At 41.4% G+C, this 1,153,433-nt stretch overlaps 2 protein-coding genes, 3 long non-coding RNA genes and 2 other non-coding genes across 11 annotated transcripts; 4 read left to right on the forward strand and 3 right to left on the reverse strand.

Annotated features, from left to right (window-relative positions):
* Positions 1 to 66,232: 66,232 nt before the first annotated feature.
* LOC144375153 (uncharacterized) lies at positions 66,233 to 67,472 on the forward strand. Its single transcript, XR_013434597.1, has 3 exons — positions 66,233 to 66,419; positions 66,560 to 66,632; positions 66,946 to 67,472. It is a non-coding gene; the product is annotated as an uncharacterized LOC144375153 (long non-coding RNA).
* A 6,154-nt stretch (positions 67,473 to 73,626) lies between these two features.
* Wapl (WAPL cohesin release factor) lies at positions 73,627 to 151,485 on the forward strand. Of its 2 annotated transcripts, none has more exons than XM_013365310.3 (19): positions 73,627 to 74,105; positions 76,966 to 77,485; positions 98,675 to 99,718; positions 102,079 to 102,197; positions 122,188 to 122,283; positions 123,547 to 123,699; positions 123,974 to 124,110; positions 125,056 to 125,167; positions 127,998 to 128,225; positions 131,218 to 131,329; positions 131,676 to 131,773; positions 133,567 to 133,643; positions 136,028 to 136,203; positions 136,676 to 136,791; positions 137,164 to 137,328; positions 141,023 to 141,230; positions 144,378 to 144,466; positions 148,735 to 148,830; positions 149,136 to 151,485. In XM_013365310.3, the coding sequence occupies exons 2-19, from the start codon at positions 76,987 to 76,989 to the stop codon at positions 149,199 to 149,201; spliced, it is 3,591 nt and encodes a 1,196-aa protein (XP_013220764.1). In that variant the 5' UTR covers positions 73,627 to 74,105; positions 76,966 to 76,986; the 3' UTR covers positions 149,202 to 151,485. The 2 variants fall into 2 exon arrangements, with proteins under 2 accessions (XP_013220764.1, XP_021576074.1); XM_021720399.3 differs by having other exon boundaries at positions 102,097 to 102,197.
* Positions 88,869 to 88,941, reverse strand: Trnaa-agc (transfer RNA alanine (anticodon AGC)). Its single transcript has one exon. It is a non-coding gene; the product is annotated as a tRNA-Ala (tRNA).
* Positions 151,486 to 164,147: 12,662 nt separating the features above from the next.
* On the reverse strand, positions 164,148 to 164,254 carry LOC120886045 (U6 spliceosomal RNA). Its single transcript, XR_005728818.1, has one exon. It is a non-coding gene; the product is annotated as a U6 spliceosomal RNA (small nuclear RNA).
* Positions 164,255 to 171,952: 7,698 nt separating this feature from the next.
* LOC120885545 (uncharacterized) lies at positions 171,953 to 174,336 on the reverse strand. Of its 2 annotated transcripts, none has more exons than XR_013434625.1 (2): positions 172,967 to 174,336; positions 171,953 to 172,535 (listed from the first exon to the last, which is right to left on the reverse strand). It is a non-coding gene; the product is annotated as an uncharacterized LOC120885545 (long non-coding RNA). The 2 variants fall into 2 exon arrangements; XR_005728216.2 differs by having other exon boundaries at positions 171,953 to 172,553.
* A 31,507-nt stretch (positions 174,337 to 205,843) lies between these two features.
* Positions 205,844 to 908,014, forward strand: Grid1 (glutamate ionotropic receptor delta type subunit 1). 3 transcript variants are annotated; one of them, XM_078038864.1, is made up of 17 exons: positions 205,844 to 206,057; positions 208,221 to 208,376; positions 370,996 to 371,280; positions 438,550 to 438,755; positions 636,377 to 636,430; positions 677,640 to 677,810; positions 690,127 to 690,288; positions 691,734 to 691,853; positions 794,517 to 794,618; positions 796,138 to 796,335; positions 799,315 to 799,639; positions 800,825 to 800,963; positions 863,413 to 863,608; positions 890,793 to 890,959; positions 897,290 to 897,530; positions 897,783 to 897,873; positions 907,297 to 907,425. In XM_078038864.1, the coding sequence occupies exons 1-16, from the start codon at positions 205,979 to 205,981 to the stop codon at positions 897,870 to 897,872; spliced, it is 2,691 nt and encodes an 896-aa protein (XP_077894990.1). In that variant the 5' UTR covers positions 205,844 to 205,978; the 3' UTR covers position 897,873; positions 907,297 to 907,425. The 3 variants fall into 3 exon arrangements, with proteins under 3 accessions (XP_077894990.1, XP_077894987.1, XP_077894978.1); XM_078038852.1 differs by lacking the exon at positions 897,783 to 897,873 and having other exon boundaries at positions 205,845 to 206,057; positions 907,297 to 908,014; XM_078038861.1 differs by lacking the exons at positions 796,138 to 796,335; positions 897,783 to 897,873 and having other exon boundaries at positions 907,297 to 908,014.
* Positions 485,674 to 488,628, forward strand: LOC144366243 (uncharacterized). The gene is made up of 3 exons (XR_013425230.1): positions 485,674 to 486,026; positions 487,392 to 487,547; positions 488,130 to 488,628. It is a non-coding gene; the product is annotated as an uncharacterized LOC144366243 (long non-coding RNA).
* Positions 908,015 to 1,153,433: the final 245,419 nt, after the last annotated feature.

Here is a 1,153,433-nt window from a genome sequence, read left to right on the forward strand (position 1 = left end):
ATGTACACATGTCAGTTTGCAGGAAAAATCCCAAAACTGTAAACAGTATAAACTCGATCTTCCATCAGGCCTGGCATGGTCAGGTTGACCTCAGCCAGCATTCCACTTTCCCTATCTGCTACAAGGATCTGGGTAGTGATAAAGAAACTCACATCTTTGAAAGTAAGGCAAAGAATGAAAATACTGCCGTGCACTGTGCAACATATTTTGGTCAACAAGGGAGTGCATATGAGATGTGGTCCCATAAAATTATATCATCTGGTGACATCATAGCCATCTTAATTGGTGTAAATACACTCTGTGATGTTAGCACCATAATGCTATCACTCAATAACACACTTCTCAGAACATACACCTGTCACTAAGCCTCCCAGGACTTCTAAGAGCCTTTGTGGGAAAGTTTGTGAATACTCTCCTGATGCCTGACTCAGTCCTGGTTCCCAGCTTACAGGGGCTGCTGAGGCACAAGGCAACATCCTGGTCTCCTCTAGAATTGGTCAGCTTTTCAGAGCTGTGACCAAAATAACTAACAAGAACAACCGAGGACAGGAAAAAATTATTTTGGCTCTTGGTTTCAGAGGATTAAATTCATGGTTGGCTGGCTCCAAAGTGGAAACATCAGGAAGGAAAAGCATGGCAGAGGAAGGCTGCTCAACAGAGAGAGGAGGAGAAGAAGAAGAAGAGGAGGGGGAGGAGGAGGAGGAGGGGGAAGAGAAGGGAAGGGAAGGGAAGAGGAGGGGAGGGGAGGGGAGGGGAGGGGAGGGGAGGGGAGGGGAGGGGAGGGGAGGGGAGGGAAGGGGTCCAGAGACAAGATAAACCCCTTCCAGGGCATGTCCCAGTGACCTATTTCCTCCTACTAGTTCCTACCTCCCAGTAGTCATCAATGAATTAGTCCATCAAATATATTAATCCACTGATGAGGTCAGAGCCCTCATGAAACAATCATTGCCTAAAAGTCCCACTAATGACCCTTTCTCACTGGAGGGTTTCAACCCCTGGGCTTTGTGGGGAACACTGCAGATCCAAGCACAACAGCTGGGGCTGCAGTGTTTGAACAGTACCGTACCCCTCCAGGTGATTACCTTGCAGTTTAAGAAATGATGGAACCCGGAGTCTACTCTTTGAGTCTGAGTTAGTTGGCCCAGGGGTGACCTGGGCAGCAGAACTTTTTAAAATGCTGATTAACACAAAGTAATCTGCACCTGAAATGCTCTCTGTGCCCCTGCTGCCATCCACACAGCTGCACTCACAGGTGATGCTCATTCGCCCTCTCACACACTGCAGGTCTCAGCTCCCACCCCCAGCTCTGCTCTAGATATTGCTGCTGCCTGGCAGCTGGGCCTGGGAGCAGATTTTCCCACCTTCTCTGATCTGTAGCTTCTCAGGACTCAGGTCTGGATTCAGGCCCCTGACAGGGAGATAGAGGGGGTCTCCTCTAGATCACCCCATAGGCTGACTGCAGATCTTCAAAACTGCCCCTTCTGCTGGAAGAACTTGCCTGCGCCAGGCTCCCATCGCTACAGGCTGGGTCCTTGATGCCCGCCTCAGTCTGACAAGACCTGCCTACTCCACAAGGGTCTTCACCCTTATTCCTGAGCCCTCTTGCCCAGCTGCAATGTGTGCTTTCTCATTTCTTGACATCAACTTTGATCCCTTGAAGTCCACAGAGCTGACCAACACCCCTGTGTGGGTGGGGAATCTTTGGTAGGTGTGAGCCTCCCAGAGACCAGAGGTCCCTAGTGTGCTGCAGCTGCCCCTGTCTGAGGGTGAGCTATGTTTGCGGTTGTGTCCCACTAGAGGGACAGGGAGCCACTGAGCCTTCCTGGGAGAGCCAGGCAGAGCATGGCAGTGGAGACAGAGACCAAGAGGTGGTTACCAAGGTGTAGGGTGACTTCTAATGCCTGGGGCTGCCTCTCACATCTGCCACAAAGGGAACAGAGGGGCTGGGGATGTGGCTCAAGCGGTAACGTACTTGCCTGGTATGCGCGGGGCACTGGGTTCAATCCTCAGCACCACATAAAAGTAAAATAAAGATGTTGTGTCCGCCGAGAACTAAAAAATAAACTTAAAAAATTCTCTCTCTGTCTCTCTCTGTCTCTCTCTGTCTCTCTCTGTCTCTCTCTCTCTCTCTCTCTCTCTCTCTCTCTCTCTCTCTTTCTCTCTCAAAAAAGGGGGGTGGGGAGGGACAGAAGCCCAGAGCTGGGCCCTGAAATCAAGCACCAGAGGACAGAATGCCCAGTTCAGCCTGTGTATCTACTCTACCCACTTCAAGAGACTATGCTTTCCACCAGAAGCCCCAGCTTTTACCTGCCACTGAAAAGATTCTTGGAATCCTACTTTTGTTGGCAAAAACTTTGTGGCTTCTTCAGCTTCTCCCGAAGGGCCAGAAGCCAAGAATTCATGCCAGCATGGAGAAGGGCAGACACTTGTCCACCCCTGCTCTTGTGTTCCACAGGGGACTCTGCTTCTCCAGCAGGGGGCAGGGACGAGTCACCTGAATGGAACTGAAGAGGGGGTGGGAGTGGAGGAAAGAGAGGAAGGGAGAGAGAGAGAGGTGTGTCTGGTCTGGGGAAGTGAATTCCTGGATTTGTTTTGGAGCTTTTGTGTGATCTAATTGATATAAGCACATCCTTTAGAAATAAAATAGCACTGAAAGGCTTATATGGAAGCCAGTTCCCTGACTCGTTCTTCCTGCTTTACAAATCTACCTCCTGGAAGCAGCCACTTTCAACCCTTCATTATCTCTTCTGCTACTTATCTCTATGTTTATAAATAAAAAGCTTATGCTGCCAAACCTTGTTTGGAATATGAAGAAAAAGACTTTTCCTGTTGTCAGCTAAATCCCCAAATCAGAAGCCATGAGGCTTAGAGGTCCTGATATTCTGGAAGGAATGTCATCGAGCTGAAACCCCACCCTCCACAAACACACACACACACACACACACACACACACACACACACACACAAGTGGAGTACAGACTTGCCCTTGGGTCCCACCCTATCTGAACCCAGCATTCCAGGGGACTTGCAGGTAATTTTCCTCCCATGGGGCTGGCATCTAATGACTCTCCCATCCCTATGTCTTCATAGGATTATCTGGCTGGGTTATTTGTTGGGCGACTCCTGATGCCAGTTTTCCTGGAGAGAAGGTAAATGAAGGATTGGGCTGCTGAGAGAGAAGTGTCTCGGCATATTCATTTACCCTATCATCTCAGTTCAGTACCTCCATACCCCCTTTGCCCTCCTGCTTTGCCCTCCTCAGAGAAGACCTCCCATCTTCGGCTTTGATGGAAAGACAGCAATACCGAGTGGGGAAGACACTGAGGGACCTGCCTCCTTCTTAAACAGCACCCAGAAACCCTCCTTGTGGATCTCCCCTTACCCTTCACCATTTCCACCTTGGAAGGATCCTGCCTCACATCTTACTATTGCAGTCCATGTGTGGCTGTTCCCACTGCAAGTTTAGGACTTGGCTTTTGGGGGGCTACTGAGTCAGTTTCTATTCATCCACCCACTTCTATATTCTAGATGTTTGTTGGTATTATTTCCTCTGTGTTCTTCTCACCATTGGAGATATGTGCTGTTAAGTTGCTCATTTACTGTGATCTCAGTGGAAGTTTTGGAGCGAGAACAAAATTAGATATGTGTATTCCATTTGCCATCTTTACCCAGAAATCCCCAGTGTGGATTTTGCTCTTAGATAACATGAGTCTGTGTATTTTTTAAGAGAATTTTTGATATTTATTTTTTAGTATTTGGTGGACACAACATCTTTGTTTATATATGGTGCTGAGGATCGAACCCGGGCCGCACTCATGCCAGGCGAGCGCGCTACCGCTTGAGCCACATCCCCAGCCCCGAGTCTGTGTATTTTATGTTCCTTCTCCTTGACTTTAGGCTGAGAGGACAGGGGTGGGGGCAGGAGTTGGTAATAATGCACAAAATTGCCAGCCTGATGCGGTTCCAGTCTTTGTTATGGTATCTGTATTCTGCTCTTTCTTCTGACAGTGGTTAATTAATCAATAGTCTAGGTTTTTATTACTGTATTTATTTTGGAGCACTGGGTTGGCTCCTGGGAGAGACAATGTCTATGAAGAGGTTTTCATTGCCTATGGCAATCCCCCACCTGGAAGACTTTCCATAAACATCTTTGTGCATTAAAGTTGGTCCTCCTTGAAGTTTATTTACCTAAAGTGTCTGAAGTGGGATTCTGGGATGTGGACCCTGCTGTAAGGGTGGTACCCTTCTCAGGTTCCCTCATGCCTTGGCCCCTCCATTCAACACAGCCACGTGGGGTTCAGCAGCACACTGGATTGTACTGAACAGAAAAGCCCAAACTAGATCAAACTGCCTCCATCCAGGGACTGGAAACAAAACACTTTTTTAAATTTTTATTTTCCAGGACATGAGCCTGAAAACTTTAAAGATTTTTAAGCACACCAGGCTCCTTCCTATTTCCAAGACTAACCAATAAGCAACATTGGAGCTTCAGCCCCTTCTCCCCAGCAACCCAGGCCTGAACTGGAGTTTTCCTGGGCTTAGATTTCTGATGTTCAGACTTGCAGCACAGAGGTTAAGGTTCCTCATGAGAAAGAACCCAGACCTGGAACCCCTGAGTATTCAGTTTTCAATTCCATGGAAGAGAGCTGAGCTGCATTTTTCCATCTTATGTTTTTCTGGCCCTGCCTCTGGTTAGTGTCCAAGAGAAGCTGGAATCCAGGTGGCCTATTTGTAAGCCTCACTCACAACAGGGGCAGACTTTGTCCTCAGTCTAGTGCCTGCGGATGACACACAGTCAGCATCTGCAGGAGCTGGGGGCTTTGAGGAGGATACTGGCAAAAGGATGATGCTTCCTATAGAGCCAGGCCTCAGACACCCCTGAGAAGGGCAGGGGCACTCATCTGAGCATGTGTGTCCCTCATGGAAAGCTATGTCAGCTCTTGCTGGCATCTCTCCCATCAAAGGTCACCTTCCTTTCTCCCTCCCCTCTCAGCCCTGGTCTTGGTTTTGGCTGTAATCGTCCTGTGCTCAGAGCTGGCTCATGACAAGACCTGGACCCAGTGAAGCATTTGGGTGGAGCTGACCTGGGAGAGGCTCAGGAATGACTCCCCTTTGCCCTCTTGCCTGTGTCTTGCAAGTTTACAAGAAAGGAACCATAGCTGGTGCTGCTATGGACCCTCGCTAGGCCTTGCTGGGTGCTGGGTCTGGCCCTCAGCCTGCCTGCCTGAAGCCCCAGGAGCCGGGCATTTTTTCCCCAGCTTGTAGAGAGCCCACCACTCTTGCCACTTTTCAATCAGAATTTCTGGGACTTCAAATTCAAGGACACCAAAATGTCAGGGTGGGAGATTTCAATCAGACCTGGGATTCAGGAGAAGCAGAGTATGGAAAGGGAAAATGCAGTCAAGGGTATAATATCAGGCAAAGTCCCAGCCTCAGTCTGATAATTGCTAGAAATTCTGAAGTGTTAATTACCCTTGGAGGTTGACCTAGCCTCAATATAAGGGAGCCACACTTTCCTTCCTAGGAGTTCTTGGTGATGGGCTGTCCTGGCAGGCCCTCCTAGCTCATTCCACAGCCCCAGGAGCAAGGGAACCCCAACCTGCCAAACTCCAGAAGCAAAGCCTCCAAAAAGGATAGATGCATGGGACTGGTAAAGGGGGCCACTGGACCCTGACAGACCACCAAAATGTTCAATACATTTAGCAAGAAACTGAATTAAATTCCCCCAAAAGGCAACTGGGACTCAGTGAGTTGCAGATTCCCAGAGTAGAAAAGAAGGTCAGAAATCAACGTAGGTGGACTCCCCAGCTCAGCTCTCTGGAAACAGGCAGATCCCCTTCTCTGCCAATGGTTTAGGTTCCAATTTTGTTTTCACCTTGAGGGTCCATCAGAGTGTCCTGTCCTCAGCTTATGTGGTTAAGCTGACCTACAAGCTCCAGACAAGCCTTTGGCTTATGTATTCAGATATTGTTGTATCCTGGGTACTCACCTTGCACACTGCCCCTGCCTGTCCACTCTAATAGGCTTCCAGGAAGGAAGGAGGTTATCTGGTGTTGTGGTTTGGATATGCCCCAGAAGATTCATGTGTTAGAAGCTGGATCCCCAGTGTAGCAGTGTTGAGGTGGTAGAATCTGTAAGAAGTGTGCATAGTATAAGGAACATTCACCCTTCTGAAGGGATTAATGCTGGTCTTGTGGAGGGAGTTAACTCCTGCAAGAGTGAGTTGTTATAAAAAGAATAAACTGGCCCCTCAATCCCTCTTGCTTCCTGTCACACCAAGTGAATAAACTCTCACTTCTACTCCTAACATGATGTGATGCAGCCAGAAGGCCCTTACCAGAGGCTGAATTGATGAGGATGCCCAATCTTGGACTTTCAGATTCCAAAACTGTGAGCTAAACAAACGTCTTTTCATTACACACTAACCAGTCTCAAATATTCTGTGATGGAAACAGAAATTGGATCAATATATCTGACATGATGTATCTAATGAATCTACTTTCTGTTTCCTTGCTCGGGGCTCACAATGTTTTAGAATTTTCTAGCAAGAGACAGAAAAAGCCTAAGTCTTCTAGAACTTGCCTTTCCCTGCTTTTTATACAATGGGATTTTTGTCCACCTTGACTCCCTTAGTGCCTTCCCCATTCCTGAGGGCTCTGGGGATAAGGACTCCGCCTACTGTGCTAACCACTGCACCCAGCAAACAGGAAAAGGTGCTGGGAAATTATGTGTTGAGTCAAACTCATGTCACAGGAGGGTTTTTTTGTTTTGTTTTAAGCGTGAAGTCTGGGTTTTATCTCAGCCTGGATTCCCTAGAAAATAGAGTCTGAGGTCAAAGCTTAGATGCTATTACTTTTGGGGGGAAGTGAATCCTAGAGAAGCAGGTATGAGGCAGACAAAGAGAGAAGGAAGGCATAAAGGAGGGTGTGACTGAGCTGACCACAGTTCTGCAATAACAGTGTGTGGCTCAGACTCCTAAGAACTCTTCAGAGGGGCTGTATGAACCACTACTACTCCAAGAAGTCTGCCTTGGAGGAGGAAAGAAGAAGAATTGATTCACCAACTCCTATCTTCTAGTCCCTATGTTTTCAGGTGACCTCCCTAGTTGTCTCTCCACTTGTACACGTGTGTGTATTACCTTCAGTACAGCCCCCTGCCAGTGAGCCCCAGCGGAGCTGTATTCTAAAGCCACCGTAGTGCATCTTGGGTATAGGCTACAGCATGCAGGCCAGCTAGCCAGGGGCACTCCTTGCCTACTGTCCCATAACTCACAGCTCCATAAGCCAACTCAGTAAACCAACAAGGGACAAGCTCCAGGACTGGAGGCAAGGGACTTGCAATGGGCTGCAGGGACTGGTGGCTGGATGGGCAGAGCACTAGGTGGGCGTGGTCTCCACCACAGGCTGTGGTCTTTATATTGTATCAATCACAAAATATTCAGAAAACAATGAAAAAATTCTAGCCATCAACCTGAAGCAGATCAACAAAGGATATAGATGTTGGAATTAGCAGAGAAGGGCTTTAGCATAACTATTATCACCTAATGACCTAGCCACCTCCCAAAGTCCCCATCTCCTAATATTTTCACCATGGGGTTTGAATTTCAAGACATAAATTTTGAGGAAACATAAACATTTAGTCCACTGCTGTGTTGTTAAGATTCCTGTTTCCTTATTGATCTCCTCTCTGATTGTGGTATACATTATTGAAAGTGGGGTATAATATTTCTACAACAATTATTGTAGAACTGTCTATGTTTTCCCTCAATTTTTCCCCTTGGTATTTGCTTTATATATTTTCAATATCTGAAGTTTGGTGCACACATTCATAATTCTTATATCTTTTTTAGAGTATTGACAATTTTATCAATAAATAATGTTCTCTCTCTCTGTCTCTTTTTCTCTTGTAGCAGTTTTTGACTTATTCGATTTTGTCTGATTAGAGTATAACCTTTCCAGTAACTTTTAGTTACTAGTTTCATAGAATATCTTTTTCCATCATTTTTTTGGGGGGGGTACTGGGGATTGAACTTAGGAGCACTCAACCACTGAGCCACATCCCCAGCCCTATTTTGTATATTTATTTAGAGACAGGGTCTCACTGCATTGCTTAGTGCCTCACCATTGCTAAGGCTGAGTTTGAACTCATAGTCCTACTGCCTCAGCCTCCTGAGCCACTGGGATTACAGGCATGAGCAACCAAGTCTGACTCTTTCTCCATCCTTTCACTTTCAACCTATTTGTGTCTTTGGATCTAAAGTGAGTCTCTTGTTAACAGGATGTAATTGAGTCATGTTTTTTGTTTTTAAATCCATTTGGTGCATCAATGACTTTGGGGTATTTTATTTAATTTACATTTAAAGTAATTATGGATAAGAGAAGATTTGGTTTTGCTATTGGTTTTCTGTATGTCTTGGAGCTGTGGGTCCTGAGGAGACCCAGGTGACTATCCTTCCATTAGTGCCTTAAGAAATTCTTTGCTCTACTATCTACACTGTCTTTGCTGGGAATGGTAAAGGGAGATGATACAATTGAAGTGGGTTCCTGGCCCGAAGATGGTAGAAGCTAGATAGTAGGCACTTAATCACCAGACACAAAACACAAAAGAGAGCAGTGTCAGTAAGATAATCAGACATTTTCTGAACACCAGATATGTGTGTGGTTAATTCATCATAGTGACCTGGGACAACATAGATAAGTTACTCATATATTAGGACAGATTAGCTTATGCTCTTATCACAAAATCTCCAAATCTTAGTGGCTTACCACAGCAAAAAAGTTTGTTCCCCATTCAAGGTCATGTTTGTTGAGAGCTGGCTATGCTTTCTACATGCCTAGAAGTGGAGAGGGTTGGAATATTTGGAGAACAAGGACTGGGTATAGATTTCTCTTGGTCTAAAGAGCTGTGAACTAAAAAGACAAATGAGCTGCCCCTTACATATCTAAATGATAATGGTGGAACAATGACAGGTTAGTCACAAAGACACTCCATTCAAAAGGAAATCAGTGAAGATACAGAGCTGACACTGGCCTATGGCAAGATATTGTGAAGTCATGTCACTTTGCAAGTAGGGAATATTCCTTGAATTAGACAATTGTTCTGATCTCTAGAAGTCCCCAACTCACTGTTTGTGTTGTCCCTGACTCCATCTTCTAGGGGTGGATCTATGCTTTTCTGTTATCCTTCTTGGAGCTATCTGAGGGAGTCATTGCAGAGTCTGCACTCTTTGGAGGCTAAGCAGTGTTTGGAACTTGTTTCCTGTTTATAGAAAGCCAGAGGCCTAAGGAGAATTTTAAATTGTATCCAGGCTCTTGATTTCTTTGTTAGTACAATCATCTCAGAAACATAACTGACCTCTGAACTATGTAAATTCCAATCAGCTTCATTTGCTAGAGTATATACACAGTTCTTTTAAAAACACATTTCTATCTGTCGATCTATTTAATTCCAGGTACCTGGATCCCATCAAACTTAGGAGGAGAGTGTTGTAGGCAGAATTATGCCCCCTTATAGCCACATGTTGAAGTTCTGACTCTCAGTACCTCAGAATGCGACTGTATTTGTAGACAGGGTCTTTAAAGAGATATGTAAGGTTAAATTGGTTCATTGAGATGGGCTCAAATGCAATGACTGGTGTCCTCATTAGGAGATTAGGATGCAGACAACAAAGGAAAGAACATGAAGATGAGTGAGAAGGTGATTGTCTACAAGCCAGGAAGGAGGCCTCAGAAGAAACCAACCCTGCCAACACTTCAACTTCCAGTTTCAGACAATAGATTTCTATTGCTTAAGCCATTCATTCTGTGGTACTTTGTTAGGACAGCCCTAGAAAGCAAATACAGAGAGCAACATCTCTATGATCTCCTTGCTGAGCCATTTCACCCACTTGAGAAGACATACTAGGTGACACCTCAGTCCACTCACAGATTTTAATGTTGGATGTGACAGGAATACTCCTGACTGGACCCTTGCTTAAAGCCTTAGTTAAAATAGGGTTTTTCTGTTGTTGTTGTTTAAAATTCCTCTCAATTTTATTTTATCAAGTGGTGATTAGACCTCTTTGCCACTCCTAATCTGATAAATTCCTGAATTTCTATGCTTTCTCTATCCCCTTCCATATTGGCTTGCATATGAATCCATTATTTTCTGAGTACTTCTCTTTCTTGAAGTATCTTTTTATATGCAGCCTATATTAACCAATGCTACTAATATTTTGTTTTCTAGTCCCTTCTCCTGGAGCTACAAAAGTATTGGGTTCATTATCTACCTTCCAAGTTATTTCGGAGATGGTTTGTCAGATGTACAGTGTAAAACATGTTCCAAAACCAGCTTTCCTACCCCTACTGCTTGATCCCTAATCCAGTAGTACAAAAGTCAGGTTTTAGGTAAGACTCATTCATCTCTGGCCATCAATTTCTGTCAATAAAGATATGCTGGAAAAGTAAGGCATGGTGGCACATGCATGTAATCTCAGATACTGGGGCTGGAGAACTGAAGTTGAGGATCAAGAGTTCAAGGCCAGTCTGGGCAATATAGTGAGAGTCGAAAGAAAGAAAGAAAGGAAGGAAGGAAGGAAGGAAGGAAGGAAGGAAGGGGGAGGGAGGGAGGGAGGAAGGAAAAACTATGCTAGGTTATTTCCAAATCTAACAAAAATTTACTTCTTATTCACACTACATGTCTATGGCAAGTTTTTCTGGGGCTCTTTTAGATCCTCTTATTCTAGGATCTAGGTTGATGTAGCCAATGAAATGTCAAATGCTGCAGACTCAAATGCAAAGACAAGCAGGGTGTAGTGGTGCATTTCTATAATCCCAGTAACTCAGGAGGCAGGATTGTAAATTCAAGGCCAGCTTCAGCAATTGAGACTCTTAACAACTTTGCAAGACTCTATTTCAAAATAAAAAATAAAAAGAACTGTGGACATAGCTAAGTGGTAAAGTGCCACTGGCTTCAATTTCTAGAACAAACAAACAAACAAAAACAAAGAGTTCCAGAGAGTGACAAGTTAACAATTTAATGCCCTGGCTTGATGTGACATCATTTACTTATAACTGATGGACCAGAAGTAGTTATGTGTTTCCACCCAACCACAGAAGATCCAAAAAGTGCAACCAGAGATTAAGAGCGAGTAATACTTGGTCAACAGCATACTCCAACTGCATATGAACTGTATAATCAAATGCACTCCAGGTCGAGTTACTAGAAGTCCTAATTCACTAGAGGTGCAGTTCCTCACCTGCTCCAGGCTTAAGAGGCCCCTAAAAAGCTTTAATAGCACAAAAAAAATAGCGTGTTCCTTTCTTCTAGTCTTCCACAAAGCAAACTATGGTGATTTTTCCAGTAATAATCCCCCAATTCTCATTTACATTGATTGTGCCTCTGAAATAAAACCAATTCCTTGATACCAATCAGGTCATAATAATATAATGATATAATCAGGTCATAATATGACCACCAATCAGGTCATAATAATCATCTTTACATTACTACAATGAAATACTGGAGGCAGCTAACTTTATAAAGAGAAAGGGGTTATTTAATTCATAGTCTTAGAAGTTCAAGGACTTGGTGCTTTCATCTACTCAGTTTTAGCAAAGGTCCTTCTAGCTGAAGCCTCACCATGGTGGAAGTGCATGTGTATGAAGAACATATATCACCAAACAGGAAGTCAGAAAAAGAGACTGAACTGGGGTCCCACAATTCCTCCAGAAAGCATGCTTTCAACAACCTAAGGACCCCCTACCAAACCCCTGACTTCACAAAGATTCCATGACCCCAACAGTGCCACCTGTGGACCAAGTCATCAATCACAATGGACTCTTGGGGACCCATTATTAAGTCATATCCAAACATCAACACAATCCTTAACAGACTCAGGTTATTACTAAAGCTTTAAGAAGAATCAGCAATAAGCCCCATGGGTCAGGAATCATCCAGCATCATTTCCCTAGTTTCTGAATGTACAGATGGAGCCAGATAATTCCATCATAGTAGGAAAATCCAAGCAAAAGCCACGAGAATGGCCCTCCTGATTAAGGTAGGAAATGAAAAGGGAGTTAACTTCTTTTTTTTTTTTTTTTTTGGTACTGGGAATTGAACCCAGGGGCACTTACCCACTGAGCCACATTCCCCAGCCCTTTTTTACATTTTACTAGAGACAGGGACTCACTAAGTTTGCTTAGGGCCTTGCTAAGTTGCTGAGGCTGGCTTTGAACTCGTGATCCTCCTGCCTCAGACTCCCAAGCTGCTGGGATTACAGGTGAGCACCACTGCACCTGTCAAAAGTTGACTTCTTGACTAAGGTTTGAGGTGACTGGGTTGTATTTGCCTTGTCTCCACCACTTAAATTTCTGCAATTGCTCTCACATAGCACGAAGGGTATGTGCAGTGAGAGCAGAAGCAAGTCAGAGAGCAGAAGTGAGTCAGTGAGAAGCCAACAGAGACGCAGATAAAAAGGGATAGAACCACTTACCACCAGCGACCAGAGACCAGATCCAGAGCATATTCAGAGAGTCCTATGGATGGGACATGTGAGAACTCATTGAGGGCAGTGGAAGGAGGAGTAACTTCACCAAGTCCAAGATAAAACATGGAAGGACAAGGAGAGGCAGGGTCTCCTCAGGAAAGGAGGGTGTTCTGTAGCTGGAAGAACGCCTTATACAACCATGGCAAGACAAATACACAAATGTCTGAATATTTGTGTAATCTTATACAAATGTCTGAATTTTTTCAACTTTTGTTTATTGTGAATATGCAAAAACTTCAGAGATGTGGAAGAATTCGTGATAAATAGTGAAGTCTACCTATACCTAATTTATTAATTTGCATACTCACGTTTTAAACCATACATTATATAATGTAGTACTTTTTTTTCCCATTGCACATTTTCTGAACCAATGTCACTTCTAAAATTTTGTATGTATCGCAAACACCAGTGTCTTTATCAAGGCTAGAGCCTTTCCATTGCTGTGACCAATATACCCAGTAAGAACAATGGAAAAGGGCTGGGGATGTGGCTCAAGTGGTAGCACACTCGCCTGGCATGCGTGCGGCCCAGGTTCGATCCTCAGCACCACATACCAACAAAGATGTTGTGTCTGCCGAGAACTAAAAAATAAATATTAAAAATTCTCTCTCTCTCTCTCTCTCCTCTCTCACTCTCTCTTAAAAAAAAAAAAAACAATGGAAAAGAGAAAAAGTTTATTTTGGCTCATGGCTTCAGAGATTCAGTCCTGTCATCAGGACAGGTAGCTGGTAAGTTGGCAGACTTCCATAGCTCTGGGCCCAAGATGAGGTAGAATGTCATGGAGGAAGGGCATGGTGGAGGAAAGCAACTCAGGATGTGACAGGCAGGAAGAAGAGAAAGTTCCACTCACCAGGGACAGAATATATACAAAACATATAAAGGCAGTCCCCAGTGTCCTATCTCCTCCAGCCACACCCTGCCTGCTTACAGTTACTACTCAGTTAATGAATATCAGTGGGTTGATCCATTGATTAGGTTACAGCTCTCATTGTCTAAGCACTTCACCTCTGAATATTGTTGCATCTTCTCATTCACGAGCTTTTTTAGAGGATACCTCACATCAAAACCATAACAGGCCTCCTACTGAGTCATCTAAGGGTGTTTCTTGTGGGGGGTTGTTTTTGTTTTTGTTTTCTGCTGCTGATGTTGTTTGTTTGTTTTGGGTACTAGGGACTGAGTCCAGGGATGCTCTACCACTGAGCTATATCCCCAGCCCTTTTATAAAAATTTTCATTTTGTTAATTTGCCAGGCTGGTAATCTCAGCTTTCTGAGTAGCTGGGATTACAGGCATGCACCATGCCAAGCCAACAAGTTTCTTTAAAACCTCATTCCTTGAGGCTGAGGGTGTAACTCAGTGGTAGAGCACTTGCCTACTATACATGAAGCCCAAGTTTTGATTCTCAGAACCTCAAAAACAAAAAACTCATTTATCGAGAACCATAAGACTAAAAAGCCTTGAGACATCCAATTCCCTACTTGTCATCCAAAAGGTCTCAAGGGAATATATTTTCAGATGGTGCACTTATTGTAGGTGGAAATGGAGATCCGCTTGACCACTCAATGGACGTGTGAAGGGAAGTGTGAGGCTGGTGTGGCGCTGAGGGGACACTCAAAGCACTTTTTACTAAAGGGTGGGAAAAGCAAATGACCCTGGCATTTGCAACGTGGTCCCAACAGATGAGCTTTTGGACAAAGGATCTAAAAAGATTGCTTGCCTAAAATAAATGGCAGAAACCTATGATAGATTAAAAGGAATTTAAGAATCATGTCAACAAAATTAAATGTGTGACTCAAACCAAGATTTGGGACTAATCAGAGAAATTTGGTTGCTGACTAGATATTAGATGTTTTTAAGAAACCAGTTTTGTTTTGTTTTATTTTAATTTATACTGGGAAATAAACCCAGGGGGCACTCTAACACTGAGCTCTATTCTCCAACCCTTTTTATATTTTATTTTGAGACAGGATTTTTTGCTCACTTACTACGGCGGCCTCAAATTCATGATCCTCCTGCTTCAGCCTCCCGAGTATCTGGGATTACTGGTGTGTGTGTCACTATACCTGACACCATTTATTTTTAAAATTAGATAATGTTTTGGTGTTTATGTCAGAAGAGTTCTTTTCTAACAGATTTCTCAGAATTTTCTTTAAAACAATTCAGTTCAAGGGTTGGGAAGGAGACACAGAGGGAATGTGTATGCGTTGGGGAAACAAGTAAAGAAGAAACAAGATTGGCCATCACTGTTATTCAGCAAGGTGGTGACTACTTGGGGGATGACTATACCATTCTCTCTAATTATGACAGCCTCCATAATAAAAATAAAATACATAGAATGAAATGTTTACCAAAGTTTGCTGTTTAAACTGAGGTAATTTAGAGAACATTATCTGAAGAGGCATTGTAAGAAATAGATAAGAATTCCCTCTTCTCTGACAGATACTTTAAAAAGTAATAACTTTCAGTATCAATGTCTTTCAATATCAATATCAATGTTAGTAACTTAGCTATAGTCACATAGCTACTAACCAGCAGAGTTGGAATTTGGTCTTTGGCAGGTTCCCTCCTAAGCTCTTCTCTCTCTTGACAGTGAGTCCACAGCCTATCACTTCAGAACATCAAACTACCTGTACCACAGCCCTTTGATCTGTCTTGCACTGGATCAGGACAGGTAGCTGGTAAGTTAATCAGGCACTCTTGAACGAGCACTTATGTTGGAGAGTCGCTAACAAGCCTTGAATACACACTGTGCCATGGGCATTGTCAATATATTGTAAGAAAAGATAGGAGAACATGTGCCAATCTAGGCAGTCAGTTAAAATGGAATTCAGTTAGGGCAACCATTATTGTACTTTTGAGGGAACAGTGTATTAGTCAGCTTGGCTGTGGTAACAGATAGTACCCCAATCTCACTGATTTGCAACAATATACATTTATGTTGGCGTCTGCAAGTCAGTGGTGGTATCATCTAATTTCAGAACTAGTTTGAAAGAGCATCCCCTTTTTTGGCCCAGGCAAAGAAAAACAAGCAAGAGATAGAACTGAACCATGTAATAGCTTTTGATGTTTCTGCTTGGCTGTGATGTGAGGTAGTCCTGTTCACATTCCACTCACCAAAGCAGGTCAAGGACTGTACTACCACCTTTGGGAAGATGCTGTAGGTCACATGTATAATCTCCTACATAGAATAAAGCAGATAGTTGGGATCAATATTCCAATTGCCTGCATATCCCAAGATGTTAACTATTGCTGCAGTAGAGTATAGGACTATTGCTAAAATTATTTTTTTCCATTCTCATATGTTTTATTTTTCTAGTATTTATGTAGTCACATATTTTCAATACTAGAGCTTGAATCCAGGGCCTCACTCTTGTTAAGTAGGTGCTCTATAGCCGAACTACATCCCCAGCCCCATATACCATATTAAATCACACCCAGATACTTCACTGTGAAAGTACAGAAAATCAAAGATAAAGAGAAAAATCTTAAAAATGGGGGAAGGGGGGGCATCAATCACCTTCAAAGGGCAGCAAATAGAATAGTACTTGATTTGTTATTAGCAATGATAGCACCCAGAAGACAGTGGAACTATGTCTTCAATAGTTTGAAAGAAAGTAACTAGCCAATAATTCTATTTAGCAAAATGACCCTTTAATAATGAATATTAAATGAAGAATTTTTTTTTTTAGGAAAACAAAAGCAAAAGAACTTGCTATCAGAACATCAAATGGTTGTAAAAACTAAGCTTAGTTCTTTAGAGAAAATGATCTTAGAAGAAAGACTGGAGATACACCAAAAGATGAAAAATAATGAAACATTAGTCATTAGTTATTTGAATAATTCTAATGCACACTGTATGAGACAACTATAATAATGTTTTATGCGACTTTAAGAATATAGAATTAAAATGTATTGCCATAACAGCCCAAAAAGTATGGGTGTGGGTAAATGGGTTTAAAGGAGTCAGAGATCTTTGTACTCTCAGTTTGGGGATAAAATTCCAATTAATACTAGGCTTGATAAGTCAAAGATTACACTGTAATGTCTAAGATAAACAGTAGTATCTTTGTGAAAAAACAAATAAGTCAATCAAACTATAAGATGGCAAGAAAAGTTGTTTTTCCTTTTTTTAGAAAAAACTATTGGGCTGGGTGAAATGGTGTATGCCTATAATCCCAGTGGCTCAGGAGGCTGAGGCACGAGGATCCCAAATTCAAAGCTAGCCTCATCAGCAAGGTCCTAAGCAAGTCATCAAGACCCTGTCTCTAAATAAAATATTAAAAAGGGCTAGGAATGCAGCTGGGTGTCTAAGTGCTCCTGGGTTCAATCTCTGGTACCAAACAAAAAACGAATATTGGGCCAAAAGTAGATTTCAGTTATAGAGGGCTTGTAGAACACACACAAGGCCCTGGGTTTGGTACCAAACACTACGGAGGAGGAGGAGGAGGAGGAGGAGGAGGAGGAGGAGGAGGAGGAGGAGGAGGAGGAGGAGGAGGAGGAGGAGAAGGAGGAGGAGGAGGAGGAGGAGGAGGAGGAGAAGGAGAAGGAGGAGAAGGAGAAGGAGAAGAGGAAGGAGAGGAAGGAGAGGAAGGAGAAGAAGGAGAAGAAGGAGAAAAAGAAGAAGATTGAGAAAGTAGAAATCATATAGTTAAAATCATATGAGTTAGACCCAAATATATCAACAATTACATTAAATGTAAATGGACTACATGCTCCAGTTAAAAGACAAAGATATCCAAGGATATGTATGGTGGTGCATGCCTGTATTTCAAGGTACTCAGGATGCTGAGGCAGGAGTTTAAGGTCTCCTAGCAACTTAGTGAGACTCTATCTCAAAATACAATAAAAAGGGTTGGGGATGTACTTCAGTAGTAGAGTGTTTGGTTAAGGTTCACTTGCCAGCACCACCACCCGGCCCAAAGTCAGAGTTTATCAGACTGAATTTAAAAAACAAAACCCAAATATGTCCTGTTTACAAGAAATATATCTAAAGCATAAGGATTACAGAGAGTGAAAGAATGGAAAAGTGAAAGTGAAAGAATGGAAAACAGCATACCATACAAATATCAGTCTAAAGAATACTGGTGGGCTGGGGTTGTAGCTTAGTGGTACAGTGCTCACCTAGCATGTATGAGGCACTGGGTTTGGTCCTCAGCGCCACATAAAAATAAATAAATAAAATTAAGTCATTGTGGCCATCTACCACTAAAGAAAAATTAAAAAAAAAAAAAAAGAATACTGGTAACCAGGAGTGGTGGCACAATATCTGTATTACTATTTACTCAGGAGGCAAAATGATCACAAGTTTGAGACCAGCCTGGAAAACTTAGTGAGACCCTGTATCAAAATAAAAAATAAAAAGTTCTGGGGATAGAATTAAGTGGTAGACCACCCCTAGGTTCAATCATTGGTACTGCATGCACACACACTTACACACAAATACTGGCATAGTATGTGGGAAATGTTATTTTTCAAAAAATGGCCAAAGAAATATGTCTGGGGCTGGGGATGTGGCTCAAGTGGTAGCGCGCTCACCTGGCATGCGTGTGTCCCGGGTTCAATCCTCAGGACCACATACCAACAAAGATGTTGTGTCCGCCGAGAACTAAAAAATAAATATTAAAAAAATTCTCTCTCTCTCTCTCCCTCTCTCCTCTCTCACTCTCTCTTTAAAAAAAAAATTCTCTCTTCTCTCTCTCTCTCTCTCACTCTCTCTTTAAAAAAAAAAAAAGAAGAAAGAAATATATCTGATCCCAGATGCTCTTACATAACTTTTACAATCTTCATTAGGGGATTCTATTTCTTCTCTCCTTGTACATAGTCAGAATTTTGTGCTTGTCTTGATGAATAGAACCTTGTGGAAGCGATGTCACGTGACTTTAGAGGGAAGGTCAGAAAAGATAGTACAACTTCTGTTCTGTTCCCTCTCTTGGAATACACATATCTGGGACCAAGGAGGGGCTCCCTTAAAGAAATCAGTAGACACAGATTTGAGTAACACAATCAACTTGATAAAATATGTCTAAACCATTGTCCTCAACAATTGTGGATTTTACCTTCTTTTTAAGGACACAAGTGACTTTGATCAAAATTTGTCATATGTTAGGCTATAAAATACGTCTCAACAGATTAAAAAGACTTGGAATAACACAGAGTATGTTCTCTGATATCACCAAAGTTCAATAACAAAAGCATAAGTAGAAAATTCATGTAATGGTTTAAACTAAAGAGAATAACATGCTTCTCTTATTTTGAGTCCCCATAAATGTAAGACCTGAGAAAAGTGCTTGGTTTCCTATAGTTTACTTGGGAGTTGACACAGGAAGCAGAAGTGAGGGAGAGGGAAAGAGAGACAAGGAATGCAGGAAAGTTGATAAAGGGTGAGGTGATGAGCTGGTCACTGCTGTGGCAGCTGGGGCTCAGTAATTCCCCTGGGGATCCTCTGATGTACTAAGAAAGAGTCCAACAGGGGATGGGAAAGTTAGAGAATTACCCACTGACTGTAAGCTCTGAGGTAGAAAAGCAGAGAGACCTCAGTGCCTAAAAATGGCATTCTGGTAACTTGCATGGAACTATATAAAAGTCATATGCAACTTGCATGGGCTGCTCTAGAAGCAAGAATGTCACAAGTGCCTGTATAGTTCTTTGGCCTTTGTGACCACGGTCCTCAGTTAGATATTTTCTTTTTTTAATATTTATTCTTTACTTATAGGTAGACACAATATCTTTATTTTATATTTATGCGGTGCTGAGGATCGAACCCAATGCCTCACACATGCTAGGCGAGCGCTCTACCTCTGAGCCACAACCCCAGTCCCCCAGCTAGATATTTCTATTTACCCTTCCAGATCCACTCCAAGCCCTGGAAAGTGAATGAATTAGAGCACTTTTTTTTTTCTAAGAGGCCATCTAATAAATATTTTAGGCTTTGTAAGCCATATGGTTTCCACTGCAAGTGCTCAACAATGCTGTTATAGCTTGAAAGCTACAATAGATGATACTAACAAATAACCATTTATTGGCTGCATCTCAATAAAACTCTATTTAAAGACACTGAAATTTAATTTCTTGTAATTTACATATATCATAAAAATACTTTAAAATTAAATTTCAATATGCTATTTTTTTAGAGCACTTTCAGGTTCACAGCAAAACTGAGAGGAAGGTGTGGACATTTCTCATACACCTCTCCCTCAAACCTGCAGGACCTCTCCTGTTATCAACACCTCTCTCCACAGTGGTACGATTGTTGCAACTGATGAACCCTCACTGAAACATCATTATCATTCAGAGTCCATAATTTACATTAAGGTTCACTTGTGTGTGTTCTTTGGATTTGGACAGATATATACAAAAATATATGTCTATCTGCTATTATAGTATCACACAATATATATGCCCTTAAAATCCATCTATTCTCTCTTTCACTTTTCAACCCATGGCAATCATTGATCTTTTTACTGTCTTCATAATTCTACTGTTTTAGAGTATCATATAGTTGGAATCATGCAGCATATAGTCTTTTAAAACTGGCTTGTTTCCCTTAATAATTTGCATGTAAGTTCCCTCCATGTCTTTTTTATGGCTTAATAGCTCATTTCTTCTTAGCACTGAGTAATATTCCATTGTCTAGATGTGCCACAGCTTATTTATCTAATCACCTATTGAAGAACATTTTGGTTGCATCCATGTTTTTACTGTTATGCATAAAGCTGCTATAAACATCTGTGTACAGACTTTTGTGAAAACAAAAGTTTTCAATTTCTTTTGATTAATATCAAGGATCACTATTTCTGAGTAAGAGTGTATTTTTGCAAACTTGTTTAAAATGTAAAAACCATTCTCAGGGCCAGGCATGGTGGCACATATTTGTAATCCTGGTGACTTGGGAAGCTGAGGCTGGAGGATCTCAATTTTAAGGCCAATCTCATCAACTTAGCAAGGCCCTAAGCAACTTAGCAAAACTTTGTCTCAAATTTTTTTAAAAATTTGTTTTTAAAGGACTGTAGGTAAAGTCCTTATTGGATTCAATTTACTTATTAGTAAAGTCCTCTGGGTTCAATCCCCACTACCAAAAAGGAAAACAACAACAACAAAAATTCAAAGCTCAAAGACCAGGGGCTGGGGATGTGGCTCAAGCAGTAGCGCGCTCGCCTGCCATGCGTGCGGCGCGGATTCGATCCTCAGCACCACATACCAACAAAGATGTTGTGTCCGCCGAGAACTAAAAAATAAATATTAAAAATTCTCTCTCTCCTCTCTCACTCTCTCTTAAAAAAAAAAAAAAAAAACGCTCATAGGCCATGCAAAAATAGGTATCCAGCTAGATTTAGGGCCCAGGCCATAAATTTGTGGGTTTTTTTTTTTTAGTTTCTAGATTATATTACAAAATCATAAGGTTTACATAATATAGTTTCCTCACTTGTGGCTCCCATTCCCTCCAAGATCTTGTTCTCTTCTATCACAGATGATTTTCTTCCTTTTCTCTCTTTCCCTCTCCTTCACTTCTGCTTCCAGTGTCATCTCCCAAGTAAATTATATGAAACCAGGCACTTTTCTCAGGTCCTGAGTTTATGGGAACTCAAAGTAAGAGAAGCATGTTATTCTCTTTGGTTTAAACCATTTAGTTGTTTAATTATTTATAATTCCAAACATATATGAATTTTCTACTTATGTTTTTGTTATTGAAATTTGGTGATCAAAGGACACACTCTGTGTTGTTCCAAATCTTTGTAATCTGTTGAGACTTATTTTATAGCCCAAATATTACTAATTTTGATAAAAGTCACTTGTATCCTTAAAAAGATGAATTTTACCAATGTAATTCTGACACCTGTACACTCAGAAAAATGAGAAATTATATCCCATCTTATTCAAATGTACAATATGTCAAGATCATTGTACTGTCATGTATAACTAATTAAATAAAAAAATTTAAAGCAAAAAAAGGTGAATTTCACAATTATTGGGGGTAATGTTTTATACATATTTGGTTGTTTAAAACAATGTGACTAGAGCTATTCTGTTAGTTCTTGATGCCCAAGATGCAGGAAAGAGAGTTGGAGAAGCCTCCTGTGTCTAGGTAAGGGTTTGCTGGATGAATCAGGGTACTCAAGAATTTGCAGGAGTTCACACTCTCAGAGCAGTGAGACTTCAAGATCTGATATCTGATCTGGCCCTGTCACCTGACAAAAGCCTACCCAAAGAAAAGTGGGAGAAAAGCCACTGCTTGCATTTCCCTGGGGAGCTGGACCAGCAAGTACCCAAGGTCTGATTCTCTGTGAAGGAGTCATGGAGGGCCCAAGGTGGCCTGGCATGGAGAGCAACATTGCAAAGGGAACAAGTGTCCTCGTCTCTATCTTCAGGTTGGCCACAAACTTATGTGAGACCTTGTCCAAGGTGCTTTATTTGGTGTTTGCACCTGTAAAATGGGCTGTCCGTGGGGATATCTAAGTTCCTTTCAAAATTCAATATTCTTAGAATCCAATCCCAATGATCTGTGACCGAGTGAATTCCATTTGAGGGAAAGCAATATATCTAACGCTTGTGATTATAATTCCTCTTTAAAAAATGCATTAAATAGTATATAATTAATTTGCTTATTTCAACCATTTGTCTGTGAGAGGTCACTTTTATTTGCCTCTAGACCCACTCTATGAATTGCATCGTTGGGCTTGCAATTGGGTTTGGCCACAGGAGATAGATACCAGGGAGAAAGAGAAGACAGAGGAATATTTCCAACTCTCACCCTGCCTGCCATGGTCTTCCTCTGGGTATGCCACGGCTTCCTCTACAATACAGTGACACTCTCCACTTCCACACTCTTTCATCTTTGCCCCTCCTCCTCAAGCTGTGAGCATCTTTGAAGCCCTGCACCAGCCTTTGCTGGTTTTCTTAACCTGCCTACACTTTTGTAAACATTCTCTTAATCTCTCCTCAAATTGCCCAATTTGAGCACACCATGTTTTTCCTGCCAGGACACTGAATAATACAATACTTTAAAGTTTATGTATTTATGTCAGCCAAAAATCTTATATTTGGGAATATCTTGAATATGCAGGCATTCATGAATTCCTATAAGTGAGACAGCAACATGGAAAGTGCTGGAGATGGGTCACACTAAGATGAGAACTTTGGGGAGGGGTTGGTAATTCGCCCAAAGGTATCATTCTTTCAAGAAAAAAAGACTCTCCCCCAACTCAAGTGCTTGCTGTTGCCTGCAGCATGAAAATGTTAATTCAAAGAGACGAATTTTTATTTAAAAAGAATTTCTACTGGAATTTCTGCTTTGTTCAGCTATCATTGTGCTGTTAGCCTGAATTTTCCCTATAAACTAAACAAACCATAGAGGAACAGGTGGTACTGTGCCTGGGAGGGAGTCCAGTTAGGAACACAACCCAAAGGATGGGGAGCAGCTATGGGTAAGCCAGGGGAGAGCGCATCTGTTCTCAGACTCTTTGCAATCCAAGTACACAGAAGCCTGGTGGGTCCAAGAGTCCCCCATGATCTCTTCTTGCGAAAACCAAATTGGGGACGATGTCTGAGGAGGTGGCAGGGGTTAGGGTTAGGGCTCTCACCCTCACTTTCTATCTTCAGGGCCCTCCAAGCTTGGCTCAGGCCCACTGGGAGCTCCGCCCCATCGCAGTGCACGGTGCTGGGGGATGTTCTTCCAGGTTCACTCTCCCAGTCTCTTGCGGGCAGAAGCCTTGGATCACACAGCTGCGTTATTCGGCTGGAAGACTTGCAGGCAATGTCCTTCATATATCCCGCGTACACCTCCGAGTACAAACCCTTGCCCTGTTGCTGGGTGTACAGCAGCTGAACCGATCTCCCCGGGAATGGTCTCCACGTGCATGCTCACAGGAGAAACAGGGCCCAAGAACCAAGGTGAGGGAGGCTGGATCCAAGATGACTGCAACTTGATGGTGCACCTTCGGGTAACCCAGTCTGACATCTATTTACCTTCCAGTGTGCTCGGGCACTCAGGATCCCGATGACCCCTGGGAAGAGAGATTTACAAAGGCCTAAGGCCCATGGGTGGGGTGAATGAGAATACATGTCCCCTTGAAGAGGAGCTCAAAGAGGGGCAAAGGAATGCCCCACTCTGTCCTCCCAACTTGTTTCCCAACTGAGCAGCACTTTCAGAGTGTTGGCAAACTAGCACCTGGCACACTCAGGAGCCTCACTCAGTACCGATTTCTCTGTATTTGGGACCCTCTAGGATCCTCCACTAGACAGAGGGGCAGAGAGTGTCCATTGCGCAGATAGTCACTGGCTTATAGAACTGGCGCATGAAATTCCCCAAGGTTAACCAGCCTCCACACCCTGACTAGACAGGGACCTCAGGCGACAGAGAAAGGAGCCATAGGAAGGTCAGGCAGATACTAGAATATATGGAGCCAGCTTCCTGTGTCCCCAAATCCCCAGAGACACAGGGCCTACTTCTCTGCTTCTCTTAATAAAGGAATACAGAAGGCTCTTCCAGGAAGGTGACCCATTCGCACCATCTTTAGCCATCACAAGTTGGACTTGGGGTAGTCAGCACGGCCAGCCAGCCACTGGGTAGCACTGAACTGAACCCCCTCCAGGTCTCTTATCCTCCCATCAGCATCAGGGCTATCTGAAACCTCTGATCTGGTTCCTGATTGTTGATCAGCCCCAGTGACATACAGCTCTGTCCTTGTCATTCTCAGTCTCAGATTGCTTCTTCCTCTTTCCTTTGTCCCAGTCTCAGCACCCTTCACATTGTGTAGAAGCCAGAGCTGACAGCAAAGATCCCTGGAGGAGACCAGACGGACCCCCTCCACCTCCACCCACAGCCATCTGTGCTCCCATTGGATCCCTTTCCACAATGCCTTCCCACTCTCCTGGCTTTTTCACTCCATGGCTGCCCCTACATGGGTTTGAGAAGTGGCTGTATTTGGTGGGTTTGAAATATCCCCTAGAACTGACTTTATTTTCCCTCCAACAAATCACCGAAAAGGGAAGTAAGGTCCTGTGGTTGCCATGGTCCAGCCCCAATCACTTCCTCTCTACCTGTCTTTATGGCTGTCTGCTTGGCAGGATTCTGTGGCTGGGCTGTGTTTCTATCATCCTTCAGCCTTGAGTTTGGAGTTGACTTGAACTTTTAGGGGGCTGCGTCATGCAAAATGTTTGTGAGAAGGTTAAGAGTGGATGTTCACTAGTGGGTATGTTACATAACGAAGAGAAATCTGAAGCAGTTTCAAGTCACAGGCAGGAGGGGGCCATGTGTTCAGGGGAGGTTTAGTACAGAGTTGGGGCTGCATTAATGACTATCTCCCTGCGTCTATTTCACATATCTCAGGGTCTTCAGAAACAAGCTACACTGACCCAGGGCCTGTCAGCCCTAAGTTTGGAGCACTGAGACAGCTTTCCTTCCCATAACCTCAGCAAGTCTAGGGCCATATCCATAGAATTCCTTCCTGGGTAGGTTACAGGACCAAGGGATAAGGCCACATCCCAGAGGACAACAAGTACGACTGAAGGGCCACCAGCATCTTCTCTTCTGTATCATCCAGCCTCCAGCAGGGAGGAGACTGCAGGCAACAAGTGAGCAAACATTAGCTCTGTGTCTCCATTCTGCTGGCTCCCATTGGGCCTCTCCCTGGTGCTTCCAACACTCTAGCTGGAGGTTGGACCCAGGTCTAGGTTCATGTTCAAGTTTGGGCAGATATCCACTGGGAGACTCTGAGATGTATTTATCTTAATCCACCATAGGAGTGAAAGCTCCTGCACATTCTTCAAAGTCAGGTTCCAGCCAGGCTTGGTGGAACATGCTTACAATCCCAGCTCTATTTGGGAGGCTGAGGCAGGAGGATCACAAGTTGGAGGACAGCCTCAGCAACTTACCAAGGCCATAAGCAATGTACCTCAGTAACAAAGTGCCCCTGGGTTCTATCCCCAGTACCAAAACCAAACCAACAAAAACACCATTCCATCCCTTCTTTGGGAAGCCTTCACAACACCACATCCATTTCATTCTCATAAAATTTTGTCATTTCTTCCTGTTTAATCAGGTACACCCCAAAACTGCCCTTTTCCATAAACCTTACTTCATAAACACAAAATGCATTATCTTCTTGTGTCTACACCTCTGTCTTTCCCAGCATGGCTCTAAGACCCACCAAGGTAGGGTCCTGCTTCAGTTATTACCACAACCTCCTGCTCAGCATGAACCTTGGCTGAAAGCAGACCATTAGGCAAGACCATCTGGATGGCAGCAGCCCCCTGACCCACCACAATCCCTGGAAAGTAGAAATTATTTCCAGGAAGAAGAGTTCCTAGACTAAATAAATCTGTGTCCGTGCTGCAAGCTAAATAGTTCTCTACATTTGCAGGACTTCTGAGAGCCTTTAGTCTATACACATGCCTAGTGGTTGTTTCTCTGGCAGTGAACTCACTGGGGTAGGGTTGGTACTATTGTTATCCCCCCCACTTATTTTATAGATAAAGAAACTAAGGTACAGTGAAGTTGAGTACCTCCATCCACAGTTTCACAACAGATCATGGGTAAAGATGGGATTTGAACCTGAACTGCATAATCTAGATATTTGGGAATCTAGATATTTGGGGATGTAATTATGAAGGACAAGGGAAGGAAGTGGTATCTGAGATGAGCCCTGGGAAGTGATTTTGGTAGACTATGAAGGGGCAAAGAACAGGCCACAGGGACAGGAACCTCGTGGGCATCAGGCAGATGTTGAAATACATGGAGCCAGCTCCTTGTGTCCCCAAATCCATCAAAATCGTTTCTCCGTCACTCCCCTCTCATGTTGACCCTAGCCATGGAGTGCAGGAGGGCCCCTCCAGGAAAGGTGACCCATTATCATCCTCAACCCCTCATTAAGACGCCCCACCAGCAGAATTTGGGGCCCAAAGGCTGTCCGCCAGGAGCCTCTTTTCTGCCAATCTGCCACTGGGTGGCACTGCATCACCTCAGGAAGGGGACCACGCCTCAGGGAAACTGCCTCAGAAACCCGAGCGAAGAGGGAGAGGGTCCCTACTAGGGCCCTCGGGCGCTGTGCAAGCTGCTTCCAAGCTGGGGTTACGAGGACTGTGAGAAATAGTTCCTGCCTTCGAGGAACCCACGATGGAACCGACACTTGAATAACAAACTAATTGCTCCAATAATAGACATAATTAGTTGCTTCAATAGAAGCGCAGGGAACAACGGGTTCCAACTGAGGGGCCCAGGGGAGGAGGCCAGCTTTTGAGCCTTGATAGAGTTGTCCTCCACGCCCATTCTAGGACAGGATGTCTCTGACTGAGCAGCCGCCCAGGGCAGGGCGCGTTGGAGTGAGGTGGGAGGTGGGGTTGGGGGGCGTGTTCCAGGGAGGTTTTGCAGAACTCCAGGGAGGCCATGTGAGGGGAGCTGAAGGCTGGTGGTCGCTGTCAGCTGCCTCTTCCCGGTGGCAGATGGGTGGGTTTCTGTGCTTATTATCATGGCCATATTGGTCTCCATTAAAATACATTGCTAAAAGAGGCTTGGGTTGAAGCTCCTGGTATTAGAACATCTAGAAAATTCTGGGACACCGGCCCTCCCCCACCCCGCGCTGATAAAGAACATAACTAGCCTCCCGTTGCTTGCCTTCCTGGGGCTCAACTTCTAGTCTCAAGTTTCCAGTTCTCACATGTCCTGACCACAACAGCCTAAGGGCTCAGAGACTGCATTTGTAAAAGGTTTTTGTGTGTGTGTGTGCACAAATGCATTGAAAAATGAAAAAAGTCAAAAGCCACAAGGTGGGAAAAAGTAGAACCTAAAGGCTGGCACACTCTGGTGGACTTGCAGGAGGCGGGGACAGCGTGGGAAGGAGGACCTGCCTTTGCTCACTTCAAGTCTGGGCAGGATGCAATGGGAAGCCAGAATATATCTTTGTCCTTGGAGGACAATTCATCCTTCATATCTTCAGTAAAATGCGATTGGCCTCGTTTTTGTAGAAGAACAATTCAATACCTAGTCGATACATTTTTTTTCATGAAATATTTGAAGATAGAACAAAGTCTCTATTTTTTCAAATTTTTCTCTTCAGAAGTTAACTCATCATGGTGTTGAAATCCACATCCCCACGGTTTATCTGAAGTCGTCTTCCAAAACCAAACCACGTGGATGCACCCGCTGAGAATTGAGACTAAAGCGTTGAGGCCCCTGCAGGTGGTTGGCGAGGGGCCACCGGACTCTCCCCCACCTGGTCGGGCCCACTACCGGAAGGGGGCTCCTGTTTTCTGCCGGTGTTCACACGTCAAGCAGCAGACCAGGGCCGGGTGTGGCATTTCAAGCAGATACTCAGCCCCGCTGTTGTCACGTACACATGATGCTGGGTGAGATGTAATAGGAGAGTTGGCAGCTCCCAGAGTCTCACGGATCCAAGGGTTTGCCATAGAGGAGACTCCTAGTACTTCTCTCCACCAGTGTCCTGCCCTAGATGTTGGCTTGCCACCTCAGATGGGGAGCTCAGGTCACCTGTCAGAGGGATTGTCCCCTCTGCCCAATGCAACTCCAGAAGCAACAAGGACTCTGCTCCAAGTTAGATTTACATAGCAAGCACAACTTTTTCATTATAATATTATAGATCAGTACAAATTGCAGTTTTCCAGATAGGCTTCTACTTACTCATTTCACTGCAAAACAACAGAAAATTTATGTAATTATCTATTTGAATAATAATGAGGGGAGAGGAGGATGGAGAGTAAGAGAAAATTTTTCTGTCCCTGACCAACCTCAGCCTTTGCATCTGCTCCTAAAAAGTCACTTAAAAAAAAAAATATATATATATATGTGTGTGTGTGTGTGTGTGTGTGTGTGTGTGTTATTGATGGACCTTCATTTTATCTATTCATATGTTGTGCTGAGAATATAACCCAGAGCCTCACACATGCTAGCCAAGTGCTCTACCACTAAGCTATAACCCCTGCCCCTAAGCAATCACTTTTTAAAAGTGTGGATTACAGTCATGCAGCAGTAGGATTAAGAAATGCATTTGGCTCATGCTTTTGGGTACCACACTCTGTAGTTGGATTGTATATAATTTACTCAGTCTCTAAATTAATCAAGAGCTGTTGACTCAAACCAGGCTATGAACTTCAACATTATGTACCCAAAGTTTAACTTGGAGGCGGACAATTAAGATCAAGGATCCCGGGCTGGGGATGTGGCTCAAGAGTAGCGCACTCGCCTGGCATGCGTGCAGCCCGGGTTCGATCCTCAGCACCACACACAAACAAAGATGTTGTGTCCGCTGATAACTAAAAAAATAAATGAATAAAATATTAAAAAAAAAAAGAAGATCAAGGATCCCTGGCTGTGCAGTTAAGTCTGGAAATACTCTTGCTTCTCTGTTGACAGTGGCACACTCAATGAATATTTCAGCTTCCAAGCTCCAGAAAAGCTTTTCACATCACTTTTTTTTTTTTTTTTTTTGTACCAGGGGTTCCTAGGGGTGCTTAATCACTGAGCCACATCCCAGCCCTTTTTAAATCTTATTTTGAGACAGGGTCTTCTTACTAAGTTGCTTAGTGCCTAGCTAAGTTGCAGAGGTTGGCCTGGAACTTGTGATCCTCCTGCCTCAGCCCCCTGAGCCGCTGGGATTACAGGCATTTGCCAGAACGCCAGGCTCCCCTTCATGTTTATACTAACAAGTCACTTTTTTTTTTTTTTTAGAGAGTGAGAGAGAAGAGAGAGAGAGTGAGAGAGAATTTTAATATTTATTTTTTAGTTCTCGGCGGACACAACATCTTTGTTGGTATGTGGTGCTGAGGATCGAACCCGGGCCGCACACATGCCAGGCGAGCGCGCTACCGCTTAAGCCACATCCCCAGCCCCCACTTTTTTTTTTTTATAATGGGAAGAGTATAGCCCAAAATGAGAGAGAGAGAGAGAGACAGACAGACAGACTGATTAACCCAAGAAAGAAACCAAGTTAAAATTTTAAGACAAATAAAATGGCAAATTCAACTGTTATTTCAAATAAAACTGAACTACAAATAATATATGGAGCAATAAATGGAGTCTTCTTTTGGAAATGGTAGGCACGAAATAGATGGCTGATAGAAAATCTTTCAACATGATCCTGAGCCGTACAGAGCCAAGTTCACAGAGCCAAAGGAGCTAATCCAAAGAAGGGTGAAATCATCAGTAAGGTGACTTTTGTAAATGATACAGGTCGTCCAGTGAATTATATTCTGGAAAACTTGCACAAATGCCAACAGAACTGCAGTCAGTCATCCTTTTCAATTTCCTAAAAGAATTACACAGAGTGAGCTTCACATAGCCTTTAGACCATGTTCCAAGTTCAATTTTTTGAGAGATTGGTTTGTGAGCTCACCTAAGAAGGCAATGAGCCCTAGAATGAGGAACAGGCAGTACCAAACTAATGTCATTTTCTTCTGTGATGGTGCCACTTGGCTGATAGGTCAGAAAGTACAGAAGACAGTGCCAGAAGCATATTTTGAAATACTAATCAATGTGGCTTTCCCTTTTCAATTCTTAGTGTCTTGTGGTTCTCCCTAACAGTCAGCCAGGACCTTTCCCTAATCTTGCCTAAGGATGAAGCAGTTACTTCAGATGAATATAAATAACTAAGGTCTACATTAGTATTAAAATATGCTTTTGAAATTCATGATAAAGACAAAATTTGATAGAAAGGAGTTTGGATTCCCCAATCAAAAAACTATGGAAAACAAAACACAAAAAAATTCAGGGCATACAATTTATGTCATAAATAACTGATGAGAAGGATAGCATAAGATGCCAAATTATCCCTACTAATAAAAATAAAATTTCCATGGTATGGAGATGGTAGGACAAATAGGACTGAGGAGAGAGATCAGAAGTCAAAGACACATGAACAAACTGGGCACCAGGGTGTACACCTGTAATCTCAGCTACTGGGAAGGCTCAGGCAGGAGGATTGCAAGTTCAAGGCCAGCCTCAGCAATTTAGCAAGGCCCTAAACCACTTAGTGAGTCCCTGTCTCAAAATAAAAAATAAAAAGGACTGGGGACATAGTTCCATGGTAAACCACCCCTACATTCAACCCCCAGGACAAAAAGAAAAAAAAAATACATGAATGTGAATGGTGAGGCAAACAGAAGAGGAATCAGCATGAAGCAACAGGCCCAAATGCTTTCCTTAGCATAGAGTGGGGAAGTCCAGAAATCATAGACAAAAAAGTCAATCCATTTGATTACACAAAATCCAGCCATTTCTGTTGCAGGCGGGGAATCCTAGAAACACTGTCAAATAACAGACTTGCATTACAGGCCACAATGAAATAGTAAGGCACGTATTTACCACACACACACACACACACACACACACACACACACACAAATTGCTTTTAGACATGGAATAACAGGCAACACATGACTATGATCTTGGGAAAAATGAAACAAATAAGTTGCTCACCAGAGATTTCTGCCTAGAGGGATTTTTCCAATTAGGAAATAAGGAAGGAGAACCCAAGCAGAGCTAACCTATTTTACTTGACGAAAAGTCAAGACAGTTTAGAATATCTTAGGTGTCTGGAAATTGCCGGGCAGAGTTCAAAGAGGGGAGAATTAAGTGCACAGGAAATCTCTATAAGTATCACCAAGAATCTTTGCTAAATATTAAGACATGAGTAATAGGGTAAAATTCCACAAGGCTGGATAAGAACAACCAGGATACTAAGCTGGAGCACGTTTGAGTTCTCACCAGCCAGAGTACAGAGCGCTAATTAACCACTTGAGGCTTTCATTAGAAGCCCTAGGTGGGCCACGATTGAGTAAAAGAACTGATTATCCCTAGAATACAGGCTTTTCTTTACCCACTTTTATGTCACTTTAAGAGAGCCTCAAAAGTACCAAATTGAACTGTGGGTAAGTGGGTAACGCTGGATGTGAGAACAAAACCCAACACCTTATAAAGAAAGACAACAAAATTTTCACACTCAACAACTTAAAACAGACTTTGTCCAGCATCCATACAAACTTACTAAACATGCAAAAGGCCAAAAATTATTTTTCCTACAACTAGGATAAAAATCAGTAAACACAGATTCATTGAGTTTTGACAGAATGAGCAGACAAGAATATTAAAACAGTTAATATAACTACATTCAAGTGTTTTAAAGAAAAATATGAGCATAATGGGACAAATAAAAGAAAAAAGAATAGAGATGAAAACTACAATACCTATAACAAAAAAAGTAACTGGATCATCTTAACAGATTAAACACTGAAGAAAAAGGTCAATAAACTTTGAAGATATAAGAACAGATTCTATTCAAAGTGAATTTTATAAAAGATTGAAAACAGTGAACACAGTTCAGTGGCCTGTGGGACAATATCAAATCTTCTAATGTGATATTGGAAACCTAGAAAGAAATAAGAGACACCAGAAGAAATATTTTAAAAAATGATGGTTAAAAATCTCCCATATAAAATGAAGACTATTTGGCCATAGAGCCAAGAACATCAAAAAAAGATGAAGCAGGATGATTACACACCACCATCATTAAGACACATTATCATTGAATTGCTGACAGTCAGAATATGAGAAATAGAAAACATTATAATTAGGCAAAGGGAAAAAAGAAACAACAACAAAAATGATATTATGCAAGCCATAGGCCATGGTAGAGGATCTTTAAAAAGCTAAATAATTTTTTTTTCAACCTGAAACTACATATCTATCAAATATTAACAAATAACAGTAACAATAAAAACTTTTCAGACACACACACACACACACACACACACACACACACATGCACCAAGAAAATTTGTTTCCAATTGATTTGTGTCATAAAAAATATTTACAAAAAGTTCTTCAGGTGGAAGAAAAATAAAACTAGAGAGAAACTCTGATCTGTAGAAAGGAAAAATTGGCACCATAAATAACTGGAGATACCGAAAAATGTAGAAGTAAAATATATGAAAGCTTTAGCAAGATGACTAGAAAAAGAAAATGGAAGTATGTTATTGTAAGGCTTTTCCATTTTCCATTAGTTGATATAATATTGTTTGAAGGTAGGCTGTAGAAAATTGAAGACATATATCGTACACCACAGAGCAAACATTGAGATTAACAAAACTAAGATATAGCACTCACAAACCAATAGAAGAAGTAGTATAGAAATATGAAAAATTAAAAAAAGAAATAAAAAGAAAGAAAGGATGGGGAAAATGAAGAAGACAGTAGGTTTAAACCAAAGCATAGTGATTAGTACAATAAATAAATATACATGACCTAAATATTACAAAGGCAGAGGTATCAGATTGATTAGAAAAGCAATACTCAGCCATATATGCTGTATTCAAGAAACTTAATTTAAACATAAAGACACAGATAAAAGGCACAAGTTAAAAGTAAAAGAATGTGATCCCACCTGCTCAGGAAACTGAGGCAAGAGCAACACATGTTTGAGGACAACAGGGGCAACTTAGTAAGACCGTATCTGAAAATAAAATTTAAAAAGGGCTGAATATGTAGCTCAGTGGGTTCAATCCCCAATTCTTGGGGGGGAAAAGAAAGAAGATTCGAATTACTAAGATTGGAAATGAATGATGGACTATCACTACCTAACTTAAAAGCTAAAAAGCATTTTAATGGAATACTATGAACAACTCCATGCTAACAAATTAACCTAATGGAAACTGACAAATTCCTAGATAGGTACCAACTACTGAAACTAATTTAAGAAGAAACAGAAGATCTGCATTGATCTCTAAAAAGTAATGAAAATGATTATTTGTCAAAAGTGCCAAAAATATATCTTGGAGAAACGAGTTATATAACAAATGGTGCTGAGAAAACTGGACAGCTATATAGAGAAAAAATATAGACCCCTGTCCCTGACCCTGCCCCAAACCCAAATCAAAATGGACCAAAGACTTAGGCATTAGACCCGAAACTTTACAACTGCTAAAGAAAACGTAGTGTCAACACTCCCTAGGTGCTGGCACCAACTTCTTAACAAGACCCCCAAAGTGCAAGAAATAAAACCAAGAATCAAATGGGATGCCCATACCAAACTAAAAGGCTTCTGCACAACAAAGGAAACGATTTATAGAGTGTGAAGAGAGAGCCTGGAGAATGGGAGGAAATCTTGGCTAGCTACTCCTCCGATCAAGGATTACTATCGAGAATATACAAAAAAAAAAAAACTCAAAAAACTTAACACCAAATAAATAAATAACCCAATCAATAATTGGGCAAAACAACTAAACAGAAACTTCTCAAAAGAAGAAACACAAATGACTAACAAGTATATGAAAATATCTAATCAGGGAAATGAGAACCAAAACTATACTAAGATTTCATCTCCCGCTAGTCAGAACAGCAATCATCTAGAATATGAACAACAATAAATGTTGGAGAGGTTGTGGGGGGAAAAGATACCCTTGTACATTGTATTTTTTAATATCTTTTTTTTAGTTGTAGGTGGACACAATATCTTTGTTTTGTTATTTATTTATGTATTTATTTATTTATGTGGTGCTTGGGATTGAACTCAGGACCTTGTACATGCAAGGCAAGCACTCTACTAACTGAGCTATATCCCCACCCACCTTTATTTTATTTATTTATTTTTGTGTGGTGCTGAGGATCAAACCCAGTATCTCACATGTGCTAGGAGAGTGCTCTACCACTAAGCTACAACCCCAGCCCCATCTTGTACTTTGTTGGTGGGCCTGCAGACTAGAACAACCACTCTGGAAAGCAGCATGGAGATTCCTCAAAAATCTAGGAATAGAACCACCATATGACCCAGCTATCCCGCTCCTTGGTACTTTCCTAAAAGATCTAAAATTGGCATACTGCAGCAGAACAAGCACATCAATGTTTACAGCAGCACAATTCACAATAGGTAAATTATGGAATCAACCCAAATGCCAGTCTACAGATAAATGGATTAAGAAATTGATATATATATAAATATATGATGGAGTTCTACTCAAAAATGGATAGAAATGCAGAATATCATGCTAAGTGAAATTACTCAAACTCAGAAACTCAAAGGTCAAATGTTTTCTCTCATATGGGGAAGTTAGAGTAAAGTAGACAAAGGGGGAAGAAAGAATACGATAACATAAAGAAGGAATCAGGAGGGCTGGGGATGTGGCTCAAGTGGTGGTGCGCTCGCCTGGCGTGTGGCGGAGTTCGATCCTCAGCACCACATACAAACAAGGATGTTGTGTCTGCCGAGAACTAAAAAATAAATATTAAAGAATTCTCTCTCTCTCTCTCTCTCTCTCTCTCTCTCTCTCTCTCTCTCTCTCTCTCTCTCTCTCTCTCTCTTTCTCTCTTTAAAAAAAAAAAAGAAGGAATCAGGAGGGGGAGGGATGGGAAGAAAAAGGGTAAAGGAAAGGGAGGATCATGAAATGAAATAGATTTTCATGCATATAGGAGTTTGTCAGGATGAACCCAACTACTATGTATAACTGTAAAGCTCTAATTAAAAAATTAATGAGAATGAATTAGGAATAGTTAAACATTTCACAAAGAAAAGCCCAGGACTAGATGTCTTTGATGGTGAACACTACCAAACACTTTAAGAAGGATTAATACCAATCTTTCACAAACTCTTCCAAAAAAAAAAAAAACAGAAAAAGAATATAACACTTCTAAACTTACTCTATGAAGCCAGTATTATGTTGATATCAAAATCAAAGATATCACCTGAAACTACAGACCAATATCCTTATAAATACAGATGGAATCTGCCAATAAAACAGTAGCAAACCATACCCAATGACATAAAACAGTGCTTATACACATCCTCAAGAGAGGTTTATCTTCTGAATGCAATGTTGGTTGAATGTCTGAAAAATTAATAAGTGTAATATACAATATTAAAAGAATAAAGGACAAAAATGCATGCTCACTTGAATAGAGGCAGATAAAAGCATTTCACAAAATCCAACACCCTTTCATGATTAAAAACATTTACTAAATTAGGAATAGAAGGAAATTTTTTCAACCTGAAAAAAATGACACCTACTGAAACCCCACAAGTATAGGTGTGGTGTAAGTCAGAGGTAGAATATGTGCTTAGCCTGCCTGAGGCCTTTCAACCCCCAGCACCAAAATCAACAGAAAGAGTTCACAGGCAAAATACTGAATGCTTGTTTGCCTAAGAGAGAAACAAGGATGTCCTTTCTCCTCACTTATATTATTGGACATTATATTAGAAGTTCTAGCTGGAGTTATTAGATAACAAAAACATAAAAGGTAATCAAAGCTGGGTGTGGTAGCTATGCCTGAAATCCCAGAGATTTGGGAGGCTGAGGCAGGAGGACTTCAAGGCCAGTTTCAGTTCCTCAGAGAGACCCTCAACAACTTAGTGAAACTCTGCCTCAAAACAAACAAACAAAAAGGGCTGGTATTGTGGCTCAGTGGTAAAGCTAAAATCATAAATGTAAAAGCTAAAGTCATAAAACATAACAGACAATATCTGCAGTCTTGGGATAGTCAAATATAGTTTAGACAGGACACAAAGAGGACAAATTATTAAAAAATGGATTTAAGAAAACTTTTTAAACAGCCATTTAATAAATACCATTAAGAAAATGAGAGAACAAATTAGGCTCCATAGTTCATGCCTATAATTCCAGCAACTGCGGAGGCTGAGGCAGGAGGATAGCAAATTCTGGGCCATCCTCAGCAATTTAGCAAGACACTGTCTCAAAATAAAAAATAAAAAGGGATGGAGATGTATCTTGGTAGTACAGCATCCCCCTGGGTTCAATCCCCACTACCAAAAAAAGAAAGAATGAAAAAGCAAACCATAGAATCAGAAAAAAATTATATGCAATACACAAATCTGACAAAGAACTTGTAGACAGCACATATAAAGAACTTTTACAAAAATAAAAGTCCAATAAAATATGAACAAAAACCTCAATAAGAAAAACATGAATATCAATAAATTCTCACCATCTTTAATTATCAAGAAATGGAAATTAACAATTAGATACCACTGCATACTTACCAGATCAACTAAAATTAAAGACTGGAAAGTATTTGTAATTACAGAGACAAATCAGAACTCTCATATATATCCATGTAAGAATGTGAAATGTTAAAACCAATTTGGCACTTTATATACTTTTATATTAAAATATCCTGGCTATTTTATGTGGATATTTCTAATAGCTTTATTTGTAATAACCAAAATATGGATATAGCATAAATATCTATCAACAGGTTATTGGACAAACAAATGATTGTACGTGCATACAATGGCATGCTATAAAGCATTAATAAAAAGAAGCCTGGCATGGTGGCATACACGGGTAATTCCAGTGACTCTGGAGACTGAGGCAGGAGAATTGAAAGTTTGAGGCCAGTCTCAGCATCTTAGCAAGACCCTCAGCAACTTAACAAGACCCTGTCTCAAAATTTAAAAAGACTGGAGATGTAGCTCCGTGATATAGCTCCACTGGATTCAATCCCCAGTACAAAAAAAGAAAGGGAAAAAACCAGCATATCTAAGCCACGCTGAGATCACATTCCTCACCTATCAGATTGGCAAACATCCAAAAGACTGACAACACACCCTCTATGACTGTGGGAAAACAAGCATGCTCATACATAGCTGGCCCATATGTAAAACAATCTGCAAGAGAATTTGGCAATATTCAAGAAAATTAAAAACTCACACACTCTTTGACCCAGTGATCCTGCTTCTGAGAACGTGCATGGCAGATATTCCTGTGTAAGAGCAAATTGAACTATACTTAGTATAAAATTGGGCTTTTAAGTTTATTTACTTACTATAAGATTATTTACCATATTATATAGGCTATAGTAATATACCATAATATAAAATATGTTTAGTGTAAGATTGTTCTTAATAGCAAAATACTGGAAATGCCCCAAGTGTTTATCTGTTGGTGTTTGCTTAAATAAGCCATGGTTCATCCATATAGTAAATACAGGTATTACAAGGAGAAGAAAGCTTTTTATATGTTGACACGGAAGTTTCTCTACTAAATAAAAAGGCAGAGCACAGAACAGTCAAAAGAACATGCTACCTGTTTTTATAAGACAGAGAAAGAAATAAGAATATATATTTCCTTTTATTTGCACAAATAAACACTGGAAGGATTCACTATAAATGAAGAAAGTGGTTCTCTACAGAGCATATATTGGTCTTTATGGGGCTGTGAATGCAAGTGAGAGATCTAAGCATGAACATTTTAAAGTATTATTTTGGTATTCAAATTAGATGACTCTATTATCTGTAGGAAAAAATAAATTAAGAAAAACCAACAACAAGCCAGGCATGGCGATAATCTATAATCTCAGCTACTCGGGAGACTGGGACAGGAGGATTATAATATGAAGGCCAGCCTGGGCAATTTAGTGAGATCCTATGTCAAAATAAAAAATGAAAAAGTACCGGGGATGTATCTCTGTGGTAAAGCACCCCAGGATTCAATCCCCAGTATTAAAAAAAAAAAGAAATAAAAGAAAGAGAAAAAATCCAACAATGATATCATCAAACCTAGTGAGGATATGATAAAATTATTTTAGACGCACACACGTCTTTCTTTCATTCATGCAGCTGTCTTTCAACAGAGATCATTCTTCAGTTGTTGTTGTTTTTTAAAATCTTCAGGATTTAAAAATATGTGTTACAGGGTAATGTGGTTTTGGGGCACAGTGACTACCACAGTTAATCAGAAGGCTGAGGAAAATCTAGGCAAAGATGAGTGAAGTGAAGCTTTTACTTTTCTTTAAGGTTACCAAGCTGCTGGTGCACGAAATCTATCAAACTTGGTGGAAGACAGAGACTGTCATCTTCCACTATAGAAGTCATAACCACCAAATGCTTGCTTTTCCAGCTTTCTTTGCAAAAAGAACATGGGTATATATGACACAGTCTTGGCCAGTCAGCAGTATGCACCCCAGAATCTGAATTGGGTGCAAGTGTTATGAAGAATCCTTTCTACAGTCATTAACAGCAGCAAGGGTACCATTCATATCTGAAGCAATAGAGATGTCTTGGAACCAATGTTACTAGGGAGTCTAGAGCTAACAAGTGACTTCAGTGGCGTTGTTCCAGATCCTGGGTTTACAGACCAAGTATATCAGCAGTAGACTTATGTATATCACTTATCTCATTTATAGCACATTTGCTGTGGCTCTGGCTGAGAGTTTCCCTTGGCTGTGCCTATTTCCCAGACCTTGGTTGCAATTCTCCATATATTCATTCTACACATTCCATTTCCTTAAGCCTGTCAAAGTTTGTTTTTGTTGCTTGCAATAACCCTGGTTCCTGCATCTGGACTGTGTCAGAGGTTATCTACCCGGAAATCCTAGCAAATAAATAAATCCACAACCTAGCTGGGTTCTCCAGTCCTATACCTCTGGTAGAAGAAAAGAGTATAGAAGTCCCACGAGTCTTATAATATGATGGTGTTGGTGGTAGTGGTGTATGTATGAGAGAGGGCAGCTGTGGGGATGGAAGTCAGACATGACAACACGAGAGACTTTCCTGAGAAGAGGCTGCTAAACCTGAGTCCTGGCTTAGAAAGCTTTGACAGGTATAAGCAGGTGATGGTCTCAGGCAATTTTAATTGGAGGTCAAAACCTAAGGGTGATTGGAAGTTTGAGAATGTGTGAAAGTGAACTTTCTTTCACAGAGTTACAATTTGAAATTGCTTTTTGTAGTTCCAGGTGTAGCTCTGTGGTAGAACACATGCTTAGCAAATTCTCTACTATCACCAGCATTAAATTTTTTTTTTGTATTTTCATAACTATGAATTCATATTTTGCTTTTGAAATTTAAAAGAATCAAGTTTGGCAGTGCATACCTGTACTCCTAGCTACCAGGTAGACCAAAGCAGGAGGATCATTTGAGCCCAAGAGTATCATTTGAGCCAACTGGACAACACAGTGAGACCTGTCTCAAAAAAAAAAAAAAAAAAATTAACGGACATGAAAAGGATCTTCAAGGATAAGTATATATTATATACTTATAATATATATATTATTGCTCCTCCATATATCTCTAGAAATATAGCTATTAGGTGTCATTCATTCATTTGCTTAACACATAGTCACTGAGATTTTTAAAAAATGAATTAAATACATGCCTCTCATTTCATTTCTCCAGAATCCCCATAGAACTACAATAAAGGGATTTATGATTGCTTTTTTTTGGTATGGATCTATACATCTTTTTTATTGTGGTAATATATACATATATAAATATTATTATCTTAACATTCATTAAGTGTACAGCTCAGTGGCAATAAAGTACATTCACTGTGTTGTTCAGCCATCATCACTATTCATTTCCAGAACCTTTTCATCATTTCAGACAAAACCCCCCATACCCATTAAACAATAATCACATTCCTCCCTCCCTCTAATCCCTAGTAATGTCTATGCTACTTTCTGTCTCTGGGGATTTGCTTATTCTAAACATACAAGTAGAATCTTCTGTGGCTGGTTTATTTCACTTAGCATAACATTTTTGTGGTTCATCATGTATCAAAGTCTTAGTCCTTTTTAATGCTGAAAATTTAGTGGACATTTTTTGGACCCATTTATTTATTGTTGGACACTTGGATTGTCCCCACCTTCCAGCTATTGTGAATAATGCTGCTGTGAACATGGGTGTATAGAAATCTGTTTGAGTTTCCATTTTGAATTCTTTTGTGGATATACACAGATGTGAGATTTCTGGATCATATGGTGATTCTACATTTAACTTTTTGAGGAACTGCCATACTACTTACCACAGCAGTTCATCTTTATATTCCCATCAGCAATGTCTGAGGGTTCCAATTTTGCCACATCTTCACCAACACTAGTTTTTATTTTTTACTTTTTAATTTTGGGTATTGGGGATTTAACCCAGGGACACTTTATCACTGAGCTACATCCCCAGCCCTTAAATTTTTTTTTTTTTAATTTGAGACAGGGTCTTTTTAAGTTACTAAATCACTAGGATTATAGGCATGAACAACCATGCCTGTCTTGTTTTTATTTTTCATAATAGCTTTCCTAATGGGCATGAAGTGGTGTCTCATTGTGGTATAATTACCCTGTAATGTGTAATCTCACAAGGAAAGGGATCACACCCAAGCCCATCTTACTCTAAAATTTTCCAATCTGCATCTTGGCCCTCCTGAGGGCCGAGCACATTTGTTTTAACAAAGCAGAATGTTTCTCCAACATTGCAGGATGGGGCCTAGATATGCAGTCTTGTGTTTCATTTCAGGATTTGCCTAATTGCATCCTTTCATTCCAGAAATGCAAAGCATCCTTGAATCCCTAGAGAGTGATGTGGAGAAACCTCTGACTATAAGGAGGCCATGTACTCTGGTCCAGCAGCATTTTGCCCAAACTTGGCATTAGAGTTCCCTGGGTTGTGGAACTGGTACGGTAAACAGTACTTCCCCCCAAATCTGCCCCCCATCTGAAGTGACTCAAAGGTCCTTAAGAGGGACAAGTACAGATGAAAAGACAAATTCCAGAGCAGCAGACTGGTGAGTGTCAGGATCACATGAAGGGAAAGACATGCTAGTTGTCTTTGTTTCAGTTCTGGCCCAGCATCCTTATCCTTCCTCCCTTTCTTTCTTTGTCTGTTTTGGTACTGAGGATCAAACCCAGGGACATTGTACCATGGAACTACAACCCTAGCCCCTTTTTACTTCTTCTTTTTTAAAAAAATTTATTTTATTTATTATTATTTTTTGAATTTTTGATAGTCATTGTAGGTTTCTTAGGGCCTCACTAAGTTGCTGAGGCTGGACTTGAATTTGTTATCCTCCCATCTCAGCCTCTCAGGTGGCTGGGATTACTGTAGCTGGGATTACTAACATCCATATTTTTTTCTTTCAACATCCATATTCTTTTTTTTTAATATTTATTTTTTAGTTTTAGGTGGACACAATATCTTTATTTTTTTAAATTTTTATATGGTGCTGACGATTGAACCCAGTGCCGCATGCATGCTAGGTGAGCCACAACCCCAGCCCAACATCCATATTCTTAAAGGCTTCTGGAGGATTCATATGTACACCCACGTGAAGAACCTCAGGACCAAGGGCCTTTCCTGGGTCAACTCCACTTGAACACTACACTAGGTGCAGAATCTGGCCAGGAGATAACTGAGCACAGAATGGCTGAGATTGAAGACAAATAGGAGTTTAGAAACAAGATGCAGCTCCCAGAGAATTCCAGTTCTCTTTGGCACCAAGTAAACACATGCATGATCAGACAAGCAGCTCAGCCCTTTTAGGAGCTCAGCTTCAAGGACATGCAGCGCCTACTTCTGTTAAAGTAAAAACTTTAGACCAATTAAATTTAGCAGAATTTATTTGGACAAAGAAATGATTTATGGATCAAGTAGCTTCCTGAACACAGTAAAGGTTGAGAGAGTCATCCAGCAACATGGGCATGCTGTACTTATAGACAAAAAAAGGGAGTGGTATATAAAAATAATCTGATTGGGTACCACACTGCATTTGCCTTACTTGGGCATGCCTGAGCAGTTTGCAGCCTGTGGTTGGTAGAAAGCTCAACTGCTATAATTACCTGGGACTCAGTTACTTGTTTTGGTGGGACTCAGAAAATGATATACTAAATTACGGCCCTGGGGCATGCAGAGTACTTTGAACTAAAGGACTTTGGAAAAATAAATAAATAGCATTGGAAGATCTTAGAAATGAACTCAGAACAAAAGTCCCTGAGACGGGATTCCACCTCTTGGGTCCCCTTCTTCCTCTGGGAGAAGTCTTTTCTGCTGTCCTTTAATAAACTTCTAATTTCTACTCTGAAAAAAAAAAAAAAAAAGTCCCTGAGACCTTCTACTGTTCTGTCTCTCCCCTCTTATTCTGCCCCAAAGTGAGTATTAGAAATTCCTGTTCTCCAAGTTAGAAACTAACCCCTTTTCCTCAAAGCAAGCCAGAAAGCCTAAAAATATCACTCTAACTTTCCTCCTTCTTTCTGGGTAGGAACTGGATATAAAGAAATTTTCTGAGCCAGGTGCGGTGACGCACAACTGTAATCCCAGCTACTCAGGAAGCTGAGGCAGGCTGATGACAAGTTCAAGGTTAGCCTAGGCAATTTAACAAGACCCTATCTCAAAATAAAGAAAAAAAAAGGGCTAGGGATGTAGAACAATGGAAGAGAATTTGTCTAACATGCTCAGGGCCCTGAGTGTCCCAGCTCTGCAAAAGGGAGGAAGGAAGGAAGGAAATCTGACCTGTCTTTGTCTGAAAGTAATTCATAAGAACCTCATTCCAGAGGATTCCTGTCCAGTACCTGAGAGGAAGGAATGCTAAATAGAGAAGAATCTGAATAGATAGAACTTGTTAGGTTTACCCATTTAATCTATTACTATTTGATCATATCTCTTTTGTCTAACCACATTTCTATTTGGGTATCCCTACTTCGTCAAACATAAGCGCAAAATAGGCATTCCCCCGCCCCCCAGGGTCTTTGGGTTTACATTACTTGAAATTTCCCATGTCATGTAAAATTTTGATTAAATAAATTTATTATGTTTCTCTGGCTAACCTGTATTTTATCATAGGGATATTGGCTGTAACCCTTATGATGTGAAGGAAAGATATTACCTTCTTTCTGCCCTTACAGTTATAAAAATAAACTTGCAAGTTAGGTTTATAGTTTGTTGACATATGAGGTTAGGAGCTGAGGATGTAGCTCAGTAGCACAGTACTTGCATAGCATGCCCAAGATCCTCGGTTTGATTGCCAGGACTCCAGAATAAACATATTAAGTTTGGTTACAGTCTAGGGACTTAGTAGGGTGGAAGAGTGCATGCTCAACATGCACAAGGCCCTGGATTTGGTTCCTGGCACCATACACACACAAAGTTAGATTACAATTCACTAATTTCATTGGGACACAGCTTTAAGCTAAATTTAATCTAATACGTCTGATGCTATTTTCCTCTTCAAAGATCTCCCCTGAAGGTTCTGCAGATTTGCATGCTAGTCTAGACCCAGGAAAATCCTGCCACCAACCTCTCCCTGCATTATGTTATAAAGCCCCTGGATTCCAGCTTCACCTAGACAGAGTCAGGGCCAGGAAAATCCATGATGGAGAAAACGTGGTTCAACTCTCTTCCATGGAGTTGACAACACAATACTCAAGGATCTATACCTGGATTCTTTCTCATGGGACACCATCACCTTTATGCAGCAAGTCTGAAAATCAGAAACATGAACCTAGGGAAACTCCAGTTCAGGCCTGGGATGCTGGCGAGAGGGGCCTGAAGTTCCAATTCTGCTTTTCAGTTCTTCCTGGAAATTGGAGGGTGTAGGCTTAAAAAAAAACATTTCAAGTTTTCAAGCTCAGGTCCTCTAAAATCTAATGATGTTTTTGTTTCCAGTCCCTGGATGGAGGCAGTTAGATCTATTTGGACTTTTCTGTCTGGTGCAAACTGGGCTGCTGCTGAACACAGGGCAGTTATGCTGAGACAGGGACCAAGATGTGAGGGGAGCTGAGGAGGGTGCAGGGACCACCCTCAGAATAGGGTCCACACACTAGAATGCCATTTCAGGTATTTTGGGAAAATAAGTTTCTAAGATGATCAACTTTGATGTATCAAAATGTTCATGAAAACATTTTTTTCATTAAAAACAGCAAAAGTAAAACACCCCAAAACCCATCTAGAATAAATGTACAATAGGGAAGTGCGCGATGAATGACAGCATAGCCACTCAGTTGGTATTATACCATAATTAAAGACTGATGGGCTGAGGTTGTAGCTCAGTGGTAAAGTGCTTGCCTAGCATGTGTGAGGCCTGGGTTCGATTCTCAGCACCACATGTAAATAAATAAATATCCACTAAAGACTGATAATTACCAAGTTTTTGTTGAACTGTCAGGACTTAGGAAATGGTACCCTACACCGAAGTCCTCAGAAGCACCCTTTCTCTCTGGTCTTCTGCTGTCCTTTGTCCCTTATCCCTCATCCTCCCCAAAGCAAGCCATAGAAACTAGAATTCTTCTTCCCCAAGTAAGGTCATAGAAACCAGATCCATATTTCCCAAAGCCAGTCATAAAAGTTAAAAATATCGCTCTACCTTTCTATCCAGAAGGAAGAAATGGCTGCACAAAGAGACCAAGAAAGTCTGAACAGACAGACCTTGCTGGGTCCTCATGCCTCGCCCTTAGTCTGTTACTGTTAGATCATACCCTTTTTTGTCCAATTATGTTTCTAGTGGGATGTCCATGCATTATCAGAACTAAGTATATAAACATTGTTCAAGGGCTGGGGTTATGGCTCAGTGGGAGAGCGTTTGCCTAGCATGTGTGAGACAGTGGGTTTGATCCTTAGCACCACATAAAGATAAATAAATAAAGGTATTGTGTCCATCTATAACTAAAAAATATTTTTTTAAAATAACGGACAATTCACCCTGTGTATTTGAGTTTTCAAATGAAAGCATGTGAGGCACTGGGTTCCATCCACAGCACCACATAAAAATAAATTAATTAACAAAGATATTGTGTCTATCTACAACTAAAAATAAAATAAAACCATAATCCAATAGACTTCTTATGGTTTTGTCTTGCTAACCTGTCGTTTGTTATAGAGGTGTCATCTGTGACCCTTTATAATGAGGAGGAAAAGGGCCACCCCATTATTCTGCCCCTATAGAACCACTGAAAAACACAAGTGGAGATTTGAAGTAAATTTCAAAATCACATAAAACTATAAAATAATATGAAATCCAGAAAACATCCTCCCTGGAAAAGTAGCTGTGTTAGGGTATGGGATTATAGGTGACTTTCTTTTTTAAAAATACATTCATGGCTGGGCACTGTGAAATACGTGTGTAATCCCAGTGACTTGGGAGGCTGAAGCAGGAGGATTGCAAGTTTGAGGCCAGCTTCAACAACTTAGTGAGACCCTGTCTCAAAATTTAAAAAATAAAAAGGCTGGGGGATTCAATCCCCAGTGCCTAAATAAATAAATAAACATTCATGTCATTGTATTGAATTTCCAATAAAGAAAGGGAAGGACAAAAGTGAAGTCAACAGTTCACTGAGTTCAGCCAATAGGAGACAACCAAATACCAGTTCTCATTTTTATCAAGCAACAGGTCTCTATGATTTCTATAATTTTCAAATTTACCGTCTTAAAATAAAAAATAAAAATTTACTGTCTTAAAATAAAAAATAAAAAGGACTGCAATGTAGCTTAGTAGTAAACTGCCCCTGGGCTCAATCCCCTACCATGTTCAACATATGGTGTCCTGGGCCAGGGCTCTGTCTACAGCTGGGTGACAGAGCACTTGCCTTAGCATGTGCTAAGTCCTAAGTTTGATCTTCAATACTGCAAAAAAAGATTAAAAAGGAAGGAAGGAAATGAAAGAAAAAAAAAAGGAGAGAGAGGATTCCAAATTCTAGAAATCTTAAACAAACTTATCAAATTTGGATAGAAACATTACTTATCTTAACAGTTGCTTTCATGGGAAATCCCCCATTTTCCCATGAATTCAACAACCACTGGACACTGCTATAGGCTGTGGTGTGCCTCCTAATCTAGCTATGTTTACCTTCCTTTTTCCTGTGGGCAAATGACAGACATTCATTGATTAATTGAAAGGTTTTGTGTAAAGATACACTTGGATTTTTTTTCTTTTTTTGGTCACAGCTGGAGATCATATCCAGGGCCTCTGGTATGCTAGGCAAGCATCTATATGCAGGCACTTTTTAAAAAAATTTTATATATGACAGTAGAGTGCATTACAATTCATATTACACATATAGAGCACCATTTTTCATATCTCTGGTTGTATACAAAGTATATTCACACCAATTCATGTCTTCATACACGTACTTTGATAATGATGCCATCACATTCCACCATCATTTCTAACCCCATGGCCCCACTCTTTTCCTCCCACCCCTCTGCCCTATATAGAGTTTGTCTATAGACACTTCTCAGAAGATGATATACAATCAACAAATATATGAAAAAATATTTATCATCTCTAGCAATTAGAGAAATGCAAATCAAAACTACGATTTCATCTAAGATTTCATCTCGCTCCAGTCAGACTGGCAGCTATTATGAACACAAACAACAATAAGCGTTGGCAAGGATGTGGAGAAAAAGATACACTCATACACTGCTGGTAGGACTACAAATTGGCGCAGCCAGTATGGGAAGCAGTATGGAGATTCCTTGGAAAATTGGAGGCACTTTTATGCAAAGTAAAGCCCAGTGTCTTTTCCTCAGTTTCCTAGAGAATTGAAACTAAGATCTATTGAGTATCTTCTCTGGGCCAGGCAGTTTCCACATGTTGTTTTTTTTTTTGTTGTTGTTGTTTGTTTGTTTGTTTACTCTCTGTGCTGGGTGTCTTCTGTTGGCCTACTTGGGTTGGAATGGTTTGGCTCCCCACCTACTGTGTGCCCCTACAGGGTAAGCTAACAGTCTCAATGAGCTCCCTCCTCTCCCTTCCTCCTCTGTCTTCTACTTGGGTTTGGCTAAAGGGAAGCCCAGCACGAGGTAACAGGTGGAAGGACAATGCATGATCCTTAGCTCCCTTGGCAGAGCCTTCACTGACCAACTATGGGTGCCACCAAATATCCCACTTCCACACGGGTGGGTACTCACACAGCCTCCCTATCTCCAGGTTCTGGAAGGGGCTCCCCTCTCTGGCCCCTTCAGGCCTAAGAGAGGTGACAGCTCTATTGTCCTTAGTTCTGGAGTACAGCACAATCCCTTGTGGTTACTCTAACCTTACTCTCACCTTTGTAAAGGGTCCCTTTGTTGACTCCTAAAATTACCCAATCTAGTATGTCATCTTTTCTGCCAGGACCCTGACTGATATGATCCCTGAAAAGATAGGTAGTAACTCATCCAAGATTAAGTGTTAGTAAGAGGCAGAAGAACCAGGTCAGAAAACAGGTCTGTCTACATTCAAAGCCCTGAATTTTCTGCTAGGTTCTAAGCTCTGCCTAAGAAGGAGTATGCTGGAGGAGACCCAGAACTGGGCTTAAGAAATAAACCCTTCTGCTTCATGCATGCCCAGGGGCTGTTCTCAAGTCTGTCTTTCCCAAAATTGGTATGTGTATCCTCCTCATTACAGTCACATCTCAGAGATATTGTGGGATCAGTTCCAGAACACTTCAATAAAGTGAATATTGCAATAAAGCAAGTCACACACTTGTTTGGTTTCCCAGTACACATAAAACTTATATTTAGCTAGGTGCATTGGTGCAAGCCTGTTATCCCAGGTTCTTGGGAGACTGAGGCAGGAAGAATGTAAATTTGAGGCCTGCTTTCACAATGTAGTTAGATCCTGTCTCAAAATAAAAAAACAAAGGGCTGGGGATGTTGCTCAATAGTAGAGCACCCTTGGGTTCAATCCCCAGTATCACATGAAAATGTTATGTTGTTGCACACAGCTATGCACACCTGTAATCCCAATGGTTCAGGAGGCTGAGGCAGGAGGATCCTAGGTTCAAAGCCAGCCTCAGCAACTTAGTGAGGCCCTAAGCAACCCAACAAGACCCTGTCTCTAAATAAAATATTTAAAAAGGGCTGGGGATGTGGCTCACTGGTTAAGCACTTCTGGGTTTGATGTCTCCCCACCACTGGGGAAAAAAAAAGTTAAGTTTCCATTATACTTAAGTATGCAATACCATTATATATTTTATTGTTGTGTGTTTTGTTGTTATTTATTAGTGCATTATAATTATACATAATAGTGGAATAATTATACCATATTTGTATATGCACAAAATTTGATCAATTTCATTCCCCAGTGCATTCTATCTTTTTTAAAATGTACATACCTGAATTTAAAAATACCTAATTGCAAATGTTTTACAGTAGAGGGGGTTGAGAGAGAAGAGGGGAGGGGAGGGGAGGGGAGGGGGGATAGTAGAGGATAGGATAGTGAGCAGAATTCATCAGACACTAGAATGGCAATATGTAAATCAATGGAAATGTAATTGATGTAACTGATGTGATTCAGCAATCTGTATACGGGGTAAAAATGGGAGTTCATAACCCTTTTGACTCAAACCGTGAAATATGATATATCAAGAAAGATGTAATGTTTTGAACGACCAACAATAAAAAAAAATACCTAATTGCAAAAAACAAACAAACAACCCTTAATGATTGTCTGAGCTGTTGGAAAAAAATAACATTAATAGACTTGCTCAATGCAGGGTTGCCACAAACCTTCAATTTGTAAACAACACATTATTTGCAAATGCAACAAAGCAAAGTGCAAATGAAATGAGGTATGCCTGTATTCAACTGTCATTGCCTTTGCCCAGGAACACTGCTTACAGAGAGCAGCCGACTTAATGGCACCATGATGGTTTTTGAAGACATGTGACACACATTCTTGAAGATTCTTTTCATCAAGAGTAGAGTCTGCTTCCCCTTCCCTTGAATATGGGCTGCTCTAGTAATTTTCTTCTAACAAACAGAATACAGAGGAAGTAATGTGGCATGACTTCCAAGGTTGGTCATGAAAACAGATCAGTTTCTGCCTAGCTCTCTCTTCTTGGAACATTCATTCATGGTATCCAGCTGCCATGCCACAGCCACATAGAGAGACATATAGAAGTGATCCAGCTGAAACCATGGCTCAAGTTTTGGGTGTGGGGAAGCCTTCAGACCCCAGCCATGGGCTTGACTACAGCTGTATGGGAGATCCCAACAAGAAGTGCCAAGCTGATCCTAGTTGACTTCAGAAACAGAAAGAATAAAATGACTGTTGTTTTAAGTTGCCAAGTTTTAGGGAAATGTATTCTCATCAATTATATATATATATATATATATATATATATATATATATATATATATATATATAATCCCTTCTGGATAAGACTGGTGGAGCCAATGAATCAATTCTCTTTGGAGTGTCCAATGTCTTCTGGGAAATAACTCTAGTTCTCTTTAGAAAATCTCCAAATCTCCAGTCAGTTGATAATCCCATCATGATCTTGCCCGGCACTTATGCTCTTGGATTCTTGAAAAGTTAGTAATTTTTTGGAATTAAATGTACTTGAATTAAAAAAAAAGTTCTAGAACATTTCACTTATCAATATATTATAGATGACTTTCCAAGTGAGTATATACAGACATCTTGATTTTTTTATTCACAATATTGATCTCCAGTTTGAGTTTCCCAAGCTGAATATGCCACCAGATAACATTTAACAACTACTGAAGAATTTGTTAATTCATTAATGTAGGCATTTATTCTCTCATTCATTCACTCAAAAACACACACTTAGCCAGGTGCAGTGGTACAGTGGCTGGTGCCTATAATCCCGGGAATTTGGGAGGCTAAAGCTGGATGATCACAAATTCAAAGCCAACCTGAATATCTTGAAAGACCCTGTCTCAAAAAAAAATATTTAAAGGACTGGGGATGTAGCTTAGTGGTAAAACACTTGCCTAGGAGGTTTGAGGCTCTGAATCCAATCTGGCAACAAACAAACAAACAAACATTGGTGGGTTGTTTTATAATCCCAAATTGTTGGGATTATAACATGAACCACCATGCCTCCCATGGTGGCTCAACACTGGTTATTTTTGAGAATATCAAGAAGTTTTTAGAACTCCAAACCTAACTTGTTTTAAATATTTATTTTTTAGTTTTAGGTAGACACAATGTCTTTATTTTATTTTTATGTGGTACTGAGCATCAAGCCCAGTGCTAGGCAAGCATGCTACCACTTGAGCCACATCCCCAGCCCTAATTTTTTTAATATGTATAATTTTTATGATTTTTAAAACTCTAATTTGCTATATATGACAGTGGAATGCGTTATAATTCATATTAGACATATAGAGCACATTTTCTTCATATCTCTGGTTGTATACAAAGTATATTCACACCATTGTGTCTTCATACATGTACTTAGGGAAATGATGTCCATTTCATTCCACTATCTTTTTTACAACCCTTGCCTGCTCCCTTCCCCTCCCTCCCTTTTGCCCTATCTAGAGTTCGTCTAATCTTCACGGTTCCCCTCCCAACCCCACCATGAGTCAGCCTCCTTATATCAGAGAAAACATTCGGCATTTGGTTTCTCCAAACCTAATTTTATAGAGATGACTTTGCATGAGTTAACCAAAGTTAGCTTTAAATTTTGCAACGAAGAAACTTGAATGGAGCAGCAGTTCATATGAGGTATTAAGTGTAAGCGATGGACTCTCAGGGAAATGAAGAAAATCTGAGAATAGTCATCTTCCTTACATAGGGTTGAAGGTAATTGTGGTAGACACTTTAAGATGGCTCCTAAGGACCTCTGCCTCCTGGTATTCATGCCCTTGGTAATCAGGACCTACTGACTTTCTTCTAACAAATAGAAAAATTGATGGGATATCACTTGCAAATCAGATTACAAAAGACCGTGTCTTCTGTCTTTCTCTATTAGCTTTTATGTTTGCACACTTCGATGACACACGCTACATGTTAGAGAGTTCCAGATGGTAAGAAAATAATCATGATTTCTGGCCAATAGTTTATAAGTTGAATTCTGTTAATGATCATGTGATGAAACTTGAATGTAGATTCTTCCCCATCCAGCCCTCAGAGAAAATCACAGCTTCAACTGCTTCTTTGATTACTACCTTATGAAAAACCCTGGCAGTCGGGGCTGGGGATGTGGCTCAAGCAGTAGTGCGCTCGACTGGCATGCGTGCAGCCCGGGTTCGATCCTCAGCACCACATACAAACAAAGATGTTGTGTCTGCTGAAAACTAAAAAATAAATAAATAATTAAAAAAAAAAAAAGAAAAACCCTGGCAGAGAGGACACAGATAAATTGTGCCCAGATTCCTGACCCATCAATGCTGTGAGATAAGAAGTATGTGTTTCTTTAAGTCTCAGCTTGTATTAGTTATTTCTTGACACATAAGAAATTACCTAAAGCTGGGTGGATGGTACACGTCTGTAATTCCACTGGCTCAAGAGGCTGAGGCAGGAGGGTTGCAAGTTCAAAGCCAGCATCAGCAACTTAGCAAGGTCCTAAGCAACTTAGGGAGATCTTGTCTCAAAATGAAAAATAAAATAAAATGGGTTAGGGATGTGGCTCAATGGTTAGCATCCCTGGGGAAATGATGTCCATCTCATTCCACCAAGTACCAAAAAAAATAAATAAATAAAATTAAAAAATTAAAAGGGCTGGGGATGTGACTCAGTGGTAAAGTGCCCCTGGGTTCAATTCCCTGTGTGGGTGTAGGGAGAAATTACCTAAAGATGGGCACTCAGGAAGTTGAGGCAGAGGATGGCGAGTTCAAGGCCAGCCTCAGCAACTTAGTGAGACCCTGTCTCAAAATTTAAAAATTAAAAAGGCTGGGGATTTGGTCAATGGTAAAATGCCCTTGAACATTTTGATTTCCCACTCTCTGAAAAAAAAAAACCCTCAAAACTTAGTAGGTCAAAATAATAATCACTATCTCACAGTCGTTGTGGGCAAGAATTCAGACAGAGCCCAGCAGGAATGAGCCATCTATGGGGCCTTAACTGGCAGGCTTACTGAGTAAGGGCTGAAATCATCTGAAATCTTGATAGAAGCTATGGATCTGCTTCCAAAATACATCTCACTCATTCCAGAAAAACTGGTGCTTGGAAGTTGGTTTCTTTTCACATGGGCCTCTCCAACATGGGCCTCTCTACACATAGTCCCTTTCATGGGACTGTTGAGTATTCTCACAGTATGGCAAGTATGTGTCCAGCCCTGGGTTTCTTCTAGACTGAGTGATCCCAGAGAGTGAGCCAGGAAGAGAGGCTATCCTTTTGCAATCTAGCCTGGAAGGTCATATAACATTACTTCCTTCTTATTTTATTCATTAGAAGTGAGTCATTAAATCCAAAACAGTGAAGAGGAGAGGAAGTATGTTGCACCTTTTGAAGGGAGAAGTATCAATGAATTTGTAGACTATTTTAGGAACATTACAGAAGGCATCCTCCCCCAGCAGGGTAGCCTGGTGTGGGTTTTCAGAGGCCAAGCAAGATGAAGAAGGCATCTATGTGAGAGAGACAGACTGACGTGGAGATATGGAACACAGTGTCTGAAGAGAGCATCTGTGCTCACATGGGGGTGGCAGCAATGTTGGAAGATGGATTACATGCAGGCAACCAAGCACATTAGTAACATATTAAGAATAATTGGGCCAAATGGGGCATGATGGGCAAAACTATAATCCTGGCTACTAAGCAGGCTGAGGCAGGAGAATCACAAGTTCAAGGCCAGCCTTGGAGATTTATGGAGACATTGTCTCAAAATGAAATTTTTAAAAATGCTGGGAATGTAGCTCAGTGGTAAAGCACTTTTCCTTTGTCCAGCCCTGGGTTAGAGACCCAGAACAAAAGAAAGAGAAAAAAAAAGGAAGAAAGAAAGAAGAGAGGGAGGGAGACAAGCAAATAGTTGAAATCAGGTTTTTCACAATGGGAAATGAAAGTATGAAACAGTATAAAACAAACATAAATACTGTGGGGTAGCATTGGGAACTGGAGATACTGGTGTGAACTCATGATTTGCAACATAGATGGGGAAATGAAGAGATATAGATAAAAGTATGTTTGTGCTTCCTATTGCTCTTTACTAGGAGGGCTGAGAGGAGCAGGATCCTGATAGCAATGAGTACACCCAGCACTTTGGTCTTGGCTTGAGTATGCCTAGCTCCCAGAAATACTGTTTCTTCAAAGAGACGGTTGGGTTGCAGGCTTGGAACAAGGAATGTACAAGATGAACCCCCAACATCATTTTTCAACAGAAAGGCAAGGACTTGTTTAGAGAATGTTAAAGACAAATCAAAAAGATGCTCACCTGCCGTCCCAGCTACCAGGAAGGCTGAGGCTGGAGGATTCCTTGAACCCAGGCATTCAGAGTCAATCTGAATAATAATGAGACTCCGTCTATTTTTTCCTTCCTTTTTTAACCCCCTTCAGTACTGGCGATTGAACTATGGGGCTCGAATATCCTAATAAGGGTTCTACCACATAGTAAACATAGGAACTATATTCCTTCCCTTTTTACTTTTTATTTTGAAACAGGGTCTCACTAAATTGCCAAGAATGATATAGAACTTGCAATCGTCCTGCCTGGCCTCTGGAGGAGCTGGGATTATGGGTGTATATCACCACACCCATCTTCATTTGTTCAAGGACAAAAAAACTCCTATAAGCTGGCCCTATGAGGGGTTTCCGATAGCAAAAAAAGAAAAAGAAAGAAAGAGAGGAAAAGAACTGGAACAATTTCAGCTAATTAAAATAAATAATGATGCTGAACATGGTGGTATATTCCTATAATCCAGCAACTCAGGAGGCTGAGGCAGGAGTTCAAGGTCAGCCTTGGCAATTTAGCGAGATTCCATTTGAAAAAAAAAAAAAAAGAATTGGGGATATAGCTCAATGGTAAACTGTTTCTGGGTTCTAACCCCAGAATGAATGAATGAATGAATGAATGAATGAATGAATGAATAAATTAATAAAGTATAAGCTAGGATGGTGATATAGTTAGAAGAATTTCTCTATATGGAAAAGGTCCTAGGATCGATCCCTGACACTGCAAAAGAAAGAAAGAAAAAACAAAAGGAAAGAAGAGAGAAAGTATTATCCATTGAATAAAACAGGGAAAGCATAGGCTTGTTAGAGGTGTAGCTCAGTGGTAGAGTGCTTGCCTAACCTGGGCAAGGCCCTGAGATGGATCTTTAGCAGATATGCACACAAAAAGTAAAGCATGAGTATAAATAAATGAGAAAATCGATGAGGAACAGGATATTTACAGAGTTATAAAATATGACTCAATTACAAAGGGAAAAAGTGACTTTACAGTGGAGAAGTCTTATAGACACAACCTTAATTAAGTGATCAAAAGGAATACCATCAGTAATGTGACAAATCAAAATCATGTACCATCTTATCAGATGTGAATCACAAAGAATTGAGCATCACCTTTGTGACAACACAACTCTAATCATGAGGAAATAATAGATATACTGAAACTGAGGCTACAAAACAGAAAAATTGGATTGTAATCACCAACAATACCAAGGATATTGAAAGCAAAGGAAAGACTTGAAGAATTGTTTCAGAGTAAAGAAAGACAAGAAAACTAAAAGCAATGTGTTGTTCAGAACTGGATCCTATTTCAATGAAGGGCTTTTTGGACATTTCACAAAACATGAGTGAGGTATGAGGATTAAGTAATAAGAATTTCCTGACCTGATATAGATTTATTATTTGTAGGAAATATACACAAGCTTAGTGTGTCATGGTAGAAGTAAGCCCTAATGCCCATTGTCTATTAGGCACCCAGAGTGACTAATATGAATTAACTGAAACTGGAACTGGAATAAATTGGGGGAACTGGAATAAATAGTTGCACAGGTTATTTTTTCTTCTAATTTCATTCAGATGAAAAACATAAATAAATATCTGGACTCAGTTAATACATAAAATTTACCATGGCAGACCTATAGGCCTTTTCTCAGATTAACTGTGAAATAGAAAAAGAAAATACTTTCAACTGAGATTACTGGACACAGGTTCTGAGCACTAAAATCTATTCTCTGGGGACCCAGAACACTTCTTTGATCCACCAGTAGAAATTGAGTTATGGAATTCCAGACATGACGGCTCCATTAGGTAGTATGTTATTCCAGCGTCCACCACCCCCACCAGGACTCCTGGGCCAGGTCTTACTTCTTCAGGCAGTGCCAGACATTTGAAGAATTTCGAGAACTTGGTGAACTCCAAGAACTTGGTGGACAAATTGGAGTGATTATTCAAGGCTTGTTTGGCTTCTCTTATGAGTCAGGATTATGTCAATGGCACCAATCAGGAAGAAATTTGAACTGTGGTTGATCAGTGTATACAGAAGTTTCTGGATAGTGTAAGACAGACAAGAATGTTATTGTTTTTTTTTTTTTCCTGTAAAAAAGATTGTAGCTGTCCAGAAATCAGAGCAAGTTATCAAAGAGGAAATCTCAGAACTAAAGAAAGAATTGCAGTGGGAAGACTTGCTGACGCAGAAGCACTTGACAAAACTGAGGTATGGGAGGCAGGTTCTGGAGGACATTAGCATGCCACACAGAAGCAGATTGAAGTCCCTCAGGGCTCCTTGGCCTACCTGAACCAGGTATCTTCCAATGTCCTTGTGTCTCTGAAGCATACCTGAGAGGTGTCTGGCCTATGAGGTAGCCCTATGCAGACAGTTTGGCCAAATGTCCCTCTGTGTGGACATGGCATTTTAGAAAAATTGTTTACCAGAGAATGAGTCAGTTTTCTTTCCACTAAAATTTTTATGAACTGTTAATTACTTGAGTATTTGTTTCCAGTTGTTACTTTGTTTTGATCTGAAGGGGGGAAATTGCAATAACCTGAAAATAAAGGGAGAAGGAATTTGGTTTTAGGCCAATTCATATGCTACTGTAGAAAAATTTGTAAATTTGCTTTTTCAAGACTTTGAATTACCTCAAGAAGTGGGATCTCATACAACATTTGTCATGCTTTCAAAGCATTACAGCATGTGAATATTTTGTAAACAGATCAGAAAAGGGCTGAAGTATGCTAGGTTAGTGTAGTGATATTACAGTAGACCTTAAGTTGATGCTTACTTTTATGTGGATAGAGTTTATATTTTGTGTGGTGGTCACTGTTTTTTGAGAGAAGATGTATTAGGAGTGTGATATGCTAAATGCCTTGTAGTAATGAATTAGTGAGGGTAATAAAGCAAACCCTGTCTCACTAGTGTGACACCTGGGCACAGTGAAGTATATGAGGGTTCACAGCTTTCTGTGATGTCTTTTACTTTTGAGTTTTGTTTTGCTTGATTGTGTTTTTGTTTTAGTTTTTGGAGAAGAGATAGTTTACATTAAAGAAAATTCTTGCTCATGGATTTGATTCCAAGGGACAGGGCCTCGGGGTTGAGGGTGACCTTCAGAGTGATCCTCAACTACTTAACCTCCACAGCATGTGGAGTCTGTAGAGCATGTGGAACCTCTGCACTGGGGAAGATATTTGCTCTCTTGTTGAATAAGGCTTTCCTTTCTCTGTTTTATGCAGTCTCTTAGTGTATTAATTTCTTTACCCAATACAAATACTCCACTGTCTTCTGAATAGACAGTAGATCTGTGGCTCAGTGTCCTGGTTCGTTTTGTTCTCTCCAGCCTTGAAGATTCCTCCCTATACACATTGATATCCACTTGTATTTTTGGACTGGCCTGGATGCCATCTGGTCCATGAGGCTGCTAAATACCCTTCCCCCCCCCCCATGAGGCTGCTAAATATCTCAGGGCTCAGGACTTTATGTTTCTTCTACTTCCTTGCTTGGTTTTTTCTTGTGGGTTAGTAAGTTGTATCTGTTTCTATGTCCCTTCCTAAATTGGATGCTCATGGGAATTTGGCATTATTCCCCTTGAATATACAAGACCATATATTTTATACTATACTTTGTATTCACTTTGTATATCATCTTTAGTACTCATTTTTTTTTTGGTGTGTGTTAGGGATGATATTTGGCATGTGAACCTGTGACCTGTGACTACTGGTCTGAAGCCAGCCAGTCCTCACCTGAGTTACGATGTTTGGGTTAAAGCTTTTACCTTTTTTTTTTGGTACTGGGGATTTAACTCAGGGGCCCTTAACCACTGAGCTACATTCCTAGTCCTTTTTGTTTTTTATTTTGAGTCAGGGTCCCGCTAAGTTGCTTAGGGCCTTGCTAAGTTGCTGAGACCGGCTTTGAACTTTTGATCCTTCTGCCTCAGCCTTCTGAGTCACTGGGAAAGGCATGTGCCACTGTGATGGTCAGTTCTTTTTATTAATTCAGAAGTTGTTAGTCAAATAAATATCAATTTTTTTAAAAAGAGAAAGACTGGGTTATCATATCAGATGATAAAGGACGTTTAGCCTGATTCTAATCCACCAGGTTTTTCCACCCTAATGGTATCAAGCTGGGAGATAGAGCAAATATCAGATATCAGAAAGGACACATGTGATATATTGTGTTAACCACCTTGTGAAAGCAGCACATATCTCTCCTCTGTAGAGAGCACACTTGTATTGGCTAATGCAATGTTTGAGTGACCCATGTCACTTCTGAGCATATGTTTAAAGACTATTGTGCAGTTTGATGTATCTCTTTCTTTTGGCAGCATCTAGATGGGACTTGCTAAGTCAGTCTGGGTGACAAAGATGACCTGGAACAATTCAAGATGAATGTAGGAGAAAGAAAACTTTTATTGTTGTAAACCTTTGACATTCTGGGGTCATTTATTACTTCAGTATAAGTTATCTTAAGCTGATTGATACATACACCAAACCTATCCTGTGGTTATCTCTCCTGCTATATATTTAGCCACTGGGAGAATCCCCATGATATCTCCTTGATCCATGGAATGAAGACATCCAACTGGAGACCCCTGGAGCGAATCCCCCATTCCAAAATTATAAATCAAAATCAATAATTACATTCCTTGGAGAATCACAAAGACCCAGGGTAGTGACTTCTATTATAATAATTTCTATTAATCTGTTCTGCCATCAATTGTTGTTTTATGTATATATACATAATTATACATATATGCATAATTATGTGTATATATATATATATATATAATCTCCCTAATTGTATTATTTTGTTAATTTATCCACTATATATTTTGTCACATAATATGTGACATGCTAGGTCTTGTTGGGGCTCAAAAAGAATAAATACAGATTATTCTGCCCTTGAGTAACTTAGACCAGGGCTGACCTTGACTGGATGTGGCCTCTGTGTGTTTAGTATGGAGAGCTGGATGGATAGTATTTATATTGTGAACAGTATTCAAACCAAATTAGAATGAGTTGGCAACATTTAAAAATCAGGAGTCTTGCCAGGTGTGGAGATGCATGACATTAATCCTAGAAACTTAAGAGGCTGAGGCAGAAGGACTGCAAGTTCAAGGCCAACCTCAGAAACTTAGTAAAATCCTGTCTCAAAATAAAAAGGGCTGGGGATGTAGCTCAGTGCTAAAGAGCTGCTGGGCTCAATCCCTAATACCCCACAAAACAAAACAGCCAGGAGACTACATATGAAGATCTAAATGAATTGTTTCTTTGAAATATCGAAAGATCTGGCAGTCCTGGTTTTTCTCCTCCCCACTGCTACAGTCAGCTGGAGCAGAGCATCTGCCATCTCTTTCAGCAGGGCCTGAGCTCACCCAGCTCCCTGCAGGATCCTCTACCCCTTCACCACTAAGGGACAAGGCACAGTTCAGCATGACCAATCCCTCCCCTCCAAATCACATGGGTGACTTTACCCATATGTTGTTGCTAAAAACAGGGAAAAAAATCCTAATTGCTAATCATTTAAAAAGGATGGCATTTCTCTTTTCCAAAAGGAACTTTCTAGGACAGAAATATTAGATGTAGCAGCGATTATGGATGCTCTCTGAGGCTTCATCCTGCCAGCCCCTCCCCTCAGCCCACTTTCTTCTTGCCATTTGCTAAGTAATTCATATTAAATAACAGGTTTTATTTTTAGAACAGTTTTAGTTTTACAGAAAAATTGACAAGATAGTATAGAAAGTTCTCATAAACCCTGTATCCAGTTTGCTCTATTATTAATGTATCATATTAGTGTGGCACTTTAGTCTGGTTTCTGTACTGTAACAAATAACAAATATCTGAGATCAACTTATAAAGAGACAAGGTTTATTTTGGCTCATGGTTTTGGAGGCTTCAGTCTATGATTGATTGGCCTTATTGCATTTGGGCCTGTGGTAAGCCCCATCATGGTAAGGAATCTGTGGAGAAAAGTTGTTTACTGCATAGAAGAGAAGCAGAAAGATGAAGAAGGGGCATACCTTCAAGTCCTGCCTCCAGTGACTGGAAGGCCTGCCCTAGCTCCCAAGTCTTAAAGTTTCCATTCTTTCCTGATAGTGCCAAGGCTTGGGACTAAGTCTTTAACAAATGGTTTTCACTGAGTGTGCCAGTGCATGACTGTAATCTTGAAATTGTGGGAGGCTGAGGTAAGAGGATCACAAGTTCAAGGCCAGCCTCAGCAATTTAGCAAGACCCTATATCAAAATAAAAAATAAAAAGAACTGGGGATGCAGCTCAGTGGTAGAGTGCTAGCTTAGCACTCTGGGTCCAACCCCCAACACCGCAAAAAAAGGAAAAAAGTGTTCTGGATACCTAGCCAGCAATATAGTGCAACAAATTCTAAGAATTTGTTGGGATAAAAAAGTGGGGAAGAGGTTGGAGAATAGTGAAATATAAAAGTCTTGTCCCAGGAGTGTGCTAGACACACTGACACAGTGTGAAGCAAAACCAGTGAATACAAAGGCAGCAGGAACAGCACACTGAATTTGTGGGGAAGCTGGGAAAATATTACTTGAGGCTTCTTCAATGGATAGAGTGTGAAAGGAGAGAATTTGGTGATAGGATACGGGAGGAAAGGAGCATTCCTGTAGGCAAGCTCACTGCTAGCAAAAACTGGGAAACTGGACAGTCTAAGTACCCTACCAGCAAGTAGGTCAGCTTGACAGCAGGGAGGAGAACACTTAGGTAAGTGGGTTCAAGGAAGATTCTGAAGAGGATTCTTAAGCCAGGTGGAGCTCAGACAGGATGCATAGTCAAAAGTATCTGTGAAATATTGAGGACATAGAGTTAACAGTGCATGTACTTTTCTCTAAGGCTGAATACTATATAAGGTCAGGAGACCCACTGCGGTTTCTGGGTAGCACAAGATAAAATTTAGGCTGCTTAGGATCCAACCTTACTGCTTTGCTTATCAACTCTGCCTGAAGTCGGGTGGCCCTTAACTCACGCATGCCCTGCGTTGGGAGGCAAGGTGTGTATGTAGTAGGGGAGGGGTATAATTGTCCTTCTTACTTAACCTCACGCCTCATTCCCTTTCCACGATCCCTGGTCCTTCCGGAGGAATCTCCTTGCTTCCAGAGAAAGGGGTAGGTGGCCTGAGTTTGGTGCAGGAGACTCTGTATGCAAACGGTCATTCATTCAACTAACACTTCTTGGGAACTGAGGAGATACCTAGACACTGTCCAGGTCCTGGGGAAGCCAAAGTCTCACACTGATAATTACTGCATAACTGCGGTTACAATTTTGCACTTGAGCGCTTTCGGGGTTCGTTGCGGGGCGGGGGAGAGGGAGAAAAGGCCATCTGTCGGTAGGCGATGGGTTGCTGTGTGGATCTCAGCGGGTCAGAGGAAGCCATGCAGACCTGAGCACGGGACAAGACATGCAGCTAGGACTTGCAAAAACCTTGCTGCTGGCCTCAGAGGGAAGCAAGTGCCCAGGGCTCGCTCCGGAAAGGGCCATACTTTCTTCCTCGACCTGCACAGGCCGCGCCTCAAAGGGACTCAGTGGGCCCCAGTCGCGAAGCTGCGGGGTGTCCATGTCTTTGAGGTGACGCAGCGCCAGTAACTGCTAAACCGCCCTGGATTCAAAATCCTCAAATCAGCAATTTGGAGACTAGGTGGGTGTGGGCGGGCTAATCGCGCCTCCACTTGCAGGTCTCCCGCAGCTTGGGAACACCAGGCGGGACTCGTGGTGCCCGGCTGAGCTGAGACAAGCACCCCTAGCCGGGCTTGCTTATCCCAGTGCATCCGCACCCCGGGCCAAGGCCAGGACAGCCTAGTAAAGCAGCCAGGCCACTGATCTGGCCAAAAGCGCCCTGGAGGTCACTGCGTTACAAAGGAGGCCCCTGGCGGCGCCTTGCGTCTTGTAAATACCCGGTCGCGCCCTACTGCAAAGTGGAGTCCCCAGGGAGAAGCAGCCCAGGCACCCCGCCCCCACTCCTACGGACCTTCCCACCCCAGAGCGCATTCATTTGAAATGTTAATGTTCTGAAGTTTCTCTTTGGTTAGATCCGACACCTAGGAAGCTGGCTGAGGCTTCGGTACGATTCGAAAACAAACCGACTTTGAATGGGGTGGGAAACCGAGGAAACATTTGTTGGTCTAAAGGAGAGGTAGGCGAGCGTAGGCAAACGCGGGTAAATTATTACAGAGCCCAGATCGCTTGCTTTAATTCTCCTTTTGTGCATTGATTCCAGAATTTAGGTTTTCCCAGTCCACAGACCTTTGCTTGCGTCCCCCACACTCTTTCAAGCTGAGCGTGGCTGTCTCTGACCTCTACCCGGCCTAACACCAAAGGAATTCAGGTCGCAGGTGGCGAGCCGGGCGGGGCGGGTAGGTGGCGGGTAGGTGGCGGCGGTGTGCTCCGCGGATCTAAACTCAAGCTCCGCCCAGACTTCAGGCCTAAATCGGTGTTCTGGTAGGCAGAACCCAACCTGCACTCCGCCCCCAGTCAGCAAGGAGACTCAGAAGGTCCTAGATTAGACCTCACCCGGGCGGGGTTGGGTGGAGGCCACCGCGCCTTGCAAAGGAGAGGTGTCACAGCAAAAGTGGTTTAAAAGCTTTGACAAGCGTTTCTCTGTCCACATTTGAAAGTTTGTCGAGTTACTGCCAAATTATCAAGTCGGATTCCTTACCTAGCCCAGCTGCTAGCGATGGTAATGTTACCTGCGAACACCTTGGGAGTGCTGACACTCTGCCAGGCGCTTTTCCAAGCTCTTCGCGGAGATTAACGTGAAATGAGGTGAGGGAAGTCACCTTACACTCGCCTTGTGGGTGAAGTAAATTGGGGCACACTCCCAGGTTGGATATAAGGCGTGTCAATTACACAGATCTGCCTGCCAAAGGCCCCGAGTTCCTGAATGTTGAAGAGGGGCTGAGCAGGTCAACAGGTTTCATCTTGGTTCTGGAGTATTTCCAGGCCCCCTATAATTCTCCAACTTCAGTGTACCCTCATCACTAAATCCTCTAAGTAGGTGCTGCCTGATCTTCCAAACGCTTTTGCCTTAAACTGGGAAAAACCCAATAAAGGAACGATCATTTTTTAGTCCAGGGAGCCAATTCTCATACATAAAGAAGCAAGTCACACCAAGAACAGAATTCTAACTCTGGGAGACGTCCCTCAACTCAAAGAATCTGCAAGGCAGCCCAAACTACCCAAATTATGGGCCAAGCTGTGGGTCTATAGATGGGAGGGGTCACACTGAGAAGCCCTTTGTTAGGAAAGCTTGGTCCTTGTCCCTGATGCCAATCCAATAATGAGTATACAGTTTTGAGAAAAAGAAAAAAAAATAAAGTTTATTGCTAGCAAAGGAGAAACACTGGGGACTTCTGTCCCAGAGGCTGTGATTCTTTTAAAGAGGTGATTCAAAGGCTACATTCCACTTGTTCTCTATTGAGTTAATTGGGAGATAGTCGTTTCTGAGATCTTTTGGTACCTTCCCCAAAGTCTGGATTACTTCCTTCCTATGATGTGTGTGTATTCTGAGGACAGATAAATCTGCTAAGGTGGGGAAGAAAGGTAATCCTGTTTCTCCTGAGATCAGGGAGGGGAAGAGATTAAGAAGGGGCAGGGAGAGAGGAAGAGAAAGAAAATGTCTGGTTTAAAAGTAAGTTGCAGGGGCTGGGGATGTGGCTCAAGCGGTAGCAAGCTCGCCTGGCATGCGTGCGGCCCGGGTTCGATCCTCAGCACCACATACAAAGATGTTGTGTCCGCCGAGAAATTAAAAAAAATAAATATTAAAAAAAATTATCTCTCTCTCTGTCTCTCTCCTCTCTCACTTTAAAAAAAAATTAAAAAAAAAAGTAAGTTGCATTGGTCGAGCAGCAAGAGCTATATATTCAGAGCATAAAGTGTACCACTGTTAGTCCTTCCATCAGACCCAAAGGTATGTTGGTCACATAGAAATCCCAGCGGGCTGGGGTTGTGGCTCAGTGGCGGAGTGCTTGCCTGGCAATGTATGAGGCACTGGGTTTGATTCTCAGTACCGCATATAAATAAATAAAAAATAAAGGTCCATCAACAACTAAAAAGTATTTTAAAAAAGAAATCCCAGCCCAAATTCATAAGCTTTTCTTAGAAGTCCCAGCTCTTCCCTTTCCTCTGCTCTAAGGGCTAGCTATGAATCCCTTGGCCCAGCTGAGGGACACTGGGGAGGGAGGAAAGCTAGCTTTTGGGAGAGAAACTCCTTCTCTGTCCAGTAATAGTGGGAGAAAACCATATATTGCCCCTTAAAACAAAGCGGCCTCAAATTTGATAGCCTGGCCAAGTAGATGTTTGTCCCCCTATCCTTGCTGCTCACAGATATAAAATATCCTAGGCCAGGAGCTCCACCTGCATTCCTCTTCCACCTTCACCTCTTCCTTTAAATTCCTCCAGCTGTCTAGGACTCCTCACTTGAAAGAACAGTAGAAGGATTGGGGTCCTCTTCCTCACCCTAACCTAACCCTAGGGTTAGGGTCAGATTAGGGTGAGGATTCAGGGTCCAGGGTAACAAATGTTTTTTTGCCTGTGACCTCTGGAGAAAGACTGACCTAGGGTAAAACCTGTTATGGGTTTGTTAACCTGCTGGGTGTCCTTGGGGAAGTCATTTATCTTTGTATAGTATTCTTTAAGTTTCTTTTTTTTTTTTAAAGAGAGAGAGAGAGTTTTTAATATTTATTTTTAGTTCTCGGTGGACACAACATCTTTGTTTGTATGTGGTGCTGACGATCGAACCCGGGCCGCACGCATGCCAGGCAAGCGCGCTACCGCTTGAGCCACAACCCCAGCCCCTCTTTAAGTTTCTTATTAGCAAACTGGTAGGATAATGCATTCCTAAAAGGGAAGAGATATCAATGACAATATCAATGACAATACAGGGAATTTGCACTATAGGTGGTAAAGAGTAAGACTCAATAAATGCAAACCATTTTTTCTCTTTTTTTAATTGGTGCATTATAATACATAATGGTGGGATTTGTTGTGACCTTCATACAAGCACCTAGCAAATTTGGTCAATTTCACTTCCCAATCTCACCCTCCCCCAAAACCCTCATCCTTTTCTCTTGGTGAAAACAGTGTACCTGGGAGGCTGCAGGGCTCTGTTCTCATACATTCTCCTGAAGTTCCACTGTATAATGATAAAAAGAGTAATGTTTCTGCCACCCCATGCCCCAGCAATACCAAGTCAGACCGTGGAAATAAAATATCTGAATCCATATGGTCCCAGAATTTTGGTTTGGGTGAGCAACAGTCAGAGGCAGATTGGCTTTCAGAACAGGAGACACCCCAGTGGACTCTCTGCTGTCTGTCACTGTGGACAGGCAGTCAGCAAACACAGCTTCACTGTGGGGATCTTGTAAGGTATTCAGCTACATCTAACCTAGAAGGTCTGCCCAGGTCTACTTCTGTGAACATTCAATAGTCTTGCTTTACTTCCACTGTGTCTATCTCAAGTTTATTAATCCCTAGCCCACCTGCAGCTCTCAGAATTCTTTTTCAACACTTCTAAGATTAATATATATATATATATATATATATATATATATATATATGCCTCATTATATCTACTTTCCAAAATCTTACTAGAAGAGGCACAATGATAACAATGCCTTATGTCTTATTTTCTCCTTTTTTTTTTGGTGGTGGGGGGCGGCTTATTGGGGATCACACCCAAGCGTGCTTAACCACTGAGCCACATCCCCAGTTCTTTATTTTTATTTTGGGACAGGGTCTCACTAAATTGCTGAGGCTGACCTCAAACTTGCAGTCTTCCTGCCTCAGCCTCCCAAGTCACTGGGATTACAGGTGTGCACCACTGTGCCTAACTCATCTTTTAATAGAGACCACATGGGAACAAGAATTAGAAGATGACTGATTTACATACTGGAGGGTGTAGGACTCAAGATAAGGCTCTGCAAGAGCAGAGGGAGAGGAATATTCCAGGCAGAGAGGACTGCATGAGTCTGAACTGGATTCCTGAGACCTTTGAAATATAGCTAGCCAGAAAGGAGGAGGAGGGAAACAGGTATTTAAAATGGCAACCAGGGGCTGGGGTTGTAGTTCAGGTAGAGCACTTGCCTCACACATGTGAGGCACTGGGTTGGATCCTCAGCACCACATAAAAATGAAGTACTGATATTGTGTCCATCTTAAAAAATTATCTTTTTTAAAAAAGATGGCAAACAACTATAAATGTCAACGCTAGTAACAGTGGGTATGAACTTATTTTCCATAGATAGTTGGCGAACCACCAAAGTTTTTGTAGGAGATAAGTAATTTATCAAATGTATGTTTTAGAAATATTCCAGGGGCCGGGCTGGGGTTGTGACTCAGTGGTAGAGTGTTTGCAAGTGTGAGGCACTGGGTTCAATTCTCAGCACCAAATATAAATAAATAAAGGTCCATCAACAACTAATAAAATATTTGTAAAAAAAGAAATATTCCAGCTGGATGCCATGATGCACGCCTGTAATCCCAGTAGCTCGGGAGGCTGAGGCAGGAGGATTTCGAGTTCAAAGCCAGCCTCAGCAAAAGCAAGGTACTAAGCAACTCAGTGAGACCCTGTCCCAAAATAAAATACAAGATAGGGCTGGGGATGTGGCTCAGTGGTTGAGTGTCCCTGAGTTCAATCCCCAGTACCACACACACACACAAAAAAAAAATAATAATAATTCCAGGAGCGATCCAAAGGTAAAATAATTTTTTAAAAAATGGACTATTTTTTAGAACAGTTCTAAAAATTTCACTTTGTGTTAGAAAATGTTTTGTTTGTTTGGTTTTGGTGCCAGGGATAGAACCCAAGGGTGTTCAACCTCTGAACCACATCCCAAGTCTCCTCCCCTCCTTTTTTTGAGACAGAGTCTTGCTAAGCTGCTTAGGGCTTTGCTAAATTGTTGGCTTAAAACTTGTGATCCTTCTGCTTCAGCCTCCAAGCCACTGGGACCTGGCTGTGTTGGAAATTTTGAACTTTTCTAGTTGTTGCTGTTCTTCTTCTCTGTACCGAGCTACATCTCTAGCCCTTTTTTATTTTGAAACAGGATCTCACTAAATTGCTGGAATTATTGGTGTGTAATTGTGCTAGTTCTTTCTAAAATATTTAACAAATTGTTGTAAACTATAGTCCCCCTATTTTGGTACTTGTTTTCCAGGCTCTCTCTCTTTTTTTTTTTTTAAGAGAGAGAATTTTAATATTTATTTTTTTTAGTTTTCAGCGTGGACACAACCTCTTTGTTTGTATGTGGTGCTGAGGATCGAACCCCGGGCCGCACGCATGCCAGGTGAGCGCGATACCCCTTGAATCACATCCCCAGCCCGTAAATTAATTTTTTTATATCTTCCTTCAACAAATATTTACTAAGTTTCTGTATCTGTGCTGCCAATACAAATATGAAACAAGCCATAAATGTAGCTTAGACTTTTTCTGGTAGCCAAATGAAAAAAAAGATAAAAAGAAATAGGTGAGATTTATATTCTACTTAATATATCAAAATATTATCATTTCAACATTTAATCAGTATAAAATTATCAGGAATCATTATATTCTTTCTTGTACTAAACCTTTGACATCCAGTGTGTATTTTGTATTTTCAGCATATTTCAACTCAGACCAGTATGTTTCAACTGCTTAGTAGACAGAGCTGTGGATTGTCTCTGGATTATGTCTGCTGGATTATGCAGTTCTGTGCTGGGAGCTAAGGATACAGCAGGGATTAGGATAAGATCTCTGACCTCACATAGTTGACATTCTAGTGTGACAGACAGATAATAAAGAAATAAATAATTCTGGAGAGTGTTGAGAGCCACAGCCAGTTGGAATGGCCCCTGGCATTTTGCCGGATGTAATGGTTGAGAGGCAAGATGATGTTAATTAAGCTGTGTATAATTGCTGTGACTGGATGATGCTGGATTGAAACAAGCCTGTGTATTCAATTGTATATAGACCCCTGCTGTCCGCCTCGGTGCCCGGTACTTTGGAGTTCTCCAGGGGATTCCTGGGGAGTTTCCGTTGGTTGGTGAAGTTCCCGTGGAGGGAGTTCGGGTTGGTGTGTGGTGTTCCTAGAAGGGCCGCTGTGGGTAGCGTTCGCGGGAGTTTGGAAATAAAGTTTGTTCCTGCTTGAGTGGCTCGTGATTTGTGCCCAGCCAGACCTCGGCAGGAGAGGGTAAAGAAAATTGCCAGGCGCAGTGGTGCACACCTGTACTCATACCTACTTGGGAGGTGGAGGCACTGAGATTGAAAGTTCAAGTCCACCCTGGGAAATTTAGCGAGATCCTGTCTCAAAATAAAAATTAAAAAAGTCTAGGGGTGTAGATCTCTCCTGGATTCAATCCCTAGTACCACCAAAACAAAACAAAAACCACCGTTGTATGATGGAAATTAGGGAGGCTTTAGATTGCTTGGATAGTTAGGAAAGCATTTTGAAGGCTGACTCCTCAAAAAGGAGGCATTAACCACGGGGAAATGGCTTGTATCAATTATCTATTGCCACAACAATGCTGAATTACAAACCACTCCAAAATTCAGAGGCTGAACATAGTAACTAGTTGTTATTGGGTATGAGACTACAAGTCAGCAGGGCAGTTCTTTTGGTCCTAGGTGGGCTCATGGATGCATCTTTGGTAGTGTCAGGTCAGGAAGTGGCCTCACATGTTTAGGGTCCAATGGCTGTTGACTGATCTGGGATGACCTCAGCTCTTTTCCAAGTGGCTTTTCATCCTTCAACAGGCTAGCCCAGGCCTGTTCTTTTGGCAGAGGCAGGAATCCAAAAGATAGTGTGGAAGCATTCAAGGTTTCTTAAAGTTCAGGCTAACAACTACCTTCCTTCTGCCACTTTCTTTTGAAAAATGCAACTTACAAGCTCACCCTATATTCTGGGAAAAACAGCAAAGTCATATTGCTTGGCTATAGATAGGAGTGGAAATCCAGGCATTTTTTGCAATTAATTCTTATTTAAAACACATTTCAATTCTTCCAGGAAGTTATAACAATTCTATACCTATATGAGCCCAATAAGAATTTGAAAAAAATTACTCTTATGAGGAGGTTTCAATGTATTTTTTTGCAATTATTGGTAGGTCAAACACAAAAAAATTAACAGATACAAGAGCAGATCACCAATTAAAGCTCAATTTAATGCTAGTAGTCAGTCAACAAATAAAAAATGGCATACTTTTTGTGCGCAAGGCACCATTCCAGGTGTGCTGGGCCTATAGTAAACAGAAGACAATCATCCCTGCCCTCATGGAGTTTATATTCTAGTGGAAGAAAACAGAAAATAAACAAGTTAAATAAACATTATGACTATTATGGAGAAAAACAACAGGGAAGGGAGATATGGAATGCTGGATGACAGGGTGAGGGTTTTAACTTAAATAGGATGGTCAGGGAAGACACTACTGAGAAATAAATACTTGAGCGAAGACCTGGAAGAGATGAGGGAGTGAGTCTTGTATATATCTCAAAGACTAGTTGAAGGAACAGAAAGTACAAAGACCCTGAGGCAGGAGTTGGTCTGGAAAATTCTAGCAGTAAACAGAAGGAAGGATTGGCCAAGTGGGAAGGAATGGAAGTACTCAGGGGCCAGATCATGCAAGGCCTTTTTGCTATGATAAGGATTCGGGGTTTTAGTCTTAGTGAGACAAAGGTCAGAAAATGAGATCTCTTAGAGGTTGCTGGATACCAATCTTTATCAAACAACATACATCAGGCAATTTGTGTGTGTGTGTGTACTCTCTTTGTGCTCTGTGGATTGAACTGAGGGCCTTACACATGCTAGGCAAGTGCTCTACCACCTTCCATGCTTTGTCTTTTTTAACTACCTAGATAGCAGCTTATTCCCCAAGGGATAACATCTCCAGAGAACATATTCCAATTATCTTGGAAAACAAGGTAATTGGGATTATGATAGTACTCATCTTCTCAATTCTCAGAATGAAAACTGTCCACTGCAATAACAAAAGATAATTCCAGAAAGTATTGCCCTCCCCACAGAAAAAACTTAACAATTTATGAACACGCCAGGTTATTCATAACTATAGTTAGTTTCAACTTATGTTCCTCCAGAAGTAAAAAAAAATCTTCATGAGAAAGGAAACAATGGATGCCTTTATTCAACAAACATGGGGTATCTACTATGTGCCAGGCACTCTTTCAGGTGCTAAAGATGCAGCAGAAAACAAGGCAGGCAAAAATCTGTAACCTCATAGGGAAGATGAACATGTAAGATAAACATGCAAAATATGTGATATGTTAGATGGGGAGATATATTCCCTGGAAAAAAATAATCAGGGACAGCGAGCATTTAGGAATGGACTTGTTGCTACAGTTTACAATAGGCTGGGTTAGTTCTGGGGATGTAGCTTGGTGGTTGAGCACTTGCCCAGCATATATTAGGTCCTGGTTTGATTTCCAGCACTGGGGCGGGAGGTGGGGGCAGGGGGAAAGAGGTAAGATTTTTAAAAAATCCCTAAGTGAAAATTTAAAGGAAGCAAAGAATGAAAACAGGTTGGTATCTGAGGAGTGAAGTCTAGGCAGAGGGAGTAGGCAGCGCAAAGGCCCTAACTAAGGAATAGCAGTGAGTTAGGTGTGGTAGAGGGAAAGAAAGGGGAGGGGCACTGCATTAAGCCAGTAAGGGCAGGGTCTTGCTCTCATTATGTAGGATTTTGTAACACAACCACTTTAGTGTACAAATGTACAATTTAAAATTCTCTTCCACATGCTATAACAAGGAAAAACTGACTGTTGCTAATAGGATAATTTTTAACTTCTAGTGACCTGAACTCTATAAGTTGTAATACATTTTATGACATCTTTTCAGAAAAAGACTTAAAGGGGGGCTGGGGATGTGGCTCAAGTGGTAGCGCGCTCGCCTGGCATGCGTGTGGCCCGGGTTCCATCCTCAGCACCACATACAAACAAAGATGTTGTGTCCGCCAAATACTAAAAAATAAATATTAAAAAATTCTCTCTCTCTCCCTCTCTCTTTAAAAATAAATAAATAAATAATTTAAAAAAAAAAGAAAAGTAAAAGACTAAGGGTCTATTGGGCAACTCCAATTTTGCTACTTCCTGTAACTGGACTAGAACAAAGGCACAGCAATGGCAGAGCAGGTGCCTTATTTATTTATTTATTTATTTGCTGAAAGGAAACTATGAATCTGCTCAGGTGAAGCACACCAGGAGGGCTACCTGCAGTGTCAAATGGTACAAACTAGCTCAGATCCATGATTTGTTTCTAGCATATATGACATTTGGCAGAGCTGAGGGGAACTCAGGCTTCTGAGAAGAGATGGAGCATTAGCTGAGGGAATTAAGAAAACAAGAAAAGCAGCTTGCCCATTTGTCATCCGTCTTGGGGTCCAGTTCACTGATTCTGATTGGAACTCAAGGACCCAGTAAGGGAATGGGATGCCTGGAGAATATCTGCCTGCTTCTGGAACCAGGGAGGTAAAGGTTAAGGTGGCAGTACAGCCTGCAGGTCAGGAGAATCTGAACTCCCTCTGAGACAAACCCCATAGGCAGCAATCTCTATCTATTAGTTTGTAGTGTGAGACACAAGGTGGTTAGCTCTGTTGAATATTCATATATCGAACTTCCATGGACTAAACACACACACACACACACACACACACACTTTTCATTTCTCAAATCATGTACCACATTCTACCAGATTCATGAATATCCTTGATATCTTAATAGTTACCCAATATTTAAGTTGGATTCCCTCTTTAGTTGCAATACCTTGAGCAAATGCCAGCCTGTCCATTTTCTTATGCATAAGTCAGAGGGAACTGGGTGGAACACAAACAAGGCCTCTCGAAAGCTCACCCTCATACCTGATGTATAATGATATTTTTTATTCTTGGTGTGCTGGAGATGGAAGCCAGGACTTGTGCAAGCTAGACAAGTGCTCTACAACTGAGCTAGTTCTCATATTAGGTCTTACTGTTCTTGGTTTCCTTCTTTCATCCAAATAAAAATTATTAAATTGTCCTGAAATGTTGCGGGTATACTTTGAATCAATGCATGTAAAATTTTAACATGTAAACCAATTATCTGGGGGAATCAGAGTTTTGATTCCTAGAGTTGGGGTGGGGACAGGAATTGTCCTTTCTCAACAAGCTCCCAGGTTATGCCTCATTGCTGACAGGAGATCATTCTTTGAGTAGCAGGAATCTGACACAACTAAATTCCATTACTTAACATAACCATAACACCAAAAGTTCTCAAAAGGGCTTCAAAGGGCTAGGGATTTAGTTCAGTGGCAGACCACTTTTTTAGTATGTGTGAGGTCCTGGGTTCAGTCCCTTGCATCATAAAAAACAAACAAACACAAAACCCAAAAGGGATCAAGAGACTTTCTTTCAACAATTAAACCCTTCCACTTTTGGTTCATTCGGTATCACTGAGCCTATCAAGTGTCTAGCACTAGCAAGGCCAGGCATCATGAATATATCCTTTGGTCTGGAAGATTCACTGCACCCTTCTACTGCAAGATCTTGCAATTCTGTCTTCTCCACCTCTTTTGGCTTTTTGATCTTACCTTTTGCCTCTGATGATAATTACCCTTTAATTAGTACCCACCACAGAGTCAGCTAAATAATTACAGTAAGTGCAGCCTGCACCTCTGTCAGTGATCTTCAAAAGAAATGATAAAACAAGATCCTAAGCGGCCGATTTTTTAAAAAGAGAAATATGACCCAAATAAAACAGTTGGGAACCAACCACTGTTGGAGACACTTGTTAAAACTTCCCATGAGCTAAGAAAGAATTGATTTATTTTGAAATAATTAAGAGAAAATACTGAAATAGTATTAGGGAAATTGTAAATGTAGAATATAAATTTTACATCCAGTCATGCTGAAGTAAAACAATTCAAGCACACTAAAAACCCACCTTAATTCCTACGGGAAGGGCTCAGAGTTTCTGATTTATTTATCTATTTTCCCAGGCCAGGGATCTAATCCAGGGACTTGCAAGTCAAGCAAGTACTCTATTACTCAGCTGTACCCCAAGTCTGAACTAATTTTTTTTTTTTAAATTCAGAGTTTCCTAACTATATTGGAGGGCACTCTCAAAACTTCTGGATGCATTCAAAACAAATTATTCATTTGTGGAGAGGGGGAAAGCTTTCACTGAAAGCAATTAATAATTTTCTAATTTCCCTGGTGGGTCTCCAGTAACTGCCTACCAAAACATCAAGATTGTTGGGAGTCTGATGAATCATGCGCCTCTCCTAGGGAAAAGTGTGGTACTCTTTAGAACTCTTGTTTCTCCACTGAAGGCTTAAAAACAAACAAAAACAACTTTCCAATTTTCTCAGGTAATACACTGACACGGAAAACAATTTCTATACAAAGAAAAATGAATATTTTCCATCATCCACCACCTTCCTCTTTTCCCTAGAGGCAATCACTTTTCTTTAAACTTTTTATTATGTTAAATTTCAGATACACACAGCCAGACTGACTTAACAATTGCATGTGTATGCATCCTGTAGCTTCAATAATTAAAAACACCGACAGCTTTTTTATTCCCTCTCCTTCCGTTTTCACAGGCACGTTATAAAGTAAAACTCTTACCCTACATCTCGTTTTAGCTATCAATCCTTTTGTATTATTAAAAAACTCACACTACCGGTTAATAACCCAACAAGGTTAGTGACCATTCTTAAACAACATTCAATGTTCTGGGGGCCACTACTAACGGGTGGGAGGAGACAGGGAGAACTCCAGAGCTGGGACTGATGGTTTGAGAGAGGGTAGTAAAGCGCCGGGGCGGACTCGGCTCGCGATCCGATCGGTGAGGGGGCCCGCGTCCGAAGCCATACCGCTCACGCCACCGTGGCTAGGTCCGGCAGGCCCCGTCGAAGGCAGCTGAGTGGCAAGCTCCCTGCCTCCCCAGCGGTGGCCCCATCACACTCGGCGCAGCTGCATAACCCACCGTCCCCAGACACCGACGAGTCCCTAGAGGGGAAACGATTGACACAGCTGCCTGCACTGCGCCCCCGGCCCTCCCCCATGACACCTGCATCTCCAGGCGGGGCCAGGAGCTGGAACTGGCTCCCGAGCCGGGGCGGGTCAGGCCCGCAACCACCTCTCTATCCACCGCCAGCTCCCGCGCAGAGCTTTCTCAGCACCGCGACCTCCCGAACCGGGACTACAACTCCCGTCGGGCCGCGCTGCTGGGCCAATGGCGGGCGTCGGAGCGTGCGGGGCGCGGCGCCTGCGCGGCGGTTTGAGTAAGCCGCCGCGCGATTGGCTAGGGTGTCGGGAGGCCGCGCGGGGCCTGTGGGAAGCAAAGTGACGGAGCGAGCGGCTGTTGGAGGAAGGAGGTGGGGGCCGGGAGCGCAAATGGCGTTGAGATGGTTCAGGGCCCTGTTCAAACTCCAGCGCTGACCATTCACCGGCGGAAGCGGCGGCGCAGGAGGCGGCGGCGGTCCAGCGGGGGCACGTAGCGGGCTCGGCACTGGCTCTAGCGGCAGCAGCCAGGGAGGCCTAGACCCGAGCCCGGCCGGCGGCGCTCGAGGCGGGGAGGGAAGTTGCGGGGCCGCCGCTCCTCCCCCCCACCTCTGCCGGGCTTCCTATTTACCGAAGCGGAGTCGCGGGTTGTGACGGTGGCGGAGCCCCTTGCGTATCTAGAGGCACCAGCCGACCCTGTTCTTCCGCGCGGGGCTCCCGCGCCCGCCCGAGGGCCGTTGGGAGCGGGAGAGGCGGAGGCGGCCCGAGGCCAAAGCACCCGCCAGGCGCCGAGGGTAAGTGAGGTCTCGGGCGGCAGCTTAGGCCTGGAGCGAGCCGGGGAGGGTGGGGGAAGGCAGGGGTGATGGAAGTCTCGCCGACTTGCCCACCCGGCCTCTAGGAAGTTGGGCAGGGGACCGGCCTGAAAAACTCTTTTTTCCTCATTTATTTGCCCCCTTCTGAGTTCTCTTCCTGTTGTCTGCTGATTGACTTTTCTCCCCAAGCCGAGTGCAGCGTATTGATTTCAGTCCCCGATCTTTCCCCGTCCTTTCCTCCGCTCTGGACGCCACCATGGCCTTGCGCTACCCTGGGGATTCGGTGGCTGAGGCTTCCGGGGCGTCGGGAGCGACATCCCCCTTCCCGGGCGGTGGGGGTGGGGAGCAGAAAAGTTGCGTGACGGTCCAGCTGGCGGGGGCCGCCTCTCCTACAGTCTCCTGGTGTACCCGCCGCCTCAGGTGAGGGTTTCAGCGTGGATCAGTTTGCCCCTTCTACTTTTCTTCCTTCATGGGAGCCCCTGAAGCCATTGAGGACCGGGAAGGTGCTAGGTTTGCATGGGGGTTAAGTATGAGGACTTTGTTTTTAAATCCCAGCACACTTTCCCTCAACATTCAACCTGGTTTGGGGCTGGGCAAAGGCCTGAAGATCGAAAACGCTTAGTCGTGAATCTTTGCTTTTTAGTTAGGATAGCCTTTGGGGGTTTGAAGCCTGAGCGGGATAGCTGGTGTGTTTGAAGTAACATCTTAAATATTATGTCAAACACGTCTGCGCACTTATTTATTAATTTGTGTGTGCTTTAGGCCTAGGTAATGCCATCGCGGTCGTCTCCTAACTTTTTTTTTTAAGGCATTTATGATGCAATATGATAAAGGCAATGAAAAGTGGAGAATATTATATAATTAACTCCCGTGTGCTCATATTTTGCATGGAGCATTTAACTTATCAAAATTTGTATAAAATACATATAGTTCCCATTCTTTAATGTTGGAATATCACTTGTTATTTTATCAGTATTTCAGTATGTATTTGTGAAAGACATGGACTCAAAAAAATGCAGTTTTCTTATACTTAATTAACTTCTTGTATCATATCTTTATCTGCAGACTTTAGACTTTCAACAGTGAGTGCTTTGTGGTTTTAGGACCATTTTTACAATGAGTTTTTCTGATGTTGGCCTAAAGGTACTCAAGTCTGGATTTTTGGTTTGGCCTTTAGTCAGCATTTTTAGATGATTACCACATAAGTGTATCCAAAACATTCCAGCTTTGTTGGTGTATATGTAAATGTAGGTCTGCAGATCACAGCTTTACATCCTTGAAAAATGAAGAGAAATGACTTTATTTTGTTGTCTTTGGTAGCTACTCAATAGTTTTAATAGGCTATATTTAAGAAAGACAGTAAAACTTGTTAAGAGTTAAATTTACAGTAGAAGGGAAAATAGATTTCCCTTGGGAAAACTATTTTCTTTTAGCACAGATGTGTATAATGAGTAAATTGTTATTTTGTCAAATTAGAATTGGCTTCTTACCAAGCGTGGGGGATCCTCTACGGAATATATATTGAACTAAGTTGTACGGTAATTTTATAAGTTAAGAATTTTAGTTAATAAAGGAAAACATTAAAAGTAAAGATCAAAGCACATTCAAAAGTACAGGTAAAATATAATTTCCATTTTTCTAGGCTTCCAAGTAATGAAGATTTTTCAAGCCCCTAAGCAGTTCACTTTTTTTTTCCTAGTTAATAGTTGATATATTGATATTTAAACTGTAGAAAGTCAAAGTGTAAGGAATGGACAAGAATTGAGTGTGTTTAAAAATAAATACTTGTCTTTTAAAATGATTTAATTTTTTTAAACTTTTGGGAATTTTTAAATTTTTTTTTTGGTCATAGTACCCTATTATTATGTAGGTAAATCAGGTGAATTTATCTGTCATTATAAATAAGAGGAAAATAAAGGTTATGTGTTGCTATTTCTGTAATAATATACTGGAGTCTTCAGCTCCAAAAAATGTCACTTAGCAAATGAGCACAGCACTGTAGGGACAAGGATGATAGAATAAGGATGGTTTCTTGCTCTTAAGGGACATGGCCATCTAAGTAGTATTTTTCAAGTCACAGCCCAGATTGCTTTAGATCAAGAATCTGAATTTTCAAAGTTTTGTTTCAAAGCTGCAGGTTGTAATACATGGGAAAATAGCACCATTTTTCTGACTTTTTCCCTCATATGATAAGTGCTGTGAAATTTCAAAGAACCATATTTAGTCCCCTTAAAACTTTTGAGGGGCTGGGGATGTGGCTCAAGCAGTAGTGCACTTGCCTGGCATGCATGCGGCTCGGCTTCGATCCTCAAACAGATGTTGTGTCCGCCGAAAACTAAACAAAATAAATATTAAAATTCTTTCTCCTCCCTCTCCCCCTCCCTCCCCCCCCCTTAAAAAAAAACTTGAGATGCTGAAAAAAAATTAACATTTTGTGCTTTAGATTTTTATGTTAGGGAAAATTATCCTATTCAGATAGTTTTTTAAGGTAAAAATGGTGTTTTCTGAGAATAGTAAGTTAATTCACTTGGAACTTAAAAAATATTTCAGTATAAGTTGGTTTATATGGATGCTGTATTGTAAAGTTGGTTAGTCACAATGCTTTCTACTTTGTAAATCATGTGAATACTCATTGTAAGAAAAAAAAATTGACATGGAAGCATATAGAAGTGAAAAATGTGCTCTGTATCCCCTTATTTATTTAACCATTTTTTAAGGACTTGTATGCTTAATGTTTAAAAGTTATGCAGGAGAATTTATAAGTTCTTATTTTTTATATGCAGTGTTTGATACTTGTTAAGTATTTAGTGATTACATATTTTCTTAAATTTTTTTTCCACAGGAATATGAAACAGGTGTCAAAATGACGTCCAGATTTGGGAAAACATACAGCAGGAAAGGAGGCAATGGCAGTTCAAAATTTGATGAAGTCTTTTCCAACAAACGGACCACCCTTAGCACAAAATGGGGAGAGACCACATTTATGGCTAAATTAGGGCAAAAGAGGCCCAATTTCAAACCAGATATCCAAGAAATTCCGAAGAAACTGAAAATAGAAGAAGAAAATACTGGAGATCCTTTTGGATTTGATAGTGATGATGAATCTCTACCAGTTTCTTCAAAGAATTTAGCCCAGAGTAAGGGTTCCTCTTACTCAGAATCTAGTGAAGCTGCTCAGCTGGAAGAAGTCACTTCAGTACTTGAAACTAATAGCAAAATCAGTCATGTGGTAGGTGAAGACAGTGTTGTATCTGATAAATGCTTACCTTTGGAGGATACTTTACTTGGGAAAGAAAAGAGCACAAACAGAATCCCAGAGGATGATGCAAGCAAAAGTAGCTGTGCTAAATTAATGACTTCTGGTAAGTTTTAGTTAGTTTACGAGGAACCAAGAGAGCCTTTTGCAAGCCATTTATTTAAATGATTTGAATTCTAAAATATTGTGTATCACTTGGGTTTTCTTTCTGTATTCATGCTTAATGGGGACTCAACAATTTTCTGAAAGATTTAAGAACTTTAATCAGGTTGACATTTTATTTTTTTATTTTTATTTTTTTTAGAGAAAGTGAGAGAGGGGGACAGAGAGAGAGAGAGAGAATTTTAACATTTATTTATTTTTTTCTTGGTTCTCGGCGGACACAACATCTTTGTTGGTATGTGGTGCTGCTGAGGATCGAACCCGGGCCGCACGCATGCTAGGCGAGCGCGCTACCGCTTGAGCCACATCCCAGCCCCTGGGTTGACATTTTAATTACACAACTTGAATATTAATACTTTTTAATTTTATTTTTTATAGATACTGGGGATTTGACCCTAGGGACACTTTATCACTAAACTATACCCACAGCCCTTTTTACTTTTTTGAGACCGCTTTTGCTAAGTTACCTAAAGTCTCACTAAATTTCTGAGACAGGCTTCAAATTTGTGATCCTCCTGCCTCAGTCTCCCAAGTAGCTGTGATTATAGGCGTGCACCACCACGCCTGGTATATTGATATTTTTAAACTTACTATTCAGAGTATATTTTGGGAACAATCTTTCATAAATCTCTAAACCCAATTCCATTTCCAGTAAAAACAACTCTCTTGGTTGTGTTAGGATTACATAATAACTCATTTTTATTATTATAGAGGGTTTGAATGATTAATGGTAATGACAAGGAGATGAGGATTAGTTAGGAATGTTAGACTTTTCCCTTAGAACCAGTTCTGAAAGATTAACTCCTTAATCTTTGAATAGAAACATTGAAGAATTAAACTCTCTTGCAAATTGAGCAAGAATCTGGGGCCAGTAGCAACCTACATTAATAAATTTTAGAGCTGGGATTGTGGCTCAGTAGTAGAGCACTTGCCTAGCATGTGTGAGGCACTGAATTTGTTTCTCAGCACTGCATAAAAATAAATAAATAAAATTAAGGTTCATCAACATCTAAAAAAATATTTAAATAAAAAAATTTTAATTTACAAGATTGTATTTAAAAAACGTCAATATGTACATATAGCATTATTGTTTCATATTGTTTATTATACTCATTTCTGTAAAGAATTTGGGGATTAAAGTAAATGATAAATTGTTAGTTAGCTGAAAGAAGATCTGAGATTGGAGGTGGCAGGAGTAAATTGGGGTGGAGGGAGAGAGTGAGCATCTATTTAGCAATAGAGTAATAGCCAGTATAATTCAGGCACAGTTTCACATGCCAGTAATCCCAGTGATTTGGGAAGGTGAGGCAGGATTGCAAGTTCAAAACACGACTCAACAACTTAGTGAGGTCCTAAGCAATTTAGCAAGACCCTATTTCAAAATGAAAATAAAAAGGGCTCAGAATGTGGCTCAGTGCTAAAGTGACCTGGGTTTATTCCCTGGTTACCCCCCTCCATGCCAAAAAAAAAGAAACAGCCACTATAGTTGGAAATGGAAGTTAGTTCTAGAACTTTTGGCAAAGTTTAGTGATAATGGAGTGTTATATGGATCTCATAATTTGGAAGGATATAAAGATGAAACTTTAGAGTTCTGAGTTCCTAAAATGAATTTGTCCTTTGGAGGCTGAATATAAGGCCCATCAAACAGTATAATGGTTTGTACCTTGCATAGTTTCACTAAAAATGCTGAGCATTTTTTCACTCATTTTCTTCTCATTGGATGATAGGGTGAGTCAGTTGTTATTGTTGTACCCTTGATTCTCAGAATCCTAGGTTAATTCTGATTTTTCTGTCCTTACTGCTTTGCCCACATTTCTCCTGAAACATTGTTCATAAGTTAAGCCTAGGTTAAATTTTCATTAAAAAACTGCATAAAAACAGTTTCTAGGTTAGCTCCTAAAAATGTGTTATAGTCGTAGAACTTTGAGCTAAGTGTGTGTGTGTGTGTGTGTGTGTGTGAGAGAGAGAGAGAGAGAGAGAGAGAGAGAGAGAGAGATACTAGGGATTGAACCCAAGTGTGGTATCACTGACCTACATACCCAACTCTTTTTAAATTTTATTCTGAGACGGGTCTTGCTCAGTTTTCTAGGATGACCTGAAACTCAAGATCCTCCTGCCTCAGGTTCCCTAGTATCTGGGATTACATGTGTGTACCACCAACACCTGGCTTAAAATGAACTTTAACTCCCCTTTTCTCATTTTACAGATGAGACTCTAAGAGGTTAAGTGACTGTCCAAGATTGGCTAGTGGCAGAATTGGAATAATATTTATTGATTTTTTTAACATGTTATTGAGCACCTACTATTTGTCAAACCAGCGTACTGGATTCTCAGCGTGCTATTCTGTTTGAGTTATGTAGTGTTCTTATTGTCATTTCTTGCTGTTGCCAGATAGTTAATTCACAGAGTGTGGAGCAGGTAGGTTGAAGGAAGAATGAAGGCAAGCGGTGGAAGTGGTCATGGAAGGCTGAGTATGCTGACTTCTGAAGAATAGGGCACCAGTGGTAGGCTGAGGCTCTGGTGGTAGAGGGTTCTACTAATAAGAATGAATGTAAGGTAAGGGGGGACAAGAATGTGGCAGTTAAGTATTATAGCCAGCAATTGATTATGTGTCTTTGCTGATAATGTCTTTATATTTCTCCAAACTGCTGTTGTGAGTTAGTTGGTTGGAATTGAAAGCAGTTTTCTGTAGAATGAGATAACAGTTAAATTGTAGTTCTGACGCTAATACTGGGGACTGATGATGAATCCAAACTTTATTATATGTTTTTGTGAGGAGAAAATGTATACTAAAACACAAATAAATAGATGTTTAAGAACATCTTTCTTTTTTTCGCAGAGCCACCCTTACTGGGAAGGGAATAGTTGTAGCACTATGGGGAAAAAAATTTATATATATAAATATATATATATACATACACATACTTTTTTTCCTCTTTTTTTACATTTTTCCGGAGCTCCAACAACCTTGGCAGCCCTCTGTAGAAAAAGAAGCAAACTCTGATGGAGAGTGCTTTTAATTTTTATAGTAGCCTCATCCTATTCCTAATATGTGCAAATCAGTTGTTCTTACAAAAAGTTTGTAAGTTGGGCTGGGGATGTGGCTCAAGTGGTAGCGTGCTCGCCTGGCATGCGTGGGGCCCGGGTTTGATCCTCAGCACCACATACCAACAAAGATGTTGTGTCCGCCGAGAACTAAGAAAAAATAAATAAATATTAAAATTCTCTCTCTCTGTCCCCCTCTCTCTCTCACTCTCTCTTAAAAAAAAAAAAGTTTGTAAGTTCATATATTTGTAAATTGGCTCTATACTTCTGAGAATGCTTTTGTACTTTGTATTTTTGGTGCCAAGACCTTGGGATGCTTTTGCACTTGTATTATCTTCCTTTTCTTTATCTTTGTCTACCAGTTTTTTTGGGACTAGATGCTTGCATTTTGTCTGTCAGGTTATCATAGCTTCTATTCTTAACTCAGAATGTCTTATAATTTTAGTTAAGTTTAAGAGCCTGAACCTAAATTTTTGATGAGGCCTATAAATCTCATGTAGTTGTATCTGTGTGTCATACCGGAGATTGAGGGACACTCTGCCACTGAGCTATATCCTCAACCCTTTTTAAAATTTGAAACAGGTTTACTCTAAGTAGCTGAGGCTGACCTTGAACTTGGGATCCTCCTGGAGTTGCTGGTATTTTCTGTGTGCCACCAGCATGCCCATCTTCCTAACCTTTTTTGAATTGGGGACCATTGTGATAATGATAAAGTTTGGACACTTTTTCTAGCTATTTAGGTCTCAGAAATCTTAGTACTGTCTTTTGCATGTTTAGGCATTTTATTTAAGAACTTATTGGACATTTTATCAACTTGTTCAAAGTGCACAGGTTAGTTCCAAAGTATCTTATTTGGTGAAATGTTCCTGCTTGTGATACCTTTGTGTGTGTACACCATAAAATTATATAACATCAGTGAAAAGGGCTTATTCAACCTAGATTTATTTTTATTTTTTTTCCTGGTATTACATTTTTAAGTGTATCTTTTTCTTTTTAGAGGAATATGTGATTAATTTATTGATACTCTAAAATTTCTTTGTTCTAAGTGTTTTTGAAACTTGTAGCTAATTTGAATAGGAACTTTAGGAAGACATTGTAATAAAGCATAGTGGTAGCCATTTTCCAAACAGGTGCTTGATGGGTAAAGGAACCAGCACCAAGATTACAAACTGTATGAGAATGCCAGGAAAGGCATTTAAACCTAACCTTTTAAAAATAGCAATAAGAAAACCTTTACTATGAAATGTTCAGGTACAGGAAAATAAAGGAATCTCATGTACTCAGTTATCTAACTCCAGCAGTTTTCAGGATAGGGCAAATCTTGTTCATCTATACTATATACCAGTCTCTACCTTTTGTCCTTTATCTCTGATGTTGATGACCACCCTGCCCAGTACTAGCAATTGAACCCAAGCCCTTGCTCAGGCTAGGCAAGTGTTCTTGAGCTACATTCCCTGCTTCCTCTGGATTATTTTAAAGCAAATACTTCTGTATCTAATCTCTAATTTTAAAAGCAAAACATTCTAATTACAGTTACTTTTGAAGCCAGTGAGTTGTTAGTCAGATGTACTACTTAAAAATGACTGTTAGAGCCAGGCATGGCGGTGTAACTTTGTGGTCCAGGTGACCAAAGTCTCCAAAAGGAGGATCCAAACTTTGAGGTCTGAGTCAGCAACTTAGTGAAACTGAATATCAAAGATAAAAATGGCTGAGTATTTACTCAGTGGTAAAGTGCTACTGGTTTCAATGCCTAGTATCAATAAATAAATAAATAAACAAACAAACAAACAAATAAATAAATAAATAGAAATTTTAAAAAAAATTAGAAATAGCTGTTAACAGGAGCTAAAGTTAACTCTTCTAAGAGATTTGCAGGTATTTTTTAAAGTTTGAAATATGGGGCTGTGTACATTAGAGGTAAAAGAAGGCTTCTCTTACCTTTTATGTGAGGCTACTTTCATTTTCCATCTTTGTTAGTCTGGATCTAGAATAAAGTGTGCAGAGACTTATATTTCTGCCTGGCACACTTTCTTTGCCAGCCAGCTGGGATTCAGTCTACATATCCTGCCAAATACTGAGATAACTATGGCATAGGCTTTTAATTTGCATGACTGGTTTTGTAGCCAATAATTTTTTTCCATTTGCTTAAAACTCAACTGAGTATTTGAGTGTTTGAGGAATAATGATGTTGGGAAATTATGAATTTTGATTTTTAGAACTAAAGGTGATTTTTAGAAAGGAGCATGAATTATTCCATTCCTGAAAGTTTAAAGTAGGACAGGAACTTCTGACCTGAGATGAGATTGTTGTCTACTCATTGGATAAAGTACAGATGATTAATGAGGATTATTAAAAATATATTACAAATGTAGTTTGAGCAAGAGTTACTTGTCTATAGATATGTGTTTTGTGTAAAGAACATATTTTTAAGTTTTACCCAAATCAACTTCCTTTTAAGAAAAGTGAATAAGAGACCTGTTATTTCTTCTGTTTCTACTTTTTTTTTTTTAAAGAGAGAGTGAGAGAGAGAGAGAATTTTTTAATATTATTTTTTAGTTGTTGGCGGACACAACATTCTTGTTTGTGTGTGGTGCTGAGGATCGAACCTGGGCCACACATATGCCAGGCGAGCGTGCTATCACTTGAGCCACATCCCCAGCCCCCTGTTTCTACTTTGTACCACTTCTTTTATATATCAATTGATCCTTAATTACAACCATGTAAGACAGTCTTTATTCCTATTATATAGAGGGTAAAGCATAGTTTGGAAGTTGGATAACTTGAACTAAATGGAAGATCTGTGAAATATCCAAAGTGTCACTTTTCAAAGTGTTGCTGTATAAGAATAAACTTAGTTTGTTATATTGAAAGCCATATAATTTTTTTAAAAAAAGACTGTCACTATATTTAAAAAAAATTTTTTCTTTTCATTTTTTATTTTTTTTTAGTTGTAGATGGACACAATACCTTTATTTTATTTATTTTTATGTGGTGCTGAGGATTGAACCCAGTGCCTGTCACATGCTAGGCAAGTGCTCTACCAGTGAGCTACAATCCCAGCCCCCCATCTTATTATTGAAAATTCCTTTCTCTTCCCATTTCTGTAGTACTGGGTCTCTAACCCAGGGCCTCACACATGGTAGGCAAGCATTCTACCATGGTGCTTCATCCCCAACACTTTAAAAATTTTTATTTTGAGACAAGTTCTTGCTAAACTGCCCAGGCTGGCCTCAAACTTGCAATCCTCCTGCCTTAGCCTTCCTAGTAGCTGGGATTATAGGTGTGCACTATGCACCTGACTGGAAAACTTCTCTTGAGGGGGGATGTTGCGGATTGAACCCAGAGATGTTTTGCCACTGAGCTGCCTCACTACTCCTATTTATTTTTTGTGACAAATCTCCTGAGATAGATAAAAAGTCTATTTTAAATGTGAAATTTAATATATAAATGTTATTTGAAAATATAGGATTAGATGAGATCATTAGGGAAGAGTATAAGAGGAAAAAATATTAGGACCGATAGTGAAGATTTTGCAATACTTGATAGAAGAAAAGAGGAAGAAACTAGAAAAGGAAATTAAGTATCACTATGGCTATAGAAGGGAAATCTAGCAGGAGGTATGTTATAGAAGTCAGCAGAAAAGTATTTCGTGAAAGGATCAACTGAATCCAATTGAATTGCTGCAAACTCAACTAAAATGAGGATTGCAAAACAGGCACTGGATTTATAGCTTGGTTGGAGTGGTTTGAGACGTAAGAAAAAAATTGCAGCAAGTGTACACAATTTGATAAAAATTTTTGAAGGGGAGGAAAAAAAGTGCAGATAGAGGATATAAGGGGTTCTAGAAGAATTGGAAGCATGGACCTTGAAGCATGGGAACCAAAGAACAGGGAAGAAGGGTCTTCAGATGGTGTATTTTCTGAACAGGAGGAACGATGGTTGAAAAGATAAATGTGGTTGGTGGATGGAAAATAAGGTGGTTTATGGTTGAAAGCTTGTTTTGTTTTGTTCATATAAAAGAGATTTTTCTGAAAGGGAGAAAGAAAGTCAGGTTAACTTGGGGGCTAAGGAAAAAGGTTCAGAAAGATGTTACCTAAAGTAGGAGAGTGAGAAAGTAGAATTTCTAGGTATTATTGAGACTGTAGTTGAAGTTGGTAACACTAAAACCTCACGGTCACTAGTTTACCCATTCTATGAATTTGTCTCCTCCCAGCCTGCCTTTTAGGGGTGGTGATAGTACTCAAGCTTGAACCCAGGGGTGCTGTACCACTGAAATATATCCCCAGCCCTTTTTATATACTTATTTATTCATTTTTTTGAGATAGGATCTTGTTAAATTGCTCAGGCTGACCTTAAATTTGCAAGCTTCCTGCCTCAGCCTTCCAGGTCACTGGGGAATATATGTGTGCCACCATGCCTGGCTTGGATGACTAATATTAAGAAGATTAGACGGTATCTGGTTAGGTGACACAAGCCTCAGAAGAAGGGACTTTCGCTGCATGAGATGGGCATGCCTGTAATCCCAGCTACTCGGGAGACTGAGGCAAGAGGATTACAAATTTCAAGGCATAAAAAATGAAAAGGGTTGGGAGTGTAGTTCACCCCTGTGTTTAATCCTCAGTTCCAGAAAAAGGAGGGCTTTTATAACGGGGTAAAGAAGTGGTAATTCTATAAAGAAGCTCTAAGAGAGTCAATATTTCAGTGACCTCAAACCTTCCTACTTTGAGGTAGTAGAGAGGGCTGTAGGATAAAAGATACCTAAGTCACCATCAGGGCAAGAAAGTAGTAGGAAAATGAACCCCAGGTGAGTTATAAACCCCAAATGAACCCCAGTTGAGTTATGTTGATCACTGAGTTCTGGGAACTTGTGTGGGTTGTTGGTGGTAGTGGATTGGATTAAAGTAGGAAAGAAGACACATTATACATATGTACAGGAGGAGAGGTGGGTGACAAACTTTATAGTTTGGATCATGATCCAGAAAAACTCATGAAGGTTGCAGTAGCTTTAACACCAAATTTTCCTGGAGCAGTAGTTACCAACTTTCTTTGTTTACACGTTAGTTACAACATTTTAAAAAACTCTTTGTCGGGCTTGATGGTACACTCTGTAATCCCAGCTATTGAGAAGGTTGAGGTAGGAGGATCACAAATTTGAGGCTAGGTTATGGATGTAGCTCAAAGGTAGAGCATCTGGCTAGCATGTGTGAGGCCCTGGGGTCAATCCCCAGTATAGCCCAAAAAATAAGTAAAGTCTGGGGATGTAACTCAGTGATAGAACACCTGTGAATTTAATCTCATTCCATTCAAAACAAAAAAAGCCCTCTTGCCTCTCCACTTTATACTTTCACTCATAATTTTAATATTTGCATCTTTTGTCAGTCCAGGTCCTAACTGGAAGCAGATGGCCTGCCCAAATTGGATAATATGAGGAGGGTTTATTTATAAAGGTGTTATTTTTCAAAGGTGTGGGAGAAATGTAGGGAAATCACAAGGGATGGGGCTCTAACCTTGACTAGTTGCAGTGAATCTATTATTAAGACCCAAAAAGACAAAGGATTACCTGAGCTTCTCAGAGGAGACCACCTTAGGAGGAGCAATATTTTGTTGAGGGCCTAGAGAAATAAAATATGGGGACTTCCCCCCATCTTTGGTCCGTTTGGGGCTCCTCATACTAGAACCCAGTGGAAGCCTGAGAATAAGACTTTTTTTTTTTTTTTTTTTTTAAATGGGGGTACGCTGTGTATATTGTCCAAGATGGCCTTGAACTCTTGAGCTCAGGAATCTTACCTCAGCCTCTCTTAGCTGGAACATGTCAGCCTTCTGGGGCAGAGACCAGAGTGGGGAATGAATCTGGTAGGACAAATGGAAGATACCTAATATAGTATCTAAAGTTGTATGAAACTTAAGCACTGTGCCACCATCAAGATGTAGAAAACTTCTATAACCTTCAAAAGTTCCTTAGGGGTGAGGATGCAGCTTTGTGGTAGAGCATTTGCCTAGCATTGTGAGAAGTCCTGGGTTTGAGCTCCAACACTCCAAATAATAATGATAATGTTGTGCTCTTTATGATTAGTTCTTTTTCCTGTCTCCAACCTCTGGCATCTCCTGGTCTGTTTTCTGTCCCTATAGCTTTATCCTTGCTAATGTTGTATTTTTCTTGATATCATACAGTATGTATAGCCTTTTCAGTCTATCTTCTTTCATTTAATGTATTGCTTTAAGAAATTCATGTTGTTGTATGTATCAGTAGTTCATTCTTTTTTTTTTTTTTTTTAGTTGTAGATGGACACAATATTTTTATGTGGTACTGAGTATCGATCGAACCCAGTGCTTCACATGAGCAAGGCAAATGCTCTACCACTGAGCTATAATCCCAGCCCTTCATTCTTTTTTCTTGTTGAGTAGTATTTCATTGTATATATCAAGTGCATTCACTAGTTAAATAGTTTATAGTTGGTTTATAGTTTTTGACAATTATGCATGAAGCTACCATAAACATTCACATTTAGTTTTTTTTCAGTTTAATAGCTACATGTTTATTAACATTCGATCAAGTAAACAACTTACTAAAGCAAAACAATTAAAAGTATCAAGATCAAGTGTATGAATCTGGATGAAATTCAAATCAATCCATAGGCATGCTGAAGACACTGTCGACAGTTGACATTTTCATCATATATATTACATTTTTGGAATCATATCCTTTCAGTAGCTTTTTGGCCCTAGATACAATACAGGAAATTATCTGAGCTGGTCAAATAGGACATCCCCAAATGAATGGTCACATCATCACTGATATTGCATCTCACATTTAGTTTTTATGGTGACATGTGTCTTCGTTTGTCTTGTGTATATTCTTAGTTGGATAATTACCCTGAAAATATTCCTCTTAAATTTAAATGCAAATGATATGATTTCTTGTTTAAAAAATATACATGTATTTTCTCCCCCCACAACCTTTTTTTTTTTGGTGTGTGTGTGTGCGAGTGTGTTATTAAAGATTGAACCTAGGGCCTTGCATGTGCTAGGCAAGTGCTCCACCACCAAACTACATCCCCAGTCCTAATTTTCTGTAGAAGTATAATAGTTCCCTCTTATCTTCATGAGATATGTTCCAAGACTCCCAGTGGATATCTAAAACCTTCTATAACATCAAACCCAATATGTTTTTTTTTCCTATACTTACACATCTAATTTATCACAGTAAGAAATTAACAGTAACAATAAAACAGAACACTTATACTGTAATAAAAATTATGTAAATGTGGCCTCTTTTATGGAGCTGTGCTCAAAATTCTTGTGATGATGTGAGATGATACAATGCATATTTGATAAGATGAATTGAGGCATTCTGATTAAGAGTTAAGCACTGCTATATATATGCCCACAGTAGATCTGATAACCAAGACAGTTAATCTGGTAATGAGGGGAGGCGTGGAGGTGAGTGAAAGGTGACAGAGTACCTACATTGTGGATATACTGAATAAAGGGATGATACATGTCCTGGCAGAATGGCATGGGATTTGTCAGTCTTCTCTAGGCTAGAGTGGTGTGCAATTTGGTGGTGGAAAACTGTAATCCCAGCGGCTTGGGAGGCTAAGGTAGGAGAATCACAAGTTCAAGGCCAGCCTCAGCAATTTATTGAGGCCCTAAGCATCTTGGTAGACCTATCTCTAAATAAAAAATATGTAAAAGGGCTGAGGATACAGCTCAGTGGTTTAGTGCTTCTGGATTCAATCCCCAATACCAAATAAATAAATAAATAAAAATTGCTCTAACTAGAAATTTTCACTTAATATTTTTGGAACATGAGTAACTGAAACTATCAGTGATTTCTTTTGCTTTTGTGTGTGTTGGTACTGAGAATTGAACACAGTGCATGCTGGTCAAGTACTATACCAAGCTACATTCCCAGTAGTTGCTTCATTTAAAAAAATTTTTTTTATAGTTAGTTTTTAGTTTTAGTGGACACAATATTTTTATGTGGAGCTGAGGATTGAACCCAATGCCTCATGCATGCAAGTAAAAATATATAAAATCACACAAAACCTGCTTAGCTTAATGAATAAGAACATCACCTATAAGCACCACTCAGGTTAAGAAAATAATAGTTGGCTACTCCAAAAGCTCTTTCACGTTCCCTTTCCCCCTTCTTTACTCTCAGACTAACTGCTGTCCTATCTTTATCATAATTGCTTTTCAAAAAAATTTTTATTTTTTTTAAAATATATTTATTTTTTAGGTGTAGTTGGATATAATACCTTTATTTTATTTATTTTTTTATGTGGTGCTGAGGATTGAACCCAGGGCCTCGCACATGCTAGGCGAGCGCTCTACCACTGAGCCACAACCCCAGCCCCATATTTATTTATTTTTTAAAACATTGAGACAGGGTCTCACTGCGTTGCTTAGGGTCTTGCTTAATTGCTGAGGCTGACTTTGAACTTTGGATCCTCCTGCCTCAGCCTCCGAAGCTGCGGGATTATAGGCATGCACCATCATGCCTGACTCATAAATCTCTCTGGTTTGCAAATGCCATAATTAATTGCTTGCTGTTCACTTTCTTTAAAAATGTATTACAAGAACAAGCTCATCTTTTATAGCCAGAAGATTTACAGTGCTACACTTTTCATTCTTTTATTTTTGGGAGAGAAGGATACTGAGGTTTGATCCCAAAGATGCTCTACCACTGAGCTAAATCCCTGGCCCTTTTTACTTTTTGAGACAGGGTCTTAATAAGTTTCCCAGGCTGGCCTTGACCTTGTGACCCTCCTGCTTCAGCCTCAAGTGGATGGGATTATAGGCATTCATCACCATGCTCAGCTCTATCATGTCACATGTGTCACCACGGTGGTAGGAGATGGTTGTAGAAGTGGCACAGAAAGGGCATATGTATTTAAAATTTCAATTGATATTGCCAGCTTTCTCACTAACAGTTTGGTCTCCTCATCCCCATCATACTCATACTATCAAGCTTTGAGCATACCTGAAAGACAGAAAAATGTCTCTTATTTGTGTTTAAAATAATTTTCACTTTAGAATATATATATATATATATATTTTTTCTTGGTGGGGGCAGTGCTGGGTATTGACCCTAGGGTCTTGTGCATGTGAGGCAGGCACTCTACCAACTGAACTGTGTACCTAGCCCCCTGTACTATTGTTAGTTTTATGAGTTTTTATTTGCACTTGGTTCCTAATGGTATTGGCTAAAAACTTCTCATTCAGCTCTTTCCAAGCTACCACTCTTCTTTCTGGAATCAGTATTATTATTGGTTTTTGTCTTTGTCTTTTTCTTTCTTTCCTTTCTTTTTTTTTTTTTTTAAACTGGCTATTGAAACCAGGGCCTTATGCATTGGCTAGGTACACTTCTATCATTGAGCTAGAGCCCTAGTCCTCCATCCCCATTAAAATTTTTTAAATATTGAGACAGTTTTGCCAAATGGCCCTGGGCTAGATTTGAACTTATAGTACTCCTGACTTAGCCTCTTGAGTCACTGAATTTATAGGCATGTGCCCCTGTACCTATCTTTATTTTATTGTTTCTGATATATGCTATGCATATATATGATACACTGAAATATATTTGGTCCAATTTCTTGGCATGTAGTTCAAGTTTTTAGAATCTTCAAAATAGAGTCTTTGTGTATATTAATGAACTCACTGTTGCTGAGCCTTTTAGTCACCTGAATACTAACCTCTGGGGAGGACAGAGGGGACTGAAGGTTAATTTGATAACCTGTGGCCTGATCAATGATTTATCAATCATGTCTCTGTAATAAAGTCTCCATTAAAACCCACAAGGACAGGTGAAGAGCTTTGGATAACTAATCACAAGGAGGTTCTTGGAGGGTAATGCATTCCTCTCTCATACTTTGTTTCTCCAGGTGTTATCACTATCCTTTGTATAATATCTTTTATATTAAACCAGTTAATTTAAGTTTTCTCATGAGTTCTGAGAGCTATTCTAACAAATGAGTTGAACCTAAGGAGGGGGTTATGAGAACCTCAGTTTATAAGCAGTTGGTCAGAAGCACCAGTAAACAATCTGGGGCTTGTGGTTGACATTTGAAGCAGGAGGGCAGTTTTTAGGATTGAGCCCTTAACCTGTGGGATGGTGTGAGAATTGAATTAGAGGACACCCAGCTGGTGTTCCCTGAAGAATTAATTTCTTGCTTAATGTGTAAGGAAAATCCCACACACATTTGGTCATAGAAATCTTCTGTGTTGACTGTGGAGTTAGAAAGAGGAAAATATCTTTTTTCTCTGTATTCTCAGAACAATAGAAGCAGTCAGATGTGTGCATGCATATATGTGTATTTCAATCTGCAAAGTGATAACATGCTTTTTTTGTACCTTTTTTTTAAACCACGGAGCTGTATCCCCCAGCCCTTTTTATTTTTTATTTTGATGACAAGGTCTTCTAAGTTTCTCAGGCTGGCCTCGGCACTTGAACATTCCTGCCTCAGCCTTTTGAATTGCTGTATAAGTGTGCACCATGACACCCAGTTTTTGCCTTACTCTCCCACTTAATAATGTTTTAGTGTTACTTCCATGTCACATCCAATGATTTTTTTGTTCCTTGCACTCCTATAAAAAAATACTGCTATATGTCAGTTTCTTTATGTACAAATTCCTGGTTGAAATCACACTTTTGGGTTGCTTCCAATACTTTTCTTTATAAAGTTGCTTTATTTTTTGGAGAATAAATACCACTTACTTTCACCCAGCAATATTATTCTACTGTGCTTCATTTGCAGAAAGAGATACAGGGTTATATTTCCTTATTTGAAACTTTTGGGGCCAAATGTGTTTGAAATTTAAAATTATTTTGGAATTTTGAAAGTTTAACACCCTTTTTTTTTTAAAGAGAGAGAGAATTTATTAATATTTATTTTTTAGTTCTCGGCAGACACAACATCTTTGTATGTGGTGCTGAGGATCAACCCAGGCCGCACGCATGCCAGGCGAGCGTGCTACTGCTTGAGCCACATCCCCAGCCCCAGTTTAACACCCTTGTCAGGATTTAAGGTGTTACTTTAATCAAAGTCATTGTGTTTCAAGAGAAAGAAAATATAATTCCTAAGTAGGATAATACTATAAATAGCTTTACTTCAGGTTAGATCAGGTTTCACTTCAAAATGTGTTAGGTTTTAGAAGTTTTGGGGATATTGGAATTGTGGATAAGGCATTATGAACTTGTAATAGTACCTACCTCATATAGGTAGTATGAGATCAAATATGGGAAATATTTTGTATACTGAAGGCTTGCTAAATATAGTTCAGCTTTGTTTTTTCGTGTATTTGTGTGTTGTTGTTTTTTTTGATTGGGAATTGAACCCAGGGATGCTTAACCTCTGAGCCACATCCCCACCCCTTTTGTTATTTTTGACACAGGGTTTCACCAAGTTGGTTAGGGCCTTGCTAAATTGCTAAGGCTGACTTTCAACTCTAGATCTTTCTGCTTGTCTACCAGCCTGTTGATTATAGGTGTGCACCACTGTGCCTGCTTCAACTTTCTTCTTCTATGTTTATTTTTTATTTGTGAATGAAATTGAGTTTCTTTTCACATATTATTATGCCATTTATATTTTTTATGAATTGTTTTTTTTATGTTCCTAGCTTCTTTTTCTTTTTCTTTTTTTTAAAAAATATTTATTTATTTATTTTAGTTGTAGTTGTACACATATCTCCATTTCACTTGTTTATTTATATGTGGTCCTGAGAATCGAACCTAGTGCCTCACACATGCCAGGCAGGCGCGCTATCACTGAGCCACAACCCCAGCCCCCTAACTTCTTTTTCTAGAGGACATTAGACTTATTGGTGTATAAAGGAGTCTTAATATATTTACTTAAAAAAAATTTTTTTTTAGTTGTAGATGGATAGCATGCCTTTATTTTATTTGTTTATTTTTATGTGGTGCTGAGGATTGAATGAACCCAGTGCCTCATATGTGTGAGGCAAGAGCTTTGCTACTAAGCTCCAGCTCCAGCCCAGTATATTTACTTTTTGCATTTCTTTCATGACTAATGATAAACTTTTTGTTTGTTTATTTGATATCAGTTCTTTATTTGGTGATGTACGTTCAGGGTTTTTTTTTTTTTTTTTTTTTTTTTCCCCCCCTGGATACCTGGAATTGAATCCAGGGGCAGTTAGCCACTGAGCTATAACCCTAGTCCTTTTTAGTTTTTTCAAGACAGTGTCTCACTAACTTGCTAAGGTTTTCTTGGAACTTGTGATCCTCCTGTTTCATCCTAACCAAGTCTGTGAGATGATGATGATGATTATTTATTATTATTTGTGTGTGTGTGTGTTTGGGGGTGCTGAGGATTTAACCCAGGTGCTGGGGATTTAACTTGTGCATTTGAGGCAAGCACTCAACCAACTGAGCTATATCTCCAGCCCTTTTTTAATAGGTTATTTTCTCATTTAATTTAAAGAGTTCACTGTATGTATTTGATGGAAATCCTTTGTCAGTTATATTTATTGCAGATATTTTCTCTGTGTCTATGGTATGTCTTTGCATTCTCTTAACAGATTTTTGTCAGAGCCAAAGTTAATAATTTTCATTATTTTATCAAATATTTGTTTCACATCCTCTTCCTAGGTATCCCATCCCTTATTTGTCTAGATCTAATTGATTTTTAATGCTTTGGTTTAGTTTATCAATCCTTATGTAGTTTCTTTGAGTTAAATGATTCCCTCACTTTATTTATTCTGTCTTCTTGTGATCGCTACTCATGTATTTAAAGTCCTCATGTAATGGCAGTGCCTACCCCCTGCCTTTTAAATTTTTCATTACCTCAGCTATATTTTATGGCTTGTGGTCTCCAGAGCCACTTTGATTATCTATATAAACTTCTTAGAAGTCAAAGGCTTTGCTGGCCTCAGCAGGGCATGCCTGTAATCCCAGCAGCTCAGGAGGCTGAGGCAGGAGGATTGTGAGTTCAAAGCTAGCCTCAGCAATTTAGGGAAGCCCTGTTTCAAAATAAAATCCGAAAGAGGGCTGGGGATGTGGCTTAGTGATTGAGCACCCTTGGATTTAATCCTGAGTAGGGGAGAGGGGGAGAAGTCAAAGGCTTTGTTAAGTATAGTTCTCAACACTTCATTTGCCATTTTACCAATGCATTTCATCTTGAATCTCTTCATCTCTTCTATTAATGCTGGTTGAGATTGGTTTGTCATCTTTATCATTTTCAGTGTAACTATATGTGGCTCTTTTTTAAATGAAATCTCTCATGGCCATTGGTTTAATTGGCATCCTTTAGGTTATTATCCTCGATGGGCCTCTTTTTCCTCATCCATGTAATGGGTTTGGTGAGAAGTAAAAGAAAAATATCTTTACTTTTTTAAAAGAGTGAATGTTGCACAAATATATAAGTTTGTATGGACCAGTGTAGGTTTATGGTTTACTATAGCATAGTTGTTTCAATTTTATACCCACCAGAAGCAAATTCAGACATTGTATTTTATCCTTAAATGTAATTCTTTAGTAGGGACTCTAAAAGAGATAACCACTTACCATTTTTTTACACTTTCAAGTACTTAATGTATAATTTTGGCTTCTTTATATTAGCTTTTTGGTGGGGGTGGGTACTGGAGATTGAACCTCAGGGGTGCTTTACTATAGAGCTAAGTCCCCAGCCATTTTTATTTTTTATTTTAAGACAGGGTCTTACTAAGTTGCTTAGGGCCTTACTAAGTCACTGAGACTGACCTTGAATTTGTCACTCTTCTACCTCAGCTTTAGTCCCTGGTATTACAGGCATGCACCACTGTGCCCAGCAATATTTTAGTGTTTGAATAGACAACTTTACATACAGTATAAAATACAAGAAGTATGAGAGTACTTTTTTTCCTCTTATCCATGTTCTTCCCATATTGTGTATCTCTACATAATATAGAACTGCCTCCTTTTTAAAAATTTTTTTTTCTAATGTGTTATATATGACAGCAGAATGTATTACAATTCATATTACACATATAGAGCACAATTTTTCATATCTCTGGTTGTATATATATAAAGTATATTCACACCATTCGTGTCTTCATACATGTAATGAGATGGATATCATTACCCTAAGTACACCATCTTTATTATCCGTATGCCTCCTCTCTTTCCCTACCACCACTTTATCTAGAGTTCATCTAATCCTCCCATGCTCCCCCTCCCAAACCCACTATGAATCAGCCTCCATAATTATATCAGAGAAAACATTCGGCATTTGTTTTTTTGGGATTGGCTAACTTCACTTAACATTATACTCTCCAACTCCATCCATTTATCTGCAAATGCCATGATTTTATTCTCTTTTGTTGCTGAGTAATATTCCACTGTGTGTATATATACGACACTTAGAACTGCCTCCTTTTTAACAACTTCTTTGTTTGCAGGTATGTGGTGGCATGATAATTAGTTCTTTATTAATTGGTGTTTGTGTTTATGAAAGAAAAACAGGAAACAGTGTTATAATAATGTTTCTTGATACTTACGTTATTTCATGGTCACAGAAAATATTAATAATGAAAATAAAACATTTGGCTTCAAGGTTAAGTCCATTTCTTCAACATCTTTTCTTCTTTCTTTCTTTTCTTTTAACCCAGAGGCAATTACTAAATTGCTGAGGGTGACCCTAAATTTGATTTTTCTTGCCTTAATTCCCAAGTATCACGGATTATAGGCATATGTACCACCATGTCTGGCCTTAGATCTTTTTATATTAAGGAATTAACCTTTTCTCCACCTGCAGTTTGAGTTGCTATTATAATTTTTACTATTTACTGTATCTTTTGACTTTAGCATTTTCTGGTTCATGTTATAAATTTTATATTTTACGTAGATGAGTATGGATGTAGATTTTGTGTTTGAGAAGGGACTTCCCATCCTGGAGTAATAGAGTTTTAAAAATTCCCCTTTGTTTTATAACATGTATTCTGTTAGTGTTTTCCATGTTTCTTTGGTTCCTCTAGAATATGTTTTCACATTCAAGGTACAGAACCAACTGTATTTTTTCACAGATATTCCAGTTTCCTTTGTTGAAAAATCCATCTTTTCTATAAAGATTTGAAATTCCCTAGTCAACACATACTGATTTCTTATGGATATTTTTCTTTTTAATTTTTAAACCAATAAAAACATTATTCTTAAGTGTTTGAAAGCTTACTAAAACTACCATGCTCTCCCTAGAAATGTGTACATTTTTTCATATAGTTTTATTATAAGAATTCATGAGACTCATTCATAGGTAGGTCCCAGATTAAATCTCCCTTCCCATTTTTTAAATGTCAAAGATTTCTCTTCATTCAGATTGTACATCATCCTTTTTTTTTGCAGTCTATCCTTTTATAAAATTGTACTTAGGTTATTTTAAGTACTGATATTGCATGTATTTTTACGGGATCACCTGTTTCCTACAAATTAAGAATCCTTCATGGAATGATGGGTGTTTAGTCTTTTATTCAGGTTTGCTTAATTTTTATTTTTATTTATTTATTTTTTTCTGTGTGTGTGTGTATGTGTGGCTACTGAACCTAGGTGCCTGGCACATGATAAATAAAGCACGTGCTCTTAACACTCAACTACTCACCCAGACCTGCTTTTTTAAAATTTTTAAGCAGATTGAAGCTTGGAGAGTTATGTTATATGACTTGCCAAGTTTTCTTACATCTATTTATTTTCTTAATGCTGTGATTCATCCCCATGCTTCTCAAACTCAAGTTTGTAGTAATCTTCATTATGCTAAATTGTCTTCCTTAAATGTTACCCAATAAACCAAAGATTGAGTATAATCCAGTGATGCTAAAAAACTAAAATTAAAAGGGAGTATGATTTTAGATTATGCCAAGCTCTCTTCACTGAGAGCTTTTAACACATCTAGTCTTTATTCTCTAGCTTGAGTAAGATCAGTAGGCCCTGGAATGTAGTTTTAGGCTCTTTGCATGTAAAAGGATATAAAAGGAAGATCAGTGAATTTATAGGTTAAGATTCTAATAATAAGAACCTTTTTTTTTTTTTTTTTAAGTTATTGCTTGTGGCAGCACACACCTGTGATCCCAACAGTTTGGGAGCTGAAGCCAGAGGACCACAATAAAAAAAAGACTTGAGATGTAGCTCAGTGGTAAAATGCCCTGGGTCCCCCCCCTCCCCCCCAAAAATTCTGTGTTATGGCAAAGTTGTAATAGCTGTGACAATTTGCATGTGGTACCTTATAATCTTCAAAATACCTTTAGAAGAAATTGTCCAAATGTTTTGAGACGACTTGCTGAATGTCATTATAGTCAATAAGTGGCAGAGCTGAAACTTAATCCATTTAAACCCTAATCTGTTAACTTTTGCTAGAATACACTTTTGTTATATAGGCAGTTTATTAAAAACAAATGCTTAGCCTCTTTTTCAAGAATACATCTTTTAAAGTGGGTGTGGTGGCTTGTACCTGTAATCCCAGTGGCTCTGAAGGCTGAGGCAGGAGGATCGACAGTTCAAAGCTAGTCTCAGCAGGCACTGAGCAAGTCAGTGGAACCCTGTCTCTAAGTGTAATACAAAGTAGGGCTGGGGATGTGGCTGAGTGGTTGAGTGCCCCTAAATTCAATCCACATACCCCCACCCTTGCCCAAATAAAAAATGGAACATAATGGCACATGTCTAATCCCAGCTATTTGAGAGACTGAGACAGGCTGATGCAGGAAGATTGCAAATTCAAGGCCAGCTTCATCAATTTACTGAGACTTGGCCTCAAAATAAATATATAGAATAAATAAGTAGGGATGGGGATATAGCTGATGGTTCAGTTTCTAGTACTGTGAAAACAAAAACACCCAATCTACTTCATCTTTATTTCTCTCTCTTTCCTCCTTTTATTCACTTTATGTACCTGATATTTTAAGATGTTATGTGGGTTTATCTAATAGGAAAACACTCAGCTACTAGCGCTGTTTTCTTTATTTTATTTTTCTTGGTAACTCGGGATTGAATCTAGAGGTGCTTTATAATTCAGCTATATCTTTAGCCTGTTTTATTTTATTTTGAGATAGGGTCTCACTAAGTTGCCCAGGCTAGCCTGGAAGTTGTGATCCTTCTGCTTCTTTCTGCCTTCCAAATAAATAGCTGGGGATTACAGGTGTCCACACCACTGTGCCCAGCACTGGTGTGCTTTTCATTTGTTATAAAAGCAATAGTATTATTTCTTCAGGTTTCGTTTTAGTCTTGACTTTCCTTATAACCTTTCTAAGGTGTCAAATCTCATGTTTAGTTTTAAATTTTGACTTTTCAGCATCCTAGAATTAGTGATTGGTGGTGGTGTTTGTTTTGTCTTTTGTTTTTAGTGACTGGTGCCCTGACACTGAAGAAAGCTATATAATTCCTTGCTTTTAGCTGGAAAATACCTAAAATAGCTAAACCTTGTTTATGAGTTACATATAAGTAAGTAAAAAAATCTTAGCCAGTTGTACAGTGAACCTGTCTGTGTAAAGTATCCTGTACCTGATGGTTTGTTGAGATTTGTATATGTTTTTTTTAAAATATTGGTGCCTTTTTTTGTTTGGCATAGGATAAACGTTGGCCAGTATTTTTCTACTAATAAGTTTTGAGGTGTTTTAATCATAACACCAGTTTGAGTCATAGTTCCATCTTTTATTTGAAAGTTAAAAAACAGCTCGCTCACCAAGTGTTGTGGTGCACACCTGTAATCCCAATGGCTTGTGAGGCTGAGACAGGAGAATTGCAGGTTCAAAGCCAGCCTCAGCAACTGCAAGGCACTAAGCAACTCAGACCCTGTCTCTAAATATTTTCAAAATCATTATCCCAAAATAGGGTGGGGATGTAGCTTAGTGGTCAAGAACCCTTTAATTCAATCCCCGGTACAGGTGTGTGCCACCGCACCTCAGCAAGGGTGACAATTTTAAGGGACTTGAAGGCCTGGGGATAGGTCACTAGAAAACATGAAAGCAATATATACTAATGATAGGAGGGGAATGTCAGATATGTAAACATTAACTTCACAATTTAAAATTATTGCAGTTATTTCGAAGTTGATTTCTGTACTATTAAATTCATGGTTTTATTCTTTTGACTTTTTTCCCTTTTTAGATAAAGTGGAGAATTTTAGTGAAGAACATGAAAAAAATAGTCATCATTTTCACAAAAATGTTGAAGACAGTACTAAGAAACCCAATGCAGAAACCACAATGACTTCTGGATGTAAAGCTGATGAAATTAAGGAAACGAACGATATTTGGAACTCCCAGTTTGGGAAAAGGTCAGATTCTCCATCTGAAATGTCTCCAATCAAGGGATCTGTAAGAACTGGTTTGTATGAATGGGATAATGATTTTGAAGATATCAGATCAGAAGATTGCATTTTAAGTTTGGATAGCGATCCTCTTTTGGAGATGAAGGATGAGGATTTAAAAAATCGATTGGAAAATCTGAATGAAGCCATGGAGGAAGACATTGTGCAAAGTGTTCTTAGGCCAAGCAACTGTAGGACGTACTGTAGGGCCAATAAGGCTAAATCATCACAAGGAGCATCAAATTTTGATAAGCTAATGGATGGCACCAGTCAGGCCTTAGCCAAAGCAAACAGTGAATCAAGTAAAGACGGCCTGAATCAGGCAAAGAAAGGCGGTGTAAGTTGTGGGACCAGTTTCAGAGGGACTGTTGGACGGACTAGAGATTACACTGTTTTACATCCATCTTGCTTGTCAGTTTGTAATGTTACCATACAGGATACTATGGAGCGTAGCATGGATGAGTTCACCGCATCCACTCCTACAGATTTGGGAGAAGCTGGCCGTCTCAGAAAGAAGGCAGATATTGCAACTTCTAAGACCACTACTAGATTTCGACCTAGTAATACTAAATCCAAAAGGGATGTTAAACTTGAATTTTTTGGTTTTGAAGATCATGATGACACAGGAGGTGATGAAGGAGGTTCTGGAAGTTCTAATTACAAAATTAAATATTTTGGCTTTGATGATCTTAGTGAAAGTGAAGATGATGAAGATGATGACTGTCAAGTGGAAAGAAAGACCAGCAAAAAAAGAACTAAAACAGCTCCATCACCTTCCTTGCAGCCTCCTCCAGAAAGCAATGATAATTCTCAGGACAGCCAGTCTAGTACTAATAATGCAGGTAAGAATAAGTAAATGTGTTTTTCAGACTTAAATCAACAGTTACTTAGTTTCTTTCCTCAATACTCAGTTTTAGTTTGTTATATTCTATTTTAATAGAGGTAAAATTAGAATCACAAATTACTTTGTCCAAAGGTACAGTATTTTAAATGTTAATGATCACATCACAAATTGGAACCAGTTTGTAGATCGGTGAGTCTTTTCATGTTTATTTTTTAAAATAGATGATTAGCATTTGAGAATTTTAAGTGGTTTATGTATGGGACAAGAATACTAAATATCCTAGTGTTTTAACTTTAAAAACCCAAATGCATTGGAGACATAAGGATAGGTTTTGAACATGTATATTTTCTAACATTGAAACTGTATTTTTCTCTTTGTCTCTCTCTCTTTTTTTTTTTTTTTTTTGGTGGTTTTGGGGATTGAACCCAGGGCCTTGTGTATGCAAGGCAAGCACTCTACCAGCTGAGCTATATCCCCAGCCCCAAACTTTCACTTAAGATCAGGGGTTCAGTGATAAAATCCTTTAATTCAGTTCTCCACTGGGAGAGGCACACCAAAAAGCATTATAGCTCTGTTATATTAAATCATTACCTGACAAAGGGCTTTGTGAAGTAAACTGACAGTTAAGTAAGAAAAAGGTGTGAAAACTTCTGAGATATGAGGTTTCCTAAACAAATAGTTTTTCTGGATTATTTTACTTGTTACCTAAAGCTTTTGTTGGTTCAGGGTTATAGAAGAGATGTCCTTATGGTGAATCAGAATTATAACAGTTTTCTTTTCTTTTTTTTTTTTTTTTTTTTAAGAGAGAGAGAGAGAGAGAATTTTTTAGTATTTATTTTTTAGTTTTCGGCGGACACAACATCTTTGTTTGTATGTGGTGCTGAGGATCCAACCCAGGCCGCACGCATGCCAGGCGAGTGTGCTACGCTTGAGCCACATCCCCAGCCCGTAACAGTTTTCTTAAATATTGATTCTCTTGTTGGAGAATACATCATACTTGAGACTTTATACCATTCTGCCTTAAAAATAGTTTTGCTAGATTAGGTTTTTTTTTTTTTTTTTTGTATTAGGGATTGAATCCAGGGCCTCGCACATGCTCTACCATTGAGTTACATCCTGAGCCTCAGATTAGATTCATTCTTAGTTTTAAAACTGGAATTTATAGGCTCTCCCTCAACTCCCTGCTACAAAAAAACTCAAGCAAAAATTAATATTGTCAAAATTTATTCAGTATTATTGTGAAAATTTATCAGGTATTGTCTTGAGTCTTGGAGAATTAAAATTATGGCAGTATTATTAGACACTTGAGCTCAGGTAATATATAATAGCTGAGGTCTTTTCCTGCTGTAGTTTACTTAATTCTTGTGGTAACCTGTCAGGTTATCATAACTGCAATTGAAAATTTGTTGCTGAAATTTTCATCTTGTGGATGATAAAACTTCTTAAGCTTTAAAATGTGAAGTTAGGGCCGGGGATGTAGCTCAGTGGTAGAGCTTTTTTGCTTTGCATGCATGAGGCCCAAGGGATTGATCCCCAGGACTGCAAAAAGAAAAGGAAAAAAAAAGTGACATTTGATTGACTTTCAGAAACTTGAAGTTGTTACTGAATATTTTTTTGAAAGTTAGAGACCATTTGGATGATAATACACCAAGCTGGAATTTGAGTCTTTGTGAAACAACATTTCTCAACATTTTAGAGAAAAGTCATTTTTTGAGTGTGTGTGGGGGAAACCTTATGGGAAGTAATCTAAATTTTTGGTAGTTTGGTGTGTGAAGACCTACAAATCATCAAACTACATGGTGTACTAGGTTACTTTTATTTTGGCAAGGATAGTTTTTTTTTTCCCCCTTAATGTGACCTCTGTATATTAGGTGGGCCTTTGAAGGCCAACTTGATTCAGTGGATGTTAAATCTAGAAAAATGTTAAAAATAGATATTACTTGATATTTTGTGTGTGTGTGAACTGTACTATGATAGTGTTAGTATCTATAAATATCCATTAGTTTTATATGCAACTTTGAAGGTCAGAGTTTATTTACAAGGGCTGGGGATGTAGCTCAGTGGTAGAGCACTTTCCTGCCTAGGCAAAGCCCTGGGGTCCATCCTCAATACCAAAAAAAACAAAAACAAAAAAACAACCCAACCGCTTTGCTACTAACACAAAGTGAAATTAGTGTACATATACAGCAACAAGCTTTGTGAAGCTGTGGATAAAAATGGGAGTATTTTTGTCAACTGTGGTGCTTTATTCCTATATTCTTTTTTTCCCACAGTATGTCAGGGGAAAAAAAATTCCTAGGTTGTCTGATCGACAATTTGAAATATTAGAAAGCTAGCTAGTTTTGATTACCATTTCAGAAAACTTGGATTTTACAGAGGACTTGCCTGGTGTGCCTGAGAGTGTGAAGAAGCCTATAAATAAACAAGGAGATAAATCAAAGGAAAATACCAGAAAGATTTTTAGTGGCCCCAAACGGGTAAGTAAACTACTACCAGTGATTTTTATTATTTATTTATTATTGGAGTGCTTGACTCTTTTTTTTAACAAACATCATGGCAATTATCTTTCAAAGGATATGTTTAATCCATTTTTTAAAAGCATTTTAACTGTTTAAAAAAATGAGTAAACATACAAAATACTAGTTAATTAACCATTCTTAGTTACACAAATTAATGGTGTTAAATACTTTCACAGTATTATACAATAATTATCAGTACCCAATTTTTTCATCTTTCCCAACAAAAATAATAATTACCCTTTCCTCTTTATCCTATGCTAAGTAAACATTGTTCTGTTTTTTACTGTATATTAAAGGAATCATACATTTGTCCTTTTCTGTCTGGCTTATTTCACTGTCCCTGGATTGAACCCCCAGTACCAAATAAGAATAATTAAAAAAAAAAAAAAAGTGGGAGTGTATGTAGCTCAGTGGTAGAGCACCTTGCATTCAATCCCCACTATCATGGGAGTGGAAGAAGTCACTTGGTACCAATGCAGATGCTCCTCAATTTACATGTAGTTACATCCTGATAATCCCGTAAGTTCAAAATGCTTTTAATACACCCAGTCTGTTGAACATTATAGCTCACTGACACAGCACACTATAGAATATTGGTTTATTATCTTCATCATGGAGTGGCTGACTGGGAGCTAAGGCTTATGGTGGCTGCCCAGCATCACAAGAAAGTATTGTACCATATATTGCAGGGTGGAAAGAAATAAATTCAAAGTATAGCATTCTACAGTTAAAAACTTCTAAGTCGGGGATTGTCCATGTATCCGGTGAGTCTTGTCTTTCAGTTCTTATGGATATATACCCAGGAGTAGAATTGCTGGATAATATGATCTGTAGCTTTTTGAGTATCTGCCAAAGTATTCTGCACAGTGGCTATACCATTTTAGGTCTCCCTCACCCCACCCCACCCCAGCAGTACCCTGAGGTATCCCGTTTCTCCATATCCTGACACTTTGATAATAGCTACCCTAATAGACATGAGCTGGTATTTCATTATGGTATGATTTGTGTTTTCCTAAAGACTAGAGATGTAGAGCATCTTTCTATTCGCTTATTGGACATTTATGTATCTTCTTTTGAGAAATGTCAATGTCCTTTGCCCATTTCTGAATTGGATTTTGTTTTTAAGTTGAAAAAGTTTTTTTATCAGATATATGATTTGCAGATAAATTCTTCCATTTTATAGGTGTGTCTCTTCTGAAAATATCTGCATAGATACGTAGTCTTTCAAGTGAAAAAATAATGTTTGAGAAAAAGGTGGCTATAGTTTGGCAGACAACTCAAAAAGTAGTCTGTTCTCTCTTGATACAACCCCTATGTTGTGTGCAGCAGAATTGTTTTATGCATATTTGTTTTGTCCCACAAAATGTGGTTTTTTTTTTGTGTGTGTGTGTGTGTGTGTGTTTTGGAAGGGGGTACTGGTGATTGCACTCGGGCACTCAACCACAGAGCCGCATAATCCCTGGCTCTATTTTGTATTTTAGAAGCAGGGTCTCACTGAGTTGCTTAGTGCCTCCCCATTGCCAAGGTTGGCTTTGAACTCGCAATCCTCCTGTGCCACTAGGATTATGGTGTACACCAACATGCCCAGCACAAAATGTGTTCTTTAAGAGTCAAAATTTAATAAAATTAATAGTTCTTGATGCATCAAGAGCTTTCAGTCAGACTGCACTTTTTTTTTTTTTTTTTAAAGATAAATAGTGTATGTAGCAGTGAAGAGTAAGACTACTAGGACAGTTTAGAGGCCTACTTTGATTCATGCTAAGATAACAGTTTCACTCACTGTGGCTTTAACACCATTCATAGTAAAAAAGCAAACAACTTGAATTTTACTGTAGTTGTAAAAATGATGTGTAGACATCCTGGAAAAGTTTGATGTGTATCTATGTGTATCTATATGTACATGTATATGCATGTGTACATGTACTGTACTTTGAGAACTGCTGACTTACAGTTTTCTCCTTTATTCTCCCTGCTTCAACTTTTGTTATAAAAAAGTTCAAATAGAAATTGTGAAAGAGCAGTGTAATGAATACCCATACCTCTTTGTCTAGATATATTTTTAATTTATACTTTTGTCATAATTGCACACACATTGTTTCTTACCTCTTTCCCACTTTTTATGTAGCATATATTTACATATAAATTCTGTCCTATTTGAAAGTAAGTTATAGATGGCATACATTTGTTAAGAAAAAAGAATCTCAGCTGGGCATGATGGTACATGCCTGTAACCCAAGTGACTTGGGAGGCTAAGGCAGGAGGATCACAAGTTCATTAGCCAGCCTCAGCAACTTAGCAAGACCCTGTCTCAAAATAAAAACTTTAAAAAAAATTGGAGAAGTGGTTCAGTGGTGAAGAACCCCTGGTTTCAATCTGAAGTACCAAAAAGAAAAAGGAAAAAAGCCTCATATCTAACTATACTTAGTGTGGTTGCAAAACTTAAGACAACTAATAGTAATTTTTAAAATAATGTTATATTAGTATGTATTTGTGTGTGTGTGTGTGTGTGTGTGTGTGTGTGTGTGTGTGTGTGATGGTGGCTAGGCTACTGCAGATTGAACCCAGGGCCCCTTTATCGCTGAGCCACATCCCCAGCCCTTATTTTTTTATTTATTGACACAGGGTCTTGCTGAATTTCTGAAACTGGACTTGAACTTGATGGTCATCCTGCCTCAGCCTTCCAAGCTGAGGATTACAAGCATGTGCCACTAGGCCCAGCTCATTGCCCATTTTCTAAAAATTCCTTTTAGCATCTATTTTTCTTAAAGATCCCAGATTATTTCATGTTATATAGAATGTTCCACGTTTAGAATTTATCTTGATTGTTTCTTCATGTTGTCTGTTAACTTGTTAGTACACTGTATTAAAGTGGAGACTTTAATAATATATTTTCTAATTCAATAATTATAACATTTAAAAATATATATAATGGGTGTATTTTAAAATATATTAAAAGTATAGTACAATACACCTTTTTTTTTTTTTTCCTTGCTACTGGAGATTGAACCTGGGTCAGTCAACCACTGAGCCACATCCCCAACACTGTTTTTTATTTTATTTAGAAACAGGGTCTCACTGAGTTGCTTAGTCCCTCACTAAGTTGCTGAGAGACTGGCTTTGAACTTGTGATCCTCCTGCTTCAGCCTCCGGAGTGACTGGAATTATAGGCATGTGCCCAGCTTAATATAATATACTTACATATTAATAAAGTCATAGGACCCTGAAAGTTAAATCTAGAAGCTTGATTAGATTCAGGTTTAATTATTTTTGTCACATATACTTCAGTGGTGATACTATATATGTGTGGCAGTTTTACTTATTTAAAATATGCTAAGTAAAATAAGCCAGGCCTAGAAAGAGCATTACCACATGATCTTACTTTGTCAGAAATTTTTTAAAAAGTTGAATATATAAAAATAAATAAATAGGAAGGGCAGCAGAATAGAATAGACATTATGATTGCTGTATGTATATACGTGACTCTATGACCAGTGTGATTCTGCAATCTGTACAATCAGAAAAATGAGAAATTACATCCCAATGATTCAGATGTATGAATTGCCAAGATCATTGTAATGTCAATGTGTAGCTAATAAAAAGAATAAAATTTAAAAAAAATGAATGAATAGATAAATAAATAAATAAATAAATTTAAAAAGGTAATTATAGAGAAACAGAATAGTCATTACCAGGAATGGGGAGGTTGAGGAAATTGGAAGATATTGAGGAAAGTGGGAGATACTATTGAAAGAATATAGCTCTATAGGATTAATAAGTTTAAAGATTTAATGTACAATGGGAGAAATACAGTTATTTTTATTATTGATTTTATTTATTTATTTTTATTGTTGGTTGTTCAAAACATTACATAGTTCTTGATATATCATATTTCACACTTTGATTCAAGTGGGTTATGAACTCCCATTTTTACCCCGTATACAGATTGCAGAATCACATCAGTTACACTTCCATTGATTTACATGTTGCCATACTAGTGTCTGTTGTATTCTGCTGCCTTTCCTATCCTCTACTATCCCCCCTCCCTTCCCCTCCCCTCCCCTCTTCTCTCTCTACCCCCTCTACTGTAATTCATTTCTCCCCCTTGTATTATTTTCCCCTTTCCCCTCACTTCCTCTTGTATGTAATTTTGTATAACCCTGAGGGTCTTCTTCCATTTCCATGCAGTTTCCCTTCTCTCTCCCTTTCCCTCCCACCTCTCATCCCTGTTTAATGTTAATCTTCTTCTCATGCTCTTCGTCCCTACTCTGTTCTTAGTTACTCTCCTTATATCAAAGAAGACATTTGGCATTTGTTTTTTAGGGATTGGCTGGCTTCACTTAGCATAATCTGCTCTAATGCCATCCATTTCCCTCCAAATTCTATGATTTTGTCATTTTTTAATGCAGAGTAATACTCCATTGTGTATAAATGCCACATTTTTTTTTTATCCATTCGTCTATTGAAGGGCATCTATGTTGGTTCCACAGTCTTGCTATTGTGAATTGTGCTGCTATGAACATCGATGTAGCAGTGTCCCTGTAGCATGCTCTTTTTAGGTCTTTAGGGAATAGACCGAGAAGGGGAATAGCTGGGTCAAATGGTGGTTCCATTCCCAGCTTTCCAAGAAATCTCCATACTGCTTTCCAAATTGGCTGCACCAATTTGCAGTCCCACCAACAATGAACAAGTGTACCCTTTTCCCCACATCCTCGCCAGCACTTCTTGTTGTTTGGCTTCATAATGGCTGCCCATCTTACTGGAGTGAGATGGTATCTTAGGGTGGTTTTGATTTGCATTTCTCTGACTGCTAGCGATGATGAGCATTTTTTCATGTACTTGTTGATTGATTGAAAATACAGTTATTAATAGTGTAATTAAGCTGAAAAATTTTCAGGAATAGATTTTAGGTGCTCTTACCAAAGAACTTGACTGGAAGGGAAGGATATATTAATTTGCTTTCCTAGTAAAAATCATTTCACTATGTATGTGTATAAAACTTCATCTTGCATTTCTTCAATATACACAGTAAAAATTAAGTTAAATGTAGTATAATAGATTTAGGCTTTTCTAACACTGAAAGTTTAGTTTTGGTCAGTGTGAACTAATTCAGGTATCTTCTTGTGTCCTTTTGATATAACCCTATAATATTTGAGCACTTCCCATTCTGTATAGTAAGACTGTCTATGCTTCATGTGTTTCAGTCATGGACTCATTTATTCTTGTAGGACCCTTGGTTCTTTGGAGATTAGTGCTTAGAATCTAAGGTTTCAGTACCAAATGTATTCACTGCCTCTAGGCTCTCTTAAGCCATAAATTCACATTGATAGCTTCATTTTAAATTTAACATGAGAATTTTGTAACTTACCTTATTTGGTCTATCTTATACCATATATCAATATCTAAATTGCAGTACCAACAGTACTATGAACAGTAAATAGTTTAAGATTTCTTTGCATTGCTTTTTATCTTATATTTCACTGAGGGTAGTCATAGTAATGTGTTCAAAGTTTTCTTGAAATAACTTTTATTCTAATTTAGTATTTAGTTGAGTTCTAGGGCTTTATGCAAGTGCTCTACCACTGGACTACATCTGCAGCCCCATGTTAAAAAAATTTTAACTCAATATTAGAGTAAATTCTCTGGTGCTATCATAGCTTAGAAACAGCAATGTACATGTACTTGACCTGATTTTCAATGAGTCTGTCTGGCCTAAAATAAATCAGGTCATGGCAGCTGAGTTTACTGTTAATGGATGCAATATGAGTGTTAGAAACTAAGAAAATTATTGCTATTTTTTAAAACTAAAAGAACAATGGAATTGAACTCATTTGAAATATGTAACATGGGTAAAGCCCTGTTTTAAGACAAGTTCCAACTTTTGTTTTGTAGAGGCTTAAGAAAATGTGACAGATTTGTATTATATGTGAGAAATTAGGTTTCACAGAAAGCTTGATTCTCCAAGGAATTTTTTGTAGATTATACCCCAGATACTGGGGATTGGGGGGAGTGAGGGGGGAGAAAGGCTAGATAGGATAAGGAAAGTTCTCAGCAGTTGTCCTACCCTTCATTATAGTAGAAATGTCTTCATGTAGTATGAATATCTGGGATTGGGTCTCTAACTGATTAAAGACATCGATGACCCCATTTCTAAGTAGTCAAGAGGTAGTAGTGCATACCTTGTAATAGCAAGAATTTTCTTCCCTTCCTTTTAGAGTTTCTCAACCTGAAGCACTATTAATATATTATATTGAATAATTCTTGGTTGTGGAGGGTGATCCTCTATGTTAGGAGATACCCTATCCACTAAATGCCAGTCACAGTTTCTTCCTCTGCAGTTATTATATGCAAAGTTGTCTTCCAGACATTGCCAAGTATCCTCTGGGGAGGAAATGTGCCCCCTCCCATTAGTGAAAGAGAAAGAGATGATCTTGAGTAAATTCAGACATGATGAATTTACTCATAAATGCCTTAGTATGTACTTTGTAAAAGCAAGAGCATTGTCCTACATAGTGGCAGAATACCTATCAAAACCAGGGATTAACACTGATGAAATAATCTAATCTAATCTGGATATCTCATTCAAATTTTATCTATTCTGGTAATGCCCTTTATAGCAAAACAAACTGCTTCTCATAAACAAAGAGCTGATGATTGCATCCAGAATCATACATTGCATTTAGTTGTCACAATTCTCTACTCTCCTTCAGTCTGATACTGTATCTGTTTCTTTTCTTTTCTTTCTTTTTTCTTTTTTTTTTTTGGTGGTTTTGGCATTCATAAGGTCGGTTATTTTGTAGAATGCTCCTCTAGTTGTGTTTTTCTGTGCACCTATCTCCTCTGATATTGGTGGAAGTATCAGAGGAGGTGGCATGTTTTTGGTGGAAGTATCAGAGGAGATGGGTGCACTGTATCAATTTATGTCATTTTCTAATCAAACTTTTTACCTATTAGGCTTTAAATTTTATTTATTTATTTATTATTGGTACTTTATAAATATACATAAAAGATCTCTGTATGTTCATTTATGTACATAGAACAATTTGGTCAATTTCATTCCACCTTTCCACTCTTCGTCCCTCAGTCCCCTTCCTCTATTCCTCTCCACTCTTTTGTTTTCATTCACCTACTAGTTATAGCATTGATTTCTTTCTTTTATTTTCTTTTTTGAGGTGCTGGGGATTAAACCCAGGGCCTTTTGCATGTGAGGCAAGCACTCCCAACTGAGCCTTAATCAGTTTTTAGTTTGATGGATTCAAGGTGTGTTTCTCTTTTTTTTTCTTTTTGGTACCTGGAATTGAACCCAGGGGCACTCCACCACTAAGCCACATCCCCAGCCGTATTCTGTATTTTATTTAGAAAAATAGACAGGGTCTCACTGAGTTGCTTAGTGCCTTACTTTTGCTGAGGCTGGCTTTGAACTCACCATCCTCCTGCCTTATTGTCCCAAGCCTCTGAGATTACACCTGTGGTTTTGTAATTGCCTATTTCCTTTTACAGTATTATCCCACCCCCACTCCCCCATGAATTTGGGAATTGAACCTGGGGCCTTGTGCATGCTGGCTAAGCTCTGCTACTGAGTTACATTCCAGCCTTGGCTACAGTTATTCCTAGTTGGCCCTCTATTGTAAGGTAGATCTTTTCTTCCCCTCTATGTATGTGAATATTCATTCATTCACATACATCAGTATAAATTTGGATCTCTGCTTTATTCGGTTGTTTGTTACTGTTGTTTATTTAAACAGTATCTTATTTTTCTAGATTTGGTCAGAACTTGTTTCTTCCTGCTGGTGTTTGACATGTGCAATTATTTTACATTTCTTTACTGATACCCTAAGATGTTTCAGTTTCATCCTGTACTTCCCCAGTTCTGGAATCAGGAGAATGGTATTTCTAGTCACTAGGTACCATTATGACTTCTGCTTCTAGGTCCTTTTTGAGTATACAAAGCTAGAAAACATGTAAAAACAAGCATATACTGTCTATCACTTGCGCAAACACACACTTATTTTTTAGACATTCTCTGTATATTTAGAACCATGAATTCACATGGATACTTCCAGTTCTGGTCCAACACTGTTTTATTCTAGCTTTCTCAATATCTGTATTTTACTTCCCTTTTCTAACAGTGAGACATCTGCCTTTCATTGTCTTCAGCATGATTACTTACTTACTTGTTCAATCCTCATGTGTAATCAGTTTCTTGACCATACAGGTCATCTCACATTAGTGCCATTGACAAAGCCTATCGAAGAGTTCAACTTTCATTCTTCCCACCTCCACATGTTAGAAAATACTAACTTAAGCATGCCATCTGTCAGAATTTTCTCTTAACACCTTACCTAGAATGTAGAGAAGCTCTTTGATAGGCTTGAGAGCTAGTTGGGAGAATAGGTGTGGCAGAAAGAAGATGAGGAGGGCAAGGAAAACTTTTAAGAACAGTGTAGAAATAATGACTCAGAAATGTTGTCATTTGTTAGGGAAAATAGAGACTTTAAAGGATTGGGTTGGAGCATATCTGAATTGAAGTACCTATGGTTTCTAATTAAGGTTTTAGTGATCATTTGTCAGTTTTACCGTTTTTGCTTCTGATTTTTGTTTTTCTCTATCATTATTTGCATCTGTTATATAGGCTGATAAACTTAAGATCATTTCTTATGTCCTCCTTGCTCATGATTTTATTTCTACCTTTCCATTCAGCTGCTGCCTTTTCTTGCCTACTTTTAAGGCATTGTTTGTACAGTCAGTTTAACCTTCAGTGCTTGGAGGCTTATGTTTTACCTGGGATGTTGGCCATCTTGTTTTGCAGTTAAGGCTGCTGCTATGCTAGATCATTGAGGAAATATTAACATAAATTCAACTTTAGTTTCAGGTCTCAAGTATTATGCTTTTACTTCATCATTTCTCTGTTGTTTAATGCTGAGCCCATCTGGTCCTGTCTTTAGTCTGACTCTCGAAGGAACATTCTGAACTTAAATTTTTTCTTTCCTTCTGTCATTCAGTATGACACTGGATAGTAAGCTTTTGAGCAATTGAATTAAAATTTGTTTGTTGATACAAATCATGATTGCATATTCAGTTCTATTAGAACATTTTAATTGCATAAAGCTGCAATTTTAAAGTTTAATATAGCTTTGTAGTTCTGTGAATTCATTTTCATTTTATAAAGTGAATTTATGTAGGTTGCCAACTTAAAAACAATGTTACAACATGAAGAAGTTTAAAGGACAAATCCTCCCACGTCTTACCCAAGAACAAATATTCTTTCCATACAGTATCTTCATTAGCAGGTAGAATTCACTCTCTGTGAAACACCTTATTTTTCTTTCTGATTTCTCCAGTGTTAGTTTTGCTCTGTTTGGGTATTCCCCTAACATCTTGGGACCCAGTCATCAAGATAGTAGTATGAGATTCATTATATTCCCAAGGACTAGAAACCTGAGACATTAATGAATATGCACCCTGAAAAAAGACTGCATCATTGGTTTAGTGATATTAACCAAAGTATAAAGGTTAAAAGCCACTGTTATCCATTTATACCTCCTAGGTTGATGATGCAAAGATTATTGAAGGTAAGTGGGTTCTGGCTGAGCTTAGGTATGGAAAAGAGTCAGTTTTAATTATTTATTTGTTTATATGTGGTGCTAAGAATCAAACTCAGTGCCTTACATGTGCTAGGCAAGAGCTCTACCAATGAGCCACAACCACAGCCCTTAATTAGGTTTTGTCACTTTATGCAGTATATTCTGCATTACTTTCAGTGTGCTAGCTGATTGGGGATATACAAAAAGGAATAAGAAGAGAATATTTTCTCTATACTTATAGAATATTTTCTCTATACTGTCTAATTCTTGTGTGTTTAATTTGAAAAGATTTCAATAAGGAATAAAAGTGCTATTTGTCTTTGAATTTTCTTTAGGTACCCCTAAAGTTTGAAAGTTCAAAACACTTCACTGTAAATTCATTATCAGAAAATGAGCCTTGAAATGAAAACTGGAGACATAAGTCAGTTAGGTCATACATTAACAGACTGAGAGGACTACACGTACTCTTGCATATTCCATGCGTTAGGGTGTTCATAGTTTGTATCTTCATTTATTTTTCCATCTTGTAATATATTTTAGAGGTCATTTAGAATTCAGACATCTGAAAAACAGTTTACTGAATTTGGTTTCTTGATACTGACTTCCTGCTAATGTGACCATTCATTGACATATAGCTGGAATCCCTGCTTCAAAATCTGAAACTTGTTTGTGCTGACATACCACAGTGGAAATTTTTAACTATGAAGCTTTTTTTTCCTATGAAATTATTGTTTAAAATCACCTTCAAGCTATGTGTATAAGATGTATATGAAACATAAATGAATTTCATGTTTAAGGCTTGAATTTTTCCCCCAAGATTTTTCATTATTTATGCAGATATTTAAAAGTCTGATGCACTTCTGATCTTAAGCATTTTGAATAAAGGATACTCAACCTATATAATGATAGTAGTAAATACTAATCATAATACTGGGAATTTTTATATATATTTTATATATATATATATATTTACTTTTTAGTTGTAGTTGCACACAATACCTTTATTTTTATTTATTTATTTTTGTGTGGTGCTGAGGATCGAACCCAGGGCCCCCGCATATGCTAGGCAAGTGCTCTACCACTGAGACACAACCCCAGCCCAATACTGGAAACTTTTTGAAGATGGTGACCATAAATTTTTACCATTAAATTCCAAGAGTCTGAGGCAGAATTTTATAAATGTTGATTTCTGGGGATCTTGAAATATCTTTCACAAGAAAGTCTTTGTTTAGTATTTAATATTTGCTTTTCTTACTATTTGAAAATTGGTCACCCCATTAAATTTGGAAAAATTTCACTCAGCTTTTCTTCTAATATTTTTCTTGCCTCTCTGATCCCCTTTGGAGATTCTAATTACACCTATCCCGATTTGAGTGTCTTAAAGTCAGCAGGTAAAACATGTAATCTGACAGTGTGGTTTATTAACTTATTACAATAAAAGATAATGCACAACAGAGGAAATGTGAGGAATCTTACTGTGGTAGTTTTTACAAGATTTTGAAAGAACTTGGAGTTTATGTGAAATTTGAATTAACAGTATTTAATACTCATAGCAAAGAAGTGCTGTGTTTAAATTTGATGTATGTAGATGTAAGATCTGAGCTACAGACTGCACTGTGGGTCCTATTTTCTTGGAAACTATGAAGTTAATGTAATTGTGGAATATTCTGTCAGTAAATCTTATTTGAAGCTCCAGGTCTGGGTCTTAAATCAAGATTCTATCCATATCAAGTGACTTAAATCCTCCAGGCTAGTGTGTGAGGTATTTTATTCTCACTGATATGATTTCAAACAGCAGCGTTTCTTTTATCTTTTTATAAAAAAACAAATGTGTTCGTTTAATTTGTATCACAAGAGATAGTTTTAAAAAAACACAAAACAAAACAAAAATCCCCACAGTTCAAAATACAGAGTCCTGCATAGAAATCAAGGAAAGAGGTACTTGGCCAGAGATCTGCTTTGAGTAGGTTTCTTGCAGATGTTTAAAAGCTACGAGGTGTGTTTTTTTGTTTTGTTTTGTTTTGTTTCGTTTTGGTTTTGGTTTTTAATGTTGGTAGCATGTGTGAATACACATTCAAAGAGCTGCCGATGTTGGGTTCTCTTAAGAAGCTCTAGATAAAGAACAAGAGGATTCTGATATCATGCAGATGGAACACTTGTCATTTAAAATGTTCAGGCAGATGGTACCTTGGGTGTCCATGTTGGGGTTGTAACAGGGTGTGAGAAACTTGACTATGGGTCCAATGAGGAATTGTAGAGAGAGCTTAATCTTGGGTCTCTGTATACTTCTGTTAACTGTTCCATGGTTGGTCCCTGCCCATTTGAGAAATTTCTCTGATTAGGGAAGGCAGATAGTCCTTTGTCAGTGGATATAATGAGAGTCATTAGCTCCTGCAGTAGCCCCTTGCTCACACAACCCTGGGTGACATTCCCACTGGGATCAGCTTTTTTTAGGGGGTACTTGGGATTGAACTCAGAGGCACTTAATCACTGAGCCACATCCCAGCCCTTTTTGTGTGTGTGTTTTATTTAGAGACAGGGTTTCACTGAGTTGCTGAGGCTGGCTTTGAACTCATGATCCTCCTGCCCCAGCCACCTGAACTGGTGGAATTACAGGTATATGCCACCACGGCTGACGGGGGTTAGCTTTTTCATGGACAATGGCTAGGTCATGGTTTTAGGATGCCATATTTTATGGTCAGTGCTGGCAGAAAGATAGAATCTTGAGGAGCATGAATGAATCCAGGGCCTTGTGTATTTGAGGCAAGCACTCTACCAACTGAGCTATATGCCCAGCCCTACTGCAGGCTTTACAGCTGGCTTTTATCTGTCATTTTAACCAGATTTTTACAGTCACAGTGAATTTTTACTTACTCATATTTATTGGGCCAGATGAATGTCCCAATGCATTCTGATATTCTACCTTTTTTTCCCCTTTAAATTTTATTTTGGGTAATTCCTTTTTTATCTCTTTTCTTCCTTCCTCTTCTCTCTCTGGAGAACTTACAAAATTAAATAATGTAAAATACAAACACCTTTTCTCCTGATTATCCTGTTGACATTTTTTTTTTCACTTTGATGAAGCATGAGGATATACTTCATCCCTCCCCAGCACCCAAATGCATATACCTACATATTTTTTCTTGAATATACAGGTAAAGGCTATATATCGTAGTCCTTTATTCTTCAATATTTTCTATTTCCTAATCAGTTACATATTCACATCACACTGTTATCAACTTTAGTGAATATAATATTGTTTTACATTATTTACCTAATCTGTTTTGTTATTTTTTATTACATGATCTAGTTAGGGGGAGATATTGAATTTCCTGATTATATGTCACTAGTCTCCTTTTATCTAGAGCGTTTCCACAGCCGGTTTTTTTGGTCTTTATTCATCAGTCTTCTTCATCCTCTTGAGCTCCTTAGTTTTGGTTTGTTCTGATATTTTCTTCTTCTCTTACTATTATTATTATTATTGGGTACCAGCAGTGGAACCCAGGGATGCTTAATCAATGAGCCATGTACCCTGCCCTTTTTGTTTTTTATTTTGAGACAGGGTCTCGCTAAATTATTGAGGCTGGCTTTAAACTTGTAATCCTGTCAGCCTTCAGAGTCACTGGGATTATGGTGTGCACCACCTCGACCAGCCAGTTGAATATATTTTCCTGATTAATTCAGATTGTGTATTCCAAACTGTGGTGTATGAGGTAGATGTCTTTTTTGTGTCCTTATCAAGACGCCACTCTCAGGGATGTTGGGCATTGTTCATTTCTCCACTGTATAATCACTATTTTTTTTTCACTTGTAACTAAAAAGCAATCTGTATAAAGAATACTTACAAATGCCCTGTTCTTTATTAGAATATGTGCTTATTTGGTATGTGTACAGTTGTTGATCCTTTCCTGTTCCAATGCTTACTACATTGGTTGTAAAATGATAATTGTCCAAATCATGTACTCCCTTCACATTCCAAAGTCCTTTGAAGTTCTGTAAGCATGAGGATACATTATTTATCTATTTCTTTTGTCAATATGAGCTCATTTTTTTCCTCCTGATTTGATTGAGATTATAGACAAAAAGTGTATATGTGTGTATATCTGTATTTGTATGTAGTATACAATGTGGTGTTTTGATGTAAATATACATTACCAGCATCAAGGTGATTTAACATATCCATCATTTCACATAGTTGCCATTTTCTGTGGACGTGTATTCTTGGTTAAGATGCTTAAGATCTCATAGCAAATTTTTTTTGTCCTGGGGATTGAACTCAGGGGCACTCGACCACTGAGCCACATCCCCAGCCCTATTTTGTAGTCTGTTTAAAGACAGGGTCTCACTGAGTTGCTTAGCACCTTACTTTTGCTGAGGCTGGCTTTGAACTTGTGATCCTCCTGCCTCAGCCTCCCAAGAGGCTGGGATTACAAGCGTAAGCCACAACGTCTGGCCTTTTAGCAAATTTCTATGCTTATTAACTGTAGTCATCATACTTAGACATCTAGAACTGGATCAGTTGAAAGTTTCTACCCTTGTACCAAAGTCCCATTCCCTAGCCACTGGCAAACACCTTTCTACTTTGTTTCTGTGAGTTTTACTTCTTTAATGAATTCCTCTTTTTCCTGAATAGCTCATTATTTATACAGTATTTATTTTGGAGCTAAATTTACCCTGATTGGCCTGGGGGAGCCTTTTTAAGTCCCTGTCATTCCTTGCTTTCTGGCATAACATGATATTCCATATTTATTCTGTACCTGCTCTACTCCTGGAATCAGGCCTATTTTCTGATGGGTACTTATTCATTCTAGTTGGAGATGAATGGTATTACAGATGAAGATTATGGTGGTATGTCAGTGGGAGTGCTTGTTGCTTCTTGGCCTTTTTAGCAGACTGAGATAAAGAACATGCATGCATATGCATATACATTTACATACATATAAATATACACATATGCATGTAGTAGATTGATGCATATGTACATGTCTATTCTAGAAGTAATGAGTTCACACAGATACCTACAATATCATCCCATCTTCAAAAGATTCTTTGTTTCCTTCCCTCTTCTTTGTGGTGGGCAACAGGAGCACATTGAGGTTTTTTTCCTTCTATTCTTATTGATCTAATTTATTTTTGGTTGAATATATAGACATTAGCATGGTTCCAAAAGTCAGAACTATACAAAAAGCTGAGTTCAGTGAAGAGTGACTTCATCCAAGATCTGTTCCAGCCTATTATCCACCCCTTGGAGGGAATGGACTTTATTGTTTTCCACTCTTCCCTTTCATTTTTTTTTTTTAATAGTAATAGCCAGATGTCTCTTATTTCCCTTCTTTCCCTTTAGCTGTAAATTTTTCACACAGTCTTCTGTATTACATTTTACAGAGTGTAGTTACTAAAATAGACATGGTAGGTTTTATTTAGGGATTTTTGTAGTTTTCTCTTAAGTAATTTAATGCTTTGAATATCTAATGTGAGGTTTTTCCCTTAGTTTAGGATAATTTGAGATTATAGAGCTAAAAGATAATCTTTGTAACACTTTCTTCTTCATTATTCTACTGCTTTTGCCACCTATTTTGAAAATTTTCTAAAGGGGAAAAAAAAGCTCCAGATTGATTTTTTTTTCCCCCTTTCCTTCCCCATTTTTGAATTGGCACTAAAATACCATATACACACACACAGTTATGCATTTCAGCACTGTATAGAGTTTTTTAGTTGTACTTCATGCTGGTTGAATTACTAATGAGAGTGCATTTCTGTTTTCATGAAATCTATTGTGGATAAGGCTGGATGGATTTTAATCGGCTTATTGTTTTTGTACTCACTTAGTATATAGTCTTGTTTAAAATTTATAAATAAACTTGGTTCTGTTTTTTTTTTTTAATTAATATGACTTAAAAACAGCCAAATTTTTCCCCCTTTAGGATCCAGTTCAATTGAGAATAGCATAATATTGTCATTTCTCCTTAGGTTTTCAGGAAGGAACTCTTCTTTCTTCTGGTTTATGATTGTAATTCAACAAGCCAATCTGTTTATCACTATTTTGACTGTCTTGGTACTGTAATTGTAAGAACCAATTTTTATCCATTGTTTTCATAGAAACTAGATTATCTCCTATAGATAAGTGCCACCTTAGCTAGATTTTAATGGAGGATTACATTTGAAATTCATCTTTTTTTTGTTGTGCCCCTGGACAACTGAACAATAGAGGATAGAGGATGTTTAAGATAACTAGTACTTGAAATGTGCTAAAATGTTTTGAAATCTTTAGAATGTTAAAGAGTATTTAAAAGGGTTTTGTTGTTGTTGTTATTCCAGATATTGTCATTAGCTTGCAAAGCAAACAAGTCACAAATTCTTTTAACAAAAGAAAAGGTCAAGGAATCTGGATTATGCTGTTTATCTGCTTTTTAAACCAAAATAAAATCAAAATAAGATTAAAGACAAATATACCTGGTGATGTACTCAGAATGACCCAGTTAAAGATTTTTGAGGAATGGAACCCAGGGGTTGTTAAGCACTGAGCCACATCTCTAGCTCTCTTTTTAAAAAATTATTTTTAGACAAGGTCTTGAGAAGTTCTTGAGGTTGGTTTTAAACTTGTGATCCTCTTGCCACAGCCTCCAGAGTTTATGGGACTATAGGAGTATGCTACCTTAGCTAGATTTAAAATGGTAGTCACCAGAGGTGATCCAAGGAGGTTCTGGAGAATGAGACCTTGGGTTTTATTTCAAGGTCTTATGAAGTTATATATCTTAATATGGGGGAGGGGAACTGCTATGGATACATCTATCTAAAAATTAAATAACATCTAGATATTATATCAAGTAGAAATGAAATCAACTTAGGACAAAAGTAAAGAAAGAATTTCTAGATGTGTCAGGTAAAAGACACAAGTAGAAATTAATTTAGAAAAGCAAGAAGTACACATTCACAGGAGAAAGCAGATTGAGAATGAGGCATACCTTTTGGAGTCTCGGGCTTGTTTTAAGGAAAACTGAGAGGGGGTGTGAAAAGATGTGGGAATGTCATCAGTCTGGTGGTAGTGAGAGGGCTTATGGTGGTCTGGCTGTTCTCAGGACCCTTAAGTTGATTTTTTTCTCCATTATCTGATAATAGATGGCATTGAGAAAGTATCCTATATTGTAGGTTTTGCTCATCTATTCTAAAAGTACATATTATTGGGGGGCTAATTAACAGTGCACAGGCCATTTTTCTTACATGGCTGAATTTCCAGTTACTTAAGATTATGAATAAAGATTTGTAGATTTCGGGAAATTTTGGAAATGACAGGCCTGAGGAAAAAGTGGCTTGGGGAACAGTAGGCCTAGGAGGCATACATCTTTGTGTAAAGATTCAAGGAACTTTTTAGCACAGGTTTTCAGATTAAAATTACATTCTCCTTGTTCTTCTTTGTGTTTCCTATTTACCTTTTATTCTCCTATTTCAATATAGATGATTTTGATTTTCCATGAAATTTAATTGCTGTTTGGTATTTTCAAATACTTTTGAAATGAATGAAAACTTCACTTTGAATGAAGTTAGAATGTGACATCTGTGTTGTATAGCTTACATAGTTCACTTAGGAGAATGTAGAATTCTTGTGTCATTTTATTTACTTATGTATTTTTGTTGTGGGGATTGAACCCAGCAGCACTTTACCACTGAGCTGTATCTCCAACCCGCCCCCCCCCTTTATTTTCTATTTTGAGAGGAGTCTCTTTAAATTCCAAGGCTAGTCATGAACTTTTCATCCTCCTGACTCAACCTGAGACACTAGGATTGAAGGTGGTGCCACCATGTCCAGCTCTTGTATCATTTTAGAATCAAGTGAGGAGCTTAGAGTGAGTGATTGTGCCTTCTTTTTCTCCTTTCCTGTTTTTAACTCTTCTCCCCCTTGTGTGTGTACCTGCTCTACGTATCAGATGTTATTTAATTTTTAGGTAGATCTTCATTAGCTCTCCTCCTCCATATTAAGCCCTATAACTTTGTAGACTTTAAAGTAGAACTGAAGGAAAAGTTCTAAGTGAATCTTTTTCTTAGAATTACTCATTAACATTAAAATGGCAAAATATCACCAAAAACTTTTAAAATATAATAGTTTTTATCAAATTGATTGTTGAACAGAGTAAACAAAAAGTTAATTTAATATGACCTTTTAATATATATGATATTCAGTTTTTCTGCATGCTATTGTGCCTCAGGGGCTTTTGAGATGACTAGAATAGTGTTCTGCCAGTCTGCTGTTCTTTGTAATAACATTTGTTAACAGTGTTTTTAAGTCATGTTTCCCATTTGTTAATCCCAGTCCCTGTGAGGTGGATAGACCACTTCTTAGTTTTCTTATGTGTCACACTGCATGGTGCAACATAACAATTAACAGTGATATTTAATACTTAACATGGCATCTATTGTTTAGTGTACTCTTCTTGTTTTTTAATTTAGCACCATGAGCTAGCTGCTGTGCTAATTTTGTTATGTGTGGAACTAGACAACCTTTTTATTAACTAAAAGATCATTATCTAGAGTCAATACTTTCTAGAAGGAAAGAAAATGATTTAGTTTTGAGACACCTGTTCTTTTTTCTTTTTGTGGTGGTGAGAGTGTGTGCTAGAGATAGAAGCCAGGGCCTTGCACATGCTAAGCAAGCATTCTGTCACTGAGTTACAACCCCAGCGTGTGATACCTATTCTTAACAAAAGCCTGAGCTCTGACTGGACTGGGGGTATTAGAATTTGCTCAAATCAAGGATCTAATATAGGTGATGTTCAAGAGGAGTATAAAAAGTAATAAAGAGCTAGGTTTTTAAATCTTTTGTCTATATCTGTGCCTTGTGCATTGGAAGACCTGATCAAGTCATTGTATGAGTGCTTAAATTTTTTAGACTACTAATGAATCACCAGTTTATGTAAACTTGGTATATATGAATAATGAGAATGTAGATTTTTCATCAGTCTTGAAGTATGCTTTCCCTTTTTTTCTCTTATTTTTTATGTATAGTACTTAAAATATAAACAGAAAATCTGTTAAAAAATCAAATTTATTTCAAATTTAAAAGAGATAATTTCACTTTCGTAAAGGACAGAAAAGATGAGTTGTTACTTTTTTTGCTGGTTCTTTTTATTTATAATGACAATAGAATCCATTATTATATAATTACACAAACATGTAATATCTTAATTCTAATTGGGACCCCATTCTTGTGGGTGTACATGATGGTAGGATTCACTGAAGTATTTTCATATATGTACATAGGAAAAATTATATTATGTTCATTCTACTGTCTTTCCTATTTCTGTCCCCTCTCCCTTTTCATTCCCCTTTGTCTAATCTACTGAACTACTCCCCTTGGGGGCGGGTGGATTTATTTTCAACCTTTGGTTTGGGGGATTGGCCTATTTCACTTAGCACAATAGTCTCCAGATCCATCCATTTACTTGCAAATGCCATAAAGTCATTCTTTATGGCTGAGTAATATTCCATTTTACATATATATCACAATTGCTTTATCTTTTCATCTGTTGAAGGGCAACTAGGTTGGCTCCATTGCTTAGTTGTTGTGATTTGTGCTGCTGTAAACATTGATGTGGCTGCATTGCTGTAGTATGCTGATTTTAAATCCTTTGGATGTATGCTGAGGACTTTTTTTGTTGTCAGTCTTTGTTTAATCAGTTTTCTTTTGAAAGGTTTTTTTTTTCTTTTATGCAGATTTAATCCTATGGATTGATTTTTATAGATTTAGTTATTCTTAATTCTTGAAATTTATAGTTTCAAAACAGTTTGTTTTCATAAGGTTTAATAAATTGATTTGACAACAGAGTAACCTGAATTAATGCAAGGCAGTTTACATCATTATCGATTTTAGTGTGAACACTTAAAACATTTTGCTGCAGAATTCATGAATATTATTACATGGTACTCCTTTAAACCTCCACTGTTTCTTGTAAGGTATATGTCCCATATTTTATGAAATTTGAAAACTTCAAATGATGTACACAACTGGGCTCAATCATTTCATGGAAATGAGTATGGACCTTTATTGCCTGTAATAAGCTGCTTGGTTCTTATTTTTGGAAGATTGAACATATAGTGTGAGGAATAAAATTTGCCAGATATTGAACTAAATATTATTGAATTAAGTTACTACAAGCATGGCAAGAGGTTCACACTCAAGTGCCATCTTTTGGGTATATTTGCACAGCGTACCAGCTGCCCAGTTTTATGACCAAATACCACAGTGAGTATGTCTGCCATACAAATGGGAACCTGATGGTAATAGCACTCATCTTTCTTCCTCTGGGATATATGTTTATTCATAAGTATGCAAAGTAAAATGGAGGCAGTTAATCTTTTTCTTATTTCTCTAGTCACCTACAAAAGCTGTATACAATGCTAGACATTGGAACCATCCAGACTCAGAAGAACTACCTGGGCCACCAGCAGTAAAACCTCAGAGTGTCACAGTAAGTGTACCAAAGTTTTTTATTTTGTGTTCTTTAATATTAAAGTTGTAAATTCCTATCTTAAGCAGTTACTGTCTTATATTCATAATGTGTAAGTCTTTGAGTTTTCTATTTATCAGTGTATTTTGGTCTCCCTCACTGAAATTTAGTAGCTTCAATTTAAATAATTGAGAAAAGTGAGGATTGTGGGTAGAGTAGTAGAATACTTATACCTTATAGGTCATAAATGAAAGCCTTAAAAGATAAGGATCTTTTAACTTATGACCCACATTTTTAAAAAATTATAGGAATTAGTATTTAGGAACATATTTTCCTTATTTGAAATTTGTATTGACCACTAACAGCTATTCTGTCAATTGTATTCTACATGGATATCAAAGTGGCTTTCTCTTCTTAATTTACTTTTCAGAGGGGAAGCCCTTCTGTACTCCATCTAGCATTTCTTTTCAATTCAAAAACTGAATTGAAGAAAGATTATTATTGAAACGTTTGCTTCAGAATATCAGACATTAAAACTACCAGGTTAACAACTAAGGCTTTGGTCATCTAAAGCTATTGTCAAGGAATGACTTTTTTGTAAAAAACAACAACAATATTGAGGATAAAGAATTTTTTGGGGGGGGGTTGTTTGTTTTTTGATGCTGGGGAGTGAACCTAGGGCCTTGTGTATGGTAGGGAAACACTCGACCACTGAGCCTTATCCTCAGTTTTAGGAATAGCGATATTTCTAAAACTCATTGTATACTTTTCCTTTCTTAAGTTGACTATATTAAAATTCCTTTTGATAGTATAAACTCATCATTATGTGTACTAATAATTATCTACCATGTTGATGTATGCTATGTTATTGATAGCTGTTTATTTCTACTCTAAACTACTTCGGCTTCCTATATTTCCAGGATTCTTTGGTCTGTTTTGTTTTTTCCATCCCGTCCCTAGCTGCTTATCAATGCTATTTATGCATGCAATTGTGGTTCTTAATTCTTTGAATGGTCCTGGAGACAAATAACAAGTTATATTTAAAGGTTAAAAGATTTAAAAGACCAGAAGCAATTTCTGAGTGGTTCTTTTGTGTGTAAATCAAGTCTTACCTAGTAGTGCATGGAATTTAAAGTATCTCTTAGGACCTTTTAGAAGCCTCCCTTCCTCCCCCTTTTTAAAAAACTCTTATTTTAAAAAAACTAAATTTGTCAGATAGGCAAGATGTTACTTTTTAAAATATATTTACTTAGACCAACTAATTGAATACAACTTTATTAATAGGTGAGGCTGTCTTCAAAGGAACCAAATCAAAAAGATGATGGAGTTTTTAAGGCTCCTGCACCACCACTCAAAGTGATAAAAACTGTGACAATACCTACTCAGCCCTACCAAGATATAGTTACTGCACTGAAATGCAGAAAAGAAGACAAAGAAGTAAGCAGCCAAATACAGTTTTACTGCACGTGGATAGATTTTTGTATGTAACATTTAGCATTTTAATGTCTTGAACAAATATCAGTACCCTGATAGCAGCAGTTTGAACCACAAAATTATCTTGTCCTACAACATACCAGTGTTTTAAAAAAATATTTTTGTTGCCATCTAACAAACTGATGTATATACTTTGATGTGAAATATAGTGGACCTGTAGATGCAAGTATGCTAGTTCATAGTTACAAAAGAGGTGGACTTATTTTTTTCTTGGCAGTTATATACTGTTGTTCAGCACGTGAAGCACTTCAATGATGTGGTGGAATTTGGTGAAAATCAAGAATTCACTGATGACATTGAGTACTTGTTAAGTGGCTTAAAGAGCACTCAGCCTCTAAACACACGTTGCCTTAGGTAAGATCTTATAACTATGTGCATGTTATATTTTACTAATTTTTTTCACCTGGGTATTGCCAGAGAAAGCCAGACATTTTTTCATCGTGTATAGCCAACAATGTATTAAAATGTGATCAGTTTCTTATAAAGAATCTGGTCATATATAATATAGAGAAAACTGGGTGATCAGTCCTTTTTTTTAAAATTTATTTTTTAGTTTTGGGTGGACACAATATCTTATTTTTATGTGGTGAGGATCTAACCCAGTGCCTCATGCATGCCAGGTGAGCGCACTACCTCTTGAGCTGCATCCCCAGCCCCAGTGATCAGTCTTTTTAGCATAGTATAAGTGTAATTTCTAGATGCTTAAAAAAATAGTGTACTAAAGTTTTTTTTTTTTCTCCTGCCATCTCAATTTCAAGCATCAAGTAATGAATTAGGTGAGAACTTAAGTATCCTGTGATATGAATCATCTTTTGCATAGTATAATTGATCAAATGTCATGGTTTGGTTGAATTATCTGGTCAATTGGAGTATATCCAATCAAGTGTAATTATTTATAGTTTTCATATCAGAAGCTTTATGAAATGTAGCTGGGTCTTCATGCTTTTTATGATAGTAGTAATGTAAGGAATAGACAGTCATTGTTTTAAAAATAACTATACCCAATCACATACTAAGCATCGGTATATTAATAATTTGATTTTGCCCATATGTTTTAGTTTTTTTTTGTTTTGTTGGGGTTTTTTGGTGCTAGTCATTGAACCCAGGACCTGTAGCATGCTAGGCAAATGTTCTCACCACCTCCAACCTTGCTTATGGTTTTTCTATTAGAATTGATATGGGCAAAACTTTGACTCTGATTCCTCCTTTTTTTTTTTCCTCTCCCTTGTTTTGACATTATGCAAACAAAAACTAATATAGCTCTTTTCACGTTTCTGAACATTGTCTACTTTCTTCTAGTGTTATTAGCTTGGCTACTAAATGTGCCATGCCCAGTTTTCGAATGCACCTGAGAGCACATGGAATGGTCGCCATGGTCTTTAAAACTTTGGATGATTCCCAGCACCATCAGGTATTTTAAGTTTCTGAGATTGGGAAACATTATTGAGAAATTTTGGTCTGATGGACTATAAAAAAATACCCTCACTGAATATTCTTATAAATATATCCTAATTATACTTAGGTTCATTTTATTTGCTGAACATGTAGAATTTAATGTTGTAACTTTTTGTTTAACATTTCACTTGATTATGTTCTCGGCAGTATTCTTTTTCTTTTTCTTTTCTTTCTTTTTTTTTTTTTTTAATTTTATTTATTTTTATGTGGTGCTGAAGATCGAACCTATAGCCTCGCGCATGCTAGATGCACGCTCTACTGCTGAGCCACAACTTCAGCCCAGTTTTTTTTTTCTTTCTTCCTTTTTTTTTTTTAAAAGAGAGAGAGAGAATTTTAATATTTATTTTTTAGTTTTCGGCGGACACAACATCTTTGTTTGTATGTAGTGCTGAAGATTGAGCCCGGGCCACACGCATGACAGGCGAGCGTGTTACTTACTGCTTGAGCCACATCCCCAGCCCCCTATTTTTTTCTTAATTCATCAATTTATGCTAAAATTTTACTTACTTATAATGGCTAATATTCCATACTGGTTATTTAATTCTGTAAGCATGATTTCCTCTACTAAGGACTACTGTCAAAAATCTTCTAATGTAGTTTGATATTAATAGTATGAATAGTATGAATAAAAAAGTTCTGAAATAGAACCTAATTTTTAAACATTTTGTCCAGTGTTGAATCTGAAAGATAGCTGAATTGTTGAAGGGATTAAATTCTTCACTTTATTGTCTTTGATGCTTTTTCTCAATAGTAAAGCATAAGTACTAATATCAATTTTAATGTTCAGAAATGGAAGAGAATAATCTTCATTGCTAATCATTATCAATAGTGGTATTTTAAGATTGATTGCCTTATTATATTTCTTTTCAAGGACATTATGTCCCTACTACAGATTGGGTGACACAGTCTGAGTCTTCTGAGACCAAAAGTAATGTGCTTAACCTTGAGTAGGTCCTAAATAACTCTGTTACGTTTGTAGCACAGAAAATAAGAAGGGAGAAGAGATGAAAATTAAGAAGTAGTTTGCTTTGTTGTGTTTAAGAATGGACTCTGAGGGGCTGGAGTTGTAGCTCAGCGGTAGAGCACTTGCCTTGTACACTTGCACCACATATAAATAAGCAAATAAAATAAAGTACCATCAACAACTAAAAAAAAAAGATTAAAAAGGAGAAGAAGAATGGACTCTGAAATGTTAACTGTGTTTAGTCAGGATCAGTGGATTCCTCGAGGCCTTTACTTGGAATCTTAATTTTTGCAAATAATTTAATTGATTTAAACATTTCATCACTTGCATAATTAAATGTCTTAAGTTTCTCTACTTTGGGAGTTTCAAATTTTAATCTTTTTATTTTTATTTTTTGATTATTTTTTAGCCTGGAATATTAACTAGTTCAAAAAGTTTAAATCTTCAGATAGTAAATTTTGTTTCTATACGTTGAAATAATAGAGAATATCTCAAATATCAGAATATCTCAAGTATAAGGCATTTTGTTACATAGTCATCCCTTGATATCTGTGGGAAATTGGTTCCAGGACCTCCACAGATGATAAAATCCTTAGGTCCGATATATAAAATTGTGTGGTATTTGTGTGTAACTTATGCATATCCTCCTTTATGCTTTAAATCATCTCTAGATTATTTAAAATACGTGATACAGTGTAAATTCTACTATTTAGGGAACAATAACAAGGAAAAGGGGTTGTAGATAGATATTCAGTACCCTTGGATTTTTTTTTTTCCCCCTTCTGATATTTTTGGCTCCATGGTTGGTTGAATTTGGATATAAATACCAAATGCTGACTGTATTGTATTTCCATACATTATTCTAAAATATGTCATCTTGAATATTTGTAGCTTGTGGCACCTACTGTAAATGTTTATTTCAGCATTGTAAGTTAATGTACATTGATGCAAACTGATCTGTGTATGTTTTGCAGGGAAAAGGTATGCTAAGTTTTGGAAACATGATTATATACCAATTTTGAACTAAAATTTTGTCTATCATAGAGAATAAAAAGATATTGTAATAGGTTTTACATATATGTGTATATGTCTAAAAAACTGTTGTAAACTTTTTATTTAGCAGAAAATGGCCAAAGAAATCTATAATTCAACATATATTCTTTCAGTTTGGGAACATTTATATAGGGAACATCCATCAAGAGGAATACTTGAAGAAACAGTGTTTTCTAAATTTATTTACTTTATTTAATGCTTCCCTAGAATTTTAGGGATACCACTGAATCAGACATTTTCAAAGTTTCTAAAACAATGAACAATGAGTTTTAGGCTTACTAAACTTTTTTTTGGTCATACGGGGAATTAAACCCAGGGGTACTCTACCACTGAGCTTCATCCCCAACCCCCCCTCCTTTTTTTAATATTTATTTTTTAGTTTTCGGCAGACACAACATCTTTGTATGTGGTGCTGAGGATCAAACCTGGGCCGCACGCATGCCAGGCGAGCGCACTACCGCTTGAGCCACATCCTCAGCCCCCCAGCCCCTTTTTAATTGCTTGTTGAGGTTCAAAGTTGCAAGTTTTCCTGCTTCAGCTTCCCAAATAGCTGGCTTTGCAGGCTGGTGGCACCTGGTACATTTTAATCTTATCTATCTATCTGATTGAACCCAGGGCCAATGCAAGGCAAGTACTCTACCAGTCGTGCTATATCCCCAGTCCACTTTTTAACTTTTAAATAAATGGCAATAACGGTCTTATTTCTTAAATGAGATTGTTGGTAATTGCTTTTTTTTTCTTATTCTTTTTTTTTTTCCATCTGTTGAAGAATCTATCTCTCTGCACAGCTGCCCTCATGTACATATTAAGTAGAGATCGTTTAAACATGGATCTTGATAGAGCAAGCCTAGATCTAATGATTCGACTTTTGGAACTGGAACAAGATGCTTCATCAGCTAAGCTACTGAATGAAAAAGACATGAACAAAATTAAAGAAAAAATCCGAAGACTGTGTGAAACTGTACACAATAAGCATCTTGATCTAGAAAATATAACGGTGGGTTTTTTCCTTTCTTTCATTATAAAGTAAGGATGACTTTTTGGCTTTGAACTAATAATTTAACCGTTCTAACCTTGATTTACAGCTTGCCAAATTTAAGCACTTCCTCTCTGAAATTTTGAAACTAGCTCATCTATGTGTAGGGTTTTTGTTTTTGTTTTTGTTTCTTTGCCAATAAATATATTTTGTCTAATCCTTTTCTCATGTTTTCCCTTCCTCTTTCATCTTTCCTCCTACTTTAGGTTATTAGCAGTTTGAATTTTTATTCTCTGAATTTCAGGAATTAAATTTCAGAGGATTTACAAGAGCTATTTTTCAGTAGGAAGCAACTGTTTATTTCAGAGTGTCTCTGAAGTCTTATAAGGAAGATTGCTAGGTTCTTGCCTTTTTTTTTTTGATACTGGGAATTGAACCTAGGGATATGTTATGGCTGAACTACATTCCCAGCCCTTTTTATTTTTTGTTTTGAGGCAGGGTCTTAATAAGGTTGCTGATGCTGACCTTGAACTTGGAATCCTCTTTGACTCAGCCTCCTGAGTCTCTGGGATTGCAGGCAGGCATTACCACAAGATTTGTTCATTATATAACCTGTCTTTTAAGTGTAAAACATTTTCACTTATTGCCTACTCAACTGAATACTGCACCATTTGACACTTAACTCTATTTAGTTAAGGTAGAGTTGGTAATGGATTCTGGCAAAGGGGTTGGGGTAGGAGGAGAGCAAACTAAGTGGTAATGTACAAAATAACATATATTCAGTACTCTTCACATACTAGAATTGGAAAAATAGGTCTTGTGCTCAGATGGCACATCAATGTTTCTTCCACATTATCATACTCTCTGTATACTATACTACCTTTAAAACTTATTTGTAATTTTTATTTATGCTACTAATTTTTTGAAGTTATCAGAGAGTAAATTTGTGCCTGTAATTTTTATTTGCTGCATGATTGAATGTGCTTTTATTTATTTGTTTGTTTATTCATGTTTTCTGTATTGCTCAACCTTAAGGCTCAGTTTAGGTATCCACTATTAACATGATGATAAACTTGTTCAATGAATTTGTGCCATGTTTCATTGAGTTTATTAGGATGAAATATGAGTATAAAAATTGTCCTACCATGTATTAATTACTTGACTTGCATATTTAAACCAAAGCATCGTGGCTAATTTTAGGATACTTCTTTTATCCCCCCAGTGCCAGCTATTCTTTCTAATATGTTTGTCTTAAAATTGTATAGTAGATAAGTGGTTTTGTTCAAAAACTGTCCCCTACACATTAGTTTTGTTTGTTACATAAATTGCTTCAGTTCTGCCTTGAAATATATTGTTAATGACAGGCACGGTGGCACTCGCCTATGATCCCAGTGACTTAGAAGCTGAGGGAGGAGGATTGCAAGTTTCAGGCCAGGCTCAGCAGCTTAGTAAGACCCTGTCTCAAAATAAAAATTAGAGGGTGGGGTAGGGGTGGGGTTGCTGGAGATGTAGCTCAGTGGTAAAGTACCTGAGTTTAATTCCCTGGAACAAAAATAAGGATTTTTTTTTTTTTTACTTCTGATGTGCCACTGAAAAATAATTTACAGCAATAACATATTGTTTTCAGATATATTAAATAGCCGAGAGCTAACAGTTTCAGAGTAGTGATTTGGCTTTGGAAGTCTATTTCAATTTTCAAATAAAATGCTTAAATAATAGGCTATTTATAATATACTAATTTAACCTAAAATATCAAAGATTCTTTTTTATGCTATTAGAAACAAATAGTAAAGATCCTTTCTAATAAAATAAGAAAGTTTTCTTTAATATTAAATTATATTCTTTTTTGCTAAAGAAAGAATGTCTCATTGGACTTTAGTTTCACTCCTATGAACTGACCAATTAAATTTGGTCATTAAATTATTCTTTGAGGTTATTAGGATGAGAACTGGGAACAAGTGAATCTGTTTTTGTGGTATTGGATTCTCGTTCTGCATTTGTCACCTTGAACAACAATTTTGTTTTTTTATAAAAACTAGATAATGAAGTATTCTAGATCCCTCTTCTAATTTTATAATACTAAGATTTTCTCTGCTAAGATCTTTTGTTTGTATTTGTAAATATCTAATTTATATTCAGTTCCAAATATAATTTAGGCCAGGTTATAAATTTGCATCTTTGAAGGGCAGAAGCTGTGGAAAGAAAACCAGGTCTTTTTAGTCTTTGCTAATTAAAGCATTTCTTCTGTTACGCTAAAGTTCCTTTATTACATCAAGAACCAGATTGCTCTTTGTTTGGAAGTTACTACATGCTTTAAAAAAGAAAAACAATAGTTAAATACAGAGAGAAAAAAAAACACACTATCAAGGCTGTATGGCTCTTACCTTTTAGCTTCTTCTGCCTGTGGTCCTGAAGCATCAGTTATTTCCAGAGTATATTTTCTCGTAGTGGGCACATGCGGCCTTGCAATATAAAAATTTAAGTCTGATCAGTCTGCAGCCCTTAGGTGAACATAGGGTTCAAATTACCATTTTCTACCCTTAGGTTGTTTAAAGTGTTTAAGTGGCATTCCTATAATTTGCTTTGGAAAGTGGTTATTTGTTATATCCTTTGTGGTAAATTAATATATTGATTTATGATTAAATGTATATGTATAGGTACATGTACCTACTTTGAGTCCACAGTCCTACACTTGATCCTCGGTACTATAGAAATATAATAGAAATATATATTACATTGAACTGACAAAAAATAAACTACTTTTCCCCCCTATAAAAATAAGTTATGTAGTTAAAAATATTTCTTCAGTGTAGACAATTCTAATAAAAGTTGGTCCAACTTTACATATAAAAAGCCCTTAGATATAAAAGCACTTAGTATTCTATTAAAAAGTAAGCAAACTTTGTGTGTTGGTAGCATGCAGTAAATTTTGTAAAGGAAAACAGGCTCTAAAATTCTGCCTCAGAATTATTGTTAAGAGTCTGTATTCATTAATGGTGCTTCTGATTTTTAGACTGGGCATTTAGCTATGGAGACATTGCTGTCCCTTACTTCTAAACGAGCAGGAGACTGGTTTAAAGAAGAACTCCGGCTTTTGGGTGGTCTGGATCATATTGTAGATAAAGGTATGGATATGTACATGCATAATGTTTTATGTATTATTTAAAGTCTGAAGAAACTATTCTACTTATATACTTAAAAATTACTTTGTTAAATGTAAAAGGTCTGTTCTTTTAGTACTATCTTGAAAAATCTAACTTTTGAAGCAGAGACCAGCAATACTTTGATATTAAGGGTTTGTGGAAATAATAAGAGTTATCATACATTTAAAAATCTCATAAATCAAACAGAATAAACAATGTTCTCATAGGTTCCAGCATATTCATAGCATGTAACAGATGACTTAGCTAAGGGTAAGTATTGAGGTGATAAGATGTATTGACATATTCTTTTTTTTTTTTTTTAATCTAGTAAAAGAATGTGTGGATCATTTAAGTAAAGATGAGGATGAAGAGAAACTAGTAGCTTCATTATGGGGAGCAGAGAGATGTTTACGAGTTTTAGAAAGTGTAAGTATGGTTAACTATTTGGGAAAATTATTCACTATCTCCCATCTCCCTGCGTTACTATATTGGGGTTTGAATCCAGGCCTCACATATTGTAGGTGGTAAGTGCTCTACCACTGGGGTACATTCCAGCCCTTTTTATTTTATTTTTAGATCGACTTCCTAAGTTGGCCAAGCTGGCCTTACACTTGAAATCATCCTGCCATAGCCTCCTGGGTAGCTGGGATTACAGGGTTGCATCACTGCTCTCTGGCTATTTTTTTTTTCTTTTTTAGAGAGAGAATTTTTAATATTTATTTTTCAGTTTTCGGCAGACACAGCATCTTTGTTTGTATGTGGTGCTGAGGATTGAACCCGGGCTGCACTGCATGCCAGGCTTGAGCCACATCCCCAGCCCCACTGCTCTCTGGCTATTACTCAGTCTTTTTTTATTTTTATAGTTGTAGATCCACAGCACGCCTTTGTTTAGTTTTTTATGTGGTGCTAAGGATCAAAGCCAGTGCCTCACAATGCTAGTCAAGTGCTCTGCCACTGAGCTCCAGTTCCAACATTACTCAATTGTGTTTGGATGCATGTATGTGTTTGTGTGTAACTGCCAAATATTTTATATATCTCCTAGAGTTTTACATTTGTTAATCCAAATTAACATTAGTACATTCTTCTACCAACCAATTCTTAATGAACATTTAAATGAGCAGTTTATTATTAAAAAGAATACATGTATCATTGCTCCAAATAAAGCCTTGCATACAGGGTTTTTAGTTTATTTGTTTCTGTACCAGGGGTTGAATCCAGGGGTTCTTAACCACTGGGCCACATACCCGGTACTTTTTATATTTTATTATTTGGGGGTGAGGGGTACCAGGGATTGAACTCTGAGCACTCAACTACTGAGCCACATTCCCAGCCCTATTGTATTTAGAGACAACTACTGAGTTGCTTAGCGCCTTGCTTTTACTGAGGCTGGCTTTGAGTTCTTGATCCTCCTGCCTCAGCCTGTGGCTGCTGGGATTACAGGTGTGCACCACCATCCATGCCTGGCTATATTTTATTTTGAGACAACATGTTACTAAGTTGCTGAGGCTGGCTTTGAACTTGTGATCCTCCTGCCTCAGCCTCCCAAGCCACTAGCATTATAGGCATGTACCACTGTGCCTAGCCCTGCAGGGTTTTTAACAGTCAGATTGTAGGCACAACTTAATTATAGTATTTGGCTTTGGTGGATGACAGTATTTAACTGCAGTTAAGTATATTTTGTTCTTTGGCTCTTAGGAATGACTAAACCTCATCCAGTACAGAATAGAATTTTACTGCCAATAAATTTCTGAATGCATAATTTGTTTATAAGGTTGAATTAGCTAAGTACTTTTAAAAATAACTACAGGAGCTCCTGGCACAGAGGAAATTAAAATTGTCCCTTTTATCTTCTAGAGGGCTTCAGGTACATTAGATATACAGATGTCATTTCTTCATTATATGCTATGCTAAATTAATCCACTTAGGAACTTTATAAAGCATTAGTTGATTTATAAGCTGAAGATTTCTGATTCAAAGTGGTTGGCATTTTATTACAATAAATGTAAAGAATACATTAATTATGAATGAGCAATTAAGATAGTGATGTCTAAATTTCATAATAAATTGGTTGCTGTTATTTTAAATCTGGAACCTACTTAGATGACAATGACTTTTCTTCCTCATCTTTGTATCTTTTATGGTACAATGTAGAGTGGTATTGTTTGCATCAATGAGAAAGTTGGGGATTGCCAAAATAATTTTATATTTTTCCCTTTTAGGTAACAGTGCATAATCCAGAGAATCAGAGCTACTTGATAGCATATAAAGATTCACAACTCATTATTTCATCAGCTAAGTAAGTTTTTCTAAAATCTCATGTTATTTGTTTAAAATAACTTGGATTGACCAAAAGGAATTAAGGTCATCTTACTTTCCTTCATAAAATATTCTTTTAACTTCTGTAAATCAGAATACATTATAGAGCAAAAGTTTGGAATACAGATTCTGGAGCCAAAATTGCTGGGTATGAAGTCCAGCTTTATAACATTTGCTCTATAGCTTTAGACAGGTTACTTAATTGGTGCAGGTTCTTTAAAAGGTGTGGGTGATAGTTGTATCTATTATCTATCTAGGGTGGTTGGTACAATAAAATTAGTTGATATATTTAGTAATATATTTTATATATATATATACACACACATATTTCAAATGTATATATATAAATATTTGTGTAAATAATTTTAAGTTCATTTAAAGTCTTTTGAAATTATGTATGATATATACTAATGAATTGGTTAAACTATCTTAGGCAAAGAACTATTTTCATCATATAGTAAACACTAAGTATTATTAGTCCTCAGGGTTTTGCTTTGCTTTGTTTTTGTTGTTGCTATAGATGGACATAATACCTTTATTTCTTTGTTTTTATGTGATGCTTAGAATCTATCCCAGCGCCTCACACATGCTAGGCAAATGCTCTACCACTGAGCTATAAGCCTACATATTCCATAGTTTTGTTGTAAGCAGACTCTCCTCGCTCTCTTTTGCTGCTCTTCAATTATACTTTTCCCCCATTTCTCTTATGTCCCTTTCTTCATTCCACACTCTCCCTGCCCAACCTTTATCACAATTAGGCTAATGCTCTAACCTGAGTGTATGTATGTCTCCAGTACTGGTTCTATCTTATTACAACAGCCTCTTTTTGATATCTCTGTCCTAGTTTATCTCTGTGCCCTAGTTCTCTGGCCTTTAGCCTAGCCAGCACAATACTATAGGGAGTTAACTTTCTCTAGGTCTCTGCTTTGAAAAAAATGATCTTAAACTCCAAGTCTCTAATTCCTTATTGTGTGGATATATGTCCAATTTCCGAATCAAAGGAAAACCTACTACAGTCTGACTCCAGTATGTCTGTGTTTTAACCTCTTTTTATTTAGGATAATTTCAAACTTAAATTAAGTAGACAAAATGTGGTAAACTCTTGTATACATTACTTTAATAATTACTAGTTGTGTTTATCTGTACCTTCATTTTTCCCTATTCTATAATATTTTGAAGCAAATTTAAATGTCTAATCACCTCTATTTCCTTTTTTGTCTTATATATTTTATATTACATTTAATACCCTTAACACATACATTACAGTTGTTAACCATGTGTTATTCTCCCTTACGGGAGGGCGGGGAGTGGTATACTTCTTAACCCTTCACAAGTTCCTTGGAAAGGAGGTATTTACTTTGACAGATTTCAGCTCTTTCATTTTGATTAGGAAATTTGGGTCAAATGTCTTATAAGTGACAGTAGAGGTCAGAATTCGGTGTTAGTGAAAAAGCATTCATGTGGCATTTGAGCTTTTCAATAGAACCAGGATAGTTACAGGGATATCGTGGAAAGATTCAACAATGTATATATATAGTGTCTTCCCTCCTTTCATAACCACAGTTTAGCTCAGTTCTACTTAAGAAAATTGAGTTACCAACAACAACAGAGTAATTCTGCCAGCATCTGCAAGCATCAGAAGAACAAATTGGGGTTAGACATCATGAGGAACACCTTTTTTGGGGCGGTGGGAGGAATACCAGGGATTGAACTCGGGGGCACTAGACCACTGAGCCACATCCCCAGCTGTATAAAGAGCCTTATCAAATTTCCTCCATATATTTCATACAGCAGCTAAGGATGAATTAAATATGGTAGAATTTTCTCTTAAGGGTTTTATATGGTATATAATACATAAAGAATCACCTGACCGCTAATTTGATTCTTTATTGGACTTTTTTAAAGTAAAGCCTTTAGAAGTACTAGACTTATTTAAGGATTTTATTTCCTGGTTATTTTGGGTAGAAGCTTGAGAATTCTTGGGTATTGCTCAGATCTTTTTATTACTGCCAGGAGATATGTCAACTTAAATGATATCAAGTTTTTTAAAAAATGATTTACTCTCTAAGTAATTAATACTTATCTTCACTAGAAAAGTTAGGTTTTTTTAATTATTAATTTTTCCAAAATAAACGGAAACATCCCATTCTTGGTATATGATTGAATAGTTAAAACAACTTCCAGAATAGGAAGGAAAAATATAATCTGCCAGTTTTTAGGCCCAAGTAGATAGAAAATTGGTGTATAATGGTTTTTGCCATAATGGTGTACATTTTATTTTCTTTCTTTTTTAATTTTTATTTTTATTTATTCGTTGCTCATGACAATACAATGATCTTGAGATACATTTTATTTTCTCTTAAGAGCATTACAGCATTGTGAAGAACTGATTCAGCAATATAACCGTGCTGAGAACAGCATATGTGTAGCTGATAGTAAGCCTCTGCCTCACCAAAATGTAACTAACCACGTTGGCAAAGCAGTGGAGGACTGCATGAGGGCCATCATTGGGGTGTTGCTCAACTTAACTAATGATAATGGTAAGTAATATTTTCTCATTGAAATTTTGTTATTACACAGAAAATATAAATTGTTATCTTTTGTTATTTCTTGTTTATTTGTTTGTTTTGTATGTTTGTTAAATAAAACGCCTTTATTTTATTTATTTATTTATTTTTTATGTGGTGCTGGGGATCGAACCCAGAGCCTCGAATGTGCTAGGCGAGCACTCTACCACTGAGCCACAACCCCAGCCCCCAAGTTACTTCTTTTCTTAATGTAGTGAATTTAAAAGTTTTCATAATGTAATTGACTTACTCCAGCAGGTGAAAACTACTTTTAGGTTTAATACTTTTATTATAATCAACCTAGTAGGTTGGCCTGGAAATATCAACAGTGTATTTCAATAAAGAAATAGCCATGCAATTCTAATATTTATTTTAATAAATGTAGTTATTAGTGTCATCAGGAGGAATCAGTAACACTTTTCCCTATTTCTGTTTCCTTCTTCAGAGTGGGGCAGCACAAAAACAGGAGAACAGGATGGCCTTATAGGCACAGCAATGAACTGTGTGCTTCAGGTTCCAAAGTACCTACCTCAGGAGCAGAGATTTGATATTCGAGTACTGGTGAGTTGAAATGACTGTTTCATTTCATGAGTATTTTATCTAGTTGATGATGAAAACTTTATCTTAGTTTGGGTTTAATAATCATTTTTTTTAATACATTGTGAATTGTTTCAATGAATTTCCAATGAATGCCTTCATATATTTTCCTTTTCTTAGAAAAGATCATGGCAATTAAAAAAAATGTGTACAAGCTGAAAATGATGATTAAAAACTAAAGGAATCATTCTTTGGGAAGACTGATATCTTACCTTTTTTTTTTTTTGCCTTTTTGTAGATAGAAAACAATGATTAAGTTTTTATTTATGATAAAAGTGTGTGGTATATGTTTAATTTCTCAACTGTGATAATATGCACTTTTAAAATTTTTTGTAGGGCTTGGGTCTACTGATTAATCTAGTGGAGTATAGTGCTCGGAATCGGCACTGTCTTGTCAACATGGAAACATCCTGTTCTTTTGATTCTTCCTTCTGTAGTGGAGAAGGAGATGATAGTTTAAGGATAGCTGGACAAGTTCATGCTGTTCAGGCTTTAGTACAGGTAAGCAATGACTTAAACTGACATCTGCAGTTTTGTTATATCTATCCAGTTCCTTTATCAATTAAACTTTTTAACCCTCCACCTCTTTTTTTCTCCTTTTTTGGTTTACAACTCCTGAAGCATCTCTTTGCTGTTGTGTATAGGGAATATCTTTCAGAGCTGACAAATGCTTAAATATTCATAATTTATAAGATGAAACTTTATTTTAAACCAGATTTTTAACTAGTTAAAAATGTGGTATGATTTCTCTATAGGTCAGTAAGAGGCACACTGGTTTAGCATGTACTCCCACTTCATTCTGCTGACTTTTCTTAACTTTTAATCACTCTATAAGGATTATTAGCAAAAAAGAGACACTGATAGCAAAAAACCAGTGACAAGGCACATTTGTTTTAGGAATTATGAGTATTGATAACATTGAATGTATCCTCAGTTATCCATGTCTAGGACTCTCTTAGGCCCGTTGGACATAGAAAAAACTGGAAACCCATAGTAGGTCTGGAAAGTGGCAAATGGCTGAGCATGGAAAATAATCAAATGAGATAGTTTCATTGAGTCACTTAAATCCATATTTTCTATTATCTTATTGTTCTCAATCATGTATAATTGAGTGTTGACCACAGATAAAACATCATCCACAGGCTTTTTTCCTGTAGGACACAGAATACTCAGTCTTCAGTGACATTGAAGTTTATCTTTGTTATTTAGAACAAAAGTATATAAAACCAGTGAGAAATTTTCATGTTACTTATCAATAACTGTAATAGTAAATAAATAGTAGTACTAATTACTAATAATCAGTATCATTTAGGGATTTATTTAATGCTTAATTTATGTTACATTTGGTATCTTAAGTTATAGAACCTATTGACACATTTTTCTGCTAAAAGAAGCGTTTCTTCCCTTTGTAATTTGTCATGGCTAGGGATGTTGCAGGGTAATTTGTTGTTGTGATTTAAAACTTTACATTTTGAAATAATTTTAGACTCCTGGGAAATTATATAGTACCAAGACTCCTATATACCCTTTACTCAGATTCTTCTAATGATGACATCTCATATAACTATAGCACAGTATCAAAAACAAGATATTAACATTGGTACATTACTGATAACTAGTCTTCATACTTTATTCAGTGTCACCATTTTTAACCTGCATTCATTTGTGTGTTTAATATCTATTTCTGTGTAATTTATTCCATGTATAAATTTATATTCTCCACCATTACATTAAGGAACCACAGAAGAATTCCCTTGTGCTGCCCACTACCCATCTTACCTGCCCTTCCTGTCTTCTACCTACCTGTACTCTTCTACTCCAGTTCCAAGTTTTTCCTTTTTCAGAGTGTTACATGAATGGAATCCTCTAGAATGTAACCTTTTGAGATTGACTTTTTTCACTAAGCACATGCTTTTGAGATCTATCCATGTTGTTACACATATCAATAGTTTATTCCTCTTTATAACTAAGTAGTATTCCCCCATATGATTATGATTATACCACAGTTTTCTCAGTCATTCTGGTTCCTGCCTTTAAAAGTTAACTTGTATTCAAATGGAACCAATAGTGAATAATGAATGTCCCCAGCAGTTATTTTTCAAGAAATAGATGATTGATCTGTTTGTTTCACTTCCATAGGAGGAGTTAATTTTCAGAAGCCATCCCACACCCCAAGTTATTCTAGAGATAGCTTCAAAATTTTCTTTGGTGTCTGATTCATCTGGGAATGTTTAATACATCCAACCCAGTATTTCTCTTTTGTACTTATCCTTATCATCAGGATATTATTCTGTGTTTTGTCTGGTTTTATTTTGTCTGCTTGGGTTTGTCATTTTTTAAATGAGGCCACAAAGTTTTTGTTTTTAGATTTATAATATCTTTGGGATAATGACTAAGATGTAGTAGAAAAATTCATGTTCAGATTCATACCTTTTATACTAACACTGACCTTAATTCAGTTATTTTCAAATTAGGTAGTTCTAGTTACTAACCTGAACTTCCTTCTTTCTAGTTGCTCTCAGCTACTTTTAAAAAAAACTGATCCATCAACTAATTTTAAAAATACATATTTTTAAAATTCCAATCAGAAAGGTTAAATGCATTTATCCATTTTCTAAAAAGTTACCATTTGTAAATTTTGTCTCTGTTTGGAGAAATTAGTTTTTATGTCAAATGTGCAATAATTTCTAAGTAAATAGAATCTTCCTATACACACTTTTTTTTATCTATACTTGTTCTTAAATTTTTTTTATATCAGCACACATATGTATCTCAATCTTTGTAATGAGTGCAGTGCTCTTCAGTAGTTAACCAATCCTCTACCAATACACTTTTGAATATTTTGGTTTTTTGGTTTTCTTTTGTTACAGAAATAAGTAACACTAAATCTGAAGCCATATTTTCCCTAAGTGTGTGTAGTAATTTTCTGACATAGAAATTGTTGTGGCAGAGAATGAACATTTAAAATTGATACTCAGCCATCACAAACCATATGCTTCCTTTCACCTTGATTTATACTTGTCACAGTAGTTTAAGTCCTATAAGTCCAGAAACAGTAATGGGCCATCCTTTTAATTTTTCTAAAGGTCTTGCTAACTATCCACCTTTCTTGGACTAATAATGGTTCACTTCTTCATGAAGTAATCTATAACTTGATCCTTACCTGAGATATAACTAGAAGTTCTTCATTCCTTTTTCAGATATTTTTTATCTCAGGATTTTTCTTATGCTCTCAAGTGCTATATCCATCTTAATTTACTGAATTTATAAAGAAAATCTGGGGGAAATTATATTAACCACTAGAACAAGGGTGTATAATCATATGGCATATAGATTCTACAGAGTTTCTTTGTGTACTCAGAGAGAATGAAGGAAGTTTGCTGACCTGTAACTATTATATGAAGAATTCAGTCTTGACCTTTCAGGCTTCCTGATAGTCTCAGGGACACCCAGGGATTCTTAGACCAGTTTTGAAAATTGTTTTTCTTTTATTTTTCCAAGGATATTGTCTTATGCATGCTCTCTTTGAAGTTTATGTTCTCCTCTTCTGAATACTCAGCAGTTTTTGGAGGCCTGCTTGGCATTTGATATTCAGGTAGTTTCTCATTAGTAACTTGGACCATTTCCCAAATCATGTCAGCAAGTATATTAGATGCTTTCTGTGTGTTCAGTACTGAAGCATCATAGGGAAAATAAAGTAAGTGAAGGCAAGGAATTTAGTATGTTTCCTTTTGACTATAGGGAACACACAATATACAAGTAAATTTTTCCCTGTGTAAGAGGTTATGTTGTTTCTGCCTTAATATTATGAAGTTTTATTCAAGGTTCTTCCTCTTTTTTATTTGAATTCAAGTTATCCAATTATAAAACATTATGGAGACTTTTATTCTTGCAAACAGTGCCTGTGTCATTAGTAGATTACTTAAATGAATCTCAGCAGCATTTTGTTATTTTGGCTTTCCATGGGTTGTAGAACAAAATCAGTTACTTAAGCTCAATCAAACCCTCTTCTTATTTTTTTTTTTTCTGTTTGTGATTGTGATGCTGATGACTGAACCAAAGACATTGGGCATGCTAGGCAAACAGTGTCCTACTGAGCTACATTCCCAGTCCAGACCTCTTTATTTAAAGCGAAATATTGAGTATATAAATATCAGTGATATCTTTTTAATGGTTTTCAAAATAATTTTATCAGCTTTTCCTTGAGCGAGAACGAGCAGCCCAATTGGCAGAAAGTAAAACAGATGAGTTGATCAAAGATGCTCCCACCACTCAGCATGATAAGAGTGGAGAATGGCAAGAAACAAGTGGAGAAATACAGTGGGTATCAACTGAAAAAACTGATGGTGCAGATGAGAAACATAAGAAGGAGGAGGATGATGAAGAACTTGACCTCAATAAAGGTATGTTTATTTTGAGTGGTGTATTCAAACTGACAGTAATGGTTTGAGTTTGCTTGTTTTTTTTCTTCAAAATATATTTTAATTCTAGCTATTACTTTAGAGCCTCTCAAGTTCAATCTAAATAAGGTTTGATAATTCAGTGCTTGATAGTTCTTCCTAGCAATGAGGAAGGTGCATGTCAGTGGCAGACTGACTAATGGGAAAAATATGGTTCCTTCTTGGGCCCTCTCTCCTTTATTCTTTGGTAAAATGTGAACATTATGGTTTTTCCAGTTTTGAATTTTTAGATTCTTTTATCAGCCTCACTTTAAACTTGAGATCTTTTGTCATAAATTACAGTATTCGTTTTGAAAGAGTAAGTACTACTAGTTCCCAAATGCAGTAAGAAATAACACTAGAGGTAATATCTTCACTAATCAAATGTTTATTAGATGTCTACTGTTGTCAGGAATTGTGATCTTGGATTTACCATTCATACAAATTCTGTAGAATAGCAGTTTGTAATTTCATGTCCGTAAGATTTGAAATTTAATATGTTCAGCTTCACCTGGCTAGGAAGTAGTCTATAGCAATGTCTGATTCTGAGTCTTTCTTTTTGTTTCTTTCTGTTTCCTCATGCCATTAGTTCTAATATTGAACAAAGTCTGTTCCTAAGAAACTCAGCTACTAAGTTTTGATGTTTCAATTGGTATAATAATATTTTTGGTTGTTTAGTAGTCTTTTTTTTTAATGGTAGCTCTATCAAGATATAATTTGTAGCTGGGTGTGGTGGTGCATACCTGTAATCTCAGCGGCTTGGGAGGCTGAGACCCAAGATTCGAAAGTTCAAAGCCAATCTCAGCAACTTAGTGAGTCACTAATCAACTCAAAATAAAATACAAAATAGGGTTGGGGATGTAGCTCAGTGGTTCAGTGCCCCTGAGTTTATTTTTCCCAGTTACCCCCCCCCCCAAAAAAAAGAGATAATTTATATACTATATAAAGTTACCTCTTTAAAGTAAATAAATGTTGTAGTTTTTAGTATATTTACAAAATTGTACCACTATCTAATGCTAGAGTTTTCATCAGCTTGAAAGAAACAGCATACCCACTAGTAGCCATCACCACCATTTTCTCCCCCAGTCACTGGCAACTGCTAATCTACTTTCTCTGGATTTTCCTGTGTCCCACATTTCATAGACAAAGAATCATACATGGGAGGCTGGGGATATAGCTTAGTTGGTAGAGTGCTTGCATCCCATGGACAAGACCTTGGGCTTGATCCCCAGCACCACCATCACCACCAAAAAAAAAAAAAAAAATCTTATAATATATGGCCTTTTGTGACATGCTTCTATGTCTGCTGTATGTTATATCATGTGTTAATAAGATATTCCTTATTTGTATAGTCAAAAATGTTTTATTTTTATCGTTGTACCACATATTGTTTATCCATTTTTCTGTTGATAGGTTGTTTTTACCTCTTTTACCCCCCTCTCCCTTTTGTGGTGCTGGAAATTGAACTTAGACGTAGTCTACTACTGAGCTACAGCCCCAGTCCTATTTAAAAAAAAAAAAAAAAAACCAATGTCTTCAAACTTGGGATCCTCTTGCCTCATTCCCCATTTGTAGGCATGTGGTGGTGCACACCCGAGATCCCACAATTCTGGAGGCTGAGGCAGGAGGATTACAAATTTGAGAGTAGCCTCAACAACTTAGCGAGATCTTGTCTCAAAAAACAAAACCGTTGGGCATGTAGTTCAGTGGTAAAGTGCCCCTGGGTTCAACCCCTAGTACCTAAGAGTGGAATCTTTAGATTATACATTAACTCTATTTAACATTTTAATGTAATGCTAATCTGTTTCCCAATGTAACTGTACCATTTTACATTCCCATGTGCAGTATATGAGGGTTCCATTTTCTCTGCACCTTCAAAAATTGTCTTTGACAATATTTAGAGTATATACTTAGTGATTCCTTGTTGGGGTTTCATTTACAATTTCCTGATATCTAATGATGTGGAACATCTTTTATGTGTTGGCCTTTTTTTTAATTATTTTTTTTATTGTTGGTTGTTCAAAACATTACATAGTTCTTGATATATCATATTTCACACTTTGATTCAAGTGGGTTATGAACTCCCATTTTTACCCCGTATACAGATTGCAGAATCACATCAGTTACACTTCCATTGATTTACATATTGCCATACTAGTGTCTGTTGTATTCTGCTGCCTTTCCTATCCTCTACTATCCCCCCTCCCCTCCCCTTTTCTCTCTCTACCCCCTCTACTGTAATTCATTTCTCCCCCTTGTATTATTTTTCTCTTTCCCCTCACTTCCTCTTGTATGTAATTTTGTATAACCCTGAGGGTCTCCTTCCATTTCCATGCAGTTTCCCTTCTCTCTCCCTTTTCCTCCCACCTCTCATCCCTGTTTAATGTTAATCTTCTTCTCATGTTCTTCGTCCCTACTCTGTTCTTAGTTACTCTCCTTATATCAAAGAAGACATTTGACATTTGTTTTTTAGGGATTGGCTAGATTCACTTAGCATAATCTCTAATGCCATCCATTTCCCTCCAAATTCTATGATTTTGTCATTTTTTTAATGCAGAGTAATACTCCATTGTGTATAAATGCCACATTTTTTTTATCCATTTGTTTATTGAAGGGCATCTAGGTTGGTTCCACAGTCTTGCTATTGTGAATTGTGCTGCTATGAACATCGATGTAGCAGTGTCCCTGTAGCATGCTCTTTTTAGGTCTTTAGGGAATAGACCGAGAAGGGGAGTAGCTGGGTCAAATGGTGGTTCCATTCCCAGCTTTCCAAGAAATCTCCATACTGCTTTCCAAATTGGCTGCACCAATTGTGTTGGCCTTTTATATGCTCTAGAAATGTCTATTCAGGTTCTCTACCCACTTTTCAATTGTGCTGTTTTTTTGTTACTAAGCTGTAAGAATTCTTTATATAATCTGATAAGAGTTTATGGTTTTAATTCTTATATTTGGGTATCTGCCATTTTGAGTTAATTTTTATTAATTTGGAATATATTATTCAACCATTTGTTGATTTTTTTTTTTTTTTTTAAAGAAAAGTAAAAGAATGGTTGGTTTTTGTGGTGTTGTATTATTTGGTACACTGTTAAATCTCTTTTTAAATACCCTCAGCCCTTCAGCATGCTGGCAAACACATGGAGGATTGCATTGTGGCCTCCTACACCGCTCTACTTCTTGGATGTCTCTGCCAGGAAAGTCCAGTAAGTAAATAGTTAAGAGATTTTTATCTATCTTTACAAAGATTCAGTATAACAACTTTATTACCATTGCCTAATTCACTTATTTATTTCTTTAATTTTTTCTCCAGTTACATCTACTTTATTCCAGAAAGGCTTTTAGTTGATTAGAGAATTATTTAAACAATTGCATTTCCTCCCTATTGAAGAAAAAAAAGCAAGCAAATGTCTACCCTTGCAGTAGTTTTCCTTTATAAATTTCTCAAATAGTTTTCTTTTTTTATGTACTCTTGACATCTTTATTTCCTTTCCAAATAAGGTTCAGAGTGAAGTGAATTGTTGATTTTTATGGCTTTATTAGAATGATATGCCTGTCAGAATCAGGCTATTTGAGATCTCAAGAGGAGTGCAGATGGGAATAACAAACTAGTCAGAGTGTTTTTAATCTTTAGAAAAAAGAAACTTTGCATACATGAAAATTAAGATAGCATCTAAGGTTAGAGATTTTTTACATGTTTGTTGCAGTTTTCAAGGTACATTACAAAGTAAGAGTACATTGGATTATTTAAGTATTTTAGGTTATTGGGGGACTTAGATCATTTCTACCTTAACTACTGTCCTTGGTATGTTATGTTGTCCATTGCTGAAAGTGCTCCTCATAGCCATCAGCTGACTGTAGCTAGGGTTATCTAGTTTAACAGTACAATATTCAGCACTAGTAAGTCCCTTTTCCTCTGTTTCTTAAGACATTTTTCTCACCCTTCCTATCTACTCTTTACCAAGTAGTCTTTCCCCAGTCTTGGCCAGCATTGAGTCCTGCTTTGTCTGAAACAGTCACTGTTCAAGCAGATGGTATTACTGTGAATGATTTAGATCATCAGAATTTACCTATGAGAAATACGAGTGTCTAGGTACTTCTGTGACTACTTTTGAGCACAAAGTAGATGGTTATGGCTATTAAATAGTCTGCTATGGTGGGAAAAACAAAGATGTGTAGTAAAGAAAAATAGTACATGAAGAAGATGTCAGAGTCATTGTGAATCTCTTTATAAACTGTGGGGCACAGGTGGATATTCTTAAGTGAAAGTTAAGTTGTAAAGCCAGATTTTAAAGTAAGTAAAGGAGGATTTTCTCCTAGGAACAAGGGCTTTCAGGAAATAGTAGAGATCTATAGTGAGAGGGTTAGATTCAAGAGAAAGCAAGGACCATCTATATTCTGAAACTTGTTTTAAAATGGAGGTCATCTCTCTTTTGAAAGAGGGTTGGAAGAAAGAATGATGATTTCATTTAAGGGGACACTTTGCTGGCTTTTGTGTAATGGTCCATCTATCCACTCTTTTTCTTAATTTTAGCCACTGAATTGTTGCCTTTTTGCACTTTCTGTATATCCACTCATCTGAGTCCTACGTGACTTTCTAATCAGTCTTGCATGTCTATCTTTTCCATTGTCGATCTAAATGCACACTAGCCAACTCCATGTGGCACCCTCCAGGCACCACTGCTTTCAGTATCCAGACCAGAGTTCTCATCATGGCTTTGGAATTCCTGCAAGATCTTTATCCCCCTTACCTCTAATCTTCTTGGTTCAGCCTTTTAACTTATTTTGAATGACAAGATTTTGAAAGTATATGAGGAATACCATACAAAGGAAAGAAGGAAGAGGCGGGTTTCAAATAAAAACAATGAACATAATACTTAAATTAGAGGGATGCAGCACGGTGATAGAAAGCCTGCCTAGCATGTGTGAGGTTCTAGATTTAGACTCTAGGACTGTGGGGGAGGGGGGAGAGTTTTAGGTATTTGTTTCTCATATGCCCTAGTTTCATTTGTATTTAATCATGATTATTAAGGGTTCATTAAATTGTGTTAGTACCATGTGATTTATCTTGGGTTATTTTTTCCCCATATTAATTTATATTCTTGTTTGTAGCTCTCTCATCTCTAAAGAGATTATAAGATTCTTAAGTCGTGAGCAGTATTGTGAATTCATAGAGTCCTATATATGTGTGTTGCTTTGGAGGATCACTGAAATTAACCCTAAAATCTAGATGATAATACAAAATGTAAAGGAAATCAGATTGCCCGATGTAGAAGTAGAAGAGTTAGAAAATCCTGCCTTTACTCCCTCCAAGAACCCTCCCCGGGTTGGATCTTGGATGAACCCATGGCTCTCTCTGCCCCTCCTTCCCAAACTTGAACACACTGAGTGATATGGTGAGCAGAGCACAAAGATAACCAGGCATACAAGGAGACAAGACCCCATGAGCAAGATTATCAGCACAAACAAAAGACAACAGAGAATTATCAGACATTATGGCCTTTGAAAGGTGTTTAAGAATCACAGGCTTACAGATCCTTGTGGTCCAGCTGATCCTAAAATTCACATGGAGATGGAAGGAACCCCTAATAGCCAAAAGAATAAGGAAAAGTACAAATTTGGAGGCTCATAGCTCCTGATTCCAAGATATATAGACAGATAGATAATTTTATTTTATTTATTTGTTTTCCTGTGGTGCTGAGGATTGAACCCAGTGACTCACACATGAGAGGCAAGTGCTCTGCCACTGAGCTACAGCCCCAGCCCCATGATTCCAAGACTTAATGCAAAGCTACAATAATCAAGACTGTGCGGGACCAACTTTTAGACAGACAAATAGACCAAAAGAATGTAACTTAGAGTTCAGAAATAAACCCATGTGTTTGTGCTCATTTGAAAAAAAAAAAAAAAGAAAATCCTGCCTGTAGACAAAGACAGTATACTTATTAGGAAGCTCAGAAGAGTGCACTCAATTTCTGATACCCATCCTTACTACCAGTTTGAATATTATGCATGGCAGTGTGTCATCTCACTGCCTTTCCAGTTCTCTTGCCTTTCTCCATTCCTGAAATTTGCACGCTGCCACCAGAGCTAGCTTCTTGTAGAGAGCACTTGCTGATCATGTAGCCTCCTCTCTTTGAATCCTCCTTGGCTTGCTGTCATTAAGAGAATAATGGCTTTTTTACTGTTAGCAGGCCCCAAGACTGTCTCACCGCTCCCCAACCTAATGTACCATAGTTTGGATACTTTTTACATTTCCCAAATTGTCTATGCTGTATCTTGCCTCTTGTTTTTGTGCCTGCTGCCCTTTGTTTAAAACAAGTGCTGTAACTGTCCTTCCCATTGCCTTAGCCACTATAAATGTTGCATTCTCTGGATTGTTGATAGAGATGGATTAAATTTGGATTAATGAGGGACTTCCATTCAAAGCATAATAGCTGATAATTTATTCTGTGTTACAGAGGTGTCCTTTTCTACTGAACAGTCCTCCAGAGACACCAGTCACTACAGTGCCCACCACTGTCATGGCTTTTGGTGGGGATGCTTAGTTTGATTGTGGATGATTGGTACTGCCTACTAACTATTCATCTGACTGTTGCTTTATAATTTCCTAAGTACCCTGGTGTAGAAATAGAAGAAAATAAAGGGGAATTTCCTTAGAGAGTAAGATGTTGTCTCTCCTTCCTTACCCCCATCAACTAATGTCAAATTAGAAGCATTCTTTTGCAGCCTCCATCCCCCTCCCACACACACATCTTTATCTTGTATATCCAGACTTTGGAAGACATGCTTTTGTGGTCTTTATTATAATTGAGTCTTTACTAAGAAAACTTTTCCTTACTCTTTCTGAAGCTTTAAATTAAGCATTTCTAAATATAATTAAATGAAACAGTGTTAAAGTAGATCATGCAGCATTTTCCTTGTAAAGGTTTGTTTATATATAGCTTGGATGCTGCTTGATAATAATAAAGAACACCTTAATCTACTCTCCTGGCATGGCACAGAATCTCTATGTCATATTGTATTTTGGAAAGATCTAATTAATTCCTATTCTGAATAATTCATTTATGCAGCATGAGAAATTTTCTTTGATCTTTATTTCATAAACAACTCTATGAGTATATCCTGAAGTATAAACCTCTCCCACCTCATACACACATACTCAGTGGTGCAGTTTGTTATTCCAGGCCTTTTCTCTGTGCATTTACAAAAATAGCTTTGCCCAGAAATGTTTATCAACTTTGCCTTTTTCCCTTTCTTTCCCAGGTGGTGGGGATGGGAGTGGGGGGGTAGGAGGTAGACAAACTCACTAGAACAGAGTGAAGTCACATGTAAGTGAAATAACCAAGGTGTTCCAAGCACCCTGTAGAAATTTGCAGTATGATGTATGCCATGACCATCAACACAGGATAAGGTGTAATTTCATGTTTTCTGCTAGTTGACCGATTTTATTTTCTTAAATCTGTTTCCTCAGATCAATGTAACCACTGTGCGGGAATACCTGCCAGAAGGAGACTTCTCAATAATGACAGAGATGCTCAAAAAATTCCTGAGCTTCATGAATCTTACTGTAAGTTGTTTTATTTAGTCTATGAATTTAAACCTAAGTATAATACATTGACAGACATAAAACTAGTATGGCCATAGTGACTGAAAGAAAAAGCAGATTCTCTTTTAAGTTTAAATAACTGTTTTATTTTTCAAGTTAACAGTTATTATGGCAAAACACTATTTATTATAAAAGCCACAGTTTAATCTCAGTGTACTTTGATTTGTAGTGTTTAGGTTAATAATGTCTTTAGAAGTTAAACTTTGATTTAATATTTTCACAGTTTTGTTAAATATTAACCATTACTTCTTTCCCTCCTCTTTCAGTGTGCTGTTGGAACAACAGGCCAGAAGTCTATCTCTAGAGTGATTGAATATTTGGAACATTGCTAGCTGCTTTACCTTTGCTTCAGGTGCTCGGTAATGCTGGAGCTATCCTTAGACAAAGAAAAGTCATGAAAGAAGTCCTTGAAGATATATCAAGAACATTCATCAGTATCATTCATGTTTGGATTTTAAGACCATCTGATTTCTTCGTCATGCATTCTGCATTTGCTAAATGACAGTTACTACATCAATCTGCAACTATCAAAAATGAGGGAAAAGGTTCAGGCTGTTAACAATTCCATGCAGTATTTAAAAACACTTATTTGGCAGAGTTTATATCCTCCCCTTTTTTTCTTGCTCTATTCTGGGCAAGTTTTAAGGGGAAAATTTTTGCTGCTGTTAGTGCAACTGCTGTGTATGTTGAGCCACTGTTGTCATGCCAGCCAGGTGCAAAGGCAGCTTAGCTACTGAGGTATCGAATGTTCTGAGGACATTCTAGACAACAGCTTAGTTCCTTTTTCAGGCTCATTTGCTTTTGCTTTTTTGTTGAATGATTCCAATCGTAAATAAAGCTTTTAATAATTTTGTGAATTTTTTTGTTGTTGTTCCCTGAACTACTGTCTATATTTAAAATTAGATGGAATCCAAAGATACAAGGGATAATAGTATATTTTTTTATTCTTGATTAGGTTTGGGTGTTGGACTATTTTTCACTTTTGAGACCATAACCATATTCAATATCATACCATAATGTGTCATAGCTATAGACGCAAGAAAACAACAGTTTGAGGGAATATTATATTGATGTGCCCTGTTAAATGATTAAGCAAAGTAGACAAACCCAGGGTAGTTTACACTTAATGCTAGGGAGGCTCTTGAAACATCATTTTGAGGGAAGCTCTCTGGATATATTTTCTAATATTCAGTACAGTAAATATAAGGAAGCTAAAACACCAATGTTGAATTCATGTTTCCAGATAACGTGTATATTCTTCTATAGAGTGACAGGATCAATTACATAAGCGCAAAGCCTTAAAATTGCTGGTTTAGAGAAGACCCTTTTTCCATCCAGATTCTTTGTTCATAGAACAGTTGTCATTTGGAAAACAGTTGTGGAACACAGAGAACATGTTTTATAGATTTGATTTTACAACATTGCAAATTTTTCTTGTATTGTTCAAACCACTGATTATACTTTTTTTTTTAAATTGGGCCTGAAGACAGGCTTTTTCAGAGATTAATTTCATTAATACTTTTAATTACCTTTCAGGTACTGGTAGTTAAATCATGTTTCTTTATTGGATTTGTAAAACTTGAAGCCATAAAAATATTGGTTTGGTGTGTATTGGGGAAAATAACTAGAAGTCTAACTTTTACCCATTTAGACTTTGTTATTTCCTTGTATAAAGTGACAAACCGGGGCTCTTGTATCAGTGCCAGCTGTAATGTTTTTTAATGCAGTGGCTGCCTTCTATTGTCTTCCTATTTTTGATAATGCAGATTGTTGGGAAATCTATAAGGAAGTAACTCATTCCAGGCAAATTTTCTTCCTGCTACCCCTAACCCCCCCCCCCTTACCCCATCACCTTTTAAGAACATAGTAAGTATGCCAGTGTAACATGGGAAAGATTAAGATTGTATTTGCCCTGAGTATAAAAGCTAGCTTAGCAAACTGTTGAAAACATTGGTAAATTATACCCATAAAATTAAATTAGTTATAGATATATTTGTTTAATTATTTTAAAATAAATTGATATTTATTAATCATTGGATTTAGAGAAAACAGATTTTTTGGTAAAACTGACTTGTGGCAGATGGTAAGGGATATTATAAAATATTTGGGTGAGATCAATCAGGGTGAACTATATTTTTCTGTTACACTGGTAATCATTTGGGAATTGGTTTACCTCAGTGTTTAACAGGTTTTTGTTTTGTTTTGTTTTTTAAATAATAACTAATTGTCAAGCACTGATAGAGATGCAGATTTTGGTTGGGGGTGGGGGTGAGGGAAGATACCACCTCACCAGCTGCAGTGCATTTGTGTGTTTTTAACCCTCAGAGAACTCTGCATTTTAGGGTACTTGAGGCTGACTTGCAAATTAACTAAAATTTTAAAGTAACCTTTTTTTCCATTGTAAATATTTCTGTAAATACTACCAATTGGAAATTAGAACAGTAGAGTACTTTTCTGAATCCAATCCTATTTTTATTTTATACAGTATTTCTCAGCTGTGATCTTTGGAGCAAAAAGCCAACGGCAGGAAAAAATAGTTTGTACCAGTTTCATGAAGTATGTCTTTGGGTTTTTGTAAATAATTTTAACTCAAATAAAATTGCTACTTTCAATACACATGTTGTCTTTAACATAAGTCTATTGGCCTGTTTTGGAGAAAGAAGTCTCAAACTTGATATGGCCAGCTCTAATGGCCAACAAAGTGTGCCACTTGAGTGAATTTCCACTTTAAATGTACAGTTTAACCCATTTTTTTGTTGAGTATATATTTTATTATGTACTTGTAAATACTCATCTGAATAGAATGTAAACTTTTAACAACCTAGGCTGGTTATGGATGGTGCTTTTCTGGTTGTCTGGTTAGGCCTTTAGCACACTTATTATGTTATTTTTTAAATCTTTTGCCTCACCAAATATGAGCCAGTTTGCTTTTGAGGTTTATAGCTGCTTCTAATTTTTTTCAGCTTTCCTACTTGTCAGCCAGCAGTCCTCCTGCATTTACAGATAGGTTCCTTGACACCTTTCCTTACTAGTTTTAACCACATAAGTAGATGGAAGCTCCTAGGAAAGACCTTTCAATCTATTCTCCCCACTTACATAAAATCACAACATGTAAGTGTGGTTTAATTATACAGGCAGTGGATACAGAAAGACCTAAATCATGTGCAGATTTTTACTCTATTCCCTGATACCTGTTACATTTTTTAATATATTTTTTAGTTATAGATGGATGCAATATCTTTATTTTGTTTATTCCATTTTTATGTGGTGCTAAGGATCGAACCCAGTTCCTCACATATGCGAGGCAAGTGCTCTGCCACTGAGCCACAACCCCAGCCCTATTTGTTAGATTTTTTAGCAAACTTTTTGAAACTAGCTCTTGCACTGTTTTTCTATGAAGAAATGGTACAGTACCTCATGATTGTAAAAATTAAACAAGTATATGTGAAGAATTAGCAGTGTTCCAAATTTAGAAGGTCTTGGTAAATGGTAGCCTTTACCATGTTACTGCTTTGGCATTTTCACTCTTGGGAAATTAAAATGTTTTCAACAATGGAGTAGAATTGTGTGACTGGTAAGGATACCAGATCAGTGGCTTTTGGTTTTGTTAGCACCATGTCTACAAAATTGCCGTTTTCCAGATTGGTCTTGTTAATATCTTGGTAATGGCTAATAAAGCCAGGAGGAAATTAAGTACACTTCAGTGATTATTAGAATGTTTCAATGATGTCTTTCAAATCTTTTTTTAATTGTAGATGGACACAATACTTTTTTTTTTTTAATGTGGTGCTGAGGATTGAACTCGGTGCTTCATACGTGCTAGGCAAGCGCTCTACCACTGAGCTACATACAACTCCAGCCTTCAAATTTTTCATACATTAGAAGAATGTATCAAAAGAGTTTTGTATGACTGTTAATTGCCCCTGATATTGCATATATAGATCTGTAACATATCTCTGGACAAAGAATTTAATAACTACAATGTTTGGTCAAACCTCTATCCCTATCTAATGTGTGTGTGGTTTTAATATTCAAAATTTGATGTGCTGGCTTAAGCAAAAAATAAGAAAACGTGTATACTACCTAGTTTTTGTTCATGAACCTATCTATTCAGAATTATATTACAGACTATGGACAAATAGAATTACTCTGTAACCAGACTCATTGATTTTAGTGTATAGTACACAAAGTAGGTTGTGATAAAGGTACATATAATAATCCCTAGAGCAACCAGTAAAAAGTAAAGCAGAAATAATCTAGAACTACTACAGGAATCAAAATGAAACACTGAAAGTATTTGACTAGCCAAAGGTGAGCAAAGAAGGAGTAACAATAATAAAAGTAGGAAGCAAATAGCAAATATAAATAAGCAAAAAATGTTTTCTCTTGAAAAAGAAACCAAAGATGTCCATTAAATAGAATTATACCAATAATTATATTAAATGTGAGCACACATTGTCAAACTGAACAACCAGGATGACACACTAAGTTAAAATATAAGAATATCACATAAGTAAAAGGGAAAGACCATGCAAAAAATTAATGCCATGGGTGGGGCTGGTTATTAACAGACAACGTAGAAATTAAGACAAGGGAATGTTACCAGGTCTGAAAGAGCCTATCATGATGATGGCAGGTGGTATCTCAGAACTGACATCTATGCATCTAATTCCTAACTGGGATTTTTGTGGGAATCTAAAAATATAAAGAGGAGGGCTGGGGTTTTGCTCAGCAGTGGAGCACTAACCTAGCATGTGAGGCCCTGGGTTTGATCCTGAGCACCACATAAAAAAATAAATATAGGTATTCAAATGTTTTAAAAAGTTAACAAATAGTAACAATCATAGTTTGGTATTTTAATGCCACCTCAGGCATTAGGATATGGTTCTATTAGTACATTTTAATATACATAAGAGTGGGTCTCTTTCATATTTTGTATACATAAATAACACTTTGTTCGTATTCATCCTCCATTACACTCTCCCACATCCCCTTTCTTCCTCTTCTGTAGTCTCCCTCCTACTTTTATGTTGCATTTTTTCCCATCCCCTAAATACCACATATGAGGGGAAATGTGATACCTGTTTTTCTGAGTCTGGTTTATTTCTTCTAACAATCTTCAGTTCCATCCATTTTCCTGTAAATGAGATGATTTGGTCCTTTAAGGCTGAATAATATTCCACTGTGTATATCACATTTTGTTAATCCATTCATCCATTACTAGTACTAGTGGCTGATTCCATAACTTGGCTATTGGGAATTGTGCCTTCATAAACATGGGTATGCAAGTATCTCTATGGTATAGTATCTTAATGGGATCTATTTTTATTATTTTTCTATTTATTTTTACAGTGCTGGGGATTAAATCCAGGGAAAACTTTACCACTGGGCTGCATTTCCAGCCCTTGTTATTTTTTATTTTGCCACAGGATCCTCAGCCTCCCAAGTCATTGAGATTACAGACATATGCTTATGTGTCCAGCTGTGTTTTTTATACAGGGCCTCACTAAATTGCCCATGCTGGCCCCAAACTTAGAATCTTTTGGCCTCATATTCCCTTGTCTCTAGGATTGCAGGTGTATGCTACCATGTCCAGTTTATTGGGATATATATTTTTTTAAGAGTAAAGATCTGAATAACGATGTCAGCTACCTTAACCTAATTGACATTTATAGAACATTACACTGAACATGTCTTCTGAATGTACATGAAATTTTCACCAAGATAGACTCCATGTCAATGTATTTCAGATTGTTGAAATTTTATTAAGGAGATATACCTGTAATCAGAAATCAATAACAATATCTAGAAAGCAACTTTCAGATATTAAAAGTAACTTATGATTCAATAAGAAAATAGGGATTAGAATGTACTTTTATCTGAAAGACAAAATAAAACATCAAAGTTTGTGGGATACATCTAAGGCAGTGTTTAGAATTAAGGCTTAAAATTAATTTTTCTTAATTTGTAACTAAAGAAGCTAGAAAGAATGATTAAGTCCAAAATAAGCTTAAGGGGGAAAAAATAAGAGCAGAAAGTAAATAAAACCCAAGAAATTCTACCAAAAAAAGTTAATTCTTCAAAAAGTCAATAAAGTTGATAAATCCTTAGTAAGACTAATCAAGAAAAAAATTACAATGTCAGGAATTAAAGATGAAATAAATTACAGATCTTAGATTGAAAAGGTAATATAAAAACAAGTCAATCTATTTTATAATTGTATAAATTTCTTGAAAGTCAAAAGTGATAAGTAGGAACCCTGATTATTCTAATATCTATAAAAGTTAATTGAATTTAGTGTGGAGTGGCGGGGCATACCTATAATTCCAGCATTTTGGGAGGCTGAGACAGGAGGATCATAAATTCAAAACCAGCCTCAGCAATTTAGCAAGGCCCTATGCAACTTAGAGAGACCCTGTCTCAAAATGTTAGAAAAAGAAGGGGATGATGGGGGTATGTCTCAGTGGTTAAAGCGCCCCTGGGTATCCCCCCCAAAATTTTTTTTAATGAATTGGATTTATACTTAAATTTATCTTTCTACAAATAAAAGTCCTGACCAAGGAGACTTTACTGCTTCATTATATAAAACATTTAAGAAAGAATATCAATTCTACAGAGACTTAGCAAAGAAGGTAATACTTTTGAGTCAACATTATGAGGCTTACTTTTATGTATCTAACACAAAAGGCAAAAAGATCACAAACGGGGAAAAAAGCCCTACAGATCAATATTTTATGTAGGTGCAAATAACCTAATCAAATAAGGAACATATAAAAATCATATTTGGGTTGGGGTTGTAGCTCAGTGGTAGGCAAGAGTGCTTGCCTAGCATGTGTGAGGCACTGGGTTCAATCCTCAGCATCACACAAAAATAGAGTTATTGTGTCCATCTACAACTTAAAAAAAAAAACCTTAAAAAAAAGATACAATGTTGTTAAAAAAAAAAGGCATATACTCAGGGTGAGTCATGAATTGACTAAGATTAAGAACATAGGCAAGGCTATACTTGGGTTGTGGCTCAATGGTAGAGTGCTCGTCTCGCATGCATGGAGCACTAGGTTCCATATCCTCAGCACCACATAAGTAAATAAATAAAATAAAGGTATTGTGTCCATCTACAACTAAAAATTTTTTTTTAATTACGGTTTAAAAAAGAAAAAAGGAACAGGCAGAGAAATGTGCTTAGTGGCACACGTCTATAATCCCAGTGACTTGGGAAGCTGAGGCAGGATGATGTCACTTTCAAAGCCAGCCTCAGCAATTTAGCAAGGTCCTAAGCAACTCAGCGAAACCATCTTTAATAAAACAAAAAAAGCCTGGGGATGTAGCTTGGTGGTTGATTGCTCCTGAGTTCAATACCTGGTACCAAAAAACACAGCGATGTCCAATGTCAATAATTCTGTTTGTTTTATAGTAAAATTGAAGATCTGATTCTAAAATTCACAAGGAAATGCAAAGAACCTAAAGTAGTCAAAATAATCTTGAAGGATAACAGCTGGAGGACAGCTATTGAACTTTAGGCTTCATTATAAAACCAGAGTAGCCAACACCATATGATACTGGCATAAGATGAATACAAGGAAGGCAGCCTAGAAATATTTTTTTCCACATTTTATTGGTGCATTATAGTTTTACATAATGATGGAACTTGTTCCATGTTTGTACATGCACATAATGTAGCAATATAATTTGGTTAATATCACTCCCCAGCATTTCCCTCTCCCTCCCCTAAAATCCAGTTTTTAAATGGACAAAAATCTTGAACAGGTACTTCATAATGATATATAAACTAATGTACACAAAAACTTTCAACAATATTAATTGCCATGGAAATAGAAACAATGAGATATTATTTATATATATATATCCCCTTTTTTTTTTTTTTTTTGTACCAGAGATTGAACCTAGGGACAGTTACTGAACCACATTCCCAGCCCCTTTTGTTTTCTTGAGACAGGGTTTCACTAAGTTGCTTAGAGCCTTGCTAGATTGCTGAGGCTGGCCTTGAACTTGCTATCCTCTTGCCTCAGTCTCCCAAATCACAGGCTTTACAGGTGAGTGCCACCATGCACAGCTACAATCAGAAGCCCTGTTTATTGAGGGGAAGACACTGTGTTCCACCCAAATGAGGCAAGGAATTGGGTATCAGGGGTGTGTATCCCAGTCTCATTGGATGATGTCCACTCCCAGAGCGGAGATGAGATCCACTTGTCTCTGGACTCACATCTCCATCTATGTCGCTCAAGGTTAAGGGTCCATGCTCGAGACATCCCTTACCACTACCACCACATTCGTGGCCTCCTCCACTATCAACAGTCCCTACCATATTTGTATGTTTGTTACAATTCACAAACCTACATTTAAGACAGTCAGGGACACCTCTACCCCATAAAGGACAGGACCTTTTAATATTAGGTGAATAAAATTAGAAGGGATGGAGATAAGAAAACTAGCTCACAGTCTTATAGGCTTAACAGATGTACTGGAAAATTAGAAGTTAAATGAAGTGAACCAGTCTTCAAGGGTATGAAATTGAGATAATGCACCTGGAGATGGGAATTTGAGAAGTCAGCTCAGCCTTCTGAGACTCAGTGATCAACAGAAAAAAAAAAAAAAAAAAAGGCCAGATACAGACAAAACAGTCACTAAGACAGTCCCACTGAGGGGCTGCCCTGTCCTGAAAATAATATTAGGGACTCTCAGATGATAAGAAACAGAAGGTGAGGAATAGGGAAACACATGTATAGAATGGTCATTAAAGAAATTCAGTTACCTTATTAGCATACTAACCCTCCCCAGATGGAGACTTAAGATGGTTATGAGACCATGAAGAAGCATGAAGGTGCATGAAGAAGCATGATGAAGAAGATGTAGGTGCAGTTAAAACCCTACCTCTGGTCTGGGATTGTGGCTTAGCGGTAGAGCACTCACCTAGCACATGCGAGGCCCTGGGTTTGATCCTCAGCAAGCACCACATAAAATTTTAAAAAAACAAATAAAAAAATAAAGGTATTGTGGAGGAAAAAATATCTACTTCTGGCTAGGCGTGATGGCACACCTGTAATCCCAGAGGCTCAGGAGGCCAAGACAGGAGGATTGCAAGTTCAAAGCCAGCTTCAGCAATTCAGCTAGGCCTTAAGCAATTCAGTGACACCCTGTTTCTAAATAAGATAATTTTAAAAAGGGCTGGAGATGTTGCTCAGAGGTTAAGCATGCCTGGGTCCAATCCCTGGTCAAAAAAAAAAAAAAAAACCCACCTCTAAATGCTCTACATGTGATGACAGGAAAAGACTGGGTCCCTGTCTACCCTACAGATGCCACAAAAGCTGTGCACCTTTGTCCTTTGAGCAGTCTGACCTCCTTCTTGTTCTTGTGCTGTCTCCCTTCAGCTGAAAGCCCCAATTAAAGCCTTTCCTGTGTGTCTGGACTCTTTGCCCTGATTTCATTTCTACTGTTACCAGGTCAGATGTTTCCTGTCTCCAGTATCACTGGACACACCATTATCACCAAGTTTATAATAGGATTGACTCTTAATGTTGTACATTCTCTCTAGCATAGTGACAAAGGCCTAATAACATGTACTCCATTGTAGTATCATAGAGATTATTGTTGCTGCCCTAAAAATCCTCTGTGCTCTAACTATTCCTCCCTCTCTCACTGCCCCAGTCTTTTTAGAGGTCAATTTCATGGTGTCTATTGAGACTTTAAGGATGCACATGTTCTGACCCAGAAATCTTATTTCGAGCAACCCGCTGGAGAAAACACTTGTATCATACACAGAGATGAACGTGAATGTGTTTTCTGCAACATCATAATAGTGAAAAACTAAAACTACCTGAAAGTTCCTGACGGAGGATATTGTACTGAATGAAGTTTGGTCCTTCCCTACATTCATGCAGCAGTATTGTGTTGACAAGGAAAGTCATATTATATATGAGAAAGTCATACACACACACACACACACACACACACACACACACACACACACACACACTTGTTATGGTTTGGATATGAGGTGTCCTCAAAAAGCTCCTATTAATACTTAAAGGTAAAAAGAGTATATTATGACAATGTCCATCCTAGTTTAAATGGACTAACTAGGTGACTACTATAGGCAAGTGGGGCATGGCTGGAGGAGGTAGATCCCTGGCTGTGCTCTGCAGCCCCTTCCCTCTCCCTCTCCTTCCTTGCTGCCATGAGGGGAGCAGTTCCCTCCATCATGCCCTTCCCCCACGATATTCCGCCTCTCCTTGAGCCCCAAGCATTGGAATCAGCTACCTATGGACTGAGACTACTGACACTATGAGCCAAAATAAACTTTTCCTCCTTTAATTAGTTTTTGTTTGTTTTTTCAGTTGAGTTTTCCATTGAGTATTTTGGTCACAGCACACAAAAGCTGACTAAAGCCACCTTGTGAGAATAATTCTAGAAGGCAATGAGATGAGGGCAGGTGTCAAATTTTATTTATTCTGTATTTATTAATTGCTAGACAGTACTTTTAAGCATAGTCCCTAAGCTTGCTGACAAATAGATGCAATCCTTTCAAGTGACCCTTAAGCTTGCCTCTTAAGTTGTTTTTGTCCCAGGCAAGGCCCCCAGAGAAACTTACAAGACTAGCTACCAGTGAAGTCTGCAGTTACATTTGCAAAGTCATCCTGACCTTTCAAGTGACCCAAAAGTATAACTCTATTTATTGCATTATCAAATTCTCCATAGAGGGGTCTTTCCATTTTCCATTTTTGAACATGTGATATGTGCAGAGACATGACATGGAACTGAGCAAGCTCAAGAATGCAATGACCAATCTGTAATGCATGAATATGTATGAGTGTCTCCAATAAAAGTCCCTTGCTCAGCTTGGAGAGACACTGCCTTGGGAATGACCTCCAGTGCTCTCCTTACTTGCTGGAATAAACCTCTCTTGGCTCTGTTGTCTCCTGATTATTCACATTAGCTTTGCACTCACCCAATGGTGAACCTACTGTGTTCAGTTATAAATTTATTTGGATTTCTTTTAAGTGACAATATATTTATTATAAGCATTAGAAATAAATTTTAAGAGAGCTGGGTGTGGTGGCACAAACCTGTAATCCCAGTGGCTCAGGAGAAGGAGGTGGAGGATCCAGAGTTCAAAGCCAGCTTCAGCAAATTAGTGAACCCCCAAGCAACTCAGTGAGACCCTTTCTCTAAATAAAGTACAAAAAAAGGCTGGGGATGTGGCTCAGTGGTTAAGTGGCCCTGAGTTCAATCCCTGGTACCAAAAAGATAGGTAGGTAGATAGATAAATAAATAAATAAAATTTAAAAGGGGCTTGGGGTATGGCTCAGTGATAGAATTCGTGCTTAGCAGGCATGAGGTCCTGGGTTCCATACCCAGCACAAAAATATAAAAGTTTAGAAAAATAATTTTTAAGAAAAGAATTAAAGAAACAGACCAAAAATTGTTACTGTGACACTGCTGCTTAGAAGCCTTCTGCAGAGGATGTTAAATATGGGGCAGCACCTAATTGATGATCTGGGTACATTGGAGAGTATCCTTTCAAACCACACTTAGTTTAGTTAAAATAGTCCTAATAGGTCAATGGAAACCCAACCATCATGGGAGCAGATTATTATTCTTCATTGCCAGAAAGCAGGCAATGCATGTAATTATCTTGTGTTCAGCAAATAAGAGTTCCTGAGGGATTGATTAATAGGTAATATTTATTTCAACAAGCATCCGATAAATAGACTGATGCTTAAATGAGACCACTTATTCAGGATACCAGCAGACTTAGGAATGACGGATCTTTTGACTAAATGTCTTAAATCTCTCAAAGAATGCTAGAAAAGAGTGAATACTATTGAAAACAGCTGATTTCCAAAAGAATCTGTTTAAGGTATTCCAAATGTTTAAAAACATCAAGAGCTGGCGTGCAATTAACTCTGTGCAATGACATTGTGAGAACCTGGTCTCTCACTGTCTGCTGGTTCACAACCAAGACTTTGGGAGAAGCAGGTCTGAGCAGGCAAGTCCAAGCTCTGCTATAGAATCCAGCCCCAAGGAAACCTGCACTTTAAAAACTGTCCATAGCAGAATGGAAGGTATCTGTGTTTCACAGATTAAATAAACCCAGGCTCTATGAGGGTAGGTTAATCACCTGAGTTTATTGATGGCTAGGCAGGAACTCAGAGAGTTACAGGGTGTGGTGTCACACATGTCTGTAATCCCAGCAACTCAGGAGACAAAGGCAGAAGAAGCAAGTTTGAGGCCAGCCTCAGGATATTAATGAAAGTGTCCTAAAAAAAATTTTTTTAAAGAGCTGGGGATGTAACCGAGTGGTAAAGCATCCCAGGTTTAATCCCCAGTATCACAAAAAAAAAAAAAAAAAAACAAGCAACAATAACTGTCTCTTTTATGTGTATCTATAAAGCACTAAGTAAAATAATAATAATAATAACAATAATAATAATAAATACATAGAAAGAAGACCATAGAGGAAAGGAAAAAGAGATTGGGAGAAGAGGGCAAGGAGAAGGACTGGGGATTGAATTAGAGCAAATTATATTCCATGCTTACATAATTATGTCAAAATAAAGTGCAGTATTATGTGTAACTATAATGCCCTAATAAAAACAAACAAACAAACAAACCCGTCCTAACTTTAGGGCTGGGTGTAGCTTAGTGGTCTAGTACGTACTTAGTATTAGTGAGATCCTGGGTTCCATCCCTAGCATCAAAAAACAAATAAGTAAAACCGAAGAACTGTCTTTTAAAAAAAAATTTTTTTTTAGTTGTAGATGAACATAATACCTTTATTTTATTTTTTTATGTGGTGCTGAGGATCACATTTTTTATGAGTGCTAGGCAAGTGTCCCACCCCTAAGATACAGCCCCACCCTCAAAATGTTCTTTTAACTTTCATGTAATATTAATCAATGCTTTGTAATTTATACTTCTCCTAGAATATGCCATATGCAAAATTTTTAAATATATATATATTTTTAGTCATACAGGAACACAATACCTTTATTTTATTTTTATGTGGTTCTGAGGATTGAACCCAGAACCTCACTCATGCTAGGCAAGCACTGTACCATTGAGCCACAATCCCAGCCTCACAATATCAAAATTTTTACCAGGAAGGTTTTTCTTACAACCACTACAAGGAATTTCTGACATGTGAAACTTACAAGTCCAGCTCTGAAATGGACATGGCCTGAAATAAAGTTATTATCTTCCAGTAAATTGAGCTTTTCCTTTTCGTGGTCACAAAACTGTGAAAATGCTCAAATATGATATGGTGATTTGGGGAGAGAACAACTGCAATGTAGAATTAAAATTGGCATAAATCCTGAGGTGTGTAACTCAGATTTTATGTGAAGAGTTGTCTCCCCACCTGCTTCAAAGTCAACTGTTTAAGAGACAAGGATGGACCATTTCAAGGGTCTGCTTCTGAGTGCCTTGACAGCTCCCTTCTCTGATATAATCTACATCATCTGAGAAGAATAGAAGGTGTCTGTGTTTCACAGATAAATAAACCCAAGCTCTATGAGGGTAGGGTAATAACCTGAGTTTATTGATGGCTAGGCAGGAACTCAGAGAGCTACAAGCACCTGTGTTTGCAGGGCAAGAAGCTGCCAACCCTTTAAATGAAGTTGTTTCAGATAAGGCCTTGGGAGAAATCCACAAGGAACCAGTTTCAACCAGCCAAAGCCACCCAGCCCCTCTTTAGGTGACCTAGAGTAAACTTTGCTCATTATAAACTCATTAGTTTACTAAGTTCTCCACCCTAGAGGTGTTCCTGCCCACGACCATTGAACCTGTGATATATAAAGAAGCATAATCTTAAACTGAGAATGCTCAGGAATGTGCTTCTATGTGTGACAAGCCTTTCCAACAGGCATATGAAAGGGTAATCCCAATGAAATCCCCTTGCTTTGGAGACTGCCAGGAAACCCCTTTAAGACTAAGAGAGGAAAAACTCAGTGGGGAATGAGACCGTCAGCCCCTGCTCCCTTCAGAAGCCAAATCACTCTAGGGACCTTAACATGTGATTTGTTATTAAAGCATGATATTTGCCTTTTCCTACCCGCTCACTCATTCATTCTGTATTTTCATCCTCAGAAACCAGGTGCATCATTAAAGGCCTGGCCAAGAGTCTCCAGGGACAAACAACAGAAAGGAAAAGACTGTTCAGGCATCACCGAGACAGCAAATTCCCAGAACTCTGAACTTGTTGCTCACCCTGCACCTCTGTGTTCTCTTGACTGCTACAGCAACTCATCCTGATTACAGAGCATGGAGGTTTATGTAGGAAGAGGCTTCAGAGGAGAGAGGTGACATTTGGCGCTAGGATGACCACTGACTACTCCTCCCTCAGGTTTGAAGTGCTCATGCAGGCAAAGAAAAGCACCTTTAAAAGTACATCTAAAGGGCTGATATTGTGGCTCAGTGGCAGAGTGCTTGTCTCACATGTGTGAGGCACTGGGTTCGATCCTCAGCACCACATAAAAATAAATAAATAAATAAAAGTATTGTGTTCATCTAAAACTAAAAAAAAAAAAAAAAAAAAAAGTGCACCTAAAGCCTGCACACCTGTAATCCCAGCGGCTCAGAAGGCTGAGACAGGATGATCGCAAGTTCAAAGCCAGCCTCAGCAATTTGGAGAGATGCTAAGCAACTCAGTGAGACCCTATCTCTAAATAAAACACTAAATAGGGCTGAGGATATAGCTCACTGGTTGAGTGTCCCTAAATTCAATCCCCGATAGCCCTCCCCCCAAAAAAAAGTGCACCAAAAGCCAATTAATAGTTCTGAACTCTAGCCCACTTTTTTTTTTTTTACCACCAATATGGTTTTATTTTTGTCATTGTCAACATGTACAGCATTGGAGTTGTGTCATTTTATTTTATTTCTTAAATATTTATTGGAGTATGCATTAAAAAGATACTAGTACATTTAAAGCCAGCAGCAGTGACACACACCTAATCCCAACTATCTGGGAGGCTGAGGCAAGAAGATCACAAGTTCAAGGTTAGCCTGAACAATATCACCAGACCCAGTCTCAAATGAATATATATAAATAAAAAGGGTTGGGGATGTGATTTAGTGGAATGCACCAGGGTTCAATCCCAGTATCACCAAAAAAACATTTAAGAAATATGACACATTAAGAAGGCCTCTATAAACATAATCCTTTCTCAATATTTTTTCCTATTTTGCTTCATACGTAAATAACTTAACCTATAAAATCATACATAAAATTATCAACTCTTATGGCCTAGAACTGCATACACAGAAATATGGAATGCTTCACGAATTTGCATGTCATTCTTGCGCAGGGGCCATGCTAATCTTCTCTGTATTGTTCCAATTTTAGTACATGTGCTGCAGAAGCAAGCACTCTAGCCCACTTTTAAACATGAAGAAAACCAGTTCCTTCTTTTTTGTGGGCTCATCTTAACTGTCTCTTGGTCAGTGCTGTGTCTCCCTTCTGCTGCAGTAAGAAATCCCTATCAAGAGTCTTGTTCCTGCTCCAGTTGTGCTTCTGATTCTTCCGCTGGAGAGCACAAGAATCCACTGAGTTGGCGGGTAATTCTTCCTTTGGGGAAACAATGATTTGGAAATTATCCCTAGAGCGCTCCTTACTTGACCAAATAATAAACTTTTAACTTTTATTTCCTAGTTGCTCTTCTGAGCTTTCCACTCACCAAGGAGCAGACCCATTGCTTTGGATTACAGTGACACAGGAATTGAACCCAGATACCCAAGGTGGGGGTCCCACATCTCCATGCCTTCCTCCCACCACTCCATGCCTTCCTCCCCACTCCATAGCCCTGCTTCTTAAAGTGTCCCTGTGTCTTTCTGTCCCATAGATTGCCCATCTAGAGTCTGTTGAGGGCAGGAAGCTGGTTTTATTTATGATCAAACACTCAGCATCCTAATGAAACTATCTTAAAATAACTTTCTATTTTTATTCTAACCAATTGCTAAAATAAATTCTGATTCCTCACAGCAAGGAAGAAACTGTTTAAAGCTCCAAGGAGGCAGTAATTAGAGGCAGGAGGACTCTAGGAGGAACATAGTAAAGCCAAGAAATTAATCTAACAGGAGACCTCATGGATTTGAGATTTTGAGGAGCAATTTAGGTGTTTTTTGGCACGTAGTGGTGAATTAGATTTAAGTATTTAGAAAACCAAGCAAATTATTAACTTGTAGGTAACAAAGTTGCACCAGAAAATAAATATGACTCCTGTGAGGTAATATTTACACAGTTCAAATAGTGAATATTGAATACTGACCTCACCAAAACTTGTGTAAAAGCTGTACTGTGGGGTAAATATGTGGAGGGCATAGGAGAAGAAAAATCTAATCTTCTTGGGTTGATGGTCAGTGGAAAAATCATGAAATTTCGGAATAAACTTTGCTTAGAAATATACAGCTAACTGGCAGAAGAATTAACTAGAAGTAGATGCTTTTGGGGACCTTTATTTTTCATTATAAAATTTTTGACTTTTTAAGGTACGTACACATATTGCTTTGACAGAAATTAAACTGAAGTTTGTAACTTCAGTAGAGTGATTGGCAGCTGGGATTGGCTTCAGGGTGAAAAAACCACATCCTGTGTTGAACCTTCAGACCATGGAACAGTTTCTGAAGTACTTAAGCGTGAATTCTTGCATGATTGGCCATGTGATGCATCAAGTAATTTTTGGTGACTAAACTGGAATAAAAAATAAATTTGCAGGATTATAGTATTGTAGTTGTTAGTATCGTAGTAACTTAGCATACCATAGAAAATGAAACAGTATAAACGAAATATTACCGAATCATAGATAGCTTCTCTAGCCTCTTCTATTTGATGGTGAAATCATTCAAGGTGAAAATTTAAGCATGGTTTCTTAAAAATAGCTTGTCAGTACTAAAAATTTACTATATATATATATATATATATATATGCCAGACCCTGTCGAAACCACATCCTGCATTTAACCTTTGGATCACTTAACAGTTTCTGAAATAGTGAGCATGAATTACTGTATGATCTACCATGTCTGGACAAAAATAGCTTAAGTGGACTAATATTAAATACAACATTTATTTTTAGGGTTTTAGGAGTGGCATAGTGAAATTATGTAAAAGAGAAATTAAAATGGAGTAAAATAAACCATCTTACTTGAGCACCTGTTATTGTTCCAATTGCTATCTGCTCTTGCCTTTCTATCCTAGGATATTTTGACATTTTGCAGGATGATTTAATTAATCTCTAACATTTATTGGGCATGTAGGATGAGACTGATATAGTCTTCAATTTTGGGAGATTCCAGAAAAGTTTCTGTTAGGAGGCTCCAGGTCTATACTTGAAGAGTTTATAAACTGTGAACAAATTAACTCTTGCCTTACTTTTCAAGGCAGTATGAAATTAAAACAAAAACAAACAAATAAACAAAAAAACAAACAAACAGAGGCTTACTTCAGGCCTTGCCTGAAAGTTGGAGTGGTTTATGATATAACACACAGAATTCTCATGCATACCTAATTAATAGAACAGCATTTTAATAAAATATTTGGTACCTGGTAAAAAAGACTTGACAATGATGTAACATATCTGTGAACCATAGGTGTATACATCCTTATGAGAGGAAAATGGACAAATCCTTTACATGGGCAGTGCCAGGTGGCAACAGCCCATACGGGCCTGGTTTCAGTTAATCAAGTGAAGGAAGAGGACCAGTGTTCTGTGGACTGTGCCACTGCAGTTGTCCCGGTGGAAGCCAATGTCTATTCTATTGAAGACCTACTGCTGGTACACACCATGCTAGGGGCTTCATATGCACTGTGTCACTTATTGTCACCATAACTCTGTGAAGGAGGTTCTGTCCCTTTTTATAGAGGGACTGAGACCTAGAGAAGTCAAATATCATTGCTAACAGATCAGGGCTAAATCAGTTCTCCCCCTGCCCAGTTCTCCAAGTCTGGGCTGTAGCAGGGATGCTCTCTGTATCTGTGACTGACAGCTCAGAAGTACACAGAACTTCCTGTCTAAGCGCTGTGGGTGTTTCCTAAAATAATCTGCCAGGTCAGAAACTGAGGTAGGTTAGCTGTGCTGTCTTTGACATTTATTTCTGTTTTGCTCCACCTATATTTGTACAGAAGCTTTGGATTTGTGATGATCTAGCCTGAATGGGGAATCCGGGAAGAAGCTGGTGTTGACAGAAGGGACTGGTTTATTTAGGCAGCTTGGAGTTTATTCAAGATAAAGTTTCCTTTCCTTCCCTCCTTTTCGGTGTTAGGGATTGAACCAAGGAACTCTGGAATACTAGGCCTGAGCTGTATCACTGAAATGTATCTCCAGTCCGTCATCCAACCATCCTCCCTCCCCCAATCCTCCTTTCTTCCTCCCTTCTCTCCTCCACCCCCAGTACTGGGGATTGAACCTAGGGGTGCTTACCCATGGAGCTACATTCCCAGCTCTTTTTATTCTTAACTTTGAGACAAAATTGCTCAAAGTTGCTCAAGGCCTCACTAAATTGCTGAAGTTGACCTTGAAGTTAAGATCTTCCTGTCTCAGCTTCCTGAGTTGCTGGGATTCTCTTTTCTTTCTTAACAGAAAGAAAAGAAACTATTTTTACACCACAGTAGTCTTCTAATCATAGATTGGACAATATTGCTTAGCATTTCTTTAAGCATGTATTCTTAGAAACAGGTCCTCTGATATTTGTGAAAAGCCTAACTGTTCTGGTTTGCATTTGTTTACGTTTTTCTTAGGAATTGTGGCAGCCATTATGTGAGGTTTTATAAGAGCTCAGTGGAAAAGGAGAGGTTGTGACAAAGCCATCTTAATGAGTTGGCTTTTTTTTTTTATTAGTTGCTCAAGACAATACAATGATCTTGACATATCATACATTTGATTCAAATAGGGTATGAATTCTCATTTTTCCACATATACAGATTGTAGGATCACATTGGTTACACATCCATGTGTTTACATACAGCAATCCTAGTGTCAGTTGTATTCTGCTGCCCTTCCTATCCCCCCCTCCCCTCCCCTCCTTAAGGGATGTTTATTTATCACTATTCTCTACCTATTCTACTGTGACACTTCTCTCTCTCTCTCTCTCTCTCTCTCTCTCTCTCTTCTTCTCTTCCCCCTCACACCATTGTATATGTATTTTGTGAACCCATGAGGGTCTCCTTCCGTCTTCCATGCAATTCCCCTTCTCCTTCCCTTTCCCTCCCTCCTCTTTTCCTTGTTTCGTGGTAATCTTCTTCTCATGCTCTTCCTTCCTACTCTGTTTTGAGTCACCTCCCTTATATCAGAGAAGACATTTGGCATTTTGTTTTTAGGGATTAAACGAGGGCTAAGGCTCATTCAGGCTTCATATGCCCAAGGCCCTAGGTTTGATTAAAACAAAACAAACAAACAAAAAACAAACAACAACAATAAAAACCCCAAACCCAGAAGGCTGAGTCATCATTCTCTTTCATCTGAGAACTGAGGTGTGGTTTAATGACAGCCATCACAGGGCCCACACAGAGAGTGAGCACTGTTGGATCTACCAGTCCTACTGTGTGAGACACCAACCCAGATGATATCATGTGAGCCCATTGGGCCCTGCCCAGATTCTTAACACACAGAATTATGAGGGATCAAAAGGATTGATGTTTTGAGTTTTGGTGTACTCTGTTACACAGCTGTGGCTGACCAAGACACACTTACTAGGAATAGCCCAAGTTGGAAAGATTCATAGACTCATAGTCCATGGTTGAACTCATAGTCCATGGTTGAATCCAAGAATGCTAAACTCATGGATATGAGAGCGATCTGGCTGCGACCTCTGTCACCCCTTTGATTGCCAGATCAGATTCGGCTGATCTAGCTGGCTAGGCAGGTGTCCCCTTCCTCCCTCACAGTTCCATGTGTGTCCCTCTGGAAGCTGAGTGCTCGGTTGGTTGAAGAGGACGACCTTCCCCAATAGAGGAGGGCCATTCTTCCGTCAAGGGTATATGAGTAGCTGCTCCCCACCCCCCCAAAAAAAAAAGCCCACAGAGGAGAAGAGAAGGTAAGAGGCAGGTGCAGAAGGAAACCAATTCAATGTGGAGAGAAAGATGGAGCTAGTTCTGTGCCCGAGGGATCAGTAAGATAGCTTGGTCTTTAGAGAAGAAATTTGCATGACGTGTGCACATGTGCAAAAAAGTATTTGTTGAATAAACAAATGAATTCATGAGACAGTTGGCTTTCCTGTTCTACTTATCTCCATTCCATGGGCAAAATACATTCCTCTCAACTGTGTCAGCTGTTTTCTTGTTTATCTTGTGAGCCACCTTGTGCTTCTAATAATACTTCTTTGCTGTGTTTGTTCACTGTGATTGAAGTGGTTTTCCCTGAGGAAAATGTCAAGGATTCTAGAATTCTTATACAGGGCATACTGGGAGAGGGATACTGATTGAAAGGGAGTCTTAAGGGATGTTTATTTATTTATTTATTTATTACTGTGGTGCTAGGGAGTGAACCCAGGCCTCACATATTCTAGGTAAGCCCTCTACCACTTGAGCTACATCCTCGGTTCTAGTTTTTTTTTTTAAAAAAATACATAACTTATATATAGTAGAATACAAAACCTTAATTGTACAACTCAATAAAAATTTCCATCTGTAGCTAGGCATGGTGGCCCACGACTATAATCTCAGTGGCTTCGGAAGCTGAGACAGGAGGATCACAAGTTCAAAGCCAGTCTCAGCAATTTAGTGAGACCCTGTCACAAAATAAACAATAAATAAATAAATAAATAAACAAACAAACAAACAAACAAATAAATAAATAAATAAAAAGAGGCTGGGGATGTTTTTTGTTAACAGTTTCTGGGTTCAATCCCTGGTATCAAAAAAAAAAATGTATACACAATAAAAGCACCCTTCAGATAAAATTCTGGAATGTTTTCATCATTCCTGAAGATTCATTCCCTTCTGCTCATTCTCAGGTGAGACTTCTGCCTACTGAGACAACCACTCCACTGACTTCTATTATTATGATTTTATTAACTTGCTCTTAAATGTTATATATATGAAATCATGCAGCACAATTGCATCTGATCTTATATCATAACCTTATGTTACAACATAATTTGGGAGTCATCCATGTTGTTGGGTATATCCTTAATTTTTTTTTTTTTTTTTTTTTGGTGTGTGTGGTGCTGGGGATTAGAACCCAGGGACTTGTGCATGCAAGGCAAGCACTCTACCAATTGAGCAACATCCCCAAACCCCATAATTTGTTATTTTTAATTGAAGGACTATATTACAATTTATTTATCTTGTTGATGACTATTTGTTCCAGTTTGGGGCTGTTATAAATAAAACTGTCATGGACATTTTTGTACATGTCATTTATGGATATATGCATATATTTCACTTTGGTAAGTATCTAGAAGTGAAATTACTGGGTCATAAGGGTTGGACATACATTTAATGGATATTGTCTGAAAGTTTTACAAAGTCAGTAAACTAATATACTCTCTCTCTGGCAATTAATGATTTCCAGATGCTCTATAGCATTGTCAACACTTAATATTCTCAGTCTTCCTTATTTTAGTCATCCTATCTGGTACATAGTGGTATCTCATGGTGGTTTCAATGTACATTTTCACCATGAATTATGAGGTTGAATACCTTTTCATGGACTTATTGGACATTTGGATATCCTCTTTCCAAGGTGTCTGTTGAAGTCATTTGCCCATTTTCTAATTGACTTGTCTTTTTATTGATATATAGGTGTTTTATTTTATTTTTATTTTTGTATAGAGGATTGAATCCAGAGGCACTTTACTACTGAGCTATATCCCTAGCCCTGCTGCCCCCCCTTTCCCATTTTTTTTTTTATTTTTAGACAGAGTTACTCTAAGCTGCTGAGGCTGTCCTACAACTTGTGAACCTCATGCCTCAGCCTCCTGAGTCACTGAGATTACAGGTATGCATCACCACACCTGGATTATAGCAGTTCTTTATATATTCTAGATATGAACCTTTTGTCACATATATTGAGAGCATATACTCTGTCTCTGAATTGCCTATTAATGATGTCTTTTGCTTAACATAAATAATTTTAATGAACCAGGATTTACCTTAAAAATGTGTATATATGTAAAGTTATAATGATAATATAATGAATGCTGCAAATCTACCCCACACTTTAGATCTAACATGTGACCCCTACTGTGGAGTAGCATGCTCCTCCTTAAGTCAGTCTCCTCTTCCCTCCCTACTTCCTCAGAGGTAACTTTTACCTTACATCGTGTGTTTAACATTCTTATGCTTTTAAAAGTTATATTAGCTAACATGAATATATCTTTTCATTGGTTTGAATGTGTACCCCCAATTTATGCAAAAGTTAATTCACAATATAACAATGTTGAAAGCATGAACTTAAGAGGAGGTGTGTTTAGTACAGGAGCATTTTGCCTTCATGAATGGGTTAGTGCTATAAAAAGGGCTTGAAGGAGTGGGTTTGCCCCACCTTCTGTGAGATGAGAGTTCATACTCCCCATAGGAGGCAGCAAAAATGCACCATCTTGAGGCTGGGGATGTGGCTCAAGCAGTAGTGTGCTGGCCTGGCATGTGCCAGGCGCTGGGTTCAATCCTCAGCACCACGTAAAAATAAAATAAAGATGTTGTGTCCACCGAAAACTAAAAAATAAATATTAAAAAATATTCTTTCTCTCTTTTTTTTTAAAGAGAGAGTGAGTGAGGAGAGAGAGAGAGAGAGAGAGAGAGAATTTTTTTAATATTTATTTTTTAGTCTCGGCAGACACAACATCTTTGTTGGTATGTGGTGCTGAGGATCGAACCCGGGCCACACGCATGCCAGGCGAGCGTGCTACCGCTTGAGTCACATCCCCAGCCCTCTCTCTCTCTCTCTCTCTTAAAAAAAATGCACCATCTTGGAACCAGAGACCAAACCTGCTGTTTCCTCCATCCTTCCTTAGAAGGACCTGTGCACCCCTTCCAGTGGTATCCCTCCAAGACAAAATGTGTTTTCTGCTTCCTTCAGGTTCCCCATTGGATATCTATATATCAGTATTTATTCAGTTTCACAAACAATGTATAAAATATATCCCCTCTTTTATTGTAAAAATAAAAACCACAGTGACAGAATCCCATTGATGATGGCCTGCCCCCAGTGTGGCATCCCTCTAGCAGATAACTTCATAACCATTTGGGTGTCTTTTGGTTTAAGATCACAGAAATAAACTTTTGCTACATCTTTAACCATACATTGTATCATGTTTTATGTATTGTTGACTTCCATCACCTGATTTGTTATCTTGGAATATTTTTTTTCTTTGAAAAATTAGTTTCAATAGAAATATATGCTCCCATGGCACAATACGAAAAAGATGGAAACGACGAACAGGAAAAGCCTAGTTTCCCTCATTTGACAGAGGATGTCTCCAAAGGAGCCTCCGTATCCCTTAACTTAGGTTCTCTGGATACTTGTCGACGGCTGGCATAAATAGAAGTGCCACATTCTTCCTCACTGTTTGGAAGCCCTCAGAGAGAAAGGACCAGTGTGTTCCCTTCGCCACCAGCATTTCCAAAACTGCGCCCGCATCTTGTCGCGACGGGTCTCTGAGTCTTTACTGGGAGCAGCGTTCTGCGGCGGACACTGGGAACTGGTAGCGACAGTCCTGGGAGTGGAGGGGTATCTTTTGAGAAAGATGACATTAGTTGAGGGCAGAAGTCCAAGGGGGAAGGAGAAAGGAAAGGATCCCGCGTCAGGAGGACGTTGTGAGTTGGGTGGAGAGAGCCCCTGCGCGGAGTCAGACTGCGGGTCCCACTTGGCTTTTCGCTCCCTCGGGGCCTCCCGGATAGTGTGACCTCTCAGAGGCCTGTCAAGCTGGCCTAACTGGCCCTTCTGCCCCAAGAACACCTCGAACTTGGCTGGGAGCAGGGTGGAGGGAGATTGCCTTCAGTGGACTCTACGTCCGGCTCCTGTCCCTGGACACGTCTTACAACGGCTGGATCGCGGGGGAAACCTCATCTCGGACCCCAGCCCGCGCAGGCAACTGCCTCGACTTTGCGCCCTTTCTCCGAGGCCTGGGAAGGGCCCGCCGCTCACCTGCTACCTGGAGAGGAGGTTGGGGCTGGTGGGCGTTAGGGACATGGCCTTGGGCCTGTCCTTTTTTGCCCTCTCCTGAAGTCCCGCCAGCATCCTGGGGCGGGTGGCGCGGGGACGTGGTTAAAGGGTGTCACCTGCGTGGATAAGTAAGTGGGCGGAGTGACGCATCCGGGCGTAGGAGCAGCTTCCCCAGCGCCCTCGGCCCGGGAGCTTCCGGTGGCAAAGGCAGGCGCCGCCTCGGGAGACGCACGCCCTCGGACGCCCTCGCTTTCGCCGGGAGCCTCAGTCTCCCTATCTGCCAAGTGGGTGGGCAGCGACCCCCGTGTCTTAGACTTACTGTGGTCCTTTAGGGAAGCCCACCAGCCCTAGCCCTGCTCTATTGTACCCACGCGCCCCCAGCCCCGGCTCTCCTGGTCGTGATGTAAGGTGGTGGGAGCGTGGGGCGCCCTGACCTCGATCCTCCCGAAACCCGGCAGGTGGGCGTTCAGCTGCCAGAGGCCTCCGCGTTCCCTCCCAGTTTGGAAAGTGCAGGTGTGGGGGGAAGCGGGGGAGGACCCGAGGCAAGGCCGACCCAAATCCAGCGCCGCCAGCTCCGGAACCAGAGCCAGGCTGGGCCCTCTCCAGAGCCGGACTCAGGTTAGGCCGCAAAGGTTTTTCGGAGGCGAGCGTGAGCTGGGCCGTAGAAAGTCGGAGTGGACCCGACCCCTCCGGGCGCTGGGCCACGCGGACACCGGCTAAAGGCCTGCTGCTCCGATGCCAGCTGCCTGCGGGGCTCGGCGGATTACCGCCTGAGTCTTCTCGCGGGATCCAGGGCCGCGCCAACCCCCGCGGGTCCTGGAGCCCTGGCTTGGCTTCCCGAGAACGCCTGTGTCCCCCTGGCTCCGCCGAGTTCTGACTCGCGCGGGTCCCGCGGGGCCAAGCCCAAGTTCAACACTGATCTCCAGCTCTGCGCCCACTGCGCAGGTGCTAAAAGTACCGCCGCCTGCCCCCCCCGCCCCTTTCATTAGGAGGGATGTGTCCTCTCCGCTCTTCTTTCCCCGTCAGACGCGAGACAGAGAGTCCTTTGCGTGTCTCTGGGACCTGGCCGGGAATTGCCTTCCTCTCCTAGGTCTTAGTGTGTCTGCAGCGCCCCCTGCAGTGCGTCTCCTGCACGGCAGCGCAGGACGCATTCCCAAATGGAGCTGTATCTAGAGGCCCCTTGCCTTACCTTTCTTCCACCAGGCCCACTTGGCCTCGCCTCTGGCTCTGTTTGCCTGGGGCCTCAGAGTTAGGCTTCTTAGAGAAAACAAGGAAAATGTAAAGCTTACTGAATTATAATATAAACACCCACATAACCATCATCCAGGCCAAGAAATAGTACTTTCCCAGGTACCCCATACTGCCCTTCTGCGTCCCATTCCAGTCCCAACTGCCCCCTGCTCCCCAAAATGCTCATGGTCTTCGGTTTTGCAATAATTATTTCCTTGGGTTCTTTATGGTTTTTATCACCCAGGTGTGACTCTCTAGATATTAAAGATTAGTCTTGCTCTTTTAATCCATAGGTTCCTTCTCTCTTTTTCTTATAACGCATCCATGGAAGAAGTTGAGTCATTTCTCTGTAAAGATTTTCAAGTCTGGATTTCTCTGATTGCATTTTCATGGTGCAGTACAATACACCCCTCTGTTCTCTGTATTTCCTGCAAGTTGAAAACTGGATCTGGAAGTTCTATCAGACTTTAGGTTCAAAGTTTTCAGTTAGACTCTAGGTTGTGGGATGCTCTTTTATAAGGAGATATGTAATGCAAAGTTCAATTTTTTTTGAGATTGTGTTAATGAACTTTCATTGCTGTGACAATATACTTCAAATAGACAACTTAAAAACAGATTTATTTTGGCTCATGGTTTCAGTCTTCTGTCAGTTGGCCCATTGTTTTTGGGTCTGTGGCTAGGTAGTATATGATGGTAGGAGTACATATTGGAGGAAACTACTTACCTTATGGCTGTCAGGAAGCAAAAAGAGGAAGGGACAGGATTTCATTATCCCTTTTAAGGGCATACCCCCAGTGACCTAACTTCCTTGCACTAGCTTCACCTCTTAAAGGTTCCACCACCTTCCAGTAGTGTCACAGGCTGGTGACCAAGCTTCCAACACATGGGCCTTTGGGAGTCACTTATCTAAACCACAGCAGAGATGTTTAATGCTAACATTTGCTAATTCTTTGGGGGATGGAAATGGTAATGTTCTAATTATACCATTTCTTTTTTATTTATCAGATGGATAAATTTTGTAGAGATACTTCTCATCTATGTGGTCACTTAGTGGAACAGTTCATAGAGGAAATGCAGGATAAATGCTTGTTTCTTTGCATTTATTTATCCATTTTCAAGATAATGAATTGCTATCTGTTATCTTTCTAAGTTGATGAGCTAGTTGGGTATAGTGGTGCACACCTATAGTCCCAGTGACTTGGGAGGCTAAGGCAGGAGGATTGCAAGTTGAAAGACAGCCTAAGCAACTTAGAAAGGCCCTAAGCAACTCAACAAGACACTGTCTCTAATAAAATACAAAAAAGGTCTGGGGATGTAGCTCAATGTTTAAGTATCCCTGGGTTCAATCCCCAGTACCAGAAAAAAAAAGTTGATAAAGATTTAAATATATATGTTATATATTTAATATATAATAACATTTTAGTTATTATCATGATTGATTCTCCAACTCTCTCATTTTTGTCTAGTTGGAGTATCTTCAGGATAACTCTTGTCCTTTTGATGTGACCCCAGTTGTCTTTGAATGCTGCCTTGCTACCTGTTATGACAAGATGTTTCAAGTTCATCTTGTATATTTATTGCTCCACATTTAGATCAACTAATTCTCCAGGAAGACTTGGTTGTGACATGTGGAGGCAGGAATTAGGGATGGACACACACACACACAGGTTGGTCCCTGGTGGGTTGTAGCCCTAGGAAACTTTATTGTCTAGGCTCTGGATGAGGAAGAAAATCCTTCTTTGAGGAAAAATAAACCCTAGGCCTGTGATGCTAGGTTGAGGACAAGAATTTTTTTTTTTTTTTTTTTTTTTTGTAAAATATCCAGGAGCTTCATACAAGTTTTGTCTGATGTTGGTTCTGCAGTCACCTCACAGAAGCTAACATAAAACCACTGCAGAGATCCACTGCCATTTCCCACATGTTTCAGAGTCCCACAGAGAATGCCCCATGGCAGGAAGCTGGCAGGGTTATACAGAGTGCTTGAAGTCTTCCAGGCTTGAAAGGAATAAGATCACCTTTCCCTCCCCTCCTCAAGATTTTCTAAGACCAACTAGGGAACAAGAAACAGAAATACAGACTCAGTCTTCAATTAGATTAGGCATCAGCTAACATTCTGATCTACAAAAATTAGGTGGGAAGACTGCTAAAGGAAGCAAGGATTCAATTCAAAAGAGAAAGTGGAGACAAACTTGCAAGGAACTACAAAGCTGGCAAAGCACACAGCATCAATGCAAAGGGCACACTATTGAGTGTAAAATCAAATTCTCTTGAAAAAGTAGGAATCCAGACTGTGGACAGGACCTTCCCTGGAGTTGGTGTGGTTCCAAAAGGAGAGAAATTGAAGTCCAGTAAAGAAGTACACAGAGAGATGTCATATTTACAGGGAGCAGAACTGCTCTGTAGAGAAAAGAAGAAAGACTTTTGCTTCCAGGAGCCCTACAGCACTTCCCAGCTCCTCTTCATTGGCTCAGGGAAGGCAAAGACTAAAATAACTCTAGGTCTTAAAGTAATTTTGCCAGCTTGAAACATTCCCTACATAGGGTCCTGCAAAAAAATTGGTTCAACAAACATAACCCCTCCCCAAAGAAAACTGTAAATCAATCTCCCTATCCAAACAACACAAACATTCTAAATAAAATGTTAGGGATTTTAGCCACTGAAAATACAGCAATGAAAAAAAAAACCTTAATAGTTCTTAATTATGTCAGATGGTGATAACTTTTATGGAGAAAAATAAAACAGAGAAAGGATGGTAGAGAGTGGAGCCATTATAATTAAGGCAATAATTGAAGTCTATGTGCCAGGGGGAAAATGAAGGAAATGATATTGCAGAAGAATTTGGTCATGATCAGCTCCATAGAGCCTGAAAATGCATTTAAGAAAATTCAATATACTTTTAAAAAAATATTTAGTTTTTAGTTTTAGGTGGACATCTTTATTTTATTTTTATGTGGTGCTGAGGATCGAATCCAGTGCTTCATGCATGCTAGGTGAGTACTCTACCACTGAGCTACAACCCCAGCCCCTCAATATACTTTTATGATTAAAAAATAACACTTAGAAACTGGGAATATATAGAAATTTTTCCCTTTCTTTCTTTTTAAGAGATGGAGTCTTACTATGTTCCCCAGCATAGCTCTGAATTCCTGGGCTTCAGTGATCAGAGTCCAGTCCCTCCAAGTAAAAAAGAAATTTCTTTAGCAAAAACAAACAAACAAAAAATACCTCAACTCCAAACCAATAAGGATCCATAACCAAAACTTACCCTGAAGTAATTCATCATAAACAAACATCAGCAGTAACATAAATAGGAATTAGAATCCAAAAACTTTAGAAAATAGAACAATCTGATGACACTATAATATAAGTTTCTCTTTATTGGCTCAAGACCAAGGAGATTGCATTGAAACCATTAAATAATATTATAAAAAGGAACAGGAAAATTAGAAAAAAAGAAATTAGGTAAAAAGAACTGGAATTGGAAAGACAATGCCATTTATATAGGAGAACTCCACTCAATGGGTTAAATAGTGGATTAACTACATAGGAAGAAAGAATTTGTGAAATAGTACGTGGCAGAGAACATAACAGAAAACAAGAAAGGGAATAAATACAGAACGAAGTTTGGGTAAAAAAAGAGAATATAATATGCATCATGATTATAGGATGAAAAATCAGAAGGAATGGTGAAGAGGTGATTTTATTTTATTTTTTTTCTCTTTCTGGAACTGGGGGTTGGATCCAGGGCTTCATGAATGTTAGACAGGCATTCTACCACTAAGCTACCTCCCCAGCTTTGTGAAGAGGGAGGTCTTTAAAAATTTTTAGAATTATTGAAAGACATGCATCTCCAGATTCAGATTTTGAGCAGGAAAAATTAACTCAAACCTTTACTGTCCTAGTCAATTTGTGTTACTATAATAAAATACTTGATTCTGAATAATATGTGAAGAAAGAAATTTATGTAACTCAGTTCTGGAGGTTCAAGAGCATGGAGCTAGATTCTGCTTTGCTCTGGTGAGGGATTATGGCATCACAATGGTGGTAGCATATGAGGAAGAGGTAACAGGAAGCAAGAGGGAGAGCAGAAACAGGGGAATTTGCTTTATAAGAACTCATTCTCTAGAGAATTCACTCCTTGAGACCAGCATTAATCCCTTCCAAGGGCAATTCCCCCAAGATGTAATACCTCCCTCTAGGCCCAGCCTCTTAAAGGTTCCACCATCTCAACACCACACTGGGTACCAAGCTTCAATCATGTGAACTTTGGTGGGCAACACATGCAAATCCTATCCAAACCACACCATTGACATATGGTACTGAAGCCTTAGAATATGAAAGACAAATAATAACTTAATTCACAACAGGGGAGTAAAGGTAGACTATACAAAAGAACAATTAAACAAGAGACTACAGCAACAATTAAGGGCAGAAAACCAGGAATAATATCTTCAGAGTGCAAGGGCTAAGCACAGAAATGTTCCAAATTTGTTTTAGTTTAATTCATCCTTTGGAAGTAAGGACAAAATATTTTTAGGTAAGTAATTTCTAAGAGAATTTGCCACTTACAGGTCTCCCTGAGAGCATGAAAGGACATATTTAAGGAAGGAGTAAATTAAATATTTAAGGGGGAGGGGCTGGGGATGTGGCTCAAGTGGTAGCACGCTCTCACCTGGCATGCTTGCGGCCCGGGTTTGATCCTCAGCACCACATACAAAGATGTTGTGTTTAAAAAATAAACATTAAAAAAAATATTGAAGGGGGAATATAGTATGAGGAACATGGGGAAACGGGCCTGTACATGGCCAAGTCCAATAGGAGGGGTAGTAAAAATGACACTGACTAATTTAGAAGGCATAAAAATGAAGTGGAACTAGGGGCTGGGATTGTGGGTAAGACCCGGGTTTGATCCTCAGCACCACATAAAAATAAAGGCATTGTGTTGTGTCTATCTACACCTAAATATATATATATTAAAAAATGAAGTGGAATTAAAAATGCTAGACAAAGAAAACAGGTAAAGTGGGGAAGGGCTGATGGAAGTTAAAGCTTTATCAAGTCTTTTTTTTGTTGTTTGTGGGAGGAAGAAATACTGATTAATTTAACTTTTGCTATTAAAAATCTAAGCATATTAAAAATCTAAGGATAATCAGTACAAAATAGAAATATAATACATAACCCATATGAAACACAAAAAGTTCATCATATACTGGGCAACAAAGTAAGTATCAACAAATCCCAAATAGCTGAAATCACAAACATGTAAGTGCTAATAAAAGCTAAAAATAAAAAATAGTGAAAATTCCCATCCACCAGGAAATTAAAAACAGTTTTCTAAATAATATAAGGGTTGAAAAAGAAATCATAATGGATATTAGAAAACATTTAAAATTAGCTGGGCATGGTGGTGCATGCCTGTAATTCCAGACACTCAGGAGGCTGAAGCAGGAGCATCACACATTTAAAGGTAGCCTAAGCAATTTGGTGAGGCCCTAAACAACTGAGATCCTGTCTCAAAATAAAATGGTCTGGGAATGTGACTCCTACAAAGGAAACCTGTGGCATGCAGATAAAGTGGTGGCTTTAGGGACGATTTATTGTGGATAAAATATTAATTTCCAGGTAGAAAGAAAACTCATAAAATATTTAATAAGAAAACAAAGGAAACTGCATTATGATACTGGAGGTAGGGAAGAACAAGATGTAAAAAGCAAAACTGGTAAAAGAAGGATAAAATTTTTTTCTATTTGATTTAAAAACCCAAAATAAAAAAAAAGCAGGAGAAGGTAGAAGTTATTTCCAACGTATATGACTGATTATTAGTATACAGATTTATAACAAAGTCCTACAAAATTGATAAAAGGACAAACTACTCCATTAAAAATATGTTGAAGGACAAGAGTAAGAAATATGCAAAAGAACATGACTGGCTATGAAGAATCTCAAACTCCTACTGATAAGGAAATGTTCATTTAAAATATGATATACTTTTACACACCCATAAGATTTGCAGGATTCAAAAGGTCTGATAATACATCAAGCAGGTGAGACTGATGGAAACAGGAAATGGTAACTAGTCCCACATAGTCTACCTTATGGGAAGCAATTTGGTAATCCTGCTTAGACCTTTGCATACCTTGTTAAGGAGATGTTTTTTAAGTGTCCACTCTAGAGAAGCGCTTTCTTGGAGTCAAAGGGATACAAGTACCCAGATCTTCAGTGTGTTGCTATGGATCATTCTAAAAAAGTGGGAACCATGCAACAAAACCTGGGCAGGCCAGTGGGTGAGTGAACTTTGAAATTGATGTATCATCAAATACTCTAAAATACAAAGCCAGGGAATAAGAACTCCTTCTGCCAAGGCATCTAAATATCAAAAAGCATGATGCAAGAAAAAGCAAGTTGCAGCATGATATGCACTGCATGATAACAATTTATGTAAAGTGAAAAGCACAGGGAAACTGTAATATACAAATATCAAAGTGTAGGAAAGTCAATTAGACCTTAAGGCAGACTGCATATCAACAGCAGGGCCGCAGGAGGCTGGGGAGGGGGAAGGGTGGGATTGGGCTTTAGCTGTCTAATGACTTATGTCTGTTTTATAGAGAAGAGCTCTGCAGCATAAGGATGTCCTGATATATTTTTGCGCAATGGGAAAAGGGTGTTTCACAATTTTGCTTCTCTGCATGTTTAATAATTTTGTAAGTAAAATATATTAACTACCTGGATCCTTTTTGCCTCTTGAAATAATTGGAAGAATTGAAAAAGAAATAAGTAGGAGATAACCTTATCTTTTTGCAGTTCAGTGTTATTTAATATTTCATCCCTATTTGGAAATCTTCTACCCTACCAGCCTTGGGAAAAGCCTCAGAGGTGACATTGAGAGCCTCTAACTCTTGCCCAGCAGGTGTTTTCCTTGCTTTTCTTTCTTCTTATCCACCATGATTTGGTGACCCCCTCCCTATCTTGGCTACAGCAACCCCCACCAGGGCCTTCCCTTTGTTCTCCCCTTGCACATCCTTGTCATATCCCAAACAGTGCTATAAATACATGTACAATATCATTGAGAATCCTACTGTTAGAATGCAATAACAAGTGTTTTTAAAAGCTGTTTTTAAAATAAAAGCAGGTGAGACTGGTGGAAACAGGAAATGGTAACTAGTCCCACATAGTCCATTATGTGGGAAGCAATTTGGTAATCCTACTTAGACCTTTGCATACCTTGTTAAGGAGATGTTTTTTAAGTGTCCACTCTAGAGAAGTGCTTTCTTGGAGTCAAAGGGATACAAGTATCCAGATCTTCAGTGTGTTGCTATGGATCATTCTAGAAAAGTGGGAATCCCCTCTACCCCAACCTCAACAGCACACATTCCTGGCCCTGCATCCTGTTCTTCAATGAAGGTGTGTTCATTGACCATATATCCCTTGCACACTTTCCTGCACTCAGGCAGAGTGGTTATGGGTTCCTTCTCAAAGGCTGACAGGTATCAGGACTTTCTTTCCATTTCATTTGACTCTAAGATTCTTGTTGCTTTTACCCATTCTGCTTAATGGACTCTCGGGGACACCCACATATTATTTTTAAGCAAATAATACTTATTCATTTTGTTCATCTGTCCATTCCTGCCCAAATTGTGCCAAGTCAGACCTGGGTTCCAGGCAGATACCTGGAGTGATTCAGTAGGAAGATTTCAGAGGGCTCTATCAAGGTGTGCTCAGGTTATGGAGGACAGACTGGAAGGAGAATCTACTCTCTTGGGGGAGTGCATGGGAGATTTCCGAGAGAAAGAGGTGCCTGGCTGGGTTCGTAGGGAGAAGCATTGGGGCAGCTGGCCAGGTATGAAGGAAGGTTGGTTCCATTGTCCAGTCCAGTCTCAGGGGTGGGGCTTCATCCTGAGCAGGCTTCCCTTCTGGTCCTCAGCCTGCCTCTTGCAGCTCCTCCCGTTGCTCCATCTCCGCTCTCCCTTTCAGGGCATCCTCAGGGGCTCTGGGTCCCCAATCCGCTCTGTCCCATTATTTTCTGTGCATTTCACCCCACTGCCTTAATAGACCGGTGACTAGCTTGGGTTCAGCCCTCTTTGCAACCTTCTCAAAGTGCGGCTACTCCCTCTCCCCCTGCCCCGCCCCACCATCAACCTGGAGTGCCATTTTGGAGCATTTCTTTCCTCCAGGCGTTCCCTCTTTTCATCCCCCGGGACTGTCAATTTCCACTGACTTCAGGAGGACATGAGGCCACCGCGGCACCTCCCTCTTTGCCCACTCTCTCGAGTCCCCACAAGGTCCCATCTTCGCGTTCTCAGGGACCTGCTCCTCTGCTCTCTCCTCCCTTTCTCCCGAGGCTTCCCCTAACTTCCCAACTCTCCCAGGAGGCCCCGCCCCCCTATATAAAACATACCAAACTCCCCTCACTCTGCAACTCCCTTCAGCTGCAGTCGCCTCTCTTCCCAGATTTTCCCTGCAGGCTCCTAAGAGGATTTGCTTGCACTTCCCTCTCCGGCTCCAGTCTTGCTCGGTGCCTCTACAACGCAGGTTTGGCGATTTACTCCACCTAGTGTCGGGTCTGCTGAGGTTACCAGGGACCCCTGGTAAAATCAGCGCACTCCCGCGCGACCGTCCACCATATCTCTGATCAGCTCCTAGATCTGTTCCTACCTCACCGCTGCTTGGCCTCAGTCTCCGCTCCCCCTCCTCTTCTTCAGCCTGGCCTTTAAAATTGCGCCCTCGATCTTCTCCCCACCTCGGCTTGGCCCTTTCTTCTCTGCTTGACCTCCCTAGCAGCATACTGGACTCGTCGGGAAAGCTCTGTAAAGTGTGGATGCCCAGGTCCTCGTCGGCCTCCCGGGAGTGGTAGAGCCACTGATACTGTGGCCACATTTCAGGTAGTTTTAGTGCACCTGGCCCCCAGATGACTGCAAAGTTCCCCTCCCAGTCTGTCCCCTCGGCTGGGCCCCAGCTGCCGGTGTGATAGCTCCACCTGGCGTGAGAAGAGAGGGGAAAAAGTTACTTAAAAATCCAAAGAAGGGGCCGGGCTGCTTGGCGCACGCCTATAGTCCCAGCGGCTGAGGCAGGAGGATTGAGTTCAAAGCCAGCCTCAGCAAAAGTGAGGCGCTAAACAACTAAATAAAAGACAGAAATAAGACTGAGGATGTGGCTCAATGGTCGAGTCCCTGAATTCAATCCCCAGCTCCTGTCCCCGCCCCCTCCCTCCCAAGCCAGTAAGTCTATGAAAGAATCTGTGGTTGCAGTTGGAGCTGGCCCAAGGGACCCGCAGCTCCACAGGCTTGTGGTTCTTCCTAATCAATAATAAATCCTTTTTAATGTGGTAAGTACCTCACCACAATCAAATGCCATAGACATTTTATTCTCATTTTACAGATAAGGAAACGGAGGCACAGAAATTTGTTCATAATCATGTAAGTGGCAGGAGGCGGCGCTGGGATTACAAACTCAAGCAGGTAGAGCTGGACGGTGGAGACTTAGGGGACAGTTACTGGGCAGGGTCAGTTCCTCTGGGTGAGTACACAGTGGCCCAGGGATAGGTACGCAGACATGGACTGCCAGTACTAGATACATTTTGACAGTCTCATTTGCTGAGGTTTTTATATTCCTGTCCTTAAATACCTCTCCCCAGGACTGAGGCTGGCTGGAACATTTTGTTCCAGCCCCGTCCCAGCACACAGAGTTCATCTTCACCAGGCACATAGCATTTTTATTTTTAAAAATTTGAGACAGTGTCTTGTTAAGTTGCTGGAGGTCTCCTAAAGTTGCTGAGGTTGGCCTCATCCAGAATTCACGATCCTCCTGCCTCAGCCTCCTGTGACCCTGGAATGACAAGATCTCTACTTCACTGGAAATTCCTTGATAAACAGTTTTTCCCAGTGACTCGAGTATGAAATTGGTTGTACATAATCTCACATGTTTCTAGTTTTAATGGACCCAAATTATCTTCAGGAACTACCCTCTCCCCTTTCCTGTGGTAGCAGCTTCTCTCTCCAGCGGACAAGCCGGAATTCAGGGACTCTGTTTTGTTCCCCACTCCCACGTGCAATGAACCCATCCCCATGTCCTAGTGATTCTAACTCCAAAATGTTTTGATGCCTCTATGGCCTGCCTCCGCTCCCAAATCCAAGGCACCTTTGCTCTTTGCTTTCATTTCTCACCCTATTCCATCCAAGAAGCAGATGTTTAAAAGACAAATATGATTCTGTTCTCTGCGGACAAACAAAATATCAAGGGCACTTTGGGGAAAAGCCCACATCCTCAGCCAGGCCTCGAGCACCTGCTCTTTCTCTCCTGGTCGTGCTCTTCTAAGTGCAGCCAACCTGACTTTCCAAAGAACCGCCCCCGCCACCCGCGCCACGCTCCAGCCTTCAAAGGCTCCAGGCCGGGACATCTCTTCCCTCTTTGCTTGGATGATGACTCATCCTTCAGTTTTTAGCTCAAATGTCTGAGGTCCTTCCGACCTCAGATCCTCCTGGACGCCGTGGTCCCCGGTGGCTGCGGCAGTCGGTCTTTTTCCGCGCTGCTACAGTGGCATTCGGACCTGGCAGGGAACTAGCCCAGGGGTGGGGGCAACCTCTGGCGTAGAGCACCCAGCTCAGCTCTGCCCGCATCCAGCACTCAGGTGCACGCAGTGGGCTCTGTCTCCCCCTGGCGGCAGGAGTTCTGGCCCTCTCGTCCCCCCAGGAAGCCTAGCGCGCGCGGCGCAGTCCAACTGCCCCAAAGCGCAGTCTCTCCGGCCCCCCACGCCCTGCGCTTCTCGCCACACCGTTGGCATTCCTCGGGAAATCAGAGAATCCCAACGCCCAAAACCCGCAGAAAGAAAGCCTGCAGCTGGGGTCCGGCTTCCCGACACAGGCCGCGCCCACCTCGCCCCGCCCCTTTTGGTTTCCTTGTGGTAACCGGATGAGTCTCTGCTGGACCTGTGGTCAGAGACACAGGGTGCAAATCTCATGTCCCCCTGCATGCAAAGTACTATTCCAGGCACTGGGCGTTGGGAAAAAAGAAGCCTAGAATGTTAGATAGTTAGAGGAAAATAGAAAGAGGGGTTATAAGTCATTTTAAGTTTTGCTGAGATAGGTTTGTGAATAAAAATGTGAAGCCAGGAGAGTTGGTGCAATGAAAATGCACCAAATCCCAGTGACTCAGGAGGCTGAGGCAGGAGGATTGCAAGTTCAAGGCCAACCTCACAAATTTAATGAGACCCTGTCTCAAAATAAAAAATAAAAAGGGCTGGGAATGTAGCCCAGTGGTAGAATACCCCTGAATTCAACTTCCAGAGCCACAATAAATAAAAATAAAAATAAAAATGTGAAAACAGATATCTGGGGGTGAGTGTGTGTGTGTGTGTGTGTGTGTGTGTGTGTGTGTGTGTGTGTGTGAGCCTTCCCAGAAGTGCAAAAGGAACGCTCAAAGTTGTCCAGAGGGTACAAATAAACAGACCAGGGAGCTGGAGGCAGAAGAGGGAGGAGGTTGGGGGTTCAAGAGGGAGGAGGTTGGGAGTTGAGGCCAGAGTAGAAAACCTTGGGAGGACATGGGCTTTTTCTCTGCATGAGGTGGGAAGCTGGAGGTTCTCAGAAGAGGAGCAACAGGATGTGACACACCTTTTGAGTTTCACAGGGTGTCATTGTTGAAAAGAGATTGCAAGGGACAAGGTGGAACTCTAAGTCCAGTTAGGGACTATTGCAACCAGTGGGGAGAGTTGGTGGTCAAGGGGTGAGAAGGAGCTGGATTCCTGATCTGTGTAGTAGCTAGAGGGGGTAGGATTTTCTGTTGGATTGGATGTAGGGTTCGAGGGACAAGGTTTTTGACCTAAGTCCCTGAGATGGGCGAGGCTGCAGAAGAAGCAGGTTTGGGGTGGGGAGAGAGGAAGCTCCCTTTTGGACCTGCGGGGTTAGAAATGAGTATTGCACCTCCAAGTGGGAATGCTGGTTAGAGGCTGACTGGAGAACAAGGAATTCGTGGAAGGCATAACTGGAAATCAAGACTGGAGGGTCATGAAGAATGTTTCTTAAAGTGCGGGAACTCAAACACATCCTCCAGAGTGGCTTAGAAAGGGTATGTATGTGGAAGGGGCGGGAAGAGCGGAGGGGACTAGACAGAGGCAACTAGGCAGAGGCTGGGAGAGGGGGAGGGGCTCCCTAAAGTCAAGCTAAGAGGAGAGAATGGCCAGCTGCACACAATGCACTGGAAAGACAAGAGAAGGATTGGGAAGTGACTACTGGATTTAGCAAAGTGAGGTTATTGGTGACTTTGACGGAGCACTTTGGGTAAAATGTGAGGGGTGAAGCTTGATTGGAGTGGGATCAAGATGGAATGGGAAACCGGGAGTCATGGTGCACACCTGTAATAATTCTAGTGACTCCTGAGGCTGAGGCAGGAGGATTGTACATTTAGAGGGGCCCTCAGCAACTTAGCGAGAGCATGTCTCAAAATTGAAAAAAATAAATAAGTAAAAAGGAATCCCTGGGGAGGGAGGGCGAGAGATGGTTGTGTGTGTGTGTTTGGGGGTGGTGGTAGAGGATATGAATTAATGAGAATCTGAAGGGAAATGGGATTCCAGATCCAGCAGAGAGATGAACCTGTTAATCCCGGAGAGCTGATGCAATTAGGTCTTGGGTGGAGGAGAGCTTGACTTTCTGAGCCAATGCACTGTTACCCCTGTGGCAGGAGAGAGATGGCAGATCACATGCCCACAGATGCAGCCAGGAGCCAGATTTTCTTTTTCTCTTAAACTTATGAGCTGTAAAATATTTACTAAAAAGTGTGTTAATACTAAATATGCATACTTGGTATATATACTAATATACCATTTTATGAATGAATAAGTAGGTACTATATAACCCATCACCCTAAAAAGAAAAAGAAAAAGAAAAAGAAAGGCCATTGTTAACATCCCCCAATCTTCTCAGTGTTCCTTCTCAATCCTAATCTTTTCTTTCTGTTTTAGATGGAACCAAATTGGCTTCACTGATAATATTTTTTAAAAATAATTTTACCATCCAAATGCATTTCTAAACTGTTTTGGCTATTTAACTTCCTTTGAATGGATGCCTACTGCATAGAATTTTTTTGCTTTGCTTTATTTTGCTTTTGTCTTTTGTTCAACACTGTGTTTGTGAATATCATCCATGCTTTCTGTAGTTTTATCACTTTTCTTTTCATGGCTGCAAGGTGTTCCATAGAAAGAATAGATCAGAAATTGGGATTGATGGGAGAATGACTTTCTCACAGCATGGTAGTCTCATAGCAGCTGCTTTCCCTAGAGCAAACCTCACAAGAAACTTGAACAGAAGCTGTAGGGCTTCTGCTGATCTGGTCTTGATTGTCCCAGGTGTGTTCTTGTGTCAGTAGGCCAGCCCAGACCCAAGGGAAAAGGAATTAGGTTCCATCTTTCAATGAGAAGAGAGCAAATAATTTTTTTTTTTGGTCATTCTTTGACTCCTATGGTTTTATAGCTTTTGTATTGATCTGTAGGAGTTCTTTATACTCTATTATAATCTACAGTCAGCTGCATATTTTGGAAATATCCCATCATGGATTTGATTTTACTCGTTATGGCTTGTTCCCTTTTGTGATTAATGCTTTCTGAATCTTGTTTAAGAAGTTTTCCTCTCCATCAAGGTCATGACAATATTTTCTTGAAAGCTTCCAAACTTTCTAATCTTCCAAAGCTTTCTAAATTTGTCTTTTCTATTTAGGTGTTTAATCCACCTGGAATTTAGTGTGTGGTGTGAAGTAGGGATCCAATTTAATTTTTTCCCCATATGAATATCTAAGTGCCATTTGTTGAGGAAAATGTAATCCACCCCCCTCTTCTGCAGTGCCAGTGCCATTTATGCTAGATGGTAAATGTCTGTGTCCTTTCTGGGCACTCCATTCTATTTCCAGCATTGGGTCAATGTTACACTGTCTGAATTTCTTTTGCATTATTATTTTGCAATATAATTATTGATATCTGGTAGAATGAGTCTTTCTATATTGTTCTTCCTTAAAAGTGTCTTGGCTATCTTTGTCCTTTATGCTTCTCTACAATTCTTTTTCTTTTTTTCAGTACTGGGAATTGAACCTAGGGGTGGTCTATCACAGAGCTACATCCAGCTCTTTTTATTTTATTTGCATGAGTGTCTCACTAAGTTGCGGAGGCTGGGCTTGAACTTTGAATCCTCCTACCTTGAGTAGCTGGGATTACAGGCCTGTGCTACCCCATACTGCTCTCTACAAATTTTAGAAATCACCTGACAGATTGCACAGAAATATATGTTGAGATTCTGATTGTGATTGACATCTGTATCATATTTACTCTTCTCATATTTATTCATAGTCCTCTCTATCTACATAGGTATTCTTTAATACTTTTCAGTAAAATTTTATAGTTTTCTCCCTACAGATTTATTTTCCATACATTCCACAAGTTTTATACTTTTTGATGGTACTATAAAGGCTATATCTTTTCTTCCTTCAATCCATTACAATATGGAAATATTATGGACTGATTAATGTTAAACCAACTTACTTTACTAGATTAAATAAAATTTGGTCACAATTAATTGCATATTATACCATATGTATTTAAAAAGCTTCATATTTTATTTATATTTGTTTTACTTGGCTGGCTAATGTCTGGTTTAGAAGTTTTAAACTTACTTTCCCAGAGGTGATTGGCTTGTAATTTTTATTTCTTTAGTGTCTCTGTCAAATTTCAGTATTAAGGTTAGGCTGGCTTCACACAGAGGTGGGGAAAGCTCTCCTTTTATCTGTTTTCTAGAAGCTTTGTGTAATTATTTCTTCCTTAAGTGTTAGGTGGAATTCACCAATAAAGCCATCTGGGTCTGGAGGATTTACATTTCTTTGATAATTACAAGACTTGCCAGATTTTCCACTTCTTCTAGTATGTTTTGATAAATTATACTTTGGAAAGAAATTTACTTAATTTTAAAATTCAATTTCATCTGAACTTTCAAGTGTATGTTCCTGTTTTCTCATAAAGCATTTACTAATTTACTCTCTAAAGCATTTACTTCTCTTATATTTCATATACTTACAAATGTATTTGTGTCTTAAAAATACAATTTTATTATGTGCTATTCGCCACCTGTTCTATCTATAATGTCTGTAGGATCCTTATTTAACTTCTGTTTTTCTCGGTTATTTTTGTTCTCTCTTTCCCTCTGTCTTATTGCTCCCTCTTTCTCCCACGTTGACCAATATTGTCAGAGTTGACCAATATTTCAACTTTGACGGTCATTTCAAAGAAACAACTTTTGCCCTTTTGTTATAATCCTTCCATTGCATAAGTTATTTATATTTTATTATATGTATTATAAGCTATATATTCATGATTTGTTTGTAAGAATTTTAAGGGTATTTTGTATTTTCATATTAATTTATACTATGCTATTTTCTTTAGTCTCCTAATTTTTAGAGTTTTTTTCCCCCCTAATGTCTGAAATGAACAGTTTCTCATTAATTTTCTGCGCTTTTTCCTTCAAAACTACAAGGGTGATGGTCTCTGAGCAGCTGAACTGCTTAGCGAGAAGCACAAGTTTTGACATGTAATATATTTTAATTACTACTCTATTCTAAATATTTTCTAATTTCCAATTGTCATTTCCTTTTTGCCCACAGGATTGTTTAGAAAAGTATTTCTTCATTTTCAAATATATGGAAATTTTCTAATTATTCTTTTACTATCAATTACCAAGTTAATTATTATTTAATACTGTTTCATCTAGGCATGGTGTTTTTGTAAATGTTTATCTATACTTGAAAAGAATGTATAATCTGCTCTTGTGGAATGTGGAATTCTATATGTGTCCAACAGATAGTGTTATGGGCCAGGCTATATGGGCAATGACCAAGCATTCTCCATTTTACCCTGAGACTCATATCATGTAAGAAATGCTTCTCCCATGGGAAAGCCCCACTTCTGTGCCCATTAATAGTTATCTAGCTTAACATATCTAGCAACACAAAATAGCAATTCTTATACAATGTAAAATTGTTCTCTTTGGTTTCCATTGTTGTTGGGCAATGTATCAGAGTTGATTGTCTACACCTTAGTAACCATTCTCTAACTTGTACTGAACTAGGGTTGTTTTGACCCTCTTCCTTTCCGCTTGCTTGCTGCTATGCCAACCTGGAAAGTCTCATGGGAAACACCAATGTACCCACTGCATTGTCTCGCTAACTGCTCAATTCAGCTTCTGTACTTGCTTGCTTGTAGCTGCACCAGATGTGGTTTTTGCCTTTAAATATCCTAAAATGCTTAGGCTCCGGGCTGTTTCCTGCAGAGACAACTTGGTCCTGTAGGGAGCAGTCCCTGCCAGTAGGAATTAAGACTCTTCAATTTGGACATAACTGAGACTTGGTGTGTTTTCTGAGCAACCTGCCCCACAACAATTGAATATGATATAATACTTTATTAATTGTTCATTTCTTCACTGAACTGCGATTGCTTTTGACTATTTGTCCTATCTATACTGAGAAACTTTTGTGAAAATCAATCACTATGATTTTGGATTTCTTAGTCTCTTTTTGTAAATATACATTTTAGGTTTTGTGTTTTTTTTTTTTGGGGGGGGGGCATCAGGGATTGAATCCAGAGGTACTTAACCACTGAGCCACATTCCATCCTTAAATTTTTTTCTTTTTTTTATTTTGAGACAGATTCTCAGTAAATTCCTTATCACCTTGCTAAGTTTTTGAGGCTGGCTTCGAAAAATTTGATCCTCCTGCCTCAGCCTCCTGAGCCTCTGGGATTACAGGCATGTCCCACTGTGCCCAGCTAGGCTTTATGTATTTTGAGACTATGTTATTAAGTGCATACAAATTTAAAATTGTTATGTCTCCTTGGTAAATCAAACCCTTTATTTTCACATAATAATCATATATATGCATACGTATATTTACTTTAAAATTATTTTTCTGAGTTTTTTATTTTTGCCAGCTGAAGATTGAACCCAGGGCCTTGTGCATGGTAGGCCTATTTTCTTGATATTTTGATGTAGCCACACTAGTTCTTTTTTTGATTAATGTTCACATAGTGAACAGCTCTTATTCCTCTTGCTCTCATTTTTTCCTTGTATTTGTATTTTAAAATTTACTTTTTAAACAACATGTAGTTGGATTGCAAAAAACTCCTGTTCACTGTCATTTTGCCACTCAACTAAAACACTTCTCTTATATTTCATATACTTACAAATGTATTTGTGTTTTAAAAATACAGTTTTATTATGTGCTATTTGCCACCTGTTTTATCTTTCTTTTTTCCTCACTTTTTTGGGTGTAACTATATTTTATCATACCACTTATCTTATAAGTTATCCTGTCTCTCTTCAACTTCTCTCAAAATTAAAATCTGTACACCGAATTTACCAAAGTCTACAGTCAATCTGCACTTTACCATTGTCATATATTTCAATTCTGATTTTTTTTAACTCCATAGACATTACTCTTGTTGTGTATAGGTCCCTCCATCTGGAATTACATTCCTTTCGCCTGAAATATCTCCTTTAGCATTTTCTTTAGTGAATATTTGTTTCTAAATGAACTCTCTTTTTGTTTGCCTTAAAAAAATCTTTATTTCATCTTCATTCTTAGAAGATATTTTTTCCTCTCCATCTGGAATTCTAGAGTAGAAATATTCTTTTGGCTCTTTGAAGGCATCGTTCCATTATCTCTTGTTTTTCTGTGTGTATGTCAGTCGAAGACATCTATCTTTTTTTCTCCAGCTGCTTCTGTGATTTTCCTCTGTGTCTTTGGTTTTCTGATGATTCACCATGATGTGTCCAGGAATGAACTTCCTACTGACCAAGAGTTCCAAGGACATAGTGGATGGGTTTCAGGAGTTGGGGAAGGCTGGAGATGAGATCTGTTATTTGGATATAAGGTGTCCCCACAAAGCTCCTCTGTTACTGTAGAAATAGTCAGAGGTGAAATGATTGGATTATGAGAGTTGCAACATAATCAGTCTGTCCTAGTTTGAATGGACTAACTGGGTGGTAGCTGCAGGTACGTGGGCCAGGTATGTGGGGGCGTGGCTGGGGAAGCTGAGTCACTGGGAGTGTGCCTTGGAAGTTGCATCTTTCCTGAACCCCTTCCTCTTGCTCTCTCTGCTCCCTGGCTGCCATGAGTGGAGCAGGTCCTCTGACATGCCCTTCCACTGTGACCTTCTGCCTCACCTTTGGGCCCAAAGCAATGGAGTAATCTGACTATGGACTGAGCTTCTGAAACCATGAGCCCAAATAAACGTTTCCTCCTCCACATGTTCATGTCAGGTATTTTGGTCACAGGAATGAAAAGCTGACTGATACAGAATCAGATGAGGGTATGCATAGAGTTTGTAGGGGGATGACCTGGAATTCCGTCTCTGAGCCTATTTGCTTTGAATCTATGTATTCCTCCAGGAAACATTTATGAACACCTAGTAGGTGCCAGACCCTGTGCTGGGTGGTGAGGATACAAAGATGAACCTCAGCTTTCGGGGTCCTTCCAGTTCAGTGGGGAGACAGATGTGGAAACAGGTGCAATGGTGGGTGTTACAGCCATAGGGACACAAGGATGAGCCACTTCTACTAGTGGTTGGGCTGTGGGTCACAAAGTCTTCCTGGTTGGTGAGCTTGAACTTTATCTTACCAGCTGAGAGCATTTTCACTAGCTCACACAGGAGAGAAGGCATTCCTAGGAGAGGGAACAGCTAAATAAGGGCTGGGTTGGGGGGAACTGCACCATTAGTGTTGCTAAATTGTTTATACTGGGAGATTGGGAGCCCTTTGAAGGGTCAGTTCTGGGCAGTAATCTTTGGTGCTAGTGACCAGAACACAAGGAAGAAATTCACACTGCCATAGTGGGGAGGGTGGGGGAGCAGCCACCACCTCTTGTTTCTGCCTGTCAGGTTTCCTCCCTGAGCAGCCATCATGTCTGCCCACTTTGTCTGAATTCACATCTTACATTCCCATCACCCAAGAGGGCCTGGTTCTCTTTACTGTAGTTAAAAGCCTTCTGGAAGAGGGTGCTGATTGGGCTAGTTTGAGTAGGTGGCCGGACCAACCAGGCAAGGCAGAGGGATGGTTCCTCCTCCTAGGGCCCTGTGCTTTTGGATTGATGCAGTTCTCAGGGGATGGGGCATTCCTGAGGGCCAGTCCTGCAAGTGTTCACTACAGCTTAGAAGTCGAGGAGTCTGACCCTGGTTCTCTAGGCAGAGGAGCCAGTTGAGGGTTCATTTTATTTTATTTTACCTAATTTTATTTTATTTACTTAATTACCATAAAACACATATGACAAACTTTACTATCAGCCATTTTCAACTGAACAATTTAGTGGCATTGTTGAATAGTGCCGCCATGATAACCATCCATCTCTGGAATCTTTTTATTTTCTCAAACTGAAAGTCTCTTCCCATTAAATAACAACCACCATTCTACCTTCTGTCTCTAGAAATTGAGCAAATAATTTGCGTGAATCATACACTGTCGTTTTGTGAGTAGCTTGATTGACTCAGCATAATGTCCTCAGGCTCATCTGTGTTGTAGTATGTGTCAGAATGTCCTTCCTTTTCAAGACTGAATAATGTTCCATTGCATATATGGACTACATTTTTCTTTATCCATTCAAGTGTCTATGGGGGACTTGGGTTGTTTATACTTTTTGTTTGTTGTGAATACTATGAACAGGAGGTAGAAAGATCTCTTCGAAGTCCTACTTTCAGTTCTTTTGGATAGATACCCACTTTTGAGATTGCTGGGTCATGTGGTAGTTCTATTTTTAATTTTTTTAGGGATTACATGCTGTTTTCAAATTTTCACATTTTTACATTCCCTGTGATAGTCGACAAGAGTTCCAATTTCTCCTCATGCTTCTCAGCACTTATTTATTCATTGACTTGTTCATTTTTGAGAGAGTACCCATCTTAATGGGTGAGAGGTGGTATCTCATCGTGGTTTTGATTTGAATTTCTCTAATGATGGGTGATGTTGAACATCTTTTCAAGTGCTCATTGGCCACTCGTATGTTTTCTTTGGAGAAATATATATTCAAATCCTCTGCCTTTTTTTAAAACTGGGGTTTACTTTTGGGGGCTGTTGTTGAGTTGTAGAAAAGATTTTAGGCAGTACTGTCTTAATTTGACCTAAGATTGGGAGGGAGCTGATCTTGAATCTTTAGCAGTAATTAGGATAAGAAGGGAGGAGGCTGAAACTGTGGGCTGCCCAGATGGACACTGTGAAGAGTGGGCTTTTCACAAAGACTGAGGCCATCCAGGTCCTCTTCCTGTTTAGGATCTTGGGTGGCCTTGGAAGAGGGCATCCAGCTCACTACTTTGGATTCTGGGATCTGCTGAAATCCTGGCCTTTAAAATCTCCCAGGGTAGTCCTCAGTAGATCTATGGGAAATCCAGGACCTCCCCATTCACCCATGTGACCCAAGTAGAGAATGAGTAGTGATGTACGCTATAGAATACCTGCTTGCTGTTTTGTAGCAGTGACATTGCTCTGGGAGTTGGGCTCTAGAAATCCATAGAAAGTGACACCATGTTGGAATATGTAAAGTCTGACTTTCCTCCCGACCCTTCTGGTTGGCCGATTGTTCAGATTCATGACTGTGGGCCTAGTATGCCTGATGTACAACCTTCCTGTACCTCAGTGTTATCCTCCATATAATGGGAAAAACTGTGCTGGGATTTGAATGTGTCCTCCTAAAAGCCATGTGTTGGTAACTTAATTCCAAAATTCACATGCCAATAGTATTTGGAGTTTGGCTTTTTGGGGGTAATTAGTATTAGATAAGGTCATGAGGGCCCCATTGAGGCATTAGTGGCTTCATAGGAAGAGATCCAAGCTAGCATACTTGCTTCCTAGCCATGTTAGAAGCATCAAGAAGTCCCTCAACAGATGCTGAGCAGATGCCTGGAGCCATGCTTTTGAACTTCGCAGGCTTCAGAATCATGAGTTAAATAAATCTCTGTTCTTTATAAATGATCTGGTTTCAGATATTTTGTTATAACAACAGTAAATGGACTAAGTGCCTCCTTTAGGAAGAATGAATGAAGATTGAATGAGTTAATGCACATAAAATATTAAACAGTGCTCCGCCCATGGAAAATGCCGTGTAAACGCTGTTGATTATAGGTGGTGGTATTTTCACTGAGACCAAGTCCTTGTCAACCTGGGGTATCTAGGATCCATCCTCTATCTTTGCGGTGGCTGCAGCCTGGTTTCCCCAGGATGCCGGCAGGGGGCAGCATCGCACCACGGCTGCCCCAAGGCTGCAGTTGGTTCAGCTTGGGAAACCCGCGCTGCTCTTGCTGCCAGACCTGGTGCGGTCCAGTACAGCTGCAGAGGGGCCGCCCTTGTAGCCTGTGAATCCGCAGCAGGGGATGGGAGCCCTGCTTGGGCTCTCTCAGAGTCTGGCTCCCCTCCACTGCCTCCTCCCCGAGACTCCCAAGTTCCTGAGTAACTCTTTCTTGGTCTCTCGAGAATCCTAACCTAACCCTAACCCTAACCCACCCGCAATCCCTCCATCTGTGAAATGAGGGTGACTGCGCAGTGTCTCGCGGCTTGGCGCAGGCGGGGCTGAGTGAGGGGCTGGAGATCTTTTAACAGACGCCACAATGGCTTTCCTAGGGGATGGGCTTAGCCAGGTGGGCAGGCTGGCTGACCCCTCCACAGCTGACTGTAGAAATATCTGGGCGCGTGGAACCACTGACCCCGGGTGCCAGCTTGAGGATGTGCCGGTTTCCGCCTGAGGCCGTGTAGTTCTGAAAGAGGGCTCATCTGGGCTTGAGCACAACCTGCTCAGTGCTTTCACCTGTGCGGGGCTGCCTCCTGAAATCCTCCATGCCCACCACCCCTCCCAGTTCCTCCCTCTTTATTTGAACACTTCTTGATTGTCTCAGAAGGCAGTAACAGCTTTCTAGGTCTCTCAGGGCCTGGCAGTGAGGGCTCCGTTCTTGCCTATGTCTATCAAAATGTTGCCTCCCTCACATTAGAACATGTGTCTTTTCCATTCATGATGGTCCTAGGCGGGCGGGGAGCGTGGTCCAAGCTTCATAGGAAAGACATCTCAGCTCAATGATTCTGCTTCTAGAATCTCTCAGACTCCAAGCTTTCTAGCCCTTGGCAGCACTCTCCCACATTTCCTGAAGGCGCTTGAACACTGGCCAAGGAGACCCTACTATCACCATCTGTGGTCATACACCTGCAACAGATGATGGCAGATGCAGGTCACTTTCCAGAGGTGACCTGCCAAAGATCCACAAATGCTGAAGAATGCTCAGTATTCCCAGTGAGAAGTAAATGCACATTAAAAGAATTGAGCTACAATTTTCCACTTATCAGAATGAAAAAAAAAAAAAGAAATTTATAACGTCTAGTCTTGGTGAAGGTGCAGAAAATGCTTTCATGAATTGCTCATGGGAGTGTAAATTGGTTTAAAAAATAGTTTTGGAGGGCAATTTTGGAAATATATGCTAAAAGACTTAAATTTTCTGTAACCTTTGACCCAGTAATTACAATTCTGGGCATTTATCCTAAGAAAATAATTGCATAAGAGCTGAAAATGCATGTATAAGTACTTTCACAGTAGCGTTGCTTCTAATGCTGCCCCCTGAGAAAAAAGTGTCCAACAGTAAGTGACTGATTAAATCAAGTTATGATAGATCCATGGGATAGAACTCTAATCAGCCATTAAATGTGGTGTTTTCAGGAAACAATTTCATTAAAAATTCTCATTACTTCATTCATTAATTAAACATTTATTGAATATCTACTAGACATGCCAGGTATGGTTCTAGGTACTTGGAATAAAATCATAAATGAGATAAATTCTCTCCTTATCAGGCTTACCTTCTCTAAGAAGAGGCAGGCAATAAAAAAGTGAGAGATAAATAAATTCTAGGTAGTGATACTTTCATCTGTTTCTATACCCAAATAGAAAAAAGGACAAGAATTATGTCAGTGTGGGTTATTTCTGGTTGGTGAATCAGTTAGGATTTGTGGTCAGGTATGAATAACTAAGAACATCACTGCAGTAGTTGGCACAGACAGAGCTTGTAACCCATTGCTTTCCTGTTGTGTAAAGTAAGTTGTTGGTGCCATCTACCATGACTTCTCAAGGTCCCAAGATGGCAGCCTCTTTCTGGATCTCTTGTCTACATTCCAGGTAGGAAGAAGGGACAAGGCAGGAAGGCAGTTTTCTCCCTCTGAGGCTCTGGGAGCAGAGCTTCAACAACATCTCATCAGTTGGCAGGGGCCACATGGCCACCCCTTGGCTGCAGGACGGTTGAGAAGTACATGGATATGGTACCATGCATTTTCTAAGCCAAACCAAACATTAAAAGAAGCTTTCATATATGGGCAACAAAGGGTTTTTTTTTTATGTTTTAAGAAACAGAGTTGGGGTGGCTTGCCACATGGGAATGGGGAGCAGAGCACAGGCAGTTGCAGCTAGTCTCAGACACACCTGTTGCTCGGTGTTCTGGCTCCAGAGACCTCTCTCAAGGATCTCTGTCCTCTTTGGGTCTGTGGGCTCCAGCAGGCTGGCTTGGTCTGGAGTGGACATGGTGAAGTGCAGGCCCATGGCTGCTCCAGTGAGAACTGCTCTCTTGTTGGCTTACCCTTGCTCTCTCTGTTAGCTGCTCTTGAGGAGGGGTGCTTGTGTGGCTGCTATGGGGGTGTTTGCAGCCTGGTCTTCTAGAGGGCAGTGCCTTCGTTTTCAAAGGCACTGGAGTTTGTTCCCAAGGATGGGGCCTCTGGCCCTAGGCCAGGCTGATCTGGGTTTGTGTCCTGGCTTCTTCTTTGTACTCACTTCCTGTGTCTGCTCAGTTAAATTACTACAAATCGGTCCTTTGAAACAATAGACATTTATTCTGTCACAGTTTAAAGGCCATGGGGCCTAAAGTCTGGCAGAGCCATATTCCTTCCAGAGGTCACAGGGGAGAATCTGTTCTTGCCTCTTTCAGCTTCTTCTAGAACTCCTTGACTTGGGGCCACATCACTCAATCTCTGCCTCTGTGGTCACATGGTGTAGTCTCTCTTAGCCTCTCTTTCATAAAACTCATCACAGTCATAATGGAATTTGGGGTATCTGGACAAGGGTCTACCTGGACAATCTAGGACAATCTCCTCATCTCGAGATCCTTAAATCTGTACTTCTTTTTTTCAAATAAAGTCACAAGTTCTAGGAATCAGAATGTGGACATCTTTTGGGGAGCCACGTTTTATCCTGCTGCACCCACAAACACTCCAGTGACCTTATTGCTCTGAGCCTCAGTGATCTCATCTGTAGAGTGGGGAGTGAGGATAAGAACCCTGTTCTGACAAGGTCTTGTGGGGTCACTAACATGCACTGAGCAGGTAGCCAGCGAGTGACAGAATGACGAGTATGCCTCCCATGGTTGAGCCCTGCTCCTCCTCTTTGATCTGGAGGGCTGCTTCTCCCTCCCTCCTTCTTTATCATTGATTTGTCATGACCCTGGAGACAGTTTCAGAGGACCTCAGTGGCATGCAGCCTGAGGCCTGCAATCTGCACATCCTTGTCTCCTTCTCCACCTTGCACTGCCTGTCCCCACAGTGTTCTTTGGCAAGGGTTAGGTACATGCAGGTTTCTTACCTCCCCTGACTTCTCATACTCCTTCTCTGTGTCCCTACACCAAAATCCTCGTTCCTTTTCTATATTCCAGATGAATTTCTGAGAAATTAGAACTTTGCCTAAGGTTCCCAGTAGTATGTCACTGGTCTGGTGCTGTCTCCCTGCCTCATCTGAAGGAGCAACGGGCAGCTCTTGCTCCAAGCCAAAACTCCAGGAACCTCCCTAGGAGGCAGCACCCAATCTCTTCAGGTTTATGGGGTGCTAAATGCACTGTGACACCCAGACACAGAAAATCAATCACAATTTCATTTCATTTCTGGATAAGAGAAGAGATTAACAGGCCAGAAAACCTGCTCTTGGAAATGAGCATGTTCATGGGCAGGGTGCTCAGATCTTTTAGGGACTATATCTAGCTGGAGGGCCAGGTCTAGAGTGGGGCTATCTGTAGGATGGGCCAGGGCTCCAGGCAAGTGCAGTTCCCTTTATCCCTGCTCCCCTGGATAAGTTGGGTGTTTGGTTCTCAGCAGCTGCAGGCCTGTGCTGGTGGGAGCTGGTGGGCTGCACCTTGCTTAGCATGGAATGAGGAGGGTCATGATGGGAACTGCACTGTGCAGCTCCTAGCCTGCTGTGCAGGATGACATTCAGTTGCTGCATCTCAGACAGGAGTAGGCTGGGTCTGTTGTCTGATGCCCCCAAGGCCCCACTCTACTTGTGGATACCTGCAGCCTCAGGAAAAGGGCAGGGGACATATGACTGGCACAGACTATCTTCTGTAGAGCTAGGGTGGGGCAGTCTCCTATGATCTCCCGGGTGGCCAGGGGACAAAGGCCTTTTAATTTTCTGTTTGGATTCCCTTTTGTGAATAGTAGCCCTCTGTCTTCCCCAGAATGCCCACTGAAGCTGTGATGGTTAATGAGTCCCTGTCTGCCATGTGGTGACCCTAGGCCTGCTCTGTAGAGTTGTGTCTGGCCACAGCATTTCCCATCAGGACCATTTTGGTAACCACCCTGGCCCCCCTGCCAAATCCTACTTAACTTCTTTCTGTTTTCCCCTCTGGTCCCATTTGCCTGCGTCTGCCTCCATTCCTTTCCTCTTGCGGTTCTCTTTGCTTAGAATGCAAACCCCTTTCCCAGATTCAGCTCAGGATCTTGCTCTACCCAAGTTCCACTGTAACAGATGACAACAGAGGAGTCCTGGGGAATGGTAGGAGGGGCAGGGGCTCTCTGGTGTTCTGTGTCCTGGGTCAGTAAGGCTGGGGAGGATATGGGAGCCTGAGTTCAGCTCTGAGGGCAGTTACACAAGTTAGGACTCAGATCCCTGCCATTTGGTTCTTGCAGTCACTGGGGAATTGGGTGCTCCCCAAAGTGCGAAATGGGCAGAGTCACAGGGCCTGTGGGTAGGGAAAAGTGGGGAAGCAGGGAATCCAGCAAGCAACCAAGAGGGCACTGGGCTAGTCTCTGAATCCAGGGAGAGCCTTTTAGTGTTGTGGTTCCAAACATTTGAATGGCAGCAGCAGTGTTCTTTCTTCATACTGTTGGACTCAGAGGACCCTTGTATAAGGTTGATGGTGGAAGCAGGGTGGGATCCAGGGCCTCAGAATCCCTGAGCCTCTTTTGAAGGAGTACTAGATCCAGGTTTCTAGATTGGAGAATCTCTGGTTTAGGAGGCTGTTGAGACACATACTGCTGTAAGAGACCTGAGACTGATGACAGTTCATAAGGGTCCTTTCTGGGACTGGAGTCCTACTTGCCTTTTGCTCTCCTTTGGTCTTTGTGAGAGCTTTGTGCAACTTCTAGTTTGCTCCATTTGACCTTCATAAAGCCCTAGAGAATGATGGACCTTGCTAATGTCCAGTGGGCCAAGGGGATATTTGGATGTTAGTGTTAGAGCCCCAGAGTGCTTTAGCTGCTGTTTGGCCCTGCCACTCTCCTCACCTGGAGATCCTGGGTCCCTTGGTCAGACCTCTGGGATTCTGGCTTGATTTTGCAAAGGAAGACATTTTTTCCCCCAGATAACTTTTTGAATTAGTCCGTTCTAAGCAGAATGAGCACGCTGTTCTGTCTGCCTCCTGACTGAATAACAGGGGTAAAGAGAGGCCCTTGTCCTGTGAAGATGAGTGTTTCTATTTAGAGAGGATACACTGTATGTGATCACCTTCCTTTTCATTGACATGTAGGGTGTGGTTCCAATAAGCTAAAGGTGTTTCCCATCTGGGCTCCCGGCCACTACCTCTGCCCTTAATAGTGCCAGGGAAAGAGTGCAAAAAGGTGAGGGCAGGGACCAAGCCAGGGGGTCCTGCCCTTGAGGCTCAGGCAAGCTGGTACAGGGAGACCACCATCAGGCTCACTTTCTCCCCTCCCCCAACCCTCAAGAAAACCAAGGACTGAATCAATAGATGCTGCAATAATAGAAGTAGCAATGCCAAAGATTGCCGGCTTGGGAAATTTAAAAGTAAAAACCCAAGAGGGCTACCAAGAGTAAAAAAATAAACTAAAAAATACGGCAATATAAAAGAAGATCAAATAAATATTAGTTGATAAAACACTAAAAGCGAGATGAAAGAGGTTGGCAAGAGGGGGTAAGGAAGACAAAGTAGAGATGGGCAATTAACATTCAACAGATGAGCTAAAGGCAACTACTGAGGGAACAGAGGAAACAAGCAATGAATAAGTGTTTTTTTTTTTTTTAATGAAAAACTCAATAGTTTAGGAGAGGAAGTTGGTAGTAAGGTCTTTGGAGCTTGGGTCCTGGCACAGGGCAGGTTCCTTGGGGTCCATGGGTAGGGCTGAACTTGGCATTCAGGCTCCTTCCTAGATGCCAGCTGACCCCTCTCTAGGGTTTGACCCCAGCACTGGGGTTGGCTCTCTCCCTGTGTACACAGGAGAGCAGGTCTTCCATGCCAAAACCTGCTAAGAATCTGCCAGGCTGGGCCTTGGTCTCTGCCAGCAGCACCCTTCAGGCAAGCTTAGAACTGAATTGTCTTAGAAATCCCTGGAGGACTCTGTGCTGGGGAGGGAAGGAGGAGAAAGACATAGTGATCAGGTCTCATCTAGGGGGGCTCTCTAGGAGAGTACTGATGGTTCTGCACCGTGCCAGTGGCTCCAGGGGCCTGTGCCAGGGTGACAGGTCTTAGCCTTTCCTTAGTCCAGTTATTGGCTGGGGTGAAAAAGAAGGTGATGGAGAAATGAGAGGTTTGCATTGGGATGACACAACCTTAAATCACAAGGATTATGGCTTCCAAGTGGACCCTCAGGCCTCTTTCTTTGACATGACATTTTACCCAAAGCTTTGGCAGCAAATTGCTCACTTTCCATGGTGCTTGAGTGGAGATTCTTGATGGTTGCACCCTTGTTCAGTTTCTTTGTGCCTTGTGTGTGAAATGGGAATCCCATTTCCTAGGTAAAATATAAGGTGCTGAGTACAGTGCCTGCATATTGTAAGTGCTAAACAAATGTAGATAGAACCAGTAAAACTGAAGAGCTCTTTAGAAAAAGCAATCACCCATGCTGACTGAACTCTGCAAAAGAAGGATTGATCGACTTAGTTTTGTTTTCTGTGAATACACCTTTGTGTAGTGAGGAGCAAACCAAGATGACTGAATCCTGGGTCTGTCAACAACTCAGCTGGTGCTTTGGGCAACTCATGCCTTTTTCTGAGTCTGTCTTACCCTCTGTGAAAAAGGGTGTGCATCATATGACCTAGAGATTGCTAATTTATCTTCTTCAGCCAGGTATTGCAGTATGGGTGAACTTGTTCATTGGATAGAGTTGCTTCTTCTGGTTTTGGGGGGCCTGGCCTTTAGTAGGAAGCTTTTGTAGCCACAAAAGGGGCTGGGCTGGGCCAGGAACAAAAAAAAAATTAAGAGATTAGAGAACAAGCCCCCAATAATAGCCAATGCTCCTAGAACCTGATAATTCCAAATTTAGGTGGCAGAGAGGATTGAAATTGTCCTACCTAGAGGTAAGTCTGCATTGATCACTAGAGGTCTCTGTGCTTGCTTTATAGAAATGAAAGCCATGCAGAGGGGCCACAAGATACCATGGATACCATGCAAAGGGGTAGCCAGGGCATTGTATTCTGGCTGGGAAAACAGGTCTGGCTGGGTGGAGTTTTCTGAGAATCAGTGTCAGGGGCTGGGTATCCAAACTCACAGGCTGGAAGCTGAAAGGTAAGGGGGTTCTTGGGATAGGAAATGAGGTTACTCTAGGCCAACAGATTCCAGGGAGGCTTCAATTTTAGTTGTGACCCTCAGGCCCCAAACCATAGTGACCTCATTATTCCAAACTAGAATTTGATAGACATCTTCCCCAAACTAAGTGTGTTGGTGGGTTGTCTTCTCCATATTTAGAAATGGGTCTCAAGTCTTGTCCCACTGTAATCATTTTACCTCTGCTCAACAAAGTACACACACATCAAAGATGGCTTCCAACTGGGCACATCATGCCCACTGTGCCAATACTTTGCAGGGATCCAACAGGAAGACTCTTAGGGGGATTCTTGCTTCTGTGCCTCTTGATCTCAGGTTTGAGCCCCTAAGATGTGACCACAACTACTGTCTTCCAAGGTGGATACAGTCCCCATAGGAACTAAATTGCTACATAATGAAACCCATCCCTTATTTCCCTTCTCCCTACATTTTTTCAGCCAGTGAATGGTGGAATTTTGTAGCAATAAGCATTGAGACATGGGGTGGGGGTTAAGGCAGTTGAGTGATGCATGTTTTTACCATGTGTTATGGTTTAGATATGAGGTGTCCCCTATGTCCTCTCCATGTGTGAGACAAAGAAAATCTAGAAATGAAATATTTGGGTTTTGAAAACCTTAACATAATCAGTGTAAGAATCCAGTTGAATGGATCAACTGGGTGGTAACTGTAGGCAGGTAGAACTTGGCTTGAGGAGTTGAATAGCTGGGGTATATATTTTGGTCCTGGTGAGTGAGAGCTCTCTCTGCTTCCTGGTGGGTATGTCCTGAGTGGCTTTCCTCCACTGCACTCTTCCGCCATGATGTTCTGCATCACTTAGGTCACAAAGCAATGGAGCCAGCTGTTTATGGACTGAGACCTCTGAAACCTTGAGTGCTGAATAAACTTTTCCTCCTCTAAAATTGTTTTTGTCAGGTCTTTTGGTCACATCAGCAAAAAGCTGACTAAAACACCATGCAAGTCTCCTAAGACAGTTTTCTAGAGGAAGTATATGGGACCATAATCAGCTCCAGCTGTGGGTATTTCCTCTCTTCTGTCTGTTGGTCCCCTCATTCTAGAAGTCACCTTGCCTGCCAATGGGGGTTCCTTGATATATCTGCAGCCCAGTTGCTCTTTACCCCCAGGTTGCCTCTGCTCAGCTGAGACACTTCCTCACAGCTCTCCATGCCTCTACTGGTCCTTTCTGCAGTCTTCTCCCAACTTTTCCAAAGTAAAATTCACCAATGACTACTCTATGGCTGGCAACTTGAGACACAGGGACACACATACACACACCCCATACAATCCTTTCTTCTCTTTCTGCCTTGGCTCACTCACCAGTACCAAATGCCTGGAAGCCTCTCCTTCTCCCTTGGTAACCTCCACTCAGCCTTTAGAACTGTCACCTCCTCCAAGAAGCCATCCTCCCAGGCTGAGTTACAGACCGGGACTATGTGGACATAGCTCATTCATAGTCTTCTCCACATCTTTTTATGACTGTTTAGGTGTCTGTTTCCCACTACACTGGCAGCTCTAGGCAAGGCCAAGCCTGAGCCTCTCCAGGTCCTTCACATCCAGTGCACAGCCTGACACACAGCTTCTGGCAACTCCCTAACAAGGCTCTGCCAGGCGCTCTCAGACCCAGTTTCCGTGGAATCCGGGTCCAGGATGGCTCAGCTGTCTCTCCGAAATCTTGGGTGTGTCACGTGGAGCAGAGTTCAACTGGGACCTGGGTGTTGGGAGTGTGAGCCCGACTCGCCTCCACCTTGAAGGCTTGATCCCTCAACAGCTTAATGTTATATTTGGTGGTGGCGGGAGAGGCACGCACCCGGCGGCAGAGGAAGCCCTGCTTTGCTCTGGCCTCTTGGGAGCGGGCTCTCCGCCCAGGCTCGCGAGTGAAGGCTCCGTGCAGGGTCGGTGTCTGAGCCCGCCTGCCGCTTGGAAGGCTCCTCACGTCCAGGCGCCGCGGTCACGGCTGCGCCGGTTTCCGGCCATGAATTGGGCTTCAGAGTCCCAGCCTCCTGCTCGACTCCGGTCTAAGCGCACCACCCGCGAAGCGGGGGATGGGCGCTCGCCGAGGTCCGCACAGCCTGCCAGGGTTCGAGCCCGACGCCGGCCCCCTAGACTCACTGTGTCTGGCTCGGCCCCGCCCCCGGCTCTCTCCAGGCTACTGCGTCCGAGGTCCCGCTCCACGAGGGGTTGTGTGTTCGGGCCAGGGGCCTGACTCGAGATGCTCGGAGGCTGAGGTCTTTCAGCGCCAGGGCGCTCGGAGTCCCCCCCGAGGGCAGTTGGCAGCCGTGCTCCTCCATTCTCCAGCCCCGGCGAATCTGGGAAGCGAGGCTAGGACCGCTACGTCTCTGCGCTCCGCAGCCCAGATCGGTCCCCGCCGCCGTGAGGGCTTCCGATCGTCCCTCTGGCTGGGAGAGCTGAGCACCCGGCGCCCCCTCCGAGCCGCGAGCGGGCGAGAGCCGAGCGGAGAGGCTGAGGCTCCGCAGTCACGTGTTGGAGAGGAGGGCGGAGGGGAGGGAGGCGGGGAGGGAGGGGAGGGGGAGCAGAGCCGAGGGGGAGGGGGAGGGGAGGGGGCGTCCTCCGCAGTTCGCTCCTCGCCCGGGCTCAGACACACAGCTAGCCCGGAGCCGCCGCGCCGGCCGGGCAGCCGCTGCTACCGCCTCTGCCGCCCCCAGAGCCGATCTAGCCGCGGGAAGCACCGCCGCCACCGCCGCGGGCCGCCCCCGCCGCGCGGGCCTGGGCTCCGGCTGCCAGCGCCGCCGCAACCGCCACCGGAGCCGGCGCGGGAGCCCAATCGCGCTGGGCTGGGCTGGGCTGGGCTGGGGCGGGCGCAGGGCGCAGGGGCGGGCGCGCGGGGGAAGACGCACGGGCGGGCTCGGCTCTCCCGGGGAGCGGCCCGGGACTGCACCCGGACCGGCGCCTCCCCGCTCCGCGCTGCCCTCGGCCTCGCCCCGGGCCCGGGCGGATGAGCCGCGCGCCCGGGGGACATGGAAGCGCTGACGCTGTGGCTTCTCCCCTGGATATGCCAGTGCGTTACCGTGCGGGCCGACTCCATCATCCACATCGGTGAGCGCGGCGGGCGGCCGGGCCGAGGCTGGGCGGGGGCCCCAACAGAGCTAGGGGTGCGCGGCGTCCAAACTTGGCGGTTCCCCGGGCAGAGGGGCTCGGCAGGCGGTGCTCCCCCGAAGGGCCGCGCCGCGCCGCCCCGCGGAGGAGCTGTGCAGGGGTCGCGCCGAGCTCCCGTGGGCTTCTTGGTGCTCCCCGGGGCTCCTGTCTCCGCGCGGGGCCCCGCGGCCTCTGATGACACTTAGGGCCGCAGCTGCAGAAAACACGGGGTTGGACGCACATCAAGACCCGCGCCCCTGATCCGGCCGTCGGCGGGTTGGGCCCTTCAGCGCAGCTCAGAGCAGCCGGGGCCAAGGGGCGGGCTGGCGCGGCGGGGGGGGGGGTGCTCGCCAAGTTGGCAGGGCAAGATCAAAGAGGCCGGACCGGAACCATGTGTGACTATGGATGGGTGTTGTCAGCGTGTTTCACTGTGTGTGCACCTGGTAACGTTTTGGTGTCACTGAGAGAGGGCGTTGGGTGTGTGGGGCCATTTGAGCGTGTGTTGGTGCGAGCACGATGGTCTGTCAGCCTGTTAGAGTGGACACAGTGTCTGCCTGTTTCCCCGGTGTGTGTCTGTATAGCTCTGGGTGTATATGTGGGGGTGTGTGTAATCTGGTTGTGGCGACTGCAGCCCAATCCTGGACAGTCCCAGAGTTTCTTCTGGTCCAAGTCTTGGGGGGCAGTATCCTGGGTGGTTAGATTGAGAGAAGAAGCGTGGGCAGCGGTGTGGGGGGAGCTGAATGGGAAGAGATGGATGGAGGAAGAGAACCCAGAGAAAAGATGAGGGAGCAGAAGAGGAAGGGGCGCTCGTAGGGGGAGTGGGCGGGAGTTGGGAGCAGCACTGCTGAAATCCTGGGAAGTTAGGCCAGGTTGAAGGGCTGACAGCGGTTGCTTTGGGGAAGCCCCTCCGCAGTCGCCTTTCCGGAAGTTGGGAAAGACCAGAGAGCACAGAAAACCTGGGGGTTGGGAGGTGAGAAGGGGAGAATGATGAGACAGAAGGGCGGAAGGTGGAGAGGGGTAGTGAGGGTCCTAGCTTGGAGAACTGCAATATCCTTCTCAGGGCTGGGGGGCAAACCTGCTTAAGCGGGCGCGGGTCTCGCAGTCAGCATTGCGGTTTCGGATGTAGAGAAGAACCTAGGAGCAGGGCCTCCCTCCGCCCACTCAACTCTCAGCTCCGGGGGATTACCCGTCAAAACGCTGGGACCTCTGAGACCCTCCCGGCCTGGCTTGTTGGGGTGGGGGTGGGGACTCCGGAGCTGCCCAGGCTGCAGGGCCAGGCTCTGGTGAGTCGCACCGATCTGGACTGCTAGCGCAGGGTGGGCCAAAGCGGCGAAACGCGCGCAAAGCGCCAGTCGGAGGGCGCCCAAGAGGAACTGTCCGCGGTTCTAGAAGGCCTTTTCAAGAGCGGCTTCTTCTGGGACTCTCCGTTCTGCTAGATTAGAACGTGGAGGGGTCTAGGAGGCATTCCCCTCCCCCCACTCCTTCCGACATACACACAGGAAGAGGAAACGGGAGGGAAGGAGAGCAGGGACGCGAGTACAAGTCGCCAGACCGTGTAGCGTCGCGGCCATCCAAGTTGCTGGCCATGGAATGCCCTATGCCTAAAGAAGATCCTTTGGTGCAGGAAAGCCAATTGTGGACCTTCTTCGCCCAGCTTCACTAAGCAGGGCACGCACACAGCAGAAAGGAGCCAATTCCATTCAGGGATTGGGGTTGGGGAACTGATCTCCCGGGAACTTTCTGGGATGGGATTTATGTGACCATGTTAGGAGCATTTGGGTACTGCCTTAGGCCATCCCAGATTGGCTGAGTCCATTGAATGGAGCATGGCTGGGACATGTGGGGCTTTGGTTGTGAGACACGTGTGTAACCTGGTGGCAGCATGTGGGATGTTCATGTGTAACTCATGTCAACTATGTGCACGTGTGCGCTGGGGGAGGGTAGGAGAGCACATCTTGTGTGGATTATGTGGGAGAGCATTAAACTACCCCGTCAAAATGAAACCCCAGACCAAACCTTCCACCACTTGGTAACCTGCGGTCCTGCCAGCACCCTGTTCCAGGGCCAAGGGAGGGTGGGTAGGATTTCTTTCTAAATCTGGTCTTGACCCCTCCTTTCCTCCAGGTGCCATCTTCGAGGAGAACGCAGCCAAGGACGACAGGGTGTTCCAGTTGGCTGTATCCGACCTGAGCCTCAACGATGACATCCTGCAGAGTGAGAAGATCACCTACTCCATCAAGGTCATCGAGGCCAACAATCCGTTCCAGGCTGTACAGGAAGGTGAGTGACCGCTGCGCCCAAGGCTCACTGAGCAGTGGCCTGTGAAGTGGCGCAGCAATGGGGACCGGCAAGGTTGTGACAGACTGGATTGAGCGGAGCCTCCTGTTCGCCCGGGTGCCACTTGCAGTGTTGAGCCTTCCGGGGCCCTGCAAGGCTATGGTGCTAGGACTGCTCTTTGCTGCGGAAACAGAGTGAAGACTCCGTGCGCACCACTAGCTGGGCTCCTGGCGGGGTTGAGTGGCTCCTTTCCTGCTGGGTGGGCGCTTGTGTGCGCCTCTCTTCCGCTGCGCAGGCCTGTGGCTCTGGGCGGTCTTTGTTTCTCGAGTGTTGGGTGGGCGTGTCTGAGTGCGGGGTACCTGTGTTGCAAACCCATCCGCCGATCTTGGTGGACCTGCGTTTTTCTCGCCTTGAATCAATGAGCCTCCAGCGACTGCAACCTGCCCTGGTTGCCTTTTCTCGAGCACAACCTGTCTGGCGCCAAGTTTCGCGCCCCACGGCCCCACAGTGCTTTGGCGGGGCTTCTCAGCCTTGCTCCTCCAGGTTTAGAGCAGCTGTTTTCTCTCTTGCTGCTCGCGCGGCGGCGGGCGGAGGCACTGTCGCCTGGGCCGGAGGTGGGCGCTGTTTGCCCAGAAAAGGAGCCTAGCTGGGCCAGGTCCTGCTGCGGGGAAATCCTAGCCCGCGCCTGGGCCACGGTTGTTTGCAGCCGCTGTCACTCCCGGCGGCTTCGTGGCAGGGGCTACAGGTGTGTGGCGAGGGCGTTAGCTACAGCATCTTCCTCAGCTTTTTCTTTCTCTTCTTTTCCCTCCCCTCTCTCCTGGCTTGCTGCTTCCAAAACTTGGCTCCTCCCCCCATGCCTGCGGCTTCCTGGGCTTCTGTTTCTACCCGTCACACCTGCCCAGTCTTGGTCCTTATTCTTCCCCTTTGTCTTGCTCCCCACAACCACGTTAGACTCTGAGGTCAGTGCTTTGGAGCGCTGAGGATAGAGGGGCACAGCTGGAGGCACCGGATGCAGGGATTGTTTGCAGGAGGAATTGTCAGGGTAGTGGGTGTAGGGAAAAAGTGGGCAGACTGAGGGGTTCGCACTTGTTAGCATTGTGTTTCCCAGCACTCTGGGTCCAGTATTCTCTCTCCTGTTGCCCTGGGGTTATACGTTGGCTGCCAGTTTCCTGGTGCTTGCAAGTATAGAGGTAGGGTGACTCAGTAATACATGGATGTGGTCCAGAAGGTCAGAGCTATTGCTATGAAGATCCTTGTGCAGGAGGGTGGTCTTTTGAGGGTCTCCTGTTTTGGGGGTATAGCAGTGGAAGGAGAGGTAGTAGCTCTTGGGGAAGGGATACCTGGCTTTGAAACCTGAAGGTCCAAGGATGTCTTGAGGTGGCTGTATAAACTTGGAGTCCCAAATACTGCTTTTGGGATGGTGTTGAATGGGGTGGGGCTGGCAGTGCTTATAGTGGAGCTGTCTTTACAGAGCCCCAATCTGGACATCCATAGTCTGATGTCAGCTGAAGTATGAGAAGGAGTGTGTGGTTATGTCCTAATAGTAGTTTTTGTCTCTAGATGTCCCTTGCTCCTGGATTTCGTCTTTATGCCTCTATGACAGTTCCTTACAGGTCCCAGTCTTGGAAACCCTACCTGCTGTACACATTAGATTTCTTTTTCAAAAAATATTTTTAGTTGTAGATAGACACAACACCTTTATTTTATTTATTTTCATGAGGTGCTGAGGATAGAACCCAGTGCCTCATATGTACAAGGCAAGTGCTTCACCACTGAGCTACAACACAGCCCCTACATTAGATTTCTATACTTCTGTTGATATTCCTTGCTTCTGTTCTGCCAGCTATCCTTCTTCAGTGTTGAATGTCTCATGCTTATTCATTTTGCTCCTGAATGATGCCCATCAATCCCTGTCAACAGCTCACTAGAGATGGAAGGTGATGCTCTTACACGGGCAGATTAACACACATGGATGAAGCATGCAGCTGGTCCCCTGGAGAGGTCATCTCTGTTAAAAGGAACATCTATCACACAGTTTCAGTTGATTTTGCCATTTGGGATTGAAAAATCTAGGTGTTGTAGATGTATCTGCTTTTTGCTTTTAAAAAGGAGTCCCAATCTGGACTTCAGTGTAAGATCTGATTTTTTTTTTTTAACTATTGCCAATTAATGAAACAATTTAAACACCCAGCACAAACAAAACACAACATAGCTATGGGTTATTTGACCTTCAGGCCCAAATGCAACTTTGTCCTGGAGGTAAAGTCTCCAACAAGGGGCCTTTTCAGGTTGATAAACTAGACCCCTTGCTTTTCTGGGTCTCAGTTTCTCTATTTGTATAATTGGAAAAAATGTCTCAGTCTTCCAGGATGGCAGGTTGACACAGTCTCAGAAGGGTATGAGAAAGGAGTGTTTCTGCACATCTGGAGTTAGGGAGTTAGAGTCTGAGGGCTGGCAATAGTTATTCAGGTAGAGTGATTCTGGCCAGGTGTTGTTGCTAGGCTGCCTGCTGCCCAGAAGGTGGTTAAAGCTGGCATGTGCTTCTATCTTATAAGTTGCAGGAGCAGAAATCGACATAGTTATCCCATGACCTTGCATAGCCCTTGGATGCCTACAAGGGATGGAAGGAGCTAGGCCCTGGAGGGCTTCTGGGAAGGGCAGAGCTAGGCTCAGCAAGCTCCTTTCCCTTTGTCTGGGGCTCAGTGAACAGGTATTCAATTTATTGAGTATCCTTTTTCTGTATTCTGTGGGATGTTTGTTCATCCCTGGCTTGACCCTTGCTTGATGGTTACCTTCTCTCTTTTCTCTGAGCCTGGACATTCATTGCAGTAGGACATGGATGGTAGGCACAGTTTGCGGGGGTGGTGCTGACCAGAGATAAAGAGCAATGGCACCCTGGGGCTCCATATTCTTTGTAGAATGAACAAGCCCCCAGGGACCTTTGGTTGCACCTGGGATTGTAGTGATGCTGTCCAGTTTAGGTCTGAGAGGCAGCCCATGCTGGGATAAGAGCTTGATCATTGGAGTCCAAGGAGATCTAGCTAAGGTTCTGCTTGCTTCACTGGCTATATGACCCTGGGAGAGTCTTGGTTCTACTCTGAGCTTCTGTTTCCAGATCTGTTAAAAGGGAATAATCAAAGTACCTGCCTCATGGGATCATTGTGAGGATTAAATGAGATGAGACATGTATAAACTGTCTGCATAAGGCTTTCGGTAGGTGTTCAGTAAACACTAATTCCTTCCCTGTTCCCTGACCCAGCTGTGAATCCATTTCAGTTTCTTTTAAGGCTATTGATATTTCTAGCTACATCATCTCTTAAGCTGGTGAATTCCTTGAGAGGAGACCCTAAGTGACCTTTTCATTTTTAGCTTTTACTTTTTCCCCCCAATTATAAAAGAAATGCATTGGTACAATGAGCATGTGTTACTTTAAAAATGTAAAAGAGAAAGAGGCCAATGCATGCTCATTATATAAAACGTGGACGGTGCAGGAAGGCACCAAGAAACAGAGCAAGGGGCTGGGGATGTGGCTCAAGCGGTAGAGCGCTCACCTGGCATGCGTGCGGCCCGGGTTCGATCCTCAGCACCACATACCAACAAAGATGTTGTGTCCACCTAGAACTAAAAAATAAATATTAAAAATTCTCTCTCTCTCTCTCCTCTCTCACTCTTTCTTAAAAAAAAAAAGAAGCAGAGCAAAATTGTTCTGAGTTCTACTACTGTTATTTCCTTCTAATCCTTCCCACCATTGAATTTTATAAATGCAGAGGGCTCCCATTCTGTTCATTTGCATGGCTTGCTACTTTCATTTACCTTATCATTAGCTTTTTCTGCAACCACTGGGAATTATTTGTAAACATCCCTTTTTCTTCCGTATGGTACTAGGGATTAAACTTAGGGCCTCACACAGCTCTTTCACTGAGCTACATCCCCAAGCCCCTTTTAAGTTTTGAGACAGGGTCTTGCTAAATTGCCAAGGCAGGCCTCACACTTGTGATCCTCAGAGCTTCAGCAACTGAGTCGCTGGGATTACAGGTAGGCACCCACTTTGCCCAGCTATAAACATTGCTTTCAGTGGATGCATATGTTTTCCACATGCAAAAAATGTTTTTAAGAAATGGAATAACTTCTGGAGAAAATAAGAAATTCCAGTTGGGTGTGTTGGTCCGAAGATTTATATGTAGGATTTCTTCAGATTGGTTTTGTACAAGTGCCTTCCAAACACTACCTTTGAAGAAATTCTTTTATGTAAAAGAATGGATCATATTCCATAAAATATGCATTTGATGCAAGGATTTAAAATTAGTAAATGATAACAGAAAGGACATTTAAATCTCTAAAATATTGCATCCTAGACTTAGCTGGCCAAGTCCATATTAATAAGAAGTATGAAAATTTGTCTTCTAGATAAGAGATATTAATTTGTTAAATAGAAAATTTTCATATTGTTTTAAAGTGCTTGCTCAAGTAGAAGATTATATAAGTGCATAAAAGAACTGACTGAACACAAGTCTTCTCTTTTCACAGTATTATCTTTTACTGTGAGTAAAAGATGTGAGTTATTGGATATGCTGTAGATATATCTGTCATAGTGTAGAAGGATAACAATTTAAAGAAGAGGCAGGAAAAAAGGAATGTATGTGAGGCAATAATATTCCTTTTAGCTATGATGAGCACAAATGTGTTTTAAGAAGACAAGGTGAGGGATGTAGCTCAGTGGTAGAGAGCTTGCCCAGCGTCTGCAAGGCCCTGGGTTTGGACCCCAGCACTATCACCAAAAAGAGAAGAAAACAAGGTAAAAAGGATTCAGGGATAGCTTGTTCTTCACAGAGTGAAATAATGAGTTTAAAAAAAACCCAAACCAAACCAAAGCAAAAAAAAACAAAAAGAAACACAACAAACTTGTTGATGCCCATTTCTGAAGGTCTTGGTCAGTTCATATGGGTCACCTCCTAGGTGGTTCCCCTGTCCCTCACTCACTATGTTGGTATCTAGGTCTCAAGCTAGAGTCTCCCTCTCTGACCTCTGGTGTCTTCCTTCGCTTCCATTCAGAATTATCGGTTCCGTTGAGGCCGTGCCCTCACAGCCCTGCTGGCAGCCTCACCCAGACACTGTCAAGGGCTCCGAGTGTGATGCTTCTGTCATTGTAAAGAGGCCTCTAGGCCTACTGCCATCGTTCGGTCCACTCAGCTATATTACTTTTCTTTTGGCATTAGAACAAGGTTTACCCCAAATTTAGTTGGGTCAAACAACACCAACTTATTAGCTTAGAGTTCTGCAGTTCAGAAGCCTGACAGAGTCAGGCTCTTTCTTTGCTTCCTGGCTACCATGGAGTAAGCAGCCATTTCTATCATGTGCTCCCACGGTGATGTCCTGTGCTGCCACTGGCCTAAAGTAACAGGCCAACTGATTGAGGTCTGAAACCTCTGAAACCCTGAGCCAAGGTGTCGTTAGGGCTGGTTTCTTAGGGAGAGCCTAGGAAAAAATTGCTTCCTTGCCTTTTCCAACTTTCAGAGGCTGCAGGACTCCTCAGCCTGGGTCCCCTTCCTCTGCCTCCAATGCCTACAGTAGTGGTTGGGTCCATCTGACCTTGCTTAGTCATCAATCACTCTCCTTCTCTCACTCTTCTGCCTCCTTCTTTCAAGAACCCTTGTGATTGTATTGGGTCCACCAAGATAGTCCAGGGTGACTTCCCTGTTTAAGGTTAGTTGCAACCTTTATTTTCCTTTGCCACATAGCCTAAGTTAGTCATAGTTTGGGGGAATAGGACATGGATGTCTTTGTAGGCCATTATTCTGTCACCACATTGGCATACCCTTCTTTGCCCATTGTAGCCAGAGCATAGTGTTACCTTGAACTTTCTTTCTACTTTGATAGTCTTCTGCAGGCTGGCTGCACTCTTGTTTGCTGGGTAGCATCCCCTGGTTCCAGTCAGACCAGCTGTGCCACCATTCCACAAAGATCATTTTGGAGGTGTCACACTGCGGGCCTGAAAGGCCTCTATATACCTCCTGTGAGTTTCTCTGTGAGAGATTTCCTTCCTGGATCCAGATGCTTCTCGTATATAAAGATCTTCCTGGAGGAATCTGTCGATGCAATAGCCGAACTATAACTTGAGGCCATCCTACCCACCCACAGCCTCATTTTCTGCCTGGGAAGATTCTGCAGAGCCTCACTCTCCTGGCTCCCCCATGTGCCCACCTGGGGTCCTTGTTGAGGTCTGTCTTGCTTTGTGGTTCTATGTCTCACAGAAAGGTGCTCTTCTTGGCCCCTCAGGGTCAAGAGATGTTCCAAGCCTGAAGGTGGCTGTGGATGAGGCTCAGGCATGGGTGATCCCTTGCTAGAATTTGGCCGGGCACTGTCTGTTGTAGTCCTGTCTCTGGATTTCCCATAAGCCCATGGCTGAGTAAAGGAATGCCTACAACCTTCCCACAGCTTCAGGGTTCATCTTAGGGTTACCTCTAAGATGTACACACACACATGCACATACATGCGCGTTAATGCATGAACACCTGTGTACATACATATGTGAGTATACATACTTTCTCAGTTTATAGACTGTGCTCTTGCCCTACCCACCTCCTCTTATTTTGGGTTCAGGAAACTCCCTTCAGTTTTCCCTATTGTCCTCACCCCGCTCCCCAGATTAAGAGGTGGGGCTTATCTGGCAGTGAGTAGTTGCACCTCATGCCAGGTTTGTGGGTAGGAGGCCATGGGTCTGGCCACATCCATCTTTTCTTGTTGCCTCAAGAAACTGCTCTCATTCCGTGGGAACCAAGGCCCTTTAACACCCAACCCACCTGAAGCAGCATACTGGGGTCATTTCTCCAGGTTTCTCTTGGAGGTCAGCTCAGACTATCTCTTAGCACTCACAGACACATCTTTGAGGAGCAGGCAGACTAACTTTCCAAATGCTTATAGCAGCCAGGTTGAGAACCCCCAGCTTTGTACCCTCCAACATCTGTCCTTCCCCTTCCCTTAAACTTTCACTCCTGTTATAGGATCCAAACTGTTTCTCCCGACAGTTTGGATCTTGAATGTCCCTGAAAGGCCCTGATGTCATCAGCCTGTGGCGATGTTGGGAGATGGTGGAACCTTTAGGAGATGAGCCTAGTGGAAGCGAGTTGGGTCATTGGGGGTGTACCATTGAAGGGAATATTGGGATCCCAACCTCTCCTCTTTCTTTGCTTCCTGGCTACCATGGAGTAAGCAGCCATTTCTATCATGTGCTCCCACGGTGATGTCCTGTGCTGCCACAGGCCTAAAGTAACAGGCCAACTGATTGAGGTCTGAAACCTCTGAAACCCTGAGCCAAAAGAAATCTTCTTTTTTCTTTTTTTTATGTTAGGTATTTTGTCACAGTAAATGAAAGCTAACACAACTCCCTAGAAAATGCTGTCACCCAAAATCACAAAGTGTTGGATCTGCACTACTTTTTCTCAAACATATCTAACCCAGTCTGATCCCTGGATATGATTCTTTTTGGACTTCCTAGCTAGGCTGTGCCCATTTGTCTTTAGTCTTTGGTGTTTTTCCTGCATTTTTCATTGTATCACTCAGGGACTACTGAGTTATACTTCAGTAACAAACAACCCCCACATTTTAGTGGCTTCATGTGACAGTAGTTTATTTCCTGCCCGTGTTGTATGTCCATCATTGGTCAGCTGGAAGCCTGGCTCCTTATCATCATTCTGCCTGATCATTGCCAGTTGCTGTTCCAGAGGGAAAGTAGTTTTGCAGGGAGTAGGAGAGTTCATTTTAGATGTGATCCACATCTCTTCCGCTTACGTGTCTTCAGCCAAAAGGTGTCATGTTGCCCGAGCCATTCACAAGGTGTCCAGGAAGCACAGTCCTACTATGTGACTAGAGGAGAAGGGAGAACTGAAAATGTCTGATGAACAACACCCATGCCTACTTCCTGTTCATGCCAAAACAGGCTTCTTATTTCGTTGGTGATTCCCTAAAACAACAGCAACCAAGAAATGAAATATATAAAACCACTTTATGTTGGGCCAAACCTGTTTCTCCCATCAGTTCTCTAGGTACTCTTATTTACGTGTCTTCTCTGTGTCTTGGGGGTGGCTCCCTCATATGGTGTCAGTCAGGAAGCCTGGGTCCCCAGGCCTGACTGGTTCTCACTTATACTTTTTTTGTGTCTACCAATCTCATACTTTCTAAACTTGGCCCTGGACAGGCTCAGCTCTCAGGACCCTTGAGCTGGATGTTTCCTAAGCAATGAAGTGAAGAGGCTGGGGTACTTGGGTGTGAGGGTAAAGGATTTGGGGAATGGATATATAATGGAGACTGGGTCTGAGGCTATATAATTATAGTTAGGAGAAATAAGTTCAAGAGGTCTGTTGCACAGGGTGGCCAGTATAGTTAATGATGATATATTGGATCTCTGAAAAATGCTTCAGTAGTGGATATTAAGTGCTCCCACTATAAAATGTAAACTGTGTTAGGTAATGTATTAGTTAATTAGCTAGATTTAACAACCCCACATTGCACATATATAACCATTATGTTGTGCATGGTAAATACATACAATTTTGTATGTCAATAACGTGAGTTTGAAAAAAAAAAAAAAGATTGTTTCCAAGCCTGACCACCAATGGAGCCAGCATCAGCGTCTGTAGCTGGATTTTAGTGAGTCTGTATTTCCTACAATCTCAGCCCTATGGCCTTGTTCTTCTACTGATTTTCCTGACCCTTTGCACCCACTTTCTCACATAGCAGCACTGGGTTGGGGCAGAGACCCTTCATATTTCTGCCATGGGCTGGTTTGTGACAAATCCTTTCTCTGGGGTGCTGAGCTCTCTGTTGGGCACTGGAAGGGGCTAGATCTGTGTTTAGTAGTTCATCTTCTGGGTTCTTTAAGTCCTTTTTCTTAGCCTATAAACAGTGAGTTTCCTGGCTGATGGTCATAGGCTGGGAAGAGGAAAGGCCCAGAGGTCTCCGTTTTGAAGTTGAAGCACTCGGAGAGGACTAGATGGAGTACTAGCGCTGGGGGTGACTAGGTGGGCTCCTTCTACTTGTTTCTGGGCCCACGCTGTGGGCAGGCTTCTAGGGGTGAAACCTGGGAGCTGCTAGCTGGGTCCAGGGTAGTCCTCAGTCCAGGCTGTACTTTGTCCATGTGGCCCTGGCCAGTCTCTCTTTCCAGTTTGCCTCCTTCACTCTGGCTTTTGCCAGACCCAAACTGAGGCACCAGACACTGCAGCTGTACCTCCACCTGTCCCCACATCTCTCCCTGCCTCTGTATCTGTTTTCTCCACTTCTGGCCCTTCTCCACTCTGCCTGAGAACAGACAGTGGTGTCCAGGAGCTGAGCAGGGGAGGGTCACTTTCCCTCATGCAGACTGGAGGTCTTGTCTCTGCTCTGCCGTGACTCTGGATGGGTATTTCAGTTTCCCTGGATGGCAACACAGGACCGTGGAGGGTGGGTTGAGGAAATGCACTAAGATATCTAGCTAAGGGCCAGGCGCTGAGTAGCGGCTGGGTAAAGAGGAAGGGATGGCTGTTATATGATTGGCCTCAGTGGTTCCCGAAGGGGCTCTTGGCTTTCTTCTCTTCCTGTCCCTGCTTGGCTGTGTGGGCACACTCCTGCAGCTTCCGCCCCTCTTTGGACAGATGAAGCCTGTGGCTTGGAGTTTAGCCCTGGCCTTTCTGGGTGTCTCAGGAGAGCAGGGAAGGAGGTTGGTATTGACGATGTGGCTCATATGGAGGCTGCTCTGAGCCATCTATGCGGTCTGGGGCTCTGGGCACCTGTGCCCTGTCACTGCATGGCATTTTAATCCTGCATGCTCCAACTTCACAGAATGGCCAAAATCTAACTGTCCTGGCCTAGTCCCCTAAGACCTGACCACCTATTTGATGGAAAGGGGTCAGGCAGGTCTGGGTTTGATTCCCAATTTTGTGACTGATTAGCTGTGTGGTCCTGAAAAGGTCACTTCTCTCGGAGCCTGAGTCTTAATGTCTGTGAAGTGGTACTAACTCAGCCTGGCCTGGACAGCTGGCTCCTGCTCCGGATGGTGCTTGTCTTGCTTGGTGCAAAAGCAGACACTTGGGGTCTTGCCTGGTTCAGCTCCTGTACTGGAGAAGTGGGCTTTCTTTTATCTATTCATAGGCGAGCTTGGAGGCATGGTGAGCAAGAGAGGTCTCTGGTTTGGGCTCTGGGCCCCTAACCTCTGAAACCTCTGTGCTGCGCTTGTCTCAGTGGTGCACCATCTCTGGTACCAGATGCTGAAATTGCTCTGACTTGACTTGGCTTATGCCTCCTTCCCTGTCATGGCTTCAAACATCAAATGCTGCTCTCCTCAGTCGTGGGTGGCTCCAGACTCTCTTCCCCGGGAATCTCCCAGGGCACCTGCTCTCACTTGTCTCTCCCACAGGACTCTGGTAGCCTAAACAATCCACTCCTGCATGTTCTCAGTCTGGGGCTAGCACTCTAAGGGTGGTTCTTTCCTGATCACAGAGTCCTGGACTGGAGTTGGCCCAGGAATGGCTGATGGGGGCCTTGCTCTGCATGACAGCCCAAACCTCAGCTCACAGTTTCTCCTGGGTACCTTGTAAAGATGTTCAAGGGCCAGTGTTCAGCACTGCATGGTTGGTAGCACTGAGCTGGTGCTCACAGGCCACCTGTTGCCCTTGTTCCCAGAGATAGGCAGGCTGGACGGTGACATGTCCAGGGGGTTGGTGATGTGATGGGCAGTGCAGAAGACTGTTTAGGAGGGATGAATCAGGTCCTTGGGATCTGGGCAGAGCTTCCTTGTGTTGTGGGGTGTGTGTGTGTGTGTGTGTGTGTGTGTGTGTGTGTGTGTACATGCACACATGAGGGGCACTGCTGCAGATTCTCATGCTGCCTGGGCACATTCAGCAGCCCCTCTTCTAGGGGCTTCTTGGAGCTCCACTAGCCCTCTCACTTGTCACCCTCTTTCTGGAGCTTTCTGAAGTCTCAGTTCAGATGTGTCATCCCCAGGGATCCTTTTCAGTGTGCAGGTCAGCAAGGGCATGGAGTTCTGACGTCCAGAGCCGAGAGGGCTTTGCAAAGCCAAGGCTGGGTTGAGGGAAGGTCTAAAGGACCTATGTACAGAATAGTTATATCCCCAAATCCATTCACTGAGTCCCTGACTCCCAATATGATGGCATTTGGTGATGGGGCCTGGGTAAAAATTACGTTTAAAAGAGGTTTATGAGGGTGGGGCCCTCGTCATGGGATTAGTGTCCTTACAAGAAGAGACACCAAAGAGCTTGCTCTCTCTCTTTCTGCCGTGTGAAGACATAGTGAGAAGGTGGCCATGAACAAGCCAGGAAGAGAGCCCTCCCCAGGAACTGACTGTGCTGACACCTTGATCACGGACTTCTAGCCTTCAGAACAGTGAGAATACATTTATGCTGTTTAAGGCACTCGGCCTATGGCCTTTTGTTATAGCAGACCCAGCTGGCTAAGACAGAAGGGGGAAGGCCTGCAGAGAACCTGGCCTGGGCCTAGACCTAACCCAAGAAGTACAGGCCAGTCCTGCCCTTCCAGGGCCTTAGTGCCTCAAATCAGGCACTTCGACTAGAAGATCTTTGAAGCTGAAGATCTGTGTGCCTCTGAGGATGAATGATTCTCATCTCTGACAGATCTTGATGCTGAGCCCAGATTGTCTCTGTCCTGTACCTTTAAGTGCAGTTGTGTGCCCATCAAAGAATTTTCAGGCTATACATTATGGAGCTTGTTTTTCTTTTTTTTCCCTGTTCTCTTTTGTATACATGCATTTTTGTCACTGCCCCTCTTAACACACAGTGCCTCTGATGTCTCTTCATGAGGACTTATCTTGCTGAGTCTCAGCGTTCTTGCCTATAAAATGGGGATGATGGTGCTTCTCTTAATATGTTGTCTTAAGGACCAAATGAAGTAATGAACATGAAGATCTGAGCCCGTGCCTGGCACCAAGGAGGTGCTCTGTAAGGAGGTTATTTTCCTCATAATGTCGTCTGACCAGTGCAGAGGAACGGAGATGATCACTGCTCATTCTGGATGCTCTGCTGACACTCAGGAAGCCCAAGTGGACACTGGCTGTCATTGTCGTCTTCTGCTATGACTCTGGAACCTTTTCTCAAGAAAGGGGGATGCATCCGACACCCCCACTTGATGCTTTTGCAGTTGGTGATTTGGCTGCAAGTGTGGACTGTAAACAACCAACTCCTTTAATGTTCTGTCAGTTTAGAGCTTGAGCAACCTCACTCCTGCCTTTCAGAGGGTTCATTCTCCTTCCCAACCTCAAACCAGCCCCTACAGGGGTCTATGCTGCCTTCATTGACCTCAGGAATGCTCGGCAGGCTATGCCTGGGCCTGATCCCTCAGCCTGGCTCCCCTGACTGCTCTGTGGCTCAACTCTGGGCAATGGGCCAGCACACATGGGGCACAGGGTTGCATCTATGAGAATCATGAACACACCACGGGCTGGTACATTTCTGCACCTGTCAGTCTTGTGCACTGTTTCTGTCCATATACACTCTCCTCTGTGTTTCATGGCATCATAGGTGCCAGAGTCTGCTGGCGCCTGGAGCCCTCCCTCCACTGGAGCCTCATGGACATTCCTCAGGTGGTGCTTGGAGTCAGCCCATGAATCTCATCAGGGACAGGGATGGGGTGTGTCAGGCAGCATTTATTCTACTGTAAGTTCCTGGGATTGCCTGTTAAGCAGTAGAGGTATCTATTGATACCTGAAGTCACACACTGTGTCTGGGGCTGCATGTGCACCATCTCAGAACAGCCCTGGGCCGCACAGAGAATTACCCAGAGAGCAGAGCAAAGCATGGATTGCTTAGGAAAAGTGAAGGGTGGGCAGCCATGCCAGCACTCTGCTATTTCCTGCCTAGCCTCCTGCTGTGCATGTGACTCTACCTGGATCCCTGGCTGTCACCAGCACTCCCATATCCACTCCTGTCCCCCTAGTCCTAGTCTGCACTCCTGAGGTCACTTCTTCCTTATTCCCTGCCTTTGTCTTCCCCTCCAGGCTGCTGTCCATGCAGCAGCCAGATTATCTGAAAAATCAATCTGATCACCTCTGTTTTTCCTGCTGAACCATTCAATGGCTCCCTACTGAACTAAAGAATAAAATCCAGACCCTTTACCAGGGCCTGTAAATTTTCAAGTACACGGACAAAAGCTTACCTTAACTGTTTCTTTGTTGACACTTCGTTGGTCTCTCTTCTCTGACTGCATTGGCCTTTTTCCTTTCTTCCTTCCAATAGGCTAAGCATGCATCTACCCCAGAACCTTTCCACATGCTCTTCCTACCATGTGAAAGGCCTTTTGTAAAATGGACTCCTTCTGAGCCTTCAGAGGCTCCCAAATGTGGCCCCTGTTATCCCCTGTCAAAGCATTCTCCCTCCTCTTTTCTTTTGCTCCCCCACCTGCAGTCATATTATTAATTTATTTGTTCATCAGGACCACAAGGGCAGAGGAGGTCTGTTTTCTTCACTGCTAAGTCCTCAGAGCTGAGCCTGGTGTGTGGCTCATTGTAGGTACTCAGAAAATGTCCCTGGATGAGTGATGGGACAGGCAGACAGATGAGATTGTTCTCTGTGACCTCTGCAAGCTGCTGTTTGTGGTTCTGCCTTCATGCTCAGGGCTACCCAGGGGCCGGTGGCTTGTGGGGCCTGGGGGCTTGCTGCATGGCCAGCAGCCCTACCTGCCATCTAAAGGCAACTTGAGCTGCACTTCCTCCTGGTCAGCTTCTGGTTTTGAAGATGGGAGCCAGTGGCATTGCCTCTCCTTGGCAGTGGTCACCTGCTTCCTTCCAAGGCCCTGTGTAAAGGATTAGTAAGAGATGTTTCCCGTGATCACAGGGCGGAGTGAGAAAGTTTTGTCTGCCCCACCCTTCTGCATGCCTGCTGGGTGCCTGTGTGGCCAGGGGCGGCTGGTATGGCAGGGAGGCTGTGCAGGGGAAATAGCAATGTCCCTGTGCTCTAGACGTCACCTTTTGGAGCTGCCTGGGCTCTAGAATCTAAGTTTCCATTTCCTCTTCAGCCTGGGAATCCCCCAGTGGCTTGGGAGCTGCCCCCCATCCCCCGAGCACCACAGTCTTAGCATCCACATGTGTGAAATGGGCTGGCATTGTGCTGTCCTCTGCTCTTCCAGGTTAGGACAGGAGAAAGGCCCCTGGAGGAGCACCTGGGGCCAGCCAGCACGGCAGCTCTGAGCATGGTGAGCGGGCGCTGTCCATACGCTCCTGCCAGGGCTGCCCTTGGCAGGTGCTCCAGGAGCTGGTGAGGGGTGCTCATGTACCTTGGGAGCTGTCACACTCTGCTTCACTCTGAGGAAGCAGGATTTTCACCCCTCCTGGGGAGCAGGGGTGGAGAGGCTTTGAAGCTGTGTTGTTCATGATCAAAATCTCATCAAGAGAAACCCGCTGGAGCACAGCTTGGGTGGGGGGTCTGACTGTGCCAGGCTACTTAGCTCCTGCCAAGAAAATTAATGTCATTAAAAGGAGGATGGTGAGGTCAGTAATGAGGCTCAGCACCCACTGATGGATTGGTAATGGCAAGAGCTGAGGGTGGGGGCACTCCTGAAGGCCAGGTAGCTTCATCTCTGGGACACTGTGTGTCTCACGGATGTGCTATTGCATGTATATGCTTGGGTCCCAGGGCATCTTCCTGACATTTGTGTCTGCCCAGGGTCCTGTGGGTTCCTGGGGCCGCAGGATGACATCTGTGCTCAGCCTTAAAGGCCTCAGGATCTTGTCCCTAGTGGGGTACCCAGCTCTGTCCCCAGTCTCCCCTGACTGCCTCCACCTACACACCCCTGGACCTCACCACCCTGTGTCCTCCTTAGCCTTTTCCTACAGCTCCTGCAGGACTGGGGCCACCTCATCACCGTCCAGCCCATCCTGTCTTGGTGGGCAACCAGCTCCCACATATGCCTTTAAAGGTCTGTGAGCACCAGTGACACAGATTCAGCGTCTCAGGGTTAGTAGGTGTCTACAGCCTTGACACCTGCAGGGTGGAGTGAGTGTTGAGCATGCACACATGTGGGCCTACACAGACACAGGTGTGCATATTCCTGTGACCTGATGAGCTCGAGGCACATACCTGTAGATGGGCGGTGAGTCGGTCTGGGGTTTCTCTCCCTCCCTGAGGAGCCTGTTTGGTGATGTGCTGGGGAGAGGCTAGGAAGAGCCCCCTGGGACTGTGGAGCAGGTGACTGAGCCACGGTGCTGTGATCAGCGGGGAGGGTGTCTGCCTTTTATGGTCCATCAGAAAGTTGTTGCTCACATGTGTGTTTGTTGGAATGCAAAGTCAGACCATCTGAGAATTCCAGCCCCTAGCTTCATACTAGGGAAAACCTGCCATGGATCTGCAATCATTCTTCATAATAGTCCAGTTGGCTATGTAGGTGTCAGAGACCTTTAAACTGGCCTAAGTAAAATAGGGACATTTATTAAGCCATGGAGTGGAAAAGACAGAGGCTGTGAACCTCAGGTGTGGGCGGATCCAGGGGTATCATCCATGGAACCCCACCTTAATCTTCACATCGTTTATTCCTCTTGAGCCCTGCATGGGTTCCTTCCCAGGCCGCATCCTGGCTACTGCAGGCTGAAGTCTACTCAGCTCAGCCTCCTGGTCCCACACCATGGGAAGAGGGGGATTATTTTACAAGGGTTTTCATGGGCCAGGTGCATGGTGCATGCGTGTAATTCCAACTACTTGGGAGGCTGAAGCAGGAGGATTACAAGTTTGAGGCCAGCCTGGGCAACTCAGTGAAACCTTGTCTCCAAATTAAAAAAAAAAAATAGGGCTATGGATATAGCTCAGTGGTAGAGCACCTGCCTATCATGTGCAAGGTTCCGGGTTCAATCCCCAGTAACACACACACACACACACACACACACACACACACACACACACAGAAGAGTTCTTAGAGTCTCAGGATTACTGCTCATTGACCTGGCAGGGGGACTAATCAGTTTCCTCCCCAAATCAATCCTGGTTCCAGAGGAGTGGACTGCTTGGCCAGGTTTGAGGGGCTGCCTTGGCACTGGACAGATTGAGAGGGGCATAGCAGACATGGGTGGGCTAACTAAGGAAGAGAAAGGGTGTCAGGCCCACAGAACAACAGTGTGGCCTCATCTGAGGCAGCTGCTCAGCATGGTGCTTCTCTGCCCACAGGCAGTTGGGAAGAGCTGAGGCGAAGTGGCCCGGAGCCCTAGGGCTGCACCCCCTGAGAGGACGTGCCTTCCCAGTGGGTTCTAGGAGCCCCAGACACTGCTGATGTGAAACCTCTTTTTGAGGCCTTCAAGGTTGGGAGGAAAAGGCCCTGTGGCGGGTACTGTGGTGTGCACACAGATGTGCGTGTGAGGACAGGAGGTTGGGGCAGTAGGAAGGCTATCTGGAGGAGGGACACTTGTGCCAGGCTTCTGGCCAAGAGGCTTTGGATGGGAGAGCTTGTGTTTCAGGGCACAGTCAGCCGAATTGGGGGGAAGAGGGGTGTGAGGACAGGGAGGGAAGGGTTGGGGCCAGGCTGGTGGGGCAGAGGTTTGGGGAGTGGGAAGGAGGAATGGGAACCTAGTACCTTGCCTCACCCCCATGTTGAGGGTCTCTATGGGTGTGGTATGTGCCCTAATTTCACTTTAAATCCCAGGTCCCAACAGGAGATAGGGCCCGATACCCAGAAGGTAGAGCTTGCTGCTCCTTGGGCTCCTTCAGCTCCTGAAGTGGCTGCAAGAGCCCTGTCCTGCTGGGCTTGACAAGCAGCAGCCCTCTGCCCGGGCACCATGGGCGAAGTACAGGCCTTTTTGCGGGAGGGGGGCAGGGCATGGGGTCTGGCCCCACACACTGGTGCTCGCTTTGTATGTAGTTGCAGCCCAGGCCCTTGGCTCCTGTCTCAGCCTTCCCCACCCGAGTGGGTCTTTCCTGCCCCATCGTATCGTGTGCAGAGATCTCTGCTCCCTTGCCTTGGATGGGCCCATTGGTGGGGGCCCCAGGTTCCAAGGGATGGAAAGGAGCCCTGGTCTGCAGCATGAGGCCTGGCCTTGCTCCATCTGCCTCTGATTATCCTTCTACCAGTGAGGACACTGCCCAGGACTGCTGAGGACCCTGAGACTCTGGCTGCAGCAGTAGTACCTGGAGGGTCTGCCTTATCAGCAAGGGGCTGGCTCCTGCCACCCACAAATAATTGAACAAAAATCCTCTGCACCGTGAGGCAGAGCTGAGCCCTCCTAATATCATTAACAAATCCCCTGACGTCTCATTAGGTGGCTGGCTGCTAGGAGAGGTTGTTTCTGCCATGGGATGGTTAGGCCTACCCACTGCCTTCTAAACCCTGGCCTGGGAGGGGGCGAGACTGTGACAGCTCTGCCAGCCACCACCAGCCCTTATTTCATCAGTTACGGTTTGCTGAACTTAATTACTTTAAAATTATTAACTTCAGCTGGAGAAAGCGGCTGGTGGTGGCCCAGGAAGGGATGTGAGCCTCCTCATGGGGCTGAGAGTATGGTTCATATCCCTGCAGAAACCAATCTCTGGGTCAGGCTGTCCAGTGTTGGTTGGCATCTGGTGCTCATGGCTGCCTACTCCGTGTGCTATGGACACAGAGCTGGGTGTAGCAGGGCAGCCAGATGGGTCAAGAATGTGATCTGTACCACAAGAGAATGAAGGCAGTCCAGAGGCCATGGGAGGACAAGCCTAATTTAGCCTGGGTTGGAGGCAACCAGGGGAGGCTTCCTGGAAGAAGAGCACCTGAGCTCTTCTAAGTGTGGGAGGGGGATTGGCCAGGTAAAGAAAAGGAAGCAGGGCTCCAGGGGATGGGATGCTGAAGCGAAGGCTCCAAAGTGGGCAACAGAGTATCTGTGGTGAAGGGGAGCTGCCCAGGGCTGCTGGGCATAAGAAAACTGGCCTGGCATGGTCTGTAGGAGCTTCCTCTCCACTGGCCTGATAGAAGTAGCCCAGGTTCTGGAGACTGAGCCCACTGAGGGGTGCAGGCTGTGGACTGTAGAGAAGACGTCAGAACCCAGACTCATACACACCTGGAGCTAGGCCTAAGCTGAGATGGGGAAGCTATGGAATGGTCAGCTTCCCAGCCCTGCCTCTGAAGGCCTCTGTGCTGTGGACTCAGGAACAGCTGGGGTTCATGGAGGTTCCAGGATTTCTATGCAGCTATGGCCTACCCCTATTGGCTGACTCTGGCCTCACATGCCCACGACTCTCTGGGTGTCATGGGGAGGGGGACAGAAGGAACAGACTGCCAGGCCATTCTGGGAATGCTGCCTGGCCCTCACCCTGGTTGGGGAGTAGGGCCAGAACTCCCAGTTCACCCAAAGCCTGGTGGTAGGTCTGGTAGCCTCGGTCCCCCTCTTCTCCCCTCCTGGGGACCCTGCTCCTTCTCATCCAAGTTGGGCCACTCGGAGTCACTTTAGTAATACACTGTTGAGATGGCGATGGCTTCTGACTGGGGTGTCGGCATATTGGCATATTATAGACTTCACAGGCTGCTCTCTACCCAGACCAGAGCCAGAGACAAAGGACCACATGCTTCAGTAGTGTTCTTTGGAACATGTTCTGAAGGAATAGGAAGTGTGGTTCAGGGCAGGAGGGAAAGCCAGTCTGAGCTGGTCATGGCCATGGGCAACTAGGGCTTATTTGTTCTGGGGGATTCCCTGGGAGCCGTGAACAATGCCTCTTGGATTGTCCATCTGGCTAAAGGGGGTTAAGCCAGGCACAGTGGCGCTTGCCTGTAATCCCAGTGGCTGGGGAGGCTGAGGCAGGAGGATCACGAGTGCAAAGCCAGCCTCAGCAAAAATGAGGCACTAAGCAACTCAGTGAGACCCTGACTCTAAATTAAATACAAAATAGGGCTGGGGATGTGGCTCAGTGGTTGAGTGCTCCCACGTACAATCCCTGGTTACCCCCGCCACCAAAAAGAAAAAAAAGAAAGGGCATTAGTTACCTTCCAGCCCACCCAGCCCACTCTGCACTGGTCAGTGGCCTGGGGGGGGGGTCCTCTCTTGCAGCTGTTTCAGATTTGCACAGCAGGTTGGCTATGCCTGCTCCTTTTTAAATATTATTATTGTTATTATTATGAGTCCATATTAATTTTATAAAATGATGGATTTCACTGTGATCATTTCATACATGTGTATAATATAATTTGATCATATCCAAGCGGGGTGGGTTCTTATCCGGTGCCAGCAGAGGAGCCCCTGGTGAGCAGAGGTGAGGTGCTTCCCCTTTACACGTGCACATAGCTGGTTGCACAGCAGCATGTTAAAAGGTAGACTGAGAGGATGTGATATGGGCTACTAAAGTTCTCAAGGGACCCAAATGCCAGATTTATAAGAATGACCTAATGGTGGAATTCAGATGTATGAGTTTCAGGGTGTGTGGAAATCATATCCCTGCAAGTATATTTCTGCCCTGAAAGAGGCTGGTGTAGGAGAGGCCACTGCCATAGTCCCCCCTGACACTTGATGGCATTGCTAGATTTGGAGGAACTCAGGGGCAGCAACTAGCTCTTGCTCTTTTCTGATCTTCCCCCTGCTTCTGGCCTGGTGTGGGGCACATGTAAGGCTGGGTGGGGGGATGTGGGGGAGGTGGGAAGTGGGGCCTGTAGAATAGTGGGAAATTCCTGAGTGGCCTTTAACACTGGACTATACTCTGGCTGGGCTGAATCCCTCCTCTACCTTTTTTCTTTTTGCAGTATTGGAGATTAGACCCAGGGGTGCTGTCTATCCCCAGCTCTTTTGCATTTTTCCTTTTAAGACAGTCTTGCTAAGTTGCCGAGGATAGCCTTGAACTTGTGATCCTCTTGCCTCAGCCTCTCAAGTCACTGGGATTATAGGTCTGTCTCTTATTGGCTGTGTGATTCAGGACATGCTCAGTTATGCTTCTGAACCCCAGTTTTCCTATTTGTAAGGTGAAAACACCCACATCTACTTTGAAGAATTATTTAGATACTCTGAAAGAATAATATATATACAGGACATGCATAAAGTAGGTGCCCATTTATTATCTGCCCACACGTCCTTGGAGGGTGGGCCCTGTTCCAGTCATTGTGCTAGGCATGTGTGGGCACAGCAGACCCTGGTCTCAGCCTGGGGAACTCAGACAAGTATCAGTGTCCAGGCTGTAACCAGAGAGCCAGACTGCACAAGCCCAGCTGGGGACCAGACACTGGTATTAACAGCTTCCTGGATGGTGCAGCCAGGACCAGGCAATCATGGGCAGCCCTTCATGATGGAGACATAGGGTGCAGAGGTCTAGGTGTGGCCATGTGGCCCCCATCCCTTGCTAGGCCATGAACTGTCTTTGATCCATTTCTCTGCCCTGGACAGTTCTTACTCACCAGACACAGGACTTCATGATTCAGTGGAGAGAGGATGTGGGGAGCCGGGCATTACTAACTCCAAAAGGGGGTCTCCAAAGAGGACACCCCTCACATTGCTGTCAGGGGCCTTAGCTACCAGACACTGCTGCGTGCCCCCAGCAGAGCCCTGTGCTGCTGATGGTTTAAAGCAACATTTCCCTGTGAGGAATATTTCATCTCATCAGTAACACAGAGCGGTGAAGCGGTGGTGTGTGTGTGTTCTAATTCATAATTTTACAGTAATTTAACAAAAAACTCAAGATATTGGTTTTCTTTCCATTAGTGAGATGGTGGCAGGCGGTGAAGCCCACTGTCTTTTTATAATCGGATTTAATTGTTTTAATTATACAGCCCATATTCTCCCAGTAACATACCATCTCTGGAAGTTAATGGGCTTTGAAATTTTCTTTTGTTCTATATACTGTAGATACAGATTTTTTTTATTAAAATGATTTATTTTACATATAGAAATCCAGAAAATTAGCATTAAGGTAGTTTAAGATGAGTATTGGGAGACTGTGTTATGTTAGAAGGAGGTGAACACGTGTCTGCTGAAACCCCAACCTGAGCTCCTCCATAGAATTCTGAGCATTTTGTCTCTGAAACACGGCTTTAAAGTCCATGTGAGAGCTGGGCTGGTGGTGTACGCCTATAGTCCCAGCAGCTGGGGAGGCTGAGGCAGGAGGATCATGAGTTCAAAGCCAGCCCCAGCAACAGTGAGGCACTAAGCAACTCAGTGAGACCCTGTCTCTAAAAAGTCCAAGTGAAGTTCAGTGTGGAGAGAATGGCATGCGGCTGAAGCGCTGCTGTATGAAGTCCTCTATTGCTGCTTCAGAGAAAAGGGAAAGTCTGTCCGTTCGTTCATTTTCTGAGTCCCTGCACTTCAGCATGCACAGCCTGGAAAACCATGGTCTTTCTTCTTCCTTTTCTTCGTTTCTGGTGGTCTTTATTTTTCAAGGACTTTTGCTTTCCGGAGGAGCAAACATTTACACACATGACTCTCAAATAAGACTTTTTTTTTTTTTTTTTTTTTTTGTGGTGCTGGGGATTGAACCAGGGCCTTGTGCATGCAAGGCAAGCACTCTACCAACTGAGCTATATCCCCAACCCCACCAATAAGACCCTTTAAAAAATGTTATTGTATTTTTTTACCTTTATTTTATTTATTTTTATGTGGTGCTGAGGATTGAACCCAGGGCCTCACACATGCTAGGCAAGTGCTCTGCCTCTGAGCTATAATCACAGCCCAAATAAGACCTTTTTAATGGTTCAGTGCTTCTTAGAATCGGGCTGCACCTGGGGCTGGGCCCTGGTGATGCTCGGTAATGGCAGAGTGGCTGTACCACCAGTGATTCAGGCTGCCCCGACATGGGGAAGCAGTGTGGCTCCCCAGAAATTCCTGGAGGGTGGGCTGGGCCCAGGAAAATCTCCTTTCTCTGCTTTCCCCACTCTGTCCTGAGGCCCTGGCCCAACCCAACTGAGGAACAGGCCCCCATCTCTGGTCAGCCCATCCTGATGCCCCACAGGCCAGCTTGTGGTACCCACTAGCGTCCAACTGACCTCTCTTAATGGTACTGTCCAGTCAGGCCAATAGATTTGATACTCACTGGCCATTGGGTGAGAATCCAGTATATGGTGTGTGTGTGTGTGTGTGTGTGTGTGTGTGTGTATGTGTGTGTGTGTGTATTGGGAGGGAGGGTGGAATTCAGTCTTGATTTCCACCTTGACTTCCCCTTGGTTCCTTTGACCTGGGGCTAAGGTATCACTAGGACCAGGACTCAGACCTGGAGGTAGACTGTTAGTGCTGTGTGATCCTTGCCAGTTGCTACCCTCTCTGTTTTTTAATGTTGGCGGTAGCATTGTGTGTAGTTGGGCCTCCACATCACTTCTCAGAGGGATGTGCCCTCCAACCTGAGGGATGTTCAACCCTTCAGGACTCTATTCCTGTTCCTGCTCGTGGAATACACAGGACATTGGGCTTGGAGCCCCCCACTGGGCAAAAGTCTCTTAAAAATGGTGTTGTGGGATGACTAGAGTCTCCTTAGAGGCTCAGGAGAAGGCTGGGTGGGCAAGGCTCAGACTCTTGCTTGGAAGATCCCAGAGTTGCTTTTTTTTGCAAACCTTCTTAGACAAGAACTTGAGACTCAGCATCCCTGTCCTACCCCATGATAGGACTTCAGTGTTATAAAAGTTGGACTCCTGGCTAGGTTTAGAAGCCCTGGCACAAAAATCCCAGGTTAAGATTCTTCATGCACAATTCAGGTCTCTAAATCTAGGATCCTCACAGGATGAACTGCAGGCCCAAAGCTCTCAAGCCTGGAAACTCCGTTTGGAGGCCCCCAGCCCAGACCTCCCAAGCTGAGGTGGGAAGAGGGGCAGGCAGGGGTGGGAAGAGGGGCAGCGCTCACCATGGCCTACCACCCCACTGCAGGGGCACCATCTCCACCCATGTAAATGCCAGGCTCACAGTGAGGGACCACCTGTTGTGAAATGTGACCAAGGTCTCTCACCGTGTATCTGGTATTTACAGCTGGTGAGGCATTGAGTGGCTGTAGAAGCTGTGCGAGGGCTGGTGCTCAGGCTGAGGGAGGAGCTGCGCTGGGAGCCCTGCAGGGAGCCTGCAGAGAGGCCACCCAGGAGGCTTTTGGGGCTAAGCAGTGCTCTGAGCAGGCTCTTGTGAGCCCCAGGGGCTGACACAGGACATTGTCCCTGTCCAGCGTGTTCTCTGCCACCCTTCTGGCTTGCCTAGTGGGCAGTAGAGGCCCTCAGGCATCCTCCAGCATGTTGTGTCTGGATCTCGGGATCGCAGAAGGGTTTTCCATCCATCCTTGAAGTATGCTTCTCCTTTACTTGAATTTTATTGGCTTATGTTTAAAGATGGACCTGGGAGATCAGGAACAGTCCCTAGAGTAGGGACTGAGGGATAAGGAGAAGGACTTTTTGAGGGACACGATGGAACAGCAATGGGGTGGGGACAACATGTACAAAGGCCAGAGGCAAAAGAATGTATGTCCTGGAGGAAGTAAAGGCAGGAGTGTGTGAGTGTGTGTGTGTGTGTGTGTGCGCGCACGCACGTGCAGGCTTGGCCTTGGGAGCAGGCTTGGCTCACACCTCGACATTCCAGGTGTGCACGCCTGCCCTGGCCTCTCACTCTGGAGGAAGGCAAGCCATCAGGGCTCTTCTCTTCTGTCCCTGCACACGGCTCATCTCTCCTCCTCCTGGCATGGAATGACAGTGCTTCAGAGTTTGGCCAGAGTCAGAGGGATCTTGCGTGTTTCCTGCGAATGTGTTCCTCCTCCGGCGCATCCTGCAGTTTCTCTTCCACCTTGTGACCTGACTCCCCTGGAGCCTTCCTGCTGCTGCTGGTCACCTCCCTCATGCATCTGTGAGGCTCCCTGTCCCCTCCCATGGGCGCACCTCTGGTGAGCTCTTCATGTAGCATTCCATCCTCTTTCCTGTCGCGCTGCCTTGCCCCACTTTTCTGCACAGCAGTCCTCTCCTTACAACGTGTCCCATCTAGACGACTCCCTGCCCTGCTGTCCCTCTCCATCCCAGGTGGAAGCTTTGGGAGGGCGGGCATCACTGTCTTTAGCTTCCCTCTTCTCCAGCACTGTGCCTGACACACAGCAGGTGCTCAATCAGTGCAGGTTGCACGGATGACTGAAAACCTCCGAGCTGGCTGCCTAGCCTGGTGGGTGGCACTGTCATGTGCCTGCATGGCCCCTGGAGGACCCTTGGTACGTTCTCCTGAGGTCACCTCTGGTCTGCTGACTCCTAGCCTTCCCCCCATGCTTCTCTCCTCTTTTGTTCTTCAGCAGGGCCCTCAGGGTGCACGGTGTGGCCACCCCTGAGGGCTGCCTTTAGGTCCTCCTCCCTAGAGTGAGGCACCGGCCAGAGATTTCTCCCTGGTGTGCATCCTGCAGAGCGGCTCTGCCTGTCTGGCCCAGCCACCCCGTGCAGCAGGAACTATTACACCCCTGGGAGCCTCGAGTTAATGAGTGTGGCGGGAGCCAGCACTGGGTAATCACTGAATCCGCTCCCCAAGGTCAGGCATGTGCCTACCCCAGTCCCCCTGAGAGGGGCTCTGAGGTGCCCTGGCCTGTCCTCTGCCAGCCTCAGAAGCTTCTCTCGCTCCATGCCTCCTCCTCCCCTTTCCCAGCAGCTCAGGAGAACTTTGAGGAGTTCAAGACTCCTGGAGGCACCTTGGAAATACCCAGGTACTGCAGGGGCATTTGCTCACTTTTACAGCCACTCGGGGTGTGTCACGGACCAGGTGCATGTTGGGATACTCGGTAGAGGTGACAAGGGAATGGAGCTTGCCTTTGCACACAGAGAGGATCAGAGAGACAGCTTTGAGGCAGACCAGCCAGATCTGAGTCCTAGCTGTGCCACCTACCAACTTTCGACCTTGAGTAACATTCTAAAGATTCCTGAGCTTCACTTTCCTTATCTGTGAAATGGAGATATGCACAGAACCGGCCACCCAGGCTATTGTGTGAATTAGAGCAGGTGCAGGACGTGCCATGCTAGGAGCTGCTCACTGTGCATGGCCTGGGCTCCTTCCTTAGGCGTGTCAGGGCAGTCAGCCTGTGCAGGCACCTGCCATGTGCCTGGCACTATGAGGGAGGTGGGGTGTCTCTAACCTGGCCTCAGAATCCCAGGACTCACAGTGGGAATGAAGAGGAGGGGGGAGGGCAAGGGGAGGGCTGTGCTGGCCAAGAGTGAAGGAGCAGGACACAGTTGAGTGGTCCTGGGCCAGCCAGAGCCTCGAGGGTCCCTCCTGACAGTGACGCCCACAGTGTAGGACTTTGAAGGTTGAGCTGGGCTTGAAGAAGGACAGCAGGGGAAGCGGCCTGTGGGTGCATGACCATGTGCTCTCATGGAGAGCTGGCCTCCTGAGGCCTGTGCTGTGGGCTCCTGGCCCCTTAGGACCAGCAAACTTTGGACATGGACACCAGCCAGGGCTCCTTTAGTTGTATGGGACCAGGATCCAACTTATCTTGGCCTTTACCCAAAGGGGATTCAGGAAAGGCTGGATGTTGGGCAGTCGGGTTATCTTTTTGTGCTTCTGCCTGACTTCATTTTTTGCCATGTTCCTTCCATATGTCAGTCAGCCAGTCTTCCTGCTTAGCAAAGATGGGAAAGAGAACATGTTCCCTATCTAGTCCATGGAAGAGGTCTTTAGAGGACTCTGATTTGGCCCAGTTTGGGTCATGAAGCAACTAGTGCTGAAAGGTACAAGGATATCCCAGTTGGCCCAGTCTGGATTGTATGCCCACCTGTGAACCAATCTGTGCTACCCAGGCCAGGGGCAACCTGATTGGTTGAACCTAAGAACTAATCAACATTATCAAGAAAGCCATTTTTACTGACCAGCTTGAGCCATGTGCCTTACTCCTTTTAAGGCCCCCGTGGAATTGGGAAAATATTCCCACAGAGGAAAGGGGAGGCTGTTAGAAGACTGAGGCCAATGAGCAATGTGGTGCTCATTCAGACTGTAAGTGCCCGTCCACTATGAGGAGCACTTCCTCTTGGGCTATTCTGGTCACCAGCCTCGTTCTCCCCGTGCTGTGTTCAGGACTACCAGGGTCATTCCTAGTAGTGGGTTCTGCCCTCATTTCAGTCCAGGTTTCTGTGGCGTCACAGCTGGCCTAGTGTGGTGGGAGCTGCCTGCTTCTGGGGAGCCCCTGGCCACAGACACCTGGGTCTACAAAGTGGAGGGTCAGAGCCTGGCAGCTCCTGCCCGGGCAGTGCAGCTACACCCTGAGGTAGCCCCTGGGCTTGTCCTGTCTACACTCAGGTTGGAGGGACTGGTGGGCTCTTGGGGGTGTGTGTGGCTATCTCTCTGGCAGAGGACAGGCTGTGTTCCTGGTGACTGGCTTGTGGTTTGCCGGTTTGTGGGGCAGGTAGTCAGCAGGGCTGTGTGTCAGGATCTTTCTAGAAATGTAAATGGAGGAGTGGGTGACGCTCCCATGAAATAATACAACTGTCAGAAACAATTTATAGTCATGTTCCCATGGAGCCAGGCCTGGTTACAACTCTGCGTGTTGCCTCCTGGAAAATGAGGTTTGTCACCTAATCATTGTGCTTTAGTACCTGTTATGAAAGCCAGCCCCGGAGCTGGCTGGGTGGGGGCACCACGGGGCTCCAGGCACTCGGGATGATGAGAGTATGAGGAGGTGGGGAGGGGCCTGTTTGGATGGGAAGCAGCCCTTGTTGTCACAGTGGAGAAGGCCAGATGTGGACACCTGCTTGGATTTCTGCTTCAGCAGCCTGATTGGGCTCTAGAAGAGCCCCTGGGCCAGTAGATTGCACATGGCCGGCTGTGCCCCCACTGTAGAAGCACTCATGATCCTGGGCCCCACTCGTGCCCTTCCTCTGTACTGAATGTTGTATTTTTTCTCCTCTCAATCCCCAAATTCTTTCCAGAGCCTAAATGTGTGCTTGATCTGAGGCCAGGGGCGAGGGGTGACAATGGAGACTAACTTGCACCTGCTATTATGTGTCCCTTTAGCATTTCTATGTATGTGCACATTTCACTGTAAACATGGGGAAAAAAATCTCCTCTTCTACACAACATTGGACTAAGTCCAGTGATCAAACTCCAAGATGGGCCGCCTCGGGTCGTCTAGGACTGATACAGATTCAGAAAGGTGGAACAGCTTGCTGCCCTCCTGCCCCCAGCATTTGCCATCAGCATGTGTGATGGTCATGTGACCCCTGGCTGCCCAGGCCCCAGAGAAACCATGCTCAGCTGAAGGCAGGGGAGGCCGCTGAAGGGTTTGCCCTGGGCCAGCAGCAGGTCAGGTGACTGTCTTCTCAGGGTTTGGGTGGGATGGGGGAGGGACCCTCTCCTCATATTTGGAGAAGTGACTATGGACAGTGTAATGAGTTTGAAGCCAGATAGTTCTGTTGCAGGAGAAGACACTTCTCTGAACAAGGGTCTGAGGAGCTCCCAGAGAGAAGGGGTTGCCTGACTCAGGGCCAATGGGGTTCTTGGCTTATGGGATGGAAAAAAATTTCAGCACGTTCCAGTCAAAGGCACACAAACAGGTTACTTTAGGAAAGTAGATACATATTCAAGGGAGAATAAGGGCAATCTTGAGACCCCCTTTAGGGTAAAGCTAGGAATATGAATTTAAGGGAGCATGTGGATCATCTCCAGAGGGAGCACAGCCATGGGTCTGTGCTGAGGGGTTGGGCTATAGCTGGAGACATGGGTCAAGGGTGCGGGCCAAGTGCATATTGCTCAGAAGTTGCATTGTTTACAGGTGCTTTCTGCATCTCGGTGGTTTATGGGCACTTCCTTTGAGTTTCGGTATCCTTCCCAGATTCCTATCTCAGTTCCAGAGTGCTCCAGCTATCCACTGCATGGCTCTCTTCATGTGGCTCTCCACTGCTAGCCAAGAGCTGTCATGTGCTGGGTGCTGGGAGGCACAGCAGGGGGGTCACAGCAGTGAATGGCAGGGACCCCATGGGCCTGCTCATCATCTCTTAAGTGGGGGACAGCAGTAGCCACCTCCAGGGCTGGTGAGGAATGAATGAAATAATAGCTTGTCCCGAACTGCAGTTGGCACAACTAGTTCCACACAATGTTGGAGAGACAAACGCTGTGGCTGAAAACCCGTGATGCAGCCAGATGTGTCTCTCGGCGACATCAGCATGCACATCAGCATGTGTAAGGCTCTGAGAAGTCCTGTAGTAAAGAAGCCCATTAACTTTTGTGAAGTCAGCATTTGCAGGCTCAGTTGAACAAAGAACTTTCTTTGGCAGAGCACCTATTAGCATCCTGGGTAATTACTGCTTAGCAAAACCCATTTTGGAAACGCCAAGGCAGCATATGTAAAATACCCTGCAGAGTGGCCGGCACCTGGGAGGCACTCAATAACTGTGCGTCGCTCCCCCACTCGGCATCCTGAAGGAGGCTCAGGGACAAGGCAGCCCTGGCTGGCTACAAATCAGCCTGGTGGACCTGACAATAGCTAACACGCTCAGGTTTTAATGGTTACAGCAACAAAAGTCAAAGTGAGTTTAATTTTAAAAGGCAAGAAGTAATTTCTCCCATGCTCCGCCAAAATGGGACTTCATAAATATTGCAGCCGGTTATGCTGGGTGCTGGGCAGATCTCCTGGATGGGCAAATTCTCTGCAAAACAGCACCATCTAGTAGCAAATGGCTCCTCCCAAGCCACACGTCTGTTCTTGTTAGCAGGACATGCCACTTGACAGAATGACCTGCTGGCACAGAAAATGGCAGCAGATTTAACATGCTTGTGTTCTAGGAGACCTGTCTCTGTGGCCACCAAAATGGGGAGGGACTGAGACCATGGGAGGGCTCTGCAGATCCATCCACATCCTCAACTTCATGCGAATGATCCATTCTGTCTCAGAGTGATCAGGGAGCCTCAGTTTCCTCCTGTGGAACATGGGGATCATTTTGCCTGGTGTTGTAGGGGCCTTGAAACAGGAACTGCATCTTTCTCTCCTGTGTCCCCAGAGCCCAGTGTCAGTGAAAATCAGGACTGGGTTTCGAAGGATGAATTGGAGTCGCACATGCATACAGGAGGAGAAGGGTATTCTAGGCAGATAGTATTTCACATCCAAAGGTATGGAGACCTGAAAAAGTCTGACATCGTGATATGAACCCTAACCAGACAGAGAGATGTGTTAGTTCCAACCCAGCAAGTGACAGAAAATCCTTTCCAGTCCTGTTGGTCAGGGCAACCTTGGAGATCTGCTTTCTGTGTCAGAAGAGACGCCTGGTGCGTACAGAGATGAGAGCGATCCCTACCCCCAGCCCATTCTTGAGAACGGGTTTGCTTCATCCTGACATCCAGCAGCAGCAGTAAATGAGGGAGATGGAACGTGTTATTTTAATTATATACTCTCACCACCTAATTATAATTTTAATTGATATGTGAGCAGGTGCTGTGCTCTTCAAAGCAGTTTAAGGCAGGCGTATTCCCTGGAAAAGGAGCACAGGTTGTTCTGTTCATTAGTCAAGCAGATGGATGGGCTAGAGGGGCTGCCAGGGGGCCGGGGTGTAGGGGCAAGGGACAAAGGGGAGGGGAAGCAGTCTTTGCCTTGAGCCGGGCAGGAGCTGAGGGGCTTCTGCTGGACAGAGCACAACAGGAGAGAAGAGGATTTGGAGAAGGTGTTGGCTGGCATCCAATGTCAGGGTGGATTGATTCCTTTATTCAGTCAGCTCTGCTTTCAACAAACATTTGTGCAGAGCTTACTCTGTGCTAACTGCAGGGGATTCCAGAGTGACTCGAACACAACGCCTTCCCTCAAAACTCCTCTAGTCTAGAGGAAGGTGGGTAGATATGGAAACTAAAAACCATAGTTCATGTGCTAAGTGGGAAGTTATCACAGAACCAGCAGAGACCCAGGGAAGGCTTTGCTCTCTAGTGAAGTCAAGGAAGGCTTCCTGTAGGAAGCTTGAGTTGGGGTTTTGAAGTGTGAATAGGAGTTGACCAGGTTGCCTAAGTTGTAGAACAAGGAGTAGGAGCTGGTTGTGGGGGATGATACTTCAAGCACAGGTAGAAAACCTCTGTGCACAAAGTGCCTGGAGGTTAGTCCAAAGGAGGATCAGGCAGGGGATGAGGCTGGAGATTTGAGTGGTGGAGAGTCTCTCAAAGAGAGGAGCCAGACCTCATCCTGATGGCAGAGGAGCATGGGAGGATTTGAAGCCGCAGGTCATGTGATGAGGTCTGTGTTTTCAGGAAGATGGGCTATAGAGGCTGACCATGCAGCTGCGGGGGAGGAGGAGGCCCAGCAGGAGTGCAGGAGCTAGCTCCTAGACACTGGAGAGAGGGAAGGGCAGGTTCAGGGTGAAGGTCAAGTCTGGGCTTGGGCCTCAGGGAAAGCCATCCTTGATTTGGGGAGTCAGGGAGGAGAAAGGAGGATGTGGGGTTCCTGTAGACTGTGGAGTTTGGGGTACCTGTGGGGAGGGGAGGCAGCACTTGGGAGGTTCTGGGTGGAAGGCAGAGGCAGGTGGTGGGGCGTGGAGCCAGGATAAGGGTCCATGGGGACGAGGCAGAGGCCTGGGAAACTGTCAGACCCTGGAGCCTTGTTAGGGTCTGTAAATAAGTCAGGATGGCACCTGGCATTTTGCCAGAGGGAGTGGCTTGTGAAGTAACGCCATCGAGCCATTAAGTGTGGAGATTCCTGATTGGTTGACTGCTGTATCTAGTTTATGTTAATTAGATAAGCTGTGTGGAATGTATAAATACCCCTCCTGTCTTACAATAAGCGGCTCCCACTCCTGCTGTATCAGTCTACACAAGTTGCTCATCACCCCCTGGTTATTTTGCTGCAGCCAGACTGCGGCAGAGCCTGACTGGAGGGGGAGTTCGGCTCCATGGTGCTTATTGGGTCCTCACCTGGGGACACCAGGAGCAGGAGTCAGGCTGGGCTGCGGACAGGTCGAGGGGTGAGGCCAGCCCAGGTCAGCCCTGGTGCAGGTCCAGGAGCTCTGAAGAGGTGCTGGGCTAGGTGGAGGGTCAGGCCATGGCCCTGGAAGGTGCTCAGTCCTGGAGGCTGCTGCCCCAGGGACAGGATATGGCTTGGGAGCAGCATTTCTCACCAGGTGGACAGCAAAGGGCCATCTGTAGGCAGTGCCACCACACGGGGCATTGACAAGGGTGCCCAGTCCAGCTTCCAGTCCCTTGTCACCCCCTGCTTCTCAGGCCCCCGGCCATCTCGTATTGTCCTATTGGACTGCTTCTCTCCCTGTCCAGGGTCCCCTCCTACCATCCTTCCCTGTCCTGGGACGGCCTCCCCTCCTGCAGGGGGAGGTCTGAAGGCAGGGGCCATGGAGGAGCCAGTCCAGCCACATGGCTGAAGTCCAGGGCCCACCGATTCTGTGTTCCACCTTGCCACGTGCCAGCTGTGTGGCCTTGGGGAAGTCACCTTCCCCTGGGCTCCAGCCTTTCCCTCTCTGAAGCCAGTGGATCCAGGTGTTCTCACTTTTGCAGGCGACTATGGTGTTTCAGGTCTGCCTTGTGCTCCCTGGTCTCCAACTGGCCTGCCATTTCTGCTTTCTGTGTATTCCATGTCCAATAGGAGGGCTGATATTGTGGGCAGTGGCCCATGTTTGGGTCATCACAGTCCACCACACACACTCAATCAGATCCTATGGTGACTGGCCCCGATGCCTGTTTCTGGAGAAGAGGCAGCAGCTTGTTTTCTTGAGCACCTATTTTGTGCCAGGCCCTTTACAACAAGCACTCAGCATTGTTTTTTTCTCAGGGTGACTTGATTGCAGATGAGGAAACTAAGACAGGAGCCAAGGAAAAGTTAATTGGGGCGGGTCACATGTGACCTCATGGGCTGGGTCAAGGAACTCAGGGCACCGGGCTGAACCCCAGAGCAGTGAGGAGCTGATGGCGTGGCCTCCAGGTTGGACCAGCTCTCTTTTGGCTTTGGAGGAGGCTCCCTGCAATTTCTCCGTGAACATCGAGGCTCCAGGTCCTTGGCATTGAATCCTGTGTTGTCCAAAGTGTGCGCAGGGAGGAGCTGGAAGGCTGAGCTGAGCAGAGAGACTCTCCTGTAGAGCCCTCCAGGTTTAGGTGACTTGTCAGGAAGTTGGTGGTTGGTCAGTGGCACAGGGAAGGGGATAGGCACAGAAGGTGGTGGCATATAGGTGCTGAAGGGTCTTTTGAGCTGTTGTTCTCTTTTTGCTAGATGAAGGGATTTCCTACTGGGGTTTGGCCCATTCTCTGTTCAATAGACAGTTGGTCCTTGCCTGAGATCTTTCCCAGGGCAGATGGCCCCACAGACTCTGTTCTTAGAAACCAGATCAGTCTCCCTTCCTCCTGGCTTTCATGGTGACAATGTTGGGGTACTTGGGTACATATAAGCTTTACAGCCCTGGCTTCTTAGGAGTTGGTGGCTATGTTAACTACGGTACATCTGCTTGCTAGGGGGTCCTTGGATGAGGCTGGAGGCTTCTTACAGTCCTGATGTGGTTGGAGATATTCAAGGATGTGGGGGGACCATAGCTGAGGCTGAGGCAGCCTATCCTTGGCAGCTGGAGGGTCCCCCAGGGGGCAGTGTGCATGTCTGTGTTTGGGGTGGGAACTAGGCAGCTCATTTCTGAGGGGTTGGGAGGGGTGGCTTCAAGCTCTCCCCACTTGTATGAGGAGAGGATGGCAGGTGATTGGCTAGGATCCTACACCCCTACTTCTTGGGTTTTTTGGGTTTGTCCACTCATCCCACAGTGACAGGACTTAGGGGGTTGGGAGATATACCTGTATAGCCTCAGGGTCTCTACTTTAGCTCCCATACCTCAGGCCTTGCACTCATTCTCTTGTCACGTGCTGGGCAGTACAGGGAGATAGAGGCAGGGGAGAGGGCCCTCTGGGAGTGGGGAGGGACATAAACAGAGGTATTAGGCCTCATGCCTCCAGTGAGTCCAAGTCCAGTTAAGTCTTGTGGCCAACAGGAATGGTGAGTCTAAGTGGGTCAGAGTGTGAGGTGGGGGTCTTGCCAGGTGTGTGCAGAATTCTGGGGTTCTCTCTTATCCCTGAGTCAATGCTCAGAATGTGGAGAGAATCTATAGGGAGTCCCTCCCCGTGGGAGAGTGAGGCATTGATCATTTGCACATAAAATGCTTCCTGATTTTTTTCTGATGTAAAAGCAATACACGGGCATCATGGAAAAAAAAAAATCAGGACGTCCTGAAAAGCGGAAGAAATTGCTTTCAGTACCTGGCAAGATAAATGTTGCCAGGAATCCAGCCTTGCAGGAAACCTCTGTTCACAGCGTCCAGCTGCTCCTCTCTGCAGCTTCTTCACGTCGTTGGGCACATACCATTCACCCAGTTTTTTTCTTGAGCCTTCAACCTTAACACTTTTATTTCTTTAAATATCATAGATTAATACACAAGTACATGTTGTTATGAAATATTTAAATAATTAAAATAAATAGCCCCATTTCCCTCCTTAGAAAGAAAACTGAGATCAGGTATACCCTTCTAGAAAATTCCTGTATTTACATTTATCTACCCACATGATGGAATATGGAGTTTTGCTTTGTTTTTGTGCTTTGTGTTTCAAATAGACAAAGAATGCCGACTACACATACTACAGTGCACCTTGCTTATTTTCACTCACCAATCTGTTTTGGTGAGCTTGCCTGGCTATTTCATACAAAACTATTGCATTCTACATAGAATCTTAAAGTGTGTTTTCTTGTTAATAGATATTTAACAGACTCCCCTCCTAATAGATATTTAGGTTCGTTCTATGTTTTCATGATTACAAACCATATTGAGATGAAAATTCACATACAGGCCTATGAGTATTTATCTAGTAGATTCTAAGATGCAGAATTGCTTGGCTGAACAGCATGAACATTTAAATTTTTAAATAGCTTCTGTCAAATTGCCCTCCAGAGAGCTGAATAAATTTGCACTCCCACCCACCTGTGTAAGAAGAGCACCCACCGTATTTCATTCTTGCCAACACTTGATATTATCAGCCTTTTAATTTTTGTCAATCCGGTGGCTCCCAGGCAGTACTTCATTGTTATTTTAATGTGCATTTCCCTAATTACTGTGAGTCTTTCTTTTACCTATGTAATGTATGTCATCCTAGCAAATCTTAATTGTTAATAAGAAGTATTGTCCCATTAACTTATTTATGCAAGTAATTCATTGCAAACACAATTAACAATGGCATTTTCCTCTATTACTTAATGAGAGCCCAGTGGTAAAACTTGTAAATGAGAAGTATGTAGTTGTCTGTGGTTCATCGATTGATTGTGATTGCTGTTCTCATTTTTTTGGAAAGGGTCTCACCAATTTGCCCAGGTTAACCTTGAGCTCTTGATCCTCATGCCTCAGGATCCCACGTACCTGGGATTACAGACTTGTACCACCATGCCCAGCTTAGTAAACTCTCACTTCTTCTTCTTTTTCTTCTTCAGTGGGATTTGAATCCAGGACCTTAAACATGCTAGATCAACCCTCTATCACTGAGCCCTGTAAATTCTTCAAGATGCTATGGTCCAAGGGAGTCTCATGCCATGGATGTCATAAACTCTGCCATCCTGTTGGTAGCACTCTGAGCATAGATAACTAGTATATTATTAGGGTGATAGTGAGACCATTGGGCCATCTAAGCATTAGGATTTTAGGCTGCCCTACCTCCATGTCTTTCAAAATAACAACAGCACCAAACCATAGCATAAATATAAAGATGTCCAACAAAGGTGTTAGTGTGCTTGGGATGACTTATTTTGAAACCAAATTCTTTTTCAAATGTGCTCTTGTTTTGAGTCCCACTTTGTGTGTGGCCTCCTGGGTAACCTGGCTCATGCTCTTGTCTCTAGTTTAACCCATGTTGTGCCCCACTCCCTATGGTAGGAGCATCCGTGGGACTTTGAGCTCCCTGGTTGCTGGAACCTGGCACCGTTTGCTTGGCTCAACAGTGCTCCATCTCTTGGCATCATTCTTTTCTTTCTTTTATGTCCTTTGGTGTCTCTGTGGTCCTGGATTTTAATTCTGCTTCATGGTGTATTTAAATTGCCTTCTACTCTTTCATTAATTTTTTCCCCCTCTGATTTCTCATGTGGTTCAGACCTTGTTACCCTTCTTAAAACTTTCAAATATTTGGTTAAGTAAATAAATGCTTGGAGGGTATGTAATTTTTATGAATAACCATTAGCTATGTGTCATGTGCCAGTTATAAATGCAAACATGTCTTTGTCATGGGAGGCTTTGAATATACAGATTAATAAGGTAAGAACTATCATTTCATAATAATGACAGTACCATCCAGGGACATAGTGTGTCTCCTTTATTTGGGGTTTCCTTAATGCTTTTAGCAAAGTTTCAAAGTTTTCTTTGTATAGGTCTTGCATATCTCTCATTAAGCTCATCCCCAGGGATTTTATAGATTTTTGCTTCCAATGTGAATGAACTTTCTTTTGGATTACATTTTCTAATTGGGAGTGCTGGCATACACAAAAGCTATTGATTTTTGCATATTGATTTTATATTGAGGTGTTTTGCTGAACTCTCACATGAGTTTGAAAAGTTTATTAGTGGTTTCTCTTTGAGCTCATTAGATACTCAGATTTTCTACAAATTTTGACAATTTTGTCTCATCTGTTTCAACATTCATCCTTATTTCTTTTTCAGGTTCATCACATTGTCTAGGATAATGTTAGATATTGACAGTGGTATAAAATTCTAGAGTTTCATAAGTAAGTATGATGTTTGCAGTAAGTTTCTAGATGTTCTTTTCAGCTAAGTTGATTTCTTGTGATCCCCAGTTTATCAAAAGTTACTAAGGGTTTTACTAAGGGTACTGTTTTGGTTAAGCTCAATAAGGATCTTAATTCAAATTTATTTCTAAGTAGTTTACAATTTCTGTTGTCATATGATCTTAAGTCAGCAGTTATAAAAAGAAGGATGTTTTACATATTCTAAGTTGATATTTGGAGGGGGATTCCTTTAGTCATTAATTTTGAATCTTATGGCATTGAACCCAGGTAATGTATAAAAATTTTTGAATACTTTTTCCTTTCAGGATCTTACTGAGATTTCCACTGTGGAAAGTTAGATGTGAATGAAAAAGACTGTGACATCTTTGTTGGGTCTCATGAGAGAGAGAAGAAGTGGAGGTTGAGGGTAACCAGGATGGGGGTGATGAGGGGGGTGGCTCTCAGTGGTTGGGAGCAGTGCCTGACTTGAACATTCCTATTGGCTGCATGATGCAGGGCATGTTTTTTTTAAAATTTATTTTATTTTATTTATTTATTTTAATCATTTATATGATTTTTAATCAAAAGCATACAACAATAACAGAATCAATGACCTACAGGAGCCCTGGTGTGGGAATACTTGATGTCTTCTGAATCTTCCCAGCTGTGCTGTCTCCACTGGTGCCCAGGGTGTCCTCTATGCCTCTGTGATAGGTCACAGGGCAGGCTAACCACCATCTTACTGATGCAGGGCATGTTGCAGGGGATCAGTTTCACTATGTGTAAAATGAACTTGATAATAGTGCCTACTTTATAGTATTATATAAGGATTAAATTTGTTAATATGTGCAAAACTGTAAATATATTAGTTAATGTTTGCAGAACTTGGAATTTAATACTTATTTAATAAAATGAATATTATTTGATAAACTTACAGATGAGTTGTGTAAATCTTATTATTTTTCTCCTACTGAATCTGGAAGAAAAATATTGAAATCATCTTTACAATCAAAGAATTTTCATTTTCCTCTTTAATTATTATCAGTTTGTTTTATTTTGAAGTTGTGCTGTAAAGTTCAGAAAGTGTCGTGACTATTGTGCCTTTGGTGTGGAACTGTGTCTTTTATCAATATGAAATCTCCCTATTCTTCTGAATGTTTTCCCCTTTGACTTTGTGTTTTATCTGATAAATACCTTTTTTCCCCCCTGTGGGTTATCTTTTGCAGGGTGTTGCTTTTCTCACTATATTATTTTTAACCTCTGTAGATGCTTCTATTTTTATCTTTTGTAGTAAGTAGTGTCATAATGAAAAATGTCTTATCAGTTTATGGAAGATTTTAGTTAGGGAAATTTAACCTATTTATATTTATTGAGATTGCTGATATGCTTAGACTTTTTTCTTGCCATTTTATTTTGTATTTCTTATTTACTGATCTTTCTTGGGCTGTTGTTGCCTGTTCCTGCCTCTTGTTGGATGTCTTTGTCTCAGTTTTTGTTCCTTAAAGAAATTTTCTCAGAAGTAGCACTGCTGTCTTTGGGCAGGACTGTTCCTTGTGGCATGGACACTTGAGTCCTTGACCCTGGACACTAAGTGACAGCAGATCCCACCTGTCATTGTGACAGCCAGAAGTGTCTCTCTTCTCTTCTCCTAGTTGGTAGGTTCAAAAGAATATATTTTTTTGTTTGCTAGCAATCACGTTTGTTTTAATCAATGTTCAAATGGCTCCCTGAGCAAAGCAAGACATCATTCTGTGTGCCTTCATTGCTTTCTACACCTGAACCTTATCACTGGCTAAGATGAGACCAACTGTGATTTTACCTCCAAATTTTAATACTTAATAAGGGTCAATAATAGTTTTAACAATTAATTTTAATTTTTTCTTACTACTGTATTTGGATTCCTGTTCTGTTCTTGGATTTTTTTTAATTGAGAGAAGATTCATATTTAAAATTTTAAAGTGTTTCTTTCAGTGACTTCTAGTACATTTGCAAAGTTGTGCAACTATCACTGTTATCTAATTCAGAACATTTGTCATTATTTCCCGCCCCCCCCCAAAACAAACAAACAAACAAACAAACCCATGACTAAACAGTTCCTTACCAACCTTTTCCTCCCTCCAGCTCTTGGCAATACTTACTTATTCTGAATTATTTTTTTTCTGATTGCTGGAGCACACTATTTGGTAGTTCTTTCCAAGAAGGTTTGTGGGTGGTGAACTGTGTCCTCACCTTTCAGATAATGCCTGTTTCTTTCCCAAAGACTAAGTATAAGAATTCGAGGTTCACGCCATTTTCCTCCTGGGCTCTTTTAAGATAACTGTTTTGTTGATTTGCACTCACCTGATATTCTGGTAATAGCTAAGTGACTAGTAAGTGCTCTGTGCCAGGGCTTTACTTTGTCAGTTTCCAGGTCAACCCTACGAGGTAGGTACAGCTCCTCACACAGGTGGGGAAAGTGAGGCACAGTGAACCCCATGGTAGAAAAGAGGGGCTGTGGCTTACACCTAGGTTGCTTGGCCCTTAAAAAAAATCGCTGTTTATCACTCTGACTTTGTTCTCCTCTAGGCAGTCTGTGTTGTTTTCTTGCTGAAAGATTTTGGTACTTTTCCTCTTCACCTAGGGTTCTAAAATTTCACTACTCTATGCTTAAATATTATATATTTGTATGACCCTACTTTGCACATGGTTAGTTCTCTCAATGTGAGGACTTGTGTCTTTTTGTAATGGGCATTAAAAAAAAAACAATTTCTCTAGGGTTTCTTTTTGAAATTCTTTTCAGGTGGTGTTTAGAGCTTCTATCCCCCAATTTTTTTTTATTCTTCACATTTCTGGGCTTTTGTGCCACCATCTGGAAGAATTTTGCTCTCAGTCCTTCAGGCCACTAATTTGATCTTCATCTGCTCCATGCTGTTATTCAGCCCCTTTTCAAACTTTAATGATGAAATGTTCCAAGATCAAGTTTTTTTTTTTTTTTTTTTGGTGCTAGGGACTGAACCCACATGCTAGGCAAGCACTCTATCACTGAGCTACATCCCTAGCCTCAGTTAATTTATTTTTTGGTACTGGGAATTGAACCCAGGGGTGATTAACCACTGAGCCACATCCTCAGCCCTTTTTATTTTTTATATTGAGACAGGGTTTCACTAAGTTGCTGAGGCTGGCTTTGAACTTTCGATCCTCCTTAGCCTCCTGAGTTGCTAGGATTACAAGCATGTGCCACTATGCCTGGCAGTTAATTCTTCTTCCTCTCTCTCTCTCTCTCTCTTTTTTTTTTTAAAATCTGAATTTATTTTATTTTATTTTAATTCATTATTTATGACAGCAGAATGTGTAATTCATATTAATTCAATTAATTCAATTCATATTACACATATAAGGCACAATTTCTCATGTCTCTGGATGTATACAAAGTAGAATCACACCATTTTTGTCTTCATACATGTACTTAGGGTAATGATGTCTATCTCAGTCCACCATCTTCCCTACCCCCATACCCCCTTCCCCTCCCTCCCCTTTGCCCTATCTAGAGTTCATCTAATCGTCCCATGCCCCCACCCCCACCACGTTATGAATCACCATCCTTAAATCTGAGAAAACATTTGGCATTTGATTTTTTGGGATTGGCTAACTTCATTTAGCATTGTATTCTCCAACTCCATCAATTTACCTGTAAATGCCATGAATAAAATGAATAAAAAATGAATAAAATCATTTAATATTATTTTAATGCTGAATAATATTCCATAGTGCATATATAGATTTAATGCAATTTCATTCAAAATCCCAATGACATTCCTCATAGAGATAGAAAAAGCAGTCATGAAATTCATCTGGAAAAATAAGAGACCCAGAATAGCTAAAGCAATCCTTAACAAGAAGAGAAAAGCAGATGGCATCCCTACACCAGACCTTAAACTCTACTACAGAGCAATAGTAACAAAAACAGCATGGTATTGACACCAAAATAGACTTGTAGACGAATGGTACAGATTAGAGGACACAGAAACTAACCCACATAATTACAGTTATCTTATATTAGATGAAGGCACCAAAAACGTAAAATGGAGAAAAGATAGCCTCTTCAACAAATGGTGCTTGGAAAACGGGAAATCTGTATGCAACATAATGAAATTAAACCCCTATCTCTCACCACACACGAACCTCAACTCAAAGTGGATCAAGGACCTAGAAATTAAACCAGAGACACTGCATCTATTAGAAGAAAAAGTAGGCCCTAATCTTCATTATGTGGGATTAGGCCCCAACTTCCTTAATAAGATTCCTGTGGTGCAAGAATTAAAATCAAGAATCAATAAATGGGATGAACTCAAACTAAAAAGTTTCTTCTCGGCAAAAGAAACAATCAGTGAGGTGAATAGAGAGCCTGCAATTTGGGAACACATTTTTAGCACATGCACAACAGAGCACTAATCTCTGGGATATATAAAGAACTCAAAAATCTTAACGCACACACACAAAAACAAAAACAAAAAAACAACCAAACAACCCAATCAATAAATGGGCAAAGAAACTGAACAGACACTTCTCAGAAGAAGATATACTATCAATCAACAAATATATGAAAAAATGTTCATCTCTAGCAATTAGAGAAATGCAAATCAAAACTGTTCTAAGATTTCATCTCACTCCCGTCAGAATGGCAGCTATTAAGAATAATAAGTGTTGGAGAGGATGTGGGGAAAAAGGCACTCATACATTGCTGGTGGGACTGCAAACTGGTACAGCCAATATGGAAAAGAGTTTGGAGATTCCTTAGAAAACTGGGAATAGAACCACCAATTGACCCAGCTATCCCACTCCTCAGTCTATACGGAAAGGACTTAAAAACAGCATACTGCAGTGACGAAGCCACATCAGTGTTCATTCACAATAGCTAAACTGTGGAACCAACCTACATGTCCTTCAGTAGATGAGTGGATAAAGAAAATGGGGTATACATACACAATGGAATATTCTTCAGTAAATTCTTTTTAATGGAAGTAATTCCTTCTTCCATTTCTCTGAGTGTTCAGGTTTGAAAGTGTGGTCTTGTCCTAGTACCTCTAAGTCCTCAGCGGTGCCTGTTTTTATATGCAGATCTTGATAAGGTGAGTGATTTTGGGTTGCAATGGCTGGGAAGGGTCCCTGGTCTGCTGCAGATTCTAGTGGTTGGGGTGTGGGGATTCCACTTTTCTCCTGGGTGTTGGTGCCACGGGAGTAGGGGTGAACTTCCTCCTCCTGGAAACCGAGTGCCCCTACTCCTGCCTGTGCACAACCACCCTTGCAGTCCATTGCTGGGGATTGTGGCCCCACCATCAGCTACACTGATATTTGATCCAGGTCTCCTGTGTGGCCACATTTCCTCAGCTTCTACGTATGGAGCTGATACCTGCAGAGTAGCCCTTTCTGCTCTGTTTTGGGTTAGGGTGCCATTTCCAATCTGTATCCGTCAGCATCCTTTCAAGCATCCTTATGATTTCTGTGCTCCTAAGAACCCCATTCTTGTTTTCTAATTCTGTTATGGATTAAAACATTTTTTTCCTTTGCTTTTGTTAGTTTTTTGAGTTTTGTGTTGGGAAGAAGAGGCTGAACATGTTGTTAAGCCACTGTTTTGTTTCAATCTCTACTTATTGTTTATGGATGACCTTGTTCCATTAGGAACTTAAAATATGGCATGCCATTCCATGTAATTACCATGATATGATAATTATTTTCTGGGTCATTAAAACTTCTTTGTAATCACTGGTTGCCTGTAGCTTAATTGATCTAACTATTCCTCTTTCCTTCCCAATATTTTACTGTGATAAAAAATGTTGCAGTGCACATTGTGTGCTTGAAACTTTGTCTACCTTTGAGACTGTTTTCTTAAGGTAGAGTCCTAAGAAGGTCAATGTGTGTGTCTGTATTTATTAGGGTAATTCAGTCATTTTTGAGGGTACAGTGGAGTGGTGTGCAGTATGTTCACATTGCTGTGAATTACTTCCATCCATCTTCAGAACTTTTTTCCTAAACAGAGACATTATTCCCATTGGACAGGAACTCTCCATTCCTTTTCCTTCAGCTCCAGTAGACCCCACTCTCCTTTCTGTCCCTATGAATTTGACCATTCCAGGCACCTCACATAAGAGGAACCCTATAGCATTTGTTCTTTTATGACTGGCTTCTTTAACTTAGCATAATGTCCTCAATGTTCATCCATGTTGTAAAGGTGTGTTTTAAATGTCCATCTGTCCCGCTTCCTCCTTGAGGCTCCCCCAGGTCTTCCCCTCCACATTTGGTCTTTCCCCTGGAGGTGGCCTGTGTCATTCTCTTTATTTGCATGCAGAAGGGCTCTTCCAGGAGACTGCCCTCCTCATTTGCTCAGTGATTCATCTCAGAGCCAGAGCCAAATGAAATGGAATTGCATTCCCAGCAGGGCTGGTCTGAAAGTTTGTGCTCATAAACTTGCTTAACAGAAATCTATAAATTGAGTTTTTGGACTTGCCTGCTCTGTTTCTCTCACCTCTGCTGGATGTGTTTCAGCCTTTGGACCCAGGTGTGGAGGGAGGCCCCAGGACTCCAGTGCCCAAGGGGTGGGGACTGGGGAGTGGACACAGTGACGGGAGGGGGGTGAGGTAGGGTAATGGTATGGTAGCCGTGGTGGTGGTGATGGTGTGAGGTTAAACATGTAATTGCATTTTTGTTCCTTGATTCTTGCTGCTGCTGTCACCAAGGGATCTGGAGAGCTCCAGTACTCTGCTTCTCCTCACTTTAGTTCATGCTGTTATGTCTGATCCTAGGAGGGACTTTGATAGAGTAGAAGAGAAAGGGGAGCGGGAGGAGGAGGAGGAGGAGGAGGAGGAGGAGGAAGAGGAGGAGGAGGAGGAGGAGGAGGCAGACCCTGTAACATCTTGGGCACCAGATCTCAGTAATGTCTTGCCACTTGTCAGTGTCTGTGTCCTTGTCAGTGACTTCTGCAGGCACCAAGATGGCCCACCTCCCAGATTATTTCATGTAACTCTCTGAGGGAGCCATTTAATATGACCATTCTTCAATTTATTTTTAGTTTTGGTACTGGAGATTGGACCCAGGGGCACTTAACTACTGAGCCACATCCACAGCCCTTTTTATTTTATTTTATTTTTTTAAAAATTTGAGACAAGATCTCTCTAAGTAGCTTAGTACCTGGCTAAATTGCAGATGCTGGCTTTGAATTTGGGGTCCTTCCACCTCGGCCTCTTGAGCCACTGAGATTATAGGCATGTGCCACTGCACCTGGTTAATTAATTAATTAATTTATTTTTTACGATTTTTTTTTAAAGAGAGAGAGAGAGAGAGAGAGAGAGAGAGAGAGAGAGAGAGAGAGAGAGAGAGAGAGAGAGAATTTTTTAATATTTATTTTTTTAGTTTTCGGTGGACACATCTTTGTTTGATTTTTATGTGGTGCTGAGGATCAAACCCAGCGCCCTGCTCATGCCAGGTGAGTGTGTTACTGCTTGAGCCACATCCCCAGCCTGCTAATTTATTTTTAATTGACAAAAAATAATTGTATACTTTTGGATTATATATGATGCTTTGATCTGTGTATACATTGTAAAAAGATTGAATCAGGACACTTAATATATCTATCACTTCATCAGCTTATTATATTTCTGGTGAAGAAACATTTAATAACTCTTCTTGGAGCAATTTTGAAACATACAGTATGCTCATGTTGACTGTGGTCACCATATCGGTGCAATAGCTCACTAAAACTTACTCCTCCAGGCTAACAGAAATTTTGTATCCTTTGATCAATATCTTCCCTTTCCCCATCTTTCCCTCTTCTCCCCAGTCCCAGGAAACCATCTTTCTACTATGTTTTATTTATTTTTTTAATGACATCGATTTTTTTTTAGATTCACATGCAATTGAGATCATACAATATTTGTCTTTCCATGCTTGGCTTATTTCACTTAATGTCATCCAGTTCCAACCTCCTTGTTGCAAGTGACAGGATTTCCTTCCCTAGATGTTCAATGAGACCTCATTCCCCAAGGTCACAGCTCAGGTTTGCTCCTTGTGGCAGGCGGGTGCTGTGTTCACAGGAGTGAGTTTCCAGGCAGGCAGGCAGGGAGGAGGCAGCCCATCCCCTCTTCCCACACACTCCTGCTGCTCACTCCCTGGGGCTCCCGGAAAAGGCCTGAAGGGATGGCAGAGCTCAGCTAGTTCAGATGTCCCAACCTCCCTCCTGCTCAGTGCAGCGGCTGCCTGGGGAAAGCCAGGTCTTCCAGGGGAGGGTGGACAGCGTCTTTGCAGGTCCCTGGGGACAACAAACTGGAAAACCTTGATTGGCTTCAAGGCTCTGTAACCCTGGCTGAGTTACCTGGGATCAGCTCTTAACCTCTCTGAACTTTAGCCACACTGTCACTATAAAACCTCCGGATTGTGACAGGTTGGGTGAGGCTTCTGATTCCAAAACAGCTGTCATGATGAGCCTTTAGTCAGACCGTTACTCTGTGCTTATAACCTACCATGGCTCCCCATTTTTCTTGGAGTTGAACCCCATGAGGCCCTTATGAGCTTGCCCCTCTTGGCCCTCCTCTCCTCCCTCTCTCCCTGTGCTCCTTCTGCTTCAGTGCCCTGGCCTTCTGCTGTTCCTCCAGCTCCCCAGGCATGACCCAGCCTCAGGGCCTTGGCACTCTTGTTCCTTGTGCCTACAGCACCCTTTCCAGGATACCTGAATGGCTCCCTACCTTCTCCACGTGTGGGCCCCTGTGTCACCCATCAGTGAGACCTACCTTAATCCCTCATGTTACATTAACCCCCCTTCCCAGCCCCAGTTCCTTTTTTCCTGCTCTATATTTCCCATGGAGCATCTCACCTCTGACAATCTGTATACATATTTACTTGTTTGCTTTTTTATGCCTTCTCTCCTGCTAGAATGTAAGTTTCATGAGAATGGGGTCCAAGTCTGTTTGGTTCTCAGATGAATGTGAACTATTTGGTTCCCGTTGGGTATTCATTGAGTGAGTGCATGAATGAATGGAGAGGGAATGTGTCTGTCTACCAAGTTGTCCTGACTATGGTAGACTCTCAGCAAGAGTGAATTCTTTTCTCTCACACCCCCCCTTCTTCTGCCTTGTCCTCAGGCCCACCCCTGGCTCAGATGTGTCCCAGCAGGGAATGGACAGTCAGGACCTTAGGTTTAGTTCACTTGTGTTTACCTGTCTTTCAGCTTCCAGAATGTCCCTAAGATATCAAAGCAGGGTTTGCATAGCAGGAGGGCGTAGCAGTCTGTGCTTTATACCCAGCCCACCAGCCTGCATGGACTCCCTGTGTGGACTGGCTCTAGCAGGCTGAGGCTTGGTGGCAGAGCTGTTGGGGCAGAGCTCAGAGGCAGCCCTGTCATGGCTTCTATGTGGCAGCAGTGGTCATGACCATGTCCTCGTTAAGTGCAATATGAAGAGTTAGACCAGAGTGAGGGCATGGATTTCTGGGATCAGCTGTGTTCCATTATTCAATAGACACTAGGGAACTGGGTACTTAGTTCTTGTGTGTCTCTTGATCCTAAAGCCCCTCCCCTGTAGCTCTCTGCTTTACTCAGCTTTTGCATCACTGTGACCAATATAACTGACAAGAGCAATGTAGAGGAGGACAAGTTTATTTTGGCTCATAGTTTTAGAGTTTTAATTCATGGTTGGCCAACTTCATAGCTCTGGGCCCAAGGTGAACATCTTGGCGGAAGGGCATGGTGGAGGAAAGTAGCTCAGGACATGACAGCCAGGAAGCAGAGAGAGCTTCACTCACCAGGGACAAATTATGAGCCCCAAAGCATGCCCCCAGTGACCTACTTCCTTCAGCCACATGCTACCTGCCTACTGTTACCATCCAGTTAATCCATATCAGTGGATGCATCAGCTAATTGGGTCAGAGCTCTTATAATCTAATCATTTCATCTCTGAAACTTCTTGCATTGTCTTACACATGAGATTTTTATGTTATTTTTTTAAAAAAATTTCTTTTTAGTTTTACATGACAACACATGAACTTTTGGGGGACACCTCATATCTAAACCATAACTCTCCCACCTGAGGGGTCCCTTCGGTGCCTGGCTGTGCTGAGTTTTGACGGGTGATGTGACACAGTGGTGAGAACCAGACCCCTATGCTGGATCAGGCACAATGTGACAGTCAGAAAGAGGGGTCAAATCTGTTAGAATTATGGTGAAAGGCTGGTTCCATGTTGATCTAAGGAGTTTGGGTGAGTTACTTCAGAGGAGGGTGCTGGAAGAGACTGAGACCACCAGAAGGGCCGGGGCAGGGGGTGTCTCCTGGGGCACTTCGTATTCCAGTGCTTGCCCTCAGCAGAGTGGGTGCTGTGCCCCACAGTAGCAGGCAGGGCTGGGAGGCTCCGCTGGCTCCAGCACTCAGCTATTGGACATTGTACCTGCCTGCTTTGAGGGGCTGTGGCCTTTTTCATGCCTGTGAAGAGCAGGTTGGCCTTGGGGACAAGTACTCCAAGCACCTGGGCCTTTTCTTCTCCCTTGAGGAGCCCAGCCCAACCTTTCAGAATACTTAAGTCAAAGGGTACCCTGGGAGAGGGCTCCTTAGTCTGCTGCTGGCCTGGTTAGAACCAGGGACAGGGCCCTCATGTCCTCATGGCCTAGCCAGGGGTGTTGGCTGAGGTGATGGTGTGCAGGACCCCTGATGCATGTGGTCTTGATGCTTCTCCTTGACCTCCTAGAAGAGGCAGGATATGAGAAGGCTGGATGCGTACTCCCATGTAGGGAATCCACTTTCTGAAGGGGAGATGTAATTGTGGGTCATTGAAAAACATCCTCATGGGTCTGGGTTGTGGCTCATTGGTAGAGCGCTTGCCTAGCATGTGTGAGGCACTGGGTTCGATTCTCAGCACTGCATATAAATAAATAAAGGTCCATTGACAACTAAAATAAATATTAAAAAAAAGAAAAACATCCTCATAAAGCCTTTTGTCATGATATTGACAAGTGCTTTCCTCCTGGGCCATTCATGACATTTTCAGAATCCCACAGGTGCACAGAGTACCCGGTCATGTGCTTTTCTCTACTACAGGATCCTGTCTGGTTCAGAGTAGGGCCAGGGGCCTTGTGGGTGGATAGCCCAGCAAGCAAGAGTAGCCAGAACTGAAGTGACAGCCTGGGGTTCCAGGAGTGAGCTGTAGGTCCAGCTTCTAGAATTCAGGTCTGAGGAGGGCAGGGAAAAAGATCAACTGTGCAAACTTGAGCTGAGCCCTGATCTCTGAGCAAGTGCACAGGTGTGCTGCCTGGGGGTGGGGTCAGCCTCCTGTAGGGGGTAAGGGGTGGGGAGGCCTGCAGGAGTCTTCTGAGGGAATTTAATGTGTATTGCTTGTTAATAGTGTCCTGGGGCCACTTTATGAGAATTACCAAAGCCATAATTTTATATAGATTCCTGTCCCTAAGCCACTAACAACCCCACCTAGGAAAGGCCTGGGGATATGCATTTTAGGCAGGATGATTTTGATTCCTCAAGGGTAAGAAGTACTGGCTTGAGATAAGATACTTCTGAACTCCAGCCTGCCCCTGCAGCATAGGGAACAAGGTAAAACCAAGACAGGCATCGTATCTGGCTGCTGGGTTTATGAGTGATGCACATAAAGACCCACCTTGGCAGGCTGGTACTCCAGAGCACCAAGCTCCATTCCGGCTCCCAGGACTGCGTTGTTCTAGACTCATCCCCCCTGTTGTTTTGAGCATCCCCTCCATCTCCACCATCTTTGGCCATCTCTCATTAGGTCTTGCCCACTCAAGTCTGTAGGCTTTGCTTGCGCTGTTCCTGCGTGGCTGGAGAAAGGCTCTTCTACTTGGATTCAAGAGTGTGCAGAGCTGCAGGGGCCAGGTCATGCCTGCTGCACGGGCTGTTGCAGATGGGAGACCCCTTCAGGATCTGCCTTAGACTGGATTCACCCACAAGTCAGGGCTACAAAATCCCTGGCATGAAGGAGCTGGCAGTCTTTACCGTGGAAGAGTGTGGAGAGGGTGGAGAGTGAGTGCAGTGTGCCTGACCCCTGGCTTGGTGGCCAAATGTGCAGAACTTTCTGGCAGCTCAGAATCTTCCTGGGAGTTGAGGGAGGACTTTCAAGGGTGTGTCACCTAAAGGTTGTGTAAAGTGTTGACCCAGTGGAGGTTTCCTTTACAGGCCAGAGTGGACAGGGGTGCCATGGCTGAGTCTGTGGCCAGTGCTAGGACCCTGGTGTCTCATGTTTCATTGTTCTGTTGCTTTTGATCAGTCTCATTAAAAGAGCAGGGAAATGGAGGTTGGCTGGAGATGTAGGTGAATGGACAGAAGAGGTTCCTGTGTAGATGGATAGGTGGATGGCTCAATGGGGTTGATAGACGGGAGTTAAAAGATGGATAGATGGGTGGGTGGATGAATACTTGGCTGAATTTATGACTGGGTGAGTGAGTGGACAGTAAGTGGGAGGACCAACAGGTGGTTGAATTGTTAGGGATTGGAGTCGATAGGATTGGGGGAGTGGATGGATGAAAGGGTGGGGGAATGGATGGCTGGATCTACAGGGGCATGTGTTAATGATGGAGGAAGAATGCATTGTGGGGAAGGAAGAAGATCAGATGGGTGACCAGGCTAAGTAATTCAAAATTAAATTGTGGCCTGATATGCAAAATCCAGTTCCTTGTGTGACTTAGTGGCTGTAGTAGCTCTGAGGGGAAATGGCCAGTCTCATACTCATTAGTGAAGCAGCTCCAACCCCCTGCCTGGGCCACACAGAACATGTTCCTGCCCCAAGGGCTGCTGTGTTCCTTGCCTGGTGTGTATAGCCATCTGGGCTCAGGGAGCGCTGGCCGGGATGTGGCTGTGGATCAGATGAGAGAGCCGTAACAGGGTGGGTGGAGGTGAAGGCTGAAGGAGAGCACTTGCTTTATGGTGTTCTCACCAATCTATATTCTAAGTGCTTTTGTGTACACTGCTGTTCCATCCTCATGACAGCTGAGGAGGTGTGGGCCCATGGACAAGGAAGCTGAAGGTGACTTGTCCAAGGTCATGCCATTTGACAGAGGCAGGAGGCTCTGAAATAGGGAGGTCACAGTGGGTCAGACACAAGTGGCAGGTCTAGGGAGGTCAGTCTTGGGAAGGACAGGTTGAATAGAAGGTCCTGCCTACAGGGCCAAGTAGAGGGAGCATCCTGTGGGATGAATTGGCTTGAATTGGCATGAGGGGCTCAGCATGGGGTCCTGAATCCTTTGGCTCTGCACCCGCATGGCCTTTCTGATGTTCCCATAGCAGTCTTAGTGCAATGGGTAGGGCTTAGTGTGGAGAAGCTCTGGGTGAGGGAACTGTCAGCTTAAGAGCTAAGACAACTTCATAAGAGTTGTGGCTTTCAGAGAACTTCCTCCTCAGGGTCTTCCCCTGCTGAGTAGTGGGCCCATGTGGCAGCCCACTTATTTTTTTTTAAGAGCACCCACTCGGATCCCCAAGCCAGAACACCCTAAGCTTCTCTGCCCGTCTCTGGGCCAGGTTAGGAATTCCTCTCATGTTCCTTTGGCTGCACCCTATAGTCATAGCTGTTCCCATCTTGAGAACTTGGGTATGTGAGTGGCTACTGGAGCCCCAGGTGTGGGATGAGCTTTGGACTCAGGGATGTGAGCCACTTCCAGGCCACTCAGCCTCATTATGGATGGTACCACCCTTAGGATGTGCCATACCCAAGCTCCTGGGAGGCTCAGTCACTCCCTCATGAGTTCAGACCCCGAGCCTGCTGAAGGCAGCCAGCAGCACATTTGCTGCAGAACCTGGGGGACACGGAAGCAGAATCTCAGGAGGGAAGAGCCGGAAGCCCTCCATCTTTGGAGGAAGGAGAGAGGAAGCTGGACCCAAGCTGTCTTTAGCAAAGAAAGATAAAGCAGGAAAAACCAAAAAGTAATTTTAGTGCATTATGCTTAGATGGGAGAGTGTTTAGGGATCATTTGGTTTACGGATGGTGATAGGTTAGTGGTTAGATTAGCAGGAAGCTGATCAACTCGAAAGGAGGGAGTTAATTTATGAGATTGCAAAGGGGAAAATTGTTTGCAAGAAATACAGGGATTTTGTTGTAATAGCATCGAGTTTAGCAGAAACAACAAGCATTGGCAGGCCCAGCTGTCCATCAGGGAGCCAGCCACCAAGAGCACCAGCGTGTGGGCTGGGGACACACAGGAAGAGTGGGATATCCCAGCTGGGACAGTGGCTGGGCTCTTACCTGCTCCTCAGTCAGGGGAAAGGCTCTGCCTGTCCCATGGATTTCCTGGGCATTGGCATTGAGGTTCTGTAACTTGGAACCTGGCCTGAGTGCTGGGATTAGGCAGTGTGTATGGGAGGTTTGATGGTACATTATTGCATCTTATGACAAGGTTACACTGTGCTGAGCATCTGGAAGGAAATCCTCCTTGCTATGGACACTTTGAAAAGGAGGCTTCCTGGTGATTCTCTCTGTCCCTGTGTCACACTGTGAGATCTGAGGATGGGATCTGAGTAGGGAAACCTGGAGGAGACTGGGGAGTGCCCTGGTCATTATATAAATGTGCTCAGATTAGGTGCTCAAGAGATGGTACTGCAGGGCCAGAGAGACTGCCTTTTTATTCTGGCCTCAGTTAGTACCTGAGTGCCTTGGGTACATTATTGAGCCTCTTGGAACCTCTGTATCCTCATCTATCAACATCTTAGGGTTGTTGTGAGGGTGACCTGAGAAGATGCATGTAAAAGAACTTGGCCCAGTGCTTGGCATGTGGTTAGTGCTCGGTGATGGTAGCTATTACTATTATTATACTTATTATGAATAGCAGGGCAGTTAGACAGGGCCCACCAACTCCTGGCTACTACTGCTTGCCCACTGCTGGATGGCCTCACCCCTGGTCCCTCCATCCGATGTGCCTGCTTTCTGGGCTCCTCCTCTTCCTCCTCCCCTGGAGCCCTGATCAGCTGCTCTATCTAACCTTCCCGCTGTCTCTCAGCCCCAGAGCCCATGGTGTAGCCAAGCCCAGGGCTGAGGTCCAGGGCCTCTGTACACTTGCCTGAGCTCTGCCTGTTTTTTCATTGCTGCAGCCCCATCTGGTACTGGGGAAAGAGCCTTGGACTTGGCGTTTTCTGTCCTACAGAGCTGCTTTGCTGTCCTGATGCTTCTTCCATCAGGTGGTGGGCCACTGCTATTGCTGCTCTTGGGATTTGTCTGCTGACACCCCCCATACTGCAGGGGACACATTCAGGGCACACTGTTTATGGCTGTCTACCTGGATGTCACCTCCTGGGGTGGTGTAAGTTGCAGTTTATGAAGAAATCAACCTTCCTGGTCACACTGTGAGATGTGACTGATGGGACTTTCCAGAAAGGTGGGGCATCTCATCCAAGTTGCAAGGCTGGTAAGTGACAGAGCCAAGATCCGCTCCCTGCCTGGGCCACTAGCCCCCCACTGTGCCACTGGCCCTTGACATCTGAGGTTTAAGGCAGAGTCCCCTCTGTGGTTGGTGGGAAGCGGGACAGGTGCCTCTTTACCCCCTGCAGAGACAGATGGGGAGAGCCCCTTCTGTGGAGGAGCAGTCCAGAAAGACAGGAAAGCAATTGGTTTCCCTTTGCTGACTAATGAAGGGTGCATTTGCTCTTCAAGAGGTGATGAGTGAGTGCACTTGTCATTAGCTCCAGCTCCAGCAGAGAAAGGGACAGTGTGTTTAGGGTGGGGTGGGTGACAAAATGTACACTTTCTCTGGGTAGTTCTCAAGCCTCACTATGGAGAGTCATTTTTCCAGGTTGGGGAAATTTCTGCTTTAAGAGTGAAATGACTCTGATATCATCTGGGCTTGAAGGAGCTAAGCCATCTGGAAACATCTGGAGGTAGGTTTGCTTTGTTTTCAGCCACATTTAATTTCACCGTAGCCAAGGAGGTCTGAACTTTGCAAAAGTGCTCCATCAGCAGAAAGCACCTGCTTGGTGGCACTCAGCCATGATGCACTTTGCACAAATTACAAATGCTGGGAAATGGAGGCCGGCCCCGAGGGAGAAGTGGGCTCCTGAGTTCTGCCTGTGTGGGTGGGAGCCCTGGCTTGAATCATCCAGGTGACCTTTGGAACTATATACCCAAGGCTTTAAAAACCAGCTAATTAAGACAGATTTTGATGCTGCCATTTGATTTTTGACTTAATTTGTGAACCCCCAAGCTCAGGTTGGATGGATGGAAGTGGGTGGGAAGCAGAGAAATATCATGGTAACTTCCTTCACCCAGGTAGCCCAGTGTTCTCAGGAATCAGGAAGCTCTTAGTACCTTTCTGGATGTCACACCAGACTGGTATGGTCTAGGTTTTTTTTTTTTTTTTTTGCCTGGTTGGGGGGCCTACATGGGAACCAGTCATATCCTTGGGCTTTGATGGAGGCAAGTTTGTGGGACACTTGATGGAGCATTACGGGGAGCTTGCATTTGGGTGACAGCCATCTTCTGTCCCAAGTAGGTCTCCTGGCTGTCCCAGATTTCCCTCCCACTGTCTGCTGGAACCTGTAGGATATAGAGGAAAGAACATGGTCTTTCATGTCTGGTAGTCTGAGTTTGCACACTGGCTGTGTGATTTAAAGCATGTTTCTTAACCTCTCTGAGCCTTGATTTTCCCCATTGATAAAGAGGGAATATTACATGCCTTACGAGGCTCTTCAGGGATTGAACTCAGTATAATAGATGGTGTCTTGGTTCCCTGGTTGGCACATAGGAGACTCTCAGACATTAGACGGCCCCACCTCCTCATCTTCCTCTTCCTTCCCTTCCTCTACTGCCCCTCCTCTTCTTTTTGTCCATATATGTCTTCATCCTGATCCACATGGCTCTTTTAGGATGGGGTGGCTGGAAATCGATCACTCTCACCTTCCTGTATCCTCTGCTGTCTGGGACAGAGAGATCTGAGCTCAGAGATAGCAGGCTATTACTGAGCAGACTGGTGTTAGCAAAACTGGCCAAGTTGTAAATTCCTCTGACTTTGGCTTTTTGGAAGCTCTGAAAATAAAATGTGGGGATATGTCATTCTCCAGCAGATGGGGGTGCTCGTGGAGTCTCTGGATGGGATGATGCAAGGGCTGTCAGTAAGTTTGGCTCGGTCTGAATGGAATCAGCCACTTCTTCTGGAGTTTCCATCCTTTTGCAGAAACCTTGCATGAGGCAGTAGGAAGCTGGGAGTCTGGGTTTGTTTATGCCATGCCCTCGAACACTTAGACACCCGGGCACTCTGCAAAGGCACTGGTGGACTGAGGCACCCATCTGGGACTAGGGCCTTGGGCCCAGGGCACATTGGTGATGTCAGGCACAGATTGAAATCTGATGGAGCCCAGACCCTCACCCTTTGCCTCACACAGGACTGGCGAGCACTATGGCAGACAGTGGCTTTGGTGAGACTGTTGGGGATGAAGAGGTACCAGGGCCAGGTGTACAAAGACTCTCAGCTTGGTTCTCTTCTAAGCAGCCCCTTGGAGTGCAGTCCATTGAGAAGGGGATAGTGGGACAGATTTGGGAGCATTGGACTGTCTCTATGGGCCTGGTTAGAGGATCTGGGCTTGGGGATGGAGACAGGCAGGTGTGACGGCTTCTCTGAAGTTGTTCTGGGTCAGGACAGAGCCAGCAGGAGAGAAGGGGAATGTGGGCCACAGCATGTGTGCTGGGTTCTGACTTGGGACACACTAGACACAATTTCAAGGTGTGCAGCTGGTGGAGCTGAGGCTGCAGACCCTGGCAGGTGGTCTCAGGCCAGCCAGCTTTGACTGCAGAGGGTGGTAGTAGGCTTGGACACATCTGGTCGTGAGTTCTGGAAAGGTGGTTGTGGAGTGCTCTCCTGGGTGCCTGCGAATGGGAAGCAGGATCAGGGCTCCAGAGGCTGAGCTCACCCTGGCTCTGGCTGCAAGGCCTGTCTAAGGACGGGTTCTCCCATCAAGGAGCTTTGGAGGAGCAGGACTTCAGTGCAACTTTGTACCTTTGTGTCTAATTTCACAAATGCAGTTCAGAAGGAAGGCTATCGACTCCATTTCACCTATTGGACTTCTCTTGGATAGTTCTTTGATGGCAGTAGCCACAGAGGCCAGGGGCCATATGGTTAACAATTCAACTTCCTCCTCAGGGTCCCTGGGAGAACACATGTGCCATCTCCAGCCCAGGGTTCCTTCTAGATGGGAATGCTGCTAGGTAGAACAGATGAGGCAGTGTGGACACCTCTTTACCTTGTTTGAGACTGAGCTTGTGGGACACCTTACAGGCAAGGGTCACACCTAGCACATGCAGCTCAGTCGATTTCTTTTATGCATACCCAAGCACTTTGTTCACTACTTGACTCCCTCCAAACTCTGCTCTGGTACCTCCCCAGGGGAGTTCTTACAAGATCCGTGTTGCTGGGTCACTTCGTTTATTGTGCTTTTGTTAATGATCATGTCATTAGCGTGAGGAGGGGTCATTTATGGGTGACTGAGAATGGTGCCTGTAGGCTTTTCGTGTGTGTGTGCCTGTAGACCTGATTTTTCACTTTGTCAAACTCCAACTGTGTTCAGGACTCACCTCAACTCTTGTGGGCTCAGGAAAATTAATGCTTGGCAGCTTCCCGTCCCCTTATCTCCATTGTGACTTTATAAATCTCAAGAGCTCAGACAAATTCTCCTAAATCTACTAATTTACTGTATCAACTTCCTACTGACAGAGTATTTTCAGACATAAATAACTGAATAACTGTAACTTTAGAAACACTCGGAGTGTGTTTTATTCACTTGCTTTTGGACCTCATATCTTTTCCTCTTGTAGCATGAAGGGTTTCTCTTTAGATCCATTCTACCCTCAGGGGAGTAGAGTGACCCAGGGTTGTTCTTGGGTTGGGAGCTTAGAGTTCTTTACCAGTTTATTTGGGCATGAGCTTCCTGCCCCTCCAGCATTAGTCTGCCCCACCTTCTCTTTCTCCTCTTCCTTTTGCCCACATGGCCTGTTTGAACAAAATATTCACAAATTCTGAAGTGGCTTTGGAGCTGGGGCCAAGAGTCAGAGCCTTGTCATAAGGTCTGATGGGCCCTCATTCAGGTCTGGGGGTGGAGAAACACAGAGGGTGTTCATGAAGGGAGAGAGGAACTTCTCTGGCAGAGTCAGGCTAGAAAGTGGGTCTATGTGGAGCAGCCAAGAGGAATGCAGGACAGTAGAGTTCCCAGTGAGGTGGTGCCCAGAAGTGGGGTCCTTGGAGGAAGGGAGTATCGGCATTGTTCAATGTGTTAAAGGTATAGTGAGAAAGATGAGTAAATACTAGAGATCTGCTATACAATGTGGTACCTACAGCTAATAATAGATGCTGTGTATTTGAAAATTTGTTAAGAGGGCAAATCTCATTTGAGTGTTCTTGCTACATATATATGTACATACCCCGCCCTCCAAAAACAAACAATCAAAAACCCAGGTGTGGTGGTGCATTCCTATAATTCCAGTGTCTTGGGAGGCTGAGGAATCACAAATTTGAGGATCACAAATTCCAGAACAACCTCAGCAATTTAGCAAGCCCTAAGGACTTAGTGAGACTCTGTGTCAAAATAAAGCATAAAACAAAGGCCTAGAGCTGTGGCTCAGTGGTTAAGCAACCCTGGGTTCAGTCTCCAGTATCAAGCAAGCAAATAAACAAATAACAAAAACCCCAAAGAGACCCAAGAAAAGTTTTATTTTTTTTCTTTCAATTTTATTATATATAATTGGTAAATAGAAATTATATATATTTAAGGTATAAAATATGATGCTTTGATATACATATACATTTTGAAGTGGTGACTGCAATCAGGTTAATTAACATAATCAGCACTGCACATAGTTCTTATTTTTGTGTGTGTGGTGAGAACACTTAAGATCTTCTCTCAGCGAATTTCAAGTATGTGAGACAATCTTATTAAGTGTAGTTCCCACCACCATACACAGTAGATCTTCAGAATGCATTCATTCATTCATTCATTTTTAAACTGGAAGTTTGTACCCTTTGACCAAAATCTCCCTACTGCCTCCATTGAAGCCCCTGTACTCACTTTTGTACTCTCTTCTATTATTTCTTCAGATCCACATATAAGTGAGATTATACCGTATATCTTGTCTTTATATATATGACTTCATCAAATATAATATTTCCTAGCTTCATTCATGTGGCTGCAGATGGCAAGATTTTCTTCTTTTTAAAGGCCAGATAATATTCCATTGTGTATATGTATACTATATTTTCTTTATCCATTCACCTGTTGATGGACACTTAAATAATTTGTATATCTTGGCCATTGTGAGTAATGATGCAGTGAACTTGGGAATGCAAATATCTCTTCATCATACTGATTTCAATTTCTTTGGATACATACCCAGAAGTGGGATTGCTGAATTGTATGATAGTTCTATTTTTAGTGTTTTAAAGAAACCTCCATGCTGTTTTCCATAACAGCTGTACCAATTTACAATCTAATCAACAGTGTGCAATAGTCTCTTTTCCTCATAGTCTTGCCACTACTTGTTAGCTCTTAGGGATACAAGAACATTTTTAGAAGTGATAGTTCTATTTATTACCTGGACAGTAGTGATACTAACACAAATGTATACATATGTCCAAAGTCACAAAGTTATATACATTGGTTAAATGATGCTTTTGGTATACCAATAGTACCTAAACAAAGGTGGATAAAAAATAAAGATAAGGAAAAAAGAAAAGAAAAGAAAAAAGGATGGTGTTCTCTTGCCCTCCAGCTCAGGTTCATGCAAACTGTTGGTAGGGCAGGTCAGCACCTCGGACAGCGTCAGGGCAGTGCCAGAATTATCTGGCTCAGCTGTGCAGACCACCAGGGGTGCCCTGCCCTCTCTCTGGAACTTTTAGTTGTTAAGCATCCTTAGATCTCTTTATTCAATGTGCTTCTCAGTGACTTTGGACCTGAGTTTCAGGGTGAGGGGCTTGTTTTCTAGCCTGAATTTCGGACCTCCTTTCCTTTTTCTTTTCTTTTTTTTTTCACTCTTTCCCCACCTCTACCCACTTTATTGCTCTGGCTGTTGGCTTCTGGAAGCTGGATTAATGACAAAGGCAGGAGGGAAAGAATGGAGGGATTGGAGCCCAATGCAGGAGGCTTTACCATCTTGAATTCATGTTGGTTTCTGAGCCCAGGTTGCCACAGATCTATACTCTGGAGTTGCTAGATTGTTTCCTCTATCTCTAGGGAGTACTCAATGTGATTAGGGGCTATTTTCAATCAGCGAGAGGTGACTCCATTTGGCCTTGACTTGAAATAGTCCCAGAGAAGCCACCAGCGTTCATTAACATTCAGTTCTGTGGGAGTCAGGGCTAGAGCAGGGGGTCACCTGGAGCCTGGGGTTCTGGCATGAGAGACCCCTATGCTAGGATCCCCAGGCAGGAGGAGGACTTCTCCCTTCAAGTTTTGGAGAAAAGGCCATGACCTCCCCCTTTTTTTTGCCCAAAGAATTGTCTAAGTTGTCTAGATGGAGATCATACCTCAAGGCATTTCCTTTTCTCTGCATCTCCATGACCTGAAGTGATCATTTTCCACAACTGGGAGACACTTGAGGCAGAAAGCTTCCAGATATAATCAGAGTAGATGTTGGGGCACTGATCACTCCCACCCCTAAGATATGGTGAGAGGAATTGGGCTGGAACAGGGGAACATGCACTCTGGCATCCACAAACTCGTTTGGAAATGTGTTGTTGCAAGGCCTTCAGAAAGGGGGGCTTGTAACTTCACCCCTTGAGTCTCCGCTGTAAAATGGGGACAGCTTGGCCTGCCTTGTAGAATTGCTGTGAAGATGAGAGACTAGATAAAGTCCTCAACGGGAGCCTCAGTCCCTCCTTTCTCCTCAGATCCAAGGCATTGTGTGACCTTCCTTTCAGAAACCCTCAGGGACTTTTCTGTAACTCCGGTTCCTATTGTTTATGAGAGATGATGCTCCCTCCCCACCCCCATCCAGCACAGGGAGGCTAAACTGAGGAGTCACTTCCCCACTTCTGCCCTACAGCTCTGGGGCTCTGGTGTGGATATTAGACACTCTAGTGCCTTCTAGGGAATGGGGAATAAGAGGTAGGCAGCCGGGGTCTAGAATCACAAGTTTATACACTAACAACTCTTTCCTTTGAGTTTCACACAACCACAGATCAGTGGTTGGCCATGTCACTTGGAAACACTTTAAGAGAACTAAAGAAAGGTTTATGGGACAAACCTCAGAGCAGGCTGCCTCTCAGCATGCCTGCACTCCTAACCAGTGTGGTGGGAGTGTGTGTAGTGTGTGTGTGTGTGTGAGAGAGAGAGAGAGAGAGAGAGAGAGAGAGAGAGAGAGAGAGAGAGAGAGAGAGAGAGATTTTGCTTGGTTAATTGATTGATTTTAAGGAATTAGCTTACATAATCATGGGTGCTGTCAAGTCTGAAATCTGCAGAGCAGGCTGGCAGACTGGCCAGCAGTTTGGAGACCTCGGAGAGCTGATGGTGTGGACTTAAATCCACAGGCAGTCTGGGGGCAGAAATCCCTCTTCCTCTTAAGCCCTTTTGCCGATTGGATAAGACCCACCCACATCATGGAGAGTAATCTGCTTTACTCAGCGTCTACTGGTTTAAGTGTTAATCACATCTGAAAAAATACCATCATGGTCCTTCCAGACTACAGGTGCTTCTCTACGTTCAGTGGGTTACATCCCAACAAACCTGCTATAAGTTGTGAAGAACAGAACTTCACCCCTCACCTATGACCCATCCTACCTTAGGAACCCAGAGCACTGTGGAGTCTTAGTTGTTCACCCTCCTTGATGGAGTGGCTGACTGGGAGCTGTGGCTCCCTCCTGCGGCACAGCATCCCCAGAGAGGATCTGACCTCGTATCACTAGAAAAGATTCAAGTTCAAAATCCAAAATATCCCAGAGGTTCCAGAGGCTGAGGCAGGGGAATTGTGAGTTCAAAGCCAGCCTCAGCAAAAGTGAGGCATTAAGGAACTCAGTGAGACCCTGTCTCTAAATAAAATACAAAATAGAGCTGGGGATGTGGCTCAGTGGTCGAGTGTCTCTGCAATCCCTGGTACACCCCCCAAAACATTAATTCAAAATATGGTTTCCACTGAATGTATTTCACTTTCTGTTCACTGTAGATCTGAAAAATTGTAAGTTGAGTCATTGTAAGTAGGGGATATCTGCGGTGTTTGACCAAACAACTAATCACCATAGTTTTGCCAAATTGACACATAAAAATAACCATCCCAGATGGGGACAGTGCCATCAAGTGGCATCACAATTCTCTTGTAGCCCATTTTTAGATCCGAGAGGCACAGATCCACTCCCTGACCACAGAAAAAGTGAGCCTTTGGACTCTGCCAGCCTGAGTTCCAACCTCTGCTCCCCGCCTCCCCTGGCAAAGACTTGTTACTTCCTCCCTCCTGGAGCTTTCATATTTCCATCTGCAAAATGAAGGTAACAGCTTGTGTCTTCCAGGAGTGCTGGAGGTTAACAGATCATGGCAGAAGCAGGCAGAGTACTAAACCACGGGTTGTCCCCTCAATGTGTTAATTTATTCTCAATTTCTCCTTCAGGCTTTGGGAGCCTCTGCCTAGGACCTGCCTCACCTTCTGGGCTGGAGGTAGTAGACAGAAGCGGAATTCTGCTTAACAGGTGCTTATTGGATCTTGGTCAGGGGTCCAGGAGCAGGTGGGAATCTGACACTCCAGCAGCAGAGCCAGGGATGGACAATGGAGGGGGCTCATGGGAGCCAAGTGAGGCAATGTGGGATGTGAACATGGAATTCAGTGGGTGGGATCCTTCCTGTCCATGTCTTCCTCATCGTAATTAGGTCCCTGGCTCCTGTCTGCCCTTTCCTTTTGCCTTTTCTTAAACACACAGCTTTTGGGTTCTCCAGGAAAGAGCATGGGTGTGCCAAGGACCACTGAGGAGGAGAGGTCGGAGGTACAGAGCGGGATGGTGGAGTAGGTTCCCAGGGCCAGGGGCTTGACAGCCTGCACAGAGAGGTTGAGAACACGGAACACTGCATCTTCCCATGGCACAGCCCATGGATGCCCTGCCAGAGGGGGAGGAAATATTGGAGATGGGAAAGGGCAGTGTAATGAGAAGTAATGAACTGAGACTAAAAAGAGAAAATTGGTTAGGTCTTTCAAAGGTCAGTGGCAGTGAGGTCAATTAAGCCAGGAGATAACTTGCAGAGGTGGATCTTAGAGGGAGTGTCCAGAAAGGCTCAGGGAATGATAGGAACAGTCAGGGTGAACCTCATCACCCTGTCCTACCAGCTCCTGGATGCTCCCAGGAGAGTTCAGATGAAGTTTTTCTCCTGGTATGTTGGAGATACCTCAGTCCTTAATGAGTGTGATGTGAGGCAATGTTTGATGTCCCCATTAGGCAGCTCAGTTCCCTTCTCTGTAAATTGGGACTAGTAAGACCATCTCGTGGGATGATCTGAAGTGAAGAAACCATGAATAATAACTGTTCTCCTGGCTAGTAGAAGAGATGCTCAAGGATGGTGTGTCCTCTTGCCCACTCCTTCCCTATCATTGCTTACCTACTGAACCCCAAATGGGGAAATAATACAACCTGAATCCTACTTGAGTAATACTCTGATTTTTGTTTAGAAAAACTTCTTAATGAAGTAAAACATTCATTCCATTTATTTGTAATTTTTATTAGAAAACTTTTTTTGGTACATATACAGAAGTAGTAGACTAATAAAAGTTGAGCATCCCTAATCTAAAAATCTGAAATCTAAGACTCTCCAAAATCTGAAACTGTTTTTGAGTGCTGACATAACCCATATGTGGAAAATTCTATACCATGAAAATCTGTTTCATACACAAATTAATTAAATATATTGTATAAAATTTCCTTCAAACTATTGTATAAGGTATCTTTGAAACATAAATGAATTTTGTGTTTAGACCTAAGTTTCATCCCCAAGATATCTCACTTTGTATATGTGAGATATCTAAAATCTGATAAACTCCAGAATTGGGAATACTTCTGGTCTTGAGCATTTCAGATAGGGAATATTTCAACCTATATACTACTGACTCATATACTCAGGGTCTGGATTTAACTCTTGTTAACATTTTGCCATGTGTCTGCTTCATCTATTTATTTTTTTTTGTTGAAGTATTTAAAGTAAATTATAGACATTAAGACATTTCACTCCAAAATACAATAGTCAAACCTTATCTCTGTTTTACCTTTCTGTGGTTTAAGTTGCCTTTCAAAAGAAGGGTTAGTGTAGTACAATAAGATATTTTGAGAGGGAGGGAGGGAGGGAGAGAGGGGGAGAGAGAGAGAGAAAGAGAGAGAGAGAGAGAGAGAGAGAGAGAGAGAGACATTACATTCATACAACTTTCATTATAGTTAATGGTTATAATTCTTCCATTTTATTATTATTTACTGTTTTTGTTTCTTTATTTTGTTGTACTGGGGGTTGAATCCAGGGCTTTGCAAATTCTAGGCAAGAGCTCTCCCACTGAGCCACGTTCTCAGCCCTTTTAATTTTACTTTGAGACTGGGGCTCACTAAGTAGTCTAGGGTGACCTCCAACTTCCTGTTCTTTTGCCTCAGCTTCCTGAGTAGCTGGGATTACAGGCATGCACCACTGTGACAAATTATTGTTTTTAATCTCTTACTGTGCCTAATTTATAAGTTAAACTTTGACATAGATATGAATGTATAGGAAAAATATAGTATATTTAGTGTTCAGTACTATATACAATTTCAGGCATCTACTGAGGTTCTTGGGACTACTGTCCTTAACTATGCATTCCTAAAAATTGAAGAATATTTTCCCACATATCCTGGCTAGCAGTGTAATTGTAACTTCTTAGTGTAATCTAACACAATCCATATCCATATTTTCCTAGTTCCCTCCAAATATCTCTTATAGCTAATTGTTCAAGTTGGAATTCAATCCAGGGCAATTCATTGTGGCTGACTTATTTTTTTCAAAACTCTCTTTTTATTTAGACTTCTGTGTGTGCACATAACTCGTCTAAAGGTCTTAATACAACACTGATTGGAGCCTGAGAATTCTGCATTTCTAACAAACTCATAAAGTGATGCTGCAGCTGGTGATCCATGGAAAATACTTTGAGTAACAGAAATCTAGACCAATCTCCCTCATTCCCTTTCTTTCCCATGATATTGGCTTGTATAGCATGGGCAAGTGGCTCTGTAGCATGTTCCACCTACTGAATGTAGCCATTTGCTTCCTCATGGTATCATGTAATTTGTTCCTCTACCCCCTGTATTGACAATAATCTGGAAGTTGGGCAGGAGGCAAGTGTGATCCAGGTTAAGACATTTGTGGTGTGAATACACAATTGGGGGTGACATTTGTTTTGTATTGTATCTTATCAAAAGTACCCATTTCAATTTTTTCAATTGAGTGCTGGGAATATAGCTCAGTTGGTAGAGTGCTTGCCTCCCATGTTCAAAGCCCCAGAACCACAAAAAAATTTTTTTCAATTGATTAGTATTGGGCATTAAACCTTCATTTGTAGCTGTATATCCTTGACTACTTGAGACTGTTGGCAAATACTGTGTTGGATATGGGAAGATATATTTTAGGGAGAAGGAGGAAGGATTCACTGGTGCATTAGATTCTCAAAGGAATGTTAGAAGTTCTCAGTCACTTCCAGAGTGCATCTCATACCTTCAAGGGACAGCAATGATGTCCCTGTTTCCTTGCTGTTCCTAGCTCCTTATTCACCGAAGCACTCTTGCTGGGTGAGGACCATTGCCTCTTTCTGCAGGGCTAACTCATAAGGAGTTTCCCAGGAGGAACTGCTGTCACTGTCCAGGATTGCCCTGCCATGTTGGGCCAGCCCACAGGGATTTCATCTGGGTATGATATAAAGAAGGGAGCTGTTCCAGAGAAAGGAGGTGTTTTAGCTTTTTTCTCTGCTGTAACCAAAAGACCTGACAAGAACAATACAGAGGAGGAAACGTCTATTTGGGGCCTTGTGGTTTCAGAGGTCTTAGCTCATAGATAGTTGGCTCCATTCCTTAGGGCTCCAGGTGAGACTGAATATCATGGTGGAAAGGTGTGGTGGAGGAGGGCAGCTCAAGACATCACAGCAGGAAGCAGAGAGAGAGAGAGGGACAGGCTCCCCTCACTGGGGAATACCCCAAAGACACACCTCCAGGGACTCACATCTCCCAGCCACACTTTACCTTCCTGTAGTCATCACTCAGTTCATTCCTATGAGAGGATTAACACACTGATTAGGTTAAGGCTCTCACAATCCAATCATTTTTACCTCTAAACCTTCTTGCATTGTCTCACCCATGAACTTTTGGGGGACACCTAACCCATAACAGGAGGCTTTCAGTGGGACACAAGTGTGGGCTGGGAGTCAGGGGGCACAGGAAGTAGGGTGGAGACCTGACAGGATGACCTGTGAGACAGGCAATAAACCATCACCTGTGTCTGAGTCCATTTTGGGGAGTATAAATAGCCTCCATGACTTTAGAGGCTTCCTCAGGTCCAGAATCACCAGAGACCTCAGAAATGTCTTTGCTGTCAAATCAGAATAGATGCTATCCAAAGGCTGTGCAAATCTGCTTTTCTGAACAATACTAAGGCCTTAAGAAGGTAAAGAGGCCAATTAGAAAAGAGGATCCTGGGGTCTGTTACTATTGATGACTGTCAACTTGTGGGACCAATGGTGACAGTGGTTCAGGCAAACAACTTCTTACAGTCAAGGGTTGAGTGTGGTGGCTCTTTTCTTCCAAGGCCTCTGGGGTCTCTGCTGCTCCTTTCCTTGGGAAGGTTGGGATACAAGGTTGGAATGCTGCTTTGTGCCTAGGGGTCTGTCTACTGGATGATAAGCCCCTGACAAGTGAGTCTAGATCTGGATGAGCTGTGAGCCTGCTGCCCTTTTAGAGAGACAGCAGGGATGAAGAGAAAAGCACATGTGTGCAGGCTCAGGGGAAAGATAATGCTGTATAATTTTATATCTTCTTTTATGCTGTGGCTTAGCTACACACCATTAGCACAACAGGAAGGAAAATGAACGGAAATGAAGGGTGTCAGTGGCAAAGAGAGATAGATGGAGCTGATTGATTTTGGACTTTTCATCAGTGAAACCTCAAGCAGAAAGTCAATGAGCCACTCTGGGCCAGGGTGTGCCAGAGCCCAGAGGCAGGTCTAAGGTGGGACACTGAAACATCTGGGTTACAAGGCAGCATACTTCTGAGTTGCCTGTGACCTGTGGCTTGGTCTCCATGGTGACTGGGCCATCTGTCTCTTTTCTGCTCCTTTGTGTGGGGGAGGTTATTTTACTTCTCAATAAGTGTTTATTCCCTTAGCCCTCCTTGGAGGGCAGGAGGACTGTTCAGGGCCTGCCTGTGGATTAGCAATAGAGGGGAACTGGCCTTGCACACTCTGCCCTCTCTGCACACCATCACTCAGTTTCAGAGCCTTCTTCAAGACTGCCCAGCTGGGAGATGGTGGAGGTAGAATTTGAGCCCTGTCTTTCTGCCTTGAAAGCACCTGCTTACCTGCTCGCCACACTGCCCTTGATGCCATGGGTCTGTCTTCTATCATTTTTTCTTTCTGGTCCCAGCTCCCTGCGCCACCCTCTAGACTCAGCCCATTCTTCAGGTGGAGTGGCGTCAGCTGGCTCCATTTAGATAGGGCCCAAGAGAATGCTGTGCTTGGAGTGCCAGGGCTCAGAGGGTTCTGCCCCATTCATGAATGTTTGATGGCTTTGGTGGGACCTTGGAGAGGCTGTCTGTGTGGTCCCAAGGGGAGGACCAGGCCATGAGGGTGGAGGTGCCAGGAAATTCCATACAGTGGTCCCCCTTTGCCCCGGACTATATGTTCCAAAACCACCAGTTGATGCTTGAAATCACAGATACTTCTGAAGCCCATAAATACTATGTTGTTTTTCTTGTACATATATGCCTATGATAAAGTTTAATTTATAAGAGATTAACTACTGTTTTAGTCAGCTTTTTCACCACTGTGACTAAGGGATCTGACCAGAACAACTGTAGAGGAGGAGAAGCTTATCTGAGGGCTCATGATTTCAGAGGTTTAGTCCATAGAAGGCTGGTTCCGTTCCTTGGTGCAGAAGGTTAGGCAGAAGATCATCACAGGAGTCTGTGGCAGAGGGAAGCAGCTCACATGATGACCAGAAAGCAGAGAGAGAGAGAGAGCTCCACTTGCCAAATATAAATATATACTCCAAAGCCACGCCCCCAATGCCCACTCCTCCAGCTACAGGCTACCTGCCCTCAATTATCACTCAATTAATCCCATCAGGTGATGAATTAATTCACTGATTGGGTTAAGGCTCTTCCAACCCAATCATTTCCCCTCTGAACTGTCTTACATGGTCTCACAGGTGAGCTTTTAGGGGGCATCTCACATTTAAATCATAATAACAACCATTTTAGTAAAGTGGAACAATTAAAACAATATATTGTAATAAAAGTTATATGAATGTGGTTTCTCTTTCTCACACTTAAAATTTCTTATCATCCTAACTGTCCTTATGTTATCATTGTGATAATTTATGGCTTTTCTTTGGCATGTTCAAATTGCCAGAATCACTACTTTTGCATTTAGGGGCCATTATTAAGTAAAATAAGGGTTATTCAGACTCAAGCACCGCAATACAGTGACAGTTGATCTAATAATTGAAGTAACAAAGAAGTAACTAGTTTGGTGGGTAGCATATACAGTGTGGATACATTGAGAATAAGGGATTATTCACATCTGGTTTGGAGAGTGTGAGATTTTATCATGCTACTCAGAGCAGTATGCAATTAAACTGTATGAATTATTTATTTCTGGGATTTTCCATTTAATATCTTTATAATATTTAATATGTTTGCCACAGGTAACTAAAACCTCAGAAAGAGAAACCATGGAGCTGCCACATCCCATTATTGCATACTGGGTAGCTCACCACAGCAGAGACTTATTCTTTCCCCAATTTGGGAGCAATCTTTGCTTGCTTCTTCCTAGCTTTTGGTGACTTCTGGTGTTCCTTGGCATTCCTTGACTTTTAGATACATCCCTCAGTCTCTGCCTTCCTCTTCATATGGGCTTCTTCCTTCTGTGTGTTTCTATGCATTCTCTTCTCATAAACATGTCAGGCACTGGATTTAGAGCCCATCTTAGTCCAGTATGACCTCATGTTGCAGATGTAACAACATCTGCAAATATCCTCTTTTCATATAAGGTCACATTCTGAGGTTTAGGAGTGGATATGATTTTTTTTTTTTGGGGGGGGGAAATTGTTCAGTTCAGGTCATATTTTATCTGACCAGGTCCAGGCAGGGTTCTAAGAGCTCTGCCAGATCATGGTCAGCAGTGCTGGCATTTCAGTGTCCTCAATATCTCCTCCAGTTCATGTGTCTATTTGGGGTCCAGTTGGGTGGCCACTGATGTAGTGAGAATATCAGTGGGAAGCAGAGGCTTGTTTTGGGGGCAGGAAGTGTGGTTGGTAACCTCTGACTTTGCATGGGCATTGGCGGGGCAGGCACAAGCCCTGGATTTTCTGCTGGCTTTCTGCTAAGCCTTCACAATCCGCTTTAGCAAAGTGTTATTGCATTCTTAATGCTCACATGGAAAGCCAGTCCCTGTCCTGCAGGGACCATGTGAACCAGACAGACACAATGAGGATGTAGGGGAAAAAGCAGAGCCTTGGATCTGACAGACTTGTGTTCACTCTGCTGACTGTGTGTAACTTTACCTCTCTGAGCTCGTTAGTGGAGGTGATGATAGTTTGCCCCGTACATCAGGTGAGGATGGAATGCGAGAAAGTGTAGATGATACCCCCAGGGCTTCATTCATGTGTGCTCCTTTTCCATTCCAATTAGTCCTAGTTCTAGAAGGCAGGGATGTGGTCCTATCATCCTTTTCCATGTCCATCCAGGATTTGGCAGAATGTTGAAGTCCAATGACGTGTGAACAAACCTTTATTGATATGCTCTCTGTACTGGGCAGGAGCTTAGTGCTGGGCCTCTAAGGGCAAACTGGACATCATTGCCCTCAAGGAGTCCCCCAGACTGGAGCAAGACACATATTAGCTGGTACCTCTGTCAGGGAGAGCTGTAGGTGCTGTGATGGTGGAGTTTGTACAAGGTATAGCAAGGGAGGTGAGAAAGCCTCCTGGAGCATGTTCAGCTCTGGCATGAGTCCTGAAAGATGAGGAGTTTATTTTAAGGGAGGACAAGAGGGCATTAAGGCTCCCTGCAAGAAGCATAGTGCCTGGCAGGCTGGCCTGGAGAGGGCCCTGGGTCCTGGCTGAGAATGGCCAGGGGCTGGCTGCTCATGACCCTGCAGCCCCAACACGGGGTTTCTGCAGCTAAGGAGCAGTATCAGGTAAGGCTGGCTGCATAGCCAAAGGGAGTTTTTTTTTTTTTTTTTTTTTTGTAATACACAAAAGTGCTCTTCCACTGGAATGGAGATAATTGACTAGACCTCACAATTCTATTTTCATTTTCTGTATTCCTTTCCAGTCCTTGGTCCATAGGCGTATTTTTAATCACAGCACAACTACAGTTTTGGTTACTGCTTTCTTTATTATACTGTAAACATTTTTAGCTGTTGCTACAGAGTTTTCATAATTATCATTTCAATGGTTGCATAAATTGGCCATTAAGTTGATGTTCTCTAATTTATTTAAACATCCCCTTTCATAAGAGGTTGAGATTGTTTTCCATTTCTGCATATTATAAATCATGTAATGATGAACATCTCCTTGAAGTAGCCCTTTCCTTCCAGTGAACTGTTTTTCTCAGAAAAAGTGAGATGATTGTGTCAAAGAGTATGGGCATTTTTATGTGTATTGGCAATGGTAATTCTGAATTATTTTCAAAAAAGATCATTTGGATCTGACAGTATGTGAAAAGATCAGTTTTACTGCAACTCAACCAGCATTAGATATTGTAATCACAAACTTTTTTTTGTTTGTTTTGCTATTTTAATAGATGTGAAATGACTTTCCCTTTTATTTCCAGAGAGATGGAGCCTTTTTCATATGTGTATTTACTAGACACCACCTCATGGGTAGATTTTCTGTTCAGTCCATTCATTTGTTGGCTTATTGAGATTTTTCATAATGATTTGTGCAAACTTTTTATACTACAGAGTTATCAACACTCTGCCTACACATTGCTGCAAATATTTTTCATGGACTATTTTTAATTATGTTTTTTTTCCCAGAAAGCTTTTGTACTTTTTATATTGTTGAATCTGTTATTTATTTTTGGACTTTATTTTTCCAGTATGAGATTTGAAAAGGTAACTTCAACTCCTCGCAAAGAACAGACATTTATTTTCTGTTTTCTGATAGGTTTTTCTTTCATTTGACTTCCCTGTTTGACCCTTTAATCTTTTCCGAGTTTATTATCTATTGTGTGATATAAGTGTGTGTGTCTGAATTAATCAGGTTTCCTCAAAACTGCCAGCATAATTAATTAATCAAGAATCCCTCTTCCCATTGTTTGTTGATGCCTACTTTGTAATACATTAAATTCTTGTGTGTAATTAGGTCTATTTCTGGATATTTTATTCTGATCCTAGTTTCTATTTTTTTGTGCCTGTTCTACAGTCCTTTAATTATCATTGCTTTATAATATTTTTATATCTGTTTTCTTCACATTTGTTTTCCTTCTCAGAATTTTAGTTAATATTCTCATCTGTTTATTTTCAAGATGATTTTATTTAATTCCTTAAAGAAATCCTTTTGAGATTTTGAGTGGGATTGAATTAAATTTATAAATTAACTTTTGGGAAAATTGTCATCTTTATAACATAAAGTCTTCCCATCTGGGAACAGTTATTTTCTCTATTTATTCAAAGCATCTTTTATAACTGCCTTTAAAGCTTAGTGGTTTTTTTTTTTATGTAGGTCATGCACATCTTTAGTGAAGTTTCTTCCTGAGCAATGGTACTCTTTGTTGCCTCTGTGAGATCACCTAGCTCATTTCATGTTATATTTTTTGCCTGTCTAGAATACAGAACAGGTTGAGCCTCCCTTATTAAAAAATTGAAAATCTGAAATGCTACAAAATCTGGAACTTTTTTTTAAAAAGCATAGATGTGATGCCACAAGTGGAAAATTTCACACCAGGAAAGCTTATTTCATGCATGGAATTATTAAAACTAATCTATAAATTACCTTCGGGTTATATGAGCAAGGTGTATATGAAGCCTAAATGAATATCATATTTAGACTTATGCCTTATACCAGGATATCTTCCTATATTTATGCAACTATTCCCAAATCGGATAAAATCTAAATCTGAATCATGTTCTGATCCCAAGCGTTTCAGATAAGGGATATTCTACCTGTGGTAGAACAATTAATTTTTGAAAGTTATACTTTTTATTTACTGTGTAACCCAAATGGCAACAGAGATTGCAGAATTCAAAAGAAAACAGAGAAGTAACCCACAATCTCAGCATCTTAACAAGCAAAAGGTTTTAATTTTTCTGTGGTTCCTTCTAGAACTTGTTTGTAGACAGACATCAGGCACAGCTGTAACCACAGTGGTAATCCGTTTTGCATCCTGTGGCTTCTCTTATGTCATATCATAATCATTTTCCTTCTTGCTGCAGGGTTTTGCTGATGGTCTCATTAAATGGAGAGCCATGGGGAATGAACGCTGGTTCTCAGGCATCCTGAGGAGTGTGTGAGGATGTTGGAGATGAGCTTTGGCCGCTGGCCATGGTGTGGAAGCCGCTGTGATTAACTCAGGGCTGGTAGAGCGGGCTTTGGGGGGGAGACTGGCTGCTTCCCAGTAGGGCTTGCCAAGGGCTTCGACGATCCTGTTGCAAATCTCCCTGGCAACAGGAGGAGCAAGGAGGTTGAATCACTGTCTGCAAGAGAAATGGGTGAAGTGACTTTTGACTTGACTGGGGGAAATTGCCCCTCCATAGTGCAAATGAACAGCATACTTTCCACATGTCTTTGGCTCTGGTACCAGGTGTCCACAGTGTACATGAAATTGGCATGTCTCCCTCCCTGATCATTCTTTTTCTCAAATGCTTGTTGAGTGTCTGTAGAATGTTGTTAGGTACTAGGGATAGAGATGAACAAGAACAAGGACAGGTGTGATTCACAACAGCATCCAGCAAAGCTCAATATGTACTGTCAGTGGAGAGAAACAAACATCCATGCTGCCCAGCCTTGGCTGCCATATTGCCATATTTTTTTTCCTTTTTTTAAAAAATTTATTTGCTATATTGTATTTCTTCAGTCCATTCACTGTTCACTCCCTTTGACCATCTCTCTTCAAATCACCAGCACCTCTTCTCTCCTCTGTTGCTCCCCAGCCCCTCAACTAGCTGCAGATGTTTTTCCTCATACATCTCATTGGGAAGAGAGACAGAGACAACAGGGAAGTTTCTTGTGCTCCACCACCACACCTGCCTGCTCACCTGTCTGTGCCCTCAACAACACTCTGGATCCTGCTGACTTGTCCAATGTCCTGTAGGGGCAACCCCTGTTCTTTGATACTACATTCCACCTGTCCCTTCTTGCTTGCTTAAGGCCATTGCCCTAACAATTCTCTCCTTCTTTTTTTTTTATGTTAAAACTTATTTACATATTTTTATTTATTTATTTATTTATTTTTATTGGTTGTTCACAACATTACAAAGCTCTTGACATATCATATTTCATACATTAGATTGAAGTGGGTTATGAACTCCCAGTTTTACCCCAAATGCAGATTGCAGAATCACGTCGGTTATACATCCACAATTTTACATAATGCCCAATTAGTAATTGTTGTATTCTGCTACCTTTCCTATCCCCTACTATCCCCCCTCCCCTCCCCTCCCCTCCCTTCTTCTCTCTCTACCCCATCTACTGTAATTCATTACTCTCCTTGTTTATTTTCCCATTCCCCTCACAACCTCTTATATGTAATTTTGTATAGCAATGAGGGTCTCCCTTCATTTCCATGCAATTTCCCTTTTCTCTCCCTTTACCTCCCATCTCATGACTCTGTTAAATGTTAGTCTTTTCTTCCTGCTCTTCCTCCTTGCTCTGTTCATAGTTGCTCTCATTATATCAAAGAAGACATTTGGTATTTGTTTTTTAGGGATTGACTAGCTTCACTAAGCATAATCTGCTCTAGTGCCATCCATTTCCCTGCAAATTCTATGATTTTGTCATTTTTTATTGCTGCATAGTACTCCATTGTGTATAGATGCTACATTTTTTTTTTATCCATTCATCTATTGAAGGGCATCTGGGTTGGTTCCACAGTCTACCTATTGTGAATTGTGCTGCTATGAACATCGAAATGGCAGCATCTCTGTAGCATGCTCTTTTAAGGTCTTCAGGGAATAGTCCGAGAAGGGCAATAGCAGGGTCAAGTGGTGGTTCCATTCCCAGCTTTCCCAGGAATCTCCAAACTGCTTTCCAAATTGGCCGCACCAATGTGCAGTCCCACCAGCAATGTAGAAGAGTACCCTTTTCTCCACATCCTCGCCAGCACTTGTTGTTGTTTGACTTCATAGTGGCTGCCAATCTTACTGGAGTGAGATGGTATCTTAGGGTGGTTTTGATTTGCATTTCTCTGACTGCTAGAGATGGTGAGCATTTTTTCATGTACTTGTTGATTGATTGTATATCCTCCTCTGAGAAGTGTCTGTTCAGATCCTTGGCCCATTTGTTGATTGGGTTATTTGTTATCTTATTGTCTAATTTTTTGAGTTCTTTGTATACTCTGGATATTAGGGCTCTATCTGAAGTGTGAGGAGTAAAAATTTGTTCCCAGGATGTAGGCTCCCTATTTACCTCTCTTATTGTTTCTCTTGCTGAGAAAAAACTTTTTAGTTTAAGTAAGTCCCATTTGTTGATTCTTGTTATTAACTCTTGTGCTATGGGTGTCCTATTGAGGAATTTGGAGCCCGACCCCACAATATGTAGATCGGAGCCAACTTTTTCTTCTATCAGACGCAGAGTCTCTGATTTGATATCAAGCTCCTTGATCCATTTAGAGTTAACTTTTGTGCATGGCGAGAGGAAGGGATTCAGTTTCATTTTTTTGCATATGGATTTCCAGTTTTCCCAACACCATTTGTTGAAGATGCTATCCTTCCTCCATTGCATGCTTTTAGCCCCTTTATCAAATATAAGATAGTTGTAACTTTGTGGATTAGTCTCTGTGTCCTCTATTCTATACCATTGGTCCACTCGCCTGTTTTGGTACCAGTACCATGCTGTTTTTGTCACTATTGCTCTGTAATATAGTTTGAAATCTGGTATCGCTATACCGCCTGATTCACACTTCCTGCTTAAAATTGCTTTTGCTATTCTGGGTCTTTCAATTCTCTCCTTCTTGCTTTCATCATTGAGTTTTCTTCTTTACTGGATTATTTCCTTGTGCTATAAGTATACTGTAAAAACTTTGTCTTAAACAATCCTGCCCTTGACTCCAATTCCTCTGTGGCCACTGTCTTATTTCCCCTTCCTTTTATAGCACAGCTTTCTAAAGAATGATAGGGCTCTGTATCCAATGCCTTCTCTCCTTTTGCTCCTGAGCCCACTGCAGTCCTGTCAATGTCCAGATGACTTCCATGTGGGTTGGTCTAATGATCCATTCTCAGCCCTCCTCTTTATCTGCCCCATCTCTTTTTTTTTTTCCTCTGGGTTGGGAGATAGCAAATGTCTTGCTGCCAGTCCTCTGGTGAGTACTTTTGTGCAATTTTTTTTGCTGGGTCCTTTTTATCTCCAACCTTTGAACATTGGAGTGTCCCATTGCTCAGACCTGGAAGATCTTCTCTTCTCCATGGAACTCCTCTCCTTGGTGACTTTGACCAGTTGCATACCCTAATATATCACCCACACACTCATGACTTGCATGAAGCATGCTCCAGCTGGTCTCTGCCACCCACTTAAAATAGTCCAGCTGCCTTCTCCACCTGGGCAACTGACAGGCTTCTCAAACAAGTATGTTTCCAACAAGCTTAGTTTGACAGTTCAAGTGGGGCCTCCTGAGTCTTTTCCATCTGTGCCTGCTTCTCGGTGGTAAGGCCCAACACCTAGAGTCTCTATACTCCTATCTTTTTCCCAGGCCACTAGTAGCCCATTCCTCCAACTCACCTCATATACTATGGTTGCTGCTCTGGATTGACCCATCATTATCTTTCACCCTGGTTATTGGATCAGCCTCCTAAGAGGTGTGCCTGCTTCTGCCCTTTTGCCCCTTTGATCTGTTCTCATCATGGCACCAAAGTAAGAAGGATGTACTTTAACTCCTATCATGACACTTCTCTGGTTAAGATCCTGACAGCTCCCCTTCTCACCAGGGCCAAAACCGAGTCCTGTCTGTGGCCACCATGGCCTGTGAAGCTAGCCTCAGCCCTGCTCACTTTCTGGGCTCACTGTTTTCAGCCATGCCTCCAGGCTGTCCTCAGACCAGCTGTGCCTCTCCTGTGAATGCTGTCCCATGTCTCTCCCCTGCCCCAGTTCTGTGTGATGCTTCCCTTTCCTCCTTTGATCTTGCTCCATACCTCTTCACCGAGGCCTTGGTCTCCTTTACTAATCCCCTTTGTCCCTACCCTGGTTCTTGTGACCCGCTTCCCCCAATTTAGTTTTATCTGCGATGATTGTCTACTAATATATTCTATCATCTACTGAGTCATTTTTTTAACTGAGTTTAAATATTTGACTTTATTGGCTTTTTAAAAATTGACTTAAAAATTGTATTTGCTTTTTATTTTTGCTATTCATTTATCAGCCATTAAAAAAGTAATTAGCTGTAAGACTACAGAGGTCTTTGTCCAGTGAGAATGAAACCCAGCACACTGCTTGGACCAGAGTGAGTGCCGATGGTGGTTATGGGATGGATGAGTGATGATTGAATGAATGCCGTCCACTCCATAACATGGTCTCCTTCCTTCTGAGTGGCCCAGGATAATACTCCTCCTCTGAGAGCAGTACCTTCCTGCTGTCAGCCTGGTGCCCATGCAGGTCAGCACCTGGGGTCCTCACTCTTCTACCAAGGCCTGGGTATGGGAACCAGATTGCTTTGTGGAGAATATAAAAAGGTTTCGCTCTGAGCATTGGTTTGAGGTTTTGTTGGAAATGTAATATGCAGAATAATAATAAAAGAAAAACGCCTTTAACATGTAAATAGCTCTGTTGAGCAGAGCCAAGTAATCAAATCAAATGGCTCTTCTTTTATGGCTACCCTGATCCCTGGGGCCTGGCTGGCCTGGAAGTTCTTCTGGGGCTTTGTCAGTGAGCTGTGGGGTTGCCCCCCACCACTCTCAGGCTGGGCACGATAAAGGGAGGGGCAGTTGCACCTTCTCCCCACCTGGTATTAGTGTGTGTGGCCCCTGGGAGCCTGAGTGGCCCTGCAGGGCTCTGGAGGGAAGGAGATGGCATGTCTGGGAGAGCCAGGGCTCTAGGAGCCCTTGGGTTTCATGGGATTATCTCACAGTTGTGAGCTGGACAGAACAAAGAGGAGGCCTGGGTTAGCAGCAGGGGTATCTGATGCTTTAAGGTGGTTTTTCTGAGTCCTGGATCTGTCTACTTCTTGCTATGAGTGCCCATCCATCCCTCCTCCATCTGGCTCTCCACATATGCACCGCTCACACCCAGACTCCACACTCCACATATCTGACCCCGCTTACCCACCCACACACCTCCCCACAGTACACTCCCACCCACCCACCAGCATTCACACCATCACCTATATTGCACACTTGGAAGGGCCTTGTCCCTGAGGACAGGAAGGAAGGTGATGTAAAGGGAGGCCTGATACAGTGGGTTCCTCCCGTCCCCAGGGGCAGCAGATCTCTGGTTGTTTGTGAGACCCAGAGGAGGCGCCCGGGGCCAATGCATCTCCTTGAGCTGTCAACTCCAGTTTACCAACAAATGGAAAGGAGCTGCGGTTCCTGAGATCTGAGTCTTTCTTCCCAGGATGGTGATGCTTCCCTGGGGCATGTGGCTTCAGGGCGACACAGGAATCCATTTTCCCTGTCACTCTGTCAACTTGTGCATCTCGGCTGGTGTCAGTCCTAATGAACTCCTAAAATGGAGCTTGCAGGTGAGCAGAGGAGCCTTCCTGCACTTGGAGCCTGATGGGGGGGCACCTTCACCACATTGGGGTGGGGTCAGTGGAGAACATGGTGCTTTCATGACTCCTTCCTTGGGCAGTTTCCGAGTCTATGTGGGAAGTCAACTGTCCTCTCTGTACAAGCCTGCAGTCCCTACCTCTCCTTGGCCTGCCCACCCAGGGGTATCTGAGCAGGTGGCCCTGCAGCCTTCCTCTCTGCTCAGGTTTCCAGGGTTGGCAGCCCCAGACACTAGGGGCAATGACAGTGAAGGAGGGGAGCAGGCTATGGCTTGAGGGCCAGACCCACCTTGGTTTGAGTCCTATTTGTGGGACCCTGGCTGGGCGCTTGCTGTTGGATGGGGCTGAACAGCCTTCCATCAGGATTGGTGCTGAAGTGCTGCCAACTTCCCTCGGCCCCAGGACTTGGCCTCTAGCTGTGACTATGTGTTGCAGGCTCAGGGTGCAGTGTTCTTTTTCGGTTACTTTGCTTTGGCTTTGGGGATGAGCAGGATGGACTCCTCATTCCCTTACCCCCACCCTCTGGTGGGGTAAGGCACAACGTGATCCATGTGCCAATTGGAATTAGCCTAGGGTGAAGGGGGGCAGTCGCCAAGAGCAGCTCTTCACCCAAGAGGGCTTCGTGGAGGAGGACAGTTCCTGCAAGGCCAGTGCTGGGAAGGCTGCTGCCTGAGGACATGGGGTCCCCCTTCCCTGCACCTCCATAGCCTCTGATGAGAGCCTTCTGACTGTTTCCCTTTTCTGGAATGACTCCTTCCTGCTTTGTTTGGACTCCCCAGCTTTGCCTCCTCTGTCCAGTTTCTGAAGGCCAGGAGTGTGGAGACTGTGGGATCTGAGACTGGGGACCTGAGTTCTCCAGCCCTTCCATCCTCTGTGGACCTGGGGGGCCCTTGGCCTCTGCATCCAGCCCTCCCGCCGCTGCCTCCCCTCTGCTTTATCACTGGACCTGTGCTCATGGCCCAGGATGAGCAAACTCTACGTGGGCTCTAAGCCCTGAAAGCACAGCTGCAGTGACTACAGTGATTTTTATAATCCACCCTGGGCCCCTAAAACTCTTGGGACTCAAAACCTTTTTTGCTCTTCTCTTTGGGCTTTGCAGGGCCTGGGAACTGGGCTTACTGCTCATCTTGGGATGCTTCCTTTCCAAAGCTGGTCTCCCTGGCTTGGACAGTAGGATGCAGTGTGGCCTGTGGGCATGTTCTATCTTCATTGCCTATAAAATAAAGTGTAAGTTCACTAGCAGATTAAAAAAAAAGTCCCCTTACTTTATCTTCCACCCCAGGCTCCTAATTGGCCTCCTACAACTGCCTCTGCCACACACATTCTATTTCCCTGAATATATCAAGATCTTTCATGCATTGTCTTTGCTGTTCCCTTATCTGGAATGCCCTTGAAAGGACAGCTGGGATGTCCCCTCCCTGGGGAACATCAGTGGGAGTAGGGCATTGCCTCTCAATTTTCGGCTCCATTTCATTTTATCAGGCATCACGTTCTCAGACAATTATTTGATTATCTATCATTAAGTCCACTTCTCTTTTGGCATAGAAAGCTGTACCATGTACTACAGTCCTCTTGGTTGGAAGTGAAAGGAATCCAAGTTAAACTGGTTTAAGTAAAGATTTTTTTTTTTTTTTTTAGCTTACATGATAAGGTGGCCCATGGACGTGTCTACCTTCAGACTTGACTGGATCTAGCAATTATTACTTATGATCACAAAACCTCTTCTCTTGCTTCCTCTTTCTTGATCCTTCTTCCCCCTCTCTTCTTGATTGGTTTCACTCTTAGGAATGCTCTCCCTACCTGAATGCAAAGATGACTGCCAGAACTCCAGCTTATCTGGTCAATGGTTTCTATAGTCTCAGCGTGTGTGAGAGTCTCTGGAAAATTCCAGCAGAAGCTCCAGTGATATTGTGTCAGCCCAGCATGGGTCACCAGTTCATCCCTGAACTAGTCAGGGTGGGTGGGACTCACCGTTTGGTAGGGCTGGGCTACATCTGAGCAGGGGAGTGAACTAGCCCACCATAAGTCACAGGAGCAGTCACAGGAGCAAAGTTGGGAAGTTCCACAAAAGAAAATTGAGAGTGGGAGGCAGGACAGGTCAGATCAGTGGATGGTCCCCCAAGAGCCCTTCCAGCTTGGTAAGCAGGGAACTGGGGATATCAGAGCCATTTAAAAAAGATTAAGCCAGAAGTAATTAGAAAAGTGGGTGGACTTGAGAAGCAGCATCCTGGGTCCCATAGAATAGGGGTGGAAGAGGCTAAGGTAGGAGGGTTTGATTTGGCCTGTGTTGAATCACTAAGAGCAGCAAAGGGACCTGCAGGGGATTTTAAGTTAGGAATGTTTCAACTCACTAATGTTCTGTTTTTTATTAGGAATTCATAATTAGGAAGATGATGCGAGTGATTATTTGCCAGCAGGGACCTCATGAACCTTCCTTTCTCTGCTTTCCATGGCCAGGCCAATTTTCTTGGGTATTGGTTAGTCTTCACCAGACACCAAGATTGAGGATGCTTTGGGCCTCACTGTACTGCTCCTAGTTAGCATGGTGGATGCATTTGTCAGCCCGTTCCCCTTGAGGGACATATTCTGAGCCCACTTCTCAAGCTTGCGGTTCTTGAGGCCCAGTGAGAGAAGAGCTGTGGGGGGCAGAGCAGTGGTATCCATGCATATCTTCATCTGTACAGAAGCCTGAGCTGATGCAGTAGAGTGAGGTATTCGTAGGGCCATGTGTACGTGCTGAACAGGAAGGTGGCTGAGCACAGGGAAATTGGGCAAGGCCTGCTGCCTGCTGCATCCTTCTCCCTGCACCCGTCTGGGTATCTGGATGCTCACCATGTCTGCTGTATTCATGAGACTGGCAGAGCCAGTGCCCCAGCGAAGGGCACCTGATGTCAGATGGATGTTACATGGCAACTTGTATACTGGCACTTTGGGACTCAGGTGTTAATGGTTGCAGTAAAGTTTGAGAGGGAACCTGAGGACTAAGCTGCCATATTGAGGAGGCATCAACCCAACTAAAAGGCTCCTTTTCTATAGGGCATTGGAGAGGCCACGAGGCTAGTTTAACAGAACTTCTTGGCCCTCATAAAGTTCTACCTTGTTTCTGAGTCCATTGAAAACTGATGTTGATCACATTCTAGAATAACAGTGTGATTGCTCTGTAGCAGCCTCACCTGTGCATAGAGAGCATGTCTTAGGTGCAATGTTGCCAGAGAAAACCACCTCTCTGGCTGAGACTCTCCAATAACTGGTGCCATCTTTGTCCTTGTAAAGTTCTACCTGGGGACAATGGGCTCTCTTGGTCACCTGGAGCATGTTCTTGTTAGCCATGCCAGGTTATTCCAGCTGAGGTGTTACTGTTCAGGAGATATGGAGTCTCTTGGCATTTGCCGACTGAACTTGGTTCTTGTATGGTGAGGAGGTGCATCAGCAGTGAGATTATTTGGCAGAACATCTCTGGGCTGCTTTGAGCATTGCCACAGGTGCCTTCCTCCCTGCTCAGGAGCTGATGGTATGATTTAGCAACAAGTGCTTTTGATAGAGGCAGAACAGTGCAGGGCTGGGCTACTGTAGGGGGTGGCCAAGGGATTTCCTGGAGCATGTGAATCTGGAGAGAAGACTCTTATTGATGAAGGAGGACTACCTTAGGCCTTGTGGGCATGTCTTCTTTGCGTCCTGATTGTAGCCACCTACCAACTTGGGTGGTAGAGAACCTCAAGAAATCCCAGGACAACAGGAGAAATAGCTCAGAATTTAGACTGACCACTGAGATCCTATCTAAACTATGAAAGTTTTTATAGTGAAAGGTGCTGCTAACAATAATTTTGCTAAACAATAGGAACAACTGGGCTGTGCTTGGAAAATCAGGACATGTGGTCCACCCTACTCTGGGTGAGCTCTGTGGAGGGGGATGGCCAGCTCTCTAATGGCATAGTCGGGTATAGTCAGGAACTGGGAAGCAGGGGCCCAATGCACTTGACCTCTGGATGAGCCTCATACACTGCTTTTCTTTTGTTCTGGTGTGTTGAGTCCTTTTGAATCAGAGCACTGACATAAGCACTGTGCATTGGTTCACTTTCATTTTTTCTCTCTGTTTCAAAAGGCATTTGGTTAAAAGAATAATAACAGCAGCGTCCTTAAATTGATTGATCATTTACCGGGCAAGGCACCAGGGCCCTTGCTTGATTGTTTCCTGCTTTGGGTGGGCATTCAGTTTTCAATAAGGTGTGAATTAGTCAATGACCTGACCCAGAGGAGCCCCCACTCCTTCAGGGATGTGGTGGGCGACTCGCTAACCTTTGCAATTCAAGCTTCTCATATGGCAAATCCCCTTCCTCTTTAGTCCTGCTGCTTCCTCATCCTTATGTGCAACCCCTTCCCCCAGGATCTCCCATGCTCAGGCATTCCAGCCACTTCTGCACCTCCAGGTTTGTTTGGTGCACCCTTCTGGATCTTATCTTCTCAGCCTTTAGGGCCTGCTCTGCATAGCCTTTCAGTTCCTGCAGAATTGTCATTTTCCTATGTCCCACTGCACTGCTACTGGTCATGTGTCTCAATCTCCCACCTGCCTGGGCTTCTGAGAACCTACAAAAGTATGACTTACAGGAGTGAACACCACAAGGCTGTGTCTGGGGCCTGGGGTTTGGGACCTTGCAGGTACCCAGGCATTGGAGGTTGAACCCAGGAGCTTCCTGCAAGAATGGGTCTTGAGGGCCCCAGTTTTTCTCCCTTTTCTTCTCTGTGTGGCAAGATTCCTTCCCAGTCCTGGTGGAGAGTATCAATGCTGATGGAGCATTTGCTGGGCCCTGAGTAGAGAGAGAGCTGTTAAGGTCCAGCTTGGGGCAGGTACTGTTTTCATCCTTATGTTACAGAGGAGAAAGTGAGGTTTGGAGCAGGCAACCCTCATGGTCACAGAGCCAGCACCCAGCAGGGCTGCGGTTTCATCCTGCCTGACTGACCTCATTCAGGCATCATAACCATATGCCAAGCTACTGAAAGGCATTTCATTCCTAGAGAATCCCTTTATGGAGGACAGGCTGCAAATTCCTGCCTAGTTTCCTGTGGCCTTGCTTGTGGGAGGAAGCAGGGAATACCGTGAAGCCCATGGTGGTTCCCCCAAATCTGGAGAAAATGTAGGGGAGGGAAAGATACTGAGCCCCATGATGAAGCCACGGGACTGCCTCATTTTTATCCTTGGCCATCCAGAGCAGGGGTCCAGGATACTCCCCAGGGGATCCTTCTCAGGTCCTTGATGAGGGCCTGCTCCCGGGCCACTATTATCGACTGATCCAGGTTCACTTGGATCCTGTTTCCTCCATTATTAGAAGGTTCACTTGGATCCAGGTTCACTTGGATCCTGTTTCCTCCATTATTCTCCAATAAATATCAGTCTCCTCATAGGGTTATGATGAAGATCAAGATAAGCCTGTGTCTATGCATCTGTACTTCTACACATCTACATATATGTCTTATCTCTATCTACATACCCACCTACCCCATCCTTAATCTATAGCTATCTTATGTCTATATTTATACCTGTACCTATCCATACCTATACCTATTCTTTTTTTAACCTATTCTTTACGTATATGAGACCTTAATCTCACCTGCACCTACTCCTATACATACATATCACCTGTACCTATATCTGCACCCACATCTATATCTAACCTACTCCTATATCAATCTTATTCCTACACCTATATCTACCTATCTCAGTACAGTGCCTGGCACACAGGAATCACTTTGCAGAGATAGCTGAAACACGAATATTATTACTAAACTGAAGGTCAAGAGGTGTGGGGCAGTGATGGTCTCCCTGGGGGCTGGGAGCATGCCCACACTGTGCTGCCCCCACCATGCTGCCCTGTGTCTTGTCCTCAGCCTGACCTGCAGATGGCACGGCACAGGTTTCCTGTTTTATTGACATGTCTATAGGGGCCCTGGGCCTGGGCATTTAGACAACATGTTGATTAGAAGCTGCTCCCTTTGTTTCTGTGACACACAGTATCTGAAGTCTCCCCCGCTGCATCCTCTTTGTGGGTCATTAAGAATGTCACATTTGGTTTAGGCGAGCATGTCACTGTAGGGCTTCACTGTGAGCGTCACATGCAGGGTGATCCTGAGTGTGCCACCCAGGAACTCCCCCACTGGCAGCCTGAGGCAGACACTGGGAGATGGTGTCTGGCCCACACATCGTGAGCTTCAAAGCCATCACTGTCAGCTGATGTCAGCGATGCCCTGGCTCCGGGGAAGCAAGGTCATGAAGGGCTGAGCCGTGGAGGCTGACAGGTGCTGGTGCTGGGGAGGGGCATTTTTTAAGTATTTAAAGCTTTCTCTTGTGCAGGGCCACTCTGGATTGGAGATTGGCAGAGGCATAGCTCTCTAACCCTTGGAAGGGCCCCATTCCTCTCCTTCCCCTGACTTTTTGTCCCCAGGTGGGTGGACTGCTACATGGGCTGTAAAGCAGATGAGCGACCTGTGGGGCTGGGAGCAGGTGCTAGATGGCCTTGCTGTATCCCCTAGTGGCCCCACTGTTATTGTTCTCATTCTATGGGTAATGACAGGTGATAAGACTGTTCCTGACCACCTTGTGGGTTGGGGCAGAACTAGGCCATAGTGACTGCCAGTCTGTTTCTCTACCCTGTCTCCTGGGCGCCTGCCTGGCCCTACTCTGTCGTAAGCTTATCTCCCTCTGATGGAGGCCTGTGCCTGGGGTGTTGGCACTGGGCAGCAGATTTCATCCTGGCCTCCGCCACAGTTCCTGCCTTTGCTGAGAGTATTTGCTTGGACTTTCTCCTGTCTTGACGGTCATGGTTGGAGCCTATCAGCTGGGAGGCTCCACATTTGTCACTTCAGGTTCTGCTCCAAATGGCCTAGGTGTGTGATGGTACTTGGAGGCCTTGTGGTGCTTTTTTGGAGCTGCCAGAAGGGCTGGTTGGTGCTAGCAGTGGTGGTATGGGCCCCAGTGCAACAGTGGTGACAGTGGGCACTATGATGTGAGCTGGTGCTCTGGTTTTGTACAGAGAGGAACACTTGTAATGCCCTCTGCTTGGAGATAGAGCCTCTAAATCTTGGGCCTCAGTGAAGCTGAGCCAGGTCAGGAGGTGGCCAGGCTGCTGGAGTAGTCTTCATCAGTAGGTGAAAAAACAGCAGTGATTAGATGAGTGCAGGCTGTGTGCATGCAAGAGTACCTATGCATGCAATATTTATGTGTGTGCAGGTGTGTGTGTGTGTGTGTGTGTGTGTGTGTACAGGTTTGTATGTGCTCAGGTGAGTGTGTGAGGGCAGGATATGTTGTGTAGGTGTGTATGAGGGCAAATATGTATATGCAAGTGTGTATGAGGACAGGTGTGTGTGAGAACAGGTGCATGTGAGGACAGGTGTGTGTGAGGGTGAGTGTGTATAAGGACAGGTGTGTGCGAAGACAGGTGTGTGAGGGCAGGTGTGTGTGTGTGTGTGTGTGTGTGTGAGGGCAGGTGTGTATGTATGTGTGTGTCACGTGGGCAAACTGTATAGGCACAGCTTGTTCTGAGCTTGTGCCTGAGCCCACATCCCTACTCTAAGCAGGCTGGTCTCACTAGAATCTGCTCAGCTCTATTGAACCCTATCTTCCAGCTCGCCAGTGGGCTGGCCCCAGGTACCCTACCATAGTCAGTGAGCTGAATGGGGTGAAAGCCCTAGGTGGAGGGAGTCTGAGTTCTCCCCTTCTCCTCCAAGACCTTTGTAAATTGCACAAAGGTAGGGAAGTCAGTGAGGGCTGAAACTGCCCAGAGGTGTCCACCATGTGGAGGGGTCTACAGAGGAGGTATCCTGGAGGAGTGGTGCCAAAAAGAACCTAGGAGAAATTGGTGAACACACAGCAGGGTGGGGAGGGCATTCCAAGAGGGCAGCATGAACAGGCATGGAGATGCCCAGGCTGGGGTACTGGTTTACTAGAGGAAAATCAAGTCCTTCAGTGTATGTGGGAAATGGAAGGAGGTGAGGGGGCACTGGTGGGCAGGGACCTAATCCTGGCTGTAAAGGGCCCTTGGGCCATATGGAGGGGCTTGGCTTGATTTTGTGATCTGAATGGTTAGCTGCTGAATGGGTTTAGGCAGAAGAGTGAAAGAGTCCCACTGCTGAGGTAGAGAATATGTTATATTCAGGACTGCTGTGGATGTCCAGGAGAGAGACGATGGCTGATCTGGGGCCGTGATGGGGGGGGGAGAGAGGGGGAGAGAGAGAGAGAGAGAGAGAGAGAGAGAGAGAGAGAGAGAGAGAGAGAGAGAGGGAGGAAGAGAGAGAGAGCATGTGCACGTGTGCGTGTGTTGTGTCTGGAGTGTCTCTCAAAGGCTCATGTTAGAAGGTTTAGCTTACATTGCACCAATGTTCAGAGGTGGGATTTTGAGAAGAGAGTGGATCATGAGGGTTCTGATCTCATCAATGGCTTAATCCATGGATGGGACCATAATTGAGTGGACTCTTGGAAGGCTATGAAAACTGGAGGATGTGAGGCTTACTGAAAAGGAGTAGGTCACCATAGGTATGCCCTTAAGAGTATCCCTTATTCCCTTCCTCTTTCCTTCCTTCCTTCCTTCCTTCCTTCCTTCCTTCCTTCCTTCCTTCCTTCCTTCCTTCCTTCCTTCCTTCCTTCTTTCCTTCCTTCCTTCCTTCCTTCCTTCCTTCTTCCCTCCCTCCTTCCATCCTCCCCTCCCTCTTTCTTTCTTTCTTTCTTTCTTTCTTTCTTTTTTTCTTTTAATGGGGATTGAACTCAGAGATACTTTATATTTCCTCCTTTAAGTTGATTTTCTCAGGTATTTTTTCACAGCAGTGGAAAGCTGACTAATACAGGGGCTTGAGATCTGGGAGAGGAGGCTTTGGGGAGGGCCTTGGGACTACTATGATGAGGCAGATGATGGAGGGAGCCAAGTTGCCTGGACTTGGGTGTACATATTTGCCCTCATACACACCTACACAGCATAGGAGATCAGCACCCTCTGTGCCCACCCTGGATTAGATGATCCTATTCCTGCTTATGGTGACCCTTAATGATACACAAGCCTCTCCTCCCTGGACTGATAGGGATTCAGGAGCTTACTGAAGGGAGTTTGCTTTTTGCCTTGCTCTAGAGGTGAACCTGTGAGGACTGGCCTAGCCAGCACCTCGATTCTTTAGAAGGGCTGGAAAGGCTCCCAGTCTCTAAATTCCCTAATGGGCTGAAGGAAAGGAAGGTTGTCTCCATCTACAGATGAGATGGCTGAGGCCCAGGAGGTACAATGAGTTGCCTAAGTCAGCCAGGGAGAGACAAGGACACACAGGCCTCCTGATTCTGCCTTTAGGGGTTGGAATGGGATCATGAAGATGGTGCTTGGACATATGCAATATGCTAGGATCTATGGGTCTTCCAAGTCTACCTTTTCATCTCATTCTTCTAGTAACAGTACAAGGTGAGGAATGTCTTTCTGATTTGCAAAGACTAAGACTTAAGTGGTGAAGTCATCTGTCCAAGGTTTCATTCTGTGGGGTTGGGATACAAATCTGGTGACTGGGTGCTAGAGTCTGCCCACACCTGACTGTGCCACCTTGCCTTCCACTGGGCAGTCTGGGGATGACTGGCATTTAGATAGGTCTTGAAGGCAGCAGCAGGCCTCCTCCTTGAGCAGTTCTTCACCTCCCACCCAAGAGCACCTGTGGCTTGGCAGGGAGGAGTCCTTTCCAGGTTCAGGGTCTCAAACCTGCTTCCCTGTAGAATCAATTGCCTGGGGAGGTTGCAAATGTGTTCATGGCTGGGCCCAAGCTCTGATCAGTTGTGACTGCATTTCTGGATCTACTTCTATCCAGAACACTTCCCTGATGCCTCAGGACCAATGTCAAAGGCCTTGAGTCATGAATGTGTGGGTATTAGGGAGTCCAAAGACTGCCTGCGCTTCCTCCCTTCCAGTGACCAGATACAGCTTGCCTGTCCAGAAGATCTCATGAAGAACAAAGTTCCTTTCGGCCATAGATCCTCATCCTGTGTTTTCACATGAACTCTGAACAGGTCTGTGTTGGGCCCAATCACTTGACCAGTGGACAGAAGAGGAGAATGGATGAAATAACCTCATTGCCAGTTTCCTTCCAGCCCAGGTCTGCCATGATGAGGAATTGTCCTGGAAAAGCTGGCCCATCTTGGTGCACCTCATAGCACTTTAGCAACTCCTGGCTCCAATGGCTGTAGCTTCACTGTGTGCCTCACCTTTCTCCAAAATCCTAGGAGTGCAGTATCAGGCACAGGGTGAGAATCACACCCTTCTCCCTTACTGTCTCCTGCCTCTCTCTATTACAAGTGTTTCACTGTTTCCTCCTTCCAGAAGAAGCCGCTGCCTCCCCTCCTTCCTTCTAACACTCACTGATGGTTTCTTCTGCCTGCGCAGGGTCCTGTCAGAGGTGCTTTGGGGATTGCAGAGATGAACCAGATAGAGGCTCACCACAGTCTGTATCAGAGAGGAGACATGTTCCTGGTCCTAGTCTAGTCTCATAGGAAGGGTGGTCCTCCTGGCTGGTAGAGTCAGGCAGGTTTCTTGGGGGAAGAGGCATTTTCAGCTGTTCTCTGAGGACTGGGAAGGATTTAGATGTGAGCAGAAGGAAGAGTAATTAATTGAGGCTTGGGGATGAGATATAAAGGGAGGGTGGGAAGAAGGGAGGTAGGGGGTGGATATTTTATGCACTGATAAGGGAAATTGTAGGTGTTTGGGGAACAGTGAATTAGTTTAGCTGATAGAAAGAACCAATGGAAGGAGATCATGGAAAAGAAAACTGAAAGGTAGACAGGGGTCCAGGTCAAGGTCTTGGAGGCTGTGCCAAAGACTCTGGATTTAATTCAGCAGGGAGAGGAATGATGCCAGCTTTTGAAAAATAAATGAAGAGGAGAGATTGAAGTCAGGCAGAGCCACTCAGCCCCCGTGATAGTGCATGTGGCCTTGTTTCTCCATACTTCATGAGAGTTCTCATTATAATCATGGGTTCTCATTATAATCATGACTTTAACTATAAAATCAAAAAGAAACTGACACCATTGCTGTTTTTCGTTTCCTGGCAGTCGTGAGGAGCTCACTGAGTTTGGTCTTGACACTGGTCTGGAAATGCTCCTGAATGGAAGAGTGGGAGATCACTGAAGGACTAATGAGTAGAGGAAGAAGGAGAAGGTTGCCATGATGGAAGTTTTTTCAGACTTGTTTTCCAATGCTTCCTATTTTTGTTGTTTTTGTGCAATATACATACATACTGGGCATTGAACCCAGGATCTCATGCGTGCGAGGCAAGTGCTGTACTACTGGGATACACCCTAGCTCAAGCATATTTTATTTCTAACATTCTTAATTTGTGGTATACACTTGATTTCGTATATGGATCTTGTATCTAGCAATGTTGCTAAACTCACGTATTGTTTTAGTGCTTTTTTTTTTGGGTAAATTCCATCTAAGTTTTAACATAAATTATCATTCCACCTGTGAATAAAGACAGTTTTACTTTTTTCCCAATCTAGATTATTTTTACTTCATAAAATAATCCTACTATTCCAATAAGACAAATTTCTTGTCTTATTGGAATAGCAGGAATTTCCCTTAACATATTAGATAGAAATGGTAAGAGTAATCATCCTCTCTCTCTCTTTTTTTTTTTTGACCATAGGGGGAAATCAACCGATTCAGTCTTTCACCACTGTTTGATATTACCTATAGTTTTCTTTTGTAAATGTCCTTTGTTAAATCAAAGTTTCCTTCAATGCCTGTTATGTTGGGAATTTTTATGAGGATGGATTTTAAAATTAGTTAAATGCTTTTTCTGTTTATTAAGATCATATATACATTTTCCCCTCAGTTTATTAATGTTAATTTATTAATGTTATAGTAACGGATTTTCAAATAGTAAATTAAATTTGCATAGCTTGGAGTAACTCTTAATTGGTTTTGATATATTACATTTTTATATATTGTTGATTTGATTTGATAAGGTTTTTTAAAAATCTATATTCATAAGGAATATTAGCTTGTTTTCTTAGTTCAGGTCACTACAACAAAAGTACCATTTACTGGGTGTCTTATAATAAACAGGAATTCATTTCTCACAGTTCTGGAAGCTGAAAATCTGAGATTAAGGAACCAGCATTAAGTACACTGACATTAAATACATTCACATTGTATGCAACCATAACCACCCTTTTTATCCAGAACAGTTCTCAAACTGAAACTTTGTACTCAATAGATAATAATTCTTTATGCCCTCATTTCCCCAGCCCCTGGAAACCACCATTCTATTTATGTTTTTATGACTTTGATTACTATTGGTACTTCATAAAAATGGAAACATAGGATATTTGTATTTTGCAACTGACTTATTTAGCGTATAACAATGTTTCAGTTTTGAAGGATAGTTTTGCTGGATATAGAATTCTTGGTTAAATATTTTATTGTTCTTAAATCTGTCATCCCACTACATTTTGGCCTACTTGGTTTCTGATGAGAAATTTATTGCTAAATCTTATTAGGTGCTTTAGATTGAATTCTGTTTTTAAAAAAAATTGTTATGTTGAATTACCAAACCATAGTGCCTCAAATATGACCTTATTTTGACATAGGTTTATTGCTGATATAGTTATTTAAGATGAGCCATTAAGGTAGGATCTAATTCAAACTGACTGGTGTCTTTATAAAGAGGGGAAATTTGGTCATAGATATAGAATGGAAAAAAGATGGTGGGAGGACATGGAGAGAAGAGGGTCATCTGTCAGCCAAATATGAGTCCTGTAATAGATCCTTCCCTCACAGTCCTTAGAAGGAACCAACACTCCCAATGCCCAAATTTGAAACTTTTATCCTCCAGATCTTTGAGAAAATAAATTTTGTTGTTCAAGAAACTTCAGTTTGTGGTACTTTGTTGGAGCATCTCCAAGAAACCAATACATTGGAGATTTCTAGAACATGACAAATGTTGCCTATAAGATTTTTTTCTTGTCTTTTAAATGATATGGTTATTGTAGGCCTCTGTATGGGTCTTTGAATTTATCCTGTTTGGGGTTCAGAGACTCTCTTGGATTTAAAATTCACATCTTCAGAAAATTTTCAGTCATTATCTTTTCAAATATTCTTTCTGCGTTTTTCTTTCTGTTCTTCTTTTGCAACACACATAATGAATAGGTTGGTCTGTTGGATGGGGTATCACAGGTGACTGAAGCTGAATTCACTTCTTTCTTTTCTCTCTCTCTGCCTCTCAGACTTGATCATTTCATTTGTCCTGTCTTAAGCTCACTGAGTCTTCTGCCTACTCAAATGTGCTGTTTAGCTCCTCTAGTCAAATTATTCTTTTCAGTTCCAGAATTTGATTCTTTTAAAATAGTGTATACCTTCTTATTGGTATTCTCATTTTGTTCATATACAAATTTCGGGTTTCCTTTAGACTTTTGTCCTTGTCTTCCTTTACCTTTTTTTGTGTATACTTAAGATAGTTGTTTTAAAGTTGTTATATGGTAGTTATGATGTCTGGACTTCCTTGGAGATAGTTTCTAGAAATATATTTTGTTTTTTGAAAAGGCTGTGTTTTCCTGTTTCTTTCTATGCCTTTCCCTTCCCCGAACTGAGACATTTGAATATCATAATATGGTAACTTTTAAAATCAAAATTTCCCCATCTGTAAGGTTTGCTATTATAAATTTTTTTTGAAGATTGTATACTCTGGTGTTTAGTGTCTCTCTTAATTTTTTTTTACAAAGACTTTATTCCTTGTTTTGTGTGGTCACTGAAGTCTATGTTCCTTTCACCTACTGTTCAATTAATATTTTAACAGATAGTTCGTTGAATGCCATGAGCTAAAAACAAAACAAGAGCAAAAAGCAAACACACAAAAGAGAAAAAACAAAATAACCCCAAACATTTCTCTCAATCTTTGCAGATTTGCTCAGTGATAGGGAGCTGCAACACTTAACCAGGTTTGAAATGAAAGCTTAGGGTTGTCTCAAGTATTTTCTGAGCATGTGTCTTGCCTCATGCATAGTGTGATGTTCTAAAATCTTTACTATAAGTGGTTACTTGTGAATGACCTAATTTTACCACAGAAACTTCCACAGATTTCCCTTCTAGGCCTCAGACAGTTTATTATGTTTCAAATATATCCTTTGCCTAGGTTTCTGTGAATTGTTAGTTTGTTTTTCAGTGTTATGAGCAATGCCTGCCATTTTTTGGTTCCACCTTCTAAGTTCCAAGTTAGGTGAAACAGATGATTGCATCAATCAGGCAGTCTCTAGATAGTCTGTATAATAGGCACAGTAATCTGTGCTTAAGATCTGCTCTGCTCACTCTAGAACCAGGAATGAGGGTCTCACATTGGGAATATGGACTTCGTTCACTTTAAAATTTCACCATGCTGGTGTGGGGAGGTAGCAAGAGTAAATAAAAATAACATAGTGCTTTTCTACTGTTTTTAACTGTCCTTTTCTTGATTGTTACGTTAGCCAGCTTTCTGTTGCTATGATAAAATACCTTAGAAAATAAATTTATAAAGAGAGAAGATTGGCTCACGTTTCAGTCTCTGGTTTATTGACCCTGTTGCTTTTGGACCTGTGGTGAGGCAGTTCATCATGGTGGAAATGCATGCCAGAGAAGCTTCTCACCTCATGGTGTCTGGGAAGCAAAGGGCAGGGGGAGGAGCTGGGGCCCCAGTCTTCCCTTCAAGGACACACCCTCAATGACCTAACTTTCTCCCACTAGGCTCTACCTCCTAAAGTTTGCACTTTCACTCAATAGCACCAGAAGATGAGGACCAAGTCTTCAACCTATGGTCTTTGGACATTTAAGACCCAAACCATACCAAGTGTTGGTTATTTTAAAATCTTTGACTGTTATCCAGAATTTTGACAGAGTTGTCTCTGTCATTTTGTGCTTTTTAAAATAAATCCTTGTAGGAAGCTGTAAACTTGGAGTTGCCTATTCTGGCTTTTTGCTCCACATTCATTTTTTGGAAGATATTTTTGTTGGGTATAAAAATCTAGGTTAATAGATTTTCTTCTTCAGTAACTTAAAGATGTTGCTCCATTTGCTTCATTTTTGTACTGTTTCTTATAAGAAATTTGCTGTCATTTTTATCCTAGTTCGGAATATAACCTCTCTTATTTCTATGGCTTCTTTTAAGATTTTTCTCTTTATTCTAATTTTGAATATTTTGACTGTGATGTGCCTTGATGTAGTTTTTTTCTTTATGTTTGTTGTTCTTGTTGTTTCTGGAGAGCCCGTGATATGTGTGTTTGTAGTTTTTGTCATATTTGAAATTTTTTTATGAGTTATTTTAATAAATATTTTCTCCTTTTCCTTTCTCCATCCTCTACTCTGGGACTCTAGTTATGTGTATGTTATAGTCTATTAGAAATTGTTCTGCAGAGTGCCACTGTTCTTTCCTCCTTCCCTTTCTATTTCTCTTGGTGTTTTAGTTGTAATTATTAACAAATATTAATTGTACAAAATGATGAGTTCATTGTGAGAATTTTATATGCATATATATTTTGATCACTCCCATCTTCCCTATTACCCTCTCTAATCTTCCCACCCCCTGATCTTTTTCTCCTTCCCTTCTGTAATATATCCTCTTCTACGTTCATGTCCTTTTTTCTTTTTAATTCCACAGATGATAGAAAACATGTAATACTTGTCTGAGTCTGGATTATTTTTCCTATCCTAATGATTTCTAGTTATCTATTTTCTTGAAAGAGACATGATTTTCTTTTTTTTTAGTTGTAGATGGGCATGATGCCTTTATTTTATTTATTTATGTGGTGCTGAGGATTGAACCCAGTGCCCCATACATGCAAGACAAGTGCTCTACCACTGAGCCACAACCCCAGCCCAAAACATGATTTTTTAAATAGATGACTAATATTCAATACAACAGATTTTCTTTTTGATTCATCTGTTGATGGGCATCCAGACTGATTTCATAGCTTGGCTAATGTAAATAGTGTTGTGGTAAATATGGGTATGCAGGTATTTCCATTGTATACTGATTTTGATTCCTTTGGGTATATGTTCAGTAATCTAGATTTAGTAAGCTAGAGCACATAGCAGGTCTAATCTTAGATTTTTGAGGAACTTCAATACTATCTTACATAGTGGCTAATTTATTACTAATTTACAATCCCACCAAGTATATATAAGTGTTTCTTTATGCCCACATCCTTTCTTGCATTCATTATGTTTTGGTTTCTTGATATTAGGCATTTTGACTGGTGTGTGTGAGGTAGAATCTCAATGAGGTTTCAATTTGCATTTCCCTGATGGGTAACAGTATCAAGAATTTTTCATATATGTATTGACCATTTGTACTTCTTGATTTGAGAAGTATCTGTTTAGCTCATTTTCCCATTTAAAAAAATCAGATTACTGTTCATTTGGTGTTAAATTTTTTGAATTCGTTATGTATTCTGAATACTAGATGAGTAGCTGGTAAAGATTTTCTCCCATGTTTTTAGGCTATCTCTTCACTCTGTTGATTGCTTCCTTTGCTATTCAGAAGCTTTTTAATTTGAAGTAATCCTGTGGGTCAAATTTTGCTGTTATTTCCTGAGCTATTTGAATCTTTTTTTTTTAGGAAATCATCGCCTATGCCAAAATCTTAAAGTGTCTTCCTTATGTTTTCCTCTAATCGTTTCATAATTTCAGGTCTTACATTAAGGTCTTTTATTCATTTTGAGTTGATTTTTGTATAAGGTGAGAGATAGGATTCTAATTTCAGTCTTCTACAAGTAGATAGCTAGTTTTCTCAGAACAATTTGTTGAAGAGGCTATCTTTTTTTTCAACATGTTTTTGGCTCCTTTATTGAGAATTAGATGGCTGAAGATGTGTATATTTATAGCCCTGTTCTATATTCTATCCCGTTGGTCTACATTTCTATTTTTATCTAAAATCATGCTGTTTTTGTTAATTTGTTATATAGTATATTTTGAAATCAGGTATTGTGTTGCCTCCAAATTGTTTTTGCAATTCAGGGTCTTTTGTACTTTCATATGATTTTTACGAATGTTTTTCTAGTTCTGTGTAGAATGTCATTGGTATTCTGATGAAGATCGTGATGAATTTCTAGAAGGCTTTTAGTAATAGGACCATTTTAACAATATTAATTCTCCCAATCCATGCACATAGAATGTCCTTCCATCTTCTGGTGGTTTCTCTAATTTCTTTCTACATTGTTTTATAATTTTCACTGTAGAGGACTTTCACTTTCTTGGTTAGGTTAATCCTAGTGTTTTTTTTTTTTTTTTTGAGACTATTGTAAGTGGGATGATTTTCCTAAATGAGTTCCTTATTGGTGTAGAGGAAAAATACTGATTTTTGTATCAGATGGTTTTGTATCCTGCTACTAAGAGACTTTGGTGGATTCTTTAGGGTTTCCTAGGTATAGAATCATGTCCTCTGCAAACAGGGGTAAGTTGACATCCTCCTTTTCTTATCTGTATCCCTTTTTTCTTTTTTTGCCTGATGGCTCTGACAAAAGTTTCTAGTACTATATTGAATAAGAATTATGAAAGTGGACACCCTTGTCTTGTTCCTGATTTTACGGGAAATACTTTCAGTTTTTCCACATTCAGTATGATGTGAAAAATAGCTAATGTAAATAGTGTTGGGGTAGTAGTGTTTCTATGGTTTCTTGCATATTGCCTTTATTATGTCAAGTATGATCCTTATGTACTTATACTGAATACAATTAGTACAGTCAGGGTTTTTATCATAAAGGATGTTGAATTTTATTGAAGGTTTTTGTTTTGTATCTGTTGAAATGATCATGTTATTTAAAAAACATTTATTTTTTAGTTGTAGTTGGACACAGTATCTTTATTTTGATTATTTATTTTTATGTATGCTGAGATTTGAACCCAGGGCCTCGCACATGTTAGGCAAGTGCTCTACCGCTGAGCCACAACCTCAGCCCGAGAAGATCATCTTATTTTTATACATATAAATTGCATTTTATTTATATGGTATACTACATTTATTGATTTGCATATGTCCAACCAACCTAACATCACTGGAATGAAAACAACATGATCATGATCAATTTGCAAGTATATTATGGGCATTTTTGCATCAAGGATATTGTTCTACAGTTTTTTTTCTCTTGTGTTCTCATCAGGTTTTGGAATCAGGGCAGCAGTGGCTTCATAGAATGAATCTGAAGTGTTCTTTTTCTACTTATGGAATAGTTTGAGGAGCATTGGTATTAGTTTTTAAAATTGTGGTAAAAGTCAACAGTGAATCCATTTGGTTCTGAGTTTTTCTTTATTGGGAGACTTTTTTTTTTACTTCTTGAATTTCATTATTTAATTATATATTAATTAAAAAATATCCTCTTAGTTCAGTTTTGGTAGGTGATATGTGTCTAGAATTTTGCCCATTTTTCCCCAGATTTTCTAATGTATTGCCATATGATTTTTAAAAACACTCCCTAAGGATATTCTGGGTTTCAGGGATATCTGTTGGAATATCCCCCTTTTCATCTCTAATTTTATCTGAGTCTTCTCTCTCTTTTGACTAGTTTGCCTGAGGGTTTGTTATCTCTTCAATGAACCACTTCTTTTTTATATTGCTCTTTGTTTAATAGTTCTTTTTAGCCTCTATTTCATTTATTTCTGCTCTGATAATTATTCTTTCTTTCTACTGATTTTTGGTTTGGTTGTTCTTGTTTTTCTAAAGTTTTGAGATGCATTGTTACTTATTTGAGACCTCTCTTTTTTCTAATGTAGGTACTTATAGCTATGAACTTCACTTTTTTACCTGTGTTTGTTGTGTTATATAGGTTTTGGCAGGTTGTGTTTGCATTTTCATTTGATTTTAGGAATTTAAAAATTCCTCCCTGATTTATTTAACATTCAACTGCTTGTTCAGAAGCATATTGTTCAGTCTCTAAGTGTTTGCATAATTTTTGCTGCTGTTGATTTGTTTTATTATGGTCTGATAAGATGTAGACTGACCATCCATCCTTCCTTCCTTCTTTCTTATTTGTTAAGATGAATTTTACAGCATAAAATGTAATCTCTCTCTCTCTCTCTCTCTCTCTCTCTCTCTCTGTGGGTACTGGGGATTGAACTCAAGGGCACTCGACCACATCCCCAGCCCTGTTTTGTATTTTATTTAGAGACTGGGTCTCACTGAGTTGCTTAGCACCTTTTTTTTGGTGAGGCTGTCTTTGAACTTGCAATCCTCCTGCTTCAGCCTCCTGAGCCACCGGGATTACAGGCATGGGTCACCATGCCCAGCAAAATGTAATCTCTTAAAGAAAGTTTTATGGGCTGATGTCAAGAATGTGCATTCTGCCGATGTTAGATAAAATATTCTGTAGATGTCTGCTAAATCCATTTGATCTATAGTTTAATTTAACTCTAATTTTTTTTTTGTTGATTGAATTTTTTTATTCTGGAAGATCTACTTATTGGTGAGAGTGGGGCATTGAAGTCACCAACTAATATCATTTTGGTACTTCTGTCTCCCTTTTTTGTCCTGCAGTGTTTACTTTACAAAATTGGGTGCTTTGTTATATTTTTATAATTATTATATCTTGATGGATTGTTCCCTTTATCAATAGGTGATTGATATCTTCTTTATCTCTTCTGACCGATTTTGGCTTGAAGTCTATTCTATTGGATACGAGTATAGCTATTCCTGCTTGCTTTTCTATTTCATTGGTGCATCATTCTCCATCCTTTCCCTTTAAGTCTGAGTGTGTTTTTGTCAGTGAGGTGAGTTTCTTGCAGACAGAAAATAGTTGGGTCTTGCTTTTTATTCCAGTAAGCTTATCTGGTTTTTAAATGGAGAATTCAGATCATTTATATTCAGGATGAAATAATGTGCTAATTATTGTTATTCTGTTGCTTTTCTTTTGGTTGTTTTGAATATTCTATGTTCATTCCTTTTACCCTTAGAGATTACATGGAGGTTTGACAGTTTACTGGAATAACAATGTTTGATTCTTTCCTACTTCTCATTGTTTAACTACTTTTCTAGTAAGATTTATTCTTTCCTGTACTCTCATGGTTGTATTTATCTTATTTTCTCATCTGGATGTAGAATTCCTTTGAGGATTTTTTTTAATAATTTTGGTTTTAGTGGTCATTAATTCTTTTAGTTTATGTGTATCTTGGAAAATTTTTATTTCTTCTTAAATTGTGAAGGATAACTTTGCTGGATAATCTAGGTTGGCAGTTATTTTATTTCAGGCCTTGAAATACAGCATTCTGAAATATAGCACTCCATGCCCTCATAGCCATTAGGGTATAAGTGGAGAAATCTGTTATTTTGATGGATTTACCTTTATGAGTGATGTGACACTTCTCTCTGGCAATTTATAATATGTCATGGAGAAGTTTTTTTCTGGTCATATCAAGTTGAGGTTCTAAATGTCTCCTGGACCTGCATGTCCAGATCATTTCTAAGATTTGAGAAATTTTCTGTTATTATTACACCAAATAAGTTTTCTTTATCTGCCATTAGCCTGTTATAGTTCAACTTCCTTGTCCAAAGCTATCTTTCAAACATTTGTTCTTTTAATGTTGCCCCAGAGATATTGTATGTTCTGTTCATAATTTATGTTTTTCCTTTATTACTGTCTGAATGTCTTCAACCCTGATATTCTTTCTTTCCCTTTATCTAGTGTATTGGTGAGGTTTTTAACTGAGTTTTTTTTTTTTTTTTTTTTTTTTGTACTGGGGATTGGATTCAGGAGTACTCGAATACTAAGCCACATCCCCATCCCTATTTTTGTATTTTATTTTAGACAGGGCCTCACTGAGTTGCTTAGCACCTTGTTTTTGCTGAAGCTGGCTTTGAACTTTCGATCCTCCTGCCTCAACCTCCCGAGCTGCTGGGATTACAGGCATGTGCCACCATGCCCGGCTTAACTGAGTTTTTAATTTGACTTACGTAGCTTTTTATTTCCAAGGTATCTGGTTTTTTTTTATTGGTTGTTCAATACATTACAAAGCTCTTGACATATCATATTTCATACATTAGATTCAAGTGGGTTATGAACTCCCATTTTTACCCTGTATACAGATTGCAGAATCACATCGATTACACATCCACATTTTTACATAATGCCATATTAGTAACTGTTGTATTCTGCTACCTTTCCTATCCTCTACTATCCCTCCTCCCCTCCCCTCCCATCTTCTCTCTCTACCCCATATGCTGTAATTTAATTCTCTCCCTTGTTTTTTTTTTCAGAATACCTCTTTATTGGATTGCTCTTTTACATACTGCATTGTCTTCCTGAATTTATTGAGCCATTTCTTTGTATATTCTTTGAATACATTGATTATTTTTAAAAATCAACCTTTTGAATTCTTTATCCAGTATTTCATTCACTTCAATATCTTTGGATTCATTTACTTGGGAGTTGTGAACTTTTCTAGGTGTCACATTGCCTTGTTTTTCATGTTTCTTGTGTTTCTATGTTCAGATTTACATATCTGTTGGGATAGATACATCTTCCACTTTTACATGAGGATTCTTAGGGAGACACTCGTCTTGATGATATGCCCTTAGATATTGGTTTGTTGTATATTGTTGAGTTTAATTCAAAATGGACTTCCCTGTCTTTTTAGGCTATGATTATTTAGTTTTGATTCTGTGCAGACTGTGTCCGAGCCTCAGGGACCTGCTTTCTCTGTAGGACTCATGTGAGTGGTGTCCCTTTAGCAGTTCAAGCAGGTATGATTTAGATAGCAGCGTATATGAGATATGCTCTCTGTGCTTACACCTCCAGCACTGTGCAGTATGAAAAGGTATGGGAGTGGCCTCTGCTCGGGCCCCTCATGGATGGGGTCACCACAACAGCTGTTTAATTTTCTTTGTTGATACTAAGGGACGAATGTCTATGGTGGGTTTTTAGGCGCCCCGCACAATCTGTGCTGACTTAACACCAGTCATCACCTCGAGTCTTTTTCTCCCCTATTCTTTTAAGTTGCAATATCTCCCAAAATTTGAACAGGGCTAGGTCATGAATGCAGTTTCTCTGTATTGGGCTGGAAATGTAGCTCAGCAGCAAAACACCTGTCTAATATGTTCAAAATGCTAGGTTAGATCTCCAGCTCTGCTTGCTTTCTTTCTTTTTTTTTTGTATTTTTTTATTGGTTGTTCAAAACATTACAAAGCTCATTACATATCATCTTTCATACATTTGATTCAAGTGGGTTATGAACTCCCATTTTTGCCCCAAATACAAGTTGCAGAATCACATCGGTTACACATCCACATTTTTACATAATGCCCTATTAGTAACTGTTGTATTCTGCTACCTTTCCTATCCTCTACTATCCCCCCTCCCCTTCCCTCCCATCTTCCCTCTCTACCCCATCTGCTGTTATTCAATTCTCTCTCTTGTTTTTTTTCCCTTTTCCCCTCACAAACTCTTATATGTAATTTTGTGTAACAATGAGGGTCACCTTCCATTTCCATACAGTTTCCCTTCTCTCTCCCTTTTCCTCCTACCACTCGTCTCTGTTTAATGCTAGTCTTTTCCTCATGCTCTTCCTCCCTGCTCTGTTCTTAGTTGCTCTCCTTATATCAAAGAAGACATTTGGCATTTGTTTTTTAAGGATTGGCTAGCTTCACTTAGCATAATATGCTCTAATGCCATCCATTTCCCTGCAAATTCCATGATTTTGTCATTTTTTAGTGCTGAGTAATACTCCATTGTGTATAACTGCCACGTTTTTTTTAATCCATTCATCTATTGAAGGGCATCTAGGTTGATTCCAGAGTCTAACTATTGTGAATTGTGCTGCTATGATCATTGATGTGGCAGTATCCCTATAGTATGCTCTTTTAAGGTCCTCAGGGAATAGACCGAGAAGGGCAATAGCTGGGTCAAATGGTGATTCCATTCCCAGTTTTCCAAGGAATCTCCATACTGCTTTCCATATTGCCCACACCAATTTGCAGTCCCACCAGCAATGTACAAGAGTACCCTTTTCCCCACATCCTCACCAGCACTTATTGTTGGTTGACTTCATAATGGCTGCCAATCTTACTGGAGTGAGATGGTATCTTAGGGTGGTTTTGATTTGCATTTCTCTGACTGCTAGAGATGGTGAGCATTTTTTCATGTACTTATTGATTGACTGTATGTCCTCCTCTGAGAAGTGTCTGTTCAGGTCCTTGGCCCATTTGTTGATAGGGTTATTTGTTATCTTATTGTTTAATTTTTTGAGTTCTTTGTATACTCTGGATATTAGGGCTCTATCTGAAGTGTGAGGAATAAAAATTTGTTCCCAGGATGTAGGTTCCCTATTTACCTCTCTTATTGTTTCTCTTGCTGAGAAAAACTTTTTGGTTTAAGTAAGTCCCATTTGTTTATTCTTATATTTAACTCTTGGGCTATGGGTGTCCTATTAAGGAATTTGGAGCCCGACCCCACAATATGTGGAGTGGAGCCAACTTTTTCTTCTATCAGGCGCAGAGTCTCTTATTTGATATCAAGCTCTTTGATCCATTTTGAGTTAACTTTTGTGCATGGTGAGAGAAAAGGGTTCAGCTTCATTTTATTGCATATGGATTTCCAGTTTTCCCAGCACCATTTGTTGAAGATGCTATCCCTTCTCCATTGCATGCTTTTAGCCCCTTTGTCAAATATAAGAAAGTTGTAATTTTGTGGATTGGTCTCTGTGTCCTCTATTCTGTACCATTGGTCCACCTGCCTGTTTTGGTACCAGTACCACGCTGTTTTTGTTACTATTGCTCTGTAGTACAGTTTGAGATCTGGTATCACTATACCTCCAGATTCACACTTCCTGCTTAGAATTGCTTTTGCTATTCTGGGTCTTTTATTTTTCCATATGAATTTCATGATAGTTTTATCTATTTCTACAAGAAATGCCATTGGGATTTTGATTGGCATTGCATTAAACCTATAGAGAACTTTGGGTAATATCGCCATTTTGATGATGTTGGTTCTGCCTATCCATGAACAGGGTACATTTTTCCATCTTCTAAGATCTTCTTCTATCTCTCTCTTTAGGGTTCTGTAGTTTTCGTTGTACAAATCTTTCACCTCTTTTGTTAGGTTGATTCCCAAGTATTTTATTTTTTTTGAGGATATTGTGAATGGGGTGGTTTTCCTCATTTCCATTTCAGAAGTTTTGTTGCTGATATACAGGAATGCCTTTGATTTATGTGTGTTGATTTTATATCCTGCCACTTTGCTGAATTCATTCATTAGTTCTAGTAGTTTCTTTGTTGGGTCTTCTAGGTATAGGATCATGTCATCTGCAAATAGTTCTTCTTTTCCTATTTTTATGCCTTTAATTTCTTTTGTCTGTCTAATTGTTCTGGCTAGTATTTCAAGGACTAAATTGAATAGAAGTGGTGAGAGAGGGCATCCCTGTTTTGTTCCAGATTTTAGAGGGAATGCCTTCAGTTTTTCTCCATTTAGAATGATGCTAGCCTGAGGCTTAGCATATATAGCTTTTACAATGTTGAGGTAAGTTTCTGTTATCCCTAGTTTTTCTAATGTTTTGAACATAAAGGGATGCTGTACTTTGTCGAATGTTTTTTGTGCATCTATCGAGATGATCATATGGTTCTTATCTTTAAGTCTATTGATGTGGTGAATAACATTTATTGATTTCCGTATATTGAACCAGTCTTGCATCCCAGGGATGAATCCTACTTGATCATGGTGCACAATTTTTTTGATGTGCTTTTGTATTCGATTCGCCAGGATTTTATCGAGAATTTTTGCATCCAAGTTTAGTAGAGATATTGGTCTGTAGTTTTCTTTCTTTGAAGTGTCTTTGTCTGGTTTCGGGATCAGGGTGATGTTGGCCTCATAGAATGAATTTGGAAGAACTCCTTCTTTTTCTATTTCTTGAAATAGCTTGAAAAGTATTGGTATTAATTCTTCTTTGAAGGTTTTGTAGAACTCTGCTGTATACCCATCTGGTCCAGGGCTTTTTTGGTTGGTAGTCTTTTGATGGCTTCTTCTATTTCTTCTTTTGTCATTGGTCTGTTTAAATTGTGTGTGTCTTCCTGACTCAATCTGGGCAGATCGTATGACTTAAAAAATTTATCGATATCTTCATTATCTTCTATTTTATTGGAATATAGGGTTTCAAAATACTTTCTAATTATCTTCTGTATTTCTGTAGTGTCTGTTGTGATGTTGCCTTTCTCATCCCATATGTTAGTAATTTGAGTTCTCTCTCTTCTTCTCTTCGTTAGCATGGCTAAGGGCCTGTCGATCTTATTTATTTTTTTCAAAGAACCAGCTTTTAGTTTTTTCAATTTTTTCAATGTTTTTTTCATTTCAATTTCGTTGATTTCTGCTCTAATTTTAATTATTTCTTGCCTTCTACTACATTTGCTGTTGTTTTGCTCTTCCTTTTCTAGGTTTTTGAGGTGTAGTGTGAGTTCATTTATTTGTTAGTTTTTTCTTTTTTTTGAGGAAAGAACTCCAAGTAATGAATTTCCCTCTTAAAACTGCTTTCATTTTGTCCCATAGATTCCGATATGTTGTGTCTGTATTGTCATTTTATCTCCTCCTTTATGTCTTCTGTAACCCATTGATCATTCAGTAACATATTGTTCACTTTCCATGTGATGTAGGATTTTTGCTTCCTTCTTTTATCATTGATTTCCAGTTTCATTCCATTATGATCAGATATGGTGCATGGTATTATTTCCACACCTTTATATTTACTGAGAGTCGCCCTATGGCATAATATATGGTATATCTTTGAGTAGGATCCATGTGCTGCTGAGAAGAACGTGTATCCACTTGATGGTGATTGATATATTCTAAATATATCGGTTAAGTGTAGGTTATTGATTGCATTATTGAGTTTTATAGTTTCTTTGTTCAGCTTTTGTCTAGAGGATCTGTCCAATGGGGAGAGCGGTGTGTTGAAGTCCCCCATAATTATTGTGTTGTGGTCTACTTGACTCTTGAACTTGAGGAGAGTTTGTTTTATGAACGTTGCAGCACCATTGTTTGGTATCATACAAATTGATAATTGTTATGTCTTGATGGTGGATGGTTCCTTTTAACAGTATACAGTGTCCTTCTTTATCCCTTTTGATTAACTTAGGTTTGAAGTTGATTTTATTTGATATGAGTATGGCCACTCCTGCTTGCTTCCCAGGGCCATGTGAGTGTTATGATTTTTCCCAACCTTTCACCTTCAGCCTGTGTATGTCTTTTCCTATCATATGAGTCTCCTGAATGCAGCATATTGTTGGATTTGTTTTTTTTTAATCCAGGTTACTAGCCTATGTCTCTTGATTGGTGGATTTAAGCCATTAACATTTAAGGTTACGATTGAAATATGGTTTATCCTTCCAGTCATGTTTATTTATTTATTTATTTTAGTTTGGCTACTTTTTCCTCTTTGGTTATTTTTCTCCCCCTTTACTGAGATACCTCCTGCTATTAGTTTTGGGCACTATTTTTCAATTCCTCTTCTTGTAGTATTTTGCTCAAAATGCTTTGCAGTGCTTGTTTTCTGGCTGCAGATTCTTTTAGCTTTTGTTTATTGTGAAATATTTTAATTTCATTGTCAAATCTGAAGCTTAATTTTGCTGGATACAGTATTCTTGGTTGGAATCCATTATTTTTCAGTGTTTGAAATACGTTGTTCCAGGATCTTCTCGCTTTCAAAGTCTGTGATGAAAAATCAGTCGTTAACCTAATTGGTTTACCCCTGAATGTAATCTGCCTCCTTTCTCTTGTAGCTTTTAATATTCTCTCCTTGTTCTGTATGTTAGCTATCTTCATAATTATATGTCTTGGAGTTGGTCTATTACGGTTTTGGATGTTTGGGGTCCTGTAGGCTTCCAGGATTTGGCAATCCATTCCATCTTTTATCTCTGGGAAGTTTTCTAGGATTATTTCCTTTAATAAGTTGTCCATTCCTTTGGTTTGAAACTCTGTGTCTTCTCCTATCCCAATGACTCTCAAATTTGGTTTTTTTATGAGATCCCATATCTCTTGGATAGATTGCTCGTGAGATTTAAGCATCTTTTCTGTGTTGACTGTATTCTTTTCAAGTTGATAAACTTTGTCTTCATTATCTGATGTTCTGACTTCTACTTGATCTGGTCTATTTGTAATATTCTCATTAGAGTTTTTAATCTGGTTTATGGTTTCTTGCATTTCTAGATTATTGTTTGTTTTTTTTAAAAATTCTCTATCTCCTGGTAAAGCTCGTTCTTTGCAGTTTGAATTTGTTTGATTGGTTCGTTTTCACAATATACTTTCAATGCTTGGACTTGCTGTCTCATGTCTTCTCTAATATTCTGTTCCATCTGAGTTAGGTATGCCTTGATTTCTTTCCCTGTCCATGTTTCTGATGCTTCTAGGTCCTCCTGTAGATTTATGTTGTTCTGCATTGTTTGTACTCCTTTTTTCCCTTGTTTTTTCATGATGTTCACGTTACTTTCCAGATCTGTTTGACTGCTGTGTTTTTGCTTTCTCCTATAAATATGTTTTGGCTTTGTATATCTCTGTTGTCTCTCCTTTGTGGTGGGAGATTATGCCTAGAGATGTTGGGCTTTATTGTACTTTAAAGCTGATTCATTGAATATATAAAGGGCTTCCGGATTCTGTATGCATATAGTGATTTGTTGTTTGTTCTTAGGACTTTATGTTTAGGTTATGTGCTATGAAGGTATAAGGGTTAGTATTTCTTGGCTACTTTAGAAGTTTGCTCTACTGAAGGGGGATACCAACCATTGATTGGATCAGGGTGTTGGTAGTAGCTAAGTATTTAGGAGTCCTATAGACAGCCTTGAAACATTCACCTATTTGCATTTAGACAATTACACATAATGGAGGACGTAATGATTGGGATGAAAGTTGGGGGAAGGGGAAAGCGCTCTTAAAAAGAAAGAAGGAGAAGGAGATAGATATAATAGAGGAGAATGGAAAGAACAATAAAACTTGAAAGGGGAAAGAAAGAAGGAAAAGGGGAGAGAAAAAATAAAATAAAATAAAATAAGAAGTAAAATTAGGTCTTAGAGATCCATTTTCTTCTCTTCCCGTAGGCAGAGCTGTGCCCCCCGAGCTGAGTTTTGCCCTCTATGTGTCGACAGCAATCCCTGTAAGGCGGCTCCTCGGAGTGTCTCAATCCTGTTAGTCCAGAGCCGTTTCACTTCTCCGCCCCCTCCTCCCCTTCCTCCTGCCAGCCAGCCAGGTCCTGCTCACCGGAGGTGGTTCCCCAAGGATCTGGTTACACTTTCAGCCCCACCGAGTGTCCTATTTCCCGAACGACTGAGCACTCTCTCTGTCATTCATCTAAGCCCCAGTGCTGTGGAGCTGTGGTCTGGGAGTCAATAGTTTAATTTTTCTGGACCCCTTTGGTGTGCACGCCCTCGGAAGCTGGCAGCTAAGACCTTGGGTGTCACCACTGGTGGTAATGGGAGTTGGGGGTTGAGAATCCCCTCTGCTTCCCTCAGTCCCTTCAATCATAACCACTCCGCTGGCGGTAGGAGGAGTTGGGGGTCAGGCGTGTCCTCTGTTTCCCTCCGCCCCTACCGTCAAGCCCTCTCTGTTGGCGGTTGGGGGAGTTGGGGGTGGGGAGTCTTCTCTGGTTCCCTCCACCCCTACAGTCACGCCCACGTCACTGGCGGTAGGGGGAGTTGGGGGTCGGGGGTCCCTTGGTCCTTACAGTCACGCCCACGGAGAGATTTTTGAAGTTTTCCGGTTGTTTGTATCTGGTGTGGGTGGGAGTCACACACCTGCTAAAGTAGATTCCGCTGGGAAGGAATCTCTTTGGCCGAACTCTGGTGACTTCCCCTCTCTGCTATGGCGGGCCCCTGGACCCTCCCCGGAGTGTCCGAAGGGAGGGGTGGGACTGGCTTGTCTCTGGTCTGACTCAATCTCTGGTTTTAGTTCCCAGTTCGCTATTTCATAAAGGCTTGGTTAGAGTCCCTTCATGTCGCCTCCTGAGCCTGGCGGGCGGGGGCGTGCTTTCTTTCTTTCTCTCTTTTTTTCTGTGTTTCATGTCTTCAAGTTTGGTAATCTTCTTTGCTGTATCTAATCAGACATTAGTCCAGTTCACTTATTTTTTTTTTAAACCTTACACATTGTAGTTTTCATCTTCAGAAATTTGACTTGTGTCTTCTTTTAAAACTTCACTTAATTTTTGAACCTAGAGCATAATATGACTTTTAATATCCTCCCGGCTAACTCTGACAATCTGCATTGGTTCTGGCTCAATTTTCATTAATTGATTTGTTTTCTTCATATAGGTAGTATTTCCCCTGTTCTTTACAAATACCCTGTGGGATTTGGTTGGATTCTGGACATAGTGATAGATACTTTTGCATTCTTGTAAGTATTCTTGAGTTTTATTCTAGGATGCAGTTATGTGGAAATAGTTCCATCCTGTGGGTCTTGCTTTTACTATTTGTTAGGTAGGACGGAGCTACTACTGCCGTGGTGGAAATTTTCTATGCATTCTATCAATGCCCTGTGGACCATACGGTTTTATAGTATGGCTGGAAATAAGCACTGTTCTGGGTCTTTCTGGAGTGCCAGGCACTATTCCCTCAAATCTTTTAGGTGATTCTTTCTTGGCTTTGGGTAGTTTCCTTAAACTGCTGAATACTTAAGTGGGATCTTCTAAGAAGCAAGCAGTTTCTCTCTCTGGGTACACTGCTTTTCTTCCTGGTTCTCTGTTCTATGAACTCTGTCTGCCTTGGTGTCTTTAAGCTCTCATTTTTAAGTCATCAACTCAAGGCATCTGCTGAAGTCTCACTGCTTCCCCTCTCTCAGTGTCACCCTGGAAACTCTCTTGGGACAGCAAGCTGAGGCAATTGTAGGATTCATGTTGTTTGATTTCAGTCTCCCAGGAGTCACTGTTCTTCATTGCCTCAGATCCAATGTCTTGAAGACTTTTTCATATAGTTTTTCCCATAACATTTCTTTCAGGAGTGAGGGTAAAATCTGGTCCCTGTTACTTCATCTTGGTCAAGAGCAGAAGTACAAATTATTATTATTGTTGACACCAGTAATTTGATATAAGATGATATAAGAACTGGGGAGAATGAAAATGTAGAGAATGAAAATGTAGGTGACGAGAAGGCAGTTGGTGGCATGAGGTGGGTAGGAACAATTTAATTATTTAATTGGTATTGGTCAGTATTCTGTGCCAGGCTCCAGTGGATATTGAGGAACAATTCATATCCCCTGCCCTCCAGGAGCCCACAGTCTGAAGGGGTGAAGGAAATGGTTCATAGTTGTTTTAATCAGGAATAAGGCTGCTCAGACAAAACAGATGTTTCATGTTTCCAAACTATGAAGAATTAGGTTCATTTAAAACATTTTTCATTGAATGTGATTATAAATGCTGTTCCAGGAAGCTGTCCGGATCAGGATAGATTTATTCATCCATTAAGGGAAGAGGATGGTTAATTTTGTGTGGAAGTCATAGGAAGGAGCTTGAAATACAGAGTTAGTAAACCCACATGTAAACTCTGTTGGCCCCTGGCCTACAGGGAGCCTGTGTGCCCACATATACAGTAAAATGGGATCATAGGAGGCATTTTGTAGGGTTTTCACAGGGAACACATGTAAATCACCCAGTAGGATACCTGGTACTTAGGAAGTTGATTTCCGTTTCTTTGTACAGAATGATTTCTTGGATTGTCTTTGCACAGTAGGATTCTCTGATGGGCATTTCCACATGGGTACCGAATCCTCACCCTTGTGAGAGTCAGAGCCTCTCCGGGCAGGGATAGTGAGGGCTTTGGTGTATACACTGAATTCTAAAAGTCCCATTGAGGGACAGCCAGAAGCAAGTAGCATGTGCCCCTACTTCTAAGAAGTGGTCTCCATCCTGCCTCAAAAGTCTCTCCTGCCTGCGATTGAGACTAAAGGCAGTGAATACAATCATAGTTGGGGCCTGAGGGAGTGGTTAATTGTGTCCAGGAAGAAAGAGAGGAAGGACTGAGGACCACAAGAGCCATGTGGATAAGAGGATTCCTAATGATCAAGGGGTCAAAGCAGACTAGGGTGCAGGTAACCCAGAGGAGCCAGAAACGGCATCTCAGAATGTGTACATGTGAGGAGGTTAAGAAGTGTGTGTGTGTGTGTGTGTGTGTGTGTGTGTGTGTGTGTGTGTGTGTATCGGGATAACCTGGAGCATTGGCTTGAATACCCAGTGAGCCCAGCACATCAGGAGCCTAGAGCATCTCCTGTGTGGGTGAGGGGTGGTGTCCTCTCAGATACAGTCTGTTGGATGGAGCTTGAGTCTGCTTATGCCAGAGCTACAGTTCAGTCTGGCTCCCTCTGCCCATTCCCTTCCAGGCATCTTGGAGAAAATCAAAGGTCCTAGCAACCCTGGGCAACAGAGGATTACTAATGTCCTAGACATTTTATACAAGGTTTTTGTGCTCCTATTATTTTATGCACACCCTGGGTGGAACCTGTTTTAGGATAAAGAAACTGAGATTTGCAGAGGTGAAGGGACTTGTCCAAGGTCATGGATATGACTTAGCTTGGATTTGAATCCCTCTGTCTTGAAAACCCAAATCTTTCCAACATGCTCCATTCTCCTCCTCCTCCTCTTCCTCCTCTCATCCTCTCTCCTTCCCCTTCCTTTCCTTCTCTTTTCTACTTCTCACATTTTATCATGTGATTATCACAGGGGCACATCTGCTCTAGGTGTATGTAGAGAGTCAGCTGGGCTATTGGTGACCTCCTATTGGAGTCCCTGGCCTCTGTGCTAACCTGGCAGCTGCAGAAAGCATTGCTCTCCTAGTCCTTGCTAGGGTCAGGATTGGCCAACCTATGTGGCAGAAGCAAATGATCTCCAAATCTCAGTGACTGGTTTCTTGCTCAGGCTGGATGTCCATCATTGGCTGGTCTGAGGCTCTGCTCTCTTGTGATCATTTTTTTCACTCCAGGAACCAGATTGACAAGCAGCTACTATCCAAACTCTACTGGTGGTACTGGTTGAAGGGATAGAGCTGGGAAGCAAGAACCAGCTCTGAAACTCTTGCTTGGAACCAATTGCTTCTCATTGGCCAGAGCAGGCCACCCACCAAATATGACTCAGTGGTATTAGGGAGCTATGGGGCTTTGGTGCCTGTAGTAGTTGATAGCAAACATTCTTCACTCTCCCATCAGTAATGACTTTCTAGGCTCCCGTGTACCCCTCTGTGCAGGAGCTAGGGCTGCTCAGTGGAGAGGGACCCTACCTCCTCCCTTCTCCTCCTGTCTAGAAGAGGGACTGCCTTCATTTCAGAAAGGGACACCTCCCCGTGAGAGCACTGTGCATGACACAGCACACACAGGGCTATGGGTTGCATAGGAGTAGTGACTCATTTGCTCAGGGAAAGTTGTCTACGGCCCTAGTTCAAAGATAAGAAATCCCCAGTGAAGAACAAGACAGGAAGGGTCTCTGCTGTCTGAGAGACTGATGTACTAAGGCACAGAGAACCAGAGCAGGTACCAGTGGCCTGTGTTTCTGGAGTCCTGGGGACCCATGAGAGTATGCATGGAAGGGAAGAAGTTGGGAAATGGTAGGACCAGGGGTTAAGACTTCCTTCACCATGGGCATGGTGTCATGTCCCTTGAGCTGTCCTTTAGCTGAGCCATGGCAGTGGAATTCTGGATAGTGGATGTGGTGGGTACCTGTCTAGCAAAGATCCTCATCTCTGTATGTGTCAGCCCAGCTTGGGTTGTCCAAGTGGCAGGCACTGTCTAGATTCTGCTCCCCCGCTGGCAGTCCCTGCTGTTCACCCTGGGGGGATGAATCAGATCCATTCTCTGTGAACAAAAGCTCCTGGGTTGCCAGGGAGATGCAGAGGCTGCTGCCTGTACTTCCTGGAGCTGCAGTTCGGTGTCAGGAAGAGATGGGCATTTAGCAGCTGGGAGCTGCCATGGAGTCCTGGCCTGAGGAGGGCAGGCCTGGGCTGAGCTACCATTACCGATGTAATGAATCCTTGTTGAACCCGTCTCTGTGTGGATCAGAGGCAGCAGAGGCTACAGGTTTGGGCAGACTTGGTTTGACTGTGGCTGTGCCCGTTGATGGCCTTGTGACTTCAGGTCCCTGATCTGCCCTCTTGGAGTCTCTTTCTTCAAATTGAAGTTGGGATAATGATACCTAGCTTGCAGGGGCAGAGCTATTTTATGAAGTAATAGGTGGAAATTCTCCATCCATTCATTTATTCAGTACATATTTGAGGCTTGCTGCTGGGTGCTGAGCACTGACTGGGGGTGGGAATCCATGCCCTGATGTGAACCTGATGTGGATGTAGTCCTGTGCAGAGTGCAGGCCTGGCTGACACACACAGAGATTCACTAAATGGCATTATTGTTCTTGAAGAGAGGCGCTCTACTGGGACTAGGGAAGAGACTCCTCACCCAGGTGTTGAACATTTCTGGAATGTAGGGGAGTGTGGAGAGGAATGTGTGTGTGGGGGTCCTACTCCCAGTCTCCCACCCTGTTGGAAGGAGGTGGGCTTCATGGGATGATCCTGTGGATTTAAGCTGTTTCCTGGCTGTGAGTCTCAAGGCACAGGAGTGACAAAAAGTTTTCCTAATCCAGCAAACCTGCAGCAGTTGGCTTTGGGCTCACCATGAAACCACAGTTCAAAAAAAAAGTGGGCAGAGCTCCTGAGCTGGATTGGTACCCCATCACAGCCCAGGGATTGGGAATGCAGGAGGACCTTTATCCACCCCATATGGTGTGAATGCTGCCCGTCCTTTCTTCACACATGAATGGGAAAGCTGAGGGTCAGATCTGGGTGGGGCTTGGTACAGGTAGATCCCTGGGGCTCCTCAGCTGTGCAGAAGTTCTAGGAATTGGTGAAATGTATTTGAAGGTCAGATAGGGTGGTTTGGGGTTGTTGACAGTGTTTGGGGTGGTTAGGGATGCCGTGTGGGAATATTCCATGTGGGGGTTTGGGGGAGGCAGAGGCTGTTCTTGGGAAGCTTTTTGATGGGGTCACTAGGGGTGGGTGGAAGGTCCTGGGATCATAGCTGGAGTCACATGTGTGTTTGGGAGTTAGTGATGGTGGGATGTTTGGAGAGGATCATTGATGAGGGGAAAGGTGAGACTCTCAAAGATAGAATTGGTCATCAGTGATGATTCCAATAGGGCGCCTTCAGGCCTGAGCTCTGGTGTGTCTATTTCTTTTCTTAGTGTCTCAGGGGGCAGCTTGAGCCTGAACCTTTTGGAGGAAGTCCTTGGCAGAGAGGAGTCTCTGAGGGCTGGGTCTGGGGGCATGGGGAGGTGAGGGGTTGAGCCATGGCAGCACAGGAGGCTGGGGCGTGGGAGACTGGGCTGCCGAGCAGCGACTTTGCAGATTCTTAGGGTCATTACTTGCAGTCATCACTGGGGAAAGTAGCAAAATGAAATTAACTGTCAGAGAAGATTGATTCATTTGATGTCTAACCAAGAGCAGCCTTTTATTGCTGTAAGATGTTGATTTCCTCTCGTTGCCAAAGACAGGTGAGACTTAGTGGCACTGAAGGAAGACAAAGCCCCATCAGAACCCATAGCAAACCTCACCAGCAGGGCCCAGCTCTCTTCCTTCTTCCTCCATGGCTCTCAGAGTGGGAATGCAGGAGGACCTTTATCCACCCCATATGGTGTGAATCCACACTTAGTGACTGGATTCATACATGGGGGGAAAAACACCAAAGAAACAAACAAAAAAGCAGTCCAAAAAACAAAAACCAAGACAGATTCATGCGTGTGCCAGCCACATGGCAGGGCTGGTGGTAAGATTCAGGGCTCTGTATTCAGATACATCTGGGTTCAAATCCAAGCTGGGCCACTTGGAAGCTTTGTGCCTATGGGAAAACCTCAGTGTCCTCATCTGTAAAATGAGAGGGCTGTCCCTGACTCAGTCTTAAAATTTAAAACACTTGGCACAGTGCCTGGCACAAGTTATCAGGGCTGGGAGCAGCTGGCATGATCAGAAGTTGATGTGATCCAGAACTCAAGTCACTTTCCCAGTATCAGCATCGATCAGGGGTGAGGGTCAGATTGAGAGCAGAACAACAGTCAAAAGCTAGGGAAGTGGAGGGGGAGATGAGTGGAAATAATTTTTTTAGAGATGGGGCTGCGCCCAAGTCTGGGGTGTCAGGAACTCACTCCTGGAGAGTGGGCTAGGTTGACTGCTTAGGTGCAATGAGCAGCGCATGTCTGCCCCTGGTTTGTGGCCAGGACCACATCTTCCTGTCCATAGTAGGTGGCTAGGAAGAGAGGGGCTGGGGAAGTGCAGGTCCTACCTGGCTGGTCCTAGGCTTTAGTGACAGATGGTTTTGTTTATGGGATTTCCTGGGAGGCTAGGAAACAGCCCTTCTTCCCTGGGAGCCTCTGGTCAGCAAAGAGTGCAGTTGGCTGCAGGCTGGAGGGGCTTCCTCATCTGTGGGGCCAAGGAGGAAGGGGCAGTGGTGATGCAGCCGAGCATTGGGAGGTCTCTGTGTTGGGCGTCTGTCTGCCCGCATGCCTGCCTCTCTGTTGCTCTGAAGGAGGCAGGGGCTGGGCCTGCAGCTGCCTGGGCAGAGCGGCTCCTGCGTGGGACACGGCTCTTCTCTCTGGTTACAGACTCACCGCTTCGCTCCCAACTCACCTTCTCAGTCAGCGTGGGGCATCCGGCCAAGCTCTCCTGAGTTGAGAGAAGATTGTGGAAATCTCGTTCTCCAGGTGGAGCAACCAGCCTCCAGGAGATGTTGAAGGAATGGGCATGGTTGGGGACAGTCCCTGGAGAGCTATGGTGAACTTAGGCTGGCTCCAAGAGAGACAAAGATGCTTCCAAGAGAGGACCTGCATCCAGGGCTGCATGGTGGCGTGGCAGCAAGACTGGGTATCTCCCAGTGGTGGGCAGGGCGAAGACATCAGCCTTGGGGACAGGGGGACAGGATGCCAAGGGCACAAAAGATATAGGGTTACAGGTAGGAAGTTCCACCAAGTTTCCAGGTCAAGGGGATATTGTAGAGAACCAGAGGATTAAAGGAAATGATACGTCAAAGACAGAAGAGGAAAGGATTGTCAGACCCAGGAGTGGTGGGTGTGGAAGTTGGAAGGTTAGGGTTTTTACCTGCTGGTGGACCTGTGCTCCAGGGTAGGGTATTGCTGCAGCTGCTGGGATGGGAGAGGAGGGTGGCCAGCTGGTATTTTCCATAGGTCAGCCTGAGCTGCCATTAAGTTCTAGTAAGAACCTCACTGAAAACGAAGCACCTGAAAGTTATGATAAAAACAAGACCAAAAACCTGGCCCTGCAGAGGATAGGCCAGGGTTCTGCTCCTAGCTCTGGGCTGAACTTCCTGGAATCCTGGATAAGTTCCTTCCCCTCTCTGGCTTTTAATTTACTCCTCTAGAACATGAGAGCCAGGCATTTTCTAATGGGACACTTTAATTAAATGAAATATTCCGTAATGCCCACCTTTCTTCTCTGATTGCAATGGGGGTGGGATGGGGCGAGGGAGACCCAGTGGTCTAGTCCATCTCTAAAGCCTGCTTACAAACACTTGTCCTAGATTTTAGAAATTAATATTCAAAATCAACTGTTATTGAGCGCTTAAGTTTGCCAGGCACTGTTCTAAGCACTTTACACATACTGACTCATTTAATGCTCACAACAACCCTAGGAGGGAGGTGGGGAAACTGAGGCACAAGGAGGTGAGATGACATCTCCAAGTCACACAGCTAGCAAGTGGCACAACCAGGATTCCAACCCAGGCAGTGGGGGTCTAGGACTGGCTTTGCTCATTGTTGGGCACTGCCTGTAGGCAATGGCAGAAGAAAGTGACTTGTTCTGCCGAGAGAAAGGGTGCTGTGACTCAGACACTGTTGCTGCATGCTGGGCCCCCAGACAGTCAGTCTCTACAGAACTGTCCGATGGAGCCTGGATCTGGACACGTTGGGAGATGCAGACCTCTGGGCTGCTCTCTGGGTTTCCCAGCTGGGACCACCGAGGCCCTCCGATGTCAAAAGCGAGTTTATAATGGCCCCCTTGCAAGGGTTGGCGCGCAGGAAATTGAATGCGGGAGTTTCTCCGCCAGGCACACACTCTAACCACCAAATTTATTTAAGCAGATAAAATGCAGGGGGTGTAATGTCAGATTAATGGATAAATAACCGTTCTGGTTTTTGGCACGATGGCGGAGAGCAGCAGTGAGAAGCCTCATTATGTGCCGCTCTGCCTCGAAGAACAAGCCTCGCGCTGCAACCCCAGCACCCGGGCCCGTGAACAGAGCATTAAATTGTTGGAAATGGCTCCCCTTCACTCGCAGAACAAAGATGTTTTCTCCAGAATAAATTGACTCCCTCTCAGCGCGCTGAGCCCCGGTTTCCCACAAATGCAGCCTATGCTCGCGCTCGGCTCGTTGGGGGAGGGCGGTGGTGCGGGCCTGGGAACGCCGCCGCCCCGTGCTTCCTGCCTGCGCGGGCGGGCGCGGGGCTCTGGCTTCAGGGACTCCTGGCTCCCGGGCTCTCTGTCGCCAGGCCTCTGTGGCTCTGGGGTAAATGGGTACAGCTGCAGTTGTGTGGACAATGTGGGAGTTTCTGGAGGAACTGGACTTGGAATTAGGGAGGCAATGTAGCATGGTGGTTAGCACTTTGCATTTAACGTCCCTGGGTGTACACATCGCTGCCCAGCTGTGCGATCTTCAGGCAAGTTATTTTACCTCTCTGAGCTCAGTTTATTAACTGCGAAGTGGGGTTGTGGTGTGCAGTAATGAGATAAAGCAGCCAATGAATGTCTGAACTCAGCGCCAGGGGCCAACCTTTGGGGCGGAACCGTGGGCGTGGCTGCGCCTATCGTTCCCCTGGCTGACTTCGGGTGTGGGGGCCCCTGGAAGCTGCTGTGTTGCTAGACTTTGACCCGGTGGCGTGGGCCACGGGGCTGGGCTGAAGGACCCAAGGCGACTGGAGCCAACAAATTTCCCCGTCCTGGGTTCCTAGGGTCTGGCCAGAGTGCCCTGTCAGCCCCTGGCTGGGTGAAATCATAATCCCAGGGGAGTTTGGCTTTGCCTGAGACAAAGTTAGACAGTGATTGCCTCCCTCAGCTGTGGCTTTGGGGGATTTGGGCTGGATAGGAGCAGGACTCATAAAGACAGCACCAGGGCAGAGGAACTTCTTTCTGCCCCTCCCTACCTTTCACCCCTCCTTCTTCCTCCTTGGAGGCTGTAAGCAGTGGAAAGAGAACAGACTTTGGGGGAGGACTGGCCCCTGTTGCCTCCTAGCTGTGTTACTCTGGGCAAATTGCTTTATTTCTCTGACCCTCACTTTTGCCATCTGCAGATGCCAGAACAACACTTCCAGTTTTCCAGACTGGTTATGAAAAGTGAATCTCCTGGACTGTGCTTGGCTTCTTGGGCAGTACTATTCTGTAACAAATGTTTAAGGAGAGACAGTCATGGGTGATATTTAGGGCTTGGACTGGGGAACAGAACAGACCCGTGTGCAGTGTCTGCCTGGATGCACCTGCCCAGGATTGGGGTGGGTGACCTGGAGTCTCTATATTTGGCAAGATTTGGCTTTGGGATTGTGGGCTGCCTCTATCTTACCTTGTCTTTTCTTCCTCCTTCTATCTTTTCCCACTGTGCCCATCTTCTCCATTGAAGTTTCTTGCTGATCTAGTGCAGAGGTTGGAAAAGAAAAGTTTAGGAAATGCCTTGGATGTGGGCTTGGTCAGATGAAGCCTGGAGCAGGAATAAGGGGTACAGACCCCAAGTTGCTGATGGAGCCATTTCATATCTTGTGTATCAGGTACTCTCCAGGTGCTGGAGTCCCAAGTGAGCAGCATAGATGAGGTACATATTGCCACGGAGCTTGCAGTCCTCTGGGGAGTGGGAATGACAATTCCTGAGCACTTGCCCAGTGCCAGGCATGGTGCTATGTGCTCTTCACATCTAATCCTCACCAGGAAATGGACAGTCTGCTGCCAGCTTTGAACCCCACCCACTTCCCATGCTGGAGGTTCTGTGTGCCCTGTTTCTCTGCCAGGAACCCTGCAAGACTCACCAGGATAGACTTGTGGGTTCAGACGGGTTGGATTTGAGCCTCAGTTTTCCCATCCACAAAATTGAGATGAGAGTTGTACTATCTGCTCAGGTCCTGGAGAGAAGGCCACTAAGTACAGAGCCTGGAATGTTTTGGGGGTGTTTGGGTTCTCTGTGGAATGAGCTTGGAAGCCTCCCGGGTCTTTGCGGCCCCTACTCTGGCCATTCCTCTAGTTTGGGGAACATATGTTTGGGAGGCATGGAGAAGTCTCCCCAGGTAGCACTCCATCTCCCAGTAGCCAGGTCTTTGTTTAGCTTCCAATTAAAGCTGAAGCAGAAAACACAAAGCATTTCCTCCACTGCAAGTGCAAGAACTATCTGTCTTGTCACCTTGGGAGAGATTCAGCAAATAATTGTGGAGTCTGGCTGTGGGGACTCCCTGGGGAGTGCTTTCCATCACTGTCCATGTCTGTTCTATGGTTATCACCTTTCCAGCCAGATGCTGGGGAAGTGAGGCTGCCGGGGTTTTTCCCCATTTTCAGAGGAGGCTCAGTTCCTACCTATTCACTTATTCCATTGGCCATGCTTCTAACAACCCTTTGTAGTCTTAACCCTTCTATGATATGTAGTATAAACATCTGTTTATTCCAGTGTTTACGTCTGTGTCCCGCCCTGAGACCAAGAGCTCCTGAAGATTCCATGGACCACTAAAGAAACTCAATCAAGAAAGCAGGTCTTAGAGGTGGACCTGGCTTCTAAATCTAGCTCTGTCACTTTCTGCGTGACCATGAGAAAGTTCTGAGTCTGGTTTTCTACATTTCTAAGATGAGGATGATTTGGTACCTGCTGTTTGTAAGGATGGGATATAGATTATCATCAGTAATATTCAGTGTGTAAATTAGGGTCTGGCTTGGCATCAAGCTTGGCTCAAAAGTGGTAAGAAGTCATGTGGGCACTGCCAGAGATTCTCTGCTGAAGATAGAACATATAATAAGGTGTGGGATAGGAAGGGTGGTTGCCCTGATCACTCTGCGTGGGTGTCCCATAGGAAGGGGAGGACTCCATGGGTCAGCAGGTGGACCAATACTCATGGTAGGGACTGACTCACATTTACCAAGCTCACAAAAGGCTGCTTTTTGGTTGAAGACATGCTTCTTAATTCACAGGGAGAAACCACTGTCTGGGTCCTCGTTCCCCCAATGAGAACTCCCATGAGCTAGAGGAGTAGGTGTTACCTACATTTGTCTCCACTAGGAAGAGAGTCCTGTTGAGGGAGCCTCCTAGGTGTGTCTTTTTAAAAAAATCATAATTATTATTGACACTTATTAGTTGTACAGATTAATTGGATTCAGTATGATACCTCCATCCATGCATCTGTCCTGTGTTCTGTCTATTTACCCTTGTTGTGTCTGATCACCATTTGGGGCCTACTATGAAAGGAGGAGGTCCGAGCCTCTAACGTGCTCCCTCCACTTGCCTAACTTTCCTTATTGCACTCTTTCTATTCTTCTCCTCCCTACACCTTTGCTTCCTTCTCTCCTCTGTGCACCTCCACCCCAGCCCTGTCTGCTGTTTGTGGCTGCCCCCCTCCCCCGACATGTGGTATTAGGGGTGCAACCAGAGACTGAACTCCACATTGGATTGAATTCGAAGTAATTAACTTATTTCTGACTTGAAACTTACAGATTCCCCTCCCCCAATATTTTCCTGTTATTCCTTGACAATTTATATTTTTAATTTATATAATTTAATATATAATTATATATTTGCTTAGTAAAATGCTCTAATAACTCAGAGACATTTAGTTTTCTGCACAGAAATAGTTTATATATGGTCATCAGACTTGTGAGTGAAGGAGGGAAGATGCAGAATTATTAGAGAGAGAGGGAAAAGAGAGAAGAGAAAAAGACAGTAGAGGTCTAGAGATACAGTCTTGGTCTTTACCCTTTTTGGTTAAATTATTAGAACTGACAACTTGCAAAGAGGTCCTGTCTGGCCATTTGCCCTAGGGTACTATGTCAGGGTCATCGAAGGGGACGAATTCATGTTCTGGCAGATTCTCTATAGCTTTGACAGCCTTGCCCTGCCTTCAGCTCCCACCTGTGTGAGGCCATAGCTCCTCTTTCTCCTCCTCAGAATATCTTTCTCACCTTTACTTTGAAAAGTAAGCAATCCTCAGTCATGAAACTTAGTATTAATTTCTGGGCATAAACTTTTCCTTAGACTGTGTGCTTTGATGTCCAATCTCCTGCAGTTATGGCATCTTTTCTGCTGAGTTTATGATGATCAGCTGTAATCTGGTTCTTAAGTCTTCCTTGGGATCAGCCCCTGATGTTGGGTTCTTCTTGCATTTTTCCTTTCTTGGATCATCTTTCCCATTACAAACAAACAAACACACAAACAAACAAACACACAAACAAACACACAAACAAACACAAAACCCTCTCCTCCTTTGTTCCATGGTCTGGATATGGGTAGTAGATTGCCTTATTGTTCTACTGCTTCTCTCTGTGGGAGAATTTACAGGCTTCCTTGATGATGTCCCTTGTGGCCATTGATTTGCCAAGAACAATGAAATAGGAGTGAAAGTGATAGATACCTTTTCTGAGCTGAAGCTTTAGGAGCCTGGATGTGGTTCTGCCATATTTGTTTTTCCCTCCGCTATCAGATAGCCAAAGTTTATTCCTTGGCCTGTGGCCTGAATAAAGATACTGTGGTTAACCTGCAATAAATATGTGAAGTGCTGATTTAAGCCATGGAAATTTGGGGGGTTTCTTGTTACTTCAGTATATTTTAGTTTAAACTAACTCAATACATTTCTCAGTGTATTTTTTTTTGTTTGTTTGTTTTATTGGTACAAGTTTTTGGCAAGACTAAGTCTGCTTTTTTTGTTTTGTTGTTGTTACTGGCAATTGAACCCAGGGGTACTTTACCACTGAGCTTCATCCCCAGCTCTTTTTATGTTTTATTTTGAGATAGGGTTTCACTAAATTTCTGAGGCTGGTCTAGAACTTGGGATCCTCTTGCCTCAGTCTCCTGAGATGCTGAGATTACAGGTGTGCCCCACTGTGCTAGCCCAATTTTATTTTTTGTGTATTACAACAGTGGTTCTATTAGGATCCTACAGATATTAATTTGTTTTGAATCCTGTTATTCAATTGATGTATTATTTTTCTCCTTAAAGATAACTGGTAGCATTTCCCCCTAAATCTTCTTGTGATCTATTTTAGGGCTGGTTATTCCTCTGAAATTATACTACTTTCTTTCTTTTTTTTTTTTTTAATTAGACTGTAGGATTTTAAAATTTCTTCTATCTATTTACTCATTTTTGAGTTTTCCCTTTATTCCTTTCTGTATTGCTGGGAAGCGGGGTTTGTAGCTTAATTGGGGTGGAAAGCCAAGTTGCAGGGCATGGGAGAGGACACCCACCAAGATCCTGGCTGGTGGCAGGACCCTGTGGTTGGAGATGGGACATGGTTTTGCCTCACCGACGTGGTTCTGTTGAGGGTGCTGTTTGTTTCAGTGGGTTGAAGAATGTTTTAATTGGATTAGAGGAAGCGAGTCCTTGGCATTTCTCCCTTGTTCTTTATCTTCCTAGAGATAATCCTTTTAGGTGTCTGGAACTGGCTCTCATCTCACCTTGACCTCAGCTTGCGTCCTGGCTCTCTCTAGGTCTGTCAGCCATGTCCTGTGGTGACTTTGTGTCCTGTACACCTGGTTGGTTGTCCCTTTCCATTTCTGCCCTGTAGTACCATTGTTCCTACATTGAGCTCAGAATGTAACTTAGCTCTCAGTTGACATCTGGCCTGTTCCTGGGGGTCTCTTACTCTTGATCCTTGGTATCCTACCAGTGGTGGCCACTTCAGGCTGTTAGTTTATAGTAAGCTTAAAGGTGACTAAACCCTAAATCTGTCTATCACAGTCTTCTCCATCTATTCTTATGTCTTGACTTTCTACCTACCTCTGTTGAGCTCTGTTTTGCTAAATATGGCTCATTGCTGCTCTAGATAACCAAAATCTTCTTGGATCCCAATACTTTATTAATTATCTCTGGAGTGGGATCAGTAACAATCAATATCCTCTGCCAAGTCATTCCTAAAACTGTTGAACAGTCAGTTCTGAGGATAGAGCCCCAAGGCATATCACTAGAGACTCTGCCAGTTATTAGGAGCCAGCCTCCTTTGGATCTAGTTAATAGAGTCTCTGAATCCACCTAATTATACTAGCAGCCAGCCCACCTCAGTCAGGACTGTGGGGATACCTGTATGAAATCCAACACTACAGCAACTATTAAGGGTGCTGACTCTCTAGGTGAGCTAATCATGTTTGGCAAAAAACCAAATCACCCCTTTTCAAGGTCATTGAACAGAATTTAAGGGAGAGGAATGAACCAGGGATGGGGAAACACTTGGGGACTAGCAGTGGCCAAGGGCTGCACCATCCCTGGGCCTGACGGGCAGGGGCTGGGGCAATACTGCTGAGGATCCTAGAAGAGAATGAAGCAGGCAGAGAGGGGATGCCCAGTGAAAGCTGTGACCTTAGATAGTTGAACACAGCCATGATCAAACTGGGCTGCGCTCGGCCTTCTGATCTCCTGATGTCTTCCAGTAGAAGTCTGGGGCAAAGAAGTCCCTAAACACCAGCTTTGCCGAGCAGACAGCAGGATGGACCAGGAGGTACAATAGGCGCATTAGATCAGGCTGTGACTGCATGTGTGTCTATAAAAATGCCCTCTAATCTCCATGTTGTGTGATACTCAGATACTTATTAATGTTCTGACAGCCTTGTAAATAACATATTTGTTTGGGGTGATGATCTTCTAGGATGAAGAGAGGGCTTCTCTCTCTGTTGTCACTTGTGGATCCTTTTGCCAATGGGGTGAGTTTAATTGCAGTCATGGGGATGTGATGACATTTACATTATCTTTGCAAATTGAATGCCTATGGGAGCTAGCTAGGCCATTGCTGGTGGGAGCAGAGCCCCTACCCTGGCCTGAGATGTAGCCTCAGATTGACAAGAAGGGGGAGAAGAGTAGGCAGAGTCACAGGAGTAGAGCAGTTGAGTGGGTGCTCCATGGGGTCACTTCTCTGCCCAGGGCAGTCCTAAGCAAGACACATAGACAAAATTCACACGGGTACAGCTGTGGGGCCAGAAAGGGCTGTGTCAACTACTGAACAGCTGATAGTGACTGATTCTCTTCTGCACTTGAAGGAAAGAAGGGAGCTGTGACCCAAATGAATCTGGCATCCCCTCTAGAAGCCCTGGTTATAGGATGTCCTGTGACCACTGGGAGGCTGTCTGATGGGGGATTCAGTAATTTTAGAGGACAGAGTGGACTGTGTGGACAGAAAGAGGTGAGATGGGGTATGTGCAGGTGGGGCCTCCTGAATCTGGATTGAATTTTCAGTCCACTTGTGACCCACCCCAGCACAGGTGAATGGACATGGCCAGTCCCTATAGATGTGCTATTCAGGACTTCTATCCAACAGGGTAAAATATATTCTTATAGGGACAATGCTGGGAATACCCCAGGATCCTAAGACAGATGAGGACCAAGACAGGGCCCTTGTAATGGCAGGAGAAGGAAGGTGTCCTGAGGCAAGCTGGGGGAGCTAAGGGCCTCACCAGTTATTTTTAGGGGATCTCAGCCAACCCATCCTGGGGCAGAGAGGGAGAAAGCATAGGGAAGGTATCCCTGCGGGGTTGGCACTTATGTGTGTGTGTATGTAGGACACGTTGACCTAGGTCTTGAGGTATGGGGACAGTTTGTTTCTTTTTTTCTTCTTTTAAATATATATATATATATATATATATATATATATATATATTGTTTTAGGTGGACACAATATTTTTATTTTATTTTTTTACATTTATGTGGTGCTGAGGATCGAACCCAGTGCTTCATGCATGCGAGTCGGGCGCTCTACCACTGAGCTACAACACCAGACCCAGACAGTTTGTTTCAGTTATTAATTTTAAAGTGTAAATGCAATGTAATTGGATGACAGACTCTTCAGAAAAGAGAAAAGGGGCAGGGGGAAGAAAGATGAATTTCACCTTATTTCCTTGCAGGCCTGCAACAGTAGTGATTCTAGGAATGGGGTCAAGATTGGCAGGGTGACATTCAGGTAGGCGACATTCACTAGGGCAGGAGGGAAGGTGGGAGAGTGTTAGGGAGGGGGGCCTGGCTATTAAGAGCCTGCCCTTGGGGCTTTGGGAGCCAGGCTCAACAGGTGGGCGCCCTCATGTGGCCTGCCCCAGGGCTGGTCATGGTTTGGGTTTCCAGCTTCCTTAATGCTTTGCCTCCTTTCAGTAGAGAAATACCTGGCAAGGTCAGCCAGCTGGGGATCCCTGGCTGGAGCGGTGCAATAAGCAAGGATCTGGTCAGGTCTGCTCCCAGGGGCCCTGGTGCCCTGGGCATGTCTGTGGTCCAGTGGAGAGCTGCTGAGAATCAACCAGTGGAGGGCCAGCCTCAGGCTTTAGGTGGTTCTGTGGCAGCACTGCTGGGACTTGCTGGGCCCTATCTGCATCATGGAGATGCATGCAGGGCCAGGGTGTCTCAGCCCTCCTGCACATGAGAATGATCCAGAAGTTTGTGAAAACACTGATGCCAGGCCCCTAGAGTCTAGGGCTGTGTCTGAGAGTCAGGATTTGGAAAGCTACCCCTGTGAATCTAAAGAACAGCCTGGTAGCTCTTGAAACTTAGGTGCCTCAGAATCTCCCAGAAGTCTTGTCAGCAAACAGATTACAGGGTCCCACTGTAGAAGTTTCTGCTTCTGTGTGTTTGGGGTAGAAACTAAGCATTTGTAAGTAATTGAAATCTAACAAGTTTCTAGGAGCCGTTGTCATTGATCTGGGTGTCTTGCTTTGAAACCCTGGTACAGCTGTGCAGGGAGGGCAAGTGCTGGCTCTCTCATAGATGGTGAGGAAAGTGGTGGTGGGTACAGGAGGAGAAAGAAGGGGCTGGCCCTCCTGCTTGGCTCACAGGGGCATCAGCCCCAGTTCCCTCTGATGCTGAAGTTGCTTCCAGCTCCCAGGTTCCCTTGTTGCTCCCTCTGTTCCTCTTTCCTGATGTCTCTGGGTCATGCCTACTAGCCACCAATGATGCAGTGTGAACAGGGTCCAAGAGGTTTAATGGAGCTTCATGACCTGGTTCTGGTGGGCATATTTCTTGGCCTGGGAGGGAGGAGTGTTAGGGACGTGCTGGGAAGTAGTGGTGTGGAGCTCTGTGGTGGGGAAGTGCTTTGCACAATAGCAGGCTGGCCATTAATAATGCATCTGCCACAGAACTATGGCCCCAGGAAGCCTAACTTCCCGGCACACATTCAGGAGCACATTTTAATGCAGAAGCCACAGGAAGAGCGTCTCGTCTCTGTCTTTTATCATCAGTTTCCAATCAAGAATCACGGCAGCCCATGTCCTGGGGCTCCAGCCTGGTGCCTATGGGGAAAACAATTCTCCCAAGATCAGGTTGCTGATGCCCAGATGCAGCAATCTGGAGCCCCGTCTTTGGAGACAGCAACATGTAGATGAGCCGATCTTGGGGGAAAAGACAGAGCTGTCAGCTGGGCTGAGTCTGATGTCCCTTGTTTCTATAGCTACAGTAAATGTAATTACCAAAGAGTAACCCTTTGCGGATTTCATTGTAACCTCAGATAGCTAATGACATTTACTGGGTTTCTAGCAATCCGGGACAAAATGCTCATTTTGAATTTAACATGAATAATGCCATTTTCCATCTTAGTTAAGTACTTTGTGTCATAAAAGAGTTATCTGCCCAGAGCCCCTGGTTCTGTCAGTAAACATATTACAAATATTATCACCACTTATTTTCTGGATGAAAGATGTGGTGAAGGCCCAAAGAAATACTCCTTCTTTACATTTATGACTTTGCTTGGAGACTCAGCAAATTCAGCATGAAATCATTGTGGAGGAAATTCAGACCATACACCAATATCTCACACTCCGTCGGGGGCCCCTGGAGATGGTAATGTTATCTCGGGAAAACAAACTATGTAAATACATCCTTCCACCACCCCACCACAGTAGGCACCAGGCAGTGTCATTTGGCTACTGACAGAGGTGATGGATGTTGAGTGTCTTTGGTGTAGAAAAATGGAAGTCATTCACTGCAGCTTGTTAGGGGGGAAGACGCGTTTCCTCTCTGTTCCTAGAGACGTATGGAATTTGCACACCAAAGTAGAGTTGGTGTCAAACCACATATTCATTCGATCATCCATTTATTCATGCACCTTGCAGATCCATCCACACAGACCTACGTAAATAATCATTACAGTGCAACGTGATAGGTGTACTAATGGAGGGATGTACCAGGTATGCTGGAGTGGGGATAGCACAGAGGTAGGGCTCATGAACTGCCTGGGGGAATTTCAGAAGGTTCATGGGGAAGGTGAGGTTTGACCAGGATCTGTGACCACACTGGGCAGCCTTGGACTGAAGGAAGATCCTCTAGGCTGGGCATCGTATTGAAGCTTTTCTGGGGAACAATTCCAGGTTTCTGGTTGGAGAAGGGATGAGCACCATCCTGCTTCCTTGGGAACCCATCACTGCTTCAGAGGTAGGTCCCTGGGTGGAGTGGGAGGAATATTCCCAGCAGGCTCTGGGGTCAGCTGGACCTGGGTTTTGGACCTGACTCTGTTACTTAGTAAATTCGGCAAGGTCAGAACCTTAGTTTCTTTGTGTATGAAATGGAGACAGCCATTCTGAACCCCCCAAGTAGTAGTGAGGATGACACAAATTAACACCCTAAGATGCAGGAACTGCTGCAAGTGAGTTGCTCAGCACTTCAGTTGGACCATGTGAGTGCCCATCAGGATGTTCCTAAAGAGCTTTGTGCTTAAGAGTTTTTCAGGGCAGCCCTTGGCTCAGATGGACCTGCAGGAGCCTCAGCAGGTTCAGATGACCTACAGGAGTGTTTTTAGTTGCCAATGTTCTACTGCACAGTTGTTTGGAAGGTGCCTGTGTTCTCTGACACCTGGTGATACCCTTGAGCCACGAGAAAAGCAGCCAGATGATGGAGGGCCTCTTTCTCTCCAGTAGATGTCTGGTTCTGGCTCTGACACTTGTCAGCAATTGCTGGACAAAGACCATGGGGCAAGAACTTTGGAGGAGGAGCTTCTGTGCTTCTCTTCCTGGCAGTGGATCCAGTTGATTCACTGGTAGGGCCCAGCCTGATTCCAGATCTGTGCACCACTCTGATCTATGGCCTAACATGCTGGTGGGTCCAGCAAGAAGGTGATAACTCAGACTTTTCAGGAAAAAGCCTTGTAAAGCTTGGGGGGGTCAGCTCCTGACAGAGGTGAGAGTCTGTGACTCATGGTTGCAGGGATTGGCCATAGCCCCAAAGCTATGGGTAACTGGATATAGTTTTATCATATTGCAAATGCATGCCGGTTTTCATTGTTTCCTGGACCAGCCTGTCAAGTGTCCTTACTGGGAAACTTAAACACAGCCCGTTTATACCAAGTCTCTGACCATTTCTTTTTGCCCAATTAATATATTGCTATGCTAAGCCTACCTAGATTGCTCTTCTTCCAGGAAGGCCTATGTCCTGGGAAGGTAACCATGGAAACAAAGAGGTTGCTCAGAGGCAGCAGGAGGTGGACGCTCAATATTGAGGGGATGCTGGAGAAGTCACCATGGTCATTCCTTTGTTTCTGCTTAAGAATGCCCCACATTCCCTAAATAGTGGGAAATCTTACTTGTTCAGACTGGAGGATCATGCAGAGAGAGAATCTTGCCAATAGAGGCAATGTCTACATGGCCTTTGCATCTTCTTTTTGTGGAATTTATGTTTGGTCCATTTATGTATTAATTTACTCATTCATCTGTCTGTCCATATGTCCATTCATCTGTCCATCTATCCACACATCCATCTCTCCATCATTGATGAGGCTCTTCAATTGAGTCAGACCCCTATACTAGTATTAGGGATTGGAGAGAGTCTATTGTTGGAAGAGAGTCACACAAGCAATATGTGTGAGAGGACCTGGAGGCCCAGTAAAAGGGGTTGTGATTGGAACCTTTCTCGAGGAGACATGTCTGGGCTGAGTCTGAATGAAGAAGGCATCTTCTTACAAAGCAGTGGTTGAGTGAGAGGAGTTCCAGGCAGAGGGAACAGCATGGAGAAAAGAATGGAAGCCCAGAAGAGCTCTGTACTCTCCAGGGGAAGTAAAAAGGGAGAAAGGGAGGTGAGTTGGGGTTGGTGGTGGACAAGGAAGGTGGAGGGTGGTGGGAGGGGAGCCTCAAGGAGGTAGCAGCTGTTGGTTTGTTTGTCTCTGTGTTTGAGGAGATTCATCTGATGTCAGAGACTAGAGATGATGAGGCAGGGGGTTGAGGGCCCAGGGTGGATTCAGGGTGAGCTCTGACTCATCTCTAGAGAGATTCTTGAAGGTAGGACCAGAGGTGACCTTGGGGTCAGCTGGCCTATAGTTGGCCAAATGTTGGATCCTCTGTAGCCTCCCAGCTCTAATCCCAGGGCACTGTTCCTGCACCAAGGAAGAGACACCCTAGGTACCTTCTAAGAGTAGGGAGGGCTTGATATGGCTCCCTCTTTCTATCTGATCATGGCTTTCCAAACATCATGGCTGACAGGAAGTACAGGTATTTGGGGGCAGGATTTTCTGGGAGCTCTTCTGGACTGCCCAGCACCAAGATAAAGTGCAGGTTTCAGCCTCCTGGTGGTCTTGGCTCCTGCTGCAGAGAAGGGCACCTCCCAGGGAAGCCAACCCTTCTCTCTGGGAAAATGCAGGCTCAGGTTTCCTTGTTCTTGTGATGGTGAGGTGCTGTAAGCTGGTTTTCATTTCTACCTCCTTTGATCCTGACAACAGCTGGTAGGGAGGTAAAGATTGTCACACCCATTTCATAGGCAGGAAGTAGAGGCCTAGAGAGAGTAGGATTTATCCAGTTATATGATCAGCATGGAGGTCTTCCAAGTCGGCTAATTCTGAAGCTCAGGGTTATTTTTGGTTGAGTCATATTAATACGGTTGCTGTTTTTACCACTCCAGGCTGCAATCCTCCACCTTTCCCCTCCAATTTGGTTCTGCAGATCAATCTGAATATGGCCATTTGCTGGGGTGGAGCCCTGCAAGATGGTGGGTGATCTTGTAGGTCAGTCTCTGTGCTGTGGCAGCCTCCAGCCTGCTGCAGGGATGGGGCGGGGGTGAAGGTGGGCGAAGGTGACTGGTTGCTGGCAGGAGCTGCCTTATCAGATGGTGCCTTTGTCATCTGAAGCCACTCTGTCTGCATTGTTTGTCTGCTTTGCAGAAGGGGCTTCTGGGTTATTAGGAAGGAATTTAATAAACAAAGACAGGAATTTATACATTCTGGGGTGGGCATCCCTCTCTACTGAGTCCCCATGGACTTTCTTCATGGAATAATTTCTAGGGCTTCAGAAATAGGGTCCAGATTGAAGCCAAATATTTGGGCCTGATGGCTTCCTGTTTGGCTTAACGGAGGGGCTCCAGCTGTATCCAAGAGGACTTACCCTTTTGCTCTTCCATCTGTCAGACTTGTGCTGATCTGACCTGTGCAAGAGCTGAACATTCAGGCTGTTATTCTCTGTGACAACAATGTCCCTCAATTGCCCAGCTCTGCAGGGACTCTAGGGTGGCACTTGTTGATTACCCATCACTGGAGGTTGTGATGGAATTTGGTTGCCAAAACCACATTCTAGGTCTGCCCCGAAGGCCTGGAGACAGGTGGACACTAATTCTAAATCATCCTTGTTCACAGAACCCAAGTTGATTCTTTCAAACTCTGCCTGGGCTTTATGTGCTATGTCAGGTCCCTTAAAGGGTGGAATTCTGGCCCATCTCCTTATTGTTCTCTGGGGCCTCTGGGGGCCCAGCCATGCTGGTTTCTACTTTGCCTGGCGCCACTTGTTCCTGATCTCCTTGTTACTTCCCCTTCTCAATCTTAGACTCTAGTTCTTGCCTCTCTTAACTTGATTTCCCCACTGCTCAGAGACTCTTGAGGGGCAGACCCCTTATTAAAAGCCCCAGGATTTTTCCGTGACCTGCTGCCCTTGGAGAGAATGAATAGCCAAACTTCTGATTTTATGGGTATTATGGTTTAAATGTAGTTTAGCCAAAAGCTCACATGTGAGAAATGCAAGATGGTTCAGAGGAGAAATGATTGGGTTGTGAAAGCCTTAACCCATTCAGTGAATTAATCCCATGATAGGGATTAACTGAGTGGTAACTGAAGTGGTAGGGTGTGGCTGGAAGAGATGGGATTGGTACGTGGCTTTGGGGTATATATTTGTATCTGGCAAGTGGAGATGCTTCTAATCATTATGTGAGCCGCTTTCCTCTTCCACACTCTTCCACCATGATGTTCTGCTTCACCTTGAGCCCTGAGGAATGGAGCTGGCCTTCTATGGACTAAGACCTCTCAAATCTTGAGCTCACAAATAATCTTTTCTTCCTCTACAATTGTGCTTGTCAGATCTTTTAGTCATAGCAGTGAAAAAGCTGATTAAAACCATGGGACTGGTTTGGTCTCTTTGATGATTAGTTTGAGAGTTTTTTCATCTGTCTATTCAACAACCAACCAACCAACCAACCACCCCCTTGTCTATCTGTCCAGCCATCTGATCATTAGTCCATCTAGTCATCCAGCCAACACATATTTATTAAAACCTATAGTGTTTTAGGCATACTGCCAGGAACCACATGAAAGCAGATGAGATGAGGCCCCATCTCTAGTTGAAGAAGTGACTGTGCAGAGGGGACATTAGTCACTTTCCTAAGGCCATTATCTGGCTGTATTTAGTGATTCACCATTGCCATGAGCTCAGTGAGCCTCCCATGGATCCTGAACAGGGGGCTCTCCACAGTGATTGTTACTGAAGGTGGTGTGAGCTGGACATGGAAGGGCAGGTAGGAGGCAGCACTAGGGGAGGCCTGTGTGGATGTGGCTTTGGAGAGGTGATTACAATGAAGACACCAGGCTTGGAGTGGACATTCAGGCTGTTATGCCCTGTGACTAGCAGGGTGTCAGGAAGCCAAGGGTGTGTTCTTGTGTGGGGTGCATGGGAGTGGGACTGGGTCCTGTACAGCAGTTGGGGGAGGAATCCCAGGGAGGCAGGGGCTATGAGAGGTATTTGTGGAGGTTCCAGACAGCAGAGGTGGATACTGGTGGAGCGAGATGGCTCGGTGGCCCCATGTGGCCGGGAGGAGGTCTGGTATTGGTCCCTAGTTGGACCTTTCACAGTGTACTTTAGGCCCCACCCAGGGTTACAAGTCCTCGATTTGAGCTGGCTCAGGTGTGATTGGCCAAGAACCAGCTTGAATCATTGCTGGGAGCTCCCCTTGCTTGGTTTTCCTGGTGTGGCCAGCAACCACCTTGGGCAGGCACCAGACCCACCATCCCCATCACTAGAGAAAGGCCTTGGGGGAGCACAGGGAGGTATCCACCCAGGCCTCAGGAATCCCAGGTAGACATAGACTCTTAGGTGGTGGGGGAGTAGCAGGGCCATGAGGACAGGGGAGGTTGACCCTAAGCCCAGGCCAGTGAGGCCCTGGGGGTGGCATGGGTCCTGGTCCCCAGGTTCTGAAGTCACTATCCTTTCAGCTTTGTGGTCTCTTGGGAAGGGTGGCACTGAGGAGGATCACAGTATCCCTCTGTTTCTCCCTGATCCTCCCTTGCCTTGGCCCCTAGCACATTGGTACCTCTCCTGGTCAAGCCTGGGTTTCTGGTCCATCCCTTTCCTCTTCTGGTATCCCAGTCCTTGGTGGGTCCATGAGGAGGATTCCTGGATGCACTTAACACGGGCCTCAGTGAGGCTGTGTCCATGGGTGGGGACCATTTGTCCATTTGTCCTTCTCCCCTCTCCCTGGATGCCCTTTCCAGGCAGGCTTCTCCTTTTGCCGACTTCTGACCTGTGGCTTTTGGGGGCAGGGACCTTTCCCAGCCTCTCGTGGGGAAAGGAGAAGGACGACTTTCAGACAAGTGGGTGGTGGCTGTCCACCCACATGCCTTCAAGGACCAGGCGAGAGGCTGCTCACCACGTGGGACAGCACTAACAGACACGGATCCTTTGGGTTGAGGCCTTCTTTAATTTGCAGAGGCCACCTAAAAGGGGGTGCCTTAGGCATCGAATGCTTGTTATCAGGAGTGACAGAGTAAAGGGTGACAGGTAGTGGGAGTTGTGGTGATAGTAATAACCAGTTTGGGGAGGAGTTTGCCCTCTGAGGGAGGGGTGCCCCTCACCCACTTCCAGGGGGAGGGGCAGATGCTGGGACATGAGGCCCTACAAGGGGAGTACCCTGACTTGCCCAGGGCCCTGGGTGGCTAAACTGTGTCTTGGGCCCTGCTGCCCAAAGGGTTTTTTGTGCCAACAGGTGGATAATGTCTCCAGTTTCCTCCCTCTAGATTGAGCCCAGGAGAGGAGCTTCCAGGTACTGGGAGCTGGACACAGGCCCACTGGTCTGCAAAGAAGCCCCAGGCTCTGTGCCAGACTAGGTTCCTATTACCTAAGGTCCTCTGCCATCTCCTCGGGAAGAGAAAGGAAGAAATGAAAACACTGAATCAATGAGACAGGGGTCTAATTACACTGGGTAGCATCAAGGCTCCAATTTTGGGCCTTGGTGCTCCCTTTAATTTGGGGTCTTTAAATATTTACCTGCAATGGAGGGGAAAAAATCTTTTGGGCTGCAAGGCTATTCTGGCAGCAATGCGCTGAGAAATTCATTAAACCACAGTTAATTAGGGGATGAAAGATACATATATAGCTCATTAGTTCAACCCACATAATTTACATCTTGGAGGATATTTGAGTACTAGCTTAGCTCAGGCTCTTGGAAATGATGTCTTGAAACAGCCTCTTACTACGGCTGCTTGTCTGAGCCTGGGGATTGGGAGGGGGCTCTTGTTGCCCTCTGTCTGTCCATCTGTTTGTCCTGGAGAGGGCAAAGGGAAGTAGGGCCTCACTACCCCTCCAGTTCCCCTCTGGGTCTGGTGGTGGCCCAGCATGCTGATGCCAGGGATGATTAAGGGTGGCAGCCCTCTGGCAGGCATTCTGCTTAGCATAATGGCGCGGTGTCTGAGCAGGTTTTAAGCTGCATTGAATCTGGTTCCTAGACCAGGGACATTATCCCCGATTTAATCTGTAGCAGTCACAGAAATCAGGACTAGAGCATCAGAGCCACGTGTCTTCTCCTGCTTTGGCTCCTGCCTAGGCCTCTGATGGGCCTGGAGGGCCATGGCTCTGCTGAGACCCTGACCCTACCTTGGGCCCTGGTGGGTCTCCCAATTCTATTCCTTTGAAGGACCTGCTTTTCTCACCAACTTGGGGCTGGGATGGGGTTATTGACATTGCTGAAGGTTGCCACACTGTTGTTCCTTATTTGTTGGATGTTGGTGGGAAGTGGGATTGGTTTAAAATAAATTTCCTGTCCAGGTTCCATCGCCAGCCCTCACATGGTTGAGGATGAGAGATAGATGTGTGTGCACCTGTATGTGTATCTACACAGGCATGCACACACATATGTGCACATGTTTGGATGTGTAGGGGTATGCACATGTGCATGTTTGTGTGTGCATGTGTGTAAACTTAAGAGTAGAAGGCACATATATGTGGGGGATAGCAGTGAGCCCTGGGATGGTTGTATTAAATGTCCTGAAGGGTCAGCATAGCCCCTTCTCAGTCCTGGCATCTGTCCATGTTGTGCCAGGGGCTGCTTTGAACTGAGAGTGACCAAAACCAGACTTGCAGGTGTGAACCTCACATTTGCTTGTAAGTGGCTGTGGCACTTAGGGCAAGTGACTCATCTCTAAGTCTTGGTTTCCTCATATGCTAACTGGCAGCAGTAATCCCTAACTCAGTGGCTAATTTTGAAAATTAACAGAAAAAAACCACCGATGCTTATTGCTATCCCCCAGGGCCTGAGAGCGAGCAACTTGCTGGATGTTAGCTCTTTTCCTTGTTGCTTTTTTGTTACTTTGCCTGTCAAGGCTCAGTTTCCCCATCTGTTACCTGGGGTTTATGTTGCCTGGCTCACAGGGTGGTGTGAAGAGATGAGTGCCCATTGGCATTGGGCACAGGAGCCCCAGCTTTGAGCTGAGTGGATAAATGGGGCAGTGTGGGCACAGCCTGGCAGTATTGGGCTCCCCAGGCCTCAGAAATAGCTGAGCTCCCAGAAGCTTTATCTGAGGATTCCTGACCCCTATCACAACAGCCTCCAATGGAGACCTGTTGTGACATCTGTCTGTAAAGCCAGGCCTTGGGCACTGTGGTGGCACTGCCGCTCTGCAGGTCCTCCCTTCCTCTTCTTTTGGGTTGGTGCCTATTGCTGATTGTGCCTGTGCCTGTGCCAGCTTCCTTCATATAACCCACCACCACCACTACTGTGGTGGGAGCAGCAACACCACCAAGACTTGATATGAATGGTGCTTATTCTATGTACTGGGCACTGTTCCTGGACTTTACATTTGCACGGCCACTCTGGAAGGTGCTATTAGGACCCTCATCTTCCAGATGAGGGAGCTGAGGCACAGGAACTTGGAGCTTGGCTGAGTCATGCCTGCTTGTGGCGGGAAATGTGGCAGGACTGGAAGGGCTGTGGGAGGGGGTTGGGGGAGGGGCTGATGGAGAAGTTGTGTCCACCAGTGGTCATTGTCAGATTCCTGCCCTGCCACTTAGTACAGGCATGTTGCCCCTCTGTGCCTGAGTTTCTTCACTTGTGGCCTGGGACACCATTGCTTAGAAAGCATGCAAGGAGCTCACTGTGTGAAGCCCACAGATTGGTACTCAGCAAGGGGAGAACTCTAATTACCAGGAAGATAGAAGGTCTCTAATTACCAGGAAGAGGTGGCCTGGAGCTGGTGCTGGGCTCTTGGGGGCTAGCATGGGTGGAGGCTCCAGCTTGGCCACCTCTGTTGCCGTGTGGCCTCCTGGCTTATGTCTTTGCACTCTAAATCTGCTGGTTACCAGTGTCAATTTAGAAAAGCTCTCCAAGAGGGGCTGAGGCAGGGCCTGTCAGGGTGAAGCTTTCCTCAGGCATCCTTCCACCAGCAGTAGCTCTGGAGGCTGCCACAGGGCCCTGTTCCCTCCTGGATCTTCTGTCAGTGGAAAGGTGGAAGCATCTAAATCCTCCCCAGGGCTCTCAGTGGGCAGGTTTGTGCGTGTATGGGGGGCAGCTTCCGCATGCTCTTCTTGGCATCTTATAAGGCCTCTCCTTTTATTAAGTAGACAGAAAGGTATTTAATTTATTTTCATTTTTAATTGACACATAGTAATTAGACATATTTATGGGGTACTGTGTGACATTTCAATACATATGTACACAATGTGTAATGATCAGATCAGTGTATCTCTGTCACCTCAGACTCTTAGCATTTCTTTTGTGTTGGGAACATTCAAAATCTTTTCTACTAGCTACTTTGAAATATTCAATTAATTGTTATCAAAATACCCAGGTATCATATGGGGCTTTTTGTGCCAAACACTCCACGATCTAAAGATGAACTGCAATTCTCTTGGACTGTCATCATCCTCCTGTCTCTTGATTTTTGTATGTGCTGTTCCTTCTGCCTGAAACACCTGACCCTATTCTGAACTTGGCCTTCAAAAGGTTCAGTTCATGATTGAGCAGTGCCCAACTCTGGCCAGGCAGGGTCATTGTTTCTATCAGAACCTATTGCAGGGCATGGCACTATTAAAGTAGATGCTCAATGGAAGTGTATGTCTCCTCCTGAGGGTGGTGGCCGCTAGATCCTTGAGTCCAGGATGTTCTTCCTGGATATTGGCTGAACACCAGGAAAACACCCAGGGTTCTGACCAGGGTGGGTCAGGTTGGGTGTCTCCTGCCCCACTTTGGGCAGGCCAGCCATTTGCTCTCAAGCTCTTGTTGGCAAAGACCTCCAGAGGCAGTGTTCAGGAATTTCTCCCAGTGGGACTTTGTATAGGAACTTGCACTTGAACATTAATAACTAATGAATTGTATTGTGGCATTGAGACTCATTCCCATTACTCACTGATGAGAAAATTAAAGATCTATTGATATTGCAATAATTAATTGGCCAAGTACATAGAAATAACTATGCAAACTGACTGGAACTAAGTCTGTGAGATTAACTCCTTGATGTTCAGATAGTGGTGAGGAAGAGTCCTGCTTGAGGGTACTCCTGGCCAAGGCCTGGAGATCCTGGCTATCCACTGGGAAGGTGGTGTGGACTGATGGGTGGCACCATATGGCAGGGGTGTTGGTGAACTGCGTTGGGTCTGTGTCCGGGCTATGGGGGCCATGTAATGACCTCGGTCTCATAACATGCCAAAGACAGAGGGGTTCCAATGGCTAGGGCCAGCGAGAGGGTAGAGCCTTTTCCCAGAAGGACTGGGATGGAGGCCAGAGTTGATAAAAGAGAATCCAAGGCCACTGGAGGTCACACAGAGCCTGGGGCTAGGTAAGGAGAGATGCTGGGAGAGCCCAGGATAGGGTGGACTGAGAGGTCAGAGGATATAGCAAGAGTTTGGAGGTAAGACTGGGAAAGGTGCAAGAGTAGGTAGTGGTTTGTCTGGTGGGCAACTGAGCCTTGGACCCCTCAGAGAGCATGGGCAACAGCCATCTCCTTCAGCAGGATGTGGGCTTTCCCAGGACCTTGTTGCCTGGGCTCATACCAGTTTTGTGACTCCTTGTGTGACTGGGTGAAGAGACAGTGTCTATTCTAGCTGCAGGTTTTCGGGGGTCCTGCAGCCCCTTCTCAGGGGCTTTCACTTGACCTGGTAAGTTGTGCTTGGAGGCACTCATGGAAGGAAGGGCTGTTCATGCCTTGCTGTGTGTAGCTCTGTACAGCCCACCTGCTGCTCTGTGCTTCAGGCTCCCCAAGGGTGGTTTGGGGGTCCTGTTCCTAATTCTGCCTTTGAAAGATTGGGATGTGGGGAGGCCACAGGTGAGCCACCATTGGTAGTAGCCTCGATGCTCCAGCTTCCTTGTGCATCTCCTTTTTTCATCTTGGTGCATCTGTGGCTGCTCCAGGTGTGCTGACAGGTATAGAATCTGGACCCCGCAGGAGACGGCCTTGAGAGCACCTTCAGCACCTTCCCAGCTTCCACGCTGTATGGAGACACTGCAGTTGCTGGTTGGACTTCCCACCTGGGCAGCACTGTAGGTCTTACTTCCTCTGGAGCTAAAGGCTGCTTTTCATGGGTCCTGGCTCTACCCCTGGAACCCACGATAGGGCTGCCTCCCTCACCCCCAAGAGGTAGGCCCTGTGGCCCATCTTCCTTTCTCACACACCCAGGTTGCAGGGTCTTTCTCAGAACCTGCTTTCTATCTGCTCACTGACCTGATACCTTCTCTTCTCTTCCCCAAGTGTGCCAAGCTTCTCCCAGTACAGATACTTCACTCTGATTCCTCAGATGGTTTCTCTGGGCACACAGAGGCTCAGAGAGGTTCCAGTTATCAGGAAGCCCCTGTTCTAGTGGTGCAGTATGCTAGGATGAGGACAGGGTGGAGACAGAGGGCCTGAGACCCAGCCAAACTGTGCCTGCTGCTCCCCAGTTTTAGACCTCAGCCATGGTACCCACTAAATTTTTATTTATTTTTTATTTTTTTGTGGTGCTGGGGATTGAGCCCAGGGCCTTGTGTATGCAAGGCAAGCACTCAATCGACTGAGCTATAACCCCAGACCCCTGGTACCCATGTCTTAACCTCAGTTTCCTTAAGTGGAAGTTGGACATATTTGTTTCTTAGGCTTCCATAACCAAGTACCACATTTCATGTCTCATTAACAAATAGACATTTATTTCCTCACAGTCCTGGAGGCTTGAAGTTCAAGATCGAGGTTTTGGCAGTGCTGGCTCTTCTGAGGCTGCTCTCCTGGGTTGTAGATGGTTTCCTCTCTTCCTTGCATGGTTTTCCCACTGTGTGTCTGTGTTCTAATCTCCTCTTCTTGTAAGAATACCAGTCATTTTGGATTATGACCTACCTTTGTGACCTCACTTTCACTTAATCACCTCTATTAAAAGTGCTATCTTTAACTACAGTCACATTCTGAGGTCCTGGGGGTTAGGACTTCCATAGGAATGTTTTGGGAGGACACGGTTCAGCCCTCAACATGAGTAGCATCACCTTCTCCCAGGATTGTAGTGAGGGGATGGCACAGTGGCCATGACATAGGCCCTGGCACAGAGGTCGCCCCAGTTCTCCTAGGCTGAGGGGCTCTAAGGGAAAGAGTGTAGAAGCAGGAGCAGAGAACAGTGCTTTCCTGCCAGTGTGTGGAACAAAAAATTTGTTTTGAATGCATGTTTCCACATTACCATCTCAGAGTGCCCCAGGGGCTCTGGCATGCCCCAGCCTCCAAAATGCCACTCCCATCCACTTGCCCATGACCCTGAAAGCTGGGCCTGGCCCCACTTCCTGGGTCCAATAAGCAACCCTTTCCTGGGCTCCCAGAATATGCCCTGAACCTTGTTCTTTTCTTTACTTCTGCTCCTACTCTTTCTTTAGCCAGGACCTCTTATTGTCCTCCTGCTAATATTTGTCACCTTTGAGACTGTGTTCCTTTTTTGATGTTTCCACCATGGGTCCTGCCCTCTGCCCTTGCACTTTGCAGCATAAGGACCTGGTCTGGTGGCACTGACAGTGGTTGGAGCCCTGAAAGAACATGCAGGGGTGCCTGGAGGGCTGAGGGCCCAAGCTTGGTGTATGACCCCTTCTGTTCCTGCATTGGGCTTCAAACTGACATGAAGGCAAACTGACATGCAGACTGACTGGCAGGAATGGGGTGGAGATGGTGGTGGCTATATTTGTGGAAGGCTTATATTCCAAGTCTCATGCTGTGCACTTGTTAGTCATCATCTCTGCTCTTCACTACCATATAGCAAGGTGTTATGATGAGCTCATTTTTGGGGGGATTGAACCCAGGATTGCTTTACCACTGAGTCACATGCCTAGCCTTTTTTGAATTTTGTTTATTTATTTTGAATTTTATTTTAATCCTCACTAAGTTGCTTAGAGCCTGGCTAAGTAGCTGAGGGAGGCTGGCCCTGAACTTGTGATTCTCCTGTCTAGCCTTTGGAGTCTCTGGGATTACAGAAGTGTGCCATCATGCCAGGCTGATGAGCTCCATTTGTAGGTGAAGAAATTGAGAGCTTGAAATACTGTCTAAGAGAAAATATTTGCAAATCACATATCTGATAATGGATTTGTATCCAGAGCATGTGAATGAATCTAACAACTTTATAATGAAGCACACTACCCAGTAGAAAATGGGCAAAAGATTTGAATAGATACTTCACCCCCCTCCCCAAATAGATTGCCAACAAACACACGAAAAGATACTCAACATTGTTAATTGTAAAGGGTAAACAAATCAAAATATAATCAAACACCACTGTATACCCACTGGTATGGCTATAATAAAAACGTAACAAGGGTTGGAGCATGCAGAGCAACTGGAACCCTCATGCACTGTCGGTATAAATGCAAATACTGCAGCTGCTCTGGAAAAGAGTGTGATAGTTTCTTAAAAAAGATAAACAGACACTTCACCATATTATTTAGCAACGCCACTCCTAGGAATATATGCAGGAGAAGTGGAAACATGTGCCTGTAAAATGACTTGAACATGAATGTTCACAACAGCATTATCTATGATAGCCCCAAACTGGCTACAATCCAAATGTCCACCAGGGGGTGAATAGATAAACACAATTAGGTGTATCCAGTGGACTACTACTCAGAAATATAATGGAACGAAACCCTGATGTATGTTTAACATGAGTGAACCTCAAAACATTATTCTAAGTGAGAGAAGCCCGACACAAAAGACTACATATTGTATTATTCCATTTATGTGAAAATTTCCAGAAAAGGCAAAACCATAGAGACAGAAAGCAGATTAGTGGTTGCCTGGAGCTGGAGGTGGAAGCTGGGATTGACTGCAAATAGGCATGAGGGAACTTTCTGGGGGAAATAAAAGTATTCTAAAACTGGATTGTGGTGATGGTTGCACAAATGTATAAATTTGTTAAATGGGCAAATTTCATAGTATGTAATTTATACCTCAATAAAGTTGTTTTTAAAATCCTTGCTGAAGACCATTACCGGTAAGTGGCCATGTCAGGACTCAAACCAAGGTGAGCTTTTGTGAGAGCCCCAGACCCCTGGTCCACATGGACAGGTAGAAACATTTGTGTGTTTCTTGGGCAGGAATTAAGAGACCTCTGTCCTATGTAAGGTGAGAGCCCCAGGTGAGCAGGCAGTTATTTTTGGTTTTAGGTAGAGAGCAGGGAATTTGGGACTTGGCTTTCTGGAGGGCCTGGATTTGGGAGGAAGGTTTGTGTGTGCATGTATGGTGGAGCCCAAGTAGAGAGCTGTTGAAAGTCTGGACTTGGGAGCAGGAGGCCCAGAGATCCTTTGGGACATGCATGTCCAAGTCCAGAATTCTATTTTCTCCACCATGCTTCCCTCCTTTTGAGGTTTCGCCATCACTACTGAATTAGTTGGTGATTCTGCCATCAAGGTGCCTGCAAGTAGAGAGCACTGCAGATCCCTCCACCTCTAGTGAACTACATCTCAGCTCATTAAGGAAGCACACAGCTCCCTGGGTCTCCAGAATGCTGGCAGGATGTATTTTGCTGATTGGCCAAGAGCCACTGGAGGCTGTTTCCTCACCCACCCGTCCCCATCATTAGCATTCCAAAGTGGAAAACAAGACTGGTGTTGGCTGCCTAAATATTTATGGAATGCTGCTGGGGTCAGAGGACGAGGGCAGTAAATGAAATTAAAGATTTACACCGCAATACCAAGTGGAGGAAGTCTTGGACCAGGGCTTGTTTTCTGTGTTGCTTGGAGAAAAGGGTTTTCTTTTTTCTTCCAGGAAAGTTAGATTTTATAGGTTTTTGAAGAAAAAAATACATGAAATTTTAATCTATTGCTTCACATTGCATCTTCCTCAGTTGTTAGTTACTAAGGAGCTGGCCAATGAGAGGCGCGAGACACTATTTGTGTGCCTGGATCCACGCTTGGGGATTTTGGAAAAACCAATGCCTTTGTTTGGCTTTCATTGTGAAGGCTCCACTGGTGAGCGGACTCCGGGTGATATGTGGGGAGCTGTGGCCTGTGGAGGATATCAGCAGGGAGAGGAGTGCCTGATGCATGTCTCAAAAGCCCCAAGTTGAGTGCTTGTACTTTTCTCTTTCTGGCCTAGCTCTGGTGAAACCACCATTTTTTTTTTTTTCCACTGAGGAATGAAAATGGGGGCTGGAGCATTGTTTTTTGGGCCAGCCAAGGGCTGGCAGGGAACAGACTGAATAGAGTACTTCACAAAAGCCTAAAAGGCATGGTTAAGGAAATCAAGATAGGTTGAAGCCTCCTGGGGCAACCAGATTCTGGGAGCTGTTCACTCCCCTGGTGCTGAAGGGCCTAAGGGAGTGGAGAGCAGCTAGGCAGGGGCTGTGGCAGAGCCAACCCAGACAAGAGGGAGCCAGGGGAAGCATGTCCTCCATTTTCTCCTCCCACTCTCTCCTGTTTGAGGCTCCTGTTGGCCAAATCCTAAAGGCATCAGAGGACAACGGGGGTGTTGGTGTTGCCATCTACAGTATCAGCCTTCCAGAAATGTCTGGTAGTAGGCCCAACTCCCCCCAGTCAGCCTCCCTGGAAGCAGAGCCCAGGTAGGGGTTGGAGTGTGTGTGATTTATGGGGGAAGCAGGTCAGAGAAGGAGAAATAACCAAGCAGGGATGTGGTGTCTTGTAAGTCTAGCCCACCTTGGCCTGGGGACTCTGGAACACCGAGTTGCCCCCTCTGGAGTTTAGAGGGATCATCCTTCTCTATCACCACCACGGTCCTTGGCTGGGAGTGGATTCCAACCTCCAGGGAAAGGTAATTCCTCTGGTTGAGGGTAACTGGCTGCAGAGGGGACAGTTGTGAGCCTGGACAGTTGTGAGCCTTCGCCACCTAGCATTCAGAGTAGGTGGGAATGGGAATACCCATGTGTCAAGGGGGCGGTCTGGGTGGTATAATAACAGTGCCTGCTGCCCCAGCAGGGAACACCCTCCACATTACAGCATGGCTTGGGGTGGGGGCTGAAGTCAATGAGCAGGTGCCTTCAGATATAGAAACCCAGCCCCTTACTTCCCAACCACATCACAGGGGAGTTAATCTGGGCACCAATCTTCTGAGAAGCTATGCTGAACCTGGATGAAGTTGTCATGCAGAGGCAGAGCCCCCTCTGTAGCTGGTAGTTTTCCTTTTTATCCCTCTGGAGATGACCAGGTCTGCTGGGCTGTCACCCAAACGCTCCTGCCTGCCACTTCAGTTGGTCTTGCTTCCTGTCCTCCTGCCACTGCGACCTCCTGCGAAAGTCTGGCTGAAGTACTCCCTTTGGTTATCCTAAGAAATTATCCTGAAGAGTTCCTGCGAGTGAAGAATTTTAGATGAGGGTATTTATCTCAGCCGAGCATCAATAATAAATGCTGCATGATTTTTTTATTAGCGGAGCCACATCAGTGTGGCCGCTTCAACTTTTTAACTCTCTGGAAAGCTTGAAGTTGCAGGCCATTCTGCTCCAGGAAAGTGCCGGCTAATCAGGTCCCATTCATATGCAAAGCACTCGCTTAGCTGAGTTCATCAAAATTCAGTGTTTCTTTAAAAAAAAATATTTATAGACTTTTTCTCTGCGCAAAGGACTGCGAGGAAGATGGATAGTGAAAAATACAAATTGTTAATATCCTGAAAAAGAAGCCTTGTTCTGAGCACTGCTAAAGCGTTCCCTATTCTTTGAAAAAAAAAAAAAAACCCTTAAAAATGGGCATTTGTACTCCAGCTTTCTCTACTCCCCTCTACGAAATTCTCCCCTTCCTCTTATTCCAACTGCTTCTCAGTGTCTCTTTCCTTTGGAGGCTGATCTGTCTGGGTGTTGGTGGCGTGGGTATGTGCGTGGAGATTTTTGCATTAATTCTGTCCCCTTACAGAGATTGGAAAACTGAGACTCAGAGAGATGCCCAGTGAATGTCAGTGGGGAACTCTTTGCAGTTCCTGTTGGCAGGCCTCTTGCCCTGGGGTGCTTCCTGGCCTCTCAGTTGGTGCATTTTTTTCAGGGAAGAGGAGTCCGGACTCAGAACTCCATCCATTCCCTTCTGTACCCAATTTTTTCCCTCTCTCATCCCCAAATGCAGTGAGAACAGAGTGCCCAATCCTCAGGAAGGAGAAAAAATATCAGTGCAGATACAGGGGAGGTTTCTTTTCTTTTTTTGTGGTCCTGGGGATTGAACCAAGGAGTGCTCTACCACTGAGCTACATCCCTAGCCTTTAAAAAAAATCACTTTGAGACAGGGTCTTGCTAACTTGCCCAGGCTGACCTTGGACTTGTGATCCTCCTGCCTCAGTCTCCTGAGTTGCTGGGATTTCAGGTGTGGACACTGGCACTTGGCTGCTACAGGCAGTGTAAGACCAAGCTTCCGTCTTTCCTCTCTCCACAAGCGTCTGTTGAGTGTGTTCTGTGTGCTGGGGAATCACACTGGCATCCAGGTCCTGGACTGTGTACTTTCTTGGGGAGATGGATTGGTATGTGTCGATTACTGTTCAGGGGTTTGCTGGTGAGTGCTTGAGGACCCTGTGAGGGGCCACAGAACAGGTGCTGGATGACACCAGGTATCTCACAATCCCTCAGGTAGTTAATGATAGCTGCTTATTCTTGCTCCTTCCTATGGTAGCAAATGACATTTTGAGACACAATTGGGTAGGCTATTCTTCCCATTTGTCAAGTGGGAAAACAGTGGCCTCCAGAGATACCAAGACCCTGTGTCCTTCATGTAAAGCTCTGGATTTGGCATTGCTTGAACACCCACCTGGGACAGTCTGTTCGTGGGCTCTTGTGCAGTGAGAGAATAATTGACAAGAGGAACCCTGTGCCTGCCTAGACCCAGCCACCCTAGCTTAGGATAGAAGGTTCTTCTTAGTGGGGCAGGAATAGGGTGGCCTGTGTCCCATGCTGGTTCGGGGACAATCAGAGCCAGAGCCTCTGTCCTGGGTGCAACATGACTGGTCCCTGCTTCCCAGGCACAGGGGCTATGCCCTGAACCTTCTGGGAGGAGGGGGTGGTCAGGAAGGGATCTCTGACCTCCCAGGTACCAGCCCCAGGCCCTCTGCTGCCCTCCCAGGGGAGACCCTCTTTAGATTTCCAGGCAAATTAGCAGGAACTTGAGCAAACCAACCATTTTCATTTGGATTTTGAAATTGATTGTAGGCAATTTTCTGACATGCATGTCTCCTGCAATTTGCAAAGTGTGTATCACAGGCCCCTTCTGGAAGCCTGGCTGAGCAGGCAATGCTTCCTCTATCCCTGGCCATCACCATGGATGTCTGGGTTTATTGGAGCCCTGGTTGTACTTAAAGACCTTGGAAAGAACCTGGTGCTGAAAGGCTAGTTCCTCAGAAGTCTCAGGAATCCTGGGATGATGGCTTGGGCAGCCCTGAGTGGGGCAAGAGTACATGGCTCAGATCTGGTTCTGCCTGGAGAAGCTCATTGACCAGAGTGGGAGGCAGCTCTGGGAACACAGAGGAGAGACCTGGGAGAAATCAGGGGATTTCTTCCTAGAGGAGGTGACAGCTGAGCAAATTCTTGAAGGAGTTTATTAGTGGCCAGGGGAGAGTTTGCAGATGGAGGAAACAAGATGTGCAAAAGTAGAGTCTTGAAAGTTGCGGAGGCTCAGGGACAGTGAGAAGCTCAGGTGTGGAGATGGAAGGGAATGTGTGTTTCCTTGCATTGGTGCTGCTGATGGGTCCCCTGGATTGCCTGGGAGAAGCCGAGTGAGCTCAGTCTGCTGCCTTTCATTGTGCCTTGGGGTGATGGAGTCGCTTCTGGGAGAGTGAGCCCCCCACCCTGAGGGAGATGAAGTAGGCATGGAAGTTCCCGGTGTTCTCATCCCCATTCAGAGACTCATAGTGTCATCTGTGAAATAGATATCATGATGAAAACACTCCCCCAGGTGGCTGTGAGTGTGGCCAGAGAGGAATGGGGACCATGGTGGCCTTTCTCCTCTGTCCTTCTTATTGCCCAGGGCTGGGAAGGCAATGGTTCTATAGGATGAGTCTAGGCAAGGCTTGGAGCCAGACATAGGGTATACAGGGACAGGTCATGCTTGTTAGGAGTCAGGGAGGCAGAGGAAGAGCATATATTGTGAGCTGGGCCCAGGAGCTTGGGATGTTGAGAGGGAGCTACTCCTTCAATTACTGGTGGTCATTTGTTCAGTCAACAAACACTGGCAGGGCCTGCTCAGTGCACAGCTTTATGACAGGCTCTGGGATTCCCAAGGTGAGCAAGGCAGTTGTGGCCATATACTTGAGAGGAAGCTCTGAGGCCATATATTGTGGTATGTGATGAAGTCCAGTCTGGGGGCCAGGGCAGGTCACCTGAAGAAGGGGTGTTTATGGGGGACTTGATGAACGGGTATGTGTGGAGAGTGCTGCAGCAGGTGCCGGGGCCTGGGTGGGAGCCCTGGCCTTGCCCCCTCCATCTGTTCTGGCCATGCTGAGGGCATCCTGCCCACCTGTGCTACTCTGCTCTGGGTAGTCCTCCTGCAGGGCACAGGGTTTGAGGAGGGGGCAGAAGTGCCCGAGAAAGAACTGGGTTCACTCAGAAAAGCACCCATCAGCAGAGAACAGCTCGGGCCTCCCTGGAGCCCCTACAGTAAAGCAGAACACGGGAAAATTCTGCAACTCTGAGCAGCCAAAGGCCAGGTGTCGGGGAGAATTCTGAATAATCCTGTGCTGCAGTTCCAGGCAATGACAAACCTGCTTAAAAATTAAGCTTCCGTGGCCTGGAAATGACCAGAGCCTGCTCACTCCCGGAAGTGCCCCCCTTCTCCCACCACTCTGGGATCACAATAATAACTGAGACACATGGGGGTTGCCCTGTGAGTCAGGCTCCGTTCTAAGTGCTTTACGCTATTTACTCATGTGACCCTGTGTGGTGGGGCTATTATTAGTCCATTTTGCTGGTGAGGAAATTAGGCATGGAGAAGTTACAGGTCACACAGGCTGAGGTCGCATAGTTAAGTAGCAGAGTCTGGCTTTGACTTTGGCAGCCTGGCTCTTGGGTCCTTACTCTGAACCCCATATGCTGCTTGAATGGTGCTTGATGTTTTGGGGTAACTCAGACCCCAGTAGGTGGCTCTGTGACCCAGTGACCTCAGTGACTTCCCTTCCTGCTCCAGGAAAAGAGGGTCTGCAATGCTTGCCCCAGATCATTCTAGAAGATGGGGAGGCCTGGCTCAGGCAGAACAATGGGGGTTCCAGTGGGAGGCACCTCAGGTATATGGCTGGAGAGACCAAGGGAGCCTGGAGTGGGGAGGGGTCCACAAAGTTGAGGCTCAAAGGAGGCCATGTGGGGACCCTTTCCTGAACTTCAAGAAGTCCCTGTGTGGAAGGTACAGACCCCCTCGGCACCAAGGCTGCTCTTCCTGCCTGGGTGTGTCACCCTTTTTCAGGTGCCTCAGTCCTTGAGGTGGCAGCTCTTTAGGGCAATGAATGTGTTGTCAGGTGAATAAGCGAGGGGCGCGGCAGGACTAGAGGGGCACCCATGTGTCCACTTTTTGGGGGTTGATCCAGCTCCTGGCAGGGGGTGGTTTCTTGTTGTCTTTAGGTTCCGCTCTGGTGGCAGCTCCTGGGGCACTGTTGTCTCCAGTGGGCACAGGGGACTCAGGAGAGTGACTTCGCTGCTGGCTTTGGCTGAGTAGGCTGTCCCTTATGATTCCTCATGTGGGGCTGACACCTGGGATGCCTAGCTGGGGTGTCAGGTGGAATGAAGCGGCAGCAGGGCCAGGTGGGTGTTGATTGAGGCAGATTGCTGGGAGGCAGCGGCTGCAGGCTGCACAGAGCTATTTCCAGCTGGTTCAATTGTATCCAGGAGGCTTAATCCTTCTAAGTGCCTTTGTGTTCTGGCAGCATGGAGGGACTGGAGACCAAGGCCAGAGCAAGGTCAGACTTTCTCTGATTATCTACATTTCCTCTCCCGCCCACACATGCACCCACCCTCCACCCACCCAGCCACCCATCTACTACCTAACCCTTCCTCTATTCATCCACCTACCGACTCACCTATCCATCCCCCATCCCACTCACCCCCACCCAGCCACCTCCTCATCTACACATCCATTCATCTTCCTTCCATCTACTCATCCATCTGTCCATCTATCCATTCACCCATTCAGACACCCGCCTGATCATTGCACCCCCCCACATATACCACACACTTTGCAAGCCACATATAACAAACACACATAAATAAACACATTACATTCATCCACCTACCCATCCACTTCCCTATCCACCCATCCTTCTACCACCCATTTGCCCACCCATGCACCCAGTCATCCCTCTACCCACCCACCTGGTCACCATCCTGGTCATCATTCACTCCCTCTCTCAGTGTTTACCATCTATCTATCAGGTATCAGGAATTATGCTGGCACCTAGGGTTACAGATGAGGCATAGCCTAGGTCCTCCAGTGGTTCAGTCTAGCAGTAGGGACAGTGCACAGAGGTTCCATAATGGAGGGAAAGAGGGCTACTGCTGAAGCACCCAATCCCTTTGGGAGGTGAGCCACACTCCAGCTGGGTCTTAGGGACCAAGTAGTGACTTTGTGGGTTGGGTAGGCTGAGCACCTCAGGCAGAGGGCCAGCAGGGAACAGAGCTCAGAGGAAGGAGAGCAGGCAGGTGTTGGGAAGGGATTGGACAGCCAGGTCGTTGGGCTGAGTTCATGACAGTCTTGGGCTAGCTTCTGAGTGCTGGTCCCATGGACATGGAATCCTCAAGGGTCTTAATCATTAAGATTGTTTCTGTGAGGAATGTGCCAAAGGGGCAAAGATGGGGGCAGGAAGGTGCAGGGAGCAGAAGCCCCTGCTTCAGAGCCCGGTTGCTGCCTCCGTGTTGGGGCTACAGACCCTGCTGCAGCCTAGCCAGCTCTACCAGAGCCCTTTGAGTTGCTACCTCCCCATCCCTTAAGGCTGGGCATTCCACCTGACACCCCAGCTAGGCGTCCCAGGTGTCAGCCCCACCTTAAGGTGGGCCTAAGGCCCACCCTCTACTCCAGAAGGACGGTCCCTGTGGGTAGGCAAGCCTGCCCGGCTGCCATTGTTTTCTGACCTCTTTTTCTTGACCTCAGCTTCCCCCAGGCAATTCCTTTCTCTGGGCTCAGTCCTTCCTCTTCCTCTCAGCCCTTCATCCCATGGGGAAGCTCCCCTAACAAGAGGCTGCACCCGACTCTGGGGCAGCCAGGGAAAGAGCGTCACAGGGACACTCATTCTCCTGGGCGATTCTGTATGTTATCTGGCTCTGCATCTGCAATGTTCTGTGTGTGTTGGGTGTCCTTCTCCAGATGTTGGATGATGCAATGAAGGGTCAAGTTCAGGGCACGAAGGCTGCACTTCCAAAGCACACAGCGCCAAGTCAGAGGGAGCGGCAAGGCTGGGGCCTAGTATTTCTCAGCAGTTGTCTCTAGGTGACCTTTGGCTGTTGTTTCCTCATTAGTGCTGGCTGGCTGAGCTTAGGAGGGACTGCATCTGCTTTTGGGGGGCTGGAGAAGTGGTGTCCAGCCCCATCTCTGCAGGCCAGCTCCTGAGCTGCTTCTGGAGTTAGGGAGGGAGAGAGGAGGTGGGTTGGGGCTCCCGCCCAGATTACCTCTCTTTGCTGCAAACACCTGACTCCTTTGGGAGCCACAGAGGGTGGGAGGATGTACTGGGTTCGCTCTGCTTGGTGCTCCAAGGGTGTAAGCTTGTGTGGGCTATTTTAAAAGCTTTTTGTAGGAGCGAGTCCCGTGTGTGTGTGTGTGTGTGTGTGTGTGTGTGTGTGTGTGTGTGTGTGTGTGAGAGAGAGAGAGAGAGAGAGAGAGAGAGAGATGTGGTATATGTGTGGTGTGTGTGTATGTATGTGTTGTGGGTATGCAAAGTGTGTGTTTGTGTGTGTGTGAGTGGCGGTCAGGGGTGGGCAGGTAGGAGGTCCTCGGCCCATCTGGGGCAAAATGGTCCCCTTTCCCAATGCCTGGCCCTGAAGGTCTTCTGGGATGCCTCCTCTTTTCATCCTTACCCTCTTCTTGCTTCTCATGCCTCTGCCTGGTGCTCCATCAGCCTAACTGCCTACCCTTGGGGTCCTGACACCTTTATCAGGTGACTATTAATTGACTCAGGTGTGTGCAATTCTAAAGCCCTAATGGTGGGTCCCTGGGGACCTTGACTCTGTAGAAAAAGATCATGACTCCACAAGTGCCCTCAGCCTTGACAGCGGCCTGCTCCCCCGTCACTATATTGTGGTTGGTATAACAACATGCAATTTCATTTCCTGAGGGCACATCAGCTCTAGGTCATGATGAATGTTCTCTATCAGTGGATACTAAAGTGCAACTACCGCATGTAAGAGCGATTTCAGAACTTTATAAAAGGGCCTATCACTCAAACAGGCAAAGGAACTCTAAGCCCTGGGCACCACTCTGCACTGTCTTTCTCCTCTCCCCCGACCCCCAACAACGTAGTCTCTTTGACTCTCATGTTCCCCTCCAGGGCAGGTGCCTGGCAGGGCTGGAGCCAGGATGCCAGCACCTCTCAGTGTGTCTCCCAGAGCCTGAGTCTCCAGGCCCACTTCCAGCCGTCAGTCCTCTTCCCGGTAGAAATATGTGCTTTGAGAAGAGTGCAAATTGCAGGGAGCGATATATAGTCCTCATCTGAATACGATTATGCTTAAACACTATAAATATTCGTAATTCTCAGCCTTGAGTACTGCTTTCCTTGGTGTTATATCCTTTTAAAAAACACTCGAGAAGTCAACCATTTAAGGCAAAAAAGTGCTGAGCTCGCTTTGGGCAGCTGCCTTCGCTGGTGTCACAGCTGGAGAGACGCAGGTAGTGAATGGACACGCTTGGATCTTGGTCTGTGATTTATCTCAGCCCTCTGACAAATCACCCAGTGCATCCAGCTCTGGCTTGTCATGGGGACTGGGAATTGGCATGCCCCCTTCCTCCCTCCCCACTGTCTTTGCAGCAGCAGCTTCGGTTGGAAAGCTGGAGGCACAGTCTGGAGGGCAAAATCGATAGTTCCTACGTGACACTGGTCCTGTCACCTGGGCTTCATCTAACACAGTTTCCTTCATTCCCTTTATCATTTCCAGGACACCAAGTGCACTGGGGACCCCGAAGTGACCTTGCATGGTTCCTGATCTCCCAAGAGCTCACAGCCTGGTGGCACAGACAATGATAGGTCACAGGCTAAGCTGAGGCCTGGGTTTGTGGGGGGTGGGAAGGTCCCAGGGGCTTCCTGGAGAAGGGGACACTTAAACTGAGCTTTGAAGGGGGATGAGGAGGGGACAGGGAGCCAGAGGCTTGAGTGTTGCTGTGACAATGGCCAGGTCTGGATGACTCTGCAGAGAGAGGTGTACCCTGGGTGCATTAAGGATTCCTGATAGTAGTCCCCAGCTGGGCTCAGGGTCCCCGAGTGTCAATGAGGTGTGGATAGGATCTGCTTTGGTGCATCTTTCTTCCCAGGAAGTGTCTGGGAGTGAGGGCAGCTTTCTATGAAGGCAGTGAGGAGGCTGGTGGGGAAGATGGCAGTTGATTATCTCCTTTCTGCTTCTGCTCAGATAGGTGCCAACACTTGGGCCCACTCAGCTGGCCAGCAATTCCTTCCCTCAACTCTGAATGTTATGGTATCTTAAAAAGATGTAGAACATGGCAAATGAGTCTGCATGTTGGGAGTTTGGAGAGAGTGGGGATTCTGGGAGTGAGGAGTTGGTGGGGAGGGGTTAAAATTAGTCTGGTCAGTGGGAACAGGTGTATGGGGGGAGAGTAGGAAGATTTTCCTTCTTTCATGTGATTTGGAACGCCAGTCTTGTTATCTGCTGGTCTTTGGTCTTCACCTCCTAGTCCCTGGTCTTTATGGGCTTGTCCCTCATATTGTCTTATTGGTTACTGTTCTTTACTTATTGATCCTTGATCTTCCTCTGCCGGTCCTTGGCATTCACCTTTAGGTCTCTAGTCTTACCAGTACCACTCGGGAGAGTGGGCAGACAAGGATCTGTGGAGTTGGACTGTCTCATGTTTGAACTCTGTTTCCATTGCCTTGAGCAAGTGACTTTGCTTCTCTTAGCCTCAGCATCCTCATCTAGAAAAACGGGGTCAATAAATCTTACTTCAGAATTGTCACATGGATCAAGGGGAGCTGCCAAGCATAGAGCAAGTTAGGTCCCTCCCCGGGTCTGTTTTGCACACTCTATCGCAGCATGCCACCTGCCACATCTTATTGAGCAAACCCAAGCCTCGCTGGGGGCTGTCCAGTCACACAGTCCTAGAGGAGAGAGTGCATCTGCCTCGGAGGCTATGCTGAGCTGCCCTTCCTTGCTGGAGTTGCCAATGGAGAGGGGAGACAGGGCTGAAGCAGGTTACAGAGTCTTATGTTTTATCTCCTGAACTGCCCCGAATGATCTGCCAAATCTCAACAAGTCTTGGTGACCTGGGACGACCATAGGAACCTCCATGGGGATTCCTCTGCACAAAGCAGGCCATGTGTGCATTTGCAGGGCCATGTGTGTTGGCATTTGGAGAGACCAAGCCCCCAGCTCAGCTCTGCATATCGGGTTTCTTTTCAAATATGGGCCTTGGTGGCTGTGTCTTACTGCTTCCATCACTTTGTCTCTCTCCAGGAAAAGTCTGGGCAAGTGGTGACGGAGCAGGCATGGCCTTTCTCCACCAGGGCAGGGCTGGGGGAGGCACCAGTTTAACCACTGCACCTTCATCCCTAGCTACCTGGTGTGGAGCCTCTTTCCCAGAAAGGAAATGCTTTGTGGGAGTACAAATGGCAATGAGCAGATTTTGGTGGTGTTTGGAGATTCTCATGCCCTGGGGTGATGCACCATACGTCTAGGCCCATCTCCTGTGACTCACAACTTAAAGAAGGGTGAGGACCCTGGGACCTCAGCTGAGCTTGGTCTTGGGAGCTGGGAGTGGCTTTGCACGTGTCCTCACCTGAAGAAGTGCTACTTTGGGTGTACATCTGCCATTCTCTCTTCTGCTTGGCTTCACCCTGGTGCTCTCGTGGTGAGCAAGGGGTGCCCCCCCCACCTCCCCAAGATGGAGTACAGAGAAGGGTGGACTGGGCTCATTCTAACCTGGAGAGTTTTGTGAACAAGCTCTGCATAGACTTATACCCGCTGCTGCCTTTAGAGTCTTAGATGTGATCAGTACTAGTGACAATCCCTGCACTTTGGATGTTTCCGAGCATCAATGCCCCTTACTGCCAGGCGCTCTCTCCTAGGATGCATAATCTTTCAGAGGCCTCTCTGCCTAAAAATCCCTGCCTGCCAGTTGCCAGGTTAGCCAGCATGTCTGCCAGCATATGACATGCATGGCCTCCATGAAACTTCTGTAGGGGAAGAGCAGGACAAAGTTCTTTGCTTCTTTGCCCTGACATACTCTTGCTCACTGGCCCAACCCTGGGCACTCAGATCTCATTGCATCTCTTAATCACCTGAGGGAAACTCAGGTGCTAACTGAGGACTGAAGGGCTGGGAAACCTGGCTTCTATCTTGTCTTGTCCCTTGGCTTGGCCTGAAGGCAGGAAGCTTGGGCTGGGAGGTGGGCAGCATGTACGTCTCATAAGGTCTGACTTCTCCTCCCTCCAGCCATACTGTGGATGGTACTTGGCGAGACACTTCTTATCACCGAACTTCAGCCAGTCCCTTCTGCAAATGGGGGAGGGGGAGAGAGCAGTGACACTGTCCTAGGCCTAGGAGAGTGACAGAGAAGGTTATAAACTATCCCAGTTCTCCTGGCCCTGGAGTGGTGCCTGGGGTCTTGGAGTTTTGTGTCTGCTCCTGGGCCTGCCCCCTGCTTGGCCCCCACACTGTGTTCTACCTGACTGACTCCAGCTTCTGTGATACCCCTGGCTCTGTCCTTGCTGCCTCCTGCCCCTTGTATTCCTTGTCCTCATTTCTGCCAGGGTGAGGAACAAGAATTAGCTGAAGTCTCCAGCCCTCCACATGCCCCCTCAATGGGGTCACCTTCCCAAAGGCAGCTCTGAGCAGACCCTGCCTCAACTGAGGAACCCTCCAAGGCCCACTGCTGCTCCTAGGATTAAAAAAAGACCCTCAACTGAGTGTTGCCCTTACCTGCAGCACTCCACTGTGCACCCCACCCTTTTCTTTATCCAAGGGCCATGGTCCCACCACTCACCCCAGTGTGCATGTCAATTCCTGCAGATTCTCAAAGGCTGCTGTGCGGTACCTCTGTTCACACTGGCTGCTAGCCTGCCTGTCCTTTGTGTCTGTACCAGCATTAGCTGCTATCTTCTGAAAGGCTCCCATGCTACCTCCAGCCACGTGACCCCACCTGCTTTCTTCCTGTGGGATCTGGAGCCATCTCAGCCCACCCTCCAGCATCCTCCAGACAGCGTTTGCAGGGGCCTGTGTTTGCGGAGCCTGAGCCGGGATCTGTGTCATTTCTGTTTCCAGCATGGGGGTCCTGCTGAGTGCATAGTAGGTGCTTGGAAAGATTTATGGTGGGCTCCAGGGGACAGTTTGATTACCTGCTGGGAAGGAAATGGCTCCCAATCTGTCTTCTTATGGCCAGAGAGGTGTTGATGAGAAAGTGGAGCCTTGCCCGCCAGGTTTCTCTTAAGTTCCTCTCTGGTTTGTGAATTTTGTTGTATTGTTTTTCAATTTTCCCAGAGCATCTGCTACTGTGAAAATTTTCATTATCACTGGCAAAGATCCCCTCTCATCCCTGCTGGCTGTAGGAGAGTTCTGATTTCTCTCCCCATCTGCTCCGAAGCACCTGAGGGCTGAGATGGGTAATGTCCCTGGGCCAGCTGGGCTCTTTCTCAGAAGAGGTCAGGAGTGAGCCATCTCCTGAGGTAGGGCTCAGCAGGGCTGACCTGCATGGCCAGGGAGTCGTTGGCCATGGCCTATGTCCTGAGGGTTTGCCAGTACTTCCCCAAGATGTGGGGTTGGTTATACTGGGAAAGCTGGCTTTGGGGCTTGGCCAGCATTGACACCATTCCTTTTCCCCATACAGAGACCCTTGTTCCCAGGGTGTTTCTTCCCCTTAGAAGGTGGAGTTGTAGTAGGTGAAGCTCCCTATGCTCCCCGACTCAATTCTTTACAAGAGGCATGATTTTCACAATTTTGAAGACTATGTTGCCACAATGGCTCTGAGGACAATGAGAAGATGTTAGGAAGCAAGGCCTGTGTAACTGCAGCAGGTGAAACCAGGCTGGGTATCAGCCCCCTTGCTCTTTACCTGCAGCACTACACCTGGGCACCCTGCTTGGGCAGTACAGATGAGCAAAGGATACCTAAGTCATGCCCATCCCACTGACCATCCGCTCAGGCCTTGCTGCCCTGACTGGCTTTGCATCTGGCTGAGCTGCTTTCTTCTCCTTTTACACTAGGTGGTAAGGTAGCTGCACAGACTGGTGCTAGTCAAAGTGCTTCCTTGTTTCTCTGACACTTGATTCTCTGTTCTGTGAGGCAGGCACCATCGTTAGCCCATTTTGGGGAGGGTCACAGAGAAGTTCTGATTTAGCTAAAGTCACACGTAGCTGTAAGATGCAGACCACGGATCTGAGTACAGGTGGTTTTGTGCTAGATCATGTCTTATTACATGGGGGATGGGGAGGCCTCATCTCTTTCTGTTTCAGCCCTCAGTAGGCTAGACAGCAGCCTGCCACCTTTTCCTTTGTGCTATTAGATGTCTCTGCACTAACATGGCTTTCAGTTTCAAAAGCGCTGGGAAGGAGGGTACTCAGTACCAGCTCAGTGAAAGAATAAATGACAGATACTTCCCAAGGAGAAATGGTTGAGAATTTATCCAAGACATTATTTTGTGCCAGAGGCTGTGACTTCATGCTTTCTGTATGATACAGGTGCTGGAACCCTACCCTTCTTCCTCTCCCTCCATTGTATAACATAAACAACGCTAAAGTTTGGACACGTGGACTGGCCAGCCCAGGCTACAGGCAGCTCAGTGGCAGAACTGGGATGTAGCTCCAGCTTCAGGATTGTCAAGTCTGTTCTCTTTGCCCCACTCACACTACCTCCCAGGAAGAGCTTCTGGGCTGATGGACAGCCTCTGAACCTTGAATGGAGATAGGAGTCACTGCACAGAATAGAGCTCTCTGTCCCTTTGGAGCAGAAGGTCCTATGAAGGAAAGAGGACTCAGGCAGGAACAGGGAGTGAGATTGCAAGATTCCCACCCACATCCATGCACATACCTGCATGCACACCCATGCACACACACACTGAGGGCGAGTGCTAGGGTGAGAGAACTGAGGCCCCAGAAGTAAGAAGCATCAATGGGAGGATTCTAGAGATAGCCAGAGAGAGCTGAAAGAAGTCAGATATAGGTTGAGATGGAAGGGGAGAACCAGCAACCTCACTGAGCCTCAGTTTCCCATCTGGGAGGGTCACTGGGGCATGGGAAGGAGTGCTTAGTCAGGGCTGGGGCCTGGTATCTGGATGGTCTTGCCTTTCAGGAGACAAAAGAGGAGAAGCAGTCATTGGATTTGGCTCCAGGGACCCGGGGGTGTGGGAAGGGCTGAAGGCAGGCTGTGTACATCTGAGCTCAGCTCTGGCTCCTCAGTCCTGGTGTCCAGGGCCTCCGAGTGGTCTGTTGCTAGGAGACTGGCCTGGCAGGAGAGCGGCCAGGAGGATAGGCTGCTGGGCAGGTTTTCCCTGAGCCCATTGTTGAGTTCAGTGGATGTTCTTCACCCCTGGTCCAGTGACTGCAGGAGAGGTGTTACTTCCAGGAGATCTAACTCCACAGGCAGGTGGGATTTTAGGGATTCTGCCCTCCCTTGTCCCCCAGACTGGATCCTGCTTGGTGTCCGGTCAAGAGAGACTTGGGCTTTTCTGTTCAGCAGAGCTGAGATGACAGCTCTCTCTGGCAGAGTCAGTGGCCTCCACCTATCTCCATACCCAGGTTCCAGACACACTGCTACGGCTTGGATATGGGTAGTTCCTCAAAGCTTCATGTGTGGGGGACCCAGATACAGCTGAACCCCTCAGAGAGCTCTTTGACTCTCCCTCAAAGGCCCATTGTTATCTAGGTGTGGTGGTGGATGCTTGTGATCCCAGAGGCTTGGGAGGCTGAGGCAGGAGGATTGCGAGTTCAAAGCCAGCTCAGCAACCTAGTGAGGCCCTAAGCAACTCAGTGAGACCCTGTCTCTATATAAAATTAAAAAAAAAAAAAAGAGTGGGGGGTGTGGGGTGTGCTGGGGATGTGGCTCAGTGGTGGAGCTCCTCTGGATTCAATCCCCAGTACAAACAAAACAAAAGACCCCTGTGTTAAAGGCCTAGTCCCCAGTTGTTCTGTTGGGAGGTGCTATAGGCCTTTAAGAGGTGGGGTTTATTGGAAAGTCCTTGGGGTTTTTGGCGGGGGGGGGGGTGCCTCTCTGCAGGAGCTCCTAGGACCCCGGTCTCCCATGCTTTCTCTGCTTCCTGGCTTGTTCTGTGAGCAGTTTGCTCCACCATACACTCTTGCCACGACATGATCAGAGCCCCAAAACAATGGGGCCTCTTATCTAGAATTGAAACCTCGATAACTGTGACCTTCATAACCCCTTTCTTTTAGTTTTTTGGGTACTGGGGCTTGAACTCAGGGACACTCAACCACATCCCCAGCCCTATTTTGTGTTTTATTTAGAGACAGGGTCTCACTGAGTTGCTTAGTGCCTCGCTTTTTGTTGAGGCTGGTTTTGCACTCGGGATCCTCCTGCCTCATCCTCCAGGGCCACTGGGATTGCAGGCCTGTGCCACCATGCCCGGCTCATAACCCTTTCTTTCTATAAAGTTTTCACTCTGTGGTAATGTGAAGACTGGCTTATACACACACTGAATGGAGTCAGTCCCAAGTATCCTCCCCACTGCCCACTCAGCAGCCTCCCCTATGAGAAGGCCAAGTACTAACAGAAGTTAATCCTTTTTGGAACACTTACTACTTACTGAACCATTGTTTTAAAGTCTTTTATATCAATTACCTTGTTTAATCCTCACAACAATCCTAGTAGGTGAGGACTGTTATTATCCTTTGAAAGGTGAGGGACGGAGGCTCAGCGAGGTTACGTGGCCTGCCTGAGGGCACACGGCTGTCTGTCTCCTGGGCTATGTATTTAACTTTGAGGTCAGAGGCAACTTGAGGTTTGAGCCTGGGCTCCCCTGGGGCTCTAGTTGGTGCTCTAACCTTGGATCTCTGCTCCTGTTCCCCTTGTATACAATGGGGTAGCTGCACCCACCTCCCAGGGGTGTCATGGGGCTCAGCTATTAGGTGGGTGGCCCCAGTGTGGCACCTGGCGGTCATTTGTGATGATGCTCCCTTCCTCCTCTCCAACTGTGTGGAGGAGCAGGGCCCGCATCCTTATGTCCTATCCAAAGAACGGCCACTACCTTTTCCCCTGTCTTTCTCTAAATAGAGCTTAAAGCATTTTCTTGGTAACCCTTTCTGGTCCCAGACTGCCCTGGATGTGGCAGATGAAATGTCCCATGTCACTTTTGTAATCTTTCCACCCAGGTCTCATGGAGCTCCCCAGAGAGCTCCCTGTACTGACCGAGTTTCCATCTCTGTCCTCCCTGAGCCAATTCTGCTTCATGGCCTTGACCCCTGAATTTTCCTGTCTCTGGGCTCCATGGAACCAACCATCCTCAAATCTGGCTGCTTGTCTCTCCCTTCCTTTGTCAGCCCCAGGACAACACTGTTGCTTTCCCCTGGGGTTCTCAACCCTAAGCAATTCTTCCTTCTTGGATGAACAACTGATGAAGAATTAGATGAAGTGAGTTGCCTGAGCCCCTTGGCTCATCTGCACAGGGCCTGGGTTCTGGGCCAAGTCTAGGAGGCCCCATAGTCCAAGATCTTTCTTTTCATTGTGCTGCCCAAGGGTAGCCCTGTTCATGGACAAGTCACTATTTTCCATAAGCCATCCCATTGATTCTCTGGCTTATTTGTTTACCTTATAACATTGATATTTCCGACAACTTCTTTAGTATTCATACATCTGTGCTTTTATTTATTTCACCCAATGTCCTCTGAACATCTCTGTACCAGGGCCTGAACCTGAAGATTCAAAAAGCCATGGGCCTCGGTCTCTCTTCTTTGGATCTTAAGAATTAGGCATGAAGTGATATAATAATACATATTCAATAGAAATGTGCTAGGATAAAGTATTCCTAGTGAGAGCACAGAATCCTAACCACTAGACCATCAGAGGCACCATGGGGCCTCTGTGTTCCTGGACTTGCAGGAAAAAGAATGGCTAACTTTGAATAGCAAGGGGAAGTCAAAGACCGTTGCACAAAGGAAGAGGCATTTGGGAAGGGTTTTGAGCAATGAGTAGGATTTTGAAGGCAAAGTAGAGAAGAAAGAGCCTTTCAGGAAAAGGGAACCAGTATGTGCTAAGTTAGCGATTAGGTATGAACACACGAGAGCACGGGGCATGTGAAGGTTGGAAAACAGAATGGTCCCCTCCTGTTGTGTGAAGTGGAGGGTTGGTGGCTGGTGTCACCGGCTAGACTTCGATTCCCTGACAGCAGGGAGCATACCAGGTATTTAAGGGCATGTTTGGTGTTGAACTCTGGTCTGTACAGGGGCCTGGAGAAAGGAGAGCTGGGAGGCAGGGAGACCAGTTGGCCAATGAGGGATGTGGGTGGACCTAGAGCGGTGGCAGGAGGGATGCAGACATTCAGAGGCAGGGTGAGGAGGAAAACTCATACAAGGACTGAGGGGCCCTGGGGCCCTGAGAGTGCTGCAGGAAGCCCTAGTGCTCAGCTCCTTTTGAGGTTCTTCATGGCGCTCCACTGTGCAGACATGACCAGGACTCCTCACTGTCCTGATTTAACTTTCATTGTAGGCTTCTGTGTGAATCCTCGGCCAGGAGCCTGGTGTTCCATTGGTGGAGCAGTAAAAGTCATTAACGAGGAGCTGGAGAGCTATAAATAAGTGAGCATGATCCCACCCAGTGTTCCCTGTATTTCCAACCCGTGGGAGCAGGGAATCGGCTTTGATTCATTAATTGGCAGACGGATGAGGCCCCAGAGACCCCGTGGCGCCTCTAGCTCTTCCCTATCCTCTTGGTTGGCTTTGTGTATCCTGCCTGAGCCAGTTGCCCACATGCTGTAGGTGACAGTCCCTATTCCCTTTGGCCTCACTGTCCTAGACTTTCCTGGGCTGGGCTGAGCTTGAGGCCAGAAGATCACGCAGGCTCCTGTCCTGTCCAGGAGAGAAGCTGCCCAGGTGCTCTGCCCAGACCAGACCTCAGGCTTGACACTTTGCTCCCCACTCCCCCTTTTCTCCTTCTGAGTTCTCCTGGCTCCCCTCCTTAGAGTGTCAACTTTTAGAAACTAACTCTCCTTCAAATTATGGGATGTGGCTTTTTTTTCTGGGGGGCATGGAGAGCAATTGGCAAGTTTGAAAATTCTTCTCTCCCAGAGTTGTTTTGAGCATTAAAGAGGTTGCACCTCTGTTCTCCAGGGCAGGCACCTGACCAGGGCCTGGGAGCATAAGCTGTGTGGGTGCCTGCACATGCACCCATGGGCCAGGGCAGGAGACTGCTGCTCAGCGGTGGCACAGAATAGCCTACCAAGGCCAGTGTTGGCAATGGCTACAAAGTAAACCACAGTGAGGGAAGATTAGGGGTTGTGAAAGTTCTCTGGAGGGGTGATGGCTACCCACAAAGCACATAGAGGAGGAAGATTAGGCAACAGGTGTGGGCATAGCAATGTGGGCAGTCTGGGGAGTAGGAGAGGAGACCCTCAGGGCTAAGGGCTTGAGATGTGGATTTTCTGTGCAAAGTCTGGCTCCCTGGAAGGCAGGGCGTGGGTGTGGATACCCAGAGCCCTGAGGGCCCTGTGTTTTGTTTTAAGGACAATGGGAAGTTGGGTTTTAAGCAGGGACAACACAGTCTGGAGCTTCATTATGGCCAGATCACTGTGACATGTAGAAAAGACAGGTGTATGGGCCCACACTGGGGGAGACCATGGTTTGGACCAAGGTGATGGCAGTGGAATGGAGGAAAGTGGACAGATTCAAGTTATATTTGGGAGATAAAACATCTAGGACTTGCTGATGACTTAGGTGCCGAGGTTGAGAAAGTAAGAAGCGGCAAGAACGAGTGGGTAGATGGGGGTGCCACTTTCCTGAGATTGAGGAATCAGCTCAGGGAACTCTGTGTTGTCAAGTCTGAGTGGCCAGTGGAAACATCAGGTAGGCTGTTGGCTGGGGCTTAGGAGCCCAGGGGAGGGCTATGAGCTGGAAAAATGTGGAAACTTCAGTGGGTCCAGGATTTAATATTCAGAGGCAAATGGAAGATGCATCATTCCACAGAGAGAGGACATAAATGATGGAGTTGAGTGTGGGAGAAGGCAAGAGGCAGGGGCATCCTGAGCCCAGGAGCAGGGAGCAGCCTTAGACCTGGGAGACGTCCTTCTTCAACTTTCAGTACAAATGCAGATAGATGGGAAGATCTGGAGGTAGGAAGTGGAGCTTCCTTGGGATGCTTGCTTCTAGTTTATTGATGAAGAGTGAAGCAAGGTCATCAGCTGAACATGGACAGAACTCTGGGATGCTCAAGGACAATAGGAAGGGAGGTAATAGTAAAGAAGGGGAGTATGGTGAATAGCAGGGTGGGGAGGTGGTGACCACAGTGGGGGTTGTTAACCCACGGGGGTTGGTGACAATAATGTTGCAAGGTCACCAAGTTGCCAGCTATGTGGCTCTCTCTGCCACCCTCTGTTACTTGCTTATAGGGATAGAGTAGTGGATGGGCCGGTTGATCCATGGTGGGTTGACCCTGGGTTGAGGTTTCCATGGCCATGCTATGTGAAGACAGAGGGGACTGAGGGACCCTGCAATAGAGTGCCCAGAGAGAATACTGGGCCAGGAGGGCAATGAAGGCAGGAAGAGAAGGGCTTGCAGGTCTCCAGAAATTTGGAGAGCTAGAGTTGAGAGTGGCCAAAGCGAGTGGTGGACAGGGTTGCTGGTCAAGTGTGTGTTCTGTGCTCAGGAGGAGGCACCTTCCCATGGGGAGCCTGGGGGAGCATCCATGCCCTCCAGGGCCAGAGACTTAGAGCTGGCCTTTTACAGCCCTGCCCCCCCATGTGGCCTCATTCCATGAATTTGTTTACCCTTTGTATGTCTTAATAAAAGATGAAAAATGTTTATTCTCCATAGATCAATAATTTACTGTGAGTTATGACAATACTAAATTTGGTCAATTATTCATTGGCCATAAAGTATTTATAAATGCTACCTTAATTTAAAGCATTAGCCATTACAATTCAAATATTCATAAAGCCAGTGCCAATTTAAAGGAGGAAAGGAAGGATTCAGATAACAAGGGTGGCAGGGGTGGGGGAGATTGGGTGCCTGCAGCTGTTAAGATGATTGGAGGCATGAGGTGCCCCTAGGAGCCCTGCTTGAGGGAGCAGCCTCAGGGCTGGCAGAGGTTCTGGTCTCCCTTGGGGAGAGGTCATTCCTTCTGGGCAGGCAGGGCTCAAATTGGTTCTGCTCAGAGTTCTGCCCTGTTGCCTGCAGAGACCAGTCAAGCCTTGCTAAGCCTAGGTGAAGTGAAGCACCTACCAGGCTTCTACCCCAGGTGGATGTTCTCTCTTTCCTTGTCCGTCGGGAAACCTCAGGTTGTTCTTATAAGGGGGTAGCCAGAGACCAGCTAACTCAGGGGCTGCTGTTTGAGGGAGTTTGTGATCCCAGAGGAGCAGGGTCTGCAATGGATGGATTTCCTCTCAGGTCTGGTTCTCAGGGGGAGTAGTTGTGGCTGAGCCTAGGGATTGAGGCATCCAAGGTACCTGGCAGATGGCAGGGCAGAGCTGGTAGTGGCCAGCATCATTATCAGGCATAGGCACTGGAAGGGTGGGTCTCTTCTAGCATAAACTTTGTGGGGCATTGCTTCCCATAGCCTTGTCCTGGGAATTTTATAGATATCCCTATGGGGATGGAGAAGAGTGCCCAGAATGACCTCAATATCTGCAGGAGGCACTTCTCTTATCTCTAGTACCCACCCTGCAGTCAGGTACCAAATGACTTGATGGGCTGAAGCATTGCTTTCATTCAGGGCAGGACATATTCTTGCTTGCTTGCTTTTCCCTGGGGAGTGCTAAGCTTGGAGTTGCCCTGGGATTTCTACCCAGAGAAGGGGATGTAGGATCAGTTGCAGAGTCCCGGGCTCTGTCTCCTGCTGGCCTCTGTCTCTTCCCATCATTGGTAGTGGAGGTTCCTGGTGACCTGGTTCTAAAGTTCTCTGGCTGTGTAGCACTTGTCAAATGACCAGCCAGCCTTCTCTGTGCTTCAATTTTCTCACCAAGGGATAAGAAAACTAGGGTGAGAGTGAGTGAGAGTTTGTCCTGTTAGGTGGTCAGTATTGCACCTGGCATATATTAACCAGATCCTTGAATGCTGACATCTTCCCTAGGGAAACTGATGGAAGTGTGATAGTGGATTGGGGGGCCATGTCTAGGAGTCCTAGATGAGCTCCATGGCTCTTCTCCTCTAGTGCCAACCCTGAATTCAGAGCAGCCTCTCTCCTCCCAATTCCTGGGAAGCTGCTGATGGCTTACCTGCCTTCATGTTGACCCTCTGCTTTCCTGGGCCAGAGCTCTGGGAAGGGATCTTGAGCTGCTCATTATGATTCCTTTCTACTTCCTTCCTTTCCCCACCAATGCATCCTGCTCAGGGAGCCCTTACCAATCCATCAAGTCTGCACTGTAATCAAGAGAGAAATCAGTTTTATGACTATGTGATATTGGAGGCAAAGAATGATAACAAAAGCTGTTATCCTCCAGAGAAGTTAGGAAATACCTCTAAGCTCCAAGCCAGAGGACCTTGACTTCTGAGGTCCCATTAGGTGCCAGGCAGCACATTGCTCTCCACAGATAAAAACCTTTCATGGAGTGCACCCAACAGCCCTGGGGAATGAATACCATCATCTTGATTTGATGTTGATGTGTGTGCATAGAGGGGCAGGGAGAGAAACCCCAAGAGGATTGCCCTCTCACCTAAGGTCCCACAGCATGTCCACAACAAGGTCCAAACTCAGACCCAGGAGTTCAGCATCTGTTGTCACAACCAGGGCACAAGTTGTGTAATGTCTCCTCTCACATAACCTTGATTAAGCTAATAGCTAATTTGGCTTTGATCTGATGTATTTTGATCTTATTATTTTTATGTTAGAAGCCTCCAAATAACCATCATTTCAACAGTGCCCCAATTAGCAGGCCATTCACAGTGGATTGAAAATTGACTCGCATTGGGTCTCTCCATTAGCGCCTGGGAGAGACTTCCAGCCTTAATTACCCACCCCATTTGCTGAGACTGGGTGGCTTGTGATGCTGCAGATGGCTGCACAAGGGTGGGTCAGCCATGCCCACCTCCATGAGGGAGGGCTGTCAGCATGAGGGGCAACGTGGATCTCAGGTGTGACGACCAGTGCTTAAGATCCTGGGCATGACTTGGATGGAGAAGTTGAGAGGGGGGAGAGGGGGAGGGTCCAAGGAAAGGGCTGAGAAACTGATGTCTGGCATCTTTATGTGCACAGTGCATTGTGACAGTTATAATCTGTGTTCTGAGTCAGTGGTCCCCTCGTTCTGCTGGGAGGAGATTCTTATCTCCATTAAAAAGAAAACTGAGATTCTGCAAAGAGACCTGCCCAGGACCACATGGCTACTCACTAGAAGGTAAAAATCAGAACTGGGTCTGTGAGATCTTTTCCTGCACCCTCCTGGTGAGGTGTGCCTCCTGGCTCCTGGGTCTTTGTCTTGCTACATCCCCTCTCAACAACCTTCCCCCGCATTTCTGCTGGTCTAAATCCTTTTCTCCCTTTGAGGCTCTGATGCCAGCCACACTTCACACTTCTTTATGAACCTGAGAGTGTCTTCTTTTTTTCCTCTCTCAGGCCAACTTGTGGTATCTGTCTCCTGGGTGGATTCCAAGTGCTTAGGGCAGGGGCCTGAGCGAGGTGGGTGGGTGGGTGGGTGTGCTGAGTGTATGCATGAAACAGTAGTTGCCTGGAATCTAGTGGGCAGAAGTGTGGTAGGGAGTGTGAGGCTGCAGGGGGGCAGGAGCCAGTTCCCTGTCCCCAGTGCAAAATGGCATGTGTGAAACTGGGGCTTAGAGAGGTTCTGTGACTTTAGAGCCTGGTGGGTATGGAATTGGGGACTTCATAGGGTTTACTATTGGGAGTCAGGTGGTGACTTGGGAGGGAGCTAGGCAGAGGGAGTGATAGAGCCTGGAGTGACTGGTGGCTGCCAGGAGGTTTCTCTCTCCAATGTCCCAGGCTGGGATCATCCCTCCACAACTAATTGCTGGAGTTCCTGGGACAATTTATGGCCCCACTATGTTCAGTTTATTTGATAAAATTGCTTTTTAAGATTATAAATGCAATATCTTAGCATTAAAGAGAGTCTGTACAAAGGAAGAAAGAACAACCTATTCATCAGCTGTGTCTTAGCTTTTAGTGTTTGTTTTTCTTGCCTTATTCATACAGATGCTTTCTATCTAGTTGTAATCAGGGTGAGCGTATAATTTTGTATCCTGTTTTTTTTTTTTTTTCACTTGACCGCTTCTCAGAAATATTCCCCGTGTCTCTGGCACTGTTGGAAAGAGATTGGGTGGCATCTCCGTCCATCCCTGTCCCTTGACGGTTGTGTGGTCTCACATCTCATTATCTGGGAAATGGATGCAGTGATCCCTTCCCTCCATGGATGTCCTGAGAATGACGTGAATTCACATATATCAACGGCTTGACAGAGTTTGGCCCAGAGGAAATTCTGGCACAATCATCCCTCCTCTTACAGAGCTTTCGTGCTTATCCATTATTGGAGGATTCTTTTTCCTTTTCTAAAGGAATTACCTATTCATGTCACGAAATTTTTGGCAAAATATAGAAAGGAAGGAGAACCACTTCTAGGCTTCTTATAAATTGCAGTCGCTTCTAGCATTTTGCATGATTTCCTTCTGATTTTTCTTTCATGCGTGTTGAGTTTTATTTAATTGATATCATAAAACACATACAATTTCGCATTATTTTTCACATACCTTTTTATGATGAGCACTTTCCCATGTTATTGTGATGTTTTCATGAATGGTTTTAAAGGCTGCATATGCTTTCGGCAAATGGAGCGCTTTCATAACCACTTACCTATTTGCGTCTTTTAGATTGTCAGCAATATTCCAGGAGTATTGCTAAGTGTCCTCTGCATTGCTTTTGGACCTAGTGCTGTTCCTACAGTTTGGATGGGTGCCCAGAGAGGAATTATTCACCAGGGAGCATGAAAATCTCAGGGCTCACGGTATCCTTGCACGAGTCTTTACTGACTATTGTGTGCTGTGCACTTCTATGCCTGTGGGAGGATAGTGAACACAGTAGGCACTGATTGTGTCCTTTTGAAGCTTGAGATCAAGTTGAAGAGCCAGACAGTGAGTCAGGCAACCATGCAGTGCTATAACAGGGAAAACAGGGGATCCTGCAACAAGGGGCCTTTAGTCTGGGGAAGTAGAGTTTGAGTCCTGAAATAAGAATAGGCATGCAGATTGAAGAGTTGAGTCTGGGGGCCAAGAGTGGGTAGTTGGCTGGAGTCTAGTGGGCAGAAGTGTGGCAGGGAGTATGAGGCTGCAGGCATGGAGTTTGACTCTATTCCCAAAGGCTCTTGGGAGCTGCCCCTGGGCTCTAAATGTGCAGGATGTGATTGGATTTCTGTGAAGACTGGGAGGGTGAGGGCAGAGCATTTGGGTGGCTTTGAGATTCTCAAGAGAGACTTCATTGTCCCTTGTGTAACCACTTCCAGTCCCTGGCTCTGGAGGCAGCAGATTCAGCAGGGAGAATGTGCAATATGAGTTATCATTAGGATGCTCATGAGGGGCAAGTCCAGCGCCTGGCAGGGGAGCAGCCACCTTGGATGCTGGTGAGTGTGGAGGGACCTGGCCTTCTGTTGCCTTCTCCTTGGGAGGTGGGTTCCCTTGTTCTTTGCCTCCTTCCCCCAGCCCTATCAGAGGCATTACCTAAACCCAAGGGCTCCCGACCGAAAGAATCACATTGTCAAAGTTGTTCAAAGTCTGCTGCGTGCAGCAGATGGCCTGCTGCCATTCACAGGCTGTGTTTTGAAACCGCATCTGCTTTCCCACATTCCTGCCATCACACAAAGCATTCGGAAGAAATGTTTGCCTCAAAACTGGCATGGGGGATTGTGGCATGGGAGGTGCGTCTTTCTATTAGCTGGTCTGATGTCCTAAAAAGGCCCAAGTGTGTGGCTCAAAGGGGCGCCCCTAGTGGTCACTGAGTGATTTCAAAAGCTGAGTTCCTGAGTGCATTAATCCTGGAAAAGATTGCTGGCGGCCCTGTCTGTTCTTCCTGGATGTCCGCGGTAAGCTTTTGAGCTGCTGGCATGTCATCTTCTGTGATTTTTCAAGTGGTTTTGGAACAGCCTGGGCTCTGGAGAAAACTGCTTCATCTGGGGGTTGACCCAATATTTTCATGATAGGACTCAAGGGACTTGGCCAGAGGAGCTGGTTTTCAGCCTTTTCTTTTGCCTGAGTTCTATGGGGGTAAGGACATGTCTACCTGCTTTTCTGATATAATTCAGTCCTTTCAGGCCTAATCAGTTCAGTTCTTCCAATAGTTGTAGAGCACACAGCATATTCTCAGCCTATGACAAGCTTGCTGGGATACCCACATTCACAAAATAAGTTTCTGGCTATTAAAAGGGCTCATGGTCCTGGGTAGGATCACTAGATTAGAGCTCTCTTGGGTGAGCCAGGCAGATTTGAGAAGGATCCCTACTCTAGCATCCTTCTTTGTGTAGCCTGGGGTAAATAATTTTTCCCCTTCTAAACTCCATGTTCTCATCTGTTAAATGGGCACAAGAATGTCTAGCTAAGATTGTCAGTGAGACTGTTCATGAGAATTGCTGGCCTACCCTGTGACTGGGTTCTTGGTCCCTGGAGGGAGCATCTTGGGGCCTCGTGCATGCATGAGCTGCCAGGCACGGGCTGTGTGAATCAAAGCCTGGGAAGCATTTTGCTGATGGTGACCCTACCTTTTTTTCCCATCTCTTTCTAGCCTGTGACCTCATGACCCAGGGAATTTTGGCTTTGGTCACATCCACCGGCTGTGCATCTGCCAACGCCCTGCAGTCCCTCACAGATGCCATGCACATCCCACACCTCTTTGTCCAGCGCAACCCCGGGGGGTCGCCACGCACCGCCTGCCACCTTAACCCCAGCCCAGACGGCGAGGCCTACACACTGGCTTCGAGACCTCCTGTCCGTCTCAACGACGTCATGCTCAGGCTGGTGACAGAGCTGCGCTGGCAGAAGTTCGTCATGTTCTACGACAGCGAGTATGGTGAGTGGGGGGTGGGTAGGTGGCTGCTCTGGGGCTAGGGTGCAGGGATGGCTGGGTTCTGGGAGACCTCAGAGGTGTGGCTTCACCCAAGGTGGCCCAGCTCTTGGGAACTGGCTGGGCTGTGCATGGGTGGTTGGTGGTCTCTGCTGAGTGGGCCTTGGGGTCCTTGGGCCCAACCTTGAGCTTCATGAGTAGGGTAAGACCTTCTAAGTTCTGAAGATAGGCACTGAAGTTGCTTAGCAACAGCACCTTATCATGACAGCTGAAGTTTGAATCATCTTAAGAGTTTTCAATAAAATATTAATAAACTGCTGGCAGGGATCTGAAGAGCTGCATGCAGGCAGTGGTGGAGGCTGCCATCTTGGTCCTCCTGGAGGCCTCCCCTCTAAAGATTGACCCTCATGTTGGATATTTGCATGAGCTTCTTGGTTCCTTGCCTTCATCTACCATGATCTGACTTGAGTTTCAGGATCTCAATCTAGGGCAAAGTTCAGAGGGAGGGATGCCCAGCGTGTCCCTTGGCCAGCCTGGGTTGTTGTGGCTGGGGATACTGCATAGATAAACATGGCTTCTTTGAAGACCTCTCGTATGAGAAAAAGTATAATGTGCTTGTTAGGAAACCATAGAGATGGGCTTTGGAGAAATGGTTCATGTTTACTTATGATTTCTCTGTATAAAAAGATCAGTCTAAGTTCTGAGATAAATGGTTTTCATTTACAAATATTTTATTTGGGGATTATTGAGTTTCACAAGCATTTATGAGAAATAATGCAGAGAGATCCCATGTGCTCTTCAACCAAGTTCCCAAGGGTAACTGTAGTACAGTATCACAACCAGGATCAGGTAAGTCCATGGTCTCTGTTCACAGTTTACATGTTGTTCTGGGTATGAATTTATGTCTGGGTGGTTTTATCACATGTGCAGATTTGTGTGACCACCAGTCAGGATACAGGGCTCTTTTCTCACAGGGATCCTTATCTTACCCCACCTTATAGCCCCAGCCATCCCATTATGTGTTAAGGGACAAAGGGTACTAGTGAGGGTCAGTAGCCCCATGGGCTGGAGCAGGATGGAATGGGTGAACTCTGGAAGTCCCATTTTGTCTCCTGGTGAAATAATTCCTTTGCCAAGAATGTAACTAAGAAAAGAAGTCAGCATATGTTTGCATTTGCTAAATACTCTGCTTCCCTAAGACTGGGATGCTGTCCTCAGCTCTTGAATAAATATGCTGTTTGGAGCCTTCCAGGAAGAATTGAAAGAGCAAACAGTTTCTGTGCTGAAATAATGATGAGGTGCTGATGGGGACGAGGGTGGCCTGAGGCTCTGGGGACTTGATTGGACTCTGTCCAGGACCTGGCCTCCCCTTCCCACCCCTGCTTAGTCCTTGGTCCTTGAGGAGGTATGTAACAGTCCCTAGGTGACATAGAACATCTTGCAGGGTTCAGGCCTTCCCCTGAAAATTCTTTAGGCTTGTGCTTCAACCCAGAAGTCCAGTCTGCATAGAGGATGGGCCCTGTGGGAGGTGTGGACACCACCAGGGCAGGGGCATGCCCTGGCATCACTTGTGTTCAGGTCCTTCCCAGCCTGTTTCTCCCAGTTGCTGTTGTTTCCCTTCTACTCTGGCCTACTCCCTAGGGCCTGGGGAACCTTAGCCATAGTAGCACTCCAGTCTGCTCACTGTGCAAACTCCTGTGATCCTTGCAGATTGAATGACACTGGTGGCACTTGCCCAACCTGGGTATTTTCTCCCTGCTTCATCCCTTATCCCCACTTAGCTTAAGAAGCAGGTCCTCAAAGAAAGACATCCTGATCCCACCTGTCCTGCAGAGCTGGTATCTTGCCCATACGCTCTTCTGAGCTCAGCCTGCCTTCAGCTAATCCTTATACTCACTGGGGCTGGTCCTCAGTGGACACTGGACTCCCTCACCAGGTGTTCAGCTCCAGGAGAGGGGGACATGTGCTTTTCACTGCTGTGTTGTTGCTGCTGCTCAGCATGGTCCCTGGCATAGAGAATCCTCTCAAGAAGTAGTCACAAGTGAACAAACTCATGGGCAAAGACATGGAATTGCTAAATAATTTCCTCACAGGACAGAGGAGAGATGGGGAGACAGTAAAGGGCACTGGGTAGGCTGACATTTGAATCAGGGTGAGGGTAGGCAACTGGAAAGCAACTATTTCATCCTTTGGACACACTGCCCTGCCTATCTCTTCTCCTACCCCACCCAGAACCTTCTAGCAACCCCAAAGACGTGCCCCTGTTTTCTGATGTGAATGATTTTGCCACCTTTGGTGAAGTTTAAGTTAGTTTTTGACTAGACCACCCTTAACCTTTGATTCTGTAAAGATGCAGGGTGACTAGTAGCTTTCGCTCAGTGGATCACTTGTGGACCGCTGGCTGAGGTGTCCCTGGGTAGGATTCTGAGGCTGTATGTGGGTTCAGCAATTTTAGGTACTGTGGTGGCTCTGTGAGGCTTCCACAGTGGAAAGGAGGGACTGGCAGTGAGCTGCCGTGTTTGCTGAGTCTAATCTGGCCAGGGATGTGAATGGGGGACCTCAGACCTACCATATATACTGGGAAGCCTGTCAGAGCAGTGGGCCCCTTTAGCGCTATCCAAGGTGCTGACCTATTTGGCTTTAGGCTCTTTGGAGGCCAGAGCTTTTGGATCTGGACGGGACCCCCTGCCTTTGCCTGCCAAGGTCATTGGCCTCCTCACTTGAAAATCTATTGGGATTAAGTTACTGTAAAGGTGTAACTTCTTGACACTCTCTGCTTGACCTGGCTATTCCCTTCATGGGCAGAGAGCTTCCATCTTACTTTCCAGTGTGCCCATGTTAGGTGAGCCAGGGTGGTAGACGCTCATGTGCTGTTCCATGCAGCAACCCAGCCCTGAAAGAAGTGATGTGGGTTTCTCCTTCAGCATTGCTGGCAGTGAACTGTGAGTGCTATGGTGGATTCTCATTGCTGATATGGCCAAGACAAATGGTGCCTCCAGCTCCCAGGGCTCCTCCTCCACCCCACTCACTGCAGCACTAGCTGCAGATGAGCCCAATTAAAAAGCAAATTGAGTGTAAAGACTGTTTTATTTCTTCCAAAGTCAAACAGAGTGGTTGGGGGATGTAGTGACTTTTCTTGGTGCTGATCTGTAAGTGTCTTTACATACATTATTTTATTTAAGCCACCCAATACCCTCTGAGGTAGGCTTAGTGGAACATTGTACAAACGAGGAAAAGGGGGCTCAGAGAGAGATTTTTGACTCTAAGACCCATGCTCTTAGCCAAGGCACCATCTGATTTCTGGAATTTGGGGCTTGCTAGGCTCCAGCTTCTCTCTCCTATCCCCAGCCAAGCAGAATTGATGCCAGTAAGGAGGCAGGGCTGGTTTAGAATGGTCTCAGTATGCCATAGCCTGCTGTGGTCAGTCACTTTAGTGACCATTATACGTAGGACCCCTACTCTGTGGGGTGAGACCTGATTCTTCCTCATTTGCCCATCAGGCTCCCTTTAAACCCAAATGTTTTTCTATGGCTGGAACCCGAGGACTGGGCATTTCAATTAAGAGTCAGAGATCAGGGGCTGGGGATGTGGCTCAAGCGGTAGCGTGCTCGCCTGGCGTGCGTACGGCCCGGGTTTGATTCTCAGCACCACATACAAACAAAGATGTTGTGCCTGCCGATAATTAAAAAATAAATATCAAAAAATTTTCTCTCTCTCTCTCTCTCTCTCTCTCTCTCTCTCTCTCTCTCTTAAAAAAAAAAAGAGCCAGAGATCAGAGCAGGAAAAGCCATGGTCCCTGAGGTAGAATTTGGTTTGGATGATTAATGTCCCTCATAAGTCCATGTGTTAAAGGTTTGGTCCCCAGGGTAGCATTTTTGGGAGGTGTTATGGACCTATAGGAAGCAGAGCCTGGTGGGGCCCCCTTAGATTACTGGGGGTGTGCCCTCCAAGGGGATGGTGGGACCCCAGTCTCTCGGTTTCTTTGCTTCCTGGCTTGTGATATTAGTGGCTTGCTCCACGATGCACTCCCACTACCATGAGGCTCCTTTGCCAGAGGCCCAATGCAATGAGTCTGCCAGATCTTCAACCTGAACCTCCAGAACTGTGAGCCAGAATAAGACTCTGTTTTTATAAATTAACTGCCTCAGGTGTTTCATCATAGTGACAGAAAGCTGACTAATGCAGGGTGAGAGAGAAGTTTGTGTGTATATGGTTTACAAAATATGAGATGTGCCATTTGGTAAAATTCCATGGAATATACTTGTGTGCTTGTTGTGACAGCAAAAGGAAAAATAAAAGAGAAACTGACATTTGGGATAGAAAATCTGTAACATTAAAATATCAAAAGTTTGGATGAAAGAGAACAGAGAACTTTCTGTCTTGCCACTTAAAATGTTGGGATATTTGTGTGTGTGTGTGTGTGTGTGTGTGTGTGTGTGTGTGTATTGGGGGTGGGTGCTAGTAGCTGTAGCCACAATTTCCCTCTACATTTGGATGAGGGTTATAGTTGTGATGGGATCTTAGATATCACTGACTCATTCATTCAGCAAATATTCACTGAGTTCTACCATGTACTGTGTATTTTGCCAAGGACTCATTTTAGATGAAGAAACAGAGGGGTATAGCAACTTGGCTAGTGCTGTACAGAGCTGGTATTTGAAGTCACAGTCCAAGGATTCTTTTTAGCATCTTTAAGGTCTGGTAGACCCTTTTGGGTCTCTTGTCCAGCTTGCAGGCCTGGGATGGCTTGAGAGCTAGGATTCTGCAAAAATAAAATCTCAGGGCTCTGCATGATGGTCATTGTCTAGTCTTAAAATTATTTTGAATAGAATGAAAGTTATACATAGTTTTAATGCATATGTCAAATTAAAAAATAATAAAGTGAATGCCCAGAACCCATAGTCAGTTTAAAAAAAATGTAAAGAAGCCCTTATATACTTTACTCTCATCATTTCCTCCCCTACAAGGACTTAAACACTGTTTTCACTAGGTCCTAATCAGTCTCTGGCTTTACTTGATAATTATGGATCCTCAAATACATATTGTTTAATTGGTCTGTTTGTGAATCTTACATATGTGAATAACACTTCTGTATATTTCTGTGATTGCTTTTGTCACTCCACATTAGGTTTCTGAGATTCATCCACTTGATGTGGGTATATTAATCATTTTTTTCACAGTATATTGAATTTATTTATCCATCTTATTGTTACTGGACATTTGGATTGTTTCCAGATTTTTGTTATTACAAATAACGCTGATAAGAACTTTCTCTTTTGGTGTTTGTGTGCAAGAGTTTTTGAGAGTCTATTTGGAGGAGGAGAGCTGCTGTCCTAAAAGGGCCAATGCATGTTTTGCTTTATTCACTTATATCAAATTGTTTCTTAAAGCATTCCTACCTATTTATGCCACCCTCTGCTGTGTAGGGTGATTCGCTAAGTGCTGGATCTCACCGATACTTTGTATTGTCTGTACATTTTAAATTTCTAGTGCAAAATGTTCTTTTACTCTGATTTTGATTTACGTTTTTCTGGTGATAAATGAGGTTGAACATCTTTATGTGTCTTCATGGGCTATTTTTATTTTCCTCTCTATGAAGTGCCTGTTTGTAGTTGTTAATTTTTACATCGAGCCCTTTCTTTTGTAAGCTATGTGTGACAAGTATCTCCTTTCAGTTAGTTGCTTGTCTCAATGAACAGAAGTTCTTTATTGTATTGTTGTCAAATGTGTTTGTCTTTTTATAGTTAGTTCTCTTGCTTGTCTTATTGAAGAAGTCTTTCCCTACCCAGATGTCATACTGATAGTTTCCTTTTGAAACCTTGCTCTCTGCATGGAGAGCAGATTTTGTTCACCTGGCAGGACATCTACAGCTAGGGCCCAGTCCAAGCTTTGCCTGGCCCCTGAGGTGAGCCCACCTCTCTCTGCATCTGTGACCCAGCATCCTTCCCACCTAAGCCCTGTCCTGCCCTGACATGACCGCGGGACTGGTCATGTTCTTGGTGGTGACTGAAGAAGGCTCAGGCTCATCCAGCATAGCCTGTGACAGGGGGGTCAGGGAGAACTTCCTGGAGGAGCTGACATTTAAGCAAGTACATAAAGCACAAGTAGAAGTTACGCCAGCAAAGGGCAAAGGGGAGAGGCGTGACTGGGAAGTATGTTCCAGGCAGAGGGAAGAATAAGCTGGAAGGCCTGGGAGCGATGAGAAGAGGAAAGATCACGTGGCTGCATTATGGGTGGTGGCCAGAAACAAGGCTGGAGGGACAGATTGGGGCAGGTCACAGAGGCCTCAATGAGGAGCTCAGAATCCCTGGGAGCCATAACTTGCTTCTTTGGCTAGTACCCTGGGGTCCTGTTTTTAATCCTCAGTCCAGGGATCTAGGGGCAGACAAAGGAGATGGTGTGGCCTTCATCGCTGGAAGGTTCTAGACCTTCTACTGCCTCCAGCTCAGACTGATTGACTATAAATAAAAGGAAAGAAACCAATACATGAACAGGAATTATGATCTGATTGAGGACAAACTGTGGGCCCAGAGTCTTACCAGAGGCAGGACTGAACTTCCCAGATGACCCAGGCCTCCAGCCAGTGGCCACCAGCTCCTGTGCTGGGTGCCATGAAGAAGCTTTAGCTGCACCAGCTCCGTGAGGTGGGTTTGAGCTGTCCCTGCTTTACAGATGAGGAAACTGAGGCTCAGAGATGTGAATGGAGTTGCTCTAGAATGTGACTGGTGAGTGGTAACTGGCCAGGTCTGATTCCCCAAGCCTGGGCATCTCTGCTCACATTTGTCCTATAATTCTCTTTCTTTCAGGGAGTTTTACCTCAGGAAGGTTCTAGAAGTGAGGCCCAACAGCTGTCAGGTGTTTGCTATGGGAACCAGCTGGGGTGGCCAGCTGAGAAGATGGAGTGGCTCACAGGTGCCACATGGGCATGGGCAGTGAGACCTCAGGGATGCTGGACAGACTATCCAGGGATCCACTGTGGGTAGCGAGCACCACAGGTGGACTTTTTTTTTTTTTTTTTTAATGTGCAAGAATCTATTGCAGCATTGTTGGTAACAGCAGAAATGAGTAACAACCTAAATATCCATCTTCAGCAAATTGTAATGTGTACATTTAATAGAAAAGTGAATGTTTGCTGACAATAGCAAAGTGAGAGAATGTGCTGGGGAGTGTGGCTGTGCAAATGTGAGCTTGTTGGTGTGCATCTCTGAATAGACACACAGTCATTATAAGGAATTCTTGGGACAGGGATGGGCGATGTACTTTCCCTGTGCAATTTCGTCTACGTTATGAGTTTTATATCAAGTGCAAAAATAAATAAGGAACTGGAGAAAGCATGGTTTACCACTCTGTCCCTCCTACTTACCGCCCATGGTGACTTCTCTGAGCTTCAGCTTCCTCCTCTATGGAACCAGGATTGTAATTTCTGAGCCATAAGGGAAAGCATGTGGCGGAGTGCCTGGCACAGGCTAATGGTCTGTGTGATCACAATAAACCATGTGTGGGGACCAGTAGTGGCAGTGGTCAGAATTCTTTCCTCACAACGGTGGGTGTAGGCATGGAGAACCTCAGGAGAATCTTGGTGCAAGAGATGTGGCTGTTTGTTCCCCTGGCTGAGGATCGCCCTTGAGTTTAGCAGTTAAAGGCATGGGCTCTAGAGAAGTCTTGTTGGAATGAATCCGACATCTGCTTCTGTAGCTGTATGACATTGGGCAAGTCACTTAACCATTCTATGCAACAATCTCCTCATTTGTAAAACGGGGACAAGATAATTTTCTCTGTCCAATGGGGTCAGTGTGGGAAGTAAATGACTCATTTACATAAAGGGCTTAGCCTAGTGCCTGGTGCTTGCTAAGTGCTCAGTAAGATCCACCGTTCAGGAACTTTGCCCAGCTGTGGTCCAAAGGAGGCCTGCTGAATCCCAAGGGTGCTGGTGAATCCCAGTCCTGACTTGTTCTGCAGAAATTCAACTGTATCTTGCTTGTGTTCTTGGTACCTGGGGAGACAGAGCTTGGAGGTAGCTCTTTGACCTGCAGGGTGCCATCCAAGCCCCATGGTGGGGCTGAGCTGCCCAGCCTCCCTGAGGTTCACTGCCTGAGCACACGTGGCCCTTGTGAGCCACAACGCCTCAGCAGGATGACCCTCTTTGTTCCCATAGCAAACACCTGACAGCTGTTGGGCCTCACCTCTAGAATCTTCCTGAAGTAAAACTTCCTGGAAGAAAGAGAATTTTTAGGACAAATGCTATTTTAATCAGTCCTCCTTGCTGACAGCATGTCCTTTCCAGCCCCCTGGCAGAGCAGACCAGAGGACTCAACTGCGTTGGCAAGAGATCTGGTTAATAACACACATCGTATCATTATGGCATTAGTTTAAATTGAAGTAATAAATACTTTTTCCAGATGAAATGAGCAAGTGAGTTTAATTGCTAGGAAACCTACGGAAGAAGTTCGACAATAACTTTACCCGGACGAGTGTTTTGGGTTTTGTTCTTCAATCTAATTACAAAGCAACTGTACTTTGGGGCGCGTTAATTGTAGTGTTCGCCAGAAGATTAAAGTTCATTAGCTCTGAAGTTCCCTCACCCCTCCATTGGGTTCCGCAGTGCGTCTGGGGACTTGAGGAGGTGCCTGGTGCGGCGTGGATGAAGACAGGGAAGTGAGGCTGGGCCGGTTCCTACGCATGCCCCACGGTGCTTCTTGGAGGACAAATGTGGGCTCCCATTGAAATCTCCCTTCTCCCCAAATCTCCTCGAGTCCACGCATGACAAGGAACAGGGAGAGGTGCTTTGCTAAATATCAGAATTCCATGAAGGGCACATGTGAGACAAGGTTTGGAGGAGCAATGATTGGGTTATTGCCTTCACATAATCAGTGAATTGATTCCTGGTGGGATTAACTGGGTGGTAACTGGAGGCAGGTGGGGTGTGGCTGGAGGAAGTGGTTCATTTGGGGGCGTGGCTATGGGTCTATATTTTGTAACTGGAGAGTGGACTCTCGCTCTCTTCTTTCTGATCATCATGTGAGCTGCTTCCCGCTGAGATTCTCTTCCTTCATGGTGTTCAGCCTCATCTCGAGCCCTGAGGAATGGAGTCTGCAGTCTATGGATTGTGACCTCTGAAACCGTGAGCCCCTAAATGAACTTTTCCTCCTCTACAGTTGTCTGGTCGGGTCCTGTAGTCAAAGCAGTGAAAAAGCTGACTAAAATGAGCAGGGTAGGAGCTTCTGCTTTAAAGTTTTTCCTTGGCCTGTTGCAAAAGGATCCTAGCTGATGTCGCACAGGAGGCCCTGGAAGCGGACATTTCTTGCCTGTTTCTGGGCACTGATTTGGCTGGGTGGGAGGCCCACAGGATCTTGCTTGGCTTGTTTCTTGAATATCTTAAGGAATGTCCATCCCCATGGAACTTTTGGGGGACAGAAAGGCTAGGAGCAACTTCCTGGTGCACCTAGAAGTCCACTCTGACCATGGGAGCTTTTTTCTCTTATACAGGAGTAATAGCCTCTGGGCCTGTGCTGGGCCTCCACTCGCTGCCTCCTCTCACTTCCTTTTCTCCATTGTACTCGTTCATGCCTCTCCAGCTCCTCCTGCTGCTGAACATGCCAGGCACAGACCTGCCTCAGACCTTTGTGCTGGCTGTTCCCTGCCTGGGACACTCTTTCTGCAGATATCTGAATGCCACTTCTTTAGGTTTGAGATTCTGTTTCTCCTCGGCACCCCTATCCCTCTTATTTGTTCCCATTCAATTTATTCCTATTTACTCAGATTTTGATATCTGTCTATCCCCAGCCAGAATATGAATTCTGTGTAGACAGGCAGTTTATTTAAAAACACATTTTTTTTTTGTTTTCATCGACACATAGTAATTGTACACGTTTATAGGGTTCCATGTGACATTTCAACACATGTATATGATGTGTGATGATCAGACCAGAGAAATTGGCATATCTGTCACTTCAGACATTTTTCATTTCTTTGTGTTGGGAACATCAAAATCCTTTCTACTAGCTATGTTGAAATCTACATTTAATTGTTGGCAATGGTAGTTATTGTGTTGTGCTATAGGGTATTGGGAGTGATTCCTCCTACCCAACTACATCAGGCACTTTTGCTTGTTTTGTTGAATGCTGCTGGATTTGCAGCATTTAGAACAGCACCTGAAACTTAGTAGATGCTCATTAAATATATATGGTGCATGAGTGAATGAGTTGATTTTTTTTCAGCTGGTTCATCATTTATTCTCGGGAAGCATTTTTTTCCTTCCAGTACCAGGAACCAAACCTGGAACCTTGCACACGTTAGGCAAGTGCTCTACCACAACCCAAGCATTTGTTTGTTTAATGGAGATTTCCAATTATAACTGTAATGTCTATATCCCATGGAGTCTGAGGGTAGATGAGGGAAGTTCCCTCCTTCCAACAGGGTACCCTTGAGTTTGTCAGGGTCAGGGTAGGATGGTGGTGTAGACATATCCAGTCCTTGAGAAGCTTCTCCCCAGCTTCCTGGGAGGGATGAACACGGAGCGCCTATTTATGTCACGGTGTGATGGCAGCAGTGCTGCTGAGGTCTATAGGGCGAGTCCGGCTTCTCGTGGCTCCATTTTGACTCAGCCTTTTTCTAATGCGCTTCTGTGCATGTCGACAGCTCTTTCCTGACCCTTGTTTCCTCGTTTTGGCAGCGGGGATAATAAAACGCCCACCTTAGTGGGTTCCCGTGAGGCTGGAATGAAATGATGGATTTGAGAGCTACGGCACTCCCTGTGGTCCTGGGTCATTTTCCTTGCTCTTCCTCAGTTCCCAGGACACTGCTGGGGACCTGGCCTGCGGCTCAGGCCAGCCTTGAACCAGTTGTCCTAGGAGGCCTGGAGCCCCACCTCTGCACTTGGAGGTAGTGGGTTGTGACTTTCAGCAGGAGCGGGGAGGGCTGTCAGGTGGAGGAGACTCTTGTGTGCAATGTGTGGCAGTGACTGTGACTGGAGGGTCAGCAGCTTAGGGCAAAGCTGGGAGGGGACCGCAGGGGTCAATGTGAAGGGGGCTGCATAGGCTTCATGGGACCCAGGCAGGTGGTGATGGGGTGGTCGCAGTGGTCCACGCATGTGTCCAGGGTAGAGCTCATTCTTCCGGCTGAGGTCTGTGCTGTGACCTCAAGCCTTGTTCTCCTGTGCCGGCTCCCTCTGTCTCGTTGGGATGCTCAAGAACAGAAGCCGTCCTTTGTGTCTTCCCCACTACCTGTGTGGCTGTTCCCCACTGTGTTTGGGTTCTGCCAGCTGCTGCCCACACTTGTTTCCCTCTGAAGGTTCAGGTCACTGAGAATCAGAGGATGGGGGTTACTGCTGGACATGGCCATTTTCTGTGTGGCTGGCCTTGTCTCCTCTGGATTGGTATTTCCCCCCTGGAATTTGCCCTCCAGCCCCCCTGTTGTGGTGGCTACGGTGCTCACCTGCTGCCAGCCTCACTGTCCAGGACAGGACACTCACGGAGCCTGGGAAACCTGTGTTTTTATTAAAAAATTGTTTATTTGTTCTGTATTTATATGTGACAGTAGAGAGTATTTTGACATATTATACACACATTCTTATGGTTGTACATGATGTGGAGTTTTACTGGTTGTGCATTCATACATGAACATAGGATAGTTCTGTGTGATTGATTTTACTGTCTTTACCATTCCCATCCTCCCTCCCTTCTCTTCATTCCCCTTTGTCCCACTCAAAGTACTTCTATTCTTCCTTCCATGCCCCCTTATTGTGTGTTAGCATCGCCATATTGGAGAGAACATATGACCTTTGGTTTTCTGGGATTGGCTTATTTTACTTAGCATGATAGTTTCCAGTTCCATCCATTTACTGGAATTGCCACAATTTCATTTTTTCTTGATGGCTGAACAATGTACCATTGTGTATATATACCACATTTTCTTTATCCATTCATCTGTTGAAGGGCACCTAGGTTGGTTCCATAGCTTTGCTGTTGTGAATTGAGTTGCTATAAACATTGATGTGGCCGTATCACTATGGTATGCTGATTTCAAATCTCCCAGAGGGAACTGAGGTTTTCGGAAGAGACTGAGGACCAGAATGGATGGTAGCTCCAGCTCAGCTTTGAAGCAGTAAAGGGGTTTATTTGGAGTCCTTTGGGTATAGGACCTAGGAGTGGGATAACTGGATCAAATGGTGGTTCCATTCCAAGTGTTCTGAGAACTCTTCATACTTCATTTCAGGGTGGTTGCACCGATTTGCAATCCCACCAGCAATGTATGAGTGGGCCTTTTCCCCACATCCTTGCCAACACTTATTCTTCCTTGTATTCTTCATAATTGCCATTCTGACTGGAATGAGATGAAATCTCAGTGTATTTTAATTTGAATTCTCTTATTTTCATATATTTCTCTATTAATCATATTTCACTTTTCTGGGAAGTGTCTGTTCCGTTCCTTTGCTGGGCACCCTGTCTTGAGTTTGGTGGATTGCATTGTCTGTCTATTTGCTCGTTGATGTGTTTCCTGCACACATCCAGAGAGGATTTTCAGAAGCTTCTAATGCTCAAGAAGTGATGGGGGGAAGAAATCAGCAGACTTGGGAAGCCAAAACCAAGGCTGCCGTGGCTGTGCTCTCCTGACTGACAGAGTGAAAAAGCATGAAGATGTGACTTATAGGGACTGCACACCCTTGGGAAGGAAGAAGCAGAGGGACCAGGCTTTCCCCAGACCTGCAAAGAATTCCCCAGAGGGCACTGATGTTTTCTGGAGAGACTGAGGAACAGAATGCATGGTAGCTCCAGCTCGGCTTTGAAGCCAATGAAGCCAAGGGGTTCCTTTGACTTTCTCGGTGAGCATAGTTTGCTGACCATGGAGTGTGGCCCTATCCCATCCCATCCTGGATGGAGAGTGGTGGAGCGGTTGGATTTACCTTCATGTGAACTTCCTTTGGCTTGGCCTTGAAAGAGGTCATGAATCTGTGCTTGGCAAGGATTGTATGTTGTGGCATTCCTTATTGCCCACTGAGTGAGGCTTGATGGGTCCATTTCTTCAGTCCAGTTCCACTGGACATGTACCCATTGAGGGCTGGGTGGGGTTCTAGGGAATTGGAGGGGAGCCAGCAGGAGTGACCTGTACCTCCTTAGCCTGGCAATGACTGCTGTTAGCCAGATGAAGGCTGTGATGGAGGGGGGGCAGGGCCTGCCATGGAGCTGCTGCAGTGGCTGGGGGGGCCTCTGTGAGCACTGGGGCTGGAGTCCTGATGGGATGAGGAGGGCTGAGCAGAGGGGAGGGCAATGTGGGGGGAACAGAAAACTTGGAGGCATTATGGGAAAATATAGAATGATAGATTTTTTTCCTAATGGGTTATAAAAAAATGATAGCAGAATGCATTTTGATTCATTGTACACAATTGCAGCAAACTTTTCTCTGTACACGATGTAGAGTCGTACCACATATGCAGTCACACATGTACCTAGGGTAATGAGGTCCACCTCATTCCACCATCTTTCCTACCCCTATGCCTCCTTTCCTTCCCTCCCTCTCCTTTGCCCAGTCAAAGGTCCGCCATCCCCTCCCCCGCAATTCTGGGTCAGCATCTACTTAGAGAACATTTGGCCTTTGGTTTTTTTGGGATTGGCTTACTTTGCTTAGCCTGATATTCTCCAACTCCACCCATTGACTTGCAAATGCCATAATTTTATTCTTTTAATGCTGAGTAATATTTCATTATGTATATGTACCATGATTTCTTTATCCATTTACCTATTGAAGGGCTTTTAGGTTGCTTCCACATTTTAGCAATTGTGAATCGTGCTGCCATAAACATTAAAACAGTGGCTACATTACTGTAGTATGCTGTTTTTAAGTCCTTTGGGTATAGTCCAAGAAGAGGGATAGCTGGGTCAAATGGTTGTTCCATTCCCAGTTTTCCAAGGAATCTCCATACTGCTTTCCAGATTGGCTGCACTAATTTGCAGTCCCATCATCAGTGTATAAGTGTGCCTTTTTTCCCCACAGAACAGATTTTTAAAAATTTTTTTGCTTTGGAATTATTGTTATTACACTGTGATTAATACACACCCACTTGGTTCTACTTCATTCTCTTTACCTGCTGTACAACACAACATTCCTCAGGGCAGACAACTCTGGGCTTGCTTTATCCATTTCCCCATTTAGTGATGTCTGGTGTCTCCCCATCACACCGTGCTGCAGCACACACCCTGGAATAGACATCTCCACAAGCATATCTAAGTACATGTATGGGATGCATTGCTAGAAAGCAGAGTTTCTGGGTCACAGGGGACTCTGTTTTCAAATTAGGAAACTGAAAGATGGTGGTGAGGCTGCAGTTGCCAAAATTAGACAGGACGAGGAAAACAGGCCCTGTTCTGGTCCCTGTTTTTTCTCGATGACTTGAAGGAAGATAACTTCTTGGGTGCCATATTGCTGAGAAGAAGTGTGATTAGGCAGAAAGTCAGGGACACAATCCAAAATAAGACAGCCAGATGAGATGCAGCAAGGGCTCCCTTGGGTGGGCAGCAGCTCTTGTGAGAGGGGATTTGAGAATCCAGCCGCCTGTAGTTTGGTGGTCCTGAGAAGTGGGAGGCAGATGGTGAGGACGGAGGGGGTCCCTGTGTGTGTCCTTCCCTGACGGACCAAGCTTCTCTGATGATGGAGTCAAGTTGACATGAAGTCAGAGAAGAGGGTCTTTGAGGTCTCAGGAGGAGTGGCTGATGGGCCTGGGACTGGGGAAGGGCTGATGTGAGCACACAGTCTGCTCTGAGGAGCCCGGGCCCTAGGCTAGTGGGGGTGGGGGTGCAGGGAACAGGATTCAGACTCAAAGGTTATTGCCAACTGTCAGAGCTGGTCTGAGCTGAAAGGGGCTGCCTCCATCTCCCAAGGAGCCCCTGGACACTGACAGGAAGGTCCTTAGCTCTGGTCCCAAGCGTCTTTGGGTGACTCGTCATTCATATGACCTTGAAGTCTTCAGTGAAGATGTGGGCATTGCCCTGCCACGCCTGTGGGCCTACCAGAGGCAGCTGATGGAGTCTCACTAATGACATGTCCTGCAGAAGGAGGGAGTAAAACACTCACCGTCTAGTTACTCTGTGCCGCGCGCAGCCCCAGGCATCTCCATCTCACAGGAGCTGGGCAAGGTGGGCATGGGCCACCGGCCCCTCCAGGGAGCAGGCCCTGGCTGTTGGGGGGATTTCAGTCTCGAGTCCTCCTTCTCCTCATGCCAGGTGCTCCAGGGTGTGTTCAAGCCCAGCCTCCCCAGCGTGAGGAGGAGATGGGGTGGGTAGGACGGTGTCCTGAGCCTCGGGGTCAGGGGCTGCTGTGGTTTGATGGGGAGGCATTTTCTGGCTCCTGCCCTCTCCTGCATCTCTGCCTCCTCGCCCCACACACTCTGGCCCCTCATAGACAGAGTTCACGTGGTTTATGCTGGCAGCAGGGCCCAGGACCTCTGGGGAGGCTGCCTCCTCATTATGGGATATTGAAGGATTTTGTTGCTAGACAGCCAGGTGGCTCTGAGGTATGGACACAAGTGTAGGTGTGAGTGTCACCTGTGGCCTTTGGCATCTTGCCCTTCTTGCTGTCCATGAATTTGTCCTTCGTCCCTTATTTAAGTGAAGTCATACAGGACTTGCCTGTTTGTGCCTGGCTTGCTTCACTTAGCGTGGTGTTCTCAGGGTTCATCCAAGTCCTAGTAGGTCAGCGACTCCTTCCTTTTTAAGGCTGAATACTATTCCATTGTGTGGATGAGCCACATTTTACTGATCCGTGGACACTTGGCTTGCTTCCACCTTTTTTCCATTTTGCTTTCTCGGGCTGTCAGAAGAGACCGTAGTCCCCCAGGAACCCGTGTGTATGTGTGCATGTGTGTAGGTGCTGTAGGTTTGTGTGTGTGTGGTGAATTTATGAATTTTGCTTGTTACGTTTTAGAAGACATCCCTTTATTCCTCTGCCACCAGTCACCTCCTTAAGTTCACTGCCCTGCTTAGACCCCTTTGCCTAGGAGCTCTTCTTCCTTAAGAATTGAGTTCAGGGGCCGGCGTTGTGGCTCAGTAGTAGAGTACTTGCCTAGCATGCAAGAGGCATTGGGCTCAATCCTCAGCACCTCACAAAAATAAAATAATTATTGTGTCCACCTACAATTAAAACAAATATTTAAAAAAAGAGTTGAGTTCAGAATCCTTTATGTGGCCCGTGGAGCTTGGAAGTCTGTACCTTGTATCGCTCCTTGGCCTCTTCTCCCATCACTCCCTCAAGACTCCTAAGTGCCAGCAACACAGGGTGTATATCAGAACCCCAGCAGGAAAACAGTGCCCCCTAGGGTTATTCAGAGGAGGGCATTTAACAGGGCACAGGTGAGCACCTGAGAGGTAGAAGCGTCTCAGACTATCAACCACAGGAGGTGCCAAACTCTGGGGTTTTAGAGACAAATGGAAGAGATGGTCCCTGAGAGAACTGGGAGCATGGTGGAGACCCAGCCACAGCCAGAGGCAACCCACAGAGACAGGAAAATACCCAGACCCTCCCATTCTGTCCCCAGCCTGCTGACATGCCTCTCATTGGTGGGTTATAACTGGAGGTCATTGAGTCTGGGAAGGGGAGTTTTTTAAAGGGTGCTTAGTGACTAATGGGTTGGGATGGATGTGAGTGCCAGCTTCCGGGTACAGTGTCTTGGGGACACTGTACTTTGCATCTTGCCCCTCCCCTTGCTCTCCCCAGGCGCCGCCCTGCCTGACAGCTCTTCCCTCTGTCATCAAGACTCCTTCCAGAGTCTCCTTGTCTTGGAAGCCTTCCCCACTCCCTGTCCCTCTGCAGATGGTCTGCCTCTCCTCTGGGCTCCACAGCCCTCTGCCTCTCTCACCCGGTCACTGGGCCATACGCACTGACCGCTTTTTCTCTCTCCCTCTGGGCAGTGAGCTCCTCAGGGTGTAAATCCTGCTTTCTTGACTTTGAATCCCTGGCACCGAATGCTGGTTCTTACACGGACGAGGCCCAAGCAGGAGCATGCTGTGAATCAGCAAAGGGGCTGCAGGACAAGGAGACCACATGCCCAGAGCTCTGGAGCCTTCCTCACTGCACACACAAGTGTGTTCACACAGACAGGAACACATGCACATGCATATGTGCACGCACAGCACACACACTCACACAGGCGCACACATGTATGTGTGAACAACTGTGAGTCTCAGGTGTCTGTGGTAATTAAAGTCTGAGGTGCAGATGAATGTCGTCTGTGGCCAGCTATGAATCTCGCTCACAGTCACAAAGAAACATCAATAAATTTGCCTTCTTCCCTCTAATAGGCACAAGGCTTCGCTGGAGGGCCTAGGGCAGCTCAAGGTGAAGTGTCTGTTGCACACTTCTTGTTAGTCCAGCCTGGGCAGGGCGGGGATGTCGAGGGCATATCAGGTCCCTGTAGACCTCCAAGATGGGGGTGAATGAGTCGGGGTGCCTGCTGTCCAGCTGGGACTTCCTGCTGCTGCCGGTCCTGCCACTGCTGTCATGGGCCCTGGCTGCAGAGCCAGGCTGTGCCAAGGGTGCTGTCCCTGTCCCTCCCTGACACTGCACAGGTCCTGGCTCTAGCATCATGAGGCTTCTGGGGCCCCTGAACCTGCGGTGGGTCCTTGGGGCATCAAGAGGAGAAGGTCTATATGGGGCTGTGGAGCCTGTGTACAGGTGCTCGGGAGAGTGAATGGGCCTCCTTGTCCCAATTCATGTTTGATGAAATCGGCCATGGTGGGAATATCTCTGCCACAGAATCAGCTTTTCACTTGAGCCAGCTTAGCCCTCCACCACGGGACTGCTCTCGGGGTGTTTATGACCTCCTTGGTGTTGGGGACGGGTTGGCAACACAGGATAATCAAGTTTATGCTGCAGGGAAGATGGGAGTCTGGGACTGAGTCAAGGAAGGAGGATTTGGGCGGAGGGAGTCAGGGTGCAGAGGAGGGATGGGGAGCCTGAGCATAGAGAAGCACAAGGATCTGAGACAGGAGTGGTGGGCAGGAGAGTTGGGGGAGTTTGCAGGTAAACGGGAAGGGCCTGGAAAGCTGGGCTAGACGCTGGGCTCTCTGCTATAGGGGAGGGTTCTCAACAAGCCAGGAGCCTCCCCCTCATACCCTCCCCCTCTGTTCTGCAACACTTGGCAATGTCTAGAGACAGTTCTGGTTGTCTGAAGTAAGAGGGGTGGGGTAGAGAGTGGGTGGCTCTAGTGGGTAGAGGCTGGAGATGCTGCTAAACATCCCACAGTCCCCATCCCATCATAGTCCCTGACCACAGAGAGATTTCTGGTCCAAAAGGTCAATATAGGGAGTTGTTGCAGGTTCAAGGATAGGGGTGTATAAAGTTGTATTTTGAGTGCAGTGTGTGTGTGGGTGTGCGCGCGCGCCCGCGTGCATGCACATGTGTGTCCTGGGCCTAGGGATGCTGAGGACAGGAAACTGCAGGTAGGGCAGTATAGAGGAGGCCATGTGAGGACTTTGGGGGTGATGATGAGCCTGATGGAGCTTCCATTTCTGCCTCCCTCAGGGAGAAGGCCTTGGCAGTTTCCAGTGGGGCTTAGACAGTGGGTTTGGAGACCTTGGTAGGGTAGGAGGTGTGACAGGTCAGGCCTCGAAAGAGTTGCTATCTTAGTGGACTGCACTTCCAGTTTTCCCTGTGGGCTGCTTTGTAGGAGAGTGAACTGGTTTTCCTGAAGTGGGCAGGGGCCCCGAGCTCTTGTTAGCCTGGACATGGCCATGGGCACAGTAAGCAGGTGTTACAGCCATGTTCAGCCCCTCTGCTCTTGACCTCTGCAGGGAGGCCTCAGCCTGGTGCAGGGGAGGAGTGGGGTTAAGCCCATGCACTCTCCTGCTCTCTCTCCAGGTCCCCTTGGATTCATTATTCTCCCATCTGTGCAATGAAGAACTGATGCCAAATATGCTGCGGCACAAGTAGGAGCCGTGCACTGTCCTCCATTGGCTGTGTCACGTGCGTTGCTCTGAGTGTGAGCGTGTCGTTCACTAGTGCTCATTGAGGGTCTGCTCTGTCAGGGGCTGGGCAGGATGCGCAGAGCAGGGCAGGGAAGACCTGGAGTCTTCTGGGGGTCTCCCCTCAGCCCCACTGGTGGGATTTATTTCCCTTCCACCAATCAGGTTGAGGGGGTGGTCCCTGTGACTCTGACATCTCTAGGTAGCAGCTGTGACTAGAAACTCCTTAGGAGATGGGTGGTGGGGACTTCTTGAATTATTCCTCCCCTGTCGGTGCTGTATGGAAATGAGCTGATAATGGCCAATTCCATGTGCAAATCAGCTCCAGGTTTAGCTCAGTCTGAGTAGGCCTGATGCCTCCTGCACTATAAATACCTCCTCTGGAACTAGGGCAGCCCCAAGCATGGCCCCAGCTCTGTGCTGCCACCAGGAATGGCCCTCCTTACTCTTTGGGTCTCTCACATTTCATGGTCTAGTTTAGTATTGGGCTCCTTGCATACATTTGTTAATTCCCACCACAGCCTGGGAGGATGTGATTAGCACTTATAGATGGAGGTTTAGTGCTTAGGCTGTGGTGCAGACTGTCTGAGTTCAAATCCTGCCTCCAGCTTTGCTAGCTCATATGAATTTGGTTAATGTATTTAATCTCTGTGTCTTGGATTGCCCGTAGGCAGGTACCTCATAGCCTTCGCAAGGTTGGAAGAGCTGATGTTGGAATAACACTTAGCACAGGTAGCACATAGACTGACACACAGCAAGTGCTTACCAGGCGTTTGGGATTTTTACCTACCTTTTGCCAATGATGTAGTATAGCCTCAGGGAGGCTCAGTAAAATTTTTGGAGGTCATGGAGCCAGCAAATGGTAAGACCTTGCATTTCCCACAATAACCCACATGGATCTCAATCCATCTGGGTTAATGGAAGGGTCAATGGCTGAGGTGAAACCTAAAAGGGAACTGAGGATGCCTTTTTCTTGATTATTCTCTGGGAGGTCTACCAAGTCCTTGGGTGTCAGGGAGAAGTGGATCCCTGGGTCTCTGGGTTCCTGGATTCTCCAGCTTGGACCTTAAAGCTGGTCCAGAATCACAGCTTTAAGGTAGTTTTGCTTGGGAGCTAGACTGTGTACCTCGGCGCTTCTCTCCAAATAAATCAGATCTGTGGCAACTTTACGCTCCATCAACCTCTCTGTTTTGGGTTAGTGGGGTACTTATGTCACACCATGAGATGGAGTGGTTGCTTGTCATGGGAATAGAAAGGGAAGAAGCTCTTATTGAGCAATTGCTATGTTGGGTTTAGTGTTTAAAAATTGATTTCATTGGACTGGAAATGTATTTCAATGGTAGATCATGTACCTAGCATGTATGAGGCTCTGGGTTTGATACCTAGTGACTGACACACACACACACACACACACACACACACACACACACACACACAATACAAATCCATCTCATTGAATTGTCTTAAAAAGCTTTATAAAGTGGATAATTGGCACCATTTTCCAGATGGGAAAAGAGAGGTTTATTTAACCAGACTAAGGTCACTCAGCAAAGAAGACAAAAAGTAATGGCTGTGTGACTTCATTACCCCCTTAGAAAAGCAGAAAGTTCTCAAATCAGATACCTCAGTTGCCATCTAAGAAGCTAGAAAAAGCAGATGAAATCCAAAATAATTAAAAGAAATAATAAAATCAGAATGACAAATGTTGAAATAGAAAACAGAAAAACAATAGAGAATATAAATGAAGCCAAAAGCCAGTTGTTCATGAAGATAAAATTGATAAGCCTCTAAATAGACAGCCCAAGAGAACAAAACCAAGACCAAACAAAAAACGTGAGCAAACATAAATTACCAATATTGGGAGTGAGAATGTTGACATCATTATGGAGGTTACAGACATTAAAAAAACTAAGGAAATATTGTGAAAACCACATGCCAACAGATTTGACAACTTCTGAAATGGACAGATTCCTTGAAAGACACAAATTACAAAAGCATACTTACGAAGAAATAGAAAGCCTGCATATTCACCTGCCTATTCAAGAAATTGAATTTGTAGTTAAACATCTCTGGGAAAGAAGATTACAGACCCAGATATCTTCATTGTTGCATTCTACCAGATAAATAAAGGGGGAAAAATGACCAATTTTCCACACAGTCTTCCAGAAAATTGAAGAGATGGGAACACTTCCCAAGCAGTTCTATGAGACTAGTGTTATCTTGTTTCCTAAACTGATAGCCCTCCTAAAAATAGGAAAGTAAAAACCTCAACAAAAGATTAGCAACAGTTTATAAACAGGATACTTATTATGACCATGCAGGGATTAGTCCAGTGATTCAAGGATGGTTTTGCATTCAAATACAACATCTAGTAGTTTAGAAGAAAACACATGGTTATGCAGTAGCCCAAAGCGATCAAACAGATTCAACATCCTGTTATGCTAAAACTCTCAGTAAACTAGAGAGAGGAGAACTTCTTCAACTTCACAAAGGGCATAGATGAACAACCCAGAACTAACATTGGACTTAAAGGGAAATCATTTCATCTTTAACCTTTAAGATTGGGAGCAAGAGTGCTTGTCCACTCTTACCACATTTATTCAACATTGTACCTGAGGTATTAGCAGTGCAGTTAGGCAAGAAAAAGAAGAAAAAAAGACAGCTGGATTTGAAAGGAAAAACTAAAACCTTTGATTTGCATGCAAATGCTCACCTGCTCAGTAAAAGTCAATGATCTAAAAGCTGTTAGAATTAACAAGTAAGTTTAGTGACCTGGCAATATAAATAATGAATATACAAAAACATATTGTGTGTATATACTACCACTGGCCAATTGAAATAAAGATAGAGAATACTATTTGCACTAGCATAAAAATGTGAACTATTTAGGAATCAGTTTGACAAAAATCAGCAAAACCTGCACTTACATTGAAAACTATAAAATGTTCCTGAGAGATTGAAGATGACCTCAATAATTGGAGCAATATCCTGGGTTCATGGATTGGAAGGCTCATTACTATTAAAATATCATTTCTCATTAAATTAATTTAAAGATCCAATGCGGTCCCAGTAAAAATCTCAACATGCAGTGTTTTTGTTATTTTTGTAGAAATTTCTTGCCGATTTAAAAAATCTTATGGAAGTTTAAAGTACCTAGAATAGTCAAAACAACTTTGAAAAGAAGGAATAAATTTGGACTAACACTATGACTTAAAAACATTAAAAACCCACAATAATCAAGGCAGTGTGTTTTGGATGTGAATATAGACAAACAGATCACTGGAATAGAACCGAGAATACAAAAATAGACTTCAACTTATATGGATGATTGATTTTCAACAGAGTTGCCAAGGCGATTCAATGAAGAAAGAATAGTCTTTCAACAAATGGGGTTGGAACAATTAAATATCTATCTGCGGAGAAGTACCCCTCAGTCTCCTTGCACTATCTATCTATATATATGAAGAAGAAGTTAAATTGCACACAGACATAAGTGAATAATAAAAATCCGCTAGGAGAAAACACAGTAGAAAATGGTTGTGACCTTAGGTTAAGCAAAGATTTATTAGACATAACACCAAAAGCATAATTGTAATGGAAAAAAATCGATAAACTAGATTTTATTGTAATTAAGAACTTCTGCTCTTTGAAAGATACTGTTACAAGAATAAAAAGCCATGGACTGAGGAAATATTTAAGATCACATATCTAATAAAGAAACATAAATAATAATAATCTAATGAAAAATGAGCAAAATATTTGATTGGACCCTATACCAAAGAGGGTACACGGGTAGCAAATGAGCACATAAAAAGATGCTTGTTATTGATCGGGGAAACTCAAGGCCACAGGAAAATGCTAGTGTACACTTATTAGGATGGCTAAAAATAAAAAAGACCAGGCATCCCACACATTCATGAAGCAACGAGAATGCTTACATACTGCTGGTGGGATCATAAAATGATACCACCGCCGTTTGGCAATTTCTTAAAGGTGTGTAGTAGGTATATGTTCACTTTTTGAGTCCTAAGTATTTATCATAGAGCAATGAGAACATGCACAGAAAGACTTAGCAACTTAATTCATAATAGCTCCAAGCCAGAAACAACTGAAATGTCCATGAGCCAATGACTGGATAAATAACTAATGATATGCCTAGGTGATGAGTGCTACTCAACAATGAAATGGAATCAGTTACCAGTACAAGGAACGGCGCAGATGAATTTTAAAACAATTAGGCAGAGTGAATGAATCAAAGCACATTACTGCATGATTGCATTTGTATAAAACTCTAGAACAAACTAATTTATAGTGACAGGCTGCAGATCAACAATTGTATCAACAATTGCCTGGGTACTTGGGTGGGAGACGGGGAGGTTTGGGAGGGAAAGCTTGAGGGACACAAGAAAACTTTGTGATGAATATGTTCATTATCCTGATAATAGTGATTGCCACAATTCATATGTCAAAAATGCATTAAGCTTTTTACATTGTAATGTGTGCAATTTATTGCACATCAGTTCTACCTCAGTAAGGCTGTTAAATAACTTCCATTTCCTTTTCCTGGTCTCATGCTCCCTGTCGCAGCGATTCTGTTGCTGCACTGGGGAAACACCATCATTCCTGATTCATTGAAACAGTTGCATGTTCCTCAGGATTTCCAGAGTCTTATTGGTCTGAGAATTTATCCTTGTGACCTCCACCACATAAGTGAGCCGAGCTGGCTGGCTGCAGTTCTTGTCGTACTTGGGAGAGAAAGGGTGGAGCCGTGAGGATTATGTGATAGCAGGGGCCCTGAAGGCAATAAGCAATTTCAGCTAATAGTCCTTGAAATGTACTACAAAAGAAGCTAAGTGAATTGCGATCTTCTCGAAGCTGACATCACGGTTTTTAATCACTGTGTTACAATTTTCTTCCTTTATCATGGGTCTGCATTAGAGTTTATTAGTAAGTCTCTGGCCGCTCGGAAGCCATTAGGTGGGTACAGATTAGCGTGTCAGTTATGGAACAGTGGTAGGGAGCAGCCGATCAGATGAACTCAGACAGTGCGGTAATTAGCATGCCCAAGACACCAGGCTGCCGCACTGGGGTGGCCTTGGCCGATCTCACTGTGGAGCAGTTTGTTCCTTTCCACAAAGAAATTCATTAGTGGTGATCAATGGGGAGCAGTGTGGAAGCTCCCCCACTGCGGCCTCAAGGCTGCATGGCCCAGAGTCGCCCCCTGCGTTGGGTCAGGAGACACAAGTTCCTATGCCAGCTCACTGGTTCCTGGGAGGTGCCCACAGACCCTGGAATTCCACACTCGCTGTAGTCTCACTTTGTACTACCCGTGGGGAGGGCTGAGCACCTGCCTGGGTATCTGAGGGAGGCTCGGCCTGGACCTGGCTGTCCTCATCACCAGCATCCAACAAGGACCCTGGCCTGCCTGCTCTGGTCCTTTGTTCCACCTAACCCCACTTCCCTACCGTACCTTCACTGCTATCCCCAGGTGGGGTGGCCTCATCTCTGAGCCCACCCTGAGCTCAGAGGTCCCTGTTGGAGCTTGTGTTCTCTCTGGTCTAGGCCTGGGTTCCCATGTCTCCATCTGGGAAGAATGTTGTATAACAGTCTCAAAGGTTCATTTGAGACCCTATTGGTGTTTGTGTAACAGTCTCAAAGGTTCATTTCCCAGATCCAGGGTCTGTCCTTAGGAGGTGGCGCAGGCTCTGTCAACATCTTGTATGTCTGCCTGGAGTCCCCACAGACACAGGGCCTTTCATGGATGTGCCTCTGGGGTATGTGGGGGAGGCTTGGGAGGGAGCATACTTGGGTTTTCTCCCACGAAGCTCCCAGGTGCCCAGGCTGCTGCCCTAGTCCAGCCCATATGGGGCTGGTGACCTTGGTCTCTGAAATGGCTCTTGCCCTTGGCCCCATACCTTGACTTCTGTGCTTAGAAGAAAACATTCTAATTATGGTTGACACATGGTCATATGGGATCCTCCGAGGACCACCATTGGGGTCCCAGAATCACTTGAAGAAAGTAAGACTGTCACACCTGCCCGAGCATGACCCTGAGCAGCCACTGGATCACCTTTCTCTGCTATTTGTCAGTAAGGTGGCTGGAGAGGTCTCCTTCTTTTGGACCAGCTCAGACTTTCCCCTCACAGGCTCACTGGTTGGTCCCCTTGCCTGTGGCCACATCTGGGCTGTCCTTCCCTTTGTCCAGCCCTGCCCTGTGTTCCCATGCCCTACACTGGTTGATGCCTCTATTTAGGTTGATGGAGCTGCAGTTTCTTAGTGGTGTCTGAGGCCTGTGAGTGTGATTTGGGCGGCCTCTGTGGATCTTTCTGGGCCCCTCCCAGGCTCCCTCTCTGCCTGCGTGCAGCATGTGATTTGGACTAAAAGTGAATGTGTAATAAATTTGTGTCTGTTCTTCTCTCCTCTGTGGGAAGTTGGCTTTGGGGGGAAAGATGGGCTTCCTCATGATCCTCGTGAAGATCCCAGGGGGAGGATCACTTTGTGACTTTTCACTATTAGACCTCTCTTGACTAAAGTGACTGAAATCCTTTAAAACGCTCATTTAGACATGATTCACAGGTTTGGTCCAGGGGTTCCTCTCCAATCGACAGGCTGGGGCAGCTCAGAGTTGTGTGAGCTGTGGCCCTGTGGTTCCTATAGGCTGAAAGATGCTGTCTCATGGCCAATTGGAGCAGTGATTGAAGGACCCAGGGAGAAGCAGACTTGGGGCCCCAAGAAATCTGTCATTATAAGTAAAATGCAGAGTTATATGTGGCTCTCCACTGGCAACCGCATGACCTTGCACCAGAAAGTGACATTCTCTGGGCCACAGTGTCTTCGCTTGATAGCTGGGATGGAAACGGAGCTCTGCCGAGGTCATGGTGAAGGCCAGAGGTGAGCGGGTGGAGCTTCCTGGCATCTCTCAGGGAGAGCCCATGAGTGTGAGAATTAAGAAATCCCCCAACCATCCCAGGAAGGGTGGGGAGAAGGGGAGGGGAGGGAGGATCAAGCTGGCCCAAGGCTAGGGGCAGCAGGGGCCTCTTAGTTTAAGAGCCTGTGGTTCATTGTGCAGAGCAACCTGTGAAGCATGCACAAGCCTCGTGTTGAGCTGGTCTCCTGGAGGAGGTGTGCGGGCTCTCTCGATTCTGTCCTGTGAGACTAAAGCTTTTCTGGGGCTCACAAGCCTCAGTGAAATGGCCTGTGGGCCTGATCCTGAGGCTCAGAGCAGCCTGATTGTCCTCGACAATGGCCCTGTGCCAATTACTGAAAAACGGACTTGTTTTCCCTTAAAGCAACTCATTGGAGAGACCGTTTGCTGAATGACTTGTTTTACCCCAGCCTTGTCGCCTTGTCCTCCCTGTCCTTCCTCATGCCACTCCCTTTTACATGCCTTTTTTTTAATTTAATTTTTTTTTGTACAGTTGAATAGATGAAGAAAAATCCAGGGGCTGTGTTGGGGGAAAAGGGGCAGGAGTATAAAACACAGGGGGAAAAGTTCCTTGATGATTTGGAGATCTGGAAAATCAGCCAATGGTCAATTGGAAGACATATGATTTTGTGAGTTGGCTCCTAGTGAATTGGCCACTAGGAGAACTTGCTCCTTGATGATTCTGTCACTTGGGGAGTGACTTTGGAGACTCATGATGTTTTGTAGTTGAGATTGAAGTGAAATTTCAACACAGGTTTCCGAGAAGCCAGTGGCCTCCCGACTTGAACACCAACTCTTTCTGATCATTGTTGAATCTGCCTCTTTTCCACCCCATTATCATAGACCTTCATCATTTATTATCTTGATTGGTACAATTGAACTCCTATCAGGGTTTTCTGCCACCAGGAATTTCTTTCTCTAATTGGATTTCATGGTCATCAGAGGAGACTTAAAAACATAAGTCTAAATAGTTGAATCTCAGCCCCAAATCCCTTTGGGGTGGGGGTTTGCACTGCCTTAGGGTCCATTTCAAGGTTTTCATTGGGGCAGCCAAGGCTCTTCCTAACCTGGCCCTTTTGCAGTATCATCTTTCCATCTTCTCCTGCCTTTGCCTTTATTCCCCAGCAATGCTGGATTCCTTTAGTCCTCAGAATGTGTAGAGGCTACTCCCTGAAAGCCTCCAGTGCTCCAACCCTCAGTGCCTTTGCATATGCTGATCTTCATGCTGAACTCTGGGCCACCACCAAGACCCAGCCCTGAGAGCACCTTCTCTGCTCTTTAAGGTCACATTAGATCCTCCCCGCCCCCCATACTATTTGTTCCTTTCACTTCTCCTTCTATTCCTTCTCCTCTTCCTCTTCTTTGACTTTCTTCTTTCTCCTCATCCTCCTTTTGAGGACTACTATCATGCTTCTCACACTGTGCTATGACACATTTGCTCCCATATCTTACTCTCCTCCTCCTGCCCCAGGCTGTAACAGTTGAAGACAGGAGCTATGCCTTGTTTACCCTTATGTCCCCATCTCTGGCCCAAAGCTTGGCACAGTAACTCGTCTCAAGCATGGTGATTCATTCCTGCCAGATGAATTCATTCCACAGATATTTACCAGACACGCACTGCATGCCAGGCACCACTGGACGTGAGGGGTGTGCAGCAGACAGGTCCATGGTATCTTCGGCAAGAGCTCTTGCACAGTGATGGTGACACAAAGCTGACAAAGAGACTGAAGAGACCATCGAGCCAGCAGGTACGGACGACCTGGTATAGAAGTCACTTTGTCACTCTGTTGGGGGATCAAAGACTGGGTAGCAGTTGGAGGGTTGTGGTGTCAAGGGAGGGGTGTTTGTTATGACAGTATGTGTGTCTTGATGGAAGGACCCTATAGACAGCATGCTGCAGAAAAGAGAGAGGGCACAACTGGAGGAGCAATGTCCTTGGGTGGGTGAAAGGGGACAGGACTGGTGCTCAAGATGTGTGTATGGTTTATTGAAGGAAGTGAGATGAGCCTCATCTAACTTCTCCATCACCATTAACCAGCTGGCCGCTGAGGAACTCAGCTCTGAAGATGGAGCAAGGCTGTCCTTTCCCACCATGTCTGTGTGCTGTGGTTGTGACTGCCAGGGTAGAGCCCTGTGGGCTTCTCCAGAGGTGATAGCAAATCAGCCGTGGCCAGGCAGGAGTGGGGAGCAGGTTTGACTGTGGTTTTCTTGGTTAGAAGTGTTGCACCAGGCCCCTGAATGGTGATAACAGATGGGCTGGGGTCCATTGGTGTCCAGGAGGAAGCAGACCATGGACTGAGGCCAGGGTCCCATATAAGCCACTACTTGGAACAATTAGAATGAGCCAGAGCCTGGGTTGTCCTGGAGCTGGGTATCGCACAGGTGGGGGTGGGAGTTAGGTGGAGGAGACCAGGGTGAAAGCCTTGTTGGGAGAAGTGGGGTGCAATGTGGGGAGTGCTCCTGATCACTGGCAGTGCTGTCACACAGCATCTGTGCCAGAGCAGTGTGGGGAAGGGAGCTTGCATCTGCTAGTTTTATGTGCCAGGCTCTCTGATAGATTATTCATACATCCATTCATTCAACAAGTGGTATTTGCATGGAGTCTGGTATTTATTGGGTCAGCCATTATTGCGCTCATAATGCAGTATGTACTGGGAGGAATTAGAGCATATTCCTGAGATCCTGTGGTGGCAGAACATCTCAGGTGCTTGCCATAGTCTGATGGTTAACACTGGGGGGATGTGAAGCTGAGACTCGGGAAGGACCCAAATTCCTTGAATTCCTGGCAGCTGGGGCAGAGTGGATCCTGGATCCTGCAGAGGTAGGTAGGGGTATGTGTGTGTTTGTGTGTGTGTGTGTGTGTGTGTGTGTGTGCATTGCAGGTGTTAGGTGTCTTCAGCTGGCAAGGAGGAGGGATGCAAAAGCCAGGAGCTAGGGAGAGCCTGCATCAGCTCTCTGGGACACGCCTCAGCTGCTGGATGAAGACATGCATCTGTGGTGAGTCAGGGAGGCTGTGGCAGCCCTGCCCTCTCCTGCCCACCTGGAAGACCTCTAGTGGGTGGGGGGATCAACCTTGTCATGTGTTCCTCTCCAAACAAAAGCAAGAAGGCAGATCCTGGGTCAAACCAGCAACCGTGGAGTGCACCAGGCATCTTCATGCTGCTTGAGGCATCTGGATGTGACTGGGCACTGAGCTGTCCTCCACTGGCTCCTGCTGCTGGGCATCACTGCACACTGGGGCCTTGCTCAGCAGTCTCACTTTCTGGGCTGCTGAAGGTCAGCGCTCACAGGGTCATTCTGAGCAGTAGTGTTTGTGCTTTTTGTCCGTAATTGCCTCTCTTGGCATGACAGCTGCATTTGTGTGAATGTGTGTGTGTGTCCCCACTGGATGGGATACAGGATCGACCTTTGGGAAACATACATTGAGCACCTATTTTATGGAAAATGCTGTGCCAGAAACCTCATTCTTTATCTTATTTCATCCTCATGGCATCCCGTGGGGTAGAAATTGTCCCTTCATTTTAGAAGGTAGGAAACCAAGGCACAGGAAGGCTGAATGATTCGTCTAAGATCATGCAGCTCACGACAGGCAGCAGTGTATAGGAGCCAGGTCTGCCTGACACCAGAGCCCACAGAAATTCCAAAACCTTCACCTCTCACTGTTAAGCCATTGGCTCTTATTAGAGTGCTCTTGTTACAGTGTCCTGGATTGGTATGTTTAAAACTACTAGATATTTGTCATTTATGGACAAAGTAAAGACCATCCCTGACAGTCCCAGGCAAGGCCAGGGGATGACAGCTGGTTGAAGGGGGAGGGCAGGGTTTGGGAACATGTCCTGGAGTCTGAGGTGAAGATGATTGGAGGTGGGGGGGGCCCGTCCTTGACAGGCTATGCTTACACTACCTCCCTGGCCCAAAGTACTCAGCATCTACTCCAGTTCAGCTTCCATCTGTCTACCTGCTATTTGTGTGTGTGTGTGTGTGTGTGTGTGTGTGTGTGTGTGTGTGTGTGTGTGTGCGCGCGCACGCATGTTCACATGTAAACATGTAGGTGCACACATGGGTTGTTGAGGGGCAGGAGCAGCAGCTGCAGCCAGGAAAATGTCCATGCATCTGTATTATTGATTTGTCCATCTATATCCATCAGTAATTTATCTCTGTATCTCCAGTGCTTAGCCAATGTTATGGTTTAGACATGAGGTGTCCCCCAAAAGCTCGTGTGTATGAGAATGCAAAAAAAAATTTAGAGGTGAAAATATTGAGCTATGAGAGCCTTAACCTAATTAGTGCATTAATCACTTGAATGGATGAACTGGGGGGTTACTGAAGGCAGGTAGGGTGTGGCTGGAGGAGGTGGGTCTTTGGGGGCACTTTTTGGGAGCATATATTTTTGTTCCTGGTGAGAGAACTCTCTCTACTTCCTGGTGGCCATATCCTGAGCTGCTTTCCTCCTCCACACCCTTCTTCCATGATGTCCTGCCTCCCCTGGTGTCAAAGCAACAGAGTCAGCTATCTATGAACTGGACCTCTGAAAACTTGGGCCACAGATGTACTTTTCTTTCTCTGCATTTTTTTTTGTCAGATCTTTTTGTCACAGCAGCAAAAAATCTGACTAAAACAGCAGGGAAGGGACTCAATTAAATGCCTGTGAAGATGTTGCTAGCTGCATCTCTATACCAATTCATACTCATATATTATATGTAACAGGGACGGTGCGGCCACCACTGTCCCTGCTAATGGGGGGAATCCCTCTGGGTGCAGTTCATTTCTACTTGGGCTTTTCTTGTCTCCCATCTTCACACAGGATATCACACTTACCCTCTGCTTGGGGGAGCTTTGGAGCATGCAGCATGGCTGAAGGTCCATGAGGCTGAGTTGGGAAAGGCCTTCCTCCTTCGTGGGCACCTCTGGGTCTTCCCTTTCTGCTCTTGGTCCTCTCTCCTGGAAGGTTTTGCCTGATCCTCTTTCTTTCTCACCATTTGCATGTTTAGTTTCACTTTACCTTCACAGTCTCCTTCCCCCAGGTTCACCCTGATTCTTCTCTGGCTTAGATTGGAACTTTCTTTCTTTTTTTTTTTTTTTTCTTGTGCAGAGAAGTAGAGGTCATGGCTTGAGGGGCTTGTGAGTGAGGAAAGGAGAGAGAAATGCATAGAGAACAACTAGATCAGCACTTGGAGACGTTATGTGTGTACCTATTCCTGTGTCCATACCTAACCCACGTCTGTGTCCATTCCTACATCTGTATCTATAGCCATACCTGTACTATTCCTAGAGCTATACCTAGGTTCATAACTGTACTTACATCTAAGCTTCACCTACACCTATTCCTACAACTATACCTATATCTGCATCTATTCTTATACCTGTATCTGTAATAGTATCTACACCTGTGTTATGCATTTACACACTCTTACTACCACATTCACACATACAACTTTATATAAACTTTTCATGATTCTCTAATGTCTATGTCCTGAGGAATCCTGGTGTGCTGCTATCTTGGGAAATAAAAGGAGACAGAGTGGGAAATTTTAGACCGAAAGTGACTTAAGAGATGGAACAATTGTATGGATGGACTTTATCAGGATCCTTGAAAAATCTGTTGGAAAATTCCCATTTACAAGACCATAAGTCTCATAATCTTGGGAATTTGAATACTGATTGGACAGTAGAAGATGTTGGGATTCTCTTTTTTTAAGGTGTGCTCATGGTATTATACTCATGGTAAGACAAACAAAAAAATCTGTCCTCTAGAGATACAATTGAAATGCTTACATGTGTGAGGCAGGCTTCTGGAGATTTTCTTCAAAATAAATTGAGGTGGGTGAGGTACAGGTGGAAAGAAGTATTGCTAGGTGAGAGATGTGTGGGGATCCACTGTCCTCTTTCCATTACTTCAAATTTTCTGTAATGAAAAGTAAAATGAATTATATAATAGAATTTTTTCTAGTTATGCAGGGCATATTGTTTGCTTTTTATTTTAGGTTTTCTGCCTTAATTTTTCTGGAGTCTTAGGAAATGTTATCACTTGCTGGCTAGAGAGGAGCAGATGGCAGAATGGATGGATAAGTAATGAGCAAATATTAATGAGAACAGGAATCTATCAATTGGGCTTCCTGGACAGCTTGCTTTTATCCCTAGATATTTCTGCAAAATTACATGCATATAATATAGTCATAAAAGAAGAAGTATACCATGGGATTAAATAGCCAGTACTTAGTGGTGGTAGGTTTATAGAGGCTTGCATTGGACTCTGGAGGCAGTTCCTGGCTCTGCACTTAGCAATCTTCTGACCTTGAACATAATGAGGATAAAAATAGCATCTACTATATACTCATGCAAGATGAGAATGCAGACAGCACCTATGGTGTACTCAGGCAATAGAATATTATTCAGCCACAAAAAGGAGTAATGTACTGATACAGGCTACAATTTGAACCTTGAAAACTATCTAAGACCCTATGTTGTAGGATTCCATTTATGTGAAATATGCAGGAGAGCCAATCCATAGAGACAGAAAGTTGCTGAGGTGGGGTGGGGTGGGAGTTTTGGGGTATAGGGAGTGCTTACTAATGGACATGAGATTTCTTTTCGGAATGATGGGAAAATTCTGCAATTACATCTGGTAATGTTTGCACCATCCTATGTATAATAAAATTCATTGAATTGTACACTTAAAACTTGGAGTGAATTTTGTGGCATGTAAATTATATCTCAAAACTGTTTTTTTAAAAAAGCCCACCCACACCATAGAATTTTGGATTAAATGAGAATACTTAGTGGAAAGTGTGGAGAAAAGAGCCTGGCATATCACGTAGGGTTTGTAATTCTAGGTGCTTTACTGAGGTCATTGGAAAGAACACGTTCCTTCGGCGTTTATGTTCAGAAATGCTTAATATGCATCGTGTAAGGAAAACTCTGGAGTGGTTTAGGTGACATTACCATCTTAAGTGTTTAATGACCACACACTGATCTGGAATTAAAAGCCTTCTAAATGCCCTAAAGTAGATTATTCTTCGTATCGCTCCACATTTTTGGTCCTTAAAAATAAGTCTTTCTCGAAGCTTGGAAATACCTTGAACAGCCGACCAAGGCATTTTATGCACAGACCCCCCCTGAACCTCCACCCCCGCCAATTCTCTCCCTTCAGACCTCTGTGTTTCCCATGGGAGTTGGTAACAACTTCACTTGTTAGAGTCTCACCTTCATTAATAGATACCAGGCTAATTAGTAGCTAATCTAATTGATTCCCCATTTCCTAATTTATCTCTTTTCCTTCAATAATTCCTTAATTGCCTAAAATGTTGTGAGAGAGAGTGAGCTGACCCACAGTGGTGGCTGAGAGTTGGCCTTGATCTTGGAGATTTCAGCTTCCAGCCTTGCAGACCAAATCCCTGGACAGAAACACCTTGTACTCTCTAGGTCCCTTCTCCAGTAATCCCTTTGTGCATGAGAAGAATGAGTATTCTCCCTTTAATTTAAATTGTTGCTGCGCTGGCCGGGCCAAACCACGCTTCCCATAGTGGAATCTCTTAGGGAATTAAAAAAAAAAAATACTGATGCCCGAGTCTGCCTCTGGCTGCTCTGATGTCACTGGTACAGGAAACGGAGATTATTAAAAGCTTCTGAGCGATTCTAATATGCAGTGAAATTTGAGAATCACTGCCCCAGAGGGAAGACACAGTGAACAGGAGGTGGCGATCTGAAGGGAGGGAAAAATCTGCAGATTTAATTAGTAGGGGAGGAAGTACAGAGGGTAAACATTTTTCTTGACTTGCGTGTGGGGGGAAAACCTATGAGTAAACATGCTATTTTAAAGAGTTTGGCATTCGACCGAAAATAGATGGGAAACAACAGTCCAATAATCCATTCAGTTTTAGAACATGAACCAAAAGAGATTTGCTTCTGCTCTGACACATCTCTGAGAAGGACACTTCCTCTTTTGTCAACCAAATGTGTCAGCAGTTGTCCTCTGGCACCTGGAACACGTGTGTGTATGACGGTGGACAGGTTGTGCACAGCTGTGGCGGGCCCTTTGAGCATCTCTTTTTGTGGGCTGCCTGTCCCTGGAGAAGCCAGGGGTGTGCCACCTGGAGATAGGCTGGTCCACCAGGGAGAGGAACAGCCTGTTCATTAAAGAACAGTGTGTTGGCTTTTCCTGGGGTGGAGGGCATTTTTGGAGGGGCCTCTGGAGGCCAGCAGAATGTGCAGACTTCAAACCACACTTGAACAAGGAGGCAGTTGTAGCTCTACCTTAGAGGGAAGTAAATTGAGGCTAAAGGGGGCACACAGACTGTGAGTGGTAGAGGCTGGGTTAGAAATGTTGTCTGCTAAACTCTGCCACGCACCTGCTGGGCTTGGGCAGGTAGGCTTAGTGCATAACAAAAGTGGCTGCTGTAGGGCTGACGCCTGCTGCTCTGGGAGAACTGATATAGAGGCCTGGTCCTGTGGGCTAGGCCAGAGCCACAAGGTGTCACCGTGGGCACTGTCCCCCTTTGGCTCCTTGATTTCTTCGTATCTGAGGTTTTCTGGAGACCGACTTGGAAGACGTGGCTTGGGAAATTGCTTTTCATTAAAGATGACAGGAAAGCCTGTCCTTTGAGAGCCCCCAGGAGTGCTGGTTTGGTACAGGAGGGCCAGGTGCCAGAAACTTGCGTGGGCCCCTTTTCTGCCTCCCTTCATCTCATGCCAGCTCCCACTGGAGAGGGTCCTAGAGCCAAAGATGAAGCATTTCAGGCTCTGAGGGATTTCCAGGTATCAGATATGTCCTAGGTGAGTGCTGTTCACTGCTGGTGCAGGAACATCTCAATGCAGTAGACGAGGGCAAGGACAACTTGCTGTACCAGACCCACTGCCTGCATTGTCTCATTGCCACTGAATACTAGCTTGGTGAGACAGTTTGCCCATTTTTGAGGCTCAGGATGGTTAAGTTTCTACCAAGCTCACACATCCCATAAATGTTAGGGGAAAAACTTGTCTTGGACTTGAAGGATGTTTTAGTTAGCCTTTTCACTGCTGTGACAAAGACTTGATGAGAACAATTTAAGGAGGAAAAGTTTGAGGCTCATGGATTCAGAGGTCTTGGTCCATAGATAGCCTCTGTTCCTCAGGGTTCGAGGTGAGGCAGAACCACATGAAAGAACAGTGTCATGAGTGAAGCATGTCAGGACATGGACCCATCAAGGAACCACCATACACCCAGCTACACCACTCAACTGTATTTGTCCTGAAGAATCAAAGTACTACAGGGATACATCCGTACCCATTTATAGCAGCACAATTCACAATCACCAAGCTATGGAACCAACCTAGGTGTCCATCAGTGGAAGAATGGACAAAATGTGATAGATATACCCAATGGGGCTTTATTCAGCCATAAAGAAAAATGAAATTATGGCATTTGCAGGACTCAGAAGGTCAAGGGTTGTATGTTTTCTCATATGTGGAAGATGGAGGGAAAAGGAAAAGAAAGGTGGGGGTGGATCTCCTAAAAATCGAAGAAATCGGTAGAAGGAGACCAAAGAGTAGGAGGCATGCAGGGGCAATGCTGGGGAATGATATTAGACAAATTATAGTGATATATTGTGTGCATGTATGAATATGTAGCAACCAGTCCCATCAAAACATACAACTGTAATGCAGCAATAAAAAATGTGGGGGAAAAAGATTGACTACTCAAAAGTTTATATGAAATAAGACTAGGGGCTTTAGTATACTGAGCTGGGAGATATACTTGTTTAAAAATATAATTAAATCAATGTTCAAATGAATAATGGTTGGATAAATCAAAGAAGTTGTGATTACTATCCTTCCAAAAAAAGAATGAGAGAGAGAGACTCCACTCAAGGACAAAATATAAACCCCAAAGACATACCCTCCAGGACCCACCTCCTTCAGCCACACCCTTCCTGCCTACAGTTACCATCCAGTTAATCCCTATCAGTGGATTAACCCATGATTAGGTTAAGGCTCTCATAACCCAGTCATCTCGACTCTAAGCTTTCTTGCTTTGTCTCACTCATGAGCTTTTGGGGGGATACTTCACATATAAACCATAAGAAAGGCCCACACTCTTTATAGTCACCAAGTGTCTGAGGCAGGGGAGTGAAAGTCCACCCATATGCGGCCTCTTGCTGATTCTTGGTGCTTCTTGGCATGTAACTCTACAGGTGGGATTCATGCCTACGAGGGATTTCAAACCAGTGATGCCTATGTTTGCCTCTTCCAGGAAGCCTGCTATGACTGTTCCGCTTCTACTCTGCCCTTGCCACACTATCAGCCCGTGAGCCTAATTGTGTGCTCAGAGCTATGGGGGTCTGTGTGGCTTCTGTTTGCTTTTCCCAAGAGCTCACTGTGGGCCTGGCCTTGTGTTTCTTTCTAATCCCAAATGCTGGCCTCTGGGTCTCCATGCTTAAAGGCAGGGCCTTCTGCCTTGCAGGTGTCCCTTGAGATGCTCAGGCAGGCAGGCAGACTACAGCTGGTGTAATCTGAGTCTAGTCTCTGCAAGAAAAGCAGAATTCACCCTGCTTTTTTGTGTCCAAAAGCCAGTGACTCAAGAGTAGGCTGGCAAGGGCTGATCCCATGGTATTATGAACTGGAGAAGACAGCAGAACCTGTTTCCTCATTAGTAGAACATGCACCCAACAGGGCCGTGGTGAGGACTGGGATCCTGCATAACTGGCATCTTGAGCCTGAGGAGGCTCCTGGGAAGCCCTCTAGGATCTCGGGCTCATTTGCCTGGTTCTGATGTTCTTGGGAACATCTACAGTAGGGATGTCTGTGACCTGTGCTCTCCACCTTGGGGAGATGCTTGGCTCTTTCAGAGAGACAAACATACTCTTGGAGGCTGGTCCACGTGCTTTTGGAAGGCACAAATTTTCTGGGTACGATGCAGGCAGGCCTTCCAGGCTGCCAATCCCAAGGAATATAAGAACCAGGAGGGTCTGGTCTGACTGGCAAGCAGGTCACCTCTTGCCAGTGGCACCCTCCCTACAACAGGACCCCCAGTTCTGCCTCTCTTGACATTCCAGGTTGACCACCCAACAGAAAACACTCATGACTATGGAATGACCACCACTTTCCCTGATAAGGTGGCTCCTGGACTTTTGGTGAAGATCCAGTGTTACAGGGAGGGCAACGCCGCCTCTGATTGCCTCTCTTGGCTGGTGTTTTCTGGGCTGGGGAAGGGTTACTTCTCACTCAGCTTTGCCTCCACTGGACCCAGATACCTGCTGCAGCAGAAGGATGGAGACCCTCAGAGGTTCCCAAACACAATGACAGGAAGTTTCCGAGTCTGAGTTTTGGGACTTTGGATGGGGACCCTGGCTCATGTTGAAATGTTTGGAAGGTGGGGAGGTATTTGACGAGGCCTTGGGATGTTCTCGCTGTAAGTTTTACCTTGTCACTTCCCAGCTCTGGCACTGAGCAAATTTACTCATCCTTCCTAAGCCTCCGTGTGCTTATCTGCAAAATGGGACAGAAATATAGACCTTACAGAGTTTTCCTGAGGCCCACGTGGGGAAACTTCTGCAATGCATTGATAAAGAAGAACCCTAGGTTTAATAAGTAGTACTGAGAGGGTGACATTGACAAAGAGGACTGCTGAGCATGACAGAGCTCACATTATGGAGTCTGATCCATGGGTTGCATTTACTCCATGGTTTGCTTAGGCATAATGAACCGTGAAACGTCTTCCTGTTTCTTTAGCGTTCTGGCATCTCCCTTTGCCCTAAAGTCCAATCAGCATGACTCAAGCCTTGTCTGATGTGGTGGGAGCTGCTTCTCTGCACAGAATTTCTGGGGAAGTGAATGAGGAGGTGAGTCTCACCTCTGGACTCTCAGGCCCTGCTGAGTGTCAGTTTCTGCTGTGTGCCACTTCTTGTGCTACTTGCAATTCACAGCCCCAATTTGCTCTACAATGGAAATTACCCTGTGTTTCCCACTCTGAGTGCCCTTCATATGAGTCATCCAAGGGACAGAACAGATTGTCATTTAACATTTGGGAATAAAGGAAAGGATAGCCACTCACCTTTAATCTCAACTCCATCTCTACTACTCATCTAACTCTAATTCCAGAGTCGACCTCAACCTGAACCCCTTGCCCCAATCTGTTTTAATTCTAAACTTAATGCAGAACTAGAAATGACATGCCATTCAGTATTGGATCTCCTTTTTTTTTTTTGTGGGGCACTGTTCTGGGCTTCTTGGACCCTGAGCCCCAGCAGGCAGTGGCCCTTCCCCAGGGCTCCCACTCTCCATCCTGGTGCTCTGTTATCTCCATGGAACTACACTGCAGTTCCATGTGTTGGCCCTGCTGAGCCCACACACTCCCCGACTTCTTGGTCCAAAGTGGACAGGGTCCTTCCCCAGGAAAAGAGTTATTCAGGCATTCCCCCCGCCTCCCCGCCAAAGTGGGAGACTGAGCAGCCTAGCAACCTACAGTTGCTTTGATGTGACCACTCCTTTTGACCTGGTCATGGGTCTAGTTCCTCACCAGTTCCCTGCTCATCCCCACCTCAGCTCCCAGCATAAAGGATAGTGGGAAATTGCACTGAGAGTAAACTTCTAGGATCTCAGAATGTTTTCCTCTTTCATTGTACACAGCTGGTGCTGATGGAAACCTCAGTGGCTCGCTGTAGTTGGTTTCCCTGGCAGGTGTGCAGTCTGCCCCCAGAAATAAACTCTGGAGGAAATCTGGGGAGTCTAGATTTCCACTGGGCTTCTCAGCTTTCCTTCCTGTACTGTATACTTCTGTCCATTGTTCTTTGCTCCCTCTTCCTAGTCCGTAGATGCCTGGTCTGTATCCACAAGACTAGCTCTACCATTGCCTGTGTCACTGATGTACAGGAAGAAGACCAGGTCCCCATGTTCATCTTCAACCCTGGGAGGCCCCATGGGAGGGTTCAGTAAGTGTGGGTGGAGTATATTGGAGGGAAGGGCTTATCTCGTGTCTCTGGGGAACCAAGCTCCAAAACCTCTCTTCATGTTCTTCTGCCTGCCTGAAGCTGTTCCCCCAGTATCCTGGAAATTCCTCCTCCAAATCACAGCTTAAAGTCATTCCTTGATTCTCTAATTAGCTACTCTATGCTGCCTTTTAATTATAATTTTCCTATTTGGTTTTATAATTATAGTTAATCATGCTTCTGACTCCCCCACCGTGCTGAGAGTAAGGGCAGGGGCTGTCCCTCTTTGTCTGTGTTGAGCCTGGAGCAGTGTCCATTAGTAGATTTGTCCTGCACATGAATGAACGGCCCAAACTGGGGTGTTCAGGGCAGATTCTCAGCACTGAACTCTATTGATCTCTGCTCTGGGGTTCTACTGAGGGTGAGCCTACCTAGGTGCTGGGATCCTGGGAGCCCTGCCCACCCTTCAGTTCTGAATCTCTTTCCTCCTGGTTCCTGGGCTGCTGTTTTGGGTCACTGGGCTGGAGCCTCCCCCAGATTTTGTCCTTTAAAATTCATTGATTTTTGTGCTGACTTTTACAGTACAAATGTCATCGTTAGATAAAATAATTGAAGCGGGTAATCTATTCGCTGAGCTCTCCAGGCCCCTCCCATGTTGCCCAGCCTGGTGTGCCCAGGAAAGCACTGCTACGGTTTGTGTTGCTGACCGTGCCCACCTGGGCCCCAGGACTGCACCACTGGGGTGAGCAGGAGTGGGTCATGGGGGGCCCCTGGCTGAAGACCACCCCCTGCCACACCACAGAGGTGGGTGGAAGCAACCAACACCCAGCACAGCCATAGGGCTCAGAGGCTATTGCCGGCCCTCGCTCCTACTGTCCAGAGTTGCACCCATGTGCTCTTTATCAGCTGGGGAGGGAGAAAGGCCATTGGCCATGAAACTCGGGCCTTGTGTCTTCCCTTTGCTCCTGTGCTCTGATGTGCATCGCAGAGCAGGCAACTTGATAAAACCCCGAGGCTGGCTTCTGGAACCACACTGTAGACTCACACCCACCCTTCCAGAACCCTGTCACAGAATGTTGCTTTTGGTGGCCCATCTTAGCTGTGGGCTTTGTGAGGCATAGCCCAGAAGGTGCTTACTCAGCATTAGGACAGATGCCCAAAGACCATTTCCCAGGAAAAGCGAAACCAAAGGAACAATGTTTTCTCCTTGCAGTGGGTCCATGAACCTTCACTGATACTCCACTAGCAAGGTGGTTTTATCGGGACTAGCTACTTCCCTCTCTGCCTCACTCCATCTGGCCACATCCCTCTTTCCTCCTCCCCACCCTGGAGCCAGGGCCTCAGAAGTTCTTTTTGCCTTATGAGATGCAGGGGAAGCCAGGAGACCCAAGGCCAGCCAGTGCTCTTAGAGAGCAGATCTCTCAGAGTGGGCCCAGGTTGCTCCCTGGGGGGTCAAGGGCAGTGGGCCATAGGATTCCATCTCTGCTACCATATGTTTGAGGTCTGTCTTCTTTGGGCTTCCCAGGATCCCCAGGATGAATTTGGAATGTGGGCTGGGCATTTATCTCTGTACTAGGAGGGAGGGCTTCTTGTTCTCTTAAGACGCTCACGGTTTAGGTATAGGGTGTCAGTTAGCCCACAAGCCCAAGACCTTCTGTTGGGACTCTGTTCTGGAACAGTTCCAACCTGGCTTTGACTTTCCCTGGGGTCCACAGACACCTGCTCAGTCTGCTATTGGGGCTGGGGCTGCCTTTCCTTCCTGGAAACTGACCTGATCTCCCCATTGCTGGCCCTGCCATCACCAGGAAAGTCGGGATTGAGTGAGCCCATACACTCCACTGGATGGGTGGGGCCTGTTTCCCAAGACAGCCTCTGTCTGCTTCACATGGGCCCTGTGCTTTCCCGACGACCCCATGAGCCGAGCATCCCTTCATAATCCAGGGAAGAGAGGCCGAGCACAAGGAAGTGAGAGGCCCTGCAGGCCTCCGTGTGGAATGATGGGACTCAAACTTGCCCCATCAGGCAGCTGTTGGCGCAACGATTCCTCTGGACCCACCTGGTAGAACTGCTACATATTACTGGCCCCAGATGCTGGGGAGAACTGGCCAGGCAGATGGAGCTCCACCCCAGCTTGCTTCTGCCAACAGGGCTGTTTGGTAAAATGTCCCAATAAAATTCCACCCCACGACAGCATCTAACTGAAGGCCCTTCTCTTCTCATCATCCAGGCCCATCCTCACCCTTTCCAGAGCTCAGGGGAGCTCCCTTCTCCACAGCCTCCTGTCTGTGTCCACCTTGAGCCTGTTGGCAGAATAGACAGCCATACCATCCCTCTTCTGCACATCAGTGCTCACCTAGGTGCTTCAGGTCCAAACAGACTTCATGCTTTCATGCTTTTGAAAATATGGCTCAAGACCTTTCTCTTGAACAGGAAACCCTTTGTTTCTGAAGATTGGATTTTCAGAATTGGGAATGGAAATTGAATTTGAGCACTATTTGCCTTCCCATAGAGAGTTCCTGAAAACAAACAAGATTGGCAGCTGTTTTTTTTTTTTTTTTTTTTTTTTTTTTGATGGAGCTCTTTTCTCTGAGCTTGGGGTGGGGGAAATTGTCCTTTGTTTTCTGGGAATATGGAATACACAGTATGCTGGTTACCTGGTCCCAGCAGATATGGGGAAGGAGGAGGTGGCTGGCTGAACTTCTGGTAGTCAGAGTTACTGGGAAGGTTGCAGGTTTACCCTGTCAATCTGGGTTTCTCCTCCTGGTTTGGAGAGGCAAGGGTCCCTGTGCCTGAGCAGGTGCACAGTGGTGATGGCCCATAATTTTGCCCTGTTCCTAGACCTGTACCTGAGGTGGAACCTACCTTTGTGATGGACGCATATTCTTGCCTTTACCTCCCTGGATCTTGCTGCCTAGGATACCACCAACTCCATGCCCCAAAGGGTGTGGCAGTCCATCTGGTAAACTTTGAACATCATGACACATTCATTTGTTTAACATTTAATTTTAATAAAATTCCATCCCACAAACACATCTGGCCAGTCCCACCACTGGCTGTGTGTCTTGCCACTCCCCAGAATAGGCCCCTTTGCAGCCAGCTACTGTGAGCCCTTCCTGAGTGACCCCTGGCATTTTCCTACTGTGAACAGAGTGTGACAGTTGGAAATTTGTGCAAAACTTGTTTTTCTGCCTTTTCCATTGATTTGATTTTAGCAGGAAGAAGCTGGATGTAATTTTCGTTTGATTTTCCTCTTGGTTTCTGAGTAGATAGAGATGTTGTTATCAGTTCCTCCCGCCCTCAGCCCTCACAGTGATCCAGTTCCTTCATGACCACCATTGTCTGCTGGCTAGCCTTGCCGTGCAGGTGCATCACCCAGCAGAGCTTGCTGCTCCCCCTGCTGAACACCCTGCAGAGAATGAGGGTCACGAGGCTATGAGTTCTGCAGCAATTTGGGGAAGGCAGATTCTGACTAATGAGAGACAAGCCCATGTGGAGACCCCTTAGGTACTCATGCTCTAGAGAAGCCCTCTGTTGGAGCTGCAGCCTCAGCTCCTGGTTTCTCTCTCACTTGAGGCACTCTGAGCCTCAGTGTTCCCATCTGTGCAATGGCTGTAGGAAATTTACCATGGCAGAATTGGATGTCCCAGGGCCAGGCATAGAGTGAAAGTCTGATAAATGCTGGTTCATCTTGCACCTGCCTATTCTGGCTCAGCCTCTTGGATTGAGTTACTTGTTCAAGTATCCTGACTCCATCCTTGGGCCACTCACCCCTGTGGCTTTGGGAATCCCAAGCCATCTGAATGTGCAGGGTTGTCATGCCCTGGCTTTCTCTCATGATGCTTTCTGCTTTCAGTTTATTTTCTCAATGCCATCTCTTACAGCTGTGAGGCTCACACCCCATTCATTTCTCCAGGTCACTGGGGTTGGGCAGTCAGTGCCTTGGCTTTTGAGTTGCTCTGCTCTGGGGGGGTTTCACAGCCTGCCTGTCGTTGCCAATGGTGAAACTGAGAGGTGGAAGGCCTGGGATCATGGCTTTCCTGAGAGCCTTCTGGGCAAATCCTTCTTTACAGGAACACCCTCGTTCTAGAGAATGGAGGGTAGTCTCCAGAGAGATGTCGAGAGATCAATGCAGGCTTTCATTCTTTAAGAATAAGGAGCCTTTTCCCCTAGTGTGCTGAGAGTGTACCCTGAAAGTGGACTACCCCATTCTAAGAGAACAGCTTTTGAGCTGAGCTCCCCTGGACTAAGCCCCACTTTACTGCTTACACCCTGTACAATCCTGGGCAAGTCACTTTGCTCCTCTGAGCCTCATGCTACTGGTCTCTGAAAAAGGGGATAATTATTCCCATTTGGAAGGATTGTTGAGAGCTAAGTAAGGGCTCCTGGTGCATAGTAGGGCCCCAGTACTTGCCGAAGGCCATCTTCCTGTAATGCAGGGGATTGCTGATGGTGAGTTTCTATCTGCTGCTGAGCAGACACATGGGCCTAAAAATGGTGACCACCATTGGTTTTCTTCTTTCTGGCCACTCAGCCTTCTAAACCTTTGTTGAGTAGTCTTCCTCCCCCTCTCCTCTGAGCACCAGAAATATACGTTATTTTTTTCCTTTTGGCATGATTGTGTAAACTCTTGATGTCATTGGACCCAAAGAATTATTCAAGGGTGGTGTTGCTAGTGTTGGTCTGCGGAAGGCATGGTAACTGGAAGGAGAGGGGCAAAGCAGGAGGTCTGAGGGCCACTGGGAATTCCATATGGTTAAGATGGAGTGTGTGCTGTGGAGAAGTATCTTAGCAGGAAGGGAGGATAAGTGCAGGGCGCCTGCCTCTCTCCCATGCGCGATGAGCTGCTATGTTGAGTGAAACTGTCCTATGGTGCAGATAAAGCTAACAGAAATAGAGCACTAATCAAATATGTAACTTGAAACTTAAAAAGTGAAAAAAGTAAAATCTGATTAGGACTCAACAATGGTTTTGGAAAAACTGAACCTAACATTCTTAGTGGATGGTCCTGGCCTAGTCCCCCAGGGCAGGGATTGAAGTCTTGGAGGTATGGATGGACAGAGGTGCTCTGGCTCACACAGTGATGAAAAAGATGTTGCTGCTGAGATTTATCATGATGGTGGTGGTGATGGTGATGATGGTGTTGATGATTATGATGATGGTGGTGATAGAACACCTTCAGGGTGTACCATATGCTAGGTACTAATCTACCTGCTTTGCATAGGTTGTTATTTTTTTATAATAATCCTCTGACTCTGATACTGTCATCATCTCTGTTTTATAGATGAGGAACAGAGATGGAGAGAGGCCCAGCAAATTGCCCAATGTCAAATTGCTGGTAAGGGGTGGAACCCAGTGTCGAACACTGCCTGACTTAACCACGTGGCACTTGCCTCTCTGCCGCGCAGGATGAGTCTGACTATGTCATGTGGGGCAGATAAGACTCTGGCTCAGCTTTGCCTAACAGAAATATAATGCCAGCCACATGTGTAGTAATTTAAAACTTAAAAAGTAAAAAGAAACAGGTGAAATTCATTTAGTGTATTTCGTTCAGCCCATTATTGTCATTTCAACGTGTAATTAAAATAAAAAACTACGAAACGTTTTTCACTTTGTTTCATAGTAAATCTTTGAAATCACATCTATTTTAAACTTGAAGCCTATTACATTGGGATTAGCCATGTTTTAAATACTCAGGGGCCACCATGGGCTCATGATGCTGCCATATTGGGTAGTGTGGGATAGCCTGTCCTTTGTTCTCTCAGGGTGACAGCTTGAGTGGGGAGACCTAGTTTGCTTTCCATTTGTCACACAAACTCCTAGCTACATCTCCAGAGTCTCCTGACCTCCCCCTGGCCTTCCAGTTTGCCCCTCTGAATAGTTTCCTGTCTCTTTTATACCTCTGTGACCTTGCACACGTGCTTCTTTGTGTCTGGGATTTAAGATGGGGCTGGAGCTGAGCTTGACAGGATAGAGGGGATTTGGAAAGATGGGGAGTCAGGATGCTGGTGAAAGCCAGTGGGGGCACATTAGCCACTTCCTGAGGAGGGGGTGCTCCGTCAGGTGAGTCTGGGCTGGGCAGTAGTTTATGATGGTCCGTATAACTGCTGTTCCCTTGGCCCCAACACAATATTCCAGACAATGTTCACTAAATTCTCACAATAACCCCATAATACACATATAATTCCCCTTTAAATGTTAATCGTTGTTTTTGTCGGTAGGGAAGATGAGGCACACAGGTTTTGGCACCTCAGCTGGTGGGTGGGGAAGCCAGGACGGGGGTCCGGGGCTCTCTGACTTCCAAGGTCAGACCTTTCTCCATGTCAGGGCACTTGGTCTCAGATGGAGGGCTTGGTGTCTTGGGGCTTGAGTCTGGCATGAGATGACATAATAGAAAAACCTGGGCATGCTGGTTGTTTCTGAGGGACTTCGGAGGGGATAACTGTTACTCTTTGGGCTGTGCTGGTCCAATGCTCCAGGGCCTCCATCCTCCTCCTAGGGCAGACCCCAGTTGGCCTCTGGGAGAAGCTGCAGTGGGACCCCAGGCAGCTGCCTTTAGTGTTCGGATTCAGCAGCCCCTGGCAGTGAGTGGTGGGAAGTTCTAGGGATGCGACTACTAGTGTCTGACACTGTGGCGCGTGCATTTCTAGCGGGCAGATTCTAGGCTATCCCCTGGCTGATATTGCTGCCACTTCCTGGATTTTTCATCATTTTCTTCCATGAGGCTACAAAGGTGGCTTAAGAAGTTAGGTTACTAAAAAGTGCTTCCAACTCCCACCTGCCTGTGGGAGGAATCCCTGAAGGGCTTTCATGAGAAAGAAGCTTGCATGTGGCAGGCCCTGGCCATCCCCGCTGGCTGCTGGGTGCTAGGTTCCTTGAAGGACCTACTGTGTGTGTGTGTGTGTGTGTGTGTGTGTGTGTGTGTGAGAGAGAGAGAGAGAGAGAGAGAGAGAGAGACAAAATGAATGTTCAGGCATGAGGCTCTGCCCAGAGCTGTGCTGAGTGCTTTGTCCTCGCCAGAGATTCCAGAGGCCCCTGTGACCTTGGTCTCTGGACAAATTGCACTTTATTACAGCTCAGCAGGAGCCAGGGGCATCTGGGGGAGAAGACAGAGGGTGTGATGGTCTCTGTGTGGGCTTCCAGGTTTCCCAGCAAGTACTGGGATTCAGTACCTAGAATGTGCCCCCCTCTTTTCTCTTTCCTTCTTGTATCAAAGTGCACAGCCTGCTTCCTAGTAGGGCACTTAATGTCTCTGAGCTCCATTTCCTTATCCACAAAATTGGGATGACTTATCTCTTTACAAGGTCATGGTGAAGATTTGGAGCAGGTTTTCTCTGGACCTGCTCAGCTGCCAGCATCCATTTGGATCAGCTGGGCCACTGATGTTCGTGCAGGGACACTCATTATCCCTGCAATGGATGGTGAGCAAACCCTATCCTCATTGCTCCTAGTTCTTGTCTGCTCTGCTCTGTTCAGCAGCCCCTTGGATCGGTTTCTGTTTCTTGTGATTCTAGGTTTTTCCCTGCTTCTGTGCCTTTCTCTTCTTTCCCCTCCTTCATATGAGGGCAAGGAAAGAACCAAACTCCTTCCCCTGCTCTCCCACTTCTCCAAATCCCCACCTTCTCCTGGAGCCAGATACCTTGAAAATGTCATCTGTATTTGTTGCCCTCCAAGATTTTCTTTTTTTCTATTTTTGGTACTAAGGTTTAAACCTATGGGAGCTTGACCACTGAGCCACCAGCTCCAGCCCTTTTATTTTGAGACAGGGTCTCACTGGCTTGTTTAGTGCCTCTGCTAAGTTGCTGAGGCTGGCTTTGAACTTGTGATCCTCCTGCCTCAGCCTCCCAAACCACTGGAATTACAGACGTGTGCCACTGTGCCCGTCTAAGATTTTCTTAACTCCTCTTACAGTTTTATGGGTCAAAGTGGGTAAGCTAGTACCCAATTATTCAATCAAATGGTAATCTAGGTGTTTCTGTGAAGGTGACATGTAGATGCAGTTGACATCTACAATCAGATGACCCTAAATAAAGGAAATTATCCTCCCTAGCCTGGTGAGCCTCATCCAATCAATTAAAAGGACTTGGAGGCAAAGTAAGATTTCTCTGAGGAAGAAGAAATTCTGACTCAAAACTATACCATCAGCTCCTGCCCAGGAGTGTCTAACTGCTGGCCTGCCTAATAGATTTCATACTTGCCAGCCTCCACAATCCCATGAACCAGTTCCTTGAAATAAATCTGCTGGTTCTGTTTCTCTGGTGAAGGCTGATTCATACAGTCCTTTCTTTGCATTTCTCCATTTGTCACCCCTACATGGGACAGGCTACACTCTTGGGGGCTCATTGCCCTCCAGCCCTCTGCAACACCCCTGGCCTGTGTTGTTGAAGTGCTGTCTGTTCTGTTTGGGGGCAGCTGCCTTCTGTGTCACCCCATCCTTCAGTCCTCATCTGTTTCATTCTGTGTCTCTTCCTAGGCCAAGGTCCATATGCAGTTTCAGTCATTTCTTCTGTGCTGAGGATTCTGCAAACTAAGGCTTTAATCCTGAACTTTTTAGACCCAAGTTTCCAAAAATATGATTAGAATGTGCTATAACACCTTGCAGTTAACAGGCCCCAAACAGAATCCAGAGCTTTCTTCCTAAACTTGCACCTCATTCTCTATTTTGTAGATTCACTACTAGGTTGCAAGTCACCATAGACTCCTTTTTCTTCCACACCCCACATTCAATCATCAGCTTATGTACTCTGCATCCCAAATGCTTCTCAGCTTCCCTCCCCCCCACTCCCAATATCCCTGCCCCCAGAGTCTCCCTGTCTTGCCTGCTCTAATGCAGTATACCCTACTCCTAGTCAGAGCCCTACTCAGTCTACTTCTGCTGACCCAGCCCTGTTTGTGTGCTTCCCCAACTTTAGGGGCTCCCTCTCATCTGGGGAATCTGGCACAATCTGGCACAAACCTATCATTCTAAGAGTTGAGATCATTTGTATTTGACTTGTTCTAGAAGTCTCTTCTGACATGCTTCTCCCCATCAGCCACCACATAACACTCTCATCATAAGTTAGCCATTTTCTTGCTCCTGTGCTTTGGCTCTTGCTGTTCTCTTTTGGCAGTCAGTGCCAGAAACCCAATTTGAACTTTTAGCAAAGGGCCTGTGGGATCTGGACCTTTGGGTCTCTTGAGCTGAGGACTCAATGTGGCCAAAGCTTTCTTCTCCTTTGTTTCTACTTTGTCAGATTGACTAATTCCTTCCATAGGGCAAGAAACACGGAAGTTCTGGTCTCTTGGGCTTCATGTTGTAAATTTGTCATTAGAGGACTACCTTTGTTGTTCCCTTTTGGAAAAAAAAAATCGGAGAAAGGCTCTAATTGGTCTGACTGGATCATGTGACTTCTCTTGGCCCATGGGAAACTGGCTACTATGGAAGGCAGCTCCCATCAGAACAGCAAGATTGAATGACCACAGAATGAGGAGACATTCCCTAACAAGAACAGTGAGTTATTCCTGGGAGAAGAGGAATGTTCTGGGTAGGTAGCAGGCTAGACATCTATTTCCTGTCTCTTCCCCTGCTTACGTCTTCCACAAAGGCGGGGCATTCTCTCATAGTGTTTTCATGTGCTGCTAATAAAGTTCTTATTTTTGCCACTTGACACAGCTTTCTCCACATCTGACCCCTTCCTTACCTCAGGTAGGCAGTGCTCTTATATCTTCATCTCTGTGAGCCTTGATCACATGGCTTACTGTGTGGTGGAGGCTCACTGTAGGTAACATTTATTTCCTTTTCCCCTGCTCACATATTCTTTTTCTAATTCCCACTGTTATATAGCTATTGTCACATTGTTATTCGTCTTAGTTTGTTTTGTGATGCTGTAACAAAATACCTCATGCTGGGTAATGTATAAGAAAAGAGGTTGATTTGATGATGTTGCCTTATGATTCTGGCTTCTTGAACTTCATGTGATAAACTCTATCACTAGAGGGCTATCCTTGTAGTTTTGGTGACGAAAGTCCAAAGAGCATGCCACCCGTGTTTGGCAAGGGCCCTTTAGCTGTGTCACAATATGGCAGATGGTGTCATGTTGTGGGAGTTCATGTGAGAGAGTTCCTCTGGTGAGAGAGGAAGCGAGAGAGGGAGCTGAGAGATGGCTCTGACTCACTCACTCCCATTCACTAATGCTGATCCAGTTCCAGGAGGCCTGAATGACTCCTGCATGAAGGCATTAATCTGTCTGAGGGTGGTGGCCTCCTGACCTAATCACGGTCCACTAGGCCCTACCTCCTAGAGGTTCCACCATCTCAACACCGCCATACTGCAGCCCAAGCTTCCGGCATATAAACCTTGGCAGGGAAACCATATCCAGACCCATTTGTTATTAATAACAACAGTGAGCATTTATCAAGCTCATTCAAAGCACTTTATATTTACTATTTGTTTAATCCAGGGGTTGCTACACCTCAAAGTATTATTATTCTCATCTTACAGATGAGAAAATGAATGTTTAGGAAGGTTGGAACTGGTTTGCACAAGGTCACATGGTTAGGAAGAGCTGAGCTAACTGGCTTTCAAGCCCAGGACAGTCTAGCTCTGAGTGTGGATTCCCCTCACTACGGAATGCTGCCCCGACGTTTCACTGGGGCCACCCCTCATATTTGGTGAGCACCTACTCTCTGTCAGGCACTGTTCTGGGTTAGGGAAAAGAATGGGAAATCAGATGTGGGAACAGACCCATAAAGATGATCATTTCAGGAGAGGAGAAGTGTTGGGAAAGGAACGGGGCATGGGGTGGAGTCACCAGTTGGGTGGAGAGGGGCCTCCTGGCAGCTCAGGAAGGTCCTGCTGGGGTAGTGATATTTGAATGATAACTCATCAAAGGAAGCAGTGAGGTAACAATCTAGGGAATAGTTTCCTAGTAGAGGGACACTAGGAAATGTGAGTTCTCTGATGTGGCATTGAACTTGGCACATTCAAAACGGAGAAAGAAGAGCTTTGAGGCTGGAGGGTGGGGAAGGAGATAGAAAAAGCATTTGGGTTGGAGAGCAAGTCAGAGGCTAGTCATGCCAAGTCCCCTAGGTCCTCGGTGAGGAAATGGGATTTTATTTTAAGCATGCTACAAAGGTACTAGTGGGTATTTAAGAGACTACGTCTGCTTCATGCTTAGAAAAGGATCTCTGCTATTTGGACAGACTGAAGGCGGGTAAGGGTGGAGGTAAGAAGGCTATGTAAGAGTTTGTCAAAATAGTCCCTGCGGGGGCTGGGGAGGTGGTGTGGACCAGCAGTGGTGATAGGCAAGAAAGATTGGATTTAGGGTATCTTACGGATTTTAAATGAGGAGAGAGGAAATGGGAGATTTCCAGGAATACTCTTAGGCTTTTGGCCTGAGTAATGGATGGTTTGTGATGTTTATTTGAATGATGCTGTCAGTTTGGATCTTAAGTATCTCTCAAAGGTTAATCTCCAATGTTGCACTCTTGGGAGGTGGTGGAGTCTTTAAGAGGTTGGGCATAGGGGAGGACTTTAGGTCATTGGGGGCATGCTGTCAGTGGGGGATTGTGGGACCCTGGTCTCTTCCTTGTTCTCTCTTGCTTTCTGGCCATGAAGTGAGTGGCTTTGCTCCCCCATGCTCTCTTGACATGATGTGCTTCCTCAGCCAAAGCACCAGGGCCAACTGATCATGCATGGTAACCTCCAAAAGTGTGAACCAAAATAAATCTTTTTAAATAAGTTAAAACCTTTGTTAATAAGTTAATTTCTCAGGTCTTTTGTTATTAGTAATAGAAAGCTGACTCACACAGATATGGAGCAGAGTTGATTGGGGAATGATAACCAAGAGTCCTGCTTTGGCTAGATTAAGTTTAAAATGTCTATTTCCAAGTGAATAGGTAGGGCTGGAACTCCTGACAGAGTCCAAGATAATGATGCAGGTCAAGTGTGGATGGTATTTGAAGCCATAGGACTGGAGGATATGGAAAAGAGGCTGATAGGCCATAGAAGGGGCTGGTGTGCTGATTCCTAAATCCTCCATGACTACAAGTATTTTGGCAATCACCTCCTGTCTTAGCTTTAGTTGCTGTGATTAAAAGACCAGAGCAATTTTAGATGAGGAAATGTTTATTTGGGGGCTCATGGTTTCAGAGGTCTCAGTTCATAGACAGCTGGCTCCATTCCTCAGGGCTCAAGGTAAGGCAGAACAAGATGGCAGAAGAATATGGTAAACAGAAGCAACTCACATGATGATAAGAGAGAGACTCCACTTGCCATATACAAAATATGTACCCCAAAGGCATGCCCCCAGTGGCCATCTCCTCCAGGTTCACCTTGCCCGCCTTCAGTTACCACTCAGTTAATCCCATGAGGGAGTGAATTCACTCATTGGGTTAAGGCTCTCATAACCCAATCCTTTCTCCTCTAAACCTTCTTGCATTGTCTCACACTTGAACTTTTGGGGAACACTTCATGTCCAACCTATAACATCTCCCATCTCTTTCTTGAGATTCTATGCTGGTCTCTATCACTAAAATCCTGATTCAAGTTGGTAGGCCACCACGTGCTCAGTGTTCTCTGGTTCTGATCTCCTGCCTCAGGAGGAGCCTGAGGTCAGAGCAGGGGCTGGACCATGCCCTGGGTGTCTTGGGGACTTCTTCCTGCCTATCAGCATGATTGATTGCATCCATCCTCATTTCTCTGATGTTTCTTGCCTCTCCATCCTTCCCCAGCATGCACCTTGCTGTGGATCCTTAGCTGGAGAGTCGTGAACCCCCTCTCTCCCTCCCTTTCCATCCTCCCTCTCCCCTACCTGCACGGGAGAGTCCTGAGGACTATTAACCTGTCTTCTGGTTTTAGTGCTGATGTATATAGTCAGTGGAAAGGGCAGAGGAGTGGAGATGAGCAGGGAGGACTTCCACCAGAGCTTTGGACAACTCCGACCTCCCTGGGAACCTGTGCCAACCGACAGACAATTGGATCTCTCTTTTCTCCCAGTGACAGGGCTTGTGATAAACTGCTCATATTTCATTCCTAACAGGGTTTTATTGCTACTCCAAAATAGTAGGATTAATTCTAACCGCTTTCTGGGGTGCTCATTTCCTTCTAAACTGGAAATCACTATAATCTCCATGAAAACTCTGACTCAGAATCTGAATCTACATCTCCAATTGCTCTTGTGAAGTCGGTGGAAAAAGGCAGCTGTGGGTTATGAAAGAGCCCATTGGGTGCCCTGAGCAGAGGCTATGTCCCACTGCCTGGAAAAGTGGCGGGCTGACCTCCGACTCGCCAGGCTGAGCCCCACATGTGGGCAACAGCCTTGGGCTGCAGCCTGGGGTGGTGCCTTCTTTAGGGCGTTTCCCAGCCTTTAGCAAACTGTGCAGCCTGTGGTGCTGGCTTGGGAAGTGGGCATCTGGCTGACTGTGGATTTATTTTTGATTATTGGTTTTCCTGGAAAGTGAACAGGGTTAACAATAATGAGGGGCTTCTTTACTCCAGGCATGTTCCCATACATCAGAGAGGTGGAGGGCAGGGGTTTGGAGTCAGAAGAACTTGGCGTTGGCACTTTCCCCTCTCAATCTCAACTTCACCATTTGTAAAATGGGGATAATAATATAATTATTATTAAATGGGGCCAGTCAAGGAGACGGGGAGTACACAGGGCTTTGCGTGATGCCTGTCCACTACTGGGGTGTGCGTCACAGTTGTGGCTCCTGCAGAGGTTGCAGTGGGCAGAGGCTTGTGCTCTCGGCTAGCCCAGATGGCAAACCTGCCAGCTCTACCTCTTCAGTGTGCACAATCGGCTCTGGAGTGGGCTTTTGCATCAACCCAGTGGGCTCTCATTGGACTTGAGCTGCTTCTTCTAGATGAAGGATTGTCTTTTATTAGTTAATTCAACATTTTCTGCATGTGACTTTATTGAGCTGCTACCATGTGCCAGAATATACCATGGTGAACAAGATGCTTAGGATCCTGTGCCACAGTCTTGAGATGCCTATGGCTACTGGGATGGATCTTCTTGGATATTGAGTCCAGCACAGAAGTCAGGGACCCTCCTGGAGACTGGGGCATGGGTTGTGGTTTGTGGGGCTCAATGTTCTGTTGGTTTCACTCTCCAGCCAGACTATCACTTGAACTCCTAAGCTCTCTGGGCCCCAGTTTTCTTACCCATAGAACAGGAAAACATACCCTGCTTTCACAGGCTTGCTGTGAGGAGGAAATAAATAAAAGCATGTGGGCGCTGCAAACCCAAAGTGCCTAATAATGGGGACTCACTCCTGCATTCTACTAACCCTGAGTCCTGGTGGGAAGGATACCTGCTCTTGGGAGGAGGGTATCAGGGGTGGTGATGACCCCACCAACCATGTCCTGCACTGTGGCCCATCTCCTGGCATTGATCATACTATTAGTCCAGTTGTTTGCATCCTCCTCAGAGCACAAGAGCAGCTCTGGCATTTCCAGGGCCTTCTGGCGGCCAGTGATGGATGGCCCTGCGGTCTAGCCCTCGATTGTGGCGGGCCCGGGCGGGTACAGCTTGTGATGGATCAGCCTGGGGATGGTATTTTGGAAGGAAAGTTCAAATTATATTTCAGGATAATATCCTGCCTCCCCGGCCCCCTCCCCACATCCCATTTGTAATCTGGCCCAAGAGGTTCTGGCAGGAGGTAACTAGCTTGTGATGGATGGGCCGGCAGCACCATTAGGCCTGCAGATCCTGGCTCCTTAATTAATATAGATGGGGGTTTAATTTGGGGATTTAGAAGGATTATTTGGAAAGGGGGGCTATGTGGGGTCCTTGGACACCTGTGTTTGCTTCCAGAATGGCCTTGCTGCCTGGACTGGGGCATGTAGTTATGTCATACTGTCTTTATAGATCTCCCAGCCTCTGCTGACCACCAACCTGATTAAAACTGTCCCTTGCTGGCCACGGTCTTGCTTTCCAATGGCCAAAGTGAGGTGTGGAAGTTCTGCTTCCAGGGCAGTGTTGGGAGGCAGCCCCAGGGAATTGCTCCCCAGGGCCAACAGAGGGTGGGGGGAAGTGGGGAAAAGCGAGGTGTACCACCCTGCAGCCTCAGAGCAGCCTCCCTTCTCCTTCAGAGTGTGGATGTGGTTCTGATGATCTGGGTGATGTTAAGGGAGATAAAGTGCTGGTTCATGTGTAGGAGAGTGTGAGGTTGTGTATACATGTGTGAATGCAAGTGTGTGTGTTTGTGTGTGTGTGTGTGTATGTTAGTCAGATGGGCATGAGTGTATGAGTGTGTGCACATATGTCCAGTCAGCTCTCTGTATCTGCCAGTTCTGCATCTGTAGATTCAACTAACTGTGATTAAAAAATAATTGAAAAAAATTGTGTTCTGTGCTGAGTATGTACACTTTTTTCTTGTTGGTTTTCCCTAAACACTACAGTGCAACAATTTTCACAGCATTGACGTTGTATTAGGTATTACAAGCCATCTAGAGATGTTTTAAAATATACTGGAGGCTGGGCATGGGTTATGTGCAAATACAACACCATTTTATAAAAGGGACCAGAACATTCAAGGATTCTGGTCTGAGGAGATCGTGGAACCAGTCCTTGCAGATGCTGAGAGATGGTGATCTATGTGTGTGGGGAGGGCAGGGGATGTGATGCCTGTGTGTTTTGTGAGCAGTGGTATGCTAGTAAATGTTTAGAAAACTGGTCTCCAAGAAAAACAAAGTCCCCATTTGCTGATTTCCACGGTGTAAAGGTTCCTGCCATAGCTGTTTTTGAGTGAGGTAATGTCACTGGACATGGCTTTGGGAAGAGAAATGACAAACATTATGTTGTGCTTCAGAATATCCTCAGGGCATAGATATTATTAATTGCAGGAAAATAATTAGGAAGTGATGAGCTTTGTGTATTTATCAAGTTTGTAAAATAATTTCTTTAATCATAGGTTTGTATAATTTAATTTATAGTGGCAGTCTTCAATAATTAACTCCCACAGTTCCTGAAAATTTACCAGTGGGTTCTCATGAGGTGATGCACATTGACTGTAGCACACCGTGTGTGTGTGTCTGTGTGTGTCTGTGTGTGGCAGTGAATGTGAACATGTGAGAATGTGAATGAGTGTGTGTATACGTGTGTGAGTAAATGTGGACATGACCATGAATGTGAGTGAATGTGAGCATGCACATGAGCGTGTATGAACACATGCATGTGAGTGTGTGTGCACAAACAGTGCTAGGTGGGGTGGGGGGATTGGCACCATGCGTTGTCCCTGGGACTGAGCCTCTGTGTTCCCAGGTGGAGTCCTCTGCCATCAGCCCTCTGCCCTTGTTCTTTACCCTCTGGCTCAGGCAGGCATGACCCAACACATGTCATTCTTTGCTCCTTCCTTCTCTGCAGCCCAAACTGCCTTGTGTTCCCTTGAGGGTTCCTACCCACCAGGACCTGGGTCCTGCCTGGGACACAGCCCTGGTTTGCTATGGCCTCCAGGCCTTTGCCCTCTCACAGAATTGCCGAATGAATTTTTCAAAGTCAAACCCATTCTTTCTGTCCTCCCTGGTGTAGTCTACCTTGAACTCTCATTTCATCTTGACAACATTTCTGCCCTTCCCTCTGCTGCAATAAGGGGTGGCAATGCCACCGTCATGCCTGCTGACCTCTGTGGATACTGGCACAATCTGCTTGACCCCAGGGCAGCCTGATGTCTCCTTCTCTGGCTCATAGCGATCAGAGGTCTCCTGCCTTGCTTGTGCTGGCACAGCCCCGCCGTCTGGTGCAGGGAGCGTTGTCCCTGGGGAGGGTATTCACCTGCCTTTCCCTCTCTACCATAAGGTCTTTGAGGGCATCGATGCGCCTCATTCGGCCCAGGCAGGTCTGAGGCTCTGTGGTGCTCTTGAGCCCAGGCAGAGTGGGGTCATGTTGTGGCAGTGGCACTTGGGAGGCCCCCAGCGAGGGGCGGTGGGTGGTACCTGTGAATCCCTTGCTGAGTCTTTGCTCCTGCCTCTGGTTGGCACCGCTTCCTCAAAGGCAGGTTCCAGAGGAAACAAATTAAACCCGAGTAAATATCAGAGTAATTATGTAAATGATATACATAAGTTAAAGAACACTTGTCATGAGGTCAACAGAAAGCTGTGAAGACAGAGCCTCCTGTGCCAGGAGAGTCACTGGAGAGGGTGGGGCCTCTTGTTTTGAGCCTTCCCCACGCCTGAGTTTCCTCCCAGGTATTTTGCATCTGTCAGCATCCAGCTTGCTCCTCACAATGGTTCTCTCGTTAGAAGGCCTCACTGCCCATCTTACAGAGGTAGTGGCTGAGGCTTGGAGCTTAAGAGCCGGGAGGTGCCCATCACTTGTGTGTCAGTCTCCAAGCCCGTGCTCTTTCTTCAGGCAGGAGACACAGACCTTCCTTGAAATGGCCTCTGTTAAGAGCAGGCAGCAGCAGCTTGGGCTGCACAGTTCTGGCCTTGGAAGGGGGGTCCTTTGGTACAGAACAGGGCTTCAGGACTGATTCCATTGATTGCTGCTGCTAAACTTTCCTTTGCCTCCGAGACCTGGGCAGGAGTGGTGGGTTTGGGGCAACTAGAGATGCAGGCTCTGGTCTCAGTTGCTTAGCAGACCACTCTGACACCTCTCCTGTCCAGAGATGCCACCATGGCCATCCTTCTAGAGTGCACACCAGGCCCTGCACCCCCATGCCCACACAGAACCATCTGCGGGTCCCCTAGATGGATCACTCGGTCCCATGAGGCCTCTGATCCTGATGTCCTCTTGGTCTGGAGTACTCCTCCCTGTCTTGTCTGTATGCAGGGTCCCTTTTCATCCTGCAAAGTCCAACTCCAAGCTCTCTGAAGGTACCCCACATTTTCTGGATAAATAGACCCCTTTGCACAAATTTTCTGCTATCTGTACAATGTCTTCAAATACTGCTTGCTTGACTGTTTTCTATTGAGCCCCAAGAAATTGGGGCTGGTGTCTGATCTGTCCGTCCTGGGAGCACCACAAAGCATGGACTGATTGGGTACCAGACAGGGGGTTGGAGAAAACCTGAGAGAGGGAGTGAATGTGGCCAGTCCCAAAATATTGTTATTTGGGAGATGGGAGTTCTGGTCAGTGAGTAGGGCACCTTCACTACTACCACCTGGGATACTGGTGGTTCCATGGATTGGGAGGACCTGCTGAATGGGTAGACTACAGCCTGTTGGGCAGGTCTGCAGAGGTACAATCCAGCCCAGGGTTGCTTCCAAGTCATCCCGGCCAGGGCTGCTGTTTCTAATAGCATGAGTTTTTCCTTGTTTATAATTTAAAGAACCAATGAAGATGCTACATTTCATTATGTGATGTCAGTTATTAATACTGATTGCAAATTAGCAGCTGGTAATTGCATATGCCACATTTTCATCTTCTTGCTATTCTTAAAAGCTAGACTCCAGCATTTGACCAGCATGTGTTGTGTGGTCTTTCTGTAGCTCCATGTGCCTGGTAAGGCCACTCTGGAGGCCTGGCGTGGAGTTCCCACTCCTTAGTGCAGCACAGAAGGCAGTGCCTCTTGCAGAGGACAGATTTGGGGTCATATCCCAGCTCTGTTCGGAGCCAGTGACTAATCTGTAAAATGGGCAAAATCTGGTAATTCCCTAGTAGTGCTTGGGCTCAGATGAAGTGGGCATGTAGGGTTTCTAGCTCAGCATCTGTACAACATCAGATCTGTGGGCCTGTTTCCTTCCCAGGTCCCTCTGGCTTAGTGGAGAATGACTTGGCTCTGGAGTCAAGGCTCTGGATTCAAGGCCCTGGGCTTGAACTCTGGTTCTGTCTCTTTCTGGTTGGATAACCTCAGGCAAGACACAAGACTATCATGGGGATTAATAAGACAGCATATGCAAATGACTTAGCATAGTGCCTGGCACAAAGTTAGATCTTAATAAGCCTGTGCTGGGCACTAATCAGCTTAGATTGCTGTAAAAAATATATATATATATATATATATATATATATATCTTATTCAGGTGACTTAACACATATGTATTTCTGAGAGTTCTGGAGACTAGGAAGTCCAAGATCAAGATGCCAGATCCAGTGTCTGGTGAGAACCCTCTTCCTGGTTTGCAGATGGCTTTCTCACTGTGTCTCAAGTGGTGGAAAGAGAAAGATCTTGAGTCAAGTCTCTTCCTCTCTTGTAAGGACAGTAATGCCATTAAAGGGGCAGCAAATCATGACCTGATTACATCCTAGTGTCGTGAGGATTAGAATTTTAACATATGAATTCTGGGGAACACAAGCATTCAGATAGTATGCTGTTATGATTTTTCCGTCATCCCTTCTGCCATACCATGGCCACGGAAGGTCATCTGCTGCAGTATTAACGAGAGGCGAAGGCATCAGTTTGGAGGATGCTTGAAAATTCAAATGTTGCTGTTTGGGTAAACACTTGGAAATTCTCTGTTTGCTTTAGGATTTTATTTAAATTAGACAGAGATCCAGGAAAACATCCAGAGCCGTCTCAAAGCAGATGTGGGTCATTCCTGTCTGGTTTGGTGGAGGGATCCAACCTCTCTGGCTATAAAATGGGATGGCTGATCCTCCTCCTAGGACATGAGAGGGAGATAAGAAATGATGATCTGAGCATCCAGCAGCTCTGGGAGAGGGAGTTCTGGCTCCTGGCCTGTGAGCTACAAGGACCTGAAGGCACAGAATAACCTCCTGATTCACGAGGCCAGTCTCCTAAGGACCTGGAGCCCAGTCGAGTCTTGCTACAGCCCCCAGGGGACCACTCTTGAAGTCCTGTAGGGAAATGCCATGCTGATTCCTCACCCAGAAATGCCAGCATCCAGAGCAGCAGGACTTTGAAAATCATGCCTCCAAATCTTGGAGGAAGAGCTGCTAAAATCAATATCATATACCTCATAAGTGAAAGGTGACAGGGACATCAAACTTTATTTGTGAAAATTCTAAAAATCATTAGCATAGTACAGATTCCTTAAAAAAATAATCTCACTCAGTTGTCGGAAGGGAATTGCAAATCAAAGGCACTATTTATTGCAGTGGGAATAAGGGACCTGGCAGATTAAAAAAAAATATTGAGGAGCCAGAGATTTGAAACATGAAAGACAGTAGCAGATCAACACCACAAAAATTTCTCCAAATACTGGAACCCAACCCAGAACAGAAGTTGGTGAAGAATTATTTTATAAACCCATTTTCATTATAACATGTGTAAAATGCAAATCTTGATCATTATGTAAATTAGTTACTTGGTGTAATTTACTTAATTCAAAGCACTTAATGCAGCGTGGTATGTTTTTTCCAAAGTGCCAGAGTAGACGTTTATTTTAAATTGTTTTTAATCTCGATCTTCCAGCCTGATTATTTAAAAATGTTTTTCCCTTGTGTTTGTTTTTTAAATGGAAAGGAATAGAGCTCCGTGAAGAGACTGTGTGTTCTGATCAACCGATGGCCTCCATTGCCAGGCGGCGGAGTGGGTACTGTGCACACAGGGACCGCAGTGTCTGATCTGGCTCCTGTGTGGATGTGCCTCATAATTTTGTTCACAAGGAATTATCCAGATGACCCCTTGCTCTCTCCTGAAGCTATCCTTGCTTGGCTTTGGTTCTGAAACCTGTGCGAGTAGAATGTTCCTGGGTGTTATTGGCCCTCATTAGGGGCAGGAATGTGTCCCCTTTCTCAGAGAGTTTTCAATGACAGGCCTTCCCCTTCAGCTACTTTTATAACTTTGAAATTTCCATTATCACAGGAGGGAGAGCCGACCTTTTTAGTCTCCTATTGTGTCATCCAATTGTCAGGATGGCACCTCCTTTCTTGATGAGCCCCTAGAACAAGGGAGATGATTTGCTCATTTGGGAACCCTTTTGGGGGCGTTCCCTGTGCTGATGAGAAGGTTGGAAGAGAGCTGACAGCCACTGAACATCTTTTCCACTGTGCCAGCTGTAATGTGCACCTCTCACGGGAAGGTGGCGGGCTCTTATGGGCAAGGTGCCATAGCTTTGATTTCAAGATGAAGAAATGGGCTCAGAGAGGTTGTTGCCCAAGGTTGCATAGATAGTGAGGGATAGTTTCAGATTCATGCCTATGGTTATTCTGTATGCCTCTGGAGAAGTGGGATCAAGGCCTGCTTCTCTATGCCTTTCCCAGAGTTTTGTATCCCTGGACATCAAGCAACAGGGTATATATATATATTTTTTTTTTTTTGACAGATAAGAGTTGTTATACATCGTGCAATGGCTAAATCAAGCAATTTACATTTGTGTTAGCTCATATACTTACTTTTTTTTTTTTTGGTGGGGAGAACACTGAAAACTACTCTTCTAGCAATTTTCAAATATACAATATATTGTTTTCAACTACACCCATTGTTTATACAATAAAACTGCTGAACTTATTCCTCCTGTCTAAAACTGAAAGTTTCTGTCCTTTGACCAATATCTTTTCAATTGCCCTAGCCGTCAGCCTCTAGTAACTAGCAGCTGATTCCCTATTTCTATGAGTTCAATTTTTTCCACATGTGTAAGAGAGATCATATAGTATTTGTCTTTCTGTGTCTGGCTTGTTGCACTTAACATAATGTGCCTCAGGCTTATCTGCATTGTTGCAAATGACAAGATTTCATTCTTTTATATGTCTGAATAGTATTCCCTTTTGTGTGTGTGTGTGTGTGGTGTGATTTATTTTTCCATTCATCTGCTGATGAACACATAGGTTGATTCCATATCTTGGTTATTGTGTATAGTAAAAAAGGTGGTTGAGGTTGAGGTATGGGGTCTGTAGGTGGTTTTTATATGATAGGGGTGCTCTGGGGCTCACAGTAGTATCTCCAGGAATTGGCTTTGGGGAGATGGAGGATAGGAAGTCACTCTGGAAGGCCCCGAGACCAGACTTGCCTTGAATGTGGTAGGCAGTCAGGACTGTGACAGTGACAGTGAGTCCTCTCTCCCAGAGTGGCATCTCTGGGCTGCTGAGATGTTGGGTAAATACCACTGTCCTGCTCATTGAAGACAACCCTTATCTGGGCCCTGGAGCACCTTGTCATCCTGGACAGGGAGAGACCTGCTTCCCATTTTACTGAAAGATGCTGGATGTGCCACAGTTGTGTGTCTCTGCTCCTCCCTTTGCAGAACTGGCCTGCTGGATGCTCTGCGTGACTTTCATAATCATTCTCATGGATTAATTGTAATGAATTAATTTATTCATGAAACACATTCTGCAAATGGAACACACTCCAGGACACAGGAGTTGCTCAGTGAGTGGCAGAAGGGAGCTGCTCCCTGCTTTGGAGCTTACCCTCGGGACCAGAGTTGCTCGAGGACAGGCCTGTGTGAAGTGTGAACATACTGTGGCTCTGGCGTCCAGTTTAGGGCCTGGCCCAAAGCAGGACTTGCAAAACATTTGAGGAAGCAAGAGAGAAAAGGTGAAAGGAAGGAAAGAAGGCAGAAGGGAGGGAGGGAGAGAGGGAGAGTGGGAAAGGTGGGACGCAGGGGAGGGCAAGGGAATGTGTAGCTGGACACTTGTGGGCAGAGGATTCTGGGCAGAGGGCAAGGGTGTTCCTTGTGATTGGAGCCACAGCAGGTGGGTTTTTATAATCTCTTTTCTTGGAAATGGTGGGCGCTTCCTCACTTGCAGACCCAGTCTCCCTCACACCCCAGTTTTTTTTTTAGCTGCTCCAGGCCTGTGACAACGATGGTGGCATTTGGAGTTGGCAGCAGGAAGGAGACGAAGCGGTAAAGGAGCCTGGACAGGAGTCTTAGGAAGGAACTTGAATGATGGATAAACTACATCTGGGAAGAAACTTAAAGCATATCTTTGGGAAGCCAGAGAGGAAAGAAAGAAAGAAAAAAATCTGTAGAATCAAAATTGGTTCTCAGCCTTTGGAAAATTTGCCAATAATCCCCAAACTCTTCTAACTGTGAACTCCTTCTGGGTATGAGATGGCAGCCTTCATACATATCTATGTACATTACAGATGGTAAAATATTCTTCATAAGTACTCTCAGTGCTTGGACCTTTCTTGGAAATTGAAATCGTAGGGGAAGCAATTTGATATGTGTTCTTTCATTTCAATTACTTTTCAGAAAAAGTATTTAAAATACCCAGTGACTGTCTGATTTTTTTTTTTTTATCAAAACCGTAGACGGATAGTCACGGTGACAACCTTAGGTTTTGAAGAAACTTCCCAACTTCACTCCCTTGCCTAGTAGGACTTTGCCTCCATCAATGCGTTGTCATTGCGTGGTTGCTAAAGTCACAACGGCCTTCAGGCTGCTGTTTGCTTTGATTCAATTCTATTCCACAAGTGCTCAATGTCCCGAGTCTGTGCTGGGTGCTGAGCCTTGGGTTGGATAGAGAAATGAGGAAGACCCTGTTCCTTCTTCCCATGTATTACTATTAGACATTTATATCACTATTAGACTTTATACTGTTAAATTTGAGAAAATTTTGGATTTCAACTTGAGGGGCTGAGATGGCCCTGGGGGGAATATGCTGTGAATTTTATCTTGATGGAGGAGTGGGGCTCTGTAAATTTTAAACTAGGAGTGTCCAGGTAGAGGGTGTGTAGGGGGATCTCCAGGGAAAGAGCAAAGAGTTTCTTTTCCTGGAACCCAGGGTGCCTAGTTTGTGGAGGTGGTACTGGAGGGTGGTGATGGGGGCACAAAAACTAAAAGGGAAAAGACTCTTAGGACCAGACTCTCAGTCCAAGCTAAGTTACTCCGAGTTTATTTTGTGAGCATTGATAACATCTCTAGAAGGCTTTTTGTTTGTTTATTTGATTGACTGATGCTTTTGAGGATATTACTTTCTTGGCAACTTTTAAAATAAACTTTTACTGTTCGTTGAAGGTCAGAGATGGGCTATGTTAGAACAGACATGACCTTCAGAGCACACAGGCTGGTGGGATGCAAGTAGCAGGCTGACGCCAGGGCCCCTTGATGGAGGCTGTTGCAGAAGCCCAGGGAGGAGTTGATGGTGAACCTGAGAAGGTATAGTGGAGGTGGCTACCAGGTGTTTAGGAGGAAGAGTGGAGAGGTCTCCATCAACCTAGAACATGGGCCTCTGTAAATGTGTGTCTGGTGGTGTTGCACTCAGAGGCAGGAGGGTGGACATAGTGGGTGGTTCGGAAGGAAGCCCAGGATGAGCTGGGAATAGGACCAGACATATGAGAAGGAGAGATTGGAAAGTAGGTGGGCAGAGAAATAGCATAGAGTGTCTTGAAGCCCAGATAGATGAGGGCTTCAGGATAGGTGGTTGGACTGTACACTCTAGAGAACCAGTGGACGACCAAGAGGAGGAAGGTTCCCCATTTGTTAATAACTTGAGATTTAGATAAGAGTGATGTACGTTGAGCCAGACTCGGAGGAGACGGGCAAGTCACCTAGACATGCGGAGCGTTAGCATTAGGGAGCCTTTCTACAGAGGGGAAGAGGGACAGGCATGGTACACCTATCTCTCCTGTGCTCCTGGTGGTCCTTGGCGCCTGCTGCTCCTTGGCTTCTCTGGCAGCTCCACAGACTGGGCTTCTCCATGGGGTGAGCAAGAATTTTCATTTGGTGTTGAAGACACCTCATTTTGGAACTTTCCATGTGCTGTTTCTTCTATCTGGAATATTCTTCCCGAAGAGGTTTCCAGAGCTTCCTCCTGCTCACTTTTGCTTCCTTACAGGGGCCTTTTCCTACTTCCCCTGCTCCGAGTCTCCTCCAGACCAACATGGATTTTCTTGAGGGCTCTTATCACCATTGGAAATTGTCTGTTTATCCCACTGTTTATTCTGGTCTGTTCTCGGCTCCTGAAATGTAAGTTCCACCTCAGCAAGAACACTGTGTGCTCATCCAGTTTTGTTTTTCAGCACCCAGGGAAGGTGCCCCACAGTGAATGCTCTTGGTGAATATTGGAGAATAGAAGGAAGAAGGACCATGGGCAGGAGGACTCTGTCAGATCTGGGAATGGAAAGATTTCTGTGACCAGGGTATTCCAGAGTCTAAAAGTGGGGCTGGGAGAGGGAGTCAAGATTCTGAGGCTTGTCCTGGGCATCGCTGTGTCACATCCCTCACAGGATTAGGCTTGCCCATGTTCCCTGCACTTCCTCCTCCCCTGGGGAGGAGAATCCTTACAGTGGGAGATTTTCCCTATCCCTGCTGGTGGCTGTTCCACAGTTTAATGCTTCAGAGATCTGGGGCCACTTACCTTCTCATGCCTTTTCTGGGATAGAACTGATTTGATTCTTGATGTGGCTCCAGTTAGCTCCCTGCCTGCGGGTGGAAGTGGGGTGGGCCTTTTGAGGGTAGCTGCACCCAGGATGGTGGATGGGCCTGGCTACTCTGTACAGGTAGCTTGTTAGGAAGGGCCTGGGCCAGGTCCAAAACTCCATGGGAGCCACTCTGCTGCCCAGGGCACTGTCCCTGCTCTGTCTCTGGTCTCTTCTCTTGGGAAATTCTCCCTTCTTTGGGAGCAGCAGAAGAGAGCTGGCGTTGTTGTGGGTGGAAGAGGGTAGCATTGCAAACTTGTTCTCTGGCAAGAAAAGAGAAAATGACTTTTGTTTGGAGAAATGGGGCTTTCTTGGCTCCCTTCTTGGGAAGTGGGCAGGGGGACTGCAAAATTAGCTTGTGCTCCTAATGGTTACCTGCTCCAAGCCCTCCCCGAGTATGCCGAATAAGAGCTCCAGAGAATGGAGGCTGGGAGCCGACCTTTTCAGCCAGGTGGGAGCAGGCAGTCGGAGCCAGGGCTGTGGTCCTTTGGGAACTTCCAGTCGGCATCACTGATTTCTAGGAGGGAGAAGCCAGCCGTTGCCTGTCGGGACCTTAACCTCTCTCTGATGGTTCAGTCCCATTAAGAACTGTCCAAGCAAGAGCCAGAAACGGTAGCCAAGGGCATGCAAGAGCTCTGAGGGATCTTGTCCTCTATGTATATCCTTAGATGTTTTCCACCTGCTCATGTCACCTTCTAATCCCTAAGGCAATGAAATAGCCCTCCACATTGAGATGCTTTAGATCGGGGGTCCTCAGAAAAGTGACTAAAAGGAACTTCTTCCCCAGTCTGAGAAGTTTGGCCATCCTGGCATGATTCCTATGGTCCCTAGGATCACATGGGTGGCACTACCAGATTTATGAACCTATATGAGGCTTCTGGTTGCAAGTGTCTTGTAAACACACAGAAAGGCAGTCTGTGATTAGTCTCGTCACTTTAAAGACTTGCAATGGCCTTTAAAGGTGCTCAGAGGAGCAGGAACTGGTAGATGGTACATCTCAGGGTCCTACCTCACATCTGTCCTACCAGCTGTGTTCAGATCTGAGTCATAGCTAAGTCATGGGGATAGTGAAGACTGAGTGTCCTGGGCAAGGGACAAGGCTGCAGAAGCTGCCTGTGGACACATGGCTTCACTCCCGGTCTGGCTCACGCTCAGCCCATGTGGATAGTGCTACAGGCAATTTGTGGAGGGGTGACTTTTTAAGGTATAGACCTTGCTGTTTCATTTACATTTTCATGAGGTCTACTAGATATAATCCATCCAATGACCTTGGCTTATCAGTCAGTTATTGCTGGGAAACAAACCATCTCAAAATTTAGTGGCTTAGAACAAGAGTCATTTATTATTTTTGATGAGTCTATAGTTCAGCCACGCAGCTGCTTTGGCCTCACTCATGTGTCTGAGTTCAGCTGGCACGTGGCTGGGGGTGACTGCTTGGGGGCTGGCCTGAGCCTTCCCTCTGTCTGCTCATCCCTTCAGCAGGATAGCTTAAGGATGTTCTGAAGGTAGCGGATGTTCTGAAGAGCAAAAATAGAGATGCACAAATACTCATTTGAACCTCCGTGCTAAGTTTCCTATTGTCCCGTAGGCCAAGGCAGGCCATATGGCTAAAGTCAGAAGCAGCACTGGAGAGGTCTTCGTGATGCCAGGGAAAAAGCATGGGAGGAGGGAGGACATCACCAGGGGCCTGAGGCAGCTGATCTATCATATTTGGGGACATCACTTGCACTATGCTGGTTAAAAGATGGTTTCTCCAGGCAGGGCCCTACAGTAGGACTTCCTGTGATGATCTGTCACACATCATCTCTATCTGCACTGTTCAATATGGTAACCAACAGCCAGATTGGCTGTTGGGTACTTGAAATGTGACTACTGTGATTGAGGAACTTAGTATGGATTTTTCTTTCATTTTAATTAACTTAATAAATCAACCTATTTATTAAAATTTAATAGCTACATGTGGCTTATGGCTATGTTATGGGATAGACAAGATCTGGGAGGAACTCTTATTAGCACCCGCAGAAAGCTACTGTGTGCCAGACATAGGAGCCCACTGCTGGTTTCTGTGTGGGCAGCTGCTTAGTGCTGAGATGGTCTCCAGCTTACAATGCACAGGTATGAGCCATGCTGTGCTCAGGAGAGGAGGGGTTTACAGCTCTGGTGAGTATTTATCGTTGGGATGTCCCTGTTCCTCTTGTGTTCTGTGCCTTGAGCCATATCTGCACATTTTTCATTCCACACCCTCTAATTGGTTAAGAAGTACTTGTATTTCTGTGCCTGGTTTATTTTACTTTACATAATGTCCTCCAGGTTTATTTGTGTTGGCACCAATGTCAGGATCTCCTTTTTTATGATCAAATAGTGCTCCACTGTGCATATCTATCACATTTCTTTGTTCATCAGTTGATGGACACTTAGGTTGCTTCTATGTTTTTTTTTTTGTGTGTGTGTGTATGGCTAGTGTTGTAGTAAACAAACACTGCATTATATCACTCTTGTAGAATCTAAAAATGTTGATCTCATAGAAGTACTGAGTATAACTGGTTCCTCAGAGGCTGGGGAGTGTAACTAGAAGCAGGGGAGAGAGAGATTGATCAGTGGTACAAATGCACTTAGATAGGAGGAATAAATTCTGATGTTCTGTTGCACATAAGAGTGACTATGGTTGACAATATCGTGTTGAAAATTGCTGAGTAGATGAGAGTATTTTGAATGTTCTCACCACTAATCAATAATACATTTATGAGGGTATGGGTATTCTAATTGCCCTGATTTGCTTTTTACACAATGTCTACATGTACTGAAACATCATTCTGTACTTTGTAAATGAGTATAATTCTTATGTGTCAGTTAAAAAAAAAAGAATAAAAGAAGAATAAGCTTTTTTAAACCTCTTTATATCTGTTCTGGGAGGCCAGTGGCCTCAACACACCATTGAGTCAAGAGGTCTCAACTGCAAGAAGCAGAAGGAGGTGGAGGGAAATGTGGAGCCGTGGCCAGGGACCACCAGCTCACATAGCCTGGAAGACAGAACTGGGCTCATACCGGCAGAGAAGAGAAGCTGATCATGATTGGTGCATTCTGACCATATGACTTTTTGAACGGCAGGAAGGGCTCCCCATGGTGATAGACATAGTCACTCTGGGCTGGGCACTGGGCACATGGCCTCTCTGGACCATGGTAGCAGACTTTAACCCTTGTTTCTGGTGGTAGATTGCCCAGGAAGGGAGCACTGAAGTTAGAATCCCTTCAAGTTCCCTTCCCACTTAAAGATAATTCTCTCCTCCTCCTCCTCTTCTTCCACTTTCAGACATCCGTGGGCTCCAAAGCTTTCTGGATCAGGCCTCGCGGCTGGGCCTTGATGTTTCTCTGCAAAAGGTGGACAAGAACATTAGCCACGTATTCACCAGCCTCTTCACCACCATGAAGACAGAGGAACTGAATCGCTACCGGGACACGCTGCGCCGTGCCATCCTATTGCTCAGCCCTCAGGGGGCGCACTCCTTCATCAATGAGGTAGGTCATGGGAGCCTGAGGCTGCAGATTCCACGTCCCCATGGGTCACAGGGGATGGCACAGGTGGGCTGCAAGGCACAGCCTTCTCGTGTAAGCCAAAACAGATGTGGCAATCTATGGACATTGGCCTACAATACATGGCCATGCAGGGGTTGGCCGGAGCAAGGCTCTGCTGCTGATTGGTCTGACAGGTGATCCAAGGCCTTCTCAGGCTCTGAGAGGCTGTGTTGTAGCTGGTGGGAAGCTTGCTTACAAGTCACTGTCAGAAATTTCTGAGTCAAAACTCAGGTTTGCTTTTTTTTTTTCCCCTCCTCTTAATTTTCCTCTTTGACAGGTGTAAGCCTGTGGGGATAAAATAAATTTCTAGTTCTCTGCAGAAGTGGGCAGGTCTGCTGTGGATTTGTTAGCATCTGGAGGAGGTGTCTGTTGCATATTGTCAAATGATACCTTGTGCATGCTTATTTCTTTGGTGCTTGGGCTAATCAGTGTGTGTGTGCATGTGCGTGCATGTGCGCACACATGTGTGTTTTAAAATACCTCTTTTAGGGGTTAGGACTTTCTAATGAAGACAGGGCTCACCAGCTTAATAAAGAACGTATTAATTTGATAACAAACTGGAAAACTCCAAACTAGAATGAGCTGGCTGATTGGTGCTGGCCCTAGTGATCTCATGACAGAGAGGTGATGGGTGGACAGTTAGTTGGTGGGCCCTCTCCAGCCTCCGTTGGTTTTTGCAGAGGTGGGTATGTTGGGGATATGGGTGTGCCTGGGAGCAGGGGAGCCCTGAATGGGTCATAGGGCAGCTGGATGCTCCCTGCCCTTTCTCCACACAATCCAAATCACCTTGCTGGCCTTCTGTGATTGAAAGTGGAATAAAGAGAAAGGCAAAATTATACTAATTCCATTTGATGTACTTTGCTTTGCTTATTCTGCTTTCCCCTCTAATTAATTATTACTCAAAATGCTACCTCATGCATCAGGAACCAGCACGAAGCCCACTGCCAGAGAACTTGAAATTGGGAACGCTTAATTTGGTGCAATTGGCCGGCAGCCCTGACGCTCTTGGCTAATCAGGGCCCCTGATCACGCTGGTGGTCAGCTGGGTTGTGATGTCCTGTTGGTTCTCTCCATTTTCACCAGAACCTATTTTGCTGTAAGCAGTGATTCAGTCCAGTAATGGGCGGACTAGGATTAGCACCACTAATGTGCCCAGCCTTTCTCAGAATGTTTCCAGCAGCGTATTTGCAAAAGTCTGCTTCTGGGATGGCTTTTCTCCTTGTTCTTTACCCCCAGCCAGCACATGCTGTGGGGATGCTGTCTGATAATTCTTTTGCCAGCCTCCTCCCTTCTCCTTCTTGCTAATGCCTTGCCCTCTCTTCTTGCTTCCCTTCCTCCTTTCCGATGTTCTGACATGAAATTTGGGAGTGGAAAGAATACTGGCTTTGGAGTTCAACAGACTTGAGGTCAAGTCCCAGCTTCTCTTACTATTTGTGTGACCTTGGCCAACTTGCCTCACCTTTGGAGCCTCAGTTTCTGCATATGTAAAACAGGGATAAGGGAGGTGACAGTGATGATTAAACACTTGGCATGGAGCTTTTTTGAGAAGCATCTGTCTTTTTCACCACACATATACATGCATTTTGCTTCCAGAGAAAAATTCAGTCCCTTCTTGTTTCCAGGCCCTGGAAGGATTTAACACACAACCAATACTGCCCTAAAGACATTATTTCCAAGCGGTTAATTATGCAAACTCCTGTAGTGTTGGATACGCTCTGCTTGGCTCTGGTCTGCTGCCTTTTCCAATTCCCCAGGCTGTGTTTGCAAAACCTTTGTGTTGCTGGGTTCTTCAGGGCTGGGGGGGGGGGACACTGGAGTATCTATTTCAATATCAGACAAGAGTGACAAGTCTCTGGGAGGGGTGATGGGAGACTGATGGCAAGTATGACATATGGACTTTGGGCACAGAGCAAACCACTCCTGCTCTTGAGTTCGGCTCGCATTGGTGAGAATCTTGGTTGCCAGTCCTCTACCCTGCCATTGGGAGAAGAAGAAGCCATTGTTTCTGGATGCTCATCATGGGCCTGGCCCTTTTGCGTGTTCTCTCATCTGCACACCTTGCAGATAATAAAACTGCAAAACAGAAGAAGTTAAATGCTTGCTTAAAGTCATACAGATTGCCACTAAGGGATTGAACAGAATTCGAGTCTAGATTTGACCAGCTCCAGAGCTCTTTGGTAACTACACATTGTACTACACTTTCTGTAGTGGGTAGCATATAGTTGTGCTGGCTTCCTGGGGGGAAGATATGGTTTGGTTGCCTCTAGCCAAGGTCTAGAGAGGTTTTTTCAGGTATTATGTTCAAAGAGTTTTAGTGCATCTACTAAGTATGGTAGGGAAGCGATCTGGACTTGGGAGGTGAACATGACTGTCTGAGCGACTGGCCTAGAAGGTCTCCTAGGAGATAATTGGGAATGCCATCCCTTCCCAAAGCCTTCACCACTGTCTGGGGACATTGTTAGGGCTTCTTGTGCATATGGATCCAACTTCCTTTTTGTTGTGATAAAGACAGATGATGTTCACAGGGTAACCCAACACGAGAGCATATTCTGAATTTTATGAAACTTGAAACACTGTTATGAAGAAGTAAACAGACTCCTGGCCACCACAGCCCTGGATAATATGTCGATGTTGTGCCCAGTGGGGAATGGTATGGCTGTGTAGGTTGTGTGTCCTTCTCAGCTGTAATGGCGCTTTCTCCACTGAAAAACCCCGTGGAATTGGATTGGGCGAGGAAGACAGATCTGCCTCCTACATTTTGCTCAATGTGAATCTCCTAAGCTGGCACTTTCAACAAGTCTTGCATGACAAGGACATGGCTTCCCATTGTGACCTACCAGTCTGCTAATTTGCTGCACTGGGAACTGCTTCTCTGAGCAGAGACTCCAATGCATTCTTTCACTATGGGTGACTCTTGGCCAGGGGGACAAATGGTACACTGGCCTCTCTGTCATCCCATTTCACAAAGGGCCACACTGGCTGGAGCTGGCAGGTTCAGGGACCTTGGGCTTGGTGGTGAATGGAAGGTAGGCTGTAGTAGACTGAGGCATTGGGACTTGATTGGAGGACTCTCTGGGCTTCTGTAGGAGATTCCATGTGGATCTGCCCATTGTTCAATCTTAATTCCACATTTTCTCCTCTGAGTCTTTTTGGCAGTCTCAACAGCCACCACATCAATGTATTATCTTAAAAAAAGTGGTTTGAAGACTCCCTTTGCAGAGCCTGGGCTTAGAGGTGACAGTGCCCTGGTCTCCTTGTTCCAGGCCTGGGGCTCACCATAGGGTTCCCTTGAGGGCTCTTGAGGGTGCAGATCATGGGGAATCCTTTCTTCTAAGTGGGGCTTGTTCTGCTTTGCCCTTGGCCTTGGAGGGAGAATGGCTTTTCCCAATATAACCTAATTGGGTATATTATCTTCTCTGTCAGGTATTGGCTCTTCCCTGGGCTGCTGCATGCTGAGTGAGGCTTCAGTGGGTGATAACCTCACATATGATGTTGTCTTTACCTGTGATGGCAACAGTGTGAACTGGTCCTTCTGAGACTTTGAGCATGGAGCAATACCCTCTAGGCAGGAAGAGATAAGGTGGCCAGAGGATCCAGGAAAGCTTTCTGGAATAGGTGACACTCAGCATGGGCCTATAGGAATGACTCTGCACTAACCATATGGATAAGGGCGGGAGTAGGGGAGAGGGTCTTAGCAGTGGTGGGTGTGCAGGACCAGGAGTGGCTGGAGCTGAGGCTGAGATGGCAGCAGGGAGAGCTCCCTAGTTGGGGGCCAGGAATTTCTGCTTCAAGACTGGTTTGTTCTTGGGTCCTTTTCAGGTTCTGAGTGGTCAATGGCATACTGTTTATACATCTTACTGCTTCTGCTCCCTCTAGGTCAGGTTTGATGGGGAGACCTCAGTCCACTGTCAATTTTGGTCTTAGGCTCTATCTTGGCTTCTTGGTAGAAATCGTACTCGCCCATCAGTCTGTTAGCTGTCCATCATGTTTATCCTTTCATCTGCCCATCTGTTTCAATCCATCTATCCAATCTCCACTCACCCAGCATGTACTTAATGGGTGCCTCTTGCAAATTAGGAATCATATCAAGTTCTGGGCAGGAACATTGGTATCTCCTCACTGAGACCAGCTGTGGCATTGAAACTTGTGTCCACACACCAAGGCCATGTATTGCTTGGCGTTCCCAGTAGTTGGCAGAGAGGCTGTGACCCTGACTACTGAGGCCCCCCTCCAAGTATGTGTGGGCATTGTTGGGAGCTCCAGGACTTTGACCTTTCACCTCTCAGTGAAAAGTGGTCCTCCACTTTAGCTGTTCATTAGCCTCCCTCTTTCTTTTTGTTTCCCCCCACATTTCCTTTTCTCCTTCCCCAATTCTGTTGTCTCACTGGAAACAAAAGAGTGGAAAAATGAGACAATTTCAACCATTTGTGCAAATGGTGGAGAAGAGTTTCTGCTCCTTGCTCACAGTTCACAGGTGACAGATGCAGCCTGCCTTGCCCCAGCACCCAGGCTTCGTCCATCTCTGTGTGTCCTCTAGATGTTGGGCAATCTGCATGTGATACCCTCAGGGTCAGGAACTGTATGGTGTTTACCCATCTTATCTTCTGAGAACAGTACAAGGCCTGGTCCACAGAGGCTGTTGAGGGAATAAATGAGTGGATATTTTATATTTTGTTACTTTCAGTAGAGAGGCCTGCAGTTAGGTGTTTCTTGTGTGTGTCTTTGGCTTTTCAGTAAGTCCTAGAGAAACCTCTCAGCATAGGCATTGGCCTTGACACTCTGCAACTGGGAAAACTCAATTTTGCCTAGGAAATGTACCTTAATCCAAGATACATCAGTGAACAGGGCCTGGGATGTTCTTTCAGGTAGGATGGTCCTGGACTAGCTGGTGCATGTGGCAGGGGACAATTGGGTACAGTGTGTGGGAGCCAGACTTATGGTAAGCAGCAGTGCAGGCAGGTGTGGGAAGCTGGGCACACACTCGGGTACATGTCCACACACATACATACACAGGAGGACACATGATAATCCAAGGATATAATCAAACATCCACATACATTGGTACAACCAGATTCTGAGACTGACACAGTCCTTTGGGGACTGCCACACACTTACACAAACAGTGTAAGTGCAGACCCATACATCAATATGTATGCATACATCAAGCAGGATAACAGCATTGCTGGTAGCAAAGTGGCTTGAGAAAAGCATTGCATTGCAATGCTGGGGAGGAAATGGTGGTTACAAAGTGACAGTGGCAACAGGTGCCACTGCAGTTAGATACCAAAAGGATGGGAGAAAGAACAGGGAGGGAAATGGCTGTAGGACAGCTTCCCATTGCTCTGGGAGTGAGTGGCACCTTTCGCTCAGGCTGAGCAGAGTAGTGAGAGTGACGGGGACGATGTGGGAAGGAGTTTCTCCCAACGGTGCCTCCCCAGGGTGGCTTCCCAGGATGGAGCATGGCTGGAGGCCAATTTGATCCTTAACAGAACTGGGTTACCTCTTGGCTTCAAATCAGTTGCTTCTCTGATTCTGCTGCACTGAGTGAATCTCCCATAATTTGAATATAAAGATTATGCTCTTACTGCATTTATAGCAAAGGTAAATTAAGTAATCACCATGTTCTGTTGTCCCACATGATATATGCAAATATTTCTCACGCCAACACTGTAAATTTTTAGCAGACGACTTTATCACTCAAAGCTAGGATAATTCTGTGTCATTTAAGTATCATTTACCAGAATATTTTCAATTACTAATTAATTATAGAAGATTAATTCTTAAATATGGCCCCACATTTGCATTTAATCATATCCTACTGTTTACAGATTATAAAGCCTTGGCACTTTAGCAAAAGTACTGTGAGTCTGAGAAATTCATTTTTTCTCTCGCAAGTTTTTAGAAATGAGATCACAAGGAAGAGACATTTTCTAGTTTATTCTGGCAGGTTTGGAGCTCAGCAGCTGTGAGAGGCAGTCAAAACTCAGGGCCTGGCTGAGATGGGAAAAAGGACAGAGAGCTGTCCTGTTAGGTCCCGTGTTTGGAGACTTCACAAGGACTTTCGTCCTCTTCCTTCTCTGTCCCTCGCTTCTTGCTCATCCTTTCAAACTCCATGTTTGCTGGGGAAGTTGTCAGGAGATCCCCTCTCTGACTAAGCAGTACTAGCCTTGCTGGCCTCTGGTGTCCCAATCCATTGACCTGCCTCTATGATAGCATTGTCACATCCTCAGGATCTGTTGCTACCTGAACACGCCTCCACTGATACATCAACTGAGAGCCAACCTAGCACCCATCACTTTTGACATGACCATTTGTTGCATCTTTCATCTGTTGTGACATGGGAGTGTTAGGCACAGGAACTGGAACCTGCTCATCTTTTCTAGTCATCTTCTCAGGGTTTGGGCAAGATGGTTGGCAAATGGATAAAGGAAGGGTGGACTCTCAGGAGCACTGGCTTCTGCCTCCATGCAAATATTGTTTAGAATTCAACTGCCCAGAAGGTCGACTGCACACATTCTTAATGCTCCTGGCAAGTAAGGACACCCCAGTAAAACCCTGTTCTGAAAGAAAATTTGTTTGAATTTTTAAATGTTTTAATTTAGTGTATTATAGTTATACATACTATTGGGGTTCATTTTGACATAATCATACATGCATGGAACATAATTTGCTCCATTTGAGTTCCTAGTACTTTCTCTTTCCTTCCCCTTCTCCCACCCCTGTTTTTTTCCTCTTGTTTACTGGTCTTCCTTCTATTTATTTGTAGTTTGCAAAACTTGTGATATATATATGTCTCTGTGAATGAAATTCCCTGTGGTATATTCTTATATGTACATGGCATAATTTGTCAATTTCATCCTATAGTTCCTCCCCTTTCCCATCCCTCTTCCCTTGTCCTTTATTCCACTGACCTCCCTTCTATTTTCACCTCCCCTTCCTTCCCCTCCCCCTTTATTTTGCTCTGGTTTCCACATATGGGAGAAAACGTTTGACCTTTGACTTTCTGAGTCTGGCTTATTTAACACTTAACATGATCTTCTCCATTTTCATCCATTGACCAACATATGCCATAATTTCATTATGGATGGCTGCCACCTATTCTTTATCTATTCACTGATTTTTGATGTTTCAAAGAAGCATCCTAGCAATCACGGGCAGATAGTGTCTAAATGCCGTTGGACTTTCTGGTGTGTGTTCTCTGGCTGAGGGCTGCTTCTATTCTGAGTTACCTTTTGAGTGATGCCACCTCATTCTTGGTGCTCAGGGATGCTGAAGGCTTCACTCATGCTGTCCAGGAGGACTGTCGGCTCCTTCCTGGGGTCACAGAGATCATGAACCTGAAACGTGGGCCTGAAGACACCTGGGGTTCTTTCCTTCCTTTTCAGGTCATTAAATAGCTGAGCAAAATGTCAGTTTCTCCCCAGAAGCCTCTTGACTGGGGAGGCAGGAGGCCTGAGAAATAGGCACTTACAAAGGGAAATAGGCACTTGTGATAGCCAAAATAACTCGGCTACCCTTTCTGTACCTCAGATCCTCAAGGGCTTTCAGCCTGGGGAGCCACTGATGGAAGGGCTGGATAGGGAGCATGGTGAGAGTGCCATAGGAGGGCATGGGGTGTTGTTAAAGGCAGAGGTGAGGTGATACTATCCAAATTGTCATGAACTCATCTCAGAAAACTGTTTCATGCAGCTTCCATGTTGGCTGCCCTCTGCATGTGGTAGCCCCCAAATGGAGCCCTCACCTGGGGCTAGAAGAAACTTGATCTTGGTCACTTGCCATCTTGTGGAGCTGCCAGTCTGCTTAGAGAGGAAAAGGTGTCTGCATTAGTCAGCTAGTGCAGTGTAACAAGCCATCCGAAAACTCAGTGTGATGAAACAAGAAACATTTGTTGCTGTTCATGTGTCTGGTCAGTAGACCTGGGTCAGATCAACCAATTTCAGCTGGGCTGTCTCATGCATCTGTGCTGGCTGGTGAGCATGGTAACCAGCCTCCTTTGAACTTTGGTGATAGGATGACCAGGACACAGGTCTCATCAGTCATGTGAACCTAGGCCTATTTATGTGCAGCAGCAGAATTGCAAGATAGCGAGCATAAGTGCTCAGGATTGCCCGAGACTCAGGTTCAGACCTGGCACATTCTTCTGATGCAATCTCTTGACCAAAGCACGTCTCAAAGTCAGCCCAATCAGCAAGAGAAAGAGATTCTACTGCTGCGGGGAGGACTTCTCTTGAGTGTGAAACAACTCAAGATACAGGGGTGGAGAGTTGGGACTGTTTTATAACCCATCTCCTGTCACCCCAGTATACAAATGAGCTTCCTGGGAGGAAATAGTTGGCTGGCAAGTTTAGGGGTGTGCTGGGGCCATATGCCTCCTTTTATTACTTTTCAATATTGCTTGACTTTGGGGGTAAGGGTGGTGAAAAGGGGGCTGTGGAAAGAGAGAGGGGTAAACTAGCCTTTATTTGTCAAGTTTGCTTATGCGGACCTTCTGTCTCACCAAATTTTCTCAACAATGCTGGAGTTGTGAGAGATCACAGGAGTCTTGGGGATTTGGGGATTTGCTCATAATCTCACAAGTGAAAAGTGACAGAGCTGGTCTATGAATTCAGAACAGCTTTACTCTAAGCCCACCTCTTTTCCACTCTGTGCTATTGGGTAAGGAGACTTGTCACCTTTGACAGGTCCAGGAGAAGCTTGTTTTCATCTTAGAACTAGATGCAGAAAGGACTTGATGACCATCACCATGGAGGAGCAGGTAGAATACAGGGTAGGTGGACTGAACACCCCCTGAGACCTCACATGGGGATGACACCACCCCCAGCCCCTGAGTGGCTTCTCCTGCCAGCACCTCTGCCCATGATGTGCAGGCAGGCATAAGCGGGCTGCCTCTGCCCCTCTCCTGACAGCCAGAACAACTGCTTTCATGGGAGCTTCTGGATCCCAAAGGGTCTGAGGGCATTTATATCTCCTTTTTGTCTATTGGAGGAGAGGGCAAGTTCCAGGCAGACCTGGCCAAAGACCTGCCCTCTTTCCTTATCCTGAGGCTTTCTAGGCTTTGATCCCCCATCTACATCATGGACTTGATCATTCCTGACTCTGGAGGTTACTCTAAGAATTAACACAGTGTGTCATGGGGTGCAGGTCTTCCTCTTTTCTCTCTCACAAAGCCTACCACGGCACTGTGCATCCGGAAGGTACCAATAACTGTTGTCATCACAGGGAGGTGGGTGAGCCAAGGGCATGGAGAAACGTGAAGACTCATGCATGACCCCAGGAACGTTCTCAAGTTTGGAATGCGCTGGTGGTTGGTGTCGGGGATTGTGAGGGTGACCCGGAGAGAACTGCGGGGAGTGGTACGGCATCTCCCCGGCCCCAGGACACTACCTCCACGTTTTCAGAATTGCTCCTGCGTGCCAGTGTTGGTCAAGTTTTCGTCACTGTGACAAATCCTGAAGAGAAACAACTTAGAAGATGAAAGATTTAGTTTCAGAGCTTTCAGTCCATGGTTGACTGGTTCCAAGGCGGAACCATCATGGCAGAAGTGTGCGGTGGAGGATATCTGCTTAGCTCGACAGCCATGAGGTGGGAGGGGGGAGGGAGGGGGAAAGGAAGGGGCCTAGGGACAAGATATAATTGCCAAGAGCATGCCCCCAGTGAACTACTTCCTCCAACTGTGCCCCACCTGCCTGTAGTTTCCACCTTCTTCTAGTAGTCTATTCATATTTGTAATACATCACAGGGATGGATACATTGGTAAGGTTAAATAAATTGAACCAGAGAGTAGTAAAATGTGGAAGGAAACATTTACCAGGAGAAGCACCCATACACACCCCAACCCCACCAGAGAAGCCTTGGGGACACCATGGAGAAGGGAGGGAAAAGAGTGGTTTTCTACCACATGGGAGATGCAGGACTTGAGCCACTTTAATTTTTATAAAATAAGAGGATAGAGGGCCTGGGAGCGTCCCCTTCCTCCCCTTCCTCTCTTGCCCACTCCATCTATTCTCTTTGCTGAGGAAATCTGCTTTTCCATGCTCAGCTGCCTCCTCAGGGGTCAGGGATGCTGGCAGCAAGGAGGAAGGGGCAGCGTCTTTGGAGCAAATTGAGGGACAGTCAGATCTCAGCTCTGCTTTTGGTGCCAACTTTTGAGCCTGTGTGCTGATCTGTAAGCTGCGATGTTCGTACTCCTAGGGTTGCCATGGGAATGACATGAGATAAAACTCACGAAGGGCCCAGGACTCTGCTTTGTGAATGGTATTTCTGTTACTGTGTCTGTGGAGGGTTTTGGGAATTTGCTCATCATCTTTGCTGAAATCATAGAACCAATCTGGGGCTATTGGGGTCAAGGTCAAAGTGTTGTTAGCTCAGAGAAGGGGAACCTGGCAGAAGGCTGGCTCCTTACCTGGAAGCATAGTCCCCAGAACCAAACGAGGAAAACCAAATGTGGGGTGCCCCTCAGGGTACTGAAGGATAGAAGAAAGGGACTAAGTGCTCCTGGCCCTCAGCCAGCCCAGCACTGGGCTGTTGCTCTAGCACTCATTTGGAAGAAACATTGGGTGAGGGAGGAGAGGGGGTCTCCATGTCCTCTGGGGCTCAAGATGCTGCCTAGGCACCTACAGGTCTTCTGAGGAGCACAGGGGGAAGTTCAGGACATCTCCCATCTGAGTTGGAGATGTTGGAGATGGCCCATATGATCAGGGGTGTCTGTTAGTGGCTTCTCACTGAGGTGGTAGGAGGAGGGACAACTGCTGGTGATTTTCACCTCTAGAGTTACTCTTCAGATGAGAAGGGTTTTTCAAGGCCAGGTTATCACGCAGAGTGGGCTTCCTCTCTGGACCCCTTGTAGGGAGAGAGACATGGCCCCTGTCCCTAAAGAGTTACCAAGCTAAACGAGAGAGAGAGAGAGAGAGAGAGAGAGAGAGAGAGAGAGAGAGATAGATTGAGAACGAATGTGAATGAATGAGAACATTCATACTTAGGAAGAACAGTGAGCAAGAGAACTGGGTGCCCAACTGTGAGCATTGGGTTGGAATGGATCCACACATAGCAAAGCAATGTGGGAGGGGCTGTGTCCTCACCCTTCTCTGCTCCATTATGGCCAAGTGGGTCCACCCAGTCCAGGCAACCATGCTACCTTTTGGGTAGTTCTCAAGCTAGGAGATTTTGAAGACAAACAAAGGATTTGATAAGAATGACTAAAGCCTTTGGAATGATAGCCAGGTACAACATGAGATATAAACCCAATGTCAAGGACAAAATATGGAGGCGAAGGCAGGTGGGCTGTTAGGAGAGCTGAGAGCAGTGACTGTGGTCAGTGCCAGGACCCTGATGACCTGCCTTGGGATCTTCCCTTGTTCTTGTTTTTACCACCTGTCATTTCTCAAAGTCCACACTCAATGCTAATCAAGCTCTTTAGCGATTGTAGGCATCTCTCTTTGTTTCTTGGTCTTTGCTGAGTGCAGGTCAACTCTCAGGATGGTTATCACTGGTGTTTGCTACCCCCAACAGTACTCCATGATGCTGCTGCTAGTTGCTTATTATCCCGGGACCAGCAGCTTTCTCTTGTGGGACTTGTAGTTTTCTCTTTTGTGCATTCATAGCACACCAGCTCTGTCACTTTTCTCTCTCTGCCCTGGGGACAGGAGGGTTTTGACTTGCTTGATCTTTAGCATGAGAAACAGCTTCTTATTTGGAGTCTGAGTGGCAAATGACTTGTCCCTCATCAGTGATGTGGAAGCCACATGCTTTTTATGTTCTAGTGCCAGACTTGATTTCCCCAGTCCCTGCTGTGGGTGCAACATCTCATGGGCCCTGACCAGGGCAAGCCTCAGTCATTAGTGCCCAGAGTGAGGGCCCATTTTCTAAAACTCTGTCTCACTTGTGGGAGGGACCAACCTAGCCTCTCAGTTGCTTCCCACAGTGCATATAAAGGGCAATGCCAAGCCCACCCTCAGAGAGGGTGTGTCAGCTAGGCCTTTAAGGGACTGCCAAGTTCCTCGCATCATACCTGGTAGCTCTCCAGAGCCCTGGACCAAGATTCACACCAATTTCCTCCTGGCTTTGTCCCATTCCCTTTGTCACTGTCTTTCCTCTCTGGTCTGTTTATCTGTCTTGAAATGGATTGGATATTCACTGAGCAGTGAATATGGGCCAGGCCCTGTACTGTACCCTGAGGTTGTGCAGGGAGAAGGTGGCCATTTTGTTGGAGGTGGGGAGTCAGACACTAAATGATGTAGATCAGGTAGTCATAACCACTATGAAGAAAAATAAACAATGAAAGAAGAGAGTAGCACTTTAGAGAGTGGCCAGGGACAGAAGGAGGTGTTTGCGGAGACTGAAAGGAAGTGATGGAGCCCATCAAGCAAGATCTGGCTGCAGGGAGATGTGGGCAGCTGGAATAGCACATCAAAGGTCCTGAGGCTGAAATGCGCTCAGCTTGTTGGAGGATCAGCAAGGAGGAGGTTGCCCAGTGTGCAGGGTGAGTCAGGAGGAGAGCAGCGACAGGTGAATGTTGGGAGGGAACGTGGGTTCAAGCACAGGGGCCTCTCAAATCATTGTAAGATTTGTGGGACTTGGTTTAAATCTAATGAGAAGTCACTGGAAGTTTGTGACAAGTGAGAAGTATAGTCTGAAAGGGAGACCAGGCTGAAGGTATTATCTCTGCCATTTTCTGACTCTAGAAGAAGTAGCTTAGGGACAGGAGAACTCGAGTGTCATGGTAATTCAGTTCTCAGCCCACAGGGACATGGTGCATGTGGAGCCCAGTCTGATGACTCCGGGGAGGTGCTCCTTCTACCTGCTTTGCTTGCTGGGGCCACAGAGAGGGCACAAGACCCCAGATGGGCAGGCCCCTGCCTGGTAGCCTCTTTTGTGTTTCCGGTGCTCAGGTTGCAGGCATAGATCCTTGGTGTGGCCCCTGCTTCACGCCTCACAGAGCGAGCTCCCAGGGATGAGCTCGGCCTCCTGGCGGCCACCATGGCGGCTTCCCCTGAGGAGCTAGCAGTCAGCCTAAAGCACTTTACACATTATTAATTGGTTTGCAAATGGGCCTGCCTGGCTGCTTTAAGGACTTTCCTTCTAGAAAGCTAAGAGAGGACATGCCCTTTGCAATGAGCCTTTCCTCTCATTCAGCAGGGGATTTGGGGACTGCAAAGATAACAAGCCCCAGCAAACCCATTCTGTCACCTGGACTGCTGGAGCACCATGGGCCCCTCCCTACCTCCAGGGCTTCTGTTTGCATTTCTGCCAACAGGTAAACAAATCTGGGCTGCTGTTGTGTGCTCCTGTGGGTGTGCAGTGTGTGTACACACATGGGAGCGGGAGGGGCTGGCAGCTGTTGGCTCACGTGTTTTGCTTCCACTCTGGGGAAACTGAACCTGTGTGACACCCTCCACCTGGCCGTTAAGGTCTCAGTGGCACGATGGGTGACAGTGACGCAGAATTCCACCCTCCAGTTCATCCCACTCTTTCTGGCTCTCAGCTGTGTCCCCATCACTCTCAGCATCCTCTATAGGTTGCACCTGTGGCCTTGTAGCTACAACTATGTCCTCTGTTCTTGGGGACCGAGCTGCAGCTTTCCTGTTTAGGACAGGGTAGGGGTCCTTCTCCTCCCATGAATAGGACACTCCAAACCTTATTCCTGCTGCTCTTTCCATATTCCTAGAGAACTTGCAGCTCTGGGATTGGGGAGCAGGCTGGCTTAGCATTGCACAGGCCCCAAAACATTACATTGCTGGATTCATAACTCTAGCAGTTGTCTAGGCACCCAGAGCCTTTCCAAGGAAGCCTGATTCTCAAGCTACTTTGAGGCCCAGACTCTGGGTTTTGGACTTGACCCCTGTCCAGGCCTACAGAGGGAGAAGGCTAAGTACTGAAGCCGAGGGGACCTATAGGCCCAGACTGGGTTCCACCTTGCCTTCCACTCCTCCCTTACTGCTCCTTCCACATGCAGTCCCTCACTCTGTGTTCACAGAGCACAGCCGGTGGCTCTCAGGGTCACTCCTATCCGGGTTAGCAGCTGTGACCCAGCACAGTGGGAAGTCTCAGAGGCAAATCAAAAGATGAGTAACAAAAAGACTGGCAGCACTATTTGCATGTTTAATTCAGTGGCCATCCTACTGTTTTCTGTTGCTAATAACACAATGCCACAGACTGGGTAAGTTATAAAGAAAATAAGTTTATTTTGGCTCATGGTTCTGGTCCATTGTTAAGGGACTGCATCTGGGGATGGACATTTTTCTGGCAGAGTCCTGAGGAGACATAGGCCACATCATGGCAAGAGAGGAGGAGAATCTGTGTGTCTCCTCTGGTCTCCCTCTCTCTTCTTTAAAAGCCACCAGTAATCAATCATGGAGACTCCACCCTGCTGGCCTTCCCTAATCCTAATCACCTTCCAGAGGCCCTCATCTCTAAATGCCATGGTTGGATTTAATTTCCACCCTCTTGATACTTCACAGTGTGATTAAACTCCAGTGCGAGTTTTGGAGGGGAAGGACCATATGCAAATCATAGCAGTGCCAATTATAGAAATCATGACTTTTTCTTTCTCTGAAGAACAGTGTCCTTTTCAATCTGGCTAGTTTTAGCTTCCAAAGGAAGATAGGCAAGGGGAAGTTGTATAAGCTAGTCAGGCACCCAGCTGGGCTCCAGAGCCAGGGAGAGGCTGAGCAGGGAGAATTCCAGCCTCAGGGCTGTGTGTCTTTTTTCGGTCTGTGGGTGTTTGTTCCTATGAGGAAGGAGCCAGGCTCAGGATGGTTGCCTCCCTTGGAAGAGCAATCCAAACACATCCCCAGCTCGTTAGCTGCTCTGAGTGTGTAGGGGGAGATCCTGCTTCTCCCACCAAGGGGCTTTCACCCTGGCTCAGCATGTGGGATCTGTCCTCAGGATAATGGTCAGTGGAGGGCAACAGAAAGAGTAAGGGTTTGGGAAGTAGGTGGCTGCGCTTACTTTCTGAACCTGGGGTAACTTATAAAACAGAGAAGCCAATCCCTGCTCACTTCCAGGGTTGTGGTGAAGTGAAAGGAGGTGATGTGTGCAGAAGTGCCTGGGCACAAGAACATGATTAATAAATGACAGTGTCCTTTTCTCTTCTGTGGCATATGGTACTTTTAGGTCTGCCACTCTATTCAGAGCTGAGCTCTTTCTGATGCTCCCATTTCCCAGATTCAGAGATGGAGGCGCTGCAGGATTATATCTGGGAACCCGGGGTCTCCAGTGAAATGCTTCTAGAGCAACTAAGGATGAGGAGTGGGTTTGAGGGGAGAGAAGCTGGAAAGGTGAGAACATGCCGGGCCTTCAGAGTTATCCATTCAAGATTGGAATCTGGGCACTGCCCTTAGGGCTGGTGGCCATCTGCTAGTTAGAAATCTGCTTCAAACCTTTGATTTTTATCTTTAAGGTGGACAGAATATCAGGACTACACCATAGGGATGTGATGGGAGTTCAATAAGACATTGATGTGCTTAGGATAGTACATAGTAAGTACTCAATGCCCCTGGTATTCATGTGGTGATAGTGATAACGATGCTGCAGGTGGTGGTGGTGATGATGATGGAGGTGGTGGTGACAGTGATGATGATGATGATTGTGAAGGTGACAATGAGGGGGATGGTGATGACGACGGTGATGTGATGATGGTAGTGGTCATGGTGGTGGTGGTAATGCTGATGTTGATTTGCACCACATTGTCTTTGGCATCCCTTTGGTCCTACTTGGAAATACTAGTAAACTAGGGGGTCTCCAGTCAGTCCCAGGGTGCCCAAGAGTACTGTTACTTCATTTCTGGATCTGTGGGTAGGAGTGAAGAAGGATTCCTTGCTATATAAGGTCAACAAGGGCTGGGGCATTCCAGGTCCTGTCATGGGGGGGGGGTCTGAATGAATATGCCAGGGAGAGATGAGAGCCAGGAGCACTAGCATTTTGGGGAATGAACACAGACAGCATCCTTCACTGTCTCACAGTGAGACCAGGGGTGTGTGGGAAACAAGTCAAATTTGCTGCTGGAGGAAGAGTCTGAGAGCTGTTTGTTCAACTGCAGTGGCTCTATTTTGGACCTTTGTTCTTGTAAACTAATAAACTATCCCGAATGTTAATGGCTTGAAAAAGACAATCATTTTATGATCTTTCATATTTTTTGTTGGGTCAAAAATTTTGCAAGGGCTCATCTCATCCGTTTTGACTCAAGGTCTTCATGATTCCACTCAGGACTGGCAAGAGTGACAGACTGGAGGCTGCCTGGGCAAACTTCCTCTTTGTTTGGACTCTCTAAACATGCCAGTTGGTGCTTTGTCACAGCATGGTGGCCTGAGGGTGATAGGGTTTCTTATGTGGCCAATTCAGCAATCCTGGAGGAATCTTGGGGCTGTCTATCACAAGGTTCTGACAGGATTCACAGGAGAGGATAGGCTAGAGTGGGGGCACCATGTCATGTGTTTGGGGTCTGAACATTCATGATGCTACCATTTCAGAGTGACCTCAAGGTTAGTGACATATTTTTTTTTTTTTGTCAAGGCAAAGCATGACATTTCAATATTTAGGAAAAATGGTAATGCAAGAATTGTGAGGAGGTTGGAGGAGAGGATAGGGTGGACGGATGGAGGCTCAGGGTGAGGCTTTCCTGGTCCACTGTGAGCTCAGCATCCCTCCCTTGACTTGGCTCCATGGTCTCCACTTTCTGAGGGTCCCTTAATTCTTGTGATCGCTCTTACTTATGGAAATCATGAAGCAGCCTGTGACCTGAGGACCTCCCAAGGGACCTTGACAGATCCCTCAAAAAACTCATAGGACCAGGCGTGATGGTCTGCCCCTAGGGTATGGGAGAGCTGGCCCATGTCGGGGCCAGGTGTGCTGGGAGCCCAGCCTCAATCCATCGAGCAGGCACCCTGCTGCATGTTGGTGGCAGCCTGCAGACCAGATGTTCTACTTGGCATCACCTCCCCACAACAAAGGTACTTTTATTAAAAAAATGGTGTTTCTAAGCCTGGTAATCACAGCGTTAGAGAATGGTTACATTGATATTTAATATTTATGTCCAAACTGGCAATACCTTGACATTAATTATCCTGTTATAATTAAATCTAGCAATCCATTACATTGCCGTATAATGGAATGTGGTTATATAGGACTCTAGTGAGGATAATGGAGTTCCAAAGAGTAGAATTTATAATTCAAAGCCCAGGAACAAAGGCCCTGGATTGCTGGCCATGATTTTTCACCTCCCCGCACCCCCAAGTCATTACACACCATTAAATAAATATTTGTTGAAGATTGGTGCTGGACAGACGCAGGTGAGAGCGCTTGCCTGTCCTCTGGGAAGGGAAGCAACTGAGGCAAATACAGGAGAAAGTTGTGTGCAGAAGCGCAGGGGCCTCCTCCACACCAGCACACTTTGAGCCTGGGGTGAAGGAAGGGCTTCTGGAGGAAGCAGTCCGATGGAGCTGAGTCTTGAAGAGTAGGCAAGAGTCTACCTGAGAAAACACTGGGGAAAGGGCATCCACGGGGAGGGAGCAGCAGGGGTCAGGGCAAGGGAGGTGAACACAGGAAAGCTAGTGGGAGAGGGTCTCTTTTTTTGGAAAGAGCAATAGGTCTTCTAAAATGGCAACATCAAGAGAGGAATGTGGAGGAAGAGTTCGAGGCAAGACTGCTGACCCAGTGTGTCACCTGGGAGGCTAGAAACATCCTCAGGCAGTGGGAGCCATGGCAACATGGATGTGCCGCCTCATGTCAGTGTTCCTGAAAGCTCCGATTGGTCTCGGGATAAAGGATGGATTAGCTGGGGCACCTGGCTAGGAAGGAAGGATGGTACCGATGTTTGGGTAAGTTAAAACAGAATAACTGGGGAGGAGGGAACATTTCTGAGAACTCTTTTTGTGAAGTGTAGTCTATAGAATTTAAGGTGAGATTCCCTTTCTTTTTTGATACAACTTTTGGGAATTATTTTAGACCTTCAGAAAAATTGCAAAAACAGTAGAGAGCTCTCATCCACTTCACAACTAGCTTTTGTTATTATTAGTATCTTACATTAGTATATTTGTCACAATGAATGGGCCAATATTGATACATATTTATGTTTCCTTCATTTTTACATCATATTCTTTTAAAAATTTTTGTTTATTTCAGTATCCTATTTAGAAAATTCTAAATATGCTTTTAATCATGTAGAATTCCCCTCAACTGGGATTTGTCTGATGTTTTCCACGTGATTAGATGAAGGTTCTAAGTTTGAGGAAGGAAGACCACAGAGGTCAAGTGCCATTCTTATCACGTCATATCAAAGGTGCCTGCGATCAACATGATTTATCACTATTGGCATAGATCTTCACCACCTGGCTGAGATAATGTGTGTCAGGTTTCTCCCTTGCTGAGCCTTTGCCCTGGCTGTGGGCTCTGTCTTCTAGAGCTCCTTTCCCCATGGAGAGTGTGAGTGAGGTCCATGGATTCACCGTAATTCAGTTAAAGATAAGCCACAAAGTATTTTGCTTGCTACCTTTTGCATGTGTGTCAGACCTGGGGCTGACCTCTGGAAATATATAAGTCAGACACATTCTTAGTCCTGGAGAGACACACCAAGTGTGGGTAACCATTTTCTTCCTCTAAGAAGTCCCCATCCCCTTGGACTCTCTGTAAATCTGGCTGAATTTCCAGCCCTTCCCCTTCCAGCTGCCTGATGGGGGCAGCTCCTTATGGCTGGGCTCTTTCTGAGTGTCTTTGGGGGAGGAGAAGGGGGAGAACAGCATCTTTGCTATTTGTCTGTTTGCATGACAGATTCTAGGGGCAGAGGAAGCTTAAAGGATTTAGAGAGGTAATCCCCAATTTATAATTTTTTGACTTTACTGTAATGTGAAAGCAATATGCTTTCAGTAGAAGCCATACTTCAGACTGTGAATGTTGAGCTTTCCCTGGGTGAGTGATATGTGGTATGGTGCTCTCTTATGATGCTGAGCAGCAGCTGTGAGTCACAGTTCCCAGCCAGGTGATGGCAGGGGAAGGAACTCTCTATGTATTGTACTGCTATGCTAGAATGTTTGGTAGGTTGCATCAAGCGCATTTTTGAGTTATGATATTTTCAACCTATGATGACTTTATCAGGATGTGACCCATTGTAAACAGAGGAGCATCAGTAAAGCACTTGAGAAGGTGCCTAGTGCAGACAAGTCTTTTCCTAGAAAGTATTGACTGTTATCATTTCTAACACAGGCAGGAGAGACTTAGGAGTTTAGGAGCTAAACAATGGATTTCACATTTTCATTCATTTGTTTATTCATTCATTTATTCAATCATCTATTGTTCCACTCATTTGTCACCCAAATATAAATGATGGTGCTTCATGTCCCAGTATCTATGGAGAGTCACATTAGGAAAACAAAGGTAATGACATGTAAAGCAATTCTTTACTAGTAGTCTTTGAAGAATGGTAAAGAAGATCCTTTTCATAGCACAGAAGCACTTAGAACCCTCATTCTGTCTCTGTCCCTCCCTTGGACTCTCACAGCTGTCGTTCCCCCAAACTCTCCAGCTATGCCACCTTCCATAGCCCACATGTGTTCTTGCTTCTTCTCTCCTTCCTCTTTCTTTAGGCTATAAATCTCCAGTTTTTTTTTTCCCAAAAGCCTTAAGAACTTGAGGAAATGGAGAAGGTACATGGATGCCCACGGGCAGGGAGGGAGGAGGATGCAGATGTGATTTTGTCCTATCACAGGCATTGGGTACATCTCTGGTAAGTGCCTCCTACGTGATCACCTGTCTTAGGTGATGGAGATGCAGATCGATTATGGTGCCACACCCTGAAGGAGACTGTAGTTTATTAGCTCTGTGCCAGTACATGGCTGGGAGGGGGCAGTGTGTGAATGTGTTTGCTCTGCCAGTTTCCCTTTCAATAGGCCCTGGATCAAATGATATAGCAGGAACCCCGAGTGGGGCTCCAACTTGACCTGGAGACTTAAGGGGCCTCATTTTCTCAGAAGATGGGGAAGAAGAAAAGACAGGAGCTATTGAGTATATTTTCACTGAACAGATTTAGAATTAGAGGGCAGCGGCCTGACCGTTGGAGGTCAAGGTGGCAAGAATGCAGGTCAGGGCATCAGTCAGATAGGAGCTCGACTCCCAGCATCCTCCCAGACCCACTACAGGTTTTTGACCAGCCATTTGACTTCCCTAAGGCTTGAGCTTCAGGTTTTTTGTCATGGTATAGAAGTTATGTTCCTCCCTTGCAGGGCTATAGAGAGGACTGAGATAAACCATCAGAGTGCAGGCAGAGGTGTTCCATCTCTCTTTACCTCTTTCCTTGTCTACTCTCCAAGTTGCTTCCCTGGAGGAAGGTGCAGGCCACACACTTAGTCCTGTCAGGAAGGTACCTGCCTGTGTGTGGAGCCCCGTGAAGATAGCCCCCTGGAGCATCCAGCTTACACCTTAGAAGGAATCAGACTATTACACTCCACTCCATGTCTATTGGATGCAAGGACTCTACCCTGCAAACTCTGTGCAAGCCATCTTGTGCTAGAGAATAAGTCTCTGTCCTTCCTCAGGGGTTTTCATCTCCCTGGGAGAATAAAACTGACTGGTGGTCTTTGAAGAATGGAGGATGCTCATCTCCTTCCCATAGAAGCCTCAGCAGTAGTCTTGACTTGCATACCTCTGGAGATGGGAAACTCACCGTCTATTATGGAAGTCATTCTGTTGTTGGGCAACTCAAGAGGGAGAAAGCTCCTGCCTGATGTTAGGCAAAATATGTCTTATGGATTTGACCCACTAGTTCTGGATCAGCCTTTTGGAGTCACTCAGAAATTTTGCTTTATTTCCCCCATGTCATTTTATCACTTATCTGAAGATAAAATGCATGCACTTTGTGGTCCTCATGGTGTGTCAAAACCCCGCCAACTCCCAATGGTCTTGAGTTCATCAGTATTTATTTGGCACCTGTTGTGTATCGGATGCCCTGCCACTCTGCAAGGTGTGGAGGACTGGCGGGAAATACAACAAGGAAGGTGTCCACACCTGTGGGACTCACATCTAGGAGAGAGGCAAAAAGCAAGATAATATCTCATGGTAAAGTGTAAGGAACCTGGAACAGGACTGCATGATGAGGGGGCTGGGGTTGCTTTTGGTTGTGTGGCCAACCTGACTAGCACCTGGTTGTTGGAATCAGACCTGTGAAGGTTTGTTTTTTATAGGGGAGACTTTTGCCATTGCCAGGGTCCCAAGATGGAAATAAAACCTGGTAAGAGCAGAGCAAGGAGAGGGGGTGAGACAGTGAGGTTGGAGAAGGTGTGAGGGAATACCACCTAGGGCTCGGTGGCCCAGATGAGGAGTTGGGTTTCTATAGGGCAATGACATGGCCTGTTTCCTATTTGGTAAACCCTCTGGCTGCCTTGTGCAAAATAGCCTTCAAGGAGGTAAGTGTGGAAGAGTAAATATCATTGTGATATCATATGAATAGGAGTCTTAAAGATTCGCTTTGGCAAGTGTTGGATGAATCAGAGACTAGGGGTCTAGTTTTTGGTATGATTGGGGTCCATGAGGACACCTGAGTCTTGGGAACCTCGATTATCCATCTTCTAGGAGTACTGTCATCCTGTATTAAATTGTGTGTCTCTCTTCCTTTTCCCCGCCCCCCCCCCCCAGTTCCTAAGAGCCCACTCCCAGAGCCCAAGCCCCAGGCTCTGAGCGTGACCAAGCTTGGCGGCAGAGGTGGGTGGGGTGAGGAGACAGGACTGTGCAACATCACCTCATCAGTAAGCTCTGAGGCGCTGGGTGCTCATGACATGCCATTAGAAAACATACCAGCAGACACTGCTCTTTCATCTTCGTCAGCATCGCTTTTATGTTGTGAGAAAGGCTCATCCTTGTTAGGAACTGAGAGCTGGTGAGATTGGGAGTAGGAACTCTGTGGCAGACGCCACCAGCACATTCCCCCAGCCGGCGCTCCTCAGCTGCGGTTGTCATTAATCCGCATTTCACTCCTGCTTTACCCTTCACTTGCTGTTTGTCATTTTTGGAGAAGGATCCTCTCTGTTAGCACATTTGGAAACCTATTTCATTGCCGAGGAGAAGAGAACAATACAGGTTTTCATCTCAGACTAATTATACCTCCAATACACTGATGCTAAATGAAACCAAGGGGAAGGTAATTGGAAATTCTTGATGTGACATTCACAGCTTTGAGAGAAACAGATGTTCACTTGAAGAGCTGGGAAGAGAAATACATATCGCTGCAACTGGCCAATGAGGTCAGTTCCAGGAGCTTGTAAGAGTTGGGCCACCCCTCAGCTTGCAGACTCATGTGAGGATTCTGTGCCGAACCATCTGCTCATTGTTGGCCTGGTCTGGGACCCTGGGTGATAGCACTGGGTTCTCTTTATTCAGTCGTTAGCATCCAGTTGGGTCTTCTGTCTTCATTTGGGGTAGTGTGGATGATTCTCGTGTTGGGTCATCTAAGGTACTTAGTAAAAGCAAAGATTTTTGTGCCAGAAAAATCTGCCTATGGCTCTGCCACTCATCAGCTGTGGGACTCTGAGCAAGGGCTGTGGTCTCTGGTCATCCATCCATGTCTTCATGTGTCTGATAGAGATAGCACCTCACATTTTTCTTGGTAGATTTTGATAAGACAGTGTCTTTAACATTCTCAGAGTATGGAATGTCATCCACGAGTGTCCATTTTCTTTTCAAAAGATGGTACCTTCCTGCAGATTAAGGCTGTGCCTAGTTCTCAGTGCTTCTTCCCATGAGTTTGAATTTTTTGGCCTTCTTAAATAGCATGACTGAATGGACCAGCCACACTTTGGTATTGGTTAGTGTGGGGAGCTGTGAATGCCAGTTCCACTTCCTTTTTCCTCTGAACACTTTCACAAGTGCAAATAAAACGAACACTTTCATCAAGCTCAAATAACTGAGGTAGTAGAGTGTATCTTTGGCAAACCCTTTTCCTCTTTTCTCCCATCAATAGGTGAGAACTCCTGCCTGATGTAACTTATAGAGCATGTTTGTAGGAGAAATGAGACAGGGAATAGGTATCCTTTAGGTTAGGAAAAACCCTCCATGATTGAAACAAATCTATACTGAGCTGAAATTATTTTGGATCCATTGTTTTTCCTGTCTCGGTTGGGAGAATATCTTTTGAGGACAGAATCTGGGAGTTACCCAGTGAATGGTTACCCCCACTTCTTCATTCACACCCTGACTGTGGTCTCCTGGTGGGTGGAATCTAGTTCCCTACCTTTTACTTTGGGATTAGCCACTGACTTATTTTGCCAATGGCATGTAGGCAGAGATGACAGTGTGCCAGCTCTGAGCCTGGGCCTGATGAAATACTGGATATTTCCACCCACCTTCTTGAGTTTATCACTTTCATCTCCACGAGGAGAAAGAATATGCCTTTGAAAACCAACTGGTCCAAGGAGGATTTCTTACATAAGGACACATCGGAGCCACTGAGGTGACCCACAGACCTGCTGTGGGAAGCTGACCTGAGCCAACCAATCCACACATCTGTGAGAATCCATATTAGTTTGGCCACTGAATTTGGGATGGTGTGTTATATAGTATTAGCAATAGCTAGCTGATACACCGGGCCATATTGTTTCTGTGTCCCTACATTCAACACAGCCATGCCTGACACACAGGAGGCTCTTAGAAGTATTTAATCAATGAACAAATGAGTAAATGAATGAAGAATTTCATTTGGTTGTGAAGTCTGATTATTGTATTGTACCATGTGATACTCATGGACACTCTGAAGCCGAGGTTCTGCTGGCTGATGTTGGGGTTGCCAATCCCATCTGGTTACCTTTCTCTGAGTTTTGTTAGAATGAAAGATGGGATTTAAACCCCTTTCTTAACGCCATAGCTGGGGAAAGGGAGGAAGAAGAATTGGCCCTGAGTGTAGATGTGGCTGGTGCTAGAATGGCTGTCCTACTGGTGGCCTGAGGAGGGCAGTAGTGAGCCCCACACTCTTACCTGATACATTCTGGAAGTTTTCCTGATGGATTCCCAGTCTTTCTCTATCTCCTCTGGACCATAGTGCCTTCCCTCCCAACAGGTAGTTACTGCACTAAGATGTTTGAAGAGGTCTATGGCTGGCATTCTGCCCCCCAACATCTTCTCGACTTTCTAGGCCAACTGGGACAGCCAACATAGACTGACCCAAGAGGTCTTTCCATTTCCCTTTGAAAAGTGCTTTACAGAAGCCAAACAGTGGAGCAGGAGAGAGAAACCTGGACCAGGGATGGAATGACCCAGAGTATAACGAATTGTAGTATTAAGTAGTTGTCTAGTGCTTACCCGGTGGTAGGCTATTTACGTGTGTTTTCTTCTTCGCATAGGGGAAGTGCTCTTTTGTTTTCCTTTTTATACCTGAGGATGCTGAGGCCTGGTCAGGGTGGGTAACTTGTTGGAGTTGGATTATGGAAATGGGATTTAGATCCCAGCCATCCAACTGCAGAGGTCTAGCTTTGAAAAGCCCCATGATCTCACCTCAGCTTGCAGATGAGGGTCACTGGGGGAGTTTCAGTCCACATTGTATCCAGGTCCCTCTTCAGATCATTTAAATGGGAGCGGTGGGAATAAGGCCAGTCAATGATGTGTTTAAAATCTCCCCATCAGGTGATCTGATGACCATGATGGTAAAACCCTTTATGATGACCACCATGCCATGTCCAGGCCTGCTCACAGCTAGAATGCCTATCTGGCTGTGGGACACAAAGAAGTACAATGGTTGTCCTGTGGAACTGTGCTGTGAGCATGGGCTTGGGGAGACCCATGGACCTGCTTGGCCACTGTGATCTTGAGGGTGGCATTGTCCCTGGACTTGATGATAAGAGACTTTTAGAGCCAATTAAAAAGGCTACTTGGGTTGTGGATCCAAGTTGTTTGTTGAAAGCTCTGTAAGCCTTACTCATGCCAGGCAGGGCAGGGGTGAGTGGCATCTGCTGACCTCACAGTGTCTCATTTTCTTTGTATGGTGGATGTATTTCTTTCTTCTGTTATTTACCATTTCTTTTTGCAGCTGGGCAGAGGCCTCACTGGACTTAAGGGAATGGTTGTTTTGACTTATAGAGGAGGAAAACCACATCAAAGAAAGATAAACAGGAGGACAAGTACGTGCCATGAAAGATGTGCAATCTATAAGCGTGGCTGAATGATGTTTGCTAGGAGAAGGGTCAGGAGGAAAGCAGAAGGAAAACATGATGAAGGAGAGTGAAACGGGTAGTTGTAGATGTTGGGACTGTGCCGAGGCACCCACAAGCTGGGGATGGTGTGGAGTTGAGGGAGGGGTTCGGGGAGGGAAGCCAGCCAGGGTAGGGATGTGGCAGGGCTACTCTGATACAACTCAGGAAACCAAGTGATCAAAACCTGGCAACTAACAGACACAGGCACTTTGGGCTTCTGGCGTGGATGCCTTTTCCAAAAGATGTTGATGATAGTTTGAAAGTGCTCATACACCCTCCCCTGTTAAAGACAGGATAGGCAAGTTGAAGAAAGTAGGAAATCAGAAAGGCTAGAAATGAGGTAAACAAGAAAGTGAAAACAACTCTGAGGAGTAAAGGAGGGCAGAGTCTGGGGCGTGTGGTGAGTGTGAGATGCTGCCCTAGCCTAGGGCTTCTGCTCATCTATAGATGGAGCTGGGTGCCATATTGTATGTGCGCCCCCGCCTGCGTGTATGACTGCTCATGATGCATTCTTGTACATGGTGCAGAGGCCACATGGTGGTGGAGGGAGAGAACTGGATCAGGGATGGCATGACCCAGGGCCACCAAAGAATGGTGGCCAAAGCTCCATTCCAAGCAGGCAATAATGACAGTTAGTACTATTGAGGCTTATAATAAGCCAGACACTTTTTGTGTCTTGTCAAATTCCCTCAATTCTACAAGGTAGGTATTTGTGTTTTTTCTTATCTCCATTTTATTTGGAGAAACTGAGGTGCAAAAAAGTCACATGCCCTGGTCAAGGTTTTTCGTGGGCAGTCTGTCTTGGAGTTGCCCTGCAGAACTTCCTGTTAATCATTGTATAGCTTGTGTGTCAGCCACATCAAGACACACCCTTCAGACTGTGGTCATTATGGCTGTTTATGTTTCTTAGGACACATTAGTAGCAGTCAAAGATCTTGAGCAGGATAGCGATTTGGGCTGGAGAAAGGCTGCAGGGCTCCAGCCTGTGCCCACTGCCTTCGCTCCCAAAGCAGCAAGCTTGCAGAGCAAAGGCAAAGCCCTGGAGAGATGCAGAATGCAGGTGGGCCAGTGCCCCAGGGCCTTCCTGGAAGCCTGCTGGAGCTGACTTTGAAGGATGGTGTCTTTGCTGCCTGAAGGAGGCAGCTGCCCACAGGTCTAAGGAGTGGTCATTGGCAGGCTGCAGGCCTGAAGTCCCAGGTTCTGTCAGTCTTCGACAACGTCTGTCCTATCTAGGGAAACCAGACTCGATCTCAGCCATCACCAGGCCTACCAGCTCCGTGCCAGGGCTAGACATTCCTGTTGTGCCTGTGCAGGGACGCCTCCCTTTGTGGCACAGTACAGCACTCCACATATGTCCACTGGGGTTTCCGTTGGCAGATTTGTCCCTGGCCCACCACAGGTGGCTGCATTCTTTAGCCTCCAGCCCTCTAGGACTTGACCCAGAAGCTGTCTTTCTTAGAACCTCACCCCTCTCCTCACCCACTTCTTGGCACTGTCAGTTTGTTTTTCTCTTCACCTTCTTGGCTCACTTCTCTCCTCCATTCTCCGTCCCATCCTGGCCACCAACTCGGGCAGCCTCCTTCTGGCCCTCACTGAGACCCCCTGTCCTCATCTTATCAATGAGCAGGAATCAGAGAGGTCACTTGTGTAACCCAAGAACAGAGCTTCAACTTGGACTTGAGGATCCCTCCTCCCACTGTCACACCAAAATGCAAGTCTCTCCTCCCATCCCTGATGCTTACTGTGCTTATTTTAAAAGCATTACACCAATTTTGGGAAAATTTTCATAGCTTTACTGCCTACCCAAGACCTTGTTTTTGTTTTCTCTCTTTTTCTCTGACCATATGTGTGCTGATTTTACATATAAATACTTATAATCTAGATGCAATTTTGTGTTCTGCTTTTTGATCTGACATCCTGGCATAAACATTTCCTGTGTGGTTGCAAAGCCTTTGTAATGATCATTTTTAATGATTACATTGAGATGAAGAATTGATGTTCCATAACCTACCTAATGTTTCCTGTTATTGGACATTGTGGCTGTTTCCAATCTCCAGTCAATTTTTTTTGACAATGTTTGGTGAAAACCTTCATGTGTAGTGTTTTATTTTTCTCCTTGAATTAGTGCTGATGGGAAGTTTTCTGGAGTGGGTCAGAGGATTCGGGAAGGAACTGACATTTGGTGAATGCCATCTCCTGACGGGCATCATCTTGGCCTTAGCTTCAACACCAAGCAGTGGGATTGTCACCCTTTTGTAGATGGGAACATGGGCCTTTTGATTATCTTATCTCACAGGGATTCCTAATCCTGAGGCAGCTCCTCTGCTCCTGTCTCCCCTGTGTACCTGCTAATGCCATCGTCCTCTTCATCTCCAACAAATTGCTGCTCTTCAGGGCAGCCTTTCCTTGGCAACCAGCTGCCCCCTGAGCCAGTTAGACAAATGCATGGCACCCGGAGCTTTTCCTTTGGAGCGTGATTTTCACCCTGCAACGATCTATCCATCATTTGCTTATTTGACTAATGTCAGTCTCACCCACTAGCTTTTATTCCTCACTTGAGAGAGTTTGGCTGTTTTTCTCCTTACGGTCCCTTGGCAGGCAGAAGGGGCTTAAAAATTTTTTGCTGATGGAGAAATGCGGGCTCCATGTGCTCAGGATACTTCTGGTAAGGGGCACCTGGCCCCTTGAGCTCCACTTTCTCTGAAGACTCTGTTCCCTCCATAATTGAGGTGTGTGCCTTAGAAAGGGTTAGGCTCAATCTGGGGACCACAGGAGAGCCACAGGAGGCCAGAATGGTGAGCAAATCCAAGGTGTTCTTTGGAGGCAACTTGGTGCAGAGACTATCAGGGCTTCTGTGACAGAGAGGACATGCTTCTGAGTGACTGTACTCTGGCTATGAAACTCTGGGCAGAGTATCCTGCCCTCTGGGCCTCAGTTTTCTCACTTGTGTGATGGACATGTATCCAGCACCTTTAGACCTGGGGATGGTCTTGCCTCACCTCATTGTCTGGATACATTGTCTCCTTGGGCATATTAAAGCACCCAGGTCACTTAGTTTTGCCCTCAGGTATTTGGAGTAATACTTCTTGAGAAAAAAGCAGATTAAATGGAAAGTGCTCCTTCAGCTTAATGTGGAAGAAGGTGGTGTGAGCCTAATTCAGATGTTTAGAGCAACTGGAAATCACTACTTAAAAAAAAAAAAACTTGAGTCTAATTATGTGAATAAATAATGAAGTCAGAAGTGGGTAGGATTGATTTGTCAGGTAGATTAATCTCAGCAGCAAGTGCAGGCATGTGGGGGCAGGGGACATGTCACAGCTCTGTCACCTGCTGTAGACCTTGCTTGCTTCCTGGTTCTGGATTGCTGCTTAGTTTGCCTTCCTGTTCTCTCTCACACCCCAGGCACCTGCCTTCCAGTATGCTGTCTAATTGGAGGTTACATGGACAGGTCCAGTGCAGTGTCTCAGGCCCCAGAGGGCCACGGGAGCAAGATATCAGGCTGAATTCAACTATACCCAAGTTTGGTGAGTGCTTGGGTATGGGTGTATTCAAATCTGAAGGGACAGAAGCAGACAGTTCTAATGTCCTCAGGGCCTAGAGAGTGGGAGTCAAAGAAGGTTTGAAAGGTTCTTGGCGCTCAGTCTACTGAGGATTGCTTCTGATGCGTGGCGTGGAGCCGTGCATGTTCTCTGGCTGCAAAGGAGCCTGTGCTGCCCTCTGACACGCTGCCTGTCTGCTGCCAGCTAGAGTTGGTCCATCTGATGGATGCACTGAACATGGTGGTTATGCTCTCATCTGACTCATCCTTAAAGCAGGGATCTGAACCCTGGAAAGGAACTTCAGGCTTCAGCCAAGCAAGTGGGTGTGAGTTGTGCTCTCAATAGGTTAGATGATGCAGGTATGGGAGGCCTATGTTGACCTCTCTTGAGCATCTGAGTGTCCCCCCACCTACTGAGACTTGTTCCAGGGCTAAAGAAGTTAACAGGGCAGTTGTAGATTGGGTATAGAACCCCAGATGCACCTGGGTTCTAAGCAAGGGTGGCTAGCAGTTTTGCAGGACTGAGGTCTTTCTGCCTGCCTTGGTCCATGTGTCTGTGCAATTGAAAGGAGCAGGGCAGCTGATAGGGGCTTGGTGCTTTGCCCAGTGGAATGGGCTCACACCTACTTTCTGCCAGACTGGAGGAGGTGTGTGCGCATGTATGTTTGCATCCATGTGTGTAGTCAGAACAGACTCCAAGGCCACAAAGAGAGTCACTCTTAAAAGGAAGGTACAGCAGGGGGAGCCATCCTTCTGTGGCTCAGGATGAATACTATAGATGGTTGGAAATGCCAGGTAGGATGTGCCCAGCACTGCTACTGGATGACTAATTTATTTCCCAGTATGCAGGGCTTGATCCAAAAGTACTTAGTAATGATCTTCTGATTCCTCCATGATGGCGTTAGGGCAGGCAGGGTTAGGACTTTCAGCTATACCTGTGGGGTGTAGCTACCCTTGGAACATTTCTTAAGGACTCTTCCCTATTTAAGAACTGTGGATTGGGCAGAATGTGAGATGATGTGAAATGAAAGGTGAAACTGTCTCTGAACCCCAAGATGGTGTTGTTTGAGCCAGCTGTGGGAACTTCCTTCCTCCTGGGCCCAAGTGCAGTGTCATTGCTTGTCCACATGGGCTTTGTCTCTTGTGGCTGACACTTGCCCTTGAGGTGCAGTGGAGTCTCCTTGCAGGAATCTAGCCCCAGCCCCTAACCCAGCCAGAGGCAGCAGAGGGATATGGCCTTCCTCATAGGTGCACAGTCAGAGGGCTCAGAATTTCCTGTCCCCCCTTGTCTGTAGCCTTAGGAGGCAGAGTGACAGCTGATTCTGGTAGGATTGTCCTTCCTGGCTTTATCCTCCAAAGCAAGAGGGGTTCATTGGGCTGCACCTCCCCAGGCCTCAGGGATGGTTTTGAATTGCCTCCGGGGACTTTCCAGCTCCCTTCCCCTGGGTCTCTTGGCAGTGCCCTTGGCAGGGCGTTTCCAGAACTGGACACCTTTATGTGGTCAGGATCCTGTCAGGACTCCTCCTTCACAGAAGAACATTGGTCCTCTCTTTGACATAAGGCAAAGTGTGGGGATGCCCAACAGGCTCTGGAATGCCACTTCCCAATGGACAGCCGCTGGCAAATGCCTCATCTCCTCTAAGCCTTCTCTGTGAAATGGACCACTCACTCTTTTCTTCAGTTGCGCAGGTCGGAACTCTTTGATGCTTCTTTCTTGCATACCTCATAATGAGTCCATTAACCATTCTGTCAGCTCTCCCTTTGATGTATCCTGAATCTGATTACTCCTCACCTAGTAATTGCCAGGGCCACCTCCTTGGATGAAGCCACCATCATTCTTAGCTGCTTATATAATGGTCTTCCTGCTTCTGTTCTTATATCCCGGACTTGGTGTTCTGCATTTATCAAACTCATAGAACTGAATACTAAAAGAACTATTTTTAAAAAGAATTCTTTTTTTAGTTGTAGATGGGCACAATACCTTTACTTTTATTTATTTTTATGTGGTGCTGAGGATCAAACCCACTGCCTCACACATGCTAGGCAAGCACTGTACCACTGTTACAACACCAGCCCAGAACAAATTTTACTATGTGTAAATTATGCTTCAATTTAAAAAGTATGACCTGATTTGGATGATGAATTATATGCTCACTCAACCTGTAAAGAATTACTTGATCCAGCCATTTCACCTCTCTTTGATCTCATCTCCTGCTACCCTCTTCCTTGATTTCTCAATTTCAGTTGCTCAGGTCTCCTTGCTGTTCCTTGATACACTAGAATGGTCCCTGAATATGGATCTCCACACTTGTTGTCTCTCTTCTCTGATAGTAACAGCCTAACCCCAGATGGTCACACAGTTTATTTTCTCACTTCTTTAATGTCTTCACTCAGAAGTCTTCCTGTCAGTCACTGATGACCACATAATGCTGTGTAACAAACATTTCCAAGTCTTGATTGCCCAGGGCATTTCATCCAGGCTGGGCTCAGTGGATTCTGCTTCCAGTATCTTGACTGGACAGAGGTTGCAAGAACAGCAGTTATCCAAGGATAGAGCATAAGTGACAAGTCCCTGCACAATCACGTTTTAAACTTTAACTTGTATCACATCTGTTCATATTCCCTTGGCCACAGCAGATCAAACTGTATAGTATACTCCACCCACAAGAGGGGAGTGAATATTTCCAATAATTCTGACAGTCCCTGTCAACTTTCCAGTGAGGTCTTCCCTGGCCAACCTGCTAAAACTTTTATCCCCAGTTTGACATTTCTAACTCTTCTGTTTTTATTGTTTTCCTCAACACTCATGACTTTATCCTTCACTATACATTTTATTTATTAATTGCATTTATTTTCTGTCTTCCTCACTGGTGTGTAAGTTTCACCAGAGCAGGGACATTCATCTGTTTTGTTCAGTCTTATATCTCCAGCACCTAGAAAAACATTCAATAAATATTTGGCTAAATAATTGAATAAGGTCAGGTGAAGAATTTATTGAGATGATATATGAGCCGTGTTTAAAAAAAACAGTCCTGTACACAGGAAGTGCTCAGTAATTGGTGGCTGTTATTAATCGATGGCATGAGTGCTGTTGGGAGAATTGGAGCCTCAGTTATATATATGACTATAATATTTGGCACAGGAAGGATTTGGAGCCATGTCTGCTTTAATTCTGGCTTCAGAGATAAGGCATTGAGGCATGGAGGAGCCATCATGGTCCAGAGTCATTAACTAGCAGTGATGTCTTTGATCAGAGCTCATGCATTTCTTCCAGTCCCTTCATACCAGTTACCAGACTCTGGCATCTTTCTGCATTGACATCCCTGTGGAATCAGAATAATAATATTTGAGCCCCAGCCCCTTGAGGCTGAAGCTCAGTCCCAACTCCCCCTCTCCGATGGCTCCCCAGGAGCCAGCTACAGTGCAGAATAACCCCCAGGACACCTGCAACTAGCAGTAGCCCCTCTGCATGGACACTCCTGAGGGGCAGCTCTCTGCAGACTCTGAAGCAATCAGACCCAGAGAATGAACGGCTGGGCCTCTGGACAGAGAAAATCAGAGGCACATGCTCAGGAAAAGTGTAGGTTCCTCCTGTTGGGGGGAGAGTCACAAAGGGAGGGTTTGATGGATGGGATGTGGGAAAATTTATGAGAGTCATTGCATTTGGTCTGTGACCCCTCATGGATGACATTGGGTTGGAACAGCCAGACTCTGTTCAAATATGAAACTTCAGAAAGATGAATTTGACCTTGAGTGACAGATTCTGCCCCAATAAAGGGACAAGGGCCTGGGTTGAGCCCTCTCAGTGCCTTGTACGTGCTTTTGAGAGGGCCCTGCCACAATGTCTGGATGTTTGCCATATGTCCCTCTGCTTCCCTGCAGACTCTGAGCTCCTGGCTCAGCTCTGTATTCCCAGTACCCAGCAGGGCACTGGACCCCAAACGTATCAGAAAGTGTTTGTAAAGTGAAAGATTCGTAGTGCAGTTACCATGGGCCAGGCACTGTGCTCAGCTTCCCATGGGCATTACTTCATTTGACTGTTTGTCCCTGGGGAGGGCAGAGCTGGGTTACAAACTTGGACTCCTAACCACTGCACTGCCTGACCTGCTGGAACTGGGCACATTCTGGCCCCACCCTACTATAGTTAGGGTTTTTGGCCCTGGAAAAGATGTTCCTTTCATTTTGGATCTATATTTTCCACATTGTAAAATGGGGACTACAAATCTCATTAGTCTTCCAAATAGCACATTGTGAAAGTTGGACCAGAGTGTATGTGTGTGAAATGCTTTGTAGGTCTAAAATGTCATTAGTAGTGATATCTCAAGCAGGCACCAATGGCTGGGTGCAGTGGCACATGTCTATAATTCCAGCAGCTTGGGAGGTTTAGATGGGAGAATTGCAAGTTCAAAGCCAGCCTCAGCATCAGCAAGGCGCTAAGCAACTCAGTGACACCCTGTCTCTAAATAAAATACAAAATTAGGGATGGAGATGTGGCTCAGTGGTAAGTGCCCCTGAGCTCAAATTCCTGGTCCCTCCACCACCAAAAAAAAAAAAAAAAAAAAAAAGGCATCAACGATAGTCAACTGCTAGGGGAGTCACGGCAGAAGTGTGACAAAACAGAGAACGTAGAGAAACTTAAATACACTGATCATTCCCAATAGGTAAATGTGCAAAGAACATGATCAAACAAATCACAAGAAGAAATGCAGCTTGTTAACAAACATATGGAAAACCACTAAACCTCAGTTGTAATCAAAGCAATGCAAATTAAAGCAGGGGTGCCATTTTTCACCACTCAGTTAAAGAACAGCCAGTGCTGGTGAGACCTTGGTAAAGTGAATCATTACCTTTCCTACTGTACCCTGGTGGAAACATTCTTTAGGATAGTTTAGTAATGAGTATCTGGGACCATAAAAATGTTTATACCCTTTGACCTAGTAATTCCATTTCTAGCAATCTCTCCTAAAAGATTATCCAAATTACAAAGAAAGCTTTCTGCTTTGAAGTAATGCAAAGTACCTGATTGAAAAATGGGTGATAATCTGAGAACATACGTTAGGAGTGTGGTTAAGAAAACTACAGGGTTACAGAGTGATGGAGTTTCCCAAAGCTCTCCCTTGAGCACTTGCCAAATTGTATCAGATAAACATACAGAGGAAAGGCAAGACACAAGACTGCACATACCATTTTATTACAACTCTGTAAGACTCCATAGGGACCTTTGTATAGAACCAAATCTGGAAGAGAGTAAAACCAAAATGTTAACAATGATTAAAGGACGGAATGATTATGGATGACTTAAAAATAATAATAGTAAGCAGGTACTCCTTTCATGTTGGAGTAATACTGTAGTAACTACATGGACTTGAAATGTAAGAGGAGACCCAGTGCTGCCAAAATAGGTCGCCTACCTTAGCAAGGCTGGGTCAACAAACTGTTTATCTGGTGTAGTACTCTCCTAGAAAATTCATTTTGTGGAAAACAAAGGGATGATAAAGATAAAGCATGCTGGAAAAAAAACCCACTGGATTGTATTTTCTTTATATCTGAATTATTTTAGTTTCACATTTAATTATTTATTACTCTTTTTTTTTCCTAAGAAGTAACTTGAATGCTTTTCTTCTGCTTGCAAACTTAAGAGGAAGCTTTATACACTTCACCATGATCAATCATCTTCTCCTCTTCAGTCTCTGAGTTGACTATCAAGAGTTGAGTTTATATCTGCCCACCTTTTCCCACAAAATGACATTATATAATTATTGTTTGTCCCTTTAAAAAGAAAAACCAAAAGTTGTGTTATACCATGCCTTTTTCTTTTTTTTTTTTTCCTTTTTCATTTAGGAACATATCTTGAGCATTATCAATTCATATTATATAGAAATTGTAGGCAAATGTTTACTTTCACACACTGTTGGTGGGAATGTAAATTGGGACAGATATTTTGGATGGCAATTTATTATAATTAAAAATTCTCTTACCATTCTGAGAATGTGCACTTCAGAAACACTCCCAGAAAGAGAGATCTGCTTCCCTGTTTCATTTCCTGATATTTGTTATAGGTCCAAGCTGACCCATTGATTTCTATCAAATTAAGACTATGGTTTTTATGATTCTTACATCACGAGATAAAGGCCAGGGTGGGTCTGGGAGCATCCTAGGGAGCTGCACAGAAGCTCAGTGGGGCTGAGGCTTCATTGGCTGATGAAAGCCCTGTGCTGTAGAATCGAGAAGGGACAGAACCCTGCGGAGCATCCATTGTGTGGTAGGTGGTTTACCCTTATCCTTTTTAAGAACACAAATGTTAGAGTCAGATGGGTCTGGGGTCAAATTCCAGCTCAGTCACTTTCCAGGCCTGATGGTAACCTTGGGCAAGTTCCTCACTATCTCTGAGCCTTTACTTCCTCTACAATACCAGGAGAATGCTAATAGATACCTTTAGAGTGGTGAAGGTCTCTGAGTATAGTACCTGGCCCATAGTGAGTAATGAATAAAGGTAGGTACTATCATTAATATTACTGTTAGTGATCCTTATCCCAGCAGCAGGCATTATTAGCTCCAGTTTACACATCAGGAGTAAAGCAGTAATCCAACTTGTCTTCAGCCCTACAGCTGGTTCTTGTAGCATAGGAGATTAAGATACAAACTTGTTTTCTCCAGAGACTGCTCTGTGAATTATGACCAACTGTGTTGTCCATTGGCAGAAGGGTATGCTGAGATGGTGAGCACCCTCTTACTACAAGTGTCCATGTCGGGTCTGGTGACCTTCTTTTTGGTCTCTTAAATCTGATAGAAGTTAGGTGTAGATTGTCATCTTTTAAAGTATGTTTCTTGAAATCTAAAAGGAAATTGGATGGACAATTTTCCTATTCCATTTATTGAAAAGACTATCCTTTCTTGAATGTTTGTTCTTGGAGACTTTGTTCTAATCAGTTGGCTGAATGTAACTGAATTAATTTCTGGGTTCTCTCTGCATTGGTCTGTGTTGGTTTTTAAACCAGTATCAGCCTGTTTGGGTTATTATAGCTTTGTACTATGTATTGAAGTTCAATATTGTGATTATTAGAATGTCCTCAGCATTATTTCCACCACCCTTAGAATTTATTTGGAGATTTGAGGGCTTTTGTGGTTCTAATGAATTTTCTCTCTGTGAAGACTGTCATTGATATTTTGTGGGGAGGGCATTGAGTCTATAGATTAATTTGGTTACATGAACGTTTTGATATTAAATCTTCTAATCCATGATCTTGGTAGGTCCTTTTTGGTGTGCTTGTGTTTCCTCTTCAAATTCTCTCATCACAGCTTGTAATTGTCATTTGCTAAAATTATTCTGAGATATTTTAAGTGGTGCTGGGAAAACTGGATCTACCTATGCGGAAGAATAAACCTATCCCTACCATTTCACCATATTAAAAATCGACTCAGAATAAATAAAAGACATAAATGTAAGGCATGACACTATGGAAATATTAGAAGACAACATCAAGACATTTATATAGGCAAAGATGTTTCTAGATAAGACAACAAAAGCAAAAATATAGACATGGGATTATATCAAACCAAGAAGCTTCTGCACAGCAAAGGAAACAACAGGGTGAAAAGACAACCTGAAAAATGGATAAAATATTTGACATCCATTCATTAAATGAAAGGTTAATATTATCCAGAATAAATAAAGAACTCAACAGCAAAAAACGAGATTATTCATCATTTGCCCATTTTTAAATCTAATTAACATTTTCCAAAAGAAGACATACAACCAAGTGTGGTGATGCATGCCTGGGATCTCAGTGGCTCAGGAGGCTGTGGCAGGAGGATTTCAGGTTCAAAGCCAGCCTCAGCAACTTAATGAGGCCCTCAGCAACTCAGTGAGACCCTGTCTCTAAATAAAATACAAAAAAAAAAAAAAGGGCTGGGAATGTGGCTCAGTGGTTAAGCACCCCTGTGTTCAATCTCTGCTTTAAAATATATATATAATATATATATATCTCCAACGAATAAATGGAAAAAGTGCTCAACATCACTCACTAATCATTAGAGAAATGCAAATCCAAATGACAATAATACCAACCCAGTTAGAATGCCTGTTATCTAAAAGAGAAAACGGCAAGTACTGGCAAGCATATGGAAAAAAGAACACATATACACTGTTGATGGGAATGTAAATTAGAATTCTCATTAAAGTCAGTATGTAGGTCCCTCAAAATATTAAAAATAGAGTTATAATATGATCCAATAATCCTACTACTGAATACATATCTAAAAAGAAGAAAAAATCATTGATCAAAGAGATGCCTGCACTCCCATGTTTATTATAACCCTATTCACAAAAGCCAAGGTAGGGAATCAACTGAGCTATCCATCACTGAGCAGATAAGTAAAATGTGATGTAAATATACAATGGAATATTTCTTGGCCATAAAAAGAATGAAATTCTTATCATTTGAGGGATCTTGGATGGAACTAGATGACATGTTAAAGAAGCTAGACACAGAAAGATAAACACTGCATATTCTCCCTCATGGAACTTTCTAAAAAAGTTGGTCTCAGAATAAGAAAGTAGAATCATGGTCATTAGAGGCTAAGGAGGATCAGTGGGAAGGAGCACAGAGAGAAGTTGGATAAAGGGCACCAGAATACAGATAGAAGGAGGAATTAATTCTAACATTCTATAGCACAGCAGGATAACTATTGGCTACAACAATTCGTGATACATTTTAAAATGACTAGAAAAGTCTGAAGGTTTCCAACACACAGAAATGATAAATGTTTGAGAGATAGAAATATGCCAACTATCCTGATTTAATCATATATTTTATGTACCTATCAAATTATACTGTACCCCTGAATATTTACAAACACCATATGTCAATTAAAAATAAAATTTAAATATAAAAGGAAGTTGCATGGCAACAGGGTTCCCTGGCCAATACAAATTGCAAAAGTTTGGCTTAAACAAAATTAATGAGATTCTTGATGTCAGGACTTCCCAGCGTCTTTAATACGTTGTGTGCACGATGAATTGACAGAAAAGACTCGTAAAACACAACAGTTCCCAAACTATTTGATCGTCGGCTCTTTTCCCCACAAATATCCCGTGGACCTAGTGTTTCCCAGAATGAGCCTTCCACTAGAGGTTGGCTTGATGACTTTTCAGCTTGGCACATTGAGTTTATGGCTGGAGTCGCAAGTACCTTCTGGGGTGACCCAGCCTCATCGCCATTATCCTGCTGGTGTATTTATGAGACAGAACTGTGCTCTCAGGACGTGCCAATTCTGTCGTCATCTCCCTCCCACAATCCCAGCTTGGTGCCCCTCAAGGCAGGGTGCTGGGAAGGGCAGCTTCTGTGATAGCCACATGGGATGCTGCAGACTATCTCCTTTGTCTTCCAGACACCCAGGCCAAGTGGTCTTTTGGAAGGACAATACTGCTTCCATTTTTTTTTTCTCCAGCTTCTATTTTGTCTCAAGGGTATCATGCAAGTGACTTTCAAGAGTATTGATTGGCAACCTGGATGCTAGAATTTTCTCTGCTCTTAACATTTTTTTAAATTAAAATTTTAATTTGATTTAACCGTAGATTCGTGTAGTTGAAAGAAATAATGCAGAAAGATCCAGTGTGCTCCTTATTCAGTTTTCCAAAGTGATACCATCTTGCTGTCCTATGGTACAATATCATGACCAGAACATTGATGTGGATAGAGGAAAGATACTGGGCGTTGGCCACAGCCCTCCTGCTGTCCTTTTGTAGCCACACCCACTTCTTTCCGTCTCCCTCCTCCTCCTCCTCCTCCTCCTCCTCCTCCTCCTCCTCCTCCTCCTCCTCCTCCTCCTCCTCCTCCATACTGGGGATTGAACTCAGGGGCACTCAACCATTGAGCTACATCCTCAGCCCTATTTTGTATTTTATTTAGAGACAGTCTCACTGAGTTGCTTAGCACCTTGCTTTTGCTGAGGCTGGCTTTGAACTTGGGATCCTCCTCCCTCGGCCTCCTGAGCTGATGTGCCACAACACCTGGCTTCCCCATCCATTTCTGTAATTTTATCATTGCAAGAATGTTATATGAATGGTATTGTACAGCATGTAGAATACCACAAGTTTGATATTTTTCACCTAGCGTAATTGTCTGTGAATTCATCCAGATTGTTATGTGCATCATATATTCATTCCTTTTCATTGCTGAATAGTATTTTGTGGCATAATGTAGTATAACTAGTCACTCATCAAAAAAACATTTGTTCTGGGCTGGGGATGTGGCTCAAGTGGTATCGTGCTTGCCTGGCATGCGTGCGGCCTGGGTTCGATCCTTAGCACCACATACAAACAAGGATGTTTTATCTGCCAAAAACTGAAAAATAAATATTAAAAAATTCTCTCTCTCTCTCTCTCTCAAAAAAAACCAAAACATTTGTTCTTTTTACTTAGGTTTTGGTATTATCAATAATGTTGCTATAAGCATTTGCATTAAAGTTTCCACATGAACATGTCTTTGTTTCTCTGGGATCAATGCCCAGGAGTACAATTGCTGGGTTATATGATAGTTGTGTGTTTCTTTTGTTTTCTTTCTTTCTTTTTTCTTTAAAGAAACTGCCAAACTGTTTTCCACAGCAAATATCCTTGTTCTCATTAGCAATATACAAGTGAGCTGGTTTTTCCTCATTCTCTGGAAATTTTGATGTTTTCACTATTTTTTTTTATCTTAGCCATTCTAATAGGCATGGACGAATATTTTATTGTTGTTTTAATTTGCATTTCCATAGCAGATAATGATGTTGGACATCTTTTCATGCACTTATTTGCCATCTGTATATCCTCCTCAGTGAGATGTCTTTTTCCTATTTTCTAATTGGATTGTTTGCTTTTTTACTGTTGACTTTTGAGGCTTCTTTAGAGTTTATTTAACCACACTTTTTCCTGATATGTTGGACTAGAGTAGGGTGCTGCTGTCTAAAAGTCTTCTGCCTTTGTAGGTTCCTGGGCCTGCAGATAGTGGGAATAGGCTTTTGTTGTTGTTGTTGTTTTAAGCTTTTTCTTTGTTCTGTACTTGTTGGATTCTGGGTTGCCAAGTCTTCAAGTGTAGGACAACTAAGGCTTTTGGCCTCAAAGACCTCATCACTATGTCCTTCTTTGGTCCCGAGGTCCCTAGCTGGTGAGCCTTATTTTCCTCCACTGTTCGGACTCTTTTTATGTCTGTTTTCCGTATAACGTTTGGGGTTTTTAGTAGTCTTTGGTAAGGAGAGTAGAATAGAATATGCATATTCCATTTACCTAAAAGCAGAAGTCTTCTCTGTGGCCTGCCCTCAATGATAAAAGCCCTTCTTTGAACAGGCATTCCTCCCAGCCCTCTCTGATTTGTCCTGGAGAAGCTGTTGTGGCCTCAGAGCTGGAATCCCCATTCTCTCTGGGACCTGTCTGCTGTTCTTTAAGCAGAGAGAGACAAAATTAGTCAAAGTGCAGTTGCTCATTTTTCAACTATGTTTAATGATAGAATTCATTTGCATGCTGAACAAGTAAATCTGGATTCTAAGAAAGTATTTAAGGAATCTCAAGTGGAGGATATTTATTTAGTTCTGAATTAACAGTTGTGATCTCTCTCCCTCTCTCTTCCTTTTTATTTGCCTTTTATTCCATTGTTGTCTTTTAATTAAACAATTCCTTCACAGGATGTTCTTTCATTGAGAATTATTAAAGATGTAAGCCTCCCTTTATCAAACTGTGGGCTGCGTAATTGTGTACACTTTACATTTGGCTCTGGGGAAATTTAAGAATTGCGGGAGGGAAGGTGTTTCATTAATTGGTTGAGCAAGATTGTGGCTTTAAATGGAGACAAAGCCACGGAAGCGTTTGTGGGACTGAAACAGTCCGTGGTTGTTGGTGAGGACAGAGGCAGCCAGGGGCTCTGCAGACAGTCCCTCCTGCTGCGCTGACCACAGGACGTGCCCTGTATAAGCTGATGGAGGGCAGAGGGCTGAGGAGGAGCCAGCCTCCACAGGCCTGAACAGGAGCTGCTGGCTGCACCGTCCTGAGCAGGAAAACTTGGGCAGCCTTTTCACAGTAGCACGTCAGAGGTCCAGAGGGTCAGGGTGTGAGTGGACAGGGGCTGTCTCCCTGGTGCTGTCTGGGCTGGCTGCTCACCCCTGTGATGCTGGAGGCTGTGTGAACTGGGATCTGGGAAGGGTGAGCCCCGAGTCCCCTACTGTTACTAGAAATTGGTTGTGCATATGGGGTACCCAGGATGTGGTCAGTGAAGGAAAATGGAGAAAGAGCTGACCTGGCCTCTGCCAAGTCAGGAGTTTATAGTCGAAAGAAGAAGTAGGAAACACACACAAAAACAAAAGCAAAAACAAAAACAAAAACAAAAACAAAAACAAAAAACTCACACACTGACTCCTCCAACCCTCCCCATTCAGATCCACATGCATGTTCATAGCCGTATACAGACATACCAACAGAGCACACACAGACTCACAGATCCTACCCAGATAAACTTATACATGCACACCTGCACATGTGGACTTTGTCTTCCAGTACAGATATGACTGTAGTAGGCAGGGTGGAAAAGGCTCAGGCAGGAAGTGTGTACAACCATTGAGAAGAAATCAGAAGCTTGTTTTAGTTCCAGGCCCGTGCCTTCCTCCATGTGAGTAAATTCATTTTTTTTTTAACTCAAACTATGACTAATTTTATCTCCGGAGACTCCAGCCTGTTCATTTCCCTGATCCTTTACTTTGTAAAGGAACTTAAAACACTGATCACTCATGCAAATGCACAGCTCTTGAGTTGCAGGTAGTTCAGCAAACTGTTACTGATGCTCAATTACAGGGCCTGTGGAGTGTTCTGGGAACAATATGGGGGAAAATGGTGATATGGTTTATATATGGTATTCCCCCAAAACTCACATGCAAGAAGGTTTGGAGGAGAAATTATTAGGTTATAGCCTTCACATAATCAGTGAATTAATCCCTCATGGGATGAACTGAGAGGTGACTGGGGTGTGTGGAAGTGCTTCACTGGAGGCGTGGCTAGGGGGTATATATTTTGTATCTGGAGCATGGAGTCTCTGTCTCTGCTTGCTGATCACCATGTGAGCTGCTTCCCTCTGCCACACTCTTTCTTCACGATATTCTGCCTCCCCTGTAGCCCAGGGGAATGGATTTGGCCTTCTGTGGACTATGACCTCTAAAATCATGAGCCGTCAAATAAACCTTCCCTCCTCTACAGTTGTTCTGGTCAGATCCTTTAGTCGCAGCAGTGAAAAAGCTGACTAAAACAAATGGGATCCTTCTCTTCCAAGAAATCCTGGATCTGTGGAGTGGAGCCCTGTCCAGGAGCCTACTGGACTCACTTTCCTTATCTATAAAGGTGGGTGCAGTAACCCCTATTTCATATTGGTTTCCTCATGCATCTAGGGAAACCATGGGTATGAAAGTGGTTGGCAGTTTACTGATTCTATGAGTATTTTGGACTTCTGCATTGCTTGTGCTGAATTTGGACCAAAAATGACAGACAAAACCCCAACCTCAGGGAACTATATGCCAGCAGAAGGGGGAAACAGAAAACAAGTCATCAAGTAAATAGAGAACCAGCTGCGGAGGGTGGTGAATTCTGTGGGAGGAAGGAGCCGAGAGTGTGATAGAGAAGAGTGTGGTGGTCAGGCAGGGCCTCTTGGAGGTGGTGACATTTTACCTGAAGTATGAGCACCATCCAGTCTTGAGGAGTCTGGGAACAGCATTTTTTGGTGAAAGGAACAGCAAGTGCAAAGGCCATAAGGCTTTAAAGAGCTTGATGAGCTTGAGGAACAGAAGGAAGCCCAGGGGGTCTGGGGTGTCAAGAGCAGGAGAGAGTGAGTGGAGACAAGGCCAGGATTCTGGCAGTACCCTATATGGGGAGAGCTTGGGTTCTGCTCTCAGGACCTAGTGCTCAATGAGCTTCAGGAGCACTCCCATTCCCCAGCCTGTGTCCGGCCCAAAGCCACAGGATGTGTGATCAGCAGAGAGCTTGAGGTTGATGTCTTCTATCTGCAAGTCCTGTGCACCTCTGGACTCCTAGGCATGTGTCCCTGGCACTCCCTCAGTTCCCTGGGCTTCCCTTAATACATGTGTACATACACATCTCCTCCCTTGCTGCTCTGCGAGTAGCTAGAGGAATGCATCTTGAGGACTCTGTGCTTGTTCCCTTGGCCATGCCAGGGCCTGACCACAGGAGGCACTTAGGATATCTCCCTAAAATGAATGCCAAACACTTGGGCCCAGGTTGGCCTCTGACAGCAAGGACCCCAGATGCAGGGAGAGGAGCCTGGTCCCTTCCCATGGGCTGCTGGCTAAGGATACCAGCAGCTTTTGGTGGGTGTCAGTACAAGGCTAGAAAGGGTACTCACCATGCTGCAGGGACTAAGGGCTGGAAATGCAGAAGGACAACTTTGTAGGCCCTGATTGGAGTTTGGTCTGTGTTGAGCTTTTTGGGTATTCAGGGAGACGGCTGCACACAAGTTTTGTGCTCAGAGGAGGTCATTGGTGGTGTTGGGCCAAGGTGACCTGATTCCTAAAGCTAATGGAGGCAGATTTATCATTCTTTTTCCCAGGGATGAAGATAATGACATAACTTATATTCTGTGTGATTTAGTGACAGCTCCTTCATTTCTCAGAATGGCCAAGAGACTGGGATCTGAACAGAGGATGGCCTTTTACTATCACTTCAGAAAGCAATATAAGATGTTCTTATCATCTGGAGCAATGTCTGCATCAGGATAAAGATTTAGAGAGTCCACTTCTTGACAATAATTGTCCCATTAGAGTGAGGGAGGGAAGAGAACTGGCTGCCGTGGAGCACCTACTGTGCATCTGTGGGAACCCTCTGTGCACTTTATCTAATTGTGTCTGCACAACAGAGTGCACAGTGGAGCTGTGTCCCATTGGACTTGCAAAGGTAGAAAAAGCAGCATGGGGCACGCTCAGGGACCAGTCCTCCTTACTGGTCTCCACTCCCCATGGCAACCCCTATGCCCTTCTCAGGGAGGGAACTTCCTCAAAATTGGTGCTTTAGGAATGACCCTGCATGAAAATGTAATGTTCAAGGGAAGAAGGAAAGGCTATCTTCAATTCCAAGTTCAGATGAGAGATAGACCATTTGGGTCCAGTTACATTCACCTGTTCATTCAGTCATTTCACAAACTTTACTGGGCTCCTACTTTGTGTCTGACTTTGTGTCAATTGTGGTGACAAGATGAATAATATAACATCCTTCATCTTCCTGAAACTCTTGGTCTAGTGGAGTGGAAAGGCAGACGAGTCCTCTTACACTAACATAAATGCAGAAATAGAAAGGGGAATCCAGAAGTGTGAGACCCTTGACTGCTTCCATTAACTCCCCTAGACATGTGGGGAAGGCATTGCAGAGGAGGCACATGGGAACCTGGGTTTTAGCAAAGAAAGAGGGCAGGGCAGGTGGGCAGAGGGGAGAGTGTGTACCAAGTACAGAGCTCTGGTTTGGGAATCACTGGATGAGGGAACAGCAAGGGAGGGGATCATGGGGACCTGCAATCAGGGAGATAGGTTGGGCCCCAGTGGCTAAAATGTTCCTCTGTGTTATATGACAGTGCCCGGGCTTCATCTTATAGACAACTGGACACCAGCCAGAAATGGTGGAAGGGGACTGTGCTCTCTTGGATGGGTTTCCCTTGAAGTTCCCTTTGGCAGTAATGTTGAGGATGGGCTGGAGTCTGGGACCATTTAGAAGCTATCACAGTGGCTCAGGTGGAGATGATGAGGAGCAGGTAAAGGTGAGTCTCTGGTGAAGAGTGACTGCCTAGGGTGATGTCAAGCCTGGCTAAATCTAGCTCATCCCTGCTCTGCATGTGGACACTTGGAAGTGGCTGGACAAAACACACAACCAATCAACTTTCTACACGAAAGTTGAGCAGAAAGTGCAGAGAGATCCTTATGCCCCTTTTTTCTTCCCCCATTTTCTCCTATTCTTAATATTTTGCACCAATGTGGTACATTCGAGATACTTAATGGACCAGTATCAGTATCTTATTATTAATAAAGTACCTGGTTTATATAAGGTTTACTTCTTGTATCTTATATTCCGTGGGTTTGGACAAATGTATACTGACATGTGTCTGCTTTCCTATGTCACACAGAGTAGTTTCACTGCTCTAAAGACTCTTTGCTTTTCCTGTTTGTCCCTCCCTCCCTTTTAACCCCTAGCAACTACTGATTTACTCTCTGGGTAGTTTTGCCCTTTCTAGAATGCCAGAGATCAGTAATCATATGGCTTATAGCCTTTTTCAGATTGGCTTCTTTTATCAGCAATAGTACTTAAGGTTTCTCCTTGTGTTTTCATGGCTTGATGGCTCATTTCTTTTTAGCACTGAATGCTCTTCCATTGTCTAGATGTACCACAGTTTATGCATCCATCTACTGAAGGACATTTGGGCTGCTTCCAAGTTTCGGTTATTGTGAATAGAGCTACTATAAACATAAATACCTTGGTTTTTAATTTTCTGAGGAAATGGGAACAATGAGGACGGAGCTGAACTCTGCATCCACCAGTGACCATCATTGGCAGCCATGAGCCTTGTTTGCTATAAACCAACCCAGTCTCCTCCCGAAGGGCAGAACTCTTGTTATTAAATTCTCATTTTCAGTGGATCGTACCTGTCCACTCTGGAACGTACATGAACCCTCTCTTCTTTGGTCCATTTTTCCCCTTCAGCCCCATTTCTTTTCTCACTCTTAAGCAAAATTCTTCAAAACAGTTATCTGCACTTATCATTTCCATTCCATCACTTCCTTTTCTCTCACGGATCCCCTATGGAACAGACGTTGGCAGTGACTGGTCCTTACTCTCAGACCCTCGCCTATCAGTGGGCTCTGCCTGCAGCCATACCTCTGTGTCTGAGGCTTTTTCTAGAATCTCAAGGCCATGCTCTGCTTGTACTCAGAACTTCTTGTAGAAGAACTGGTGAATTGCACACCTGGGAACATCTCCCAAATAGCAGACTGAGTTGGTATATAGATACCCTGTCCCTTGTCCCTTGGGTGGCATAATCCTAAGTCTCATGTGCTACACTGTTTCTCTGCAGAAGAAGTTCCAGTCATTTGTGTGGAAACTTCCAATAACATCTCTTGTTGGCTGCCCTCCCTTCCTGGGATCGCTTGATGACTCCCTCCTAGTTAGTTCTCTCTGTGCCTCACAAATGAAAGCTTTGCATTTGAATCCTGGTCTCAGAGTTATCTTCTGGGGTCCCAGACTTTTGTACCCTACAATGAAGAGGATGTCCACTGTCCTATGCACACTGCTCCTGTGTGGTCATCAGTGATCATTCCCTGCCCTTCATCTTACTCTGTTCTTCTATAGCCTTGGGCCCTGCTGGTTGACTCTCACACCTGGATTTTGGGACGCTGTTCCCTTTTGGGATTCTTCATACTTTACTGGCTAGTCTTTTCAGACTAGCTGACTGTTTCCTGTCACTGTGTCCACTGTCAGGGAGAGAAGCCAACATCTACAGAAAGGAAATGACACCCACCCCAAGAAAAGTGGGAGTTAATTCTCTATTACTGTTATGTCAAGGGCATAGGTGACCCTGTTTATCAAGCGCGTGATGTGTGCCAGTTGATTTGTACTCATCAAGTTGTTGGATCCTGACAGCAGCCTGCTGTGGATATGCTTTCTATCACTCTGCTCAGAGGAGGATACAGAAGCTCAGAGGGGTTGAACAACCTGGTCAAGGGCATCCAGGAGGGGTACTGGGACTCCAACCCTGGGCTATCCCATTCTTTCCCTTTCCTGGACCTATTGCTTAAGGCAGCTAGAAGCAAATTGACCCTGGTCTCTTTTCTCCCTCATTCCTGGCCTGATAGTTGCTTTATTTCTCCCAGGCCAACACTCCAAGCTTTTGCTTTAGCTGACCCATGGAGCACTGAAGAGATCTGGATGAGGGGGACTTGATATGGAAGATTAAAGGAAGGCTGCATTTCCAGTTGTTCCACAGACCTGAGAAAACTTAATGATTAACTCAGTGACTTGCAGGCAGGCCTTGTCCCCACTGGCCTGCAGAAGAAGGTCAACTTCAGAAATTCTTTTCTGGAATTGTGTTCAAGGGGGTAATTAGCTGCAACCCAGGCCATTTGCTGAAACAAGGCTGAGTCATTCACGAGGCCACTCTACATGACTGCATGGCATTGGCCTGTGCTGGTTGTGATTGATAATGGGTCTCCCTGGAAGGCAGGGCATGTCCCCAGTCACCTCTCTGAAACCTGGGTAGCTGCAGCAGAGGCACTGAGTACAAGAGGAAGTCCCTTCATGGCATGGGAAGGAGATGAGTAGTCTCTGGTCTGTTGCCCAGTTTCCTGGTGCCACTGTGCACCAGAGGGGCAACTCTATAGGGGGTCTTCGCTGGGCCTGTTGAGCCCCACTGAGGAGACCTGAGTCTGTGTAGCTCCCGATTCAGAGCTGGATCCAGGGAAGCTACCAATTTCATTTGCATAAACGAGGAATACCTCACTGCACTGAAGGTGAACACAATGCTGGGGGCTTAGCTGCAAGGCCATGTGGCTGGGTTCCATGGAGAGAGCTGGATGGGATGCATTCCTGCCTCCCTTGAACTGTCCTGTATGGCTCCTGTTGCCTGACCCTAGTTTCTGAGTTTGGATGGGCCTTTGAGGTTAGTGCAAAGGGACAGTGTAAAAGGCAGGGTCACCCCATAGTGATCCTTTTTCTTATCCTTGCTCAGGGGGGTTTTAGTTAGCTTTATATTGCTGTGACCAAAATATCCAGCAGGAACAACTTTGAGGGGGAAAAGTTTGCTTTTGAGTTTGTGATTTCATAGGTTCAGTGCATGGTCAGCTGACCCCATAGCTCTGGACTCGAGGTAAAGCAGAACATCATGGTAGAAGGATGTGGCCAAGGAAAGCAGCCCAGGACAGGACAGGAAGCTGGGAAGTGGAGAGAACTCTGCTCACCAGGGACAGAATATAAATCCCAAAGGCACACCCCTGAGGACCTACTTACTCCAGCCACACCCTACCTGCCTATGGTTACCACCAGTTAATCCATATCAGTGGATTCATGCACTGATTCGTTTACAGCACCCATAAACTAATTACTTCACCTCTGAACATTCTTGCATGGTCTTACAGTGAGATTTTGAAAAGGCATAACCAGGGGACAGGCTTGAGGCAAGACTTTCAAAAACATGCGGGCTTTTAAGAAAGAAGGCATGAGCCTCTGATTTATAGGAAAGAGAGTTTGGGAGAGTCCTCGGAAAGCAGGGCAATGGGATGGTACCTGAAGAAGTGGCTGCAGGCAGTCAACTGCTGACCATCCACAAGAGGACATTTCTAATTTACAGATTTTACACCTTGGGATCTTTGCAGTGAAGAAGCAGCTGTGCATTTTAGCAGGAAAATAGAAGGAGGCAAAAAAGCCCAGGCAGGAATGGATCGATTGTGTCGCCTATTAAAATTGTTCCAGAGCTTTACTAAGCATATCCTTAGAGTTGTCACTGTCTCCTGGCCTCTGGGAAGATAAGCTATGTGATCACGGCTTTTTTTATAACTATAGAGTTGAAAAATCAAACCTTAGACATTTCCCTCGAGATGGCCTGTGGGTGCTCAGGGAGGGAGAAAAGAGAGCAGGCCCTTTGTTCCAGATTCTTCTGTAGTCCCACGTCTTGGAGAACCACTGGGCATTTAAGTGGCCAGGCTCACTGTTACCACCTATGAATCCTTTGGGCAGCCTCAGTGGAACCTTCCAACTTGAGAACCAAAGTTTTGCAGCAAGGCCAGATGATCCGTCGTCCTGGTCACTTAATGTCATGATGTTCGTGACCTCGTTCATACAGAGGTGTTATGTTCTGCAGTTGAGGGTTCTCATTCCAGATTCATCTGCTTTGTATCCATTCATTCACCATCCTGACATCCATCTCCCAGTCTGTCTTCTTGGAGTGCTGCAAGGAACTCCCAATCTATAGGTGAGGATGCCTCAGCCAGTGGTCACATCAAGGTGGGGAACGAGTCCTCGTTCCTTCTCTACAAGTGAGTTGCCAATCACAACCACTCAGTATGTTTTAATGGCTCTGTCTTCAGGGAGCAGGGATGCCTTGTGGAAGAGGAGTCCAGGTTATGGGTTCAGCTTGGGTAGAGCGTGAGATGGGAGGCCACTCCAGGTAGGAGGAAGGGCTGGGCAAAGGCACAGCCCTGAGACTGCAGGGAGCTTCAGGCAGTAGACTGTGTTAGAATCCTTGGATCAGGCTTTTGCAGAATAGTTGGTGGTGACCAGGTCAGGAGAGGTGCTGGAAACAGGTACAGAGCTGAGTCTTATTCTTCGGGCAGTTTAGAGCGAGGAGGAAGTTACTGGTAGAAGGCCACTGAGTGGAGAATGCTAAGATTGGACCCATGGATCAGTTCTAGAAGAGGACTTGGAGGTCAGGAGGACAGTGAGAAGCGTGGCCCAGGGTCCAGGTGAGTGAGGAGGTGAGGGGCATGGTGCTGCTAGGGTATGAAGATTTTTGTTTTCCCCAAACATGACCCCAATTGTGAGGCTACTAAGAGATGGCGCCATAGGAGTGAGTAGGTTATGAAGGTAGAGACCTCACGAATGAGATTTTTTCCCTACAGAAGAGACCCTGGAGATATCCCTTGACCTCTTTACCATGAGAGGTTCTACCACGAGAGGACAGAACTAACAGATGTCATCTAGGACCAGGATGCAGGCCCTCACCAGACACTAAACTGCCAATGCCTCCATCTTGGACTTCCAGCCTTTCAGCCTGGGAGAAATCAATTTCTCTTGTTCATCCAGCCACTTTATGATTTTTGTTATAGAAGCCCAAATGGACTAGCGCCATTTGGCTGCTGTCCTCATCGGAGGTGAGGTCTGGGAGAACCTTCATTCCTCTCTAGCAGCCTCCCAAATTCTCATTGCCTAGGTGTGAATGAATTGTGTATCAATCTAGTAGACAATCATGCCCAGATATATGGTTAAAAATTATTTTGGGTAGGGCTGGGGATGTGGTTCAAGCGGTAACGTGCTCACCTGGCATGCACAGGGTGCACTACATAAAAATAAAATAAAGATGTTGTGTCCACCGAAAACTGAAAAATAAATATTAAAAAATTTTCTCTCTCTCTCTCTCTCTCTCTCTTTAAAAATTTTTCTGGGTACCCCTGTGAGGGTGTTTTTAATGAGATTAACATTTAAATAGGTGGACTTTGAGTAAAGCAGATTGTCCTTCATAAAGTAGGTGGGTATTTTCCAATCAGTTGAAGGCCTGGATAGGACAAATACTGTCTTTTCCTCAACACTGGGAAGCTTAAAATCAATCTGTCCGTCTATCTAGAAAGCAACAGCCACTGAGCTTCTGTGGCCTCAGACTAATACCTTAAACTTCAGCAAGTTTTGACTGCTGTTCACAAATTTTTTAAATTTTTAAATTAGTTATACATGACAGTAGAATGCATTTATGTACTTTGATATATCATACATAGATGGGATATAATTTCTCATTTTTCTGAATGTACATGCGGTAGAATTATATTGGTCATGCAGTCACATATATACATACAGTGATAATGTCTGTTTCATTCTATCTTTCCTAACCCCACAACCTCTCCCCTCCCCTCACAACACTTCCCTCTGCCTAATCTAAGGTAATGCTATTCTTCCCTAGTGCCCCCCACCTTATTGTGAATTAGCATCCACATATTAGAGAAAACATTCGGCCTTTGGTTTTGTGGAATTGGCTTATTTCACTTAGCATGATATTCTCCAACTCCAACCACTTACTGGCAAATGCCATAATTTCACTCTTCTTTAAAGCTGGATAATATTCCATTGAGTATATATATCACATTTCCTTTATCCATTCATCTACTGAGGGACACTAGGTTGGTTCCATAGTCTAGCTAATGTGAATTGAGCTGCTATAAATATTGATGTGGCTGCATCACTAGAGTATTCTGATTTTATTTCCTTTGGATATAAACCAAGGCCCCATCTCTAGACCACTTGTTAGTTACTTACCATTTTTCTTTAAGCCAGTTTCCTTCTTAAATATTACCTCATCTTCAGCAATAATTTCCATGAAATTGTGGATTGGATATGCTAGCAATGAATATTTTCCCCAATTAATATTAATTAAAATAAATAACTATTAAAAGTGTTTATTTATGTACCATCCAATGTCATCCCTCACACAACTTGCAGTGGCCAGTAACACACTGAGAAGAAATAGCCTTTTCCCTGGAACTAGGTGACATTCAATTTTTGTGGGCTTTTCCTCCTTGCTTCCCTCTCTCCTTCGGAGCTTTATTGGGTGCTAACAAAGTGCCAGGCCTGGGGCAGGAGCTGGGGATACCACCAGGAGTCTTGCTTCCACTGGGAGGAATCGGACACTATCAGCTGGGACCAGGCAGCAGCAGACCTGTTTCCAGCTGCCTAGTGGCACCCCTTTCATTCTAGTTCCTCTGACATTTTCATGCATGCTCAGCCAACCTCACTGGGTTTTGTGTTTTCCTTCTTTGTGAGCAGAGGGATCAAATGTGTTTTCTAAGGAACTCTGTGTGGCTGTTTCCCCTTTGGGCATCTGCTGCCAAACAAATTCTTCACATTCCTGGGTATGGTGGCTATAAGAGGTTCTGGACATGGGGAGGAATTTTGGGGAATCAAATTGGCTGGAGCTGCTATATCACATTACCACAAATAGGATGGCTTTCATGGTAGAAATTTAAGGTCTCGGTTCTGGAGGCTGGAAGTCCAAGCTATTTCAGGGTTGCGTCCTTTGAGGGCTGTGAAAAGGGAGTCTGTCTGTCCCTCTTCACTTGTCTCTGCTGGTTTGCTTCCACCTTGTGCCTTCTTTGGCTTGTGGAAGCATCACCCTGACCTGGCTTTTTCACATGGTGCTCTCCCTGTATCTGTCTCCAATTTTTTCACTTCTTAGAAGGACACCATCATTTTGGGTTAGAGTCTACCCTAATGATCTCATTTAACTCGATTATGCCTGTTAAGACCCTATTTACAAATAAGGTCACATTCTGAGGTACTAGGCGTTAGGATTCTACTATAAACATGAAGTTCAGAGCAATGCCACCCATAACAGTCTGCCATTGCTCTCATTGGTTCAAAGTGGCAGAGTGGGGTAAGGTTGTGAGAGGGACCTTGTGTGAGGACCGTGGTGAGTGAGCTGAGCCAGGGCCTCTCACCCTGGATACCATGCTCAGGTTGAAGCTTGCTCTTTCCCTTGCACATTTAGCCATTCATCCCACATGCATAATAATACTGTTATTCACACATTCATTCATTGTTCCCACACTGATTCACTCATTCACACATTTATGCCCTTCATTCATTTATGAACTCATTCGACACAATAATACTCAGTCTCTTCCTCTTTCCCTTCACCATTCATATATAAATGCCATGCCATCATTCATTTGATCCCTCCTAAAAAGCATGTGGAGCCCTGTCCTGAACCATCTCTGTGTTAGGATGCAAGGGCAAGTTTTAATGATACCCATCCCCTTCTCTTTGGGCACTCTTTGGGACGCAGATGCTGAGGAAGGATTTTTTTCCCCTGATGTTTTTTTGACAACTGAGCTGTGGACATATCTCCATTTCTGCAAAGTGGGTGGTTTTCCAGGACTGAAGGAAAGCAGTGGTTGGTGAGGAACAGAGGTCCAGGCTGGCCGTACACTTGGCCATTTCTGCTCTGAAGAGTGGGGATGCCTTTCTCCCACACTGCAGATTGGAGAACTCCGGACGTGTGCATTTTGTCTAGTTCTGAGTCTTGTTTGGGCAACTCCAGCCCAGTGACATTGTTTCCCGGTGCCTGGCTCAGCTTCAGGCTGGCCTTTGAGTCATGCCTGTGGTGTGTTGTGACCTGGAGCTCAATGGAAGCCATTGTCCCTGGAGCAGGGTGGGATACCAGCCTTCTTATTTTCTTGGATCATTCCAGCAGGAGGCAAGCAAATACCATCATTAGCAAATACTGTTTTCAGACTCCACAGCCACATACCCATGAAACTCAAAAGCCAAATTCTATATTTGGGGGTGGACAATAGGAAACAAACTGTCCCATAAAGAAGGCAGAGGCTCCTGTCTGATGGCCACTCTCTCAGGACAGAGACCATCTTGCTTCACCCTGCTCTAGTGTGGAACTGGGGGTCAGCATGGGTCTCTTGGCTGCACAGAGCTATTTATTTTGGTTTTATACTTAATATAACTTGGGTTTCCATAGGTAATTAGTTTCCCTACTAATTTATAATGAATTCATCTTACTTTATTTGTATAGTGCTGTCTTTAATTACCTCAGCTACTTAAAACATTTCCTGAAGCATGCCTATGTTTCTTTACACAAGAGAATAAAAGAGAAAGAAAGAAAGAGTAGCTATTGATCCCTTTGGGTAAGATGAGGAAATAATTTGTTATCATCTGAGGAAAAAAAAAATCTAGTGACCTGAAAAATGGCCAGGCAATGGCTTGCCTTGAGTTCTCTTTTAGCTCCTTAGGTGTTAAAAATTGCAGACGTTTCTCCTGGCGTCTGGCCCTTGGTTGGTGATAAATCTTAGTTGTACCATTTCCGTCTTTGAGTTGTCATAGATTTTTTTTTTTTGGAGGGAAGTTGTTTGAGGTATGGATTGTCATCAGACACTATCTTAAACTTGAAAGTCTAAGATAAAAAACTTACCTTGTCACTCCTCTGCATAAAAACCTCCGTGGTTCCCAGCTGTGCGAGATTAATGTCTTATTCTTTTAACCTCCAGGACCCTTAAGTCCAGCCTACCTTTGCTTCATCACCTTCTGCCCCTTCCTCTGACCTTCCCCTGTCCTGTTAGCTACGGCATCAGATGACCCGGGGTCCAGTCCTCGCCATCGCCCAGCTTTCTCCTCTCTTGACCTTGACTCCTGCAGACACCTCTTCCTTCTACTCCCTCTTACCTCATTATTCTTTTTCCTCCTCCAGGAAGCCAACCTTGACCATTTCCACTGGCTGGGAGGCTCCTCTCATGGCAAGACTCCCCACTCTTCTACCAGCTTTCATCTCACAATTAACATTGTGAATCTTTTATGGTCTCTCCAAGCACACCATGAGCTTCTCCAGGGCAGACTTCTTACTGCTACCCCAGCAGACCTGCAGCAGAGAACCTGACACATAATAGGTGCTCTGGAAATGCTTTTGAAATCCATCCTGGTTTAGTTGAAAGGAAGGTTTATGAGTTTAATGGAACAAGGTAAACTAGAGTAAGGACATGGCTTGGATTTGAAGACAAAGGTTGCTTTTAGAGGCTGTTATCTGAGGTACTATGTGCACAGCATCCTCCACACTGTCATGATACACCTAAGAGAATATCATGAACCCAGTTTGGTGGATGAAGGACCCTAGTCTCAATGCGGGTAAGGAAGTTGCTGAGCTTCCACAGCATGACTGGCAGTGCTGCCACCCCAGTACTGTGCCTCTAGCCTTTTGCACTTGAATTCTGGACATTAAGATCAGATGGACCTTCTGGGCAGCGCCAGGACTCTGCTCACCCTCCCAGGATATTGAGCCTGTTTCTTAGCATAGGCTGGGTATGGCTGGCTGGGCTTGTGTATGCCTGGTGTGTGTGTGCATGTGTGTGCGTGTGTGTGTGTGGGTGGTGTACTGGTGTACTTGTGTATGTGCATATATTTTCCATTTGACTTGATTCCCAATTGGTTCTTCTTTTTGGAATTTTAAAATCAGCTAAAACAATTAAAAACATTCGTACAAGTTACCTCCATTTATGAAGCAGATAAGCTGGGTGATGCAAACCCAGAGGTCCCCTTAAGTTTTCATTTTCACTTGGATTGGGGTAAGGATGGGGGACAGAAATGAGCCTTAGGGCTGCAGGGCTGCAGGCTGATGCCTCCTCAGTGGCTTTGGGGAGGGGAATGTGGACTTGCTGGTTCTTTTCCCAGACACTGGCTTCTTTATTGGTCCCTCTCCATTACCAGAGAGCTCCTCCAGGATGAGAACGAAATCTGATTACTTCTGTTATTCTCTATGTCAGCAGGGCCTAGCTCGGTGCCTGGCACACTCAATGAATGTTTGTTAAAGGACAATTTATGCACAAGTGTGTGGGTGGGGAGAGGCATGTGTGCAGGAATGAGCTGGGCTGGGAGTAGTCTTGGGGTCATTGATAGAGATGCTTGCCTTCTTGCTGCTCTGGGGGTTCTGGTAAGGTTGAAGGATATGCCCTGGTGTCTGCTGAGGAGAGAAGGGAGGCCGAACACCTTTCAGAATCCCCTTGTCCCTGTTCATGAACAGACACTGACAGGGATGAGGGCTCCTTCTGTGGGACCTGGGGAGCAGGTAGGATGGATGTTGGGAAAAAGGGCTTGGAGCCTGGACCCCGTTTAATGTGCCAGGGCAGCAGTTAAGACAATTGCCTTAATTTAAAGAGACCCTTGGGAAACCTCTCTTGGGGAGGATTTGAGTCTCTCTGGTAGGAGCGAGACCTGGTAATGTGTAAACCGTGGGGATTGACTCTGCCCCGTGGGGTGTGTGCTTTGGTTTCTCACTGCTTGTGTGGACACTGCCAGCTCCTCAGACCCCTCTTCCAAACCCTGGTGCCTTCTGGTTAGCACAGCTGAGAGGGTGTTAAACTCCCCAAACTGTTTCTGAACTGTAAGGGGGAACAATAGGCATATGGGGAAGAAAGGATGGGATGCAGGAAGAATAAATAAAAATGTCAGCATTCCTTGGGCTCAGAGCTGGTTTCTCAATCCCCAGGCCTCCTGAGAGACCGTCTCTCCACCTCTGAAGGGGAACACGATCACAACAGCTCCTTATGTGTGTTTCTGGCCCTCTACAAACTCAGGGCCCTCAGGGCCCACAGTGACCAGCATTTGCCTTGTGGGCATCTCTGTTTCTCCATGGTCAGGGGGAGTGGCTTCACTTCCCTCTCCTGCCCACCACTCACTTGGGGCTTTCTGGGTCTTCTCTATCAGGATGACCTTTTCCTTCCCCTAGACCTCTATGTAGACATAATGGGATGCTCTGTCAACAGGAAATGAAGATGCTGCCTGAACTCACTTGCCTTGTAACTTCCTGAGCATTTTCCCCATGAAAAATGAGATTCAACACAGTCTTACTGATGAAGCCTCTTGGCTGCTCAGGATGTCGGGGAGGGAAGTGCTCTTGATTGCAGCCCCCATGGAGTCTGACTCTGTGTCCAGAGCAGGAACCCCCCCCCCCCAGCTTCTGAAAGCTGAGTCCTACTTCTAATTTTGCACATTTCTGGGCTGAGCCCATTGGGCCGCCATCACCATGTCTGTAGCAGCAGGTGTGCTGCAGCAAACCTGGGTCAGGTGAGTGGACCCCTCTCCTGCCTGTGGCTCTCATTAGGGAGCTCTAAGTACATGAACACCTCCCCCCTCCGTCCTTTGTGCCCCTTCTGGGGTCTGCCACATCCCAACCTTCTATAGCTGTCTGCACACATTCCCCGTGGTGGCATCTCTGGAAAATTTTTAGGTTAAATAAAGCAGGAGGCAAAGGGGGGACACACCAGATTAGAGTTTCTGATTGTGACCGCGGGAGGCAGGACTTGATGGACACTGGGAGAGGGGGTGGTGAATGGATGCAGAATGGTATGAAGAAGGGGACTCCTCCTAGGAATCCTGCCCACAGCCTCTGCCTGTCAGCGGAGAGGGCCCTGGATGGTAATTAATAACTACACAGCAGTGGAGCACTCCCCTGTTGGGTGTGTTTTGATTGGGGTTAGACTGCTGCCTTCTTCCGGATGGTGGTGTCCTTGGGTGACACCATCAGAGCAAACCGCCTCCCGGAGATGTTCATCATACAGCTCATTTTAATTAAGCCAATGTGTGCGACAGTATCAGAAGCCACTGTTGCTGGCAAGAGACTTCTTTACCTAGATTGAAACTGTTAGCTCCTTTAGGCAGGAGCCCAAAGTGGGAATATTTGTCCTAATCTGTTGACCAGTGAAATATACAACCTCAATTACAATGTGGGTTATGTTTTCTAATTGGAAATCAGAGAAACGGTGAGTCATTAGTTCCTTGTCAAGCAAGGAGGTGACGGGGAATGTTCTGAATGAACGGATATTTGAGCTCACCAGAATGGGGGAAGTTTTCTTTCTATCTGTTGGCCTGTCAGCTTTCAGCCTGGTATATCTTTTCAGATCTGTGTCTTCATTAAGCGCCACTCTGTCTCCTGACTTCACACAATTCACGGTAAATATGGGGAAGTCACATGGCTTTGCGGAAACATACTTGATCTGACTTTGGCATCAACCAGATCTCCATGAAATCTTGTCCTTGCTATTGAAGGAAACTTGTGACCCTGGCCAAGTCATTTCCCAGTCAGAGCCTCAGTTTTCTTCTGTGAAGGGTGATTCCCACCCCCCCCCGCGCCCCCTGTATTTCTAAGATTTCTAAGGAAAGTTTCTGAATTAGTGAATGGAAAGGGTCCAACACAATGCCTGGCTCACAACAGTGCTCAGAAATAATGGTTCTCATTCCCTCTGATTTTCTTCAAGTCTGCCTTGAAGTCAGAGCCTGACTTTGCACAAGTGATAGAGCGAGAGAGAGTGCTGGGGTGAGATCCATAAGGATGCAAAAGCAGCAGGATGGGGCAGAGGAGGAGCTGGGCATGGCTGAGGTCCAGCTGAGCTCTGGCCTCACCTGATTTTAAAGGGAGCAGAGGAGTAGGCGTGGCAGAGTTATCCCAACTTGAGGCAAAAGGTTGGCTTTCCTGTACCACAGCTGTCATTCCTGGACGCAGGACTCTTCCAGGGGGAGGGAGTTGCCTCCTGACATTTCTGGGTGAGGCAGAACCACACTGCAATTTTTAGGGGCTCACCTTGAGCACCTGGGGGTATGGATGCACTGGTTGGAGAGGGGAACTGGGTGGAGAACCCCAGCATCTAACTTTGAATCCCAAGAAATTTTGTATCAGCTATAAACAGAAGTATGTTCAAGCAAGCTTTAACTACATTCCTGAATATCTGCTGCTAAAGGTTATCTGGGTCATGAGGGGTGTTTGTAGAATCTGGCCTTTTGGGGACAGGTCTTTGAAGCACTCCTTACTCACACTGCCCTTAAGCACCAAACTCCAGTTGGATTCCCGGGCCTGGCCACAGGCAAACCTGATCTGTGGGCAGCTTGAAGGCACTGGAGATGCATTCATTCTGCTGCCGTCCTGGGATCAATTCCAAATTGAGAAGCTCCCCAAGTTTAATTGGCCAACCTCCCTGTGTGTGCAGAAAGCGGCAGCTCTGTGCTGCTGGAGCCGCCTCTAATCAGCATTTGCTAAGGTTTATTAACACCTTATCAGTGCTTGGGACAGCTCAGTGTACACTCCCTCGTCAGCGGCATTATCTCACCCCAGGAAATCTGAAAACATTAGAACGGTGGAGCCATCTGCATGCCTCATTAGCTGTTCAAAGCCTGCATGGTTTGAGGGCCATCAGGGGGAGTCCATCAGCTCCGTGAGATTTTTAAAGGAGGCTGATTGATAGGTGAGTCCTATCCAGAGGCTCTGCAGCTCCCGAGGGTGATGTAATGATGTAATGGCGACCCCCTGGACAGCCCCGGGCCCTGCCAGCCTTGAGGGGACGCTTGTGCCAGGGAGACCCTTGCTGAGGGTCTGGGCTGTGGCTTGGGGTGTTTGCCATCTGAGCTCATGCCTCTCTGCAATCCCTCCAAGGCACATTTCCTTAGAGGGGAGGAGGTGAGTTGATGATAGAGGCTCTTGAGTTCCGCAAACTTGGGTTTGGCCTCACCTCTGCCACTTAGCAAGCTGTGTGGGCTCAGGTGCATTTCTGTCACCTCATCTGCATAATGGGACAAATCCCAATGGAATGATAAGTGTAAACCCCCTGGCACACAGCCTATTGGAAAGTTTTGGACACATATTAGCAACTCAACTATTAGTAATGATTTTATTATTGCTACTGGCTTTCAATTCTCAGCTTGGATTTGAGCTTGCCGGAGGAGTGCAGTCCCTCTGGGCACATCACTGGATAGGAGCCACCCGTGGAGGAATGTATCTGAAATCTCTCTGGGAAGGGGCTGCAGGGTGTGTGTGTGGGGGGGCTATGATGGATAACTTCTCTTCTGAATCTTACGTTTCAGACAATTTAGCCTCCCGCTGTGTGTGGGCAATTGCACCATCTTAATACTATTCTCCCCCCCATCTTTAATCTGTCTTTTCAGAATGTTCTGTCAATTAGAAAATGCTTGTCAGCTAAGTGACTATTCGGGAAAACAACCTACATGACTTCTGTAGCACTTGAAGAATTTAAAATAATGGCAGGGGATTAACTTGCTGGGGAAGGCATTGTTAGGAAGGAGAGCTGCTATTCAGAACTGCCTCCCAGTCTGTATGGTTTCATTAATAACACCTTTCATTCTATAGCCCCATGCATCTAGAAGGATCTTGAGTGATTAACAGATGCTGTGAATAGGAATTACTTCATCTTCAGCTGAAATTTTGGTGCTCGTTGGAGATACAGGCATTTGATTTTTGCTATCCTTGTCAAGCCAGAGGACAGCTGAGGCTACCTTGTGGTCACTTTACTCCTCCATATTAGGGGGACAAAAATAATCAACAAGTGATTTGATTCTTCTAAAGAAGTTTCTGAGTCCTGACTGAGAGGCTGACTCTCTGCTAGGTGCTGGGTGGGGAGGGAGGAATCAGAAGGATCTCACCAGATAGGAAGCCAGTGGACAGGTAAAGAGCACATGGCCACAGGACGGGGAGTACATGCAACAGAAGGGCAATGTGTGTGGTCATGAGCTGGCACAGGGCAGATTTGCTGGGACTGAGGATGAAGGATGGGGCAGGGGAGAGAAGATCAGTTAAGGGCCCAGGCTGGCTGCAGTGCTAGAGCAGAGGTTCTCGAATTTGACTGGGCATTAGAATCTCCTAGAGGGCTTATGCCAACACAGATTGCTGGGCTGCAGTCTTGGAGTTCCTGGCCCAGTAGATCTAGGATGGAGCCTAAGAATGTACATTTCTAACAAGATTCCAGGTGATGCTGTTGAGCCCAAGAGCACACTTTGAGAAACACTGTGCTAGAGTTTTTAAGGCAAGCGTTGCAATCTCAGACATCTAGGGAGTCCATTGGAGGAGGCTGGGTGGTAGTGCTGGGGCGGGGGTCTGTGTCTGACTGGAAAGCATATACCCCATGAGAAAAGAACAGCTGCTGCTCTGCCACAGCCTGTGGGGACGTGGGATGAGTGTTACTAGATCTTCTGCTTGGTCTGGAAAGACTGGGAATCTCAATTTTTATATATATATATATATATATATATATATATATATATATATATATATATATATATATAAATTATCCTTATTTTTGTAACGCCACATGGGGCTGAGAACATGCATTTGCAGCCTTCATATGGCCAGTGAGTTTTTAGTTTGTGACCTTTCTTTTGAAGAATGAATAGGAATCTGCCAGGTGGTCAGGGAGAGAATCAACTTTTTATGCAAAGGATACCACAGGCTCAAATGCCTGGGAGTATGAAATAGCCTGAGTCTGGAAATAGGAGGCCTGTGATTGGCCAGAGCATTTCAGGTGCAGGAGGGGAGAGGAGGAGCTGGAGGGGATGGCAGGAGGAGGCAGGGAAGGACCTGCTGGAGGCTGGGGAGGACTTAGATCTGCCTTTAACTCCAGAATGCCTGGCTTTGTCTGCTGACCTTGGTTCCTTTGGGAAGAGAGGAGAGACGGAAAGAGCAATATAATACCTGTTATGGCTGGCCCAGCTGACCAAGGTGGGCACTGTGGGTTGGGAGCCATACATAGGTTTCTAGTACCTCTCACCTTTGATGAGAAGCATCCCATGCAGGCCAGTATTCTCAAGGAGGACCTGCAGTTTTGTGATGATGCTTTTCCTTGGAGAAGACCCCTTGTGCATGTCTACTTAGGAGAGGACTCAGGAGGCCTTCCATCCATTTTGGTCTTTGTGCTCAGCATCTTGTTCTAAGAAGGTCTTTGGGTCAGACCAACCAGTCTGGGGTCTAACATGCACTTTGAATAAGTTGCTAGAACTTTCCAGACTCTGTTTTTAGCTATAGAGTTGGGAAGATGATTGTGAACATTAATGAAATTATTTTTTAATGTAAATATGTCACTTACATTGTTTTTCTAAGCCATATGCTTTCTAGAAGATTACACATTATCAAGACAGAGAAAATACAAACATAGGCATAAATAAAAAATAAAAATAAAATGACCCCACTTCCCACTACTTTGAAATACATAATTAACATTTGGCATCTATTCTAGATGAGGAGTGATAAACTCTTAAAAGGACAAGTGCTGTAGGTGGTTTGTGGTATATACAGTCTTTGTCAAAATGATTCAGCTCTACTCTTGTGGTCTGATAGTAGCTGAGGACAGAAATAAATGTGTATGAATGTGGTCTAATAATACTGTGCTCATAAAAGCAGGCCCTCAAGTTGTAGTTTGCTGACCTCTATTCTAGACTTTATGCATATTCTATGTTTATAAACATGGAAGTATTATACTTTTTTCTTCTTTAAATATATCATTAAAGTCTTTCATAAAGATATATATTCATTATATTTTAATTCCTAAAAGCTGCAAATTATTTATTACAATAGCAGATTGGTTAAATAAATAACCACTCATAATTTATTTAACCAGTCTGGTGCTTTTGGATGCTTTTCCAATTCATTTCTATTAAAACATGACACTGAGGAAATGATGTCTATTATGCTTTTGTAGCCTGGACACTAAGTATTCAAGAAACATGAGTTGCTCTCTGAGTCCCTCACTCAGATCCCATTTCAGGTGTTTCCTCATCAGCTCATATGTTCTTCATGTGGGTTCACCATGAGCCCCTTTATGCTTTTCAGTGACCGGCATGTGTTTCTGCAAGACCTCTGGGTCCTGTGCCATTGCTTTGTCAGTTTTATGTGAATAGTGTGTACTTATAATTCCTGCCTGTGCCCAAGAATGCAGACTTCAGTCTCTATTTCCTTCTTGCTTTTGAAGAGTCTCTTCTAAGGCAGTTGCCTCAATTGACCCACCTCTGACAAAGGCAGGTGGTGACAGTCCTCAACACTGAAGGCTTGTGAGTTCTGTGTTAGGTGGAGGTGGAGGGCTCCCACCTTTCTCTTTCTGAGCTGGCAGTTAGGATATCTTCTTGCATTGAACCCCTGTACTCATCCCAGCCTCAAGTTCTGGGAAGGACCACCTACCACCTGAAGAGCTTTGAGAGGATCTGGAGCGAGAACAGTGATTGTGTCATTCTGTCCCCAATGAGTAATGAGAGGGAAGTTTTGGGCATAAAGGGGGAAGTTCTGATGGTTCTGGGAATGTGAGCTGTTACAGCCACAGGACTAGGACCAGACTCTGCAGCCACGAGACCAACAGGGAATCTGTCTGTGCCAGATGGGTGCTGGGCATGGGGATTCATACAGATGTGAAAGTCGTGGCTCCCACCCTTCAAGGCATTTATAGTTTTGAGGGGGAGGTGAAAGCACATGAACGGCAGGATATGGACTAAGCTCCATGACTGCCATAACGAGGCTACAGGAACACATTTTCATGGTGGCCCCTGACTAGATGCCTTGCATATAAACACTGACTCTTCACAACAGTTCTGCAAGGCAGGCATTTGTGTGAGGTGGGCTCCTCTGAAGCCAAACTTGCAATGAGGATTTGGGTACAAATGATTTCCTAAAGAGGTGCTCTCAGAGGAGATTGGAAAGGATAGAGGAAGCAGGACCGGGAAGGAGCAGAAGCCAAGCACGGAGAGATCTCAGAAGTGTCAGAGCATCATCCTGACCCTCAAAGGAGCTGGAAAGGGTGAATTACTCCCTGAAATTTCCTTAAGACAAGAAGCTGGACCCATACATACCATCACTTCAGCTGGTGCATGTGTAGGTGATTCTTGGGCTCTTCCAGTCCTGGGAGCCTGTTCCAGTAGCTAGAGGGTCATTCTCTGAACAGAAGCCCCAGGTAGATAGGGAAACCACCACAAAGCTTCATCTTCCTCTAACTAGAAGTCACTGTTCCCATTGTACAGATGGAGAAACTAAGGCACAAAAGAGCTAAAAAACTCATCAGCAATCCTGGCAAAACCAGGACTGTGGCTCAGCTCATTGGGTTTGCCACTCCCTCATACCAAAAGGAAGGAGTGTGAACATCTGGTGTTTGAGGGATTAGATGCTCAACAGTGGGTTTCTGGAAGAAGAGCCTTGCTTGAGCTTGAGAGCGGCAGTGGTAGCATTCTGATTGCTGGTATGAGGGACAGAGTGGTGTGGGTCCACACACAGGGGATGGGTGAGTCTTTTTTTTTTTCATTGATTCTTTTTAGCTGTACATGACAATAGAATCTATTTTGATCTATTTATACAAGCATCATATGTATCTTATTCTAATTAGAATCTCAGTCTTGTGAATGTGCATGGTGGTGAGATTCACCGTGGTGTGTTCATCTGTGTACACTGGAAAGTTCTGTCAGGTTCAGGTTCGTGCCACTCTTTCCTATTCCTAAACCCCTCCCTTCCCTTCGTTCTCCTTTGTCTGACCCACTGAATGTCTATCCCTCCCCCGCCTCCTCCTCCTTTTTGTAGGTTAGCATCCACACATCAGAGAAAACATTTGACCTTTGGTTTTGGGGATTGGCTTATTTCGCTTAGCACAATAATCTCCAGATCCAGATGGGTGAGTCTTCTATGACCAGGACTTCGTGAGGGTCCTGAGGGGGCCAGCAAGCATCTGGAATAACAATGGTGGCTTTGCCTCTTATGAATAAGTAGAGACGGACAGTGGCAGCATCTCCCTGGACTGTGGTTTGAGGACTATGAAACTGCAGGGAGTAGGACAGATGGATTGAATAGAGGCAAGCCAGGTGGCAGGTACCCCCCCCCCCCCGCCGCCATAGTTTCAAAAGCTGATGTCAAATGCTTTTAGAATGGAAAGGAAATGATGTCCTGGACAGAGACAGAAGAGGGCAGGGAAGAGGAAGGAGCTAGAGACATTGCCAAGGACCCTGGCCTGAGGGCTTCTTTGCATGGTCCTGCAGAGGTGGACCTGACTGATAAGGGGGAGCCTGGAGTTGACATTTGGATGTCTTGGGCTTCTTTGGTCCTCAAAGTTGTAGAAATATGCAAAAGCACTCAGATTGGAGGGTCTTGGGTGTTTTTCAGGGAGAGAGGCAGATGCTGCAGTTAGGGGGTGGTGATTGCAGCCTCGAGAGTCTACATTCAGGAGGCAGGGGAGGGAGAAGGGAGTGTAGGTCACCAGGAGGAGCCAGTGTCAAATGCACCAAGAAGGAAGAGGCCACCAGAAGACAGTGTAGGTAGCAGAGGAGACAGTGGTAGTGGTGGGGGTCCTCTGCAGAGTGGAAGTTACTCTGCCTGATTCCTCTGGGAAGGAGTGTCCTTGGAGTCAACTGATCTGCTGGTAGCCGGAGATGAGAGCTTAGTGTGTTCATCATCTAGCTCTGTTGGAAGCAGCTACACAGAGGGCTTGATATCTGTAAAGCTGCCAGTGGACAGGGTAAAGGTACAGATGCCAGTCCATGCAGGACCCGAGGAATCATGGAGGCAGTGGCCTGAAATCTGGAGGCTGGAGTCTTAATCCTGGGCTGAGAGCCATATCCTCTGCAAGGACTGAGACACAAGCTGGGGTTTTGGTCTCAGTAAATGTGAATACACTCTTCAAGTGCAGGAATGTGGCAGCAGGTCATTGGGACCAGGCCTAACTTTGGTGGTATGTCTGACATCCAGGGATGCCTGTCCTGGTTTGAGGACATGGCTTTTACAGCAAGGCAGACGGGGCTGCAGCCTGTTGTGTGCTTTGTCCCTAGGCCCTTGAGATGGTCAGCTTCCAGGAGCCCTCTGGACCTGATCCCTCATTAATAGGATTGTAATATACTACCTATGAAGTTTGGGTGTATTTATCGGGTGCTCTGGTTGGTGAGGTGTGATCTGTCTGATGAGTATTATGTAAGCTTCCCATTCCTTCCCATAATAGTTCCCACAAATGCTAAAGTACAGAATAGTTCCTAATATAATTTTTTTTTATTTGCATTTTCCCAGTAGGAAGATCCTATGTTTAGGGAAGGGAATCAACTTGAAGTTAGACATATAAACTCTTGAGAAAGTTGATTAAAGAGTCAAATGTCTACTTATAGTATTTAATTTTATTAATTTAGTTATACATACATATTTAAAGTCATATGTTATGTAAAATAGAATGTTAATTTAGAAATACTGATTGCTTTCCCCTCCTTCATGCATCTTATGGATCCCAGGCCTGTCATTGCCAGAGCCTCTGTGTGTAGCATCTGACTTGATTTTTCAGGGCACACAATCTCCACTGCCATTGGAGTGGTCTGAAATCCAGGGTTTTGTGGATCTGTGTAAAGTGCTGTCCCTGGAGATTTTTCCCAATCACATACTCATTTGCATAATATTAATAGAGTGGTTTTCTTCTTTTATTCTGTAGGTATATATTCATAGTCTCCACAATGTAGCTACTTAGGGTATTTCATTTTAAAGCTGTTTGTATGAGGCTTATTTACTGCAACATCCCCAGCCTGTAAATTCTAAGGTGAAACCCAGGAATAATTATTAAACAGGGGTTAAATATCTTTTCCTCCTCTTTTAACAATTCCGTCAAGCAACCTCTTATAAGCATCTAAAACTAGCATTGATTGAGGTCATTTCAGGCTAATGTCTTTTTTCCCAGATGGTAGTTTGTTGGTTGAAACAAAGCAAATGAGAGAAACTCCCTGTCAATAGGAGTTTGTCAGGAATTGGAATATAAGTTCACTTACCCTTTTTAGGAAGGATGATTTTGGGTAAAAATTACCTTTGGCTTTTGCTTGGTCAGGAAGAGCAGCAGTGGCTCCATAGGAAATTGTTGAATAGAGTGAATGAATGAACCAAAGGATCTTGTGGGCACCTCCTTGTGGCAGAATGCCTGGCAGATAGTAGGTGCTCAGTAAAGATGAATTCTTTCCTTTTGTCTGAATCTCACTGTATCTTTCCCACCTTTCCATTTAAAGAGTGATCAGAAGTGTGTTTTTGCTCACCCTCCCTCCTCCATGATGTCATGAGACTCCCTGGAGGCGAGACCCACTGACATCCTTTTGCACAATGGAACTCGGGACCATAGACCAGCCTACTTGCTTCTTTTCTTATCTTCTCTCAGACCACTCCTACCTTCATCTTTCATCAGTATACTTTCTTATGACCCATCAAGGGGATTTGCATATGCTTTTCCCTCTGGTTGGGACTACTTCCCCCTGCCTCTCCTCTTCATTAGCTCTTAAATATATCCCTGGTGTCTCTACCTTAGGTTTCCCTGCTCTCTAAAGTCAATCTTCCTCCCCAGTGTTGAGCTCTCAAAGGGCCACGTACCTATCCTTACTGGTATTTATCCATGTTGCAATTTAGCATGCATTTGATTCGCACACAGGTCCTCCACTGGACTGTCAGCTTCAGGAAGGTAGGAACCTGGTCTTTCTTTACAACGAGTCTCACAGGGCTCCCAATGCCTGCTGCAGGTCAGGCTGAGTGGAGGGGCACCTGCAGATTAAAAATCTCAGTGATAGAGGAGGGGTTCCTTTTGTAAGATCTTGACCTGCTCCTGGATTTTAAACCCTCTCCCATAGGGAGTTCCAGCAGATGTTGGTTTCTGTCATTTTGCATAAGCAGAGTGGGCTCAGGAAATAAAGGCATGTGGATGCCTAGAAACTCTAGCTTGGGTCCACATTCCCACACGAGGTACTGTTTCTTTCTTATGAGCGAATGAGTTAAGCCTTTTGGTTGAATCACTTCTTTTGGTATTCCCAGGAGCCAGGGCTGGGGGATGAGTTATCTAAAAAGATTCTTATACTGGAAGATCTAAAATGATGGGCTAATGAGGAACCAGTAGTAGTGAAAATATAGGGGTTGGGCCTCATGTCAGCCTAGACCCTGGGGCTGGAGTCCCCCCAAACCAGTTAAAGAGACGAGTGGAAAGGGGCTGAGTTCTTTGGTCCTACCTGACCTGTCATGCCCATAGGTGCTCCATACAGCATCCCACCTTCTCTTTACCTTCTTCCCCATGCCTCATCCCTCTAGTCCACCGGACTCCTTTATGTATCCTGATTGCCTCCTTCTCTCTCACCTATTCTCCCTCCCTTCTGTCTTTCCTTCCTTTCTTGTCCTCCTCAATGCCCTATGAGTTCTTTCTCATTTCACTTCCAAAATAGAATCAATTTCTATTCAAATTTTAATCCCAAGGTATGCTTCTGGGAACACATAAGCCAAAGGAGGGAGGGCAAGCATAGGGGTCTTCTATTTCCCAAAGCAAAACTCCTAATTAGAACTCTTGCCATACTCATCCATCCATCCACTCATTTAGCAAATATTAGTGCAGCATATTCTGTGTGTCTGGCAGTCTTACCTATTGAGCAAGCAAGCATAAGCAAAAAGCAGGCAAGGTTCCTACTCTCATGGATTTACTGACTAGTGGGAAAGACAGACATGAACTAGACATTTTCATCAAAAGGAATATCATGGGACCACACTATGGTGTGTGAAAGAGTAAGTTGTGACTAAGTGAGAGTAAATCAGGAAGCTGATCCAACCTGGAGGGTAGAGAGACTTTTTAAGGGAGGTGACCTTTGAGATGAGACCTAAAGCCAGGTGGAATATGAGTGTCAGGCCTTGTGATGAGGGTTATTGCTCCAAGAACTGAGAGAAAGATAGGATGCTTGGACATCAATGAGGGAGGATGAGACTAAACACACAGAAAATCCAGTGGAGCCGGCAAGGGCCTGCAGGACCCAATAGACCTTGTTGGGAGCTGTTATTTTCATTTAAGAAAAAAAGGAAAGTCATGGCTTTGTTATAAGCAGCATAGTGTCAGTAAGTAGGTTGGGGACCCAAGCCATTTTGCTGGTTGTTGAGGAGAGAAGGCAAGCTCAGACCCCAGAGAAGCTGGCACTTGCAGGAGGTTGATATGTGGGTTCCACAGGAGGTGTGTTAGTTAGCTTCTATTGCTATGACAAAATGCCTGAGAAAAACAAGTTAAGGGAGGAAAGATTTATTTTGGCTCATGGTTTCAGTTCATGGACACTTGGTTCCATTGTTTCTCTCTGTGGTGAGTCAGTCATCATGGTCAAGCAAGCAGAGAATATGATGGAGAAGAGAAGAGAAATGGTCCATGGACAAAAAAAAAAAAAATTCCTTCAAATGTACCCCCTTCTTCCGACTACACTTTCACCTCCTAAAATTTTTACTTCCTCTTAGCTGAGAGCCAAGCCTTCAACACATGAACCTTTGGGGACATTCCAGATCCAAACCATAATAGGAGGTAATGTTCTCATCTACGACATTCCTAACTTGACTCCTAGACAACTCCTGGACAGTCTCCAGAGAATGACTGTAGGAAAGATCCCCTAGAAGTTCAAATGTCATGAGGCCTAGAAAGTTCTCTATAAAACTGCTTCTTCCCCCCTCTCTAGGCCAGACTTAGTTGCTTTCTGTGCATGTCTGTAACTCTGTACAAACCTCCTAGGACCCTCGATACTTTACTGGAGGCTTCCTGAGGGCCAGGACCATGCCGTGTTCATGGAATGTCCCTGAAGGTCTAGAGAGAGCAGCCCTTTGGCTGGGTGTTGAGTGAACTTCATCTTCTCTTAGAGTTTCACCACAGCCTAAAGGCTGGGGGCAGCGCTCCAACTCTGAGGAAAGCACACAGCACTCTGATGCTTCGTGACATCTCAAATGAGGCTATGTCTTTGCACAGCAGATGGCCTCATACCCTAGGGGCTCTAGATGGCTGCATGCTTTGCAAACCCTTCAGAGCAGCTGTCAGACTACCGTACGTGTGGCAACGGACACTCTCCGTAAGTCTCTGCCACAAGATCTACCATGTGGCCTTGGAGAAGTGCTTGGACTTAGGGGCTCTTTTCCTATGTGGGCACAAGGTGCTGCTGCCTTCGTGAGGCTGATGGGCTGAAGTGCTGCCTCATTTCCTTGGCTGTCCAATAGGGTCCATGTCCTACCATCCACCAGTGCTATGCTCACTCTGTGGCTCAGCAGGCTGATTTGTGGAGAAGGATCTATGGATGGGACAGGTAGGAGTCAGAATTCATGAGAAGGTCCTAGGATTTCTGGCTCCTGCAAATGAAGACTCAGACGCTTGGGGCACTGGAGTTGGAAACAAGATGAACATTCCTGAAGGGCAACTCTTCCTTATTTTCACCTCCCCTGGAAAGGTAGATCAGCCCAAGAAGTGGACATTAAGCATGCTTCCCTGAGTGGTAGGGGCCCTTTGTTTTGGTCTTTTCTTTGCCTAAATGTACTATCTGACCTTGATCAACTTAAGTGGATACTCTTGTCTTCAGCGTTGCTGAGGTTGGAGTGTACCCTGCAAGTCTGTTCCCAGCCTTGAAATCTCATGTGCCTGGAACATAGAGGATTCCAGGATGCCTCGAGTCAGTGGGCAGCTCCAGGAGTGTGGTTGAGAAGACGCTGGAAATGGAGTTTGCCTGTTCTGGTCACTGTCCCAAGACTGGACAGGAAGCAGATGACTCTTGGTTCATGGGTCAAGCTTTGGATTTTTACTTTGTTGCCTACTAACTGGGGGAGCTTGTTTTAGTCTATTCAAGCTGCCATAACACAGTACCATAGACTGGGTGGCTTTCACAACAGAAATTAATTTTCTCACAGATTTTGAGGTTGGAAGTTGGATATCAGAGTGCTAGCAAAGTTAGTTTCTGGTGAGGGCTCTCACCCTGGCTTTCTGTCTTCTTGCAGTATCCTCTCATGGGAAGGAGGGGGTCAGGGAGTGGGGAGAGGAAGAGAAGTGGGGAGGGAGAGAGAGAGAGAGAGAGAGAGAGAGAGAGAGAGAGAGAGAGACAGACACAGACACACACACACACCAAGAGTGAGATTTGATTTCTGGCATCTCTTTTTAAAAGGGCTCTAATTCCCTCAGGAGGACTCCACCTCCATGATCTCTTCTAATGCTGGTTACCTTCCAAAGACCCTGTCTTCAAATACCATCACATTACAGTGATGCACATGCGGGGGCATAAATATTAAGTCCATCATGGGAAAGTTTTTCCTTTCTCAACTTGAATTTGATGACAGTCATGGTACCCTCAACCCCAATTAGTTACTGCTGTGATAACTGTGCCCAATGCAGCCGTTTAAAATAACAATTGCATATTACTTCTCCTGAGTCGGCAGATTGATTAGATGATTTGGCTCATCCGGGCCAGGCTTGGCTGATCTTGGGTGGGCTCAGTCATGTCTGTGATTGATCAGTTGGAAGGTCAGTTGGTTTAGGTGGCCTTCTCCATATGGCCTCATCCTCCGAAAGGCTAGCCCAGGCTAGTTTTCAAGGAAGTGGAAAGATTCCAACAGAATGAGTGGAAATAAGGAAGGGCTCTTGAGATCCTGACTTGGACTTGGCATGCCATCATTTTCTGCCTCGTTCTGTCAGCCAAAGAAAGTCACAACATCTGCTCAAAGTCAAGGGATGAAATATAGACTTCATCTCCTAATGGAAAGAGCTGCCAAGTCACATGGCAAAGAGCATGGGCCATTTTTGCATTGACTCTTCTACACTACCTCATAGCCTTGCTGCCAGGCTTAAATAAGATTGCTTATGTCATTGCAGTTCTGAATAAACCGAGAAAACACATTAAGTGATAGCTGCAATTATGTTATTATTAGACTGATAACCTTTCAGAACTAGATGCAGGGTCAGCCACTTTATGAGCCAGGGGCCAAAATGAGAAGTACATCTGGTCTGGAGCTTCACAGAGGATACTGATACTACCTCTACAGTCATGTGGAGAAAAGCTGTGGTTACACGAGGGGTTCTTACCTAGAAGAGGGCTCTGCAGAGCTGCTGCTTCTTTTAGAGTTGGGAGAAGAATAGTCCAAGTCTGAATCTCCACTCACAGGTCATCTTTGATGAGAGAGATGGCTCAGCATCTCAAAGACCAATGCACATGGTGCTTTGGAATCTCCTGGAGGAGAGAGCCTGACCCCTTCCCTACTCTGTTTCTTAGGTGCCCACTCTGGTGTCACTTTGCCTGCTAGGAGCCCTCAACCCCAAACCTCAGACCCATCTGTAGTAGATTGAAACAGCCTCTGTCTGCCTCTCGCAAGGTCCTGTTGTGTTCCACTGCTGGACATGCAGTGATGCTGTTTTATCAAGGGTGATCACCCCTTCAGGTTCATTATCTGAGTTCTGAAGAGGTGCTTTCAGGGATAATGAGAGCTAAGTGCTTAAGGACTGAGCTTCATGACATAGTATTCCTGCATTTTTTGGGTGTGTTTTTCATCTGCAGATGCCTTTATTAAAGTTAAATCTTAAGCAGGATATCTATTCACAAACATAGAAAAGTAGAGCTTACCTGGTTCAGTGTGTGTGTGTGTGTGTGTGTGTGTGTGTGTGTGTGTGTTGCAGGAGGGCTGGAGTGTGGAGTGGAGCCTCAAACTCAGTGCTTTTCCCTTTCCCCACCCTCTCGCCCTCAGCAACCCGAAGGAAAGCCTTTGGGTTTCACCATAACACAATTTTAAAACTATTACATTTTAAAGCCTAGACAAGTAGATGTCCCATTAGTTTAGCTCTCTCCGACATCAGTCAAGGAGGCTGAGATTTTTCTTTTCCTCCCTGCACTTTTTAATAATGTTTATTATCTTTTCATTATACGAGTAATAAATATTCTTTGTAGAAAATGAGAAAATATAAATATGCCAAATGAATAAAAGTCATCCAAAAATTCCCTTCCAAGAGGTAACTGCAGTAAATATGTTGGTGTATATCTTTGCCACAGTGCATAAGCATCTTTTGATATCATTGAATATTCCATGGCATAAATTTGGTGCCTGCTTGGCATTCTCTTTGTATGAGAGGCTATGATTTGTTTAATTAAACATCTCTTTTTGAGCATTTGCTTTGCGGTACCATCTTGTACCTCAATCTTTGACCATATTCTTAAGGATTTACTTAAAGAAGATTTCTAGACTTACAATTGCTGGGATGAAGGACATTAATTGCCTTTTAAAATTCTTCCAATCATGAAATATGTGTATATATGCATATATGTATGTGAACTTTACATAATATATGTGAATAGTTCAAACACATTATGGTGCACATTTGTAAGTTTTATTCCTTCAGCACCTCAGTCATTTGTATCTGACATAGTCTTTGTTTTAGCTCCAGAAAGTCTTGCTCTCTCCTCTGCAATTATCCTTCACTTCCTTTATGTTCTCTTCGTAGTTCTAGAATTTCCTTTTGTTTTCATAGTCTCTATAATTTATTCCATTAGCATTTATATGTCTTTTAGGAAACAACTTTTAACATATTTATTTAATTTCTGAATAGGTCATGTGTTCATGTGGTCCAGAAATTAACAGTGTAAAAAGATATAGTTCTGCTGTGTTTTGCTCTTTCCCATTCCCTCAGATAAACACATCAATTGTTGAGGCTCCTTCCAGATTTCCTTTAGGAATTATGAGTGGATACGAGTATAAATTCATGCTCTCTCACTTTCTTCGGCAAATTGGGGTCATGCTATATATATCTACCAATTCTGCACTTTGCTTTTTCACTCTGTAACATGTCTTAGATCTCTGTGTTAGGATAAGAAGTGCTTGTCCATTTTAATCAGCTGCATAGAATTTGGTTGTATGGATGTGCCATAATCTATTTAACCAGCTTCCTAACAACGTTTAGTGTCTATCTGACCTTTTGCTTTGAAAAACAGTGCTACATAGAATAATCATGTGATTAGGCCAGGTTGCATTTTTGCAAGTATATCTATGAGATGTATTCCTAAAAGTAGAATTGCAGAGTAAAAGGATTTTTGCTTTCGTAACTGATAGATATTGCCAAATTTCTTTCCAAAAGGGTTATGCCAATTTGTAATCCCACCAGTGATATATAAGTGTGCCTGTTTTTCCATAGTTTTGTCAACAGAATATGTTATCAAACTTTAGGATTTTGGCCAATCTGATGGATAAAAATAGTAGGAGAGTGCAATTTTAATTTGCATTTCTCTTCTGAGTGAGATTAAGCATCTTCTCACGTGCTCAGGAGTTATTTGTATTTCGTTTTCTGTGAGCCATGTGTTCATGTACTTTTCCCATTTTTCTATTGCTTTGAGAAGCTCTTTATAGCATGGAGTTTATCCCTTGATCTATGGGATGCATTGAAAATATAGAACCCAATTTGTTATTTCTTATTTTTTCTCATGAAGAAATTTTGATTTATGTATAGCAAAATTATTTATCTTTCCTTTTATGATGTCTAATTTTTAATTCATAGGAAAATATTTCCCAGTACCAAGTTACAAAGAATTTTCTTTCTTATAAGTATCTTTTAAGATTCCATTTAGAATATGTAAATCTAAAATTCATTTAGAATTTTTCTTGCTGTGCAGTTATCTCAATATTTATTTAAAGTTTTATCTTTTCCTCATTGGTTTGTGGTGCTATTTTGTAACATAACAGATTAACATATTAACAAATTAATCTAACTAAACTAACACATTTGAGCCTAATTTTAGAATTTTTGTTCTGCTTCATTGTTCTTTCTGATGATCTTTCACATCTCTTTACAACAGTTTTAATTACTGAAGTTTTATAATATGTATATTTGAATATCTGGTAGGATCCTCCTATTCTTTTTTTGAGTTTTTTCCCTAGCTCTTCTCACTGTTCACTTTTTTTCCTTTTGTTCTTTAAAGTCAGTCTGTCAAGTGCCTCCCAAGTAGCTTATTGACATTTCATTGGAATTGCTTTAAATTTATAGATTTAGGGAAAACCAAAATCTTTGTCATGTTGAGTCTCACCCAAAAAAGCCCTGCCTTTGCATCCTTTGGCTATATTTAAAAGTTTTCTTCATATAGGGTTATGCATTACTAGGTCAGTTTATTCCTAGGTATTTTTTCTTTTTTGGGGGTACTGGGGATTGAACTCAGGGGCACTCAACCACTGAGCCACATCCCCAGCCCAATTTTGTGTTTTTTTAGAGACAGGGTCTCACTGAGTTGCTTAGCATCTCACTGTTGCTGAGACTGGTTTTGAACTCACGATTCTCCTGCCTCAGCCTCCCAAGCCACTGGAAGTACAGGCGTGCGCTAGAATTATAGGCATGAACTGGAATTACAGACATGCCTGTAATATTGTGCTAGGCTATTCCCAGATATTTTAACTTGCTGTCTTTGTGAATCTTTTTTCCCATTTCATTAAATCTTCAAATTAGTCATTGTACATGTAAAATTACTGATGCTTTTATGTTTGAAATTATATCATACTTTTTTACTAAATTTTCTTTTTTTTTTTTTGCTTGCCAGAAGTACACCAGCATTTCTTCATTTGTTTCCAAATGTTCTTTTACAAAGTCAGCCATTGTTACACATTAAAAAACTCTCCACTCATTATTAAATAAATCTTCAAAATTTATAACATCACTTAATTAACTAATACTAAATAGTACAGACACACATACACACACTTTGAGCATATTAAGTAAGTTACAGATAGATTTTTCTGAGAAACTCTGTCTCATTTGAAATTCTTAAATAACTCAATTTCAGAAACAACAGACATTTCTTACAAGGTGTCCCTGTTGAATGTACCCTTTGTCACTGGTCACAATATATTAACTTGACTATCCAGTGGCCCCTGGTGTGTGCCATCTTGGCTGAGGCTTGCAGGAACCCAGCTGGGTTTCTGTGTGTGCGTGGATGCTCGGCAGAGGAGGACAAGTAGCCTGAGTTTGGACTCTCTAGCAGGTAGTTGACATGCACATGTGTCTGTGTGTGGCGGGAGGAGTTTCACTGTTTAAAACCAGTTATGGATTATGTTAAAGGGCGACAACCGCTTGTGTGACTTTACTAATAACGAGGAGAAGCATAGAAGGGAAAGGTTGAGTTGCTGGTAGGGCCCAAATATTTACAGTGTGTTTCTCAAAGTCTTGGATAAGTGAGAGCAAAAGGGAAGTTATTGGGGAACAAAACTGACCAAATTGTGCTGTTTTATTATGTGCATGTACAGATATGTAACAACAGATTCCACTATCATGTATAATTACAATGCACACATAAAAAAATAAGTCTTGGACAGCAAGTCTCATGGATGGAATCGGGTCTCATGGGTAGTCAAAGCCAAGCCATTTATTTACCCATACCCACCAACGGGCCTGGAGTCCTGGGAAATGTATATCATCTAGAGTTACCCTGATTGTGATGGAGTCCCCACGGCTGAAGAATGGCTGGATTTCTCTGTGCTGGTGAGATACAGCCTGTGTCTTATCCAGGAACTAAGTATGTTTGTTTCTGGCTTGTAATAGTCAGACTTGCTCTCTGGCTCAGTCCCCCACTCTCACTATCATATCAGGCTTTCCTGGGCTTTGTAATAGCCATACCTCCTCTAGTTCTCCTTACTCAAGAAATAATGTCTTTCAGAAGGAAATAAAACATATCTACATTGCTAGAATGTTGAGTCAAATGTACTGGATAGAGAACTTGATATGATCTAATCTAAATCCTTTGGCATAGGTGAGAGAATGAGGCCATGGCTGCTCCTTAGGAGGCTTCTAGGGGGCAGGCCAATTGCTCGCACCCTTAGCATCTCCTGGGGGCCATATACCCAGGACATATTGTACACACAATATACTTCCCAGTCCTGCCATGAACTAACTAATGGCTTTGGCTTTTGTACCAAGTTGCTTAACTTTCCTGAACAGCAACTTCTCATCTGTAAAACAAGGATATAGTGATCGTACCAATTTTGTGGAACAACTGAGAACAAGGCCACACGTGTAAGGTACTTGGCACAAGGCTTTACACAGGTGCTTTTTTTTTTTTTCTGTTTCCAGTTCTTCTGCTAATTCTGTTGGAGGAGTGAATTACTATTTCCATTTTATAGGAAAGGAAACTGAGCCTTAGAAAAGGAAAAGAATCAAAGAGCCCAGATCTGAAGGGTTCTTGTGAACTTTCTAGCATATTCTACAATGTTACATATTATTATTTTTGATATATTGAACTATATAGATACGATTATATTATGAGCAAGGTGAATCTTCAGTGTGATGTGTCATGAATAAAAAGCAAATGTGGTTTTAGGATACACAATTTTCAGGCTCCCTGTCTCCCTTCCCAAGCCATTTCCAAACACCTAGAATGGTGCCTCAGGAGCGCAGATGTCTTCTGCATTAACTGGAAGCTCTGTCATAGATGACCTCCTGCCATGGCACATGAACCTAGGCCACTGTCCTAAGTCTCCTGTTCCTTGAGTTGATTTTGTTTACAAGTCTTATTGCATGCCCCTGTATGTGGCCCTGGAACAGCTACTCTGGCCTATCCTGAAAATTCTCTCAGAATATCACATTTCAAGGGTTTGAGTTTTGGTCCCTTCTCTCTTGAAGGTCCTGCAAAGCTTTGCAAGCCTCCCAGGAAACTAGTTGTATTAATAGACTCACAATCCCAGGCAATGGTTGCTTATCTATCCTACTTTTGCCTGAAGTGGGCACTCAAGTGATCTTGTTAAGGTCAAGGAAGTCAAAGTCTCTATTAAAGAAAGTATGGTACTCTGCTTCATATAGCTATGCATTGGAAATGAAATAAATACAAAGTGGACCCCCTGATGAGTGACCTTTGATCCTGAGGCTTTGAAAGAATTTGGCTTCTTCCCTTGGCATCTTGAGTTTGCTTCCCAAAGTGAGAAAAATGGACACCTATGTTCATTTGAGTGCAAGGATGGTAAACTCGAGGTCATGGCCAGGAGAGCAAAAAACCAGGGCTGACAGAAGGGATGCAGCCACCACATCACCACGTGGGGTGTTTCCAACGAGGACAAAGCAACTATTATTTTCCTCCTGGGATGTTCCAGTTGGCCTGAGAACAAAAACCCAAATGGCTTCATCAGCATAGTTTATGCCTAAGTTCCCACTAGCCTCCGAGAATGGAAGCTCGATATTGCAGTGAGCTCCCTAGCTTGTGGTTTTGTGGCTGTTTCTATCTAATTACACATGTAATTCCATTTCCCAGCCTTGATTAAAAGTCATTTTTCTCCCTGGAAACCGCATCTCCAAGTGCTTCCGCTGCACCGTGGAGGGCACTGGCGTGGTGCGTGTGTGGATGGAAGGCTCTCAGGACTTGACTCATCCAGGATTTCCCCGGAAATCATCTCCAGCAATCATTGCTGGGTTCTAGTTAACCTGCAGCTTCTTTAATTTCTTCAATCCTTAAAGTTTATTTCAGAACAATTTGAAGGCTAGGAGAAGGGCAGGTTAGGAACTTTGTTTAGGCTGGGTAATGTAGCGTTGCTACCCCCCCAAAGTCCTAATTAACCATGAAATTGTACCCACCACCCTGTTAGTAACAAGTCCCTTAATGTCCCTGTTCACTGGGAGTAATTGCATCATTTCTCAGGACTGCTGCTTTGTCCCAGGAAGGGGCCAACACTATTAATCACCTAATGCAGAATAAGTGATTTTCAGCTTATGTTTTAATAATGTGCACCGGGCTCCGGTCCGCATAAGCAGGGTTTGGCTCTGTTCCACGCTTGTGGATTACTCTTCCGCCTGTTGCCAGGCTCCCTTCTCCCATCAGGGCCTAGGGAGCTCAGGAGGCTGAGTCATTTAGATGAGCGGGTTTCCTGCTGGGGAACTGTCTTTGATGATGAACTCAGGTTTAGTACTTTCAATCATTGAGGGTGAGACTTCAATGAGCTTTACTAAGATTAATTGGTTTTGAGTATGAGCAGCTAATTAGTTTCAAAGCAATCATTTGTTCTGATGCGCAGAGAACATGGTACCGAGCCGTGGAGAAGTTCTGCAATCACTGTTCTGCCACAATTCTGCTCGATTTGAGAGAAGTGCCAGGGGGAGAGGATGTGTCTTTGGCATCCAGCCGACCTGGGTGGAATCCCCACTTGGATTGCTGGCTAAGCATGTGGCCCCAGCGATATTTAACCTCTCTGAGTTTGTGTCTTCTTTATGAAATAGGCTTAACAATTTGCAGCATTATTATAGGGATTCAAGTAGTCACAGATGTAAAGAGACTCTGTATATGTGATCAACAACTGAAAGTTTAATGGGCATATTTGTCTGGAAATAAGAAAATAGCATTTCCGTCCTTGACAGTGACACCTGTCAAGGTATTAATTCCTCCTTCCTTGGTTGGCATGGGGAGACTAATCCAAATGCATCAAGGTGAGCTTAGGGTTTAATTATTTTGTATGATCTTTATCAAACCAACTCTTTAGGGGAATAAACTTTGAGAAAAGAATGAAGAGGAAGATTGTCTACTTGATGAGGTCATAGTAGCTGTAACCCAGAACTTAGCCATAGGTCACTTTGTACCTTGAGATCTAGATGAGATTGCTCTAAAAGCCCCTGCTAATGTCTGTGGTCAGTGGAAGTCCAGAGCTTTGTAATATACCAGCCTGCTTTCTCTCTGAGCCATAGGCTCAGCAAGGTAGACTCGGTCCTGAGCCAGGCCTTCCCCAATGGTCACCTTAGCTGTCCTCTGGTTCCAGTTGTAACAACAGCCCTCATACTGATGAAAAATCATCAATTACACCAGTCAATCAGGATATTGGTAGACTTCCATCAAGATTTGCTGGGTGGTGTACCCACAGATGGTCTACCATTACTCAGTGCCTTATCTTCCTCTCAACATCTTGCAGTCTCTCCTCTCTCCCCCCCCTCCATCTCTGATCCTTACCTTTTCCCTCCTGGATTGTCTCAGGAGCCCTACCCACTTCTCCTTTATTACACAGATTCCATTCCCCCTCATTTGAAGCTTTGGGCCATTCAAGACTCAAACCTTATGTGGCTCATCTGTTTCCCTAAGCAATTCCTGGTCTCAATTGGCAAGAGAATTTTCCCTACCACATTGTGCTATCAATCCCCACATTATATGTCCATTTTGTTTGGCAAAATGAGAATGTACAGATGTGGTAGCCCAGGGCCTCCAGACCTTTGCCCATTAAGCCACAAGTGTGATTGCAAGTGAGGACTGCAGAAGCAGAGAGTCAGGGTTCCAATACCAGTTCTGCCATTAATAATTGTGCAACTTTGGATGAGTTACTCAACCTTCATGCCTCAGTTGCCTCATGTGAAAAATGGAAACAATAACAGAATCTACCACATTGGATATCTGTGCGGATTAAGTGATTTAATACAAATAAAGCTCTGATAACAGTGCCTGGCACACAATAAGCGTTCAGCACATGCTCTCCTTGTACAAACAATTTATACTAGATTGTAGGCTCTGTGGGAAGAAGGATTTGTAGGTCCTTATATCCCAGTATTTAGATAGGAAGTTCTGGCATATAGAAGTTGCTCAATAAACAAATGTGTGATAAATTTGTGTGATTCTGACACTGACACAGGTTCTGAGGATGCTTTGGTGCTGGATCAGGGCTTGTTGCTGTAGCATCTAGTTTGGCAATCTAAACAGAATGTACTTTGGCTTGTATGAGATAACTTAGCAAGAGGAGCTGCCAATTTCTGCCCAGGAACAAAGGGTTTTAACTTCCCCTTTAGCAGAGAAACATGATTTCCTTGAAGCCTCCTGTAAGTCTGGAAAGGACTCCTGTGTCTCTCTTCCTGCCCTATGCCTCTTTTGCACATGCCAAGGAGTTGGGAATTCCTTGGGGGAATTCCCTGTCACAGCACCTTTATGGTGTGATTAATAGAATTTTCTCCTTTAAGGAAGATATCCTATGTGGAAGTGGGGCATAAGGTCTTGGGACCTGTGGGAAAACTGGGTGGGCTGTAATTTACTGTTGGTGGAGGTATGCAAACAGAGAGGAGCAGGTTAGAAGGGAGGGTGGAAAACAGAGAGATGCTTTCTAAAATACCTAGTTGTTCTTTTCTAGGCAGATCAGGTGTCTTCTGTGGATTAGCAATGTTTCAGGCCTTTCAGGCTCTGAAGAAGAACTGACAGTTCAAATATAAGCTCTACAAAGTCACTCATTGGCGTGTCAAAAATGCTTAGGTTAATGCTGGTTTATAAGTGTATGCAGTATGATTAGCAAGTAGGGAAGTTATGGAAGTCTTTGCCTGGAATTTTAAAAATAAACACTCGGTGCAGTGGAATACCATTAATTCATTTGTCCTTTCATTCAGCAGACATTTATATGGCATTTATTATGTGCCTGGCACTTGTTAGACACTGGGGATAGAGAGTTCAACACAGCGTCATTCTCTTCTTGACCTTGAAACTCTGTTCTCTTGTGCAGTGTTTTAGTTCTAGGGCTTGATACAATATCTGACCTTTCTTTAGTGGACTATTTGAAAATAGATTTACACTATGGCAGTACATAATAATATATAATTTTCTTTCTTACTCTTGAATGCATGTTGTAGGTAATATTTATTAAGTCTGTTAATCGTAATATAAAAATAATTTTCCTTTCATTTTCTATTGGCATGTATTAATCATCACTGAAATTTAAAATCTCACAGGCTCATATCAAATGGAGGTAAGTCACCTTGTAAGTAAAGATCCAGTTGTCTGAAATTCTGAAAAGTACTAGTTTTTGTAGATTGGTGACTTTCAGCATAAGGACTGACATTTGGGAAACAGAAATGGAGAATGTGAGAAGAAATTGTTTTTTTAAGAGTGGTAAAAAAAAAGTTGGGAGTTGGGTTATTTTACCATGCAATGTGAGGTTCCAGAGGGGGTTTTATTGAATTCAGTTGAGCTGTGAGTTTGCCAGAGATTAAATTGAAGCTCGAGTTGGAGGCAGAGCCGAGTTAGGTCACCTAGAGCCTGCAGCCTTCCCACCTGTGCCTTTACCTGAGCCTTTGAGCCCCATTCAGCTGGTCACAGGGCTGTGTGAAGGGGCCAGAGGCAAGAAGCCTGCAGGAGAGGTGCTGGCTCAGGCCTGCAGGATGCTTTCCCAGGGGAGGCACAGGACTCACTCCCCATCCCTCCATGGGTCCCTGACATCTTTGCTCTGTGGTCCCACCCCATAGCTGTCTGAAAGTTTTGCTTTATGATGATGTAACTTTACTGGGATGGAGAGGAAGCTCTTTTCTAGTTTTGGGCCTCTAAATTCTTTTTCTATCCTTTCGTAAAGCTTTCTTAAAAATTTTATATATTTTTAATTGGTACATAAAAACAAAAATATACATATTTATGGGGTAACATGCTTTTTGATATACATACATTGTGTAATGTTTAAATTGGGTTAAATATTAGTGACCTAAGCATCTGTCATTTCTTTGTGATAGAAAACTTTCAAAATCCTCGCCTCTAGCTCTTTGAAACATACAGTATATTGTTACCTGTGGGCTCCCTGCTGTGCAATAGCACACCAGAACTTGCTCTATTACTCAGTACTCATTGATCAACCTTCCCCATTCCTCCCTCCCCTCTACTCTCCTCGGTCTCTGGGAACCACTGCTCTACTCTCACCTTCTGTGAGAATAACTTCTTTGGATTCTAGATGGCTTTTTATCTCCTGCTCATGAGATCACCTCTTATTTGTCTTTCTGTGCTTGGGTTGTTTTCACTTAACGTAACCATCTCTAATTCTGTTCAAATTGTTGAACCCAGATCCTTGGTAGACTTCTTCTAAGGGCCCAGGAAGATGAGAGAATCAGAGAAGGAGGTCCCAGCTGAGTGCCTGGGTTTATGGGCTGGAGCTAGAGGAGGATGCTTCCTCGGTGAGAGTTTGAGGCATGTCCCTCTGTGGGTGAAGGTTGAGTAACTCCACTTTGGCACTGGTGGAATAGACATGGATGTCTTCTGAGGAAGACTTTCTGTGTTGGTGTCCTGGGCTTTCTATGATGCTCAAAGATGGAGGGGAAGATGCTGAATGTAGCAAAGCTGATGCAGAAAGGGTAGGGCCACCATGGCCTCCTGGCAGGTCCCCTACTTCCCATGGAGTTCTTGGTAGCAGCCCTGTAAATCCTGACTCTGCCTTAAGACTGCAGCTTGTGTGACGGCAGCATCCCTTCACTATCTTCAAGCCTTCAGCCTTCTGGAAACTTCTTGTGCCACTGTGGAGATCATTTAGCTGACATTCCCAGGTCCCGTGCCTCCTTGGTCCTGGGGTGCTGCACCAGCAGGACTTCGTCTTTCTTGCTTCCCTCCTCCTCTTCCAGATGCTGTGGGCTGTGTGCTCAGAGGCTTCTCTACCTTGAAGGTGGCCATTAAATCCTCTTGTCATCCACATGGGCTAGGAGCATGGAGTCTGGGAGGCCAGAGGCTGGCTGACAGGCCAGACTGATGTCCCCTGGACAAGGAGAGAGATAAGCACATAGATAAACCTCCTATCTGCCTAAGGGACTTGAGACGGCCATCTGTGAGGAACGGGGTTAGGGAACAGAGGTGTATCTGTGTTTACACAAACTTTTACAGGATTTAGCTGAAGCCCTCCTAAGTCCACTCTGGGCACTCTCCTGGTCTTCCTATTGCTCCTGCAGGGGCTCTCTGAGGAGTTGGGCAGAGACCACATGGAGGGGCTGCTATTGGGAAAGATGGTTGACTGCTTTGCTTGATTCCTTTGAAATAGTTCCTGAGGATCAGGTTAGAATCCAGACAAAAGGGTCATCTCCTGGGTGGGAGGGCCCTCAGTAAAAGGTGAACGAGGGCAGGTATCTGCAGCAAGGGACAGAGGGTTAACATCTGAGTGAACACTAGTGGAAATGGTTCGGACTTCACCCAGCCTTCAGCAGGAGCTCCACCCTCGTGTGCCCTTCAGATGAGAAAGTGGAAAACCAGGGGTTTTCAGGGTGACTCTTGGGACACGAGCTTTACGTAAGTGCTTTCTCTTATACCCTGTGATAGCTCTGAGCAACACAACAAATTTTAGAGGTTAGAAAACTGAAGGTTTATGGTCAGGGGCCTGTTAGAGGTTACTTGGGGCTGGAGTTTAAGCCCAGAAAGTGTAACTTCAGAGTCCATGCTACTTGAGGTAGCCAGGCTGCCCTTGGTGGTTCCTGCTGACTCCATCAGGGAAAAGCAATCTATTGGGTCCCCCTTCCCACTTCATTTCAGGTCAAAACACATATTAGATAGCACTGGCTAGGGAGATTTCTTCATGGGGCTAACCTCCTCCCTGTGGGTCATGGGATAGGGTGTGGTTCATGGACTTGCAGTTCCAAGGCCTTTGTTTTTCTCTATGAGCCCCCCCCCCACCCTGGTGGTAGTAATGGTGCAGTCACCTGTTGGCTATGGTGTTGGCAAGACTTCAGACATTGCAGGAAGCCACCAAGGGCTCCTGGACTTGCTCTCACCCCCCAATCATATTCCTGGTTGGTTTGCAAGAAACAGATGTCAGTGTACTTGCCTTAAAATCTGGTGATTGGGGTGTCCTGGGAAGCCTCTATGTGGTTGAGGGGGTGGATGAGGTGGGAGGATCCCAGCACCACTGGGCAGCCATGTAACAGATGACATATGTGAGAAGCAAAGGAGAGTGAGAATGAGGATAAGGGAAGGAAGCAAGTGAGAGAAGAGGAGGCACAGGTCTCCAGGGAGCAGGCCATGGAGCTGCACCTGGATTTCTGCATCATGGGCACATCCACACCCTGAGCTGCTGAGGGCTCAGACCCAAAGACCACCTGGACCCTATTTTTTCCGCATGTTCAGATCCTGCCATCTGTGGATGCTCCTCCTGAAAGGGGGTGGGCACTCAGTGCTTCTCAGAGTGAGCCGCCTTCTGTAAAGAAAAGTCTGAACCCTGCCCTCCCTTGATCTAGGAAGGGACAGACGAATCAGCAGATAATGACTACTCCATGCACAAGTCTTTCTTTTCCACTCAAATTTTGGCTTCCAGGGGATAATTCTTTGTACAGATCCTTCTGTGTGTTCTGGACCAATTCATAAATATAACGAGTCAGATAGAGAGAACATAGCTCTATTTTATTGCTTGATTAAAGCCTGGTGTTAGAGCTGAAGCCAAACTAGACTTCCTGCTATTTCCTCTGAAGTGCATTCCTTGGGCTTTACACATGGACACTTGGCCTGTAGATCTGACCCTCACTAAGTCAGCTGCTGAGACCCTGGCCTGGGCTCAGGCTCACCCTCCTACTCACTTTTGCTGGCCACTTAGGTTCAGGTGAACCAGTAGGTTTCAACCCTTCTTCTTCCTGAGACAGATGAAAGGATGTCAGCTTTTTCTTATATACGTCTAAAGGGTGTAATTTCTTCTTTAAAATCTGGGCCAAACATGGGGAAATGGAATAAGTGGTTCCTCCCTGTGAATCATTAACATTGTCTGGAAAAACCCAGGGGTTTTGAAGGATACGGAGATGTTGTGCAGGTCGTCCAATGGGAATAGGAAGGGTATTTCAAGTAGAAGGAACTAAACATGCAGATATGCAGTTGTGAATTGACCAGGGGTATGTTGTGTCATTATAATCCAGAATTTCCAGGGCTGAAGGCAGGCATCTGAAGATCAAGAAAGGATGTCCACCTGGAAATTAGTTAGGTTTGCATCTTGAATTTTCTTTCCAATTGAGGGAGGGAGGGAAAGAAAGGAAGGCATGATATTAAAGAAAAGTGATTAGCTTTGAGATAATTAAAAAGCCTTCATGGAAGATGATAAGGACATAAGTGGTGGTGGGTTTGTTAGTCTTCCGTTGCTGTGACAAAATACCAGAGACAAACAATTTGAAAGGAGGAAAGATTTAGTTTGGCTCACGGTTGCAGAGATTTCAGTCCATGGTCACTTGGCTCTGTTATTTCTGACCCTGTGGTGAAGCAGAACATTATAGCCAAGAGGGTGTGTGGGACAAAGCTGCTCACCTTACGTTGTCTGGAAAGCAGAAAGAGCAAGAGAAAGGAAAGAGCAGGAGACAAAATATCTCCTTCAAAGGTCCGCCCCCAGTGACCCTCTTCCTCCTGCGAGAGCCCCAACTCCTAAAGGTTGCACCACCACCTAATAGCGCCACAGGCAGGCAACCAAACCTTTTTAAGCATATGACCTTTGGGGGGTCATTTCAGATCCAAATTATAAAGAGAAAGTTCAAAACGAGAAATTTTAGAAAGACTGAGAAATTGGAACTTGGTCTGCCAAGAAGCAAGGATCAAGGAGAGCTGCAAAGGCCAATGTTGCTATGTCTGTCTAAACATAGTGCAAGGGAGCTGGAGCCCCAGGCCTGGACTTCCAGGTTCATGGTTTCCCTGGCAGTGCTGTCACCAGTTTGAGGCCCAGGACCTGAAAGCTCATGGGCTCCCAGGCGGCTCAGTGAGCACATCAGCCCTTCAGAGTGCATTTGGCTAATTCTCCTTGTCTCATTAGTCACCTCTTGCTTCTGATTCAGTAGCAGAAAATTTGCCTCCAAGAAAAGAATGCAGCCTGTCTTGTGGATGAAAGATTTCTATCCCAGGCTCCATTTTAGCTGATGTTTTCTGGATCTGGCTTGTCTTCCCTTGTGAGAGACAATCATGCACATCTGTTCTCAACTCTGTCTCCTTCAGGGACATCACACAGGTACCTTGAGCTTAGTCATGCTGGGAGAATTAGTGTGTTTGGGCTGCCGTAGCTGAGTACTACAGACTGGAGGCTTCGACAACAGAAATGTATTTTTTCCACAGTTCTGGAGACTGTATGTGCAAAATCAAGATGTCAGTAGGGATGGTTTCTTCTGAGGCCCCTGTCTTTGGCTTACAAATGATAGTCTTTGGTCTGACTTTTTTTTTTTTTTTTTTTTTTTTTGTGTGTGTGTGTGTGTGTGTGTGTATGCACGTTTGAGCAATCATTCTGATCCTTTTATAAGGTCACTAGTCATCTTGAATTGCAGTCTGCACATATGACCTCATTTAAAACTAATTACCCCTTTAAAAGGCCTACCTTCAAATGTGGTCACATTCTGGGTATTAGGAGTTAGGGCTTCTACATGTGGATTTTTTTTTAGGGGGGGCGTGCCTTAGCCGGTAACAATGGAAACCAGCAAATGCATCAAGCACACAGGGCTCCCTGCCCCACTCCACCCGAGAGCTGATGTTAAACAGTTACCAGCACGCCATTGGCTAGAGCTCTCACTGCCAACTCACAAATGTCCTTTTGGCATGTACATCCACTTCTGTAAGTTTGGTTAGCCTTCAGAAAAATAGTTTCTGAGTTTCTAAATGGATATGCCCAAGAATAGGCCATCTCTATCCCTAGAGGAGTGGGTGTCTCTATAAAGCCTCTGGGCATCTGCTTGCAATGCTTCCTAAGAAAGAGCCTTGAGCCTTCTAGGGAAAGTGCATCTTGGAATAATGGAAGCAACTTTTACAGACTTCTTCCTGTGGACCTGGCTCTGGTCTGAGCACTTTGCATGAATGAATACCTTAGTCCTCCCAGAAACCCTCAAAAGAGGTATTATTATTATTATCATCATCATCATCATCATCATCATTATCATCATACCCATTCTGGATGAGACATTGCCTAGCACCACACAGATAATAGATGGCAGTTAGGATTCTGCCCTCGCATGTTCTTCATTAGGCTCTGAGCTTCCAGAGGCCCAGATTCCCTGTTATTTCACACCACTACAACTACTTAATTGTCATTAACTCTTTCCAGAGGCCAGATGTTGATCCTTGACAGCCTTTGTTCCCCTTTCAGGAAAAGAAGTAAATCTTTGTAAATACCTTCGTAGCTCAAAACTTGGCTGCAGGGTTGAAGATATTTCTAGCTGCCTTGAGTCCCTAGTGCCGTCTCATAAAGTGGTATCAAAAGGGCACCTTTAGAATTCACTCTGATTGCATAAGTATTTGAATAATACATCTGTAGTTTGTGACATATATTCTCTAAGCAAAATATAGTAAGCCATGCTTCAGGGAACACACTGTGCTGTTGTGCTAATTAATTTGTCAAGTTGTGGCTAATTATAAAATGCAGTGTTGCTTATTTTGATTTGTAATGTAGCCTACATTGTTTTAACCACTAAATGGGAAGTGGCAGAGCGTGGGGGAGAGGCACGTTTCCTCTAGGCTATGGAAGCCGTGGGCTGGGTGTCTGGGTTACCTGTGTCATGAAGGTGTCACAGTTCCAGTAGATCCACACTGTGCCCTAAAAGGCCACATGTCCCAAGGTGTTCCCCAATTGTCAAACAAGCACTGAAGGGCGTCCATGCTGGTCAGCTGGTAGACACACTCACCTGGGTTGAAGCAAGAAGGTCTCATAGGGTTGGACAGAGGCCGTTGGTTTTCCAGCCCAGCATGGACTGGGAAGCAGGACAGAACCACTTCCTGTTGGCCTCTGCTGGCCATGGAACAGTGCCCCCAATCCTTATTGAGACCAGAACTTGACCTGTGGCTAGTCTTCCTGCAGACTGGAGATGACCATCTCAAGGTGAAAAGAACCTGGTTGGAGCGCCACAGGCTGGCTTTTCTAGGGGTGCCGTTCCTGGAGAGGCCCATCAGGATGCAGAGTTGGGCTTTTGAATGGACAGCCTCCAAGCTCAATTTTGTCAGCACATTTAGTGGCATTCCCTTCTCAGGCACAGACTCATGGCAACCAGTCAAGGAAACTAGTATGTAATCCCAGGCCAGAATTCCTGGGACAGTGCTTCCAGGCTATCTGGAGAATCCACCCAGCTTACTGAGTGCTGTGTCAGAATGAATGTCACTTCTGAGTCACCCAGGACTTGTCTGCTTTAGGGCCTGCTGGGCTAATTCTGGGGTTCTGGGCATTTTCCCCCTGCATATCATTGCATGAGTACACTAGCTTCTGCCTCTGTTTGCTTTCTTTCCCATGTTCTAGACTAATCACCTCCCCCTTATCCACAGCCTGATTATAATATGTTCAGTAAGGTGTTCCTATATCCCTGCTTTTGGTAGATGTCAACAGGTCCTCCTGAAGTGGGCTGCAGGAGGCTTTTTGAAGCTCCCCACCCTGTGTTTGATGACATCAGTGTTCTGATATTTTTTCCATATTTTGCCACCCCTATATTATTCTCTGAAAGCACCTGCTATTTTCACTGTAGTGTGTATCTCACCTCATAAATGTCTATTTATTAATATTTATAGATGTATGTCTTATATTCTAAGCATATTAATTTATTTACTTTATGCTCATTATCTGTCTCCCTCCTGGCATAGCTGCTTGGTTCCCTAGCATATATCTGTGGGCCTAGCCCAAGGCCTGCACCAGTGGGTGCTCAGGAAAATATCTATTGAATACATAAAAAGCTTAGCATTGAGCAGGAACCCTGGAAATACTTCATAGACCTACTCTGTGCTGCCAGCTGGCTTTGACTCTGGACATACTGTTGGTGGCACTTGCTGGCAGTGCCTCCTCTGCTGGGACCCATGAGCACCTGGCTGGGCATGGATCCTGTACCACACACTATCACCCATGCTTTTGTAGTCAAAAAGGCACTTGATGGAATTAAAAGCTGAAAATTTAAAATAGTCATGTGGGAATCCTTTTTTTTTTTTTGGCAACGTATAATTAATCAACCTTTGGAACTCAATCCTGCAGGATATCATTGAGGCAAAAAAATTCAGCATGAGTAAGGAAGGGATTAGAAAGCTCTGTGAGTAAGAATAGCATCTGTTAGCATGGAGCTTCCCTTTCCAGAGAAATCCTTCTCAGAGCTCTTAGGTAAAATCTCATCATCATTCATGATGGAGGGGTAACAGACCTATGAAAATGGAGTAAATAAAATAAAGGCTGCTGGTGAGAAGGTGGTTATAGACATGGCCTTTTGAGTGGCCAGAAAGAAAGACCATGACTCAGGGCAGCCTAGCACCAAAAATGAATGAATGAATGAATGAATGAGCAAGCTCCTATCCAAATACCCATAATCCCTGAAGGCTAGAATTTATAGATCTTAAATTCAGTAAGCCCTCTGTAATTTCATGTACCTTTTCATCCATCTATTCATCCATTGCTCCATCTATCCAACCACCCTCTGAACATCGGTCTATCCATCTATCCATCCTTTTATCTATCGACACACTTCTGTCCATCTATCCATCTATTCATCTACATATTCACCGGTCCATTTACCTACCTATACATCTATCCATTTATTTGTCCATCCATCCATCCATCCATCCATCCACCTATCCATCCATTAATCCATCCACTTACTCACTTTTCCATCTGTATATCCAGTACAATATGGGGATAGATATAAAGGTGAAAAAGACAAGTCCCTTGTTCTCAGAAACTCACAGTCCAGTGAGGGAGACCAAAAGGAAAACAGACCATTATAATTATATTACATATTGAGTGTGTGGACCTTCTAGATACAAGAAGAGCTCAGGAGGCCCCTTCCTAGGAATTGAAGCTTTATTTCCTGGAAAGCAGTATGGCATAATGGAAAGGAACTACTCAGATGTGGAATTGAATCCTGGCTCCACCATGTATGGATTGAGTTACTGTGGACTAGTCATGGGTACTCTCGGGGCCTTCATTCTCCTGCCCTCTGTAATGGAGATAATGATATCTACAAGATTTCCATGAGTATTCTCTATCATGATGTCTGCAAAGGCTCAAGAGAATGGCTGCTCTTAGCAGCTGGTGGGTAAATTCTGGTCTCTTTCCTTTCGTTTGTTCCATGTTAGCCTCTTCTTTAGCTGTTTTTTTTTTTTTCTAAAATACAGGTCTTGTTGAATGGTACTTATGCATCTCACATTCCACACATACACACTCACACACATACATGAATTTAAAACTCTCAATATAGCATTAAAGTTCTCCCTTTTCCTGGGCAATTCGTAAGGACATCTGTTACTTCGATGCCATTAGCTTTATTAGCACACCTATAAGTACCTAGTTAAAAAAATCAAATATTAACAACATAGCAGGAGCTTTGGGATTTCTATTTGATTACTCTGAAGGGTAAGTTTACTTAATATAAACTAATTTATGATTCTGAAGTTATAAATTTGAATAACAGTGTTCCCCGAAGACTTTTTTTCGATGAATCCAAATGTAGACACAGAATTCTGATTTTCTATAGGGGAGATATCAGGCCAAACGGGGTTAAGATGGAACACTCTGTTCCCTCCCTGACTTGGGGGGAATGCAGTCAGCACCTTTAGCACTGGAGCTAGTTGGGGGGAGTTTGGTGGTTGTTGCTGAAATAGGGAGTAGTTACGGTTTCTGTCTTGCAAGGTCCACCAGTGGGTAGTTGGTCTGTGGGTGCAATGGGGAAACTAACATTTAACATTCTTGCTTGCTGAGGACATATGCCATTTGGAGACCCAGCCCCTGACTGACAGGGCTTGGAGTAGCCCATCAGCCTGGGGCCACAGGAAGGGTGCTCCTCAGGGCTATATTACAGTCCATGTTTCTGCAAGGCAAGGATGCTGGCCTCAGGTGATTTCCATGGAGGCCTGGGTTGGAAATTTTTTAGTGGGGTACTGGGGATTGATCTCAGGGGTACTCAACCACTGAGCCACATCTCCAATCCTTTTTTGTACTTTTATTTAGAGACAGAGTCTCATTGAGTTGCTTAGCACCTTACTTTTGCTGAGGCTGGTTTGAACTCAAGATCCTCCTGCCTCAGCCTCCTGAGCTGCTGGGATTATAGACATGTTCTACTGTGCCCGGCTGGATTGAAATTTTGAAAAAGACATCTACACTTACCTCATCTACAAAACCCCATTCCTAGCCTCTGGCTTCCTTGATTTCATCCTTTGGATGGCACATAAGGCTGAAGCATCAATCTCATTACTGGTCCTCCCCTTGTCTGCTGTTCTGGTTCTCTTTCTCTGAGAAGCATGCCGAGCAAGGCACCATGTGCTCTTGGGCCCTTAATAAATGTTTGATGATGATAATTAGATCATGGGCAATTTGTTACCATAACATTTATTTTCCACATTTTTTCCTTGGATACGGTATCTATCTCTCTTTTGCTTGACTTAGGACTGTGATTTTAGCTTCAACAAGGACTATGGTCCAGAAAGGCAATTCATATAGAAAATAAAGGGTAAAAAGACTTTGGAGCTAGATGGACAGGGCTTAGACTTCTTTACTTTCTAGTTATTTAAATTTGGTCAGGCTTAAATTTCTAGACTTGAATTTCCATGTTTATAAGATTTCTTCCCCTCCATCCTGCATATATTTAATGGGACCTTCTATATCAGTACTATATAAGATATATCTGATATATAGTACTGTATCAGATACATCTGTGAGCCAGGCCAATCGCCCTTCATTGTAAACCTTATATTCTGGTGAAGTGAGTCAGATTATCATATAGGTATATCATATGCCCTGTGGTGATACATACCATGAGGAGAAACAAAGATACATAAGGGGAACAGAATTTGGGGTTCTATTACAGAAGAGAAGGTAGGGGAGCTTCCTGTGATATGGATAAGTCTAAAGTGGGTATGAGAGCGAGCTACTGGGACATTGAAGGGAGAGCATTCCTGCAGAGGGAAGAGTGAGTGCAAAGTCTCTGAGCAGGGAGTATATCTGCATGTTCAAGAAACATTCTGGTATCAGGTCAGTTAGGTCCTTGTGGGGCTTTATAAAGGAAATTAGATTTTACTCCAAGATGGAAGTTGTTACAGAGTTTTGACTAGATCTGCTGTGGAAAACAGACCATAACAGGAGAGGGGGAGCGAAGGAGGGCTTTGAGAATAGTATTAAAACACTCCAGGCAAGGGGTGGTAGGGGCTTTGACAAGGGAGCTGGAGGTGGAAAACCTGAAAGGTGGTTGCATTCTGCATGCATTTGGGAGGCATACTGATGGAGTCTGCTGAGTGTGGGTGTGGTCTTGAGACAAAGATGAGTCAAGGACAGTGCCATTGTTTTTGACCTGAGAGGTAAGCAGGGTGCATCCATTTGCTGGGGTGGGAGTGGTTTGGGGAGAAATGGAAATGAGGAGTTTGGTTTTAGACATGTTAAATTTGAGACACCCCTGACATGTCCATTTGGAAGCTTGGAAGAGGTGGTTGGATTTTTCATGCTGGAGAAGAGAAGAGAGGCTGGAACTGCAGATACAACTTTGAGATGTACTGTAGCATCAACCTGGTGGAAAACCATGATCCTGGAGAGGATGATTGAGGGATGCAGTGGAGGTGAGAGGAGGTCTAGGGACTGGTCCCAGAAGGGTTTCTGTAAGGGCCAAAGGTGGGAGTCTAAAGTAGTTAGACTTTCTGTCTCTCATCCCTCATGGGAAATTGTTGACCTTTGGATTTTCTGGTTTAGCACTCTACCTGGGACTTTTTTTTTTTTAAGTACAGATATTTCACTCTTGATGATGCAACCTTTGTTTAGTCATGAACCTGTCATTGGAGATGTGCTTTGCCTTCTATCACATAACTGTTCAGGGACAAGGGTGAATGCCCTATAGCTCTGGGTGCTGGCTGGGGGTGTGTGATGAGGGGAGCCCTGGCTGTCCTGAACCTGTTTTCTATGGCAAATACCAAACATTAAACCGTCTTCTCTTCTCTGGGCTCAAGCCCAGCTCTTCCATATGAATATGCACATGAATATCTAGAGATCCCAATATCTAAATATAATTCTCATCATTCCTAGGATATCCCAGGAAGCCAACAGATTCTCATTTTATTGGCAGCAAGACGAGGGTCTGTTGGGTGGACTGGCTCTCCTGAAGTCAGGTGGTCAACAGGGGACACCAGAGACTCTGTCTGCTAGTCTGTTGGCTCAGGATCCCGATTCCATGGCCTTGCTGAGTATAAAATGTCAAGGCATTCCCAGAATGAAAGGGGCAAAATTGCCCCCAATCCCCAAATCAAGGATGGAAGCTTTGCTTATTTGCAAAGTTGCTCTGTACCCAGTTTGATGGGGCAGAAGCACATGCATATGATCAGGGAAGGCTATGCTGGCTCATTGTTAATAATTATTCTATCAAGGAAGTGTTGGATGTGACTCTGGAGGCAGCTTCAGAGTCAAACACACCTGGCAGTTGAATACCAGCGAGGCCTCTCATTAGTGTGATTGGAGACGAGTCACGTCACCTCTCTGAGCATGAATTTTCTCATCTCCATATCAGGCGATGTTAATTCCCACCTCCCAGGCTGCTTGTGAAGACCGAGTGAGATGACACCCACAGAGGAGGCAGCGCGGAGCCTGGTACAGACACAGTGACACTCACCCAATTTTCATTCTCTTTCCTCATCTGTATGCAGCCAACAAGAATGTCGTGATGACAATAGTTAACAGTGATTAAAAGTTTCTGTAATGACTATTATAATAATGTGAGGGTTGATTTTTATGTCAATAAATCAATTAGGAAACCTGAGCTGAGGAAACCCAAGGTACTATCTAATGCAAAACAGGCTGGGTGGATGAATGAAAAGCCATCAGATGCTGCCCATACCTCAAGGAAACCTGGTCTCAAAGGGACATGAAGGGAGCAGCTCCTTATTCTCTGTGAATGATAGGATGATTGGAATCTAAGGTAATGCCACCTTGGATTTGGAATGGTACTTGGTTCATCCATTAAAATCAGGTAAGCACTGTGCACAATAACCGAAGAGTGGAAACAATGCAAACATCCATCAGTTGTTCAATGGGTAAATAAAATGTGGTACATCCATGCAATGGAATATTATTCAACCATATAAAGGAATAAAGAAATTGGAAAAGTTATGCTGAATAAAATAAATTGGACCCCTCCCCCCCCCAAAAAAAGGACAAATATTGTAGGATTCCAGAATTGACAAATCCAGAGACAAAAAGCAGATTAGTGGTTGCCAGGGGCTGTGGGAGGGGAAAGGGAGAGTGCTTAATAATGGTATAGGTTTTCCTTTCAGGATGAGAAAAATATCCTAGAACTTGATACAGTGTTGTGCAGCCACTATCTCTGAGTGCAGTAAATGCCACTGAATTGTACACTTTAAAACGGCAACAGTGGTGAATTTTGTGTCATGTGTATTTTACCACGTTTACCAGACAATCAGATAGAGGTGCCTGGAATCTTACCCTGGCTGGTGTCCAGGCAGGCAAGTACCTCTGGGTGGACTTCTTTTTCCTGCCTCCCACATCCCTGCCATGGATCAGACACAGTCTGGAGTGCTTGAGACATTGTTCCTTATCTTTGTAGCATCTCTGAGAGAGTGGAGATGTTAGTTCTGCTTTACAGACCAGGCCTCTGAAACTGAGAAAGTATTATGCATTTTCTCCTGTCACAGAGCCAGTGTTTACTGAGCTGGGATTGAAACTCGTGTGGTGTGTGTCTCCACATTGGGACTGGAGCACCCCGCACCCCCCAATCTCTTGCCAACCATCCTAGGCGCTGCTGTTTATGGAGCATTTGCTTTGCTGGCCTCTGTGCTGAGTCTGAGCTGCCTTCTCCCCCTTGAGTTTACTTGTGGGTCTCTGGCAAAGGGTAGAAGCTGAGTGTGTGTTTGTTAAATAAATGTCAGGTTTTTGTCCTTGGGGTGATTGACTTGGTGGTAGATACCAACTGGATTGGGAGAATGGCTTTCTCTTTGATAACCATTAATATGAGGGATTTTAACCAGAATGAGTCTGACTCCTAACTTCTCTGAGTAAAGCTGCTTTCCCCTGATGTGTGGCAGTCACAGCTCATCAGGCAGTTGAAAATCATTTATATGTTCAGAAATGGACATTTCAGTATTGTAAATTTTAAAAATTAACAAACTGTTAACGGATCGGCACACTTCAAGTCATGGCAGAATGGCAGAAAGCAAGCATTCGCTGCTTGCAAGAGCAATATGTGTACGTGTATATTTCAGATATTACCCATCAAATGCAAGCATATGTCTCCAACTCACCATCTATATGCAAATACTTTGTGGTGTGGTGCTTATACCCCCCACAAACAGTGTGAAATGTATATAAATTATGCAATAATATAGATATTGCACATATGTTAGTTTGAGCTAATTGTCATCAAAACTCTGGGCCTGAATGGGTTGTGTTGGGTGTGTAAGCAAAGCCTGGGGTTGGCATCAGTGAAGGTCTTGCTGCAGCAGAGAGCAGAAAATCTCTGTGGCCTGGAAGGTGGGCGGGAGGGAGACTGGCTCTCAGATTTGCAGTCCCCAATTTAAATTTTATTAGGGTTCTGCAGAAGGATTGGGTCAGAAGCACTATTATAGGTTAACTGAAATCCTGAGACTGAGTTATCAATTCATAGTGAGAAGCCTAGCTGCCCATCAGGCTGGATTCTCGCCGTGACTGGCTTGTTCCATTTCACTTTACAGGCACTGCATCTCCCTTTTCAGGTATTGGGTTCTGCTCTGGGTCCAAAACTCAGCACCGCCACTCACTAGCTGTATGATACTTGAAAAGAAACGCCCGACCTGTCTTATTTCCTCCTTTGTAAAATGACACAATGGCCCCTCTCTTAGGACTGTGGTCAGGACAGCAGTGATACCATTTGGAAAGAAATTTGCACCTGATCTATTCTCCATTGATGTACCTCTTGACTGTGACTACCACTGTAGGAAAGTTCTAAGGGGGAAATCAGTTCTAATGAGAAGACTGCATGGACTCTGCATTCGAGCTGGTGATGTCAAGGGCAGGGCAACACAGTGGCATGTACCCCTGTCCTCTTTGGGGCTGGACCTGCTCAATAGACAGACAGTTACTGACTGTGTTCCTGGCACTAAGTGCTTCTTATGCATTTTATTACCTATTCTTCTCACAAATGAAGCAGTGGTACCAAGTGCAAGCTGTGCTCCCAGTTCACAGGGCTGGTGAGAGGAAGAGCCAGGGTTCAAGTGCTGAGCCTGCTCTTCATGAATGACTCTTCTACCAGAGCAGCTTTTCCCCAAACAGTGCTAGACATGTGGGGAAGGCCCTCATCGCGTGCTTTCTGTTTAAGGCAGTTCCAAACCACTGGTGCTGTTTCAGGTTTTTGCTCTTTGGGACTGATATTGCGAACTTCCCAGGCTTGTGTTCCTGAAAGAAACCTAGTGTATAGACTTCTAAGACTCCGATGATGTCTTAGGATGCCCAGCCTTGCCTTGCCTATTTTTTGGAGGTTTTCTTCATTTTTGTCTTGGGAGATGGGGTAGTAATCTCTATCCATTGTTTCCCTGTTCTGGGGAGCAGTAAGCCTCCTGCAGGCCTGGAACACCAGTGAGTAATGGAGCAGGAAGTCACTAGGGGCAGGGAGGAGAGGCCCCCTGCTCAGTAGAGTAACTGTGAGACCACTGGATTACTGCAGGAGGGAGTCTGGTTTGTAGCCAGACTGAGAAGTGGGGCTCAAAACCAGGGACACCCATTTTGGGGAGAAGCCTGGCTTAGATCTGCTTACCTGGTGAAGCCCTAGCCCCACCATGTTCTCGTGATGGCTTCTTATGAAACTCTGGGTACCACTTTGAGCATCTCACAATCACATTTAGCCAAGCGTATTTTGGGCTGATTGAAGTTGTAGGCATGCTGCCTGGGGAAAAAATAGATCTTTTCTCACTTGATGTGTGACAGATGAGAGCGACAGAAAGGCCCGCGCACTCTATGTGGCACACCGTGATCACTGCCGGGGGGCCTGGGGGATGGCTACCTTATTATCCTGCTTCTCATCTTCACTTCTGAGATGTTTAAATGGGTCGTTTGCACCACATGGCTGGGGGACAGTGGAAGAGACATGGCAAAGTGGAAGCAGGCAAGTTATTCCACAGGATGCTAACTAGGTCTAGACAGCTGGGTGCTCCCTGTGGGATCTGGGTGGTCTCATCATGGACTGCCCATTCCAGCCATTGCTTCACCTGTCTGTGACTTATGGGCTATCCCAGTGTGAAGATCCACCTCTTCCTCATCATCTTCTCACAAAGGTGGGGGCATTTGACTAGGGAAATCTGACCAAGCTTCTTCCATCTTCACCATTTACAGCTGTAAATGGATTTGGGCTAATGGTTTGGATATGGTGTCACCCAGATGTTCCTATACTGGGAGCATGGACCTCACTACAGTGATTCTGAGAAGCTATGAGATCTGTAAGACATAGGACCTAAGCGGATGTTGCAGGACTGGGCCCTCCCCTTGCTCTGGCTTTCTATCTAGCTTTGTGGTTTCTCCCTGTCACACATACTCTTACTATTGTGATGCTGTCCACTGTGATGTCCTTACCGGAGCTGAGCTGATGCCAGTACCAAGTTCTTGAACCTCCAGAGCTATGAGCCAAATAAACCTCTTCTCATTATAAAGTACCCAGCCTTGGTATTTTGTTACAGAAATGGAAAATGGATGAATACACCTTGGTTCAGAGGAGGTATAAGGATGGAATGAAAGAAAGAAGAAGAAATTAACTAAACACAGTTAATGAGAATTTGCTTTGTGATAAGCACACAGACATGGTTGTGATTATTACTGTCTTTTGTACACTTGTAACTTTTTTTTTTGTATAGCCTCGGTGAAGATGGTGAGGCACTTATAGTATGTAGCACAGAAATGGGAAGGGGAACTCACTTGAGTCATGTTAAGGGGGTAGATGTAATTGAACTCAGAGGCAGGAGGCAGATGGGATCAAAGAGTCTGGGATGAGATCTTGGTCCTTGCCTACGTGGCTGGGCAAATCATATATGAATCAGGGAGTGTAAGAATGAACCCAGAGGGGATGGTATGTGTGGCCTTGGGCATTTGGAGCAAGCGGTGTTTCTGAGGAATGCACATGTAGGCAGGCATTCTTAGTAAACAGATGGTATGTAGAAATGGTGTCCGAGAGAGCTCTAGATGGGTGACCTAGAGAAGCAGTGGGCATGGGACAGTTTTCAGAGAGAGAGAGAGAGAGAGAGAGAGAGAGAGAGAGAGAGAGAGAGAGAGAGAGACAGAGAGAGACAGAGAATCTTGAGAGGAAAACAGGACTGGGGATAGAGCCCATGTAGATGGGATGGCAAATGAGATCAAAATAGCACTCAGCTCATGGAATTGTGTGAGTTCCTTGAGATAATGGAACAGCTGGGTGAAGACACAGTTGGGTCTACAATACATGCTAGTAGCTGGTGTAGATTGCAGTGGTGACTGAACCTGCTTTGATTAATTTTCTCAGCCTTTCTTAGGGCACACATTTCACCTTTGGGGAAGGGAGCTAGGACTCTCTGCTATATCCTACAGCTGGTCAGGGAGACCCTGAGGACAGACTCGGAAGTGGGGCTGCTGAGTATCCAGGGTTGGAGTGGGAGGCCAGGGGAGCTGGTGTCAGTCTGCCCAAGAAGTATGACTAAAATATCCTTGTGGGCCTCCCCACTGTGGGACCCCAGATGGGGCACTGGTCACTTGGTAATATTGCAGGTCTTAAAAAAAAAAAAGTTTTGGATACCATCCATTGAACTAGCCCTTTGGGAAAATAGAATTTCAGAGCTGTGTTCATTTTTCCACCCTTTAATTAACTTTGGGGTTACAGCATTAGTGATGATCCTGGAGGGAAGCCTTTATTTGGCTGACCTATGGGCCTCCCTGACCTTGCCTATAGCCCTGTACTGTACAATCGAGGAACCCCTAGTTGCAGGTGGCTGTTGATGGCTTGAAATGTGGATAGTGTTCTGGAGGATCTAAATTTTGAACATTTAATTTAAATTAATTTAGATTAATTTAAATTTCAAAACTGACACTTGATTCAAGTATTAGGAAAAATTTAACTGTGTTTGGAACCACTTGATTATGTGGGTCTACTTTTCTAAAGATAAATTTGTGAAATCTGAAATTAGATCAAGTATTTCTGGTGAAAATTTAGCATTTAGATTGATATTTGTTGTAAATGTACAATACACACCAGTTCAGAAGACAGTATGAATGTAAAATATCTTAATAATTTTTATTGATTACATGTTGAAATGACCATATTTTGGATATATCGGGTCAAGTCAAGTTTGACATTAAAATTAGCTTTGGTTTTTTTTTTAACCTTTTTATGGTAGCTGCTAGAAAGTTTTAAATTGAATATGCAGCTTGCATTGTGTTTCTATTGGGTAGGGATGCTCTGGACAACCAAGTTTAGGGCTATCTTTGGCTTTACCTCTCTTGTCCATCTTTGTAATCACCTGAGGGTGAAGCCTTCCAAATCTTCTGGGGATGCCTGTCTCAGCTTCTGGCCTGAGACACTAATGGCTCTGAACTTCACCTAGAGAATACACCCCATGGAAAAGGTTTCCAGTTTTAAGCCATACATCATGCTTATATACTTCAGGTGAGAGCAGTGTTTCCACATAGGCTCAACAGTTGTAATATATGCACCCCTGTTTTGCAGGATGGTAGTAATGGGAGAGGCTGTGCATGTGGGTGGGGTTAGAAATATGGAAAATCCATGTACTTTTTTTAAAAATCAGTTTTGCATGCACTTAAAACTATTTTAAAAAAACAAAGTCTGTTCAAAAAACCAACCAAACAAAAAAGAAAAGAATTAAGAAAAACAAGTAAACAACCCTTTCCCCCCAAAAAACAGATATCTCACCAATATCTTTTTTGGGGAAAGAATTTTATTCAATTAATCCTTCCTAATCAGGGGAGGGATTTGCTGCTTAAGGCAGAACAGAACGTCCTTGATGCTGCTCATTACAGCCCAAAGCTGAGCTGCAGGGCGGAGTCACCTCATCACTTGCTCCTGAGATTGTCCCCAGGAAACACACAGAAGCCCAGAAAGGGAGATAATGCCCCATCTTAATTTGGTTGACTTCTGTTTGAGAGATCAAGGTTTCCAATCAAACTCCATGATTACAAGTGGATTCCTCTGATCGCGGATGCAGTCTTTGCGTTGTAAAATGGCTTTCAGCACTTTTATTCTCCTCCCAGGAAGTCTGGTCCAGGTTCAATTAACCTTGTTTGAGATTCAGAAAGGACAGGAACACCTTGCAAAGAGATTCCCAAAGTTCTGGGAGGTCCCTAAAATTCTATTTCCTTATCTCTGCGTGTTCACTTATGAAAGTTCACTAGTCTTAGGATATTTGCACTTTTCTATTTGTATATCATTAAACCACTAGAGTCAGTGCTTCAGCCAAAGGCCCTAGAGTTAATTGTCACTGTCCCCAAACACACAAGGAGGATGCTTCTCCCACAGGGGCTTCTTCCTTCTGCTCAGGAAGGTCTCATTCAGTGGGCCCTTGAAGTACTTGCAGGCTTTGCACACTGAGGGTCCCTGGTGCTGGCTGACATGACATGATGCTTTAGAATTTTGCAAATGACAGGGATGGAGCTAATGATGATGAATCACAAAGCACTTTCTAGTCCTTTTCCCCATCTGTTACTTCCTCTGACCCACAGTTGCCTTTATAGACTTGAATTCATTCTAATAGGCAGGAAACCAAAGTTAAGGACATTCAATAAGGTCATCAAGAAATAGGTGGTGAAGGTTGGAACTCTTTTCAGCCTGATTTTCCCGGGTCCCAGAGGCTGTGCAGGGGCCATGCCCCAAGCATGGGGTGAGGGCACATGGTCATAGTGTGGGTGGGCCTCTGGTTGTGTTCATCTGGCTCAGATGCCTGATGTTGGTTCTGTCAGTGTCTGGGAGCTGTCCTGTTAATCACAGGATATCTGGGCAGCCAATTCCACTTTGGTTTCTCTCCTGTGCCAGGCTCCATCCTTGCGCCTGTCTGGCACTTCACAGATGTGGGAGGGCTCTCTCCTCCACCATCTAAAGTGAACCAATTTCTCTTTCACTCGGGAACAAGTTTTCTCCTAAGTGGGTCTGTGCTGGTGTGTCTCGTCTCACTGAAGCCCTGCATTGGCAGCCCTCTGAGGGGAGCGTGAAGGATGCTAAATGAGCTCCATTGATGTTACATCTGAGACATGTTTATGTTATAAATGGGTACAAATTGAATTTGGCTTTAGGTGATGTATGATGTCTGTCATGTTTTCCCCCACGGTAGGACAGTTAGAGGAGAGCTCATTTATTTCAGGTTGGGCATTTCCAAGCCTTTGGTGTGTTTGGGATTGCCATTTGTCCCCTCTGCAGTTTCTAGGATGAAGCTGGCAGTGTACCCGGGCTGCCAGGAAGTTGGCCTTGAGAACCAGGCTGTTTTGCTCAGGCTGCCCCATACCCAAGGTGCTTACCCAGGATGCTACGTGGCCCTGGTCACCAGATGTGCATTTGCTTTCTTTTGGATCCTAAAGACCTGGCTTGGAGTCAAACAGACCTCTTTTTCTATATGGTGTTACTACTTATTAGCTATCACACTAGCTGGATGGCTTGAAGCAAGCCACATACTTTTATAGACCTCCTGCTTTATTTGTGAAAGAGAAAGGGTGCTAAGGTCTACCCAGAGAGTCTCTGGGAGAATTAAGAGGACAGTCTGAAAAGGGTCAAGTAAGAAGGATGTCCCATACATGTTAATTGTTCTTATTTATAAACTGAGAGGATGGATTCCAACTGCTTACCCCTCTGGTTAGGGTGTGGTATTGTTGGAATGGGGCTAGGGTCATGGGCAGGAAAGGGTGAAGGACTGTTTTGAAGATCCCCAGACCTCCAGGAGCCCCAATTTTTTGCCTTTCCTTAATCCTAATACCCCCACAAAACGCTGACTACCTTGTGAAAGGATGTGGCTAAGGCACTGGGAGACTGTTAGGGAGATACCATCATGCTTCCGGGGCCTGTGTCTATGCAGAGGAAGTTGGGGTGAAGGGGCAGCTGTGGGACAGGGCTTATAATTGTCAGCACTGGGGTTGGGGGCATGCAGGGATCTGTAGGCTGCTCTGTGGTGCAGAGGCCAAACCTGATCCAGATGTGACCCTGAGTGAGTTTTGAAGCAGCAGTGCAACTGCTAATCCAGCAGATCCCGCTGCCCATCTCCCTTCCTCTGTGTTCCCCCAGACAGAAGTCTGTACCTCCACCAGAAGCACCTTCTTGTGTAATAAGGGCCACTGTGTCCTTGATTGTCCTTACTGTTTGGCATCCACTGTGAGGTTCATTCTGATTTAGGCTTTTTAAAGTCCTCACCCACATGTCTTTTGCAGGGAGTCCATTATGGACTGGATGTGTATGCTCTCTTAGAGTTAAAACTAGTACAGGAAAATATATGAGTTCATCATGAAGAAGGAAAGGACAATGTGGAGTGGATGATGTCTGGATTCTGGGTCTGTGCCTAGTGGATACCATCAAACACAGCAAGTCTTGGAGGATTGTGTGTGTGGCCCTAACATTTGGACTGTCTGACTAGGGCTTGTGAGGCCCGGAGGTGCTCATAGGTTTGGAAGAAATAGCCCCAGCAGTTCTGGAAGGCTGAGGCTCAGGCCAGCACAAGGCGTGGGCATCTGCAGTCACGTGGGTGTACCGAAGCCAGCTGTTTGCTCTTGGCCTGGAAGCTGTAATAAAGAACCCAGGACTGTTGGAGTGAGAGACAGGTTGTCGTGCTGTGTGAGAACGCTGCATATGTAACGGGATAGTGTTCCCCTAGATGTTTTGGCATGGGATGCCGTCTGTCTTGTAGCATTTGCTGATGCTTCACATAAGCCTGTCTTAGCTCTCCTCACAGGGTTGTGAGAGGCCAGAGAATGAGCCTGCAGCTTTGTGCACACCTGCCACAGGTGCTCATAGAATTTTGACCAAGCTATCACACTCTTGGTGTGTTTCAGGGAAAAGTCTCTGATGCCAGGGTTGGGCTATGGCTTGTAGCATATAGGAGGTCATGAGAAGTCTGTGTCCTCCTGGTGTGGCCCAGAGCCAATCACCCATAATGGAGGCAGGGGTGAGTAGACTGCTGTGCTTGCATATGACCATTGGTCCAGATGGTTATTTTTTCCTGGGACTGTGGGCAAGCAAGCTGCCTTTTGGAGGGAGGTGGGGGGATTGGGATAGGGATGGGGGTGAGGCAGCTGGGAGAGTCTGCAAGGAGCAGCAGGGAGGTGATACAGGAGGTCTAGGGGAGGTAGATGGATGGCTCTCGGGTGCCAAGACTCGGCTTGCACTATTGGGTTTAGAGATGAGGGGTCCTTCCTCAGGCCTAGGCAATAGAGACATGCCAACCTCCTCATACTTAAACTAGTTCCATTAATACATTTTGAAAACTGATCAGCATCTATAGTATAATGCCATCTTTCCTTCACACTTCTCTTTTCTCAGTAATCTTGCAAATTCCAGGTAGGATGTGTGTCCCCATCACCTCTTTGTTTCTTGGAATCCCTCCAGCTGTATTTATCATTACAACATGTTTAGAAGTAAAAGATCACTTGCATTGTCAGGGATGGCTACTTTGTACCAATTTATATGCATGACTGGAGGGTGGAGGACATTGGAGTTGTCAGACAGCGTGATGCTCTGGATTGGTTTTCTCCCGTCCATGCCTATCCTTTGTCCTGAGCCAATACAGCCAAATGGGAAGTTCCTGCTCAAGGGCTCCAGGGAAGGTGGCTGGATAGCTGCCACTTTGACAGATAAGCTTGGGGCACTGGCCAGCCTAGTGTCTAGTGTTGCCTTGGCAGGTTGATGGCAGTAAGTCCACAATGAAGTCGGTGCTTTGGAGTGGGGGGTCTGTGTTTACTGCAGTCTACCATAGGACCCCTTGGTCCTGCCTCCTCCAACGGTTCCAATTTTGAGAAGTTTCTGTGTGTCCAGCCATGTATCAGGCTCCATTGCAGATGCTGAGAAGAGAGAAAGAGAATAAGGTGATAGATTTAATTTTTTTTAAAAAAAGCAATTATTTATTTTTTGATAGATGCCTTTTGAAACTTATCCAGGAATTTTATTTTTGGCTGTGATTCCTATAGGCAAACAAGGGAACTGAGTCTCAGAGTTTTGAGGTTTTTTTTTTTTTTTTTTTTTCAAAAAAATGTCTTACCACTGCAAGTAAATGTTGGGGTAAAATTTGAACCCAGGAATACCTGCTGGCAAGCCTGGTCCTGTTGTTCTTTTCAGTACCCTTTAATCTCAGCATTTGCATGTGCATAACTTCTTTCTGGGCTTTCAGATCTTTTTGTATCTCAGGAATTAGCTGATTTACTGGCAAAAAGTAGCACTTGGCAAAGGGTTATTGAATGAATGAATGAATGATCTAGACTCAAGACCTCCTGCACCCTGATCCTGTGGACATTGAGTATGAGATTGTTTCTGACTGTAAAGTTCCTGCTTTCTGGGCCACATGGTTATAGTCATCAAGTGCTCATCATTCTGTGGAGAGATAGAATAGTACACATAAGACAGGGAGGTGGGCTCAGAAGTGGGAGCATAATATCAGAGAGAGAGAGAGAGAGAGAGAGAGAGAGAGAAGAACTAAGGTAGATAGCCAGCCATTCAGAGCCATCAAAAATAAAATGCCATGGAAGCAGGAAGGATGTGAAATGGTGAAAAAAGACTTAAGCTCATTCATACGTTTTATGTTCCATGAAATATTTATTGAGGACCTATTTTGTGCCAGTCACTCAGGAATGACAGTGGAAAAGACAGAAAAAACCCCCATCTCCACTTTAGAGAGGAGTCATAGAAATAAGCTCATTTGAAACTCTTACATGGTTAAACATGAAGAACGCTTGCTTCATTTGATTCCTCAGCAAACATTTGCTATTCTAGGCTCTGGGGATTCAGAAACAAAGATCTCTGACACTCTTGTAACATGCACTGCTATTTGAGGCCAGTCTGACTTTTCAACTCAGCCTCCTGTTTACTTCCTACAATTCAGACTCTGGCCCCTGGAGAACTGTCCTCCTTGCCAGCCTGAGTACAGACATAATGCTGGGTAAACTCGCTGTCCATGTGGTGACCCTTCAACATTATGTTCTCTCATTTCCTGATCTCCTTATCCAGTGACCCTCTGTTCCACCCTCAGCTTCCTCCTCCTGTAGCATACCATGGTCTTTCACATCATCTGAAAACTACTCCATCCCCTGATCCTGCCTTGAATATTTATTGAGGACCTATTTCCCTTTCCCTCTCCTCCTGTAACTTCAGGATTTTGGTTGCAAATAATGGAAATCAGTTCCATGAGTGAAAATAATGAATATTTAGGATACTAAGCTGCTCATAGAATCCAAGGGAAGTCTGGAGAATCAGATGAAGGCAATGAGCAGTAACTAAGAATGTCTGGGTTGCAAACATAAATTCCGCTTAGGCACCGTTTGGTTAGGCAACAGGGCCACATCAGGCTCCCACTGCTATTCTACCCCAGCTGCCACAGAGGCTGGACTTTAATTGCACCACCATACTGTCAAAATGCTCTTAGACTTCATGCCTTTTTGTGTCACTTTCATGAGATTAAGAGATGTGGGTAGTTCCACAAGGAGTCCTGGAGCCAATCCCCATGTATATTGAGGGGTGACTGTACTTTGCCAAATGATGTTTATTATTTTCTTGCATCTGTTCCTTCCATTCTAGCCAAAGACAGTGCTTTAAGGGTTGATGTGAGTTGAGAGGTTCCTACATGGCCAGAGCATACAGGTGGTGAGAAGCTTTCTGGTGACTTTTTTGTGGCCTTAGGACCTGACCAAGCATGACCATCTACAGGTCACTTCAACTTGATATTAGAATGCTGATGCACACCCCCAACTTTTTGACTGAGTGAATAAGAAAACATCCAGTCTGTATTGGGCAGCTCAGCCTAGGTATTGATATGGTTTCCATTGTTGGTACTCTTTTCCTCCTAAGCCTCTAAGAGAATCAGGAATTGCCTTGAAAAATGAGAATAGTTACTTGCCAAAAAGGGTATAATTTGGCTCTCAAATCTAGAAAGCTCCAACATGTTTTTTGTTGTTGTGTGAGCTTCATGCAGCATCCAGACTCGGTGTAGCCGTTTTGAGTCCTGAGTTATTGGAGCTGAATGTCAGGATTATTGTCCTGCAGGGTGGAAAAGGCAGAGAACCAACTCTCCTGACCCTACTCAAGGCTTTCAAGATTTCAACTCATCCAGTGAGCAGATTGGAGTAGCACACCGAGATATGATGTCTTTTGCCTCCAAATTGGAAAGGCTTCCCTAGTGTCATGCCTTTTTGTTAAGGATACAGGGTGCAGGGAGTAGCATCATGCTCTTTCTGCACAGCATATTCTGGAAAACACCGAGTACTGACTCCAAAATGTTAACCAATTTGGCAGGTTCCTAATATTTCAGAGAGGTTGTTTTCTATCACATTTACTTGTGTCTCAGCAAGGCACTCTGCTAATTGATGCTCTACCTGTCTTGTCAGCATGATGCCATCAATGTATCGAACTAGCATGACATTCTAGTTGATTGCCAGGCAGCCAAATTCTTATGGACTATGTGGCTCAGATTTGGAAAGTTGATATGGTGCTCAGACAGAGTAATGAAGGTTTATTGCTATAGCTACCTGAAGAAAGCAAACAGCTTCTAGTATTTTTTTATTGTTGTTGGAATAGAGGGAAAAAATACTGACAGGTCAATAACTGTGTACCAGTCGGTAGGGTCTGTATTGATTTGATTCAATAAAAGGACCATATCAGGAACAGTAGTTACAATTGAAGTCACCACTTGATTAAATTTATGATAATCTGCTGCCACTCTCTATGATTCATTACCTTTCTCATTTGCCAACCTAGAAAGGTACATAGGGATGTGACTGGAATCCTTTGATTTGCACCTTTCAAAGATTTAATGATGGGGTTAATTTCTCTGATTTCCCTAGAGAGATAGTAGTGGTTTGGTTTTGTTATTTTAATAGGAAGAGGGAAATGGGTTTTGTTTTGCCCTTTCTACTTTATTGGCCCTTACTTGATTTTCAGGGAGTCAATTGGGAAGTTCATCTTATTGTTGAAGACATCTATTCCAAAATACCCTCTGGAAATGGGGAAACAACTATAGAATAGGTCTGAGGTCCCACTGGACTTATTGTGAGACTGAATTGGGTCAAATTCTATTTTTCATTTGACCTCTATTAGCCTCTATCCTGACCCAGGGGTAGGCCCAGGTGTCTAGGAATTAGGATTAGCCAAGATTCAGCCTTTGATATTATCCAAAGGTCATGCTATTTCCTCTCTTCCAGTGTAAAGTTACTCTGGCAAATAACATCTTAGATCATTTGGTCTACTCCAACAAATTACCACAAATAGGGTAGCTTTTACTGGTTTATTTTGATGTACTGGGGATTGAATCCAGGAGCGTTCTTCCATTAAGCTACATCCCCAGCACCATTTGTTTTTGAGGCAGAATCTTACTAGGTTGCCAAGCTTGGCCTTGAACTTGTAGTTCTCCTGTCTCAGTCTCCCAAGTAGCTGGGATTGCAGGTGTGTCAACATGCCCAGCTAGGGTAGCTTTTCAACATCACACATTTATTTCTCATATTCCAGAGATTGTGAACTCTAAGATCAAAGTGCTAGTAGAATTGGTGTCTGGTGAAAGCCCACTTTCTGGTTCCTAGAAGGCATCTTCTCACTGAATCTTCACATGTCAGAAAGAGCAAAGAAGTCTTCAAGGCTTTTTCTGTAAGATCACTAGTCCCCTTTGAGGGTATACCTCCTGTGGCTTAAGGACCTCCAATAGGCCCCATCCCTCCAAGGCTCCACTACCTCCCTGGATCAAGCCTTTAACACATGGGCCTTTGAGGGACACTCAAGCTTCAGACACCGGCTCTTAATATGATCAACTTTGGGGTTTTCATTTTAACATCTGAATTTGGAGTGATGGTGGTGGGGGCAATTAGCAAGTAGTTTCATGTCCCTTTCAGGAGGCCAAAGAGAATATTCATGCTTAATTGTAATGTACTATAAAAAGTTGAGGTCTTCATTTTCTTTAAAGGGTTCAGAGTCATTTATGCCTCCATTTTTATGGTTTTGATAGTGTCTTTCCCCCACCTAATTATACAAATTAAGAGAGATCTTGTGGGTCATCTGTCTAGTTTTGTTTTGGGGGGAGGGTTGTCTCAGGGTCAGTTAGCCTCTGAAAGTTCTTCCTGTGGGTTAGAGCATCCTGTGAATATTCTGATCATCCTTCCAGGCACCAGGGCCATGCTACCACTGACATAAGGGTGCTGCCACTGTGCCTCCACCTTCTCTGTGGAAGCCAGGGGGTCGGTCTCTACTACAGTTGACCAGCCTATGTTTCCACCAAATGTTAGCACTCCCTTCACCTTTATATTTGTCAACCCTTGATGAAGAGAGTGGTTTGGGGGATCTGGTTAAAGGTGAGTAGCATGAGGTAGCACACAACAAATGTATGCTGGTATTCCTTTGGTCCTTGAAGTGCTTCTTCTACATTGTGTTGAAGAAGTTCCAGCATCTCAACTTCATTTAATGTCGATCTCTGTTGAGTTTAAATTTCTGTTAAATAGCTGAGCAAACAATTAGAATCACTCTCCTGGCCACTAGAGCGAGGACAAACGTTGAATTTAGAATTCTGACAAGTGCCTCTGTATGGATGAATTTAGTCTAATTTGAAGTTATGTTCTTCCCTCCTTGATATAATCCTCTCAGGATCCATTCCTACAAATCACTTCTGGTGTAAATTAGCTAAGTCCTGCTGTAGTTTTGGTTTGAGCTTCCTTCTTCTTTTAGGATTAACTTTCTAATTGGCCCTTTAAGAGATGCTAGTATAATGTTCTAGATAGGTATAAAAATGGCAAAGAAAGTGTGTGTGTGTGTGTGTGTGTGTGTGTGTGTGTGTGAGAGAGAGAGAGAGAGAGAGAGAGAGAGAGAGAGAGAGAGAGAGAGAGAGAGAGAGAGAGAGAATGCACAAGAGCGAGAATGAGCTGGGGCTTTGGGTCATATTAGTCCTGAATGATTTTTTTTTTCCCCAAATGCAAACTGTGAAATGTACTATCTACATTTACAGCTTCCTACCCCAAATTCCTTTTAAGGTTTGCATTGAATCTAGGATAAAGACTAGATTATTAAACATGGGCTTCATGGTCCATGCACTATATAACTTCACACATATTTTCTCCTACACACACACACACACACACACACACACATTCACCCACTCTCACACACTCATGCACACATGCATCTTTAACTTGTTATTTTTATTATTTATTTTTCACTTTTCAGAAATCAATATAAAATTCATTTCCTGATCCCAGCTCCCACTCCTGCCACGATGGTGAGGCCCCTCAGCATCCTGCAGGCTCTTTGTAGCCCTTCCTTTGATTTATAATCAAATATACAGTGTTATAAGAAATCAGGCACCATGTTTGTGTGTGTTTGCTGCTATATCTCCAGTGCACAGTATACTGTCGAGAATGTAGTCTTATTCAATGTCTAGTGAATGAAGAGTGTCATGATATTTATCCTAATGATGGCTCAGTTTCTAAGAACCAAAATAGGCACAGGTACTAATATTGTTGTCAGTTGGCTAAGAGACCTTTCAAGAATTCCAGGGGCAGTCATAGATGGCTTCTCGGAGGAAAAAGTTTTAGCTAAGAGGTAAACTAAGTTTGTCTTTATGTGGGTGTTTGAGAGTTGCTGAATCTTTGTTCTGGAGACTATTCTGTGCCTGATATTCAAACCTGGACTATGCAATTGTTGATTTTAAACCACTGGCTGGAGTCAAGGAGGTTGTGAGGTAGCATTTTTCTGTCCCCTTTGAAGACCATTAAGACTTAATTTTTCAGGCTAGTACCTTTCTACCTGTTTCTCTGCTAATGTTTATGACCCAAATTTTGGGCCAATCTTCCTTTGTCTCCATTTTGGTGGCTGATGCAGAGAACTTGGGCAGTTGACAAATCTCAGGTTAGGTTGAGTTAGAAAAATTCCAGATACAGTAGTCCTTCCTTTTAAAATTTTTTTTTTTAGTTGTTGATGGATCTCTCTTTTTTTTTTTTTAACGTGAGACTCAAACCCAGTGCCTCACACATACTAGGCAAGCACTCTACCACTGAGCCACAACCCCAGCCCCAGTATTACTTTCTTATCCACAGTTCTGCATTCCATGGTTTCAGGTGTCTGTGTCCAACCATAGTCTGAAAATACTAAATGGAAAATTCCAGAAATAAAAATTCTGAAGTTTTAAACTGCACACCATTCTGAGTAGCATGAAATTGTGTTATTCCCTGCTGTCTGGATTGGGGTGTGAATCATGCCTTTGTTCAAGGTGTACATGCTCTATATACTACCCATCTATTAGTACTTAGTAGCCATCTCAGTTACAGATCAGCTGTGGAGGTATCACAGTGCTTGTGCTTAACTAACCCTTTTTTCACTTAATAATGATCCCAAATAACAAAAGTAGTGTTGCTGTCAATTTTGTTATAGTGTTTTGTTGTAATTATTTTATTTTATTTTTAGCTATTATTGTTAACCTCTAACTATGCCACATTTATAAATTAAATTTATCATAGATACAAATGTATAGGAAAAATAGTATGTGTAGGGTTTGGTACTATCTGAAATTTTAGACATCTACTGGGAGTCTTGTTATATTTCCCCTGAGTGGGGGGACTACTGTAATGAGTCTGTGTCCCTGTTTCTCCAAAGTTCTGTTAGAGGATCAGAGAACCTTTGCAGGGGAAGAACGTAAGCAGAGTTTGGAAAACTGAACTCTAATAGCAGTTTCTTCTGTTGTTCCAGCTATACTTAACGTTCCTTTTTTAGTAACAGCTTTCGCCTCTTTTATCACTGCTGTTTCATTTGTCCAATAAACTCCCGATTATCCATACTCAATAGCGTGGCCCGGCTTTATCTCAGGCAATTGGTTCCAGCAGACAGACTGATTAGAAGCCATTTCCTTTCCAAGTTCCATAGCTTGATGTTCCTGTTAACTTTTATCATCAGGGCTGTAGAATTCTCTTAGTTCTGCCTGAATGCATGCATAAATAAAAATGGTTGCAGCTAAGCCCCCATCCTCTGCCATTTAAATCCCAATTCATCTCACTCTGGGATTCTGGTATAGAAATTTTATTTATGTATTGGTTTGAGGAATTTCAGGAATGACTTGCTGTTAAAAAAAAAATTATTCTCCAATGAACATTTAATCCCCTGCCAGAATGAGATCACAGCATTTTTCTGAGCAGGGAAATATAGGTGTCCCTTCAAAAAAAAAATCCTCACTTTTTTCACTTATATTTTGTGTCTTGGAGTTGGATTAATCATAATCTCTGATTTGTGACACACTCTCATCATTACTGTGTGTGGCCAGAGTTCATACTATAGCATTTTGAGTATTATATAACATTATGATGACATGCTGCTGAGAATGGTATCTCCTTTTAAATCTATTCTCTTATTGATGGGCATTAGGCACAGTGCCAAGATTTTGCTATTATGAACTGTGCTACAGTGAACATTCTTGTGTGTGCTTCCAGCTATACATGTGCAAGGGTTTCTCTTTCAGTAACATTGTTTGATTGTTGGGGACATGAATGTTCATGTTAAACAACAAAACTGTTTTCTAAATTGATTGCATCAATTTATCTTCTTAGTAGCAAAGAATGGGAGATGCTTTTGATCTATGGGCTCAAGAGGTTTCTTGATCTGTTTTCACAGAATGTGTGTAAATTGGTATTTTATTGTGGCCTTCATTTGCATTTTTTGGTCACCAAGGAGAACAGGTCTTATAGCTTTGTTGTTCATGGGTATTTCCTTTTCTTTGGATGGACTTTTATGCCTTGGCTCATTTTTCTATTGGGTTGAATATGCTTTTTTTTAATATGCTTTTTTATGAATTTATTGAAGTTCTTTATATATTATTGGTATTAGTCCAAAGTCAGTTATAACTATTATGAATATTATTTTCCTATTTGTGTTTTTTTTACTTTTTAAAAAATTTTCACTGATAAATAGAAGTTCTTAATTTGGATGTAGTCTAATATCAGCCATTTATTTTATATGATTTTTTTTAAGAAATCCTTTTCTCCCTGAAAGTTAATTACTTATATAAAAATCCTGAAATTGGTTCTGTCATTTAAATTCTTAATCCAACTATGGTTTATTTTTATGTTTGGAGTGAGCTAGTTTTTTAAATTAACTTTTTTCCCAAGTAGATAATCATATTTTCTGATTTCATTTATTGAATAGTCCTCATGTGTCCAGTGACTGCTACTTCTGTCATCTAGAAGATTTCCATGTACCTATAATATCTATTCCTGGGCTTTGTATTATATTCTGTTGGTTAGTTCATTTATTTCTGCAATACTGTTATGATTTCTTAATTACCATAGCTTCATTATAATTCTTGATATTTGGTAAAGTAAACCTTTCATCTTCACTCTTCTTTCTCAGAAGTATGTTGATTATTTTTCCTTCTTTGTTCTTTCATCTAAATTTTGCAACAGCTTATTCATGAAAATGCTGTTGTGATCTTGAGTAAGAATGCCATTAAATGTACAGATCAATTTGGGAAGAATTTACGTCTATATAATATTATATTTTCCCATCCATGAGTGTAGATATGAGTGTGTTCATTTATATAAGGTTTTCAGAGTTCCGACAGGGTCTTGTATTTTAATAGTTATCTTGCCCAATGTCATATATAGTTATATACATACACATCATTTTTGTATATTGACTTAATTTAATTCCTGTTCTTACCCAAGATAATGATGATGATTATTTGACATCAAGCAGTCTGATGTGTATATTGTAGCCATCCTGTGACTCCCATCAGAATTTGACCACACTGTGGGATCCCTTATCTGAGCCTGGCAGTTAATTTATCCATGTTTTCTTATAAGTGTTTGCTTTCACTTCTTGAAAGTCCAGTTATCCTGTACTTTGTCAATAGATATCCTAGTATCAATCATATCACACTCTCCTTTACTTGCTACTCAATCTATGTGATTATCCAGTACACTTGTCAACAATGTTTATTCTTGCCCTTGACCTTCTTTCTGTCTTAGGGGTAGCCCTTTAGGAGAGGACTGTGAGTTTTGCCTTTTTACTTATTCATGGATCAAGTACTGATTGAGTTGGCCTGGCCATTGGCCATGGTAATAAAGGTATGCCCTGGGGAGGTGGATATCCAGGGAGCAGTGGGTGCTGTCAGAGTTGGCTGGCTGGAGCTGTACATTAACCATACAGTGTTCTATAGGAAAATTGTGCAGATCAGCTCTAATTCCCAAACCAACCAGCTCTCAGGATTCATGGCATTTGTCCTATTTGCATTTCATTGCCAGCAGAGAAAAGTATGTCCACCATCTAGGCCCTGGCCATACGCTTCTGAAGGAAAGACATGGAATTTGAGCCAAAGAACAATTTGTTTCTGGTATGATACAAGGCCTTGGTAAGTTGTTCAGCTTTTTTAAGCCTCAGTTTTCCTCCATGTAAGGTGAGATCAACAATAGTTGACCCTTAGAGTATGATTTTATGGTAATTAATGACTGTTTTATGGTTCCTTTTCTCAAGACTCCAGGCAGGCGGGAGTAGGAGCTACGTGGCCAGGCTACTTCCTATCTGTGTGCCAGGAGCTGCACTATTGGGAACATCTGGAGGGACAGCATATTACTTGGGGCTCTCTAGAGAAACAGAACCCCTAGGGGAGAGAGGGAGGGAGGGAGAGAGAGGGAGGGAGGGAGGGAGGGGGTAGTAGAGGTGTTTTTAAAGGAATTGGCAGACAAAATTACAGAACCCCAAATTTGATGGTGATCCAGAGATTGGAGACACGGGGAACTTCTATAATGCAGTTGGAAGGCTGTGTGGAGACTGAAGTTTGAAGGCTGGAGAATTTCCTCTTAAGGAGGCCAGGCTTTCTTTCTTAGATCTTCAACTGATTGGATGAAACCCTCCCACAATGTGGAAGGCATCTGATTTACTCAAAGTCAGCAAATTTAAACTTCAATATCATCCACATACAAAATCACAGGAACATCAAGAATGTAGAAAAAAAAATTTACTTAAAAAAATCAAAATCAATAAATACTAATTTTTTGCATTTATGAAGGCCTAGAGAATATTGTTTGATTAAATATATGGATGCAGAAGTTCAGTCAAATTGGATCATAACATTAGCCATTACAAAGGGGCTTTGGGAAGTCCCCCTCCCTTTTTGAAGCACCTCCGATTCCTCTTTGGTAACAAGGAAATTTTTCAAACTACACAAACATCTCCTGATGAATTGTAGTTTACCTCCACATCCATCCTGCATGTTTCTACAGAGGCAAGATTATACAGTAGTGAAGAGCACAGATTTGGGGCCAGGGGAACTGGGTTTGAGCCCTCTGACACTGTCTCTTAACAGCTGTGTGATCTCAAGTATGTAGCTTTCCCTCCCTGTGCCTTTACCTCTACGTGCCTCTGAGTAATCATCATTGGGAAATGGGGTTCACCTCCCTCCCTGGGTCCTGGTGAGGATTAACTGATGATTGGATTCCTGTGAGTGACAGTTTGCCTTCCTATTCCTCTGCTGCTGGATGCTGAAGGGTTTCTAGCATTTTGCTGTAAGGGTGACTGTGAAGAGCACCATCTTTTCCTTTTCCTTCTGCTGTGATGGGTTGCAGTGGGATTAACACATAATATTAACACAGGAGGCTCATCAGTAGGTTCTCCAGGTATGGCCCAAGGGCTCTCCAAGCGATTTGCTTTATTTTTCACATCCTAGGAAACACTTGGTTGATATTATTTGACTTAAAAATCTTTGCCTGTCGGATGGGTGTATGTAGTGTCTTGTTTTAATTTTCATTTCTCAGTTGACAGATGTTTGACATCTTTTGTGATACTCATTGGCCATTTGGCTCCAAAGCTTACTAGCAGACCGTCTCAATTAGGCATTGTTGGTGGCAGATTCCTTCATGTATTTGGATCAGGTGAAGATGGAGGTGGTGGGAGCCACTTGGGGCTCCACAAACCAGCTGTCCCATGTTCTGCTGGCTGCTGGTGGCCTTAGGAGCTTCAAGAAGCTGTCTGAATTTTCAGGAGTCTGGAGCAGTTAGGCTTCCCTGCTTAGTGACTGAAGTAATGTTCTAAATGGGGCACAAGTGCCAGAAAATTAAAAATACTTCTTATTTTTGAATAAGATGCTGACATGTTCTCAGGACAGCAGGGCTATATCTGGATGAGCAGCTGTCAGCTGCCTCGTGGGCTCTCCCAGCCAGCTGACGTGCCAAGGGCTCCCCATTCCCCAAGCCCCTGGCCTCCCTAGAGGGCAGCTGCCACGTGGCTCTTCACCATCACTCTGTCTCTACTACCTGACCCGGAGCTTGGCACATGGTAGGTGTGAACTTTCATTTGTGAAATGAATGTGTCCAGTGTTTCCACTTGTCCTTGAAGGCTAGTCTGGTTCTGGGCTGCATTGAGTAGGGGAGGCAAGAGGGAAGGACATCTTTGCTCTCAGGGGTCTCTCATTGACTTGGTGAAATGAATCAATCTAGCTGGAAGACAGTCATCCCTTGCTCTCCAGGATGAGTTGGGGCAGTGCTGAGTTCTACAGCACTGTGTGTTAATCCCCTGAAAGCACTTATCACACTGAGTTTTCACGGCTTTGTCCTATCCATCTTAGTATCTCTAGAATATTACATGCAGTATGCACATAGTATATGCTCAGTGAATACTTAAAAAGTAAATAAATAAACCAATAAAGGAAGATGAAATAAACCTCACCAACTGTTGTTTTGAAATGCCATGTTTCTATCTGTATAGTAACATTTTTGATTCCACAATCTTTTTATGTATGCATAGTTCAATGTAATCCCTTTAAATAAAAGATCACAACAATAAATATGACTCCTTCCTCCTGTAGTACACAAGGCTGAGTCTGGAGAGTTGTAAGGGGATGTAGGTTTGTTTATACTTCTCCTAGGCCCAGTAGCTACCAAGATAATTTTGTGAAAAGGCCAGGCGTTAAAAAAGGATTTTGCTGAGACTTGGGAAAATGAAACACAGGAGAATGCAGGTTTAAAAAAGAAGCATTAAACTTTACATCTGGTTTAGAAACCTTAAAAAGAAGTCAGCCTGCATTCTATAAAAACATACAACTCAGGGGAGTCTGTTTTTCTAAGCAGTTAAAAAAAGTAATTAAGGATAAGGGGATAAGTTACTTAATGCCAGTGAATTTGTTTAGAATTGATTGCTACTAGTACTGGTATTATTGTTTTAACTTTTATTTCTTATTTTCAATGAAATCTTGATGTTGTAGGTTGAGTTGTATCCCCTCAAAAGGTATGTTAACTGCTAACTCCTGGCACTTATAAATGTAACCTTATTTGGAAATAGGGTCTTTAGAGATGTAATCAAGTTAAGATGTGGTTGATAGGTGACCCTAATCCTTAAGAATAGGAAAATTTGGAGGCAGATATACACAGAGGGAGATGAATATCATGTGATGGCAAGACACAGGTAAAAGAGGAAGGCAGAGTTTGGCGTAATGCTGCCACAAGCCAAGGAATGCATGGGGTTCCCAGAAGCTGGAAGAGGCAAGGAAAAATCCACCCCTAGAGGCTTTGGAGGGAGCATGGTTCTGCCTGCACCTTGACTTCAGTATACATATCCTTGTTTCAAGCTACCCAGATTGTGGTACTTAGTTACAGCAGCCACAACAAACTAATACACTTGGTGTAGCTGGTAAATTTCAACAATTAAGTTAATTGTCAGGCATTTCTTGCAAACAATAAGGGAAGTTTCTGGATCATTGGCTGCTAAGCTGTGTGGCAGAATCACAGATGCCACTGAATTTGAATCTGCATTTGTGACAGATGCCCTTCCTTTGCAAGGCCAAATTCCTTTAGGAAATCTCTCACAAACTCTTATGCACAAGCAACTTTGAAGGCCATTACTCTGATGACTCACCAAGTTCTGGGTGGTGGCTGAAGAGCACTCCAGGCTCAGGAGGAGGAATTTGGACGTGAATCTGGTGAGGTCCTCAAAAGCATGCCTCGTGCCTCATCAACCTCCCTTCTGTGTCTCTTGGTTCCAATGTGTGTTTTGTTTCCTTTGTAATTTTTTTTTAACTTTAAAAAGCTCTCACTCCAGGCCTTGGGGGCAGGTAACAAATTGACACAGTGTCCTATGTGGTTTGTGGCATGTTTTTTTGTTTGCTTGCTTTGGTTTGTTTGTTGGCTTTTTTGTTGTTTGCAGTTCTCGGAATTTTAACAATGTAAAGGTTCTTGGAATCACCGCACCAATCAGGATGCAGAACAGTTCCACTGAAAAATGTCCTGATGCCATCTCCTTATCTTGTCACCGCTTTCCCCCTCCTAACCCTGGCAACCACTGATCATCATGACAGTTTTATTATTTTGAGACTGTCATGTGAATAGAAGCAGGCAGTATATAGCTTTTTGAGAACGGCTTCTTTGAGAATGATGCCTTTCAGCGTCTTCCAAGTTGATATGGGTAGCAATAGTTCACTCTTTTATTGGAGAGTAGTATTTCATTGATGGTGCTGTGGTTGGTCTATCCACCTGCTGAAGGATAATTGGGGTTGTTTCCATTTTCTGGTAATTATGAATAGTACCACTGAAAACATTTGTGTGAGCATTTATAAATGAAATTTTAATTCCTCCATAGTGAAGACCCAGGAGTGCGTTTGCTGAGCCATATGTTAAGTGTGTGTTTAACTTTGTTAAAACTGCCAAACTTTCAAAATGATCTATTTTGAGTTAACTTTTGAGTAAGGTGTGAGGCTTAATTAAGGATTCTTCTTTTGTTTGTTTTTCTTTTTGGTCTGTGGATGTCTCGAAGTGATACCATTTGTTCAAAACACCATCCTTTGTCCATTGAATGCTTTTGCATTATTGCTAAAATGAATTGGCCAGATTGATGTGGGTTTATTTTGGAATACTTTATTCTGTTTCACTGATATATTTGTCCGACCCTTCACTAATACTGCGGTGTCTTGATGACTCTAAGCTCTCTAATAAGTCTGAAATATGGCTAGAATGACTTCTTCTATTACAAATTTGTTTTAGCTTTTCTAATGCATTGGCCTTTTCTTATAGATGTCAGAAACAATTTATCTATATTTGAAAATGCCCTCCTGGGATTTTATTTAGAATTATTTTAAATTTATAGACCAGTCTGGAGAGAAACAACATCATTGCTTTATTGACTCTCCCAACATATGAACGAAATTTGACTTTACATTTACTTAAGTCTCAATTTGCTGCATCAGTGTTTCATACGGATCCTGTATAAGTTATGTTAACTTTATAACTTACTTCATTTTGGAGCTATTAGTCATAATATGTCTTTAAAATTTATTTTCCAGTTCTACATTGCTAGTATACAGAATATAACTGTTGCATATGGAGCTTGAGTCCTGTAGACTTGCTGAGTTGAACTTTTGGTTCTAGGAATTGTTTTGTAGATTAATGGGATCTTGTATAGATGATTTTGTTGGTTGTGGATATGGACAATTTTCAATTTTCTTTTTCTTGCCCTCTTATTTGTATAGCTACCAATGAACTGTGCCTTACCCTGTTTTTTTGGGGGGAGGGGCAGCTTTCCATTTTTCACTATTAAGTCTAATGTTAGTAGTAGGTAAGTATTTTTAACATTAGTAAAAATTAGTTAGTAGTAGTAGTATTTTTACATATTAGTAAGGTTCAATTTGTTAATATTCACCATTTTCTTTAAAGGTTTCTGTGTCTATATTAATGAAGGATATTAGCCTATAATAATAGGTAATAGGTAATAGGATAATAGGTATAATAATAGGTAATAGGATAATAGGTAATACTGTCCTCATAAGATAAATAGGGAGTGTAACCTTCCTTTTTATTTTCTGGAAGAGCTTATGTAGAATTGGTATTATTTCTTTCCCAAATGTTTGGTAGAATTTCCTGGTAAGATCATTTAGGACTAAATTAGACTTTGGTTTTAGAAAACTACTGAGGCATTAAATTTATAGATGACTATTCAGGTCATTGATTTCGTTTTGGTTGAATTTTGATAATTGTGTTTTTCAATGAGTTGATCTATCATCTAAACTGTTGGGCTTATATAGAGATGTTCATATATTTTCTTATTTTCTAATATTTGTGGAGTATGTTGTAATGTTTCCTTACTTTCCTGACATTGGGCATTTATGTCTTTCTTTTCATTTTGTTAGTTTTGTTAGAAATTATCAGTTGTGTTGATGTTTTCAAGTTTTGGTTGCATTGATTTTATCTGTTGTTTTTATCATTTCAAATTTGTGATTTCTGATTTTTATTGTTTTCTTCCTTCTGCTTGCTTTGAGCTTAGTAATTCTTCTTCTTTGGTCTCTTAAGATAGAAATTTAGATTTTTATTTGAGATCTTCTTTCTTTTTAAATGTAAGTATTATAAACTTAAGAATTTCCCTAAAATACTGTTCTACTTATATCTTACAAGTTGTGAAGTGTTGTGTTTTCTTTTTATGTATAGTTCAAAATATTTTCTAGTTTTCCATTATTCTTCCCTTCTGATCCATGGGTTATTTATAACTGTGTTTTTAAGTCTTTGGGAAATTTCTTTGTTAGATTTCTGTTGCAAAATTTTAGCTTAATTCCATTATAGCCAGAAAACATACTTTGGTAGGATTCAGTTATTTTATTAAGATGTTAATTTTTTATGAAACAGAATATGATTTTCTTGGGACTGTTTCATGTGACTGTGATGATAGTGTATTCTGCTGCTATTGTGTGAAGTGTTTTATAAAGGTCAGTAAAATCTAGAAGGTTAATGGAAGTTTCTAGTACTTCTATATCCTTGCTGATTTTCTATCTATCTATCTATCTATCTATCTATCTATCTATCTATCTACTATATATATATATATATATATATATATATATATATATATATATATATTACTGAGAAAGTCGTGCTGGAGTCTCTATAATTATAAATGTATTTATTTCTCATTTCAGTTCGTACAGTTTTTGCATATTTGTATTTCTGCTTTTAGGTTTATAAGCATGTAGGATTGTCAAGTTTTCTTGGGGAATTGAATGAACTTTTTATCATTATGTAATGTCCTTCCTTACCATCCTTGCTCTGATGTTTATTTTGGCTGTTATTGACATATCTACTCCAACTTTCATTTGATTAGTGTTTGCATGTTACATTTTCTATCCCTTTATCTTTAATCTACCTATATCGTTATATTTGAAGTGAGTTTCTTGTAGGCAGCATGTAAATTGTTTTTTTTTTTAACAAAATTTATTCTGACCATCTGTCTTTTCCCTGGTGTATTTACATCATTTACATTTAATGCATTTGTTAATTATTTAGATTTAGGTCTTGCATTTTCTTGTCTTTATTTCTCCCCTGTTATTTTTTTTTTCCTGTTTTTTCTTTTCTGCCTTCTTTTGGGTTATTGAACCTTTTAGTATCCTGTTTGGATTTACATATTGTGAGTTTGAATATATTTCTTTGATTATTTTTTATAATGGTTGCCTTGGAGATAAAAATATGCATACTTACCTTTTCAAGTGTACTAAGAATCAATAATTTACAACTTCAAGTGAGATGTGGCTCCTACTGTTATTTAGTTCCTTTACTTTACACATATCAAACTCTATCAGACTATTTTATTTTTGTTTTTAGCTATCAGACATATTTTAGATAACTCAAAAGGAGAATAGTCTAATATATATATATATACACTTGATTGCTTTCAAGAGTTTTTCTTTTTCTCTAGTTTTTAGTATTTTGATTGTGATGTGTCTAAACATGGGTTTCTTTAGGTTAATCTGTTTGAGGTTTACAAAACTGCTTAGAATTTTTTTTCTTCAAAATTAAGGAGTTCTTAGTCATCATTTCTTCAAATAATTTTTCTTTTGGATTCTGATAACACAAGTATTAGACTTTTGTTTTGTTCTACAGGTTCCTAATGCTCTGTTAATTTAACTTCATTAATTAATTTATTTTTTGAGGTGGAATCTTTTAGTGTTGCCCTGGCTGGCCTTGAACTCATCATCCTTTTACTTCAGCCTCTCAAGTACCTGAGATTATGGGAGTGTGCCATCATGCCCAGCTATCCTTGTTCATTTTTTTAAAAAATATTTCTTTCTTGTGTCCCAAGTGGATAATTTCTATGAGTGTATCTTCAAGTTAATCTATTCTTTCCTCCATTGTCGCCATTCTTATATTGAGTTCGTCCAATGAGGTTATCTGTTGTTTTCAGTTTTAGTAATTTTATAATTCAACATAAAATTCTTATTTGATTTTTCTTTATCTCTTCTTTGTCTTTGCTGAGACTTCTTATTTGTCCATTTCTTTTAAGATTGTTCTTGATTATTTGTTGGAACATTTTACAATAATTGCTTTAAAGCCTTTGCCAGAACATTTCAACATTTCTGTCACCCTTGAGTTGATGTTTGTTGATTTTCTTTTTCCATGTGAATTGAAATTCTGTTACTTTGTATTCTGAGCAATGTTGCAGTTTATTTTGGACATTTTGAATATTATAAGACTCTTGGTCTCATGTCCCACCTGTGGTGGATGTTGACATTTTTGTTTTGTCAGGTGAGGCTTAGGTCACAAATCCTAGAATGTTTGTGGGCTGTTTCCAATGTCAGTTCAGGCTAGGAAATATTTACTGTCTTCTGATCTTTCCCTTATGTGTGCCACCCAGTGGCCAATCTGGAACCTGATGGCATTCTTTTTAAATTCTACTTTTTTTTTTTTTTTTTCATTTGGGAATTAGTATTCTAACTATGAGTGATGAGTGAGCAGCTCAGGAAGGAATGCAGGAGCTGCTTGGTGGAGCTGCTTTTCCGAGCTCCTCTCTCTGTCATTCCCCATTTCTCTCCTATCCCTGAGTTTTGCCCTTCGATGACCCTCCAGCCAGGTATCTGCAACTTGAGTTCTTGCTCTACTGCACACATTTCAGCTGCACCTGCCTAGAAGAAAATGATCAGACACTAAGAATTCGGTAAACTTGTAGATAGTTTGGTATACTTTGAATTCTCATCCTCTTTCCCTATCTGCCTGTCACTATTTACTTGTCAGATTCCTTGAATTACTATGCTATGCATCCTGTCCAGGTTTTGTGGCTACACTTAGGCCAAAAAAAAAAAAAAAAAAAAAACCTATGGTGAGGTGTTATTGCTCCATGATACCCTGTCAGTGGTTCTTAACCAGACATGCACATCTAAGTCATCTGTGGAACATTTTTTCCCCTAGTATAATAAAAGAGGAGTAGGGCTCATATCCCTTCCCTACCTCTAAGATTAGAAACCCTTGAATAGGTTAGTCATTGTAGGGGGAGTCCTTGGAGACTAAGCTGGCACCAGTAGATGGAGAGAATAGGCATCCAGCTGCCCACTAGCTGGGGACTCCTCTACCAGCCAGCATGTTTTTTGGGACCCTTGGTTTATCCAGAAAGAAAATAGATAGAGAGCCATCTCATCAGAGTTCCATGGCTTGTGATACATTATTCAAAATATTTTTTGAATAAGGCAGCTACATTGAGTTGTTTTAAGTGAAGCTTCAATTCTCTACAGGTACAGCATTATTTTCTATGGGTGCAAGTGTTCCACTGCTGCAAAATGACTTTTAACATAAAACTCCCAAGTCTAACATGAAAAAAAGGAAAAGAATAGAAGACACAAATCTGTACCTTTAAAAACATTCACAGTAAGTCTATCAAGCCAAACAGGGTCTATAAAGAGTGATTTTACATTTGCAGTTGTTTCAGTCATTTTGGGGTTGGTGAAAATGTTTAAACATATAAGCTCAACAATATTTACACTGAAGACACTCTTTTCTCTCTTCCTTTCTCTTTCCCATCCTCCCTTCCTCCTTTCCTTTCTTTTGGTACTGGGAATTGAACGCAGGGACACCTAACCACTGAACTTCATCCCCAGCCCTTTATTTTGTATTTTGTGATGGGGTCTCATGAAGTTGCTTAGGGCCTTGGTAGGTTGCTGAGGCTGGCTTTGAACTTGTGATCCTCCTGCCTCCTCCTTCCATGCAGCTGTGCTTACAGGTGTGTGCCACCACACCCGACTCTCTTCTTTCCTGATAAGTCTCACATATTAGGCACTTTCTGTTGCTCTAAGCACATCTAAACTTAATTCAAGAGTAGGAGAGTCTGATCTAGAGAAGGCCCTTGCTTTAAAATCACAGGCTACCATGCCTGCTCCTGCCTGGGAAGCTGGAGATAAGGTTTCAACCATTATTCCCAGACCATTGGGTGACCACTGGGGTGTTTCTCACATTTGCACAGTCATGTGCTGAGTATCTGATCATGGCAATGTATGTGTGCCTGGTGCTCCAGGCTGCAGTTTTATTTCTTCATCTCAGGGCCTCCCAGTACCTCTTTATCTGAGGATTCCATATCTGCAAATTGAACCAACTGCAGATACAAAATGTAGTTAGGCCTGGGCTGGTTGTGTCTGTACTGAACATATACATACATTCCCCCAGCCCTTGTCATTATCCCCCTGATAATACAATGTATCAGCTATTTACATAGAATTTGCTTTTATTAGGCATTATAAGTAATCTAGAGATGATTTGAAGTATATGAAGGACTTCTGTAGGTTCTGTACAATCCCCCATCCTGTATGAGGGACTCCTCCTGCATCATGAATTTTGGTATCCAATGGGGGGTGTCTTAGAATGAATCTCTGTAGATACTAAGGAAGGACTGTATCTCCTGGTTTGGGCCAGTTTTATGGTTATCACAAAAGTGGGTAGATGGGGATCTGCATAATCCCCAGCCTCTGATTTTCAGTATGTGACTTAAAGGCAGGAATGAAGGTGCAGAGATTGCAGCTACTGAAAGTTACTGGCTGGGTTTTTAGCAATTTCAGTTCTGAGTCTGCCAGAGTCCAGGTCAGCTTTTACCTCTGGAAACCACCTGCCCACCTCTGTCCACACACAGATGCCAGCACTATGCCATCTTCAGAGTGGTCCCTGCCAGGTTTCGGGTCACTGCACAGCATCTGTGAGCCCAGATGGAGGGTCTGTTTCTAGAGTAGGAAGAGCTATTTGGGGGCATTGGGTCAAACCTTTTTCTGGGTCTCGATTGCTCATTTTTCTTTGCTGCTGTTGGTATGCTTGAAAAATTGAAGCAGTTTATAGCCCCTGGCCCAGGACATGTTTGGTTAGCTGGCTCATCATGGAAGATGGCTCATCAGAGTGAGAGTCCAGCAAGGTTAAAAGTTGCAGCGTTCATTTCTGTGGCAGGGGCACCTGCTCTGTATCTCAACTGGTTACTTGATTTGGCGGCTGCCTGACAGGGCTTGGTGCATGACATCTGTGGCATATTGCTGTGCAAATAGACATCATCTACAAAACATCATCCACAACCAAAGGATTCCCTGGGTTTGACTCTAGGCAAGTCTCATTACTTTTCAAGCCACAATCCCTTGACTATAAGATGGGTACATAATATACTTTTACTTTGTAGTTTTGTCATGAGGATTAAATAAGACAATGCCTGTGAAAGTAATAGCCACATGGAGCAAACGCTCAGTGAATCTAAATGATGCGCTTCATTATTTCTTTCTCTTTCTCTTCTATGGCTAGTTGTGTGCCTTTGGTGAGGTACCTAATTTCTTACAGACTTCTTATCATGTAAAAAGTAGGAAGAGTAGACTTGTGGGAGGATTAAATGGGACACAAGTATAAAGTCTTGAGACTAATAGGTTAATTATTACCCGATATAACAAAAAATTAATAGCCTCCATAACTCCACTTGATTAATTCAATCTGCTATGCTTTTTAAATGTTTGCTAATATATAAAGAAAATCCACCCTGACACTGTCACTGGCCAAAGTGAGGCAATGTCCCACAACCCATCATACCATTGACTAGATAATTGAAAACTCCAGCTGCAGAACTGAGTGTTCTTCCTCACTGAACATCTGACAACTCCCATCTTAACTCCGTCAAAGCCATCCCTAAGGATACTACCTGCTGTCCTCTGTTACACCTTTCTTCTCTCCCTCTGCATCTACTGTCCAGGGCCAGCAAGCACCCTATCCTCCTCCTTTTCTCTTCCTGTTTACCTTAACTTAAACACGGTTGTCTTCTGGGGACAGTGTGTCAAGTTGAGGATCTTATTCTCCTCACATTGTGCATCCTGCAAGAGGTATCATCCTGACTCTGCATTGCTTGCAAGCCATTTCTTTCTTCTTACAACATCTCAACTCTCTCTGACTCTTTGTGGTCCTTTCTAGCTCTTGCCCTTTGGCTCTACTACCTTCTCGTTATCATGGAGACCATATTATTCCCCTTCTTTCCCATTCACTAAACACTGGCTCTTTCTTTCTCTCCATCACAAATCTGGTTCATGGAGTAGAAGTAGCTGATCTCTCATTTCCCTTACCTTTCCATCTGTAATTGTATTTCCCCCTTACCTGAGTCTTCCTCTCCTCCAATGGAGTCCTACATGCTCACCTGCAATAACTTCAGTATGTCTGACATTGCAAACACAATATAACACTTTCCACCCATCCCCAGTTCTTGCGCTGAATTATTCTTCAGTCCAAGACCTCCAACTCCACATTATTTCACAAAACCCTTCCTTGTCTTCATGTCTTTATAGTTAAGCTTCAAAATGTTGGTCCACAAAAGGACCCCTCCTTTGCCCATTCAGTTTTCTTGATTTCTTTCCTTTGTGATATTCACCAGGCAAAACTCCCATATGACCTGAACCTGGCCTTTCACACCCATTTTGCACACCTTTTCCTGAGCACTGCGTGTCATGAAGAATCAGAAAGCCAGGCTGCTGATTATACTTTGCAGTTTGTCATAAACAATGGCTTGTGCATTATCCCTCTTACTTCCATTCTGTACTTCATCTTTGTTTTCAAACCCTCATCCTCCTTCCTTTCCATTTTAGATATCAACTGGGAGCCTTCATCTTTCTTTTCACAGTTAAATCCACCTGCATTTGCACTCATTAGCCCATGACCTTATCCTATCACACCACCGAAAAATTAAGTGGCCTTCCTTGCTACAGCTACTTCCTTCCTGGGCTGTGGATTCATTATTTTCTCTTCCCTCTCTAGGATTTTGCCTTCTGTTCTCTTCATGTCTCTCCTGCTTTACTGAATTAGTCAGCTTTCTGTCACTATCATGAAATACTTGACACAGGCTACTTATGAAGTAAAGAGAGGTTTATTTAATTCACAGTTTTGGAGTTTCAAAGTACAAGATTGAGGCTCTGTGGGTTTGGCCTTTGGTGACAGTAGTGGATGGTGGCACATCATGGTGGGAGCATGTACAAGAGCAAACAGTCACTTTTCCAGTTAGAGTAGAGAGAAGGAGAATGGGTCAGGTTTGTTTCTTTTATAACAATGCTCTAAAGAAGACTCAAGGAGTTACAGAATTATCAAAGGCATGTGAACTGCCTTGTCAGAGCACACTCTCAGTGACCTAAGGATCTCCCCTAAGCTCCACTTCCCAAAATTTCCAAGTCTTCCTATCAGAGCCACCTCAGTGACTTTTAATACATGGGCTTTTCAGTAACATTCAACATCCAAATCATAGCAATTACTAATCTCTTTCTCTCCATTCTTCATTGCTATTCTGCATAAAATCTAGTTTCAGAATCCAAGAAAAAAAACACACACATGCAATTTTTTCACCTTCCATTCCAGCTAATGCCCATTTCTTCCAACTATTCCCTCTCTTTTATCCTTTTGTTCACCCACCACAGTTTGATGATTTCACCCTGTTTCCTGAAAGGACTTTTGTCAAAGCCAATTGTTTTTATATTTCCCATGTGGTGTTCCTTTTTGTCTTCTTTACCCTCTCTTTAACATTTGGCTAAGCTGGGAACCACCTCCTTGACACGTTCTCTTCCCTGGTCTTCTGTGGTATTATCATCAGCCCACAGTTCTTCATAAGTCACAGGCCGTTCTTCTTTAGGAGGGATTCCCCTCTCCTGCCTAAACCCTAATGGTCTACATTCTCCAAGAGACAGTCTTATACTTCTCTTGTCTCTGTTCTCCTTTCTGGATTTCATCCAAACCAATGCCTTTTAGTATTTGCACATTAAACTACTCCAAATGGTAGTCTCTCTCCCAGACTTTCCTCTGAGCGTTTACATCCCTTTGAATGCTTCACGGATAGCTTGACCTTGACATATAACAAAGAAAACTCTCCAGCCTCAGCCTACTCCAGTTTGTCCAACCCTACAATAGCTCTACAGCCATCTAGTTTCTTGAACCCCAAATATAAATCATCCCTGATCTTTTAATTTCCCTTACACTCTATATTCAATTCAGTGGATGCACCAGTATCATAAAGAGCTAGACTCAGGCAGAGGAAAACCAGAGAATCTTATTTCACTGACAGATGATCAGACAATTTCAAGCATCTCTTTATATTTACTCCCTGTCCCTGTGAACCAGGATAGGGTTGAGGCTCAGAGGAGTGGGGAAAGGTGTGAAAGATATCTTGGTAGGAGATTATATTTGCTCCCCCAGGATAAAGATTAGCTATGCCTTGTTTGACAGTGGAGGTAAACATTAATTGGGGATAAAATAAGCCTGCACTTTTTAATTACTAACAGGGACCTTAAAATTGTGGGTGTCATTCTGGGGCCAGGAAGGAGGACTGAAGGAGAAGAAAAATGTCTTTAAATGTTTTCTTCTACTGGGTTCTAATTTTCTAGTAAACCAGTTACAAGAAACATGCCACCTCACTCCCTGATTGAGACTTTTCAAAGGTCTTCCACTAAACTTAAAATCTGAATCCACACAGGGGCATCATACAATCTATTGCCCATCTCTGTACCCTTACATAGATAGTAGTCCTCTCTCCCATCCTGTAGCACAGTGGGCTTTCTACAGATCCAGGACGTTTGCAAAGGATCTGGCTTCCTAGAAAGGTTTTGGCTGTTTTTTTTTTTTCTTTCTCATCTTCCTTAGGGCCATTTCAGTAGGAAGGCCAGTTTCACAATATGATTTGTTTTCTCTGTCTCGCTCTTAACACTTATCACTTAATTATTGGTTGGATTCCTTGTTTCACTCTCTATTGTCTCCTTTAAGTGAGTCCTGCGAGGACAGATGTGTTAGTTAGCTTTGTCACTGTGAAAGAATACCTGAGATAATTAATTTATAAGGAGGAAATGTTTATTTTGGCTTATAGTTTTAGAGGTTTCAGGCCACAGTGACTTGACTCTGATGTGGCCTAGTGGGTATACATGACAGAGAATCTCTGTTTATCTACTGGCTGCTGAGAAACAAAGAGAAAGTAAAGCTGCCAGTACTCTTTTCTAGGGCACCCCCCCCCACCAGTGACCTAACTTTCTCCCACTAGGCCCCACCTCTTAAAGGTTCCACCACCTCTAATAGAACCACAGGATGGGGACCCAGCCTTTAACACATGGGTCTTTGAAGGACACACCAGATCCAACTATAGCAGCCTCCATTACAGTTATTCCCACTGAGCCTAACCCAAGCTCTGACATGTGTAAGGACAACAAATATCTGTAAAATGTAAGAATAAAATTCGTTTTACTTACTTACTGCTGTCACTGTGAAGGGCTATTTCTTCTTGGGTTTAGGCATCAAGTGGAAAGATATTTTGATTTCTCTACTGAGCAGAGGAAATAGGGGAAGTGGTGGATACTGAGAAGCTAATGATGCCTGCATTTCAGGGCCATTTATTTGCATGGATTCCTTCTAAGGCAATGTGATCCGCAAGGTCATGTATTTTTGAAAAATCCTAAAAAGCAAGTGTTATAATCCTTTTGAGCCATTATAACAAAATAGTATAGGCCAGGTGGTTTATAAACAAATATTTATTTCTCAAGGTTCTGGAGAATGGGCAATTCTGGATCAAAATGTGACAGATTTGGTGTCTGGTGAGGGCCCACTTCTTGTTCATAGATGTCTTTTTGCTATGTCCTCCCATGGCTGAAAGGCCCAAGGAGTTTTCTGGGGTCTCTATATAAGGGTACTAATTTCATCATGAGGGTTCTACCCCTGACCTAATTACCTCCTAAGAGCATCTCCTTGAGGGACAGGATTTTACCATATGAAACTTGTGGGGATACAAACATTCAGTTCACAGCAGTAAGATTAAAATAATGTTTTTTCCTCTCTTCTTATGGAACACCTCTCTATTAAACATGTTTTTTATTTGCTGATGCTTTGACATTTTGGGACCTTGCTGATCAGAGAGGGTGGAGGGACTATGCTTTCCAGAGCTAGATAATTCCTGGAGCTAGCAACCCACCTACCTGAGAGCAGACCTTTCATATGCAAATAAACCAATCAAAGTCCTTACCCCAGGCCACCTCCTTTGTGGAATTCTTAGTGGCCAAGCTACTGTTTCTGTGCCCTAATTACCTCAGGGCCAGGCACCAGATGACTCTGGACAGCTCCTAGCTCCTCAGAACCTGCTGGAATTATTCACAGCAGCTAATCCCCAAACTGTTTACTCTGACTTGCCAGTTTCTCCTCTCAAAAATTACAAGAAAGGCTCTTGACTACTTTTTCATTCCGTTCCCTCTGCCCCTGACTGACCCTGGTGTTTCCCCGCATGCCCTGCCTCCTGTTTCCAGGGATTGAAGAGAATAATAAATTTCTTCCTTCATGAGAGTCACTCCCTTGCCTGTTTACCCTGCTGAGTTAAAACAAATCCTGGGTAGTTTAAAAACATCCAAAGTTATATAAACAGTAGCCCCTTATCAGAGTGGCCTTAGCTGTGGGTCCCACAGATGCCTCCTCCTCCTCACATGCATCCTGAGGACTAAAGACAACACCTTCAACCTGTGGCTGAGCAGTCCCTAGGAGCCAGAATCACAGTCAAGGCCTGGACCTCCTCAGCCCCTGAGCCCTCCAGCTCCTGAGGACAGACAGTGACCTTGAGCAGATTCCACTTTTCCTGCTTGGCATCATACCATAGCTCCCAAGCATAGGGATCCAGGAAGGCCCAGCTGGGGAAGCCCACTTCTGGAAAGTGTGAAAGTGTCACTGTAATGCCAGATTCATAGGACCCCAATAAACTTCCAGGAGCCGAATCCGATGCAATCACACAAGAGTCTTTATTGCAAGCTCGAGCCTGGACTCACAACCATTTCTGATGCAGCAGCCCCAGGGAGTGAGTCTCGGTCCTTTGTTCAGTGAGATTTTTTTAGGTTTTGGGGGATACTCTATGTGTCTCAACATCACACAGCAAATCATTCCACACTGCAGGAAAATCAAACAACAACTCTTAACATTGATTAGCACATTCACTGGTGGGAACAAGTTGGGTAGGGGTGATTGGTTAGTACAAGAGGGGGGTTCGTTTGAATTGATTGGTTTAAGCCACAAGGGGTGTAAGTGCTAAACTACATGGTTTCCTAACATGTTATCAACCACCATAAACTACTGGGGGGTCATCTGGCATCCCAGGTATTTTCTCTGTCTCATGCTGATTGGTGGTTGCTATGGGCCCTCACCTAGCCTGACTGAGTTAGGGACACCTGGTGGGGGCTTGCACAGATCTCTTCTGTTATTGCAGACAAACAACTCAGCAGGGTGGGTATGTGCCTAGGAGTGCTCTGTGGGTTTTTCCAAGGACAAGGGTCATGCCCCGCTTCCTTGGACAGGCTTTGCACTGAGGTAGAGGCTGGTTTCTCAAAAATGGAGTCACATCAGTTTCTCATCACTTGCCCTTCTTATAAATTATTCACTTGGCAATGGAGCTTCTGCCCCAGTAGTTATAAGCTGCCCCGCTGAGGAGCCTGAGAAAAGCCGCCCTGCCTCTGAACTTCACTCATTCACTCACCCATTCATCCTTATATTTCACTCATACAACACTTATTGAACTTTTGCCAAGCTCTGTGTTAAGGGCAGGGGACACAAGGTCAAATTAAGTCACCCTCCAGCATTGGGCATGCCAACCAATGATTGTGTCTCAGTGTGACACCTGCAGCAATGGAGGGAAGTACGGGGTACTGGGAGGGGAGTGGAGGGGGGCACCCAATCTGACAGTAGGGTGAGAGGAGATCCAAAGAGGAAGGGATATTTGAATTAAATTTTGAAGAATGAGTAAGAATTAGGTGAGCTTGGGGTGGAGGGAACATGCCAGATATCCATTCATTTGTGTTCAGGCACTTGTTTCTGGAGCCCCTTACTAAGGCTAGTCTCTGTGATAGGCACATGTGATTCCATGACGGACAAATCTGGCATATCATCTCCCCTTGTGGCATTTTCAATGAATCAAGGAGATAGGCATTAAATCAACCATTGTTCAGTCATGCAAAGAAGCCACAGATTATGATATCTGTGAAGGCAAACATAAGATGAGAAATGGTGTAGCTCAGGGAAATGATGGAGGTGTGGGGGTCTGGGAAGGCCCCTGAGGGTGTGCTGCTTCACCTTGGGTCTGAAGGGTGACAGTGGGTGAAGCCAGCAGTGCTGGGGGAAGAGCATCCCAGATTCTAGGTAGAAAGAACCAGCAAGAGGGCAAGAGATTAGTGAGAGTGGAGCAGGACGAGGGTGGGAGGAGGAGGGGAGGCTGATGAGGGAGTTAGGTTCCCTCCAGCCAAGGTGAGCCTGATCCTCATGGAAAGGTGTGGATAGTGACTTTCAGAGTAGACTTTCAAACGACCATTCAGGCTACTTGGCTGAGAGGCTGGCAAGCTGGGGCAACTCTGAGGCCTGGGCATTGAGTGACAGTCCTACCTGGCATCTGCTGGGGGTCCTTGGTACGCACCCCACCAGACTGGCCTTAGGAGGAGAGGAGCTGGTTAGGAAGGAGAGGGAAGCTGTAACTCATGCTGGAGGCGGGGCTAGAGATCCTCAATTAGGAATCGGCACCCCTGCCTGGGAGATGCAGCCATGCAGGATGGTGATGCAGAAGTGCTGAATGGGAGGAAGGAACCGAATCCTGGCTCCATGGAAGGGACTGAGCAAATGTTAAAGGTGGTTATTTTTCTGCACTCCATGGGAGAAAGGAGCTCCATGTTGTTCTTTACACTGTCTTCAGTTCCAGAACAATTCTTTTTGGACTTAGCTCTGCAAACATTTGTTGAATAAATGGGTCTTGAACATGGGTTAAACATAGGTGCAGATGCAGACTGAGCTGACTCAGGAAGCAGGGGCAAATTTCAGACACCTGGAATCTGCCTGCCTTTTTCACCTTTGTGGATATTGGACTGACTCACTGTTGCTTGTTCAATCATTTCCCAGCGTGGTTTGCAGAAGGGGCAGGTTGCAGGCAGAATGCGGTAGTGATGTTAAGTTTCTTGAAGCTTCTGTATTTACCCAATTGTTACAGGATGCTCTTCCCAACCAGACCCCCTGCCAGGCCTGTCTCTTCTGTTAATGCAGTTTCCCCAACAGAATGCACAGACAAATGCCTGAGACAACAACCTGTGTTATTATCATTTTTCTCTTGGACTGACTGTTCTGGTACCCACCAACGGTTCTCCCAGGGCATCTCATTTGGAAATGTTCTGAGCTTGCTATATGCAGGCAATTGCCTTTAAGACAAAGATGATCTGATATAAGTCCATTCCCTTTCAGGCTTTTCTCCATTTAATTTGGGCTACCTCAAAAATGGGAGAGTGACTTACCCGGGACTCCTTAGCATATGTTCATGTATCCGCCCAATCTTCCCTGTAGCTAAAAACACCTGTGAGGCATGCAAAACTTTTCTCCTAGTCATGCTTAGCCATTCAGAATTTTATTAAAAGAATGATTTATTAAGCACCTTGAGTGCAATAGACTTGGTGCCAGGCATTTAGCCTCCAACATCTTGTTTTATTTCTACCACATCCCTGTGAGGTGGATATTATTATATTTCTTCTTTTGGGGGAGTAAATGAATGTTTCAAGAGATGAAACCACATGTTTAAAATTGTGTCAGAATTTGTACTAGGAAGGCAGGCCTTGCTCTTTTCTCCTGACCTTGGAGGACAGAGGCGGCCAACAAGCTGAGTTGTTCTTTTGCTTCACCCGGTGGGCCAGGCAGCCAGATCTGGGAGATCTAGTGGGACTGTGTTTGGAGATGGGACTCCCCTCCAGGCACTGATGAGGGCCCTGAAGATAGGAAGGTAGATGGAAGGGAGATGCTCACAGTGGGGGAGTCGGTCAAGACAGACCCAAGAGATTGCTTCCCTTGCTAGTGACTATGGGTGGGCATGGTGTTGCAGGGGCTCCCCAGGCACTGAATAGCCATTCTGGGCTCCTAGATGTTGGCTGCTCACTGACAGTGACTCCTACAAAGAGGGCCCGATGAGCTCGATGTACACACATAAAATGTTGCCTTTGGTCTCTGAAGGCCATAGTTTAGATTCATAGAGGTTATATCTATTTTATTAATCACATTCAAATATCTTCAAATATCTTGCATTCACCTGGAAGACACTGAGGTAGGCAGCAACTTATTGTTGATGGTTGCATCAGGGAATAGGGTTATATGGTAGAAAATGTCCTAGACTTTGAATCAGAAAGCCTGGGTTCACACATGAGCTCTGTTGCTTCCTTAGTGGCCTTGGATAAGTCAAGGAGGGAACCTCTCTGAGCCTCATTTGCAAGTTGGAATAGAAGAATTTGTTATTCTTGTGAGGATTGGATGGTGTAGGTTGTTAGCTCTTACCTGGGAACAATGATGTCCCTGAATAGTGTTTGGCAATGTCTGGAGACATTTTCAGTTGTTCCAGCTAGGGAAAAGGGATGCTGTTGCATCTGGTGGGTGGAGCCCAGGGATGCTGCTAAACATCCTACAATTTAGAGGTCAGCCCTCCACAGTTCTCCAACCCAAAACGTCAGTGGTGCCAGACTGAGAAACCTTGGTGTAAATAATTAAGCATCACCTAGTACTTAGCTCCCAGGAGGGTGTTAATCAAGGCTAATTGCTTTAGTTTCAGAGTGTTAGAGCTGGAATACTCTTTGCTGGGGCCCAGCAGCCATTCCCATGCTCCATGGCTGGGCTCAGGGAACCAGGGTGGTGGCTGTGAATGTGCCTGTGTACATTTGTCGGGAGCACCTGGTGATGTAGGCTGTTGCCTTCCCATTTCTGGGCCCCTCTCTCAATGCCTATATCATAGTGGTTTTCCACAGATCTTCCGAGGGCTGCCTGGATTGGATATCTCTTCCTAGGTTCAGGCATGTGCTGAGGTCTGGCCAGGACCAAAGTTCCTTTTACATTTATATTCACTAGCGCCAGCATCCTTCCATTTTTTCCAGACCTGGGTTCCGGATGCAGGACCATCCCACCAGCCTGCAGCTGCTTGGGAGAAGGCACAGCAATTGTGAGACTCTCTTCTCCCCAAGACTCCTCTTCATCTGGGCTTCTTTCTTGGCATAAACAGCTCATGCTTTGGTCCTAGATGGCTATGCAGTAGACAGATACTGGCTTGGGCTTCAAGGAGCCCCTGGGGCTTGGGCAGGGTGAGGTGCACCCACAGGAAGGAGGAGAATTATGAATTCTGTGTCTCTCCCTTTTCCATATTGACTGGTTCCAGGTCTTTTCTGAGGCCACCAGGCTGGGGATTCAGGGACAAAGGGAATCTATGGTGTGTGTGTGTGGGGGGGGGGCGGCGGGGTTGTGAAACAATCTCAGGCAGCAATGGAAAAGGAGACTTAGTGGTTCAGAGACGTAGGCAGGGACACATCAGCATCTTTCTCTGTCATCCAGAGAATGGCGATGAGGCCACTGAAAGGCCCTGCAGAGGAGCGGAGAAGAAGGCAGGATTTGGGCAGCATTCCTGAGATCCAGTGGCTAGGATGTGGAGCTTGGCATGTGGAGAGGTGCTGACATCAATGCCTATATCATAGTGGTTTTCCACAGATCTTCCGGGGGCTGCCTGGATTGTCTAGAGGAGTCAGAGGAGGAGAGGAAGAGGTGGGAGGGAGGAATTCAGCTGGACTTGCTGGCGGGGAGGGATCCAGTGGGCCGCAGAGGGAGAAGGAGGATGGAGAGGAGCCTTCTTCTCTCAGCAGGTCCAAGGCCACAGCCCAGTGGTGAGTCATCTTCTCTTCCTCCACCAAGTCTTGGAAGGGAAGGCCCTTGAGCATTTGAGTCCGGACTCAAGGAGCAGATGGGGACACTCTGGGCCCAGCCAGTTCCTACTATGATCCACAGGGTCTAGAGGCTCATCCCTATCTGACATTCCTGGAAATGATACCCAGGCCTGGGGGAGGATGGACACTGGGACTTTGGATGGTCTCAGCGGAGGTGCATTCTGCTTACTGCATCTTCATGTTCCCTTTCTGAGCCTCACTTCTCTCTTCTGTAAAATGGGATCACCATCTGCACTCTGTCCCTCTCACAGGGCAGTAGTAACAATTAATTGGGCCCATTTCTGGGAATGGGCAGCACTGTGAACTCAGGAGTTACTACAGGGCAGGGGGCCACTGAGAGCCAAGCACACAGCTCAGTGTCACTGACTGAAGTGACACATGTGCCTGCTCCTTTATTCCCCTCCCTGCCTTCTGCGAGCATCTCTCAAAGCCTTCCTGGGGGGCACTGGAACATGTGGATGGACTCAGCAGAAGTGCATGGTGACCCCAGGTCCAGGGCTGTCCAGCATTTGTAGGAAAGGCTCCATTTCTTTACTCACAGACTCAGCAGAGGTTGTGTGTCACACTTGCTCCAAACAAGTTGGTGGGCACAGGAGAGAGGCTGCCCAGATGCTCCCCCAAGGAGACCTGTGTCCAGGTCATGGTCAGTATCTGTTCCCCGCTGATCAGCTCTCCCCTCCCAGGTGCCTCACAAGTCCTAGTTGCCCACCCTAGGCTTTGGAAATCTGTGTTGTTTCTGGGTCTCAGAATGGCTAATTGAATTGACGATAGACGGCCTTGGAGGGAAACTCCATGTGTGTTTCTAAAGTGCTTTCAGGGAGCTATAAAAGTGCCAGGTTGTCTTTTTTTATGGTGGTTCTTAAGGTCTTGATTTAAGAGGTTCTTGAGTTTTCCTGTTTTTGCCCGTGGGTTGCTCTTGCTGAGAGACTTGGGCCTCCTCTGAGTAAGTTTCTTCCCCAGTAACCACAGCCACTATGGGGAGAAATTCTTTCCCAAATGTAGACATGCTAAGAGGGGGAAGGAAAGTTGCTTTTGCTGAGGTTTTGGTGTGAGCTGTTTGCATATTCTATCTGTGGCTCCTAACAGAAGATGCTCCTTGTGACTCTGGAATTGTCCTCACTGTGCAGAGGAAGACACTGAGGTTCAGAGAAGTCCCAACTTGTCCCCAATCACACAGCTGCCAAGGGCTCACCATGGGTCCCCTCCTTTTCTCCCCAGTGAATAATACCATCTACCCACTCCAATTCCACCCAAAAGACAGTGGCCTGCAGGAGACCTTTCTTTCCCCTTGATCCCTACAGTTGATTTTTCATGTAGCAACTGAACTAATCCTCTTAAATATAGGTCAGATCACTTTTGCCAAAAATACTTCTGATGGTTTTTATTCTCACTTAGAATAAAACTCAAAGTCCTTGTTTTTTAAATTATTGCATATATTTAAGGTATACAACGTGATGTTTTGGGTACATATAGATAGTGATACTATAGATGGTTTTGATTGTCGAGCAAATTAACATATACATTATCTTACACAGTTATCAATTTTTCCTTTTTATGCCAGGAGTCCTTTTTATCACTTCCAAGGCCCTCAAGAAGTGACCATAGCTCCCTTTGGCCTCATCTCTAATCTCTTTCCTCCATACACATTTGGAACCTTCTTTTTGGTCCTCAAATATGATAAGCAAGCTTCTGCCTCGGGGTCTTTGCACTGCCTTTCACCTCTAACTGTATAACTCTTTTCCTAGATAGCCTCATGCCTCACTTCCTTATCCTGTTGGCCCCTCTACCTTCGGAGAGGCCTTCTTTGTGTGTCCTTCCTAAAATAATACCCTCTCTTTCTCTGGTCCTTACCCTACCTTACTTCATAGTTTTTCAAAATCTGACGACATTTATGTGAGCTCATTGGATAGTTGATTGATTGTTTCTTCACTCCCAGGTTTTAATAAAAGGGTCTAGTGTTTTGCCCCTCTTGAACCCCAGTGCCTAAAACAGCACCTGGGCATAAAGACACTCAACACATGTGGCCAGTGAAGGACTGATTGAAGGGACACAGGGATCAGATGGATGCTGGAGGTGGGGACACATAAAGAGCAAGGTAAAGGAACGAGAAGGCCATGTCCTTGTGAGAGAGCTTCCCAATGTGGGCATCTGAGGGTGAAGGCACCAGGCTGCCAGAGAGCCTGGGGCAAGAAGGCAGAACTTGGAGGAGCTTTGGCACTATCTGAAGGAGGCAGCAGGAAGCCCTTTGCCAAGGTTCCTGGTGGCCTCTGGTCTTTCATCAAAGGCTGGGCAGGCAGTGCAGCGTGTGAAGTCAGCATCCTTGCAGCCAGCTGCTTCCAGATTCCTTCCTTCAAAGGCTGATCATCTGCGAGGCCTTTTCCCCCGAGTGACTGTGGTTCATGTCCTTTGCCTGCATATTTCAAGGCATAAAATAGAGCAAAACCAAAGAGTTCTTGTCCTTGCAGCTGGCATGTCTGACCATAGGGGTGGGCTTGAGGAGGCTGGGGAGGAGACCTGCCAAGGTGGGGAGGCTGCATTCACTACCCTGAGCTGCTGGTGGCTCATTTCTTGTAGAGACTGGACCATAACATGGAGCCTGTTGGTTAGTTTTCAATTCTCTGTGCCCATGGGCTGCTGTTGTGCAGTGGAATTCTGAGATTTATCCTAACATTCAATCTTATCCTGTAGCTTCAATAAAAGCTAGTGGCCAGGCCACACTGGGGCCACTCAAGGTACAGATCATTTGGAGGAAGGGGAGAGAGGGCTATTATTTCCTAGGTACCCACAGTGTTCAGTACCAAGGGAGATATTTACATATTCATGATTTCTTGAGTCTTTTTTTTTGGGGGGGGGAAGGGGAGGGAACTAGGGATTTTACCCAGGTGTGTTTTACCACTGAGTCACATCCCCAGCCCTTTTTATTTTTTATTTTGAGACAGAGTCTCACTAAATTACTGAGGGCCTCTCTAACTTGCTGAGGCTGGTCTTGATCTTGCAATCCTCCTGCCTCAGCCTTCCAGGTTGCTGGGATTACAGCAATTTGGGATTACAATCCTCCTGCCTCAGCCTTCCAGGTTGCTGGGATTGCACCACTGTGCCCAGGCAGTTCTTGAGTCTTAAGTGAGAAATGAATTTCAGCATTCTCTCACATATCATAGAGGAGGCAAGTGGGGTTCAGAGAAGCCATGTGACTTTCCCGACTGAATTTCTGTCCCTATTAAGTAGTAGAAGCAGCATTTGAAGCCTTATCCTGGGATTCTACATCCAGGGCTCCATACAGCACCAGGCATTCAGGAGGCAGAGCCATCTGACTCTGCTTGAGGGTGGCTAGCATTCTTATCTGTTTTCTTTATCACTCTCTTATCAGCTCTTCATAACAGGACCTCAGGTGGGGACATGAATGTGTTTCCCAAGGAGACGAAGGAACAGAGAGGTTTGTCTGCTGGCCAGGATTTGACAAAAGATTAATTGCAAAAGAGCAATCAGTTCTCTCCCAGGCATTCCCCCAGCCTAGGGAGCCAGGAGAGATTTGCAGTTGAGAACTCAGGATCAGGAAGCAGAGAGCATTGGCTAGTGATCTTGAACCAGTCGTTTCTGGTCTTAGAAAACAGTTCTTCATCTTCTTCTATGCCAATAGAAGTTATCCTTGCATCTAAAGCTCCCAGAAGAGTGCCTTATATATTAGTAAGTTTGCAAAAAGAGAAAAAGTCATCCAGATGATACACATAAAGGATTGTTGCCTACTGTTTTGGAGTCAGTTAACAAATATTGAGCACCTATCATGTGCCTGGCATTGTTCTGGGAGCTAGGGTTTTAGTGGTTTCCTGGGTTCTCTTGCCCCAGGGGCCATGGTATGGGACAGGAGACAGGCATGGAGGACTCATACCTGTCAGCTGGGATCTAACTGGTGACAGCAGCTTATTTATTACCAGGTCTAGGTAAGTCCTAGGTGGGGGAAGAGAAAGGGCAGAGTGTTCCAGGAACCAGAGCAGCATTTGCAAAGTAATGAGGTTGGAACAGCTTTGTTCTCTCCCCTGAGCCTAATGGGCAGCCATTGGAAGGCTTTTAAGCAGGGACTGCCATTATCAGATTTGTGTTTTGATTGAAAAGTTCATTCTGGCTGCTGTGTGGAGCCTGGTTGAGGGTGGAGTAGGGTGATGATTGTTGATGAGCAGAGACCAGCAAGGAGGCTACTGTAGTCATTTTGGCAGTGGATGAAGGTGTTTTGGAGTACGGCCCTGGATGGGCATGTTCTCTCCCTGGCCTCCTGGCCCCTTTCTTTTTCTTTTGCTCAGTACTGGGGTTTGAATCCAGGGATTCTCTACCACTGAGCTACATTTCCAGCCCTGTTTTTATTTTTTCTTTTGAGGTAGGGGCTCACTAATTTGCCCAAGCTGACCTCAAACTTGCCATTTCCTGCCTCAGCTGAGATTACAGTTGTGTGCTACAGTGCCTGGCCTCCTGGCCCCTTTCTGAGCCTTGCTGACAAAGCATTCACCACTAGCCAAGATTCCTTGTTGTGGATTGAATCAGGTCCCTCTTTAAAAAAAAATGAAGAAGGAAAAAAAAAAAAAAAGATGTTACAGTCCTAACTCCAGTATCTCAGCACATAACATTCATTTGGAAATAGGATCTTTGTAGACAATCAAGTGGAAATGAGGTCATTAGCATGGGCCCTAATTTAATATGGCTTGTGTCCTTAATAAAAAGGAAAAATTTGATCACAGAGACTCATAAGAAGAGAGGGAGGATGATATGAAGACATAGAGAGAAGACAGGCATCTATAAGCCAAGAAGAAAGATATGGAATAAATCTTTCTTTTATCCCCCCCCCCCAGAGTAACCAACCCTGCTGATACATTGATTTTGGACTTCCAGCTTCCAGAACAGTAAGATAATACATTTCTTTGTTTAAATCACCAATCTGTGTTGGGGAAGCTTTAGCAAAAGAATACACCCTCATCTCTTCAAAGAGTAAACTTGAGGACTTCTAAAATCTCAGCACACCTGGGTCCTAGCTGTGGGGGTGCAGTGGTGGTAGTGATGGGGAGGGCTCTCCTGAAAGTGGTGAGTGCTGGGGCTGTGGGAAGGTGTGCTGGAGAGCACGTGTCTCATAGGGCAGCCTGCTGTTCCTTTATGCCCTTGGTCTTTAGCTCTATCCTTGGGGGAATACAGAGCATATGAAAGCTCTGCACTTGGTCTTCATTATGTCCCCAGACCCCTATAAAAGTTTCTCTCACAAAGTGTGACGCAGTATATGGAGTCAGAGAATAGGGCTTTGTCATTGATTGTAAAATTTACTGTAAAATAGAGCAGGGCGATTGTAAGGGTGCAGAGGAGAATGTGCATAAACAAGGCTGGCCCCTGCAGCTGGGTAGGTCTGTCCCACACAGGGGTGGCTGGGGTGGAGGAAGGCAACCGGCTCCTTCCCCAGCATGCTCACCAGGCCTTCCATGTCGGGGTGTGTTCTTTTAATTTGAATAAAAGTTCCAACGAGCTGGGAGGAACCTATATGTCAAGTGGCTCACAGTGTTCCCAGCGTGCAATGGAAGTTCAGTAAGTGTTGGCTTTTTTTTCTCTTAAAATTATTGTCCATTATGCAATTTGGAAGAATGTCTTGGAGGATTTAGGGAAGGTCTGCTTCCTCTTTCCTGGCTGTGTGATCAATATAACACTGCCTTTCCCTTTTTGGTCTCCCTGCTGGAAGGTCAAACCCATTCATTCTTATGTTTGCACAGTCGTATTTCCCTTTTCCCTGGTTCTAATTTATTATGCTTTATTTATGTTGTACCAGTTGGTTAAATATGTTCTTTGCAGCAAGCTACTCTAGTCCCTTTGGAGAATATGTTTCTAAGTAAACATAATGTTTTTAGACTTTGGGTAACACATCTTCTTGGCAGTTCTGGGTGCTTTAGCCCCATAGACAGAGGTGAGTGGAATAGCCCTGACATCTACATGGTGGGGTTGAACCCTAAGGACTTGGCTTTAGGGGATTACTTGGTTATCAGGTAGAAAGGGACGAAACTACATGAACTCTAATGGCTTTGTAAAGTAAGCAAGAACTGTAAGGCTAACTACAGGTATTTGGGGAGGTGTGGAAGGTTAGCAGTATGCTTTCAGAAAGCTATATAAGTTCCCTGGATCTTTTGGTCCTGTGGTTCAAATTGATTTGGGCACTCTCGTGTGAATCCTGGAGACGCCATCTTACCATGATTTTCATCATGACTGTCCTTCAGTGCCTTGGGTAAATCAGGTGTCAGCCTGGACTCCTGGGCATGGCCCATGGGGCACACTTCGGATTTAGGCTTGGCATCTTGCTAAAATCATAGCTTAAGATTCTACTTTCAGTGGAGAGTCTTTATTTATTAGTGACTATTCCCTACATGTGGATTGCCTGGCTATTTCTGGATGTGAAAGGGGCGGGGGCTGTGGTCTAATTCAGGGCAGGAAAAGAGACTATCTTCTGCATTGTGTCCCAAGAATGGCATCCCTGAGTGTGTATGTGTAAGGCTGGAAGCTCCCAATTTTGCAGGTGTGCATAGCACCTTGCTCCAGTCCCAGGCTGGGGTTTGGTGTGTGTGGGGGCAAATCTCTGTTCACTTTATTACTGTTGTAAAGGTTCCATGCCTATTATTTTATCATTGTGCTGTTATTTTCCACATTTTTCTCTCCTTCAGAGATGTCTATGGGTGACTGGGTGTAGAGTATGTACCCTCAGATCAGGTATAAGTCTCATCCCTCCAGGTGGATTAATATACCTGTTCTACTCACTCCTTACTGTGTGACCTGCCTGGGACAGAGTCCATGCTGCCTCCAGCATCTGCATTTTGTCCAAAATAGACCTTAGGATGGACAGAAAAGCTTCACTGAGCATTTTGTACATGCCAGCCACTTTTCCAGGCATTTAAAAAACAGTAGTCTTGAGTTCATACTAACCGTATAATGTAGGCATTGGCTGAACCCCAAGTCAAATGCATAAGGAGAGTCTGTTGCAGGATTCAAGCAGCCCTGTATTTTATACCAGCTTCATGGGCTTCTCCTTTCCCCTGGAGTGGTGACTTGGTGAGACAGGACTCTGCTAGAATCTATGGCATTGGTCAGGAATACTTTCTAAGTGCCTTCCAACAGAGGGAAGGGAAGGAAAATGGTCTCTGGTGATTGTAAGGTCCTACATAAGGTCCTACAGCTCACTGATCAGTTCCTGTTTGGCTAGAGCAAACCTGCACCCTTGTATTATATATTTCTGGGTCCTTGGAAATTTTGCATATTGGTTCTGCCTACCAAGTCAGGAAGACTCTCCTAAAGGCAAGATTTTGCAAGGAGCAAACACAGAGATAAGGAGATAAACTACTTGAGGCCATGACAGAGAGCAGCTGTAGCTTTTTTTCAAGCAGTGGCAGGGACACAGTGGGCAGGAGGGCTGCATCTCCTTGGCGTCAGTCTGGAGGGAGGGTGCACACACATGGGGTCGCAGGGGACTAGAAGGGTGCATTAGGTTTTCTGACAAGGAAGTGGTAGCTCGCTCCTAGGTGAATTCTTGGAGGAGCCAGAATTTGGAGCCTTCGGTTAAGTCAATGGGAGCTGGGAAGGAGCATTTGTTCTCTGGAGAGAGCCAGAGCTCAGTTTGCCTTCACCCAGTTTGGAGGCATCCCTATTCCTTGGGGCACTGATCTTAAATCATTTGACCTTAGGGCATGCTAGTAATTGTATGTATTGATGAAACACCATCCAGAGTCCTGATTAACTACGATCAAAGTACACAGTAGAACCAAGCCTTGCAGATAGATTAATTGCCGCAGGAAATGATCACAGTTTGATCTCTGGTCATTTTGTTTTTACTTGAAAACGGAAAAAAAAAAACGATAATCAAATTAGAGAAAATAAATACATTTATTAATATGAAATAAAAAAGAATAGTTCAAACATGTTCGAATCCTAAGAAATACAAGACACACAATGCATCTGTTAAACCATACTTATCAACCAGATGGGGAGATGGTGCATTGAATGGAGGCAAACAGGGCACTGAGTTGTAGGTGAGCTTCCTGGTAGGCTTCCTGGTGTTCTTTCACTCGCCACACTATTTCTAAATGACAGGTTTAGGGAAAATAATAAATGAAAATCATATGAGTACGTTGATATTTTTAATGCAGTAAAATTTATTTTATCATGAGATAAGATGGCCTATTGGAGACACCTTGGCCTTCAGGACTGGTTTTCTTGGTCACCTGCTGGTTAGTTCTCTGCCTTCTGGGAGTTAGTTGAAAGAGGCTGCTTGGAGATCCATTGGCCTGGATACACCTGGACCAAGAATAGTCAGTCCATGGAACGCTTTAGGGTAACCACTGTAAACTGGACCAGCTTATCATCCATGAGGAGGCCATTTAGCCTGTTTGCAAATTCTAGGATCCCTGAGCGGATCCCAATCACAGATAAGTCATCTGCTAAGTCTCTTCAAGCATCTGATAGCTTTTATATTGTGTTTTATTTCCCATATCAGGATGAGATAAGGATAATTGCTACCGTAGCCCTAAATATGGATGATATGAAGGAACCGTTTGGTCAGGTAGAGGTGAGAGGAGCCTTGTGGCCAGCTGCCCTGAACAATTGGGAAGTCTGGGTAAGCATTCCACTCTAGATCTCAGTAAGGAGGATGTCAGAAAGTCCAAAGAAACCCCAGTGCTTTTGTCAAAATAAGGGAAGATGGTTCCCAAGGCTGTATAGACTTGGAATAGAACATGGGCAAACAATCATGAATGTCTGCAGTGGAGATGGCAGAGAGGTGGTGTCTACTGACTGAGCATGTAGATTACAGGAAGTCGAGAGGGTCCCTATTTCTTTGGTGTGGCACAGGCCCTCCAGATAATATGCAGGAACCAATTTAGTGTACTACTCTCCGAATTTGTTTATTTGCTTAATAGATGAGGATCCTGAATATCTCCAACAAGTGGAACCATGTGTCAGAGATAACAAGATAAAAATTGCGCAAGAAAAAAATCGAAACTCTTCCACTTGAATTCAAAAGGTCAACTGCAGTGTTTGGTCTATAATTAAAAACAATAATAGTACTTGACATTTATTGCACTCTTGCTACTTATCGAACGTGATGCTGAGTGGTTTTCAGACATTATCCCATTTAGTCCTTATATTCCCCACCATGAGAGAGGCAGGGTGATGATCTCTGGCAAAAGAAGGAAACTGAGGCTTGAGCTCTAAGTGACTTTTCCTGGGTCATTGGTACAATAGATGATTATTATACAGAAAATAAGTATTCATTTTTTTTTCCCTAAATGTTAGTTGGTGAGTTTACTCCTATGCACTGTTGATACCAGATTTAGCCATGAACTTGTCCTGACCAATGCTCCTGGCATGTGGGCAGACACGTAAGTCCTGAGCTGAGCTCTGAAGCTCTTTCCATCTGCCCCTCCACTTCTGACCACAATGAAGCGGTCATGCCTCTGGTACTCGGTCTTGCCCCTGAACCCCAGAATGAGTGGCACAGAGCAGGACCCTGCAATTGACCAATCCAACTGCGAGTTTGAGAGATAACAGCCTCAAAGTTGTGTGTCCCTGAGATTTTGTGATTATTTGTCACTCAGCAACACTTGCCTGTTTGTAGCTGAGCTGTGACTCAAACCCAGATAATTTGACTCAGGAGCCCTTGTTCTTTTAACTACAGTCCCTAGGGACTACATAATTTTTTAAAATGTCTAGTTTCAATTTTTAATTGTAGTTCAATCCTTTTCAAAAATCTCACTTGAAATTTTCATTGGATTTTTACAAAACGATTAGAAAGTAAAGCGGGAAATGAAAGTCTGGTTCACACAAAAATCCTCAGAAACAGGAAACAAGAAAAGGAACCAGTATTAACAGATTTTACAACACAAACCAATAGTAATTAAATCAGAGAAACACTGGTACAGACAGATACAGCAAGAATAGACAAAGTCTGAAAGAGAGCCTAATACATAAAATAATTTGGGAGAAGATAAAAGAGGAATTAAAAATCATGAAGAAAGGAAGAATTATGTAAATGATGTTGGCAGAATTTATTCATTGTTTGGAAAAATAGCTACATGTTTCATCATGCACTGAAAATAATAGTTCTGTAAGAAATTAAATATTTAAAAATCATGAAAAGTTAGCAAAAAATAGCCCATATTTTCAGGTAATGGTCTAAATTTTAAAGTGGTGAAGATACAAAAAAGATAGGTACCACTTTATAAAACTGAAAATTTCTTTTAAAAGGCAAAACAGAGAAAGAAATGATGGAGAGAAAAGTACTTGTGACAAATGTGACAAGATGGAAATGTTTACCTTGCCTCATTTAGATGAGTGAAGCAAACAGCAGAGCTCTGATTTATAAGTGGACAAAATATATGAACGAACAAGGGATACAGAAGGAATAAATTTCAGTTCACCTCAGAAGATACACATCATGCTCCCTCTCTGTGCCTGGTCTTGTGCTAAATATCAGGATTTCAAAAGCAAACGTGGCAAAATGATCAGTTTTCGGAGTCATCAAGGAGTTGCAAAATGAAATGAAACCCATGCAATTATCTTAGATCTATGATATCTGAAAAAAAAATATCATTCAACATTGAGATAAAAGTGGTATTTTTAGGTATTGTTGGTAACCCTGTCAAATAGAAAAATTATTGCAAAACATACCTGGAATCATTAATATGTTCATACATTTGACCCAATAATCTCACTTGTAAGAATTCATACAAATAGTATAATTTAAATGAGAACTACAAGGCTATATAAGAATTTTATTGTGGTGCTCTCTGCCATACTGAAAAACTGGAAACAACCTGAATGTTCAGTGCAGAAAATAGCTAAGTAAATTACAGGGCAGTCACACAATAGACTATCCTGTAGCCAGTAAAAACGATAATCGTAGACTATAGGAAAATATGTATGATACAATTTTGTTTCTTTATGCTTACTGCAGTATCTATGAGGTGATTATATGTACATAAAAATTAAATATGTAAGTATCCAGTGACAAGAGGGACCTGGAGCTTGATGGTGCGTGGGATGGAAGGCCTGTGGGAAATTGTCCTCTTCCCAGTTGTGCTAGATTTCCACTAGGGTGGTTACATCTTGCAGTAATAAGTGATAATAATAGCACTGACATTTATTTTAAAGATGTAAAAGGACAGAATAAGATGATGAGTCCTAACTGCGCACAGAGGAAGAAACTCATGAATTCCACTTGACTTCAAGTTCACTATGAGTCATCAAAATTATGAGTCAGAAAAAAAAAAGTAAAGGTAAGGAAATCCTTGAGTGCTTTTGTGGAGACACAGTGTGAATCCGCAAGACCTGAATTGGTAGAGATGAGACAGATCCAGGCGGGAGCCCTGAGTATGGGTTTACCATGTTATAGTGTACATGTATATCTGTATGTACAATGGTATGATTCACAATAGCTAAGTTATGGAACTAATCTAGGTGTTCATCAGTAGATGAATGGATAAAGAAAATATGGTGAAATACCCAATGGAGTTTTATTCATCATAAAAAAAGAACAAAATTTTGTCCTTTGAGAGAAAAAAGAGGGGAAAGAGAGTATCTCATGAAAATGGAAGGGAAACTGATATAGCAGATTTCTTATGTACATGTGTGAGTATGTCACAATGAATCTGCCACAATGCATACTTACAGTACACAATTAAAAATTAATTTAAAAACTTATTTTTTTCTATATTTTTAATATGTTTTAGTTTTTGATGATGTTAGTTTTTATTGATTTTTTTTTTAAAAAAATGACAGCAGAATGAGCACCACAATAAAATTCTTATATAGCCATGTAGTTCTCATTTAAATTATACTATTTGTGTGAATTCTTACAAGTGAGATTATTGGGTCAAATGTATGAACATATTAATGATTCCAGGTATGTTTTGCATGATTTTTCTATTTGACAGGGTCACCAACAATACCTAAGTATATATTATTATACTTATACAATACAATTTTTTATATCTCTAGTTGTATATAAAGTATGTTGACACCAATTTCTATCTTCATACATGTACTTTGTATAATGAAATCTATCACATTCCACCATCCTTGCTAATCCCCTGTCCCCTCCCTTTCCCTCCCACCCTTCTGCCCTATCTAGAATTCATCAATTTCTCCCATGCTCCCCCTCCCTACCCAACTAAGAGTCAGCCTCCTTATATCAGAGAAAAACCTTCAGCATTTGTTTTTTTGGAATTGGCTAACTTAGCATTATCTTCTCCAATGCCATCCATTTACCTGCAAATGCCATGATTTTATTCTCTTTTATTGCTGAATAAAATTCCATTGTATATATATGCCACATTTATTTTTTTACCTATTCATCCACTGAAGGGCATATAGGTTGGCTCCACAGTTTAGTGCTGCTATAAATATTGTTGTGGCTGTGTCCCTGTAGTATGCTGTTTTTAAGTCTTCTGGGTATAGACTGAGGAGAGGGATAGCTGGGTCAATTGGTGGTTCCATTCCCAGATTTCCAAGGAAGCTCCATACTGCTTTCCATATTGGCTGCACCAATTTGCAGTCCCAACAGCAGTGTATAAGTGTACCTTTTTCCCCACAACCTTGCCAGCACTTATTGTTGTTTGTGTTCTTAATAGCTGCCATTCTGACTGGAACAAGATGATATCTTAGAGTAGTTTTGATTTGCATTTCTCTAATTGCTAGAAATGATGAACATTTTTTCATTTTTTCACAATTCAAAATTAATTTAAAAACTTATTTTTCTATTTAATATATTTTATTTTTTGATGTTAGTTTTTTTTAAAAGCTTTTAATCACAGTTTGATAAAGTACATAAAATATTCATCTTTAAAATATACAGCTTGATTTATTTAGGCATATGTACACATTTGTCTAGCACCCAGATCAAAATATAGAACATAACATTCCGCTGGGGTCCTGTTCCAGTCAATTCTCATATTTCTCACCTGATTGTAATAAATGTCTTTTATCATTATCCATTAGTTTTGCCTGACCCTCCATATAAATGTAATCATACAGTACATGTCTGACTTCTATTATGTCTTTTAGATTTCCTTATGTTGTTGTGACTAGAAGGGGTTGGTTCTTATGTGGTGCAATGTAACCATCTATTGTGTGAATATTCCATAATTTATTTATCCAATTTCCCAGCTGACTGATGATTGGAATATTTAAAATTTGGGGCAAACGTGAGCAAAGCTGTTGGTTGCTACTGTTCTTATCTATCTCTCTTAGTGGGCATATGTGACCATTTATCTCAGCTATATGTAATTTCAAGATTATATCTGAGGAATAACTTTATTCCATAACACATGTTGAGTTTAAGTTGCTAGCAAATACAGTCCCAAGTGGATGCAATAATTTTAATTCCTACAAATATGGAACTTTCAAATTCTATATGCTCACCAACATTTGATGTTGTCGATCTTTTCAATTTTATTCTAAAGGAGGCAGTTGAAGTCTCACTGGAATTTTCAATTCCTTCCTGACTAAAGAGGTCAAGATTTTAAAAAAAAAATTTTCTTTTTCTTTTCTTTCTTTTCTCTTTAAACATTCTTACAGGTTGTTTGTAAAGAGCCTGGCTCAGATCTTTTCCCACTTCACTTTTTTCCAATTAGGTTGATATTTTTGATTTTGTAGGATTATTCAAAATATACACATTTTGAGTATGACTCTTTTGGGAACATATGTATTTTGTCATTTTGTTTTCCTCCTGTGTTTTTCCATCTCTGATGAGTTAGCTTGATAATCACTAGTTGTTCATTTTTAATAAAGTATAATTGATTGTTATTTTGTGGTTACTTTTTTTGAGTCCTGTTTAAGAAATCTTTGCCTACCTTATGAAGCTATGTTCTATATTTTCTTTGAGATGATTTATTTGTTTTATCTTTTATATTTGGGTCTGAAACTGAATAATTCCTAGGAAAGGGGAGTCACTAGGCAATCCTTGCATCTGCTTTCACCTGGATTTGTTAACTTTATCCCTAAATTTTAATTCCTTTTCAGCAATTGTAAATGAAATTGTTTTCATAATTTTGTTTTTATTTCTGTGCTAGTACATATAAAACAATAGATTTTTATGTATCGAGCTTGTATCCTGAAACCTTCCAGAATTGTTATTAGCTCTTTTTTTTTAAAAAAAAATGGATATCTGAGGATATCTGCAAATAGAGATAGTTCTTTTGTTTCCTTTCTCTAGATGTCTTTTGTTTCTTTTTCTTGTCTTTTGTTTCTTATTTCTACTCAGTATGCTTAGAACTACCATCTGATGATGAGTAGGAGTTGCAAGAGTGGATTTGTTTTATTTTTGATCTTGGGGAAAAACATTGAGTCTTTCATTATTAAGTATGATGTTGACTGAGTGTTTCATAGATGCCCTTTATCAGGTTGAGGAAGTTTGCTTCTATCCCTGATTTGTTGGATGTATTTTTGTTTTGTTTTGTTTTGAATGATGAAAAGATGTTGAATTTTGTCATATGATTTTCCTGCATCATTGGAAGTAATCATGTGGTTTTTGTTCTTTATTCTGTTAATATGGTGTATTACATTGACTGATTTCATACGGTAAACAAATTTTGCCTTCATGGGATGAATCTCACTTGATCAGCATGCATAATCCTTTTTATATGCTGCTGGATTTAGTTTGGTAGTATTTTTGTTGAAAATGTCTGTGTCTGTACTCACAAGGGATATTGGCATTTAGTTTTCTTGTTACATCTATGTCTGATTTTGGTATTGGGTAAAAGTATTAGCCTTATAAAACGAGTTGGGAACTTATCCTATCTCTCCTGTCTTTTCGGGAGAGTTTTTGAAAGCATGGCATTAATTCTTTAAATATTTGAAAGAGTCACCAATGAAGACACATGGGCCTTGACTTTTCTTTGTGGGAAATTTAAAAATTACGTATTCAATTTCTTGTTATAAGTTTTTTCACACACTCAATAACTGTTGTCTACCTAGGAATTTATCCATTTCATCTCAATCATTTAATGTGATGCCTTACAGTTATCCACAAAATCCTCTTGGAACCATTTCACTATTTAAAATATCCCCTTTCATTCCTCATTCTAGACTTTTAACTTGGTAAATACAGCAAAGGTTTGTCAATTGTTAAAGAACCAACATACTTTCTTTTTATTTTTGTGGTGCTGGGGATTGATCCCAGTGCCTTGTACATGTGAGGCAAGTACTCTACCAACTGAGCTATATCCCTAGTCCTAAAGAACCAACTTTTAAAATTGTTTTTCTATTCCCTCCTTCATTTATTTTCACTCCAATCTCTATTTTTTTCCTTTTGCTTGTGTTGAGGTTAGTTTTCTCTTTACATTTTTTTTTAATTTTCTGAAGGAAGTGGTTAAGTTACTGATTTGAGGTTTCTTCTTTTTCCATATGGACATTGACAGCTAGATCTTTCCTTCTGAGCAATGCTTTTGCTGCATTCCACAAGTTATGGTTTGCTACTTCAATACACAAAGTATGTTTAAACATCCTTTGTGATCTCTTCTTGTGGTCTAATTTCCACATATTCATGAATTTCCATAGTTTCCTTCTGTTATAAATTTCTAACTTAATTCCACTGAGATCAAGAAACATACTATGCATGATTTCATCTTTTTAATTTTTCTGTGGCTCATTTTGTGGCATAGCACATGGTGTATCCTGTAGGAATGTTCCATGTGCACATGATAAGTTGTGTGTATTCTCCTCTTGAGTTGAGTGTTCCTTGGAGATGATCTGTGGAGTTGGTTTGTAACATTGCTGAAGCTGATTTAATTGCTGACATAATTAATTTCTGTCAGATTTTGCTTCATGTATTTTTGGTATGCTGTCGTTTGATGGATATATATTTATAACTGTTGTGTCTTCCTGATAATGTGAACACTTTTATTATTATGAGGTGTCCCCCTTTGTGTCTACTAATATTTTTTTATCTTAAAGTCTGTTTTGTCTGATATTAGTATAGCTACTGCAGTTGCTTTTTGCTTACTCTTTGTGTGGGACATATTTTATCATTCTTTTACTTTCAATGTACTACATCTTTAGATATAAATTATACCTTTTGCAGGCTGCCTCTGTTGGATCTTTTAAAGAATTCTTTTAATCTCTGCCTTCCAACTAGATGGTTTAATTCATTTACATTTAATGTAATTACATAGGAAGTACAATTTTCATCTTTTACTTTTCTATTTGTTATGTGCCTCATGTCTTTCTCTCCTGCTCCACTGCTGCTTTATTTTGTATTAGATTGATACTTCTAGTGTAACACTTTAATTCCCTTATTGTTTTTCTTACTATGTTTTTAAAAGCATCTTTCTTAGTAGTTGCTCTTAGTGTTACAGTAAACATTTTAAAGAAATCTAGTTCAGATTAACAGCACTTAATAAAACTTAGTATTATATAAAAATATTTCCCAATATAGCTATTTTATTTCTTCCTTTATACTATATGCCATAAATTGCACATTTATACGTTTTTAAGCCCATCAACAGTTTTATAATTACTATTTTATGAAGTTGTTTCAATCAATAGAAGGACTGAGTTTCAAAAATGCATCTGTTTTTATATTTACCTGTTTTGTTCCCTTTATTCATGCTTTTAATTTTTCATGTTAATTGAGGAAACTATTTATATTGTCCCTTCATGTTAGCTTAAAGGACTCCTTTTATATCTCTTGTTGTAAAGATCTGCTAACAATAGATTATCTCAATCATTTTTTTTACCCATGAATATATCAATTTATTCTTCATTTTTGCAGGATAATTTTGCAGGATATAGAATTCTTGATTAACAATCTTTTTCTTTCAGCTCTTTGAAGAAGTCACATTTATGCCTTCTGAACTCCATGGTTTCTGATAAAAAGTCAGATGGCAATCTTATTCCTCGTCTATGAAAAGTCTTTTATTTTCTTGCCACTTTCAAGAGTCTATTTTTGTCTTTGGTGTTACAATATGTCCATTGTATGGGTCTCCTTGAGTTTGTTCTATTTGAAATGAAACTTTTCAGGATGTGTAGTTTTATAGTTTTCATTTGATTTGGGAAGTCTTTGGTCATTATTTGTTCAAATATTCTCCCCCCCACCACCATTTCTTCCTTTCTTTTCCTTCTGTGATTCTCATTAGGCACATGTTGGTGTGTGTGCTGGCATACTGCAGGTGTCTGAGGCTCTTAAGTTTTAGTTACTTTGTTCTCTTTCTATTTTTTAGACTGAACAATCTCAATTCATCTATATTCAAGTTTGCTGATTTATTCTTAAGTTCATATTTGGTCTTTAGAGCTTGAAGATTACTTTTTATTTTAGCTAGTATGTTTTTTAACTCCAGAATTCTATTTAGTAACTTTTACTTTTAAAATTCTCTTTATTAATATTCTCTATTGGGGGAGATGCTGTTACCACACTTAAAAACATTCTTTAGACATATTTTTCTTTAGTTCTTTGAGAAATATTTACAGTAGCTGGTTTAAAATCTTTGTCTCCTAATTCCAATATCTGGGCCCTCTCAGGAACAGTTTCTCTTCAATGCATTTTCTCTGTTTTTTTTCTGACTATATCATGAATTTTGTTGAAAACTGGACATTTTAGATAATTAATGTAGTGAATCTGGAAATTGGATACTTCCCACTCACCAGGGTATTTTTCCCTATTAAGTATACAGAGCCTTGTTTATTTAGTAGGCAGTGAATGATTGGTCAATATTTCTTTAAATGTCTCTACTCAATACATTTTCCACCCTTTCCCAAGGGTTTTTATATGTGTTGGGATGTGCTTTTGATGCTGAGGCAGTCACACTACAATTCTGTGTTAGCCTTCACTTATTGCTTGTGTAAACTCCAAGGGCAGCCAGAGGTAATATATCGAGGCTTTTGCAGGTCTTTCCAGGACACACACATAACTGTGAATATTCTTATAATAGTATACAAACATCCTAAGAATATGCCAGAAATTTTCAAAGCTCCCCATGAACATAGCATTCTCCCCATCTTCCTTTTAAGTTTTGGCCGGGATACTCTTTGCCCATGACAGTATTGTAGCCTCAGACACCTGTTAATCGTGCTGTTTATGACAAACCCTTTGAGGATACAGATACAGAGTGAGCTTTCCGACATCTCTGTCAATGACAATACTCTGCAGGTGCGAGTCTTCCAGCATGCTGTGAGACATCCGAACTATGACAGAGCTGTAGGAACAGAACTCTTGAGCAGCGCCAAACTCAGTCTTCCCCTCTTATAGCTGCATGGATGATGGTTTCACAGGTGTCTGGATTGAGTAGCTGCTGGTTTTTAAGGATGCCCTAAAGATGCAGAAAAGGTGATGGGAATAGATCAAGTTAAAAATGCCATAACTCTTGATGTTCTCACCAAAGTTCCAGCAGTTTTCCTTCAATAAATAATCCTTAAGTTGTTTTAAATCTTTGGTTCATCTCCAGGGTTCTGAAAAAGTTGTTTTTGATATTATTGCCCTTCTTAGGACATATTTATTTATGGAGGCCCTCACTCTGTCATTCCAAAAGTCCTCTTTCAGTTAATTTGATGACCTTTTAGATAGTTAGTGCAGGCCTGAGGGTGAGAAGTAAGATGTAGGTCTGATTTTCAGTTCACAGTGTTTGTAGAGAGAGGGGAAGATTGTCCACAAGATCAATGAAATACAGGTCAAGCACCCCTTATTTGAAAATCTGACATCCTAAATGTGCCAATATCCAAAACTTTCTGAGCACCAACATGATGACTTAAGTGGGAAATTTTACATCTGACTTCATGTGACAGGTCACACACACCAAAAGAAGGAATACTAAAAATATTGTGTAAAATTACCTTTGGGTTATGTGTGTAAGATGTTTATGATACATAGATGAATTTCATGTTTAGACTTGAGCCCCAACCCCAAGATATCTCATCATGTATATGACAATTTCCCCAAATTTAAAACAAAAATTGAAAATACTTCTGTTCCCAAGCATTTTGGATAAGGGACACACTCACTCTGTGCTATACATATAGAAGGATGTTCAGAACAAAACAGTGGCTCAAGGAATACATTGATGTTCTGCCTCACCTTAGGCCAGAGCAATGGAGCTGGCTGATCATGGACTGAGCTTCTGAAACTATGAGTCAAAACAAACTTTTCATCCACCAGGTTGTTACTATCAGGTATTTTGGTTGCAGCAATGAAAAGCTGACTAACACACTGGGGAATGAAATTGACCAAATTACATTGTTCTCTTGTGTGAATGTACAAATATATGCACCAATAAATCCCACTATTATATATAATTATAATGCACTGGTAATTTTTTTTAAAGAGTAGAACATGGACTCTAGATGTGAACTGCCTTTAGGAACATGTTCCAGAATCTGTGGTATAGCTACATGGGAAGTGAGTAGAGAAGTAATCCTTAGCTCAGGCATCAGTGACACAGATCTTCCGTCTAGACTCCCCTGGCTGGGTCAGGCATCTCTTTTTAGCCTTTCAAGATCCTGCTTCTTGTCTCCACTGGAGCACTTGGCACATGAGTTAAAAAAAATTACTTGGTATGTGCCTATCTTTCCCTGTATACATTGTGGGTGCTGCAAAAAAAAAAATAGGAACCAAGTCTTACTTATAATTGTGTTTCTGGCTCTTTCTAGAGTAAGGGCTTAACAATGTCATGTGGAACTAAGGGCGAATGCAAGGATTTTAGAGGAAAGGACATCTGATAGGTTAGTACTGAGTGGTTTCATCAATTTCTAAATCCTGTTCCAGGCTCGGCACCTCCCAACCTATGATCAGTGTGAACAGTGTCCTGAGAATTCACTCTCTTCTATACCCAGGGATCAGTGTGCCAAGAATATGCAGCATCATGAATACACATTGAGCAAGGGACCTCTGCTCCCCAACTTAAGATGGCCAGTTCTTACTTGGCCCCTCCATAAGGTGCATCCATCACTTTTTGTTCTTAAAATCGTGAACATCTCACCCCTCTTCCAGTCTCTATTGCTTTCCACCCAGGTTCTTGCATGCCCATGATCTATGCTGGGATGTAGGGAGATATTAAACTAGGGTTCCCATACTTGTTAGCACATTGTGGGAACTTTCTGGCATGAGGACCTTGCATCCCGATTAAGTATGAGGTTGTAATAGCCTGATCTCAATAGATACCTGTTCTCTTTGGAGCAAGAGTGGCCCCTTGATTCACATGGGTCGCTCCAGATCTGCCATCTTTCATTCCAGGATCAGTTGCTTTCAGATCCAGGTTGTGTCGGATACACCACCTGCAATGGTGATGATATATTCTTCCCTTCCTGTCTATTTGGGTTACTAATATAGCTCCAGAGGATGCAATTTCCCTGGGCATGATTTTCAGATGAAGCTTTTGAGTAGTCATGGCATTTGCCAGACGCCTGGCAGTGCCACTTACTTGAGCTGGTGTGTTTTCTCATTTTAGAGACTGATAGCTTCAGGCTGTATCCTTTAGTAAGTGGAAATGGGGAGAGAAGGTTGTAGGGGGGACCACCCAGGTTCAGGTACCAGATGCCGAGCAGCTTTGCAGGTTAGAGAGATGAACCCAGGATGCTGAGAAAGAACTCTGGGGAGAACGCGAAGGAAGGAAACAAGGAAGCGAGGACAGATGGTGTGGTCCTTGGGTTCTGTGGTCTGTGGCCTCAGGCCATATGCTTACTTTTGCTTCAGGGCCAGAGTGGCAGGACACCCCCATAGCTGGTCTGGGCTTCACTGTGCTCATCGTCCAGGGGTCACTGGTGGGTGGTGACAGTGAGTCTGTTCCTATTCTCCAGGCTGACAGATACACGAGGACTTGTTCAGCACAGCTAATGAGCCTGGTGCTGACTGAGAAGTGGGTGGGGGCAGACTGTGAAGAGAACCAAGTGCTGCATGATAATAGGGCTTTACGTTTGGGGAGCAATTTAGTGTTTTCAAAGCACTTTCATATACATTATCTCATCTTATCCTCAGAGCGATACTGTGAATGTGTTATTACCACTCTGTTCTGTTCAGAGAAGAAAATATGGGCTTAGAATGATCCTGCCACTCAACCAAGGTGGGGGCCTCTCCTGAGATTCATAGGAACCAGATCTGGGGTCCTTCACTGCCAGTACCAGGGTAACCACACAGGAGAGCTATTTGCCAGTCTCTGTGTGCAGAAAGACGACCCCAGTAAAGCCTCCCTCTGTCAGTCCTCAGGGCAAAGGCAGGGTGGGTTAATAGTGGGCTCTGCAGGAACCCTTCCTTCCTCCCCAAGCCACCCACATTAGCCTCAGAAGTTCTCCCCAAAAGATTGGAAGAAATGTTTTCCCTGAGAGAGACGAGTGCTCAAAATTCTGCACCCAAGAGTAGGAAGCAGTGCTTTAATTCAGTGAGGCAGTCGTGCAATAGAAATGATTAAACTGAGCTTGATCCATTCATTCCGTTAGTCATTGAGTATCACCAGCTATGGGTAATGCCAGGCATGTTACAAGATCCTCAGAAGTGGGATTCAAGGGGAGCTACACACAGGTAAATAAGATGAGGCCCTCTCCTGAGCCCGCTGGCTGTCAGAAGCATGCGATGCCCTCTGTATGTGCTGTGGTTATGTTGTTATGGATACATATCACCATTCACACTGGAGATACAGAGGGAAGCTCAGAACTGAGAGCTGGAGAAGGCTTCAGCAGAGCTGGCTCCAGACATGGTCAGGAGGTCTGGTGGACTGTGAAAGTCGCAAACGTCTCTTGCCTCCCCCGACAGCAACACCTCCACCTGTCTGCATAGAGAACAATATTAAAATGTTGCTGGCGGAAACAGAAGATGGTGCGACCACTTTGGAGCTGGTGTGTTTCTTAGAAAGTAAAAACTTCCCTTATGACCCTTGTATTCTGCTCTTTAAATATTTACCAGAATGAATGAAAACATGTCCACACAAAGACTTGGACATGCATATTTTGTGCAGGTTTAATCATAATAGCAAGAAACTGGAAATGATCCAAATGTCCATCGACAGGTGAATATATAAACAAATTGTTATTTGCTCAAGTAATAGAAAAATCCACCCTAATGAATGAAAACAACTTGTTGATCTGCACGATGACAAGGATAAATCTCAAAACATTACAATGAGCAAGAGAAACCGACCAAAAAGAAAAAAGAGTTTGTGGTGTGTGATTGCATGTCTATGAAACCTGAGAAAAGAACAGTCTCATCTATGGTGATGGAAAGCAGAGCAGTGGTTGGGGACCAGATTGGAGATGGACTGGGCAGGGTATAGGGAACTTTCCAGGGCAGGAGAGATGTGCTGTCTGTGTAGGAGGGTGAGGGCACAGGTGTGTGCACCTGCAACTCATTGACCTGGACACTCAAAGCAAAAGGGCGACATCCTGGAGAGCCCCTGCTGGGATGTGTCTTACTCCATTTATTTGCCAGGTCTTCAGGAGGTTCAAGGTTTCCCAGGGAAGGGTCTAGTGTGGCCAGGACAGGGGAGGGTGCTTTATTCAGGGCTCTTTACAGTAGCAGAAAGAATAGGATGATACACACACACACACACACACACACACACACACACACACACAGAGAGAGAGAGAGAGAGAGAGAGAGAGAGAGAGAGAGAGAGAGAGAGAAGGAGATTAATTTAAGGAATTGGCTTACATAATTGAAGAAGCTGGTAAGTCTCAATATCTGCAATCGGTAGCAGTAGGCTAGGGACCCAGAAGAGTCAATGATTTAAGTTCTAGTCTAAAAGAGCCAAAGGTCTAGTTCAAGTTCCAAGGTCAGAAAAAGTCTCAGCTTGTGGTCAGGCAGCTAAAACTCCCTCTGTTCTATTCATGCCCTCAACTCATTGGATGCAGCCCACACCACACACATTAGGGATGGTGACTTTATGGGGTCCTCTGACTCAAATGTTAATCTTATCCAGAAACACCAGAATAACATTTGATCAAATGTCTAGAATATTCTATGGCCTAGTCAAGTGAGCACAGATTATAGGCAAAACCAAGGGACTGTGAGGCAGCAGGTGGACTTGTATTATCTAATGTGTTCACCCAGGTCCAGTGTACCAGGGTACCTGTGGATAACAGGGAGGTAGTTTATAACAACTCCCAGAGTCCCTGTCTGAGGAGACTGTCACCAATAAAAAGTCACTCATAAGGTGCAATTTAAATTGCAGTAATGTCCACAAAGAAGCCATGTGGGATCCAGGAGAGGCCCTGGATGACCCACCCCAGCCAAGTGTCCTGTGAGTTTTTGAAGGACAATGGCCCTGGCTCTGTGAGGTTTGTTTTGTTGTCTGCTTTTTTTGTTTTGCCCTCAGTAACCCAAGCAGCTAGCCAGGTTTCCTGACCTCCTTTAGGAGTCCTTTCACTTGTTCCATTCTTGTTTTAATTGCTTGGGGCAAGGTCCCTTCTTCTAGCTAGGCTCTCTGTCATAGGTGACAGCCAGGTTTGCAAAGCCTGCCTCCTAGTGGCAAGTTTTCCTGCATGAGCCAGACAAGGAAGACATCCTACCCCAGACTTCTTCCCAAGAGTCCCTCCTCTCCCAACTTCTGGGGAAGGATTATTTGGAGGAAGTATGACTGACCTTCAGGATGGACACAGGGAGAGTGTGGCCTGCACAGCAGCCTTGGGACTTGCCAACCCCACCTGGGAACCAGGGTCTTCTAGGTGGGCCATGACCCAGCCAGGTGTACTCTGAGTGTCAAAATGCTCTCACCTGCATTTTCACCGGGGAGTACTTGCATCCCTCCCTTCCTCCCACAATGCTCTGACTTCCTCTGGGGCAGCTTCTCTTTGCTACTCTGTATAGTCTGGGGCCAAAGATCCAATTATTGCCTAGTACAACCAGAGGGAGCAAGAAGCCCTCACCTGGCAGATCAAATGCTTTCTGTGAGGCTTTGCAAATTTGTAGACCCAGCTGGAATACATTCACAGAGGAGTTGAGTTTGAAGGACACTCTGGCCACACTCTTCCTGGTCCATAGTTATTTTTTTAATATTTTTTTTAGAGAGAGAGAGAATTTAATATTTATTTTTTAGTTTTCGGCAGACACAACATCTTTGTTTGTATGTGGTGCTGAGGATCAAACCCGCGCTGCACGCATGCCAGGCGAGCACGCTACCACATCCCTAGCCCCTCCATAGTTATTTGTATAGTTTTTTATCCAAATCTGTAGAGCTACTTCCTAACCCAGCTTCATACTCTGGCTTTGGGCAGTAATTCCATGAACTCCCAGTTTCTTCCCAAATATTCTCCAACTTTAATTAGATGCAGTTTCTATTGCTTGCAACTAAAGATCCCAGAGGGTAGTAGTAGCTTCTTGGACCCATTTCAAATTGAGGCTTCCCATTCCTACCTTGTTTTATACCAACCTTCTCAATGAGGAAAGGATGTTTTCAATTAGGCTTGGTGGGTCTCTTCATCAGTATGTGCTGAGTGCTGTGAAGGGGCTGTTCTTGTGCCACCACTGCATAGTTGGACAGTTTAGGGCAATCCGACCACAGGTGTGAGTCCAAACCAGGCTGACATGTTCCTTTGGGGGTTAAAACTGTACTTAATTCCTGCCTGCTCCCTGCTTGAAAAGAGAATTCCTGAACATCTATTTTACCATTTTTAAAGACCATTTATGTAACTTATCTTGTTGAAGTTGGAAATATTCTCTTGAACTTTGAGCACTGACAGCTTTTGAGTTTTCAGGGAAGAGTGTTGGGGAGGTTTGGGCTGGCGCGAGCTTGTTGGAATAGGAATTGATCAGGAAGGAAGTTGACACAGCTAATTACAACCTCGCATGCTTGGCGGTACCCATGGGAAGGATTTCCAGAGTCCAGAAGTTGCCCAGCAGTTGCCCAGCAGGGGCAGACCAATTGGGGCAGTAGCTTAGAGTATGATTGGGGAAATTATTTTGTTTGAAATTAAAATAGGGATATGTATTTGGATAATATATCGTGAGTGTAATGTGTGATGAAATAAAGAAGATAGCTAAGGAGACTGACCAGGAGTGAGCATCACGTGTCCTGAGTGACTGCACTGTATATGACCCCCTCTTAAGGTGACTCCAGCTGATCAAGTTCCCAAGAAACTGTAGAGCATGTCACACCCTCTTCATACTGAGAACAAGAAAGGTCCCAGGGATACTCTGTGGCTGACTCCTCTATTATAGGGCCTGAGCTGGAGGAGCCTCATGGGGGCCCAGCAGCAGATCTTGGAGTTAGGAGAGGAGTGCTGCTGCAGGACTGCAGGGATTGGCCAGCTTCACTGTCCACTGGGCCCTTGGCAGACAGGGGCAAAGTGTCTGGCATGCAGTGTGCTCAGGATGGCTGCTAATTAATTGTCTGACTGAATGAATCCTGGAGAAAGGACAGCCTGAAGTCTCCACCTGCTCTGGTGAGAGAGACCTTTCTGTCCCCCTGGACCCTATCAGTAACTGGCCAGAGCTTTCTTGCTCTAGCTTTAGGCAAAGCTGGAGGCCTGGAAGTACAATAACCCTAATGAGGCCAAGTTCATGTTCCAAGACCCTGCTATTCCTGCTTTGAGGGCAGAGATCTCCTGGGAAGATGTCCCTACACTGATTTTACCAGTCTGACTCCCAAAGAAGGTTCTTGCCTATAGATTCTTGGTAATTACATAATTGTCTCTCACGGCTTGGGTTGGCAACCTGAAGGCAAGTTCTGAAGGGCCTCTTGGTGTCTTCCTATGTTCTTTGATCATGGCTGGAGGTTTTCCACCTTGATGCCAATCACTTGTACCTGTGGGGTGGGGCTATGGGGCAAGGGCAGATGAGCTTCTCTGTCCTAGTTCTTGTGGGATGATCAAATTCTTCCCTGAATCCAAGAGACAGGGAGATGGAGTCTTTTCTTTAAGTCGCAGCAGGTGGGAATCACCATGAGAGGATTCATGGGTCCTGACCACTGCATGATGTGCACATTCAGCCCAGAATGGGAGGAGGTGGAGAGCCAGCAGTTATGGGTTGTGACTTCCTATACTTATACCTGTAGAATCCAGTCCTTCAGCCCAGGTCTAGTATGTACGAAGAAAGGGGAAAAAACAAGTTCAATAAGTGTCTGCAGTGAGCTTGACACTTCATATCCATAGTCTCATTTAGGTTTCACAACAGCACCCTGGGGAACTGGGGCCTGGAGGGATTAAGTGACTTGTTCCAGCTCACACAGTAAGTGTTTGAGTTCACACCTTTTTAACACCTATTAGTGTAATTTACTACCTTGATCTGCATTTTGGTTGTTCAGCTTAGTGGCTTGTGAGGATCTGAGAGGCTATGTGGGTGCAAGTCTCACTTGATTTTGCTGTTTTTCGCTTATACCCGAGTGCACAGCTCATGGGGAGGTATATGATATAGTAATGTCAAATTTAGGGACAGCTTTCTCAAATACATCAAGGGCCAACTGTCTGTATTTCATGAGCTAATTCCTTTTATAAAAAAGAAGGTATAAAGTTTTTTTTTCGTGCCTAGAGTGCTGATAAAAGAGCCATTTGTATTTCCTGTTTTATGATGTAAGCTTTCATGTAGACCTAATTCCTGAAGATTTCCTATTGCTCTAAGTTACTCTCAGTCCATTAAATAATGCACAGGACAAGGAGAGATGGTGTCTAGAATCACTTGACATCCCCGTTGTAGGCATTAATTGGCAGTTATTGATTTGCAGTGGAAGTGATGGTATGGATCTTTCTTTAGATTTTATATATTTTTTTTCAACACCCCCCTTCTTTGATCACCCCCAGTCCTGAGAGTGCCATCCAATTACAGTCTTCCTTAATGACCTGGTTTTCTGGGGTCAGGGCTTCTCCCAGCCTCCCCTTCTCTCCACCATTTTGTATGTGGGTTAATTTCAGGTCAATTTCAGCTGCTCCTGCAAATTGTTGAATGGTCACAGTCTCCCTTCTCATCTGACTTGATTGTGAAGTGCCAAATTCCAAGTTTGGAAGGATTTGTTATTTGGAGATTATTTTGCCCTCTTTTGTAAATTAATTTCCTTTCCTGCTAAGGCAGCCAAAGCACCGCAATGATTTTGTACCACAGAGAGGTAATGAGGCTTAGGGGAAAATGCTTAATAGGAAAACATTGTCCCACACTGAGAATTAGGAGCACTGGGTGGAGAAGACGCTGATGAATATTAAAACCAGACAGTGTGATGTCTCTGCTGAGGGTTTCTGTCAGAGTGTGCACAGAGTGTGCTAGGAGAGACGTTTGTCTGTGCCTTCATGCATACTGGGGACATGCATACCGACATCAAGAGACTGTGTCATGGTTAAACACTTAACCCTCAGGCACTGAAGCTAGAGGGAGGGGTTTCTCAATGAGAGAAACATTGGAAAGCCAGGAGTGTCAGAGTCCACAGATTCCACACAGTGGGAAACCTTTTCCCATCATGCAGAGCTTGGAAGTTTTTTATAAAATATCCAAGAAGTTATACTGTTCTCCCAAGCTGATAGCCTGGATGAGTGGAAGAAAAGAAATATAAGAGAGAGCCCATAGATTTAAAAATTTTTAATTTTTTTTTGTCTGTCTTTCATTCTGTGTCTCTTCCTCTTTCTGTATGTCTGTTCTCTCTCTCTTCTGTACAAGGCTTTATTTGGAGAGGGAGCACCAAGGTTTGGAGAAAAACAAACCTGCTTAAAAGAATAGATTCGGTGTAGATCCTACATATAAACCCCAAGGCTTTGCAGTACTACTATGACTGATATCAAAGTGCCCGTTTCATCTCAGATGAGTTGGGGGAATTTAGGAAACATTGAAGAGGATCAATACGGGAAAAGAAGAATTTCTAAAACTGTAAATTTCCATGTCTAGCTTTTCCTCTGAATAGACCTAAAAATAATAGGCCCTTTATTTTTGTTCTCTGAAATGTTTACAAGTGTCAGGCTATTGTAGAGGTTTGCCTCCTTAGGCTGTGTTTCCAGAATTGTGTGGTGACATTTCCTCCTTAATAACTAAAGTCATTAACTCTCTTTGATTGCTCTTCCACTCCTTCATCTGGCCCACCCCGAGTCCCATTTATTTTGAGAGGATTCCACTCTGATGTAGTCTCTGTGCTACAATAGACAGGAGAGGGAATAGACCTTCTTGTAAGAGTTTTTTTTGGGGGGTGGGGGGAATGGGATGTCAGTGACCTTTGACAGTTTCCCTTAGAAGCAGAGCCAGACATGCAAAATCATGAGCGCTTTATTTCTTGAGTGGGGAAGAAACTCAGAAGTGGAGAATAGAGGAGGGGATGGGCCCCTCAAACCTGACTTTGTTCCTACCTCCAGGAGCCTGAAGCAGAAAGACCAGGCTTTTGTCCTTCAGCCATTGACCACAGGTTGGGGATATAGCCCTGGGTACAGCTCCTGTATCTCTGGACTCCATGGAAGGTTTTAGGTGTGAGCCTTTAGCTAGAACAGGAAGCCCTTGGGTCAGTGGAAGGGATCCTGGGTGTGTCTAGTGTCTGCACAGTTTTGTAAGTAAATACACTTAAAAAGTAGAAAATGACAGAAAATAATTATAGCTCAGTGGTAGAATGCTTGCCTAGCATGTGTGAGGCACTGGGTTCGATCCTCAGCACCACATAAAAATAAATAAAGGTCCATCAACTAAAACATATTTTTTAAAAAGTAGAAAATGAAACATGTTCCTAATAGAAGTTTAGGATAACATGTGAAGTTTAAGATAATCAGAAGAAATGGAGGGAAGCCTGATCTGGAAGTGTCTGAGAAGAACCAGCAGAGGAAATAAACCTTAAAGATTGAGGCTGTTGAGCCTGGAGAGGGAAGGATCTTTTAGTTGTATGAGACAATATCTAGCACATGCTGCCACAAGTAGAAATGCAGAAACAGAACATGTGTGCACACACTGAATTGAGAGGTCCTGAGGGTAATCTTTAAAGCACCCTCCTTCTCTGCATACCCACTCTGTTTTTTCTTTTATTTTGCTGTTGATCTGATTCTATCCCATCATATTCATTTATTCATTCAACAAACATGAATGAATATCTGTGCTGGACAGTAAACTCTCTGTACTCATGGAGCCAGCAGGCTGGGTCTCCCCATAGTAGGCAAGATGCTGACTGGCAGCCCCAGCTTTGGGAAAAGGGAAGCCAAGTCTGTTTCCATGTTCATCTGTCACCGCTCTTCGAAAGGCTCGGTTTGGTCTTGCTGGGGTTATGCTCACCTCCTATGTACTGGTACTGTGGAAATGGGGATGGGAATCTCCAACAACCAAGTATGGGAGTGGGCTCTTGGGAATGGCATCCATCCTGAGCCAAATGGTGATATGTTGTTTCCCAGTGGAATGGTGGTGCTAGGCAGGCCCCCAACTGCAGGAGATTGCCATTTGTACTCCAGGCTCAGGGTGCAAGTCACACACTGGTGCATCATTAGCCATGGAAGGGGACTGTTGAGTGATCAGAGATCTTATAGTCAGAGCATAGGGCACAGGGAGAGGCATGGGGCAAGTCAGCCTGTGACTGGAGTTAAGAGGATTCTGAATGCTGGGCCAGGACTTTGGATTTTATTCTGCAAGCCACAGAGTTTGATAGGGCCAGGCATGATCAACAACAGGGTTTAGGAAGGAAGCTTGTTCCAGGCATAAGGTTTACTGGATTTGAGAACTGATTGAATTAGAGAATGAATCAAAGGTGATGGCAAGGCTGTGCTCCTGCTTTTAAATATTTTGTTATCTCATAGGCCTTTTGAGATATTCTCTCTCTGCTCCTCCTCGCCAGGACTGTTTATTATAGTCTGGTCAGGCTTGGATTCTCGGAGCCTTCTGCATCTATAGCTGTGTCATTTTTAAGAGTGTTGGGATATGGAGCTATAGCGAGCTTTTCTCTGGGTATTTTCCACTCTCTGTGGCTAACATCTAGGATGCATTTGTGTTTCTATCGAGCTGTGCCCTCTCAGGCTAACACATGCTATTAAAATGACAGGGCCACTTTTCTCTCGGTGCCCTTTCCACTTTCCTTTCCTGAAGCGCATCTCCTCCTGTCCAAAAGAGTGGCATCTCCTCCTCGTGGCTTCTTCCTCCATTCAAGCTGGGAGACTGACTTCCAGGTGTGCTGCTCTGGGCTTAATGGCTCTATAAGCAGATGCCTTAGTTGATCAGTCTCCCATTGCTACTGTGCCTTGCCTGCTCCCTGCTTCTATGAGGAGAAAAGGAGGGAACTTAAATGTATTGATCATTGAAAATTCCTTCCATGCTCTGTTAGTGAGGACAATTTCTGCTAGGCTTTCTTACCTGCTAGGTATCTGTGTCTTTATCTGTTTCTCCATCTCTCTCCTCTGTCTACACACACCTACACACACATCTGGGAGACTACCAGATTTTTTGTTCATTGAATTTCACTCATTAATATAGACTGCTTTAATTCACACAGTATCCCTACAAAGTTGGTATTATCTTCTATTAAAAATGTGAGCACTGAGTTGCAGACAGGTTAAATAATCTGTTCAAAAACACAGAGTCAGTCCTTGGAGGTGCCAGTTTGGAAGTCCAGAGGAATTGATGTATGGATTGTGCCTATCAGAACATACATGTTGTTGTGGCAGCCCATCTGTAACTGCAAAGCACTGGAAACACTATAAATGGAAATCAATTGCAAAATGAATAAATAACTTAAGATTTATCCATATAATGGAATACAATACACTTTCTGAAAGAATGAATTATATGAATATACACAAGGGGTGGAAAAATGTCTGTGATCTATTGCTTCATGAAAAAAAAAAGAAGCAAATTATACAGTGGTATGCATAATATGATCCCAATTTATGTCCTTATAGACCCATAGAATGAATCTGGGAGGATGTTCCAAATTGTGCAGTTAATAGTGAGTACTTCTGGAAAGTGAGACTGGAGGAGAGAAAGTTTTCAATTAAAAATTATTTGAAATTTTTGCATATATTATTTTAATATTTTTTCATAATAATTTAAAAGCCTGCTTCTGACTACTACACTTGTCTGAAGAAAGAGTTGATATCTCCCCATGGTCCCTGCATCTGCTAGAACCCCCTTTTCTGATTATAAAATAAAAAAATAAAAATATAAATTAAGACAACAGTGAAATATATATAATAGTATTACCTTTCATGGTGGTCAAAATATTTGGGAGTTCACATATTTTTCCCCTAAAACATATATTTTTTTAACTTAAAAAGATTATACATATTTGGGTATATTCACGATGTCAGTAAAACAGCTGCATGTTTTGCAATTATAAACTGGTATGTGTTCACAGAAGAATTATGTAATATTAGCTGTTATCAAAAGCAAAACTACTCTCTAATATGATTTGTACTGTACACAACCTGCTCTAGATTTTTATGCCAATTACAGGCCTTGCTCTAGAAAACAAGGTTAATGGCTATTGCAAATAGCTCTAAAAGACAGGCTAATAAAGTCTTAAGCTTAATACTGCAAACATTTTATCCTACAAATCCTTATGATTTTAACTTAACAATTAAAAATGAGGTGTATAGATAGGGCAAGTTATTCCTCTCGAGAAAGGAAAATTAGCACTAGCAATATACTTATTGCATCAACCTTATCTTCAACCACCTCATTCTCATCTTCTTCCTTGGTCTTGCTCTTTATATCCTTACAATTCTTTCTCCTTTTTAAAAATAAACTTTCTATCTGAAATAATTTTAGATTATGAAACATAGTACAGAGAGTTCTCATCTATTTCTTACTCAGTTTCCCCTGATTCCAGTTGTATAATCTAATCAAGTTTTACATTACCATGGCACTTTTGTCAAAACCAAGAAACTAACAATGGTCAATTACTATAAATTAGCCCCCAGACTTTATTTCAATGTCACCAGTTTCTTCATTAATGTCCTTTTTCTGCTTTTGGATCCAATCAAACATAACCTCATTAAATTCAGGACAACTGCCTTTTTCCCTATGCCAGACTCTTCTTTAACCTGATAAAGTGATATCATTCCCCCAATTTTCTTTGGTTTCATAGACATATTATAAAGCTGCATGTTACCTACCGTGTTGGTCAACATTCTCCCAATTCTTTCGCAATATCTCCAAAATGCTTTTCTTTGATTTCTGGCAATATGCAGAACAAAACAAGAACATGGTCAGAGGAGGCTATTAGTATGTTGGGATTCTTGAACCTCTCTTCTTTCTCCTTTAGAAGGAAACAAAAATCTTTTCTAACAAGGCTTGATATTTCTGCCATGTCTTAAGTATTTTTTTTTCCTTTTTTTTGGTAGTCTTCTACTTTACTAAGCGTTTTAGAGAAAATTCTGAGTCATTGTCTGAAGAATCCAGGTGCTGCTTTGGGTATCCTATCCTGTAGAAGTGTCACAGCACTTTTCCACATAGCTCTACTCTGTGCAGGCTGGGGACAAAACAATGCTTTCAGCACAATGACTGGGTCATCTAGGAGAATCTGTAATCATAGCTTCATCCAAAAACCTGGCTTCCTTGCTGGCAAATGCTTTGCATATATGCTTGTAAGTTATGTTTTATCTGAGTGGTGTGAGTTCTAAATGGCCATCGAAATAAGAAAAGTCATGCAGTGTTGATGCATAGTCAGTGTTTCTGCCCACCTCCTCCCAGCTCATCTGCACCCAGCACAGTGGGCTGGTCTCCCCCGTTCCCAGCCTGGAGCATATCCTTGCATGTTCCTGTGTAGGTAAAAAGGTACAAACATGTAGTGTGTGCACTTACCTCAAGCCACAAATTCAGAAGTGCAAACAATGCAACTTTCTGTGTCTGCAGCTGAACTTAGTTTTTACCTCGAGTGAAACATTCTGTACATAACTTCAGGAAGAAAAAAATTCTGGTTGAGTTGAGTTTTCCCTCTTTCCTTCTCCCTAAGGAACTTCTCTGATTTGGAGGTGAAAATGGTGGTGGGCAGAGGTGGTGGTGGTGGGGACCGCTTTGGTTCAGTGTCCCCCTTGGTCCCCCTTCTGAGCCATATGTGCTCCCTTCTGGACTTGCTGTCATCTCTTGTTGTGCTCCCAAAGGCATCCAATCCTCATGAGTTTAGTTTTGGAATTTGACTGTGGCCTTCTGATCCTTATGTATGGTTGTCCTTGTTTGCTACTCTGGCCACCAGGCCCACTGGGAATTTTGGGAAGGGTTCTGTGAGATCCCTTATATCTATCTTCCTAGAAGTCTAGGAATACTAGATTTGTTGGCATCACAGTTACCAGGTGAAATTAAAGACACTTCTCATTTCTCAGAGTTTCCAAGATTGGCTTGGGTTTCCCTCAACATCCCTCTTCCCAGAGGGTCAGCTTTGGGCTGAGGTCCAGAGCCAAGGGACAGGACCCCTTTCTGAGACCTTATTGAACTCTTATTACTCAAGTCTCTCTTGCTGTCTTTTCTTGCCTGAGCATTTTTATGAATTCATAGCATGGAAGGGTTTTTCTTAAATGGTTTATTTAGAATAGTGTTCTCCAAAGTGGGTTGCACTTCTATTTTGGTTTTCTTTAGTTGAAAAGGAAAGAAACAAAGTTTTCCTAATATTTAATACAAGCTGGCACTTAGGTCTAAAGGAGTGGACAGCGAGGAGGGTTTGGAGTGGTGCCTCACTGGCTGTTTATCTACTGAGGGTGTCCAGCACATCCCATTTAATCTGCCTTGGAAGGGCATTAGCTGATTGCTTAGATGATAAAAAAAAAAAGACCATTCAATGGTAGGTTCTTTATAGCACCCTGTAATGAAAAGGGCAGAAAAATTTGAAATCTTTTGTATCACCCGGAGCTTCATCAAAGACTTCATGACAAAGAACTTAAAAGACTCAAACTGGAGGCTAAGATTTTGTTCTTCCATCAAAAGACTGATGTTTAAAGTTTGCCGACCATTTTTGTGATGATGAGACAGTATCATTTGAGTACTACCTGGCAGATATTTTTTAACAATTAAACATATTTAATCTGTCTTTTCAATGTTTAACAATGAATGAGAAAGTAATTGTTTTTTTTTTGAAAGAAACTCGTTCTCTGATTTGAAAGCATTTTGACAATGAATGTTTGGAAATATTTCTATTAGTATTTGGTTCTTGCTGAAAATAGTATGTGACTAATGAGCAATATTTTTAAAAAAACATCATATCTATATAATTAAAAAATCCTGGGAAATATGTGTATCTGTGTGTGTGTATATTAGCACTAGTTTGCAAGTATTTGAAACTAGGACTAGTTTTCAAGTATTTGAAACTGTTAATTGAAAGTATGAAAACTTCAACATTCCCTAAACCTAGGGAACAGAATTTTCTAATCCGTGTATAAGAATCTTCCAGAGTGAAAAGTTTCAATGTGCTTTGAAATGAGTTCCTAAAAACATGAAATTTTAGTGGGTGTTGCCTTTGCAAGAGTAACTGGTTAACAACTGGGAAGATAAAATGTTCTAGCCAAATTGCTGGCAAATTCTTTGGTGTTTCAGGTAGAGAAAACAATGCACCAAAGAACTTGTTTAATTTGGACTTAGTAAAATCTGAGAGTTGCCTCTTTCAGCTACAATAACCCCTAAAATCAAGCATTGAAGCAAACAGAAATGAACCAGGCCTTGAAATTACTGTATCACAAAGGATTAAGTGGAGATTTTTTCATAAAGCATTTTCAATTACATTGAAATTTGTTTAGTGAGGGGTATTTGTTTTTAGAAATAGTAACAAGATTTGTACTACTGATCAGATATGATGATATAACTCATTTAAAAATAATCTATTTTCTGTTTTGGATCTTCCTTAAATATTCATGGTTTTGTGTAGGCTATATAAAATATAGTAATTCAAGCACATAATCTTTGAGTACCTAAGTAAACATGTAATGTGCTGCCTGCTCCAGAGGCTCAAGTGTACTAACTAGGATGTTTGGTGGTTATGGTTTGGATGAGGACATCGGCATGTAAAACCCCAAAGCCAGGAATTAACCTCTGTTTATATAATCTTCTGAGATATCCATTATTTTGATATCTTTAGAAGTGCCACTCAGCAAAAGGAATTAATGTCATGAAAACATATTGGTATTATTCTTCTAGCATAATGCATATATTATCTTTTTATTTTGGAAAAAAATGGAGGCATGCTTTATTCATTACATTGTAACATCCATTAAAATTAAATGATAAATTATATTCACCCTTTCAAATTAATAGACAATGCTCTAGCTCACTCTTTTAATATTGATACAGTGATTCTTAATGTGCAGGTACCACATTTTATGAAATATTTTCCCATTGATAGACATTGTTGTCCCAGGGATTTTATTTTCCCTGTCATCTCTCTCTATCCCTTTTTTTAAAATTTCCTTCTTTCTTTGATGACTTCTCCTCCTAACATAGGCAAGGCTCCAGCAAATATCCTAACATGTTTTTAATTTCTGTAAGATAAGTTCTCCAAAGAGGGGTCCTAGAGACACAGGCTACACAGTAAGCCCTCCTTCCCTTACTTCAGAGGATATGTTCCAAGACCCTCAGTGGATGTCTGAAATTGCAGACAGAGCCAAACCCTGTGTATACTGTTGTTGTTTTTTTTTAAACATACCTATGTAAAGTTCAGTTTATCAAGTAGGCTAAGTAAAACATTAGCAATAATAACTAACAATAAATCGGAACAATTATAACAATGTACTGTAATAAAAGTTATTTAAATTTGTGAATGATTTTTTTCTGGAACTTTCTATTTAATACTTCTCAACTCCTTTCATTTGTCTTTTGACCTTGTTTGAGATATCTTTTACCATGTTAAAAACATGATTTAGAGCCAGGTGTGGTGGTATATGACTGCCGTCCCACTGAAACCACAAAGAGCAACGTCATGGATGTGGGGGACTGCTGTATGTGTTTTCAGTTTTAATATGTATTGTCACATTACTTCTCAAATAACTTTGCCACTTTTGTCAGCAGTGAGTGAAAATATTTATTTATTCTCATCCTTGCCTGTAGTGAAGTAAACATTCTTTTCCATTTTTGTCATTTCAAGAGGTTTGTTTGTTTCGATTTTCTGCTTGAGAGCTTGAGCATAGTTGTTTTAGTTAGCTTTTGCTGTGTAACAAACCACAGCAAAACTCGGTTGACTAAAGCAGCAACCATTTATTTAGCTCATGACTCTGACTCACCAGTTGGACTGAGCTCAACAGACAGTTCTGCCATTGGTCTTGGCTCAGCTCCTTTATGGATCTATGCTATTGTCAGCCCCTGGTCAGTTAGGTGGTGGTGGTTGGCTGGTTGTTGGCTAGAACCAGGGCAGTGAATGGACTCTATGTCTCTCATTATGCACCAAACTAGCCTGGGCTTTTTCACAGCCTGGGTGGCTATGGAAGGGTTACTCAGAGCAGCAAGACAGGACAGGCCCAGTGCCAGGCATTTTCAAGTCTCTGCTCATGCCATATCTGCTGATTTCCCATTGGCCATAGCAAATCACATGGCCAATCCAGGAGTTGGAGAAATAGATTTGGGTCAGGATAGGAGGGGCACATTGTGTGACCATTGTCTGCAACCTCCAGATTAGCCCTTTCAGATTCTTTTTCTTTGCATTACCTTTTCAAATCTTTGTCCCTTTTCTTACCAATTCTAAAGGAGCTCTTTATTTACTGATATTAACAATTGCCTGTCATTATCTGTCATGTACATGGTAAATATTTTCTCCTGGGCTTTCATTTGTCTTTTGACATTGTTTGAGATATCTTTACCATATTAAAAAACATAATTTGAAGCCAGGTATGGTGGTATATGCCTGAAGTCCCAGCTACTTGGAATGCTGAGGCTGAGAAATACCTGATCTCAGGAGTTTGAACCCAGTCTGGGCAACATAGTGAGATCCTGTCTCAAAATAAACAAAATTATCTGGTTTAGGATGTTCTTCCTCATCCAATGTTGAAGTAATACTCACATTTTTCCCCTCCTCCGATAGTCTTTTTATTATTTCTCTTTAGAGCTTTAATCTATTTGACACATAGTATTCCATTTCTTTTTTTTTTAAAAAACTGTCTTATGTATCTTTATTCTAGCATTCTTTATGACATTTACTTATTAAACAAAATTTCATTTTTCCATGAAGTTGAAACACTGTTTTAGTTATCTATAAAATTCCCATAAATATTTGTTGGTGAGGGCTATTTGGTAATATCATTTGATATAACAATTGCACCTCTAAGGATTAATCCTCCAAAAATAGTTCATCAAATAAGCAAGAGATATGCACAAGAATGTTCACTGCCGCATTAAGGAGTGAAAAATTGCAAACAATTCTATTTTTGAAACAAATGATTAGATAACCAAACAGGATAATAGGACATTGTTCAGCTATTACAGAGAATAAATTAGCCCAATAACTGGAAGACATATTGTTCAGTAGAAGCAGTAACGTTGTAAAAATATGCCTAATATTATAAAAATATTCCAGTTTTACTATTATATAAACTGTAGGTAATTTTATTTCACTCAATGAAACATATATATTCTTGTTTTAGTTAGCTTTTTCACCACTGTGACCAAAAGACCTGGTAAGAACCATTATAGAGGAGGAAAAGTTTTTGGTTTCACAGGTCTCAGTCCACAGATGTCTGACTCCATAGGGCTGGGCCCAAGGTGAGCAGAGAGGGAGAGTCTCCACTCAACAAGGACAAAATATATACTCCAAAGGCAGACTCACAATGACCACCTCCTCTGGCCACATTCTACCTGCCTACAGTTACTGCCCTATAATCCATGTCAGTGGATTAATGCTCTGACTGGGCTAAGGCTGGCATAAAATCCAGCACCCAAGGCTGTTGGATCCTTCAGAAAGACCCTCAGAGCTAAGAAAAGGGAGCCCCATATTCTGTGTTGACAACTGGAAGGTCAAGCTGCTTGTCCTTGGCTCTTCATGGGAGCCTGTGGAATCCTCCGGGATGCTTTCTCACACTTCCTTGGAAAGGCTTTTTCTTCCTGGACATGTGTCCACCCAACCCTGCCAATTTGTATTCTGAAGCTGAAGCTGTCTGCCTCAGGGATGCTGGAAAAGACAGTCACCGTCACAGGGGTCATGTAGGGTCTCTGACTCATATTTCTGACTATCTGAGACCTATGGTTTAGGACACTTGGATTTGTCAAAGTCTATCCATTAGAATAGATTATAAACAAAGCATACCTTCAATCAAAGCTGGCATTGACAGATGATAAGTTAGCTTCATGGACCCCTCACATATCCTACACACATAGCAGTACCATGTAAGCTCCCTAGGATGAAGGTGCAACTCCAGGAAGGAGAAGGAAGGAGGAAATGTATTAGATCATTTTTTTTGTTGCTATAATAAAACTCCTGAGACTGAGTATTTTATAAAGAAAAGACTTGAGTATTTTATAAAGAAAAGCCTCCACTTTTATTTAGTTCAAAGTATTAGAGGTTGTAAATTCAAGATCCAGAGGCCCCATTGGTTCAGCCTTTGGTGAAGGCCTCATGGCAGATAGTATCACAATAGCAGAAGCCTGTGAGAGAGGGAGAGATCACACGATGAGACAGGAAATCAGAGAAGAATTCAGGAGTCAGACTCGTTCTTTTATAACAACTCCCTCTTGTGGGTAACTCACTCACTGTATGGGACTAACATTAATTCTCTCGAAGGGCAGTATCTCCAATGACCTACCTTCCTCGCATTAGGCTCCACCTCTTAAAGGTCCCACCACGCCTTAAAATTGCCACCCTGGGGATGAGGCTTTCAGTGCATGAATTGGGTGTAAACCATATTTGAATGATAGTTAAGGGAAAACTTTGAGAAAATTCTTATTTGCTTGAACATACTCTCCATTGCTTAAAATGTAAGTTTCTGCTACTAGGAGGAATGAAGACTCAGGAATAGAAACAAATTTCAGCAGTTGCAGAAAACTAAAGATGCCCTCCTTTGCCCATCGCCTGAATTTGTGGCTTGTGAAATTCATGCCCTGTACCTGTATATTTAGACAGGCATAGAAAAACATCTGGAAGGATTCATAACAAGCTGTTCCCGGTGGTAACAAACTTTAATTTCCTACATTGAACATGGATCACTTTTGCAATAAAAATGCAAATCTAGAAAAATATTTCAAAATATGTCATGTTCATTGTAGGCAGTTTAGAAAATATGAAAAGTACATTTAAAAATTAAATCATCTCAATTCCCACTCTATAGAAATAACCATCATTAATATTTTTATTTATTTTATTTCATGTATGTGCATATTTATGCAAAGTATGTAGATGTGCATATACTCAAAGTAGATGGATTCTTTTTATAAAATCAGAATTACATTGTTTCTGTTTGTTATCATCATCCATTATTTTTTCTTTTAAGGCTGCTAATGAGCATTTCCCCATGCTACTAAATATTATTTGGAAACACTTTAAAAGGTACATGCTCTGAAGTAATTTCTAAATACATTGAGAAAGTGAGGATCAGAAAGGTCAAGCAACTTACCCAAGGATACCCAGCTGGCATATAGTGCACTTGAGATTTGAACTTGTATCACCCTGATTATGAAGACCAGTCCTCCCAAGGTTGGAAGAATAAATGAATAAACATCATAGGTCTCACCTTCCCCATGTAGAGAAAGTCTAACTCCCTATTGGGGATTTAACCCCTTGGTGCTCAGTCTTAGTTTCTAACAACCCTTCTGAGGAAGCTTTTGCTGATTGAGCTTCTGTTTCTGGAGCTCTTCCCTTGTCATCTTGAGCCTCCACTTTGGTCTCTTCTCCTTCCCATGGCTCTGGCTCTGTCCCCTCTGTGTTTCCCACCCTTCCAGTGCCACATCATTATCTTGGATCCACAGCCTTTTTACTCAGGTGACTTAGAAGTAGAACGGAACCTCCACAGAGGACCAGATTCAAACAGTTCAGACAGGCAGAGTTCTCCCAATGTCCCCGTCAAATTTAAAGCCACGGATCCAATGACTCATTGTGGAAGCAGTAACAGGGTAACTGAGGTAGCTGAGGTAAGACCCGGGGATGGTAGAGACCGAGTAAACTAGAGAGAGCGAGACCCATGGAAAAGCTTGCGTATTTTTTCAAGAGATTGCCATGGTACTTTGTCTGATAGTTTGTCCCCCATCCAAGAGGCATGATAGGCAGAATGATGCACCTTGTCTCATAGCTGCCCTTGAACAGCTGATCCCGTGAACCTGTGAATGTTACTGAACTGGCAAAGAAGCATTAGGTGGTAGGTGGAATGAAGGTTGCTGATAAAGAGGCTTCACAATAGGGAGGTCACCCTGGATCATCTCGGTGGACCCCGTGTAATCACAGGCATTCCAGACAGTGGAGGGGGGAGGCAGAAAACGAGAGTCAGAGGGTGACAGGATGACTGGGAAAGGAACAGGAAGGTGCAGTGTCGCTGGTTCTGAAGGACTATGAAGTGGCCCCAGGCCAGGAGTGTGAGCGGCTTCTCGAAGCTGGAAAGGCCAAAGAAATAGGCCGTCTCCTAGAGTCCTCAGAGAGGAATAAGGCCCTACCCACACCTTGATTTTAGCCCAGGGACACTCATTCCACACTTTTGGCCCACAGAGCAGCAGCTGTAAGTTAGTGTTTTTGAGTCGGTACACTTGTGGGAACTTGTTCAGTACCAATGAAGAACTGATAAAGGTGTTAGATTTTCTTCTCTCTTCTTCGTTTGTGGAAAATCTATCTGTAGCATGAAGTTCAGTGAAACCTACTTGGGTCAGGAGGAGTGGGAGGGCATAGACTTGACCTTGATCTAGTTGTTGACTCAGGTGACATCTTTCGGGGGACCCTAAGGCAGTTCAGGTAGGATGGCAGAGAGAGGGTCCTGCAGAACAGGTGACACTGGGACTCAGCAATGAGTCATCTGTAGAAGGTCAGCCTCAGGGGCAGCCATTGAGCGGGAGAGTTTTCTAGGAAGCCGGCTGTCAAAGTCCATTTTAAAAATAATCAGTCTTCGGAAGATTTGAGCTCCTCTGCTCAGATTTACTGGATGATTATTGTTATTTTTAAGGAAACCCACTTTTTGTTGGTGTACTGGGGTGGGGTGTTGAACCATGCTCAGCAAGAGCTTACCACTGAGCTACACCCACGGCCCTTGAGGAAACTAACTTTGAAAGGGGATTTTATTTAATGTGTTTTTTTATGACTTTTTTTTTTGGTTGAATATGAGAGATTTTTATTGCTGGCATAAGCAAGTTTTAATTTTTTAAAGTTTTTGGAGTCAAAGGTTAAGGGACTGTTATTGCCTAGCCGGGAGCTGGCAAAATGGGTTTCTGGCCTGTTTCCGTCTGTTGTGGTCCCACAGAGGACTGAGCTGTTAATTGGGCCTCTGGTTAGCATTGGAGAGCCTTTGTGCGTTTTCAGCATGGTTGCTCACTCTCCCCGAGGTCACATCCTGGCTGTGTTGTATCATGGAATATTATGAGTCTCAGAGCCTTGTTTTTCTCATTTGTACAACAGACATCGTAACATAAACTACCTCATGGGGTTGCTGTGAGAATTAAAGGAGTAAGCCATAGAAAACTGTGAGCGCATTGCCTAGCATACATTAAATACTGACTTCCTTCATTGTTGCTATTTATACTTTTGGAACATAATAAACTGAAAGTCAGAGAATTGTTGGACTGAGAGTCAGAGCAAGAGGAAATGTGGACTTTCGCCCCAGATGAGCATTTTTAATTGCTGTGGACCAATGAGGGGAACTGGTGTGGCCAAACCTCTCTTTCGGTATTGGGTCTTATAGATCAATGCGTCCTGAGAGTTCCTTTCCTTGTTTAGCTGGGTGGTCCTAGGAAGCCCAGCTCTCCCATCTGGATTCCCTCTGGCAACATTTTTGGGATAACATACCTCCTCCATTGGGATGGAGGTGTTCAGATGTCCTGAAGGAACTCTGTTAGTTGGTGGCTTTATAGAATATAAGTTCCAAAGCTTGTCAAATTGAGACTAGGTAACTAAAAAATCTGGCATGAAGAGTCTAGAGTCATATTGATTGATTATGTTGGTCTTATTTGGATGATGAATAAGATTGAATAAGAACGGGAATAAGAAAGTTCTTTATCAATATTTAGTGTCATGCTGGGTATGGTATTACACACCTGTAATCCCAAGTGGCTTGGGAGGCTAAGGCAGGAGGATCACGAGTTCAAAGCCAGACTTAGCGACTTAGTGAGGTTCTAAGCAACTCAGTGAGACCCTGCCTCTAAATAAACACAAAAAAGGGCTGGGGATGTGGCTCAGTGGTGAGTGCTTCCGAGTTCAATCCCCAGTACCCCCCACCCCTGAAAAAAAATATTTAGGTAAGCTCAGAGCTTTATGACCTGGATATTTTGGGCTGGATAAGTCTTTGTAGGGGGTGCTGTTCCGTGTGTTGTAGGATGTTCAGGAACATCCTTTACCTCTCTACCCAGTAGATGCCAGAAGATGCCAGGCTGCACCCCACTCCCAGATTCTGAAAATGAAAGATGTTTCTAGGCATTGCCAAGTGCTCCCTGGAGAGGAAAAATTGTTCTAGTTGAGAACCACTGGGCTAGAGGAGGAAGTTAGAAAAAGTAGTTAGACTCAGCTTCTATTATCCCCAATCTGACAGTTGGTAGAGGAGGTACCTGAGAGCAATGGGCCCTGGTAACATAGTCAGGTCAGCCACAGACTGACCCAGTGCAGGAGACTGAGAGGAGGTGGGGCAGGGCACCATAGTGCTTTTCTGGATAGAAAGAAAAGTAATCCTTTTCTTGTGAACAGAGGTCAGAATGTTGACTATAAATTTGGTTTTCTGATGCCCACAGAGGCCAATCGGGGGTGCTAGATTTTCTGCCTGAAGCAAATGACCCCAGATGGCTCTACATTTTGACTATGTCTGATTTTTACTGTTAGATTGAGCAGTTTTCATGCCTTGTGCTCATAGGCTGTCTCTACCTCTAGTACCACTGCTCTTTTCTGGAGGGAGTAATGCTGGTCCAGGCCTGGACCCGTGAATCGGATGTGCAGGTTTGAGAATCACTGGTCCCACTAAGAGAGGAGAGTCTGTGTGAGGGGTTGAGTGAGATGGCCCAGGGTTGTGAGCTTGTGGAATCTCTTGGAAGCTGCTCTCCAGGTCTAGGGTGGATTTGTATCAGTAAAGTTGGGTAATGGCCACTTCTAGAAATCAAGGCATTGCTTCACTTTATAAAATCAAACCCCATTGATTTGAAAAAAATAAATGTAAATTAAAACTAGCATATTATCTGGCCTTTAAGCTAAGTGCCAGAAGAGATTTTACTAATATCGTTTTAAAGCTCACTGTTTTTAAACCAAATATCTTTTAATTGCACGTCAAAATAACTCAATTAAAATATTTTAAGTCAGCTTTTTCTCTCAAGCAAGAGTCAAGTACTTGTCTTGAATAGGTTTGAAAAATTAGTTTCCAAAAGGTCCAACTTTTCCATTTTTTAAACACAAACTTGAAAATAAAATAAAAAGTGATCCATATCCCATTTGAGCAGTTTCAATTGTTTTTAATTCAGTGCAGCTCAGTTCAATTTAACAGACCTCTCTAGTCCTTGTTCTGTGCCTAACTTAATTCTAGATGTTGGGAGGCAGATAGGTGAAGAATAGTTTGTTGAGGAATGTATATATAAGAACCAAGAACCCATTGGTGCCTCTGGTCTGTTTACCCATCTGTCTGTCTAGGCCCAAGACTCTCACTCAGTGAGAGTTCGGAACATTTACAATGCCTCTTGCGAAAGTAGAAAGAAGAAATCTGTGTTCAGAACCCACCATGGAAAAGGAAGAACTGTCATTCCTACAGAGACCATGGGGGAAGACTGGGCAAGCTGCAGTCCAAGGGAGAATAAGGCAGAAGTTCAAGAGGGGGTGTGAGGATCATGGGAGCCAAGTGAACCAGGCAAGGGTCTCCCTGTTCTGACCCAGTGAGGAAGCCACCACCAACTCTGCTGGTGAGAACAGAGCAAGCGGGACAGGCCAGAGTGGACAATCTGGACCAGAGGACAATAATCAGCTCTGAGTGTCCTCCATGTAACCGCTAGGTCATCAACCCCACCCCACCCTCATTCACACTACTGGGAGAAGGAGTGGGAATGGGGTGGAGGGATATCTAGAAGACTAAGCATCCACCAAAAGAGACTAATTAAACCCTAAGTGACCCAGACAAAATGCATTGATATACCTTTGTTCTCTGGCACCCAAGGGTTGTGAATAGAGGCTTGTGAAGAAAATTCTGGGAAATAAAGAGGCTGTGTTGTAGGGTAACTGATGTGATACAGCAATTTATATACGGGGTAAAGTTGGGAGTTCATAACCCACTTGAATCAAACTGTGAAAGATGATGTATTAAGAACTGTGTAATGTTTTGAACGACCAACAATAAAAAAAAAAAAAGAGGCTGTGTTGTCTTTTACCCATCTGAGTAAAAGGGGGAGTAATTTTGAGACTCAGGTATGTCTCATGTCATCTCTTCAGATCTGTTTGTTTCCGTTGATTCATTCAGATGTTGTTTATTGAGTTTACATTGCATTCCAAGCACCAATTGTCTATGGAGTATCTCATCAGGGTGGGGGTTTGTGTTAGGCACTGCCATAAGGCGAACATAATCCTCATCTCATTGACACTGAGTCTCAAAGGGAGAAATGGAGAGAAAATCTTTATTAAACACTTGCGGTATGACATCTTTGTCATGCTTCATTGCAGAAATTATTTTGGGAATGAGAAAATGCATTGTTTCTGTCCAGATGGGATCTGGTGCATTTGGGGACATCTACACTTACATTCTGAAGGTGGTCCACACCCCTGGTTATCAGAATTATCTCACATGTCCCTCACCAGCCAGCCCAGGTGCTTGCAGTACTTATAAACATGTCTTTAGAGCTGTCCTGGAGTCTTAGAGTGGCATGGTTACTCCTGGAGAGGTGTGAGGGACAGCAGTATGCTAGAGGAGACACCTTGGCATAGATTGCTCTGACTTTGACCCTCAGACCTGGTATTTGACTGCAGATCCACACTTATCCCTTCTGAATGTAAAGAAATACTCAAGGTTTGATGAGAATAAATAAAGGGGAGATATCAATGAACTGGGGAGCAGGGTGGGCTTTGAGCTCCAAACAAGCCCATTTAATTGTTCTCTATAGCAGCATTGTGTCTCAAGAGTATTGATAATTGGAATTCAATTTACAAAAAAGGTATAAACCTGAAACTTCATTAAAACAAGGTCAAAAATAACCAAGGCTAAAAGGACCCTTTTGCCAGAAAACACAGACTAAGAGAAACCTTTAATGTTGATCTCAGCTCTGAGCTTCCTGGTAGGTGAGGTAACAAGCAGAACTGGGCAGTATGGACAGCCCTTCATGCTTACTACAAAAAATACCAGTGTATTTGGAGACAGGCTTCTATTTTTTAAAAAAATCTTTTTAGCTTTGTGCTTTGGAAGACATTTATCACATGAGTTTTTAGATAAGGGACATGGAACACATAATGGATAGTGTCTTTGCTTGCAGTTTTACAAACAATGCAAATGTGATTCATATGGCTGCTGCTTATACCAGCCCTGGATGAAAGCCAAAGGCATAAACAATGTGATATTCTAGTTCAGTGCAAAAATTTTTTTTTCCTGTGGAAAGCTGAAATGATATCATCCAGACTTGGAGCTTCCTGGGGATTTGACTTGGCAGAAGGCAGAGTTTAAAAGCTCTAGAAGAATTAAATTTTGGTGTTTCTTAGGGTATCTTGCTGGTTAGTTTCCACTTAATTTTTAAGATGTAGTTCTGATATCCTCTATCCCTGACTCTCTGAGGTCATGTTAGCTACCCTACTCTATGCTTGTGCAGTGCCCTGTGCCCACCTGCCCTCCTCATTATATCTATGGGTCTACAATGAAGACAATCGATCCCCAAAGGTAAGCATGATCCCAGTTATGTTCATATTCCCTGCTCACACACTGGCTAAGGCATATAGTAGGCCTTCATGGGTATGTTTTAGGCATGCCCAAACTAGAGTTGTTCTATGTATAAGGCAAGGTAATATGTTGGGGGGGGCGGTCAGAGTCTGGGCTTGGCACCAGATTGCCAGCTTCAAAGTTTGGCTTTTACCACGGATTAGCTCTGCTACTTTGGACAAGGGAAAGAATCACCCAGGACCTCATTTGCTCATTTGTAAGATGGGGCTAGCAATAGCACCTACCTTATGGGATTGCTAAAGGGAGTATGGAAATTAATGTATGGAACACTCTTGGTGTAGTGCCTGCTGCATGGAAATCACTATGTAATTGGCCATCATGATTGGTGTCTTCAGTGTCTTGACAGCTCTTCTGCCAGAGCTGGTGGGCAGATGGGCCCATTTGTGGTCTAAACTGGCTCTGGCACACAGTCACTTGTTGGGTACTCAGAGTAGCTGCTTTGTCCGTGTTCTCAGGTATGTGGAGGACTCGGCCAATGCTTGTGTGCATATTGGCTTTCCAGGCCACCTCTACTGGAGGTGGGGGAATCCCAGGCATCCTTCTTAGTGTTCCCTGACCTCCATACTGGGATGGGCTTGTGGAAGGATACATGGGGTCCTCCATCTCTGAGCTTTCCCAGTCTTCAGTGGCTTGTCTCCTTGCCTTTGAGTGGTAATTGAGGGGGTCTTTGGGATTCTTGCCTGGCCCAGCCTCCTCTTTACTATATGGCCTTGAGTAGATAAACTAGCATGTCCAGCTCAGCTACTTCATTTCTAATAATCTGGGTGACGGTGCTGCCTGTTGGGGTGGGCATGTTGACAGTTCAGTGAGGTAATATATATAGGGTGCTTAACTGGAACCCATACATAGCCCACACTCAGCGTTCTCATCTGAAGGCTACACCAGCCTTGTTCGCTGTGATGTGAATGAACTCACTGTAGAATTCATCTTTGCTGGGGGCTCAGCATGTAGCTCTGTGGTAGAGCATTTGCCTAGCATGTGGGTCTAATCCCCAGTACTGTCAAACAAACCAACAAAAGACAGACAAAACCCCAAACCAAAACAAAAAACCTGTCCTATCTAAGTGAGAATAGCCAGGAAAGCCTTTAAGTTCCAAGATGGCTTTATCCCAACCAAGGCCCCCAGGCCTGACTTGTGGCAGGGATCAGTGCTTACTAGCCTGCTCCTGGCCTCCTGCAGCAGGTGGACTGCCTGTGCATATCCCAGCCAGGGTGGGCTTCCTGCTGCCCTGTTTATACTAATTGCCTTTTCTACTCTGAAAGACATGCAAGTATTTTTAGAAAAAGGAGATTAGGGGGGAAATTAAGGATTTCTCACCTGACTTATGTAAAGCTTTGTGTGTGAAGTGATTTTGTTGAGATCATGCAATTTTGTACCAGAGGCAATAAATGAGGCTAGACCCAGAGCATAGCCAGGCTGTGACTGCCTGGCTTGGGGGAATGTCACTTTGATGAGTTGCTTATCTTTGTATTTCCAGTTTCTGCAGCTTGGGATCTTCCAATCCTTGTTTTGTGCCATGTTGTGGGTGCATTGGATTCAGTCAGTAATTTGAATACTTATTGTTATTTTTGAACATAGGAGAATTCTTTGCTCCTTCTTGCCTTCACAGGACTTTAATGACCTCTTTTAAGAAATACATCCAAACTTCCTTCTTCTCTCAGCCCAGCACTTCTATGAAGACTTTCCTATTCACCCAGCCTTCTCGCGCTCTTCCTGACACAAGCCCCTCTGGACACTCGCCCTTTTCTACAGCTACCACTGCTCCCCCTTTACCCTACTTCCCTGAGTGGAACCCTGTCCGACTGAGGAAAGAGACATCATCTGTGCCTTCCCTGTTGCCTCTGAGCTCACCCTCACTGAGGTGTTTATATTAGCAGCCCAGATCCCCTTGTTCTGTAGATGTTTAAATCATTCATCCTTCTAGAAGGATGTGTTGATCAAAGTGAGCCAGAGTGTTTGAACTATTTCTTTGAAGCGACTATTATAAATCCCTAACCCTCATGCACATCTGAGTGATCGAACATCAGTCTTAAGGTTACTGATGAATCCTCCCCTCTTCTTACCCTGAGTTGCCTGATGTATGTTCATTGAAATGGGCTGGTGAAAGAAGCTATTGGATAAGAATCTGACATCTTTCCCCCAGGAGTGATAAACATAAACAGGCTTCAGCCCAGAATGCACCCGTGGGCTTGATCAAGAATTCTGTAGGAAATTGTGCCTGTTCCGCTGCTGGATTCCAAAGAACACACCACGTCTGTGGATGAGAACAGTGTGCTTGCCTCATTCCAAAGGCTAGATGGATTGTTCTACTTTCTTCGATCTTGGGAAAATAGACTCTGAAAGAGACCTTTTGGAGTTTGGGTTCTCGGCTAGTTTTCTGGGCATGGTGCAGAAAACCAGTAATCTTTTTATTTCTAGTTTTGCTGCTCAGTTGCCCTCTCCCATAGGCCTGGTACAGACCACACTCATCCCTGACCTCTCCCTTCCAGTTGCCTTGTATCTGAAAACTCCAAATCTGAAATGCTCCCAAATCCAATGTTTTTGAGAGCCCAGCCCTGACACAAACTGTGCAAATTGTGCCCTGACACAATCCTGGTGCAAAACCTCAGAAATCTGAAGCACTTCTGATTTCAGGCATTTCTCATAAGGGATGCTCAACCTGTATCTGTCAACATTCCTCGTTGCCAACAGCAGAAGCCTGCTCTAGTTAGCCTAAGCCAAATGGGCATCTATTGACTTTTGACTTCTTGCTTTATTGATTTATGACTGGACAGTTCTGATTGGTTGTCCATGTTTATCCCCTCTCTCCCCAGACTATTCTAAAATGACAGTAAAGGGTTAAATTGTCATAACCCACAATGTCAAAGAGCAGATCAGAAGAGACACCAGTAGTTGACCATGGGGCTATATTTTGGGAAATAGAAAAATGGATGGAGGAAGGGTAACTGATTGAGCAGACATGAGGATGTTGCAGCTTTAATGTTTGATGATAAAGATTCTATTGTGGAGTTAGCTGGTTCTACTTGCAAACATCTGAGGGCCTTGGCACTGAGACCCTAGAAGTGGGATGAAGCAGGTGGCAGGAAGCAGAGTAAGATAAGCCACTGGTTTGCATGTGCAGTAGTGGGGACATTTAGCTTCTTTCCCTGATCTGCTCCCAGTGTGCTGGAAGATGCAGTGAACCTGTAATGGTCTGGATAGTGTCCCCTAAAGGTCTCTGTGGCTAAGGCTTGGTCCCTAGCCTATGGCACTATTGAGATGTGATAGGACCTTTAAGAGGTGAGGTCTAGTGGGAGGTCTTTTGGTCACTGGAGATGTGCCTCTTCCGCTTTCTCTCTGTTGCTTCTTAGACATGGGTGAGTGGTTTGATTGGCTGTGTGCCACCACTCCAATGTTCTGCCTTGCTCAAAGCCATGGGGTCAACTGGTTATAGGCTGAACCCTGTGAAGCTGTGAATTAAAGTGAATCTTTTCTCTTTAGGAGTTGAGGATCTCAAGGATTTGTTCTAGTGACAGGAAACTGATTAACACAATACCCTCCAGGCAAGATATTGAGAAACCAAGTGACTTGAAAGAAAAGATTTCTAAGTTGATATCACGGAGGAGAGAGGTGTCTACCAAGGCAGAGTCAAAAAAGCGGCTCTGACTGAAACGTGCCCCACAAAGCATCGTGTGTCGAGAGCTTGGTCCTTAGGGTAGCAATGTTAGAGGTGGTAGAAACTTTGAGGTTGGGCCTAGTGTGTAGCTGTTAGGTTGCAGAAGGAATCATCCTTGGAAAAAGGTTAACGTAGATTTTTTGAGACCGTAGTATTTCCTGAGAGAATACTACTAAAGAGGAAGTCTGGCTCCTCAATCTCTCTTGCCTCCTGTCTTGCTGTGTGATCACTTCCTTTAGTGTGTGCTTTCATCATAATGCCATCACCATGCTGTGACACAGTCAGGGGTTTCTCTCTAGGATGATGGCCCCATTTATCTCCAGAGCTATGAGCTAAACAAACTTCTTTTACTTATAGATCACCCAGCTTCAGGTATTTTGTTATAGTAACAGGAACAGACTAAGCCCACCGAACCATAAGCTGCATTCCATGCCCTTCAGTGGGCTTCTCAGTGCCTCTCTTTAAATATGAGAGGACAACTAAAGATCATTATGTATTTGAGGAAGATGTATGTATGAAGATGTATGTATGAAAGAGAGAATACCAACAAACTTACAAAAGGGTTCCAAGACCAATGTGAAAACTTCAAAAATCTTATTACTGAAAGTCTTAAAAAGATTTAAAAAAAAATAGATCTTCAAGATACAAACAAAATGCTGTGAAAAAGGACAGAGAGTGCAAAGCAATAGTTGAAGATTAAAAAAAGTAAATGAAAATTAAAAAATCTAATAAAAGTATTAGAAAATAAAGTTGAAGGAAATAAAATAAAAAGGCCAAGAGGTATACATAATGGAAGGGAAAATTTGATAAAAATGCATGCCTGGACTCAGGAAATTCTATATTCTCCTTACAGAAATTCTGAATACAGAGCAGGAAAAAAAAAACAGAGAAAATGAAAATATCAAAGAAATAAATAAGAAAACATCTCAGAGGGACATGTGTCTCCAGACTAAAGATTCCTATCCAACATTAAATTCTTAGCCAAAGTAAATGAAAAGCCTGGCCATATGAAGTCACCAGGTACAAGGAAGACAGAAAAAGGATAAGAGGTTAGTAGTGGGAGAGGAGGAGGGGAGGGAGAAAGGCAGGTGATATCAAAGCAACAGGAATTAGAATGGCATTAGTAACACTGATGCTAGAAGATAGTGGAGAAGAATTATTTCTGTGGAAGAATTAATATTAACATATTCTGTGCTAAGTGATACTATAAATGTGATTGCAAAAAAAAAAATCTATACAAGCAAATGCAAAGACTCAAAAATTTATACCCCATGGAGTTATTTAAAGAAGCTGCTATAGGATGGGTTTCAGAAAAAATGAAGTGAAAAAAAAGTAAAAAGTAAAAATAGTATGTAAATAAGAGTAAGCAATAACAGGTACTGAGAATCCAATCGGCAGAGCACAAAGGGAAGTCTCAGGATAGCCCCTGGCCTGAAGTCAGAGGTCAACTGGTCCATCTATCCAGGAGCAGGGTAGCTAGGGCTGTGATAGGCTGCCTCTAGGGCAGAAGGACACGGAAAGCCTATTGTGTATGATTTAGCATTTGGAAAAATACATCACAGAACTTGTGTAAATAAATACCAAATCAAGGCAACTGTTTACACAAGAAAATCAAAAGTTGTATGAGCAGGAAATAATATGATCATAATCCGCTACTTGGCTGAGTCGAGAACAATATAATCACTGTAGAGTCGACACTTTTTATTTTTTTATTGAGACATGATTCCTTTATCATATTGCTCACCTATTTAAAGTATATCATCACATAGATCTAAAAGAACAAATAAAAAGAATAAAGTATACCCCCCAGTGGTTCTTTGTTCGCAGAGTTGAGCAGTCATAACTACAATCAATTTTGAAACATCTTTGTCAGATAAGAGAAACTCCGTAAACATTAGTAACCATTCCTCATTTCTCTCCGCATCTCACCTGTATTCTCTGCCCCTGCCTTCCTTGGCCCCTGGAAATCACTTACCTACTTTCTGTATTTTTACATTTGTCTATGTTGGATAAACAATTTTTTAAATATCCTATCTGATGTCATTGTGTATCTGTGGATCAGCATTGCCCCATTTCCCCAATCTCTGGTCACTGCCATTTGACATTTACTATTCAGTTCGATGGGATCAACTTTTTTAGCTTCCACATATGAATGAGATCATCCAGTGTGTTTTTCTGTGTGTGGTTTACTTCATTCAATATGTTTTCCACATTCATCTATGTTGTCACAAGTGGCAAGATTTCTTCTTTTTGTTAAGACTGAATAGCATCCCATGGTACACATGTACCACCACTTTTTTATCTATTCATCTCTAGATGGATGCTTAGGTTGACTCCATACCTTGAGTATTATCAATAGTGCTACAGTAAACAAGGGGGTGCATATTTAATTTAAAAATTGTGATGCAACTAGATTGGAAATTTGGGGAAGGCAAAGAAAAAGTGTGGATTTGTAGGAGAGATTTAAATTCTCATTACCATATCAGAAAGATAATAGATTATGCTAATGTCTAAAACAGATCAACCAAGAATAGCAGTATGAACATGATTAAGTATGATTCAGAAATATGAAAGTAAATCACAAAGGACTAGCTAAAAGGGTTATAAGTGTTTGCCTCTGGGGAGCAGGACTGGGGTGGCAGGAGGACTAGGGACTGTCATTTATCAGTAGAAGGTCTTTAAAAAGATTAAGCCCTTTAAAAGTACTGCCTTTTTGAAATTATGATTTGGTATAGAATAATAGGTTTACAAACTATTGTCTATAATTGTCACATTGTGCTTTGAAATTACTCAGTTTTTTCTCCTTCTTAAAACATTTGATTATGTTCTTATTTAGCACATTGGGTTTATCAGTGTTTGATATTCATATTTTAAAAATAAGTATTATTTTACCTATTATTTGTAAAAAGTTTTAAAACAGAGTTAATATGAAATAAAAGGAACTTATTCAAATGATACTGGGCAACACACAGGGGTGGGCAGAATGCTGGTGAACTAGACCCATAAAACCATGGGAGGCTGGATAGAGGTGGACACGGTCAAGTCACCTCCAGGATGCAGTCTGGATTAGACAATCTTAGTCCATTTTGTGTTGCCATAACAATACCACAGACGGGGTAATTTATAAAGAAAAGAAACTTATTTCTCACAATTCTGGAGGCTGGGAAGCTCAATATCAAGCTGCTGACATCTAATAAAGGGCTTTGTGCCAAGTCACCCTATGGTGGAAGATGGAAGGGCAAGAGTGAGAATAAGAGGGGGTGGAACTCTCTTTTATCAGGAACCCACTCCTGTGATGATGACCTGAACCTACTCACCTCTTAAAGGTCTCATCTCTCACCACTGTTGCATTGGGGATTGAGTGTTTGGTGCATGAATGTCGGTGCCTTTATGAGCCAAGGATTCTGATCCTGTGTAGCCAGAATCCTACCACTCTATCTTACAGACCCCTATGGGGATACCCTTTTCCTTCCTCCAAAACCACTGGTGTTTCTCACATCCTTGGGAACGTGCCTAGAAAATCTTGGAATATATATTGAGACTCAAGCTAGGCCTGGAAATCCCCTGAACCAGTCCAGGGCACACAGAGGAACTGAGCCTGGAGAGTCCCCTGTCCTGTAGCGAAAGACTGGCAATGGCTGACTTGGTCTACAGACACATTCAAGTTGCTCCAGTTGCAGCACCTATGAAGGCTGGGAGCCAAGCAGGGAATGGCAGAAGGGCGAAATCAATCGCTCAACATTTCAGATCACAGTTTCTTCACTGTTGCCAAACGACTACATTCCTTGGGACAGCACCGCTCACACTAAGCTGATTTGCTTTCATCCCCCAAGGATGTAGGTATTGAATGATGGGGCCCAATACTGTACCCATTGCCAGCACTGTCTTCCCTTGCAAGGCAAGACGAGGTTCCAAAGTGGTCAGCTAGAACAGGGCTATGCAAGTGGTGATGATTTAATCAATATACTCAAGGATGAAAATGAAACTAATTGAGAGCCGTAGACAGACATTGATTGATAAAGGTCAGGGGAACGGATACAAGGTTGTTTATATGAATTAGATTTTTCTGTACCATACTTCATCTACAAGTTAATCAATCTTCATAGCTGATTTTGTTTATAATTGATTGTTGCCTCATCTAATAATTTCAGAACCAAATCCTCATTTGCAACACGTGGATACGTGACTCAATTACCTTTCCTACAAATCTAAACCTCCTGGCTTACTGGGGCTATTTTCTTGGAAGCCCTGGATTCTCACAGTTCTCTCGCCAAGCCTTGCTGTCCTGTGGGTGAGGTCTTCAGGTGCTTTGTGCTGGGAGACATCCTAAGGACTGAGCACATTCCTATCTGGTTTCTGATTCTGTCCCTATTTGCCCTAGGAGCTATATGTGGAGTAGTTTTACTGGGGTGGAAGGCATAGGGCTTTGGGCTAAAAAGAAGCCACTCAGAAGTCTGGGACCCAACTGCATAGCAGTTTTACAGAGGCTGTCTTAAAGATTGTAAAGCAATTTATATTGTAGACTCTAAAGAAAATAGATTGCTTCCCCCCTGCCCAACATGCACTGAATTTGGAATATCCTACCCTCCTTGTTTTCCAAGACTACAGATCCCCACTGTGACCTCCCAGTCAATTTCAGTTAGCACCAAGGTCACCTATGTGGTCAGCAGTTTATGCTCTAGTTCCCCTCTGTCCCTCCCACCCCCTGTTCAATTCATGGCGGGGGGGGTCCTCCCTGGTTTTCTCATGCCCCACATCAGGGACTGTTCCTGACAATTCCTGGGCTGGGGAACTCCTCCCCAGCACCCTGAGGAAGAAAAAGCTCTTGTCTCCAGAACTGAAAAGAAGATATTTTTCTTTCTACTACATTCTCCAAAAAGTCAGGCTCATAAAAAAGAATACAAATTACACCCAGAAGCTCTTATCAGCTTGGTAAAGAATTGCTACTTTCAACTTTATTGCCTTAAAAAGAATTCAAACGCTTCCATCTTTTAAAAACAATTTGGGTTGAGGAAAGGAATTAGGTTCGTGTGCAGAAGCAGGGTGCAGCATCACATGGAGCATGATTTGAAGGGGTCGCTGTATTAACCTTGGAGACCGATGCTTTAATTGAGCAGTATGAGGTGATATGGTTGTTTTCCCTGCAGATGTCTCTGCCAGAGGTCTAGATCCATGGGGCTGACAACCATAGGTGGGAGGGCAGGCCTCTGGGGTGTGATGTGACCCAGCAGTGCCAGGAGGGACTCTCCTGCCCCAAGTGATCCCCACACCCTCATCTGTAGCATCTGATACTGTGGGTTCCCAGAGCTGGTCTTTGGATATAAGCAGAGTCTTCTTAAGCTCTAATATGAGCATGAAAATACCTGTGGGAGGGAGAAGAAAACATTTCCCATCAGTTTTGGACTTTTCTTGTATCTGGAAATCATTTAAAGCTGGAGCTGAACAGTAGATGTATGAAAAACAGCTCTGAGCAGCCACCTGCCACCCATGTCCATATCTCCTGCCACCCATGTCCATATCTCCTTGCCCTGGGTTGTTGGGGGAGACTTAGTCTTGTAATTGTTCATAGCCTACACTGTGAACAGAGGCTGATGGCCACTCTTGTCACACTAGACTGGGGCATAAATAAGCTCAGAAGTGATTTGTTCTACTGTAGATTTCAGTTCTCAAAAGGGATTGTGTGACAGCATTTGGGTGGCCAAGGGCCTGAATGCCTGGCTCATTTGTCTGTGAGACAAGATCAGATAGAAAAACCAGGCTTACATTGCCTCCCTTCAGGATACAGCCTGAGTATCTGGGGGAGTGAGAACATGGACAGCCTTATTTGGTTTCTGTGCCCTCCGGGTGGTGGGAAAATTATAGATCATTGATTAAAATCCAAGTGTCCATCAGGCAATATCATTGGCACTGCCTGGCTTCACTTCTCTGAGTTGATCTTATTAAACAAATCGTGCCTATGAGCAGACTCCATTTCATTTTTCTGCTGATATTAACGTTTCTTCATAAATTGTCCACATGTAACATATTCTCACTTTTTATTACAGTAAATTGCACTTCCTGCACAGCCCAGGAACCTGTCTCTATTTCATCTGAAGGATCCACAAATGATCTGTAATGAATCTTCCTCCCCTGGAGGCTGTGAGCTGCCATTCTGTCCTCTGCACAGTGTGGACTAGCTGTTTATCTCAAACTTGGGCAGCAGTGAGGATGGAGACCAGGGAGCTCTAATGATTGACGAGAAATTGTTCCGATCTATCAGACCGTTACATGTATTTATTCAATTAGGCTTTCTTTCTTTTTATTCAATGGCAGCATAATACTTAGGTATTCTCCCACTGCCCCATGCCAAACTACCTTTCCCTTTGCCCAGGTGATAACTTTCCTGTTCCCTCCATAGGTGGGCTCCTGGGCATCAAGGATGCCCCAGCAGAAAGATGGGTGAGTCGGGAACAGATGACTCATTCTTGGTTAGGAAAGGCCCAGAGGAAGATGCTGGAAAAAAGATCTGCTTGGGTCCCAGATACCTCAATGGCATCTAGGAGTAAGGACAGAGCCAGAGGAAGGAATCTTGGGGAGAATTTTGGACACCTTCACAAGTGAAAGCAGGGCCCAAAGCCATTCTGGAGACAAGGCTGGAATAAACAGAAGTAGCTGAGCCAGAATTGTGGGCCCCTTGCCCAAGAAGGCAAGCCCCTAGGAAACATAGAGCCGCCCCAGATAGTTCATGATAATTGCTCTTTGTGGGTTTCCTTAGCTTGTGGTACTCAGGCCTCTTGGCGCCTGCTTTGTTGAATTTTTTTTTTCTTTTTTTCTGTAAATTCGCTCTGCAAATCATCTCTCATCTTTCAACCAGCTACTCCCCTTCCTTGCAAATGGGGGCATTGTACGCCCTCATGCTTTAGAGGGGTGACATTACCCAGAGAGAATTGTTTCTAAATAGCATGTTGTTGCAAAGGCAGCAGTGGGTCTTTAAAGTTAGCTCCATATCTGTCCTTGGGAAGGTGCCAGGCCCTGGGCTCCATGGGGCGCATGTTCTCAAATGTTAGAGTTGGGGTTTTAAAGAGATGCTAATTGCCGACAAGCTTCCATTATCTAGGACTTCCAGTGTTGGAGGGGGGGTTGCCTAGATAAGTGGCCAACAATTAATGCACACATAAATAATCGGTGGCATTTGTACTTTGTAAAATAAATCCTCAGCGATGGTGCTGGAAGACTTCCACGTGGAGTGTTTTTTTTTTTTTTTCCCACTCCACTGACTAGTCCTATAGGCCAAGATACAGTGAAACACGTTCACTCTTAAGAACACAAGTGGAATAATGGTCTCAGGCTTTTGAGGACAAGTTAACCTGGAGAAGGAAGATTCCACTACTCCTACTGGTGTCTTTTCAGATATGAAAAAAGGTGTTTTGTTCCCTTTGTCATAGGGCCAGGGCTAGCCCTGAGGCTTATATGCTTTCTTAGCCAGTTGTTTGGGCCTTTGGGGGAGCACCATGCCCAAGGGATAAGAACACAGACTGGAGCCAATAGGATCTGGGTTTGAATTCAGTTTCTGCTAAGTACTCTGCCGAGTACTAGCCATGGGGCCTTTGGCAAGATCTGAGTCTAGATCCAGGTCTCGGTTTCCTGTCTGTGAAGTGAAGATGAAAGCACTGCCTGATTAGTTAGTTTGATGGGAGTAAATGGGACATGCAGGGTTGTGACATAGAGGAGATGAACTGAAGCATCGCGGAAGTTTCTCTTCTTGCCCTTGGAATTGGCTCAAACTTGGTCCTGCACCAAAGGCTGAGAACCAGGGGAAGGGTGCCCAGGCTGGAGATGCTTCCTCCAGTGTGCTCAGCACTCCTGTCTTCTCTGCTTCCGTTTAAACTCTTGGGTATTAGAACCGATCCTCATCACCAGACCATCAAGGGGCAGCTGTGAACCCTTCCCAGCCCTGGTCCAGGCGAGATGCCCTGCACCTGCCGTTTCTGCAGCATTGGGGGCTGCTTTCTGTTCCAGAGCCTGCGAGGGAGCCAGGAGCTGGAAATTGGCCCAAATCTCCTTCTCCCGTGGTAAATGTAGAATCAGGGTGGCCAGAACAGAATTCAAATGTCTCCTGGTTCTCAGTGGGCCTGCGGGATGTCATGTTGGGGTCCTATGTCATGTATACTCCAGCACTGTTATGCCCTTGGCAGCGGGAGAAGGTACCAGAGGTTCAGACTCGGGCTGCTGCTCATGAACAAGGGGACACCTTCTTCTTTACATGCAGCTTTCCAGGTATGGGAGGAAGAGCCATCCTTGGCTTTCTTTAGCTGGCGTCTACCCAAGGCAGCATTCTTTTCCCTCCAGAGGGTGGAATGTGGGTGTCCATATGTGTATGTCCATACAATTTGACAAGTGTGTGGCTAGGGACAAGGGTACATCTCAGTAACTTGGGAGGCTGAGGCAGGAGGTTCACAAGTTCAAAACCAACCTCAGCAACTTAGTGAGGCAATTTGGTGGAACCCTCTCTCAAAAGTAAAAATTGAAAAGGACTGGAGATGTAGTTCAGTAGTAAAACAAAAACAAACCAAGTTGGCACATGTGTAGACAGACATCCAGCCACACCCTTCCCCTGTGTGCTGTGCCTCCTTCTACTGGCCACCTGCATCCACCTTCCAGGCACTTCTTTGAGCCAGTTACCACCATTACCATCTACTACCTCCTCTGGTCAAAAGGCTCGAAGTCGGCTGGATCCTTTAGAAGTCCCATCTCCTCAGCTCTTCTAAAGTGTTAAGTTTGCCAGTATTTGATAGGCCAGAGGAGCCAGACAGATGGACCCTGATGGTTTGGCAAGGCTTTGCAGGACTCAGCAGCAACACCTTAACAGGGCTACCTGTGCTGTAGCTTTGGGCCACTGCAGCGATCCCTTTGGGCTTATTGAGACCTACTTCCTAGGTCAGAGTCTGCATGGAGCTTCTGCAGTTGCTCAGGCCTTCAGCCCTGCTGCTACTTGATTGTCCCATAGCCATGAAGCTCAGCTCCATGCAGAAGTCTTACTGCAGGGAGCCAGCCTCCCCACCTGCTGAAGGTAGGTGACAAGGCCTTCCTGAGTAGAAGGCTAGTGCCCTTACCCAACCTATGGGATACAGGAGCTGCCTTCAGTTTGTCTAGTTGTGCAACTCTCGTCTACAGACACCTATCATGGTTCATGGCTGATAATCACTGTGGCCGAGGTGAGGAGAGGCACCATGCTATCCTGAAAGTTCTCCCAGGTCATGGATTAGACAGTACTGAGCACTTTGCAAGGTTATGTGCATTGTCTTTTTGTCACTGTTTGACAGGATGGCGGGAATGTATCTGGAAGTTTTAGGATAGTTATCAGGACACGGCAGGTCCTGTCTGCTGAATAAAAGAAGGAAGGAAATTATGCATAGTGTACATCTGAAAGAGACCAGGCAGGAGACATGAGGGGGAAGGAATGGGGAGGATCCTTGCGCTAACTGATCATGTATAGTGAACTTCCTGGGCAGGGTAGCTTCGTGTGTAATTTCATTTAATTCTCACCATAACCTGAGGCAGGAGGTATTTATCTCAGGTTGATATCCCAGAAGTGAACTTTGAGAGGAGGATTCATGTGATAAAGATTTATTAAGAAGCATTCCCAGGGGGAGTTAAAACAAGACAGCCAGCAGGGGAGTGGGGAACGTGGAACAGGGAAGTGAGGGAAGCCAAGTGAGGTAATTTTGGCTCCATCCTGCAGAGAAATTCTGAAAATAGCTGAGATCACACAGGGAGAAAGTCCCCATCAGGGAGCAAGCCAGCTGGGATCTGTATCCGTGGTACCCTCAGTCCTTGGTTAAGGGTATAAGTTCCCAGTCACTGTGAATGCCAGGCAGGGCTCTGACAGCTGAATCTCTGGTGTTGGCACTCGGGAGTGAACACACGGGGAGTCTCATCAAATATCCCATCGGATGTGAGGGAGACGTGGGCAGAGCATCATGGCACGGTTGGTACACAAATGCCATAGGGGTGTAGAATCTGCCCTTGGTGAGGGGAAGCAGGTCAGCCCGGAGCACTCAGCTAACACTCTTCCAGACTGTGCTTGCTCTAATGGATGAAAGGACTCACCTTCCTTTGCTGCAGAGATAGCTGGGGAGGGAAAGAGGGATGCCACACAGAAGGGGAATCAGTGTTGCTGGGAGGGAAGGCTCCCCTCTGGGCGGCAAGCCGTTAGGGCCCTCCTCAGAGCTGGCAGCTCTCCAGTAATTGCAGAGGGAGGTGGACATGTTCTTGCTCAATCGGAGGTAGCCACCCCTTTTTGCCACTTATCCCAGACTCTGTAGGAGTCATACCCTCTGGAAAAAAAGCTGCAGCCAAGTGCTATTTATCTCTGTGTGGGGAAAAGAGGCTTAACAAATTAGTTGATGCTTCATTGGTAAGGAAACAAAGGAAATTAGGACGGGGAAGTTGGTCAGTTGTCCTGTGGGGTTTTCTGATCAATTCTCTGCAACATCTTCTGTGCTGGAGTCTGATACCAGGTGGGAAGACTTGTTAAGGTGGTCAGAGCTCCTTCCTGCTCCCTGGACTCTCCTGGAAATTGGTTCAAGTTGTCGGTAGCACCTGGCACCTGCAGGAATAGGTAGAAGCCCTCTCACCTGCACAGATGTGACCACCTCTTCAGATCACAGAACTATACATTCTGGAGCAGGGATCTTGGCTCCAGAGCCAAGAGGCAGGTCAGAGATCTGAAACAACATAGGATCTCAGGCATATCACTTAACAGTGGGCTCCAGGGTCTGTATTTGTAGAAGCCACCTAGGATATTCCTTCATGCAGCCAGATTTGAGAATCTTTGCTGCACATGCCAATACCTCGTCCCTGGTCATCCTCTTTCTCTTGAACTATTTGGAAAGTTGGAAAAGTCTTATCCATATTGAGGTGATCTGCCTCCCTGATTTTTTGGCACCATTGGTTGTAAATCTACTCTTAGAGGCTGCAAACAGAAACTTCAGTTTCTCTTCCATTTGACGATTTTTCTTCAAGTGTTTAAAGAAATCTACACTGTCCTAGACTCTAAGCATCTTTGGTCACTTTCACTGGTCATTAGTTTACAATGTCCCACTCCATGACTGGGCTCCAGTGTGCAGTGTCTTCCATGAAGTCAGGTGACTCAGATCAACACCCAAGGGCAGAACAAACCCCCTTATCCCTGCCTTCCCTTTCTCTCATCTCTGCTCCAGGGCCTTGCTTTCCAATTTCATTTTCTCAGTAGCCTCTCTGCTATTGAAAACAAGTGTAAATCTTTGAGTTAAGCCTTGTTAAACCAAGTTCATTCTTCCAGCTTTCTGAGATATTACGACATCCTCCCAGCTTTGTATGGTGTGCCAATTTGATAATGCAAATCACTAATGTCTCCCTATGATCAAGAAGAAAAGGTTGAAGTGTTGGGAACTGAGGCCAGCTGGGGCCAGGCAATGCATTCAGAGTGTTCCTGCCTCCCTGCCTCCACTGCTCCCTTCTCTACCTCCCCACCAGGGCTTCTAAAGGCATCCATGGAAGTCAGAGTGTTCAAAGGAGAGAGGCTGTGGTCTGAGCAGCCAGGACTCCACCATGAGCTTCTCTTCCTTCTCCCACTAAACTGAGAGCTCCTCTCTGAGCCACGGTATCCAGAGTCCTTGCAGCTTCTCTGGAGATAGCCTGGCTTACCGAGCTTGTAAAATGGGGTGGAATGCATCTCAGGACGTGGACCTGTGGAGTGGATGGATACCCTTGACATCTCTTGTGCCATCTTTCCATCAAGTACCCGCAGAGCACCCTGAGCCTCCTTCTGAAGTAGGAGAGGGAGCACCTAGATATTTTTAGAAATGATTCATTTATCTCAGGGAAGTGTGAGGTGAGGCTCATGAAGAGAACAGGAAGGCTTCTACAGCCAGAGGAGACTCCCAGGATACACGTTGAAATGTGAGCAAGTTGGGAAGCAAAGCTGAGCCCCACAAAGGACAGGAACATCCAAGGAACTTCCCTTCTCTGCTTCCTAGGGAAGGCTTGGGGTGTGTAAGGGAGACTGGAGTGCCAGTCTCTGAGTCTGCCTCTTGCTGAGATGGAGAACTTGAGATCATGTTGTCGACCTTGGCAGACAGGAGGGGGCAAGAGTTTTCTACATTTTACAGATGACCAGAATGAATGAATGACAGGGGTGGAGGACATTCCCTTCCACTCCAGTCTCATGCCCCAGTTTTTCTTCATAGAGTCTGGCAGCCTTTCATTCACAGGATGGAGAGGAGAGTCTGCTTCCTTTAGTCTTGACTGACCCAGGAGAGGCCGTGTGCCCACCCTTGGTGTCCTTTGGGATGTTGTCTATAAAGGTCTTGGGGGTCTAGGGCTCACCTGAGTATACTCCACAGGCTCTATCTTCATGACCTTGCTGTGCTTGCCAACAAACTCATCCATTCTCATGGAGCGAGGTCCTAACAGAAACTTGTGGGATGGCAGCCTGTGAGCCTTAGCACCGTGAGGGCCTATGACCCTACTGAACCACATGCTGGCTGGGCTGCTGGTACAGGCTCTGAAACCTCTATGCCTCATTTGTTAAGAAAGAGTCAGATCTCTAAGAACTGACAAGGAAAGGCATTTTTGCTATATTAATAATCCAAAATGAGAATTGCAACTTGATGTGTATTTCTTGATGTGATTTTAATAAAAATATCTGTCTGATATGCAAGTAGACATGTACTTGCAGACCTGATAGTAGAAGCTTCTGGAGGGGGGACACTTCAAACAACCTCTGGAGGGATGAATATGGAGGAATAAATGGGGAATTTTTACTTCTGAGCATGTTCCATAAAAATGGGGAGACCTTATGGGTGACTTTGAACACTTAAATTTTTCTATATTTTTCCAATCGGGAGTGGTAACAATTATATTATGAAAATACATAAATAAATAAATAGTGACTATAATCAGAAAGTTTTCTCCCAGGTTCATAGATGGCCTGGCACAGTGCCGGGTGCTCTTGCTGAGCCTTTGGGACACGCTCTCTGTGAGTATTCTTATGGGATATGGTTGAAAACCATCAGTTCCTTCTAATTCTTTCAGTCTGTTGGCTTTCCAATTCAAGGAGGGGGAAAATGGTCACAAACACGTATGAGAAACAAAATAAGTAACTGGGCCCTGTCTGCCTGGGACTTTAATCATATATTCAACAATATTAATTGAACACCTGATATATGCTGGTAAAGTTCTAGGGACACAGGTGTGCCTCAGATACATGGACTTGGACCTTATGGAACCCCCAACCTAGCAGAGACAGACAATAAGAAAAATATTTTTCTATAAAAATAGAACAAAGCAGTCTAACAGAGAGTAATGGGGGTGGGGCCACTGCCCAGGAGCTAGAAAGCGCTGCAGGTTCTGTGGATCCTAATGAAGTGAAGGAAGCTCTGAGCCCTAGCTCTGAGCTTCTGTCTTCTGGGTGTCACAGTGTCACTCAGCACAGTCCAACAAGCTGCCATACGTGCAACCTTCTGGCTTTCTGATTCTGTAGCCTCCGGCAATGATGAGAGTCCTCCCTAAGAGCCCCTGCAGGGAGGTGTTTGCAGGCATTCTTGGGAAGGGAGGCTGTGCCCCTGCCTGTGGCCCTGTGAAGCCTGCAGGAACCACAGCCTCTAACCTTGCTCAGGGCTGGTGCAGGAGAGTACAGAAGAACAGCAGGAAATCAGATGTCTGTGTTCAGATGAGGCCTCTTGTGGCTTAGGCAGCCAGAGCGGGCCCCAGGGGAATGGCATGTTTTGTAAGGAAAAAATTCTGCAAGAACAATGTTTATAAAACCCCATCTCCACAATCTTGTGTGTCTGCCAGCTTCTGGTTTGCTTGTGTTCATGTATATTCTTTTTCTCTCTGCAGGCTGTGGAGACCAACCTAGCTTCCAAGGACAGCCACTGGGTCTTTGTGAATGAGGTAAGAGCCCCTGAATGGTGAGGGCACAGCCTGCACTGACATTCACCTGTCCCTTGGCAAAGCTCAGAGAAATCCTTTCATGTCCAATTTTGATTTAGGGGCTGGAATAAATCCTGGGCTTTGTCCTGTCAAGGCAAGAGGTCAGAGAATTGGATTTGACCTGCCAAGATGCTCACCTATACCAGGTGGGGACCAGGAAAAGAATTAAGACCTGAGTCCATGAGAAAGTCAAAAGTCAGAGAAGTGATGTGAGGCATTAGATGTGTGGGATGGGGTGAGGCAGCCAGTCAGGGTCTGGGGCTGGAGAGACTAGAGCAGGTTAGCAAATGGGATGCACAGGGAGTGGGACAAGGAATTAGGAGGGGAGAGAGGCCATATTGCATGCAGGATGCTAAGGGTGTGGGAGGGTAATATGAGTGTGCCTGAGTGTGAGCCAGAGTATGTATGTGCATGAGTGTGTACCTGTGTAAGAATGCATGTATGGTAAAGGTTTGAGTAAGTGTATGTGGAAATGCACATGTGTGAGTGTGAATGTAAGTAATTGTGTATATATGGGTGTAAGTGAGTGTGTATACCTGTATGAGTATGTGTGAGTGTGAGTTGTATATGTGAGCGTGTATCTGTGAATATGTATGCGTGTGAGTTGCATGTGAGTGTATGAGTTGCATGTATGTGAGAATATGAGTATGAGTTGTATGTGCATGTAAGTTTATATGTTTGAGGGTGTGAATGTATGTGCCAGTTGTACATACATGTGAGTATATAGGCATTTATGGGTGTGCTTGTGTGAGTGTGTTTGTGTGTGTAGGCAATGGGAGCAGGATCAATGCACCCATTTAAAGTGGGTGCATAGTAAATGTCCCCTTGACTGGCCATCTCACTATTGTGGCCCTAGTGGGGTAATGGGAACATGAGATGTCATTGCAGCCTGCCTGGTCCTGGCTTCTCCCAGCCTGCAGGCATTGCTCGGGAGTGGCCAGAAACCACAGGTCAAGCTTTCCTAAAGAATCCCCTCTGACCACATGTTTATTTAGGAACTACAAACCAGGGCAGCCTGTGTGACTGCAGTGTGTGTGAGCTGGGAGTGAACTTGAGAATGTGTTTCCTGGTGCTTTCATCTGGGCTGCAGCCTTCAGTTGCTCCTAAATTAGTGGATCAATTTCTAATGGCTTCATTCTGGAAGATGCAAGGTTTATTATGTGGGTAATTTCTTTTTTTATGATGTGTATTTCTCATTAGCTCAGTGCTAATATGGCTGAAAGAGTTTTAGGTAGCTAATGTTAATAACGGTGTAGGTAGTATCAGATAGTAACTGCTCCCAAGATCCACTTTTCATAGTTTTCCTCCATGAATTTACACCTTATTAGCTCCATGTCTGCACAGGTCAGCTGCAGACATGCGCAGTAACCATCCATTTCCCCTGGGGTGCTGTGGTAGGATGTGTGCTGGTAATTAGGCAAAGGGACGTGACCGCCCCTCCCTGCTTTTCAGAACCTGCAAGAGACCTCCTTGATCCTCTGGAAGGCTTGATTCTCTGTGCTTTGCTGGCTTCTCTACAGCTTCTTCAAAGCCCAACTTCCTTTGTTCCAGAGAAAGCAAGCATTCTATGTGCCCCTGATGTCAAATATCTGGCGCTAGGTTTACTTTTTTGATGACTCCTCCAAATCCAACAGACAGTGTTTCTCTGTGGTCAGTCTTCAAAACCGTGCTCTGTTTTTACATTTCTAACCTGGTTCCCTTCCTTCCTCTGAGCCCCCAACTCCCACACCCAGGGCTTTTTGTCCTTCCAGACTCCCTGTCTTCAGGCACCCCAGTGTGAGGTCCCCCTAGGGCACTCCCTACTCAGGAAAACTGGCATTTCTGAGGCAGCTAGAACCCAGAGCTCAGTGTCACCAGGAGGACACAGGTATGGGGGGCACTTCTTGAGTCACACTGGAACAGCCTCACTCAAGACCACAGCTGGGCCCCACTGGGTCAGCAGCACATCCTGGGCCATCCTGATCTGCAAGTAAGTGTGTTCTGCCGAAAAAGGGTCTTCAGGGAACCTCTCCTCCTTTCTTGGCTTCCTTTTCCACAAGAAGACTCCTTTGGGAAGCCAAGGACAACCACTAATTTTCTAAAGTGCACCTTTCATTTGATACCTTTTTCGTCCTCATCAGTTATAGTTCAGTTATTATCATCTCCATTTTACATATGAGAAAACAGAGACCCCAAGGGTTAAATCACTCATGACTGTTCCATGATGCCTTTAGGATTCTAGATGAAGACAGTCGGGCTTCATACCCCTTTTCACCCAATGACATGATTGTGCGCTTGGGCTTGGCAAGATCCTAAACTTGTGTTCAGGGTCTGATTCTGTAAAGGCTGTCAGTAGAACACTATGATGGTGACAGTCTTGGGCTCACCACTGGGGCCAGCACATTTCTGAAGACTGAGCTCCAAAGATAATGCCTCTGGAAAGCTTGGCCCTCAGCACAACCCCTGGCTAATGACTGAAAATGTTCTCTAAGTATGCTTGTCCTTAGGAGACAGCCCTGTTCAGAAATACTGTTTCCTTTGTTACAGCATGCTCCACAGAAAACAGAAGTCCTGTTGTTGTTCTTGCAGTGTAAAATCATTTTAATATCTGCAGAAATTTTCAAGCAATCTAAATACTGAATAACAGACAAATACTTGCCAGTCACTTTTCTGTGCAATGACCAGGAATAAAATAAGGGGGAAAAAAGAAAAACAAAGAATAGAGTGTCAAAGTCGGGCATTTCATGATGCCCTTTCTATCAACATGATCTCTAGAATTCAGTTATTATACAGAGTCCTTGTCTTTCCACTTCTTAAAACTGTTTCCCACTTCCCTGAAGGAAGTTCAGCTCCTTAGACAAGCTCAGCTTTGTGCCTCCTCCCTCTTTTACCACTTTTATCTTCTTTCAGAAGGGTCCTCCAGCTGTGATCCCTGCTCTCCTCATGCTTTACAGACTCTGTCTTCCGGTTCTTCCTCTGTATTTGACGTGCTTAATGTATTTTCCAGATTCAAGATAAACCTTCAAGGGTATGTGTTTTTGTTTGCTTTCTTTATGTAGAGGTTTTCTTAATACATCTGCTCTTTCACTGGTTAGTCCTGGGGTTATATATTACAGACCTGTTTTATTTGGAGAAGAGATCAGTGGAGGCAGAGGAAGGCTTGTGTCTGTGTGCCTCAGTGACAGTTTCTTCTGTAAGTCTCTGGGCTCCACTGTGGAGATACTGGCAGGCAGATGTGTGTGGGGGCATAAACTGTATCTTCATTGATTGACGAAGTTGTGTTATTTTGGAGAAGTAGGGGTATTCAGAAGAACTCATGGAAAGAAAATGAACCATTAATCAAGGTAGTCACGAGACTACCAGCTTGTTGAGGTCATGGCCAGATCTATCTCATCACTGAATCTTCAATGTTCTGAGCAAAGAATAGATTCTTGAAAAGCTTGGTTGAAGCAGGTGGATGCCCATAGCATAGGGCCAATTTCATTAATGAGCCTTTCATAACCTGCCTTAGAGAAAAGACAAAGGCAGCAATTAAGACCCATTTCTCAGACTACTGGAGGGAACCACTGTGGGTCATTCATCAGAGGCTTCCAGTTCAAGATCAGTTGATTTGGATGAGATAATGAGATATGTGGCCTCCAGAACCTCTCTTTCAGTCATGGTAAAATGCTTCTTCTGTGTGTGACCCTTAGCAGAACCCAGACATGGCTGTCATTCTGGCTCGTCCAGTAAATCATGGGGATTCTTGGTGTGGATAGATTTCTGGACAAAGAGGATATTTCCCTCCCCAGAAAGTTCTGTATCTGCTGGTGATGTGCATCTCATCATCTTGCTTCTTGAGAACTTCCTAGAGGAATTCCTTTTGTGGAATATGCAATATGACTCCCAATCTCTTGAAGGATTGATTGTGATAGGGACTTGAAATGTTCCATTTGTTACTGGACAGTTCCCATTGTTAAGAATAATTTTTCCAGACATGCAGTCACAGCAAACATTGATGGACATGGTTTAAGAGGCTTAAGAACATTCCCATCTGAACATTCCCATCTGAAGTTCAGTGTGTGTGTCTCTGAACTCGCCATCCTCCCTGACACCTCCCTGACATCTGCTCATTGTGTCTGATCTTAAAGATCATTGTCCCAACCTTCTGGTTGACTGCAGCCAGTTGGAGAAAAACCCACATCCTGCAATCTACCCCAGTCCACTCCAGCCCCTACTGTATCATTGCACCCTTATTTTCTTCTTAGCATTACTCACTATCTCATTATTCATCCCTGAAAGTGGACCCGTGACTTCTTATTTCCCCCATAAATTTCTTCCTCCTGCCTCTAGACCTTTGCCAGGACTTTCCTTTCTGCCTGCTGTACCCATCCCCAAACTCTGTCCAGGAGTTAACCTCTCTTACAGGGTCTGTGGAACATTATCTCTGCCAAAAGGACCTCCCTGGTTTCTCCAGAGAGCAATCCCATGCCATCCTGTACTCCTCACGCAGCTTGCTGTGTTGGGGGATTGATGCATGTGGCTGACTCCCCAGATAGTCTATTTGTGAGAGTCTGGATCTCCTTTCTATCAGTTTTCCTAAAGTTCCCAGCTTGTGGGTTTCATTCACAGAGGAGCTTGCTTGCTAAATCTCTTGCTGCTCTGCCTCTTGCTTCCTTATCTTTACTCTATTTTGTCAATTATGTAGATGTGAAGGAAGAGGAATTCAAAATCATTCCAATTCTCTATGGACTCAGAAGTTTCCATTGCACCCACTTTTCTATGCCTGCATATGATTGGATGGGGCACCAGGCTCCCTCTGCCTTGTACCTGGCCTTGGGCAGGCGGTGGAGCAGCCAGGAAGGAAGGCAGGGGAAGCATTAGTTAGGCTTCCTGCAGAAATCCCCAAATTGTACACTGGGGAAAATGTGTCCAGCTAATTCGTTGGTGCTTTGTGGAAAAGGATTCTGTGATCAAAGAGGGCAAATGACTTTAACAGTGAGAAACAGGTGTCTCCTGCAGGCATCTTCAGGCTCTAGTGCTCGAGGTGCCTTTCCAAGGATGAGGCAGTGCACACTGTCTGCCACATGCATTTGTTTTTCCGAAACACATTCATGTACTTTTGGTCCTCACATGCTCATCTCTGTAGGGAATTGGCAGGTGGTGGCGTTGCAGGCTCTACAGAGCTTCTTGCAACATAGAAGAAGCAAAAGACTTTAAGAAGCTGAATCACATAGTTTAAAGAAATCTCTACTTGGGACTCAAAAGAGAGGGAGGGGAAAAAGACTTCATTTTTTTTCCCCTTTCATTTTGAAGATTCTAATTCTATTTGAATATTAATTCCCTGTGCCATTTGGCATCTTTAGATTTAATTTAGTATCACTCTAAAGCAATTACGTTTGTTGTAATCTATTCATTTGTTTCTCTTCTTAGCCTGATTGCAGTGTCTTTGAGGACAGGAACAACATCTTACCCACTTCTGTAGTCCCAATTTAGAATCCTTGAATGAAGAATAGGAGTTGCCATTTATCAGACATTAGAAGGGGCAAGGCACTGTTTTTGAGTAGTGCTTTTATTATCTAATTTTTTATTTAAAATCTATTAGCTACAGTGAGGTTTAATTGGCATACAATAAATGCACATATTTAAGTTGTTAAGTTTGGCATGTGTATACAACTGTGAAGCCATAACAAAATGAAGACAGTGAACATATTCATCACTCCAAAGTGTCCTTGTTCCCTTTTGTAATCTCACCTTCCTGCCCCACCCCCTCCCGCTTTTTAGGCAACTACTGACCTGTTTCTGGAACTACAGATTGTTTGTATCTTCTAGAGTAGAATCCTATAGTATGTATTCATTTCTCTTTTTCAGTATGTTTTAGTTTACTCAAATACAATTAAGATTCATCTAAGTTGCATGTATAGTTTTTTCCTTTTATTGTTGAGGAGTATTCAGTTCTATGACTACACGACAATTTGTTTATCCATTCACCTATCAATGGATATTTGGGTTATTTTAGATTTTTGACTATTATATATAAAGCTGTTATAGACTCACATGCCTAAGTATTTGTATGGATGTATGTTTTCACTTCTCTGGGGGTATATACTTAAAGTGAAATTGCTGAGCCCTGTGGTAGATGAATGTTTAACTTTTTAAGAAACTGCTTTAAGTGGATGAGAGTTTCAGTTGCTACACATCATTTCCAGTACTTGGTGTGGTTAACCCTTTTGATCTCAGCTGTTGGAAATGCATTGGCGTATAATATTCTTCATTGTGATTTCATTTTTATTTTCCTGATGACTAACGATATTGAGTATCTTTTCTTGTGAGCCTATTTGCCATCTATATCTATATATCTCCTTTGGTAAAGTGTCTGTTTAAATATCTTATCCATTTCACTAGATTATCTGCCTTCTAATTACTGAGTTCTGAAGGTTCTTTATGTATTCATCATACAAGCTCTTTATCAGACGTATATTTTACAAATATTCCCTTCTAGTCTGGGGCTTGTCTATTCATTTTAACACTGTCTTTGGAGAGGCAAACATTTTTTTTTTAATTTGAGACACTTTTAGTGTTGTATCTGAAACATTCCTGAACTTTCTATTCTGTTCTATTGATTTTTTTTTTTTGTACTGTGGATTGAACCCAGGGGCACTTAACCACTGAGCTACATCCCCAGTGCTGCGTGCTCATGCCCCCCCTCCCCCACTCCTCTATATCCTCTACCTCTCTTTTAATTTTATTGAAACAGTATGTTGCTGAGTTGCTTAGGGCCTCACTAAGTTGCTAAGGCTGACTTTGAACTCAAGATTCTCCTGCCTCAGCCTCCCAAGCAATTGGAATTATAGGGATGCATCACGGTGCCCAGTTGTCCCATGTTCTTTTAATTAACATAGATTTATAATAAGATGAGAAATCATATTTTATTAGCCTTTTACCTTTACTCTTCATTTTTAAAATACTTTTTTAGTTGTAGGTGGACACAATACCTTTATTTTATTTATTTATATTTGGTGCTGAGGATTTAACCCAGGACCTCACATGTGTTAGGCGAGCACTATACAGCTGAGCCACAACCCCAGCCCCTCTTCTTCACTTTTGGAGTTGTTTTGGCTATCCTAGGACCTTGGAATTTTTATGTGAAATTTAGAATCAACTTGTCACTTTTTAAGAAACTGATGACTGAAATTTTATTTGGAATTCCATTTATCTATAGTCTAATTTGGAGAGAATTGACATCTTAATAATATTGAGTCTTCTCACCTATAAAGGTGTATCTCTCCAATAATTTAGGCCTTCTTAAATTTCTCACAACAATGTTTTATCATTTTCATTGTACAGACCTTTCACAATTTTGCTTAAATTTATCCCTGAGTATTTTATATTTTTGATACTATTGCAAATTATAACTTTAAAACATTTTAATCTCCAGTTGTTCCTTGGTGACATATAGACATGCAGTTGATTTTTGCATACTTGTGCCTTGGAACCTTGCTAAACTCATTAATTCTAGCAGTTGTTCATAGGTTCCAAGATATTCTATATTAACTTTCATGATCTCTAGGAATATGAGTTTATCTCCTCCTTTGTATTTGGATACCTTTCATTTCTTTTTCTTGCTCTAATCTCACTGATGAGTTCCTCTGGCACAATGATGAATGTAAGTGTGGACAACAGACATCCTTTTCTTTTTCCTGATATTAGGAAGAAAACATACAATGTTTTACCTTTAAGTATTAACTTAGGTGTAGATTGCTTGGAGATGCCTTTTATCAGACTGGGAGTTCTATTCCTAGTTTGGTGAGAATTTTTGTCAAGAATTGAGGTTGAATTTTGTCCAATACTCTTTCTGCATTTACTGAGATAATCATATGATTATTCTTTAGAGTTTGTTAATATACTAAATTGCATTTATTGATTTTCTAATTCTAAAGCAATCCAAGATTCCCAAGATACAACTTACTCATAAAATGATGTATTTTGTATATGGTATTGCATTTGATTTGATAACATTTTGATTAGACTTTTTTTCTTCTGTGTTCACAAGGGCTAGTATAGGTCTCTTCTTTTTCTTTCAATGTCTTTCTCTGGGTTGGATATTAGTGTAATGCTGACTTCAAAATATGAGTTGAAAAAGTGTTTAATTCTAGAAGAAATTGTATGGAATTTTAATTATTTTTTTTTATATAAGAGTTTGTTAGAATGCACCAGTGAAGCCCTATGGAATGTTTTAACTACAATTTAGATTTCTTTAGTAGACATAGTGCTATCTATTTCTTCTTGAGTTTATTTTGAGTTAATTTGTGTCATTTAAGGGATTTCCTTATTTCATCTAAGTTGACAAATTTTTAAGTTAAAAGTTGACAGTATTTCCTTATTATTCTTTAAATACTTGTTGATTCTGTAGACATGATCTCTCTCATCCTTGATAATTATATCTCTCTTTTCTGTTTTTTTTCTTGTTATAATCTGTCTGGTTAATTGATATTATTGATTTTGATGAGCCAGATTTTTTGTTTCATTTATATTCTCATTTTTTTCCTATATCATTTTCAGTTGATTTCTGTTTTTGTCTTTATTATTTACTTTCTTCTGCTTACTTTGGCCTTAATTTGCTCTTCTTTCTTCTGGCTCCTTGGGGAAACTGAGATCATTTATTTGAAACCTTCCTTTTTCTCATTGCTATTTCCCTCTAAGTGACAGTGCCACCCCATAAATTTTGATATGCTGCATTCATTATTTAGTTCCCAGTACTTCCTATATTACTTTTTGATTTCTTCTTTGACCCTTGGATTATTTAGAAGAATGATATTTAATTTGAAATATTTGGGAATTTTTCAACGATCTTTTTGTTATCAATTTCCAACTTAATTCCATTGTGGTTAGAAAATGTACTTTCTATTACTTAAATCCTTTAAAACGTATTGAGGCTGATTTGATAGTATAGCATATTGTCTTGGTAAATGTTTCATGAGCATTTGAAAAGGATGTGTAAACTTCTGTGTGGTACTTTCTATAAATATGAATTAGGTCAATTTATTGATAATTTTCTTTGTGTCTTTAATGTCCTTGATGGTTTTTTTGTCTATTTATTCCATCAGTTATTGAGAAAGGTATTAAAATATTAATTGTGAGTTGTTAATTTTCCCTTGAGGTTTTATCAGTTGTTTAATATATTTTAAAGCTTTGTTACAAGCGGTATATATATTAGGAATTTTATATCTTCTTGATTAATAGACCTGTTTACCATTATGAAGGGACCTCCTTTATCCGTGGAAACTAACTTTCTCTTCTTTGCAATATACTTTATCTGATATTAGAGATATTCACTAAGACTTGAAACTCAAAACCACTCCTTGATTCATGCACTGCAGAATAGATGTGTCTGTTAGCAGCCATGAAAACAACATTAATCTCATTTTACATCTTCATCAGGCACTTGGGTGACCAAATACGTTGTCAATGAGCAGTAATATTTTGAAAGGACTCTTACTCTGAGCAATAGATCTAAATAGTCAATAAAAAAACAAACCCAACCAACCAAACAACAGCAACAAAACAAAAACAAGAGATATACTGCATGACCCATTTCTAGGACCAAAATTTAAAAGAAATGAAATCAGCATACCAAAGAGATACCTATATATTCATTTTGTTGCTGCAGTATTCACAATAAGTAAGTGCTCATAGACAGATGAGTAAAGAAAATGTGATACACACATGCAGTGGGATATTATTCAGCTAAAATATAATTAAATTCTGTCATTTGCAGGAAAATAGATGAAACTAGAGGATGTTATGTTAAGTGAAATGAAATCCTATATGTTCTCTCTCATATGTGGAAGCTTAAAAAGTCAATCTGAATGTGGAATAGTAATTACTAAAGGCTGGAAAGAGTCAGGGGTTGAGGATAAAAGGATGTTGGATAATGAATATAAAAGCACAGTTAGATAGAGTTCTGGTATTCTGCCACACAGAGAGATGATTATAGCACACAGCCACCTATAATATATTTTATGAACATCTTAAAGAAGGAGCTCAAAGTCTCTAAACATAAAGAAGTGATAGGAGAGGGAAATGCTAATTATCCTGAGTTGATCAGTGAGCACTATATGTATGAGCCTGAATATTATAGTGCACCCTATTGACATGTAAAATTATTGCATGTTAATCAAAAACTAAAATAAAGTAAGAAGTATGTTGTAAACAGATGTGTTGTCATTCAGGCTTTGCTGTTCCATTTATAGAGCACAGGCAGGGTATATTTGGTACAATTCTTAGGGACTTCAGGAGTTCTAGAATGGCATATGAGGATAAGACATCAACTTCAAGTCACTACCTTGCCCCTAGCAAGAGAGATAGCCTGTCCTTTGATGCTTCAAGTCCAGGAGATAACTTCTTCACTCTAGCTATAAAAGTCCTAGATGGCATCTTCTTCTAGAAAGCTATTTAGTCTGCACTGGGAATCCGTGGTATAGTGTGGCTACCTTCACTAATGATCTGAGCTAGATCTTCAGATAACTGTCGGTAGCCTCTATATTAGCAATTGCTGCTTCACTTTGTAACTTCATGTTATAGAGATGGAATCTTTCCTTAAACCTTATGTTCTAACCTGTGTTTGCTTCAGACTTTTCTTCTGCAGTTTCCTTACCTCTTTCAGACTTCAAAGAATTGAAAAGAGTTAGGGCCTTGCTCTGGATTAGGCTTTAGCTTAAGGGGATGTTATGACTGGTTTGACCTTGTATCCACACCACCAAAACTTCATGTATTACAGCACTAGGACTGTTTTTCTCTCTTATAATTTGTGTGTTCACTGCAATAGCACTTTTTAATTTTATTCAAGAGCTTTTCCTTTGCATTTACAAACTTGGCTAAATGGCACAAGAGGCCTGACTTTCAGCCTGTCTAGTCTCTACATGTCTTCCTCACTAAGCTTAATCATTTTTAGTGTTTGATTTAAAGTGAGAGACGTTTGACTCTTCATTTTACTTGAACACTCAGAGGCCATTTTAAAGTTATTAATTGGTCTTATTTCAATATTGCTGTGTTTTGGGAATATGGAGGCCTGAGGAGAGGGAAACATATGGGTAAATAGCCAGTTGATGGAGCAGTCACTTGTTAATTAAATTCACCATCTTATATGGATATGGTTCTTGGCAGCCCAAAACAATTACAATAGCAACATCAAAGATCACTGATAACAGATTACCATAACATATATAAAGAAAATGTTTGAAATGTTGTGAGACTTACCAGAATATAACACAGAGACTCAAAGTGAGCACATGCCATTGGAAAGCTGGCACCAATAAACTTGCTTTACGCAGGGTTGCCCCAAACCTGCCATTTATAAAAACCACAGTATCGGTGAAACACAACAAAGTGAAGCACAATAAAAGGAAGCATGTCTGTATGCTCTAAGTGCTATGTAGATGGTTGTTATGCTGTGCTGTTTAGGGAATTAAGACAATAGAAGGTCTGTCCATGCTTGGTACAGAAGCAACCATGTAGTCCTGTCTACATAGTACAGCTCAGCAACAGCATAATATTTTTTGATTGAAAATTTTTGACTTGTTGTTAGTTAGACCTGCAAATGTAGAATGCATGGTTATAGAGGGCTGGTTGTACATATTTAATTTACCACATTCTACTTTTAAGTGTCATTATTACACTTCACAAGTATCTGACAATCACATACTTCCACTTATCCTTTCCTGGTCTTTGTGTGATTATTGTCATAAATATTAATTCTATACATGTTATATACACCGCAATGCATTGCTATTATATTTATTTGAATAGTCAATTATCTTTTAAAGGTATTCAAAGAATAAGAAGAAAAATCTGTATTTTCCTAGATGTAACTATCATTTCAGATGCTTAATTTCTTTGTGAGCATTTGTATTTGTTCTGGTATCATTTTCCTTCTGCCTGTAGAATTTCTTTAACATTTCTTATAGTGTAGATGTGCTAGTGATGAAAGTTTTCAGCTTTTGACAGCTTTCAGCTTTTATGTCTGAAAATGACTTTATTTCACCTTCGTTTTTGAAAGATACTTTTGCTGGGTGTAGAATTCTAGGTTGACAGTTTTTGCTTTAAGTACTTTAAAAATGTTGCCCCATTGTATTCTAACTTTTACTGACAAGAAAATCTAATGTTCTTATTTTTGTTGTCCTGTGGCTACCAAATTCTTTATTTTTGCTTTATTTTAGAATTTCCTTCATTCCTTCTTTCCCTTCCTTCCCTACTTCTAACCCTCCTTTCTTCCCTTCCTTTCCTTCTTTCTTTCTGTGCTTGCAGATATTTGAGCTATTGGACTTGTGAATTTATATTTCATCAAAACTTCTATATATTATTTCTTCAGTATAAAAATATTGCCTACTATTTCTTTAAATATTTTTCTCCTCCCCATCCTCTTATTGAAGTTTCCAATTACATATATATTAGACTTTTTGGAGTTGTCCCACACGGCACTGATATTCTTCTCATTTTTTTTTTCTGTTTCAGTTTGAATTTTTATTGTTAGTCTTTAGGTTCACTTATCTTTTATTCTTTGGTGTCTAATCTATCAATAATCCCATCCAGTGTGTTTTTAATCTCATAATTATAGTTTTGACCTCTAGAAGTTTGAATCTTTTTCATAAATCTTTAATGTTTCTACTTACATTTTTGAACATATAAAGTAGCTATAATAACTGTTTAAGGTTATTGCCTGCTAGTCCTTATTTCTGTTTCAGTTCTGGGTCAGTTTTGATTAATTGAATATTCTTATTATCATTTTGTTTTTCTGTTTTCTGAATGCCGGTTTATCTTTATTAAAGGCAAGAACTTGTGAATTTACCATATTGAGTGCTGGATATTTTTGCATTTCTATAAATATTCTTGAATTTTTTTCCTAGGATGTAGTTATTTGGAAACAGTCTGATCCTCTTGTTTTGTGTTTTATTAGTTATTTCTCAAGTAAACTCAGTCTGGGGCTTATCATTCTGTACTACTAAGGATAAACTTCCTGAGAATTTTACCCAATGCACATGAAGTGCAAGATTTTCCAGCCTAGATGGAGGAAGGAGGCACTTCTTGGCCCTGTGTGAGCTCCATATACTGATCTCTCTAACTTTTTGATTGGCTCTTTTCCTACCACATATAGTTTTTCTTCATGTATCCCTGGTCAGTACTCTGCTGAGCATTAAAGGAGGACCCTCTGGGTGTAGCATGTTTTTCTCTTTCCATGCAGCTCTCTTGTCTGTAGAATTCAGTCTGATGAACTCTAGCTGCCTTGGCCTCCAGTCTGTCATCAAAAGAGCCTCACTGCATTGAATCCACTGGCTTTTGCATGTCCCTCCTCCCCACTGCATTGTGGTGTGGAAATCCCTCAAGACAATCTTCTAGTTTAATCACAGGGGTCACTTTCCTTCCTTGTCTAAAAGGATCATTAGCCTTTGTTGCCTATTGTACAGTGCTTTGTAAACTATTATTTTATAAATTTTGTCTAGTCGTTTTACTTATTTCCAGCAGGTAGGTAAATCTAGTACCTGTGCCACCATCTTGGTCAACAATGGATGTCATCTTTATTATTTTATTCAATCACAAAACCCCTGGTTTTATGTAGTCTTTTTTTCTATATGATATAGAATCTCACTGTGTTGTTCAGGCTGGCATCAAACTCCTGGACTCCAGTGATTTTCTTAACTCAGCCTGCAATGTAGTTGGAAATACAGAAATGTGCCAGTGTACCTGGCTGAGCACATTTACGGGAGGTACCAGGGAGTGAACTCAGGGGCACTCGACCACTGAGCCACATTGCCAGCCCTGTTTTGTATTTTATTTAGAGATAGGGTTTCACTGAGTTCCTTAGCACCTTGCTGTTGTGCTACCACCAGGCTTGGCTGAACATATTTTGAATTGGAGAAGACAGATGAAAAAATACCAATTAAGTACATAATTTTACAGATTCTGTGTACAATGATAAAGCTGTGTAAGAAGGAAAGAGGGAGAAATAATGGTTTCTAACATATTGGGTGTTCATAGAAGGCCTCTTTGATGAAGTAATGTTTGAACAGGGACTTAAAAAGTGTGTGAGTGAGGAAGCTGTGCATTGAAGTGGACAAAGAACATTTTTTGCATGATGACAGGTGTGAAGTCTCTGGTTGGGAGCCTCATGGGAAGGTCTGAGGAACAGCACAGAGGTTAATCCAGCTGGAGCAGAGTGAATAATGGAGAGAGTAGTGGAGAGGAGGAGTCAAAGGCCTGACAGGAGACCAGGTCATGTAGGACATTGTGGGCCTTGCAAGACATGTAGTTTTCATTGAGTGAAGTGGGAAATGAGTCAAGGGTTTTGGACAAAATAATGACAAGATGTGGTTTAATTTTAATCAGATTCTGGCAACTGTCTTAAAAATGGCTGAGGAGTTAAGAAGGGTAGGGAGAAGGCAGGGAAAATATTTAGCAAGCTACCATGATTATCCAGGGAGGAAGAATAATGGTTTGGATCATGATTGTAGAAGTAGGGTAGCACAATGTTAGTTGCATTCTGGATATATTTGGGAAGTAAACAGATATGAATAATTGGACTAGTTGTAGGTTATGAGAGATAAAGAAGTCAATGATAATTCTAGGGCTTTAATTTATTATTTATTATTTTTTTAACTTGAGGAACTGGAGAGAGAAGACATTTCTTGATATGAGGGGTCAGTAGTGGTACATATTTGAAAGGTGAGATCAAGTATTTGGTTTGACTATGTTAATTTTTAGATGCCTATTTGACTGTCAAGTGGTGCTGAGGGGACATGTATCTCTATAACTCTGGAATTCATAGGAAGAATGATGCTAGTGGCGAGAATTTGGGGTAATCATAGAAGGAGTCAGCCAAGTATGGTGGCACATGTCTGTAATTCCAGCAATTTGGGAGATAGAAGGAGAAAGATTGCAAATTTGATGCTAGCCTCAGCAACTCAGTGAAACCCGCAGCAACTTGGTAAGATTTTGTCTCAAAATAAAAAATAGAGGACTGGGGATGTAACTCAGTGGTAAAGTTCCCTTGGGTTCTATCCCCAGTACCAAAAAAAAGGGAAAATAATTGGGGAGTCATCTGCATATAGTGGATGAGCTCACTGAAGAAATGTATTTCTAAAAATGAGAAGAAGGACCACTAAGGGCTACACTGGGCCAGAGCAAAGAATCTGAGAAGGAGCAGTCTGAGGTGGAGAAGGAGACCAAGTAAGAGATGGAATCCTGAAAGCCAGGTGAAGAAACCATATCACAGGGGAAGCAGGGAGTGCTGGTCTCAGGTGCTACTGCCATGAGGGTGTGATAACCTAGAGTGTGCACTCCTGGAAAGATGGGAGGACTGAGTCCTCAGGAACTTCAGGTTGCAGAATTCCATTCTACAAGTAAGGAAACAGGCCAGAGAGCTTGGCTGACTCTTCAGTGCCATAATCAGTAAGAGGCAAGATCAGAATTTGAACTTAGATCTGAGTGACTCCAAACTTATGGATTATATACTTTATGCTACACTGCCCCTCCTTACCTTCCTTCCTCACATTTGGCACTGAACATTGAATGAGTGATTGAATTACAACAATATGTGATTTCTTTTTATAATTTGGAAGCAGTAATATAGTTCTTATTAAGGAAAGTCTTATTCTGAAACTCTTGTTATTAATTATTAGATTTCTTCCCTTTATGTTATTTTGCACATTAGCATCTTATTTTTAAACGTCACTTGTGGAAAAGGTTTAAGAACTTACAAAATATCATGCAAACAAACCAATAGATGTCATATGAGTAGTATTAAAAGGAAAGAAACTATATTCACTGAAAATGTCCTTCCATCTATTAATTGGAATAGATCTATTTTCCTTTCTGAACCTAAAAGGAACTTATGAGATTTAACATTTGTATTTACAGATGCATGAAGGCATTGTTTTTCTATCGACCTATTATGGTTTGCATATGATGTATCCCCCCAAATCTCCTGTGTCAATGCAGGAGATGAAGCAATTAGATGAGAGCCATAACCTAATCAGTGGATTAATCCATTTTATGGAATCCGTATTTATGGGATTAATAATTTTAATGGATTACTGAGTGATAATTGTAGATAGGTAGGATGTGGGAAATGGGTCACTGGAGGCACTCTTGGGGATTAAATGTTTTGTCCCTGGCTTTTCATGTGCACTCTCTCTCTCTCTCTCTCTCTCTCTCTCTCTCTGCTTCTTGGTTGCTATGAGCAGAACAACTCTCTTCTACCACACCTTCTGCCATGATGTTCTGCATCACCTCAGGTCTAAAGCAATGAAGTCAGCTGACTATGGATTAAACCTCTGAAGCCCTGAGACCAAATAAATTCTTCCTCCTCTAAGTTGTTCTTATCAGATATATTGGTCACAGCAATGAAAACATGACTAACATACAACCTTTAGCCTTTCCAGAGGACAGTGCACACACGATGAACTTGGGGAGCAAGACTGAGAAAATATCAATGTGCCATTGGGTTCTAGGTCAGTCTTTGGGAACACACCATGAATCTGATTTGGGCTCCAATATGGGCTTCTATAACTCCAAGAAAACTGTTTCATCTTCTTCCTTGAGACTTATTTTTCTCATCTGTTCTTTGGGTTCCTAATAGTCACCTGCTGTGAGAGTTGTGAAGATTAAATGAGCTGCCATATAAAAAGTGATTGAACCCAGGGACAGGCAAATAGTAAACACTCTTGAAAGATAGCTCTTCTCATTAACAAGCAACTAGTGCTCTGTAACAAAGTTTAGTCTTTGGACCTTAATGAAGAGAACACCTAGATTTAAGGTATTGATTCTTGATCAGTGCATTTCTTCATGAGAAGCGCAGGGCATGGGAACACATCTTGAATTATTACCTGGATGAATGTGAGTTGCAGCATTTTTTATTGGGTTCAGGGCTTGTTGGGGCCCTAGTTCTCCCTAATTTTGCCTTTCAGTCTTCTAGATATGCTTCAAATCTCAGCTCATGCTACTGCAACCCCCTTCCTTGCAATGTCTACTGATGTTTTCATGGCTGATTCTTCTCTCAATACCCCAGAGAGTTCAGGTTATGATTCTTCAGTGGTCCGTAACTTTTCTCTTCATCTCTCTATCATGACAAACTCTTGGCAAACTCTTTCATTATACATCTATTGAATATAGGTACCAGGCACTGGGGCTACTCATAAGAATTTGAGAACCAAGTCCCTCTCCCCTACTATCACTTGCTTATAGTATCATGCATGAGAAGCAAGTAACCATGGATCACTAAACTGCAGGTAGATGAGGGCTGTGGGAACCTCTCTACCTTCTCTGCAACCCAAGTTCAAACTCCTTGTAAACAGACAACCTATCATTGCTGTGGAATCAGACTCCATGTTTTTAGACATGAGTCAATTGTTTCCTGCAAATGTATTGCCATTTTGCAGAGTTTTGACAGAAGAATGCTTGGGAAAGGGAGTGCTGACACTTAGGGAGTTTTAAAAATAGCTTTAATTACCACGTGCAGCAAATGTATGTGAAAACTAAAGGTTAGCGTCTCTACCTTTCTGTATTCCTATCCATTGCTCTTCCCACAAATGGATTCCAGTGGATTCAGATGAACTTGCTGCTGGTGCCAGAAAGGCCCTATTATCTGCTTCTTCTACCCTGTTATTAGACCTCCTTTTCCAGGCTGGATAATCATTATGCATCACACAGAGAAGGAGAAGCAAGAACGCCTGCATGCACGCATGCACACACACACGAGCTTGCTCTCTCTCACACACACAAGGCTGCTGCCTTTACACACAACATGGGATTACAGGCCCCTGGTGGGGTGCCCAAGGAGGCCCATTTAAAAGGTGGAACATGGAAGCAGAAACAGAGGCAGCAGACAATTTAAACCACCAGAATATGTTGATGTGAGGTGTCTCAAATGATATTTGAGGGCTCCCAGAGACAGTAGTCTCAGCTTTGAGTCTATTCATACCAGGAAATGTTATGTGAGCTGGGACAGCCTGTCTCTTCGAACTGGTTGAAGAATCCCAAATGAATATCATGCACTTAGAAAAGGGGAGTGAGGAAACTCTTCATCTGTCAGTGATCAGAAGTAGGATGCAGTTTCCTGCAGCTCTGGAGACCAGTGTGCTGGTTGCTGAAGCAATGAGGGGCTGAGCTTTCTCAGGCAGTGGAGAAGCCAGCTGCTGTCACCTCTGCCCTGCATTCTTCTTGGCTCAGAACTGCTGAAGAACCCACTTTGTGAAAACAATGGGATCTGAAGGACCTCCTCTTTGCCCTTAGATCTCTGCTTGTTCACTGTGGGGTGTCACAGGAATAGTGAGGTGAGTGGTTGTCCTCAGAAGCCAACTCACATTGCTGAATGCCCACTGTGTTCCAGGCCCTGCTTTGGATACTTTGTAGATAACTTTTGAAAATTAATTAAATTGGTCCATGAACTGAAATAAAGGGACGGTAGGAAATTTGATCCCAGTTGTAACAGGATTGCTTCCTGTCTACTGTAATGAAGATCGTGCAAATGTCCCTGAGTTTTATACTAACAAGATCAATCATGAGAAGACTTTGTAGATCCAGCACTACTAGTATTGGGTGCATATCCAAAGGAAAGGATATCATAAGTATGTTGAAGAGATAGCTGCATTCCCATGTTCTTTACAGTTTATTGACAATAGCTAAGATGAGTCAATCTAAGTGTCCATCAGTGGATGAATGGATAAGGAAAATGTGAACTGTGTATGTGTTTACACACACACACACACACACACACACAATTCCCATGTTCATTACAGTTTATTGACAATAGCTAAGATGAGTCAACCTAAGTGTCCATCAGTGGATGAATGGATAAGGAAAGTGTGAACTATGTATGTGTTTGTACACACACACACACACACACACACACACACACAAAAGAATTCCTTTCCTTTAAAAAGAAGGAAATCCTGACATTTTTGACCACATGGATGAAACTCGAGAACAGTGTATTAAGTGAAAAAAGACAGGCACAGAAAAGCAGATATCAAATGTTCTTGTTTATATGTGGGATTCAAAAGAATTGAACTCTTAGATACAGAAAGTAGAATGGTGGGATCAGGAGCTGGGAGTGGATGGGGGTTGAGGAGATATTGGTCAATGATACCATATCACAGAATTTCAGTTAGAATGAATAATTCCAGAGAACTAGAGTATAATATGGTGACTTTAGTTAATAACAGTGCGTGGTATACTTGTAAATTACTAAGAGAGTTGATGAGTCTGCTCACCACCAAAAATAAGCACACGAAGAAATGGATGTATTAATAAGCTTGATGTAATCATTTGCCAATGTATATGTATTTCAAAACAATTTTATCTGTCAGTTAAATAGTAATCATAAAGGAAGACCTCAGTGGACATTCACAATGTTCCAACCCACTTTGGGTCTCAGTCTTGGTCATGGTAATTTGTGTGTGTGTGTGTGTGTTCTGAGTTTGAAAGACCACATTCCTTAGGCCCAGCCTTCCTAAGAGGTCATCAACCACTTATCCCCAATACCCCATCCTGGGGACAAATATGGATCAGGGGATGGGTAGGACCATAGTTGCTTCTCTATCTTCTTCCCTATCTCTACTGTAAATTTCCTGCCTCCTGTGACTTTGACCACCCCCATTCCCTGAGCCACAGAGGACCTCAAAGTCAACTGTCATAGTTCACCTATTTTTTTTTTGAAAGAAAATACCTGGGGAGAAAGAAGAGCACAGACTTTCTAGAGCATAAAATGTTGCTTACCTGGGAGTGCATGTAATGGAGGAGGAGGAGGAACATGAATAGAAAGAAAGCAGAGAAAAATAGCTCTAATTTTCTCTGATTGTTCTCTAATAGTAAAACAAAATACAAATTAATACGTCAATGAATTATCCTTTCAAATAGCCTTATCTATGTAGTTTGTTTTGCCAAGTTGAGATTTTTACTGTTAAATTCAGTTTTGTATCCTACTGTTTTCAATTAATAATATAACAGTAACATTTTATCATGTCAGTAAACGGCATTTGAGATAATATTTAATGGCCTTGCAGTATTCTGTCATTTGAAGGAATCATAATTTATTCAAATCCTCTCCATTGTTGGCAACTTAGGTTGGTGAATGCTCTTGTAAATTATGCTGCATTCAAGGTCCTTATACCTAGATCTGTTGATGTTGTCTTCAAGTAAATTTTCCAATTATATTGGAATAGGTTGTTTTGATTTCTAAATCAAAACTTGGATTTGCAACTTAAAGTGCCATCAAACTTTCTATTAACTAAGAATAGACCAAAAGAAAAAAAAAATGAATGAGCCTTGTGTTGCGGTGCACACCTATAAATCTCAGCAGCTTAGGAGGCTGAGGCAGGAGGATTGCAAGTTCAAGGCCAGCCTCAGCAACTTAGTGAGGCCCTAAGCAACTTAGTGTTACCCTGTCTTTTTAAAAAAAAAAAAAAAGACTAGGGACATGGCTCAGTGGTTAAGCACCCTGGTACCAAGAAAAGAAAAGAAAAAAAAAGAATGAAATTGCCCTCATCCAGTAGAAGAGGATGAATAAGCAGGTTCAAAGGGCCATTGTGGGACAAAGTAGGTAAGTTTTGTGATTAAACCCTGTTTAAGGGCCTGGCTTTCTGGTGTGGCACTCATTGAATGCTGTAGGCAGGCCACTGCAGTGTGGGAGCAGGCAACCTCTTCACTTTTCAGGAGTGGACACATATCAAAGCTCTCTTTCCTCCAAAGAAGTGTTTCTTACCAAATTCTCTTTCCTGCAATTTTGACTCTTATGAAAAAAGATTTTTCATATCCTTCAGGTGGATGAGAATTTTTGGAGTTATTTATTCTTAGACATTTCCCCTGGATGTTCTGCTTCTGGGTCAGGCACTTTTTCAGAACTTCATATCATTACAGCTTGGCGTCTCAAAGGAAATTTTCAACTTAACAAAATGGTTCGGTTTAGTAAGAAATGCCATTTCATCTCCCCAACAAATTGGCTTCCGGAAGGGCTCAATTATCCACTGGGTTTTTGTTCCTCAACTCACACCACACAGCCCTAGGAGGGATGTCACTATGGTTTGGATGTTGTTTGTCCCCTCCAAAACTCATTGGAATTTGGTCCCCAATGTGATGGTGTCAGGAGGGTACTAGGGCTCTTAAGAGGTGATTGGATTATTGAGAGGGATTCATGCTTTTCTCGTGGGAGTGAGTTCTCACTCACGTGGGACTAAACTAGTTACCCCCATGCAGAGTGAGCTAGTATAAAACAAGGTCACCTTGTATTTTGTGTCTTTCACATACGTTCACTTTCATTTCTACTTTTGCACCTGAAGCAGCAGGACTCCTGGCCAGAAGATGAGCGGATGGTAACTGCACTATTGGACTCCCCAGTCTCCAGAACCATGAGTCAAAATGAACCTCTATTCTTTAAAAATCACTCAGTATCAGTTATTCTTATAGCCACAGAAAATAGACTAAGACACATGTGTACCCCAGATAAGAAGATGACATGTTTGGAGGCCATTTGGATGGAGAAATGTGACCACTGGGGGTTGAAATTATTAGACATATAATGAAGCTGAGCCATGGCTCATCATATGTGGTATGTGAGGAAAGGTGGAAGCAGATTCTATGGTATCTGCTACCACAAGCACGTTTTCTTTTATTTAGACTGAACTGTTTAGACTGGAATGTTTTGAACTGAGGAGAAATATGATTTGAATTATCTTTAGAAGGACCCCCCCCCCAATGACATCTGTGACATATGCCGTGGGAATTAGAACAGGAATAGGCAGAAAAAAGGAAAGAAAACTAAAAAGTTCAGGCCTTTTTTAAGAGATGATGGTGGCTTGGATCAGGGTAGTGCAAATAGGCACAATAAGATGCACTGAGGTTCTGGAATTTTGGCGGTGAGGTGACAGAAGTTTACAGACAGTTGATCAAACTGATGTACAAAGAGGGCAAAATCACTAATCCAAAAGCAAGCACCTATCAAGTGTTTCAAGCAGGGGAAGGGAGATGGAAATTTTAGGGTGTATGTGGGGTGAGTGGTATTTTATGTAGTGTGCTCTGGATTTGATGTGACTTCGTCTAAGTATTCAGTCTTATTATTTTACAAAACTTTCGAAGTATCATTGTCATTTTAAAAAACTTGCAAAAATCTAATGAGTATGATTTGAAATTTTGACATACATTACCATTACCCACAAAAATTGCCTTATGACCTAAGTATCAGTTTCTCCCTCCACCTAAACCCCTTTACCTGAGCAACCTCTGATCTGCTTTTCATCACTACAGATTACTTCATAGTTTCTAGAATTTTATGCTAAGAGTGATACCATATGGATTCATTTTTGTCCATCTTATTTCAATCAGCATAAAGATTTTGAAATTTATTCATATTTCTCTCTATATATATATATGATTTTTTAAAAGTGGTGTGAGGGAAGAATTGAGGTTAATTTTTATTTTATCTTTGTACGTGATAATATTTTCAACAGCTGATTTTGGAACAATTAAATTATCTTTTCTCCTTTGAATATTTTTTCAAAGACCAATTAGCCTTCAGTATGTGAGTCTATTCTTGGACTTTCTGATCTGTTCCATTGACCTGTGTGTCTATCTCCCACTAATGACATTTTCATTTTAGCTTTACGATTAGTCCTGAAAACAGGTGGAGTAAACTCGCCACCTTTTTCATTTTCTGAAACTTTGTTTTCACCTTTCTATATCATTCATGTTTTTATAGGGCTGGCACTAGGGCAGGGCATATGAAGCACCTAAGTACAAAACTTTAGATGAATTTGCTTTCAAGTTTTCAATAGTGCCTCACCTAGTTGTGGCCCTGCTTTTCCATATTAAATAGAATTAACTAGACAGTTTCTTGAAAAAGTCTGCTAGAATTTTAATTTAAATTGCGTTGAAATGAGAAGATACTTTGGGAGAGAATTGGTATCTTAACACTATTGGTCTGTGAACAAGAAATATCTTTCCTTTTATTTATGTCCTCTTTAATTCTTTTTAGCAAGGTTTAGTATTAAGTGTACAGGTCTTGTTAAATTCATCTCCAAGTATCTAATATTTCTGATACTTGTAAACAGTATTGCTTTTTCAATTTAAGTTTACAGTTGTTTGTTGCTAGCATGTAGAAATATAACTGATTTCTGAATATTGACCCTGTGTCCCTCTCAGTCTTGCTAAACTCAATTATTAGACTATCATCCTATCTATGAATAAAGAAAACTGCACTTTTTTTTTCCAATTCAGATCTTTTTTATTTCTTTTTCTTCACCTTTTACACTGGCTAGAACCTCTAGTATGGTATTGAAAAGAAGCAAGAAGAATGGGCATCTTTGCCTTTTTTCTAGTTTTAAGGGAAAGTATTCAGGCTTTTACCCTTAATTATGATATTAGATGTAGGTTGACCATAGTGCCTTATTTTTAACAGATTGAAGAAAAATTTTTTTATTCTTAGTTTGCTGAGAGTTTTAACATAATTGGATTTTGGATTTGGTCAAATTCTCTCTTTCTCTCTCTCTCTCTATATATATATATATAGATAGATAGATATAGATAGATAGATAGATATAGATAGATATATCTGTTGAGATGATCACATGGTTTCTCTTTTTTATTCTGTTGATAAGGAGAACTAAATCAATCATTTTCAACCCCATGGTCCTGAGATAAGCATCACTTGATCATGATGTTATTTGTCCTTTTTTGAATTGTTGAAGTCAAAATTAGCTAAAGTATTTTATCTAAGTTATTTGAAAAATATTTCTCTGTGCATGAAGGATGTTTCTTTGTAGTTTTTCTATCTTGCAAACTCTTTGTCTGGTTTTCTTATCAGGGCAATGCTGGTCACCTGGAATGAGCTGGATGTTTCTTTTTCTGCAATTTTCTGTAAAAGTGTGTGTAGAATTGGTACTTTTTCTTCTTTATAGGCATATGGGATTTATCAGAAAAGTTATATAGGCCTCAAAATTCTATCTCTCCCCACCCCCTTCCCCAAAATTTTAACCATAAATCCATTTCTTCAGTAGATATAGGACTCATTAGGTTGTATATTTGTTTCTGATGGGGTTTGTTGGTTTGTGTGTTTCAAGGAAGCTGTCCATTTTAAGTAGCTTACAGATCTGGTCTGTTGGCTTTAAGTTTTTTCTTTTATTTTTTTCCCCTAAAGAAGCCATTCTTTTGCTTTATTTTTGCTGTGTATAGAATCTGTGAAGACATAGTTTTGTTTTCTTTCCATAATTGAAATATGTCACTTCACTGACCACTGGTTTGCTGTGTCTTTGATGAGAAGTCAGGTGTTATTCTTACTTCTATTTCTCTTTGCACATTGGCACACTTGGGTGTTTTCTCTTTTGTTGATTTTAGATTTTTTCTTTGTCTCTCTTAGATTATGTGTGTTTATGTGTTTTTCATCAATTTGGAAAAGTGTTGGCTATTATTTCTTTTAATATTTTTTTTCTCCCCCTTCCTCTATCTCTTCTCCTTCATGGAATTAAATGACACATACATTCATTCGGCTGCTTGTAGTTGTTCCACTCTGACTGATGCTCTGTGTATTTTCTAGTCTTTTTCTATGATTAATTTTGAAAAATTTCTGTTGCATACTTTCAATTTATTGATTTTTCTTCAATAGCCTCCAATCTGCTGTTAATTTTATTCAGCGTATGTTTCATCTTAGACACTCCATATTTTATTTGCAGAAATGCAGTTTTCAAAAATTCTTCCCTGTCATACACATCTTATTCTATTTTCTTGAACCATAATATGTGCTTATAATATTTACAATATCTGTTTTAATTTCTTGTTCTATTAATTCTACCATCTGTATTATTTTGGGATCTGTTTCTATTGATTAATTTTTCTCCTCATTGTTGTATTTTCCTGCTTCTCTGCATGCCTGAAAGTTTTTTTTTTTTAATTAAATGTCAGATGTTGTACTTTTACATGGTTGGGTGCTTAGTTCATTTTTATTTCTTCAAATACTGACCCTTTCCACTAGAGAACCCATTAAGGTACTTTGGAATATTTTGAGTTTTCAAGACTTGCTTTGAAGCTTCACTAGGCAGACACTTCAGCCTGCGGCTAATATGTCCTACTGCTAAGGATTTCTGCACTTGCTCCTTTCAGGTGGTCCTTTCTCTGGACTCAGGTCATTTCTTCACACAGCTGCATGAATCAATACTTTGCTAAATATTTAAAGAGAACTTCCTGCAGTCTCCTCTGGAGTTCTCACCTCATGAATCCTCACTGCCTTGGGTTCCCAAAGTCCCAAACTCTCTTCAGCTCATGGAGACCATTAGGTGTCCCCTTCCTGTGACACAACTTGAAAAACCTCTCTAAGCAATAAACTCAGACTCACCTCATTTGTTTCTTTTCTCTTGGGCATCACCACCCAGCCATGCCCAATGTTCAGTATCTGTAAATTGTTGTTTCATGTATTTTGCTTGTTTTTAATTATTTAAAGGGGCAGGTAAATTCAGTCTGCATTAATCCATCATGGCCTGCATGTATACACTGTTAATCACCATGCTATATATCCTTCTGAATTTTTATTTTCAGATCATTTTACTTATGTCTATACAATTGTTCAAGTGCAAGGCTTTTGATATGTTAAACACATAAGGGTAAACTTCAGAATCATGCCACTCTAGGGCTCTGGGCCATGAAGCTTTATTTTTGAATCATCATTGGGAAAAAATTTGGGGTAATATTTCAGGATTTTAAATTATAAATGCAATTAAAATTTATAATTTCCATCAGCTCCTCAGGGATATAAAACCATGAAGTGTTAATGTGAAGCATAAGGTCTCATTTTCCTAGTGGTAGGGACAGTTGTGCACAAATAGAAGCAGATTTAAATATTCCCCTGAGACAAACAAATAGGTATTGCAAACAAAATAATTAAAATGGTTTGTAACAAGCAAGCAAATGAGTGCTGTGAAGATCAGCCGCTATTATATTTATTTTTCTGTTTGAATATCTGCCTGGGGAGTAAGCTGCAAATTAAAGGGCCCAACTAGCTTTTTAAAATTTAATGACAGAATGAAAAGCATGGGCTTTGTGTTGTGGAGATAGTTACTTCGGTCATAGTTTTAAATATTGGGGTTTTTGAGGTTCACTGTGTTTGTGTCAGTGTGTGTGTGAGTGTGTGTGTGTGTGTGTGTGTGTGTGTACACACGCACAGTTAATTCTGAAGAACTTCTTCTCTTCCCCACCCTTTCCTTCCCTCTCTCTCTCTCCCTTCTTCTCTCCCTCCCTTCTTTATTTTTTCCTCCCTCCCTCCTCTCCCGTCTTCCTTCATAAGTCCTTACCAGGCCTGGTATTCAGCTCCAGAAAGCCAGCAGAGTGTAAGACATATGGTGTATCCTCAAAGAGCAGCAATTGGTCTGTTTCTAACTCCAGCTTAGATGGGGTGGTGAATTAGCACCTGCAGTTTCCCTTTGGATCTTTGTGTCGGGGGCAGGACACTTGAGAAATCTCAGTACTTGTGAACTGAAGCAGAGTTGTGGGCTATACTCTAAAGATCCAGAAGCTCCTTATGGGTTTGGGATCTTAGTAAATGGCATTCTCATATGCAGCTCTTGAGTCCCTTAGTCTGAGCTAATTTCCACACTGCTTTGCTGGAGGCAGAGGATGATGGGAAGGGTCACTTCTCTGTCTGTGACTGTAGAGAACTTCCTACTCAGTCTCTGCCCTCTGAGTTTTTGAGTTGCAGAGTCTAGATTTGCCCTGCCTTCCAAATGCCAGATGAAACTATTTTTAGCCTGAACCTGCAGTTATTTTAGAACTTTCAAATCTCAGGTCTAGACCTGCAGAAGTTTACATTTCAGATGCAACTTAGAGCATATTTCAGTAATATCACATCGGAAACGGCGAGGGCAAGGTTGGCAATTGCTAACTCGCTTTTGGGAATTGCTTTGACCTACCTTGTGTATTCTTAGTCCATTGAAATGAAGGGAAGTTGCATGAGCAGGGAGGCATGAGAGGGAGTTGTGAGAATTTAGAACTGGGTAGGTTGGCGAAGCAGGTGGGAGAGAAAAAGAAGATTATAATAAGAGTGGAAAAGGAGAAAGTGAAGGTAGGAGATAGAAAGGAAGGGAAGAGGAGAGACCCGAAAGGATGACACACACGTCTCACAGACGGCCACTCAACCTCGTTCATAATCCATCACTCACTAGCCAGCCATCGTTTGTGACCATCCCCAGTAAACACTGGAGATATGTTTAGGTCCCTTGCTTCATTGGAAGACAGATGTCTACCTTGTGCTCATGATAAAATATAGAATAAAATGTGAAGAAATCCAAGTTAAATGCAATAAAATAGAATAAAAGAGGCACTCAAAATGCAAGGCTTTCATGGACTTTCTTTGGACTCCTTTGACTGGTCTGACAAAGTCTCCTGGAAAAACAGCAGAGCTGAGGAGAGTTTCCCAGAAATAAACAGGGAGCCTTGGAGACATACATCCCACCCTGTAGCCACAGCCATGTGCTGGTGTTTATGGAACAAGTTCAGCTGCCCAGGGTAGGTGGGCCTGTCAGACCCTTTCCTGGGAATGAGCTGTGGTGGAGAAGATGGGAGTGTTGGGGAGAAGCTGTGCTACCTGTACCCTGGACTAGGGTTAGGAAGAGCAGGTAGACTATAGGCTTTTCTATGAGCAGAAACCATTTGTGTCAATTATACAAATAAAGGAAACTGTACTGTATTTCAAATAATGGCCTATTTTATTTAATGACAGAATGGGTGAGTCCTAATATGATATCTTAGCAGGAAGGTCAGGGTTCCTGGATCTTTGGAGGTGAGGAATAGGAAAGGGCTAATGTAGACTGGGGTGGTCTAGGGCTTCCTTAGGAGTTTGGAGGAGGCTTGAGGAGCAATGAGGTGATAAGAGGGGGCAGAAAAAGGGCTGCTCTGTTCCATGGAGGCCAGGCTGAGGCAAGTCTGTGCAGGCTTTCCAAGTTTGCAGAAAGAGCTTTAAGGTTCGATTTGGAAGAATAAGGAGCACTTGCTATGAAACTCTGTGCTAGTCACATGTGTCGCCTTGAATTAAACTCACTGAATGGTGTCAAAGACTCTCAGAAGTGCTATTATCCCTTTTATAGATGGCATTCAAAGAAACTGTAGTGCCTTGACCAAGCTATATGGTCAGTAAGAGGAGAAGCCAGGATTGGAACCCAAATGTGTTTGATTCTAAATCTTGCACCCTCATCATTTCACTGTCTAATATCAGACCAGGATTTCTCCAATATTAGGATGCCTGTAATCACCTGGGCAACCTTTTAAAATGCAGATTCTAGTAAGTTAGTTCTGTGATGGAGCCTCAGAGTTCTGCATTTGTAACAATCACCCTGAAGAGGCTGATACTGTTGGTCTATGGACCCGTCTTTGGGAAGAAAGGGGATCCTCTTTGATAACTTTCTATATCCTACATGAATGGGAGACTCATGAACACCCTGAGATTTTGGGTGACAATTAGAAAGACAAAGTATGACTCCAACCAGAACAACCCCTCTATTGCCTTCTGTCCTGAAAATGTAAGCAGCATTGAGCTTTGGCAGTAGCTTCCCACGTTCTCTTCTTCACCAGCATATCCTTATCTCCATGAGCACTGTCTGACCTTGACCTAAGTGCTCTGGAGGGCTCTGACAGCAGTGGACATTCCAAAAATCTGGCTGACTTCATGGGAGTTTTTCTTTCATCATACTTTATTAAATCCTTCTTCTATTTTCTCAACTTTTCTCAAGCCAGACTTGTCTATGAAATTCCTCTTCTATCATTAACTTTAGATTACTGGCACCGTGGTTATTAAGGGGGAAATAAACTTTACTATTTCTCCAGAGATAGAATAATGCTGGTATCACACAGATGTTTGAGAGATCTAGGTCTTTCTAAGGAATAAAAAGAAATGACTAATAATGTGATTGCCTAGCCCTATATAAGTTTAGAGATCTATATAAATGTTTAATAGTATTTTCTTCCCTGATATTGGAAGGTTTGGAAATTTTACTGAAGTCTTAAGGATTGGGGAAAAAAATGCATTGATGTGTAAGTTCTGCATTCAGTTTATCAAAGTGTACATTTAGCAAAAAAGAGATCCTTACCATTTTAATTGTCATTGTGAAAATGGCTCCACATAAAAATGTTTCCTTTTTACTGCTCAACCTGGCTTGGAGAGAGACTTTTGCAGTGATTCTTCCTGTTTTCAATAAAATATTTCTAAGCAGCCTAAATGGTAATGAGGCAATATAACAAGCACTCACATGCTCCTCATTCAAATTTTGCCGTATTTGAGATCCCAATTTTTAAGAAATTGGCCATTTCAGATATAATGTAAGTCTTCCCTGTACCGCATTACAAATCCTGTTGGTTTCTGTATTATTCAAGTTGTTTTAAACTACAGTAATAGAAAACTCTAAATCTAATTTTCTTGAATAGTTTGAGAATTTATCATCTGACCTTAGAGAAGACTCAAGAGTTTGCGAGGTCTCAGGGCAGGATGATTCAGAGACTGAATAACATCCCCAGGACCCCTGTTCTTTGTGCTGGGCCTGCCCTCAGATGGAATCTGCCTCTGAAACAAATGTCCAGAGGCAGAAAGGGGCAGTCTCTTCTCAGTCTTCCTTCTTAGGATTCTACCAACCTTCTCAGAAGCCACCGAGGAAAATCTTCCACCCTCAACAATCAGAAATGGGATCATGACTCTCTCTTAAAACTGCCTAAAGTAGCAAGGCCATAGAAGTTAGATTAGACCAAGCAGGATGTACCTCTGGTTCTGGAGATAGGATCACTTCCCACCACCATGAATCCCATGATGGGAGAAGAGTGCACACTGGGGTTTATGCTAGCATGGAAGGGGAGGGGCAAGCCTGTTACAGAGGCAGAAAATTTGTTTTCTATTTTCTCTGTTCTCTCAGCGTGGCAACCATTCTCTTAAAGTCAGCATGCACACTCACCTCTAAATTTTTAAGATGCTGTTACATATATGTCTCTACTCTAAATGTATCTAATTTTAAGCATTGTGCTGTAGCTTGGTCTTCTTTTTCTTTTCTGCTTTTTCTTACTCCATTATATACATCCATCTGTTCAGGTAATGACATAACACTATCAATTTATTCAGTCATTTTTGTAAGTGGATAGCTATCATAAACTCTACTGTTTCTTCAATTCTCTCTCTCTCTCTCTCTCTCTCTCTCTCTCTCTCTCTCTCTCTCTCTCTCTCTCTCTCTCTTCCTCTCTCTTTTTGAAAATTACATCAGAGGCCTGATTGGAAGTAAGGTAGAAGTGTCTGGGTCTGACACATACTGAAACTCCTGTACCTCCAAGTGATTCTGTTGAAGTTTTTGTCATTTTTATTCTTCTCACAGTCTGCAGCAAGGAGCACTTTAAAAACTATTCCTAGCCTCCATATTAGCTTTTCATCACCTTTTTCTTTGGGGAGGGGGGCAAAGGCCTTTTAAAAATCCAATACAGCCCATGGTTTTTCTCCACAGGAAAATGCACACACACTCATATTCTTTATAGTTTTTGAAACGGTGAACCCCTGTGAAGCCAGTCACAGACCCTGGCTGAAGACACACATTTCCTCTGAACAGAGGCAATCAGATCTCATTCTCTTCCTTAGTGTGCTCTACAAGAAGGACAATTCTGCTTTCAATCAGTGAGTTAAGTATGTGCCTCCTGGGAGAATGTGAGGATTGGCTTTTCTTTAAAATTCTTCTAACTTTTCTTTGGTCTTAACCCTTTGCAAGAGAAGTAGAGAGGTTCCCTAATAATTTATTTGACTCAACATGCATACTCTGTAAGCTTCACTGTGCATTCTCAGTACAGTGAGTACACCTATTATTTAGTGCATGAAACAATTTCTCACATCCTATTATAATCACAGACTTCTTCCCTTAAGTAAGCTACAAGCACAAAAGAGTATTTTTTCCCCTACATAATGACTGGCAAGGATGTGATGTTAACTGGAAACCCCAACCTCATTTCTTCTCTGCTTATTTCAGTTGTTACAATCTTCTTGCTATCAAATTGTAAATACATACTACTCCCATTGAAAATGGAGCAAATCTGCCAGTGTTTTGCCATTTCTCTATTTTAACTTCATGATCAGTAAGTGCTCCAGATTCTAAATTTTGATGATTTCTAAAGATGTTCCACTTGTAAACACCTTAATCCAAGGTAACGTTGTCTCTCTCAGGGCTAATTTCCTCTACTGAACAGTGGGTAGGACTGACAAAAGAGGATTTATGGGTGAGATCTATTAGAGTGTAGAAGGGAGGGCAATAGAAATTCCTAGGAATGTTTCTAGAGCAACAAATGAAGTAAGGCAGAACTTTAAATCCCATCGACAATAGTGAGATGATTCAAGAACACAATTAGGATTAGGTCAAATGGAGGAGGTTACACATGCTTCTCTAGCGTCCTTCAGAAATAATCCTCTGTCTAATATTAATGACAGTGAACTTAAGCAATTGAAGTTAAATAAAAAAACAGATTATAGCATAATTATAAAGGTGTAACCAGTCCCACAGTTAAGACATATGGGCAGAGATTTTTGAAACAGGTGTTAAGTCCCAGAAAAAGCATAGGGTCATGAACTAAAGAATTTAAATTTCATGTAAAAAGTTTAGTAATATGTCTTTATGGAAAATAATAATTAGACTAAGTGAAACTCCTCAAAGGAAAAAGACTCCAAAACTCTGAATATAGTTTAAAAATATTTTAAAATAGAAACTGTCAAGGTTAATAAGTATAGAGACCAAACGTAAGGTCAAAATGGAAACTCTTGGTAATTTGTGAGCATCAAATTTAATTTTGGCCTTGAATGTATTGGTCAAACTTTGGAAACCTGGAGCTTTCATCCTCATGACTATGTGGGGAATAGGACATATGAGATCAAGTTTAAGATCCAAAAAAATGTGGAGCCTAAAGAGATACTGCCACATAAAGCTGGAAACATATCCTCAGTGTAAGAATTATTGAGAAATGCACACATTGTGCAGAAGGGTAGGAGAGCAAGGAAAATTTCCTGTTTTGACTTTAGAGTTGAGTGAAGGGGAGGCATTTTCATAAAAATTGACAACCCTCATGCAGGTTTGTGACTCAAGTTTCTATCCCCTGTGGTGTGTATAAAAGCTCAAAGGAGTTGGATTCACAGTGGCTACACATGGGTAGTGTTCCTAGATACATAGTAGAAGCAAGCATTGACAGCATCTGAAGTAACATGAATTGCAATCCGATTCAAAGTGTTCCTCAGGAAGTTCTAAGGAAAATGGTGGTGGGGAGGTCTCTATGAATAAGAATCAGGAAAAAAGGGCAGTTTAATCACATCTAGTTTAGATCCTAGAATTATCTGAAATAGAATATTAAAAAAGTGTATTTATGGATTTTCAAAAATAGAGGATGGGAAATAAGAGGAAGGCATAAAAGACCTTAAGGAAGAGAAAGCAATATTGAAAAAAAACATGAACGCAGCATCAAGAAATTACAAAATCTATTGAAGTTAAAACCTTTGAGGAGATGTTAAACCTCAAAGTGGTAACACATGGTGAAAAACATAGTAGACTGGAACATAGGAGGGGAGTATTTAGAGGTATCCAAAGGAGCAAGGAGATGGGAAATATGAAAGGGAGGTTAAGACACATGGAAGGTTAAATATCAAGATTTAACATACTTTTTGTGTTTTATTAGTGCATGGTAGTTATGCATGATAGTGGGGTCCAGTTTGACATATCCACACATGCTTGTACTATAATTGCTCCATTTCAGTCCCCAGTACTTTCACTTCCCCTCCCCCAGCTACTGGTTTTTTTTCTATTTATTTACTGTTCATTTTTATTGGTGGAGTTTACTGTGGTATAGTCATAAATGTACATAGCATAATCTGATCAATTTAATTCTGTTTTTCCTCCATTTTCCTATCCCTCATCTCTCCCTCCAAGTCTCCTTCCCATACTCCACTGCTTTCCCATCAAATTTTCATAGGATCCCCCACCTACCCCTGTTTCATGGGCTCTCCTCCTTTTTATTTCCTTATTTATCTATAACTTCTGCATACTGCAGAAAAGATTTGACCTTTGACTTTCTGAATCTGGCTTATTTCACTTAGCATGAGGTTCTTCTGTTCCATACATTTATTAGAAAATGGCATAATTTCATTTTTCCTTATGACTGAGTAAAACTCCAATGTGTGTGTATTTACTACATTTTCTTTATCCATTCACTTGTTAACAAGCACCTGGGCTGGTTACATATCTTGGCTTTTGTGAAGTGAACTACTATAAACATTGATGTGCCTATATCACTACAGTATGCTGGCTTTAGTTCTTTTGGATAAATCTCAAAGAGTGGGATAGCTGGGTCATATGTGGTTTCATTCCTAGTCTTCTGAGGAATATCCACACTGTTTTCCAAAGTGGTTGTACTAATTTGCAGTCCCACCAACAATGTGTGAGTGGATATTTTCCCCTCACATCCTTGTCAGCATTTTTTGTTATTTGTATTTTGATGATTGACATTCCAAATGGAGTGAGATAAAAATCTCAATGTAGCTTTGATTTGTATTTCCTTGATTATTAGGGATGTTGAAACATTTTTTCATATATTTTGGCTGAAAACCTAGCAGAAAATAAGATAAAAAAGGGAAGAGAGTATTCAAGAATTTTAAGGCTTATAATTCTCTAGAATTATTATAAGAAGCCGAACCCCAGATCCAGGAAGCCCAAGGGTCAGGAACAGAATAAACATTAAAAGTCCACATCTCGGTACATCATAGAGTGATTGTAGAACACCCAAGACACAGAAGGCCTAAAGTGCATCCAGAGAAAAAAATAGATCATCTATAAATAAGTTCTAGTTCCACATATGATGGGCTAAATAATGGCTTTCAAAGTCATATGGAATTTTAGAGTATTATTTTATATGGTAAAAGAGATTTTGCAGATGTGATGAAGTTAATGGTCTAGATATGGGGAGATCATCTTGGATCATCTGGATGGGTCCTGAATGCAATTCCTAACATCATAGAGAGGGAAGCAAATGCAAATTAGACTATACAGTAAAGTAATGTTACCATAGATGCAATGATTGAAGATATAAACCAAGTAATGGTGATGTCTACCAGAAGCAGGGGGAGGTTGGAACAGTTATCTCCTAGAGTCTCCAGGAGTACATTTTGCCAACACCTTGATTTCAACATAGGAAGATTGATTTTTGGACTCCCACCTTCCAGAATTGTAAGCAAATAAAACTGCTATCCTACATTTGTGATAATTTGTTATTACAATTACAGGAAATGTATACACTGGATAGTAATGGAAGCCAGAAGACAAAGTCATATTACTTCTAGGGATAAGAGAAAACAGAGGCCAACTTAGAATTCTATCTTTTTAGAATGAGACCAAAATACACCTTCTAACAAGAAAAAAAAAACCAGTTTATCACCAAAAAAGCCCCATATTAAAGAAAGTTTTTAATAATGTACTTCAGAAGAATAATCTAAGATGTAAAGCTTGAGACCCAGAAAACAATGTCTGTCAAATATATTAGTTAATACTACTTACATAGATAAATACTGACTTTATAAAACAATGGAAATATACAGTAGAAGAGCGTATAGAAAGGTAAATTAAAATGCTGGAAGCTGTTGGCACATTAGTTGGGCTGATGGGGATTGAAAGTCAACACTGAAGAAGGGAGTAAAATTACTGATTAATATCACACTTTCAGGAAATGCATTAAAATGTCTAGGAAAACTGATAAAAGGCTTACATAGAAAATATAACCTTCAAAAGTCGATAAATGAAAACAGGAAAAAGGCCATTCCAAAAAGGAAAAAAATGGCAAAAATGTGCAATATCAATAATATGGCAGAAATTAATCCAAATATTTCATCATCATCATCAATATAAATGATTAAAATTTATACTTAAGAAGTCCAGTATGGTATAAACATGTCTAGTATATTTTTGTTTATAAGGTCTCAACTAAAATGTGAGACAGAGAAAGGTAGACACTAAAGAGGTGGAGAAGGTAAAGCAGGCAGAAAAAAGCCACAATAAAACTGGCGTACCTATCTTAATATGAGACACCCTAGACTGTAAGGCAAGATACACTATTAGAAGTAAAGAGATATATACATACAGGTAAAAGGTTCAGCAAAGAGCTATCATTTTAAACTTTATATAACTAATAAAAATTCTTAAAATATGTAAAGAAAATACAGAGAATTCAAGAAGTAATAGGCAAATTCCTGATATAATGGACCTAAAAATAGACCACTGACACCAACGACAGGACAGTGCATGCACGTTAAACATTCATGCACCATGCCCACAAAGCAATCTTCTTTGCAAAGAAAGAGCCAAGTCATATGGTTTCATGGGCTACTTCTACCAAATATTCCAGAACCTAGAGAAGATATTTATAGCATGAGACCTAGGATTACTATACAGAATTAACAAAACAAAACAAAAATAACGTTCTACAAATCTGTATGCCAGAGACTGAGCCAATGGAAATTGAGCAAAACTGCAAATGCTGGACAGGAAACATTTAGCCAGTACAAATTAAAATCTAACAGACTGGCAAATATAAAGAAGTCATACAATGTTAGGTATAAGTAAGGATGTAAAGCAACTAAAAGTCCCTTTATCACATGTGATTATAAATTGATACAACCTATTTGGAAATTTAGCATTACTTTGTAAATTTGAATGTGTTTCTATTCACTTATGAAGAACTTCCTATTCTAGCCAGGTGTGGTGGCGCATATGCCTGTAATCCCAGCGGCTTACGAGGAGGTTGAAGCAGGAGGATGTGTGTTCAGAGTCACCTTAGCAACTTAGTGAAGCCCTGTCTCGAAAAAAAAAATAAATAAATAAAAAGGACTTGCGGTGTGGCTCAGTGGTTGAGCACCCCTGGGTTCAATCCCCAGTATCAAACAAACAAAACAAAACAAACACACACACAAAAAACCCCCAAGAAATTCCAATTCTAGATATGCACTCTAGATAAATTGTTATATAAATGCATCGAGACACATACATAAGAAAAATATACATAAAAGCTTTTTTTTTTTGTAATAACAAACAAACCCAACATTCAAATGGTCATCAACAATAAGGGGAATAAATGGTTATAGTCATACAGTGCAATAATGTCTAGCTTTGAAAAATATTAAACTAGAGCTTCACTCATCACTATGGATAAACAAACAAAACAAAACACCTTAATGCTCAACTAGTGGTTTTAAATGTTGGTGAATATTGAAATTGTCTGGAGAGCTCATGGAGAATCCAGGGATTTTTCTTGTTAAAGTGGAACAAGGTTGGACCTTATAATTTTATTGAGTTTCCAGGTGACTCTGATGCTTAACAAAGTTTGAGAACCACTGCATTAAAGCACAATTCAGGGGGCATATATACTGTTCAACTTATGCAAAGCTAAGTACAACATAGGAGACCAAGCTATGTGTCGTCAAGGTTACCATACAAAGTCAACTTCTGCTGAGGAGGAAGGAGTATGCAGTTGGTGGGGGGAGAGAAGAAGTATCTAACCAAGATATGTTATTTTATTTCTTAGTTTGATGGAAAATACACCAAAATCATTTTATTATTCATTTTTAATGTATGCAGTGTTTGTGCACAAGATAGATTTCACTGTATAAACTTAAGAATTAAGATTTATTTTGAGCCTGTGCACTCCAGTGAGCATCTGTGTATGATGTGTTCTCTTGTCTTCACTGCTGGATTACTGACTTCCAATAGTGGTGTATACATATTGTCTTGTTTCTTCTGCTCATCAGCAACACTTCTTGAAATGAATATTCAAGTGAGACAAAGAGAACATTTGTTCTCCAAGTAGTTTATTTAAATTAGTTGCTTGGATTGCCCTCTCCACCTTTGGGATCCTCCAGAAGTCAGGTTCTGTCACTTTGGTCCAGAAGTATGCAGTCAGGAAACAGTGAACAGGGAATAATCCCTGATCACATCTGTGTGGTACTGTCACCAGAGGGAGTCCGAGGAGATCCCAGGGAGGAGGACCTCAACTCAGGATGATGGGGTCCTTCAAAAATGTACCAGGAAATAATTTCAGAAAGTGTTAGAGGCACAAGCAGAGATTTATTCAGAAAACTGGGAACATGCATTTGAAGGGAGAGATAGTCTGAGTGAGTACACAGACTATCTCAAGATTGAGATTACTTTTTGGGTCTCAGGCTCTTAACTTAAAGGAAACTTCAAGGTTTGTGGGGAAACATTAGTCTGGTGATCACAAGATAGTTTATTGTGGCCTGCTATTTCTCAGGATCTTTAGGTTGACATTGTCTCTGGTATCTAATCCATAGATAATGTTTGGATTGTATCTATATTGAAAGTTTTAAAAAATATCTTATGGGCTGGGGATGTGGCTCAAGCGGTAATGCACTCGCCTGGCATGCGTGGGGCGCTGGGTTTGATCCTCAGCACCACATAAAAATAAAATAAAGATGTTGTGTCCACCGAAAGCTGAAAAATAAATATTTAAAAAAATTCTCTCTCTCTCTCTCTCTCTCTCTCTCTCTCTCTCTCTTCTCTTTCTCTCTTACTCTTTTTAAAAAATATTTTATATCCCTTTGCTTAATCTATTCTAAAGATATCTGTGTTAGAACATTGTACATTTTCATAAGTGAGTAAATTTACAGTAACTTTAAGATTTGTAGATTTCTTAGAAGTTTTGGAGTGACAGACCTGGGGGAAAAATCTGGCCTGGGGAGAGAAGGTATGAAGAACTTTAGCTTTCAGATTAAAGTTATAGTATTCTTCCCCTTCCTTTTGTCTCCTTTCTGTCTTTTATTTCTTCTATTCTATCTCAGTACTTAAGAGATCCAGCAGGACTAACAGGACAGGGTCAGGGTCTGGCTGAAACCTGCTAGAATTGACTGATCTCATAGGTTCAGAATTGGAGTGAGGAGAAAAGCATATGTTTTTCATAGCCCTGAAAGAATTTAGGGAGTTGCTTTTGTGGATTCCCAGATTCTGATTGCAGGTATCTCTGTGCTAGACAGTGAGGATAGTCCCAGGGGAGCAGAACAGGGAGTGGATGAGAATGCATTGGCAGGCTGTGTGACTGTGCTCTGACCCAGAGTAAGTGGATGAGAACTGAGCCAGAGGAGAAAGGAAGGTCTGCAAGTTTCCTAAAGATCCTCACCATAAGAAAGGAATATGGCAGCTAAGAGGTTGGTCGAGAGCTGTGCCAAGTCCTAAAGGAGTCCTGGGAGGGCAGAACAGAAGAGCAACAGTCCACAGACCAGGGCTCTGGCATCAAGGAGTTGAGGCCTTATCCCCTGGTTATATCCCAGCTCTCACTAGCTCACTTAGCCACTCATCCCAGGTGCTACTACAGGTTGCCAGGGAAAGGTATGCTTGTACTTACAACCTTAGGAATCAGCTCCCTAACAGTTTCCAGGGTTCTGCCTGACATAGTGGCAGAGCATGGTGCTGCCGACTCTTCCTCCCAGAAGCTGAGGAAGCAGGAGAGTTTTAATAAAAGGGCTAGAGAGAGATTAGTGGAATAGAGTAAAGGGATTGAGAGGGAGGGAGGAGGGACAGGAAAAGGGAGGAGTGGTGGAATGAAATTGACTAACGTATGCTATGTACATAGTGAATTTCATCTTTATGTATTTCTATAAAGGACTAATTTTAAAAAATTCAAATAAATAGAAGGAAGACATATACAATAAAGGAAAGGAGACAGGGAGGAGAGAAGGGAAAGGGAAAGTACTGGGGTATGAATTGGAGCAAATTATATTCCATGCTTGTATAATTATGTCAAATTGAACCCCAATATTATGTATAACTATAATGCACTAATAAAACAATGCAAGGAAAAAGGTGGGATTCTAAGAACATGACTGTTTCCCCTACAGTGGTCTCTGTCATCAGGAAAATGTGGGAAAAACAAAAGGTATGAGATACACCCATTTCCTTTGGGAGGTGGGCTGGCTCTGATTCCCTTCTGTACAATTCAAATTATATGTTTCATGACCTCTTGCTCTTTCTAGATTAAAAATTAAATAAATAAATAAATAAATAAATAAATTCTCTTAATTCCTTCTCCAAGGCAAAACTCACTGGTCTACTTGTTGCCCTTTCTTATATTCTTTCTTTTGTGCAATTAGGATGTGATTTCTCTCTTCCTGGATACCTGCTTAGGACAGGGCCATGATCCCAGGGCAAACGCAGAAGAGGCTGGCATGCACATTCAGACTCAGCTGTGTCCTCTGCCCCACTCCCACTATGTTCTAGGTCCATCCTACCCGACCAGTTTCTTTACCTTTGATGGTCTTACTGGTGTCAATCTAGCAAGATCATCTTCTCTCAGTCTTTTGTCTTAAATGCAAACTTCAGTGGATTTAAACCCAAATCTAGTATGCCAAATTCAGTACAGCCCTTTAATCTTTTTTTGAGATCCCTGCAGTTCAGCACACGTAGAATCTATAGATCACATTAAAGCACAACCCTTAATATTTATTCATTCCCTGATTCAGCATGTGGGTTTTAACTGACCAGGCTTCACTGCTTCTTAAGACAGTGACTGAATAAACTGTTTTCCATCCTACCCTTAAAAATGTTATGTTCTTGTCCCAATGATTTTGAAACCTCAGATCATTAATGTCTAACCTCATTAGCTCCATTTATGCCATCACAGTGTCTCAGAGCTTAGAATGGGACATTTGTAAGGAAGAAGATTTAAGGCTTATTTTAAAATATACTTTCTCAGAGTTAAAATATTGACTTGCAACCAACCACTGATTTGGTCACTTTCCTGGAGACAGTGAACCAGCGTTTTTCTTAGCCTGGCTGACCCTCTGTCCTGCTGCTGGAACACTTAGCATAAATTCATTTCCATTTTTTGGTAGACCTGAGATGGGCCCAGCTGTGCAGCCTGCCATTCTTCTCTCTATCCTCTCTTCTTCCAGTTTTGTTCCTCTCTAATCCTCTCTCATACAGCAGCCAGAGGTTTTGATAATGCAAATCTGATTGACTCACTTGTGCCTAAAACCTTTCAAGGTCTCCTCAATGCCCTTAGTGTAGGTATTTTAGTGGAATGTACTGACCCCCCCAAACTCCCATCTGGTCCTGAATCTGCCTCTAGCCCTGTGCCTGACCACTCACTCCTTCCTTCTATGCCCTCAAAATGTACCCTGCAGAGGGGCTCAGCCTGCTCTCTCCAGATTGGTGAAGACTCTAGCATTTCACCCTGCTGTCTCTACCCAGAGCAGGGTTTATTTGCAACAACCCACCCAGCTTCTCAGCTGAATCCTCCACAAGCACTTTGCCTAAAAAGTTCATTCTCAAGTTCACTTACAGTGCTAATTCCTCTTAAAAGCCTCCTCCTGGTCAGATCTCCCCAAGGGCCCGCTCTCTTTGCAATTTCTATGCTTGAGGATGAAATAGGATAAGAGTAGTATCTACCTCACAGAATTCTTAGTTTGTGGTGAACACTAAATGAGCTAATGCATGCAAAGAGCCTGGTATGTGATGGATCTAACATGGTAAGCACAAGGGGTGTCCTTAGCCCCTGAGACACTCAGTGTCTTTCAATCTGTGATGATAAAGAAATTCCTGGGATAGGATTATCTCTGTCTCCTGAATGGCTGTATCCCTGGTACTTAGTACAAGACAAACCTCAGAGATGTTGGGTAGATTTGAAGGGATGAATGAGTAAACAAACAACAACAAAAAAAACCCAGGTATATTTGCAAAATTTTTATGTCAATATTTTCATAAAATCAATCTAATTATTAAGGAATTCTAGGAAGCTCTTTGAATTTTGATCAACTATGTCAGAAAAAAACCCAGCTTTTCCTGAATAAATCAGGTAGATGACTCTCAATAGGGAATTTAGCCTTTATATCTTGCTAATACCTACCATGATAGATGACAGCATTGGTTCCTAAAAGCTTGACCATAAAAACCAGCACATTGGTGGTTAGTGTCAGACATCTTTTTCTGGCTTTCAGGGAAAATGAATAATCCTACTTGCACCTAACATAGCAAATATTGTTTGTAAATAAGCAACTAATGAAATATATAGTCTGGTCCAATCCTTTGGCTTAGTTGCCTTGGCTCTTTGGGCTATGATCTGTATGCCTCAAGATGTTTTTTCTTCCCTATGACAGTTCATGAGTTGATGGTAAGCATGGGTCTCGTTATTTCTCCAGGAAATCAGTGACCCCGAGATCCTGGATCTGGTTCATAGTGCTCTGGGCAGGATGACTGTGGTCCGGCAAATCTTCCCATCTGCAAAGGACAACCAGAAATGCATGAGGAACAATCATCGCATCTCCTCCCTGCTCTGTGACCCCCAGGAAGGCTACCTCCAGATGCTGCAGGTCAGTGTGTAGTCTGCCTTCCTGGGCACTCTCCACCCGGGAGTCTTACCCACACCCTTGGCCACCTTCAGGAGATACAGTGGAACCTCCTAGGCTCCAGCTGAGTACTATTGCCCACTAACTTTAATTGCTAGAACACTGTCATTTGCTGAAGGTGAAGCCAGTTGACTGGGCAGTGTCTGAGTATCACTTGTGGAAATTATTCCTGTTGTCAGCAGGCAGGGCTTGTTAGCTCATGGGGTGCCCCTGGTATTTAAAAGTTATGTGCTTAGCAGGGAAGAGGTTGCTGTTTCTTAGACATCTGTGATGACTGCTTTGTGGGGATGGGTTCCTCTGTGAGAGCTGGGGATGGAGACTTCCCTTGAGCTCTTCCTTGTTAAAAGTCACTGCAGATAGCTCCTGAAAAATAACTTGGAACTACCCCAGCACATCTGCTCAATGCTGAGGCTTAGCTCAACCAGAATACTGCTGGATCCTCAGTCAAGCAGGGAGGGGTCAGGGGATCAGACCAGGACATGGCTACCTGCTCCATTCTTTCTGAGGTGAGAGGTACAGAGTGTTTATAGCCAGTTCTTTGGCCACCTCCCTAGAATATGTGCAGTCTGCTTTAGTTTGTCTTAGGGCCTTGGAATAGAATGGGGAGCTTCATGCCTGTCGTATAAGGTGGGTTTTTCTCTGGGTATTTGGGAGCAACAGGAAGCAGTGTAGTGAGTACTCACTGGCAGTCCCAAACCTGCTTCTCTCTTGGGAATGTTAAACTCAAGGAAACCATCATTGGTGCTTGATGAGAGCAAGACAGAAATTTTTTCCAGTTGGGATTATGAAAATTGCTCAGAAGTGTGTATGCATAATATTCTCACCTTGCAGCATTTGAAACTGTTTCCACCTTCTTAACCTTGTCAGGCCTGGGGAAAGAATTGGAGTGAGGAGAAAAGCATATGTTTTTCATAGCCCTGAAAGAATTTAGAGAGTTGCTTTTGAGGATTCCCAGATTCTGATTGCAGGTGTCTCTGGGCCACGTTAAAGATGACTGCGTCTGCCCATGAGAGTGTCAGCCACAACCAAGGACATTCTGATATCACTGTATCAAGGGCTGTAAATTTGTGGGGGCGGGATTATTAGAATCTCAAGTGGGTAGTGGACATATTTAACTTGCCAGATAATTGAACACATCATAAAATCTTATATGGGGATTGGGGGAAGAAAACACATCTTAAAGATGGTAAACATAAGAAATGTGTTCTCAGTGGGTGGGAAACACAGCAGACACTGGTTTTAGCTGAAATAATCCCCTCTTCCTTGGTGCCCATGGCGCCAGGAGTCCTATCAGTTCAATCAGCTGGATGAAATGTCTGGTGTCTTAGGAAAATGTTGATCAAGAGAGTATAACAATAGCTTCCACAGAGCCCATGAACTTGAGAGTCCTGGGACTCTAGGTCAGAAAGGCCTTTGGTGCAATTTTATATTTTGGGATGCTGCTGGTCTATTCTGCTTTCCACCTTTCTAGAGACTGAATAGGTGGAAAGGACCAAGTAAGTCCCTTTTATTTGGCCTCTGTATGTATTATTCCTGCTGTCCACGAGGATGGAAGTGGAGTCAGTCAAGTGGTTAGGCAGTAGTACCCATCCCCATCCAGGGCAGGAGAAGGAAGTTGCTCTGTGTGGGGTCAGAAAATGTCTGAAGATTTTCCCCAGATTTTTTCCCCCATGAAGGGCTTCACTCCTCTCCAAACATGTCATCCTAGCCCTTCCCTGCCTCATATTCCTCTATTCATTTCTCCAGTAATTGCTAAGTCCAGCTGCACTCAGCCTACTGGAAGAACAAAAGAGGGGTCACTTTCCTTTGCACAAAGGTGGGTGGAACAGGCTCAGGCAGGGGAGGGTGGATGGTATTTCTCATCAAGGTCTATGATTACTCTTTTTGCTCTGGACTATGATGTACAAATTGGTGGGCCTTTTGACTGTGCATCAGACTCACTGGCCACAAGGGATCTGTTAATTGGAGGACAAAAGAGCAAAAAGACTGAGGAGACTAAGGGGGAGTGCAGCTGAGGGCACCCTAAATTGTACCCAACAAGAGGATAAACAATGGCAAAGCTCTGAGTTGTGTGGCTAGACATCATCAAGTGAAGTAAATGAAATATCAGACCCAGGAATCCTGGAACAGCCTACCCTATCTCTATTCCTACTGAGACCCAGGCATTCATAGGAGCAAAATTCAAGAATACCATAGAGACCTGGAGTTGTAGCAGCAGCAGCAGCAGCAGAATAGCAGCCAGGTAGCCTGGGTAGAAATCCCAGTAACTCCAGTTACTAATTACTTAATAATAATTATTTATTTCTCATTCTGTGCCTCAGTTTCCTTCTCTATCCATGAAGGATGAGAATATTACCTACCCCCACTACAGTTATCATGAAAATGAAGCAAAGGAACAAATGGAAACCATTCAGAGCACAGCTGAGCTACGAACAGTAGCCTCATTCTTGAGGGTGGGGCCAGGTGCATTCAAGATTTCCATGGAAAGGCTGAACATGGCCATATAAATATGGACAGTCATATACTCTGTCTTTCTGAATATACTTAACAGCATTGTCATGGGTAGAATAACATTTCTCATCTTTCCAGCCCCTTATAACAAGACTTTGAGTTCCTGTTACTGTCCACGTGACTCATCTGGGTGCTTGGTCACTGCTGCCTTGCTGGGGAGAGGAGAGATCATACCTTTTATACCAATTTAGCACTTCATGCATGTGAGACCCTGCTCATTGAAGACCCTCAGTAAGGACTTATGGGCTGAATCTCTTAAGAGTGAAGGTGTTAACACAAGTCTCTCAGAGCCATAGAGATCTTTATCTCTTTCTATGCAAAACATATCTCTATCCATGTAAAACACTTCATTAAAGACACTTCTACTTACATTAGGTTGCATCTGCTTCCCCCTGAGCAGTGTCTGAAGGAAGAGAAATGTGGATTTATTTACTCCTCCTGCCCAACAACCACTTGGGCAGCTTGTAGATTCATCTCATTTACAAGCCATTTCCTTCGAGTTTCCTCAGAAACTATTACCACTTCTTTCTTTCCTAATGATAGTGTAGAAGGCAAACTAATTTCTACTAGCCTCTAGCTGTGAGATTTATTGAGGAGACTCTAACATGCTTGGAACAACCAACTCAAGGAAAAAAAAAAACAACAACATTGATGTCATGGATTATTAACTTTGTCTTGATGAAATTAATGAAAATCCTCTTGGAAATGGAGCTCTCCAGTCCATCTTAGCTCCTTCCCCCACATGGCTGCCTTTGGGATGATAATTCTGGTTTAGGAGTCTCTGTGAGGACCATCAAGAGCAGGGCGTTTTTGCAAGATCATCCATCTCTTGGCCTCAGAAACTCCATCTTCCTCTATTAGGCCTGTGGTCAGTGCTTTCTGTGTTTGAAAGCCAACCAAGCGCTATTATAGCAAATCACTTTGGTAGCTATTTAGTAGAAAGAAAGTCCCTTGGAAGAAAAATACCTAAATAAGTAGCTTCTAGTGGCTCCAAAAGCTTTGCATTTGCCACTATGTAGTAGTGTTGTTTATCTTTCCCTACAAAGTACTGTCTGATTTGGGGGATGTTTCTCATTCTTGTTTTCTTGACAAGTTAGTTTAGGGCTCATGTGACTCGGTCAGTAATAAAAGTGATAACTGGTCCCTTAGAACCCTGAGACTTGGTACAAGTTTCACGGACAGTATAGCTCAGAGAAAAATCTGTATTATACTGTCTTCGGAACTGCAATGCCCAGCAACTTCAGGCCTGTAATTGAAGTAACAGACGCATTATCACATTGCCACTTCATTTATATTCAAATGTGTTTCCAAAGGGGAACAAGCAAACCATATACATGGTGTTGTCTGGTCACTGTGGAGCCTGAGCCAAGAATTAAGCTGTGGGGGCTAATGCAGTATTATTATAAAATGCTCCCTCAGGTTGGAATTTCTCTTCTTTGTGCATTTAAAAAATGGTGAGTGGCTTGATGGAATCACTCTTCCCACCCCATCATGCTCAATCTGTTAAAGCATTTCAACCCCCTCTTCCCACATATTCTTATCTATTTCCCTAGAGCTTTCTGAACTCTTCCCTGGCTACAAGATCTTTGTCAGCCTGTCAGGAGAAGTCTTTCATCTGGAGCATTTCCCGAGTCTCCCCACACTGGCTAACTTGGATTTTGTGTCATTTTCAGTGGTTTATGTGACCCTAAAGGCTCAGACAGGTGCATTTGACAAGGAGAGCCAGGAAGCCCATGTCGGACAAATGCATGGGTGGTCTCCTTGGATGCAACTGGTTGTTGTTCTGACCGCAGGTGGCCGTGTGTACATTTGGAGTCCCGAAAGCCTTGGGTAGAGACAGATGCCCCTCTCTGCCCTCCATACTCTCCTCTTAGATTCAGTGCTGAGCCGAGCCCCCTGCGTCCCCTTTGCCCTCTGCCACCATCTGCTACATCCTTAGGTCTGACCATGATGTCCTCTCTCAGGACAGGTGGGCTGGCAGCAGTTTGGCACAGAGGCCTTGCCTGGGGATGGATTCCTCAAGCTGTGGCATCTGGACATCAGCCTGTCCTCCCAGCTGGACCCTCTGTCCACTGCTTATCTGATGTTGCTGGCTGACCAGAGTCTGTCTAAGGATCTGGTCAGAGGTCAGTGCCTGCTGTTTGCATATCTGTGATATTTCCCTGAACAGTCCACTTTGCTTGATTAATGACAGAAGGAAGAGAATCCTGGGCTCTGTAGAAGCCCTGAGGAAATGCAGCCTTGTGCAATGAAAACATTTCCCACATTTCCAGCTCTGGTGTTGGGCAAACGATGATCTGATGCAGATGCAGCTGGCCTGTGTGGCTCTGACCCTGGCCTGCTCTTCATCTTCTTTTGACTTAAAGGATGATACTTACCATGGTAATGTAGACTCACAATTTCTGAGCCCCTAAAATGCAACAGAGCCAAACCAGGAGCACTCTTGACTGGAGTCATAGATTTACTAAGGCAAAGACAAACACCCAGTGCTGGGGAGGCAGACACTCTGACTGCACTGCAGACAAGTTTACCCCAGGCCTGCTCCCTTCAGTTCTGATAGGGGGATGCAGAGGTCTCAGCCTGCTGACATCCAGATAGGCTTGGGAGTTCAGCTGTCTTGAGGAACTCAGCAATTTCACCAGGGGCTTCTATTTCATTACATTTGGAGGTAGAAGGGAATCCAGGCTTCCAATAGGATTGCTTCTATCCTGCCTTATCCAAATGCTTGTCCAAATGGAAAATCAGTGTCTTCTTGGTTTCCCAAGACAACATATTCCTACCTGAGCAAGGCACTTCCTACAGTCTGAATGCTTGTGTCCCTTCAAAATTCCTGTGGTTGAAATCAATCCCCAAGCTAATGGCATTTGGAGGGAGGGTGCGGGGGAGCCTTGGGAAGAGTTAAGGTCATGAAAGGGACTTGAAGTGTACAGAGTTCTCCCCTTCTACCACATAAGGGCACAGCTAGAAGACCTCATCTATGAACCAGGAAATAGGCTCTCAAGGAATACTATGTCTTCTAGTGCTTCAATCATAGAATTCTAGCCTCTGCAACTGTAAGAAGTAATTTTCTATTGTTTATATGCCACCAAGTCTAAGGTACTCTCTGGAAGCAGCCTGAGCTGACTAAACAGTCTCCAAGTCTGAGACTTGTGTTATGTATGATGGAGAGAGGGGTATTTGCACTGCAGCTGCACAAATAGCCTCTGATATTTTAAGTCCTCTCCTGCTGGGGAATATTCCATGTTCCCAAACACTGCTTCCCCATCCCAGTACTTCAACATCTCTCCATCTTGCTGGCCTCCCTGTCTTTCCTGTTTTCTTCCTCTGGGTTTTGACTCTCAAGCAAACTCTCCTTATTGTCTCATGAAGATCAACTTGACCATTTTACTCCTGGGCTTTGCTCCTGTTGACACCAGGTATGTTCCTAGATAAAAGGTAGTTACTGGTATAATGAAAATGCTATTTCTAACTCTTCAAAAGAATATAGGATCTATTTTTTCTATCCTTGGATCTGGGTCAATTTCGTGTGATTGGTCTCTAATTCTTTAGTAGCCAAGCAGGTCCATTTGGATATGCTAGCCCCCATCAAGAGCTCCTGGCTAAGTTCTCTTTTCTGCCTCCCAGTGATGTGTCCTATCTTCCCAGTTTCCTTTCTGAGGACCCACCTTTTGCATGGGGTAGCTGAAGTTAGAAATTCCTAGCAGGGTGTGTCTCCAAGAAAGATGACTATGTGGGGTGGAAAGTTTCCTGAGGCTGTGAGACAAGTGACCAGTGGTGACCATCTCCTAAGGGAAGAATGAGGGTGCCTGAACAAGGCCATGACAGACAGGAGATGGTGAGCATTTAGAGAGAACATTTGGGAGGCTTCATCAGGACTGCTGCCCTTGGGCTTGGACAGAGGATGGGAGGGACTCAGTGGCAGAGCACAGAGTAGCATGGTGCCTTCGCCAGGTGCGGCCTGCAGCTGACCTTGTTTTGGTATTTCCTGTCTGCCTTTCCCAACTCCTTTGCACACCTGGGTGGTCTCAAGAAAGAATCTGCTGTGCCAAAGGCACGTATGGCTGAGCCAGCCCTGGCGTGCAAATATTTGGTGTTTGACTCCAGTAAGCCATGCTGCTCCCCTCCCAGGGACTTGGTCCAGGTAGTGTGCAGCCTCTCTATCTCCAGCTGTACATGCTCTGGACCTGCCTGAATTGGTTTTTCTATAGAACATTGTAGGGACAGAGAATTGACCTTTCTTTCAAAGGGTATATCTGTAATACCTCGGGGCATACAGCCCTAAAAAGCCTGGCCCAGATCCTAGGGGCTGAGGCAGCCATGTCTGTGCTGCTGAAACCAGGGAGAGGCTGTGGACATGTGCCCAGATGAGTAGTGGAGTTGGAGATGAATGGTAAGTTCTGATCTTTGCTCAGTCTTCTGACTCACAAGCTTCAGAAACCAGATATGACCCCTGTGTCCCTTTGAAAGTCTTTAAGACCAAGGAGCCTTGAGGTATTGGTGGACACAAGTTCATTTTCCCAGTAGTCCCTACCTTCTATGTACTAGATTTCTCCTGGACTCTGGCCACTGGGGGCAACCCTGGACAAGCCCTCAGCTCCCCACATTGAAATTAGGAGCCTTCCTAGGTTCTTCTTTAGGTTGCCCCTTCCATTTCTTGTTATCTCTACTTCATTTAAAATGAAAATACATGCAGAGCTTAGGACAGTCTTGGTGCACAGGGTTATTAGCGTGTGCATTTCACAGGGGAGTAAATCAGGGCTACCACATTGCACCTCTCCAAGGATTCAGAACACATTGTATTTTATTGTCATTAAGATAAATCTAAGGGTGTTACATGGCTCGTTCAACATCACTCAGCAAGTGAGTACAAGTGGAGATTTAATTCACCTGTTCAGTGAACATTTATTGAGTGTGTGTTGTACTCATGCACTGTTATAGACACTGGGTGTCTAGCAGTGAGCAAAGCTGGCCTGGGTTCTGCCAAATTCAAAGCTCTTGCTGATCCCATTAAGCCACCAGCTTAAGCTGCGCCTGCAGCAGATCAGAGTCCTATCATATGAGGATGAGTGAAAGAGGAGCCTGGTGCATATCTTCAGGGTGGCTAAATAAACCAGCTCGTCCCCCTCCAGCTCTCTCCTCACTTAAGTTTGAGTTTCTAGGATCCCATGAAAACTATGAGCCCTTTCCTGGCTGTTTTTTGCCTGCCTTTGACTGTTCCCTCTGGTTACTCTGACCAGCATCTAGGTCTTTGGCTTGGCAGCAGGATCTCTCCTGTACCATAATTTTGGCCTTGAACTCCCTTTTGCTTCTCAAATTTACCTTCATCTGAAATATTTTTGGTTTCTGTCACTTGTGCTACAGTGTTCTTAGCATGCCAGAGTGCTGGGATCCTGACCACGTGGGCATGAGGTTTCACTCATGACAGTATCTGCTCTGCATGTCTTCCCTTTGCTGATGAATTCTGCTGTGCCTAACCTGAACTTGGAGGATGGAGGCCAGGACTCCTTCAGGCTAAGACTCCTTCTCTGCCCTTTAGCCTATAGCACCAGCCTGAGCTTTTGCTCCTTTGTGACCATGGGTGTGTGTCCGTGTAGCTGTGAGACTACTTCCTTCCAAACTTCTCCTCCTGGCAGAGCAAGCCTTGACACATATATTCACCCACCTGCTTAGTAGAATTGGAAGAGGGCCTCAAGCATAGACTGCCTTTGAACCATTTGATCTTGATCTTTTCCCACAAAAGTCCCTTCTCCACAAGTAAACCGTGAGCATAGGGTCTTCCTTGCTCTCTGCATCCCCAGCAGTGAATGAATAGTCAGTCAATTCTGTTTTCAAAGTAGATCACCTACATGAGGATGCTGAGGTTGGGGAGCAGAAGGTGGATTCATAGATTACAATTGGAAGGTTAGCTTCCTCCCAAGGTTAGCTTCCTCCCAAGGGAGGAAGAGGTAATTGAGACAGGTTCTTATTGGAAAAGGGGCAAGAATGAATGGAGTAGGTGGAAACAGCTTCAAGGGAGGAACAGAAGATGTTTTTAGTAGGCTATAAATGAGGAGGAAATGAAGTAAGCTCTCTCCCAAGTGGGAAGCAGGGAATTTCTTTTTCTTGCTGTTTCTTTTTTTTGTATTTTTTCTTTTTTGTGAAAACCAGGTAGCATGAGATCCACTCATTTATCTACCAATCCATTTATCCATCCACCTACCCAACTACTATTATTACTACTACTACTACTACTCCTCCTCCTCCTCCTCCTCTTCCTTCTCATACTACTACTACTACTACTACTACTACTACTACTACTACTACTACTACTACACACACACACACACACACACACACACATATTCAGTCAGCTGGACAGCCATCTACTTATCCATTTATCCATTCATTCATCTTTCAATCATTCCATCCATCCACCCATGTGTCCATCTATCCATCCACCCATCCATCCATCCATGCATCCATCCATTTGTCAACCATGCATCCATTCATCCATCCTCCTATCCACCCATCTATTTATCTTTTCATCTATCTATGCGTTTACTGTGCATCCATCCATCAAATATTTATTAAGCACCAGTCATGTGTCTTGGTTGGTAATGGATTCCAGAGATAAGCACTTAAAGAGCTGAGTTTGGTGAGGTAAACACATTTATGTACTGACAGTGTGTAGTATATCATGGAAGAGGATGTATCCAGGGTGATATGAGGGCAGTGTAAAGCCTCTCCACACTTGGAAAAGAGCACTGCTTAAACCTGTCCCTTTGAACTGGAATGCATTCCCCCTTTCAAGCAGACATGCTTGTGGGAGGACTGAGGGCTTTCTTTGGCCTTTCTGAGTCATGTTCTGCTTTTCCTTTTCATCGCAGGCCTCTCTGCATTCATGTATTATTTGTTGAGTACCTTAATTCATAGTGAATAGAAGTGCTGGAGGGGGAAAAAGAAAATTTGATGGGTGCATGTCTGGGCCAGAGCTGAGACAGTACTGTAGCTCTACCTGATATGTGAGTGCGTAAAAAGATGGCGTGTGGGTCAAATTGTCCCTACTGATTAAATAACACCAGTTATGAATGGGTGACTGGGAAGTTCCATGAATGTCTTTAGAAGATAAATCTTCACATTATCAAGGACTCTCAGCTTTGAGTTATCCTTTTGGGGAAAAAAAAATCAAGCCAACCCTTGAGTAGCTTATATTCTCTTATAATAACATTTCTGTTATGAGTTTATTCCAGAAGGACTAAAACATGTCAAAACAATTTACAGTAGTGGGGACTCCTGAGGAATAGGGAGCTGGCAGAAATAGGGAGTGGGTTCGTCTTGCTTATTGGGAAATGCTATTTCAGGCCTCAAGGGGCATGGTTATTTTATGGTGTTCCCTGTGGGAGAGGGGGCAAATTCCAGATGAGGGAAGGACTCTTCTCTCTGCTGTCAGGTAAGTACCTGTGTGCTGCAGGCCCCTGAAGAGGCACCGGCACACTGCTTTCCCTTGGCTTGGGACACTTGTTTTGCTCAGCAGTGATTAATCATTCAGGTACATCTCTGTCACCTCTGGAACCTGTGTCTCTCCTCCACTCACTTCTCACTTCTACAGCATAGAGAGCACCAGGCATTGGGCCCAAGGTAGTCACAGAAAAGGTTCAGGCAAGGAGAACAGGCCTCTTTGGTAATGGCCATTGCATGGGGACACCTGAAGGGGAAGTGGTCAGCTCCACTAGGATGTGTTAAGGTAGAAATCACCCTTGAGAATTCACATGAGCTGCTGGTCAGTCGTGAGAGAGCAGATGGTTTTTGATGCCCTGCACCTCTCTCCCTTGGTTCACCTCTGATGTCAGCTTCAGTTGCAGAGGAGGGTTCCCACCACCCAAGTGCCTGTCTCCTGAACTGCTCCTGGGGTGCCCAGACTAAGATGGATAAGAAAGAAATTAGAGACAGAGAACAAGGCATAGGGTGCAGGGTCATAGAAGCAAGGGAAGGTGAGGTTGGGGGATAGCAGGGACTCTTCCTGCAGCCCAAGGAAGCTACGTGATCTTCTCAGGTGTCTTGTGAAGTCAACTTGGTCTCCTATTTCTATCCAGTAATGTTTTTTTTTTTTAAATATTTTTAGCTGGCTACTTGCTGCCGAGGTGTTCAGAGACTAGTCTTCTTGACTCACTTTGGCTGACTGTTGTTTGTGGCAACAGTTATCAGGAAGGGGCCCTAAGCCTGGCTGAGACTGGATGCTACCTCTCTTTTACCCCCTTCCTCCTCCACTCCTTTGCTTTGGTGACCTCTTAGAGGTTTGGGGTGATATGAGAAGCACTTTTGAGAATAGGGCTGCCTTCCTCTCTAAGGGGCCCTAGAAGGTCCTTGAGGGGATGGCTACTGAGTTTCCTGCTCATCCAGATTGGGGTCTTTTTAATTGAAAGAGGGTGAAGATGGGAGGGGAGGGGAGGGGAGGGGGATAGTGGGGGATAGGAAAGGTAGCAGAATACAACAGTCACTAATATGGCATTATGTAAAATGCCATATTAAAAATGTGGCTGTGTAACCGATGTGATTCTGCAATCTGTATTTGGGGTAAAAATGGGAGTTCATAACCCATGTGAATCAAATGTATGAAAGATGATATGTCATGAGCTTTGTAATGTTTTGAACAACCAATAAAAAAAAAAAAGAAAGAAAGAGGGTGAGCCAAACTTGTTGGCCTTCTACACAACAATGCTTCTGCTCACACTATCATTCAACTTCTCACTTGTGGCTTTGTTCTTGAGTGCTCGGAGATGGGGCTAGGTCTTTACTATGGTCTGGCTGTATTCATTGCAACTGGGTTATAGTTGCAAATCCCAAATGGGTTTCCTCACATGGCAGTAGGTCTATTGCAGAGTTGGCAACAGAATCTCCACCACCTGTTACTATCTTTCTTGTTCCTATGAGATCACTCAGGCCACCATTCACCCTAGGCTTATCAGTGACTGAGTGGTCTTTCCCTGGGCCAAGGTCTGGTCACCAGATTTTTGTACACCGACCCATTAGTTTTATCTTTCTCTCTAAAGATGCCTGTGCTGCTTTTTCTTAGCATGTCCCATGAGGCTCTGCAGGCTCTAGCTCTGCCTCCCTCTTGCTCTTACCCAGGCTCCATTACACTGTTGACACACTCATATTGAACTATTTTCAGTTTTTCTGACCCAGGATTCAGCCAACTGTGATTCATGGGGGTGAATCCACCACAGTCTCTGTTTTGGTAAATGTTTTATTAACTCATGACTGCACCCATTTGTTTTTATATTATCTATGGTTACTTTCAGGGTATAATGGAAGGGTTGAGTAGGGCCCTCAAAGCCTAAAATCTTTACTATCTTGTCCTTTACAGAAAACTCCAGTGGAGCCTGTCCTTAACTGGCCCTGTTCCTTTATACCTTCGTGTTTTTGCAAATGTCCTACTAAACCTTCTAAGCTTTCTGCCCATTCTTCCTTCCATATTTGCTACCCTGCAGGTAACTTGACTGCTTGCAGGTGTTAATCATTGTGCTGGTCACACTGAGTCTCCTTGTTGATGTACACATCAATCTTCAACTCTCATCCCTGGAGCAAGACTAGGTCTTATCCTGCTTGGAACTCTAGCACCTGGCTGGGCTGTCAAATGAATTCCAGGAAGCCAGAGGCTCATGGCATAGATATTGGGCAGTACAAATTAGTGTTGCATCCGAGCCATTCCAATTTTCTGCCAGTTTCTCCCTAGAAGAGCTCTCTAGAAATGCACCAATGGAGAGTTTCATTGCCCTTATCTTTGCAGATCTCCAACCTCTACCTGTACGACAGCGTTCTGATGCTGGCCAATGCCTTCCATAGGAAGTTGGAGGACCGGAAGTGGCATAGCATGGCAAGCCTCAACTGCATACGGAAATCAACCAAGCCATGGAATGGAGGGAGGTCCATGCTGGACACAATCAAAAAGGTGTGTGAGGGGTACACCCTCCTGGGTGGCCCAAGGCTAAAGACAGGTATCTTTTTGCACCCCCCCCCACTCTGCCCATTCAGCAGCTGACCTGAAGCTGGGTTCTTTGCATGGCTGTCCCTCTGTCACTTGTGCAGGTTTCTCTTTATTATTCTTTTTGTCACAGCATCTGAAAGATAGGTGATCAGTAGTCCAGGGCTACGTTGCTATTATTGTCTCCATTATAATATAAGTAGATTGGACTTTATAAATGTTAAATAAATTTCCCAAGGTCACAAGCAAGTAAAATATGGAGATAGTTGCCTATCTATATCTGATCACCTAGTGATCAGCTAGGATCTCAGCGTGTGTGTGTGTGTGTGTGTGTGTGTGTGTGTGTGTAGGGTATACACACATGCGCACATGTGTACTTTGAACATGTGATGTGTACCATGTGTTGAGGACTGGCGCCATGTCAGAAGGCTGGATTTGAAGTGAATTGGATATTCCATGGAACACTTGTTATAGCAAATTGGCTTTGAGGCTTTAAACAAGGATGTAGGGAAATCTATAGCATTAGAAGTTTTAGTCACAATAAATTACATATAGTTTCAATAGCAGTGGCATGTTCTTGTGTTGTTTGAATTTACTGTAGCCCAGAACAGAATGTAGCCCCTCGTGGGCCAGCTCAGCCTCTGGGCCTCTTCTGGTTCCACAGAGTCCATGAGAGAGAAGGCTGGGTGAGATCCTTACCCTGGGTTTGAAGAGAAAAGGGAAATCACCACAGCTCACTCAGTACTGGGCTGCCTGCTGCCCCTATGGAGCCCGCTAAACCCTGGAGAGCCACGTGGGGCTGGCAGGTGCACCACAGCCAGTTGGTGCCTCTCGCTGTGCTTTGTGCACATTGTCTCCTTCAGTTCTTGTGGGCTCTGTGATGTGGATCTGATTAATTTCAGACTGAAGCTGGGAGGCAATGATTCATTCAAAGTGGCAAATCAGCAAAGCCAGGATCCAAGAAATGATCATACTTGTTGCCCCTTCAGGTTATGGCCATATGTCAGATAGGGCTCTTATTGACTTTTGACTTTCCTCTTGGGTATGGCTAAGAGAAGCCCTTGGAGCAGGGACTAGAGAAGACTAAGTCTCAGTAGGGTAGAGATAAAAGCCACCTGTCTTTAATCTCACAGCTGGTACAGTGCCAGACACATAGCAGGAATCATAAATATATTGACTGTGGGAATGTCAGGTACAAGCCTTAGGGATTTCCCCTGCAAGCAAATGGCCTATTGATCTTGTTCTGAGACCCTAGAAATACCAGTGACTAGTGACTAGGTCCTTGTTACAGCCATCTACAACCTCCTCAAGACCCTGATTGCTCTCTTCCTGGTGACCACTTCATTTTTAGTGATTCCATCTTTTACCCTGACCACCCCAACTCTTCAATGGTCTTTCCTCCTCTCCTGCAGGGTCACATCACTGGACTCACGGGAGTGATGGAATTTCGGGAGGATAGCTCCAATCCCTATGTCCAGTTTGAAATCCTTGGCACAACCTATAGTGAGACCTTTGGCAAAGACATGCGCAAGGTAAGCTTCAGAGTCCCTGCCTTCCAATCCTTCCTTCTGTGGAACCACGGAAGACAGCAAGAGTCTTGGGCCCCTCTGTTCCCACCAAGTATTAGGGGGCATTGAAGGCTCCTCTAACTCTCTCTGCTGCTGCTGCTGTTGATGTTGGTGTTGATGGGGCATGCATGGGGATAGACACAGGCAGATTTCCAGACAGGAAGTGCCTCTAAGGTCAGCAGGGGCCCCTGGGAACAACAGAGCATTCTGCAGATCTAAGACAAGGCCATGAACAAAACAATGATATATAAGGAGGATGATGAGTGGGGAGTGCTGGAGCCCAGTGGAAAGGGAAGGACAGATGAGTCGAGTGACTCAGAGTAAGGATTGGCCTTTCTATTTGATGCTGATGCAGGTGGCAGGCCTGGGGGTGGACCTTTCCAGTGACACTCTGCCATTTTACTCCCTTTTGGGGGAAAAGTGGACAGTTTTTCAGGATTAAAGAGAGGCAAGATGGACTTTCACCCAAGTGGGGACCTTCAAAGTTAAGGGGGACTATGAGGCCAAGAGTCTTAAAGGGATTGGGATCAAGAAGTCCATAGGATGAGTAATAGGTTGGAATAATTATCTGAATGATGGATCTTAGATCTGTCACTGTGAGCCAGCATGGAGCTAATAATGGGAGTGCAGATAGGACAGTGACTGCTACTCAGGCCTGGCCGACCCTGGAGGCATTCACAGGAATGGTCTATAGAGCTTGTTAGAGTTGAAAATGGGAGTGCTCAGGGACCACAGGGACTCATTCTTTTGGGGAAAAAGTTAAAGTGTTCACTGATCGCATATACTCAGGCACAGGTCTGTGTAATCACACATAAGCACCAATGCACACATGCATTTCAATATATATTAGAGGAAGATGTCTCCACTAATGATGTACTCAGGAGATGAAGGAAAATCTTGCAGGTAATGAGTCCTAAGCAGGGATTGGATAGCCCTTCAGCAAATAGCCTTCTAGCCTAGCCTCCAACATGGGCTAGGAGCAGTGGAGAGGCAGGCAAATGTTAAGTGGTATTGGGGCATTGAGAATCTGGGTGGAGGACTTTTTTGGTTTTACTCCTGGAGGGCCATGGTAGAAGGAGGCATGTGTGGGGTTGTGGAGGGGATAAGAGCTGGAAATCAAGAAGGGGGAAGTGATAGTATGTGTAAGATGACTGGATGCCCAGGATGGCCTAGGATCCCTGTCTGATTGGGAGAATGGAGGACTTTCAGCCCGTCATGTGACAATCTCTGGGTGGGTTATGTAAATTCTAGGTGGTTCAATAATTTTGTAATGCAGTGGCTGCTGACATTTTAGAAGCTTGGTTTGTGATGCCATCCAAGGAATTGATGACTACCCTGGGACACCTTATAGGGCCAGAGTGTGACCTGCAATGTTAAAAGAAGTTGAGGTTGGCCTATAAAGATTTTTGGGGATGCCCAAAGCTGTGAGGCTTGATTGGAGGCTAAGAATGTATGGTCAACATTGTTTTGAGTCATGACCACAAGAAAAATTGGCTTGTGTTTGGATTCCCACTCAATAAGAAGAAATTGGGGCAGGGGAGCACATTCAGTCCCTCCGGTGTGATCTTTTACTACAGAGTGTGGCCGCCTGCCAAAATGACCATTCATATCAACCACAGTACTTGGGTACTTGCCTTCCTTCCTGAAGGTTCCTCTGAGGTTAGTAGCAATCAGGCCCTCCTGCTAGCTCCTTTGCTACCACCCACCCCACTTCTTTCAGCACAGCTCTATCACCAAGGTCCCTACAGTGGGCAGAATGTTGGGTGTGGGGATCCCTGCATCTTCTTAGGCAGGTCCATGCCCTGCATCCTGCAGACCACTCCAGGTGCCTCAGGGAAAGGGAGGCACTGTGTCCTCCACTTCCTGTTTCAGGTGTCTGGGCCTTCCATGTTGCCAAGGCAACACTCTTCAAAAGTCTGAAGCCAATGGGAGCTAGAATCTCTCAGAATAAGGAGTTTCTGAGCAGGCAGCCTGGATGTAATTGAGTTGGAAAGGAAGCTGATTTTCAAGTGGGCATTATTTTAAAATGTATCTTTTTGTCATTTTAAAATCTGCCCTTAATAACTGCATATCCCAGTTGTTATCTGTCTGCCTGGCAGCTTATCACTGGTAAGGAGAAGTTATCTAGAAGGTAAGGAATGGGACTTATCACAACAGACGTTTGTTCTTTGGTTCCAGGGTGCATTAAAGCAAGATCTGAAGAATTTCAGGATAAACCAAGGAGAAGGGATTGGGATAGGGAGTCACAGGTACAGGGCTGTATTTGAAGGCAGGGCTGAGCTTTGGTTCCCTGGTAAAAGATGCTGGGAAGTCAAGGTGATTTAAGGAATAAAATAAAGGGAATTCACAGGAGAGAAAATAATCAAGGGTGCGTCGCAGACTTGAGGGTACAGTAGGGTTCCTGAGACACACAAAAGCAATACAAAGATCAGCTATTTGAGGAGCCCCCCCCCCAGGTGGCAGTTCTCCAACCATACACCATACAGAGCTGCTAGGGAAACCAACCAGCAGCTGGATGCTGTTGTGCTGGGCAGGGTCAGGGGTTCTCTGCAAACATGATAGACATCATATATATTTAAATCAAGAGGCAACTATCACAGGCAAAACCAAACAAAATACCCTGTAGTTTCTTGAAGATTGAAACTAAAAGAGCCCGTTTAAATAAGGGAGCAAGTGGATATTTTTCTTAAACTAAATACCCTGGAGGGAAATATCAGGAAGGGTGAGTCACAGAGACATTTTAGATTAAGTGGTATCAAGAGACCATGGATTACTCAGCCCCTGCATAGAAAGGAACAAGTGGGTGATCGCCTTTCGCTGCAGGGTGCTGGACAAATACTAATTAAATTATCTCATCCAGGAAGCGCGTTCTTGTTGAGGGAGCACTGGATGACAAAATCAAAGGTCTACGTTGCCAGCTTGCTGTGTAACTCCTGGCAAAATATTAATAGTCTGTGTGTTGTACTTGGAGCTGTCTGGCCTGGGTCTGCCACCAGGGGCAGTGTTTGCTGGGAGTCAGCACCAGTCCCCACTGGAGTGGGCTGACCTGTTTTGAGGGGGTCCGTGCTTCATCCCACTGGGAACATGTTTTTTCAGGTCTCTGAACTGTAACAGAACTCCGCATACTTCTACTTGGTTTGTTTCATTTTGCTAGGACAGGAATTTCCAAAGGAAGTTCCCATGAACTTGTGTATGCAAATGTCCTTAGTGCATGACATGAGCTGGGGCTGATCTGTTGGAGGCCACCTGTAGTAAAATTACCCAAGGTGCAGGTATATGGGAAGCTGTAAAGGACAAGAGGGGCGCAGCAGGAACTGTTAATATCTACCGTGTACAAAGGGGCATTATTCATACATTGTCTCATCAATTCTGGGACTCTTGTGTCATTCCTGGCTCCGCGTCTCCTGGGTTTTTACAGCCCCTTTCCTTCTCTGAACATTTTTTTTCAAATTAAAGGTGCAGGTGATGTGAATTTCTTGTGGGGTAGAGGAGTTGGTTGGTAGAATTACCCCACATAGCACTTGGCAGGGAAAATACTCCTATGACATGGGGTATCAGGGTAGTGCTCCTTCTCTGAGATATCTACCCTAGACCCTATTAGAGCAGAGAGGCATGGGTCTCCTCTCACAGTGTCCTGGATGGCAAATCCAAATATCACCATGTTCCCAAACCAGAGGCCAGAGATGGGAGGGCCTCTTGTACAGCCCTGAGTGGTGCAGCTGGGGTCAGTAAGCTCTGTGCACCCAGGCACTACCCAGCTCTCCTTGTGTGCCTTAGGAGTAGATGGCCACTCTTTATAAAGACCAGGGCTGAGGATTATCTAGAGAGCTTCACCTCTAGTGAGGTTTGTGTTCAGGGCTGTTTTGGTACTGGTGTGATCAATGAGGGAAGGAAAACAGTTGTTTTTTCCCCCCATAAACATGCATGGACTGTGAACCAGTTATAGCCCCGAGGAAACATTTTTCCATGACCTGATTGCAGATTGGGCCTGCCCTTCTCTATCCTAATGACATCAGCATGGGGGGCTTAATTCCTTTCACTAACACAGGGTCCCTGGTGCAGCAAAACCCTGGGAAAATAGCCAACTGCCCGCAGGCCCTTCAAACCTTATTTCCCTTGGGTGGTATCTACCTGATTCACTGACTCAGTGAAGGGCAGTGAGTCTTCTTGGGAAGGAGGGTGGGGAAATGGGTGGGAACATCCAGAGAGCCTGTGGGTTTGCTTTATACCTTTCATCTCAAGATTAAGGAGACCCTGGTGCTACAGGAGAGTGTGTGGATGTTTTCTGCTCCTTTCTAGAGATGAGGATTGAATTATGGTAATGAGAGACCAAGGATGTATTTAGTCCCATGGTGTTCAAGCTTTGCTTTAGCCCTATGAGGAAGTCTGTTCAAACAGGATCTTTACTGGAACCCAAATATATTGAACAGTCGTAGAAGCACACATATGGTGATTTTAATAGGTGAGGATTTGGGGCAGGGAGCCCCGAGTCTCCCTTCACACTTGCCTCTGTCCCCAGCATCTCTTTTTTTTTTTTTTACACAGCTCCATTTGGGAAACTGAGGCCCAGAGACTTCAGAGACTTGATTCTGTAGCACCAACAACATACGATTATGCTGGTGCTGGAAGGCAGATTGAGAGAGAGAGGGAGAGGGAGAGAAAGAGAATACCTTTCTGAACTTGAGGCAGTGAAGTATTGTGACTCCCTCTCCCTCCAGCCCACTTTCCACTCCAGTCACCCCAGTGCCAGTGCCTCCTTTGTGCATGTTCTAGTTCCTTACCCCTGCAGGATGACCTGGAGCCTGCTCACCTGAGGTTCCATTGCTTGCCACTGACTCAAACTCCCTGTTCTAGAAGTTACCCAGAAAAATGAGGGAAGCTTCATTCTTCCTCCCTAGTTTAAGATGCTTCTTCTATCTTTTCTGTCATGTTTAATTCTTTATAAAAGCTAGCCTTATTCAGGAATCAAATGCCCCACCTGATGTCATGTTCCTGGCAGAGGGGCTCCTGGCTGCTGATTCATGGAGTAATAACTGATCATCAGGCAGTGATTGCCACACCATAGGACCCTTGGCCTATGGGCTTGCTTGGACATCATTAACATTCTTGCCTGTTTCTGCTACACTGTGTTACAAATTGTCCCACATTCTCAGAGTTCAGAAGTTCCAAGTAGGGAGGCCACACTGAAAAGGGACATACAATACTGTATGTATATATGGGACTACATGACCAATAGGATCCTGCAACGTGTATACTCAGAAAAATGAGAAATTATATCCCATCTATGTATGATATATCAAAGTGCATAAATGCATTCTACTGTCACGTATAACTCATTAAAACAAATAAAAAATTAAAAACAAAATGAAAGAAAAAGGACATAGGAGGCAAGCTAGTTCTTTTGATAAAGTAAAAGCTGCCTTTACATGATGGCTCCAGCAGTGGGTGCCAGGAGCCTTGAAGTGTGCACAGTAATGAGGAAGGGGCTTTGGGTGGAGATGGACCTGGGAGGACCCAGCCTGAGCTTTGTGCTGTGTCTCTACTAAACCTCTGTCACAGAGATTCCCGGCTGTGCAGAGTGAGTCACAGAAGAGAAATAAACTTCAGTCTCTTCATGGATTAACATTCTTGCAGCGTATTTCCCAAGTAAAATGTCAACCGTTCTGAACCCTTGTGCAAGAACTGCTTCTGACAGAGCTGAGAACCAAAACAAACACTGCTGCTTCATCTGAGTAAAGGCATAAGGAAAAGATGCAATTAAGTATTTCATTTTAAGTAACATTTCATCAATACATGCTCATTTAGGGTAGAATGTTTAGAAAATACAGATAAATGAAATGAATATAAAAGTCAGCTATAAACTCTAAACCCAGAAATAAAGACTGTTTGCACTTCTAGTGCATTTTCTTTATGTTTTCTTTTCTCTCTTTCTGTACATGGAGATAGAGATAGTGATATGTGTATTTATCAAATTGCTATTTATTGTATGCACATTTTATATCCCGACTTTCCCACTTAGTGCTATATTGAGAGTATTCACTCGTTTCTTTATTCTTTACAACTATGATTTTTTAATGGAAGCACATTACTCAACTTACAGGGAATTCTCATTTATTTAATCTTCCTATATGATGAATGTTCATTCATTTTTAACATATTATTATAGAATAGTGCCATAATGAACATCCAGAACACATACAATTTTAATTTACATCTATATTTATTTTTCTGTTACATTATTTACAGAAGTGGATTTACTAAACCAAGGGTAATAATTCTTTTGATGTATGTGATTCATATTTTTAGATTGATTATAGAAAAGCTTAAGAATTTTACATCCACACATAGCATATGGAAGTCTGTGCTACATCCTATGCTCAAAAACTGATTGATATTTGAATAATGTTGGTAAATTTGCATTCTTGTGAGATTGTATATTTAAAATATAACCATTGATAATTTGTATTTTACCATTCATAAAATTTTATCTCAAGTCTGTTGCACCTTTATATCGGGGGTAGAATTTCTCTTGTCAACTCATAAAACCTCTCTTTCAGAAGGGAATTGACAGTTACTTGTGTCAAATATTTTGTCCCATTAAACTGTTTGCCTTTGTGAAGAAAATATCTTCACAAAGAGACATTTAAAATTTTAAATATATGGTTAAATACTTAAGAGTTTTTTTCAATTGCAATATTTTTCCGTGTTTGTAATTTTTAGAAAGTCATACCCAATTTACAGAGTAGATACTATTTACCCACACTTTCTTCAAGTTATTTTTAAGATTGGATTTTCTTTCAACAAGACCTGCCATCTACCTGGGATGGATTTGGGATGAACTGTGATGTGATGGCCTAGCTTTTACATTTTTTATGAAATGGCTCCTATAACACCTTTTATAACCATAAACATTTATTTCCCTGTTGACTTGAATGGCACTTTTTATCCTATGCTATATTAAATTGTGAATATCTCCACATTGATTTTTTAAAGAATTCTTAGTCTTTCTCTGTTTTTCCCTTCCAGCTTAAGTTTAATTCATTTATGCGCATTATTGAAATGTGCCTGTCTGCAGGTAACAAAACACAAACCAAGTAGATCAAACAATATGGAGGGTCTCACATTAGAAGAAGCCTGAAGCTAGGGCAGCCTTAAGCTTGGCACATCAAAAGTTCAGTGCTCAGATCAAAGATCTGGGTCCTTTCATGTTCGTATTTGGCCATTCTCAAGGTATAATATTAATTTTCCTTAGAGTGCTGTTTTTAAGTCCTTTGAGTATAAACTGAGGAGTGGGATAGCTGGGTCAAATGGTGATTCCATTCCAAGTTTTCTAAGGAATCTCCATAATGCTTTCCAGATTGATTGCACCAATTTGCAGCCCCACCGGTAATGGAAGAGTATACCTTTCCCCCCACATCCTTGCCAACACTTATTGTTGTTTGTATTCATGATAGCTGCCATTCTGATTGGAGTGAGATGAATTCTTGGGGTAGTTTTGATTTGTATTTCTCTAATTGCTAGCAATGACAAACATTTTTTCATATATTTATTGATCGATCATATATCTTCTTCTGAGAAGTGTCTGTTCAGTTCCTTAGCCCACTTATTGACTAGGTTATTTTTAAAAAAATATTTATTTTTTAGTTGTAGTTGGACACAATACCTTTATTTATTTTTATGTGATGCTGAGGATCGAGCCCAGGGCCTTACACATGTTAGGCAAGTGCTCCATCACTGAGCCACAACTCCATCCTGGGTTATTTGTTTAAGTGTTAAGTTTTTTTTTCAGTTCTTTCTATGTCCCAGAGATTAATGCTCTATCCGACACTTGTGTGTGGTAAAAATTGCTCCCATTCTGTAGGCTTTCTATTCACCTCACTGATTTTTCTTTTACTGAGAAGAAGCTTTTTAGTTTGAAACCATCCCATTTATTGATTCTTGATTTTATTTCTTGTGCTTTATGGGTCATGTTAAGGAAACAGGGACCTAATCCAACATGATGAAGATTTGGGTCTACTTTTCCTTCAGTCAGGCACAGGGTCTCTTGTCTAATTCTTAGATCCTTGATCTACTTTGAGTTGAGTTTTGTGCATGGTGAGAGATAGAGGTTTAATTTCATTTGGCTACATATGGATTTCCAGTTTTCCCAGCACCATTTGTTGAAAAGGCTATCTTTTTTCCAATATATGTTTTTGGCACCTTTGTTTAGTATGAGATGTGAATTTGTCTATGTTTGCTCTATTCTGTACCATTGGTATACAAGTCTATTTTGGTGCCAATACCATGCTGTTTTTGAGACTATTGCTCTGTAGTATAGTTAAGGCCTAGTATTTGATTTATATCCACAGGACTTAAGAATAGCATACTACAGTGATGCAGCCATGTCAATATTTTTAGCAGCACAATTCACAATAGCTAAATTGTGAAACCAACCTAGATGTCCTTCAATAGATTAATGGATAAAAAAATCTGTGGTATATATACACAATGGAATATTACTCAGCATTAAAAGAGAATAAAATCATGGCATTGCTGGTAAATGGATGGTGTTGGAGAATATCATGCTAAGTGAAGTAAGTCAATCCCCAAAAAACAAAGGCTAAATGTTTTCTCTGATAAATGGATGCTGATCCGTAATGGAGATAGAAGGCATGGGAGGAATGGAGGAACTTTGGATAGGGCAAAGGGGAAGGAGTGGAGAAGGGGCAGGGGGGCAGAAAAGATGGTGGAATGAGATAGACACTATTACCCTAAGTATATGTATGAAGACATGAATGATGTGACTCTACTTTGTGTACAACCAGAGAAATGAAAAACTGGGCTCCATTTGTGTACTATGAACTGAAATGCATTTTGCTGCCATGTATAACAAATTAGAACAAATAAATTAATTAATTTAAAAAATTTTCCTTAGAGTTGCTGGGCAGCTGTGCAAGTTCTACTTTTTATACCAGGAAGATGGCAGTATGTGGAAGATGATAGTTCTTTTCTGTGTGCCTCCTATTTATGAGTAAAGAACACTTTCCTAGGAGTTGGCCCTGGCTTCTATTCCTAGACTATATCAATTGGCTTTTCTCAATTGCATTTGTGATTTTCCACCCAGATACATAGGTAACATTGAGGTAGTTTCTCAGATGTTTGTGTTCAGCTTGTGTAAGGTTGGTGTTCCTTCATGATGTGGACAATGGCTCACTCATCTTTTATATTTCTATGGACAGAACATTTGAAAGTTGGGATAAATTTGACTGTAATAAAATTGACTAATTGTTGGTTTTGGATCAATTGCTTTGATATCTTAGAAATGTTTTCTCCTGATTTTTCACATTTCATGTCATTTGGTACAATACATTTCACTGAAAATCTTGCCAAATTTATTACTTAAAGGGTAGTACAGTATTTGCAAATAACTTTAAAAAATTTGTTGAAATGTTTCCCTTTTATTTTTATTATTGTGTATTTGTGTTGTCTCCCTTTATTTCCTGGTGAGATTTTTTTTTTAAAGATTTTTGTCTCCCAAAATTCTAAATCAAATTTGTTTAATAATTTTTATTGTATGTTGTTATTTTAATTAATTGATTTGTGTTCTTTCCTGGCTTCTTGAGTAGTAGTTGTTTTATTGTCACTTTTAAAAGTTCTTATATGAGAGAATAGATCATTTATTTTTATCTTTTCTGGTTTGGGATGCTATATATTTTATTCTGCATAGAGTTATGACAAAATCCTAGGTTTTTTTTAAATGTAACCTTTAGTGTAACACTCATATAGAAAAAGGCCCATGTGGCTCAAGCGGTAGCGCGCTCGCCTGGCATGCGTGTGGCCTGGGTTCGATCCTCAGCACCACATACCAACAAAGATGTTGTGTCCGCCGAGAACTAAAAAATAAATATTAAAAATTCAAAAAGAAAAACGCCCATGTTTTAAATGAATCACAATAGATTTTCAAATAGTGAACACACCCTTGCAATCGACAGGTAGATGAAAAAAAGGACATTACTTGCATCATCAAGGTTACTTGCATCTTTTCTGGTCACTATACTCACCAATGGAACCACTTTTGCTGTCTACCACCCTTAATTAATTTTTTTTGTTCTTAAGTGGATATTAAAGGTATTAGATATCTGTACTCTTTTGTAACTCAAATAATTATTGCTGTCACATGTAATGTTAGATCATTCGTTCTTACTGTGTTTTAAAATGAAGGTTTTATTATTATTCAGGTATTGTGAAGCCAACAAATCAGGAGACAAATGCCATCATAAACATAGCTTGCTCCACAGTTCCCAAGAGGAGGAGGCACTTCACATCAATCAGGGCCACACGGGGGAGAACCAGTCTATCGGAAAACATGGGAAAACTATGTGCTTATCTTTCAAGATTGACTTGCCTACCTGTGGCTCTTTGCATTATAAATATACAAAATTTATATATAAATTTTACATTTATATTTGTATAAATTTTAAAATTATTTTTCTTTTTAAAATTTTTAATTTGTTCTAATTAGTTATACATGACAGTAGAATGCATTTTGACACATTGTACACAAATGGAGCACAACTTCTCATTCTTCTAAATGGTGCAGAATCACACCTCTAGTGTGATCATACATGTATATAGTGTAATACTGCCCATCTCATTTCACTGTCTTTCCTATCCCTACACTCCCTCCCTCCCACCACTCCCCTCTAGATGTTCATTTTCTGCTAAAAATATCTTGGATTTTGACGGAGGTTGCATTGACTCTAGACCAATTTAGATACATTTACATCTTAGCAATATTGCATAATCTAATTCATGAAAATGGTATACCTCAGTTTATTTATAGCATCCTTAATTTCTCTCAGGAAAGTTTTGTAACTTTCATTGTAGAGCTTTGAATAATAAATTCTATTTGATTTATTCCTAGATAGTGATACTTACCAGTATATTATATGTAGTAAATCTTCAAATTGATTTTTCTACTTTTTTTATTGTACATATATAGTCATTTAATTGGTTTTGTATATTTGTTTCTATTATGCCAATGTATTAACTTATTATAATAGCACAATTCACAATAGCTAGACTGTGGAACCAATCCAGATGCCCTTCAACAGATGAATGGATTAAAAAATGTGGCATTTATACACAATGGAATATTACTCAGCATTAAAAGCCTAAGAATTCTTTGTCCCTACATTCTAATAAAAGTTTTTCTCTTATTTTTTCCAAGTTTTATATATTCACATTTTACATGGAAGTTCAGGATCTATTATGAATTATTATTTAATTTGTAAAGTTTGTGTTGAAGTTCTCCCGTGCCTATTGCCTAGGGATGTCGAATTGATTCACCATTATTTTGTTTTCAGTTCTTTATCATAAATTATTTGGGAATGTTTGTGTGGGTTTATTTCTGGGTTCTGTAGTCTGTTCCATTGATAAATGTTCCTATCTCCTGACCAATACCATATTATCTTGATTACTGCAGCATTTAATATATTATTGGATCATATTTGCCAATACAGTACTAGAGCTTTTCCATTATAAGTCAAAAGATATCAAGCTATAGTTTTCCTTTATTGTATTGTATTTGTGTGGATTTTGCATCAGGGGTAACAATTCTTATCTCATAAAATATATTGTAAATCATTCCTTTATCTCCTATTTTGCAGAAGATATTGTATGAATGGTTTTGAATTCTTTAAATGTTTGATAGAATTCTCCAGTGAAAGCATTAGGGCCCGGAGATTTCTTTTGTAGAAGAGTTCAAATTACGAATCCAATTTCTTTGAAGGTTATGGGACTATTCTGGTTAGTATTTTTGGCATGATTGAATTTTGGTTGTTTGTTGGCTTCAAGGAAATGATCCATTTCTTTAAACTCGTCAAGTGTGTGAGCATAAAGTTGTTTGTATTGTTTCCTACTTTTTTAAGTGACTATACTCTCTGAGTCTTTCCTGACATGATTTGTCTCTTCTCTGTGTTATTTTTGTAAGAAAGCTAGAATTTTATCAATTTCACTGATGTTTTAAAAGAATCAGTTTTTTGTTTTACTCATTCTCTATTGTTTTTCCTATTTTATTAATTTAAATTCTTACTTGCTTTGGGTTTATTTTGCTCAAATTTTTTCTGATTCATTTTTCCTAGTAGAATCTTTTTTTAGCCATATTCCTCATATTTAAATATATTGTATTGAACATTTATTCAGTTCTAAGTATTTCTAAAAATTCCTTTGAGACTGCCTAAGTGATCCATAGATTATTTAAAGTGTGTTGTTAATTTCCACATTTTAGATATTTTCATCTCCTCTTTGTATTATTGAATTCTAGTCATCTTCCATTGTGATGAGAGAACAGACTGTACAATATTAGTTCTTTTAAATTTGTTCAGTGTTTTATGGTCCAGAATATATTTTATCTTGATGTGTGTTCAGTGGGGAGAAAAAAAATTGTTTTCTTCTGACATTGGGTGGAGTGTTCTCTATTTATCAGTTAGTTACTATTGATTGTGTTGTTCAGAGATTCAATACCCTTATTGAGGCTATTTCTTCTTTCAGAAGCTGGGATGAGGTTGTTAAAGTTCCCAACAATACTTATGCATTTGTCCTTTTCGTAGTTTTATCAATATTTGCTTTACTCATTTTGAGGATGAGGATCTATTTTTTTATGCATACCGGTAGTATCATTTTTTCTTTCTTGTGAATTTTTTCTCTTAACATTGTGTAATGTCCTCTTTTGAATGTCTGGTGATTTTATTTATCTGATATTAATATAGTCCCTCCTACTTTTTAAAAACAAAATGTTTTCATGATGTATCTTGTATTCTTTGACTTAAGTCACCTTGGTCATTGCCTTGGAAGTGAGTTTCTTGTAAGCAGTGTATGAGTTAGTCTTTTTAAAAATCCACTCTGCCAATTTCTGCATTCTCAATTGGTATATTTACATCATTAAAATTTGAAGTAATTATTGTTGCTTATCTTAAGTAAGTGCTAAATCATAATTGTATTGTTTGTTTTCATTTATTTCATCCTGTTTTCTTATAGGTTACTTGCATATTTTAAGGATTCAACCTTGATTTATTTTTATTTTTTAGTATTTATTTTTGTATGATCTTCTTAATGATTTTCCTGGGAATTACAATATACATATGTGTATAATGTATATTAGTATCAACATTTTACCACTTGGAATGGATTGGAAATCTCACTTCTATTTAGTTTTCTTTGTTTTTCCTGCTTTTAGATATTATTGCTTTGCATATTAGGTAGGGTTATAATTTCTGTTTTAACCATCGGATGTATGAAACTTACAAGGAGAAGGATAATATATGTTAATTTTTCCGCTCTTTCTGTTGTTCTTTCTTACCTCCCGATGCTCCAAGAACCTTCTGTTACCCTTTCCTTTCCGCTTCATAAACTTTCTGTAGCCAATCTTGAAGGATTGGACCACTAGTCACAAATTCTTTTAGTTTTCCTTCTTCTGAGAATGGCTTTATTTCCCTTTTATCCTAAACTGTTAACATTGCTAGACATAGAATTTGTGGTTAAAGAGTTCTTTTCTTTGAGCTCTTTAAAAGTATTGTGTCGTTTTCTACTTATCTCCAGTTTCTGATTAGGAATCTGTCATTTAAATTGGTGTTCCTCTGGGTAGTTTCTTGCTGGTGCTTTCAAGATAAAAATGTCAGCCCTCTGAATTGCATCTATGAATTTGACCAACTATTGATCAAAATATTTTTTTTAAATTGCATCTGTACCAAATGTGTACAAACTTTTTTTCTTATTCATTAAAACAATATAGAATAATATCTGTTTACATACATGTGCAGTGTATTAGGTATTGTGAGTGATCTAGAGAATGGTTTAAAGTATATGGGAAAATGGATATAAGTAGGTAAATACTACACCATTTTATAGAAGGGACTTGAGCATCTGTGGATTTTGGTATTTGCAGAAGAGACTGGAACCAGTCCTCCTCAGATTCCAAGATATTAAATTAAAAAAAATGTGTGTGTATATGTGTGTATTTAATGTCTTGGTATCTGAGAATTGGTTCCGGTACACACACACACACACACACACACACACACACACACACACACACACACGCAAACAGGTATTGGGGATTGAACCCAGGATGCTCTACCACTGAGCTACAACCCCAGTCTTTTATATGTTTTTAAAAATTTGAGACAGTATCTTGCTAAGTTGCTGAGGGTCTCAGTAAGTTACTGAGGTTGGCTTGAACTTGAGATCCTCCTGCCTCAGCCTCTTGAGTTTCTTGGATTATAGGCATATATCACTGTACCTAGGTATATGGTATATATTTTAAATTTAAATATGTCAGAAATCTTATCATGATATATTGATGTGAATTTCTTTGGATTTATCCTATTTGTGGTTCCTATCTTCTTGAATCTATAGTTTTATAACCTTCAGTAAATTTAATAAATTTCACTTACACACACACACACGCACACACATGAACTGACACTAGGGATTCAACCCAGGCACTCTATACTGAGCTACATCCCTAGTTTTTTTTTATGTTTCCATTAATAAATTTCTAGCTCTTATTTTTCTGAATAGCCTTTGAGCCTCACACTTTCTTCTCTTTCTGGTATTCCAGTGGAATGACTGTTGGATATTGAAGCATTTGTTATTGTTCCATGGGTCCTTGAAGCTCTGTTCATTTCTCTTTCAGTTGGTTATCTCTCTGTTATTTACATTGGCTAAGTTTTATTTACTGATCTCTTCTCCATCTTATGAATTCTATCCTCTGTCATATAAACTCCATAATTGATTATATTGAAGAAGAGTTTTCTAAGACTTTTATTATTGTATTTGTTCAGTTCCATAATCTCCATGTAGTTTTGTTCCTTACTAAGATTTTCTACTTTCTCACTTGTTTCAAGCAATTTGTAATTGTTTGCTGAAGCATTTTTATAAAGTCTCATTTAAAATCCTTATCAGATAATTAAAACATCCAATTCATCTTGATCTTAGCTTCAGTTGACTACCTTTTCTCATTTAAGTTGTAATTTTTTTTTTTTTTTTGGTTTTTGGTATGAGGCATGATTTTCATTTTTTATCCTGAACATTGTAGTAACTGTCTTAGGAGACTGTGTTCTGTTTAAATAATTTATTGTAGTAGGGAGATATTTGTTGGTTTTAGCAACAAGTATGCCTTACTTTTGTCTGTGTGCCTTCAATGGCTACTGAATTTTAAGAGTTACTGCCATTTTATGGTGCTATTTTGGTCTACTTAGTTTATCAGGTGCTGTTTGGGATACCTCTGTTCCTTTTTCATGCTTCCTGAGGAAGGAAAATGGTTTTCTCCAGGTTGGGAAAACTAGAATCTGCAGTTGAAGAAAGACAGTCTCTGGTCTGTAAAGATAAATTAAGTCCTAAGTTGGACTTTTGTGACCCAATGTCCCTGCCTGTAGGGAATGGAGAGTGCTTAACTGGTTACAGCCTGGTTGTGTCAGGATCACCCTCATCAAAGGCACTTGGTGAATCTCAGTGGAGAAAGAAACTCTGGCTTTGGGGAGGAAGAGGTTTCATGGGTTTGCCACTTGTGTAGAGTCTTTCTTGTTGTTCCTGTCTAGTTGTTCAAGGGCATTTGGGCAGATGTGGGGTCCTAGGGCCCTCAGTGACAAAAATGGTTCCTGGACTCTGTGCCTATAGCAATAGAGTCCCTTGTCAGTGTTGCTCAGTTGCCTTTTGATAGTTGGAGGGAGTCTTAGCTGGTGTGGAAAGTGCTTCCTCAACCAGACCATTAGTATTAAGTGGGGCTTCCAGTTAAGCACCCTTGTTAAAGTTGCTGGGCTGAGCTGGCACAGGGAAGAATAAGACCACATGAGCCATCTTTTGTTGCTAGATTGGGAGTTAGATAATTGTAGGACTGAGCTTCTTTCTTCCTGTTGGCCATAAAATCTACCATTATTATTTTTTTCTTCAATGATGGGTTTATTTTCCTCTATTTGTCTTTAAAATTTCTCCTTTGGTGGCCTTTGTATTATTTCCAGGTTTTATGATTTCCCTCAGCAGAAGGGACATGAGGAAGTGAGTCTACACTCTCTTCTTCAGAAACTCTCACATTGATGGATTTTTGAAAGTTAGATCATTTTTCATTGCTCACATTATGATTAGTCATAATTTCGTATCCTTGCTGTATATCATCCCATTTGATGTACTAATATTTTGTTAATAATTTTTTTTAATGTTCTTAGTGAGGTTTGTAGTTTTCCTATTTGGTAATGTCCTTGATAGGTTTTAACATCAAAATTGTTGAGGGTTAGGTCTCTTAAAAGGGCATAGAAAGTGCTTCTCACCCCTCCCCCCTCCTAATAGCTTGTGTTAAATTTTGAGCTATGTCTTCCCTAAATGTTTGAAAGAATTCACTACAAAGCAAATTCATATTTAATCTCTCTCTCTCTCTCTCTCACACACACACAGTTTGCTTTACTAGTAAAGCATCCACATACATAAGCTCAGAAGATGTTAGTGTGTGTGTATAAATATTACATTATTTGAGTCAGTTTTGTTTAGCTGTGATTTTCAAGAAATCATTCCACTTTATCTAAATTGTCCAAAATCATGACATGAAATATATTGTCCTTTTTAATCATTTAGTTTTGTTGTTTGCATTTTGTCTCTTTATTCTTTTCAAATAACAAATTTTGGCTATATTATTTATTGTGTTTTTTTTTAAATTAATCTTTGTTCTTATTTTCTAATTTATTTTACTATGATTTACTTTTTCTTTTTCTGGATATATATTATTATTAAAGCTATGTATGAATTTCCTCTCAATTCTGTTTTAGCTATACCTCACATATTTTGACATATTTTACTTTCAGTGTTATCCAAAACAAACATTATTTGATTTATTTTGACTATTTATTGAAAAGCATATTGTTTATTTTCCAAGCAGAAAATTTCCTATTCATCCTTGTGTTAATGTTGTTTAACCTATATCCAAATGATATGGGTTATAGACCCTGTGAATGATTTTGGCTCCTTGAAAGTTATTGTGGCTCCATGACCTCTATCTTATTATCTGGGTAAATATTCCATGTCCCCTTGAAAATATGGTGTATTTTGTCTTATTGTTTTCTTTTGTCATTGTGTGTTTGGCTACTTCTCTTTGTATTTTAACTTAATTTTAAATATGTTTTGAAAATATGTTATTAGAGACATGCAGATTTAGAATTTGTGTGTGTGTGTGTGTGTGACCTCTTTTCATTATGAAATGTTTTAATTACATCTAGAAATGCTTCTTGCTTAAAAATAAATTTTGTCTGATATCATCATAGCTGGCATATTTGACTTATTATGGGTAACATTTGCATGGTTTATCATTTTCCCTTCTATTTGTAACTATTTTTTTCATATTGAAAGAATGTGTCATTTAAGGAGCATATGGTTGTTGACTTTCTAAAATTAGTCTGACAATTATAGACTTCTTTTTTTCTGTTTACATTTAGTATAGTGACTGATCTATTTGGGTTTATGGTTAGTTTCCCAAATGTCTTCTGTTTCATGTTTTGCATTCTTTTTTCCTATCTTTTCTTCCTTAATTTATTAAAATTACTTTTTTAGTTTCTCTTTCAAACTGCTAAATCTGCATATATTTAAAGTCCTGAAACTTACTACTACAGTAGTCCTGTTGTCTGAGTCTTCATTTTCCATGGTTTTAGTTTCCCATGGCCAACTACACTCCCAGTCTGAAAATATTACATAGAAAACTTCAGAAATAAACAATTCATACATTTTAAATTGTGTGTCATTCTGAGTAGTATAATGAAATCTCATCTCTTGTTTTGACCCTCTCTATCATCATGCTTTGGCTGTGAATCTTCCTTTTCTTCAGTTTACCTATGCTATATACATCACCTGCCTCTTGGTCATTTTATAGCTGTCTGGTTGTCTGATTGATTGTCAATCAATTAGTATTGCCATGTTTGTGTTCTAGTAACTCTGAATTTATTTAATAAGGGTCCTAAAGTGCAAGAGTAATGATACTGGTTATTGATATGCCAAAGAGAAGCCCTAAAGTGATTCATTTAAGTAAAAGGCTGACATTTTTTCATGGGTATATATGTATATAGGAGGAAAGAAAACCATGGTATATACAGAGGTTGGTGTTAAGTGTGGTTTCAGGTATCCACTGGAGTCTTGGAAAATATCCCCCATGTAAAAAGGTAATCTATTGTATTTTATTTGTATAATCAATATTCAATCAGTACTCTCTTTCACACATATTTTTCTGTCCAGTTTTTCATTACTTTTTCTTGAAATTCTATTTCCCTTTTGGATTATATTTTTCAAATTGTTGTTGTGTCATTTTTTCTCGACATTTTTTAATTAATTATTCTTTAAAATTAGTTCTTTCTCTGGCTATATTTTTCTGTTATTCATGCAGATGTTCATGGATTTTCTCTTAATGGATACCCCAAATATTAAAATATACATTCAGATTCATTATCTTCTGATGTAACTTTTTAAACTCCTCCTAATGCTAGAACTCTCCAGGATCAACCTCTTTTGTGTGTGTGTGATGAATATTTTTAATTTACAGTTTCCATATTCAAGCAATTTGAGAAACTCAGGATTTTTCACCTCTATTCTTGACTATGAAGTGGCTGAGTATCAATTAGGATTATCCATTATAACAGCTATCTCTTTTAGAGATCTATATTACAGTCATCTATATAACAGTATCTGAGGTTTATGTTTCAATTGAGTTACCACATATGTGTCTGAATACAACTATTAACCTTTCCTGGAGTCTAAAATATTGATAGATTAACAGTCACTTAAGTATTGACATATATTCAAAATATAGTTTTGCAATTTTGATATATCATTCATTCAGTCTGTAGATGGATTCTTTCTTTGCCATGGCCTGTTAAACTAACCCCTAGTTAAAAGCAATGAGGTAGAAACAGTTCTCTGACTTGTGACTCAAATTCCTCCATAACCTATAGTTTTAGTCAGTTTTGGCCACTGTGACCAAAATGCTGGACAAGAACAATTAAATGGGGCAATTGGTTCATGATTTCAAGGCTTCAGTCCATGGCCAGCCAACTCCATGACTCTGGATCCAAGGTAAGGCAGAACAACCTGTTAGAAGGGCATGGCAGAAGAAAGTTGCTATGGACATGGCCGTTTGGAAGCAGAGAGAAAGCTCCATTCACCAGGAACAAAATATAAACCCTGAAGGCACACTCACAGTAACCATCTCCTTCCAGCCACACCCTACCTTCCTCTGGTTACATTCAATTAATCCCTATCGGTGGATCAATGTGCTGATTAGTTTAAGGCTCTCCTAACCCAATGATTTCAACTGTGAACTTCCTTGCATTGTCTTACACATAAGATTTGGAGGGACACCCCATGTCTAAACCATAACACCTACCAATCACCTACTTTTTAAAATTGGTTATTTTTAGTTATACATGACAGTAGAATTCATTTTGATATAATTATGCAAATGTGGAATTTATCTTATTCTAACTAGGACCCCATTCTTGTGGATGTGAGATTCACTGTAGTGTGTGTGTGTGTGTGTGTGTGTGTGTGTGTGTATGAAAATTATGTCAGATTCATTCTACTATCTTTCCTTTTCTCTTCTCCCTTCCCTTCATTCCCCTTTGTTTAATCTATTGAGCTTTTATTTTCCCCCACCCCCTCTCTGTGAGATAGCCTCCATATAAAGCCAAAATATTCAGCCTTTGATTTTTGGAAACTGACTTATTTTAGTCAGCATGACAGTCTGAAGATCTATTCATTTACTGGCAAATGCCATAGTTATTCTTTTTAATGTCTGAGTAATACTCCATTGTATGTATACACTATATTTTCTTTATCCATCCATTTGTTGATGGGCATATAGTTTGGTTCCATAGTTTAGCTATTGTGAATTGTGCTACTATAAACATTGATGTGTCTGTGTCATTGTAATATGCTGATTTTAACTCCTTTGGATACATACTGAGGAGTGGAATAACTAGGTCAAATGGTGGTTCCTTTCTTAGTTTTCTGAGGAATCTCCATGCTGCTTTCCAGTATAGTTACACCAATTTGCAGACCTACCAACAATGTATGAGTGTAGACTCTCCCCCACATCCTTGCCAACCTTTATTGTTACTTGTGTTTTTGATAACTGTCATTCTATCTGGAGTGAGATGAAATCTTAGTGTAGTTTTAATTTGCATGTCTCTAATTGTTATGGGTGTTGAAGTTCATAGTTTTATCAAAGTATTTCATATATTCAACATTAATCTCTTTAGCCTTATTGCTGTTATATGGTTTGTGAATATATTTTAAACTCCATAAGAGACTGCTATTATTTGTAATAATCGTTATTCAATTTCTATTTAATTATGTTGATCCAGATATTTAACTTTCCCAATGTTCTTATTCCTTTCCAGTTATTTTTCTCTAGGATCATTTTCTACCTGAAGAACTTCCCTCGGTATTTTTTTTTTTTTCAGTGCAGATTGTCTGGTGACCAATGAATTCTCCCAGGCTTTAATTTTCTGAAAATATCTTTATTCTGCACTCACTGGTGAAGGTTATTTTCTCTGGTATGGAATTATAAGTTAGTAGATATTTTTCTTTCTGCACGTTAAAGGTATCATTTCATGTTATTTGGTTCCCATAACTGTGGTACTGTCAGTCATCATGTTTCTTTGTAATGTAAAGTGATGCTTCCTCCAATCTCTGGCTTTATTTTTCAGTGGTCTTACAATACCTAGATGTAGTTTTCATGTCTCAAGCTTGTGATTCACAGAATAACTTCATACTTTGAATTCAAATGTATTATCAGTTTGGGACAGATCCTCTGCTTTATCAAATCTTATATGGCTTTTTTTTTTGCCTTCTCTCTGAACGTTAATTGCACATATACAAGAGTTTTTGATCATGTCCCATATGTTAATGATCTTTCTCCTTTCTCTTTGTTTTTAGTCTTTGCCCATAATCTATTTTCTAATTGCATGTTTGTTTATATATACTTCAATTAGACTCCTGTTGCCGCTACTCAAATTATTTTATGAAAAATCTTTGAACAATTTTTGTCACAGATCTTCATAGTTTCATCTAAGTATTTTTTGCACGTTATATAAAACACCTATTTCATACGTTTCCTTCAGTAACTTTGAGCAATTTAACTGAGGGCTAGTTAAAGTAAAATAAATAGCAAATATTTAAAATGTAAGTCTCAATGAGTTTTGCTCATATATACACAAATACATACACACATATAAATATAATGTGATAAATTTTCATTATATATCAAGCAACTACTATTTGCATCATCCTCGAATTTTCCTGTGCTTCTTTGTAATTCAAACTTGTCTTTAACATGATCCCCAGTCAACCACTCATCTGCTTTCTGTTATAGGTTTGTTTTCCTGAATTTCATATAAGGAGATATGTGTTATTTGTTAATCTTTTTCAGAGTATAAGGATTTTGAGAGTCATCTATGCTGTTGTGTTTATGAGGTCCCTTTTTTTATTGCCAATTCCATTATATGAGAAGACCACAATTGATTTGTTCATTCATCTGTTGATAGACATTTGGGTTATTTCTAGATTTTGATTATTTTCAATAAAGTTGGCAAAAACATTATAAAAATGTCTGGACAGATATATATTTTTATTTCTTTTAGATAAGTATCAAAGAGGCTCAGTCATATGGCAGGTTGATGTTTAATTTTTAAAGAAACTTTTGAGCTGTTTTCCAAACTGATTATTTCATTTTTAATTCCCCTCAGAAATGCATGAGAATTTGATCTTCTACATTCTTGCCTACACTTGGTATGAACAAATTTAAAAGTTTTTAGACATTACAATTGGCATATAGTGGTGACTTATTGTGGTTATAAAAGGTAAAACAATTGTATATTTTTAGAAGAGTTGCAAAGTAGCTCCATAAATTCTTGTACACATTTACCTCAGTTTCCCCTAACAGTAGCCTCTTACATGCCAACTAGGTCTATATGAAAACTAAGAAATTAAATTTGATAGAACATTATTAACTAAACTATGGATTTTATTCTTATTTCATCTATTTTCCTAACAATGTTCTCTGTCTGTTTTCAGGATCTTTTCTTAGGAAGCCACATAGCAATTTTGTGTTGTGTCTCCCTAGTTTCCTCCAATCCGTGACAAGTTCTCAGTCTTTCCTTGTTTTTATGATCCTGACACCTTTGAGAAGTGGTGATCGGTATTTTATGAAAAGTCTCTCACTTGAGCTTATCAGGAGTTTTCTCATGATTATATGGGAGCTATGGATTTGGGGAAAGAACAGCACTCAGTTGAAATGCCCTTCTCCTTGTATCATTTCATATCATTAAGGTCAACCTCGGTCACTTGTTAAAGGTGGTGTCTATGAGATTTCTCCAAGGTAAAATTATTTTTTTCATGCATTATTCATTAGAAGCAAGTCACTAAGTCTGAACCAGCCTTGAAGGGAGGAGAGCTAAGCTCTCTCTTTTTGCATGTGGGATATAAAAATTTTTATGAATATGTTAAAATCATCACAATAATTAATAAATATCTGGGGAAAGATATTTTGAAACTATGCAAGCATCCTATTCTTCTCAAGGTTTAACCCACTAATTTTAGCATTTATCAGTGGCTCCTGCCTGTAGCAATTATTCTTGCTGTGCTCTTGTGGTGGTTTTACATTTCTCTTAATCCTCTTCTTATTACTTAGAATTCTGTTAAGGAAGATTTGTGCCTTCTCCACACATTTATTTGTTTGTCCAAACATGCATTATATCAGCATGGACTCATGAATACTCATGTTATTCTTTGGGTTAAAGGCAAATACTATTTCTGTATTCGTTCCAGCGTTGGTTACCGGGAATGGTTTCAAGTCCCCTCTTACCTCCTTTTTGAGGACTTCTTTACTTTCAGGGGCTTAAGGTGTTCTGGGTACATCTTGGGTTTTCTTTGCCCCTGACCTGGAGTTAGCCACTAATTTATGAGACTCTGGTTTATATTATTGGGAAATGATATTTAGAAATTAAAATCTGTATACTGGACGTCTTTGTTGTTACTGAGATATCAATGCTTCTGAGACCTTTCAGTGGACAGAGTGAGGAAATATACACATGTATATTAACCCGTGTAAGTACAATATCTACATTCATGTAACTATTCATCCATGTGTCTGTATTTATCTACCTTTCTTCGTCATCTGTGTGTTATGAGAGAGATGCAGAGAGATGGAAGCATATCACACACACACACACACACACACGCTTGTGTAAATAATCAGGACTTTTAATTCAGTCATGAATGAATCATTCTAGCCTTCTCTCCTTGCTTTGTTACTTTACTCTCTGTCCATAAGAAACCTCGCTCCCATTATCTTCAAATTATTCATTTATTTGTTCAATTTTTGAATACAAGTAGTATCAGGATTACTAATTGTCAGGCTTGTGAGGAACAAATTTACCAACTAAAGAACGGTGCTTAGCCACAGTTCTTATGGTATTTAGCTTCACAGTATCCAAGCAAAACACCATTGCCCAAAGCTACTTAGGTCAACTCCCTTTTCCCTCACCATCTTCAGTGAGGTTATGCCTTACATTTGTAATGCAGTTAGATTCATGTTTTCACAGTTCACTTTCTAACCTGGGATCTGCTGACATTCGGCTTTAAAATAAGAAACAAATTATACAGTAAAGTTTGCTTTTTTGTGCTGTGCAGTTTTATGGGGTTGACAAATGCGTAGCATTGTGTGTCCACCAACATGATAGATAACACTTAGAAGTTTTATCATCCTCCAAAAATGTCCTGGGTAGGCCCTTTATGTTTGCTCTCCTTATATGGCCAAGCCCTGGTAACCAACCAGTAGTCAATTTTTCTTTTGTCCCTATGGCTTTGACTTTGCCAATGAGTTATATGATATTTAGCCTTTACAGTCTGTCCTCCTTCCTTCAGCAAAGTCCTTGTAATATTCACCAGTGCCATCCTGCGATTTAATGTTAATTCCTTTTGTTGATGAATAGTATTCCATTCTATGGGTATACCAATATGTTTATCCCTTCAATTCTTGAAGGACATTTTGGTTATTTGTAGTTTTTGGCAATTCTAAACTAAATGACTATCAACATTTGTGTAAATATTTTATGTGAAAATAAGTTGTAATTCATTTGGATAAATACTTTGAAGTGGGATTGATGGGCCATGTGGTAAGTGTGTATTTATTTTCATAAGAAACTGCCAAAACCTTCATCTAATTGGCTGCACAGTTTTGCATCTCAACCAGCAATGAATTAATGTTCTTGTTGCTGCCCATCCTTTCCAGCATTGTTTTCTAAGTATATTATTATTGTTATTAGCCATTTAAATAGATATATAGTAGTACCTAATTGTAGTGTTAATTTGCATTTTTACTAATGATTAACATTGCTGAACATCATTGTGTATGCTTATTTGCCATCTGTGTATCTTTTTTTTTTTTTTTGGTGATGTATCCCCTTTAGCGCTTTTGTCTGTTTTTAAAATGGAGTTATTTTGATTTATTATTGTTGAGTTTAGTGTTAATTTTCTATCTCTATATATTTATAAACATGTGAGATATACTTTTAAAATCTCTTTCCTTCCTTATGGCTTGCCTTTCATTTTCTTATTAGTTTTTTTTTTATTTAATAGAGCAAAAAAAATTTGCATTTTGATAAATTTCAAATTATATATATATTTATTTTATGGATTATACTTTGATGGTATTATATCTAAAATCTCTATATACCCGAAAACATGAGGAGTTGCTCCTTTATTTTATTCTAGAATTCTAAGGTTATACATAAGTCTGTGGTTCGATTTGAGTGTGTATCCAGTGACCTTGTTAAACTTGCCTGTCAGTAATAGAATAGCCTTTTATGTAATTTTTTAGGACTATTTTTAATAAAGAATCTTTTCATCTCTGAATAGAAATAGTTCTATTTTTTTCCAATTTTACTTCTTTTGTTTATTTTTATTGTCTCATATTACCTGGACATTCTAAGATTAAGAATTATTAACCGAGGCTATCCTTCCTTGTTCCTTCTCATCAGGAGACAGCAGTCTCTCAAATCATTAACCATGATGTTACTGTAGGCTTTTCTCTAGGAACCCTCCTCTAGGTCAAGGAAGTTCACTTCTTCACAGTTTATTGAGAGTTTATTTTTTAAATCATGAATAGATGTTGCATTTTGTGTCATGTTTTCTGGAATCCTCTGAGATGATCATATGCCTTTTGTCTTTCGGGCTTCTAGTATCAACATAGGCTGAATTCCATTGATTTTTGCATGTTCAGGCAATCTTGCATTTTGAATAACTCTTGGTCATGGTGCACAATATATATCACTCAATCCATTTTACTAATATTTTGTTGAAGATTTTGCATCCCTGTTTGCAGGATCTCTGGGTCTCTAGTTTCTTGTAATGTCTGTTTGGTTTTGGTTTTAGGATAATGTTGACTTCGTAAAATGAGAGCTAAGTGTTCCTTCCTCTGTCTCCTTTTTTTTTTTTCTCCTGAAAGAATTGGCACAATTTCTTCCTAATTTCATGAAAGAAACTATCTGCCAATAAAGCTATTTTTTGGAAAGGTTTTAACTACATATTCAATATCTTTAATAGATATAAAGGGTATTCTGATTTTCTATTTTTTTCCCCCTCAGGTAGATTATGGTAGTTTGTATCTTTCAAGGAATTAACTGATCATTTTCATCTAGGTTATTTACTTCATGGGCACAGAATTGTTCATTGTTTTTCTTTACTATCATTTTAAGGTCTGCAGTAATATGCTTATACCATTGCAGATATTGGTAGTTTGTGTCATTTCTATTTATTTCTTGGAAAGTTTGATTAGAGGTTTGCCAATATTACTGGCCTTAAAAAACAGCTTTTCAGAGAACCGGTTTTTGGTTTCCTTGATTTATGTTGTTCTTTCTGTTTTCAAATTCAATAATTTTTGCTCTCATTTTTGTTATTTCCCTCCTACTATTTATTTTTAGGATTAATTTATTCTTTCTTTATTTAGGGTAGAAACTTATCTTATATCTTTATTCATTCTTTGATATATGCATTTAATTCTACACATTTCCCTCTAAGTCCCCTTTGGTTACATTCTACAAAATTTGGCAAATAGTACATCCATTTGTTTTCAGTGTATCTAATTTTTATGTTTAAATTGTGCTCATAAATGCAGCATATGGCAGGGAATTGCTTTTTTCCCCACTGTCAACATTTGTCTTTGAATTGAATATTTAGAAAACTATTTTGTATAATTATTAATATTATTGGATTTTGCCTACAATTTTATTATTCATTTTTTGGCAGTCTATCCTTTTTTTTGGTCTCCCATCTTCTGTTATTGTCTTCTTTGGGGCTACTTGAATATTTTCTAATATTAAATATGTCTTTTAAGTAAATTAAGAGAAGGAAAATAAACCATAAAGTGCTCATAATTGACAGTCTGTGGCAGTGCCATTTTAATGCTGTGTAGACCATCCTCATATGTGCACCCTCACTGTCATATTTTGAAGATTATTTTACCAGTTATCAAATTTCTGGTTGCTAATCCTTTTTCTTTCATCACTTAACAATTGTAGTTTCATTGTTCTCTTGTCTGGATAAATTTTTTAAATCATTTATCAGTCTTATCATTGCTTCTTTCAAGGGAATATGCTTTTTCTCTATCTAAAGATTTTTCTCTATATTGGTTTTCATGAGTCTGATTATAATGTATCCAGGTAGTTATATTTTTCTATACCTTTATCCTACTAAAATCTATTGAGTCACATGTTTGTATTTCATTAGATTTGAGAAATTCTCTGCCATTATTTCCTTAAAAATTGCTTTAATACCTTCTCTCCTTTGTTGACAATAATGAAACATTTATGGTATATATTTAGCGGGAAAACGTATTTTTTTATTCTCTGTTCTTTACCCATGCATTTTCTTTATCTGTGTTTCAGTTTAATATTGTTATTTAATACCAACTTCTACTGTGTCCAGTTTTTCTGCCCATTCTATGTTTATTTAATTTTGTAACTGTACTGTTCTGGACTTTTAAATTTTAGTTCAAAATTTTCAACTTTTCATTCAGATTGTCTCTCATTTGCTCCATTTTGTTCAACACACAGGCATGATATACACATATTTATTTACAAACACTGATCTGTTACCTTTGCTTTATCCTTAAAATTTTAATTCACTGATTATTTTACCTCTTGCTTATCAGTTGTTAATTTCTGTTTTTTTCCCCATAAGATACTAGTAATTTTTATGTTATCTCAGATATTGTGGAAGCTATGCTACAGTCATTGGTCTATTTTATCATTTTCTAATTTGACAGTGAAATGCTGCACTAAGAATCATGTTAAGTTGCTAACAAACCACCCTGACTCCATGGAGCTTTGGTTTCAAAATTGATGATGGGGATTCAGCTTTAGTGGTTCCCTTTCTCATGGATGAGGACTATACTGTGGTCCTGGCTTCTCTTGGACCTCACTTGAAAGTCACCGGGATTCATCAAGGTGTTTATACTTTGCCAGGGACTAGTTTAGCACATCTCCACTAAAATATCTTCTAATACCTCCATCCACCTCAATCATATTCTTCTGGACTATTTGAAAGCTAGATAAGCACCGAAGGAGTCATTCAAGATCTTGGAATTTTTTGTTTCGGCTTCTTCCTCTCTCTCAACCATACTTCACAGATTCTTTTCACTTTGATTCCAGAAATTCTAGAATCTGTGTCTTCCACCTAGTGAGACTTCCATTCCATGGCCATATTGGATTTCCATGAAAAATGAGTTGAAAAGTGTCCTCAGGTTAGAAAATCTGGGTAAATATGGAGCTTCTCTTATTATTTTTTAATTATCTGAATATTAGCCTGTATTGGTTAATATTTAAGGCCTGAGAACAAATATTTTATACATTTTAACAGATTATATGGTTGTTTACTATGAAAAGTTCCCTTATTTTTATGATTCTATCTCATATTTATTTATGCCCTCCCTAAAGTATTATTCAATTTAAATAGTTTTGAACTTTCAAATAAGGGTATCACTTTACAAATATTCTCTTTAGAGTTACTTTTAATTTCAACATTATATTTTAATAAATATTTTTTTGTGTGTGGCTATGTGGCTTTTTAAATAATTCTTTATTTCTGAGTATATGAGTTTTTTCAATATTTTGCTGGACATAGATTATTGATTTATTTCTTTGTGCAATTTTTCCCCCCTATTATACACATTATTGTTAACAAATGTTATTTCACTTTTGTATGTGTTTAGGTACCAGATATTCTCTTGATAATGTACAGAGGAAGACTTTCTGGATAATGTGAATAATCAATAAAAGATCAATTTATGATATCAATCTATTTTGCAAAGTGCATATATTAATTATACCCCAGGCAACATGTATGAATCCTCTCGATTCTCATCTTCTTTATTTTTTACTATTTTTAGACTTATTTTGCCAGTCAAGAGAGTATAAACGATATCACATTTTCATCATGATTTGCATATGCCTGATAACTATGAAAGCTGAGCATCTCTTCACATATTAGTTTAGCATATGGTTTTCCAGTTAATGTTCATTTGTTTTGCTAATTTCTACTCATGTTTTCCTCTTTCTTACTGATTAGTGGGATTTTTTTATGATTTCCTTGAGCATATAACTTTTTGGGTTTTGAGTGGTACAATTAAATCTTACAAATTTGTATCTTCCTACCCCTCCCCCCTCTCACTTTAAGGTATAAATTCTTAATAAAGCTAAGTTTTATTTGTCATTACTTTTAAATCTTTTTGTCTGAATCTGTGGTAAAAATATTTCCTTATATTTTTTGGTAAGAGTTATTTTTTGGTAAGAATTTTTTTAAACTTTGTTGACATACTTAGAAATACAAAAGTGAACCAATTTTAATTGCACAATTGAAGATATGATAAATGTGTTCATTCAGGTTAACCACCTCCCTATTCAAGAGACAGAATCTTTTCATGAACCCTTCAAATTTCTTCCTCTTCCTCCTCCGTGCTTCTTTTTTCCTTTCTTTATCTTTTTGAACTTTTTCCTTTTGCAATTCTAATATAATGTTGAGAAGACCTGGTGAGCATTGACATTCTTGCTTTATTTCCAATCTTAGTGGGAAAGTATTCAGACTTTCATCATTATAAATCAAGTAAAGCAAAGGTTGATCTGAACATGCTGTTTATCAGGTTCCCACTTTGCTGGAACTATTATTGTAAATGATCTTTGAATTTTTATCAAATGCTTTTTTGCCTGTATTATAATTATTATGTTAACTTATTGCTTTATTCTTTTAATGTGGTGAATTCATCAGTTTACTTTTAAATGTAAAACAACCTTGAGCCTGTAGGACAAATACCTGCAGTCAGAATGCTGTATCTTTTTAATATATAGGTGGATTTAAAAAAAATATTTATTTCTTTTAGTTGTACACAATACCGTTGTTTATTCATTTATTTATTTTTATGTGGTGCTTAGGGTTGAACCCAGAGCTTCTCATGCGCTAGGTGAGCACTGTACCATGGAGCCACAACCCCAGCCCAAGGTGGATTTAATTTACTATGATGAGGGTCTTAATTTGTTATTTTTCTTTCTTCCAATGTTTGGTGTTAGAAGGAGGGCAACACTGGCCATAGAAAAAGAGTTATAAAATACCTCACCTCTGTTTCGTCTGAAATTCTTCGTGTGAAATTAATATTGTTTCTTCTTTGAATAATTTCTAGATCTGAAGAGTTTGTCGTTAGAAGTTTCAAATTATAAATTTAATTTCTTTACTAGTTATTGATCTATTTAGAATTATAATTTTCTGTAGTATCAGTTTTGGTCATTTGAATCTCAGAATTTTTTTTTCCATTTTACTGTTTCAAATTTATTGGTGTATTAGTTATTATAACAGACCTTGTAATTTTTGTGTCTAGCCTCTATAGTGATGTGTTCTTTTTCATTCCTTATCAGTGTTATTAAAACTTTCTTTTTTATCCTGTTCCAGATCAGTTTAAATAGGGTTTGAATAATTTTTACTATTATTTTCAAGAGCCAATCCAAAAGCCAAGTTTTGTAACCATTGATTTCCCCTATTTTCTCAATTTCATTGGTTTCCATTTTTGGTTCATTAGTTTTAGCTACTTTAAGTTTAACTTTTCTTTTTAGCCTTTTAATTGAAGGCTTGGGTTATTGATTTTGTACCTTTCTTTTGAAAAAGATAGTTTTTGCTAAGTACCACTTAGCTATGTTCCACAACCTTGCATATGTTGCATGTGCATTATCTTTTAGTTCAGAATGCTTTCTATTTTCATTTTGATTTCTAACCAACTGGTTATTTATACATATGCTCTTTAAATTTCCTCACTTAGAGTTTACTTAAAAATGTTTTTGTCATTTATTTGTGAATTAATATAATTTTGATTACAGGATTTTTCCTGGATGACCTCAGTCCATTTAAATTTATTGAGGTTTGTTTGATGGAGAAATAATAGTTAACCTAGGTGAGCAGTCGGATTACTGCAAAAGTAGTATTCCATAGATGGTAGGCAGGTTGAGACTTATGCAGATCTTCTACATACTAAATGATATTTTGATCTTTTAAAAAATACCAACTACTGATAGAAATGTTTGAATTTTCTGTCTTTTTTTCCTTCGTGTATTTCAATGTTTTTATTGATTTAAAAAAAAATGACAGTGGAGGGCATTACAATTCTTATTACACATATACAGCACAATTTTTCATATCTCTGGTTGTATATAAAGTATATTGACACCAATTCGTGTCTTCATACATGTACTTTGGATAATGATGTCTATCACATTTCACCATCCTTCTTTTATAGATTATTATGACTTTTTAGTAAATCATTACTTGGTCAGATATTGATATAATCACTACATCTCTGTGACTGGTTGTGGCATTGCATCCTTTTATTTTTGACCTGCTTCCTTAAAGATCATTTCTTATATTTATGAAATGATTTTATTTATTTTTTATTTATTTTATTTAGCTTTAAAAATAATTCATTCAGACAATCTTCATCCTTTGTGTATTTGTTTACATTTAATGGAATTATTTCTACAATTAGTCTAAGGTCTGTCATCTTGCTATTATCTATTTTTACCATCTAGGTTTTTTTTTAATATTGTTCCTTCTTTCTCTCATTATTCTATTTTGCGTTATGTTTTAGTATTTGTCTTCTTTCTTGATTTGTTACATATGTCCACACATATATATCAATACATATAATTACATATGTATGCAATTTTTAATTATTTTGTGGCTATTTTAGGGAAAATCTATGCCATTTTAAATTTATCACCTTCTCCCTTCAAATAATATAGCAATTTCCATGGAACTTAAGAACCTTAAAGTTACATACTTTTGATTTCTACTATCCCATACATGATTATTGTTGTCATTAATCTTATGTCTATGTATATTTCAAAACCACAGTTTATTTTTTTAACCTTGCTTAACACATTCAGATTTATAAAGTGAAAAAACTCTCCTGTCTGGGTTTCAAGCTCTGTAAAATGGGAATAGTCATTGTATGTACCTCATAGATTGTTAAGAGGATTAGATGAGTTAATATTTATAAAACAGCCATATGGTATGTAGAGGTTTGTTAGTAAATAACTTTGTTAATTTCTGTTCTTTTATTATGTCCTTATATTTTAAAATTGTTATTCTCTTAGATTCTTAGGTCTTGCTTTTCTTTTAAGGTAAGAATTGAAAGTGATACATTTTCCTCGAATTATGACTTGGGCTGTATTCTATAAATTGTGATATGGGTTGTTACTATTAACTACTATTCAGATCTAGTTCTTTATTTTTAAATTTTTGATTAACATGTTGCAATTATATGAATTTATGGGCTTATAATATTTCAACACATATATAGCATGAACTGCTCAATCATAGTAATTAGCTTTTTGATTAGCTAATGATTAATGATTCATTATGAATTTTTTAATGATCTCTAAGTTATTTAGAAATACTTTAATTTTTTTGTATATGCAGAAATATTCTATTTGTTTTTGTTATTAATTTGTACTTCTGATCAAGAGCACAGTTTGTTCTTGTTTGGTACGCAACCAGTTTTTGAAAACGAACTATGTCTGAGAAGAATGTGTACTTTAAATTATCTAATCACAATTACATGTTTATTAATTGTGTTGTTTATATCTTCTGTATCTTTGGTGATTGATTAATAATCAAACAAGGAAGGTCCTAAAATTCACTCGCATAACTCAATTTTTTAAAGTTTCTCTCTGTGATTATTTATATATTTGTTTTATACGTCTTAAAGCTGATTTATTAGGTACATACTTATTTGGACACATCGTATCTCTTTGATTCATTGAGCCCTTCAACATTTTTAGTGATTATCTCTAGGTTTTTCTTTCCTTTTTTTTTCCCCTCAATGTCTATCCTTTCTTTCTGATGGCTGTTTTTCTTTTTATTATGACTGATTGGCACATCTTTTCCTTTTTACATCTAATCTTTTTATGTTCTTAAACTACAATTTATAAACAACATCATAGCAGACATTCCCCCCATAATTGCTTTTAAACTTTATTATGATTATTTATTCATTTGAAATTTTCCATTATTTGAAGCTTTAATTTAAATAATTCAACTTTTTCTATCTTTTTAATTTTTTTTTACCTTCTTTTCAAATTATAAGAAATTTAGCAGCTTCATACTAGTAGGTTCTCCCATCACTCATATTATTTTCTGCCGTTTCCATTTTGTTTCATTATGGGTGTGCTTTGTCTTTTGTGTTCGGATGCTCTTAGCCTTTTTAAAAGGCAAAAGCCTTTTTAAAACTCCTTTTCCAGGAGTTTTACAGTGGTTATTTTATGTATCTTCTGCAACATCTGAGAGTTTCTTTCTTCTTTGGGTACTTTCTCATAAAATCATCATAAAATAAGTCTTTAGGAGACAAACTTAATGAAGACTTGTGTGTCTGAAAATACCTTTATGACATTTGGAAGGAAATTTGAATGGACATAAAAATCTAAGGTTTAATGTTCTCTTAAACCTTAAAGTGTTAAAAAAGTATCTTAAACGTAGTACTCCATTGCCTTATTAAATGGAATGCATTCAGAAGTCTGATATCAAATTGTTCTGAAAGATTATACGTTCTTTCTGGAAACTTTTAGCTTTTCCTTTGTCTTAAAGAGTCTTAAATTTCATTATAATATCTATTCTTCTGTTTTCTTATTTCCCTTTTCCTATAGCAATTTCTATCCAGGATAACTCTCTTTAAAAGTCTTAGAATATTTATCTCCCGTGTTTCCTTATTTTCTTTCTCCCCCGCCATGCCTGGATCCTCGGTTTCTTTCTTCAGCCTTCCCCTCTGCTTTTCTGTGGTGCTCAGTCAAATCCAGGGATGCTTCTGTTTCTGTTGTATACACTGCATTACTAGGTTCCAAACAAAAGTAGGTTGTTAGTAATGTTTCTTGATATCACGTCTGCTTCTATGCAGAAAGTGGCAGGTAGGTCTATAATTATCAGAAATCCAAAAATTTGAGTTAAAATGTTAACTATGTGCTTAAATTATTTCAGTGCTCAGAGTCATTGCTTTTCTACCATGATTTCCCCCTTTCGATTTCTTGATTGTTATCTTTCACAGGGGACCAGATTTTGTGTTCTTTGCTATTTTTGCAAGTAGACCATTTTCTTTCATTTCTGAGCCTTATGTGTCTTGCAACTTTCTTCTTAATTTATAATGCACTTCATGTGTCATTAGAGAAGCTGGAGACATCTGACTCTTTTCTCTTTCCCTTTCTTCCTTTTCCTTTTCTTTCCTGTGGTACTGGTGACTGAACTCGGGGTGCATTGTACTACTAAACTACATCCCTAACCCTTTGTTTTCTATTTTGAGATGGGGCCTTACTAAGTTCCCCAGGCTGGCCTTGAACTTGGGATCCTCCTGCCTCAGCCTGCCAAGTCATTTGATTACAGATTTGTACCACTGTGCCCAGTTCTCAGCTTTTAGTGTTCAAAGAAGTAATGGAACGTCTGAAATCAAGTCAATGCCATTTTTTTCTTCATAAGAATTTGTTATAGAATGTATTCTTTGTTCAGTTCAAAATGTTTTTGTGTAGATATGTCTGGATTCATTTTAAATAACTATGTTTTAGAGTATTGTAAGTTCCTTTGAGTTATAGTTGATTCTTTCAAAATTCAAAACGAACGTTTCTTCTTTGATTCTTTTAAAGATTTGTGCATTTTCTTGTGTGTTAATTTTTTTTTCAGCATCTTCTGTGATTCTGGCTTTGACTGCCATTATCTGTTCTTTCCACTTTTTTTTTTTTAACCTGAGCCTTTGACATTGCTGTCTCTGACCATTCCCTTCATATTGTCAGAGAGAGGAGGCTTTTCATTACAAATTCAGTCTTGTCTTCATTGATTTCTTATGCAGACCTCAATGCTGGGATTACAAATTTGGTTTTACTTTTAATTCTTCTTTCCTTAACTTACCAAATGTCCTTTTAAGCTCAATTTTTTTCCCTATCTTTTTCTATGACTTTTTGTTAGCCTGTGTCCTTCTTTTGGTCCTTGGTAATGGTTTCAATCACATCTTCTGAAGTATTTTCCTATTGTTTCTTTTTTATTAGAGCTTTATAATTATGCATAGTATTTGAGTCCATTCTGACAAAATTATACATGAAAGGAATTTTATTTCAATCCCCAACCTCCACCTTCTCCTCCCCTTTTCCCTCCCTCTTGCCTCCTTCCTTTACTCTATTGATCTTCCTTTTACTCTTTTATCTATTTTTGGTTGTTACTTTCTACCTATACATAAAGATGAGATTCCCTTTGGTACCTTTATCTATTATATAACATGATTTTTGTTCAATTCTTTCCATATTTCTTCTTCTTTCCCTTCTTTCCTCCCTTTCCTTCTCCTTCTACTCCACTGATCTCCCCTATATCTTTAGCATAGCTTCTCTCTTCCCCCACTGCCTTCTTTCCTCTCATTGCTTCCACATATGAGAGGAAAATATGTGACTCTGATTTTCTGAGTCTGGGCTTATTTTGTCGTGTTCTATATTATACATTGATCTGTCCACAGTCACTTTCTGTGGTTTACTCAATAAGCAGTGCAATCCCGCTGTAAGATGTTGAGATTCTGTCTAAATCTGTCTGATCTGAAATGCTCTTTGCTATCAGAGGCTGTTTCCCAAGATACAAGGCTCCATTACCTGTGTCCTTTTCCATTAACTTCCTGTCCTAGAGTACTCTGAATGTTATTGTTCCTGAATGGATCCAGAGCACTTCCTGAAAAGGTGTTTTGGAGAATACTAGCTCTTCAACAGATGTATAGATGTTAAGTAAAAGAAAAAAGTACCATGTATTCAAATGCATTTAGGAAATATTGAATTAAACAAAACCACAACAAGATTCTTTACTGAATGGCTTCTCAGAGCCATTGCTGGCTCCATAACTCTTGCAGATGGGGTAGATGATTTCTGAAGTGCATCTTTTAAGTGAGGGCTTTATCTTTCCTCTTGTCTTGGGGAGAATGTGTAATCTGCCATTTTAAGCCAGAGTCCTATATAAATAATGCAAGAAGTTTGTAAATAATCCATATTGAATTTACTATCTTTTTTGGGTGGGAAAAGTCATCACTTGGTAGTATGTTAGCTTTACAGTTCTCCAGGAAGTTTTGACCTCAAAGGCATAACTGTGTTTTCTCATGATGCAACAGGCAGATGCAGATTCTTATCTCTGGATCAGCTGACTTTTGTAGCACTTGATTCTAGTGGCACCCAGTAGTAAGCACTGGCTATACTTAGGGTTTGGTTTAGAATTAAAACTTTGAACTTGTTCCTACTTAACCCCTATCAAAGGTAGGTTGAGAGAAACAATACTTTCAATAGATTACTTGAAAACTATTTGTCTAATCCATTTTGTGTTGCTATAACAAAATACCAGAGACTGGACACTTCATAACGAAAAGGGGCTTATATTCACTCATGGTTTTGGAAACTTAAAGAGTACAATACCAGCAACTGCTCCATTTCTGGTGAGGGTCTCATGGCAGATGAAAGCATATGTCAGGAGAGCATGCAAGAGTGGCCAGTAGAAAAATGTGGAAGAACACATATGAGAGAGACTGAGAAGAGGTGACAGGCTCACTTTATAACAACCTACTCTTGTGGTAACCAACCTTGTCTTATGAGAGTGAGAACTCACTCCCAGGAGAAAATCATTAATTTCTCTTAAAGGACCCAACACCTCTCAACACTGTAATACATGGGAATCAGATTTCAGCCTGAGTTCTGGCGAAGACAAACCACAGCATTATTCTGTCCATCAATCCTTTGGACACTAATGCTTATAATCAGGTAAAGGTTGACATCCAGCAAGCTTGCTGTAGTAAGAATTGCTTTCCTCCTTGGACACCCATTTCATCAAGTATTTTCAATGTAGTGTCATTGCCTGTCATTCAGTGACATGATTAGAAACATGCTTATGAAACTCATTACTGCCTTTATTATGAGCATGATCCTGTAAACATTCACTGCCTGACACATGTTTTCTCTCTAAGCACTGATGCTCTGAGACTCAGTCTCCGGGATGAAAATAGCGATGCTTGTTTTCTTCCTACGATGTTATAAATCATATAAATGATTAGGTTACTGATCATATTAAGGAGCTAAAATGATGGGTTACAAAGTTGATATTTAAATCATTATGGCAGGTTGGGTTGAGGCTAACCAAATAACCTCAGCAGGGGAAAATCTACAGCCTCCATTTGGGTAAAAACAATCCACTGGAACACCTGTTCTGACAGAGAGATTAATTCAGCTTTTCCAAAAGTGCATTCTGAGTAGCAGTACTTCATGGAGATGCCTCCCTGGGGAAGGACCCTGGGGAAGGCTGAGTAAGGGAAGTGCTCTATGTTAAATCTATCTTATCATGATTCACAACACACATTAGCATATTAAAAGTCCGTAGAAGGGATTTTGTTGTTGATGATGTCATGCCCCATGGTACCGAATGCTATCTGAACATCCCTCTGCAGAGTTCACTTTAGAAAATACCAGGTCATTTGACCCAAGACCAGCAGGTTTGTTTTCCTCCTTACTGTAGTAATATTTTTTACTTTTTATATACTCCTTATTATCTGCCTGGAACTTGGTTTTCTTTGCAATGGTAGCAATAGCTAGTACCTTGTCAAAGTTAGTATTGTAACAGGAATGCTGACTGGTGGAGCCCTGGCATTGATGAGATTGGAGACTGCTTGTGACCACTGTGGCTCCAAGAGAAGGACCTGATCCCTTCACTCACATCACTCCTGTCTTCCAGGCCTCTGCTGGATTCTACAGATAAAGTTATGAGTAGGATGTAGACTTTGTCGCCAAGGACTTAAAATTGAGAGTGGTGCCAAAAGAGTGAAGAAACAAGGTCCCAACATGTAATATAAACTGGGATTAGGCCCCTGGGAGAGAAAGTGGTCGACTAGCTGAGGTTTAGGCACAGCTTGACTGAAGGGATCACACCTATGGTGCTGGGTGAACTGGAGCTGCCAGGTGGGTACCGGGTTAAGGATTCCTAGTAGAGGAGGCATGGGCTGAGCCCTTGCTGCATGCTGCAAAAAGCCATTCACCAGAAGTGCCTGTAGTTGCTTCTGGTTGAGGCAGTGGGTTTCATGTGTTCAGATCATAGAACTCTTTGGAGGAGGAGGATGGAAGATGAGCTTTGAGAGGCTGCCAAGGCCAACCCATAGGTGCTGCACTCCAGAGAGCAAACTGCCTTTATTCTTGTGCAAGAAACATTTTTTTTTTTTGCACTTGGGTCTAATAGCTAGTGCTTGCCAGATAGACATTTAATGTTGAAAAAGCTATTTGGAGTACAGTGGGACCAGGTGTCTTGGAGCTCCAGGGCAGGTGTGGGCATTGGAGTAGGCATCTGACTTCCTCTGAGATGTTTCTCCTCATCCTCTCTGCCATCTGTCTGATGGGTAAGTGCTTCTGCTGCCATTGTGTCCCTCTGCTTTGCTGGCCCCCTTTCTAAGATCCCTGCACTGTCATGTAGTTTTGTTGGAAGACGACACAAACACAGGATTCTGGGGGTAATTACCCTGCAGAGCTCTTGGGTGTCATTGCCATTATTTCTTTGGTCACCAGGAGAGGGAGGCTTCAGCTTCATGGGAAAGATGATGGCTTCCCTGGAGAAGGTTTGAAATGCCTTGGCCTTTGGCTCTGCCCTCTGATCCTGGGGCTGAGGCAGCTGCAGCTGTCACTTCATGTATCCAGCAATGCTAGGAGGGGAGAGAGAAACTAGGGTCCCGAAGCCTTCAGTAACTCTCGGCGTGGAATGTGAGCAGGATTCCAAAATAATAAACCCTGCACCCTGCTGGAAAACAAATCATTCTAGCAAGAAAGAAGATTCTGGCTTCCAGTGTCTGATGACTTATGAAGTACAGCCAGGAGGAAAAATCATTTTAAAAATATTGAAAGGCTCCTCACCAGGGCTCCCTCCACTGGTGAAAATATCAATACAAGATTTATGTGAGGCCCTGAGTCCTGTGGCATCATCCAGAGACGGGGGCAACGCTGTCTGCATTTCAGAACTGACAGCTACAGCTTGTCTCTTCCTTCTGCTTCTGCGGCTGCTGCTGTCACCATGGGGAGCTTCCAATATCAAGATGACTCTCTGACAGTACTGGGAGTTGAGACATGGTCAACCCATGTAGTGGGCAACAAATCTAGGTGACCAGGGTCTCAGGATTGGGAAAGGCATGCTCAGAGAGGTTTGGCTGGCTTGAGCAGTGGAACTTGGGTATAGAACACACTTAGCTAAGGAATGCACTTAGGCTTCTAGAACCCAAGGGGAGGCTTTGCTTCTGGGCCACTGTTCTGCCTGGTTGAGGTCCCTGGCCTCCTGCCCAGGGCTCAGGGACCTGGCTGTTCCCTTTCCTCTTGTGCTGCCTCCTTCCCACATGGACCCCTGCCCCAGGCCTCCCTCTGTGACCCCTGAGCAGGCACCCAGGGTCCCTGGCTTTATTTTTTCCTGGAGCTTTTCATCTCTACCTGTTGTTTTATAATCTCTTCTTTGAACTTCTGTATCTCTTAGATTTCTTTTTCCTTTGAGAGACATGTTACTGTACCTTCTTTGAGGCTGGGGAGAATATTTGTCTGAACTCTTAGTTTTTTTTTCTCCCTAAGAGATAATTCCCTGTGATGGGGTTTACATTTTCTTTATCTGCTTTTTCTGATATTCCTTTCTTCCTTCTTGCCAGCTTCTCCCTCCCCTGTCTAGTTTTGGAGGAAATTCTATTTGTATATTTATTGTGGCTTCCTCTGTGTCTTTGAAGAAAGCTAGCCCTCTGCTTAAAGTGTGGGGATGGATTAGGGCAGGAGGTAAGGCACTGCTTGGCTTCAGTGGGAATGGGTAATGCTCTCTCACCAAGTTTGCTATTCTGTTTGTCCTGGGGATGTTTCTCTCCATTGGTTTCAGGATTTATAATTTGAGAGAATTTCAGGAAAATCCCATAAGACCCACATTCTTCATGTCTTATCCTGGGGCCTTTGCCTTGAACTCCTTCTCTGTACTTCTTGAAGCATGTCACCTGGCTGTGGTGTGACTAGAGACCATAGCCTATGTCCCACTCTGTCTCATCTCCTCTTACACTTGATGGCTGACCCAGCCTCTGTAGGGATGCAGTCATTTCTTCCCTGCAACACTCTCACCAGGGGACATCTGTGATCTGCTGGCACCTGAGCTGATAGGGTGGACGTCAATGACTGCTTAATTACTCAGATACACTGGCAAGTGTGCTACATAACTGTGGTTTGGAGTCTTTGGGAAAAGTAAGTAGTTCATGGTGGGAGGAATTAATAAGTGTCACCCCAAAACCCCAGGCAGAGAGACCCTGACCACAGCCCAGTGAATTTCTGTTCTCTGTCTCAGAGTTGGGATATGGCTGGCATCTTCTTGGAAAGCTGTTCTTACAGGAGAGGAGGAGCCAAGTGGCAGAGGGCTCTGTGCAGCTTGGTCAGGGAAGTAAGTGTGTGTGTGTGTGTGTGTGTGTGTGTGTGTGTGTGTGTGTGTGTGTGTGGTATATGGTTCCTGAGGAGGGGATGGTTGAGGAGGAGAATAGCGTGCTGGATTTCTGTATGTGACAAGGTGCCTCTATAGAATCTCAGGGTGTATCAGCAGCCACCCCTATTCTCTGCCTCTGGAAGCTCACTCCTGGAACAGTGTGTCCATTCCCACGTGCACCTGATCAATCTAGAAGGCTGGTGGGACCAAGGACCTGCCCAGGACCTGCCAGGTATCTCCTGGTCGGACCCAGGACAGTGCCTGCACCAAATCCACTGAGCCAGTCAGTATCTGATCCTCTGTGCTGATGGACTTGAACTCCACTTCCCTACCCATCCCATCTGCTGTTCCTGCTCCTGCCCAGCCAGGCTGTTCCTGTGATGGACATCCCTTTGCCCAGTTCTGAGGGTCCTTTGTAATCTGTCTGTTCTGGGCTCTGCTCATAGACACAGACCTTTTTTGTTTCTTGCCAGTTTCCCTTTATTGAGGCCTGAAATGCCCCCTGGGTATAGAGCCAGGTCCCCTGAGGACAATTGCCTAGTGACATACTGCTGGTGCTTGGCAGACTGCGTGTCCTCCTAATCATTCATCTGCTCAATCTATATTTATTGAGTTCCTGGTATCTGCCAGTCATGAGGTTAGGTGCTAGGAAATGACAGGGGACAAAGGGAGACATGGCCTTGCCCTCCCTTATTTAGTCTGGAGACTGATCCTTCCCCCTTGGTGGGCAGCTTCAGGGATACTCTTGGGTGCTGTGACCCGGTTGATGGGTCCATAAAAGAACACGCAGCCCTGCCTGAAGGGGAAGGTCGGGTAAAGGGGCATCAGGACAAGCTTCTAGAAAAAGGAACATCCAAGCCGATGCCTGAAGTAGAGTCTGGCAAGGGGATGGAGAAGGGAGAGGGCTGCTCTCTGCAGATGGAGAAGCAGATGTGAATGCTAAAAGTTACAAGGGGGGGTGGGGGGTGGGGGTAGGTGGGGGTGGGTGCTGCCATCACAGAGCTTGGTGCTCTTCAGTGAAGAGGAACCAAGACAGAATAAGGGTCCCATCACTCAGTCTCTTGTGCTCTGCCTTTGTGTTTGGACTATAGGTTTGCATTTTACCAGACACTCTGCCAGAGTATGGGGACATTTAGGAATGGCTGGGGCTGGAGGTGGGGTCTTGTTCCTCTCCAGCTGGGTCCCTCTGTCACATTGACTATGAGGTCTCAAAATTGTGTGGTTTCCTGGGAGACTATCCCACCCCATGGGCAGGTCTGCAGCCAGCCCAGTCCCTTTATCTTTGTTCTGAACACCAGGAATGTTTGATGCTTTCCTTGTGGTCAAGAACCCATAAGACTGTGGCTAAAAAGAAGTTATCAGAATTCTAATGTACAATCTTAAGGGCTGTTTGAGCACACAAACTTATGTTGCCCCAGGCATCACACTGGGAGCTTTGTGAAACCCACTTTTCACCTTGGGAGATAGTCTTTGTCCTAAATACCCATTTTCTATAAATTGAGCTGAGACCCAGTAAGATACAACTCTGGATTCTTAATTACTCTTCTGGATTTCCAGCGATGCCCAGGCCTCAAGGCCAACAGGCTCCTCTGCTCTGAGGCTCCAGCACCTTCCCTAAAGCCTGTCGGGCTAGTCCCAGCCTGCTCACGAGGGGCATGGCTCTGCTGAGTTGTCAGCTCTGGCCTCTGTGTCGGCCCCAGAGCCAGCTCAGTAATTCCTGCTTACACACTCAGAATCCTGAAATTTGAAAAATATATCATAAATAGACATGTGGATGACCTAAATCCAAATGGAATGGGGCACCCTGGGGGAAGACAGAGCTTTTTATTTATTTATATTTATTTATTTATACTCTGCCTCATTCCAGAAAAGGATTAGTGGAAGCTTATCCTTTACAGAAATACTTAATGTACAACTGGAGAGTTTGTTTTTTTTTTTTAATTTTTTTTTCCTAATCAAGAAATGGGAGAAATCAGGGCAAAGAGAAAATGAGGGCAAGGATGCAAGATGAAGCTGATAGAAAGATAAATATACATAATACATGCTCCCCCCTCACCCCACTCTCCAGCCCAGTTTTATTTCCCAGGCAATTCCTGACTCTGAAGGCTCTGAAGTAGCTGAGAGCCCTCCTGGCTGGTTCAGCAAGTGGTCTTCCAAGGACTTGATCAGGTGCTACAAATCGGCTCCAGAGGCTCCATTCTAGCCACAGTGAGGAAGGTAACAGGTCCCATTTAAAGCCCAGGCTCTTTTAAGGCAAAAAACCAATTGTGTCCTAGAAGAGATGAGCCTTCCCAGATACTTAGGCCTGAGGAAATCTACAGCTGATGATTTCCATTTAAAGACCAATTAGCATTCACCTTTGACTAGAGAGTCAAGTCACATGGTTGTCCAACAAATCTCAGAGCCAACTACCGTGCTAGGAGCTGCAGACAGGACAATGGACATGGACAGACAGACTCATCCCTGCTTTCTTGGGATTCTTGTTCTTTGGGGAAGACAGACGATGAGCAAGGGTACACATAAACATAATCATTCAAGGTGGTGGTAAAAGCTAAGCAGGAATTGGGGCTCTCATAGAGATGGGGTGGCGCTGTGCTAGGGTGGTGCTGTGTACAGTGATCTGCAGAGTTCTTCTCGGCAGAGGAAATAAATAAATGGAAATTGAAAGGTTGAGGAGCAGAAAACTACATAAGAAGCCAGGGAAGCCACATTCCAGGCTGAGGCAAAGGACAGGGCAAAGGAGAGAAGGCATGACAAGCCTTGGAGAGTTCTAATGATGCATAGAGGTTCTCTCTGCCTGAGAGCTTGACCCTTGACTAGTCTGGAGGAGGGGCTGGGTGAGTAGAAGGTGCTCTGTGGGGGTCCTGATCCTGCTGCTTAAAGCAGAGAGAGCTCATCAGGCTGGGTGGAGTTTAGCTGATTTTCATTGTTTTCAGTCACATTGGCCCTCCCAGAAAAAAAGGGGAGGAAGGAAGCTAAAATAGAAGCCAGTCAGGCTTGAAGGAGCCCTTCAGAATTTGGGGGGCATATGGCTTGGAATAGAGATCCAAGGACAGGATACCAGGCATCCCCTGAGAAGTACCTTTGACCCCAGGAGCTAGGTGCTTTCTCCAAGAAGCGAACTTAGCATCTAGTTTCAAGAAGCAGGGTCTCAAGATTCTTCCACATGTGTTAATCTTTTTAAGGCTCTATGTCTTGCAGATGGCCCCAGGGCAATGTTAGTTGGATGTCTTGGGCATGCTAGCCTTTAGATGGGTGATGGTGGGAAACAGGGCGGGTGGGACTCGATGGTTGAGGAAATGTGGCAGCACCACCATGCTCCCACTCTAGGACATACAGGTACTTTGAGGCTCTCTCTAGAGGGCAGAAACCAAAGCACAGACCAAATTCCTGTGCTTTAAAGTGTGTACTTTCTAACTCAAGTGTCTCCTGCAAACACTTGGCCCACCTTTGTCAACTGTTATCCCCTCCTTCCCGACACACTGAGCTCCACGTTACCTTTCCCTCTCAGTCCAGTGCCGCAAGGAGCCTCTGCCTCTGGCCAAACTCACCACACCTTCTGCCCCTGACCACATTCCATGAGGAAAATCTCCCCCTCAGAGGAAGAGTAAATCAAGAAAATAAAAGGCTAGCAGGCTTCAGACAGTCAATAATTCCTGACTTTTTTTTTTTCATTCATTCATCAACTCTTAATTGGTGTCTGCTGTGTGCTAGATACTCAGCTAAGAGGTAACAAAAAGGCAAAATAACTCCTTCTTTTTCCATGAAGTTTACTGTCTCTGGAGGGTGACCGATGAGTAAGCAGATACTCGGGATGTGACTGTAAGCATTTTGCAGGAGTAATAGCAGTTAAGAGCAGAGAGAATAACCAGGGCCAAACCCTGGGGAGTAGTTTTGAAGCAGATTCTGTGAGCCATAGAGGGCCTTCTCAGACCAGGAGACAGAAACATTGTGTGTCGGAAGAAACTTGAGAGGGGAGTGGCTGGTGATGGTGTCCACGGGACAGAGCAATGGAGAGGAGTGGAGGAGGGGTCTTTGCAGTGGACTCCCTCTATGAATGCCCAGGTGAACAGAAGACTCAGGGTACAGTGCAGATGCTATGGTCAAAGAGGCTCCCACCTGCAGAGAGATTACTCAGATGTGGGCAGTGAGGATGTCAGCAGCAGCAGGCCCAGTTGGGACCCCGAGCCTCAGAGGAAGGAGCGGGCATGGTTACCCTACTTTCTCTCATCAGGCACAGCCTGTCCTGAACACTCTGTGATCTCACTACATCATCACATGAATGGGAATGGGCTGTCTACCTACCAATGCAGAGAGCGAGGCAACTTGCCCAATGTCACTGCTGTCCTTGGTAGATGCAGTTCTCCAGCACCAGAAGCCAATAGGAGATAGCTTCCCAGAGCATGGAGACAGAGGGGACAGCCCCTCCCTATGAGGGGGCTAAGACCTTGAGTGTACCATGCCATGAGAGCAAGCCCAGCTACAGCCCAGCCCCTCGTGTAGGCATGACCCTGGGCAGGTGGGTGGGAAGCTCTGTTCCCTAATGGCTGGTTTACTTTCAGGTTAAAAGACTTTTCCTCCCACCACCCCTGCTCTGCTGCCCTGCCCTTTACAGCCTGAGCCCTGGGAGGCCATAGTGACATCCAACGCTCACAGCAGGTTCAGTGCCTTTTGCACAAATCTCCTCCAGATCAGCTGGGTCCTGGTGGGGGGGTGGGAGTATTAATCTAATCGGTCCTCTCCCCCTCTGTAATTACTGTAATCTATAATAATAATTATAGTCCATTTTATTTTAGTGCCACTTATCTAAATGTGGATGTGCACTACTGGGATTGCCAATAGAAATAAACCCCTGGGTGAGGCAGCAGGATGGGGGAGAGTGTGGCATAGCACAAGCCCAAGCAGGTCCAAAATGCTCCTCAAGAGCCCTTTGCTGTCCTCCCAGGATACCCCACTGTCCCATAGAGTCTACTATGCCTGCAGGTGGGTAGGCCCTGAGCCATTGGGAATGAGAAGGGTTGTCATATCCACTCTAGAACCTAGAAACTCCCTGGAGGAGCTCACCTTGGACTCCAGAACCAGAAAAGAGGAGGAGATAGCCAGTTCCAGACACTAGTTTGGTTGTAAATCCTCTTAGGAATGGGGATAGCATCCTCTGCATCAAGTTTCTTGAAAGCCAAATGTATTTGGCATATAGTAGATGCCTAATGAGTGTTTGGTTAAAGATGTAGACATGAAATAAGAAGATACTTTGTCATTTAGGCTGGCCATTGACTTAGTCAGTTTTCTATTCATTTATCAGGACACAATGCCTCCATAATTTGGGAAAGATAATTGGGGAATATCTGGAAATAATTTCATTGCAGCATGAAATAGCTGGGCCTGAGACTCTGCATGTACATGTGAGATGCATATGTTTGTGTGCAATATGTTGTCAGTGTGTATGCGTGTGCATTTGATGCTTATGTTTATTTGTTTACTGTGTGTTTGCATGTGTGTGCACATGGGTGTGCTGGTGTGCTGGGCCACACACTGAAGAACTGCTTCTGAAGCAAAACTGGGTGAGAGTATTCTGCCTGCATTCAAGGTGGGCATCAGGTATCTCCTGTAAATTGTGTGGTTAAGGTTAGATATGTCACTTATCCACATCTCATTCAACAGAACTTGGTCACATAGCCACATGGAAGCAGAAGTGAGTCTGGAAATGCAGTCCAAGCATGTGTTCAGACAGAAAAGAAAAATAACTTGATAGTCAGCTAAATACCTGGCCACAGTTAGCTCTCCTTGTCACCAATAATATTCCACCTTTCTTCTCTCACATAGAGCTTATACTTCATCCTTAGAGCAGACCTCACAGCCTCCCATCCAGCCTCTGAGAAAGCCCAAAGTCTGGACTCCATCCGCTTACCGGGACTCCTCAAGGCACTGCAATCTATGCTAACTACAGCAGGCAAACCAGTAACTAGGGTTGTTTCTAGCCATCCCTCCGAAAGTATCCCCTGACCACAACTAGAAGTGGGATAGGACAACTGCAGTGAACACTCCCACTGGAGAGAAAGAAGACAGGCAAATGTCCCACAATCATACATCCTGACACTAGATTCCCAGGACGTCCTCATAGCACTTCCGCTCTGCCACTGGACCAAGTTCTGCTTGCTGGGAGAAACTTCCTTGACCTATGTACTCTGTGGCTCCTGATCAACCCACTATTATTAGTCTCTGTGGATACACACTATTTATTAGTCTCTGTGGATACATCTGGGGCAGGCATACATGTTTATGGGTATGTGGATTGGCTTTCATAGTCAGAGCTTGACGCGTGCACGTGCACACACACACACATACAAAAAGATGAGTGTGTATCCTGCTATTGCGATGAGATTGAAAAATTGTTTACTTGAAATCTGACATGCCTTCAACATCTTGAACTGGGAGATTTCTGGTATGACAACCATCTAAAATAATTCTTCCAGGAGAAGGTCTATGGTTCAACTTTCCTTAAAATTTATGTTATTTTCTTTGCTTGAAATCCCCCAGCTCTTTTTTCATCTGTAGCAGATTTTTCTGAAAGTTCGACCTGGTGGAGAGCAGTATATTATAGGAAACATATGGAAATTGAGCATTAGACACATTATTTTTTCTCCTGAGGTCCTTAGTTTCCCATGATGCTGGACCCTCAACTAACCAACCACCCACACAACCCATGGCATCTTGGGTGTGGCCAAACGTTCTCAAAGACTGCTCTAACCTGGGTGCTTTTGCAAGGTTTTAATTTTGGCCAAGCAAGTGTCTGATGACAATGGCTTTACATTATTTTTTTTTCCCCCTGAGTAAAATGATTCTGGCCATGCTATATGAAAAGGAGCATTGGGTCAGGCCCTGAGTTCCCATTTGTCTGAGCACTTGTGCAGACTCACAGCAGTTTTCTAACGTGATCCCTGTCCCTGCCAGTTGTAATACTCAGCTCACCTTATGACAAGGTGGGATGTGTTTCTAGTAAGACCTTTGGCTTCTACAAAACTTTGTCAGCTGTGCCCTGGCTGTAATTCCTGCTAAGTCTCAGAGGTCGTTACTTGCCTGGCAATCATAAAAGCTACACTTCAGCGGTTTGCTGACTAGTGCCAGCACAGACCTGAGCTCACTGCTACCCTTCCACAACTGGGCTAGAACAAGCTCTATTCAGTGAGGACTCCATAAATGACAGGAGGTCTTTTTGTATTATAAAATACATGCTGTAGTCAGAACGCATATCTGGGGGTGACACCCTAGATGCCCATCCCTCCCAGAACCCTCAATAGAGCTGCTTGGCTCATTTTGGACTTTGTTAACTTAAGAAAGAGGATCTGTGAAGCTTCTGACTGCATTCATTGCAGGGATGCTGCTAAGGACACAAGGTTATGTCCCAGAGTCTTGGTTTATGATCCCCAGGAGAAGTCTTTTTCTGATTACAATGCCAAAACCAGAATCAATTCCCCAGAGTGGCTTTGTATGCACATGTCTGGCGACTAGTAGTATTTCCTGGTTCCTGTCTAGTTTGATCCCAGGATTTTGGGAGCAAAAGTGAGGCCTACTTGTTGGAAATATGAGGAAAGGTCATCTTTTTTTAAAAAAATTCTGGCTCCAGTTTATTTTCAACCTTATTTATTTTCTTTTGATTCAGTGTCAGTATATATTCTCTCTTTGCAGTTAACTTTGTGAATTGTCCTGGAGCTCTCCTGGAAGACAAATTAGACACACACATATCCTGACTTATGCACAAAGTAGAATAGACTAATGAATGAATCTTTTCTAGAATGGCCAGTATGACCTGGTCACTCATGACCTCCCTGACTCTGCTGCGGCTACCCTGGGCACCTTGCTGCTCCTTATGACTATTGGACATGTTCTTATCTCAGGGTCTTTGTGCTTGCTAGTCCCTCAGTCTGGAATGCTCTTCCCTCCACTATTCATTTGGCTTATTTACCCAAATCCTTTAGGTTTTTACTCAAATATTTTCTCTTCAGTGAAGCTTTTTGTTTTGCTACTTAAAATTACAACCCTCTAACACTCTTTATTGCTTTTTCTATGTAACCTTTAGTCTTAGTCTGCTAAGGTCTGAGCTCTCCAGAGAATCAGAACATTATATGGTGCAGGGGAGATGTAAGAAGTGGCTTACAGGATTATAGAGGCTGACAAGTTCCAAGATCTGCAGTGTGAGTCAGGAAGCTGGAGGCCCAGGAGAGCCAATGGTGATGGTGTAGTTCAAGTTTGAGTGTGGAGACCTGAGAGCTAGGGGAGCCCATGGTATACATTCCTGTCTAGACACTGTCAGGCTTAAGAATGTGGGAGAGCTAAAGTTTCAATCTGGACCTGAAGGTAGGAAAAAACCAGTGTCCCAATTTGAAGGATGTCAGGCATGAAGAATTTCCTTTTGCTTTGGGTAAGGTCAGACTTTTGGCTCTACTTAGGCCTTCAGCTGATTGGATGACACCCATCCACACTGGAAAGGGTGATCTGCTTTGCTTGGTCTACTGATTCAGATGGTAAACTTAACCCCCAGCACACTCACAAAAACACCCAGAATAATGTCTGACCAAGTTTCTAGTCATCTATGGCCTTAGTCAAGTTGACACATAAAATGGACCATCACATTCCCTAACAAGCTTTTTGCTTTGACTTTTGCTTTTTGTCAGTTTCTGTGCATTAGATAGTAGCAGACACGAAAGTCATGATTTTTGCTTGTTTGGTTTATTGCTGGGACTTCGAAGTTTAGGACAGGACCTGGCATGCTCAATAAACATTTGTCACATGAATATAAAAGGCACAATCATCAACATCCCAGGTGCTTTCCTTGGCACAGGGTTAGGACGTAGATTCAGACTACTGTGTGTGTGCATGCTCACACACATACATATTTCTTGTCTGAGGGTTAATTGTTAAGTGTTGTAATTAGTATTGTTACTGTCATTTTCGTTTTATGCTGACTCTCGCTGCTCCCCGACCTGGGCTGGCTTTTCAACTTAGAAATATTATGAAATTCTTATGAGAACATTAATTTGGATTTATTATAATTAAACTTTTAATTTGTGCCTTTAGGAAGATTAATTTTGAGACAAAAGACTAACAAAAATAGGTCAAACCAGTGTTAAGCTCTTGAGGATTCCTGGTCTCCTAAATAACTGTCAAATTCTCTGAGACATTTTCAGGGCCTACTGATTAAGATCATTGCTTCCAAGCTAGAGATTTCTTGGGTCAGATTCAGACCCCACCAGTTATTGACTTGTGACCTTGAACTAGATTTTTTTTTATGTACAATCAATCTGTTTCTTTGCTAGAAAATGGAGACAGTGATATTTATTTCACAGGCTTAAAATATGATCCTTTGTATAAAAGGCCTAACACAAGGCCAGGCATGTAGTAGGTATTCACTGAATACAAATTTTACTCAAGAGATTTAAAGTAATAAATTCACATTGGCTGAGCCAAGTTCTCTGGTTTGGAAAGTTTGTAGCTCAGTAACCAGCTGTTTACTACTATCCAGGGCCCTATATATATTTTGTCATTTGAACTAGGCATTTGCAACTGGTCAACTGCCACTATGTTACAGCTTATGTAGTTAATAATGTTGCATTTTGAAAAAGTAAAGGTTATTTATTCATCAGAGATATATTATAAAAAAATCACCTTTTTGATTTCAGAGGACAAAAGATTAATTTCTGGCAGTATCAATAGTGCTCGTGTGGCATAGTGGAAACATCTAGAAGTGTCCCAAATATTTGAAGGGAAATGTTCTTCTCCAAATGATATTATGACTTGAGAGTCCAGGGGAATTAGCTTTTGTTTCTTTCTAGGCAGAGGAAAAATTATCCTTGATTCAATATTGATTTTTTGAAATTGGGTTCTACTGACTTCATGCTCAATCTGAGAGTAAAGATTCAAATGTGGGCTCTTTCTCCTATGAGCGCCTACTTCCTCATCTGATTTTCTGGTTGAGGAACCAGGATGAGGTCTCCAAAGCTCTAAAGGCATTGGAGGAAGCAACCTGTGACACAGAATCATTCACTCCCTTGTACTCCTGGGCCAGGTGGCTGCTCAGATCCCTTGTGGACTATGTTTCCAAGCACACTTGGGCCTACTATAAACCGATCAGTGCTCACAGTCTTCTGACAAGACCACACACTGTGAAAATCTTAATAGTAACAAGAACTTATTGAGAACTTACTGTGAGCCAGGATTTTTTCAAACCACTTTATAGCTAAAAATTAATCTGATCTCATAATACCACTATGACCCCCCCAAAAAATAAAATCACTACCAGCTCCTCCCCCAAAAGATCCTCCTTTCCTATCGAGTAAATTTGCTCTGTGGCATTGGTGGCTTCTGGGTAGAGGCAGGAGGCCCTAGATGTCCTTCTAACCCTGAGCATGATATGAGGTGGAGCAGCTTTGCTCCATTTGTTCTTCCAGTCTTACCAGGAACTACCTGAGCGATAAAGGAGCACCTGACCCGAGTTGAATGGAATGGAGAATCTGCACAGGCTGCACTCTGCCATTATTGTCACCCCTTCCAATCCCTGCAGGCAGCTTTTCTCTCTCTAGTGTGCAAAAACAACCAAATCCTCATGCAAAGAACCCTTTCGCTCAACATGGGTCCCTGGCAAAAGCCACCCACCAGTTCTGTGTCTTGCCCCTCTCTTTCCTTTCCAGATGTGTCTAGGCAGCTGCTATGCAGGAGTCTGTTAGTTGAGATTAGGAGGTATTACTGAATGTTTGCTCAGGGGTAAACTGGTAGGAGAACTTGCCTGCAAGGGGCGGTTAGGACCTCTTGAGAGGATATAATTAATGTTGTCACATTTCAGCTTGTCCAGTGGATAATGCTGTCAAAGGCTGTCCAATCTTTCTGGTAGCCAACGTGTTTTAATTAAAACAGAAAAACTTAGATTTGGGCAGAGAGAGAGGAGCAGTTCAACCTGTCCTTTCAGATTTATAAAAGAGTTTGATCATTCTCTTGGTCTCTATCCTGGAACATCTGGGGGTAGTAAGTGTCTAATGGGAGCACATGGTAGGCCATCAGTAAACACCTGTGACTGAGCTACATGGCAGTGATACTGCCCTGACAGGAAATCTTTTTTTTTTTTTTTTTTTTTTTTATTATTTTTTTTTATTGTTGGTCGTTCAAAACATTACACAGTTCTTAATACATCATCTTTCACAGTTTGATTCAAGTGGGTTATGAACTCCCAACTTTACCCCGTATACAGATTGTTGTTTCACATCAGTTACCCTTCCATTGATTGACATATTGCCTTTCTAGTGTCTGATGTATTCTGCTGTCTGTCCTATTCTCTACTATCCCCCCTCCCCTCCCCTCCCCTCCCCTCACCTCCCCTTTTCTCATCCCTGTTTAATGTAAATCTTCTTCTCAAGCTCTTCATCCTTGCCCTGTCCTTGTTTACTCCCCTTATATCAAAGGGGTCATTTGGTATTTGTTTTTTAACGATTGACTAGCTTCACTTAGCATAATCTGCTCTAATGCCATCCATTTCCCTCCAAATTCTATGATTTTGTCGTTCCTTAATGCAGAGTAATACTCCATTGTGTATAAATGCCACATTTTTTTTATCCATTCATCTATTGAAGGGCATCTAGGCTGATTCCATAATCTTGCTATAGTGAATTGTGCTGCTATGAACATCGTTGTAGCAGTGTCTCTGTAACATGCTCTTATTAGGTCTTTAGGGAATAGACCGAGAAGGGGAATAGCTGGGTCAAATGGTGGTTCCATTCCCAGCTTTCCAAGAAATCTCCATACTGCTTTCCAAATTGGCTGCACCAATTTGCAGTCCCACCAGCAATGAACAAGAGTGCCCTTTTCCCCGCATCCTCTCCAGCACTTATTGTTGTTTGACTTCCTAATGGCTGCCAATCTTACTGGAGTGAGGTGGTATCTTAGGGTAGTTTTGATTTGCATTTCTCTAACTGCTAGCGATGGTGAGCATTTTTTCATGTACTTGTTGATTGATTGTATGTCCTCCTCTGAGAACTGTCTGTTCAGGTCCTTGGCCCATTTATTGATTGGGTTATTTGTTATCTTATTGTCTAATTTTTTGAGTTCTTTGTATATTCTGGTTATTAGGGCTCTATCTGAAGTGTGTGGATTAAAGATTTGTTCCCAGGATGTAGGCTCCCTGTTTATCTCTCTTATTGTTTCTTTTGCTGAGAAAAAACTTTTTAGTTTGAGTAAGTCCCATTTGTTGATTCTAGTTATTAACTCTTGCGCTATGGGTGTCCTATTGAGGAATTTGGGGCCCGATCCCACAGTATGTAGATCATAACCAACTTTTTCTTCTATCAGATGCCATGTCTCTGATTTAATATCAAGCTCCTTAATCCATTTTGAGTTAACTTTTGTGCATGGCGAGAGATAGGGGTTCAGATTCATTTTGATGCAAATGGATTTCCAGTTTTCCCAGCACCATTTGTTGAAGATGCTATCCTTCCTCCATTGCATGCTTTTAGCCCCTTTATCAAATATAAGATAGTTGTAGTTTTGTGGATTGGTTTCTGTGTCCTCTATTCTGTACCATTGGTCCACCCGCCTGTTTTGGTACCAGTACCATGCTGTTTTTGTTACTATTGCTCTGTAGTATAGTTTGAAGTCTGGTATCGCTATACCGCCTGATTCACTCTTCCTGCTTAGCATTGTTTTTGCTATTCTGGGTCTTTTATTATTCCATATGAATTTCATGATTCTTTTATCTATTTCTACAAGAAGTTCCATTGGGATTTTGATTGGCATTGCATTGAACTTATAGAGAACTTTTGGTAATATCGCCATTTTGATGATGTTAGTTCTACCTATCCATGAGCAGGGTATATTTTTCCATCTTCTAAGGTCTTCTTCTATATCTTTCTTTAGGGTTCTATAATTTTCATTATATAAATCTTTCACCTCTTTTGTTAGGTTGATTCCCAAGTATTTTATTTTTTGGGGGGATATTGTGAATGGAGTAGTTGTCCTCATTTCCGTTTCAGAGGATTTGTCACTGATATACAGGAATGCCTTTGATTTATGCGTGTTGATCTTATATCCTGCCACTTTGCTGAATTCATTTATTAGCTCTAATAGCTTCTTTGTAGACCCTTTTGGGTCTGCTAGGTATAGGATCATATCATCTGCAAATAGTGATAATTTAAGTTCTTCTTTTCCTATTTTTATGCCTTTAATTTCTTTTGTCTGTCTAATTGCTCTGGCCAGTGTTTCGAGGACTATGTTGAACAGAAGTGGTGAGAGAGGGCATCCCTGTCTTGTACCAGATCTTAGAGGGAATGCCTTCAATTTTTCTCCATTCAGAATGATGCTGGCCTGTGGCTTATCGTAGATTGCTTTTACAATGTTGAGGTATGTTCCAGTTATCCCTAATTTTTCTAGAGTTTTGAACATAAAGGGATGCTGTACTTTGTCGAATGCTTTTTCTGCATCTATCGAGATGATCATATGGTTCTTATTTTTAAGTCTATTGATGTGGTGAATGACATTTATTGATTTCCGTATATTGAACCAGCCTTGCATCCCAGGGATGAATCCTACTTGATCATGATGTATAATTTTTTTGATATGTATTTGAATCCGATTCGCCAGAATTTTATTGAGGATTTTTGCGTCAAGGTTCATTAGAGATATTGGTCTGTAGTTTTCTTTCTTTGAAGTGTCTTTGTCTGGTTTCGGAATCAGGGTGATGTTGGCCTCGTAGAATGAATTTGGAAGTTCTCCCTCTTTTTCTATTTCCTGAAATAGCTTGAAAAGTATTGGTGTTAGTTCCTCTTTAAAGGTTTTGTAAAACTCTGCTGTATACCCATCCGGTCCTGGGCTTTTCTTAGTTGGTAATCTTTTGATGGTTTCTTCTATTTCCTCTATTGTTATTGGTCTGTTTAGGTTGTCTATATCCTCCTGACTCAATCTGGGCAGGTCATAAGACTTAAGGAATTTATCTATGCCTTCACTATCTTCTATTTTATTGGAGTATAAGGATTCAAAATAATTTCCGATTATCTTCTGTATTTCTGAAGTGTCTGTTGTGATATTACCTTTTTCATCCCGTATGTTAGTAATTTGAGTTCTCTCTCTTCTTCTCTTCGTTAGCATGGCTAAGGGTCTGTCAATTTTATTTATTTTTTCAAAGAACCAACTTTTAGTCCTGTCAATTTTTTCAATTGTTTCTTTTGTTTCAATTTCATTTATTTCAGCTCTGATTTTAATTATTTCTTGCCTTCTACTTCTTTTGCTGTTGTTTTGCTCTTCTTTTTCTAGGATTTTGAGATGAAGTATGAGATCATTTATTTGTTGGTTTTTTCTTTTTTTGAGGAATGAACTCCAAGCAATGAATTTTCCTCTTAGAACTGCTTTCAATGTGTCCCATAGATTCCGATATGTTGTGTCTGTGTTTTCATTTAACTCTAGGAATTTTTTAATTTCCTCCTTGATGTCTTCTAAAACCCATTGATCATTCAGCAACCTATTGTTCATTCTCCAAGTGATGCTTGATTTTTCCTTCATTCTTTTATCGTTGATTTTCAGTTTTATTCCATTATGATCAGATAAGATGCATGGTATTATCTCTACCCCTTTATATTGTCTAAGAGTTGCCCTGTGACATAATATATGGTCTATTTTTGAGAAGGTTCCATGTGCTGCTGAGAAAAAAGTGTAACTACTTGATTTGGGGTGGTATAGTCTATATATGTCAATTAAGTCTAGGTTGTTAATTGTGTTATTGAGTTCTATAGTTTCTTTATTTAACTTTTGTTTGTAAGATCTGTCCAGTGGTGAGAGAGGTGTGTTGAAGTCTCCCATGATTATTGTATGGTGGTCTATTAGACTCTTGAACTTGAGGAGAGTTTGCTTGATAAACACAGCCGCACCATTATTTGGGGCATATATATTTATGATTGTTATGTCTTGTTGGTGTATGGTTCCCTTGAGCAGTATGAAGTGTCCTTCTTTATCCCTTTTGATTAACTTTGGTTTGAAATCTATTTTATTAGATATGAGTATGGACACTCCTGCTTGCTTCCGCATTCCATATGAGTGGTATGATTTTTCCCAACCTTTCACCTTCAGTCTATGAATATCTTTTTCTATCAGATGCGTCTCCTGTAGGCAGCATATTGTTGGGTCTTCTTTTGTGATCCATTCTACTAGCCTGTGTCTCTTAATTGGTGAATTTAAGCCATTAACATTTAGGGTTATTATTGAGATATGATTTGTTCTTCTAGCCATATTTGTTTATTGATGTTTCTAAACCTGATTTGTTATCCTCTTTGACTATTTTTCCCCCTTTACTGTCCTATCTCCCATTGTTGGTTTTCAGTGTTATTTTCCATTTCCTCTTCCTGTAATGTTTTGCCAAGGATTTTTTGAAGAGATGGTTTTCTAGCTGCAAATTCTTTTAACTTTTGTTTATCATGGAAGGTTTTAATTTCATCTTCTATCCTGAAGCTTAATTTCGCCGGATACACGATTCTTGGTTGGAACCCATTTTCTTTCAGTGTTTGAAATATGTTATTCCAGGATCTTCTAGCTTTCAGGGTCTGTGTTGAGAGATCAGCTGTTATCCTGATTGGTTTGCCCCTAAATGTAATCTGCTTTCTTTCTCTTGCAGCTTTTAAAATTCTCTCCTTATTCTGTATGTTGGACATCTTCATTATAATGTGTCTAGGTGTGGATCTCTTATGATTTTGCACATTCGGCGTCCTGTAGGCTTCTAGGATTTGTGATTCTGTCTCATTCTTCAGGTCTGGGAAGTTTTCTTGTATAATCTCACTGAATAGTCTGTTTATTCCTTTAGTTTGGAGCTCTGTGCCTTCCTGTATCCCAATGACTCTTAAATTTGGTCTTTTGATATTGTCCCATAATTCTTGGATGTTCTGCTCATGGTTTCTTAGCAGACTTGCTGAGCTGTCTATGTTCTTTTCCAGTTGAAATACTTTGTCTTCATTGTCTGATGTTCTCTCTTCTAAGTGATCTAATCTGCTGTTAGTATTCTCAATTGAGTTTTTAAGTTGGTTTAATGATTCCTGCATTTCCAGGATTTCAATTTGTTTGTTTTTTATTACCTCTATCTCCCTGTGAAATTGATCTTTTACTTCCTGGATTTGTTTGTCAATGTGATCTTTCATTGTCTGATTTTGCTGTCTCATGTCTTCCTTGAGACTCCAGATCATCTGAAGCATATATATCCTGTACTCTTTATCTGACATTCCGTCTGTTGCAGCTATTACCTCTTCTAAAGTTGAGTTGACCTGCATTGCTTGTGGACCTTTCTTTCCTTGTCTTTTCATACTGCTCGCGTTTCTTCCTGCTTGGTGCAACTGTTGTGTTTTTGAAATTTACCTCCTATTTATTTATATTGCTCTTGTATAGTTGGGAAGTCTTCCTTGCAGGGCGGGTAGTGGCTGTGCTCCTCCCCTAATTAGGGTGGTCTGTCTACCACGCTAATTGGTCGCAGGTCTGCCCCCACTGCAGGCACTGGTGGCTGTTCTGCTCTGACCCCACTCCAATTGTGGTAACGTAACTACCACACCCTGGGGTCGTTGGTCCTGATCTGGATGTGGGTGGCGGCTCTGCTGTGCCCCCACTCCAATTGGTGTGACGTGTCTACCACGCTGGCAGACCTCTAGGCCGGTGGGTCGCAGTTCTGCACAGCCCCCACTCCCAATGGGGGTACCTGACTACCTCTCCAACGGGTCGCTGAGCCCCCTCCGGACCCGGGCGGCGACCCTGCTCCACCCCTACTCCAACCAGTGTGACGCGACTGCCTCAGTGTTACGTGTCCACCACGTTGGCAAGCTACCTGGCCTGTCTTGCCAGTGGGTCGCTGGTCCTATTCTAAGCGTGGGCGGCTTCTCTCTTCAGCACCAGCTGCATTTGGGGTTTCATGGTACCACGCCGGCGGGTCACTTGGCCTGCTCTGGGCGCAGGTGGAAGCTCCACTCTGCCCCCACAGCACCCAGCAGGACCCTGGCCGAGAAGCAGTCACCGCCAGTTCCCTAGCCTTGGGCCAAAGCAGCTTAGGTAGCAAGAACCCGCCTTTCCGATCCAGATACACTCTCTCCGCTGGGAGCTGGCCCCAGCGAGCGACCCCCGGGGTTCCCCAGCCCCAGGCCAAAACTGTCTCGGGAGTCAGAACCCAGTCGCCCCAAGCTCAGCGCACGCTCCACTCGGAGCTCGCCTTCACAGGCAGTCTCCGCAGATTCCTCAGACCTGGGCCCGGTTAGCCCCGGGAACCCAAGTCCCGGGAACCCAAGTCCCGCTGCTCAGTGCCCGGCGCACGCCTTGCCAGGCACGAGCCTTCAAGGGTATTCTCCACAGGATCCCTAGTCCCGATCCTGAGCAAGAAATCTGTCTGCTAGACGAAGGCAAATACCAGCCTGAATTCACCTGTTCCGTAGCTGAATGAGCTGAGATCAGCAGAACAATGGGATGATTACATCATCTCTCCAAGATGGAGGCCGCCGTCCTCCGTGGTCAGACCGGTGACTGGAACCGCCGCTTCTCTCCTCTGTCTCAAGCCGGAACTCCGCACCAAGCGCTGCCGATGTATCGCTGGCAGGAGCCCTCCGAATCCGTATCGCTGTTCTCCCTCTCCTCGCTGTTCTCCCGCTCCGGCTCCCTGCCGATCCCCAGCGCGCGCCGCAGACAACCCTGCCGCGGAGCTATCAGGCTATGCAACCCTCCGTGCGGAGAAATGGAGCTCCCACTGCCGAACCTTGCACAATGGAAACCTGTCTATTAGATTCTGTAGCGCCTCAATTTCACTGGAAATTCCCAACAAGATATCTTTCAGCAGTTTCATATCTTCTTTCATTGGCTCAGTGATGCGGCGCACTGGGGTGATGCACTCCCTTCGCCGCCATCTTTCCTCAAAATTCAGGAAATCTTGAAGACTCCCTTTGGGTTAGAGAGCTCTCACTGTCCTGGGGTTTAGGTTTTTCTGACAAAGAAAAAGAGGGGCACAACAATGGAGGCTCATTTCCTTTTGATATATTCTGTATGTACCTAGAGGCCTTCACTGAGTGAAAAACACCAGCAAACAAGACGGGGCTTATGGGTCCAGGATTCCTGAGCTGCATGTCCCATCTTTGAAAGGCATTGGAACTTTTTCACCCAACTTTCCTCAAACAGTAACTTGGTCACATAAACAGAAGGAAGAAAGTATTTTACTATTTTACTTCACAGAAAATAGGTTGAAAATCACTTCAAGAACTTTCTGTATTTAAATGGCCAATTCCTCAGACTTCTTGGATGCTTTCTTATCCTTCACCCTCTTCATATATCTGACCATTTCCTAGAGATACTGTCTTTGTCACACTCACTTCCCAGTTAATAGCTGTCTGTCCACATTTTTGAAGGCCTTTCATTGACTTCCTCTCTAGTTCAGAAGTTTTGCTAAAACACTTTGCTGAGGTCTTGTTCCTGCTGGGAATTCTTGGTTTCCTGTTGACTATACGTTAAAATCCAAATCATTGGCACAGCACACACAGCATGCTTATCCCCTTGCCCTGGAATTATTTCTGATGGGTCCCCACATGCAGTAGAAAATGAGCTTGCTGAGGTCAAGAACTGCATCTTCCCCCCACCGCCATCACAGAATCCCGAGAGCCTACAGTGACAAACAGAAAACTTGCACACCATTTATTTTTCTTTGGGTGACAACTACATTGTCTTGACAACCTAGCCTCAAAGAAGCATTGCCAGGTGTCATCTGCTATCATCACTCTTACTGGGGAGCCACCTGTTCATCACCTTGTTACTCCATGGCTCATTCCATGTCTAAGACCCCACTGGAGTGTCCCTACTGCCTCACAGGAGCCTGAGGTCCCACAGCTGCTCTGGTATCTCCAGGATCCCTTCCACCAGAGTTGGTGCTCCCTCCCTATATGTGCTCCTCAGAACCCCCTTCCTCCTCTGTGACAACCCTAGTCCCTTTGTTTCCTGCTTCCACCTCCTATGTACCCATTTCCTGAATTATACAAGGGGATATGGCATCCTCTTGTAGACCCCATGGACAATAAAAAATGGCACTGATGCCCAGGATTGGCGAAACGAATATATCGTAAGATGAAAAACCATGTGCAGAAATACATTTAGGGGTGTGCATTCACTCATTTCTCAATATATTCATGTGATCTGTTAGGGGTAAATTTTACCTGCAAGAGCATCTAGTAATCTCCATTCTAACTATCATTGCTGACTATTGTGGCATCCTGAGTTATAGTGACCAATATTTCTGATTTGTCTGGCACTAAGAGTTTTCCTGGGAGGTGGGACTTTTGATCCTCCTATTTTGAACTGTGACCAGTTGAAAAGTCTCTTTGGTGGATAATAGCAAATCAAATTGGGTATTTCCTGTTATACAGGAATCTTATCTGCCTTACATTATAATTTTCATGAAAACAGATGATATGAGAATGTCAAAGAAATAATAATGAGAAGGCAATAAGTTATGGGTCCCCAGTCCTTTCTGTGTATTAGAATCACCTGGGAGCTCCGAAACTTTCCAATGCCCAAGTCCCACCCCATCCCACTTAAGGAGGGGGAGCATGGGAGGAATAGAAGAACTCTAGATAGGGCAGAGGGGTAGGAAGGAAGGGGAGGGGGCAGGGGGGTAGCAGGGATGGTGGAATGTAATGGACATCATTATCCAAAGTGCGTATATGAAGACATGAATTGGTGTGAACATACTTTATATACAACCAGAGATGTGAAAATTTTTTCCCATATATGTGTAATAAAAATTATAATGCATTCCACTGCCATTTGTTTTTAAAAAATCAATTAAAAATTTAAAAACAATAATATAAGTCTGGTTGTGGCAACCAGCATCAGTTTATTTTAAAGACTTCTAGGGAATGCCAATGTTCAGCAGAGTTGGAACCCACTGTGACAGAGTTATTGGCAGGCATAAGTAACTTGGTCACATAAACAGAAGGAAGAAAGTATTTTACTATTTTACATCACAGAAAATAGGTTGAAAATCACTTCAAGAATTTTCTTGAAGTGATTTTCAAGAAATTTTTTGAGAGGACAAAGAAATGATTTTCAAGAAAATTTTTGAGAGGACAAAGAAATGCTGGCAAGATTGCAGGTTGGTGGGAAAAAGAGTGTTTTAGGATAGCGAGGGGACCTCTGTTCAGGGGCCAATTCTGAGCACATCAGCATCTTCCTGGGTTAGAGGCCCACTTATCAGGACAAAGAGCATGATTGACAGGCCAGGCAAGAAAGTGCCCACCTATGATTATATGTTGGACTGGAGTAGTGGAGATGGTGGGAGTTCATGCTGGCACAGGATCCTTCTAGGTATGGTAAGAAATGGTGAATTTTATTGATTTAGCCCATTAAATTTGTTGTGTTTTTATCCAGATAAAAATACCTCAGTCTATTTGTAAATAAAGGTAGCTGGAATCTCACTTCTTTTCTCCTCCTTGTCCCTGTAACTCTTGGCTAATGAGGAGGCCACATGAGAAGAAGTGGACTTTGCCAAATCATGGCTGCCAACATCGTCCCTGATTCTCCTTACACGGTTCACCTTACTCAGTTCAGATTGCCATTTCTGACCTTCTAGGCAACTTCTGTGTCCTGGGAGAGGATATTGGACTAGTCTATAATACAGTCAGCCCTCTGTATCTGTGTGTTCCACATCCATGGATTTCACCAACTACTAATAGAAAATACATATTTTTTAATTTGCATCTGTTCTGAACATGCATAGATTTATTTTTCTTGTCATTATTCCGTAAACAATACAGTTTAACAACTATTTACATAGCATTTACATTGTATTAGGTATTATAAGTGATCTAAGGATATTTAAAGTACACTGAAGGATATGTATAGGTTTTATGCAAATACTAGGCTTTTTTTCTATGAGAGACTTGAACGCCCTGAAGCCAGTTCCCAATGAATACTGAGGAATGACTCCATGTGCTAATTTGCCATGGGGGGATAAAGGTGTGCCAGACTGAGTGGAGCTTGGGGTTCTTTTCACTGAGCTTGGGAGAAGGCCCCTTCTTGAGGTCCAGCTACCAGGAAGTCCTGTCACCCCCTGGCTGACTCCCCTTGGCCACACAGTGCTGTGTGTCTCAGCATAGGCTATGCTAGCTCGTGCCATTTTCTGCACAGGTGGCTGTCAGCTCTGCCCCAGCCAGGACCTTGGCACTGTCTTATAAATATGTGTTTTTGTGTTATAAGTAAAAGGAAGGGGTGGGCAAATCTTATTTATTAGGTAACCTTTGTTATCTTGATACAGGGACTCCTGTAACTAATCTAAACCTCACTTTTTCATTTATAAATGTTATTTTGAAGATCAATTTTTATTTTGTATCCCATGTATTAAGTATTCATTCTTGGTTCTATAGCATTAGAAGCTTGCTAAATCTTTGTTGACTCCTCTCAAGGCAGTAAAGTACTTATTCCATGATACAAGGCCAAGGGATGTTGCTGTTAGGAACATAGAGATGGTCAATATCAATGGTAGAATAGAAACTCAAGTCTCTTAGTGCATGGCTTCTAATTGAGGCAATCAGGGACCACCATGGGATGAAGTCAGAGGCACTCCCCAGACCTTCTTGCATAAAAGCATGTCAATCACTTAAGGGATATCTATTTCAAGAAGTGAATACAAGGTTTATTGTCCCTAAATTTATCTAACCTATCTCATGACCCTTCAAGACTGAGAACACCAAGAGTAACTAAGATACTTTCAAGGGGCATTCAACAGAGAGCCTTCACAAAGTCCTGTTCCAGACACTCTAGAGCAGTGACCTAGAAGTCTCCAGTCATTGTCTGACATCTTCCAGAAACAGAGGAGCCTGGCAGGCAGATCACCCCATGATGAGGTCACCCCTCTAAAGTAGGAGCAATTACCCCATGGCGGGAACTGAGTCTGCTCCTTAGGCAGGAACAGGCCTCTCCTAGGAGACAAATTGTTGCCCTCCCACTTCCAGGATCACAGGTCTGTTTGATAAAGATCCTGCAAGCAAATGGAGGTTGCCCCCTCAAGTGATAAGGACAAGTCTAGAACCACCTGACAAAACCAGAAATAAGATAATCAGCCAGACCCTAGGCCACCCCAGTAACCCAATAAAAGGCTTGACCCTTCCTTTATTTTGGAAGCACTCTGATTTATCTCTCTCTCCCTGTGTGGTCTTCTGTTTTTGAAGTCATCGTCTTTTTTTTTTTAATATTTTTTTAGTTGTCCATGGACCTTTATTTTTATTTATTTATATGTGACTCTGAGAATTGAACCCAGTGCCTCACACATGCCAGGCAAGTGCTCTACCACTGAGCTAACCAACCCTAGCCTTTCCTTCTTCTTGAGATAAAACTCCCCAATTAAATCTTTGCTGGGACCACCTCACTAGTAAGAATACTGACAAAAGAAAATTATTCTGATCTTTTTTCCTTGATACCAGGCAGATATTATTTTAAAAAATATATTGGATTCAAATTGTTTTAATTTTTAAATTATTTGATTACATAATACATTTGCATGGTTCAAAATGTTTAAAGTATTATATTAAAATTAAAGTATTATATTAAATTTTCTTTACACCCACAAATAGAGTAACTTCTGTGCACTTCCCTCTTCCCCCTGCCTGAAAAGATGCCTAATGTTAGTAGCTATGTATCATTCTTCTTTTTTTAAAATGTTTTATTTATTTATTTATTTATTATATACATGACAATAGTGGGGTGCATTACATTCATAATTATCCATTCATAGCACAATTTTTTGTAACTCTGTATATAAAGTATGTTATCATTCTTTAAACACCCCATAAACAAGTAGGAATATATATTTCATATCTCCTCTATCTTTGACAAGTGTTCTTGCAGTTATTTTCTTTATATTTTAGAAAGAATTTCCTATTTATTTTGTTTACATTTACATCACTGTAAGTTTTTTGTTTAGTTCTTTACAGATGTAATATTTTCCTTTGAATGAATGGAATATGACTTATTTTATCAGTATCCAATTGTTGGACATTTAGGCTGTTTATAGTTGTTCATTTTTGAAAAATATTATTGAATAAATCACTCTGGCTATGGATATTGATCCACAAGTGTCTGTAACTTTAATCAACTGTAAGGTCAATTTCTAAAGCAGTATGAAGAGTTCTCAGAAAACTAGGAATGGAACCACCATAGGACTCAGCTATCCCACTTCTTGATGTTTATCAAAAGAATCAAAATCAGCATAACTATAGTGATACAGGTGCATCAATGTTTGCAGCAACCCAATTCACAATAATAAAGTTATGGAACCAGCCCAGGTGCCTGTCTAGAGAAAAACAAATAAAGAAAATGTGGTATATACACATAATGCAGTTTTACTTAGCCAAAAATAACGAATGAATCTATGGCATTTGCTGGTAAATGGATGGAAACCAGAGAACATCATGCTAAGTGAAATAAGCCAGACTCAGAAAGTCAAAGATTAAATGTTTTGTCTCATATGTGGAAGCTGCAATGAAGTAAAGAAAAAAACCTGGGGGTGTGGCAGGGAAAGTCCCATGAAAATAGAAGGGAGATCACTGAATTAAAAGAAGGAAATTGAGGGGAAGGCAAGAGGGATAGGGGAAGGGAGGAGGGATAGGAAAAGGGAGGAACTTCAGAATGAAACTGACTAAATTATGCTTCATACATACGTGAATATACCGTGGTGAATTTCACCTTTATGTATACCTATAAAGCACCAATTTTAAAAATAAATAAATAGGAAGACCAAGAAAGTAGAGGAAGGGAACAGGGGAAGGTGGGAGAGGGAAACTGGAAGTACTGGGGATTGAAATGAAGCAAATTATATTCCATGCATGTATAGTTAGGTCAAAGGGAATCCCAATATTACATGTAACTATAATGCACTAATAAAAACATTTTTAAATGTTGTCTTAAAAATTTCTAAAAATTTTTAAAAGTGTGGTTAAAAGTCTGTGTGTGTGAGAGTGTGTGTGTGTGTGTGTGTGTGTGTGTGTGTGTGTGTGTGTGAGAGAGAGAGAGAGAGAGAGAGAGATTGCAAAATGTTACTAAGTTGCCCTCTATTGGGATTGAAGCAATTTCTGTACCTTTCAATGATGTCTGGAAGTACTAATTTCTAGATAGTCTTGTCAATATAGTACTTTCCCAAACTTTGAGATTTTTGACAAATTGATAGGTGAAAAAGGGTAACACAGAACAATTGAAATTTGTATTTTTCTTACCCTGGGTGAAGCTGTGTATCTTTTCAAATATTTTAGAGCTTTTGCCTTTCTTTTTCTGTTAACCTCCAGTCTCGTAATTTTTCCATGTTAAAAGTTGGATTGTTGACTCCTCTCATTCTTATTGATTTGTAAAAGTTTTATATAGCAAGGAGATTATCTTTTGTGTTGTACATTATCACTATTTTCCTCACAATATCACTACTCTTTTGGCTTTATTTATTCATTCATTCATTTTTATCACAAGCAAAGTTGTTATGTAGTTCAGTTACCTTTTTTTTTCTTTTATGGCTTCTAGATTTCAATTTTTTCACATTTTCTTTTATTTTTTTTAAATGCTTTTAATCTGATACCTTTAAATCATTGATTTTTCTAGGAATTTTCCCAGAATTCCCAGAATATATTGTGTGCGTCATTTGAGGAGTGGAGCCACTTAATATTTCTCTAGAGAGTCACCTAGTTATCCTAACATCATGTCATTGAACACATCATATTTTCCACACTTTCACAGGATTTGGTTAAGGAAAAAGCATTCTCAACTTCCCTTCTGTCTTAATGGGTTTTAGCTTGGGATTTCCTAGAAAGGTGATAAAACTTTTGCCAAGGCCTCTGGTGTTTGCATGGTCAGTTGTGTAGGAGATCACTATGCATCTCTTAACCTTGTCACCTGCTTCCCAAGCCTCTTTGGTTTGCCTCTCTTTATCAGCCAGATTCCTTTTCTCACTAACAGCATCAAGGTTCCAGGTATCTGATGTGCCTCTGTAGTCACTGAAGTTGGGCACAAGACACAGCCATTTGCAAGCAGAGAGTTCTCCACAAATGCCTCATACTTTGCTAATTCTGCTAAATGGTTCTTCTGCCTTGGGATAGGAAGGTATGTAATGCCAGTCTACAGAGACACCAAGGTGAAATAGGGGCCACATCTAGGTAGGGGAAGCATGAAGCCATAGGGAAATTGTCATCTTCTCAAACATATGAAAGATAAGTGAAGAAATGCTCACTCATTTCCCCCTGAGTTCCACTTTGTCCTTTTTCCATTAGTCCCCACCCCCAACAGCTCTTCCTAATGGAGCTGTTAACACAAAGCTAAAAATGATAATGATTCAGGACTTCTGGGTCCTGTTTGTCTATTTATATGTGTTTCTATATAAAGCTTATTTTCCCATTATAAAAATAAGCATATTTGTAGATATGCTTTTTAACTTAGCTACATTTTTAATGAATCTGATTCACTAAAGGGTTTGAGTCAGCTAATGAAACCAAAAAGGATAAGAAAATAAAAGTGGTAGAATTGGAGCCTAGATAATGAAATTAATAAAACTGGGATGGAGGTAGTTAATGGGGTAGGAAAAGATGGACTCAAAGAAGAATGAATTACATGAGTTTGTAAAATTGGTACATTGCTCACAAACTTGGCTATATGTTCCCTACCATGCAAAGCAAAAAGAGAAATATTACTTATGACCTTTACAGTAGCTGCATGTGTGAAGTCCATCTTTTTCTCATACTGAGTTCTGGTACATAGTTCTGCCATTCTTATTATAAAGAAAGTCTAGGCCTTGTTGGGATTTGACAATCACATATATGGATTTGATTACAGGAAATAGGAGGAGCTTGGATATAACATCAATATGTGGGAGAGAAAGTCCTAAACTTTGTAGGCCAAGATGGAACCAGGTTTTGTGAGACATGAACTAAATGCAATTTCAGAGGTTTTAAGAACATAATATTGTGAACATAAAATCAGATATGAAAATGCATATTTTTTAGAGAGAAAAAAGTCATAATACAAATCATAAAAAAACTAATAGATGCAAAAAATCACAAACAATACATATGTAAACTGCTTTGTGCACAGTTTTATAACACTTTTTTTGACTATTCTTTGATCCTCTTTTCTAATGATGATTCTTTTGAGTTTAATTGTTCTTGAGAGAGAGAAGAAAGATAATTAAATATTTCCCTTGCCTTGGTGATTGAAAGTGTTTTTATTGAAAGTGGTTCAGAAAAGTTTTATTTAGCTTATCATTGTTGATGTATTGTTTATTTAAGATTATTGCTTAATTTGCACTTCTCCAGAGTTTCTTTTGTATGTAAGTGGGAAGATTCGAATGACTTTCCCATAGTTAGCTTGATTATTTCAAACCTTGTTTCTATTCCACATCTGGTGTGGAGATCTGCAGGTCATGAACTGCCATGATACCACCTCACCTGTGTATCTCTCTAGGATGAGGCCAGGTGAGTCAGCACACCGTGGTAATAATAATTCTTGGGTTTCCAAGAATTATAGAAAGAAAGTTAACTGCACAGAACTAACATTAGACTATGGTAATATATCCCACTAAAGTAAAAACAAATCTAAAACGTAGCTTCCTAAAAAAATTTTTCTTTTGGTGGTACTTGGGATTTAACCCAGGTGTGCTTAACTACTGAGCCACATTCCCAGCCCATTTTATTTTTTATTTTGAAACAGGATCTCTCTTTCTTAGGGCTCCACTAGGTAGCTGAGGCTGGCTTTGAACATGTGGTCCTGCTGCCTCAATCTCCTGAGTTGCTGGGCTTACGGGCATGCTCCACTGTGCCTGGCAGCTTCCTAAAATTTCTGTCAGCCACTTCAGCAGCAGAAGACCCGAGAGAAAATGTGGTTAAAGGGAAGTTGATTGGAAGTGGTGGTGCATGCCTATAATCCTAGCAGCTCAGTAGGCTGAGGAAAAAGGATGACAAGTTCAAGGCCAGCTTCAGTAACTTAGCAATAACCTTTCTCCAAATAAAAATTTTAAAAGGCTGGGCATGTGGCTCAGTGGTTAAGCACCTTTGGGTTCAATCCCTAGTACCCGCCATTCCAAAAAAAAGTAGGATGGGGGGAGTTGGTTGGAACACGTATCTTCATTGACTTCAGTTAAGTATCTAATATTTTCAAGTTTTGTAAAATCAGAAATATAGGAATCCATTGATAGGTGCCTTCCCTAGCAATTAGCAGGCTAGAGCATCACAAGTGCCCTGAAGCCTAAGTCATCTCCTTTAGTTGAATCTCCCTGAACATGTGGAGCTCCTTAGGGGTAGCCAAATTTACTTCCCAGGCCTCTCAGGAGGCATAACACATGGGATTTGGAGGCAGATACAGAGGCCCTGGTAGAGCCCTTTGCTTTCTGTGCAACCATGGACTGTTTATATGACTTCTGTGAGCCTCAGTTTCATCAGTTTAAAAGTCGAGATACTAATAATCCAAAGTTGGTGGATCATTTTGAAGATTAAATGAGATATGCATCAAATGCTTGGTTTGAACATCCTAAATTCTAAATAAATATTATGTATAAAGAGACACTGGGTGACAACAACAAAAAAACAAATCCAACTGTGAATCCTCAAAGAGACCCTTTCACCAGTTGCTTTGTTCTCTTTGGGACAAAAAAAGAAAAAAAAAAATCCCAGCTGGATTTTTGCTATGTAGTCAGATGACCCTCTACATTTCCAAAACAGAATTTTAAAATTTTGTGACCCTGATTTTTGTTTTTAGTGTTTCTCTTTTGTTTCCCTTGAGTTGTGCTTGGGTGTAGCATTAACCAGAAGTGTAAACCACAAGTAGAGCAAGAAACGTCTATAGTTGCAGAAACATCTGCTTTTTTTTCTTGTTTCTTTTCTTTTCTTTTTTTTTTTTTTGATTTTTTTTTTTTTTTGAGAGTGGAGCACAAGTACTTAGCATCAAGGAGGATGAACCCGAGGCCACAGATTTACTCACTCAAAGTCAGGAGAGAGTGCACATGTGTTTTCAAGGGTTCTAGGCAACGCTAAGCTCAGGTTGGACGTTTGTGTGTCTGTTTGACCTTCATCTCCTGGGTCCCTGTGGAAGCAGGGAACTACCTGCAGCAGCCCAGGTACACCACGAAGGCTGACTTTTAAAGGGACCTGGAAAGCCTCCTTTGTCTGGGGTTTGCTCTACCTGTCCCTGTGGGGTCTTATTGAGAACTTGTGAATGCTTCCAGAAACTGCTATGTGGGGCCAGGCAAAGGCTCCAGATTTGTTTCCAAGGCCCTGTGGTGTATTGATTTGCTAGATGTTTCCCTACTGAAAAGAACAGCACTCATCAGGGAGACTCTATGTGGTTTTTTAGAACAATCACTTTCCAAGTAATCCTCGGTATCAAATAATATTGGATCCCTCTGATTATTAAATAAAGATGCCCCTTAGCCTGAGAAGAACTTATTGAACATTTTGGTTACCTCCTGTCACCCTTCATGGAAAGACTCACCATCTTTGAGGCTCATGGTCCTATTCCTGTGTGGACTGGATTCCTATGGCAGGAAACATATTTATTTAACTTTTATTAAGGACTAATGTTGAGGCATCCAGCTGTCTCCAGAAATCTTCTCTGTGGCCTCCTCTGTAATTCTTGTATTAATCTTGAAATGCAGGCTCAGAGGCATTGCCTGATTTTCCTCATCTGTCCCCCACCTCCTGCAGAGACAGAATTATTCCCTGAGCATCTTAGATCACGAAATGGTACCTTTTGGAATTGAAAAGATAATACTGTTTATGTATGAGTACAAGAGAATTACTTTACTCGTCTGTAGTAACACTGATTACATTGAAATGTCAGCGCTAATGTTACAGTTAATAAATGCTATACATATTCAAATCTGTCTAAATACTGAAGATTCTAACTAATGCAGAGGATGTTGTTTAAAATAGCAGAAATACCCAAGTCACTGTGAGAATGCCATTTGTACTGTCCTTTTCTAGTGAATAAGGTAAAAATGAGTGTTACAAATGAGACCCAGGTTGGTGTTTTGTCATGTGGGGTTTTCTTAAGTCAGTTAAATTGGTACTGTGTTGAGAAATTGGCTTAGCATTTGGAAAACATTTTTCTGCATTGAGAAAATCAAAGGGCAGTGAGATACAGGTACTTCTTTGGGTGTAGTGGCAAATGAAGTGTCAGACATCAGTTTGCAGGGCCTTGGGTGAGGAGGAGACAGATGGGCCTTCCATGTTCTCTATACTCACAGCCTCAAAGAAGCTTTATCATTGTGCTGGTTTCTCTTCACAAGAGAAAATGTGGATGAGACCTGTTATCTCAGTGGGCATCCTTAGACAGTTGGCCCAACTGTAGAGTCCTTTCCTCCAAGGAGCAGAAGGCAGGAACAGAGTAGATAGAAACACAGAGAAAAGGACATGTGGATTTATAGTGAGCAGCTGGCTCCAGATTATTGGCAACAGAGACCAAGACTCCAGCTCACCTGGCCTGTCCATGAAAAGTCAAGTCTTAATTTACAGAGGATACAATTCTTTTGTCCACAACAGGTTTTTGCTTATTTGCTGGGCACCAACTCCCTTCTCCCCAGATGCCTTATGTTCTGTTGCACTGTCTTAGTTTCCAGAAAGACCCTGGGATTTGTAGTCTCATAGACATACTTGGAAATCCTAGACCTGTTTGTCACATACTAGATGTGACCTTGGGCTAGGTTTTAACCTTGAGACTGCTAAGGGGCCTCCTGTGTAGAGGTAGGTAGAAATATCTGTCTCCTAGGATGATTGTGCTCAGTCAGAGAGCTAATGTATATCAGGCACCTGGCAAGTCCCCTGGGTCACCTCAGGCACTCACTTCTCCCCTCCTCCTCCAAACCAATGGTCGGTCAGACATTTTCACAGCTTCAAGACTGGTGGTTCTCAGCTTCTTGCCTCTGCACTCCCTGCATCCTGATTTCTCACTGGCCATTGGAGCCCCAGCCATCTTTTTGGTCAGTACAAAAGGAGTGAGCAATCCCTTCCCTCTCTCTGTGGCTTGTGGTACAGTCCAGGGTTTAGCAAGGAAGCAGGAAGCCAATTTGAGGCAGAGTCCCTGCACTGCGGCCAATCAGGAAGTGACTCTTACATGTTCAAGTTCCACAGTGGCATGTCTGTGACAGCCTGACTGGCATCTGTGGACAGGTAGCTCATCACCCTGGGAGAATTCTAATTCGGCTGGATTTTTACCAGCAAATGTCTGTAACCAAGAAAGGATATATTAAAATGTGCATTAGGGATCATAGTTATTATAAATTACATTCTTTGAAATCTCATTTAGATCCAGGAACCAGACTACTTTTGGAAGGCTCTGAGGATTAATCCTTTCAGAACAATGGAGTGTCAGTGATCATTTGGAAAAGTAATTATACCAAATTAAATTATCATGCACATGCATTTCACAGGCATTGCTGTGCACACCCAAGGGACAGTAGGGGCCAGAATGCCCCAGCATGGTCCCTTGACTGTGAATTGTGGTACAAAATTATACATGTTGTAATTGAGCGTCACTTAATATTGAGGCTTGATGGATATGGAGATTATGGGTGGAGTGAATGAGAGGGGGTACTTGGCCCACTTAGCAGATGTTTGAGATATTTGGAAAGGCTTTTCGATGTTTTCAACATACTGGAGAGGAGCAAAAACTACATTTTGAGTAGGCTGATAAAAATGTTTCCCTGTCTTAAGCATTTCTTTTGTTCTCTGTTCTTATGTTATCCTCACCTCTTCTGAATTACAGATTCAGCTGGAAATATTCAAATGAGCTGTTCAATGGGACTTGAAAGAGTATGCATGTTTGGGATAGCATAGGTGAATGGCACAGGGACTGTCTGATGGACAGATGGACCTTGGCAGTGTGGATCCCAACATTTCCAGAGCTTTTTCTATTGAATGCTAACCTATTGGGGATCCATGAGAAGTTTATCTGTCTCCTGGCCCCTCTCCCTGGCTGACACCCTTTAGAGTTCATTGCCGTTGCTGTTTCTTTAGGGGATCTCCTCTGACAACCCTGCATTGGGTTGGCTGCCATGTACTTACTTGCATAGCACAGCGGAATAATTGCTCATTTGTGTGCCTTTTATGGCTGCTCATGGTGGGCACCAGGAGAGTAGTGACCTTGTGCTTGGCTCAGTATCGGCTTCCTAGCCCCTGGTACAGGATAGCGCACTCTAAATATTTTTTTGAATGGATGATCAAAAACCAGAAATCACAGGAGTCAATTCATCCTCTCTACACAGCCCTGACTCTGCTGAAGCCCAAACAAGCTGTCTTCAAAGCTGCTATTTTTTTGGTTATCTGGAGATAAAACCATTAGTTTTTGACACATGGATCTTCCACTTGATATGTGACCAAGAGCTAACTGGTTAGTTTCTCTGGGACTCAATGAGGATTGTAATACTGACTGCAAGCGTCTTTGACAGAACAAACTGAAATAGTGTGTGGCAGGCACCTTGTGGATGGCAGGTGCTCCATTCTTCTTGGATACCTATGAAGTTATTTTTTATTTATACAGCTGAGCTCAGTCTTTATCTTTTGAAGAACTTTCTAGGAATTCATCAAGGATCCACAACTTGAAGCTTTTCACTTCAAGTTAGAAGTGCTCTTAGATTATCAATTTCATGATACTAAAGCCACATCTCATGGGTAAGGGTGCTCAGTGGGCAAATCTGCCCATGATGGAGAAATGCTTTCTACCTATATTTTCAGCAGAGAACCTTGCTGCTTCAGGTGGAGTTTGATGGTCCTGCTGGGGCTTAGTACTCATGAGATGTAGATTTCCCAGGAAGGTATATTTTATGAGAACCCATCTCCCTCACATCACTACAGCTAAGCACAATGGCTACAGCATAGGAAATACAGACTTAGCTCCTACCTCATGGAGCTCTCAGGTATGATAAACAGGAAGAATGGGGAGGTCATGCTTGAGAAACCATAGAATGTGTCACAAAGGCACTCTTATTATTGACCTCTGTTTCACTAGCTAATATAATGAGCATGACCAGCCTCAAATGCTTTTTCCAAGATATGGGCATGATTAAAGATACTTTTTTTTTTTTTTTGTACCAGGGATTGAACCTAGGGGTGCTTAGCTGCTGAGTGACAACTTCAGCCTTTTAAAATATTTTATTTAGAGCAGTGTCTTGCTATATTGCTTTAGGGCCTCCCTCAGGTGCTAAGGCTAGCTTTGAACTTGTGATCATTCTGCCTTTGCCTCCTGAGCCACTGGGATTATAGGTGAGCACCACCGTGCTGGTGATTAAAGATATTTTTATGGGACTCAGGACTCCCCATGTTTTATTGAGTTGCTTGCTCTACTTTAATGAGAAGCAAGTGAATGGGACAAACCAAAAATGAGCAAAGGGATGGAACTAAATTGCTCTGAAAGTGACTTGTGGGCCCAAATTACTAAACGTGTTGTCTCACCCAGTTTTACCTAATTTTCTCAATAACCTGGTGGTGTCTTCATTTACAGTTGAGTTGCCCAAATCATGCTGTTAATAATAATAATAACACTTAAAGTCCATTGAGCACTTGCCATATGTCAGATATTTAATTAAACAGAGCCAGATAAAATTGCCAGCTGCATAGGTCAAAAAACAATTGAAGGTCAACACTTTTCATATATCTCATTTATGGCTGAACTAAAGTCAGACAGGGTTGTCTGACTCCAAGCTTTAGGTTGTAACACCATCTCCCCAGGAGATAAAATAGAGTACCACTAACCAAGATGGATGTCACAATGCTGTTTTATATATTCACATTAATGATTGTTCCTATCAAGGGATTTAGTAAGGAAGCCTGTCCACTTATGGACTGTCCATTTATGAGAATGTGGTGGTGGTGTGGGACTAGCACATGCTTTCCAGACTGTTTCTTGGCCGCATTAATCCTTTACCTGGCATGGCAGGGTGCCCTCAGAGGCGGAAGACACTCTTGCAATATTAGGTTTAAAATGTCATCACTAATTAGCTAGGATTGGAGGCTGGGGCAATGCAACACGAGGCCTGGGGACTTAACTTTATAGACATAGAGTTAAAGGGAAAAATACATTTTCCAAACTCATTTTAAAAAATCGTTTCCCTTGGAAATTAAAATCATTAAATGTACATCATTATGCAGATCAGTATGCATGCTTTAAAGAAACATACTTTTGCCTTCATTTAATTTGTTTCTCCAAGACCTAATTATGGATTGGATAAAAATGTTATTTTTCTATCACTGTGCAAATCGCCTTTTACCACCCAGAAGGACAGGACAGTTCTCTCTGGTTGGAGAAGGTCATTTCTAAATAGTGATTAGTCAAGGAAATATTGCAAGAAGGAGTTTGTTGTTCAGGAAGGAAAAGGAACATAACAAGTGTGATCCTTTCCAGTAACATGGAGAGGTTGGGACCTGATTGGGTGGGACTGCAGGTCTTTTCTCAAGAATGGGTGCATTTATCTGCTTGTCTGGGCCCTGGAACTGAAAGGGTGCATTAGGCCAAGGGCTGACCCAAGAGTCAGCAGAAAGTGTCTGGGACCCTTCAGACTGAGCTGTCTTGCAGGGAGCGCCAGTAGAAGGGAAAGGCACTCAGTCACCTTGATGGACATTTAGGAACAAGGAGGAAGACAAGCTCTGTAGACATCACTTTGTTTCCTGCGAAGTGCTTATACTTGATCCAGGGCCAAGACTCATAGATGGGAGTCGGATCTGATTAGGATTACAGTCATGGTGAGCACTTCCAAAGTGTTAACTATGTGCTACAAATTTTTCAGCATTTTTTGGGGGCACAATTATCAACTTACTTAATCTTTACAACAATTCCACAAGACCGACACTATAATCTCTGTTTTATAGATGAGGGATTTGAGGCACATCAGGGTTAAGTAGCTTGTCTCCTAGTAAGAAGTGAGAATGAATCAGTTTGCCTGGCATAGGCTTCACTGGCCTTGACCATTCCACTGGACTGTCACTCAACCCTAGTAGGTAACTTACAACTTAACAAGTGCTACATACACAATAGGGGTACATTTAATCCTGTTAATGGCCCTATGAGAAAAATGGGACCGTGAAGAGCTGTTATTCTGACGGTATCCATTGAATCATGCCTCTTGGCATTCAGACCCTTGTGCAGTACCGTCCCTTAGAATGTGGGCTGGCTTGTGGCCTGCTTTAATCAACAGAATGTGGCAGAACTAATTCTGTGGCAGTGCTGGGCCTCAGACTTAAGCTCTCAGGAAGCCTTCATTTGCCCTCTGGGGAAAGCTAGCTGTCATGCAAAAAGTCAGTACCTGAGACCATCATGCTCACCAAAAAGGGGAGCCTGTGCAGAGGGAAACTAAGACCCTAGCTAACAGCACCAGCTAGGCTCCCTGTTGATAGTCTACCAACTTATCAGCCATGTGAATGAAACCATCTTGGGAGGAGACTGTCTAGCCCCAGCAGTCTCCCTTGGCTGACTCTACATGGAGCAGATGAGCTGTTGCCTGACTCTGTGTAAATTGCAAAAGGATGAGCAAATAAATAAAATTAAAAATGATTGTTGTCTTAAGCTACTAAGTTTTGCAATTATTTGATAATGTTGCAGAAGATAATTGAAACAGTTATTACCTTCACTTTACAGATGAAAAATATGAGGTAAAAAGAAGCCTTGGAACTTGCCCAAAATGATGCAGCTAGACAGTGGCAGATGCAGAAATTAAATCAAGGAAGGAGTGTGAGTGTTGAAGTACTAGCTCATCACCACTCTCTTTTCCTTCAGTCAATGCATCTGTAAGGATTTCCTCAGTCCCCAAGGAGGATTGGCCTGGGTAAGGCTATACAGGGAATGCCGTGATATGGGAGAACTGGACACTGTCTGCTCAGCCTTCCTGTTCTGGTTGGAGCTTATCCTCCTTGTTAGAATAGTTCTTTATGTAGGAGCATGCTGTGGGGTTTACTGTATTACCAGAATGTGTAAGACATATTTTTACAAGTGTATTGTGTAATCTCATAGCAGGTAGGGATAATTATCCCCACCTTGCAAGTAGGAAAACTGAGGCTCAGCAATTATAGCAATTTGCTCAGATTCACTCAGTGTATTTGGAGTAGAGCTAGAATTTGAACCTGATTCAAATTGAACCACATAAAGAAGATGCAATCAAACTTAAATTCTATACCCACTCTTCTGTGTTCCCTGTAGGCTCTGTCTCATTATTTGACACTGTTCAAATTGAGTTTCTCCTATCGTCAACAACAAAGTCAACCAACCATTATCTGAGTATGCTTTGCACATTAGTAAGACCACCTAGTGATAGCTTTTTATTTCCTCCCATGATCAGTAACCATTGTATTCATTTTCCTGTGCATAACAATCTCCATAGTGGGAACAGGAGAATTTTCTCCCTTTGTCCCACCTACGTGCAGATAGAGCTCCAACCCCTCTTAGCATCACTACGGTAGCATCAGGGCCAACTAGCTTTCTCACAGCTGTGTAAGGAATTTCTCTGTCTGGGCCATAGGGCAGGTTTTCCTTCTTTCCTTCTTACCTTCAGATGTTCCTAAGGGAGGTATTGGTTCTTCCTCTGGAGGGAGGTGGCAGAATCTCAAAGGGGAGCTAGAGTCATTGAGCCTGCCAGAGGACTGGACCTTCAGTCTTGGTGTTTCCTCTCTGTTAAATCTGGTCTGAGTGTCATGCCTCAAGTCCTGAACTTAGCTCAGGGCACATCCTGCAACTCCATCTTTGGAAGGGCTGTATGAAAGTAACTGGTAGACTATGAGCATATCTGAAAAAAATGCACCCTGCATGTTGACAATCATGAAACCTTTTTAAAATGTATTTTTATTTGTTCTAATTAGTTATACATGACAATAGAATGCATTTTGACACATCATACATAAATGGAGTATAACTTCTCCTTCGTCTGGTTGTACATGAGGTCGAGTTACACAGGTCATGTAATCATTTAGGCATATAGGGTAATAATGTCCTATTCATTCTACTATCATTCCCATCTCCATACTCCTTCCCTTTCCTTCACTCCCCTCTGTATAGTCCAAATTACCTCAATGCCTCCCCCACTTATTGTGAATTAGCATTTGCATATCAGAGAAAATATTCAGCCTTTAGTTCTTTAGGATTGACTTATTTTGCTGAGCATAATATTGTTCACTTCCATCTATTTACCAGCAAATGCCATAATTTCATTGTTCTTTAAGGCTGAGTAATATTCCACTGTGTATATATACCGTAGTTTGTTTATTCATTCTTCCATTGAAGGGTATCTAGGTTGGTTTCATAGTTTAGCTGGCAATCATTAACTCTTAAGCTTGAAAGCTACTCCCTATCTCCCCATTGCTCATGGAGTTGGTAATGGTGTCAACCTCATTAGATTGTCAGGTGGAGTGGAGAAGTGCATATTTTTACAGTGCTCAGAGAAGCACCTGGCAGCACTTATGCAAGTGTTTGTTGACTGAATTAATAAAATAGGGGCAAATAGCTCCCTGTAGGATGAATGGACAAATGGCTGGATCCTGTGTATATTATATGGGTCAGGGATGAGAGAAAGTAAGTATAGCCAAAGTAGAAGAGAGACCAGCACAGTGAGAGAAGGTTTGGAACTATGGCCAGAAGTGTCCAGTGCGTGGCAGCTTCTCACTGTTTTCTTGTGCCTTGGGAAGGGTTCTGAGAGCAACAGTTTCTCATTTCAGCAGGGATCCTCCTTGGCAATCTGAATTTGCTGCTCTTCCCTTCCCGAAGAGAGTCACTTGCTTCACTCTGAAAATTCATGCCAGACTGGGACTTTAGTCAATTTAAAGTAGCAGAGGTGACATCACAGAAGTTCAACAACCTCAGCCAACTGGGCAGCTTCTACCTTGCTGTCCTAGACTCTGAATATCCCTGGATAGAGACTAAATGACACAAAAGGTCAAGTCATCTCAGTACCCTATTGATATCCCATTGAAATCAAGTCCATTAACTCACTGAACTATTAGAAATAGTAAATTGTAAATGTTGTAAGTCACTAGGTTTTGGGGTGGTTTATTTTGCTGCAATAGATATCTGAGAGTTCATTTGGAGTTTCTAGCAAGGAAGCGCAGCTGCTTGTATACCTTTGACCTAAGAATGGTCCTCCTCTATTGGGGAGGAGGGTCCTCTTTGGCTGAGCATGCAACTTTGGGAGGGATGCCCAAGGTGCCATGAGGGAGGAGACAGGAAGGGGACACTTCCTTCTAGACAATCAGATCAACTGAATCGACCCTGGCAATCATTGAAGTGACAGATGTCACAGCCAGATCACCCTCACATCCGCCAAAGACATCTGCAACACCTGCCTAAGTTCAGTCAGGTCTGGAGTCCAGATTCTCTTGTTAGCTGCCCCTCTATCAATGTATGAAAAATAACAACTGAAAAAACATGCTTCATAAGAATAGTAGGAAGAGAAGCTGAAAGAAAAGACTGAAAACTCCTAGACTCATGATTAGACTGCTTCAAATACCAAGGAGGACTGTCATTGCCAAAAAAGACAAGGCTGATTCAAAAGCATCCCAATTTCTTTAAGAAAAATCATAGCAATGCTAAAAATAAACTTGGTACCACCAATATGCCAGTCATTTTATATACAGCCTACTCTATTCCTGTAAATAACTCTGGAGGGTATGTAGGTAATAATTTCATTATTTTGTAGGCAAAGAAATAGAATCAAAGAAGCTAAGTTATTTGTTCAAGGTCACACGGTCTGTAAGGGGAAGAACTATAATTTGAACCAATGTTTGATTTCCAAGCTCAGCCTGTGTCCATTATACCTTCTTGTCTTCCTCTGTGCCCACTGGATGGGACTGAAGCAAAGGGGGGATTTATGAGCATGGCATGCATGCTCTCTTACACCTCCATTGCTTTGCATATATTTCTGCTTTAACAGCAATGGCTTTTATATCATTCTCTATTTTGGAAAATTCTATTCACTCTCGAACTTTAATATCATTCATCTCATTCTTTTTGTCTTAATCTCCTAGGCTCAGAGGATCACTCTTCTCTCTGTTTCTCTAAAATGCATTCTACAAACTCGCTTCTCATATGTGACCCATGATTTTAATTACTTTTTTTTTTTAATTTTACCTTTTCTCCTTCTAGACTATAAATTTCTCTAGGACAGGGCTTATATTCCTTCCATTCATCTTTGTGACCTGTGCCTGTCAGATTCTGCCAGGTGGTAGGCTTCAATAAATGCTTGCTTAATTAATGAATATATTGATGATTCAATAGAAGGAATAGCTCTGTGAACCATTGTCTGGACTTGGAAGACGGCACTTCTGATGTTGTGTCTGGGTAGTCGGTTTGGCTGGTATTACGTGAAGTCTGGCTTCCTGTGAAGATTTCACTGATCACTGATCTCATCTGTGAAGTGGTCATATCACTGGGTGTTGAAGGATTTATTTTAATCAGAACATTTCTTTATAGGCTTCCCACCCCTCCTAAAACTTGAGAAGGAAATTAAGCTTCACAACATTTACTATATGGATTGACACTGTGTTTGTAGGATCATGGCTCTACCCATATGCCCTGGGTCACCCTGCCTGCTTTTAGATAGGCCAGGTGGGCCAAGGTGGATCTGCAGCTGATGGATGTGCTGTGGGAATACCTTGTCATCCTGGTGGAGTGTAAGAGGAAGGGGGCCTGTGAGGAGCTGCAGGGAGGCCATCTCCCATTCCCCTTACCCCTGGAGGGCTGTGCTGACCTGACACAGCCAGGTTCTGATAAGGTGTGAGGCTTTCTGCCTTACCCCTCTCAGGATGTAGATGCAGGACATAAAGGCAGTTGGCTGAAGTTTAGAGCAACAAGGTGAAACCACAACTAGAGTTACAGTCACCCAGACCCTTTGTTTCAATGTCATAGTTTTTGGTGTGTGGAAGAAGGACATAGGGAACTGGTGAATTTTGCAGTTCTCTTTCTGTCTATGTAAGTGACCAACTAAATATAAAGGTGACTTGCACCTTTACAGCGAGTCACTCAGGCCTGGCTCCTGGTCTGGTCTGTGTGTCCCCATCTCCACATGTGCCCAGGTGTCACCTATGCCAGTGCTTCTCAATCATTTGTCCTCAAGGACCACCTTATTTTTATTTTCAATCTGCCACCAACCCATATTCTCATAAAGTAAAATAAGTTGATTTTTCTAAAAACCTAAATTGAAATAAAAGATATACAAAATATCCCTCCTCTTTTAGTTAAATGAGATTACACAGGGTAATCTGACAATGTGCTGGATGTTGATAAACACTTGCTTTCTCTGTTAACCTCACTGAGGGCTGGCATCAGCCCCCCGAAGTCACACTTCAGGAAGCACTGAATGTGGAGTGCCTCAGGAAAGAGTGGGGACTTCTGTGCATTATTTTTATTTGATTTCAAAAAGTCATAATGTAGAAGGGTTATAAAAAAAGTAATTAAGGGGAAAAAGAAGTCATAATGTATTTTAATTCATATTTGGTAAAGGATTATATATATAATACTGAGGTATAACTAAAACTCCCCTTGTAGGAATGGGAGAAAAGAGCTTAAATGTTGTCTGTCAACAAGTGGCAGCCTAATACTAACAGGACAGATAATGCTTGCGAGATAAATCCAACTGACAATATAAAAATGGACATTTCCTATTGTGAATTGTGGACAGTTCTCCAGATCTTAGTCTGAACTCTTTGTAAACCTCATATTATGTTGTTTACCTCATGTTATAAGGTAAGACAATTAAAATACATTCTGATATTACAGAAAGTTGGTTTAAAATGTTCAAATTACTTATAGAATTGTTTAACCTATCAAAATTAAATTTATAGTGGTTAATTATGGACCTTGCCTTCAGTATATATTGGGTCTTCAGGTATTCACTAATGATAGTATTATCATGTTTGGCAACACATTGAACAATATTTTATTTCATCTTTATTTCTACTTGTAAAATTTCTATTACAGACATATAATTATGTATTATATAATATGTTGGTATATATCTGTATGTCATTAATACATATATTATTAAGTATTCATAAATTGGTGTATGGCTTGACAGGGGTATATGAAAGTGGCATGAGGTTACCTCTAAGGCCTTCCAAGCATAAGAGGTGGTCAGTCACATCTCAATCTTTACTCTATAAGTACAGGTTGAGATTTCTGTACTTCCTCTAGTTGGAGTGTGAGGCTCAGTGCTGGTTCTGGTTTCTTACCAACTCTAACTCATAAAAGGCCTGAGGACTGCGGTTTTGTGTGCTTGGGTGCTGCAGTAATGAAAAGAATCATAAAGACACACTCAAGGGGCACATCAGCTCTTTCCACAGTTTGTCTATTCCAAGGTTCATGAAAGAATGTGGATACTATTGTCATATATGTAAAAAAGAAAGAAAGAAAGAAAAGAAAAGAAAGAATGTGGATTGAAGAAAGGCCATTTTGGGGAAGACTGAGGAATCTCTGTCCTGGTAGTCAGTGGATGACTAGTGGGTGTGCTGTGTGGGGGGAGGATACCTTCAGCTGGCCGTTGATGTGGAAATAGCAAGTCCACAGCCTGGGTTTACATCAAAGCTTGGCTTTAGAATCATACTTAATTTTCATGATTATAAAAATAAGTTCAACTCATAGAAAGTTTTAAAATGCATTGAATTATTACAAAAGTAATTATTTTATTACTTTAAGAAATTATTATTAGGGATAGGATATAGGTTAGTGTAGAGCATTTGCCTAGCATGTGTGAGACTGAATTCCATCTCCAGCTCTGCAAAAACAACAGCAACAAAATCATTAAAATTTGAATTTATCCTTCTGTTATATATTCCCATATAGCCTATACTACATATATATGCACACTTATAATATTAAATACTTATATACTTGTAATAAATATGTGTGTGTGTGTATAAATATACACCTTTTTTTCTGATCATGTAATCTTGATTTCCCACCCTTATGGAAATTGAGCTCTATATTTTTCAGTTCTGGGGGTTCTTCTTCCATGTAACAAAAGATATCAGACTGGACAGGTGAAACTGTGTGGATTCATTGATGCCATGGAAACCGTCCCAGTGGGAGTGACAGCAGATCTGGTGTTCTCCTGCTTTCAGCAGCTGTCCCTCCTTATTTTGATTATGATGTTCTCTTTGTGACTCCTGGGCAAACCCTTCTCAAACTCTTCCCCAGACCTGCCCCCAGGAAGAGCTCCTTGGAGCCAACCTGACTCCCTTCTAAGATCTGCCATCTTCATTTGCATGTGACTTGACTCTTTTACAATGTCACTACCAAGAGAATGGGGCCTGTAACCAGGGCAACCAGAAGTGGTGCTTTGCAGTTCAGACTCGGCCAGACTTTCTGCTCCATTTAGTTTGATTCTTACAAACTCTTGGCTCTTTTCTCTCTTCAGATTGCAAGAATGTAAGCACCCAGAATCTCCATTCATCTTATGTCCTTTTCTCTCAGGGTCTTCACTCTACCACAGACACCACACTTTCTGTTTCAAGTAAGCATTTCTTCAACAGTTACAGGATTCCCCTTCTGATCATTACTACTCAACATTCAGGGTCATGACATTTTTCTAAAGTTAATACTGATTAGCATTGTAATGATAATATTAATGACAATAATCATTACTTATTATTTCTTTTTTTAATATTTATTTTTTAGTTGTACACAATACCTTTATTTTATTTATTTTTTAATATGGTGCTGAGGATTGAACCCAGGGCCTTGCATGTGCTAGATGAGCCCTCTACCGCTGAGCGCCAGCCCCAGCCCTACTTATTATTATTTCAAATAGTCATTTTTAATGCTCCCTAGTGTTATTTTCAGGGGATAGACCATAGCAACTTAACAATTCTCATATAGTTTGATTTTAAAGAGCTTCCTTTCTGTGTATTTTAGCTGTTATGTCTAGTTCTCTGATTATGATCTTTGTGTATATCTTTGGCATGTTATTAATATATAGAAGTCATTCACTGGGAAATTTCCTTATAATTGAAATTACTGGTGAAGAGATTTGTACAACTTAGCAAGACTCTAAGCAACTTAGTAAGACCCTGTCTCTAAGGGCCATTCACACTCCCCCATATATATACATACATACATACATACATATATGGCATAAGTATGAAATATATATGTGTGTGTGTGTGTGTGTGTGTGTGTGTGTGTATTTATTTATTTATTTATTTATTTAAGGCTGGGGATATAGTTCAGTGGTTAAGCACCTAAGTACCTTCTGCATTATAATCCCTGGTACCAATTAAAAAGAAAAAAGAAAAAGAAAAAAAATAGATATATCTGTTATGGTCTTGATGTATGCTCCTAAGTCACTTTCCACAGAGTACCAGTTTATCTTGTAATATAATTGTGCTCATGTCACTATGTCATCACTAGGCATTTCACTGTAATAATATTTTTTAAGCTTACAACTTGCCTTTTTATTTTATTAGATTGGATGTGTTTCTGCTCGATAGGTAATGCAGTATTCTCTTTTGGCAAGTATTTTTCTGGTTTTCTTTCTTTTCATTATATCTGCATGCTTTATATTGTAAAATATTCTTTTTAAAAGTCCAGGGAAGAAGCTCTGTTCTTGCAAATGGAATTTATCATACTTTTTCAACCAATCACAGATGATGATACCATGCCCAAATTCTTGTCTAGTCACAGGTCAGAAGAATCTCATGCTTTTGAGAACAGCTAATCTCTGAATTTTGGTTGAGGGAAAGCTCCATATGATCTTATATTAGGATTCTTTCAGATCTATACTTCAGTCATCTATAGGAATTCAGTTAATGATAGAGATAGGTGTGCATATCTTCATCTTTTATGATAATGACTGCCTGCTCTGTGCCAGGCACTTTAACAGGTACTGAGTATACTGCTGAAAATGGATTTAAAAATAGTCTGTCCTTAGATAGCTTATATTCCAACTTAGAGAGGATTAACAAGGAATTCCTTCAGAGAAAATGAGGACTGCTATTGCAAGAGAGTACTTCGAGGGTAAAAATGTTTCCAAAGGAAGAACATGTGCAAAGACTGAGTATAGTATAGAATGTTTGAGGAACAACCAGAGGGCCAGTGTGACCATTTTCAATAACTGGAAGGAAGTGGTAGAATGTTGTTAGGCTGAGATCAAATCTATAGAATGTCTGGGTCTATGTTAAATGGGTGCCAAGAGAACATTTAAATGAGGGAGTGTGTTTTAGTCAGCCTATTTACCACTTGACCAAAAATCCTGATGAGAACAATTTTAGAGGAGGAAAATTTAATTGGAGGCCTCAGTCCACAGACATCCAGCTCCATTGCTCTTGGCCTGAGGTGAGGCAGTGCAACATGGCAGAAGGTTGCCAAAGGAGAAAGCACCCAAGCACCCCTGGAGGTGGCACCAGAAAGCAGAGAGACCTCTACTCACTAGGAACCCAATATAAACCCCAAAGACATGCCCCCACTGGCCCAACTCTGTCATCCACAAACTACCTGTCTGCAGTTACCCTCAGTTAATCCATGTCCAGGGATTGTTACATTGATTAGGTAGAAGTTCTTATAACCTAATTGTTTTGCCTCCAGACTTTCTTGCATTATGCCGTACATGAGCTTTTGGGGGACACTAAACCATGATGGAGTGAAATGAACTGATTTAATGCTTCTGAAATATTACTCTGCTGTATAGAGGCTGAATTGTGGTCAGGATAGGCGAAACTATGTCGTTTTCAGTGTTAACACAATAAGTGTTTGTTTCTTGTTCACACAAAGCCTGATATGGTTAGACATTTCTTTAGGAAATATCCTCTCCATGCAGTGACTCAGAGATCCAGGAAACACCTATCCTGTGATTCTACCTTACCACCATGTGAACTCCAAGGTTGCCACTAAAGAGATGAAAGAATAAGCACACAGGTCCTTATGTGTGCTGGGCCAATATTTATAATCCTTTTTGCTAGCTTATCATTTGTTAGAATTCTGGCATGTGCCTCTCTCATCTTTAGTGAAATGAGGTGAGGAAATCTAAAGGAAGATATTGATATTTGATGAACTATAACTGCCTGTAACCGTATGATGTCAGTGAAGAAATAAGGATACCAGTTACAAAGTAGCTTCAGTGTTCCAAGTGATAATAGTGACTGAGATTAGAGAGACAGCAATAGAGATAGTATAGTTTTGGGATATATTTCAGAAGCAGAACAAACATGGCTAGCACATGGCTGTGAGATGGAAGTGACTTAAGCAACTTAGAAGATGATGGTGATTGTAACTGAATTGAAGAAGATTTGGAAAGTAACAATTGAGAATGTTGGTTGTGTTTAAGGAATTTGGGAATTATTCTTTGTGTTGTCTATTAGGTATCAAAAGGAGATGTCAAGCTGTAACCTGAACATTTGAGTCAGGATCCCAGGGAAGAATTCTGATTTGGGAATATAAATTTGGAAGTAATCAGAACATTGGTGAGTTTTAAAACTCACAAGGATTGGCAATCAATGTTATTGTATTTTCTGTTTTAAGGAAACAAATCAAGGCTAAAAAAAAGGGAAAGTGGCTTACTTAAGGTCATCATTAACATGTGATTGAGCTAGGATTCAAATTCAAGTCTGTCTGAACTCATTCTGCCAAAGATAATGATTGTTTAGTATTATTGATACAATATGCACTTTTTGGCTTCATTTTATATCTTTTAGTCCTTTCTTTTATATATAGTTTCAAAGGTAAAAAGGGTAGATATTAAGAATTCATACTCCCAGATTTCACATGATAATAATGGGACACAGAATGGACTAACAAATTGACTACCGCCTTGTGATATTTCTCAGGCAAGCTCACTATTGATTTTAAAGTTTTTCAACTGTAGCATGTTACATTACTATATAGCCTTTATATCAGTAAAGAGTTTTGTGAACATTCTGTTTCATTTCCTTCAATCTCATGCCTTTCAATTCAGTTGAAAATGTCATTACCTCAAGAGTGTGTGCTGTGAGACCAGGGTCTTTGGTTGCCACACAGATAGGTACTCAGCTGCTGACCTTGAGAGATACACAGTCATGTGGGTGCATGCACCTCACTCCTATTTCCCTAAACTATTCTTAAAGCTCATCACAGGTAAAGCCTTTTTCACATTATGCAATGTGATGTATTATGTATTAATGAGTTTCTGTTTTTTATTGTGGTAGAAAGAAAGATACTTATTTGGTTATGCTCAGATCCAAGTTATGCATATAATCTAAAGACTCACTAGTATTGAAAACAAATACTATTTACATTATGATTATGAAATATGAAAGGGAAAATTAGAAACAGGAAAATCTATTTGTCACCTCCTTATAGGGTCTCCATAACTAGTGCATCTGGTCTCAAAGCTTCTATTATCCCCCATAACATAAAAATATTTTCAAAATATCTTTTGATTCCTATTTCCTAATGTTACTCCAAGGTTCTATGTACAAATTACATTTAGGGAAAGTTTTAGTTCTCTTACAGCTGCCTTCTGGGTAAGAATAATTATTTGACTCTGGTGCTGGGGAAATAAGAGTCAATTGTTTTCTATGTAGTTGGTGAGACCTCTAAAGTGTGGGGCTAGGAGGAAGGGACAAGCAGGAGGAGGCCTGAGGCCTGTGAGCTTTCCAGGGTGGACCATTGCTGTGGCATGATTCCCCACACAGCAAATAAAATGTAAAGGGAAGGAAAAATGGCAAAATGCTGACCTCAGGAATGTGACTAGGTTCTGGCCTCCTCAGCAGCCCCAGAATTCAGATAAGATTCTATCGCCGTAAATTAAATTAAAACCTTAGGAATGTTTTTCTTTCCTATCCTGCCTAACTTTTTCTTTTTTTCTTTCTCCATTAAGTAAGCAAAACTTTATATAGATGCTGCAGTGTACAGAGGGAGCATTTAATGAGGAATGCCCACTGTACTTGAATTTAGAAAGTCCTGAGTTTACAACCTCTTTGGATTATTTAATAGAGACACAGGAAGACACTTGACCTCTCTCAATCATAGTTTCTTAACCAGCAAACCTGAGAATAATTCCTTTTCTACTAACTCACAAAGTGTTGGTGGCACTGAGAGATGTGTGTAACAATAATTTGTATAGTGTAAACATATCTACCTTGTATGGGAGGCATTATTTTAGATGCAGTGGGAATAGAGAAAGGAATAAACCAGCCTTTGCTCTAAACACGAGCACGAGGGCAAATGCATCAGAAACTGAACTCAATGCCTTAAAGCAGCAATAATTATATTATGTTATATTAATTATATTTTATTTCACTGATGCTACAACCTTGGGGTTAGGTGACTTTGGCTTCTTGTGGCATCAACTGAGGTCATTAGCTGTACTCAACAGGGCTCAAGAGGGCTTCACTCCCATTCCTGGTACCTTGGTGAAGATTATTGGAAGATTGAATTCATCTGAAACTATCTTCCTATCTACATGCAGCCTCTTTGGCATGGTAGTATTGGGATGTTGAGTCTCGTACATGGTGGCTGGCTTTCCCCAGGTTAAGGACTGCAATGGAACCAAGTGGACAATGCATGTGCATTTAGGATGTACTTCAGAAATCACATGTTGTTTATTAATATATCTTGATTTAATATTAATAACCATTGATTTATATAATGTCATTTATATAATGATTTTTAGTATTATTGATACAATATGCACTTTTTGGTTTCATTTCATACCTTTCAATTCTTTCTTTCATATATGGTTTCAAAGGTGAAAAGGGTAGATATTAAGAATTCATACCCCCCAGATTTCACATGATGATAATGGGACACAGAATGGACAAACAAATTGACTAAGTCAGTTGTCTCAAATAATAAATATTGTTTTCTAGTATTGATATAATTAATAATCAAAATTTATTAATTAAAAGCAAAGGCGATTAAGGTTCAAGGAGAGAAAAGGAATAAGGTTCTGAATGTTGAGGGAAGAGTGACAAGGTCACATTCTAGAAGAAATAATGCATAGGTGATGTCATTGCTACTTTTGGAAGATAGAATCTTCTTCTATAAGTGCTACTTCTGGCCATACACTTCTCAAACAAAAAATGGAATATTTACTCAAACTGATTATCAGAACTAAAAATAATTCTATTTGAAAAAGCAAAGTTTTCACATATCAAAGTAACAGGTTTGCATATCACCTCCCTTCTTCAAGAATACCACAGTCTTATTCCATTATGATTTTGGCTCATAGTCCTAGATCATACCATCTAAATCAGATTGAGAGACAGATGAAGATCTTTGAATACAGATTCTTGGATCCTAATATGAAGAGTCAAATTATATGACTCTCATGCTCAATATACAAGGTAAACCAGTGAGGATGGCTGAAATAAATATTCTCACCCATGAGGGAGAAAGGAATTAGGAAGCACATAGTGATCACTGTATATTGCAATTCTAATATTCAGCTGGGCTGAAGTCATGGGCTCCTTGATTAGGGGCCTTTGTTACTTCCAGAAAGTGGTTCTCTGTTTTTTTACTCTATCCTTTGAAATATTGATTATTGATTCTGATTTATAAATAATTTTTCAATTTTTTATTACAGCTGAATCGTTTTCTCAGATGATCCCTACCCACAGAGACTGAAGGATCTAAGTGTCTTTCATTTTACCTTCTCTCCAACCCATTTAGCTTAACCTGGCTATACTTCTGCCATTATAATTCCTTTAAAAACTATGTGGACTTCTTGTTAAGTTTATTGATTGCTTACTACAATAGATGATAGCATACTTATAAATTCTTTGAGAGAAGCTTTTGTTATAATTGGATATGAGGTGTCCCCCCAAACTTCTGTGTTAATGCAGGAAGGCAAAATCCAATGTATTGTGAGAACTATAACCTAATGTGCCTACCTTAGTTTGAATGGACTAACTGGGTGACAACTATAGGCAGGGGTGTGTGTGCCTTGGAAGGATTCACCATCCCTTTGGCCCCTTTCTCTTTCTCTCTTTGCTTCCTGTCCATTGTTAATGGAGCAAGGCTTCTCTTCCATGCCCTCCTGTCTTGATTTACTTGGGCCCAGAACAGTGGAGTCAGTTCACCATTAAATAAACCTCTAAAATTATGAGCCAACATAAACTTTCCTTCCTCAAAGTTGTTCTTGCTGGGTATTTTAAAGTGACACAAAGCAGACTGATACCCTCTTCTTCAGCTGGGGCTTCCTAACAGGCTGTTATAGATTTAAGATATTCTATTGTTTAACAGACAATGTCTGTGATATGTACCTTCAAGATTGTAGAAATCTTTTGTTGCTCTGAAAGGTCTACAATACATCACCTTAAATATTTATGAGGGCTTAAGAAAGAGTTTGATTATCAGACCATTGGCTTCCTGGAACATTCTTCTGGGTAGTCTGAAGGATTTGATCTATGAATTGAGAAACTGTCTTATTTTTGGAATTTTCTGCAAGAAAATATTAAAGATGAAAAATAATTTATGTCTTTAACCTAACTAAGCCTAGATTCTATATATTTTTTCCTAAATTCTGCTTGAAAATATCATTTTTTTTAGTTCACCTATGAACTATCTGTGAGTTATGGTGTAGATATGAGGTTTTCCCCAAAAGCTCATTTCTGATACAATGCAAGAAAGTTTAGACATGCAATGATTGGGTTGTGAAAGCCCTTATCTAATCAGTGCATTAATCCACTGATAGGGATTAACTAGGTAGTGACTGTAGGTAGGTAGTGTGTAGCTGGAGGAGGTGGGTAGCTTGGGTTTAAATTTTGGGGTATGCCCTTGGGGTTTAAATTTTGTCTGTGATGAGCACAGAGTCTCTTTGCTTCTAGATACAGTGTCCTGAGCTGCTTTACTCTGCCACACTTCTCCAACATGATGTTCTGTCTCACTTCAGGTCCAGAGCAATGGAGTTGACCATCTATGGACTGAGATCTCTGAAACCATGTGCCCCCCCCCCCGCAACTTTTCCTTCTATAATTTTGCTTGTCAGGTCTTTTGGTCATAGCAGTGAAAAAGTTGACTAAAACACTATGCATCTGTGCATGCATTATGATAAACAGATAAGCAAGAACAAAGGAATGTTTAAAACTCTTTCTTAAATTCATCAGTTTATTAAATATCATTTCTACTATCCATATTATTGCCAATGACAGATTTTCTTAATTTTCAACCACTATGTACAAAGGCACTTTTTCTTCTAGCTTCCAATATTTTCCCCTGAACTCTTACAGTCAATTTCTTTGAGTTTTATATCTACCATAAATCTCCTTAGGGGTCTTGTAACTTCTACTCAGTCTCAAAGCATATTTCACACATTTTGTACTTTTTCTTATAGTAACATCAGATTTCCAGGTACCAAATGCTGTTCAAGTCACTATAACTATGTAACAAATGACTTAAAACTCAATATTATCAATGGATATAATCATGTATATCATGGATTCTATATGTTAGAAGTTTGCTCAGAACTCAGCTTAGCAATTCTTCTGATTTTGGGGCTAATTGGTAGGACTTTCCTGACTGATAGGTTGGTCTTATGAGTCCAAGATGGATTTACTTACATGTCTACTACTTTGCCTGAGTTGCTGGAAGGCCGAACCCTTAAGAGACTGTCAAGCAGAATATCTACTTGTGGTCTTTTCAGCTGCATGTTCTTAGGGTTGTGCTTTTTGCATAGCATCTGGATTCCCCTAGATAAGTGGTTCTCAATGGGTAGGGGTGGGGGTAATTCTGCCCTCCAGTGGATTTGAGGCAATATCTGAAGATATATTTTATTATCACACTGGGGTAGTACTATGATAATCTAGTTGAAAGAGGTCAGGGATGTTGCTAAACATCCTGTAATGCATGGAACAGCCCCTTCCTCTCAAAAATAAAGAAAGAAAAAGAAAAGAAAAGGAAAAAAATTATCTGGCCCCAATTTTCAAAGGTGTCAAGGGTACAGAGTTTTATCCTAGAGAAAGCATCTCAAGAGAACTGGGCAGAAGCATCTTAGCCTTTTCCAATCTAGCCTCAGAGATAGAATCAAATTCAGACCAGATTAAAAGAGGGTGAATTAGACTTTACTTCTTAATAGGAGGAGGAGAAATGACATATGGAAGAGCATGGGAAGTGGGCAATTTTGTCACCGACATCTTTAGAATATACCATTGGCTGCAGGAACTGTCAGGGGAATCCAAATGTGATTCAGTGCCGTGAAGAAGGGTAAGCATATTGTCTTAAGGAGGTGGGAAGATCTGTCACTTCTGGTTGGAGGGATAAAATGGAGCTTCCTCAAAACATAACCTTTCAAAGAATTAAGAAATAACAAAGTAAACCTTGAGAAAAGAGACATGATTGGAAAGGGCAATTAAAAGGGAGAATATTCTAAACAGAGCAAACAATAGAAATAAGGATATTGATCATCAGGAATTAGCAAATTATGGCTTCTGGGCTCAATCCAGCCTCCCATTTCTTTTGAAAGCAGAGTTTGTTCGAACCTAGCTATACCCATTGACTAGTTGACTACAAGGACCATATGACCCAAGAAACCCAAAATATTGACTTTCTAGTCATTTGTGGGAAAGTTTACTTACACCTGGACTAGATCTTCAATTTACTTGTTTATTAAACAAGTACTTGTTAAGTGTATGCTGTCAGTCAGAAATTTTGTCAGATTTTTAGTATATTATGGTGAGCAAAACAAACATCTATCATGGAGGGTGTTTTTACAGTTACAGTATTTGAGAGCTACAAAGAAAGGAGCAAAGTTCTGTATTTGAGAATATTTTCAGAGTATTTAGGATGAATGACCTGGGAAGGTTTTTATCAGTAGAATTTCAGGCAAGACCCACCAGATGAGAAAGAGCCAAGCAAAGAATGTGAATCAGGAAAGAGAAGGGCATGCACAAAGTTCCTAAGCAGAAAGGACCTCAGCTTGTGAAAATGAAAGGGGGCTAGTGTTGGTGGATATGGTGATCCAGTATGCGTTTGAAGGTCAGACATGGTCCAGGTCTTGGTGAGTCATACAGGTCTCAGAAGGATAATCCAAGCTTAGTAGGAAACTACTTGAGAATTTTAAGGAGGGCAAAAGAAAACAATGTTTTTTTTTTTTCTTTTAAAGAACAACAACAACAGGAAAAAAGAAACCTCTGGCTACTGAGTGGAGGTTAGTTAGGAGGTGGACAGAGAGGAATTGAGAGATGATCAAAACAGGTCCTAATGGTCCTAGACAAAAATAATGGTACCATGATCTAGTAACTATTTCTCAAACATTACTCTGCTTATCTGTCACCTGGGATCTTATTAAAATACAGACACTGATTCAATCGATAAGGGATGAACCCAAGACAAGATGCATCTGGTTCACACACTAACAAGGGGGTGGGTAAAGACATGTAAGGTGGTGTTTTATTTTTTTTTTTTAATTTATGTCATTGGGTTCTCATTTTTGGCAACACTTTTCCGTGGCTAGAAGTCTTAAAATAATTTTTTAACATAAAAACCATGCAAAGAGGAAAATCCAGCCCCCAAACTTTCAACCATTTTAAATCAGCACTGAGTGAGAAAGCCTTTTGCAGAGCTTCATATATAGGTTTTTACAAAGCTAGAGTTTGTAAAAACATAAAATCATAGCTAGTTAATGAGCAAGTGTCCAAGGGTGATCAATTTTATTAATTTTTCTAATAAGATTTTATTAACTGTACCAAAATGAAGAAGAGAACGTTCCTACCTTAACAGAGATATAGTCTATTTGTGAATTTTAATATATTGAGAAAGGATTTCAGAATGTTACGGATTTGCCAAAGAGAGACACTTACTCCTGGAGATGCAAAGAAGGATATTGAAAATGATTTTCAAACAATAAGTAGGAGTCAGAGAATAAAGGAAGAGGAGGGTGTTCCAGGAAGAAGAGATGGCCAAGAATGTAGAGTTTAACAGGAGACACCTGTCTTTTTTTTTTTTTTCCCCCAATGTGGGAACTCATAGAACTGCCTGGCGGAACATGTCTTGTCAGAATTCAGACTGATGAATAGTGTGTGTAGTGCCATTAATTCTAGTCTATCCAAACCACAAGAATTTCACAAGCTGTTAATATGGGCCTGAGCATCATAGAGACCTGAGAGGAAAATAAACCCTATTGTCCATAATAATAACTCATTTCTGATGGAAGCTACAGATAAGGATGCTTGAGCCCAAAGAAAGAACATGGCCAGTTAAGTAACTTGCCAGAGGTCACCCTGGCTCATGAATGGAAGATATAGAATTTCAATCCACTGTGTCCCACCTCAGACACTGCCATTGCTAGAAATTGCAGTTGACTTAGAGAAACCCAGTATACTTAAAACAATTAAAAAGAGACACAAAACCAACATTACAGTTATACACCAGATCACAGTGCAGTTTCAAAATGAAAATTGCTTTATTGTTTTCCTTCTGATTATAAAAGCAATGCTTCCTCTCTGTAAAACAATTCAAACATTACAAGATTGCATTGTGCAAGGATGAACATTCTTTGTAGTCCCAATGCTCTATCCCATGCCAGAATTGGCCACTGATAGCTACCTTTGTGTTTTAGGTGTATATGTGCACCATCTCACAAAAAGAAATAAGCATTAAAATAAGTTGTAGCACACTGTATAAAATGTTTTATAATCTATTTTTTCCCACAACACCATAGAACTATTTTCAGGTAAAATTGCACTTATGTTCTTAAACCCTTGTGAAGATACATCCAGTTCTTTGAAATTGATATGCAATTTCCCAGCCACTTGATACCATTCAGCTTTAGGTAGTTAAAGCAACATTACCTGAGTGTAATAATATTGGTTATATTGTTATTTTGGAAATCTTTTCCTCTTGTCCACCCTGCCCTATGGTCACAGACAGGTAAGATAACAGGTTGGTGCTACTCCCTATCACAGGGCTCCATTATTTTCAAAATCCACTCCCACCCTCGCTTTCTCTTCCTCCTTCCTCATTCACACACTGATACACAGATAGCAGGTCTATTTAAATGCAATTCCATGCATCCATTTGAGGTGTACAGTGTTTGATCAACTTTGACAAATGTATACAGTAGTGTAATCACTACAACATTAAAAATATTGTTCAATTACCCCCAAGAAGTCCTGCTTCCTCTTTGCATTTGATATCTTCCTCCTATTCCCAACCTCAGACAACCACTGATCTATTTTCATTACCTATCATACTGCCATTGTGAGAGTGTCATATAAATTGGATCATGAAATATGGGGTCTTTGTGTCTGGCATTTTCACTTAGTATAATGCTTCTGAGCTTCACCCATGTTTTGCTGAAATAGTATTCTGTCATATAAATATACCACACTGTGTTTATTCATTCACCAGCTGATCAGCATTTGGTGACTTTCTGTTTTTGTCTATTGTGAATAAAGCTTCTATGAATATTCCCATACAGACCTTTGCATGAACATATTTCCTATTTTCCTTATGTAATGCCTAGAGGTAGATTTGCTAGGTGGCACTGTATGGGTATGTTTAGCTTTATAAGAAATTGCCAAATCATCTTCTTGTCTTGCTGTACAGTTTGCATTCCTGATCCTCTTTGACCCTTGGTAATATCTGACTTGAATATTAGCCATCCTAATGAGGCTTAGCAGTATCGCTTTGTGATCTTATTGTGTATATCTTTGGATGTGGAAGGATGATGAGTATGTATATTTTCAAATTTATATTGGTTTATATTCCATGTGTCTTCTTTGGAAAAAAATAATCCTTTTTCTGTTTTTAAAAGTTGGGTTGTCTTATAGTTCAATTGTAAGCTTGCCTACATATATCTGATGCAAGTCCTACGTTGGTAATACATATGCTTGGTATTGTTCCATAATTTTTAAATACCATACTGCTTTTCTTTCTCCCACTCCACTTAGTGGAGACTTCATAGAACAGAGTGTGCATGATCTCCCTTGAGTCTGAAGCTCCTGGAATCCAGTCATGCTGACTTACACTAGGCCTTTAAGAATTCTTTAAAATTTCAGATCATTTTTCTTCATGCTCACTTTTGCAATTACCACGGGTTTTGTCCCATGCTCAGCCAAAGATGAAACATTCTTAATGTCCTGTCTCTCCTTGCAGGGCAGTGAGTAGTCTTGTGATTGCAAGTCTCCTGTAGTCTATTTTTTTTTAAAGTATGTTTTTTTTTCAGGTACTTGGCATTGTTGTTGTTGTTGTTATTGTTGTTGGAGCAAAATCTCCTTGCTTCTTTATCTTAAGCAGCAGTGAAACTGCTGCTGTTGCTGTCCTCACTCTATGTGTCCTCACTCTATTGTTGGCACTGCTGGAATCGGTCAGTCTCTTTAGTGAATACTTTCAGAGAGCAGAGGCTAAGGCTTGGATACGTGTATCGTCTCCACCATGAAGGACACATTGCTAGAATCAATGGAGTCTCTCCAAGTTTTTTTTTTTTTTTTAATCTTTCTCTCCAACACATTGGGCAAGTGTTTTTCTCTCATTCTTGCTAAAAGTTTTTCATGAACCTCCCTTACATGATAGCTTTCCAGCCTATTTCACCCTTTTCTCAGTTTCTTGCAGTTCTGCCCTCTGACCATTTAGCACAATTTCTGCTGTGCTTGTTTTAAGAGAGTAAAAGTTTCACCAAATGCTCACTTCCCTTTGCAAATGGACTTGATTGAGACAGAGACTTTCAACCTGTGATTTATACTTCCCAGGGATCAGAGTGGACCTGATATGTTGGAATTCCAAAATGAACTCTCAAAATTAGACCTAACTTTAGGAAGCCTGTCTACAAATATTAATAGACTATCCTCAGATGCTTGTGCTCTGCTGCTGAGAACTTGTGTTTGTGTCTAGACATGTTGCCTCTGCATTTGGCTAAAGCTTAAGATTTGCAATTGGAGCTCAGTGATAGAGTGCCTACTTAGCATGTGGGAGGCCTTCCTTCCATTCAGTCCCCAGCTTGCATGCACAAGCACCCATACAAAAATAAACAAACAAAAAACCAAAAAACTTGCAATCAACTATCTAAAATTAGTTCTGGATTAATGTATGATTCATGCTGACTCAAGATAATGGGTTTCCACCATTTGACCCAGCTATCCCACTCTTGTGTCTATAGCCAGAGAACTTAAAATCAGTATACTCAATGATGCAGCCGCATCAATGTTTATAGCAGCTCAATTCACAATAGCTAAACCGTGGAACCAAACTAGATGCCCTTCAGTGGATGAATGGATAAAGAAACTGTGGTGTACATACACAATGGAATATTACTTAGCATTAAAAGAGAATAAAATTATGGCATTGTAGGTAAATGGATGGAATTGGAGAATATCATGTTAACCAAAGTAAGCCAATCCCCCCAAACCAAAGGCTGAATGTTTTCTGTCATAAGTGGATGCTGATCCATAATGGGGGTTGGGGGGAACATGGGAAGAATGGAGGAACTTTGGACAGAGGGGAGTTAGGGAAGGGGAGGGGGCACCAGGGTAGGAAAGATAGTGGAATGAGATGGGCATCATTACCCTAGATACATGTATGATGGCACAAATGATGTTACTACATTGTATATGACTAGAGAAAGGAAAAGTTGTGCTCCATTTGTGTATAGTGCATCAAAATGCATTCTGCTGTCATGTATAATTAATTGGAACAAATAAAAAATAATGGCAAAGCACTTTTGAATAAAAATCTATAATATCTTTGAAAATAAAACTTCAAATATTTTGTTACTTTTTAGAAAAAAGAAACGTTTACAAGACAGGCACATGCTTGTAATCCCCACGTATTTGAAAAGAAGAGGCAGGAAAATTGCAAGTTCAAGGTCAGGTGGGCAACTTAGGGAGACCCTGTCTCAGCATTAAAAAAGGTGTGGTGGGGTAATTGGGGATAAAGCTCAGTGGCAGAACACTTGCCTAGCATGTGTGACGCCCTGGGTTTGATCTCATGTACTATAAACAAACAAACACCTCCCCCCACCACACAAACAAATTGACAATTGGAAAGTTGTGAAGGTACCAGAATTCTTGAGAAAAGTCTCTTGGGAAGATCAGCCACATGTCCCTCAAGGTTTTCATGAAGCCTTGATCCACACAGTAAGTCAGTTTTCTGGTGAAAGGGATTTTCAAGGAATCATATTGTATAAATTGGTAAATATATGCCCCCAACTACTGTTCAGTGTGTATGTGTGTGAGGGAAAAAAAGCTTCTACAACTAATAGCAGATGTTAAATGTAATATAAATTGGATTAGAATAAAATGGGAAAATAGGAGCTTGAGCCAGACCCTAGGTGAGATGATCTGGGAAGGATAAGAAAGAGAGGCAGAAATCAGCTGCCAATTAGATAAAGTTGAACTAGTTGAAGTACAGAAGGTGAAATTATAAATAGTCTTGTACATAGTAAATATTCAATAAATATTTGTTTTGACTGAAAAAAAAAAAAGATAATGGATTCCTCTTCATCCTGCTTCCATTCAAGGCTGTGATCCCTTGAAACATACACAGAGCCCATTTGTTTTCCAATAAAAATGGGCAAAAGGAAGAAAATTTAATAGAAAACTTACTGTTCAAGAGAAGCCCTTGCTCTGATACGATGATAAACCCACTGTGGCCACCATGACAGAAGCCTGTATCCCAACTGAGGCCACCTGCACTTAGCTGATGTTACAGTTCACACGGGACTCCAGCTTTTGTTGTGACATCTGACAGACATGGTCATAAAAGCTTCACCTCCTACTTCTAGGGCTTTCCTGAGACCAGCTTACCACCAAAGTATTCCTCCATCAGCTGTAAAAGTGTGAAAATGTATTGTGATCTATTGTCTTGTTGGATATCATTAAACAAGAGATTTAGCATTAAGTAAACCAACTTCTTTCCCGCTCCTTCTCCTCTCCTTCCTTGCTCTGTCTCTCTTCCTTCTTTCTCTGTCTTCCACATGAATTTGCTAGACTTTCTATGTCAAAGTTGTCACATTCTGTCTCTGGGCTGTAAAGCGGTTGGATTGCCTCCCCACTTCATCTTACCTCCCCATGGAATGAAAATGACACTTTAAGATACTTCTGTAACTAAGTTGCAGATCACAAAGCCCAATCTTCCAAAGGAAGCCTGTCCCATTTAGGGTTAATAGCCCTGCATTTATTCCCAAATCCCCACATCTTGCAACTCAGAAACACTAGCATGAAGAATACCCTGATTGACTCAGGAAATATATTTTCCTGAGACCAGTGGTTTATAAAATTTATTCTCTGATTGGCGGGTCTCTTGAACAGTTGTTTGTCATAATCAGATTTGGAAACCATCTATCTCCTTCCAAGTGATGATTGCACTGTGACCTCTGGCTCTAAGCATGCAGCTGGTCTGGGCAGAGCAGATCTCGGCAATGAATGAAAACCAGAGCTGTCTTATCAAATAGTGGCAGGACTCGTTTTGTTTAACAGTGCTGGAAATTAGTTTTTCAGGCACTGATCTTGACAGGTCAGCTGTCAAAAGTGGGTGTCTGTGGCCATAAATTCATTGATCTCATAAACAAAACTCTGTCTGCAAAATACAAGGGGAAATCAGAGTAGACGCACTTATGTACAAATCAAATGGTCTGGAGCTGTATGACTAAGTGTCAGGACTTCTTTGAGCTAAAGGTTTTTCTGGCTTCCCATTTATCAAGCCTATCAGCCTCATTGGGCTTCACTGACTGAAACATTTTCCTCAGCGTTCAGAGTGGGCAGCACTGGGCACCCTGGGTCTTGGTGTTGGTTGGCTGCAAGGTTGAGAATACATTTAAAGCTTTTTGTTTGGTTTTGTTTGAATTTCCACTGGATTCTCTCATTTGAACTATATTTTTCTCTATCCTGGTCTTATGTTTTGGGTGCTCAGAGGGATGGCCTCTTCCAGAAATGACCAAGGCTTACCATGCTGTTCTGAAGATTTGGGTAAGAACATGCAGCTTTGTAGAAATAGGGAGAATAGCTCAGCCCCGGGGTTCTCAGATTCAGCCTGATGTGAGGGAATAATAAACTTTCCTGTCTAACATGAAGGATCCCGAATCCTGGAACACAGTTGTACTTTGATGTGTTCGAAAGGCAGAATTTGAGTTTCACTTTGAAGTGTTTCTTCTTTCTTTGTCAGGGTACAGAATGCCTAAAGGCCAGGGAGAGAGAAGTTGGTATTAAAAGAAAAGAAAACAAAAAACCTTTAAGTCCTAAGTACTTTAAGACCAAAAGATAAGGATGATAACAGGCTTGGAGGATTTTTTTTTTTCCTCTTATGAAGTTCCACTTTGATTTAAATGGTCTTATTGCATTAGGGTTGTGTGAATGTTAACTAAAATGTTTTGGTGCCATCTCTCTTTCTTAGTGGAGGAACATTGCTTGTTTTCATGAACTTGGGCCTCAGTTGTAGATGCTTCCCTGTCTCCCAACCCAACAGGGTCTGGGACTCTACACCAGCTTGGAGAGGTCTTAGAATATGAGACAGTGGTCAAACTAGCAATATGCCTTTTCTAGAAGATGAATGTCCCCTATCCACAGCTTCTTGGAGCAAGAGCACAGATTTACTTGGTTCTCTCAGATGGGCCCTGACTCACCGACAGATGATTTGACTCTGACTGCTCCTTTGACATTCAGTCCTCAGTCATAAAAGTGCATGTGGTAGGGTTTCGCTTAATCACCTATGCTGGTTATTTTTATCAAAAGCTCATTTTCCTTCCTGCTAAAGTAGTGAAAAAAACCTATTAAAAGTAAGAAGAGCACAAAGAAGGTAATGATGATTATTTATAATTCCTCCATTTATATGTAATACATATAAACGTGTATCACATTTTAATGTATCTTCTCCCATTTTTATCAATGCTTTTTTTTTGATAAGCATAATTAAGGTCATGTTGTATGCACAGTATTATATTTTACTCTGTTATTAGTTTTATAACCTGATTCTTTACTACATGATTCTTAATTAAGTTCTTTTTATAATAGATTATTTCAAAATGATTTTTTCCTTTGAGCCCCTCAACTTAATAGGCAGGGAAGATATTTGTATTCCATTTTAGGGATAAGAAAATGGAATCTGAGTGAAGTTTATTGTATTGAACAAACATTTGTTCACTTCCTTCTGTTTCAAGCTCTATGCTGTCAAGTGGGCGGTGGGAGGTCATTTACGTAAATGGTGAGAACAACCAGAACACAGCTACTGACTAATTCCACAACACTCAGCTTCCCATCTTTTTGCCCAAATGTAGATCAGTTATAGAAGTTGATCTTAGTGATGAGAAAGAACATGGTGTCTGAGGCAAGGTTGTAACACTGAGATGGGAATTACCAAGAACGTGAGACACTGGACAGCTCATGGTCCCAGAGAATAGGGCAAGAAACCCAGGTTTGACAGCTGGCTCAGAGACATAGGCTCAGACTACAAGCCTCTGGAGATCATGTCTGTTGCAGCTTTGCATAAATCGTGGAGATTGGGCCAAACATTCATTAGTGGTGATGAATACATCATCCTAAAGTATGATACATTAGTATCAGTAACAGTGGAGACTGCATGTGGAGTGTATGGATATGTTAGTATCTTAACAACAGAGGAAACTGGACATTCTCTGTACAACTTCTACAACTTTTCTGTAAATATGAAACTTTTCTAAGTGAAGGCTTATTTTTAAAATGAATAAAAATGTACCAGATCCAGAAGAAGAGAAATAGCATTGTAGGCAGAAGGAACCAGATGCAAAGATCAGGAAGAAACACAATTTGCATGAAAAAGGATAGGGAATTTACTGTGGCTACTAAACAGAAGTGGAGCTGAGGGAGTGGGCTCTGGAATAAGACAGTCTTACTTAAGGTCAAGCTTACAAGTATTAGGGTTTATTCTGTAGGAAATGTTAATCAACATTATTCATGTTTGAGCTTCTTTATTGTAAAGGTACTGGCACTTTGGAGAATGGGGCAGATGAGAGAAAGTTTGGGAATAATGAGACTGATAAGAAGACTGTTGCAAGTGTCAAGGGTAAAGATGTCTCTGCCTGGAGTCAGGCAGTGGTTAGAAGCAGACAGTGAAAGGGGAGGCATTGAGAGGCTGTGCTATTGTCACAGTTGAGCCAAAACCACAGCAGCACATGACTTCCCAATTTCTCCTTCCTGTCTCTATATTCTATTCTCCTGCCTAATTACAATCCCAGTAGACATACAATAGAGCCTGACTAATCAAGGCCAAACAGAGCTCCATACCAGGTGCTTATTGAAGCCACGGGCACAGAGTTAAGATGCCCTTTCACCATACTGGGGAGGTTTGGCAAAAGATGTAGGAATCCATCTCAGACTAGAATAGAATATCCAGTGTTTGGAATTAACACATCATCATTAGGACAAGATTGCCTGCTCCCATCAAAACTGTTAGGGTTGAGATGGTCAAGGGGACCTTTACAACTCCACCCATACTCAGAAGAAATAAAGGCCACACATCAGGGTTAAGCAGCCCCGGTGCCCAAGTGAAGCAGTTATGGGGATGCAGATGCAGGCAGCAAGAATACACACCCATCCCTGTTTCAAGCTCTATGCTGTCACCCATAGAACATAGAGAATCAATCCCTTGACTGTATTTTCTTAATTTTTCCTTTTTTATTTTTGGAATGGGGATTGAATCTAGGGGCACTTTGCTGCTCAGCTACACCCTCAGCCCTTAGCACTTTTTAAAAAATGTATTATTATTATTATTATTTTTTTTTATTTTGAGACAGTTGCTGAGGCTGGCCCTGAATTTGAATTAGTGATCCTCCTGAACAGCTGGGATTTCAGGTGTGTGCCACCATGTCTAGTTACCTCTTCCTTTTTTTTTTTTTTTTCAAACCAGCTGTAATCCAGCTATAGGAATCAACTCTGTGTCCTAGTGCTATTTACTGAGACTTAATGGAGAAATAGCCATAATATTTCCTTCTCACTATTCTATGGTCCAGAAAATGTAACATTGGTATCTTTGATGCCTTTGATTAGAATTCTGGGTAGGTCTTGCTCTTCCCTGTAGTGACACCCAAACTAATTAGTTGTGGTCAGGGGCTTTCAGAGTACATGGCCATGCTCTTAACTAAATTATTTATTCACCACTGCCCACTCTATTGTTTAGGATAGAGTGGATCTTAGTGGGTATTGTCCAAAGAGACATCGGGAGAGTCCATGTTTCTTTTAAACTGGCTCCAGAACTCTGTATCTCATTCTAATGATTTGCTTTAGACCTCGGAGTTATAGCATCTTCCAGATGGAATCTTCAGTTTCTAGAGCTGTGATCTCTTAGGGCTCAGTGCTCAGCTCCTGCTGAAGTATCAGGACTGTGGTTAATTCTGGGAGAGTAGGAGTGTCTTTAAGTGGAGCTATGGTGTCTCTTCTAGGGCCCCAGGAAGCACAGCTCCATGAACAGGTCTATCCTCTTCTCTGGTTAATCAGGGTTCCTGAGGTCATTCCTGATGAAGAGTAGGTTCTGCTGAAGACATCCTGATATATTAAAGGACTCCTTGTTACATAAATGGTGGCCCATGGATCATCATCAATAGCAATAGCAACGGCATCACCTGGGAACTTGTTAGAATGAACAATCTCAAGCTCTAGAATCAGAAAGTGTGTGTAGAATTCCTGGATGATTTGTGTGCACACTATAGTTTGAGAATTACTTCTTTAATCAATAGCAGTGGCTCAAAAATCTTGGCTGTGTATTAGGATCACCTGGGGGACTAAAATATCCATATCTAGCCCACTACAAACCAATTAAATCAGAATCTCTGGAGGTGGAGCCCAGCTTTCAGAATGTTTAAAAAGCCCCTGAGAGATCTTAATATACAGTCAAGCTAGAGCCCCATGGACCAAGAAGAAGCATATCAGGATCACTGAGAAAGCATTAATAGTCCCCATACCCAGGGCCTGGGGTTCTGATTTAGTTGATGTGAGATAGGGCTGCACTTTTTACAGCTCTCCAATTAACAACTTGAGAATCATTGACCAGATAAAGGTTTGGTCATTGTTGCCCAGGCTCTGCAGGAACACAGGGAAGGGAAGCAATCCCAAGAACACCTGTGTCTCCTCTGATGTTCCTAATGCAGAGCAGAGTCTTCTCCATCTAGTTAGAGTGCCACTGTGAGATACATCCAGTTATTGAAGACACCCTGCAGCCTCAGGAGGTTATGGAAGTCCAGAGAATTTACACAGCTTCTACCTGGGTAGCAGGGAAAGTGATGTTATTTGCAGTATAGCAAAATCAGGCAGGGAGTTCTTGTCCCTGTTTGCAGTAGATACCAGGATACAAGGCAAGCTATTCACTTGGGTCATTGTTATTTATACAACCGATGGGCCTCATCCTGCCCATGTTGGTGGAAATGACTGAACTTAAGTGTCCCAGTGGCTTAAGAAAGTGAAAGGAATAGTGAAAGAAGAGGATACTTTGAGGGAGACACAGTGACATGGCCTCCATGGGTGGACAGAATAAAATTAGATATGCCATTTGGTCTAGACGCGAGTTCTGTTACATCTCAATAGATGGTTTAAGATGGCTCTGGGTCTCTAGGAAGCACAGAGGGCTGCTGTCTTCTTACTGCCTGATTTATATTCCAGTTTGGGAGGAGCTCCTAAGGTGTGCCTAGGTGCCTGTTCCATCCCTCATGATCCCCTTTTTCATTCACAGCTGGCGACGTGGGACTCGGAAAAGGGCCTGAACGGTAGCCTGCAGGAAAGGCCCATGGGCAGCCGTCTCCAAGGACTGACTCTCAAAGTGGTGACTGTCTTGGTAGGATCATGGGGATGTGCTGGGAGCTCTGCTGTCCAGGCTTTTGAGTCTCTGGCTGCTCTCTGTCTAATGTGGGGTTTGGGAAGAAGAAGGGCATATTGAGGAGTGGCCTTTTGTTTCCTAAGGCTGTCACTCAAATAACTATATGAGTGATGAAGGGAGGAATAGTGTAGGAGCTTCTCCCCTGGGACTTCTGAACTCCCTACAGGAGTTCTCTGAGTTGCTCTGGAGAATGATCACTCTTGCAGATCTGCTGCTGGGCTCTGGAGAACTCCTGGCTGCTACACTTGTCCTTGGATATAAGCTAGATTTTTACCTACTGCTGCTCCTTAGGAGAGCTTTGCTGGTAGCCAGAGTCCCCAGAAAGATACTGGGAGGAGGACATTCTTCTAGCACCCCAAACCTCTGATGTGCCCACATGGTTTATAATCAAAATGGTTCATTAGTTGCATTTTTTTTTATATATAGTTGTCCTGGAATCTGAGACTTTACATTTGTAAGAGACCTTAGAATCATCTTCCTTTCAACTTCTATTTTTGCTTTTTTAGAACTGTGGAGATATTTTACACTTGTTCCTTTTTAGCTGAGCCAGACCTGGTCCACATCTTCCCCTCTGTCCCAGTAGGGGACAGAAATCTATGGCAGCAGCCTTTCTGCATTCCCTGTATGCACACCAGAAATAAGCCTTATGTCCAATTTTTTTTTTCTACAAAACTAACTTAATAAATTATATTCTTTGGGGCTGTTTGCCAAAAGCCCCTTCTTGTTTAGTCTCACACAAGACAGAAAAGGGTGGGGCTGATGTGTTTTCCAGATGCCCATCTGCCCCACATGATCCAGCATGCAATATGTGGGTGTAAGCTCAGCATGACTTTGGACTCAGGATGGGAAATTTTGAATCCTATCCTACTTTGACTCATATGACCTTGGCCTGTTCATCATCTATTTTCTAGTATGATCTGATAGATATAATGCTGTCTTCTCTCAATCTAATGTCACAGAACTTTATTGCTATGTCTTATCCTGGATGAAAACTGTCACATTTCTTGTGTGACTCCCATAGAATTATGGTATTTCCTAAGAACAGAGTCCTGGTTCAGCGTGAATGTTATAAATGAAGGAATGAAACACCCTATGTTATTCTGGGAGCTGGGGATTTGTGCAGAGCCTAAGATGACATACACAGGACAATTAAATTTCTACTGCTCCATGTTGTCCTTCGCATTGGAGTGATTATCCACTGTACCTTGACCGTCCACAAACTGTTTTAGAATAGGGCAGAGGAGTTTAGCCTTTAGATAGAAATTGGTAAATACTAGCATTCTATTATTATCATTATTAGTGCTGGGAATGAACCCAGGGCTTTCTACATGCTAAGCATGTACTCTATCACCAAGCTACACCCCTAGCCCCAATATTAGCATTCTAAAGTTATGATTGGTGTCTCTAACAATACCATGGAAGTATATGTTAGTGGACCCATTATTTAATTGAAGAACATTCATCTTATTGTCCTCAGGAAGAGCCTTTTGTGATGGTGGCTGAGAATATCCTTGGACAGCCCAAGCGCTATAAAGGGTTCTCCATAGATGTCCTGGATGCATTGGCCAAGGCCCTGGGCTTCAAATATGAGATTTACCAGGCTCCTGACGGCAGGTACGGTCACCAGCTCCATAACACCTCCTGGAATGGAATGATCGGGGAGCTCATCAGCAAGGTAGGTCCCCAAAACAGGTCCATGAAGAGCAGCACTCTAGTGTCTCTGGGGAAATATCATAACCTGCCCCATGATACAGTTGGACCTTTGGGACGAACTAAACAGTTGCCATTATTCACTCACTGACAGCTTCTCTTTCTCCCCACCCTCCCTGTTATACCTCTTTCTGCCTTCTCATTCCCTAGCACTCTCTTTTCCCTCCCGCCCTTTGCTCTCATTCCTTTGAATTCTATCCACTACAATACAACTGCTCTGTAACACACCCTTCAAGAAACCCACCCTTACACTTGAGCTGAAGTAGAAACTTAGCTCTTCCCTGTGGGTGTTAGTGAGTACTTATCCTCCTATTCCTCATAGACCACGTGCACATGAATGTGTAAGTTTTCATGTGTGAATGAGTGTGTGCATGTGTCTACATTGCTAAATGTCGGTGGTATGGCATTCTCCAGCATCTTCTCCTTACCTCCCTTGACTTGCTGGGCTTCATTCCAGTGCCCATTCCCATGCATCTTGTTAGCATCTTATAGACCACCTGCTGTCTCCAACACGGTGGCCATAACTTATTGTCCTGACTGGGAGCTTTACTTCTAAAACATAAGATCTTTGCTTTTTTTAAAAAAAAAAAAAATTGGTTCTTTTTAGTTATACGTGACAGTAGAATCCATTTTGATATAATTATAAAAGGCATGAGATGAATATATCTTGCTCTAATTTATACCCCAGTACCTCTCTTTCCCCTCCCCTCTCCCCATTCCCTGCTTCCTTTTCTCTGTTGAGGATCTTTGATTTCTAAGCCTACAAATCTCTCCAATTTCTCTTGATCTTTTTTGAAAACAAATTTATTGTGACAGAATTTAGATACTTTAAATTTCTCCATTTTAAATGTATAATTCAATGATGTTTACTAAATGTGTTGAGTTGTGTAACTGCCACCATAATCTAGTTTTAGAGAATTTCCATTACCCCATTGCACTCTTTCATACCTATTTACAGTTTGTGCCTAGACAAACCTCAGTCTACTCACTTTCTCTGTAAAGTTGCCATTGGGACCATTACATATAAGTACAGGCATATCATACATGGTCCTTTGCTTCTGTTTCTTTTCACTTGGCCTGAGTATTTGAGGTACATCCTTCCCTGAAGTTTCTGTGCCTTTCTGATATTGCAGCCATCTTGCCTCATGTATCCTTCATGGCTGATCATATAAAGCTCTTTGATAACTCTCCCTTGTACTTCCCTGTGTTCTTGATTTCTTATTGCACCCAAATCCCAGATTAACTTTATTATCTACCTTCTTGACTTGGACATCCAGGTTTCTGCATGCAATTGAAGAAGAATATCACAAATCTGTCCAGATTCAGTATGTGCGATCTCAAACCCAGCTGGGCCTTTACCCCCTTGCTTGTCTTTTGCTGGATCCCTTGCTTATGTCCCTCAGAGAATGGGACCTTTTTCTTCAAACTACCTAATAATTTTCTGTCCTTTTCAACTAAAAACAAGTAAAGATTGTACTCCCTGCTCCAACATTGGGGAAAGAAATTAAGACTTCTGGACATGGAATTCTTCTTCTATTTCCTATGCACATCTGCAGGTATCTTCTCTCTCCTGTCTGGGGAGGGGATATCTCTCCCTTGTTAAGGATCAACCCCTCCACCCATGTCATATGAGTTGATTTCCTTATGCCTCTTCTAAACCTTGTTTCATAAATTAGTTTTTCTCCTTCTCATATTGGAAACTACCCTGCTCTCCTAAACCTCCTTCTCAGTTGTTAAATATGTTCCAAACTCTCATAGTCCTAAAAGAAATTGCTGGATTTGGGGTTTTGGATAAGAGAGGCAAGAACCAGACATACTCTCACATAGTTATCTCCAACATTTTTTCCCTCTAGATTTTTCTTGGATTTCAGTTCAGGATCTTAGTATATCTTCCCCTCTAGCCCCTATGTTAAGACATACAAATACTCATGCACATTTCCTTGACTTGAGCATGTAGGTTGGATTGATGGTCATAACTAGTCTTTCCAAAACACACCTGCTTCTACTGATGCCAAGATTAGGATGCTGACTATGACAATTGTGCCTTTCAGGGCTTGTGCAATCAAAATGGGATTCTAGGTCCCCTTGTCACCTGCCATTCACTCATGTTGGTGGCATGGGCTCTTAACTTCCAACAAAGCAGGCAGCTTCACCTTTAGTTTGGTTCCATCTTAATACAGACTTGTCTATTTTGAAAATGAAGGCTTTTTTTTGGAAAGCAAAAGTCTTAGAAGGTAATTTTCAAGCCACAGTATGATGTGCTCAGAGATACCCTTCATAACATGGCTTTACTCCAGTAAGGATCGGCCCATGTGGCTGCAGGCCTTGAGGTAAGGATGGTGGGGGATGGACATATGTACTTTATACCTCTGTTCTTGGAGGATTTTACCTTCTGGTGTAGAGTCTGTATATAAAACAATCAGGGACTGATAAGTTTGTGACATTCAACGTAGTGGTACAACTCACCGAATAAAGAGATCAGGGTGGAATAAAGGCGTTAGGAGAGGTTTGGGAAATGGGGTATGCATATGGCCTTGCTGTAGGGAGGATATGCAGACAAGTCTAAAAGAAGATAGAAAGGTCTTCTGGGTAGAAGGTAGAAGGAGATACAAGCAAATAAAAGAGGTCAAGTTTGCTAAGGGAAATGATAAGAAAGTGAAGAAACATGACAACTCAGAAGAATGAGGGTGCTTTAATGGGCTCTATTCCCCAGAAAAACTTCCTAGGAGTTTTAAGTCTGGGGACAGAAATTTGTGAGGTGAAGGAGGTAATAGATAATGCAGTGTTGGAATTTCCTTCCCATCTCCAAAGTCCCAGGGTGTCAGCTCTCAAATCTATTTCCCCTGAACAGAACCACTTCAAGGGCAGAGGATGGACCTTAATGTAGGATGGAACCCCACAGTGAGCTCAGGATTGCCCTCTGATGAGCTGTTTTGCCTTTCAGAGGGCAGACTTGGCCATCTCTGCCATCACCATCACCCCGGAAAGGGAGAGCGTTGTGGATTTCAGCAAGCGGTACATGGACTACTCGGTGGGGATTTTGATTAAGAAGCCCGAGGAGAAAATCAGCATCTTCTCCCTTTTTGCACCATTTGATTTTGCGGTGTGGGCCTGCATCGCAGCAGCCATTCCTGTGGTTGGTGTGTTGATATTTGTGTTGAACCGGATACAGGCCGTGAGGGCTCAGAGTGCTACCCAGCCTCGACCTTCCGCTTCTGCCACCCTGCACAGTGCCATCTGGATCGTCTATGGAGCCTTTGTCCAGCAAGGTACCTTCTCGGCTTCCTGATGTCTTCCAGGGGCCTGGAAGAACTTATCCATTGGCAAACTGTTGAGATGCATTTCACCAGTCCTTTTAAATGCAATCTTATTTAAGCTCTCTAGGACAGTGCTAATACCTTGCTGCACCCAATTCCTCTAAGTAATATCAGATAGAAATTAAATGAAATGACAAGAAGGAACTCAACTTCAAGTCCTGATTCTCCACTTTAGATAAAATTAACTTTGGAGTTCTGCTTTGCACTTTTTCCCCCTCCTACATTAGATTGATTGCTATGCACATGAGGCTGTCAAATGAAATTCTGAAGCTTGCTTAAATTTGAAGCCTTAATGGAAAAAAAAAATCACAGTTGTGTTGCAATCATTTAAGCAGTACTCCAGCCATTCTTGAGATATGAAGTCTCCGATCTTTGAGAGGTCTGGATAGCACTTCTATCCAGCAGTGAGTTATAGGATTTTGCAATTTCGACTGGAAACGACAAATTGCAAAGTTCTTAATGTAAGTCTTGGCCCTGTTTGTACCATGGCAAAAGCTTTGCAAGGTTATATAAGGAGAATAGGCAGGGAGAAGCTTTCTTTTGCTATCACCTAAGGGACCAAAGAGAAATAATTGGCCTCAAAGAGGCAGCTTCTTACTGAAAGTTACATGCAATGATTTCTGAGAATCCTAGGAAAAAAAAAATCATCTAGCGAGGGCTGAATATTAATAAAAGTGATATGGTATATCTCATTTCTCTGGTTTAAAAGAAAGCTGGGAACCCTCCAGGTTGGAAGTAATTCTATATTTACAGAATTCCTAGAGTCTGCTCTATGTGACTTTGAAATTGCAAAGGGACCTCACAGGTTTCAGCCCTGGAAGTGCTTTCCACTGTGAGGCAGAATCTTCTAACTGGAAGATTTTGATGTTCAGAATTCTATCCTTGGTGTTTTGACAAACTTCCCATCACTAGAGGCCAATCCTAACTTTTCTGTCTTTTGTGGTCCTCTGTCCCTTTCTAAGATTGGTGGCTCTAGGATCCTTTCCTAAAAGGAAATGCCCAGCTGGCAGTCACTCCCCTGATCCCCAGAGCATCATCAGTACCAGTCTGTGTCCCTGGCCACAGGGGGGAGCATCTCCCTGGATATGGGAGTCAGCGTGGAAGCACTGGCCAATCCACTCTGCCTGCCTCCTGCAGGTGGGGAATCTTCGGTGAACTCCGTGGCCATGCGCATCGTGATGGGCAGCTGGTGGCTCTTCACCCTCATCGTGTGCTCCTCCTACACAGCCAATCTTGCTGCCTTTCTCACAGTGTCCAGGATGGACAATCCTATAAGGTAAGTCTGTTCTTCCTCAATCTGGGAGCATCCGCTCTGAAATGCCTTAAAAGCTTATAACTCTGTTGAGGGTAGCCTTGTGTCATAGAGAACCTGGAGGCAGAGGTAGACTCAGATTCCAAAACGGCAATTGGATGATCAGAATATATAGTGCATGAGAAGAGCTTCTTTCTAGTATTTTATTTCTGCACACTTACATAAATGTATAAAATCATGAAATAATATCTGAACATTTAAATACTGCTTACAAAACTAATAAATCAAAACATTAAAATTATCAAATTAAATTTCCTCAGACATTTAAACATTGATTGCAAACTCATTTAATCAAAAATTTTACCAACATTTAGTTAAAATTAATTAAAATCACAAGTCTAATATATTTTTCAAATATTCAAACATCTTAAATTAGAACACTTATTTTTGCTTACATTCACAAAATTATTATTCAAATTGGCTAAATTTTCCCTCCGTTTTTCTTACAAAATGTTAAAACTATGGCATAAAAGAATGAATTTAATATACTGAAATAACACTTGGAAATGATTTTATTTTATGATCAGATTCCCAAATATTGTGTTAATTACAAAGAACTTGGAAAGTGAATGTGCATTAGATACGTGGTTGCCAAATGACTATAGGAAGTGACCTTTTCTGCATTTTACTGGGTTCAATATTGGCTTCAATAATATCTCTCGCTTGAGCCCTGTTGTGGTTTTCAGAGTTCCTGCCTTTTGTAGCATCTCCTTGAATCCATCATATGTGATTTAATGCTGTCCTTGCTGTCATCACACTGGTTCTTTGGATGGGCAGCTTTATCAAGTCACCCATACTCACTGGCTTCTATGGCTCCCAACTGCCTATTTAAAAGAGTTCAAATTCCTAGATTATGATTTGATAACCAATATGATATTATATTTTATTTGATAGACATTTTTACTGAGATAATTATATATTCACAAGGAATCATAAGAAGTAACCCAGTGAGGTCTCCTAAGATCTTTTACGTAGTTTTCCCCAATATAGCATTTTGAAAAATTCTGTATTATATGTATTACATTATACATCATATTGCATACATTATAGATCATAACTAAGATATTGACACTATACATTTGAGTGATTTCATTCATATTTTGCTTTACTTTTACTCTGTGTGTGTGCATGCACGTGTGCCTGTATTTGGTTCTGTATAAACTTGTGTGTCCACTATCACAGTAAAGACACTGAAGAGTTCCATCACTCCAAGGGAAACTTGCTTAGTGCTTTGATAACCACACCCACCTCCTTACCATTTGTTTCTCTCCCACCAGGTCCCTTACCCCTGGCAACCAGTGGTCTTCCTACATTTCTAAAACCTTGTCATTTCGCACTTTATATAAATGGAATTATACCTTTCAGCTGTGAATGTTTCACTCAGCATAGTTCCTTAGAGATTAATCCAAGTTGTTGTGTGTATTCACAGTTCATTGCTTTTTATTGATGAGTAGTATCCCATGTACCACAGCTTGTTAAACCACTCACCCGCTGAAAGACATCTGGGTTGTTTGCAGTTTGGGGCAATTATGAATAAAGCTGATATGAGTGTTTGTGTGCAGGTTTTTGTGCAAACATGTTTTCACTTACATGCAATGAATACCCAAGAGCTCAATTGCTAGGTTGTATATTAATTGATGAGTTTTATAAGAAACTACAAAGCTGCGTTCCAGAATGTACCATTTTACATTTCTGCCAATGATATAGTCGTTATCTTATTTCTCTGCATCTTTGCCAGCATTTGATGTTGTCACTATTTTTCATTTTACTATTTTGATAGGTATGGAGTGAAAGCTCATTTTGTTTTTAATTAGCATTTTTCTAATGACTGATGATATTCAATACCTATTCATATGCTCATTTGCTTCAGTGAAATAGATTTTTTTGTAGTTTTCCTATTTTCTAATTGGTTTGATGATTTCTGTTGAATTTTAAAATTTCTTTATACATTTTTGATAGTAGCGCTTTGCCAGATTTGTGATTTCCAGGTATTTTCTCCCACTCTGTAGCACGCCTTTCCAATTTAATAGGGTTTTTCACAGGAAGAAAAGGATTCAATTTCAATGAGATTCTATTTAGAAATTTACTCTTTCATAAATCATGCTATTTGTGTCAAGTCTTTGGCCTGAGACTCTGAAGATCTACTCTTCCTACCACCCAAAAATGTTTGTTACACTTTTCATGTCCATATACAATCAGTTCTGAATTAATTTTTGTTTAAAAACTGAGGTTTAGATTGAAGGTGTTTTTTGGTTGTTTGTTTGTTTATGGATACCCAAATACTCCAATGCCATTTGTTGAAAAGGCTATTCCCAATGTAGAAACTATGAAGTAATTACTAAAAAAGAAGCTAAGAAACATTATTATTGCCTACATGCTTATCCTTTAGCGTGTATGTGTGCATGGATGTGGTACAAATCTGTATTAGTCGGGGTTCTCTAAAGGAACAGAATAAAGAGGAAGTATGAATATAAAAAGGGGATTTATTAAATTGGCTTACACAATCAGAAGCTGGATAGTCCCACAATGGCCATCTGCAGGCTGGAGAACTGGAGGAACCAGTAGCTCTAAAGTTCAAGAGACTGAAGCCTCAGAACAAGAGGGATCAATGGTGTAACCCCAGTCCGAGCCCAAAAGTTTCTGGAAACTCCCTGGAGAATCACTGGCAGAGTCTGCTTTGGAAGAATGGAGGAGCAAAGAGTCTGATATCCTCAGTTACAGTAGCCTTTCAAGAAGAATCAAGCTTGCATCGGCTGCTGCTTCCTTGTTCTTCCAAATTTTATTCCTTCTAAACTTCCAACCTGTTGGACAATACTGCCCACACTTAGGGAGGGTCTCCACTTCAGTTCCCTATCCCACATGCCCATCATTCCTGGATATACCTTCATTGACATACCCAGAAGCCTCTTAATCTTAGATATCTCTTAATCCAGTCAAGTCGACAATTCAAATTGATCATTACAGAACCTTTAAGATCTACTGTCTTAGCAAATCTCAAGTAAAAATACAGTATTATTAGCTATAGTCACCATGCTTATTCACCCTACCTAAAGAAAAGTCTGTGCCTATTCCACTTCCTGCCCCTAGTTGCTGGCAATCACCATTTTACTCTCTATTTATATGACTTCAACTTTCAGATGCCACTTTTAAGTGAGATCAAATAGCATGTTTTTCCATGCCTGGTTTGTTAGACTTAGCATAATGTCCTCTAGGCTCATCTACGTTGCTACAAATGACATTTTACAAACACACACATATACTTCTTTCATACACATATGATTATAGATAACTACATATATATGTTAATGTGATTACATATATATCACATTTTCTTTATCCATTCATTCATGGATGGAAACTTAGTTTGGTTCCATATCTTGGCCATTGTGAATAATATTTCCATTAACATGGGAGTGCAAATATCTCTTCAAATATTGATCTTCAAAATATTGACTTATTTTCATTTGGATATATGCTAAGAAATAAGATAACTAAAACATAAGTAGTTCTATGTACTTTATAAGGAAACTCTGTAACATTTTACATAATGGCTGTACCAATTTACATTCTCACACATAGTGTACAAGTGTTCCTTTTTCTATATCCTAGATGTCATTTGTTGTATTTTAGCTTCTTCATAAGAGCCATTCTAATAGGTATAAGATGATAGCTCAATGAGCTATCATCTTATACCTATTAGGTTTTGATTGTATTTATCTGATAACTAGTAATATTGAGGTTTTGATTGTATTTATCTGATAACTAGTAATATTGAGGTTTTGATTGCATTTATCTGATAACTAGTAATATTGAGGTTTTGATTGTATTTATCTGATAACTAGTAATATTGAACATTTTTTTGTGTAACTATTGGTATTTGTATATGTTTTGAGAAATGTCTATTCAGGTCTTTTGCCCAATTTTAATTAGGTCATTTTCTTGCTATTGAATTGTTAGTTATATATTATGGATATTAATGCATTATCAGATATATGATTTATAAATATGTCTCCCTTTACATAGATTGTTTATTCACTCTGTAGACAGTTTGCTGAGTAGAAGATTTTTAGTTTGATGGAATTTTTTTCTTTTTTGGTCTATTTTTGCTTTTGTTGTCTATACTTTTGGGATCGTATCTAAAAAAAAGTCATTGCCCAGACCAACACCAAAAACCTTACTTACCCTTTATATTTTCCTTTGGAAGGTTTATGGTTTTAGGTCTAGGGATACGTCTTTTATTCATTTTGATTTAATTTTTACATATGGTGTAAGATGAGATTCTATTTTCTTTCTTTTGCAACTGGATGCCCAGTTTGTTCCATGCCTTTTAATGAAAGCTATTTGCCCCACTGTATGTTTTTGGCAACTCTGTAGAAGATCAATTGATTGTAACCACATTGGTAGGTTGCATTTTTCTAGGAATTCACCCATTTCTTGTAGGTTATTAATTTTATTGGTGTATAATTGTTCACAGTTATCTCTTATGACCATTGTACTTCTGTGGTATCAATTATCTCCATTTTCATTTATTTTATCTATTTGACTTTTCTTTTTTTCATAGTATAGCTAAAGGATTATTAATTTTATTTTTTGAAAAAGCCATTTTTTAGTCTCATTGATCTTTTCTATTGATTTCCTAGTCCCTCTTTCATTTATTTCTGTCCTGATCTCTATTTTCTTCTTTCCGATAAATTGGAACGCATTTTGTTCTTTTTCCTTTTCCAGTTCTTGGAGTTTTTTAGCTACAGATTTAGGTTTTTACTAGAGGTCTTTCTTTGTTCTTGATCTAGTTTTTATCTCACCATTAACTTCTCTCTTGGAGCTGTTATTGCTGCAACCCATAATTTTTGTTCTGTTGTGTTTCCATTTTCACGTGTCTCAAGATACTTTTAAAAACATTTCTTTGTATTTCATCTTTGACCCACTGACTGTTCAGGGGTATGGTATTTAATTCTGTTCTTAGATTTGCTTTGAGCATTATAGTTATAGTCTCTTCTGGATTGATACAAACTTCATTTTAATGTTGCATAAAACTGTGCTTCTTTATTTCTGTTTCATCTCCATCATTTTAGTTCTTGTTTAAAATTGTTGGAGGAAACACCATTTTATTATGTTTTCGTTTTTCTTTTGTATTTGTATACGTATATGTACATGTTTATTTTTTTCCTTTTTCATCTTGAGGCTTGGGTATTTGCTTTCCTTCCCAGTTCCTCCCAGTAGCTCCTATTGTCTGTCAGATGACCCTATAGTTAGCCAGTTAATTGTACAGGTTAAAAGTTAGCCTGTCAGGGCTCAAACTTTTGTTGTTGTTGTTTTCTTGTCAATTGAGAAGCAATTAATCACCTCATGTCTCATTTTTTTCATTAAAGGATGATAACTTCTTACCTCACAAAGCATAGAGAATTCTGCACATGGTACACCTAATGGTTTTTGAGTGAACTTATTTATTTTTAAGTGAATCTTTCAGTTTTGCTTTCATTAGTTTTTTTTAATCCATCACCATGATTTTCATTTCTTTTGAATCTTCTACTTAGTACTATTTTTAATATAGTTTTTAGTATATGGACCTAATACCTTTATTTATTTATTTTTATGTGGTGCTGAGGATAGAACCCAGTGCCTCTTACATGCTAGGCAAGTGCTCTACCATTGAGCTACAACCACAGCTCCTGCTTAGTACTATTTTAACTTCTATCCTAGTTAAGATGCCAGAAGTTGACTTGTCTGTTTGCATCCGAGTCCAACTTTTATTTCTATCAGATTTTGCCTTATGTATATTGTAACTCACAATTTCAGAAAGATTCTATTCTTTATCAATAAGGAATTGTCATTTTCAAATTAATGTTATATAACTCAAATCCTACTTTATTGAAAAGTGATATGACTCCTTTTGATTGTTATTTTTATGTGTTCCTTAAAAAAACATTTGGCATATTTGAATCACTGTGCTTTACCTATTTTTCTTAAAATCAGCATTTGGTTTTGGATCCAATTTTATTAATCTTGTCTTACTAAGGAGAATTTTTTACCACTGGCAGTTATTGTAATATAAATATATTTGATCTTTTATCATTTAACTTGTGCATTTTAAACTATTTTAATGGAGTTTAGCATTCTGTTAACATTATTATTGAATGGTTCTCCCCATCCCCCTTGGAGTCAAATATTTTCTTTTAGTCTTCAATAGCTTTCTTTAGTCTTAAAAATATATGCTCCTCTACATCTCTTTCAGAATCAACAGTGAAACCATACATTCATCTCGTTCCTTATTTACGATGATGCCAGTGAAACTTTTTTGTCTTCTCTGTTTTCTACTCATTTAATAACTTTTGTTGATATACTATATTTTTAGATTCAGTTTACTACATGGTTCTTTCTTTTAGATTCTTTAAAAATAATTTAAGGCATCTGTAAGTTATATATTTGGCATTTATACTCTTTTATTTTATTCCACCCATATTTATGGTTAATATTTAGACTGAATTATACCTTTGAATGATTTTAATGCTTATTGAATGCTTCTTCACACAATGATTTAGGCATTCAGTGCATTTTATTTATTTTGATTATTTTTGATAAGCTAGAGTCACTTTTTGAGCAATCTACCTAATAAAAGCAGTATAATTTCTAAGCATATCTGAGAATCTTTTTCTGTTGCTTTTACATGTGAATTAAAACTTAGCTGGGTATAATATTTTGTGTCACAACTTTTCCTCTTAATATTCTGTAGAATTTGCTCTTGTGCCTCCTCTCTGTGGGTAATATTATGGAGAAGCAAGTGCTCACCATTTCCTTCTTCACTCCTTTCTCCTTCCTCCCTTCCCCTTTCCTGTTCTTCTCCTTTCATCCTCCGTCTCTTTCTTTCACTTCTGTTTCCTCTTCTCTTCTTCCTCCTCCTCATTGACTTCTCCCTTTCTCCTCTGGTTCCTTCTCCATTTATTTCTTCCTCTCTTCCTCCTCTATTTCTTCTTCCCCTTGTCATATGCTTTCTCTTTTGTAATTTAAAAAGTTCCACCAATATTCATTAAAGAGTCTGTGTGCCATTAATTCTGCTTAGAATTCTGTGAGTCCTTTTTATATGCAAAAAGAAACTTGGGCTTTGGCTCAGTAATTTTGTCATCTAGTGAGTCTTTTTCATATTATTTCTATCCCATTTACCCTTATCTTGTTTCCAGGAACATTAACTCTTCCTCCAAATCTATTAAACTCTCTCTCTCTCTGATGGCTTTCAATTCATCTTGTTCTTTTTTTCATTCTGGGGGAGTTTCTCAGTTTGTCTTCTGTGTTTCTGATGAGCTCTCCTCTAGTCTTCATATGCCTCTCAGCAGTGTTAATGACTAGATGAATTCTACTTATGTATTTAAATTTCCCCTTTGTTCTTTCTCCCTCTCACTCTTCTAGTACATCTTTTATTTCTCAGCCACAGTTTTATGGACTTCATTTTTAATGTTGCTATAGAGGATCCTTGATATAGTGGATGTACCTTTCAGAAAATAAAATATTTTCTAAAATCTTACATTTTCTCTAGCATATGTTTTTCCAACACTTTATTCTTCACTTTATTCTTCTGCCAAATTTGTATATTATCTCTTTTATGTGAAACTTTTCTATATGTCTCCATGTTGTCTTTGTTGGGTAGTTTCCTTTGCTATTTGGTTTCCTTAGATTTCTTTCCCTGGTCAGGCAGGAAGGTTCTCCTTGGATCTCCTAGCAGTAAACCTGGCTGCCGTTAGAGTCTTCCTTTCCAATCTTAACCTGAGTTTATGAGTACAGGTGAATACTATGATATACATTGCCACAACTAGTACTGTAACTGGTGGAAAATTTTCCTTTTGAGCTTTTTGCTTCAATCACAAACTTTCTGTCTCTAACATTCTGATTGATCCAGCCTTTACAGTAGTTAAAAAAAAAAAGTCACAATGTAGTTTTTCCTAACCTCCTCCACGCCATTACTATTTTCTACAGTTAACAGACAAAGTACTAGTTGTCAAAGACAAATGCAATGAACTGCATACCTTACCCAGCAGTGCCAAGAGGAACCCAGGGGCCTTCCATTGTTACTACTTTAAACTTCTTTTTCTCTGTGGATATAAAAGGAAATCCATTTGAGATGATGCATTTTCAAAGTAAGATAAATTTGAGTTTCTCATAATTTTCTGCTCTCCCCTCCAGAAATCTCTCAAAGCGTCTGATAATGGGTAGCATTTTGTTGTTGTTCATGATACATGATTCCCTGTAGCTTAAAACATTGTTTGGTCATTTCAGTAGGTATCTGACAGGATAGATATTTGTTCTTCTTTGTTAGCATCTTTCTTATTAACCCAAGGAATATTCAACCTTAAAGTTTCACACGAACATATGACCATTTGATAATAATTATATTCCAACCTATCCATATCTATGGTTCATAATGACTCTCCTAGTATTTTGAACTTCCTTAGAAGGCACAGAAAATCCTTGCATCCAAGAGAGTATAAAATCTCCTAAAGGACAAGGATGTACTTAACAATTACTTTAAGCAATTTTTACCTTTTCATTTGGAATAGGTTCACTCATGGAGGAGGGCATATCTCACTTTTGATTCACTCAAAATCTTTGAAATTTACTTTCATCTTTATGACAATTACTAATAGATATTCACCTGTTACCATGATGACAGCAGTCATTTGAAAAAGTTGGCATTGACAAGTCACTGGACACCACAGGCAACTTACCTTTTTTCTTTCTTTCTTCCTTTTTTCTTTTTCTGTACAGAGGATTGAACTCAGTGGCACCTTACCATAGAGCTATATCTCCAGCCCCTTTTATTTTTAATTTTGATACAGGGTCTCACTAAGTTGCTCGGGATGGTCTTGAACTTGTGATTTTCCTGCCTCAGCCTTCTGAAGTACTGGGATTACAAGAGTGCACCATCCTGCCCGATTTAGGCACCTAATTTTATCAATGCTTGCACTTAGAAAATGTTGTGGCTGAAAATCCTTTTTTGAGTAGCATTCTCCATTCAGAGGGATCACATTCAGAGGATGTTGGAAAGCAGGGGCGTTGTGACTCAGACAACACAGTGTAGCTGTCATGAGCATAGACCCTGAAAATTGATTGGATTCAAATCCTCTTTTCCTCTTACTAGCTGCATGATCTTGTAAAAATCATTTAACATCTCTTTTCTTATCTATACATAGGAGGAAAAAGTAAGATCTCTCTCACAGGATTAGGGCTCATAAAATAACCTGGAATAGGGATAGAGCCATAGAAATATAAAATATGATTGCTTATTGCGGTTGCTGATGAGGACCTTGGTAGTTCAGGAAACTGGAATTGGGGTTCCTGTGGCTGAGGCAGCTTGGCTAGGAGATGTGGAACTGAAGATGATAGTGTAGTGACTGGGTGCTCCATTGTGGGACTGGGACCAACCAGCTGAATGACGTTAGTCACCTGACCTTTCTTATACATTGTTTCTATATGGGCAACTTAGGGAGACCGAGGTAAATGTCAATGTAAGGCACTTGTTCATTTAATCACTGAATTTGTAAACATCAGATTTGTAAGTTAAAATAATCAAATGCTTCCTACAGGTAAATCCTTTTAGTCAGATAAAGGGAGATAAGTAATCTGTAAACACACTTTTGTCTCATGCCCACAAATCCACATGACTTTGTGGGTGGGGGCCCAAAATCTGAATTCAAGGTAGTTTTCCTTCTATTCATCTTGATGTAAAGATATAATCTTTATGCACACAGAACTTGCTGTAAACTTTTTTATTTTAAATGTTGTAACATTATTTGCAGATGTCTTGTTATAGGCTGTAAATCTAGATGGCCTTGGGTTTGGTAATGACTTCTTTAACACAACAGCACAAACATAATATATAAAAGAAAACATTGATAAGTTGGACTTCATGAAAATTTCAAACTTTTGTGAAAGACTCTTAAGGAAATAAGAAGACCAGTCACAGACTTGGAGAGTCTTTGGAAATTACATACAAAATAAATGACCCCTACCCAAAGTATACCTAAAAGTTCTTAAAATGTCAACAAAAAGAAAAACAACTCATTTAACATGAGCCAAATATCTAAACAGATACCTCACCAAAGAATATATTCAAATGGCAAGCAAGCATATGAAAAGATGCTTAGCATTATATGTCATTAGAGGACTGCAAAGTAAAACAACAATGGCATACCACAAAACACTTACTAGAATGGTCACAGTTCAAAGAACTGACAATACCCAATGCTGGTGAGGATGTGAAACAACAGTAATCCTTATTCATTGCTTGTGATCTAGAACCTGTGGGAGACAGTTGGGCAGTTTCTTACAAAACTGTTACTGAATGATACAGCGGTTACATTCCTTGGTATTCCCCTAAGTTAGTTGAAAGCATAACCATAGGAAAATATGTATGTGGATCTTTACTATAACTTTAATCATAATTCTCCAAATGTGGAAACAACTAAGATGTTCTTTAATAGATAAATGGATCAATAAACCGTGGTACATTCGGATGATGAAATATTATTCAGCACTAGAAAGAAAGAAGCAATCAAGACATGAAAAGACATGGAGAAAACTTAAGTGTACATTGATAAGTGAAAGCCTTATGATAAAAAGAAATATATAGGGGCTGGAGTTGTAGCTCACTGTAAAGCACTTGCCTTGCAAGAGTGAGGCACTGGGTTAGATCCTCAGCACCACATAAAAAAATAGTAATAATAATAAATATATTTTAAAGATCTATTTTAAAGAAATATATGTTTTCTTTTAATATTTTTAAAAATTATTTATTTATTTTTGCATTAGAATTATTTTAATATTTGTATTAGTACATTATAGTTATACATAATAGCAGTTCATTTTGATATAATCATACATTCATGGCATATGATTTACTTCACATTTATCCCTAGCACTTTCTTTTTTTCTACCCTCATGCCTCCCCATGTTCCCCTTCCTATACTCTACTATTTATTTAATGTTGCTTTTAATTGGTGCTTTATAGATGGATATAAGGTGATATTCACTGTCTCATATTCGTATATGTAAATAGCATAATTTGGTCAATTTCATCCCACCATTCCTTCCTCTGTTGTCCCTTCTCTTTCCCTGTCTCCTCTTCCTATATTCCACTGATGTTCCTTATTTTTCTATAGGATTCTCCCCTCTTTTCCCATTATTTTGGTCTAGCTTCTACTTTTTTTGTTTCTTAAAAATTTTATTTGTTCTTTTTAGTTATACATGACAGTAGGATGTATTTTGACATATTTAACATACATGGATTATAATTCCCAGTTCTGGTGGTTGTATATGATGTGGAGTTACACTGGTCGTCTATTCATATGTTAACATAGGAAAGTTATGTTTGATTTATTCTACTGGTTTTCCTATTCCCATCCCCCTTCCTTTCCCTTCATTCCCCTTTGTCTAATCCAATGAACTTCTATCCCGCCCGCTTTTGGTGTGTTAGAATCTTGTATCAAAGAGAACATTTGGCCTTTGGTTTGGGGGGATTGGCATGATAGTCTCCAGTTCCATCCATTTACCAACAAAAGGCATAACTTCATTCTTCTTTGTAGTGGAGTAATATTTCGTTGTGTATATATACCACATTTTTTTTTATTCATTCATCCATTGAAGGACACCTAGGTTGGTTCCAAAGCTTAGCTATTGTGAATTGAACTGCTATAAACATTGATGTGGCTGTGTCACTAGAATATGCTAATTTTTAAGTCCTTTGGGTATATACTGAGGAATGGGATAACTGGGTCAAATGGTAGTTCATTCCACATTTTCTGAGGAATCTTTATACTGCTTTCCATAGTGGTTGCACCAATTTGCATTCCTATCACTAATGTATGAGTGCACCTTTTCCCTCACATCCTCACCATCATTTGTTGTTACTTGTATTCTTGATAATTGCCATTCTGATTGGAGTGAGATGAAATCTCAGTGTAGTCTTAATTTGCAGTTTTCTAATTTCTAGAGAAGGTGTTGTACATTTTTTCATATATTTGTTGGCCAATCATATTTCTTCTTGTGTGAAGTGTCTATTCAGTTCCTTAGCCAATTTATTGATTGGGTTATTTGCTTTTATGGTGTTGAGTTTTTTGAGTTCTTTATATATCCTGGAGATTAATGCTCTTTATTTGAGGTGCAGGTGGCAAAGATTTTCTTCCATTCTGTAGGCTCTCTATTCACATTCTTGATTGTTTGCTTGGCTGTGAAGAAATTTTTTAGTTTGATACCATTCCATTTATTGATTCTTGATTTTACTTCTTATGCTTTTGGAGGCTTATTGAGGAATTTGGTTCTTAAGCTGACATGATGGATATTTGGGCCTGCTATTTCTTCTAGTAGGCGCAGGGTCTCTGGTCTAAACCCTAGGTCCTTGATCCACTTTGAGTTTTGTGTAGGGTGAGAGATATGGATTTAATTTAATTTTACTATATATGAATTTTCAGTTTCCCCAGAACCATTATCTTTTCTGCAATGTATGTTTATGGTGCCTTTGTCTAGTATGAGATGACTATATTTATGTGGATTTGTCTTTGTGCCTTCTATTCTGTAGCAATGGTCTTTGTTTTGGTGCCAATACCATGCCATTTTTGTTACTATATCTCTGAAATATGATTTAAGGTTTGGTCTTGTGATGCCTCCTGCTTCATTTTTCTTACTAAGGATTGCTTTGGCTATTCTGGCCCTCTTATTTTTCCAAATGAATTTCATGAGTGCTTTTTCTATTTCTATGAAGAATCTCATTGGTAGCTTCCATTTATGAGAGGAAACATTTGACCTTTGACTTTCTGAGTCTGGCTTATTTTACTTAGCATGATGGGTTTTAATAATGCCTACGTCAAGGTTTTAAAAGGTATTTATGTGGATTGAGTGGGGAATAATATGAACTGGCCAGGGCTATATGGATCAATTTCTTCTTGGAGACTGAATTTAAAGGTTGTTCATGCATGAATCATTGTCATTTTGGATGTGAAGATTCTGCTTTTAAAATTAACATATGAATAAGCACCCTAACCAGTGATAATAAGTAATTTAGATTACTTATTATCACTGATCTGAATTTAGACTTGAGTTTTGATAGCACAATATTTTATATGTTCTAATTTGAATGTTTTGGGTGGTCTTTTTGCTTATTAGATTTCCCATTTCCACTACTCTCTCTTTACTGGCTTCACAGTCTCACATACCTGTCACATGCCATTGGGCATTCAGGTTTGTAACCTCTTAAACAGAAGACATGAAAGACTCTGTGAGTTAGCAAGTACCATAAATCATAGAACAGCATCACTTAGGTATGAAGTGGAATCTCAGGGCTCATCTCAGATCTCCTAAGTCAGAATTTGTATGTAAATAGATCTCCAAGTGATTTAATTTATATTTAGCTTGGAAATCAGAGCTTCTATTTATTAAAAAAAACTTGAAATGATTGGCTATATCTTGCAAAATGTATTTTAACAGAACATCAATTCCCGCCTTTGAGGCACCACAAACTGGAAAAGGAAGGTGGTGCATATTAATGTACTCATGAAAAGATATTGTGGGAGTTTCTCTAAACACCTTGATGGAGTAACAGGTATGGGACTTGACCTTCCATCATTAACAATTATAACACTAGAAAAATATGCTCTATAGAAGCTTTTTAAGCTTAAAGGCACAGATGGATTAAGAGCAAAGTAAAAAATATATCATGCAAATTGGAAGCATAAGAAAGGTTTATAAAGTAGACTTTATAACATACAGCATTACAAGGGAAATCAAAGGGCATTGCATAATGATAAAAGGAATAATTTTTACCAGAAAGACAACAATTCTATATCTTTGAAGATTTATTCTATATATTTGTGTATTCCAAATTTTATGAGGTAAAATCTGACAAATATAATGGGAGTTTTTTCGAAGTAGAAAATTCTAAAGCAGTCAAATTTTAACCTCATTCTCTTAGAAACTGTCATAACAAGTAAACAAAAACCCATTAAGGCTATAGAAGATCCAAACAATATCATCAACTAGCTTGACATAGTTGACAGTTATGGAACAATTCACCCAAAAATTGCAAAATACACATTTTTTCAGCTATGCACAAAACATTCTCTAAGAAAGACCATTTGTTGAGTCACAGAGTTAAATTTTGATAAATTTCAAGAGAGTAAAACCTTATAGTGTGTTCTTTCATCACAATTAAATTAGAAAACAATAAAATAATCTAAGAAATCTAAGAAAATTTAAGTGAGATTTAAGTGGAACAATTCTAAATAACCCATGCATCAAAGGAAAAATACAAAAGAAAATTTTTAAATATTTCTAACTAAATAAAGAAAACACAGCAGATCAAAATCATGCAGCTTATAGTTAAAATAGTGCTCAAAGGTAAGTTTATAGCTTTAAAGTCTATATTAGAATAAAAAAATCTTTGTGCTTAAGTTCAAGATTTTTAGTTTCCCTCTTTAAAAAAATGAACAAGCTTAACTAATTGTGATTTTGAAGAAATAAAGAAAATGTGTGCAATAACATTAAAAATTAGAAATGCTAAAAATTGGTTGTTTTGTAAGTTTAATAAAGTTGATAAATCTCAAACAAGACTAATCAAGAAAAGGAGAACTGAAATTACCATTATCAGGAATGAAAGTGGGAGTTTCCGTATGTATCCTTTAGATAATAAGGAATACATAAGACAATGTTAGAACAACTTTATGCCAACAATTCAGTACCTTAGATGAGATGGAAAATTTTCTCTCCAAACACACTTTGAAGGCAAACACACATGAAATTCCAGGCCAGATGGCTTCACTGTTGAATGTATCCTACATACAAAGAAATAATACTAATAAACTCTTCCAGAAAATATAGCAGGAGAAAATAATTTTTAAAAATTACATTTAATTAAACTAGCATAAGCTCAATATCAAAAACAGAAAAAGAATATAAGAAAATTATGAAACCAATATCTCCCGTGAACTTAGATTTAAAAATCCTCAATAAAATGTTAACAGGTTGAATTCAATAATATATATATAAAAACTAATACATCTTATGTTTCCATGACAAATAAACTTGTTTTAATATTTGAGAACAATGTACATAAGAAAATTTTTAAAAATCATATGAAAATCTCAATTGATGCAGAAAAGCAAATGACAAAATCATTACCCATTCATGATTAAAATTAAATAAAAATGAATGAAGCTTCCACAATTCAAGAAAGGGAATCAGCAGAGTACTGACTACTAATGAATACTTCATGATGAAATCTTGACTACTTTTCTCCCAAGGTCAAGAACAGCATAGAAGAAGAGATTCTCACCTTAGCAACAAGCAATGAAAGAAAGAAATTGGCATATGAATTTGAAAGGAAATAAAATTGTATGTTATTGGGCATAGTAGTTTTTGTAGAAAATCCCAACCATCTAATACACTTTAATATAACAAAAAGTTTTCATATGTTGGGGAAACAAAGTTACTATATCAAAAACAAACTTCTTGTATATATTTGTGACTAACAACTGGAAAACAAAAAATAAAAACTCAACAGCTATAATAGTGTCAAAAACTATAATTTTACAGAATACGTTTTCTAAGTATGTATAGAATTATACCCTGAAAACTAGAAAATGTTTAGAAATTAAGAAAAATTTTTTCTTATTTAGAAATTAAGAAAAATCTAAATAAATGGAGATGTGTCTAGTATTCATGGATTAGGAGATTCAGTGTTGTTGAGATGGTGTATCTTCATAATTGAACCATAGATTCAATGAATTACTATCAAAACTCCAATAGATTTTTTTAAAAATAGAAATGACAAGATTAATATAAAATTTTGGTAAATTTATCAAATTCATGTACAAATATGCTACAGTGAAATCCACTGTTCTGTAGGAATATGCACCAAAAATATTTTTACATAAATGAAAATGAGTAGGAATGATGAAAAGATTTTTTAAAATGAAAACTGAGCCCTATCTGATTTCAAGACTCTAGAATGTGTCGGGGGCACTGTGCAGACTCTCTGTCAGGCTTTATCTGATCTCATTTTCTAGCACCCTTTCTTCTTCTGCTTCTGTCTGCTCCCTGAACATCATAGGCAGTTTCCTGATTTGTGGCCTTCACATCAACAAGTCTACCTTTTCAGAACACTCTTCTCTCTTTGCTTTACCTTGCCAATTCTGAATCATCCCTCCAGTCTCTGCTCAAATATCTCCTCCAAGTGACCTTCAATTTAAATAATCCCTCTTTATTTTTTCTCTTGCATAGATTCCTAGGACTTTTTCTTTCTTAACAATAATTATATTATATTGTGCAGCTACATATTTATATACTTGCTTTTGTTTGGTATGCATCCATACCTCTAGATAATAAACTCCATGAAAGCAAAATTATGAAAATTAAGAGAGCAAAATTCATTGATGGATATTTGTACATGGACACAGCAGAATTTGGTAGATTTATAGATCCAAGGACTGAGTTGGTTTTCTTCTTTGAATAACTAATGCTTAACACTGCGCTCGACACTGTATACACCCAATATGTGCGTTAATTGGATGAATTGAATTACTGAAGAAAGACTTGTGCTTTTATGTCTATGTAGGATTAAGAACTTAAGCATATTTCAAGACAGTATTTTACTCCGGGAGAAAAAGGTCTTTTCTTGGTTTCATATTTGTTTGAATTTGAATAAATACCTTTGGAAGGTAATGGATTGTGTATTCCTGAGGTCTGACTGTAATAGATAGGGAATCATGAATGTTTCTTTTTTTTTCCCCAAGGTACATTGGTCAATTTTTGTCAAATAGAGGCTAATCCCTGCAATAATTCCTATTTATTACTGAACCAAATTCAGAGATTACTTCATACATATGCTTTGTTTAATTTCATTTTTATTGATGCATTGTTTAATTTATGCTTTGTTTAATTTCATTTTTATTGATGCATTATAGTAATACATAATAGTTGGATTCATTATGCCATATTTGTATGTGCACTAATTCCTCAGTCTCATTCCCCTTTTTCTTCAATTTCCCTCCCTCCTTCCTCTCCCTGATCCACTTGCTCTATTCTACTGATCCCCTCTTCTATTATTATTATTACCATTATTATTATTTAGTGCTTCATAATTATATATGAAAGCAAAATTCATTGATGGATATTTGTAATGGACACCACATAATTTGGTAGATTTCATTCCCAAGTATTATAAATGCTGAAGTCATGTGTTCTGTGCCCCCTATTCCTTGGGTCTTGCTCTATTTAAAACTCTGCATGCAAGGAGAGCTTGGCTTGGATTTTGTTTGCTTGTTTGTTTGTGGGTTTTATCTTTTTAATTTATTTTTAGCTTGAGGACAAATATTTATGTCAGGACACATCAGTGTCCTGCCGGGCAGTGTTGACAAGACACCTTGTTCTAAAGGTCACATTGGAGGTTTTCCACAATTTCTGATTTTTAAAATTTTTTTCATTCTTCTGTTGCTCTTGTATTAATAGATCCATTGGCATTGTGAGAAATTCAGTCTGCAATGTATGTACTGCTTCACATTTGAACAGTGAGATTCATTATGTGAAAGCATCCAGATTTTATAGCCTTGATAAGTCATCCCTAGGCACAACCTGGCTATAGAATTTGTATTCCTGTTCAGGATTATGAATATACAATAAATTAGTAAGAATTACATAGTTCGGGAAAGTTAGGTTCCTGAGGACCAAGCAGGTATTCAGCTCCTCGGATGGGAGCATCCTGCTTCTCTTATGTCACATCCAGAACTTCAGCATGTCAAAGGAATGTCAAGGCCATTGACTTCTTAAGGAAGTAGAGAGAGTACTTCCACATTTTTCATTTGTAGTGAATGTTGAAGATGCCAAACCTCCTCTATGACTAAACTGGACATGTACAAGGGGTTGGAAAACCCCAAACTTGTATTTTTTCCCAACTCCTCTTTTTTGAAAAAAAAAAAATCAATGGACTTTTCTGGAACAGTTTTAGGTTTACATGAAAATTGATTGGAAAGTACACAGGTGCCATGTATTTTCTTATCCCTCTCCCCCAATTTTTTCCCTATTCTAAATATCTTAGTGTAGTACATTTGTTAATATCTTAGTGTAGTTACATTTGTAGTACAATTGTTACAATTGTGGGGCCAACCCTTTCTCTAATAGAAAAATCTTGCCAATAGAAAATCTTGGTAAAATAAACTTTGGTCAAGTCAGTCCATGGGTGTAAATCTTCCAGAGTTCCCCATAATATTCATGTCAAAGGGGAACTTCCTGGATATAGCATCTTCCTTTGATCTTGGGTGCATTTCCAGCCTTCCCTTTTCAACTACCTGCCTGTACTGTGCTGCCTCAAATTGCTAAGCCTTGGTGACTATCTGGATGTATTTCCTGTTTTTGGCCAGTTCAAGATTTAGAAATTTTCAAAAGAAGTGTGTATATTATTTTTTATTCTCATATTTTCTTTCCCTTATTTTTCTTGGGACATCTCCTTTATAGAACCTCCTTTAGAGAACCTCTTAAGTTGAATTTTAGCTAGCTGTTTGTTCTCTTTGAGTTTCTATCATTAAACTTATTTATAAGTTCTGTCTTTCATTAGACATGATTTCTTTGAGAAGAGAAATTATGTCATATTCATTTTAGAGTTCTTCATGCCAAGCAAAGGGCTTGTGCTTAGCTAGCACTTAGTAGGGGTTGAGTATATGCATGAATGGATGCACAAGGGAGTTAGAGACTCAGGTCACCCAGAGTCAGAAGATAACTAAATAGTAATAAAAGCGGACTTTGAAAGCTGCAAGGAGAAGGAGTGGGTGTAGAAAGAAAATAGGAGCTCCTGGTGAAATCAGGAGCTATGGCCACAGCTGAGAATGAGCTACCACATTCAGCTGGTACAGTGTGATGGGAAGCACCCAGAGGGATGCTTCAAGGCTAGTGTGTGCCTTGAAGAGAGAGCACTGAGTATGCAAGGTGACCCTGTTCCAGAATCCCAGGATGTGGGAACAGGTAGCTTAGGTGAGCTGGTCACTGCCTTTGGTGTTTGATGGCTGCAGAACCATACATGCTCTAACAAATCCTCTAACAAATTTTGGTTTTCAGTGACCATCTTCTAACAACCTCAGGTTAAGTATCTTGGAAAATAGCCAGAATATTTATGACAAATTTGGAGCTATGTCTGCATTTTAAAAAATATTGGAAAGAAAATAATTTGTTGATATGAAAGCACTGGGAAGTTTAAGATTGAAAGGGTCTCACTGAAATTTATTGTAATAGATAAGAAATAGGACATAATTTGACAGCTTGGTTTACAGGAAAGTAGAGTTCCATAGTTTTCAGAAAAGGGAACATTCTGAGGTCTAAGGCTATGGTTCAAGAGGGAAACATCTTTAAATAATGGATGGTTAGGGATCTGATCCCAAATGATCTCAGCAAAGGAGAAAGCACAGGCAGATGTCCAGGACCTCTTCACTGGGGTTAGGTGGCTAAAAGAAAGCATAAAATTAGGAGGTAGTATACAGAGAATAAACAGAGATATCTATTTGAAAGTATGAGCAAGTGGGGCCAGGTTACAGAACAAACTTTAACTGGGGGAAATTGATGGAAAAATAAAGTTTGGGTGAAATTTATTTCTAAACTATAGTTTCCACTAAAAATAAATAACTCAAGGAAAGAGAAGATTAGTGCTTAAAGAATGCTGGGTGGAGTTAATGTACAATAAAGTAAACAAGATAATTGTTGTGGAACAAGCATTACTGAGTTCAGTATTTGTGCCAGCATGGTAAATTTTTGGCTCTCTGTCACTCCGGATTTGAGACTTAGCTTTCTCACATTCCAAATAGACACCCTCTCACCAGTTCAGCAGTGTATTACATTAGCTAATTCAGTTAGACATAGTAAGATCTTGCATGGTAGTGTTCATTTTGTCCTCAATCAACAAATAATGCCATATTTCCCTTGATGCCTTTTAAAAGCCTGTTTGCAGGTTACACTGGAAGACCAGTGTGTGTATGTGGGGGGAGGGTATGCATGTGTGTGTGCACACGCATGTGTCTGCATGTTCCAATGCTCTACTGATAACATTTGAAAATTCATGCTGTGAGAATATTGGAGATGCTTAAGTATCTAACTTTTTGAAAACCACTTGCATTTTTATTGAATTTTTTATTTGCTCTGCCAGTGAATTTGATGTGTGACTGTGGTAACACTTATAAATGATGTATTTGAAAGATGTGTTAACATTTGGAAAGAGAAAAATGATAGCTGGGAGATAGTACCAATTACCCAAGAAGAAATCATGTTGGGTTAGGCTGACCTCTTTCAATTCATTTTCCTTGTTTTTGATAGTCTTATTAGACTGGCAAACCAGTCAAAACTCTATAAACCTAGTGTATCTTGATTTCAGCAATGCTTTTGGTGGTCTTACATAGTACTATTGTAGATAAGAAACAAAATGTGGTTATACAATTAAGTAGATTTGTCATTAGGTAAAAATTGTCCCAGAGCAGTAATAAACTAATATTTGGGTTAAGTTGACAGATAGTTGATCAGATGTCAAAGTGCTGACCTTAGAACCATTATATTCAAAGGTAATCAAAGACTTCTACTAGGATAGCAAAGATATATTAATCAGTTTCCAATGATGTAAAAATTGAAGATATAAATATTTTATATAAAGTTTACTGTTACAAAAGTCTATAGTTTCAGAAACTAAACCTAGATAATTAAAATAAAAAGCATAAAGTATAAAATACAGTTTGCATATATCAATATATCTTTATTTTATTACAAATTTAATTCTGGCAACTTCAGCCGGTATGGCATATTAAAACCTTTTTCCTGCAAAAAAATTTGGTAAGTTGGGTGTGGTTTCTGGTGACAGGGTTTTGGAAAATCTGAAAATCATTTTATATATAGTTCTCTGTATTTAGGTTCTCACTGTTCATTTACCACTTAATTAGTTTTCAATGGGTATTTTAACAAGAGGACATAGGTGTTTTCTAAATGCCTACATTTCTGCAAATGTGTTTCATATATATTTCTTTATGTATGAAGGATAACTTGACCAGTTGAATCCAAACTAATATTCTCATGCATGTAGGAATCCAGAGAAAGAAAGGAATGTTCTATTTGTTTTTGCTTTGAAACTCCCTTCCCCTAAGATACTTTTGACAGGTTTATGTTAGTATGTATATGGTACTACTTTTTTTTTTTTCATTAGGTTTCTTGGAATGTGGTTAACTCTTCCAATTTTTATGCACAGTTCTTTTGTTGTATTGAGAATGTTTTGCTTATTCTTCTTTAGTGGTTTGTGTGTATCTCAGCAGCTCCTATGTTTTGGTGTTCTGTAACTATTAATTAGTTTCTGTAACTATTAATCACTTTTTAAAATTTTCACTTTTCTTCTGTTTATTTATTTATTTTTTTTTTACTCTGGATTCAGGAGAAAAGTGTGTTCTTCATGCAACTTATTCTGTTTTCTCTGCTGTTCGTGTGGAATAGATTTGAACAATTCTTTCATCCTTTCTTTTCATTCCTTCCTTCCTACCTTTCTCTTTTTAGACAGGGTCTTGCCATGTGGCCTAGGCTGGGCTTGTTCTCTTTAGCTCAAAAAATTCTACTGCCTCAGTCTCAGTCTTTTAAACTTTTAAACCTGTGACTTCAGGTGCATGTTACTGGGCTAGCTTGAGCAGTTTCTGTTTTTCTCCCATGATTAATCTATTAATCATTTCCCACAGCATCTCATTGGGTAAACTTTTCATTTCTCAGTTTTCTTCATCGTAGGCTCTCTGTATCAGTCAGAAAAATACCTGTAGAGAAATAGCATGTCTGATATTTTACAAAGTTGCAATTTTTGAGTGATAGCATGACATTGTATCCTTTTTCATATTAATTTTATTAGAAAGGTGGGTGTTAGACAGAAACCATTTTCAGCTGGAAAGTCTGAGATGGCTAATATGTTGACTGATAGAATCAAGATTGTAAATGATATCAACAGCATGGAACAAAGTACTGAAACCAACAAGATGGATAAATGAAATCTGACAGGCTGCCTAAAAATATGTCACTTAAGTACAGGCTAGCAGATGACTGACTTGGTGCATTACGAGGCTCACACATTGAGCTCTCTGCCAGACTTGTTTGCTGCTCTTCTGAGACAGTGCCACCCACTCTGAAGACATCAATTACCAACAAATGCTGGAGGTGTGACATCTGGGCCCAGGTCCAGGCCAGGTACCCAAACTCACCTTGTTCAGCATTGTGCTCATTAGGTTCACTCCAAAGGATTCCACTGACATTACTCATTACCATCCACCTGGTCACTTAGGCTGGGGTCCCTTAACCCCAGACTATCCTCCTTTTCCACAGGAAATAATTGGCCACCAGAAATTTAGCCTGCCTCATAAATATTTCTCAAATATTGCTCTGTTTTTGGAGCAGGTGTTCATACACCTGGATAGAATCCTCTCTGCCTTTGCATGTGCTTAAATCCATCCTTTTCTACTTTTCTTTAATTCAGTACCTTCTAAGCATCTTCTAGAAACATAGGTGATATTGAGTCATACTATTTCCTAGGGCCTTTATACTCCCTTCACCCCGAAGGAAAAAGTCTGTTAAAAACCTAACAGGCACCAAAGGTAGGAAGAGCCTATGCCTGCCTATGCAGCTTCTCCAAGGTCACCTCACACACTGGATACTTGAGTCACAACAAATTGTGTCCTTTTTCTGCTCTTGCTTTTTTCCTTCCCTCCCTCCCTCCCTCCCTCCCTCCTTTCTTTCTTTCTTTCTTTCTTTCTTTCTTTCTTTCTTTCTTTCTTTCTTTCTTCCTTTCTTCCTTTCTTCCTTTCTTCCTTTCTTCCTTTCTTCCTTTCTTCCTTTCTTCCTTTCTTCCTTTCTTCCTTTCTTCCTTTCTTTCTTTCTTTTTCTGTTTTGGTCCTGTTTTGAATCACTTTACTGCCCTCATCCTTCTAGAACACTTGTAATTTTCATTTGACAAAATTCTTGAGAGCTCCATCCTCTGCAAATCCTTGATGACCTGCCAGACTGAACAATCCCATTTTTCTAGATTTCCCCAGCACTTTTCATATGCCGGCACTAATGCCAGCTCCCTCTATTGAAATTGTATCGTTAATGTACCACATTTCCCCTACACTTTTAAATATAGTCACTTCACTGTCAGTAAACCAGTTATTTTCGGGTTAGTTCCCTGCCACCTCCACTCCCCCAACACACATTCAGTTCTTCAGTTCTTTTTTGAAATTCAGTTCTCTTTGAAGTTTCTATAGGTCTGGTAAAGCCTGCTCTTCCTTGAATCATTCTTGAATTTTCCAATTCAGTTTGTGTTTTCTTCTTTAACATCCCTTACCACATATATTTTTTTCAACCATATTGCACTTGATTCTCATTGTTGTACATGATTTAAAATAATAATGTTTGTATTTTTTGTTTATATATATATATATATATATATATATATATATATATATATGTTTCATACTCTTTCCCAAAAATGTCATATACTAAAATTAGAAAAATTACCACAATTCTTTTCCTTCCCCCAAATAATCAATAGATCCATTGGGAGAAAATCACTTTAAGTGTTTGGCTCTGCATATTTATGGAGGTATAGAGAGGTAACCTAGAAATCAATAGGATAATTTGATAAAGTTATTTTAGTAGAATCATTACACTTATTTTTGCTCTAGTGAGGAAAAAATAATGTATGCAAAACTAAAGCTATTGCTGAACTTTGATAGGTGTTTCTTGATCACAAGTAATATTAGTTCCTAAATTATCTTGTGTAGTTATAAAGTCAAATCTGAGAAACTGAAGAAGTTGGCATGCTTTTAACCAGCTGCTTCAATTATTTGAATCTCTACTACAGAAAACAAGAAAATTATCATACATAAATACCTTCCCATTTCCCTAAGCATCACTTTCTATTTTTTAGTTATTATATTTACATTGCAAAAATTATGGATTTATATTCCTTTTCTATAAGCACAGTTATCCAGAATTGCTAAATATTAGTTATATATGTAAATTAATTCAGAGATGTTCAATACTTATATTTTTATCATAGTTCACATCTTATTAATTTTCAGGGTTTTTGTGAAAAATTAAAAAATAATATAACAAACACTTATGTCTCCCCACCCACATGTAACCAATTTTGCTTAATCAATTACTTCAAATTATGTTTTTTGAAATAAAATCTAATGGATATAGTTGACTGTACATTTGAATTTATACCCGGTTTTATTTTTTTCTGTTCTACGTATAGGCAATTATTGACATGAATTCAGAGTGTTTTGAGTTTATATTATATATACATATGTATATTGTACATATAATTTATATGTATATGTACATATATATCTGGTATATATGTAATTAAAATGTATCTAAGAAGTATTGAACTATGTGTAATCTATATACAGTAAAAATTCCTGTAGGCATCACTTTGCACAATAATATAATTTATATGTGCATACATGCATGTGTGTTTTTATTTTTTTTATTTATTTATTTATTTATTTATTTATTTATTTATTTATTTATTTTTTAGTTTTTTTTTTTTTTATTGATTGTTCAAAACATTACAGAGCTCAAGACATATCATCTTTCATACATTCGACTCAATTGAGATTTGAACTCCCCAAATACATAATACAGACTCACTTCTGTTACATACTCACGTTGCATGTGTGTTTTTAATCCATTTATTTAGATAAGATACAATGAGGTATAGTTTAACTATACAGCTACATTATGTTGTTATCTGCATTCCTACTGATACTTAGGATATTTCAGTATTTTGTTAGTATGATAATATTGGTAGTACTGCTGTGGGCATTCCTATGTGTCTTGTGATACGTACCCTGAAATAGAATTGCTGACTCATTGATATGAGCCTGATTGATTTTATTAGATATTTACAAATTGCTCTCTAATGTGGTTTTGCATATTTGCATTGTCAATAGCTATATATGAGAGTACACATTGTTTATTAAGGTTGTGAATATTTGATGATTTCACACTTTTCAATTTTAAAAATCTGATAGGTATAACATGCTGTCTTATGACTATATTAATTTACAGTTTCCTGATTTCAAGTGAAGCTCAGCATATTTTTTTGAAAGTTTGTATTTATCAGAGCCTCACTACACATTTCCTATTTATGTTTCTTTTGCTTTCGTTAAATTGTATCATGACATCTTACATTTATCTGCCACACACATACAAACATTTTCTTCCAGTCTGCAGCTTATATTTTATTGTCTTTATGCCATCTCTCTTGTGAGATTTCAATATTAATATAGTCTACTTTACAAATTATTACCTTTAGGGTTTTCTCTTTTGTGCATTATTTAAAAATATTATTCCTAATTCAGGTCAAATAATTTGTTTTAAAATTTGTCAGCATTGTTTTTCACATATATCTCTTCTCTCCATCTTGAATTTATTTTGGAGAATATCATTTAACTCATATGAACAAATTTTATAACACCATGTTTTAAAGAGCCTATGTTTTCCCCTCTAAATTTTTCTCTGGTTTTTGAAAGTAAACATTTCATTTTGGAATAGCTTATGTTTACACAAAAGTTGCGCAGGTATGCTGCAGGAATTTCTTACCTCATCCTCTCTCAGATTCTCCTGTTGTTAAAATCTGACAATATGGTCATGCATTCATCACAACTACAGTCCAACATTCATGTATGACCATTGGTTAGTATATTGGGATTTCACCAATTTTCCCAATGTCTTTCTGTCCCAGGATTCTATCCAGGATACCATATTGCACTTAATAATCATTTCTTATTCTCTGGTCTTGAGTTTGTCTGACTTTTTTTTCTTTTTAATGACTTGTTTTGAAAACTACAGCTCAGGTGTTTTTGAAGAATGCCCCTCAATTTAGGTTTACTGACCTTTGGTTTTTTTCATGGTCATATGGTCTTCAGGAGGAAAACTGTAGAAAAGTTGCCATTCTCAACCCATAGGATCAGGTTCCCATGATATAGACATTATTTATCACTGACGTTGTTAACTTTGTTCTCTTGGCCAAGCTGGTGTTTGCTGGGTTTTTTCCAATATGAGGTTACTTTTTTCCTGTTGTTCATTTTCTAGTTTTTAGAAATAAGTCATTAAGCGCAGCTCATACTCAGGGTTAAGGGGATATAATATTCTACTCCTTGGTGGAGGATGTGTCTAAAGAAATGATATGAAATTATGCTCTAAAGGAACTTTATCTAGTCTTTCCTTATTTATTTATTCAGCTATTAATTTATATTAGTAGAGACTCAAGAAAATTTTACCCATAATAATCTTACCATACTGATTATGTTGCCCATATCCTTTCATCTTTGGCCATTGGACACGGTTCTCGGTTGCATTCTGTCTCCCTGTAGCATACCCTTAGTTTTTAAAAGCACTTCCTTGGTTCCTGGCACTATGAGATGCTGAGCACTAGGCTCATTTCTTGTTCCAGCCCTTGCATCAGCTATTTATCCAAAATATGTTCTAATAATAATAATTATTATATTTTATAATAATTATTAATGTTCTAGTAATCTAATTTTAATTAATATAATAATTTAATTTTAATTTATTTTTTAGAATGGTATAAGATGCAACACAGGCTCTGGGTATGTTTGTTGTTTCTGGAGTATCACAGTTCCTCAATTTTCTCAGAGGTTAGAACTAGGAAACATGGAGATATACCAACCCAAGCACATACATGCATCCATATTTTTTGTCTATATCTATCCATCTGTATTTTTACTAAGATAAGCATGAACTCATAGTTGTTTTCCATTCCAATCCAGGACTCCATGTTACACAGCAGTTTTCCCCTTCGTCTGTATCTTTGCTCTCCAACAATCAGAAACCTGTGTCCTTTTCATTTCTTTCTTTCTTCAGCAATAGTATTTATGTATATTAACTTCATAATTAATATCCCATACTCCTATAAGTGATAAATTTACCAACTAATTTTGGACAGTTCCTTTTATCTTAAGTCTTAAAATTTCCAAGGAAGAAAATAGTTTCCAAAGTTACTTAAGTTAGCTCGAGTTTCCCTTTCCCTTCAGTGGTTATATCATCTTTGTACTACAGTTAGAGTACCATGACACAATCTGCATTCTATTCTATTCTCCTGAATTCCTGAACAATTCTTTAAAAATACCCTATGCATGGAAGTTCACTCTATGCTCGAGAGTTCCATGGGTTTTGACAATCTCCACCGATTTTCAGTGTCTCTTCAGTCACATAAGTAGGCTTTGTATGTACTTGAAACTCCTTCTGGGCTTTCTTTTCTCCTCCAGAGATCTATTTGTTTGACCCTATGCCCTATCATACTTTTTGTGCTTGATGTGTTCGTCTTTGTTTTTCTTTCCCAGAACTGCATGGAAGTATTATTCTTTCATCTATATTTTAAAATCAGCTTTTTAGATTCCATTAAACAAAATTGCAATGTATTTATAGATAAATTTGGGAATAATTGCCATCTTTATGACATGACTCTTCTTATTCATGAACATAGTATAACTATCCTTCCACTTATTTTTGCTTCATTAATGTTTTATATTGTTTTTAAATAAAGATATTTTATCACAAATCTCTCTGTTATTATGAATATCACATTTAATATCAACTGCATTTTCTATAGATTATTGCTATCCTTACAGAAAATCACTGCCCTTACCTTAGTACAGCGATATCGTTGTTGTAAAAGAAATGTCCACACATACATGTGTGAAAATGTTTTTAGGCTTGCAATGTCTGTCCCCTTGGTCTATTTAACTGCCTTTTTAAAAATACCACACTGTTTTAATATATTATAACTTTATAATAGATCTAGGTTTTCGTTATATCCATTCCTGTAACCTAGTTTGCCTTCAAATATTTTGCTATTTGACATTTTCATGGTATTTTCAATAGTATCATATAATTTTTCACTTTCTTTTATGCTTTTATGATTCCGGTATGTAGAACAATGATTCTGAATACTGATTTTAGCTACTTTTTGAACAATCTTATGGATGTTCTAATAATTTAACTCTAGATTCTCTTGGAATTTGAATGTACACAATTATATCATTTATAAAAAATCAGAATTTTTTTGTTCTAATCTTTAGAGAGTTTTATCCCTCTCTTAATACACTAAATAATGCTTACAGTATAATGCTGTATAAAAGCAATGTTAGGGGCACTATAGTCTGAATTGTGTGCCCACAAAATTTATATGTTTTATTGGTTCTTTTTAGACATATATGACAGTAGAATCCATTTTGATATAATTATGCAAGCATAGAATATATATGTTATTCTAATTAGGACCCCATTCTTGTGGATGTACATGATGGTAGGATTCACAGTGGTGTATTCATGTATGTACATAGAAAAATTATGTCAGATTCATTCTGCTGTCTTCCCGTTTGCTATCCCCCTCCCTTCCCTTTATTCCCTTTCTCTCATCTACTGAATTTCTTTTATTCCTCTCCTTATTGTGGGTTATCTTTCACATATCGGCAATGGTGATCAGCTCATTTTACTTAGCATGATAGTATCCAGATTCTTCCATTTACTGGCAAATATCATAAAGTCATTCTATTTAATGGCTGAGTAATACTTCATAGTGTATATATGCCATGTTTTCTTTATCCATTCATCTGTTGAAGGGCACCTAGTTTGGCTTCATAGTTTTGCTATTATGAACTGTGCAGCTGAAAACATTGATGTGGCTGCTTCACTGTAGTTTGCTGCAAAATCCATATGTTGAAGCCCTAATTCCCAGAATGATAGTTATCTGGAGATAAGAGTTTTTACAAGGTAATTGAGGTTGAATGAGGTCATAAAGTAGGACCCTAATCTAAAAGAACAGGGGTCTTTGAAGAAGAGGAAGTGGGAAAGAGATCACACTTTCTCCATCATGTGAGTAAATAGTAGAAAGGTGGCATTCTATAAGTCAGAAGAGAGCGCTTGCAGGAATCTGACCATGCTGGCACCATAATCTTGATCTTTCAGCCTCACAACTGTGAGAAATAAATTTTCCTTCTATCTTGACTATGATATTTTGTTATTGTACCCCAAGTGACTAATTCACTTGATGTGTTCATCATGTTTCTTGTCTCAAAAGGTTCAACATTTTGCCATTTAGAATGATGTTTGATATGTTTTACAGTATTTAAGTTAATAAATTTCTATCAAGCTTTATTGGGAATATTTATAACACAAAATCATCAGTTTTTCTACAATATAGGGCTATTTATTTATTCAGTTATATTTTGAGAGTCGGCTAATGAAACAGTCATCCTTCTGACCATAGACTACAGTTGCTGCACCCCAACTACTTCAACTTCTGGATAGTAATGTCTTAAAACGTACTCTCATTTACCTTCCCAGCTCTCTGAGCACTGTATCATTCCCATGTCACTGCCGAGGACGCAGAGGATCTGGGAAGTTAAGAGACTTGCTCACTGGTACCTGGCAGCTCTGGGGGATCTGGTCTTGGGACTGATCCTGAATCCCTTCTCTTACTGGAGCATTACTCTTCCCTGGCATCCTCAAGGCCTTTTCTGGAACCTTTGACCCTCACTGTGGAGAATCCACGTGGTTCTGAGAGGACATGTCTGTCTTTCCTGTCCTCATCACCCAGCACCTGTTGCTTTCTTCCACCTAAAGAATACTACAGGCTGTGGTGAGAGAAGGGATGGGATGCTCTCCTTGAGTTTGCTGGTGTGTCAGCCCTGTTAGAGATTATGCTGAGAATATGCTTTTGAATGAATTTCCTGGGGTACTCTGGCATCCATTCAACTCTTGTTGAATCTACTCTGAAGACATGGTACCCAGCACATTTTGGGAGAGCAGGTCATCGGCTATCATCCTTGAAAAGGACCCTCCATCAGAGAGCTTGCTGTTTAACATGGGGAATGAGAGAGAAGCAGACATGCCAGCCGACTAATTCAGTGATGTGTCAGATGTGTGGGCCGAAGGTAGTGTGGAGGAAGTAATTATTCTCAGCTAAGGTGGCATGAAGGGAGCTAGGCGGGGACGGAGCTGTAAGATTTAGAAAGTGAGCATGCAGGGCATTCCAGGTAAAGAGGCAGTGCATGTTGGGTAAAATCAGGGGTGGGGAATCCAGTGTCTTCCTGGGAAGCCTCACCATCTGGGGAAAGGAGTGAGGATGTGAAGACAGTCGGACAAAAGTCTGAGTCCCTGTCCCAGAAAATCAGTAAACCCTGGACCACTTAAATTTTTCAAACCTGCTTCCTTTTCTTCTTTTTATTTCCAGAAATAAATGAAAACACTAACATTTGCTTCATAAGGGTTATTTGGAGCTGAACCACGACAGCAAAACAAACAATACATTTCAATGTTGGGTGCATTGCTGGACACTGAGTTGGTGCGGGAGAAGCCATTCCAGGGCTCCTTTTCTCTCCTCCTGGGTTTAGACTAGGTGGATCACAAGACTCACAGGGGGCCCAAGTAGGAATCAAATTGTATGTGAGATGGGGCCAGGTCATGGAGTTCCTTCAATACAGGAGGTGTGGCCATCAGCATAGTGGCAAATTTAAGAGATGAGTTGTGTGAATAGGTTGGAGAGGGAAGCTGTGGCCTCCTTGCCTAGGTGAGGGGTGAAAATGTCATAGGCATCTCTTTTTTTGAGAGGGGGCGGCAGAGGGTGGCATACCATCGATTGAACTCAGGGGCACTCCAGCACTGAGCCATGTCCCCAGCCTTATTTTGTATTTTATTTAGAAACAGGGTCTCACCAAGATATCAGCATTCTTTGAAAGTCTCGTTCTGTCTCATATCAGCTGTAGATAACATATGACACATGTTAGGTAGCAATGTAGGACTTAGCTGAATGTAACTCCCTCTCCTTTATCCACCAAGAGAGAAGTTTAATTGCATGCTGTGAGCATGACCTAAATTTCAAGGTATATAAATGAGAGTTGGAGAAGTGAGTATATATTTTATTGAGAATTTTAAGGGTGAGAGGAAGGGGAGAGGAAACAGTAGCATGCAGAGCGGGGAGGAGCAAGTAGATGTGCTGGAGAAGATGTCCAGGGAGATTTGGATGTCTCTGTTATTGTGTTAGAATGAGGCAGACATGATCAAGCTTTTAGACTGAGAATAACCAAGATAAAAAATGGCTGATGGTTGGGGCAAGGTCTCTAGGTAACTAGAAACAATTAAAATAAGGTTGAGGTTCAAGTGGAGAAGGGAACCAAAGAATACGGGTACAGAGGCCACGTGAAGTAGTGAGACCTCTCCATAGGCCACCAACTTCAGGAGTCAGCCTTTTTAGGCCCAACTCTCCTCTGTTCAGTTTGCAATTTCTGCTCCTCCAAGTGAGAATGGGGCACAGCAAACCACAGCCTGGGGCCATCATTTTCTTTGAATGTGTTTGAAGGTGGCTGGTAGTGGAGAAATGAGTACATTATGTCCAGTCTTTGATCTTTTTCTCCAGGACATTGACAAGGAAAAACACTTCTTTGCTCAATCATTCCAGTTGAAGTTTTCTCTTGGGGCACCTTGGCCAGCAGGAGAATGATTTCTCTTGGTGCCCAGCAGTGTCCTGAGCTTTCTGCCCCACAGAGACATCAGTTGAAAGGTTTATAATAATTCGATTCTGGCCAAGAAGCCCACTTCAGGTCTTGTCTCAGCTCTGGCTAATTCAGAGTTTGGGTGTGATGCGCGGCAGAGAGTGCTGATGACAGAAAAAGGGGATTCTTGGCCTTTGAGTGACAGGTGACTAAAGAATGGGAAACGGCATTCTGCTTGCACATGTCCTGGCTAAATCCTTTCTTCTGTGAACTTGATGCTTCCTTGGTATCTCAGCAAGGTGCCTCCAGCATCTTCTTTTTCCTTTCAAGAGACAACTCCATTAGCCTGCTTCTTCCTAATCTCACCAGTCCATGAGATGGATCGTGTCTGTCTTTATCCCATGAATATTCATGATGTTCTTACCCCTGAACTATTCTTTGTAGTTCATTTACCTTTAGCATTTTACTTTTCATTCACATCTCAGTTCATCAACACAACTTGCTAGGGGAGTCAGGCTCAGACAAGGTAGTCCATGCCCTCCAGTGAGGGGTGCATCCAACTGAGATTCTTTAAAGGCATTGAAAGTAAAACCCTGATTGGGTGAAAATCACATAGATTTTGGTAATCAACAGGTGTGGGTTTGTGTCTTCTCTGCTTTCCTTTGGTTCCTAGAGAGAAGTATTAGTCCCTTTTCCATAAGGCCATCGTGGGTGCACAACTACATGAGAGCACCCAGCACATGATTGGTTTTTCATCAATGTTCTTCCCTCTCTTTTCTTTCCCTCTGCTCAATTCTCAACACACACAGAAACATACTATGCTGTGATCCCCACTCTCCCCTTAATTGAATTACAAGGGTGACTCATGCTGTTCTCTCTTCCTCCTATTCTCTGGCCACTTTGCGCTGGGCATGCTGCCTGGGTAGACATTCGTGGTCTGCTTACAGCCATCATACCTGAGCCCTGGTCTTAATTAAAACTTACCTTCCCCAGTCCCACTTTATTTCTTGTCCTATCGAACACCTTGGAACTTGAAATTTTGTTTCAAAAATAGATCCCAGTCCTAGCATCGAGAAGGCCTGGCTGACTCAGCAATCAGGTTATCTGACTCCAAGTTTATCAGAGGAGACCTATCACATAATCCAAAATGACCAAGATAGCTTAGAATGTGCAGTTTAGAAATAGGGGATGACATATTGTTTTCTTGGAATCATCTGCAAACAATCACCCCTATGGGGTCAGGTTTTCTCCTAGGCCTTATTTATTTTAATCCCTTCCCCAAACAGAAAAATGATGATTTTGATAACTCTGCCTGCCATTAACTAATGGCAAACCCAGTGACTAATTGTGCTTGAATCTGATAATCAAGTGAGATTAATTGTCCTTGCAGAGACTGGTTCCTGAGGACTTGGGGAATCACAGTAATACAGGCATGCAAAGAGCCAACCCTATGAAAGTGTGGTGCTTTATCAATCAAGTCAGACTCCAAGATTTTAGAAGTGCTTATGATATGCTCAGTTCTGTACTTCACAGCTTCCTGTAACTTCCATTACAGATGGAAGTCTTCTCAGCTTCCATCTGCTGGCTAAGGGCTGGCAAAGGCTCATTGGAAGCTGCATTTCCATTATGGTATATTTGACCCTAACGCTGCAGACCTCTGCCTCTAGTTGGGATCCCTACAGGAAAAGTTGAAGCCAAGGGTTCTTGCACAAATGGTTTAGTAGGCAGAAGGGAGAATCTCAAGACAAGCAGAATGAGGAAAATAGGGTAAGACGGAGAACACATGCAAAGTAAGACTGTGACATCAGCTGAAAACTAGTTCCAGACTGATCCAAGGAGAGCACTAGAGTGCAAATTACCCCACACAGTTGATCCTACCCTCAGGCATTGGGCTGCCTTATCATTTCATGTCCTTCATTTGTTGGCTATAGGCTCCCCTTTGCAGAAGAGATGGGAGGGTCTTTCCTAAGGCCTGCAGCTCCTCTCTGTGGAGTGCCATGCTTCTGCACTGTTAGCAGCCAGTATTCATAGGAGGAATAAGCATATCCTTGCAAAAAGCATTCTAGGCAGGGCACCCTCAGCATCCTCTAAAAGTCTACCTTTCCTCCCTTCTTTGAACTGAGACTCAAAATATACCTCTGGTTTTTTGCTATCATGAAAATTCTCTTTGCTGGAGCTGATTTTTGTGTGTTGTTCAGCTTATTTAGTGAAAACTGCCTGGTCAGTGGCAAGACAGGAGGCAGAATTGCCAACTGCTAACAAAGCCCAGAATTCTGGATCTAGGGCCTTCTGTTCCCATTCAGAGTTTCATACCAGGTCCCCACCATCACAGGGTTCCTGGAACCCTCACAGTGTCTTTCTGTAGTCTCTTGATGTAGACTTGACCCCTGCCCCCCAACAGCCTAATAGTTCAAGAACGAGCCTGTCCCTGTCATGCACACCTAAGCTGACACCTGCAGTATTGTCTGAGAATTAAGTTGTATCCATTACTGCAGCATTTTTGTACCAGGGGCTCTGCTGAACAATGAGAAGACATTATCCTTCGTATCCTTGAGGTTTAAATGTTGAACTCCTTGTGTTTATGGTGTCCCTCTGATCAGGAAAGATAAAGATGAGAAGAGAGGTGGGTTTCATTCTTCACTACATAAACACATTTTAATTATCTTTCTTTGTTATCTCTTCAGACATCGCCCATGTGAAACTTGAGGCCTAGTCTGCATAACTGGGGATCAGAGAACCCCCTCAAGTGACACAGAAACAATGGCACTGCTCTAACCATCCTTTCCCAATAACCTGGGACCTCCCCCTGGCTGCTAGCTTTAAGTCTAAGCTCCTCTTGCAACATTTTGCTCCAGATGGAGACTGTCATTGACCCTAACCTGGGAGAAGCTGAAGCAGGTGGAAGGATGCGGGAGAGGAAGAGAGGGAAAGGAACACTGGCATTTTAGACAATCCTTGATGGGTCAATTGATAGCCCTAATATATCTCTCATCATTCCCTCCTAACCACATCTCTCATGTATGCTGCCCCAGGGTAGACACCATCATTAGGTTTCTTCCAGATCTTCCAATAGTGTGAATAATTTCTGAAAACTTTCCTGGGAATAGCTTTCCATTTTCTGGGCAATTTTCCTAAGATGAAATGACACAAACCAGCAGCATGGAGCCTGATGGACGGTCTCTTATCTTCTCTGAAACAGCTGTAAAGCCATTGATAGTGCATTGAACATGAACCCAGAAATGAGCTCTAAAAAATAATTTTCAATAAACTCCAATGGAATATATCAGCATGTTAGGCAGAACAATTTTTTGAATGTCTATCTGAACCTCATGCCCAGGGTTTGTCCTACATTTATCTCCTCCTGGGATAAAGAAGTCCCTGGTTATGATTTGCATTAGTAATAAATGAGCCTCCCAGTAGCATAGAATAGGTGTGTCAGAAGCAGGTAATCCATTTAATACTGCTATGAATGTATTCAGATAGCAACCAAAAAAATCTACAATGTTCACGCTTCACTTCTCATGTGTTAACTGGTGTGGGACAGGTTATATGATTCCTCAAAATACCACCTTAGTGATCCCAGATAACTTTAACCTCTCACAGCGTCTATCTCCTTGTATTTCAAATGAGAATAATTGATTTCAATTGATTTTTTTATGACAGTCATCTTGATCAATCAGTGATATGTGTGTGTGTGTGTGTGTGTGTGTGTGTGTGTGTGTGTGTGTGTGTGTGTGTGTTTTGATTCCTGGAAGGTCCTAAGTTTCCTAAGAGATATGTGTTTCTATAATCCATCCATCTTTGAAATAAGGCTTTTATAATTTGCCTTTCTTGAACTTTGAACTGTGCAAAGGGGTTACACAGAAGCTTTTCTCATCTATTTGACCTCTCCTTAACAAAAATTTTGTGAATACCTGCATTGCAAGAGATTTTTCAAGGGACATATAATACCAAATGGAGAAAGATGAAGGTTTCCTCTTGTATACAGGGGAGAGAAAACCAACCTATGACTTTGAATTTGGGGGCAAGTCATAGCACATGAGCTAGAAGAAAGTCCAAGGGAGAAGGTCACGTTCACATATCCTGTGGGAAAGGTGATGGAAGGAAGTATAAGGAAATCACACCTGAACTGGGACAGGTATGGCAACTAGAGTAGGTAGAGAGATGCTGAAAAGAGGAGTAAACAGTTTTTAATATGTTATATTTAAAAATGGATTTATCAATTAGGAAGAGTTACCTGGAAGGAATTTGTAGCTTTAAAAATGGATAGTCCTTTCATAGGATCAAAGCAGAGAGGCTGAAATAGTGGAGGCCTAAGAGGTAGATAGTACAGAACTGCCTTCTACTCAGAAACTGAGCTAAAAGGTGGCAGTAGGAATACAAAAAGGAGATACTGACAGTGTAATCCTGTTGATTAATCATGGCATAGTAGAAAAAAGAAAGGATTATTAAATTGTCCTAAGACTTTATATTTGCAGGATTGAGAGGTTGGTAGTGTTCCCCCAGGTAACAGAGAAGTCAGGAGGTGAGATAATTTGGGGAGAAGAGGGTTGAATGATGGCAATCATAGAGTGAAACAATGTGTATTTTGGCACATTGGAGGTGTTTGTTACAAACTTATGAGTGTAAGGGGGCCTGAGAATGAGGGAGAAATAGCAAAGACATCTATAAGTGGATGGAATGAGGCAGACAGATGACAGGATTTGTAAGCAGAGTTGAAGGAGAAGAGGTTAAACATAAAACAGTGCATTATCGAGATGGCATTAAGGGGCAAGATGGCGGAGCCCATTGGTTGAGAGTGAGGACAGGAGCTGATTGGCTCTGCGAGCAGGAGGTGCAGACACAGGCTGCAAGGGGCTTCAAGAGATTCCTGTGCTCCTTGGGTGCCCTCATTTGTCCTCAATTTTATGGTTATAGACCTGAGGGAATGTGTCTTAATGTACTATTGTGCCAAATATTGAACTTCTGGTTTTGTTTCTGGTTCTTTTTCTGAAGTATCTCCCTTTCTTGAGAAGCAATATTTCTTCACTTAATTACTCAAGATGGAAATGCATCTTGTGAAAAATCCCTTTTAAATTCTTTCGAGGGAGTTAAAATCCTCATTGTGCTGTTTCTACTGCATGTTTTGGTTCTAACTCAACATTTGGTTCCTTTTGGGGAGCCTTCTAGTCCTTGGCTAAGTCCAAACACCATTTTCCCTAGTGAGCTCACAGTAACTGTATTGCACTGAGATAGACAAAGCTGGGATAAATAGAGTTAACTTCTTTTTAGAGGACTTTTTAGAGTCCTTTCTATATTACTGTTCATCATAAGTCTCCAAAAGGGACCTATCGTATTTGGTATTTCCAAAATGTATTTTTACAAGTCGAAAAAATTGATTAAAAAAAAAAGATGAGAAAGACAATTCAATAACTTGAAAAACATATTTTCATCACCTTTTTAAAGGAAATAAAATATCTTTTTTATGACACAGTTTTTTCAGTATTCTTCACTGTTAAGTCCAAACACAACAGACTATATTGTTTGCATGAAAAGCAGAAAAAGAGCTAGAGCCTTCTACATTTCCCAAGCTGAGTTCATTGATTGCTAAGGCCTCAGGCTCCTATGTTGAAAAGTAAACTTTTTTAGAAGGTCTTCCGTTTTAGCAATCTGTATTACTACATGGAGCAAAAGTATTAAAGGCAGTTTCTTGCTGGGGCTGGATATAGAAAAGTGTCTCTGGACTAGATCAATGTGGAAGATGGGAGTCTGCAGTCTTTCCCTAGACAGTCTAATCTAAGGATGGGGAGAGCCAGAACCTAGAAAGCAGGCACACCATAGAATTAAGGCTGGGAATCAAACCAGAGCCTCAGGAGGATACCATGGATGGAAAATAGTTCAGGAGCCAAGATGTGAACATTGCTTTATATGCATTATTTATTTCTTTTTTCCCCAGACAACCTGTATACATTGGAAATTATTTGTATTTTTGTTTGTTTGTTTTTATTGATTTTAAAAGAATAAATGACAGAAGAATGCATTACAATTCTTATTACATGTATACAGCACAATTTTTCATATCTCTGGTTGTATATAAATTATGTTGACACCAATTCATGTCTTCATACATGTACTTTGGATAATGGTGTCTATCACATTCGACCATCCTTACCAATCCCCTGCCTTTCCCTTCCACCCCTCTTCCCTCTAGAACTCATCTATTCCTCCCATGTTCCCCCCCAACCCCACTGTGAGTCAGCCTCCTTTTATCAGAGAAAACGTCCAACATTTGTTTTTTTTGGACGGATTGGCTAACTTCACTTAGCATTATCTTCTCTAATGCCATTCATTTCCCTGCAAATGCCATGAATTTGTTCTCTTTTATTGCTGAGAAATATCCCATTGTGTATATATGCCACTTTTTTTTTTTACCCATTCATCTACTGAAGGGCATCTAGGTTGGCTCCACAGTTTAGCTATTGTGAATTGTGCTGCTATAAAGATTGATGTGGCTGTGTCCCTGTAGTATGCTGTTTTTAAGTCTTTTGGGTATAGATCAAGGAGAAGGATAGCTTGTTCAAATGGTGGTTCCATGCCCAGATTTCCAAGGAATCTCCATACTGCTTTCTATATTGGCTGCACCAATTTGCAGTCCCACTAGCAATGTATGAGAGTGCCTTTTCTCCACATCCTCGCCAACACTTATTGTTTGTCTTCATAATAGCTGCCATTCTGACTGGAGTGAGATGATACTAGAGTAGTTTTGATTTGCATTTCTCTATTTGCTAGAGATGATGAGCATTTTTTCATATATGTGTTGATTGATTATATATCCACTTCTTCTGAAAAGTGTCTATTCAGGTCCTTGGCCCATTTGTTGATTGGGTTATTTTTTTGGTGCTTAGCTTTTTGAGTTCTTTATATACCCTAGAGATTAGTGCTCTATCTGATGTGTGAGGGGTAAAAATTTGCTCGCAGGATATAGGCCCTCTGTTCACCTCATAGATTGTTTCTTTTGCTGAAAAGAATTTTTTTTGGCTTGATTCCATTCAATTTATTGATTCTTGGTTTTAATTCTTATGCTATAGGAGTCTTATTAAGGAAGTTGGGGCCTAATCCCACATGATGAAGATTAAGGCCTACTTTTTCTTCTATTAGATGCAGAATCCCTGGTTTAATTCCTAGGTCCTTGATCTACTTTGAGGTGAGTTTTGTGCATGGTGAGAGATATGGGTTTAATTTCATTTTGTTGCATATGGATGTCCAGTTTTCCCAGCAACATTTGTTGAAGATGCTATCTTTATTCCAATGTATGTTTTGGGCACCTTTGTCTAATAAAAGATAATTGTAATTTTGTGGGTTAGTCTCTGTGTCCCCTATTCTGTACCATTGGTCTACCAGTCTGTTTTGGTGCCAATACCATGCTGTTTTTGTTACTATTTCTCTGTAGTATAAATTAAGGTTTGGTATAGTGATGCCACCTTTGCTCTTCCTGCTAAGGATTGTTTTAGCTAAAACAATTTGCTCCTCTGTCTCTTATTTTGTGATGAATTTCATGATTGCTTTGTCTATTTCTATGAGGAATGCCATTGGGATTTTGATTGGAATTGCATTAATCTGTATAGTGCTTTTGGTAGTATGGTCATTTTGATAATATTAATTCTGCCTATCCAAGAGCAAGGTAGATCTTTCCATCTTCTAAGATCTTCTTTGACTTCTTTATTTAGGGTTCTGTAGTTTCCATTGTATAGATCTTTCACCTCTTTTGTCAAGTTGATTCCCAAGTATCTTATTTTTTTTTTTTTGAGGCTATTCTAAATGGGGTAGTTTTCCTCATTTCCTTCTCAGAGGACTTATCACTGATATATAGAAATGCCTTTGATTTATGGTGTTGATTTTATATCCTGCTACTTTGCTGAATTCATTTACTAGTTCTAGAAGTTTTCTGATGGAGCTTTTTGGGTCTTCTAGGTATAGAAACATATCATCAGCAAATAGTGCCAATTTGAGTTCTTCTTTTCCTATGTATACCTTTAATTTCTTTTGCCTGTCTAATTGCTCTAGCCAGTGTTTCAAACACTATGTTGAATAGAAGTGGTGAAAGAGGGCATCCCTGTCTTGTTCCAGTTGTTAGAGGGAATGCCTTTAATTTTTCCCCATTTGTCTTGTGAAAGTTCCCCTGGTCCCCAGAGAAGTCTTTTGGAGCCCTTGTGTATCCCCAGTTCATCCCTCCAAGATGTGACACTGACTTCCACAAAGGCATGATTGTGCAAAAAAAATGCTATATGTAAAGTTATCTGCACAGTGCTGGGCACGTGGAGGTCCTCAACAAATAGGAGACCACTCCCCTCAGCATCCTCCATCTCTATTCATCCTATAGCCCTGTCTGTTAGAGTCAGAGAAGGCAAGGCCCTCGATATGAGTGACAGCCACAAAATAGCCATTGGACATGGAAGGCAAGTCTTTGTTTTGTTTTTGTATTTTTGCAGTGCTGGGGATTGAACCCAGGGGTTTGCATGGGCCAAGTAGGTGCTTTACCACTGAGCTTCAGTTCCATCCTGCTCAGACCTGGAGTAGAAACTCTTGTGAGTAACCCTGTGTCATCCTCTGGTGATGCCGAGGGATTTCTAACTTGAATGATACTTTCCTAATACCTGATTCTGCCAGTGCAAATTCATAGTGGTTGCCATTGTGTCCTCTGGGTCCTGAGACTCAGGCCTTTTAGATCACACTCCATTGTCATGATTAGTTTCTGGGCTCACAGGAAAGATCAGGAACTGTAGAGAACACAGTGACTGATGTCACTCTTTGATGCACTGTGTTGATTCTGAATATCAGTGACCTTCCTTTAGAAGAATGTTTTACTGCTGCTGCTAATGTGTGAGATAAAGTCTGACCTTAAGTAGTGGCAGGTTTTGTAGCCATCCCTCAGGCATTGTGCAGTCCTCAGAGTGTAGTCTCAGTCCAGCATAGTCATAGGCTGTGTGTCCTTGGAAAGTGACTATCCTTTCTGGGTCTCATTTTCTTGGATCTCTGAAATGGAGATGTTCTAGGACTTCCAAACTGTCCCTCTGCTCAAAATCTGTGAGCTAATCAACAACTTAGCTCAAACTCTGGTCCTAAACATTAATTTCTATAGAAAGTCTCAGGAGTATTTTCTCTTGGCTCAGCATAGAGAAAAGAAGGCATCAGTCTGGGGTCAAGAATAGGCATGCTTTCTTCTTTTCACTTTAGAGCACCATGCTGAGAGGATACACATCAACCCACAGACACTCAGCAGTAACAACACATGCATGCACGTGCGTGCCTGTGCACACACACACACAGTCACAGCCTCACACTCTGCTGGGAACACACAGAGAAACTGCTTGTTCTCTTTGTTCATTATCTTTGGCCAAGAAGGACCAGGCTGAAGCCACATCCCCTACCTCTCCCCGGGTTCCCTTTTGGAGTCTCCACATGACCGCGTACCTTGACTGTCTGACAGGCTATAGAATGTGCAAGACTGATGCCTGCACATGGCTAATGCATGTTATCTCATAATAAAAACAGTCACAACATTCATCAGGTCAGCAGGAGTTTTTCCTTAGGAGATGGGGGGAATTCAGCTGGTGAGATGGTGTGTGATCTCCACATGACTGGCCTTTGCCGATAGGTAGGGAAACTGTTGGAACTGTGCTGCTCTTCCAGGGAGAGCACAGGCTCAGCTTGAATTTTAGAGAATTGGGGAAGGAAGAGGTGCTATTTCCTGTGAAGTGTGGGAGCCAAGTCAGACAGCAGGGCTGGGAACAGGACACTACTGGACCTGTCACCAGAGTTCACAGTAGAAACATTTGCAGCAACAGGGCAGGGTAGTCTCCTCTATTCCTTCACATACAATGTCTTTGTTGCCCACTTACTGTATGCCAGGAGCTGTGCTCACTCAGTTCTGGGGACACACTGGCGAAGAAACCAGACTTGTCATATGTCTTCATGAGCTTAAAGAGTATGAGCATGGGTGGAGTGCATCCTCAGAAGCCAGGTTGCCTGAGCTCAACATTCAAGATTCAATATTTTAATGGAAATGTGACTTTAGGCCATTTATTTAACCTTCTGGGCCCCAGATTCCTCCTCTATAGATTAAGAATAATAATCAGCATTACCTAAAAGGATTGTTTAGTAAATACTCAGAATGCCTCATACAAAGTCAGCACCCACTAATAATCTTTTCTTATTTGTCTTTCTTTTTTTAAAAAAAAAATAGCCTAGGGCTAGGGCTATAGCTCCATGGCAGAGCGCTTGCCTTGCCCATGTAAGGCACTGGGTTTGATCCTCAGCACCACATAAAAATAAGCAAATAAAATAAAGGCATGTTGTTCATTTAAAAAATAGCCTAATAGGGGATAAGTAAGCAAATAAAAGATGTGGGATGTGTTTGTGTGTGGGGGCACTTGCACTCGCCTGTGTAGGACTTTTGGTAAAGGAAGCAGACACAACCTATTAGGCTTCTTGCCCCAACCTGGAGGTCACAGAAGGATGCTAGAAAAAGTTATCTAAGGAAAAAGAGCAGATCAAATATAGGCAGCTTCCAAATGCTACCTATAGGTGGTGATTTATACCCAGGACAGCCCCTGCGGATCACATAGCCCTGCTGTCCCTTTGGCATCACAATAGTGGGGGTAGGGAACCACTTTACTTTTCTGCTGTTAACAAAACTCAGCTCTTTATGTCTGCACCTCTCTGTCTGTGCTTATTTCTCTCTCTTTATAGCTTAATGAATGTTCTTTGAATTTCCCTAAACTAGGGCAGTAGCACTGATATTAGAGGAGGGGGAACATCTGAGAAATTCTAGGAGGTCAATTTGGTCATGCCTGTTGGGATATGACAGTTGGGAGAAAGGCTGAAATGAGAGGCAGGGCATCCCAGGTCCTGGCTGGACATGAGGTATACATGAGGGAAGGAACCAGCTCCGGTGGTCACACAGTGAGGTTTGTTTGGATCTACTAAGTGTTAGATGTCCCTGGATGTCCAGAGAAAGATTCCCCAACAGGTAATGATGGTGAGGGAGCTCAGGATGAGCTGAGGCCACATTCCCTCATACTGTCTGAAATCATGAATGCTGTTGGCTATTGGCACAGTTGGCTGTTGAAACTGATTTATTGATTGCAATGAAATTGACCTACTTAAGACAATGCAAACATGAGCATCTCTAAAATCATCCGCCAGTCCCCTCACGCCTTCCAAGTGAATCTGAATGAAATGTCTTACTTCTCCACTCAAGGTTGATATACCTGCCCTTCACTGGGATGCAAAGCCTCCCTGGAAGAGGAGACAGAGCCCCTGGACATTCTCTACAGGTGGGAAGGGCGGTGGGGTGGGGGATAGCCCTACAGAAGGAGGTGCTGAGCCTACAGGGAGGTTTCTCCCACACCCTCAGGAAACGGTCCCCTGAGAAACACTTGCTCACCCTACCCTGACCCTGAAGGCCTTTTCTTTTATCCTAGCAGTATAGGGGAATGGTTTTATCAAACCTAGTTTTTTTAAATTCTGACTGATCCATATTTACTAATCATACTGGGCCTCAGTTTCTTTACCTTTAAAATTGTACTGCCATGTTTCTCACTGTAGATACTCCTCAACTTACAAGGAAGTTACATCCCAATAAACCCCCCTAAATTGAAAATATCCTGCGTCCAAATGTATTTAAATGCTGACACTGCCCAGCATCCCCAGGATCCTATAGCATATTTCTAGCCTAGGAAAATTTCAAAATTCAAAATTCCAAGTATATTTTCTACTGAATATGTATTATGTATTCTTTTCTGCATCATGGTAAAGCCAAAAAAAAAAACCCTGTAATTTGAAGTATTATAAGTTGGGGGCCCTTTGTATTCTGAAAATTTAGTGCATGATACATATTCATTAAGTATTATTTACATCCCAGGCCTTCTCAGGGGACATTTACAAAAGTGATGGTCTAATTACTTACAAAAGAGATGGGCTATCAGGTAGTTGCTCTTTGTGTAGGTTTTTTTTTTTTCTTGTGTTGGGAGGCATTTGCCAGAACCAGAGTCCTGACCTCCAGGGGTGAGCCGTGCACACCCCTCCCTGCCCTCCCTTTAGAGAAATTATGCTGATCTTGCCTGGCAACCTGCCTCCCTTCCTGAGACAGCCTGGAGATGCATATTTATGTATTTCCAGTCATCACCCAAGAGCTCAGATTTTCCTGTCCTTGGTGTCACTTTAATTAATACACTCCCATGTGCTGGGTGACAAAATTAGGTTGCAGGGGTGGCAGGCGTTTATATCACGAAGGGAGAGAAAAAGGTGTTTTGCACCATTTTCCTTCTTGAGCTCTGCTATTAATCTTTGCAATCAATACTCTTTTATTTTTGGCTCTAGAAGATGGTGGGATGGAATCAGACTGTCAAACAATTTAAGGCCACATCTGCATAAGTAATAGAGATGGTTTGTTACTTTCACTCTAGGTGAAAACATGTGTCCCTGGCCAGATGTGGCAGGGCCAGCCTCTGTAATTCTCATGCCAACTTTATGATATGTTTGATTTAGGTAAAGTGCCTGGAACCTGCTGGGACTAAGTTGTTATTAAACACCATCTGCAGGTTTCACTTTAATTAATATCATAAGAATTAGTATCCCATGCTTTAATTACCATGTTAACCCTTTAGGATCACAGGAAAGAAGAGGAAAATGTGGCAGTGTAGACCAGGGTAGTTCTTTAGAGGGCTTTGGATCTGTGTGTTGGTGCCTTTTCTCCTGAGCCCCAGAATTGGTCACTGTCCAGGTGTGACCATGAAAATGCTGTACTTTGCTTATGTGGAAAGGAAAACCAGAGTGTAATTGCTCAATATAGAAGGAATCTACTGAAATATCAGTCACATCCATTTCCCTGACCCTTGAAGGGATGTGAAATAACAAATAAATAATAAGTAGCATTTATTGAAGGATTACCATTCTTGTACAATATGCTGTATACTCTCTGTGTGTATTTATCCTATCGCTCAATAACTGTGAGGAGCTGGTTCCAAGACTTCACCCCATCAATATGAAAATCTAAAGATGCTCAAATCATATATATATGTATATATATACATATATGTATATATATGTATATACATATATATATACATATATATACATACACACATATGTATATATGTATATATAAAATTTGCATGTAACCTACATGCACCCCCTATAATAGACTACTTCTATTATCAAATGCAAAGCAAATTCCATGTAAATAGGTGTTGTACTGTATTGTTTAGAGAACATTGACAAGAAAAGCCTGTATATGTCCAGTACAGATACAATTTTTTTTCTGAATATTTTCAACCTATAGTTGGTTTAATCCTCAGATGTGAAACCTATGAAAGACAAACTGTGTGAATATAAATAATCATAAATAAAAATGTATATATAAATTTTTTAAAAATACATATATATAATGTGTTGTACAATACAACTGTGTGGTATTAGGAACAGACTGTGCTTTCCATAAATTGTATCATTTAATTTTTACTACATTGAACTATTGTTGTAGATTAAGAAACTGAGGCAGAGAAATAGTCCACTCAACTGGTATGTATCAGAGCTTGGATTCAAATGCAAACTTGCTTAAATCAAAGCCAATGCTTTTCAATGACATGTATCACTTAATAAAACATTCAAGTTGAAAGTTTGCAAGCAGAGAGGGGATCTACTGTAGCCTCTTGGCTTTCATTTCCCCCCAAAGAAATGAAACATTCTAATATTACAGCCACTGTCACCTCCAAGGTACTCAGGACTGTGTCTTCATGCTTGTGTCTCAGCTATAGTTGGTTTGGACTTTGAAAATGGTTTGTTGAACCCTGTGGATTAACAAGACTTGAATACTTGCAGAGATCACAAGAGATTTTTTTTTAAAAAAACAGAAAACATAGATTGTAAACTTTAAAGTTTAATCTTCAAATAATGTTCTGATTTTAAGTTATGTACATTTTGTATTCAGATACCATTATGCAGAAATCTTTGTTCACACTGTCTCTGACTACAGGACTACAAACAGATCACTTCTCCTATGTGCCTTGGCTTCCTCACAGGAAAATGGAAATGATTTTACTTGCTTCTCTTGGGTTGAATATTACACAGAGAATATTACACAGTGCCTGACAGATAGTAGGTGTTCTTGGAAAGCATGACTCCTCTTGACAGAGGACCTGACCTTGTGGATGTTCATACTATTGTTCAAGGGGTTATGGTCTTGGGACTCTCAGGAATTTCCTCCTGGGCCTCAGCTCTGCATTCTGGCTGTGTTGTTTATCACAATTGAGTGATGGTTCCTTATGGAAAGGTTCCTTTCAAGGAGCATAGCACCAGAAATGAACTTGAGCTAGAGGGTACAGTGTTTTTTATATTCCAGGAGATATCTCTTTACAGGTGAATTGACTCATTCACATATCAGGCAGTCATTGAGCACATTCTGAACCTGGGTTGGGCTGGGCATTGTGAGGTTAACAATATTCAGTAGCATGACCATATTGCAAAAGTTGCTCATAATCAGGGGACATCCCACTTGTTCATATATGCTTCCATCCATCCATCCATCCACCATTCAGACATTTCTACAATGAAAAGATTATTTGCTCTGATGTACCTGGCATTGTGCTAGGCCCTAGAGATAAAGAGATGAATGAAAAAACATTGTGTCCACCTTCACGGAGTGGCAGTTGGCAATTCAGAGCAGCAGACAACTCACTCAATACAATGCAGCAAGATAGTTCTGAACCCAAGAAAATCTCTTTGATTCAGAGCATGTTGGGACTGTGTTAGTTTCCTGGGTGGCTTGGATAACAGAAATTTATTTTCTCACAGTTCCAGAGACTACAAGTCTGAGCTGAATATATTGTCTGGTTCCTTCTGAAGACTGTGGTAGAGAATTTATTCCTTGCTTCTGCCCTTAGCTTCGTATGGTGGCTGGCTATTTTGGAAATTCTGTGGCTTTTATATTAACTACATCCTCTGTATGTGGTGTCTGCATCCAAATTTCCTCTTTTTTATAAGGACACCAGTCATATTGTAGTAAGGTCCACTCTAATGACCTCATTTAAAATGATTACCTCTGTTAAAGACCCTATCTCTAAACAAGGTCACATTCAGAGGTACTGCAGGTTAGAACTCCAGCATTATCTATTTCATGGGGATTCAAATCAACCCATAATGTGTGTGTGTGTGGGGGGGTTGTTCAGTAGAATCCTGAATATAGTGATACGTCATACAAGACCTACAACCTGAGGGGCTGGCTGCTTGTTTAGAAGTGTTTCCTTTGGTAGATGGGAATGACCATAGGTGAGGGAAAATGCTGTGGGCTTTGGGGGAACAACTTCAGTCTGTGTCCAGAATGCAAAGTCTTAGGGTGGTACTGGAGGATGAGCCCTGTGTGGCCTAGAGAGTGGCATTTGGAAGATTGCTTTGTCCTGAAGGGATTGGGAGCCAGGAAGGATTTATCAGAGAAGGATTTATCCAGACAGCACCATGGTGAGAATCCATTGCCACACCCCATAGAGAATCTTGGCCATAGCCAAGTGGCTGGATACTGCACCTCCTCCAACAGGGCACAGCTCTGTTCTGGTCAGCCACGTTTCCCAAAAGGGCACTAACATCAGAAGAATGCTGTCCATGGCTCAGTTCAGGTGTCAGGGAACGTAGCCTCTCCCCCAGGAGAGGAGTCCGGAGGTTTGGAAGGAGAAGGGAGGCCGTCTCCCACTGGCACTGGCCAAATGGGACTGGCAGAGGACTATTGAAGGGCAACAGAACACAGTGGGCATAGATGAAGAGAGGCAAGCTTTGTTGGGATGGCCCTGACCCTTCCACTGCCCCTGGCTAACTCATTAGCTTCTTTCACTGTGGTCACTCGGCCCGTGAAGCCAACCGTCCTCACATCTGAATCCTCTCCTTCCAGGTGGTCTCCAAAAGTCAACCACCCTCTTGTCCTTTCCTTCTCCATCCTGTCTTTCCAAACCCAGGAAGGATATTTTCAGAAATGCCTTTATAGAGATCTGTAAACATCCCTGTTTGTTTACCTGACTGGAGCCTCCAGAATAGAAGAAACGGACTGCAAAACAGTTTTGATGAGATGAGGCAGTCTGGACATGTGGCTTATGCATCATTTATCCACTCAAATAAATCATGATGCAATGTTCGCTGAGCAACTCTTGGTACCTAAAAATCCAGGTGCATCCTAGTTCTGGTACCCCAGGCCTTGAGTCCCAGGATACATGGGAGGCAGCTTCTGTCCTGATTGGTACAGATAACCTGTGAATGTGGCAGTGGTACATTTCAGGAGAACCTTACTTCTGGCTTCACCTCTGTCTGGACAGACAGCAGGCTCAGAGAGAACTGCCTTTGAATGATGCAAGCCTGTAAAGGTCCCTGGGGGATGCTCATTTTTCTTGAAGAACGGCAGCAGCTTCCAATGAAAATTCACTGCTAACTCTTGCTGCTGAGAAAGCCCCCTTGTCCCACTGAGAAGGGACTGGATTTGCTGTGGGTTTGTGGTTGCTTTTCTGCATCCAGTATTTTCTACCCCACGGTACTATGGGGGCAACATGATGTCATTTAGTCAGGAAAGCCAACATCCATCTGAGCTGATGCCTTTGAAGGTGGCGAATTTACTTGGCCTCCTTGGGTATGGTGTGGCTGTGGCTTGGTATGACTTGGAGGCAAGCTCCCTGGGCCCTGCTTCTGGGGAGCAGCTGCCAGTGCCCTGCAGGGGCAAAGCTCCCGGTGACTTGGTTTTAATTGCTACAGGTCTGTTCTTTGTGAGATCCTCCCCAGGTAGCTCTGAGTCCCAGTAGACGCTGCAAAATGAGACTCCAGTTTTCAAAGAAAACAACCACGTTTCAGAGAAAACAGTCCATGATGCTGCTTTGTTGGAAGAGAGAATCCTAAACAAGATAAGATTTTCAGTTCCAGTCCAGGCCACCGAATGATGAAATATCACAGCAGGGGAGGAGCTGACAGATCATCTTGTCCAGGGGTTTCCACTGCAAATGTTTACAGGGTCAGGCAGAGAATATAAATGTTGGACTAAAAAGCAAAGAAACTGCTGGGCCTGGGAGGATCCAGAGATCACATGCCACTAAAACCACCCAATTTAAACCAAATACACCATGCTAGTCAAACCAATCACTTCTGGACCTGCCAAACCATTATGGGCACTATATAACATGATTCTCTCATTTACTAGTTGGGATGGCCGAGGCTTGTCACAATAGCTAATGCTAACAGAGTGTTTCTCAGTGCTTTTGTAGATGAGCCCACTGATGCACAGAGAGGTTAAGGAGCTCATCCAAGGCTGCAGAGGCAGGAAGCAGTAGAGTGGCATCCAAACCACCAATCCACTCCTATGTTCTGAACCCTTTTGCCCTGCACTGCCACCCCAGTCTGCATGCACCCTCAGAGACGGAAAGTGCAGGGCCCTGGAATTTCAGGATGATAACACATGGACTGGACCATGTTAGTCCCCTATTTTTTCTTGCTTCTCAAGAGAACATTTTGTTCATGTGTAGAGCCAGGCTTTGCAGCTAGTACAGATGGGTTACATACTTAGCTTTTGTGCTCACCAGCTGTAGGGTTCTGAGTAAGTTGGTGCAAGTCTCCAGTTCTTGGGGAAGTTGGGGTCCTGAGAATGTGATGACTTCTTCTGGGGATGTTAGGACAATCCTATGAAAGAGAGACTGCCAGGATCCATCAGTGGACTTTCCCAACAGTTTTCCCATAGTAGTTTGCCTAGTTCCTTGGCTGAGTGTTTTACTCCCGTCAGATAGTCTACTATTGGACACCAGCACAGTTATCCTGGTGTCTTGCCCAAACCCTTAGAAGTTAATGGAATGAATAATTATCCAGAGAACAAGAAATGGGACCATACTCCATCCTGCCAATATCCTGGTATTGCAGCTGCAAACAGTGTTGATATGATGGGTCACAGGCAGATTCCTAATGATGCCTGTGATGATGCCGGCCTGGCCAGAGAGACTGCCAGGCTGAGGTCGTTTGACTTGTGGGACTCCTGGGGTAGTGAGGCTGGCACCTGGCATAGATAACTATGCCATTGAAATCTTTTGTCCAAAAAAAAAAAATCAGCTGTAACTGAATGGTCCATGACATGAACATCATCTCTAATTGGAACTGGTTTGGGATGATCTCTTAATCATCTTTGAGATGCAGGCCTGAAAATTCTTGGCATTAGATTGACCGACCGGCAAGTACAACCTGGCCCTAGCATGCATCAGCTCCAAAAAACTCATAGTTGATCTGTAAGGTGGGAAGAGTAACTTATCACAAAATGTGGCTCTAAAGAATAAAACAAACCAATCCCTGTAACAGCACTTGGCACAAAGTAGGACTCCTTCTATCCTGTGACCCCAAAAAAAGACTCATCAATACCAAACACACTTTTATCCTCCCAACTCCCTCTCCTAAACTTTCCCCCAGAGTCTGTATCCTTGTTAATGTGATTTTTCTGCAAGCTGACTCAGAACGGGTAGCATCGTATAGCTTCACATTTAATTACAGCTGGTTTTGCATTGTTCAATAATAGGCTTGTGTGCGCTAGTATTTTCTCTCCAGCTTTCCCACGAGGGAAGGGCCCAAGTCTGTTTTCTTGCATGGTGAGTAGTGATTGCCAGATCTATAAACAAGCTCAGGTGTGCAGGTGTCTCTTGTGCTGCAACCTCTGCACCAGCTGCTGCTATTGTTTTTTCTGTCACACGAATCTGCTTCCTATGGGGTGTCCATCCCACTATTGAGGATGCTTTGCCTCCACCAACATTACTACTTTGTTTTAAAGTTTGTCCTAGTGAGTGGTTTTTCTTAGTCTGAGAGTATGGGTCTTCTATCTAAACCCTCCTCTGCCATTCCTCTCCCATTCCTGACCCGGGGCCCTGCAGTGCACACTCACCCATACACACATACCCAGACCTGCACATGTGCACTTGAACCTACTGCTATTCCCCCAGCTCTTTCTAAAAATGCTTATATCCTGCTTTCCAGAGTAAAGCTTCCCTGCTGTACAGTGTACAGGACGAGCCACCTGCTCATCTCATTCATTCTCTGACCCTATGTTTGTCTGGGAAGCATTGATAGTTCATCATTTTTCCATTATCTGTACACCTCTGCAGTTCCATTATAACTATCTGCTAAGTATTTTATGGGTAATTGTTATCTTTCTATCCTATCCTTAATGCTTCTTAGTTATTTACCGTTTCTGCTCCTCCTAGTAAAATATAAGTAGTTCCCAATATGTTTCACTCTCTTACACACATCCATGATTAGAAGAAAATATTGCTACCTTTGCCCAGAACCTCTTCATTCCTCTCCTCTATGTGTCAATTTTCTCTTTCTCTTTAAGTCTTGGCTTCACTTTTCCTGCTCCCTCCTTGGCCTCACCTTTCCCACTAACCTTGTCTTTGCCCCACCCTCCAGTGCTTCACGCGACAAGCTGGGATAGGCTCCAGATCCTGTTGCCATGTTTCTGTGGTTAATTCTATCGGTGCATTTTGCATGAGGCTATTAATCATTGGTGTACTTGTTAATCCTCCCCACCTGGCAGTGGGTTACTTACCATCTCCATTGGGTGATGCTGGAGTGTATTGGTTTTTGTATCGAGCAGCCCTGATAGTGAAGACAATTCCTTGGCTTGCTCCTTCTGTCACCTCCCATCAATTCCTTGATCCCCGAACCTTTGTTTCTTCATCTGTAAAAGGAGGGGTGGGGGATAATAACCTTACAAGAGGATTATTGCTAGGTTAAATAAGGTAACACAAATGAAGCATTAGCAGAGTGTGGGAGTTACTATTATTGTGTCTTTCTTCTAGCTCAATATGCTGATCAAGTGACTGCTGGGGAAGCAGACATAGTAGAGGGGCTCGGACATCTCCAAAGAAGAAGAGGGAAGAAAGAGTGTTAAAAAAAAAATAAACACACAACAACTAGGCAAGGAGACAAGAGACTTGGGTTGTTGCTCTGGAATGGAGGGGGAGTCAGGCTGCCAGGAGGGAGGGAAGGCACCTTCACAGCCTCCCAGAAGGTTGCTATTCTGATTTGCATTTCAGTCACATTTATGACAGTCTCATAATGGATTAAGAGCCCCAGCACTGATATATTAAAGGTTAATGGTGCATCCTGCTTTTGTATTGATTTGTGGCAGCAAATATTTGTGGATGTTGAGACCTGGGAGCCAGCCATACTCTTGGAATGGAGGTGCTGCCTGATGGCAGGGCTGCTTCTGCAAGGTTTCCACAGAGTGTTAGGGATCCAGTTTCCAGGGGCGCAGCTATGCCCCCAGGGGATTCTCTCAGCCAGTGTATGTGGATTTCCATTAGATATATAAAGAAACTAGATCTTGAAGTACCAACACCCTGAGGATGAACCTTGCAGGCCTGACTCCCAGGCTCCTTAGTGATCTGTTCCAGGGGTGGCTGTGACCTGAAGAGTCTATGCTGGCTTCCTGGTCCAGGGCCAAAGCTCTTCAATTCAATCATTTCAAGTCATTGCTATTCCTGCTTCTCTGCAGATGATCTGTCAAACTGTGATCCTGAAATGAGACTGGTTGACTCAAGATGAAGACTTTTCCAACAGAATTTCCATCTTAGATGTTTGGAAGGCAACTTTTAGCCTAATTCATATATTCAATATGATTCTTATAGATAACCTATGTTCATTGCAGAGTCTATCAGGTGCCAGATCCTGTTGTGGGTAGGAGGCAAATTATCCCAATTTGGCTGGTATTTTGTTGGTTTGGGTACTAAAATTCCTGCATCTCAGGAAATTCCTCAGTCCTAGATAAACTTGGATAGTTGGCCGCCCAAGGTGTAAGTGCTGGTGACACAGCAATAAAGTAGACAGACAAGTCACATTCTAAGGGGGGACATTGATTTTAAACAGCCAGCCATGTCAGGCTTTGATATGTTTCTTTATTTTTTTTTATCATGTGGTTTAAGGAGAGTGTGTTTTATGGAGGGTTGTCAGCCAAGGGCTCCTGGAGAAGGTGACGTTTGATCAGAGACTCAAGACACAGAGAAAGTGGGCCAATTAGAGATGTGAGGGAAGAGTATACTAGACTGGGGATAAAATACAATGACAGAAACCCCAAGGTAGGAGAAAAGCAGGCAGATGTGGTAAGATCAGAGGTATTGGGTCCAGATCATGTGGAAATTCTAGGCCACAAGAGGATTTTGTGTGTTTATCTGAGAGACAAAAAGCCATTGGAGGGTTTTGAACAATGAGGTGATATGATCTGGTATGTATTTTCAAAAGAAAGCTTTGCTTCCTCCCAGGGAATAGACTATAGGAGTTAAAGGTGGAAGCAGACTATTCAAGAGATGACCTTAATATCCTGGTGTGATGTAGGATGGCTCATGGTGAAGGAGATGAGAAGAGATTAGGTTCTGAATTTCTCTTGACAGTAGAAGAGACTGGATATGCTGAAATTGTACATGAGATATGTAATAAAGAGAGAAGTTGGTAGTTATTCTAAGACATTTGGCCTCAGCATTTCAAATAGAGCTACTTTGAGAGAATTAGAGGAAGAGAGGGTTTGTTGCTGGGTTTGGGTGTTTGCAATTTAAGTACCTGAGTTAAGTACTGGACCATCCAAATAAAGTTGTCAGGGGCAGTTGGCTGGAGTTAGTGGGGTGGGTCAGGGCTGGAGTGGTACATTTGGAATCACTAACTACTAATGTAGAGCTGTATCTCCAGCCAATAGATTTGATGAGACCGTAGCAAAAGCACTGTCCCCAGAGAAGAGAAAGAATCTGACTCCTGAACTCTGGAACCTTCCAAGATTCAGAGTCTATGAAAAGAGAGAACTAGGGAAGAAGATGGATATGGAGGTGACTGCAAGATGGGAGAAGAGATACTAGAATGACAGCTTAGAAACCAAAGGAAAAAGGGCTTCAGGAGGGACAGAGTGATGTTTCCACCAAATGCTGCAGGTGGGAGTTAGAGTGAGGACTGGGAACTGGCTGCGGTATTTGGGAGACCATTAATGACCTTCACAAAAGCAGCTTCCATTCAGTGGTAAGATGAAAACTTGAGTAAGACAGAATGGTGAGAAATGAGAAGAGGGTAATGGAGATGATAATTGTAGAAAACTCTCCAGAGAGCAGGAGGGGTGGCTGGAGGAGGATGCAATATCAAAGAAGGAATTTTTTTTTTTAAGGTAGAAGATGTATGTGTTTTCAAGCTGATGGAAATGATCCGTAAAGAGAAGCAATTTTATGATGGAGGAGATAGAGGTGACAACGGCAAGAGCAATGTACTTTGAGAAGGCAGGAAAGTCTGGGATCTAGGAGAGAACAGAAGCAGAGATAAATAGGAGCAAGGGCAGAGCCACCGGTTTAAAAGGAGGTCAGGCTTGCATTTGGTGGTTTTAGAAAAGAGAGTTATTTAGGAAAGCAAAGTTCTTTACTGATGGCTGCTACCTTCTTAGGAAATAATAAGTAGGGTCATTTTCTAAGAGTCATCCGGGAGAGTGGGGGAATGAATTGCACAGGAAAATTTAGAAGATTGCCAGGCAATATCAAGGGTCCACTCGATGTTAGGAGGTTAGTGATTCTAAGGTTAGACCAATCATCATGCTGGTCTCTAGCCTGGATTCACCTTCACCGTATTCAGCCTTTTAGCTATAAACACAGAGTTAGTTTAAATTAGATTTGATTATTCTAGAAAATATGAACTCAGCACTGCTATCTATCAGCCCACATGTGGGGTGAAGGGATCCAGAGATGAACACAGTCCATGGCCCAAGGGAGCTCATAGTTGAGTCAGGGAGGTAACATGTGGAATATAAGAGGGTAAACATCAACATGGGGCTCAGCCCAGAAAGCATCAAGGACTATAGACCCAGTAGGTGTGGACTCACTCTTTTGAGAGGACGTGACAGCTGAGCTGATTCCTCTCATACATTGTTCCTGAAAGAAGACTCAGGCTTGAGAGAGCAGGAGATCCTCTGGGAGGACACCCCATGAGCAGGGTAGCTGTGAAGAGGCTGAGGAGGCAGAAGCTGAGGTGCAGAAGGCTTCCAGACAGAGTCTGTCATTGCCAAGGACATAAGAGTCACCCAGATTCAACTTACTGCCGAATATGGACCATATGTGAGGGCCTGACTCACAGTGACCTGACCTCATCAAGGTGATTTTCACAGCTTCCATTACTGAGCCCTGGTCACTTCCATGTCTAGGACAAGTTTGGCAAATAAGAAACGTATGATGCATGTGCCCACCTTTCAGGGGCTCAAATAGGGCCACTCTTGTTTGCTTTGGGCCAGGACTGAATCCAGGCAGAAGAAGCAGAAGTGAGGTAAAGTCCAGGAGCCTGGCCTGGGACTCTCAGCCCTGTCTCTCTGGATCCCCCTTGGTCCTTTTGGGGTTAGTTGGATGTGTTTGTCTGGCTCTAGGGATTGAAAATGGAACTATCCCAGTCCTTGTAGAGTTTATTTTATGGCTGGATGACATTTGATGGGCTGGGAAGAACAGAGGCTTCCTTCCTCCAGATGCATCAGGAGCAACTCTCTAGCCATCAGAAAAGCCGGTGGCCACAAAGGACAGAGGAGAGCACAGAATTATGTTCCAAGGCCCAGAACTGATGGTTGGGCATCAGAGGGATTTTAAAAATTATTCGATCACATTTTTATTTATAGCATGATAAAAATGGTAATTTTACAGAAATACATTTGTAAGAAGTGACAGTCAACTGTCCTCTGCTTTATTCCTCCTGTTTTTTTTAAATATTTATCTACCTCTATTAATGGTTGTATTTTATCAGAATGAAAATGGATACTATGTATAAATGTCTAGAGGGGTTTTTTATTTTATCTTAGTGATTTATTTAGAGCATGTTTTAATTCTAGTGGTACAATAGTCTTCCATTACTTGAGAAACATACAGACCAAAACTTCTGGTGAAGGCCAGCAACCAAGGATAGGACCCAAAATTCTATATGCTGCTTTTCCTATACATACACACCTACGATAAAGTTTAGTTTATAAATTAGGCACAATAAAATATTAAAAAGAATAACTAATGAGAGCATAATTATAATAATAGTAAGATGTTATTACAGTTATTAAATAGTAATTGCAAATTAAATAGTTATTACTATTATTAGGTCTAAAGGAAATATACCTGGAAAGAAAACTGTGGTGGGAAGTTGGAAGAGGGAGGAAGTACCCAGTAGCTGGGCCTCTGAGGCAGCATTCACACTTGGGTTTGAAGAAGGGCTTTGTGGTCTAGGAAAGAATGTGTTTTCCTGTTATGGGCCACTTGGCTTTCATCCTGGTGGGTCAGTAAGTGTCCTCATGCAGGGTTACTGAGTCAGTTTTTCCCAATTGGGATTTGGATCTGCAGTTACTCGCTGGCTACTCAGAATCGCACCCTGACTAGGCTTTGGATCCAGGGAGCCTGTGTGTACCCCAGCACAGGCTCACTCTGGGCTTTCCAGAAGGCGAAGAGGAAGGTTGCAGAGTGGGAGAAACTGATTTGTGAGCTTCACTTCCTCTGCTCCTAGGCAGGATGACTTCTGCAGGGCTCTCTGTGGGTTGGCTCTTCTTGGCTCCTCTCTGACTGGTGCAAGAAAACACACACTCTAGGAGTCAACTCCTATAGCTAGAATACATGTCCTGGCTTCTCTGCCCTGTCACTCCATTTTTTTTCTGTAACCCTTGCTCTGCTCTGTTAATCTTCCTGCTACTTTTCCTCACTTGATACATGACATCAGAGGTTGCCTGACTCTGCTCCCACCGGCCACTTCAGACCTGCAGACTGTTTTCCTATTGCCTGAAAATTGAGACTGCTTTTCTTCTCTAAAACATTTTAAAGTTAAAAGTGGGGGGAGAGATATGTGACAGAGTGTATGTATGTGGCTGTTCAGAGCCCACCTATGTCCCTCTCTAAGTTTACTGACCCCAGCATTATGTGTTGCTTGGTTGATGGTGCTTGTCTCTCTCTACCTGCATAATCTGAGCTCCACAAGGTGGGAAGTTTGTGTTGCCCTATTCCTAGCTCCAAGGCCGACCCTCACATAAACAGGTGCTCAGCAAATAGAATGATGCAAGAAGGAAGGCACGTGGAAAGCCTTGCACTGCATGGGTGAAGGCTTGTAGAGGAGAGAGACATGGGAGAACATGGGGGAGGAACCCTGGGGGAGAAACCCAGGAGGAGTGAAACAGTGGGCAGCGGATGCTTCATGGTGCTGGAAGATCCATGAGCAGATTGTGGAAGCCCAGCCAGTCAGGCTCAATTGCTTTGTGCAACATCATCTCTTGTAGAATCCAACATGAGACAGAAAGGAAAGACGGCTGGAATGATAGTAAACCCATCTGCTCACTGTGGTTAAGACAGCTTCAAATTATAGGGATGAACTTCCCCACCCTTCTGTGTCTTTTGAGCCACTCCACTATTTTCTTTTCTCCTTCAGAAAGAATAACAGGGCTTCAGGATTTAGATTTGTCAGGCTCATGATAGGGCATCCCCATAGTTGTTGAAATCTGTATTACATATACTGTATATTGATTCTGCTCTTGTTGCAAGTGTATTTATCTCCATTGCCAATGTAAATATTTCTGTTAACATGCAAAGATGTGTTTATAAATTCTGTATTATTGATTTTTCTCATGCTGCAAACACATTTATCTCTTTGTTAATGAAAATGTATCTAGGAAATAGTAAGATTGATTTATGGGGAAAGGTGTAGGAAGGGAGGGAGATGGGGCTGAGCTGGGGGGACTGTCCTTGGCTACAGCTGAAGGAGACCTTGTGGGACTTCTGGGAGATGCATGTGCAATGGGGGGAAACTGCATCAGAGTCAAGGAATGCTTGCAGAGTCCTTTTGCCAAGATAGTCTGATGTGCTCATAGGTGTCAGCTATGTTTTCAGCTAGAGGTGACCCCAAAATCAGCAATCCAGAGATAGAAGCAGCCTCTATTGGTCCCAAACCCAGTTTCAGTACAGCATAGTTTAATGAATATTGGTCCAAAGGTAAATTTGCAGGAGAGGGTAGGTTTTGCCATGGGAGGATTCCAACATCAAATGTTATTCAAAGTGAGAGGCATAGCAAACAGTGATGGGGTAAGCCTCACATGCCAATCCAGACCCAGCTGGGCTCCTGGGGGCAATACTTTTGAAGCCATTTCTCCTGAACAGTTTCTTTTCCAGATGTTCATGACTTTCCTAGGGAGGACTCTGAAGCAGTCCCATCATTTCCCATGAAGCAAAGGTCTTGCCTGCCAGCGGAGTTTGGATGTCTCCACGCTCAGCCTAGGTTTAGACTTCCCAAGGTCATCATGTTACTTATCCTAGGTACCTAAAGTGTGTGCTGTTAATAAGGCCACACACTATTAAATGCCAATAAGAAGCATTTGTATGTATCTTGATAGTGAGAGGGAAAAAGATGGATGGGCCTCAGCTTTCTTACTGAAGAGACAGGTGGCTCAATGGGGACATCTGATCCTAGAAAGTGAGTCACGCTGCCTGCCCACACCTTCTTCCATCAAGGTGCAACCACCCCAGCCAGTATCCATAACTCTATCACATGGCCCTGATGATTCCATTTGGGCTACTTATTGGTAGTCTAACAGAGGAGCAGGCATTTATTGAACATTGACTATGTGCTGGGTACATGCCTGTGATCATTAGTGTTTGCCAACTCTGTGAGATAGGTATGAATTATGAACACTAATACCTCAGTCATAGATAACTTGCCTCAGTCAGTGGGTCTGGATCCATTAGAATCACAGACTGATGAATGCCAGCCTCAGAGTTTCCAATTCCATAGGTTTGGGTTAGGAGTCAAGAATGTGCATGTCTCGAAAGGACCCAGGTGTTAGTGAGACTACAGATCTGGAAACCACTTTGGAGAACCACTGAAATATGTCAAAAAGATAAGGTGTTCAGAGTCAGGACCCTCATCCAGGTCTGCCAGTTTCCTAGACCTATTTAACTGGTAAAATTGCCAGTCTTTTTAATTGATAAAAATTGTCCCATGATGTGTGTCCCATGTGATCCGTATTTTCTCTGCACACCAGGGCCTTTTATGGTAATCTCTTCTCTTCCTGGAATGCCTTACACCTTGGTTCTCTACCTGGCTGCTCCACCTATCCTTCTGGCTCAGCTTAATGCCTCCTCTTTAAGAAGGCTTCCCCTCACTCTGGCCAAGGATTAACAGCTCCACCTGTGTCTCTGGGAGCCCCATATGAACTTGTATTTCCATCCCACTTGTATTGTTTAATAATTTTGGTTGACTTTACCCATCTCCTGCTACAAATCCTGTAGGATGCTCACTTTTTATCCATTCTCTACATGCCACTGTGCCTTATCTAGTAGACACTCAGGAATTATTGGGAAAATAACTGATGGAATGACTTTATTGGGTTGCATGGTTTACAGAAACCCCACTTGTGATGGGCAGGTTCATCTCCCTGAGGTGCGAGTGCCTGGATACTTGTTAGCAGTTGTAACTGAAGAGACCGGCTTCAGAGAAGTGCTGAATTTAGTGTGCTGTCATCACCACCTCCTCCTGGCCAAGCTTCTTTCACTTTTTCAGATGGGCATCCTATCTGGCTTCAACATCTGTCTTCTGCTGACTGCCAGCATTGGCTTGGCAACCTGCATGGCTGGCTGTCCTTGCTCTCCTTTATTCTCCCCTGAAGCATGGTTTCCTTCCAAAACCATGTACTCTGACAAGAGAAAACTGCCCAGGGAGAGGACAGCTTTGGTGTATGACTAGTTGGATCCTCTTTTCCAACCTCCCAGATAATCTTGCATAGGTTTATTCACCCTAAAATATTATGGTAGCACCTACTGTGTGTGGCTTATGCTAGTGAGCCTGGAAACCCTTTTTTTAAAGAGGGAGTGTGCATCTGTGATAGAGATGTCTCTGCACAGTTTGTGTCTATGAGAGGTGATGGATCAGGCCGTGGGGTCTTGGTGGTGAGACTGGGAGAGGAACATCAAGGTGATTTTCTGAGATGGGAACGATGAGCTGTACTGGAATGGAAAGGGAAACAGCACCATAAACATTCGGGTTGCCTGCTTGTCATCCAGAGATGCTCCCCAAGCCTCTGGCCATGGGTGCTGTTGTGAATAAATACCAAGACTAGGGAGGAAATCTCCATTTCAAATGCATGGATGAAACAGGAGTGCAGAGCTCCCTGGCACTTATGCATTCATTCCATACTCAGGGAAACTGCAGTAATTTAGAGTAGTTCAGTATTTAGGCTCAACTGTGTAATTCATCCTGATGTTTCCCATTCATCAAAGCCTTGTGTTTGTTTGTATTACCATGAGAAAAAATTTTTAAAATGTGGTAAAAAAAAAAAAAATTCCCCTCCTTTCATTACAGGCAAATTACGACAGAGTTACAACCCTTGGGGCCCTTCAAGCAAAGGAACATCTTGCTTCAATTAGATATAAATAATGAACAATAATTAGAAAGATTCCTTCATCGAATTTGTTATGTTATGTTTCCTTTCATCCGCAATGTATTGAAATGAATTCTGAGCTCTGTTTTTGGGTCATGTAGCAGGAACTGAAGGAATGCTATGGGATGTGCCTCCAAAACGGGAGGAAGCATTCCACTCACCGCTGGCCCTTCTCGGTGCCAGCTAGGAAGGCAGCCATCAGAGCTGCATCCAGACCACGGATGCAAAGACGGGTTGCTTCAGCTCTAGTCTTCCTAATTCTTACAATCTACTGGGTACTCAGATGTATGGTACTACCTGGGAATCATTGCTTCTGGTTTCCAAGCACTGACTGGATCAGGCACTGTTCTGAGAGCTGAAGACACATCCCATTTCGCCTTCCTTGGTAACCCTCTGTTATTTAGGCTCTGCTTCTGTTCCTAATTTTAATATTTAGAAAATGAGGCACAGGGAGGCTGCAGTATTTGTAATGGTAGGGCTAGGAGGCAAAGCAGGTAGCTGGATTCCAGAGCCCCTGCTTGTCCTCTTTCTGGAATGCTCTCCTCTGAAATCCCAGTGATCTCATGCTGCCTGAGAAGGCTCCAAGGTGTGGAGAAAGCACAGGGAGGTTAGGGATGGGGATGGCTTCCCACAGGGAAAGGCAGCAGCTGTGTCTTCAAGAGGCTTGTAGAAGAGAATAGGTGTGTATGATTGAGATAAAGGGATTTCAGGCAAAGGGAGTTGGATGGCCTGGTGACATAGAGGGGGAGTGGGTGGCATTTCTCATTTTAAGATTAGCTCTGGTGATGTGTGAGGGTGAAACAATTTCCAGAGATGAGACTGGAAGATGGAGGGTTGTGTAGGTCAGGCTGGGAAGATGGGTTCTTCTCTTGGGAATGGTGAATCACTGAGATGTAGGGGTAATGATGAGAGGGAGGAAGAGAGACTGAGACTTCTAGAAGAGAAATAAATAAGGAGTGATCAGGTTGGAGCTTGGAGAGAACCTGGATCCCCATGGGGATTTCTGACTTTTGCAAATCTGTCTTGCAAGTGACATCTTTAGCACACTGTGCTGGGTACTGCTCTTCCAGGGGTAAGAATGTACTTTGTACAAATTGGTTCTTCCTGCTCTGACTACAGACATTCTCGACTTAACAATGTTTCAACTTAGGGATTTATGACTTTATGTTGGTGTGAAAGTGATAAGCATTTGGTAGAAATTGCACTTTGAATTGTGAATTTGGACCTTTTCCTGGGCTAGTGGTACATGGTATGATCCTCTCTTAGGATGATGGGCAGCAGCAGGCACTGCAGCTCCCAATCAGCCATGTGATCATGAGGGGAATCAGGGCTCTCTTGCCAGGGTTTTTTGGTTACAGATATTCAATAAATTGCATGAGATGTTTAATGCTTTATTCTAAAATAAGCTTTGTGTTAGACGATTTTGTTCAACTACAGGCTAATGTAAATCTTCTGAGGATGTTTAAGGTAGGCTAAGCTAAGCTGGGAGGGTAGGGGTATTAAACATATTTTAAATTTAATGACATATTCAAATTAAAATGCGTTTATTGGGACAGGACCCCCATCTTAATTTGAGGTGAATCTACATTTCTACTTCCAGAAAGAAGTCTCTTCTTCCATCCGCAGCTCAGATGTCTGTTCTCAGGTGGGGGGTCTTCCTGATGTGCTGTGCCCCTCCAGTCTGCACCTAACACAATGACCACCTCTCTTCCACCTACCCAGGCCTTCAGAAGTGCTTTGTTTAATCTTCACCGTCTTTTAAATAATGCCAACATTTGAAAATCATAAGATGTCATGTAAAAATCCAGTTTTCTTCATATTTTGGAAAAACATATTGGTGGAGGTTGGTGATCAAAGTCAATAACTGGCTGGAACCCCAGCCCATCTGCAAGCTTTGGAAGGGATGCTTTATAATTGACCCAGCCTCATAGTATGTATCTGTCCCACATTAGCACCAAGTGTCAAGGACTAGTCATTGTCAGTCATTGTCATTGTTATGATCATCATGTCTTTCTGACTTGGTTCTTTCCAGCCACAACCTCTGTGGGCATTCAATTTTGAGACTTTAAGTAATTAATGTCTTGTGTTACCCTGACTCTTATGCTGTGATGATTTGTCTAGACACCTATTTCTATAGTTGGACTCTGAGCTTCTTGAGAGCAGGAATCATGTCTACCTATTTTATTACTCAAGCTCAGCACAGGACTTGGCTTTATATGATACTGCTGAATTAATCTGCGCAAAGGAAACATATCTATGATAGATTGAAGCCGGGCAAGTCCTGCTCTAGGCTGAGGGACTTGTGCTGTTGGACGTTGGATGGAGGAATGTGGACTGTGGGACATGGTGGGGCTTAGAGTTCAAGAGGGCTTTACAGCCCATTTATATCCCTGCGGTGCGCAGTGTGCAGCATGGACCCATGCTTTGCTGCCTTTCTACATTTCAGGACATTCCAGGACCTGTCCAAACAAGTGGAGATGTCATATGGCACCGTCCGGGATTCTGCTGTCTATGAGTACTTCCGAGCCAAGGGCACCAACCCCCTGGAACAGGACAGCACATTTGCTGAGCTCTGGAGGACCATCAGCAAGAATGGAGGGGCTGACAACTGTGTGTCCAATCCCTCAGAAGGCATCAGGAAGGTAGGCAGGAGTTGGTGCCTGGGCATATGTGCTGGGATGGGGTATGGTGTGGCTATCCCTGAAGCCGGACATACCTTCCTAGAGGCCTTTGGATAGCACTGTTATCTACAAGGCAATCCACCATCATATTCTCTAGGTAGATGCCTGTTCTTGGCTGCAGAAGCAGAGGGGCTGCTTAGTAGGAACCTTCTGAGTTGCTAAGGGATGCTGGTCAGAAGGGAGTAGGCATTTACTCACAGCCCTGGACCTCTCTCCTCATGGTCTCATGGGATGGTAGTCCACAGGTACCTGCCTATCACAGGTGAGAGCACTTAGCATGCTTGCAGAAGCAGAGTATTGAGTGAAAGGTGGAGGGAGTGAGCGGAGGAGCTGCAGGAGAGGTGGACACACAGTCAGCCAGGGTATTGGGATAGTGAAGAACACACATGGGGGAAGGGTGGCCAAGTAGGCTGGGCTTGTCTTCACGGTTGTGCTGTCAAGAAGAGGTGTGCTTGGAGGGAGCATGAAGGACAGCAAGCCTGACCTGGAGCATACACTGGGCAAAACCTCTGGGGGACAAGTGGAAAGAGGGCAGAGCCACAGAAGAAGGGTGATAAAGGTTATCACCCTCTTCAGCAGTGCATACAACTTTGCTCCTTTATTTCAGTTGCTTTCCTACAACAAACTGCATTGAACATTATTATCCCATAATAACAAATGAGGATCAGAGACACAGTCAGACTTCTAGTTAGTCTCTGACTCCTTGACTCCTCGGGGTCCAAGCTGAGGTTTTGGTACTCATCTGCCATGTGCTTCTGTGTAGCCCTTGAAGGTCAATGAAGAGGAAGGAGGTGGGATGAAGGCAAGTGTTATAAGGATGATGCTGGTGGAGGCATCTTTCTGTCCAGGTACTCCCAACGTGAGGTGGCTGAAGTCATTCATGAGGAGTCCAGAAAAAGATATGAAGCCTTGGGGCAAGCATTGTAGCTACTCCCTACTCAGCTGCCTCTGTGTCACCTCTCATTCTTACCCCATGCTATGCTCTCCCAACCTCTGAAGAAACTTTTCTCATATACTGTCTCTCTCTCTCTCTGTGTGTGTGTGTGTTGTCTCTCTCTCTCTCATGTTTCCCTCCACTCTGTGACTGTCTGACCTTATTGCTTCTAAGAACGGCTTGGAGAAACTTTGGGGGTCACCAGGGCTCACTGCCCTGCTCTTTAAGAGGAAAAGTGTCCTGGCAAACTGCTAGCCCCTCCTTCCCAAGAGAGCTTCAGGCATCCAGGGCACAGGGCCTGAGGCCTGACTGGGAAGCTCATGGGTATCAGGGTGGAGTGTGGCCTCAGTTCTGTGGGTTCTGGGATTGGGAACATGTTCTCAAGTAGTCATTGTTTGAGGGACTTCTCCTTATTGTTTAGCTATGTTGAATAGCAGAATGTGTCTGGGCTTTAGAGACTGACATATTTGAGTATGAATCACAATTCTACAACTCACCAACAGTGTGAATGGAACATGCTTTTCTCCCTGTCTGGGGCTTCTTAAGAGTTGAAAGAAGCCAGGGCAATTTTCTTTTGGGGGATCTCCTTAAAGACTTATATAATATATATGTATATATTAGATATTTATATATAAATATATAAAAATGTTATGATACTTTTGAATGTTTACATTGAGCCAGAATAATAGAATTCAATGTACTGTGATATTCTCATGCTCACAAGCTTTATTAGACCCACTTAATTCTCAGTGCAGCACAAAAGATGGCTCTCTAGTCAATAGCTGCAGGTTCTCCTTTCTTCCCTGACAGTGAGTCTTTGCAGTTGTAGGTGACCTCATTTAGAGACAGTGAACACAAAGTTGATTGAAGCCTTTTGCAAGTGTGAGGCCTAGGCCGAATGGGCTTTGAGTTCCCTCTTCCAGCCTTCTTTATCTCAGAGAAAGCCTACACTCCATCCACAGAGGATCTTATGAAGATTCATTGCAACATGCTACAAAGAAATAAAAACACTTCTTCAGAAAGTTAGATACTTTTCACAAGACACTTTAAAGGGGGGACATTTACAACACATATAACCAATATTCAATTAATCTCAAGAAAATATCATGAACACTTATAAATCAGTAAGAAAAACTCAAACAATGTAATAGAAAAATGGGCAAAAGACTTGCACAGGCCTTTCACAAAAAAAGGCAATACATATGGCTGCTAATCATAGAAAGGGATGCTCCAAGTCATTAGTGATCTGCGAATGCAAATCAAGACCATAAAGATATATCATTTTACACCAATTAGACTGGCATAAAATGAGAGGTGGTGAAGAGGATGTGGAGTAACAGGTGCTTAATTGCTGGTGGGAGTGTGTTCAGTACAACTAGTTTCGAAAAGAGTTTGTCATTCTCTTATAAGATAGAATATTGTGTACCTTACAGCCCAGCAATTCCAATCCTGTGTATTCACCCAAAATAAATGTCTACATGCACTCCTGGAGACAAAAAAAAAAAAAGTAGCCTTGCTTATAGAGCCAAAACCCTGGAGGTGATCCAAATGACCATTAACAGGGTGAAAAATTTTATATGCAATGAAATGAATGAACTACAGCTGCATTGAATAATATGGATGAATCTTAGCAGAATAATATTGAGCAAAAAATCACGATAGACAATTTCATGTGGGTCAACTAATAAAAAATAACGTACACTATCACACCCTTTTAAAAATGTATAAAACACCCTCACATACACATCCACAGTAATGATAAAATACAAGATTCGCCATAGTGGTTGCTCCAGATGGGATATGCTGAGCAATAGGAAGGAAAGAAACATATTGTTGGATGTAAGTCAGAGTCAGTGTTAGGTTTAGACTAGCAAGAATTTTATTTTTATTTTTCATTTCTCATTATGATAAGTAGTAAATGATTTATTTATACAAGAGGGACATGCCTGCACAAATGGACAGATGCCTTAAAGCAAGTGTTGTGATTAATACCATTTTGTGCATCTACCTGCTTTACCAAATAAATAAACCTAGACCAAGTCAGGCGGAGTTTGGCTCCCTGTGCATGCCATCCCTTTTCTCTTTTGCAAGATCTACATGCCTGCCCTGGTTACTTGAGAAAGGTAAACATACACCATTAAGCTCCCACCTAGAGGTTGATAAATCTGGAGTTGGGTCATCTGGAAAATGCCTCCTTCTCATCCTGCTTGTCCCTGGTTTCTTGATGTCACATCAGAAATTTATCACCATCTGGTGGTTTTTAGGATCTCACTGAATAAAAAAAAAAGGATATATTTTATACTGAATAAGTCAGTATAAAAGTAAATAATGAGGGATACAAATAAAGGACTCCTTACCAATACCTATAGCTTCCTGATGCAGCATCTGATCTCTCAGTTCATAGAATGTGTTCCTTTTACGACATAATCATTTTATATACCCTGACCTGGCTTTGAGGTCACAGATCTTTCTCTTGCATTTGAATCTCCAAGGAAAACCATGACTCCCAGAGCTAGACAAATGTTAAAGTTTTTTATAACTAGTGTCATAAAAGCAAGTTTATAATATTGTCAGAAAATGAAGTGTACTGCGTTTTTTTTTTTTTATTGGAGAAAGTTCTTGGATGTATTCTAGAATCTTCCTTCCTCATGAGCTACTGGACTGAAATGCTTCCTCTCTCCTTTGTCTATAGAGCTGTCCCTCCCCACATCCCCAGGTAATAGAGTCAGCCATCTTATAAGTTCCTGGGCCTGAGTAAACCAGACTGGAGATGGTCATTCCCTAAGTGAGGACAATGACTTAAATCCAGAAACCAGAAAGAAAAACCCAGCCAGTGGGAAAATGGTCTTGAGCCTAATATTTCAGGTAGAAGCAGTCTCTCCAAATCTCAGAGCCTGCTTCTGTGCAGTGCAGGCATCCTGGCAAAGATGAAGAGCTACCTACCATGGGACTTCTGGAAAATTCTTCAGCCACAGAAGGACAATCACACTTCTAATTCCCAATGGCCCTTTGGTGACTCTGTCCCTCAGTGTGTTTCTGCTTCTTTGCATAGTCTGCACTTGTGCTTTTATTTTCCTTCCACTTTCACACCAAAGTAGCAAGATATGTGCCTGGCTTTCATTTTTAAAAGCCTTTCCTTCCTTCCATGTGTCATAGCAAAGATAATTTAAGTATGTGATTTTATCTTTTGATTTCCAAATTATTAAAATTATCAATTGGGAGAAACTATGAGATGCAGATTGAGCTGGAAGTGGTTCAAATTTGTATGATAATAACTGTGTCACATGAAGTCAGACTTTAATTCTGCTGGTGGGTTTTTTCTTTTCTTTTCTTTTCTTTTTTTTTTTTCCCTGTAGCTTGATCAACTCTATCAAGTAAAACCCAGCATAACCCAATTTCGGTGCGGTGCCAAGCCGACCTGGACTGCCAATTGATTAAGCCTTTCCATAAATCAGACCTAATATTTAATAACATTGTCAACTAGAATATAGTGTTAATAGTTTAAATGTCAATCTTTACAGCTCATTGAGCTCTTTGAATAAATAGATGAGTCGCTTGTCTCAGACCCTGTGGCTAGAGATAGTATTTTTCAGAAGGAAGTAGCTTTTGAGGCCAGCAGTCTTCACAGAGGGTGGTTTTTTTCCACTCGGTGAATATCGCTGAGGTCATAAAGTGTGAATGCAAATGCAGAGAGAAAACGGGCCCACAAATCTTATTTATTTCCACCACCGATCTAACGCTTGCCCTGGCACCGCCTCGCCTCACCAGCATTTGTTCCCAACCTCTTCCCTTCTGCTCCCTGAGGAAGGCTGCTTTCATTGCCCACACTCGCTGCTGAGTGTCAGGGATAGGGTTTGTGGCAGGAACAGTGGTCCTGGAAGGACTGCAGTCTTCCAAGGAAAGATCGAGAACTTCAGTTCCCCATAGCACCCTCCATTTGAAAGGAGTGTGGCGTGGAGGGTGGCCTTGTGTTAGGCAGCACCTGGAGTGGCATCTGGGAATTCCTACTGAGAAGGGGAGAGGTCTACATGGAATGGCACTTCTTTGTGTTTTGGGGGGGAAGGTCTTGGTTCAAAGATCAGAGAGGTTTGCCCCAAATAATGGGAAGGGTGCAGTTCTGACCCCTCAGCAGCTTTCTGTAGTGGAGACAACAGCAGTGCTTGGTGGCAGTGTGTCTCAAGACCCAAGTTTCTTCCTTTCTCTGCTTCCAAATCCATGTGGTTTGGGGATTCCAATAGCCTCTTTCCTTCCCAGCCACTCATGTCAGGTGGTCTTTCGTTTCTGTATCTTTGGTACCTGCTTAAAAGCACAATTTTCCATTTTACAGATTGGATGGTCTCTTCTCTTTATTGATTCATTTATTTATTCACATCTTCATCCATTCAAGAAATATAGTTTGAGTCATTTTTTTTTTTGCCTAAGTTAGGAAATGTGAGTTTAAATTTCATATTCAAACTGATTTGATCTATGGCTTTGAGCAAGTAAATTCACCTTTCTGAACCATCTGTGAGACTTCAGAAAAGCCTGCCCAGCTTAGATATGAGTTTACTAATGCATAAAGTTGAAAGCATCCAGTGTGGATTGCAGACTAAGGTATGCATTCAGTAGATATCAGCACACTGTCTTAGCATCTGCCATATGTTCATAAAATAAGATTAAAGGAAACAAATGGCATTTAGTGTTTTCATCCAATATTGTTGACATACAGTAAGAAGCACACATTTAAAGTTTGCATCTCATGAGTTTAGACAGTTACATACAGTTGTATAATCAACCCCCAAAATAAGGTATGGAACCTCTTAAATTTCCTTCTCTCTTTCTAGATACCCAATCCCCCACCTTGAGGCAAGCACAGGTGTCCAGCCACACAGATTAAGTTTACCCATTCTCGTTGTTCACATAAATGGACTATGTAGAATAGATATATCTGTGTTTGGCTTGTTTCACTCAACAAAATGTCTATGACATTTACCCATGAAGTTGTGGATATCAATATTATACTATGTTTTTCCTTTCTTTTTTTTTCCTTGAGTAATATTCCATTTTAAGAATAAATCTCTAGCAAGAGTCTATCCCAAAATACAAAGGACTGGGAATATAGTTTAGAGGTAAAGCACCCCTGGGCTCAATCCGCAATATAAAAATAAGAAAATATTAAAAAGAAAAAAAAGAAATCTTAATTTGTTTATTCTCCAATTAATGCATATTTTCATTATGAATAAGACAGTATGAATATTCTTCTACAAGTCCCGTGTAGAGATATGTTTCCATTTTTCTTTGCTAAATACAAAAGGGTGGAATTCCTGGGCAGTAGGGTGGATGGCGGTAGGGTAGATGTGTCTTCAATGTGGTGTGAAAGTACCTCCCATGTGGTCATGCTATTTAACCCTCCAGTTTGTAATACACTGCTCATGTAACTGTAAGTCCCAGTTACCGGGCGTCCCAACCAACATTGGCATCACCAGTCTTGGAATGCCTTAATTGTAGCCGATTTTAACTTTTTGGCTAAATTATAGCCAGCTGAGTGAGTGTGAACAGATAACCTCATCATTGTTTTAATTTGGTAACTGGGGATATTGAGAACTTCATGTACTTATTGGCCATTCATATATCTTCTTTCAGAATGTGAGCTTCAGTCTATTTTTACAAATTCACCAAATCTTTTTCTTTGCTGATTTATATGATTATATTTTTAATATATTCTGGATGTAAGTCCTTGATGAAATATAAGTATTGCAAATACAATTCTCAGTCTGTAATTTGCCCATTTGTTTTCCTAATGGTGTCTTTTGAGAAGTAGAAATTTTTAATTTTGATAACAAACTGTATATCAATTTTTCTTTTCTTTTATGGTGAATACTTTTTGTGTCCTGCCTAAAAGTTTTACCTAATCTGAGTTCACAAGTTTTTTTTTCCTGAAGTTCTTACATTTAGTTTTTATGGTGGTTCTGAAATTAATATTGCATCTGGAATGAAGAATGGATCCTGGTTCACTTATTTCTATATACACGTGTGCAATTGAGCTACCATCATTTGTTCAAATTTCCTGTACTTACTTGAAAAATAGATGAGTTAATTTGATTGAAAATCAAGGTAGATAGGCACTAGTCTATTTCTAGATGTTCTACTGCTTCATTAATCTGCCTATTGTTATGACAGTACAAAGCGGATCATAGTAGTTTTATAATAATTTCTTAAGTTAGGTAGTATCAGTCTTCCAGCTGTGTTCTTCTTTTACAAGATTGTTTGGACAATTATAGATCCTTTGCATTTCCATTTAAATTTTAGAATCGCCTTGCCACTTGCTTCAGAAAACAAACTATTGCATTTTGATAGTTTGATACATTTAACAGGCAGATAATTAGAGGGAAAATTAATATTTTTATAACACTGAATCTTCTGATCCAAGAACACAGTTTTTATATCCAATGAAACTTAATTGACTTCATTAATTTTTGCTATTATTTTTATATTTTATCGATCTCAGTTTTATGTCAAAAATATTTCCCTCTCTTTACTTTGGTTACAATTTGCTCTTACCTATAGCATTTTAATGTTAGTGCTTAGATAATTCATTTTATACTTGCTTTCGTCCCTCATATAGAAATCGGAGCTATACATTTACCTCTAAGCACCATTTTAGCTCCATTCTTTGAATTTTGTATGATGTGTTTTTATTCTCAGCTCAAAATGTGAAGTCTCTAAAAATAACGATAATATATTGCGCATTTCAAAAAAGCCAGAAGCAAGGATTTTCCAAGTTTTTACCATAAAGAAATGATGTTTGAGGACATAAATATGTTTAACCTGATTTGAACATTACACAATATATACATGTATCCAACATTACATGGGACCCCCATTAATTTGTATGATTTTTAGGTTTTTATGTATCAGTTAAAATAAATTAAAAACAAAACAGAAATATTAAACGATTTTTTAAAAAATGAAGTCTCAGACAATTTTTCTTCAGGGTATCCCTACTGAGTTCTGGAGGATGGCAAATGGCTGCGGTTGAATATGACAAAGCATATGGAGTGGCTAGGGTTGTGGCTCAGTTGTAGAATGTTTGCTTAGCACATGTGAGACACTGGGTTCAATCGTAAGCACTGCATAAAATAAATAAATAAAATAAAGGTATGTGTCCACTTAAACTAAAAATTAAAAAAAAATTTAAAAAGCACATGGGGGCACAGAGCGAGGAATTATCCATCTTGTGAGATTGGAGGCGTCCTTTGATGATTCCACCATGTACACACATAATCCATATGCCTATTTGTCCTTTCTGTTTTGAAGATAAAAGTATGAGCATAAGAAAGAAAAGTTCTAAGCTGGAAATGAAGTATACAAAAAGATAATGGAGATAGCAGAGGTAGAAAAGACAGCTGAGTTCCATGTGGACAAAATATCCAGGTGTGTTTCTACTAAATATATAGTTTGGCTTGCAGGAGAAGGAGGACAGTAATATTTTCATTGCTTTGCAATTGTCTCCTAGGTTCTAGATGCTGTGGACAAGTAAATGTGGTGGAGCCCTCTTCACATGCTCAAACTGTGCTCTAGCCCCACTCCAAATGCACTTAAATATCTCCCAATCCATTTGCACTGTTAAAATGAAAAGCAGTTTGAGGGAAAAGAGTCTTTAGGCTATATGTTTATAATTTACATGTAATATGTAACCATTAAGAAAAGCTTAAAATATTCTAGAAAGTGAAAAACATTAAAATAATCAAAAGAAATCCAATTAACATTTTTTTTTCTCCTCTACCTAAATACAATTCTGGGAATTCTTTTGCATGTTTATGTCTAGTCTTTTTTGAATTTCTGTGAAAGTTTTCTATAATTATGATGTCATAGAAAATATATTTTATACTTCACTTTTCTGACACTGTTGTAAGACTTAAAAAATCATTTAGTGGCTAACTAATACATCAAGTAAATCTAAACTAATTTACCTAAGCATTCCCTTTTTGATTGTCATTGGGTCATTTCCATAAACATAAATAACAGTGTAAGGAATTCAGTTTCTACTTATATTTGTTTAGGTTTAATTCCTAAAACTGGAATTTGATATAAATGTTTATAATTCTTCACAAAACATTACTGAGTATTATCAAAAGCAGGGCTTTGAATGAGTTACATTCTTGTGTTTGAAATTAAAAAAAAAATCAGATTTCAGTGTTTTGTTTTTTATCCTCTCTTCAAATCCTTGTGATTCACATTTAGGAGAAACTATTGTACAAATTGGTATTATCTTCTTCTCTTCTCATGTCCTTCATTGTATTTCTTTCTTTCTCTTTCTCTTCACATATATACATACGTACTTGTGTATGTCTGTATTTTTGCTTCAGTTTACTTTACTATTCTTAGAACTTGAATAGAGCTAAAAATAATTTTCTTTTCCAGTTTTTTTTATGTTGGCCCACATTAGACATTGCCTTCAGAAATTGTGAAATATAAATTGGGGTGAGTTTGAGGAAATTGAGTAAGATTGTGATTACAAGTCTACCACTCTTCAATGTGGAGTGATGCACACAGAACTTTCTTTAAGTAACATATTTCTGCAATGATTTGCTATTTTAAATATCAGGTCTTTGACCTCTTATCATTCATTTATTTGTCAACTCATTTACTAGTTCTGAGCTCAGCTAATACATAAAAGTGGACTTGACTCAGTCTAAAATTGAGTTAGAATTGATGTCAGGTCAAGGAGAAGATGAAGGCTGATAAGGGGCTGGGTGTTATCCTTTCTTTCCTTGCTTTACCAAGGGTTTTCTTTCCCTCCCTTGAGGACTTTTGTCCATGTCTGGACAAGGGGGAGTTTAATTTAATTGTAATGAGCTACTTTAGAGAGGCCAGGGATGGATCAGATGTGGGTTAGGTTTCTCCCACTCATTAGGTCAACTGCAATTGCTCATTGATGAGGAAACTGAGGTCCCAAGAGGGCAAGGACTTGCTAACATTTGAGCCCAAGTCAGTACCAGACCCAAGATTTGAACTTGGGACTTTTCCTATACCAGCACCCTTATCCTTATCCTTTGAATCTGTAGAAATGGAGAAGTGGTGCGGTCAGAGTGAAGCCTAAGCTGTGCCTGACAGCCACTCACACAAACTCCAGTTGCAGGACCCCGAGAGGTATCTCCTTACCTTTGCGCTCACAGTTTGTAGCATCACCTGTATTTGGTCTGTCAAGCTGGTTACTGGCAATCCCAAAGACTTGTAGGAAATACTCACTTCCCCTGAGTCTTCCTGGACTTCCCTGCTGTGCATCTCAGAGCACAGTTTCACTAGATGTCATCTCAGTGCCCTGCTCTGTCTGTCACAGTCCAGTTAGACTCAGAGCTTCTCTGGAGTGGAAGCTGCCTTTTATTTATTTGTCTGTCCCCAGGCATGACCTTGGGCAGGGGATGGCATGGGGATAGAGTACATGGGCAATCAAAACCTCTTATCCATTAACAGATATCAAACAAAATAAATGTTTAACGAATAAGAAATGAAAGTTTGAGTGGGAAATGAGTCATGAACCTCTATCTTAAAGTAAATGAGCAGGATTGCTGGGGTCCATTTTCAAGGACAGCAAGAGGGGTGAGGAAGGGAGGAGAGGACAGGAGAACTCTGTCCTGGGCCCTGGGGGACTTTGTCAGTCTCTCTGGAGCTTACCATACAATTGATTAAGTTGGCCCATGAATAACCCCTTACTGCTTAATTCTATTTGATGGCGATTGGTTTGGGATAATACAGTCCAAAGATAAGGAAAGTCCCCTCTGAGCCTCCCTTATTAAATTACTTCTCTTTGAGTTTTGAGTATTGCCAAGCAAATCTCTTTATGAATTCTTCAATTACTTTCTTCTGTGATTTTCATAATTTGGTAGGGTAAGCTCTGGACTCAAACCAATATCCTTGCCATCGTGCTAACTTTCATTATTTTCAAGCTCCTCATTAGAGAGAGTGGGAGGATGTTGACTCCCCCTAACTCTGATTTTATTTTTTCAGATTTCCTCGGCCCTGTAATTTGCTTTGTACCCAGGTCCGATATGCTTCACCTTAGCTCTGGCTATAAATGTGGGCTGATTCCAATCTATTTGTTCCACTGAATATTATTGCTTTGAGTTTTATGACTGAAGTTTTTATATTTTGAGGGGAATTGTTTTGTTATTTGATTAGATTGAAAAAAAAACCAAGAAGCGATTGCTGATGAAAACAATTTTGATTTATTGCGTCAGTCAGCTTGTTGGCCATTTTTGCTTAGCTTATGTTTTTTATTTCCATTTTGTTGGCATAATGTTGTTTGTACGGGAAACAAAAGAGAGAAGGAGTGGCATGACCATGACATCTATAAAGAAATGGGCATGTGTGTGGCATTGTGTTTTCGCACTCACTCTCCATATAGAGGGCGTTTTATGATATTTCCATCTTGCAGATAAGGATTGCCAAACTCCAAAGAGTTAACCCATTTGACCACAGATCATCCAACTCTTTCTAACATCCCTCTGTTTTGTTTTTATTGCTCCTATTATTATTATTGTCATGATAATAATGGTTGACCTGTTAATGAAAATCCTTGGCATTTGGTATTTCTAACATGTGAAGAGTCTTCACATGGAAGGGGACTTGGAATTACCTGAATGGCTTAGGTTCCATACCTCCATTAGTTAGTGGGGAATGAGATGAACACAACTTTCAAGAAACTGCAGAGACTTCAGTGTCCCTGGGCTGTGCGGTAAGGCCTCTATCAGGTGATGTAGTGATCTAGTGCCTCTGACAGGCCCTTCTAGTGGTGAACTTTATGATTCCCCCACTTGACAGCTGTCAGTCCTAACAGGTAGATCCCAGAGCTTATTTAGCTGGGTAGGATGGCAATCCCTTTGGATCTTTTTTGATCAGAGTGTGACTTGTTTGTAGCTTTTCAGTGTGCTATAAGTCTGTAGTGCAAGCTCCGTCTCTCAAGGCTGACATTTTAGCAAAGGCCATAAAAGAATACTTAGCCACCAGTGGAGTTAGAGAAGGATGCTCTTCAGCATAAACCCCTGGAGGTGGCCTCCCAGCCCATTAAGGGATATTCTTTAATATCAATTGTGAGCTCATGAAATTTTGCTGCTTCTCTCTCCTTTCAGGATGTCAGAGTTTCTAATTCCCAACAACCCTTTATGACTAGAGAGACATTAAGTGGAGGCTGATTCAGATGGCAAAACCACCCTGGCCTCGGGGTGTAATTTCCTGGGTCTCCCTTGAACTTTATCTCAACAAAGTCAAATGCTCATTTTGGAAAACAGAGTGTAGGGAATAGAGCATGGGATTTGAGTCAATAAAAACTAGTTTTGGTTCTTATATCTATCGTCTGCTGGCGTTATGGTTTGGATGCGAGGTGTCTCTCAAAAGCTCATGTGTGAGACAATGCAAGAAGATTTAGAGGAGAAATTATTGGGTTAGGAGAGCCTTAATCCAGTCAGTGAATTAATCCTATAATAGGTATAACTGAGTAGTAACTGAAGGTTGGAGATGGTGGGTCATTGGGGGCATACCTTTGGGGTACAACTGATGAGTGAGTGGACTCTCACTCTGTCTCTGCTTTCTGGTCATCATGTAAGCCACTTCCCTGCTTCATCTCAAGCCTCAAGAATTGGAGGTGGCCTTTTAGGTACTGAGACCTTGAAACCAAGAGCCCCTAAACTTTTTCTCCCCTAAAATTATTCTTTTCATGTCTTTTAGTCACAGCAGTGAAAAAGTTGACTAAAACAGAAACTGGTACCTGTACCAGGAGTGGGGTGATTGCGGTGATTAACCTGACCATATGGTTTATAAGCTTTTGGAGCCTCTTGAAACTGGTGGGAGGGATTTTGAGGTATTTAGCAGTGTAAGCTGGAAATGCTTTAGATTGTTGTAAGTGGAGCTTAATGGGCAATTCTGGTGACAGCTCAGAATACTAGAATGCCAACAGGACTGTGCACAGTAAAGACAGGGCTTGTGAGGTTTGAGAGGAAAAGGAGGACACTATTGATAATTGGAATAGAGGCCATTTGTGGTGTATATTGGCTGAGAAGTGGTCTGCATTTTGCCTGTGTTCTAAGACTTTCTGTGTGGCTGTTTTTAAAAGAGATGGATTTCTTCATCTGGCAGAAATTTCTAGACAGCAGAGCATTCAGACAGGGCCATGGATATTGCTGATGTCTTTTAGCCAAGTTTATTGTGATATTCAGGAACAAAAAAGAGAGCAGAAAGATTTGAAAAACTTGGACTTGAAAGGTGTGAGTAAACGTGGGGCAAAGAAAGTTGTAGTTGTTAAAGACATTACTGCCACTAAAGAAATGGTAGACTTTGCTTAGAGACAAGAAAGATGGCTCCAGGGCATATCAGGAGCTGGTAAGACCCCACCATCTCAGGCTCAAGAGAGTAAAAGTCAAAATTCTCTTGAGAAGAGACCAGTGGTACATCCTTCTTAGGGCCTAGGAAGCTTTTTCAACGTGCTCAGCCACCCAACCACTCAGAGGCTGCTGCAGCTGTGGTCCCTGGAGGCTTTACTACTGCTCAAGATGGCGACAGACCTTGGCGTGAACCATGGTGGTGCTGGTTCTGCAGGAATGCAGGATGCTACAGTTAGGAGGTAATGGAGGCTTCTATACCAAGATCTCAAAGGAAGGCCTGGGAGGCCAGGAAAAGTGAAGCAGTGTCATAGATCCCTGCAGGGAGCCCGAGAGGGCAAAGTGTAGAGATGTGAGAAGGAAGCCAAAGCTGTAGGGAGATCCCTGAGATTAAGAAATGCAAATAAATGGGAAAAAAGTTTTCCTAGGAAAACTTTCATAATTGAGCAGAGAGAAGCCAACAGAAAGGCCATTTGGGCTGCAGCCAACCAGCTCTTTGGAGAAGGGATCTGGATGCCGTGTGCTCCAGATGCTGGACACAGAACTTTAGGACCTAGCATGCCCAGCTGGATTTCAGTCTTGCTTTGGTCCCATCTCTTCTTTCTACACCCCTATTTTCCTGAATACAGATGTCTACTCTGTACCTTTATGTATTGGATACTTGTAAATTGCTTTTGATTTTTACAGGGGTTCACAATGCAAGATTGCTTTGAGTTTCAAAGAAGACTTTGGACTTGAACTTTTCGGCAATCTTGGAATGGTGAAGACTATGAGGACTCTTGGAAATGGACAAAATGAACTTTGTCCATTTCGAGATGGTCATAAACTTTTGGGAACCATGGGCAGAATCTTATGGTTTAGATGTGAGGTATCCCCCAAAAGCTCATGTGTGAGACAGTGCAAGAAGGTTTAGAGGAAAAATGACTGGAGTATGAGAACCTTAACCCAACTGGTGGATTAACCTCTGACAGGATTAACTGAGTGGTCACTGAAGTTGGGTAGGGTATGGCTGGAGGAGGTGGGTCATTGGGGACCTGCCTTTGGGGTATATGTCATGTATCTGGCAAGTGGACTCTCTCTCTGTCTCTGCTTCCTGATAATCATGTGAGCTGATTCCCTCTGCCACATTCTTCTGCCATGACCTGCCTTACCTTGAGCCCTGAGGAATGGAGCTGGCCTTCTATAGACTGAGACCTCTGAAACTGTGAGCCCCTAAATAAACTTTCCTCCTCTAAAATTGTTCTTGTCAGGTATTTTAGTCACAGCAGCAAAAAAGCTAACTAAAACAGACAGGTTACTTGACTCTTAAAAAATAAGAATAGTGATACTGGGTCTTCCCAGAGTTACTATAAAGATTAGAGGTAAGGTCAAGAGATAATCACTAGGCACTTCAGAGTGTATTTTAACACCTTAGTACTCAAAAGGTGAGCCTTGCTCACACAGCACCTGGGAATTTGTTAGAAAAGCAAATTCGTGATCTTTGCCACTGGCACCTCAAATAGGGCTTTATTTCCAGGATATACAAAGAACTCAAAAAGCTTAAAACACACACACGCGCGCTCGTACAAACACACACACACACACACACACACACACACACACACACACCAATCAATAAATGGGTAAAGGAACTAAATAGACATTTTTCAAAAGAAGAAATATGAAGATAACAAATATATGAAAAAAATGTTCAACATCTGTAATAATTAGAGAAATGTAAATTAAGGCTATACGAAGATTTCATTTCATGCCAACCAGAAGGACAATTGTCAAGAATACAAGTAAAAATTTTGGTGAGGATGTGGGGAAAGGGTACACTCATACATTGTTGGCTGGACTGCAAATTAGTACAACCACTTCTGGAAAGCAATATGGATATTTCTCAAAAAAACTAGGAATGGAACTACCATTTGACCCATTATCCCACTCCTCAATATATAACCAAAAAAGTTAAAATCAGCATACTACGGTGATGTGGTCACATCAATGTTTATACTAGCACAATTCACAATTGCTAAGCTATGGAACAAACCTAGATGCACATCAACAGATGAATGGAAAAAGAAGTCATTATACATATACACAGTGGAATATCACTCAGCCATAAAGAATGATCTTCTGAAATTTGCCAGTAAATGAATAGATCTAGAGACTATTATGCTAAATAAAATAAGCCAACTCCCCAAAACAAAGGTCAAATGTTTTATCTGATATGTGGATGCTAACCCATAATGTACGGTGGGGGAGAATAGAAATTCAATGGATTAGACAAAGGGGAATGACAGGAAGGAAGGGGAGATAGGAATAGGAAAGACACTAGAATGAATTGAACATTATGAATACACCACAGTGAATCTCCACACTATACATATCCACAAGACTCGGATCCTAATTAGAATAAGATACATTCCATGCCTGTATAAATATATCAAAATAGAATCTACTGTCATGTGTAACTAAAAGAACCAATTAAAAACAGAAAAAAAGAAATGTAAATTCTTGGGCTTTATTTCAGGTCTAATCAATCAGAAGCTGGAGATAGGGAGGTTAGCAATTTGTGTTCTAACATGCCAGGAGGCGGGGGGGTGATCCTCATGCTCTCTTGAGTTGGATATCATCTGCTTAAATCAGTGGTACTTATTGTTATAATTATTGTTGTGTTAGTATTTGGTTTATTCTTGGGTTTTAGAAAGTGACTCTTAGCCACAGGCCAATAATGCCCATTGATGCTGTCCCTGGAGCTCAGCCTATGGAGGAGACAGCAGGGTAGAAGTCCATACTGTCCAAGCCCTCAGGCTTCTCAGATTCAAGACTTCCATGGTTCAGATTTTCACTTAATCATTTCCACATATTTATTTGTCAGTAACTCTATGCCAGAAATCACATTAGGGGGAATGGATAGGACATACATGGTCAAAGAATTTATATTCTTTTGTGTATGTATGTGTGTGTGTGTGTGTGTGTGTGTGTGTGACAGCTTTTTTTTTTTTTTTTTTTTTTTTTGCTGCTGTGACTAAAAGACCTGACCAATTTTAGGGAAGGAAAAGTTTATTTGGGGGATCATAGTTTCAGAGGGCTCAGTCCATAGACAGCTGGGACCATTCCTCAGGGCTTGAGATGAGGCTGAATGTCATGGCAGAAGACTGTAGTGGAGAGAAGTGGCTCACATGATGATCCGAAAGCAGAGAAGGACAGAATCCTCTCGCCAGATACAATGTGTATACCCCAAAGGCACGACTGCAGTGACCCACCTCCTCCAGCCACACACTACCTGCCTTCAACCCCCACCCAGTTAATCCCATCACAAACCTAATTCACTGATTCAATTAAGACTCTCCTAACCAGATCATTTCTCTTCTAAAAACTTCTTGCATTGACTCACACATGAGCTTTTGGGGAACACCTCACATCCAAATAATAACAGTTTGCATATGAGTGTGTGTGTGTGTGTGTGTGTGTGTGTGTGTGTGTGTGTACCTGACACACAGGAAGTGCCTGCAAAATCTGTCCCTGTGCTTTTTCAGATGTTTGACCACACAGGCACCCGTCCTCTGTGTTCCCCGAGTTTGTGTGTTCTTTGGCTATTTCACTTCTCTGGGATAGCATTTTTCATTCTGTATTCTTTTTCCTTTATAATCTCTTTTGTATCTCAGCAAACCCGTTTACTCTTTCTTTTAGATCGTTCTTAATTTTTTCCCATTGAATAACCCTGATTAGATTATTGTTTATTATGGTCTTTGGACAATTTAAAATTTTGACAAATCATTGGAAATCAATGTGTCCCTTTGCCCTGCTGCGGAGCTTGTTTATGGCTTCTAGTTTTGCCGATAGTGTACCTTTCTGATTTTAAAGAGGCCCCCACTGGTTCTCCCGAGTTAGTTTTTTCTTTTTCCTTTGTATGAAACCAGATCTTTTTTTTTTCCTTGGGGATGTAACAAACCTCTCCCATTAGAACAATTCTTGGTTTACTAAGTAAGATTGTTTCTCCCAAGAGTGCCAGATGCCCCAGAGGGGAATTCAGCCATAATGGATCAGGGGCTAGAGGCAGAAGTCATTAGCAAAATCTTGTTAGCAAAAGTGCAAAACAAAACAAAAGAAACCCCCAAGAACACAAGGGTTTGCTCAGGGGGCTCCTTGTGGCATTTTAGGCTCCTGAGCTTGAACATAGCAGAGGGGAGAACCACCTGTTGTCAATGAAATCTGGGGAGAAATGTAAGCTCTGGAGATAACTGATTCCATGACTTTGGGCATAATTTTTTCTAATCCTTGATTTCCGTGGATGAGTAGAAAATGGACCAGTTTTTACTATGAAATTTATCCTGATCTTTCCAGAAGGATGAATGTGAAAGCACCAAGTAGAGAACTTTTCAGGAAGATATTCAATGTGGTGTGATTTTTCCTTCAGAGTTTGTTTTTAATAGCACTGGTCTCTCCATTCTCTAACCGTCTCCTCTTCCATTTAGTACCCCAAATCAAGACCTTACAGCCTTAATACTCTCTCCCTTTCTAAATCTGCTTTCAGGAGAAGAGCAGGGATTAATTGACCCAGAGGTCTATGTTGTCATGTCTCAACTTTTGCAGGCACCAGGATCACCTGGAGAGGTTATCAAACAGACTCATGGGCCCCCTCTCTCTCCTGCAGTGCGTCTAGTATGAGACCTGATAGGCTTATATTTCCTGTCAGTTTTCCCAGTGATGCTAACACAGCCCTTCCAGGGAACACACTTTGAGAAACACTAGTTTACAGCATAGACTCTATGGATGTTAAAGCTAGAGAAGACCTTAAGGATTGTCTGGGATCCTCCTATAAATTGTCAGTAATTGGGCCGAGACTGTAACCCAGTCTAACAGTCTTTCTAATTTACCAGGCTGATGATGGAGGACAATTTCAAGTGTTATTTATCCCAAGGCAATTGCATTCTAATCAGGATCCAAACTTTATGCTCTAAGATGATGCTGGTGATGATTTTCATGATCATGGGGATAATGTGTTATTGTTTGAGTTATTTAATGCATCGGGCACGTTTCACACCGACTTTTCCTGTGGCAAGCATGTGATAGGGGCATGCTCCTTCCCCTAGGTGAGGCCAGGCAACTCAGAGAACTCAAGCCACTGACCAGGGATTCTAAGGAAAAGCCTGGACTACTTGTCTCCAAATTGTTTCACCAACATACTGTGCTGTGTGCTCTATTTTTTTAAAAAAAATTAATTTTAATTTGTTATATATGACAGCAGAATGCATTATAGTTCATATTACATATATAGAGCAAAACTTTTCAGATCTCTGGCTGTACACAAAGTAGAGACACACCATTCATGTCTTTATACATGTACTTAGGTTAATATTGTCCATCTTATTCCACCATCTTTCCTACACCCATACCCCCTCCCTTCCCTTCCCTTCCCTCCCCTTTGCCCTATCTAGAATTCATCTAATCCTGCCCCCAACCCCCACCCCCACACACTATGAATCAGCATCCTTAAATTAGAGAAAATTTTCAGCATTTTGTTTTTTGAGAGTGGCTAACTTAGCATTATATTCTCCAACTCCATGCATTTACCTGCAAATGCCAGTCAAAACTACTTTAAGATTTCATCTCACACCAGTCAGAATGGCAGCTATTATGAAGACAAACAACAATAAGTGTTGGAGAGGATGTGGGGAAAAGGTACACTTATACATTGCTGGTGGGACTGCAAATTAGTGCTGCCAATATGGAAAGCAGTATGGAGAATCCTTGGAAAACTGGGAATGGAATCATCATTTGACCCAGCTATTCCACTCCTCAGTCTATACCCATAGGACTTAAAAACAGCACACTACAGGGACATAGCCACATCAATATTTATATCAGCACAATTCACAATAGCTAAACTGTGGAACGAACCTACATGCCCTTCAGTAGATGAATGGTTAAAGAAAATGTGGTATACATACACAATGGAATATTACTCAGCATTAGAAGAGAATAAAATCAAGGGATTTGCAGGTAAATGGATGGAGTTGAAGAATATACTGTGCTGTGCTCTCCATGAACTGGAGTTGAACATTCTAGAAAGGAAGTTAAAGAACTAAAGATTAGATCATATAGGACAAAAGGCATTGGTGGCCTTTGTTGTGACACAGAATTACCAGATGCTCCCCTCTATTGCCTATGTTATTCTAGGACTTGGAAATACCAGAATGGGACAAACAATCATTGACATAAATCCTAGTATTTGGCCACTAGGAGCCATTTTCCCCTGCTATAGCCTTGGGATGCCTCAATCCTTTCACATCTTCCTGTTCCAGGTATTCTCACTCACACACATTCCTCCACAATTACACACACATACATACAATTGATGTACACTCCTATAGACTCACAGACTCTCTTACCTGCACACACACTCATACAAATGCTCTGCAAACTCACAGTGTGTTATATGTGTTGCTGACTTGTGAAGGTGGAGGAATGATTTGCCGTGGGGGGCGGGGGAGTGGGTGGGAGGAAAGATGTTTCAATCACAGCTGACAGAATGATCTCCTGAATTCCTCTAGGGACTGAAGGAGGGAGAAAGAAATGCATAGGTTGAGCCCTCTCCCTGTGCCAGGCACAGTGCTTTGCATCTGGAGTTTCATACTATGCAGTCCCCTTAGCAAGTGATTCTTAGCTCCTGAGAATGTAGGTTCTCCAAAGAGCTGGATGTAACAGGATTTGCTTTCTTCCAGCATTCTGCTCCTTTCACTACATGATGCTCAAGATATGACGTTGAAGCTCTAAGATTTCCCTTGTAGACATCAGCAATCACAAAAGAAAGGTTTGGGGCACTGCAGGAAGCATGGGCAATGGAGAGATTTTTTTTAAAAACCAACAAAATTCACCATTTGACAATGCCCAAAGATGATTAATGTTAATATTCAATTCTTGATTTTGTTTCTTTTAATAATTTTAAAAGGTATCACCTATTGTAACAGGTTCTTTTGCACTAAGTGATATAATTTTTATTTAGTAGAACCATAAGTGTGTCACATATATTGAGGGATTTATCCTCATTAGAAATCTGTGTAGTTTGGCCCATTTTTATATCCAGTAGAACTCAGACTCAGAGATGTTAAGTGACTTATCTGAACTTACACGGCAAGCAATGGATCTGGAATTCAAATCCATATAGTTAGACTCCCAAACTCAGACCAGCTCATATCTCAGGGCCTACTCCTTCCTTCCTTCCTTCCATCCTACCTTCCTTCCTTTTTTCTTCTTTGTTTTAAAGTTTGTTTTTAAATTTTTTAAAATTATACATGGACTCAGTATCTTTATTTTGTTTGTTTATTTTTATGTGGTGCTAAGGATTGAACCCAGTGTCTCACACTTGTGAGGCAAGTGCTCTGCCACTAAGCCACAACCCCAGCCCTCTTTCTTCTTTTTTCTTTTGTTTTTTTAACTACAGACACCTCCCTTAGCAATTAATACTCTTAAAATATTATATTAATGGTAAATAATATTCTGTCATCTAATGTTATCATTTACCTGATTCTCAATTGTTGAGCTTTTAGATTGTTTTCAATTTCTTGCTAGGTTAAACAGAGCAAGCAACTATTGCTCTGAAACTCTTTTTTACAAACATCGTTTCAGAAACACTGAGTGATTCCATAGGATAAATTCTAACGGGTAGAATTGCTGCATATGCACATTTTAAAAACATTTGGTTCTCCCCACCAAATTACCATTCCAGAAATGTCATGCCAGCCCACACTCTCACCAGCAGGCTGTAAAATTGTCCTTTTCTCTGCAGATGGTCTGAGATGTTACTGTTGCATCTTGTGATTTGGCACAGTGCATAATACAGGTACCACGGTAGCCAGTGTTCAGGCTGTGTGTGGCAATGGTTGCATTTCTATGAACATTATGACCATAGCAGCTAAGAATTAAGGTGCTTGGAAGTCCAGCTCTGCTTTGATAGAGTGAAGGGTGGAGGCAAGGGGAGGCAGTGAGTGTGCCACATGGATGGTTCCTGAACATGGAGATGTGTCAGGTTCCCAGAAATGGTGCATACCCCGTGTCCTCCCTTCTCCCAGAGTTTCAGCAGTTCCATGGACCATCTTTGTTGGTAAAGTTGGAGAAAAACAAGCATTGTCATGCAGATGTGGTCTTCTACCAGTAGAAGGGAAATGGTCCAAAGATACCTGGCGACTTTTCCCTAGTCTTTCCTTCCCAAGTCCAAGCAAGGAAGAGAGGAGAGCCAGCTGGAACTCAGGTTGACCTGGGACCATTCTTCACTATTTAAGCTTGTTTGGGATGAATCCTGTTGTATCCTGAGACTCAGCTTCTACATCCGTAGAAGCTCTAAGATTCTGCCCTTAAGAATTAATTTCATGGATGAAAAAAAACTCAGACTCCTGAAGGGCCTGGCAAACAGCAGACACCCCACACCTGGCTTGTACCTGGCACTGCAGTCACCAGGCTTCGTTCTGCGCTTTATTCCAGTAGCATTTGTGGATGATATTGGCAGCACCAGCATTCTCATTGGGGGAAAGAATGAGGTTACTTGTCCTTTTATAAAAGCAGTGAGGATGGAGTAGAAGAGTGTGATGATGTTCTTGTCTCGAAGGCTGACATCTCTAAAAGTGCTCTGGAAAGGAGAGAAGCAGCAGAGCAATAAAAGTGATGCAGTGTCTTTTTACTATGAGTGGGGAGCAGTGCAGAGCAAGAAGGTCATCCAGTGTGGCAGCTCAGTCGCCATGTGTTTACGGAGCCCAGCCTTGCTCCAGCAATATCGGCCTGTCGTGTCATGCCAGATGTTAAGAAGGACGCCTGAAGTGCTGGGGCCAGATACTCTCATGGTCTCGATTCTTTCCATTTGCAACTCCCAGTGTGCAGGTAGACTGGGAAAGGAGTGGCCATCAAGGATGGATTCCAATTACGTTTGCGAAGATGCTGGCTGGGAAATAAGCCAGGTGTATTCTGTCTACCTGCTGTTGTCCTAGCATCCTGGGGCTGGATACCCAGACATCCTTGACTTTTTTCAATGCCAAAGATGTTCTTCCCCCTTTCCCTGAAATCCTCACATCTATTCCTTTTATGTCTGTACCAATAGTTTCTATTTTAATTGCTTAATTTTTTTAAAAAATTATTTATTTATTTTTTCTTTTTTTTATTGGTTGTTCAAAACATTACAAAGCTCTTGACATATCATGTTTCATACATTAGATTCAAGTTGGTTATGAACTCCCATTTTTACCCCAAATACAGATTGCAGAATCACATCTGTTACATATCCACATTTTTACATAATGCCCTATTAGTAACTGTTGTATTCTGCTCCCTTTCCTATCCTCTACTATCCCCCCTCCCCTCCCCTCCCATCTTCTCTCTCTACCCCACTACTGTATTTCATTTCTCTCCTTGTTTATTTACCCATTCCCCTCGCAACCTCTTATGTGTGATTTTGTATAACAATGAGCGTCTCCCTCCATTACCATGCAATTTCCCTTTTCTCTCCCTTTCCCTCCCACCTAGTGTATCTGTTTAATGTTGATCTTTCCTTCCTGCTCTTCCTCCCTGCTCTGATCTTGGTTATTCTCATTATATCAAAGAAGACATTTGGTATTTGTTTTTTAGGGACTGGCTAGCTTCACTAAGCATAATCTGCTCTAGTGCCATCCATTTCCCTGCAAAATCCATGATTTTGTCATTTTTTAGTGCTGCGTAATATTCCATGGTGTATAAATGCCACATTTTTTTTTTATCCATTCATCTATTGAAGGGCATCTGGGTTGGTTCCACAGTCTAGCAATTGTGAATTGTGCCGCTATGAACATCGATGTGGCAGTATCCCTGTAGTAAGCTCTTTTAAGGTCTTCAGGGAATAGTCCAAGAAGGGCAATAGCTGGGTCAAATGGTGGTTCCATTCCCAGCTTTCCCAGGAATCTCCATACTGCTTTCCAAATTGGCTGCACTAGTTTGCAGTCCCACCAGCAATGTACAAGAGTACCCTTTTCCCCACATCCTCGCCAGAAGGGGAAAATGAAATGAAGCAAGTTATCTATAAGCAGACCAAGGATGTCAGGGAGACTTTTTCAAGTGCTTAAAGCTATGTACTTAGTTCTTCTATATCTCTATAATTACTATGTGTTACATAAGGTCTCAACCTATTCATGAACCATGATTTATTAAACTATTTCCTTAACAGTGAATATTTAAGCTGTTCACATGTTTACTTTTCAGATTTGAAAAACTTCTCATATCTTTTAGATACATTTGGGTTACTTTTTAGATTAAATTCCAATTTCCCAGGGCCAAAGATTTGAGCAGTTTTAAATGTCCATGTTTTGTGTTGTATTACTTTCCATAGGGTTGTATCATGTTTTGCTACCAATGGCCATGAGGGATCATCTCATTTTGTCACAGCCTTATCAACACTAGATATTATCAATTTAAAAAACAACCACTGTGGAGCCAGATAAATTATTACATTTCTAGGCAATATTACCTTTCAGATTTCTACTTTCTCAAATGACCTGCAGATCCAGGAGTGCTTGGTGAGGCCTGGGCTTGAGTCCCAGGACCCTATGGGTAGTCTCAAGGGACTGTCTAGGGCCACAAGGAACTGCAGAGCTGGTCTTTATGTCCATCTTGTCTGTACACAAGCCAAATGCTTGGGAGGCTGGGGGCTGGGCCATATCACCAGCTGTTTCTCCAGCCCGATTTCCCATGGACACATGACATGTGGCAAGTAAATGATTGGAAATTCAAAGAACATTTAATATTATAAACAGATGGCCAGATAAAGGTAATTTTACCTATCAAAGAGGCGAATGACAGTGTTTGTCTCCGTTTTGTATTACTGGTAGAACACACATCTATGACATTGCTTTGATCTTTTAGGCATTATGAAATAAATGCCAACCATCTATTTGTGCACAGCTCACATTCTATTGTGCTGGCTCTCAGATATCATCCTCTCAAACTCCCTGTAGCCTCCTGGAAAGTTGGGAAAGGACGGCACTTGGGAGACACAAGGAAGAAGAAAGTGATATGAACACAAAGTAGCAAAATAGTGAATCCAAAGATCTACTGAGACACTTGATGGAGGGAATAGGATTACTGCAGGGAGGTGGTTGGGCTCAGTGGTGGAAGGAGGCTGGATTCCAGCCTCTACTCTGACATCCCAAAAGCCTTAAAAAAAAAGTCCTTAACAGAAGGAAGAGTTAATAAAAATAAGGAAAGAACAATACCTCCTGGTGTAAGAGGTCCCCAGATGGAGTCAGAGGGATGGAGAAAGAAGGGAAGAGATGGACAGCTGTCCCAGTAATACTAGAGGCTGAGGCCCCAGAGTATGCTGTTGAACTTAGGAGCAGAATTGGGGAAAAATACTGAAACTCAAGAAGGGAAGGGGTGAGCTTACAATAGGAGGGGCAGGAAAGACTTGACATATTAAGTGTCCCCCCCTTATGGGAAAGTCACACCTGTGGAAAAACTGTACAAAATAAGGATGGAGGTTCATCATCGATTATTAGGGACCATATGGATATCTGACGCTATGAGGAAGAAGTACATCTTTGAAATTTTGATGAGGGCTGGGGAAGGATAGAGTTCATTCTGCAAGGGAAAAGGAGTCTAAGTAAAAGCAACAGAGCCATGGTGTGTGGGGATGTTTTGACTTCTTGCAGCTGCATCTGAAATGTTCCTGAAAGCACAACCAGACCTAAGGAGGCTACCATCTCATAAAGGCTCTGTGACATATCCAAAAGATTTTGGAGACATCTGTAAGGTCCAAAAGATTCCCCTGGAAACTGATGGACTTGGGGATCCCAGAAGGAAGTTTTAGTGCTGCATTTGATTCAGTGTTGGTTTGAAAGAAGAGATCTAGGAAGCTCTGGGATACTAAGAAAGTGAAGAAGAGATTTTGGGAATGAGGATAGAGTCAGAACCTGTCCCACTGCAGTGGGAATACCCATTGCAAAATGTAACATCCATCCTTTTCCCAGCCCAGCCCTTCTGCTCTAGAAATTTGAGGTACCTCAGGAATCTAGCAGATTCCTCAAGCAGATGCAGATACATAATTCTTTATAATGGGAAGATGAGTGTCTGGGGCCACCCACCAGGTCAAGAAAGAGACATCTACTCTCTCCTCTCTTCTTCACTGCCTTCCTGATCAGCTGGGATTGGAGGTAGGCATTGCCAGCTTTGTGTTTTAGATGTATCCTCTTACTAGCTTAGTCCAGCAGGTCTATAAATGCAACTCCCTTCATGCAGCTGTGCTTATCTGTCCTGATCCTAAACTGCAACCACAAATACTGTGGTTTGAAAGAGTCCATGTACCCCATTACATGGGCCACAGTGGGCTTTCCTCTGAGTCAGTTTTCGCTCGATCTGAGCCAGCTTATTTCTTTCTGCTTCTTGGAACATCCCTTGAAAGGTAGAAATGAAGCTGATCTTAATTCTTGCTTCAACATGACATGCCCTTTTGAAATTGTACAAATAACAGTGTCTGATTGTCATGTTGAATTGCGAGCATGGATGTGAAATGCTCCGAAATCTGACTGAAGCCAAATATTAGGTCATAAGTCAACATTTTGCTGAGAAACTTGGGTTACTAAGAGGTTGAAAATTTATATCTTTTCATGAGAAAACTTGTTTGCCAGCAGGAAAAAATTTCAAAGACTGTTATCTTTCTAGGTGGAGGGAAAGAGATGTGTGTAATTTTGCAACCTGGGTCAAAGTCCTTTGGGACTTCTGAAATTGGATTGGTTGAGGAATGAGGCTGTGGTGTAATACTTGAATTGTTCCCTGGGGTGAAAGTCAATGGGTGGCACAGGTGTGTGTCATTTCTTACAAGGTGGTTAGGCAAAATTGTGTGAAAGGCTAAGAGCCACCTGTTCCCACTGCAGGAGGTCACCTTCTGCCCACAAATCCTTGTGATGGAGACAAGATGACAAGAAAATGAGCCATCTTGGGCCATGAGCACTCAGGGTCTTGAAAGAAGTAAAATCCTGATCTTCATCTGAGTGACTACCGCAGTCCTTGGAAAAATCGTGGTGGATGTGAAGACAACTGAACAGAGGCAGGAGCCAGGGATGATGCCCTCTTCGGTGCCAAGAAGCCTGTAGCTTACCAGCATGGCCTATTTTTGTCTGTGATGCTGCAGTCCCATTACCAAGCCCACACTGAGGTCTTCCAGTCTCTATCGTGTGAGCCACAGTAGGAGGGAAGAAAAGGCGAGGAGGCAACTGCGGCTCACTAAAGAATGAAAACCAGGCGCTTTGCTGCATTAAGAACATCATGCACTATTTTAAGAAGGCCAAGTGACAATGTCTAGTTCACATTTCCTTCCAAAAACATAAAGCAGCTCACATTCCCTCTTGAGTGCCCAAACTCTAGCAAAAGTTCCAATTGTGGCTTAAGATAGAATTGAACTTCTACTAGGAATGAGTGTGATGGAGTAGGACTTTAGCTGTGGCTGTAGGCGAATTCCTGATGGAATAATCTGCAACTCCTGCACTATTATGGAAATACTGGCATTAGAAACCTGTTCCTATATATGCACGTGTATGTGCACAGATGTATGTATGTAATGTGCATGTGTGCCACTGTGACTCACCTTCAGTTCTTCCTCTCCACCCCTCTCATGACATGTACTGTAGGTATCTGGAGCCTACATCTTTTTTGTACATAACCAAAATGAGTGTCATCAACCAATGGTGGCATTGGTATGCTAGAAAATGGTAGGAAGGCTTGCTATGCTGTCTGTGGGCAAGAGGGCCATTTAGGAAGGGTCCTTCAGATCCCACCATTGAGATGTCTCACTACTTGAAATGAATATATCAGGCCATATGCCTGCCTGACTTTATGATGATTTTTGGTATTTCAGGCAAAGAAGGGGAATTATGCCTTTCTGTGGGATGTGGCCGTGGTGGAGTATGCAGCCCTGACAGATGACGACTGTTCAGTGACTGTCATCGGCAACAGCATCAGCAGCAAGGGCTATGGGATTGCCCTGCAGCACGGCAGCCCCTACAGGGACCTCTTCTCTCAGAGGTAGGCATGGGCAATAAGGCCCCAACAATTTCTGGACTCCAACAGATGGGAATTGAAAAATAACTTCTCTTGAAAGATAAGAGCCAACACAAACTCATTTAATCATCACATCTTCCTAAGTACCAACAATGTACCAGTATATCCTTTACCCACTTCCAACTAACCCTTGGAAGGAGTTGGGATAAAAATAGAAATATATAGCCCCTTCCCATGAAAGTGCATATTGCCAGTGGGATGTGAGCTGGCAGTGCCAGCCAAGGGCGTAAGTGCAAAGGCAAGGTCATCTTCAGGTTTGGAGGCAGAGGAGGGCATCTGACAGGACCCAGGAGACCCAGAAGGACTTCCCAGAGGTGGTGACACCTGAGGTTTCAAGGAGGAGTCGGAGTTAGCTAAGTAAATGAATAATAAATCTGATCTGCAAAGGGCCTAAAAATTAATTTTAAAGATTGATATATCTGTAAAGTGGCAATCATCCATGGGGAGGCTTTAAAAAATGGAATCAGAAAAACAGAAGGTTTCCACATTCATCTGGATTGTGTGGTAGGAGGTTCCTGGCCCAAAGAGTTGCTATCTTGGGAGTGAACCTAGCTGGGCTCTGTGGAGACAGGATAGGTATTCTTTACTTGCCTACTCCCCAGTCTCCCAGGAGCAGAATCCGGGTTTCCAAGCCATCTTCTTAGAATTAATTTAGAGATTGTTGGTAATTATATTAGCAAAAAGGGGATTGGAGAGAAAGTGGGGAGGTAGGTTATACACACAGGAGGGTTCCAGACTAGGCAAAATGAGTGGATGCCCTCCATCAGGAATGAATAGATTATGCCTAGTTTGTATTTGCCTTTTAGCTTCCCTTGTGATTTGCTTGTGTGAGCCCATCCCTTGAGCCTGTCCAGCATTTACCCTTGGACATGGTCAGGTTTCCAAGTGCTTAATCCAAGCCCCTGACTGATTCTTTGAGAAGTATCCATCCCTATTTTCTGACACAGGTGCTTATCTTGGTCCTTGGCCAGATGACCTGGCTTTAGCCAGAAAGAGTGGAACTGAAGGTCATGGGTAAGCTCAATGGGCTTCTCCCAGTTGTCAACCTTCCAACCAACAGGAGCTCCTGTCCCCAAGGACATCTAAGTCTTGGGCCCTTCACTTGCACATGTCTATGAGATGGCATCCTGTTGGCTGAATGAGGGGGAATTACAGAGCCCAGAGAGGAAGCCCTAATGGCAGGCTCTGTCTTACTCCATCAAAATTCAAAAAGTATCAGGAATATCCAAATGAAGAGACTGGCATAGTGCCAGGGTTAGGCACAAGTCTCAGGCACCTGATTGATGCATGAACACCATCACTGAGGAGTATCCACTTGGAGGGGAAATGTTCCTTGAGGTCATCTCTTTTACATCCTGCAGCTCAGAGAGGGTAACTGTCACCTGTGATTGCTTAGCCAGCTTCTGATAGAGCAGGGATTAGAATCCAGGCCTCCTGAGCCGCAGGGTTGTGCACATGTTTCTGTTAGGTCTCCACACCCTACCTCTTCACTTCTCCCACCTCCAGAAGTCCAGATTGGGCATTTCTTCTGCTCATAAGTACCCAAGCCTCAGCCTCATCCAGGAAAGGCTGAGGAGGAAAGCTTGCAACTAGTTCAATAAGTGTCTTGTTTGCAAAGCTGGAAAAAAAAGGGTAGAACTAATGAAGGTAAATGAGACTTTGGGGTTTTCTCTAGAATTTCATCAAGTATACATTCTGTGCCTTACTCTATTCCCTGGAGCCAAGAGCAATGACAAGAGAGACGGAAAAGTAGTAATTTATCAATTACTAGATTAAAGGCATGAAGAAAGGATGCCTTCCCTCCAGGGTTTAGAACACATTGGCGTTTTTGCAGTTTACTCTAGTTGGTTTTCCTAGATACAAAGCTCAGGGCAATTGCACAGACCATCAACTTGAGAGCATCTTTGTGGAACAGATAAGGAAGCCTGTGGGGCCAAATGCAACAGTGACACTAAAAAAATAAAATAAAATGAAATAAAATGGAGTCAGGGAAGTTAAAAGTCCAAAATAGGTCACAGAAGGACATGAAAATTCTCGACGTGGAAAAGGAAGAGATGAGTAGGGAGGGGTTTGGTTGCTCCTCTCCAATACCAGAAGTCTTGCTGAGTCTTTTGTAAGCTCTGGAAGGCAGTGGACCAAGATCAGCTTTTGGGTGTCGGCTCCCAGAGAGACAGGCTAGCCCTGGAAAAGGACTGCACATGGTCTGTCCACTGAATTATTGAGAGGTCTCTCCACAAAATTCCTCCCCAGATACCCTTGGGATTTTCCCTCCCATCCCAGTGGTCATCATACACAAAAGTGGCTAGTCCAGTTTCCATGTCATCCTGGAAAAAATAAATAATTTTATCCTTCTCTGCTTTCACCAGAGGGCTGTTTGTTTTCTGACTATAAATAAGTTTCCCAGGAGGCTGTATTGTTTCCTGCAGTATTGTTTTTTGCCTCCATATTGAAGCCCCTCCTGGGCAGGCAGCATCCTTCACCCAACAGACAGGAGTCTAATTTTGAGGGAACACTGAGACTCAGGTTTCCAATTTACTGTTGCCATTGGTTCTACAAGAGGTTCTGTGAGCTGCCCTTAGCTTGGGTGTGCCTCAGTGGAATGAAGGGGCTGCTCCAAGTCCATGCACCGTGCCATTGGCAGAAAAAGAGTCTGTGCATCAATAACAGATCCCAACCTTACCTCAAACTGCTGCAACTGTTTTTCCCTTCATACTGGGAGCTAAGCTCTTCTCTTTCTTTGGCAGAGGACTGGATGCAGATATATGTGAGTGCTGGGGATTATGTGCTAGAACAAGTTTGATGACCACAGCATGCAAGTGGGCATTCAATAAATGTTTAGCAACTTAATAGCCATTTATTGAGCACCTACTGTGTAGGAGGCTCCACAGCTATTGAATAAAGGAAAGCACCTGCAATTATATCTGTCTGGAAAATAGAACAACTGGCTTCAGGAAGTGACTATTATCACTCTGGCTTCCTCGTAAGCAGGAGTATAGATTATTATGGTGTGCATTAGTTTAGCCTTGTTTCTAGAAAATGTTTTGTGCTGGTGACTTGGTCTTTCCCTTTGCTTCTATATTTAAATTTCCTTTTTGTTTGTTTTTGTTTTATTCTATGATTTCCCATTAATTCTCTTACATTCTTTCTGGACTAAGACTGGGGCATGCCATTGTAGAAAGCCAAAATAAGAAGTCATCAAATCAAGCAGTGCCTGATGTTATAGTAGAGCTGCCAAGGAGTAGAGACTGGGAATCCAACTTCATGATCTGGCCAGAGCCTCACTCTCCCCTTGGCCAGAACCTTACCCTGAGAGAATAGCCTACAATTCCAGAAAAAGCAAGGTCTCACTGATGAGAATGACCAGATCAAAAGAGCAGCATGGCCACTTTCTAGTTGCAACTTTGGGCAAGTCATCTAGATCCCAAACCCCAGGTCTTTAAGAAATAAAATAGACATAATAAAATTGTTCTGCAGGTTGTTATAAGGATCAAACAGTATAAAATGACTTGTCCCTACTGTGTTCTCAGTAGGAGGCAGATCATATCAATACTGGCTCTGTAAAGTGGCAGGTCAATACAGCTATCAGACTGTGCATTTACTAATCCCCTTTTATGGAACATTTATTACTTGCTAGGTCTTGAGCTAATGGTCTCTGTGAGGTAAGTACATTGACCTCATCTTAGATTTTAGTGCTAAGAGTGTCTAAGTTGAAAGGTTAAGAGTCTGGATTTGACCTAATGTCCATCAGAGCAGAGTCCATGTCCACAAACACACGGCTCTTTTGTCTCCATAGTGAGCTGATTATTCAATCACTAACCTTCTACAGGGCCATGGTATCTTACGTATCTGGCACTGGAGTTCCTGTAATTTTCTGGAAGCTCAACCTGCTCAACCCTGGCAGAAGAGAAGTAACTAAGGCCAGTGGACATACAGACATGCAGCCTCCCTCACATGATAGGAGCCATGGGAAATACTGAGTGAGACACTGAAGTTGCCCAGTTATTCATGCAGTATGCCATGTAATAGAGCTATGGTGCTCAGGCACCACACCACATAAATGTTCCCAAACCACACAAATGCATGCTTAAATCACGCATTTATCTCAACAACCAAGGCTCTCCTTGGACAGCCACCTTCTAAGTCTTTTGTGCTCATTCATGCCCTGGGTACTTAATGCACATCACATCAAGAGCTCATCATGCCATTTTAGTTTAGGCTTCTTTTCATTATTTAATGAATGCATTCCTACATCGATTGATAAATTAAACATCTGCTGATGGCCTTTGCTGTGCTAACCACTGTGCCTGCATAGTAGAAAACATAGGAAGCAATGAACAATCCATGCCCTAAGCCCCTGCCTTACTCATCCAATAGGAATCAACAGTCTGTGTCAGAAAAACGAGGTAGCTGAGGTTTAACAGGAGCATGGACCTTGTCTAGGGACATATAGCTGAGATCTGGTGCCTTCAAAGCCTGTTCTTTGCACTGAGACAAGTTTTTCCTAGCCAGTGAGAAGCCACCCTATGCTGGACTTATGATTCTGGCATGTCAGAGGACATGGTGAAGTTGTCACCCTTTGTCTCCTTCAGATGCAAGCCCAAGTATGTTCACTGAGCATAGCCTTAGACTTGTGGCCACAGCTCAGTAAAGGCTGCACAAATCATTCCATTGAGCATCCTCTGGCATGAGGAATTGCTGCTCTTGTGCACACCCAGAGGCTCAAGGAGGTCACTGGAGATATTGTTAGTTGAATACATCATCATGAACCAGGCCCAAAGAGGTCTACTCCCCAGATGGAAAAGCCTGGGTATTTGGAGTCTAACAGCTACCACTGGCTTGCTGTTTAGGCCCTTTTCTCACATAGGGAATGCTCAAAATACCACAATTAAAGAAAACCACTGTGGGGAAACCTAAGGAACAAGTAGAGGTTGCCCCACCACTGCACACACCATAAAATCCAGACTCTCTCTCATGCCCTCTCAGAACCCACATTTAGGCCATGCTTGCTTTGCTCTCTTAATCTCATGCCCCCTCCTCATCATTTACAGTCTCACTAGCCATGTTCCAGCTTCTTAGACATGACAGCACCTGAACCAGACAAGACACATAGTTCCGGTCTCTGGAAGGTTCTTCCTCCCCTCATTGGATGCCGACTCTGACAATCTCAAAGTGACTTTGGCAAGATATACCACCTCTCATGCCTCGGTTTCCTTCTTGGCAAAAAGGAGAAGATAGGAATGACCCTCTTAAAGTGTTGACATGAGGGTTCAACACTATCTGCCGAGAACTTAGGATACGCCCCACAAAGAATTTTTTAGGACAGTGTGAGATACTTCATGACTGATTGTCCCTCAGGTTTTCACTCACCTGTCACCTCATCCTCCAGGAATCTAAGCCATCTCTCCCTGCAGTGTGCCATTTCCTGGCACCTTTACTCTCATTTCATGGTGTTTATCACAGCATCTGTCTTTCTGTTAACTGCTCTAATTGTTTTAAGGTGGGTGTTTGTGTCTCCCAATCACAAGCTCAGCGGTACTGAATATTGTGCTTGGCACGGTGCGGAAGCTCCTCAAATCAAAGGAATAAATGAAGGCTTTTGTGAACCTTAGTGGGAGAGACTTAGGGTATACAGGCTAAGTACGCCTTATCTCAAATGAATAGGATCAGAAATGTTTTGGATTTTGGATTTTAACCAATTTTGGAATATTTACATATGTGGAATGAGATATCTAGGGAATAGGCCCTATCTCTGAACTTGAAATTCATTGTCATTTCACATGTATTTTCTACACAGAATCTGGGAAATCTCATATAATATTTTAAATAATTTTTGTGCATGAAACAAAGTGCAGCAAGTGTACACTGAACCATCAGAGGTCAGGTGTGGAATTTTGCCCTTAAGATATCATGTCAGTACTCAAGAGTGTCAGATTTTAGAGCATTTCAGATTTCAGATTTTGGGATTAGGGCTGTTCAACCTGTAATATTGAGGGTTGAAAGAAATCCTTTTTGTGATCATGAGCATTCTAAATTGACAGTCTGCTTGCCTGGTTCATTTCTGTATTTCCCAGTTTCATCCCGAGCACTTGCTCTACCATCCATGAGAAGGGCCTAATGTGCTTTGCTGTTGAACTTTGTCCCTGGGCAATGGACAGGGTGGGAGAGAGCAGCAAGGATGTTGAGAAGGGCAGTGGCATGACCTGATACATGTCTGAGGGAGAGCTCTCTGCCTGCTGTGTGGAGAATTTGCTGATGATGTCCATGGCTATGGCTCACTTGAGTTGTGTCTTGCAGGATCCTGGAGCTGCAGGACACAGGGGACCTGGATGTGCTCAAGCAGAAGTGGTGGCCACACACAGGCCGCTGTGACCTTACCAGCCACTCCAGTGCCCAGGCGGATGGCAAATCCCTCAAGCTACACAGTTTTGCTGGGGTCTTCTGCATCCTGGCCATTGGCCTCCTCCTCGCCTGCCTGGTGGCTGCCCTGGAGTTGTGGTGGAACAGCAACCGGTGCCACCAGGAGACACCCAAAGAGGTCCGTACCCTCCCTGTCCCACAGCCTAGCGGCAGGAGGGTCACACTGGGCCATCTGGGTGGGTGGCTTTCTTCTAGTTAGTATTTACTCTGGTCATCTTGTCTGGAGACAGCAGTGTTTTTATTTAGGGGGATTGTGTCATGGTTTCATTTTGGTTTTAAAGCAAGACAAAAACTGTAGGGGATGTTTTCATGTTTGAACAAAGTGCGGAGGTGACAGCCATGGCCACTAAAGTCCTGTATTTATCTATAGAGCAGGTACAGCGTGGGCAGCGCCAGAGAGCCCTTCCCCACCCTGCCCCGCCCATGTGCCTCCACCCTGACCTGGAGAGACCACCTGTAGGGTAAGAGAGGAGCCGCATCCCTTCCCAGTTCTCTTGACTTCTCACCGGGGGCCATGGGGCCCTTCTCCCCAGCGTGTGAGGGGGATCCCTGCCCCTTCCATCACCCCTCGCCCCTCCGCCCCTCCTTGCAGGCCCGCTCTTGCCCACATCCCTCCTGGGTGCACACACCTCAGAGGACTCTAGGCCCTGGGTCCACTTCCCTTCCTGTGTGTGCCAACCACAAGCTGATTCTGTCCTTCTACACTTCCTTCTCATTGGGGGTTTGTTCTTCTTCAAGCTCATTTCTTGAAAAAAACAAACAAAAAAACTGAAGTCTTTGTGAAGATCCCTTGGAAATGATTCCTCTAAAGGAGGTGACAAGGAGTGTCATCTGGTGATGATGCTTTGCTGTCAGAAACCTGCACACAGGCATCTATAAGACGAGCTCGGCCACTCAATTCAGGGTTGTCACTAGCTGCCACGTATACCTGCCTCAGCTACATCTAGAATCTCAGCCCTGCTGACAGATTCTGCTGGGGCCAAAAGTTGTAAATCTCAAACAGGAAGCAGTAAAGCAAATGGCACCAAGTCCAAAAGCACTCCTTTTCTTAAAAAAAGTTTTTGTTTTTTTTCTTGAGGCACAGATGGCTCATGCCAAGTTCCTAAAATGCCTTCAGAGGCAATGGGTCACAGGCAAATGCAAAACACACAGGGGTGGGAAGGAAAAGCAACCAGGAGGAGGTCAGAGCTGGCGGGATCCTTCTGAGCCTGATTTAGGGTTGGGGAGTTGGTGCCTTTGAACATAAAAGATGAGTCATCCTGGCCATCATCTCTGTAGTCTGCAGTGATTGTCTGGCCACACCCTCATTCATCAATCTCTCCCTGGCAAGGACAGTAGTGTTTGTCCCCCCGGATCCTCTTCTGACTCTCTGTTGATCCCAAGCCAGTGAGATCTTTGTCATCCTACGTTCTTTTCTCTGGAAGGGAAGGCAAAGCTAAGTCAGTGTATGTATCTGAAATGTCCTGGTAATGTCCACCTTCCTCTCTGCTTTCTGTATACCTCCATGTTAAGAAGTGTGAGGTCTGGTTCTGCCACTACCTCAATGGCTCTCCTGTCATTCCTGGGCCTCAGGAAGGAAGGAAGGAAGGAAGGAGGGAAGAAGTTGGAGGAATATTCACTGAAAATAACAGTTAATGGTTTCTATCCCAAGCTTTTATTGCAACTAGAACATTTGTATAAAGTCACAGAGAGGGACCATGAAACATTCCATCTTTTTCCAGGTTTTATGGGTTTCCAACTTCAAGTGAAATCTTTTCTTCTACTCTTCTTCATTTATAAGCTTGCCTGTAGGGACCCAGGCCCTCCCCTCAGGGTGCTTACGTTCTCATAGGCAGATGGGGCAGAGAGCTCCCAGGCAGTCTCCATCCTGTTGATGGGGGTGTCCTTAAGCACAGAGGAGCACCCAGTTTAGCGAGGGCATGGTGGAACCACAGAAGGTAGGAATAAATGTTCATGAAGGGTTCTTGGGGCTTAGGACTGTTAGTACAGAATGTTGAAGAACTGACAGAAATCACAGAGCTAGAGATGAGATCAGACAGAAGTTCCATTTTGAGCAGGGAGAACAAGGGGTTAACAAGGAGTGTGGGCATAGGAAGATGCTGAGAGAGCAGGCTAACAGAAGGAGGCAGGAACCGCTCCAAAGACTTAAATGCCAGGATGAGGGGTTTGGACCCGTTCATGTAGTGAGTAGGAACCAGGAAAGGGGCTGAAACAACAGTATTTTAGAAGCATGTATTTAAAACCTTAGAAAAATAATGATGGTATTCAATTTAGATCTACTTTGTGTTACTGGATGCCCATGTTTTATGGAGCAGCATTTGCAATTAGGTGAGAGTGTCTCGTTACCCTTAGAATGTTTCATTTTGGGGCATTGGCCATATTTCTTAGAGCCAGACCCCTGTCTGTGGGTGGAGCCCAAGCTGTGTTTAATGGCTTTCTCTGGGACGTCTTCAGTTTAGACACCTACTTGGGGAAGAGTAGTAATGTGCGTTCAACCCCTTAATATTCATGTGCATCCGAGATCATATTTTTTCGAAGGAATCAGACAATTATGTAGTTACCCAATGCAGGTGAGTGCACCAAGCTCTGAGGATGCAGTAAAGAGCTACCCACTAGATTTATGGGGGATGTGTAGTCATTGCTCTGAGAATAAAATATTCATGAAATAAAGATGAGAACTGCACAAATGGGAAATGACATGAAGAGTGAGAGATGAATCATCCATCACTGGGCCGGGAGCTTGGAATTCTTGTTGCTTCCTGCTTTGTCTGCCCTCCTCTGTCCCATGCTTCTGTGCAGACAGGAGCTGATAGAAGCCAGGGTGGCAGGATAGGACAGTGCTATGTCACAGTCAGACTCTCTGTTCTGGTCCTGTGAGCCAGTATCTGTCTACATGCCCCCTTGATACTTCTTTTCTTGGAAGACAGGATCCTGGGGATCTTCCATTCAACTTGTTTATCTCTACTCCTTTCATGCCTTCTTCTACTCCTTGTAGAGATTTTCTCCTCTTAAACTATTCTCTCTTGATTTATGCTAACACAACAGTGTTGCACTGAAGGATTACAATCAGAGATAATGTGTGAAGTGAGTTAAAGATGCACATGGTCTAAGAACATGCTTGGTTAATGTTGGCCAAAGTACTCTTCCTTTCAAAGGCCCTGAAGATGGACAGTGAGGGATGGGGTGGAGGAAAAACACACCTTAGGATGTCTTCCTGTATTGGGAAAATTGCATGTTATCCTAACATTCTTCAACAACTTTCAAGGAAGGCCTTCTTATTTCTGGAGAAGTGGGACTTAGAAATAGTGAGAGCAGAGCTAAGAAGCGAATGGTGTATCTGCCTACATGTACTTACTGATTCACAGAGGCAGGCAGGGCTCTCAGTTTCTCTTTTCTGCTGAAAACTGAACCTGCCACTACAGCTAACCTTCCAAGATCAGAAAGCTTGGCATGAAAATAAGGATAAGTGAGCATGTTTGTTTCATCCCTTAGGTCAGGGACCTCCAATAAGAAGGCACTGAACATTTATTATATACCACTGTATATCTCAAAACTGGGCAAAACCTCCCTGCCTGTGGCCACAGGTCACCTCCCTTGTTGGGTGTGATTCCACTAGCACCTCCTCACCTTTCCATTCCCATCACTTTGCCCACTCTCTGTAACATGGAAGCTCTTGTTAGGGGGTGATGAATATAATTGAAGTATCGAGCAACTTCCTTGTGCCAGAAATCAAAGATAAATGCTTTACCGAGAACATTAGCTCATCTGATAGTAGGAGCTCAAAAGTATTTATTGAATGAATGAACCAGTCTGGGCTCCTATAAAGAAAATGTTATTCATGTTAAATTGTTGTGTAATCATTGCAGCTGAATCAATGGCTTTCAATTCTGGCTGCACATCAGAGGTGATTAATTTTGGAGCTTTTTAGAAATACAGATGCTTGGGCTCCATTTTCCAGAGGGTCATATTAAGGAGATCCAAACAACTGTAATTTCTAAAATCTACACATGTGCTTGTGATATCCTGCCAAGGATGAAAACCTTCCATCAAGGTGAGCATGGGAATATGCAACTTGGCATAGTGAAAGAGAGTCCAGGTTTTGGAGCCAAGGGGACATGAGCTCTGATTCTGACACTCCACTGGTCGCAGGACTCTGTTGCCTGAAGTCACTTCATTCCTAGCCTTGGTTTACTCCTCTGCATTCCTTCTGCTCCCACCTATGATGTGGAGTGATTGTCATGATGCTTTAAAAAACTGCCCATCCTCTCCTGAGATCACTTCATTGACTTAGATTTAGTCTATCTGCTTCCATCCAGTCATGCCTCTCAGACCCCCAGCCCAGCCTAAGTCTTTGGAGCAACACTTTAGAAGACCACACTGGTGGCATTTCTCCAAGCCTTTGGGTCTCATTTACCACCTGGTTGGTCTCAGTAGTAACAGGAGCACATGGCCAACAACCATCCCAGTCAGGTGGGAAGTCCCTCATCCCTAATTTTGTTCCTGCCCAGCTTAAAGTAGGAGCTGCTGGACTCCAAACAAAGTCAGTTCTAATGAGTCCCAAGTGTAAGAGGCTGTTACATAGATGATAGTTTAGTTAATTACCGTTTTCCAATACACTGGATTATTTCCACATTGGTGAACATCGGCTTAATTACAGAACTTTATCTCTCTGCAAGACAATGTCTGAGAGAAGTTTCCCAATAACCTCTGTTGGTGCATCTGTCGTCATGTTTAATATGGGGTGAGAAATGCAGAGCTGGAATGTAGCCGATTCATGGGTAAATGCAGTCAATGAATTTTATGTCATATTCAGGGATGTTTGACTAGGTCAGTTACTTACAGTAGATTAATGAAGGCAGTGATAAGTTTCCAGGTCTCTTTCCACAGCTGTCATTACCTGGCTGAACACCGAAACCTTGGGATAATGAGGATGTAAACTGATGTAGTTCACATAAAAAAAAGCCCATTATTTGAATTTGCATAACATTATAGAATGCACCATTTTGTCTAAAATATGGATAATTATTCAAATCACTCCTGCCTCTTGCCTTGAATAAGCTGATTACTGCTCTCTCCTCTTCCCTTGGCCAGAAATGCAGAAGGTGCAACCAGACATGACCTTGTGTGTGCTATATCTGTGGCCCCAGGTGATGCAAGAAGACAAAGCTTACAGGACCTCCAAATGAGGTCTGCTCCTCAGCTCTGGCCCCTATAGACAGCGAGAGAAGCAGACAGCTTAGAGGACACACTGTGAGACTTAGAGACAGGCTGCATTTGTTTTCTAGGGAGGTCAGGGAGGCATGTGCCTTAGTTCTATTCATTTTCTTGTCTAATTAAACAGCCAATATTGGAGGCTCCTAATGGTACCCTCTTCTCCCAGCGAAGGAAGTGGTGTTGGCGCTACCTGAATAATGGAATTTGAATAGAATGAGGTCCCACTGGTGGGGAGAGGTTGGATTCTTGACAGCCATTTGGCGTGGGAAGCTCTCCCTGGGAAATTTGTTCAATTGGTGTGGACATTTTCTGTGTGTCCTGACGTGGGGAGGTTAAAAGGCTAATGAGTAACCACAATTGGGAGTTGATTCCTACTGCATGGCTTTGCAATCCTTGCCAATGATTCATCCGTCCTTAATTTGAGACAAGAAAAAAAATATATGGGTGTAAGAATCTATTTATTTAAGCTCTTCACTTCAGAAATACTGACTTGAGGGTCATTGGCCATCTTTATACAACTCCCTGGGTCGGTCTTTATTCCAAGTGCTTTAAAAGTACCTGATAATAACTGCTCACAGCTGCATTTAGGCTGCTAGATTGGTGTCTGTGCCCTGCCCCTTTTGCAATCCACCACCCTTTCCACCTTCTGTCCCTTGGATGTCAGTGGTGAAGGCATCCTTCTCAGACACCTCCCTTGCTCACATCTTTCTGCAGAGTTTTGGTTGATCTTTTTACTCAAAGCTCTTCATGTTTATTTTTTTCTGGCATTAGGTAGAGAGGGTTCCTTTCTCTTTGCCTCTTACTTCTAACTCTCTGCCTCCCTGTGGCCTTCTTGGACAGCAAGCTGTCCTTCCTCTCTCCTAAAACCTGGCAAAATAGGAAGCATCTCCCAAACACCTGTTCTGGCCCAGTACTCAACTGACTGAGATAAAGGGCCAGCTTTCCTCTTCCAACTGCCAGCATTCGGAGTGAACACAGCTGGGACAAAAGATACTCATTCTCTGCTGTGTATTAGTCTACTTTTAAACTTTCTCAAAGAGGACCTTAAAGGGTGGAAGACAAAGTTGAATGGAGGAAAAGGAAAGAACTTGCAACTTACCAATCCTTCCAGAGATTGGTGCACCTGGTGATCAGCTTTTTTTTCACGGAGTGAAAGACTCTATGGTGAGGGAACTCAGCTCAGTCTAGCCTTCTCCAAGCTTCGCTGATTGCAGAGACGGGATAGTTGTTTCCTTAAACCTGAAAATATTTGAAATTCTCTCAATGTGTCTAGCTTCCAGGCTGTATGCTACTGGTCTCGTGTCCTTTGTACATTCCAAGATGAAAAGTCTTTTGATATAAACATCTACCAAAATGGTGTTGACACTGGTTTTGACTAATGCAGGTAAAGGAGCTATATCCTATATTAGAAGCTTCACAGGAACCTGAAGCGGCCATAACAAGAGTGGAGTTATACGCTGCATGATGGGCTCAGCCAGAGTTGTCCAAAGGCCAGAGGAGAAAGCTAGATGAAGTACTGCTGCTGTACCCAATGAAACACCAACCATTTTCCACATCTAAAGTCTTCATTCAGGATTCAGATTCAGTCTTTTTGTCCTTGTTTGGGTGATAGTCCTGTCTCTTGGGTAGACAAACAAGTCACCTGCCAATTTGCTACCCAGTGAAGATGGTAAAACAAACAAACAAACAAAAACAATTATGAATTTTTAGTCATTTTTTTTTGTTCTTGTTGCTGCAACCAAAAGACCTGACAAGAACAATTTTAGAGGAGGAAAAGTTTATTTTGGCACTCATGGTTTCAGAGATCTCAGGCCATAGATGGCCAACTCCATTGCTCAGGGCCTGAGGTGAGGCAGAACATCTATGTGGAAGGGTGTGAAGGAGGAAAGCAGCTCAGGACATGGCAACAAAGAAGGAGGGAGGGAGGGAGGGAGGGAGAGAGAGAGAGAAAGAGAGAGAGAGAGAGAGAGAGAGAGAGAGAGAGAGAGAGAGAGAGAAAATACACGCAAACATGCGTTCCACTTACTAGACAAAATACATGCTCTAAAGGCATGCCCCCAGTGATCCTGCATCACCCTACCTACCTGTGGTTACCACCAATAAATTCATAAATGGATTACTCCACTGATTAGGTCATAGCTCTCATAATCTAATCACTTCACTTCTGAAAATCCTTGCATTATCTCACACATGAGGTTTGGGGGACATTTCATATCTAAACCATAACAATAGACTTCTATAGAAAGAAATAATTGATGCTAAGTAGCTCCAAGACACTAATGCTCCAAGTAACAGTTATAAGATACTATTATTAACAACAGTTCTACATGGAAAAAATAGATGAAGCATACACAAGGGGAGAAGGTTGCACAGAGCTAGCTCAATCATGGTGTAAGGTAATTAAGAACTTGAATTTGTCTTGTTATTTATGGATGGTTCCTGATTTACCATGGTTCATGTTTTTTTCAACTTTATGGTATGAAAAAAACATACCATATGCAAAAGCAATTTGCATTCAGTAGAAAACATTCTTTGAATTTCAAATTTTGAACTTCTCCTGGGCCAGCACTATGTGGGACCATACCCTCTGGTAATGCTAGGCAGCAGTGGTGAGCCACAGCTCCCTGTCAGCCATACGATCATGAGGCAAAGCAACAAGTTCTCTAAGTGTGCCACTTTGCTAAGCTGTGATGTTTGCTATGGTTAGCATATTAAGTGCATTTCAATTTGTGATATTTTCACCTTACCATGATTATCAGGGTTTAACCTCATAAGTTAAGAAACATTTGTAGTATAAACTTTTGAAGGGAACATTGAAAGCATTTCATAAATGATGTTTAGCTAGGCAAAGTAGAGAGGCCTTATGCCCTCCAAACACTTCCCTCAAATTCACCCATGACTTTTGCCACCCAGAGGTATTCTCAACTCCGAGGTGGTTTCTTACCACCAATAAACTGAGCTCTGCTTATGTGGGACTTTAGATTATTGGAATCTTGGCTCTGCCTTAGGGGCTTCCTGAGGTTTGGGGCTGACACCAAGCTAAATTCCATTGCCCTCCTTCCATCTCCAACTAGCGTTCTTTCTTATTATCCAATTTCCCCTGGGCTGAAATGAGTTCTCTGTTACCTTATGAATGTTGTCTGTTTTCTTGCTCTGGAAGAGGTTTTGAGAATGGCATTAGGTATCTCACCAGAAGCCAAGCATTATGTGCCAGCTACGAACCTCACACGGGTAGAGAGAGCTGTGATTCCCCCTTTCTCCATTCCAGGGAGTGTTGGGGTAAGGGGTAAATAACAGGGCCCTTCAGTTCTTTACCATCCTGAGAAATGTTGAGTCTTCCTGGTGTTTAATCCTATAGTTGGCACACACATATGCAGGGGAGACTCATGTCAGTCATTCAGAGAGGCCTCCTTCTAGGGGAATTCCTCTCCCCTCATCCCTGTGGGAGCTCAAAGCAGTCACTGGAACAACCCTTATTCTGCATGGATCCTTCTTTTTCCTTCTGAAAGCATCCTAAATATCTTGGTATTTCTACCACCCCCTTCAAGATGGACAGGGTTTGGGTTTCTCTCTCCAATGTTTGATGTCAGCAGGAGAGCCCCTGGAGGGTTATGTCTTGGAAATGAACTTTGACATGGTATTTCTTCTTCATGTCATCATCTTGCCTGACACCCAGGTATCCTGCAGCCAACCAACAGTACTATAGCTTCTAACTGCATCTAGACACTGGTGTGGCTCTTCTGGGCACCTGGTCATCATGCCTCTTCACAGAGGGGAAACCAGTAAAGTAGAAGACATCTCCCTTGAGCTTTCAAGCAGTACGACCACCTTGACTAAAATTGTAGACAAATCACCAAGTTTTTTTTTGAAAGAATGATATTGGGTTTTTCAAATTTTCCTTCTTGAAATAACCAAGCAGTCTTCTGAGATGCCACCCACCACGGTGAGATAATGTCATGGATGAGGGCCCCTTCTGGGCAGCCTCAAGTCCTCATGGAACCAGGAGAGCTGGATGACCTGAGGGAAGTCCTTGTTCTCATTGTCCCCCCCCCCCTTACCTCATCCAGAAACTCACGCACTATTCGATAGGGACATGTCCAGGAGGGGTCCTTGCCTTCCTGGACATGCTGCACATGGAGAACAGAGGTCACCGGGTGAGGCAGGATTCTATTCCCACTCGGGGCTTCTAGGCTGCCCCGATCACTCATGGGGCTTGGGACTCTGGTGAGGCCACCTGAACCTGAGCCTCCTTTGGAGCAAGGCAAAGGTGATCATTTCATGGCTTTGAGTGTTGTGAGCTCTAAATGGCAAACACATGGGCCATATTAGAAGTCTCTGGAGTCCCATTCCCTTGGGACTCCATTTATAGCCTTCCCCTGTCCGTTCTTCAAAGCATCTCATCACAAGGGTCACCTCTGGGTGTGGCAGTGTTAAGTGCAGAGGAGAGGAACAATGTCACCAAGATCTGCTGGCAGGGGTTTGCTACATTAGCACCAGTGTCCTCCTCCATAGGATTCCCCATCCAGATGAAGGGAGGTGGGAGCAATGGGGGGATACTCACTGTCAGCAGGCCGAACAAGCCTAGTGTCTCCGGGTATCCAGAGTTTGCAGCAAGCCAGCCTTGGCTCACTCTTAAGCCTTCCTCTGACCTTCCTGTGCTTTCTCTCCAGGACAAAGAGGTGAACCTGGAGCAGGTGCATCGACGCATGAACAGCCTCATGGATGAAGACATTGCTCACAAGCAGATATCCCCTGCATCGATTGAGCTCTCAGCCCTGGAGATGGGGGGCCTGGCTCCCAGCCAGGCCTTGGAGCCAACACGGGAATACCAGAACACCCAGCTCTCTGTCAGCACCTTTCTGCCAGAGCAAAGCAGCCACGGCACCAGCCGGACACTCTCGTCAGGGCCCAGCAGCAACCTGCCGCTGCCGCTGAGCAGCTCTGCCACCATGCCCTCCATTCAGTGCAAACACAGGTCGCCCAATGGGGGGCTGTTCCGACAGAGCCCAGTGAAGACCCCCATCCCCATGTCCTTCCAGCCCGTGCCTGGAGGCGTCCTTCCAGAGGCTCTGGACACCTCCCACGGCACCTCCATCTGACCGCGCCGCCTGCCCTCATGCCCGCCCACCCACCCGACCAGCAGAGCTTTTTAATACAAGAAAACAACAACACAAACCACACACAAATACACACACACACAACACACACAGAGACTCTTTCATTTTTCTTGTACATATGTGTAAATAATGACAGAATGGAGTGGGGTAAAAGTGTATTTTGAATATTCCCAATTTTCGAAGTCAGTAAAAAAAAAACAAAAACACAAAAACTGTATGAATGACTTTGTAAATTTTGTTCTATATGAATAAAAAGGCAAATTACTTGTGATCATTCTGAAGTGCCAAAGGAGCCCCCTGTTCCTGGGCCTTTCTGAGGGCAGGAAGGGCAATCAGATAAGGGGCCCCTTCCTGCTGGGGAGAAGGAAGACAGAGGAGCCCCGAATGCTGCTTGCTCCCGTGCCCCACAGCTCCCCACTTGGTTCCTCTGCTCCTGGGCCCTCTTTCCTCCCTCAGTTCCCTTGGATAGATAAAGAGTGAGTCTGGAACCAGCACTGACCTGGTGCATTGGGTCACAGTGCTGTAGGGTTATCCACTGTTCTGTGAGCCTGGCACTTAGGAGGTGTCATGGCCAATCCAGCTCAAGATGGTGACCACATCATGAGTCACAGTGTGTAGTGTGCAGCTGCCCTGTGGGCCCCAGAGAAGCTGCCCATATTGAGTTAACAGTCTCTGATGCCAATTTGTTCTAATATCATTCTGTTGGTATTTTTTTTTTTAACTTTCTCTTCCTATTAGAAGAATCAGCCAGTGAAAGACTATGGGGGAAGGAAGGTAGGTCCCATCACCACCTCAGAGAGGCTAGGCCAAGGTGGGACTGGCCTAGTGGAAGGCACCTGGGGACAAGGAGATATGAAGTATGTATTTTTGGTGACATAGACCATGTCAGGTGGTAGGACGAGAGGTCAGGCTATTCGCTTGGGGTTGGATCATGGCCCCAGGTGAGGGAGGCAAGCGTGGTCACAGAAACAGGGAGTTGAACATTGTGGTTCTCAGGGAAAAGGATCCTGCAAGAAGGAGCTAGGGGAGGTGCCCCCAGGTGATGCGGAAGCTGGGAATTAGAGGAGAGGCAGTGACCCATAGGAGAAAAGCATAACTATATAATATGAAGACAAGTAACTCCCATCATCTAGGGAACTTGCTTTAAACCCTCCAAAAGTAAAGGCACATCAGGAAGTTGGCCAAACAAGGCCAGATACCACATGAGTCCTCCCTCCTGGTTTTGCCACTTTCTCAGATCAGAAGGCCTCAGTAAGTGATGAAGTGAAGGGCAAAAGCGCTTCAGGGTGAGATCATCTTCTATTCTCTGAGATCCCCAGATCGATCCCTGAGCTGGTGAAGGTGCTGGAAAACCCTGTTTCCTAAGACCAGAACAACCCCAAGGCCTCACCTCCCTCCATTGCCCTTTCTAGAGCAACTAAAATGCAGACCCAGAGGGGAAAAAAACCCAAACCACCAGGAGTAGATGATGAGGGGAGTCGGAGCTCTCTCTTCAGTCCCTCCCCTGCTCAAGACAAAGGTGGTTCTGATCTCCTAACCTGGCAGGACAGGGAAAAGAGTCCACTCAGGCACAGATGAGGGTGGGGCTCCTACCCCAGCAGGAATCGGAAGCCAAAAGCCTGAGTCCCGAGGACATACAAAGTCCCACTGCTTGTTTCTCCATATTCCTGTAGGGTTACTGGAGAGATGTATTGATGAGGGTGATAACTAGCTCCTGATTGATTTCTTTCCTAAAGTCCTGAGTGACATGATTGAGCAGTAGAAATGGCCGCATCACACCGCCAGCTAAAAGCACCTCAAGGAACAGAGTGTTTCTAATTATGTTATTTATCTTTGGGTGCTGAGAATGGCCTGATACTAGCGGTACTGAGGTGATCCATTGACAGCTCTCCAATCAGTACATGGAGCTTGGAGCCAGGCATGCAGGGCAGAGTCTAGGTTGGCTACCACCACCCCAAGGAACAGCAGGCTTGTATTCTTGCCATCAGCACTTTGGGGGACCTCACTGGATGGTCAATCTTTCATATATATATATATACTCTCTCTATTTTTAAAATTAAACTGAAATCTCACTGCCTTATCTCACACCCAAGTCTGTCCCCCAACCTCCACCCCCTGAGATGACAAATCTTCTGAGGTGTATCATGGATATAGGTGTTTTCTTGGACAGCTTTGCTTAGAATGGGTGTCAGGGAGGGAGAGAGATGGAGCATGTGTGTGTGTGTGTGTGTGTGTGTGTGTGTGTGTGTGTGTGTGTGTGAGAGAGAGAGAGAGAGAGAGAGAGAGAGAGAGAGAGAGAGAGAGAGAGAGAAACCAGCATCTTTGAGGGAAAAGAACACTGCTTCTAAAATTCCCTTACACCTCACGGTATAATTCTTTATCATGTTTATGTTTTATTTTTTTTTTAATTTCTTACCCTTGGCATGAGGGGAAATGATTGACATTCAAGCAAGTTCTCTAGGGGAAAAACAACAACAAACAAACAACAACAAAACCTGAATCTTCCCAACTCAGATTTTGGTGTCAGCTCAGAATGTATCTTTTTTTTCATGCTTTGCTCTTTGGATTTATAACTCTGTTTAGACGATTCCATACATTTTAGGTATATTTTGTGCCTTCAGACACTGCAAATAATAATCAGCATTTGGATTAAAGTTGTTTAATAATAAAACTTGTCTGCTCCCTACGCTCTTATTCTCTGGGATGAAGAAATGCCGTCTGCTTGTTTCCAGGTGTGCCGTGGTGGGCATGTCCTGAATTCTGGCTCATTGAAATGCACAGTGTTAGAAAAACACATCTTTCCAGGTGCAACTCAGATATGCCTGGGGGCAGTGGGTATATCCTCCTCACCAATTGTATATTCAGGGTCCACTGATATCAACAGTTTGATAAGTTTTGAAACTTAACAGTTTCTTTTAATGCTTAATCTATTTCTATATGTCAGCTGACTTTGTCTCTCTTCTACACTCACTCTGAACCCAGATACCTGGCTACCCTGTGCTTAGATCACGGGAACTGTCATTCTTGGAGGACCTATCTGGTTTTACTTCTTGACATTTGGCCTTTATAGTGGCTGTGGGTACATTTCTCCCTTGGGTACGTTCTACACTCAGTCATCTCTGTAGCTCTGGGTCTCCTTCCACTGGCAGATACGATGCTCCCTCTTCCTACCTATGGCATCCCAAATGTCCAATCGTGTCTGGACTTTCTTGGGGGAAACAGCCCTCTTCTCAGCCTCAAGGTGGAATCATGCTGGTCTGGACAGTCTGATTTTCATGATGCAGATGTCAACTTCTGGGAACTGAAAGGAGAATTCCCGGCTCTTATTCTTCTACTTCTGTAGCACTGATGGGCTTCTCTAATCTTTTAGAGATGGGAGGCAAGAGATAGACCTTCCCAGACTTTCTGTACAGACAGATGAGGCTGAATAGAAACAGCTATAGGAACTCCTAAAAGGGCTGTGTTTTCCTAAGAAAAAGCAGCCTTGTTCCTAACTTGTAAATCCTACAAATCATGCCAAGGCAGAACTAATTCCATACCTAATCTTTTGCCTTTTCAAACTCTGAAAGAGGAGCAAGGACACATAAGGGAAAGACCATGAGGTCTAGAGGCCATGATGATGTGGTGAAATATTCCATTCCTATGGCCTATGCTGTTTCATTTTAAAATCATTTAATAATACATAATGGAAATATTATGAAATATTTTTAAATAGTATATTTAATAATTATATTTGAGATGCCATTCAAAGCTATTTAAATATTTTAAATATTTAACAATAGGGATGGACAATGTTTAATGGATAACTTAGGTCTCCTTGCAATTTTCTACTTCTAAGGCTAAGGAGCTGGTTAATCATGCATCTCTGACTTTGCCTTCAGTAAATTTTCATTCCTGTAAGTACAAGTTCATGAATTAGCATCTACGTCTTAAAGCCTTGTATTGTGCTCTTAGCTTTGACAACACAAGATTAGATAAAAGCTCAAAAATTTTCAACCGACCTTTCTTTGTTATTGTCACAATAAAAGAGGGAGCATATGTCTGTTCCTAATGTAGCAATTCTTTTACATCTAAGACATTCTTTTATTTCATGCCATTAGTATTTTAATAAATGAAATTATGTTTGATTCTTATCCTCACCCCTCATACCAAGAAACTCTAGATAAATACCTCTTTCCTTTGCCAATAATTTTAATCACTGCCTTATTTTTTTTCCTTAGTGGTATTTTAGTCAGAGAATTTATTTGTGAGAGAAATGCATACATTTCAGATAAAACAGATGAATTAATAGTCACTGCTTACAAAAAAGGAAGGGATAGCTGTCAATAAACTTATCACCCCTAACCCTCACCGTTTTCATTCTTTCATCTCAGAACTTGATTGACATTGAGTGCTGAATTCCAAAGGGAGTAGGAAGAAAAACTCCAGCCACCAAAATTTCCAATAGCAAGGACCAGGATTTGGAAGAAGGGTCACCAAATAGTCCGTGATCACTTAGAGTGAGCTACCAAATGTGATTCAAGGAGAGCTCAGCTGCTGGCAGATTCTAGCATACAGTTGCCAGGAGCAACCAGGTCTCCAAGCTCAAAGAAAAACAAAATATTCATCAATAAATTTAGATTTATTGGTACTTGAAAAAGTATACACAGACACATACATACCTCTGGGCATGCTTATGCACAAAAACCCAGGACTATGCAGACATATTCACCCTATCAAGCACACACATGTAGTGCTTTTAGCACATAGAAATGTACTTGAGTGCTGCAAGAGGTGGAGTTCTGTTCATCAGAGCTGGAAAACAGGGTCCAGGGGAGGAAAGAGACTCTTTGAGGGCTTCTCTGCTCAGTGCACAGTTTCAATGCAACAATCAACGAAGCAGTGCTGTGCAATCAGCCACAGGAAAAGAGGCGCACTTCCCGCAAAGTGGCCTCTCTTCTGCCAGACATCCTGGTGTGCACAGCCAGCCCTCCTGCCATTGATTCCTTGCTCTGAAGTCCTGATTTTCTACCAGAATCCATGAAATATGCAAAGAAGTCCCACTATCCACCAAGGCATCCTAATTATTTCCAAATAGGAAGATCCACAATTGCATCCATATCAGAGACTATTTATTGATCAGGTATTGTGTTCTATGGACTATATTGTAGCCTCTACCTATAAACACCCTCTTATTCTCAGTTCAGCCATGAAAGCTAGAGATTATTTGTTCAAAAGTTATAGATAGGGAAATCAAATGTCAAAAAAAAAAAAAAGCATGGTCCCAAAGTAAGCAAGAGAGTGCTGTCATTCACACCTCCTTGCCTTTTTGACTCCATAATTCATGCTGCAGTTGCAACTGGCTCTTTCTTAGTAGGAAGCATGCCCACTGTGCTGTGCCTCATTACTGGTCCCTGATGGTCTTCTCTGTCCCAAGGCACAGTGTCACCAGCACCAACAGGTTCCTCAGTGTATCTTCTTTCTGGTGGCTTGAGAGTATGTGGGTGAGTATCTGCTTGTGCTTTTGGGGTGGCTGTGGCTAGTGTGGGATAAAAGGGTTGTTCTGGCCACAGAGTTGAGTGAGATCTGCTGCCCTGAACCTACTTCAGCCAGGCAATCTCTCCAAATGTATCTCTTCTCCTTGGGTCCCCAAGGACTGTTCTCTCCTTCAGAAGATAAACTCTCTATAAGATCAAGGGAAGATCTAGGGATTGCTAATTCTCCAAAGAGTTTTGAAATTTTTGTTCAGAGTAGAAATTTCCTCCCATAAAATCTCTAGATAGACCTCAGAGGTGCCAAGAACCTTCTACGGTTGTATGCCAAATTGGAGAGTGTGTTTCCACCCCCAGGAGTGGGTTCATATCCTTCAATGTATTCTTAAGATTCCCTTATGAAAGGTCTAAGCCATTGTCCTTAAGAGTTGGGAGTTAGGCAAGCCTCTGCATTTCACTCCCTTGCATTGGTATTTGGGTATAATCCCATTTTGGTATCATCTGAGGTGGATGGAAAACAAAGCAGTGATCTTAAGAGGGAAAGGAATATGAGAAATGCATGGCAGATGGGACCCCTGCGGCTTCGACTCAGGGGCAGACAAGGCCACTGGCAAGGCACACCAGGAACTACAAGATGCAAGGTGATTGGGTGATGCTGATGCCTTGATCCTGCTACAAAGGGAGATGGTCAAGACAAGGCAAAGGGGGATATATTGAAAGTAGCAAGATCTGAACCAGAATTCTAATTCTGGCAATAATTGGCAGTAACATCTCAGGCACGTTCTTTTTCACATTTTTGTGTCTCACTGCTTCGTTCATATATTAATGACAATAGTGGGGGTTTTTTGTGAGAATTTCAGGGTAATCATAGCAACAGCTGGACATTATTGAGAATTTACTATGCATCATGTATCATTTCATTAGATCCTACTATTATTGTAGGCAGTGGTCAATTAGGAAAATGAGAGAAGTTCAATGATTTGCTTACATGGTGTCTCAGATCAACATCTATAACAAAATGCATAGACAGGGTGGCTTATAAACAGCAGAATTGTATTTCTCACAGTTCTGGAATCCAAGGTCAAGGCACTGACTCAGTGGCTAGTGAGCACTCACTTCCCAGCTCATACATGGCGACCTCTCATTGTGTCCTCAAGAGCTTGGAAGCTATCTGGGTTCCTTCTTAAAGGAAATATTCACCTCACTAAGGCTCCATCTCCTAATGTAATCATCTTGTGGGGTTAGGATTCCAACATATGAATTTTGAGGGGACACAAACACATAGATCATAGTACAGGGGAAGGGATGTGCTATTCAGGCAGCCTGAGTTGCTGATGTAGTACTTCACATATGCAAGTGTCAGCACAGAGTCTGGGACATGTGGGCACTTTCTCTGTTTTCCTAGGCCTGGCCCCCTCGGCAAAGGGTGCAGGAAAATGGGACAATTGTTCCTTAGATAGCGACAAATGCTGCATATCAATAAATGAGCCCTGGTTTTCATTTTCTCTGGACTTTACAGCTTTATCATCTTTGATTTGAAGTGCTGGGGATGAATTCACAAGACTACCTGTGAGCCACAGTTGCTAGAATGGACTTTTTCTAGCTTATAACTCTTCCGACAGATGAACATTTTTCTGAAACTACACAGATCCCAAAGGCTGGAGCTGGCTTCTGACAAGAAAAGCTGTGCTTGCCTTTGCTTCATGGAAACCAAATGACTCTTTTGTTCTGAATTGGGGGTAGAGCCAAGTGAACCCCCAAAGAAGCTCATTCAGTAGGTCAGGCTGGGGCCAGACAGATGTAGCTTGAAGTCTGGTTCATGTCACTCACTGCAGGGGTAGCTTTGATTTTATCAATATCATCAATGAGCCTCTGCTCTGTCCCTCAGTTGCAGAACAGATCCTGAGTTCTGAGCTCTTTGTGAGGATCAGCAATAATGCAGATCCGATGCTTTACAAGTATACTCTCATAAATGGCCATTCTTGTGGTGATTTGCACACCTACAGCACCAGGTCTCTAGAGGTGAGCTACTCAGCCTTTGATCTTAGCCAGCCATCTTATCTGTGGCATTCACACACATACTTCCCTCCAGCTAGGGTAGAAGGTTGAGTTGCATTCTAGGACAGAGAAAAACAGCATTTTCCTTCCCATCCTCAGAACTGGCATGCTTGCTTTGTGCCCCATCATTGTCCTACTGGGAACTGACAGTGCTGGGAGCCCTCAAGTCTGTTAACTGAGACCCACTCAGATCATCATTCTGATTGTTCCCAGAAAGCAAATGGAAAGTAGCCTGGCTGAGCTGGAGAGCAATGATTTGATTGTGAGCCATTCAGTCAATGCCTTCTCAATTCCAGGCACACTCCTGAGGGAATGCAGATGAGAAGTAGGCTCAGGGGAGACAGCATTTCCAAAGTGGCTGGAAGCACTGATGAATCCTCTGGAATAGTTTGAGGGGGTAACGTTCATGATCCGATACTCTGTAAAACAACCGAATTTCAGGGACTTTCTGAGGTGACAGGAAGTCACCTGCTTCTGAGGTGGGACCCACATCCCTGTGTTTTATGGAAAAAAAATAGATGCATACATCAGGAGTGTAAGAAGTATGTGTGCTGGGAAGACTTGACATTTACTCTGTTTGTCTGTTTTACTTCCACCTCTTCTTGAGGCCTAAAGCCCACAGTGGTTGGATCTTGTTCAGTCAGCAACTTGTCACCTGGGCCAGCTTAGTTATCTCATGCAGATGGTGCTTGTTACCTTTGGGAGGAAATGTCAAAGTGGACTCCTATATTAGTAAGGATCCTGAATGTTAAGAAAGAGAGCACATTAACACAGAGGGATTTGAAGAGAGAGACTATTTGTAAAGATGTATACAGGGGAAGAAAAATCAGAGGGAGAACAGAGAAGTCTACAGCTAAAAACAGTAGTGCCCTCTACCACCTGAAGACCTGGCAGAGCTGGAGGAGGGAGCATGTCTCCTAACTGTGAGACGGCTGCACGGCCAGAGCTGAGTCTGGCTCCAGGGACCAGCAATCCAACAGTGACCCATGAGCAAAGAGCTGGGGGATCACAAACTCTGACTGCATCAGTCTCCTCCCCTTAGTCATTAGTCTCCTGCCAAAGCCCAAGAGCAGAGGACAAGGGAGCCCACTGAGGCAGTTCATAATGACCAGCCTCCCAGGAGCAAGGTGGAGAAGGCTGGAGAACAGGTATGATATATGTGTGGGGAGAAATTAAAGTAATTTAATATAGCAGAGTCCATAGGGAAAGACAGGCAATTTACATAGATTGTATGCCTAACATCTTCTGGGAGAATTAGCTCATTCTTCCTCTGGAACATTCAGAAATCTCTTTTTGACAAATGCAGAAAATGAGATTTAGGGTAATAAAGTGGTTTGCTTAAGGTTGTCCAAATAGTTCATCTGCCTGAATAGAGTCTGTGCTCTTTCCACCTTGGACTTCCCTGTGTGTTCAGAAAATGTGGACACAAGACAGCCAGGTAATAGGTCACCTCCTTGGATGCCTCAATCACCAAAGACTGCAAGCTTGAGGGTAAGGGCAGGCAGAGTGGAGTGTGTGACATTTGTTCTGGTTTGGATGATATGAAGTGTCCCCAAAGGCTCATGTATTAAGGCTTGGTTCCCAGTGCAGCAATGTTCGGAGGTTGGTCTCTTAAAAGCAATTGGATCATGAGAGCTCTGATCTCAAAAATGAGTTAATCCATTGACAGCTTAATATTTTGATGGCATTATTGAGAAGCAGTGGACACTGTCGGAAGTATGAGTTAGTCTCAGGAAATAGATCATTACAGGCATGCCCTGGAAGGGTGGATGTTGTCTCCAATCCCTTTCTCCCTCCCTCTGACTCTCTGCCTCCTGGCTATCCTGAGATGATCTGCTTTGGTCCACCATGCCCTTCCACCATGATGTTTCCACAAGGGAGCTGGTTAACCATGGACGAAAACCTCTGAAACTGTAAGCTAAAATAAATCGGTCACCCTCTAAACTGCTTTTCTCAAGTATTTATCACGGCAATGAAAAGATGCCCAACATGACATTCATTAAGAAATCACTCTGCTTTTCACTGTCTGGATAGCATGATTGTATTCTGTAAAACTCTAATTTGGTTGTGAGAGGTTGTTCATCTGCGTGTATCCTCAAAGAAGAGCAAGCCATGGAGCTACAGAGGAGCCAAGGTGTTGGAATCAGAAAGGTGTGCTTTTGAAGTCAGATTCTGCTATTTTCTAGCTATGTGACCATGAGTCAGTCACTTAACCTCTCTGAGCATCAGTTTCCACATATGTAAAATCTATGAAATGAGGACAAAAATTCTGTCTCAGAGGATCAACTAAGGAAACTGTGAATAAAATACCTGCTGTTAGCATCAGTGGCTGGCATACATCAATAATCAATCAATAATGACCATTATTACCATAGGACATATGGTCACAAAGGACTTAACTACAAAACCACAGTATTAAAATATATTTTAAAAAATTCTAAAATACATGCAGAAAGTGACACAAATCACCACTATACACTATATATCTCAGTTCATTTCAACAGGGTTTATGCACAGCTCTTTGCTAAAACCAGAATAAAACATGACGGGACTTCCTAAAGCCCATCTTGTATACCTCCCTAGTTGAAACCTCCAGAACTCCAAAGGCACTACTACCATACATTTTAAAATCATTGATTAATTTCATCTACTTTTGAAATACACATAGGTAGAATCACTTACAGTTTTCTGGTTTTTTTTCTTTCAACATTGATTTTAGAGATTTATCTACAGTTCTGCATGAAGTTGATTTTCATTGCTATAGAGGATTTCATTGTATGAACATGCCACAATTTATGCATTCTATTGTTGGTAGGCTTTTGATTTGTTTTCATTGTGGATTATTACAAATAGTGTCCCAGTGAACACTTTTTTGTACTTGTGTGATTTTATGTGTATCTTTCTTTTGAATTTCTGAGTCATTGATATGAATATGTTCAGCATTATGTAGAGACTCCTAACAAGTTTTCAGGAATAGCTTTGCTGATTTATGCATTTTACTTGCAGTGTCTGAGAGCTGTGGTTGTTCCACATCCTCACTGTTCCACAAAATTTTCAGCACTTTTAGTGGGAATGTGGTTGTTATGGTTTGGATATGAGGTGTCTCCCAAAAGCTCATGTGTGAGACACTACAAGAGGGTTCAGGGGGAAAATAATTGGATTATGAGAACCTTAGCCTAATCAGATAATTGTTTTCTGATGGGATTAACAGTGATAACTGGAGGCAGGTGGGGTGTGGCTGGAGGAGGCCGGTATTGGAGGCGTGGCTTTGGGTATATATTTGTATTCGGCCAGTGGATTTTCTCTCTGCTTACTGACCATGGTGTGAGCAGCTTCCCTTCACCACGCTCTTCCACCAGGGTGTCCTGCCTTACCTTGAGCCCTGAGAAATGGGGCCTGCTGTCTATGGAGAGACCTCTGAAACCGTAAGCATTTAAAAAAGCTTTTCCTCCTCTAAAATTGGGCTGGTCCTGTCTTTTAGTCACAGTGGCAAAAAAGCTGACTAAATAGTGGTATACCTAGTGGTGGTTTTACTTTGCATTTACTGATGATTAATGAATGGAACCTGTTATGGATTCATATTAGAATATCACTTTTGTTAAATGTTTCTTTTCTTCCACACCATGGCTTGCCTTTTCAAAATTCTCCATTTCTGGTATCTTTTGATGAACAAAAGTTGTGAATTTAACTATAGGTTTACGTATCAACTTAGTCCTTTTACCATAATGTGCTTAAGTCTAGTTTTTTAAAAAATTTCTAATGCTTGGGTATTTTGAATCCTCCAGTTGTCATTTGTCAGTTTTGGTAAAATTTCAGCTTTTTTCCTTTGTGCCTCTATTTGTGTTTAGACATTTTCTTTTAAAATCTTGGTTCTTGGTATACATAGTTTCCTCAGGTGACTTGTTGTATTTTCTTTTTCTTTTTTATTTACCTTCTTTAGTCTGTCAACATTTTACAAACTCATCATCTCTTTTTTCTTTGTCCAGTGAGTGTGTGTGTGTGTGTGTGTGTGTGTGTGTGTGCATGTGTGTGTAAAATCTCCCTAATCTATTAGTAACTATAAGCTATATTTTTGAGCACTTTTATGTGAGCACAATAAGTGAGTGGAAAATACAGAGAATTCCCCTGTATCTAGTTCCCCAACACATGCACAACCTCCACAATTATCAACATCCAGCACCAGAGTGGTACATTTGTTACAACAGATGAACATACATTGATGCATCATTATCCTCCAAATCCACTGTTTATGTTAGAAATTACTCTTGGTACTGTATATTTTGTGGTTTGAAAATGGGTAATACCATGCATTTCAGTCCAGTGTTTATACGGCTGTAACAAAATAGTTGAGACTGGGTAATTCATCAGTAACAGAAATTTATTTATTTCTTCAGTTCTGGAGGCTGGGAAGTCTGGGATCAAGGTGCTCACAGGTTGGATTATCTGATGAGGGCTTCTCTTTGCCTCCAGGATGGTGCCTTGTTGCTGCATCCTCCAGAGACGGGGAATGCTGTGCAAGGGCTAGACACTGGACACTGTGGGAGCCTCTTTCGTAAGGCCCTAATCCCATACGTGAGTGGAGGAATTCTCATTACCTGATCACCTCCTAAAGATCCTACCTTTTAAATATCACCACATTGGCCATTAAGTTTCAAAAGCTGAAATCATGAAATCATATTGAAATCATGGCAATGTGTATCCTCCATTATAGTATAATACAATGTAGTTTTACTGTCCTCAAAATCCTCTGTGCTCTGACTATTCATCTCTCCCTAATCCCTAGGAATCAATGATCATTTTAGACTTCATCATTTTGCCTTTTTCAGAAAGACTTAGAGGTAAAATTATGAAGTTATGTAGCCTTTTCAGATTAGCTTCTTTCACTTAGCAATATACTTTTAAGATTCCTCCATGTCTTTCCACAGCTTGATAGCTTGTTTGTCTTTAGCACAAAATGATATTCCATTGTCTGAATATGCCACAGTTTATCCATTCACCTCCTGAAAAACATCTTGGTTCCTCTAAGTTTTGACAGTCATGAATAAAGCTGTTATAAACATCCACATGCACTTATTTTTCCTTTTGGGGATATTTGTTTTCAACTTATGTGGGCAAATACCAAGGAGTGCATTGCTGTATCGTATGACAAGACTATGGAGTGTTTTGTCAGAAATTACCACACATTGTGTTCCAAAGTAGCCATATACACTTTCCACTCTCATCAATCAATGAGAGTTCTTATTACTTCAAGTTTAGTGTATCAGTGTTTTGGATATGGACATTTTAAAAGGTATGTAGTGGTATTTCATTGTTGTTTAAATATAGAAATCCCTAAAGTCATATAATGTAGAGCACCTTTTTATTCATTCATTTGCATATGTAGTTATCTGTACGTGTGTGAGATATATATACACAGATACATAGATATACATCTGTATATTTTCTTTGATAAAATGTATTTTGAGGTCTTTTTCCTATATTTTAAATTGGGTTATTCATTTCTTTTTAAACATTTTTTTGTAGTTATAGATGGTCAGAATGCCTTTATTTTATTTGTTTATTTTTATGTGGTGCTAAGGATTAAACCCAGTGCCTCACACATGCTATGCAAGTGCTCTGCCATTGAGCTACAGCCCCAACCCAGGGTTGTTCATTTCTTATTGTTGAATTTAACAGTTCTTTACCTGTTTTCAATAACAATTGTATATCAGATAAATCTGCTGCAAATATTTTCTCTTATCTGTGGCTTGTCTTCTCTTTTGGAATTTCTAAATATCAAAACACACCATCTGTGAACAATGACAGTTTTATATTTTCTTTCCAAACATGTATAACTTTTCTTTCCTTTCCTTGTCTTACTGTATTAGCTTGTCTAATTGCACAATTTATCTGCTTGTTTTCGGTTTGTTTGCTTGCAGTGCCGGGAATAGAACCCAGGAACTTGTGTGCATGATAGGCAAGGAGCTCTCCCACTGAGTGATACCCTCAGCCCTGCTCTTATTTTTGACCTTTGCTCTTTTTCTTTCTTTTGTGCTTTTGAGCATTTCATACATAATTTTGTTTTAGATCCTTTCTTAGTATATCATTTATACTTCTTTTTTTTTCCTTTTCAGTGGTTGTCCTAGAGTTCACAATATATATTTATAGTTAGCCCAAGTCCTCTCCCAAATAAAGTATACTACTTCCTAGATATGTAGAAATACTAAGAACAACATTTCTGCTTAGACTTTGTATTATTGCTATCATCCATTTCATTTATGCAAATGTATAATCATTGAAAACATTGTTGCTATTTTAATTTGAAGAGATTGTTATCTTTTAGATCAGTTACAGTTTGTTTTGTTCTACCCTGGTATCTGTTCTCAGAGATTTCTGCATGGGACAACTGTTCCAGTAAGTTGTGATTCTCTGTGTCTGCTGGCTTGTCTCTATAATTTTAGGGGACCATGATTTGCCCTGTGACCTCATTTCTCTGATGGATCTAATACGAGTTGATTTTTCATTTTGTACTGTATGTTACTTGTTGTTAAGATGGAGCCATGGCCTCCAAACTCCTTATGCACTGGACTAAAAAACAAACAAACAAACAAAAAAAAAACCAGTTGTGTATGTGTGTCCACAGCTAGTAATATTTTATTGAAAGTTGGACATTGTGTATGAAAAATGATGGAGGCACAGAATGATATTCTCTTTTCCCCTGAAATAATTTACTCTATTATAAAGCAGGCAACTAGAATGAGATAAACAACCTCAATTATTTATGGATGAAACTGACTTGAGCCTGCATTTCTTTTTGTACAAGACTCTTGTCTACTTTTGGTCCATCCCTGTTCCTAGATTGCTGTTCTCCAGAGGTCAAATGAAAGCCTGCTATATCTACCAACAGCCCTTTTTATGGCTTGGTTTTATCTCCCTTTTTTGTCTCCTCACCATTGTGAGACAGCAAAATTCTACTCACCCTTTCAGTTTATTTTTCTTCTGCTTCTTAGTTAATTTTCCCATACAACTTTGAAATTAGGTAATTCCTCCATAGGAACACATAGTATGCCTCCATAGGCACCACTTCACCATACTCCACTGTGCTATGGGATTTTAGTTCCTTAAGACCTGGATTCCTTGACTAGCCTGATCACTGATGTTCGTTGCCCCCCGACTGTGATATAGGGATAGCTCTGCTTGGCTACTGGTCTTTCTTTGGTTCTGGTCCTTTGTTGGACTGGCTTCTTGGCTCCTTGCCACACACTCAAGTGGCAAATGCTGGTGGGGAAAGTCTCACACATCTCCCCATAGAATCGTGGTCTTCAAATCTTGTCTGTTTCAGAGGCTCCCTAATGCCTGCAAACAGATGTTTCTTTTATTTGATTCAGCTTTCTGAATAAATTCTTAGAAGTATTGGTCTTAATGGACAAAAATGGAAGTCCTGGGACCATTTACTTGGAGGAAGTAAAAGTTTCAGGCGGGTGTTCATAGCAACTGTGAGATGAGGCGGGATGATGTAGAGAATTCTGTAAAAGCTCCCAGAAGCATAGTCCTGAACCATCAAAATTATGAGATGACCCGTGGTCACAATTGAGGAGTTTATTTCTCTCTGCAGATCAGAATCGACCGTAATATTTTGTTTAGAAATAGGAAGCTGCCCCACACTTTTTGAATGTCCCTCCCAGGAGAATGAAGGAGGCCGCTCTCTAACAGATGGTAATGGAGAAGCAGTTTTGGGGGGATGCATGGGCTAGAATGGAATTCCTTATAACAGGAACAGGGAAGAGGAATGGACCAGTGAGCTCCGATATCAGTGGTGTGCTGGAGCCCGCTCACAAGAACCTATTGTGTGTTTCTTTTCTCAACTATGTTTTGAGTAACATGACATTAATAATATGAAACTGGCCATGATGGGAGTATTTACACCCTAGAAATAGGCAAGCACTACTAATTGGAGCTTTGCATTCTTCATAAAACTGCTTGTAAAACATTCACCAACATGCTACACCCAGAGGGGACATGTGGCAGAACACTAGAAACAGATTTCCAACCCCACAGCTCATAAATGTTGAGAGACAGTAATAGGCACTGTGTTAAATTCTTTGCATATTTCATCATTTAATTATCTCATTCAGATCATAGGAGCTAGGAGATTTCCTATAACTTGCCTAAACCCATATAGCAAGCCAGGTCAGTGCGACCCCTAAATCTTTGTTCTTAACCGTCACACTAAACATCTTCCCTATAGCAGAACAATCTGGAAAGGCTGACCTTAGACCAGAAGGGTTGTCATGTTTGCTGTTACTAAGAACAGTGTGACAGAGTCCAAGGACTGGTGGTGTAACTGAACCCAACTGGTGTTGAGCTCACAGAGGAAATGTAAAGAGACCCTAAGGCATGCCTTATAGGTGTTCTATCAGCAGAAGAACAAGCCCTAGGAAGCTTGGAGGCAAAGGCCAGTCTTAGGTTCCCCACTCACCGACAGATAAAGCACAATGACCCAGGAGACTGGAATTCACAGTATAAAAATGTAGTGTGCCAGAAGTAGCAGGCATCTGCCTGTGGTGCTTGAGAGCCAGGCATAACCCTCACCGTGAGTGATAATTTCAAGGTTAGATCTAGTCTCTGAGGAATTAAAATTTTAGGCAGGGTTTTAGTGAGATACTTTCGGATGGTCCAGAGTTTCTGGTTTCTGGAAGAGGCGATTTGCAGAGGCATTTTTGTATTTGTTTTGGTGCTGGGCATTGAACACAGGGTCTTGCACATGCGAGGCAAGTGCTCTACCACTGAACTGCATTCCCAGCCCCCAGGGAGAGGCAATTTGATCAGAATAGAATGAGCAGTCAAGGTACTGATTGTGTCTCGGTGGTTTCATGATTACACGGGGACTCTGTAGGTCAAAGGGACAGAAATTCTTAGCTGTGGAGAGGCCCCGGCCAAGATCTCAAAGTTGGGAAAGAGGACATCTGGAACGTGGGGAACTGCAGTCACAGTAGCAAAATCACAGAAGGACACGGGGCCCAAGTTAAGAGGGTGAGGAATGATATGTTTCTCAGGTAAGGCAGAGCGGGGTTCCAAGCACAGTGACAAGTAGCCCAATGACAGATGCCCATTAGCCTGGGGGATAATAGCTTCTTCTTTCCTTGTTTTTGAGTGATGCTTCTCCAGAGGCATTTCAGATGTGTTGTAGAACCTGACAGAAAATGAAACCCATCCTCTCTTGAATGAGTCTAGAAGATCTCAGATGGGTGGGGAATACTTGGAATGAACTGTGAGATGAGGATGGATCATGGTCATAGACAGAAACCAAGATGGGTCACGAGGGGTAGTCAATACTTATCAAATGCTCCAATGTGCAGCACAGCAACTTCTTCCAGGGATACAGAGATGCATAGAAACTCCTGCCAAGACATCAGAGCGCACCACGGTGAATCTAGAATGAGGGTGGTCTTGTGTCCGGTTTATGCTTACTGTTCCAGCAGTTATTGATAGCTTCAGTTAGAAGGATAAATCATGGGCTCACTTTAATCGTAATGGATGTGATGGTTAATTTCATGTGTCCACTTGGCGAGAGTAACCACACTCAGATATTTAGTCTAGGTTTGTCACAGGGACAATGGAGGTGTCTCTGTGAAAGTACTGCCTTAAATCAATAGATTTTTTGAGGACAGCAGATTTACCTCCATAATGTAGGTTGATCTCATCCCATCAATTGAAAACCTTAAGTGCAAAAAAACAACAACAAAAAAAACTGTGTTGCCCTGAGAAGAAGGAAATTCTGTCTTTAGATTGCCTTTGGATTTGAGCTGCAATGTTTTTCCGGTAGCATCTCTGACATCTACCTTGGACCTCCAGCCTCTCAACTAATGTGCAGAGTGGACTTGGCAGTCTCCCTAATCACATGAGCCAATTGCTTTAAATAGATAATATTTATGTGTCTGTTTCTCGTCTATCTACACACATATCCTACTGGTTTCATTTTTCCCCTGGGGAGCTACAACAGATACAATAAACTAATAGGTAAGAAGCTGTGGAGGGGTTGGGGGCATAGCTAAGTGGCCTTGAATTCAATCTTCAGCAAAGCAAACAAACAAACACAAAAATTGCTACAGAGGCCTATTTCTAAGAACTGTTGTTTCCTCTGGCCCAGAAAATCAAGAGGTAATTGGTTAATGGTTAAATGATAAAGCTTATGAAAGAGTAGCTCAGGGAAGGTCTGTCTTGGGGATGCGGAGGGATATGAAAACCTGATTTTGAGCCAAGGCGGCAGCAGCAGAGAGGATGGAAAGGACAGAGACAGATTTGAGAAGATTGTCCTGCACTTGTTTGGGGACACCTGCATCCTGAATAAACCCAACCACCTGTTTCATCTTTTTCTATTCCAAGAAAGTGACACACAAGCAATGAAAGCTTTACAGCAGAGAAGACTGCTGTCTTTATAAAGTCATGATTACTGATCTCAAAGAGGACTGGAAATCTTAGTAGGAATATGGGACCAATTTAATCTTCACACACCTCAGAAACTGTTCACTTTTAAAATGCATAAACATCACTCCTTCTCTCATTCAACCTTTCTAAAATAAATTATTTTAAAAATTTTAGGCAACGGTAAACTGAATTTGGAAAAAATAATACTGATAGAATACCTGTGCCCTCTATTCAGTGTACTCCAAGTAATGTTTTGCAAAATTATAATGCAATGCCAACATCAGGTTGTTGTCATTGATAGTTAAGACAGAAACTATTTCCATCACCTCAAGACTTCATGGTGCCCTTATATACCTGTCTGCCCCTCCTTAACTTCTGGCAACCACTAATTTGTTCTATATTTTCACAATTTTGTCTTTTTTAAAAGAATTATTTATTTATTTTTTATTGGTTGTTCAAAACATTACAAAGCTCTTGACATATCATATTTCATACATTAGATTCAAGTGGGTTATGAACTTCCATTTTTACCCTGTATACAGATTGCAGAATCACATCGGTTACACATCCACATTTTTACATGATGCCCTATTAGTAACTGTTGTATTCTGTTACCTTTCCTATCCTCTACTATCCCCCCTCCCCTCCCCTCCCATCTTCTCTCTCTACCCCATCTAGTGTAATTCATTTCTCTCCTTGTTTATTTTCCCATTCCCCTCACAACCTCTTATATGTAATTTTGTATAACAATGAGGTTCTCCCTCCATTTCCATGCAATTTCCCTTTTCTCTCCCTTTCCCTCCCATCTCATGTCTCTGTTTAATGTTAGTCTTTTCTTCCTGCTCTTCCTCCCTTCTCTGTTCATAGTTTCTCTCGTTATAACAAAGAAGACATTTGGCATTTGTTTTTTAGGGATTGGCTAGCTTCACTAAACATAATCTGCTCTAGTGCCATCTATTTCCCTGCAAATGCCATGATTTTGTCATTTTTTAGTGCTGCTTAGTACTCCATGGTGTATAAATGCCACATTTTTTTAAATCCATTCATCTATTGAAGGGCATCTGGGTTGGTTCCACAGTCTAGCAATTTTGAATTGTGTTGCTATGAACATCGATGTGGTAGTATCCCTGTAGTACGCTCCTTTAAGATCTTCAGGGAATAGTCTGAGAAGGGCAATAGCTGGGTCAAATGGTGGTTCCATTCCCAGCTTTCCCAGGAATCTCCATACTGCTTTCCAAATTGGCCGCACAAGCTTGTAGTCCCACCAGCAATGTACAAGAGCACCCTTTTCCCCACATCCTTGCCAACACTTGTTGTTTGATTTCATAATGGCTGCCAATCTTACTGGAGTGAGATGGTATCTTAGGGTGGTTTTGATTTGCATTTCTCTGACTGCTAGAGATGGTGAGCATTTTTTCATGTACTTGTTGATTGATTGTATGTCCTCCTCTGAGAAGTGTCTGTTCAGGTCCTTGGCCCATTTGTTGATTGGGTAATTTGTTATCTTATTGTCTAATTTTTTGAGTTCTTTGTATACTCTGGATATTAGGGCTCTATCTGAAGTGTGAGGAGTAAAAATTTGTTCCCATGATGTAGGCTCCCTATTTACCTCTCTTATTGTTTCTCTTGCTGAGAAAAAACTTTTTAGTTTAAGTAAGTCCCATTTGTTGATTCTTGTTATTAACTCTTGTGCTATGGGTGTCCTATTAAGGAATTTGGAGCCCAACCCCACAATATGTAGATTGGAGCCAACTTTTTCTTCTATCAGATGCAGAGTCTCTGATTTTATATCTAGCTCCTTGATCCACTTTGAGTTAACTTTTGTGCATAGCTAGAGGAGGGGATTCAGTTTCATTTTTTTGCATATGGATTTCCAGTTTTCCCAGCACCATTTGTTGAAGATGCTATCCTTCCTCCATTGCATGCTTTTAGCTCCTTTATCAAATATAAAATAGTTGTAGCTTTGTGGATTTCTAGTCTCTGTGTCCTCTATTCTGTACCATTGGTTCACCCGCCTGTTTTGGTACCAGTACCACGCTGTTTTGTTACTATTGCTCTGTAATATAGTTTGAAATCTGGTATTGCTATACCGCCTGATTCACTCTCTCTGCTTAGAATTGCTTTTGCTATTCTGGGTCTTTTATTTTTCCATATGAATTTTATGATTGCTTTTTCTATTTCTACAAGAAATGTCATTGGGATTTTGACTGGAATTGCATTAAACCTATAGAGAACTTTTGGTAATATCGCCATTTTGATATTAGTTGTGCCTATCCATGAACAGGGTATATTTTTCCATCTTCTAAGATCTTCTACTTCTCTCTTTAGGGTTCTGTAGTTTACATTGTATAAATCATTCACCACTTTTGTTAGGTTGATTCCCAAGTATTTTATTTTATTTTTTGAGGATATTGTGAATGGAGTGTTTTTCCTCATTTCCGTTTCAGAAGTTTTGTCGCTGATATACAGAAATGCCTTTGATTTATGCGTATTGATTTTATATCCTGCCACTTTGCTGAATTCATTTGTTAGTTCTAGTAGTTTCTTTGTAGACCCTCTTTGGGTCTTCTAGGTATAGAATCATGTCGTTTGCAAAGAGTGATAATCTAAGTTCTTCTTTTCCTATTTTTATGCCTTTAATTTTTTTCGTCTGTCTAATTGCTCTGGCCAGAAGTATATTGAATAGAAGTGGTGATAGAGGGCATCCCTATCTTGTTTCAGATTTTAGAGGGAATGCCTTCAATTTTTCTCCATTCAGAATGATGCTAGCCTGAAGCTTAGCATAGATACCTTTTACAATGTCGAGGTAAGATCCTGTTATCCCTAGTTTTTCTAATGTTTTGAACATTAAGGGATGCTGTACTTTGTCGAATGCTTTTTATTCATCTATCGAGATGATCATATAGTTCTTATTTTTAAGTCTATTGATGTGGTGAATAATATTTATTGATTTCCCTATATTGAACCATCCTTGCATCCCAGGGATGAATCCTACTTGATCATGGTGCACAATTTTTTTGATGTGCCTTTGTATCTGATTCGCCAGAAATTTATTGAGGATTTTTGCATCTAGGTTCATCAGAGATATTGGTCTGTAGTTTTCTTTCTTTGAGGTGTCTTTGTCTGGTTTCAGAATCGGGGTGATGTTGGCCACATAAAATGAATTTGGCAGAGCTCCCTCTTTTTCTATTTCCTGAAATAACTTGAAAAGTATTGGTATTAATTCTTCTTTAAAGGTTTTGTAAAACTCCGCTGTATACCCATCCGGTCCTGGGATTTTCTTGGTTGGTAGTCTTTGATTGCTTCTTCTATTTCATCCATTGATATTGGTCTGTTTAAATTGTGTATATCCTCCTGACTCAGTATGGGCAAATGATATGACTTAAGAAATTTATTGATGTCTTCACTATCTTCTATTTTATTGGAATATAGGTTTTCAAATTAATTTCTAATTGTCTTCTGTATTTCTGTAGCATCTGTTGTGATATTGCCTTTTTCATCCCATATGTTAGTAATTTGAGTTCTCTCTCTTCTTTTCTTCATTAGCATGGCTAAGAGTCTGTTGATCTTCTTTATTTTTTCGAAGAACCAACTTTTAGTTTTGTTAATTTTTTCAATAGTTTTTTTTTGTTTCAATTTCATTGATTTCTGCTCTGATTTTAATTATTTCTTGCCTTCTGCTACATTTTCTGTTGTTTTGCTCTTCCTTTTCTATGGCTTTGAGATGAAGTGTGAGCTCATTTATTTGTTGGGTTTTCCTTTATTTGAGGAATGACCTCCAGGCAATGAATTTCCCTCTTAAAATTGCTTTCATTGTTTCCTATAGATTCCGATATGTTGTGTCTGTATTTTCATTTATCTCTAAGAAGTTTTTTATTTCCTCCTTTATGTCTTCTGTAACCCATTGGTCATTTAGTAACATATTGTTCATTTTCCATGTGATGTAGGATTTTTCCTTCCTTCTTATATCATTGATTTCCAGTTTCATTCAATTATGAAGATAAAATGCATGGTATTATCTCCACCCCTTTATATTTACTGAGGGTTGCCCTATGGCATAATATATGGTCTATTTTTGAGAAGGATCCATGTGCTGCTGAGAAAAAAGTATATCCACATGATGATGGTTGATATATTCTATATATGTCAGTTAAGTCTAGGTTATTGATTGTGATATTGAGTTCTATAGTTTCTTTATTCAACTTTTGTTTGGAGGATCTGTCCAATGGTGAGAGAGATGTGTTGAAGTCACCCATAATTATTGTGTTGTGGTCTATTTGATTCTTGAACTTGGGGAGAATTTGTTTTATGAACGTTGCAGTACCATTATTTGATGCATAAATATTGATAATTGTTATGTCTTGTTGGTGAATGGTTCCTTTTAACAGTATATAATGTCCTTCCTTATCCCTTTTGATTAACTTAGTCTTGAAGTCAATTTTATTCGATATGAGGATGGCCACCCCTGCTTGCTTACGAGGACCATGTGCATGGTATATTTTTTCCCAAACTTTCACCTTCAGCCTGTGTATATCTTTTCCAGTCAGATGTGTCTCCTGGAGGCAACATATTGTTGATTTGTTTTTTTAATCCATGTTACCAGCCTATGCTGCTTTATTGGAGAGTTTAAGCCATTAACATTTAGAGTTACTATTGATATATGGTTTGTACTGCCAGCCGTGTTTGATTATTTCTTTCTTTTTTTTTAAATTTAGTTTGTGTCTGCATGATTAGCTTTCCCCCTGCCCTCTGTCATTACCGAGGCACTTCCCACTGATGGTTTTGGTTATTGTTTTTCATTTCTTCCTTGTGTAGTGTTTTGCTCAAGACGCTTTGCAATGCTGGTTTTCTGGCTGAAAATTCTTTTAGCTTTTGTGTATCATGAAAGATATTTATTTCGTTGTCATACCTGAAGCTTAATTTTGCTGGATACAAAATTCTTGGTTGGCATCCATTGTCTTTCAGTGTTTGAAATACGTTGTTCCAGGATCTTCTCGATTTCAGTGTCTGTGATGAAAAATCTGCTGTTAATCTTACTGGTTTACCCCTGAATGTAATCTCCCTCCTTTCTCTTGTAGCTTTTAATATTTTCTCTTTGTTCTGTATATTGGATATCTTCATAACAATGTGTCTTGGCATTGGTGTACTGTGATTTTGTGTGCTCGGTGTCCTGTATGCATCTACAATTTGTATATCCGTTTCCTTTTTTATTTTTGGAAAGTTTTCTGTAATTATTTTATTCAGCAGGTTACTCATTCCCTTGGTTTGAATCTCTGTACCTTCCTCTATCCCGATGACTCATAAGTTTGGTTTTTTTGTTATCCCATGTCTCTTGAATGTTTTTCCTCGTGATTTTTTACCAGCCTTTCTGAGTTGGCTAGACTCTTTTCAAGATGATATATTTTGTCTTCATTATCTAATGTTCTGGCTTCTACTTGCTCCACTCTGTTAATGATACTCTCAATTGAGTTTTTAATTTGGTTTATCGTTTCCTTCATTTCTAGAATTATTGTTTGATTTTTTTATAATCTCTATCTCCTGATAAAGGTGCTTAACTTCTTCTTTTATCTGTTTATGTAATTCATTTTCAATGTGTTCTTTCACTGTTTGGATTTGCTGTCTCGTGTCCTCTTTAAGGTTCCATTCCATCTGTCTAAGGTATTCCTTGAGTTCTTTATATGACCATTTTTCTGATGACTCTAGGTCCTCCTGAATATTTAGGCTGTCCTTCATTGTTTGTACTCCTTTTCTTCCTTGCTTTTTTATGCTGCTCATGTTACTTCTTGTTCTGTTTGACTGCTGAGTTACTGTTTACTCTTATAAATTTATTTGATGCTGTCGCCGCTGGTTTCAATATAGTTATCTCCTCCGCCCGTGACCGCAGTTCTTTGCCATGGTGGTATCCCATGCAAATGGTGTCCGTTCGTTCCCTTTGCCGGGTGACCAATGCAACAGGTGGGTCCTGACTGTCTCTCCCAAGCCCCGTTTCAATCCTGTGGCCACTGCCTATGAAGGCTCCGTTGGCTTTTACCTCTGTAAGTTCAGAAGGGCCGACCAGTTATTTCAGTGGGATCATTAGTGCTGAGTCACGAGAAACAGGGGAACTGGAGCTTGAATGCAGCCGATCTAGGCTTGGTGTGTGTTCTGAGGCCCAGACTGTTCGCCCCTTATCCATGTCAGCTCAGCATTGCCTAGTGATCCTGAGCAAACAGCATTTAGACACTTTACGACTCCCTATGCCCGTGTAGCTGAAGGGGTCAGACACTTGATCTCTCCGCGCCTGCTGCCATATTGGATCTCTGGAATGATGAAGAATATTTTCACTACAACCAGCTTCTTCAACTCGCCGCCCACAGCGCAACTTGTGGCCATGCCGCCGCGCCGGGCCGCACTGTACCTCCTCAGCCGGCCATAGCTGAGCCCAGGCCATGCCTCGACCCGACCAGGGCCCGTCGCCCAAAGCAGCCAAGCGCTGCCCCCAGTCCACCCGGGCCCACTGCTGCTGAGACCCCAAGAGGGCGCGGGCGCTGGAAATTTTCGGTGCCGAGTGGTGGCTGGAGGGGGCGGTGGCAGCGGGGCAGGGGCGCTGGCGGCTCCTCGCTCCTGAGCGCGGAGAGTGAAGCACAATTTTGTCTTCTTGAGAATTTATATACGTGAATTGTATATGGTATATAACTTTTGGGATTGGTTTTTATCATTCAGCATAATTTTTGAGAGACGCTTCCAGGTTGTTGCATGTATTAATAGTTTGAATCTATTGCTGCTGATTAACATTACATGGTTATGAATTTATCACCATAACTAGTTTAACTCACTGAAGGATATCTGGGTTGTTTCCAGTTTTTGACTATTATAAATAATGCTGCTGTAGACATATGTTTTTATGTGAACATAAGTACGTTAGTCAGCTTTTCGTTTCTGTGACCAAAAATACCTGACATAAACAACTTAGAGGAGGAAAGATTTATTTTGAGTCAGTTTCAGAGATTGAAAGTTTCAGAGATTGACCATGAATCACCAGTCCATGGTGAACTGGTGGTGCACTGCTTTGGACCTGAGGTGAGGAAGAACAGCACAGTGGAAGGGTGTGAAGAAGAAAGCTGCGTGTCTCATGGCAATCAGGAGAGAGGGAGAGGGGGGTGGGGTGGGGGAGAGAAAGAGAGAGGGGGGAGGGGGGGAGGGAGGGAGGGAGGAAGAGAAGAACGAAATGGGTCAGGGGTAAGATATGGTCCCTAAGGACACTCCCTCAGTGACCTATCTCTCCAAGCATGTCCCAGCACCTACAGTTTGCAACAACACCCAGTATTTCATTCATCTATCAATGGATTAATTCAGTGATATCATCAAAGCCCTCATGATCCAATCATTTAACTAAAACCACACCCCAAAACCTTCCTGCCTTGAAGACCAAGCCTTCAACACATGAGCCTTTGGGAGATATTCCAGATTCAAATCATAACTATAAGGATTAATTTTTCTGGAAAAGGATTAATTTTTCTGGAGTATGACTACTCGGTAGGATTTTCTAAGATAGTTTCATGTGGATGTTTTAAGAAACTGTCAAACCATTTTCTTGAGCGGTTATACCATTTTACATTTCCACCAGCAACGTAGAGTTGTTCAGTTTCTCCACATTCTGGGTGCACATACACATATCTAGGATTGCTTTCATTAGCTTGGTGGATTTATCCTTTTAAAATTATGTAATATCTTATGTCTGGTAATAGTTTTCTTTCCTGTAAAGTTTACTTTATCCGCTGTTGATAAAGCCATTCCTGCTTTCTTTTTATTAATGTTTGCATGGAATGTTTTTTATCCTTTTACTTCCAACCTGCCTATATCATTATTTTAATTTTTAAATAAACAACATGTATCAGGGTAATTTTCAAATGTTCTTGGTAAATAACTATCCTTTATTATAATTGTTAGTTTTCTAGAATCTAAGTCTGACATTTTTCCTTAATTTTTATTTTTTCATTTCTTTGTTCCCTTTTTTCTTCTTTCCTATAGATTATAAAAATCTTTTTTCAAATCCCCTTTTTATTTTTTGTAGTCCTTTTGAGTATATTTCTTTGCATTGTTTTCCTCATGTTTGCTCTAGATGTCACATGATGCAGGCATAACTTGCCTTTCTTTTTACCAGTTTTTCTTTTACCACTTGGAATGAAATGTAAGCTTACACTCTTCTCTATCCTTTTACCTCTCCTTCTGTGGTAGAATTACCTTACAATTTCCCGACGCGACACATACATTTAGAACCATATTATATTGTGTTTAATCTTTTTCTTCAGATATTAAATATAAGTTAATAAATTCAAGAGGAAAAGGAAAGATGATTATATTTAGCTATGTATTTTTTAACTAGTCATTTTCTTCTTGATATTCCAAGATTCCTTCTTTTTATTTTATTTTATTATTTTTAAAATTCTAATTCGTTATATATGACAGCTGAATGCATTATGATTCATATTACACATATAGAACACAATTTTTCATATCTCTGGTTGTATACAAAGTATATTCACACCATTCATGTCTTCATACATGTACTTAGGGTAATGATGTCCATCTCATTCCCCATCTCTTCTACTCTGGTGCCCCTTCCCTTCCCCTCCTACCCCTCTGCCCTATCTAGAGTTGGTCTAATCCTCCCATGCTCCCCCTCTCAACCTCCTATGAATCAGCTTTGTTATATCAGAGAAAACATTCAGCATCAGTTTTTTGGGATTGGCTAACTTCTCTTAGCATTATATTCTCCAACTTCATCCATTTACCTGAAAATACCATAATTTTATTCCCAAGATTCCTTCTTTTATCATTTGTTTCTGTTTCGAGAACTTTCTTTAGGCATTCTTTTAGTGCAGGCATGGGGGCAACAAATTCTCTTAGTTTTTTTTCTGAGATTGCCTTGATTTCCCCTAATTTGTTTAAGGATATTTTCCTTCGACATAGAATTTAAGGATGACATTTTTACTCCAGTATTTGAGAAATCCTATCATTTTCTTCAAGACTCCATCATTTCTGATAAGAAATTTTCTGTTATTCAAACTGTCTCTCACTGTTTTTGAAATATTTTCTGATTTTAGTTTTCAGAAGTTTGCAGTGTGTGTCTCCATGTGGATTTCTTTGGGTTTATCCTATTTTGGGTTCCTCTCAGCTTCTTAAATCTGTAGATTAATCTTTGTGAAATTTTCAAAGTTTTCAGCTATTATTTTTTTGAGGACATTCAGTCCTGTCTGTCTCTTAATCTATGGGACTCAAGTGGCATGAATGCTAGATCAGTTTAATATTATTCCACTGATGCCTGAGGCTGTGTTCAGTTTTTAAAGCCCATTTCCTCTTTTGTCCAGATTGTCAAATTCGTATTGTTCTGTCTTTAGGTTCCCTTTTTCTTTCCTGTGCCCCTTCAATCTGCTGGGGAGCCCATACATTTTTCATTTTATATTATATCCTTGTTGTTTTCAATTTCAAAATTTCCTTTTGGTTTGTAATTTATATCCTCTACTTTCTTGCTGAGACTATTTCTTCTGTTGAGACTTTTCTTCCTTCCTTCCTTCCTCCCCATTTCTTATTTTCTCTTATTTCAGGCATGCTCTTAATTGCCCGCTGACTTTTTATTTTTTATTTTTTTTTACTGATAACTCCTTTAAAATCTTTGTCAGAAAGTTCTAACATCTCTGACATTTCAGTGTTGGCATCTATTGTCTGCCTTATTCATATAGTTCAAGATCTTCTTGGTTCTTGGTATGATGAGTTACTTTCTTCCATTTAAATCTGAAATTTTGGAAGTTTGACGATGATATGTGTCTTCACTCACCAGGCTCTGGATCTCATGTAAACGTGTTTTAACTGGCCTCTTCTCACTCATGCTGCTCTGATTAAAAAATGTGTAGATATTCCCTGATAACTGGTTTGGTGGTAGAAGTCCAGACGCACAGCTTGACCTTTGCCACTGAAAATTGGGCTACTCTTTGTTACTTTGGGTGGGAGTTGAAGTTTCTCTCCCCACTTGGCCTTCATGCATACCATAATGGGTGTGTCTCAACCACTGTGGGACAGTCATAAAAGCTCAGAATTTACAACAGACCTCTGATCATGCATCTGCCTCCCCCACTTACCTTCCTCTGTTAGAACCTCAGTTGAGAAGAGATGCTTCCTCACAGCTGAACAAGGGCTTTTGTTGGTGAGGGTGTGAGTGGGCCACAGCCTTTCCTGTGATATTTTGCTAGAGGAGAACAGTTACTATCTAGAGTATTCTGCCTTGCAAGGCTGTTCCCCGATATTCTGAGTAGAGTGAAGTGTTTTTGTAGAGGTCATTTTGCTTATGCACATTGATATTTCCAGTGGCCTTCTTTCTTCAACTCCAAGTTTGGGGCATATTAGGGATAAAGAAACACATGGGAACTCACAGTCCTATTATTCCTCACCTTCTAAAGCCCCAGCCAGTTTTCCCATCTTTCAGAGTCTCTTTTATTTGTTTTATATACTATCCATGGTTTTTCATTTGAGTCAGAAAGAGGAATAGGGGAAAGTACATAAGTTTCATTTTTTGGAAAGCAGAAGATCTTACTTTATTTTATTTTACTACATGTTCACTTTATAAAAAAAAGAAATAAAATAGAAACTGTTAAATAAGAAATTCATTTTTTCCAATTACAAATCTATTAATGATCTCAATCTACCTCAATCTCTCTCTCTTATCTCCTGTTATACTAGAAGACTTCTCTCCTGGGGCCAAGGCCACACCTCATCCTGAACATGAGATTTCAATCTATTTCTGTTTGCCCAGGAGCATTCAAACTTATATTGATGATCTTTCCTTTGCCTGCCTTATACATAGATTCTTCCTGCTAACTAGATTTTTCTATTAGTTTTTAATTGTGTTCAAGCCCTTTCCATTAAATGAAAGTCAAATCTTAGTCCCACATTCCCTCCGGCTATTGCTCGGTCTTCCCTCTTCTTTTCATTGCACTTCTTAAAAGAAAATGTTCTTACTTCTCACATTCCATCTATCCTTCAACCACTACAATGTGGCTTTGGTTTCCATCATCTATTTTCAAGTAGCTTCTCTGAAGAGATGTGTTGCCATAAATCCTCTTACTTGAAATCTCAGGAGCCCCCATTGGCTTTGATGATCAATCCCTGCTTCTTAAATCTCTCTTTTGGGTTTCCATGAGACAATACATTCTTCTTTTTCTTCTACTTCTTCATTTTCTGAATCATTCTTTTTTACTCAAGAAGTGAATGTTGGAGTTATCAGAAATTGGTCCCAGGCTCTCTTCTTAATTCACTTAAGTTTTTTCCCCTCAACATTCTCATCTATACCATGGCTTCAGTTATCTATATGCAGACAGCACACACATTTATATGCAGCCTCACCTCTCCTCTGAGTTGCAGACTTGGAATTCATATCTCCTCTTGGAAGGTGGAAAGTCCCTGCAAACCAAATGTCCAGAATTAAAATCAAGATCTCCCTAACTGCTCTTCTTTATCATATAACCATCTCCCCCTATTCTCTGAGTCAGTGAATGGCACTGTCATTCATCCAATTGTAAAAGCCACGAACCTCTGTAGGAATCTGATGTGAGGTCCTCTTCTCTTTTATCTCCCTTATGCACATCTCTGTGTCCTGTTGCTTTTACTTCCTAAATAACATGCCAACCTGTCTACTTAACTCTAGAGTTTCTCGGTTCACACTGGCTCAAGAGGTTGTCACTCTTCTCCTGCCATAGACACTATCACAGCAGCCTACATGTTGCCCTGCCTCTACATTTGCTCCTAAACAAGATAATCGCCACACTGTAGTTAGAATATGTTGTTCAAAATTCAGATTTGATTCTCTTTCTCCCATTTCTCTTTCCCTCTCCCTTTCCTCTCTCCTATTTAGTATCTGTAACTGTCTTTAATTGCCTTTCTTATGCTCTCAGAACAGAGACACAGCTCCATTATGTCTAGGCTTTGCATGACCTGCTTTCCCTTAGTTTTCAGACTTTTTGCACAATTTCATACCAATTTATACTTCAGACCCATTAGCCTTTAGTGATAATTATATTTTAGTGATAATTATTATGCTCCTGCTCCAAGGCATTTGCCTACAGCACCTTCTGCATGAGCTAATTCATCTTCTATTCAACTCTTTGTGTTTCTTTTACCCTTCAGTTCTTGACTCATTCATTTTCTGATGTTCCCTTTGCAATTTTTCCGTTTTTTGATGCTTATTTATGTCCATGTGCCTCCATTAGATTTTAAGAGACTTAAGGGCAAGGAATACCATATATTGCATATTCTTATTATATTGCACCATGACTGTGACTCACAGAGTCACCTTGTGCATGATGCATGCTGTTCCTGAAGTTGTGCATTGTGGCACTGGGATTGTTACTTCACATGGAGGGGATTTCAAACAAATATTTGGAAATGAATAAATGAGATTAAATCAGTGGGACTTCTTATCAACTGGACCTATGTATGGGAGTAATTCAAAAGAAGTAGTAAAATGTGGTTCTTTAATTTTTACTTCAGGTGATTTGATCAATATTATTTGATCATTAACTAAAACAAAGATTACAAAAAAATAGGTTTAAAAGGAAGAGGTAGGGTTAATTTTTTTGACATATAATTTTTGCTATGTAATTGCAGGTCTCTGTTTTTCAGTTGAGACCAGGGTTTAGAGAGTTGTTTCTGAGTCATTAGTGTGCAGAAGGTGCTGTGGTTCGATCACTGTTTGATGTTTTGCAGTGTTGCATGTGCTAGATGCTGGGGCTCAGTTTGGCAATGCTGAGAGGTGGTGGAACCTTTAATGGGTGAAGCCTAGAGGAAGGTAATTCATGAGGGTACTGCCCTCAGAAGTGATTAATGCTAGGCTCCTGAACTGAATTAGTCCTTATGAGAGTGAATCTTTATAAAATGCCCTTCCCCCATACACTGATTCCTTCTACTCACAGCCATTTCTACTATGTAGAATATTTTTATGTTCGAATGCAGTCAGGGTGTTTCCACAAAGGCCAAACCAATGGGGTTGAATGATCTCAGACTTGTTACCTCACCAATTATGAGCTGCATAAAAATCTTTTATTTGTAAAGTACCCAAATTCAGGTATTTTGTGAGGGCAACTGAAAGCAGACTGATATAGGTAGTATTTGAATTCGTGAATGTGGCTAAAAGCTACTTAGTGGAGGAGGGGAAGTGAGTGGAATGAGAATAAAAGTATGTCCAAGAGAAGATCCTGAGCGCCCATCTAAAAATGAAGAATGTGTCCTCACAGAAGTCGGAGGAGGATTTTTATAAGAAGGGTATGAGAAGCCTAGAAATTCAAATAGGAGTTAAGAGGGTAGGAGTTAAGAGGGAACTATGAGTTTAGTCTTTTCTGAGGGGCCACAAGAGAGTGTCAGGGACTCAGGAGAGAATGGAATGATTGATGGTAAACCTGAGGATACTGGGGATATTTTGTAGTAAGGCAGGGGCTGGGTCTTTTTGACCAAGTGTGGTCCTGCTGAAGCTGGGATATTTGAATCAGGGCAACAGCTGGGGATAGAATGAGAGAAGGTATAGGAGAAAAGTTGAAAGAGTTTGTGCATAATGATCTCCATTTGACATAGGTCATTTCTTTATCAGCTTAGAGCATGAGAATGAGGGCAGAGACTTGGTGGTGGGGGGGTGGGGCAAAGAACAAAAGTCATCACTGTGGGGAGTGGGGAAAAGAACACCAGGTAAGGATAAAGGAGAGAGACCAAAGAGTCCACAAAGCCTGAATTCAAACATGTGTAGTGGATCTTATGCAGCAACCTCCGCATTCTCAGGGCAGCAAAGGGGAAAACAGGTAGTAGTAGTAATCCAGGTCTGGACATCATCAGAGCCTGTACAGAAAAGGAACAGGGAACTGCAATCTGGGTTGTCGAGGGAGTTAGAAAACTCGTAGTTAAAATGATTGACAACAGAAACTTGGTTGACAAGGAGGAAGAGAAGCTGGGTAGAGGCCAATGAGCTGTATAAAGCAGAACTATGAGCCTGGAGTTCTCCATGAGGCATATATTAGGGCAGTTTTACTGGGACGGATGAAGGGAGAAACTCTCATCAGACATTGAAAGGTTAAACTGGATTTTATGAAAAAGAACCCAAAAAATGTGAAACTGATAAAAAAAAATGTACTTTGATGTTAGGCACACCTGTGTATCAGTCTTGTCTCTTTTAGTTATGAGCTGTGTGAACTTGGAACTCAATTACTTAATCTGTAAAGTAGAGATAATAATAGCTCCTATGTCAAAAGCTTGTAGTGAGAATTAAATGGGATAATGTATGTGAAGCACTTAGCACAGTCTGGAATATGTTAAATTCTTTGGGAGTAGGTGGATATTTATACTCTCATTTTTATGACGATCATGATATGATCTTAGGGTGTGGCTATAGCTGCAAGTGGCTGAAAATGTGCAGAGGTGCAAGTTACTGGAGTACAGAAAATCTGGAACCAGGACCAAAGTATGAATAGGGAATTCACATGATAGCTTTGGTGTAAAGCAATATCCTGGCTTTGTCTTCATTACTGATTTGGCTGCCAAGGCTGCAGGCAGGAGATGTTGACCTATGCTGCCCTATAAATGGCCCCTAGTAAAGGCAGCCCAAGGTTCAATCCAGTTGGGATGATTCTTTGCCTGGAAGTACTTGCGCACTCAGGTTCAGCTTTGTTTGTTAATAGTGAATCCCTATATATCACAGTGCATCATTTAAATAAAAGACTGCCCAGGTTTTAGTAATGAGACCTTTTTAATTGTTTGGTTTCTGCACATAAATTGGTCATGAGTCAGCCAAATATCTTGCAATTAGGAGACAAACAACAGAGCCCAGTCAGTAGCATTCCCTCTTGCTTATTTAAATAGTCAGCTTACTTGGAGTCAAGCCATATTGATTCTGAGAAAGCTTTATTCAATTAGTGCTCATATGTGCCTTCAGCACCGTGTAGTCAGTGAGGATCCAGATGAACTTAGGAGGACTCCAAGTGCATCCCAGGAGCATCTGGATACCACATGTCCTGCATGGGGAATAGACAGATTCTAGCCCCTGCAAGATGGTACCCATGTTGTCCCTATACCCCCTGACTATGTTCATGCCTATAAGGCCCATATTGGCCTGCTGGTAACCTATTAAAGCCCATGAGTCTGGATACCAAGTCATCCAGAAGGTGCTGAGGATTAAAAGTTATGGTTCCTAGCTTCAGAGAAGAAAGGAAGCCAGCCATTAGTAATCACCTACTATATAGCAGGTGATATTCTAAGTTGTCACTGATAGCAAATCATTTAATCATTACTCCCTCTTGTGGCAAAGAGAACTAGACCCCTACAAATAAATGTCATGTTTATAATCACACAAAGTTATATGAACCCCAGCTATTAGGGTTCACATACTCTTGATCTGCTAGTGTGGGTTTTCCTATTGTGTGTGTGTGTGTGTGTGTGTGTGTGTGTGTGTGTATGTGTGTGTGTATGTATGTATGTATTCTTCCAGGATGTTTTTATCCAGGGGATAGTTGGGAAATTTGAATAAACTACATAAAAGATTATGTAATTTATTTATATATTTATTCATATATATTTATTTATATATTTACACCTTGAGAGACCAGCTGTGTGTAGAACATTCAGAATTAAGATGAGATCCTGGTCTGCCATAAAAAACACTGGGCATTTAGGGGCCCCTATTGAGAAGATGATGATGCATATCACTAGGGCTGACGGTTTCCCCTTGGTCTGAGACACTTGGATGGAAAGAAACTATATAAAGGCCACAAGAAGCCTCAAGGCAAAATTTTCAGATGGTGTGTATAAGTGAGATCATGTAGTATTGGTTTTTCTATGCCTGGTTTATTTCACTTAACAAAATGTCCTTCAGTTTTATCCATATTGTCATAAATGACAAGACTTTTTTAAAAGTTTGACTAATATTCCATTGTGTGTGTGTGTGTGCGTGTGTGTGTGTCCCATTCCAAGCAAATAAGGAGTGTACACATACACACACATGTACATACATACACATACTCAACACGTTTTCTTTACTCATTCATACATCACATGTATCTTAATAAAGCTGGAGAAAAAGCTCTCAAGAAGAATGAAGAGCAAGATTTATCAGTCTCAAATTTCATGTGGATGTCCACATGGTGGGGTAACAACCTGAAATGAAATGTAAAAACAGATGAGGACAGAAGTCCCCATGGCAGCACTGGGATGAATTGTGAGGGTCACAGAGTTTCTCTTTGGACAAAAGAAAGATTTTGTGGGATACTGGTAGAATGAATGTATTGTCCCTTCAGGAAAAATGAATTTTAAAATGAGTGATAGTTAAGTCCAGGAGTAGAAATTTAGGGTGATCAGCCATTTCTATTTACCCAGGACTATCCATCCTGGCTTTAGATCTGGAAGCCCCAATTGTAGGAATCCCTCAGTATGGAATGAGCTGGGAATGAGTCATCAATGAGTCATCAACTCCATGAGGAGTTCAGGCCAAGGGTCAGGGGAGAAGACGGGCAGCTCAGTGCTTCTCATGGTAATCAATTATCTCTCAATCTTGGTGTCCTTTAATATGAAGTAGGGAGAGGGATTCCTTGCTCATGTGTAAGGCCAAGAATGTGACAAACCTTGGAGGAAAAGGGGAAAGGAACTAAAATCATAGTGCTTTCTTTCTAAACCCTTTGCACTTCAGTGCAAATACTCATGTGAAATGATTTTTAATGCTTTTGAAACAACAAAAAATAAATAAATAAATTATAGAGAGAGTAGGCCACTTGTCCCAAGTTATATACCTGGAAACTAGTGGAGTTCCACTTGAAAATCAGCTAGTAAGGGCAAAGAGTTTGATATAGCTGAAAGAATTTCCTTGCCCGTGGGCTTATGAGAAATCTCCGATTGGTTTAGCTCTTGTCTCAGTGAGCCCCTTTCATGGAAAGACCTGGGATGGTGTAGTTTGCTCTGAAACATCTAAGCTACAGAATGCAGCATGAGTCTCAGAAGAGCTGACCATTTTGACCTAGATTTTGTTCTACTTTTTAAGAAGGAAAATAACAACTCCTCTGAATTTCTGAATAAGGAGAGAATTGACCATTCCCAGCAAATAAGGAGAAGATAAGATAGAATAGGATCTTCTGTAGTCATGTTCATAAATATTTCTTGGGCATTATTCCTTCTTGGTTTGAAGGAGGATTGTTGGTCCAGAAAAGAGAAGATGCCCTTGGGTAAAGAGATGTCCTTGTGTAAGGATTTTGTTTTGACTGAAGCTAGATGATAAGCATTTAATCAGGTGGGGATACACGCATCTTAGTATCTACTACAATCCAGAAATGCACACATCGCCATTGGGAAAATAGCCATTTCTAATGAAATTAGCAAGAAAAGGCCCTTTCCAAAGCCAGTTCCATGGGAACTAAGAGGCTCTGGGTAATGACTCTGGAACTTCATGATGGTCTTGAGCTGCCTTGCTTTTGTTGAAGGAATTCCCAGCCAGACTGACCTTGATACCCAGCACTACACCTCTGTGGAGGATACCTCAAAAGGAACTGATGAGGCAGCATGGTGGTGCATGCCTGTAATCCCAGCAGCTCTGGAGGCTCAGACAGGAGGAACATGAGTTCAAAGCCAACCTTAGCAATGGCGAGGTGCTAAGCAACTCAGTGAGACCCTGTCTCTAAATAAAATACAAAATAGGGCTAGGGATGTGGCTCAGTGGTGGAGTGACTCTGAGTTCAATCACTAGTACCGAAAAACAAAGGAACAGCTGATTTGCAGATGTGATTTTCGATGATAATTTCTGATTTTTTATTTATTAGTTTTTAATTTTCTAAGGATGGGGATAAAAGAAAATACTTATTTATAAAAATGACAGCTAATCAATTTGCAATTTCTAATAAAAAGTTATTCCAACAAATAGTAGCAATGGTATAAAAACATTTTAGGGAAAAAAATTCACACACCCAATGACAAATATTGCTGCTCACTTACCATTTAAAAGAGAAGATTTTTTTTTTTTTTAAATGGCGAGATGGCCACATTAGCTAAGTAGTCAAAACTAGCATCATTTATAGTGGGATATCATGATATATGATATATTATCTCTTGATAAGATAATATCTGAAAGTTATTATATATAAAATATCCTTGACAAAAAAAATTAAACTTAATCTAATCAAACTTCTAAGGCTAAGTTTAACTGAAATGTAGAAATAAAGGAACACATTAAGCAACACTATTACTACACAATCAGAAAAATCCAGCATGTGGAAAATTCAGTAAGACAACAGGTAGCCTGAACTCTTTTTATTTTGTTTGGTACTGGGGATTGAAATCAGCAATCTTCAACCACTGAGCCACATCTTCAGCTCTATTTTATATTTTATTTAGAGACAGGGTCTCACTGAATTGCTTTAGGGCCTTGCTTTTACTGAGGCTGGCTTTGAACTTTCGATCCTCCTGTCTCATCCTCCTGAGCTGCTGGGATTACAGATATGCACTACTGCTCCCTGTGCCTGAACTCTTTATAAAGAAAACAAACATGGTGGAATAAGATGGACATCATTACCCTAGGTATATGTAAGACTGAACATAGGGTGTTGTACAACCAGAAAAAAATGAAAAGTTGTGTGCAATTGTGTACGATGAATTAAAATGCATTTTTCTGTCATATGTACCTAATGAAAATAAATTTAAAAATTTTAAAAAATTTTATTTGGAGGAAAAGACAAATAATCACACAAAACCCAGGATTACTATTTTAAATCAAAAGATGGCAAAGAAACATAAGGCACAAATGTTTTATGTGAATGCTGATCAGATTCTGGGTTTTTAGTTAATAAATAAGCAAACTAAACAAAAAATAAGCTATAGATACATTTTAAAGGCAAATAGCTAAATTCATATATAGAATGAATATTTGATGTTATATGTGATTATTATTGATTTTAGGTATAATAATAATAATCTGACTATGCTAGAGAAAGTCTTTATTCAGAGGCATGTATGAAGTTCTTATGGATAAAATATCATAAAACCTGCAACTTGCTTAAAAATGTCTGAGTCAAAAATAATTTTTCATTTGAAAATGGCAAAATTCTATTAATGCTATTAAAATGTTAGCCTTTTTCACAATTTCTGGATGTTTGAAAACTTGAAAAACAAAAATTTGTGAAGTACTACTTCTACCACAATGGAGTAATTGGTATCTTCGTGCTGTAAATAAATATTTAAAAATAGAAAAAAAATTATGAGGTAAAGATTATGGAAGAGGCATTGCAGCAATGTGCTCCCAAAGATGGGCAAAAGCACAAGAGGCAAGCCCTGTGACTGCCCTGCATTTTGCCTGGGGACACAGTGTTCTGCCATGCAGGGAGGCAGAGATTAAAGAAAACTCCATGGCTTAGAGGAATGAAGATGACCATATCAGAGGTTCTGAAATGCTGAGGAAGCTAGAGAAAGCAGGGGTACTGGAGAAAAGGGGAGCATGGAGAAAGAACTTTAGAAATATTTATCCGTCTTCTTAAAGTTTTGAACACATACTACACTTTTAATATGCCAAGACTCCATCTGGTAGACAAAAGCCCTGGAGATCTGAAGGTTGAAGAAAGATTTCCAAGGATGCAAAATGGTCAGTCATAGGTGTTTCAAAGAGCTAGGAGGAGGAGACCTTATTGAGCATCCTGGGCTTTCACTAGATTGCCCCAGAATGATTATTCTTCAGGAACAGGATAAATCAACCACAGCCATGCACATCAGTGTTAAGATGTGGAAAAACAAGAGAGAGAGAGGGATGGGGAGGGAGGGATATGGAGATGGAGGGAGAGAGAGACATGAATGTGTGGAAAACCAGCAGAATATGTATATTACTATAGGGGAAGGATATTTGAATGCCAGCTGACCCATTAGAGGAAACAATGGAGGCTGGAAAATGAGCACAAACTTTAGAAAACACCAAATCTTCCAGAAGAATCTCAAATGGTAACTGGGTCTAAATTTAGAATAGAACCTGGTAGCCATTTGCTGACAGGGTCATAAATTACTGCACAGTTCATTGAACCATGGACTAACTGAGTGGCCCTTGTCTAGGCATGTTCAACCACCAAGAAAAGAGCCCCTGGGAAGTCACAATTAACTACCGCAACCTGACCAGGGGATTATGGTCCGCAATCCACCAGTCAGGACCGAGGATTCCCACACACTTGTACCAAGTTAACCCAGTGGAGTTAGCGGGAACCTGGGCAGGAACTTTCTCAAACTTCCTTCCTTCCTTCCTTCCTTCCTTCCTTCCTTCCTTCCTTTCCTTCTTTCCTCCCTCTCTACCTCCCAAAGCCTCACCTTTTAAAAAAATTATTTTCTAGTATATTTTATTGACAGTAGTAAAATATTTTCTATAAAGTGCTGGGAAATGCATGTGTGCACACAATTATAGAACCAGAAAAAAACTAGTCTTCAAAATAAGGTCATAAAAATATTTTCAGAGCAACAAATGCAGAGAATTTGTATCCAGATCTCCTCACCCTAGAAAGTTAAGACATTGCCCTGAGCTGCAGAGAATTAACACCATGTGCAAATTCAGATTAATATGAAGCAATGAAAAACCCAAGAATTAATTAATACATAGGTACATTTGAAACTCTATCTACATTTTCTTAATTTTTCTAAAAGACAAAACTTCTAAAACAATACTGCAAAGAACAAAACTCAACAGAGCTATACAATGGCAAGGCTCTTGTATTAATGCTAAAGTGGTATAATATTAACTTTCAAGTTAAAGATCCTTTCTGTAATTCCAAGAGCAACAACTATATGAAGAATGTTTTGTAGTCTCCTGTGCATAAGATTTGCATATTATTTGTTATTTTTAAAAAATATTTTTCATGAAATCGCTGATGGTATTACTTACTATAAATTTTATTTGCCAATTCTCACTGCTAGTATTAGAAATGCACTTGGTTTTTATATGTTGGCACTGCCTTCTGTGAATTTGCTAAATTTAGTTTTCACTTCTAATAGTTTTTTTAGAAAAAAAATGTTTGTTACATGCACAATCATTATCTGCAAAAAATGATAGTTAATCATTTTATCTTTTCTTTTCCAAACTATCTTTATTTTCCCTTTTCTTCTTCCTCTTGTTTTTGGTTAGTTTGGACTTCTAGCACAATGTTAAATACAAATTAGGATAACAGATACTTTTGCCTTCTTCCTGCTGTTAGCAGAAAAGCACCCCATAGTTCACTATTGTTTGCTATGGTGATATTTTGGTTTTGTTTTTACTTTGTAAATGTCCTTTATCAGAACAAGGAATTTCTCTTCTGTTCCCAGCTTCCTGAGTTATTATCATGAAGTGGTTGTAAATTTAATCAAATGCTTTTCTGCATTTACTGAGAAAAATTCTTCATTCTGTTGATGTGATGAATTATATTGCTTGAGTTTCAAATGTTAAAATAATCTTGCATTCCTGAGATAAATTGCACTTGGTCATGATTTACTACCTTTTAAAATATATTTCTGGGGAAGATTTACTAATGTTTTATTAAGGATTTGATGTTCATTTTCATGAGAGGTATCGATCTGTCACTGTTTTTCTTTTACCATTTTTGTCACGTATTTAAATATTTTTGTCAGGTGTCAGAATTTTTTTCAGTATCATAAAATGTGTTAGCAATAGTCCTTTTCCACTTTTTATCCTGAAAAATTTGGTAGGGTTTGCATTATCTCTGCTAAAGTTTCTTTGAATTATTATGAAGTTATCTGGGCTGAAATTTCTTTTCAGAAAGTTTTTTGTTATCAATTTAATTTTTAATAAATATTGGGTTTTATTTTTTTCTACTTCTTTTGTTAAATGTGGTAAGTTTTGCTCTTCAAGAATTTGTTCACTTAATATGTGCTAAAGAACTTATTGTCAGCATTTTTTATAGTATTTCTTTCTCATCCTTTTAATGTTTATAAACCTATAATTATGTCCTCTCTTTTATTCCTCTTGTTGGAAATTCATCTTTTCTCTCTTTATCTTAACCCATCTTGCAAGATTTTAACCAATTTTATAATTGCTTTCAAAGTTCTGATTTATCAGTTTTTTTCCTGTCATTTTCCTATTTTGTTTGCAACGTTTAATTTTTTTTCTTTTATTATTTTTGATATAATTTGTTTTTTTCCTAGCTTCTTGGAGTGGAAGCCAGGATAATTGATTTCAGGCCTTTCTTCTTTTCTAATGCAATCATTTGAAGCTATTTAACTCCCCCTAACCACTTTAGCTCTAACCTCCACATGACAGATATGTTGTATTTTCATCATTGCTCAGTCTGAAATACTTTATAATTTCCTTCCTGATTTCTTGTTTGACGAATGGGTTATTTTAAGTGGCAAATATTTGGGAATTTTCTGAATACATTAATGTTATTAATTTCTAATTTCAAACCCTTTTGGTTGGAGAATATATGCTGCATAATTCCTTTCTTTAATATTGACTCAAACGTGCTTCATGACCTGTGAGAAATAGAAAAGTCCCGTGGTCCATTTTCAGAATATAGTATTTAGCTTTAAATGTAGAATGACTGGGATTGGAAGAAAGGTAGCTGGAGGGGAGAACTGAATAAAAAGCTACCACTAGTTAACAATAGAGAGTAAAATTCTATAGCTTCTTGACAAACAGATGGTGAGAAGGAAGAGCCCAACCTGACCAACAGAGATAAACTGTCTACTTGCCAAAAGGTACTCAATCCAAGGGGACTTCCTGCTACAGGAGAACAAAGGGAAATGGGGACAACTAAAAGTATATTAAAGGTTTATTTCTTTAGTAATCCAATAGGAGACAGTAAAACCAGTGACATTTAGGAAGATTGTGCACCCCATAGTACTCAGACGATGAGAAAGCAGGGGAGAGATATTGCGCTCTAGTGGATAAAACACTGGTTGTACCCAGTATGTGGGTCCCTGACCACCAGGCACTCAAACTTGCAAGAGAACCATTAAAGTAAAGCCTCGCTATTTGCTGTACCTTGTGATTCAGTCCATTCTTGGGGCTTGGACAGGTGAGCATGTTTCTTACATGATTCAGAATATTTTGGTCTAGTGTGGTGACTATCCAATACGCAATTGAAACAAAAGTGGATACTGTGAAGTTTTGAGGCGAGGTGCTCTATAAACACCAGTTAGATCTAGTGGCCTGATAGTGTTTTTCAAGTCTTGTATGTTTCATTTTTTTCTGTGCTTATTGTATCAGTTATTCAGTGATGACTATAAAGTATCCAACTATAACTTCTCTCAATTCTCTTGCTTTGCCCTTGGCCTTTCAGTTGTTGAAGGCCTGGATTGCCTAGATCATGTTCTCTCAGTTCATTCCTGCCTCTGCCTATTGGGGATCCTCACCTTACACTTGAGGAAGCAGTCATGTACCCCAGTAAGATCTCTCAGCAATATTTCTGCATTCAGTTGCAGGATTGCCCACTCAGTGCAGACTCATGAGAAAGAGCTGGTGGGTGGTGCAGACTTATTCTTTGGCTGAGGTGCCTCATAATTTCATTGTCACTCTGGCCCACACTCAGCCACAGCAAGTTTGTGAAGATTTTTTGTGATTTCTCTTAAACTCATTCAAGATGGATTTTTCCTCGTCATACTTCTCCATGAGCCATTGGTCTCTTTTATCCAAAAAGTGTGTTTAGCCTTTTCTGGAATTTAGTGTATTTGCATTCTTAAGTTTCTGATAAGTTTGGGGAAATATAAATATATATATATTTTGCATGACCAGCTTGTTTGAGTAGATAATATGCAAACAATGGTTTTGTGTAACATTCTAAATACTAATGAGAAAAAAAAGTCTGTCTCAGTTGATTTTTCAATTTAGGGATTACGTTTTTAATGTTTATTTTTGAATATATGAAACATTTACTTGGTTCAAAAATAAACATGTTTAAAAAGTATACTGTGCATTTGAATTCTCCTTTTTTTAAAAAATAAGGACTGAGGGGCTAGGGTTGTAGCTCAGTGGGAGATCGCTTGCCTAGTATGTAAGAGGCACTGGGTTCAATTCTCAGCACCACATATAAGTAAATTAATTAAATGAAGTTCTGTGAACAACTAAAAAAATAATAATGACTGAGTACTGTTTATTATTTATTTTTCATTATTTTTTTCAAATATTAGTATATGTGTATATAGATAATATAGATAGATAGATAGATATTTCTCATGTTTCCTTACGTAGAAGATACTATTCTATGAACAATTTTATACTTTCTTTAATTATAAATTTTAAAAATATTAAGAATCTATTCTATAATACAGAAAATATACAAATGAAAAGGACATAGTCTAGTGAATAATTATACATGAATACATTGGTGTGAGCTCTACATTTTCTAAGAAATAAAATTACCAGAGACCCATAATCCTCCCTCATGTTCCCTCTCAATCATCACACTCTTCTCTTTCCCCAGATATAACCAGTATCCAGATTTTTGCCATCACTGATTAGTCCTGCCAGCTGTTCAAATTTTATAAATGAAATTATACATTTTTTTGTATCAGGCTTATTTACTCAACAACACATCTGTGTTTTATGAAAAATCTTAGATGATTCATTTTCATAGCTATGTAATATTCCATTGTATGAATATGATGAAATTTATTTTCTTATTCTTCATGGCCTTTTGCCATTGGACAATGTATTTTAAAATTTTGTAGCAGTAGTTACACTTTTATTTCTTACTTTATTATTTCCTTTCTCTCTGTCTCTCTCTCTCTCCACATACACACACACACCACACACACACACACACACACACACACACACACACACACACATACATACACACCTCCCCCCCCCCCACACACATTTGCTTTCTATTTCTTGCCTTATTTTGTTGCACAGGAACACTAACATGAAGATGAGTAAAGGCATAAGAGTTAACACATTCATTGTATCAATAAATACTTTTTTTAAAATTTAAAGATCAAGGAAAATCCTTAAGTCTGTGTTTGCTATTGATGGAAGTTGAATTTCAATGATACCCAGGCATATATTGAGCTAATATTCTTTCTTTAATTTTTCTAATAAGATATCAATTGTTTTTTGTATATTAGACTTTGCAATACTGAAATTAGACATAACATTGTATATTTTTTTATGTATTACTGTATTCTTTTCAATGCTGTTAGTAGTTTTCATTATGTTTAAAAGTAGGGTTAGACAGTATTAGTTATTTTTTTATAATGCTTTCATTATGTCTTAGTACCACGGTAATTCTCGTTTCTTAAAATAAAGTCAGTGTTCTTACTTTTTCCTTTCTTAGGAAAATTTTTCAGGAGTTTGGTGTTATTGCCTTAAACTTTGCCAGGTTTGTCCTGTGAAGCCATCTGGGATTGTCCTTTAATTTTTAGGGAGATTTTTATTTAAATGAGGATACAGTTTCACTTATGAAGAAGGAACTATTTATACTTTTATTTGTTCTTATGTCAGTTTTAATAAATTTTGATTTTTTTGTTAGAATGTGCTCATTTCACCTAGATTTTCAACTAATTATTTAAAAGTTTATCATAATATCATTGTTCAAATGTGATGCCTTTCTTTTCATTTTTGATTTTAAGAATTTAACCTTTCTTTTTCTCCCTCATCAATGTTAGCATTTTTAAATCAATTTTCTTACTTTTTCAAGAACCATTTTCTCTCGATTATATTTTTGTTTTCCATTTAGTTTCTTACAATGTGGATTTTCTTTATTTCCTTCATCCTTCCTTTTGGGGTTAATTTGCTATTTATTGTGTCTTCTGACTCTCCCTCATGGTTTATTATTCTCCTATGCAAGTACATTTTCAGAAGAGATTATTTTTGTTGATAAACATCTTGTACACCCTATTTTGTCTCATAGTTAATATGGATTGCTTTGCATTTAGTTTTATGAGACAGACTAAGAGCTTCAACTGTCTAGATTTTACCTTCTTTTTCCATAGGTAAATTATTTTTCATTCATAGGAGTAATGAGAATTTTGACAACATTCCCATATATGAAATGAGCTTATGAATTCAATTTCCATAGGAAATACAGCCGACATTTTTCACCCACCCAAATCCCTAAGAGAAGAATGTTCACTTTTCATTTCTCAGTGTCACAGGGTGAGGGGGCAGGTATTCTCTTCTTCCTATCATCAAGTACAATCCTTCCAAGATTCTGTTTCTGAGCAGGAACTCTGTTCTCCTCCCCTGGTTAATTTGGGCCCAAAGTCAATATTGTGTTTCTGAGACAATGCTGAGACTCCAACCCTTCTCTCTGAGGTCTGGATCTGTCATGAAATGTATCACATCAGGTTGCAGTAACATCCATGGAGATTATTATTCCACTCAATTGTTTCCACGTTTCCTTTTCTCATCAGCATTAGAATAGATGCTGCATTGAGAGAGAGAGTCATGCTAACTCCCTTCACTGCACTTCAATTCTAGGCAACCTGTATAAAAGTTAAACTGGAGTCTGGTTTGTGCATTTCAAATGAGGTAGCAAGGATGACAACACTCATCCAGATATTATAGTGATATAACAATGCATTTGGGTGATCAGAAAACAAGACAAAATGGATGAAGTGTGTAACAAAATTTTATTCCATTTGCAAGATAGCCAGCGTAGAAAAATACTACCCCTGAGACATCTTGGATCTCAAACACGTCTTAGCAAAGAATGAGCCTGTGGAGTTAAGCATAAACAAATCAGAACACGAGAATTATTTTTCTTTATAATGCAAATACATGTAAGAGCTGAGGCTGAAAATAAGTCCACGCTGGGAAAAAAAAAATTAAGCCCATCAGCGTGTGTTGGGTTTTAGTGAATCTGGCTTCACTCACCCCTAATTTACAGTGTCCCAAAGTTCGCAATTAAAAGCTACCACTGAACAGTGGCTGAACACTGACTCATTAGGAGAGAGAGAGATACAAAAGCTCAACAAAAACCACCTAAATTATAGACCTCAGCTGTTCACAAGGCTTCCTTGGTTTTGGCAGATCAATATTTTTAAAAGGTAAGTGTGTATTTGGGTATGGGGTTGTGCAGTTTTTGGTTACTGTGGATTTATTTATCTCAATCTTTTATTGTATCCCAGACACAAAGATGCGCATTAATGAAACTTCACCATTCAGCCTTGCAGGATGAAATGCTTTCTTTTCTTTTTTAAAAAAATCTATTGCTGACTCCCTTTCTTTTCCCTACCGCTGTAGCCACAGTGTGTGAAATCTACACGTTTTGGGGTCTCTGTGCACTTTTTAAAAATATCACAGTGGATCATGCTGGTGCCCTTTCAGGTCCCTTTACTGCCACAAGAGCCTGACTCTTGTTGTCCTGGGCTGCGCTACCTTGCAGCTTGCTTATGAATATATGGTAAAAGGGTAATGAAATAATTAGAAAAAGAGGAATGAGGAAGGAAACTCTTTAGTGGACAGCATGACTAAGTAAACATTATAATCATTGTAAGAATGAGTTTTTTTAGTTATAGAAGTATTAATTTAAATAATGGGAGATAATGGAAACTCAGAGTCAAATGCAGGTGTAATTATTTTATCATTGATGAATAGCTAGTGGTTCAAACAGAGATGAATATGTGGTAGGTAACAAAAACATGTTGAATGAATAGAAAATTGATATGTGACAAGAGTTGACATTACAACTCAGTTGGGAAGAAGGGATTTTTTTTTTAGTAATTTTTTTCTGGTTCTATTTTATTTTATCCCATCTCCATAAAAACACATCAATTCCAGTCAATTAAAGATCTAAATGTGAATCAAAAAATTTAAAAATGTTTAGCAGAACATATACCCCAAATCCTAATGACCTTGAGATTTGGAAAGAAAAATATGAGCAATAAAGAAAAAGATGGCTTTAAAATTTTTAATTAAAAAAGTTTCTGTATCAGAAACATAAATATTGAAAAGGTAAGCAGCAGAGCAAGAGAGATATTTGCAATATATGAAATCAGATTATTAACATTCAGTGTATGTAAAAATTGCTATAAATCAACAAGAAAACCAATGAAAATTGAAAAATAGAAAAATGCTAAGAAGAAGAAAACCCCCCAAAAAGTCAATAAATACATGTTCTGATTCTCAGCCTCAGAAGATTTTTCATATTCATCAGATAAATAAAATTTAAGAATAATAAAACTAACGACAATTCCTGATGTACCACGTGCCAGCAAGAATGTCAACAAAGGACAGGGAATAGATATATTCATGCCATACCTATGAGGATGTAAATAGGAATTACTACTCTGGAGAATTGTTCGCCAATATCTAGTGAACTGCAAACACAAATGCCATAGAAATTCCAGTTCTGGTTTTATACCATAGTTGAGCTCACACATTGGTATACAAAAGACAGGTGCAGAGGAACTCATCTCAAAATTACTTTTTATGTCAACAATTTGAATCCATCTATCAATAAGACAAGAAATGTAATACATGGCATATTCATATCATGAACTACTCTACAGTCAAAATGAACACACTAAATATATGAAGATAGTTGCAAAAGGACATGTGCAGTATACTTTCTTTTAAAGAAACTTAAACATACAATAACATCATATACTGTTTCTGCACAAACACATGTGTGGCAAGAGTATAAATGTATAAATGCTCAATACCATCAAACTAATTTTAAACCCTGGTAAGTGTGGGGGAAATATGTTCTTGGAAGTTTAATTTCAAATTACATGTGGAGTTAAATTTTATTTGTGATTTTTTTTTAAGTGGAATGGATGTAAGGTGTATGCTCTTTACTAACCGTGTATACTTTTATGTGCCTGAAAATGTTCTTGATAGAAAACAGCATAAAATTATATAGATATAGAATGTAAATACATAAAAAATGTGTGTGTTCATGTTTATTTGTATATATGTAGGCATATATGTTATACACATCTATGTTTCATGATACATAGTTTTGTAATATACTTTATTACAAAAGAATTTTTTGATATTTACCTATGTAACTCTTTGTGTCTTCAGTGGTTCTTAGTGCTACGTTGTATTCCAATATTCATCTCTCTGATTTTGCTTGCATTTTACATGAGGGAAGAATTCCAGCCATCCTTTTTCTTGCCCTCTTGTAGACCTATGTAGAGATTTTCTTCATGTATTGCTGGATCAAAGAGTGTACATATACATAATTTTATTAGGCACTCCCTGAGAGAGCTGAATCAGAGAGCTCTAAATGGTGTCTCATTTTACATTTTGACTGAAGTAAATGAAGGCTTTTTTCTTTCCCCAGTCTTCTCCCACTCTGTTATTGGATAGCAAAAGCTACAGCATCCTTCACTGAACAGAAATTCTTAAAAATGCAATGTAGCAAAATCAGTTCCTTTTCACCTCATATGATGTGCTTTTTTATTCTTTTTTTTTCCTCATGTGATTTAGAATATTTATTCTCAGCCCATAATTACAAAAATATCTTTGGATGAAGACTGTTGTTCTAAAGGTACTAGCAGAAAATTTCAGTTCCTTCTATGTCATTAGCCAAAGAACTATTTACTTCTTTCTGAGATGTTGATCCTTCTCAACCTCAGGGAGAGTTTCAGGAGGAATGCCTATGGAGTTTGAGTTGCCTGGATTATCAATGGATTGTGAGTTGTCTCAGGCAAAGCATTTGAAAATGTAAGTTAAGAGAACTGGAAGCAAGACTCAATTCAGCTGCACTTGACTCTCAAAATTCTCACCTGTAATGTGGAGAGGACAAACAATATCATCCCTACTCTACCCTCAATTCAAACAGCCCAAGGTGGAATTGTTTTCACTGATAAATGTCCATCATTCCAGAGCTGTAGGAATCAAATTTGTTCCATAGGAGAGAGGCACATGTTTCCTCAATTGCCCTTGAACAAGTCATTTATAAATCAAGGTGCTCTCAGATTCTAGGTGGGGCCATATAAATTGGTTACCAAATGTGTTACTTTAGTTTAACTGCCATATAAATGGGTTCTCAAACCTCAATAATTTAACTGAATGGGAATTGATTTCTCACCATGTAAAACCCAATTGAGTGTATATGGTAGGGTGACTTTCCGAGAAATCATTCAAGTACCTGGACTTCCTCCATCTTATATTTCTTCCCTGAAGTTTTTGATGTTCTTTTTAATTACCATCTAGACAGAAAAGAGGATAACTGTGAGAAGTCGGTGGACCAGGTCCTGAAGTACAACATATCCCCACTGTAAATATTTTCTTTGCTGGAACTTGGTCCCATGGCCAATTTGATAGAGAGGCAGGCTATGAAATCCCATCCAGGTGTGTTCCTGGGGAGCCATCACCTTTTGGAGAACTCAGCACTCTGCCATACGAGAAGTACTTGATATGCCTGAAGACCACAGATCAGTTTGTTTTTAATTATATAAACAACGTAATAGGATTAGAAAACATTTCATAACTAGAGGAGAATCCATAATTCCATGGCAGGAGCAAAATATCAGCTAATGTATTTATAAGTTTATACAGCTGTGACCTTGAGGGCAGGCACTTGGTTAGAACTTCCTTCCCTCCTTTCCTTTCTTTCTCTTCCCTTTCCTTCCTCCTTCCCTCCCTTCCCCCCTCTGTTTTCCTCTGGTTCCTTCCTTCCTTCCTTCCTTCCTTCCTTCCTTCCTTCCTTCCTTCCTTCCTTCCTTCTCCCCTCCTTTTTCCCTTCCTCCCTTTCTGCCTCCCTGTCTCTATCCCTTCTTCCCTTTCTCTCCCTCTTCTTCCCTTCTTCCCTCTTCCTTTCTTTCTTCTTCAAACGTTTCTTGATAATCTGGTGGGTGCTATCCCATTCCTCTGTTTATACCAAAAGGATTTAAAATCAGCACATTACAATGACACCGCCACATCAGTGTTTTTAGCAGCTCAACTCACAATAGCCAATCTATAGAATCAACCTAGGTGCCCTTCAACAGATAAATGGATAAAGAAAATGTGATACACACACACACACACACACTCACACACACACACACACACACACACACACACACACGGGAATAATACTCAGTTTCAAAGAAGAATGAAATTATGGCATTTGCCTGTAAGTGCCATGGATGGAGTTGGAGAATAACATGCTCAGTAAAATAAGCCAATCCCCAAAAAACAAAGGCTGAATGTTTTCTCTGGTATGTGGATGCTAATTCACAATAAGGGAGCTGGGTGCTTGGGAAGAATAAAGTTAGTTTAGATAGAAAGCAGTGAAAGAAGGGGAGGGGGAATGGGGGTCAGAAGGATAGTAGAATGAAACAGACATTATTACCTCATGTACATAAATGACTGCATGACTGATGTGAATCTACAACATGTACAATTAGAAAAATGAGAAATTATACTCCATTTATATATGATATATCAAAGTGCATAAATGCCTTCTACTTTCATGTATAACTAATTAGAACAAATAAATTTTTTAAAAAAAAAGAATACAGGGATCAATAAGACATTTATAATTAACCCCCAAAAGGTTCCTCTCGTGTGTGAACAGGCAAGTAATCACCCATTACAACCTAGTAAGGCGATGGCTATGACAGACATGCACGTAGTATGTGGCAGCCCTTACCCAGAAGAACATGTCTAGAGAAGGTGGTATCTGAACCAAGTGTTAAAGGATAAATGGAAGCTAGTGCAAGAGCATTCCATGCAGTAGGGGCACTATTCTCGAAGGCCTGAAGGCATGGGCTGAACAGAGAATTCTGGGAACTGCTTGTGATTCAGATTTGATTGAGCATGAATGGGAGGGGGTGAGAGCCGAGTCAGCAGAGCTCTGATGGGGTCGAATTGTGAAAGATGGCCAGCTCCGTTAAGGAGATAAAATTTTCAAATGTAAGAGGAGCCACTGAAGTATTTTAAACAGAGGACTAATTTGATTGGAACTTTGCTTGAGAAAGATAAAACTAGTTGCTATGTGGGGAAAAAAAAAATCTAACAGAGGCAGAAAAAGATGTAGGGCAGAGGCCATTCAAGGAAGTAATAATTTATGTGAGCTGTAATGATGACCTGACCGAGGTTGTGATTCATATTGGACACTAGTAAATAGTATTCAAGAGGTATTTTGGTGGTAAAAACAAACAGGGATTAGGAATTGGCCGGATGTGAGGTGTCAAAGGGATATGTTAGGGATAGCTCCCAGGATTCTGGAGAACTGGAGAGACAGTTAAAACAGAAACTACTGGAGAAGGAAATAGAATGAAGAACTCAGAGTTTCATTTAACTTTAAGGTATTTTTTGAAATATATATAGAAGAGACTGATAAGAAAAAGTAAGACTGGTAGAATGGTTGGTTATAAAACAAATTCAGGAGATAGCCCAACACCAGAGTTAAGATTTCCAATTGGATCTACAGGAGTAAAAGTGATTATTCAGAAACCACGTGTAGAGCTGGGCACTGTGATACATACCAGTAATTCCATTTACTGGGAAGGCTGATGCAGGAGGAACACAAATTCAAGTCCTGCCTGGGCAACGTAGGGAGACCCCAGCTCAAAACTAACTAACTAAAATAACAACACACAAAAAAATAATGTATTGGGATATAGCTCAGTGGTAGAGTGTTTGCCTAGCATGACCTGGGTTCAACCCCAAGTATAGAGAGAGAGGGGGGAGAAAAGAGACCATGTGCCATGTGTAGAGAATAAAAACCACATTTAAATGAAGGATAAAAGAAGAAAAGCTGACAATGAATTCTTTGAAGAGCAAACAAAAAGTATTGAGGAATATAATGAGAGTATGAAGTCACAGAAGCCAAGGGAAGAAAATTTTGAGTGCTGAGAAGAGAACAAGGAGAATAAGGATTCAAAAGTGCCCCCTGGATGTGGCATTAAACAGTTCATTATTACCTTTCTAAGTACTATTTTATGGGGACGTGGAAGATAGATGACTTGGATTGAGAAGTGAGTGCTAAGTGAGAAATCAGATAATGATAGAAGATAACTATCAATAAGGGTAAGAGAGAAAGGGAACTGCTGTTCAAAGTGATTTTTTTTTAAAATGGGAAAGATTTGATAAAGTATAAATACTCTTGGGGGAAAGCTTTCAGAGAGGAACACTTAGTGTGATAATAGAGAAGTAATTGGTAGGATGAGGCCTTAAGTAAGTGTGATCGGAACAAGAATTAGGCTTCCATTTTAATAGAGTGACAAAGAACCATGATTCTGGATAAGGCTCCATTAGTCAGTTCATGTGTTGGAGTTTCTGGTAGATACAGTGTGATGCCTCCTATTTCATCTGTGGAGAAATCTCAACTGCTCAGGACAAGATGGTGGGTTCAGATACCTCAGGAAAATGAAGAAGTTAGAAATCACCATTGTGGAGGAAGAAGTGCTCACAAGGAAGATGTAACAGGAATCTTGAGTAGTGATATGCACCTGCTTGAGATCGGCAGAGTGCAAAGACAACCAGCCCAAGGAGCTGCAAATGCTCTGTCTAGCCTTGTGCAGTGTGCCCTTTGTGAAGAGAGGGAGGGAAGACAGTTCCGGCATCTGACAGTTGAGTGTGGAACAGGTTAAGAGAGGCAAGTAATGGCAAGACAGTGGAGAAAATGTTTAGTCACAAAATCTCACCTGATTACAGAAGAAGTAAAAATGTTCTATAGGACTTCATCTCAGTCTTTTAAGAGTAAGTGATATTAATTGATTGAGTAAAAGAAGAAGAGAAAAAGTGATAATCCTCTGAGTGGATGTTTTACTTTAATGTCATATTGTAGTCCACAGGATAAGAATTACTGGGGCTTAGATAAGTGTCTGCCCTCCCCCAAGACCACGTCCTAAAGCCTTGATCCCCAGCCTGTGCATTGTTGAGAGGTGGTAGAAGCTTTAAGAGGTGGGGCCTAGCAGGAGATCTTTAGGTCATTGGTGGGATAGACTTGAAGGTGACTGTGGCATCCTGGTATCCTTCTCGATTCCCTTTCATGAGTGACTTTCTCCACCATGCAGTCCTTCCATGAGGTACCGCCCTGCTACAGACCCCCAGACAACAGGCCAATTGGTCATGGATTGGAACTTCCCAAACTGGGAGCACAAATAAACCTTTGTTCTTTATAAATTAGTTCTCAGGTATTTGTTGGAGTAATGGAACGCTTACTGACACACAAACATTTCTGGAATGATGGATGAGTGGATGTGTCAGTAGGCATATATGTTTTCCCTGTTGCTCACTTATGTTGCTCTTAATTTCAATTTGCTTGTGAAATCAACGCAGTAAAATATATTTTATTCTTTCATTGTGCATTTCTATGTTTTTTAAAGTAATAGATTTTATTTTTCAGAGATGTTTTAAGTTTGCATAAAGGTTGAGCTGAAAATGGAAAATTCCCATATATCACATCTGATACCCATACTCTACACACAGTTAACATCTTTCATTAATGTGACATATTTGTTATAATTGGTGAATTAGTATCTACATATTATTACTAATTAAATTCCATGGTTACATTAGAACTCATTCTTTGTATAATAAAGTTCTATGGGTACTGGCAAATGAAAATGTTTCTTTTTCTGCCTTTTCAATGTGGTACAGAATAGTTTCACTGTCTTAGAAAGCCCCTGTGTTCCACCTACTATTCAACCCTGCCTCCTTCCTCCCCAGTTTCTAATAACCATTTAACTTTTATTGCCTCTATAGTTTTGCTAATTCAGAAAATCATATAATTGAAATCATATAGTATGTAGACTTTTCAGACTGACTTTTTTCATTTAGTAATATGCATTCTGATGTTCCTCCATATTTTTTGTGGAATTGTGGCTCCTTTTTAAAAAATCTGAATAATACTCTATTGTATGGATATACCACCAATTTGTTTATTAATTCATCTACTGAAAAAAATACTTTTTTGCTTTCAAAATTTGGTAGGAAGAAAGCATGTATAAACATCCCTTTCAAGAGTTTAGTAAAAATGTTACTTTTTAATTTATTTGGGTATGCCATTTGTTGACTTTTGGATTTTATGCTAAGAATATATTGAGTTTTATAAGAAATTCACTCTTCCAAAGTGAAGGCACCATTTTTCATTCCTATCAATGAAAGAGAAATCCTGTTGCTTCTTGTCCTCACCAGCATTTGATGTTGTCAGAATTTTGAATTTTAGAAATTTTAATATATATAAAATGGCTTATTTTCATTTGCAAATACCTAATGACATATGTTGTTATCTTTCCATGTGCTTAATTGCAATCCATATATCTTCCTTGGTGAATTATGTTTCAGTATTTTCCCCATTTGAGTCATTTCATTTCTTACTTTTAAGTTTTCTTTGTACATTTTGGATACCAGCCATGGGTTATGCTAGACAACCATTTTCTCTCAGATTGTAATTTGTCTTTTGATTCTTTCAACAATGTTTTCCATAGAGCAAAAACTTAATAAAATCTAGGTTATCAACTTTTTTCTTTCATAGATTCTGATTGTGTGTTATCCTTAAAAAAATCTTGTCAAACCCAAAGTCACCTAGGTTTTCTCCTGTGTTGCCTTCTTGAAATTTTGTATTTTTTTCATTTACCTTTATTTCTATGTTCTATTTTGAGTTAATGTTTGTGGAAAGGGTAAATTCTGAGTTTGGATTTTTTGTGGGGGGAGGTGGGTATGTGAATGACCAGTTGTTCAGCACTTTTTGTTGAAAAGACTACTCTTTCTCCATTGAATTGCCTTTGCTTCATTGTCAAATACAAGAATAGGTTTATGTGTGTTATTTTAGGGCTCTATTCTACTCTGATGATATGTTTATCTATCTTTTCCAAATAGCACACTGTCCTTAATACTGTCACTTCTGTGACCTTTAATCCACATATAGATTCATGACAGTGTCCTAATCAGCATACAGAACTGATCTCTCACTCCTATCAATTCCCTCTTGCTATCTGTTTATACTTATACCTCCCTCTCATACTCAACCTTTTGAAAACACTGATTTGGATATCTTTCATCATAATAGTTTTGTCTTTGGGGGATGTTATCTGAATAAAATAATGTGAAACACAACCTATAAAACCTTTTCATATTGGCTTCTATCACTCAGAATAATGTTTTTGGGATTCATCTGTTTTCTTGTGTGTACCAGTAGTTGTTCCTTATGGCTGAGGGGTATTTTCCTTGTTTAGATGCACCACCATTTGTTATCTGTTTTCTAACTGAGAGCCATTTGGGTTGTACCTAGTTTAGGGCAATTAAAAGTAAAACTGCTGTAAATAACTTTGTATAGATTTGTTCATGGTCATATGTTTTTATTTCTCCAGGATAGATACCAGGAGTGAAATGCTGGACCACATGATAAGTGTATTGTTACTTAGAAGAAACTACCCAACCATTTTCTGTAGAGGCATTATCATTTTACATTCTACTAGCAGTGTATAGAGTGTATAGAGACTGCATCATATCTTAGCCAGTATATGATATTGTCAGTCATTTGGACATTCAGTAGGTGGCAGTGATATTTCATAATGATTTTAATTTTTCTTTAGTGGTTATGATATTGAACATCTTTTCATATGATTATTTATCATCTATGTCTCTTCTTTGATGAATTATCTATCAACATAATTTGCCCATTTGGAAAAGAAAAAGTTGTATTGTTCTTTTTTACCATTGAGTTCTGAGACTTCTTTATTTACTACACATAGAAGTCTTCGTGAGATATGTGATTTGTAAGTGTTTTCTCTCAATCTGTAGCCTGTCTTTTCATCATTCTTACAGTGTCTTGTGTAGAACCATTGTTGCAAAATTTGGGAAAGTCCAATTTGTCATTTTTTTCCTTTAATGTTTCAGGCCTTTGTTGTTATGATTAAGAATTCAAATTATATGCATAGCCCTAGGTCATGAAGTCTTCTAAAACATTCAGTCTTGAACCTAACATTTATATAAATGATCAACTCTGAGTTAATATTATATAAGATGTGAGATGCACTTTCATCTTTATTTTTAATCTATGTATGCCAAATTGTTCTATCATCATTTGTTGAAAAGAGTAACTTTCTCTAATGAATTGATCTTGTGGCTCTATCAAGTATCCATTAGCCATCTTATATGAATCTGCTGCTGTCCACTCTTCTGTTTCATTGTTCTGTATGTTTATTCCTTCACCAATCTAACACTCTATTGACTAATATGGACTTGCAGTGAATTCTAAAATTGGCTAGTGACTTCTCAGAACCTATTCTTCCTTTTCAAAGTTGCTCTAGCTGTTCAAGTTTCTGTGCTTTTCAGAAGCACAATGTCAAAATACACTCCACTGTTATGTATAACTAAAAAAGTAAAACAAATTACAAAAGGAAATAAAAATATATTCAGTGGTTGAAACAAAAATTAAAACAATCATTTGATGACAGTATTAATATAGATAGTTATAATATTTTAAGAAAACTTCATAGAATTTCATCAAAGAGGGAGGGTAAGGCGATCTGTGTGTTTTGTAGAATCAGCTTGCCTGTATCTTCAAAAGGTCAGCTGACTTTTGGGTCAATATTACATTAATTTACAGATCAGGTTTGGAAAAAGTAGTGTTTGTAAAGGAACTTGTAATCCATAAACATAATAGGCCTTTTTATTCTTTTATAACTTCTTTAATTATTTCATTAATACTTTTTAGTTTTCAGCATACAGATTCTGTACTGGATGTTTTTAGATTCATATCAAAGTATATTTCTGTTTTTGCATATTGGAACTGTTGCTAAGTATGTATGTATGTATGTAGGGTGGTTATTTCTTTTTGCTGAACTGAATCTTTGGTCAGGATGAGTGACCCCTTAATTCCTTGTCATATTCTCAGCTCTGAAATGTTTTCTTCCTGACAGAAATAAAGCTTTTTCAATTTTTTTGGATTTAATGTTTTTATAGGATATAATTGTTCATCCTTTGACTTTTATCTAGGTTGCTCTATTTGAAGATTCTTTATTGTAGATAGCATATAGTTGTGTCCATTCTGAAAATCTTCCTTTTAATTGCTGTGTTTAGACTACTTGCATTTTTGGCGGGATTTGGCTCTGTTATTACTATCTGTTATAATTATCTGTTTTCTGAATGTTTCCTCTAATTATCCTTTCTGTTTCTCCATTCTTTCCTTTATTGAGTGGATTTTGTGTTTTTACTCATTCATTTTTTAAAAGAACATTTGTTATTTTTAGTTATACACGATAGTAGAATCTATTTTGATACACAAACATGGAGTATATCTTATTCTAATTAGGATCCAAGTCTTGTGGATGTACATGATGGTGAGATTCACTATGGTGTATTCATATGTATACATAGGAAAGTTATGTCAGATTCTATTGTGATTTGTACTTTATCAGTTTATACAGATTTTAGTGGCTGTTCTAACAACTAACATAGATATGCTTTATTTTTTATAAACTCCTAAGTATTTTGCCATATCAAGTAAAATGTAAAACCCGTATCAATACATAGATATCCTTATCTTCCCTCTTTGATGAAATTCTATGATGTTTTCATAACATATTATAGCAGCCTATATTGATAGCTTCATCAGATGAGTGTTTTAATTTTTGTTTCAACCACTGAATATATTTTTTGTTTCTTTTTTAAATTTGATTTTCTTTTTAGTTATAAATGACAGTGGAATGTATTTTGACATATGATACACACATGGAATATAACTTCCCATTTTTGTGGTTGTACATGATGTAGATTTATACTGGTCATGTATTCATATATGAACATTGGAAAGTTATATCTGATTCATTCTACTCTCTTTCCTATTCTCATCCTTCCATTCCCTTTATTCCCCTTTGTCTAATCCAATTAATCCTGAATATATTATAAATATTAGAGAAATATAATCTATTAAATTTACCAAGTTTCTCCTCTCCAATAAAATGAATGGCAAATCTTTAGTTACTGTCAAACGAATTCCTGGGCTTCTTTTCATCACTCAATTTTTCTTCTATGTTGCTATCTAATCTATCTGGTGAATTTTAAATTTTGGCTATTGTATTTTTCAGTTCTAAAATTTCTCTTTGACTCTATTTTGTACATTCGATTTCTTTGCTAATTTTCTTCTTGTCTATTTGTTTCAAAAGTGTTCACGATTGCTAGTTGGACCATTTGTGTAATAGTTGCTCAATAGTCTCCACAGATCCTTCCAACAACAGTGCCATCTTGGTATCTAGTCAGTTAATTGTCTTTTCTCATGTTAGTTGAGAGGTTTGTTTTGTGGCAAGTAATTTTGGATTGCTTCCTGGATGTTTTGAATATTATGTTTTATACATTAGGTCTTACTTAAAGTATGTGGCAAATGATGCTATTGTTCTTTTAGTAGCCAGTTGACTTGGCTAAGTTCCAACTATTAATTTTAACTTAATTTCTGCTGGCTATGCATCTAATCTCAACTCCTTCGGTTCAATGCTTCACATTTTTTTTTACAGATTTTTTTTCCCCACATATGTGCCTCTCTGTTTAATCTAAGATGGGGACAAAGATTTATTAGTTCAGTTCTCTAAATCTTTTATATGCCCAGTAGAATCAGAACCATGAATGCACTTGAAACTTGAAGGTGATCCTAAGAAGGTATTAACCACCTTTATTATATTCATTGGCTTTTAATAGACATCGAAGGGTTTCAGGTCAGAAAAGGACTCTCTTTGTTCCTTTAGACACAAAGTTGTGGCTTTATTTTCCCTGTCCTGCCATTTTTTTCATAACTGTAACTTTGTTTATGGTTGAATGGAGGAAGGACCAAGGTGGGAAAAGATGGCGATAATCCACCCCATACTCCTGGGATCTTTTATTTGTGTGTGTGTGTGTGTGTGTGTGTGTGTGTGTGTGTGTGTGTGTGAGTCTTTTTTTAAAAAATTTCTTACATACCTGACAATAGTGGAATGCATTACAATCATAATTATCCATTCACAACACCAGTGGGATCTTTTTTTTATTTATTTTTTTTATTGTTGGTTGTTCAAAACATTACATAGTTCCTGATATATCATATTTCACACTTTGATTCAAGTGGGTTATGAACTCCCATTTTTACCCCGTATACAGATTGCAGAATCACATCAGTTACACTTCCATTGATTTACATATTGCCATACTCGTGTCTGTTGTATTCTGCTGCCTTTCCTATCCTCTACTATCCCCCCTCGCCTCCCTCCTCTCCCCTCTTCTCTCTCTACCCCTCTACTGTAATTAATTTCTCCCCCTTGTATTATTTTTCCCTTTCCCCTCACTTCCTCTTGTATGTAATTTTGTATAACCCTGAGGGTCTCCTTCCGTTTCCATGCAATTTCCCTTCTCTCTCCCTTTCCCTCCCACCTCTCATCCCTGTTTAATGTTAATCTTCTTCTCATGCTCTTCGTCCCTACTCTGTTCTTAGTTACTCTCCTTATATCAAAGAAGACATTTGGCATTTGTTTTTTAGGGATTGGCTAGCTTCACTTAGCATAATCTGCTCTAATGCCATCCATTTCCCTCCAAATTCTATGATTTTGTCATTTTTTAATGCAGAGTAATACTCCATTGTGATAAATGCCACATTTTTTTAATCCATTTGTCTATTGAAGGGCATCTAGGTTGCTTCCACAGTCTTGCTGTTGTGAATTGTGCTGCTATGAACATCGATGTAGCAGTGTCCCTGTAGCATGCTCTTTTTAGGTCTTTCAGGAATAGACCGAGAAGGGGAATAGCTGGGTCAAATGGTGGTTCCATTCCCAGCTTTCCAAGAAATCTCCATACTGCTTTCCAAATTGGCTGCACCAATTTGCAGTCCCACCAACAATGAACAAGTGTACCCTTTTCCCCACATCCTCTCCAGCACTTGTTGTTGTTTGACTTCCTAATGACTGCCAATCTTACTGGGTGAGATGGTATCTTAGGGTGGTTTTGATTTGCATTTCTCTGACTGCTAGAGATGGTGAGCATTTTTTCATGTACTTGTTGACTGATTGTATGTCCTCCTCTGAGAAGTGTCTGTTCAGGTCCTTGGCCCATTTGTTGATTGGGTAATTTGTTATCTTATTGTCTAATTTTTTGAGTTCTTTGTATACTCTGGATATTAGGGCTTTATCTGAAGTGTGAGGAGTAAAAATTTGTTCCCAGGAGGTAGGCTCCCTATTTACCTCTCTTATTGTTTCTTTTGCTGAGAAGAAACTTTGTAGTTTGAGTAAGTCCCATTTGTTGATTCTAGTTATTAACTCTTGTGCTATGGGTGTCCTATTAAGGAATTTGGAGCCCGACCCCACAATATGTAGATGAGAGCCAACTTTTTCCTTCTATCAGACGCCATGTCTCTGATTTGATATCAAGCTCCTTGATCCATTTTGAGTTAACTTTTGTGCATGGTGAGAGAAAGGGATTCAGTTTCATTTTGTTGCATATAGATTTCCAGTTTTCCCAGCACCATTTGTTGAAGATGCTATCCTTCCTCCATTGCATGCTTTTAGCCCCTTTATCAAATATAAGATAGCTGTAACTTTGTGGATTAGTCTCTGTGTCCTCTATTCTGTACCGTTGGTCCACCCGCCTGTTTTGGTACCAGTACCATGCTGTTTTTGTTACTATTGCTCTGTAGTATTGTTTGAAGTCTGGTATCGATATACCACCTGATTCACACTTCCTGCTTAGCATTGTTTTTGCTATTCTGGGGTTTTATTTTTCCATATGAATTTCACGATTGCTTTCTCTATTTCTACAAGAAATGCCGTTGTGATTTTTGATTGGCATTGCATTAAACTTATAGAGAACTTTTGGTAATATCACCATTTTGATGATGTTAGTTGTGCCTATCCATGAACAGGGTATATTTTTCCATCTTCTAAGATCTTCTTCTATTTCTTTCTTTAGGGTTCTGTAGTTTTCATTGTATAAGTCTTTCACCTCTTTTGTTAGGTTGAGTCCCAAGTATTTTGTTTTTTTTGAGGATATTGTGAATGGAGTGGTTGTCCTCATTTTCATTTCAGAGGATTTGTGGCTGATATACAGGAATGCCTTTGATTTATACGTGTTGATTTTATATCCTGCCACTGTGCTGAATTCATTTATTAACTCTAATAGTTTCTTTGTAGACCCCTTTGGGTCTGCTAGGTATAGAATCATGTCATCTGCAAATAGTGATAATTTAAGTTCTTCTTTTCCTATTTTTATGCCTTTAATTTCTTTCTTCTGTCTAATTGCTCTGGCCAGTGTTTCGAGAACTATGTTGAACAGAAGTGGTGAGAGAGGGCATCCTGTCTTGTTCCAGATTTTAGAGGAAATGCCTTCAATTTTTCTCCATTCAGAATGATGCTAGCCTGAGGCTTAGCATAAATTGCTTTTACAATGTTAAGGTATGTTCCTGTTATCCCTAGTTTTTCTAGAGTTTTGAACATAAAGGGATGCTGTACTTTGTCGAATGCTTTTTCCGAATTTATCGAGATGATCATATGGTTCTTATTTTTAAGTCTATTGATGTGGTGAATAACATTTATTGATTTCCGTATATTGAACCAGCCTTGCATCCCAGGGATGAATCCTACTTGATCATGGTGCATTTTTTGATATGTTTTTGAATCCGATTCACCAGAATTTTATTGAGGGTTTTTGCATCTAGGTTCATTAGAGATATTGGTCTGTAGTTTTCTTTCTTTGAGGTGTCTTTGTCTGGTTTTGGCATCAGAGTGATGTTGGCCTCGTAGAATGAATTTGGAAGTTCTCCCTCTTTTTCTATTTCCTGAAATAGCTTGAAAAGTATTGGTATTAGTTCCTCTTTAAAGGTTTTGTAAAACTCTGCTGTATACCCATCCGGTCCTGGGCTTTTCTTAGTTGGTAGTCTTTTGATGGTTTCTTCTATTTCCTCCATTGATATTGGTCTGTTTAGGTTGTCTATATCCTCCTGACTCAATCTGGGCAGATCACATAAGAAATTTATTGATGCCTTCACTATCTTCTATTTTATTGGAGTATAAGGATTCAAAATGATTTCTGATTATCTTCTGTATTTCTGAAGTGTCTGTTGTGATATTGCCTTTTTCATCCGGTATGTTAGTAATTTGAGTTCTCTCTTCTTCTCTTTGTTAGCATGGCTAAGGGTCTGTCGATCTTATTTATTTTTTCAAAGAACCAACTTTTAGTTTTGTCAATTTTTTCAATTGTTTCTTTTGTTTCGATTTCACTAATTTCAGCTCTGATTTTAATTATTTCTTGCCTTCTACTTCTTTTGCTGTTGTTTTGCTCTTCTTTTTCTAGGATTTTGAGATGAAGTATGAGATCATTTATTTGGTGGTTTTTTCTTCTTTTAAGGAATGACCTCCAAGCAATGAATTTTCCTCTTAGAACTGTTTTCAATGTGTCCCAGTGGGATCTTAACTCTGCTGAATGAGAGGCCTCTGTCACTACCACCAGGCTCTTTTTTGGCACTGAGCATAAGAGGCCAGAGAAGGAGAAGACAGCAGCCACAGTAGGTGCGGCAGCAGCATTAGCAATGACAAGATTCACAAATTCCCTTTAAGATCACTTTTCAAATCCTGGAGCCAGAACTGGCGGGGGGTGTGGGGGTGTGGGGGGGCTTTTACTAGAGGTATCTGTTTTAGCTTGAATTGTATTTAGGCCAGGGGATAGCTTTTATTTTATCTTTTCCCCCACTTTTTTTTTTTTTTTTATAACACTGTAGATTGAACCACCCAGGGATGCTTTATACTGAACTACATCTCCAGCATTATTTATTTATTTGTTTGTTGTTTGTTTATGTATGTATGTATATATGTTAGTATGTTTGAGACAGGGTCTCATGATGTTGCTGAGGTTAGCCTTAAACTTATGATCGTCCTGCCTCAGTCTTCTGAGTTGCTAGGATTACAGGAGTGTGCCACCATAACCCACTTACTATTTGTTTTTTACCCTCCTAAAATAGCTCCCCCAGTGCATTCTGTCTTGGTTTTGTAGTCATGGCAGTGGGAGAGACAACAGAAACATAGCTGCTCCAAAGGACACAGACCTGGAATATATCCATTGGAGTGTTCTCTTTTTTTTTGCATTTTTTACACTTTGTTTTGAACTAATTTAAGACTCACAGAAATTGCAAAAATAATACAGGAAGTTTCTGTGTATGCCTTACCCAATTTTCTCCAGTGAAAATAATTTATATACCAGAGTATATTTTCAAAACTGGAGAATTGGTTTTAAATATTATTAATTAAATTAAAGTAGTATTAATTAGACTATAGATGTTATCTAGTTTTCATTAAGTTTTTGGCATTGTTCTGGTAGTGGTGGTGGTGATGGTGTGGTTGGCATATAGTTCTATGGAGTTTCACCACATGTACAAATTTGTGTTGACATTTCCACAATTATGCACAGGCTTTTTCATCACTGCAAAGAAATTCCCTTTTGCCACCTCTGTATAACCTTCCCCCCAACCCTACTCTAGGCTACTGCTTCTCTGTTCTCTATCACTGCAATTTTGTCATTTCAACGTTCTAGAAATGGAATCATACAGTATATCCATCAGATTTTACCAGAATCCAATTTTTGGAACCATGTGTTTTGTTGCTATTGGGCATTCAGACATCCAGTAATATTCTTTTACTGGGCAAAAGCTGTACAGACTCCATTTATTGACTAGGGTCTGTTGAAGAATCATATACCCCATTATTCTATTATTGTTCATTTTTGAGCAACTGCCGGCCTGCCAAAGTCAAAATGCAGCCAGCTTCCACTGGAAATAATATATCTGAGTCATGGCTTCAAGTCACAAACTATGACAAGGGGACAGTGCATCCCTCTCCTCCTGGCCTCAGTGTGTCCTCCTCTGCCTACATGTGACTGTGAGGGTTGGAGAACAGTGTTCCAGCATAACCAGGCTTCTGGGCAGAAAAAGGCACATTTAAACACAACTATTACCCCCGTGGATTTGTCAACAAAATATTTCAATCCTTGATGAATCTCTCTGCATTCCTAGATTTATTTTTAGGTGCAGCACAACAGATTGTTTCTTTGTTTGCTTTTCTATTTGCTCATGGTTATTACTTTCTCCTGAGTGGTTCATCATAGCGGCAGTCATATAGTAATCATCTGGCAATATATTATTATTTATTATGTATTGAGTGCCAGAAAGGATCATAAAGCTTATCAGGTTCCTATAAAGATACCAGCCACTGACTGCAAAGTATACAGCCACACTTAGGTAGTTACTGAGGAAATGGAGCTAGAGGTCCAAATAGGAGGCAAGCAGTTATGGGGAGCAATCTATTACTTCCAGCTTTCTCCTAACAGAGGAAATGGATGCAGAGCTCAGGAAGCTCCATGTGCTAAGAACATAGAGGAGGAAGTGGACGGAGTCAGTGCTCTTGGTGCAGCTTTAAAGGATGAGGTTGGTGCCTCCAGTGGCAGGGGGTGGCATTACTCTTTCAGTGATGAAAAGACAGTACTGATTCTTATGTTTTCAGAAAGGACATTCTGTAAGAGAGAGAGAATAGGGAATAAAAAAGGCAAGGAAAAATAACTTAATGTATTGATTACCTCAGAGTTCCAGCATTGACCTGGGGACTGGGTTACAGAGGACTGGATCCTATGATGCATGACAAAAAAAAAAAATCAGTCAGTTACATGCAAAAGTAACTGTAATGTCTAAAAAGGAGTGTAAAGTCGGGTAAGCAAATGAAGTATAAAGGGATGGTTACTTTTCATAGTTGGTTTAGGAAGAGTATTCTGAGAAATAATAACAGATAATAGCTTTGAATAACAGGGAGTAGCATGTGAAAAAGTCCTGAAGTAGGGTCACACTTGGACAGTGAGGGACAGTGAGCCCTTCAGTAGGACTGGAGCTTGGGGGGCAACAGGGAAGAGGATCATGATGAGGTTGCAACAGCAGCAGCCATGGGCTGACCAGGTGTCCTGTGGGGAGAGCGTGGTGACATTATTCTGATCATGGTGACAAGGCACTGGTGGATTGAAATGGGTACATGACACAATGGTCTTTATGATATGAAAAATTCACTTCAGGTGCCATGCTGATGTGTGGAGAATAAACTGGGGTGGACAAGGGTAAGAAGGAGTCTATTATGTTTGACAAGCCCTGGACTCACATACCCATAACATTTTATTCTTACACCTGCATGAGATAGGTAATGGTGGTGTCCAGAAGAAGAGTCTGGGAGTCACGCAACAAAATCTAAATAAGTTTCTTATGCAACAAACAGGAAGCAGGCATTTGAATCTCAGATCTCTCCTTTTACCCCCTCATCAGCTGTTCATGGGCACCTTGCTTTTGAAAGCGAGGAAGGGTCGTTGCCTCTACATGCTCATCTCCACCCATTCTTTTTCCTCCCTTGGGTGAGAGAGGCCAGTTTGACTCACTCATAGTTAAAGCTTCTGGCCACTTTGTTGCTCCATACCTATGTTGTCCAGCATCTGTCCAGAGGTGTAGGAGAACAAGCTGCAAAGGTTAGGGGAACATGGCCCCTGGTGAAACTTTCCTCCAGTTCTGGGATTCTGTTTTCCTATTGAAGGCACCAGGCTCAATTCTCTCCCTCCTGACTTTCCAGTGCTGTCTTCCCAAGAAATATGATTTCCCTGTCTGTCACCCATAAAGCTCAACTTCTGCTATTAGCTAGTATTGTCTGTCAGTGAAATAGCAATTGATAGGGGTTTTTTTAGAGAATTAGGATCATCTGTGACCAAATCCTCCTAGTCTCCACAGAGGGAGAAATAAGAGCTCACTCTGATAATTGATGAAATAGATCCAGCAATTTTGTAAACTAATTAGAGAGGGAGGGGCCACAATCTCAGGAAATCCTGCAAGTCTGTGCCTTTTCTATGAGTCTTCTTTTTATGGGGTGGAAGGGAAACAACAACAACAACACGTTTCCTCCACCTTTTTAGGTTTAGTGGCTGGAGTTTGCAAATTAAATTTAGAAGAGCAAAGTAACAGGTGAAAAGGTACAAATTTTAATGATATTGATATTATTTTTACATGTATTGGGTTTCACAGGAAAGAGAAAGAAAAAAAAGTGTTTAATACATTTTAACCAAGGCTGATAAATTGTAGGGAAGCTACTAGACAGAGGAAGGAGGGCTGGAATTTCTGGGGCAGTCAACTGTGTAAAGGGAATTAGGTGGAGAAGCCAATGGAAGATGATGGTTATTTTAGTTAAGATTGTGTGTGCAAACTCATCTCAGTGTTGACTTTCCATCTTCTTCAGACCATGCAAATCCCACAGAGAGAGGCTGGATGGCAATCCCCATTTCTCACAAGTATCAGCTTTTAGTCAGATAAAGCATTCTGTTTCTGTTGATTATCAATGGACTTCAGCTCAAAATTATCCATATGAAATATGAAATAACAAAATATTTGGGAGTAGCATTCCCTAAGCACTGCTCATTATCTTTATTTGGTGAAGTAGCACTAGAGCCCGCTTCCTACAATGACTTCCTCCTATGCTAAGCTATAAGTCACAACAGTGCCAAGGATTGTTCCTGAAAAGAGGCAATATTATGTAGTCAATGAGAACTTGACCTCAGGAATCTGTCATTTTTAGAATCCTAGCTCTCAGTTTTACTACATACAACTGCGAAGCTTTGGGGATGTGTGTTTTAGTTTTCTCTTCTGTAGAATGGGGCAATATAGTACTAAAAAGTCTGTGTTTGTGTTGGGTGAGAACTTCTTGTACTGGGAAGAGCCCAGGATGACTGCATTGGCTGTGTTCTCCATGCTCACATGCCTGGGGACCCTGTGCAGGTTGCTTTTGCATTTTGCTTGCCTAAGTCTAAAAAGAATGGAGGACGAGAACTGTGACCCAGGCTCACTTCTCTCTACTGTGATGATTGAGGAGAAAACATTTCCCAACATCCTTGTGGGGACAGACTCTGGTCTCAGGGGGTGGGCAGCTGTGCCTCTTTTCTGGGTGCGGGGACCTTTCTTTATTCTTCCCTCTCCTCTGCTGGGCTCAGGATAGCATCTCACAACAGCTCCTTATCAGTGCTGTTTCTCTTGGTATCTGCAGATCTCAAGCAGCCAAGAAGATTTCCTCAAATTCACTTTCCAAAGTTTGTTTATGAACAAATGTTCCTTTGGACTATGCTTAATCAGCCCACTTGATGCTCCTCTGGAGATTCAGCTGTGCCTCTTTATTTTCCCCTGGATGAAAATAAGGTATAATTTAGAAATTCCTCAAGATTTATTTTTCACTTTTGATGGCAACCCAGGCCTGATGAAAATTATCTCTATTTTTTTTATTATCTATCAATTTTTCTAATGGAATAAATGGGAAGGAAGGCAGTTAGGCCTTTCGTGCCCAAATCACCATCTTGCACAAAGTCGTGTGCAAGATGGAATTTTGTTACATATTTTAAATAATATGGAGCTTATATATCCCCAGATAAACTTTTTAGGGTTCTTGGTTAAATATTCTTGTTTGAATACATTCACCTTCTTGGAGCAGACTCAGTAGGACTCAGTAGGTTTGCAGGAGGCAATAGAAAACTTCTTACAGTGAAGTAGGACAGTATGTCGTAGCTTTAACCTTCACTCTGACCAACTCTGGACCTGTCACATAGCCTCCAGCACTTGATGGCAGTTCAATCTGGGCTCTGATCTTACAGGTCACTATGCCCCAGAGTCCAACTCTGCTTCTCATACCCAGGAGCATCTGCATCTGTGTGACTGCTCACTTATCAGGACCTTAGAACATAATTTCTGTGAGAATGAGGACAGGGTGTGTCTTGTTTATTGCCATTGCTCTCTTATTCACATCAGGATCTGGCACCTGATTTTTCGGCATTTACTGAAAAATTAATGAATACATTCAGGAATGACAGCTTGATTACTTCTCATCCTGTGTTTTATGGAGGCTTTGTCTGCCCACAGCACATAGAAGTTTTTTAATAAATTACTTCAGCTTTAGCTACAACACATGGGAGCATATGTTTAAATATAAATAGATATGAAGATAAATTTGTAAAACAACATATCTACATAAAGAAATAAATACCCAGTTTTAACTAAGAAATTTTTTACCTGTCAGTTTTCTCAATAACAGTTTACTCTAATCCCTCTTAATCTAATAGTCAATAGACAGCAAATGCCTTCTTCAACCAAACAAGATTATCAGGCATAGGGGTGGAACCTCCACCCTCCCAAGGTTCACCAGAGTGAACTGATGTTGGACAGATTAAATAGGAGAAAAGACACACAAATCTGTTACATGCATGGAGGAATTCACAGAATATGATTACCTATCAGCCTGACATGAATCCACTTATATGCCTTCTTTTCCATGGGGCAGGGAAGAATGAGGTATATAGACAAGTTTTAGGGGAATTAACTATTTTTAAGGGAATTCAGCGGAATTGGAGAAATGTACAATGTCCTGGATCAAGTCTGTTGGGCCCACAGAACAAACAGTAGATTGTAAATGATTGTCTTTGGAATATTGAATGAGACTAAAATGAAAGACAATCACATATGACAAAAGTCTTCGGTCCAGGTGTATTGACATACTTCAGTCTTTCTTCTTCTGATGTAAGTTTAGTTAAATGTTCGCTTCCGTGGTGGGTCTGGACATAATGCAGACAAGGAGATACTGTGAACAGTGAGGGAAGATACTCCTAGGGTGATCATCTCTGCATCCCCTTCAAGTGACAGTTCACACTCTTAAGTTTCATTCTTGTTTCTGATAAGGTCCTCCGGAGAAACTCAGGAAGAACAGTCCATATCACAAAGTAACTTTGATTAATTTTTTTAGGTGACCTAGAGTCAACATTGCTCATTATAATAATAAATTCTTTGTCCAGAGACATCTGTGTCTACCACATTTTTGAACATTTCATGTGTGATCTCAACCTAAGCATGCTCAGGAACGTGCCCACCTCTACACCTATTCCTGATAGTGAGTCTTTCCTATATCATTGTGTGTAAGTTTCCCCAATAAAAGCCCCTTGCTTGCTTTGTTTGGGGAGACATTGCTTTGAGAATTATCCCCAGTTTCTTCCTTCCTTGCTACAAGCAATATACCCATGTCCTGGCTGTGCTTATGGGCTTTGCCCTCACCAAGGGGCAATTATAATATCAGTTATCAACATATCTGCTGTTCTTCCTTTAATGTAAAATAATCAGCTTTTCTGGGTGCCATATTTGGGGGTGACGGTCCCTGGACTCTTTCCTGGGCATTCTGCCTGTCATCCTGACCCTTGGTGGGATTACTCTTTCTAGCACAGGGAAACAGAGTTTGCGAATGTTCCTCCTGTCTTAGGCCGACCCTGCAGAATGTGAGTTCAGCTCCACCTCAGCGGAAGCTCCTATTTTTCAGTGAAGTTAACTCCAGAGAATTGTTGAGTAATCCCTGTTTTTATTTGATTTCTCACTCTGTGACTAGTATTCTGTCTACTTTTATCCAATTTCCTGCTCTTTCTTGCCGAGGGATGTATCTTCCTCAAGAAGAGTTTGAGGGTGTGTGGTTAGGGAATGGAAGCGGTGATAAAGGAGGACACAGAGTGTGAAGCCATCAGTCTTGAGATTGCCAAAGGACAAAATTACAACAGATTTGGTTTGAAGATCTCGATAGGCTTTATTTCCAATTCTAGAAATGGGCAACACTTCATTCTGTAAAATAGAATAAGCGTTCCAATGGCTGAGTAGGGATGGTTGATTTTATAGACAGAAAAAGGTTAAAGAAAGTAAAAACCAAGAACAACAAAAACCAGATTGGTCACTTCAGCGTTACTTCCCTTCTAAGGCAGGGACAGCAAGGCAGAGCAATAGAAAAATTACAGATTGGTTAACATTAGATTACCCAAGTTGCCTTTTTGTGTAAGGATTAAAACAGGGATCTTCATTATCATGCCAATTGCATCTGACCTGTTTGGGAAATCTGTTTTCTCTCTGATTCTGATTTCTTGGGAGATCAGGTGACAATTTGGTTTCAGCTTGGGGAGGTGGGACTTAAGTATGGCTCACTCTACTTTTGATATTTGTCTCTCTTTTGTGGGGGGGGTCTAGTATAGGGGCTTAGTCTAAATTAATGGTCTCCCATAATTTTTATTTAGTATGTGTGTGGTGACAGTTTCCAGAGATGGCACTCAAGATGCCACATCCTAATCACTGGAACCAGTGACGAGGAAGAGATGATGCCCATACCTGTGTTATGTTACATGGCGCAGTTAATCTCATCACAAGTACTTAACTACACAAAACTTTCTGTCTGGTGACAGAGATTCTTTGCTTGACCAAACTTTAATCAGGCTCCTGGACTTTCTCTTCAACCTATCTGAGCACTTCCCTATAAAAATTCACATTTAATAAGAACTCTGTCAAGTCAGTTTACCAAGAATCTCCCCCTGCCCCAAAGATCTGATTATCCTCTACATCTGATCAGGTTCTTCATCCTCCACCATCCACCGGGTGACATCTGATCACATTGACCTGTCTTTAGCAAGAATCCTGTCAGATTGGTCTAGCCAGAATCTCCTTCACTTCTCCAATATCACAACTCTGCTTTAAAGGAATAAGAATGTAGTTTATTCATAGCCAAATGCAAATGACCATGAGCTAGAAACATGGATTCAAGTTACCCTGAAGGACATGCTCCACCTTGGTGGAGGTTATGTAAACTTGTATTGCTGCACAACAAAAGAAACTAATGAGACAATCACATTGGTGGGCGAATCATCAAGAATCAATGGGGGGGGGCTGCTTTTAGCTGTTATCTTGCAGCAGTCTCAACTTTAGGGTTGGCAGAGGCTAGATGTCTGCTAAGCTTGGTGATATATTCTGAAGAGTTTACATAATAGCCATGAGTATGTTAGGCCAGATATAAAAGCTAAGGTAAATGGCTATTAAAGGGCCCCGAGGTAGCACAAGATGATTTTGGCTCCTGACCTACAATATTGCAACTCTCCACAATCATGATGTTCTAGTCAGCCAAGGTCAAGCCGTCTGCAGGATCTTGAATATAAATGTGGCTTCTTCAGAGAATTTCAGTTCACACTCCTGTTGTTACTTACTGTAATTTTCCATCTATCGACCCCTAGCCTGCTCCTTCCCTAAAAATTCCCCCTTGCCCATGCTAAATTTGGAGTTGAGTTCAATCTCTCCCCCACTGCAACATTCTATTGCTGTGGTCCCTATACCTGTTGTGATGGTCCTGAGTAAAGTCTGTTCTACTGTGCTTTAACAAATTTCATTGCTTTTTTTCTTTCTTTCTTAAAGGGGTAGTACAAGTAGAAAGGAAAGGGAAAAGTCAAATGTAGAAAGGAAAAAGCACTCAATGTACTGTACCTTGAAGATGGAGAGGACCACATGAGAAGGAAATAGGTACTCTCAGTCTCTAGGAGCACATAGTGGCCCCCAGCAGACAGCCAACAAGAAACAAGGACCTCTGTCCTATTACCACAAGAAGTTAATTTTTTGCCAATGGCATGAAGAAGATTGGAAATGGATTCCATCCTTCAAAAAAGATTTCAACCTTGTCACACCTTGATTTCTATCCTGTGGGACTCTGAGAATAGAAACCAACAGAGCCCTCCTGGATGAGACTTCTGACTTACAGAAGTATGAATTAGTTAAAAAAAAATACAGAGAGAAAGAGAGAGAGAAAAAAAAAGTTTTGTTTTATCCTGGCAAGTCTAGTAATCTATTATAGCAGCAACAGAAAGTTAGTATATACTCTAAAATATGTAATTAAGTTCTAAACGGCATAGGTAAATGGATTCCCTGAATATCCTACTTGCAATTAGAGGGTGGACTCATTTGCACTCTGAAATGATTCTTACCATCACAAAAGGATAGAAAGGTCCTTTAAAGTAGCACTTACTTAAGTGTTTGTTTACAGATCATTACTTGCTTAACAGAGGAAAAAAAACTAAAGGCTGAGGTGTTCCAAGCTATTGCTGATTATATAGCAATCAGAAATGAAGATGAAGTATGAGATTATAATAATAACAAATGGTCACTGACACATCCATTTCAAATATTGTCATTTTACATAACTGAGGATGAAAATTCTAGAACCTCCCATTCTCTCCAGGACACCCAGCCTCCTTATTCAAGGCTTCTCCCATCCAAACAAGAAACTGCAACTTGAGAGATCTTGCACAGAGAAGGTAAGGAGATCTTGCCCTTGGGTTCTAGGTTACAAATCGTCTTTCCTCTGAATTCTTTCTGACATTGAATTTTTGATCAGAAGAGCACAGAGGAGCAGAAATACCAAAAATCTCAGAAGTTGAGGAGAGAAATCTCAAATCTCAGGGATGTTAATTCTGGGGAAGGAAAGATACCTAGCCAGGCCTACTTGACTATCGCCTCATTGGATTCGGTGAGATGTGCAATTTTACCCCAATGTCTCAGTTATGAAAATTATCAGAATCAAAATAAAGTTGCTTGTGTTAACTCTAATCAAACAAATAAATAAATAATCAAGGGGTTATGACAGAAGGGTTCTCATGCACAATTGTCTAATACTAACTATCACAAAACACTGCAAGAACAACAACTTTCATGAAGGCCAACACAAACTTACACAAAAAAGACTCCTGAGAACACTGCTCAGCAACTCATCCTTGTGATCAAGGATTAGTATTTCAAAATATCAATGCAGCCCTTCTTATTTTTGCCTTTAAGAACTTCCTCCGGATCAACATCTTTGAAGATTTCATAGTTCATATGGCACATGTATTCCCATTATAATACTCTGCTATATCATTATTCTTCAAAATCTCTCTCTGTTATTTAGGTTGCACAGGTAAATTAACTAAGGTTCCAAGAAGAAAACCAACTTGTTCAAGCTTGAAAAATATTTAAAGAAAGAAAAGACTTTGGTACCCATGACGTCACTGTTATAAAAAAGGTATGTCCTGACATTTGCAGAGGTGGACAGGTGATGAAGAAAGGTGACAAAAATCAACACTACAACCACAGAAACTTTTAACTACGTAACAGGGACCTGAAACCTCATATCAGGCAGCAATGATTCTTCCTCTTCCTATATAGATCAATAAAAGTTGTATTAATCCTAAAAACTAGTTTTCACAATTATCCTTAATGGTTCCACTTGGGATTCAGTTGTTGCAGAAAGACATTAGGTGCCAGTAGTAATCTACTGTTAACCAAAACCTGTGATAAAACTAAGGACCATTCATTGCTAGGATTTTCTGTTGTCCTGAACTCAGAGTTCTTCAGGGTACTAGAAGTTTTAGAGTATATTCAAACCAAGTAAACATTCTTTTACTTTCAAAATAATTACAGCTTGTTAAATACTGAAGTATTCATCATATAAGCTCAGTCTTACTATATCGGTAAAGTGCCATTAACTAGTCACCCCATAAGTGTTTTTGAATTAATAATGTTGGTCTCTAGGTACTTCTAGCCCTTTCTAATAACCCCATGGGTTCCATGAAACAATCAGCTATGCATTTACCTGCTCTCTGACTCATTAAATAATTAAAACCTTTATTGTTGGGTTTGCTTGCATATATAAGGGCTTTGCTTACATTTCCCTCACTCTCTTGAGTAATTTTTTTTTTTAGTTCAAATAAAGGTTCAGCATTTACTTTGATTTTTAGGTGCAAAATAAATTTCCATGAAGTATTTACTAATTTTGATGAAAAATTGTCTTATGCAAAATGGTATATTTCATGGCAATAGGATTCTGAGCATAACTACAAATTATTCATTCATTCATTCATTCATTCAACAAATATTTTCTTAGCACCATTAGCCACACAAACACTAGAAATGCAAAATATTGGTGATTGACAAGTCTGCCCTTTACAGACCTTATGATACATGTGGAAGAGAAAGAAAAAAATTATTGGCTACAAGAAAAAATGCTAAGTACTTCTGTGTTGGCAAGATTCAGAGAAGAATGCAAATGAAAAGAAAGGACCTAACACAAATGGATGGGAGGGGGTATGATAAAAGGCTTTTTTATAGTAGTTCAACAGAGAGTGAAACTGTGAATAATAAATACGAGCCAGTCAGGTGGTGAGGGAAGAAGCGAAGGACAAGGCACTGTGTTTGACGGTGTGTTACTCTAAGCAAAAGACTGAGAATCTCAGACATGGCTGACAGGTGCATAGGAATGAAGCATGGGATAGAGATGGGAAGCTTGGATTAATTCCCAAGTATTTCTGGCTATGTTCATACATGGGCTGAGAGAGAACTATGGTGTCTGACAAGGTCCTGGAAGAGAAGCAAAGCTGACAGATCCTGGCTTCTGCTTGAAGTGGGACTAGATGAAGCTACTAGATGAAGCTACCCTTGCATGGAACCAACTTCTGCAGCTGTCATGAAATGAAAGACAGACCAGAAGGAGGCAATGGGTAGCATTGGAGGCCACTTCCATGCATGGTTCTTGTATGAACTTTGGGAACTAGAACTTCCTTGATCACAAGACATTGCATAAAAGACCGAGAAGCCAAGATGATATCAAGAGGAAATCGGGATGTGGCCTGAAACAGCACAGTCAAAAAGGGCCCAAGACAGTGGAGACGAATCAGACAAATGACTGCATTCATTCTCCTGTTGAAACCACTGACCCTGAGGCCCCACTGACCTGCTTAGAAATCCAACCTTGGCTTCCTGACTCAAACATGAGATGGACATTTGGAAGAGAAAATGGCCAGATTTTGGGGATAGACAAATCTTGTCCAGATAATGGTTTCAGAAAAAAGAGTCCCCAGTCCTTTCCAGCAAAGCATATCACTTCTAGTTTTTCACACCATTTATCTATCCATTTACACACCATCTTCCTCCCCTGACTCTGAAGCATTTGAATATACATCCTCTATCCAAAAGCAGGTAATAGAACTCTAGGGAGGAACCAAGTCAGCTTGGGGAAGACCAAATAAAAAGGTCAGGGGAAGGATAGTCAACAAGGCATGCAGGAGGCAAGGTGGAAGTGTGGTCACTTATCTGAAAGATGAAGTATGTAAAACAGCAAGTTCAATGTCAGAGAAAGATCCAGCAAGATGTACATATAAAGCATCCATTGGGTGAAGTGTTGAACATGACAGATCAGGTCCTGTCCAGTGACTATACCAGAAAAGCATGGTCAGAGGATCAAAAAATTTTAAGGACCAAGTTTATTAGAGTCAATTTGTTTTATGATCAACATCTCCACTAGGATTTTGATTCGTGCAATCAAGATTCCATTTAAATGGTTAAGGGCTAGTATTAAAGGGAGAATTACTCACCTATTTCCCCAGGGGTTTCCATTGCTGCTCCTCTGACAGCTATTTTCTCATTCACTTTCCCCAACTTGGGCCCTTTCTGTTCTTTACCTTTCAGATCTGTCCTTTTCCCTAGGACATCTCCCTGCTGCTTTGGTTCAAGGCCAAGTTGATTGGAACCATTTCTTAGACCTTTTCTCTTATCTAGTTCTCTGTTTAAAGCAGTTGGCCACTTACCTTGACAGCTAACTTGGCTCATGTAAAGCTCACACTTTCTCTTAATTCAAGGTCATAAAGCAGAGCCTCTAAGCATCTGAAAATGAGAAAAAATTTGCAAAAATTACTTACCTGGCAGCCTTGGGAGCAAGGGACTTTCTGGTGAGGATTCCTAGGGGAGTGAGAACAAATTCACTGAAACTTTTCTTAACTCTCCTAATCAGGGTATCCTCCCCCCCACCTCACCCCCGAATTCTTCCTGAATGGGAGGGAACTGAGAATAATGAGGGAAGCCGGGAACCCTGGGACCTTCACCCCATCCTGTCTCCTCCTGCCCCTGCTACTTCTCTGTGTGAGATTAGGTTCAAGGAATTGGAAACTCATTCATGAAGCTATATTTTCACTCTTTTTCCCAAGTTATCATTTCACCCTTGGCTTTCAGAATAAGAATGATTCCTAACATCTGTAAAATAATTTCTCTTCACATCTGCATAAAAATCTCTTACATCTGCAGCTGCCTTGAGTATTCATTATCTCATTTGATCCTTACAACTGTCGTGCGTAATCACAATGATGACGATAAAAATCATTTAATTCTTATTCCATTTCGGGTAGTATCCTAAAAGTTTTATGATAACTAATTTGATCCATCCAAACCCTATAATGGAGATATTTTATTATCCCCCATCTTACAGATGCAGAAACTAAAATCTAGATGTTCTATCCCTCAGGCAAGGGCATCCAGATTTTCAAGGTCCTTCAGCTTTTTGGTAACAGAGCTGGTACTAAAGATCCAGTGCCCTCTCTCATCATCTTTATTATGTCCAGTTGCTGCAAACCTATCTTATCAAATGGAATTTTTCAAACTGTACACAAGATTCACCAGGGATCTTGTTAAATGCAAAATTCAGTTTAGTAGGTCTGCGTTGAAGCCCCCATATTTGAGTTACTAACAAGCTCTTGGGTGATGCTGATGCTGAGAACCCAGGGACCATACATTGGGTATCAAGGTAGTAGGAGATTGGAGCTATGACCCTAGTTCTAATTTTTGAGATTAAAGACCACTTTTCAAAAAGGGTTTTTGCCACCTGATCTCATCTTGCTGGCTCTGAACACTTTGAAAGCGACTGCTTTGAATGGGCAGGTGAGCTGGCCCTGTGAAAGCTAAGAACAGTCCCTAAACTGAGACTTGGAGAACTTCAGAGAGTTTGTGTTATGAGGTTTCAGAATTCCTCTTTCTGGGAGCTTGAGAAAGCGTTGGTGGCAGAGAAAACTTTCATGGCCTTTTGTATGAGAGGGAGCCTTACTTGGTTTGGGAAAAAGAACAGGCAGGGAGGGAGATGAAATTTTTCATTCAAAGGAGGAATATTTTTTCTTGGAATATCAAAGCATTATATATCCTTTATGAGTCATTTGCAAGACACTTAAAATAACAAAAGAACTTTAAACTCACCCAAGAGCTCAAAATCCAGCAATAATCACTATTTATACTTTTTATGTATTTACAATGAGTTTGGATTTTTTTTTTTAGCTAGATGAAGACATCAACTGGTAGATTAAGCAGTTGAGATCACACTGCACTTGTAGATTTATGTGCTGCTGTTGGTTTAAAATTCTATCAGAAGCATTTCCCAGTGTTATTAAGAATTCCTTGTAAACATCATTTTTGATGATTGCATAATTTTTCCATTGTTTGTTCCCATTATAATTTTCTTAACTATTGCCATATTGCTGTCCTTTGAAACTATTTTCAAGTTTTCACTGTTATGATAAATGTTGAAATAAATCTCAGTTTATGTATTTTTTGGTTTCTTTATAATAAGTCCCTAGAAATGAAGTTAGTAGAGCAATGATTTTAGTTATTTTGAAATTACATATGGCCAAGTTGCTTTCCAGAATTTCTGTTTGTCAGAAAAAAAAAAATTTACAGGTATTTTCCTTAAGGCAAGGCACTGGATCCTGAGACTGAGTCTATCTTCAGAGCTTTCTTCCTTGGGGAACTTCACACCATGTCCCAGCTATTGGCTTTGGGATTGTTTTCCTAGTTTTCCCTCCCTCATTATCTGAAAAGTGGCAGTGGAGGACCAATTTGGTTCTTAATGCAGTTTTACTAATTGTACCGTATGTTACACATTTGGGTCACGGTAGTTTTGTATTCTGTTGGTTTGTCTTCAGGGAAGGAAATGTAAATTAGCCAACAGAGAGAGGACCAGCGATGGGGGAAAGCTCATCTTCCCATGCCTTCAGATGTACTCTCCTTTCCTGCAGGTCACCAGGAGATGTGCAGAAGAGACTGGGGACAAAGATCCACCCAAGATGGCCTCCCTGGTTCATTTTGATGATCTGATAATTTAATTGCAGTTAAGCTTAAACATAATTGCAGTGAAATAACTCATGATTCAATAGTCTGCAGGACAGACTCCAAGTGTTGGGAAGAAGATGCTGAAGCACAAAGCTGATCAGGCCATAGTTGGATCTGAGCCTGACCTTAAACACAGCACAGAGGCTAGACTAAGCATTGATCATAGTCACAAACTGTTCTTGCCCTCAGGCTCTCTAAGCTCTGTCACAGGCTGTGTTACCTCCGTGTTAACTCTGGCCACGGAGTAAGATGTGTCTAAGCCCAAACTAAGAAAAATCCTCTTTATCCATTCCAAGAGAATTTTCTCAGTGCCTAAGAAATGCATGATTCTGGGTGAAGTCTCTGTCCTTGAGTCTTCAGCGTCCCTTCTCAGTATCATCGTGAGATTTAGGGAAATAATATATGTACCAAGTTAGCCAGTTCCTGTAGACAGCTATGACCATTATGTACCTTTAAGGTAGCCTGAGCCCTCAGGTATGGCTGGGGACAGCAGTCTTTTCGGAGTATGGGAAGGGGCTCTTGCAAGACTTTCCAGTAGTCTTGTGAAGGCTGGCCTCCACTGACCTCACATGTGCAACTCCCTGCATCTCATAGTTGACACATCACGTGTGAATACCCACTGGCTCTGGTTTCCAGCTCACCCCCCCTGTGTCTTTGCTGGCCTCCTTCTTCGTTCCCATCTTAGTGAAAAATGTCTAAAAGAAAACGTCTAGAAGTGGTCTTTCTTCTTTAGCTTCTTTCCACACAGCTACTTCCGCTAGACAATTTTTGCATTCAAAAATATCTAGACTCAGATATTCAAAGCAGAGAGAGGATAGCTCCTCTGGTGTCTAGAACTCGATGTTCACTTGCCTTTTGCAAAAGTACAAATTACAAATAATACAAATATTATTCTCCTTTGCTGCTGAACAGAGCTCTCTATCCCCAACCTGGAGTAGAATGTGAGTGGAGATTGTCACTTATCAGTGATTCCAAAGGACCATTCTAATTTGTTTTTATGATTTACCCAGTGGTATGTAGCACCTATTGACACATGAGGGCCTGTGACATCAGCAGCCTGGTTCACTCCTTCAAAGAGTAATATCTGAATACCTTAAAGGAACATTCTGAACATTTGTGCTGTGTACAATATTTGTCAATCTGACACCAACCTTCATAGCACATGGACATTGAAAAGTAACTCAAAAATGATTGCAAATTCTCAGTAAAATCTCAGTCATCAGGTCTCAGAGATGGATATATACTTTTTACTTTAAGGAGAACAGTGCTAGCAGAATCCATGAGAATGGGGTCACTTTTATGTGAGCAACAGACTGGCCCAGATTCATGGAGATCCGCCATTGGATAGATAGTGTCGTTTCCTTCTTATGGAAAGATTATTTTGCTTAATCCCTCATAAAATGTTTCAGGTCATGTAGTTGTACCCATTTTAAGGGGTAAGGGATCAGAGCTCAGAGATGTTCAGTAACTGTACAAGGTCACACAGTTTCTGACACAGCTGGGATCTGAAGGGACAATTTCTGCATTCAAATGACTACACTGCAGCATACAGAGAACCACAAACCATTGTTTATGGAATACAAGAATCAATTCAGTTTTTATATATTTTAGTGATATGCTTTAACTGGATCCTTCCTCTCCCTTTGTCCCTTTCTGAGATGCCTAGAACATTAGAGCAAGATGCGCTCTCATAGAAACCTCTAGGTCCATATCCTTTTTCATAGTCTGGAAAGCCAAGGTTAGGTTCCCTGAGTGACAAGCAGATTGCCAGCAGAGGGATTTTCCAGGACAGAGGTGATGTGATAGAAGTGTCAGGGGTGGAGGAAGCACAGGTTTTTACAGTAGATCACAGGTAAGTTTCTTGACCCCATTCTCAGTTCTTTATTTGTAGAGTGGGAATAATAATACCTGCCATCCAAAAGCCTTGGAAAGAATGAAATTAAAGTGCACTTCAGAGACATCTGTCACTGTGTCATAAAGGCTTAAAGAAAAGATGTTCCAACTTGCAGAGTGAGTCCAAAAGCTGATAGTTTGGAACCCACATCAAGTCTTCGGTGCTCTCTCTTCTTCCTGCTGCCCAGGGGCTCTGCTGTGTGCCCCTGCTCTCCACACCCCTCGGCCTGTCCACTCCCACCAAGACCACATGGCTCATGTTCCATTTCCAGGCACCCTTTCATTTCCACAGCAGTTTCAAATCAGAGAACACCCATCTGACCAGTTCCATAACCGCCCACCTCTTAATTGATCCTTTTTCTTTTTTCTTAAATTATTGGTGGCTCACCAATAGCTCTACACCGTGCTTGATCTATTCCTAGAGTTTTGGAGTTGTTATATCTGAGGGATTTTCAGCCTCTTAAGAATGAAGCTCTCATTCCCAGTACATCTAAGTGCAGCTTGGAATCCATGAGATTGTCAGCCTGTCCTCCCTCTGACAGTTCCCAAACTGGAACAGTCTGGAACAGAGCATAGGACATGGAAGAAAAAATAGGGAAAGACCTAAGATCTTCTGCTGCCATATGTTTCTCTCTGTGGCTCTCCTAAACTCCTGACACACACACTAAGACACACTCAGTCACACACCACAAACACTTTTAGACACACATACACACCATAATAAAATGGAGCACAGGGCTGGATCCATTTCACTGTAACACAGACAGAGGTGACAGGCTTTTTCAAAAGACAGTTGTCCCTCAGTGTCTGCAGAGGATTGGTTCAAGGACCCCCATGGATACCCAAATCAATAGATGCTCAAACTGCTTATATAAAATTAGTGTTTGCACATAGCCTAAGCACATTCTTCTATATATTCTTCTATTTTTATTGCTTTTTAATTTATGTTTTATACATTTATCTAAAGGGAGAATTCACTATGGTGCATTCATATACATACATAGCATAATTTGGTCAATTTCATTCCATAGTTCTTTTCCCACCCCTCCTCCCTCTCACTCAATCCCCTTCCTCTATTCCACTGATTTCCCATCTCAAATTATACTACAGAGCTATAGTAACAAAAACAGCGTGGTATTGGTATCAAAACAGACATGAAGACCAGTGGAATAGAATAGAAGACATGGAGACAAACCTACATAGATATAGCCATCTAATACTGGACAAACTGCCAAAAACATGCACTGGAAAAAAGATAGATTAACAAATGGTGCTAGGAAAACTGGATATTCATATGTAGAATAAAACCAGATCTCTACCTCTCACCCTGCATGAAAGTCAGCTCAAATTGGATCAAAGACTTAGGAATTAGACCAGAAACTTTGCAACTGCTAAAAGAAAACAGAAGGTCAAGACTCCAACATCCAGACACAGGCACTATACCTTAACAAGATCCTTAGAGCTCAAGAAATAAGACCAATAATCAGTAAGTGGGACAACATCAAGTTTAAAAGCTTCTGCACAGCAAAGGAAACAAGGGCATGAAGAGACAGCCTATGTCTTTCCACATACTTTAAATCGTTTCTAAGTGACTGACAATACAATGTAAATGCTATGTAAAAAGTTATTACTCTGTATTTTTTACAGAATAGTGGCAAGAAAAAAATATCTGTACATCTTCAGTATAGACCCAGTTTTTTTCAAATATTTTTTGATCTGGGCTGGTTAAATGCATGGATGCAGAGCCCATGGCTACAGAGGACAAACTGGTACTTTCTTGTGCTGCTCTATTGTTAAGAACTCCAATTCTGCCTGTGTCCTAATTTATCTAATCAATTCAGGCTAATTTTGTCATTGTCTGGCTACTCAAAGACTTACTAATTACTGAGCACTCTTATCTCTGATGGAAGGTCTTTCTCCAGCCACAGGAGGTACGCGTGAAGACTAAGAGTGGGGAAAATGTGACTGATGCTCTGAGGTATAGCTCGCCTGATGGAGGACTGAGAGAAAATTTGAGCCTAAATGCTTTCCAGAAACTTCAACAAGCCTTGCTTTAAGCACAGGCCTGCCCCACAGCTCCACGTGTTGCCTCTGACAGAGCACACTTAATTTCCCCCACTTGGAACCACCTCTCCGTTGTTCCCAATTGCCTCAGAGACAATAGCAAAGGGAGTCAGAACAAAATCAGATTACCTCTGATTTCATTTCTTTCTCAGTTTCATGGATCATAGGTTTAGGTTATTTTAAGAACTGCTGCCGAAGAAGAAAAGGCAAGAAATTCAATATAATAAAAACACTAGCAATGACCGAATTGATCTCTGAAAATTTCTTCTCCCTGTCCTTTCTCCCTCCTTCCTTCTCCCCATACATCCTTCCTTCTTTCTTTATAGGACACAAACTAGGTCCTAAAGAAAAATTCTAGGCACTAGGGACCGAAGATCAACAAGGACAATACCCTCCTCTAGTTCACAGGTCAGTTGGCAGAAGGGATAGCAAAGAACAGACTCAGTTTTGGATCAATAACTGAAGGGTAAGCATGCCCTACCTTTTACTATGCCTCAGCTTTTACCTCCTTAATTATTGCTAAGTCACCAAGAAATCCAGGGCCATCCAATGAGTGAAACCCAGATGGAAAAAAATAAAAAGAGGAAGCAAGAGAGAGCCGATTACAAAGACAGGATTGTAGCCAATTCCAGCTTTTAAGATTCTTCAGTCTTCATTTTGGGCAATATTTATTTTTGATAGGCATTCTTCTAATATACACAAACTCATCCTAGAAATGTTATATTAAAAAGACAATGGCTCATACTTACAGAGTTCCTACTTGATTGCTAGGCCTTGTGTGGAGTGAATTACAAATTTCAAAATCATAAGAGACTTGCAGAGATGGAGTTACCAGTGAGGCAAACTCATGAGTGGCAAACCACTACTCTCACAATATTTTAACCAGATGGTGTTAACTTTGGAGCATGGAATCTTAACTGCTAACCTAGTCTGCCAAGAAAAACAGGGATCAGTGAATCCCATTGTAAAGTCATTCTGGTTAATATGCTTCCTTCTTTATCATGTTTACTACTTTGATCCTAATTACACTGGGTTCCGTTTGAAGATTGTTTTTCAATCACATTGACCTCATCTTATCCTTTGTTTCAGATGTCCAAGTTTTACCAAGCATAGAGATTTAATTTTATCAAAGTCTTCTTAAAGATCTACTGAGATTATTTTTGAACTACAAATGCAATTAATAATATCAAAAACTTGTGAATATTGAAGCTTCTGTGCATTTCTTGACAAGGTGACAGCAGAGTAAATGCAGGAGACATATAGTTCTTTCCACATAGTTCACATGTGATGGCAAAGGAGGCAATGTCTCCCCTTATACCTGGAGAAATATTTAACACAGAAGTAAATAAGTACTGCCTTTAGATCTATGATTAGTACCACACAGAGGATCAACAGAATCTTGTGATGAAGAAAAATGAGGGAGGGGACAGAAATTGTACTTTCATAAAGAGATAGTAGAGAATCTTTGAGAAGCTGATATTTAAGCTAAATTATAGAAAATGAGACAGAGTTGGTTACATGAAAAGTTGAGGAAGTTAAAAATCCAGGATTCTGGCAGATGCAAATATTCTGAGGTAAAAATTTTCCAGGTTAGGAAGATCCCTTAGCTACACTTACAGTATCTTGACCATGATCTAGTAGACGGCAGTTTTGTCATGCTACATGCAGTGGAAATCTTCTGAAAAGTTTAAAGCCAACTTTAAAGGAGAGGATATAATTTACATAATACAATATTCATTTGCTTACTGTGTAAAATTAGGACGTCTGATAAGGAATTAATAACTAAAATATATAAAGAACTTCAACAACTCAACAACAAAAAATCAATTTAATAAATGGACATAAACATTTAAACAAATAGGATATACAAATGGCCTGGCCAATAAATACATGAAAAGACACACAACATCAGTAATCATTAAGGAAGTTAAAAACAAAATTTTAAAAAACACACTCAGTAACAGACCACTTCATATCCACTAGAGTGGTTGTCATTACCAAATAGAAAATACATTTTGGAAAGTAATGTGCAAAAATTGGAAGCCTTGTTCACTGCTGGTGGGGAAATAAAATGAAAAGAGTATGGCAGTCATTGGAGAAGAATAATAAGTCATTAGGTGAACCCCATGTTGGCCTGATGATTCTGTCTGTGGGATGTTTTTGTGATGGAAGTACTGTGAGCTAGACTCCAAGCAGTGGACAGCAATTATCATGGATCAAAGAAGGCAGATATTAGGGTGTGAGGAAATGAAGCTTTTGGTGTTTAAAAGGCAGGCACCTGAGTGCAGAAAGCTGAGAAGAGTTTTTCTCATGGGTCCCCATCAGTGTTTGATGAAGAGGTTGGCAGTGGAAAGCCAAAGAGAGACTTGGAAGATTCAGAGCCAGCCAGTTGGTTCTTCCTTCACATGGGAGAACTGCACTCTAAGGTAAGACCTAATTCAGACCTCTCTAACAAAGTCCAGAAGAAAACTTCAATATGAATTTGAAGAGGGGCAGAGTTTGGAGGTTGAGTCTCGCCAAGTTAGGTGAGGGAATCAGATTTGGCTTTTAACGGACTTTCTATAATAAAAAGAAAACAAACCTACTCCATTCCAAGAGGACCAAGCAGCAGTCAGATTATCTACTTGAACAAACCCAACACTCTTCACAAGAAGATAACAGAATTTGAAATCCAAACCACTTAATATTAACTATGTTTAGTATAAGTCAAAAATTGCTCAACACTAACAGACTTAAGAAAATGTGATCCATAGACATGGGGGGTGCATTAATAGAGACTGACCACAAGATGGCCCTTAATATAGATTAAGCAGGAAAAAAAAATTAGAACCCTACAAAACTTTAAGGCAGTTACTATAAAAGCATTTTATGAACTCACAGAAATATGCTAAAAAGAATTACATAAAACATTATTGTAACAAGTGAAAAGACCAGAAATCATCAAAGAGAAATGGAAACTTTAAGAGAGTAACCAAAAATAAGTTTTGGAATTCACTGAAGTGAAAAATTCATTAAATGGTCATATCAGTAGATTGGAAGCAGGAAAAAAAATAACCTTAAACTTAAATACAGATCCAAAAAAAAATCATCTAATCTGAAGAAAAGAGAATAAAAATTTCAATAGGGCCTCAGGTAGGATTTCCAAATGAATAATAGACCAAAACTGATAAAGAAAAAAAATGCTTTGAAATATAGTAACTTTTCAGTTATAAAATCTGAATAAAAACATTGATTTACAAATAAAAGCTGGCTGAACTCCAAGCAAAAATAAAAATACAAGATAAATCACCTATAGGCATATCAGGCAGATTGCTTAAACACACACAAAGAAAATCTTGCGAGCATCTTGCAAAACAACCCACAATATTTATATGTGAACAAAGATGGAAATGACCACTAATTTCTCATCAGGAAGAGAGAAAGCCCAGAATACAATGGAATGATCTCCTTAAGGAGTTAGGGTGGGAGTAGGGCTGGGTCAACCCAGAATTGTGAATGAACAAAAGCATCATTTAGAAGGGAATTTAAAAAAAAAAACATTTTCTAATAAAAAAAACCAAGAGAATTTATTGGTGACAAACCTGTAATAGAAGAAATTCACAAGGAAGTCCTTAAAAGCCAAAGAGAAATGATACCATTAAGACACCCAGAATAGGAAATAAAGAAAGGCAGTGGAAACTGAAAATAAGCAGCTACACATAATACTACACTTTTTTTATTTCTATTATTTATATAAATAATTACTGAGTATTTAAAACAAAAATAGCATCTCAGGTAAGATCTATTATGTATGAAAAAAATTAAAAAGGCACAACAGCTCTAAAGAAACGGGTTGTGTACATCAAATCATACTATTCTTTATTACATTTGTAAAGTGTTAAGTGGGAGGTGTGAAGAGTGAAGTGGAGCATTATATCAGAAGTGGAAAATGTCAGGTGTGAAGTGGCACAATATTAATCTAACTAGATATTGAAAGTTAAAAATACTGATTGTTAGTCCTAGAGAAATCACTAAAAGCAAACAAACAAAAAAAAAACGAAAATAAATATTGTTGAGAAATTAATAGAGCGAATAAAAGAGATTATTGTATTTTATTAACAACCCTCTACTCACAACAAAACAAACCAACAAACAAAACCAAAAGACAAATATGGAAAACAGCAAGACTGTGGGCTTTAATCCAACCACAGGAATAATCAAATAGAAGGTTGCCTTAGTTTGGATCTTAAATGGCCCTGGAAAGCCCAGGTAGTGAAGACTTGGTCCTCAAGGTGGCGCTATTGAGAGGTGGTAGAAACCATAAGAGATGGCACGTAGTGGGAGGGCTTCAGGTTACTGGGGGTGCGCCCTCTAAAGGATTGTGGGATCCTGGACTCTTACTTTATTTTTTTTGCTTCCCAACCCTGAGATGATTGGTTTTGTTTCACCATACACTCCCATCATGATTTGCCATCACAGGCCCAAAGCAAAGGGTCAACCAATCATGGACTAAAACCTCTAAAACTGTGAATCAAGATAACACTTTTCTCTTTATAAGTTAACTACTTCAGGTGTGTTTTAATGTTGTAATAGAAAGCTGACTAGCACAAATGTAAATTTTTTTTTTTTAAATGGCCAGGATACTCCAACTCTGCTTCTTACAAAAGATACAAAGGAATTCTAGGCCTATGTAGCTTTACTAATAAATTGTATCAAACATTCAAGGGAAAAAGAATTCTACTACCATACAACCCTTTCAGAAAACAAAAATGCTGCCACGTCATTTTCTACCTGAACCATTAACCTGATTCTAAAACCAGAAACAGATTATTGAAAAAGAAGTCAACAGACCAATATCCCTCATGAACATATAGAGGAAAGTCCTTAAAATATTAGCCAATTGTGCACATAGTTGGATCCATTTCCTCATTCCCAAGGCTGACACATGTCTTTTCTCTACCACTCAGTTAAATTTATTAGAATTTTGTTTATTTTATTGATATTTAAAAGATTCATAATAGTACTAATTCTAATTCATATTTTAATATAATTCCAGATTTTAAATTGGATTAAAAGTCTGTGTGTGTTTAGAATGTATTCTTATGATTTTAATGTACTACATCAATTGAAAACATTGTGAAGTACAAAATATGTACGTCTAGTGAATTAACTTTGCTTATTATACAATTTAGTGACACCAAAACTCATTTATTATTTTCTATTTCATCTGTTAAAGATTTAGAAAATTGACTTAGTTTCCTAACTTGATTATGGTTCCATTACTTTCCCTTCATATTATAGCAGCTGTTATATTCTATGGATACAGGATTATTCAGCATAATCACTTCATGATATGTCTATTGAGAGTGGTTATCATTATCGATAATGTCATTAATACTGAAAATATTGCCTACTTATCTTTAAATATCCAGTTGAGTAATCTGGGCTCCCCTAAGAATCCTTGCGTTGATCCCTAAGGCTTTCTTTTCTATATCTTCTCAGCTCTCTGTGCTTAATTCTTTTGTTGCATTTATAGTATTTTATTAATATTACACATTGAGTTTTATGTTCTTCTTCATTAGATTGTGGGATCCATGAAAATGGAATTCAGACCTTTATTCTTTTAGATTTCAATTCTCAGCACAGTTCCTGGGCTTGGAAAGGGGCTGGGTAAATGCTTACTGGATTGGATTTGCAAGAAAGATGACAAAAAATAATATTTATTTAGAATTCTCAGAGCAGGCCTTGGAGAATGTACTGGCTATGGAGTCAGACAATGGGAGGAATTTAAAAACAAACAAAAAGTGAACAAAAGGTGCATCTTATCTGTATCCTTCCTGCTCCACACCAACTCAGCTACCTGCCTAAATCTTTCTCCTGGCCTGGCCTTCTTTCCTAGTATGTCAATTCCCTAGTCCCCTTCCCTACATATCCTTACCTTACCTTTTGCCCTGGAATGAAACAGGGTTGCAGCTGTTTGTGTGGAAAGTCTGTAGGATAACACTCTGGTTTTAAATTTTTTATTTTTATTTTTATTTTTTTGAGGGTGAGGTTACTGGGGATTGAACTCAGGGGCACTTGACCACTGGATCGCATTCTCAGCCCTATTTTGTATTTTATTTAAAAACAGGGTTTCTCTGACTTGCTTAGTGCCTTGCCATTGCTGAAGCTGACTTTGAACTCATTATCCTCCTGCCTCAACCTCCCAAGCTACTGGGATTATAGGAGTGTGCCACTGTGTTGGGGTAAGACTCTGTGTTTTGACAGCTCTGTTTTATCAAACCAATTCTTACCAGGCACCTCTTTCTGGGTGTTACTTAGAAAGAAGACAGCAAGGCAGTGACTAGGAACACTGTGAAGAGACGGATGAGTGGTTGCAGATATGGATTTTCTTGATTCTGTGTCAGACACCATGTATACTTGAGTGCTCTCGAATGAGGCTGGTAACAAGTCCAGACTGACCAGCCTGGCATCAGCCACAGCATTTGGCCAAATTCTGATCTGAGGATTCCTAACACATCTTGAACAACAGCTTTAGCTCAGAGTTGGTGGAAGTGAAGACCAGTCCTAAACAATTTCTCCAGACTTAACCTATTCCCTTTCCTCTCTACCTCTGCCCAGTCTTTGCATCTGGACAGGTAGGGTGGAGGACAAGGGATCTGACCAAAGGATCCATTTGCATTTCCTGAAAGTTCTGCAGTCTGTTTCACATGGTCAGTGTTTGCACAGACATCCTCAATGTGGAAGTTCACACCTTTTCTTTGCGCCTCTTGCAATTCAACATCTTTCAGGAACAAGCTCAAGTGTTAACTCCTTTATGAACCTTTCCTCTTCCCTAATGAACATTGATATTATTCTCTGTATTTTTAAGAATCATGTATAGACGGTATTAAACACTTTTCTAAAAATATCTTTTTCTCCTATCAGTCTATGGGATTCTTATAGACAGGATAAAATTTTACCCTTCTTTTGCATTCTCAGTACCTAAGGGTTGGCATGTAGTAGTACTCCATGAATTTTTTTGGAATTGATGGAATAGATGAATTAACTGAGCAATAATTGACAAGAAGGATGCTTCAGTTGGGGGCTGCCCTTTTTGGAAACACATGTGATATTTCTGATATCCAGCACTTTGCCCATGGTAGGCTTACACTGTCTAAAAAGCTACATCCTTCACTCGTTTTTCAAGGACTGATAAGATCCTCGTGCACACAACTGGCATGAATTCCAGCTTCATAAAGCACAGTCATCTGTAGGCTCTGGAGCCCAAAGATCTGGAGTCAAGTTTCTGTTCTTATTAAGAGGCCTGGTTTGGTCAGGTTACAATTTTCCAGTCAATGTATTTATGTTGAAATATAGATAGTACCTCCTACTTCTTTCAACCTAACCAACTGCCTGTGAATTTTTTTATTCTAATAATTTTAAGTGAAGCCTGGACTATGATTTATGGTGCTCCTGACCTCCCCAGAGTATTGTGGAGATTAAAAGAGATGATGTAGACCACTGATCAGAATGGCACTGGACTTCAAACCATGAACTTCCCTAAACAGTGATGATGGATGAACTGTGTTCACAAACAAAAGGAGCTCTCAGGAGCTCAGAGCATAACCGAAGCCCTCTGCAAAGAGCAGAGTGGAAGTCACCAGCTTGCTGGGCTCTGTCTGGAAGCAGGCAGAACTGGAGGCAGGCTGAGCTAGAGATGGGCAGAGGTAGCTTAGAGAATGACATCTCTGGGGTTATGTGAACCAGACGCATCCCACATGCCTGGGATGTGGGTCCTGAGCTAGCACAGTGCATAAAGCAAAGGGAAACACAGATTTCTTTTCTTTTGTATCTGGATAAAAAGGCTGCAGAAAGACTCAGTGGACCCTGCCTAGGCTTGTGCCTGATTTAGAGCTGCATGTGCCATGGTTGAAGAAAAATATTACAGGTTCACTTAGGAATGGATCCAATTCCTTGGTAACACAGTGCTGGGTTTTCTGGGTGCTGTTTGTGGTATCATTCCAGAATGGATCCCCAGACATCCATATAAGATCCTATTATAAACTGGATAATGCTGAGCCTTTGGATGCAGTGAGGAAGCCGCTATATTGCCAAGTGTTGAGTATAGGAAGAAAGCAAATGCACCACAAAACAAAGAAAACAGCCTCTCAAGCTGAGTCTGCCAAGGGCACTTCCAGGCAGCCTGAGATGTATCAGGAGCTCACGAAATAATAATACCATCTCTTCCTGTCTGCTGCGGCCCTATCCCTTTCTACTTTCTTCTTATACATATTTAAGTACTTGTCACATTTTCCTTGCAGACAGTGTGCTCCTTGAGTTCAGTGGCTTTCTCTAAGTCCTCCCTCCTCCCTGCAGGGATCTGGGCCCAGACAAACAGTAGGAGCTCAGGGACTGTTTGCTTTGGGGAGAAATCTGTATACGACAAATGCTGTGACTTGTAATGGAATCTTTGCAAAGAGCACAGTGGGCGTGATCCTTGTCTGTGTGAGAGGGAGCTGGAAATATTTTCTTTCCACTGGACCATTTCTGAAGGCGGGCTAGTTGCTCTGGGGAGCTTTTCCTATTTCTTAGAACTAATAACATTCTCTACAAATACAACCTCAGTGCCCAGGAATCCTTCTGGCCCTAGATGCAGCCTCCACCACAGAACAAGGAAAGTCCCAGGCCAGCAGCTGCCCCATGCTCAGGGCTCATCAAGCACATTTCATCTTTCTGGACAGTGCTACTGAATGTTGCCACTCCCTAGTTGGACCCTCTCCCTCATCTCCCAATCTATTTCACTTGCCTGTGTTGGCAGCTATGTGCTCTATAGTACGAAGAAGCCAGTTGCCTCATAACAGTAAGATAATTTCTTTTTCTTTCTTCCAAGTGTTTGATTTTTTTTTCTTCTTTTCTGTGAATTTGATATCATTTGCTAATACTCTCAGTGCATACCCTGGGGCTACAGTTTATCTTCAAATGAAACTAACTTTGCCTCTGAAATTCTCTCCATTAGTCCTTGCTATTCCAATCCTGGTCTCTTAGGTCCTGTCTGTTCCTCAGTTTCTTTGGTTCACCTCTAACACCCCATCACTCTCCCTTTGTTCTTATGTGCTTGGGTTTGAAGAGAAAGAGTCCTTTGTCTTGCTCAGGCAGTTCTCTCCTTGCCACCACCCATCACGTCAACTCTCACCTGTATTTTAATTTCATGAGCTAGCAGTTACACAGCATAGCCAATACTTGCTTTGAACTCATACCATTGAATTCATCTGACTCAAAATGCAGAGAGGTAAAGTAAGCAATTACTGGGCGATCAATTTTAACTACTAGACCTACCTGACTCCCAACTCCATTAGTTCTCCATCTACCATAGTGACACCCTCTCTACGACCGTCACACATCATGCTAAGTCTTCTCTATCTCACCATGTCACACACCGTGCTTCTTTCCCATGTCCAATCTATCTTGTTTAGAATGTCAATCATAGTTGTTTTGAAAGAAGGACCTAAATCTTCTGCCAAGGTTGACATACTCCCTCATTTCTCAGTTGTCAGAAGTCTGATGCGGCCCTGACAATTTTTTCTGAAATTATAATCCTGGCTCTTTGTCTTCTATCTACCTCTTGTTTTGGAATATTTTCCCTCTTGTGTGAGTAAATAAAGCTCCTCTTCTGCCTAGTCCTGCTTCTAATCTCCTCACGCTGCCTTCTTTCTGGACTCTGGTCAGGACATGGGTCTGAAAGCAAACAGGTACAAGACTTGCACAGCCCGTATTAGTGTGGCTCAGCAACTCTTCTCACACTTCTGCATTTATCAAACTTGCACAAAATAGCAACTTTATGAGGCCAAAGAGGAAACAACACATCCCATCGTTTACTGTACCCATCTCAGAGTCTAGTGTCTGTAAGTAATATACTTCCTTCCTCATTGGTTCTGGATGTGGCTTTGTATGCTCTTTTGACCTATGGAGTGAAAAGTAAACTAGTTGCACAATGCATTAAAAATCACACAGAGGGGTGGGGTTGTGGCTTAGTGATAAGAGTACTTTCCTAGCATGTGTGAGGCACTGGGTTCTCAGCACCACATATAAATAAATCAATAAAGGTCCATCAACAACTAAAATATAAATATACATATACATACATATAGATATGAATAATAATACATAAAGGGGGAAATTATAGATACTGGTACAGTTAGCTTAGTGTGCATAGCTGCTACAGCCTTACTTTTTGTACTTAGTTGTGGGATGTGTTTTTTCCTTCTATAACACATTTCAAGTTCTCTTTGCCTTTGCCAACCTCTGATCTGGTTGGGATTCTTGATCCGGTGGATCAAGGTCAACCTTCATTATGAAAGAACCTTTATTATGAAAGCTCTTGTTAGCCCTGCCTCTCTTGGATTGTTGTTGCCCTCTTGTTTTGTTCTTAGATGTGGGTGCTCCAATCAGCTCCCTGGGTCCAGACACATCCCCTGACTATTTTAGACATAGTTTTTCTTCTATTTTATTCAGTTAGAAGGGTACTAATTCTGGTTTGTTAATTGGTATAAATAACTCCAGTTAGAACACAATGTCATTCTCGGCCTAGTAGTTCAGTAGGTTGAAGACCAGACCAGGAAGCAACTGCAATTTCCAAGGGTGGTTCACTCTGTGAAAGCATTTTTTTTCCCCCTTTGGGAATAAAGACCTCTAAACTCAGATACCCATAGGTCATGATAATTAAAAGTCAGAAATTTGTTGGGTAGAACTTCTTGAGTACAGGGCCCATTTAATGTGGTGGAGGGAGAATGGGCCCTGTGTTCTGGCTGCTGGTTCAAAGAGTGCACGTGCTACAGCCAGCAGTCTTAACTCCCAGGGTGTTGGCCCTCAACTAGGCCTTCAGGCAGGCATTCTATCAGACCAGCTACTTCTGGATGATGGAGTATGTGGTATTATCAGAGAATTTCATGGGCAAAAGCCCATTGGTTAATTTATATTGCTGTTAAAAAAAAAAGTATGGAGTCAGAAATAGTGTGGTGAAGGGATCATAAGACAGTATGAAAGGAAGTATTGGAAGAATCATTACAAATGGGAAAGGGACAATATATCTAAAATAAATGTTTATCCTTGAGAAGATAAATCTCTCTCTATAATGGAAGGGATCCAATGAACTAACACTTCTAACAGTTAGTGAAAGGTGCTGGATCAGAGGCTCAGCATTGGGCAATGCTGTCGGCAAGGAGGGTACTCAGCACAAGCAGGAGCCAGCTCAATCTTGATGAGGGGAAATTTATGTTGTTAAACATGTATTTAGCTTCCATCAGTGGAATCATAGTTACTTTTACAATAGAACATAGTCACTTTCCTCATGGGTTCATTGATCAAATCAAAGAATTACTAAGGAAAGAGTCATGTTATACATGCAACGAACTATCTTATTCCATCAGTTGAAAGCTTTTTTTATTTTGCATTAGATACCTTGCTCTTAGTGAAATGGTATCAACAAATGTGCCAACTAATTAGCCAAATAATTAGTCACTGACCTTGAATTAGTACCGATCTATACATTTAGCCATATTCCTTTCAGCGAAGTAGGATAAACAGATACATTGCTTGAAGCTCTGACCACTTCAACACTGTTTTTCAATGCTATTCCTGTGAGTATTTATAATTGGCGTAGTTTGCAGTTCACACAATGCCTGGTTCTTGAAATTCACATAGTCACTGAATGCCCCACTATTAGGATCTCAGTCTTCCTCAAGGTGCAATAGTGAGAGCTTGGCAGCCAGGTCTATGAGTGGCTCCTGGTGTTGACAGAGGGCCTGCCATTCAGTCCAGCAGAGGTTTAGGAAATGCTGGGACTGGACTGCTGTCCTTTGTTGGCTAGGGCCTAAGACACTCGGTCATTAAGTTGCTTTTCCAATTATAGTTTCCCTAATAAGCATGTCTTTCTCTTTCCACTTTCAGAGATCTTGTTGACTTGTTTCTTGCATTATATCCAAGAATTATAGTTCTCTTTAGTAGGGAGAATCAGGGAGACACTGGCATATGATATCTCATCTGGATAAGAAATTCCAAAGGAAAGAAAATTTGAGAAAAAAAGATGTCTATGGTTTTGCACTGTTGCTAGGCTAAAATATTTTTAAATTTCCCCATTACTATTTATTACTGACATTCATAAAGTTCTTGACACAAACAGATATCATAGTCAGTGAAGTCCACACCTATGAGTAATAGAGAGAGAGAGAGAGAGAGAGAGAGAGAGAGAGAGAGAGAGAGAGTGTGTGTGTGTGTGTGTGTGAGAGAGAGAGAGAGAGAGAGAGAGAGAGGTGGAGGCAGGAGAATTGCTCAGTGGTAAAGTACTTCTAGGTTCCATTCCTAATACTCTAGTACTGCAAAAAAAATAAAATAAAAGAGAAAAGAAAATAAAGGAAGGAATCCAGAAATTGTATACTATCAGTAGTACTGAAACAGAAACTCACTCTCTTATATATTTAAAAACAATCTCTAAGAAAGCTAAAAATTCACAACATATGAGATGGAGATTCTCGGTGATCTTAAAAAGATACCAAAGCCAGGAGATGCCATTGAATGTGACTTACGTGTGCTTTTTCTTATCAAGGGATCAACTAGTACTGATTTGAATTGTAACATTGTTAAGGTGTTTGAAAATAGGCTGGAGATTTAGATAAAGAGGCTCGAGATTCATTATAATGATCAGAGTTATCTGAACGTAGGTTGCAAATTGGCCAGCTGACGCAGTGTCCCTTGGTATGCTGAACTGTCAGGAGAATAAAACCCATACTTATCTGTCTATTCACAACCCACGCATGTCTGTGAATTTTGAAGTGGCAGACAATGTTTCTACCAGAAAGTGTGTTCAACATTTGGTTGGCTGCCGGATCCATGGTCATGGCTGGATTGTCAGGAGAAGCATGCAAAGGGGAGAATGTGAGAGAATCAGAATCAGGAGACCAACATGGCAAAGTGTAAGTCTGAAGAAAAGACCTAGAAAGGGAGACTAAAATGGAATGAGAAATAGAGGCAAGAAAATGGTATTTTGTTTATCCCATTACCCAAGGGAGAAGACCATGGTAAGAAGGCCTAGGACTTGCCCTTATACGAGTCTGAGATGGACATATTTGGCATCAGGGAAGTCAGTTTCAGTGAGCGCTGGGAATGGAAGACAGGTTGTATTGGTTGAAGACGGATCTTGAGATGAACAAATATAAACTTTAAAGAAAGATAACACTTCTCGCTGTATTTTCCATTCCTGATAGTCTCCCATGGAGAATCTGGCACATGACAGATGTTTAACAAGGCTCCCATTTTCCTCTATGGAGTCTGGGTTTCTCCGACTCCTCCAGGGAACTGCTCTGGGCACTCCTCCCAGGAATGGGCTGCTATGCTTCCCGCAGCCAGCCCTGTGACTCTGCCTTCTGATGGTGCCTGACATGCAACCTTGTGAGCTCTTGGTATTAAGTCATTAGCCCCCTCTCAGCTGTGACTGACCCCAGACTGCTCACCAGTGAGGGCTTGATTCTTACTGTCCCAGAGGGGCTCACGAGGCCACTGCAGTCATGGAAGGTTGTGCTCAGATAATTTCCAAGTGATGACAATTCATCCATTATACGTGCAAATGTTTTAATAAAGGAAGCACACTGTTTAACAGCTGTAGGCTTAAGAGATGGTTGTTGTCAATCATGATCTCTCATTGGGCGAAGACATTTTTAATTAGTTGGTTTGGGAAAATAACCAAGGGAAGGACATCTTTCTTAACCCGATAAATTAGAGCTGGATGATGTCCAAATTATATATATTTTTTCTCTGTTATGTGGGCTCCTTGATCAGCACAACCCACTGTTCTCTGTTCACCATTTTTCATCTCAAAGCTCTTTTTCTTCTCTCTCTCTCTCTTTGAGTGGAGATGTTAATTTGGCCATGACTGACGATCACCTAATTTCACCATTCGATCTCTTCTCTCAGGTGTAAAGGGATTGGGATTCCCCCTGATTTTCTCCTCTGACTCCATATCCCTATGTCCCTCCTCTTTAGGAGGGCACCTTTGAAATAAAGAATTGTATAGAGTGAACATTATGTGCCTTCTCTTTCAAAGGAAAGCAGAATAAAGTAAACAGATCTTTCCATCAAGTGCTGATCGCCCCCCTCAAATATCATCTAACTTAGTCTTTACCTCATCTCAGTGAGCTTGTTTGATTACACCATTTTAGAGATAAGGTAATTGCATATTGAATAAGTTACTTGCTTAGGATGCCATATTTAATTTGTAATAACATTACAACTTAGTGCATTATATTCCATTTTGCAAATTAAATCCATATGGTTGCACAGTTCCCCATAATGCTTGCTGTTCCCTCTACCTGAAATGCTCTTCCTTGTTGATACTTTCCATTCAGGAATTAATTTAAATAACTCCCTCTTGTGACCACTCCAAACTTCTACTATCTTCTGTCACACTATGACTATTATCAGAACGAAATGCCTTTTCTTTCAAGAATGAAAATTCTGTGGAAATAGAACGATTGGCTATTCTATTCAGGCCTTTTTAACCTCTATGATAGTAGCTGGCACATCCTAGCCACTTAATAATTGCTTTTTGAGTGAAAAAAATAAATGAGTTATAGATTATATGGATGATTGAACAAATGAGTAGAAATTTCTCCATTGCATGAACTATACATTTTAGCTATTAATTTTTTACTCTATAGTATAAATTATATACCAATAGGTATATCAAAAGAATAAAATACTCTTAATCAAAGTGAACTGTGCTTATATAGAATAATATACACGGGTTTAGTAAATAAAAGCCATTAGGAACAAATGAGTGCTGATGGGTATTTAAGAGAATTTGGGTTCTACTGCCAATTTAGCAATGCCGGGCTATGTGATTCAAGGTAAGCAACTCTTTTTGTAAAATCGATTCAGTCTTCTTGGTTAAAACATCTAAATATATTTCTGTATGTTGTCATTTGAAGTACAGCATCCAGAAACTTGGATATTTTGAAAGTGTCCTCCCCAAAATGTGTCATTGCTTGTAATTTCAGAGCATGAAAAATACACATCCACGCACATTCCTGGGTGTGTGGATATATCTGTTTCCTATTGCTGTTGTAATAAATTACCATAAACTTAGGGACTTGAAATAGCACAAATTTATTTCTTACATTTCTAGAGATCTGAAGTCCTAAATCTGGGACAAAACCATAGTCAAACTAGATTGTATTCCTTTTGGAGACTCTCTAGAATCTCCTGGAATCTTTGCTGGCTTTTTGATGTACTTGTATCCCTTAGCTCAAGATATTTTTCTCTGTGTTCAAATCCAGCTGATTAGCTGGGTCTGGTGGTACTTGCCTGTAATCTCAGCAGCTCCTGAGGCTGAGGCAGAATACTTGCAAATTCAATTCAGCCCCAGGAACTTAGTGAGCCCCTAAGCAACTTTATGAGACCCTGTCAAAAATAAAAAATAAAAAAGGGCTGGGCATGTGGCTCAGTGGTTAAGCTCCCTCAGGTTTAATTCCTGGTACTAAAAAAAAAAAAAAAATTCAGTTGACCAGCATGTTAAGATTTACCTCCTACTCTGACATTCCTGCCTCTCGTGAATATTCTAATATTCTTATCAGCATAATGACCACCCAGATAATCCAGAATAATCTTCCCATATCAACACCCTTTATTTAATCACATTTGCCTTGTAAGGTATTCACATGTTTGGGAATTAGTACATGGGCATCTTTGAGGGTCCATCATTCTGCCCACCATAGTGGGTGTGAAAAATTTAGAGTTAATTAAAAACTAAGCAAATTATTTCTTTTCTATGAATTGACATCTATAAAGTCTGTGCGATCTGTATGACACTATTTTATGTGATGTCAATGTCCAGTATCTCTGTAATGTGGCTGGAAATCTTCATGACCTAAAATTCACACCTGTCCCAATTCCCCCACAATTTGTTTTACTAAATAGAATTTTACTAAATTGAATTACCAGTTCTCCTTCCAGGCTCAAGTCTTGATCAACATTGCTTCCTCTCTTGTCTTTTCTTTCCTTTTTTTCCATTTTCTGATCCCTCGCCACTAATGACATGCTAGTGCTGTCTTGAAGAGTGATATTTTGTAAAATATAGAAGCAAACATGTTAATATCATTCATTGACACTATATTTAATCAAGGATCTGTTAACTTGAAACCATTTAATATCTTTTTATATAAAATATGTGTAAATTATAGTCTTTCTTCTTTGGCTTCCATAGAACTAGATGTGTCTTTATGCTCTTTGCAGACCCAGTATTCTCAAGGTTGTCATTGGTCCTTGTTCTTTTCTCATTCCGTGCTCTCTCCTTAGGCAATATCCTCTCCAAGTACTTGAATTAAATTTAGGTATAGAAAGTACCAAATGTGCTTCTAACCCTGACCAAGCTCTGATGACATATGCCTAAAGTAAACAATTAATTTTGAGAGTAAAAGAAGGCACTATGAATTATAGTACTGAACTGTTATAAACTTGATTGTCTGAAGCAAATATGAGCATGAAGTCACCTAAGATATAACCAATCTCTTATTTGACTTCATTACTTGGATGTATCTCAGATACATCAGACTTAGTATCTCTTACCTTGAACTCACAGCCTTCCCTGCCAATAAGAAGTCTCTTCTTTACCTCCGTAAAAGTTGTAAATATTTAATTGCATAAAGAAAAAATGTACCATCTTTTACCCATCTTTCTTCCTGGTACCATAGCTTCTCTCCATCTTCACTACCTTATTCCTGGGAAAAGCAGTCATCAGTTCTTATATGAATTGGCCTTTATGAATCCATTCTTGCTCCCTTTGAACCATTCTCCACACATTAACCAGAATTATATTTTCAAAACGTAAGAACATCATGTTCAACCCTCCTCAATTTTATCCCATTTAAAATTTCCTTTACATTAGAATAAAGATCAAAACTTTTAAAGGGCTCCAAACCAGTTGTTAGTTCAGTCATTTAATAGATACCTGTTGACTGCTTGCCCTGTAGTAAGCACTATTTAAGGCTCTAGAGTAGCTTGAGATATTTTTGACTAGGACAGACAAAGAAAAAGATAAAAGCAATTGCAAGACATAATGAGAATAAATAAGAGATTGGGATGTTTAGGAAATAAGTAGTTTAAAAAGTCTGTTGTATAAGATGGCCATCATTACCCTAAGTACATGTATGAAAACACGAATGGTGTGACTCTGTGTTGAACCAGAGATGTGAAAAATTGTGCTTTATTTATGTAATATGAATTGAATTGCATCCTGCCGTCATATATCACTACTTAGAATAAATAAAATAAAATAAAATTTCAAAAAGTCTTTCTAGGGACTTTCCTTTAAAAAAAAAAAAGGAATAACACTCTTGGAGTGCATGAGGAAGAGAAGTTCAAGTACAAAGAAAGGCATGTGCAAATATCCCATGTTGGAATAAACCATGAGAAGTTGGAAGAAGTAATGTAGTAATAAAGTCTATGAAGAGAGCTATGCTAAATAAGATAAGAGACAGGAAGTTTTGATCATGTATTGCCTTGCAGGTCATGGTACAGGTACAAAAGGGGAAAATGGAAATGAAGTATTTCTCAGTTTAGTGCTTTGAGTAGATGGAGAAATTCTGCTGTTATTTATCGAAAGAGGAAAAACAGAAGGAAGAGTAAATAGAAGAGGGAAAATGAGCTTTGAATATGTAATATTTGACAAGCCCATTATACTGTCAAGTGGATCCATAGAATGAGAAGTTGACGTATGAATCTGGAGCTTAAGAAAAGCGTGAGGTCAGGGGATATTCATAAGGCTAATAGCTCAGCTATTCATTCTAATGTGCTCCTATTGTCAGAACTTTCACTTTAGTGCAAAGACTGACAGAAGTAGACTAGCTGAAATCATATTTGGAAGTTTTAATACCCCCTTCTCAGGAACTGATAAAATAAGCACACAAAATACTCAGTAAGAATGTTGAACAAAGATTTGAATGAGATGACTAGCAAATTTGACAAAATAGACCATATAAAGAACACTGCCTTCAACAAGTTGATGCTAGGACGTGAAAGAAACTCAACAAATTTCAGAGGATTGAGATTCTATAGAGTAGGTTTGTTGATCACAGTGACATTAAGTTAGAACTCAAAACCAAATAATTATAACTAGGAAATCCTCATTTGCCTAAAAAATAAGAAGCACTATGATGACATGTGTATATGTGTATATATATAAATATAATTTATATATATATTAAATATAACTTATATATATATAAATATAATTTATATATAATATAATTTATATATATATAATTTATATTTATATATATATATATATAGTAAATAGCAAATAAACTTAGAAATATTTAAACTGAACACTAGTGAAACACTCTACATTAAAACTTTTGGAAGTATATACATAATTAACACATACTTAGAATGCCATAATCTTAAAAATGAATATTACAAAAGAATCGAAGCTGAAAAATTAGTGACCTAAGCATTCATTTCAAGAAGTTAAAAAAAAGTAAAACAAGTTTAACTCAAATAAAGCTTAGAAAACCATAAAGACTAAAAATAAGTGAAATGGGAAAAAAAACAGGAGGGAAGGATTAAAAAGTAAAGACTATTCCTTGAAAAGGTTAATAAAATTGCTAAGACCCATACCAGAAGAAAATAAGAAGGATCAAATATTCACTATTAGGAATAAAAGGAAGCAGCCATATAGATGTGAAAGGTACTGGAGAGATAATGAGAATATATGAAAACTCATTATGACAATACATTTGAAAATGTAGACCAAATAAAGAAATCCCTAGAAAAATAAAATACCAAAATTGATGAAACAGGGAAATTAGAAAAGCCATCTAAATGTTAAGGGAGGTGAATCTGTAATGTAATACCTTCCAAAAAAGGAAAGTTCATTGACAGAGAGAATGTCCTTGGAAAACTCTACCTATATTTAGGGGGAAATAAAACTTTCTCTCTGAGATTTGTAATAAGGCAAAACTTGTTATCAAAATAAGAACATTAGGAATGCTACTCTATTTTTTTTACGTGTCCAGAATAACCAGATCAACATGACAACATGACAAGTACCCGTGTAAAGGAAAAACAAAGAATAATCTCACCCTGAAAGAAAGATGCAGTGGGTTAAATACTTTTTTGCCATCACAGCTCATAATATATCTGAAAAATATAAAGCTTAATTTCAAGTGGTATTATTGGTTTGAATGTGAGACAATCAAATAGTGTGATTTATCATACCAGCAGAATAAGGAAGGAAAATTACACACAAAAGATACAAAGATGTTGATAAAATTTAATATCCATTCATCTTTGATGTCTTTGAAAACTGGGAGGAAAAAGAAATTGCTTTGATCTGATAAAGATATCTACAAAGAATCTTGTTATAAATATCATACATAAATGCAGTATGTATGTAATAAGCAATAACAATGTATAGCAATTATAAGGCAGTGTGCTTGTAATAAATAATTACAATGCATAATAATATAGACAAACAAGTAGACCAAAGAAATAATAAACTGCCCAGACTCACACCAACTCATAAATGGTCCCTTTATTTAAATAAAGGAGGAACTTCAGAACATTAGGAAAGAAAATATTTTTCAATAAAGGATCCTGGGACAATTGGATATCAAAACAGACAAAAATGAAACTTGACCCCTATCTTTCACCTACCACAAAAATAAATTTCAGAGGGGCTGCAAATCTCTGTGAATTTCAAGACAATAAAGCTTCTCAAAGATAATATATAAAAATATGCTCATGACACCGGTGTAGAAAAAAACTTTGAAAATAAGACATAAATGTAAGAAAAAAAGGAAAATATCAAAAATATTACTACATTAAAATGTTTACAAAAGACATTGTTAAGAAATCAAAAAAGCAAGCTGCAAAATGGGAGAAAATATTTGCAGCCTGTATAACCAATGCAGCACTCATATATGAATATGTAACTAGTTCTAATGAATCCATAAGAGAAAGAAATTCAACTACCCAATTGAAAAACAAATAAGAGATCCATCAACAAGCACTTTACCACCCAGTTGATCAATAAGAGTACTTTAAAAAGTAGGCAACTGGGCTGGGGATGTGGCTCAAGCAGTAGTGCACTCACCTGGCATGCGTGGGGCATTGGGTTCGATTCTTAGCACCACATAAAAAATAAAATAAAATAAAGATGTTGTGTCCACCGAAAACTAAAAAAATGAATATTAAAAAAATTTCTCTCTTTCTCTCTCTCTTTAAAAAAAAAGTAGGCAACTTCATGATAGTTGGCATGTAAGGTGACTATTTTGGCAAACGTGGAGCAGCAGACATTTCTCTAGACATTACTAGTGGGAGAGTAAGTTGGTGTAAATACTTTGGAAAATATTTTTTTTTCGTTGTAGATATGTAAAACCATGACTCCTCATTTTTACACCCAGCTTTATCCAAAACATATGTCTACATTAAGTACCAACAGACTGCAAGGATATTCAGAGCAGCATTATTTCTAAAAACCCTAAACTAGAAACAATCCAATGTTCATCAAAAACAGAATAAAGAATTATGCTCATTTAATGAAAACTTGTATCCACAAAAGGTATAAATTACAGATTCTTTGTGTAACAACATGAATGAATCTCACAAACATGATTTTGATAGAAAGAAGCTAGGTACACACAATTTTACCTTGTATGCTTATGTAAATTTGGAACTTCAGCAAGTTCCAAATTTACATAAGGCAAGCTACACCTTAGCATATAAAGATGCATATAGAGGTGCTATAACTATAAAACAAAGTAAGAAATTGTACAAGTAAAATTAAGAATAGTGATTAACTTTGGAGTAGAAAGAGAGAAGAATTGGAAAGGGCAGTTGGAGGGCTTCTGAAGTGCTGACATGATTTTATTGATATATATATTTTTTGGTCCTGGGTTTCAATTAATAATGTGTGATATATATATATACTGATTTAAAAAAGTATATATGAATGTGCATGTGTTTGTGTGTGTGAGAGAGAGAAAGAGACACGCACATGGGAAGAGAGAGAGAAAAAGGGAGGTGACAAATCACTTATAAAGACAACTTTTAAAGAATGGTATCTATAACAAAGAAGAGAGAAGTACCATGCAAATGTTACATGAGTGTGAACATTGATGAAAGTTTTCCTTCTTTTTAAATAGGAGATATAAGACATGCTTATGGATAGTGGTGATTCTGCAAAAGAGGAAGGGACACTAATGAGGTTGAACTCAGAAGTACAAAAATGTAAAATCCTCAAAGATGATGGGTGTGATCCACCCACCATGAATGGAGTGATTGGTCTTTGAAAGAAGGAGCTCTCTAGAGAAAGGATGTTTGAAGGAGGCCCAAGTGTAAGTGTAAGCAATTTGCAGAAATAATATCAGAAGACTTTTCTCAGTGAGTTAGGGACATGAGCATCCTTTGGGGCGCGACCAGCTTCCACAGCCTTCTTTCTGTTCCTAGAGTGGATCATGCTTTTCTCCTTCCAAATCACCTTTGCACATATTATCTGTTTTATAGAGTGATTAAATCCTCAACCTCCTTCATTTGGTAACATCTGAACATCCTGGAAATCTCCCAGAAAAACTACATACACACACACACAAACACACACACACACACACACACACACACACACACACACACACACAGGAAAGCACAACCTGGCTCCCCATTCTTAGTTCCCAGGGTGACTTTCCTTCACAGCACATGTCTCTGCTGAAATTGTGCATTCATTTCGTTTAGGCTGTCCACCCACAAGACAGTGTGTGCTAAGAATTCAGGGTGTATTTCTCCTTTGGACCAATCACTGGCTAAGTGCCTACTGTCTTATAGGTGCCATTTTTTGAATGCTTGAATACACGAATAAATGAAGGTTGTACAGAAGTATTCTTAGAAATATTATTTGAACAAGTCAGAATTCGCTGGCAAGAAATGCTATTAACAATAATGCTTCTGCTCACTGATCAAATGCTCTAATGTATTTAACCCAATAAATCACATATTCATTTAGACAGCCATTCATTAATAAACATGTATTTAGTAATGATATCATGCCAGGTACTGAGAAAGGCGGTGCCTGGGAGAGGAAATAGTCATAGAGGCAATTCAGGTTTTGTGTGAGCAGAATCGTTCTGTGCAGACAGCCCTTTTACTTTGGAGTTGTATAATTTAAATTTGAATTCCAGTTCATTTTCTTACAAATTTCTTGGCATTCGCTAAGTCTCCTCAATTCTTTGAGCTGTTATCTCCTTATTAGTAAAATGAGACTCATCATTCAACGCTTACAGTATTTTTGTGAAGATTGCATATGGCAACCTATTTAAAGACCTGCTAAGTACCCAGTGCAGAGCTGTGTTCTACCCTCGGTTAATATCAAAGTGGAAAGTGAGGCAGAAAGTTTGGGACCTACATATGTGCAGCACATTAATGAGTCTAGGAACTGATGCTAAAGAAGGTCTTGATTTGATTCTTAGGTCCCTAGATGAATACAGTGTCACAGTAGGAAGTAACCTAAAATTCATACTTTTTTTTTATACGTGAGGCCTTTGGGAGCCCTGAGGAGGAAGGGTAGCTGCAGGTCCAGGGCTTCATCTCAGAGTGGAGGGCCAGTCCGTATCTTAGAGACAGCACACTTCTTCCTTCCTTGCCTGTGGGGCTCTCAGCTGGGGCCATAACAGACAAGCTATTTTGAGCCAGAAGTTGTATAAAGAAAGGTTCACAGCAGTGGCCAGCCTTGGTCTTGCCATTGTGCTGGCCTCCTAGGATGCCTCCCTCCTTAGAAGGCACTTTGTGTCAGCAGGAATGTGAGGCAAGTGGTGAAATTCAATTAATTCTACAGCCAACCCACACACCTCCCTCCAGGGTCAGCTCAGCCAGGACTAGGCAGCACTGTTGGCGAGGTCTAAAAATGAGGTTTCCTGACTCACCCTCTTCCCTACCATCAGCTTTTTCTTAGGTCTTCCCTCAATCTCCCTCCATGGCTTCATAGAAGACAAAACAGATCAATGGGAATATGTTGTTTTTTTTTATATATTAAAATACTGTTGCACGAGTAATTTTTATTTGGAATCTTTGAAATTCTGAATTGTAGAATTGCTTTTGTTGAGGTTGGGAGGGGCCGACTTCAACGCCCCCTTCCATGTCTCTTGAGTTCCAGCAGGGTAAAAGCAAAAAGGAAGAATAGCTGTATGACTACTGTATTGCCGCGAGGCACCTATAATCCTTCAGTGTAGAAGTTTCAGTTAACCTTAACCAAAATAGGGTTGCTAGTTCTCTGTCCTATGTAGGAGGCGGGAAGGGGAGAGTCTTGCCCTAGATGAAGTGCATGAGATGAGAAAGTAGAGAGTTCAGTTTCATCATAAGAGAATCAGAGACTAGGCAGTGAGAGCAGGAGGTGACGCCAGGAACTCATTCCAGTTTTGAAGCAAATGAAATGTTCCTTCAAACCCAGTGAGGGTCCTGGACCATGGAAAGAGAAGGTGCAAGAGTGCAGAGAGGAGCTGAAAGTAGTCATGGCCGTGGACAGACAGATGTGAATGGAAGGAACACGAGGTGAAGAGAATAATTCTATAAAACGGGCCCACTGTACTGACCTCCATGTGGTTTCTTTTCTAAGAAACAATTTATCTGCAGCCCTGCCCAGCTAAGTGGACAAGGTATGTCACATCCCTCAGCAAACTACCTGTTAACTGCAGGAGAAAGGTAGGCCCAAGATAATATAGATGGGAGGAACCCAGGAGACTTTTGTGATCAGATCCTGAAACTCTGGGAGATAAGGATAGTTCTTCCTAACCAAAAAATGTGTAAGAATGTATGATGAAGAATCCAATGAGAATGGGTCAGCTTGGGCCAAAGTGACCCAGAATTGCCATGACAGTGGGGACTTGAAGTGTGCTGTCAGTCAACAGTCAAGAAATAGATCTGGGCAGGACTCTCTGGAAACCTTTTGGTGCAGGAGAGTCATACTGTCCCTCTCCTCTCTGAGAGGACCCACTCTCTCCCTTGAGTGTCCCTGTCCCCTTTCCTACCCCTTCAATAAACTCATTCCTGTTACTCTGAGTGACATGTCTGAAATCTTTCTGCCTGATGGCAAGAATGGGAATTTGAAGAAGGGATCTTCATGCTGCCTCAGTTTCTCCAAAGGCCTCAGCTCCCTCACAGTCATTTCAGTATTTTCTCCCATGGGGGAGTGAAATAAATGGACACAGTGAACACAGGGAAATACTTAGATCTTCCCTGCATTCAAAATACTCAAATTTACTAGATCAGCTTTGAGACTTCAGGTCAAATAGGATGGTGATGTTCTCCCCAGTTCTCCTGAACTACACCTCCAGACCCTTTGTTATGATCTTCAAGGCCTGAAAGTCTATGACTTTGGGAGTAATCTTATTTTTCCTTTCTTGACATCTTTCATTCATTCATAAAGAGATGGGGATCTCAGATACGAATCTCTCATCCTCAAGAAACTGAAACAGACTAGATGGACAGTTACTTAAGTTGTGTTTTAAGATCAACTTTTGCCCTTAAAAATAGTTTAGCCACAATTCTGCATTTCAATCTTATGTCATGTCCACCCATATGTCTAACAGAGAATACAAGGAAAGCAAAGCATGGTAGGAGCATCTCTAAACAAGGTATCCATCTTCAAACTCTCATTGTCTCACATTGAGGAGATCCTACAGGATCACCCAAGAACCCCAGAGTCTGCATAACAACAAAGCATAAAAACACAAGGAAAGGCCTAATTTTTTTTTGTTACAATTTTGTTCCTGGAACAAAACTGTACAGGATAGAATCTAGACTCACATTGCTATTTTCAACCAAAGATCATAGTGAAAACTTAATGCTATCTACTTTAAGGTAGGGCAGAAAATTGAAAAATATCACCAGCTATTCTTAGTGTTAGTATAACACAAGTGTTAATTTGCCTAGTCTATTCCAAAGGTCGGTGGAGTATAATTTATAAGTTTCACTACAGTGGTGGAATCTCTCAATGGAAGTTTATTTATGTATATAGGTATGTATGGTACCATGGATTGGACCCAAGGTACTCTACCACTGAGCTACGAATATACCCAACCCTTTTTTCTTTTTATTTAGAGACAGGTCTTCAGTAAGTTGCTAAGACTGGTCTCAAACTTCAGGTCCTGCTGCCTCAGCCTCCAGAGCTGGGATTATAGGCATGGGCCATTGTGACTGGCTCTTTTTCTACCTTCTTGAAGTGTTAAGTTAGGTGGTTACTTGACATTTCTCTACTCTTTTAATGTAAATGTTGCTATGATCTTCCCTCTTGGTACCGTTTTCTTGGCATCCCATAAATTGTGGTATGTTCTGTTCCATTTTCATTTGTTTCAAAGTATTTATAACTTATTTTTTTAATTTATTATTTTACCCTATGGTCATTTAAGAGGGTGTTGTAATAATTTCCACATTTTGGTAAACTTTACCATTTTCCTTCTGCTATTAATTTCTAATATGATTTCATTGTGATTTCAGACATGTCACTCAGAGTAACAGGAATGAGTTTATTGAAGGGATAGAAAAGGTGACAGGGACACTCAAGGGAGAGAGTGGGTCCTCTCAGAAAGGAGAGGGACATTGGAAAAGATACTGGATATAATTTTAATCTTCATTTTGTTAAGAATTATTTTGTGAGATAACATGTGATCCATCTGGGAGAAATATCCATCTACACTTCTGAGAAAAAATGTGTATTATGCTGCAATTGGGTCAGTTGAATAGAGTACTCTGCATGTATGTGTTAGGTTCATGGTTCTATAGCATCATTAAAATCTTTTCTCCTTATTTATCTTTTGTGGATCATGTTTCAGTGAGGTTCTGCCCATTTTTCTAAGTGGAGTTTTGAAATCTTCTATTACAATATTGTGTGTGTGTGTGTGTGTGTGTGTGTGTTTGATAAATAAATGTAACTAAGGAGGGAAAGATGTGTACACTGAAAAATATAAAAAGTTGATGAAATAAAAAAGACAAAAATTGAGAGATATACCATATTTGTGAATTGAAAGATAATATTGTTAAACATATCCATACCTCTGTAAGCCATCTACAGATTTAATGAAATTGCTATCAGAATCCCAGTGGCATTTTTTTTTTACAGTCAGAAAAACAATTATTCAATTATATGGAACCCTCAAAGACCACAAATAAATGAATCAGTCTTGAGGAAGAACAAAAAGAAAGTCATCACACGTCCTGGTTTTTCAAATGTACAAAGCTACAGTGATCAAAACAGTGTGGTGCTGGCCCAAAGGCAGACATGAAAAACAAGGAACAGAATGGAGAGCTCAGAAAGAAATCCATACCTACAATTAACAGATCTCATGACAGTAGATTGCCATTTTACATGCAGTACAAATCATCTCAAGATGACCCTTGAGAACAACTTTGGATAATATCAGGAGAAGGCTGAGACATTTGTAGACACTCAGAGACACACACTGTGTATAGGTAGGTAGGAGGGGTAAGTAAAGGCCAGAAGCAAAGTTTTCATAATCTGATATTGGATAGGACAGTTGCAAAAATGACCCTAAAGGTGCAATTATGTAGTAAACATAAATCAAAATGGCAGAATGAATCCAACCACAAAATAAGAATAAGTCAAGGATTGAATAAAGAAGGCTATAGATATATAGCATACACTGGTTATTTTCTATGCTCAGATTTGTGCTACATCTTTTACAAAGATATTTCATTTCGTGGACTAGTGACTTTTGTAGATGAATAGGTGTACCCCATTCAGCAGTTTACAAAAATTAGACACAAAATGGTTAAGGACTTGTTGGTTGCCCCACGATAGACTCTTTGTATAGTTATTTTCCAAGTTCAGTGGCCAGTCTGAGGCTACATACTGCATCTGATTGCCATAAACATTCAGTCTTCTTTAATCTGGGATAGTTTCTGAGGCTATCTTGTATTTTTTGATCTTGATATGTTTGAAGAGTAGAAGTACACTCTGCATTGTTGCTGGGCACGGTATATGGATTAATGTCTCCTAATGATTACATTCATCTTGTTATTATTATTTGTTAAGAATGGAACAGGAATGATATCTTTCTCAATGCATCATATATAATAGCAGATGATTCTAGGTTTCCCAATATAGTGATTGCTATGGATCGTGTGTGTGTCCTCCAAAGGTTCATGTTTTAGAATCTGAATTCCTCAATCTGGAAAAGTTGGGAGATGGTACCCAGTGGGAGGTATGTTAGTCATGAGGAAAGATCTATTATGAATAGATTAGCATCTTTCTCATGGAAGTTAAGCCCCCTTTTCTCTCTTCCAAATGTACCTGTTTCCCCTCTGGCTTTTCTGCCATGCACAGAGCAGCAAAAGGCCATCATTAGCTGCAACCATCTGACGTTGGACTTTCTTGCCTCCAGAAGTATAGGCCAAAATAAACCTTTTTTTCTTTAGAATTCATCCAGCTTCAGGTTTTCTCTTATAGCAATAGAAAATGACTAAGATACAATAAATTTTCAAAGTTTTTTCTTTTTAGATATACATTAGACATAAAAACTTTGATCACTTAATTCATGAAGTACTCATTAGGTTTTTCAATTCTGAAATAATTATTTCCCTTTTGTAAAAAAACAATTTATAAAAAACATTTTGGAACTAATAGAAAACTCTAGATAGGGCAGAGGGGTGGGAGGGAAAGGAAAGGGGAAGAAGGATAGCAAGGATGGTGGAATGGGATGGACATTATTATGTATGAAGACATGAATTGATGTGAACATACTTTATATACAACTGGAGATGTGAAAAATTGTGCTCTATATGTGTAACAAGAATTGCAATGCATTCTGCTGTCATTTATTTTTTTTTAAAAATCGGTAAAAAAAGAAAAAGTAGGAAAAAAATGCAAGTACATAAATACCTTTTTCCCCTGAAGTAGTCATTTACTAGTTTTAGTATCTGTAAAGACTTAAATTTTATTATTCTTTCTATACAGTCACATGTCACTTAAAGGTGCTTATATGTTCTGAGAAATGTATTGTTGGATGATTTCATCTTTGTGCAAACATTGTAGAATGTATCTACAGAAACCTAGATGATGTAGGTCAATCATTTGATGTGGCTTTTTGATTTAATCAAAGGATATGGTTAACAAAATATATTGTTGCCAGAATAACACAGCTTACTTTCTTTCAGTGAATTTTTTATACATAGCAGAAGTATATTCCAAATAATATATAAATATATTCCAAATAATAAATAAATTTATATTCCAAATAATAAATATATTCCATATAATAAATAAAATTATAATAAGTACATAAAAAAGTAACATAGAAATTTTTTGTTATCAGGTAGTATGTGCTACATATAACTGCATGTGTTACACTCCCATGACTGGCAGTACAGTAGGTTTGTTCATACCAACATCACCACTAAGGCAGGAACAATGCATGAAGTTGCACATGACCACTCTGATATCACGAAGCAAAAGGAGTTTTTCAGCTTTAGAGTAATCTTATGGGACCACCCTTGTATATGTTCTTCTTTATTGACTGAAATGTTATTTATTATGTGGCTCATGACTGTATTTAGTTAACATGCTCCTGTAAGGAACAGTTTTCATTCTCCTCCATTAATTAATTCACATTTAAAAGTATTTTATTTTAGCATGAATTTCTACATCCTTATTTTATTCAATGGAGTTGAATAAAAATGAGTTCACTTAATCAAGGAATTATAATCTATATATAGTTATATCTATGTATATAGATATAGATTATAATTTATAGATATGGATTATCTATAGATAGTTTGTACATATAGATATGGATTATAAATATACATGTAAATACATACATATACATATATATCTCACAGAGTTGACCCATGTGAGCATCTTTCAGCTGTCTCTTGTGACTTTTTAATATTTCCCATGATAAAGGGATAAAGGGAATATTATTGTGATACAGGGGACACTGCCATCAACATAACAGAAATAGAAAGTATTATACAGAGTACAATGAAAATGACATGCAAACAAATTCAGTAACCTAGATGAAATCCCTAGAAAGACATAAACTACCCACAAATAGACTTAAAACAAAATGGAAAATTTGACTAGACCTATAACAAGAGAGTTAAGCTATTTTTAAAACTTCCCACAGGAAGCTCAGGAGCAGAGGACTTCTGTGATAAAATTCTACCAAACATTTAAAGATGAATCAACACCAATTCTTTTCAAACTTTTCCAAAAACATAATAGGATGGAATACTTCTAATCTCAATCTATGAGAGTACTATTCCCCTGATGGAAAAAAAAAACAACAAAAGACTTCAACAAAATGGTCAAATAATATCTTACAACTACAGATGCAAAATCTTTTACAAAAAGCTGATAAACCAAATTTATACTCTCTAATTCAACTGGTTAAATTAACAAACTTACAGTGGTACTTGATGACTTCTTCCCTTCCCACCTTCTTTCTGGCCTTGTAAGAAATGATGTCTTAAAAATTCAGTTTCTTCATCATAATAGCATATTTCAAGTATTCAATATCCATATGGGGCCACTGGATGTGGTCATGCACACCTGTAATCTCAGTGACTTGGCAGGCTGAGACAGGAGGATCACAAATTCAACCAACCTCAGCAAGTTAGCAAGGCCATGTCTCAAAATAAAAAACCAAAAAGTACTAGGGATGTGGCTCAGTAGTTAAGTGCCCCTGGGTTCAATCCTTGGTACAACAAACAAACAAAAATATATCTCTACATGTGGTTAGTGTCCACCATTTTGAAACTGGTAACTATAGATTAAAGGGCAGATAAGTCACTTTTCTTGTGTTTTTGTGTTTGTGTGTGTATGTACATCTATGTACACGTCCATACTTGTCAAAATGGTTGCCTGCATACTTTAAAGATGGTGTTTGTTATAGATATGATGTAGTCCCCAAAAACTCATGTGTGAGACAATGCAAGAAAGTTTAGAGGTGAAATGATTGGGTTATGAGACTCAACCTAGTCAATGCATTAATTCCCTGACAGGAATTAACTGGGTGGTGAATGTGGCTAGAAAAAATGGGTCATTGGATTGTCCCTTGGGGGTGTATATTTTGGCCTTATGGAGAAGAGCTCTCTCTCTCTCTCTTCCTGTTGCTATGTTCTCAGCTGCTTTCCTCCGCTACACCCTTCTGCCCTGATGTTCTGCCTCACCTCGGGGCCCAAGGAATGGAGTAGGCCATCTATGGACTAAGACTCTGAAACTGTGAGCTCCAACATAAACTTTTCCTCCTCTAAAATTATTCTTGTCAGTTATTTGGACACATTGGTGAAAAAGCTGACTAAAACAGTGTTTTTGTCTGAGTCTTAGGTGACCTTGAATGTCTGTTCATATCTGAGATGTGCATGTAAAAAGACTTCAGGAGTTTTGATTTTAGAGTATTATTATAAATTTATTCAGTGGTATCTGATGTTGAAAACCCAATCTCCACTTGTCCAAGGATGTGATCAATACCTGAAATCCTTCTAGTCTGTCATATCTCTTGTTTGAGTCTCTTTTATTTGAATTTCTATCAGACATGGCTCCCTGAACCTGTTTAATGGAAAAAGTCTGAGTTGCCATGGTTCTGAATGGAAGCATGAGCCTCAGCAATCTGCCAGCCTGTTATGTAGTTTTCATGGCCAACCTTAACTTATCAGCCAAAGACAAAAACAAGGAGTTACAAGACCAGCAGCAAACAGCCTGGAAATGGAGTGTAGTCTTACCTTTTTAAAAATTGTGCCTATAGCTCCAAGGGAATTCAAGCTTAACTTTAATATGATTATAACTATATAATAGTGAAGCTGCAAGATAAAGATTCTACCTTATGGAAAATACTTGACATAAGGTATAAGTATCTGATCACTGGTCTATTGTCCATGCTGGTGATAAACAGCTCTATTCAGACTTTTTGTGAAAATGTAAAACTGACTCATATCCTTGCAATTTTTTTTTATTATATCATTAAGTGCACACCTCTTAATCCCATATTCTTTAAGAGTTCTGCCTTTTCCAAAATCCACCTTCACCATATTAAACTTCTTATGACACTGTAGCCTATAAGGTGTTGCCAAATGTTAAATTAGCACATCTTCATCATCGAAGTTCTTTACTTGATAAAACTAAGTTTCCACATGCCCTGTTAATGCTGATTTCTGGTGGTTTTCTGCATATGCTAATTTCCAGAGAGGAAAGAGATTTCATCATTCCTTTAATCTTCAGTTCTTCCAACTTTGCACTCAAATAAAGTAAGTCTGTCATTTTGAGGCAGTGGTTGAGGGTGCAGTATCAGAAGTTAAATGGCCAGATGAAAATGCTGCTCTGCCACTTACCGAACAACTATTTGACCTGTCTCTATATTGCTTATCTGTAAATTGAGGAAAATAGTAGGAGATTCCAATGTAGAATTTTTGAAGATCAGGTCAACATATATATCAGTACCTGGCTCACAGAAAATACTTTTAAAAGCTTGCGATTATGGTGGTTATTGGAGCTCATGATGCCCAAACATAAAATCCTTTCTACTTGTTTGGTTACTCATCACAATTCAAGTGACTTGGGTATTTTTTCTAGTCTTATGTTTTACCCAAAGTCCTTATTTCCCAACAGATCACATGAAGAAATTCATATCCAACCACATGACATCTAAGATCTTCCAACTTCTGGATTTTACTACTCTCTAAATATCAAGTTCTATGCCTCGATCCATCTAAATGCCTCATCTAATCCTTCAATGTTTTTAGACAACAGACCATCATTTTGCGATGTTCTCTCCTCCACTACTCTATTCTCAGGTTCACTTCTTTTTCTATAAGCTATTCATGGCAATACTTCGTCCTCTCTCTCTTTCCCTTCCTACCATGAGCCTGAATAAATACAAGTATCTTAAGAATTGGTGCTTATTTGGATTCTGTTCAGCAGTAGCATTACCATTACTATTACCATTACCATTACTATTGTGGCATTACCATTTTCTGATAAGCCTTCTGTATTATTTTGCCTTATATAACTTCTATTTATTGTTTCACCTTCATTTAATAACACAAGGACTCAGTGGAAGTTTTCCATAATCCCAAGATACTTGGCTATTCCTCTTCTATGTTTCTGTAGCATCCTAGCTTATATTTCTCAAAGTTCATATCAGAAAGGGTGGTGATTGATTCCTTAGTTATTTATCCACAAGTAGGCTGTGAGTTTTCAAATAAAAATATACTGAGTCAACTAGTCTGCACAGAACTTCACAAAGTAGCCTTATTTGGAAATAGAGTCTTGGTGTAAGATGAGATCATACTATATTAGGGTAGATCCTAAATTCAGTGACTAGTGTAATTTGAAGAAGGCCACTTGAAAGCATGGGGACACATAGGGAAGAAAGCCATATGCTGAGGGAAGAAAAGATTGGAGTAAAACATTTCCAAGTGAAGGGAAGAGAAGGACTGCCAAGAACAACCAGAAGGTAGGAGAGAGGTATGGACCAGATCCTCCCTTAGAACTTTCAGAAGGAACAAACCTTGATGATGCCTTGCTTTTGAATTTCTGACCTCCAGAACTGTGAGACCCAAATTTTTGTGTTTTAAGCCAATAGTACCTATTTTGTAATACCATTTTGCTGTTGTTGTTATATTAGCCTTGGAGACTAAGACCAACAAGGACAGTGCCTTTCTTTTGCATGCATCTGAGTCTCTAACTCAGAGCATAGCATAGGTGAATAATCAAGAACTCTCTGTTGGATGAGTGGTTAAAGCAAGAGGGAAATAATGCCTGTGAACTTAGACCTAGGACAAGGGTTGATTATTAGAGGGAAGGGGCAAGTTTTAGTCTCGTTTAATGAGGATACTTTAGATCAGATTAGAGTAGGTTAGGTTAGATTAGAGTAGGTGACTGCCCTACTTGTGGCCTGAGAGCCTTTTGTTCAAGGAGGGCTCTGGGGGATGGAAGAAGAGGTCTTCCCCATCTTGATGTCATGGAGAGAGTTTAGTGGATGCGTAAATTTAGGAAACAACAAAGCTGGAACTATTTTGGCCCAAGTCTGGGGTTGGGAGAAAAGTGCATGTCATGTAATAGGAGGATTAGATTGGGGGCTTCCCACCAGTAGAAAATGAGGATATGACATAAGGAACAGTGGGGAGAATGATGCCAATTATTAGTCATCAGGAGAACAGATTTAAACACAAATAAAACAATCATGGTAGGAACTTACAGGAAGAGTGGAGAAAGAATTTGTTGCTGGATTCCCTATAATTCTGTAATTAGAAGAAAAAAAAATCCCTGCTTCTGTGGTTAGGACATTACCTTGAAAATATCAGGTGCCATTTGTGATTCTATTACCTTTACCTGGAAACCCATAGGACTTGGCTTATGGATGAAATTTCATTTCTTGGCATTCAGGAAATCTTAAGCTCTCTAATTTAGTCATTTGGCTAAAAAAACACTTAGCTCATCTTTCTTTGAGATCCAAGCACAGTTATTCTATTCCATGTTTGTTTTGCCAGCAGATATTATTAAAGAGTAGCATTTGTTTAAAACTTCTGGCCAGTTATTTTCCTGCTCTTGTTGTCTGCTTTGTTCCTTTGTAAATGCATTCCTGGGCGGGAAGCCATTCTTGCTTCTTTTCTGCTAGCCTTCTAAATTTACATAAAGATGATCTTTGGCATAAATCACACATGAAGCCATCTCAGTAATTAGTACAGCGATTGGATTTAAACCAAACAAAGTACCACAGGATGTAACCTGGGGGACTTGTTGGAGATGACACCATCCATAAATCTGTTGTTTTCCACCTTAGGGATCAGAGGCAGGAGAAACCCATCATAGTTTCCCTTTGAGGCTTTGAAAATCCCAACAGGACATTTTGATTTATCTATGTCACCTCCTAATCTGTTGGCAGATTGTGTTCAGAAATGCCCTTACCACTGATGTGCTATGTTTGACCACAAATTTGGCAAGTCAATCAGGGGAAGCTGAAAACTGAGGCTAGTTTGCCCCAAGACTGGCTGAAATATGCAAGGAATCAGACTCAGTAGGTTAAAATAAATAGATTAAGGATTCAAGGAAGGGAAGGAAGTTAGTGAAATTTAAGCTGCAAGATAGGGACAACTCTCAATTGCTGAAAACAAAGCACTTAAGGACATCAATGAAAATGAAAGGAAAATTGTGGATAACAGAGAACTTCAGTGAAGTGGTTATCTTGTAATTGTACTGGACCCTCTGGATCTGTAGGTTCTGCATTCTGGGATTTGATCAACTACATATTGAAAATATTTGGAAAACAAAGCACTCCTTCCTGAACATACACAATTTTTTTCTTGTTGTTATAACAACTTTTATTTTGTATAAGATATGATACATATTTAGAGAGATGATTTAAAGTGTACTGGAGGATTTCCTATAGATTATATGAAAATACTAAGCCATTTTATATGAGGCTGGAGTATCTGCAGAGTTCAGTGTCTTTGGGGATCCTGAAACTTACTGCCTTTGGATTCAAAAACCAACTGTACTTAGATTGCAAAAGTAAGATTGACAACACTTACTATATTCCTACTCCTACTCCATCCCAAACACTGTGCTTTACAATACATTGACTCATTTGAATGTCATGGCGAAGCCAGTATTGTTTTTATTTAACAGATGAGGAAGTTGAAGCAATATAGCAGCAGTTAGAGAGTGGTGATTCTAGGACCACAAACCTGGTATGGCACCAGAATCCATTCATGAAACTCCCAAGTTCAATTCTTTCTCACACAGTATGCTTCTTTATTTGTTTAGTTGCTCCTGGAGGTAACACAGTGACCTATGTATTTACCATCTAACTGCTAGCTGAAGGCTAGAAATTGAGGAGAGTAAAGCTAAGACAGCTGTACTCCTATTAAATTTAAATCATATCATTTAAAAATACATCTATATTGATTAGCAAGATTTATTTTATTTTATTATTTATTTATTTTATTGGTAGTTATGTAAAATGACATTTAAAAGTAATTTTATAATTCTTAAGCAGAATGTTTTCTGTGTACATTAAAGCAAAATAAAACAAACTTGATATTATCTGAAATTTTAAAAAATGAAATAAAGTAATTTATTCTTGGCACACATTTATGTGTTCTCATCAATTTTGTAGCCTTATCTGTGTCACTGGCATCTTTCTGAACATTTGAGTTTTTAATATGGTTTTATTAATTATATTTCAAATAGAAGTGACTGAAAACTTTTTAAAGTTGTATTTTATGGGTAATACATTTCAACTTGTTGACATTTTCAATGAATCTTTCTCTGTAGACCATAATTTTTCTAAATGAAAAAGTCCACTCTTTATAAGTGCTGAGATAATTGATAATTTCAGAGAAAATACTGCTAAAAGGAGATGATTCATAATTTTATTTTTTGTATTAAAGTTGATATCTATTTTAGACCATATATTTTCAGATGACTGTTATTTCGCTTCAATCCATTGTACTTCTCCTTGAAAAATATTTTCACAATCCAAAATCTCATCAAATAAATTATCTGTATTTATAATTATTTTGACTGTTTTACCAAACGTAGATGCTACAAAATCAGAAAACTAAAGGCCGCCTTAATTTCATTCTGCTTTTACCGAAAGTCATTTTTTTCTGAAATAAAAATAGGCTCTTTATTAACATATCCATCCACAAGTTGAGATATTTGAAAGAGTAATTATAGAATTTAAAAATTAAGCCTTGAACACTAATTGAATTCTTTTTGTTTAATTTGCTCAGTTTCACTTTTGCTTTGCAGAATTAAATTTAAATGTCTTCTTGTTTGCAAGCTTTGCTTTCAAAATTCTCAATTTGCTAAAATCTCAAAAGTTCATCTTTTTTGGATATTCCTTTTGTTAAATATGCTGATTAAAGATTTATAGTTGATTTTTAACAGTATGCATGCCAAATTTGTAAGATTCTTTTAAACAATGTTCGATACTCTCACAGGACATTTAAGTTGCAAAGTACTTCCTGAAAGCCTTAATTTAAAAATTTTACTGGTTTTAAGCAACAAAATAAAATCATACGCTGCCAAGCTGAATGTTCGTAGTCAACATGTTTGTCACACTAATCCTGTGGCTCTGTTACTCTGTATATTTAAACAGAAATGTATTTTGACTACAGTTTTTATCTCTATCGTTAGAATATTGATGCTTTTTTAAAAGTATTCAGGAATTATGTTTGTTCTACTGAAAATTCTAAGTACATTTTGTTCCATAGGTCTATTAGTTTAGTAAAAATATATTATTTAAAAGAATATGAGGCTATGATTCACTCAAATTTTTATTTGTATACTTACCGCACAAAAAATAATCATCATGATTGGATTATTTTGCTGAATTTAAAATTGCATTCACAATAACAATAAATATTCCATCTTCAACAGAATGAACTTCTAACACTATTTAGATTCTCTCAGTGGGCAAAGCTTGACTCATTATTGGGATTAACTTAAATGTTTTTCTGTTTGAAGCCTCTGATAAATACTTGTAAGAGTCTCAATTAACTATTTGCAAAATCATTCTGCTTTTGAAGACAACTTCTAGCAACTCTTTTTCACTTCTTGTATTCTCGTAAGAAAGTTTGAAGTAAAGTGTAACTGAAATTACTGTAGAAAAGCAGTCTTTTGATCTAAATGAAAAGATGTTTCATCATATAAATGGAACTTCTGCAGTGAATTCATCCATCTACAGACATCATTTAAAAACAATCTTTGTTTTTGAGATAGTTGCTGAAGCTTATTCAGAGTTTTGTCTTCTTGCTTTTATATAACCAACAATATCACTGTAGTCCATATTGTGGCATATACATAAAGGCCAGAAAGCAGAAGGTAAATCCAGTGAAAATATAGTGTACAGTGTGAAATTTTTAGAGATGTAGTGATTCAAGGCCTGTTGTATTATTTTCTCCAAATGAAGACTTTTTACCAAGGCCACAAAAAGAGACCCAGTTATTTTGTATGGGGGATTTGGGATTCTGGAGGCCACATATAGCATATTTGAGTGTCTGTTTTGAACCCTTTACCAAAAACAAAGAGAGAGAGAGAGAGAGAGAGAGAGAGAGAGAGAGAGAGAGAGAGAGAGAGCGCGCGCCAACGAGGGCCAAAGAAGTTCTGTAGCAGGGCTGGCTCTGTTTGCCACTTATTTCTACAATGTATCAAATCCAGTGATACTTGGAAGTGCTTTTGGTCCTTAGGGATGCTGTGTGGACCTCCTGACAGACACAGGAGAGCTGCAGCACAAAATCACTAGGAGTTTGGAGCAAGACCTTTGTCTTCATAAACAACTATCCCTCCCTCCCTTTGTATTTTATTGAATTGAAATGCACATAACTTAAAATTTACCACTTTAAAATGAACAATTCAGCAGCATCTGCTACAGTCACAGTATTATGAAACCATCGACACCTTATTCCAAAATATTTCCATCATTTCTTTTCCTGCCTATTTTTTTTTTTTTTTGGTACCAGGGATTGAACCCAGGAATGTTTAACCACTGAGAGACATTCCCAGCCAGTTTTAATTTTTATTTTGAGACAGGGTCTTGATAATTTACTTGGAACATTGCTAAAACACTGAGGCTGACCTTGAACTTGTGATCAGCCTTCCTCAACCTCCCGAGGCTGGGATTATAGGCATGCACCACCATGCCCAGCTATTTCCATCATTTCAAGACCAAATCCCTTACATAACCAGCAGTTTCTTCTCATTCTGCCACAGCCTCTAGCAGCAACCTACCTGTGTTCTGTCTCTGTGGATTTAGCTATTAAGGAAATTTCACATAAATAGAATCATACCATATTCCAGATCTTTTTTTTCTTCACTGAGCATAGCATTTTCAAGGATCATCTATGTTGTAGCAAGTATCAGTATTTATTTAATTTTATTAATAGTCAAAGAAAGACCATTTATGAATATAGCACAATTTTTTCATCAGTTCATCTACTGAAGAACATTTGGGCTGTTTACACCTTTGAGTGCTGCTACTAATACACATGTAAATGTACTTGTTTGAGTCCTTGATTTTAAGATTTTTAGTTACCTACCCAGCAGTAGAATTGAAGAACTGCCAAACTATTTCCAATAGCAGCTGAACCATTTCACCCTTGCACCATCAATATATGATGATTCCACTCTCTTTACATCTTAGCCTACATTCCCTATTTTCTGTTTTTTTTTTAATTGTAGGTGATTTAGTGGATATGAAGTGGTACCCTTTGCAATTTGGTCTGTTGTTCCCTGATGAATAATGGCATTGACCATCAGTTTATGGACTTATTGCTATTTCTGTTCCTATGGAGAAGTGACTTTTAAGGTCTTTTGCCCTTCATGAATTGGTTTGTCTTTATGATGTGGGGTTATAAAAATTCTCTAATTAATCAGGGTAAAACCCTTATCAGATACATGATTTGCAAGTATTGTTTTCCATTATGTAAATTATCTTTTTAAATTTATGAATAATGTTCCTTAATACATAAAAATTTTAACTTTGATAAAGTACAATTTACCTATTTTAAATTGTTTTTTCATATGTTTATTTCTGTTTCATTAATTTACCCATCTATTAAATGGGTTATTTGATTATTGATTTGGTGTTGGAGTTTTGGCAGTTCTTTATATACCTGTATATTAATCCTCTGGCAGAAAATAATCTGACGAAGATATTTTTTTTTCTTTGTAGTTTTTTTCTTCACACTATTAGTTGTTTTCTTTGCTGTGCAGAAACTTTTTAAATTTGATGCCATTTAGGAATTCTTGGTATTATTTCCTGAGCTATAGAAGTCTTATGGAGAAAGTCTTTCCCTCTAACTGTATGTTATAGTGTTTCCTTTGTGTTGTCTTCCAGCATTTGCAAAGTTTCTGTATCTTTGATATGTTTTGAGTTGACTTTGGTACAGGTGGAGAAAAAGAAACGTAATTTTATTCTTCTACTTGTGGATATCCAGTTTTTCCAGCACCATTTATTAAAGATACTGACTTTTCTCCAACATATGTTTTTGGCACCTTTGTTAAGAATCATATTGCTGTAACAGTGTGGGTTTGTCTCTGTGTCTTCTATTCTAGTCCATTGGTTTATTGTCTGTTTTTTTTTTGTCAGTACCATGCTGTTTTTGTTACTATGGCTCTGTAATATAATTGAAATTAGGTATTATGGTGCTTCCACAGTCCTCTTTTTGCTGAGTATTGCTTTGGTTAGTCTGGATCTTTTGTTCTTTTGTATAAATTTAGGATTTTTTTTCCAATTCTGTGAAGAATGTCATTGGTATTTTGATGGAGAGTACATTGAATCTGTAGATTGTTTTTGGTTACATGGTCTTATTAACAACATCATTTCTGCTTATTCATGAATGTGGAAGGTCTTTCCATTTTCTAGTATATTCTTTAATTTCTTTTTTTCATCACTATAATTTTTCTTGTAAAAGTCTTCAAACTCCTTGATTAGATTTATTCCTGGGCATTTTATTTATTTATTATTTGTAAGTAATTATGAATGGAATTGTTTTCCTGATTTCTTTCTTAGTGGGTTCACTTTAGGTATATGGAAATATTTTGATTTTTATATGTTAATTTTGTATCTCAAAACCTTGAAGAATTTGTTTATTGGGGCTAGGAGTCTTCTGGTGCAGTCTTCAGGGTCTTCTAAGTTTTGGATGCTACCATCTGCAAATTGGGATAATTTGACTTTTTCCTTTCATATTTGTATCCCTTGTAGTTCTATTTATTTTTCTTGCTTAATTGCTTTGGCTAAAATCATGGGTACTATATTGAATAGAAGTGGTGAGAGTAAATAACCTTGTTTTTTTTCCTGATTTTATAAGAAATATCTGTAGTTTTTCCCCATTCAGCATGATGTTGGTTTTGGGTTTATCATATATAATCTTTTTTATATTGAGGTTAGTTCCTTCTATCTCCCCCCCTCCTCCTCCTTCTCCTTCTCTTCCTCTTCCTCCTCCTCTTTCTTCTTTTTTAAGAAACCCACATTTAAAAAAATATCTTTATTCCATTCGTTCTTTTTCTTTTCTTTTTTTTTTTTTGGTAATGCTGAGGAGCAAACCCAATGTCCCATGTGTGCTAGGTGAGTGCTCAACTGATGAGCTACAACCCTAGTCCCTCTCCTGCTTGTTAGGGGATTTTTTGTCATTTGAATCTTTTCAAAGAATTTTTCTGCACCTATTGAAATAGTCATGTGATTTTTTCCCTTGCTTTTAAATTTTTTATTATATTCCTGGCATTAAACCAACTTGATCCTTTAAATATTTTATTGAATATGGTTTGCAAACATTTTATAAGGATTTTTTTTGTCTATATTCATTAAGGATATTAGCCTAATTTTCTTTCCTTGATGTGTTCTTGTAAGGATACTACTGACTGGAAGGAAAAAAGACTGCAAGTATTATCATATACCAATTCACAGTTTGGCTAGATGGTCAGGGACTTAGAAATTACATGATTGTAAATTGGTGATAAAGGTATTTGGAAAGAGGTGTGTGAATAGACCTTCCAAATGGGTGAAGGATGAGAGGATATTTATGTCCTATTTAAATGCTCACCAAAAGGTGACTTCTGTAGGGATTCTGGCTGTGAAAATGTACAAGTCAGTGTTCCTCTGGTGAGCAAACTCCCAGAGGGTAACAGGAACCCTGTTTTCTACACTTGGAATATTATGTAGTTTCTCCCAGGAACTAGTAAGATAACTAAAACATATGCAATGCCTAGCTGCTATGGCAATGCCTTGCATGAAGAGGCTCTATGCTAGAGTCTTATCAGCCTTTACCTTGATCTCAGGCACTCAGCTCCTGGCAATAAAAGAATTCTCTTGTTAGACAACCACAATGTTTCTTCAAGTTTCACTGGGCCTGAACCTGTCCATATAACAGTAACTTTAAACAATAAACTTTCTTGAGAGCTACACAAAGCTCCTAACACTGCACATTGCAACTGTAGTATATAATTGAGGAATAAGCTCTATAATGTTGCTAACTCTGTAACCTACCTAATGACACAATGAACAATAATGTACCACTGATGCAGTGACATAATGTAACCTATTGATATAAATAAAGCTAGTAGCTTGGACAAGGAGTCTTTCTGCCATTCTGCCTTTCTGTTTCTGCACCTTGCTTCTTTCTCCTTTTGCTTTCTTTATAGAATTCAGCAGAGAAAGACTTTAGTAATTAAATAAATAGGATGACCCAGTCTGTGGATAGCAATCAATCTTTTACCCCAGTCACACATGCCATTGTAAAATGGGATCAAAAAGAAAGGGGTCATGTTGACAAGGATGAAGTTTTGCATATCTCAGCAAATATACTTCCACTCACCAAGGTGACCTGGCTATGACCAGTGCTGCGTGCCCAATCTGCCATCACCAGAGACCAACACTGATCCCTTGATATTGTATCATTCCCCGAGATGGTCAGCTAGCAACCTGCTTGCAGAATGCTATATTGGACCACTTCCATCATGAAAGGGACAGCACTTTGTCCTTACTAAAATAGAAACTTATTCTGAGTGTGTATTTGCCTTCTCTGATTGTAATGCTTCTGCCAAAACTATCATCTGTGGATTTGGAGAATGCTTTATCCACCTTCATGTTATGCCACACAGTATTGCTTCTGACACTCACTTCATAGCCAAAGAAATATAGGAAGGAATGGGCTCATGTTTATGAGATTCACTGGCATTACCATGTCCAGAACAATCATGAAGAAGCTGGTTTGAAAGAATTATGGGTGGGTCTTTACAGGTTCGGTTGCAGTGCCAGCTAGATTGCAATGCCTTGTAGGACTAAGGCAAGTTTCTATAGAAGGCTTTATATCCTCTGAATCAGTATCTAATATGTAGTATTGTATCTCTCATAGCTAGGATTTATGGGATCCAGGAATCAAGGGGTGTAAATGGAAATGGTACTACTCACCATTACCCCTAGTGACCCACAAGCTAAATTTTTGCTTCCTGCCCCACAGCTTATGCACTGCTAGTCTAGTAGTCTTAGTTACAGAGGGTCAATGCTTCTATCAGGAGGCACAACAATGCTTTTATTGACCTGGAAGTTAAAATTTTCCCCTGGTTCCTCATGCCTCTGAATCAACAGGCTGCAAAGGGAATTATAATGTTCATTGGAGTGATTACAAAGGGGAAATTGGATTATTACTCCATAATGGAGGTAAGGAAGAGTATGGCTGGCATGCAGGAGATCTCTTCAGGCATCTTTTAGTGTTACATATTTTCTTATTAAGGTGAATGGGAAACTGCAATAATCCAATAGAGACAGGATGACAATTGGCCCAGATCTTTCCAGAATGTGGGTGTGTTTTGCTCTTCCAGATAAAGAATCAAGATCCACCAAGGTGCTTGCCAAAGACAGAGGAAATAGAAAATACGGAGTAGAAGAAGGTAGTTAAAAGTATCAATTACAGCCATATGACCAGTTACAGAAATTAAAATTATCAGTATTTTTTTATTTTGTTAAGAATATGTTGTACACATATAAGCATACATTAAGCAATACCTTTATTTTATCTCCTCTTTTAAATTTGTTTTTATATAACAATACCAGCTGACTTAATGTCAGTAGTTAAATGTTTTTATATCTACAATAGAGTATGTAAGTTGTGAAGTATTAGAAGAAGAGTAAGCACCCCTCAAAAACTTTATTTCCAATTCTGAGGAAGGAATTAGTGCAGTTTTGATTGTATAAAATATAGTGTATGGGGTGGAATTTTGTCCTTATTATTGTGTTAATTTGGAGATGAAGTATGAAAAGAGATTAAGTATTTTAAGAGAGATGGTTGGGCATCAGATTGACAAGGGATGGATTTGGCATGGTTAATCTGGATTGTCAACTTGATTGGATTGAGATATGCCTAAGACTTCTCGATGTGTCTGTAAGGATGTTTCCAGAGATCGTTGGGAAAGAAAATTGAGGGGGAAACCATTCCTGAATGAGAGTGGCACTGTCCAGTAATCTGGGGACCTGGATGGAGCAAAAGATTGAAGAAAAGAAAGAAGATACAAGCTCCATTTCTCTCGAGTGGGTACCTCTATTGCTGCCACCATTGCCTGTGTACAGTGGACTCTATTTATCTCAGTTTTTCAATATGGACTCTCACCAGAAATTCTTCACGGACTTTCCGACTTGGATTGGGGCTGCATCGTTGGTCTCTCTTTTTTTCTGAGGCTTCAGCTTCCTAGACTGAGCAGCTACTCTATGACTCCAGCCTTCCAGCCTGCAGATGGCCATTGAGCTTCTGATTGTATAATTCAATATGATAAGTCCCCTTTTATAGTCATGTATATAAACATACAGTTGGTTTTCTTCCACTATAAAACCCTAATACATCTAGAATTAAACCAACTTGATTATGATGTATGATCTTTTTAATATGTTCTTAAATAGAGATTGCAAGTATTTTGTAAGGATTTTTGCATCTGTGGTAAGCATAAATATTAGTCTGTAATTTTTTTGATGTGTCCTTTCCAGTTTTAGTATCAGGGCGATGATTGCTTCATAGAATAATTTTGGAAGCTTTCCCTCACTTTCTATATTTTGGAACAGTTTGAGGAACATTAGTGTTAATTCTTTCTTGAATATTTCATAAAATTTAATTGTGAATCCATTTGGACTTTTATTACTGCTTCAATCTCATTGCTTGTTATTGCTCTGTTTATATTTTCTCTATCTTCTTGGTTCAAATATAGTAGGTTACATGTGTCTAGAAATTTATCCATTTCTTGTAGATTTTCCAAATTGTTAGGAACTATTTTAAAAATTTACATTCTAACAATTCTCTGTATTATACTGGTGTATGTTATCATACATAGTTTCATTGGTAATTATACTAATTATATTATTTTCTATCTTCTCTCTTTTTCCTTTGGTTAGTTAGGTTAAGGGTTTATCAATCTTGTTTATCTTGTCAAAGAATCAACCTTCACTTATCTGTTGTATTTCTTTGTTAGTCTCTATTACAACTCTAATATCTATTATTTTTTCTACTGGTTCTGGGATTGGTTTGTTCTTGTTTTTGTAAGACATTGAAATGCATCATTAGTTTATTTATTGGAGATTTGATTTTGTGTGGGTACTTATAGCTATAAAGTTCTTTCTTAAAACTGCCTTCATTGTATCCCACATATTTTAATTCATGTTATTTATATTTTCATTTGAATGCAATTTTTTTAAATCCTCATTTTCTTATGATCCATTTGTCATGTCATTCAAAAGTGTATTGCTCAATCTCAATATGTTTGTAGAATTTCTGCACTTATTCTCTCTATTGATTTCTAATTATATTATCTTATAATCTAATTAGATGCAGGTAATTATCTTAATTTTTTGTACTTACTAAGATTTGTTTTGTGGTCTAATATATTATCTTTTGGGGGAAAAGTTCCATGAGCAGCTGAAAAAAATAAAATGAAATAAAATAAAATAAAAATAAGAAAAAAAAGAGATAATAAAAGAATTTAATGTTAGGAAGAGAAGAAAGAGTAATAAAAAATAAAGGAAAACGAAAAGTAAAGAAGAACTCCCCACACCCCTCTATCCCCCAAAACCACAACAGGACAAAAAAAAAGGATAATAAAAAATAAAAATACTAAAAAAAAAGAAGAAGAAGAAATGTATATACATGAATCAGTCAGCAAATACAAAAGCAGCCTTAATGCTAAATGAAAAAAATTATTTCCCCTAAAGTGATTGAAACTGTGGACAAGAGTGGATATTCCCTCTTTGTCAATCTGTGCTCTTTTTCTGTGTCTTTTGGGCTATGAGCCTTGGAGAAAGGAAGAGCTGGGGTTATTTAAGCCTTTTTCCTTTTATGCTGCTCAGCAAGCTCCCAGCTGGGGTGGCCAGGGACTAAAGCTGGTTGCAATGGCTCTCAAATTTCCTGACCACCAGTATATGGTAGCCTGGAATGGGTAGTACCATCTTATCAGAGTCTACTCCTGACAGATTAGTTCAATGTGTCACCAGACCTGGGACACTGATGACTTCTTTTGCACTCCATGTCACAGCAGGCTCCCCAATAAACACACTTGTAGGGCAGGAAAACCAACTTTCTTGGAAAAGAAGGCATTTCAGACTCAAGACACTTCACCACCTCTAACTCTGGCCCTCTGAGGCCCAGTTCCCTCATAAAATCACACTGGACTTTCAGTTTTTTGACCCTGTTCAGCTGGTTGTTCTAGCTACTTGACTCAAAGAGAAAGTGGGCTACACTTCCTTCTATATCTCTGACCCAAATCTCACTGCATATGATCTTCTGTGAGCATATTTCAATGGTATTCGTCCAGGTCCACCAAAGGACACCCATTAAGTCTTGGCCGAGGTCGTATGGCAATCTTTGCTCCAATATCCAGGGTTCTCACAGTAACAAACTCAGGCATGACCTCCACCAGCTCCTTGCTTGCAAGGTGAGAAGTACAGAGTACTTGTCAAGCATCAGTTCTCCATGCAGCTTTAGAATAAGCTAATTTCAGAACACCTTTCTGTTTTACAGCTATTTCTAGATACATTTTGGGAACCGTGTCTTTCCTTTTGTGTTGCCCTTATCTTGTAGTAAGTTCAGCACAGTGCACTTTTTCTCACCCTCTCTTCAAAAAACCAGAATTTCTGTGTCTCTTCAAGTCTGTGTTCACAATTAAACTCTTAAGGAATTCCCTCGGTCAACTAATTTGCTGAGTAGCTATTTTCCAGCTTCTTCTATTCCAAGCCACACTGTATCTTACCCTTTCTCCACTATCTTGGTTCCTCATATTTTCTATATCTAAGATCACGTCATCTGAAAATAAAACAGTTTACTCCCTTTCCAACATGTATGTATGTCATTGATTCATTTATTTTTTAATTTTTGACTACTTGCTTACTTACTCTTCCAGATAATGTTGAATAGCTGTAACTAAACACAGTCATTCTTGACTTTTTCCTGATCTTGTGGGAGGGACATTTCTGCCTTTTACCACTAAATGTGGTGTTTGCTGTAAATATTTCATAATAGCCTTTGTCATGTTAAATTTTCTTTCTACTTCTACTTTTTCTGAGTTTTCTTTTTTTAGTCATGTAAGGGTTTGGGTTTTGTCAATATTTTTTCTGCATTAGTTGAGATGAAAATTTTTTCCCTTAATTCCATCAAGATGATATATTAAAATAATTGATTTTCCTATGTTTAATTTCACTTGCATTTTTTGGGACAAGTTTCACTTTGCCATGGTATATTTTGCCATGCTCTTTAGTTTGGACTGCTAGTATTTTATGGAACGTTTTAAAATCAATGTTTATAAAGGATGCTTCTCTGTCAATTTTTTTTCTCTTATGATTTTTTAATCTGTCTTTGGTATTAGGGTAACATTGAGCTCTGTGTTAGTCAGATTTTTGTTACTGTGACAAAATACTTGAGAAAAACACCTTAAATGTGGAAAGATGTCTTTTGGTCCATGGTTTCAGAGGTTTTAGTCCATGATGAGCCAGCTTCCATTGTTTTGGGCCTCAGGTGAGGCAGAATGTCATGAAAGAAAGGTGGGGTGGAAGTAAGTTGCTCAAATGATGGCATCTAGGAAGAAAAATAAGAAGGAGGAGCAGGAGGAGAGGAAGGAGAAGAGAAAGAGAAAGAAGGAAGACAGACCAGGGATAAGATAGAGTTCCCAAGGGCAAGTCTCCACGGACCCATTTTCTTTAACCAGATCCTACATCCTACAGTTTCTACCACTTCCAATTAGTTAATTCAACTATGAAACCATCAATAGATTATTCCACTAAAATTAGAGTTGCCCTGATCTATTCACTTCCCAAGAGCCTATTCTCTGAACATCGCTGCCTGGGGACCAAGGCTTCAACACCAGAATGTCTAAGGGACATTCCAAATCCAAAGTATAATAGGCACCTTCAATGAATTAGGATTATTTCTTTCTCTTCAAATTTTTGGAATAGTTTGAAAAGTATTTGTGTTAATTCTCTCTAAATATTTGGTAGAATTCACCAGTGAGTCCATCTATTTCTGAACATTTCTTTCAGGGAGGTTTTATATTCCATATTTATCATGGCTATAGTTCTGTTGTTTTTTTTTTTTACTTTATATTTTTGCTTGATTCAGTTCCCATAATGTTTTATAATCTTTCAGTGTTTCTAGAAATTCATTGGTTTTATCTAGGTTATTTAATTTGTTAGCTACAAGAGTACAGATTAATCTCTTATAGTTCTTTTTATTCCTATAAGATCTATAGTTACATCTCTACTTTCATTTCTGATTTTAATATATATTTTATATATATTTTATTAAACTTTTTAAATTTTTTCTTTATTAGTATAGCTAAAGATTTGTTATGTTTCATGATCTTATCAAATAATCAGTTTTTAGTTTCTGTAAGTCTTCATACTATTTTTTGCTATTTCATGCATCTAAACTTGAATCTTTTATTTTTTTTCTCTTGTTAGTTTTAAATTTAGCTTTCTATTCCTTTGCTAGTTCCATAATGTGTAAATTTAAGTTGTTATTTGAAAACCATCTTAAATGTAGTGTTTTTGTTGTTGTTGTTTTGAAGTGTTGAGTATGCAATATAAATCCTTGCACATGGTAGGTAAGCACTCTATCACTGAGATACACCCCAGCCCATACTGTAGCTTTTTACAAGTATACAGTTTCCTTTGAGGACTGGTTGTGCCACATTTCTTTTTTTTTTAGTTTTGGTATGTCTTGTTTTTCAATTTCATTTATTTTTAAGTACTTTCTAGTTTCTATTATGATTTCTTTTTTGGCCCACTGCTTGTTAAAGAAGATGTTATTTAATTTCCATATATTCATGTTTTTTTTTAATTTTATTTTTGTTTTTGTTGCTGAATTCCAACTTCATTCTATTGTGGTAGGCAAATATACTTTTTAAGATTACAAAATTTTTTAATTCATTGAAACTTGTTTTGTGGCCTAACCTATGGTCTATCCTGAATACCGTTCCATGTGCATTGAGAATGTATATTCTGCTTTGGTTGGGTTGAGTTTTTCATATATATCTGTCATATTCAATTGACTTGTAGTATGGTTACAGTCTCCTCTATTCTTACTTGTCTTTAGTCTGGGTATTCCATCCACTCTTAAAAGTGGCATATTGAAGTCTGCAACTATTATTGAAGAGCCATTGACTTCTCTCTTCAGTTTTGTCAACGTCTACTTCACATATGCTGAAATCACATCATTTAGTATGTGTATCTTATTACTGTTATGGATTCTTAATAAATTGATCCTTTTTGAAGTATGTAATTTCCTTGGTAGTGCCTTGGAATGGTAGCTTTACCTAAAGTCTATTTCGTCTTATATTCACATGACCACTCTCGATCTCACTTTGTGCCCATTTGCAGGTGATATATCTTTCCATCCTTTCACTCTCAACATATTTATGTCCAGGTTGGTCAATTTTGTACTACTATAACAGAATCCCACAGACTGAGTTATTTAGAATAAACAGAAGTTTATTTCTTATAGTTCCCGAGGCTTCTAAGATGAAAGGACTGGCATTTGGTGAGGACTTGCTTGTGTGTGTGTGTGTCATCCCATGACAGGAAGCAGAAGAAATAAGAGAGCTGCATGTGGTGGTGCACACCTGTAATCCCAGCAGCTTGGAAGGCTGAGGCAAGAGCATTATGAATTCAAAGTCAAGCCTCAGCAATTTAACAAGGCCCTAAGTAATTCAGCAAGACACTGTCTCAAAATAAAAAAAAAAGGATGGGGATATAATTCAGTGGTCAAGGATCCTGGGTTCAATTTCCAGTACCAAAAAAAAAAAAAAAAAAAAAAAAAGAAAGAAAGAAAAGAAAAAGAAAGAGCACAAGAAAGAACAAGATATCAAACTTGCCATTTTAAGCCCTTTTATAATTGATCCATTGATTCTTATGACCTAATACCTTTCAAAGGTATCACCTTTTAATACTGTTCTCATTGTTGTAGTGGATGAACTTCATTTCCTTCTATCTATATTAATCTCTCTAGGAAATAGTCACTTGGTCACACCCTTCATATTCTTTCCTGAAAATACTTTTTCATTTTTTGAATGTCCATGCTGACAGTGTTTTAAATCTTTTAATTCTGCCTCCCTTTTAAATTTTTTTTATTTGTTTTAATTAGTTATACATAAGAGTAGGATGCATTTATGCACTGGGAATGGAACCATCATTTGACCCAGCTATCCTACTCCTTGGTTTATACCCCCCAAAAAATCAGCATACTATAATGACACAATCACATTAATGTTTATAGCAGCTCGATTCATAATAGCTAGAGTATGGAACCAATTTAGGTGCCCCTCAATAGATGAATGGATAAAGAAAATGTGGTATATATACTCAATGGAATATTACTCAGCTTTAAGGAAGAGTGAAATTATGGAATTTGCATTAAATGGTTGGAGTTGGAGAATATCTTCTTCCCTTTTAATGATTTATTCCATCTTTCGATCATTGTTCTATTCTCCTATTTTAGTGTAAGCAGTCAAAAGAAGTCATGTGGCACCTTGAAAACTTTCTGCTTAGATATTTTTTCTGCCAGATGTCCTAGTACATCACTCTTTAACGTGCCTTCAACAAGTCCTCGGACAATTCTGCTAAGTTCTTTGCAACTGCATAAAAAGGATGGTCTTTACTCAAATTTCCATCACCTTACTTCTCAGTTCCGTGTGAGAGTTCCTCAGAATGGCTTTTAACATCGATATTCCTACCAACATTTTGATTGTGACCTCTCAAATAATCTTTTTTCTACACTCCTTTTATTCCTCTGAGCTCTCATCAAAATTATCCTTAATGCTACATTCACAGCAATCTAGACTTTTTCTACTCTGCTGCTTCACATTCTTCCAACCTATATCCATTATCCAGTTCCAAAACATCTTTCTACATTTTCAGATATTTGTTACTATAATAGCCAAATGTCTCACTATTAATTTTCTGTTTTAGCCTTTTTTGCATTGCTATAACACAATACCACTAGGTTGGGCAATTTATAATGATTAATTTCTTATAAACCCAGATTGGGGGGGGGGGTGACATCTGATAAAGGGCCTTTTTTTTTTTTTCATGTTATCCCATGGCTAAAGGTAGAATGGCAAGAGAGTATAAGAGAGATTAAGAAACCAGTTTTAGTCTCAAGCCCTTTTGTAATTTGTATTGATCTATTCATGAGGGCAGAAGCACCATGGCCTAATTACCTCTTTAAAATCCCACCTCTTAACACTGTTGCAATTGGGATTAATTTTCTGACATATACTTTTTAGAAGACACATTCAAACCATAGCTATATCTATGAATCAAAATTGTATCCCTTGTATAAGGTATATAGTTCAGTCAGCATACAGTTCAGTGGTTTCAAAATTCCATTCTGTCAAGTTCTGTGTTTTGATATTTTCCTCTTTATTTCTGTCACTTTTTTTGTTTCTACTTTCTTCCACTTCTACCTTCTTTGGTGTTTGCTTAATTTTTGGTAATATATCATTTTGATTCTTTTCTCATTTACTTTTTTTTGGTGTCAGATTGAACACAGGAGTGCTTATTACTGAGTGACATCTCCAGCCCTTTCATTGTTTTTAATTTGAAACAGGGTCTCCCTCAGTTGCTTAGGGCCTCACCCAGTTGCTGAGGCTGGCTTTGACAGCTTCCCTAGGGGCAGGTATGCACCACTATGGCCAGCTCATTTCCTTCTGTGTGTACATTTTACGTATAGTTCTAGTCAATGCCATAGGTGGCAATTTAAACTGTGTTACAAACAGTATCCTAAATTTCTAACAATCTTGTATGAATGAATACCAACTTAGCTGGTATTATATAGTAGGCAAAATACCTGCTCCTATCTAGCTCAATTCCCTCTCTTTATATTGCACTAATGAAACTTTATATACTATGTATTCTGTAACAAAGATTTATAATTATTTTTATGCATTTGTTTTTAAAATCATGTAGGTAATAAAGAGTTAAAACTCAACTATGTAATAATATTGGCTCTTATGTTTACCTCTATAGTTTCCTTTATCAAAAATACATATTTTTTGGTTCAGCTATGAGTTATATGAGGACTATGAGGACTATGATCTATAGTCCTTTTATTCCAATTTGAAGGATTCCCCTTAGCATGATTTTTAGGGCAGTTCAACTAGTTCACAACCTTCCTCAACTTTGTTTCATCTAGGTTTATTAATTTCACCTTTATTTTTGAAGGATGATTTTTGATTGCCAGCTCTTTTTCCCTTGAAGCACTTTAAATATGTCATCTCACTTCCTTCTTGCCTCCATGGTTTCTTTTGTAAAATTGGGTATTAGTCTTACTAAGGATCCCTAGTATGTGGTGAACTTCTTTACTCTTGGCTACTTTCAAGGTACTTTCTTTTTCTTGACTTCTGAAAATATGTCTTATGTGGACCTCTTTGAGTTTATTTTCAGATTTTACAAAACGTTCTGGATTTGTAGATTCTCATCTTTCATCAAATATAAGGATGTTTTTGTTATATATTTTTAAATACCATTTCTTTTTCTTTATCTTACTATATTTCCGGAATTCCCTTCATACATATCTTGGTCTTTTGAATGCTATTACATGGGTCCACTTAGTTCTGTTACCTTTTATAATTATTTTATCATTATGCTCCCCGGACTAGTCAATATCAATTGCCCTGTGTTCAAGTTCATTGATTTTTTTCTTCTGTTCATTCAATTCTGCTGTTGAATCTTTCTAACAAATTTTTCATTTATTTTTGTACATTTTAACTCCAGAATTTCTATTTAATGAGCTTTTTTCATTTCTATGTCTTCATTGATATTCTCATTTCATTCCTAGCTCATTTTCTAGATTTTTTTGTTTCTTTGTATATTATTTTCTTAAGCTCTTTGAAAGTAATTAATTATAGTTATTTTAAAGTCTAGTAAGTCTAATGTCCAGGCTTCTTTAGAGATGGTTTTGTCAATATTTTCCCTTGAAAGAAGTATCCTTTCTTTGTTTGTTTGTTTATAGCCCTGTAATTTTTGTTGTTGCTCTTGAAAACTGAACGTTTACATAGCATCTCTGGAAATCACATTCTCTTCCTTTCTTAGAGCTGCTCTTTTTGGTTACTTAAGGTTGAAATTGTTCATTTGTTTAATGACTTTTCCAAACTCTTTTTGCTCAAACTGTGAGTCCTTTGTCATGCATATGCCCTGAAGCATTTGGTCTTTTAATTGATGTTCAGTTAGTGTTTTGACAGACTTCCTTGAATGCCAGAAGCTAAAAAGTGAAACAATAAAATTAAAAAATAAGCCACCTCTTTCTGACTTTTCAGATTGGCTTTGTACTGGGGCACTCCTTCAAAGGCTGCCTTTTCTGAGCCTAGAGATATCAGTCAGTGGTGAAAGCTTTGGCTCTTCTCAGTTCATCCTGTCTTGGGCATGTACATGCTGTTTTGATTATTCTAATCTCCCTTCAAAAATCAATCAATCAATCAATAGATAAAGCCTCACCAGCATTTCCTTCAGGATTTAGGTGAGCTACTGTGTCTCAAGTGTAATATTTTGTTCCAGGTGTCTTCAGGTCTTTTCTTTACCAAACAGCAGTTTCCAGCACTTCCTGCTGTCTGTATACCCTTTGTTAGTTCTGAGTTAGGCAAAACAAAGATGAATGTCTTGTCCAGGTTTCTCAAGTAGCCCTGACATTTTAGAACAGATAAACATAATAACCTGTGAAACATGTCTGCTCTGCTCCCTTTGCAAGTAGTAACCAGAGTTCCATATTAGAAAGGCAGGCTATGGTCTCCGAGACCCACCCCTAATCTAGCCAAGTTACCCACCAGGGCCTTGAAGAACTTGTGATCCTCGTACCTCAGCCTCCTGAGTAGCTGGAATTATAGGCATGTGGCACTGTGACCAGAAGTGTTCTTTTGCTGGATTCAGCATTTGGAAGCTTTTGACTATTTTCTATAGTTCTGACAAATTAGTTCTTCTGGTGTCTTCTTGGTTTTTAATGTTTGTGTAAAGGCAGAGCTGGTAGCTACCAACTCTACTACTTTGTGGATGTCACTCATTAAACATTTTTGTTTTGAGAAATGGTTTCTGATTTCTTACTGAACCTGGTAGTAACTGTATATACGATAATGGAGCTCTCTGATACTCTCTAACCCATTACTCTATAATGCCTCTCGTGTTCTGAAGTACTTCATTAGAACCTGGGAGTGGTTTACGTAAGATCAGGCTTAAACAGATCTTAAAACAACCACAACAAAAACAAAATAAAACAAACTAACAAAAAGATTTCCATGGCATCCACTCATCTTGCATTGGGACTCCTTTTTCAACATTCTCAACCTAATGGGGAGTTTCTTGTAACAAAACATTTCACTCTTTATTTATAGATGTTTCTGACAGTATGCCCACATCAGCCAGTTTTATAGCTCCAGTCAAGAGTCACCATAAATTACAGTGGAGAAAGTATATTTTATAATGAGGGAAAACTTTGGTTAGTGAATGTTTGTTTACTTTAACTGAAAGGAGAAATATTCAGAGTATAGATGCACACTGTTTCATAAGCAGTAGCTAATGGTTATGTCAGTGACTTGGAATAATAAGATTGGAGAAATAGTGACAGGAGTTCTGGAAAAGAGATGTACGGGTGGATCTCTCAAAATGGGCACTAATTAAAGGATAGTTGTTTTCTTTGTGTGAATGAATGCCAACGGGAACCCCTGTAGAGGATTCTTTCAAAAACAGGGTTGACGGAAAGAAGAAAATTGGGTGTAGCCCATATCTCTCCTCAGTCACTATTGTACTTGTTTACAGAACTCAATACTTGACATGTCCAGATCAGCAGGGATTAAGGATATATATGATTTAAATAATGTAGATTTTTCTGATTAACAATAACATGGTCATATTTTCATTTACATGTCTGACTGCCAACAACAGAGACCAATGCTGTGTTCCAATACAGTCATGTTCTTTAGGGGAATCAACCAGTTACTCAGCAGCAGGATAATTACAACCTCTTCCATCATGCCTGGTCTTTCATCCTGGGTGTGTTTATGCTCACTAGAAAGACTTTGCCTTGGATGTGGATTTGCCTTACTATCCTACTGCTCTGTCAGCATCATCATCCCAAGATTTATAGAAGCTGTGTTCACTAACCTTTTACCCTCAACATTTATACAATCATTTATACACTGTTTTCCAAAGTGGTTTTATTGATATATGCTCTTTTTGGCAGTAAATGAGAATTTCCATGGCTACATATCCTTACCAGGACTGATTATTGTCAAATTCCATTTATGGCTAAATCATTATTCATTTTCTACTGAAACTGAGAATAAGAATTCCATATACCTTAGCAGTTCATTTCATCAGTGTATACCCTAAAATACTCTTGAGAGTGTTCCTGTGAGGATACACAGACAAATGTTCATAAGCAACATTACTCAGGTTAGAAAACAAATGGACATAGCTTATATGCACATAGGTACAGAAATATTGGTATATTCGCACAATATAAAATTGGGTATCAGTAAAAATAAGTGAATTAGAGTCCTATTGCAGTATGAATAAATCTCAAAAACATTGAACCAAATAAGCAATCATGGAAAAATACAAACATTATGATTCTGTTCATATAAAGTTCAAGAACAGATATCCTACCTATTCCTAAGGAAATATAGACAAGGATTAGAATCTTTTTTTTTTTAAAAAAAAAAGAAGGAATAACTATACAAAATTTAAGAGAATTTTTCTATGAGAGGGTGATTAAATGCTTAAAAACCATTATTTTCTCTGTGAAACCATTATTTTCTCTTATCCATGTTTTCCATAGAATATGGTCTGTTTCCTCAAAACTGATCCAGGTTATATAGAGTTCAACATTTCCCAGGCCTCTTGCCACTGGGGGAACGTATAACATCAGTTCTGCTCAGTAGAAATGAGAGGGGAAGGGAGATGCATCACTCTTAGGTAGAGACAGAAATACCTGCCAGGTGACCTTTCTGGCACTCTTCCCCTGTCATGTTGGCTGAGTTAGAAGATAGACATTGCCTAGACCTCTTTAGCCACTGCTGGATAGGGTACCTCAGACAATCTCTGGACCTACGGTGGAATTTGTATTAAGTGAAAACTTTATTTTATGTGCCAAGCTGCTATGATGTCGGCATTTGCTATTGTAACATAAACCAGTCTTTCCTGCCTAATGCAATGGACTGTAAAGATTTATTTATTTACTCTTGTGCACACACTCAATTTCCAATTTAAAAAAAAAAAAGAATGCTCATGTTTAGGAGATAGACTTGGAGAGGAAAGCTATGGGTGGTAAATCACACACAATTCCATTCCATACCAAGTACTCTTCTTATTTAAGTAACTTCATGCTTCCTGAAGCCACCGTGGTTTCATTTTAAAAAAAAATTGAATAATGCCTACCTTACCGGGGCATCTGGGCATTCTATTGGATGATGTATGTAACTGGCTTAGTAAAATGAAAAATATATATAGTGAATATTAAATAAATATTAGTTTTATTCCCATCCTCTGAGAAAGGACTTAAGAGAAAAGGCCTTTGGTTTATTAGATGGAGATACTTTCTGTCTTAACTGAGCTAAGACCAAAAGGAATATAGGCAGAAAGAAATGAAAATAAACATCAGTCAAACGGAAAACCTAAATAAATCTGAGGACTGAGATGGTTAGAATTTTCTATCTTCCCTGCTTATCACCTGGCTCATGCACTATTGGAAATGTGAGGGTTATCTCAAGGGTGACATTGGGTCATGATTCACCACCTCCAAAACTAGGACCTCCCACATGTTGAGAAATTCAGTGTGACTAAGAGCTTGATTCTAAAAGCCATCTCCTTTCGATGGTCTTTCTGGATAAAAGTACAACCAGTGGGCTTCAATGTAGGGTCAACCAGCTGACCTCTCTTAGGCCAGCATGTTCTTAATCACTTAAAACAGAGGATCCTCCTTCCCCCCTTAGTGATAAGGGAAAAATATCCTTGAGATCTCTTGAATTTAATCACCAAGGGTCAGGGGGTAAAAAGAAAGAGAGATGGGGGTTGCTAATCAGAAATAAGCTATAGGCCCCAAAGAATAAAACACCATTTTACATCCTTGAATGTTAATTAAAACCTAAGCTGAAATCCTCTCCCCTAGATGGCACTACATCTTGCTTACATCTCCAGGCAGTCCAGAAGCAATGGTTCCTTCTCCTTGTAGACTACCCACCCACCACTAAGTCTGTCTTCTAATCCCTCTTATCTACAGCAAATATACTTCAATGCAAATAACTTATGCCTTCCTTCCCCACAGTTTCATTATAAATTACTTTGCATTTTCAGATCCAATGGACATTTTTCAAACTGCCACCTACCCTTTCTACCAGGAACTAAGCTTGACCCAGGAATTGTTCATTTTTTTTTCCTGCCTAGCATCTATAATGGTTCAATGAACCCTTTTATTGCAGCTGTATCTCCTTCTCAGGAGGTTAGGATTAATATTATTTTTTTCTTTCCTCATGCAGGCATTGCCCCAGAGTTCTGACTTCTCATACAGCTAGGATTTCTAGGCCAGTGGTTCTCAAACTTGAGTGTGCATAAGTATCACCCAAAAGACTTGTTAAAACAGATGGTTTGGCCTCTCCCTCAGAACTTCAGCTCAAGCTGGTTAGACTAGTGTCTAAAACTTAGCATTTCTCTGAAATTCTCCAGTGATTCTGGGCACTGTTAGTTTGTGAACTCCACTTTGAGAACCATCTTTGATTTTCCCCAGAGCTCAGAAATGTTGGAGAAAGCAGGAGCTCCAGCCACATAGAGGGTCAGATTCTTTAGCACCAGTGATTGGCATAGGTTTTTGGTTTGGTTCCTGTCTGGGCCTGGCTGTCAGCTCTCATATCTCAGAATTGGTCCCGGCATCTGTATTGGGTTCTTTTAGGTGAGTCAGCTAAATATCAGAAAGTGACAGAAGGGAAGGGGACTCTAACTACATTCCTTCAAATGGACTCTTTTGAGAGGGAAAAAAAAAAAAACCTGTAATACTCTAAGAAGCTGCTATATAGGCTAATTGTGGGACTGAACCTTTGCAAAGAAGGGGAGGAAATGGTTTTGGACCTCCTGTGGGACCTTCTCAGCTTTAATTTCTCTCATTGTAATGAAGACTGATGGGTAATGGGATCAGCTCTTTGCCCAAGGGCTGGTATAGTATTGTGGGGACACTTTCCCACTGGGGCCCATTTGGTCTGTGGGGAGAGGATGGATGCTGGAAGCAGACTTGCTGACAGGAAGCCAAGGCCAGCCTGGCCTCCTCTCATCTCATTCCCTGTACTTGGCTGCCCCAAGGGGACTGCGTGTCCTCCTTCCTATCCAAGGTGATGGAGAAGCAGTGAACACTGACGACTGCCCTTGGTGACAGCCCCTCGGGGCCCTATGGAGAAATGAGAGTGTATTAAAAAACAGCTGTCCCCCGGGAGCAGCGGAGGGAGACACTAATCATCTTTCGATCTAACCCTGAAGTTTATAGAAATTACTGAGAATAAAAACATGTCAGCACACTTTGCAAAATCCAAAATCAAAACCAGACTGGTCCAGGCCAGTTTGGGAAGTAGGGATGCAGGGGAGAACTGAGAATTCTAGGGCAGTTTCTAAGTACCTGGTGATTGAAATACCTTCTCTAATTTGTGCACTTAGGGAAATGCTGGAACCTAGAATTCATCATCAATTCTATGAGGTAGTAAACTGCGGTCACAGAGGGTAATCGATTTGCTGAAGTTAGAGAAGTGGCAGAGTGTGGCTCTGAAGTCCACGCTCGCCTGAATCCAGAACTATGCCCTGGGATCACAGGACCCTGCTTTCTGAAATGTCAGGCTTTATTTGGATCAGAATGAAGTAGGCCATTAGGGAACAAGATGTCTAAATGTATTGAGCATGTGTTTGTAATTTTCTACAAAGGTTCTACACGTTAGGCGAAGTCCACAATTTTGTCCGAGTACAAAGGGGATATTCATCCCTAATCCTACTTTAAGAATCAGCCCAAATGTTAACTGATTCTTAATAGTTTCCTTCCCAAGCCCATGCTTCCTGGAATTTTGTTCTCTCAATGTTCCTATATTATTCCTGCATCATAATACCTCACTCATTCATTTACTCATTCATTCAAGAGACATTCATTGAGAAGCACCTATTGTATGTCAGGCATTATGTTGGGATCCAAGAACACAGAATTGTACAAATTGTGTCAAATCCCTGCCTTCCTGCACCTGTGCTCATGTGCAGGTGTACACATACACACATTACACGCACACACATACACACACACACACACAATTTTAAAAGATACAGTATGATTTCAGCTGATGAAAAGTGTTATGATATACAAATATTTTAGACTAAGGATTCTATTACCAGAGTACTAGGACGGGGACAGGGAGCTGACTTTGGGGAGTTCTCTTATATGAGGACCAACCACTTGCCCTAAGGATCAAATGGAAAAAGTAATAGGGAAAAGCAGGGAAAGGCATTTTATTCAGTATAGCCATATTGGGAAGAGAAGTGGATTTGCATCCTCAGTTATGTTTTCAGGGATAGTGACATGAGCTTCAAATTTAAACAGGGTAAGAAACAAAACTAAGGGACAAAGAGTATGCATAGTTAAGTGTACATGGTCAAGACGTGGTTTAATTGATCATTATCAGCAAAAAGAAAGCTGCTGTTGCTTGGTAGTTTCGACTCACCATAGGTTGTTTATATCATCCTGTTGTTCCTGGAATTCAAGGTGAATATAGGAGAGAATGACTCAGATAAAAGTTCTTTTCAGAAAGATAGGATTGAGATACCTGAACCTTGAGGTTTAAGGTAAAGACTGGAGATGCCTGGGTACTGATATAGGGGTCTCGAGTAGGATGTTTAAAGCTAGAAGTTGACAACCTAAAAAGCCTTGAAAATATCTTAACCACTCTCATTTTGATACTTTCATCCTTGAAGGAGGTTGAGAGAAGTTAGATAAATTTATGGCTAATAAATTGTATTACCAGTTTTTATTTATTTTTATTTTTAAAATATTTATTTATTTATTTTTGTACTAGGGATTGAACTGAGGAGGTGCTATACCACTAAGCCAAATCCCCAGCCTGAACCGCCCCCCTCAACTTTTCTTTCTTTAGAAAATTTGAGACAGGGTCTTGCTAAGTTGCTTAGGGCCTCACTAAATTCCTAAGGCTGGCTTTGAACTTGCAATCCTCCTGTTTCAGCTTCCTGAGATGCTGGTATTATGGGCATGTACCACCACACCTATCTTACCAGTTTTTAGATGTATACCTTTCAAATGATTTATATGTGTATATGTGGAGTTGAGCAGGAGTCTGACCTAAGGATACAAAAGGATACAGATATAAAATAAGAGGTAACAAAAGGATACAGATATAAAATAAGAGCAGAGATGCCAAGTTTTTATCCTACTTATTGTTACCCATTGAACATCTGTATCCCAAGTGAAAAGTCAGAGCTCTTGGCAAAAAACAACCTCTAAATCCTTTTAATAGTTTAAGAGTATTTTGGAGGACAGACTTAATACAGAAAGAATGGTCACAAAGGGGCTCTACTGGTGAGGCAATGTTTGAGCAGATACTTAACTCTGAAACAAGTGATGTAACACTGTGGAGCAAAGAATGTTCCAGGAAGAGAGAGCTTGTCTGAAGGGGCTATGCTTAGAATGAGTAGCACACTTCCCAGTGTCTGAAATGGAATAAACAGCGTTTTAGTAAGCTTTTGTCTCACTGTGACCAAAATACCTGATACGAATGGCATACAAGAAGAAAAAAAGTATATTTTGGCTCATGATTTTGGAAGTTCAGTCTGTGGTTGACCAACTCCATAGCTCTGGTCCCAAGATGAAGCAGAACATCATGGAGGGGCAGAGAGAAGAAAAGCAGCTTAGAACACAGCAACCAGGAAAGAGGGAGAGAGGTGGGTGGGGGGAGAGGGAGATATCTCTGCTCACCAGGCACAAAATATAAACTATAAAATCACACTCCCCGGTGACCTACTTTCTAGTCACACCTTACCAGTCTATGGTTGCTGTCTTTTTAATTCATGTCAGTGGATTAATCCATTGATTAGGTTATACCTCTCATAATCTAGTCTTTTTACTTCTGAAAATTTTTGCATTTTCTCACATGAGATTTTTGGAAGACACCTCATAGCTAGACCATAATAAATGGGGGTTATCATTGGCAATTAGTGACAAAAACCAGGCAACTCTGTAAAGCTCACAACTCCACAGCTTCCTAGCTCAACCATGGACAGGCAATGCTCTTTTCTGAGTCCAAATGCTCAAAAGTAAAATATAGATCATGAGGCTTGTTATATTGGACTATTTGAGTATTTAGCCAATAACACATAAAAAATACTTAAATAGCTGCAGATGCTGCTGCTGTGCCTGGAGGTCTCTTCTTGGGCATGGTCTCGGTTACCTCAGATGATGCTACCTCTGAGGTCACTGCCACTGAATCTGTATCTCCTGTCAATCAACTGTTGCCTGCACTACTACTGCCATTGCTGCTGTCCCTGATTCCACTGCTGCCTCCTAAACTTACCTGAAGTTCTTCTTTATGGGTGCTACTGCCGCAGAAGACACCGCTGCCCTGGATGCAACTGAAGCTGACACTGCTGCAGACCCCCAGAGATTGCCTGATGATGCTGCCCCCATAGCTGCAGTTGCAGCCGCCACTGCTGCTGACCCATGCCGGCTGCCAACAACCACTACCACTGCTACAACCACCTAGAGGACTGCTTAGGGAGACTCCAGGTTTGGTTGTGCATGACAGCATCCATTTTGGGACAACAGACAGGGCATGGGGTCCGGGTGCCAGTAGGTTTAACACCATAGGAGCCTCTGTCTGGGGACCTGCAGGTCAGTGTGGGGGTGCCTGTGGGTTTGGAGGAGCCTGGGATCTTCCTGCTGAGAGTGCTGGTGGCCCTTGCCTTACTGCTGCATCTTGGAATTGTTCCTTTGTATGAGTGTTTCCCTAGTGGCCTCTCTGTAAGTAGGAGCAGCACTGAGATCTTGGGACTGTAGTGTGGCCAAGCCTGAGGTATTTAAAGCCCAGATTGGTAGACAGAGACTGGGTTTTCAAGGACTGATCTGGATTTGGTGATCCCAAGAGATGTCAGTCACAGGGCTGAGAAAATGTTAAACACTAACAGAGACAGTTTGACTTTCCAGCAAGATTTATTTTATTTTATTTTTTAATTTACTAATATCTCTACCATATTTGGAACAGGATGTTTTTTATGCATCAGTGTGTGGAGGACAATTATATATGAATGATGTTTTGCATTTTTGTTTTATTCTTATGTCTTTAATTTTTTTCTCTTTGTATCTTCCTCTCTCTTGTCTATTTTCTTTCCAACTTTTCTCCAACTAACAGCCAATCTCTGTTGACTCCTCTTCCACATTTCCCGTGAATTTTTACTTCTAGCTTCTCTCTTCCTCTCTCATGAATAACACACACCACACTATCTCTGTTCTCTCATCCACCATTTGAAATTGTAAACAATTCTAACAAATTTTCTGTTTGTACTATAGATAGTTATTGAACTCAATCTTTTGGTTTAATGCAAGAAAGCAGTAGATACCTTAGTGGGAGCTTTTAGGTTTAAGGCTATATATTTGGTATACTGAATGCTGTTGATGTTGGTCTCACCATTAAAGGCAAGCACTGGAAACCTTCAGAGACACTATAGGTCTACAGGGTAGAATTTATGCTGCCTTAGATCCATACTTCTAGATGTGAAAACACACTAAAAACATGAAAAAAGCACTCCAAACAAGCCAAGATGCTTTAACAACAGACGCCATTGTTGAAGAAACAGTAGCACAGTAGAAGAAATGTCCAAGAAAGAGTTTAGATTGTACATAGTTAAATTGATATGTGAAGTAAAGGATAGTATAAGGAGTAAAAACAAAGAAAAAAACAGGATGTGAAAGACCACTTCAATAAAGAGCTAGAGATCATGAAAAAAATCCAAGCAGAAATTCTCAAAATGAAGTAATCAGTAAACCAAATTATAAATTCAATAGAAAGCATCACCAACCAACTAGACCACTTGGAAGACAGAACCTCAGACAATGAAGACACAATATATAGTCTTGAAAGTAGAGTTGATCGTGCAGAGAAGATGGTAAGAAACCATGAACAGAACATCCAAGAATTATGGGATAATATGAAAAGACCAAATTTAAGAGTCATCAGGATAGATGAAAGAGCATAATGCATAATCTTTTCCATTATATAATAGCATACATTTTCCCAAACCTAAAAAATGGAATGGATAATCAAATATATGATGCTTACAGGACCCCAAATGTAAAAAATCACAGCAGACCCACACCAAGACACATTATAATGAGAATGACTAACACAGAGAATGAAGATAAAAATCTTCAAGGCTATGAGAGAAAAAAATCAAATTACGTATAGGTGGAAACCAATTTGGATCTCAACTGATTCTCAACCCAGACCCTCAAACCTAGGAGGTCCTGATATAATATATTTCAAGCTCTGAAAGAAAATGGATGCCAACCAAGAATTTTATATCCAGCAAAATTTTATATCCAGCAGATTTGAAGATGAAATGAAAACCTCCATGATAAACAAAAATTTAAAGAATTCACAACTAGAAAGCCTACACTACAGAACATTCTCAACAAAATATTCCATGAGAATAAAGTGGGGAAAAAAAGTGAAAATCAGCAAAGGGAGGATCTACACTAAAGAGACATCCAACCAAATGGTAAGCTAAGACAAATCAAAAACTAAAAATAAGTAAAAATGACAGGGAATACAAATGATATATCAATAATAACCTTGAATATTAACAGCCTAAACTCATCAATCAAAAGACATAGATTGGCAGATTGAATTAAAAAGCAAGGCCCAACAATATGCTGTCTTCAAGAGACTCACATCATGGGAAAAGACATCCACGGGCTGAAGGTGAAAGGATGGAAAAAACTTGTCACTCATATGGATTGCATAAATAAAAGGTGTTTCCATTCTCATCTCAGATAAAGTAGACTTCAAAAATTCTTAATAAAATCTGGCAGATCACATACAAAAACATATTAAAAAGATAGTGCACCACGATCAAGTGGGGTTCATCCCAGGGATGCAGGGTTGGTTCAACATATGAAAATCAGTTAACATAGTTCATCATATTAATAGACTTAAAAAGAAGAATCATCTGATCATCTCAATAGATGCAGAAAAAAATTTGACAAAACACAGCACACCTTCATGTTCAAAACACTAGAAAAACTAGGAACAGGAGGAACATTATAAAAGCTATATATGCTAAACCCAAGGCCAGCATCATTCTAAATGGAGAAAAATTGAAAGCATTCCCTCTAAAAACTGGAACAAGAAAAGGATGTCCTTTTTCACCACTTCTATTCAACATCATCCTTGAAACTCTAGCCAGAGCAATTAGACAAAGTAAAGAAATTAAGGGATACAAATAGGTAAAGAACTCAAACTATCAATATTTTCTGATGATATGATTCTATATCTAGAAGATCCAAAAAATTCCAACAGAAAACTCCTAGAACTAATAAGTGAATTCAGAAAAGTAGCAGGATATAAAATCAATTCCCATAAATCAAACACATTCCTACACATCAATGATAAATACACTGAAAGAGAAATTGGGAAAACTACTCCATTCACAATAGCCTAAAAAAATAAAATATCTGGGAATCAATATAACAAAAGAGGTGAAAGACCTCTACAGTGAAAACTACAGAAAACTAAAGAAAGAAGTTAAAGAAAACCTCAGAAGATAGAACGATTTCCCATGGTCCTGAATAAGAAGAATTAATATTGTCAAAATAGCCATACTACCAAAAGCGTTACAGAGATTTAATGCAATTCCTATTAACATCCCAATGACATTCTTCATAGAAATAGAAAAGGCAATCATGAAATTTATTTGAAAAAACAAGAGACCCAGAATAGCTAAACCAATCTGTAGCAAGAAAAGTGAAATACAATCCCAGCACTTAAACTATACTACAGAGCTATAGTAATAAAAATGGCATGGTATTGGTGCCAAAATAGACTTGTAGGCCAATGGTACAGAATAGAGGACACAGAGACAAACCCTCACAAATATGGTTATGTCATACTAGACAAAGGTGCCAAAAACATTCTCTGGAGAAGAAATAGACTACTCAACAAATGATGCTGGCAAAACTGGAAATCCATATGTAGCAAAGTGAAATTAAACCTCTATCTCTCTCACCCTGCACAAAAATCAACTAAACTGGTTCAAAGACTTAGGCACTAGAACAAAGACCCTGAACCTAATAGAAGAAAAAATAGGTCCAAATCTCCACCATATCGGCTTAGGATCTGACTTCCTTAACAAGACTCCTACAGTACAAGAAATAAAATCAAGACTCAATAAATGGGATGGATTCACATTTAAAAAGCTTCTTTTCAGCAAAGGAAACAATCAATAATGTGAGGAGAGAGCCTACAGATTGGCAGAAAATCTTTACCACATGCACCTCCAATAAAGCATTAATCTCTAGAATATATAAAGAACTCAAAAAACTTAACAACACAAAAATAAGTAACCTAATCAATAAATGGGCTAAGGAACTTAACAGACACTTCACAGAAGAAGAAATACAATCAATCAATAAATATATACAAATGTGTTCAACATGTCTAGCAATTAGAGAAATGCAAATCAAAACTACTCCTGTCAAAATATTGGTGAAGGATATGGGGGAAAAGTTTCACTCATACATTGCTGGTAGGACTGAAAATTGGTGCAACCCCTATGGAAAGCAGTATGGAGATTCCTTAGAATACTTTGAATGGAATCACCATTTGACCAGTTATCCCACTCCTTAGTTTATACCCAAAGGACTTAAAATCAGCATATTGTAGTAATGTAGCCTCATCAATGTTTATAGCAGCTCAATTCACAATAGCTAAACTATGGAACCAACCTAGGTGTCCTTCAATAGATGAATGGATAAAGATAATGTGGTATATATACTCAATGGAATATTACTCAGCATTAAGGAAGAGTAAATTATGTCATTTGCAAGTAAATGGTTGGAGTTGGAGATTATCATGCTAAGCAAAATAAATCAATCCAAAAAAACCCAAAAGCCGAATGTTTTCTCTAATATGCGGATGCTAATTTACAATAAGGTGGGAGGCACTAGGGAAGAATAGCATTACTTTAGATTAGGTAGAGGGAAGTGATGGGAGGTGAGAGGAGGAAGTGATGGATGACGATAGGAAAGATAGTAGAATGAAACAGATATTATTGCTGTATGTATATATGTGACTATATGACCAATATGATTCTGCAACATGTACATGCAGAAAAATGAGAAATTATATCCCAGCTATGTATGATATATCAAAGGCATAAATGCATTCTACTATCATGTATAACTATTTAAAACAAATTGAAAATTAATTAAAAAATATTTAAATAGGCTCAACCTCCATTTTCATTTTTCTCTTTTTTTCCCTGTATCTGCTGTCTCCTCTGTGTTCCCCTTCCTACCTATCTGCTTTAAAAACTCTATCCATCCTAATCATATCTATGCTGGTCCCTGGTCATATGGAAGTAGCTTGACCAAATTTGTTTTCATTCAGAGAGGGGAAGACAGTGGAACTAACCTGCTGATCCCCAGAGGACTGGATCCCCATCCTGTGGGAGCAAGGAAAAGGGAAAGAATAACTTCTCAGGGGGCATAAGCAAATGGATGCCAAGGGAGATGGTATTTGAGCTGTATTTTAAGGGATTCCTATAATACTCTAGGACATTTCAAGTAAAGCAGGTATATTACCTGTGATAGGCAAGATAATCCTCAAATATCAGCATCCTGATCCTTAGAACTTGTAAAAATGTTACCTTACATGGCATAAGGAACAGGAACGTTACAGGTTACAGATATGGTTAAATTAAGGATCATGAGACAAAGAGAGTACACTAGATCATCCTTATAAATAAAAGAAGGGATCAGGAGTGCCAAAATCAGACAGATCTGGAGCCATCAATCTGAGGTTCTGAACTTAGTCATGAGCCAAGGAAAGTCAGCAGCCTGTACAAGCCGGAAAAGACCAGGAAAAGAATTCTCCTCTAGGGGCTCCGCAAAGAACACTATCCTGGCAACATCTTGGTTTTAGCCCTAGAAGACCCATTTAAGAACTTGGACCTGCAGAATCGAATGATAATATGTTTATGTTACATTAACTCAGCTGGTGGTGATTTATTACAGCAGCAGTAAGAAACTAATACATTTTCAAAGTGAGGAAATAAAAAGAAGTGCGTGAACTCCAAATGGAAAGGTGCTGGCCTTTCCTACACTTTGTCCTCCATGCATGCACCCATTTTTCTCTGCTTTAATCTTGACAGCTTTTCGATATCTAGCTAGTGATATTTATACTGGTTACCTACTTCCAAAGCTCTTTCGGTACTTGAAGCCTCTCCCTGAAAATTCATCATTGTGTTCTTCAGACGATCTGTAGAGCCATACCCAAATCAGACATGCTTTACATTAGACATCATATTCTTAAATGGTCTCTGATCCTAACTTCTTTGTCTCAATTTTGACTTCTTTTGAAAATCCAACATCTTATTCTCCCACATCAAATCCTCACTTCCAGCTTCCAAATTTATACTTGGATGTCCTATAACAGTTTAATTCTACAACTGAAGTATCCTCTGTCTCACTCCAAATAATCATTATGAATGACATAAATATCTTCAAAGAAAGACAAGAAATTTCAGAGGCAAAATTAGTCTTTCCTTCTCTATTACATCCTCTCGTCTAGGTGCCCATGTACTTTGGTGCTAACTTAATAACATTTTTACAGCTATCATCCCTTCCTCTCTCTCTCTCCTATTATCCACAATTGTTTTCCCTCTTTAGTGTTAGTCTTTTACTAACAGCCAGCCTTAGTGTCTTCCAACCTGTCCTATACCTCAGTTACCTGGTGGGGTGGTGCCGTGCCACATCTTGGACTGAGGAGTCTTACTTCCATCTATGAAATAAGAAACTCTGAAGGAAGAGCCCTGCCTTCTGTGTTTCAACAAGTCTGCCTTGTTGTTCTATAATCAGCAGGACACAGGTGAGCAGAGAGTAACTTTTGGGATTTCCTTCTTTGTCTGAAATCCCAAAATCTTCTCAGTTTGACACTAGTCTACCTTTTGAATATGAATCTTACTAAATTTTCCTTCTAAGTGTACTATGTGTTGCACTGTTCCTGTCAATTCACAAATCCTTGAATATATTTTTATTCTTCATATTTCATGACTTAACCCAAACAATCTGCATTCGTACCTTACGATATTTCTGAATACCTTCTTAATGTGCTATTCTCTTATTTTCTAACATTGAGTAAGTGACTGGGCCTCCTCTTGTAATAAGAGTTGAATTGTTTGGTATAATTTTGTTTCTTGTGATACTTAAAGTTTGTAGCCATATTGTCTTCCAGTTGGTTCCTTTTCTAGCTGACTTTGATTTGAATTTGTTCAAAGGAGAGCCCCAGTTGGAAACCGGAGAGAAGTTCAGGTCTTTCTCTTCACTGGCATCATTGCAAGTTGGCCACATCATTTACCAAAGGCCACAGTTCTTTTCAGTCACTTGCCATGGCCCCATGCCCCAGATCTTGCTGGGGACACATCTATAGAGAAGTTACTCCCCAGGAAAAAAAAAAATCCCACCCTACTAGGCACACATAAATCTGTCCACTCCATCCAGCAGCTTCTTAGCTTTTGCTCATGTTATTTTTAGGGAAAAGAGGATTAGGTCTAAGAACATAGAATTGGGCAAGTAAGAAATATTTCTGAGAGAGCTGGTGCAATGGAAGACCAAAATTTTAGAAAGAAATAAAACAGAACAAGCATGAAGTGGAAAAAGACAGATTAGTCTTGGTGTGGTCTCTGAGGTGAAGTGTGATTCTATCCTGAAGCAAGGCCAGCATTTTCCGGAAGTGTGGAGTTGGATCGGCGGTGTTGGGGTCACCTGGAAGCATGCAAGAGAGGCAGATTCTCAGGTCTTACTTCCATCTATGAAATAAGAAACTCTGAAGGAAGAGTCCTGCCTTCTGTGCTTCAACAAGTCTGCCCTGTGATTCTGTGCTGAATGTTTGAGAGCAAGTGAATTAGAGGAATTGGTTGTCAGAGCTCCTATTGGTCCCCCAGCATCTGGTAGTGAGTGTTACAGGCCAGTGTGAAAAGAACTTCCCCCAATCACTGCCTAGGTAGGAAACAGGCGCTACAGTCAAGGGCACAACCTGAGAGGCTTGGCGGTTTGGTGTGGGGAGGGGGAAGACCTTTATAAGAGTAGCAGGGAGCTCAGCCTTCTTTCCTCCAATTCCATCCATGAGGTCTTTAGTTTCACAGTCCAGAATTGGTCTAGAGATTCTCAGCAAGGACAGAGATGCAGATAACAGTCCGCAGGGACCCTAGCTCCTGTGGTTTGGATCTGAAATGTCTTTTAAAGGCCCATATACCCAAGGCTTGGTTCCCAGTGGTGCTTTTGACAGGTAGTAGAGGTGGGGCCCGGTGGGAGGTCTTCTGATCATTGAAGGTGTACCCCTGAAAGGGATTGTGGAACCCCACCCCTTCCTCTCTCTCTTCATTCCTGGCTGTTAGATGAAAGGTTTCCTCTAACATGTGCTCCCACTGTAGTGTGCTGCTTTGCCACAGGGCCAAAAGCAACAGGGCCAAAAAATACACGGACTGAGAACTAAAAAACTGTGAGCCAAAATAAACTTTTCCTCAAAAACTGATTAACACGGTACCTCTCCATCTGAAGACTGGACCCCTATACTCTACCAGCCTCTTGACTCAGGATTGCATCAGAGACTCTGGGTCATGCTTCTCTTCTGAGTGTGCTGAAACAACTGAACTGCTTTCCCAGGCATCAGAAGCCTTGCTATCAGCCTACTTAAGGAACCTGACAGAACTTTAGTTTCTAGCTACTGCTGGACAGATAGGCTTGAAGGAGATGCATGAGCATGGATACAGACATTCATATCAGGGAGTGTCTTATAGATCAGGGGCCACAACCAGAGGAAAGTAAATCAAAGACAAAAGCTCAGGGATACATCATTTGCCAAATGCTTCTGACTCATGGATCTCTTTAGTGAATGCAGCTCTGTTTCTATGAGTTGATGAATGACATGGGACAATGACAGTGCAGATAGATACCCGTAGAAACTCAGTTCTGTATCCTCTGAATCCCTCAGCTTCGTAGGTGGCCCTTTTCTTAGGGATTTTTTAAATAGGTGAAAATTGTTATTCTTGCCAATGCTGCTTATGTGTTGGATATTGGCACTCTTCGAGAATATTCAGCTAATATATTATTGACATGTTGCAAGAGGATCCAGGAGCACTCACATGAGTTATCAAATGCTATTGACAAGTCCCTTCTCCCTGTAAGGAGCACAGGGAAAATAGGAAGACAGAGAAGAAAGCCAAGCAAAGCCACACTTCACTCTCCACACAGCTCTGACCAATCACAGTGAACAAGCGCAGAATGCTTGCTTGGAACTATGAAGAGCTCTTGACCTCAGGTAGTCACCTGCTCTGAAAACCTAGCTGTGTCTCTCAACTTCATTCACAGTTCTGAGAAGTTCACGTACAAAGGAAGACAAGAGTAAAATCAGAGAGAAGAAGCATCTGTTTCATGAGACAAATGCTAGGGAAGGAAGTAGAGAGAGTGAGAGGCGCACGCCCACAGAAGCACTGAGAAGTTGAGAGAGCTTCGAGAGACTTTTTATTTTTGAAGCTCTTGGTATATTAAAATCACAAAGAAATTGAAAAGAGGGTTTCTAAAAATTACAGATAATAAATACATTCTTTAAATACTTAGTGCCTTTCAGCAAAGGAAACCATTAAGAACCTACGTGGTGAAGAGACAACCTACAGAATGGGAGAAAATCTTAGCTAGTTACTCATCTGACAGAGGTTTAATTTCTAGAATATATAAAGGATTTTAAAAAACTTAACACCAAGAAAGCAAATTATGCAATTAACAAATGGGCAAATGTACTAAGCATGCAGTTCTCAACAGAAGAAAGGCAAATGGCCAAAAAAAAAATACATGAAAAAGTGTTCAACACCGCTAGCAATTAGGGAAATGCAAATCAAAACAACACGGAGAGTTCATCCCACTCCATTCAGAACGGCAGCCATCAAGAACACAAACCATAATAAATGCTGGACGGGATGTAGAGGAAAAGGAACACTTTTACACTGTGGTAGAATTGTAAACTAGTACAGCCACTATGAAATCAGTAAGGCAGTGCCTCAAGAGACTAGGAAAGGAACCACCATACGCCCCAGATCTTCAGTATGTATCCTAAAGAATTAAAGTCATCATACTAGAGTGGTACATGCTTACCCATGCTTATCACAGCACAATTCACAATTAATGTAATTCACAAACTATGGAATCAGTCTAGCTGTCCATCAACAGATGAAAGAAAATGTGGTGTGTACACACAATGGAGTTTTATTTAGCCGTAAAGAAAATTGAATTTATGTCATTTGCAAGAAAATGGGTAGAACTTGAGAACATTCTGTTAAGCAAAAAAAAGCCAAACTCAGAAGATCAAAGATCATATGTTTTCTCTCACATGTGGAAGTTAGAGAGAAAAAAGAAGAAAAAAATGGTGACGGGGGGGAATCTCATGAATATTAAAAGGAGATCAGTAGAATAGAAGAAAGGGTCTGGGGGGGAGAGGAAGAAGAGGTATATATTGGACAAATTATATTGTTCTATTGGGGCTATGTATGAATATGTAACATCAAATCCTGCTTTTATGTACAACTATAATAAACTAGTAAAAATATGAAAAAATTGGTGATTTAAATAAAAATATTAAAGTTGTGCAATATAATCTGGGAAATAAAAATAAAATACTGATGTTAAGATTATTACAAGATGGTGGTCCCAGAACAGCTCATACTTTTAGGCCTCTGTGTCATTCAAAGCAGGGGGCTTCTTATATTGCCAGCCCATAGTGGGCTCAGAGATGTAGTAACAATGGACCTCCTTGCAATGTGGCAGAGAAGATAGTATCCAAAACATTGAATGAGACATATTTGAACATTACTGTTTTATTCAGGTTTGTCCAAAGGATGATAAATGATTCCCACCCTTATTCACTCATAAGGGAGGAGAAGAAAGCAGAAAGAGGAGCCTTAGTTTCCTTTCTTAAGGGCCACAGAAGGCTTATGGTGAGTCTCACTTTGTCCTCACTATGAGGCAATAAAGAGACACAACATTGCCAGATCAGTGGTATACGCCGGCAATCCAAGCTACATGGGAGGCTGAGACAGGAGGATCACAAGTTCACTCCAGCCTGGGCAACAGGGTTAACATAAAGTGACTCTGTTTCAAACTAAATTGGAAAAACAGAGTATGTAGTTCAGAGGCATAATTGCTTGCTGAGCACATGTAAGGCCCTGGATTTAATCCATATAACTGAAAAAGAGAGCAAGAGAGGGAGAGAGAGAAAGAAGAAGAGGAGGAGGAGGAGGAGGAGGAGAAAAGACAAAGAATGAATATCTTGTTTGAGGTCATGAAAGGAAAAGAAAGGAACTTGGTTGAACCAGGACTACCTACCCTGCTCTGTCATTGCAATTGCTCTGAGCAGAGACTGCATCACTGACATCTTTGGAAATGATCACACTTCATTTGAGCAGCTTGAGTTCACCTGAATTCAATGCACAGGCAACATTTTGCCGGCTCATTTTAGCAAGATGCCATTTGTCTTGTGCTTGGTTCCTTCCCATCTTCCTCAACAGCCTGACCTGCTGAGGGATGTCACCTGAGAGTCAGAGAGAAGCAGAATGGCAGAGACCTAGCTGTTCTTTTCTTTAGTGTTTGCCCAGCGCTCCTGGAGCCTAGTGAAACACTTCATTGCTTCCCCAGATATCAGAAGCCCCACTGGCAGCCTCCTGGGAGGGTTTCACCGAGAAGTCTGAGACGGGTGGGCTGGGCTTCCTTTCTTCAGTGCATTTCAGCTTAGGCACTGCCCCATTTATCTGTTGCAGTGAAGCTCTGCTAATGCAAAAGGAATACATTCAGCACACAGCGCCCTGGAGAGCAGTGGGGATAATAATGCCACTATTCATTATTTTAAAACAAACACAATTTGGAGTGTGGATCTATCTGGAAGTGTGAAATTGGTTCCTCTTAAAGAGCAACTGGCAAGGGAAGAGCATGTGACCAGCTCAAGGGCAGGGATTCCACCTGGGGCCAGCAGTGCAGTCTTTCTGACTCCAGGCAGACCTTGTTGGCTCAGGCAGTCACAGTTGATGCAAGAATGTGGTAAGAGTTATCTGTCACGCATAGAGCACCTATGGGTGCTCTACAAGCTTGATCTCAAGGAGCCCTCACTATTACTCTGCATTATGGATATTATTTATGCCATTTCCTATAGAAAGAGACTGACTGAAATTCAGAGAAGTTAAGACATTTTCTCAAGGTCACATACTCAGCCTCAGCAGAGGGGAATTCCGTACAGACTGCTCTGCCTTCAAAGCCATGTTCTTCCCATAGTACCTTGTTAAAGGTGCAGGCATAACACCTGACCTGTGGCAAGATACTCTAGGCTTGATCTAGAGACAAGAAATGGTTTAAGAAGCTAGACATGGTGGCACAGGCCTGTAATCCCAGCAGCTCAGAAGGCTGAGGCAGGAGGATTGCAAGTTCAAAGCCAGCCTCAGCAATTTAGCTAAGCCCTAAGCATCTTAGGGAAACCCTGTCTCCAAATAAAATATTAAAAGGGGCTATGGATGTGACTCAGTAGTTGAGTGCTCTGGGCCTCTGAGTTCAATCCTTAATACTATAGAGGGAAAAGAAAAAAAAGGTGTAGAAGGTAAGGCACACCAAAGTGCAAAGTGAATAAATCCTTCCCACTGGGCAAGTCAAAGCTAGATCTCCTTTCCAACTTGCTCTAATGCAGGCACTAAAAAAGGCATAAAATATTGGGTTTATTGTTTTCCAATTCCACCTAAATTCTTTCATCTGTGTAATGAGTGTTTGAATGGGATTAAACCTGTACTCTCTACCTTTCCTTTGCTAACATTAACCAGTGATATATCCAGGCACTTACTGGTTCCAAAAGGACTCACAATGAATGGGAACTGAACCTGAAAGAAACTTCAGGGCTAGAAGAAGCCTTTAAGGAAAGGGCACCCCCCAAGCCCTACCTAACAGTGAAATTTCAGTCACAGAAGCTTTAAAAGACGGATCTGCTTTGGAATTGTTTCCTGGGAGTCATTTGGAGTTTTCTGTTTGTACTTGATGGAGGAGGGTGTTGAATTCAGTTGCATTCCTATATACAATGCTAGGTGATAGTGCTACCATTTGAGCCACATCTCTAGCTACACAATGCTATTCTTGAAAAGTTCTTTCAGAGTTTGTGTGGACTGTTTGGGGGTGGCTTGTCTGGACCTGATGTGTTGCTTTGGTTCTACCCTGAAACTAAACTCCACAGTGATGGATGTTTGAAAGAATCACTGTGCTGGACTGGGAAAAGCACAGTTTGGATGAGACAAGGCTGTATCCAAGTCTGTCACGATGCATGTACATCTGGACAACAACAATCACTTTCTTGGGGCTTTGGTTCCCTCATCTGTAAATTAGGAAAATTAAGCCAGCCTTGCAGCTTAATGGGGACAAATGCATTCAATATTAATGTGCAGCAGTGGACACAATGTCAGGCCCAAGGACAGTGTCTTTCCCCCCTCTTCATTTCATGTGCCTTTTGTAGAAAAGTCCCTCCCCTGAGAGATGGTTCATGAACTCTAGATTATATTCAGCACAGTGAGCTATGTTGCTAAAGTTATTTGGGGTTAAAGGCCCTTTTGAAATAAAATGAAAGGTGTGAATTTTTTCCCTAGGAAAGAATCACACTGAGCCATAAATGGTGCAAACGTTCAGGAATCCCCTCTCTGGTCTCTCAACCAGGCATCCTAGGCGGCTTTCCTGCCCTGAGAACTGCCTGTGATCCAGTCTACAGGAGAACCTGTCCAGAGCACTGAGAGCACTTGAAGCCACATGGGTGACTGCTGGCCTTTCCTAATTGGTGTTCTTGTGCTTGCATGTGAATGTGCCCTTGTTAACCTATGCTTCCCGCAGCAGCCCCATGGCCCTGGCACTTCCTCCCTGATCCATGACACCAGCAGGAGCACAATTAGTCAGGAAGAACAAAGGCTCTGAGGTGCCTGGACTGGGCCCTGACCTCACCAGATGTTCTGGCCTGGTCCTTTTCATGTAGCTTCCTGGAGCACACTCTAGGCTGCCAGCTGCTCCTCTCCAGAGCACTTCCTGTTCCACTGAGGTGGCCGCACTCCTCTATTCTCAGTTATTCTCTGCAGTTACAATCATTTGTCCTCAGGCACTTTGTTCACACCAAAGCCAGAGACGCCCATCTTCTGAGATCAATGCCCCTTTATTTATGACCTGACAAGAGAACAGAATAGACTGCTGTGCTTTAACGTGAGAAGGGGCCTCTTGGTTCCCAGCCAGCCTGATGCACGTGGAACCTGGCAGCCCAGGTGGCAGCAGCATTGCTGAATGCTGGGGACAGCTGCAGGCAGCTTACTGAAAGGGCCATCCCCTGGGAAGAGGTACCTACAATAATGTAGATTCTTATCTGGCTCTTTTTTCTTCCTGAGTCCAGAGGCTCTGTACCTTGCTCACCCCTGATGACACCCAGTAGATCTTAATATAAAAACACCCATCCTTTGTTGAGCTCCTACTCAGCACCAGCACACATCACACATCATTTCCACACTACCCTGCTTTGTGTGCCCTTGTCCCAGGTACAGATATTTGGATGACGAGCATTTTCATCTTCTAGTAGCTGCACGCCATTTCTGTCGCCTTCCGAGTGATCTCTCTCTCTCTCGCCTTTTCCACTTCATTACCCTGTTGTATTTTTTTCTGTAGATCTTCCATTCTCTGAAACTCTATTACTTATTTATGTCTTTATCTGTTTATGATCTATCTCTCTTGCTAACGGGTGAGACCGTGAGAGCAGGCCCTTGTCTCTCTTGTTCACATGGTATCCCCAGGGCAAGTAGGTAGCACACAAAATCAGTTCTGTTGAATCAAGTGTTTGTGGCAAATGCAGCAGTATATCGTATGGTTTCCAGACTTTCCCCTGGGTCTTGTATTTCCAGGAATTTTATCCATCCTACAGAGAAAGATTCAGGAAGCTCTGCAGACTAAGGGACTGAGGTTTGTTATAGCTCTGAGATAATGCTATGATGGTGGACTATGTGTTACTCACTCAGTGGAGGTTTATGCAGTCATCTTGCTTGTCCTATGTCTGAACATCTACCTCTTCTCATTGGTACCTGCTTGCTCCTTCCACTTTTCCAACTCACTTTTACTCATGGATGTGAGTATTCTGACTCCACAGGCAGGATTATCTATGTCATATTATGTGATCCCATGGCTGACCATTGCTGTGCAGTTGTTGGAACCTAGGTGAATGGTCAGAGTCTCAGGGGCTGATATCCCTATGTGGATTCTGTGAGCAGGCATTTGGAGCATGAACACCTCCTTCCCAGAGTGGTGGTGCATGAAGGCATGGGGGTTCATGATGTTGCCTAGCTAGTTACCAGGAATGCTGGGCCAGTTCTGAGCATAGGGGGTCTGCAGTGCTGCTGCTGAAGATGATGATAATGACAGGGAAGACATATGGAACTCTTGCACTTGGTGGGAACTCCACTACATGCTCTGCACTTTATTACAATTGGCAATTACCACAAAAAGATCGTCTAGTGATGATCCCTATTTTGCAGAGAGGGAGGCTCAAAGAGTTGAATGTCTAGGACTTGGTGTGACTCTGATACCTACTATGTACTGTGGCTTCCATTCTAGCAGAGAGATGGGGAATAGATTAGATGGAGCATGCTTGAATGAGATCAGAAAGTTTACATAGTGATTCAGGTGGAAGTTGCTGAGAGCCAGGACTGGGCAGGAGCATGTCATAGTTTCCCCATTGTACCCCTCTTGGCCAGAGGGGCAGATGCAGGGAAGAAGAAATACAAAGTGAAATGACTTTGCAGAAAAGGAGGATGGAAAAGTGTCCTACAGTGTGCATCTGAGAAAACAAAGGTGAGTCGGACCAGCAGAGAGCACTCCAGAGGAATGGCAGCAATAGAATCAAGCCCTGAGTCTAGGAGAAGCCAGGTTGCAGGTTGGTCCACAGAAAACAACAACAACAAAAAACAGTATGTGGTAATGCTGCATCTCATGGAGTGGAGAGGCAGGGCTGCAAGGCTGAGACCCAGTTTACAGCTGGGAAGTGACCATGATGAGCTACTGTCTCCTGTCTCATGTTGCAGTGAAAGATAAAGGTTTGAGATGTTTGCTGCAGAATTTGGAGATGGTGAGAATGATATCCAAAGAATTGGCCAGAGGTATCAAGCTTGATATCTTTCCATGCTGTTGCCAAGTTTGCCTTAAAGGCATTTTCAGAATAGAATTATTCCTCTTCATTTGCCCTGCACACCTTTCTCCACATGTAGCATTTCTTTGTAGTAAGCTAATTTTTTTTGATCTTCTGATAGTCTGTGAAAACAAAACAGAATATTCAGTTTTTTGCTTGTTTCTTATGCAAATACAAACGATCCTTCATTAATTAATGATTGGGGAAAATATTTACAGAAATTAAAGACAAAAATTATCCCAATGCATTTATTCAGTACACATGATACTTGTATATTCAGAGCATGTGTTTATGATCCAGTGAATCCAACAATCCCCCAAAGGGCATTGTTTAATTAGTCACTAAACTAACTGTGGAAGAGACAACCAGTGTTCATCAGGATCTGATCCATCTCTCTTTGTTGAAGAAAGCATTCCCAAGCCTCCATGCAATTAGGTGGGGTCCAGTGACTAGCCAATTAAATGAGATGGGAATAACATGTGTCACTTCTGGACTGAATTACTAACTGAAGTGATTCTCTTCCATGTAGTCTCTTCCCCTGCTTGATGGTTGTTATGGTTTAGCTGTGGTGTCCACCCAAAGCTCATGTGTGAGACAATGCAAGAAGGTTTGGAGGAGAAATGATTGGGTTTTATCCTTAATCTAATTGGTGAATTAATTCCTGATGGGATTAACTGAGTGGTAACTAGAGGCATGTGGGGTATGGCTGGAGAAAGTGGCTCATGGGAATGGGGCTATGGATATATATTTACATCATATATAATTTGTATCTGGAGAGTAGAGTCTCTCTCTTTGCTTTCTGATTACCATGTAAGCTGCTTCCCTCTACCAAACACTCCAGCATGATATTCAACCTCCACTTGAGCCCTGAGGAATGGAGTCTGCTGTCAATGGACTTGACACCTCTGAGACTGTGAGCCCCCAAATAAACCAACCCTCTTCTACAATTGTTCTTGTCAGGTCTTTTAAGTCGCAGCAGTGAAAAATCTGACTGAAACCATGGTCTTGAAGATCAATGAGTCGTCACCATTTTTCAGTAATGGTGTGAAGCAGCGTGGGGTTCCCAAGCCCACCTTGGACTCTCATTAGACATGAATATGAAGTCATCGGATGTAAATCTTCATTGTGATAGGCTACTTATCATAGTGGTTATTTTCACATAAGTGTTCACTTCTTTTGCTTGGAGCGTCTCCCTTTTTCTTTTCTGCATGGAAAATAGCTATATTGTTTTTCAGTACCCAACTGTCCTATCCCTACCTTGCCAGGGATTCTCATCACTTTAGGCACCTTTACTTGTTCACCCCTGCAGCACTTTGCAGGTACCTCGTTGTCTCTTGGTGCTGTATTTTTCTTCTTCTCATTAAGTTGTGAGCTTTTGGGGACTAGACCCAGGTATTAGTCATCTTCCCATCTCTAGTATCAACACAGGCCTGACACAGGAAGTCTCACAGTAATTCTTGGGTGATTGAACTTGAACCAGAACTGCCATGTTTCTGAGAAGATTTCATTGACATTTTCCTCCAAGGTCTCTTTCAATTTTATTCATTTAGATTATTTTTTTCTGGAGTCTTTTTTCATGGGGTCTCACCAGTTTGCCTTAAAATTGAGAATTCTGGATATGCCTGTGGATATTTAGGAAACCACTGCTGGGTATGGATTATTCCTTTCTTCTCCTTGGATAATATCCTAATTTTATTACTAGGTTATTGAGTCTTAGAGAAGCACCAGTTGGGTGTTGACTAAATCTCAGTAGAATATTAAAACATGGACTTTGGACATGGATTTGATTTTTGACTCCTCTTCTTTTTTTTAATTTAAAAATCAGTTTTCTTTATTTCTATTAAATTATATTGCATTGAGAGAAATATATGCATTTCAGCTTGCCACTTTAGAATTTAGTGTAACGGATTCTGAAACAACTCCCTAGATACTTCTGTTCTAGAACATCAGAACACTGCATTATGTTGCATACTTGTGTACATGTATATACTAAAATATTTACATATATGCTTAAATGTATTTAATGTGTACATACTTCAGTGTTCCTTTTTTTTTAACATTGTACATTCTTTAATTCATTGAGTACTTTGCAAGTTATGCTCAGAGCTCTTGTACAATTTTGGTTAGATTATTCTTGGTTGTTGATGATTTTTTATTTATTGGTTGTTCAAAACATTACAAAGCTCATGATATATCATCTTTCATACTTTTGACTCAAGTGGGTTATGAACTCCATTTTTACCTCAAATACAAATTGCAGAATCACATCGGTTACACACTCACATTTTTACATAATGGCATATTAGTGACTGTTGTATTTTGCTACCTTTCCTATCTCCTACTATCCCGCCTCCCCTCCCCTCCCATCTTCCCTCTCTACCTCATCTGCTGTTGTTCAATTCTCTCCATTGTTTCCCCGCCCTTTTCCCCTCACAACCTCTTATATGTAATTTTGAATAACATTGAAGGTCTCCTACCATTTCCATATGCTTTCCCTTCTCTCTCCCTTTCTCTCCCCCCACTCTTGACTCCTCTTCTTACTGGTTCCCTCTTAATTAAGTCATATCCTTTCCAATTCCTGTATTTATAATCTGGATAAATGTGAACAATCTCCTTTTTAGGGTTATTGGGGGGGGTCAAATAATATAGTCACTTAGATAAAATACTCACCTGTCCTTTTTTCTGACTAATTGACAAATTGCCAAGCAAACTAAAGAGAAAGCATGTGAAATCCTGTGGGGACTCTCCCCTACACCAGATAGCACTCTAATCTAGGCCTAGATAATGGAGAATGAGCCATCATTTCTGCCAAGCTCAGAGAAAGGTGAGGCCCTAAAATTGATGGGGCAGATGCTGGCTGATGCCCACATTGCTGTCGTGGAAGTGTGCACTGGATGTAAAAGATGAACTATGGAAGATGCAGAGTCTAGATTTTTTGATGCACAGATCCAGACCCTTGAGTGAGGTCTAAGCATAGACTTCATCTGGGTTGTCTTTAACACCAAAACTGCATGTTCATAGTTAAAAGATGCTTTTATATTTATTCATTTTCCCCAAGGTAAGTATCTAAAGCATTTACAAAGCTTTTACCCATTACTTGAGGAATTCTCTGATCCAGAAATGAGTAAAGGAATTCCACCTTCTAGATGGTCATCCATGGTAAACAGGGAGCAACTTACCTGAAACATGGTGAACTCCCCAATAAACAAGGGAAGAAGATGAGATGTGTAGGAACCTTCTCAGATTCCCATGCTTTCTCTTTTTAAAGGTGTGCTAGAATGAGCCAGTCAAAGGATATCTGGGGGCAGAAAGGACTGAACAAAGTTGGCATGGATTCCTCTTATTGCCTCCTCTGAGTCAGGTCTTTCGCTCATATAATTTCAATAAAGCCCAACATACAACCTCAAAGGACATTTTACAGCTATGAAGAATGAATCCAGAGATGCTGGACAACTTTTCCAAGGAAACCCAGCTAATAACTAAAGGATCAAGGATTGTAAACTCAAATACAGCTCACTCCCATGCCAGACTTTTGAGAAGAGAAGTGAGAATATAGAATAGGTGTCATCAGTAGACGCAGCCCCTGCCCCAGTCTTAACAAATATGAAGGTGACAGTAGACTCAGGGAACTACACTGCCAACTTGGGTAATATAGAAACAAAATATTGTTTCCTAGAGAACTGGAAACACATTTTCATTTTCTTTCTTCTTTTTCACTAGGCTTTTTTCCTTTCTCTTGTTTTTCTTCTATCCCTCCTTATTTTCTTCCCCTCCTTCCATTCCATTTCTTTCTCCTCCTTTTCTTCCTACCTTCTTTCTTTCCTTCCTTCCTTTCTTGATCTCTCTCTCTCTTCCTTTATTTTCTTCCATTTCCTTTTTTTTCTTTTCTTCAACAAATGTTTCCTGAGCCCCTCTGATGTGAAATATAGAGTACCAGACACTGAGGATGATACAGATGTGTTATCATGCCTAATGCCTCCCTGGTCTCAAGAAAATCTTAAAATATTAGAACACATATATGTGAAGTCACATATCAATAGGAAGACTATTAGGTGACAGTTCTGAAAAAAAATTTAGGATTTTTTTTAAACTTAAGAATTTTCAAAATTTAGGATATCTATAGAATTGTTTGAGGGAATATTTTAGAGAAGAAAATTCAGTTTATATATGTTATAGTAAAATATATGATGTATTGGGTCTGTTGAACTTGTAAGTGAAAGAATTCAAGTAAAACTAACTTCAATTTAAGAATCTTAGAGGCTTTCATAGGTACCTGGAAATCCACATTATGTATGGTACAAATGGTCCATTTCCTGAATAGATCAAGGTTTCCCACATCCTGTTACGCTAAGTGGATAATAACTGAATAAGTTAAAGTATAGGAAATGCATTATTGATGAGCTATAAATTGTTGTGACTTTAGGAAAATACTACCAATGCACTAAGGGCAATTGAAAAAATATCTTTATATCTTTGGAAAGTTAGTATCACAAACACATATAGAAATAACTGTGTTTATCACAGTAATGTTTGCAATATCCAAACCCAAAAAGTATATTTAAAGATAAAACAACCTAAATATAACCAGAAGGGAGATGACTGACTAGGCTATGGATGAGTCTGATGAATTTTGTGTTACTGATAAAAGAAAGAACAAGGGCTATGCTTGTGGGTCAGAGCTGAGATAACATTCAGCAGCAATATATGAAAATAAATCAAGGTGTAGAGTCATGTGGCTACAGTCCTCATACTTCATAAAACAGTAAAAAGTGGAAAACAACATTTGTACATGAGAATGTATGTGTGCAATTTTTACCTGATCCCAAGGAAAGGAGAGGAAGGATACATATAGACTCATCTGGTAATGTTGATTCTCTCAGGTGGGATTAGGAGATGGTTAGAAGACACAATCCTCCTTTTATAAGCTTGCTTTTAAAAATGTGTTGGAACTATTGTGCATCACTTTTTAAAAGTTAAAAAATAAGAAAAGAAATAGGTAATTAAATAGGGATGTAAAAATTTCAGCCTCCAAGTCTCCTTTCAAGAAAGTGTTGGTGTCAGACACAGGGGCATATGCTTGTAATCCCAGCAGTTTAGAAGGCTGAGGTAGGAGGATAATGAGTTCAAAGGCAGCCTCAGAAACTAAGTGAGACCCTAAGCAACTCAGTGAGACCCTGTCTCTACATAAAGCACAAAAAGGCCTGGGGATGTGGCTCAATGGTTGAGCATCCATGATTCAATAAAAAATAGAGTTGTTGATCAGTAGAGGCCAGGAATATAAAGAGTTGGTCAGTTTGGGATTTTTGTTCTCAATATTGTCGTGGCTGTATTGACTCAACCCATCTTGCAGACAGAAAAGTGGAGTGGCTGAGTGTGAAGAATGTAAATTTTGTAGCCTATTAAAATGAAGATGAAATGAGAAAATTCATGATACACTGCTTGTAGCAGGATTGAAAAGTTCCCATTTTAAATTGTGATTATCGAAAAAATGGATGACTTGTTCTTTGTTGTAAATCAGCAGAACATCCCTTTGTTGTGCATTGAAGTCCATTTCTTTTAGGGCAAATTATTTGTATTCTTCAATTTCAGCCAGCCCCTGGTGCACCTTCAGCAGCTGCAACAAGTTGAGTCATGACATGCACCATTTTAAAGGACCATGAGATACTTGCTGAGGTGAGAAGACTTGGGGAAATTTTTTCGTAGTGTAAATTAGCTAGAGGACATGGGTTCTAGATGGTTGTATTGGTGCCAAAGGACGAGTTAGTTTTCTCCGATGCTTCTAAGCAGCATAACAAAGATAGTTTCACAGGCTTCCAGTTCAGGAGTTGTTTGATTTCAAACCCCAACTGTCTTATAAGCAACTGGGTCATTAACCTTAAAAATGTCAACTTATTCATGTTAATGTGAAGTGAGTTATAAGCCAAGGGACCCTGCAGAATCAGCAGGTATTATGCATGTGTGCAAAAGGCTCCACTCTCAAACTTTTTCATCCAAAACTTGAGAGATGTGCAGAGAGTTGGTGGTAGCACCAAGAGGCTCCCTATCAGAGCTGTACATGTCCAATAGGAGAGGAATAGGGAGGCAGGATTTGGGAGAAGCAGGATGCCAAAGTGGAAAATCTAGTGGGTAGGCTGAGGCCCGAGGCTGACCATAAGCACAGATTGGGGAGACTCCTAGAAGCAAGGGTCCAACTGAGACTGTGGTGTTCATGTCACAGGTGCTTCACAGGATGAGGAAGACGGAAATGTGACCCAGCTTAGCCTTTTCCCATAATTCTATGTGCTAGACTCCCACCCCTTTCTTCAAGAATCTGTGACTCTTCTAACCTGGGAAAGCAGGCTAGGTCTGGAAGTTCCAGAATCTTTGACATAAATTTGGTGTGAAGTGAATGAACAGATAGTGACTATACTAGTCTTCTCAGGTTGCCTTATCAAAGACCCACAGACTGGGTGCCTTAACTATCAGAAATTTATTATCACACAGTTCTGGAGGTAGAAATTTGAGGTGGGGGTGTTGGCAGAGCTGGTTTCCCATGATCCCCTCTCTCTGGCTTGTAGATGGCATCTTCTCCCTCTGTCTTTACGTGGTCTTCCTGCTGAATGTGCCCAAATCTCCTCTTTGTATAAGGACACTAGTCAAGTGGGTTTAGGGCCCTTTCATATGAATTCATGAGTTCAACTACCTCTTTAAGGGCCCTATCCCCAAATACAGTCATACTCTGAGGTAGAGGAGGTTAGGACTTCAGCAAATAAATTGTGAGGAGACGGAATTTAGCCTCATGACATTGATTTCTTTTGGTACATTTCTTCCTCAAAAGTAATAAAATATCCAATTAAAGACATACGTGTGAGTTTATGTGTGCACACCTGTGTATATGCATCTATGTGGGACTGTGTACGTGTGTGTATGTATGAATATGCAATGGATTACCTTTTTAATGATAATAATTCCCCCACAGTTTCAACAACTATACATGTATAGACTCCTGAACTATGCATCTCCAAGGAGTATGACAATCATAACTTTCAGAGGAACAAAATAACTCCAAGGATTTATACATAAAATGACTGAAATCCACCTTCATCAGTGCACTCTGGGTTGGGCAGAAGCACCTAACTTCTCAAGGAGGGCCTGAATTCAAGATGTGCCTCTAGATTTATGTTAACTGTCATGTTCCTTAACTACAAATGATCTCAGTATAATTTATGAAGGGCCTACTCTATGCCTGACTGTTCATCAGGTCCTCTGCGTTGCTTAGCATATTGACCTTGTATGACCTCTTCTAATTCTGGCATTGTGGATACACATGCATGTTTGTATGTTGATCATTATGGACCATTTATTAGTGCCAGGTATGGTGAGTGCCATGTGGATGCTAATTCATTTTACCATCATAATAACCCTATGAGACCAGAACCCTCTTTGTGCTCCGTTAAGAAATGACAAACCTAAGGCACAAGGAAGCAAAGCAACCTTTCTGAGATCATATGTCTACCAATGGCAGTCCTTACATCTGAAACCAGGTTTTTCCACACCATATTTATTCTTCACACAGTCTTGTGAGGGAGGGTATGTCATCAGTACCTTGCATATGAGGAAAAGATTTAGACCCAGGAGTGTTTACGTACAAAGCCATTTTTCCTTCCATTGTGTCAGCCCGTTCACCTGGATGTTCCTATTCCCTAGAGCCTTGGCTAATCTTGCCTCCTGACACACATTTCTCATACACACCCAAAGTCAGACACACTTGCTTCTTCCAATCCGTATTGAAGAGTGTAGAGAGTCGTCAGATTTATTTGGTGAAATGGGTAAGGCACCAGCTTCAGAGATAAGTGAAGTTTGCTTCAAACCTCAGCTATTCTAGTTTTCTTTATTCTGGTCTTGGCCAAGTTACTTAAATTCTCTGAGTATCAGTTTTCTCATCATGAAAGTGAGGGTAACAATAAATAGATAATACTGAGCCTTAAACCATTAGTGAATTTTAGTTAACTCTTCCCCCTGTTACTGTTGAGTAGTGTACTAAATTGATTGAAATGGGACTATAGCTCCTCCTATCCAGAGATGACATGTATGTCCCTATTCCTAAAACATGAGCTGGTCTGGTGACTTATTTTGACCAAAACTAACGTGGCAAAAGTGCCCTGTGTTAGTTTCAAGCTTCAAGAGCCCTTGTATGCTCCACTTTTCCTCTCAAACTCATATTGCTGCCATGAGAACAGCTCTGGACCAGTCTGCTGGTAAATGAAAACCCACACAGAGCTAAACAAAGTAATGACTGCTAAAGTCACTGTGGACCAGCAAGACCCAGCTGACTGGCCAACTGGCCACAGATGCAAGAGCAAGCCCAGCTGAGATCAGCCAAGCACACAGCCATTTTGTAGAATTATGAGAGATAATACACAGTTATTATTCAAGTATAAAAAATTTTGTCTTGGCTTTTTAGGCAGCAATAGCTAACTGATACAGTCAGGTTGTAATTTTATCTGTACTGCTTAAAAAACAACAACAACAAAAAAAACCAAACAAGCAACAACTACCAAAAAACCCTACAACCCCAGGGGGGTTATTGTTCACTTGGTAGAGCACTTGCCTTTTGTGTGCGAGGCACTGGGTTCAAACCTCAGCACCACATAACAATAAATAAATAAAATAAAGATATTGTGCTCATCTACAACGAAAAAAAATTTAAAAGACTTAAAAAAATATGCTCAAATTTATCCCTAATTAATTCTCTGTTCTGTTTTTGTGTGCTCTTATATGCACTTTAATTGTCTCCCCAGGTATGAATAAAAGCCCATGTAGCCTCTTGCTGCTAATTCCAGCAACAAATGAGAAAAATAAACATTTGTTTCCATGGGCTCCAATAAACTATCTTTACACATGCTTCTCATTGTCCTTATGTCAATATTGGCTTATAGAACTGAAATCTTTTTATGAGGTCTTTAGAGTTTGGTTTTAGCTAAGAGACTGGCACTTCTTTTGGCAAAGAGATCACAATTCAAATGACACTAAAGTGTTGGGAAAAGGGTCAGCTCCCACCCCCAAGGCTGGTCAGTCCAGTAGGATCAGAGATCCAAGGCCATGTTTCTGGGTTCCTGTTCTTCTGTTTTTTGGCTTTAGTCAGAATACTCGGGGTGCTCATCTGGATAAGAAGGCATATCCCAAATTCCTACAACAATTTCTAAGAACTACAACCAGTGGCCTCACAGAATCTCCGGGGCTTAGAACATTTGTCAGACCTACTGTAATTTCTGTATGTGTTTCTCTCATATGTTCCAACAGTGAGATTAAAGATGTCTGTCCTTTAGGGAGTCCTGAGTACTCGTGATAGATGTTTCTTACCCAAGTTGAAAAGCAGGTCAGGAATGTCCACTCTGTTTGACTCCAGAGCTCCTAATAGTCACAGCGATAGTAGAACACAGTTATCTTTGTACCTTTTCATTCTATCTGTTTCAATGCCGTCTCTTAGTCAATGTCTATTGTATGATTGAGTGAACCTGAAATCGTGGTTCATGAAGATCCTCTCCATCACCCTCCCCTGCAAAATGTCATTCATCTTAGAGTCAAGTGTAACTGTTAGAAACCTAGATGGATTGATGTTTCATCTTCAGAACTTTCTACCTGAGGGATCTAGTGTGATTTCTTTAACATTGATGAGTTTTAGTCTGTGCATATATGAAAGTAAAACACCAATACTGTATCCTTCCTCAGAGTTTTGGTGAGGAAATATAAAGAGATTGTTAAATTCATACATGTGGGATGCTTAGGATACCACCTGGCGTACAGTAAGCAAGGTCAGCACACAGCTTTATAGTCAGACTTCTCAGGTTTTTTTTTTTTTGACAACATAATAGAAAATAATTTAAACTATGGACAGCAGAGCAAGAAATTTATAATAATGGGAAAGTACACACTCAAGACTGGGAGTGTGGGTGATCTGAGAAAGCTGGGAGGAGGAGAGGCACCTCTTCTCAGTTTGAGGTTTTAACATTTAGATGGACAGTAGATAGGGGGCTGAACGAGAGGTGGAGTCAGGGTGGTATTAAGAAATTTTGTACCGATTGCCCTGATGCATCACCCTCACATGTTCTAATCATGCTATCTCATTAGCATCTTAAGTCCCCACCCAAGGTTGTGTGACTTACCATCATAATGAGGCTAGAGTTGATTCTCAAACACCAAAGTCTTTTTCTTTTAATCTTTTATTGGTTTTATTTTTTAAAATACATGACAGCAGTGGAATGTATTACAAATCTTATTACACATATAGAGCACAATTTTTCATATCTCTGTATATAAAGTATGTTCTCGCCAATTTATGCCTTATACATGTATAAATATACACATATAAATATATATATATTTTTGCATTACAGTTCTTCACCAAAGTCCTTAATGTGCATATTCTCAAAGGAGTGGCTCCCCTAGACACCTGGTGCTATCTTGTGGTCTTCTTGCTTTTCTATCAGCCCCAATCAGCAAGCTGCAGGCAAGGACACAGGTACAAGGACTGGGGCTGAGCTGCTCACTAGCCGTTTGTTCTGTATTCCAGTGGTTTATGGGCTTTGAACTTTTGAGACTCTGTGTTCTTTCTGTATCCCTAAATTCCTACTTAGCACCAAATATCACCTTCTCTTCATTTATGCATCGTTTCAAATCACACTTTCGGAGCAGTAATTATTTGGCAAGCGCAATAGCAGCTCCAGGGGTGAAAAAGATCCAGCCCCTGTGAGGACAGTTTCTGAGAGGAAGGGGAAGATGACATTAGGCAGGTATGTATGATACACAGGGGCAACCATTCCTGCCATGAAGACAAAGGTCTGAGGGAGCTCAGGGACAGGAGCTTCTAATTCCTCCTTGGTACCGGGGATTGGTGAAGTCTTAGAGAAGGTGATATTTGAGTTGAGTTTAGGAGGGATGAAGGAGAATTTGACAGTTGAAAAGGTCAGGCCTTCCAGGCAGAGGAAAAGGCCTGTGGGAAGGAGCAGGCCATGGAGGACTATCTCTTTGTTCTGGGGCATGAGGAGAAGCTGCACAGGTAGGCAGTTGGGTGGTCAGGACGCTGGGGAGAGCTGGAAAGGAGGTTAGAGTGGGGAGGAGGTCCCCAAGCTCCACATGATGGCCTTGTTTCCTACAGTTGCCCCTGAAAGGAGGAGGGGAGTGATTATGGATGTTGGAAGCAGTGTTGTGCTCAGGAAGAGAATTATGCACGTTGAAAAACAAACTTTAATGGGCCTTTTTGAAGATGATTGGAGGCCCTCTGGGGACTGTCTGAGTGGGTTGGGGTATGTCAAAGAGAACTAAATGCCTGTTTATGGAGGAATTATTAAAAGCCTGTATATGGGGAAGTGTGAGCGAGAGAGGAGATGCAGGGCAGAGCACAACCAGGGGAGGGGAGGGAAGGGGAGCCACAGGCAGCTGCCAAGATATTTCCCCCAGTGAGGGAGTTGGCGCAGGGGAGGGGAGGCCTCTACAGGCTGCTGAGAGGACAGCAGTCTTCCACTGCTTAGTTCATTGCTGTGCAGTGCTGCTGTGCCTCTTCAGGAAAAGAAGCTGCACAACTGAAAGGTCCGTAGCAACGTATGTGTGAGACATCAAGGGACAGGCCCTGGGTTCCAGGCTAGAGACAGGTAAAGCAGGGAGGGAGAAGAGACATCCCTAAAGGCAGAGGGCAGAAACTAGGTGACATAAAACAGAAACCCTTGGAAAGTCACAGAAATGTGGGGCAATATGAAACCTCCAGAACAGAAAAAGAATACACTTTTGAATTGTTTTTTTAAATGTTAAAGAATCAGGAGATACCAGCTATCCTCTTGACTACATGTGTATGTCCAATTTCCCAGTGATATCTGCATGTATAATGTCTTTTTAGAATATAATGTGTAGATATTTCATCTTTAGGAGAAACAGGGATGGTTCATTTTTGAGGCTATTTTGAATTGGGGAGTATTCAATGCATTGTCTTGGCCATCTTTCTTTCACAGTAAAGATATTCTGACCTTTTGAGTTTTTCTATAGCCTCCTTTTCATTAAGATTATAAACCAGATGGGAACCAGATCACAAGGATTCCAGGACTAGTGCATCTTCACCAACGGTGGAAGAAAGAACTAGGAATGTTCTAGAACTCTTGTTGCTTCAGAAACAACTGTTTTTATTCAGGTATCACCAAGTAACGGAAAGTAAAAATTCACTCAGCACATCATAAACTAAAGGGAAATTTTTAGAAGGACATGAAGTTACCTCAAGGAAGCCAAAGTAAGAGGTTATAGCAAGGTCTCAGGGTGAGTGAACACAGAAATGAAAAGTCAAGAATGAAGGTCCTTGCTTGTACTCTAGGGTCTGCATAGTTTCTCGATTCTGTTCTTCTGGGTATATATTTTGTCTTCCTTTATAAACATCTTCTCCACCTCAGCAGTCCCAGAATGCCTCAGCTATGCTTTTGTTGAGATTTATTGAAATGTGCCTCACAGGCCAACCGGACCTCAGCCACTGCAGTTCAGATTCCTGGATGTCTGAATCTCACTGGTTTGTCATTGTGCATTGCTGCAGGGTCAGGAATACCTTCCCTTGGGTCACCTGTATGGGGGAGCAAAGCAGATGACACAGTGACCATTCAGCTTCAGGTTTTCTACTTGTTGCAGGTGGGCAGCTCTCAGAGGGAGAGGCATGCTGCCAGAGAACCCACATCTATAGAACGTACCATTTTCAAAGAAAGATGATTAATAGGAAAATATCCACCTGCTTGTTGGGCAGCATTGCCACAGGTTCCAGTGTCTCCACAGCTGTAGGGCATGCTGTCTTTTAGAGCACCACAACTGTATAGCTTCATACCAGATACTTTTATATTCTTGCTTTCTTCTATCACGTACATTGGGAGGAGACTTGGTAATCCCCATTTTATGATTAATTACTCACTTTGATTCAACTTGAAGCTGCCCACTCTTTTTATGAATAGGAGCAACTGACAGCTTACTCTATTGCCAGAGCTTAATCTTAGCATATCAAGTCCTCTGAACTTCTGGCTCTTTGGGCCTCTGGAATGAGCTAGGTGAGTAGGAGTGGCCCTGACCAAATGGCTGTCCCACATATGGTTTCTGTAGCAGTAGGTCTTAGGAGGGGACAAAGGACCACAGACACCCTGGGGAGACACTGCTGGGTGAAGGAAGACTATTTAGGAAAATACATGGATTAGTGGAGGAGGTGGCTTAAACTGCACAGCACTCAGGTGAATCCTGTCTGCATGCAATTGCTGAAGTGTTTCTGTACACAGAGACCCCTGTGCTGGTGCCCCCTTTCCTAGACATGTACACACATGCACATATAGCACAGACTTCTATAGATTCAGTCATCAGGGTTCCAAACCACAGATTCAAACAATCTTGGATTAAAAATCTTCTGAAAATAAATGCATCTGTACTAAACATGTACAATTTTTTTCTTGTCATTATTCCCTACATAATATAGCATAATAACTATTTACATAGCATTTACATTGTATTAGGTATTATAAGTAATCTTGAGATGATTTCAAGTATATGGGATGATATGTGTAAGTTATATGAAATTACTGCCATTTTATATAAGGACTTGAGAATTCCCTGATTTTGGTATCCATGGTGAATCTTAGAACTAATCCCTGAGGATACCATAGAATATATAAATATAAATATGTGCATATCTCACATATATATGTTAAGAGCATTGATTTATGTAAAACATGTCAGACAAGGGATTTAATCTCAGTTTTTGCGTTTTGCAACTATGCAATCCTTGACAAACCATTTAATCTCTCTGATGTTAACTTCCTGCATCAGAAAAATGAAAGCAATTGTATTTTGAAAAGGGATATAAGAATTAAAAAAATCAACAAAAAACAGTGCATATTACATATTTAGCTATTAATGAATTTAAACAAAATATAAACAATTATTAAATGACATGTATATAAATCCACATACATATATATTCATTCATATTCATGATTATATGCATTCCTATATACATATATATTTGCATATATGTAAGCACAGGATAGCCATAAATAGAAAGGCACATAATTATGTGTATCCATGGATGACATTAACATTCACATGCATCCATAAGTATATACCAAAGCATACACATACATGATCATACATCTACTCACTGTCAGACATATCATAGCAGAAACATACCTATATGCACACATACACCTTTATATAGTTAGGTAGGCAGATAGATACAATATACTTGTGTGCATGTGTATGGCCATGCATGTATATAAAATTCATATTTCACATAGTATAAATGCATCTCTAGATCTAAGACAAGTGAGGATAATTTACTGATGGCTTTGAAAATAATTGTGTAGTTTGCTGACTTTGTTGCATTATGTATGGAAAACTTCTGTTAACTTGGGGCCAAACATCTAGGCTGTAGGCATGCACTTCATCATCTTTATTAGCCTTGTGGTGGTGGAAAAGGTCATTGTTTCATGTTAGATGTGAAAGAGATATACAGCTACAGCTTCCCTATCTTTGAAGAGGGGCTGGGTCATTCCCAACCTGGCATGAAGAGCCAGCTTGAGTTTGGGGCACACCATAGGCATCTCTGTATGAGATGAGTTTTTCTTGTACATATTTGTCTTCAGCACTGGCTTTTGGAAATCTGGGCCTGCTCAATGCAAGGTGTGATTTGTTCTCAGGTGAGCCACTAGAGAGTTGCAGTTTTGATTCCTGAGCTGGGGGTGGGGGAGGTGTCAATGGAAAGGTGGAAAGGACTGTGTTCAAGACCTCAGAGTTTTCTCAGGCTCTCCACAGAGCCCCAGATTATTTGGGAAACTGAATTAGTGTACAGTGACTCTGGGAACAGAGCATGAGCATTGCCTACTGATGTCTGGGCATCCAGGGCCTCCACACTCAGTGGCCCCAGTCTTGGACATGGATCTGTGCATGGTCTGGCTTTGTGCCATTCACTTTGAGGAAGATGCCCAGACATAAAGGACTGAAGCTGCAGGCAAAGCTGAGGAACAGTTGTGCTCCAGGAGGAAGGACAGCAGGCTACCTCATTTATATGGTCTCTCTTCCATTTGTAAATTATGAACGGGATGAAGAGGGAAGACTTTGATCTATCAAATTTATGGATTCAATAACTGTTGCCATTTCAGACTGCAGGGGTCCCTGGGGATTATTTTTCCATGTATGCTTTGGTAGCAGTAAGAGAGAGAGACAAATGCTAAATATTCGGCTGTATTTATGAAATGTCAAATGTGCTTTCCGGGGTAATTACATGAATATTGAATAGCCTTGCTGAAATTTACAACCTTGCAACTGAGTGTTTGGGGATGCTTCTTGCCAGCAAACCACTGTAGACAGGACAACAGCCCTGGCACAAAGGACCCAAATGGAATCCAGCCTGGCCCTGTCTGGCTTGCAATTACCAATACAGCTGGACAAGTTGGCCTGACTTTGTTAAGTACTGACCATGCAAGGAGTCCATGTCAGGCCCAGGATATACTTCAAAATAACAAGGGGGCTTGATTGACATTAAATATCCCATGACAGTTCTTTAGAAAAAGGGTTTTACTATACATTTGTCCACATCTCGTAGAATACCATATAGCACAATAGAATCCAGGTGAGTCTGTGGAGAGATGAATCACTCTGTTGGTTTTTTCCCCAAAATGCTGGCTGCTTCTTTGGCCAAGCAGAACATTGCAGACTCTATCAGAAAAACAGCTTCCATCTTAACTGAAGCAAAATCACATGGAATTTTGCAGCCGTAGACCCAAAGCAGTATTAAAACATGGGGATACGCTGTAGCTCGTGTTTACTGTTATGTTAAATTTCAGTCAAATTAGTTTATGTTTCATGAGGAATCCCCAAGGCCTTTACTCTTTAACCACTGACAACCATTCCATCATAGATTTGGCTACTTTAATCACCGAAGTGAATCTCAGATCCCTGGCTTGCTTTGCCCTAGAGTGACTTTTCTTTATGATGTCATAACTTTTCTTTATGATATCATAACTCTACTTTACAGATGTATCACTCAGCATTTTCCCATAAACCCTTCTCCATCTGCTCAGCACCTCTCACTGCTTCCCTTCTCCTTCCTACCCTTTTGCCTTTGTAAATACTGCTTCCTCTGCTGGGGCCGGGGGGCTTTCTCCCTTTTTTCCACCCAACACATTCCTACCTGCCTACTACATCCTTACCTACTTTTCTCCACCCAACACATCCCTACTTACCTGCTCACATCCAATTTAAATGCCAGAGACCCAATCTTCTCAGAAAACATGGCCACCAAATATGAATTTTTCTCTGTCCAGGCCCATGAGTTATGGACAACACTCAAGAGTTGCACAAGACCTTTAATTATGCAATTTTACAAGGAGTTTGGGGAAAGGGAAATGGATAAGAGGAACAGTACCAAGGGGAGAAGCAAGTGATGGGCAGAAGAGGAACTGACAGACCCCAGAGGGACAAGGATGATATCACCACTGCTCATATTGCAATAGATAGCCAGGAGCCTGGAGGGAAGGCCTGTGTGGAAATGGGTTGAAGCCAGGGAGAGCTGAAGAAAGGAAGACCACACTATATGGTTATTCAGAGAATACCAGAGGTAAATAGGATTGAAAAGAGTTAGTCTACCAGCTAAACCTTCTACCTCTATAATATTTAGGCCCAGGTAACTTGAAGTCTTCTTTTATTGGGTAATCTGTTCTAGCAGTTAATTTCAGGGATCCCCTTACTGTTAATTTCATGTCTTTGGAGGCACAGTTACAGGATTCCTCAGTAGTTACATTCTTCCCTCTCATCCCGCAGTACTTTGTCCACATTGAGAGGGCTCCCAATAGATGTAGGAAAACTCTGATGATTTCTGGGCTAAAGTTCTGAATGCCTGCCATTCGTTAGGATGGGTAATTAGCCCTAAACCATTCTTTATTTGTCTGCCTGGATAACAAAGCCACCCTGAATGTGGGCAGGCTGGTACACACTTATGATCCCAGCTATGCCATAGCTTGAGGAAGGAGGATAGCAAGTTTGAGGACAGTCGGGCAACTTAGTGAGACCCTGTCTCAAAATAAAGATAAAAATGGGCTGGGGATGTAGCTCAGTGGGGAAGTGCTTGCCTAGCATGCATGAGGCCCTGGGTTTGATCCCCAAACCCAAAACAAAAGAGCTAAAATGCCTCCGGAGATCCTGGAAGCTTCTCAACTTAGAAGGCTTTACTTACACCTCTCCTCCAGGTTTCAGGTACAGGTTTGGATTCTTTCCCCCTCTCCCTTACAATGATGCTCAGTTTGGGGAGTTCCTCTTCTTGAAACCTAGAAACCAGACAGTTCTTATTTAACTAAACAAAGAAATCTCTCTTGGCTACATGCTGCATTTCAAAAGTGCCCAAAGTTCTCAAATTAGATTCCAGTAGGGCTTCTGAATCCAGACATTGTCAAGAAGTGGGGTGGTACTTAGGTGCTTCAGGCTTCCTCACCTGCCTCTCGGAATAATGCTTCAGCAATGCATCATGGGATATGGCTATTTAAAAAATGGAAGGAACCTGAACCTAGAGGAGATTTTTCAATATGGAAGGGGATCTGTATTTGAATCTGTCTGTCATCTATTTAGCTATACACACACACACACACACACACACACACACACAGATATATATATATATATATATATATATATTTCCCATTATTGAGTGTATTTACTTACATACATATATTTTCATATATGGGTGCATGTATATTTACATATATGTACCATGCATCTATATGCCCATAAAATGTATATGTGTATATATACGTATATATAAATACACACATACCCTCTTTGGTAAAATATATTACTTTGAGCTAAACTGGAGCCATGACTCATTCCACTCCCAAGATGACACTAAGCATGATGAAGTTAAAACAAATAGAAAGACGCAAAACAAATAAAACTTCCAAAATAACTTCAAGACAGGAAGATGGGTCATTGTTATTTCTGCATGACCAAAACTCTCCAGGGTTCTGACTACCAAGATGTGGAGTCAAGAACAGAGGACATCTGGTACCAGAGACCCCTCTTCCTCATTCCTTACGTCACAGATCACATATAAAAGTGGAGATGTCCCCACTGCTATCTTCCTCATGACACTGCATCCTCTTGATATGGAGACATGACTTTTTCATCTTTGCATTCCTAATGATCAATACAGAACCTGGCGTGCAGGCACACAACAATTTTCTATTTTGACTGAACAAATGTCCTTGACTAATTGTCATCAATCTAAATGAAATTTGATCTTGCTAAATTGAACATGCACAGATTGCTGTTGGGTCTTCCTAAGAAAACCACAACATAATTTCTTCTTCCTGAATTTTGAAGGAAGGTAATATAAACTCTACCAGCCTAAATCAGTCATTGAAAAATGGAAACATTAGTGATTCTTTCAAAGGACTTTCAATGTGGGGGGTTCAGCCATTAATATAGAAAGCTTTTTATGTTTATGGGATTCTGTTATCCATTATGACTAAGAATATATGTGAATATGAATTATGAATATGAATGTATAAAATTGAATTCATACATAAAATTTGGCTCACTGTGCGTATTGAAACCTATGTATGTAAAGGCACAGTAAAATCGAGGCTATACTGTTTCTCCACGTAGGAGATGTCTGTGGGTGGAGACTTCTCTTTTCTACGGAGGTAAGCTGATACCATTAGATAATCATAGGGTAGATTTGTTTTCCTCCATTCTGGGAAAATCCTTTCCCACCTAACCTAACGTGAAAACATAGTTAATCCAGAAGGGAAGTTGGACCAATCTTGACTGAAAGGCACAGAGAATGAAATGTTCCTTTCCTTCCCTGGATCTTTCCATTTTCTCTTTTCATCCTGTATCCCACTTCTTTTCAGCTTTCTCTGACTGGTGATTCTGTCTCCTACTGGCCTGGGATATGTCTTCTCTCTTACTTCATGACAAGGATTCTGTCTAATTTTTAGATTCTGTCTAGAGCCCCAGAGTTTATTCTCTATTCAGTTTCTGCTGATAGCTGGGAGACAATAGGCTCTGGCTTTAGTTTTGATTGGCTCCTAATAATCTATAGAACTTGGACATGGGTGGCGATGGAAGGTGGTAGGGGACTTTGAGATGAGTTGTGCCTGAAAATATTCATTTTTATAAGAATTAATAGCATTCTGAAGACCACCTAGGCTAGTCCTATTCTTAATACGTTTAGAATGATAACATTGGCTTATGATGCCAAGGGCACAGTTCCCCACTCCTTATTCTAATTTTTATTTTTTTTTAAAAAACTTTATTGCATTGGCAGACAGTGAATGATCTGCACTTAAACTGTTTATGTTAAATTATGGGTAAGAAAAAGAGAATAACCCTAATTTTCAAACTTAAATCCTCCCTAGTACTCCTTCTCTAGGGCATCATATCATATACTAAGCGTTTCTCATTGGGAATCAGTCGTTAACTTTAAGGTTACTGGCTGGCTTTTGTTGTGCATTTCAAGTAAAGCAACAGAGCGATTAAAAGTCAAGATTGTCTTCCTATGCAGTGGCAGCTTCCTGGAGTAATGATTCTGTGCACATGCAGTGAGTCCAGGTTGTGCTTTCAAAAATGTATGGGCTGTTTACATTAGCTGAAGCTAGACAAAGCAGAGAAACATCTATGTCTGGCCAATGAGATGCATGAGGGGCATTATGGAAAGTGGAACATTTGAAAGGGCTTCGGATTGGCAGCGCAGGCTGCTGTGTATGCCTTATCTTCAGTGTCTTGCATTGAACTTAGTTGGCAAAAATAAATATATGAATGAATGAATGATTAAAATCTGGCATACTACCTGCCTGGTGTGGGGGTGGGGGTTGACTTTTAGGAAAATATTCTGATACCAATGGGAGTTAAATAAGTACAATCTCTTGAAACAAATATTGCACATGATATGACTCAAAAGATGTGATTTGGTCCAGAAGAAGTTTGCTAGGAATCTTATTTCCCAGAACTGAATTTGTCCAGGCTAATCTATGGGGAACAACTGTGGCCACAGGTACCAATGCTATGGAGTCACACTTCTCAAACTTTAATGTATGCACAGATCACCTTGGAGCTCTTGTTAAAATGCAGATTCTGATTCAGTAGGAGTGAGGAGAGGCGTGAGATTCTGCATTTTTAACAAGCTGTCCTGTGAAGCTGCTACTGATGCTGAGCCTGCTGGTCCCAGAACACATATTGAGTAGCAAAGCTTCAAAGGTGGCTTGCTGTAGATCAGTGGTTCTCAACATTGAGGGTAGGCGATGGAAGGAGATGCTACTTCCTGAGGATATTTGGTGGTGTCTAGGAATCTCTGTGGATGTCATACTAGAGAGGTGCTGCTGGCATCTAGTGGGTAGAGGCCAGCGATGCTGCTAAAGATCCTACAATGCACAAGACAACCCCCACCAGAAAGAACTGTCTGGTTTCCAAATCAGTACTGTTGAGGTTGAGAAATTATGCTTGAGGGGAAAGAACACAGGTTTGCAACCCAGTGGACCTGATGATCCCATTTGATTACTATAACCTTTGTTAGACTTTCCAATCTCTATTCATTATGGAATGAGCTAATGGGAACCAGCAGAGTTCCTGCATATACATTCCATGGTCAACAATACTTAATATCAGTTGAAGAATTTTAAAAGAACTTCTTCCTTGGAAACTTATATAAAAGCAGTTACCATTATTGAGTAGTTATTTATCATATATCCAGATAAACATTTTTAAAATCCTAGAGATAGCTCAGATATGCAGGCAGAGACAGGGATATGAATAAAATCATCTCTTGAATCAGTAATATTAGGTCTCTGAGGGGGAAAAAAGGTTCCTCAGTCTCATTAGCAGATATTGACAGAAGCTGTGCTTACAAAGTAACAATTATAATGGCAAGTGGACTGTGAGAGTTAGGTACTGTGTCTTAGAGTTCCCCACTGGCAACTGCATTTTCTTATTAGAGCACTTGGCTTTGACTTTCAAAGGCATAGGTGTGTCCTATTGCTGGTGATTCCATGGCTGCCTTTGATTTGCTTTTAGAAAAAGAGAAGTTAGCCCAGTATGGAGGTTTCCGAAAGGAGCGGGGGAGGCAGGAGGCTGAGGCTGACTTGTTCCCATCTGAACCTTGAAGAACAAATTGGGGCTCAGTCTTTCATGTGTATTTAAGAATGCTTTTCACACTCCAAGACTTCTCCTCCAACACATAAAGTGATGAGCACTTGAGTGAACAACACACACACACACACACACACACACACACACACACACACACAGAGTTCCATATATGTTTCAACAGATGAGTTTTTTTTTTTTTTTTTTTTTTTTTTTTTTTTTTGCTGATTGTCTGTAAAAAGAAAAACAACCAGATGGCATAGCTGGAGAAAAAGTGTCTGTGTTTTAGAGGGTCTATAAAGCTCTTTATCATCCCGGCAGGAACGGCCAAGAACCTGGCAGGACACTGAAGTGCTCAAGAAGAATGTTGAGCATCTGCCTGATGTGTTGGTGAAGCTTTCCAGAATCATCTCAAGCCTGCTCTCTTGCCAAAGATGTCTGCATGACAGTCTTGGGATCTGGAGTTTTCCTTTTTCTGGTTTCTCTTCACTTTACCATGCTGCTATTCAGCTTCTAAGCTTGTAGAATTTCATGGAGACAATTATTCTAAAAGGTCATTATCTTTGCCTGGATGGAGACAATTAGAATAGTCTAAGTGTGGTAGTAAGAATAGGCAGAGTAAGGATGTTGGATTGAATTCACCAGTAGGACTTATCAGACTCAACATACAGTTGTACTTATGGCTATAATTATCACAAAAGGATCCCAAATGCAATCAGCAAAGTGAAGAAGTATATAGGTGGCATGACCAGTCTTAAGCTTCCAGTCTTTTCCCATTGGCATAATATAGGATGGGCTTAATTCCTCCAGCAAGAAGTCTGAGATGTAGATGTTGGCAATCAGCTTAGCTCATTAGAGACTCGGCAACCTGGGTTCTTACTGAGAGCTAATCACATAGGCATCCTCTGTCCAGAATGTACCCTAGTTCTAGATATCAGAAAGAAAACATATATTCAGTATAAACCACATTTTTCATACAACTAGCTTATGCACAGTGAGCTACTCTTACTAGAGAATGGTGAAACCTTCTAACCTTTTGAAATCAAAGTTCCTAATATCAAATAAGGATCCATCTCATAAGCAGGTCTTCTCAAGGATAGCAATATAAACCTGTGATGTTAACCCTTTTCTGTACATTGGTGCATCCTCTGTTCCCTGGGACAGCTGGCAGCTCAGTGGGAGCCCAGAATGCCAGAGCTGTGACAAGGTGCTTTGGGGCCCACATTCCCCCACAGAGGCAGAGACAGCTGGTTCTCAGCCATGAGAAAGGTTGGAGCTTTGAAAACCCAGTCCTATGGGGGAGTGCCGCTCCTCCTAGGAATAAAGGGTTATGCCAAAACAAAGACAATCTCTTCTGAAAACCTTCCATCTGTAACATCAGCTGCTCCATTTTCCTCTACTTTGAATCAGGAACACTCACAGTTTTATTCCTGTAAGTCAAAGGATCCTTTTGAAGAATGGCATGTAAGATTTTTTTTTTTTCCTCTTTGGCTTGAAAGTTCACAGGAGTCTTTATCTTTGAATTTGAAAGCTCTTCCCCCTCCCCCAAGGATATGCTTTGGCATATTTTCTTATTAACTCTGTCCAGCATGTGACAATCTCTCTCAATTTTGCATCTCAGATCCTTTTAATATTTTTTTTTCAGTTTGGCAAAGTTTTCTTCTATTACATCTGTAATTATTGATGCCTGTCCTTGGGAATACTGACCATGTGAGGGATGAAGCTCCATGTTCTGCCTTATTTCCTAACATATTCTTTCATTTGTTTGATAATTTGTTAGTCATCCAGAGTATTAACAGGCACTGGAGATTCAAATGTAATTATATTATTGACCATTCAGGATCTTAACAGTGAAAAGACATATATAAATTTTCATAATATGCAGGGATTTCATGGAGACTTTTCTACTGCACTGGAAAACATAAAGGATGAGGGGCTTTAAGGTAATATGAGGACTGTCTGTAGGCTATTTTTCTTATTATCTTTATGTCACTAACTTGGTTTTCTACAGACATATTGTACTTATTCCAGTACCATTTTTATTTGGTTGTCTTGGTGTCTGTGATTTTACATTTTGTTTATAAGCAGAAGGATTTGGTACTTCATATGAAATACATCTTCATTCTTCCTTGGTTGTCTCAAAGAGTTGCCTTTAAAGCTGTTTCCAGCCAGCAAGGACTAGTCCTGAAGGAGAAGTCAGTAGACAGGTCACATCTCTCTCTCTCTCTCTCCTACACCTTGGCTTGATAAAGCCACACCCAAGTAGAAGCTGCTCTTCTGTATATGTGTAATACTACCTAGGACTGGGGATGGAGGGAAAGGATCTGGAAGCTTCAAGGAGGAAGACATTGAAGTGCCATCATGTTATCAGAGTCCTGGCCAAAAGGCTGGTTGAGGTGTTCCAACAGACCAGACCTGGCTACTTGCCCCAAAGGACCAAATGGAGAAAAATGTAATGGTGAAGCAGTAAACTAGTTTATTCTCAGTGTGAGAACATCACAAAGGCAGATGTTAGGTGCTATTTTCATTGTATTAGCAACAGTTGTGGGGTTTTATATGAAGGAACAAAAGTGGGGAGACCAAGAGGTATGCATAGTCAAGCAGTCTTGGTCGAATTTTAGTCTGATTGATCATTATCTCAGGTCTGGTTCTTCATGACCCTACTGGTGTCAGGGAAGATGGTTGACTGAAATGCTAGCTGTTCCTGAAGCTTAAGATAAACTAGGGGGGAGAAATGATTCAGAGAGAGAACAGACCAGCAGAACAAAATGAAGTTAAGTTCGGGCAATGACTAAAGAGTAAAATGCCTGGAGACTTCTAGCTGCTCCTCTGGTGGCCTGGAACAGGATGCTGCAAAAGCTGGTCATCAGCAATCTGTTGATTATGATACCCTGAAAATCTTGAAAACACTTTAGTTAGAAGGGGAGGTATTAAGTAAATTTTGACTAAAATAAACACTCCTTAAATGATTAGCATGTCTAGTTGCAAACTGAGCAGGAATCTAACACAAAGTTCCAGATAGCAAAGAAGACAGATGTGATATGAAAGCAGGGATGCCAAGCATTTATTCCATTTTTTTTGTTACCTATTGGACATCTTTACCCAAAGAGTCAGTACTTTTAGCAAAAGCAGCTTCTAAGTCCCTCTTACAATCACTTGCTACACCAAGGAACTCTACCTGGATCACAGCTGGATTAAAGGTTGGAGTTGCTCCTGACAGCTGCTTCAAGGGCCCACGTGCCTTTATTTGGTCTTGTAGACCCCAGCTTCTAGTACCTGTGAGATGAGGGAGCAGGCAGGAGGTACCAAAGAGGAAGCATGGCTAAACATGAAGCCAGCTCCTCCGTGCTATGAGAGTCACATAACTGAGAAGAAAAATTGTATGTGCCTCCCATTCCTGGAAGCCCTTGTTATTCCACATAAGTACCTTTGATTCTGCTGTTGGTGTTAAAAATTCCTTGAATTAGATGACTTAATAGTAATAATGATGAGTGTTAGGGGAAACAGACTCTTTGATATTTATCTTATTTTATCATCTCTTCAGAATTCTTTTTATTGGTTTATCTTCAAATAAAGATAATTGAAAATTAATTTTTTGCCATAAAAAATAAATACCCTTTTAATATAGTTGGTGCTACAGCAGTCTAGCCTAAACACTAGTTTCTCATGGCATTTTGGGGGAGTTATAGCAAGATATCTAGGTAGAAAAAGAGATGGACAGCCTTTAACTGAGTTCTTAACACCCATTAGGTGCTGGGATCAAGACTCTAACTGGATTATTTTGTTTGTTCCACAAAACTAACTAATCAACGAATTAATAGTATCCACATCAGCCAGATGATAAAGGGGAAATCTGAAGTTGGATTCACGCTTCAGTGAAGGTTGAGAGTTTCACTGGCTTCTAATCCACTGTAACTGGAAACATATTCATCTCTTAAAGGCCAATTTATCTCTGACCAGCACAGCTGGTGAACTGTATTTCACAGTACTTTCCTTTACTTAGTTTTGGGTCAAAGTATTTCTTCATTAGAATCTGATGAGTCATTTAGGGACAGCAAGTAAGAGCTTCTACCCACCCCAAATCAAAGCCCCTTCAGTGGGTATTCCATCCTCATTCCAGTAATGAACTATAAAGGGTGAGGCTGAGTTTAGGAGGTAACTCCATGTCATGAAGGTTCAATGTGAATTGCCAATTTTCATTAATTTCCATTTAAATTAATTATCTGGAATTGATATTTACTAGATTGCTTTCAGTTGCATTAATGTTGAGAGTTCCGTCATTTCAAGATATTGTTTGGTAATTTCAGAGAAGGAAACATCTTTGCTGGGGCCAGCACTGAAGATTACAACTGTAGTCTTTCATCCCTGCATTTGCCTGGACCTAGCCACAGCCGGAGAGGAGCCCTGTGGAGAAGAATATTTTCCTAGGGCACCAGTGATATAGCAAAGCAAAATCCATATTCTACTTTTGCTTACTTTCCATTTTGCTTTCCTGTTTTTCACGGAGTGATTGCATTAGTTTGTCTGGTAGTGGAAAATAAAGATGTGATGTTACTAGAAAGTAACTGGTTAACAGGACTAGTAAAACCGTAATCAGTTTTAGTTACTCATCCACCTAACTATTCATAAATGATGGCTCTCTGCACTAGATGTTATGATAGAGCAGTTGCTCTTCACCTTATTTTCTTAATGTTATGGATCCATTTTAGTTCCTGATGTCAGCAATAGGCATCAACCTGCTTTTCAAGGTTGTCATGATTAACTTGACACTGAAATATGAACCCCAAATTAAGAAACCGTGGGCTGAGGAAATTCGAATATCCCTTTGAGTCCTTAGCTTGTATGATTCCTTTTTTAATTTTAATTATGTGGATATAAGATTCCTAAGAAGGGAGTTAAGAGAAGAAGAAAAAAAGCTACCCTCCTCCCCATCCTCCCTCTACTCTGAAAACCCTAACTCTGACTGGACTCTTAAGGCTCAAGTGGCCAGCTTCCAAATATGAAATTTAAAATGTGGATTTAATAAGGTGAAGCACAAACCAGCCGAGGTCTCCACTGGGAAAGGGGAAACAAGTACCCTACCTGTGCAGCGAGAGGAGCTGAGAGGTGTGGGGGGAGCTGCTCTGCGGAGCCCTTCTCTCTTGCAGCTACAGTTCCCTCCACTAGGAGCCAAGTGCCCTCATTAGGCAAGTAGGCGTCCAAAGTAATGAAGCCCTAATTAAAGAGCTGCTGGCTTTTTTTTTCAAGTCCTCCTAGGCGGCTGCCATTTCAGACCTCATTCAGACCATTCATCAGGAGGGGGCAAGTCTTCCTGGAAGTTTTCATTCCCAGTCAAAATAAGCCCTGATTGCATGCTCTCCTCCACTCCCGCTTGCGGTTATGGAGATGAACCTTCCAATTACTTGGGAAAGTAGTGGGAGCCCGTGGAGGAGTTGCTAAGTGCGGGACTGCACACCCAGGGCCTATTAATTGAGGAGGGCACATGCATGTTCACTCCGAGGAACCGGTTGGAGGGAAAAGGAGCCAAAGAGACAGCCTCCCCTTCAAACCAATTGATTCCTCAACAACAACAGGAAAATTGAAGCTGAAATGTGGATGGAACTCCAGCTCATGAAAGGCCCCAGTGAGAGCGCTCTGGGGGAAGAGAGGAGACACCTGCTAATGAGAAGAGTTTTAAAACCATCGCGAGCCTGAGTTTTTAGAATTAAAAAAAAAAAAAAAATCCCCCAATCCTGAATGACAATTTCCAAAACTGGAGGGGAAGATGGAAACGGTTGAGGTTTTTTAAAGATGGAATTTCTTGCTGAGACATAACTGTCAGATTTTTCATTATATCCATTTCAAGGCAGGCATTTATTACCTTTCCAGTGACTATATATCTCCTGTAATGTTCTTACTGTGGTTTGCCTCTTAATTACTCGTAGAATTTGCATTTAAACCGAGTTAAAGGGTGCCATCCACTCTTCGGCTTCCCACGGTTGTTTCCATGGTAACTAAAGGGGTCTCCTGGTGGCTGGCTGGGCTGCAATGTCTGCTTTCACCCGCCTGGAAGCATCTCCCCGCCCATTGTAGATCCATCTCCTTCACTTCACTTCACTGAAAGTGAAGGGAAAGCATCAAAGGAGCCACTGACCCCTGTTGGATTTCTCGGGAACTACTCACAGCAAGCAAGATTCCCTTGTTGCTGAGCCTCTCAGGAGGAAGGTGTGGGGTTGTCCCCCCACATACACACACACCCCCCCCCTCCAGCCCCCATCCCCGCACACCAGCCCACTCAGACTGCTTCCCTCAAAGACAGATACCTGAATTGTGTGGCTCTGGTGTTCATTGCTTTCTCTTGACCCAAAGTTCTCATTGGCCCAGCACAAGTGCTTTGTTGCCTGAGCAAGAGTGAACACTTCCGGTGGGAAAGCAGCAGGCCCCTTTTCTGGGATGAAGCACATCAAAGTGTGATTATTTAAGATAAGGTCAGCACAGAGGTGAACTGCACAGAGCTAGTAATCAAAGTACCTGGAATCTAGGTGGAGCTCTGCAACCTTGGCAAAGCTGGTTCAGTCCTCATAGGCTAAAGGAAAGTTGGTATCAGATGCTTTTCCCGAATCCCTTTGGCACAGAAAGCCCATGGTTGTAAGGTCATTTTTTTTTCCCCCCTCAAAGAGAAATAGATTAAGAACAAGTAAAGGTGCAGAAAGCAATTCTGGAAAAACGAAGAGTGCTTGACCTTGTGTAGACCACAAGGCAACACACATATATGGACCTTTGACCCATCCTAAGGGGTGACATTGAACTTAAGAAGCAAGAAGATAAGAAGGAGACTACAGAGCTCTCGGTCATTCCTTCCCTCAGTTCTCTGAATAAGCTAAGCAGATACTATGCTTATGTCTTCAAGGACCAATATTCAGCCCCTTAATCTTCTCTATTGACTGTTCTCTGTGGTTAGGGTGAGGAAAGGTACACATCTCATTTGGAATGTGGCTTGTTATATATCATCTCAATTTAGGTGAAGCAATGAAGAGACTCTCAAATCACATGGACAATAGGAAGTGGCCAAAGTTTGGAATTCTAACTATCTCTGCTTGATTTTTTTCCTGACAGTTAGCTTTCTAATGCAACCAAATTTGAGAAGGTAAAACTATGAAGGATGTCAGTCATTGTGTCTCAATATTGAATTACGTCCTTCAGAAAAATCTCTTTTGTTGCATCAGAACACTTAATCTAGTTTGTCCTGAAGATTATCTGTGAATGAGCGTATAATTAGGTTGCTTTTTACCGTTTTCCTTTTTCTTCCTATTGGATGCTATAATATACTTTCTCCAAACATCTCTATTGCAAATTCATTTGTGATTCTGTCTGAATGTCTGTGGCACATGGGGGATATTGAATGTTCCCTCAGCATAATTCCCTAGAGGGCTTCTAACTAAAACCCTGCAAGGGAATAAACTCTGTGCACTTATGATGGGCGGTTTTTATTGGGTCCAAAGTGAATCACATCATGATGTGTACCTGTCTTCCAGGTCCTGCTGGGGTGGTACTGATGAAGAAACAAATTTCATCACTGGGATTTGAAAAAAGGCCTGTCTGGCAAAGACCAGTTTCAACAAATGGTTGTGCAGGGGAAAGTTTGGGGACATTGGGGGCCCAATAGGCATCTAGAGGGTGATTCCTATCAGGATCTGTGAATTAAACCACCGACTTGTTTCTCCCACTCTCAAGTCTTCTCTCTTCATACAACTACTTGAATATGAAGCTTCCTCTAGGGTTTTCTTTTCCCTAAGGCTTAGGCTTCTGTGTTCTTATGCCTGACCTTAATGGCTTCCATTCCGATGGCTGCTCTAAGGGGATTCACAACAATAAACTTTATGGAAGACTGGCTATGAGCAGGCTGGTGTCTTAAAGTTTGTTTATTTTCAGCCACTTAATGCTCTAGCCTCTGTAGGTGCATAGCCCAAGTCCCAGGATAGAAGTAACTTATATGATTCGTGTTTGAATGATATAAATGGACAACTTCTCAGCCAGTACCACATGGTTCCATGGTTTTCTGATAATACAGTCAATTCTATATTAGAGTTTGTCACTTTTTATTGCCTACTTCTAAGTTCAATTACTTTGTTAATTGTTCATTCTACTTAAAATATCTTTATCTATTTATTTATTTTTTGAAAGATGGGAAGTAGTTTTTTGGTTCATGCAGATGAAAGTACTAGGGAAGAGCTACTCTTAGAATAGATGGATTCCTGGAACCAAGGGAAGTCATTTGGCCTCCTTATCTGCCAATCCTTCTTCTCTTTGTATTGTTCCATATCATCAGGCAGGTTCTTTAAAGTGGCAATATGGTAGCTGTGCAGTGTCAAGCTTGCAGAGTGCAGTTGGTGTTTTGTTTAGGATCTGCAACCTCAGATTCAAGCAACCGTGGATCAAAAATTTTTCAAAGAAATACTCTACTGAACATGTACAGACCTTTTTCCTTGTTATTATTTCCTAAACAATACATTATAATAATTGTTACATGGCATTTACATTGTATTATGTATAAGTAATAGAAATGATATCATGTACAGATGGTAGTGCCTCTGCATTTACAGGTGATTTGTCCCAGGACTCTTTCCTTCTCCAGGATACCAAAATCTGTGGATACTAAAATGTGAGAATGCTTAAATCTCTTATATACAATGCTGTAATATTTGATGTAATTTAAGCCCATTCTCCTATATATTTTAAATCAACTCTGATTTACATTACTTAATATAATGTAAATACTATGTAAATAGTTGTTACGCTGTATTGTTTCAGGAATAATGACAAGAAAAACCTTTTGTACATGTTCAGTGAAAACACAATTTTGTTTTCTTTTTTTATTTGTTCTAATTAGTTATACATGGCAGTAGAATCCATTCATAAATGGAGTATAACTTCCCATTCTTCTGTTGTACATGATGTAGAATCACATTGGTCATGTAATCATATATGTACATACAGTAACAATGTATAATTCATTCTATTATCCTTCCTACCCCTAATTCCCCTCCCCTCCCTTCACTACCCTCTGCCAAATCCAAAGTAACTCTATTCTTCCACAGCTGCACGCCCCATTGTGAATTAGCATTCGTGTATCGAGAAAATATTCAGCCTTTGGTTTCTTGGGATTGGCTTATTTCATTTAGCAACATAGTCTCCCACTCCATCCATTTACTAGCAAATACCATAATTTCATCCTTTGTTATGGATGAGTAATATTCCATTGTGTATATATACCACATGGTTTATATCCATTAATCTATTGAAGGGCACCTAGGTTAGTTTCATAGTTTAGATATTGTGAATTGAGCTGCTATAAACATTGATGTGGTTCATCACTATATTGTGCTGATTTTAAGTTCTTTGGGTGTAAACCAAGGAGTGGGATAACTGGGTCAAATGGTGGTTCCATCCAAGTTTTCTTGAGGAATCTCCATATTGCTTTTCAGAGTGGTTGTACAAATTTGCAGTCCTACCAGCAATGTATGAGTGTACTCTTTTCCCATATCCTCACCAACATTTATTGTTGTTTATATTTGATAATTGCCATTCTGATTGGAGTGTGATGAAGTCTCAGTGTGGTTTTAATTTGCATTTCTCTAGTTGCTAGAGATGTTGAACATATTTTCATATATTTCTTGATTGATTGTATTTCTTCTTCTGTGAAGTGTCTGTTTAGTTCTTTAGCCTATTTCTTAATTGGGTTATTTGTTTTGTGTGTGTATGTGTGTTGAGGTTTTTGGGTTCTTTGTATATCCTGGAGATTAATGATATATCTGAGATTCATGTGGTAAAGATTTTCTCCCATTCTGTAGGCTCTCTCTTCACCTCATTGATTATTTTCTTTGCTAAGAAGATGGTCTTTAGTTTAAATCCATCCCATTTATTGATTCTTGATTTTACTTCTTGCACTTTAGGAGTCTTGTTAAGGAAGTCACTTCCTAAGTTGATATGGTGAAGACTTGGGCCTACTTTTTCTTCTATTAGGTGCAGGGTCTCTGATATAATTCTGAGGTCCTTGATCCACTTTGAGTTGAGTTTTGTGCAGGGTGAGAGATAGGGGTTATTTCATTTTGGTACATATGGATCTTTTCTCCACTGTATGTTTTTGGCACCTTCATCTAATATGAGATGACTGTGTTTATGAAGGTTTGTCTCTGTGTCTTCTATTCTGTACCATTGGTCTATGTGTCTGTTTTGGTGCCAAAACCATGCTGTTTTTGTTACTATAGCTCTGTAGTATAGTTTAAGATCTGGCATTGTGATGCTTCCTGCTTTGCTTTTCTTGCTAAAGGTTGCTTTGTCTATTCTGGGTTTCTTATTTGTTTTCAAATATATTTAACCTGCAGTTGGTTCAATCAGTTGATGTGGAGTCTGCAGGTACTGGAAGCCAATTGTATACAGGAAGATGTGAATTGGCTATAAACAAATTCTTCACCATTTTATATAGGTAACTTGAGCATCGTTAGATTTGATATCGGGGAAGGGGATCCTAGAATCAGTCCCCTTTGGATACCAATATGTAATTGTGTCAGAAAGAAGGGAAGATCTCTGTTACTGAAGGTTTTGGTCCTGCTATTCATTGGCTCAAGTTAGGGTACATGTACATACTAGATCCCATCATTATGACCAAAGAGATGCAGAGCAATGATTGGTTTAAGCTTGGTATTTCTGACCATCTCCTGTGCATGTGTCTGGGAACAGTCTCATCAAAACTAAATGGACAAGAAAGTCAGTGTACTATAACCAAGGATATGACCACTTTAATTTTACACCTTTATAAAGAAACTATTTTTTAATACCACTAAGGTATACTAGTCAGTTTCATGTTACTACAGTGAAATACCCGAGGTAGACTACTTATGAAATAAAGAGATGTGGGCTCATAGTTCTGTGGTTTAAGTTCAAGATCAGGAATCCCATGTATTTGGGCTTCTGCCATGTCATGGAAGGAGCATATGTCCTAGTGGCTGCTCACATCTCAGGCAGGACAGACAGAAAAACTTCTGAGAAGCTAGAGGCTCACCTTTCAAGGGCATACCCAACAATGACCTTAGGGCCCAACTATTAGGACATGCTTTCTAAAGGTTCCACCATCTCTAATAGTGCCACCCCTGGGACCTTAGCACAGGGACCTGTGGGCAAAATTATCCCTATTGAAACCAGAGCATAGGCAACTGAGGCTAAGCGTAGTATCACAATCCTGCACAACTTAATAGATCATGATTTGAATTGCTGACTCCCAAGTGCATGTTCCTGATGCTACATTCCTAGGCTCAGTTTTCTCCCAGGCTACATTATGGAGATTGGACTCAGGAATCTTTGAAGTTTTGTTCCTCCAAGTACTCTAACCTTAATATTCTGAAGCTGGCATAATAATGATGATAATAATTTCTTTAATTAGAATTATACTGTCCTCATTTTAAACTACATTTCTTTTGATTATTTTCTTACTTATCGGTGATAAAAAAAAAAGTAAGGCAAGTGTTGGTGTCCTTATTTCTTTGAAGCTAGAAGACATGAAGATGATTTCCATAAGTGTTATTGACTGAATGTTGTGAAACCCCCAAATTCATATTTAAAGTCTTTGGTGTGGCAATTTTATAAATGGGAACTGTAAGTAGGTAATTAGGGTTAAGGCCTAGTTATCCAGGCTGGAGCCCTGCCTGGATTGAATTAATGTCCTTAGAAGAAGAGACATGGAAAAAAAATATGCTTTCTTGTTTTCTCTTCCTTTTTCTCTCTCCCCTAACTATGAGAGGACACAGCAAGAAGCTGACTGTCTGCAAGTCAGCAAGAGAGTCCTCACCAGGAACCAACCCTGCTGGACTTTGATCTGGGATTTTTAAAATCTAGAAATATAGGAAGATAAATTTAAACTCTTGTTTAAGCCTCCCATTCTGTGTGATTTTGTTATAGCAGGCCAAGCTGACGAATACACACGGTTATCCAGTTAGTGAGCTGGGAAGCTGGGATTAGAAACTGGGTCTCCTTGCTTTTCTTTCAGAATCCTTTTGACCTTCTCTAATCCTTTGTTTTCATGTTTGTTTTTGCTTTTTGCCAAGCACCTGACTCACTGAAGAGGAGTGTAAAGCCCCAGGTATTCGTATAGCAGAATCCTTTATTGATCCTGATGGAAAAAAAAAAAAAGTCTTATGAAGTTGTTTAGAGGTAAACAAATGAACGTTTGCCATAGTTTGAAAAATCACTGTATTAACTGAGAAACCACATTTTCTCTCATGGCAAGAACTCCAGTTCCACCAGGCATCTCTGTTGGCCCTAATTTGTTTTTTTGTTTTTTTTTTTTTTTGTTCTTCTACAGAATTTTTAGAGGACTGAAGGGTAGAGGAGCTGTCGGCTCCAACTTTCGTCAAGGGACATGTCTCTTTCTGCAGTTTTCCTATAGTCTATATCTTAGGAAGAGGATGTGCCAATATGATGAGTCTGACCCTTAAACAGTGATTGGCTATGTTTACCGGTGTGCAAGGTCACTGATGCTTAGATGGATAGCAGCATACAAAGGGCAGAGCAATCAGGAAGGCCACCCTCGGGATGTGTAATATAGAGGGTTCATTGTCTGTAGGAAATTTAAAGCTTCTACAATAAAAGTTGGTCTGCTTTTGATGACTGTGATGTTCAGGCAATTATAAACCTAAAGTCAGTGACCCCTTTCCTCGTAGAAGTAAATGTTTCCTCTATCACCCCACCCTTTATATGCTGATGCAAATGGGCCATACTAGATGTAGAGGGGGTGTCAGAGATGTGCCCAATGTGTAGCACTTACTGATCCCCCAACTTGTTCTCTGGCCCTGCTGCACTTGCCCACAGATGTTCTGGAGGAGCAACTCAGCAGGGAGATTTCTACTGATCTATAATTGAAAGCTGTCTGAGTTCCCTTTGGGGTGTTTGCCTCTCCCAAGTAACTCCCAGCCAGAACCAGCTGAGCTCAGCAGTGAGAGCCCCAGGGGAAGCATAATGACCCAGACTGCAAATGAAATTATCACCACTGCAGCACTCACAGTGAGAGTGAATGCCAGAGTAAGAGAGGGAGGCCTGGGTTGGGAGGAGGTAGAGAGAGAACAGGTGATTGAGGATATGGAAGAAGGCTCTGTCACTGGGGAAGTTTGGGGGACAGTCATAGAGGGAGCCTGAGTCTTCCTGCAGTCCAATTAGCACCTCCTGAACAAAATGCCTTTATCTCTTTGTCTTTTGCCTTTCTCACCCATGAGTCTCCACTTAGGTCTTAAGACTCTTAATCCCTATTCAGTTTCACAGAGGTGCTAACTTGCTGAGGAAAGGAAGCAAAGAATAGTTTTGGAGGCTGCAGGGAGGAAAAAAAAAAAAAAAGAAGAAAGAAAGAAAGAAAAGTCTCTGGTCTTTCAACCCTGGCTGCATTCCTGGGCCTGGGCCTATCCGTACTCTGTAAACTTTCATTCATAGGAAATCTTGGCTTCAGCTCCACACTCTGGGACAGTGGCCTTCTGGTTAGAACATATGCCCAGGAAACAACATTCTCAAACAGACCCAAAAGTTGTGTCCACAGGGAGGGCAGAGGGTTCGCGCCTGAGCAGATAAAGATCTGGGTACTAAGGGGTCATAAGGATGCAATTTGTTGAAACCTGCTATGTGGATCTCCCTCTTCCTTTCTTTGACCTTGGGATGTCCTTGTCCTGAGCTTTGGGCATCCTCTCTGTAGGGCATCTTTAGTGAATCATTTCTGGGCCTCTTTGATCACCAGGACAGAGTGTATTTCCTGAAATAGTCATCAGTATCTGAAGATCCCCTGGGGTCGTGGCCTGTGTCTGAGGATAAGGTCTAAGAGAAATCCCTGGGTGAATCTTGATTGAAGTGGGGACATTGCCTCTGCAATGTAAGCTCTAGATGTGGAACATCTGTGCGGGCAGTTCTTCCTTTGTTTTTGTGGCCTCCTGTGTGGCAGCAGCTGTATAAAGAGTATGCCTGTAGCTCTGGGTTCCTGTAATGGGCTTTACTCATGTTACAGCCTCTTCTGTCACTGCAGTCCCTGCCTGGGTACCCCCTGAGACACGGTTTTTGTCTGTGTGACTGGGGTGGATTTCTCCTATGGAGTGTCCAGATGTGTCAGTCATCTTTCAGGATTTATCAGGGAATCATGATGCTCTTGTAGCAAGGCAGCTGGCATTGCGGGGCACGAGAACCCTCAGATCCTGCCTGCACACTCCTGCAGAGGGCAGATTTTCAATCATATCAGGAGGGATCAGAAGCAGCCGATGGGAGGAGCAACAGGCAGCGTCCAGCCCACGCTGTGCTGTCTGTGGAGAATTAAGAAGAACATTGCGACTTTCTGAAAATCAATCTGCTTTTTATTTGTATGAGTTTTCTTGGACTTCCATAACAAATACCATAGTCTGTGTAGCTTCAGGAAGAGAAATTAATTTTCTCATGGTTCTGGAAGTTAGAAGTTCAATGCCAAGATATCTGCACGGTTGTTTTCCTCTATGGCCTTTCTCCTTGACTTGTAGTTCACCATGTCTTTGTTGTGATCTTGTCTCTGTGGTCACACATCCCTGGCGTCTCTCTTTAGGTCCAAATTTTCTTTCCCTACAATGACTGGATTAGGGGTCACCCTAATGACCTCATTTTTACTTAAATAACTTTTAAAAGTTTCTATCCCCAAATAAAGTCACATTCCAAGGAACAGTGAGTTAGGGCTTCAGCAGATGAATTGGGGGCAGGAGACATAATTCAGCCCATAACTATATTATCCCCATGCTCCACCAATTCTAAACAATTTCCATAATAAAATTTTCTCTCCTTTCTGAACTATTTTTGTGATCTAAATTATAAGCAATTGCTCTAGTTATTGTTGGGTTTTCTTACTTAATTTTTAGTAAACATTACATTTAACGACATCAATATTAATTTAGAGAAATATCCATTATACATTTGGCCCCTGGCACATAGACCCAGCTGTTTGTGGTTACGTCCAGAATAAATGTGGAATCACTTGAGCCCATTTCTGGTGCAGTGGATGTTTTCTGCCCTTGTGGCTCTCCAGGTGTTTGTATTTAAATAGGAGATTAGAATTTGAAGGTGTGAGGATAAACAAATAGAACTTGAGTTGCTTCCATTGGCATTCTTGTTTAAATTTTAAAATAATGAAGCCATTTATGCTGGTCTTCAAACATTCACAAAGAATTGAAATTCAGTACAAGAGTTTCCTTGAATTTTTATTTCACTGCTTTTATTTCTCACCATTATTATTATGAAGATTAACACTGGAAATAATTTTGCTATATAGACGATGAGAATTTTTTTAAAAAAATCTTACTACATGACAGTCTTTAGCTCCAGAGGAAATAGTTGACCTTGGGCATTTAGAGAGCCAAGGGGTGGGTAAAGATTAAGGTATGACCACTGATAACCAGAATCTAGGCAGGAAACCTGGGGTTGGGTGGTCAGGTGGGACCTTTTACACAGACACACACACACACACACACACACACACACACACACACACAAGATGATGGTCAGGATATTGGGAATGGTCTACTTCTGTGAGATCAGGCATGGGACCTGAAAGATGGGAAAGGGGCCCATTCTCTACATAGTCACAGCAATGAAGCCAATGATCTCTCTCTTCAGGAAAGGCAGAACTCAAGAAGCCACCCTGACACTCAGGGCCTGCCTGCCTCTGGTTTGTAGGAAGGACCACTTAGGGACTTTGAACTCCCTTTTGCTACTTAATATGGTCAAATATTCTCTACTCTGCAATCAGCTGCAGAGTGTGCTTCCAAGTACAGGTCATACAAACAAAAAGTGGACAGGTGTTTGTGCTCAGGGAGATCAATACTCTGGGGAAGTCAGAAATATAAACAGACACAACTCAGAGAGCATATATCACCTAGGGTATAATTCTAACTTAGAAATCAAATGTCACCAAATATCTAGTTCGGAATCCATGCCATCAAGTCCAAAAGAACCCCTACATCTGATGGGTCAAGGTCTATGCTGAAAAATGGAATGTCTTAGATATTGAAAAGAGGCACAAAGTTTGGGAGTAGAGATGGAGGGGGGCGATGACAGAGGAGCTGGACACTGAAGAACAATCTTGTGCAGTACCAGGGGTGCCAGCTCTTTCTCTAATAGTTGCTGGCTGGTTTGTAGGTGCAAATGCTAGCATGGACTGCATGAAGGCCAGCTGCCCTCCCTGGCTGGTTCAGAACAAAGTCAGTTACTAAATTTAGTTGGACATATAAAAAGACCAACGAGGGCACAGAAAAGAGTGCCCAGGAAGCTTCCTAGGGGCTGGCTTTGCGGATGATCAGGGAAAGAAAAATAGAACATTAATTCGGGCAAGGCCAGGGAGAATTTTTGCATATTCCAGGAAGAATCATTCACGTAAAGTAGCCTGAGCTAGCTTGCAGAGAACTTCAAACATTCCTTCCTCATTAAGGTGGGGTAAGTGCCCATGGATGAAAATGGAAAGGCAAAACTGCTCAGGGCCCTGGAGCGCATTTCAGGCTCACTGCTGACATAGAGAGGGAGTCCGGGCCAGGGGTGTCAGGCATGTTGGTCCTTGGGGAGGGGATGCTGTGTCCCACCACCTGCCTGCCTAGGGAATTGGGGCAGGACAGCTCCAGCAGGTGGAGAGATGAGAGGCTCAGCGGGGAGGAGGCAAGGCAGGGAAGCAGGCTTCTGTAATCGCCTCAGTGGGGTGCAGCCTGTGAAACCAGAAGACAGCTTGTTAAAATGCAGGTTGAATTAAGCTCAAGGCATTATCTCCTTTATGTCCTCTGATCCCAGGTTAACTTTCTTCAATTACTGCAAGAGATAAGAAAATGCCCAAATGAGAAAGAGGCAGGAGGACACCAGCACTCTTCACCCTACTAAGAAGAAAATATGGGGGGAAGAAGCCAGGCCTTGGGGAAGCGAATCCACTCCCGAGCAAATTAAAATCAATAGATTGGCCAAAATCAAGGATGCGCTCATTACATCTGCTTGAGATGAAATTCTCAGGAACTAGAGTGTTTACCAAGGACCTCCGGAGATCAGCCAGGTCACCCCTGTCTTCTGAAAATATTTTCTTAAAATTGATATCTTTTTAAAAAAAATATCATTTTTTTCTTATTCAAAACATAGAGGCATTGTAGAATCTTTGGAAAATGAATAAATTTCAAGTCATCATAAATAGTATCTCACTCATCAATTAACAAAATTTTAAGATTTTGATTTCACTCTTCCCAAACACACATGCACACAGACACATACAAATCAAATTCACCCCACATCTCTTTAGAAACAGGTTTTCAGGTTTATTAACAATCTATTCAATCGTGCAGAACGTACTGATGTCTCCTTTGGGCAGCCTTCCCTGGGTGTGGAGATCCTGTGGAGATCATGGGTTCCCTTGCACTCCTGGCGCTCATAGAGCACAAAGGAGACACCACGGAGGACACAGGTGCTGAAGTATTGAGATATTGAAGGTATTGAAGGCAGGTATTCTGGTGGGATTGGAATGTGGGGACAGGGAACAATGGATGAATGCAACTGGATTAGATCTTCTAGAGCCAGCTGACACAAAGTCGAAGACCTAAGGGTTTGAGAATAAATGGGGCAGCTGAGAAAAGCACATTTCCGGTCCAAGGGAAAGAAACCCAGAGTCCTTGGAATATGTGAGGGACTGGAAGGAGGGAGGTACAAAGGGAATTAGGAAATCAAGGGGGGAGAGAGTACCTTGGAAGACAGGAAAAGTTTTATTTTAAAGAAAACAGGAAGCCACAAAAGAATTTCAAGTCAGAGTGTGTTCCTTAATCTTGTAATTGGAAAAAATAAAATAAAATGTTTCTGCCTGATATTTGGAGAGTAGACTATAAGAGGACAAATCAGAAGCAGAGAAACCAATTATTAGGAAGTTAGTGCAGTGGTTCAGGTGGTGTGATGGTGGCTTGGTGGGGGCTGGGAGAACAGATGGAGCAGAATGCAAACCTCTAAGATGTGCTTTGGTGGAAGACCCACTGTCCACCCAGTGGCTGGATGAGGTGATGAGTTACATCTTCAGGGTTCCTAAAAAGGTGGTGATATTTATCGATGTGGATTAGACTGGGAGAAGACTGACTTTGAATTACTTTCTTCTCAGGAGAGGCAAGGATGGGGAAACCAAGAGATCATTTTAGGCCTGTCATTTGAGATGCTGAAAAACACCTGAGTAGAGATTTGAAAAAGGCAATTAGACCTGTTCCTTTGGATTTTGGAAGGGAGGCCTAGATCTGAAGGCAGGTCATTGCTCTCACTGTTGACCTTAACCCTGGATTTGAAGAATAGGATACTTAAGAGATCAGAAGAGGCCTTGGGAGGAGTTCTGCATTAACCAGTGAAAGATAAATCAAGGGAAGGGATAGGAAAGGAGAGGTCAGTGAGGTTAGAAAGGCAGGCAGTATGAAAATGCGGCTCCACAGAGGCAGAAAGAGTAGAGAGACTTACTTTTCATGTAATTAAATACAGATGGGCCCTTACTTACAAGACAGTTCAATTTATGATTTTTTCCCATGATGGGAAAGCAATATTCATTCATTAAAAACTATACGTTGAATTTTACATTTGATGCTTTCCCATACTAGTGACATGTGGTATGAGACTCTGTCTCCTGGTCAGCCACATGATCACATGATTGAGGAAACAACTGATACCCTATGGGTACCATGTTGCTAAGCTGTGGTGTTCAGCAGGTGAGGGATATTAAATGTGTTTTAGACTTGCAATTTTTCTGCTTATAATGGCTTTAATCAAGATGTAAGCACATCATAAATCGAGGAGCATCTATATTCTAAACTTTCAATTTAAAAGTCTGCATGATATTTTTTTTACACAATATCTTTATTTTATCTTTATGTGGTGTTGAGGATCGAATCCAGTGCCTTGCACATGCCAGGCGAGTGTGCTATCACTTGAGCCAAATCCCCAGCCTCTGCATGATATTTTTTTGAATGGATGTCCCACAAACTATTAAAATCCCTCATTCTTCTCACACACACCTGGATTAGAGAGTATTCGATTTTTTACTTTTTTTTTTTTTTTTTTTTTTTTGCAGCTGAGATCAAAATCATGGAAGTAAATCTTTGGGCAAATATATTTAATATATTACTTAATTTTTTTATTGTAGATGGAAACAGTACCTATATTTATTTATATGGTGCTGATGATTGAACCCAGGACCTCACACATACTAGGCAAGTGCTCTACCACTGAGCCACAACCCCAGCCCTATATGATAACTTTTAAGGGTGGGTTTTTAAAAGCAGGATTATAGAGCAAAAACTAATATTACTACACTTTAACACCTAATGATCTCTTTTCAGTAGTTTAAAAAGACATTGAGGAAATTAAATTGCATAATTCCCATAAGCTTGTAGTGTAACAAAGCCAATTCAGAAAGAATTTAAAATGGCTTTATGTAATAAATATTCATTGTGGCTTAGATATTGTGAGACAGATTTTAGAAATTCTGCCTGTTAGGTTTAACACTAAGATTGAAAGATCTCCCCTGAACCCAAATTACAAAAAATTATAAAGATTTGAACCATACCTTCTTATTTTCTTTTCAATGTTGGGCAGTTTTTTTTTTTTTTGTCATCAATCTCCTGTCATCCCCTACCTTTACCAATGACTGAGTGTGGGCTCATCACCATTATGAGTTTTCTGCAGAGTGGACTGTTGCATGTAACCAACCTCACTCAGCAGGAAGATCCTGAAGGCCTCCAAACCATGTTAGATCCATCTCTGTGAGACCTCACCAATAGTAAGGATCAATATTTATTGAAACTAACTAATGAATGTATATCTTACACATTAATAAGATACACATTGATTAGTTCATTTCATATTTATATTATATATTATAGCTATCTTATTCATTAACTATTAATACTGATAGCTATAATAGGACAGCCATTTCTTCAATAAACTATGCTCAGTGTTGATGAGTTTACATATTGTTTTAGTCGTTTTTTTTTGTTGTTGTTGCTGTGACCAAAAGACATGATAAGAACAATATAGAGGAGGAAAAGGTTATTTGGTTCATGGTTTCAGAGGTCTCAATCCATGGACAGTTAAATTTATACCTCTGGGCCCAAGGTGAGGCAGGACATCATGGCAAAAGGGCATGGTGAAGAAAAGTAGCTCAGGACATGGTGGCAATCAAGAAGCAGAGCCTTGCTCACCAGGGACAAAGAGATATACCCCAAAGGCACACCCCCCAGTGACCTACCTTCCAGCCACAATTTACCTACTTACAGTTGCCACTCAGTTAATTCCTATCAATAGATTAACATACTGATTAGTCAAGACTCTCATCACCCAATTATTTCACCTCTGAACTTTCTTGCATTGTCTCACATATGAGCTTTTGGGGGACACTTCATATCTCAACCATAAAACATTTAAATTCTAATTCTAGAATTACCACTATAATATAAAGTATATCTCCATTTTAAGATAAGGGAGGCCAATACTAATTGTAAAAAGCATTTTCATTTTGTGTGAGAAAAGCTAGAAAAGATTAAGCATATTGCCTAAGATATTGCCGCAGTCTGGCTGGGCACAATTCAGGAGCCACTTGTCAAAAGAAACAAACTTTATTTTTAGAACCACACAGGCCAAACAAAACAGCTCCTCAGGAAAAACCCTCAGAGCCCAATTGCCACCACTGGCTTCCCACAAGCCTCTCTCACAACCACCAGCCTCCACCTCCCACGATCCTCCTGCTCTTGAGGCCGATTGGCTGGGTTGCGTGGGCGGAGCCAAAAAAGTCCCCCAATGAGCATCTCCGTGGTCTGAAAGGGCAGGGAAACAGCCCAATGAGCATCACCGCAGAGGAGCCAATCAGCTAGATGTTGCTGGGGCCGCTGTGAGCCAATCATCAGCTGGCAGACTGAAAGGGCAGGGAAACAGCTCAATGAGCATCTCCAATGAGCATCACCACAGAGGAGCCAATCAGCTAGATGTTGCTGGGGCCGCTGTGAGCCAATCATCAGCCGGCAGCGGGAAGTTTGCTGGCAGCTGGAAGTTTTCTGGGGCCCCTTCGGCTGTGGCTCTCAACAAGATATCACTGATTATCTAGGGACAGAATTTAACTTAATTCAGCCTGACTTTTTAGTCCATGTGTTTTATTATCATACAAACTTGTTTTCATAGATAACAGACCTATCATTAAATTGTTTGAATTGAAAGAAATCTTGATATGTTCCATTAATACAACCTTATTGCACATCCTCCAAAGAGTGGAATATTTTTCCATGAGTAATATGGCAAAATGCCTTATTGCCTGCCACAGAATGAGATGAGGAGTGTGAGAGACAGACTCTGGATTAATGTTTTGCAAACAAATAGCTGTAGCCACAGAAGGCAGCTGAGACCTCAGAGGTGGTCTGCTGATTTCCACCTTACAACATCCTTCTCTTTCACATCACTGCAGTAATACCACACATCACATCCATTCTTTTAGGGATTTAAAATCTGGAGTACTTTTTAAGAGCACAGAGCAGTATTTTGTAGGGCTCACAAATTAACTCATCTGTGAATGTCAATTGACTACTTGCTAACTATAGTCTAAAAGAGGTCCTCACAGATAGCAAAAGAGAAGAAATTAGAATTAGTCCTCCATGTGGGTGAAGCACAGCACGACTCCCAAAGGAAACTGAAGCAAGTAGTCTCAGGATATGCTTCCATGGTACTCATTCAGACAAAGGTGAGGACCATTTATCTATGCCGACTGGGCATATCAGCCATCTTGTCCATGCTTAGCCACTTCTCCCTCCTTGCTGGCATTGGCACTGGCTAGCACGTCTGGGTCTTTGAGGTTGAGTGGAGTTATATGACCAGCTCTAGTCAGTGGGTTTTGAGCAGATAAGAGTATCTATTGTCTTGGTGTTCTCTCAGTTTGAGAACAGTGATTTCTCTTTTTCTACCAAGGCTGCTGGCAACATTCAATATGGTAGCTGCTCTGTTAGCTTAGGTTTCTGATACATAACTGCTCAGAGTCCCACCAAAGAAGCAGGAGGCATCACAATACTGAATCTTACAGAGCTATATTTCAGAGCTATAGTAAAAAAAAAATAGCATGGTATTGGCACCAAAACAGACACATAGACCAATGGTACAGAGTAGAAGACACAGAGACAAACTCACAGGTTCAGTTATCTCATACTAGACAAAGGCACCAAAAACATGCACTGGAGAAAAGACAGCCTCTTCAACAAATGGTGCTGGGAAAACTGGAAATCCATATGTAGCAAAGTGAAAGAAAACTCCTCTCACCCCGCACGAAACTCAACACAAAGTGGATCAAGGACCTAGGAATTAGACCAGAGATCCTGCACCTAACAGAAGAAAAAGTAGGCCCAAGTCTTCATCATGTCAGCTTAGGAAGTGACTTCCTTAACAAGATTCCCAAAGTGCAAGAAGTAAAATCAAGAATCAATAAATGGTATGGGTTTGTACTAAAAAACTTCTTCTTAGCAAAGGAAACAGTCAATGAGGTGAAGAGAGAGCCTACAAAATGGGGGAAAATCATCACCACATGAATCTCAGAGATAGCCATAATTTCCAGGATATATAAGGAACTCAAAAAAACTCAACACACAAAAAACCAAATAACCTAATCAGTAAATGAGCTAAGCAACTATATAATTGATCAAGAAATATATGAAAATATGTTCAACATCTCTAGCAATTAGATAAATGCAAATCAAAACTACTCTAAAATTTCATTTCACTCCAGTCAGAATGGCAATTACCAAGAATACAAGCAACAATAAATGTCGGCAAAGATGTGGGGGAAAAGGTATATTGCTGGTAAGACTGTTTATAGTAGCTTAATTCACAATAGCCAAAGTACAGAACCAAACTAGGGGCCCTTCAGTGGATGAATGGATAAAGAAAATGTGGTATTATACACAATGGAATATTACTCAGCCATGATGAAGAATGAAATGATGGCATTTGCAGGTAAATAGAGTAAATGGATGGAGTTGGAGAACGTCATGTTAAGTGAAATAAGACAATCCCAAAGAACCAAAAGTAGAATGTTTTCTTTGATACACAGATGATAATTCCCAATAAGGGGGGCAGCATAGGGAAGAATAGTGGTACTTTGGATTAGGCAGAGGAAAGTGAAGGGGGGGAGGGGAATTGAGGCTAGGAACGAGAGTAGAATGAATCAGATGTTATTACCTTATGTCCATATACGATTACATGACCAGTGTGATTCCACATTATATACAACCAGAAGAATGAGAAGTTATACTCCATTTATGTACGATGTATCCAAATGCATTCTATTGTCATGCCTAACTAATTAGAACAAATAAAAAAAAATAAAGTTTAAAAAAAGAGTCCCACCAAGGGCCTTATGAGCATGTCCAAAAAATAACACATAAACCCACATAAACAATTTAAGCATTGTTTGTTACTTCAGCATGTCCTTAATTGTTCTAACTTATTCCTCATTTTCTCTTCTGGCACTTTGTCACTTGGAGTCTGGTCACCTCAACCTCAACTTCACCAACTCCTACTTCATGCCACAGATCAGCATCTTTCCCTTCCATATCCCCCAAACCCTTGGCTAACATAGAATGGGCAGTGGGATCCATGTTCTGCCTCTACATGTGTTTTCATTTTTTTCCTCCTCAACCCCCTCTCTTTTTTATATCCTGACTTCTCTAAGGGTTAGACTTTTAAAACCTTAAAAGGCTGCACAAACCTTTCTCTGAGGTATACCTAGGAAAGAACAAGGAATAAAAAAAATTGTACCTAGAAATCAGAAGCACATCATTCAATATACTAAAATGTTGTTCTCACTCCAAGACAACATCCTGGGCCCCTATAAACCTCTGAATTAAACTGTACTTTTGTTTGGTACCATTTGATTAAATTGAAGGACACTATAGTGAATAGCTCTGGGAAGCTTGTTATTGTGAGTGCTTTCAGAATGTTGCTGAGTAGGCTGTTTATCACATGGTCCTCTGTATTACAATATCAGGGAAAAATTCTGAACACTAAGAATAGTCATTATTTTAAGTAGTTATTTTGTTTTTTATGCTAAGGGTACTGTGAGCTATACAAGTAGTTAGGTATGAGTCTATCCATCCACTTATTTCTTATCATTAATCAATAGTTATCCTTAGTGTACATATAATAAAGCAAATCCTACTGGTGAGATTAGATTTTGAAATTTTTGTTCAGTGGTGTTTGGAGAACTCAATTGACCTTGGAGCAATGGCCAGAATCCTTCAACTCTTCCTTTGGGGACATAATGGCTCTGTCAAACTTGACCTTGATCTTCCTTCTTTGCAGCTTGAATGCATTAATGGAGCTTTGAACAGTTGAAGTCAAGAGTGGAATGTACTTTCTTAGAGTAAAAGAGACTACAGAATTGTGTCCATGAGACTATTCCAGGAAAAATAAAAACCCACACAGAGCTATACAAAGTAATGACTGCTAAAGTCTTTGTGGACCAGCAGAACCAGCCGAATGGCCAATTGACCACAGATGCATAAGCAAGCCTAGGTGGGATCAGCCAACCACAAAGTCATTCTGTAGACCTGTAAGAAATAATATATAGTTATTGTTCAAGTTACACATTTTTGTAACTATGATTTGTTAGGCAGAAATAGCTAACTGATACAGTCAAATTTTAATTTTATCTGTAATGCTTAGAAAAAGCTCAAAAATATGCTTAAATTTACGCCCAACTTATTCCCTGTTCTGATTATATGCACTCTCTCTTACATGTAACTTCAGAGTCTCCCTAGGTATAAACAAAAGCCCATGCTGGCTCCTGCTGCTGATTCTAGCAACAAATGAGAGAAATAAACATTTGTTTCCATGGGTTTCAAAAAACGTTCTTTACACACTGTCCTTATGTCAATATTAGCTGATTGAACTGGAATCTTTTTATGAGTTCGATTTTAACAAAGAGGCTGACACTTCTTTTGGCAAAGAGAACACAAATCAAATGACAATAAAGTGTTGGTAAAAGGGCCTGCTCTCTCCTAGGCTTGTTTTGATGTATCAATTATCCAACTTCAATAGGATTAATCAAACTTCAGATCACCAAAGAAAATCTCTTTAACTTTAGCATCAACTGCCGCAGTCTGGCTGGGCACAAAATAACCGAGCCACCATACAGCCTTGTAGATTCAAACAGCAACTCTTTATTCCCGAACTCTCACCGACACTCTACTCACACTTCCCGTGAACACACTGCCTCCATCTGGCTCCACGCACCAATTCTCTCAGAACCCCGCAAGAGAGAACTCAACTAGAACTCCAAAGGAGCGGGCAGGCCTGAGGCAGCAGGATATGCCCTAATCCCAGCAGGATCTGCCCTAATCCTGGAGCCACCCTATTCCCAGCAGGATCCACCCAAAACCCAGAGCCACCCTAATCCCTGAGCAGGGTCACCTTTCAACCCAAAATGCCATGCCTCATTCCTACTTGGCTATGGCTCTCAGCAATCAACAGTAGCTATGTCAACATGGTTGGGCTGAAGTCCATTTCCCAGAATCCCTGTCAACTATGTTTCTGGTTGGGGTGGGACTCAGAGAGATTCAAGGGAGACCAGAGGCAGAAAGGAAGCTGCAGGCATCTTGGAATTCAGACATTGCTGCTGATAGTTGAATCACTGTATGAGTAAGGCAGAGCCTGCAATTGCTCCACCTTCCCCCTAGGTCTTGCTTTAGCATCCCTGATTTCTGGGCCAAGTGTGTTTTTGGGTCCATAATGAAGGGTTCTGACTTCTGCACATAACAGGGGTTCTGCTTCTCTGATTGAACCCTGACTGGAATATCGGGAGTCATAGAACACAGGATAAGGAAATGGCGCAGAATACCTGTATTAGTAACCTTTTCTAAGTCCTTTTTGGGCAGCTCCATCCCTTGATGTTCTATTTTTGCCAAAGGTGATGTTCCAAAGGTGATGTTTCAATTGTCATGGACAGCTTTGTCTGCCAGGGAATAGATTTATATGCATCTGTTCATTCATCAAATAGGTATTATGCATCTACTATCTAATGTATGTCAGCCATTTATCAAATTCAGACATGAGTAAAGTGGGTGGAGATATTCTACAATTGTTAGAATGTAGTAGTGTGAAGTAACAAAGAGATGTATATTTTCATGACAGAAACTGGAAAAAGAATGATTGCTTCTTCCTAGAAAAATCCTGAGATTGAGAAACACTTTGCACAGAGGTGAACAAGCTGGACTTTCAATGACAAGTTCATTAGACACAGTATTCTCTGAAACAGAAAGGTGGAAGATGGTGTCTTGGCAAGGATCTTTGAAACAAGCAAACAATCTAGCAGTGCAAGATGACCCTATTAAAAACAAAATGAGTAGATGTAGCTGTTGGGGAGATGGTGATATAAGATGCAAATTCTGCTTCACAAATGTAGATTATAAGATTTTTAGCAAAGACATGCAGATAAAGACCCAGAATTATGCTGTCAATTTTAATCTAGGTCTTTGGAGAGAACTCTGGGTAGATGTGCTATTTGGAAGTTTTTAACAGAGGGTAGAAGTTGGAGTCTTGGCAAGGACCTTGATCCAAAGACCTACGCTTGCCTCAGCCCGTGTCTGTGCTCACTGTTGCAGGGACCACAAGTGTGTGCAACTCATTTTTATGACTTACAATATCCGCGGTTCTCCTATTCTTTCTGACTTTGACTCCCCAATTCCAGCTTTGTGTCTTGGTTTGTGTTTCTTATCATATGCTTTCTGGATATAGCTCCCAGATGCAGATTGCCTGTGGATTGCATTCGGAGATCACATGGAGTCATTCAATAGTGACGTCCTTACACTCCATGCTCTGCATCAGCAGGAAAATAGCAGAAAGCCCAGCCCCTCGCCCACAACCCTGGGATTCTGCTTGGGTGATTTTCCTGCTCTCTGCTCCCATTTTAAATTTATTTGTGTGTCTTATTGATGCTACCTCCAAATGTGCCTTTGCTGCTGATAGCAATGTTGCTGCCGCCCAGTCTAAGCCACCATCATATTTCACTGGGACCACTACTGTGGCTTCCTTGCTATTCACTCTGCTTCAACACTTGGATCCCTCTAATCTACTCATGGCCTATACAGCAGCAAGACTGATCCTTTGAAAAATAAATCTCATCATTCCCTTTCTCTGCTTAAATGCATTTGTCGGCTTCCCTTACACTGAACACAAATCCATTTCTTTACTAAGGAGAAGACCTTGTATGATGTGAAGGCTCCTTCTAGAAGGCTCTGGTATGCCCAGCTTACCCTGGAACAGCATACACTTCAGTCACTCTGCCCATTTTCTCTCACTGGAACATTCTAAGCCCTCCCCAGCTCTTTGAAAATCTTTCCATTATTCAAATCTTAGTTTCAATATATCTTTCTCAGACAAATTGATCCCTTGCCATGTAATCTAAAGAGATTGACTTATGATACGAAAACAAAATTCCAAAGGCAGGAAGGCTTGAACACTTATTTCTGACTGTTCTAGAGTTTTGGAAGTCCCATCTCATGGTGCTCATTGATTTGATTCCTGGTGAAGCCTCTCTTCTTGGCTGGTAGATGGCCATCCTCTTATTGCATACTCACATGGGAGAGAGAGAGAGAAGGAGAGAGAGAGAATGAACAATTTCAATCTTTTCTTCTTCATAAGGACATTAATCCCATTATAGCAGCTGTATCCTCTAGATCCATCTAAACCTAATTTCCTTCCCAAGGCTCCACCTCCAAATAGCATCCCATTAGAAGATAGAGCTTAAACATATAAAATCTGAGGGGGACATAAATATTCAGTCCAAAACAGAAACCAGCCGCATTTACCAAGTACATGCTCCCCACCAACATACTTATTGCCACAAACCTTAACAAGTGAACAACTTATTATTCATGTGATTTCGTGTCAATCTGTCACGCCCTGTACTCCACCACAAATTTACAAAGACACATATTTATCTTTGCTTTCCTTTGTGTCTCCATTGCTTAGCTCAGTGCCTAGCATTCTGCTCAAAATTGCTGCTGATGTGTCTGTTGTTGGGAGGCTGTGTGTGTGTGTGTGTGTGTGTGTGTGTTTGTAAGACAGAAACCTTCTCCTACATCTGTGGAAGATTTGATTTGGTAATTTATGAGCATACAAAGAGAAGCTGATGTCCTAGAGAATAATATGTTCTTACCATTTTGTGTTCTATTATTTTCATTTAGTTTTATTTCGTTCCAAGCTGGACATATCTCCAATATATTTTTTTTTAATTTGAAAAAGCAATGTTGTTTTTCCTTATGTTGATTTATCATGCTCTCCATTTGCTTGGTAATTGGATTATTTACCAGAATTTTTTTTTCTATTTTCAATTGTATTTCTAAGAATACATAAAATTTTATTTATTTATTTTATTCAAGAGATTTCTTTGGGATAAATAAACACAGAAGTAAAATTCCTGGGTCAAAACAATTTTAAAGGTTTTATTACATAGCAACAGATTTTTCCTTAGAAAGATTGAACCAATCTACTATGCTAAAAACAATGTGCAATTGTGCTGTTTGCTCACAGTCTTGTGAACATTCACTCTGAGCATGTTTTATCAGTTGTGCCTATTTGACTAATGTAGTGTGTTGGGAGGCACCCCTGGAAAATGGCACAAGGGAGATGTCACATCATAGAGTCACTCTGTTCCAGAGTCAGACTCTCATCTCCACAATTCCAGGAACTTGGTTTTGTCAAAGCCCATTTAAGTCAGAATGTTTTCAAGCCACAGGAAACAGAAAACCCAATACCAACTGGCTAAAACATTTACTGAGTCCGGTAACTGCTCTGTTTATCATGTTTAACATGGAGCCCTGTTTTTACCATGCCATTGAGTTTGCTTACTTCTTGAGATCCACTTTATCTTGATGCTGGGAGAAAATCTGTTGAGGCCTTGTATTTCTTATTTCTCTGCATACGACAACAACCAGCTAAAAAATAAACATTAATTTTTAGTGGCTCTTTTTTAAAGATTGAGGAGACTTTAAAAAAAATAACTGCTTCTTCCACACAAAGATGCTCCCTTGTGTCTCATCAGACTGGAATGGGTCTCTAGCTCATTTCCGAGTGTAACCTTCAGCCTGTGTTCCTGTACTGATCCTGGACAATGTCTGTTGTTGGGAGGTAGTGTGTGTGTGTGTGTGTGTGTGGGGGGAACCTGTTGATTTATGGTAGATTATCAGTTAAGCCCAGTTGCCTGACAGAGGTGAGCTGTTGGGAAAGGGAGACTGAACAAATAGAATCCAGAGTACTGTTAGCAAGAGGAAATGGATGCTGGATTAACACCAACGATTTCCAACTGAACACCAAAACATGATCAACTCATACTAACCAAACTCACATCGACCAAGACACAAAAGGATTTAAAGATATATTATGAAAAATAGGACTAAGGAAAAATAATGTTATTCTGAATAACCAAAGCATTTTTACCGACATATAAGCAATATGCCAACCAAACCAAGTTGGATCACTTAAAGAATAAATCATATTTGGATATTCTTACTGGTCCATATCATCAAGTATTGGGGATGCATCTCATCATCTGCTTAGCTGGTCAGAGCTGCCAAGGGGAGCAGGAAATCATAACTCCTGACCTGGGTTTTCCTCCCTACGGACAGTGCCTTCTTAGTGATAAATGCCAAGTTCAAGGTGTCCCATCTAGTAGTACAATTTTCATGAGACCAAACAGTGGAAATTTATAGGTTTCAGCTCTCAAAGTCATAGAATTTAGATTACCTGGATTAAACATTTTGGGAAGGATCACATTTTATTTTCTCTAAAATTTATTCTCAGTGGATGATTTCATTGTAGTTTAGGAAGTACGTTATGTATGCTTCTTGAACTGCCTACTGCTATTTCCTTGCTTCTCTGCTTGAGCCAAGGAGATCCCTTATCTGTTCTTTAGATAACCCAGAGACCCTCACTGGGAAGGTTTGTTACTTGCAGTTCATTCTGTCTGGCATGCTTCTCCTCCACACATACATATTTGAATGGCTTCTTTTCTCATTTTCTTCAACTCTGTTCAAATACCTCTTTTTAGGTGAGCCTCTCTCTGTCTCTCTTGCTCTGGTCACTTTCTCCTTTGCCCTTATCTCTCTGTCGTAGAAGCTATTTGTCAGAGAAGCTATCACCTTATTCTAAGGCTCTTGTTTGTTTGATTCATAGCCACAACTCCAACATCAGGGAAAATAACTGGCATGTAATAGGTTCTCAATAAACCTCTATTGAATCAATCACCTCTTGATTTTTAACATGAATTCATGTTGTTTATATATTTTTAATAGATTGTGTTCATAAGAATTCAGTATCAGTTCAGACCACCTTTTGGTAGAGTCTATTATACCATAGAAATGTTCCTCTTTTCTAAACTGTTTGACTATTTTGGGTCCTTTGCATTTTAAAATCTACTTGTCAGTTAAAAAAAACAACAGAGTGTTAGATTTGGATAGAATCGGGTTGAGATTATATTGAATCTACAGAATTGGGTAGATTTGCGTTATGAAAAGTATTGTCTTCTAATTTATAAACATGGGATGAGATGATTCGGTTTGTTGATATCTTTTTTATGTTCTACCAGCAATGTTTGTACTTTTTTGTGTATAGGAAATTATCAAATTTTTCCCAAGTCTTTTTATTCTTTTCAATGTTCTTTTTTAAAAAATATTGTTTAGTTGTCAATTTTATTTATTTATATGTGGTGCTGAGAATCAAACTCAGTGCCTCACACATGCTAGGCAAGTGCTCTACCACTGAGGATTTGGTATCTGTTTGTTACTTTCTTTTATTCTCCCATCTTTGGTATCTGGTTAGTACTTAGCCTTATAGAATAAAACAGAAACTGCTCCCTACTTCTCTAATCCTTGGAAATTCATGAAAGATTTGTATTATTCCTCAAGTTATATTCATTGTGTATTTGATAGATTCCATGAATGAAGTCATCTGGGTCTGGACTTATTTTTGTGACGTTTTAAATTACAAATGCCATCTTTTTACTTGTTATATACATATTAATATTTCCTATTTCTCCTGAATCATTTTGATAATTTGTGTCAAATAATTTATATTTCATCTAAGCCATCAGACTTCTTGATAGAGTTGTTTATAAGATTCTCTTACTGGTGTTTGATCTTTTGATCCTGATTTTGATAATTCATTTCTTCTCTCAGTTCGGCAGTTTAGATATAAAGATTTACCCATTTTGTTTATATCTTCAAATAAAGAAATTTTAGTGTCACTGATATTTTTATTTTGCTTTTCTCTATTCCATGTCATTGATTTCCAGTATAATCTTGAATACTTTATTCGTTATGTTCATATTATGTTTACTTTTATCCTTTTTCTCTAGTTTTATAGGGTCAAAGTTTAGGTCAGTGATTTGAGATCCTCCTTCTTTTCTAATATTGTCCTCTAAAAACCATAAATATCTCTCTAAGCACTTATATAGCTGCATGCCTCTCACTTAATATGTCTTTTCACTGTCGCTCAATTAAAAATATTTTCTAATGTCTCTTTTATTTTTGGTTATTATTTTTTTTCTTATTTAGAAATGTACTATTTAAATTTCTTTCATATTGAACTTTCTTTTATTTTATCTTTTTTTTGTTTTGTTTTGTTTTTTTGGTACCAGGGTTGAACTCAGAGGTGCTTAACCACTGAACCACATCCCCAGCCCTTTCTATTTTTAATTTTGAGATATGGTCTTGCTAAGTTGTTTAGGGCCTCGATAAGTTGCTGAACTAGGCTTTGAACTTGTGATCTCCCTGCCTCAGTCTCTGGTACTTGCTGGGATTACAGAAGTGGGCCTTCATGCCTGGCCAACTTCCCTATATTTTAAATGAGGTCTTTTAATAAATTTTTAAAAGTAATAACAAAGGCTAATTTATAGGTTTTTCATTTAGGGTTATTGCTTTTCATGACCTCTCTAAGAATACTGCTGAATCTCAAATACATTGTCCCAGTTTTCCAATAAAATCTCTTTAGTTGTATGATATTTAGGCTTGTGTTGTAACTTAATTATGTGCACAGTTTGACGAAGGGCCTTGGGTTTACTTTTTCACTAAAAGGATATTCATGTGCTATTTGTTGAAAAGAATTTCCTTTTTCAATGAATATTTTTGGTGCTGATGTAAGAAAGCAAGTGACCAGATGCATTTTTGGATGCTCAAGTTTACCTGAGTCATTTATTTGTCAATTCTATGTCAGTTCTATATTGTCAAGGATAGTTTAAGTTGGTGGTATATAACTTTGTGTTTTTGACATTTTTGACTGAATTTTTTTTTAATGGAACTGTTCTTTGTAGTATGTGTAGTGGCATTCCTGTGTTCTAAGCAGTAATTTTTGAAAATTATCCTCCTCCAAATTGAGGTGTTTCTTATACTTTGAGTCTAGGGCTAACAGATTTTCTTAATTTTCTTTTATATAAAACTGTATTTATTGCACACTTGCTCTTAAAGATAGAGAACTATGGATTGAGATTCTTTTTATCTTATTCCTTTGAAGAAATGTTTTCATAGTCTTCTAAACCCCATAGTTTTTAATGATAATGGTCATTCAGATTAACAACACACTTTGTATACAGTGTGTTGTTAACTGGTATTAACCAATGTTAACATACCAGTTATGTTTACATGGAGGAACGTAACTGATTCTTTTGAGTGTATGTGTGTGTGTACTTTAAACCTGCTTGGAGTTAAATAAGCTGCTTAAATCCATAAATTTATGATATCATGTTTTAGCCACCTCAAAGAAGTGGGATGGTTTCCTCCTCCCTACTGAAGAAAAAATAATTGGTACAATTGTCAAGCTTGGTAGTGCCTGTACATACCTAGGGAGTGTGAAAATATTTATTACTTACCTGATGAAAAATTTGGGGGAGAGAAAGGCAGTTTTCCCAAGCAGAACAAACAATGGCATGAAAGAACAGGGAAAGGGAGCCTGCTTTAGGTTTTTAGGGGCTTCAGGAATGAAGGCCAGGGCACGTGTTCCTCTGCATGCAAGCCTACTGCAAGGTTTGAACTTCCCTCTGATGCACGAGGAGGGCACACCTGTGCTTCCTTATCTGCTTGCCCAGATGTGGGGCAGAAAGAGAGGGAGAGGTGTGGGGATTAAAGGAAGTCAGCGACCGAACATCAAGGAATGAGATTCTATTGCATTTTACCAAAAGTGGAAACATTTAAGAATTTTATTTCATATTTTTATTTTGCTCCAGTCTCCCCTCTAACCCTCATAAATCTTTTTCCCCCTCCCTCTGACCTACAATTTTTAATTCCTTTTGCTCTATAAGTTCACAAAACGTTTTCTTTAACATCTCTATTCTGATGTTAAACTGGTACAGTCTGTCCTTAACCTTAGGTATTACATTTTTTTTTTCAGTTTTAGGATTTCTTCATGTTTATTTTTCATGGTTTCTATGATTTTGATTGTATTTACTAAATTTTTATTTGTATGTGCATGTTTTTATTTACTTATGACTTATAATAGCTGATTAGGGCCTTTGTTGGTGCTGCTTTTGCTGTGTTTTTTTTTTTCCTCTTGAGTCTAAGCCACAGTGTGTAGTTCTTTGCAACCAGCAGTGTTTTTAATTGTGTCCTCTAGTCTGCGAAACTCTGAATTTTGTATTTTCTTCCAGAGTCTTAACTTGGCTGGACTCAAATCAATAATTCTGTTTCTTCTTTTGGCAGCACCAATGTAAGTTCAGTTTTTTAAAATCTTTTGGTATAGCTTTTTGAATCTGCCCTATCGATGTATGTATGCATGGTGGAGGGGATCAGCCAGTGATGTGGGTAGTGTTTAAACTTCCACTTTGTAGCATTTTCTTTTTGCAGTTGTCTCCTTTTCTGGCTTCATTTTGTAGGATTCCCCAATGGATTTTATTACCGACTATAGCTTCAGTGTCTGTCCCAGGCTTTTCAGACCAGATAAACTTTTATTTTTTCTATTACGGTTTTAGCTGTTCCACAAAACTTTGACCCTTTGTCTCATTGCAGTAGTCTGCTCCTTACTTTAAGTTCCTTCCAGACGTGGCATGCATTCCTTTGCTTTTATTAGTGTCTTAGAGTTGTGCGTGATATTGGGGTTCATTTTGACATAATCATGCAAACAGGGAATATAATGTAGTCCAATTCAGTCCCCAATATTTCCCCTTTCCCTCTCTTCCTCCCTCCTCCTATTTCCCTTCCTCTACTGATCTTCCTTCTATTTATGTGTGTGTGTGTGTGTATGTATGTGTGTGTATGTATGTGTGTGTGTGTATATATATATATATATATATAAAATTAGTGCTTTATAGTTATATGTAAAGGTGAAATTCATTGTGGTACATTTATATTATACATGGCATAATTTGTTCAATTTCATTCCACTGTTCCTCTCTTTTCCCATCCCCCCTCCTCTGCCCTCCATCCCTTCTTCTGCTCCACTGATGTACTTTCTATTTTCATGGGGTCCCCCTGCCCCACTACCGATTGTTTCTTTTGCCTTATTGGGGTCCAGCTTATATATATATGACAGAAAACATTTGGCACTTGACTTTGAAGGCTTTTTCTCACTCTTCAGTGCCTTCATATAATTTGATTTCTGTGTTTTCTGTACTATATGTTTCCAAGCACATTATTTTCTGGATGTTTGACTCCGTCAGGGGTTTCCTTGGCCATCCATCCCAGAATTGGTATAATTATTTTTTTTGCCACTATTTTTTTCATTTGTTGGTCTTTCTCTTAATCGTGTTTAGGAATTCTTTATGGATTTTAGATACACTGGTTTTTGTTGGTGTTACGGTTTGGATCTGAAATATCTCCCAAAGGAAGCGCATGTTGTAAATATGCCCCTCATGAAGGAAAGTTCCAGAAGTGGGGCTTTTAGGAAACGATTGGATTATGGAAGCTGTAACCTTATCAATTAATTGATCAAGTTGATGGATTAGTAATTAGAAAAATCATTTCCCATTAATTATCAAATTACTAATAAGGATGGTAACTGTGGGCAGGAGGGTGGGGTGGAGGAAGCGGGTCACTGGTGGCATGCCTTTGGGGACTGTCTCTTCTCTTTCTCTTGCTTTGCTTCCGGGCTGCCACGCGATGAGAAGCTTTCCCTCCCCACACCCCTCTGCCACACAGTTTCTCCCTGGGATCCCGCTGACCGTGGACTGAGAACCCTGAAGGCAATGGACCTTCTCTGTATGGTGTTTTTTTTTTTTTTTTTTTTTTTTCACTTTTTATGTGATGCTAAGGATGGAAGCCAGTGCCTCGCACATGCCAGGCAAGTGCTCTGCCCCTGAGCTGCAGCCCAGCCCACTCTGTGGTGTTCTTGTCAAGTGCTTTGGCAAAACAATGATGAAAAGCCCAGTGCACTGCAGACTCCTTCTTACACTCTGAGGCTCACCTTCGCACCCTTAACTCTTTCAGGTTAGTGTGTTTTCTGGTCTCTTCCAAGTTGTGAAGACATTTTATTTTATTTTTTCTGGTTTTATAATATTTAAACAGGTTTTTTTTGAGGGTTTGATCTGTATCTGAAATACACAACTTGATAAATCTTGACTTAAATATGTGTCTGTGAAACTGCTACCACAATAAAGACAAAGAACAGATGAATCACCTCAGTAAGTTCCTTGGGACTCTTTGTGATCCTTCTTTCTTGCCCCTCCCAGACCCACTCACCACCTCAGAGTCCCTTTCACTCCTTATTTCTATCAGTGATCCTCTTCTTACTCTAGTTATTAGCTTATTTACAAAATGTTGATTATATTTTATATAAATGGAATAATACAGTAAGTAGGGCTTATTGTTTTGGAGGGGGTGTTTCTGGCTCCTTTCCTGAAAAATTATTTGAAATTAATCCTGGCTATTTCTTGTTTCAATATTGAATTCCTTTTCATTGCCAAGTGATATTCCATTGCATGGATACTCAAAAATTTCTTTAACTCATGAATCTGTTAATGGGAATTTGAATTTTTTCTGTTACATGGCTTTTACAAAAATAAAGCTTCTGTGAATGTTTTTGTGAAAATTATACTGCTGTTTTTCTAGCATAAATGCTTAGGATGGGAATTGCCAGATCATGTAATAATGGAGTAGGTGGGCATAAAACTTAAAAGGAAAAAGAACAAACAAAAAAGCTACCAGATTTTATCTTACTTATGTAAGGGGCTTTATTTTCTCTTCTTTTCTGACTTTTCTGAAACAGAAATTTAGGCCACTTATTTGAGATGTTTCTTCTTTTCTAATGTTAAGTATTTTGTGCTATAAATTTCCCTCTAATCACTGCTTTGGCAGCATCCATAAATTCTAATATGTTTTATTTTTATTTTCATTAAGTTGTTTTCTAATTTCCCTTTTGATTTCTACTTTGACAATTCACCATTTTGAAGTATGTGTCACTGAATATTGAGGATTTTTCAAACATCTTTTTATTAATGTTTTCAAGTTTAATTTCATTGTGGTTATAGAGCATGCTTTGCATGACTTGAGTCATCTTAAATCTATTGAGACTAACTTTATGGCCCCAAATAAGATCTATTTGGCTAAATGTTCCATGTGCACTTAAAACAAATGTGTATTTTATTGCTGTGGATGAAGTGTTATATAAATATCAATTAGTCTAAAAGTGTTGCTAGTGTTCAAGTCTTTTATATCCTTACAGATTTATTGTCTAGTTGATCTACCAATTATTGAAAGAAGATTATTGAAGTCTTTGACTATAAATGTGGATTTATCTATCTTTAAAGTTAGATTAGTTTTTGATTCATATATTTTGAAGCTCTTTTATTTGTTACATAAACACTTAAAATGGCAATTTTTCTTGATGCACTGACTCCTTTGAAATAAATTTATTTATCTGGAGATATTCTTGGCTTTGAAATCTTATTTTATTTAATACTAACACAGTTGCTTCAACTCTTTCTTTCTTTCTCTTTCCTTTTTTCTTTCTTTCTTTCTTTCTTTTTTCTTTTTATTTGTTTTGTTTCATGGAATTAAACTCAGGGGATTAAACAGGCTTTGGCTCTCTTTCATTTAGTTGAGCACGGTATTTTTTTACCCCTTTACTTTTAACTTATTTGTGGCATTCTTTTTAAAGGTAGTTTCTTGTAGGCAGAATACATTTTGATCTTGCTTTGTCATCCAAGCTAACAGTTGGTAGGGGTTTTGTTTGTTTGTTTTGGAAGAGAGCAGTTGGTTTAGATAATTTGCATTAGATGTTTTTTATTGATATGTTTCAATTTAAATTTATTATTGCATTTGCTTTCTATTTGTCCCATCTGCTTTTTGTACACTGCTTCTTCTTTCTCTTCCCTCTTTTGGACAAACTGAATATTGTTTGTGATTCTACTTCTTGGTTAGCTTGATAACTGTAATTCCTTGTTTTGTTATTTTTCTAGTTTCTCTAGAGTTGACAGCACACTCCTTGCCTTCACCACCGCCTGCCTTTCAGTCTCACGCCATTTCATAGATAGTATGAGAACCAAATAACAATATATTAATTGAGCACCCCTAATTCAAAAATCCAAATCTGAAAGGCTCCAAATCTGAAAGCTTTGAATATTAGTATGACAACACAAATGGAAAATTCCCCTTTCTTCATATATGTGACCCATCACAGTCAAAACACAGTTGTACTAAGAATTTTGCATAAGATCATCTTCAAGTTACGTGTTTAAAGGGTCTATGAAACACAAGTGAATTTCATGTTTAGACTTGTGACCCATCACTAAAAGATCTCATTATCCATAAGAACGTATCTCAAAATCCAAAATCTGAAACATGTTTTGGTTCCAAGCATTTTGAGTAAGGGATTTCTCCACTCTCTGTTTTTTATTTGTGTCCTAATTCTAACATGTGTTAAAACACCACACTACCTTTTAATTATATTTGTTTAAATAGTCAATTATCCTTCTAAATAGTTTCATAACAATTCTCCTATGCTCATCTCCATGATAACTATTTTTTCTTTTGTCTTTTATATAAATTTTTAAATCTGATATTGACTTTTGTCTAAAGGACTTCATGAAATTATTTTTAATATTTATTCTTAAGTTTTACATGGACACATTATCTTTGTTTTACATTTATGTGATGCTGAGGATCAAACCCAGTGCCTCATACATGCTAGGTGTGCATAGTACCTCTGAGCCACAACCCCAGCCCATGTATTTTATATGTCTGAAAGAAACTCAAGTTTTCCTTTATTTTTTTTGGAAGATTCCTTTTCAAAAGATGTGAAATTCTTATTCTAGAGATATTTTTAGTGTTTTAAAGATCTTTAAAGATAATGGGAAATCTGTTGTCATTCTAATCTTTGTATCTCTATATATTCTCTTCTGATCACTTTTATGGTTTTCTCTTTATTACTGGTTTTGAACAACATGATTTATCTGTCTCTATTCTATCTATCAATCATGTATTATCTGCCTGTCTCTAATCATCAATTGCCAACTATGTTCATTACTTTCTCTCATAATTTTAAATTCTTTATATCATCTTCCTGCTCCTAGAAATTTTCACACATTTCTTCAATGTTTCCCTTACTATGTGTATTTCTTCTTTGTGTATTATGTAAATTTGGTCTACATTACTAGTTGGTATCTTATTATTTCTGTTGTTATAACAGAATACGACAGATTGGGTAAATTATAAACAACAGCCATGTGATAGGTATCTATGAAACACAAATGAATTTCATGTTTAGATTTGTGAGCCATTATCAAAAAATATCTCATTATGTATAAAAAAGTGTCTCAAAATCCAAAATTTGAAGCATGTTTTGGTCCCAAGAATTCTTTTGACTCACAGTTCTAGAGACTGTAAAGCCCAAGATCATAGCATTGGGTTTCAGGTGAGGGCCATTGTACTGCTTCAAAACATGGTGGAAGGGAATCCAGCATACCTGAGACAGAAAAAGAGAAGGCAAGAGGGGTCTGAACCCAAAACAAAGCCATTCTCATCGTGACTAATCCACTTCCATGATTATTATATTAGTCCGTTCCTAAGGATAGACCCTTCATGATCTAATTACCTCTTAAAAGTCCCACCTCTTTTTTTAATTAAAAATTTCTCTTTTTAATTTATTCTCTGCAGTATGAAGATTCCTCAAAAAACTAAGGGTGAAGATGTAATATAACCCAGCTATCCCACTCCTTGGTATTTTCCCCCCAAATCTAAAATCGGCATACTACAGCGATACAGCCACTTCAATGTTTGTAGAAGCACAGTTCACAATAGCTAATCCAGCATCAATCCAGATGCTCATCAACAGATGAATGAATTAAGAAGTTGGGATTCACACACACTCACATACACACACACACACACACACACACACACAAGAAGGAGAGTGGGAGAGGGGAGGGAGGATAAGACAGAAAAGGAGAAGGGAAATTGGGGAGGGAAAAGCAGGGAATCATGAACTGAAATCAAATTCCATACATGTATGAGTTTGTTGGAATGAACCCAACTCCTATGTATAACTATAAAGCTTTAAATTAAATAAACTGAAAAATGGCAAAAAATCTTGCTTTTGACAGTTCCTTAATTATATCTTTCAAAGCAAATTTACTCTATGTCCTATATAAGGTTATATTTGCAAAATTAATATATGATTGATTATGGTTGACTTCCACAAGGGTATTTCCACAATACTGAGATAAGTGGCTTATTGAACATTTTTGACCTGATGTAAGGTCAACCATCCCCACCATAGGAAAAAACAAGAAGACTTGGATGTTGTTTGTAATGGGATAAAGCTTTCTCCAAAGATGCTGAAGGTTCATTTGCTAACACATCTTAATATCATGATGACATTTCAATTTCAATTTGGAGGAGACATTGAAATCATAGCAGATGATGACACCTCTTGTTTCATTTTCTTTCCTAAATTCATTCCGATCTTTATTCATACTTTCCTCTTTTTTTTTTGGACATTCTTAATTTGGGTTTGATATCAACAAATATCTTTTTAAAAAATAGTTTTTAAATTATTCCCTTCCATTTGGTATTTCTTGCACATAAGATTTTTCATCTTTTATAAGCTTGTTAAAACTGTGGTTTTATTTTTTTATTTGCTCTGTATAGATATATATGGCAGTAGAATGTATTTTGACATATATACATGGAGTATAACTTATTCTAATTAGGATCCCATTTTTGTGGTTGTACATCATGAGGAGTTTCATTGGTCATGTATTCATATATGAACATAGGAAAGTTATGTCTGATTCTTTATACTGTCTTTCCTATTCCCATCCTCCCTCCCTTCCCTTCCTTCCCCTTTGTACACTTGAATGAACTTCTATTCTCCCCCACCCCTCTTTATGTGTCAGCATTCATATATCAGAGAGAACATTCAACCTTTGTCTTTTTGCAGTTGGCTTATTTCACATAGCATGATAGTCTCCAGTTCCATCCATTTACTGGCAAATGCCATCATTTCATTCTTCTTTATGGCTAAGTAATATTCTATTGTATAAACAAACCACTTTTTCTTAATCCATTCATCTGTAGGTTGTTTCCATAGCTTAGCTATTGTGAATTGAGCTGCTGTAAAGATTGATGTGGCTGTGTCACTATATAGTATGCTGATTTTAAGTACTTTGAGTATATACCAAGGAGTGGGATAACTGAGTCAAATGGTGGCTTCATTCCAAGTTTTCTGAGGAATCTACATAGTGCTTTCATAGTGGTTGTACTAACTTGCATTCCCACTAGCAGTATATCGGTGAATCTTTTCCCCACATTCCTAGCAGCATTTATTATTGCTCGTATTCTTGATAATTGCCATTCTGACCTGAGTGAGATGAATTCTCAGTATAGTTTTACTTTGCATTTCTCTAATTGCTAGAGATGTTGAACATTTTATTTTCTGTATTTGTTGGCCATTTATATTTCTTCTGTGGGGTGCCTGCTAAGTTCTTTTGCCCACTGACTGATTCAGTTATTTGGTTTTTGTTATTAAGTTTTTTTGAATTTTTTTGTATATCCTGGAGATTAATGCTCTATTTGAGGTAAGTGAGGTAAAGATTTTCTCCCACTTTGTAGGTTCTCTCTTCATATTCTTGATTGTTTCTTTTACTTTTTTCACATAATTTTAAAACTATGTATTTATCCCTATAACCAATTAACTTCCTTGATATTATTATATATTTTGAATAAGAAACATATAAACCATCTTAATAGCTGGAAATATATTTAATTTCAAGATTATAAATTTTATTTCGTGGCAGAGTCTTGCAAAATTGCGTAGGGCCTTGCTAAGTTCCTAAGGCTAGCTTTTAACTTGCCATTCTCCTGCTTTAGGCTCCCCAGTTGCTGAAATTACAAGTTTGCTTTTGACATTAAATATTTGGGGCCTCACCTGGGGCCCAGAACCATCACACCTGTGCTGCAGGTCATCCACCAAGGAGTGCCTGCACCCAAACCACCTTCATCTTGGGACACTGCAGTCACCGCCATAGCCCTTCGCATGTGGTGATCTCCACCAAGGGACAACAGCCAGGGCCAGGAGGCAGCTGCCCATTGCAACATGGCATGCCACAGTGTGCCATCACTGAACAGGCTTCCCAGTGCCATTGCACAGCCCATCCTTCCAGCCCCGTCTCTGAAAGCAGTTGCCTCCATCTTGGGACACCTCCACTGCCATCTTGGATTACCTCCACTGCCACCTTTGCCACCATTAGTTGGGGCAGATTTTATATTGGGACACCGACTGAGTCCTGGAAACCCAACAGCCAGGTACCTACAGACTTGAAGCTACTGTTGCCTCCAATGAGGAACATGTCTGCTTCCATCTAGGGACAAGAACCAGGACCTGAAACACCCTCATCAAGGTCCCTGTGGGCCCAGTTGCACCAGAGGTATCCCTACTAGGTACGCTAAGAGACAACATTATGTTGCAGAGACAACAGGGAGTCTTGCATGGGGTCACCTCTCTCTTTTTCTCCTGCTAACAGCCAACTTTTGATTCCCTTTTCACTCATTCTATAATCTAATACATCTATATTTTCACATTCTACCTCATGAACATCACATCCTATCTCCCACTCCCCACTCTCTGTCTACCACTAGGAACTGTAAACCCTTATGCAAACCTACTGGCTATTTGGTAGATGATAACTGCACACATCATTACTGTTTATAGTGGCAAAACTCTAAGGGTCTAAATAGAAGCTAATTGATTTTTGGCTGCACGTTAATTGCATTGGGTGCTGTAAACATTGATCTTCCCTTTAAAGGCCAGGTATTCATAACCTGCAGGAACACTACAAGATTATACAGTAGAAACTGCAATACCTCAGATATGCACTGCAAGAAAGGAAGATGCATAGACAACATGAAAAAAACAAGGGAGGAAAATATGCCAAACAAACCAAGATACTATAATAGAATCCATTGATATCATAGTAGATGAAATGACAGAGAAGGAGTTTAGAATGTACATAATTAAAATGATCTGAAAATTAAATAATGACCTAAGAAAGCAAATACAGGCGAAAATTGATCACTCCATCAAAGAGATAAGAAAGCAAATACAGATAGCAAAAGATTACTTCAAGAAAGAGAGATTTTGAAAAAGAAAACAACACAAATCCTTGAAATGAAGGAAACAATAAACCAAATAAAAAACTTAATAGAAAGCATCACCAACAGACTAGATCTCTTGGAAGACAGAACCTCAGACAATGAAGACAGAAAATACAATCTGGAAAATAAAATTACCCACAAAATGAAGATGGTAAGAGACCATGAATAGAACATCCAAGAATTATGAGATAACATCAAAAGAGCAAATATAAGATTTATTGGAACAGAGTAAGGCACATATTTTCAAACCAAAGGAATGTACAATCTCTTCAATGAAATAATATCAGAAAGTTTCTCAAGCATGAAGAACGAATTAGAAAACCAAATACAAGAAGCTTACAGGACACCAAATGCACAAAATTATGACAGATCTACACCAAAGCACATTATAATGAAAATACCTAGCATACAGAATAAGGATAGAATCTTAAAAGCTGCAAAAGAGAAGAATCAGATCACATATAGGGGGAGACCAATTCATATTTCAGCAGAGTTTTTAACCCAGAACCCAAAGTCAGGAGATCATGGAACAACATATATCAAGCTCTGAAAGAAAATGGATGCCAACCAAGAATCTTATATCCAGCAAATCTAAGCTTTAGATTTGATGATGAAATAAAAACCTTTCATGATAAAAAAAGTTAAAGAATTTACAACTAGAAAGCCTGCACTACAGAACATCCTCAGCAAAATAATTCATGAAAAGAAAATGAAAAACAGTGATAAAAATCAGCAGAGTGAGGTATTACACTAAAGGAAAAACTAATCAGAGGAGAAACCAAGTCATGTTAAGTACCAAAAATAAACAAAAATGGCTGGGAATACAAATCATGTCTCAATAATAACCCTGAATATTAATAGTCTAAACTCACCAATTAAAAGACATAGACTAGCAGATTGCATCAAAAAAGGATCCAATAATATGCTGCCTTCAAGAGATTCATTTCACAGGAAAAGACATCCACAGACTGAAGGTGAAAGGTTGGGCAAAAACACACCACTCACATGGATTGCGTAAACAAGCAGGAGTTTCCATCCTCATATCAGATAAAGTAGACTTCAAACCGAAGTTATCGATAAAGACAGACATTTCATACTACTCAAGGGACTCATACGTCAACAAGCTATAACAATCATAAATATTTATGACCCAAACAATGGGCATCTATGTATATCAAACAAACCCTTCTCAACTTTAAGAATCAAATAGACCACAGTACAATAACACTCAGTGGCTTTAACACACCTCTCTCACTACTGGATATATATATCTTCCAAACAAAGCCTAAACAAAGAAACTATAGAACTCAATAAAATAATTAATAATTAGACTTAACAAACACAGAATATTTCATCCTTCAATGAGTGAATACACTTTCTTCTCAGCAGCACATGGATCCTTCCCCCAAATAGACTGCGTTATGCCACAAAGCAAATCTTAGAAAATACAAAAAAACAAAACAAAAACAAACAAACAAAAAACCAGATACTACCCTGCATTCTATCTGACCATAACAGAATAAAATTAGATATCAGTGATAAAATAAAAACTAGAAACTACTGAAAAACCTGGAGACTAAATAATACACTACTGAATGACACATGGATAACAGAAGACATCAGAGAGGAAATGAAAAATTTCTTAGAGGTAAATGAGAACTCTGATACAACATATCAAAATCTCTAGGATACTGTGAAAGCAGTGCTAAGAGGAAAATTCATTGCATTAAGCTCATTCATTAAAAGAAAAAAGATCCAACAACAACAACAAAACCTGACATTGTATCTCAAAGCCCTAGAAGAAGAACAAACCAACACCAAAAGCAGTGGAAGACAGGAAATAATTAAAATCAGGGCTGAAATCAATGAAACTGAAACAAAAGAAACAATTAAAAAAATGACAAAACAAAAAGCTAGCTCTTTGAAAAAATAAATAAAATTGACAAACCCTTAGCCACCCTAATGAAAAGAAGGAAAGAGAAAACTCAAATTACTAAAATTTGTGATGAAAAAGATAATATCATGACAGACACTATTGAAATACAGAAGGCAATTAGAAAGTATTTTGAAAATTTTATTCCACTGGAAACCTCTAAGACACTGACAGATTAATAGAGGCCTATGATCTACCCAAACTGAACCAGGAGGACATATACACATGGACACGAAGGAAACAATAAGCCAAATAAAAAAACTCAATAGAAATAAAGGAAATAATATTTTTATTTTCTTTGTTTCCTTCATTTCAAAACAAAGGAATTTAAACAGATCAATTTCAACCAAGGAAGTAGAAGACACCCTCAAAAACCTACCAACCAGGAAAAGCCTGGGATCAGATAGATTCTCAGCCAAGTTCTACAAGACCTACAAAGAAGAATTAATGCCAATACTCTTGAAAGTATTCCAGGAAATTGAAAAGGAGGGAATCCTTCCAAATCCATTCTGTCAGGCTAGTCTCATCCTGATACCAAAACCAGACAGAGACACATCAAGGAAAAAAAAAAGAGGAAAATTCATTGCATTAAGCTCATTCATTAAAAGAAGAGGTAAATTCTGGCAAACCACATACAAAAACATATTTTAAAAATCGTGCACCATGATCAAGTGGGGTTCATTCCAGGGATATAAGGTTGGTTTAGCATACAGAAATCAATAAACATAATTCATCACATCAGTAGAGTTAAAGATAAGAATTATATAATTATATCAATTGATGCAGAGAAAGCATTTGACAAAATACAGCACCCTTTCATTTTCAAAACACTAGAAAAAACAGAGATAACAGGCACATACCTCAACATTGTAAAAGCTACCTATGCTAAACCCAAAGTCAACATCATCCTAAATGGAAAAAAAATTGGAAACTTTACTTCCAAAAATGGAAACAAGGCAGGGATGCCCTCTTTTACCACTTCTATTCAAAATAGTCCTTGAAACTCTAGTCAGAGCAATTAAGCAGATGAAAGAAATTAAAGGGATATGAATAGGAAAAGAAGAACTAAAATTATCATTATTTGCTGACAACATAATTCTATACTTAGAGGATCCAAATAATTCCATCAGAAAACTTGTAGAATTAATAAATGAAATCAGCAAAGTAACAGGATATAAAATAAAAACCCATAAATCAAATGCATTTATATACGTCAGTGATGAATCCTCTGAAAGAGAAAGAAGGAAAACTACCCCATTCACAATAATGGCAAATTTAAAAAAATTACTTGTGAATCAATTTAACAAAGAGGTGAAAGACCTCTACAATGAAAACTACAGAACACTAAAGAAAGGAATTGAGGAAGACCTTAGAATATGGAAAGATATTCCATACTCCTGGATAGGCAGAATTAGTATTGTCAAAACAGCCATACTACCCAAAGCCCTAATCAGATTCAATGTGATTCCAATTAAAATCCCAATGTAATTCCTTATCGAAAAAGCAATCATGAAATTCATTTGGAAATAAGAGACCCAGAATAGCCAAAGAAATCCTTACAAAGAAGAGTGAAGCAGGAGGCATCACAATTTCAGACCTTAAACTATAGTAACAAAAATGGCATGGTATTGGCACCAAAATAGACACATAGACCAATGGTACAGAGAGACAAACCCACATAAATACAATTATCTCAGACAAAGGTGCCAAAAACATTCACTGGAGAAGAGATAGACTATTAAACAAATGGTGCTGGGAAAACTGGAAATCCTTATGTAGCAAATTGAAACTAAACCCCTATCCCTTACCATGCACAAAACTCAACTCAAAGTGGATAAAGGACCAGATCAGAAACCTTACACCAAATGGAAGAAAATTAGGGCCCAAATCTTCATCATGTCGGATTAGGCCCTGACTTCCTTAAAAATAAATCAGTAATACAACAGTCACTAATATGCCATTATGTAAAAATGTGAGTATGTAACAGAAGTGAGTCTGTATTATGTATTTGGGGAGTTCAAAACCCAATTGAGTCGAATGTATGAAAGATGATATGTCTTGAGCTCTGTAATGTTTTGAACAATCAATAAAAAAAAAATTAAAAAAAATAAAATGGAAAAAAAAATAAAAAAAAGAAAAAAAAGAAAAAAAAAGAAAAAAAAATAAATAAATCAGTAAGAATAAACGGGATGGATTCAAACTAAAAAGCTTCTTCTCAGCAAGAGAAACAATCAGTGAGGTGAATAGAGAGCCTACAGAATGGGAGCAAATTTTTACCACATGCACATCAGATAGAGCACTAATCTCTAGGATATATAAGGCACTCAAAAATCTTAACATCAAAAACAACAACAACAACAAATAACCCAATCAATAAATAGGCCAAGGAACTGAACAGACACTTCTCAGAAGATGATATACAATCAATCAACAAATACATGAAAAAAATGTTTGGAAATCTCTTAATTATAGAAATGCCAATCAAAACTACTGTAAGATTTCATCTCACTCCAGTCAGAATGGCGGTTATCAAGAATACAAGCAGCAATGCGTGTTGGCAAGGATGTGCGGGAAAAGGCACACTCATACATTGCTGGTAGCATTGAAAATTGATGAAGCCAATTTGGAAAGCAGTATGGAGATTTCTTAGAAACTTGAAATGGAACTACCATTTGACCCAGCTATCCCACTCCTTGGTCTATACCCAAAGGACTTAAAAACAACATACTGCAGGGATGAAGCCACATCAATGTTCATAGCAGCACAATTCATAATAGAAGAACTGTGGAACCAATATAGATAATCTTCAATAGATGAATGGATAAAGAAATCGTGGTATACATACACAATGGAGAATTACTCAGCAATAAAAGAAAATACAATTAAGACATTTTTCAGGTAAATGAATGGAGTCAGAGAATATCATGCAAAGCAAAGTAAGCCAATCCCCAAAACCAAAGGCTGAATGTTTTCTCTGATAAATGGATGCTAATCCATATGGGGATGGATGGGGATGGGATGAGTGGGGAAACTATGGATGGAGCAAAGGGGAGGGAGGAGAAGGCATAGGGGTAGGAAAGATGGTGGAATGAGATGGTCATCATTTCCCTAGGTACATGTATGATTGCACGAATTATCTGACCCTACTCTGAGTACAACCAGATAAGTGAAAAATTGTACACACTCCATTTGTGTACACTCCATTTGTGTACAATGAATCAAAGAGCATTCTGCTGTCATATATAAACTGATTAGAACAATTAAAGAAAGATAGGTTAAGCTATCATATTTGACAAATTAGGTGTATCACATGAATTTTTTTCCTTAGAGATCCATTTTCTTGAACTCCACTCCAACTCACTTAATATAAACCCAAATTCTTCACATAAGTCTTTTCCAACATCCTCTGACTAGGTTGTCTTGTTGTGTACCACAGTTAGCTTTCCCTTGCAGTATTGTATTAACAAATCCAACTTGTTCAATTATAGCTCTATTGTTCATGTTCTTTAACTAAAAACTTGATATCTTAAATTTACTTTGAATTATGTCAAAAAGAAATTAAAGTGTTGATGGATGGATAGACAAATAAATGTACCTACATACACATAAATGTTATAAAATAAATAAGCCCAAAAGTTTAAAAAAATGTATGCTGTAAAATTCTGGTGAAGAAAGCCAATCATTCTTAAGTATAATTTTATTGTTTCAGTTACTTTTCTGTTGTTTTATTATAGTTGAAATTAAATAGCTACTGGTGCTAGCAGTGTATGTTTTACTCTCCTCTTTTTCTTCCATACTTATTTTAACCTGATTAATATTTTGATTTTGAATACCTGTAGAGGGAGAACAAAATCTATTAGTCTTAATTAGTTGAACCAGAATCAAGGAGTCAAAAATCATTTTGCTTCACACTGTCATTTCAAAATATAATGATGTAAGGTGGAGAATTTTTTAGAATCATAAACTGATGCCTTTTAATTCATGTTTCACTGCAGTTTATATTTAAATAAATATTACATGCCTATAGACTCATTTTTAGAATTACATTCATCATGTAATAAATTTTTCTTATTTTTGATTTTTTATTCTCTCTGTTTTATATTCCACTACTATGATTCATGCAGATGAAAATTACGTTTGTCAGTCATTATGTTTTTATATTTTACATCAGCAGTTTAATACTAGTTTTATGTTTTTAAGACCAACTTTTAAAAATATTTATTTTTATTTGTAGTTGGACACAATACCTTTATTTTTATTTATTTATTTTTTTAATGCAGTGCGAGGATCAAACCCAGGGCCTGGAACGTGATAGGTGAAAGCTCTACTGCTAAGCATTTTCAAATCTATGTTGATTATATTTGTATCATTTCTGTTCTAAGTATATTTTAGAATCACCCTGTTGGGTCCTCCAAAAAAAAAAAAAATATCCTACCGGGATTTCTACCATGACTCAAATGGCTTTGAAAAGAAGTAGGCAGAAAATGAACATCTTTTAAAAACTCAATTTAAATGTAGTACACTAATGAGATGGTCATCATTTCCCTAGGTACATGTATGATTGCACGAATGATGTGACCCTACTTCGTGAACCCCAGTTAGCAAATGTGCACATAATGCAAAGTATGGACAATAGGGGAACTAGGTGTGGGGCATATGAGAATTCTCTGTTCTATATTCACAAATTATTTATAAATCTAAAACTATTTAAAATTGTTTTATTTGAAAAATTCTGGTTTTTTAAAAAAAACTTTTAGATTTTTAAATTTTATTTATTTTAATTTGTTATATATGACAGCAGAATGCAATTCAACTCATATTACACAAATTCAGCACAATTTTTCATGTCTCTGGTTGAACACAAAGCAGAGTCACAGGACTCGTGTTTTCATACACGGACTTAGGGTAATGATGTCCATCTCATTCCACCAAAAATTCTAAGCCTTTTGATAGGGAACATTCTGCATCTGTCATATTTTACTACATCTTTCTTTGTTTCAATAACATTCATAATTTCTACGCATTTCTGTTTAGGGCTATTCCTAAGTCTTTTGTTGACAATATACATAACATTTATCATCTCAATTTTTTTTCCTAATTTGTTACGTTTAGAATATGTTAAAACTGTCAATTTTTGTATATTGAACTTCTACTTAATCCCTTTTAGAAACTTACGTGGCACTTATAATAATTTTTAGTTGATTATCTTGAATTTCCTTGTTATGCAGTTAAATTACCTGAAAATAATGACATTTGCAACACAATTTTCTAATGTTTATGCCTTCTTTTATTTTAATTATATCAGGAGGAACTTCCAGCACAATTATTGAAAGGAACTATTGCCTTTTTGTCTTATTTCTGACATTAGTAGAAGCATGAATAATTATCTCAATTGAAGGGATGCTGGAATATTCCTTTTATCCCTGCCTGACTTCATGAATACAGAATTTAATTCATTTCCTCTCAGAGTGTAGTGAGAATATTCTAGGGGTTTCCTTTCTGAATTTCTTACAGAAGTAAAATCCCATAATAGACTTAGTGTTAAATCATCATTGCATTCCTAGAAAATCCAATTAGGCATGTGCTACTCTTCTTTAATAACAGAATGTCTGGAAGACTACATTTGATGATTTTTGTTGTAAGAATTTTTTTTGTACATCTACATCAATTTTAATATTCCTTTCATATTTGGGTGTATATGTGGGTTTTTTTGTGTTTGCCTATACCTATTTTATTTTTGAATTTCACTTTTTTTAGAAAAAGAGCTTTATATTTATATAGCTTAATAAAATTTATCAATTTTATTTACACAATTTGATAAATTTTCACTTAGCAAATAGGTGTGCAACCATCACCAAAATCAAGATATCAGATAGTAAATACTCAATCTCTCCCCCACACCCTCCCTCCAGTTCCCTCCCTTCATCTTAGAACTAGTCAACCTCTGACCTCTTTCTGTCACCAGGATTCTGACATCTCTAGCATTTAATATAAATGGAATAGTACAGAATGTACTCTTTTGTGTGTGGCTTCTTTCACCTAATATAACACTTTGCAAGTTATTCTTATGGGTTCATGTATGGTACTTTGTTCCTTTTTATTGTGTAAATATGCCACAAGTGATTCACTCCATTTGCCTGCCGAGTAGAAATTTTATTTTCAGTGTGTGCTTGTTTTTAATATAACTTCTATAAACTCATGTTTGCAAACTTCTGTGTGGACATAAGTTTTCATTTCTTTTGAATCAATTCTTGGTAGTTAAATTCCTAGGACTAATATTGGAAGAGCATGTTTAACTTTATTATAAAACTATCAAATCACATTCTAAGTAACAACATCTGAGAATACCAGTCACTCCACATCAATACCTGATAGCATCTTTTTAGTTTTGGCGTTTCTAGTAATTGGATAGGAATAGTCTTTCATTGTAGACATATCTTACAGTTTCTTAATGTGTGATGTGATTTTTTTCTCTTGCTTATTTTGTATTCATATAACTCTAAAGTGAAATTTCTATTCAAAGCTTTTATATATTTTTAGTTGTTTTTATTAAAGAGAGAGAGAGAGAGAATTTTTTAATATTTATTTTTTAGTTTTTGGCAGACACAACATCTTTGTTTGTATGTGGTGCTGAGGATTGAACCCGGGCCGCACACATGCCAGGCAAGCGCGCTACCGCTTGAGCCACATCCCCAGCCCTTTAGTTGTTTTTTAATATTTGTTTTTATTTAGTTTTAAATGTTGTTTTTCTATTCTGGGTAAACATTTGAACTGCTAATATTTTCTACTTACCTGTGGCTTGTTTTGTTATCTGACTAGCAGAAACTTGAATGGTAAAGAAAACTGAGGTCACAAAATTTTCTCCTATATTTTCTTCTAGGAAAGTTCATAGACTTATATTTTACATTAAGATCTTAGCTACTTGGGTCAAAAATTTCTTAGATAACACATAAAAACATGAACAAAAAAAAGAAAGAAAAATACATTAGACTTCTTAGAAACAGTTAAACACCTTAAACATAAGGTGGGAAACAGTGACTGTCAACTTAGAATTCTGTTCCCAATATGATATTTTCAATAATGAAAATAAAATACTTTTCTCAGGCATATAGTAACTGAAAGACTTTATCACCAACAGGTTGGAAGTATACTGTTGGAAGGTTCTTACATGGTATATGAAGTGTTATATTACTTGAAGCTAGACAATACTAAGCTAATGATGCACACTGTAAACCCTAAAGCAACCACTAAGAAAACAAAATAAATAAATAAATATACTTAATAAACCAATTAAAAATAAAATAAAATAAATCCATTATATTTGCACATAGGCATCCATGAAAACGTTGGAATTGGAATTGTTATGTGTTTAGAAATTTTCCAAGTATAGAATTTCAATGAGTTTTGGGGCAATTTGCTAAAATATCAAAATGAAGTATCTTCTCATTAGTGTGTAGGAACTGCTGATTGACTTCAGAAATCATGGAAATATACAACTCTAATTTCTGCAAATACCACCACATAATTGGGATGAAAAATGATACTGTGATTAATTATGCACAGCCAATGATGACCTTCCTTATCTGGATTCATGAATCTTGGTAAGCCATCTTTTTAGATACTAAAGTATTAAATCAAAAATCAAAATAAATTGAAATTGTCACCAGACTTTTGAATCTCTATATTACCAAGTGTGAAACAAACATTAATAAATAATTATGTATGTTTAAGTATTATTCTTATTGAAACGTTTATTAACAATAATATTTATGTTTTGAAAAAGTTTTATGGATACTTCACATGTAAAATATATTTTAAAATATAGGTATTAATTATTTTATCTTCATGTCATTTTTCCCTTTTAAATTTATATGTTATGTGCATAACTATTTTTATACTTCACAACTACAACTTATTCTATGTTCTTATAATATTGTTTTATGTAGTAATATATAAACATACATATAGTATAAAAAGTACATGTAAAATATGTAATATATTTTATACTATTACCCATTTTATTGGTAAGAATTAGTAATATGTAATATTAGTTTTTTTTAGAATAATCCAGATAAGCATAGTGAGGTTTTAGTGAATTGGAAGCTCAGTCTAAAGATTGCTTTCTTGCTCTGACACATAATAACTGAATATTCGTCACGAACTTCCATCCAGACTTTCATGGATTTAAATTCAGTTTTAACACTGTCTAGCTGTGAGACCTTAGAAAAATGGAGTCTTTTAAGTTTTAATTTCCCTTTTATAAAAAGGAGCATGCAATAGTACTTAACTCAATGAATTATTGAAATGATTAAGCAAATTTTGAAATGGTTAAGCAAATTAATATATGCAAAATAATTAGAATAATGTATGAGATACATTAGTGCTTACCACTGTCACTAATGTTACTACAACCAATAATGAATGCTAACACTTATCAGTACTTAATAAGTGCCAAGCACTATTTTACAGATATTCATAGATTAACTTAGTCTTTATTTTTAAAAAAAGAAACAAGGTGGGAATGCACAAAATATTATTTGCACTTTGAAGAAGAGCAAATTGGCACACTGGAATTTAATTTTTAAGCATAAGTCATTTTGGTCATGATAGATGAATAGAGTTGGAGCTTGGTTAAGGTAAGCCTGAAAAATAGTTTTGCATTAATTATCATAAATTAGACTAAACTATCATGATGCAGTTATATTTTGCCCTTAGCTTCATATTTGACCATCAAAGACACATTTCCTTCATTTTAATGTGAAATGAGCAAATCAACTATAATATTTTTAGTATAATCTGAAGTGGTTTAGATAGTATAAGAATTATTTGTTCTTTGATATTTTTAAAAAATCTAAAATAAAAGAGAACCAGCTCTGTGTATTTATATGTATATATTTATTAGTACAAGCTAATTGTAATATGAATTAAGTCACCATTTCCAATGGTGATAGAGAAAACACAATTGCTCCTAATATCTAAGAACTGCACTACGGAGGTTTTCAAGGTAGCTTTGGATGTGCAGTGTGACTAATCATTTTGGTTTCTATTAGGTCTTAATAATTAATACTTCACTATTTGAAGATATATTGAAAGCATAGATCCACTTGATCAATGTCAATTATTTTTACTTTTAGAAATAAAGTTGCAGAAGACTCTTTTTTTCTCTTAACATTTGTTGAGCATCTATTTTCATGCCTAGCACTGACATAAATATTGAGTATCTAGCTATATCAGGAATTAGACTTCTCACTGAAAGCAATCACAATGAGTAAGACAGCATTGCAAGAAGATAATGGTAATGCATAATTACAGGTGCTATAGTATCTGAATAGTTATGAATTCGAGGAGCCCTCCATAAAAGACATGATATTTAAGCTGCATCCTTGAGATGAAAATTTATTTTTCACAAAATGAACCAGGCATTTAATATAACAGGTGTAAGAAGACATTGGATTGTTTAAAAAATGGAAAATGTATAGGTCAGAGTGACTAGAGAGAGGCTGAAGGTGAAGATGTACAGACAAGTTGCAGTTCCTCCATGGATAGTTTAGCTTTTATCCTATAGAAAATAGTGAAACTAACTGAGGGTTTTCTAAAATCAAATGTGTTCTTTGATTCAATTGAAAGATATATTGGAGCTGGCAATACACACACACACACACACACACATATTACATAAGACCTTGGCGATACAATGTGAAGATGTTGATATACTTCTTTTACTTGAGGTGCTTAATAGAGTAGTGGGGATATACTAAGGTATAGAACATATTGTCCTATGTTCTGACAATAGATGTTGAGGGTCCTGAGATGTTTTGGAGGTAGACTTAAGAGTATTCAGTTGCTAATTAAAGTTTGTAGAAGAAGGCGAAGGAGGAATCAAAGATTTCTGGTTGACATGTGAATTGGATAGTGACATTGTAGGAAAAAACTGCCCAGTCCAGTCTTTGACATGAGTGTGAAACTCTTTTGCCAAGGCTGAAAACACAGTAGAGATCATTAAAATATCACTCATCAAGAAGATGTCAGTTCAAAAGACATCTACTCTAAGGAGCCTTCTCTGATTACCTCAGCCCAAGAAAATGCTCTCTGTAGTCGCTTCCATTCCAGTACCCCAATTTGTCTTTTATGCTTTTTTGCAATCTGGAATTATCTTATTTATCTACTTTTTTATTTTCCATTCTCCCCTGCTAGAATGCAAAGTGTGCAAGGGCAGAGAAATGGTCTGTTCCATTTCTGTTCAGTACTTCATCTCAGGAACTTTATCTCATTCTGAGCTCTCAATAAATCTTGTCAGTGTTGAACTGATGAATAAAGAAGAGGATAAATTGGAGGTTGTTGATGTTTAAGCTCCAGGTGAATTTCAATGTTGGTAAAAATGTCAGTCTCTTTGTGGTACACTCTATAAAATCCTTGGAAGAAAAGATTGGGTTGGCCTGGGTTAGATCCCATCTACTGTAATTAGTGCAAGAAACATCCTGAGCAGAGTGACTATGCATGCATCCTGTTTGCTAGAATGGTCCCATTCACACCTGCAATTTTAACTTAATCATTGAAGTGATCTCCCTCACTTTCAGAAGTGTGCTAATTCAGAGAGTAAATCAGGTGGCCCCTTAAGTCAGACTGAACAGGTCAGCATGTGCTCAATGATTGACTCATGGTAACCTGTTTGGAACAGAAACTTGCACATAAATGTTTACAGTAGTATTACTGGTATAGGTAGTAGTCAGGATTTCACAAGCTCAAGATTCCTGTAAAAAACACTGAAACCTAAGTTGAAGGCATTATCTAGGTCCTCTTTTCCACTCATCTCCCATCACTTACCCCAAATATGTGGGCCTGAAGATAACTGCAAGTCCTGAGTGAATTATTAGGTTTTTCCTAATGTGACAAGACAGACTACTTTCATACTGGACTCATGGTCTCAGCACTCATATAGGATATGTGTGATGGTGATGGTAGCCTTAGAAAGAGAACTATCTCCTAAGATACATTAAAAAGAACTTTTGTGAATTTTGCAATTCTTAATCTTTTCTGCACTGGAAAGTTCAGAACTGTGCATGAAGGTCCCGAAGTCTTGCCAATGTTTCCTTTCCTGCTGCCTATTCCTTTCCAAGGAGCCTGCTCCCTGAGTTAAACACAAAGTCTAACAGTTTGATATCTGGTGGTGTGATCTGCCTCCTTCCCAGATTAATATAGACTTGCTTATACTAAGCAAGGTGCTTTCCACTCCATAGTTTCAGCATAGTCCAAAAAGCAAGTAGAGAAGGGAGCTTAGAAGCTATAAACATCTATGGGAATCAGCAACCAGATTCATTTGAAAAATGAAAAGGAAACTGTAATGAGATGTTTACATTATCCTGAGGAGAAAAGACCATATTTGCTAAATTTTAAAGGATTTAAAGTCTCTGATGTTGCAGCAAAATTCTATATTAACAACTTTGAATATGTCTTGTGTTTCAGCTCTTGGTCATGGTAAGTGCTATATTGTGGGCCTTTGTTCATTTGTTCAGAAATAATATCTTGAGCACTTTTAATTGGTCACTATAGCACACATGGGCTATACAGAGGTAAGCGAGACAGGCAAGACTCCCAGTTTCTTAAACAGAATTGAGGCTAACATAATCACAGTGTGGTTAACAGGTCCAAATGGTGTAGAACCAAGCTGGAGGGATAGAGAGGGACATGGGTCATGATAAGGAGTATAGATTTTATTTTAAGTATATGTGTTCTTCATAGTCATGGTTTAATCTTCAAGATGAATGCTAAAGACAAGGAATCCCTCATGCCTGGTGGACATGTTTATTCTATATTTCCAGTGGCCCCCTAAAATTTCTTCCTGTGGGAATCAAAAATGCCACCTTTAACATAATTCAAGAATCAGAAATTCTTGATTTACTGGAAATGCTACTGCATTAAGGAACTTCCAGAATTCAATGCTGAACAAAATTAATCCCAACTGACCCTCAACCCTTGATAACCTTAATTCTTGAGTGTCTACTTTCAATATTGAGCACCAACCAGGGTTTTCAGGATCTTGTGAGTTCCTCTAAAAGTGTCTTTCCCTCTCTACCTTTGCAAGGCAGGGTAAAATCTGTCATGTGTATTCTTCTGGTTCTTCCTTCATAGAGTGCTGGAGTCATACAAATTAAAACATAAGCCATTTTCATTATTTTTCTTTCCTAATATTTACCAACAGAAGAATATGTCATGTCAAGCATCTCATTTGGGTTTCTCTCAGAAGCTTGCAATTTCTGTAAACTCCTGGGAATTAGCAGTAACAGGTAAGCAACATAAAGTGGATTGAGCACTCTTCTACCTGGATTAACCCCTTGGCCCAAATCCAGATGTTGTTTAAAATTTGCATAATATCTCACAATTAAAGTTTAAACTTGGCTGCAACTTCCTAATCATCGACATCTAGTTTAGTACATTTTGGTTTCTCTCTCCTGTGTAGCTTCTCGTAGAATTTTCATACCTCATTCACTTTTTGTCAGTTAAAGAGAACTTGCAGAATTTCAATCATGTATATTCAGTTATTCTGAACAGACATATCCCTTTGGTGGAAATCCGTGCATTTCAAAATTCCACTCTGAGAAATTCCACAATAGAACCACACTTTCCAGTAAGAGGTAGAATTGACAGATGGGAGCAAATTGCAGCTGAATTCATCCTTTTTTTTTTTTCCTTCTGGCTGGGTGACTGTGTTCCCATTGTACTGTAGATCTTTCCTGGGCAGTTGTGTGTCTCAAGGCAAGTATGGGAACTGAGTGAACATTACTTCTGAGAGAAATCTGTCAAACAGTCAAACTCGGACATCCATGCACTGCTCTCTTCCCACCTCTGACTTCCACTCCCCGCTGCCAAAGAAGAAGTATGTGAAATAGAAATTTTGGATGATGAGCAAAAAATGGGATAAGGGAGAAGTAGAAGAGTCCAAGAAATAGAAAATATGGAAGATGAACAAAAAATAGAATAAAAGAACAGAGGAAGAGTCCAAGAAGAAGTAGAAAATGGGAAAGAGTGGAGACAGGAGAGAGATAAGGATAAGAATCCCTCCAGAGCAGAAGTTTGAGGAAAGTGTGAGAAAAGAACAGAGGGAAGTAAGAGATGAGAAAAATAGTGACGGGAGAATTAAGAATTAAAGGAGAAAGAGGTTGTCATCTTTTTAGCCTGGTGGATGTCAGCTAAGTGATCCCACCCTTACGTTAGTTTCTTATAGCAGCTGTAACAAATTATCATGAACTTGATGATTCCAACAACACAAATATAGTTTTTGAGGTCAGGAACCTAGAACTGGTCTAACTAAAATCCAGGTGTCAGTAGGGATATGTTCCTTTCTGGAAGCTCTAGGGGAGAATTTGTTTCCTTGCCTTTCAACATTCTAAAGGTTGCCCACAAGTCATGACTCATGTACCCCTTCCTACATTCAAAGTCAACCATGGCAGATTGAGTCTTTCTCATGCTGAATAACTCTGGCTTCTGCTTCCATTGTTCCATCTTCACCTCAGTCTCTTTCTCTCTTCCCAGTTTCACTTATAAGGACACATTGTTTATATCGATACCATCTGGACAATCCATGCTAATTGCCCCATTTGAGGACAGCTGATTAGCAACCTTAATTCCAACCACAGCCTTAATTATTGTTTGCCACATAGCCTAATATGTTCACAGATTCTGGTAATGAGCATGTGAACATCTTCTGAGGGTATGGATGACATTTTGCCTATAACAATCTTGTAGAGTGAGAGATGGTTGTCTGTTCCCCATGCTGCTCAGACCACCAACCTCACTATTACCCCATCTTTGTCACATCTTTATATGGAGAATGAGGCTTATACACAGTCTGGTCTTTAGTACCTTTCGTTCAGGGGCTGTAGAGAACCACTCTTCTTCTTCCTCTAGTTTTTGAAATACATTTTGCAAAATCTTTCTCGGCTCCATTTCTACCCATTGTGATTCAGATCTTCAAACAAAGCCAGACTTTGATTAGCAAACAATATCCCCAGAGGTCTAAATATCGTGAAGGATATGAAAATGCATATGTGTATTTTGTTCTCTCTCTGACCAGCCTCTGTGACTACAGAAAATATGTCCTGGTGGTCTGTGCAAATAATGTCAAAAGACCCATGAGACTGAGGAACGTAGGATGGGGTACAAAGTAGAAAAGCCCTGAGAAAGAAATGTTTGAAAAAGAATTGCATAACTTCTTTGTAGCATTTGTACTCCTTGCCTTTCTGGAAGGATTCCCTCTTGCTCATAGACAGGTTCTGCGATTGATTAAACTGGCTAATTAGTCACTCAAAATAGAAAATTCAAAGTTTTAATTGGGTTAAATCAACAAATCCTGTATATTGAAGTTAATATTAGAGTTAAGATAAAAGGAATAAATAATTCTCTGTGTCTATAGCTTGTACAAGAAAAGAGGCTTTAATTTGACTTATCCAAATGTTAGTCAATGGTGCACAAATGTGAAGTTATAGTAACCGTATTTTCAGTAACATGATTGTGCAAAACATTTTTAACATAGTGCCACATAAATATTTATTTGTGCAATAGGATTGATTCTAGTATATACCCAGGGGGAGACAAGGAACCAGAAATTGTCAAATGATTTAGTAATCAAAATCTGTTTATGTAACCTGAATCTACAAAAAAAGAAGCACACCTCTTTGGCATAAGTACATACAAAGTTATATAGGCAAATAAAGTAAGAATTCATCCCATGGAGTCATTTAGGGGATCCGGAAAGGAGTGATTTTTGACTTTTTAAAATATGTAATGACTAACAAAGGAAAAGAAGAGGAATATATTACAAAGATGACAAGTATATTTCCATATTTCTCATGTTTCACCATCTACCCGGGAAGAGCCTAACATAGGCAAGGTGTGAAGTGTGTCATTTACAAAAATTTAGAATACAAACTGATAAGTAAAAAGAATTGTTTTTGTAGGAACACATATTAATTTTCCAGTTTGAAAGATTCAATGGATACTGTTCAATGCCCAAAGAAATACAGTTCATGATAAAAAAATGAAAGAGTTATCAAGGAGAAACTAAAGAAACTGATGTAGAAATAATCAGAATTATTTAAAAAATACTTGATGGAACAGATGGATTTGTATAAGTGAACAAAATTAATTAGAAGAAATTATCTAATACAAGTTTTAAGGCAAAATGAACAGATATTCTACAAAGAAAATAAAATCAGATAGTCTCAGATGTCTGAAATGATTTACAACATGTACAGACTTATCAGGGAAAAAAATGTGAGACATAAATATTATACTCAGGCAAAATATCACTCATCTGTTGGAGTAGGAGGTATCTAAAGGTGTGTTCTTGTGTGTCCATTTCCTTCAAGGATTTACACAGATTATAATTTTTTATATGCAGAAAAATATAAGGACATATGGCAATAAATGATAATTTAAATAAAACAAATTGAATAATTAAATGAATAGAAAATATGGTGAACAAAGAGTCTTACATATCCATGCACTTATTTATATACATAAAATTATAAAGATATATATTTAAAAAATGGACAGATATGGACAGATAAAGACAAACTGAAATTTGAATTCTAAAATTTAAGTAAAGGAAAATAAGAAAGGTGACAGAAAATATTAGGGTAAACCTAGAATAACCTGAAAAAAAAAATTCCAAATAATTTTAGGAAAAGCTTGTTTTATGGTCAAAAACTATATATTTAGTGTTTTCATTTTTTGGCTTCATTTTTTTGATGTAGAAATGGGTTCTCAATTTTTGGCTAGGAATGAATAATATTTAATATTGATATGTTGATAAAATAAGACAAATTAATGTTATGGTTGAGAAGTACTTGACTCAAGTTCATAATTTTAATGGTTGAGAGAGTAATGTTTTAAGTGATTAAAATACACTAGAATTTCAAAATTAAATGGGGAATTCTGAAGAAAAATTGTCGCAGCAAAATTAAGGATAAGAAAAACAGCAAGGAATGGCAACAATAAATAGTTTAATAAGCAGAAAATACAAATCAGGATAGAAAGAATAAAATCAAATATTTAGTCAACAAAATAAATATGAATGGATTGAAATCCTCTCTCATGGTATTGATTTTCAGAATACTAAACATAAATGCACATACACAATTTTTTGATACTTTCATGTAATATGCCAATAAAAACTACCAAAGGAAAATTTGAAATAAATAATCTAACAAAGATAAATCAAGCAAATGAAATAAAATTAAACCTGCTGAATGTCAAATCCAGGGCTAAATGTTATCCCAAATGCATGATATAGGAAAAGGATAGATATTATAGGCAAAGAATTATTTAAATATGTTTCATTATGCAAAAACAAAACGGAGCCAACTAAAGTAAAAATAAAACCTGCAAGAAATAGAATTTGGTAATATGAAATTATAATGGAAAACATTTCTAAAGTTATTTCAGAATTGACAAAGTAAATAAGTAATGAAGATGCATAGATAAAAGAGAATTTGAATTATCAAGTAAAATTATTTGATCTGATAGGTTTACACAAAATAATTTTACTTCTTTCTAGGTATAAATAGACATATGATTTTTATTTAAAAATTAAATAACATTTAAAATTTCAAAAAGTCAAGGCATTATTAGCTTCCTTCATTGTTCACGATCTTTAAAAATAAAAATGTCAAACAAAATAAACAAAAACTTAATATTATGATAATTAAGATACCTTTCTTACATAAACTTCAAAGCAAAATAAATAGCAGAATGGAAATTAAAGTTATCTGAAAAGAACAAACCACATGCTTATTTGTACATGACAGTGAAATATAAAACTATAGAAAATTTCTAAAAGAAGCAAATAGGAAAATATATTGTGTATTTGATTATAAAATATAGAAAAATTACATAGTACAAGAACCAAAAAGAGGGAATTCATTAAGATTAAGAACTGTAATTGGAGGAATAGAAAACAAATAAATAAGTAGACAGGCAATTAATAAAACACTTTTCCCCTGGAATAATAAATAAAATCCTAATAAGCTCAACTTAAGACAAAAAGAGAAAGTAAAACAATACAAAGCATTAGAAATGACAAGGTAGGGTAGAAGCACAAATTAGAAGATTTATAAAGGATTATGAAGTTTAACATTATAAATATGATGATCCAGTAAAAATGTATAATTCTCTAGCAAAATAGGGACTTTTCTATTTCAAGATGGCAGGATGAGCTGAAACACACAAAATAGATACTTTTGTGTGTCTATAAAAAACACAGGAAAATACAAACCCAGAGGAAGACTGTTAAAATATGGAAGTGTTTTCAGAGGTTCTCCAAGCTTGAAAATAAAAGGTCTAGGAAGCAGACAGAGGTCCAGGGTCCGTAGGTAGTGTTATCAGCATATCCAGCTAGGCTGTGTCATGCCACCTTTTATGGCTCAAATATGGTTTTCTCCAAATGCTCATGTGCCAAACAAAATGAGAGAGTTTAGAGGTGAAACAATTGGGTTACGAGAGCTTTAACCTAATCAATGCATTAAATCTAAGGATAGGGACTAACTGGCTGGTAACTGTAGGTGGACAGGGTGTTTCTGGGAGAGATGGGTCACTGAAGGTGTGCCTTTGGGGCTCATATTTTGTCCACGGTGAGAAAAGCTCTCTCTCTGCTTCCTAATTGTTATGTCCTGAGCTGCTTTTCCTCGGCCTTTCACCACAATGGTCTGCCTCACTTTGGGCCCACCGCAGTGAAATTGGCCATCTATAGAATGCGACCTCTGAAACTGTGAGCCCCAAATAAACTTTTCTTTTCTAAAATTGGTCTTGTCAGGGTTTTTCTCACAGCAACAACAACAAAAAAAGGCTGACTAAAACTATACCTTGCACAGCAATTCATGTCACAAAGTGGCATATCTCAGGGCAGTTACAGCGAGTGTGGTGCTTGTGTTAAAATGAGGAGTCTGCCAAATTTTTATAGAAGGAAATGATGTATCCTTGCTCTCTCTCAAATATCTGCATAGACTCATGAAGGGCCCCCATCAGTCAGATAACACTCAAATACAATAATACCCTCAGGAAATAATTGTATCATTATAGACAGAAACTGTTTTCAATCAGTGGGAAGGAAACCTTGTATCCAGTATAGAAAATATAAGGCAAATTGTCATGTTAGGTAAGTAATTAAAAGAGTTGATGGGATAAATAGGGTCAAGTAAGATAAATAGGGTCCATAAATATGGATTAATGCTAGTAAAATTTCATTTGTTAAATATAATATTAAGTACACATATTAATATCTGCTATAAATTTCATCTACTAAAAATAGATTTTTTAATGAGCAAACAAAACAAAAACAGGAGATATAAGTTCAAGATTAAAAAGCTTCAAGACAAAAAAAAACCAAAATTTTTCATATTGATGAAAGGAATAATCATCCATGAAAATCTTATAGTCAATAATATTTATGCCGCCAGCAACATTGCTTCAAATATGTAAAGGAAAAATGATTAGTCATAGAGGACAAATTGAAAAAACTACAAAGGTAGTGAGAAAGTTGATTATACCTCACTTAGAAATGACAGAACAGTTAAGTAGACCAAAATAAGTATAGGCATATTGAATAAGAATATGTTTGAACAAATAGAGTTTGAATTCAATAGAAACCATACTGTTTTGTGAATTTGATTAATGAGATAAATTTATTTGTGCAAATAGATATGTATTACTTTGAATTTCACAAAACTGTACTTTTTATATCATGAGACATTCCAAAATATTGATTATGAATTAAGAACCCAAGAAATTCCAACAAGTTACAAAACGTGTATGTCATGTAATCTATGTTCATTAAACAAAACATACCACAATTAAGAATTAACAAAATAGGAGCAAAATATGAAAAGTAAGATAAATATGAATTGAACATGTTTAGAAAGAACTACTAACTTAGAGAAAACATTATATGTAAATTACTCCTAAGATTTGTGGCAAAAATGACAAAAACAGTAGTGATGGTTGGTTTTTTTTCATCAACCTGCTGGGGCCATGTTGTGCCCGGATATCTGGGTAAACATTTCTGGGTGTGTCTGTGATAATGTTTCTGGAGATTAGTATTTGAATTGGTGGACTGAATAAAGCAGAGGTTACTTCCCATGTGAGTGGGCATCATCTCATTCATCGAAGGCCTGAATAGAACAAAAAGGTAGGAGTTTGAATTTAGTTTCTGTCTGATGCTTGAGGTGGAACATCAGTCTCCCCTCCGTGCTCCTTTTTTCTCAGGTTTTCAGACCTCGGCTGGAATGTACACTGTCAGTCTTGGAACCATACCCTTGACCTTCCTGAGCCTCCAGCCTGCAGACAGCAGATACAGGGACTTCTCAGCCTCCATGTGAGCCAATGCCTATGATAAATTATTCCTATGTATATGTGTGTGTGTGTGTGTGTGAGCGGTGGGGTCAATCTTCTGTTAGTTCTGTTTCTTTGGAGAATTTTGACTAACACAGCAATGAACATTGACTGATATGTGGCTTTAAAATAAGATAGAGAAAAATAAGAAATTTTTAGGGCTGGGATATAGCATAGAAGTGGAGTGTATTGCCCAACATAGGCAAGACCCTGGCTTCAATCTTAAGCATCAAAAAAGAAGAAAATAAGAAGTAAGTCAGTCAGCAGAGCTTTGGATTTAAAAAGTTAGAGTAGGACAAGTCAGTGATTAAAAAATATAGAAGGAAGAAATTAAAAAGATGAAGCATGGAGTAAAACAAAAATACCTGGAGAAATATTTAAAAAAATGTTTATAAAATGTTTGTCAGTGTTTTGAATTAGAAAATGAGTTGTGGTTATCTCTTAGTACCCTGATGTTTAGGAAAGTGACTTGGGTACAAAATTCCTACAGAGATTGGCTGCTATTATGATTTCAATATAAGATTTCCTGCAAGAGCTCCTGTGTTAATGCAGGAATGTTCAGAGATAAAATGATTTGATTATGAGACCTGTAACCTAATAAGGGGGTTAATCAACTTGATGGATTAATGTTTTCAATGGACTTATGAGGTGATAGCTATAAGCAGGTGGAGAGTGGCTGGAGGAATTAGGTCACTGGGGGCATGACATTGGGGTTTATATTTTGTCTCTGGTTTGGGCTCTCTTTCTTTGTTTCCTGGCAACCAAGAAGTGAGCAGCTTTCCTCTCCCCTGCCTTTGTGCCACAATGCCCAGCCGTACCTCCAATCCCAGACTAGTGGAGTTGGCTGATTATGGATTGAACCTCTAAAGCAATGAGCTCAAAATAAGCTATACCTCCAATAAGTTGTTCTGCTCAGGTATTTTGGTCTCAGTGACAAAAAGCTGACTAACAACAGCTGCTTGATAGCAAATAATCCCTAGAGTCTGACTAGCCTTACCTCTGAAGTCTTAATACTCTGAACCCCTGTAGCTCTTTCAGAGAAGGAGCAGAGAGGGTGAGGAACTCTATTCCCCTTCTGACAAAGCCAAATGATCAGAAACAAAGCAAGACTAGATGGGGAGCCTTGGGCACAGTGATGAATTGCATTTCACACAGCCCCAGATAGTCCATGCCCATTTACCCATTTTAAGGACCTTCATCAGAATGAGGGACCTCTGCCAGGAAACAAACACTAAAATGAGTGACCTTAAATTTTGGCTGGCTGATAATGGACCACAAAAAATTGACAAAATCCAACTGCTTGCTTGGAAGATACATGGTATCCTTCATGATATAGGTGAAGAAGAAATAGATGGACTTAAAAAAAAGATAAAAGAGCTTTGGACTTATTGATTTTTATAAACAAAACCTTTTAGGTGCCCTACAAGTAGAAAGATGCTTTGACAATCTGTCTTTCTGGAGTAAAAATAGCAACTTGTATAAATTAAATGTGCTTTACTTCTGAACTGTATGCTAAAGTAGGAAGAGAGTTAACTACTATTAGAACCCTTTCCTTTGTTTTCTTTTTTAATCAAAGAGAAGTGTGCTCAGCCATTTTTTTTTTTAATAATGAAGTAGAGAGCAATGCAGTGGGCTTGATTAAATGTGACTTGGACCGGGATTAGGAATTGAGATGAAGACAAATTCTTCAGGCAGAAAGTTCACTCTCATTGGCCTCATTATTCACTAGAGAAAGATCTATGCATTCTGTAAGCTCTAATTTAAATGAACACCTTGGGTAATATTCCGAGTAATTAAAATCTATTCCACCCCTGAGTTCATAAGTGTTTTACTCATTTCTACATCACATAATTTCCTAGATTATATTATTTATTCACAAATGTGTCTCTTTCTATTACCCTTGAGGAGGCAAAACCAAAAATCACATTGTATTTCCCACAGTGAAAAATCAAATCATATCTATGTATCTACAACCAGAGTGGGGGGAAAGAGAGGAAGAAAAGGGCTAATAAAACTAAACTTTTAGTGAATGATAATGCTGTAAAAGGTATTATCTCAATTACTTCACATTCATTGTATTTGATCCACACACACCAACCTCATTATACTGACACTGATATATTCAGAGTATAAATGAAACTTACAAAATTTACAGACCTTGGCTGAGGTCACAAAGCTGGTTCACTTTGTAACCTTGATCTAATTCCAAAGTGCATGCTCTCTTTGCTATTACATAATTATACCAAATATCGAGGCAAATTACATTGGCTGCAGTATTGTCATTCCCTGTAAGAGATGAGCCTCAAAAATGTACAGTGAACTTACCAATTGCTCATCACCATGGAGAAAAATCAGAGCAAGCAGTATGGTGCTTTGGGGGATGGTGTTTGTTTAAGTAGGAATGTGTAGAACTGATTTTTGAAATGTGGCTGAGAAAAGACATAGAAAACTTCCCTAGGTGTGAATGGAGTTATCAAGGAAAATGCAGAATTCAACCTTTGGCTATTCAGTAGAAATTAGAATATGAAACTACTTAAAGCATTTCTAGGTCTAATTTTATATCCAAAGTAATAGCAAAATCATTTACTTTGGCAAGAAGTAAGTTAATTTCCTAAATCCAGTCTTCTAATAATAAAGTCCAGTATGCATGCATTTTTTTCTTTCTGACTGTAATAAGGTTTTCATGCTCTGCTTTAATTATACTTTATTTTTTAACTTGTTAACACACCTATGTGTGTGTTTATGTATGTGCACACATCTGTATATGCATGTATATACAAAATTATTTTGCAATAGTAGTGTTTCATGCAATATACACAAATACACATATAGAAAGATGATTTTGTTTCAGATGACATTAAAACACTTTTAACTAGTTTAAGCATAAGTGAGAATCTTTAGCATTATAATCTGCTATCTCATGAGATCAAAGAAAGTAGTGAATCAATAAATATCAGTTAGAAAATTGGCTAGTTTATCTAATCCATGGACTTTGATATTGTAGTGTATTTAATTTCTCTCTTTATTGCTAATATAGATATGACTCAACTCATAATTTGTTCTGACCATGTTGGACTGGCAACCAATCCTGACACAATCAGAATAAGTCGTATTTATGTTTAAATATAAATCCATTATGGCTGTTGAAGGTGGGAAGGATTCTCTATGGTTTCAGGGTAGTTGACAGAGAAGAAAGAATAATTCTGCACCTGAATAACATGAGAAATTTTTTGAAAGCTTCATCCAAACTTTATTTGTGTTTCTAATATGTAACAAAGTGACACAGTTAAGCCTGATTAAACATTCAAAAGACATTTTGACCAAACTAGCATCTGACTCTACTTAGGCTTTTTTGGTTTAGGAATTATAAAAATTACTCATTCTATAAAGAAATTTTAATGATGTATTTGGAATGACTAAGGCTATATGCCATAGACATGCTACTTCATTTATGATGGAGTCATGTCCTGAAAAACTCATCATAAATTGAAAAACTCACTGGAGATATAGTTCAGTTGGTAGCATGCTTGTCTCACTAAGGCATAGGGGTGGGAGGGGAAGGGAGGGGGCATGGGGTTAGAAATGATGGTGGAATGTGATGGACATTATTATTCA

The sequence above is a fragment of the Ictidomys tridecemlineatus genome, chromosome 1, assembly GCF_052094955.1.
Source record: "Ictidomys tridecemlineatus isolate mIctTri1 chromosome 1, mIctTri1.hap1, whole genome shotgun sequence".
Classification (NCBI taxonomy): Eukaryota; Metazoa; Chordata; class Mammalia; order Rodentia; family Sciuridae; genus Ictidomys; species Ictidomys tridecemlineatus.

Coding starts and splice junctions, on each gene's coding strand:
- Wapl (XM_013365310.3), top strand. CDS start 76,987: ATGACGTCCAGATTTGGGAAAACATACAGCAGGAAAGGAGGCAATGGC. Junction 102,198..122,187: donor TTTTTAGTGGCCCCAAACGG/GTAAGTAAACTA, acceptor TTATTTCTCTAG/TCACCTACAAAAGCTGTATA. Junction 148,831..149,135: donor TGAGCTTCATGAATCTTACT/GTAAGTTGTTTT, acceptor CTCCTCTTTCAG/TGTGCTGTTGGAACAACAGG.
- Grid1 (XM_078038852.1), top strand. CDS start 205,979: ATGGAAGCGCTGACGCTGTGGCTTCTCCCCTGGATATGCCAGTGCGTT. Junction 636,431..677,639: donor ACTGGGTCTTTGTGAATGAG/GTAAGAGCCCCT, acceptor TTATTTCTCCAG/GAAATCAGTGACCCCGAGAT. Junction 691,854..794,516: donor TTGGCAAAGACATGCGCAAG/GTAAGCTTCAGA, acceptor TTTCATTCACAG/CTGGCGACGTGGGACTCGGA.